Source organism: Aquarana catesbeiana, linkage group LG13, assembly GCF_042186555.1.
Source record: "Aquarana catesbeiana isolate 2022-GZ linkage group LG13, ASM4218655v1, whole genome shotgun sequence".
Lineage (NCBI taxonomy): Eukaryota > Metazoa > Chordata > Amphibia > Anura > Ranidae > Aquarana > Aquarana catesbeiana.
The window spans coordinates 70,232,050-71,246,618 of record NC_133336.1 but is presented as its reverse complement, the minus strand read 5'-3'; the positions used below and the strand labels follow the sequence as shown (position 1 = coordinate 71,246,618).

At 42.9% G+C, this 1,014,569-nt stretch overlaps 5 protein-coding genes and 1 pseudogene across 12 annotated transcripts; 4 read left to right on the top strand and 2 right to left on the bottom strand.

Moving 5' to 3' along the window:
• Window positions 1–1,979: 1,979 nt before the first annotated feature.
• LOC141120790 (U6 spliceosomal RNA) lies at window positions 1,980–2,076 on the top strand (annotated as a pseudogene).
• An 84,396-nt stretch (window positions 2,077–86,472) lies between these two features.
• On the top strand, window positions 86,473–111,728 carry LOC141117272 (potassium channel subfamily K member 1-like). The gene is made up of 3 exons (XM_073610038.1): window positions 86,473–86,782; window positions 105,506–105,904; window positions 111,469–111,728. The coding sequence occupies exons 1-3, from the start codon at window positions 86,473–86,475 to the stop codon at window positions 111,726–111,728; spliced, it is 969 nt and encodes a 322-aa protein (XP_073466139.1).
• A 25,169-nt stretch (window positions 111,729–136,897) lies between these two features.
• SLC35F4 (solute carrier family 35 member F4) lies at window positions 136,898–585,431 on the top strand. Of its 7 annotated transcripts, none has more exons than XM_073609422.1 (9): window positions 136,898–138,537; window positions 439,168–439,260; window positions 454,960–455,139; window positions 504,382–504,676; window positions 525,897–526,116; window positions 562,155–562,280; window positions 566,206–566,398; window positions 580,263–580,352; window positions 585,042–585,431. In XM_073609422.1, exons 1-9 carry the CDS (start codon window positions 138,435–138,437, stop codon window positions 585,281–585,283), a joined length of 1,542 nt encoding a protein of 513 aa, XP_073465523.1. In that variant the 5' UTR covers window positions 136,898–138,434; the 3' UTR covers window positions 585,284–585,431. The 7 variants fall into 7 exon arrangements, with proteins under 7 accessions (XP_073465523.1, XP_073465525.1, XP_073465527.1 ...); XM_073609423.1 differs by lacking the exon at window positions 136,898–138,537 and adding an exon at window positions 380,211–380,468 and having other exon boundaries at window positions 585,042–585,430; XM_073609424.1 differs by lacking the exon at window positions 439,168–439,260 and having other exon boundaries at window positions 136,900–138,537; window positions 585,042–585,429.
• A 27,755-nt stretch (window positions 585,432–613,186) lies between these two features.
• Window positions 613,187–691,855, top strand: CCDC198 (coiled-coil domain containing 198). Of its 2 annotated transcripts, none has more exons than XM_073610708.1 (6): window positions 613,187–613,591; window positions 670,963–671,048; window positions 672,877–672,963; window positions 684,677–684,775; window positions 686,291–686,468; window positions 691,167–691,850. In XM_073610708.1, the coding sequence occupies exons 1-6, from the start codon at window positions 613,384–613,386 to the stop codon at window positions 691,412–691,414; spliced, it is 906 nt and encodes a 301-aa protein (XP_073466809.1). In that variant the 5' UTR covers window positions 613,187–613,383; the 3' UTR covers window positions 691,415–691,850. The 2 variants fall into 2 exon arrangements, with proteins under 2 accessions (XP_073466809.1, XP_073466810.1); XM_073610709.1 differs by lacking the exon at window positions 613,187–613,591 and adding an exon at window positions 615,538–616,517 and having other exon boundaries at window positions 691,167–691,855.
• A 123,616-nt stretch (window positions 691,856–815,471) lies between these two features.
• Window positions 815,472–855,640, bottom strand: NAA30 (N-alpha-acetyltransferase 30, NatC catalytic subunit). The gene is made up of 4 exons (XM_073609880.1): window positions 854,993–855,640; window positions 830,022–830,145; window positions 823,713–823,768; window positions 815,472–820,879 (listed from the first exon to the last, which is right to left on the bottom strand). The coding sequence occupies exons 1-4, from the start codon at window positions 855,455–855,457 to the stop codon at window positions 820,742–820,744; spliced, it is 783 nt and encodes a 260-aa protein (XP_073465981.1). The 5' UTR covers window positions 855,458–855,640; the 3' UTR covers window positions 815,472–820,741.
• Window positions 855,641–950,334: 94,694 nt separating this feature from the next.
• On the bottom strand, window positions 950,335–962,364 carry LOC141116345 (5-hydroxytryptamine receptor 1F-like). The gene is made up of 3 exons (XM_073608568.1): window positions 961,678–962,364; window positions 956,928–957,088; window positions 950,335–954,206 (listed from the first exon to the last, which is right to left on the bottom strand). The coding sequence occupies exons 1-3, from the start codon at window positions 961,871–961,873 to the stop codon at window positions 952,917–952,919; spliced, it is 1,647 nt and encodes a 548-aa protein (XP_073464669.1). The 5' UTR covers window positions 961,874–962,364; the 3' UTR covers window positions 950,335–952,916.
• Window positions 962,365–1,014,569: the final 52,205 nt, after the last annotated feature.

The window sequence follows — 1,014,569 nt, the reverse complement described above, 5'->3', positions numbered from 1 at the left end:
GGCTGGTCCGACAGACCAAATACGACACGAGGGGATGGTATTGCATCTCGCGCTCGCTGCAATAGGAAAAACAAATCTTCCTATTGCGGCGAGCGCGGGGCATACCAGGCCCTTAGGTCTGGTATGGATTATAAAGGGGAACCCCGCTACGCCGAAAAAACGGCGTGGGGTCCCCCTAAAATCCATACCAGACCCCGATCCGAGCACGCAGCCTGGCCGGTCAGGAAAGGGGGTGGGGACGAGCGAGCGCCCCCCCCCCCTCCTGAACCGTACCAGGCCGCATGCCCTCAACATGGGGGGTGGGTGCTTTGGGGGAGGGGGGCGCCCTGCGCCCCCCCCCCCCCAAGCACCTTGTCCCCATGTTGATGAGGACAAGGGCCTCTTCCCGACAACCCTGGCCGTTGGTTGTCGGGGTCTGCGGGCGGGGGCTTATCGTGGTCGACCACGCCCCCTAAAACGTCACAGTCCCAGCATGCCCAGGGACTGTGACATCATATGGGGGCGGGGTCTCCGCCTATATAAGTCACAACGCAGCCCTCAGAGACCAGTCCAGCCGGAGAGAGCGTCGTGTCAACATCTGGGGGAAGAGAAGAGAAGAGAAGCCAAGAAGCCAAGAAGCCCAGAAGTCCGGACCTCCGCTCGCAATAGAGCTACATGAAGAGAGCGGAGGGGCCGGCCGAAGACCTGCGACACCGGGAGAAGAGGCCGGAGAGCGGAGAAGAACCAACCGGACGCCGGGAGAAGATGAAGCGGAGGGACCCCCGAAGCCGGAAGAAGACCCCCCCCCCGGAGCTGTTTAATAAAATATTTTAAAAACCTGTGTGGTGTGTTTTATTACTTACACTTTTTTCCTAGGTAAATGGGTAGGGGTACCATGTACCCCATACTCATTTACATAGGGTGGGGGGCCGGGATCTGGGGGCCCCCTTATTAAAGGGGGCTCCCAGATTCCGATAAGCCCCCGCCCGCAGACCCCGACAACCAACGGCCAGGGTTGTCGGGAAGAGGCCCTTGTCCTCATCAACATGGGGACAAGGTGCTTGGGGGGGGGGGGGGCGCAGGGCGCCCCCCTCCCCCAAAGCACCCACCCCCCATGTTGAGGGCATGCGGCCTGGTACGGTTCAGGAGGGGGGGGGGGCGCTCGCTCGTCCCCACCCCCTTTCCTGACCGGCCAGGCTGCGTGCTCGGATCGGGGTCTGGTATGGATTTTAGGGGGGACCCCACGCCGTTTTTTCGGCGTAGCGGGGTTCCCCTTTATAATCCATACCAGACCTAAGGGCCTGGTATGCCCCGCGACGGGGCTCGCAAGGTGTCAATCTAGCCGATAAAAGCGGCAAGATTGACATCCTTTTCTAGTCCCGTCGCACCTGAGTCACGTTCAAAATGAACGGACTTGTCCGTGTGTGGGCAAGTCCGTTCATTCTGAAAGTCCGCCGGAACTCCGGCGAAAGTCCGTCGGAAAGACGGGCGGACTTAGCCCGCCGGAAAATCCCGGCGTGTGTGGGCAAGTCCGTTCGTTTTAAAGTCCGGCGCACCTGGCGGACAAAGTCCGTCGGAAAGTGTGCCGGACCAAGTAGGATAGAAAGTCCGCTCGTGTGTACGCGGCATAAGAATTATGGTAATGATGGAAGCTGAATTTACAGTGTAGGGTAACAGTAATATAAAAAATGTCATTTAGCTGCCACCAGTAGCTCTGAAGGCCGAGCAGATTCATTGGGGGGTATTTTCTGCTCGCATGTTTCATGCAGGGAGAACAGAGCACATCTGGCGTTGTAGTAAGGTCTTATAGAGCCCCTTGAGCATGCATTGAGTAGCATACAGATTATTCTTTCGCAGAGCCGTACGGAAGGCAGTGAGACTGTCTGTCTTCAATGTCCATGATGAATGGTTACAGATGGGTTCCTGTGTATTCCTTAAAGTGCCCAGTAAACCCAACATACCACTTCATACACAATATTGCAAAGAAAATGCACAGATGTGTCCTTGCTTTATGAGGACCTCTTCTGAATGATACAGAGACTAGCATGGCCCCTGCACAAGGATGACACAGAAATTCAAGAAGTGCCCCATATTTTTTAAAACCAATGCACCTTTTATTTGATATAGCAGTAGGGGCTGGTAAAAATATGATGTTCAGTTATATGTGTACTGGCATTTGATATGTTCATTTTGCCCAAGATCTAAACTATATTTATAGCATTTTTTCTTCTGCAGATTTTTTTTCTTAACATTTCTCTTTGGGTAGAATTAATTTTTTTAAAGGCTATTTGACCATAATGGCATTTAAAATGTTTAAAGGATAACTGTTCTTTGAGTACATTTATCCTTTAACTGAGACTACCCCCCAAAGTCCTAATAGTAACTTGGACCTTGCTCCTGCCAGATCCACTGTGTGGCCCACTGGGAGTTGCAGTGGTTGGGCAGCTACTTCTACACATGCACAGAAAAGTCTCCAGTTTTTTCTATGGGAAGGTTACCACTGCTGGGATACATAATTGGTGACCTCTACATAAGAATATGTAGCTTTCCAGCTGGAAGAGTTTGTTGTGTGAGTCACACAGCATGGATGTGACAAGAGCAAGACAGGTGTATATAAAGCTGGCCCTGTGGGCTGGATGAAAGAAATCTATTTGTGGGCTATTGCATTCTGACAGCTAGTACCGTTGACTGACAAAATATCTGAACCATAACAGCATGTGATTATCCGACAATTTTCAGCCTGACCCGTCCATTTTCAGAAAAAGGATGTTGAGCTGGAGGGTATCCATGGTTTGAAATTCAGCTGGTTCATCAGGAACTGCCCAAAATTCGCTAAGTGTATGACAAGCTTATGAGTTTGATGGGGTGTTGGGGGAGGGGTGGACGCTATTAAAACTATACTGAAAGTACAGTTATCCTTTAATACACTATTTTGTCTTAATCAGATTTTCAAATAGATTAAGTTACTTTTTTTTTGTTTAATTAAATAACTTTCATATGTGGTACGTCAGATATTATCCATTTTGCTTCTTTTTTTTTTTTGGGCTAAATCGCATCAGCATTCCAAAAGCCTTGATTGTGCCATCAAAGTATGAGGGGGGGTGAACTTCTGGCTGAATTTATGAACATGTCCAAAAATGATGCCATTGTGATATTGCAACATGGATAAACAGGGTGACTTAACATACTCCATGATCACATGGTAGCCAGCAGTAAGATCCTATTTCCCTCAGTTCCAGGATGTGGGCAGGCACTCCTACACCATTACATACTGTATAATGCAGTCCAGCTGGCCCTGCATTGTACATGGTGATGTTGGGAAGAGGAGCGCTGGCAAGACTGGTTAGAGTCTGACAGAAAGAGCAGCTTTGGTGTACCGGTTGTCACAATTACGGGGCAGTGGATTAAGATAAAGTATACTTTCTATTAAATCATTCCCTAGAAAAAAGCAGCATACTCTTTATCTGCTGGGGGGGATTTTTTTTTTTTAACTTTTAAGAACCACCGAAAATTGGGTATTAAGGCTTTTTCTTTAATCACAATGGAGGCAAAATGTTCCTTGTCACATTGCAAATATGTAAACTAAACCCACAAATCGTCATTTCATGACCAAGAGCAAAGTGATAGCTTGTTCAAACATGACCTGTCAGCATTTTCAGAGTCTTAGAACTAAAAGTCATGGGGGGGGGGGTGTCATGGTTGCTATGTTAGTTTAAGGTTTTAATATGATTTTTCTAATTTGAAAAGCAAGTCTTTTAATTTTTTGTTACAATTTTTAAACTTTAATTTTATCTGTAAAAACTGTTTTAATATAGTTATTTTATCTAGCATAATGAATACTCTGTCAGAATACACCTATCAGCACTGCAGCCAACTATAATAAAAATACACCAACATTCCTGTTCAAGAGTTTTACGGAATTGGGTACATCTGAAGCTGGAAAAAAAAGTGAAAAATTATTGCATTTGGTCATATTCACAAAACTGGGGATAGTATTTTGTTTCATGTCTTCCTATAGTCACTAATAGGCTGTAGTCTCATGATGTGTATATAGGTATCAAGCTAATTTTAGGCATAAATTAGGGCTGTTAGCAATTAAAATTTTCGTGTTCAATTAATCAATTTTTTTTAATCGATTAATTGACTAATTTCGATTAATTATAACGCACATACAGATCCAACTACTTTTAGCTGATTTAGCACCGTTGTTATGGCAACAGCCGAAGTCGGACATATCGGGGCATGGCTAGGACGTCACATGTCATAAACTCAGCCTCACCGTGCCCATAATTTCAACCTTACCATGCCCATAATCACAGCCTCACCAAGCCCATAATGCAGTCCCATAATCTCAGACTTACCGTGCCCATAATCGCAGCCTCACCATTCCCATAATGCAGTCTCATCGTGCCTATAATCGCAGCCTCACTGTGCCCATAATCGCAGCCTCACCATGCCCATAATCGCAGCCTCACCGTGCCCATAATGCTGTCTTACCGTGCCCATAATCGCAGCCCCACCGTTCCTATAATCGCAGCCTCACCGAGCCCATAATGCTGTCTCGCTGTGCCCATAATGCTGTCTTACCGTGCCCATAATGCAGTCTCACCGTGCCCATAATGCAGTCTCACCGTGCCCATAATGCATTCTCACCTTGCCCATAATGCAGTCTCACTGTGCCCATAATCGCAGCTTCACTGTAGTCAGTGCCTGGATTACACAGTCTGCGGGCATCTCCCGCTGTGTGTCTCGGAGCTGAGTGTGAAAACTTTGGCCGTGCTGTGAGAAAAGTCCCGCCCTCCTCCTAGATCAGCTCGTGTGATAGACAGAACACTACGTCTATCACACAAGCTGATCTAGGAGGGCGGGACTTTTCTCACAGCGCGGCCAAAGTTTTCACACAGTTCAGAGACACACAGCGGGAGATGCCCGCAGACTGTGTATGACATATAGTGGAGGAGGAGAGAGCGGAGCGCTGTGCTGCAGCCACAGCTTGGGCCAAAGCGTCAGGCAGCCTACCGATAAAAAAAATTGACGATTAATCGAGGAATTAATCTTTAATTTCCACAGCCCTAATAAGACATTAGAAACGAGGCTTAAAGAACCTATGTTTTTATGTGTATGTATCTCAGTCAATTAAATCTATCATTCAGCCCTAATGCATATGAAAAAAGTTATCCCAGCAGAAGGGGGAAAAAAAGGAAAAGGAGGGCTAACTGAATGATAGATGTACACATCACAGGTTATCAGGTATAATCACTTTATTCTGATAACAAAAATGTAAAACATGGTGGTTGACTATGGTCTTGGTTTAGGTTACTTATTAACATATTATTTAGCCAGCCACAATAGGGCAAGCCAAAATACACACGTATGTGGGACAAATACATCATAAAACATGTAACAATAATCACGAACACGTCCGGATGCCAGATGAATTGGGACTGATTGTATTGTATTGTAGTCCGTGCCAGTGTGTCAGCTATTGCTGTGACTCTGTGGACCAATCAAGTACCAACCCCCTGGAGGCTCGAACCATTAAAGGGAAGGAGGGTAGGGAATGGGCAAAAGGTAGGCCAGGGTGACATCCAGTCAGAACTCCAAAGGTAGGGCTGTAGCTAAAATAATGTCATTAGGACCTATGGTCCATCAGAAAAAACACACACAACAGTGTAGTTCTTTTAAGTTCACCTCATTCCCAAGGTACATAAATCCCTGGAAGACCCACCAGGCAGACCTATAGTATCCGCAGTCAAGGGGCCCCTGGAAAAAATAGGGAGATACCTTGACACTATGTTAAAGGAAATGGTGACAAACCTGAAATCCTATGTGAAGGATACACGGGATGTCTTGACACGGATTACTGAAATCAAGATAGAAGAGATCTGGATAAAATTTAAATGTTATCAGAATAAAGTGATTATACCTGATAACCTGTGATGTGTATATCTATCATTCAGTTAGCCCTCCTTTTCCTTTTTTTATCCCTTCTGCTGGGATAACTTTTTTGACGAGCTAGTTTTAGGCTCAGTTCACACTAGTGCGAATTGAATGCAGGTTTCCCCACATCCAATTCGTACAGCAGAAAATTGTGACTTGCTCTCTATGGAGCTGGTTCACATATCTCCGCAGCGGCTCCCGTGTGATTTGCACAGGAGCCCTGTGCATCTTTTGATCCTTTTCAGGATCTTAATTCAGCCAAAAATTTGGGCTGAAATCAGACCTGAAACGATGAACGAGGTCGCACTGGACTCCTGCTGTGAGCCGCAGCTTGCTCATATGTGAACCCAGCCTCAATGTTTTTCTATATTATATGAGATGTTTCTGCAATGTACTGTACATACAGACAGAAAAGATTTGCTGCTCTGCAAGAGCCACCCCCACTACAAAAAATTGTATAATTAAAAGCAATGTCAATAAATTGTGCATTAAGACAAGTAAAGTGGCAGCTTAAATTCCAGCATGCTCAGATAAAGAGCTATTCAGTAGGATGTTTCAAGTAGGATGTTTCAAGTTTGAATAAGTAAAGGTTATGCACCTTCTCTTTAATTTATCAGCCTGTGTTATCCAAGATATTTTTATCATCAAAACTAAAATCCAGGCAGCCACACAGCTAGCTAGTTCTCAAACACCAATGCTTTGGGCTTTTAAAAAAATTTGGGTTTTGTGCCATAATTAGGCCAGATAATATTTTGGTCTCCAGTCTGCATGTGGATGATGTATGACAATTAAATCTGTATCCAATATAGAGTTGTTGCTAGGGCTGCATTTAAGGTTTAGGGGCACTTGACAGCGGCTAGGGTTTATGTTAAGAGCTAGGTGCACATTAGAGGCTTGTAGTTACGGGCTATGGTCAAAGGGCTTATAAATTAGATGTTATTAAATAACATCCACCATCATAACACCCTTTAACACAGAGAGCCCACTATGGAGCCCTGACAGCAGACAAATTTAATTTCCCATCGATGCTAGTATTTCATTATTATGGAAGTTGTGTTCTTTTAAATATAAAGACTTTAGTTAAAGTGAGAAGACTTTAAGAGAAACACATGGATTCAGGGCTACATTATAAAGTAAGGTGAGTTCATATATTGGGCACCTCCAGGAGCATGCTCACAAGCTCAAGTTTATTTTCAGAGTGCATGGAGATCACCACAATCCTAGTGCTAGGTAAATATGGATCACACAGCTTCCTAGTCTCTAAACAACCCACCTTCTCTGGCCCAGTTCTTTGGCTTTTCAGTGAGCCTGTGTGTCTACTGGTTTCATTTCAAAACCACTAGAAGAGGGCAGGAGGAGGTGAGCAACTTATTGGACACAAAGCCTCTTGATTAATAATTATTTAACAGAGCTCCAAGTTCTAGGAATCCTGGATGCTCTGAAGGTTATCTTCAGTGACATGGGACCTGGAGGTGACTCGATTATGGACCTGGGACAGAGTAATTGGGCCCATAAAGTTCTATATGAGTTCTGTCATTTACAAGTTTCATTTACTTTCTAAAGAAAGTGATATGGGGCCCACTAATGCCTTGATGATATTCCCAATCTGTGAACCGTGGTAAAGAGCCAGCCTGTTCAGACATTTCAGTGTTTGGAAGAAGTTCAACCACCTACTAGCTTCTCCAGATATCACATGGTTCACAGCTCTACTCCACGTAGCCTGACTCTGCCTGCTTCATATAACAAAGTACGATACAAAAAGGAGAATATCTCTCTGATAATAACCGGTGTAGGTGGGCCGACCTCGGAACGCAGGCAATGAGACCTCATTACTTGAATTACTAAGGAAGAAAAGAAGCTATAGGTGAATCACTCCACCTAACATTGAGATATTTGTTTTGAGGAGACTGGCCCATGAAATGTTGATGTTGCCTAGCTTTACTATGCAGAAGTGGTCTTCAGTGATTGGAGCTGGATTGGCCCAATTTAGGAAGACATAAAATATGTATAAATAACTAGTCAAACCCCAGCATTATACACTATAGCGTAGACATAAGGCAATACTAATATGTGTGTAGAGATGCTATTGAATGCTACTTGTGCTTGTCAATTTTCTACTGTATCTATGACATGAGCCACAGGTCATGTCGCTGAACAAAGGGCAACTTAGAATTTTGACTTTGTAGCCATTGGTTTGGTAATAGAACTGAATAAATATCTTCTTAACATGTACTGCATGAAGAGTCTCTGTAGAATTATATGCTGCAAGTTGTCAGTATGAACTATTGTCTCTTTTTAATTAAAAGGGTTCCCAATTTCCTGTTGTGTTATTTGTGATGTCCACCTGCAAAAAAACACATTGAAGTCAGACATAGAGCAACATTTTAAGGGAAGGTAGGGGGGGTTTATGTTGCTGGATTAATTTTGTCAAGATGTTAGTTTAGGGGGGCCCTAGCAAGTCACTGCCCTGGAGCAAGCAAGCACATTTTTCATCTTCACTGGCTACATGCTTGTTTTAGGTCATAAGTCACAAGGTAACAAAGTTGGGATTAAGAACGGATATGGGCAGTAGCTACTTTATGTAATAGATTTGGGGGACCAAAAGAGTGTTAGCAAGGTTGATGCACTGCCCTAATAGTGGAAATAGGGAGAGAGAAATCGGAAAGATGCAAGTAACTAGCTATGAGAGGAAGGGATAATTGTCATTGTAAAAGGATGTTCTTTTTGATGGCATACATTAAATCCCTCGTCTGCTTGTGACCATCCTGCTGAACAGCAGGGACTTTCTGCACTCCTGATGACCTGCATACAAAAATTGTTTGGCGGTATAGATTCAAATTTCTGCAGTACCCATTTCTCCCAGCAGGTGAAATCTAATTGAAACCCCCAGAAAATACCAGGGGATTGTTGCAAGCAAATGGGGGATTTATGTAACTGAATAACCATTTTTATGTTCCCAAGAAGATACATCTTTCAGATGGGCTTTGTAGAGATCTCCTTTAGTCATATATGGTTTTCTGACACTGTTTGCTTTGAGTTTCAAACTTCTTCCTATCACTAGGATCTAAAAGCCGCCATTATCACAGTGGAGGCAAGATTACGGTATTGCAGTCACTGTAAATAACTTGCTTACATGAGACACAGGGTTCTGTTGGGTGGTTTAGGAGATAACTGACTTGAGAATAAAATTGAGGCTGAATTGCCTGAAATGAAAAGAAAAAAAAATAGCTTGTTACTGAAGAACAAAGAAAATGGAAGGTGATTCTAGGGCACATATCACCAGCAAAAGAGAAGAACTTAAAAGGATGCAAAATGTGCTTCTGCAATGTACCTATAAACCACCATTTTGGTGTCCTATTGCAATTGTCTTGCATATATTGTATCTCTGAATGTCTAGAGTCATAAAAACGACCGCACTTCCAAAGAAGTTGTTTACTGAATCTGTTGTGACAGCTGTCATCATGTCATCTCCTTGGTAGATAGTTGGCATACAACATACAAATGCCTTACAGCTGAACTCCAGGCACAATCCTGTTCCTTAGTACCCACAACATTATTAAATCTACTTTGTCTGCAACAAATACCTTTGCTGACCCAGATATTACTTTGTAAATGTAGCTGTGACATCATCACATCAGATCTGTTGGAGGAATCCAACAAGTCATTACTTTACAGGCTTCCTACAGAAAAATTAAAAGTAGCAGCTACATGTACTGTAGCTGCTGACTTTTAATATTAGGACACTTACCTGTCCTGGAATCCAGCGATGTCGGCAGCCCAGCCAACGTTTCCATCGGCTCTCAGGTGCTGCCGCTGCTGCCACCCAGCTGATTCCCTACTGCGCATGCTCGAAGCGCGCTGCACTTTCTGAATGGCCCGGGGGTGGGGAAGGAGGAGGGGGGAAAACTTCTGATGTACCTCACCACGACGAGGTCCGACGGAAGTGTGGGCAGGTACCTGTTAAAAACAGGTACCCCCTCCCCCCTCCAAGGTGCCAAATGTGGCACCGGAGATGGGGAGGAGACAGATAAGTGAAGCTTCCACTTTTGGGTGGAACGCCGCTTTAATTGATCATTTATGTTTGAGACTAAATAAATTATGTGACATGTTCATAGTTAAATATAAACTGTTGCATAAGTATATTTAATATTTGCCACTGGTGAGCACAAGGCATCAGATTAACCCAGTCTTTGGGGTTACTTACTAATATATTATAAAAAAAAAAAAAAAAACCTTTGTTGTGAATGGAATAGAAGGATCTCAATATATACACAACTGTGGAAAAACACTTCCTTCCTTTCCTTTAGCATGGAAAGAACCCATTGCACCTGTTCAGTGCCCTTGAAGATTAAAATTTAAAAACCTAGTGGTGGGCTTTGTGGGAAAGCCTAGAATACTCTATAAAGGAGGTCTTATGGGACCTGTCTGTATTAAATGCATATTTTAAATATACAACGTCAGTTTAGACATATGTAGGCTTTCAAAATCCATAAAAAAAGTTTTTTTTTTTCAATCAGACTCTAGTCAGCATTGAAAATTAAGCTTTGGTATGCAGGCAATGAACATATAGAAATCGTTGTACAAAGAGAGCACACTAATGCCCCGTACACACGGTCGGACATTGATCGGACATTCCGACAAAAAAATCCTAGGATTTTTTCAGACGGATGTTGGCTCAAACTTGTCTTGCATACACACGGTCACACAAAGTTGTCGGAAAATCCGATCGCTCTGAACGCGGTGACGTAATACACGTACGTCGGGACTATAAACGGGGCAGTAGCCAATAGCTTTCTTTATTTATTCTGAGCATGCGTGGCACTTTGTGCGTCGGATTTGTGTACACACGATCGGAAATTCCGACAACGGATTTTGTTGTTGGAAAATTTTATAGCCTGCTCTCAAACTTTGTGTGTCGGAAAATCCGATGGAAAATGTGTGATGGAGCCTACACACGGTCGGAATTTCCGACAACAAGGTCCTATCACACATTTTCCGTCGGAAAATCCGACCGTGTGTACGGGGCATAAAATTACCTTATTGCTGATAATCTGATATTTTGTGACACCAGTTGCTTAGCCAAATGATTATGTGTTCAGAGAGAATACATTGTACAGGATGTTGTTTTGATGTGTAATAAAGCCCTAGTAAACTTTGAAGCCTTCCTCACCCCACCCACCTCGCTCCAAAACATGAAAACATTTGTAAATCCATTTAACTTCTCCAAATCTGCTGTCGTGACTTTTTGCTGAGCACCTTTCAGGAACAAAGATCTAGTTCTGCAGTCTGGGCCCACCACTGACTGGTACTGTTGCCACCCCTGGTCCTGATACAACAAAACCACTGGAGTCTTTAGAACCTGTAAAGACCCACCAATGCAGGGCCAATGGGAAGTGTTCCTATCACAGGTAACAAGGTGGACACTACCTAAACGACCCTAGAACACTAAACACCAATTAACAGCACTGATTGAGAGCCTCTGCTGTAATTAATCCAGGGTCCAACTCTTCTATATTCTGCAAGCACAGAACATGAAAATTATCATACAGATCTACATAAATTTTACAAAGGTAAGTTCTTTTACACTGAGAAAAATATATTTGAACACACCTTATATTTCTTTTAAAAACCGTTGGGGCCTAAAAGTGAGTTCCTCTTTTAAACTCTTTGCATATGTAGGATATGTTTAGAAAGGATGTAAAAGGGAGCATTCATTACCTTACTTCACAGGGTGTGAGCCCTAAAATGGGCCTACTGTAGGTGCAGAGACTAAGCAGATGTTTTCTTGCTGGGTCTACCAGGTTGTGGCCCTCACACACACCTTTGTAGATGACAGCTGAGCAGGGATAGAACCAGAAGCTGGCACAAAGCCGAACAGGAAATTTCAGAAACAAGAACAGGCCAACAGTCAGGGTGGGCAGTGAATATGCTTAGTCTAATAGAAGTCAAGGTCGATAACAAGAGAAGTAGGAGCCCAGGTAACAACACAGATTGCAGCTTATGGCTAGGAAATTAATCTATTGCTCATGCTAAGGGTGTTGCCCTGAGCACAGCTAAATGGTGAGCTTGATTGACAGGCTGGATGGAAACTGGCCATGTGGCTGCTATATCAATCATCAGGTGGGATTTGGTGACACCTATACCTCCCAGTCCTGTACAGCAACAAGGTAGAAATAACATGTTGATAGAACCACAATTAGCAGAACAGAGTTGCTGTTGATGTGGCACCTGTAGGCTTTCTCTTATCTGATTTCAATAGTGACAAACAGGCCCATGAAGGACACTTATTCTTTGGTCATGTCGCTCCCTCTTACCAATGCCATTTTGTACAATGCAGAACCAGTGCTTTACATGATGACAGTCCTACCTAATGCACAATGACTTTGAGGGCCCCCCCAATTCCTGGGTAGCAGACTAGAGCACCAGCTGCCGTGGGACCCTGGAATAAAGTAGGTATTCCTCTTTATTCGAACCCCCTAGACAAAATGAGCATCATATCCTGCATATGCAGGGATGGTGGTAGGTACTGTTCACATTTTTTGGGGGCCAGTCCACTGAGTTGGGCTGTTGCGCATAAATTCTATGTTTTGTATAAATTCTAAAAAGGATGCCAATTTTTGTGTCTTACATCTATGTACAAACACATCCCACAGTATAGACAAATGATGTTACAATTAGGGATTTCACAATAGCAGTGCAAAACAATGCAGCATCACAGATGGAATTTGTATAAACATTTGCAACGTCTTAAATCCATTTTTTATTAGGCTTGTCTACATTACAACGCTGTCTTTATCCCAAGGGGTAATTCCAGCTCTGATTACTTTTCCTGACATTCAGACAGTTGACTCTTTGTAAATGTGCTGTCACAACACCAAACAACTGCAGATGCTGCCAAAATCAATTTAGGCTCTAAAGTGATTCCAAACTGAAGAGTTACTTGGTAAGTGGAAAAGAATAACCGTTTGTGATTCAACTTGCACACCATGCTATTTATAGTGATCAAGGCAAAATAAAAAATAAAAAAAATAGCTGCACTCTGCAAATGCTGATTTTCAATTGTTTTCAATGCCAGATGTTACCCTTACATTACATGTTGTTCACTGGTTTCATAAGGAGCCCCCAGCTGTACTTTGTATGTTTTTTTTTCAGCTTCAATCCAACAGAATGATTTCCCTTCCTGGAATTAAATTGGACCAGCGTTTCACAACACCTAACTAATGTGTTTGTTTTGTTAAGATTTGAGATGGAGTGAAAAACTTAGCTAAGGATATTAATGTTTTCCTGTAATATAGCTGTAAAATTTGATGCATTAACATTATTTCTGAATTTCCAGCCATGCAAAAACTGTTATGCCTGTTCTCTTTCTGAAAGTACACAGCATTAAATTTATAAAGTAATAGATGGGAGGAAGGAATACTCAGAGGGACCTTCTAAATATTGGACACAAAGTGTCTGGTACCACATCCCAAGACTGAATTTGCACAAAAAAATCCCAAGAACTAAATTAAGCATTTTAATGGTACCACTTGGATTATGATAAAATATCAAATGTTTGTTGTACAAAATATAAAAGCCTGTAAACATTGAACGGACTCAATACAGACATTAACGTACACAAAATCTATAAGGTACTATATGGTAGTTGTCTCGTTATCCTTACTAAACTCGGGTGATGGGTTGCTTGCTGTGACTTTGATGCGTTTCACAGGTCGCTGCCCACTTCATCAGGAAGAGAACTACAGTAAAGCCCTATAATAAGAAATACATATTTATCAACTTCAATACTGCAACTGTTTAATAGAGATTCAGGCACCAAATGGGATAAATGCTCTACATACCTATAATATATGTATAAAAACACAATGATATTACGACCAGTTGTTGCCAACTACCTCCGCAAATAGGGTAGTTCATCAGGCTTCTATCCACTGTATCACCAAGAGCCAAGGTTCAAAGCACCACTATAGATGTAGTAATGGTGAATTCCCTTTATAAATAAAGGGCATAGTGGTAATATTCAGATATACCTTGAAGTGGAATATATACTTGCAAAGAAACATGGGGGGGATCCATAATATTGATAAGGGGGCTCTGTATTTATCTTTTGTATACCTTTTTATACATATATTATACAGTGCTCAGCATAATTAAGCACACCCCTTTTGAAAAGTAAGATTTGAATTAATATCTAAATGCACACAAGTGTTAACTTTTGTGGATGGCCTGGACGTCTCTATGAGATGGTTGCAGTTCCATCTTTGTTAAATTTTTGTATCACTTTTGCTACAGTATTCTGACTGATGAGTAAAGCTTTGCTAATCTTCTTGTAGCCTTCACCTTTCTTGTGTAAATGAATGATTTACTTTCTCAGGCCTTGTGACATTTCTCTTCCATGTGGTGCCTTTGCTGACAGCATGAAATGGGAAGGGGTTTTCTTTGTTGAGTAACGCCCTTTTATAATCAACTGTCTGCTGGACACCTGTTTAATTAATAATTAGACTGTAGTTGAATTCTTGTTAATTAGGATTTCGTTGTCTGAAATTTAGCTTTGCTCCTAAGATTTTCATTGGGATGTACTTATTTTTGCAACATGGTCTTGAATGAATTTGTTAGGAAAAATACTTCTTTGTGTGTGCAAATTAACAAATCTTGGTTGCAATTAGGGATGGGCAAACGGTTTCGGCCCGAGTATAAGTTCGGGCCGAACTTTCGTTGTTCGATCGTTCGGTGAACATCCAAACAAATGGGTCGTTCGACCGTTTGTTTGCCCCCCCCTCTGAACCGACCACAATGCATTGCCGTGCTGAACAGTGCATTACAAGCCCTGATTGGCTGAAGCAGTAAAAGCTTCGGCCAATCAGGGCACAGAGCACTGTCAGAGTCATGATTGGACACTGTCATCATGACTTTATCCAATCATGGCTCATTCCCGCTCCACAGTATAAAAGTATTCTTTCAGTGGCAGCCATTTTCAGTGTGATTTCTGCGTTGAGAGAGATAGAACAGGGCTCTGTTGAGTGCTATTAGTGTGCTATAATGTGCTATTTTGCTTCAATTGTCAGTGTAGAATATTAGTTTAGTGTCAGTCTAGGGATAGTGTAAGTGTAGTGAGGAGGACCATCATTCAGCTTTGCATAGTGTGCAGCTAGAGTAGGGACAGCTTAGATAGTTTCAGTGTAGTGTAGTGAGACCGTGTCAGTAATCTTTACATTAGTGTATAGCTAGAGTAGGGACAGTTCAGATAGTGTCAGTGTAGTGACGGTTGAACACCGTCTATTTGATTGCGTTACTGCCAGTTTGATGCCATTTATTTCCGTGTGCGTTACTGCCAGTTTAACACCATCTAGTTTTGTGTGTGTTACTGCCAGTTTAATGCCATATAGTTCTGTGTGCGGTACTGTCAGTTTAACACCGTATAGTTCTGTGTGCGTTACTGCCAGCTTAACGCCATATAGTTCTGTGTGCGTTACTGCCAGTTTAACGCCATATAGTGCTGTGTGTTACTGCCAGTTTAACACCATATAGTTTTGTGTGCGTTACTACCAGTTTAACGCCATATAGTTCTGTGCGTCACTGTATGTTTGGCGCATTATATTGCAGTATATTATAGTGTATCCATGGAGTGTGTCTGTGTAATGTGAGTACTCAAATTAAAGTGCCTCAAACACCTCTTTACATTGATTAAAGTGCATCTACTTACAGATTTCAACTTCTTCTTTACATTTGCTTATAAGTACCGCCCCCTCCCTCCCAATAGTGTCTGGGAGGACAACAAGGAGAGGCAAATGTTTCCTTGGCACTGTAAGGGGGCCAGCAACAAATGTGTCCACAGGCAAAGGTGGACGTGGTGGTCAGTCCTCAGGCAGGGCATCATTTCCTCTTTTTAGTGAGTTTGCCCGTGCTATCCAGTCACAGCATGCAGAGCAGGTGGTGAACTGGCTTACTAAACCTTCCTCATCCTCCTCATCCTCTGTCACACAAGCAGAGACAAGTGTGCAGTCCCCTGGAGTTGCCAGAGTGGATAAACCTGCCTCTTTGTCCACATCTATTCCTGTCATAGTGTCAGGAACGGTGTCATTACTGGTTTCACCTGCTGGTGGCACTATTACGCTCATCACCAAAGCGTGTGGTTCTGGTGGCCACCAGCAGGTGTCTCCCTGCCAAGACTACCAACCAGCTATCAAGCACACCTGTTGTGGGTCTGCTGGCCTATATAAGCCCGCCCTTAACCAAGGTTCACATGCTTCAGAATTCCATCTGCTAGCCTTGTCCCTGCCTGAACCTGCTTTTGTCCTGGATTCCGTTCCACGTACCCTGTCCTTGAGACCTGTTCCCTGTACCTCCCTGTTCTCATTACGGTCTGTTTATTCATACCTGACTTCTGTTCCCCTTTTGCTTTTGTCCCTGCCTGGGTTATTTATGTCTGTTTCCTGTGCTTATGAATATATAATTATTAGTTAGATAGGTGTGTTTGGGGTTTTGCTGTGTCTTGCACTTATTACTTGTTTATGGTTTTCTGTTTGGTTTGCACGCATGTCTTTATCTTAAATAAACTTACTTTTTTCTACCAGCTGTAGACTGTAGCCAGCAAATTTCTCTGCCTCATCTGCTGCAGCGGGAAAAAAAATACAGTCCCTGCCACCCACATGCCCAGAGTCTAAATGCAAGCTTGTCAAAGCTGTTGGCTCTCCAACTTCTGCCTTTCAGCCTGATGGATTCTGCCCCCTTCTGTGAATTCGCACAATGTGCTGTACCACAATGGCAGGTTCCCAGTCGCTACTACTCTTCACCTAAGGCTGTTCCATCTCTCTACCATCATGTGGAATGGAAGGTTCTGGCATCGTTGGGCAAGGTAGTCAGCCGTAAAATCCAACTTACTGCTGACACGTGGTCCAGCAAGCATGGGCAGGGACGATATATTTCATTCACAGCACACTGGGTAACGTTGTTTGCAACTCGAAAGGATGCAGGACAGGGCTCGGTGCCGCAGCTTGTTGTGCCCCTACCTCTCCATACAGTTGGTGATGATGCCAGACCTGTGTGAGCTCTACCCCCTCCTCCTCCACCTCCATGCCCTCCTCTGCAGAATTGTCCTATAAACATCAGGTACCCCCTAAGCGTTCAAAGGGCTATTCCCAGAGTCAGGCTAAAAGGTGCCATGCAGTGCTTCATCTGGTGTGTTTAGGGGACAGGAACCACACCGGAACAGAGATTCTTGCAGCTTTGCAGGGACAGGCCCAGAGGTGGCTCACACCATGCCAGCTGGAGCCAGGAATTGTGGTGTGCGATAATGGGTCAAACCTCCTCTCCGCCCTTAGACAGGGAAAGTTGACACATGTGTCATGCCTGGCACATGTCCTCAATTTGGTGGTGCAGCGTTTCCTAAATACATACCCAGAGTTGCAAGATGTGCTAAAGCTGGCCAGAAGAGTCTGTAGCCATTTCAGGCGGTCATACACAGCCAGTGCTTGGTTGGCTGAAAATCAAAGGGAAATCCACCTGCCCATAAACCGCCTGATTTGTGACATGCCCACCAGATGGAACTCGACTTTGTCAATGCTGCAGCAGCTATACATGCAGCAGAGTACCTGTGCGAATATGGCACGACGACAGGCTCAGGCCGCTTCGGCTTTTTTTCCCCACACCAGTGGCTGATTATTAAGGATGCATTCACTGTACTGTCACCATTTAAGGAGGCCACAAGGATGGTGAGCTGTGACAGTGCATGCATCAGTGACACAATCCCTGTTGTGTTCCTGCTGGAGCAGACTCTGCGTAGCATTATGGACAGGGCAGAGGAGCAGGAGGAAGAAGAGGACTTCCTTTCATCTCAAGGCCCACTTTATCCAGAAACCATCATTTCTATGTCACAAAACACACAGGAGGAGAGAGGGGAGGAGGAGGAGGAGGAGGATTGTGGCACTTTCATAGGCTTCGAAGAAGAGGAAGACGTGTCAATCTGTAAGCGATGGCTTTCCAACCCCAGTACCCTTGGGAGTAGTACGTGGCTGGGAGGAGGAAGTTCCAGATGCTGTCATCCTAAATGACCCCGAGGAGTCTGCTTCTCAAGCCTCTGCAAATTTGGGCAACCTCATGCTTCAAAGCCTGCGCAAGGACCCAAGAATACGTAGCATAAAGGAGGATGATTACTGGTTGGCAACCCTTCTTGACCACCGATATAAGGGGAAGGTCTCAAAACTCATCCCATCCCCACAGAGTGCAAAAGATAGAATCTCTTGAGGACACGTTAAAGAGGATTTTATTGAAGGTTTTTCCTGACTCCAGTAGGTTACAGTGTCGTGGAAGACGTATTTTTTTAGTCTTCTGTTGGTCAAGAGAGGAGCGTTGGATAAGGCGTCGGCCTAAGTGAGGCATTTCAGAATTTAGTCCTCGCCACCCAGGCTGTCAGCTTCCACATCCCATCGTCAGCGTCTGCATCACATGGTGGACGATTACCTCAGGGCCAAAACATAGATGGAGAGTTTTCCAGCTGATGATCCGCTGACTTACTGGGTCATGAGAATAGACCACTGGCCAGAACTTGCCCAGTGTGCTATTGAGGTGCTGGGCTGCCCTGCATTCAGCGTGCTTTCAGAACGGGCATTCAGTACTGCAGGAGGTGGACTGTTTGACTTTTATAAAAATGAATCAGTCCTGGTTTGCCATCTATAAAGCCCCTGATGCCGATGTCACTATTTAAGTCTTTTTGGGATGTGAAATCTCTGCAGGACTTCGAGGCTGCCTAGCTTTGATAGTGTTCAATCATTTCATCTGGAAGAATTTTTTTGGTATTGGTTTCTTGGGCACAATTAACACCCAAAGACCAATTTTTCTGCACCTGTTTGACAGGTGCATATCATTGCAATTTTTTACAGCAAGGCCAATTCTTGCTTTCATCAAGATTACCTCTACAGGGTTACGGTGGGAAGACGCCACCGACACCCAAAGATCAATTTTTACACACCCGTTACTTCTATCCAAAGTCAAAGTGACACCAGAATGTATCCAAAAAATCTCTAATCTTGTTCCCAGTGTACTACATTGTGGCCTCATCATATACATTGGCTCCCCTGCTGTTGCTGAACAAAATAAAGGCAGCTTGCAGGGAAAATGTAATGGGGCTTTATAAATCCAATTATTGCTGCAGCAGATTCTAGACATGGTACAGATCTGCCACTTTACAGGTAGATTAAGGGGACCCCTCAGGCACTATATTGGAAAGAATTTTTAATTTTTATGCTTTCACTTGAAAGCCGTTTTTTCACTTGAAAGAAGTTTTTCATAAACTTTTTTTTTATTGATACATGTCCCCCAGGGCAGGACCTGGACCCCTATAACCATTGTATGCCCAATTACTTGCATATAAGCCTTCAAAATGGGCACTTTTGATTTCTGACGTTCGGGTCCCATTGACTTTAATGGGGTTCAATATTCAGGTCCGAACTTTCGCGGTGTTCGAAAGTTGGGGTGCGAACCGAACAGGGGTCCATTCGGCCTCATCTTTAGTTGCAATCAATGGCCCACATTTGTGGGAATATTTTGTAGTATAGTGTCCCATAGAAAATGTTGATTCTGAAAGGAATGTAAAGGTTTCCTGACAAATATGGGGTGTACTCATTTACGCTGAACACTGTAGGTATGTAGAGCATGTATCCCATTTGGTGCATGAAGCTCTTTTAAACAGTTGCAGTATTCAAGTTGATAAATATGTATTTCTTATTATAGAGCTTGGCTGTAGTTCTCTTCCTGATGAAGCGGGCAGCGACCCGTGAAACGCATCAAAGTCACAGCAAGCAACCCATCACCCGAGTTTAGTAGGGATGATGAGGCAACTACCATATAGTACCATAAAAATTTTGTGTACATGTTAATGTCTGTATTAATATGAGTCCATTCAGTGTTTACATGCTTTTATTTTTTGTAAAATAAACATTTGATATTTTATTATAATCTGAATGGTACCGTTAAAATCCTTAATTTAATTCTTAGGGTTTTTTTGTAGACAGCATTAAAATGTTCAGTACAATTGTAATTAAAGCTAATTTCTATTTACTGCTTACATAGACACTTTTAAGTGAACCTAGCCTCAAATATACACTATATTGCCAAAAGTATTGGGACGCCTGCCTTTACATGCACATGAACTTTAATGGCATCCCAGTCTTTGCAGCTATAACAGCTTCAACTCTTCTGGGAAGGCCATCCAGAAGGTTTAGGAGTATGTCTATGGGAATGTTTCACCATTCTTCCAGAGGCGCATTTGTGAGGTCAGGCACTGATGTTGGACGAGAAGTCCTGGCTCGCAGTCTCCACTCAAATTCATCCCAAAGGTGTTCTATCGGGTTGAGGTCCAGACTCTCTGCAGGCCAGTCAAGTTCCTCCACCCCAAACGCACTCATCCATGTCTTTATGAAACTTGCTTTGTGCACTTTAATGCTCAGTCATGTTGGAACAGGAACAGCTATGCCCAAAATGTTCCCACTAAGTTGGAAGCATGAAATTGTCCAAAATGTCTTGGTATCCTGACTCCTTAAGAGTTCCCTCAGTGGAACTAAGGGGCCAAGCCCAAACCCTGAAAAACAACCCAATGCCATAATCCCCTCTCCACCAAACTTTACACTTGGCACAATGCAGTCAGGCAAGTACCATTCTCCTGGCAACCGACAAACCCAGACACAGCCATCAGATCACCAGACAGAGAATCGTGATTTGTCACTCCAGAGAACCTGTCTCCACTGCAGTAGAGTCCAGTGGCAGAGTGCTTTACACCACCGCATCCGATGCTTTGCATTGCACTTTGTGATGTAAGGCTTGGATGCAGCTGCTCGGCCATGGAAACCCATTCCGTGAAGCTCTTTACATACTGTTGTTGTGCTAATCTGAAGGCAACACAAAGTTTGGAGGTCTGTAGTTATTTTTTTTTTTTTTTTTTTTTTTTCTTTTTTTTTCTCTTTTTTTTATTTTTGCCACATCAGTGTCTATTTTCGGGTTGAAAGTTTCAGCTCTGCTGTTCAATACTTTCCCGACTCATTACTCACATCATGGTGGCATCTGTTACAAATTTTTTTTTTTCTTTTTTTCTTCCTTTCTCCCCTCTCCTTTTTTCTCTTCCCTTCCCTCTCTTTCCCTCCCTCTATTGCAGATGTCTCCTATCTATTCTGCATGCATACGGCATCGCACCTTCCCTCAGCAACTTTATCAGTAAAGTCGAAACTTAAACCCCCCCTTCCCTTCCCCTCCCCCAGCCCACCCCACCTCCTCGAAGTCCTATTCTTCTTTCATCCGTGTGCCTCCAAACTAACTATGTCTGTCCCTCCTAGTGGACACCACTTCTGCTGCTCAATACCCATCTCTGGCTACTCTCCGAGAGCTTCATTAGCTGGGTCTATTGATCTCCCAAGACCTCTACAGCCCTTATTGAGCTTTTGAATTTCTGCCAACCCTTCCATTTTTCCTCATACTCCTCCACTTCCGCTTCGTCGGTGTATCTCAGGTATTCTAAATTCTGAATTTCATTTGTTTTATCATACCATTCTTGTATAGTTGGGCCACCTTTCTCCTGCCAGTGTCTTACAACAAGATTTTTTGCTGCATTCAACATTTGTGGTACAAGTGTTCCTAGATATGATCCGGTTGGCATTCTAAATCCGTGAAATAAACATGCCCATGGGTCGTCCGGGATAGCTATTTGGGTTATCTCACCTATAGTTTCCCTTATCTTATCCCAGAATTCCCTTATTTTTCTACACTGCCACCAAATGTGTGCCATTGTACCTGGTTCTTTGCACCCCCTCCAACAGAATTGTGAGGTTTCCTTCTGGTATTTGGAAGCTCTATCTGGGGTGATGTACCATCTTGCCAAACATTTGTAGTTTAACTCTGACTCTTTATAGTTTACGGAGGTTTTGTGGACTCGCTTTAATAGAATTGTAACCTCATCGTTTCTGAGTTTTGAGTGTAATTCTGACTCCCATTTTTTGATATATCCTGGAATATCTGTTCCCTTCAGATCCCTCAGTACCCTATAAGTTTTAGAGGTCACCTGCTTCCCTATCTGACCAATGCAAAGTTTTTCTAACGGTTGGAGGTTGTCTAACGTTCTGATAGGTTGGGGAAGTGTTTCCACAAAATTTTTTAACTGAAGATATCTCCACCTATTGAGGATCATAAGATCGCTTTTATTTTTTAACTCCTGAAATGAGCACAGTTTGCCCTTAATCATAACATCCTTTAGCTGAGCTCCTTCCTGCAAAATCCATCTCCCACTAAGAATCTCCATTCCTGGTGCAAAAAATTCTGTGTCCCTCAAAGGGATCAAAGGGGAGTTATACTCCCATTTCTCCCTTTTATACAGCTTGTCCCATGTTTTGAAAGTGTGTCTAGTGATTATATGTGCCCCCGAGCTAATTTTCCTAAAACGTGGAGGTATCCAAATTACTTTACTCAATTCTACTTTACTAATCATGTTTTCCATTTTCACCCACCGCTTTTCTTTGTTTCCTTTTGCCCAATCTATAATTCTTGATAGAGTGATTGCTTCGTGATAACATCTTATGTCAGGTGCACCCCAACCCCCCTTCTCTTTGTCCCTAACAAGTGTAGTATAACTTATCCGTGATTTTTTCCCCCTCCAAATAAATTTTATAAAAAGTGAGTGCAATTTTTTAAGATATTCTTGTGGTAATGGAATGGGGAGCATTTGCATTTTAAATAAGATCTTTGGTAATATTACCATCTTGATGATGTTAATTCTACCCCCCCATGACAACTGTCCTCTTGTAATTCTACCCAATTCTCCCTTGACCTCATTAAGGAGAGGGACGAAATTAGCCTGAAACAATGACTCTCTGTTCGCTGTTATCTTTATCCCGAGGTAGTTAATCTCCTTTTTTCCCCACGCAAATGGGAACTCTTTATGGACCGTGCGATCTTTTTTATCCATCTTATTGATTTCTAATATTTCAGATTTGGCTGGGTTTATCTTAAAATTTGAAATTTCCCCATATTCTTTCAAGGTTTTGAGCAGATTAGGGAGAGTTATTCTCGGTCTAGTGATGTAGAGAAGAATATCGTCTGCAAAGGCAGCCAATTTGTGTTCTTCTTCTCCATCAAATACCCCTGATATGTCCGGGTTCTGCCTTATCCTTTCCAGCAAGGGCTCGAGCGTCAACACAAACAAAAGGGGGGACAATGGGCATCCCTGTCTCGTTCCGTTAGTCATTACGAACGGCTCGGATAAAGTTCCGTTGACCTTAACCCTTGCTGAAGGACATGTGTACAGCGCCCTTATCCGTCTGGTCATGATAGGCCCAAATCCTATCTCCTTCAGCATACAAAACATGAAGCCCCAGTCTACCCTGTCAAAAGCTTTCTCAGCGTCTATTGACAGGAGTAGCCCTGGGGCTCCGCTCTCCCTCATTTTTTGGGTTACCATGAGGGTTCTGATCCCATTATCCCGTCCCTCCCTACCTGGGGTGAATCCCACCTGGTCTGGGTGTACCATATTATTCAGGATGTTCTTCACTCTCCCCGCGAGGATTTTTGCGAACAGTTTCGTATCTACATTGAGGAGCGCTATTGGTCTGTAGCTAGAACAAAGTGAGCTGTCCTTGCCCTCCTTCAATATGATGGCTATAATCGCTTCTGACGCTTCTCTGCCCATCTCCCACTTTGTGCCGATCCCATTCATGTATGTACATAATTTGGGAATTAGGAGGTCTTGGAATTTTTTATAATATATTACGGAAAAACCGTCCGGTCCCGGGCTTTTTCCCACTGGCGTCTCCCTCAGTGTTTTTTTTATTTCCTCCTCTGTAATGGGGCCCTCAAATAAATTATATTTATCTTCTTCGATTTTCTTTAAACCTAGCTCCTGAAAAAAAGCTTTCGCTCTCTCCCTTTTTCTATCAGCCTCGGTTTTTGGGGTCGTGTTATTAATGGAGTATAATCCTTCATAATAATTCTGAAAGATTTTGGCAATCTCACTTGTTCTGTACTTTACCTCCCCATCTGACGTCTTAATTTTCTCAATGTAGTTATTGGACTTCTTTTTTTTAAGGGTCTTTTCAAGGTACTTCCCCGGTTTATTTCCTCCCAGATATCTCTCTCTCTTTAGGAGGTTGTACATTACTCGTGTTTCTTGTTCGATTAAAATTCTCATGGCCTCTCTTTTATTGTGGAGTCTTAGAAGCACCTCCTCCCCCCCCTCCTTTTTGTGCATCATCTCAAGTTCCCGTATCTCGTTCATTGTTTCGAGTTTTTCTTCCCTTCTCTTTCTCTTCTTCTCCGCACCCGCCTTGATCAAGATCCCCCTGATATAGGCTTTGTGTGCCTCCCATACTGTTGACTCCGAGACTTCAGCTGTTTCATTGGTTTTAAAATAAAACTCTAATTCCTTTGACACTAGGTCCATTATCTCTTTATCATTTATTAGTTCTTCATTTAACTTCCAGCTAGGGCTTTTATTATGTGTCTGTCTCATGTTTACTGTTAAGCTTATAGGCGCGTGATCGGAGAAGGTCATCACCCCTATATTTGAACTGACCATCTCCTCTAGCCTGCAGTGATCGATCAGAAAAAAATCCAGTCTGGAATAAGTCCCATGTACGGGGGAATAGAACGTATAGTCCCTGCTGTTGACATGCTGCGCCCTCCATACATCCACCACCTGATGCTGGTGCATTTTTTTTCTCACTCTGTTGATCCAGGCCAGGCTCGTCCCCCGCACATGGGACGATTTATCCTTCCCTGGGTCCAAGCACAGATTAAAATCTCCAGCCATTACAGCTAGACCTTCCTTGAATTCCGAGAATTCGGCTATCTTCTCGATCATGTATCCATATGGGTTTTTGTTTGGGCCATATATGTTTGCCAGAGAGCATTCAATACCGTTTAGTTTCCCTTTCAGGAACAAAAACCGACCCTCCGGATCCGTCCTTCTCTCCTGTATATCGAACCTTACTCCTCTGGCAAACCCTATGGCTACCCCTTTTGCACGCAGTGTGGGTGAGTCGCCGTACAGCCAGACTGGAAAGTCCCTTGAGAAAATTTTATGGTCCCTCTCCAGAAGAAAGTGAGTCTCCTGAAGGAATACCACGTCAGCCCCCAGGAGTTTTAGTTCCTGCAGTATGTTGGCACACTTAATTCGTGCGTTCAGACCGCGCACGTTATATGATATTATTTTTATGTTACTCATGTGTGCTTCCGGAACTCTTTCCTAGACCCTGCAGCAGAGTGGTGTCCACGGGATTTCTAATTCGAAATATTCGTATATTCTCACCGGACTTCAACCCCTGCCCAATCCCCCCTCCCCTACCCACCCTCTCCCTCCCTCCCCCCTGTCCCCCCCCTCCATCCCCTTCCCCCGTGAGGGTACTAGGCCGTCCCATGACCTAAGAAACCGTGGCCCCTCCAGCTCCTCCCGGCCCTTCGGTTATCCCCCTTGAGGTTGAACTCAGACTGGGCTACCCTGGACCCAATACTCCCCCAAGAACAGTGGGGTACCCGTACCTGTCAGTCCCCCCCCCCCCCCTCCCCCCCCACCCCCCAATCCCCCCCCCGCGGCTCAGAGAACCTACTTAATTTCTATCTCCTTAACTCGTATAGCTTCTCCTCTTATGGTTTTTTCGTTTTAAATACTGGCCTCCAAGCCTGCTGCTCCCCCGAGGTTTCTATGTCCCCAGTCTTTACCCACCAACCCGGGATTTCCACCAAAGGCACCTCTAAGCGCTTGCAAAATTTTGCTGTTTCTTCTGGAAATCTTAGGGTGGCTGATCGGCCATCTTTTCGTCCTGTTAGGCAGGCTGGGAAGCCCCAAGAATATTGAACATCGTATGTTTTTAACTGTTCTAGAAGTGGTTTCAGTAGTCTTCTCCTGGCCAACGTCTCAGCTGCCAAGTCCGGAAAAATCTGCAGATTTGTATCTCCAAACTTCACTGGATGGTTCTTTTTCAGATTAGCCTTTATCTTCTCTTTGTCAGTATAATTATGAAATCTTGCGATGACATCTCTTGGGACCTCCTCTCTTATTTCGGCCGGTTTTCTAATCCTATGTATTCTCTCAAACTTTATCTTCTTACTTGTCTCGGGAGGGTTTACCATGCTTCCAAAAATCTCATCCATAATTCCCTGTAGATCTTCTATTCCCCCCTGTGTCTCTGGTAGACCCCTGATCCGTAAATTTTTCCTTCTGTTCCGGTTTTCTTGATCTTCCAATCTGTATCGTAAATTTCTTTGCTCTCTCTGAAGCTCTTCCATCTGAGATTTGAGATCTTTTATCTCTTCTTCTTGCTTGTCCATCTTTGTTTCTGCCTCTTCCACTCTTTGCAAGATGTGATTCATGTCTTCACGGAGAGAGCCTATTTCACCCTTTATGGTTACTTCCAACTTTGCGAACATTTCTGCCATTTCGCCTTTAGTAGGGAGTAGTTTTTTTTGTTGGGGTTCCATTATTGTATCCTCTACTGTTTCACTACTTCCTATGTGGATATCGGCCTCGACTGTCTGTCGTCTTGTCCCTATCCTGGGGGTGCACTCGAGAGTTTTACTTTTAGTCTCCTTTTGTTTGCCTGGGCTATCTTTGCCAGTCTCATGCACCATGTACTTTCGGATGGTTCCCGGGCTTGCACTTGTCCTGGGTGGATTGGTAGGATTAGCGGTCGCCCCCTTCGTAGATTTACCTTTCATTTCTTCCTGGTTAGTACACTTGTTGCGGGCTCCTACTCTTCCCTTCCCTCTCCTCCTGTTTTCCAAGATCCCACTCTTAGGCCAAAGGAAGCACCTTCTGAGTTAGCCCCGTCTGAAATAAACTTAAAAAGTCTACCAGGAGGGGCTTATGAGGCTTTAGGAAGATCCCCAGAGGGTTTCCAAGGGGGCCCCGTTTTATCCGGATTTGAAGGTCCCAGTTCTAGGTCCCTTATGGGCGGGGGTCCAATGTCAGGCTGGTCCCTGACAACTGGTTCTGACTGCGGCTATCACTGTAAAAATTTCAATGATTTGTTTACGTAGTCCGTCTTCTCTTGTTTGACGAATGACTCTCGTCCAATCATTAATTTGATGGATTTTTTGTACTTGTTATTTTCATCTGCACCGCCTTTTTGTATCGCCCGATTGATGTCCTGATCCACTGCCCTCTTTCTCACTTTTATGTACTGATAGGAGGTAAGCCCTGGACAGAGCTTCCTTCTCAACCTCTTAATAGTACCTCCTTATCTTTAAACCAGCTCTGAACGGCTTTCCTCCACTGGCTGTATTTGATTTTTGATTTTTTTTTTCTTTCCTTTTTTTTTTTTTACATACAGATTGTAGAAAATATATTGTTGAAAATATATAAATAGATGTAACAAGAACAGCCTATTTTAGTTATAATCAGTGCTTAGCAGGGGTGACCACTGTGTTACTGGGAATACTAGTACTCTTAAGATATCAATAGCTTTTCCTGAGAGGGGCTTCATATGAGCTGAGGGTGAGCCCTAAGTGTAGCTGCAACTGTGGCCGTTAACTGCCCCTTTGATACAGCCTCTTGATAGTACCCCCTTGTGGTGAGGCCCTCTTTAATCACCTTTTCTCCGCTGACTGTGCTCTTTCCCTTTCTTTTTTTCTTCCCTTTTTCCCTTTCTTTTCCTTCTTTTCCTCCCCTTCCCTCTCCCTCCCTTCCTTCCCTCTTTCCTTCCCTCTCTGTTATCCCTTTCTGTATGAGGCGGTTAGAGATGGGTGTATGGATGTAGTTGTAAATATAAAGGAAAACACACAGAAAGAAAAAAAAAAAAAAAAAAAAACCTCCTTGGTTGGGGTAAGTGTTTGGTCAGGGTACCACCATGTTACTGACAAAAACTTAAGCTTTTAAGATGGCTGTAACCTTTCTGTATAAGAGCTGTCCAGAATTCCCGGGTGTCCCTTGAAGTGTCCTTGATGAGTGATGCAGTCAGCTTTTTTTTATTTTAAATAACTTGGGTTTAAACTTTTGCTCATGGTAGAGAGTCTGGTACCAGCTGATAACATCTAAGACAGTCAAGACTTAAGATCCCTGATGTTGTGTTTCCTAACCAGCCACCTCCCTCTGTTGTTTCGGTTGCGTTATTGACCATAAATCGCTAAACCGGGCTTGTTGTATCTCCTATGGGTTTTTTCCCCAGACAACAGCGGAAAAATAGCTGTACACAACAACACTGCAAAAGCTATAAGTCTCAGGTGCATGTATCAGCTGCTCCTTTAAAACACAGAAGAAAAAAAAAAAAAAAAAAAAAAAGAGCAAAAACAAAAAAAAAAAAAAAAAACCCCTTTTGCTCACAGCCAGCCTGCCTCTGTGGGTTCACGGTTCACCGTCCCTTTCAAACAAGTGACACCTCTCAGGCATGAAAGGGAAAACTAAGCAGAAATAATCATAGACTTGGGCTACTTGCCAATCTTCATCTGTCATCTGTCATCCGTCCCTTATGCTGGTTTCCCTCCTCCTCCGTCTCTCGTTTCTTCCCCTGGTCAGGTATCACGCACTTACCCCTTCCTTCGTTGTAACTACCAGGCTCTCCATACATGTCAGGAAGGACATAGCAGGGCTGAGCCAGTGTCAGAAGGCGGATGTTTGCTTCAGTGATAGCGTCTCAGTCTCTCTGGTATGCCGCGCTGCGTAACCACGGCAACGGATTCAACAACAGGGGGAGCGAGGGGAGGAAAGACGGCGGTGCGGCGGGGCAGTGAGGACGTAGACCAGGTGCCCAGGGTCCGAGGAAACAGAAAACAGGCAGCGAGACAGTCTTGCCGGGGGGGGGGCGGGTAGGCGAACGGGGGGGAGCAGAACGCTGCCGCTCTACCTACACATGAGCCGGCATCTCAGGGAGGGAGACTCCAGGCTTCCCGGGCTTAGCATCGCGTCCAGCCAGCCGCCCACATCCGGCTCCTCCCTCACGTCTGTAGTTATTGACTCTGCAGACAGTTGGTGACTTAATGCGCTGACCCTGCTCTGTCATTTTACCTGACCTACCACTTCGTGGCTGAGTTGCTGTTCCCAGTTGCTTCCACTTTGTTATAATATTACTAACAGTTGACCGTGGAATATTTAATAGCAAGGAAATTTCATGGATGAACTTATTGCGCAGGTGGCAACCTATCATGGTAACACGCTTGAATTCACTGACCTTCTGAGAGCGACACATTCTTTCACAAATGTTTGTAGAAGCAGTCTGATGCTTGATTTTATACACCGGAATCTAATGATTTGGAGGGGTGTCCCAATACTTTTGGCAATGTAGTGTATTTTCATGTTAAAGTGACCCTGAAACACTAGATTTAAAAAAATCATTATGCATGTATTCTTAACTCAAAAAGTTTCTTCTATAGCTCAGTCTACTCCAAATCTCCAAATACCTTTTTTCTGCTTCTGTGATCTGACTTCCTGTTAGATGGAGGCTACGTTGGTTCTCCATGGAACCTCTGTATATAGGAATGCACTGTAGCCACCATCTCTTGCTCTCTCCCCAGATGGACTATGGTCTATAGGATTTGTAGCATAGATTTGTGCATAGAGCAGTACACATGGCAGCAACTAACATGCGCTCCTCATTCCAAACAAGTGAGCGGGAAAAGGACAGCTACGGGAGCTCATGGAGGACCTTAGAAGCAGGCAGAAAAACACAGTAAGAATCAATTCCATAGATTACAGGGCCATTAAGTAGTGGATTCATATGGATTATTTTTAGAAAAGAAGGATATACTTTAAGTATATGTATGCTGAGTAAAGTGTAAGTCTTATATGTATTTCCTGTTAGATGGAGGCTACGTTGGTTCTCCATGGAACCACTGTATATAGGAATGTAGCCACCATCTCTTGCTTGGAGGAGTTTCCCCACTGTCAGAATACAATTACACAACGGGGAGCATTCCCCCATCCACCTTGAATGTGTGGATGGGGAAATCGGGTTCCTTTTTTTCGTTCAGCCCACTGGCTGAACAAAAGAAAGTAAACTATTTTTGGCCTGCTTAATTAGGAGCTTAGTAGAAAGTAGAAGTGGCAAAGTGTTGTACACATTAGTGAAATGTCTCCTGACGTGTAATTTGTGTTGGGGATCTGAAAGCTCTGTAGATGTGTCATTAGACACTTCATTCATCTATGTGGCTGCAGTAGTCCTGTCCTGTGAAAATCACATACTGGCTTCACAGAATCCACTGTGCATGTGTCAACCCTCTATATTTCATAGAAGGCAAAGGAGAATAAAAGCTAAAGCTGGCCATACCATAGCAGAGTTTTGTTCAGAAATTGTGATTCTGGAACATTCTTTCAGTTTTCTAATGGTTATCAAAATCACATTGACGATTGTTTTCAACTGTATTGGTGACAAAAATTCAAAGAATCGGGATAAAAAAAAAATCTTGTTTCTCATCTTATCTGTGGTGGAAAAAAACTTGCACACCTAAAATCTGTTGGCAAAATACAAAGAGTTTCATCCACTTTTCTGGTCCTAGATGTACTGAAGCAGGTTAGTTAAAGAAATAGCGAGGGCACCCCCCCAAGACCATACCAGACCCTTCGGATCTGTTATGAATTTTAGGGGGAACCCCGCACCAAAAAAAAAAAAAAAAAAGAAAAACGGCGTTGGTTCCCCCAAAATTCATACCAGACCCTTATCCGAGCATGCAGCCCAGCACGTCAGGTAGTGGGGGGGAGTGAGCACCCCCCTCCTGGACCATACAAGGCCACATGCCCTCAACATGGGGGGGTTGGGTGCTTTGTGGCGGGCGGGGGCTCTGCGCCCTCTTCCCAACAACCCAGGGTGGGGGTCTGCGGGTGGGGGGCTTATCAGAATCTGGAAGCCCCCTTTAACAAGGGGGCCCCCAGATCCTACCCCCCTCCTGGGAATGAGTATGGGGTACATTGTCCAAGCTGGACCAAAGTAGTGCAGGAAGCATTTTCAAAGTCAGACCAACACAAGTTGGACCAGTTAAGATGGCTCTTCTAGGGAGAGAGATATCACCGCTCTGAAAGAGGTCTGTGAGGAACAAACATTTTCTCCATGCTGGAAGTAACAGGTGCAGGCAATGCTGGTAATTAAGAGGTGAACATTTAAACATATTTAAATAAAGATCGAAGATTTCTTTTGAATGCGGCTGTCCAGGATTTTTCGCTTGGCTCTTCTAGGGAACTGTTGATTTTGACATGTCATGCGACTTGTGCTCTGGAAGTTGGAGCTGTCTAATTAGTGTGAACCGGCCCTTAAAATACTTTATCCTGACAAATTTGTGGCTATATGACAATTACTAGCATATGTCATTTCTTTCCAATGTTCAAATAGTTAATCATGACAAATCAGCCACTGTGCTAATGACCAGTCCATCTTTTGTGATTCTAGTTGCCGTGATAAGCTCCATTTTAAGAAGAGTGGATAGCCCATTGTAGAGAGAACAATTCCAGTACATTTTTCCCAGCAGGTTCTCTGTTGTTATGCTGGTGTCTTTCTTACTGTTTCTGTATCTTGTAATTCACAGCTTTTATAATACCCACTGCTCAGCTCCCTTATGGCTGCTTTGCAAAAACTATACACTGTAAATGGCTCATTTACACAGTTATAGGAACTGACAGCAACTGATTTCGTTTCACTTCCTGAGAAAAACTTTTATTGCCTTTCAGCATTGATAGACCCAGATACATCATGTCATATTACATTACCATAGTGTACCTTACAACATTCACGTAAAGTTACCCTTTCCTTTGCCCATGCAGGACAACAAAAAACTAAACAAAAAAAAAAGGGGGCTACTTTCAGAGACATCTGTGCGGTTTCCTGCACAGATGTCTATTGAAAACACACCTGAAATCGTCAAAAGTAGTACAGAAACTACTTTTGGGAATTGGTGCGGCACCGCAAAGTCGGCGTTGCACCAATTCGGACGGTTCCATTGCAGGCAATAGCCGCCGATTTGGCATGCAATTTGATGTCAAATCGCATCAATGTGAACCAGGGCTTAAAGCAGAACTTTAACCAAACCAGTTTGATAACAATTCATGTTCTATAACTACTTTAGTCCCGGAGCCATTTTTTCATTTTTTTTTTTTTTTACTTGATTAAAAAAATAGGCCTGAAGATTACTTAAAACCCCCCAAATTATACAATTTCTAAAAGAAAAATTTCAGTAAAAATATACTAAAGTTAATTTTAGGGCAAAAACACGATAAATTACCCAATTTTTCGGTAAAATAAAAAAGATGATGTTGCACCAAGTAAATAGATATCCAACATGTCGAGCAATAAAATTGCGTGCACCTGTGAAACAGCAAAAAACGTCAATACCCTATATTTTCCATATGCAATGCTTTTTAAAAGCCCTTATAGGTCATCAGTTTACAGTTACCCAGGAGCTCTGGTTCTAAAATTATTGATCTCGCTCTGGCGTGTGCAGTGATATATAACGTGTAGTGCAATCGCTTTCTTCATACGTAGGTGCCCCAACACCTGCGTTTTTATATGCATGTGTTCATATGTGGGGGTGGGGGCTTAAAAAAAGTTTTTGTGTGTGTTTTTCAATGTTTAAAGCTTTTTTTTATGACTTTATTACTATTACATATGGGACCAATAGCCCCCTATGTGATGGCATATACACTATATTGCCAAAAGTATTGGGACACCCCTCCAAATCATTGGATTCAGGTGAATGGGAGAGCGCAAGATGTGGAAGCTACATTCCTATTATACAGTGGAACCATGGAGAACCAACGTAGCCTCCATCTAACAGGAAGTCAGATCACAGAAGCAGAAAAAAGGTATTCGGAGAGTTGTAGACTGAGCAATAGAAGGGACTTTTTGAGTTAAGAATACATGCGTAATGATTTTTTTTAAACTGGTGGTTGTGTCACTTTACCATGAAAATACTGCCAAAAGTATTGGGACACACCTCCAAATCATTGGATTCAGGTGTATAAAATCAAGCACCTAGGCATGCAGACTGCTTCTACAAACATTTGTGAAAGAATGGGTCACTCTCAGGAGCTAAGTGAATTCAAGCATGGTACAATGATAGGTTGCCACCTGTGCAATAAGTCTATTCATGAAATTTCCTTGCTACTAAATATACCATGGTCAACTGTTAGTGGTATTATAATAAAGTGGAAGCGACTGGGAACAACAGCAAGTCACCAACTGTCTGCAGAGTCACTAGCTATAGACCTCTAAACTTCGTGTGGCCTTCAGATTAGCACAACAACATTGTGTGGAGGGCTTCATGGGATGGGTTTCCATGGCCGAGCAGCTGCATCCAAGCTTTACATCACCAAGTGCAATGCAAAGCGTCAGATGCAGTGGTGTAAAGCACGCTGCCACTGAACTCTAGAGCAGTAGAGACCTGTTCTCTGGAGTGATGAATCGCGCTTCTCTGTCTGGCAATCCAATGTACGTGTCAGGGTTGTCAGAAACCATGAATCAGACCAACACAGAAGTAAAGTTAATCACACTTGTTTAATAATAATAAAAGGGTAAACAGAGTAAGCGTAGTCAATACATAGCCGGAGTTCAGTAACCAGATCGGGTAGTCAGCCAATGCCAATGTCGGGGGGGCCAGAGATCAACGTAGTAGTACAGCGAGCAGGATCAGGAGCCAGAAGGGACATCAGCCGAGCAAGTCTTCAACAGGAACGCAGGAGAAAGTCTCAGAGATGTGACCAAAGACGAAGGCAGAGATGAAGTGAGCTGGACGGCTTTAAGTAGGCAGGACTGATGAGCAGATCATCAACAGCTGAGTCACTGTGGAGAGAAAAGAGCTAGCAATTAGCCAGCAGCTGAGCGGCCAGCTCAGAGAAGGAAGGGCTGAGCCCAGCCCTGACAGTACCCCCTCCTCAATGACCCCTCCCCCTCGGAGGACCACCGGGCTTGGGGGGAAAACATCTATGGAAATCACAGAGGAGGACAGGGGCATGTACGTCCAAGGATGAGACCCAAGAGCGTTCCTCCGGACCGTACCCCTTCCAATGCACCAGGTACTGTATGCGCCCACGGAACCTATGGGAGTCAACAATGGATTGTACTTCATACTCCTCATGGTTCTCAACCTGAATAGGGTGAGGACGTGGAACCGAGCTGGTAAAGCGGTTGCAAACCAAAGGTTTCAATAAGGAGACATGAAACACATTAGAGATGCGCATACTAGGAGGAAGGTCCAACGTGTAAGCCACTGGGTTAATCCTGCAAAGGATACGGAAAGGCCCAATAAACCGAGGTGCGAACTTCAAAGAAGGAACACGAAGTCAGAGGTTGCGAGACGACAGCCACACTCTGTCCCCAACCTGGTAGGAAGGCACAGGCAGGCGTCTGCGGTCAGCATGGAGTTTGTACCTATCGTTAGCATGTTGCAAAGCCTCCAGGACTTGTGCCCAAGTGGAACAAAGACCACGGAGATGCTCCTCTAACGCAGAAATACTCTGCGGAACAAATGAGGCAGGCAACACGGAAGGTTGGAAACCATAGTTTGCCATAAACGGGGACAAACGGAAAGCTGAATTCAAGGCACTATTGTGAGCAAACTCCGCCCACGGTAAGAGGTCTGACCAGTTGTTATGATGGTCAGAAATATAGCAACATAGGAATTGCTCCAAGGACTGATTGTCTCGTTCCCCATTAGACTGCGGGTGATACGCAGATGAGAAAGCAAGCTGAATACCCAACTGTGAACAAAAGGCTCGCCAGAACCGGGACACAAACTGACTACCCCTGTCTGAGACAATCACCTTGGGTAGCCCATGTAAGCGGAAGATCTCCCGAGGAAAAAATAGAAGCCAGTTCCTTAGAAGTAGGCAACTTCTTGAGTGGAATACAATGCGATATTTTCGAGAAGTGGTCAACCACCATAAGGATAACTGTGTTGCCCTGGGAGTTGGGTAACTCCACAATGAAATCCATAGACAGGTGGGTCCAGGGCCTCTCTCCATTGGGTATGGGTTGTAGGAGGCCCACTGGAAGGTGTCGTGGAGCCTTACTCTGAGCACACACAGAACAGGCAGCTACGAAGGCCGTTACATCAGCACGTAGACTAGGCCACCAGAATTGTTGGGAAATGGCCCAGAAGAGCTGATTCTTCCCAGGGTGATCCAGCAGCCTTGGGAGAATGGTTAGTCTGGAGCATGGCAGTACGGAGACTCTCGGGAACAAAGCAGCGGTCACAAGGTTTTTCAGGAGGAGCATCGACCTGAGCAGCAAGAATTTTGTCACCCAAAGGAGAAGTAAGACTGGTGCGAACCGTAGCCAGAATACGATCGGGAGGAATCACAGGAACGGGAACCGACTCCATTTTTCTTATTTTTATGGTCAGTAAAAATGAGAACCGGCACAGTGGTACCTTCAAGGAGATGTCTCCATTCTTTCAGGACTAAAATGATCGCCAACAGCTCTCTGTTACCAATCTCATAATTGTACTCTGCTGGTGACAATTTCTTAGAAAAGTAGTCACACGGATGCATAGCGCACTCAGAGTTAGGACGTTGAGACAGAAGGGCGCCAAATCCAGTCTCGGAAGCATCAACTTCTAGGATAAAAGGCAACGTAGGATCAGGGTGTGCCAACACAGGAGCAGAAACAAAGGCAACCTTAAGACTCTCAAAGGCCTTAATGGACTCCGGAGACCAACTCTGTGGGTTGCCGTCTTTCCTGATCATGTCAGTCAGGGGCTTGACCAGAGACGAGAAGTTACGATTAAAACTTCTGATAATAGTTGGCAAAGCCAAGAAAACGCTGCAGAGGACGTAAACCCACAGGTTGAGGCCACTGTAGGACCTCTGAAAGTTTCTCTGGGTCCTTTGAAAAACCAGCAGTGGAAATGAAGCCCAGGAATTTCACCTGTTCACAATGGAATTCACACTTTTCAAATTTACAATAGAGATTGTTCTCTCGTAGTCTCTGAAGTACACGACAGACATCTGTGTGGTGGCTCTCCAGGGACTTGGAAAATATGAGGATATTGTCGAGATAAACCACCACACATAACTGCAACAAATCTCGGAGGGCATCGTTAATGAACTCCTGGAAAACTGCCGGAGCATTACAAAGGCCAACAGGCATTACGAGATACTCATAATGACCTGATCTGGTATTAAACGCAGTTTTCCACTTGTCGCCCTCCTTAATCTTCACGAGATTGTATGCCCCTCTCAAATCAAGCTTTGTGAAAACCGTTGCTCCCTTGAGGCGGTCAAATAACTCCATAATCAACGGAATAGGATAGGCATTCTTAATCGTGAAACGATTGAGACCCCTGTAATCGATACAAGGTCTCAATTCACCACTCTTATTCTTCACAAAAAGGAAACCAGCACCAGCAGGAGACGAGGATTTGCGTATGGAACCATGATAAAGTGCGTCTGCAACATACTCCTCCATGGCCTTATCCTCCAAGACTGACAAAGGGTAAACCCAGCCACGATGGGGTATGGCACTAGGTTGAAGGTCAATTGCGCAATCATACGACCGGTGTGAAGGCAAAGTATCGGCTTGACCTTTGTCAAAGACATCGCTAAAATCGTGGTACTCCTCCGGCAGGGAGGAGAGTGAAGAGGTGCACAGGACCTTTGCTACCTTCTGGAAGCATCCCTCACTGCACTGTGGCAACCAGGACAGAACCTCAGCATGGAGCCAATCAAAAGAAGGGTTGTACCTCTGTAACCAAGGATAACCAATAACCAGCAGAAACTTAGGTGAGGAAATAACTTGGAATTAGATTATCTCATGGTGAAGGGCCCCTACGGCCATGGACAACAGAACAGTCTCATGAGTCACATGGGCAGGCTGTAGAGGTCTCCCGTCAAGAGCCTCAATGGCAAGTGGAGTGTCACTCAGCTGCAGTGGAATCTAGTGCTTCGATACAAAGGCAGTATCAATGACCAGGCCTGCAGCCCCAGAGTCGATTAGAGCCTGTATCTCGACAGATGACTCTCAAAACCAGGGGCTTATCTCTCTGGGAAACTGGAGATGAAACAACGCCACCTAAGGTCTGTCCGTGACAGGACCTCAAGGTTCGAGCGTTCCCTGGACGGGTAGGACAAGACTTCAAAAAGTGACCAGCCTGGCCACAATAAAGGCACAATCTCTCCCTCCTCCTAATGGCTCTCTCATCCGCAGAGAGACGTGTGAAGCCCAAGTGCATGGGTTCATCTTCACAGACCGACTCGGTACCAGGAGGCATGGGAGATGAGGGAGGCAAGGGTGGGACTGCAAAGCTCGGAGACAAATGTACAGGAGGCTCATGCCAGCACTCCTTAAAAGAGTCTTTCTCTGAGACTGGAGTCAATGAGGATGGCAAATGTGATCAACCTCTACAGCTCAGTGGGTATATCTCGGGCTGCTATCTCATCCTTGATGTTATCCGAGAGACCATGAGAGAAGGCAGTCACGAGGGCCTCATTGTTCCAAGCAACCTCTGCTGCTAGAGTATGGAATTCAATGGTGTAATTGGCAACAGTTCTCGCACTCTGTTTGATGGACATGAGGCTCTTGGCAGCAGAAGCGGAGTGTGCGGGAACGTCAAATACCCTTTTGAAGGAAGCCACAAATTCTGGGTAACTCAGGACCACTGGTTTTTGCGTCTCCCATAGAGGGTTTGCCCAGGCCAAGGCGCTCTCAGAAAGCAAAGATATCACGAAACCTACTTTGCTTCTGTCCGTGGAAAACGTCTGGGGCAGCATCTCAAAGTGTATCTCAACCTGGTTGAGAAACCCTCTGCATTGAACTGGATCACCCCCAAATCGCTGGGGAAGCAGAGTGGAACCAGACATGCCTCTTATAGAGGTAATACTCGAGGCGGGTGCCTGCACACTGGAGACTGGAGCAGCAGCAGGGACGACCTGCAACACAGGTTGTACCAGAGCAGCCATAGTGGAAGATTCCAGGTTAGCCGTGCGACTCAGGAGCGTTTGTAACGCCAAGGCAAACTGATCCATGCAGTGATCCTGGTCATCCAATCTGGAAAAAATATTACCAACAAGTGGACTGACTGCATCTTCTGAATTCATGGCCTTCGCCTACTGTCAGAAACCATGAATCAGACCGAGACAGAAGTACAGTTAATCACACTTGTTTAATAATAATAAAAGGGTAAACAGAGTAAGCGTAGTCAATACATAGCCAGAGTTCAGTAACCAGATCGGGTAGTCAGCCAATGTCAGAGAGCCAGAGATCAACGTAGTAGTACAGCAAGCAGGATCAGGAGCCAGAAGGGTCGTCAGCCGAGCCAGTCTTCAACAGGAACGCAGGAGAAAGTCTCAGAGATGTGACCAAAGGTGAAGGCAGAGATGAAGTGAGCTCGACAGCTTTAAGTAGGCAGGACTGATGAGCAGATCATCAACAGCTGAGTCACTGTGGAGAGAAAGGAGCTTGCAATTAGCCGATAGTTGAGCGGCCAGCTCAGAGAAGGAAGGGCTGAGCCCAGCCCTGACAAAGGTTTGGCAGTTGCCAGGAGAACAGTACTTGCCTGACTGCATTGTGACAAGTTTAAAGTTTGGTGGAGGGGAAATTATGCTGTGGGGTGTATTTCAGGGTTTGGGCAAGGCAAGGGAACTCTTAAGGCTTCAGCATACCAAGACAATTTCATGTTTCCAACATTGTGGGAACAGTTTGGAGATGGCCACTTCCTGTTCCAACATGACTGTGCACCAGTGCACAAAGCAAGGTCCATAAAGACATGGATGAGCACGTTTGGGGTGGAGGAACTTACTGGCCTGCACAGAGTCCTGACCTCAACCTGATAGAACACCTTTGGGATGAATTAGAGCGGAGACTGGTAGAGGCCTTCTCATCCAACATCAGTGCCTGACCTCACAAATGCGCTTCTGGAAGAATGGTCAAACATTCCCATAGACACACTCCTAAACGTTTGTTTACAGCCTTCCCAGAAGAGTTGAAGCTGTTATACCTGCAAAGGGTGGGCCTCAATAGACTTAATATTGAACCCTACAGACTAAGACTGGTATGCCATTAAAGTTCATGTGCGTGCAAAGGCAGGCATCTCAATACTTTTGGCAATTTAGTATACAGTGCCTTGAAAAAGTATTCATACCCCTTGTAATTTTCCACATTTTGTCATGTTACAACCAAAAACATAAATGTATTTTATTGGGATTTTATGTGATAGACCAACACAAAGTGGCACTTAATTGTGGAGTAAGTAAAATGATAATCGGTTTTCACATTTTTTTACAAGTAAATATCTGAAAAGTGTGGCGTGCATTTGTATTCAGCCCCCTTTACTCCGATCCCTCTAACTAAATTCTAGTGGAACCAATTACCTTCAGAAGTCACCTAATTAGTAAATAGAGTCCACCTGTGTGTAATTTAATCTCAGTATAAATACAGCTGTTCTATGAAGCCCTCAGAGGTTTGTGTGAACAAACAGCATCATGAAGGCCGAGGAACACACCAGACAGATCAGGGATAAAGTTGTTGAGAAGTTTAAAGCAGGGATAGGTTTTAAAATAATATCACAAACTTTTAACCTCTCATGGAGCACTGTTCAATCCATCATCCAAAAATGGAAAGAGTACGGCACAACTGCAAACCTACCAAGACATGACTGTCTACCTAAACTGACAGGCGGGGCAAGGAGAGCATTAATCAGAGAAGCAGCCAAGAGGCCCATGGTAACTCTGGAGGAGTTGCAAAGATCCACAGCTCAGGTGGGAGAATCTGTCCACAGGACAACTATTAGTCGTGCACTCCACAAATCTGGCCTTTATGGAAGAGTGGCAAGAAGAAAGCCATTCTTGAAAGAAAGCCATAGGCAGTCCCATTTTCAGTTTGCAGGAAGCCATGTGGGGGACACAGCAAACATGTGGAAGAAGGTGCTCTGGTCAGATGAGACCAAAATTGAACTTTTTGTCCTAAAAGCAAAACGCTATGTGTGGCGGAAAACTAACACTGCACATCACCCTGAACACACCATACCCACTGTAAAACATGGTTGTGGCAGCATCATTGCGTGGATGCTTTTCTTCAGCAGGGACAGGAAAGCTGGTAAGAGTTGATGGGAAAATGAAGCCAAATACAGGGCAATCTTAGCAGAAAACCTGTTAAGCCGCGTACACACGATCGGATTTTCCGACGGGAAATGTGTGATGACAGGCTGTTGGCAGAAAATCCGTTTGTATGTTCCATCGGACAATTGTGGTCGGATTTTCCACGGACAAAATGTTGGATGGCGGGCTTTCAAATTTTATGCGGACAAATGTCTGTTGTCGGATTTTCCGAGCGTGTGTACACAAGTCCATCGGACAAAAGTCCAAAGTACAAACATGCAAGCTCGGAAGCAAGGACGAGCTGGAAGCAGTCGGTCTTGTAAACTAGCGTTCGTAATGGAGAATTAAGATTCGTGACATGGCAAATGATGAAATCTCCAAATGCAGCGCACAATTCTCTTCTTCTTTAATGAGATAATAATGAAGCTGCTTTGCTGGTGATACTGATGGAGTTATGGCAAACGTATTTTAAAAGGGTTTTATTTTCTAGTGATATCAAGAATAATATTATTACGGTATGTTTTTTTTTTGGCAAGTTACCAAAACACCATTATCCCGTAATTTTTAAGTTCGAAGATACAGTTATGTTGGTGTTCCTTGTTAATTATACATTGTATTTTTTTAAATGTAACTGCCTACTCCCAAACTGTCATTTGAAGTAAAACACATAGCCAAGTATTATTCTACACAGTTGTGTTTTCTTTTTTTAATGCACAATAAAAAATAAAATTAGACATGCTATTTGCCAGTAGAAATGAACCAAAACGTGCATTCTATGTATCCAAAAATATAGAAAATATACCAAATCAAATCATTATTCAACCAAAAAATAAAATAAAAGCCTCATGCATGTGTCCTGCTTCTTAATATAGGGGGTCAACAATGCCAAGAGTTGGTGAAAGCAGGGGTCCGTCATCCGGAGATATTTCCGAAAATCATCCGAATTATTCTCCTGGAGCTCCCGCAGCAAAGGCATATGACATAATTGGTCACGATTAATAAAGCAACCAATTTTTGGTCCAAGAAATCCTCCTCCTCCTATTCCTGGACTGGACTTGGGTCAAAGCAATAACTCCAAGGCCAATAATAAATAACACGTTATCTCCTCCGATTCCGCAACATGTCGGGTTGACGAACGGCCGTTCAGAAACAAACTGAAAAGCACAAAATGAAAAGCGCGAAATGAAAAACGCGAATCAACACTCACCAAACCTCTACTAACACAAAATTAGCAGAAGGACCCCAAAGGGTTGCGCTAAAGAGCAGAAAAAACATGTAGTACATCACGACGTTCGTGTTTGTTGGCCGACAATACCTTGCCGTTTGTATGCAAGACAAAATCCAGGCACACGCCTTCGGACAAAAGTCTGAGGTTTTTTTCTGCGGAAAATCCAAACGTGTGTATGAGGCTTCAGAGTCTGCAAAAAACTTGAGACTGGGGTGGAGGTTCACCTTCCAGCAGGACAACGACCCTAAACATACAGCCAGAGCTGCAATGGAATGGTTTAGATCAAAGCATATTCATGTGTTAGAATGGCACAGTCAAAGTCCAGACCTAAATCCAATTAAGAATCTGTGGCAAGGGGGGCGTGTCCTAGCTATGGAGGAGTGAGGACGTGCATTGCCTCAGCTCCGCTTCACTGCCGCACAAATTGGCACAAACAAGGGGGATACTTGCTCCTACAGACTCCCCACATGTCACAGCGATCGAGACAATCATCCCACCCCGCAAAGACCGACAGATCGCGGCAGGGACAGCTGGATTCTTACTTCCCTGGGACCCGGGGACAAGGCCGCGAAGCCTCCAAGATGGCGCCGACCGGGAAGGCCCAGAAATCAGTCAAATCCTCCCAGCCAGCAGCAGCCACGACTCGGCCACCAAAAGGGACTGCATCCCCAACATCTCCGGTTCCATCCCCAGGGTCGGTGAGTGATTCAGCTCCCTGTGCCTCCCCTGCTTCATTGGATGGCCGTTCTGAAGTCTCAGACTACCTCAGTGATGAAGATATCAGGCGCCATATTATGTCCCTGCCCACTAAAGAGGACTTAGAACGCTTTACATGCAGGGTGGAAAAGGCTTTCACTGAAGATATATCTCAACTAAAAGCTGATACCTCACATTTGGGTAACAGGGTAGAATCCCTAGAGGATAAGCTGGAGGAGGTTCTCCCCACTATTGCTCTGCTGCAATCTAAATGTCAAATGCAGGATCAGCAGATTGAAGCTTTACTATGTCAACTTGATGATGCTGAAAATCGCAGCAGGAGAGCTAACATTAGGATCCGAGGTTTGACTGAAGCCACAGCCTCAAGGGACATTATTCCTACACTGACAGACATCTTTAGAGACATATTGGGCCTACCAAACTCTGCTCCCATAGAAATTGACCGGGCGCACAGAGCTCTAAGACCTCCGTCTCAAGATGTGGATAACCCCAGAGACATAATTTGTAAACTCCACAAATACACCATTAAGGATAGCATTATGCAAAAAATGCGCGGCAAGCCCTTTTACGATTTTGATGGTGCACATTTATCAGGACATATCCAGGCGCACGCTCATGCAGCGCAGAGCTCTCCGCCCCCTGCTGACGGCTATTCAAGACGCTGGTTTACCGTACCGCTGGGGCTTTCCCTTTTTTCTACAAGCGACCAAAGATGGAAAGCAGGTCACATTACATAACAAGGATGACCTCCCACATTTTCTTTCCACCCTGGATCTTGACCCAGTGGACTTTCCGGATTGGAGGAGCTTAACCAACGCTCCTGGGCTTAAACCCTCATCCCAGTGGACAACGGTAACACGTAAGAACCGCAAGAGGGACAGAGAACACCCGAGTCGAGACCCCATGGTGGGCCCGTCCACCACACGGGATTGAGCATGTGTCATTCCAGGACTCGATATGCTTTGCCTCCCCCCTTACTTAAGCTGAAAGGATCCTGCACTTACATTTTCTTTCATTCTCCCCCCCCCCCTTTTTCTTCTTTATTTTTTTTTTAAACCTGATAATGGAGATGTGTCTCATGAGCCTGATCTTTAGACTTGCCCTAAGTGGAGACCGGATTCCTCTTGGATGGCTCACCCGTCACTTCCAGTTCTCAATCACAGGAACTTCACAGACTTTGCCAGGGATGTGGCCAGAACATCATGATCCTTACTTGCCACAAAGAGCTCATATCACCACGCTGTGTCACTCTCCCATCTTTCCAACTATGCCTTAAGAGATGAGACATTTCAGTCTGAACTTTTGAGACCACACTAATTGGAATCCCGGTGCCTTTGTTTTAATCTCAGATAATCCCCAACCCCCCCTATTATGACACTTAGCAGATCCAACATGAGATATGGATATACAGTCAAAAATAGAATCAAAAGAAAAAACTTCTGCGCTACTAAACAGGGCTAAATACAATGATCTATGAAGGTGATAAGTATTGGTGCTGCAAAAACAGATGTAGTGAACACTCTTCACTACTAAAAGACTAAAATGTGTGCAATCGTGTCAGAATTCACAATCTGACACGATTGCACACATTTTATGGATATACAGTACTTCCATACTAGCTCCACCATGGCCCCGATTAAGAGCTGGCTTTGTGTTGTGTTCTTTTTCCTCCCTCCCTCCCTTTTTTTTTTTTTTTTATATTCCCCAGCTTACCTCCCCCTAACCAAAATTTTACACCACATAAGATGCGGTGGAAGGAGAGGGTACTCCTTGTCTCCCCCCCATGAGTAGGCTCACGTTCCCCCACGTAGGCCACCCTTTATTGGGTACAGTCCCTTATTGGGACACTAGTTTGGGGTCTGGGGTTCCCCCCTTTATTAGGGGGAACCTCACATCCCATATACAGTTGTTCTATTTATCAATGCTGTTATTTTTATGTGGTTGTTGTTTTTGGTTCACTTTAACAGTGATCTCTCTGTGTTTTTTCCCTATTTGTTTTCCTCTTTCCCTCCTCTTCCTCCTTTCCCACCCCTCCATTCCTAGGAGCATTTTGTCGCTGGAGATCCTGCGCCGGGCGAGTTGGAACATTCAATATCTCTGTGGACATCTGACCCCTCATGTCTACTCTTAAGGTACTATCTTATAATATAAGAGGCCTTTGCTCCCCTGGGAAAAGAAATAAATTATGGTGGGAACTCAAGAAATTAAAGGCCCAAATAGTTTTCTTACAGGAGACCCATTTTACTCATAATTCCTTGCCTAGACTTCCTACCCATTTATTTAATCAATGGTTCCACAGTACTTCCCCTACCTCTAAATCTAAGGGCACCACGATTGCGATCCATAAGACTTGCTCTTTCCAGCTTATAGACAGTAAAATAGATCCACAAGGCAGATACATTTTTCTGAAAGGTACCATAGTGGGACGCAGCTACACACTCGCCTCAATCTATGCGCCTAACTCCGACCAAATCTCTTTTTTGGATAACACTCTTGAGCTATTGACAGAGTTTAAGGAGGGATTTGTTGTCCTTGGAGGAGATTTTAATGTTAGCCCTGACCCTTCATTGGACACCTCCAACACCAGTCACTCACACTCCTACGCCTTCCTCAAACACTTTCGTAAGTCCCTCCACTCTCATTCACTTCTTGATAGCTGGAGAACTCTCCATCCTCTGGGGAAGGACTTTAGCTACTACTCAAGGGTCCATGATGTTTATACCCGCATAGACCATATATAGGTTGACCGTCCCACACTGGAGCTCCTGCAGTCCGCGTCCATTGGAAATATCACAATATCTGACCACGCCCCAGTGGAAGTGACTTTAACACTCCCATCGGGCTCTCGTAGGGCCTGGACGTGGAGGGTGAATGAAAATCTGTTGGACGACGTGGCAGCGGCTGCCACGGTGTCGGAGGTCATTAGAAATTATTTCAGAGAAAATATCACGGATGACCTTAGTATGGGCATGGTGTGGGAGGGCCATAAGGCTGTAGTCAGAGGTGAGCTCATATCTTTGGGGGCAAAACTTAAAAAGATGCATCAGGCAGATTTTACCAGAGTATTGTCTGAGCTTCAGGAAGCAGAACTGAAACACAAACAAAACGGAGACCCTGGGGCGTTGCAGAGGTTAACTGATTTGAGAAACCTACTATTACGCTTATTGGATCGGCAATCACGCAAGCAGGCTAGACATCTGTCACACAAATACTACGAACATGGTAACAAATGTGGTCGTATGCTTGCAAGAGCCCTCCGTAAAAAACGTGCACAGACTTGTGTACAAAAGCTTCGCTCCCCATCCGGCGATGTCTCGGTCCGGTCCTCTGAAATTGCCTCAGGGTTTCAAGACTATTACACACGACTCTATAACTTGACTACTGACCATCCCCTAGACACGCAGGTATCCAGGTCCGCTGCCATTAAGGACTACTTAACTTCGGCCGGTGTCCCTCCTTTGAACGCCGACCAGTGTACGGACCTTGAATTGCCGATCTCCCCCACGGAGATTGAGAGGGTATTGAAGTCCTTACCTAAGGGAAAGAGCCCGGGACCAGATGGCTATACCGGGACATACTACAAAATTTTCCTACCCCTTCTTGTCACCCACATGAGCAGCTATTTTAATTCCATTGCTGAAGGAACCCCTATCCCTCCCAGAGCACTTCTGGCACATATCACAGTGTTGCCTAAAGAAGGCAAAGATCCGATGACTCCTCAAAGCTACCGGCCCATCTCCCTTCTTAACGTTGACGTTAAGATTTTGGCAAAGGTGTTGGCAAACAGGCTTGGAAGCCTTATGCCCCATATTATCCACCCGGACCAAACTGGGTTTATTACGGGGAGGGAGGCGAGAGACAATTCAATTAGAGCTATTCAATTAATCCACTGGGCCCGTACAGGTCCCAACCCTAAACCTTACATAATTCTCTCCACCGACGCCGAAAAGGCCTTCGACCGGGTCGACTGGTTATACTTAAAAATGGTATTAGAGGTTCTAGGACTTAAACAGCGCATGTTGACCTCTATTTTAGCACTATACTCCACTCCCTGTGCACAGGTTAAGGTGAATGGAGTGCTCTCCTCCCAGTTCCCGATCCGGAATGGCACGAGACAGGGGTGTCCCTTTTCCCCCCTCCTCTTTGCTCTTGTTCTTGAGCCGTTTTTAAGTACGGTCAGAGCAAATACGGATATAAAGGGTTTAACGGTGGGAAACACTGAACACAAACTGTCAGCATATGCAGACGACGTTCTATTTCATCTAACAGAACCCCTGATCTCACTGCCAGTCCTGATGAAAGAGCTGAGGACATTCGGGTTGCTCTCAAATTTTAAGATAAATTTCTCAAAATCCGAAATTTTACCTGTCCATCTGCCTCCCTCCCTGATGAGTAATTTACAGGCTGCATTCCCCTTCACCTGGGCCAAGTCGTCCATTAGATACTTAGGTATACAATTAACAGACTGTTTCGATACCCTATATACCACTAACTTCCCCCCCCTTACTTCGCGCAATTAAGAAAGATCTTTCCCAATGGACCAAGATTGCATTTACATGGACAGGTCGCGTTAACATAATAAAAATGAACATTCTACCCCGAATAATTTTTTTTTCTTACAAATGATCCCCATACCCTTACCGCGCACCTTCTTTTCTCAGATTAATAGCATTATATCTGGGTTTGTGTGGAATGCACAGAAATCCAGAATAGCTCTAAAAGTACTGAAGCGTTCAAAACTCACAGGAGGCCTAGGGATCCCTGATGTCCTGAAATACTATAGAGCCATCGTGCTCCAGAGGATCCTCAACTGGCGTTTCCACGCCCAATCCAAGCTGTGGGTCTCATTAGAAAAATGGCTAGCGGGCAGGAACTTAGCTTATGCACCATGGTTACCCCGTGAATATAGAGGATTATCGGATACTACTTCCCCTCTGACGACACACACACTCACCACATGGGACAGAATAAACTCGATTTTCGGGTTGTCTCCCCCGTGTCCCCACTGGCTCCGTTAGGAGGGTTCCTTTGGTTCCCGCCAGGTGAACAAATGGCCTTCTTTGGACCCTGGTTGGGTGATGGCAACGCCAGTTGTGGAAAACGAATGCACAATGGTAAACTAATGGATTATGAATCCCTACAGACTAGACACGGGGGCTCCAAAATGAATTTTTGGAGGTATAGACAGCTCCATCACTTTTTTGAAATAAATGGGAAGGCTATCAGAGACTCCTCCTCTCTTACACCCTTTGAACAGTTATTTGTAGAAGAGGACCCGATTCCCCACATGATCTCGGAGATGTACCGATTAATAAGTTCCAGTACTGACAACCTCAGGCCAACTTATATAAGGGCATGGGAAAGGGACTTAAAGCTAGATTTTTCTACAACCCAATTGACTCATCTTTATCAACTTACCCACTCGAGCTCTATAGAATCTAAAACCCAAGAAACAAATTACAAGATTTTGTCTCGCTGGTACCGTGTCCCGGCTGACCTAGCTCGCATCTATCCCTCGGTGTCGGACCAATGTTGGAGGAAATGTGGTCTCAGGGGAACACTCCTTCATATCTGGTGGGAGTGCCCTCTGATACAGCCATATTGGGCTGACATTAAAGCTCTAATAAGGGAAATCCTAGATCTTGATATACCCCTGTCTCCAACCCACTTCCTCCTACATGTCCCACAGATGCCGATAAGCAAATACAAAAAAAGTGTCCTGCCGCATCTCCTAAATGCGGCTAGGCGCCTCCTCCCAATTTACTGGAAACAACCCAAGATCCCGTCCAGGGCTGATTGGATCCAAAAGGTGAATGATATTAGAGAGGCCGAACACTGGATAGCGACCTGTAAGGGAAAACTTGAACGTTTTGAATACATATGGGGCCCATGGAAAGACTATAGATCCGACCCTGACCAGGAATCCACCAGCCTAGACTTGGCTCTACTAGAACTGGCAGAGCCATCCCTAAGATCCCGTTTAGACAAGGCGCTCAATGAAAGACGTCCCCCACCCCTACTTGCTTGGAGGGAGGATTGTTCTGATCGGAACTCGCCCGGCGCGGATCTACATGACTTCTGCAGACCATAAGGTATGCTCCTCTGTTACCCTTACCTATTCCCTGCCTTTTCCCCCCCTCCTCCCTTATTCCCTCTCTTATTGTTTTTGTCTTTTTTCTCTTCTCTCTTTTCTCCTCTTCTCTCTCTTTACTGGTTTTTTGTTTTTGTTTTTTTTACTACCACAAGATTCCTAGATCTCAGGTTAAAATATAACATTTACTTGCTACAATATACAGACTTAAGATTGCAACAATTAACTTGGAGGATGGAGATCCCTCTCCCTTTTTCTTTTTGGGGAGAGGGTCTACGTGTTTTTCCTTCTGGGCTAGAGGACTGAGGGAAGACGTTCCCTGCCGATATGGTGTTCTGGGTGAGGCTGATGGAGGCATATTGCCCCCCTCTACCCGGATTGCCGGTGGGGGTTGACGTCTCCCTGCCCTCTTGAACAATTAGCACCTAAAGGGGGCTGGGGCAGTCACATGGCTGAACCCCCCCCCCATGGCCATTCCAGACTTATCACGAGGACAAGGCCTACTAATTGTGCTATTGTTTTGTACATGGACTGGTCATCTACGATAACCTGTATCAATGTAGAATTCTTACATGTTTTGTACTACAAATCTTCGTTGTGTGTAGCCTTTTACTACAAATGTTACTAAATAAAGATTTTACAAAAAAAAAAAAAGAATCTGTGGCAAGACTTGAAAATTGCTGTTCACAGATGCTCTTCATCCAATCTGACAGAGCTTGAGCTATTTTGCAAAGAAGAATTGGCAAAAATGTCACTCTCTAGATGTGCAAAGCTGGTAGAGGCATCCCCAAAAGGACTTGCAGCTGTAATTGCAGTGAAAGGTGGTTCTACAAAGTATTGACTAAGGGAGGCTGAATACAAATGCACACCGCACTTTTCACATATTTATTTGTAAAAAGTTTTGAAAAACATTTATAATTGTCCTTCCACTTCACAATCATGTGCCACTTTGTTTTGGTCTATCACATGAAATACATTTACGTTTTTGGTTGTAACATGACAAAATGTGGAAAATTTCAAGGGGTAGGAATACTTTTTTAAGGCACTGTAGGTGACAGGTTCTTTTTATGAGACATCCAGGGTCTAATAGACCCTGGAGGTCTTCTCTGTTCTCTACTACCGCTGATGGAACATAGATTGTGTTCCATTAGCTTCTTCACCGGGCACCAATCGTGGTGACTGACAGCGCTGGACCAGGAAGTGACATCATACACATCGCTTGCCAGTCCATGTACAGGAGGGTGCTCTATGAACGGGTTTTTGTAGAGCTCTTACCATCCTTTTCAGCACCACCCGCCAAGACTGCACTGGTTCACAGATGGGACAGCGAAGCCCGGTAAACATGGGGGGGGTACGCGGAAGGGGACATACAGTGCAGAGGTTGTGGAAGTGATTGGGTGGCTTCCAAGTTGCTCATATCATTTCCATATGAAGGCCAACAGTGGCTTTACAAATACACACACACTCCCGGCTAGCACAGCGGCCAGGAGTGTGTTTAAAAACATGTTTGCAGCAACTCACTGTAATGTGATGCCAACCAGCCGGCATTGCTACATGCAAAAATTACGACGCAAAAAATATTGATGCTGGTATATAGTAGGTATGTTTTTTGTTTTTTTTTAAAAGGGCAATCTAATGTATCCCAAATGAGCTGGCTTACCAGCCAAATTGGTCTGATATAAGAAAAATCTATACTACTGTACCAGCCTGAAAATCTGACTTCTTAACATTTTGGCAAATGTTTTTTGTATTAAAGAGGAACTGCAGTCTGCTCACATAATCTGTAATAAAAACATCTTTGCTATTCTGAAACTTCTCTCCAACCACTTTGCATACTATTTTATATATACTGTGATTCTGTACTTGCTAAATATGCTGCATAAATCTCCCTCCACTAAGTCTGGCTGCAGCCATTTTAACTGTGGGCAGCTGAAGCTGCTACCTGTTCGCTTCCTGGATTTACACAGCCACACAGGGGCACACCTTCAGCTCTGCAGCCCTGCAGCTTTCATGGGTCCTCTTATGACTCATCCCCCCTCCCTTCCTGGCATACTCTCACAAGAGTGAGAGTGAGAGCTGTGCATGATGTCACAAGCCTAGGCTAATGACCAGACAAGAGACAGAAAGTGGGCTGTATAAGGTATTTACTAGCAGAAAAAAATGTTTTACTATTCAAAGTTAAAACAACAAGGGCAGAAGATTTAATAGATGGAAAATTGAAAAAAATTACTGAAGGTCCGCTTTAATTCTGGTCACCAAACAATATGCTCACTTGGTAAAACAGCATTATGGCTTCACCCATCATGTTTCTCCCCTAGCCAGGGGATTAGATATTTGCAATCGGGCTAGACCTGCCGTTCTCAATCAGGGTTCTGTGGAACCCTAGGGTTCCTCCAGAAGTTACTAATGGCAGTGGTGGATTAAATTCCTAGCTGATGGTGTCTGCATAGTTCTGGTACCAATTCCACTTGTCAGAACCAGCAAGATGGGATCAGTGAGGTGTCTTCTTTCTTTTCTCAGGTAAGTAACCACTGACAATTATATTAGCTGTATGTTAAAGGGGCATTCCCTCCACTGACCATCAATGTAAGAAGCATTCTTTTCACTTACCATCAGTGTAAGGGGACCATCTCTCATTGACCACCAATGTAGTGTGACTAACATACCAAGATTTGTATACAAAATCATTTTTAGCAGAGGTTCCCCAAGACTTGAACATTATTTCAAGTGTTCCCTTATGATATGATAAGATAAGATATGATTTATTGTCATTGCAAATAAAAATTTACAATTAAATTTCAAAGAAAGGCACACAATTTTTAAAAACACAATAAAAAAAAAGGTTGAGAAAGATCATTGTAGACTAGTGCTAGTCTATTACAGCTGGTATTACAGCTTATCATCTGACCTAAAACTCTATTGTGGGCTACATTTTTTTTTCTCACCCCTTCCTCCCACTCTAACCTGTCTGGCTAGGCAGTTTTCCTCCTATAATGTGATAGCAGATATACTCGCTGGTTTCAGGTGCGGTGGACAACAAATCCAGCAGTATGATGAAGCCTGAGATTCTCTACCATCCTCCTGTAATGACATCAGTCCTTTTATGCATTCTGGCAGTTAGAATTTTCAATGAAAGACATCAATGGCAGTCTTTATGTGTCTCTTAGCACATGATTTTCTTTGTACTATCACAAATAAACAACACATGCTAGCCCAGCCTTTTTAAACCAGGGTGCCCAGGCATTCTGGGGTTCCTTCAGGTTTATTCAGGGGTGCCTTGGCAAAATGCCTAAAATTGGGCAAAAATTGTATACAAGCCAGTGGGTGGATTTAAGTTTCACAAAGCCACAGGTTCTCATTGTGCACCAGTACAGCCTTCTAGACACCGGTGTTTCGTCAGATTAGGCAACCCGTCAGAATTTGTAATGGAAGTGACGTCCTGTCGCTGCCATCTTGCTACGCCCCTCACTCATCTACAGAAAGGATACAGTGAGAAGGCGGCAAGCGGATATCTTGTTACACCCAAGGGAGTCATGCATTTCACACTTATTTTTAAAAGTAAACTAAGCTTACATAGTGAAATTCAGTATTTTCAAATCCCTCAGACTGTTTTGATGTTTATTTTTCAAAGCAGCGGTGTTCTGTCAGATTAACAAACCTATGAGATCGGCAGGCTTGCCGCTGCTTTTAGAATTTAACATCTAAACAGTCAGATGGATATTAAATACTGTATTTCACTATATAAGCTCAGTTTACTGTTAAAAATAAGTGTGAAATGCATGACTCCCGTGGGTGAACCAAGATGTCCGCTTGCCGCCTTCTCACTGTATCCTTTCTGTGGACAAGTGCGTGGTGTAGCAAGATAGCTGCAACAGAACGTCACTTCCGTTACAGATTCTGGGGGGTCGTCTAATCTGACGAAACACCGGCATCTTAACAACCAATGACGTCATCAATTGATAGGGAAGACATCAGGTGCCTGCACAGCATCCTTGTTTGCCCCTCTCTGTCAGCACTGGGGGCATGTTATCTGATGAAGGGACAGAAACAGAGGGAGAAAAGAGAGAAACATTGGAATACTAGTCAGTACCAGTATGCAAATGTGTGTTTGCTTTGAAAGAATAAATCACCTGTAATGTTGGGTGTCCTACATGTGTGAACCCTGGGGTGGTATGTAAAACTGTTCTTTTTGTTTTGTGCAGAATTTTAAAGGGTGCTGTGACTGAAAGAAAGGTTGAAAAACACTAAGCTAACCTGTGTATAACTGAATAATCCCAATGGTCGTGTTGTTGCTGTTAGACAATGAGGCAGTGTGTCCACAATCTGGATAACTGAGCAACTTATTTTGTATGATCTATGCTATTAAGAAAATTCAAAGCATAACTGTAGAAACACCCTGCAATCTGGTGCTCTCTGAAAGCAAAATTTATTTATTTTTGCAGTTCACTTATGCCCTGTACACATGGTCGGATTTTCCGACGGAGAAAGTGCGAGTCAGATTGTCGGAAATTCTGATCGTGTGTGGGCTCCATCGGACTTTTTCTGTCGGAATTTCCGACACACAAAGTTTGAGAGCAGGATATAAAATTTTCCGACAACAAAATCCGATCCTTTAAATTACGTTCGTGTGTAGACAAATCTGACGCACAAAGTGCCACCCATGCTCAGAATAAATTAAGAGACGAAAGCTATTGGCTATTGCCCCGTTTATAGTCCCGACGTACGTGTTTTACATCACTGCGTTCAGAACGATCGGATTTTCCGACAACTTTGTGCGACCGTGTGTATGCAAGACAAGTTTGAGCCAACATCCGTCGGAAAAAATCCGATGGATTTTGTTGTCGGAATGTCCGATCAATGTCCGATCGTGTGTACAGGGCATAACATTTAAAGTTCCTGCAGCCCCCCCTTCCCCACCCAAACTTGTTACTGGACAGTGAAAGGAGTAGCAGCAGACCTATTAAGTCACCTCTTATCTCCTATCAGCATTCCCCCTGTCAGCACATGATCACTGCAGCACGACTGATTGGCTTCTTTTGCTGATTCCCTCTTTCCCAGTCTGAGCTCTGCTGTATAGAGACTGCAAGAGGCTAATATTAAAGTGTTACTAAACCCTGGACCCTGCATTCCCTATGTCTGGTCTCCCAGAGTACACAGAACATGGAAATGCAATTATTTTAGTAAATCTAAATGGCTAAATAACTTTTATCAGTAGTAAAAACTCTCTAGCAATACACAGCAAACTGAGCATGTGCAGAGTGACTCCAAAGGCTCTATCTTATCAGGAGATTGATTTTGGACAGTGAAAGAAGGGGAGGATCAGAGAAGACGGGATCAAACAGGCTTTTTACACAATGCAGAGGATCCTTAGGTTCCACAGTGAGTATAACCAGCATGCTATACTGCATATACAGACTGAATTAACTGTTGTGGGTTTCGTAACACTTTAAGTCAAATTCAGATACTTATACTGCTTGCATTAAAAAATACATTAATTATTTATTAATACAGAGTTGCAATAGTTTATTTTTAAATCTGCATGGAGTCCCGCTTTACATTTAGTTCTCACCATAATAAAAGGAAATATATAAAAGGATTGTGTATATGGGATTGTATTTGTTTTTTTTTTGGTTGAACTAGAGGGACTTGTGTCTTTTTTCAACCTGACTAACTATGTAAGTATGTAAATATGTATCGGTAAATAGTAATGAAAAAAATAGTACACAGAGTCTAGCTCAAGTTTCTAAAATCACTACAGCAGCGCTATTGTCATAATAGATTATGACCAGTTTGTGAAAAAAAAGTAAGTAAGTTCAGTTGATAGATGGTGAATAAAGCCCCAGAGGATACACAAGTGATGATCCTATTACAATAAAACGATAGTGCACCTTACACCAAAGTCCGTGCGTCACAATCCCCTTTGGGGTTCCCATTCACCAGAGAGATGAACACATCAGGCATTGATAGGTATGGGCAACCGTCATCCTCAGAGTCATGGAAAGGGTCACACTTTATCCTGCGATCTCCACCTTTACTTGGATAGAAAAGAGTCTCAAATAGCGTGATATTGTTTCATCTCACATTTATGAAAGTATTCAATCAGTACATTCAATCCATTTCCATCAGTAAAAGTACATATGAGGTTAACTAAATAATGATCAGCGTTTACCATGACCCAGGCAATATAATAGGGCGTACACACGGTCGGACTTTGTTCGGACATTCCGACAACAAAATCCTAGGATTTTTTCCGACGGATGTTGGCTCAAACTTGTCTTGCATACACACGGTCACACAAAGTTGTCGGAAAATCCGATTGTTCTAAACGCGGTGACGTAAAACACGTACGTCGGGACTATAAACGGGCCAGTGGCCAATAGCTTTCATCTCTTTATTTATTCTGAGCATGCGTGGCACTTTGTCCGTCGGATTTGTGTACACACGATGGGAATTTCCGACAACGGATTTTGTTGTCGGAAAATTTTATCTCCTGCTCTCCAACTTTGTGTGTCGGAAAATCCGATGGAAAATGTCCGATGGAGCCCACACACGGTCGGAATTTCCGACAACACGCTCCGATCGGATATTTTCCATCGGAAAATCCGACCGTGTGTACAGGGCATAAGACTCACACTATCGGAAGACAGTGTCTACCGCTTACTTCCTGGTTCGTCACTTTCTGTTTGTGGAACGCACAGGTAATTTCCGGTCGCCGTAAGGTCACGTACTGACGCATTTCGTCATCATGACTTCCTCTGGGGGCGTGGCCTTACGGTGCAGCGTCCTGGATTTATATGTCAGCCCACTGATATGCAGGGATTAACCCTAACCCTAAGTGCGTGCAGCTCTCACCTCCACAGCACATCAATACTACAGCACGGGCAACATTCTAAAATATACTCTACATAACACAGACATCGATTATATCCGCATATATTGTTCATAGTGTCTACTGGTTAACAATAAGTCCATAACAGCCTATCATAATACACTGTTCTATATGTCTACATCCTCCCGAGGACATGACGTAAAGGACTAAACTGTACCGCTCATTAAAAAATAATAATCATATATAATAGAGCTGCACAATTAATCGTCAAGAATCGTTATCGCGATCTTGACTAACGTGTTTCACGATTTTTTTCTATGCAAGGAATTCTCTGCTCTTCTGAAACCACAGCCCTCAAAAGAAAAGTAAGAGAAAAACTGGGCAGTCTGCCAAGAATCAAAACATTCTTTATCAGTTGAACTTAAGTATAAACATTGTAACAATTTGTCAATGGAAAAGACTTTGTGTGTAAGTGAAAAAAGTTTAACCACTTAAACACTAAACCTTTTTCTGACATTTGTTGGTTTCAAGTTAAAATCATTTTTTTTTTTTTTTTGCTAGAAAATTACTTAACCCCGAAACTTTATATATATATTTTTAGTAGACACCCTAGAGAATAAAATGGTGGTTGTTGCAATATTTTATGTCACACTGTATTTGCGCAGCGGTCTTTCAAATGCAATTTAAAAAAAAAAAATTACTTTAATGAATAAAAAAAAAAACTAACCTGTAAAGTTAGCCCATTTTTTTTTGTATAATGTGAAAGATTTTACATGGCGAGAATTGTGAGAGAATCGTGATCTTTTTATTCTAAGCAAAAAAAATCGTAAAACTCATTTTGGCCAGAATCGTGCAGCTCTAATATATAATAATGCATTAAAATACAATTGATTCCTAAAATTCCTACCAGAATAAACTGAAATAATTTATTACTAGTAGATGTTAAAACTAATATTAAACAATGATAAAATAAACTTAAAATGAAAGACCATCAGCAATCTAGAAGCTTAATACAAAACTAAAACCATACTAGCAGCAATCAACACCTTACAGTGCAAAGCAGAGAACTGGAGTAATACTCAATAATGTAATAATAATTACAGTATAACTCCACAATATCAATAAATGGATTACTACTAAACTGTTAAGATTACTCTTAAAATTCCCACAACGTCCCCTTCTGTGAAGTCTATCATGATAGCATTAATAATCACTAATGAAGCAATTTATATTTAGCTCAACATTTAACCCCTTAGGGGTAAGGGTGTCAATTAAAAAAAATCCAGTACGTCTCGCGTTTGGAGAGTTCCCTCACTTGATTAGACCCCCCAAAATGTCAGACCTGAGGGGTCCTGATTGTTTTGAAGTTTGAAGTGCAACAAAACATTATGGTCTTTAAATCCCAGTTTAATGTTTTGTATGTGTTCCGCAATCCAGACCTTCAAGGGTCTTTTTGTGCGGCCCACATACATCAGCCCGCAGGGGCACTTCAAAACATACACCACATGTGCAATGTTACATGTAATGAACTCTTTCACTTCAAATTCTCTGTAGTTCACAGTCGAGGTGAATTTGACTACTCTTCTCATAGGTACAGCCACTTCCCTACATGCTTTGCACTTCCGACAGGCATAAAAGCCACCTTTATCCCAAAAAATAGAGGGTCTGGAGGGCGGATCCAAAATAACTATGTATGTAAAAAATCCTTGTTAAAAATATATACAAAATCACTATCTATTCTATTTAGGAAATGTAAGTCTAAATAATGATAGAATAAGATCATATTCTAAATAAAATGTATATGCATATGGGACAACTATGATTTTTTTTTTGTGCTTAAAAGGTGATTTACTGTATCAAAAGTTTCGCTAAGCAGTAGGTGGTGGATACCTCCGCACGCAGTGCATTTTTTTCCCCAGCAATATGATATAATCTGGTTTAGATCTACAAACATGTCACCCTAGTCAAATTACATAACAGCCACAGTCTACTCAGCTTCCCCGCCATCTGACTCCATTACATATGCAAACCTGCTCTGCCCGCCTGCAAAGTATTTATGTCTCACTTTAGGCACCCACTTGAAAGTTCAAAGAAGGATTTTTTTTTCCCACATCATGTGATTGGCACATTTTTACATCCTAATAATTACTAAAAATAAAACTGGGACACGAGGAACCCTCTAGCAAACAGTTCTCTGTTTTTGTTAACAATTATAAGGATCCAAAAGAGAGTGTGCCGATTAAGTATCACAGATATTACAGCATAAATATTGTACTAGCTCTTAAGTGTGCACCAGTTAATTCAACACAGGAGATCAATAATTAAAGGGAAACTCCAAATCAGATGGATTAAACAGTTTTACATGGAGTACTCCAAAAAGACCAGGGATTTTTTTTTGTTTATTGATTTTCTTTACAGCAAATATATGTCAAAAGATAAAAAAAACACTTTTCAAACACCATCACAACTTGCAGTTATTATCCCACCCAAACCTGCCCCCCCCTCATCCCACACTCCCCCCCCATCCCACACTCCCCCCCCCTCCTTTCTTTCTCTTCCCGCCTGTTATTGCTCAATGTCTGCCGTGTCTCCCAACCTCTCCCCCTCATCTGCTCCCATCGTTTCTATGTATCTCCTTGTCCGCCTAAACTCTCTCCAGACCTTCCACTTGTTTTCAAATCCTTCCATTCCCTCCTCTCCACAGAGAGGTGTTTATTTTCTTACACCAACTCCCCATCGTGGGGCTTTCTGTCTCCTGCCACTGTCAGGGTATTAAACTTTTGGCTGCATTCATTAGATGGGGCACCAATGTTTTCAGGTATTGTTTAGTTGGCATACCAACCCCATGAAACATACACTTCCAAGGTTCCTCTGGTATCTCTATATTGGTGATCTCCTTAATTAACTGCAACACTTCTCTCCAATATTTTTAGATTTTTGGACACGTCCACCATATGAGGACCATGGTTCCCACTGCACCGCATCCCCGACAGCATAACTGTGAGACCTCCTTCCGACATTTAGGTGCCTTATCAGGTGTTATATACCAGCGTGCTAGACATTTGTAATTAATTTCTGTGGTGATACTATCTATCGCTGTGGTATGTGTCATCTTAAGTATTTTGCCCATGTCTTGGTCTTTTTCTCGCTTTCCCAGTTCCTCTTCCCACTTTACTATGAGTGGCGGTATTTCCAGCCCCTTCAGTCCCACAAGCACTTTATAGATCCTAGTGATCCCCCTCTTTTTACCTACTGCTGTACATAGCTGCTCAAACGGACATTAGGTTCTCCTCGGATCTTACTGGTTATGGCAGTGATGTAACAAAATGCTTCATTTGGGAGTACTGCCATTCATCAATTTCCATTAAGTCTTTTTTGTGTTTTAAATCCTGTAACGTGTGTATTTTACCTTTCACCAAAATGTCTTTTAATTGTACATTTTCTTTTTATATTCATTCCCCAAACAGTTTCCCCTTCCCCAGTGGAAAGAAATTAGTTTCTCTTAATGGTATCAGGGGTAAATTGAATTCCCATTTTTCCTTTGTGTGCATCAAATCCCATATTGCCAAAACTTTCTTTCTTACAGCGTGTGTGATTTTCACTCAGTTCTCTATACTCCGGTGGTATCCATAATATTTTCCCCAGTGCTACGTTACTAATCGTGTTTTTCAATTTAACCCATCTTTTCTCCGTATTCTCCTTTACCCATTCTAGCACCCGTGACAGTAATATTGCATTACAATAATTTTTGATATTACTGGCACCCCCAGCCCCCCTTGCTTTTTATCTCTAATCAGTACCAGGAGGCTTATTCTGGGCTTCTTTTTCTGCCATATAAACCTTAATAATAGCGTTTTTAATGTCTTAAAGTATACTTGTGGGAGGGGAGTTGGCAACATTTACATTTTATACATGATCTCTGGCAAAATTGCCATTTTAAAGATGTTTATTCTCCCCAGCCAAGAGAGGTATCTTGTTGCAGTTTTATTACCGTAATTTCAGTTTTTATTTCATTCAGAAGCGGGATAAAATTTGTTTGGTATGTTGTCTCCTCAGATGGTGTTATTTTTTATTCATAAATAATTTAGTTCTTTTTCTCTCCGTATAAATGGGAACTCTTGCTGAAATATCTGTACGTCCTGTTTCCTCACATTGATATTAGGAATCTCTGATTTAGAGGGGTTCATTTTAAAATTTGATATTTCTCCATAGGATTTTAATAACTTCATTAAGTTGGGCAGAGTTACCCTAGGCTTGGTAACGTAAAACAGTATGTCATCGGCATAAGCCGCTAGTTTATGCTCCTCGTCCCCTATCATGATCCCACTATATCTGAGTTCTGTCTGATCCCTGCCAAAAGCAGTTCCAACGACAGAACAAACAGTAAGGGGGACAGAGGGCAACCCTGTCTCATTCATGGGGGGATCCGGGGGGGGGGGGATAGGGCAATTGCCTCCTCTTAGAATGTGGGTGAGACTGAGTGAGTTGGCGGGCAGGCTGCGGGTGAAAGAGCCGGCAAGCGGCTCCGCGGCTAAGAGCACGGGCAGCTCCGGTGGGGAGAGACAGTGGGCGGCTCCGGTGGGGAGAGACAGCGGGCGGCTCCGGTGGGGAGAGACAGCGGGCGGCACTGTTGGTGAGCAGCTGTGCGGCTCGGTGACAGTGTGAGAGCGGCTGCTGGCCAATCAGGGAGCTGGCGGGCGGAGGAGCAGAGAGATAACATCATCTCTCACCGCCCAGCGCCCGCCCTGCATCCCTGCAGTTCCGCCCTCACTGTGCAGTGTGCAGGCAGTGGCAGTGGCAAGTGACAATCTACAACGTGTGGTATGAGATGTGGCAAGTGACAATCTGCAATGTGTGGCATGGGACGTGGCAAGTGACAATCTGCAATGTGTGGCATGGGAGGTGGCAAGTGACAATCTGCAACGTGTGGCATGGGAGGTGGCAAGTGACAATCTGCAACGTGTGGCATGGGAGGTGGCAAGTGACAATCCGCAATGTCTGGCATGGGACATGGCAAGTGACGTGGCAAGTGACAATCTGCAACAAGTGGCAAGTGACAATCTGCATCTAGTGACAGGCGACGTGGCAAGTGACAATCCGCAACGTGTGGCAGGTGACAGTGGCAAGTGACACGCTCGGGGCTCCCACTGATTCTGCATTATGGTGAGTTAAACTATTTCATTTTTTATAACAATGTAATAATAGTAATAATGCGCTTCAATCGTCCTGACACCATAACAACTATGGTTCTGTGATGATTGAAGCGCCAACACCAGCAATTTCCCCATTAAATTTACCCCAAAAAAACGTATTTTCTGGCAGTGCCCCTCCCGAGACTAGGCTTTGGATCCGCCCCTGGTCTCGTTCCATTATGCACCTCAAAGGGCATAGATACCGTCTCGTTACCCTAGCTGTGGGGTGGATATACAGTGCTTTAATCCAGTGTGTCATCTTTGGACCTACTCCCATTACCAAGGATTTTTAACCCCTTCATGGCTAAGGCTTTTTCTGGCACTTGTCGCTTACAAGTTAAAATCCGTAGTTTTTGCTAAGAAATTAGTTAGAACCCCCAGACATTATATATATATATATATATATTTTTTAGCAGAGACCCTAGAGAATAAAATGGCAATTGTTGCAATATTTTATGTCTCACTGTATTTGCGCAGTGGCCTTTCAAATGCATTTTTTTGAAGAAATACACTTTCATTAATAAAAAAAAAAAAACAGTTAAGTTTTACAATTATTTTGTATAATGTGAAGGATGATGTTACTCCAAGTAAATAGATACCTAACATGTCATGCTTTAAAATTGCGCACACTCGTGAAATGGTGACAAACTACAGTACTCAAAAATCTCCATAGGCGACGCTTTAAAAATTTCTAGAGGTTACCCATTTAGCGTTACAGAGGAGGTCTTGCTCTAGAATTATTGCTCTCGCTCTAACAGTTGCAGTGATACCTCACATGTTTTGAACAGTGTTTACATTTGCAGGCGCAACTTATGTATGCGTTCGCTTATGTGCTTGAGAACGGAGGAATGGGGCGCTTTAAAAAAAAAATGTTTATTTTTTTTTTAACACTGTCGCTTTATTTTTTTTTATCACTTTTATTGCTGTCACAAGGAATGTAAAACACCCCTTGTGACAGTAATAGGCAGTGGCAGATACTCTTTATGGCGGTATCTGGGGTCTATAAGACCCCAAATCCCTCCTTTGCCAGGTTTGGCTGTTTCAGATACTGTAATTTGTTTAAATCTGGTGCCTTTAAGTCTACAGTAAACCGGAAGTGATGTCATGACATCGCTTCTGGGTTACTACATCTGAGACCTGATCAAAGCTGATTCCGCCATTTTTCGGGTCTCCAGCCAGCCGGTGGATGTGTCGGCTGGTCGCTCGGACCTACCGGTGCGACGGGGGAGCTGAAAGGGGGGGGGGAACGCTCCCTCCCGCTGCTTGTAATAACAGCCAAGCAGCTCTTTTTGACCCCCCAACTAAAGTGTACCTAAACCCAAGTGCAAAAATGTAATATATTGCAAGTTATTTGTTCTAAGAGGTGGTGGCTATATTCATTTTTTTTAAAATATTTTCCCTTTTATTTTCACCTGATAATCCTGCTGTTAATGCACTCCCTAACCTAGAATGATGAAGTGGAAATGTGTTAGGACTAAAGAACACATCCCCCTCTCCTCATCTCAATAGGATAGAACTGTAGTGTGCACAATACATAGAAATGCATGGGATCAACAGGTATTGTATGCGCTTATTGAACAGACATAACAAACAGTTTTCAATTGTATATTAACAGACCCAAAGGGAGCAAATTAGACAAGTTCTCTGTTAGATATGCTTTAGCATATGTTAAGATGTAATATCTATGACACAAAGGGGTTGATTTACTATAGGGAAATCCACTCTGTACTCCAAGTGCACTTTTAAGGGCAGTCGTTGTAGATCTGAGGGAAGCTCTGAAATGAGGGGAAGCTCTGCTGATTTTATCATCCAATCATGTAGAGGCAAAAATGCTGTTTTTTATTTTCCTTGCATGTCCTCCTCAGATCTACAGCGACTGCACTTGAAAGTGCACTTGTAGTGCAAAGTGGATTTGCCTTTAGTAAATCAACCCCAAAGTGTTCAAAGTTTTTAATGAGTCTGCTGACTCCTAAGTTAGTTATACCACAGTTGATTTTTTTCAATGTATGAAGGAATCTTTACTATAGCTCCCAACTATCCCTGATTTTGAGGGACTGTCCCTGATTTGGAACAAAGTCCCTCTGTCCCTCTTTCCTCCTCAATTGTCTCTCATTTTGGTGTTATCTATATAGTTGTATGTAAGATGTGCTCTTTATCATTCAAAAAGTTTCACAGTGCTAAACCTTTCCTAGGATTAGATCTTGTGTCACTATGTCATTTGAAGCTATGCACTGTGTGCTGTTGCAGGGGGGGGGGGGGGAGTGGTAACATACAGTGTTAATTTTAGCAGAAAATTTTGATTTAGTTTTAACTAAAATGGCATTTTAGTTTTAGTTCCATTTTAGTCTTCTGCAATTATTTTAGTTTTTTTTTTCGTATTTAGGCGACTAAATCTCCAGTACATTTTAGTTGACTAAAATGTCCTACATTTTAGTCGACTCAAATCTCCAGTATGTTTTAGTCGACTAAAATCATTTTAGCCTACTAAAATCGAATGTGTTTAGTTAAATAATGTATTATTTAAGTGTTTCTCTAGAATTTCAAAAATCATTATACACTTCTGGAGTAAAAAAAAAACACCTACTATCTTTAACCGGTTCAATACCGGGGCATTTTCACCCCCTTCCTTCCCAGACCAATTTTTAGTTTTCAGCGCTGTCGCACTTTAAATGACAATTGCGCGGTCGTGCGACGTTGTACCCAAACAAAATTGACGTCCTTTTTTCCCCACAAATAGAGCTTTCTTTTGGTGGTATTTGATCACCTCTGCGGTTTTTATTTTTTGCGCTATAAACAAAAGAAGAGCGACAATTTTGAAAAAAACACAATATTTTTTACTTTTTGCTATAATAAATATCCTAATTTAAAAAAAAAAAAAAATTTTTTTCCTCAGTTTCAGCTGATACATATTCTTTTACATATTTTTGGTAAAAAAATTGCAATAAGCGTATATTGATTGGTTTGCGCAAAAGTTATAGCGTCTATAAAATACGGGATAGATTTATGGCATTTTAAAAAAAAAATTATTTATTTATTTTTTTTACTAGTAATAGCGGCGATCGCAATTTTTTTTCATGACTGCTGCGACATTATGGCGGACACATCGGACACTTTTGACACATTTTTGGGACCATTCACATTTATACAGCGATCAATGCTATAAAATTGCATTGATTACTGTGTAAATGTGACAGGCAGTGAAGTGGTTAACCACTAGGGGCGGGGAGGGGTTAAATGTGTTTCCTAGGGAATGCTTCTAACTGTAGGGGGAGGGGACGCACAAGGGGAGGAGACCGATCAGTGTTCCTCCGTTCTGGGAACACAGATCGGTCTCCTCTGAGCTGACAGGACGTGGATCTGTGTGTTTACACACACAGATCCACGGTCAAGCCCGGTTAACGGGCAATCGCGGGTGCCCGGCGGACATCGCGGCCGCTGGGCACACGCACCGGGTCCCGAGCAACGCGGCGGCGCGCGCGTGCCCCCTAGGCGGCCGGGAGCCCGAGGCCGTCATATGACGTCCACCCAGGATGGGAGATCCCATCTGTGGACGTCATTTGACAATAGGCCGGTGCTGAAGTGGTTAATATTTATGATTTGAACAAACTCACACAAATTTAGCCACTCTGGACGGTGGTCTGAGGAGTGCTGTAATGCTGCACAGTGCTCTGGACGGTGGTCTGAGGAAGTGTGTAATGCTGCACAGTGCTCTGGATGGTGGTCTGAGGAGGCCTGTAATGCTGCACAGTGCTCTGGATGGTGGTCTGAGGAGGCCTGTAATGCTGCACAGTGCTCTGGATGGTGGTCTGAGGAGGCCTGTAATGCTGCAGAGTGCTCTGGTTGGTGGTCTCAGGCAGGTCTGAGAGATGGCCTATAATGCACAGTGCCCTGGATGCCACTGTCAGTGGTCGGAGGAGGCCTGTAATGCTGCATAATGCTGGATGGTGGTCTGAGGGATAGCCTGTAATGTAGAGTGTCCTGGATGCCACTGCCAGTAATCAGATGAGGCCTGTAATGCACACACAGTGCTCTGGAGGGATGTTGGTCTGAGGGGAGGCCTCGGGCCTCAGCCTGCTCTAATTGTAATGTAGTACACACTCACAGTCTGCCCTGCTCTCTGCTCTGGGCCCCTGGTGGTTGTCTCTTAAGTCAGGACTCGGGAGTGGGACAGTCTCATCGGGACTCGGATGGCCTGGCTGTAATGCACAGCTCTGCTCTGGTCTCTGGCAGTCATCACGGTGCACAAAATCGCTGCCTTTAACTCGCTTGCTTCCTGAGAGAGGATTGCGGAAGCAGACTAAGCTCTGTGAAAATCGGAAGTTAGCTCGCAAGGGTAAATGACCCTGCCTCACATTTTAGTCCTGTGTTCGTTCGTTAACGAAAATAGATTTGGTTTTTGTCATAGTTTTCGTCAGTGGACGAAAATGTGCTTTACTTATTGTTTTGCTTTCGTCACTGTAAAAATGCCGCTAATGAAAACATTTTCGTTGATGAAATTAACACTGGTAACATAGACCTTTGCTATATCCTCTGAAATGTGAAAGAGTATGGTAAAGGTCTATTTCAGAAATCAAATGTACTTACAGTACCTAATGATCAAAACATGGAGTTACACACAGTATATTTTGCCAAAGTTAGAAAAAAATGATGTGTTTTATTTCTCCCTTTTTCAAGAATTCTAATTTTTTGCCACTTTAATGTTGTGATAGCACAGTTAACTGCAGTTTTTGTATTTGAAATTTAGGTAACTGCAGTAAACATTAGGTCATGGAGGTTTTTTCTTTTTTTTTTCCATTTGCACAGTTTAATATAATGCATCAGTTCCTGTTTTGTTTGTATTTTGTAGCAATTCCCCACGTGTGTTTTGTGTACTGTTCCCAGAATGAATAAAATAATATTTTTGCCTGATGGTGGCTTGATATGCTGCATGAAAACATGCTATATGGCCATTTTATCATGTGCTCAATCAATCCAAAGGTGCCAACTGTACACAAGATGCAATAAGATAATCAGTGATTTCTGTAACATGCTGCACTGCAGCACAAGGATGTGAATGAGATACAGCATATCACAATTCTGTGTTTGCTGCGGATTCCCTGCAGTAGCTGACTGGTCTATACCTCTGGGAACAGCTTAGATGTGAATGCAGCATCAGTGTAATGGGATCATTCATAGGCAGGCTGAACAAAGCTGGCACTCTCTTGTCATTACATAAAGAAGTATTAAAGACAGCAATATATGGGAGTTTCCCTCTCTATGACACATATCCACACCTCTTTGTTTTGTTTTTTTCATATTGATGAGAGGTAACATATGTAGTATGTGCTAAATACATCTAGCACACACCATGGTAAAGCTGCACTGCATATATATAACCTTGTGGTTATTGAGAAATATATATTTAAATGAAAGTTAGTGCACCAGGGGCTCAGCCTTCGGGGATCGGATGGCTGACTTGAGGACACTTACACTGTTACACAACATCAAATGGTCAGAGGCTCTTTGGCCAACCCTTATTTGAATTGAACTATTTCAGCGGCCATTGGAACTTTTTATTACCGTCATTACCACCAGGAGAATATGCCTAGGACATGTTCTCAGCATCCCCCTGTGGATTGCAATTACCCTTGCTTAGAGAGGGAGCGCTCCATTGACAGTTTTAAGGGTCCCACCTCCAGCAGACTTCATACCTGTTCTTCCACTAGCCAGTGATTTAGGTGGGGCCTAAGGATAATAGGTAGGGTTGCCACTTTTTCTTCAATTGTGCACCTGCATTGTCACTCATCATGCATGCCCCTGACTGAGGCTGTAAGACAATGTGCCATTATACATTACACAGACATGGTTTGCTTTGGTCACTATTAGGTTGATAACAGAGCAATATTGTGCAACCACCTATCTAGAGTAAAGGCATGTAGACTGGAAGTGACTAAAAGAGCTGGGAGGAGATCAACAGCTCTGAGATGTAGAAAAGGATTAAAAAAAGGTAAAAGGTAACAAAAAAAAATGTATTTAAAAAAGAAAGAAAAACACATATATATATATATATATATATATATATATATATATATATATATATATATATTGTGGATATAAAAAGTCTACACACCACTGTTAAAATGTCAGGTTTCTGTGATGTAAAAAAAATGAGACAAAGATAAGCCATTCCAGAACTTTTTCCACCTTTAATGTGACCTATAAACTGTACAACTCAGTTGAAAACAGTTAAAAAAATAAAATAATATGGTTGCATAAGTGTGCACACCCTCTTATAACTGGGGATGTAGCTGTGTTCAGAATTAAGCAAGGCATCAGAGGCATCTCATTGTTAAAAGGTATTAGTCAGGAGAAGAGTACAAAAGAATTTCCAAGGCATTAGATATACCATGGAACACAGTGAAGACAGTCATCATCAAGTGGAGAAAATATGGCACAACAGTGACATTACCAAGAACTGGACGTCCCTCCAAAATTGATGAAAAGAAGAGAAGGAAACTGGTCAGGGAGGCTGCCAGGAGGCCTACAGCAACATTAAAGGAGCTGCAGGAATATCTAACAAGTACCGGCTGTGTGGTACATGTGACAACAATCTCCTGTATTCTTCATATGTCTGGGCTATGGGGTAGAGTGGCAAGACGGAAGCCTTTTCTTAGAAAGAAAAACATCCAATCCCGGCTAAATTTTACAAAAACACATCTGAAGTCTCCCAAAAGCATGTGGGAAAATGTGTTATAGTCTGATAAAACCAAGGTTTAACTTTTTGTCCATAATTCCAATAGATATATTTGGCACAAAAACAACACTGCACATCACCAAAAGAACACCATACCCACATGGTGGTGACAGCATCATGATTTTGGGCTGTTTTCTTCAGCTGGAACAGGGATCTTAGTCAAGATAGAGGGAATTATGAACAGTTTCAAATACTAGTCAATATTGGCACAAAACCCTCAGGTTTCTGCTAGAAAGCTGAACATGAAGAGGAACTTAATCTTTCAGCATGACAACGACCCAAAGCTTACATCCAAATCAACAAAGGAATGGCTTCACCAGAAGAAGATTAAAGTTTTGGAATGGCCCAGCCAGAGCCCAGACCTGAATCTGATTGAAAATCTGTGGGGTGATCTGAAGAGGGCTGTGAACAGGAGATGCCCTCACAATCTGACAGATTTGGAGTGTTTTTGCAAAGAAGAGTGGGCAAATATTGCCAAGTCAAGATGTGCCATGCTGGTAGACTCATACCCAAAAAGACAGAGTGCTGTAATAAAATCAAAAGGTGCTTCAACAAAGTATTAGTTTAATGGTTTGCACACTTATGCAACCATAATATTTTATTTTTTTATTTTTACATCACAGACACCTGGCATTTTAACAGGGGTGTGCAGACTTTTTATATCCTATATATATATGTATATTCTATACATATATACTGTATAATCCAGTGGTTGTCACTGCACACATATCAAAGATAAAAAATAGGCCCAGGTGCACAGCAAAGACCGTAGTACATACTGTATAATTCAAAAGAGAGAGCGGAACTCACAGGTCTTGAGAGGTGAATGCACAGTGAAGATTTCATTTCGATGATTCGATGAGGCACACACTCGTCTTCCATGGGACAACAAACAAGTGAAGCAAAACAACATGTATAACCTAAAGTCCCTCCCATCATTATCATCCACATATGATGACATCAACAAGTGCAGATAACAAAGTTCTAGCTAAAAACAATCATGGGCAAATATCCACATTTGGGAGAACAAAAGTACATACAAAATAGAGGAAGGAGAAAATCCAAGCACTAAAGACAAAAAAAACTGCATGACAGAGAATCATGCTGCCTAGGCAAGGTGGCCACCCATGCTGAGTCAGAGTTGGAGTAGGAGAGCATGGTGAACGTGTAATGTGTAGAGGAAAAAGTACAAGGGGGCACTGCAGCACAGCCTGCAGCACCAGGAATGCAGATTAAGAGACAAGTACAAAAATCAGACATGAACCCAGTGTAAAGTCACCAAATAATTGTGCTGAAGGTAAAAATATACACATAAACCATCAATTAAAATATATATAAAATATACCTTTTTTCTTTTTTATAAGTAATCACATGACCTCTGTTTTTACAAAAAGGGCTTAGAGAGGTGGGGGTGGAGACTGCATGGAGGCGTGTCAGCTGAGGAAGAGAAACAGCAGCACTCTGATCTTCCCAGCGAAGAGCTGTGCGGGGGGGGGGGGGGGGGGGGTGTCAGCACAAGTCTGATCATTGAAGGACAGGCAGGCTGCTCTCCTAGCACAGCCAGAAAACTGACCACACTGGGAAGGTTGAGCTTCTATGCCTAGCATGGTCAGTTTGAAATAGGAAAGCAGGAGAACTGGCAGGAACACTAGGTTCAGTGCCTTGAAAAAGTTTTCATACCCCTTGAAATGTTCTAAATTTTTACTAGTTACAACCAAGAACGGTATGTATTTCATTGGGATTGTATGTGATAGACCAACACAAAGTGCCACATAATTGTGAAGTGGAAGGAAAATGATGAAAGGATTTAAAAATTTCTTACAAATACATATCTGAAAAGTGTGGCGTGCATTTATAATCAGCCCCCCTGAGTCAATACTTTGTAGAACCAACTTTTGCTGCAATTACAGCTGCAAGTCTTTTTGGGGATGTCTCTACCAGCTTTGCACATCTAAAGAGTGATGTTTTTGCCCATTCTTCTTTGCAAAATAGCCCAAGCTCTGTCAGATTGGTTGGAGAACTTCTGTGAACAGAAATTTTCAAGTCTTGCCACAGATTCTCAATTGGATTTAGGTCTGGACTTTGACTGGGGGACTCTAACACATGAATATGCTTTGATCTAAACCATTCTATTGTAGCTCTGGCTGTATGTTTAGGGTCGTTGTCCTGTTGGAAGGTGAACCTCTGCCCCAGTCTCAAGTCTTTAGCAGAGTCTAACAGCTTTTCTTCTATGATTGCCCTGTACTTGGTTCCATCCACCCAACCATCAACTACAACCAGCTTCCCTGTCCCTGCTGAAGAAAAGCATCCCCATAACATGATGCTGCCACCACTATGTTTCACGGTGGAGATGGTGTGTTCAGGGTGATGTGCAGTGTGAGTTTTCCTGCCACACATAGCATTTTGCTTTTAGGCCAAAAAGTTAAATTTTGCTCTCATCTGACCAAAGCACTTTCTTTCACATATATGCTGTGTCCCCCATATAGCTTCTCGCAAACTGCAAAGGGAACTTGTTATGGCTTTCTTTCAACAATGGCTTTCTTCTTGCCTCTCTTCCATAAAGGACAGATTTGTGGAGTGTACGACTAATAGTTGTCCTGTGGACAGATTCTCCCACCTGAGCTGTGGATCTTTGTAGCTCCTCCAGAGTTACCATGGGCCTCTTGGCTGCTTCTCTTATGAATGCTCTCCTTGCCCAGCCTGTCAGTTTAGGTGGATGGCCATCTCTTGGTAGGTTTGCAGTTGTGCCATACTCCTCTCCATTTTCGGATGATGGATTGAACAGTGCTCCGTGAGATGTTCAAAGCTTGGGATATTTTTTTATAACGTAACCCTGCTTTAAACTTCTCCACAACTTTATCCCTGACCTGACTGGTGTGTTCCTTGGTCTTCATGATGCTGTTTGTTCACTAAGGTTCTCTAACAAACCTCTGAGGGCTTCACGGAACAGCTGTATTTATACTGAGATTAAATTACACACAGGTGGACTCTATTTACTAATTAGGTGACTTCTGACAGCAATTGGTTCCACTAGAATTTAGTTAAGGGGTAAAGGGGGTTGAATACAAGACCACGCCACACTTTTCACATATTTATTTGTAAAAAATGTTGAAAACCTTTTATCATTTACCTTCTACTTCACAATAATGTGCCACTTTGTGTTGGTCTATCACATAAAATCCCAATAAAATACATTTATGTTTTTGGTTATAACATGACAAAATGTGGAAAATTTCAAGGGGTGTGAATACTTTTTCAAGGCACTGTATTTCACACAAAGGAAGAAATACAAAGATAACAGGATACTTTTTAACACAAATACATGGTACAACAGGTACATATCAGAAATATGAAATGTTGGGGTAACATACTCTTTAACCCTTTCATGACTAAGCCTATTTTTGACATTTGGTGTTTACAAGTTAAAAGCCATATTTTTTGCTAAAAAATTACTTAGAGCCCCCAAACATTATATATATATATTTTTAGCAGAGAATCTAGAGAATAAAATGGCAATTTTGTGTTTTAAACGCAACTTTTCGGGAAAAGGGACACTTTCATGAATTAAAAAAAAAAAACAAACTGCAAAGTTAGCCCAATTTTTTTGTATAATGTGAAAGATAATGTTACACCGAGTAAATAGATACCAAACATGTCACACTTTATAATTATGGTACCTAAAAATCTCCATAGGCGACGTTTTACATTTTTTTTACTGTTACCAGGTTAGAGTTACAGAGGAGGTCTAGGGCTAGAATTATTGCTCTCACTCTGACGATCGCGGCGATACCTCATATGTGTGATTTGAACACCGTTTACATATGCGGGCGCGACTTCCGTATGCGTTTTCTTTGCTGGGCGAGCTCGTGGGGACGGGGGCGCTTTAAAAAATTTTTTTTTCTTATTTATTTTATTTATTTTTATATTTATGAATTGTGTTTAAAAAAAAAAAAATTTGATCACTTTTATTGCTGTCACAAGGTATGTAAATATCCCTTGTAACAGTAATAGGTGGTGACAGGTACTCTTTATAGAGGGATTGGGGGTCTAAAAGACCCCCAATCCCTCCTTTGCACTTCAAAGTATTCAGATCGCTGTTTTCGGCGATTCTGAATACTGTATATTTTTTTAAAACAGGCGCCATTGGCAGACGAGTAAACGGCAAGTGACGTTATGATGTCGCTTCCATGTTTACAATTAGGAGGCTGGAACAAAGCCACTTATGGCTTCGTTCCAGTGTGTCCCAGCCGCCGAAGGCAGCGGATTGGTGATCGGGCCTCCCGGTGGAACAGGAGGCCCGGTAAGAGCGGCGGGAGGTGGCGGGAGGGGGGACGTCCCCTCCCGCTCCTCCGGTATAACAGCCGAGCAGCTTTTAGCCGCATTGGTTGTTATACCTGGAAAGCCGATCACCGGCTCTAAAAAACGGTACCGGGATGATGCCTGCAGCTGCGGGCATCATCCCGGCATAACCCCCGAAAGCCAAGTATGCACATCTGCGTACGCTCGGCGGGAAGGGGTTTAAGCAAACATATGCTTGTCCAAATACTGTCTAACCTCAAGCAAAATACATAGGTTGATTTACTAAAGGCAAATAGACTGTGCATTTTGCAATGGGCAGTTGCACACTGCAAGTGCAGTTGCTCCAGATCTTGGTAAATGAGCAGAAACTCTGCTGATTTCCATCATCCAATCACAAGCAAGCAAAAATGCTGTTTTTTCCTTTTCCTTGCACATGATTGGGTATTCTTTGCAAAGTAAAGCTTTACCTCATTTACTAAGCTCTGAAGCAACTGAACTTGCAGAGTTCGACTTCCTTTAGTAAATCAACCCCACAGGCATAGACAAAGTGAACACTTGAACTCAAACCTTTACACTGTTATCTAAAAAAATAAAACTATTTAGAGTTTGCTAAAAAAACAAACTTGCATTTACCAAGGCTATATATTGCTTCCAGGATATTACATTTCTCTGTAGAATGATTTTTATCTCTATAAATCTAAAAGTTTCCTGATGCTTCTTGGTAATGAATCAAGTATTTACAGTTTAGCAGAGCTTTCGGCATTGATTTAAATTCCATTTATGTCCAAATAGTTTCCTAGTTTGTAGATAGTGCATAAAGAATGAAGACACCTCAGAGATGAAGATATAAAATGTATTATTGAAGAGTTCTGTAATAAAAGCTTCCTCTTATACACAAATTTCAAGCTGTGCTTTAGTTTGTTTACCATACTGCATTTTCATTTTGTCGTTTTTTTTTGAAGGTTGAATATTAGCAATTTTCCAACTATAAACAATATTCTAGTCAAGGACCACCATTACTTGTTTGGTGTTTTTTGTGCCATATTTTATTGTGTTTAGGACAAATTTATGTATTTTCATGTCACGTAAATATAAAGCATTACATACAGAGTTTTACTATTTACCATTTGCAGTCAGCAGTATTGTCTTCCTGCAGGCTCAGGAAGAAAGCTGCTTTTGTAGAACTGTAATGCAGAGAGATCAGTGACTACACTTCTCGTTGTTATACAAGCTTTTCAATGTGAGTGTTTACTTATTTTAATACATTTTTTAAAAACACCAGATGAGTTTTCATTATCGTTACATGCATTAATCGGATGAGTGGAATATTGGAGAATGAATATTGGGAGGGTGACTACACTAATATAACAAAAGTGCAGTATATCGAATTTGGAGGTGAGCAGCCACCTTGCACAGTGGTGTGAGCAAACTGGTAGACCTCTGGAGTATATGGAATGAAGTGAATTATACGGATGAAATTCACTGCACTTATTAATATTGTTCTACACCCTATGGGATTCTCGTTTTACTGAATCGGATTCACAACACCGTGATTTGGTTTACTGCCCAGTAGGGCATTCTTTACTAATTGTATTTGCTTTTTTATTTAATGAGAATATTGTTTATGTTATTTGAGCATATTTGATGACACTTTGACCTTTTAGTCCTGATTATTTTGATCTATTGTACATTTGATTGCATTCTTGACACTTTATAATATTGGAATGTAGTGCCATGCTTCTTTATTTTTTAATTGTGTTAGATTCAACTTCTGTACCTTATTGAGTTAATCTGCTTGTGGATGGTGCCACTCAGCAGATGATCATACTGTCCAGACAGACTAGGTCTAAGGAGGTATGTCAATGCATAAAGCAGCATTTGAAACAGAACACTCAGTATCATATTGGAAAGATGAGATATTGTAGCTGCAGAAGACACTCTGAAGCTGGGGTTGGAGAGGCTGGACCATTAGTTCACTCCGTGTCAACGGAGAACTGATGATTTAGAAACTGTGCCCCTGCTTTGAAAATAGTTTGTACATACATGTGTAGCGCTGGTAGATTTTTATCTACCGCTGATAGGTAAATTTAGTGGGTCGCTTATTATAGAGAGTTAGATTTGCCTCTGTTCCAGCTTGGCTGACGTTGCGTGCAGTTCCACATTGTGCCGTTAGGTGTCGTTGTCACCATTGGCAGGTGTTGGAAAAGCAATGTGTTGAAGTGAATGAGTGCTCCTTTTTCCCGGAGATAACTCGGTGGAGGTGGTCCTCCAAGTTGCATTCTGGGAGAGGGTATTTATGGGACAGACGCCATGTTTTAGGGTTCGTTTTCAGCCACCTGCTGGCCCTCCTGGCCGACAGGTATGCACTAGGAATACCACCTCGTGGTCCTCCGTTCCGGAGGTCCGCGTCGCTGCGGCATGTGGGTGGGCCCAGAAGCCTGTCTGGGGCCTACCACAGCAGCGGAGGAATGGTCCTGAGCTGTCTATCCTAAGTGAAGAAGCTGGACAACCGAGAAGATCCCAGGGGAGGACCCGTCATGGAAGGATCATGCAGAGTGCTGGTCTGGAGAGGGGCCTGGTGACTCAATTGGAGGACGCATTCCGAAGTAATCTTACAGTATAGTACTGCCGGGTTGGCTTAAAGGTTCAAGTACTGTATCTGACATTCACCACAAACCAATACATCCTGTGGCAGAGGATCGTGCGGGTTTTATTCCAATCAAGTCTGTGGCAGAGACTTTTGTTCGTGCTACTGGCTGCTGGGCAGGTGAGATATGTCTATCCAGGCGGGCAAAGATTGAATCCTACGAAAAGGGGACTATTCAATTGCAGGTGTTCAATTACAAAGAGTGTTTTGAAGAAATACAACAGAAAGGTATTTGAGCTTCCCTGCAGCTTCCCTACTACCTCTTTCCTGCTACTTCCCTTGTTCGTGTTTTATTAAAGCATTGGAAAACCTACTAAAGTGTTTGGTGCTTATATCATCCAGAGGTAAACTCAACGGAACCCTAGACCCGGTGCCGGTGAAACAGAGGTATAGAGAGTGAAGGTAACAAGCCCGCTTTAAACCAGCAGCTCCACCGAGAGTTATTGCTAGACATGTATGGAATAGGTAAAAATGTAAGTACATAAAACACTAATCCACAAACAAAAATGCACAAACTGTGCATGGACATCTACACTGCAATAGCAGGCAAGGTGGCCTTCTGATACCTGTCATACACAGGAAAGTGTACTGACAGCCAGCAACATAATGCCAATCTAGACCATGGCCTATGTGGACTATGCAGGAATCTGACCCGCTCTACACCATCATTTCTTTCTTTATGATTTTGCTATATAATGCCTGGTGTCAAAGTCTATCAAAAAAGGTAAAAATCAACTATATAAAGAAAATAAAGTTGGTATGTAATGATTCTACAGATGGCTCTGCTAGTTGCGAAACCTAGCCATAGAATTAGTGTGTTGATCTATAGACCTACAAGTATAAATTGTGCGACGCTATGCTACGCTACATTTAGCATGGTTTCTCTGGTGTGATTGCATAGGTTTACTCTGCTCCTTTTTATTATTGTAAATACCCCACTAGGATAGGCATGGGTAATGGGTAGTTCCACTGGCACGAGGGACACAGTGAAGAGTTGATATGGGTCCCACAATATAAAGTAAACATCCTTATAATGATTACTTGCCTGTGCAATGGAAGTTGCCCATGAATTAAAGTGACCATTTTCAGAAAGACTGTAATTTAGTGCATTCCCACATTCCAACATACTTAAGGCTCAGCAGAGTCTGTTATCACAGACAACAGGTGGTGCCACACAAAAATATTTCCCACACTTTTCCTTAAAGTGGATGTAAACCTGTTTTTTTTTTTTTTAATGAAGACTTCTACCTGGTACAGTAGAGGATGTTAAGTCATCTGTGCCCAGTCTTGCCATGAAGAGTTAATCCAGCTCTGAGCAAGCCTCTTATCTTTTTTTAGTAAGATAAAAAAGGACACGCAGATAAGTTTGCGTTGCCACATCCCCCACTGCTGTGACTGACATTTGATTTCTTTACCTCATGCACGGCATGAGAGAGAGAGAGAGAGAGAGAGAGAGAGAGAGTTACGATTCCAGCTTCAAATCCCTCCTCCTTTATTCTCCAGTTCTCCCAGGATTGGCTGCTCCACACCTCAGCATGATTGGGCATGCTGAAGTCATGTGGTGCCTTTCCTGACTTTTGATTGGATGTTACTCAAAACTCAGGAATAGAAGAGTAGGAGAGTGTAGAGGTGGGCAGGGAGTCTTGTGCCATCCGGGCTCCGCCCACCGAGCTACGGCAAAGACACCCACCCACTGATTCCAGAGTTTTGTGGGGCTCCTACTGCTGAAGGGGGTGACATTTGCAAGGTAGGGATACATACAGGAGGCTGTGCCATTAGTTTATACTGGGTGAGTGGTGGGTTTACATTCACTTTAAAGTTAAAAAAGCAAAATAGCTCTGGCTAACAACTATATTAGGAGAGTGTAAATCTATGTAATACATGTAAATATTCAATAATATCAGTAGAAACTGTTATGGACAGCTAAATATGCTGATATGGCAACACAGCTGAAACAGGAGCAAACAGCCGTTCTCCCTTTTGATGGCAGGCAAGATGATCAGTTACTTGAGCACATCTTACCAGTAATACCTGAGGTCTGGCAGCTAAACAGGTTTGCCCTGCCTGTTCATAGCAGAGATAAAGTATTAAACAATGCAATGCCCTGGCCTACGCATCACTACCTGATCAGCACAGATGTGGCATAGATAGATAAACAGAACACATGTCACTTCATGGATAAGGTTTTGGCACTCCAAAATTGCTGCATCACATCACTCATCTTTTTTCCCCTTAATCTCCTGCATCACACTTACTCTCATGCACATAGGTATACTGTATATAAAAGGTGTATCCACTCGGACAAAATTACGTAAATATACAAATATTACATAATCGATGGTAGCAGCCAGCAAACAAAGTTTATTTGATTATGAACCTAAATACCATAAAAAGCTACATATGCAGTGCTAAAAAGGTAATAAAAAGTCCATAGACATTCAGACTACTGGATCCATGTAAAGATGAAAATAGAAGAACCCAACACCACCTTCAATGGTGATGGAAGGCAGGACTCGGCACCAAAGTGTTCCATCCAAGCCCCTTACTGGATACATAGGTATACTGCAAACCACATTAACGAGTCACCTTCTTGTTGATGATCCGTTGCAACCTAGTAAGCTTGGGTAACTCTTTAGGATTGATGTAGCCTGGGAGTTCATAAGAGGCAGGGGACTTTTTAAAAAACAGATCTGCAGCTTGCTTTTGTACCTCTGCACTCATGGAGGTATGAGAATGTAAAGAACTTGACTTCAAGGGTCAGCAGACACTACCTCTGTACAGACTTCAGCAGAAGGTTGAAGCAACTCAGGAACATCCAGTGCTGGGGTGCACAAAGTCTCTGCAGACACAGGGACTGCGGTGAAAGGAACTTCTCCCCTCCCCTAATCTTCCTCTCCCACACTATTGCTAGGGACATTCACCTTTTCTTCACACACCCCTGCAACCCAGTCACCTTGTGGGAGTGACACAAAAACTTGGTACTTCCAAGATCAGGGATTATCAGGGATCAGGGATTATGTGACTCACTACGCTTCCTCGCGCTGGTGTTTGGTGAGAGGTTCAGCACTGTCGTGTTTGGCCGAGCAGAGCTTAGGTAGCCCTGTGTAAGCTCTGACTTGGAGCTCATGGCAAATAGGAGTGAAGGAAAGACTCTTTGTGATAACAAATCTGTTGCTTTGCCCTGCATGACTTAAGCATGGGTTCATTTGCTGTACATTGATCATTTAAATTAAGTTATGTCTGTGACGGGAACCCATATGCCCTACACATTCTTCAGTTTTGAGAGGCCTTCAGAGAATAAAATGGAACTACTGCTGAAGAGTTGGCAGGGGTGCCAGAAGGTGACATAAATAGGCTATTGATGCAGACTCCTCATCCCTAAGGCATTACAGCACTGCGTGGGTGATGATATCTTGACACAGGGGGCTCTGGTGTATTACAACTATGCCTAGATGAAAAAAAAAGCCCAAGGCCAGTAGGCTATGCCCCCTTATACAATGCAAGGCCTTATTTTCATTTCTGACTGAAGTGACACTATTAATTCAATGTAACAGTAAAGTACAGTATATCCTCCCATTTTCTCCTCTACTCCTTAGTATAATTTCCATGCTGTCACTCTGCCAAGCTCCTCATCAACATCTGAAGGGTATATGCCCATTTACAATTTTTATTGGCACATAATTTCTACCGTCAAGCTCAAATGACTTATCGCTGCTGACAAAGGAAAATTCTGTGGCATTTTGAACAGTCATATTATAAATTTATTAGCACCTGCTCATTTAATTGCACAGGATAAGAATGAAAGGGATCTTTTTGCCATTAATAAATGAAGTAATATAAAAGCAGGTAGCTTTTATATTTTCTGATGGTGTCGGAGAGATGTCCCTAATGCGCTTTGAGGGCAGGCAATGTTGGGATTTAACCTATCTCTTGCCCATTTGTAAGTAAGAACAATTTGCTAAGTGGAATGGTACCTCCAGTATTAAGCAGGATAAGTGTTACTTTCTTATCAGTATGGTTCTGATGATGGATCAACTCTTTGCTAAATAACCAAAAATCAAACCATTATAAAAAAAAAATTCTGGCTGCAATACTTAGCTGCTCTCCAGAGCTGTCCCCCTTCTTGCCATAAGATGTTTTTAGTTTTCCAGGATGAATGAAAGGTTTTATTCTCCCATTGTTTCCCTCTGGTGAGATTTTGGCATAGTTCACTTTCTACTACTAGATGTCGCTACCTGTTCTTAGTTTCTGAAACAAATCTATCTAACCCTGTAAGGCAAAAATTGCTATACATATCTTTTCTGCAGCCGATTCAGTATGGACCCACGCTGAGCTTCAACGACTGGACCGGATCCACTGCAGAAAAAGTATGTATAGCGATTTTTGCTTTGCATGGTTAGATATGATGTGGTTGCCAGTAGATTTAAAACCTTGTTTTGAGAGTAACTTGGCATTTGCAAGACAAGCAAAATTTTTAAATACATTTTGACTTGGTTTAAAAGTGAGTTCTTGATATACAAGTAGCTTCATGTCACAGCTGGGTATAGAAAGAGAAGAGAGGCGCCTCTACGTGTAGCAAAATGGTTACATTTAATGAAGGTACAACATTTAGCAACTCACATGGTTGATGATTAAAACAGGCACATGTAAGTATGCAGGCATCCGGGGTAAAGCTGATCAGATAGACCATCCTCCTCACCGCCATCGACATCGTCCACGAGCGGTTCAAGCCTCACTTTCAGATCCCTCTAATGCAGAGTTGTCTTCCCGGTCACGTTGTACCTTTATTAAATGTAATCATATTGCTACACGTAAAGGAGCCTCTCTTTTCTTTTTATACTCTGTAGCTCCTGCTGGATTTTGCTTCTAACCCCCTTGTGGAGGCTTCCATTTGTGGATGGACATTTTATGGTTACACAACCTATCACATTGCTATAATCTTTTTATATGGACTATAAACTGAAGGACTTATGAATAAATGGTTGTGGAATGAATAATTTGAGTTTCCATTATTTCTTATGGGGAAATTCACTTTGATATTTAAGTGCTTTGGATTACAAGCATGTTTCTGGAACTAATTATGCTCGCAATCCAAGGTTTTTACTGTAGTTAGTTTTTGGCTGAACTTCCAGTTTAATATCAACAAACCCAAAAGTTTGACTTGCAAACATATCCAGCATGGACAAAAAGATTGTTCAGTTAAGGGTAAGACGTATGACATTAATGGTTTTTATAACTGTCCCTCAGAGTTCGTGGTATAATGTCTGTCCTGTCCATGCAAATTATTTTACGTAGGCATGACCAGTAGAAAAGTAGACCAGTAGAACACTCCGTTTTGTGGAAGTTGGTGTGGACAAACACAGTGTCCCCATACGCTTTTTGGAATACCACAATAAATCTTCTCACGTTCTCCGGGTCTGGGCCATAGAGGCTATTTTCATAGAGTTTTCTCTAGCAGAATGCTTCAAAAGACTTTGCCAACAGGAGACCTTCTGGATTTATACCCTCGACACATTAACTCCAGTCTCCAAGAGGTCTGAACAAGGAAATTGAGGTCCGTACTGTACTGTAATACTGTCCCCAATACACACATTAACCATTGTACACACCCACTTTTATTCAGTGTTGAGGGGTATGCACGAATATAACCACTAAATTTGTCATGACCAGTGCCTTCCCCCAATTTCAATTTTTTTTCCAATTTTCGCAAATTTCCCCTGTTTAATTATAAATTCGAGAGATATGTGTAAATTTGGTTGTAAACCAAAGAATTGTTTTTTAGTATAAGGTACTTATACTGTAAATGCCTTCTTATATTTATTGAGGTATGCGCCTAGGAAGGCTCTTATGTTGTGTATACTGTATATATTTTATATACTATATTACCAAAAGTATTGGGACGCCTGCCTTTACATGCACATGAACTTTATTGGCATCCTAGTCTTATGTACACACGGTCGGATTTTCCGACGGAAAATGTGTGATAGGACCTTGTTGTCGGAAATTCCGACCGTGTGTGGGCTCCATCACACATTTTCCATCGGATTTTCTGACACACAAAGTTTGAGAGCAGGATATAAAATTTTTCAACAACAAAATCCGTTGTCGGAAATTCCGATCGTGTGTACACAAATCCGATGGACAAAGTGCCACGCATGCTCAGAATAAATAAAGAGATGAAAGCTATTGGCCACTGCCCTGTTTATAGTCCCGACATACGTGTTTTACGTCACCCGCGTTTAGAACGATCGGATTTTCCGACAACTTTGTGTGACCGTGTGTATGCAAGACAAGTTTGAGCCAACATCCGTTGGAAAAAATCCTAGGATTTTGTTGTCGGAATGTCCGAACAAAGTCCGACTGTGTGTACAGGGCATTAGTCTGTAGAGTTAAATATTGCATTGGCCCACCCTTTGCAACTATAATAGCTTCAACTCTTCTGGGAAGGCTGTCCACAAGGTTTAGGAGGGTGTATATGGAAATGTTTCAGAAGCACATTTGTGAGGTCAGGCACTGATGTTGGAGGAGAAGGCCTGGCTCGCAGTCTCCACTCTAATTCATCACAAAGGTGTTCTATCAGGTTGAGGTCAGGACTCTGAGCAGGCCAGTCAAGTTCCTCACCCCAAACTCGCTCATCTATGTCTTTATGGACCTTGCTTTAAAACTCTAAAGTTATCTGGCTTGGATCTACTTCAGGATGCAAAATGTGCTGCAAATGAAGCATATTTTAATGACTGTAGATATAAAAGGGAAATATAATAATTCTACAGTTTTTCCCAGATTCACAGAGCATAAGTTGTACCTGAATATCTGCAGCCCTTTCTCCTCTACAGCCTTCTAAAGCACACATTTTACAGAAGGTAGAATGTGGGGATCTGACGTTACAAACTGCACAGCATAGAGCTGAGCGTAGTCTGAGGCCTGAGTAAAGGGAATGGGCCCCATTACACAGTCTCATAGGGAAACATGCACAGCTGAGGCTGTCTATCATCTTCAGTGAGCTTGGGGGGGGGGGGGGGGGTTGGCAAGGCCATTACTGTGGTGTCAGCATAGCCTGTCAGAAGTAACTCATGCAGATAGCTGAGGAATGAGAGAGCAGATAGGAACCACACTAGGTGCTTTGGATTGAGGCAAGTACACATGATAGAATTATATGCTTTGTTCATTTTTAATTTCAGAGATTTATATTCACTTAAAGAGGCTGATGGTATACCCAAGGCTCAGCCATCTATTTTTTACCACCTGGACACGTGTGATTGAGACCTTAGAAAGAAAAAAAACTGCAAACAAAATCATCATACTTTCCCTTTATAGGGTTCATTTACAAAAGGACAATCTGCCTATGTTTTCTTTATTACATTCATTTTTAGATAGGAATCTCTATTATAGTGCAAACGACTAATTGAAAAACGGAACAAGGACCTGATGTTATTGGAAGAAAAAGAGGAAATGCTTGTACATAGTACTTTTGCTGACTGTGCAAGTCAATACAAGAGTCTATAAAATATTCATAAAATAATTTGATAGAAAGCAACAAAAAGAGTTTAACATATTGTAGAGCAGCACTTTTCCTGGGATATTTTATTACGACTCTTCACACACTAGAAAATGTTTTCTCACACATACCGAACACAATGCTTCATTCATATTAATGTTGTATAATACATTTACTGCGGCAAGTTGCAGAGACAAAATAAATTAATAAAATGACCAGGAGACAGATGTTAGATGCAGACACACATACAAAATGGCAACAATTGGTTTTAGAAAATCGGGGGAGGGGAATTTTTATCAAACAGCATGCTCCTAATGCATCTTTAATCCTCTAAAGATATCTTTTCTGTACCGAGCTGGGTTATGATCACTTCTTTAGTGCAGATGTAACTCAAAAAGTGAATGCTATGTTAAAGCTGAACTTCAGGAACTTTCTTTTTTTCAAATAAACTTTGGTCCAGATTGATTACATTTCATTTTTTGTATCTCCCATCTGTTCCACTGGGGATGCAGAAATTCATGGTAGTAACCTGTGCTACATACTGGATAGTCAGCAGTCTCTTTTGTTTGCCTTCTATATACTTACACAGGGGGTCGCCCACTCAATGTTTTTGTTCAAGGAGTACAAGGCATTTCTCTGACTGGACAAGGCGGAGAGGAGGAGTAGACAACCTAGTAAAATGACATCCTGGATGGATGTGGTGGCGGTGTTATGTGCGAGTGAGGGGGGCAGATTTGTTTGCCCCCCCAAAAAAATATTGAGCACCAGCTGCCACTGCCGGCCACTTTATTAGCCACATCTTGCTAATGGGCGTTGGCCCAAACTTGTCTTGCATACAAACGGCAAGGAATTGTCGGCCAACAAACACAAACGTAGTGACGTACTACGTGGGTTTTTCAGCTCTTCGGCACCACCCTTTGGGCTCCTTCTGCTAATTTCGTGTTAGAAGTTTGGTGAGTGTTGATTCGCGCTTTTCATTTTGCGCTTTTCATTTTGCACTTTTCAGTTCGTTTCTGAACAGCCGTTCGTCAACCAGACATGTTGCCAAATCAGAGGAGATAACGTGTTATTTATTATTGGCCTTGGAGTTATTGCTTTGACCCAAGTCCAGTCCAGGAACAGGAGGAGGAGGAGTTCTTGGACCAAAAATTGGTTGCTTTATTAATCGTGACCAATTATGTCATATGCCTTTGCTGCGGGAGCTCCAGGAGAATAATCCGGATGATTTTCGGAATTATCTCCAGATGACGGACCCCTGCTTTCACCAACACTTGGCATTGTTGACCCCCTATATTAAGAAGCAGGACACATGCATGAGGCTTTTATTTTATTTCTTGGTTGAATAATAATAATTTGATTTTGTTATATTATCTACATTTTTGGATGCATAGAATGCATGTTTTGGTTCATTTCTATTGGCAGATAGCATGTCTAATTTTATTTTTTATTGTGCATTAAAAAAAGATAACAAAATTGTGTAGAATAATACTTGGCTTGGTGTTTTACTTCAAATGACAGTTTGGGAGTAGGCAGTTACATTTAAAAAAATACAATGTAAAATTGACAAGGGACACCAACATAGTTATATCTTTGATCTTAAAAACTAGAGGATAATGGTGTTGTGGTAACTTTCCCAAATAATAAAAAAAAAAAGCATAATAATATTATTCTTGATATCACTAGAAAAAAAAGCTTCATTATTATCCCATTAAAGAAGATGAGAATTGTGCGCTGCATTTGGAGATTTCATAATTTGCCGCGTCACGAATGTTAATTCTCCATTACGAACGTTAGTTTACAAGACTGATCGCTTCCAGCTTGCCCTTGCTTCCGAGCATGCGTGTTTGTACTTTGGACTTTTGTCCGACGGACTTGTGTACACACGCTCGGAAAATCCAACAACAGACATTTGTCCGCGGAAAATTTTAAAACCTGCGATCCAACATTTGTCCGTGGAAAATCCAACAACAATTGTCCGATGGAGCGTACAAACGGTCAGATTTTCCGCCAAAAGCCTGTCATCACACATTTCCTGTTGGAAAATCCGATCGTGTGCACGAGGCTTAGAATTTCAGGTGCTGTGTGCAGGCAGCCCAATGATGTCTCTTAAGATACATGGCTGAATGGACACACAGCTGCTTGTCTTATGTGATAGGTATGCGGGTGTGAGTGATCGGCCCCAAGAACAGACAGTGTGGGTTTGGGGCCACTCACCCGCATGCCTGTCACATTAGGATGTGCAGCCATGTATTCTAATAGACTTCAATATGCACACAACACCTGGAAGTTACAGGCGCTGCAAAAAGTGACCTGCTCATGCTTACCAACATCATTGCCCACATTAATGAGGCCTTAATCCAAATGCTCTCCTGCAGAGCCACACCTGCAGTTGGAATCTCCTGCACCTGACATTTCTGGAACCCCGGAAGTGACTCTGCAATCTACACTGTCTCCATACAGTGGCATATGTGTAGGACTGTCACAGGCACAGCTTTTCTGTGTTGCCCACAAATGCTGTCAATCTCCAATAAAAGTAGAAAAGGCTGGGCAAGGTCTGTGGAAAAGTTGGATGATGTGCATCTCTGCAGAAGTATACCATGTGACAATACTACGTCGTTGTGTCATGCTGTAGTTCCAGATGGCTTTGGCAGACGCAGTGACAATGGGGTATTTTGGGAGGATGCAGAAGCATAGTCACCACCCTAAAAGAAGTTAAAAAACAAGGATAACATTTTTTAAGGTAGTTTGTGAAACTATTCAGTACATGTGATCAGAACAAAGACAGCTATATGCATTATCTTGTGCTACTGGATAACACTGATTTTTTTCCTAAAAATGTGGTGGTGGCATTCGTTTTTGTCACCTTATTTTCACCCGTACCAGTGACAAACTTCCTGTCTTAGAGTGTCTCCACTCTAGATGGAGGAGCAATGGAGACACCCTTGGACAGCAGCATTGTCAACCTGCAAAGAGAGTAGCGTCAGGGCTGCTGATAAGGCAGTGCAGTCAGCCCTCCTGCGCCCGAGCCCCATCAGTTCAAAAGGGAGGCCCGGGCACCTGTTGAGCAGGTGGTCTGGCTGTACTGTCTTCTTGCAAACACAGATCCTCTTCTGCCTCCTCCTGCAGCACTGCTAGCTTCCCCTCTTCTTTCCTTCTCCGGCTACACTGCAGGGGGATTGATTCTAGCAAATAAACCGCTTCCATCTGCTGTCCAGCCCCTCTGTGCGCCCCTTCCCTCCTCTCCTCCCGTGCCGGCAGCTGCTGTGGGCATACAGGGGGATGTTTCAGGATGGGGGGCAGGGGAAGAGGCCAATAAATATGTAATTTACTGGCCCCATCCTTTCCTGAATGAACACAGTGAGCGATTGGTATCAATCACTCCTGTGTCCATTCATCAGTGAAGAATAGTAAACAGTGTTCACTATGCTTCAGTTTGTGAATGAGCAGAAAGCCTCAAAGCGCTTCCTATTTATTCATCTGTGCAGCTGAGGCTACAGAAAAATGTCCTCAGTCGCTTTCGGACTGGGGGCCCTGTCAGGTGGCCTGTATGGGGCCCCATGATTCCTAGCAGAAGCCCTAAGTAGCATTAGATGCATTAGTACGTTTAGATTGACTTGCCTAACAAATTGAAGCTGAATTCCTGCTAACATGTTTTAAGCAGTTACAGCTACCATTTTTATTTCCTTTTGGGATAATCCCTTCTCTGGCTTTCCCTACCCCATCGTATAAAATTCTAAATACTAACCACAACATACAAGCAAGGCCATCCACAACATCGTCCCCAGTTACATCACCAACCTTATCTGCAGATATCGCCCAAATCATTCTCTCCACTCCTCCCAAGACCTCCTGTTCTCTAGCTCCCTTGCTCGCCTCCAGGACTTCTCCAGAACCTCTCCCATCCCCTGGAACTCCCTTCCCCAGTATGTCTGGTCAGCTCCTAGCCTGTCAGCCTTTAGGCGATCCTTAAAAACTCACTTATTCAGGGAAGCCTATCCCACCTCCACCTAAGAACTGTACCCAAGTCACCTCCATCAGATCACCCCCTGCAGCTATTATCTTTTGTGCCACCTCCCTCTCCCTTTAGATTGTAAACTCCATAAGCAGGGCCCTTCTACTCCTTCTGTATTGAACTGTATTGTAATTATACTGTCCCCCTCTACATTGTAAAGCGCTGTGTAAACTGTTGGTGCTATATAAATCCTGTATAATAATAATAATGGTTTTACATAAATGAGTAAAAGCTGACCATTGTAAGCTCCCCTGTCAGTGTTAAATGGTTTGTCTCAACCCTCTAACTGAAAATGTTGCTAGACAGCTTGGTCTGTTAACTACTTGGCTCGGCTGAGCACAGATTGGGTAAAGGGTCGAGCACAGATTGGGTAAAGGGTCAATCACAGCGGGCCCTATACCATGTGATCAGCTGTCAACCAATGACAGCTGCTCACGGAAGTAAACAGAAGCTGGGTATCAGCTTTTTTTTCTCCTCACGCTGTCAACGTGAAGAAAAGAAGAAAGCCATTAATGGCTGTTCACCAGTGCACCTATCAGTGCCCATCAGTGCCTCATCATTAGTGTCACTTATCAGTGCTGCCTATTAGTGCTGCCTACCAGTTCCCATCAGTGCCGCCTATCAGTGCCACCTAGCAGTACCCAATCAATGCCACCCATCAGTGTCTCCTGATCAGTGCCCACCAGTGCCTCCTCATCAGTAGCCATCAGCACAGCCTATCAGTGCCCATCAGTGCCGCCTCAGTGAAGGAGCAAAAATTACCTGTTTGCAAAATCTTATAATAAAATATGAAAAACGTTTTGTTTTTTCAAAATTTTCGGTCTTTTTTTGTTTGTTTAGCAAAAAATAAAAAACCCAGTGGTAATTAAATACCACCAAAAGGAAGCCCCATTTGTGTGAAAAAAATGATAAAATGTGCAATCGTCATTCAAAGTGTAAAAGCGCTGAAAGCTGAAAATTGTCCTGGGCAGGAAGGGGATAAAAGTGCCCAGTAAGCAAGTGGTTAAAGGAAATTGAAAAATAACAGACCTACTGGCTGGATCACCAGCTGAAATATATGACATTTATGTATCTGAGTTAATACTCCTTTAAGGATTTAGGGGTTGGGTTATATGTTGCTGTTTTAATGCCAGCCAAAGATGAACCAGTGATCCACACCAGGTCTTTCTAAGATTTAAAGCCAGCTACTGCATCTGAGCCATTAGTGAGCAGGAATTTTTGGACTGGGCTAGTCCAGGTTGGAACTTTTTGTTGGTTTGTTACAGCCATTCTTGTGTTTGATTGACCCAGATTAGTATAGCTAGGTCCAAATAGCCCAGCTTCACCGCAATATGATGAAGTGGAAATGTGTTTTCTTCCTGCTGGTCATCTATATGGTGTACTTAGTTTTTGGAGCTTTTTTCTTTTCTTACGTGGAGCAACCACATGAGGACCAGCTGAGGGAGAAGGTGCTGAACATGTGGGATGATTTCCTAGAAATCCACCCATGTCTGTCTGAGGAGAAACTGGAGGATTTCCTGCGCACAGCTCTGCTGGTCAAAAGCTTTGGGGTGTCAGTCCTGCGAAATATATCATTCTTTGAGGTCAAATGGGACTTTGTATCTTCTCTCTTCTTTGCTGGGACCACCCTAACCACTATTGGTGAGTGAACGTTCTCTGAGATGTGATCTTTTCTCAGCAAAGCATTCTGCTGGCAATGCCAATTTTGACTGCAAAAACATCTAAACAGATGAATGCCACCTACCAGTAACAGTTTATATTGATTTCAAGTGTGGGTGAGGTTGCTTCAACTGTTTAATTGTTAGAACGATTGAAAGCTGGTTGGTGGTTAAAATTCTTGTGTGTGTATATAGCCAGTATTTGAGACCATTCACACAGCAGTCTAAAATGCTGCATTTAGATGCGTACAATGTACAACGGGGTCCCGGGTTACAAACAAGTTAGGGACTGTAGGTTTGTTCTTAAGTTGAATCTGTTTGTTTGTAGTTCGGAACAGGTCCATATTATAAAATATTATATTTTTTTTTTTTTTTTTTTTTTTTTTTTTTTTGTGTATCTCCAGCCAAAAAAACTATTTTTAAGCTTTTTGGATAGCATAAGGAAGGGTAATCACCTCTGTAACATTTGTTTTGCTGTATGTGCCCCTGTTCAGAAGATTTCACCTCCACTTTCTGTCCCAATGAAAATTAGATTTTGAAAATTTTGGATTGTTGTGGAAACAAGCCTCGGTGATAAAGCATCAGTGGAGGTACCTTTCCCCATAGTAACTCTTATGCCCCGTACACACGGTCGGACATTTATCGGACATTCCGACAACAAAATCCTAGGATTTTTTTCCAACGGATGTTGGCTCAAACTTGTCTTGCATACACACGGTCACACAAAGTTGTCGGAAAATCCAATCATTCTGAACGCGGTGACGTAAAACGCGTACGTCGGGACAATAAACGGCAGTAGCCAATAGCTTTCACCTCTTTATTCTGAGCATGCGTGGCACTTTGTGTGTCGGATTTGTGTACACACGTTCGGAAATTCCGACAACGGATTTTGTTGTCAGAAAATTTTATAGCCTGCTCTCAAACTTTGTGTGTCGGAAAATCCGATGGAAAATGTGTGATGGAGCCCACACACGGTCGGAATTTCCGACAACAAGGTCCTATCACACATTTTCCGTCGGAAAATCCGACCGTGTGTACGGGGGAATTACAGGAGTGAATTTCCCTTCATAGGGGTAGATTTCCTCTCACTTCCTGTTGTCTCCCTCCGTTTGTAAGTCGGATGTTTGTAACTAGGGGACTTCCTGTATAGGTTTGTCCACCTAAATGCAGCACTATAGGAGTCGATGGCGCCATATACAAATTAAAATGTGTGCTGTGTTTAGTAGTGTACAAAAAAAGTAGGACACAGCTGTGTTCAGGGCCATACATATGCTATATTACCAAAAGTATTGAGACACCTGCCTTTACACATGCACTTTGATGGCATCCCAGTCTAAAGCTGGCCATGCACCATTCAATTTGCTTTAGATTTACCTTCAACTATGTAGTAGAAGGGCCTGCCTGATTGCATACAAATTGAAAGTGCTTAGGTTTGACCTCCCTATTATATGGTTTTTGGTAAATCCTAAAGGAAAGTTGCACAAGAAAATTGTATAATGTATGGCCAGCCTTAGTCCTTGGGGTTCAATATTTTCTGGTTACTGCACTCATAATGTACTTTTTCTGACCAAACTGTATTTCCATGCATAGTAGCTCCTATAGGAGGCCCCTCTAAGATTTTTAAAGCCAGCAAATATCTTACCAGATAAAAGTATCCCATTAAAATGCTGCAAGTGAGACATAGAGGTGTTGACAACCGGAACCAGACGAGAAAAAACAGCTACAAGTACCTAATGGCTCATTCACACTTATGGCCCAGTCCATTGTGATGGGTTAACATGCATTACATTAAGGCAGCCCATTTATTTGAATTTGCATAACAATGAAACAGAAGATGGACACATTTTGCAATGTGTTGCAAACGCATGTTCATTGCCTTAGTGTGCTGGAGTGCCGTTGAAGGTGAATGGCACTGCAATGGACTAACTTGTATGGTACGTTATTGTAATTTATTAGGCTGGATTAACAAGCTGCTGTTTTTGTGCATTGGATTGTGTGTAATGTCAAGTGAGTATTGCATTAAAGCTGACCATTCATTTTGATTGGGTTGGCAATGTGCAAGAATAGTTTTTTTTTTTTTTTTTTTTTTTAAAAGAATTTTTATTGCGCACATATCAGAATAAACATACAAAACCGTAGTTGGGATTACAATGTCCAACAAAAAAAATAAACAGAAATTGCATATCCATCACAGTATTATCACAGATAAATATATCCGTCTTTTTGACATATGTCACATAGATTTCCATTTCCACACTACTTTTGCAATGTATATGTGCATTTTGCATTTTTTATTTTTTTAAAGAAAAACAAAAAAAACAAAAGAAGGGGGAAAAAACCCCTCCTTCAAAAAAGGAGGAGGTAACCTCCCATAACAGTAAAACAAAACCAATTTCCCCCCTGAGATGTCCGCATTCGGTGTCCCCAACACTAATCAAAAAAACATTTCCTATGCTCTAAAATTTCGTATGAGATGGAAAGAAGCCAACTCCCCCTATCTCCCCTTCCTTATCAAATGGAGAACAAAACACACAACAGCCCTCGCTGTCCCTCATTCGATGGCTCTTCCTCGTCCAGCGTGTTTTTCGAATCCACCCATCTAAACCAAACCTTCCTAAATTTCTTGGGAGCTCCCCTGGCTTCATATGTCATCTTGTACATCAGCACATCTGCATTAACTATTTTTATCCACATTCCTAATGTCAGCTGTTCTTCATGAATCCAGCGTCTGGCAATAAGTTTCCGCATCCCAAAGTATAAAATCCTAAGGAACAGTTTAGTACATGTATTTATCTCCTCCTGGTCAAAAACCCCCAGGAGACAGCGTAAGGGTGAGCAAACGTTAGGTAAGGCGAATTTATCAGAGATGAATTCAGTTACCTGTGACCACAGTGGCCTCACCTTCCTGCACTCCCACACCATATGTATGAAAGTGCCATCTTTCTCCCTACATTTATGACAGAGAGCTGTTTCCTTTCTTTGCATGTTGTATAGTCTCACAGGAGTATAATACTGTTGGTGAAGGTACCTAAACTGAATCATTTTGTCCGTTGATTAAATAACAGTCACCACATATGTATCCAGTACCTCCTGCCACTGCTCCTCCGACAACTCCGGGACAGCCTCCACCCATCGCTGTTTAGCGCTAGTCGTTATTGTCTTTATTCCTGGTCCCACTGCCCCGTAATATCTAGAGATTCGCCCAGATGGTTTGGGGTCTATCAAAGCCTTCTCCATATCTGTATTCTGGACCAAAATTGTATCCCCTCCAAACTGCACTCTCGCTGCGTGTTTCAACTGCATATACCGAAACAACCATATCTTGGGTACATTAAACTGGGCCCTCAATTGATCAAAGGTGGCCAGTCGATCATTCTGACAAATCTGGTGTAGGTACTTAATACCATATTGCGCCCAGGTCTTTTGCCCATCCGGTAATTTCAAAAATTCCCCCAGTGACCCATTGAACCATAGCGGACTATTCGGGGACAGTGCCAGTGACATATCCTTTCGCCATTGGGAGCACAGGTGGAATACTTTCCCAGGGAGTGCCAGAACCGATCCCATCTTCTTCCCCGGAATCCCCTTCCTATACAGTATATTCTGGAGGGTTTCCTGAGAGGTAGCCAATGCCGCCTCAAACAAGGTAGTGGCATTGTGTTCCTGTGGGAAAAGTTGCCAGTGCAAAAACACTAATTGGGAAGCCATAAAATATGAGCGTAAGTCTGGGAGTGCCAACCCTCCCATTGTAACCGGCAGTTTTAATATTGCCAAGGACACTCTAGGAGCCTTGGCTCCCCAGAGTAGCCCCACAACAATTGAGTCAATATGTTTAAATGTTCGTAACGGCACAAAAACAGGGGAGTTCGAGAGAATGTATAGAAATTTGGGGAGGAAAATCATTTTAAATAGATTTATCCTGCCTAACAAACTAAGCGGCAGGTTCCTCCACCTCTGTACCTTCTCCCGAAAATTTCCCACAATGGGCGACAGGTTATTCTCCAGATACCTAGAGATGGGAAGCTGAACCTCAACCCCCAAGTACCTGAAAGAGGTGGATAATGGGATAGGACAATCCGAGGGAACAACCACTTCTTTATCAATAGGAAATAGAGAGGATTTCTTCCAGTTTATACGGAATCCAGAGTAATCCCCGAAGTCCTGTATCAACTGAAAGGCTGTAGAGAGTGAGGGTCCCGGGTCTTGTAAGTACAGCAGCATGTCATCTGCATACAGTGACACTCTTTCCTCAAATTCCCCAATCCTCAGGCCAGTCAAAGCCGTGGTAGATCTTAATTTAACTGCCAAAGGCTCAATTGCCAGGGCAAAGAGGAGGGGCGAGAGAGGACACCCCTGCCTAGTGCCCCGGAATATTGGGAAAGGATCCAAAATAATGCCATTGACCCTCAGCCTAATCAAGGAATCCGTATACAGGAGCCGTACCCATGAAATAAAAATAGGGCCAAAGCCAAATGACTCCAAGAGGTGAAACAAATAGGACCACTCCACGGAGTCAAAGGCCTTTTTTGTGTCTAAAGAAGCCACCATTCTAGTCCCAGAGTTGTCGTGAGTCGCCTGAAGGTTTAAAAAGAGTCTTCTAATGTTCATTTGTGCACAGCGACCTTGTATGAATCCTGTTTGATCTGCGTCAACCAGTTTCGTGATGACTGTTTGTAATCTACTTGCAAGGACTTTGGCCAGAATTTTTGTGTCAACATTCATCAACGAAATCGGCCGGTAGGAGTCACATTCTCGGAGGTCCTTCCCCCTTTGGGGATCAGGACAACCAAGGCTTCCCGCATTGATGGAGGTAGCCTACTGTCCGACTTCGCCGCATCAAACACTTTTAGTAATCAAGGGGCTAGACCATATCTGAAAGTGTAGTACCATTCCGACGGGAGACCGTCCAGACCAGGGGACTTCCTTGGCGGGAAGGAGGCAATTGCCTTCTCCACCTCCTCAACCGTAATATCAGTTTCCAGTGTTTTACTATCTTCCATTGTCAGCCTAGGGAGATCAATGTCTTTTATGTACGTCAGTAGATCCTCTGTCCCCAGAGGAGTACAAGATTTGTATAGTTCAGTATAAAATTGAACGAAGGTTTTCAAAATGTCAGCTGAATCACATACTTCCAGTCTGAAGTTATCATGAATTGACTTAATATGTACCGGCACATACTCCGGTCGCGCCAAGTATGCCAGAAGCCTGCCATTCTTGTCGCCAAATTCAAATAGACGCCTGCGTTAAGCCAGGCCAAGTTTTGTGGTACGTTCTGTAAAGAGCGTCTTGTACTCCCTGGTTCTTATGCGTGAAGTCAACAACCTCTCTCTAGTGGGGTCCTTAATATATTCTGCCTCTGCCAAGGTCACCTCAGCTTCCTTACTCTGTATGGTAGAAGCTAATTGTTTCTTAAATCCATGTACCTCCGCTATGAACACTCCCCTTAGTGTGGCCTTAAAAGCCTCCCACTGAAGAGGAGGAGTTCCAAAATGACCATTTTCTACCCAAAACTGTTTAATGGCCTCCGTGCACTTAATAAGTATATACTCCTCTTGAAGCCAACTCGCCTCCATCTTCCAGAGGCGTATACCCGGCCTTGGTCCTAAATTAAGTTCCAATAGCATCGGAGAGTGGTCCGATATTGCTCTGGGTAGATAGGAAACCTTGTTGACCATACTGATTCCCTCCCCCTCCGACAGGATAGTGTCTATCCTGGAGAGAGTCTTGTGCGATTCCGAATAGCAGGAATACTCCCTCACGTCAGGATAATGGAACTGCCAGACATCCCTAAGTCCATGGGTAGACATCCACCCTGCAAGGGGGGTTGGAGCATCAGTTTTGCCCCCCAACCTATCCAAAGTTGGTACAGCCACAGAATTGAAATCCCCCAAAAGAAATATTTTCCCCTCTGCCACCTCATAAGTAGCTTGCATCATGTCATCTAAATGATCTACCGAAAAGGGAGGAGGAACATAAACATTTACAATTGTCAGTAATGCATTCATCACCTTTATCACAAGAATAACATACCTCCCCTTAATGTCAGTGCGTACAGCCTGGATGGTTATGGGGAGAGCTTTAGTTACCAAGGTGGATACCCCCCTCGCATATGAGGAGTAACTGGCATGATAAGCTCCAGCTATGTGAGCCCTTTTAAGAGAAAGAAGCCTGGAGCCCTGGAGATGCGTCTCTTGAAACAGTATTAAATGAGGTTTGTACTTTTTAATATATTCAAAAACTAACGATCTTTTAAATGTTGCATTTAGGCCCCTGACATTCCAGGCCAAAATGGTAAGCTTTACCTCCATGGTGTGAAAGACATAAAAAAAGACTGGGGGTCAGTCTCCTTCTGAAATAGAGGTCGCAGTGAAGACAGCAGGGCTCCAAACCTCCCCCCTCCCAAATATAGAGCACAGTATCCATGACTAAATTCACCGAATGCAGATCATCCCAGGCAGATACAAACATCACTTCCCCAAAAACCAAAGAACCTCCCCTCCCCTCCCACCCCCCTCCCTGCACCCAGCCCCAACCCGCTAGGCACTTTTTTCCCATAACCTGAGTCAAAAAATAGGCAGCAGAGATGCGACTTAAAACTGTCGCATAAAACCAGTTCCTTTACTGGAGCTCTTGAGAAAAAAACAGTTCTCCTTACAAAAAACAGAAAAAAAAATAGAAATAAGTAAAAAAACTCTCTTTCCCTAAAAATAGGAAAGAAAAGAACTTTTCTCCCAGCAAAAAAGTTTTTCGCAGTAAAATGCAGTCTCAAGATCCGTCCGCGGACACTGCATCTTTTTGGCATAGGACAGCGGCAATATAGGCCAAAAAAACTTCCTCTTTCCTTAAATCACTAGTGTCCCTAGAAAATTCCTCCAGAAGAAGAGAAAAAAAAAATAATAAAAAACTTTTTCCCAGAATCAGAACCAGAAGGATCAATGTTCCCCCTCCCCCTCCCTCCCCGAGACAACCATCAAGGAGAAATTGCATCTACATTGGCAGATCTCCTGTTCCAGCAAATATTGCAGCGTGAAGAAAAAAATAAAAATATGTTACAGCAAAAAACCATATGTGAACAAAGAGGAGAGAAAAAAAGGAAAAAAAAAAAAAGGGGGGGGGGGGGGTGTCTGGAGGGGAAAGGAGAGATATGCCACAGGATACAGTCAAACAGGCAGTCCGAGTCATTTCGGCTTGGTATTTTCTCACCCAGAAAAAAGTGCTCCACGCGTTTGCATCCTCATCAAGGCGATCTAGGGGAGGCTCTGTTTCTCCGATTACCACGAGAGTCCAGCCATTCAGACGCCTCAGTAGGATTTGTGAAAAAATGCGTTTTCCCATTCTCCACAATGCGTAGCTTAGCAGGATACAGCATGCTGTAGATCAGGTTGAGATCCCTCAATCTTTTCTTTATGGGTTGGAATGAAGCCCTCTGTTTCTGAGTAACGGCAGAGAAATCCGGGTATATTGATATGCGATTTCCATCAGAAGTCATCTCAGGGCCCACTCTGGCTCCTCTTAGGATATTCTCCCGGTCACGGAAGTGAAGCACTTTTGCTATCATAGACCTGGGGGGGGCTCCCTTCGGAGGGGCCCGGCCTGGAACTCGATGAGCCCGTTCAATAGCAAACATTTTTGTAAAGGTATCAGGTGCCATATTAGCAATCAGCCATTTCTCTAGATATTCCTCTGGGTGCTTTCCCTCCACTCCTTCTGGGAACCCCACCAGCCTTATATTGTTTCTCCGCATGCGGTCTTCCATGTCGGCCATCTTTAAAGTATGTTCAGATAAAGTTTTTCTGGTCACTTGTGCTGCAGTATCTAAGGGTCTCACAGTATCTTCCAGGGCAGTGACACGGCGGTCTGTAATCTGTGCCTTCTCCCTCAACTTTTGCATATCATGCTTCATGAATGAAAACTCCATTCTGAGCTCCTCAAAGTGATCTAATAACTTTGCTTGGCATCCCTGAATGGCCGCCATTATCTGTGACAGGGACGGTTCTCCCTCTCCCACCACCTCCCTGTCAGCTCTCTCCCAGCGATCCTTTAGCCTGTCCAGTGATCTTCCCCTGTGGATCGCTGCCTCTCTTTGGGGCTTAGGACTCACCCTGTTCACTGCTGAAGATGAGGATGCCTGTGGCAGTGTCTCTGTGGATCTCTGCAGCGGCGGCCATTCCTCTTCCTCTTCCTCTTCCTCTTCCTCTTCCTCTTCCTCTTCCTCTTCCTCTTCCTCTTCCTCTTCCTCTTCCTCTTCCTCTTCCTCTTCCTCTTCCTCTTCCTCTTCCTCTTCCTCTTCCTCTTCCTCTTCCTCTTCCTCTTCCTCTTCCTCTTCCTCTTCCTCACAAAGTCAATGCGTGACAAGTGTAAATCCAGCCTCCAAGTTTTTTTTTTTTTTTTTTTAATTTGGAAGGTATTACATTTCTCCTGTCAACAGAAAACTTCACAGCGGAAACCTAAGGCTTACCAAACCATTTTATAAATGAATTAATATAATGGATTGTCAAACTTATGCAACATTGTTTGGCTTAACACTACGCATGTATTTCTAAACGTAATATTTGTTTGCAAAACGTGGCGTTCATAAACAGCGGAACAGATGGTTTAGTTGATTATTTTAGCACCTATATTTTGTGTTTCTCTAAATGCAGTTGCTTATTTATTTATATTACTTGCTGTACAGATATTGGGCACTTAGCGCAGGGTTTTTTTTTTTTTTTTTTTATTCAGTTTTGCAAAACATTTTCACTTTTTTATTGTGGGCTATGTAGGCAAGTGCAATTCCAATGGAGGACAGGAGGATCTCTTGTTCCTCTGAGTCCTCCACAGGTGTCATCAGGAGAGCAGCTGTCTAATTGGATGCTGCTACCCTGGATGACCTTGATGGACTTTTTTAGTGTGGGCAGTGCCAATAAATAGCACTATCCTAATGTAGTTGGGGCGCATTTGCGAAGTGGCTAGGTCAGGAACCCACTGGTTAGGGACAGCATGTCTAGCATAAGGAAAGGTTCATATGGAGGAGGGACAGAGTAGGGACTGCACGCCTATGTCACCAGCCAGGAGCTCTCCTCCGCCTTCATGTGCCTTGTTGCCAGACAACCTTCAAGCAACCTCTTTCATCAGATGTTGCCCGGTATCCTAAGCTGTGTAGAATATTTTCTATAATAGCGAGACTGTATTTTGCAAGGCCTTCTGTAAAGTACTGCTGTGTTACACAGACCCTGTTTACCATATTAACCACTTGCCAACCAGTCGCGTACCTGGTACACTATCAGCCTTTGAGTGGTTGTACTGGAATGATGCCTGACTAGCCACTCAATTTGCTATTACAGGCAGTGGGAGGAGATGTCCCATCCCCCTCCCCTAACCCTGCCCCCACCACTGCCTTCCATGGCTTGCTCTGGCTCTCCCATCCCCCTGGGAGACCCAAGCTACCAGTCAGCGCATCTACCGGATCGGCTTTGGTCAGATCTCTGCTATAGTAACCCAGAAGAGAAGAGATGATCTGACATCACTCCTGGTTTACTCAGATGTCATCAGTAGGGATGGGCAGAACAACCCCCTGTTCAGTTCGCACCAGAACTTTCGAACATCGAGAAAATTTGGAACCGAATAATGAAGTCTATGGGACCTGAACGTGGAAAAATCAAGTGCCCATTTTGAAGGCTTAGATGCAAGCAATTAGGGATACATGTATCAATTAAGAAAGAAGCTTGTAGAAAATTTCCTTTTTTAAATGAGCAGTGATTTATTGATGTTTAAGGTGAAAGTATAAAAATTCCTTTCAATATAGTGCCCAGGGGGGGGTCCTATTGGTCCACCTGTAAAGTGGTACATCTGTGTATAGTGTACAGTGGCACATATGTATATAGCAGCTGCTGCAGCACTAATTGCATTTATAAAGCCTACAAAAATGACATTTTCCCTGCAAGCTTTCTATATTTTGTAAGTAACGGTTTGGGGAGCCAGTCTGTATGATGAGGCCACAATGTAGTGCACGGGGGACAAGAGTAGAGATTTTTCAGAAATTCTGGTGTCTCTACCACAGACTTTGGATTTCTACTTCTGTAACGGGTGCGGAAAAATTTGTTCTTTGGGTGTCGGTGGTGCCTTCACACCGTAACCCTATAGAGGTACTCTTGATGAAAGCAAGAATTGGCCTTGCTGTAAAAAATTGCAATGATTTGCACCTGTCAAACAGGTGTGGAAAAATTGGTCTTTGGGTGTTAATTTTGCCCATAAAACCTTTACCAAAAACATTCTTCCAGATGAAATAAACACAACACTAGGCAGCCTAGAAGTCCTGCAGAGATTCCACATCCCAAAAACACTTATCCGGCGACATCAGGGGCTTCATAGTTGCTGGTAATCCAGGACTTAATTTTTTTTTTTTTTTTTTAATAAGTCAGACGGTCCACGAAGTCTGTGGACAGACGCGTTCTATGATCAGCAGTAACAAAACCTCCAGCAGCACTAAATGCCCGTTCAGAAAGCACGCTGCATGCAGGGCAGCCCAGTAGCTCAATAGCATACTGGGCAAGTTCTGACCAGTGGTCTATTCTCATGACCCAGTAAGCCAGTGGAACGTTGACTGGAAAGCTCTCCAGCTCTGTTTTCGCCTCTAGATAATCATTATTTATGTGATGTGGAAGCTGACAGCCCTGGGCGGTGAGGACTAAAAAAAACTGAGAAATGCATCACTTAGGCGGCCGCCTTCTCCCACCGTTCCTCTCTTGAGCAACAGAAGCCAAAAAAACTGTTTTCCATGACACTGTAACCTACCAGAGTCGATAAACTTCTTAAGGTGTCTTCAAGAGGTTTCACCTCTCTGTGGGGACTGGATGCGTTCTGGGACTTTCCCCTTATAACGGTGGTCAAGGAGGGTTGCCAACCAATAGTGATGCTTTCCCTTTACGCCACATCTTCTTGGGTCCTTTTCGCAGGTTTTTAAACATGGGGAGCCCATGCACCGCAAATTTGTGGAGGCATGAGAAGGAGACTCCTCTGGGTCATTGAGGATTAGAGCATCTGGAACTGCCTCCTCCCAGCCACAAACTACTCCCCAAGGATTCTGTAGATGGAAAACCATCTCTTACTGTTTGACGTATGTCTTCCTCTGCTTCAATGCCTCCTCCCTCACTCTGCCTTTAGAGTCAGAACCAATATCTGAATTGAGTAATGGCTGTGCATCGTCAAGGAGCAAGTGGCTGACGCTGTGTTCAAATAACTTTGCTGATTCCTCAATGCCTGATGCTGGGGCTATGGCAGGAATAGCTGTGAACAAGGAGGAAATGATGCCCTGTCTGAGGACTGACCACATCCACCTTTGCCTGTGGACTCATACGCTGCTGGCCCCCTTACAGTGCCATGGGAACATCTGCCTCTCCTTGCTGTCCTCCCAGACATGGTGGGGGGTGCTGATTAACAAAATGTAATAAAGATGTGTAAATGTGTACAGAAATGCACTTTAATCAATGGAAAGTGGTGTTTGGTGCACTTTCATTTTGAGTAGTCACTCCAAGGATACGCTATAATATTGCAATAATGCACAGAACTATGTAGTGTTAAACTTGCAGTAACGCAATGAAATATATGGCATTAAACTTGCAGTGACACAATGAAATATATAGCAGTAATGCAATGAAATATACAGCGTTTAAACTTGCAGCAACGCACAAAAAAAACTGTGGTCTCACAATCTCTGAACTATCCCTAGATGCACACTAAACTGATATTCTACGGAACATAGAATCAGAATAGCACACTAAGGGGTTTATTTACTACTTTATTTAAGGCAAATCCACTTTGCACTACAAGTGCACTTGGAATTGCACTTGGAAGTGCAGTCACTGTAGAACTAAGGAGGACATGCAAGGGAAATAAAAAAACACAGCATTTTTGCTTGTACGTGATTGGATGATAAAATCAACAGAGCTTCCACTCAGATCTACAGCGACTGCACTTCCAAGTGCACTTGTAGTGCAAAGTGGATTTGCCTTGAGTAAATCAACCCCCCACTGTCTAATAGCACTGAACAGATCCCTGTTCTATCTCTCTCCATGCCGCTATCGCACTACAAATGGCTGCTATAGACAGAATACTTTTATAGTGTGGGGCAGGATTAGAAGCAATGAGCCATGATTGAATACAGTCATGACCGTGTCCAATCATGGCTCTGACAGTGCTCAGTGCCCTAATTGGGCGAAGATTTAATTGCTTCAGCCAATCAGGGTTTTCAGTGCATTGTGGTCAAACGACCCTATAATTCGGTTTGGTCAGAGAATTTCCGAACAGCCAATGTTCGGCCCGAACTCTTACTCGGGCCAAACCGTTTGCCAATCCCAATCATCAGCAACATTTTCAAAAATGCTGATCGTGTGTGTGTGGTTGTTTTTGGTGTGTTTTTTTTGGTTTTTTTTTTTTTTTTTTTCCTGCTTTTAAGTGCAGAGGAGGGATTTGGGGTATTATTGACTCCAGATCCCTCCATAGAGAGTAGTTGTCACATGTCTATTGCTTGTGACAGCAATAAAATGCTTGCGCACATAGATGAACGCATGTGTCAGTCCCACACACATGCAAACAGCGATCACCCCCAAACATGAGGTATCACCACGAACATCAGATCATGGACAATAATTCTAGAACTAGAAGTGGCAGCTCTGTGCCAATTGACATGAATGGCACTGCCTGCATAGGGATGCACAGAACACCTGTGCATCCCCATGCAGGCAAACACGACTGTCACATGGGGGACGGATTCATGTGCCCCATGTGAAAGAGGCCTTAGACTTGGGGTTTCACTACATTAGATGCTTTCTTTTAACCTGTGGGTCCAATAATAATAATAAATAATAATAATATTATTCAGTTATATGTACAATGGTATGTATGTAGTACCTGACAATGATAATTCTTAAACTTATCATACTCTGTCATTTAATATCTGATATTCTTTTGTTTTATTCTTATGTGCATGTATATGTTACCCATGTTATTTTATGTTGTTAGACTTATTATTCTACCAATTTTACATCTATATCTGAAGGGGGAGAGCTTTTGGCCCATGAAACGTGTTGGTTGTCTTTTTAGTCTTTTATCTAATTGAAAAATTGCATGGTTTTTCAGGACAGCACCTGGAGAGAGCGTAGCTCCACCCACTTTCCCAGGAAACACTGCAGTCAGTTTTCTTTATAGACCGGACACTTCCACCATGGCCTCAGTTGTAGTGTTTCCTCCGACCATGGTGGAAGCGCTGCAGGGAACCAAGGGTGTGCTATGCTCTCTCCAGGTGGAGACAGTATGGGGCATACCTGTGACTGTGTCCCCCTTCTTTTTTTTTTTTTTTTATTTTTTTCCCTTTCAGGCCAGCCAAGCATCTCCCCTTACGTGAGGGGGATTCTTTGGTGTCTGCTTCCCTCCATACCCAGTGAGGGTTCAGGCTGCAGGGGGTCCCGGTCTCATCAGACCGGCGGCTGTAGGCTGAAAGGAGGAGGCGTGCTTCAGAGGTGAGAGCGGCGTCTCCTCTGTTTGTTTTTAGCCTCCATGCTTTTTCCGGTTCCTTACGCATCGGCGTAAGGACCGGGAATATTTAAAATAAAAGCAGCCGGATGCCGCTACTGCTTTGCCAAGATGGAAGAGGAGCAGACGGAGGTGGCAGGAGCCACTAACACCAGCCAGACTCGGGTAAGCAGGGGCAGAGGTCCCTGTACTCTTATCTAAGGGCTTGTTTTTCCCTCACTTGCTTCCCTGGGGGGATGCAAGGGAGCCTGCGCCACTCTCCTTGCTTATATAGTGCAAAAAAAGTGTATTTCTATCTGTATATAGTGACTCAGTGGGGGAGAGTCGCTGTGGTAACAAATATAGGAGCTAAAGGGTTAGCACCTCTCTTTGGCAGCTGGTTACTAAGGGTTAAAACCGCTAATCATTTATCATGTATATATGGATATGCTTTAATATAAGGGTTTGTGTTGGTGTATTTCAGGCTAAAGCCAAAGAGAAAGTCAAACCCCTCCCCTCCTCGGTAAATGCCCATCTTGCAAAAATACGCTTAGGGAATTGTGGCCTAAAGCGTTATGCAAGACCTGTATAGCAGATCTAGTTAGGGAGGAAACTTCCCCAGCTACACTTGCTACCCAGCCAGGAGAACTATTAAACTCCTTTTGAAAAGAACTAGCGGACACGTTTTGAGTCGTTCCATTCTTTTTTGGATAAACATCCGGTGGCACAGCCGAACAGTAGTGGCAATTCGCCCATCCTGTTCTCGTCCATGTATGCCTGCACCCAGAGGGGACAGTGAATCAGAGGACGAAGAGGGAAGTGTTTCCCCAGGTTCTGAAGAAGAGGAGGATGAAGAAAGAAGTTTCTTCTTCTCGCTATAGATTGTCTTTAGATGAAGTGGATGATCTGTTAAAAACTATACATACAACTCTAAACATCAAAGAGGACAGGGCTCAGCTGTCCTTGCACGATAAAATGTTCCAGGGCATGGGGGAAGTGAAGCATCGAGTATTCCCAGTGCATAGGTTTATATCCGAAACAGTGAAAAGAGCATGGAAGGACCCAGAGAGGGCCCCTTTTTTCTCTAAATCTTTCAAACGAAGATTCCCTTTCGAGGAAGATAGTGAGCAGGTCTGGAATAAAAAGCCAAAGATTGATGTGGCCTTTTCACAGGTGTCAAGGAACACAGACTTGGCCTTCGAGGACATGGGCGTAATGAAAGACCCCATGGACAAGAGAGCAGATTCCCTATTAAAAAAGGCATGGGATTCAACTCTAGCTTTTAAAGCCAGCTATGGCATCAACTGTGGTGGCTAGGAACCTGGAACATTGGCTCGAGCAATTAAAAACGCACATTGAAGCAGGAACTTCTCGCAAGGACCTGTTAGACATTCTGCCTGTACTGCAAAAAGCCTTAGGGTACATGGCAGATGCCTCTGCCGAATCTATTAAAATGTCGGCAAGATCCGTGGCCCTGGTAAACTCAGCTTGCAGAGCTTTATGGGTGAAGACCTGGTCAGGGGATACGGCCTCAAAGGCAAAATTGTGGGTTGCCTTTTGAGGGGAACTTTTGTTTTTGGTCCTGATCTGGAAGCCGTACTTGACAGAACGGCTGATAAGAAAAAGGCCTTCCCAATAAAAAAAGAAGGTAGTTCCACAGGCCAAAAAGAATTTTCGTTCTTTTCGACAAACCGAAGAGAAGGAGACAGGGTATAAAAGACCCTGGGGGTCCCAAAGAGGAAGGGGGAAGTCAGGGGTACTATTCCGACCTCCTGGCCAAACCACAAAGAACCAGTGACAGTCCTCCGACTGTGGGAGGAAGGTTGCAAGCCTTTTTCCCACAGTGGAAGACGGCAACCTCCAGTCCATTCGTTCTCAAAATCATAGCAGAGGGCTACAGACTGGAGTTCTCTCAATCCCCTCCAAATCGCTTTTATGTAACCCAGGCTCCACGGGACCTAGAAAAATCTCTAGGGATGTCAGCTCTACTTCAGGAACTCATTCAACAGAGGGTGATTATAACTGTCCCCCCCCCGAAGAGGAAGGGAAAGGGTGCTATTCGCACATATTCCTAGTAAGGAAACCATCAGGGAAATTCCGTTTTAATCTTAAACCTGAAAATACTGAACAAATCAATTGGATACAAAAAGTTCAGGATGGACACAATCTTTTCAGTAACAAATCTTCTGATGCCAGGCTGTTTTTTTTTGCATCAATAGATCTGAGGGATGCATACCTGCACATGCCTATAGCTCCAACATCGCAGAAGTACCTAAGATTAGCGGTCATGATGGGAGAGTCAATCTCACATCTACAATTCGTAGCCCTCCCTTTAGGACTGTCGTCCTCGCCAAGAATATTTACAAAAATTATAGCGGAGGCCCTAGCACCCCTCAGATTAAAGGGGATATCAATAGTTCCATACCTGGACGACCTCTTGCTATTTGCCAGAACAAGGGATCTATTGGAGAAAGATCTAGAAGAGACGAGAACACACTTGGAGAATCTCGGATGGATCATCAACAAAGAAAAATCAAATATGATCCCATCCCAGACAATAAAGTTTCTGGGTTATACTATCAGTTCCATTCAGGAAGGAATTTTTCTCCCAGAGGACAAGATAGAAAAGGTCCAGAAGGCAGTAAAAGGGACTCAGACAAATCTTCCAATTTCAATCGGGGCAGTCATGTCTGTCCTAGGCCTCCTAACGTCCTCAATACCAGCAGTGCAATGGGCCCATCTCCATGCAAGAGATCTCCAGCAGACAATTCTCAGGAATTGGTCCTATGGAGAACCTGCTGGAGAAATATTAATCAGGATCCACATTCAAGTTCAGAGAAAACTATGGTGGTGGAGGAGTCAGTCAAACTTGGACAGGGGTCTACTTTGTACTTTTCCCATAGAGCAAAGACTGACAACAGACGCAAGCTTCTGGAGTTGGGGTGCCCATCTGGACGGACAGATGGCCCAAGTAGCATAGACAACCAGAGAGGCCAGGAGATCCTCCAATTGGAGGGAGTTGAGGGCTATTCTCCTGGGATTATGGGCTTTTAGGGACCAAGTTCTGGGTCACCACATTCAAGTGTTGTCGGACAATGCCACAGCAGTGGCCTATATAACAAGACAGGGAGGCACGAGGAGCAGAGTGTTGCTTTCCTCAGCCCTCCAAATGATGTCCTGATTGGAATCCAATCTAGCATCCCTGATGGTGGTACACCTAAAGGGAGATCTGAATCAGATTGCAGATTTCCTAAGCGGGGAAAGGGTACTGGAATCGGAATGGAGTCTGAATACAGATGTATTCCAGAGAATAACAGAAAGATGGAGGACTCCCCAAATAGTACTATTTGCATCTCACTCCAATACAAAGGTAGAGATTTGCTTCTCCCTGAACAGACGAGATCAAGCGGAAGGACTAGACGTGCTAGCGCAACCATGGACCTTCCACTTGTGCTACGCCTCCCCAACCCCCCCCCCCCCCCCTTCCAAATCATTCCATTAGTACTAAAAAAGCTACAGAGGAAGTCTACAGCCATGATCTTAATAGCCCCATTCTGGCCCAAAGGGGCATGGTTTTCAACCATACAGAAGATGGTGGTGGAACCTCACTGGTTTCTTAAGAGAGACCTGCTAACCCAGGGGTCCCTTCAACATCCCAATATCGAGCACCTCAGACTAGCTGCTTGGTTACTGAAGAGCAGATCCTAAAAAGTAAGGGCTTGTCTAATAAACTAGTTTCAACAGTTACTAGACAGCCGAAAGAAGGTCACTCGAGCGATTTACATTAAGACATGGAAATGTTTTAATTCCTGGTGCGCAAGTAAAGTGTTTTCACCAAAGGAAGTTGTTTCCATGTTAGAATTCCTACACAAAGGAATGGAAAAAGGGTTGGCGACTAGCACCCTAAAGGTGCAAGAGGCCGCTCTTTCGGTGTTCCTGGAGAGACAATTATCCCAGGATCCGCTTATTTTTTTTTAAAGGCACTGACCAGAGCTAGGCCAGTACCTTAAGTTGTGTGTGGTGTGTGTGGGTGTTTTTTTTTTTTTTTTTTTTTTTCCCAAAATGGGACTTATCTCTGGTATTACAGGGTCTGACTAAAAGACCCTTTGAAACTCTAGAGGAAGTGACAATCAGATTTTGGTCGCTTAAATTAGCAATTTTAGTTGCGGTCACTTCAGCCAGGAGGGTGAGCGAATTACAAGCCTTGTCCATTATTGAACCTTTCTGTTCTATATTTCCGCATCGGGTAGTGCTGAGAACTGACCTGAGATTTTTACCTAAGGTTTCAACGGTATTCCACAGGTCACAGGAGATAGTTCTCCCAACCTTCTATCCTTCACCATCCGGCACGAGGGAAAGGGACTTTCACAGCCTAGATGTAAGGAGATGTACCCTTGTGATCTTCAGATAATGTAGTAAATTCAGAAAATCAAATTCACTGTTTATACTATTCTCTGGCCCAGGTAAAGGATAAGGTGCTTCCAAAACCACCATAGGTAGGTGGCTACGAATGGCCATCAATGAAGCCTATAAAGCTTCAGGGGTAGATCCTCCCACAGGAGTGGGGTCCCATTCAACCAGGGCAGTAGCAGCATCCTGGGCGGAACAGGCAGGGGCTTCTCCAGGATGGATCTGCAAGGTGGCTACATGGACAAGCTTCTCCACTTTTACCCGCCATTACAGGTTGGATTTGCTCTCTGCATCAGAGCAGTCCTTTTGGCAGAAAAGTCCTCCTGGCGGTGGTCCCACCCTAGAGTAAGTACTCTCTTATCTCCAGGTGCTGTCCTGAAAGACGAGGTGAGAAAACCTTAGACTTACCGGTAATGGTATTTCTACGAGTCTTTCAGGACAGCACCGATGACCCACCCTAAAGTATTATAAAATGTGGTGTTTATTGCTATGTTCTGCTTATATAATTTCAGCATAGCTGGAGGTACTCTAAAACAACTGAGGCCATGGTGGAAGTGTCCGGTCTATAAAGAAAACCGACTGAGTGTTTCCTGGGAAAGTGGGTGGAGCTGCGCTCTCTCCAGGTGCTGTCCTGAAAGACTCGTAGAAATACCGTTACCGGTAAGTCTAACTAAGGTTTTTTACATCCACCAATAGTAATATTTAATTTAGATCGATATACCAAGGATGGTATTGCTTTCACTAGATATTAAAAAGCATATTCAATCATGTTAGAATATTTAATTAATAAAACCTTTGTTTCCTACAGGTTATGGACATCCCTTTCCCATCTCACTGAGTGGAAAGGTATTTTGTGTATTTTACTGCCTCTTTGGAATCCCATTCACCTTATCTTTACTCTCTATTGTTGCTCAGAAATGGACAATTTTACTGCGAGACATACCACTTCGCTACTGTCACCGCCGCTGGAACACCTTAAATAACAAAACGCTAGAGTGGATCCACGCCATAGTTGTAATCTCCTTCATGTGTCTTCTTTGCTTTTTCATTCCTGCCATTTTATTCAATTCTCTAGAAGAGAATTGGGGTTATGCGGATGCCCTGTACTTCTGCTTTATCTCTTTGAGTACAGTTGGTCTTGGAGATTATGTACCTGGTGAACAGAGTGGCCAACGGTTGCCAGCACTCTACAAGCTCCTGGTCATCGGTAAGTAATTCTCTGTCATTGTAATAACACATCAGTATTTTCCAGATTAGATTCCTCTGTGGGGGTTTCAAGGGTGATTTAAATTGTTTACGCTTCTTGTGGTCTGTGGCTCCTGTCATTCTTTCATGGGTGTACAGAAGGGAGATGAAAGCTCTCCTTGAGATTATTGATGAAGAAATGGAATAATAACAGGAACTAAAGCTGTGATAGAGGTAGTGGTGGAGGCAGAACAAGGATGGACAAAATTAAAGCATACACTGAGACATAAAGGGGTTGTAAACACTCATGGTTTTTCACCTTGATGCATTAAGGTGAAAAACCTTCTGTAGTGCTGCAGCCCCCCTGTTCTTACTTGCCTGAAAGCTGTCATCTTCTGTCCAGGAACGAGCACACCACCTCTAGCTGGTGTCTCGTGTCCTGATTGGATAGATTGATAGCAGCACAGCCATTGGCTCCCGCTGCTGTCAACCAAATCCAAAGACTGGGGGCGGGGCTGAGTCCTGCATTCTGTGTGAATGGACACAGATGCAGTACTCAGAAGGGCGCCCGCACGTGTGTCCACCTTAGGAGAGCCTTCTCCAACATGGACACTCGATGTGGGGAGGTGCCACCAGCACCGCTGAGGGACCCCAGAAGAGGAGGCCCGGGGCCACTCTGTGCAAAACAAACTGCACAGAAGAGGTGTGTGTGTGTGTGGGGTGTTTTTTTTTTTTTTTTTTTTTTTTTTTGAGGGTTTACAACCCCTTTTAAGTACACAGCAGGTGGACCTAAAGTGAACCTGTCACCAGTGTGTGGTATGACACTTTACTGTATACATTTCTCCATGTTTGTTCTTTGTTCCTTTTTTATTAATCCTACCCCATATATACCACAGATGTCCCTATGGATATATCTGTTTGTTTCAAAGCACAGATTGAGCCAAAGTAGGTATGGATGCATCATGTTGTAATTGGCTCTTGGGACCACATGAGGCAGAATAGCATACAATTGGCTGAAAAAAAAAAAAAAGGTGGCACCTAGAAAATCAACCTGAGCCTCCAGTGAGATGTTTTAAAACTTGGCAATGGGGTGGGTTTGCTAAAATCAACTAGACCAAGGGTAGGTAACCTTTTAAAAGGTTGATATCTACCATGACAAACAGAGCAAAGATCACCAGTGTGCCATACCCTACTCCCCCCCCCCCCCCCCCCCCCTTTCTCTTTTTTTTTTTTTTTTTTTTTTTTTTCTTTTTTTAACCATCCCCTAGAGCAGTGATGGTGAACCTTGGCACCCCAGATGTTATGGAACTACATTTCCCATGATGCTCATGCACTCTGCAGTGTAGTTGAGCATCATGGGAAATGTAGTTCCAAAACATCTATGGTGCAAATTATAGAGCAGGTAAACTATTCGCTCTTTAGTTTTCTGTTAACCTGCAACTGACACTACTAACCAGAAGCTCCATAAAATAGTGGTGTGTGTGTTTTGTGTTTTGTGTTTTTTTTCACATTACCATTGCTCTACTGTATTGAATAAGCTTGATCCAATCATGAGGGAGAGGAAATTTTAGAAAGGATGGAGACCTGAACTTGGTCTCCGCTCACGTTGCACAGAACAGTGGACCTGATGGGAACTTTCTCAGCCAGCCCCTATTCAAACTTCAGCTATTTCACGATTCCTTTGTGTCCCTTCACTCCTATTGAAAGTTAGTTGCCAAACTGTCATGGTTATCCAAAGGTCAATACTTTGAGTCTATGGCCTTGAGCAGGTATGGAAATCGGGAACTCTAACACTACACTGACTTTGCTTGCTTTATGCTTTACCTTGGTCAATAACTCAAGAAATGCTGAGTTTGGGTGCAGCCAGGAAACTAGCATTTTCAGGAGATCAGAAATGGTAGAGCTTCATGTTGTCCAGTACAGGTTTCTATTGAGGCAGTGCTACATTGTCAGTTGATCACTGTACACATTCACATGAAAGCTCTCCTGTACATCCACTTATTGGTGTGTTCTCCCATGGGTGCATGTGGACAGACCCAAAGGGTAATGTGCTTACCGCAAGAGCAGAGCTATGCCATGATGAGCTAATGCACTGCTTGTTAAGATATACACGTTCTTCTGCTCTTTGGGAATATGAATTGGGTACTTAAATCTGAAATTGAATTATGGAAACCTTGTAAGAAATTACTTTTTGTTTTAGGATGGCCATAGATAGTCAAAAGTGCAGACACAATCCCCACTCAGATTTGTTATTGGTGATCTGTCACATAAACATGAATTCTTGTCCAAGCATGCATATTTTTGTTAATTGAACAGGAAGGAGTAAAGAGCGTGGGTAGCTAGCTTCCAGCAAACGTTAATTTCGTATTGATTGGACAAGGTTTTCAAGCACGTTTTGATAGCTCTTTGCTTCTGAGGACAGTTGACCAGAGGGTGTCTGCTGCTGCCAAAGACATAAGATTGTCACAAGGAAAACATAATTCTTTGTTACAAACCAGTTGTGTATTTTTATTTAAAAAAAAAAAAAAAAAAAAGTCTCCAATCTTGCAGGTGGAGTGTAATGTTCAGCTTTGTACTTTCAATTCCTTTTTACAACCAAAACTTTATGAAGGCTAGTGTGCTGTGTTTGGTATAGCAATTCAGTTTTAATGTTTAATGACCATTTATGGTTTAATTAAAATTTCCTGTTATTCACTTAACATTTTGTATACAAGGATTGCTTTGGGCTGTAGCGCTGCAGCAGGAGTAATAATAGACATCAATATAGACCTCCTTAAGGGAAATTAAACTAACCATGACTTGTTTGTTTAAAAAAAAAAAAAAAACAAAAAAAAAAATCTACAAACTGAATTGAAAGTTGACTTTTTATCAAACGTCTGTTAGCGTTTATGTATTGCTTAAACTGTGCAATACGAATCCATTCTTATTGTGAGAGGAAACCTATTTGTATGTTCTGTTTTTCACTGACAAAGTTTGTTCCCACCACTCAGACGCTATCCATGCTTTCGTTTCTGCCCTTTTACTTAACATAAAGAGGTCAGATATACTTGCAAGGAAGTCTTTCTGACAAATTGACTGATTTTAGTGTGTTGACCTGGGAGTCTGTCAGATGTAATGTAGGTAGAAGAAGGAGCTGGACGAGCACAAGAGTAATTGGACCCTTCCGGAATAGGAACTTCCTATGATGTGCTGGGACGGAAGGGGCTGTGCAAAGTAATTGACTCTTCTCCAAAAAGTCAAATGTTCTAGCAAAGTCAAATGTGCACTGCAAGTAGTTTTAAAATCCTAAAATAATAATTCTTTAGTGCTTTGATCTGGGGGGGTGTGTGGGGTTTTTTTTTTTTTTTTTTTTTTTTTTTTAACAAAGTCTGTTTAAATATTAGGTGGTTAAGCATTAGGAATTTATTTTAAGAGATTAGCTTAATGTTTAAAGCAATCCTATGCATTGTTTGTGCAAACGCGCTCACTTTAATGCCAGTCTACCCACTGAACATATGTACCTGCCATTCATAACTCTGCCACTGCATTCAACTGCTGGGAGAGAAGAGAGGAAGCCATGTGAAAGCCTCCAGTTGTGACTTGGAGCTTACACATGGGCGAGAAGAGAGTCCTCAGCCAACTATGACAGCACTGCCTAAGTAGCGAACCACCAAGCACCAGCACTTTTGCATGGGAAGCCTGTGGGATAAGTCACATTGTCGGAATGCCAGAAGCATGCCCAAAGTTTTGGGTGCATATTGCAGCATGTGGTCAGAGCATGCACTGACTTTTGCTCCAATCACCCTATTTAAAGCTTTACACAACCTTGTAAAGTTGCTGAAAGATATTAAACTCCGGGTTCCGTTGACCTGCCCTGTGCCTCTGCTATCCAGTGTTTTATCCAACTTTCCTCCAGGCTACATTGTGCTTGTATCTTCCACTGCTGACCCTGGCTCCTCTACCAACTTCACCTTCTGCCTGCTGCCCATTTTCCTGGACTAATTTCATTTGCTAGCCAATTTTGTACCTATGCTGCCTGGTTGTTGCTGACCCCCTACTTGCCCTGACTTTGCCAGACCACAAATCGGCATTATGCACAGATCTGGTCTGAATCTCTCCAGCACCTTAGCAGTATTCAGAAGGTCTTGAGATCTGCTGCCACCCCTTGTCCTTTTCTGCCCTGTCACCAACTTCAGAGGGTATTAGGGAAGCTCTTTTGTTAACTCGGCCTCAGTCAGGTAGGTGGTGCAAATTATCCTTACACCTATGAGTAAGGGGTATTTTTCTTTGCTCCTGATGGACGAACAGAGCAGAAGAGTAACAAAGTGAAAGTAAGACTATGCTGCTGGTAGAGTCAGTGACAATGTTGATGTGCTTTGCTGACCTATGCACAGGTTCTCTTTAAGTTAGAGTCCATTCAATTATTAGGAATTGGTGTAAGGCTTACAGATTAAACATGCCTGTCAAGAGAATATAAATTGCCAAAAAAAAGCTCTTATTGCAACAGAAAATGGCAAATACTCCCTCAAACTGTTGAATACCTCTCTGTTATAGAAAAATGATCTTCCTGAAGTAAATCTTCACTCAATGTATTCCCTGGAAAGTGACTATCTTGGTAAAAACTGCAGACCTTCAGGGTCTTCTCTGTATATCAGCAATGCATCTGCTCCTTTCTAAATTAAAGCCTGCAAACAGTAGTTGCAGGCTTCATTTGTAAATACATCATAACATATTTTACAGTTTAAGGGTTTAATAGATTGATACAAACATAAAAGGTATCAATATTGTTATGATGCATTTTCTTAGTGTTTATGGGCAAATCAAAAAGTTGTGTCAATTTGTCATTTCTGTGTAAATTTTTATTTATTTTTTTTAATTAATTAATTTATTTATTTATTTTTTTAACATGCAAGCATGAGCGGTCTCTGCTTAGGGGTTGAGGGGACACACCTAGTAACCTAGATGCCAAAGGATGTTGTCCTGATACTGTTTACAATTTACAGACCAAGAGGTCACATGGGTAGGTCTCAACAGGTGGGGTTTTTTTTTTTTCCTAGGAACAAATGCTTTCTTACCATCCGCTAAAGAAGTACTGTATTGAAAAACTGTTTTATGGTCACTGGCATTAAACAAAACAGGAAGATCTATATACCATTAATTTATTTATCTTTTTGGTCTACCCATTTTTTGTTATTTCAGTTTTTTTCGTGTGTGTGTTTTTTTTTTTTTTTTTGGCATAAATTTCTGTTTTCTATCATGTCTGTCAATCCACCAATATTAAATTGTTGCATTATTTAACATGCAGTGCAGCTCATTGTAAGGATGTGCTTTGGAAAAACCAAATAACGTTGCAATCTTTAAATTGAAACAAGCACTGAAATATACATTTGTGGAATCATTAGCAAAGTGCCTGGGCCTGGAGGTAACACTATATAAATTTTGTGTTTGTGGACTGTTTAGTTGGCTGGTGGCCACAACAATTTTTCACAGCAGAATTCATTTAACTGGCATCTATTTCTATAAATTTATTTGATTTGGAGATTTTGAAAAAAAAAATTATATTTATTATAATTTTTTTTCCCTTTTTTTTTTTTTTTTTTTTTTTAGGTTATTTATTACTTGGCCTGGTCTGTGTGTTTCTCATGGTTGAGATATTAAAGAACCTTCTTAAGCATAACCAGATCCTTAGTCTGTTCTTACTGGGGAATGAAGATGGCAGGCAAGACGAGGAAATAGACCGCGTTGCACCAAATGACTCTGAGGTTCCTTTTGCTCCAAGAAATGATGAAACTACAAGGAGAAGGGTTACGCATTCTGTCTCTCCCAATGAGAAGTCTTATGGCTCCATAAACCCATCTTCTAGCTGATCTTAATACATTTATAGAAACAAAGGCTCCTGCCATTACCACTTAAAGGCTAATTCATCCAAAATTGATCATTTAGATTTGAGTAGAAAGCAGGTAAATAATCCATAAAGTTTTTGAATCTCTTCAGGTCTCTGGAAACTTAATCTCCAAAGAAAAAGAGAACCTGCACTGGGAGAAAATTAAGGATGCCCTTGCTGACCTGTCCTGAAAATGTTGACCCAGTGGCTTCAGTACTTTAACCTACAACAAGTATGCAGATCATCAGTTCTGACTGAAGTCTGCTTTTCTTCTCTCAATGCACATTCTAGATGGTCAACAAGGTAAGTAGTGAAGACAACCAAGAAATCAATATTCTCAGGAGATCAGCAAAGGTAGCCTCTGTAATTTTCTAAAATACAGGATTTCTTAGAAGAAAGTCACCAGTAAGCATTTGTAAATAATCTTAGCTTCACTCTTGAATTATTACAATAGTTTGCCTTCTCTTTCAGAAGCTGAATGATGTTCAATTATTTACTTGTCATCTTTCCCTGTTACAACAGAGTGTCAGGCTGCCTAAATCAGTGCTGATAAAAGGATGCACAAAATCTGTCTAGTATAACATAAGTGCTCTCAGGATTACATGAAAAAAGTATAAAACTTATGAGTTTTACCCTCTACCAGCACTCCAGTCATTTATCAGCCCTGAACTCAGACAAGAGATACATTGCCCTCTGTGGGGGCCACTCCATGAGCTGATATTTTGGTCATACAGGGAAAGAATTAAAGTAACTAGCAGCACACATGTCTATTCCTGAGTGGTAAGGTTTTACTATTGTAACATTTTAAGAGTAGAGATTTAGATTGCACAAGTGCCTGTTCTTCAAAGGCAGGCCTTTCACTATTTAAAAAAAATTATACAATTTATGTTAAGTACAAATGTGTATAGACTTATTTGACATAATAGTGCTGCCCCCTTTCTATAAATGCTAGGAAGGGGGGGGGGGGGGGGGGGAATCCATGCTGAAGCTCAAAACTCCTGCGGGAAGGTCTTTCCAATTTTAGATCTAAGAAGTTGGTGGATATTCACACAAGCAATAACTCATCGTTGAGATGCCAGGTTTGGGTAAACTGCCCCTTTAAAAAATTGCTGGCTATACAACCATGTGCAGGTCATGTATGCTGTATCAAAAAGTGAGCACACAATCCAGGCTTCACACATATCCCTGTCCTCCACACACACACACACACACACACACACACACACACACACTTTCTACAAATATATGACCACCACTTTTTTTGTTAATATTCTACATTTAGCCTGCACGTTTTAAGCTCTTCCTCCAAATGTTGCGATTGTTCTATGGTATACAAGGGAGGTTCTCTCATCGGGTACTCATGGTTTCGTTTCTAGGGTTTCGTTTTTGATGGAGATCTCCTAGGATTTGGTACCCTATAGTGTGTATGTGTGTGTATGTATGTATGTATGTATGTATGTATGTATGTATGTATGTATGATTATAAATGTTTAAAGTAAAGGTTGTGCAAGTTTGTTCTCTAGTAGATGACGACTGTTTACTGAGAGCATCAGTTTGCTTAGATATGCTATATACTACACCTGTTTGTGTGTGTTCTTCTTTGTTTACTATTTTTGTATTCTTAAAATTGAAAATAAAGAATAAAATGTGGCCACACAATTCACAAAAGTCCTATAAGTTAAGCACCGATACTTAATCAAGAGCAGACTGACTGGGGTTTTTTTTTTTTTTTTTTTTTTTTTAGCTGGGGGAAAAAAAAAAGTGTGCTGTGATCACTGGTGCCAAGCAAGTCACCTCCAGATCTGTCAGAGTATCCATGTGCAGGTACAGGCAAGCAGATACAATCTGACAAGAAAAATGAATAAACTACCATGGCGTTCCACAGAGCAAAGGATGACTGGGCTTGTAGTTCACTCGCACACAAAGCTGTGTGAAAGAATGATGTGGACGGAGGCCCACACGGCCACGCTGATTTCAAAAAGTGACAGCTAGTATGGGGAACGTCTCCCCATACTGCTGTTTCGGGGGGGGGGGGATAGGGGGGATCGCACAGTGGCTGCAGCATTGGGAACATGTTACACCCTAAAAACGGATGGAATATGTCTCCAATAGTGAACTTATCCTTTTAAAGCAGCCCTTCCAGGGTGCTAGATGATGGACTATTATTTATAGTAGGTCACTGGGCAAGGCTTTTTATCTTGGAAGAGTGAGAAATGGAAGAGCTCACTTAGGTTCTTATTGTTGTTTTGGAAGATTCCCCAACTTCTTGCCATAACACCTGAAGGGCAAAAGCTAGGAAACACTGGGGGTTATTTACTAAAGGCAAATCCACTTTTCACTACAAGTGCACTTGGAAGTGCAGTCACTGTAGGTCTGAGGGGGACATACAAGGAAAATAAACAGCATTTTAGCTTGCACATGATTGGATGATAAAATCAGCAAAGCTTCCCCTCCATTTCAGATCTTCCCCTCAGATCTACAGCGACTGCACTTCCAAGTGCACTTGTAGTGCAAAGTGGATTTGCCTTTAGTAAATCAACCCCATTGCCCCAAAGAGAGACCTAGCCATTAATAAAACCTAACAGCGGTTCTATCCCTTTCCCACACTTTTAAAATTTAGAAGGTGTTGGCTACTTTAACACTTTGTATTTGTACTCATTTTTGCTTATGCACAGTGGAATGAATATACAGTAAAGAAGCAATGTACTTTTTAGTTTTCAAAGATATTGCATCATTATTTATCTCGTAAGGGAACTTGCTACACAACCACTCATTTTCACACATTATTTCGAGATTTGTTTTCTAGTCTTTACCCCCCCCCCCCCCCCCCCCCAAAAAAAAAAAAAAAAAAATATAATGACATAAAATGTATTATTCTATGTGTTACTGCTGATACCCTAGCTTAAAATGAAAATAGCTAAATACACATCTCAGATATGCTGTATGTATAGCATGTGAACTAATTTAACTTCAAAAGGATTTGTCGTTCTCTTTAATCACACATATCTTGCCCACTAAATAGCCGGGAAGATCAAAATCGCTATGCTTTGTGCTGGTTAGGGTTTACAGCGTCTTAACATTTTCAATGAAAAGAGGAAATCTAACACTGCTGTTTCATTGTCTAATCAGCACTCTGCAAGAGCAGAGGAAAAAGTATGATCACCCACCTGGCTATACAGTGTGGTGGGGAGCATGGATTACAGCATGGCTAAACAAAATACTAATCATTTGACAGTTAAAAACAGGTTAGGAATATGTAAGCCAGCTGATTTTTGTGCTGCTTGTTTGGAAGTTCATCTTAACCTTTTTTTTTAATGTATACTATTTAACTAAAACCAGCTTGTATTGTGCAACACTACATTTACTGTATATGTACCTGTAATAAAAGGATTATGTTCATATATTTAGCATCATATAGTATTTTTATTGCTAAATATGTAAATGGGAGCTTGCCTAACTACATATACTTTACACTGGAGGTTAAACTGACTAGCACCAAACCTAATGCCAATTTATGTAAAAAAATTATTAAAGGCTAAGTCTTCCAAAAGCCGTTACGCCAGGGAATGTTTTTTTCCAATCTCTGGAGGACTGTTGTGATAAGGTCTTTTATATTGTAAAGCCGTGCGTAAACTGTTAACGCTATATAAATCCTTTATTATTATAATAATAATAATGTCTGAATTTTTCAACAGTCCAACTGCAGTGGTCCCTTCAAGGGGTCTAATTTTTGTCAAATAGCCCTCTCTGTATTTTCATTCTGTTATAGGCAGTGCAGCAGAGTGTTGGTTATGGTGATTGTACCTAGCCCCAGCTCTGATAACCAGAGATTGCACTACTGTACCCAGGAGACTTGCTAATTTCTATACTTACTATATGGTGAGCTGCATGCCCCCTGGTTTAAGCAGGTTGAGGAAAGTAGACAAATAGTGCTGGACCATAAGGTTATCTTGGTTTTTTTTTTTATCTTGAAGTATAACCAAAGGCGTTTTTTCTTTTCGTTTTGAACAGAATCAAGAGGGATTAGAACACCTGTGTGGTGTGTTTTTTTTTTTTTTTTTTTATTGATGTCTATGCCCCCATTAGAGAGATTCATCCTTTCTATTTGTCAGGTTTATAAATATCATTAAAAGTAAAATTAAAATCCCCAATTTTGGTTGTAACAGGAACATAGGGAAATTGTCTAATGGGATCACTAGTTGTTATGGCTTTAGTTACAACCAGGGATTTCCTCACTTTGTCTATGGGACAGGAAGTGCAGGAAAATCTCCCCATTAGGACAAAGTTTACAAAAAAAACCTGGCAATGGTTATAACCCTTCTCTTCCTATCCAAAATGTTGAAAAAGTTTTTGCCTTTAGTTTCATTTTAAAGTTTTGATATATGTAATCTATTTCCAGCAGGTTACCCAGAGGATTTCGATGTTTACCTTGGCTTGTAGTGCCACGCCACTGATAAAAGCTTCAAATGCGACTTTATTCCAAAGAAGTTAGGGTGACAATCCAAAGAGTAGCAAAAAACAGCTGCTGACAAGGCCTGTGCTTATAATTACACTAGAAGAAATAACATAAAGGTCCAGTTCACGTATAGTTTTCCCTAAAGCTTTTTTTAATCAAGCCCTGATGATGGGTGTTTTTGGAGAAACACGTAGGCTATTTTTCCAGATTTCCCCCTGATTTTCATTGGGATAATGTTGAATCCGAATGCCTTGTAGTGGTGTGGCACTTCGATGTGCTTTATTTATTCATTTATTTTTTACACTTTCATACAAAAAGCTGTTATATCAGTTGATTGGAGGAGCACAGGACTCCGATTGTGCTCCTGAGCAATCAGAAGTAGTGAACCAAAGCAATCGCTTGTGGTAGGGAAAAAATGTCATCTATTTGGTTTTTTTTTTTTTTGGACTGTATGGCTGCCACTAACTGAACATTGTTACTGAGCTTAGAGAAATTTACACTGGCCATGTTTACTTACAATGGGAATTATAGAAGGGACAATCTCTTTGCTGACATGCTGGACCTGTGTGAGATTGGAGGGACTTTTGGAGCAATGCTGTTTAGACTTCTACTTCTGCGCTTCGATCTATTCTTCTAATGTTCGCATCCTATATGGAAGAGTTGTCTGATGGATGCAGTCACATTTTGGTGTGTGCATATGAACACCTATCAATATACAAACATCCTTTATGGGCTACAAGTAATAATAATGTTTATAGATTTCTTTAATTCCTCTACAACTAATAGGAAGTAATATTTACTTGCTGCTTTCCTGTGGTGTCACTTATTAATAACTTAATGGCATTGCCTAGCTGTTCTTTGGATTTTATTCAATGCCTATGCAATCGATCATGCTGGCAGTTTAATCAAATTGTGCTGTTGGCAGATGGCGCTGGATGTCCTTTTCTGAGTTAAGGAAAAAAGTTAATGCATTTTTTTTTTTTTTGTCACATTGCCCAAATCAACAGGGGCATCACATAAGCTATGCTAGGGAAGGATCACAATAATATAACAATGCAGAAGTTCTTTAGTTGCTGCATACATGCAAGGTACTAAAATAAAAAAAAATTATATATATAATATATATATATATATATATATATATATATATATTTAATTTTATTTTTTATTATTAAAATACACATATTCTGTAGTAAAAAGCTCTCCTTTAGGACAGAAATATGGGAGATACCACTGTTGTGTGGTTCTTTTTTAGTTTTCTTTTTTCAGGTACTTACTCCAGGGCTGTCATTTATTTATTTTTCTTCCTTAACCACTTTCAGCCCCGGAAGGATTTACCCCCTTCCTGACCAGAGCACTTTTTACAATTGGCACTGCGTCGCTTTAACTGCTAATTGCGCGGTCATGCAATGCTGTATCCAAACGTAATTTGCGTCCGTTTCTTCCCACAAATAGAGCTTTCTTTTGATGTATTTGATCACCTCTGCGTTTTTATTTTTTTGCGCTATAAACGGAAAAAGACCGAAAATTTAGAAAAAAATGATATTTTCTACTTTTTAGTTATAAAAAAAAATAAACTCAATTTTAGTCATACATTAGGCCAAATGTATTCAGGCACATGTCTTTGGTAAAAAAAATGTCAATAAGCGTATATTTATTGGTTTGCGGCAAAAGTTATAGCGTCTACAAGCTAGGGTACATTTTCTGGAATTTACACAGCTTTTAGTTTATGACTGCCTATGCCAAATGACCCCATTTTGGAAAGTAGACACCCCAAGGAAATTGCTGAGAGGCATGTTGAGCCCATTGAATATTAATTTTTTTTGTCCCAAGTGATTGAATAATGACAAAAAAAAAAATTACAAAAAGTTGTCACTAAATGATATATTGCTCACACAGGCCATGGGCATATGTGGAATTGCACCCCAAAATACATTTAGCTGCTTTTCCCGAGTATGGGGATACCACATGTGTGGGACTATTTGGGAGCCTAGCCGCGTACGGGGCCCCGAAAACCAATCACCGCCTTCAGGATTTCTAAGGGTGTAAATTTAGGATTTCACTCTTCACTGCCTATCACAGTTTCGGAGGCCATGGAATGCCCAGGTGCACAACCCCCCCCCCCCCCCCCCCCCCCCCCCAAAATGACCCCATTTTGGAAAGTAGACACCCCAAGCTATTTGCTGAGGCATGGGTGAGTATTTTGTAGCTCTCATTTGTTTTTGAAAATGAAGAAAGACAGAACGTTTTTGAAAATTGAAGAAAAAAAAAAAAAAATTTCCCGCAACTTGTGTCACAATATAAATATTCCATGGACTCAACATGCCTCTCAGCAAATAGCTTGGGGTGTCTACTTTCCAAAATGGGGTCATTTGGGGGTTTTGAACTGTCCTGGCATTTTATGCACAACATTTAGAAGCTTATGTCACACATCACCCACTCTTCTAACCACTTGAAGACAAAGCCCTTTCTGACACTTTTTGATTACATAAAAAAGTTATTTTTTTTTGCAAGAAAATTACTTTGAACCCCCAAACATTCTTATATATTTTTTTTAAAGCAAATGCTCTACAGATTAAAATGGTGGGTGTTTCATATTTTTTTTTTTTTTCACACAGTATTTGCGCAGTGATTTTTCAAATGCATTTTTTTGGGAAAAAACACACTTCTTCCTTTTTTTTTTTTTTTTATTTTAATGCACTAAAACACACTATTGCCCAAATGTTTGATGAAATAAAAAAAGATTCTTAGGCCAAGTACATGGATACCAAACATGACATGCTTTAAAATTGCACACAAACGTGCAGTGGCGACAAACTAAATACATTTTTAAAAGCCTTTACAGGTTACCACTTTAGATTTATAGAGGAGGTCTACTGCTAAAATTACTGCCCTTGATCTGACCTTCGCGGTCATACCTCACATGCATGGTGCAATTGCTGTTTACATTTGACGCCAGACCGACGCTTGCGTTCGCCTTAGCGCGAGAGCACGGGGGGACAGGGGTGTTTGTTTGTTTTTTTTTTTGTTTGAAAAAAATTGGGGTCTATTAGACCCTAGATCTCTCCTCTGCCCTCAAAGCATCTGACCACACCAAGATCGGTGTGATAAAATGCTTTCCCAATTTCCCAATGGTGCTGTTTACATCCAGCGAAATCTAAGTCATGAAATGCTCGTAGCTTCCGTTTCTTAGGCCATAGAGATGTTTGGAGCTACTCTGGTCTCTGATCAGCTCTATGGTCAGCTGGCTGAATCACCGCTGCATTCTCGGGGGGGGGGGGTGCCATTCCCTCCCACTGCTTGTAAAAGCAATCTAGAGGCTAATTAGCTGCTAGGATTGCTTTTACTTGGGGGTGGGATTTGTGCTATGAGAGGGGATTTGTGTGAGGAGGGAGAATTTGTGCTAGGAGCAGCAGCAGAAGACTTTCTCTACCCCCCCCCAGGTAAAAACACTATGTTTTACAGAACAAGGTGACACCAACCCTAGTGACGCCACTGCTCAGATGGTAACTTTGCGCAGAGAGCCAGCGTACAAAGTAGCCTCTTTTAAAGTAATAACTGAACTCTAACAGAGCAATTTATGATTGAGCTTTTAAAGAAGACTGACCTATTTTTCTTACCAGGCTTGAATGAAGCCATGACCACCCAACCTGCATTCTGGGCAACAAATACCACCAATCCACCCCTTTATCTGTCATTTGAGCTAAGACTGTCACAATCTGCAAATGTTTTTCAGTTGGGTAACACTGAAATTAAGCAGCAGGTGCAATTTTAGTCTCCCTTTTCACCTTTTCCAGGTTGTTATACCTGCTTTTCTTTTTCGAGCCTGTGCTTTACAGAGAACCGTAGAGTAAGATGAAATTTATATAGCAGCAAGGAGTGACTCCTTTTCCCCTCTTTTTGGTCACATGGATTTCTGGGACAGAATTTTTAATGCTATGCAGGTTTTATAGGAAAAGCTATGATGCTGTGTGAATCCTGTTTCATGGGTGCCCCCTGTTAAAAATGTTTGTAAAGAACAAGAAAAGCTGCCTATCTACTATATGTATTGCAGTTTAAAAATGTATACAAAATTAAATCAAATTGGCCCAAATCCACTATAGTTTCCCCAAATTTTTTTTTTTTTTTTTTCCTTAAAACGAAAGGGTTAGAACCCCTAGAGAAGACTCTCAATCCTTGTGAATATTTTTTTTTTTTTTTTTTCTGTCTGGGGGATAAACCAGTTTTTTTTTTTTTTTTTTTTTTTTTTGGTCCTAGTGATTATAGTCGCGGAGATTGAAAGTGAGGAGAAATCCAAAATCTTAAGTCTTCACTGGAACAGAAATAGTGGGAGTTCTCCTATTGGGGACATTTGTTCTGGTGATAACAGAAATTATTTCCCTATTTTGGTATTTCTTTCTCTCACTTTTCTGCTGGTTGTATGGAATAGGGAGCAAAGGAAAATTGTATCCAAAGGGACACACATCAGAAAAAAAACAAGCTTTCACCCATCACTACTCTCTCCCTAACTAAAGCACCTCTATGGGCATGTACAATTTTCCACCCTGTTCTCTGTGGCTTTGTAGCTATCAATAAATATTGGTGGCAGATAAAAAGTGCTGGTTTATGCTATGTGACTTGCCTCTCCTTTTTTGCACCCTCCATAAACATTTACACAGTACCAATATCTTGGCTGACGCCAAGCCTTGCAAGTTCAGTCCACAAAAAAGGCATTACACAACAGGAAGTTAGAAACTAAATAACTTTTGGCAGATCAACAGGTATTTTTCTTTACTTGCAGAGTATTTATAGGGATAAAAACATTTGGGGAAATGTGCATGTATTGCAGAGATTTACTGCATATTTTCTTTATTTTACCTTGACATTTGCTTTAATTATGGCTAGCTTTTAAGTAGTTGTGGTGTGTGTGTGTGGTGTTTTTTTTTTTTTTTTTTTTTTTTTTTTTTGTATCTTTCGCGGCGTTGCTGAAACCCATTCCTGACAGCAGTGACTAATCTTTTCTGACCACTTGGCCTGAAGTTTCAGTCAGACAAATGCAGCCTAAGGCCCCTTTCACACTGTGGTGCTTCTAAACTGCCAGTAAAACACTGAGCACTTTGAAGAGCTTTTCAGGCGCTTTTGAAGAGCTTTCCATTCATTTCAATGGAGAGGGGTGTTTTTTCACCGCACTGCCCCAGTGTGAAAGCATTCATTGATTTGAATGGAAATAGGTTTTCGTGAGATTTTCAGGCACATACACTTTTTTTTTTTGCATCTAGTGTTTGATCAATGATCACAATCATCTTACTGACAACCAAAGTCAATGATGACTCTCATCCTTTCCATTTTTACAAATACTAATGTCAAATCTGTAATAGGCCCTTAAGACACAGCAATCCTGATTAATCGTTGCTAGAGAGATTCAGAGTATTTCCCTTGATTACATTACTCGGTCTAGTTTTAGACTGTTTGCTAAAATATTCTTGTTTAGTTAAAGATTCACCCACGGCACCTTTGCTGAACCCAGAAAATACAATTTCAAACTGTGAGGTGCTTAAATAATGTTTTTTATTGATAATACTCTATCATTAAACTCAATTATACTAAGTAATAGGAGGGTGGGGTGGGGATTTTTGGAGGTGCGGAAATATCATCAAATATATTCAATAAAAATAATTTTATTTCTGATTTTAAGAAATAAAGCAGAAAATGTGTACATAAAAACAAAGGACACAGGCAAGTACAGTACTATTGTTATGATGTTAAACAGGACAGTTTATCCCCAATTCGCCTGAACCCCCAGCCCAATTCACCTGAAGCAACAAGGGCGAAGGTCCTATCGCAACCCCCAAAAAGCTGACAATGCAGGTCAAGACCACAGGCGACTAGGGGGTCACAGAGGGAACAAAAGGACCAGCTGGAAGCAATGTACAATGAGTCAAATAAGTAAGGGGAATAGGAGGAAGGGAATATATGGTACGATATGTATGAAATTAAATAAGGGATAAGCTTACAATATGGACCCAGAGGAGATTTGAAACCAAGGGACTTGAAAAGGCCACCTCAAAGCACTAGAGATATATTCAATAAGCTAATATAAAGAATGATAAAAGGGGGAAAAAAGGAAAATTTAGCAATAAACAGGTGGTAATCCAAAAAGGAGACCAATCGTTCAAGCAGTAATACTATGTCAAAAAAGGATGATCAGACGGAACCTGGGCAGTCACAGATAAAGACAGCCCGGCGCCAGATCGCAACATAAGACAAAATAAAAGCAGAAGTCCTCAGTAGAACTGGGGGAAATACCTGCAAGTGTGTGGTAGCACGTCATGTCCCAAGGGGCTCCAGCAGCGTGTGAACGCCGGAGCAGTGGCGTTTTATCTCCCCCATCCAGTCCCGAAGGGCTGGAAGTGGACCTGAGGCTGCGCCGCGCCTGCGCAGTGCATCATCGCATAGCTCCGCTTGTCGGCACCGGGTCCTAAGGCTCGGATGCCAGACAATGTGGAGCGGCTCCCTCCAGTGGTGAACAAGGGGGGAGAAGGCATCCCTGTAATACAGGCGGGTGTGATGAGACTCGCACAGGGCGGTACAGAAAGGTGGATGTCCTGCTGAAAAGCAGGAACGCCCTCGGGCGTCCATGTGGCCACCAAAAATGCCAAAGGGCCAGACTGCAGTGTAGCCAGAGGGGTCCGGTTAGGTACAAACACCCATTCAGGGGAAGAGGGGGGGGGGGGGGAGGATGGTTAAAACACTAAAGCAATGCGTCTAGGGGAGACAGGTGCATTTACAATGGTATAGAAATAATAAATGATGATGGACAAAACAAATCAGTATAATATAAATTGGGAGTGAAAAATAAATAAACAAAGAAAAAAAAAACGTGAGGAATACAATAGATAATTCCAATTATTAAACGAGAAAACTGATGAAAATAGATCATAAGAAAATAAAAAATATATAAAGATAAAGAGCACAAAAAATGAATGAAACATAAATACTATCAGAGTATATAGAAACAGTAATATTACTTGATGGTGATAGGTGAAAAATGTATATAGTACTCATTAGTAGACAACATAAAAAATTTTTTATTATTATGACAGAGGCCCAAAAAATGAAGGGAGGGGAAACGGGGAAAGAAAAGGGGGGGAGGAGGGCGGGAGAGGAAAGGAAGGGGAGCGGGGAAAGGAGGGAGGGGAGAAAAAGGGAGGAAAGAAAGAAATGGAGCAACAGGAAGTGGTGGGAGGGATTAAAGAAAGGGTTTAAAGCTCAGCATTTCATTTAATCCAGGGTAGGTTGTAGCTTTCAATAAATGAATGCAACGGGGTTCCAGTTGTAACAGCCTTTGATCATTACTGCCATCTCTAGTGTCTAGGGGGATATGTTCCAAAGCCATAAGTTTAATGGTGTCCAATCTGAAGCCATGGTACAAACCCACATGGTGACTGATTTGGGTTTCCATTTTACATTTCTTAAATCAGTGATATGCGGTCATTGATTCTTTTAGAAAAAGGACGTTTTGTCTTTCCAACATAGAAACAATTGCACATACATTGCATCATGTAGACAACACCAGGGGTTTGGCATGTAACTCTATATTTGATCCTATGGATTTGACCATTAGGCAAATTAATTTCTTGATGATTTAACATGAAACGGCATTTGTCACTTTTTTTACAGGGAAATGATCCCGGAGTGGAAGTTGATAAAGAAGACATTTGGTAATGGCTTTGGGTTAAGCGGTCTTTCAAGGACCTGGCACGTCTGTATGTGATTTGAGGTTGTTTTGCAACATATTTGCATGCTATGGGATCTGCCAACAGTAAAGGCCAATATTTATTAATAATTTGTCTTGCTTGGCTGTTTAGTATAGGAAGTTATAATCCTTGCTAATTGTGATGAAGGTTTTATTTTTTTCTTATGAATCAATGTGTTCCTAGCAGGGGTCCTTGCTTGATTATAGGCCCTCTTTAAAGTATTATGGGAATATCCCCTTTCACGTAGACGAGAATACAAAAGATTAGCTTCCCTCTGAAAGTCATCATCCCTACTACAGTTACGCCTCAATCTGAGGTATTGGCTGTAGGGGATGCTATTGATTAGAGGTTTGGGGTGTGAGCTAGATGCATGAAGAATAGCATTACTGGCCAGTTTCCTAAAAAGGGATTTACCCAGGGAGCCGTCGGTTTCTACAAAAATTTGAATATCCAGAAAGTTGATGGACTTCCTATCACATGACATGGTAAACTTGAGGTTGTAGGTATTGTGGCTCAGGATATCCATGAATTCAAGTAGCTCTTCATGGGTACCTGACCAAATAATCAGAATGCCATCGATATAGTGGTGAAACGTCACCACATTGTCTAAAATACTTAGTTATGTCCTCCCTAGAGAAAAGGTCTCTCTCCCACCCCCCCAGATACAGGTTGGCATAAGATGGGGCACAACGTGTCCCCATCGCTACCCCCTACACCTGGAGGTAGTGGGAGAGACCAAAAACAAACACATTCCTGGTAAGTATAAACCTCAATAGTTCAAGTATGCATTCATTGTATGGGTCTGCAGTCTGACCACGTTCATGTAGATGTTCAGCCACTACCAATAAACCCTTCTCATGCGGGATTGTGTTTATAAAGTCTCTCAATGTCAGTAGTGACTAACCATGCATCCTCTGGAACAGAGATGCCCTCTATAACCTTAATAAGGTCAATGATATCTTGTACATAGGTGAATAATGCCTTAACATGAGGATTAAGGTAAGTGTCAATTAAACTACTGGCATTTTCGGTTAGACAGCCACAACCAGAAATGATTGGCCAGGGGGATGAGTTAGTAATTTATGAACCTTCGGTAAGGCGTAAAGTCGCAGTCTTAGGTTCTTGTACATTCAAGAATGTTCAGGTAGATTTGTCAATAATAGTACGTGAAATTGGTCTATACCATTCGCAGTTTTGTAAAATGCGTAAACACATTTGTTCATAATCAAAACAATTCATTATGAATAGGTTTCCACCTTTGTCCGCTGGCTTAATTATGATCTCAATGTTGTTTTGTAAACTAGTAAGGGCTTTCCTAAGTGGAGGAGAGAGGTTGTCAGGACCTGACCTTGACCAAGCCATCTCCTCCACCTCTTTGGTTATTTGTAGAACAAAAAAAGGCCAAATGTTCGGACTCTTACCCAAGTTGGGAAAGTTCATCGATTTGGGTTTGAATAGCTGAGGGGGGGGGGGGGGGGGGATGCGAACAGGGGAAGTCCCCTGTATTGTGGGGGGGGACATTACAGTCAACTGACTCACCATCCTCCTCCCAAAGTTCAATTCGTTCGTGTAAAGCCTGAATTTCTCAAATAGTGAGATCATTAGGATCAGTGGAGGTGACAACATGATCTAAACTTACCAGGTTATGATAGATAGTTTTGCACATAAGCCGACGAACAAATAGGTGGATATCCTTAACTTCAAAACGGTCTATATTGGTATCAGGGCAAAAGGTTAATCCCAATTGTAAAACACTGAGTTCATCCTTAGTAAGTGAGTAAGAAGGATTCAGAATTTGAAATTGATTTCCCTCATTGGGGGTTGTATTGGGAAAAACTCACGGTTTTACCGGATTTTGTTGTTCCGGTGTTCCCGGAGGTAAAAAAATAGACGCCAGTTTGGGATCAGATTTTGTAAATGATAAAGTTGAATCACTTACCTTAGTGGGTTTGATAGAAGGTGCCATAGTTGAAGAGGAAGAGATAGGAAGAGACGGGGAACCAGTAATTTTAGATCCACGGGTGCCGCTGTGAATTTTTTGTAGAAGTATGAGAAGTGTTCAGACGTGATTGTAAGGTTTTAGGACGAACTACCGGTGATTCATGTTCATGCGTCGAAGTCGGTGCGCAGTTGGTATTATCAGAGAAAGACGTATTGGAATCTCCTTTACGTTTTTTAGATGCTCGTTCGTTCGTTCTCGATATCTTTTATATACAGTAGATTGGCTAGAGGATGCAGGAGAGATGGAACAAACATCAGATACAGGAGCATTATTATTTGACTGTGCTCGATTATTGGTTTTGGTAGGATATCTAGGCTGAGTTGATTGATTCTATTTATAGGCGAAGCCCATATCCTGGGCTGACTAGTCCCTTGAAAATTTAGTTTCTTTGTTAATTTCTATGGCGTACTGTTCAATATGTTCCCTCAGTTTGTGCTCCTTATCGAGAAAGGAGGGCAAGCTTGCCAGAGACACATGTTCAGCATACCGTTGTGAAACAACCTTAAATCACATACAGACATGCCAGGTCCTTGAAAGACCGCTTAACCCAAAGCCATTACCAAATGTCTTCCTTATCAACTTCCACTCCGGGATCATTTCCCTGTAAAAAATGTGACAAATGCCGTTTCATGTTAAATCATGAAGAAATTAATTTGCCTAATGGTCAAATCCATAGATCAAATATAGAGTTACATGCCAAACCCCTGGTGTTGTCTACATGATGCAATGTATGTGCAATTGTTTCTATGTTAGAAAGACAAAACGTCCTTTTTCTAAAAGAATCAATGACCACATATCACTGATTTAACAAATGTAAAATGGAAACTCCAATCAGTCGCCATGTGGGTTTGTGCCATGGCTTCAGGTTGGACACCATTAAACTTATGGCTTTGGAACATATCCCCCTAGACACTAGAGATGGCAGTAATGATCAAAGGCTGTTACAACTGGAATCCCTTTGGATTCATTTATTGATAGCTACAACCTACCCTGGATTAAATGAAATGCTGAGCTTTAAACCCTTTCTTTAATCTCTCTCCCACCACCCCCTGTTGCTCCATTTCTTTCTTTCCTCCCCTTTTTTTTTTTTTCTCCCCTCCCTCCTTTTTTCCCCTCCCCTTCCCCCCCCCTCCTTCCTTTCCTCCCCCCCCCCCCCCGCCCCTTCTTTTCTTTCCCTGTTTCCCCTCCCTCCCTTAATTTTTTGGCCTCTGTCATAATAATACATTTTTTTTTTTTTTTATGTTGTCTACTAATGAGTACTATATACATTTTTCACTTATCACCATCAAGTAATATATTACTGTTTCTGTATACTCTGATACTCTGATAGTATTTATGTTTCATTCATTTTTTTTTGTGCTCCTTTTTGTCTTTTATATATTTTTATTTTCTTATGATCTATTTTCATCAGTTTTCTCGTTTAATAATTGGAACTATCTATTGTATTCCTCACGTTTTTTCTTTAGTTATTTATTTTTCACTCCCAATTTATATTATACTGATTTGTTTTGTCCATCTTTATTTCTATACCATTGTAAATGCACCTGTCTCCCCATGGCATTGCTTTAGTGTTGTAACCATCCTTTTTTCCCCCTCTTCCCCTGAATGGGTGTTTGTTCCTATCCAGACCCTCTGGCTACACTGCAGTGTGACCCTTTGGCATTTTTGGTAGCCACATGGACGCTCGAAGGCATTCCTGCTTTTCAGCAGGACACCCGCTTTTCTGCGTCGCCCTGCGTGTGTCTCATCACATCTCCCTGTATTACAGGGATGCCCTCTCCCCCCTTGTTCACCACTGGAGGGAGCTGCTCCACATTGTCTGGCATCTGAGCCTTAGGACCCGGTGCCGACGAGCAGAGCTATGTGATGATGCACTGCGCAGGCGCGGCGCAGCCTCACATCCGCTTCGGGACCGGATGGGGGGGATAAAACGCCGCTGCTCCGGCGTTCACACGCTGTTGGAGCCCCTTGGGACATGACGTGCTACCACACGCAGGTATTTCCCCCAGTTCTACTGAGGACTTCTGCTTTTATTTTGTCTTATGTATGGGACACAGGTGCATATTTTATCACTTTGTCTTTAAATATTGCTCTTTAGTTTTCTCCAAAAAATATTTAACTTGTATATCATATTCTTTCATTAGTAGTTACTTACTATTTTTTTGTATATGTCGTCTGTTTATTTGTTGTCCATTCTAGAAGGCCTGTACCTCCGTAAAGACAGCCCCCCTGAAGAAGCCCGATCTATGGGCGAAACATGTCAGGATTTTTTATCATGCTGTCCTGTTTAACATAACAATAGTACTGTACTTGCCTGTGTCGTTTGTTTTTATGTACACATTTTCTGCTTTGTTTGTTAAAATCAGAAATAAATAATTTTTTATTGAATATATTTGGTATTTCTGCACCTCCAAAAATCCCCACCCCACCCTCCTATTGCTTCTACGATAATTTGGGGATTGGTGCCATTATCTGGCTGTAATTTCCAACTATGTGTTCAATTATACTAAGTACTTACCTTACATACCAAACTTTATGTACAAATGTTAGTATGATTGTACACCTGTTAATTTTGAATATAAATAAAACTTTGTTTAAAAAAAAAAAAAATTGTAATTAATAGAGACAGACCTCCACTGGCTAACTTGGGCAAGGTAGCTGTATTTTTAATTAAAATTCACAACATATTTATTTTTAATTATTAAAATGTAATTAGAGCTGGGTCACTGACACCCAAACAAAAGACTCTGGGCAAAGCTGACCACTAGCTTACAATGTTAGATGGAGTATCAATTCTGCAAGGAGCATCTTTCATAACCTCCCAATTCAGCTGTTGATTCATTCATTTTCAACATAGCAACCCCATGTTGTTTTTATCCACTGCTGATTTAAAGGAAACGTCCTTTATAGAAATATGGTGGTTAGCATTGCTGATCCTGATAATGCTACCTGCTTAGCTGTCATACTAATCCCTTTTCACTCAATACTTTGAGCCACTGATCCATAGCAAGTATGTAGATACAAATGTTAAACTTTTTTTCTGAATTTCCTGATTCATATCCTTGTTCTGGGGCAATAGCTGAAAAGATATTGAAAGTAATAGCTCAGCAGAAGTCCGGAAACTATCATTTTCAGCAAGTGGTCAGCAACGGCAGCCCCTATATACAGTATCTTCCAGGAGAGGTTTACTTTAAATGCCAGATTATGGCCCATGGAAAAAACAGTGTAACAGGTCACCTCATGCAGACTATAAAGAAGTGCAGTGTACAACAGTATAAAAACTTCCAGCAACCAATTGCCAATTTATTCTCATTTGTTTTGACTTTTCTTGCCAAGGAACAGTTATAGTATTGTATTACATTGCTCTTTGCACAAGACTTAATCATTAACAGTGCCTTGTAAAAGCCTTAGGGCTCCTTCACAGGGGACGGATCCGAGATGATCCGCCCCGTGAACATCCGCTTGCTGAGCAGGTAGATGACAGGTCCGTTGCTGCAGTGTGCAGCGACGGACCTGTCACAGTGCCGCTCTCCCCTATGGGGGATCGGGTGACGACGGAACGTAGAGTCCGTCGTCACCCGATCCGAAAACGGATGGAAAAGTAGGTTTTTCCTCCATTACACTTTTTCGGATCGGAGCGGGTCGGATGTCAGCGGACATGTCACCGCTGACATCCGACGCTCCATAGATGTCTATGGAGGGTCTGCTCAGGTCCGCCTAAAAAACTAACAGGTGGACCTGAACGGATCATTCGTCTGAAAGAGGCCTTAGGCCCCTTTCACACTGAGGTGCTTCTAAACTGCCAGTAGAACATTTGAGTGCTTTTGAAGAGCTTTCCATTAATTTCAATGGAGAGGGGTGTTTTTTCACCACCCTGTCAGCCCACTGCCCCAGTGTGAAAGCATTCATTGATTATAATGGAAATAGGTTTCGTGAGCTTTTCGGACGCTCCTTCTTTTTTTTTTTTTTTTTTTTAACTGTGAAAGCGCCTGAAAAGCACCTCAGTGTGAAAGGGGTCTTATACTTGGCTATCTTAATGCAGTTATTGCATTGGTGTCTGGGTGTTTTGACACACACACAAGTCAAACATGAGACTGGAAAGTATACATATAACTAGTGCATAGAGAATGCAGAATTATAGAGCATTTTACATTGTAAACTGACAAATTTATTACACCTTGATTCTGTTACCATCAGTGTTTTCGGCAGCCTGTGTTTACGATCCTATTGTAAGCTGTATTGCAATACACAGCTGACTAAATAAACACTTTGAAAATTTACATTTTTACAATACACTTAGTGCGGCAGAGAAACATAATTCAGGACTCCTTAAAGTAACATTAAACCCTCAGTTTTTACGTACTTCCAGCAGCACTCTTACTGAGTATGTAGCTTGTTTATAATGTAATCCTTGCCTTATGTTTCAGTTTATGTTTGTGCCATGACTGCCCTGGGTTTTCTGTTTCAGGCTTGCTTCTTTCTCCTGCAGTGTCCCATGGAACTACTCTTGTATGTAGGAATAGATTTGTGTCCCCCTACACCAGGGATGCTCAACCAGTGGCCCGTGGAGCCCTGTGATGTGGCTCATGACCTCCTGCTTTGGGATGGCGGGTTGGCAAGCCTAGATCGTGGTTTTCGACCCACCATACCAGATCATTAGTGTTGTGAATGAAGCTGATGGTAGAGGAAGCAAGCGCCTGTAGAGCAGAGCTGCATTAGCAGATGCTTCCTGTATAGCTTTGGCTACTGCCAAAGGCAAAGTGATACTAAATGCACTCTGCCTGGGACAGCAACAGCCGACAATACCTCAATGGAAAACTGTTATTAAAAGTAAGTTTAGTACTAAAATCCCAGTGTGTGTGTGTGTGTATATATGTGTGTGTGTGTGTATATATATATATATATATATATATATATATATATATATATATATATATATATATATATATATATATATATATATATATATCTCTCTCTGTTCTGCAGGGGTTACTGGGCTGCTTTTAAACTGATCTGCAGTTCAGTTCAGTGCTCCTGCGGGTTACCTGCACTGGGCCATAGACTTCTGTTTTTACCTGTGGGTCTGGTGCGCTACACCCGCCTACCTCCAATTCAATCCACTAAAAAAAAAAAACAAAAAAAACCCAGAAAGGTATTTATCCCCTTCCAACGGGGCAGATCAGATTTGAGGGCCCATAGAGTAGATTGGGCTGCGCCCATGCATGGGCGGATCCAGAGTCTTGTCTCGGGAGGGGCACTGCCAGAAAATCCGTTTATTTTTGTGGGCAATTTATCGGGGAAACGGCTGCTGTTGGCGCTTTAATCATCCCAGCACCATGGTTGTTACAGTGTTAGGATGATTGAAGCGCATTATTTTCTATAATTACATTGTAATATAAAATGAAATAGTTCAACTCACCATAATGCAGAATCAGTGGGAGCCCTGAGTGTGTCACTTGCCACGTCGCCTGCCACACCTTGTGGATTGCCACTTGCTACGTCACCTGCCACACCTTGTGAATTGTCACTTGCCACGTCACCTGCCACACCTTGTGGATTGCCACGTCACCTGCCACATCACCTGCCACACCTTGCGGATTGCCACTTGCCACGTCACCTGCCACACCTTTGCGGATTGCCACTTGCCACGTCACCTGCCACACATTGGGGATTGTAATTTGCCACGTTACCTGCCACATCTTGTGGATTGTCACTTGCCTATTGAGGTGTTTTGGTTGTCTCTTGCTGCGTCCCAGACTGAGTCAGGCAGCAGAGAGATAATGTAATCTCTCTGCTGCCTGCCCACTGAGGGCGGAAGTTACTGCCGGATGCAGGGCTGGCGGAGAAGTGTATACTGTATGTATTGTAACAGGGGCGGCGCCGCTCCAGGCTGTGTCACACTGTCACGTCGGTCGGCTCTGAGAGACTTGAGTCCGACCTCCGACGTGACGCCGTGACTCACTCACTGCAGTGTGAGTGTGACTGACTGTGACGTCACTCGTTGCTAACGCCAGGGCCGCCTGGCGTCTAGCAACGAGTGCAGAGCAGGGAAGAGGCTCCACCCACCTATCCTTCCTTCGGTGTCAGTGACCGCCGCTGCCGCCCGTACGTACCACACGCGAGTCTCTTTCTCGGCGCCGCTGATCGGCACATGTGAGAGAGAGACTCGGCCGGCAGCGGAGCGCAGGAGACAATTACATTTAGTGTGTGTGCTATTATTTCGGGGGGGAATTGCCCTGTTGCCCCCCCCCGGATCCGCCCCTGCGCCCATGTCCGAGTGGACACGGACTTGTCATACGTCCACCAAGTGGCTTTATATGGCCCTCGCTCTTCAAAAGGTTGGGCACTCCTGCCCTACGCTGTATCCAAAAATAAAAACACACAGCCCCTTAGCTTAGGATGGCAATGAACTTCCCTGCTCCTCCCTCCCTTCTCCATGCTAACAGACTGACTGGAGACTACCCTGTCCACAGTTAACTCCTTCTTGTGAAGACTGGAAGTTCAGGAAAGCAGCAATGAGAGTTGTAAACTGCTAATGCTGGGGCAATAATTTTAACAAATAGTTTACTGGGGAATATTTATTTTATTGTGCCCAATGTGTTAAGCTAAAAAGCGCAGAGAGTTCAATTTTACATTAAGGACTGATGCTGGAATGCTAGCAAGCAAATGCTTATGTACAACTTCCACTACATATTTTATTTTTAAAGATACAAGAAATATATTGCACCAGAGATAAAAGTGTGGAGATATATATATTATAATATATATTACCAAAAGTATTAGGACACCTGCCTTTACACACATGTACTTTAATGGCATCCTAGTCTTCGTCGGTAGGGTTCAATATTGAGTTGGCCCACCCTTTGCAGCTATAACAGCTTCAACTCTTCTAGGAAGGCTTTCCACAAGGTTTAGGAGTGTGTCTATGGGAATGTTTGACCATTCTTCCAGAAACGCATTTGTGAGGTCAGGCGTTGATGTGGACGAGAAAGCCAGGTTTGCAGCCTCTGCTCTAATTCATCCCAAAAGTGCTTTAGTGCTTTATCAGGTTGAGGTCAGGACAGCCAAGTTCTTCTACCCCAAACTCACTCATCCATGTCTTTATAGACTTGAAGCTCCTCTTGCTCACCTATAAGGCTCGTCATGGCTTGGCACCCCATTATCTGTCTGAATTTTTATCAACTTACCCCCCCCCCCCCTATAACCTCTGCTCCTCAAATTCTGGTCTTCTGTGTGTTACCCCAACTCACCTACACTCAATGGAAGACAGAGCCTTCTCCTGCTATGCCCCAAAACCTTGGGATTCACTTCCAAAGAACTTCAGATAGTCATCTTCTTTAAACTCATTTAAATCAAACCTAAAAATCTTTTTTCTTTAGACAAGCTTTTATGTAATTGTCCCACTTTTTTCTTTTGTTTTATCCTGTGTGTTTCTTGTGTTTTTTTCTTTCTCTTGTCTTTGTAAAGTGCTTTGAGATGTTACCTTTAAAGGCGCTATATAAAATTTTATTATAATTAATATATAAACGTTATTGCTAACGTTGATATTGATCTTTTAAACCTAAGGCCTCATGCACACGGACGTTTTTACAGTTGCTTTTTTGAGCGTTTTTTGCAGCTTAAAAACGCCTGTCTATGTTAGTCTATGGATTCATGCCCACCTAGGCGTTTTTGAGCTGCAAATGGCATAGGCGTTTTTAAGCTGTAAAAAAAAACCAGGACCAGTGGGTTCTGAGAGACGTTTTTCAGCTGTACAAACACTCTAACGCTGATAAATGTTCAAAAACGCTCAAAAACGTTGCTCACCAACATTTAACGTTTTTGATCCATTGAGAAAAAAAAAAAAAAAAAGCTAAAAAACGCTAACGCGGAAAAACGCTAAAAAACGCTATTGCAAAAACTTGGAAAAAAGCTGAAAAAAGTTTTAAAAAACTCACTGCAAAGCTACTGGCGTTTTCATAACGTTATTTTAACATCCCGTGTGCATGAGGCCTTTTCCTGCCCTAGACAGAAACCCAACTGCAAGGGAGAAATTTTACTTTTCCCAGCTTTGTACTTTAATATAATTTTACTGAATTTTTACATATTTTACAAACAAAAACAAACAGCAATAAACAGAGCCAGTGCATCAAGAAATCTGGATTCCAGTCCATCACAGATTATGTCACATTCTAATACAAATAACATTGTGGTAATCAAAGAGATAATAGACCAGGATCTGTCGCTCCAACCAGCCACTTTCCTCTTTGTCCACCTCTAAATACAAATGATCCCTTACAATTCATCTGCTGAATGCAGCCAAAACGCTTATCCTCATCTACTGCAGATTCACTAATGCCGCGTACACACGAGTGGAATTTCCGACAGAAAGAGTCCGATGGGAGCTTTTCATTATATATTCCGACCGTGTGTATACCCCATCGGACTTTTTCTGTCGAAAATTCAGACAGACTTAAGCTGGCCATACACCTATAGATTATCTGCAGATTTCCTATGGTTAGATGGAAAAAGTGCAACAGATTTTTCCATGTTCCCTAAACTGTGTGGTTGGAGGAATCTCCCACTTTTTCCATCTAACCATAGAAAATCTGCAGATAATCTATAGGTGTATGGCCAGTTTAAGATAGAGAATATGTTCTATGTTTTTCCGACGGAACAAATTACTATCGGAAAAACCGCTTGTCTATATGCTGTTCCGACGCACCAAAAACGACGCATGCTCTGAAGCAAGTACGAGACGGAAGCTATTGGCTACTGGCTATTGAACTTTCGTCTTCTAGTCCTGTTGAGTTTATTCCAATGGCAAAACAGGTCGTGTGTACAGGGCATTAGACTCCAGGACTCTCCGAATGGTTCCATTGAGTTGATCAGGTGGAAGAGATGGAAGAGCTGGTGCACGCGCGCAATGCAAATATGGGGTTGATTAACTAAACGTAAATAGTCACTGCAAGTGCAGTTGCTTTAGTTCTGAGAGGAACATGCAAGGAAATAAAAACTGCAGTTTTGCTTTCACATGATTGGATGATAGAAATCAGCAGAGCTTCCTGTCATTTCTAGAGCAACTGCACACTACTGTGCACTAGAAAACTTCTAGTGCACAGTATATTTGCCTTTAGTAAATTGGCCTCCTTGTCCTCATATCTCTCTAAATGGATGAGATGGTTCCTGTTTAAGGACTCCGATCTTTAAAAACATCACCCCCCCCCCCCCTTTGAAAGATCCATCCTGGGTTACGGCCTCCCATTGATCTAGGAGGTTTTCATTCTGATTCAAAAGACCACCTGTTGAGCCAGCCAACATTCCCCGAGGGTCCCCGCCCCCTACATTCTTTTCCGCACCCTCCCTCCTCCCTTTTTTCCCCCTTGCCCAGGACCCTGCTTTGACCATTAGCAATCATTTTCATGGACCTTTATATATAATCCTATCCCTCCCACCCGAGCATGATCTTCATGCCTTTGCCATGATATGCCTGGGTTTTCCATAACCAAATCTGACTTATTACTATTGCTTTTCTCATACTGCCTAGTTTGCAGTGTAATTGTATACTGTTTGTAATTGTCCCTGTTGGATGATTTTAGTATTGTTCTTTTGGCTTTACTCAATAAAACGTTTATGGGAAAATAAAAATAATTTTTTTTGGGGGGGGGGGCACAAAAAAGGTAGATGGAATGCTTCTCAATTTTAAGTAAGGGAAATAGAGAGTCTTGCGTATAGATTAGAATACTATAGAATTATTGTCCCCTGTCAAACTTTTCCTGAGCACCCTGTGGGCATTAAAAAAGGGTGCTGCCAGGATTGTGCCCAGGCTTAAGAAAACAGTATTTTATTAAAAAAAATACCAATTGTCTAATATACACAGTGTTATGTAAATTCTAGCAATAAATCCTTATATTTTTGCCCCCTTGGCCAGTTGAATATACCATTGAAAGGGCTTTATTATATCTAAACTAATGCAGGTACCACTTCTAAGATCTGATAAGTGGCAATGTTATCCATTTTTGTTCTTGGTTTGGACATGCCATGTTACAGTTTACAGAAAATTATAAAGCTGCAGATTGAAAAAGAAAGGTGATTTTTAATGGCATTCAATTACAATGTGGCTTGTGTAACAATTGTACATGCTACCTATATATTTTTTAACTTGCTATTTTTTCCCCCCCAGGAATGGAGAGTTCCCTTTTCAGCACACGGGCGGTTATTTACTAAAGGCAAATCCACTTTGCACTACAAGTGCAGTTGGAAGTGCAGTCACTGTAGATCTGAGGAGGACATGCAAGGAAAATAAAAAACAGATTTTTGCTTGTACATGACTGGATGATAAAATCAGCAGAGCTTCCCCTCATTCAGATCTTCCCCTCAGATCTAAAGCGACTGCACTTCCAAGTGCACTTGTAGTGCAAAGTTGAGTTGCCTTTAGTAAATCAACCCCTAAATGTCATCCCATTAAATCCACTTGAATGTACTGCTAACCTTACATTATAGCTGAGTTTGCTAAGCACATTGATATCAGTTGTGAGTTACTTATGGGCTGCTATACAAAATAAATTAAATAGATGTGCAATAAAAAGGTAACTGCCACAACCATGGTAAACTTGGTAAATTCAAACCACTAAAAAAAAAAAATATATAAAAGAAAGTGCTGTTCAACAGTCATAAATCCTTAACCATCACAAGGCTCTAACAGATATCATGTAAATACATACATTTTCAAATCCCATATAATAGCTTGTAAAAATAAATGTTAAGTGATTACATATACAATCATAAAAATAGTCCCAAAAGCACATTAATAGTTTGCATCCACCTACAGAATGGATATGTATTATTCCATAAAACAGTAACATAATTCATAAGAAGTATAACTTGTCCTTTGATGCGATAATGCTGAACTAGTAAAATCCTCCAGATATGTGTTAGGGATGGCTTACAGCATGCCATCCCTATTGTGACTCAGGGACTTTACAATAGCGCCCCCTAGCAGCCCTCATCACCTACTACAAGGAGAAGTTGTGTGCTCCTGAGTGACACAGAGGCCGGCTCGCATGTGGCTAATGCGGTGATGTGAAGCCGTCCTACAGGTTCACTGGCGGAGCTGCAGCAAGGACAGTGCTGAGACCCTGAAGGAATGTGCTCAGTGCTCTACAGACATTAGGGGCAGGAGTCCTGGAGGAAGAGCACAACTTGGACAGACAGATGTGCGGGGACCTAGTGCGGCACAATCAGCGCTGCCGGAGGCCAGCGTGCACCTGTGGACTTCAGCACCAGGGACAGAGGCAGTAGGATTCATCACTGCGGACAGCGGCGATAGTATTCACTACAGCGGACAGCGGCAATAGGATTCAGCATCGCGGACAGCGGCAATAGGATTCAGCACCGCGGACAGCGACCATAGGGTTCAGTACCGCGGACAGCGACCATAGGGTTCAGTACCGCGGACAGCGACCATAGGGTTCAGTACCGCGGACAGCGGCAGGCGCATATCCCTAGTGCTGAGCGGGACTTTCAATGAGATCCTAATGCCGATATATCTCTCCCTGATAGGTAGCAGCAGCCTGTGAATAGAGAGCCTCGTATCATTGACCTAACCCCATACTGCATGCTGTCTTCTTCTCTGCAGGCTCCTAATCAGAACCTGGGACAGGAACAATACGATTCAGAACCTGGGACAGGAACAATACGATTCAGAACCTGGGACACTAGCAATCAGAGTTATAAAGTTTCTGGTACAGGAACAATTGGACAACTGCAATCACATTCATCACTTGGACAGGAGCAAGAGGAACTGACACCTGGGGCAGCATTAATCAGGATTCAGCACCTAATACAGGAACAATCCGATTCAGGACCTAGTACAGGAACAATCCGATTCAGCACCGAGTACAGGAACAATCCGATTCAGCACCTGGGACAGCAGCTATCCCATTTAAAACTTGAGACAGCAACAATCAGATTCAGCATCTGGAATAGGAACAATGATATTGAGCACCTGGGACAGGAATAATCAGATTCAGCATCTGGGACAGTAATATTCAGTTTCAGCACTTGGGACAGCAGCTATCCCATTCGGCACCTCTGGCAATAGCAATCAGAGTTAGGAATTGTGCTAGCAGCAATATAATTCAGATTCCAGTACAGGAACAATAGGATTCAGTACCTGGGACAGCAGCAATCACATTCAGCACCTGGACAGGAGCAACAGGAACTGACACCTGGGGCAGTAGCAATCAGATTCAGGAATTGGGACAGTGACAATAGAATTCAGTACCTGGGACAAGAACAATGAGATTCAGCACCTAGGACAGGAACAATAGGACTTGGCACCTAGGACAGCAGCAGTCAGATCCAGCACCTGAGGCAGGAACAATTCAGAAGCTGGGACAGTAGCAATCAGAATAAATACCTGGGACAGAACCATCTATCCATAGTATCCAAGACTAGAGCAGACTCAAGAACAACTCCTTCTTTCTAGTACTGCCATCCTAAGCAGCCTTCTTTATGGATGTCAAAGCAGCTCCCAACGGTGTGGCCACCATAGAGGACAGGATCCTTAGAATCACTGGCTACTATGGGTATTACCCAGGCTACTCCAGTCAGAAACGTAAGATTCACTGCAACATTTGCAGGATAATTATATTATTTGGTTATCTGAAACTATATTTAAGCATGATATACATGAAGTAGGCAGTGCACGTATAAATGAATATATTGTGTGCAGAGAATGAAGCATGCTTTTTCTATTCAGGAGGTGTTAAAATTCTTCAGGCATGACTACTATTATCTGTCTTTTGGTCTTGCAAACCATCACATTCCTAGACTAAGTTAATTGCATGCTCGGTTTATTTAAATGCATTTCTAGAAACATAGTAGCAACAGAACTAGAAATGAGCTGAATAGTAACAAGGATGATATAGATAACAGAGAGCTGAATTCCTCTTGGGGGAGGTCACACTCTCCTATCATGCTCTTTATCTAAAAGATTGAACTGCTGTTGTATTTCGGCACACAAGGATCCACATTCTAAAACAGTGGAAACAAATACAAATTAGTGTGTGGGAGATGATTGTGCCCACAGCTTGATAACATCAGGAGAGCCTACCTTAGAAAAAAAATACATGGTGATGTCAGCATTTTTTAAAACTCTCCGCTTAATAATCTCTGCTTAATAACCATAATTAATTATAGCTTTTACCTGGAAAATAAAACTTTTAACTGCACTTTATTCACATATTTTATATGTTGATAATAATAACAATATTAATATTATTAGTGTTTGATTTTGCATGACTTTTTATAACTTAGGTGTTTAGGATTTTTCCGATTTTGTATCAGTCATATAATATATCTCATCTCATCTAAACTTTTTGTTGTTGTTGTTGTTGTTAATACATATGGCTCATTGGCTTTACCCAAATTAAAAGTATTTTTTTGTGTGTCTGCTGTTCAGCTAACTGCATCAGAACTTGTGACATCAGGACATGTATCAGGACATGTGAATGAAAACTTTGTATCCTGTGCTGTCTTATTTCTACACATTTTCTGTGTGTTTTTGCTTTTTTTTTTTTAAGCCTAAGAGCTTCATGCATAACACTCTTCTTGCTAAAATGTGCCAATTTGTATGCAGGAAAAATAATTTGCTACTCAGTAAGTACTATTTAAGAGCAGCCAGTGATAATGTGTTAACATTATACTGGTATAAGGTGCTGTGTAGGTGTAATGTTTTTTTTTGTTTTTTTTTTAATCTTTATTTTTGTGCATGTATGTGGGTGGGGGGGCTGGGGGAGTGTGTTATATAAAGTTATCTCAACCATATGCTTTGCAAACAGTAAATTGTAAACTTGCTGGAATGCTAGACACATTTTGCTTAGTGACCAAAAGTGAAATCTGCTTTTTGGAGGTCCAGTGATGACATTTATGGTAATAGTGATTTATATTTTGGGTTTCAGAGAATTGGCAAACATGTTTCAGAATTCTAGAACAATGGCACAGTGATTGCATTCTCAGGGATTCAATTCCCTCATCTGGCACGTTTTAAGGAAACCTGCCATGAAAGAAGTATGTAGGCAGTCATTACTGAGATTCTTCTGAAACTGCTAGTTACATAGTTTATAAAAAAGAAAAACAGAGATCCATTCAGTTCAGCCTTATATGTGTGTGATTGTTATTCTCTAACAATTCCCATAGCCCTGTATAGTTACAATGTTTGCCTGTCTGTAATGCTGATCATACCTTTCTTAGTCACTGACCTGAAATATGTATGCAATGAGTAAAGTGAAAAGTATTATTGTATGCTTGTTTCATCTTGATGGTCCCGTAAGTGCTAAAGTCAAATAATGAGCATGACAGCCAAACAGATAGCATTTTTAGTAGATAAGAAATGCCACTTATGTATTTTGCTCTTCCATTCCGATCATAAAACAGTGCCCTTTACACCAGCATAAGGCAATAGATAGCATACATTCTGGGAAATTTACACAGCGTATATAGTATCACTGGTCTAAGAATTGAAAGATCACATAGATTTATAGCAAATTCTTTTTTCATGGAACACTCACTGGGGGTTATTTACTAAAGGCAAATCCACTTTGCACTACAAGTGCACTGCAAGTGCACTTGGAAGTGCAGTCGCTGTAGATCTGAGGGGAAGATCTGAAATGAGGGGAAGCACTGCTGATTTTATTATCCAATCGTGTGCAATCTAAAATGCTGTTTTTTTATTTTCCTTGCATGTCCCCCTCAGATCTACAGCGACTGCACTTCCAAGTGCACTTGCTGTACACTTGTAGTGCAAAGTGGATTTTCCTTTAGTAAATAACCCCCACTGTTTTGCTAACTGAAATAAAACTCCTATGCCCAACTGTGCAAGGTGTTGAAGTTTATTTAATTAATGTTTTCTGGTTAAATGCCAATTCCCATAATTATATTTGTGGCTCAGATGATAATTGTGTTTTAAAATGATTGCTATTAATGTGCAATGCATAAAGAATTTTCAGAGCACAGTTCAAAAGAAAAGAATGCAGATTCACACTTTGATTACTTAATGAGTATCAAGGATAGAATGAACAGTTTTAATTAATTTGCTGTTTAATCATAGATTTGCATGAGTGTTGGAAAATAGTTAAGGCTGGCACATTTAACAGTTATGAAAATCTGCCATGTAATACTGGGTATCACTATACTTTTGTGGCTCATGAGCCTTTATGTAAAACAGGAGACATGTGTTTTGTTCCCAGGCATCTGTCATCAATTTTTATGGCAGACTGCCATTTGCAAAGTCAGTGATGGCACTGAGTTATGGCTTCCTTCCAGTATATGTAACCCTTCATAGAAATAGTGTGCTATTCATTAAACTGAGTTTTGAGAACAGTGATTGACACAATCTAGTGCTCCAGCTGTGCTGTCAGAGCTCCTGTAGAACTCTGAGACAGCTAAAGCAGACACAGGCAACTTGCTGTATGCTATACGTTTCAGCAGATGTCAGAGCATGCTAGGACCATTAGTACTGCAACAACAGGAACAAAGGAGTTTGGTGAAGCCTAAAGCAGAATCCAGAAGTCCAGCAACATCTGGTGGCAATTAAGATTAAGTAGTTTATTTTATGAATGGGCAATATAAAAACAATATGAAATATTTATGACAAATCAATTTTTGACTGCCTTTTCACCAACCCTTTACTATTCCTCCTATCAGTCCATGAATTTTTGGGCATATTGACATTAAATGATTTCTGTTGTTTTTGTTAAAAAGCACTAATTATACAGTGCAACAAAAAAAATCGAATTTCTTGTTAAAAAATATTTTAATATTGTAAATTTAAAAACAGGATCAATCTATTTAAAAATGATTTTTTTTTAAATTCTATTTTATTGAGTTTTCAAAAATAACTTAGAAGAAAATTCAATACAAAACTACAAAAAAGTCCATCTGCAAAAGACAGGGGATGTAAAGAAAAAATTGTACTCCACCCGTGCCCTCATCAGAATCATGATGAGGTAAAAGATGATACATTTCTCCCCAGATCTCACACAAAATAGAGAGCTACATATGTAAACTAGACAACATGGACATAATCACGCAAACATCAAGACCTCCCAACAGCATAGGACAAGTCCCATAGGAAGCCTCCAAAGGGAGACCCTACAAATTTCAATGCAATTTGGAAAAAGGGGACACTTGGGGAAGGATCCTAATATGTAAAGTAATGCCCTACATCTAAAGCAGGATGCAATAGGAAGTCAAGTCATGAGGGCCACACTTTCTCAAATTTGGAAGGGTATACTCTGTGTTGTATGTGGCTCTACACAATGGAAGAGCATTGATTACTATCGATTTCCATTTACCTAGAGTCAGTAATATAGGGTATTTCCAGTGACGGACAGTTGCTTTCTTGGCATAAAAAAGTTACATACCAAGCAAGGTTCTGGTCACTTTGCCAGCACCCAAGGAGTCAACAAGGCCCAACAAACAATAACCATTCTCCTGGTGACTTCTGGCACCATAAAAATGGAGCACAGGACCTGTACCCAATAGTCATAGTCTACTCCTCACCTCACTCCTTCAGTCTCCTCTCGCATTACTAACTTACTAACTGACATATCAGCATGGATGTCGCACCACTTCCTTAAACTAAATCTCTCTAAAACTGAGCTATTAATATTCCCCCCCGCCCGTGCCCCCCTCCATGACTTTTCCATCAAAATCAACAATGCAACCATCAGTCCCTCCCCTCACGCCAGGGTACTAGGTGTAATCCTAGACTCTGACTTGTCATTTCAGCCCCAAGTCCAATCGTTGTCAAAAGTTTGTAGAATTCACCTCCATAACATCTCTAAAATTCGCCCCTTTTTAACAAATTAAACCACCAAGCTCCTCATTCACTCCCTTGTTATCTCTTGCCTTGACTATTGCAACTCCCTTCTTATTGGCCTGTCTCTCCATAGGCTATCGCCTCTTCAGTCTATCATGAATGCTGCTGCCAGACTTATCCACCTTACCAACCGCTCAGTGTCTGCAAACCCTCCCCTCCAATCCCTACACTGGCTCCCAATCACTCAGCAAATTAAATTCAAAATACTAACCACAACATACAAAGCCATTCACAACTCTGCCCCGAGCTACATCACCAATCTTTTCTCCAAATATCACCCAAATCGTCCCCTCCGCCCTTCTCAAGACCTCCTACTCTCAAACTCTCTCATCTCCTCCTCCCATGCTCGTCTCCAGGATTTCTCCAGAGCCTCTCCCATCCTCTGGAACTCGCTACATCCACTGGTCCGGCTATCCCCTACTCTTGCTACCTACAGGCGATCCCTGAAAACTCATCTCTTCAGGGATGCCTAACTAATCTCCTACCACTTCCATAAGCTCATTCCCCACAGTTACAACCTTTTGTACCACCTTCCCCACCCTATTAGATTGTAAGCTCTTCTGAGCAGGGCCCTCTTAATTCTCTCGTATTTTATTGTATTGTAACTATATTGTCTCCTTTTATATTGTAAAGTGCTGCGTAAACTGTTGGCGCTATATAAATCCTGTATTATAATAATAGTAATAATAATAATAATAATAATAATAATAAATAGCTGGACAAGTCCAGGAGATATGGAGGAGAGCAGAACACCTCCAAAGCTCTGTAAACTGGGGAGCCGAAAACTTCTCCACCTTGGCTGGCGTAAGCTAATAATGATGAACAATTTTAAACTGTATAAGTTGATCTCTAGCCAAAATAAAAAGATGGAACAGATCGCCCCAGATATTATCCCAACCATTGTTATCCAAAGTGGGGAGGTGCAGGGTCTAGTGTTCCCTGCAGTTAACCAGGCCTTGCGATGTAGACTGCTAAATAGCCCTGCACACAGTTGAATGAACCTTAGTTAAGGACTCACTTCCCAGGAGAGGTTCCATATACATTGTATGTAAGTGAAAAGAAGCAAAATGAAACTGGGCAGAGCAAGTGTGTCGTAATTGAATATAGCGGAATAAGTATCTATTGGGAAGGGAATATACCAAAGAAGGAAATTTACCATCTAGAAACAAATCTCCTAGGATCCTAATTCCCTTTGATGCCCGTTAATACCTAAATTATCGGCTCCAGAAGCTGAAAGAAATTCTGAACATGCAGGTTGCTCGGGAGAGAAGTATGAGGGGGTTATTTGTAAGTGTTACACAAGGAGATGCATCCTAATGCTATGTACACACAATAGGATTTTCCCACAACAAAACCGTGGATTTTTTTCCAAAGGATGTTGGCTCAAACTTGCATACACACAGTCTTGCATACACACGGTCACACAAATGTTGTTGGAAATTCTGAACGTCAAGAACGCAGTGATATACAACACGTAAAAGGAGCTGAGAAAAATTAAGTTCAATAGCCAGTGCGGCTCTTCTACTTGATTCTGAGCATGTGTGGACACGATCGGAATGGTCTTGTCAGAAAATTTGAGAACCTGCTCTCAAACATTTGTTGGCGGAAATTCCGCCAACAAATGTTCTATGGAGCATACATACGGTCGGACTTTCCGACAAAAAGCTCACATCGAACATTTGTTGTCGGAAAATCCTATCATGTGTACGGCCCATTAGTCTGGACAGTGCTCTAATAGTGGAGTTCATGCTTCAAGTAAGAGGATAGGGGGCTTGACAGGCTCTATAGGGGAGCAACTGAAGCACTTCCTACAAACCTACGATCGTCGCCTTGGTTACCACCGACTCATTCGTTTTGTTCAATATCAACCAAGTATATGCATGGGTATGTTGCCCATCCACAAAATGCTTAAGAAAAGGGAGGGGGGTCTTGGGACTGTCTTAAGGTGGCTAAGCTAAGATTAGTGGAACTATTAAAAGTGATATTTTAGCAATAGATGGAACATGGTGGAGTATAGAATCTGCTTGCCTCTCTGAAGGACCTCAGTAGGTGACACATAGATTCCTGCTTTGCTGCGGTCATTGATCAGTTTTCGCTAGTTGAGTGATATTTGATGTTGTGCAGAGTAAAGGGTCAGTCCCCACAAATTTGGCATTATAGTTACAGATGATGTTGGTCACCTTTGACTTCTTATATGTCTTGGATACTTCAACAAGGAACATTATTCCAGCTCTGTTCCTTTTCACCTAGTAGTTTTAGTGCTTCCATGCAACTATGTTCTGTCACCTACTAGTTATTATTATTATTAATTTTTTTTTACAGGTATTTATAGCACAAAAAGTTTGCACAGCACTTTACAATATAAAGGAAGAACGTGCAATTACAATGCATTTCTATATAGAAGGTATAGGAGGGCCCTTCAGTACAGTTTTAGGTAGAAGTGGGGTATACTTCCCTGCATAAAAACGTTTTCAAGGATTGCCTAAAGGTGGACAGGGTAGGCGCTAACCAGACATACTGGGGTAGGGACTTCCAGAGGATAGGAAAGGTTCTGGAGTCCTGCAGGCGAACATGGGAGGAGGTAACAAGGGAGCTAGAGAGCAAGATGTCTCGGGAGGAGCAGGTGATATGGGTGGATGATGGGTGATATCTTAAAATGAGGTTGGTGATGTAGCTGGGGGCAGAGTTGTAGATGGATTTGCATGGTGTGATAAGTATTATTATTTTTTTAAGTTCAGCTAGTGGAAGCCAGTGAAGGGATTGGCAGAGAGAGGCAGCAGCCACAAATTGGTTAATAATGTGTATGAGTCTAGCAACTTAAAAATTTCAACCATTAAAGTTATTGCAAAGGTTTAATTTTTATTTTTCTAAAATAGCAAAAATGTCATACTTACCTGCTCTGTGCAATGGTTTTGCAAAGAGCAGCCCCAGTCCTCCTCTTTTGTGGTCCCTCACCAGCACTCCTGGCTTCTCCTCTTCTCTGAGTGCCCCAATAGCAAGCCGCTTGCTATGAGGGCACACGTGCAGGCAGACCTGCTTCCTTATTGGCTGAGAGGAGAATCAGTGTGACAATAGCGAGTATTCACTCGTTATTATCACACAACCGGGTGGGCTTGGGGCGCAGAGCCCACCCTTTTTTGAGCTACCAAGCTGGATTTTGCAGTGCTTATGTAAGCTGCAGCACAAGTCATGGGGAGGGGGACTGTTATAGCTAGAAATTGGAAGGCCAGGTCCCATTGCAACACAAACTCTGCTGTAGGGACCATTCTAGATGAGCTTCCTGCTGAATATGGCTGTTGTGAATGATACAGGTCTACATTTACATGTCAATGCTACTAAACATGAAATGCAGTGGCACGTTGTTATTACCTTCCTGCCGCTACTGTGCATGGACCAGGTACTGGTGCCAATTTGGGTTATGCATGAAAGTTCTTGTTCAGACATAGGTGATAATGCTCTCCCCTTTTCTGCGAATCGTGGTCCTGCATTCTCACCATGTCACAAAAATTTTGAGTGACGTTTTGACGTTTACAAGTGGCCATTTCAATACAATTATGTTACTTGGAAGTGCAGTCCCCGTAGATCTGAGGAGGACATGCAAAGAAAATAAAAAACAGCATTTTAGCTTGCACATGATTGGATGATAAAATCAGCAGAGCTTCCCCTCATCTCAGATCTTCCCCACAGATCTACAGCTACTGCACTTCAAAATACAATATGTGTATATATATATATATATATATATATATATATATATATATATATATATATTAGAGGAGGGAGACTTAAAATTCTACAATTGTTACCAGAACTGGAATAGGGGAGAAATCTTCCAATAGGGACACCTGTTATGCCGCGTACACAGGAGCGGACTTTCCGGCATACTTGGTCCGGCGGACCAGAGTCCGCCGGACAATCCGATAGTGTGTAGGCTTCGGCAGACTTTTTTTCCCCAAAAGTCCGCCGGACCTAGATTTGAAACATGTTTTAAATCTTTCCGTTGGACTCAGTTCCTGACGGAAAGTCCGTTCGTCTGTATGCTGGTCCGACGGAAAGCCCGCTCGTCTGTATGCTGGTCTGACGGACCAGATACGACGCAAGGGCAGGGTATTGCATCTCACGCTCGCTGCAATAGGAAAAACAAATTTTCCTATTGCTGTGAGCACGGGGCATGCCAGGCCCTTAGGTCTGGTATGGATTTTAAAGGGAACCCCCTACACTGAAAAAAACGGCGTGGGGTCCCCCCTGAAATCCATACCAGACCCCGATCCGAGCACACAGACTGGCCGGTAAGGAAAGGGGGTGGGGACGAGCGAGCGGCCCCCCCTCCTGAACCGTACCAGGCCGCATGCCCTCATGCCCTGGGACTGTGACGTTTTAGGTGGCGTGGTCAACATTACCCGGTGACCACGGCCCCTAAAACGTCACAGTCCCAGCATGCCCAGGGACTGTGACGGCATAAGGGGGTGGGGTCACAGCGGAGCGCTCAGAGAGCATTCCAGCCTGAGAGACCGTCGTGTCAACATCTGGAGAAGAGAAGAAGGAAGAAGCCAAGAAGACAAGAAGCAGAAGTCCGGACCTCTGCTGGCAAAAGAGCGGCATGAAGATAGCGGAGGAGCTGGCAGAAGAACTGGAACACCGGGAGAAGAGGCCAGAGAGAGCGGAGAAGAACCAACCGGACGCCGGGAGAAGAGGAACCGGAGGGACCCCCGAAGCCGGAAGAAGACCCCCAAAGCTGGAGGAAGACCCCCGAAGCCGGAAGAAGACCCCCCCGAGCTGTCTATTAAATTATTTTAAAAACCTGTGTAGTGTGTTTTATTATTGACACTTTTTCCCTAGGTAAATGGGTAGGGGTACCATGTACCCCATACTCATTCACATAGGGTGGGGGGCCAGGATCTGGGGGCCCTCTTATTATAGGGGGCTCCCAGATTCCAATAAGCCCCCCGCCCGCAGACCCCGACAACCAACGGCCAGGGTTGTCGGGAAGAGGCCCTTGTCCTCATCAACATGGGGACAAGGTGCTTTGGGGTGGGGGGGCCCTGCGGAGGGGCCCTCCCCCAAAGCACCCACCCCCCCATGTTGAGGGCATGTGGCCTGGTACGGTTCAGGAGGGGGGGCGCTCACTCGCCCCCACCCCCTTTCCTGACCAGCCGGGCTGCGTGCTCGGATTGGGGTCTGGTATGGATTCTAGGGGGGACCCCACGCGTTTTTTCAGCATAGGGGATTCCCTTTATAATCCATACCAGACTTAAGGGCCTGGTATAACCTGCGACGGGGCTCGCAAGGTGTCAATCTCGCCGATAAAAGCGGCGAGATTGACTTCCTTTTCTAGTCCCGTCGTACCCGAGTCACGGTCAAAATGAACGGACTTGTCCGTGTGTGGGCAAGTCCGTTCATTCTGAAAGTCCGCCGTAACTCCGGCAAAAGTCCGTCGGAAAGACGGGCGGACTTAGCCTGCCGGAAAGTCCAGTCGTGTGTAGGCAAGTCCGTCCGTTCAGGTAGTCCGCCGGAAAGTCCGCCGGAAAGACCGTCGGACCAAGTCTGCTGGAAAGTCCGCTCATGTGTACGAGGCATTACAGTGACAACTGTTTAGGGGGGCAAGAGTGCACTCTTTTCACTTTGGGCAGATTTTCTTAACATTTCTGTTTGCCGAGGGAAATCTCCCAAGTTGATTGCAATTTTGACTATTACCGCTTTGATCCTAGGCTAACAAAAAGTTTTGGCTTTTTACATAACTTAAATACATACAGCGGGTAAAATAAGTATTGAAGATGTCTCCATTTTTCTAGGTAAATATATTTCTAAAGGTGCTATTGACATGAAATGGTTACCACGTCCGTAACAACCTATGCAATCCATACATACAAAGAAACCAAAACAAAAAAGGTTCAGAAATTAAGTTATGTGTAATAAAATGGTAAAAGTATAAAAGTAAAAGTATTGAACACTAACTGAAATGTATTTAATACTTCGTACAAAATCCTTTGTTGGTAATGACAGCTTCAAGATGCCTCCTGTATGGAGAAACTAGTCACATGCATTGCTCAGGTGTGATTTTGGCCCGTTCTTCCCCACAAACAGTCTAAAGATCTTAAAGGTTCCGTGAGCCTCTTCTATTCTGAATATTGATCTTTAGTTCTTTCCATAGATTTTCTATTGGATGATTGGCTGGGCCATTCTACCAGCTTTATTTTCTTTCTTTAAAACCAATTGAGAGTTTCCTTGGCTTTGTGTTTGGGGTCATTATCTTGCTGAAATGTCCACCCTCATTTCATCTTCATCATCCTGGTAGATGGCAGTAGATTTTTATCAAGAATGCCTTGATTCATTTTTTTTTTTAAATTAGGTTTGCCAGTACCGTGTGCTGAAAAACAGCCCCACCTCCCACCTCCAAACTTCACTGTTGGTATGGTGTTTCTGGGGTGATGTGCAGTACCATTTGACCTCCAAACATGTGTATTATGGCATCCAAAGAGTTCAATTTTGATCTCATCTGACTAGACTATATTGTCCCAGTATTTCATAGGCATATCTAAATGTTGTGCAGCAAACTTTAAATGAGCTTCAACATGCTTTTTCTTCAGCAATGAAGACTTGCATGGTGAGCATGCATACAGGCCGTTGCGGTTGAGTGCATTCATTACAGTTTTGTTTGAAACAATTGTACCTGCTAATTTCAGGTCTTTCTGAAACTCTCCACAAGTGTTCCTTGGCTCTTGGACAACTCTTCTGATAATTCTTTTCACTCCTCTGTCAGAAATCTTGCGAGGAGCACCTGGTTGTGGCTGGCTTATGGTGTTCTTTCCACTTATAGATTATGGCCCCAACAGTGCTCACTGGAAAATTCAGAAGTTTAGAAATCCTTCTGTAATCAATGCCATCAGTATGTTTTGCAACAATAAGGTTGTGAAGGTCTCGAGAGAGCTCTTTGATTTTACCCATCATGAGATGTTTTGTGTGTGACACCTTGGTAATGATGAGAAGAAAGTGTCACCAGCACACCAGGATCTCCAAAACTGGGTCCAAAACTTTAATCACATAGTATCAAAAAATAACCCAGCAATGCTCTACTCGGGCAGATTTGATATCCTCCTTTTTGACAGCACCAGGTATGCCCCTACCTCCATTGGAGGTCATTGCAGGGATGGAGGCCCCTATAACAGATAAACAATCGGCCTTGGCGATAGAATCCTCTAAACCAGGGAAAGCCCCCTGGTCCCGACGGGTTAAATCTTATATACTATAAAACCTTCCAGTATGTTCTCTCTCCTTACTTTCTACGCGCTTATAATTCTATCTCAGCTAATGGTAAGCTAACAGAGGACGCTTTGAGGGCTCACATTATTGTGATTCCCAAGCAGGATAAAGATCATTCTTAATGTGGGAACTATCGGCCTATAGCACTTTTAAATGTTGACTTAAAATTATTCCCAAAAATCCTAGCGAATAGGTTATTGCCACACTTTCCTCATCTTATTCACGCAGACCAGGTAGGTTTTATCCCACAGAAAGAGGCCAGGGATAACACTATAAGGGAGATAGACTTGATTCATATTGCACATTCAGAGAACTGGCCCCTTCTTCTTTTATCAACAGATGCTGAAAAGGCATTTGATCGGGTGGATTGGCAATTTCTTCTATTTACTCTTAGACATATTGGCCTGGGGGAACCTATGCAGTCATGGATTCAGGCATTATATACTGGTCCTACTGCGGCCGTGCTGGTCAATGGGGTCCATTCAGAGTATTTCTCTTTGTCTAATGGGACGAGACAGGGTCCTTTTTCTCCATTAATGTTTGTGTTAACCTTAGAACCCTTTCTCTGCAAAATTAGATCGGACCCCTCTGATCAGTGGACTTCAGGTTTCAAATACGGAGCATAAAATTGCCGCATATGCAGATGACCTTTTATTTTTTTTACCAAACTGGAGGTTTCATTACCATGTTTACTCCAATGTCTAGCTCAGTATGGTGATCTTTCTAATTTCTCCATAAATTATACTTAATGTGAAGCGATGAGTGTCCTCCCTTCCAAGATTGTACTGTTAGCTTACAAGGTGTATACCGGTTCAAAATAAGTCCTTTTTGAAATACTTGGGGGTCAAAATGACCCCGGATACGGCCCTACTATATGGGACAAACCTCTGCCCATTATTATCAAAATTGCGATCATATTTTCAACTGTGGCAGACCCTTACCCTCACGTGGTTTGGGAGGTGTAATGCATTTAAGATGACACTGCTTCCTCAGATCTTATATTTAATGCAAGCGATACCGATGAAACTACCTCAAGCTTTTTTTCTCTCATGCCGAACACTGTTAACTAAATTTCTCTGGAGCAGCAAAGTTGCTCGACTTCGCTACTCGTTGTTGGTTTTGCCTAAATCACGGGGGGGGGGGGGGGTAATTGGTCTGCCTGACCTGATCTCTTATCATCGAGCCTTACACTTATCGAGGGCGCGGTGTCATGGTGTACTTCCTCAACTGTGGATACAAGTGGAACAACATGCTTCCCCAATTGTTTTGTCTGCACTTCCATGGGTCGCTCATAAATACTATTGGGGATTGAAGAAGCATCCTACAATCAGGGCTACTATTGCAGTTCTTACTCATATATTTTCAACAAAAGGCCTCTCTCCCTACCCATCCCCATTAACACCAGTGATGCAGAATCCAGATTTCACGCCTGGGCTTGATAATAAACAGCTTTGAGGGTTGATAGGAATAGGTAGAACTAGATGTATGCATTTTGTTACCCAACAAGATTGGATGTCAACGCAGGACCTCTCCACTCTTTCATAGCCTCCCTTGAGCCCGTGGTCTGCCTTTCAATTGTCACACATTTTAAGGTCTATAGCAGATGCGGAACTATATGTAAGGCCACTGACACCCTTTGAGCGTTTATGTGTGGAGGGGGAACATGTACCACACATGTTGTCACTTTTGTATAAACAGATTATTCAGCCTCCGAAAGGCCAAATTCCTGCTTATATAGGACGCTGGGAAGAGGACCTTCAGATTTTTTTCACAAGATCGCAAATTAACAGGATTATTCTATTGGCTCATAAATCCTCCATAGCAAGCTGCTTTCAAGATTAATTAGGCTCATGTGGGCTGGCATTTAATTGCCAACATCCCTTAGTATACAGAACAAACTAGCACCTCAAAGGTTTGGGATTTTAAAGGCAATGTAAACAAGTAAATTTTATGTAAAAAATATATTTTATTAATACAAAAATTCCTAAAAACAATGATCCTATGGATCCAAACAAGGTCATTGAAATTCATACATAGAAATAGATATAATGACACATGATGGTGACAGAAAGTGGTAGAACTCAACTACAGTTCAACAAAGAGATAAATATCATAGCTCTAGGTGATACAGAGTTGCAGAGTCCAAGCTGCTTTCAAGAACAGGGTTATAAGTTATTGGTTAGGTGGTATAGGGTTCCTGCCTTAATGGAAAAATTCTATCCGCAAATTTCTAAGTTATGGTGGTGATGTAAAAAAGAGACAGGGACATTACTACACATTTTTTGGCTGTGTCCTTTAATTACAGCATTCTGAAAGGACGTGGGGAAGATGATTAAAAAATTGGCATTTGTTGACCTTGGTTCGGACTCTTTGGGCTATCTCTTGCATTTAAATGAACAACCCTTTCACCACTATAGAAAGACGCTGTTAGCGCAAATGCTGAATGCTGCCTGTATTCCAGACTTGTGGAAGTCCAAGACTACACCTTCTCTGAAACATTGATTCTCTAAGATAGACGAAATTAGGACAATGGAATTTATGACAGCGTCTCTCTATGGTTGAGAGGAGGAGTGTAGGCATACCTAGCGGCCATCATGGATGGCCCTTTCGGGTACTTCTCAATATTTTGATTGTATTTCCGTCTAGGTTGGGAGGGTGGATTTATAAGGATGAGCTGGGCCCTGATGGGGGAAAAAGAAGGAAAGAAAGGGCACACCAGCCATGTGCATTATCTTTTGGATGAATTTTATTAAAACTAATGATAAAAAGAAGCTACTTACAAACAGTAGTAGAAGATCTCAATTGTGTAAAAACAATCTTCCAATCACAGCATGCAGTCAGGGAACAACAGAGCCCACCAGAGGTGCCGGAAGAGCTCACAAAAGTCAGTGAGGCAGCAGTGACTTTTGGGCTCTGTTGTTCCCTGACTGTATGCTGTAATTGGAAGATTGTTTTTACACACTTGAGATCCTCTACTACTGTTTGTAAGTAGTTTCTTTTTATCATTAGTTTTAATAAAATTCATCCAAAAGATAATGCACATGGCTGGTGCGCCCTTTCTTTCCTTCTTTTTCGTTGTTTGCTAGGATCCCCCATCCTTGAGGGCAGCAAGTTCATACACCGCTTGTTCAGCCACCCGCTTGTGCGCAGGAGCATTTTTCTTCCCTGATGGGGGAACTCAGGGGGGGGGGGGGCAGGGGGGTGGAAGCAGTGAAAGTTTTGAGTTTGAGTTAGTTATTTTTTTTTGTTTTGTTTTTCTTTCTCTCTTTTTTTTTTTCTTCTTTCCCTCCTTTTTTAGTAAATTTTGTCTCCGGACCCCCATTGATGGGGTCAGGACAAAGGTTACTCATCTTAAAGTAGTTAAGTTAAGCTATATGTAATATAGGTTAATAACTGCAGTAATTGATGCATATTGAAATATTTTGGAGGTTACTATTTGATTTGAAGTGAATTTGCACTACGGTGGTGTATTAATTTATATTCTGCATTAATCTCCTATCTTTAGTGTAACAACCCCCCCCCGAATATGAAAGGGGTTAAAGTCGTTTAGGACATTCCATTCCCGAACACAAAGGCAGCTACCGAACACTCCGATCAGCCAAACAAGAAACCCATACGAATAATTCTCCCCCAAGTACGAGATGAGGCTCTGTCTTGAGGTTTAAACAGGACTGACTCTTTATTAGAACCAAAATTACAAGTCTTTATATACAGTTAAAGAGGAGGTCCCCCTCCTGCTCATTTTACTCTAACAATACACCTGTGACCAGAAACAGAATTAACATGAACTAATTAACTAATGCTTTAGACAGCCTAGGTGACTCAGAGACATGACCTTTCGGAGAGACTTCATGTCTCCTAGCTCACTGACTATACAATACACATTATCATACATCTCAATACAATTGTAGGGTTAATTAGCACACTGGATGAAAAGACTCTTTAGAAGCTGTGACAAATCATGCTAGACTAATTTACATTATCGCAGACACAGACAGAGACAGGTGTCTGGAATTGACATCAGCATCTCCTCACAGTATGTGTCCCAACAGTATGAATCAGTCACTATTTGTAATATGGCAAATACAGGGTCCCCAGAGTCTGTGTCTCTTGGGGGGATATGGACCCAAATCTAAAGTAATATCACCTCAAGGGTCCCCAGGCATACAGCTCACAAAGAGCACCGTTCCCCCAAATACCAGGGCCCATAATCGGTAGGCAAGAGGCTAGCATTCAGTCCCCTCCAAAAGCCTCTGTCACAGCTAGGTCTGTCACATTTAGTTTAAAAATGTAATATGTGTCAATGTTGGCTTATTAGATGTATATGCTTAGCGAAGTTGGTTTTGTAATAGGTTTACATCTTTGTTTGTCATTTTTTTTACATGATTGGTTATAATTGGAAAAATCTTTGAATAAAGAATTATACGTAAAAAAAAATAATAAAACAAAAACGACGTTTCTGAGCCACGCAGGACCCCTTCATCAGGCATGTGACCAAATTATTTTTTGATACTATGCGATTAAAGTTTTGGACCCAGTTTTGGAGATCCTGGTGTGCTGGTGACACTTTCTTCTCATGATTGCAGTCGGTTCCAGCCGTTGGTTATTTCAGCACCCTATTTAAGATACAGCCTTTGGTGCAGGAACATGTGCATTGGGAGTGTTACCTTGGTAATGAGACACTTTTTATAGGCCATCAGTTGAGACTGAACCAGCTAATTTTAATTTTCACTGACAAGGGACAGGATTGCTTTCTAGTTACTGATAGATTTTAGCTGGTGTCTTGGCTTTCCGTGCATTTTGCACCTCTTTCTTCGTGTGTTCAATACTTTTTCCCTGTGTCATTCATTTTATTACACATAACTTAATTTATGAACTTATTTGTTTTGGTTTCTTTGTATGTATGGATGGCATGGGTTGTTACTGACATGTAGTGAAAATTTCATGTCAATAGTACTTTTAGAAATATATTTACCTAGAAAAATGGTGACGTATTTAATAATTATTTTACCCGATGTATTTGTAATGGTAATGATAATGGTAATGATAATTTCTTACCTTTAAACAATATGTTCATGTTTTTCAATGCAGTCATCCTGTCAGGGCTGGGCACAGTCCTTCCTTCTCTGAGCTGGCTGCTCAGCTGTCGGCTAATTGCCAGCTCCTGTCTCTCCACAGTGACTCACCTGTTGATGATATTCTGCTCATTAGTCCTGCCTACTTAAGCCGTCCAGTCCAAATGATCTCTGCCTTCGCCTTGGTCATATCTCTAGAGACGCTCTCCTGTGCCCCTGTTAAAGACTTGCTTGGCTGACATTCCTTCTGGCTCCAGATCTTGCTTGCTGTTCTACTACGCTCATCTCTGGCTCCCTGACGTTTTGGCTTGTCTGACTATGCATTCCGGTTCCTGAACTCCAGCAATGTTTTGAATATATGTTTACTCTGTTTACCTTTTTTTATTATTATTAAACAAGTGTGATTTAACTGTACTTCTGTCTCAGTCTGATTCATGTTTTCTGACAGTAGGCGAAGGCCATGAATTCAGAAGTTGCAGTCAATCCACTTGGTAATATTTTTTCCGGATTGGATGGGCAGGATCACCGCATAGATCAGTTTGCCATGGTATTACAAATGCTCCTGAGTTGCACGACTCACCTGGAATCTCCTACTGTGGCTGCTCTGGTACAACCTGTGTTGCAGGCCATCCATGCTGCTGCTCCAATCTCTGTGCAGACCCGCCTTGAGTATTACCTCTATAAGAGGTATGTCTGGTTCTGCTCCTCTTCCCCAGTGATTTGGGGGCAATCCAGTCCAATGCAGAGGGTTTCTCAACCAGGTTGAGATATACGTTGAGATGCTGCCCCAGGTGTTTCCCGCAGACAGAAGCAAAGTAGGTTTTGTGATATCTTTGCTTTCTGAGAGAGCCTTGGCCTGGGCAAACCTATGGGAGACGCAAAAACCTGTTGTCTTGAGCTACCCTGAGTTTGTGGCTTCTTTTAAAAGGGTATTTGACGTTCCCGCAAGCTTCGCTTTTGCTGCCAAATGCCTCATGTCCATCAAACAGAGTAAGAGAACTGTTGCCGATTACGCCATTGAATTTCGTACTCTGGCAGCAGAGGTTGCTTGGAACAATGAGGCCCTCATGGCTGCTTTTTCTCATGGTCTCTCTCGAGCTGGAGAAGATGATCATGTTTGCCATCCTCATTGACTCCAGACTCAGAGAAAGACTCTCTTTTAAGGAGCGCGTGTGGAAGCCTCCTGTACATTTGTCTCCGAGCTTTGCAGTCCCACCCTTGCCTCCCTCACCTCCCATACCTCCTGGTACCGAGTCGGTCAGTGAAGGTGAACCCATGCACTTGGGTTTCACGTGTCTCTCTGCGGATGAGAGAACCTTTAGGAGGAGGGAGAGATTGTGCCTTTATTGTGGCCAGGCGGGTCACTTTTTGAAGTCTTGTCCTACCTGTTCAGGGCACGCCCGAACCTTGAGGTCCTGTCACGGACAGACCTTAGGTGGCGTTGTTTCGTCCCCAGTTATCCAGAAAGATAAGCCCCTGGTTTCGGTTACCCTTTCTTGGGCTGAGTCGTCCGTCAAGATACAGGCTCTAATCGACTCTGGGGCTGCAGGCCTGTTCATTGATGCTGCCTTTGTATCAAAGCACTTGATTTCCCTGCAGCTGTGTGACACTCCACTTGCCATTGAGGCTCTTGATAGGAGACCTCTACAGCCTGCCCATGTGACTCATGAGACTGTTCCATTGTCCATGGCTGTAGGAGCTCTTCACCATGAGATAATCCAATTCCAAGTTATATCCTCACCTAAGTTTCAGCTGGTTATTGGTTATCCTTGGTCACAGAGGCACAAACCCTCTTTTGATTGGCTCCGTGCTGAGGTTCTCTCCTGGTTGCCACAATGCAGTAAGACATGCTTCCAGAAGGTAGCCAAGGTCCTGTGCACCTCTTCACTCTCCTCCCTGCTGGAGGAGTACCGCGATTTTAGCAATGTCTATGACAAAGGTCAAGCCCGTAGTTTGCCTCCACACTGATATGATTGCGCAATTGACCTTTAACCTGGTGCCATACCCCCTCGTGGCCGGGTTTACCCTTTGTCGGTCTTGGAGGATAATGCCATGGAGGGGCATGTTGCAGATGCACTTTCTCAAGGTTTCATCCTCAAATTCTCGTCTCCTGCTGGTGCTGGTTTCCTCTTTGTGAAGAAGTGGAGTGGTGAACTGAGACCTTGTATTGATTATAGGGGTCTCAATAGTTTCAAGATTAAGAATGCCTATCCGATTCCGTTGATTATGGAGTTATTTGACTGCCTCAAGGGAGTAGCGGTTTTTACGAAGCTTGATTTGAAAGGGGCATACATATCTCGTGAGGATTAAGGAGGGCGACGAGTGAAAAATTGCGTTTAATACCAGAGCAGGCCATTATGAGTACCTCGTAATGCCTTTTGGCCTTTGTAATGCCCCAGCAGTTTTCCAGGAATTTATTAACGATGTCCTCCGAGATTTGTTGCAGTTATGTATGGTGGTTTATCTCAACGATATCCTCATATTTTCCAAGTCCCCGGAGAGCCACCACACAGATGTCTGTCATGTGCTTCAGAAACTAAGAGAGAACAATCTCTACTGTAAATTGGAGAAGTGGGAATTCTATTGTGAACAGGTTAAATTCCTGGGTTATGTCATTTCCATTGCTGGTTTTTCGATGGACCCAGAGAAACTTTCAGCAGTCCTACAGTGTGTGCTCAGAGTAAGACTCCACAATACTTTCCAGTGGGTCTCCTACAACCCAATGGAGAGAGGCCCTGGACCCACCTGTCTATGCATTTCATTGTGGAGTTAACCAACTCCCAGGGCAACACAGTTATCCTTATGGTGGTTGACTAGTTCTCGAAAATGTCTCATTGTATTCCACTTAAGAAGTTGCCCACTTCTAAGGACTGGCTTCCATTTTTGCTCGGGAGATCTTTCTCTTACATGGGCTACTCAAGGTGATTGTCTCGGACAGGGGTAGTCAGTTTGTGTCCCAGTTCTGGCGAGCCTTTTGTGCACAGTTGGAAATTCAGCTTGCTTTCTCCTCTGCGTATCACCCGCAGACTAATGGGGCTGCAGAACGAGCCAATCAGTCCTTGGAGCAATTCCTGAGTTGCTATATTTCTGACCATCATAACAACTGGTCAGACCTCTTACCGTGGGCAGAGTTTGCTCAAAATAGTGCCGTGAATTCTGCTTCCCGATTGTCCCCATTTTATGGCGAGATATGGTTTCCAACCTTCCATGTTGCCTGACTCTTTTGTTGCGCAGTGTATCCTGCGTTAGAGGAGCATCTCTGTGGTCTTCATTCCACTTGGGTACAAGTTCAGGAGGCTTTGCGACATGCTAATGATAGGTACAGACTCCATGCTGACCGCAGACGCCTGCCTGCACCTTCCTACCAGGTTGGTGACAAGGTCTGGCTGTCATCTCGCAACCTCCGACTTCGTGTTCCCTCTCTGAAGTTCGCACCTCGGTTTATTGGGCCTTTCCATATTCTTCGCAGAATTAACCCAGTGGTTTACGCATTAGACCTTCCTTCTAATATGCGTATCTCAAATGTATTTCATGTCTCCTTATTAAAATCTTTGGTCTACAACCGCTTTACCACCTCTGTGCCACATCCTCACCCTGTTCAGGTTGAGAACCATGTGGAGTATGAAATACAGTCTATTGTTGGTGCATACAGTACTTGGTGCATTGGAAGGGGTACAGTCCGGAGGAACGCTCTTGGGTCCCATCCTCAGACGTATATGCCCCTGTCCTCCTCCGTCATTTCCATAGACATTTTCTCTTCAAGCCTGGCAGTCCTCTGAGGGGGAGGGGTCATTGAGGCGGGGGTACTGTCAGGGCTGGCACAGCCCTTCCTTCTCTGAGCTGGCCGCTCAGCTGTTGGCTAATTGCCAGCTCCTATCTCTCCACAGTCCTGCCTATTTAAGCCGTGCAGTCCAGATGATCTCTGCCTTTGCCTTTGTCACATCTCTAGAGACGCTTTCCTGTATTCCTGTTAAAGACTTGCTTGGCTGACATTCCTTCTGGCTCCAGATCCTGCTTGCTGTTCTACTACCATCATCTCTGTCTCCCTGACGTTTTGGCTTGTCTGACTATCTGTTTTGGTTCCTGAACTCTGGCAATGTTTTGACTACGTTTACTCTGTTTACCTTTTTTTTATTATTATTAAACAAGTGTGATTTAACTGTACTTCTGTCTCAGTCTGATTCATGGTTTCTGACACATCCACCCACTATATCACATCTTGCCCCCTGCATAATAAAGGGCACTCGATCTTTATGTCCATGTCAAAAGACCAATGGCCTTTATCCTTGCTCTCCCCCACCCGGCCACTGGTCTCGTAATAACCATTTGTGGTTAATTTTCATTTAATTACATTACTCTCACTGTAGTGGGAGGACCTGGATGTCTTAGACTCCTGGTCTGAGTTGTCCACTTAATTTGAGATCTCTAGGCTGTCTCGCCCTACCGTTACCTCCCCACCCCACTGACAATCCTGCCTATTGAGAGCTAAAATTCCCATTGCATGATGGATATTGTAGTTTTTTCAAGCACTGCTGCACAGTGAGTGGAAATGATGACACTGTTTGTTTGATTTTTCCTCCCCCAGGTATTACAGAGCTGCATGAATGAACAGGACAATGATATTGATATAAAGAAGGCACTATCCTGGAAAACTAGGGACTTAAAAAAACAAAGAAAAAACACTCACATTTGTAATGTCACAAGTAGCAGAAAATTATGGTCCAAACTCATAACAAATTAGCTTAAAAAAACACACCACTTCGTACTACAAATCAGCAACATGAGAGCATAATGCAATATATAAATTGCTTCATTGTTCTTCAGATTGAAACACAGAGAACTTTAACAGACAAATATTTGAAATCAATAACACTGAGAATGAATGGTGTAATGAAATCTATTATAATGTTGATTACAGTCTCACTGCAACACTGTAAATAGGACTATTATTCATGATAGCATCCCTTTAAATCTTACAATAATGGGTTTTATAGCTGAAAGGGAATACTGGGCGTAGAAGTGCAATCAATAAACTGTCAAAGCAGAATTATGATTTCCAGCTGACACAAATGGATCACTGGAAGGTATGCAAATAATTATTCTCTAAAATATATTACACATATATTGGACAAAGGCTGCCAATGTGGGTCTGGCACTTAGACGCACTCCTGGTATATGAAAAGCACTATTCTACAAATTAATATTACTAAAGCTAATGGTTAAGTAGCGTTGCATAACTGACAATGTAATTGACTAGGAATACTGGCAGGTTCAGAATGAGGGTAGCCTGAGTGAATATTTCTTTTAACAAGATTAGATTGAGGTTAGACTGCACAGAGATGCTGACAGCAGTCAACAAATACTCAAGATTATTAAGGTGTAGGGCAAAGTCATCAGATTTCCAGTCTGCATGTGAACAACACTCAGACCTGATATGTACAACGCACCCTCATCTTTGGTTCCAGGAGCCGTGATCAGAACATTTCAAGGCAGGAGCACGTTAAAATGTCACCTTGTGTTTCAGATGTACTGATTTGTTGCTCTGCTACAAGAGCCCAAAGCTGTTATATTGGCTTAGTGCAGGAACATACATTTGTGATCAATTTCAGACCAGGGCCGATATGTCAATCAGGCTGAAAAATGCACATAGAGGTTAATGTGTTTAGGTCGGTAAATCACTGAATGGGCCCCTTGGTGGGTTTGTGGAAATAATTGTCCGTCACAGGAGAACCTGTTCTGGGGATGTGTAATAAATCAGTGTCCTCCTAAAATACTTTTTCCTATTTTTAATGTTTCGCCAGACCACGACTGGGATTAATAGACAGAACCAAAGCCCAAGAGTGGTAGAAAGAAAGTGTAAGGGTAAGGGTCAACTGGTCAAGTGCGCCCTCAAACCTTTTCCTTGCTCGAGCTCAACTTGGACATCAAAAAGATCTTTCAATCGATTGGTTAAATCAAGACACCACACACAGTTGGATATCCAGAAATACAAATGTATTGTACCATTTCACATGTTATATAGGGCAACACTCTTTTATCAGTAGGGGCAAACCAAGGGGTGGTCCCTTAGTTTATCCAATCACAAGAGTACAGGTATCACAAGTTACATATCACAAGTTATATTTTACATGATGTATATGTATTTGCATAATATCTTGCTCAATGACACGCCTAAAAGTACCCAAAAAATGTCCTTTGTCTAAATATACCTTTCTAGCTTGAATTCCGAGAAAATGAATAATATGGGAATACCCTTCTAAGATGGTCATGTACCATTGGCTTTAGGCCAGATGTGCGGTGAGCTAGCTAGCTAGTTCCCTTATATCTATTAAAAGGTTAACTTCCCTATTTTCCTTGCTAGTAAATTTTGACATTATAAAAGCCTTGCAATAGCATTTCATATAAAAAAGTTCAAAAGTTCAAAAGTTCAGGTCCCTTATCTAAAGTATATAGTGAACCAAAGTGCAGCCATTTTCCTTACAATCCCTCCTTTGATCAGGGAGGATTTCATTCTCCCTGATCACTAATTCCCTAATGCTTGGAGTACCAGGTTTGTTCTGTGTAGAACATAGCCGTAGCTTCTTCAGGCTCAATGTAGAACATGGCCATGGTTTCCTTAAGCTCAGAGTCTGGTTTAATTTTTGCTGCAATGTCAGGAACTTTACTGGTGATGTAGAATAAGAATTTGATAGTGGCATAAGTGGCGATACCCAGGAGTACTATCATGATCAGTATCATGCCTGCCTTTTTAAAGAATCCCATAACACTGTCCCAAAATGATCCGAACCATCCCCCAATTCCTGAAAGTGTGTTCCAAGAGTCTCCCAGCCTCCTCATTTGTGTTTGCAGTTTTGCTCTTTCCTCCTGGTGTCCTTTAATTATATCATAATAGTCTGGTACCTTTAAATCTTCACTAGGTTTAGTTAAATTGTTCATATATGTGCAACAGAGGCTCTGTCATGTCACACAGCCCTGTCAGTACCATCATCATCCTCTCTTGACGCTGCTTGATTATTTCTTGTTCAAACAGGATTTTCCTCAATTCCTCATTGATGAAGCCCACATTGGCTGATGTTTTATTAATCCAGGAATCTACTAGTTCCCCAAACTCATCTACCTTTGTTAGTGCATTGTACATGCCTGCCCCACCCATGGAAGCAAATACCTTGTCCCACCAGGTTGTGACCTCTCTTTTGTGTCTCCCGAACTCTAAATGACCATGGGCTGGTATCATCTCAACAGGGGAGTCCCCGGGAGAAGCACCCATGAAAGGGATCATTTCTACCAGGGTGCACCATCCTGAGGTCTTTCTATCGAGGGGGTATGGGATGGTAGTGTGGCACCAAAGACCGCAGCACACCATCCATCCGTGGGGCATATGAGGGGCGGGTACATCCCCAGGTGAATCTAGGTTGAACCTTAACCCCACTAGGCACATCCAATCCCCTATGGAGGGTGCCTCATCCTCACGCTCCTCCATCCATGAGCTATTCATATGTGTGCTGACGAGCCATGATTCTGTTACCGAGCTATTCCCTTTTATACAATTTAAAATATTGTAGGAGGACATATTTCCAATGCGCTCATCAGGGTCTGATATGTTGTGTGTGAGAAGTCCCTCTATATCTAATGTCCTATTGGCTATGAGCATTAAATCCACCAGTGTAAAATTCACTACCCTGTTCTCTGCAAAATCTACCATTATACAAATCTTTACCTGCTCCATTAAGAAAACAAAATTGCGGACTCCTTGTGTACCCTGTAAAGAGAAGGGGTTTACTATTGGTTGTGATGCTCTCAGGGGGAATGGGTTGGGTGATGTTTAGCAACTGCTCTAGAGTCACTGGCCTTCCAACCATCGGAACTGAGTGTTGGCCAGTTCCCATATGGGAACAAACCCACCATTCTGAGTAATTCTGCTTCCTTGCGAAAGCATGCATCATTATGAAATGATGAGGAATTGAGTCTGGTACTGAGTAAGTTTCAGGATCTAGCTGTGCCCCGTTATTAATACTTTTAAAGTCTGGTCTTAGAAGTTCCCTTCTGGATTTTAGGAATTGGAATTTTGATTTGGGTGGTATTATGTAATGGTGCCAAGGGCGCGTAGTTTGATCTCTTGTTTTGAATAACTTGACTGATTCCTATATCCCTGAGTTTGGCTCTTTTAAATTTGGACACCAGGTTCTGACTTGGTCTATGATTGGGATTCATACACCAGGTCTTTTCTACTCCCTTATATTTGGCTGTCAAGACAATGGCTGCTATGTGGCAATTGCCATCCCTTCTTTGAATATGATACCCTGTAACTGCTTGAGATTGGGCTTTGGACATTTGTCCGGCTACCTGAATGCAGCCAGGATAAATAGGACTTCCCATAAAACCTCGCCGAGTACGGTTAGTATAATTAGAGGGGGGCTGAAAACCACAACTGTTAGTCATCCAACATACAAAAGTGGTTAGTAGAAAAATCTTAAACATGATCAGGATGGCAAAGACTAAGATTATTTGAGTGGTGCATTTCCAGGGCTTCTGTTTGGGTGGATCCTGGAAACCTAGGGGAAATACTTGAACATCTACCACTCGAATGTCATTAGGTTTAAAGTCTCTGGGGCTCCGGAGACCTCTAGGGAGGGTGCTGCAGGGGGGTTTGGGGGGCTTGAGCAGGGGTTTGAGTTCAATGTCTCTTTCTTTTGTGGTTCTTGGCTTGCTTCTGCAGGGGGTTTTGGAGGGCATGGGCAGGGGTTTGAGTTCAATGTCTCTCTCTTTTGCGGTTCTTGGCTTGCTTCCAGGCTTGGTGCTCTTTTAATCCTTGATGCGTGGATCCATTGTGGTCCTTGGTCTGTGAGGATGGCGGTTTGGGTTGCTTTGAGTACTTCAAATGGTCCTTGGTAGAAATAAATGGGCCCTGGTACCTTCCTCGCTGCAAGCTGCTTTATCAAGACTTTGTCACCAGGTATGAAGGGGTGTGTAGGCTCTGTGGAGAAAGGAGGAAAAGTGACAGCTACCTTGTCGTAGTTTTCAGTAAGGCTACTTACCAGATGTTTCACATGCTCTTCCTGTAAGGAATAAAGATTAACCTCCTCTCCCTCAATTGCTTTCTTCTGGGCCGGCTTTCCCATTAGTATTTCATATGGGGATAAGCCTGTCCTGCTATGGGGGATGGTTCTTATCTGGAAGAGGACCCCTGGCAGGTATTTTAGCCAGTCCTTCATGGTACCATTAGTGGCCTTTTTAAGTTTGTCCTTGATCGTTCTATTCATTCTTTCCACTACCCTGAACTCTGTGGGTGATATGGGATGTGTAGCTTCCACAGTATCCCTAATACCCTTGTCAATTCTTTCACCAGCTTTGAAGTAAATGCTGGGCCTTGGTCAGAGTATATGGTAGCAGGAAGTCCGTATTGACTGATCCAATGATTGATCAGACACCGGACCGCAATGCCTGCGGTTTCCCCTGTAACGGGTATGGCCTCTGGCCAAGTTGAAAATTTGTCCACCATCACGCACAAATATTTGAGATTACCTCTCTGCCTGGGCATGTGTGTGAAGTCTATCTGTAAGTCTTGTAGCGGGCCTAATGGTGGTGGCAAATGTCCATGTTTCCCATGATGAGGGCCCTGAACATTGTTCTGAACACAAGTCAGACAAGAAGAGACAAGCTGTTGTACTAGGTCGTGTGCCTTGCGTGTACTGAAACAGTCTTGGTACTTTTTTTAAGTGTGGTCTTGGTCCTATGTGTCCTGGACAGTGTAGGTAAGACAATAATAGGGGCACTGCTGCTCTAGGTATGCCTATGATTCCCTCCTTGTTTGTCCAGAGACTTGTAGGGTCTCTGGTCAAACCCATATCGGTCCAGTATTCCAGGTCATCAGCCGATGCCTGTTTTTGCAAGAGTGCTGATGTGTGTTGGAACGAGGGGGTGGTAAAGTCATTTTGGAATAATAGAAGCTTTGTGTCATGTGGCTGCGGCTGTCTTTCTGCTGCAGCTTTTGCTACTCTATCTGCTAGAGCGTTTCCCTGGGACTCTAGGGATCCATCTGTGGCATGTCCCTTAATTTTGATAATGTTTAATCTATGGGGCTGTTGTATTGCATTAATTAGATCGTACACATACCCACTGTTATTTATTTTTTGTTATTTGCGGTCCGAAATCCGCGTCTAAACCAAATCATGCAAAAATCGTGTGTGACCCCAAATGCGTACCTGCTGTCTGTGTAAATGTTCACCTTTTTACCTTTGTGGATTAAACAGGCCCTTGTGAGTGCATATAACTCAGCTTGTTGTGCGGAGGTTGCGGTCTTGTATTGATTATGCGCTGGACGTGTGCAACTCCCATCTACAAAGACGTTAGGGTAATCTGAGTTAGGTAGATCAGTGAGATCTCTGCGAGGTGCTGTGACAGTGAGAAGTTCCTGTGTGCAGTCATGACAGTCTTGGGAAATGACTGGGAGTTTTAGCAAAGCATGTAAGAGTTTGATTGCCGGTGTTACCTCAGCACAGCTTTTGACAGTTAAGTTGTGCGTGTTTGTTAGAATGATTTCATACCCTGATGAACGCTGTGTAGTCATGTGTTGTGTATTCATGTTTTGTAGCAAATGAAGAACATTATGTGAAGTGTATAGGGTGGTTGGAGTCCCTAAGGTGATCTTTTGTGCATCTTTTACGGTCATGGCACAGGCTGCTAAAGCTTGTAAGCAGCCCGGCATCCCTTGGACTGTTACCAGTAGTTTTTTTGAGATGTAGGCTACGGGGCGGTAGTGGGTGCCATGCATTTGGGCCAGAACTGCAGCAAAGGCTTGACCCCTGACCATACAGTATAGGGCAAAAGGGCTTTTCATAATTAGGGAGGCCAAGCGCCGGAGCCGACGCCAGTGATTTTAAAAGAATTTGAAAGGCTTCAGTCATTTCTGGTGTGTATGTGACCAGTTTCGGTGCCTGTGCTGTTGTTGCCTGCCGTAGCAGGGAGTCATAGTAGGAACAATCAGGTATTCACTGCCTGCAGTATACTATTGAGCCTAGGAAGGACAATAGTGACGCTTTGTCTTTTGGTGGGCCGAGACAAGTGAGGGCTTCGACCCGTTTTGGAGACACCATCCATGTTCCTTCTGCAATGACACACCCCCGGTACTCTACCTGCTATTGGCACCATTGGATCTTCTTTCAGGACGTCAAATGGCCCTTGAGTGCTAGGTGCGACATCAGACTCTCGGAATCGACCTCACATTGTGCCCTGCTTTCACTACATATCAGTAGATCATCAACATACTGCAGGAGTGTGGATTTCATTGGGGGAACCCAGTCATCTAAGGTGGCTTTAAGCACCATTGAGAAGGCGGCCGGACTGTCCACATAGCCTTGCGGAAGCCTAGTCCAGGTTAGCTGGCCAGTGGCCAGTTCGGTGGACCATGTAAACGAAAAGATGTCTTGGAAGTCCTCATGCACTTCTATACTGAAAAATGCATTTGATAGGTCTAGTACCGTGTATATGGAGGACCGTGCAGGAATATTAATAAATATTCCTGTGATGTTTGCCACTAGTGGGGGTAAGGGTTGTATGCTTTTGTTAACTACCCTAAGATCCTGCACCATCCTCCATTCCCCACTAGCCTTTTTAACTGGATTAACTGGTGTGTTCCAGGGACTAATTATAGGTCTTAGAATACCTAATCCTAGGTATTCTTCTATCTGGGGCTGTAGTCCCATGATCTTTTCCTTTGGCAAAGGATATTGTTTCTGGAATGTGGGCACTATGTCTGGTTTGAAGGTAGGTACGTATGGTGTACATGGTATGTGTCCTACATCAGTTTTGAACTTTGTCCATATGGGGTGTGTTTCTAAGTATGTAGGAACTGTCATGAAGTAACACAGAAAATCTTGTCTTTTTGGCATTTGTAAATCACAGTGGGGAGATTTGGCAATAATCCCTCCTTCTGCTGTAAAAGTTATATGCAGTTTCAATTTAGACATGAGGTCTTGGCCCATTAGGCATATGGGACATTGTGGTAAAATTGCAAACTTAGATTTGGTTAATACTCTGTTCTCCAAGTCACAGACCTCTAGGAGAGGTGTAATTTTGTGTACCACATCAGTTCCATTGATCCCTATAGAGCAACCCTCCGTACAAGCTTCACATAAAAAATTTTCATAGTTTAAGCAACTGCTACTAGCGCCTGTGTCTAATAACATACTGACCACTTGACCCTTGATCTTGAGGGTGACTTGTGTTAAGATATTCCAATGATCTGAAAACATGTGAAGTACTAGGGCTGGAACCTGCTCTGGGCATCCCTATTGTCTAAATGGGTTATTGTTTTGATTCTTTGAATGTCCAGAATTACCTGGCCAATTCATTTGCACTCTCTGTTGGGTATTTGTGTTAGCTTGGTTGTGCTGGTCATTTCTAGGGTTAGGTCTGGTCTGACTCTGTGGTCTGTCAGGATTGTATCCTCTACCCCGTCCCCTTTGAGGTGGGCCATTACCGTGTCTGGGTCTGTATCCTCTTTTATGTGGACAGTCTGATTTCCAATGTGATAGGTCCCCACAATTGAAACAACCCTGGTCTGTTTGGTGAACATTATCTCTGTTTTGATATTGTTGTCTGTATGCATAGGTGGGCATTGGGAGAGAAGTATACATTGGTGTGATCTCTTCTTTTATTCCAGAGTCCTTTACTATAGTAAAGAGTCCTCCTTTTGTGTTAAAGACACCAGATGTCGCCCTTGTTTGTATGTCTTCCATAAATGTCTTAGCTGTTTGTGTTGCCCAGTTAGTATTTACTAGTTTTATAATTTGGGCTGACTTGGGATCCCCGTTATTCATCACAGTACTGACAAATAAGGGGTCACTTTCTATGCCACAGGAGACATAAATTTTGTATAATCGGGAGACAAAAGCGTGAAAAGATTATCCAAGTAATTGTTTACATGAAATTAAGACATTGATGGGCATCTCAGGTCTATAAGCTTTTCTCCAGGCAGCTAACAATAATGCCCAAAATGTTTCCCAATCTTCCCCATCCTCATATAGGCTACTTTCTGTTACCCATGTGCCTATTTTAATCTCGGCTGTACTGTCAAGATCTACTATGTTAATGATAATCTGTAGATCTGACATTCTTACACCTAAACAATATCTTTTTAAGAAATTAACTGCTTGTTTCGGATCTTTGTTAGGCTTGGGACAGGTGTCTTTTATTTCTTTAATTGTGCCCAGTGGGAGGGGTATTTGTACTTGAGTTGTTCCCATTGTGATAAGGGGACATATGGTCTCTTTGGTGGGTATGGGTATGTCTGTGGTAAACAAAGTCAGAGTACCCTGGGACCCCTCAGTTTGTCCTGCAAAATGGGTATTCTGGGGGGTTGATGGAATAACCTTAATCTCGCTTATGACCTCCTCTTCGGCCCCTGACTCTTCTGATTCATTTTCCTCCCTATGTTCTGTTTCCTCCATCAGTTTATGTTTTTCCATAACTGTCTGAAACCTCTGTCTGGCGGCTCTAGTAACCATTTGTCCCTCTTGGTCTATCTCATTCAATATTTTCTGTGTTTTAGCAGTTAACTCTTCTATTTTCTTCTGTCTCTTTTGACTTTCTGTTTTGTTTGATTTTTTTCCACTCTCTATTGTGTAATGGGTGTCTATAGTGTCGGTTAGATTATCTATAACATATACATATTCTTTGATAGCTCTTCTCTTATTTTCTTGTTCATCTAACCAATGTGTACCCTTTTCCTCGGCTATAGCCAATAATCCCCCCAATGTTAGTTCTAAGGAAGGATACAATTTCTTTTCCTATTTAACAGTTTTATTTGTTTCTATGGGGGTCTCAGGATTCAATCCCTCCTTAGGTTGGTCAATTTTGGGAAACACATAAGGAGGTGGAGAAGATTCATAAAAAGGATTACAAGCCTTTGGAGTATCTAAAAGTGGGTCGGGTGCGGTGGGAAAACGTGAGGTCGGGTTTTTGTATATAGTCTGTGGGAATTTCTTTTTATATTCCTTCAGTGCTTTAGACCATATTTTATAACACTCTTTCATATAGTCATTGTTAAAAGGAAATGGTGGATAATTATACTGTTTATGTTGCCCACACATTTTAGTAACTTCTTCCCAATCATTCTGCCTACAAGGGCCATAGGGAGTTAATCCCAAAATTTGCAGACTATGTGACCGTTTTAATATTTGAGACCAAAAAGGATCAGTATAATATTTTCCACAGTTTCCAGACACAAAATCAATTGGGGTGGGTTTTTCTGACTTACCACCAGAATTTGCCTTTTCCAAATGATTTCCCATTATTTACACAAATCTCTATGATCACAGACCAACAATGAATTCGGACAAATTGTATAAGTTTGTTTAAAGAAATGTTCAATAAGACTTCTTACACCACCTACTGTCAAATTTGGTCTTAAAGGAACCTGATTATGAATGTTAAATCTCAGAGTCCAAACCTTTGGATCTACTTCTTCAAAATAAGGTCCCTTTCCAATTCTACGTACGTAACCTCTTAGACAAGTTGCGTTGCTTTCAATATTGCCCTAGATCCTTCATACACAAATAATAATCCAAGACTACAATTATTGCAGCGTCCTGCATGATACCTTTGACTCTTGGTGGCCATCTTAATTTTATCAGACATATCTTAATACATCATAGACGTTCTTTGATGTCCAGTCCTATTTCTTAGTAAAATATTTACACTATTCTACCAGTCCTAGCCAACCTAGCGGGGACACTTATACAATTCAAATAATTTTTATTTTGAAAATGAAAGGTTCGTACAAAAGTTAACAGCCAGTTCAGAACATGAATCTCAAACAGTCTCAGAAGTTACACTCATCAAAGTGACAATCATTGACTTTCCTTTACCGAGATCATTATAAACCATAAATAAGGTTACAAAGTATAGAGTATTCGAAAATGAGGAGGCATGGTGGCCTAGGCGTGTAATAAAGAACTTGTTAGGGGCTTGTAATGGCTACTGTGCTTTCCAGCGTGGTGTAAAAAAAAAACAAAAAAAAAAAAAAACAGATATGACCACAGGAACGAGAAATTCAAGCTTAGATCCCGGACCTATTGACAGACCACCCCAATGGGAGCATACTGTGGCCTGCCCGGTAGGCCCAGGTTCCAGTTTCCTGTGTCATTGCCCAAAAACTACAACTGAACCATACTAAGTCATTCGTGCCTTGAGAACTGTCTATGGTTTTTTGCAATAGAAGTCTTGACTGAAGACCAGCCTCACGGCCCAGTGATTACAGGAAAGACTACTGCATTAACAGTAAAATTATGAAATAAAAAAATTAAATAATGAAAAACAACCGCCCGTTCCCGGGCATCTCCTGAGAGAACATGACCTTTGTTATCCTGTATAGGAGACAAGAGAGTCTTCAGAAAAGAGAGAGGAAGAAGATGTAGAGAGGAGGGGCAAGTAGAGTGGGGGAATACTCTGCAAAAGATTCCAACTCACAATGGAGCTTGTAGTGTGACCGGAAACAGGGGAACTTTACAGTATTTGGCCCATGGATCCCAAATAGCGAAGAATGTTTCGTTTTTGTCATTTATTTTAGCAACGATTTGTTCCTGTGCCATTATCCACGACACCTTCCTTTTAAAACCTTGTAGCGAAACGCTAGGTTTCTTCCAGGACTTTGCTAAAGAAGCCTTAGCTCCTAAGAGGATAAAGAAAATTAGCTTCTGTGAAAATGTAGAAAAAGTCCTGATCTTCCCATTAAGCAAAGCAATGGAAGGATCAGGAGAGACTGTTTGCTGTAAAACAGTACTGATCATGCTGAAGACCTTACCCCAGTATGATCTGATTCTGGGGCATGTCCACCATATGTGTATCATAGTCCCTTCCATCTTACAGCCCCTGAAACACAGAGGGGAAGATCCTGGAAAAATAATAGATAAGCGAGCAGGAACATAGTATCATCTTGTTATGACTTTTACACTGGCTTCTATCAATGATATGTTTTGTATACCTTTGAATGATCTTTCAAACCTGATGTACCAGTCCTGTAACGTCAAGGAGTTGTCCAAGTCCTCTTCCCAGGCCCGTGCGTATTTCGGTTTCTCTGCTGAGGATTTTAAGGCGGTATAGATTATGGAAATTCCTCCCCTCTGGACTTCTGTGTTGGAGCACCATTGTTCAAATGGGGTCAAAGAGGACCTTTCTTGATTTTGCTTCCAAATGGAGGTAGTGGTAGCTTTTAGAGAATCTGAAAATCTCAGATTGGGGCATGTCTAACTCGTTTCGACAGTGGTTCAGTGTGATCGGTCCTCTGGGGGAGAGGAAATGGCCAATCCTATATAGGCCTTTGTCCGTCCACCACTTGAAGGCCCTGATTACCATCCCTGGCGGAAAAGCTGGATTATGGAATAGGTGAGCTAGTGGTTTGATAGGTGAGATTAGGTTACGATGTGAAAAGAGTTTTGTACACAAGGCCATCGAATGGGAAAGGGTAGGTGATAGTATGGCTGGTCTATCTGTAGGGTTACACCAGAGAAGATAGTCGATCGTGTTCCGAGGGGTTGCATGTCTTTCCATTGATAGCCAGCTTTGTTTCAGGCCCTTTTACAAACGCCAACAAAATTTGGGAGAGTTGTGCTGCCTGATAGTAACACCATAAGTCAGGGAGGCCGAGTCCTCCCTGACTTTTAAGGCGGGACAGCATACTGGAGGGGCATCTATACCCTCTTTGGCCCCATATAAAGCGAACAATTTTGGATTGAAATTTGAGGAGGGTCTACCAGGGATGAAGCCCACCTGATCGTTATGAATATATTTAGCGATGAAGCTCGCCATTCTATTCGCTAAAATTTTTGTCAGGATTTTGATATCGTTATTAATAAGCGATATGGGCCTTTAGTTCCCCAACTCACTTGAATCTTTCCCCAGCTTCGGTATCACCGAGATATATGCCGAGTTAAGATCAGGACCCAGAAGGGCTCCATCCCTGAGGGAGTTAAAAAATTTAGTTAGGTGGGGGCAAGGTTAGGGGCAAATTTTTTGTAATACCCAGTGGATAGGCCATCTGGACCTGGGGCAGAACCCCTTTTAAGCGAGGCAATCGTATCCAATACTTCCTCCTCTGAGATCTTGTTCTCAAGCAAATCCCTATGTTCTTTGGTCAAAGCTGGCAGAGGTAAGTCCCTGAGGAAGTGATCCCTTTGTTGCGGTGACGGAGACTCAGAGGATTTATATAGGTCAGTATAAAATATGGAAAAAGCTTCCATAATTTTACTAGGGTTCTGCGTCAGGTCTCCTGATATCGTTTTGATTTTGGGGAACGCTAAAGTTCGGTGTTTTGGGGTAAGTTTGACTGCTAGTCTGGAGCCAATCCGGTCTGTTTGGTAATAAAACTTGGCTCCTGTCCATCTCAAGTGTTTTTCTGCTGCAGAGGTTAAGGCTAGGTTAAGGGCTGTCCTAGTGCGGTCAAGGGTCTCTAAGGAGTCTGATGTAGGTAGTCTCTTATGTGCTTTAGCCGCTGCCCTGTAGTCCGCTGTGAGTTTGAGGATGTCAGCTTTATGGGCTGCTTTGAGATGTGAGGATAAGCTAATTATGTGGCCCCTAATCACCGACTTATGGGCTGCCCAAACGGTGGAGGGGGAAACCTCCCCCGTTTGGTTAGTTCGGAAGTAATCTTTGATGGCCTCTACTATGCCCTGACAATTGATGGGATCACTGAGGAGAGATTCTTGTAATCTCCAACGTGGCGGGCCCTTAGAGGGTCCTCCCTTCTAAACTACTACCAAGACCAACGCGTGATCTGACAATGGGGAGTCAATAATCCTAGAGTTAAGGACAAGCGGGATTGTGCACGAGCGTGTAAAGATGTGGTCTATCCTTGCGAGGGAGCTATGCGGGACCGAAAAGTGGGTGTAATCTTTTTTGTGTGGGTTCACACAAATATCCAAATATCCACCAAACCCTCCTCAAATAGTAGAGCCGCTATTCTAGTACTCTGTTTGGATGGGCGTTTAGGTTTAGAAGTACCATTCGCCAGTCTATCAAGTGCGGAATCGAAGGCGATGTTCGAGTCCCCTCCAATAAATATTGTACCTTTGAGGTGGGGTGGTAATTTTTTAAGTAACAGGTCGAAAAACTTTCTTTGACCTCTATTAGGCGCATAATACGAAACAAATGTATAAAGTGCACCATCAATGAAACCAGATACTAGCAGGAAACGCCCCTGGGGATCGCCTATCTTCTCTGGTTGCGAGACATTCAAATGCTTGGCAAAGCAGATGGCCACCCCTTTGGTTTTGTTTTCGGCTGAGGACAAGAAGAATTGTGGATAGTTTTGGTGGAGAAATGAGGGTTTGTAGTTTACTGGGAAGTGTGTTTCCTGTAAAAGCAGGACGTCAATATGCATAGATTGCTAGGACTGAAAGATCTTTCTACGTTTAATTGGGGAATTTAATCCTTGGGTGTTGTGTGATATGATTCTAAGAGGAGGATTCCGATCTTTTAAACTAGCCATGGTCCAGAGGGGAGTAAACTGTCATTGCAAACCGCGGCTTACCGTTTCCCATGGAACGTGAAAGCTGTCTGTAATCTGTCGGGGAAGCATGATGTCTGCTCGGGCCTGAGAAGAGGAGACCAGGACCACCCCTGAGTCCGGTAGAACCTGAAAAGGAGTACAGGAGGGTAAAGGAAGAGGGGGAGGGGAGAGCAGAGGGTAGAATGAAGAGAAGAATGATTAAATTTGTGCAATAAATAAAAAGCATCAATAAAACATCAATCAAAACTGTTAAATGTACTAAGGAGGTAGGAAAACCAACCTCACCCAGCCCAAAGAGTAGGAAGGGCTGTCATTCCTACCCTTACGACCACTCGGGCCAGGGCCTCCTGAAAACGGGGAGACCGAAAAAAAACCCCAGGGGAGCCTAAGGAACACCTGAGGGTAAGTGGAGGTGCACTGGGTCTACCACAGCCCCAGTTCCTCTAAACTATCCAACCAGAGACCGCAGTCAGGTCTATTAAATACAAAAGGCAGAGCATACAAAAATAAGAGAAAACAGGGGGTGAACATAGAAAAAAAAAAGAATAAAACATTTTCAATATAGACCCCTTTTGCCACCTAATCGGTGTAGATATGGCTATGTAGAACTCCCCCTTTCTACAGGGGTAATTATGAATCCCTTTCTAAGGGGATCGAAAGGCCGAGCCTTTCAGTGCCCAGGAGGAGATGGGGGTCCCAGAGCCAGTACCCACCCTTCCCGGGAGAACTAAGGGACACTAAGTCCTTGCAGGGAAACTTCATGTACAGTCCCCCTCCCCCATGGCCCATCGAGAGAAGCTCTGAAAACTTAGCCTTGCTCTGTGTTCAAACTAATCAAACAACATCTTAAAAAAATATATAAGACATAAAAAACAAAAAGAAAGAAAGGCCTAAGCCAACAAAAGTAAGTCTCGGAGCCAGTGGGCCTGGGGAGAACGGAGACGTTCCACAACAGGGCCTAGGGCAGGCGCCCTGCATCCTTCAAAAAACCTGGAACCATGTGGAAGAAGTAGAAGTTCATGTTGGGAAATTCTCCTTCGATCTCTTGGAGCTTTGTTTTAGCCAGGATGGCTGTAGAGGGCTTGCTGGAGGGGGTCTTTTGGTGGAAGATGGAGTACCCCTGCTTGACTGTGATGTCAGCGGCTCTTGAGGGATGAGACCCAGCTGAAGAAGAATCCGTTCACCTTCCGCGAAGGTGGAGAAGCTGCAGTTTCTGCTCTTATATGAAAAATTAAGTCTCAGCGGGAACGACCATCTATAGGGGATCTCTTTCTCCTGCAGGAGTAGTAGTAAAGGTTTCAGAGCCCGTCTCTTCTGAACTGTATAGGGGGACAGGTCCGCAAAGATCTGAATTTTGTGGCCCAGAACAGATAGGTCATTCAGATTTCTGGCTTTTCTCATGACTTCCTCCTTTACAGCGTAATAATGGGGCTTCACAATAATGTCCCTCGGGAGTCCATCTTTACGGGGGGGTTGTAGAGCTCTGTGGGCCCTGTCAAGCTCCAAGCGGTGCTCCGGGATCTCCGGGATAAGATCCTTAATGAGGGTTTTGATGACAGTGTGAACCTCCTTTTCTGCTTCTGGGACCCCCCTCACTCTGAAGTTATATCGTCTCGATCTGTTCTCCAAATCATCGATTTTAGCAAAAGCTGTTTCAAGTTGATCCTGCATATCTTGCAATCTGGCTGTATTCTGATTGATCCTAGCCCCTGCTTGATCCGCTTTTTTCTTCATGTTATCCAGCCTGAAACCAAATTGCTGCATGTCAGCGTGTATGGATGCAGTTATTTGTGCTGCGTTTTGTGCCAGGCTTTTAGATAATAGCTGAGCAAAGGCCTCCATCATGGAGGGAAAGTCAGTGGGTATAGGGGAGGCTTTTTGTGCTTCACTAACAGACAGCAGGAGGCCTGTGTGAGGGTCCATCATAGGGGTGGATGGGAGGCCTGCCTGCAGGCTGAACAGGAGGGATTCTGTGGACGCTGGAGAATGGGCCTGAGGTAGAGGGGAGCTTAGGGTACCTGGCGACTGCGGCGGGGCACAATCTTGGTCTGCAATGGAGTCGTCAGCAGCTGCCGCCGCGCTATGTCTCGGAGGAGCGGCGGCCATCTTGGCATAGCTGAGCGGTCCGGGTGCGGCCATCATCTGGCTCATCAAGCTCCTTCTTGTGGTCCCCACCAGCATCAATCGGTTCCCGGGGGTGTCTGGTGCCCGATGGTGTAGTTTAGGGGCTGAAAAGAGTGCTCTGCCTGCGCTATAGGAACGAGCCGGGCCGTGGTGGAGCGGAGCTTCAGTGGCTAGCGGCCATCTTGGAAGCTGCCGCACATGCGCCTGCCAGACACTTATACAATTATTCTTCCTATTATATTTTGACGAGCTACTTGACCTTACCAGATTCTGGAGTCTGGTCAAGCACAAGACCTCTTTACAAAAAAAAAATTAGAGAGACCTTACCTTGGCTTGACTGGAACTTCAGAACCCCACGCTCTGGTACCACTATGTAAGGGTAAGGGCCAACTGGTCAAGTGCGCCCTCAAACCTTTTCCTTGCTCGAGCTGAACTTGGACATCAAAAAGATCTTTCAATCGATTGGTTAAATCAAGACACCACACACAGTTGGATATCCAGAAATACAAATGTATTGTACCATTTCACATGTTATATAGGGCAACAATCTTTTATCAGTAGGGGCAAACCAAGGGGCGGTCCCTTAGTTTATCCAATCACAAAAGTACAGGTATCACAAGTTACATATCACAAGTTATCACAAGTTATATTTTATATGATGTATATGCATAATATCTTGCTCAATGACGCGCCTAAAAGTACCCAAAAAATGTCCTTTGTCTAAATATACCTTTCTAGCTTGAATTCCGAGAAAATGAATAATATGGGAATACCCTTTTAAGATGGTCATGTACCATTGGCTTTAGGCCAGATGTGCGGTGAGCTAGCTAGCTAGTTCCCTTATATCTATTAAAAGGTTAACTTCCCTATTTTCCTTGCTAGTAAATTTCCATTTTGACATTATAAAAGCCTTGCAATAGCATTTCATATAAAAAAGTTCAAAAGTTCAAAAGTTCAGGCCCCTTATCTAAAGTATATAGTGAACCAAAGTGCAGCCATTTTCCTTACAGAAAGATCCAATCAGTGTCAGGGCAACATGAATGAGAATACAGCAGAATTAAGCTCAATCAACCTGAACAATTTTTTTAATTCTTATGTTACTAGCCTTAGTAGACGCATAAGGGGCACAGGGGCGCCGCCCCCCAAATCTTCATGTGCCGGCCCCTAATCTCCATGCAGGGCGCCGGATGCATAGATTTCTACAAGCTTTTTTTTTTTTTTTCTTGAAGTACATGATTAGAACCTGAGACTCTAATTGGCATCAAAAAGGTTGGGCTAGGGGCGCAGAGCACTGCGCCCTGAGCCCACCCACTTGTGACATTAGCCAATCAACATTCGCTATTGTCTTCCTGCTTCTTCTCCCAGCCAATCAGGACAGGAAGTGGGTCTTAAGACCGGATTGGCTGGGAGGTAAAGCCAGGGGAGCTGCCCGCGACCTGGATAGGGTAAGTGTGGACCTGGCGGGAGCGGGGAGGCAACCCCCCAAAAAATGGAACACCAGCTGCCACTGCTGTAGATAGGAAGGTATATTATATTTACTTGTTTTAAACTATATTTTTACATTTCTTCAGCTGCTTCTTGGTTTTTTGGTCTAGGCCAAAATGATGTCATGCATCCATGGAGACATAGATGGATGGGTGAATTTGTTGTGAATATTAAAAATGAATGAAATAGAATTTTTACTTGATGGTGCTCAAATACAGTTAAGTTCCACTTAACTGGTTTCTTTTTAGTAGGAACAAAGGGGCATCATACAATAGGTACACCTTTCACTTTTCACGTTTCTGTGGCTGTTTAATGGGGGATTTAACCTCAATTTGAAGAGATTTTCCTCTCACATTCTGTTGTAACTCTAAAACAGGAAGTTACAGTAATTCTACCCAATGGGACACAGACAGCAATAAAATATTAATACATTTTTTACCCTTCCCTTGCTCTACCCATCTCTAAAAAAAGGTTCTACCATTAGATATACTTCAAAGAGGAACCTCAGTACTCTTGACTGTGGCTCCACTCCCCCACAGGCAGCACCATTTTTGATAGTCCTGCGTACAGAAGCCCTCAAGGGCTTTACCTGTCCTTTGGGACCTGACAGAGTCCTACAGTGTATCTGAGAAACTGCTGAGCTGTGCTTTAGGCATGCACAGGAAAAGAGGTCCAAGACTTCCTTCACTGTGCTGTCCTCTTGTGCTTGTACATGGAAACCTGTACATGAGCAGATGTGCCAAATATCCTTCAGTACATCCAAACAACATCATTCTCACCTAGGCAAGAAAGGAGGAAATGCTGCTCTGCAGTACAAAAAATTAAAAAGCCCTTAAAAAAATATCCAGTTGTGGTAAAGGGAGGGGGCTAGAGTCAGGTATAACCACATTATCTTTTGGGGTGAAGGTTCGCTTTAAACAAAAACCATGAGAACCAAAGATTTATAGCATCCCAGTTATTGGATAACTGCACTGTGAGCATGGGGAATTACGTTGTACATCTTTATTTCAGTAAAGCCTTAAAGGGGTTATAAACCCTCGTGGTTTTTCACCTTAATGCATTATGCATTAAGGTGAAAAACCTTCTGTAGTGCTGCAGCCCCCAGTGCCCCTGTTTTACTTACCTGAACCCGGGTTTCTTCTCCTCAGGGACGAGCACACCAGCTCTAGCTGGCGTCTCGTGTCCTGATTGGATAGATTGATAGCAGTGCAGCCATTGGCTCCTGCTGCTGTCAATCAAATCCAATGATGTGGGTGCGAGGGGGCGGGGCCGAGTCCTGCTTTCTGTGTCAATAGACAGCAGCAGAACTCGGGAGGTGTCCCATTGGAGAGCGCTTCTCCGACAGACACTCGATAGGGGGAGGAGCTACTAGTGTTGCTGAGGGACCCCAGAAGAGGAGGATCAGGCCACTCTGTGCAGTACAAACTGCACAGTGGAGGTAAGTATGACATGTTTGTTATTTAAAAAAAATAAAACACAAGGGATTAGTAACCCTTTGAAGTATAGTTAAAGCTCTGAACTCCTGTGACCCATTTTCAGCAGACAGCAGGCTGAATCCCACTGTCGGCTGTCATCACAGAGCTGGTCCAGCTCTCTGCTCAGGGAGCACTGAGAACCGAGCGATCGAGTGTGTTTGATTGCTCAGTTCTCAGTCTTAGAGCCGGCAGGTGACAGATACAGTATGATTTAAAAAAAATTCCAATACTTCTTTTTTAATAAGCCTGATAGCTTGATTGAAATAAAAAAATGATCACACCTATCAATTCAGACTTTCATTCATTGTAGAAGTGTTGTTCCAGAATTCTACCTTTGTGAGCTCTATATAAAGGCTTTAAAATATAAAGGCTATTTAAAATTTATAGCATGTCTGAAAAGATTTAATAATTTTTTTAGTCTATCTGCAAAGGTTTAATAATGAAAACGTTGGCAGAAGGTAAAATTGGACTCCATTCCCCATCCTGAACATGTGCTCTTGTCGGTGGGTATTCACTTCACCACTGTTCATGCAAACTTTCCCATTAGCAAACAGTAAAATCTCTCCTCAGCCAAATTACAAACAATAGAATGCTGTAATTTCTGCATATGGTGCTTGGTGAATTTTCCAAGTGGGTGGATTATGTTGTTAGACCAGCAGCAGATTATTGGCTCAGTGCCCCAGGTATCTACTTACATTCTGTTTTCATTACATAGTGTATATTTCTAAATATTTAGTAATACTTTATAATTTTCTCTTAAAATTCAGTGTTTGTATTATTCAGCCTATATGTATGTAACTATTAAAGGAAAATATGTCATTTTACTGGCTAGTTGCTTTGTGACTATTATAATTTCATTTGATTTTTTAAACAAAGGGACAAACATCTAACAAACACGAACAGTTAATGCGATACTTTTTTTAAACCAGCCTTTTTTTACCGACAGAATCCTTGAAATAGTCTTTAGGTCTCAGGGAACCCTTTCTAAAATATTATATCTAATGCTTACAGTACATTAATGTGATCAGTAAATTGCATACAGTATATAAATATAAATAAAAAAATAAGAATTGTGGCATATAGTACATAGCATATTTTACACTCAGAGTGGACCTTTGTTAAAATGATGACAGAATTATCGGTAATAATAAGGAAATGAAACAAACAATAATAGCGGCCAAAGTAGAAACAAGGACAGTGAAATTGTAATGCCTTTTTACGTTGGTGTCAAGTAGAGATATACTTATTTATACTGGTGGTCTCCAGGAGAGGTTCTTGTCTGTGGCAGAAGGAAGCTACTACACTAGTGGTCAATGAAAGAAAAGTCCCTTCACATTGGTAGCCAGTAGGAGAAGGGTCCCCTTACTCTGGTGGTCAGCAGGAGAAAGGTCCTATTACTCTAGTGATCAGTAGAGGAAGACCCCCGTTACAGTGGAAGTCAGTAAGGGTCCCCTTGCTGTGGTGGTCAGTAGGATAAGGGTCCTCTTACTCTGGTGGTCAATAAAGGAAGATCCCCCTTACAGTGGAAGTCAGTAAGAGAAGGGTCCCTTTACTCTAGTGGTCAGTAGAAGGGTCCTCTTACTCTGGCGGTCAATCGGGAAAGAGCCCCCTTACACTGAGGTCAGTAAGAGAAAGGTCCTTTTACACTGGTAGTCAGTAGGAAAAGAGTCCCCTTATATTGGTGGTCAATTGGTCAATACAAGAAGGATCTTATTGCACTGGTGGCCAGTAGAGGGAAGAGCTCCCTTACACTGCATGTCAATAGAAGAAGGGTCTCCTTATATTCATTAGGCATGTGCAATACGTTTCGTACCGAATTCGTTTTTTAACGAATTTCGACAAATTCGTTAATTCGGAAATATCCGAATTAACAAAAACCCGTTTAACAAATTTTTTCCAAATATTCGAAAAATTTGTACATTCGTAAATTTGTACATTCATAAATTTGTACGTTCATAAATTCGTACGTTTGTAAATTCGTACGTTCGTAAATTCGTACGTTCGTAATTTACGAATGTAAATTAGTAAATTTGTAAATTCGGAAATTTGTAAATTCGGAAATTCGGAAATTTGGAAATTCGGAAATTCGGAAATCTGAAATAATAATTAACTAATAATAACTTAACTACTATTACTAGTAACTATTAAATTATAGGTATTGTAGTTTCCTTTCAAATTTGGCTGTTAGTGAACGTAACACATACAAATTTATCCGAAGGTTACGAATGATCCGAAATAATGAATGCCGTATCCAAACGAATGGAACGTAATGAATTAATAATAATAAATAACAATAATAATAATAAAAACTTTTTATTATTATTATTTATTATTAATTTGTTCCATTCCATTTGTTTAGCTGCAGCATTCGCTACTTTGGATAATGCGTAACTTAGGATAAATTCGTATTTGTTACGTTCACTGACAGCCAAATTTGAAAGAAAATTACAATACCTATAATTTAATAGTTAGTTACTATTTAAGATTTTCGAATTTTCGGGTTTTTGGATTTTCAAATTTCGAATTTACAAATTTTCGAATTTACGAATGTATGAATTCACGAATGTACGAATGTACCAATGAACGAATGTACGAATTTCCAAATTATAAGAATGAACAAAATTACGAATGTACGAATGTACGAATGTACAAATGAACGAATTTATGAATGTATGAATTTACAAATTGCGATCATAATGAATGACCTGAAAAACGGAAAAAAAAAAAAACTAATGAAATGAGAACGAAAATGAACGAATTGTTTGGCTGTGCACATGTCTAATATTCATGGTCAGTAGAACGATAAGAGGAGAGGCTCAACTGGTTCCACTCTACTAAGTAATCTTGATGTCAGAAATATGCAGCCACCATCAGGATGGAAATCATTCCTCCAATGTTCACTACTCAATGAGCCCCTAGCAACCTCTGGAGAAACCTGATTGAGAAAAGAATTTCTGGATATCTGAATTGGTTACTAAATAATTAACTCACATTATGCATTTTATGCATCTTACATAACATACATTACTTAAAATCAACATATTTTTGAAGTGTGAGAGAAGTTTTTTAAAGTGGAAAAACAAAAAATAACGTAGATGATGCAGTCTGCAACTAGCATTACCACAGCAGTTTTTGTTTTTTTTGAGTCCCCATATAACATATTTCTATTACTAGTTATTTATGCCACTAGAACCATTAATTTTTATTTCCATTAACACGGTGACAGCATCATTCACTCTGCAGTGAAATTTGAGCAATTGTCACTCTTTTTACTGGGCAATCTTAGATTGACGTGTAGTTGTAAATGAAAATTATATAATAGGCAAACAAAATAACCGCTTAAGGACCGCCCCACGTACATATACTGCAGCAGGGCAGCCTTTAAGTGCAAAATCACATACCTGTATGTTTTTTTTCTTCGGCTCTGGGGCGCGCGCCGACAAAGCCCCACTCCTGTGGTGATTGGACCCAATATCTGCCAGAAACTCGGCGATCGCTCCGAGAGAGGCAGAACTGGCAGATCTGCTAGTAAGAAAGACAGAAATCTTGTGTTTATGCTAAGCAGGAACACAGATCTTTGTCTTTCTACAGTTAATCCCCCACACAGTAAGAAAGCACTCCCAGGGAACACATTTAACCTGTTAATCGCCCCTGATGCTAACCCCTTCCCTGCCAGTGTCATTTGTACTGTAACTGCATTTTTTTTAGCACTGATCAGTGAATTAGTGACACTGGTCCCCAAAAAGTGTCACTTAGTGTCAGATTTGTCCGCTGCAATGTCGCAGTCCAGTCTAGTAAAAAAAAAAAAAAGTCCATAAATCTATCCCATAGTTTGTAGACGCTATAACTTTTGTGCAAACCAATCAATATATGCTTATTGGGATATTTTTTTTTTACCAAGAACATGTAGCAGAATACCATATTGGCCTAAATTGATGAAGAAATTCGATTTTTTACATTTTTTTATTGGATATGTTTTATAGCAGGAGGTAAAAAATATTGTTTTTTTTTCAAAATTGTCTGTCTTTTTTTGTTTATAGCGCAAAAAATAAAAACCGCAGAGGTGATCAAATAAAACCAAAAAAAAGCTCTATTTGTGAGAAAAAAAGGACATCAGTTTTGTTTTGGGTACAGTGTCGCATGACCACGCAATTGTCATTTAACCGTTTGCTGCCCTCCCACCGTCAAATGATGACGGTGCGGCTCTCATTCTGGGATGACATCATATGACGTCATGCCAGAACGGCCGCTCTCACGCGCCCGCGGGGTCACACAGCGCAGCGATTGTGGCCACGCCATGTTACTAGGACATGGGGCGACCCCGATTTCTGTAAAGAGCCACGGCTGTGTCCAATCACAGCCGGTCGAATGCAAACACGGAAATGCCAGTAATCATCTCTCATCGACCTAGTGCATTACCACTGATAGCGTTTATTAAAATAAGGTAAAATAGCAAATAAATACTCACAAACGAGCATGAATGACACCCGCTTAGGCTCTGAGGAAAGGGGTTCTCCCCCGAAATGCGTCAGCCATTGCCGTATCCACCTGATGTCCGGTCCCGGTTTCTTTCTGATGTCTGTTACTGCGTACCTGCAGTTAATGTTCATGCCTGTCATTCATGCTCGTTTGTGAGTATTTATTTGCTATTTTACCTTTTTTTAATAAACGCTATCAGTGGTAATGCACTAGGTCGGTGCGCCCTCTCTTCCCTTTGTTTCTTCTTGTAGCCTATGAATACCCAACATTCTGAAGAGGGCTGCAAGACGGCAGATACCACTGAAGCTTTCTGGCCTTATCACACACTGAGAATCTAGATACCTGAGCGCAGGAGAGAGTTTCTTTTTCGGAATCGTCTCTCATCACCTCACACTGACAGAATCTTGAATCTGACTTGAATCTGACCCGGTATCAGCCTTTGTACAGCTGGGCTGGAGTGTAAGAGGAAGCAGCAGTACAAGAAGGCAGTCAGTTCATATGTGCTGACAAGAACATGCTGATGGGAAGAGAAATCAGAGTGAAAAAGAGAGCTTATCACTATGCTGCTTCAGCTTTTACTGTCTAGTAAGAGATTGGGATAGATACAGGATGACTTGGGCTCAGAGTGAGAGGATTGAATGATGCTGGCCTCTAGATTGAGAACATCTAGTGGCAGAAAAAGGTAATGCAGAGGAAATATCTGGATCAAAAGTGACTACTGTAGCAAAAGCTGGTTTCATATTTTCAATTGGATATTTATTTTATCTTGTTATTTTGGCTCTTCTGCTTTAATTCATCTGCACATTTTATATCTAGTTTAATATCTGCTTCAAAGTTTTAGTAATGTCTCTACCATACATGCACATGTCCTCATGCACACTTTTGAATCATAGAAATTGCTTGGTGGTGTAGCATACCAATCCCTGGGACTTTGAGTGGCATCCATATAACTTACTGGCCAGAACTGTGATCCATCATGTGTGAGAAAGTGGCTAAATATTTGCCACGAAACATGTTGCAGGTGATTAATCTATTTTACATACCATAATTTTAATTCTTATGCTCGGTTCAAACAGGGGCAACCCGAATTACAGTGCGACTTTGCAAGGCGATTTGGAGGTGACTTCAGCGCGACTTTAAGCAACTTACAACGCGACTTAAAGTTGCCTCCAGGACAGGTGGCTTTGGCTGTGGCCAATCACAGAATAATCAGCTCTCTGGGAGGGAGGGGTTTGCCTGGGTAAACGAATTTCTTTTCCTGTAAAGTCGCTTCAATATAGATGGAGATCCGACTTGGAGGCAACTTCCATTGAAATCTTTGGGTACAAGTTGCCTAGAAGTCGCCTTGAAGTAGTAGAGGAACCTTTTCTGAAGTCGGAGCAACTTCAGCAGTGTACATTAAGACAGCTCTCATTCACTTCAATAGAATTTCTTATGTCCCACGACTTGGGGCAACTTGAGTCTGACAAGTCAGATCCCAAGTCGTTGTAGTGTGAACCGGCACTGAACATTTCTTACCTGACATCTTATTCATTTCTTATACTATATTCCTACCTATGTGGGCACCGCTGCACTCCTTTTTGGACACCATTAACCTCCAATATAACTTGTCACCAAAACCATGCTTCTTTAACCACTTGGGCCCCGGAAGGATTTGCCCCCTTCCTGACAAGGCCATTTTTTGCGATACGGCACTGTGTCATTTTAACTAACAATTGCGCGGCTGTGCGACGTTGTACCCAAACAAAACTTATATCCTTTTCCCCCCACAAATAGAGCTTTCTTTTGGTGGTATTTGATCACCTCTGCGGTTTTTATTTTTTGCGTTTTAAACAAAAAAAGAGCGACAATCTATGATCTAAAGCTATGATTTGTTATTTTTATTTATTTTCAGGTACTTATATAGCACCGTCAATTTACGCAGTGCTTTACATATTCATTGTACATTCACATCAGTCCCTACCCTCAAGGAGCTTACAATCTATGGTCCCTAACTCACATTCATACATACTAGGGACAATTTAGACAGGATCCAATTAACCCACCAGCATGTCTTTGTTATATAATGTCTTTGTGCTGCGATGTTTGAGGGTTGTTCAACTCAAATGTAGCACTTACCAGTAAGTACAGTCCATGCCAGATATGCTGTTTAAGGGTTTGTTGGCCCACTTTTATTCAAAGTCCAGCAAAAAAAAAAAAAAAAAAAGGCTTTCCTTGAAGGGGTTTCCTTCAACACAAAATAAAGTAGTGTTCAGCCTCCTGGCTCTCTTTGACAGACCTCTCTTCAGGCCTTGTGCTTTATTCTTTCTGACCTTCTACCACAACATCCTTGTATTCATATACGAATGCTGTACCTCTATCAGCTCCCTTTCCCTTGCAGCTCCCTGCTGCTCCGTTAACACCTGCACCATGCAGACATGCACACTTCTGGCTGCTCCCATTCAATCACACAGACTCCTCGGGAGGGTGGAGCCCAGAACTCTGGTCCTGATTCTGCTAAAAAACCAACACACACCCACACCATCAATGTGCTGGTTGTCTGCAACACCTAGTCCCAGGATTGGAGATTCCCTCCCTCTCCTCTTGAAACCTCTGGGATTTAGGTCCCAAACCGGGTTTTACTAACCACTAAAAAGACAGTTTCTTCCCAATGTAATAAGCACCATGAAGCCCCTCAGCCTGCCTAATTGAGAATCCTTGGTGACATAAAAGTCTTTTAATACTATGACAGGCACCACGCTGTCACAGTGCATTCATCACATTTATTCGGAGATGTAGTAATTACCTCAACTGGGGGGAAATATTAGATATACAATGATTGCAGTGTTCAATGTAAAATTAAAGGTTTGTTTTCACATCTGATCCAATGTTTCTTTTATAATAGGATGTAGTGTTTTCCTGAAGTCATATTTATGCTCTACACTTGGGTACACAGGGCATTAAAGCTACCATGTTGCTATCTGATAATAAGGGCTTTAGTAAATCTGAGCCAAGAAAGGGTTAACATTTATGGGAACCAGTGTGATCAATGTGGATAACTTCCTTTATGTCCCATGCATTCTGTTTATTATTAATAAAACTGTGTTTATTCTATGTGGTATCCTATTGCGTGTTCAGAGAAAGTGCCAGTGTTGGCACCTTATCATCAGAATCCAGCATAGATAGCAGATGTCTCATTTGTAGAAGGCAATTCAATTACTAGTTTGTGCTTCATCAATACAAAACAGATCTTTGAAGGCATGCTATAGTCTTATTAAACAGACCCTATCTCCACCTTAAAAAAAAATTACAGGTAGAAGCACAGAAAAATGAAGTGTTTCAAATGCTTACTTGTGGCATTTTTCCTTTTCAGAAATCTTTTTTTTTAAATTCTCTTGCAATGTGCCACTGTCCTTTTTTGTATCTGCGAGGAAAGAAGCGAAGGGGAATACTATAAAAGTGTCACTACGTTGAGTGGCAGCTCTATGTCTGCTAGGCCTGCTGACATCACATCCAATGAAGAACCCAACGACAGTCCTAGGCCTTTTGGATGCATTCAAAATGGAGGTTTTTAAAGATAAATAACAAGCATAAAATAAGTTAAACGCAGATAATGTATAATTACATTGATACATAGTTAATCTGGTTGAAAAAAAGTCCATCCAGTTCAACCAACACAGAAAAAACACACACATATCAAACCTCCATATATACTATCCTATATCCACAGTTGATCCAGAGGAAGGCAAAAAAAAAACCAATAAAGCATGCTCCAATTTGCTACAGCAGGGGAAAAATTCATGATCCCCCAACAGGCAATCGGATATTCACTGGAACAACTTTACCTATAAATATTAGTATCCAGTTATATTATGTACATTTAGGAAAGAATCCAGGGCTTTTTAAAAACAATCTACTGAGCTGGCCAGAACTATCTCTGGAGGGAGTCTATTCCACATTTTCACAGCTCTTACTGTGAAGAAGCCCTTCCGTATTTGGAGACTAAATCTCTTTTCCTCTTTACGTAGCGAGTGCCCCCTTGTCCTTTGTGATGACCTTAAGGCGAATAACTTAACACCAAGTTCACTATATGGGCCCCTTATATATTTGTACATGTTGATTATATCCCCCTTCATCTCCTCTTCTCAAGAGAGCAAAAGCTAGCAGTGAAAGCCTCAATGTTTCTCTTATTAAAAAGTTAATTGAAAGGAAATCCTTACATAAATAAATATATGTACAACCAGATAAAGGCTTCAGTTAGAGTTGCGTGGCTTTTATGCTGCTCCAATGACTTTAGTAAGTCACTTCATTGACACAAATATTTTATAATAAAAGAAAACAGAGCAGCTCTGATAATCTTCTTTTTTTGGTCCCTAATCAGCACTGTCTGCTCCACCTCCCTGCCAAGTGCCTCCAATAGCAAGTCTTTTGCTATGGGGCACTCGAGCAGGCTTGCTCCCGAGCCACACTCCTGTGAATGGCCATTGTCCATTCACACACAGAGCGGGGCCCTGCCCCGCCCCTCATTCTCTCCTCATTGACTGTGATTGACAGCAGCTGTGTGAGCCAATGATGAGAGAGAGGCCCAGGAGAGACATTACTCTCATGCACATTTCTGGATTGAGATGGGGGTCAGGTAAGTAAATATATTATTATTTATATTATGAAGTATGGGGGGGGGGGGGGGCTGCCCTCATAATGTTTTTTTATCTTAATGCATATAATCCATTAAGTTAAAAAAAACTTCTGCCTTTAGAACCTCATTACCTTTTCTTGCTAAATACTTTTTCCAGGTGAGTGCATGAAAAAGTAGTATACTGTCATATCAAACTTTTGAAAGTCCTAGTTAGAAAACAATCATCTGTAATGAAGATTCATTTATTTACGAAGGAATACGACTATTTTTAAACCCACTTTTTAAGTCTTAGATAGAATATGTTATAGTAATAATACAATTCAATTTTTTTTTTATTTCATTTTAGCCTTTTGATCCCACTGGAGAGCTTTCCCTTCATACCCCATTCCAAAGACACAACAGGTAGTGGGAGGAAATCCCTGCTCATCTGTCATCTCTTAGGTTGTTGTCAATATAACAGGTATAACAGCTGCCATCATTACTGTATATTCCTGCTTTGGTGTTAACTGTAAAATTCTAGATTTCCCATCACTTTCTATCGTAGTTACAATGGTCACCAAAACATTTAGTGAGGTTAAATCCACATAGTAAAAACAAAACAACAGCTTACCACAAATTTAGCATGCCCACATTCTTTCCGAAAAAAAAAAAAACAGTTTGGGCTTTATATTTACGTTAATGAAGATAGTCTAATGCCTGATTGTATAAATGGCAACCTTCTACAAATGTCTTCCTCTAGGCACAGTTAGCCCGAGGCTCTGTGAATAGTTTTAGACCTCTCAAAGGTGTTACTTTGAAAGAGGTGTCACAACTGGGTGACAATGTGATATGGTTCAGCACCTTAGTGTCTAAATGCAAAGCTTGCTGATCATTTCTTACCTCCTAACAATTATATCAATGTATACAGTGGTTTATCTGAAAATAGGTTAAAATATCTAGGTGAGCAAAAAAAAAAAAAAGGTAACCCAAAGAGATCTGATCACAAACAGGCTTATCCAAGTATCTAAATATTAAAAATGTGTAACAATGCAGGCATACCCTCCGGATCTATAAGATGGGTAACAGTGCGGAGCCATACTGTCATAGATGTAAGAGAGACCATGGGGATTTAACTAATTTGCTTTGGCGTTGCCCCAAGCTACATCACTATTGGAGGAAAGTACTGCACACCGTGAATGCGGCGTTTCGGGTAAATATCCCATTGGACCTTAAATGCTGTCTTCTTCAAGTGACCTTGAGGTGGTTGTACTGGAAGAATGTCCCAGGATAGCCATAGGTCGTGCCCTTTTTTCATGCCTGAAAACTAATCTTACAACTTTGGAAAACCCCTAATCCTCCACCACATAAGTCTTGATAACTGTAGACAATTCATTATTTCTGGAAAGTCTTATTTACCAACGCAGAGGCTGCTCCGACTCAGCCCTAGTGAGCTTATATACCAGAGAATCTTTTTATTCCCGGGGGTATGATTTCCATCTTGACCTCTAAGATACTGACTTTTTCAATGTGGGTACTGCTGATGTCTCATTGTGCAGATGTTCTGATGGAGATGGGTTAGATGGAATTATAATGTTTGCATCTTCTTTACTTTACAAATGTACTTTTATGTGCACATTGACATGCATTGCTTTGTCCTGGATTGCCGTAATTTCTAACAACTTTCCTATGAAATACCTATGAAATATTTATTCCCCTAATTCAGCACTATGTACCTCATTATTTAAAGCTGAATTTCAATCCCAGTCCTTGTTTGCCCCCATTGAGGCACCCCGCCTCAACCATTTTTTAACCACTTCAATACAGGACACTTATACAACTACCTGCCCAGACCAATTTTCAGCTTTCAGCGCTGTCGCACTTTGAATGACAATTGCGCGGTCATGCTACTCTGTACCCAAACTAATTTTTTATCATTTTGTTCCCACAAATAGAGCTATCTTTTAGTGGTATTTGATCACCTCTGGGATTTTTATTTTCGGCTAAACAAATTAAAAAAAGACCAAAATTTTGAAAAAAAAATGTTTTTTTTGTTTCATTTACAAAACTTTGTAAAATAGTAAGTTTCTGCTTTCACTGATGGGCACTGATGGGGCTGCACTGATGGGCACTGATAAGGCGGCACTGATGGGCACTGATGAGGTGGCACCAATGAGGTGGCACTGATGAGGTGGCATTGATGGGCACTGAGGATGGGCACTAATATGCGGCACTGATTGGGCACTGATAAGCGGTACTGATGGGCACTGGTAGGTGGCACTGATATGCAGCACGGATGGGCACTGATAGGCGGCATGATTAGGCACTAATAGGTGGAACGGATGGGCATGGATGGGCACTGATAGATGGCACTGATGTACTGTAATGTATGTCACTGAAGGATGCCAATCAGTGCCAAACAATAATGCCTGCCAATCAGTGATGCCCATTGTGGGCACTGATTGGCATCCATCATGGGCACTGATTGGCATCCATTGTGGGCAATGATTGGCATCCCTGGTGGTCTAGGATGGCATACCTCGTGGTGACATCCCTGGTGGTCCTAGTAACGTCCCTGGTGGTCCAGTGTGGTCATCCTCAGGGGGGCTGCGCTGATAATCAATCAGCACAGACCCCCTCTGTCAGAGGAGCAGCTGATCGGCTCTCCTCTACTCACGTCTGTCAGACACGAGTGAGGAAAAGCCGATAAATGGCTCTTCCTGTTTACACTGTGATCAGCTGTGATTGGACATGGCTGATGATATGGTAAAGAGTCTCTGACGGAGACTCCTTACCTAGATCAGTATTGCGGGGTGTCAGACTGACACCCCGCAACAATGATCGCTGCAATGCGCGCCCCCGGGGCGTCATATGAAGTCTGGTCAGGATATTGAAACCACTTTGCCGCCATTATTTTGCTATATCGCGGGTGGCAAGTGGTTAAAGATAAAAATCCTCATACATACCTTTTTTGAGGTATCTACTATTTCAGGCTCCCATTCAAGCCATTTAAAGAGGTCTGTATGCACACACCATTGAGTCCTCAAATGACAAAAATCTCAAAAACACAGTAGTAAAAGTGAGAGGAGTGTTCCCGGTGGGTGCTGCTGCCCTGCACTACCTACAAAATTTGGCACAATAATGTAAAACAGAAAACAATTTTAAATATCAGTGATGCAGTTAAAATGGAAAATTGTTATCAAATACTTACTGTAACTTTCCTTTCCTGGCCCATCCTCACGTCAGCACACAACGGGTTATCACCTCTTCCGGCACTCCACATGACCACCTGTACTTAGCTGAATAAAAGACAACCCCTTTCCCAACTAAGATGTTCGATAACCTGAGACAGGCCACTAGGGAGGGAGTCATGTGCTGAGGATGGGCCGGGAAAGGAAAATTACAGTAAGGATAACAATTTTCAGTTTTCCTGGCCCACCTCACATCAGCACACAACGGGATATACCAAAGCTAATACAGGGTGGGAGAGAACAAATGAAAATAGACACTGTTAGTAATTCGACCATGTGTAAGAAAGCATAAGTCTCCCTGCTGTGCACTCATTGACTCTTGTGTGAAAACTCAGAAGGACTACTTCCCAGTTTTTCTGGAAACTGGATACCACTTAAAAATTGAACTTTGGAGATAGATGTGGTATCCCTATCTCTGGTAAAAAAAAAAAAAAGACACCAAAGGGCCCATGCAGAAAAGTGTTGCAATCTTCAACATCCTTCTGTCTGAAGTAGTTGCTGTCAGGAGAACTAGTTTTACCGTGAGGTACTTCAATGGAAATGAAACCATTGGAGCAAAGGGTTCTCTCAGATCCATGCCTAAGTCCAACAGAGGGAATAAGGATTTCCCTCAAGGTCATATATAGATTGTCATCTGGAAGAAGCATCTGGTCACTGGCTTTTGCACCCATCTGCAGCCTGTGAAAAGATAAAGTAGAGATCTGTACCTTAAATGGAATTGTATGACAGACCAACCTCTAGCACTGACTGTAAAATGTCAAGGATATTGGCTAGAGCAGGGAACACAGGAGTGAAAGCATTTGCTGAGCAAACAAAACAACCTTCTTTCATATCCTCTCATATGTAGTGTTCATGGATGATCTTCTGGTCACCAAGGTCTGAACAACCTCAGATGAGAATGCCTGCACCTCTAGTGTAGCCTATTCCATAGCCAGGCTAATAAAAAGTAGTCTCATTGGATTGGGGTGCTGTTACCGACCTTGCCATAAAATATTTAATTTGACCAGACACAAAGATCAAACAGAAAATTCTATGGCACTGTGAACCTATCTTGTATGATGGAGTCTTTGCATTGGTATCCTGTTGCAAATATCAGAAGCTACATGTTCAGTGAAGTCTCCCTGAGAACTACTGCTGGAACGCCCCATAGGGTATTAGGTATATTGGTATGAGGCACTTGTTGAAAAAATATTCTGTCTAACTGAACCAATAATTAGATTTTGCTTCCCTGGCAAGAAGACCAACCTTAACTGACTAAGTGGTTCTCTCCCCAACGAAAAGTTTCTTTGCAAGATGTAACAAGAAAAGACTTAGTGTCCCCTTGTCAGGCAATGTAGACTACTACTGTCTTGTGGTCAACCTTACTCAGCCCCCTTGAAGAACCTGAAAGGCTTGCAATGCTAGAAAAGGCTTCCTTCCATTCAAGATACTTGGGGAGTCTGCGCTTCACAGCTCTCAAATGGCCTTGTACTTGTCTCTTCAGATTGTGAACTCCCCAGCCCCAGAGACTGGCATCAGAATCATCCTATCTCCTGGGCTGAGAGGCATGTCTCCAAAAGAAGCACAGTGACAATGTCCAAAATTCCAGTTCTTGTTGAATTTGTATAGGCACAAAGATTTCTGATCCATAGACAGCCCAGCTCATAGGTTAAAGAAGGCAAATTGAAACACCCTCATGTGCCACCTGGCCCAAGGTACCACCACTGCCAACAAGAAGTTCAAAAGATTCCTGGGGCTGTGCCAATTCTGTAAAAGGCAGACACCTGAACTGGAAGTGACATCTGGCCAAATCTCACACGCCTCTGTTGCTCGCCATTGATCGGTACATGGAAGTATGAGTTGGCTGGTCGATTGATACCAACTGGTCCTCCTGCTGAACTGTCCCTGTGACTGTCCGCATGGACTCCATCTTGAACCTCTTGGTGTGTATGAACACATTTGATTCTTTCAAACTGAAACAGGCCAAAAGGCTCCTGCCTTAAGTACTAGAAAAACTGGGGAGAAAGGCCCCCAGATGATTCTATGTTTCCGGCATCACTGGCATGATGGCCTTGTAGCAGTATAAAAATCTTGCAAACATTTTCTCTTCTGACATCTGTTGAACATAAATTAAATGAATTCAGTGGTCAACCTTGGAAATCTCCCTTGTACTCCCACCTGTCTTCTGGACCCCCTGGTCTTTAAAGATTGTTGTCCAAACCCTCCAGAAGGAGGCTATAATCATCAACTTCACTCAGGCCCCCTGGCCCCAACTGGAAGAGACTGGATGGATGCACCTTCAAAAAGACTTTCCAGCCATCTTAGTAGCTTCCTCTGGACTTGATTTCATGTCAAAAGTAACTTTGAGACACCTCCACTGTGATCTGTTAAATCTGCAGCCTGTCCTATAAGATTTGGCCTCCTGCACCTCAGAAGTTCAGTAGGCTTGAGTGAAGAATGGCGGCTTCCTCTTCCTCTAGTCTGTGGCCACCGTCCAGAGTTTTCCTCCTGTCATTCGCTTAATTGTGTTGTTCAGCGTAAACAATAACCTCCCATTATAGGAAATGTCAAAGTCTTGTGTAGAAGTTCCGCCTGCCCTCCAGTGGCTGTAACCACAATGCTCTCATCGCATTGACTGAGTTCGCCAGCACTTGTACTAGGTCTATCAAAAGCATCAACCAACAGTCAGTTACTAGGTTCCACTCTTTCCAGAAACTGTGCCAAATCTTGTAGATTCCAGTGTTGAATGTAATGCCATTTCTGAAGTTTATATAGTGAAGTTAACTCTATTGCTGATTGGCAGGCAAAATCTGTTATTGTATAGATTCCATGCAAGCCTGATGGCCAGATCACCACAATTTCTGTGTTCCAGATGTGTTTTTGCATGAGTGTTTTTGATGCATTCTCAATGCGTTTTGCCACTTTCCAGATGTGTTCCATACAGAAACAATGCATCATTCTACTTTTGTTGACTGCACTAGTATGCGGTGTACTGGTGTGAACTAGGTAATTTGAATCAAAGTTAGACACCAAAGTTAGAATGTCCATGCATTCTTGATGAAAAATAAAAACGCACTGGACTGTTCTGCATATAAAAAGACAGGAAAAAAAATCCAAGGGAGAGGCAATGATGCAGAGCTCTTATAATACCACACCTGTACAATGTCAATGCTGTTTAAGCATCATTTTGCACAGCCTTGGCACAAAAAGGCACACAGTTTTGAGAAGGATTTACCTTCAGCATTCAGGGTTTTCCAACTCCATGGGAGGCTGAACATGGAGGGGTAGGTTCAGCAGGGGGGGATGCAGCAAACAAATTACTTACCAACTGCAATCAACAGGTGGCCTGGAGCAGACCAAAAAAGAAGAACATCTTAGTTGGCGGAGGGGCTGTGTTTTATTCAGCTAAGTACAGGTGGTCATGTGGGATTCCGGAGGAGGTGTTAACCCATTGTGTGCTGACGGGAGGTGGGCCAGGAAAATAGTTTACCCACTTCTGGATTTTGGGTGTAAGACATGCCCAAAAAAAATCAACAAAGTTTACAGTGCATATGACTTATACTAGCTCTTGTGCTTCCTAAAATAACACATTGAGAAATACCATGCAACAATGGGATGTAGTTGTCATTGATCTGCTTGACAAATTTTCCCATTGATAACACTTTTAAATTTATTCACGTAGGATTCAACGGAATCTGTCAAACAATTTCTGGAAGGATTCATCCTATATATTACATACAATGCCATCCATATATATTACTATACATTTGCTGAGCGAATTGTGTTAGTTTGAGTCTCGTCAGGATGAATTTTGATGAATTTTAGATGAAACTTTGTCAAAATATTTTGGGCACATCTTTTTAAATAATGGAAATTGATTTTTTTCAAATTTTCCAGCATGTTCCTCAGAGTGCTAAAAATCGGTTTATAAACAGTTTAACCACAAGGAGGATTCAATTTAAGTTTATTTTGAAATAAAAACTGAATGCCCCCATTCCTAGAACTAACCAGCCCAGCATGCCTTGGCAGCCCAATTTCCAGAAAGGGGTACTGGCAAATGGGGCTTGTGTACCACCTACCTGCCCTCTCATGGGGAGCAAGTGGGTGGCTGCCCTGTCCCTAGTAAACTAATTTATAAACAACATACACACCTGTGTCTGGTGAGACATTGACAAGTAAGTATTGGTGGTGTGTCCCTTCCTTTCTACATAATGTATATGTGGGCTAGTATGGTACTGATTGTGTCTCTGTGGATATGTGGATATGTTCCTGGTTCTGTTTGTACAGTACTAATTGGGTCTCTGTGGATATGTTCCTGGTTCTGTTTGCATTGTACTGATTGGGTCTCTGTAGACATATCTCAGTTGGGATTGCATTAATTTGGTTTTGATTAAGCAGCGGTTTCCATAGCAAGCAAAATCCTTTCTTGTATTACGAGAGGTATTGACTCCAGAGAGAGAGATATCATTTTGCTCCTGTACAAATCGTTAGTAAGACCTCATCTGGAATATGTAGTTCAGTTTTGGGCACCAGTTCTCAAAAAAGATATCGGGGTACTGGAGAAAGTGCAGAGAAGAGCAACCACACTAATAAGAGGCATGGCGGAGCTCAGCTATGGGTAAAGATTAGCTGGATTTATTCTCTTTTGAGAAGAGATTAAGGGGGATATGATCAACATGGTGGACAGATCGGACACTTTTGGCACTATTTTGGGACCATTCACATTTATACAGCGATCAGTGCGATTAAAAATGCATTTATTACTGTGTAAATGTGACTGGCAGTGAAGGGGATAACCACTAGGAGGTAGTGAAGGGGTTAAGTGTGTCCTAGGTAGTGATTCTAACTGTGGGGGATGGGCTATGTGTGATACGACACTGATCACCGATCCCGATTACAGGGAGCAGTGATCAGTGTCCTGTCACTAGGCAGAACACGGAAATGCTTGTTTACTTCAGCATTTCCCCATTCTTCCTCTCCGTGAGACGATCGCGGGTATCCCCACGGACATCGAGTCCGCGGGGACCCGCAATCACACTCACGGAGCTCATGCGCACACCCGCAAACTGCTTAAAGGGCAAAGTACAGGTATATTAATATGCCTGTACGTGCCCTTCTGCCGACGTATATCGGCGTGAGCTGGTCGGCAAGCGGTTAAGGGGCAGCACCAAGCCTCAAAATGTATACATTGCATTATCTCAAGCTTCGTTTCCTTCTTCTGTTTACCTCTGGCTAAATTCAGCAAGTGAACCATAGGGGTTTAGGGATATTTAGAGCAGTATGAAGACCCTTTGAAGCTCAGGAAACATGGAGCCACCTCTCTTATGCCCCGTACACACGGTCGGATTTTCCGACGGAAAATGTGTGATAGGACCTTGTTGTCGGAAATTCCGACCGTGTGTAGGCTCCATCACACATTTTCCATCAGATTTTCTGACACACAAAGTTTGAGAGCAGGATATAAAATTTTCCGACAACAAAATCCGTTGTCGGAAATTCCGATCGTGTGTACACAAATCCGACGGACAAAGTGCCACGCATGCTCAGAATAAATAAAGAGATGAAAGCTATTGGCCACTGCCCCGTTTATAGTCCCGACGTACGTGTTTTACGTCACCGCGTTTAGAACGATCGGATTTTCCGACAACTTTGTGTGACCGTGTGTATGCAAGACAAGTTTGAGCCAACATCTGTCGAAAAAAATCCTAGGATTTTGTTGTCGGAATGTCCGAACAAAGTCCGACCGTGTGTACGGGGCATTAGTGGTGTGTGCAATTGCCAAGTGGTACTTCATATAAATCAGACTCCATGATGCCTCCAGTAGGTCATTCTGGCATTTGTTTTTATCAAAACAATGAAATGAAAAAAGGTGGACCTTTTGCCATGGACTTTCATCATTTAGGTGTGCCATGAGTAGGGCAGCATGAGCTCTAAAAATGCTGCATCTGTATTGCTTTTATGGTAAATAATTATCTTCTGTTGATTAGAGAAACCTCTTTTATTGGTATCATTGACTTCTCATATGTAACAAACAATTCAAAGTATTTAAAAAGTATCATGATCTTGCAGTTCCCTTCCATATAATGAAGCAAACAAACCACTACTCTGACTAAAGACCATTACAGAGCACTTTTATAATACTGTGCAACCATTAAGATAAAGAATATTTGAAGTATAAGCATCAACCTCTGGACTGACCCGGTTATGTAAATAGAAATGAGTTTGGAGTGCTCTAATGATTTCTACAATTTTCAGAAACAAAATATAATTTTAACGGCTGTGGTTGGCTTATGAAAAAAATGAGTTATTATTTTAATTACCTTGTAATATCTCTGTAGTATTATACATTGTAGTCTGCCTACATTAAAATTTGGAAATTACTTGAAAGTAAAATAAATGCATATTGTAATGCTTGTAATGAGTTTTTTTTTACAGTGACTCTGCCATATTAAAAGTATGTGAGCTGCTATTGCTGGCCTTTTTATGAACATACTTGTTAACAGCCTATGTCTGGCTTTAATACTTTTAAGTCATATACTGTACCTGGATGCTGTAATTGATTATAAGAATTCCTTATCTCATTCTCTATATTTGTTCTGGGTCAGTGACTCGGAAAATAAAGCTAAAGAATCTGCATTACAGCCAGGGAAATGGCAGGCTACATAATTTTCTCACAACAGTGTCACCTTAACATAAGTAATACATGATCCAATTTTTTTTGTTAGGATGTTTCAAACATTTTCTGTTGATAATTGACCCATCTAAGCATTGTCCTTGAGTTTCAAACCTGACATGTACAGTATCTGCATGGGTATTATGCAACTGTGATGTAAAGTCTGGGCTGTATTAGTATACACATGGAATTCTATTACATTCCAAATGGGTTATGGCAAAATCTGTTACAATAAAAAATTAATAGAAGACTCCCGCTCTTACCATAATACCATAACAATCTAACCAGGAATGGATCCACAAAGTGTTAACCAACCTTGTAAAATTGTGTAAAAATAAATTGTGCTGTGCTACAATATTACCTTATATAAATTAATACAATACATGTGTGAATAAATCAAAACTGTCAGAGAAATCTTGCACTCATTAAACCACCTCAATACAGGGCACTTTCACCCCCTTCCTGCCCAAGCCATTTTTCAGTTTTCAGCGCTGTCGCACTTTGAATGACAATTGAGCGGTCATGTTACACTGCACCCTAATTACATTTTTATCATTTTTTCCCCACAAATAGAGCTTTCTTTTGGTGGTATTTGATCACATCTGTGTTTTTTATTTATTGCGCTATAAACAAAGGAATAGGGACAATTTTGAAAAAACACAATATTTTTTACTTTTTGCTATAATAAATATCCAATTTTTTTTTAAACAATTTTTTTCCTCAGTTTAGACTGATATGTATTCTTCTACATATTTTTGGTAAAAAAAAATCGCCATAAGCGTATATTGATTGGTTTGCGCAAAAGTTATAGCATCTACAAAATAGGGGATAGATTTATCGCATTTTTATTTATTTATTTTTTACTAGTAATGGCGGCGATCTGCGATTTTTATTGTGACTGCGATATTGCGGCGGACATATCGGACACTTTTGACACATCTTTGGGACCATTCACATTTATACAGCGATCCGTGCTATAAAAATGCATTGATTACTGTGTAAATGTGACTGGCAGGGAAGGGGTTAACACTAGGGGGCGATTGAGGGGTTAATGTGTGTCCTAGGGAGGTGATTCTTACTGTGGGGGGAGGGGACTGACTGGGGGAGGTGACGGATCGGTGTCCTTATGTACAAGGGACACACCATCCGTCTCTCCTCTCTGACAGGACGTGGATCTGTGTTTACATACACAGATCCACGGTCCTGCTCAGTTACCCGGCAATCGCGGGTGCCCGGCTGACATCGCGGCCGCCAGGCACGCGCACCGGGTCACGAGCGACGCAGCGGGCACGAGCTTGCGCCACCGGCGCTCGCACGCACGCCCCCTAGTGGCTCGGGAGGGCGATCATGTCATATAACGTCCGCCCAGAACAAGAGCTGCCTCGTCCTGCCGTCATATGACAGTGGGCGGTAGCTTAGTGGTTAAAAAATCATGTATGTAAAATGCAAACATTAATTAAAGCACAATAGTCTACTTTTCCTAAAGGTGAGTATCCAACTGCATTTAGAAGGGTGCAAAGATAAGATAATGTTCACTCCACCACCACCACCTCCCGTGGAAAAACGCTCACCTTCTTATGGACCTTAAAATGATAGATTACCTTTTCAAAAGAAACTGCCTATGCAAGTAAGGAATGTTTGCAGATGAAAACAAACTGTGCAGCTCTGACTAAGGCCCCTTTCACACTTGTGCGACTTCAAAGTTGTGCGATTTTACCGCGATTTTGCCGCAATTTGGGAGCAGTACTACTTTGTACGACTTTGCCCCAACCATTCTCAGCTTGTGTTTACAAAGTCGTACTAAAATTGTGTCTATATTATTCAGGTACGATCTGCATGCTACTTGAGGGTTTAACATTGAGGTCTATGAACATCAACTCGCATGGAAGTTGGACCAAAGTAGTGCAGGGACTACTTTGAAGTTGGCACGACTTAAAGTTTTGCCAATATGAATGGTAGTCATTGAAAATCATGGAGAATGACTTGTCATGCGATTTTGCAGTACAAAATCATGGGACAAGTCGTATAAGTGTGAAAGGGGACTAAATATGATAATACACTAGTCATCACTGCTCACCTCCACCGTCACAGGAGTGAATTCTTTCTCTGATTCAGACCCCCCCCCACATACACTTTCTCTCCCATGATGCAGTAACTCTGGGCTCAGCATTTGAGAGCTCACTCCTGTGATGGTGGAGGATGACTAGGCCTCACTTAGCAACGTCCTGGCAGTACTTAGCAACGTCCTGAGAGTATTCCAGTCAGGCTTCATAAGGTATGTAAATGGCCTTCACCTATATCAAGGGTATTATTCAACTTTAGTCAGAGCTGCACACTTTGTTTTTATCTACAGATGCCCCTTACTGCATAGAAATTTTTGTGGTAAAGGTGGACTATCCCTTTAATGTTATAATAGATCAAATGCCTGGGTTCCTTTAAAACAGCCAGGATGGGCTTTAATGGAGGATTAAACTTATTCTATTAGAGAGATTGACCCTAAGGAAATCCGGAATGAAAAAAGAGGAAAAAGAGGAAAAACCCATGTGAGGGTTTACATCCACTTTAAGATAAAAAAAACCTTCTGCCTTTAGAACCACTTTAAGGAAGAAGAGAGAATAGAAGGAGAAAAAGGAAGATATAAAAAAAGAAGGGAAAAGGAAAGGGGTTGGAAGTAAGGGGAGGGGAGATGAAAGAAGGGGGCAGGGAGGAGGAAGGAAGAGTGTGAGGCAGGGGGTATATGACCAACAGGGAAGTCTCTCACATAGCGGGTGGGTCTGATTCATAACGCCTTAGTCTACCTAAAAAAACCCCAACAGACTAAACACAAGGGGCATTACTTATCTTCAGTGAGATGTGTCCCGTATGGTTCTGTTTTCTAGTTCAGAAGTAATCTTTCTACTTCGAATGCCCACTGACCCCGTAATAACCTGGCCTGGCCATAATCTTTCAGTGAGGTGAGGTTTAAAACAACTGAGGGAACTGTCATAGGCTCTCATCAAGAGCCAACTGTACCTGATCGTTCTGCCCAGTAGCTTCATGCTACTGCTTCTATGAATAAAACAGAATCTATGAAAGGAGGAAAGGCAGATGACTGAAAGGTATGACCCTCCATTCATAGATCCTGTTTAATTCATAGAAGCTGTAGTAATGGCTTCTGTGATTGGTGGAGCTGGGTGGAAATGGTGGGCATAGTTGAACATTCTTGAGGACAGCTTGTAACAGCCCTTGAGTTCTATTAACCACTGCCACACCAGAATATTACAGTGTGGTAATATGGGGTGAGGGCCATAGGAGGAAGAAGATTGCTACTGAAATAGAAGACAGGAGCACAAGGGATCTCAATGAAGGTAATTCACTTTATTTTGTATTTTTTTTAGGTAAACTTTAACCACTTGCTGACTAACTTACATTAAAATGTCCTGTCAGCAAGCAGTTAGACCAGGATCATGGCTGCAGCTGCAGGTTCTGGTACCATTTTCAGCTGGTGGTTGGCCTTCTTTACACCACTTCAGCTCTGGTAGGTTTTACCCCCTTCCTGACCAGGCCATTTTTTGATATACTGCAGTGCGTTGATTTAACGGACAATTGCGTTGTCGTGCGACACTGTACGCAAATAAAATTTATGTCCTTTTTTCCCACAAATAGAGCTTTATTTTGGTGGTATTTGATCACCTCTGCAGTTTTTATTTTTTGCGCTGTAAACAAAAAAAGACCGTCAATTAAAAAAAAAAACAATATTTTTAACTTTCTGCTATAAAACATATCCAATAAAAAAAATGTAAAAAATCAAATTTCTTCTTCAATGTAGGCCAATATGTATTTTTGGTAAAAGAAATCACAATAAGCTTATATTGATTGGTTTGCACAAAAGTTATAGCATCTACAAACTATGGGATATAACGTTAAACTTTTTATTGTTTTTACTAGTAATGGCGGCGATCAGCAATTTTTAGCGGGACTGTGACATTGCGGCAGACAAATCTGACACTTAGTAACACTTTTTGAGGACCAGTGACACCAATACAGTGATCAATGCTAAAACAAATGCACTGCCACTGTATAAATGACTCTGGCTGGGAAGAGGTTAACATCAGGGGCGATCAAAGGGTTAAATGTGCTCCTAGGGAGGTGGGGCGGTCCTTAAGCTGTTAAAGTGATCCCGGCGGCTGTGATCAGCTACCCGATCGCGTTTTACAGCAGTGCAAAGGCGCCCCTCCACCTTCCCGTGGTGGTTCCCAGGCCCTCCCATTTCTCCATGGAGCCTGGGACTGCGATAAATGGTCAGGATGGTTGCCCACAGTGAAGATGGAGGTACATTCATTCTCCCACCTCACTTTTGACAAATGAATTTATTGCCCACAGAGAAGACGGAGGTACATTCTTTCCCCTACCTCCCTTTTGACAAATGATTGTATTACTTCCAGTTTCAGAGCTATAACAGCCAGGGCAGCAGCTAACTTGCTTTGGAGGGCAGGGGAGACATCAGGGTCTAATAAACTCCTGATGTTTCCATAAAGGGTGCTCACTCACCCTTCTTGTGATTGCAATAAAATTAAATGAAAAAAAAAAGTGTAAAAAAATCAATTGAAATTAAATAAATAAAAATAATAAAAAACTATTTAAAATCACCCCTGCCCCCTGTGTATACAAACAAATGCAAACGCGTGCAAAGGTCCAGCACACAGGGCAGTTGATAAGGGGCAGCATGGGATCTCCAGTACTGGGTTTGGGCCATCATGGGAATCTGATATGAGCAGCAGAGGGGTGATTGGTGTGGCAGGGGGAATTACAGGAACTGATCCCCTGTGCAATCTGTCTCTGCAACAGCTGAAAGCTGGCTTCTCCTCACCTCCCTATCAGCAGCTTTTAGCTGCTGCAGGGAGAGACAAACAGGCGATCGGTTCTTGTAATTGTCCTTCTGCCTCACCGATCATCCTCCTTGTGCTTACTTTGCTTCAGTTTGTGAATGAACATGAGTCTCTGTACAGATGCTTGAGAGGGATGGAGGAATCTATGTCTTCAGTCCCTTTCTCTGTCTCAAAAGTGAGACATCAAGGGTCTGTTTAGACCCTTGATATTTCACCAAAGCCCCCACCACCACCACCCTTATCCAACAGCATTGTGAAAAATTCCGAAACAAAAACAAAATTAATGTAAAATGATTAAAAGCCAAATTAAAAAAGTAAGGGCTCATTAACACGGGTTCTCTGGTCCATACAGTGTGAATGAGTGGTTTGTTTGTGCAGCTGGAGCCACCTATTACTCTATGAGGATGCTGTGGCTGTATGAACACAGCTGCAGGTCCTCATTTGACAGGTGTGCAGGTGTGGGTAATTGGCCCCCGAATGCAAACTGTCTGTGTTCGGGTCCATACACCTGCATCCACACGTCTGTCAAATTAGGACCGTCATCTGTGCCCCATAAGGTAACATCGCCTACCTACACACAGCTCCAGCCACATTAAAAAAAACACTGATTCACACTGTACAGGCCACAGCACTCATGTGAATGAGCCCCAAGCCACTACAGTTTTATCTTTAAGATTTAGCAGGAATTTATTCTGTGCGATTTGTGATTGATTTTAGTGTATTTTTTTTGAACATTTTAGTAGCAGTTGGGGGTGTCAAGTAGGCTGTACAGGGCCCCGTATTTCTAACAGCAGCCCTGTCAGCACGCATATGTAAAAGGTATTACTAAAAGCTTGAGAACAATAATTCTAGGGCCCTAATTCATGGTTAACTCTAAACTGATAACCTGCTTTTAAATTGTCACCTATAGATAATTTTAGGTACCATAGTTTGTCACCATTTCACAGGCATGCTGAATTTTAAATCTTGACAAGTTAGGTATCTATTTACTCGGCACAACATTACCTTTTAAAAAAAAATTTTTAAAAATGTGTATTATATTGTGTTTGTGTGCACTAAAACTCATTTAAGTGTATTTTTTTCCCTGAAAATTTGTGTTTGATAAATGACTGCTCAAAATTTGTGCAACATAAAAATATGCAACGGGCAACATTTTATATTCCAGGGCCAGTGCTTATGGAAAATATATTATGTTTGGGGTTCTAAGTAATTTTCTAGGAAGAAATGCTGATTTTTGTATGTGAAAAATATCAAACTTGCCCCAGACAACAAGTGGTTAAAAAGGCAATGCAGTAATTCTCAGTAGTTTAGAAGAGGGCTTTTTGGTTTGCTTTGACCCAAATCATTATAATCGTACGAGTTTAAAGTTAAAAGTGTTTTTTGTAAAAAAAAAAATGAGTGTTCCAAAATTTATGGGCCTGTAGCAGGGAACAAAACATTCCTGCAATGTGAGTAATTATGCAATACATTTTCAGCACCTCCATCCAGCAATGTCCCATTCCATCCATCTCTTTCCCTTGACAGGAGATTGCTGTGAAGTAATTTGTAACAGTGGAGATGCAGCTACAGCTAACAATCCAGAAAAGAAAAATCCACTGCATATAACCTGATATAAAATCACTGGTGATTCTCATGGCAAGTGTTCTTTAACAAGGGAAATATGCCATCCCTTTTTAATGCACCCTTCACAAAACACATTTTCAAGCACATTTAAGCAGTGCTAATTTGTTACTCAGCCGTTGCCTGGTTCTTGCTCCTGTCTGTTACTGCTATGTAAGATTGTAATTGATTTTTGCCTTGTTCCGTAATTGCCTCAGTAGATTCTCATTTGTAATTTATACATGAAACCAGTCAAGAGAATCTATTAAATGACAAGTCAAGTGGTATTTGGTTAGCAGCTCTTAAGTTAATTTTGGGAAACCAATCAAGACTAAGACCTGAACAGGGCAGTGAGATAGGTCATAATAAATAGACAATGCCACAAGTAATTGATAGTCAAAAATACAACAATGTTTGAGTGATCCAAGATGAGATATTGACAATGTATTGGATGCCTTAAAATAGAAAATAATATAAGTCAGTAGAGAGTTACAAGACTAGATAAATATAACTAGTGATAACAAACACTCTTATGCCGCGTACACACGAGCGGAATTTCCGTCAGAAAAAACCTGGATGTTTTTTTCGATGGAATTCCGCTCAAGCTTGCCTTGCATACACACAGTCACACAAACTTTCTCTGAACTTTCGACCGTCAAGAACGCGGTGACGTACAACACTACGACGAGCCGAGAAAATTAAGTTATTATTATTATTTAAGGTACTTATATAGCACCGTCAATTTACTCAGCGCTTTACATATACATTGTACATTCACATCAGTCCCTACCCTCAAGGAGCTTACATTCTAAGGTCCCTAATAAGTTCAGTGCTTCCGAGCATGCGTCGAATTGTTTCTGAGCATGTGTGATTTTTTGCGCGGCCGAATTGCATACAGACAAACGCATTTTCAGATAGGAACTTTTTCCGACTGAAAAATATAGAACCTGCTCTCAATCTTTTGCTGGCTAGAATTCTGCCAGCAAAAGTCTGATGGAGCATACACATGGTCGGAATTTCTGACCAAAAGCTCACATCCGACTTTTGCTGGCAGAATTTCTGATCGTGTGTATGGGGCATTAGATATGCTTATCTAGCAATCCAGTGACTATGAACATGTAATTGGCTAATTCAGAACTTTTCAGGTTCCTTTGAGTCCTTTACTAGCCTACTTCCATTTCCCGTTCCCTGTTTCAGAGACTGATTCTAACTATCATTGATACTCTAGACAACTGCAACTTGATCGGTACTGGCTAAAGTTCAATAACAATGTTTTTTTTATTGATGGGTGTGGCACATGCCTCTATAGGTGTGTTGTTTCATTATTGTGTGGATGCCTTTATTTAGACATTATCATTCTGAGTTTTGTTGGAAATGGGACAGGCTGTGAGCTTAGCTAGGAAGAGTAGAATTGGCAAGGAGTCCAGAGTGGAACGTGGTGACAAAGTCAAATACAAAGCTATTCTATAAAAATGGTTGTCAAGAATGATTTTGATGTAATTTTGCAGAATGTTTCAGAATGAAATAACTATGCAATATTCTCCTACATTTTCTATGTGTTCTTCACTTTTTATTGTTCTATACAACTAAATCAGTTTCTGTTGTGTGTGTGTGACGCTCAGGGTCGCTAATAGAAATCATGGCCCCCCTACAGCCTACCTGACAGGGCCCCCTTCAACCCAATCCTAAACCGCATACCTGGCCCCTCCCCAGACCCCACCCTGAAACCATAATCGCATGTAAAAATCGTAGAGGCTGGTTGTACCCAAGTCGATCTATCACTTGAGTACAATCAGCCTGCCCATAGATGGTTTGGATCTTTGCCAGTCTTTGCTAACCCGGGAAGATTCTAACCATCTATGGCTGGTTTAACTGACTAACTGACATCAATAGTGACACTAATACAGTGAACTATAATAATGTACAGTATACACTATATTATTGGCACTGGCTGGGTTAATATCAAAGGGCAAAGAAGGAGTTGACTGTGTGCCTAACAAGTGTAATGTGTGCTGCTTTTACTAGCAGATCTGGCTGTTTTTTTCCCTGATTTGCAGGGAGAAGAAATAGCCAGATTGCTGATCTGTGTATGAAGCCCTGTGTTTGTAAACAAAGGGACTTTATTGCTGTGATTGGCTACAGCTGATCAGCATGTCTCATCCATAAATCATTGGCCAGGACCTGCTGACAAAATCCCGCTGTAGCCAGTGACAGAGTGGGTTAGCAGCAGGTGCATGCATGCGCGTCCCTGACTCGAAACAGGCTGGATGATGTTCATGTATGTGATCCAGTCTGCCCATGTCACCCTGCCCTAGTAAATGTACTGAGGGCAGGAGGCAAGCAGTTAAAGTGAAAAGGTTGGGGGTGGGTTCACACGACAGATCTGATTAGGTCCGCCTGTCCATTTTTCAGGTGGACCTGATCTGATTCTCAATTCACTACTATAGAGAGATTGTTTTAAACTGACTTTTTATACCATTTACACCCGCCTACTTCCAATCTGATAAGCTAAACAAAACGGAAAGTGATCTGTTCCCCTCCATCTAGCGGATCGGATTGGAGGGCAGTCGGGTATATAAACGAAGTCAGTTTGTTTACACCAGCTGCCCTTAGAGCAGAGTGGGCTGTATCCTGGGCTGATGACCTGCCATCTGTCCACTCCGCTCAGCAGGAGATCAGCAGACAGATCCCCCACTGAACAAGCAGATTCCGCCCTAAGAAGCCTTGATAACAAAGAGCAACACAGGTTTTTTAAGATTATCAGCATTATGATAACACACAGGCAGGTGAAGGTGCTCTATCGTGGCTGGCTCTGTCACAGTGTTTTACATGACATGGCTGTTGGGTGCTGACCTTGTTAACTTATGGCCAAAAAGGTTAACAAAATCAGCATCCAACAGCCATGTCATGTAAAACACTGTGACAGAGCCAGCCCTGATAGAGCACCTGCATCTGCTTGTGTGTTATAGATGGTGACATAGTAATGTACATTACCCTGCAGTATATAAAGATATCAATATATCACCCACCCCCAGGCACCCCTGTGCTGCAGCCACAATGAATCTGACTTCCCTCTCCTCCTGGACACTGTTAGATGCCTGTTGCCGCCACCTGCCTCACAGCCTCTCGCTCTCCATCTCTCTTGGGCCGACTCGTGAGCGGGGAGCTGAGCGGAGGAATATCACTCCACCAGGGAAGTAAACAGGCAGCCAAAACAGGAGGCAACCGGGACTTTAAGCAGCCGATACATGCAGAGCAGGAGCGGAATGCACTGCGCATGCACCTGAAAATGGAAAAAAAGTCCCTTCACGCTCACCAACACACATTATCAAAGAGGGGTCCAGGAGATAGTAATAATACAACCCTCTAAGCTAGTAGGAGCAGCTGAGCAGGGGTGTAATTTAGAAAGCCCTTTCTTTTCTGCACTTACTGTCTGCAAGGCTGCCTGGGCCCCCCTGCTGAGCCGAGGAGGCGGGGCCCGGTATAATAGGGCTGGTTGTACTGGTCTATCAGTGGCCCTGGTAATACTCTTAACCATTAAAGGTTTCAAAAAGTCCTTCAAGTGGGATGAGCGTTTGTACTAGGAGCTCCTCTGGTTACAGCAAAGAATTTACTGTCTGGCAAATGCTCCCTTTGTCATTATCAGAGAGGTAGCAGCCTAGGATTAGAACAGGGTCCATCTATACTATATGCTTTGAAGGAAAAATCACTTTATTGTAGGTCCTTTAGAACCAAATTTCACTTTTATCCCTCCAGTGCTATCACACAGTCATCTGTTGAGTGTTTGCAACAGGGGTTCTCCTATGTTCAAGGTGCTGTCACTCAAATTAACTTCTTCTGAGAAAGACAGGTACTTATATTTGTCTATGGATACATTTATTAAAAATGAAATATGCAGGATTAACTCAGAAGGACACATGTTAGTCAGAAGGGGGAAATGTACGGTGGTGATGAGTTGGCAACTTTTCTGTTTACCTCTTACAATTCTATATGAAATGGATACTATTGTTTTCTGATCTTTTTTTTAATTTCAAGTGCACGGTTATAACAAATATTGCGTCATCCAGGATGTTAAGCAGGAGACCTAGAGACTGCCTTTATCTACAGTGAAAAGACAATGACTCACACACACTAATACCCCGTACACACGGTCGGATTTTCAGATGGAAAATGTGTGATAGGACCTTGTTGTCGGAAATTCCGATCGTGTGTAGGCTCCATCACACGTTTTCCATCGGATTTTCCGACACACAAAGTTTGAGAGCTTGCTATAAAATTTTCCGACAACAAAATCCGTTGTCGGAATTTCCGATCGTGTGTACACAAATCCGACGCACAAAGTGCCACGCATGCTCAGAAAAAATAAAGAGATAAAAGCTATTGGCTACTGCCCCGTTTAGAGTCCCGACATACGTGTTTTACGTCACCGCGTTCAGAACGATAGGATTTTCCGACAACTTTGTGTGACCGTGTGTATGCAAGACAAGTTTGAGCCAACATCCGTAGGAAAAAATCCTAGGATTTTGTTGTTGGAATGTCCGATCAATGTCCAACCGTGTGTACGGGGCATAAGCGTTACAAATAATCGAAAACTTTATTATTTACACACATTATAAGAATGCAATCTAGTCTAATATGTAAAACAAAATGTATTGCCTCACAGGTAATACCATCTTGCTTCCTGTGCAATGCAATGGTGTGCCAATGTTTATTCGGGAACCTAACAACTTATTGCTGAAAGTAAAAGTAGGATTCTAATAATCATCTTTCTCTGTGCTGCAGTGGAAACAAAATACACATAAAATACAAACACAAAATGCAGTTCAAGGTTGTAAAGGAAATAGTTACAGTGGGGACGGAAAATATTCAGATCCCCTTAAATTTTTCACTCTTTGTTATATTGCAGCCATTTGCTCAAATTATTTAAGTTCATTTTTTTCCTCATTATTGCACACACAGCACCCCATATTGACAGAAAAACACAGAATTGTTGCCATTTTTGCAGATTTATTAAAAAAGAAAAACTGAAATATCACATGATCCTAAGTATTCAGACCCTTTGCTGAGACACCCATAAATTTAACTCAGGTGCTGTCCATTTCTTCTGATCATTCTTAAGATGGTTCTACACCTTCAGTTGAGTCCAGCTGTGTTTGATTTTACTGATTGGACTTGATTAGGAAAGCCACACACCTGTCTATATAAGACCTTACAGCTCACAGTGCATGTCGGAGCAAATGAGAATCATGAGGTCAAAGGAACTGCCTGAAGAGCTCAGAGACAGAATTGTGGCAAGGCACAGATCTGGCCAAGGTCACAAAAAAATTTCTGCTGCACTTAAGGTTCCTAAGAGCACATTTGCCTCCATAATCCTTAAATGGAACCCTTCCTAGAGCTGGCCATCCGGCCAAACTGAGCTATCGGGGGAGAAGAGCCTTGGTGAGAGAGGTAAAGAAGAACCCAAAGATCGCTGTGGCTGAGCACCAGAGATGCAGTCGGGAGATGGGAGAAAGTTGTAGAAAGTCAACCATCACTGCAGCCCTCCACCAGTCGGGGCTTTATGGCAGAGTGGCCCAACGAAGCCTCTCCTCATTGCAAGACACATGAAAGCCCGCATGGAGTTTGCTAAAAAAACACCTGAAGGACTCCAAGATGGTGAGAAATAAGATTCTCTGGTCTGATGAGACCAAGATAGAACTTTTTTGTCTTAATTCTAAGCGGTATGTGTGGAGAAAACCAGGCACTGCTCATCACCTGTCCAATACAGTCCCAACAGTGAAGCATGGTGGTGGCAGCATCATGCTGTGGGGGTGTTTTTCAGCTGCAGGGACAGGACGACTGGTTGTAATTGAGGGAAAGATGAATGCGGCCAAGTACAGGGATATCCTGGATAAAAACCTTCTCCAGAGTGCTCAGGACCTCAGACCATGCCGAAGGTTTACCTTCCAACAAGATAATGACCCTGAGCACACAGCTAAAATAACGAAGGAGTGGCTTCACAACAACTCAGTGACTGTTCTTGAATGGCCCAGCCAGAGCCCTGACATAAACCCAATAGTCTGCAAGGAGGAATGGCAGAGGATCCCCAAATCCAGGTGTGAAAAACTTGTTGCATCTTTCCCAAAAAGACTCATGGCTGTATTAGATCAAAAGGGTGCTTCTACTAAATACTGAGCAAAGGGTCTGAATACTTAGGACCATGTGATATTTCAGTTTTTCTTTTTTAATAAATGTGCAAAAATGTCAACAATTCTGTGTTTTTCTGTCAATATGGGGTGCTGTGTGTACATTAATGAGGAAAAAAATGAACTTAAATGATTTTAGCAAATGGCTGCAATATAACAAAGAGTAAAAAATTTAAGGGGGTCTGAATACTTTCTGTCCCTACTGTACTTCAGTATCAGTGACCCAGTTAAAGCAGGAATTCTGAGTACCTCTATTGTCGACCCTTGATCGGTTCAGTAGCAGCCTCCCAAAAGGAATTTATCCTTTGGCTGTAGGGTAGTAGTCATAGGTACCTGTAAAGATCTGAGCAATGACGCAATGTCCATCCGGCAGCAGTTTCCTCTTAACTCTCCTGGACATTCCTTTACATAGCAGACTCCTCTAGATAGCCACCTTCCTTTTCGCGAGGCCCTAACTCAGGCCAGCTTAGGTTCGTTGAACTTTGGCTCTGGCTTCCCCTTCAAGGCAAAGGCCTCAGAAAGCCAAGCTAGACCTTTCTGGAGCTACCCCTTCCCAGGGAGTAGGCCTGAGAGGGAAAGGGACCTCTGGACTTACATCCTCCCTAAGATAAGCCTAGGAAGCAAAGACTGGACAATTCATACAAAGAAAAGACCTTTCCAGGATGTCTCTAAATTATTTATTCTCTTCCTAATCCCAGCTCTCTAGCACAAAGTAACAAATGCAAAATAAATATACATAACCCAAAATGTGTAACTTCTCACTCTAACTACTGGAAAGCACCAACAGCAGAAGGCAAAAGCACTGTCCCAGGCTTACGTAAAATGTAACAAACAGAGACAATGAAGGCAGGGTCCTTATGGCTAGTTGCCAGGCTGTCTTTATTCAAACTTTGACTTCAGTAACAACTGTGCCACTGACATGGGACAGGTGAGATGAACAGGAAACTTACAGCAAAAGTCAGGACTAATTATCTGTACTCTAGCTTTTGGGTCAGTGATCCAGAATGCATTAAAATCACAGTACTATTATGACAGTCAGACAACTGATCTAAGTGGTCTATTTAAGGAAGAGGTCAGCAATGGTGGCCTACATATTTCTCTCATGACATTATTTCTTCAGGGCATTAAAAATAATTTTTTGCAGCAGGATCCTCAAACTAATGTTGTTTTAATGGCTTTACAAAGTCTGGTTAGCTAGAAATATCAACAAACATAGAGTGTTATACAACTGAATGGATGGGCTCTATAGGTTTCACCAGCAGTGAAGTTACACAGGATTTAACAGATAAGTTTGCCTTTTTGGGCAGAATTTCAGTTTTCATAATAAATAGAAGTGTTTTCCAATGCCATTTCTGGCCCAGCCATCCTAATGTGCTTTTCTATCACTTACCTTATCCACAAAAGGTTTAAAATCTTGTCAATTTATTTGTATTTTTAAAAGGATTTTCAGATTCCATCACTTCCTAATCATTCACTTCCTGTAGGTCATCGCCCAGAAGCCTTCACTTCTTTCTTGCATGACAGAAGAGGGTGTGATAGGGTGTTTTCACCACTCTGGATCATCTTTATACAAGTACATTGGAGGGAGTGGATGGGGACACTCAGTTGTCAGGCCATGTTCATATCTCCACTTAGTGAAAACTCAAATTTCTGCATGCATTTGTTTTGGGTGTGAATGGATTCTCATTGTTCTTGTGTAAATGCAGCAATTTCACTTTCAGACCTCATTTACACCTAGAGTAGTGGGAGTGCATGTTTTGTGGCTCATTTTTCCAGTGACACACATTGGGCAGTCCATTGACTTCAATCGACTGCGCTACACGTGGCAAAGTAGCTCATTGACATTTTTGCGTGGTGCCAGTTGCGCGTTTTTACTGCATTTGTCACCCATTTTTTCATGTGGCAAAATGTGTGTTTACTTCTGTGTTTGGTGTGCTGTTAACAATTAATGACACTGCAAGTGCAACTAGGTAATTTTTGGTGTATACATGTGGCCATACACTATACAATCTGATTGTACAATTTCTGTACAATCTCATTTAGATTTACCAAAACTATCTATCCAATCACTCTATAACCAATCAGGCAGGCCCTTACACTACATCAGGGGTTCCCCGTGGGCTGCATGTGGCCCCAGGGAGTTTAGTATGCAGCCTGAGCCCATCTGAAGAGACCCTGGGGAAGCCAGGCAAATGCACGCGTGGAGAAATGCCAGGGGTTGTGAAAACGTAGTTGATGGGTGAAGGTGTGCTAATGAGGTCAGCTGGTAAACTCCATCCTGTGTCTTACTGCTTCCTCTGTCTCTGTCTGTATTCCAGGGAGTCTCTGAAGCTTTCTAAGAAATTTAGCGAGGGCTGAGGTAAGGCCTTGTTCTCAATATCAAAGAAAACTTGTATTTTTCTACAACCGAGGTACATTAATGGTATATTGGTACATAGGGGTGCTCAAAATTAGAAAAAAAAGGTGAACTAAGCCTTTAAGTAGACTGGGCCTCTGTGTATTACTACCCGGAGGAATCCAATTCAAATAGTATGGACAACTGTTTTAGTAAATACCTCTTCCTTTTTCCTGTGAAATTTTACATTGGCCAAAGATGGGTTTACTGTTGTAAACAATATTGATTACATTTTTTCACAATGGTGTAAGCAAACTAACCTAGTCTAAAATTGTTTTGGAAACCATATACCAATTGTCAGGGATTCAACATTAGTTTCCGGGTCCCAACCGCCAAGTATACAACATTAGTTTGAGGGTAACACTGCAAGATGCAGCTATGATTGTTCACAGGAATAATCTTTATTGTTTTGAAGCAAGCATTTCAGTGCTTATTTACCAGTGCTATAGAACATTTATATTAAGTAATTTTATTGCACTACTAAATAATAAATACAATGCACAGTTTTATATAAAGAATGCTATTTATAGCAAGGCTGCATGTGCTCACATTTTTATTACTATTTATGAAAATATGTATTATTTATTGTAATATTACATTTGTCTCCTAAGACCCTTAGTCCTCATTAACTGGAAACAAAAGGAAGTTTCATACTGTAGTCTACAGAAAAGCAGGTGCATGCTGAAATAATCCATAGCAATCAATTAGAAATTATCTTTCTTATTCTCTCTTTTGTCTGATCAACCTAAACGTTTTAAGAATTACTACCAGATTGGTTGATACAGGAAACTGCATAATGATTATTTGTGACCAATTCTGTTATCCTTTTTATGACCAGAGTTATTGTCTCCTTTGTAATCGGGGTGCTTGTGGACCGGAGGCTTTATCATAAGTGGTTAGACTAGTCTGGATACTGTTCATGATAAACAAATGACCTTATTCCACTTCATGTATGCATTTCAGTGATGGCTGCATGACATTTCTCAGCACTGGTTTCCTGATGGTAAGAGCAGTAGTCCATTCCAGTATAATATGTTTTGAAAAAGGTCATTTATACTCTCCATCAGAAGTCCATGTTAAAGGGTAAAAACCTAGTTGCTATATTGGGGACAAGGGAGAGAGTGTTGTCACCCTATAACAGGAAGTGCCTGAACAATAAACTTTGTGGCAGGATCACCAGGTATTTTTGTGCCATCAAAATGGTGTGGGTCCAGATTATCTTTAACAGAACAGTATATTGCACTTTGTTGAAATTAATGTAAACAGAAACTGATAGGGTTAATATAAATAAAGATCCGTCTAAAAACGGGTGTCAGCAGCCAACACAGTTATACAGTACATACACTATGAAGGCACGTTTCTATGTTTTTCTGAGATAGGGAGCAATTTCTGAGATACCTCAAAGTTTTAGAAAGTTATTGTGCAATTATAACTTTTGATGCTTTTGGAAACTGGCTATTGCTTTAAATTAACTCATAAATGGCCTGAAGGATGCAAGAAATGCTTAAATCAGTTGTTCTGCTTACAAATGGGCATAAAGGATGGCTTTATGTAAGAAATGAGGAATGATCTAAAAGACAGATGCATGACACAAAATAATTATCAGCTACCTAGAGATGGGAAAGGCCAGGAAAAAATGGAAACATTGGGAAAAAATAGGAGTGTAGAATATGTTTTTACAATGATAAACAATATATCTATAACTGCGTATTCAAACTATATAACATGAAGATTTTAATGAAAGATTTCTGGGGCTTTATGTAAAGTCTTAAATTATTGTAAGTGCTCTCAGCTGAAGACCTTTAAATCTTGGAATACAATTCAAGTAATCACATTAATCATATACACTGTGTATCTGATTAATAAAGTGCACAATAAAATAAGCCATCAAAAATGTCCATAATCCCGACCATTCCTTCCCTCTCCTCCCCTTCCTCTAATCTCTCTTCACCTCTTCGGTGCCTACCACTCTCCTTGCTCTTTCTTTTCTACTTTCCATTCTTCTTATGGTTATATCAATGGTAATATTAGATACAGATAGCAAAACGTCATTCAGATCTCGATTCTGTACAAGTTTGCAGTTGTACTTTCCATGCGAATGTATAAGTCTTTGGATATTGCTTTTGCTTTCTTTTTGTTGTTTAGTTTTCTAGTTGTAAAGGAAACAGTTATACAGAGTCCGCAGCCATCTCTGCGAATATAAAGTCCCCGGACTTTTGGTTTACGATATATCCCCGAAATCTGATGTATCTTTGATGACACATGGGAAAAATATGTATAAATCTCATTGTCAAATGTTGCACAAATATTGCCTGTTGAACTTTATGCCTTCTTTCTAATAAAACATTTTTGAACAGAAAAATGTCCATAATAATCATATGTGAACAAATCTTCTTGTGTATGCTCCAACACCGTGAAAATAAAGTGCACAACGTGCTTCAGTAAACTTGCTAAAACTTGCTAAAAGTGCTTCACCCGAAGTGATAACAAAATGCGCTCACCAGATCGCCTTGGCCACACAGTGACCTCAAAGCATGACTAATGGGAAGGACTCCTTAATTCAATGCTGTAGCTCCTTCATGCATCCCATTCCAATCAAGCAATCATATATGGAGAAAGCTGGATCCCAATCCACTTTGCAGGTATACAAATGTAGGTGTCTTCACCTTATAACATCTCTCCACTGCATATATCAACTTGCATAAAGTATGTCTGTGAAATAGCTCAACAAAGAGCCACAGAAGGCAGGATATCATGTAATACAGCTTTATGTTTTTTTGCTTAGCAGATTGTTTGTGATTTCATGCTGGACTATGTAAGTGCTCTTTTTTAAGCAATGAAACATAAAGCTGTATTACACTATATCCTGCCTTCTGTGGCTCTTTGTTGGGGAGCTATTTCACAGACATACTTGATGCAAGTTGATATATGCAGTGGAGAGATGTTATACATACATTTATAGCCTTTCCTCTCCTACTGCTCAGATTACACCATAACACCAGGCTGGCTTTTCATCATGGAGACCCATATCTCTCTTCTCACTGGATCATCCTTTATCTTTCATATACATTTTCATGAAAGATGATGTAATTACTAGAATTTAAGTAAATGCAGAGGTAATTGAATTTTAAGAAGCTTTATTAGCAACTGAGCAGTAGGGTTCAGCAGAGAAGCATAACAATTCCATAGAGATGTACAGAGAGAACCTGCACTTACATATCACCACCATAGGCTCAATCCAAAGGTGGAAGTCTGCACAGATTTACTGGAGTTGGGCCTATCAATCAGGGTAAAATATAGCAGTTCTATATTCTCTCCTATGGTTAACCTTACTGTATGTAGCAGTCCCCTTTACTGTAACTTGCCTGTCTACAAAGTACTGATTGGCAGATGAAGTCTACAGCACACATGAGTCTGCTCACAAACAATTCCAACAGTTCATAACAGGCTACAGAGCAGCTCCAGAAAACTCTAGGATTACTCTGTATTTTCACAGCTCAAAGAAACTCCTCTGCTTTTACCCATGGACACATTTCTTGCAAGGGCACGTTCACAATTGTACATGGGTGTTTTTCAATATTGACTGGATTTGAAAAGCCTTCCTGCCTGCAGCAGTTTTATTTTGCCTGTAAACTTGCAGTAAGCATGGCAAATACACAAAGAAATACGTTAAGGGGATATTAAACACAAAAGCAAAGATTTATTATATTACAGCTTACCATTTCCTAGGTGTGATGTCTGCATTTATTTTCATTTTAAGGCTTTTTTTCTTCCATTTTCATGTGGTGATCCAGCCAGTAAGTATGTCATTTTTCAAAAGAACAAGCTCTCCAGCAGAATGTATCAGTTACATAGATGAGACAAACCATTTAACAGCATCAGGGGTGCCTATATGATCAGCCTTTATTTATTTTTGTAGACTTTTTCCCCCAAAAAGAAAAAAAAAAACTTTGTTGTAACTGCTTATAATGTATTAGCTGGAGTTTGGCTTCAATTTGTTAGCGTTAGTTTAAATTTGCTGATCTGCTTTTTCTGGTCCTTGGAAATCTCCCAACAAGAACACGGATGGCAATAAAAACCTGATAAAGGCTATAACACTTTTCATTTCCATCCAAACAACATAAAACTTTTTTTTTATGGAGTTGAGCTTTAATGTAATTGTGTTCTATATTGAGAAAATAATGTAGCTGTAATTGTGCATTAATATTTTTTATGATATGTAATATCAGTTGGTTTATACATAATAAATTGTGCGCCCAGAATGAAGGGGAGCCTTATAATCCCATTGATAATATTCATGGAAATAACACAGCCCACCTTGCTTGTTCTCTCAAGTCAGTATGCATTTGGAAATTGCTGTTGCTATGAATGTATTTATATCCCAGATTCCCTGCTAGTTATATTGATCATTATAAAAAACACCACTGCTGTCTTAAATGAATTAACATATTTTAATTTGTTGTTTGGTATAAATAAAAATGTTTAGTAATGTACAATTTACAACATAGGGGGCCAATTCACTGAAGTATAACACAAAGCTGATAATTTTTTCATTTTTTTTTCAGTCTAAAAAAAGCATATACAATAGTTATCCTAGGGCAGCAGAAGGTAAAATCCTGTTTGTTTACATAATAAATAATTACATTTATAAAGAACAACCATCTAAAGCCTAGTTCACACTAGTATTTTTTTTTTTTCGTTCAACCCAGCAGGGCTTAACATAAAAAGAAAAACCTGACAGCGCAGGAGGAACCGCTGTACTAACTAACCACCGTTAGTACAGCTATTTCCCTTTCTGTGCTATTGTGTTCTGACAAGAGGACAGCTCCCCCACCAGAACACTCCGGTCAGCATTTGGCTGAGAGCGCTGATAGGGAGCCAATCGGCAGACCTTTTTTGGCCATGCCCTCTTGCTGGCTTCTGTCGGACTGACTGCAGTACACACGGGCTGAATGTTGCCTGGTTTCTATTGAACAGGCCTATACTGCCTGACATTTGGTCCATGTGTACTAGGCTTAAGGGGTGTTAGACAGAATAGGAAGTAAGGAAAATCTCTTCAACAAAGACAAAGTTTGTTATAAAAACAAAATAGATCAGGGAGTTTATTGCCATCTTTATCCCAGCAGTGCACACATTCTTTCTTCAGATGATGGCTGTCAGACGGAACTGAGAAATTTCCCCAAAAGGAACACAGACAGCAAGGATAACCCACTATGATGAGCACAAAGATTTTGCCAAAATTGATTTTGCTTCAAATGTCTCATTTTGTCTTTTCAGAAATGTTAAATTAGCCCCAAATGTCACCATGTGGACTGCTTAGGTAAAATTTCCTTAAATAAGTGATTAATCACCAATGTGATTCCTTGGCTTTATTAATAAACAGGGCCATGCCACTGCCAACTGCCACTCTTTTTCTTTCTAGTCTTGTGAAGACAGGTACCCAGTTAAAAAATACATTTTTAATATTGTTTTTTTAATTCTATAAATATCCTTTACCGGTTTTGACCATTTGTATGGAAGGTTAGGATGCCTCTGTTCCTTAATATCAAATGCTATGTTACCAGCTAACAAGAGGCCCTTTGTTGAGAACATGAACAGTTTCAGGATGGCTGAAAGGAGCTTTCCTAACCTTCCGAAGTCCTTTAATGCCAAAATGCAGCCTTAAAAAACACCTTAGTTAATTCTTCTACATTGACTCCAATGCAACGAATTTTACCAACATTTTAGTAAAGCAAAGATTCTCAACTTTACTCATCCTTGTTCTCCGCTCAGTCCAAAACTAAAGAATTTGGGCTAGATCTGGGCTTTAGCAAAGTTTGGGGTTCTTGGTGTGGAAATTTAAACTATATTGAACTAACCCTTGATAGTACCCAGACGTTCTTTAGCTCCAGTTAAGTAAATGGGCAGGAATAATTTTCTGGTGTGGTATTGGTGCTATCTATATGCACAGTGGGGTTGCTTTACTAAAACTAAAGAGTTCAGAATCTGGTGCAGCCGTGCATGGTAGCCAATCAGCTTCTAACTTCAGCTTGTTCAATTACATTTTTTCAAAAATAAAATCTGATTTAAAAAAAAAAAGGGCTTCACCAATGTTGTAGTAATGATACAACATAATTTTAACAACTTCGACTTTACCTGCTGATTAAAATATACAAAATACAAATACAAAATGTCATGTCCTTTTTCACCTTGAGGGTCTTTTCTCTGTTTAGTTATTACTTACTGTTTACTTCTACAGTATTTTATTTTCATACAATATAATATACTCATAGTGTACACTTTACTAAAAAAAAAAAATGTAAAATGAAAAGGTTTACATTAGCGCAAACTGTTTATTCACTGAGGGAAGGATCAAAGAACAACTAACTGTGAGCAGAAGCAACCAATCAAAATTCCAGTTTTACTGGTATGAAACTATTATCTAGAAAGCTGATTGGTTACCGGGAGTTAATGTACTGCACAAATTTTCTTTATACTGTTCCGTTTGATAAGCATGCATGTGCCAGTTTTTTTCTTGCATCGTGGTATTTCTTATGCTCCATTTTATTTATCAGCTCCACCAGCTGATATGTACACCAGATGTCAGACTCTTCTGCATCCTTGGTTAAGGCACATAGGCTGTAGGGGATCGTTTTTTTTAGAACTTAAAATAACTGTACTAGAACCATGTTATCTTCTCAAAATTTAGATGTTAAACTGTCACTGCTGACAGAACTAGGGTAAATTCAGTAAAATGGGAATGTCAAATCTTTTAGCTGCACAGGCTGACTTTCCTGAAGAATGCAAAAAAAAAAAATAGAGGGGCTTTTCAGTGCCAACATGCAGTGGAAATATTTTCAGCCTCTCACACCCTGCTGGGAGCAATATTTCTCAGATCAATCCTACATGTGCCTTGTGATGTACAAATACACAGTTCTATAATTAGCTAACGTCATTTATAAAAATTGCATAGTATTTATATGAAGGTATGCACAGATAAAACATGTTTGTAGCCTGATCTAGACTACATTTTTCCATTAGTGACTATGGTGTACTAATTTTATTTTGCATTATTTATTTGCACGGTGCCATCGTATTCCACAACACTTTACAAAAAACATTTAACAAGTTCCCAGGGAAGCTTACAGCTTGGTGTCTCAAACGCAGTTAAATAGATATATACTGTTTGTGACTAGCTTGAAGTTAGCTCACTGAACTACTTTTAAAGTGGGCTTGAAAAGTGAATATATTCTTTGTAAGCGGGAACATCTAGAAATGTTAATGCTGCCTAAGGCTTGCCATACATGAGTAATTTTTTTTCTCGTTCAACCAGCAGGCTGAACAAAAGAAAATTACTTTATTCTCCCATCCAAACACACTATGTGGCTAGGGGAATCTCTCCCGCTAAGTTATTGTATTCTGACAGTGTATATATCCACTTGTGTGCAACCAGCCTGCCCATACATGGATCAAAATTTGGCCAGTCCTTGTAGAAACGGCCACATTTTGATCCATGTTTGGCCAGTTTAAGCATTCCCCTGTACCTTTTATTTTGAATTCCTGCAGAAAAGTAGTGTTCCTAAGCCTTGATCCGTGTAGCTCTAAATATTCAGTGAAAAATCATCAACAACACTGCTTCATATGACTACTAGTCTCTTGAGATTTGGAGTTAGATTTGGTGACGTCACTACTGCGTTGCTCATTGTTCTTCTTGCTGGAGAGAAAGCTGTACCAGAGGACATGCAGGGTGAGCATCTCCCTGCTTTCATCCACTCTCCAGCTAAATATTGATCCATTTCTCCTGTGAGACATCTCCTTACTCCACAAGTCATCAGATCACCTGCCTTGGTGGGGGGGGGGTCATCTCTGACATCAGGGAGAAAAGTTCTACTCCTTAACCAAGATGCCACCCTTTATACAGAGACACAGTGGAGAACAAGGCATGGTACAGCCTATAAGTATTACTGATGACTAGTATGGTGTCCTATGCTTGACTTTTTTTATGGGCACAGTTCCATAGTTCATGTAATTTCCTTAGGTTCTGTTTAACTGAATTGGATAGCGGAAAAGGACCAGTGCATTCTGCAACTGGATACCATCATTTATTAGTCCATTCTCTCTCAACAGTACTGTAAGTACATAAATGCCAGCGCTTCACTAGGCTTACATATACAGTATTTTATATGGCAGGGCTACATTTTACACTCAGTCTGCCCCAAAGGTTGCCAAAGCACAATGAGGTTGATTCACTAGCAAGGGAGAGTGCAAAATCTGGTGCAGCTCTGCATAGAAACAAATCAGCTTCCAGGTTTTAGGTTAGAAGCTGAATGGCTACCATACACAGCTGGACCAGATTTTGCACTCTCCAGTTTTAGTAAATCAACCCCAGTTTCATAGTGAAATATTGGGTGCCAAGTAAAGACCTCACCTAGATCTGATGGTCATATTTAAGCAGTGTTAATTGTTGCGCCTAGGCATGTCCCCCATAAAGTCGCACACAACCACAGATACTCTTCAACACAGAAGCTCCTTTGGCATTTACCAGAGTTTTCAGACTTCCAGTCCTCCAGGCCTACTGCCCTCATTAATCAAAATGCTATTAAATGAAGACAGCAGTTATTTGCTGCATATTTTTTTAAGAAGTCCATATAAAATTCATGTTACCTAATAACGGCTTTGCTATGAGTTCCAAACTATATGATTCTGTATTCCCCTCTGTAAATTTGTTTTTACCTGTAATCCGTTAACTCAAATTCTGATATACTGGGAAACCGTATAGTTGGCATTGCATCTCTATAATATTCCCTGGGTGCAGAATGTACTGGGTGGAGAGCTATTATAGAAAGTGTACTGAATGTGTGTACATGAGATTTGAATTACTTTGGTTTGCATCATTCAGAGATCATTAATCAGTACTGTCATGAGAATAACACAGAATGTTAATGTTGTGCATTTTGTGCAATGGAACATAGGACATAGATACAATTAAAGCTGTACTCGAGGTGGATACAGTATATAAGGCGTACATTATTGCAGTCTGTAATTATCAATATATCATTAAAGCTGTGCAAGATGCAAGTGGTGTATTTTTGAATTGGTGTCAGGCTCTTACAAACAGTGTAAAGAAAAAAAAAACCCTTTGCTGCACTACTCCTGAGTGCACATTCAGCTCACCACTAAGAAGTGTTAAAGTGGTTGTAAACCTGCAAGGCAATGGGAAAATGGGCTAGTATCCATCGCATACTGGCACATTATGAAATACTTACCTTGGAATGAAGCCCTCCAGCGCTGTAAAGTCACCGCTGAGAGGGTGGACCTTCATAGCGCATGCGCCAGTGATTTCACTGGCTGCATGCAGGGTGAATATCTCCTAAATGGTGCATGTTTAGGAGATATTAATTTTACCTACAGGTAAGCCTTATTATAGGCTTATCTGTAGGTAAAAAATTACCAAGCAGTGTTTACAACCACTTTAAAATAGTGGATGATTGCCCTTCTGGCAAAGTTAAAAATTCTCTTTCATTCGTATAATTCCAAAAAAGTAGGTACACAAATGGCGCCTGAGAACTGTTAGAGATCTCTAAGTTTTCCTTTGTGTGTATGCTTTTATTTATTTTTTATAAATAAAGGAGTCATTTAAAGTGTTTTCTAAGTGACTAGCCTCAGGTGATAAAAAGAGATGAAGCATATCCTCCTACATAAGTTGTACCTGTTTATCTGCAGCCCTCTCTCCTCTATAGCCTTCTAAAACACACAGATCAAAGGCTTTTTCCAGCTCCAGATGGCAGGGGTGGGGATCAGATGTCACACACTGCATATCACAGAACACAGAGCTGAATGTAATCGGAAACCTTAGTGGAGGGAATGGACACAAACCTGCACATCTGAGGCTGTCAGTCACATGAGCTAGAGGTACACCATCTCCCAAGGATGCTTAGCTTGGAGTTAGATGGTCAGAGGAGATCAGAGAGGAATGACACTTGGTGCTTTCGATTGTGGCCAGTATACACTTAAGAGGAATATGCTTTGTTCATGTTTCATTTCAGAGGTTTACAACCACTTTAAACTTTACTGGAAGCATGCTCATTCACTATTTTAATCTTGATATCAGGTTCTTGTAGTCATCTGTCCAGTCTGTGTCCAGTCTGTGACCCCTGTGGTGGGATGACTACTTCACAACATAACAGAACCAGAACTTGCAGCAGACTTGCAGAATTTTTGCAAAGAAAGTTGATCTGGAGGCATGCAATGTGGACTTAGGTTAAAGCAAAATTAAACTCCAAACTTACTCGGCAAGTGACCCTCTCCAGAGCTGCACTGTCAGTGCTCCAGCTGTTCAGGAGCACTCCTATCGTCTCCAGGTCTTCCCTCTGGGTTTGAACTGTTTGACTGCTTGATTGGCCAGGCTGCAATGACAGTCACATCATCACTTTGATGCCATAAATGTACACTGAGTTGCAGTTGCAGACATGCAACGCTGTACCCAAATAAAATCTTTTTGTGCTGCAAACAAAAAAATTTGAAAATATCTAATTTCTTCATCAGTTTAGGCCAATGTGTATTCTGCTACATATTTTTGGTAAAAAAAATCCCAAGAAGCATATATTGATTGGCTTGCACAAAAGTTATAGCGTCTACATACGGTGGGATATTTTTATGAAACTTTAAAAAAAAAAATGTTTTACTAGTAATGGTGGCGATCAGTGACTTATAGTGGGGCTGCGATATTGCGGCGGACAAATCGGACACCTAACTGACACTTTTGACACTTTTTGGGATCAGTGACACTAATACAGCGATCAGTGCTAAAATATATGCACTGTAACAATGACCCTAGCAGGGAAGGGGTTAACATCAGGGGAGAACAAAGGGTTAACTGTGTTCCCTGGGAGTGCTTGCTAACTGTGTGGGGTGGTTGCACTGTGGGAAAGCAGAGATCTGTGATTCTGATTAGCAGAAACACAAGATCTCTGCCTGCCGCATGCGCGCCCCAGACCTGGAAGTGCCAGATCACGTACCTAGTACGTGATCTAGTGCAGAGCGGCCACCCTACCGTAGTATATCTGCGTGGGGCGGTTGTGAAGAGGTTAATTTACATTGTTACCTCTCTTTCTGTACATGGATGATAGCACTGTATATACCTTAATTAAAAAAAAAAAATCTAAATACCTTTTTCCTAATTTATATATGGCTGTCACCTGACCCCGATCTTTTCCCACTTTCTTTCTGACTGCAGGGAAACATGTGCAGGAGGAGCTTCTAGTCCTCTGGTGCTGGCCGCATATTCAAAATAAAAAGAAGTTACCTTTGGGATACAGAGTAAAAATAAATAATTATTATCAATAAAATGTTTTAAATTGTCATATACTGTATATTTGAAATCAAATCTTTATTATTATTTTTTGGCAATAAATTGCTGTGGGTGGATTTCTGCCAGTCACAGACTGTGTCACGTCCCTCCAGCTTATGTCTTAGAATAAGAGGGAGGTGAAGCATCCATTAATCTACATGTAATATCCCACCTCCATTGTGTTTATTAGTGGGCATGGAGGAGGAGGGAGGGAGCGAACTGTCATTTACACACCTATATAGTGTGACTCTATAGCCAAACGGTCTGCTCAGATGTGATAAGGAGGAAAGGCTCGGCATAGAAATTCACTGAAAACTGAGCATGTGCAGCGTTGCCTCGACAGTTGCAAAATCGCTAGCTGAATTGGGAACATGGACAGAAGGTGGAGATGGAGAGCAGCAGGATCAACCAGGTTTTTTGCAGAATACAGAAAACGAATCTCATAGTGACTGAGTGAGTATGAACAGCATGTAATACACCATTTATTGATAGTTTTTTTATGATGTGGGTTTAGTGACACTTTCATTTCAGTGCAGAAAAGTCAGATCTCCAGGCTGGCTGTTCTGTAAATTTCAAGACATTTTAATAGAATATTTAGCTGTTTTCTTGGGTTTCAGCTATAAGTCTGCTGGATATGTGAAAACTGACTATTCAATATTTGTAGTAAAATTTATGTATCAGCTATTCTGGGAAAGCTGAACACTATCTCTGGTGAATATTTAATAACTACCATAGTAATTGTACAATCCTTGCTCTAATAGGCAGAATAATCATGTAACAAGAGAGGGAAAGGCATTTATGCAATTTTTATAACACACCCAGCTATTAAACACTTATGCTGCATACACACGGTCAGAATTTCCAGCAAAAAAGTGTGATGGGGGCTTTTGGTCGGATATTCCGACCGTGTGTATGCTCCATGCAACTTTTTCTGTCTGAATTTCCACCAGCAAAAGATTGAGAGCTGGTTCTCTATTTTTCCGACGGAAAAAGTTCTTGACGGAAATTCCGTTCGTCTGTATTCAATTCCGACGCGCAAAAAAAACACGCATGCTTGGAAACAATTCGACGCATGCTCAGAAGCATTGAACTTCATTTTCTCGGCTCATCGTAGTGTTGTATGTCACCGCATTCTTGACGGCCTAAAGTTCAGAGAACTTTTGTGTGACCGTGTGTATGCAAGCCAAGCTTGAGCGGAATTACATCGGAAAAACCATCCAAGATTTTTCCGATGGAAAATTAGCTCGCGTGTATGGGGCATTACAGAGTGATACAGCGTTCTAGGATAGAATATGGACTATATATTTGTTTCATTGTTTTCTCCTATTATCCCGTTCTACAACCTCCACTGCCTTGAAAATTATGCTGTCCGGGGGGCAGGAGGCGGAGCCTAGCAGAGCAGACATGCATTGTTAGAGCTCCACACTGCTGAGGAGAGAAGAGAAGGACAAAGCGGAGCCTGCAGGCTCAAAAGGTATCCATTTGAACCTTTTTGCCCCAGGGAACAAACTGTGAAAGTTTGGGCAGGAAATATGGTACTGGGAGGAAACCGTGGCAGAAATAAAAATCACCTCACAAAGAGCTCACAGGCACTCACTGCAGCTGAAGCAGCTCCAGTCACCTCACAAGATACAGCATCAGGGCGCTCTCACAGACAAAAAATGTCACAGCAAGACTCTCCATTTGAGTCAGATACAGAACAAATCCTCTCACAAACTTCTCCACAAGCCTCCTCAGTATCCCCAGTAATATTATTACAATTTGAAAAGACGCTTCATAAGGCTTTAAAACAAACCTCAGACCAAATAACAAACAGCCTAACCAAAGAAATAAGAGAGCTGGGAAACCGCACCGCAGCCTTAGAAATAAAAATGGATGAAATTGAAATTACAACCCAAGAAAATATAACAGAATTGGAACAATTAAAAAAAGAGAATTTAATACTTCAAACTAAGCTTGAAGATTACGAAAATAGAGCCAGACGTTCAAACTTGCGCATAAGGGGAATACCTGAAACTGTGACAGACCTGCAATCTACTATTACTGCTCTATTACAAGAACTAAAGCCAGATATCCCTATTGAACGTTTAGAACTGGACAGAGTACACAGAGCCCTCACAGCCAAAAAGAAAGATGGACCCCCACGTGATATAATCACAAAATTTCATTATTACAGAACGAAAGAACAAATACTAATTGCTGCAAGAGAAAAAAAGGAACTTAATTTTCAAGGACACAATTATCAAATTTTTGCTGACCTATCCCAACTTACTATTACTAAAAGACGATCCATGAAACCCCAACTAATGGAACTGCAACGCCACAACATTATGTATCAATGGGGCTTCCCCTTTTCAGTCAGATTTAACTACCAAGGTACAATTTACAGAAGCAGATCAGCAGATGAACTACAACAAACCCTTTTAAAATTAAATCTGACAGAACCCACAAGCAGCAACACTCCCACACGCAGAAGAATGGCATCATCTTCACCTTCAGGCAGCACCCAGAAAATTCCAGAACAAAATGGGAATCATCATTCTCACAAAAGAGGCCATTATGCCACATCATCCATGGACCAAGAAGATTCAATGGACTGACATCCTAATTCCTGATATCTCTTCATTTATTATACTAAGAGATGGTTCTCTATAAAAAACCTGTATTTATAACTGAATGTAACTGCATTCTGATAGTCACACACTGTGTGGGATCATGTTACATTCCAGTTATATTTCTTATTACTTCTGATTCATATAGCCTTAGAATATATAAGTGAAATAAGGAAATTCTTGTTCAGTTATATATTATCAGGTAATAACAATAGATTTATTACTTTTTAGGACAAATATGTTCAATAATCCAGAAGTAATGGAAGCTTTTTTTTTTTTTTTTTCTTTCTTTTCTTAAAACAAATATATTATTACCTAACTAGTTCCTAGAATTATGTTTTTGTTTATTCTAATCTGAAGCAATACAACCTCAATTTTATGAGTTAACATATCTAAACAGTTACATATGAATAAAATATGTAATTGTTTACTCTAAAAGGGTTAAAATCCCAAAATAATTCAAACTATCTTCATCAATACCAAAGTTATTAACAGTACCTTTCTAACTGAATTATTTAGCCTAGGGCAAGACTAACCATATACAACCACCCGGAATAAATAATTTCAACAAAAACTATATTCTGCACTCCAACTAATGAAACATCATTTTGATGTCTTTTGACATAGCACTTCTCTCCTGTAAGCGGAAGATCCGTGTACCCCCATTAGCCCTCCTCATTCTCCCAACCATATTATGTGGGAGTGTGACGAAGGCACTTATTCCCCTGAGAGAGATATTTATTCTCTTTCACGGGTAAATTGTGATTACTTGCAAAAAATAATTTATACAATGTATCATCTAATCTCATATGTCTTTTGTTTACTCTTTACTCCAGAATTCACTGGTTTCTTTTCTATCTATTCATCTCTTCAGTCCACACAGGTTGATCTGCGCAGTCAGCTCTGCATAACAAAAAGTAAGTCAAAACTATTTGATCTATTGGGAAACAAATATTCCGCGCTTAGGATCAGTGATAACAAGGAACTGCAGCCCCCCAAGCAAAATGGAGACACCGAAGTGAAATCCACATAAACAAAATATTCTAAAGGGGAATGGCGCTGTTCGCAAATATAAAGAACCAACAAATGTGATGCGCAACCAAAAAAATGTTTTTGTTTGTAATAGAAAAAAGAAGAAAGAAGAAAAAAATATATATTTAAAACAGTAAATGTGCAAAGTGCCCCAAAGGTCACTGCAACATGTGTAAGAAAACTCTAACTGAAATAATATAAATTAAACCAATACGTGATGGCATAGGGTGTGAATGGGTGGATCACAACCATAAGTAAAAAATTGTTGCAAAATCGTGCATGGTAAAAAATATCAAAGAAATATATCATAAAAAATGTCATAAAAAGTAATGTCGTTGTTTAGGAAACCCACTGGCGCCTCAGATGACGTCTTGATGACGAAACGCGTAATGCGTGGCCATACGGTACGCACACGTCGCTTCTACGTTTCCTCTGCACTTCCGGTTTTGGTAGCCGAGCTGGTGGAACGCACGCCGTCACCTCGCTACCTATACACCATCCGCTTTTTGTTTTACCAGGAGAGCACTGTCAGCTCCCGTTTTTAAACTTTTATTCTTTTGATAATAAACTTTTATTTCCAAACGGATTTATACTATGAGGATTCCTTGTTTCTCCACACATATTTTGTTCTGGTGGATACTTATGTGAAGGACAACGTGGATCCAGAAGGAGGGGGCTCGCTGAACCTGAGAGGGGGATTTCGGGGCTTCAGGATTCCGGACACAGGATCTACTTTTGCCCTTCACCCCTGCAGGGGTTGGGCTTTCTGGTGAGTGGGGGCACAAGAGGGGGCCTGCCAATCACGGATACACCAAACATCATTGTTCGTTGAGGATAATACACCTGTCAGACATACCTCCATTGGACAATTTATATTGGACAATTTTGATTGCAATACATATGTTAATTTATTTATATTCCGTTTAACATTTTTTTATGTTTTATTTTTTACTTTTTTCACTTTCATAACACATTTTTTCATTCACTATTCACATCAGGAAGAACATTAAGTTCATTTGGGACACTTATACACATTTTGTATGTATTACATATGATATTGGACACTTGAGTGGGTTTCCTAAACAACGACATTACTTTTTATGACATTTTTTATGATATATTTCTTTGATATTTTTTACCATGCACGATTTTGCAACAATTTTTTACTTATGGTTGTGATCCACCCATTCACACCCTATGCCATCACGTATTGGTTTAATTTATATTATTTCAGTTAGAGTTTTCTTACACATGTTGCAGTGACCTTTGGGGCACTTTGCACATTTACTGTTTTAAATATATATTTTTTTCTTCTTTCTTCTTTTTTCTATTACAAACAAAAAAATTTTTTTGGTTGCGCATCACATTTGTTGGTTCTTTATATTTGCGAACAGCGCCATTCCCCTTTAGAATATTTTATTTGATCTATTGCCATGGCACCACTGAATATACTTTCCCTGAATGTTCAGGGAATAAATGTCCCTCAAAAAAGGACCAAAGCCTTCTGTACTTTCCATAACAAGAAGGCTCACATAGTATGCCTCCAAGAAACACACTTCACCAAAGATTCTACTCCAAAATATATTTCTCCTTTTTATCAACAAATTTACACGGCTTCTGCCTGTACCAAGCAAAGGGGAACTCTAATTGCATTTCACCGATCCACACCATTCACCTTATCATCAGAAATTAAAGACCCAGAAGGTAGATACCTGATACTCATGGGTTATATAATGGATACAGCAATCACGGAGATTTCCTACTACGCTCCTAACAAACAACCTACACCATTCCTCTCACATATATTACAAGTGATTAATACACACAAAATAGGAACAGTGATAATGTGTGGGGATTCGAACCAGGTCCTCCTCCCATTTCTAGATAAATCACCTTTTACACCATCCAAAATAACCTCTAGATTACCTTTTTCTCAACTTCTTTCCAAATACAATCTGGTAGATTCATGGAGAGAAAGTAACCCAATGAAAAAGAAATTCACTTATTTCTCGCACCCTCATCAAACCTTCACCAGAATAGATCATATTTTTCTAACAATAGGAATGATACCAGAAATTATTGCATCAGATATAATTCCGATTCCGTGGTCTGACCATAATGCAGTATACACTACTATAGCCTCAGTCATACCAAAAGCGCATGACCCAACGTGGTACTTACCGGACATAATGCTCAAACACCCACTACATCAGATGGCCATTGAACAAGCTTTAAAGGAATACATATCAATTAATAATACAACAGACATCTCCCCAATAACACTGTGGGAAGCTCATAAGCCTGTCTTGCGTGGTACAATACAAAGACAAATGGCACTATTTAAACGGGAACGCAAAAATCTAGCAAAAAAACTAGAACTCAATTTTAATGCAGCCTACATATCATTTCAAGATAATCCATCTCAGAGTACAAAATCTCATCTGGAAAAATCTAGATTGGAATACGATCTATTTCTCACTGAGTCAGTTGATAAATCCCTCAAACGCTCCAAACACAATTTCTACATGAATACAAACAAACCAGGTACATATTTGGCTCGGGCATTAAATTCAACTAACAAATCTTTCAAACCAATACGTTTGAAATTATCAAAAAATGTTTACTCTTGTAATCCAGTTAAAATAGTCCATAATTTTCACTCACATCTCGCAACTTTATACAAGACAAACAATGAATTTAATCCTACAGAGGCTGAATCCTTTTTCTCAAAAATAACCTTACCTGAGTTATCTCAGAATCAAAAAAGCAGTTTGGATGAGCCTATAACTATAGATGAAGTTGCTAACGCCATAAAAGACCTAAAACTTAACAAAAGACCAGGCCCAGACGGCTACTCGGCTTTATACTATAAAACATTCTCAGAAATACTCTCTCCCATTCTCACTGAAACTTTTAACAAACTTCTAGATGGACATTCTTTTCGGCAAGAAACACTAATGGCAATTGTTTGTATGATCCCAAAACCCCTTTCTGATGATACTTCCTGTGTGAATTATCGGCCTATCTCTCTGTTAAACCTCGATATTAAATTATTAGCAAAAATAATAGCAAAACGCCTCAATAGCATTATAGGAAAATTAATACATAGAGATCAAGTAGGCTTCATGCCAAATAGACAGGCAGGCGATAATATACGCAGGGCAGTGTTATTGGCACATATTGCTAAAAAACGGAAAATCCCTTTATGTTTTCTATCTCTCGATATTAAGAGGGCATTTGACACAGTATCCTGGCAATATATGCAATATTCATTACAAAAATGGGGTTTTGGACCCCACTTTTTAACATGGATCAAAGCATTATATAATAAACCCAAAGCCTATATAAAATATGCTGGATACAAATCTGAAGCCTTTAATATCGAAAAAGGTACCCGACAGGGTTGCCCATTATCTCCCTTATTATTTGCCCTTATACTCGAACCCATGGCCCAATATATCAGAACAAACCAAACTATAACTGGCATTGAAGTAGGAGGTATTACACACAAATTATGTATATTTGCAGACGATATATTACTTTTTCTATCATCACCACAGGTCTCTGGTCCTAACTTAATACCAGCTCTTGATGGATTTGCAGCCCTATCCGGCCTTATGATTAATCCTAAGAAATGCCTAGTGCTTAATATTTCACTCACAAACATGGAATTGATCCCGGCTAGGGCTGCACTCCCATTCACATGGGCAGAAAAATCAATCCCATATCTTGGAATTCATTTAACAGCCTCTCATTCTGACTTATTCTCAACCAATTATCCTCCTGTATTAAGACAGATCACAAATCTAATAAAACAATGGTCGCAACTTCCTTTATCCTGGATGGGGAAGATTAATGCAATCAAAATGACTATTCTACCCAAATTGCTTTATCTATTCAGAGTCCTCCCTATTCCAATTCCTTCCTATTTTTTGAGAATAGTACAAAAAAGAGCAACTTCGTTTATATGGGGCTCTTCTAAACCACGTATACCTATACACACACTACATCTTCCCAAAAATAAAGGAGGCCTGGGATACCCTAATTTTACTAACTACTACAGAGCGGCACATTTGGCCAGTCTGTCCAAATACCATGCAAAACAGGAAATCCCATTATGGGTATTTATAGAGGCTTCAGAACATGACCCTCTATTAATATCAAATTTATTATGGCTTGATCCTAAAGACCGCTTTAAAATTCATAATCCCATAACTAAACACTTCTTATCTCTCTGGGATAAACTAAAAACCAAATATCAGTTACAATCTCCACACAATCCTCTCCTTTCTTTTATCAGAAATCCGGCCTTTTATCCGGCATGGATCTACCCAAATTCTTTTAAAGCTTGGACAACATCAGGCATTCAGACACTAAATGACTTCATAGCATCTAAATCATTCCTTTCATTCCCATCGCTTAGAGAAAAATATAATCTACCAAACTCTGAGATATTTAGATATCTCCAAATCAAAAATTTCTATACACCATTCCTAAAGGGGGATACACCATTATCCCAATTATCCATTTTTGAATCAATCTGTACAAAAGATCCATTTGCTAAAGGTACAATTTCATCACTTTATAATCAATTATATGGAGTACTAAATCTTAATAGACCCTCTTACGTTCAGAGGTGGGAGGAGGACCTGGGACGAACTTTAGAAGACACGGACTGGTCTAACATATGGCTCACATCTAAGTCATCTTCACCCAACATCTTAGCACTGGAGACAAATTATAAAGTCCTAACTCGCTGGTACCTTGTACCCGCTAGAGTGGCAAAATATTCACCTAATACCTCAGCTCTTTGTTTTCGAGGATGCCCAGAAATAGGCACATATTTACACATATGGTGGACGTGCCCAGTAATCCAAACCTTCTGGAAGGAAGTCTTCGTGATTGCATCTAAAATATTTAAAAAAATAATACAACCAGATCCATATTTAACTTTACTTAATCTAAAACCGGAATGGTTAACACTCTCTCAATTCAAACTTATGATCCAACTAATAACGGCTGCAAAACAAACAGTGGCCAAGGCATGGAAATCTCCTACATTGGTACTAGCAGAAACAATTCACAGAATGAATAATACAATGTCCCATGCTAAGATGGTAGCCATCGATCAAAATCAAATTCCAAAATTTGAAAAACTTTGGCATCCTTGGATAAAACAACAGTTCCTGTCAAACTTCAATGACTCTGTCCTGTTGCCATGGTAACAGATTAAATGACTTACAGAGACACCCATTCTAAGGCTTCAAAGAGAACTAAAAAGAATAATAAACTGACGAGCGGGACAACCTTGTGGACCATACCTCTACCTTTCAACCCTTTTTCTTCTTTCTCTTTCCTTTTCTCCATCTTACGATTAAAGCTCATTATCAGAATTTATTTGACCTATATACACTCTACTTGTAAACAATATGTATAGTAGGTATAAATCATTTAAATACCTACAAAAGTAACTAAGGAAATGATATATATCTTTAATTTAGGTTTACGTGAACCCAATGTTTAATATTTGAAATTTCATGATATTTACCTATATAAACCCTACTGTAAAACAATGAGCTTACTTTATAGATCCTTGTAAACTTACTTTATGTATCTTTATAACATTGTATACTCAATAAACTTCTTTTGACAAGGAAAATTATGCTGTCCAAGGATCCAGATTTTTACAAATCATGGACATTTTTTAATAAACTTACAGAAATAAGAGAATCCACTGCGAAGACTAAGGCTACATGAAATATGCAGACTTGCCCCCTCGTTACTTCATTTACAATGGTTTATTCTATGGAAATAAATTTAATTACTTTGGAGCAAAGATCAGTTTAAAAAAAGATATATTTTATGTACTTGACAAATCCTTCTAAAAACAAAAGAATGAGATTTGTGAACATTGAAACAAATCCCGATCCTTCATATCAATACTTGTCTACATGACAGGGTCTCTGATGGAAAGCAACGGATTCTCTGCAGTCTTTAACCACTTCAATACCAAGGGCGTCATATGACGTCCTGGGCTTTGAGCGGGTATATCTGAATGATGCCTGTAGTTACAGACATCATTCACATTCAGATATTGCCAGTTTCAGCCGGCGAATCTCTACACCATAGGAACGATCATAGTGGCCGTTCCGCCGCTTGATCGTTCCTATGGGAGGCGAGAGGGGACGTCCCCCCCCTCCCGCCGCCCTCCGGTGCTTGCTCCGACTCACCGTTACGATCAGTGAGGCGGAGAGTGGATCCGCCGGCGCCGGATGTAGATCATAGGGATTTCCGGCGGACCAGAAGGTCCCCGGAGTCTCTATGATCGTCGGAGGCCGGGCGCGATGTTATGACGTCACGCCCGGCCTCTCCATTCAAAAAAACGGCGCCGCTTCGGGTGGGAAGCGGCGATCGTTTTATTTTTTTTTTTATTTCAGGCTTCCCAGCCTAGTGGTGAGATATGGGGTCTTATTGACCCCATATCTCACTATTAAGAGCACCTGACATGTCATATTGCTATTACAAAGGATGTTTACATTCCTTGTAATAGGAATAAAAGTGATCAGTTTTTTTTTTTTTTTCAAAAAAGTGTCAAAATAAAAAAAATAAAATATAATTAACAATAGAAAAAAAAAAAAATTTTTAAAGCGCCGATGTCCCCGTGTGCTTGCACGCAGAAGCGAACGCATACGTAAGTCCCGCCCACATATGAAAACGGTGTTCAAACCATACATGTGAGGTATCACCGCGAACGTTGGAGCGAGAGCAATAATTTTGGCCCTAGATCTCCTCTGTAACTCAAAACATGTAACCAGTAAAAAAATTTCAAGCGTCGCCTATGGGGATTTTTAAGTATCGAACATTGGCGCCATTCCACGAGCGTGTGCAATTTTGAAGCGTGACATGTTAGGTATCTATTTACTCGGCGTAACTTCATCTTTCACAAAATGCAAAAACATTGGGCTAACTTTACTGTTTTGTTTTTTTCTTAAACACAAAACAGTTTTTTTCCCCCAAAAAACACGTTCGAAAAATTCCTGCGCAAATACTGTGTGAGATAAAAAGTTGCAACAACCGCCATTGTATTCTCTAGGGTCTTTGCTAAAAAAACATATATAATGTTTGGGGGTTCTATATAATTTTCTAGCAAAAAAATGATGATTTTTACATGTAGGAGCAAAGTGTCAGAATTGGCCCGGTATTGAAGCGGTTAATGACATAAAACACCCACAATGGACCTGTTTGCTGTATAACTGTATAAGTTAAGCTGCCTAAGCTTTAGTCATACCTCCCAATTTTGTGAAATGGGAAAGTGGGACACATTATAGCATGAAGTATATAATCAAAGAACACACCCAGTTCTGGGCACCAGTCCTCAGGAAGGATGTACTGTAAATGGAGTGAGTACAAAGAAGGGCAACAAAGCTAATAAAGGGACTGGAGGATATTAATTATGAGGAAAGGTTGCGAGCACTGAACTTGTTCTCTCTGGAGAAGAGACGCTTGAGAGTGTATATGATTTCAATTTACAAATACCGTACTGGTGACCCCACAATAGGGATAAAACTTTTTCACAGAAGGGAGTTTAACAGGACACGTGGCCACTCATTTAAATGAGAAGAAAAGAGGTTTAACCATAAACTACGAACTACGTAGAGGGCTCTTTACTGTAAGAGTGGCCAGGATGTGGAATTCCCTTCCACAGGCGGTGGTTTCAGCGGCGAGCATCAATAGTTTAAAAAAACTATTAGATGAGCACCTGAATGATCACAACATACAGGGATATACAAGGTAATACTGACATATAATCACACACTTATGCCCTGTACACACGGTCAGATTTTCAGACGGAAAATGTGTGATAGGACCTTGTTGTCGGAAATTCCGACCGTGTGTAGGCTCCATCACACATTTTCCATCGGAATTTCCGACAGAGTTTGAGAGCAGGCTATAAAATTTTCCGACAACAAAATTCGTTGTCGGAAATTCCGATCATGTGTACACAAAACCGATGCACAAAGTGCCACGCATGCTCAGAATAAATTAAGAGATGAAAGCTATTGGCCGTTTATAATCCCGACGTACGTGGTTTACGTCACCGCGTTCAGAGCGATCGGATTTTCCGACAACTTTGTGTGACCGTGTGTATGCAAGACAAGTTTGAGCCAACATCCGTCAGAAAAAAATCCATGAAATTTGTTGTCGGAATGTCCGATCAATGTCCGACCGCGTGTACAGGGCATTAGATTGGACTTGATGGACTTGTGTCTTTTTTCAGCTTCACCTACTATGTAATTATGAAACACCCCACCAGGCCTCCAATAACACGAACTATGAGGATTAATACTCAAATATTTATTGGTTTAACCCAATTTTTCACAACTATTCCTTTACGTTGGCTTTTTAAAATAAAAAATAGAATCAATAACATTTGAGATAAAAGGTTTAGTGTTGTGAAACACTTTTGATAGTTAAATATTATATGTATTTTTTAGAGATCCTTACATCAGGCCAAGAAGAGGGACAAAAAAACATGAAAGAGGGACAGAGGAATTTGGTTCCAAAAGACAGACAGTCCCTCCAAATCAGGGACAGTTGGGAGGTATGTTTAGGTCACTTTAGGGAGCTCATGTACAACAGTTTTTTTGTTCATGGCTAAAAAAAATGTTACAATATGTAATCTAAAATAAATAAATAAATAAATAAATAAATAAATAAAAACATGATTTGTAAATGCTAAATGTCCTGCTGATTCTAAAAAGTGTGAAATTTAAGTCAACATATAATTTTTTTAAAGCAGTCAGTAGCTAAATTTGAGCTGATATGAGTCTCTTACAGTCCCTGTCCAAGAAAGCTGGGAAAAGGAGCACAAGGAGCCAGTCAGGTGTTCTGAATTGCTCCTGTGCTAATTAGGTGCATGTTGAGAGAAGGAAAACGCAGAGTGACAAGGAGATTAGCTCAAAAGTCTGCTGCCAGTCCATTAATGTGGCAGAGAAGGCAAGGATTGTAATTGTTATCGAACTGCAGCAGAAAAGGCATTTAATTTCCATGCCCATCTGTTTGCCTGGCATTCAGTTTTATGTATTTAAATGTATCTGATTTATATAACCCTAAAGAAATGGGATAAAATAAACAAAACATTTGCAATATATCTAAAAAAATCCAATGCTCTTTATCCATCTGTACCACAAGAGTTATGCTCTAGCTTAGCTCTGCTTTTTTTTTTTTTAGCTTGGAGAATTATTCTTTTTGAATAAGCCATTTGCTGGAGGCAAAATATTACAGAATTAAACTTAGAGCTCCTTTTGGCCTACACAAGCAATTTTACAAAATAGCAAAATGAAATTTGGACATTGCTTTATAGTAGATACATTTATTCATATTTTACAGTCCGGTCATCCATTACCATGAAGCAACCTATAAATTATATTACTGATATTAAAAGCACATATAAAACCAAAGCCAATGTAATCTTATTAGACAAGGGGAAGTAAACAGGGTCACTTATCCAGCGCTTAGATGTAAAATATACCTAATGAAACTAAGCAGCTGCTGTATTCATACAAAACATTAGAAAAAAGAAGCAAAAAAAGATCCAAAAACTAGTCCTTTCAAGCTTAAGAAAAATAAAAAAATGAAAACACATTAAATCTAAAAGTGGTGTATAAGTCCAGGTGCTGAGTGATTTAGCATCAATGTAACAGTTCATATCAAAATCATCAGCTGAGTAGACGTTCGACCATCACCACACCATGTGATTCCGCTCCTTATAAGAGCTGCACTCACCAGATTCCTAATACACAATCACCTCTGTATAGTATGTTCAGGTTTTATAATTAATATCAACAGGACATCAGCATGGAAGATTCAATATCGATCAACCAAAAGGATAACAAACGTCCTGATCCCGTGGATCCCCAGACCAGACAAGCCGCAATCCTCTCATACAGCTCGGGCATAAGGAAGGAAAGGAATCCTCATAGTGTAAAACTGTAAACTTTATTTAACAGGAAACCCAACCCTTAAGCTATTGCACTTACAAAATTAATTGTTAAAAAGAGCGTTCAAATAGATAATGCACTGTGTATATTCAGTTCCGATAGTCTCACCACCTCATATAGAGATAAGACCGTCCATGGTGATTCCCGGGAGGAACTTGGAGCCCATCACCGATGCAGCAAGCCGTGTGGTTTAGCCTAGATGCGTTTCGTCATTCCGTCTTTGTCAATAGGCGTGGCCTACACGGCACGGACTTGCATATTTATAAGCCACCCCTATTGTGCGTTAACCCCCTCTGTATGTTTGTGCCCGATCCTCTGTGGTTCCCACCGCAGCACGATCACACTCACACTGTGCACACCTTATTGATGGTATATATCCAGGCAGCATCATCGTAGACTCAGGGAATGGTGGCCAAAAACAAACCGGCAGACAAAAGAGTCATTGCATGTTCATAAAGGACCGGTTGTCAGCACCTATCCCCAGAGCTACCAAGATGAATACGTGCACATATATCAGAAGTAATCCGCATATCAATACATGATTGATGGTATAATGTATTACATAAATCTTAAACAGCAATAACCTTAGTAATTAAAGCTTGATATATTAGAGGGTGACTGCACACTACATAACTGTCTATTGACATGTATTATATCTATTCCGCAATGTGACTAGTCAATCTCCAATAATTTGATACATTATTCATTCTACAAACATCATTAATTAAAATGTGTCAGCTCCTCAAAAGGAATTAATATCTCATAAAACCCAAATTCAGAATTATTCCGGAAAAAAACAATTGGATGAACTATTATTAACAAAACATCCAAAATATTATTCCCTTTGAAATTATTAGCATAAAAATTCAATTCTACACTCCTCAAATAAATAGACAATTTAATAAAGGTGACTACGTAGAATTTTTAAAAGATTGGATATACTAAGAAATAAAATAGAAAAATAAATAAATACATTAAAAGACCCAACGTTGATTCAAAACTAAATATTGAACTTATAAAATTAATAATATTCTAAGGGTGAAAGACCCTAAAATCAAAAGAAAAGGTATGAAACAATATATATAATGCTCTTACATTCACATCAAAGGGCACCTATAGAGAGCAGTACCTTGGGTTCATCATATATTCTTTTATTTGTTGTACAGACACTAGTCTGCTAAATTAAATATAAGGCCTGGAACACATTAATTGAAGAACTGGATATCACACTCATAAAATTAAAATTAATTAATAAATGATGTTCTAAAGGAGGGAAACCCAAATGAGAATAAAGTGAAGAGACAAGATACTGCCTTTATGTTCACACTAAACCAATAAACAGCATTACCCTATATCTCCCATATACTCTCATTTATTTATACGAACACTGGTCCAATCTATTTAAATATAATTAAATGCAAGACATAGAACACCTAATTGATCTTTTCGAGATTGGCCCTCTTTCTTTTGCGTAACTAAACACGCTTGTATCACAAAAGACTACAGTATATAACCTATACACAAATAAGCCTTATCGATCAATAGTTACTGATAAAGCAGTTAAGATCAAGTTCCATGTTCAACCCTGCAGGTTGGAGAGTGTTAGTGAGACATATCCATTTTGTCTCACACTTGGAGATTTCCCTTACCATGTTTGAACCCCTCCATGTGGGGCTTAGTTTCTCTATGCCCCAAAACAGCAGACCTGAAGGATCTCTGTTATGTTTAAGTCTGAAATTAAGTGACAGACTCTGATTCTTAAACCCAATCAGGATATTGTAAATATGTATAGCCAGAGTTCTTTTTGTGTGGCCTATATACATAAGGCCGCACGGACACTGTAAAGCATAAACTATGTGTGTAGAGTTGCAAGATATAAAATCATTGATTTCAAACTCCCTACCATTCGCTGTAGACGTAAAGGATGCTAATCCTCTAATTTGGGTATTGGTCTGTGGCATGCTTTACATCTTCTCCAGGCATAGAAACCATTCCTATCCAAAAACATCCTCGGTTTTTGGGGTTGATCTATAATCTTTTTAACGACTTTATCCCCAAAAGAAGATGTCTTCCTATAAATGAACATTGATTCCTTAGGTAACACTTCCTTGAGGGTTTTGTGCATACTTAGAATCTCCCAATGTTTCTTGAAAATCTCCTCTACCTCCCTAAATTGGACATGGAAGTTGCTAATAAAACCCCACTCTTGTCTCTCGTTCTTAGTCCTCTCTTTATCTTCCAAACACAAGGTTAGTGAAGATAGTCCCACGTGTTGTATAGTTGAGTCTAAAATATCTGCTTGGTATCCTTTCTCCATAAATCTATTTTTTTAAGATTTCTGATTGGGCCTGGTAGTCAGATTCAAAAGTGCAGTTCCTTCTGACTCGCATGAACTGACCCTTTGGTGTATTTTGGAGCCAGGTTGGGTTGACCGCTATGTATTGACAAATAACTGTTTCAGACTGAAGATTTAAAGTATACTTTGGTGATCTGTTTAGACTGTTTCAAAACAGTGACATCCAAATAATTCACCTGATCTTTACTATGTTGGTGCCCCAATTTGATGTTATTAGGATTAGAGTTTAAAAAACTTAAATATAAATATAGAAATAAATATATAAAGATAAAATATATAAAGATAAAATCCTTCAGTGACTGTTCCGTACCTGCCCAAACCAAGAACAGGTCATCAATATACCTTATAAAGAACAACTCAGTCCTTCTTTGGGCATAGATGAATTTATCATCCCACTCACTCATAAAGAGGTTGGCAAGGCTAGGCGTGAATTTTGCGCCCATTGCAATGCCCCTCCTCTGTGTATAAAAATGCCCTCCATACCAGAAATAATTGTGTGTAAGGCAGTACTAGCCTCAAAAATTTCTTTTGGATATAGGGAATGTCATCCCTCTGGCTTAAAGCCCAATTAAGGACTAGTAATGCATTGTTGTGTTGTATGATTGTGTACAACGACGATACATCTGCTGTTACCAAATAGGTCTCGATACCTTGGAGCTTGATTTTACTAAGACACAAAAGAAAATCTTTGGTGTCCTTAAGATAAGCTCTGGTGCTAGTCACACTAGACTGTAAAAAACAATCTAGGTACTGTCCCAATCTAGCCGAGACTGAACCTATATTGTTCACAATAGGTCGAGCTGGAGGGTTAGTCATATTATTATGGACTTTCGGGAGGATGTATATTGTTGGTATACGGCTAAAACTAGGTACCAAATATCTTTTTTCTTTTTTTGTCAATACTCTATTATCAAACCCATACTCCACAAGGTTCATTAAGTCCTGCCTATACTCTCTGGTGGGATCTCCCTTTAAACGAGTATATGTGTTCTCATCTGTTAGCATCTCTGTTAATTGGGAGTGATAAAATTCTTTAGACAGAATGACCACGCCCCCCCTTTATCTGCCGGACGGATGATAATATCCTTCCGTTTTCTAGGGCACTAATCCCCTAATCCCCTCTATGTATCTTGGATTCATATTTCGTTTAGGAACAATTTTGTCCAATGCTTTCAAAATTAATTGTTTAAATACCTCTATATAGTGATTAGATGTAGAGGGAGGATTAAATAATGATCTGTTTTTCAAGCCACTATCCACTCCTACCAAGATATTTTCCATGGGCCTTCTTGTATGAGGTTGGTTACTCAAGAAATACTTTCATATTCATTTTACGTACGTATTTAGGAATATCAGTATACACATTACATTTATTTATATATTTTTTTGTGGAACATTTCAAACCTGTGTATTAATATTAATTTCCTTGTCAGTCAAAGCAATATTAGTGAGATTATAAATCCCTGTTATTCGGTTTCCCTTCTCATTTTTCTCTTGGACTTTTCGTCCTGTCCTACACCCTCTCGTTGATTTTGATTCCTTTGTTCCCCTATCTGTTATGGGTAAGGTCTGTCCATCCCTGGGGGGCACCACCAACCCTGCTCTCTAGGTGATTGGTAAGGGCTGGGTGGACGTCCCCTCCACGTTTGTCCCCCCATCCTCTGGAGGGTCCCCTCCCTCCTCTCCCTAAAAAAGGCATAGGTGATGTGTAGGAATAAGGTGAAGGTGAATTTTAAGCCTCTCCATAAGTTCAATATTTAGTTTTGAATAAAATTTGGGTCTTTTAATGTATTTATTTATTTTTCTATTTTATTTCTTAGTATATCCAATCTTTTAAAAATTCTACGTAGTCACCTTTATTAAATTGTCTATTTATTTGAGGAGTGACTAAATTTAGAATTGATTTTTTATGCTAATAATTTCAAAAGGAATAATATTCTGGATGTTTTATTAATAATAGTTCATTCAATTGTTTTTTTCCAGAATAATTCAGAATTTGGGTTTATGAGATATTAATTCCTTTTGAGGAGCTGACACCTTTTAATTAATGATGTTCGTAGAATGAATAATGTATCAAATTATTGGAGGTTGACTAGTCACATTGCGGAATAGATACATGTCAATAGACAGTTATGTAATGTGCAGTCGCCCTCTAATATATCAAACTTTAATTACTAAGGTTATTGCTGTTTAAGATTTATGCAATACATTATACCAATCAATCATGTATTGATATGCGGAGCTCTTCTGATGTATGTGCACATATTCATCTTGGTAGCTCCGGGGATAGGTGCTGAAAACTGGTCCTTTACGAACATGTAATAACTCTTTTGTCTGCTGGTTAGTTTTTGGCCACCATTCCCTTAGTCTACGACGAGGCTGCCTGGATATTTACCATGAATAAGGTGTGCACAGTGTGAGTGTGACCGTGCTGTGGTAGGAACCACGGAGGATCGGGCACTAACATACAGAGGGGGTTAACGCATAGTAGGGTGGTTTATAAATTTGCAAGTCCATGCCGTGTGGGCCACGCCTATTGACAAAGATGGAATGACGAAACGCATCTAGGTGTGACCACACGGCTTGCTGCATTGGTGATTGGCTCCAAGTTCTTCCTGGGAACCACCACGGACAGTCTTATCTCCACATGAGATGGTGAGAATATCGGAACTGAATATACGCAGTGCATTATCTACTTGAATTGTTTATCCTTTTGGTTGATCGATATTGAATTTTCCACACTGATGTCCTGTCGATATTGATTATAAAAATTATAAAAGCTGAACATACTATACAAAGGTGATTGTGTATTAGGAATCTGGTGAGCGCAACTCCTATAGGGAGCGGAATCACATGGTGTGGTGATGGTCGAACATCTACTCAGCTGATGATTCTGATATGAACTGTCACACTGATATTGTCAGGCTCCTACTTACCAGACCGGTGAGTCCGCTTGGGCAGAAGGTAGGCTCCTTTACGCGTCCGACTCGCGGCCCCTGGTGAAGCAAACAGAAGGCTCAGGAGTATGGAGTGGTATGAGAGCCTGTATGCAACAGTCCAGATACTGCAGGATGAACAGGTGAGATGGCTGGAACTGGCTGGAACACAGGCAACAAGACTGAGCAGGATTGTCAGGAGACAGGCTGGGTTCGGCAACAGACAGGCAGCAGAGGTACAGTGGAGCAGGCAAACGGATGGTCAGGAGGCAGGCCGGGTTCAGTAACAGACAGGCAGCAAGGTACAGTGGAGCAGGCAAACGGATAGTCAAACAGGCAGAGGTCAGGTACAGGCAGAGTTCAAGGGAAGGTCCAGGAGACAAGGCCGGGTCGTCAGGTAATCAGGAACAGTTCAGATACAAGGGTCAGGCACTAGGACGGCAAGCTGTTGATCAGGCAGCACTGATCACAGAGGGACGCCAGCTTAAATGGGCCGTTTGGCGCCAAACGACGTGCACGCGCGTGCACCAGCACACACAGGCGCGCGCACCCGCCAACGCCCGCGCGCGCGCCCCCGCACACCGGCGTGCACAACAGGCCGACCCCGGACACACACGCCAGCACCACGAGGAACGCGCACAGCGGAGTCCACAGGAACGCGCGCGCCAACGACGCACACCGCCGCGAGCACCCTGCCCGCCGAGGTACGCTCTCTGACAGTGCCCCCCTCTCAAGGGCAGCCTCCGGATGCCCAGCTGGGCCAACCTGGTTGCGTGAGAGTCTTTGAAGGCTTGTAGCAATTCCTCAGCATGGAGATTACTTTCAGGCTCCCAAGAGTTGTCCTCGGGTCCATACCCCCTCCACTTAATGAGATACTGGATCTGATTCTGTCTTTCTCTACAATCCAGGATTGCCTCGATTTCAAATTCCTCCTCATTATTGATCATAATAGGCTCAGGTGGCTTGGCATTACGGTCAGAGAAGGAGTCAGGAACAACTGGTTTCAGAAGTGATACATGAAAAACCGGGTGTATTCTAAAAGAATCCGGCAGGTTGAGTTCATACGCAACATCATTTACTCTTCTTTTTACCTGGAAGGGACCCATAAACTTAGGTCCCAATTTTCTGGAAGGACAAGCCATCTTTAAATTACTTGTGGATAGCCACACTTGGTTACCAGGCTCTAGGATAAGTTCCCCACGTCTTTTCTTGTCAAACATCCTCTTAAAAGATGCCTGGGACTGGGCCATGGTCTCCTGCAGAATCTTACAATTAGTAGAGAAGAACTCCATTGTTTCAGTCACTGCTGGAAGGGCACATTCCGGGATAGAGCTGGGAAGGAAGGAGGGATTGAATCCATAATTGGCAAAGAATGGCGTTGGTTGATGGCTGAATGCAGAGAGTTATTGTATGAAAATTCAGCGATAACAGGGACACCCAGTCATCTTGCGAAAATGCAGAAAAGCAACGGAGGTATTGCTCCAGCGTCTGGTTAGTTCTCTCCGTCTGGCCGTTTGTCTGGGGGTGATAGGCCGAAGAGAATGCCAGCTCAATTTCAAGAGCACCACACAGTGCCTTCCAGAACCGGGAGGTGAACTGGACACCACGATCTGATACAATATTAGCGGGTACCCCATGTAGTCTCACTATTTCTTTGACAAAGATCTTCGCCGTTTCTACGGCCGTGGGTGTACCCTTCATGGGGAGAAAGTGTGCCATTTTGGACAGTCTATCAATCACAACAAAGATAGTCGAGAAACCTTCAGATGGGGGTAGTTCTACGATGAAATCCATCGAAATCATTCTCCAGGGCCTGTCAGGAATTGGTAAGGGTTTCAACAAACCCCAGGCCCTTGTGCGATTACTCTTGCTCCGGACACAAGTGTGGCAAGAACTGACATAATTCCTACAATCCTCAATCAATTGTGGCCACCAAAAGGTGCGTTGCACCAGTTCAGTTGTCTTCCGGGCCCCGAAATGACCTGCCAGCTTGTGGTCATGGCACAATTCCAGTACCGGCACTCTAAGTTTCTCAGGAACCATGATCTTGCCTTCGTGCCAAAGCAACCCGTCGCTTAAGCTGGTCCCAGTAGTTTGGGGAATTTCTGAGGAGGCTTGCCTAATTCTGGAAATTAAATCTCCCTGAAGAAGTAAAAAATTTCCCGCCGGCAGGATAGTGTCTGGAGGAGCGGTTTCTTTGGAATCATGAAACATTCGTGACAATGCATCTGGTTTCACATTTTTAGAGCCAGGTCTGTAAGTGATGTGAAATAAGAAGCGGGAGAAGAAGAGCGCCCATCTAGCCTGTCGTGGTTTAAGTCTCTTGGCAGATCTTAAGTATTCCAAGTTTTTGTGATCAGTATAGATGAGAATAGGATGTACAGCACCCTCCAGAAGATAGCGCCACTCCTCCAGAGCTGTCTTGATGGCCAAGAGCTCCCGATCTCCCACATCATAATTCCTTTCAGACATAGAGAGTTTGCGAGAAAAGAACGCTATTGGGAACAAAAGAGCCTTGGGACCCTGGCGCTGAGAGAGTACTGCCCCTACTGCGATCTCCGAAGCATCAACCTCCAGCACAAACGGTAGGGCAGGGTTAGGGTGCTTGAGGATAGAGGCAGATGTGAACAGACGCTTTAATTTTTCAAAGGCCGATTGTGCCCTGGACGTCCAACAGAATCGGGTTCCCTGTTTTGTAAGTTCCGTAATGGGGGCAATGATTTTAGAAAAGTCTTTAATGAATTTCCTATAAAAATTGGAAAATCCTACAAAGCGTTGGACCCCTTTCCTGTCTGTAGGTGCAGGCCAATCCAGGATGGCGGACACCTTCTGTGGGTCCATCTTAATACCTTCAACAGAAATAATGAGTCCCAGAAATTGGATACATTGGAGTTCGAACTCACATTTGTCAAGTTTAGCGTATAAACCGTGTTGCCTGAGCCGAGCAAGGACATTCCGGACGTGCCTGCGATGATCAGCCAAGGAAGGGGAAAAGATAAGAATGTCATCCAGGTAAACGATGACGTAGAGGTCCAAAAATTCCCTAAAAATGTAGTTCACAAAGTGTTGGAAAGTGGCTGGGGCATTACAAAGACCGAAGGGCATAACGAGATACTCGAAATGCCCAAAACGAGTGCGAAAAGCGGTCTTCCACTCGTCTCCCTCTCGGATGCAGATTAGGTTATAGGCTCCGCGAAGATCCAATTTCGTGAAAATTCTGGCAGTTCCCAGCCTTTGGAATAACTCAGGCACCAGGGGTAGCGGGTAGCGATTTTTAATCGTTATCTTGTTTAATTCTCGATAATCGATGCATGGTCGAAGAGAATGATCCTTCTTCTCTACAAAGAATAAGCCAGCACCGGCCGGGGAAGTGGACGGGCGGATAAACTTCTTCTTCAAATTTTCGTCTAAGTACTGCTTCAGGGTGCCCAGCTCCTGCTCAGTCAACGGAAAGATCCGGCAGAAGGGTACCTCGGTTCCAGGTAGCAACTCTATAGGACAATCGTAGGGCCTGTGTGGAGGTAGTATCTCTGCACCTTTCTTGCTGAATACATCCGAGAAATCTCGGTAGGGCTCTGGAATAGCTTGGAGCAGGTTGGCATCAGGATGTAAACAGAGAAGTTGGGAAACCTCAAGGTCGGCTCTTTGCAGACAATGTTGTTGACAGTACTCTGAGAGAAACTCAATACTTCCAGCAGCCCAGTTGATTTGGGGGTTGTGAACCTGCAGCCATGGCATTCCAAGAATGACTGGGAAGAGAGGTGAGGAGATAGCATCCAAACAGAGATATTCCCGGTGCTGAGGGCCCATAATAGCTTCTAAGGGGACGGTTTCCTGAGTGACCGGGCCGGAACGGAGGGCAGAACCATCTGCAAGATGAACAGCCAGGCTTTGAGTCTTGGGTTGGAGAGGTATGTCATGTTGAGTAGCAAAGGTCAGGTCGATAAAACAACTGCAGGCTCCGGAGTCAATGATGACTGGAACTTGGATAGCCTTTCCGGGAAGCTGTAAAGTGACAGAGATAGTTAGATGTGTACCAGGTGTTGGCAAAATAGTGGCACAGGTACGAACAGCGGAACGACACTTACGCGTCTTGTTAGGGCAAAGGCTGGCGTAGTGCCCAGGTTCTCCACAGTAGAGACAAAGGTTATGAGCCCGTCTGCGTAACTTCTCTTCAGGAGTCAAAGAGGGACGAAGCAGACCAAGCTGCATGGGTTCTGGTGCATCACTAGCCGGAACTGGTGGTGGAGCGGGAGGCCTACTGGGAGGATTGGGAACTTGTGGGAGCATCCAGGTGGGACGATAGGTACTGGTGGATCTTTCGGTGCGTCGTTCTCTCAACCTACGATCAATTTGAATGGACAGGTTGATTAATTCTTCCAGAGTCTGAGGCACCCCAACCCGTGCTAGCTCATCCTTGAGAGGATCTGACAAGCCCATCCTAAACTGATGGCGCAGGGCTGCACCGTTACACGCCGTATCAGAGCTCCAGCGCCTGAATTCGACAGCGTAATCCTCTGCCGCTCGACGGCCTTGACGGAGGGAGTGTAGGGTGGCTTCTGCAGTGGCAGTTAGCTGGGGGTCTTCGTAAAGTTGAGACATTGCCCCAAAGAAGGCATCCAGACTTTCCAAGACGTCAGATTTTTGCTCCAAAAGTCGGTGGGCCCAAGTTTGAGGTTCACCAGATAACAAGGAGATAACGAAGCCCACCTTAGTAACCTCTAGAGAGAAGGTTCGTGGCTGAAGGGTGAAATAGAGATTACATGCATTCCGGAAAGCACGATACCTACTTCAGTCTCCAAAAAATCTTTCTGGTACTGGTACTTTGGGCTCTGGAGGTAGCATGACTACGGAGGGTGCTGAGGTTGCGGCTGCGGTCCCTTGTGGACCGGAGGGTACAGATAGGGCCTGTACACGCTCTTCCAGACTTGAATATCCCTCTTGTAAGCTTTTCACCGCTTGGGTCAATCCCGCCAGATGTCTGCAGAGCTCATCCATAGGGGAAGCCCCCTGCCCGGACTCGGTCATGGCTGCCTGATACTGTCAGGCTCCTACTTACCAGACCGGTGAGTCCGCTTGGGCAGAAGGTAGGCTCCCTTACGAGTCCGACTCGCGGCCCCTGGTAAAGCAAACAGAAGGCTCAGGAGTACGGAGTGGTATGAGAGCCTGTATGCAACAGTCCAGATACTGCAGGATGAACAGGTGAGATGGCTGGAACTGGCTGGAACACAGGCAACAAGACTGAGCAGGATTGTCAGGAGACAGGCTGGGTTCGGCAACAGACAGGCAGCAGAGGTACAGTGGAGCAGGCAAACGGATGGTCAGGAGGCAGGCCGGGTTCGGTAACAGACAGGCAGCAGAGGTACAGTGGAGCAAGCAAACGGATAGTCAAACAGGCAGAGGTCAGGTACAGGCAGAGTTCAAGGGGAGGTCCAGGAGACAAGGCCGGGTCGTCAGGTAATCAGGAACAGTTCAGATACAAGGGTCAGGCACTAGGACGGCAAGCTGTTGATCAGGCAGCACTGATCACAGAGGGACGCCGGCTTAAATGGGCCGTTTGGCGCCAAACGACGTGCACGCGTGCGCACCAGCACACACAGGTGCGCGCACCCGCCAACGCCCGCGCGCGCGCCCCCGCACACCGGCGTGCACAACAGGCCGACCCCGGACACACACGCCAGCACCACGAGGAACGCGCACAGCGGAGTCCACAGGAACGCGCGCGCCAACGCGCGCCGACGCGCCCCGATGCACACCGCCGCGAGCACCCTGCCCGCCGAGGTACGCTCTCTGACAGATATGCTAAATTAGTCAGCATCTGGACTTATGCACCACTTTTAGATTTAATGTGTTTTCATTTTTTTTATTTTTCAGTGCTGCTTAAGCTTGAAAGGATTAATTTTTGGATCTTTTTTTGCTTATTTTTTCTGATGTAATTTTATTATCCATATTCTTAATTAATAAAGATTTAAATAGCACATAAACTAGACTAGAATATTCTAGAAGAGGGGTGGTCAAATACTTTTTCCAAGGGATCACACGAGAAACTGTGATTGTTGTGGAGGGCCGTACTTAAAAGAGAACTATAGGGTTTTGTTTTTTTTTAAGAATCATACTTACCTAGGTGGATGGTGCATCTGTCCCCCACCGGCTCTAACATTGAGAACCAATCGGGGCGGGCAGTGAGAGATGATGTCATCTCGCTGCTCCCCGCCGCACCTCCGACAGTGAAGCAAGGGGTCTGGATGCAAAGTGGAGCACCACCGATGACAGGAAAAACGTGACCTCCACTCCACCCTGCTATGAGGGCGGAAGAATGCTGATGTGTGGCAGGCAGTGAGAGATGATGTCATCTCTGCTCATCCGCTTGCTCGCTTCTCTCCTCTCCTTCGCCTCTCTCATGCAGCCAGCCCGCTGGTTAGGCAGGGGCCCTGCGGCAAGAGACTCGGGGCTATGGGCCCCAGGTTCAGGGCTATAGCCCCAATAGCCACCCCCTAGCAACGCCCCTGTAACCTACCCATACTGTAAAATAACAGCTTTCCAAGGCTGTTCACATGACATAGCATTTTTAACTTGGGCTGCAGAGTTTGACAAGCAGCGCTGCTTCTCAAACTTGCCTATTGAGTTTAATAAGGCCGTGCCACAGCTGCATGCAATGCACAGGATTGCAGCATGATAGTGCAACATTATAGGGTTAAATCAGGCATTGAGGTCATGATATAACACCTGCCCACTGCCTGTTAAACGCCCTCTGAAAAGCACTGTGACTGGAAGGAGAGAGTCTGCGAGCCTGATATCAGAACAGCGGGGATTTTGGCAGATCCTGACTTTGAATGGATTACAGATGCACGGCTCCTGGGGTTAGCAGCGGGCAGGTGCTAACACAAGAAGACATTTACCAGGTAGCAGAGTGGTGTGAGAGCATCGGGATATCCTCTAGGCCAATGATGGTGCACCTTGGCACCCCAGATGTTTTGGAACTTTATGATGCTCAATTACACTGCAGAGTGCATGAGCATTATGGGAAATTTAGTTCCAAAACATCTGGGGTGCCAAGGTTCGCATTAACTGCCCCAGGCAATGCTCTCCCACCAGAACCGAGCTCCTCTGGCTCTCTCCTTCCAGTTCTTTCAGCTCTCCACTCGGACATCTGTCAGAGTGCTTCTCTGAATCAGCTTGACAGGCTCAGACAGGCATGCTGACTGTAAAGGCATTGAGATGCCGGATAGGGGCAGCCAGAGGGCCATATGTGGCCCTGGGGCTGCAATTTTCCCAGGTCTGGTCTAGAATGACCAATAACAACATGGGTATGCTGTATGGAAATGGTTAGTGCTCTTAGTATGTATTTCATTATGTGTAAGACAAAAATAATGCTTTTATTCCTTTTAATCAAGTATAGATAAAAATATTTTGTAGCTACCCTTCCTTAAAAAATAAGTACCATTACAAGTTAAAAATATTTATTAAATCCTTTAGAGGACCAAGTGCTTGTAGCCTTTGCTCCTGTTCTGATCCATCACCTGGTAGTTTGAGCACTGTGGTTGGACAGCTCGACCCCCTCCCCCCACAGCTTTCTGACCACACTGCTAGAAAGGAGACAAATAACTGGTGAGGGCTGATTGACATCTCTTGTCTCCAGCAGCCAAGATGAAAGCTGCCATTCAGCACACCAGGAGGTGGCATAAGCTCCTTCCATTGACTCAATCACTGTTTGTTTATTCACAAAAATAAATGATCAATCAGCACTGTGGGGCTGTGTGATGTATCTGTCAGTGCTATATACTGTATGCTTACTAGCGTCCGTCAGACACAGCCTGACAATGCTGTTAGTTCATTCATAATAGTAAACGGTCAAACTGTAGGGGAAGATGGCGGGGAATCGGTCTGTGCAGTAGCCCCCCCTCCATAGCAATCTGAAAATTGGGCTTCATTCATACAGGGAAAGTGCTACAGTACTGGCAGAATCATAAAGTAGCTTTCCTAAACCACAGCATAGATCATTATGGGACCAAATGCTATATGGCCCATATGGTCTTTAACAGGCACCAGGAAACTGAAACGGTGTGATGACATCATGATGAAGGAACCAGCGGTCAGCTTCCACAGACTGCAGCACTGGGTCCATGAACCCCATGACTGAGCTCCGGGGCGGCAGAGCAAAACCTGTTGGGAGTGTGGCCTGGTCAGAGTCCAGGCTGAGGATGCCACTCTATCCACCTCTCTAGGATACCTCAGGTGTGCGGCATACAGGGGTCACCCCTTTTCCTTGAACTTATTGCAGGAGCTAGGACAAGCTCCATCCCCTGCCAGCACTCTCAACAGCATTTGCGGATGAACTAGTTTGTTTACCCCCCATCTATTGAGCCCGAGCAACACACTACACACCATGAATCACTGGGTCACTGGTCTCTACCCTTAGAAATTAACTTTAAGAAAAAAATCCAGTTGCACCTGGCTTTAAATGAGAAAATATTACTAACAATGTTATGTATATCTATGTTAATTGATTCTTTCCTTGAGGCTGGGTTCACACTAGTGCGAATTGGATGTGGGATTCCCATGGAATAGGTTCACACATCTCCGGAGTGGCTACAGAGCAAATTGCACAGAGGTCCTGTGCATCTTTGGCTCCATTGTAGGTCCGAATTCAGGCAAAAATTCGGCCTGATTCATCCCTGAAACAGAGAACAGGGACGCACCGGACCCCTGCTGTCAGCCCCGCATCTGTCTGCAGTATGAACCCAGCCTTATCCTTTCCTTATCAGTGATTTTCCAGCTAGCGTGTATAAGACTATTTATCTGTTTTATCCAGAGCTGCATCCACATCAGCTAGTTTAACATGGCTGCAGGGATTTTACAAGCTGCATTGCTTTACAATGTGCCTCATCATTATTCCTATCATGAAGAATATTGATGACAACACACAAAAGGGCCGACTGACAATCGATAATGGCAAAATGCCAGCCAACAAGAAAGTCTCTCCTCTGACCATTTCCTGAGGGTCTTTAAATCATAGTGAACAACTACAGGTTCCGTTATGCTAAAGGGCAAATATCATTGATCAATTAACATTTACCAATATGTATGGATATGTAATCATGGCTGTTATGGAAATAAGATATTTGTCATTTATGCAGCTTTGTTCGTTCTACATTGACTACAGGTTTATAATAAAGAGGTTTAAAAGAATCAGTACGGAATATTTTTATGAGGGTTTTTGGGAGAGGAAGCATTTGCGTCTTGCCAAATATTTTTCTTCACTTTCATTTTAAATATATTCAGTTCTAATCAAGGTCACTGTCTGGAAACTGCTGCCTTGCAGAATAGTGATGGTTTATTGTTTTTACTATGAAGCCAAGTTCATGTTTGCATTGCAGTTTTTAGCTGGTGCCTTTTTTTTTTTTAAAGCACCTCACCGTACATCCCTAATGCACCACAAGAAACCTGCATTTCAGTGCATAGATGTATGTATTTAGGTCCGTGTGGTACATTTGAAGCCCATTCAAAACTAATTACCAGCAATAAGGGTGGCACTTCTCCACTGACCACCAGCAAGATGGCAATTGTCCACTGACCAGAAACAAGAGGAAATTGTATAGCACAAAATAAAAAAATAGAAGATAATAGAGTAAAACAGAACAAAATAGAATAGAAAATAAAACAACAGAATAGACTAGAATATAATAGAAGCAAATAGACTAAAATATAATAACATAGAAAAAATATAACCATCTTCTGAAATTCGAATTTCAAATAGAATAAATTTGAATTCAAATACATAAGAAAAGAATAGAATAGAAGAAAAAAGAATAGAATAGAATAGACTATAATAGAATAGAAAAAAATAGAATTAAAAAAACAATAGAATCGAATAGAATTGAAAGAATATAACCATTTCCCAAAATTCAAATAGAACCAATTTGAATTTAAATAGATTAGAAAAGAATAGATTAGAATAGAATAGAAAATAACAGAATAGTATAGATAAATTGAATAGAAAAGAATAGAATAGAAAATAAAACAATGAATAGAAAAGAATAGAATAGAATAAACAAATAAAAAAAAGAGTATAATAAAAAAAAAATAGAATAGATTAGAATAGAAAGAATATAATCATTTCCCAAAATTCAAATTTGAATTTGAATAGTATAAAAAAGAATAGATTAGAATTGGAAGATGGGTATATTCATTCTATTCTATTGTTTTTTTCTATACTATTGTGTTATTTTCTATTCTATTCTACTCTATTTGTTTCTATTCTATTCAAATTCGAATTGATTCTATTTGAATTTTGGAAAATGGTTATATTATTTCTATTCTATTCTATTTTTTTTATTCTATTGTTTTCTATTCTATTCGAATTTCAGAAGATGGTTATAAATCTTTCTATTTTATTTTGTTCTTTTTTATTCTTTTCTATTCCTTTCTATTCTATTCTATGCTTTTATATTCTATCCTATTTTGTTCTGTTTTACTCTATTATATTAAATTCTTTTATTTTCTGCTATATTCTTTTATTTTCTATTCTATTTTTTTCTATTCTATTCCTTTATTTTCTATTCTATTTTATTCTCTTTGGAAATTGGAAAACAATTCAAATTCCAAAACCTTTCGAAATTGATTCGAAAATGAACAAAACTAATTCCGAAAGCAAATTAAACGAATGAAAGAAATGTTATCTAAACAAATTTATGTAAATAACAAATCGAACAAAATGAATTTTTTCGTTCTGCACATGTCTAATATGTACATCACATATCCCAGGAGGCATAGGCTTGATGCGGGATAGAGCTGTGGCTTGGCCGTGACTTGATCTCAGAGGGTCAACACTGGATCCACTGGATGACTGAGTATCTGAAATGTCCAGATAACACCATCAGGTAAGGGGAGCAAAAAAAAAAAAAAACTGGGGAGGTTGGACACAGTTCCTCTTTAAGTTAGTTTAAAAAGGTACCCTTCACTTAAACAAATATGTGAGTTTTGAGTGGTTGCTGGTATGGTGAACAAGAAGTTGCCTTCCTTTATTTCCCAGGTGCCCCATTGTTTAATGTTCATCACCAGAAAGTATCCCTCAGTTCTGCCCAAACAATTAAGTCATTACAAAGCCAAATGGTGTCACATGCCTCAGATACATTCCTCGGAAAATGGAGCAAACAAATAATTGGAGAATCCTGCTGTCATTGCACATACACTGTAAATAGTCATGCACTAATCTATTATTGTGTATCTAAAGCATTTTTTTAAAGTTTTGGATGGTGTGAAAAAGATTTGGGATACCTGTTAGGTTTTTTTGCTGATTGAGTTTTAGAGATACTTTAAGATTTTACTTTTTTCACGGGGCAGTGTTTTCCTTGGGTAACAACCTAAACAAGTAAGAGGGCATATAAATCAGACAAGAACTCCAAATTACAATTTCTGTATCAGGATGTGAAGTGGCATGTTATTTTGTGATTTATTGTTACCTCATTTATTTTCTGATGAGAGCTGGGGGTGGGAGGAGAGACTTATTGAAAGAGAAGTTTAGGTTTGTTTTTGTTTTTTTTTTAAATCATACTTACCTAGGTGGATGCAGCATTGGTGCAATGCTGCACCTGCCCCCTCCTCCCCATCTCTAAGGGTGAGAACTGAGCAATCAAACACAGCTGATCGCTCAGTTCTTCTCCTTGCCACTCTAAGCAGAGAGCTGGTGACTGTCAGTCACTGCTGTCTACTCTGGCATCCACCCCTGCCCCGGTCTTACTTGAGCTCTGAGCTCCTAAACGGCCAGTGATGGCGAACCTTGGCACCCCAGATGTTTTGGACCTACATTTCCCATGATGCTCATGCACTCTGCAGTGTAGTTGAGTATCATGGGAAATGTAGTTCCAAAAGATCAGGGTGGGGCAAGGTTCGCCACCACTGTTCTAGGCAGATCACTGAGAGGCTGAGCCAGGTGCTGGCCCAGGCTCCTGGATGGATCCCGACCATATGGCCAAGATCTTTCTAAAATCTGGATCGGCTCTGTGATGTCAGCTGACAGCGGGCTTCAGCCCGCTGTCAGCTGAAATCGAATCACAGGAGTGCAGAGCAAACTGCACTCCTGTAACCCACAGAAGAAGTACAGCCAAACAAGGTTTGACTGTACTTCTCCTTTAATGAGCTTTGTATGAAAAAATGGAACTGGTATGTGGTTCAAAAGCAGAACTTGGCCATGCTCCCTCCACCCAGCCATGTCTTGCTATTGTAAAAATAGTAGAGGGTGCCACAAGCTTGACTTTTCAAGCAAAAGTTGAGTTGTGCATATAAAGGCCTACCTACGTTTTTGCTTATTTTTTAATGATGTAAGCAGTAGGAGTTGCTTTGTTATGTGACTCATACTTCTAACTGGCTTTCATAACCACTTATTTCTCTGAGTTCAGCTATTGATGTTTTTTCTTTTATATAAGTCATTATAGGAGAAAGTGCTTTGCAGTTTAAAGACAAAAGTGTCAGCAAATTCCTTGCCCAGCCTATTTGCTGTGGTCAGTAAATCACTGCAATGTTTTTCATTGTCACAGCTGCAACTCTGCCATAGGAACCTAAAAATAAAGTGGTTTGAAACTCCTTACGTGCAGGCAATTCATCAATTTCAATTAAATAGATGAATTAACTGCACTGTTTAAGTATGCTCAGCAAGGCTGCTGCCACGGGCCTGACTTCCTTTACATGGGAGCATTAAATTTACCCTTAAGTGGAATGCTAAATGTTACCTGGGGACTAGATGCCAAAGTAAATTCAGCATCAAGTTAGCGAACATTTAGGAAGTGTAAAGAAAATTACATCTATATAGCGTTTATATAGTAAGATAAACAGCTATGTACAAAGTGCTGTAACACAGAAATGTGTTAATTAAAGTGTTACGAAACCCAGGACCCTGCATTCGCTATATCTGCTCTCCCACAGTAAACAGAACATGGAAATGCAATTATTTTAGTAAATATAAACTCCTAAATACCTTTTCTCATCAGCAGTTAGAGCAGTCTTGTGACTTCTATCAGTGTCTGGTTAAAGCTTGTAGGAGGAATCTTCATTCTCCTACGATTGTCCTCTGGGGCTGCAGGACCCCTGACCCTCTGTCTGGACAGTGCTGATTGGCCCTGTGCTGATCACATACACCTTCCCAAGAAAAAGAAAAAAAAAACTCTTTAGCAATACACACCATACTGAGCATGTGCAGGGTGCCCCCAAGGCTTTGTTCTGTTAGGAGATGGATTGGGGACTGTGGAAGATGGGGAGGATCCGAGAAGACAGGATCAAGCAGCCTTTTTACACAATGCACAGGATTAACCCCTTAGGTTATACGGTGAGTATAACAAGCATGCTTTACTGCATATACAGACTAATTTTACTGTTGTGTGTTTAGTAACAATTTAAGGGGGAAAACGTTTGTTTTCCTTTGGCGGGCAGAAAGGGGGGTTCACCAGCAGACTCGTAAGTAAAAAAGTCTGTTCTTAAAGGATACAGTCAGGTCCATAAATATTGGGACATCGACACAATTCTAATCTTTTTGGCTCTATACACCACCACAATAGATTTGAAATGAAACGAACAAGATCTGCTTTAACTGCAGACTTTCAGCTTTAATTTGAGGGTATTTACATCCAAATCAGGTGAACGGTGTAGGAATTACAACAGTTTGTATATGTGCCTCACACTTTTTAAGGGACCAAAAGTAATGGGACAGATTAACAATCATCCATCAAACTTTCACTTTTTAAATCCTTTGCAGTCAATTACAGCCTGAAGTCTGGAATGCACAGACATCACCAGACGCTGGGTTTCATCCCTGGTGATGCTCTGCCAGTCCTCTACTGCAACTGTCTTCAGTTCCTTCTTGTTCTTGGGGCATTTTCCCTTCAGTTTTGTCTTCAGCAATTGAAATGCATGCTCAATCGGATTTAGGTCAGGTGATTGACTTGGCCATTCCATAACATTCCACCTCTTTCCCTTAAAAAACTCTTTGGTTGCTTTTGCAGTATGCTTCGGGTCATTGTCCATCTGCACTGTGAAGCGCCATCCAATGAGTTCTGAAGCATTTTGATGAATATGAGCAGATAATATTGCCAGAATTCATCCTGCTGCTTTTGTCAGCAGTCATATCATCAATAAATACAAGAGAACCAGTTCCATTGGCAGCTATACATGCCCATGCCATGACACTACCACCACCATGCTTCACTGATGAGGTGGTATGCTTTGGATCATGAGCAGTTCCTTTCCTTCTCCATACTCTTCTCTTCCCATCACTCTGGTACAAGTTGATCTTGGTCTCATCTGTCCATAGCATGTTGTTCCAGAACTGTAAAGGCTTTTTTAGATTTTGTTTGGCAAACTCTAATCTGGCCTTCCTGTTTTTGAGGCTCACCAATGGTTTACATCTTGTGGTGAACCCTCTGTATTCACTCTGGTGAAGTCTTCTCTTGATTGTTGACTTTGACACACATTCACCTACCTCCTGGAGAGTGTTCTTGATTTGGCCAACTGTGAAGGGTGTTTTCTTCACCAGGGAAAGAATTCTTTGGTCATCCACCACAGTTGTTTTCCGTGGTCTTCTGGGTCTTTTGGTGTTGCTGAGCTCACCGGTGCGTTCTTTCTTTTTAAGGATGTTCCAAACAGTTGATTTGGCCACACCTAATATTTTTGCTATCTCTCTGATGGGTTTTTTTTTTTCAGCCTAATGATGGCTTGCTTCACTGATAGCGACAGCTCTTTGGATCTCATATTGAGAGTTGACAGCAACAGATTCCAAATGCAAATAGCACACTTGAAATGAACTCTGGACATTTTATCTGCTCCTTGTAAATGGGATAATGAGGGAATAACACACACCTGGCCATGGAACAGCTGAGCAGCCAATTGTCCCATTACTTTTGGTCCCTTAAAAAATGGGAGGCACGTATACAAACTGTTGTAATTCCTACACCGTTCACCTGATTTGGATGTAAATACCCTCAAATTAAAGCTGAAAGTCTGCAGTTAAAGCACGTCTTGGTCGTTTCATTTCAAATCCATTGTGGTGGTGTATAGAGCCAAAAAGATTAGAATTGTGTCGATGTCCCAATATTTATGGACCTGACTGTATCTAAACAAAATCATAAAATGTAATAATAATAATAGTTTACCAGTCTTGAGGTGCAGTGGCTGCATTATGTCTGTGAAGGTTCCCAATTACCTAGGTCATGGTGTAGTTAGTAGTAGTTAGTCACAATCAGTTAAACCCTAAACCAAAAATGTATTATACTGCGGCTTACCAATCATTAGATGTGGTAGATGCATCAGTCTTCATTTTGTAACCCTTTCTCTGTATTCACCTGGTGATCAGGTTAGTAATACGTCTCCTGTATGGAGGGCATGTGAAGCCCACAAGCATAAACTTCCTGGATGCAGTGAATGTTGAGCTACCAGCATTCACCGCTCCTTCCAGTGCAAGCTCAGTCTGTCCGCTGCGGAGCGCCGTAAACTTCCATGTTGCCATCACAACGGGCAGCGTCGTCAGAAGTTCCCACCCTGTTGTGATGGCAACAAAGATAACGCGGTTTCGGGATCTCGCAAGAATTAGTGGCGGCCATCCACACTGACTCCTGGGAATAATGACACTTAGCTCCCAGGATACAATGCCCTGCCGGAGATGACGACGATACCCGCCCATACCTGTGGGGGTCAGAAACAGGAAACGACATCTAAAACACAGCTAGACAGGTACCCACTTAAAAAAAGAAATTTTGTTATTTGACAATGTATGATATGCGAGGATGGGATTAAGGTTAACTTAAAAAATTGTGTGGACCTCCGCTTTAACAACCAGTAAACAACATGGTTGTCAAGGAGTGAACAGCTGCCATGTCCTTAACAAGCTATGAGTCATCAGCTGTCAGCAGGGATTCCCGCTGACAGCTGAATGTAAAGAAATGTAAAGAGCATAGGTGGGCCAAGCCTATTGCATTAGGGTGTGCACCCCAAAGCTCAAACACACATGCCTGTGTGTGTGTGCATGTGTATACATATTGACAGTGTCAGTAGAGCAATGGACAGTGTCACAAGGGAAGAGACTGGTGTCAGTAAGGCAGTGGCCAGTGTCAGTAGTTTTTATTTTTATTATTTTTTCTATTTAATTTTTCTAATTACAATTTGCTTAGGAGCCCCATCAGATTTGGTGTTTAGGGGTCTAAACAGGGAGAATCTGCACCACACAGGGTGATTAGGGTGTGCCCAGGCACACCTGGCACACCCTGTGCGCACGCCTATGGTAAAGAATGTAAAGAAAAGAATTGCTGGCAATAAAAAAATAAATCAGCTGACAGCTGATGTCTCAGCGGTTGTTAAGGATGCGGCGACTGCCTGCTCCTTAACAACCATGTTGTTTACTGGCTGTTAAGGATGCCAGCGGCTGCTAGTTCCTTCATTGTTGCATGCCGGAACCACTACTTATCTACTGCATACATTTATTTATTTAAAACCTTTTGTGATTTGACTTTAACTCCTGTTTTATGCAGTATTTTACAGGGTATATTTGCTTTATGCGGTAAATACCGCATAAAGGATTGCATTTGCTATTTGGGAAAATACGTAAATGTCCCCTTTTTTTTACTTTTGTGAATGGAGCCCAGTGTCACTGCCCCCCATCCACCTCAACCCCCCACCAACACAGTGGTCACTTCCAGCAAACAATGTGTGAGTAGGACCAAGAAACACACACACTGGGGTTAATTTACTAAAGGCCAGCTGCTTAGTGAACGTGGTGAAGTTTCACTTTGCAAAGAATACCTAATCATATGCAAGAAAAGTGTAAAAATAAAAGCATCTTGCTTGCACATGTTTGGATGAAGAACTTAAGCAGAGCTTCATCTCATCTCTTGGGAAAATTACCTTGTAAAGTGAACAGCCAATTTGCCTTTAGTAAATAAACCCCACTGAGTTTGGACTGAGGAATCTCAGTTGGTGCGTCTGCCTAAGTGTAGCAGCTGGGTATGGAGCTCAGAAATGCTAAACCTGTGATTTTACCAGACTCAGCATTACTGAACAGCCTCAGCCCTTCCATGAGTGCGGATTGAGACAGCCTGCTCAACTTGCCCCATGGTAGGAATGCCCCTGGCTGCCTAGTCTGCTTAGGCTGAATATATTGAGAAAAGAATGACTTGATGGAAATTAAAGAAATATCTGATGGGGTGAATTATGAATATCCAACTAAGTTTCTATTTGGGGGAAATAAAAAGGGATTGTGTACTATTTTTTTTACATGTTTTCTTTTTGTATTTATTATGATCAGGACTAAAAAAGTATCATTTGAAATGTTGCATATTTAGATTTTGTGTACTCCCCATTTGATCAAAGACGTTGAGCTTTAGGCTCCTTATTGCCTGTTTTCTTTTTTCAATTTCCTATTAACCCTATACTAAGGCATTGTTCACACTAGTGCAATTTGAGATGCGACTTGAGTCGCACAGAACCGCTTGACAACAGAAATCATATTGTTTTCAATGGTGCCTGTTCACATCAATGCAGCCTCCTGTACTACTTTGGTGCCATTCCAGCATGATTTTGACCCTATAGAATATAAAAATCACATCCAAGTTGCATCCAAGTCGCATTACATAATCGCACTGAAAGTCCAATCAAAAATCGGATCACAGCAGTGTAAACCTAGCCTAAAATGCCTAATGAGTGGAGCTTATAGTAGATATCTAATAATAAACCATATATAGCAATTATAAGAGGAATTATAAGGGGAAAAATATTGGAATATTGTACCAAACAATATGCCGCATTTTGGTACCACATATAATTGTTATATATGGTTTGGTATTTTATTTAAGTTTAATACATTTTTATTGCATATTTTGAAAGGTTACGTAGAACAAACAAAACATCATACGAAATAGTGTACAGCAGGGGTCTCAAAGTACTGGCCCGTGGGCTGTAAATGGCCAGTACCGGTTACAAATGGCCCGCAGGCAAGGCCGATCCTAGGCGGGGGGGCAGCGGCTGGGAGCTTTCTCTCTCCGTCTCCTCTCCCCCGCATGCTGCTGCAGCCCAGAGCGGAGGGAGGATCTGCCCATCACCCCACCCACCTAGTTCTAGCAAATAGTGCCCAGGACGAACTGCGCATGCGCCGTATGTAATACCACAACAGCTGATTTTACGATCAGCTGTTGTGTCAGCGAGACGGTGCCTGCGCACAATAGCCGACTGAAGACATTTTTCAGTCAGATTGTGCCGAGGCATGTTCATATGGGTGAGGGGCGGAGTTTAACATGAAGGGGGCGGATGTTTTCATTGATGGCCAGTGCTGATCTAACATGAAGGGGGCAGATGTTTTGATTGATGGCCACTGCTGCAAAGAAGGGGGCAGAATTTTAAACATTTAGCTAGCTAAATAAGCCCTCCAGGAAGAATAGCAGATAAAGATTTGTTTAGCAGATTTGTTTGGGCATCGTAAAAAATTTCACCCCCATCTTTGCAGCACTGGCCATCATTGAAAACATCCGCGCCCTGTATGTTAAATTCCACCCCTCACCTACATGAACACTCCTCGGCAGCACAAGGCACAATCTGACTGAAAAATGTCTTCAGTTGGCTATTGTGCGCAGACGCCGCCTCGCCGTAACAACAGCTGATTGTAAAATCAGCTGTTGTGCTATTATGTACACCTCATGCACAGTTCATCTTGGGCACTATTTGATAGCGGGCACTTCTCGGCAGAACACTGGCCCTGGATCCAGGGTCCTGCTGCCACCTCGGGGCGGAAGATTGTGGCATTCTCAGGGAGCCCTGCCACTAGGCCTGTGATGAAGCCATGACCTGACAGGAGGAGAGGACTCGGCAGGCAGAAGATCAGGCCACCAGCTGACTGCCAGGAGGAGAGGTAAGTGAGCCATCGCACAGAGGCTGAGCAAAGTCCTTAGTTGCGTGACTGGGGTTGAAATTTGTGAAGAGGGGGTATTTGTGGAGTGTGTGTGTGTGTGTGTGGGGGGGGGGGGGGGTTGGTATTTGTGGAGTGTAAGGGGGGATATTTGTGAAGTGGAGTGTGGGGGGTATTTTTGTAAAGTGGAGTGTGGTGGTGGTGGGGTATTTGTGGAGTGTAGGGGGTAATGCTGGATGTTAATAGTGCGTCCGCTGACACCAATGCTGGGGGTTAATAGTGCATCCGCTGACACCAGTGCTGGGGGTTAATAGTGCGTCCGCTGACACCAGTGCTGGGGGCTGGGGGAAAGGACAGTTTGCATGCGGCCCCCATTGGATGTGAAAGTTTTTCCTGTGGCCCTCAGGTTGAGTTTGCACATTATTTTCATTTTTTTTCAAATTTTGTAAAGTGAATTACAAGGGTGCTAGCTACTAGGAGTGAGAGGGAAATTAGACATCACTATATTATTTTTAAAATTTATACTGAAAGACCTGTTGCTTACACAGCTCAGTAGCTCAATATGAAATTTACACTCTCAAGTTAGTGAGTCATAGCAGTGACTAATAGCAGTGATTCATCCCTTTATTGGACAGCTTAGTCAGAGATTTGAATGAGAGCCAGTCTTCCTGAAAGGAAACAAATACTGCTGTGCTTTCTATTTATTTAACCCATATTGCTTTTGTCATTTATCACATTTTTGTTAAACAAGGGTGCAATACACATAGTTACTGATACTAAACATACAATGTTTGATTGCCATGAGCCCTTCTATTTATGTATAAAGATCATGCACTGTATTTGAATATAAAATAAGTACCTTAATTAAAGCGGACCTTCAGTCATTTTTTCAACTTTCCATCTATTAAATCTTCTGCCCTTGTTGTTTTACCTTTGGATAGTAAAACATTTTTTTGCCAGTAAATACCTTATACAGCCCACTTCCTGTTTCTTGTCTGGCAAAAAGCCTAGCCTTTTGACATCATGCACAGCTCTCACTGTCATGAGAGTTTGCAAGGAATGGGGGGGGGGGGGGGGGGGTTTGAGTCATAAGAGGGCCAATGAGAGCTGCAGAGATGGAGGTGTGCCTCTGTGTGTCTGTGTAAATCCAGGAAGCGAACAGGCAACAGCTTCAGCTGCCCACAGTTAAAATGGCTGCAGCCAGACCTGGTGGAGAGAGATTTCTGCAGCATATTTGGCAAGTACAGAATCACAGTACTTATAAAATAATATGCAAAGTGGTTGGAGGGAAGCTTCAGAATGGCAAAGATGTTTTTATTACAAATCATGTGAGCAGACTGTAGTACCTATTTAATCATTGCTGCTCAGAGGTCACATAAGGTTTCCCAGGTCTTTTCTGTCCTCAGAGAAAGCTCTGAAGGAGGAGTTTCTAGTGCTATGAATCTGTGTGTGCACAGCGTTGAATGGTGCTATGCCAATCCCATGACATAAAAAAAAAGGCTTTCATAATAGAGGATTAAAATAAATAATTAATAGCAACAAAGCATTTTAAAGCTTTATGCAAATCTATATTTCAAAGCAAATGTTTATTATTTTTTGCAATAACATGGTGTAGGTGGAGTTTAGGTTGATTGACAAAAGCCTTCACTTTGTTCACACTGAAAAAAGCTTTGGAGGAGGCTCTGCCACTCTGCCATTCACAGGCTGTGTCACGCCCCTCCAGTCTGTGTCTTTGGTGTGTTGCTGGGACTATCAGGGAGGTGAAGCTTCCTATTATATCCCACCCCTATAGTGTTTAGCAATATGAGGACATGGAGGAGAAGGGAGGGAGGGGAGTATCATTTACCACTGTGTCTTCACCCATAAGCTTGACTCTATAGTCACATGGGCTGTACAGATAAGAAAAAGGAGCAAATTAACAGCTTAGAAGGGAAATGAAACTGGAGCATGCTTAGTAGATGTCAACAGTTGGTCTACAGAATCTCAGGCTGCAGCAGGGACACAGACAAAGAGGGAAGGCCAGTGGACAGCAGGATCAACCAGGATTTTTGCATTCTACAAAAAACAAATGCTTCAGTGGATTAGTAAGTATGAACATAATGTAATATAGCATGTGTTGACAGTTTTTAATGATTTAGGTTTAAAAACACTTTAAAAAAAGAGCTCTAAAACCACAGTTTAAAAATGTATAAGGATAAATAAAATATAAAGTTAAAGCTTAACTTTAGACATAATCATACCCTCCCCAACTAAATGCTGAGTTAGTTAAAAAAAGAATGGACTCAAATTGCGCCTTTACTCACCAAATATGTGGTCACATAATGTGCTGGGTCCTGAGTCTTCTATCTTCGTCCCTGCAGAGTGGGAGAGTCGTTCTTCCGGTGTCCACATCACTACCTGATTAACATAGACACTTCCTAATGGCTTTCAGTAGGAGGGGTGTTCTCATGATCCAGAAGACTGCAGTGGAGTGATGGCATCATAATGAAGCATCTGTTTGGAGGATTCTGAGACTGCAACACTGGATCCTGGAAATGGTGCCAGAGAGGGTAACAGAGAACACAAAGCAGCTTACCAGATAGCCAGCAAGGAAAACAAAATATGTTGTCTAACAATATGGATTACAGACAAAGATTTCAGTTGCACAATATTTGAAAATATATGGAAAGCCACAGTGACTCGTCCAAGGATCCTTTGTTAAGTGCAGCCATTAACTCTAGTTTATTAGAGCCTCCATGTTGGAGCATACTGTATATAGCAATGGATATATTGAGGGCAGGTATGCCTGGAGGCAGTCCATTCCTCTTTAAAGATACAGGGACACACCAGAAACCAAGCAAAACACAATGGAAGCTAAAAGTGCCCAATGTGCCCACAAGCCAATTCCAGTAAATTAACCAAAAATGACAACCTCCCCATTTATAAATATTTTTAGTGTAAGGTGTACATGTAAGGACTTGGCACAGAATAAACAAAACAAACATTTTTACCAGTACTTACCAGCTAATCAGCAAGAAGAACAAATTGCACTGTCTAACAAATTGTGGCGATTGCCATTTTTGTTCGGCGAGGGCCACAAATGATGATGGAATTAGATAAATACAAACAAGGCTTTATAAGGTATTTATCTTTCTAACAAGTGCTGAATGGGTGAGAGGGGAGTGTGAGATAGGTTGTCCTTTGACTGGAGATGGACTTTAGCCTAAAACCATTATATTTTCCATTTAACTGTTCACCTCAAATTATTAATGTGTGAATATACAAAAACTCTTAAATCCCAGAACACACATGAAGCCCAGTGTGAGGAAATACATATGAGGATGCTTTTACTGAAAATGTCTCTACTGTGCTATCTCTGGGAGAAAAATAAGCCTGTCAGTAAATCCCCCAAGGTGTGCCTTTTCAGGAAGTAGCTTTCTTTTATAGCATAATACGATTAATGTCAATACAATTTGGAATTAGCATGGGATGAGATTATCATGATAGTGGATGGTTCCAGAAATTCCTTAGGTTGGCTTGATAATGGATATGTGAACACGCAAATTACATATCAGGTATCTGTGACAGCTATGCTGAGATGGGCAGAGAATGAAAAGGAAAATTTTAATTTGGACAAAATAAAACTAGGAAGTATGATAATCAGAGGATATATTCATTGTGACAAGTTGTGATTTTCTAGCTCATTGGTAGTGCCAAACAGTGAGTTTATTCCACACCAGAAGTGTCTTTTCAGGACTTTTTCACAGTTCACAGTTCACAAATTAATCTCTTCCCATGCAGGGGGTTCTCACCATCAATGCAACAAGACATAGAATTCAGCTTCCTGGCTCTTTATCAGCCCTGTGCCTCAGGCCTCAGTCCTCCTGACTGTCAAACACACAGTGCCAGTGCTTGTGCACACACTCTGCCAGCTTGGCTTCTTATCCTGCAACTTCCCAGCTGCTCTGTCTCTCATAGACTGTCTTACTCAGGCTCGGGCCTTTGTCTGTCCAGACCTGGGCAGTACAGTGCAGATGTGCACCTCTCCCTGCTCCCATCACACACTGACCCCCTCAGGAGGGGCACTGAGCTGTAACTTTAGCTCTAATATGATTGCAGCACACACACCAGCATCATTAATGTGCATGTTTCCTCCAAAATGTGGCCTAGACTGCCATTTTAGACATGGGCTCACCCTGCCAAACCATGTATTTATTTTGTCCTGTAATTTGTATCAATAATTGTTAAAAAATACGTGCATGTCACTCTCCATGAAAGCTGGGTGCAAGACAAAGTTAAAAAAAGCTTTAAAACATATTCCAAGTATGGCAATTTTTACATGGTTGCATTGGTCCACCTTAGACCAATATAAGTATGCATGTGCCATACTTGTGGGATCCCCCTGGAAGCTGAAGATCCTTTTAGCACTCACCACTACTACAGTGATATCCACTATCCGGGTCCTGTGCCAAGTGGTTGCCCTGCTGCATTCTGAACACAGCGGGTCACTCACTCGGCATGGGTGCCATTGAGAGAACACTGTGCATTTTTTCCATAAATGCACAGTGTATTCGTGTATTCTATAAGAGGAATTGGTAAAAAATGTAGCGCTAAAGGATGAAAAGCAATAAACAATAACAATATACCAAATATTGCATACAAATAGTGAAAACATATGGTGAGAAACAATCTCCAATGTAATAAATATGTGAAAATACATGTATATAATGGGTAAAGTTCCGAAGTGGGAAAAATCATTGTGTAGAGTCCACCACAAGAAAGTTGTTGCTCAGAAGTGGGGTACAACGGCCTTGGCAGGCATGTAGAACATCAGGGATAGTGTGTCCTCCATCCAAGGTGAGGGGTATGCACTCTTACTGGAAGTAATGGACACGAATGTCAGCGACAACGAGTTAATCATGCGAGGACAGCCCAATCGGCCAACGCGTTTCATCCCAATGGACTTCAACTGGGGCATATGCCCCAGTTGAAGTCCATTGGGCGAAACGTGTCGGGCTTGGCTTTTAGCTCCCCACAGTTTTACTTTTATGGATGTATGTTGTTTTTTTTCTATAAAACCCACCTTTTTGGCCTACACCATATGGAGGCATTTTTTCTTTCTATATACCCTCGAATGAGAGTTTTTGGCTTTCCAATCTGGCTCCCTAACATCTGAGTTCCAGCCTTATGTTTACCTGCATGATTTTCTGGATCCTGCCCTGGAGTTCGCTGGATTCCCTGGATCGTTTCTGGAAGTCGGCCGATCGAGCTGTCCTTGCATGATTGACTTGTTTTTGCTTACATTCAAATCCACTACTTCCGGTAAGAGTACATACCCCTCACTTTGAGTGGAGGACACACTATCCCTGATGTTCTACATGCCTGCCAAGGCCGTTGTACCCCACGTCTGAGCAACAACTTTCTTGTGGTGGACTCTACACATTAATTTACCTTAGGATTTTTCCCACTTCGGAATTTCCCACTTGTGTCTCTACCCATTATATACATGCATTTTCACGTATTTATTACATTGTAGATTGCTTCTCACCATATGTTTTCACTATTTGAATGCAATATATAGTATATTGTTATTGTTTATTGATTTTCATTCTTTAGCGCTACATTTTTTACCAATCCCTCTTATTGAATTCTTGTCACATTCCGATATAGCAGCTGTCCTTTCCTTGTTGCACACTGGGTTAGCACAGTAATATCTCTTATTTACATTATTCGTATATTCTGACTGGATGGAATAGAAATTGTGACATCATCTCCCTGCTTCTCCACCTTGTTCAATCAGAGAATGGTTTGCATTAATTTAAAAAATGCAGCAGAAAACACTCAGCATAAGACCCTAAAGTGATTTCCAGTTTCCAAGCCAGTGTTCCTCAATTCCAGTCCTCATGGCGCACCAACAGGTCATTTTTTCAAGCTTTCCATTATTTTGCACAGCTGATTTGATCAGTTTCACTTCCTTAGTATTTACCACGGCCGTTTCATCTGCGGGAAATCCTGAAAACATGACCTGTTGTGGCACCTTGAGGACTGGAGTTGAGAAACACTATTCCAAGAGGTCTCACAGGTATGCCACATACATACATTAAACCAGAGCAGGGCGGTATAGCTCTTTGCGTACTTCCATAAGAAGTAGTGAGCTTTCATAGTGAGGGTTTGAAAGCATTGCTACCAAGTAGACTTCATGCTTAAAGTGGAATGTTACTTAATATTAGGGATGGGCGAACGGTTCGGCCCGAGCATGAGTTCACGCCGAACATTTGCCTGCTCGACCTTTCGCCGAACACCCGAATACCCCGACGAACACCCTGCAATGCACTGAGCACTGCACAGTGCATTCTGCTCCCTGATTGGGCAAAGATTTGCCCAATCATGGTGCAGTTTAAGCTGCTTGTTAAGAAACGGGGCCAGGAAGCCGGCCGCCGTGTCCTTCACAACTGATGAGTCATCAGCTGTCAATGGGTTTCCCTGCTAACAGCTGGACAAAACAAAGTGCCTGTAAAAAAAATAAAGAAAAAAATGGCTTTGGGTCTGGTATGGATTTTAAGGGGAACCCCACGCCAAAATTTTTTTTAAAAATGGCGCGGGGTCCAAAATCCATACCAGACCCTTATCCGAGCATGCAGCCTGGCAGGTCAGGGAAGGGAGGGGGATGGCGAGCAAGCCCGCCCTCTCCTGAATTATACCAGGCCACATGCCCTCAACATTAAGGGGTGGGTGCTTTGGGGCAGAAGGGCTCTGTGCCCCCCCACCCCAAAGCACCATGGGGACAAGGGCCTCTGCGTCTAGGGGGCTTATCGGAATCTGGAAGCCCCCATTCACCAAAAAAAGTGTCAAAAAGTAAGAACCACAGGAAACAGTTTTTGACAAATCATGTGACATCAGAAGGGGGCGGTGCCACTGGGTAGTGTAACCGGGTGGCCCCACCCCTTGCCTATATAAGAACTGTCAAAGTGCAGAGCGAGTAGACGGCGGGTGACCTCCCAGGAGGTGGAAGCGTTTTCATTTTTTTATTTTTTCCTATTTTTCAGGTCCGTCGGGCGCCGTGATTGGCGATAGATTTACATCGAACACCTTTTTTACCCGATACCCTTTCACATGGGGGGGGTGGTATCTGGGGGCGCTTCCAGATTCCAATAAGCCCCCCACCTGCAGACCCAAACAACCACAGCCCAAGGTTGTTGGAAAGAGGCCCTTGTCCCCATCAACTCATTAAAAAAATGTTTTAATTGCTACATGTTACCCAGGGCAGTACCCAGACCCCAATACCCCTTTTATGGCCAATTACTTGCCTTCAAAATTGCCACTTTTGATTTCTCCTGTTCGGCTCCCATAGACTTCAACACTGTTCACTGTTCCTATCAGAACATTTAAAATATTTACAGTGCCATCATCTACATACAGGAATAGAAAGGATCATGTAAATTAATCAGTGTGTGTTTAGTATCTGCCTGCTCACAAATATTAATATATTAAGTAGGGATAGGTCGAACAACCCCCTGTTTGGTTTGCAGCAGAACTCCCAAACAGGGAGATGTTCGGCCTATCCCTGCTTAATATATTAACATTTGTGAGCAGGCAGATACTTAACACACACTGATTAATTTACATGATCCTTTCTGTTCCTGTATGTTGATGATGGCACTGTAAATATTTTATTTAAAAAAAAAATCTATTTACCTCTTTTTCCTAATTGATATACAGCTGTCACATGACCCAGCTCTTTCCCGGCCTGCCTGTAGGAAAACAGTGGCAGGAGGAGCTTCTAGTCCTCTGTTGCTGGTCACATGTTTAAAAAAAAAACTTGACAATAACATGGTATGGATGGAATTCTGCCAGTCACAGGCTGGCTCACGTCCCTTCAGCTTGTGTCTTAGAATGACAGGGAGGTGAAATCTCCATCAATCAAGATGTAATATCCAACTCCCATTGTAATTAGCTGGTTAGTGGGCATGAAGGAGCAGGGAGGGAGTGGGATGTCATTTACCATTGTGTATACGCCCACATTTGTGACTCTATAGTCACATGGGCTGTTTAGATGTAACAGGGATGACATTCTCAGGGTAGAAAATACACTGAAAATTGAGCATGTGCACTGCTCTGCATAATCCTCAACTGCAGTGGGGACACGGACAGAAGGGGGAAACAGAGAACAGTAGGATCAACCAGGTTTTTTGCAGAATACAGAAAATAAATCCCATGGTGACTGAGTGAGTATGAACAGCATGTAATATAGCATTTATTGATAGTTTTTAATGATGTGGGTTTAATGACACTTTGAAATATTCTTACCTGCTTGTTCACAATGTACCTTGAGCTGTGCACACACAGCTCAATGTACAATCTCAGCATCTCTGGATTAAGCGGGGGAGGGATATTAAGTCAGCCTGGTCTGGTCAAAATAGTTGAAGACTAGAACCCAGAAGAAGCCCAGCTGAAGATATCATTGACTGACGAAGATGCTTGTGGACACTGCATTGCTGGAGTGGAGGTGACTATAGTTCCCCTTTAATATCAATGATATGCTTGTCACTCTGCAAAGAGGCATGCATGGAGCATGCTATGCTTTCTGAATTAAGTTTTAATTGAATCATTCTATGCCCCACTGTTGTTTTTTGGCACTGATATAATCATCATCAATATCATTAACTTAAAGTGTTAGTTAAGCCAAAAAGAAAATATACACATCCTGGTCCCTTAAAGTAGTTTAAACAGCACAGTGCTTGTGCTGTGTAATCTGCTCCCCTCTAAACTGTAAAAAATCCTCCCTAAACCTGCCACTTCCTGTATGCCCTCTCTATACTGACCAAGATAACCAGAGCTACTGAGCCCTGACCACCGTCATCAGAGTGCATCCCTCCGTCATACACTGCTGCCCCTCTGCTCTCCTCTCTCCCCCTCACCCCCCTCCTTGCTGCCTGTCAGCTCCCTCTCTGTGTCTCCGTCTCCGCCACTATTATTAAAAATTATAAATGAAAATTGTCACTGCCAGACCCTATTAAAGTCTAGCATTCCACACTAAGGAAGTTATTTTAAATAAGGTCACATGACTCGCGACTGCTTTACAGCTACGAGACAGGGCTTCTGCGGGAGGAGCCAAGCGGCCATGTGATCTCCCCGGCTGATGTGAGCCTGGAGACAGCTGTAAATAGGTATTTAGAACGCTAATTTTTTAAAATAACTTCCATAGTGTGGTATGCCAGGCTCTAGTAGAGGGTCAGGCAGTCACTTGCAAATTAGCCTTAACAAACACTTTAAGTTAAGTCTCCTATGAAAGGGGTCAGTTTCTTCTCCAAGGTGCACCATGTGCCACATCACCTCTTCTTCTTTGTCTTCAGCCTATACGAACTGATAGCCCTACGTACCCTTCTCCACTTGTTTCTGTGCCATACCCCTAATCCCTACATGCAGGTTACTGCACTGTAGCTTTATAACACTAAGACATGCTAAAGTAGGTGCAAATTCTGTTAATCATGCCTGGGTGCTTTTTCAACCCTAGAAAGCTTTTCAGTAGGGATTTCTGCACCACTAAATTATTGATATTAGCTGAGAATGGAACATGAGTCTTCAGGTTTTGGCAACTGCAGTGCTGTGACAATACTCTGACCCCGAGGCCTTGACTACCATTTGGAGATAGTGAGGGAAACTAACAGGTGTTGTCTGATGAATGTAATGCTGTGATGAATGATGATGACGTGACATCCCTCAATGTATTGTGATTCACCATGGCTGATAGTAGCACTGAGTGTAATTAATGTGTAATTCCAGCCAACACTTTTTTCCAGTGTTGGACCAAGTAGAAAAGGATTAGAACTGTTGTGAGTTTTTTTAATTTCTATGTGCAAACTGTTTAAGGTGATGTCCCTCCACTTCTTGACATCAGTAAAAAGCTGATGGAGGGGTTCTTGCCTAATTTCCTCTTTTTATTGCTGTCTTTATCCCTGTTGGAGTTTCCCCTTACTTCCTGTCCAGACAGTCTCTAGGACAGGCTGCAAGGGGTAATCTCTTGAACAGGGACACAGAGACTAGTACTAACTCATAAAAAGTCTAATAGGGCGTACACACGGTCGGACTTTGTTCGGACATTCTGACAACAAAATCCTAGGATTTTTAGTTGGCTCAAACTTGTCTTGCATACACACGGTCACACAAAGTTGTCGGAAAATCTGATCGTTCTGAACGTAAAACACATACGTCGGGACTATAAACGGGGCAGTGGCCAATAGCTTTCATCTCTTTATTTATTCTGAGCATGCGTGGCACTTTGTCCGTCGGATTTGTGTACACACGATCGGAATTTCCGACAACGGATTTTGTTGTCGAAAAATTTTATCTCCTGCTCTCCAACTTTGTGTGTCGGAAAATCCGATGGAAAATGTCCGATGGAGCCCACACACGGTCAGAATTTCCGACAACACGCTCCAATCGGACATTTTCCATCGGAAAATCCGACCGTGTGTACGGGGCATTACAATTCCCTATTTTTCTAAAATACTGGCTGGAGATGCACTTAAGGTGACAGTGTCCAGCACTATCAGGAAATAGCAGTTACTGCTATATTATTATATAGACTGATTGATAGAAGGCATAATGGCAAGAAAAAGAGTGTTGAGATGTCCACCAGATTTTTCTGGGAATTGTATTTTTTTTGTAAGGATGGACAAAAGGTTGCTATCTGCACTAAGTGGATTGATGCAATCTGGATTAAATCCCGATTCATTAAAAATGGTTTGCTCAACTCTACAGGCAATAATTCTGTCATACTTTTTGCAATGTGCTTCGCACTTGGAAAATCAAAATGGCAGGATGCCAAAGCCAGCGAGACTAGTAACATCATAAATCATTCTTTGTGGAAAAAAACAAACAAAACCGTTCGAGAGAAGACTGGCAGGAAAGTTGCTTACACTTGCACTTTAGTAAATCTGCAAAGTGAAATAACAAATAAGTAGGATGGATTAACTTTGTTTCATGTTTAGTGTTGTATGTGTTGTGACTGTGAAGATAGTAATCCACCAGTTGACTGCAACATCCTGGAAGTGCCTGTACGTAGTTTGAGTTTCCTTACAGAGTGGCCCAATAACCTTAAAACCTGGACAGACTCTTATTCAAAAAAAGCAAGTTCACTGTGCACTTTTTACCTTCCACTCTTCACTCTTGGTCAATCACTTGGGCAGACAGTCTCAATTACCAATTGTGAATCACGGAAGGGGCTACATTTCTGGTTTGACTTCAACTTTTGGAATGGATGGCCTCACATTCTCATCAAGCACACTTTGATTTGATGCAGAACTCATAGAGGACTTGATAACTGCAAGCTGCCCAGGCCCTTAAGCAGCAAAGTAACCCCAAAGCATAACATTTCCACCACTGTGCTTCAAAATTGGTATGATGTTCTCCAGAAATTTTATTTTAGGTTTACCATAAACATCTAATATAAGTGTGGCCACACTAATAAGACCACTAATAACATTAGACCATTCAGAGTATGAATCATTAACCACTACTCTCTGTATTCTGTCTTTTAGCCAATTTTCTATCCATTTACAAACTGATTTTTCCAGGCCTGTAGACTTTTCCTTACACATTAGCCATGTGTGGGGACCTGTGTATAATAAATTCACAGCCACTTCTTTGTCTAAGGCTTTACTTATTTGTTCATCAATTCACAGCATAATGTTCCACAAGGCCTGGTCCTTGTCTTTATGTTTTCAACAGCAAACTGTAATCTTGCTATGATGTTCATTTTTACATAGCAAAGGATTTTGCCTGGCTCACCTCCCATGCAGGATTAATTGGTGGAATTTTTTTTTTATTTTTATTGTAGATTTTGTATTTTGTCACCTACTTTTGCCAGAGTTACCTGCAGATTTGCAATGAAATTTTGAGGTTCATGAAGACCTCCTTTAGCATCAAGTAGGCATTTATTAGGTAGGCATTTGCTGGGCCAACTAGATCTGAACAAAAATTAACAGTCCTTGAAATTGAAATAACTTGAACATACAATGGAAGTTGAGCTGCATTTTTACCATCCTTGGCCACTTCCATCTAAGCTGGAATGGCAGCAGAGGGCAGTGTACATATGCTGCAACAGTGATGCTATGCACCGAATAGGGGAGCACCGCAACAATGTGCAGTGCAAATGTTTACGGCTTACTAGTGTGGGGTTTATGGCATTAGAATAGGTGGTGAGGAGGCAATATAACTGTCTATCAAATGCCCTCTAAAGAGCGACCAAATGGGGATAGCTCTCTTTAGTAGGCAACACAATCATTAACAAGGCCAATGGGTCCTAGACAGCTCTTTTGATCTTGGCATGATGACACCACACAATACCCCTAGATATCCGAGATATCCTGGTGTAGCACCCTCCTAGTTCAGAGTAGGCAGTACATTTAGTTAGCTCCTCTGTAACAGTGGAGCAGGGGTTGATTACTTAGGGCTGTTTAGTGTCTCACAGGCTGCTGTTCTGCTACTCCCCCCTGTCTTCTCGAGACTTCTAAAAGTATAGTGGGAAGGAGAACAGGACAGGCAGCCTGAATATTTATGGAACTACAGTCAATCCCTAGGGAGGTGTGCCCTGAAGGTGGAGAAAGAGCAAATAATTATTCCTGGGTCCAGTCCTTCAGGAGGAGACCCCTGTATAGGGGCTCTGCCCCTGGGGCAGGGAGAGAGACAGAGAGGAAGCCAGGGGAGCCTTTGAAGACATCGAAGTCCCAGCTATGCTTAGCTGGGGTGCCTACCTAAGAGAGCTGTGTCTAGTGATCGGGAGAGCCAGAAGAGAGTTGGTGGGATGAAGTCCAACCATTTTCGGACCAAGTGAATAACTGATCCTGCTATACAGATGAGAGGTGACTATGGGGTGGTCTAACCCTCCCAAGCAAGTGCAGTGCAGCCAGGAATTTTACAAAACAGTCAGGAGCATGTGATGCTGCTTAAAGGTTTGGCCTGTACAGCCAGGAGTTGTTCAAGACAGCCTAGAGAGTACAGTGCAACCAGAGGTTGTAACATACAGCGTGTGCAACCAGAGGTTTTTCACAGACCAGCCAGAAGCTACTATAGTTTTTCTACAGTTCCAGGGTATCCAATGCTTCCCATCCGTATCTAAGTTACTGTTCCAATAAAAACTCAGAAGGAAACCCCTAGACTGATATTTGAACCAAAGGAAGAATGCTGAAAATACCATGTGCCTGGCTGTGTATGCTGTGACTGAGGGAAATAGGCCCATATTTCCAGCAGCTCATGCAGGGGTAGCTCTACACTGGGAATGCCTGATTTAAACATAAGTGGTCAGAACAGAGAGGACTAGGGCCCTACTCAGAGAGAGTATAACCCCCCCCCCCAACGCATGAGCCAAAAGTTGAGTCTGAGCCAATGTGGCCCTCTGACCCTCTGTCTCTGCATTGGTAACTTGCCATGTGCAGTGCTAGGTGAATCCAATAGGGGTTCGCACAATCTTCACTGCTGTGAAGAGGGAAGGGTAATCCCTCTGTACTGGGAACTGTGGGCTGCCGAACCCTAGGAACTGTCAAAGAATCACTGTGCTTTCTGTGGGAGCAGCATCGTGGAAATGGACGGAGCATGCCAAGAAGAGGGAAAATTGCACATGTATGCACAGTAGGGCTGGGAAGGCTAAAGCTGTGCATACACAAGGGCACCCTGTGTGTCAGATCCTACAATAGAAAAAGGCTGAAAAGGGCATCAAATTTAAAATGTCAGTGCTTCCACTTTATGGCTAGGGCACATAACGTAAAACTGTCTCACCCCACACTCCACTACAAGCCACCAGGAAATTGGGACACCATCTCGTAGGGGGCTAAAGAAGGGCACTAAGCCCACATCTTACGAAGGCAGATGTCTTCATCAATCAGAGCATGAACAAACTCAAACTTGGCTTCAATTTTAAGCTTTTTACTTCATTTTTTACAGTACATAACACATTTGAATTTAAAGTGTATTTAAAGTCAAAACTTTTTCTTTGGTTTTGAAAAGAATATGAGATAGTTAAAACCCTTGTCAGTTTTTTTGCACTCTGAGTCCCATTGGGAAAGTTTCCTTTTTCTTACTGCCCCACAAACACTATAGAAAGTGAGAAGAGATTTCTCAAAATTGAGGGGTGTCCCCTATAGAAAATTTTTTCCCACTCTGTTTCAGAGACAACTGTAAAACTTCGGATTTGCCATCATTTTTAGTGCCTATGACAAATAGAGAGGATACATGTAAGGCAAGATAAACCCCCTGCTATTACTAGTGCAAAAAAGAAAAGACAAAATAAAGTTTTCAAAATCATTTAAGAGAAGCTTGACATGTCCTGGAAGATGTCAGTTGTGCCCAAATGCGTAGGGTGGAGCCTGTTATGACACCATCATGTTTTACTGGAAGTGAGCCATAATTGCAATGTCTGCTTGTGTTTTGGTATTTTAAACAATGCTGGTGACCTTTTAATCTTCTCTGAGTGCAATTTTAGCTATAGTTGTTACATCTTATGGTTTTCACACTATGTGGAGCATGTAATTTATTTATTTTTTGGGTTCTTACCTGCACGTTTTGAGCTTTGAGCTGGCAGGAGTTGCGATGGATTTTCTCGGTGGAGTGGGATCATCTTCTAAAGAGAAGGATGCCTGAAGAGCACTGAAGTTGCCCAGTATGGAGTTCTTATAAATCAGGGGTCTCAAACTGGCGATCCTCCAGCTGTTCCGAAACTGCAAGTCCCATGAGCCATTGCAAGGCTGATAGTTACAAGCATGACTCCCACAGGCAGAGACATGATGGGAGTTTTGCAACAGCTGGAGGGCCGCCAGTTTGAGACCCCTGTTATAAAGTGTGAAGGGACTCTTTATGATATGAAAGTCATATCCATTTGGTAAGCAGATTTAAGACTCTTTTTGGTGGCGGTGGAGCAAATTGGACGTGGTGTTTTTGAAGACTGATTATTCTCTTTTCACATTTATTAAAAGAGACTTATATATTCAGGACTTTTAAATTTCATGTTTGTTCTTTTGGAACTATAGCGCAGAACATTTTGTACAGATAATCATTGCTGTAATAAATATCTCATAGTGTGCTGGCAGCTCTTCTACCTGTTTTTTTTGTTTTCCAAAATGCAGTAACAACTTTATTAATACTGTATCTAACAGGCCAAAAGGTAGATATAAAACAAAAAGTTCATTGTTAGGGATTACATACACATAAGGCCTTATGCACGCTGGACGTTTGACCATCTCTCCTGGAAGCATTTTGGCATAAAAACCTCTTGACGCTTATGAACGCATGTAATGCGTTTAGTCATGTCAAGCGCTTGGGCATTAATTAATTTCATTAGGCATTAATAATCTATTCCACAATCAAAATTAATTGTGTGCTAAACGCTAAGTGCTAAACACGCCTAACATTAACGCGTTTAGATGCATTGACATGTGTCAAGCATTTTTTTCTGCCAAATCATTGCTGCCCCAAAACGAGCTGGCAGTGGGGTTTTTTTTCTGTCTTTAAACGCTTCCTCTAAATGCCTATATGTACATGGACACGTAGGCTAACATGCAGGGGCATGCCAGACGGCCCTAACAGCAGCGTTAAAAATGTTCAGTGTGTATAAGGCCTAAAGAACACCACTTAGACAGGCGCTGGGCATTTTTTTCCCCAGTAAAAGCACCTTTATGTACAGGTGCAGGAACTTCCCCTTTCTGAGTCACCCCTTTTCTCCTCCCCCACCCACCTCCGAGCACCATTCCTTGGTTCCACCCCCTACCTACCTCCTAGGACTGCCCTTTTAGAGAATACAGAACCACATATCATTTTGTGGTGCTAAGTAATTTGTATGGAATTTGGTAATGATAACAAGAAAAGAAGTAAAATAGATCCCCAGTAACAATAGGGCCCCCTGCCAGTAACAATAGATCTCCCTAACAACAATGGACCACCAGCAACAAAATTTTCCCCCTAGCAACAATTGACTCCCAGCAGTAACAACAGATCTCCCCGCAGCCAGCAACAATAGACCCCTCCCTCAACAATAGATCTCTTCCAACAACAACTGCCCCCCAGCAATATAAGATCTACCCCCAGCAACAGTAGGTCCCCCACCAGCAACAATAGACCTATTCATCAACAATAGACTCCCCCGCACCAATACATCCCCTCCAGCTAGAATAGATCCTTCAGCAGCCAGAATCAATAGACCCTGCAGCACACCCCAGCAACCCTTGCCATCACATACAGTCAGTGCTGGAAGTGCCAGAACTGTGTTTCTCCACGTTCTCACTGAATGAAAACCCTGAGCGTCTACAGGCATATTAGAGGAGGAGTGTTTAAAGGCAGAAAAAAAACCACCAAAGGTGTGTTCTTGAGAGTAGCCAAAGAGCAGAGAAAATGCGAAACGCGGTAAATGTACATCTTAGTGAATGTGGTAAAGCTTCACTTTGCAAAGAATACTCAATCATGTGCAAGGAAAAAAAAATGCATTTTCTCTTGCATGTTATTAGATGATGGAAGTCAGCAGAGCTTCCCCTCATTCACTATGTTTGGGGGCAAATCCACATGCAGAGTGTAACTGCTCTTGCAAAGTGATCACTCTATTTGCTTATAGTAAATCAACCTCACTGAACAACAAACTGATTAAATACTTTTGTAGGTAGGCAATGACTGCTACTACTGTTTGAAACCCTTTCTTGGCTGGAGCGTCACTTTAAATAAAATATGTAATATTGAATTCTTTTTACATACATTAAAACATACAAATATGAATTTCCCTGATTAAGATATTGCTGCGAGAGTAATAAATGAAGAGACACCTCTGGATTTCATAACTTGTCAGCTGCCGATGTATCACAATGCTTTAGAGAGCCATGAAATGTACAAGCTGGAAGTTCCAGGAATTATTACTGTCGGGGACCCGGAGTGAATAATTACCGAGGTATGCTTCGTTTGTCCCGGCTTACTGATTGGACATGGATATGTTGCATAAGGGAGGGACTTGGAAGGAGACAGGGCTATATTTCTGGGATGTGAATGAGGTGCCACAGGCATTGGCATCTGCAGGAAAAATGATATTCATTTTGTTGCCATTACTCCTTTACAGCATTATTTGGGTTTAATCGGTTGAGGAATCTGCAGTGCTATGCAAAGGTTTCTCTTATTAATATTAATGACCCTAACCAAAACATGAAAACCTTGCAAGAAGTCTGCAGAAGGTAGAGGTGTAGTACAGTAACCTGCTACAAAGATGCAGTGACTTTGGGTTTTAGGATTAAATACAAAGATTGCAAAGGAAAAGCAATAGCAGAACTTAGATATAAAACCCAACACAAAATACAGAAGTCAGTAACTGTTTTCTCAGTTTTTTTTACAATACGTAATTTTTACTAAGAGCCCTTTCACACTGGGGCGGGGGGCGGCGTCGGCGGTAAAACGCCGCTATTATTAGCGGCGTTTTACCGTCGGTATGCAGCCGCTAGCGGGGCGGTTTTACCCCCCGCTAGCGGCCGAGAAAGGGTTAAATACCACCGCAAAGCGCCTCTGCAGAGGCGCTTTGCCGGCGGTATAGCCGCGCTGTCCCATTGATTTCAATGGGCAGGAGCGGTAAAGGAGCGGTATACATACCGCTCCTTCACCGCTCCGAAGATGCTGCTGGCAGGACTTTTTTTACCGTCCTGCCAGCGCATCGCTCCAGTGTGAAAGCCCTCGGGGCTTTCACACAGGAATACATACAGCGGCACTTTCGGGTCGGTTTGCAGGCGCTATTATTAGCGCAATAGCGCCTGCAAACCGCCCCAGTGTGAAAGGGCTCTTAAGCAGAACTGAAGGTTGCTCAACGCTTTTGGCCTTACTGAAAGCCCAACTCTAGAAGTTAGAGCAAATCTATCCTTGCAGTGCCCCCCTTCACCCACACAAACCTACACACTGCAAGGGTTAAATGCTTGTTAGGTCTATGGAGAGCTGAAGAGCAACATTACTTAAAGAATTTGTTACCCCAACACTTCATATTCTTGATATGTACCTGTTGTACCATGTGTTTGTATGGGAAAAGTATCCTGTTCTCTTTGTATTGCATCCTTTATGTGAAATCACTGGTGTTCCAGCTAGTCCCTCTGCTTTCCTATGAAAAACTGACCATGCTAAGCAGGAGAGCACACTGTGGTCAGTTCTCTAGCTAAGATGGGAACTCAACCTGCTCTCCTCCAATAATCAGACTTGTCCTGACATGCCCCCGCTGCACAGCCATTCACTGGGAAGCTCAGTGTGCTGCTCCCCCCCCCCCCCCCCAGCTCTTATGCAGCTGAGAACAGAGGGAATGTGATCACTTATAAAAAAGGGGATAGGGTATTTATAATGTTTTGTTATATCTATACGAATATGTTTTGCCTTCCATTTCTATTTTAAACTGAATAGGTCGTTTTACAAGGTGATCGATTACAATCACTTTAAGCAAAAATTTGCATACCTAAATCATTTTTATATTCTTTGTTATTAACTTATAAGCCTCGTATTTCTTATGCTGTTTATATATTTATTATTATTTTTTTTTATATATAAATGTTTTCTAAAACGTGCATGTGGTAGTTTTTAAATCTGAACAAGTATACAAATCACAAATTAATGCTGCTTTGTAATTGTAAATATACAATTTACAGTATGTATTTCTTAAATACAAGCAGTTTAAGTACTCCAATTTCACTTGAAACAGCTTCATGGTGCATGAGAGGTAGAAGAAGCCAATCAGTTCATGCATTGCAAGAAGCATACTGATAGCATAAGAGAGCAGACTGACAGAGAGTTGAGCTCATCACTGCTCTGCTTCAACTTTTACTCACCAGCCACAGGCTGAGGTGGGTCCAGGAGGACCTGGGCTTAGATAAAGTGGGTTGAATGATGCTGGCCATCAGACTGAGGACATCGGGGAGCAGAGAAGAAATACAGTAGGGGAAATCTCTGGACTGAAGGTAAATCTTGCAGCAAGAGCTGCTGAAGGATAAAAGTATGCTTTTTGTGGCATTTTTTGACACATGTATTGCACTGTGACACTTGCATCCTACAGGATTTAAAGTGTTTGTAAACTTAAACATAAAATGTATTACATCTGTCTCTTTAAGGATTTTATATGTGATTTTTGTATAAGCACGTTATTTGTGCTGTATCTACTTATGTCTGTATCTGCTGTATATTACCAGGTTGACCCTGCCAGTTCCCCACTTCCTGGTTAAAAACTGACCACGCTAGCAAGAAAGCCAATGTTAGCATGGTCAGTTTGTGTCTCACGTCATCCCTTCCTAAGATACAGGCAGGCTGTGCTAGCACGCAGCCTGCTGTGGCTGGGACAAGGGGTGGGCAGGAGGGGCGGCTGCCCTGGGCACAATGATTTATTGCAGGGATGAGGGCTCCTTGTGCCAGTTGCTTCTGTTACAAGGCTGACAGGAGTAGTGACAGTGACATCACTCTTAACCCTAATCCTAAAGGAAGGGGGCTCAGTTTGGCATCTTTGTCCTTGCCGCTGAATGACCTTGTCCGGCACTGCAGCCTGCCTGTATCTTTTGTGATCAGTGTGTAGCCACGCCCCCGCCCATCCCTCTTCCCTTAATGGACAGCAGCTTCTCCAGCCAAATCGATGGGCATGTAGGTCATTTGTGAGATGTGCTCGCATTTGTTTACCATGGAAACGCTGATGCTTGGTGGCAAACGTCACTTATGTCACATCTTATGCGCTTAGCTAGGAAATGGAACATGTAACCTGCTCTTTCAGGATGAAAAAAATATGTACGAAACTTTTTTTTTGTAAATACAAATACAGACGGATTGTTTAAACTTGTACATTTAGCTCCTGGGGAAATCCACAAAGGGTATATTGGTTGTACAATCTTTTTAATTTGTTGCTGTGCACATTAACAGCTGCAGCCATGATTGGCTGTCGTAGTATTTGCTGGATCAGGAACTATGATCATTGATTACCGATCAGTAGTGTAAGACCAGCACTGTTATCAATGTAGATTAACATTCTTTCAGCATAGGGCACCATGCCTACAGATGGGTTAAAGCTGAGCTCCGCAAAAGACAGAAATAAGAACAATATTCCCTTGCATTGCGGCTGCCCTCACAGTGCAAGGGTTTAATGTTTTCTTATGTCTAGAGGAGTGCAAAAATCAGTTTTACTTCCTTTGCTCCCTCCTTTGGGTTGTAAGACCGGCCCCTGTAGCTTCCCCCCCCCCCCATCCCCATCCCCACTTACCTGTTATGCTGTTAAATTTAAAATACATACTCACCTGTCCAGCGAATCCTGGGTTGTCCCATTTAGCTGACTGTGCCTGTGTCCTGTGCCTGTGTCCCATGCTGCCATCCATTCTGGGTTTAAGCCACCCAGTTCTTAACTGCTCTGTGAATGGGCTTCCACAGCCTCCTGGGATATGTGACGGGGTGACGGGGTTCCCAGGGGGCTGTGGGTAGGGTTGCCACCTGTCTGAGATTCACCTGGACAGTCCGGGTTTTGAATCATGTGTCAGTCCGCTGAAAACCAGACACATTATTCAGACCGGGCCGTGGCTCCCTAAAATAACTGGAGAGAGGATTAGGCGTTCTCCTCCCTCCAGCCTTCAGGGGGCAAACTAACCTTAGTCTCAGCAGCATTGCTGAGGAATAAAGAGTGTCTGCAGACTGGAGAGAGTAATGAGGAGCTTCTTTGCAGTTTGTGATCTGTGAGTGCAGAGGGAAAGGGGGAAACTCTGATGTGTGGTGGGACACCTAATGGTGGCACCTGATGTAAGGGGGGGCTGTGATGTGTGGAAGTACTGTGATGGGGGCATCTGATGTAAGGGGGAACTCTACTGGGGACACCAAATGTAAGGGGGGACTCTGATGGGGATACCAGATGTAAGGGGGGACTTTGATGGGGACACCAGATGTAAGGGGGGACTCTGGTGGGGGCACCTGATGTAAGGGAGACTCTAATGGGGGCACCTGATGTAATAGGGCACTCTACTGGGGATACCAGATGTAAGGGGGGACTCTCATGGAGACACAGTTGTAAGGGGGGCTCTGATGGGGACACCTGATATAAAGAGGCACTTTGCTGGGGACACCTGATGTAAGGTGGTTTTATTTTCATTTACTTGAAATATGGATGTGATTGGCCTACTTTTATGTTATATTAGGAAGCAATTCGGACCTCAGCTGAAAGAAAATTTTAGATAGACATTTGTGCATTGCAGGAATTTGCACAAAATTGTGTGCATTCCTGCAATGTACAAAAACACACAGCCCTTTTCCAGGTGTACAGTGGTGCTATTAAGTCCTAATGGCACAACCACACACCTTGCTTTTGCGCTCATTCACCTGCGGCAGAATGTGCAGTAACAAAACGCCATGCGATTTGGTGCAGCACAAATTTTAAAAAAGGTTATACAGGTTTTACATCAATTTGTACTACATTTTGTTTTTCATACTACAAAAAAAATTAAAAATGCAGCACCGCTAAAGTATTCAGGTTTGGCTTGAGGAAAAGGTGGTAACCCTAGATGTGGGAGCAGACATTGTTATGGTCTAGAGTGGAATGGTGGCGGGGGCGTGCCTGCCATAAAAAAAAAACAAAAAAAACAGAAAAGCCTTAAAATTATTATTGTGGAGAGGGGGGCAGAGACATAAAGCGGAACTTGAAGCACAACTCAATGACAACTGCTGCTGACAACACCGCTAAAGACATTGGTAAAACAATGTTGCACTTTTGCATTTTTTTACCCGGCATTGGTTTTATAATGCTTGTAAGGCAATATGGCAGTTTAGAAAGAGTGCAAAAATCTAGTTATATGCTGTCCTCTAGAGGGCACTACCAAAGGCTCCCATTTCATGGCAGTGATAACTATGGGCCATGGGCAGAACTCCATTTTCCATTTTTATACAGGGCCTGAATCTGTTGAAAAATTCCAAATATGTATCAGCGATTTATTTTTTTCTCTTTCCACATCTTCCTAAAGCTTTTTCCTAGACATCACAGCTGCACGTCTGACAGTTTTCTTTTTTTCTTACTCCCAATGCTATCAATTATAAATAAAACCTGAAAAGCGGCAATCTGCTTCCCTGCTGAGAGAAAATCGGACCCTCAGCATAAGTCACCCCGATCTGCAATTTCTGTAGCTTTGGAACCAATTGTTCTTTTTCTTGCCTCTCAGTCTTTCTACAAAAGATACTTTTATATATGGAAATTGTCATTGTTAAGCCAAAATGGATTTTCTGTTTTAGGATGACGGAGAGCCATCTAGTGGCCAAAAAGGAAAATGTAATCTTGCGCTATTGGGAACATTTCAATGAAAACAGTTTCATGAGACTAGCTAATAGTTTTTTTTTACACAGTGATACAATTTGCAGCTTTTTATCTTTTGTTCTGTAACAGCTTGTCTGATATTTCTGCTGGCTTTTGATAATTTATCAAAACATGCAACAAAACATTCATTATATTTGTTGCACTTTGCCACCAAATCCCTTGTTTATCTTTCCTTCCAGATAACAATGATTTCACTTTACAGTTCTTATTGTTGTATGAATCCAATGACAAGCTCCAGCTTGAGTAAATTAAAAGTGGAGGTATTTTCAGATTTAGATGATCTATTTCCATTTGCCATTTTAAAGGGAAAACTATTATAATAATTGGGACCATTTTAGTTTGGATATATATATTGTATATGTTTTTAAACCTGTTTCATAAATTTTATAAAATTAAATTTAGTTTGCTAAAGCACAGTGTATCTTAAACAATTGCCATTTTTAATGAAACTTTCCTTCACCTTTTGTTCATCTTTTGTTACATTCAAATGCCGCTGATCTCCTATAGCCTCTTCACAGCCACTTCCTGTCTACAAGCACTCCAGCATTTCTGAGGTTGGGCTTCCTGATGGTGACAACAACAGTAGACCATGCTTGTGTAAGTGATATAAAGTGATATTAAAGACTTGTTTTTTTTTTTTGTTTGTTTTTTTAAACAACAAGCATGTTATACTTACCTACTATGTGCAGGGGTTTTGCACAAAGCCGCCCAGATCCTCTTTTTCTTGGGTCCCCTGCCGGTGCTCCAGGTCCTTCCCTCCTGCTGAGTGCCCCCCAAAGCAAGCAGCTTGCTGTGCGGGCACCAGAGCAGGCTCGCTCCCAAGCCACTGCTCTGCGTGGCCATTCACATGCAGACCCGCAGCTCGGCCCTGCCCCCTCTTTCTCCTAATTGGCTCACTGTCTGTGATTTGCCTCAGGCAATGAGGAGTGAGAGTCCCTGGAGAGCCGAGGGTCTTGTGCACATGGCTGGATCACGATGGGGGTCAGGTAAGTATTAGGGTGGGGATGGGGGGGAGCTGCTACACAGAGAAGGTTTTTCACCTTCATGCATAGAATTCATGAAGGGGAAAAACATTGAGACTTTAGAATCACTTTAATTGTAGTGCACCCTGAACACAAAATTCAAAGTGAATTCAGATGTGAGAAGGTGGCTTGTTATCCTCCGCAGAGACAAAGGGCCAGCCAGTGTTTCACCAGGGACCCCCTCAAAGTGGTTTGGATTTGGCTGTGTGCTGATGCCAGCTGGCAACGCCTAGATTCCCACAGTACCAGAAGCACATGAGTGCAGATGCATTCTAGTGGCATCGGTGTAGACAGGAACCGTGCTGTGGAGATTTAAGACCCCAGACCTTCCTGGGCTGGAACACGGCAAAGATGAAAAAGGACTGCAATACAGGCCAGGGAATGGGGCAGGCAGCAGACAAGTGAATCTGAAAAGAAAGTCAAGGTTGATACACTGGAAGCTGGTCCAGAAAAAGAAACAGACAGAAAACAAGCGCACAAGAAGGAAGCACAAAAGCCTTGGTCAGGCACCAGACATGTGAATGCAGATCCTTTATACACTGTAGGTGGCACACACAGTGGCTAAGTGGCTAGCACTTCCACCTGGCAGCACCAGGGTCATCGGTTTGAATCCCAACCACGGCATTTCCTGCCTAGAGTTTGCATGTTCTCCCTGTGTCTACATTAGAGGTGAGCATCTTAACTGGTCTCACGATTTGATTATGATTATCCTATTAACGATTCGATTCCACAATGTAGCAGGATTACTGACCATCGTTTTCATCAAACACCCATCAGTGCAGCCTTATATGTGCCCATCAGTGCAGCCTCATCAGTGCAGCAATATCAATGCAGCCTCATTAGTGCTCATCAATGCAGCCTACCAGTGCCCATCAATGCAGCTTATCAGTAGCAATCAATGCAGCCTCATCAGTGCCCATCAATGCAGCCTACCAGTGCCCATCAGTGCCCGGATCACACAGAGCGGGGATCTCCTGCTGTTACACAGAGCTTGGATTTGAATTGCTGGTGGCCACTATCAACATAGTCCCGCCTCCTAGACTGGCTCTTATGACACACATCACACTGATTCAGTTTCCCAGCATAGGATCAGCGTGCCGTCTATCATAGGAGCCGGTCTAGGAGGCGGGACTTTGCTACAGTGACCGCCAAGCATTTCAGATCCAAAGCCAATGTCACAGCGGGAGATCCCTGCTGTGTGTGATTACACGTACACATTTAGGCATGGAGTGGAGGAGAGGAGGAGGGAGGGGAGGACTCTGACAGGGGCCATTGACGTTATTGATGCAATCGCGATGCAGTCATTCTCTGCACTGATGCAGAATCATTTAAGGCTGCATCGCGATGCATTGATTACATGATTATTTTCAACACCTCTAGCCTGCGTGGGTTCACTCTGGGTACTACAGTTTCCTCCCACACTCTAAAGACAAGCTGGTAGGGTAATTAGCTCCTAAGTTGGCCCTAGTATGTGCATAAATGTGAGTTAGGGACCTTAGAGTGTAAGCTTCTTGAGGGCAGGGACTGATGTGAATGTATAATATACAGTAGATGTAAAGTGCTACATGAAATTGACAGCTCTATATAAGTACCTGAAATAAATAGGTGTGGCCCCTTTTAAGGAACTTGTGTCTATGACATCTTTAGCTACAACTTCTCAGAAGAAAACTGAAAGCCTCGCCGAAGGGTGAAGGTGGACACCTATGGTGCAGAAGCGAGGAATGTAAGTGACACAGGGCATTATGGGTTCCCTAAAGACAAAGGGGTTGCTTTACAAAAACTGAAGAGTGAAAAATCTAGTGCAACTCTGTATAGAACTAATCAGCTGCTAGTTTTTTTGACTCAAGCATAATCGAACAAGCAGAATTAGTAGCTGATTGGCTACCATGCACAGATGCCCCAGATTTTGCATTCTCCAGTTTTAGTAAATCAACCCCAAAGCATACCAGAAGCTTTTAGCAAAGTTTGCTTTTAGCCAATCTCTCTCTAACTTATTTTACCAACATATTAAAAGCAGGTAGGGGAAGGAAGGATAAGTCGCTTCTTCAACTAAGTTGAAGGAGGTTGAGATACTGAATGCAGTACACATCTGGCCTCTGTTAGCTAAAATTGCTAATGCTAGTTTGATTATTGTAAAAAAAAAGAAGACTAGAACTTTCTGACAGAATCTTGAATAATACCGCTGACTACTTGCCATTGTGTTCCCAGCAGGGAGATTTCCCCTCACTTTTTGCCCTGGTGGCCTCTATCAGGAAGTGAGAGGATATCCCTGATAACCCTTCCACACTCTGGTTTCTGTGTTTCATTGCTATATGAGGAATCTCTCCTCATTTTCTGTCTGTTACACCCATCAAGAACGCACACATTAAAGTTCACTAAAACTGGAGCACTCAGAATCTGGTGCAGCTGTGCATGGTAGCCAATCAGCTTCTAACTTCAGCTTGTTCAATTAAGCTTTGACAATAAAACCTGGAAGCTGATTGGTTTCTATGCAGATCTGCACCAGATTTTGCACTATCCAGTTTTAGTAAATCACCCCTACGATGACAAATGCCTAACAGAAGTGGTAGCCCTTGCTTATTTAATCCACAGCAAAGAAAACAGGGAAGGTTTTGGCTGTAAGTGCATTTAAATATAATAATAAAAAAAAATACCTTTCTTTCTCTTTTAGAAAATGTCAAATGTTGCAGATATCTGCAGGGTCTGTTCTGTGCTCTCTGTATAGAATGTTCCCAGAAATCTTACACAAGGTCTTTGTCAATGGGATTTGGACTTGTGTTGATGGCATCAGGCTGACATCAGATTGAGTTCAGAATTTACAGGTGTATTTGGCCTGCAGATGACCTCCTGCTTCAAGCAGCTTTTGCATTCCCATGGGCTGATATAGGAGTGCAAAACCCTTCTGACATGAAAAAATCCCATTGACTTGTTATATACTCTATTTAATCTATGTCCTTGTTTTAAATTTTTAGCCATCTCCAGCATTTTCCTTAGGTATGATGCAAAGAACCTTTTACCTCTGGTGATCTTATGGCACATTTAGAGGGATGTTGAGATGCAGGTTTCCTCTTTTCCCAACAGTGGAAATGACTGTACAATACTGGACTCTAGCAGTAAGACCTTTCTAATGTATAATGTCAGTCTGTATGAAGATGGTATTGAGTATCTACAGAACTGAATCATGCAAGAATCTGCAAGGTTTTCAAAATTTTTGTAGTGAACACAAGTGGCCTTAGGATTTTTTTTTCTTTTGGTTTCAAGTAGCAGATTTATGATGTGTGGCAGGTGAGATGATGCTAGATGTCTAGATAAATTTCATAGTTTATAACACTGTTAAACAAACCCATTCTCTAAAGCAATGGTCGTCTGACACGACCCTTTGCTTGCTTTTATATGGCCCTTGGGGAACTATTTCATCCACTGACACCAATGAAACGTCACAATTCTTCTCAAAGACTCCATCGATGGGGTTCGATTTCTACCAATGACACTAATGATGGGGCACAGTTCCTCTCAGTAACACCAACAATTGGGCCAAATTACACTATTGATGTGGCACAGTTCTTCCAATGACACCAACGATAGGGCACAATGACACCAATGATGGGGCACAATTTCTCCCAATGACACCAATGATGGAGCACAATTCCTCCCAACGACATCAACGATGGGGTACAATTCCTCTCACTGACTCCAAAGATGGGGATGTTTACTCCCACTGATGCTGGGACATTTTCTACTTCTGATGGTCCCAGTCCAGCCCCTATAAAGTCTGAAGAACAGTGAACTGGCACTTTGTTTAGAAAGATTGTAGACCCCTGCTCTAAAACACCCAAAAAAGTTATAGCTAGTGCGTAACTTTTTTTTATTACCTTTTTTGTTAATGAAATTGGAGGACAACTGCTAAAAGAAAGTATCTGCTGGCTTCTAGACCAAACTGTTGGGGTTTTGTGGAAGGTTTACTCTTGCATCCTTTTGTGTCTCCAGTACTAAAATTGAAGGGAAATCTCCCAATGGGACATAGATGGCAAAAAATAAAAAAAACAAATAACAGATTTTAATGTTTTGATCCGGCCAGGGCCTCCTTATGCCCCTCTAACTAATTTATAGCTTTTTACAAATTACACCAAAAGCCCAAAATTCTAACCTGAATTTATCGTCACATGATGCGTCATATCTTGAATCTGCTATGCAGAGTGGGAAGGTCCTTTTTTGGATACCTAAGATAGTTCCCAGTGAAGGACATCCCTATTGCCTATCTACCAGCAGGGTCTAGAGGTTGCTGGAGAAGCTGGTCAATGGTGCACACAGACTGCACCAGCCTTTCATATCTGAAGAGGTTCCAAAGAGGGTCATGAAACTGTAGACTCAAGTGTGGTAACTTTGGAGTGCTTTAAAAAAAAAATGGTGAATGGTTGGAGCAAACCCTCTAAAAAAACAAAACACAGATTACTCTAATAAAGTTTTTTTTTAAAGAGTCATTTTTACAATGATCCAACAAACCTGTTTGCTAGTAAAAAATTCAATCAAAGTCATGGGAAAATTGAGGTTTTTTTTCCCCCAAATGGATTGATAGCGTGAAAAGACAACAGCACCACCAAGCCAGCCAAGCCAAATATAGTCCATAGTGTAGTCATTGCTCTATGGAGGTATTTTCTGTACAGTTCTCCTTTACAAAAAAAAAAAAAAAAGCAAGCACGTTTGATGCTTTCATAGATGAATAGTAGGACACACAGGCAATATTTTTATTTTCATTATAGGAACATTTCTCTGTTCTAATGATTTTCAACGTTTTATGGGTTTTGCTGACAAGAAGCAGCTAAACAGGTTTCCTCTGCACAGCTAAGCTTGTTGCTGCCATATGCTTCACTGTGCATCTGTTCCTGTGTGCATTGCACACCACTTAAGCATATGTCCCTAATAGATTTACTATTCTACTAAATTGGAGGAGATGGAGCTCTGAGACTAATTCCGCAGCTGGATGTTGTTGCAATACATTTGCATATTTTAGATTTATAAAGGTCATTGGCATTGGCCAGCTAAAAATCAGGCTTCAGTAGAAAGTATACGACTTATGAGCACCAATGGAGCTCAAAGAAATTCAAGATGTCCACTTAGTAGCAATGTTATCCCAATACTAACAAATTCAGGAGGACGCATACAAATAATATGTGTTTAGGGTGATGTCGGACAGGAGCAGAGATGTAATTGTATATCTTGCCACTCCATCACTGTATCATTATGGGACCCCCACTATCTAGCTTCCATTTTACAAGACATTTCCTATTCTTAAACAGTTACTAATACTGTAGCATACTAATTGCTTTCATAACAATCTGACTAAGGTTCTTGAGCTGTGTTAGCATTCAAGTTATCAAAAATTATTTGCTAAGTGCTATTGAGATAGATTGTTATCCAAGCAGACCATATTCGCCATTACTATTTACAAGTGCTTTTTATTCATCCTTATGATCACGTTCAGTACATCTGCAGTGTACTGCACCAGTAGTGCTCTAAGCATGCCTGTGGTTGTTTTCCCATTCAGGGCAAACAACAAGTTCCCTTTACTGACCCTTTCCAAGCTTCGCATACAGTCCTGTCACATACGCAGCTCAGGACCCCTGGTAAAGTGAACAAGCGGTGCAAGTGCACAGAGTGGCACGAGTACCTCATAGTTGTTGCCACCAGCTGGCACAGGTAGATATGTCAGCAGAGTCAGACCAGGCAGCAGGCAGAACATCAGCAAAGACTGGTTGGATAGCAAGAGGATGATCAGCAGGCAGATGTTCAGTAGAGATCAGCAGGTGATTAGCAGAGCCTGCCTGGGCAGCAGGTAGATGACCAGCGAAGTCAGGCAAGCTGGGTCGGTAACTGATGATCAGACTGAGCATAATCACTTTGGTAGAAGCGTAGTCAGAATTCAGGTCAGAGTTAGAAACAGATGAGCAGGCAGAAGTGGAGAACAAGTGCAAGCCAGGGTCGGTACAGGCAGATATCATAAGAAGTCAAGCCAGGCTGAGTTGATAATCAATAGTGAAATACAGAGTAGCAGATGGTAAGTTTCACCGGAATGTAGACAAGATGGCATTGGTCATGTGGAGCAGATCAGTTTAAATAGCCTACTTTGTGTCTACAGTAGTGACAGAGGTGCGTGCACCTGTACATATAAGCAGCACACATGTACCTCTGTGGGCGTATGTGTGACTAAGTAATGACCGGAGCCTGCAGACAGATATTCACCCCGATGCGCTATTCTGTATACTAGTTTGTCCTTTCTGACAACCCTTTCACATTGTTATTTTAACTTAAATATATTTTTCTGTTTAAAGTATATAACAAAATCAAGCCTTTTTTTTGGATATGGTATGGAACAGTTAAAACTTTGTTCAGGATTCCTTTGCCATTTGCATCCCATTGGAGAGATTTCCTTTTACTTGCTATCCTTTAGAGCAGTGGTTCTCAACTCCTGTCCTCAGGACCCTCTAACCAGCCAGATTTTAAAGTATTACCTTGGGGAGATGCAGACTAGAATACTGCAATCACTGAAGAGAAAATGATATCACCTGTGATGTATTTCAGTTATCTTGCAAACCTGGCCTGTTAGTGGGTCCTGAGGACGGTAGTTGAGAACCACTGCTTAAGGGTCCTTTCACACGGGACGGATCCGTGATGATCCGCCCCATGAACATCCGCTTGCTTACCGGGGATCGCTCCGTGGATCCCCGCTGAGCAGGCAGATGACAGGTCTGTCTCCACACACTGTGCAGCGAAGGACCTGTCAGAGTGCCGCTCTCCCCTATGGGGGATTGGATGATGACGGACCGTAGAGTCCGTCGTCACCCGATCCGATCCGAAAACGGATGGAAAAGTAGGTTTTTCCTCCGTTACACTTTTTCGGATGAGAGCAGGTCGGATGTCAGCGGACATGTCACTGCTGACATCCGACGCTCCATAGAGGTCTATGGAGGGTCCGTTCAGGTCCGCGTAAAAAACTGACAGACGGACCTGAACGGATCGTTCATGTGAAAGAGGCCTTAGACAAAAAAGCAGATAGAGAAAATCTCTCCAAAGTAAGGGGAAATCTTCTCTTAGACAGCTGTCACTGCAACAATTGTCCCCATTGGAAGTTTCCCCCCATTCTTGTTCCTGCAACAACTCAAAATTGTGGATTTTCCCAGTTGCAGTGGCAATGGTTACTAACATAAATGGAGAGGGTGAATTTCCCCAACTGGGCACAAAACCTTTCTGCATTGCAAAACCCTTGCGCATGTTAACCAAAACTAATTAAAAAAAAAATGGTTTGGGCTTTTGATACACTTTAACCGCTTGCCGACCAGCCGCCATCGTTATACGACGGCAGGTCAACTCTCCTGCGCAAATCGTCGTAGCTGTATGGCAGCTTGCGCTGGCAGTGCCACACACTCATGCCCGCTCCAAGCTGGGGGAGCGTGCCCACACGTCGGGCAGACTCAATGTCCGCCGGCGACCCACAATCGCTTATTACAGAGGCAAAACGGGGAACTACCTTTGTAAACAAGGCAATTACCTGTTCTGACAGGTGACATGACAGGGATCTACTGTTCCCAGTGATCAGGAACAGTGAACTCTGTCATGTCCCTGGCAGCCCCTCCCCCCTACGGTTAGAACACACCTAAGGAACACATTTAACCCCTTTGATCGCCCCCTAACGTTAGCCCCTTCCCTGCCAGTGTCAAAAGTTTCCGATCTGTCCACCGCAATGTCGCAGTCCCGCTAAAAATCGCAGATCACCTCCATTACTAGAGAAGCGCTTACCCCCGAAGGAGCGGCTAAATAATTGTTATATCCTTAATTCACATTTACCACCTAACCCATCGCAGCCCATAAAATCCAAACACAGTCCATAATGCTTTTTCTCTTGCTTTATTAATATTGACATGTTACATCTCATACTTCAAGCATTAGGTTGGCATACATTACATTAAAGACATCATCTTGTCTTTACTCATAAAGAACATCAACACGGGAAATCACTTTGTGTGATTTCTTCAATCAGGGAAGATGGAAGTAGATTTGACAAAGAATAATCGATAAAGAGTCACTCTGAATAACTTCTTCATCTGCATGACTTTTCAAGAACAGTCTGTATCTCTATATGTGTGCTTGCAGCTTCACCGCTACCTTTTTACCACTACTTCCCATCTGCATGGTACTTCCAAGTTGAGCCGAGAAAGAGTCACTCTGAATAACTTCTCCCGCCCGACTGATTGGAATCCCGGGGCATTGCTGAACCCAAAGTCACAGGCCATCACCACCTGTCTCACTGACTCGCGTACCAACATCCCTCAGTCTCTGGCAGTACCCTTCCCTTGGGCTTTCACTCACATGATCAATAGTCCATGTGCCTCTCATAAACGATCGATCGCCCAGTTTCCTTCCGCTTTGTTGCTACTTCGCCTGCAATAATTCTTAGTTCCTTTCTCTCCTTTATGGCCCGCTCCCCTCCCCGCAGGGGCGGCCAACGACACCAGCGAATACGTGCTGTAAGATGTCGTCTCTTCCTCCATGGAAAGCGGTTCCCCACCCTTCTCGCAAAGGGGGGAAGCTCCATTGGCTCCCCGGAGGGGGAAACCTCTCCCCTTCGGGAGCCAGGCTGGTTTCTCCAAGCTCCAACCGGAACCCCGGAAGACCCTTTTTCAAGCATGTCACCCCACTTTTATATGAGAGTCCCGGGCATTACCAAGCAAATTAATGATTGGCCGAGACTAGCATACAAACTACTTGCCATTCAAATGAGAAATGAACGAAAATAGGCCTGCTGTAATAGCACATGCCTGTCTAAATTTACCTGACTTAGTAAATTACCAAAAAAAATCACCTACCTAAAAGTAGGTGTCGGCTACACTAGTAAAAAAATAAAAATAATAAAAATGCCATAAATCTATCCCTTATTTTGTAGACGCTATAACTTTTGCTCAAACCAATCAATATATGCCTATTGCGATTTCTTTTACCAAAAATATGTAGAAGAATATATATCGGCCTAAACTGATGAATGAATAGATTTGTTTTTATATGTTTTTCTTTATTATAGCAAAAAGTAAAAAATATTGTTTTTTTTTTTCAAAATTGTCGCACTTTTTTTTTTTATAACGCAAAAATTAAAAACCACAGACGTTATCAAATACCACCAAAAGAAAGCTCTATTTGTGGGAAGAAAAGGACGTAAATTTTGTTTGGGTACATTGTCAGTTAAAGCGACGCAGTTCTGTATCGCAAAAAAATGGCCTGGTCATTAAAGCGGAGGTCTGCCGAAATTTTTTTTTTTTAAATCAGCAGCTACAAATACTGCAGCTGCTGACTTTTAAAATAAGGACACTTACCTGTCCGGGGCTCCCGCGATGTCGGCACCCAAGGCCGAACCGTCCCTCGGTTCTCAGGTGCTGCCGTCGCCATCTTCAGTAAGGGTATCAGAAAGTGAAGCCTTGCGGCTTCACTTCCTGGTTCCCTACTGCGCACGCGCGAGTCGCCTGCTGCGCAATCCGAATGGTCCCTGCTGTCTCTGGGACCCGTGTGTGTCCCAGCAGACAGCGGGGGGGGGGGGCGGGAAGTGGCGTAGACCCCCCACGGAGTCTATGCCTGGAAGTGGGTGCAAATACCTGTATTATACAGGTATCTGCACCCCCCTCCCCCCTGAAAGGTGCCAAATGTGACACCGGAGGGGGGGAGGGTTCCGAAAAGCGGAAGTTCCATTTTTGTGTTGGACTCCGCTTTAAGGGGGCAAATCCTTCCTGTCCTTAAGTGATTAACAATGCATTTAATTTGCAGACATGTACATATTTTTAAATAAACAAACAAAAACGTGCGCTAAAAATAGTATATATGTGCAAAAGCAAATCAAATAGAAGCAATCCACATTAATATAGATCATAAATTATGATATTATTATATGAGAATAGCCAATAATCAAAAAGGCTAATGATAATAAAGTGCAAAATGTGTTATAGTGTTAGCAAACATAAATGAATGAAGCAGCTTACATATAAAGTGCAAAGTGTACTGGAAAGCAGCCAGACTTCAACAAATGGACAGCTTAAATTATCCCACATTAAATGCAGGGTAACACTAAACAGTCCTGTAAAGCATGAACCTCCTCAGCAGTGAGAAGAAAAAATAGTCCATAATTGGATGTCAGAAGGAAGAAAAGGGAAGTTCCATGCACAAAGCACCACTTCAAGGGGACACCTGAAAGTTTCCACAGTCAGTCAGGTCACACAGCCAAAAGGTACATGAAGAGGAAGGAGATGAAAGATTCCCCGTGCTCCAAAGATGTAACAGATGGACTCTTACCCGAACTGATGGACCTCCCTTCTGGCGAGGTCGTACTAGCAGGCAGACTTAGCCCTCTGCAGGGACTGTGGATGGCTCCGAGTCCTCCGGTGTATCCTCCGTCTGCGATCTGGAACAAACCAATGCTTCCTCCTGCGGGGGGGTGACAGACCCACTCAACCCGGAGGGGAGTGGGTAAAAAGTAGAGAAAAAGCTCCGATAGTGTAGTATATAAAAAAATGTATTTGTTTATTACAAACAACATGGCCACAACAAATGGGCTCTGTGACAATTAAAAAACAAACGTAAAAATCGCCGGCATAAAAAATAGCATACACCCGTGCAGATCATGGGGCAGGCTGAGAGATGGCTCACGATGCGTAGCCACGCCCTACATGTTTCGTCACACTCTGACGTCTTCAAAGGGGACGTCTTCAAGGGCCCCTTTGAAGACGTCAGAGTGTGACGAAACATATGTATCACCCCCCCCGCAGGAGGAAGCATTGGTTTGTTCCAGATCGCAGACGGAGGATACACCGGAGGACTCGGAGCCATCCACAGTCCCTGCAGAGGGCTAAGTCTGCCTGCTAGTACGACCTCGCCAAAAGGGAGGTCCAACAGTTCAGGTAAGAGTCCATCTGTTACATCTTTGGAGCACGGGGAATCTTTCATCTCCTTCCTCTTCATGTACCTTTTGGCTGTGTGACCTGACTGACTGTGGAAACTTTCAGGTGTCCCCTTGAAGTGGTGCTTTGTGCATGGAACTTCCCTTTTCTTCCTTCTGACATCCAATTATGGACTATTTTTTCTTCTCACTGCTGAGGAGGTTCATGCTTTACAGGACTGTTTAGTGTTACCCTGCATTTAATGTGGGATAATTTAAGCTGTCCATTTGTTGAAGTCTGGCTGCTTTCCAGTACACTTTGCACTTCATATGTAAGCTGCTTCATTCATTTATGTTTGCTAACACTATAACACATTTTGCACTTTATTATCATTAGCCTTTTTGATTATTGGCTATTCTCATATAATAATATAATAATTTATGATCTATATTAATGTGGATTGCTTCTATTTGATTTGCTTTTGCACATATATACTATTTTTAGCGCACGTTTTTGTTTGTTTATATGAATGTTTTTTACACTGATATTGGTGTTATATTCGTGCAGCTTTGAGCTTTGAATATTCTGAAGCTTTAGCGCGGTTATAACTTTTGTTTTATTTTCTGTTATGTACATATTTTTTACAGCATTTGTCCAAACCAGTACAGCATATGATTCTCATCTTAAAGGATGCAAGGAAAAATGCAAGGAAAAATATTCTTGCAGTGTATCTTTCTGTGTTTTCTATAGGTTTTCTTCTATAGCTACTTGTGGCATATGATTCATGTAGCACTTACTTCCTGTAATCCATCTGCCCTTAGCTCAGCTTAGTTCCTCCTCCCCTCCTGAAGACTCCTGTGATGTATGACATCATTTGCCTAGGCCTGGAAACCAGGAAGTACCTGAAAAAGTTTAAAACAAGTGAATATGATATACTTTCCTGTCTATTTACTGATGCTAGCAGCATATTGATTACGAACAGTCAATATTAATTGAGAGAGTGAAGTTCTACTTTACATAATTAAAGTGTAACAAACAAGATAATTAAAACAGTTGTGAATAAAGTTTTGTTAATGCTGTTTGGCTATTCTAGCCAAAATGATCAATTCAGTTTTGTGGTTGAACTTACCATATCTTCACTGATTATGTTTCCTAAGTATCCTTAGTAGATGCACCATTGCTTTTATTCATATGTTAATGTTAGTAGTGTAATTGGTTTCTGACTAAACTGTTCCTGGAATATGCGTGTCTAGCTTTAAATGAGGCATTATACAGAAACCTCCATAGGACCCATCACTAATGTGAATGGTGCAATATTTTTGTAATTAGATGTGCAATAGGTTTGTGCTATATAAATAAGGACTATTAAATGTAATATGGAAATAAAGAGGACATTTCCCTTTTAAAAGTCTTATGTAGAGGACGGGCTTCTCTTCTGAGCTTTCTTGAAGTAGAAATCTGCCTTTGCAGAATTTGTGTACTTGCAGCCGCTTTTAAAACCAGAGAACACCTTTTTACATGGAGGGTCCCCAATCAAATAAGAGATTTGCATTTTTTTTTTTAAATTTACTTCACACTTGCACAGAATTTCAAGCATTAATATACATTTAGAATGGCTAACAATGACCAGCAATGAAAAATAAGCCAGGCCTGCACCTTTTCTAAGACAACACATGCAATGAGTGTTGTGGTGCACTACAGGGTGAGTCCACTGGCACCTACAGTTGGGGATCCACTGGCTCCTATTAGTGTTGAGGTATCATTCTAAATTAGTGCCACTGCAATGCACCACACAGTATCGTGCATTACTGTGCATTGTGGTATTGTAAAACACATGCTTTGCTTTCACATAACACATAGGCGTGAATCCAGTCTACAGTGTATTCAAGTAAAAGAATAGGAGTGCAGTGGCTAAGGAGGTCAAGTAACGGACTGCAAGGCCACCTGGATCATGTGTCATTGGTCCCAGGCCTTGGTTATGCCAGATTATGGGATCTATGTTCTGGTGATCAATGAGCTGTTTGCCAACAATAGTGGCTTCTATTTCTTTCCCTCCCAGTGCCTCAACAAGGTCTTCCCCAGATCTATGAGAGTTACTGCCTGAGTGAAGGTGAATAGGCACCAAGGGGTGTACATGTAAGGACCTGAGCCTGGGACATAAGCATGGGAACACTTCTACATCTACTGTGTACATGTAGAAGTGCAGGGAACATAAGAACACAGCCTTTATGCTCGGGACTTTTGATGTTCCTCTTAGCAGGCCTTGAGTACACTAGGTACTCTTTCCTGAGTAAGGGTAGTGATGATTTAGGAAGACCCACTCCTGGGCCTGCAATCCTATAAGATCATGGGTTTTCAATTCCACCCACCAAAGTCTCTCTGCCATCTATTTATCCAAACTAATGATTCTCTCAGATCTTGCAGACCCCTGATTATTTATTAGAAAGTTATTACTGCAATGCACCTCCCTGACTTCTATACAGGAAGCTTTGCAGGCAAACCAACATCGTTTTTAGGCATAGGGTCATGCAACTCACAATGGTTGACAAAAGGTTGCAGAGGTACTGTGAAAGCCTCAAAAGGTCTTTCTACAAACCAGTTACAAACTCTAATTTTCTCATCCTTTACCTAGAAGAATCATTGAATCCAATACCAAAAAATGTTATATAGTGCAGCTTATTAAGCCTAATGCCCTGTACACACGTTCAGACTTTCCGACGGAATATGTGCGATTGGAGCTTGTTGTCGGAAATTCCAACCGTGTGTGGGCTCCATCGGACTTTTTCCATCAGAAGGCTACTGCATTTTAGGCAAGATCGACAGGTACCCTATATTACCAAAAGTATTGGGACGCCTGCCTTTAGACGCATATTAACTTTAATGGCGTCCCAGTCTTAGTCCGTATGGTTAAAAATTGAGCTGGCCCACCCTTTGCAGCTATAACAGCTTCAACTCTACTGGGGAGGCTGTCCACAAGATTTACCAGTGTGTCTATGGGAATGTTTGACTATTCTTCCAGAAGCGCATTTGTGAGGTCAGGCACTGATGTTGGACGAGAAGAAATGGCTCGCAGTCTCCGCTCTAATTCATCCCAAAGGTATTCTATTGGGTTGAGATCAGGACTCTGTGCAGGCCAGTCAAGTTCCTCTACCCCAAACTTGCTAGATTGCAGACTGCAAGCCAGGCCTTCTCTCCAACATCAGTGCCTGACCTCACAAATGTGCTTCTGGAAGAATGGTCAAACATTCCCATAGGCACACTCCTAAACCTTGTGGACAGCCTTTCCAAAAGTTGAAGCTGTTAAAACTGCAAAGGGTGGGCCAACTTAATATTGAACCCTACGGACTAAGACTGGGATGCCATTAAAGTTCATGTGCGTGTAAAGGCAGGCATCCCAACACTTTTGGTAATATAGTGTATATTCTGTATTTGCTGAAAATGTTGTTACCCTGAAAAAAAACAAAAGAAATGCAGCTGCCACATTTAAGGACTGTAATCTGCACAATTTTGCAATTTTGTTCCTGGGTTTATGTAGCAAGGTACCAGGCCTCCTTCGGTCTATTGAGAACCTCCTGGGCCAGAAATAGCTGACATCCTTCTGTATGTAGTGGGTTGTGAGGCATAGTGGGTGTAAAGATGGTGAAAGTCATTTGGCGCCAGACACTTCTTGGATGTTGGATGTTTTATTTCTCTTAACAGTCCTTTTTTTATCTTTGGGGGGGAGAGAGGGTTAGGGCCAGGACAGAGAGTTGCAAACTCAATTACCAGACTCAGAGACTTCAATAGGAGGACACTCATGCAGGGAGAGGCCTCCAGCAAGAATCCACTGCACGTGCAGGAATGCTGTCTTCTATGGCAACAGTCTTTAACAGTTCCTAACACAAAGCGTAAGAGTTCTTTCAGCTTTACTACAACTTCTCCTTGTAGTTGTTCTATACACTGACCTCCTCTGACCACTAGACCCTCTGATTCACTGCCACTGAATCCCTTGAGCTCCTCCAGTATTCAGGGTTGTATCTTCCTCAAACGTCACCCCCGTCGCTCTACTGGGTCCCTAGCTTGGCACTCTAGATGCCTCTCAAGCTTCACCCACGCTGGCCTGCTCGGTCCCTGGCTTGGCACACAAGGCTGCTCTGCAAGCCTCACCTCCACTGGCTGGGTCCCTGGCTTGATTCCCACTGAAGTTTCCCGATTCTTCACTGCCCCCATCTGGTGAGAATTCTGCTCCGGTACTTGCTTCAGCTACTCACTGTGGTCCCTTGTAATAAGGCAGATAGTCTCTTACTGGCGACAGCTTCCCCTCTACCTCCGACCACAACAGGTTCTCCAGCCGGCACAACTGTAACTTTTGGTTGGACAGCAAGCCACAATCCCAACCCTGCGCTGCTCTCTTAATTCTGGGTAGGCCCTCAGCCCGGGCAATATGAAACACGTCCACCCAGACAGCCATCCAGGTGGCACAGAACATAGATCACCTAACTCCACCCGAATATATAAGTTCTCTCAGCAGGCAAAGGGATTCAAGAAAACCCCTGCCCATTGGCTGAGATACCCCACATACCCATAACCTGACCTTGGGTTGCCTTTCTCATATCTAGTACCACAGAGTACCCGGCCACCTAGTGGTAGAAGAGAAAAGTGCAACAAGGCCAAACTTAGGGAGAAATCAATAGATCTCTATCAACCAGGATAACTACTCCTGGCAAGTAAATTTGCAAAGAGCTCCCTGCCTAAACTACAGGGTGGTACATTTAGTTATCCTGTGCTGTGTGACACCAAATGGCAGTAGGCTAAAATTCTGCAAGAGGCACAGTGAAAAACATGCGAGGGAATGTTAAAAATATATAAAAAATTAAGATTAATGTAAATTAAGTTGCATTTCTCATTTTAGTACAGTTGCTTAGTTTTATAGCCATTCATTAATTGATTTTATCTATGTTCTGGAGTTACTTATAATTCAAGTAACAGATAAAATTTCAAAATAAATTTTATTTCTATAAAAAATTATTGTATTTCATGATTTCATATTTTGTGGCCTTTGGTTATGTATGACAGAGTAGCACAAAAGCTTTTTTTGTTCTATGACTGTGTGTTTGACTATCCAGTCTCTGTTGGAGGCTTAACTTGTTCCTCAATGCACTAAGCAGACTTGAATGATGTGTAATTAGGGGGAATTAGTGCAGTCTGCTTTTGTGTTAATTCCCGCCTCTAAAGCCTCGTACTACGAGGAATTTCAGCTCTTGAGCGTCACCTTTTGGGCCCCTTCTGCTAATTTCGTGTTTGGTGAGCATTGATTCTGAGCATGCGTGTTTGTACTTTCGACTTTTGTGTGACGGATTTATGTACTGACCATATGAAAATCTGACAACAAACCGTTGTCCGACGAAAATTTACTAGCCTGCCATCCAACATTTGTTGGCCGAAAGTTGGACAACAATTGTCAAAAGGAGCGTACCAATGGTCAGATTTTAGGACAACAGTCTGTCAACAGACAATCCCCTGCCAACAATGGCATCGTGTGTACGAGGCTTTAGTCATAACTGCTCACTTCAGCCATAATTAATTCTCCTTAATCACATACCCTTGTGTTTGGCAGAGTACTGAAAGACCACTGTCACTGGATCAAGTAATATCTTTCCACACTAATCAGGCCAGATGCAAGTAAAAGAGATTATATGCTGCTATGATCTGAAGTGTTTATATTTATAATAAGGTTATTAACCCATATTTATATAGTATACTGTATCTACAACCAGACTAAAGATGTTCCCATTTTTTTAAATGAAGACAACTTCATTGTAAACAAGAAGTCTACCAAAAAAAGTCAGACTGGATCCTATTGGGTCCGATTGTTTAGCTCTTCCTGCTTTGCTTTGTAGAGAGGGACTCAGTAAAGTTAAAGCCAATCTCCAGGTTTACTTTCACTTTATTTATTTGCACTTACAGTTAGCTTTTCAGGACAAGCTTTTAGGAGTCTATTAGCTGGCAGGTGGAAATCAGGGAGAGGGTCCCTTAGGGGTTGCTCCCTCCCCTCTGGTGGAGAGCGTTCTGGAAACCCTTATAAAAGGTGGGTGGAGCAGGGGCTCAGTGTCTTCCAGCCGGGGTTCTGACAAAAAAGACAGACCTGCAGGAGGTGTTCGTGCTCACCCCCTCTGTCGGAGAAGCTGCCTAGTGGCTTAGCCACCCAACAGCATCTAGCTCTTGGGGAGAAAGTAATGCCAATTTGGGGATAGACAGTAGACTTTTGAGAGACTTATGGTCAGAAGGTGGTGTTTCCATTCTCTTTCCTCTTCATCAATATTTCACAGACTGTGTTAGCAAGGTCATGCAGGGGACCAACAATACTACAAGTTACTTTATAATGATTTCATCCTACAATCTTATACCATTATTTGGATTACTGCACTGCCATTATCTGAACTGTTTTTATACCATGTTCTGGACTGTCTTGCCTTTACCCTTGCCCTAATGAAGTCAAACCTCTATGTAAATAATTGATAAAGTATTTTTTATAGTCACTGCCTTGGGAGTGAAGTGAGAGATGCGTCTACTGGTGCCAACCTAGTCGGCCAGAGTCCTGGAAATGTGCGCTTGGACAAAATGTGTGAGTACTTCTGAGAACAGGGGATAACGAGGCAGAGGTTAGGAGCATGAGAAGCTTTGGCCTCCGGCCACCATCCATGTGTGGCATAGTAACAGGTTGGGCCTTGAAACCTGTATGTTAGGCAGTAAACCAGCTACGTGCGATGGCCACATGCGAGTGGTACTGCCCATATACTACTTTAAAGGGTTAAAGAAATACTGATACATAAAAGTTTAGTGGAATGTTAAAGTGTTTGTTAACCCCCCCCCAAAAAAAAAAAATCAGATCCTGGTCCCTTAAAATTGATTAAACAGCACAGTGCTTGTGTTGTGTAATCAACCCCCCTCTAAACTCTAAAAAAACCTCCCCGAACCTGCCACTTCCTGTATCCCCTCTCTGTACTGACCACGAAAATCACCGTGGTCAGAGTGCATCCCTCTGTCATAAGCAGCTGGACTCTCTGCTCTCTTCTCTCCCCCTCACCCCCTCCTCTTTGCCTGTCAGCTCGGCCCCCTCCCGCAGAAGCCATGTCTTGGAGCTGTAAAGCGTTTTCGAGTCACATGACCGGCCTGAAGATAGCTCTAAATAGGTATTTACAACACTCGTTTTTAGAAATGACTTACATAGTGTGGTATGCCAGGCTCTAGTAGAGGGGCTGGCAGTGATTTAGAATTTAGAGTTAACAAACACTTTAAAATGTAGGGTTACCCCTGGAGGAGTCACTGTATTTATTGGATCCCTCTGCCCTGCTCCAGTGATGATCTGTCTTGTACCTGAACTCAAGTAACACCACAAAACCTGAAATTGTTTAAATGGACTTTATTGACAGGACAAGCCGTGCAATGAGAGTTGGGTTAAGCAATAAAGAACAGTATTGCAAAGACTGTACTACACATATGGCACCCTTAACAAGGTAACTATTGTTGTTCCCCAAAACCACCCATGGAATAACCAGTCCTGAACACAGACAAGGCCAGTAGGAGGGAACAACACTTACACAATAAACAGATGTAACTTTCCTCCACCTTGTAGAACAGTACATGAGTAAGGTCACTGATAGCAGTAGAAATACCTGCAGCAAGTGTAGTGCAGTCTGTCTAATACTGGCCCTACCTAACCACTTGGTGTAACTTAAACTTAGTCCTTCCAGTGTTGTTGTCCCTTCCTTTACTTACAGCTCACACCCCCACAATTCACAGAGAGAGAAAAACAGTCCCTTCCAGCAAATATCCTTTTCAAAGCAAACCATACAACAGCAAACAGTACATCAAGGGGGCAAAAGGCCTTTCACTACACTTGTATTAGGGTAGATTCTTCCTTGACGCAGTCTGATCAGGCAATAGCTGCTCTCACATTCAGGAGGAAGAGGACAAAACTAGGTTGCAGCTCCTGAGTGTAAAGGTAGCCCTCCATGCTTTAAAGTGGATGTAAACCTCAGACATGAAATATGAACAAAGGATATCCTTCTATAGTTTGTATTTGTCTCAGTCCAGAGCACGAAGTGTCATTTCTGTCTGCTGCCTCAGTCCTCTTCTATCTACATGAGTCACTTCTGACATGTTTACCTGACACCAAGAGATAAAAAAGTGACGGGGTCGTCCCTTCCCTTCCCTTCAACCAGCTCCTTCTACTCACTGAGATCTGCAGAGTGAAACTTCAGCTCCCCGCCTCCTACTTTCTGAAAGTTCAGACAAGCTGAGAAAATTCTAAACTTTAAACAGCTGTAGAGGAGAGATTGCTGCAGATAAACAGGTACAACTTATGTAGGAGGATTGGTTTTATCTCTGTGTATCACCTGAGGCCAGTCACTTCACTTGGTATATGTAAGGGTTTACAAACACTTTTGGTCTACTTTTCAAGCCTGTGCCTTTTGGTCTCTGTGCAGTATGATCCTTTCTTGCAGGACAGCAGCTCAGTCCCAGCGCTTATGGTCCTACACAGCAGCATTGGAATGGTAGTACTGCACACAGTGCATGGATAAGATACAGTAGTGCAGCCTTTGAATGGTACACAGTACAGCTTTTCACATATTTTCCCCTGGCTCCATCAGCTGCCCCAGCCTGCTAGGGTGTAGCTCACCCTAGGCTCCTGACATGCTGACATTGCCCCCAAGCCTGTACACATGTGGGCAGGTGCAGTCTACTTTCTCCATGACAGGTGGCTTTCTATGCTGTGGCACTGTTGTCGGAGGGGAAGTCAAGAGGAACAGGGTTCCTCTATGGTTTCCTGAGTTACTGGGGGAGCTATCCTATTGGATGCTGCCACATCATGTGGCTCTGGCTGCCATCTTGGGTCAGGTAGAGCCTATTTAAGGCCCTGGCTCCCAGTTTTGGCACGCTTTTGTGAATGGGCAGAGTAGGGAAAGGTACTCCACCTGTTAGAAACAGTATTTGCGGTAGGAAGAGGTTCTTGGTAAGGAGGGAAAGTGTAGGGTCTGTTACTCTCCTGGAAATCTTCCTGATTGGGCACAAGATGACAAGGTAGCATTCTGCCCTCTTTACAAGCACTTTTAGTCCATCTGGACATCACTTTGTTGTGAAGCCAAGGCACCTTGCTGCACACCACTTAACCACAGGCTCTTGGGCTAAGTGTAACTCTGGACAAGCATGTTCACTAATCCCTGCAGGTCCTAGCAGATCTCATTTTCTGGTGGTGGGTGTGGCTATTTCAAAGAGAAGCAAAGGCGCTGTTCACCAACCATGTGCATAACTACGTAGATGAACGTGGCCTCAGCCTGCGCCTCTCCAGCCACGCCCCCCAAGACACTGGCTGAGGCCAAATTCATCTATGTAGTTATGCACAGGGTTGGCGCCTCTTCCTTTCTTTGATAATGCTTTTACACCTTTGGTGCACTGATACCAGCTCCCTTCACTGCAACCGGCAGGGAGATCTCTGTCTCAGCCTAGAGCACCACTGCAAGTTTCATTTGGATCACGGTGGGTGTGGCTAAACACAGCCTCAAATCCATTCTTGTCCCGGTTGGGCCTGTCCAGGCTGCAGTAGCAGCCATTAAAGATCCTTTCTGCACCCCCTTTCCCTGCAGCTGCCCATGGAGCAGCAGGATTTGCAGCGAGGGAGCAAGGTTCTGCTGGGTGGCTTAAAAAGACCACGTCTATAAACAGGAATATCACCTTTAGCCCAACTATTTACAAACACTGACATCATATCATGTTTTCATAAATTCATATAGTTACATAGTAGGTGAGGTTGAAAAAAGACTCAAGTCCATCAAGTCCAACCTATGTGTGTGATTATGTGTCAGTATTACATTGTATATCCCTGTATGATGAGGTCGTTCAGGTGCTTATCTAATAGTTTTCTGAAACTATTGATGCTCCCCGCTGAGACCACCGCCTGTGGAAGGGAATTCCACATCCTTGCCACTCTTACAGTAAAGAACCCTCTACGCAGTTTAAGGTTAAACCTCTTTTCTTCTAATTTTAATGAGTGGCCACGTGTCTTATTAAACTCCCTTTAATTTATCCCTACGTGGGGTCACCAGTACGGTATTTGTATATTGAAATAATATCCCCTCTCAAGTGTCTTTTCTCCAGAGAGAATAAGTTCAGTGCTTGCAATTCCTTACACTGTTAGTTTTTCTTGTGTTTTAAAAACATGTTGCATTTTCTTCTCCTACAAAAAATCTAAAAGAAAATCATTTACAGTTTATAGTGTAAACTAAACAGATGCAACCTACTGAGGTTTGTTGTCATCTGAAAAACAACAAGTAGTAAGATGTGTTTCCTGGCATGTTAGCATACCAGAAACGACCCTACAACTGTCTAGTCATTACAGTAGCCATTGAACCAAAACCAACTGACAGTTTTTCCTTCTCCTGAGACATGATACTATAGTCTTCCTAAACAGTAAGCAAAGTTAATGGTTGGATGGTCTGTCATATATAAGGCTAGATTCAAACAACGCCTCATAAAACAGAACTGGGCAACTTTATCTGCAAAAACCCCCAGCATGATCGCTCTTTATTTTAGTCATTGGTTGAAATATAGACCGTGTCTTACTCAAATTGATTTTCTATTAACCAGAGTGGTCCCTCTGCTTCTAATGTTGATTCTGTTCATCACTCACCGACTACGCTGCCTGGATTTATTAGTACAATAAACACTATCAAGCTTCATATCAATCAGTTAGTCATTTCAGCAAAAGATCTTCAGTGCTGCAGAAGGAATTCTGAAGTACAGCTATTGTCAGAAAAGGTCTGATTTATTTCAAACTGATAGAAAGCTTCAGCTATGATAAGCATATACAGTTACGGATGCCTGAATTTCCTGCACAGCAGTACTTAGACTGGGAGAGGAGGGGGAAAAGCTCTGAGCCAATCAGGTTCTGTTGCATTCATATTTGCTAATTAGAAACATGCTGCTAAAAATAAGAGAAGAGGCCTCATTAGTCTGCTGATGTTGCATTACTGTCCAATCAGGGGAAGACAAACCATTTTTGCACACTGTGCAATGGCCCTTTGGGATATATGGGCCCATTTATACTAGATCAGCCTTTCCCAACTTTTTCAATACAGAGGAACCCTTGAAATAACTTCCCAGTCTCAGGGAACTCCTGTTAAAAAAAATATATCTACAACTCCAGATACATTAGTGCATAGCTCCCAACTGTCCCTGATTTCGAGGGACTGTCCTTGATTTGGAGCAATGTCCCTCTGTCCCTCATTCCTCTTCATTTGTCCCTCATTTTGGTCTGATCTATATAGATGTTTTTAAAATGCACTTTTTATCTATCAAAAAGTTCTATCAAAATTCTCCTTTAAGGGGGCATGGCAGGGGGTGTGTCCTATGCCTGCATGCTTTTGCTGATAGGTGTCCCTCATTCCCATCTCAAAATGTTGGGAGGTATGTTAGTGTGATGGTCAGTGGGAAGAATGCTCCTTACACTTGTGGTCATTGGGATGAATTACCCCCTTACAGATAGCTAAAACTTTCGATGGTGTCAGTGGGAACTTATCTGAGGGGGAAATTTCTCATTTCTCAAGGAACCCCTAGCAACCTCTGGAGGAACTATAGAACTGGAGAAACCCTGTACTAGATGAAGAGCGAGTGCCAGGACCCCCTGCCGCTGTCACACAGACCTGAAAACTGCTTACTTCAGGGCAGGTGAGAAGCTGGATTCCCTATCCATGTTCCTGGTTTGTTATATTTAGGTGGTATCAGACTTCCATTCAGACTGGGATCTATCTATCTATCTATCTATCTATCTATCTATCTATCTATCTATCTATCTATCTATCTATCTATCTATCTATCTATCTATCTATCATGAATAGATAGATGACTACGTTTGTATTCTGTAATTCAAAGGGGCCCCAAAAATTGTTCTTGAACAGGTGGCCTTTGATGACCCTCACTGTGTCCAGTCACTGGCAATGGGCTGGATATATATTGCTTAACTGCATTAAAGATCAACGACCCGGCTGTGATAAATGCGGCAGAGCTGTGTAAGGTTGGCCATAAATGATACAATTTTCCTTTAGATTTACCAAAACCATATAATTTGAGGTCAAACCTAAACACTTTCAATTTGTATACAGTCAGGCCGCCATTGCACTACATAGTTGAAGGTAAATCCAAAGGAAATTGAAGAGGAAAATTGTATAATTTATGGCCAACCTAAATCTCTGTATTGGCTGGATGAAATCACAAGTAATCTGACAGGTAAAACAGCCTCCATAAATATATATATATAAAGGGGTAAGAAAATAAAAGAAATAAAATAAACCACAATACCATACAGCAGCTATGCACTATAACCCAGACAGTAGGCACAAAAAGCAAATATAGCAAGAAAAGTGCAGCGCTATGGATTTAGGATAAAATTAATTAGTATAAGTGAGTATTAAAGTGCTGTGATACAAAAAATATCCATGATAGTGAACCATATAGATCAAAAAAATGCACATCAAGAGTTAATTGAGGAAAAGTCCAATATATCAATGCTGAACAAAGTAAGTAAGTGATTTGAGTTCATATAATAAATTCCTGGTGCACTGTGAAGTGAGTCATTCCTGAATAGTGAAATAAGAAAAACTTGGCCACGTAAGACCACCACCACAGATAGATAGGAGGCTTAGCAGAAAGCCATTGACCACCCTTATTTAGGCGGGGGGGGTCATACAAGGCTTGTTGGATCTGTGATCCGTTAGAGATGTAACTGGAGCCTGGAGCGGTATCCCAATATGCTGGGCCTTCCCCTCTGAATGGTGTGTACAAACACTGGCCGATAGTTTGATCCAATCCACGGTCAAAGTGCAAGTGGGCAAATATAAAAGAGAAGAGGAGAATCTCCAATAGCGCAATATTGCCGAAAAAAGGTGCTTTATTTAGAGGGGAATGCACTGCTGCATAAAACGAGATGACCCACAAACGGGTCACTTGAGCAATCAGATAAAAATGGAATTCCAGACAAAGTAAAAATCACATCAGTGTGTGATAGCGATCGCGCGTGCGCATAGTAAGTGAGCGTGGCGTCCCGATGATCATTTCGTCATACATGACTTCATCAGGGGTACGCCCACACGCCTGCGCCAACGCTCTAAATAGTGCTGGACAGGAAAAGGAAGCACTGTCATTGGTTAGTTCGAATGATCCGAAGGTGCTGGTTAAACATAAGTATTAAAGAACCTAGAGCACCATAGCTATGGTATTTAGGCAGATGGAATTATCCCTTAGCCAATGAGAGCGCACACTAATGAAAGCATATCACACTCATGTTGATACATATAAAAAATATCGCCATCTTGTGGCCAAAAAATAGCTTCTTTGATATTTACTTATTTAATTTCTTTTTTAAAAGGGGGGTTTTAAAAAGGGGAGGAAACTTTAAGACGACATGCTTCTGTATGCTGCCAGTATAAACAATGCAGGAAGCATATAATATATATCTCGTAAACTCCCTAATATAGAGACATGTTAAATCAATAATCCCTATTAAAAAATTAGTGGGAACAATATATTAATCCATCCACAATTCAACACAGTATGTAATCAAAATAAAATATAAAATAAAAATTATATATGCATAAAACATATATGTAGTAGAAAAAATGAAAAGAGAAAAAGAAAAAAGAAAAAAAGTAGTATCCCAACTTAAATTCAGTAGGGGGGACATCAACTGTTATTAATAAAACAGTTGATGTCCCTCTCCACATTGAGACCCCCAGGAACATGAGACTCCAATTTAAATATCCAGTTTGTTTCAGTCCTGGAGATATTGAGCCTACCATTGCTACCGCACCAGTGGGGTACATAATTTTCAAGAGCCACAAAAGTGGTACCATTAGGATCACAATTATGTTTCAAAGCATAATGCTTTGAAACATTATGCTTGTCAAAACCCCTACGAATGTTTGCTATGTGTTCCCCTAGTCTAACATGCGAATAGTGCGCCCCACATACTCAAGGCCACAAGGGCACCTGAGGAGGTAGACCAGACACTTTGTTTTGCATGTAATAAATGTCTTTATGGGATAAGTAAGACCTGTACCAACTGATGTGAATTCGGTGATCCTTCTACCTTGATGAGTATTGATTTTACAAGCATGGCATTTACAACACAAGTAATACCCCTTCAAGTCACCAAAGAAGGTTGGTCTAGTAGGGGGACCCCCAGGAACATGAGACCCCAATTTACATATCCAGTTTGTTTCAGTCTTGGAGATATTGCGCCTAAATGGCAGGTTATATCTGCCACCACCTCTGTACCCCCCATTCCTCTCCCTGATTCTGGGGGACAAAATATAGTATCCCCGTTGATCGGCTCTAGAGGTGGTAATTATAATCAGCCTTCAGTACAGGACCTTCGAGGGTATATGTGTCCTGCATCCCCAAACCCTCATGGGAGATGGGTGGATTCACAGCAGTATCCCAGTGCATGCGGAGGTCGTGGTGGTAGGGGAAAACAGGGTCCCCGTTGCAATCAACAATCAGCTTATGGTGGATCTCCTCCACCATGGTGTTATACTGAAGGAAATTCCACACATCACACTAGTCTGCATTCACAAGGCCCCTATGATGTGAGGGGCCGATATAGAGTTGATACTCATAATAGATATGCTCCCCTTGGTAATACAAGATATTTGGAACCCAGGATTATTATTAATTACTCTGCGCCCCATTCTTCATATAACCAACACCCTCTAGGTAACCATTCCCAACGGGATTTTCAGGAGGGCACCAGAGGGGGACACAAAAGAAATGGGGACGCAAGAGAGGGAGCAGAGGGGGGAAGCTTCTTCACTCCAAAAAGAAGGAGGACTTAGATGCAAGTGCTATCATTAAACTTAGCACTAAATACCTTCATAAGGAAGAGCTAATAATTCTCAAAAGGGGCTGAAATATGCTTCACCTTGGAATCTGAACAAATTTCAGACCTTTATTGACATACAGAAGTACACACGCAAATTGAATATCATGAGGTACATTTTGAGTAACCCCACCAGACAGCTGGTTAGAGATTCATCAGCTATATTGCACTCAGGCTTGTTCAACGCATCATTGTTTAACCCCCCAGGAAATGTTACACCTAATATCATTATGTCTTTAGGGATTTAGTAGTAAAGGACTTGGAACCTTTAAGGCTGAGGCCTGCACAATAACAACGTGATTCTAAGATAGGACTGCAAACCTTGTGTGAGAGGAAGGACATAGTGGTCTGTCCTGCAGACAGGGGGGGCAATTGTAATCCTGGATAAAGGATCCCACATGCAAGAAATGTCCAGAATTGTGTCAGATACCGACACTTATACCCCATTACTTATGGACCCAGCAAATAAATTTAAAAGAGAACTAAAAGATCTTGTAGAAAAAGGTTTTGACATGGGGATTTTGAACAAAAAGGAAAAGGAGCATTTAGTGCCCCTGGCCCCTCGTCTGCCAATAATTTATTCACTACCCAAGGTTCATAAAACCCTATCCAATCCCCCAGGTCGACCCATCATCAGTGGTATAGATTCCATTACGTCACGTATTGGTAAATACATTGACTTTTATCTGCAACCACTGGTGATGGGTACCCCTTCATTTTTAAGGGATACTAAGCATGTTATCAATATTCTAAGTACCATAGAGTGGCAACCAACGTATTTATTGGTCACGCCAGATGTTGCATCATTACATACGTCTATTTCGCACCAATTAGGACATGATGCGGTGCAACACTTTCTTCGTAGAGATTCTACTATCTCTACTACACAGGGCAATTTTATATTGGAATTGTTGGATTTTTTCAATGACCCACAATTATTTTTGGCATAATGGAGCTTATTTCCTCCAAATAAAAGGAGTGGCCATGGGAGCCAAGTTTACCCCAAGCATGGCCATTCTTTTTATGTCAAAATGGGAGGAAGGTGTGATTCTACACAACAGGCGTTCAGAGCTTGTTGTGTGGAAAAGATTCATTGATGATATTATTTTTGTCTGGGATGGGGATATTGAATCTGCTCAAGTTTTTCTGTCCCACTTGAATGGTAATGACAGAGGAATTGCCCTTACCCACGAGTTGAGCTCTACTGAAATCTATTTTTTGGATCTCAGGATCTCAATACAAAATGATAGGATAGCCACTTCCACCTATTTCAAGCAAACCGATAGGAATGGGTACATTCCTCTTGATTCTTGTCACCATTCCTCTTGGTTGACTGCTATACCCAAGAGGCAGTTCCTACGCTTGAAAAGGAATTGTACTGACCCTGTTAATTACTTTAGGGAAGCCTCAGTCTTGAGAACAAGGTTCTTGGCTAAAGGCTATGATAGTGAGGTCCTGGACTCCCTTATAATAGAGATTGGCAATAAAGATTGCCATGAACTTTTGGGGGATAGAGTGGTGTCGGTTGCTAATACAGAAGATTATGATCTGGCCTTTTTCACCACTTTTTTCCAGCCAACATTGGGTGATCAAAAGGATTATTAAAAAACATTGGCCCATTTATAAGAATGACCGGGTATTAGGTCCTCTTTTGTCTGGCCGTCCTCGTGTTATCTTTAGGGGGGCACCTAACCTAAGGAATTCAATAGCACCTAATGTCCCCGACCCCCCCCCCCCCCCACTAGAACAACCTTCTTTGGTGACTTGAAGGGGTATTACTTGTGTGGTAAATGCCATGCTTGTAAAATAAATACTCATCGAGGTAGAAGGATCACCAAATTCACATCAGTTGGTTTTACTTACTCCATAAAGACATTTATTACATGCACAACGAAGTGTCTGGTTTACCTCCTCAGGTGCCCTTGTGGCCTTGAGTATGTGGGACGCACTATTCGCATGTTGCATGTTAGACTAAGGGAACACATAGCAAACATTTGTAGGGGTTTTAAACAAGCATAATGTTTCAAAGCATTATGCTTTGAAATATAATTGTGATCCTAATGGTACCACTTTTGTGGCTCTTGAAAAATATGTACCCCACTGGCGCGGTAGCAATGGTAGGCGCAATATCTCCAGGACTGAAACAAACTGGATATTTAAATTGGGGTCTCATGTTCCTGGGGGTCTCAATGTGGAGTGGGACATCAACTGTTTTATTAATAACAGTTGATGTCCCCCCTACTGAACTTAAGTTGGAATACTACTTTTTTCTTTTTCTCTTTTCATTTTTTCTACTACATATATGTTTTATGCATATATAATTTTTATTTTATATTTTATTTTGATTACATACTGTGTTGAATTGTGGATGGATTAATATATTGTTCCCACTAATTTTTAATGAGGGATTATTGATTTAACATGTCTCTATATTAGGGAGTTTACGAGATATATATTATATGTTTCCTGTATTGTTCATATTGGCAGCATACAGAAGAATGTAGTCTTAAAGTTTCCTCCCCTTTTTAAACCCCCCCTTTTAAAATAGAAATTAATAAGTAAATATCAAAAGACGCTATATTTTTTGGCCACAAGATGGCGATATTTTTTATATGTATCAACATGAGTGTAATATGCTTTCATTAGTGTGCGCTCTCATTGGCTAAGGAATATTTCCATCTGCCTAAATACCGTAGCTATGGTGCTCTAGGTTCTTTTTTTTTTTTTTTTTAACAAGAAAAGGTGCTCTAGGTTCTTAAATACTTATATTTAACCAGCACCTTTGGATCATTCGAACTAACCAATGACAGTGCTTCTTTGTCCTGTCCAGGACTATTTAGAGCATTGGCGCAGGCGTGTGGGCGTACCCCTGATGAAGTCATGTATGACGAAATGATCATCGGGATGCCACGCTCACAATGCTTTTCGAATGCACGATTTCTATCATACACTGATGTGATTTTTACTTTGTCTGGAATTCCATTTTTATCTGATTGCTCGAGTGACCCGTTTGTGGGTCATCTCGTTTTATGCAGCAGTGCATTCCCCTCTAAATAAAGCATCTTTTATTTGCAATATTGCGCTATTGGAGATTCTCCTTTTTACTTTTATATCTGCCCACTTGCACTTTGATCGTGGATTGGATAGAACTATCGCCCAGTGTTTGTGCACACCATCCAGAGGTGAAGGCCCAGCATACTGGGATACCGCTCCAGGCTCCAGTTACATCTCTAACAGGTCACAGATCCAACAAGCCTTGAATGACCCCCCCTGAATAAGGTCACTGGCTTTCTGGTAAGCCTCCTATCTGTCTTACATGGTCAAGTCTTTCACTATTTATTATTTCACTATTCAGGAATGACTCACTTCACAGTGCACCAGGTACTTATTATATGAACTCAAATCACTTACTCATTTTGTGCAGTATTGTTATATTGGACTTTTCCTCAATTAACTCTTGATGTGCATTTTTTTGATGTATATGGTTCACTATCATGGATATTTTTGTTTTAATTAATAATTTAATTTTAATTAATATTATCCTAAATCTATAGCGCTGCACTTTTCTTGATATATATATATATATATATATATATATATATATATATATATATATATAAGTTCAATTTTCAAAAAGAGTTCTGGACATACTGAAAAACAGGATAACAAAATTAAAAGTGCTAATAGACTGCTCCTAATATCCCTGTGCTGTGTCTAATTGCTGTTACATGGCTGCATAGTTAAATGGAATAACAGCCATACAAAATAAGTGGAAGTCTACCTAAAATGTTTTTTTTTCTAGCTTAAAGGGTAAGTTCACCTTTGTACACTTTTTTTTCTAAATTCCAGCTCCCCTATGCACCAATATAGCATTCATGTACTTTTTTTGCAAAAATATCAAAGCTTTCCATTAAAGTGTTTGTTAACCCCCCCCCCCCAAAAAAATCATATCCTGGTCCCTTAAAGCAGATTACACAGCACAGTGCTTGTGCTGTGTAATCTGCCCCTCTCTAAACTGTTAAAAAACCTCCCTGAACCTGCCACTTCGTGTATGCCCTCTCTATACTGACCACGAAAATCATGACCACCGTGGTCAGAGTGCGTCCCTCCGTCATATGCTGCCCTGTTCTCAGCTCTCCTCTCTCCCCCCTCACCCCCTCCTTCCTGCCTGTCATCTCCCTCTCTCTGTCTGTCACAGCTCAGCCCTGCCCCCCTGCCGATATTTTTGAAAAAAAACCCCTACAATGCCAGCCCCTTTATTAGAGGTTGGCATACCACACTGTGCAAATCATTTAAAAAAATGAGCAGTGTAAATACCGATTTTAAGGCTGTTTTCAGGCCGGTCATGTGACTCGCGTCTGCTTTACAGCTACGAGACAGAACTTCTGCGGGAGGAGCCGAGCGGCAACGTGATCTCCCTGGCTGACATCAGAGGGAGATCACGAGTGCAAAGTGCACTTGAAATTGCACTGAAAGTGCACTTGGAAGTGCAGTCGCTGTAGATCCGAGGGGGACATGCAAGGAAAATTAAAAACAGCATTTTAACTTGCACATGATTGGATAATAAAATCAGCAGAGCTTCCCTTTATTTCAGATCTACCCCTCAGATTTACAGTGACTGCACTTCCAAGTGCACTTTCAGTGCAATTTCAAGTGCACTTTGCACTTGTAGTGCAAAGTAAATTTGCCTTTCGTAAATAATCCCCATAGTGTGCTATGCAAGAAGGCTCTAATAGAGGGTCTGGCATAGACTTATACAAATGGGTTCACAAACACTTTAAATCTACAGTCACTTACTGTTCTTGTCCAAATCCATGTTTCCAGACTTTTCCATTTGTAATGTCTTTTGTTCCTGATCAGACTTTAGGTTATGACACAGGAAGGAGTTGACCAGCTGTCCTCATTAGCAAACACCCTGCATCATCCACCTACCCATTCCCAGGTGCATGTTTTTTAAATGAAATGCAATCAATCAGTGATCACCCTTTTCACTAAATACACAATATACAATCAGATTGCATAGTGTATGCAAGGTATTATACACCTAAAATTACTAGCTTTTAGTGCCATTAATTGTTAACGGCATACCAAACACAGAAGCAAACACACATTTTGCCATGTGAAAAAACGAGGGGCAAATGCTGCAAAACGCACAGTAAAAAACACACAACCCACAAAACGCCAAAATGTCCCCATTAACCACATGTAGTGCAGCGAATTGAAATCAACAGGCTGCCTTATGCTTGTCAAAGGAAAAGCAAGTCACAAAATGTGTGCTACCACTATGCTAAATGTGAATGGGGCCTGAAAGTGAAATTGGTGCGATAACACAAGAACAATGAGGCTCCATTCACATCTGTGCATTTCCTTGCATTTCAGAAATGCGCTGCACCAAAAATCACAGTAAAAAACACACCAAGCTCCACTCAGGTGGATGGGCTGCCCTATTTGTGATGAGTGAAAATGCTCCAAAATGGAAATGCCCCCCCCCCCCCCGGTAAAAAAAACGCAAGTGGGATTGCGAGTTCCTGCTATGCAGAGTTGTGAACGGACAGCTGAGTGTTTCTGTCCACTCTCTCCTATGTACTTGTATAAAGATGGCCATACACTATGCAATCTGATTGTGTATTTATTGAGAAGGGTGATCACTGATTGTTTGCATTTCATTTAAAAAACATGCACCTGGGAATGGGTGGGTGGATGATGCAGGGTGTGTGCTAATAAGGACAGCTGGTCAACTCCTTCCTGTGTCATGACCTAAAGTCTGATCAGGAAGAAAGACATTACTAATGGAAACATCTGGAACCATGGATTAGGACAAGTAAATTAAGTGACTGTAGATTTAATGGAAAGCTTTGATATTTTTGCAAAAAAAAGTACATGAATGTTATATTGGTGCATAGGGGAGCTGGAATTTAGAAAAAAAAGGTGTACAAAGGTGAACTTACCCTTTAAAGAGACACTGTGCAGATGTGCAGGGGATTACAATGGTGGGGCAGATGTGAAGGGGTTGCAGTGGTGGGGCAGATGTGCAGGGGGTTACAGTGGTGGGACAGATGTGCAGGGGGTTACGGTGGTGGGGCAGATGTGCAGGGGGTTACAGTGGTGGGGCAGATTTGCAAGGGGGGACAGTGATCTGTGGTGAGGTGCAGGAACTGGGGCTGACCTGAAGTGTGGAGTTGCAGGAATTGGGACTGATCTGAGGCGTGAGTGTAGGATGTTAATATCTCATGACTACTCAAGTAGTTTACAGCATTTACTTCTATAAAAAATACTTTTCGTGATTGAGAGTGTGAAGTTGGCTTTTTTTTTTGTTAAAAAATCGGCACACTCAATTTCTTTGAAAATATTTTTCGGCACACTGTGCTCAAAAGGTTGCCTATCCCTGGAGTAGAGCATGTCCACTTTTCAAAGTGAATTTTTATAGTTTGCACTATCACTTAGCTTAGTCGGTGAGGTGCAAATTCACTTTACAAAAGAAAGCCCAATCACATGCAAAGAAGATTCAAAGGAAGTGAATTTTTGCTTTCATGTGATTAGATGATCTAGGTCTGCAGAACTTCACGTTATTCACTAAGTTAAAGCAAAAATTATTTTACGAAGTGTGATAAATCTACACTTCTTTCGAACAAACCCCGAACAAACCCCACTTTGACAGAAAGTTAATGAAGAATTATCTCTTTGGGGAGATTCCTGTCATAGTATTGTCAGGGGGGAATCTCCCCAGCTATGCTAAAATAGCAATAAATACCTGACAGAAGAACTAAGTAATTGAGTAGTTTACAGGGCTTTTTTTCAGCAGGAACATGGGGGAATGCAGTTCTGGCACCTTGAGAACTGAATGTACGTAATGGCAAGGGGTGCTGGAGGGTCTATGGATGCTGCCTGCTGGGGAATCTATTGTTGCTGGAGGGGATCTATTTTTGCAGAGGAATGGGGTCTATTGTTGTTGGGGAGGACTTCTGTTGCTGGTGGGGGATCTATTATTGCTGAGGGTGGGTCTTATGTTGCTGGGGGGTCAGTCGTTGCTGGGAGGGATCTACTATCCAGGGAGGGGTCTTTGTTGTTGGCTGCTGGAGGGTCTATTGATGCTGGCTGTTTAGAGTCCATTGTTGCTGGGGTGGATCTATTGCTACTGGGGTGCCCATTGCTGTTAGATCTATTTTACTGCCTTTATTGCTGTCATTAACAAATTCCATACAAAATACTTGGCACCACAAAATTATACTTGGTTCTGTATTCTCTAAAAGGGATGGTACTGGGAGGTGGATAAGAAGTAGAACCAAGGAGCGGTGCTCGGAGGTGATTAGGGGAAGAGTCCAGGGGGGATTCGGAAGGGAGGAGTTGCTGCACCTATTCTCTGAGAAAAAAAGCCCTGGTTTCCACATACGCATCATGCTGGAATCCAACAGCACCTTATTTTACCTAAAAGCTTCTTTTTATGAATCTCATTTCTAAGCTGAGCTGTACAAACGTGAGCAATCAGCAAAGAAATTGGATCCCTTCTGCAAGTGAATATTGCAAATGAAAAGAGCAACTCCTGAGATGATTAGATTATGGTTTTCTAACTTAATTTCAAATCAATTGCTAATACAACTCTAATATTAATGAAATGGTTTGTGGCTGCAGTAAAAACATCAGATGTATGGTCTCTTCTCTTCGAAATGCTTGCTCATTATTGATTGTGAAAATAAAACAAATGCATCCATTAGCAGAGAACAATTAGCTTAGGTAGTAAAAAGCCTAAATTAGCTAGAAAAAAACCTTGTGATATTATGTTTCAGCATCTGGAAATAACTTACTTTTTTTTTTCTTTCCATTTTGATAGACTACTTTTAAAAGCTGAACTCTGGGAAGAAGTTAAATATGCATTTTAAATATGTAAATGAAAGCTGCTTGCCTGCCAAATTGATTGTAATTCTGTGCAGCTGGTCATGTAACACCCCTCCCAAACAGCACAGCGAGACCCTCGATCTCCAATCCAGGCTCAGAACACCCTCAACTTATTCATTGTGTAGCGTTTACCCCCACAGAAGCCACTGGTGATGATGGGTTCTCTGTTCTGCCACAACTTTCTCAACTGCTTGAGCTCCTCTGATACCCTTGGTCATGAACTGAAAGCTGTTTATCCCTATGTGACCTAAAAGTTACTGAGCTACCCCTCTATAATAATGCACAGGAAATAGGCCACAAAAACTTGTTAAACGTATTAAAGCAATTGCTCCATGCATCAATGAACAAATAATTGCCCAAACTTAAGGGCACTATATCAGGCGAACAGTCATTAACCCACTAACTGTCCCTCAAAAGATGAATTCAAAGTTAAATAAAACTATCACAGGTGCAACTAGAGTCTGTAGAACTACATCAACTAACTCAGAAGAATAGTACAGTCTATGTGTGCACACCATGCATATAAACCCAGCAGTAGGGGAGAGTATGCGTTCCCAATGTATGGGGTACCCTTTGAAGGTGATTGGAAGAACCTGGCACCTAACAGTTAACATTGGTCGGGTTTTGGTGGGGTCCTTCTTTAGGTGGAACATGTGAACTGTCTCTTTCAGAGAGTTGGCAGTGAACATAAATTAGTAGCTGAGTAAAAGTGGTCTCTAGGGTGTTAATGTTGAGTGACTTAAGGTTAAGATGTGCAGTTCAGCTCACCCCTCTTCACAGGTGATTGATCTGGTCCCACTGGCTTGGCGATCAGGAGGTTTCAGATTTCAGATCCCAGTGGCTCAATCTCTTGGCCTGGATCTTAACACAGGGCGTAGTCTCTCAATTCCGGGTCTGTAGATGCAGTGACTCTCTCCCTCAAGCTCAGTTTCTGAAAGCAGCTCTGCAAGACTCACATGCTGGTCTGTCCTCTATTCCTGGTAGAGGTGAGTAGGCACCACAAAAGGGCCTCTTAGCTCCTCTCCTGATGGCTCTGGTCTCGACAGGCTGAGAGCACAGACCCTGACTACAGGTCTGCACTCTTCTGGGTAGACTGGCTGAGATGTCTCCCACTCTGCCCGGGGAAAACGGTGAAGCTCTTCTTCCCATAGTGCAGTGGCTTGTGGAAATTGAAGTCCAATTGCCATTAGCCTCCATTCACAAGTATGGTGCAGTGCCCATTTAAGGACTACAGCTCCCATGATCCATGACGCCTGCCCAACAAGTTCTCCCTGATATCCCCATTTCCCATTGGCTCCTTTCTTTCCCATCCTCTGTATGGATCCAACCAGCCTGCCAGCAGGGGGGGGAGGAGAGTTGGTGGGGAAAGTACACAGAACCCACACACAGTGCTTGTCCCTTCACATTACAGTGGTGAGGAAGACAACAGTGAGAGCTGCCTAGTACAATTCAGTCCCTTCCTCTGCCCAGTGGCAGGGGATGGAATGAAGAGCCCCAGTCCTTCCTGTCAATGCTCATGGAGGGCTACAATGAGCAGTGACCGGAAGGACTGTCACTGCCACTGGGTGTCACAAAGCCATCTAGGTGTTTGCAAACAGGAATTCTGTACAAATCTATAACAGGCTGATACTGTATGCAGCTATTCGCATGTAATTGCACATAGGAGTGATTATATGTGGTTAGGGACAGCTTAGCAACCCTGCTCACGACAATTCATCTGTCCCTAAGCACAGGCAATTGCTCTGTGTGCAATTACATGTGAACAGCTTTGGATCGCAAGCACCTGGCCATATCCATTGCACAAATACACTGACCTGGGCAGTGTATGACCCTCGAAGGCTTTGTCAAAAGGCCTTATGCTACTTTTGCATTCCCATAGATTTGTATTGGGAGAGAAGCAGTTCTGAAGTGGGCATACACCTGTCTACACTGGCCCTAATAAAGTCATTCCTGTGCTCACGCTGCTCTTCCCTCCTGTCAACATGCTTACTGTGTGCATGCAACAGATCCTGATTAACTCACAGTGCTGCTGTACAGGGTATTACAGGAGGTTCATATCAAGACGTATACTTATGCTAGACAAATTTAAAGAAACGCTTGGTGGAGTATCATTTCATTTTAGGGACTGATCTTTACAATAGTGCAGCAATGTGTACAGAAGGGTGGACCAATGTAAAATTGCTATACCTTGTTTTCAGATTTAAGCCAATCTAGCATTCTGTGAAATCAGCTCCAGGCAGCAAATCACTGGATATTTCAACTTACGACTCCTTGGGGAGATTCTATGATATTTTAGTCAAGGACCAAGCTTCTACCTGGCTTCTGTAGTACCCCATTTAAGCTCAGGTTCCTCTATGATGCTTTGATCCCCAGTTCCCAGCAAACTAGTCATCAAACCCAGCCTAAGGGAAGACTGTTGCTCCCAATGTTTAAACCCTCTCCCAGCCTGCACCACTGGCAATAAACCTCCCAGCATTTGGTCGGGGAGATATAGATATGTATAACTCAGGTGAGTGCAGATTCCGACTCTATTACCAAAGGAACTCCCCTGGAGAATTTAGCAAACAATAACAAGAACATAGGAGAGACCCACAGAAAGCTAAACTATCAATCAGGCATAGGCTGACTGCAGCCAAGCTACTCAAATTTTAAATGGGCACTTCTGTTTGGGGCAGGGTGGCTACATACTGTACATGTTCCATCAAAATCAAAAACTTAACGTGAGAAACTGTGCTAATGGTGAAACAAATATTATATGAATATTATCTGCAAGCACGCTAGGAAATATTTACCATAGCATACTATTTAGTAAATAATAACGTGCTGTGCTTTAATAAATAGGAAAAACACCACCCTGCTAGACAGCAGTGTAAAGAAAGTCCACAATACAAATCACAAGGATCCCAATGTATAAAATGTCCAAAAATATATTACAAAGTCCACTTGAAGACAATGTGCACAGGTGTTTTGCACAGAGCAGGCCAGATCCTCCTCTTTTCGCGTCACTCACCGGCGCTCCTGGCCCCTTCCTCCTGCCGAGTGCCCCCACAGCAAGCAGCTTGCTATGGGGGCACACGAGCAAAGCCGCTGCTCTGTGTGTCTATTCAGGCATGCGGCCGCGACTCGCCCCTACCCCCTCTCTCTGCTCATTGGCTCACTGACTTTGATTGACAGCAGCGGGAGCCAATGGCGGCCGCTGGTGTGTCTCATCCAATCAGGAGGGAGAGTCCCGGACAGCTGAGGCTCTCATGCAACATCACTGGATCGAGATGGGACTCAGGTAAGTATTTGGGGGGCTCCTGCACACAGAAGGATTTTTACCTTAATGCATAGAATGCATTAAGATAAAAAAAAAAAAAAAAAACTTCTGCCTTTAGAATCACTTTAAGTTGGTGAAAAGCGTACTGTGGTTATATTAAAATTACCACTGACTCAAAGGCGGAGTTGTACTTTAAATTGGCACTATGTGCAAAATCAAAAGTGGTATATATTATACAGTCTGTCACTAGCATAAACAATGCAGTTTTTATCTTTCAGAGTCTTCCCATATAACATGATTTTATTATAAGTTGATCATGCCAGTTGAACAATTGATTAAAACACTTTCTGCAACATGGTGACATTGCTGTACGTTCTGCGTATTGCTGCCCCCATGTGGACAGTGTAGTCTTAGATGGACATTTAATTTTGGATGGATTTTAGGAAAGATTCAAACTAATTTTATCCCTACTCTATCTAACACATTTTAAACAGTTATGACAACACATTTTTCCTTTGGAAAAAAGATTAACCACATTAATAAATGGTGACTGTGAGGGGTGTATATTTCCCAACCTCTGTAACTGTCATTTTTGCTGGGAAGCTTGGTCTGCAAATAAAGGTGGAGAAAAACATAACTAAAAGCATGTTGAAATGAAAAAGGAATTGATATGCTGAATACGATCATTCAGGTATTAACAATATACAGTTATCCAAATATAAGGTTTTTGGCTTTTAGACTTTTTTATGTTTTATAAATATTGCAATGCGCACACATCAAAAAGAGCAGTAGAATGGAGAGACTATATTTTTTTTGTGGTGATTAAGCTTAATTCAGATTATTGGATGGATGTTTTATATTAAATTGACATACTGTTACACTATTCACATTACAAATTCCATTTGTAGCCCAAAATATCAATGTAGCAGCTAAAGAGAAATTAATATGTCAGTGTGCTGTTATGTTCAGATTCAAAGCAGAAACATACGTTTTCATATAAAGTATGTAAAAGAGATATTAAAAGAGATTTCTGTGCAAGCAGATCTGTCTGACAGCAGCGACACCCTCCTTATTTTACAGCGTTGGTTTATCGCACCAGATAACAGATGTTCCCAATGAAAGGCTTTGAGTACCAAGATCAATTCTACATAATTACCTGTGAGGCCATGCCCTGGACTGTCCTCTTTATTCCTTTACATGACCCTAACAATTAACCCTACCCTGACCTACACTCCAAAATTAATTTAAAAAAATGACTAAAAAAGAATATTCTCAGACTTATTCATTCAAAAACTATTGAAAAAACCTATAAATGCAACTAATGTATAGTATATACCTTATTTGAATTTGGTATTAGCTTCTTACTCTTCTTTGTACTATAAAACTCAAAGGACTGAGAAAGGTAGTGAGGCAACATTCTCTGAGGAATTCATTTTGCTTCCTGCACTATTATAATGTTGCACGAAGCTCTCAGGAGTGGCTTGTGTCACGTTAACTAATGCCGCGTACACACGACCGGACTTTACGGCAGACTTGGTCCGGCGGACTTTTCAACTGACTTTCCGACGGACTTTCCGAATGAACGGACTTGCCTACACACGATCAACTAAAGTCCGACGGATTCGTACGTGATGACGTACGACCGGACTAAAACAAGGAAGTTTATAGCCAGTAGCCAATAGCTGCCCTAGCGTCGGTTTTTGTCCATCGGACTAGCATACAGACGAGCGGACTTTTCGACCGGACTCGAGTCCATCGGAAAGATTTGAGACATGATTCATTTCTAGGTCCTTCGAACTTTTGGGAAAAAAAAGTCCGCTGGAGCCCACACACATGATCGAATTATCCGACGGACTCCGGTCCGCTGGACCAAGTCTGCCGTAAAGTCCGCTCATGTGTACGCGGCATAAGCAGATAGACCTGTTTCTGGTCTATTTGCGCCCCCTGAGCCAGCTTCCATTTCAGAGTGAAAAATAAATTGGTGCAGGTCTGTACAGTATTATCAGAGTGAATGCAACTGTTTCCCATATAGAAAACTGCAGCAGATTTCCCCCAGCAGACAGCTTACATCCCTCTCTCTGCTTGTGCAGTGATTACACTACACAAGCAGAGCCTGCAAAGTTAACAACCCTCCTCCTCCCTCTGAGCCAAGTGGTCAGTTGGATGGCAGAGAGATCGGAGTATGTAGCTGCAGCTCTTATGTTCTCTGTGCTGCCTGTCAAAGACATGGTACAGCAGACAACTGATTGCTCCTAATTAACAAAGGGGCATGCACCCCTTTTATTGCTTGTGAGCAGTACCTGCTGCATTTTTTTATGTTTAGAAGAGTGGTGCAAGTATTGTGCTTGCATCACTCTTTGGTAATTTCCCCTCTAAGTCAATCAGGTGTACAGCATGCCCATGTGCTGGAAAAGAACATGCTGACAGTAGAAAAAAGCAAACGATCAGAATGATCTGCTGCTCCCATATTATCCAGTCCTTTCCTGGAGGAAAGGGCAGGCAGGGGTAGGGAAGTGACCAGGCTTTTTTAATGAATTCTTTATTGAAAGGAATCAACAATGCAGGATCATGCAGTCAGGGGAGGCAGGTGAGGTAGAGCAATGAGCATAAAAAAACAAACAAAAAAAAAAAATGATTGACTTCGAGGGTCGTAGCTTGGCAGAAGGTAGCTGAAGTCCTGGAAATTTTGAGAAAACCTTGTGAGCTGCTATATAATATCAAAAAGCTGCTTACAAAATATGTGAAAATACTAAATGATACAAAATAAGTGCAGTGCTATACCAAAAATTTTAAATCAAATGTGCATATACAAATTATATACAATTAAATATATAAAAAAAGGGCAATATGCTGTAAATTTCCTGATACACAGTGCCCTTATAAATTCCAATCAATCGTGCAAAAGAGAACGATCGTGCAAAAAACAACAAAAAGAGAACGATCGTGCAAAAAACAAACAGACAATCCATTTGGTGATCTGTGATATCACTAGATGAATGAAGGTAAATATCTTCACTCTAATCCACCTCTGTGCATCTATATATATATATATATATCTCCTCGTGTCACCGTCACCAACCTTACAGGCTTAGTAGCTACGCCTTTAGATTATAATCAATCTTCTGCTTGGCCTCTTTAGATTTTCCTCCTTCTTATGGCTTATCCACTTATTCAGGCATCTCATATCACAGGGTATACTCCATCCTAATTAATTTACCATTGGATTCCATTCACATTGCCCACATGCAAGGTAATAAAGCTTACAATAGTGCTTTACCGTTTTAAAAGATTTATTTATATAAAACATAAGGCAGATTACACTCACATTTCTTCAGATTAAAATAAGCCTTGATATGTGTATCCACGAGTACTAGGATAAAGGTTTCACCTCATAGCCAGCTCTGCAGCCCCGGTTATCAGCACTCCCCCTGTCCTTTACACTGGCTCTTTTTTCCTTTGATGCTTCCTGGTTCCTCAGACATCAAACTCTCAAGCCCTTCTTACTAGTTTCCCCACTCCTCGTGACTTCCTCTGGGAGATGAAGTCCTACCCCACCACTGGTCAAAATTTGGGGCTCCTATTATTTATGGTTCCAGAGATACGGGGCTTCTTGCGCAGCCTGTCAGAAGCTACATATGAGCAGCCAGTTTAAATACAAGCTGGCACACTCTGTTTGCAGCAGACTGAGAGGATGAGCTCACAGTGCCTCTCACTTCTTGTCAGAGGCACTGATCTCAACGGACAGCTTGGAGTTTTGGACCAATGGTAAAGTACCATTGGCCCAAGCTGTCCAATAAAAATGCTGCAGTGGAGGCTGTCCTCTCACTGCAATGTCATAGAAGGGGGCTTGTGTCTAAAAGACTAATATTCCCTTCCAGCCCAGCCCTCTTAAAGTGGGGTTCCACCCAAAAAACAAAAATACCTGGAAAAATTCTAAAAACAAAAAAACAAAAAAAACATTTGGATATTTTTTTTTTTTCACTTACCTCTAAATGCCTGTTGCTAGGTGGTCCCTCGTAGTCTGCCTCTTCCTTTGCCTGGGCTGGTGACATCACTTCCCCCCCAGGCACAGGAAGGGCTCCGCTCTGCTTCCTCCCTCCTGTCAATCATCTGGGACCCATTACAGTTCCCAGGTGATTGAGCGGCCAATCACAGCGTGCGGTGCCGCTCGCGCATGCGCGGTGGGTGCCAGGCTGTGAAGCCACAGCCCGGCGCCCACAGTTGAAATGCCGGCGCCGACGAGCGAAGGGGGGGGACGAGCGGGGCTTCGATCCCCCGCATCGCTGGACCCAGGGACAGGTGAGTGCCCAATTAAAAGTCAGCAGCTACAGTATTTGTAGCTGCTGACTTTTAATTTTTTTTTTTTTTTTGACGGCCCCCCCTGGGTGGAACTCCTCTTTAACTAGAAGGAAAAAACATGGGCTTATGGGTATAAGATTTACCCATAATCCCATATTTTTCTCACACAGAGGGAGAATGAGAATCTGCTGCTGCTGAAAGGGTACAAGCTAAATCATATATTAGTATGCTATATGTTTTAAGATAATAATTTATTATTTATCTATTTACTGTGAAATTACTGGTTGGAAGTTATAACTTCAAACTTCAGTAATTTGTCCATTAAGCCACCTGCTTGAGTACAGTTTTTGAAAATATAATAAATTACCTTAAAAATAATATATAATAATTATTTGTATATTACTTACTTATGGTAATTAACCCCTTGCCACCCAGGCCAATTCTGACACTTCTCTCTTACATGTAAAAATCATATTTTGTTTTGCTAGAAAATAACTCAGCACTCCCAAACATTATATATATTGTTTTAGCAGACAACCTAGGGAATAAAATGGTGGTCATTGCAACATTTTATGTTACACGGTATTTGCGCAGCAATTTTTCAAACATATTTATTTGGAAAGAAACTGTTTCATGAATAAAAAATAAATAAAAAATAAAAACACTAAAGTTAGCCCGATTTTTTTTGTATACTATGAAAGATGATGTTACGCCGAGTAAATAGATACCCAACATGTCACACTTTAAAATTGCGCACACTTGTGGAATGGAACCAAACTTCATTACTTAAAAATCTCTGGCTGAACAGAAACTCTTTGGCATGTAAAACAGCCACCATATTGAAGGATTGGTAGGTTGCAATACGTTGCATTTTTGTTCTTGGATTTGGTTTTGCTTTAATATTCAGAAGTGACTCTTCCCTGCCTTGGCTGAGCAATGATTGGGGTTCCAGAGAGTAGGGATTGCCACTGCTGAACTTCTCTTTAGTTTAGTGCATGCCCCAAAAGCTCCATAGATTAAAATTCATCCCTGTCCAGGAATACAGAAAAACAGTTATGGCCTATAGTGTGGCAAGGCTTGTGTACCCAACTTAGGCTGTTCTCTCCTTTCACTGTCTGGGTGGGTTGAATGATGCTGGCCACTATTTAACCTGGACGACTGGTAGCAAATATCGGCAAAGAAGTACTACAAGGGACAGCTCCTGATTACCACTGAGTATTGCAGCAAGACATGATTTTTATTTATTCATTTATTTATATATTTTACTCTTAACTGGTGGATTCCATATTTATATTTCTAAAGCTGGAGTTCAGCTGTTATTTACTCTTGGAAAACCTATTTAAATTAGTTTACATTCAAAAAGTATGGTAAGTAAAATAAGTGTCAGCATTAACATGCAGGGGTGTGTTTGTTGGAAGGTACTTTGCCAGAGCAGTAGAAATGAAGACAGCATCTGCCATACAAGTAAGACTGAAAACTGTGTTCAGTTCAATTTAAAGACGCAACTGGTGGTTAAAAATAACAATTTTATGAAGAGCACACATTGGGATCTGGTAATTGTTTTTTGAAACATAGAGAAAAGGTTTGAAACTAGGTCTAGACTGACCTAAAGATAAATTATACAACTGTGTTAGGGCCACAAGATGTGATTACAGACCATACAGGCACAAGTGACTGGTCTTTTGATTTCACAAAAAATCTTTGAAAGTGGAAACTGGCGTTCCCATCAAACTTTTAGGTAATGATAATAGTTACATAGTTACATAGTTACATAGTTAGTCAGGTTGAAAAAATACACAAGTCCCTCTAGTTCAATCATAATAAATAAATAAATAAATAAATAAAATAAAAAATATCATACAATCCCATATACCCAATCCTATACCCACAGTTGATCATAATGGCTGCAATGGGTAGGATAAATTGAACTTTTAGATTCAGAGGACTTCCAGATAAACCTTTAAATTACAACTGTGAGCAAAATGTATTAAAAAAATCATGCAGTCTGTCACTCTGTCGCCCTGTATCATGGTTTTATTATATGCTGATTCTTGCAGTAGATCGGGTGGCCACACTAATCATTCTGCAGTGTAATCACTGCAGTATGGTAATAAAGTGGACAGGTTAGACTGACTATACATTATACAATTTTCTTGTACAATTTTCCTTTAGATTTACCAAAACCACATAATATGAGGTCAAACCTAAACACTTTCAATCTGTATGCAGTCAGGCAGGCCCTTGCACTACATAATTGAAGGTAAATGTAAAGGAAATTGAATAAGAAATGTATGGCCGGCTTTAGTCTTAAATGGATGTGTAGGTTTAGATTAATTTCAAACTGGACTCTGGGAATTAGAAAAAAATTATCTTTGCAGTGCCCCCCTTCACACTACAAGGGTTAAATGCTTGTTTAGTCTAGGGATGAAGGGTAAGGTGTATGTATTACTAACCTTATTCCAGCAAGCTCCCTCTATCTGTGCAACCAGACCAGTGCTGCTGTCTCTTTACGATGCTTTGGGCAATAGTCAGGAGAGGAGTGTGGAGGGTATGACAGTGAGCAGTATGTACACAAGAGGAATGAGGAGGGTATGACAGTGGGCATTATGTACAGGAGTGAAGTGTATGACAGTGGGCAGTATATACAGGAGAGGATTGGGGGGGGGGGTATGACAGTGAGCAGTATGTATAGGAGAGGATTGTGGGGGGTATGACAGTGGGCAGTATATACAGGAGAGGATTGTGGGGGTATGACAGTGAGCAGTATGTATAGGAGAGGATTGTGGGGGGTATGAGAGTGGGCACTATGTATAGGAGAGAAGTGTGGAGGGTATGGCAGTGGGCACTATGTATAGGAGAGAAGTGTGGAGGGCATGACAATGGGCACTATGTATAGGAGAGGAGGGTATGACAGTGAACAGTATGTACTGGAGAGGAGTGTGGAGGGTATGACAGTGAGCAGTATGTACAGGAGAGGAGTGTGGAGGGTATGACAGTGGTCGGTATGTACAGTAGAGGAGTGTGAAGGGTATGACAGTGGGCAGTATATACAGGAGAGGCTTGTGGAGGGTATGACAGTGGGCAGTATATACAGGAGAGGATTGTGGAGGGTATGACAGTGGGCATTGTGTATAGGAGAGGAGTGTGGAGGGAATAACAGCGGGCACTATGTACAGGTGAGGAGGATGAAGGAATCTATGAAGGAAAAATGTAAAGGTTTGTGGAAGGATGTTTAGGGACTGCGTAGTGGTTAAGCGGGCCATACATGGATTGAAAATAAGCCAATTAAGCAGAGACCAGCCATAGTCGATCTATGTATGGGCTAGCATGGTTGTACACAAGTCATTCTATTAATCAACTTGAGTACAACCAGCCTGTCAGTTTTTTTCCAAAACAATCAGTGCTTCCAGCTATAGTTAGCTACACTTATCATTGTATTGTGTGGGTAGGGAAGGCTCCCCACTGGCAGAATACAATAAAACTGCAGTAATGATTGCCCCATCCACAGGTCAGCAGGTGAGAGGGTGTGTGGGGACAGGCTGGGGTGAGAGATCTGTCAGCAGGGGGGTGTGGGTTGGTAATGGAGGGATATCAATCAGCAGGTGGAGGGAGTAACTGGGAGTGATATCTTTTGGAGTAGGGTCTGTCATCTGTAGGTTGGGAAATGGTCACCTGTGATATAAGTTGAAGGGAGGTGGCTAACATGGGAAGTGGCTTGGGAGTGACCTGATTGGTGGTGAGTGTGAAATGGATGATGTGTTTCAAGTTTCTTTCACATTTGCGGTAATGCTTACTGCCCTCTGAAAAGTGATCTGTGGTGGATTGCTTTTCAACAAGTGGTATAACAGCAGCTGACAGGCATTCATGAGGTGCTACAGCCGCCTCCTTGGGTTTTTTTTTTACATTGCTGAATGGTATTTTTACATTGTTGGATTATGCTGCTAATGCGAACGAGTTTGGCTTGCAGTTGCAGAGTGGCCCCATTGATATCAATAGGCGAGTATGACAGGCGGTGCTGCCTGTCAAACTCTGCAGGGTCCAAGCTGTCCATTGAGCTCAGTGCCTCTGACAAGTAGTGAGTTGAGGCACTGTGAGCTCATCCTCTCAGTCTGCTGCACAGTGTGCCAGCTTGTATTTAAACTGACCGCTCCGTATGTAGCTTCTGATAGGATGCACATTTTTTGGCAAATGGGCCCATCTTAAGGTAAGGAGACTGGAGCTGCAGCTCCAATAGCCCCTATCTTAATCTGGCCCTGCCATAGAGAGACACCAAGACATGCATTGGACACCAAGGATCTATGAGCACCCTGCCGTACAAGAAACGATATCCAATATCTTATCAGTCTTTCAAGGCATGAAAAAACAGCCTTGACTGCAATTCAAAACATGATTAATAAAACAAACAATCTTTATAGAAATGAGGCATTAAGAAGTAATCTGCAGGATAAATATCCACAGTGTACAAGTCTGACATGCTTGGTTAGCTACCAGCGATGATGTACGGATTTCTAAACACACAAATATTACATGAATAAATAATGAAAATGAGGAAATCATCTCAGCACATGATAAAATAGATGGCAAAAATATCAGACCATAGCTTCTGTATGGAAAGTTGTGCGTAAAAAACAGGAGGAGGTGGCAGCTGTGTTTTTCATAGAAGCCAATCAGATTTCAGTAGTAATCTAGTAACCTGCTCTAGCAGAAAACTGAGTTATAAAACTCATTGGTAGATATTAGGTGGATGTGCATACATAACCCAAATAATGAATAAATATTTAATATACCATATATATATATATATATATATATATATATATATATATATATATATATATATATATATATATATATATATATATATATATATCTTTTAATACTGCACACACAATGAGGATGTTGAACAATTCCATAAGCATGTGCACTTGGAGCCATGTAATATCTTAGGTGTGTGGTGGTGACGAGACACTGAAATCCAACCTTTTTGAAGAAAAGTGCCCATGTATGTAGTCTAGAGTAGACCAAACATTTTTCATCTAATGGGGTTTATTTACTAAAGAAGCAGAGCCCATTTTCTTTGCAAAATGAATGTGAACAACCCTTACTACCTTAGAAAACAATGGGGGAGATTTACTAAAACTGGTGCACACAGAATCTGGTGCAGCTGTGCATAGTAACCAAACAGCTTCTAACTTCAGCTTGATCAATTAAGCTTTGACGATAAAACCTGGAAGCTGATTGATTACTATGCACAGCTTCACCAGATTCTGTGTGCACCAGCTTTAGTAAATCTGCAGAAAAGACATAGCAGCGCTAAATAACAAAAAGGAATGAATAGGTAATATTAAAGGTATTAACCAAAAAATAGATATGAATAACCCAAAACCAATTAATCAGTGAAATAATATATAAAAAAAAGTCCAAGGTGTATAAAAATAGAACACAAAAACAGTTTATAATATGGTGTAGGTAGAACTCTTCTACTGTGATCGCAATCACAACCAAAATCTGTGAAACAAATAATTATATAAGTTGAAAAAGTGACGATTCCTCCACCGCATCCAAAATGTGAACACCACATAAAATACGTGCTTACCATGTGGCAAGCTAGATAAGCTTGTGACCAAATACCCGGTCAGGGCCTTTATCCAAATACATAAATCAGTGCAACAAGAAGTACCAAACAGGCATACAACAAACGAGCCGCAAGCTCGCCCACGTCACCTCCGGTTCCCACACGTGCTCGTCACTGTCGCATGACTTCACCAGTCATGCAACACTGTACCCATGTGAAATTTTTGTCCTTTTTTCACACAAATGGAGCTTTCTTTTGGTGGTATTTAATCACCACTGGGTTTTTTATTTTTTGCACTATAAATGAAAAAAGACCGAAAATTAAAAAAAAAAAAAAAAAATCATTTTTCTTCATTTCTGTTATAAAATTTTGCAAATTAGTAATTTTTCTTCATAAACTTTGGCCAAAATGTATACTACTACATATCTTTGGTAAAAATAACCCAAATAATTGTATATTATTGGGTGTTTGTGAAACTTATAGAGTCTACAAATTATGGTGCCAATCATTAAAAATTGATCACACCTGATCACACCTGATGTACTGACTGATCTCATTTCTTGAGACCCTAAGAGCCCTTGCACACTGGGGCGGTTTGCAGGCGCTATTGCGCTAATAATAGCGCCTGCAAACCGCCCCGAAAGTGCCGCTGCTTTCATTCCAGTGTGCAAGCCCCGAGGGCTTGCACACTGGAGCGATGCGCTGGCAGGACGGTAAAAAAAGTCCTGCCAGCAGCATCTTCGGAGCGGTGAAGGAGCAGTGTGTATACCGCTCCTTTACCGCTCCTGCCCATTGAAATCAATGGGACGGCGCGGCTATACCGCCGGCAAAGCGCCTCTGCAGAGGCGCTTTGCGGTGGTATTTAACCCTTTCTTGGCCGCTAGCGGGGGGTAAAACCGCCCCGCTAGCGGCCGCATACCGACGGTAAAACGCCGCTAATAATAGCGGCATTTTACCGCCAACGCCACCCCCCGCCCCAGTGTGCAAGGGCTCTTTCAAGCCAGGACAGTACAAATACCCCCCAAATGACATCTTTTTGGAAAGTAGACAGTCCAAGGTATTTAGTAAGAGGCATGGTGAGTTTTTTGAAGTTGTAATCTTTTCCCATAATTCTTTGCAAAATTAGGATTTTTTTTGCTTTTTTTTCACAAAATTGTCATATTAATAGGTTATTTCTCACACACAGCATATGAATACAGTACTTGCAATTACACCCCAAAATACATTCTGCTACTCCTCCTGAGTATGACGATACCACATGTGTGAGGCTTTTACACAGCCTGGCCACCTACAGAGGTCCAACATGCAGGGAGCATCGTCAGGTGTTCTAGGAACATACATTACACATATAATTTCTTGACTACCTCTTACACTTTTGAAGGTCCTGGAGCACCAGGGCAAAATCGAAACACCCCAAAAATGAACCTATTTTGGAAAGTAAACACCCCAACGTATAATCTATGAGGCGTAACGAGTATTTTGAACATGTCAATTTTTTCACAAGTTTTTGGAAAATGTGTAAAGAAAATGAAAATGCTTTTTTTTTTATACTCAAAGTTGCATTCATAAGATATTTCTAACACATAGCAAAAGTCCCTATGTGTTTCTAACACATAGCAAAAAGTCTAACAAAAATCTGATGGACTTGTCTGACGGACTCGAGTCCGGTCGAAAAATCTGCTCGTCTTTATGCTAGTCCGATGGACGAAAACCCACGCTAGGGCAGCTATTGGCTACCGGCTATCAACTTCATTATTTTAGTCCGGTCGTACGTCATCACATACGAATCCGTCGGACTTTGGTGTGATCGTGTATAGGCAAGTCCGTTCGTTCAAAAGTCCATTGGAAGTCCGTCGAAAGTCCGTCGGGAAGTCTGTCAGACCAGTCCGGTCGAAAAGTCCGCCCGTGTGTACGCGGCATTAGACTTAAACTGTTTTCTAACTAATGCATGAATAGGATCCCGTGATGAATAAAAAGTTTTTTGAGGTTCCCAATATATTTACTTCAATGGGTAACTAGGTCTGCACCACTCAAGTATGTGGCCAGACTACGTTTATCAACTGGTTTGGTATTTTAATAACATACATTATTGGAATTTTTAAAAAAATTTCATAATTTTTTAATATCCATCCATATGTATATTTTACATTAATTCAAGTGTATTACATTATGAAGTGTTTAATTATTGTGCTAGTATACAATTAATTGTTTATTAATTATGTCGGGACTATGTGGGATTTGCATACTCTGCATGGGTATTCAATGCATACAGTAGATAATAAGATCAATAGAAAGCTGCATGAATAATTTTCGTGCGTGTGGAGGCCGGAGAATTGTAGATCCAACAATCGCAGTCATTTCCTAGCCATATAGGGCGAGCATGCCCAGTGACCGATACGCTTCCTGATGACGTAATTCTTACGAAACATACGTTGAGGCGCTTCCGGTCAAGTCTCTTCCAGATCCCAGCTTCCGTTTTCTCCCCTAGCACGAGTGGAACGCACGCCAGCTTGGATGTAAGCCCAGTGGTGAGTAGCTCTCATATTGCAATTCATGCAGGCTATCCTCAGTGCCAGGCTAAGGCACCCACTAATGTAAGCAGACACCCTGCCTTTTGTTTGTATTATTTGTAAATAAAAATACAGTATTGCGCTATGGATTGTCCTTTTGTTTCCTTATGAGATATTTTGGAGGGGAGGAGGACACAGCACAGAGGATTCATCCATTAACTAAGGGTACCTAATAGGATTTCTCTGCAGCGCATTAGACCGCATTAGTCTTTTTAATTAAAGAGGTCATATCCATCTGGTGAGCAGTTTGCATATCTGAGCACTTTTGGTGTAGTTTTTATGTTAACAGTGAAGGAATTCTTCTCTGCCATCAAGATTTAAGCCACTATCAAATTACATTATGGACTTTATCACTTTTTTATGTTTTTATTATTAATTATCTCACATTGGCATATTGATTGTTTCACTTTATATTGGAATTGATTTATCTATGTCCTATAGTACTTTCAGGCAGGTAGTAGTTATCTCATTTGCACTTTTATTGCACATGTCACTTTATTCCATGTTATATGGTCTTTAAGATAAGGCACTTATTATTAGTTACACAACACCCCACTATCACCTATCTTCCAATTGCACAGTGTTCTTTCATTGTTTTGGGGAGCAGCTATATATATTAGGTTTGTTTTATTAATTATTGTTAGGCGCAAGGTTCCCTTTTTTTACAATATAATTGTAGCACTAACTCACGGTGGAGCTGCTGGTTTAAGCAGGTCTGTTACCTTCACCTTGCTTCCCTCTGTTTCACCGGCCCCAGGTCTAGGGTTCCGTTGAGTTTACTTCTGGACGACACACACACCAACACTGGAGTACGTTTTCAATGCTTTATTGAACAGAGGAAAGAGGCAAAAAAGGAAATGTCAGCAAATGTCCTGGTAGAATTCAGAAAATTAGGTGGAATGCGCTCCCCTTGTGGGACACACTCCTTGCTTGTCTGGAGAGGCCTCTCTCACCGGTCTAGCAGCCAGTACGCAGCACGAATCAAAAGTCTCTGCCACAGACTTGTTTGGGGGGTAAATCCATACGATCCTCTGCCACAGGATGTATCAGATTTTTCTGCAGTGAAAGTCAGTCACAGTGCCTGAACCTTTAAGCCGAACCGGCAACACTATGCTGTATAGTTACTTTTTTTGGATACGTCCTTCAGCCGAGTCACCAGGCCCCTCTATAGACCAGCACTCTGCGTGATCTCTCCAAGACGGGTCCTCCCCTGGGATCTCCTCGGCTGTCCAGCTTCGTCACACAGAACTGACAGCTCAGGACCATTCCTTGGCCGCGGTGGTAGACCCCAGACAAGCTTCTGGACCCACCCCTGCGCCGCTGTATCATGGGCCTCCCAATCGGAGGACCACGAGGTAGCTCCTTAACGCATACCTGTTGGCCAGGAGGGCCAGCAGGTGGCTGTAAAAACGACCCTAGAACATGGCGTCTGTCCCATAAATACCCTCTTCCCAGAATGCAACTCGGAGGACCACCTCCACCGAGCTTGTCTCCGAGACAAAGGAGCATCTATACATTGCAACACGTTGCCTTTCCAACACTGACCAGTAGCAACAGCGACACCCACCGGTCAGCACAGAAGCACACACAACGTCAGCCAAGCTGGAACAGAGGCGAACTTTTAACCTTCCTAACACACAATTTACTAAATTTACCTAACCTGCGGTAGATTGTAATTCTACCAGCGCGACATACTCCCCCCACTACAATAGACGTTGTCCCCAACGTCTGTCCCAACACAGTAACAGTAACTCTCAAGCCTGAGAGTAGCATTTGAGTTTCTCATAACTTTAGATAGGCAAAGAGAGAGAGAAAGGACAGTTTAAAGACATTATGAGACTTATATCTTATAAAACATTATGTTCACAGCCGCTAACAAAACCACAATATAATTGTACACAACCTCACTAACTAACTAGCTGAAAAGCCTCCCAGCTATACATATGATCCGATGATCCCTGAAAAGGAAACATATTTAAACACACATATATACATCCTGCGCAACACCAGGAGCAAAGCCTCATTTAAAATGAGACTCTCTTCCTATGATTTATATTAGAAAAAATATATACTTTTGAAGTCCATCCCTGCATAAGAACTTTTCTTATAAAAGAAATCTGGCTAGCAAACAGAAGTCCTTGGATTTAAACACAGAACAGGATCTGTAGATCTTGACCACGCAGATCTCTTTACCCTGTCGCTATCTAACTAGGTAACTTCAAAGTGATAGAGTCCATAATTACCAGTAAAACTGAGGATCTGGCAAAGTCACATATTTTCCTTCTTTATCCGCAGTGGTAATAAAATATACAGCATTGTCCTTTCCCGGTCTGCAGATTACCACTTTATCAGCATAGATATGCCGACCATAGTTCCAATGTACAAAGCATCTGTTGAAACGTTCATCCATCAGGACAGAACATCCAGTCTTTCTAAAGGGCTTAGGCACAGACAAGTAATCCCAAATAGCGTCACTGTACCAAAGCTCCCGATTAGCTTCAACCTCCCGCATTACATCCTGGGGCACATAGGAGAACTCCAATCCATACTCTGCAGCCACACGCTTGTTTAACATCCTTTGCAAGTGGGCAAGTTTTGGCAAAGATCTGTCTCTCCCCATACCAGGCGGTACACAGGAATCCAATGACTTTATCACCATAGACCCAGCCGGTGTCTGTAGCGAATCAATAACTTTTGACAAAGTCCCAGCAACAGCACTGTGCGTCTCCACACAGGGTGACGTCTTCCCAGAACTCATGGCAGTCCATTCAGGAAGAGTCATTGTTGAGGCAACATCCTCGCCTTGTGACCACAATAGCTCTTGCGACATGGTTTCAAATAAGTCATCATCCCCAGAAAGATCCGACATGGATTCTATTTCCGAGTCTCTCAATTCTTCCGCTGGCAAATATTTATTTACAGTCCCCAACAGTGGCTTACCCGTTCCAGGCGTAGACTCTGGTAGCTCCGGCTCAGGTAACCTCTGGGGTAGGCCTCGACCACGGCCGCAGGAATCCTTTACATCGCCCACCTTCTTCTGAGTAGGCACCACTGGAACAGGCGTAGTGGACTCAGAAATCAAAGTAATGTCTCCTGATGAGACGGCAGCAGCAGTGTCTCTTTCTGAAACATTGTCGGTAGCAACAGGCAAAGTAGCGGCCCATCGCTCTCTCTCTGTAGCGGTAGCAGCTTCCACTGTAGCGATACCTGTCACCCAATCCATCCGATAGGCACGGGGTGGCATAGTAGGTGGCTCCACCACAAACAAGTACTCTCCACACTGCGGACATCGGCCGAATGGACGAAGATGTACGGCCAATCCTCCACATCGATGGCAGGTCATGCCCAGTCCCTCAACATCTCCCGAGGTATACAGGACAAACTTCCCCTGTGGCTTCATTCAAACTCTAGTATCCGTGAGCAGAGTTCCAGATTGCACAGTATTCAGATTGCAACGTCGGAAAAGACATGGCCACACTCTGATCTTCTCAGCACGATCACGAGGCCTCTCTTCTCCTCTGGCGCCAAGCACACTACACGCGTCCCATGCGGTAGCAAGTAGGGTAACTCCTCCCACTTGTTCTTTCAGTCACGTAGCTCCTGGGCCTCTTCTGGCGCCCAGCGTCTACGTACTCAAAAGCAAAGTCCTGCAGTTTAACCTTTCCTCTTCCTGAAAAGATTTTTCTCCAAGTCCAGCTCTCCCTGTAAACTCCCGGTAAAACACTCCACTGAGTTGCAACAATTGATGGTCAACAAATCCCGGACAACGACCCCACATGTAGCACTAACTCACGGTGGAGCTGCTGGTTTAAGCGGGTCTGTTACCTTCACCTTGCTTCCCTCTGTTTCACTGGCACCGGGTCTAGGGTTGGTGTAAATAGTGTAGCGCTAATTATGATACAAAGATTTTGAATTACAAAAAAGTATAAACCAAACAATCGTTCGTAACAACATATGTCCAGAAGAGATATTGAAAAAATTTTTTTTAGTACACATCAATTGTATAAAAAAGTCTGAGGACTGATAAAGGTCCCATATAGATGGTAGTATTATACACCACGTGGATAGCAGATTGAAGGGAGTGACACAGAAATGTTGAGTCCCCCGTGTGGAAGCAATGCAGGCTTACCGGAACCGTTGGACTCATAGAAACATACGTCCCCTGAGTCAGTAATGCTTGTATTGCCAACAGACAATGAAGTGGGGTCTCCCCGCAGAACGATGTGGAATCTAGATGTTGTTTCTAGGACTCTAGGCAAAGCTCTTCCATATGTAACTCAATTTCATGGTGGCCCATAGAAGGTAAAAGAAAAGGGCCGCATAGTGTAATAAAGTTTTTAAAAGAAATTTATTTAAAGGTAAAACACTTACATTCTCTGTGTTAAAAAAGCGCTTGTAGTAAAATTGTGGCAGGCAGTGGAGTCTCCCGACGCGTTTTGTCTACTCAGACTTCATCTGGGGTACCCTGCCACTGCTGCCATACTTGCTTATATAGGTATCAAGACCCCCCTTGATGAGAATCCGGCTTGTGCCCATTGTTTACATGAACTTCCGGGTATCGCCAAAATGGCGGCCCCGCGTGCGTTCCAAGCCTCTTTGTGTTGTCTACTATGCGTTCCAACGTTTCTCTATAAATGCTGTATAAAAGATTTTATAAATAAACTAATTTGCCACAAGGTGTGTAATTTACAAATCATAAGTGTCTAAATTGGTACGTATGGTAAAAGATGATGAACAAATAGTGTGAATAGAGACGGACCATCCGGATATCACGCAGGAAGTGCGAGGAGCGGGATGGTCGCTTCTAATGACGCGAATAGCATCATCTTCCGCCTGAGTGGAGCGCAAAACGAGCGGCCGTCTGCCGCATGCGTGTCACGCCTCCGTGTGGTGATGGACGTAGCGCGATGTCGTCATTAGCAATCCGGTTTGACGACACGCCCTCTGTTATGGGAGTGACGCGCTATCGTCTAAACAGTGTTCTATGTGAAAAGAACTGTGTGTATGAAATAGCCTGATGCTAATTCAATCTCTAGTGTGGTTAAAGAAAAAAACAGTATAAAATCCCTAATATGCAAACTAATTGTAATGTGGTTGTATAAAAATGTGGAATAAAGTTTAAAGAAAATTTGAAAAAAATTTTTTTTATTTATTATAAATACAGCAAATGTGCTGTATATATAGTGACAAGTGGTATTCTGGGTACTAAATTGTAGGTGTATAGATTTCACTGGGTCAATACTTCTGGGTATATATATATATATATATATATATATATATATATATATATATATATTTCCTCAATTCACACTCAGTATAGCTGTCTGCACTATGTGTGAAAAAAAGGTGGCCAGAAAAATAAAGTATATATAGAAAATTCCCTATATTTCATAGTCCTAGAGGACATATAGGTCTAGGACGGATTCTCAATGATGATCTGAATACCTCAAATGTATATACACCACGTCAAAAAAATTATAATAATTATAAAAACCATACAGTATGTGTACGAAATACACACACAATTATAAAAAATTATAAAAATAGAAAAGAAATAAAAAATTCATGTATAGAATATCTGTTTGTCTATATGGATATATCACATCCCACCAACTATTGTGACCCTAAGATTCATTAATGAAAGCATTAATGTCTAGATCTACATTCATACCCCATGGGTGGAGGGACCGTAATTTGTGGATCCAGAACGTTTCCAGACGGGAAACGCCTCTGGTTAAGGCCCCGCCTCTCCATGGGGGAGTATATTTGTCAATTATCATAAATAGTGAGCCACCAGGGTCGCTGTTATGACACTCTTTGTAGTGTCTGGGGACACTGTGTTTTGAGTCCCTACTTTTAATGAGACTGCTATGTTCACTCACTCGTATCGTAAAGGTTCTGGTCGTTCGGCCAACATATTGTTTGCCACATGGGCAAACAATTAGATATACTATATATCCAGTGTTGCATGTACAAAAGGGTTTGATAGTGTATCTTTTCCCTGTGACAGTTGACATGGATTCAGTTAATTTTCGTCTTATCGGCATATTATGTCGACAAACGACACACTTTTTACAAGGATAGAACCCTGTCCAGTCATGAAAAAAAGATGGACGTACTGGAGGGTTAATGATATTGGGTGCTACATGTCCCTGTAGGGATGGTGCTCCTCTAAAAATAATTTTAGCTTGTTCCGGTAATACCCTTCTCAAGATATTATCTTGTCTTAAAACCCCCCAGTGTTTTTTCATGATACTCTTGATTTGTTTGTGTTGTATTGAGTATGTGGTTGACAACGCCCATTTATATGTAGTGTCTGGTTCTCTCTCAAGTTTCGTTGTTAGAAGAGTATTTCTATCTGTATTAATAACTCTCTGGAGTTCAGTATCCCGATCTACCTGATTCTATCCTTTATCCAGGAATCTCTGTCTCAAAACTTTTGCTTGGGTAGTGAATGTGTCTAAATCTGTACAGTTCCTCTGGAGTCTTAGGAATTGGCTCCGGGGGACCGCATTAAGCCAAGAGCTGTGATGACAGCTATCCCTGGGGATAAAACTGTTTCGGTCCATTGATTTAAAGTAGGTATTGAACTTGAATTGACCGTCCGCAATCTTGATTTCCAGATCGAGAAAATGAATCCCCGTTTTGCTGGCTTCGTATGTGAGAGAAATCCCTCTGTCGTTAGAGTTCAGGTCATCAAAAAAACTTTTCAGAGTCTCAAAAGTACCACTCCATAGGAGGAGGATGTCGTCTATATATCTTGCCCACAGCACCAATGATGTGGTATGGTGGGCATAGACGACATCCTCCTCCCACTTGGCCATAAAGAGGTTCGCAAGACTTGGAGCGAATTTTGCTCCCATGGCTACACCGCGCTGTTGAAGATAGTATCGCTGGTTAAACCAAAAATAGTTGTGTTCCGTTGCGAATTCTAAAAGTTCTATCACATAATCACTCTGAAAGGATGCCAAGGACTGCTCCTGGTCCAGGAAATGTTTGACCGCTTCTATGCCTCTTTCATGTGGTATACATGTATACAGAGATGCTACATCCGCCGTAGCTAAGATGTAGCCATCTCGTATATCTATATTTTCTAGAAGTTTAATTGTGGAACTCGTATCCTTCAAAAAGGAAGGTGTTTTCGGAAGCACCAGTTGCAAGTAGAAGTCAATATATTTGCCAATTCGTGAGGTGATGGAATTAATACCACTCACGATGGGTCTACCTGGAGGGCAAGTCGGGTTTTTGTGGATCTTTGGCAAAAAGTAAATGGTGGGAATTCTGGGTGCTTTAGGTATCATGAATGCTTTTTCTTTTTTGTTCAAAATTCCTCGGTCATAACCTTTATTTACCAATTTTTGAAGTTGCTTTTTGTATGTGTTGTGGGATTGTTAGCAAGTTCGGTGTAGGTGCCTGGTTCGTTTAAGATCCGGTACATCTCCTCCTCATATTTGTCTTTGTCTAAAATCACTATACCCCCACCTTTGTCTGCCGGGCGGACAACTATATTTTTTTGTGAACATAGAGACTGCAGTCCGATATTGGGGGGTGTCTAATGCGTTTCTCAGGTAATTTCGCAAGGTTGTCCAATACCAAATCTCTGAAGATTTTAACGACAGGTGCCATAGGGACAGGGGGGTAAAGAGCGAAGGGTTAGATAGTCTGGAATGTACAGTCCCTGAGGTGGCTGCCGGATATTAATTTTGCGTATATACTTGTGGACATCTATGTATGTATGGAATTTGTTTAGTTTATTTGGTGGGGCGTATTTAAGACCTTTGTCTAATACTGATATTTCTCCCTGAGTGAGTGGCTGGGTACTTAAATTGAATATACCCTGTCCCGCTAAACTCTTTTTCTTTTCTCCTCTGTAATTTCCTGCCTCCCCGGCATCCTCTCTTAGGTCTGGACCTCGTTTTCTGGCGTGGCGATCCTCACGAAAACCCTGGTTCCCATAGGTGTTAGAATTGTATATGTATGAAGGTTCCCCGTGATCACCCCTCCTGTCACTAGAGTTGTGTGTATCTTTAAGGGGTGAATACCGGTTATGTGTGGGGAATGGAGAAGAGGGGTAACGATAGTATGAATTTTCTTCATGGTAAGGATCTTGCCGTGTCCCTTGTCTCACCAGGGAGCGGTGATAAGGCTGATTTTTGTAATCTCGATATGGCTGGTTTTCATACTCACGATAGGGGCTTGTATCGGGGTATTGGGTGTTACCTCTGAAGTTACCCCTACTCCCACGTTTACCCCTATAGTTGCCCCTACCTCTTGAGGGTCGTCTGGGGTCCGTTGAGTTTACTTCTGGATGACACACGCACCAACACTGGAGTACGTTTTCAATGCTCCATTGAACAGACAAACTTTAGGAAGTAGCAGGAAAGAGGCGAAAAAGGAAACTTTCAGGAGAAACTCAAATATCTTCTTATAGAATCTTAGCGGCAAATGTCCTGGTAGAATTCAGATAATTAGGTGGAATGCGCTCCCCTTGTGGGACACACTCCTTGCTCATCTGGATAGGCCTCTCACCAGTCTAGCAGCCAGTATGCAGCATGAATCAAAAGTCTCTGCTACAGACTTGTTTGGGGGGTAAATCCGTACGATCCTCTGCCACAGGATGTATCAGATTTTTCTGCAGTGAAAGTCAGTCACAGTGCCTGATCCTTTAAGCCGAACCGGCAACACTATGCTGTATAGTTACTTCATTTGGATACGTCCTTCAGGCGAGTCACCAGGCCCCTCTACAGACCAGCACGCTGCGTGATCTCTCCAAGACAGGTCCTCCCCTGGGATCTCCTCAGCTGTCCAGCTTCGTCACACGGGACCGACAGCTCAGGACCATTCCTCAGCCGCGGTGGTAGGCCCCAGACAAGCCTCTAGACCCACCCCTGTGCCGCTGTATCGTGGGCCTCCCGATTGGAGGACGACGAGGTAGCTCCTTAACGCATACCTGTCGGCCAGGAGGGCCAGCAGGTGGCTGTAAAAACGACCCTAGAACATGGCTTCTGTCCCATAAATACCCTCTTCCCAGAATGCAACCCGGAGGACCACCTCCACCGAGCTTGTCTCCGAGAGAGAGGAGCATCTATACACTTCGACACGTTGCCTTTCCAACACTGACCAGTAGCAACAACGACACCCGCCGGTCAGCACGGAAGCACACACAGCGTCAGCCAAGCTGGAACAGAGGCAAACTTTTAACCTTCCTAACACACAATTTACTAAATTTACCTAACCTGCGGTAGATTGTAAATCTACCAGCGCTACATAATTGAGGTCTGAAAGTGCACACGCTCAGGTTTATTTTGAGGGTATCTACATCCAAATCGGGGGAAGGGTTTAGGAATTACAGCTCTTAAGATAGCCAACCCCCCCTTTTTCAAGGTTCCAAAAGTAACTGGACAATTTAGTCAAAAGCTGTTTCAAGGCCAGGTGTGGGCTACTCCTTCATTATTTCTTTATCAGTTAAGCAGGTAAAAGGTCTGGAGTTGATTCTAAGTGTGGTATTTGCATTTGGAATCTATTGCTGTAAACCTACATCATGTGTTTAAAGGAGCTATCCATGCAAGTGAAACAGGTCATTGGAAGACTTCAAAAATGAAACAAATCAATACGATAGATAGCAGCAACATTGGGAGTGGCCAAATCAACAGTTTGGTACATTCTGAGGAAAGAAGAATGCACTGGTGATGTCAGCAACATAAAAAGGCCAGGACATCCATGGAAGACAACAGTGGTGGATGATCACAGGATCCTCTCTATGGTAAAGAAAAACCCATTCACAACATCTAGACAAGTGAAACACACTCTCCAGGACCACTACAATCAAGAGAAGATTTCATGAGAGCAAATACAGAGGGTTCACCACATGGTGCAAACCATTCATAAGCCTGAAGAATAGAAAAGCCAGATTAGACTTTGCCAAAAAACATTCTTTGGACGGATTATACCAGGCCCGGATTGGCCACAGGGCAAACTGGGCACTTGCCTGGTGGCCTGGGGCCGACGGGCCGCATGTCCTTGTAGGGCCCAAGGCAGCTGGGCTGCTCTTTAAGCCTGTGCCACTCCCCCGGCCTCTCTGCGGCCGCCAGGCTACCAGTGCAGCTCAGTCATCGCCACCAGGGGGACGGAAACATGAAGGGGGAGGAGCTAGAGGAGACACCTTCGGTCTCTCCATGGCCACCAGTATAGTTCAGCCGTTGGTGCCAGGGGGCGTGACCATGAAGGGGGGAGGAGCTAGAGGAGACACCTGCTGCAGACACCATGGAGTCGGATCAGAGAGAATGTGAGTGCGCCCCCCGTAACCTGGATAGGAGGAGCAGTGGGGTGGCTGCATATAAAAGAATCATTCTCCCCATCTTCCTCCTGTAGTTTCTGAATGCCTGCTTCTGCTCCTCTTCCTCTCACAGGCTTTCAGAGACTGCGGGAGAAAGATGGAGAGAATGATTCTTCTATATGCAGCCACCCCACCGCTCCTCCTATCCTGCTTATTTCTGCTGCCCCCCCAGTGCTCTCTAGCCCCCCCAGTGCTCTCTAGCCCCCCTCCCAGTGCTCTCTAGCCCCCCAGTGCTCTCCAGCCCCCCTCCCAGTGCCCTCTAGTCCCCTAGTGCTCTCCAGCTCCCCTCCCAGTGCTCTCTAGCCCCCCCAGTGATCTCTAGCCCCCCAGTGCTCTCCAGCCCCCCCTGTGCTCTCCACCTCCCCCCATGCTCTCCAGCCCCCGTGCTCTCCACCTCCCCCATGCTCTCCAGGCCCCCCAGTGCTCTCCACCTCCCCATGCTCTCCAGCCCCCCCCCAGTGTGCTCCAGCCCCCCCCCAGTGCTCTCTGCCTCCTTACTGTGCTCTCCACCTCCCCCATGCTCTCTACTGCCCCCCTGTGCACTTCACCTCTCCCCCAGTGCTTTCCAACCCCCTTGTGCTCTCCACCTCCCCCCATGCTCTCTGCTGCCCCCCTGTGACCTCTGCCTCTCCCCTAGTGCTCTCCAGCCCCCCAGTGCTCTCCAGCCCCCCTGTGCTCTCCACCTCCCCCCAGTGCTCTCCAGCCCCCCAGTGCTTTCTGCCTCCCCCTGTGTTCTCTACCTCCTCCCATGCTCTCCACTGCCCCCTGTGCACTCCACTTCTCCCCCAGTGCTTTCCAATCCCCACTGTGCTCTCCACCTCCCCCCATGCTCTCTGCTGCCCCCCTGTGACCTCCGCCTCTCCCCCAGTGCTCTCTGCCCCCCCAGTGCTCTCCAGCCCCCTGTGCTCTCCACCTCCCCCTGTGCTCTCCACCTCCCCCATGCTCTCCTCTGCCCCCTGAGCCCTCCGCCTCTCCCCAGTGCATAACAGCCCTCCCAGTGCTCTCCAGCCCCCCAGTGATCTCCGCCTCCCTCTGTGCTCTCCACCTCCCCCATGCTCTCTGCTGCCCCCCTGTGCCCTCCGCCTCTCCCTAGTGCTCTCCAGCCCCCCCCCCAGTGTGCTCCAGCCCCCCCAGTGCTCTCTGCCTCCTTACTGTGCTCTCCACGTCCCCATGCTCTCTACTGCCCCCCTGTGCACTCCACCTCTCCCCCAGTGCTTTCCCACCTCCCCCCATGCTCTCTGCTGCCCCCTGTGACCTCCGCCTCTCCCCCAGTGCTCTCCAGCCCCCCCTGTGCTCTCCACCTCCCCCAGTGCTCTCCAGCCCCCCAGTGCTTTCTGCCTTCCCCTGTGCTCTCCACCTCCCCCCATGCTCTCCACTGCCCCCCTGTGCCCTCCACCTCTCCCCCAGTGCTTTGCAACCCCCGTGCTCTTCACCTCCCCCCATGCTCTCTGCTGCCCCCTGTGACCTCTGCCTCTCCCCCAGTGCTCTCTGCCCCCCAGTGCTCTGCAGCCCCCCCTGTGCTCTCCACCTCCTCCTGTGCTCTCCACCTACCCCCATGCTCTCCTCTGCTCCCTGAGCCCTCTGCCTCTCCCCAGTGCATAACAGCCCTCCCAGTGCTCTCCAGCCCCCCCAGTGATCTCCGCCTCCCCCTGTGCTCTCCACCTCCCCCATGCTCTCCACTGCCCCCCTGTGCCCTCCACCTCTCCCAAGTGCTCTCCAGTTCCCCAGCTATCTCTGCCTCCCCCTGTGGCTCTCTGCCCCCCTGTGCTCTCCTCCCCCCTCATGCTCTCCTGCCCTCCCTGTGCTCTCCGCCCCACCCTGTGTTTTTCCTCCCCCTCTGCTCTCCAACCCCCCACCCCTGTGCTCTCCAGCCCCCCCAAGCTGTCCGCCCCCCTTGTGCTCTCCACTTCCTCCCTGTGTTCTCTGCCTCTCCCCTTTGATCTCCACCCCCCCATGCTCTCCGCCTCCCTGCACAGTGCTCTCCAGCCCCCCTGTGCTCTCGCCCTACCCCATGTTCTCAAAGTTCTTCCTTGTGCTCTCTGCCCCCCCCACCCCTGTGCTCTTTCCCTGTCCCCCTCACCCTCCACACCTCTACTGGGTTCCCCCTCCCCTCTCCCGGGGGAGCCATCAGGGTGGAGAGTGGGGAAAGGGACGGTTAACATGTCATGGGCTGCTTATTCCAAAATGCCAGGCCTATTTTTTGTTCCAGTCTGGGCCTGGATGAAACTAAGAATAATCTGTACCAGAATGATGGGAAGAAAAATGTGTGGAGAAGGCTTGAAACAGCTCATGATCCAAAGCACACAACGTCATCTGTAAACTGGGCCGGACTTACCATTGGTCTTGACTGGGCTCAAGCCCATGGGCCCTGGCCAATAGGGGGCCCTGCTGGCCCCGCCCGCTTCAAACGCCGCCGAGATACACAGGACATCTGGCTCTGTATCTCAGCGGCGACATTTTTAAACTGAAAGGCTGCAATGACAAGGCAGCAATGACACTGGCGCAAGTCTACACTGACAAGTCTACAAATGACACTGGGGCAAGGCTACACTGACAAGTCTACAAATGACACTGGGGCAAGGCTACACTGACAAGTCTACAAATGACACTGGAGTAAGGCTACACTGACAAGGCTACACTGACACTGACAAGGCTGCAATGACACTGACAAGGCTGCAGATGGACACTGATAAGGCTGCATTGATGGGCATTTAAATGTAAGTTTTTTTCCTTAAACTTCCCTCCTAAAAGTTTTTTTCCTTAAAATTCCCTCCTAAACTTGGGGTGCATGTTGTACGCCGGCGCGTGTTATACGCCGATAAATACGGTAATTATCATTTTATCCATTTTTATTGCTTTTATTATTCGTGGACCCAGGACAAATACCAGTACAGTATCCCCCACTTATACACTTATATATTATCTACTTTTGTGAGTAGCCATTTGGCTGTTTTGTGTTGTCAAATTAAACAGAAGTTCTTTAATACTGCACTGAGTCTGACGCACCTTGTCCTTTTCTATTTCTGTTTTATAGAGCTGTGCATATGTATAGAAGATAGGGCCTGAAAGTGAGTCAAGCCCAGGGGCCCCCAACATCCTAAGTCCTGCCTTGTCTGTAAAACATGGTGGAGGCAGTGTGATGGCATGGGCCTGCACGGCTTCCAGTGGCACTGGGTCATTGGTGTTTATTGATGTGACAGAAGACAGAAGCAGCCGGATGAATTCTGCAGTGTTTAGAGATATACTGTCTGCCCAGATTCAGACAAATGCAGCAAAGTTGATTGGACGGCGCTTCACAGTACAGATAGATAATGATCAAAAACACACCACAAAAGCAACCCAGGAGCTTTTGAAGGAAAAGAAGTGGAACATTCTGCAATGGCCGAGTCGATCACCTGGTTTCAAACCAATTGAGCGTGCATTTCTAAAGGCAGAAAAATCCACAAACAAAGGTCAACTGAAGACAGCTGTAATTAGATCCTGGCAAAGCATCAGAAGGGAGGAAACCCAGTCTTTGGTAATGTCCATAGGTTCCAGACTTAAGGCAGTCATTGCCAGTAAAGGATTCTCAACAAAATATTAAAAATGAACATTTTATTTATGATTATTTTCATTTGTCCAATTACATTTGTTCCCCTGAAAATGGGGGGATTGTGTATAAAAATGGTTACAGTTCCTAAAATTTGTACTTGATATTTATGTTCAACCCCTTGAATTAAATCTGAAAGTCTGCACTTCAAATTCATTTGGATTGTTTCATTTTAATTGTATTCTGGTGGCATACAGAGCCAAAAGTATGAAAACAGTGCCTGTGTCCAACTATATATTGACCTAACTGTACATTTCAAATCTAATTATTCTACCTATTACACTTTTGTGAGGCACTGATGGGCACTGCAGTGGTATGGATATGGCACGGATGAGCACTGATGTGCACGGATGAGAACTGATGTGACATGGATGAGCACTGATGTGGCACAGATGTGGCATGGATGTGGCACTGATGAGAACTGATGTGGCATGAATGAGTTCTGATGTGGCATGGATGTGGCACGAATGAGTACTGATGTGGTATGGGTGATCACGGATGTGGCATGGCTGGGCACTGATGTGGCATGGATGATCACTGATATGGCATGGATGAGCACTGATGTGGCATGGATGATCACTGATATGGCATGGATGAGCACTGATGTGGCACGGATGATCCCTGATGTGGCCTGGGTGAGCACTGATGTGGCATGGATGTGGCACGGATGAGCACTGATGTGGCATGGATGTGGCACGGATGAGCACTAATATGGCATGGATGTGGCACAGATGATCAATGATGTGGCATAGATATGGCACGGATGATCACTGATGTGGCATGGATGAGCCATAGATGGAGATGGATCATGAATGAGCATGAATGAGGACAGATAAGCCAGGGATGGAGCATGGATGAGCATGAATGTGGTTGAATGAGCCAGGGATGGAGCATGAATGTGGATGGATGAGCCAGGGATTGAGCATGAATGAGGGTAGGTGAGCCAGGGATGGAGCATGGATGAGCATGAATGTGAATGGATGAGCCAGGGATGGAGCATGAATGAGGGTAGGTGAGCCAGGGATGGAGCATGGATGAGCATGAATGTGGATGGATGAGCCAGTGATGGAGCATGAATGAGGATGGATGAGCCAGGGATGGAGCATGGCTGAGTATAAATGTGGATGGATGAGCCAGGGATCGATAGATGAGCCAGGATCATCAAGATCAGCGCTGTGGGCACTTCAGATCCAGCCCGCAGCGCTGCTGCACCGACTCCCTCCTCTCCTCACACACTATACCGATTGGTGTGGGGAGAGGGGAGGAGCCGAACTGGACATGCTCCAGTTTGTTTACAAGTGATCACTCCATCATTGTAAGGAGTGATCACGTGTTAAAGGGCCGCTGTTATTGGCTCTTTACCCCAATTCGTAACACGCTGGGTCTAGGTGACCTGACAGTCACGGACATTTCCGAAGTGCAATTCTGGGATGACGTTATAGTACGCCCTCCCAGAATTATCTGACCATGCTGTAGCTGTAATTTGGTCTGTAAGCTGTTATGCGGTGGGAGAGGTGCCCCCCCTGTAAGCTGTTAGGCGGTGGGAGAGGTGCCTCCCCCCCATAGGTGGTGGGAAAGATGCCCCCCGCACAAACACATACGTAAGTCGTGCCCAGTGTTTAAACCACACATGTGAGATATTGCCACGATCTTTAGACAAGAACAGTACTTCTAGCACTAGATCTCCTCTGTAAATCTAAACAGGTAACCTGTTTTTTAAGAACTGTAGTTTATCGCCATTCCACAAGCGTGTGCAATTTTAAAGCATGACATGTTAGGTATCTATTTACTCGTCGTAGCATCATCTTTCCAATTATGCAACAAAAATTGGGATAACTTTCCTTTTTTTTTTTTTTTTATTATTCATTAAGGCTCGATTTACACCATGCGCATGACAAGAGACTGACCGGCTCTCAATGGAGCCAGTACACAAAACCCCGGGGCGGTCACGGAGCGCACAGCAGAAGGGCCCTGTGCATCTTTGGCTCAGTTTCAGGCCCAAATTCAGGCAAAAATTGCGGCCTGATTTGTCCCTGAAACTGAGAACAGGGAAGCACCGGACCCCTGCTGTGAGCCGCGTCCGCACACAGTGTGAACCCAGCCTAAAGTGTATTTTTTCCAAAAGAAAATTGCATTCAAAAGACCACTGCGCAAATACAGTGTGACATAAAATATTGCGATGAGCACTATTTTATTCTCTAGGGTCTCTGCTAAAAAATATATATATATATATATATATATATATATATATATAATGTCTGGAGGGGGTTCTAAGTAATTTTCTAGCAAAAATTACAGATTTTTTCTTGTAAACAACAAATGTCAGAAAAAGGCCTGGTCAGCAAGTGGTTATTGCTCTGCTATTTTTTTTTTTTTTTTTACACTGGATTATTGCACAAATCTGAAAGAAAAACACAAAGCACGCCAGGATTCAGGTAAGAAAACTCATGGCTCTTGTATTATGACAATGGGGAAGATTTACTAAAACTGGTGCACTCAGAATCTGGTGCAGCTGTGCATTGTAGCCAATCAGCTTCTTACTTCAGCTTCTTCAATTAAGCTTTGGCAATAAAACCTGGAAGCTGATGGTTTTCTATGCAGAGTTGCACCAGATACTGCACTCTCCAGTTTTAGTAAATAACCCCCAATATTTGTTGATCCTGGTGTTCAGCTTTAAAGCTACATTCACATGGGTAACGAACCCTGAAGAGCATTGAATGGTATTGTTTCACCTTCCATCCAGCCCATGCTGCTATATCATTTTTATTATAACGGTACTGATGTGATTAGCATAGCGTGGTGCTGTACTATGCACTATTAATAAGTGTGTACTTGGCTGTTTAGTGTAATATAATATATTTTAATAAATGGTTGTAAGAAGGATGCAGCTGTGGGTGCCTCTGTCAGGATGACATAGTACATCCACCCATAAAACATTAAAACCAGTAGGTCATCTATTATCCCTGAGATGCTGATTCATATCCAACACCTCCGTAGCCCTATCGCCTACACCTGCCATGGTAACAGGCTACCAGTACAGAAGCACAAAAGATTACAGAAAATCTCAAATATGACACTATTAAAATACGTAAGAAATACATTATTATTACTACTTTAACCATTTGTAGACACTGGATGAATAGCTCCCAACTGTCCCTGATTTGGAGGGACTGTCCCTGATTTCGAGCAATGTCCCTCTGTCCCTCATTCCTCCTCATTTGTCCCTCATTTTGGTCTGATCTCTATAGATGTATATAAAATGCACTTTTTATCTTTCAAAAAGTGTTTCCCAGTGCTAAACCTTTCACCTAAACTGCTGCATTTGTAAATTCCAAAAGCCAATATAAAGGAATAGTAGTGATAAAAAAAAGCACTTGTGGGTTTAACCAATCTTTTTTGTACAATTCACCTTTAAGGGGGCGTGGCAAGATGTATGTCCTATGCCTGCATACTTTTGCTGATAGGTGTCCCTCATTTCCATCTCAAAAAGTTGGGAGGTATGTGGATGTGCTACACATGTCAAAAAACGTAATAGAAGTACACAGGACACGTGTAGTATGTCCTATTCTGCTGCTGCTCCCCCCTACCCTCTCACATTTGAGGAGTTGTAATAGCTGCTGTGCCATACAGAATCTATAAAATCTGTTCTGAGGCCCCATTCAGATATCGCATTGTGGGAATGAGCGATCCCGCCTGCGATTCTGAAAGCGTGATTTACACGTGTCTCTGCCCGCCGCGCATAAGGCACCCCTTTTGCTTCAGTGGGCTGCCATATGCGCGTTTGTTGCCCAAAAAGAATCTCCCATTCCTTTTTGGACGACAAGCTTAGAACGTTTTTTTAAACATGCCTTTTGTTGTGAGATTCTGTCAGATGACAATCATGACACAATCATACCACGTTTGGGGTGCCATTAAGATGAATTGCACCCAAATGCGCATTTGTGCGTTTTACCATAATTTGGAATTGCGGGTAGAATCGCAACAATTCTGCCCGCGATTCAAAATCGCCTAATGTGAATGAGGCCTGATGTGAGATAAGGGAAAATTGTTATCAATACTTACCTTAATTTTCCTTTCCTGGCTCTGCCTCATGCCAGCTGACTGTGGGTCAACTCCACCACTGACTGCAGTCAGCTGGCATGAGACAGAGCCAGGAAAGAGAGATACAAAGTAATATTGGGGTCGATTTAGTAAAAAGGGTGCATGCAAAATCTGATGCAGCTGTGCATGGTAGCCAATCAGCTTATAGTATTTATTGTCAAACCTTAACCACTCGCCAACCGTATACTGTACACATATGGTGGCAAGGCAGCCCTCCTGTGCAGGATGATGTACTGAACGAGTGTGATCCTGCACTTCTGGGTCTGGGGTGTGCATGCGTGCCCTGGTGACCCACTCCCGTTGTGCCAGCGGGTCCAGTGGGCGCGGGGGTGCCGATGCTCGTGGCCGACGGTCGCGACAACCGTAGGCCATGAGCAATCGCGAGCAGGAGGAACAGAACATGGAAGTGTGAGTGTAAACACACAAATCCGTGTTTTGTTCTGAGAGGAATGACAGATCGTGTGTTCTTATTAGCTAGGAACCACGATCCGTCACCTCCTCTAGTCAGTCCACTCCCCCTTCAGTTAGAATCACCGCCCAGGGAACACAGTTAACCCCTTGATCGCCCCTAGTGTTAACCTCTTGCCTGCCAGTGACATTTTTACAGTAATCAATGCATTTTTATAGCACTGATCGCTGTATAAATGCCAATGGTCCCAAAAATGTGTCAAAATTGTCCGATGTGTCTGCCATAATGTTGCACTCAGGATAAAAATCCCAGATCGACGCCATTACTAATAAAAAAAAAAAAAAAAAATAACAAAAATGCTATAAATCTATCCCCTATTTTGTAGACGCTATAACTTTTGCGTAAACCGATCAATATACGCTTATTGCGATTTTTTTTTACCAAAAGTATGTAGAAGAATACATATCGGCCTAAACTGAGAAAAAATTTGCTTTTTTTAAAAAAAATGGGTATATTCATTACAGCAAAAACTACAAAATATTGTTTTATTTTTTCAAAATTGTCGCTCTTTTTTTGTTTATAGCGCAAAAAATAAAAACCGCAGAGGCGATTGAATACCACCAAAATAAAGCTCTATTTGTAAGAAAAAAAGGATGTCAATTTTGTTTGGATGCAATGTTGCACGACCACGCAATTGTCAGTTAAAGCGACGCAGGGCCGAATTGCAAAAAATGGCCTGGTCATTGAGCAGCCAATTCTTCAGGGGCTGAAGTGGTTAAAGATCAACTACCCGGCTGTGCCTTGCGGCAGAGCTGTGTAAGGTTGGCCATACATTATACAATCTTCCGGGGCTGAAGTGGTTACAAAAAATAAAATTCCTAATTTCCGTTATAAAATTTTGTAAAGTAATTTTTCTCCTTCACTGATGGGCACTGATGAGGTGGCACAGAAGGGCACTGATGAGGAGGCACTAATATGCAGCACTGATGAGCACTGATGGGCGGCACTGATAGATGGTACTGATGGCACTGATAGGCAGCACTAATAGGCAGCACAGATAGGTGGCACTGATGGGCATAGTGGCGTACCAACGAGGGGGTGGGCGTTCCGCCCCTGGTGTCACACATTGGGGAGGGGGTGTTGTCAGCAGTGGCGTCCCTGTGGTGGTGCGGGGGTGCAGGTCACAACCGGGTGACACCCACCAGAGAGGTGACACCCAGAGCTGGCCATCGAATTGCCTCTTCAGCTCACTAAGACAGGAGAACGGAGCAGGGAGCAGGAGGCAGAACGGGAGAGAGAAACAGCAGTGCTGAACAGACAGCGAAAGCTTCCGAAGTTAACTTTCCAAGTTAACCAACAGTTGATTGGTTGCTAGGACCACCTAGCAACCAATCACCTGCTGGTTAACTTGGAAAGTTAACTATGGCAGCTCCCGCTGTCTATTTAGTGCTGCTGTTTCTCTCTCTTGTTCTGCCTCCTGCTCCCTGCTCGGCTCTCCTGTGTCTCCCGCTCTGCATGCCCGAATAAGGTAGGAAGGGGCAGACCTGCGGGGGGTAAGCTGTGAAATGTAAAGGGTTCCAGAGGTGTGGGGGAGCTGTGTAATGTAAAGGGATCCAGAGGTGCGGGGGGTATCTAATGTAAAGGGGTCCAGAGGTGCAGGGGCTGTGTAATGTAAAGGGGTCCAGAGATGCAGGGGCTGTGTAATGTAAAGGGGTCCAGAGGTGTGGGGGCTATGTAATGTAAAGGGGTCCAGAGGTGTGGGGGATGAGTAATGTAAAGGGGTCCAGAGGTGTGGCAGCTGTGTAATGTAAAGGGGTCCGGAAGTATGGGGGCTGTGTAATGTGAAGTGGTCCAGAGGTATGGGGCTGTGTAATGTAAAAGGGGCCAGAGGTATGGGGGCTGTGTAATGTAAATAGAGTGTCCCTACATTTTACCTGCAGTTATAGCTAGAGTTCTATAGATTTCTATTAGGTTCTGCGTTTTTTTCCTGCATTTTCTGAAAGCGAACCAAAAGTCCTGCATGCTGCATCTTTGCCGCACTTTCAGAAAACAATTTTTTTTTTTTTCCGGGGGGGGGGGGGGAGGGGGTGGGACGGGACCATATTTTACTGCACCAGGTGACACCAACCCTAGTGATGCCACTGGCAGTAGCACATAGTAAGTGTGCCACTGCCAGTTACATGTATTTCTGTATGGCGCCGGCTGCCCGATGACAATCCTCGGGTCGAAGCTGTTTTTGCAGAGGAGGAGAAGGGGCCTGGCCACCCGGAGGAGCAGAGGGAGGAGGATTCTTCCGGGTTCTGGGCCACAGTGCGTGGAGGTGCTACACTTGACGTCACTTGAAGTCAACGTCAGCACGTCGTCGTGCAGTGTGCTGCCTGCCTGCCTGGGGGGGCGCCAGATATAGGATCCGCCCCGGGTGCCAAATGCTCTAGGTATGCTCTTGGATGGGCAGTACTGATGGGCAGCACTAATGAGTAGGTACTGAAAGGCAGTACTGACTGGCATAACTGCTGGGCACTGATTGGCATCACTGCTGGGCAGTGGCACTGATTGGCATCACTGGTGGGCACTGACTGGCATCACTGCTGGTCACTGCTGGGGCTGCACTGATGATCAATGCCCTGATTAGCTTTGCAGATCTCGCCTGTGAGGAACTCTGTCAGTGTGAGGAGAGGAATGCCAATAACCAGCATTTCCTTGTTTAAGTGTGATCAGCTGTGATTGGACACAGCTGATCACATGGGTAAAGAGCTGTGTCATTGGGTCTTTACTAAGCTCGGTGATGGACCGCGTCCCAGGGACACATCTCACCACCGATCGATGCGAGAGCCGTAAGGCTTTAATGACGGGTTCTCTTACTCGCAATGGAGGCAGCATGCACCCGACAGCTGATGGAAACATCATCTGCGTTGCCAACATCGCTGGACTCCAGGACATGAGAGTGTCCGATTATTAAAAGTTTAATAATAATAAACTTTTAATTTTTGCAGTGGTGGGCAGACCTCCGCTTTAACCATCAATGATGGTGATGGTGATCATCTGATGGTGCTAGAATTATTGCTCTCAGTCTGGCATTCATGGCAATATGTAACGTGTGTTTAAGTATGTACTGTATGTGTGAGTGTGTGGTGGGCTGTACCTTTTTTTTTGTTTTTCAAAAAAGTTTTTTTTCACTTAACTGTATTGTTATCACAAGGGGGCAAAAGCACCTAGAAAAATATAAAGAAAATTGCACTCGGTGCTGGAAATTATATAACCTATACACAAAAAATGATTGTCTTATATAAATATAAACAATAACACGACTCATAGATACCTCAATACACAGATACCAGGAGGAGTTATAATCTACCTATTTCATGTGTTGTACACACATTAAAAAAAAAAACGTAAAAGTTAATATATACTTCAATATAACAATAGATCATAAGTCCATTAGGTAAAAATAATAGTGCATTCATAAACTCATGAATGATAAATCCAGTGGTGCAAAAGACTGCTCGTGCCTTCACCGACCACCTATTAGCGTGATCACCACCACCATCACAACGCACTTAAGAGCATAAGACCCCGCTCTTTCGTCTCCTCCTCCCATGCTCGTCTCCAGGATTTCTCTCCCATCCTCTGGAACTCGCTACCTCCACCGGTCCGGCTATCCCCTACTCTTGCTACCTTCAGGCGATCCCTGAAAACTCATCTCTTCAGGGAAGCCTATCATGTCTCCAACTAATCTCCTACCACTTCCATCAGCTCATTCCCCACAGTTACAACCTTTTGTACCACCTGCCCCACCCTATTAGATTGTAAGCTCTTCTGAGTAGGGCCCTCTTAATCCTCTTGTATTTTATTGTATTGAAACTGTATTGTCTCCTTTTATATTGTAAAGTGCTGCGTAAACTGTTGGCGCTATATAAATCCTGTACAATAATAATAATAATAATAATAATTACAAAGGTCAAGCCACGCTAATCATTAAATCATCCAAAATGCAAAGGAAATATTGGATTTAGAATATTATGGACTTTCATGATACCATACAAAGGCTTAAGACACAAGGTAAATCTAAAAAATACATTTTTATTACAAAAAAAGATTTAAAACAGACTTATGTAGAAAAAGGCACCCACAGTAAAATTGGAAGGCATCCACTCTCATACCAGAGGGATGGACTCTTCTGTGTTTCCAGCAATTATTATTATAAACTTAGACAAGAGAAATGAGGGAGGGCAACCCTCTGAGGATGTTCTGTGGAATGAAAGCATAAGGGCAGGGCCATTAGTAGTGACATCATCACACTGGCCAGGTCCAGCAGTATTGTGTATACATGTTTTCAAATGCTCTTGCAATTGTGAGTATAATTTTATATATTTAAATAAAATTATCCCAATGTGCTACACTATGGGGTTTCCTTCTCTCCTTTCTCTTGTTTGAGTTTATTATAACAAGTGCTGGAAGCACAGAAGAGTCATTCCATCCTTGATAGTAGTTCTCCTTGGTATAAGAGTAGATGCCACATTACAACACACCCATTAAACAGGGCTATCCAGGCCATCTGTCTAAGGCCTCACAGACCTGCCTGTTTGGCATACACGTGCACAGATGTTGAATTGAGCCCTTTGTGCTCCATCCCCCTGATCCAGGTCCACAACACCCTCAAAAACCTGGAGCACACTTCATGCAGGGCCCTGAAGTTCCAATGTTGTTCAGATTAGGGCTATGGAAGTTCATCTGAACACCCAAGCCCATGAGACATGGGAGGCCTGGTCACCTGGCACCGTATTCTTTCATTGAAAATAAATATTTCAAGCATGGCGCATCACTTGAATAGTAGATAACAGGTACAGTTCCAATGGCATAGCCTAACTTGGTTCCACACACGTGAAAGGATTAAAGTCCCGCAAGGGGGTAAGCCTAGCCCAATTGCAAGAGAACTGAGTGTCCACGAGAATGTTCCTATTGTAGGCGTTACGGGAAGGATGCTGCGGTTTTCATGTTACTCTTGTACAGTAATCGCTCAAATAGGATCTCTGTTTCCACTTTTCCAAATACATGCCTGAGGCCTCCGCCCTTACCCCAACAGGGAAAAGCGTAAACTTGCATCCTTTCAGTACTATATCTTGTCTTTCCCTCTTCCTCTCAAGTCTCATGCAGAAATTGCTTCTTGGATAGTTTGCGGATGCAGACCTGTTTCCCAATAGGGGCAGCCATGTGCATTTCTCTTTGCTGCTACATAAGGACTCCTCATAAAATGGTGGGCACATAATATACAGTATATATCATGACAACATCAAAATGCCCATCCACATCTCGTTGGATTTCAGTGTCAATCACAAGCACTGTTCCCCAACAGAGCTGCCTGGAGCCCATAACAGAGGACAAATAAGCCCCCCGATGAGTTCCTGCAAGCCTTAAAAAGCGACACAGCACCATCTTCAGGTCAGCAAACAAACTGCAGCACAATACCTGCTTATACAGTCAGCTCAGACTGCTGGCAGCACAGTACCATGAAATACAGTATATACAGTAGATATAAATTCCTTAGAAATTTAAACTAAACAGCAAAAGGGGAAGCTGCAAAGCATGCAGGGAATCCAGGAAGTTGTGGAAAGAGATAGACAGTAGTCAGGGAGAACTCACAACATGAAAGGAGATTTTCCAAAAAAGCTTACATTGGATTGTGAACTATAGTTATTGTTTGTATTGTTATTACAATGCTAATGTTATCAAAATAAAAGTGTATGCTGTGACCTTCGAACTCCTCTATACCTATCTGTACACCTATGCGTAGGACCGTCATTGCATGCACAGAATGCACGCTGTCTGCTTTAGGGGACACACACCCACTCTAACCAAAACAAAAAGAAAATGTTGCGCTGCAGATACATTTTTATATTTACCCAAATCTGTAGATTTAGGCTTCGTTCACACAGACGTACTTAAACATACACCTGTGTGAGGGCTGTGTTTTGGCTGCACAGGATGCATAGATGTTCCAGGCATCCATGTCTCATTCATGTCTCATTCATGTCAATTGGGACACAGCCACTGCTCTCAGTTTATTAAAGGAGAAGTAGGGCCAAAGCTCTCTTGGCCCTACTTCTCCTGTGGGTCACAGGAGTGCATTTCAAAGTTTGCTTTTGGCTGACGTCACTCATACAGTCCAGACTCTGGAGGGATCCTGACTTTAATGTCGGGATCCACTCAGATGCCTGGACCACCAGCTGGCTCAGCCTATCAGCGATGTGCTGAGAGCCTGAGCCAGCAACTCATGGCCCCTCTACAGCCCAGCACTCCAGTGAGGGCTGGAGGGGCAGAACAGAGATCCGATGACTAACTTGACTTCCTTTGCTGCATGACTGCAAAACTTATAAAATTAAAAAAAAAAATCAAATAAAATTGAACCCAAATCATTAAAGTTCTCCTTTTTTTTTTTTGAATACATAACTGGAAAAAATACATTATTTTTTATATCTGCTTGAAGCTCAGCTATAATCCTTAGCAATAGAAAGATATTGTGTTCATTTTCAGTGTGAACTATTAAACTTGGTCTTTTAATGACCATCTACAGAATTAAAATAATCGTAGAGTACCAGGATTCAGTAATGACTCCAAAAGTCATTACTGCAATCAGAGTTTACTAAGAAGCCTATTTATGCAGAAAGGTTGGATTCAGGCACGTTCCACTCCCTGAATTCGCTGCACGTTTGCTGACAATTGGCAGTAACAATTTCTGTTTCAATCGTTTTTATTGTTTTTGAAAAAAGTAAAAATTAAAAGATCATTTAGTGGAGCAACAAACAATCCTCGTCTGCTTCAAACATGTAACGAGGAAACGTACAAATACAAGGTTTGGAAGAAACTGGTGGGGACCATAGTACATAGGTAAGATCTGTTGTGGGGCCCTCTAGCGGACATAAATTGTATTTGAGAAAGACATCAACTTATTATGTACTACTAGCGTTTGAATAACATAAACGAGAGAGGGTTACCACCCTGTTAACCCGCCGATGAAGCATATATTTATATATATATACGAAAGATCATGGACTTGGAAGCAAGACATTATTATAACTTAATCACAATGAAGTAGTATTGAGGTCATTAATGCCTCTTAGTCACATTGTGCGTTAATTAAGGCACTTGCAACTATCACCATTGCCACTATCCCATATGAGGGATCATATTCCCCAAAATATGCCCAGGAGAGTCTGGGTTACAGAAAAAGGGCTACACACACTCAATGCCAATATTGGCAAAGAACAGTGAGAGCAAAAGAAAAGATGGAAACGGGAATAATGAGAAGGAAAATCCATCCAGGAACCTCCCATCAGTCGACATAAAAAGTATCTCTATGTATTAGGGACCTGCAAGTAGGCTAGCCAGGGGGACCATATTTTATCGAAAAGGGATTGTTTGTCACGTAGAACACTCACTGTTTTTTCGTTCAACATGATCCACGTAAGTTTGCGTTTCATCATTGCTTTGTCTATAAAAGGGCTTTTCCATGCTGTGGCAATGGCAATTTTGCCTGCTAGGAACATAAAATGAACAAAGTTTAAGTGATTGTAAAGCATTACATTTTATTTCTTAAAAATAACAAACGTGTCATACTTATCTGCTCTGTGCAATGGTTTTGCACAAAGCAGTCACGAAACTCCTCTTCTACGGTCTCCTGCTGGGGCACCTGGCTCCTCCCTCCTGCTGAGTACCCCCATAGCAAGTCATTACTGAGCCGCCTCCGTGTCCCTCTTCACTGGCTGTGATTGACAGCAATGGGAGACAATCTCCTCTGCTCTCGGGCACAGCCTTGGATCGAGATTGGGCTCAGGTATGTATAGGGTGGGAGCTGCATGCAGAAGGTTTTTTTATCTTAAAGTAGAACTATAGGGAAAACATTTTTTTTTCATTTTGCATAGAGCAAGGGAGGGTTATAACCCTTGTCAGATTTTTTTTTTGTCATCTGTGTCCCATTGCAGAGATTTCCCTTCACTTCCTGTCCCATAGCCAAAGAGGAAGTGAGAGGAAATCTCTGCAAATTAAGGGAATCCCTTGGGGAACCCCAGGTCACCAGAATTAGTGTCCCCATTGGAAGATTTCCCCTCTATTACTTTTCTGGGGACAACCCAAAATTTGGGATTTTCTTTCAGCCAAAAGCCCCGTACATGTGATCGGAATTTCTGACGGGAAATGTTGGATGTCAGACTGTTGGCGGACAATCCAACAGTGTGTATGCTGGCTAGCAGGTTTTCAAATTTTCCACCGACAAATGTGTGTTGTCGGATTTTCCGATCGTGTGTACACAAGTCTGTCGGAAAAAAGTCCAAAGTACAAACACACATGCTCGGAAGCAGAAGCGGTCGGTCCTGTAAACTAGCGTTTGTAATGGAGAATTAACAGTCGTGACGTGGCAAATTATGAAATCTCCAAATGCAGCGCACAATTCTCTTCTTCTTTAATGGGATAATAATGAAGCTGATTTGCTGGTGATACTGATGGAGTTATTGCAAACGAATTTTCAAAGGCTTTTTTTTTCTAGTGATATCAAGAATAATATCATTATGTTTTTTTTTTTTAATTTATGCAAGTTACCACAACACCATTATCCCCTAGTTTTTAAGAACAAAGATACAACTATGTTGGTGTCCCTTGCCATTTTTTCATTGTATTTTTTAAAATGTAACTGCCTACTCCCAAACTGTCATTTGAAGTAAAACACATAGCCAAGTATTATTCTCCACAATTTTTTTATTGTGCATTTAAAAAATAAAAATTAGACATGCTATCTGCCAATAGAACTTAACCAAAAAGTGCATTCTGTGCATCCAAAAATATAAAAAATTTACCAAATCAAATCATTATTCAACCAAAAAAATTATGTCAAAGCAATAACTCCAAGGCCAATAATAAATAACACATTATCTCCTCCGATTCCGCAACATGTCTGGTTGACGAACGGCCGTTCAGAAATAAACTGAAAAGCACGAAATGAAAAGAGCTAACCGAAAAGCGCTAAATGAAAAACACGAAAAGAAAAGCGCGAATCAACACTCACCAAACTTCTACTAACACGGAATTAGCAGAAGGAGCCCAAAGTGTGCCGCTAAGGAGCTGAAAAACCACGTAGTACGCCTAGTACGTTACTACGTTCGTAATTGTTGGCCAACATTTGTGTGACCGTGTGTATGCAAGACAAGTTTGCACCAACACCCTTCGGACAAAATTCCACGGTTTTGTTGGCCAACAATGCGATCGTGTGTACGAGGCATAACTCCATGTTTTAATGAACTGTAAATAGTTCATGTAGACCAGCTTGGTCTACATGAACTATTTAACCATTTGAAGACCAGGCTTATTTCTGACATTTGTTGCTAAGATAAAAGCCATACTTTTTGCTAGAAAATTACTTAGAACCCCCAAACATTATATATTTTTTTAGCAGAGCCCTAGAGAATAAACTGGCGATCTCTGCAATATATTATGTCACACTGTATTTTCACAGCGGTCTTTCAAACGCAATTTTTGGGAAAAAATACACTTCAATGAATTAAAAAAAGATCAAAACAGTTAAGTTAGCCCAATTTTTTTGTATAATGTGAAAGATGATGTTACTCTGAGTAAATAGATGCCTTGTCATGCTTTAAAATTGCTCACATTTGTGGAATGGGGACAAACTATGGTACTTAAAAATCTCCATAGGCGACGCTTTAAAAAATGTTAACGGTTACCCGTTTAGAGTTACAGATGAGGTCTAGTGCTAAAATTATTGCTCTCATTCTAATGATTGCAGGGCTACCTCACATGTGTGGTTTGAACACTGTTTACATTCGCGGGCAAAATGTATGTATGCGTTTACTTTGGCGGAGGGATAGGGCGCTTTAAAAAAAAAAAAAATTCTGATTTGTCTTTTTATTTTTACACTGTCCCTTTAAATTTTACTTTTAATTTCACTTGTATTGCTTTTATTGGTGTCACAAGGAATGTAAACATGATTAGTCACATATCAGGTATTTTTTTGAAGGGATTTGGGGTCTACAAGACCCCAAATCCCTCTTTTGCACTTAAAAGCATTCATAAGGCCAAGTTTGCTATTTTAAATACTGACATATTTTTAACTCTGGTACCTTTAAGGCTCCTGTAAACCGAAAGTGACATTGTGATGGGTTTCTAGATCCGAGGCCCGATCAAAGCCGATTCCGGCTTTGTTTGGGTCTCTGGCCAGCCGGTGGACGTACCAGCTGGTCGCTCGGGCCTCCTGGTGGAACAGGGGAGCCCGGGCAGTGTGGTGGAAGGCGGCAGGAGAGGGGGATGTCCCCTCCCACTGCTCGTGATAACAATTGAGCAACTGCGTAGCCGCATTTGTTATCACAAGAAAGCTGACCGTTGGCTCTAAAAAATGGTACAACGTAGCAGAATGACGTACCGGTATGTGATTTTGGGACAAGTGCTTAAAGTTCACTAAAGCATGGTGTTAGACTTTAAAATATTGCATGCTTTCAAATGTTTTCAGTGTTTTAACTAGCTACAGTATTAGTGTAGTTATATTCCTTGTGTTGTTTGTTAGCCTCACCTTGTAATGATGGATTCACATGTTGTGGCTGTAGTTTGTAGTGTCATAGCTGATCGATTCACCTATGTCCATGTATTGCTTCAGCTAGCTTGTCCCTATTTTCTAAAGGGACAGGAAACATCTTGTTCTGGGTCACACACGTCCAATGCATGACTCGCCATTTTCTCTGTGTTGGATCACAAATGGTGATCTCTCTGCTAATTGTTCTGCCTGTTTGTGCCAGATCCAATTTTTTAGCTTTCACATGCCAGTGCTAGACTGAGAGACCCAGGAATTGTGGGGTATGTAGTTTCTTCACAGGAAGTGTCAGTTCTCAGACTACAGGCAGAGGTCAAGCATTAACCACTTCAGCCCCGAAAGGATTGGCCCCCTTAATGACCAGGCCAACTTTTACAATACGGCACTGCGTCGCTTTAACTGACAATTGCGTGGTCCCGCGACACTGTACCCAAACAAAATTGACATCCTTTTTTTCCCACAAATAGAGCTTTGTTTTGGTGGTATTTGATCACCTCCGCAGTTTTTATTTTTGCACTATAAACAAACAAAAAGCGACAATTAAAAAAAAATTTTTTTTAACTTTTTGCTATAATACATATCCAAAAAAAATGTAGAAAAACAAATGTATTCATTAGTTTAGGCTGATATATATTCTACATATTTTTGGTAAACAAAATTGCAATAGGCGTATATTGATTGGTTTGCGCAAAACTTATCGCGTCTACAAACGATTTAAGGACTTTTATTTTTATTTTGTATTGTTTTTTCTGTTAATCTGTGATTTTTAGCAGGACTGCGACATTGCAGTGTACAAATCTAACCCCAAATGACACTTTTTGGGGACCAGTGACATTATTACACTGATCAGTGCTGTAAAAATGCACTGATCAATGTATAAATGACTCTGGCAGGGAAAGGGTTAACAGTAGGGGACGATCAAGAGGTTAAATGTGTTCTCTCAGCGTGTTCTAACTGTAGGGGGGAAGGGTTGGCAGGGACATGACAGAGATCACTGTTCCTGATCACTGGGAACATTAGATCAATGTCCTGTCTCCTGTCAGAATGGGGATCCGCCTTGTTTACAAAGGCAGATCCCCACTCTGTCTCTGTATACCGCGGTCGTGGGTAGCCAGCGGACACCAAGTGCGCCTGGCCCGCGGGCACGCTTCCGCAGCATCCAGCGGGTCGGCTGGTCGGCAAGTGGTTAACCTCTGTAGTGGCATGTCTCATGTTTGAATACAACAGAAAGACTCCGGAATGTGAAGATTTTGTTGGGTTTTACAAATGCACACCACACTTTTCAGATATTTATTTTGAAAACCATTTATCATTTTCCTTCCACTTCACAATTATGTGCCACTTTGTTTTGGTTTATCACATAAAATCCCAATAAATACATTTACGTTTTTGGCTGTAACATGACAAAATGTGGAAAATTTCAAGGGGTATGAATACTTTTTCAACACTGTTGTGTCCCTGAAGAGTTCTTTTGCTGAAAAGTCAAGTGGGCATCTCATAATACCCTTATCCCTAGCCAAGTTTAATACCCCTAATAAATAAAGAAAACAAAGTTGCTGGACTGTTTCTTGACTCAAGTGTGCTGTGGAAATTCGGTGTGCTTGGCTGTGCAAGGTGGAGGATCCCGATTCACCAGAGGCTCCTACGGGGGGTAGCGCTACAAATAAAAGAAGCCTTCCATTCGAACGACAACCGTGTTCATTCAACGACCTTCCTCTAAGCCCACGCTGCAATGGACACTCCCTCAGCCTAGGGTTGCCACCTTTTCTTCAAGTCAAACCCAAACACTTTTGCGGCGCACAGCAATCTTTTTTTATAGTATGAACTATACATATATTTTGCAATTAAATAACATTTCTAATCAAATTAAGTTAATCACAAGAGTCCCCCTTTATATCAGAGTCCACAGAGTTCCCTTACACTGTAGGTCTGATGTGAGGGAGAACTCTGGGAACTCTAACATAAGGGATGCTCTGAGAATCCTGATCTAAGGGGGAACACTGAAAACTCTGATGTACGGAGAGGACTCTGATGTAAGGGGGTACACTGTGGCCTCTGGTGTAAAGGGGAACTCTGATGTAAGGGGTGCTCTGAGAACCCTGATTTACCTTAGTTTACTCACTCAGTGGCAGGAGAGAGAATGGGGGGGGAGACTTCAGTCGCAGACTGGGATGGATGGTGAGCTTACTCACCCCTTGGCAGTCAGCACCTCTTATCCGGATGTAGCTCAGGCTGCTGGAGTGTAGGCAGACACAGAGTTGTAGGGGTGGGAGGAAGATGAGCAGATCCAGCCCTTCCTCTTCTCCCATCTGTTTGGAGGGAGGGGTAATTGTTGGTGCTGGCTTTGGGCAGTGTGAAAGAGAGTGTAACAGACAATCTCGGCTTACATAACTGCAGCCAGCAACTCTGCTGGGAAGCCATAGTGTGGTCTGAATAATGTGTCCGGGTTTCATGCGCCTACCTCCCAACATCTTGAGATGGAATGAGGGGCACCTACTAACAAACGTATGTAGGTATAGAACACGCCCCCTGCCACACCCCCTTAAAGGAGAATTAACCAAAAAAAAAGTTTAATTAAATCCAAGGGCTTTTTTTTTTTTTTTTTTTTTTTTTTTTTAACCACTACTATTCCTTTATATTGGCTTTTAAAATGTACAAATGCAGCAATTTAGAATTTGGATGAAAGGTTTAGCTCTGGGAAACACTTTTTAAAAGATAAAAAGTGCATTTTATATACAACTATATAGATCAGACCAAAATGAGGGACAAATGAGGAGGAAAGAGGGACAGAGGGACATTGCTCAAAATCAGGGACAGTTACTCGAAATTAGGGACAGTTGGGAGCTATGCATGCGGTCTGAAACCCAAACGCATGATTCCAAACTTGAACTGTCCGGGTGAATCCCGGACAGGTGGCAACCCTACCTCAGCCTGTCATTCAACAAGTAAGGAGAAGCGGCACAGTGATGAGATCATCTCTCTGTTGCTTTGCTTTCTCCTCCTATGAGCATGTTCACTGTGTGCATATGATTTGATATGATTCTGGTGCTGCCTCTTTCATTTTTTCAGTTTTGCTGTAGAGGAACTGCAAGAGGCTGATACCAAATCAAGCTTAGATATTTACAATGCTTGTGTAAAAATCTACATGAACGATGATGTTTTCAAACATACAGAAATTAACAAAATGTTGTGTCTTTTTATATCTGCATAGTGCTTAGATTTGGGTTGTCATTTGATGTCATCAGCTGTAATGCAATAGCCTGCAGGCACATACAGCAAGTAACTGCATACCTCCCAACATTTTGAAATGGGAATTACTGGGGCACTTACTAACATACTAACGTATATAGGCATAGGACACGCCCCCGCCACACCCCCTTAAAGGAGAATGAACCAAAAAAAGGTTAATTAAATCCAAGGGCTTTTTTTTACCACTACTATTCCTTTATATTGGCTTTTAAAATTGAGATGGGAATGAGGGGCACCTACTAACAAATGTATGTAGGGATAGGACACACACCCTGCCACACCCCCTAAAGGAGAATTAACCAAAAAAAAAGGTTAATGAAATCCAAGGGCTTTTTTTTACCAATACTATTCCTTTATATTGGCTTTTAAAATGTACAAATGCAGCAATTTAGAAATTGGATGAAAGGCTTAGCACTGGGAAACACTTTTTGAAAGATAAAAAGTGCATTTTATATACAACTATATACAGTGGGGATGGAAAGTATTCAGACCCCCTTAAAATTTTCACTCTTTGTTATATTACAGCCATTTGCTAAAATCATTTAAGTTCATTTTTTTTGTACACACAGCACCCCATATTGACAGAAAAACACAGAATTGTTGACATTTTTGCAGATTTATTAAAAAAGAAAAACTGAAATATCACATGGTCCTAAGTATTCAGACCCTTTGCTCAGTATTTAGTAGAAGCGCCCTTTTGATCTAATACAGCCATGAGTCTTTTTGGGAAAAATGCAACAAGTTTTTCACACCTGTATTTGGGGATCCTCTGCCATTCCTCCTTGCAGATCCTCTCCAGTTCTGTCAGGTTGGATGGTAAACGTTGGTGGACAGCCATTTTTAGGTCTCTCCAGAGATGCTCAATTGGGTTTAAGTCAGGGCTCTGGCTGGGCCATTCAAGAACAGTCACGGAGTTGTTGTGAAGCCACTCATTCCTTATTTTAGCTGTGTGCTTAGGGTCATTGTCTTGTTGGAAGGTAGGTCCTGAGCACTCTGGAGAAGGTTCGTCCAGGATATCCCTGTACTTGGCTGTATTAATCTTTCCCTTGATTGCAACCAGTCGTCCTGTCCCTGCAGCTGAAAAACACCCCCACAGCATGACGCTGCCACCACCATGCTTCACTGTTGGAACTCTATTGGACAGGTGATGAGCAGTGCCTGGTTTTCTCCACACATACCGCTTAGAATTAAGGTAAAAAAGTTCTATCTTGGTCTCATCAGACCAAAGAATCTTATTTCTCACCATCTTGGAGTCCTTCAGGTGTTTTTTAGCAAACTCCATGCGGGCTTTCATGTGTCTTGCACTGAGGAGAGGCTTCAGTCGGGCCACTCTGCCATAAAGCCCCGACTGGTGGAGGGCTGCAGTGATGGTTGACTTTCTACAACTTTCTCCCATCCCCCGACTGCATCTCTGGAGCTCAGCCACAGTAATCTTTGGATTCTTCTTTACCTCTCTCACCAAGGCTCTTCTCCCCTGATAGCTCAGTTTGGCCAGACGTCCAGCTCTAGGAAGGGTTCTTCCATTTAAGGAAAGTCTTCCATTTAAGGATTATGGAGGCTGACATGCACTCTTGGGAACCTTAAGTGCAGCAGAAATGTTTTTATAACCTTGGCCAGATCTGTGCCTTGCCACAATTCTGCCTCTGAGCTATTCAGGCAGTTCCTTTGACCACATGCACTGTGAGTTGTAAGGTCTTATATAGACAGGTGTGTGGCTTTCCTAATCAAGTCCAATCAGTAAAATCAAACACAGCTGGACTCAAATGAAGGTGTAGAACCATCTCAAGGGTGATCAGAAGAAATGGACAGCACCTGAGTTAAATATATGAGTGTCACAGTAAAGGGTCTGAATACTTAGGACCATGTGATATTTCAGTTTTCTTTTTTAATAAATCTGCAAAAATGACAACAATTCTGTGTTTTTCTGTCAATATGGGGTGCTGTGTGTACATTAATGAGGAAAAAATGAACTTAAATGATTTTAGCAAATGGCTGCAATATAACAAAAAGTGAAAAATTTAAGGAGGTCTGAATACTTTCCATCCCCACCGTAGATCCGACCAAAATGAGGGACAGAGGGACATTGCAAAATGTCAGTGACCTGTTAGAGGTTTGAACACTGCAACTCTTTGCTAAATATATCAGTATCAAAAAAAAAAAATTAGGCCATGCAGAGGCTCTAGACAGTATATTCAAAATGTGTCTTACATTTTACAGGTAAAGGTGATTCTTTTTGCCTCAGCATATAGTACTATCTGGGTTATGGACTGAATCTAGACTTCACTCTATAATTCTGCATATGAAGCCAGCAATCAGTCAATAGGCTCAGATAGTAACTGCACAAATGAATTGCTTCTGTAAGGGTGAATAATAGACAGCCGGCACTATCTCACACACCGCTGAGTTTATAGAGTTATTTTGCAGCTGCTGAATTCTAATTTGCTCTGTAGAAACATTTGTGACATTAGCATATTGGAGCATATGACATAACAAAAGAGTTCACTTCATTATTTAGAGGGTGGCTCCATAGTTCTCTTTGAATGCAGAGATGGACTGTAGTGCGTTGTACGCCAATATGTTCCATGCTGCGCAGACAGAGTGCCCCAAGGGCATGAAAGATCCAAGGATTTTCATCGTCCAAATGAATAAACAAACAAATCCCAGTGGAGGTCATGGAAAATGATATTCATTAATTATGGAAAATAGCCAGAATCATGAATAGGATTAAAGGCCAACTCCACTCAAAATGGATACTTTATTCATTTTGTTCCCACTCACAAGGTCATCAGAAAGGCAACATGTATTCGAAACAGGGTGATACCATTATTGGACTCTGTGAGGAGCAAATCATGTCTGCAATTCTTGTGTTGACCTGTTCTTGCATGCCCTCGAAATCTCCATCCCTTTAGACCTATCAGTCTAAAGTACACCAGTACTGCACCAGTACAGTATCTGGAGGTGCTTGGTAGCAACTCATTTCTCACTGGTCTGCTGTTTTTCATAGCATTGGTTAATTCACACAAGATCTAGTGTATGTGACCTGGCTTTTGACTGAAAAAACACAACAGCTAGTCATAATCTGGGAAAGGGCACCAACACTATATTGTCAAAAGTATTGCGACACTTGCCTTTACGCGCACATGAACTTTAATGGCATCCTAGCCTTAAGGCCCGTACATACGATATGGAAATCAGATGGGAAAATTCGTATGACGAGCTGTCTGCCGATTTTTGGATCATTAGTACGGTGCTTTCGACAGCCGATTACACTTTTTTGTCAGACAAAAGCTGGATATGCAGACTATAAAATGTTTGTTGTATGTGAACTCAGCGTCTGATTTTCGTTTCATTAGTATGCATCATACAAAACTATTCAACACATTACATCTCTTCTTACGTTATATTCTGCCGTGCGAAAATTTTCGTATTGTTAGTAACCTCTTCACTTTTGACAAGAGACTAGCATGCCACAAAAATTGGACGTTCGGTCATTCGAAAATCTAAGTGTGTGTACGAGGCTTTAGTCCATAGGGTTCAATAACAGCTTCAACTCTTCTAGTAAGGCTGTCCACAATGTTTAGGGTTGTGTCTATGGGAATGTTTGACCATTCTTTCAGAAGCGCATTTGTAAGGTCAGGCACTGATGTTGGACGAGAAGACTTGCCATGCAGTCTCCACTCTAATTCATCCCAAAGTTGTTCTATCGGGTTTAGGTGCAGGCCGATCAAGTTCCTCCACCCCAAACCTGCTTATCCATGTCTTTATGGAACTTGTGTGCAGTCATGTTGGAACAGGAAAGAGCTATCCCCAAACTGTTCCCACAAAGTTGAAAACATGAAATTGTCCAAAATGTCTTGGTATGCTGATGCCTTAAGCGTTCCCTTCACTGGAACCAAGGGGCCACGCCCAACCCCTCAAAAACAACCCCACACCATAATCCCCCCTCCACTAAATGATTTGGACCAGTGCAAAAAGCAAGGTCCATAAAGACATGGATGGGCAAGTTTGGGGTGGTGGAACTTGACTGGCTCAACCCGATAAAACACCTTTGGGATGAATTAGAGCGGAGACTGCAAGTCAGGCCTTCCTGTCCAACATCAGTGCCTGACCTCACAAATGGGCTTCTGGAAGAATGGTCAAACATTCCCATAGACACACTCCTAAACATTGTGGACAGCATTCCCAGAAGAGTTTAAGTTTTATAGCTGCAAAGTGTGGGCCAACTCAATATTAAACCCTACGGACAAAGACTGGGATGCCATAAAAGTTCATGTGCATGTAAAGGCAGGCTTCCCATTTCAATTTTGCCATTTGCCATTTCAATGCAGACCCGCAGATAAAAAATAGCATTGTCCAAAATCGCTAAAATAAAGTACAGTAGTAAAGAGATTTAGACTGGATATATCAGTCCCTTTATAAGTCTGCATACATGTATTCCTGATATTTTTCCATATACAGCATCACAAATTTTTCAAAAAGCTTTATGTTTCATCTTCAAGGAGGGGTCCTTGAGTTCCAGCCAAGTGCTTTTGGGCCTGAGCTCATAGGTGCGGTTTGGCATTATATGTCATAAATCTGCTTTCCTCAGTCTTCTCTCTGTCAATACCTAGTAGTAGTTAGTCACATTCAGCTCGACTTGTTCTGTAATGTTGAATAGCTTACTAAGTGTAGCACCCTCTACTAAAAGGTAGGTGCTAAAATAGGATCTTTCTGGGTTGAGAGATCAGTGTAGGCAAATTTAGACAGGCCTGTGCTGTAAGTCAGGCCTGTGAGTTTTGATTTGAGAATGGGAGTGTGTAGTATAGTGGTGGGTGTGACCACCTGTGCGCTGCCGCAAGGCGTCCCCGCGTGGGGGGTGCGCCGAGCGCTGAGGAGGGATGGAGGAGCTGCTAGGATGTATTCCTGGATAAAGATCTTATTCATGGAGTTGGTGTCAAACTGCTGTGACTGGGGAACACAGGACTTGTACACAGGAGAAGATCGGTGACAGAGAAGTAACAGTAGGACTGAGAAGAGCAGAGTTCTGTGACTGGGGAACACAGAGTTTGCCCTTTGGAGGAGGTCAGTGTACAAGAAGCAAAAGGAGAAGTGTTGAGAGTAGTGCAGAATGCTGTGGCCGCGGAACGCAGCATTTGCAATTATGGACTGGCTGGGAACAGCAGTCGTCCTATTACGGTGTGCTAGGCCGTCGGGGAGAGGTACCGAGTATCTCTGGCCTGGTAAAGAACTCTGGTAATATCTTTCAAAAGACGGTGTGGCTACCAAATTCACTGCGCCACCGGGGAGAGGTAATTGCATGCCTCTGGCTTATTGATTTGCTATAGCAACACCATTCAAGTACAACTAGCAAACTGGGATTATTCAGAGTGGTCCCTTTTTGTAATACTGGAAGTGAAGCAACAGGAATCTAACAGTTTTGCAGTAGAGGATTTGTACAAGAGGAGTGATAGTCTACAGGAGTGAGTGCAGAGGAAGAGGAGCAATAGTCTGCATTGGAGATATGCAGGGGAAACAGACTGTGAATGTAATGCCCCGTACACATGGTCGGACTTTGTTCGGACATTCCGATAAAGAAAATCCTAGGATTTTTTCCGATGTTGGCTCAAACTTGTCTTGCATACACACGGTCACACAAAGTTGTCGGAAAATCCGATCGTTCTAAACGCGGTGGTGTAAAACAAGTACGTTAGGACTATAAACGGGGCAGTGGCCAATAGCTTTCATCTCTTTATTTATTCTGAGCATGCGTGGCACTTTGTCCGTCGGATTTGTGTACACACGATCGGAATTTCCGACAACGGATTTTGTTGTCGGAAAATTTTATAGCCTACTCTCAAACTTTGTGTGTCGGAAAATCCAATGGAAAATGTGTGATGGAGCCTACACACGGTCGGAATTTCCGACAACAAGGTCCTATCACACATTTTCCGTTGGAAAATCCGACCGTGTGTACGGGGCATTAGAAGTGCATCATTTTCAGGGCTAAGGCTGTTAATCAATGTTCTACAAATGTGATGACAATTCATTAAGTCCTATGGGCATCTCATATCTTCCTTTACCCCAACCAAGTTGTATCCCGCAATGAACGCAACAAAACTACACAAATGACTGCTCATTGTCTTAAATAATGGGGGTCTGGCAGCAGGGTGATTGGTGGATTGTTTGTCAGGAGTGCTCGTCACCATGGCTACACATGCCACTTCTTAGAGTGTCAGGAAGATACCCCTGCATTTATAATCACACCTTAGGACACTTTAATCCAGTCACCATTAAATATGTAGGTGTTGATTTCCAAGGATAGAATGCGATTTGTGAAGGCTGTGGTGACATCCTGGTGACGTAACTCCATTGTTGTTGTTGAGAAGCCTGCATAGGTGCTACTTCCTTGATTTACATAGTTTAAGTTATAAAATTGCTGTCAAAACAATGGGGCAGAGATGTTATAATGGCATTATATGTGGAATAAAGGGATGGTTGTTCCATTTTGATGTACATGGTCTCTTTTATGCCTCTTGTGAACCAGTTGTTGTCCATGTCCAAAAATGTGCACCTCACTAGAATGTCTCTTTTCTTTAACCATTTGGCGTCTGCGCTATAGCCGAGTGACGGCCACAGCGCGGACATGAATTTCCGAGAGGCCGTCATATGACAGCCTCCAGGCGTGCGCAGCGCGCGCTCTGATCACGAGCCACTGCGGCCCCGAGTAAGGGGCTGTTCCCGGCCCCTTACCACAAGATCAGCTGTCAGCCAATGACAGCTGATCACATGATGTAAATAAGAGGTTGGTAATAGTTTTTTTCTCCTCACGCTGACAGCGTGAGGAGAAAAAAAAGCTGATCACCGGCTTATGTGCAAGGGACATCGGTCCCGAAGAGGAAGAGGCAATTCTGCCTCATCTGTGCCCCCAATACCCCCTGCCAGTGCCACCTGCCATTGCCACCTGCCAGTGCCCACAGTGCCCACCAGTGCCACCTATCAATGCCCATGAGTGCCACCTATCAATGCCCACTAGTGCCACCTATCAATGCCTACCAGTGGTGCCAATCAGTGCCACCTAGCAGTGCTGCCTATCAGTGTAACCAAACAGTGCCAATCAGTGCCCATTATTGCCACCCATCAGTGCCCATCACTGCCACCCATCAGTGCCTATCACTGCCACCTATCGGTGTCCATCAGTGCCACCTCATCAGCGTACATCAATGAAGGAGAAAAATTACCTGTTTGCAAAATTTTATAACAAAATATTAAAAAATATAAAATTGTTTTTCAAAAATTGTCTTTTTTAATTTTTTTAACAAAAAATAAAAACCGCAGAGGTGATCAATACCACCAAAAGAAAGCTCTATTTGTGGGAAAAAAAATAATAAAAATTTCATTTGGGTACAGTGTTGTATGACCGCGCAATTGTCATTCAAAGTGCATCAGTGCTGAAAGCTGAAAATTGGTCTGGGCAGTAGGGGGGTTTAAGTGCCCAGTAAGCAAGTGGTTAAGCTGTAGGAAAACTGCAGAATTCTGGCCTGTAGAATTTGTCCTCCTATGTTGAGCCATTCATTTATTGAGAGGTTATTTTGTTTCTCCAATATACAGGTCTTTTCATTCTTCAATTCACTGCACTGCATAAACCAAGTTAGTTAGTTTGCTCGTGTTTGGATGTTGGGTCTTTAAGATGTACAAGCTTCTGTCTTATGCCCTGTACACACGATAGGATTTTCCGACAACAAAATCCATGTTTTTTTTTCCGACGGATGTTGGCTCAAACTTGTCTTGCATACACACGGTCACACAAATCTTGTTGGAAATTCCGAACGTCAAGAACGCGGTGACGCACAACACAAACGACGAGCCGAGAAAAATGAAGTTCAATAGCCAGTGCGGCTCTTCTGCTTGATTCTGAGCATGCGTGGAACTTTGTGTGTCGGAATTGTGTACACACGATCGGAATTTACAACAACAGATTTTGTTGTCGGAAAATTTGAGATCCAGATCTCAAATTTTGTGTGATGGAAATTCCGATGGAAAATGTCCGATGGAGACTACACACGACTCCCATAGAACATTTTCCGTTGGAAAATCCTATCGTGTGTACGGGGCATAAGTGTACTGCTGGGCGTGAAGGACACAGAGATGTGATGTTGGTTAATATCCTTCAATGACAAACAGGATGACTAGATTGCTCCCTGTGTTCTGCTTCGCTTCTCACCTATGTTTGATGGTCCGTAGTTTTTACTTGACCTGGAAGATCTAATAAAGGCCTATTCTGGGTAGCCACAAACTTTCAAGGTACTACTGACAAGTTCTTTGTCTTTGGACTCACTGACTGTTGTTACCATCTCAGCCTAATGCAGTATTTTGCCAGACTGCTCTCTTTTTATAATATTCAACCTTTACAGAAAACGAACATTCTCTTTTGCCCCTTTTGCATGGAACAAATGCACCAAGGTTTTACTTGGCAAATTTCTTTTTTTGTAATGCACCTCTAAATCTCTATATCAGCAGTTCTAAAAGTCCAAATATGGGCAATTGTGTTGATGGAAATAATTCCCATTTGAAGGCTATGTGATCGACCACTTATAATTACAGGTGCCCATACTGTTTTGTTAATTAATTTGGTGACCTCCAGGCAGTTTTCTAGACAGTGAGTTAGGAATGTGAGATTGGCAGCAATCAGCATTTTATTGAACTGGTAATATCCCTTTACCAGTTTGGCTGGAAGTGGTTCACAAGACAATAGCTATCCTGCAAGAGAAGAAGATCCCCTAAACCAAAAACAGGGCACCATAAAGTTCCTGTCCAAATTTCACATTTCTGAAAGCGTAGAACTTCAGCTTAAATCAACGGTTAACTAAACCCCCCCCCCAAAACCCGCTCCCATGGCCACCATTAGTTATAAAAACATATTCTTTTTTTCTGGAGCCTTTTCTTTTCTGGCCGTAGATGGTACTTCTTCCTTGACTGAGCAATGCTTATGTAATGAGGTAATGATGCTACCACAGGGTTGGGTCTATAACTGCCTAGGCTCACATGAAGTGGGATTAATTACACTGGCCATTATTAAACCTAGGTCTGAAGGCATCTAATAGCAGGAAAGAAGTACTGTGGGGTACAGCTCAGGACTGATGGTAATATTGCAGAAAAAGCTGCAGTACAAAAAAAACATGCTTGGCAACAGTTTAAAAAAACAAAAAGAAAATGGAGTTCTGCTTTAAAGCCCATCCCCACATATATTTTCGATAGCCCCTCTGTATTAAAAAGAAATTGCACAGCCCTACTCACCATCTCCATGTCCCCGCACCGCCTCCTTGTCCTCCTCTGTCTGGGATTGCAAGTATCTTCCAGATTAAATGTTGCGAGCATCATAACTGACTTCCTGTGAGCCCAGGGCATCATGGCTTCTAAGGGGTTGTTAGTGATTTCTTGAGCAGTGGTGAATTGATCTCCTACCTACACACTGACTACCAATGTAAGAGAGCAAGTTTCCACTGACTATGGGGAAGGGAGAGGGGCGGATTACCCACCTGAAGTTGGCCTTTCAATGTGCTGTAAAATGTTACTAAACCCCGGACCCTGCATTCACTATATCTGGTCTCCCACAGTATACAGAACATGGAAATGCAATAGTTTTAGTTAAAGCGGGGTTCCACCCAAATTTTGAACAATATCTGTATGTATTCTCTTCCTTGCCTAGATGCTGACATGCCATTTAAAAAAATTTAAATCGCTGTAATTACCTTTTATTTTTCTATTCTTCTTTGCACTTCCTGGTTCTCCTCCCATGGGAGTTTCTAGCCTCTCCCAGACTCCTGGGAGCTAGTCTCAGGCTTCCCAGGATGCCACTGAGCATGTGCGGGAACGAGCGGTGAATGCTGGGAGCACAGCATTCACCACATCCAGGAAATAAATGCTTGTGGGCTTCAAATGCCCACAATGAAGATGGAAACCGCCTGCAGTGAATAATATAAGTTATTCTTTCCGACGAAATCTGACACAGGCAGACATATTACACACAATATGTGAGTATGTAATGCTGAGAAGAAAAGTTTGTGAATTAACTCAAAAAAAAAAAAAAAGATAGATAGGTGGACCCCCGCTTTAATATAAACTGCTAAATACCTTTACTCATCAGCAGTTAGAGCAGTCTTGTGACTTCTATCAGTGTCTGGTAAAAACTTGTAGGAGGAGTTTTCATTCTCCTCTGACTGCCCTATAAGGCTGCAGGACCCGTGACCCTCCGTCTGGACAGTGCTGATTGGCCCTGTGCTGATCACATGCAGTCTCCCAAGAAAAAAAAACTCTAGCAATACACACATAACCGAGCATGTGCAGCTTGTCCCCTGACTATGTAAATATCAGGTTATTTTTTGGAGATGATGATGATCAGAGAAGACAGGATCGAACAGCTTTTTTACACAATGCAGAGGATTAACAGTGAGTATAACAAGCATTCTTTACTGCATAAGCAGACTGATTTTACTGTTTTGGGTTTAGTAACACTTTAAGGGAATGAATAATGGCCCATCATTTGTGTCAGTGTAAGAAATAGTGCCCCATCATTAGTGTCAGTGGTAGGAATAATTCTTCGTCAATAATGTCAGTGAAAGGAATAATGTTCCATCATTGGTGTCAGTGTAAGGAATAGTGCCCTATCATTGGTGCTAATGGAAGGAATAGTGTCCCATCATTAATGTCAGTGAAAGGAATAATGCTCCATCATTGGTGTCAGTGCAAGGAATAGTGCCACGTCATTGGTGTCAGTGCAAGGAATAGTGCCCCATCATTACTGCCAGTGAAAGGAATAATGCTCCATCATTGGTGTCAGTGCAAGGAATAGTGCCACATCATTGGTGTCAGTGCAAGGAATAGTGCCCCATCATTGGTGTCAGTGCAAGGAATAGTGCCCCATCATTAATGTCAGTGAAAGGAATAATGCTCCATTATTGGTGTCAGTGTAAGGAATAGTGCCCATCATTAGCCGCTTAAGGACTGCCCCAGGTACATTTACTGCGGCAGGGCGGCCCTTGAGCGGAAAATCACATACCCCTTCAGGGTCTGGTGCGCGAACGCGTGCTGCTTGAGACCCGCGGTGATTGGACACAGTGGGAACCTGGCGATCGTTTGTAGAGAGGCAGAACGGTGGTATGCCGATGTAAACAAGGCAGATCACCGTTCTGCCCCAAAAAGTGTCATTTAGTGTCAGATTCGTCTGCCGCAATGTCGCAGTCCCACTAAAAATTGCAGATCGCCGCCATTACTAGTAAAAACAATTAAAAAAATTAAAAGTCCATAAATATATCCCATAGTTTGTAGATGCTATAACTTTTGTGCAAACCAATCTATATACGCTTTTGGGATTTTTTTTACCAAAAACCTGTAGCAGAATACATATTGGCCTAAATTGATGAAGAGATTTGATTTTTTACATTTTTTTTATTGGATGTGTTTTATAGCAGAAAGTAAAAAAATATTGTTTTTTTTTTTCAAAATTGTCAGTCTTTTTTTTGTTTATAGCGCAAAAAATAAAAACCGCAGAGGTGATCAAATACCACCAAAAGAAAGCTCTATTTGTGGGAGGGAAAAAAAGGAGATTTTATTTGGGTACAGTGTTGCACGACCGCGCAACTGTCAGTTAAAGCAACACAGTGCAGTAGTGCAAAAAATGGCCTGGTCATGAAGGGAGTAAAAACTTCCGGAGCTGAAGTGGTTAATGTCAGTGGAAGGAATAATGCTTCATCAGTGTTGTCAGTGGAAGGAATAGTGCCCATCATTGGTGTCAGTGGAAGGAATAGTGCCCATCATTGGTGTCAGTGGAAGGAATAGTGCCCATAATTGGTGTCAATGGAAGTAATACTACCCATCATTGGTGTCAGTGGAAGGAATAGTGCCCATCATTGGTGTCAGTGGAAGGAATAGTGCCCATAATTGGTGTCAGTGGAAGGAATAGTGCCCATCATTGGTGTCAGTGGAAGGAATAGGGCCCATCATTGGTGTCAATGGAAGTAATACTGCCCATCAATGGTGTCATTGGGAGGAATAGTGCCCATCATTGATGTCAGAGGGAGGAATAGTGCCCATCATTGATGTCAGAGGGAGGAATAGTGCCCATCATTGATGTCAGAGGGAGGAATAGTGCCCATCATTGGTGTCAGTGGAAGGAATAGTGCCCATCATTGGTGTCAGTGGAAGGAATAGGGCCCATCATTGGTGTCAATGGAAGTAATACTGCCCATCAATGGTGTCATTGGGAGGAATAGTGCCCATCATTGATGTCAGAGGGAGGAATAGTGCCCATCATTGATGTCATTGGGAGGAATAGTGCCCATCATTGATGTCAGAGGGAGGAATAGTGCCCATCATTGGTGTCAGTGGAAGGAATAGTGCCCATCATTGGTGTCAGTGGAAGGAATAGTGCCCATCATTGGTGTCAGTGGGAGGAATAGTGCCCATCATTGGTGTCAGTGGGAGGAATAGTGCCCATCATTGGTGTCAATGGAAGGAATAGTGCCCATCATTGGTGTCAGTGGAAGGAATAGTGCCCATCATTGGTGTCAGTGGGAGGAATAGTGCCCATCATTGGTGTCAATGGAAGGAATAGTGCCCATCAATGGTGTCAGTGGAAGGAATAGTGCCCATCATTGGTGTCAGTGGAAGGAATAGTGCCCATTATTGGTGTCAGTGGGAGGAATAGTGCCCATCATTGGTGTCAGTGGAAGGAATAGGGCCCATCATTGGTGTCAGTGGGAGGAATAGTGCCCCATTATTGGTGTCAGTGGGAGGAATAGTGCCCCATCATTGGTGTCAGTGGGAGGAATAGTGCCCAGAGGGTCAGATAAAAACAAGCAAAGATCCACACCTGGCCCCCAGGCCATAGTTTGGTTAAGAACAAGGAAGAAAGGTGACTGGCAGGATCAGACAGCAACTTCAGATGAAAGAAATACATGAAAATGATAGAAACTATGATTTATAAAATACACGTACAGTATGTGAACACACATAGAGGAAAAAAATATTTAGGGGACATACACTTTAAATTAGTGACAGGGTCTCTTTAGTGTGAAGCAGGCTTAATAAAGGAAGTTTATTGCACAATGCAGAGATTGGAATATTTAATCCCCCCCCCCCCCCCCCATCATGTTCCCCCAATATCTCTGTATCGTTTTACAATCTCCCCATATTCTGTACAAAATAAAGAAGAATCCCCCTCGGGGTTGATCTCTAGGATTTGGGGAGGTGGGATTGTTCCATCTCTTGCACAGTCACCGCTGAGCCCAACAATGGAAGGCCGGTAAGTGCTGCTGGCAGAGGTCGGGGATTGTTTGAATGTGTTGCAAATGGTTTCCCGGGGCAACAGCAAATCAGGAGCTCGGGCTCAGTGATGCCTCTTCCAAAAGCGACAGGCAGGTAGGATGAGAGCTCAGAGCTCGGAGCCGGGGAGAGGAGAGGAGAGCGGTGGAGAGGAGGGATGAGTGGCGGAGTGTGAGCAACACACAGGAGGACAGAATGAAGAAACACTCGGCGAAGGTGGCCCCGGTCTCGTCCTTCAGTGTCTCCGAACTACACGCCGCGATCATAGACGGTAAGTACCATCGCCGGGCTCGTCTCCTTCCAATCACTGCAGAGACCTCCAACTTCTCCGCGCAAGTTCATTACCGGAGACATCAATGTGATCCTTCTTCTCCAGGGTGATCGGGGGGCTGGAGCTGTGTGTGGGGGCTCATCGTATCCTCCATAATTGATATTTACTAAATACAGAGTATTCTACAGCTGTCAGTACAAGGCGAGGATCTGACATATTATTCAATATGCAGAGAAGTCTGTCTGTGTGTCTGTCTGTCCGGGGATCTGTGTGCACGTGGTATGCATGTTAGAGTGACTGTATATATCTATAGGTGTCTGTCTAGATATAAAGGATATATATCTATATATTTAAATATAGATATCTAGATATATATATACACAGATATCTATATATATATCCAGAAGAGATGTGTTATATCATATTACTTTTTATTATGATTACTACATACATACTTGTTACTTATTACAATTACTGTCTATAGTTCTATCTATCTATCTATCTATCTATCTATCTATCTATCTATCTATCTATCATCTATCTATCTATCTATCTATCTATCTATCTATCTATCTATCTATCTATCTATCTATCTATCATCTATCTATCTATCTTTCTTTCTATCAATATAGGATATCTGCATATCAGTAAGAGCTGTTTAGCAATATATTACTTTTACAATTACTGCAATTGTCACTTATTGCAATTACTATCTATAGTTCTATATGTTGTAGATAAATATGTAATTACATATCAAGAACAGATACTTTACAATACAATTGGTACTTATTGCAACCACTCTATTATTCTATCTACTAATAAATCTAGGAAATATACATATGTACTTACATATCAAGAACGGTCAGTTTCAATACAATTGGTATGTAATACAACTACTATCTATCTATCTATCTATCTATCTATCTATCTATCTATCTATCTATCTATCTATCTATCTATCTATCTATCCATTTTATATATCTATCTACTATCAATACAGGATTATACATATCAAAAATATCTGTTTTACAATATGTTACTTTTACTATTAGTACAGTTGTTATCTCTTACAAATACTATCTATATATGTACTGTATATCAATACACACACACACAGTATATATATGGTCTTTATACTGTATAAATTTATATATATATATATATATATATATATATATATACACACACACTGTATATACACGCACGGTATATATAGGATCTATATGCTGTATAAATATATATTGTATATACACATACATATCCATAACAATAACACACTAAATATATGTTAATAACAAATATATAATTTAATTGCTACTTTAAAAACAGAGAACTGTATGCCCTTCGTGTAGTAGTTTCGTATTGCTGGAACTTTGACAGATGTTACCTGTGCCTATACCTTATTACCGCAGACCCATATGTGCCAACATGCAAGATGGAGAGACGTTTTGGGCTTACAAGACCGACAAGAGTTTGTCTGTTTATAGGAGGCATAGGAAGTTTTCTGTAGATAAAAGTGGACTGGCATTGGCTGCAGTCATGGGCAGATAAGTGCTGGGTCCAGAGACTTGTGCTTACTGCAGTCTGCCTTTACCTTTCCACTAGCAGCATATAATAGGCACTAAGAGAACTGATAATGGATCTCATGGTCACAGTTAGCCGGTGTTGTTAGCAAGGGATGTGCTGGGGTACAGGCTGCAGTGTGTAGTCTTTGTTGCAGGCAAGGGATGCTGTTTAGCTCTAAGATCGCCTTGTCAGGCTAGGATGCGCCGATCCTGCAGCACTAACTGCTCTGGCAATATTCAAGTCTTGTCTGTGGTGACAACAAACTTGACGTCAGCCCTATGGCTTGGAGAGGGGGAGAGAAGGGGGGATATAGCGACTGTTAAACTGTAGCATTAATACATGGCTGTCCGGATAACCTTGTCAGCAGCACTTCATAGGATGCGCAGAAAATAAAATGCGGAATATCTTTCGCATGGGAATTTTATTGCAAGCCTCTGCTGTACAAGTGTGACAACTGGAGGAAAGAGAACTGCAGCTGATATGTCTACAAACCAATCAGGACATGAGGAATCAGATGCCATGGGAAAAAGCTGTACATTTGCTCCAGTTTTAAATCAGAAATGTTAAAAGGAACCAGTGCTGAGAAAGATGTGAAGGCTGCCATTGCTGAAAATGCTAGACAGCTGGCTGCCTTTGGCTTCCATACTTTCTGAGTCACAGATCAGGAATAAACATGCAGGAAGTGGAGACTGAGAGATGTCAGAACCCCAAATCTGCATGGTTGTTCTGGGTCAGTGACTCCAAGTGTATCGCTACCCCGAAGGAGCTGTTTTTGTTTATTCATTCCGTTACTCTGCCTCTCAACCCTAATAACAGCCTCAGCCCCCTCTGGCACACCTGGCAGTAGTGTAAGTGCAATGACCAATGAGAAACACACACGTTATGATAAAACACAGACATTTTACTGCAATATTTCTGTGGAAGAATAACAGACAGTAACAGTGTATATTCAAACAATCAACTGGAGAGCAATAACTGAGATCAAGAGCAATATAGCTCTCAATCCCATATTCAAGCTGCTTTCAGGGGATTCCAAACCTGAGAATGTCCCCAAGAGCAGAGGCACACTTAAATGGCAAATAAAGCACAGTATGACACTTTAAATCACATTGGTTACTTTAACTCAGTTTGGCTCTATGAGTCCAGGCAGGAGGAAAGCAGAAGAATGACTCCCTTTGTGTCAGGCCTCTCTTTCCTGTCCCCTGACACCACAGGCCCAACTTCAAACACTTTACTCAAATCAACAGGTAATGGCTTAACGTCCTAGATAAGCTGTCCCACACACCCACTGCATATGCAGAGCCCTGAATATGTGTGTGCGGATCCGTATGGCGCTAGTAGCTCCAGTCCTTTTGAAGAAAAGATAAAACTTTGTGTCTTCAGCTAGCCACTTTCAGTGGTGCATTTAAACTCCTGGATAGCAGGGCCAATCAACACAACTGGGCCAGATTATCAAGTGAAGCAGGCAGGATCTTTCTCAGCAAGGTGAAAGGACAATGATGTCTGTATACAGTGTCCCCAGAAATGGATGGCCTTATCCTTTATCCCTGTGGCACTACAAGTGTAAGCAAGATGACTACCAGCAACACCCAATCCTGCAGTCAAGACCTAAATGAACGCCCTGGAACAGGCAGGCTCTCCTGGCGACCCGACTGGTCACCTCACACTGAAACGCTTCACTGTCGGTGCAGGATGTGCACCTGGGATCCTCCACTCTCAGGCTGGATGTCCCAACTGGCGGAGGCCTGAATTGAGTGGTGAAATCATCTGAGAGATCTCTTCCTCTGCCTCGTGCTGACTGAATTCTTCTCAGAGAATCAAAATGTAGTTTCTCCTTTCCTGCCAGCAGAGCATGCTGGGATTAGGGGATTAGTAGTCCTGCCTCTTTAAAAGTCAGTAAGGCCGCTATGTGCTGAGACTTCATATTCCAGAGTCCTTTGAAGCTGCTTCCTGCAGCTTAGTACAGTCCCTCTGATAGGCTGCTGTAAATGTGCCTTTAATTGGCTCCTCTTTTGCCAATAGGAGCACATGGGAAGAAAGCAGAGAGTGGGCAGATGCCTGCGTTAATGAGGAGAAGGAGGGGGGAAAAGTCCCCTGCAGACAGGCACACTCTCCCCCTCTCAGGCTGGAAAGCCTGTGTATATTGCGATGGCCAGCTTGGCAGGGTCGCAGGTGACAGAGTGAGGCACCCGCTACACACTCCCCCACCAAAGAACCTTTGCTTCTTCAAAGGAGGTAGATTCTGTGACCTGTTACATGCTTTGTATATACACGTGGAGGAAAAGCGGGTTAGTGTACACAGGAAAACACAGGAAGTTTGCAGAACCTGGCAGAGGAACCTCTCACCAATGAGCATAGGAAGGAAGGTTGTCCTGCCTACAAGCCACCTTAATTGGAATGGCCCAGCTAGATGTGCCAGGGGGTGAGTTAAGTTTGCCTTTCACCAAATCTGTGGTGAGAAGGTCAAAGATAACTTCTTCAGTGCTCTCGCCCAACACATCACAAGTCGGTCTCTTGAGAGGATGCCTAACTCTTCGCTTTCTCTGTTCCACTGGCTCAGGCATGGTAGGCTCACTAACCTCTTCTTACTGCTTAACTACCTCTGCCTCCTGCAGATTAGTTTCTTCCACTTCTGTTATGCGTCCTTCTTCATCCACTGTGGAAGAGGGAGACACTTCTGGCCCTCCTTCTGGCAGTGAGGGTAAGGGATCACATCTGGGAACAACAGGGGCTAACAGCCACTTCACCAGATCTGTGTTGGTCCCTATGATTAGCGGACTTCCTGTGGACCGTGCCAACCGAGAACACACAATAGCCAGTGTGTCAAAGTTCTGAGGCTTCCCAGCCCTCAATGGGTCACACGACAACTTGAGCTGCAGATATCCATCACAGGGGTAATCATCCATTTGAATCCCTGGATCTCCATATCTTCCAACTTTTGCAGGGGTATGTACGATAAATGCCTCTTGTAAGAGCCTCTGGTCAATAAGGCCATCTGAGCATTGGAGTCGAGGATGGCTCTTGTGTAGATTCCTTCCAACAAAATAGGCACTACAGACAAAGGGCCTACTAACTTGGCAGAAGGTTTGGTGGAAGCATTTGGAATATCAGGCTTGCTTGCCTGGACTTGTACTTCTCTTCTCTTGTGGTGTTGAGAAATCTGTTTCCGTTGACATCTTGGAGGCTGGTAGGCATTCCTCACTGAGACAGCATGAACTGCAGGTGTTCTCCATTGTTCCCTTGTGGATTCAGTGAAAGTTCTCCCTGAAGGCCAGGGTCTTCTCTCCATCCTTGGGTCACTTCTCTGAGGTCCACGTCAGTCTTCTGTACTTTTCGGTGAGCTAAGACATACTCGCTGGTAGTGACCTACATCCCCACAGTTTAGACAGACATCTTGATTCGTTGGCCTCTTGCCGGACTCAATAGGCGAGTCCAGGAGTACCTTCTGCCCCGTCACACCCTTGTCGGCCAACTCAGTACATGTTGCTGCCAACCGGTTCATCACTTCCATCATCTGGGATACCTGCATTTTCAGTGCTGCTATCTCAGACTTGAGATCCAATGGTTCAGTCATCATCTCTATCAGCTGTGACACCTGAGTCTTGAGAAGTTCGACCTCAGAGTTGTCACCAGCTGCATAGGCCACTCTGACTCCAACAACCGATTCAGACTTTTAACTCTTCTTCTTGTTCTCCAGAATGGCCTCTTCTTCCCGCACAATCTTGATCAGATCTGGATACTTCAGGATGCCACCATCTTGCCTGGTTTTCAGCAGGATGGTGATGGGGTCCAAAGGCTGGGCACCCAGCAAGACTTGCTGTGAATGGACCTCATCTACTTTCCAGGGATCCAAACCCTTCAGTAGGATTTGATGCAATATCTTATCCAAACGCCTCACATAGTCAGATAACTTTTCCCCTGCATTCTGGTAAGTATGCTCAAACTGGTACATGAGGTCAGAAGTCTTTTCAGTGCACCCAAACACATCCTGCAGAATGTTCAGGTAGTCTTGAACGACTCAATCTTTCTTACTGAGCTTCAGATTAAGGATAGCTTCTGAGGCAGAGCCCCTTAGACTCTCTATAATTCTCTGCTTCTTGTGAGTCTCAGAAATGTCCCATTCATCCAGGGCTTGCATGGCCTGGTCCAGCCACTCTTCAAAGTTGTCCTCCCCTGTAGGCACTGGATGTCTCCAAAGGAAGGTCCTGAATTTCTGATACCCACTTTCAGAGTACATTGGAGTATCCCTCTGGCACTTTGCCACAAAGTCTCCCAAGGCAATGAAGAACTCTGGTCCAATCGTGGCCAGGGATGCCGTGGAAGGGACTTCTTCTTTCATGGCTTCAGCTTGACTAGAACTTGCTGGAGACATGTCTGGTGTACTTGGCTATTAAACGAGACTCAGTCTTGTCAGCCAACTGCACGCTGGTTTCTTGGAAAGGGTCTGGAATTCCTAGCTTCCACTCTAGTAGTGCATAGCTGTGAGAGGTCTTTTGGTCTGATCTGACAGCAATCAACCACGCCTTTTGGTCTGGAATCAATGTCTGCACCTCCTGATTAATGACAATGAAAAGCTGTTGCCCAGAGGATGCAATCAGGTACTAAGCCGCTGATTTAAAACACTGATGCAAATTTTAGGATTAATATGATTGCTACAAGAAAACTGGTTGGTAGCTGTGAGTAATAATTCCACCTTTTCAAAAATCACCTTTGAGTTTAATTTGTCTATGAAAGAATACAGGATGAACTGGATCAGTTACTGAGAAGTCCCTATTTTCCTTTGCTGTTAAAGAGTTAAAACCTGCCTGTGTGAACGGCTTAAAAGGTATGAAAATGTAACAGGTATAATGTAAAAATTAGAATTATTAAGACTGTACCTAGGCTGTTGTGTCCCCTACACCATATCAGACTGTCGTACCTCCTGCCCTTTATAGGACTGAAGAGCCCAGCTTAACTTATCTTACTGTTGCACCCCCTGCACCATATCAGATTGCTGCACCCCCTGCACCTTATGAGATTGCGGCACCCCCGTTTCTTATTAGACTGGTGCTTCCTGTGCACATCATCAGGCTGTGGCACCCGAAGTGCCTTATCGGACTGTTGCACCCCTTACACTTTATCGGGCTGTTGCACCACCTGCATCTTATGAGACAGCTGCACCCCAACAGACTATTGCATCCCCTGCACCTTAACAGACTATTGCACCCCCTGCATCTTATGAGACAGCTGCACCCCAACAGACTAATGCATCCCCTGCACCTTAACAGACTGTTGCATCCCCTGCATCTTATTAGATCACTGCACCCCCTGCACCTTAGCAGACTGTTATACCCTCTATACCTTGTCAGACTGTTGCAATCCCTACAGCTTATCAGACTGTTGCACACCCTGCACCTCACTGTTGCATTCCCTGTATCGTATCAGACTGTTGCGCCTCTTACACCTTATCAGACCGTTGCACCCCCTGCATTTTATGAGACCGCTGCACCGTAGCAGACTGATGCACTCCCTGCACTTTATCAGACTGCTGCAGACTGTTCCATCATCTCTGTGACAGTCAGCAAAGTCTCCTTAAGCATAGGTTCATGTATGGTTTGGAAATATTTCTTGCTGGAGACCACAGCAATTAAGGAGTTGAGCACTGCAGGAGCACTGCAATCTGCAATGTTTAGGAAATGGTGTGTGTTTGTGTGTGTGTATATATATATATATATATATATATATATATATATATATATATATATATATATGTATATTCTATACTCTGGCTTCAAGTCTGCTGTAGTTTGTGCGTCTGTTCTATGTTTGGATGTTGTCTAGCAGGCTTTCAGTAATTGACAATAAAAACTAAATACTGAGGTGCACTTTTTCTTGCTTGTATATTATGCTGCTTTTATACATTTCTAGATGAGCCTCTATTTAACCTAAAGAGAAACATTAAACTAAAAGCAAGACATGAAAAAACTCTTAAACCAGTCCGCTAATGGTCATAAAAAACATATCATTTAGCTTGTGAGTCAGCTTAAGCAGAGCTCAGTATAATGCGGATGTCTACAGAAATTATAGCAGGAAAATGTTGTCCTTATAAAAAACTGCTGCCAGCTATAGTATTTCATTCTAAAGCACAAAACACAACTAGTAGTGTAGCAAAGTCCCTATTTACTCACCATGCTCAGATGCAGGCACAGTCCCATTTAACAAGATTTCTCAGAAGTCCTTGAGGTGGTTGTAGCCATATTAATGCACTTGCAAACAAAAACAATTATGTTCTGTCCATGATACTTTTTTATTTGCACTAACATCCAAATTTTCAGGACAAGCTTTTGGGGTGTACTCCCTTCTTCAATGTCCAAGCAATACTGTGTTCTGGAAATTTTATAGAAAGGCAACTCCTATCCTCATATCGATTAGTGGTTCCAAATCAATAATAACTCCTGCAGTAGGGAACAGTTATTTTGGAAAGATGCTGAATGTAACTTCTTGTGTCTGTTCCCTACTGCAGTAGTTATTATTCATTTGGAACCACCAATCGATATGAGGATAGGAGTTGCCTGTGACAGGAGTCACTTTGGGCGGAGGGCTTGTGGAACCCAGCTTACCTTACAGAGCTCTGGAAGCTCCTTGTCCAGCTCCCCTGGCCCCTCATATGTGTAAGGCACCCTGTGTCTATTAGGGGCACAGGGTAAATGAGAACCCCAGTCGGGTCTGCACTAATCAGACTCATCGTACAACCACATCGGACTCAGCATTTCCTTTTACCCCCGTTATCCTGGGTTCTATATGTGTGGTGTGTGGAAAGAATAAGGGGGCTCTTTCACTTGGGACAGTAACATGTCTGAACAGTATCCCTCAAGAAATATATGAAGATAAATTCCACCTTTCGTCTGAGACCATTGCTAGATAGTTTGAGGTGGGGTGGGGGTTGTTATGTGTTTGTTAAGTGTCTGTATACCATTGTTCTATTGTTTCTGTCTGCCTTGGGAGCAAAGTATTATGGGCTGTATATGTGCACATATGTACACATATGTGTATGTGGATTAGATGCTAGAGGCGGAGGGAGATTTCTCCAGCAGCCCCTCCCAAAGATGGTCTACTGTTGGAAAGTTGAATACACCTGTGTGTCATGTTACTGGAGGAGGTAATGTGGGCTAAGGGACCTTGGATTGTGCTGGACCGGGCAAGGTAATCTTATACTGTGGACATACTCTTGAGTACTGGGGTCCGTCACATTGCCTATCTATAAAATTTCCAGAACAACTGCTTGAACCTTGAAGAAGGGGTTACACCCCAAAAGCTTGTCCTGAAAATGTGGATTTTAGTGTAAATGAAAAAAGTTATACGGACAGTACTCAATTGTTTTTGTTCACAGGTCCATGAGTTCCTGAACTCCGCGGAGGCGTGTAAATTCCTCAGCTTCCCTCCCTCAGGAGCCCAGAGAGGCCACACCTGATGAGACAGAGGAAGCTGGGTAAGTGATCTCCAGCCAAGTGGATCGAAATTCCTGTTGAACCTGCCAAATTACAATCTATATATGGCTGTTCCTGTTCATGAGAAGTCGCTCTATTGACTTGTAAGGGGTTGTTGGTATGTTTTCACTCTATCAGCGCATGCAACCAATAAGCTGCAGCACTGATCAGTGTATTCTGATGCACACAGTGGATGTGTGGCTGGAGAAATTGGTTCATTTTTTTTTTGCTCAACTGACTTCTTCAGAAGACTTTGTGGGGAGGGCAGATTAAACTGTGGGGAACCCTTTCCTGATTGCTATGACAGTACTGCAGTTCCAGTGGTGTGGTCCTTTGTCCTTGGATCCTTTCAGCTGTTCACCTGTGTTACCAGAGCTACCCTGGACTTCAGTGAGAGGGACACTGTTTATGAAGATAACTGCAAGTAGCTATTTGTATTTTGAACTGTTTTCCTAAATGAGTGACTCCCAGCTAGACTCTCTGCTGTTATAGAGCCTTTTAGAGACTATGCTGTGCAACCATGTTACCCTTATTGAGTCGCAGAGACATTGCTGTGAAGAGTCCATGTTTGTGTAGCTTTTATAACCTGATGTTCATTATTCAGCAGTGCATGCACACTTTTTGCCATTGTGAGCCTGGTGTGCATTATTGATTCTATTTTAACTTTTCAACCATTCAGTAAACTGCACGTTACAGTTTCTCCCCGAGAGTCTGATCATTCGACTGATTGCTTATTCTGTTAAAGTAAGAATATGCACCAACTGAGTACTTAGATTTGTTTTTAGTTCATTGTTGCATATGCATAATCATTTTCCTGTATTCCTTCTAAATGCGAATATTTTAGCATATAACAGATTTGAGTGAATCTCTGTATGTGTGATCAGATATACACCTGTTGGAAACATAAAACTTTACTTTAGTGGCTTCAAATGGAGCCACGTTAATAAACAGTCTTTAGCTGGCTGCCCTGAATCATGGTGTGCTAATAAGCATTACATTTTCCAGTAGTGATGAACTTATGGGGGTGAATGGGAACTGGTACAGAGTCATAGTGCTATATGTCCATTATTTGGTTGAGCACCTTTGGCCTACTACAGTATATCTATGATGAATGACCTTATTCGGTGAAAATGAACACGCAGAATATGTAGGTCAGCATTCCACACTGCCAGGAAAGTTGTGACTCATTAATTATAGCAACTAGAGATATATTTGATTTACTAAAACTGAACAGTGCAAGATCTGGTGAAGCTTTGTATAGAAACCAATCAGCTTCCAGGTTTTATTGCCAAAGCTTAATTGAACAAGCTGAAGTTAGAAGCTGATTGGCTATACCACACACAGTTTTAGTTAATCCCCCCAACAGAGTACCCAGCATGTGGTGAAATTGTGTTCATGCACCATTTGCTTCCTGCATTGTAGTTCTGGAGCCTGTTTATAGTAGAACTAAACCAGGTTGCTAAAATCCCATATAATATATAATATAATAAGGATGTTAATGGAATGTCAAAAGTGTTTTTTATTTTTATTTAATTCTCAAGCTTTCATAAAAAAATGGGTGATCTTGCCAAAAAGGTCCTTGTTCGGATACATCTTGTAATAGAGTGATCTCATGATTGTGCCTCTGCATTGGGGGCCATGGTGGAGACTACAAGTAGCCATGCAGACACACACTGCGTAGGCATGGTATACTGTTGTCACTATCAGTAAACCAGTCCAGAACACTGATGAGCAACTGATGCTGGCATGATTGCATGTAGTTAGAAAGAGGCTGAAAGAAGCTGGAGAAGATCAGCAGCACTGAGATGCAAAAAAGGATGGGAAAAATTGTATTTTGTGAAAAAAAGAAAAAAGGGTTATGGTATTAACATGCATTTTAGGCCATTTATACTGGATATAAGTTAGGTTGAGTGAAATTTACTGTCACAAAATTATATATCTCTGCATGTATTTGTGTCTTTTGCAGCCTAGGCAACTGTTTTAAAATGTAAACCTTGTTCAATCAAGAGCAAGTCGAGTTGTAATTACATTAAAATGGAACTATACCCATTTCTAATCCAGCATGGTGATTTCCCAGAGCTCCCTCACTGTCTGCTGACATCTTTGGCCAGTTTTGCACTGGGTTCCAATCTTTGACAGTTTTGATTGGCTAGGCAGATGCCGAAATTGTACACTAAGCTGCATTTTTTTTTTAAATCAAAGTTCCACTTTAAATCCAGGTTGACAAGTGGGTCTTCAGGACTTATCTTCCTATAAACTCCTTGCCTGACTTGTACAGAGAGAACACAGTAGTCACACCTGGATACATTTGACTATATTAACCTTATGGGCTTTCAGTAGAAGACAAACTTTGCAAAGAATATCAAATAGTGAGCCAAATATCGATCAAGTCTCAGCAGTGTCTGTACTTTAAATATAACAGCTCATTTGTCTAATTTATTAGCTTTTTTAAAACTATTTTTAGACATTAGGTGTAAGAATCCATAGCCCACTCCTGCCTCAGGGATGTCACGAAAACATTTCTACCTTGCTGTGCCACTAACAGAGTGAAGACTCCATCATTTCAATTTCAAAGCCTTGCTCTGGAAAGGGACAACTGGATTCTTAAAATAATCTCTAGTGTTGAATAATTCCCATTTCCCATTACATTGAGAAATATGGTATTTAAAAATCAAAGTTGCGTTGTAGGTGCGGTAAATTGTCAGGGGCAGGCTATGCATTTTAAAGAGCACCTGTCAGTTTGTGGTTGTCAAAAAAGCATGTAAAGTGAAGAATTGGCTCATACAGTCTGTGTTGCTTTAAAGCAGTGGTCTCCATTATTTTAAATACAAGGCCCATATTGTATATTTTACAAATAATCGTGGGCTGAAAAAACAACATTTTTTAAAATGAATGATAAATAAGTGAATAAACACACTCCAAGGAATAGCTTCACTATCGTATCAGAGCCCCCTTTTCATATCAGAAGTTTCCCTATCACATTAGAGCCCCCCTCCATCACAGTCCCCATTTCACATCAGATTTCCCTTTCAAATCAGAAGCCCCCATCACTTCAGAGTACCCTTTCATTTGGAAGTTCTCTATGACATCAGAAGCCCCTCATCATATCCGAGTTGCTGCGGTCCAGGTAAAATCTTGTAGAGGACCAGATGTGGCCATTAGACCATAGTTTTGAGACCCCTGCTCAAAACAACCAGTCAGATTTATTCTTTAAAGTGTAGCGCCTGCTGGCTCCCAGAGGCATGATGGTAACCCCCAAAGACTGAGTGGGCCAACATTTCACCTCAGGGTGTAGATTACTTAGGCAATAGTGGGATGTGAACAGATGGGCACCAGTCACTTTTAAAGAGAAGTATGGGATTTTTTTAAAATCATAACTAACCAGGTGGATGCAGCATTGGTCAGATGCTGTATCTGTTCCCTGCCAGCTGTGAGGCTGAGAACCGAATGATCAAACACCGCTGATCACTCGGTTCTTAGAGCTCCCTCAGCAGAGAGGTGGTGACTATCAGTCACTGGCTCTCTGCTCTGCCCCCCACACTCACTGGAGCACTGGGCTGTGGAGGGGTGGGAGAGGCTGTCTCAGGCTCTCAGCGGCTCGCTGAGAGGCTGAGCCGGGTGCTAGTCCAGGCATGTGGGCGGATCCCAACCATATGGTTGCGATCTTTCCCAGGCCTGGACAGGCTCTGTGATGTCTGCTGAAAACGGGTCACAGGAGTGCAGAAAGATCTGCACTCCTGTGATCCACAGAAGTACAGCCAAACAAGCTTTAAGATACAGTCCAAAAGTAGCTTATTTCCCTGTTACTGGCCTGCAGACTCAATAGCACAACAAGAAGAAACACCAGTACAGAAAAAGAGCCTTTAAGCGAATCCTAGCAATCTACCTTCTTAGTAGCAGCTGTCTCCATTAGCAACCAAATCTTTCCAAGTTGCAGCAACAGTAATTTTGATGATTCCTTCTTGATGCTTTCCCAGGTTCTCCACAAGTTCCTCACCCAGGACCTCATGTGGCAGAGTGGCCTCTGGAACTTCATCTCAGACATCATCCATTCCTCTCCTGTCCTCCCTGTGGCTCCCAGACCACAGAGCCTCAAGCACCAGGACTGGACAGGCAGACTTCTTCTGTTTCAAGCACATGTACAGGCTTCAGGCCTAATCACTCAGCTGCTCTGCACACACCCACCCCAGACCAGAGCCTGGGGGGAAGAGAGAGATCACCTGGCCCTCTCCAGATATTTATACCCCCCAGCATGCACCAGTGGCCATAAACCTCCTACTGATTGGCTAGGGTAAGCATGAATATTCAGTCAGTTTTACTGTAGTTTCCCATACTAATACCAGAGATGATAGTGCCAGCTAATGTCAGGAGGGAGAAACCACAGCCCCACTAAATTTAGGGGAAACCCCAAATGAACCAGTAGACTATGAGTCAGTGAAAAATGATAAGGAACCATCAACTCACTATTGTATATGCGCTGCACCATCAAGTTGATGTGCGTAACAGGTGCAGTATCCCTCAAGATGCAGGCTCACCAAATATGGTGCGGTCTCTGGGGCTTAAAATTCTAACAAATATAGAGCAGGGGGAAAGAAGACCCCCTTGAGAAAGGAAGTCACAGGTGGACTAAGCTGCTTATCAAGGGAATTTTATAATTGCACAATTAATGAAAACAAGAATACAAAAACTAGGTACCCACCACCAACACCTAGACTAATATTAAAATAAGAAAACGTCTATATAAAAGCAGCTGCGTCATGTATACATCAAGCACACACAAGGATCCTTGAAAAACCCACGTGATTGGGTGAAACATGTCGGCAAAGACACCATGGCAGTGACGCGATATACGTCATGGATGACGCACCGCGTCACGTCAGCGCAAGCGCACCACACACTATGAGGATAGTGGGAGCTATCTCCAGCTGAGATATAAGGACGGTGTGCCGAGACTTCACAATGCTTCACAACGCTACATCACTACAGCGGTATCAGCAGATGTATACTGTGGAACTCCCTGGACGTCTGCATGGCAATCGAGCACCCTGCATTACAGGATCTACATTACAGGATCTGTGCAGTGCAAGATCCCCTTATAGATGGCATCTTATGAAGATACCTGGGACATCTGCCAGCTATTAGACACTCTTGTTCACAACGCTTGGTTGAGCGGACCATTGGTCCTGTGATTGTCTACATCTTTGCACAATACTTCTGTCCTGACCTGCATATGAGCTTTACCCACTGTCCTAGTTACTTTACACTGGGTTACCCTTGCTTATACAGCTTGTCCTAAAGCTGAAAACCTGAACGAATTACTGACTGCTTGTGGCTATATGCCACCCTCTATACAGTGTTTATCACCAGTGGAATAAGAGTCAAGTAAGCTAACCCAATGGTATCGCTCTTTATAGAGTCTACTTTTCAAGTGTGTGGATTCCCAATATAATACCCCTTTATGCCCAGCTGGGGGCTTGATGGTTAATAGTGATGGGATATGCACATCTAGTGATAGTGCTAGTCACCAGGACTAGAAACTGCCTATTTACTTGGGTGTACATGGTGTGTGTGCTTGATGTATACGTGACACAGCTGCTTTTATATAGACAAGGTTGTCTTATTTTAATATTAGTCTAGGTGTTGGTGGTGGGTACCTAGTTTTTGTATTCTTGTTTTCAATAATTGTGCAATAATAAAATTCGCTTGATAAGCAGCTTGGTCCGCCCATGACTTCCTTTCTCAGGGGGGTCTTCTTTCCCCCTGTTCTATTTTTGTTAGACTATAAATCAGCTAGGTTGTCTAGCACTAGTCAGAACTAAATTTTATTAGTAGCCCCTCTTTAGGACAGGGTGGCTGCACAGCATACCTACACCACCCAAAAAATGTTATATCTTGCAATTTACCAGTCAATAGGTGTGGTGGCTGCATTTGTTTCATTTTTTCCTTTATTTTCACCTGGGGATCTGAGCAATAATACACTTTGTACACTCACTTACCTACTGTATCTACGGAAGAACAGAAAAGCCACAATCACGGCAGGTGTTGCCAGAGCCACGGAGAAGGGGGGGACGGACCTTGGTTTGTGCACTGGTGGAACAGGAAGGGGCCATCCCCAAACTGTTCCCACAAATTTGGGAGCATGAAATTGTCCAAAATGTCTTGGTCTGCTGACGACTTAAGAGTTCCCTTCACTGGAACTAAGAGGTCAAGCCCAACCCCTGAAAAACACCTACCCTAAAGCCTTGGAGAGAGTAGGGTGCAGAATTAGTTGCCAATCAAGCTCCTCTACATGCACTGATGAAGACAGCTGCGTCAGCATAGTTAATTAATTATCAGTGTGTTGATGCCCCTTTTTAGTCCAATTAGCAGCCCGCAAGTGGGGGGAAGTGACACCACTGTATTCCTTTATTTTTGCAGAGAAAATGGTATTCTCGCTTTGGTTGTGCTGCCTGGTAGGAATGTATGAATTTCAAGGGGCAGGAGAAGAATACAAATCTTCAGCAGATAATACAGTTCACATATGTGTACAGAGTGACGTGTTTTTAGTTGTTAGCCTGGAGTTCAGCTTTAAAGCATAATTCCACTTTTGCACTCAAGTTTGAGAAAATCCCGCTCTATGTTTGTTATGTGTTTCCATTCATGCAGAATATAAAAAAAAAAAAAAAAATATATATATATATATATATATATATATATATATATATATATACATAGTTGTATGCAAAAGTTTAGGAACCCCTGACAATTTCCATGATTGACATTTATAAATATTTGGGTGTTTGGATCAGCAATTTCAAGTTGCTCTATCAAATAACTGAAGAACACAGTAATATTTCAGTAGTGAAATGAGGTTTATTGGATTAACAGAAAATGCACAATATGCATCAAAACAAAATTAGACAGGTGCATAAATTTGGGCACCCTTGTCATTTTGAATACCTGTAACTACTTAGCATTGATTAATTGGAACACACAATTGGTTTGGTGAGCTCATTAAGCCTTGAACTTCATAGGTTCATCCAATCATGAGAAAAGGTATTTAAGGTGGACAATTGCAAGTTGTTGTTCTCTTTGACTCTCCTCTGAAGAGTGGCAACATGGGGGGGCCTCAAAACAACTCCCAAATGACCTGAAAACAAAGATTGTTCTACATTATGGTTTAGGGGAAGGCTACAAAAAGTTATCGTAGAGATATAAGCTGTCAGTGTCCACTGTGAGGAACATAGTGAGGAAATGGAAGATCACAGGCACAGTTCTTGTTAAGGCCAGAAGTGGCAGGCCACATAAAATATTGGAGAGGCAAAAGCGAAGGATGGTGAAAACGGTCAAAAACAGCCCACAGACCACCTCCAAAGACCTACAGCATCAACTTGCTGCAGATGGTGTCACTGTGCATCCTTCAACAATTCAGCGCACTTTGCACAGGGAGAAGCTGTATGGAAGAGTGTTGCAAAAGAAGACTTTTCTGCACACACGCCACAAACGCTTGAGGTATGCAAACACACATTTGGACAAGCCAGCTTCATTTTGAAATAAGGTGCTGTGGACTGATGAAACAAAGATTGAGTTATTTGGTCATAACAAGGGGCGTTATGTATGGCAGCAGAAGAACACAGCATTCTAAGAAAAACATTTGCTACCAACAGTAAAATTTGGTGGAGGTTCCATCATGTTGTGGGGCTGTGTTGCCAGTGCCGATACTGGGAATCTGGTTAAAGTTGAGGGTCGCATGGATTCCACTCAATATCAGCAGATTCTTGAGAATAATGTTGAGGAATCAGTCACAAAGTTGAAGTTACGCTGGGGCTGGATATTTCAACAAGACAACGACCCAAAACACTGCTCAAAATCTACTCGGGCATTTATGCAGAGGAACAAGTACAATGTTCTGGAATGGCCATCCCAGTCCCCAGACCTGAATATCATTGAACATCTGTGGGGTGATTTGAAGCGGGCTGTCCATGCTCGGCAACCATCAAACCTAACTGAACTGGAGATATTTTGTAAGGAGGAATGGTCCAAAATACATTCATCAAGAATCAAAACACTCATTACAGGCTATAGGAAGTGTCTAGAGGCTGTTATTTCTGCTAAAGGAGGCTCTACTAAATATTGATGTGATTTTTCTGTTAGGTGCATAAATTTGGGCACCCCGTCTAATTTTGTTTTGATGCATATTGCCCATTTTCTGTTAATCCAATAAACCTCATTTCACTAATTTAAAATTTGAAATATTACTGTGTCCTTCAGTTATTTGATAGATCAAAATGAAGTAATGAAATTGCTGATCAAAACACCCAAATATTTATAAATGACAATCATGGAAATTGTCAGGGGTTCCTAAAATTTTGCATACAACTGTATATATACATAAATATATATATATATATATATATATATATATATATATATATATATATATATATATATATATATATATATATATATATAGTGGGGACGGAAAGTATTCAGACCCCCTGAAATGTTCCACTCTTTGTTATATTGCAGCCATTTGCTAAAATCATTTAAGTTCATTTTTTTCCTCATTAATGTACACACAGCACCCCATATTGACAGAAAAACACAGAATTGTTGACATTTTTGCAGATTTATTAAAAAAGAAAAACTGAAATATCACATGGTTCTAAGTATTCAGACCCTTTGCTCAGTATTTAGTAGAAGCACCCTTTTGATCTAATACAGCCATGAGTCTTTTTGGGAAAGATGCAACAAGTTTTTCACACCTGGATTTGGGGATCCTCTGCCATTCCTCCTTGCAGATCCTCTCCAGTTCTGTCAGGTTGGATGGTAAACGTTGGTGGACAGCCATTTTTAGGTCTCTCCAGAGATGCTCAATTGGGTTTAAGTCAGGGATCTGGCTGGGCCATTCAATTACAGTCATGGAGTTGTTGTGAAGCCACTCCTTCGTTATTTTAGCTGTGTGCTTAGGGTCATTGTCTTGTTAGAAGGTAAACCTTAGGCCCAGTCTGAGGTCTTGAGCACTCTGGAGAAGGTTTTCGTCCAGGATATCCCTGTACTTGGCCGCATTCATCTTTCCCTCGATTGCAACCAGTCGTCCTGTCCCTGCAGCTGAAAAGCACCCCCACAACATGATGCTGCCACCACCATGCTTCACTGTTGGGACTGCATTGGACAGGTGATGAGCAGTGCCTGGTTTTCTACACACATACCGCTTAGAATTAAGGCCAAAAAGTTCTATCTTGGTCTCAACAGACCAGAGAATCTTATTTCTCACCATCTTGGAGTCCTTCAGGTGTTTTTTAGCAAACTCCATGCGGGCTTTCATGTGTTTTGCACTGAGGAGAGGCTTCCGTCAGGCCACTCTGCCATAAAGCCCCGACTGGTGGAGGGCTACAGTGATGGTTGACTTTCTACAACTTTCTCCCATCTCCCGACTTCATCTCTGGAGCTCAGCCACAGTGATCTTTGGGTTCTTCTTGACCTCTCTCACCAAGGCTCTTCTCCCCCGATAGCTCAGTTTGGCTGGACGGCCAGCTCTAGGAAGGGTTATGGTCATCCCAAACGTCTTCCATGTAAGGGTTATGGAGGCCACTGTGCTCTTAGGAACCTTAAGTGCAGCAGAAATTTTTTTGTAACCTTGGCCAGATCTGTGCCTTGCCACAATTCTGTCTCTGAGCTCTTCAGGCAGTTCCTTTGACCTCATGATTCTCATTTGCTCTGACATGCACTGTGAGCTGTAAGGTCTTAAATAGACAGGTGTGTGGCTTTCCTAATCAAGTCCAATCAGTATAATCAAACACAGCTGGACTCAAATGAAGGTGTAGAACCATCTCAAGGATGATCAGAAGAAATGGACAGCACCTGAGTTAAATATATGAGTGTCACAGCAAAGGGTCTGAATATTTAGGACCATGTGATATTTCAGTTTTTCTTTTTTAATAAATCTGCAAAAATGTCAACAATTCTGTGTTTTTCTGTCAATATGGGGTGCTGTTTGTACATTAATGAGGTAAAAAAATGAACTTAAATGATTTTAGCAAATGACTGCAATATAACAAAGAGTGAAAAATTTAAGGGGGTCTGAATACTTTCCGTCCCCACTGTATATACACACAGACACATTATATATATATATATATATATATATATATATATATATATATATATATATATATATATATACATAGACATGGCAGGGGGACATGGTTACTGTCTTGGGGGGTCTGAACGAGGAAGGTGGAAGTCAAAAATCTATCTCCTTCCCCCGGGATTCTCTCTTCACTCCCTGATTCTCCACCTCTGAGCTGGTGAATCGGGGAGGGTGAATTCTGACACAGATCGCCAGTAAGTGCTGAGATCACAGCTTCATAAACTGTACGTTTCTGTGTCAGTCAATCACAGATTCTCAGTATGTGGAGATCATCGGCGGAGAACATGTTCTCTCCTGATCATCTCTGTTTCATAAACTGTTTATGGACTGTGATCAGTGGTGATCCTCGGGATTACTGCTGTTCACAGTTTCATAAACGGACACCTACGGAAGGCATTGCTTTACAATGATGACATTACATAAGGCATTTTATTAATGTATTTTCTCACAGGCTTCAGGAATTCTTAATAAAAGATTTTTTTTTTATGAAATCTCAAACTTTTATGTAGATGAAACGAATATTATTTTCTGGAAGCTGTGCTCAGAATTTGTAGTATACAAGCATTAAAACCCCAGGCAAGCTTTGGTTAGAGGGACCAAGTGCAAAGCTAAAAGATGTTGCCTGCATTGTTACAATAACATTACAACCGAAATATATTTACAATTTGCTACATGAAAATTTCAGTTTTGTTGGCTTTTATATAAACAAGAATAACAAACATTTAACTGTTGCAGTGCTGGAGGAACTCTGCTGCAAGTGTCCTTTTTTCAAAGAGAAACACCAGCAAGAGACATAGGAACTTCATGCTTATACCTTGGTTAAATACACATATGCTATATTGCCAAAAGTATTGGGACACCTGCCTTTACTCGCACATGGACTTTAATGGCATCCCAGTCTTAGTCCGTTCAATATTGAGTAGGCCCATCCTTTGCAGCTAAAACAGCTTCAAGGGAAGGCTGTCCACAGTTTAGGAGTGTGGCTATAAGAATGTTTGACCATTCTTCCAGAAGCGCATTTGTGAGGTCAGCCACTAATGTTGGATGAGAAGGCCTGGCTCGCAGTCTCCGCTCGAATTCATCCCAAAGATGTTCTATCGGGTTAATGTCAGGACATTATGAACTTAAATGATTTAAGCAAATGGCTGCAATGTAACAAAGAGTGAAAAATTTAAGGGGGTCTGAATACTTTCTGTCCCCATTGTATATATATCTATATATCTATATATCTATATATATCTATAGATATATAGATATATATATTTCTTACCTTATAGATGTTGCCCAGGAAGAGGTGTCATAGCTGACTGCTAAGTTTTTTTTGAACAATGGGTGAGCCTGTCCCAGATCTGTCTTCTTTAACATATAATTCAGGACACCCAGCCTTTACACTTTTAACCCTGTGCCAGGGCAGACAGTGATCAAGTCTGGTTAAAACTGATAATGAATATCTCCCTGGACAGTACAGACAGGGTAATTATGGCAAACACAGCTCTCCGGCCCCCTTATAAACAGAGAGAACTACCTAGGATTTTCTCTTGCTGGAAGTTCCAGAATAGAGCATCTAAAAAAGGTAAGCTGCCTTTTTATTTTGTGGTTATGCTACAGTATGTGAATGGGGACATGGAACAAGTATAAAGTAGGTGTTATCCTTATTCGGCTGAAAAAGTGGAACTACACTTTAGGCCTCCTCATCATTAAAAAATAAAATAATCAACATAATAATTCTGGCTGTTCTTCTATAACCAGCTCATTTGCAGTGGTAAGTTTACTACATATTGGCACTGTTTTTTAACTTTTGGTAACTGGCACACATAGTATTACCAGAATGTAAAGCGGATCATCACTCCTTCTGAGCACCACAAACCAAAAACACTATTTAATTCATTTTTGATATTCAAAAAAACTCTCCCAGTCATCCATGTCTCTATGCTTTATATTATTGAGAAATCACTTTGAACCCCCCCCCCCCCAGCATTTCTATCTGTGGCCATCTTGAGTAAGGGCAGATGATTCATGTAGCATTTACTTCCTGGAATCCATCTGCCATTAGCTCAAGTATGCTTGCAAGAGAGTGTGCTTAGCTGAGGGAACCCCTCCTCCTCTGCTCTCCTCCCCTCCCGAAGACTCCTGGGATGTATGACATCATTTGCCTAGCCAAGAAACCAGGAAGTACCTAAAGAAATGTAAAAAAAAAAAAGTTTAAAACAGGAAAATATAGTATACTTTCCTATCTACACTCACCGGCCACTTTATTAGGTACACCTGTTCAATTGCTTGGTAACACAAATTTCAAATCAGCCAATCACATGGCAGCAACTCAATGCATTTAGGCATCTAGATGTGATGAAGACAACTTGCTGAAGTTCAAACCTAGCATCAGAATGGGGAAGAAAGGAGATTTAAGTGACTTTGATCGTGGCATTGTTGTTGGTGCCAGACAGGCTGGTCTGAGTATTTCAAAAACTGCTGATCTACTGGGATTTTCACACACAACTATCTCTAGGGTTTACAGAGAATGGCCTGAAAAAGAGAAAATATCCAGCGAGTGGCAGTTGTGCGGACGAAAATGCCTTGTTGATGTCAGAGGTTAGAGGAGAATGGGCAGACTGATTCGAGATGATAGGAAAGCAAAATTAACTCCAATAACCACTCGTTACAACCAAGGTATGCAGAATACTATCACTGAGCACACAACATGTTGAACCTTGAAGCAGATGGGCTATAGCAGCAGAAGACCACACCGGGTTCCACTCCTGTCAGCTAAGAACAGGAAACTGAGGCTACAATTAGCACATGCTCACCAAAATTGGACAATAGAAGATTGGAAATTGCTTGGTCTGATGAGTCTCAATTTCAGCTGCGACATTCAGATGGTAGGGTCAGAATTTGGTGTAAACAACATGAAAGCATGGATCCATCCTGCCTTGTATTAATGGTTCAGGCTGGTGGTGGTGTAATGGTGTGGGGGATATTTTCTTGGCACACTTTGGGCCCTTTAGTACCAATTGAGCATTGTTTGAACACCACGGCCTACCTGAGTATTGTTGCTGACCATGTCCATCCCTTTATGACTACAGTGTACCCATCTTCTGATGACTACTTCCAGCAGGATAATGCACCATGTCACAAAGCTCTAATCATCTCACCACTGGTTTCTTGAACATGACAATGAGGTCACTGTACTCCAATGGCCTCCACAGTCACCAGATCTCAATCCAATAGAGAACCTTTGGGATGTGGTGGAATGGGAACGAAGGCAGTTTTGAAGGCAAAAGGTACTAGCAAGGTGCACCTAATAAAGTGGCCGGTGAGAGTATTTACTGATGCTAGCAGCATGAGTATTCAAACTAATCAATGTTGATTGGGAGAGTGAAGTTCCACTTTAAGAATGGAGCCCCTGTGTATGTATAGCTAATGAAGCTCCAAATCTCAATAAATCATGTCCACTATTGATGGGGCAAATATTGGGACCATGTAATGGCAGAATCGTCAATTCTACGGTTGTACTTTTTTCTATCACAATTATTGAGTGCAGTTATTAAGTCTCTGACCACGTTTTACTGCCAGATATTCCTGATACATGTTTGCTTTTCCCCTGATATATCTGGTTCGAGGCTGTAAAGTACATCCATTGTATTGTATTTACATACAGCATTCTGTATATTCTTTACATACACAATAGCATGATATTATTTTCTGTTAGACTTCAGCTGCCCCCAATGGCTGTATTAGCACTTAGAGAGAGTTTTCAAAGCGGCCAGCTTTGCTAGAGGTCAGTGAGTGCAACCTCATCTATAAGCATATGTTTGTGTCTGTAGGGGTAATATAAATGAAATTTAAGAGATGAGCACACCTGCACCTAATAGATGGATAAAGAAGCAGATATAAATAATAACTAAACATGGTCTTTTGGTCAAACCTTATATGTACATAGCGAAACACAAATGTATTCTGTAATCATAAAATAATTGCAGCAATTTCTTTGTTGTTCTTCTAAGCATCTGAGTGCAGAGGTGCCCAGGAGGGAGATGGGGCCAGTACACATCTGAAAAAGGATAGTAAAAAAATTTGGCTTGCATGCTGTATTCATCAGCTTCCCCCTGGCAGTAAAAGATCGCTTTTGATTTCTTTGCATTTATTTAATTGACCCAGGCAGCTAAGTTCATGCTGACCAAAAAAGGAGAATCTCCTCTCCGAGAACAAGGTCAGAATTAAGCCTCGTACACGTGATTGAATTTTCCGCAGACAAAACTTTGGACTTTTGTCCGAAGGCACGTGCCTGGATTTTGTCTTGGATACAAACGGCAAGGAATTATCGGCCAACAAACACGAACGTAGTGACGTACTATGTGGTTTTTCAGCTCTTTAGCTCCACCTTTTGGGTTCCTTCTGCTAATTTCGTGTTAGTAGAAGTTTGGTGAGTGTTGATTCGCACTTTTCATTTCACGCTTTTCATTTAGCGCTTTTCATTTTGTGCTTTTCAGTTAGTCTCTGAATGGCCGTTCATCAACCAGCCATGTTGCGGAATCAGAGAAGATAACGTGTTATTATTGGCCTTGGAGTTATTGCTTTGACCCAAGTCCAGTCCAGGAGGAGGAGGATTTATTGGACCAAAAATTGGTTGCTTTATTAATCGTGACCAATTATGTCATATCCCTGTGCTGCGGGAGCTCAAGGAGAATAATTCAGATGATTTTCGGAACTCTTGGCATTGTTGACCCCCTATATTAAGAAGCAGGACATATGCATGAGGCTTTTATTTTATTTTTTTGGTTAAGTTCTATTGGCAGATAGCATGTCTAATTTTATTTGTTTTCTTTTTTTAATGCACAATAAAAAAAATTGTGCAGAATAATACTTGGCTATGTGTTTTACTTCAAATGACAGTTTGCATGTTCTCCCTGTGTCTGCGTGGGTTTCCTCCGGGTACTCCGGTTTCCTCCCACATTCCAAAGATATGCTGGTAGGTGAATTGGCTTCGGTAAAAAAAAAAAAAAAAAATGACAGTTTGGGAGTAGGCAGTTACATTTAAAGTTAAAAAAAATACAATGTAAAATTGACAAGGGACACCAACATAGCTTAACATGATCTTAAAAACTACAGGATAATGGTGTTGGGGTAATTTGCCAAAAAAAAAGCATAATAATATTATTCTTGATATCACTAGAAAAAAAAAGCCTTTGAAAATTTGTTTGCAATAACTCCATCAGTATTACCAGCAAAGCAGCTTCATTATTATCCCATTAAAGAAGAAGAGAATTGTGCGCTGCATTTCGAGATTTCATAATTTGCCACGTCACAAATGTTAATTCTCCATTACGAACGCTAGTTTACAAGACCGACCGCTTCCAGCTCATCCTTGCTTCCAAGCATGCGTGTTTGTACTTTGGACGTTTGTCTGACGGACTTGTGTACACACGCTCGGAAAATCCGACAACAGACATTTGTCCGCGGAAAATTTTAAAGCCTGCCATCCAACATTTGTCTGCGGAAAATCCGACAATTGTCCGATGGAGCGTACAAACGGTTGGATTTTCCTCCAACAGCCTGTCATCAAACATTTCCCGTAGGAAAATCCGATCGTGTGTACGAGGCTTTAGCCGTGCTTGTGCCTGCTAATGGTAAAGTTGCCCATTTAGATGATCTAGCTACCTGTAAAGTGTTTAATTCTAGTGATCACCAGTGTTGAGGGGTATCAAAAGGACCCCATAAGGGTTTATTATAACCCACCCACTTATGACCACCAGTGTCAAGAGGTAGTAAACAGGGGCACATTATATGCTGGCCATCTTTGACAACTCCATGTAAGAGGGTATAAATGGGGTTGCATTATAGGTTGCCTCTAACAGATGGAATCCCTATCAAAGTTTTGCTATTGGACCCTGTGATCTATAGTTACACCCTTGCTGAGAACGTTACCAGGTTGCCAGGTTTTCTGCTGGGCCTATAGAGTCAAAGTTTACGATAAGAAATTTTATTCTGACCACACAGTTTACTGATTATAAATTAGAAGATTATATACTGAAACAAGAGACTGGAAATCCGATCCTGTGAGGTTAATTTTTACACCAGTACCCCGCTCATAGCCTCTGCAAGCCACTTCTGTAGATCAAAGGAGCTGGCGACTTGGTGTATTGCAGTTAGACTAACTTTATTCCAGATCAACCAATACAGGGGGTGACGTTATGAGCAAGGTCTGTAGGGGCTGAAATGTGTCGATGTTGCTGTGCTGGATTTTACTCCACCTATATTGTTTGATCTGCAATAAAATTTGTTTAACTGCAATACACAGAGGTGCCGGCTCCTTTGATCACATCCACAGATTAGAAGATTATACCTGTATTCGTGGTTTGCATGATGTACATATAACACAGTGCTGTATGCATTACATAAAATATATCATATGGAGTCACTGGAATCAAATAGGAATAGGGTTAAAATAACCCATGCACACATTAAAGACCAATTGAAGGCAATGAGTGAAAGCATTTAGTGAGCTGTTATTATTATCCAGTACACATTGCAACTGTGCTAAAATCTGAATGTTAACTCGATATATCTTAAACTTAGTTTTGTGTAATCCCCTGCAGAATGCTTTTGTGTGAGTCAGAGGGCCAGCAAGAAGGCAGGATTAGTAACATTTAGAAAACTGTGCATTGGTACTTTCTCTTTCTCTGCTTCCCACACCCCCCCAGTCACATTTGGGGGGTTTAACTTGAGCGTTGTTTTTTTTTCAGAAATCTTCGCTTTTAGGAGTATCGCTGTCCTGATCCCCTGGCACAAACTGTGCTTCCTCCATCTAATCCTAAGACCCCTTTCACACTGGAGGCGTTTTTCAGGCGCTTTAGCGCTAAAAATAGCGCCTGAAAAAAGCCTTATCTGCAATCCCAGTGTGAAAGCCCGAGTGCTTTCACACTGGTGCGCTGCGCTGGCAGGACGTCAAAAAAAGTCCTTCAAGCAGCTCCTTTGAGGCGCTTTAGGAGTGGTGTATACACTGCTCCTAAAGAGCCCCGCCCATTAAAAAATAATGGGCAGCGCCACCAAAGCCCCTGCAAACTCCTCGGCAGCGGCGCTTTGCGGGTGCTTGTAACCCTTTATTCGGCCGTTAGCAAGGTTAAAAGCACCCCGCTAGTGCCCAAAAAGCGTTGCATAAACGACGGTAAAGCACCACTAGTTTACCGCCGTTGCCCGGGCGCTGGCAGTGTGAAAGGGCTCTTACATAACTACTGTTTCTTATAGTGATGTAGGTGATCAAAGGATGGAACCACTGAGCGCAGAAGGGATTGACACTCCCAGAAGTGTCAATTTCTGATGGAACTTCAACCAGTGATTTCTCTTTAATGGCATGGCTGTTGGTCACACAGGTGGCAGGAGAAGTAATTATTAACTTTCTTCTTTATAGATAGAACTTGTATTAGATAACTCCATACCCTTGGCCACATCCTTTAGGTATCTGGGAGTCCTGGTGACGCCTACGGTAAGGGAATATGGGAGGCTGAACATCTCCCCACTACTGCAGAGATTTCGAGATCGGATTAAGATGTGGAACTCACTCTGCCTGTCGATAGCTGGTAGGGTGAATCTGATCAAGATGATCCTTATGCCCCAGTTATTATATGTGCTCCACAATTCTCCAGTAGTGGTCCCTTTGAAGACATTTAGAATTGTGAACTCCCCCTTCTGCCTACTAATCTGGAAAAATTGCCCCCCCAGGATTAAACTGGAACATTTACAGCATCCTAAGGATGAGGGGGGACTAGCCCTACCGAACCCATGGTTATACTATTTGGCAGCGCAGCTTCAACACCTAATAGGGGTTATGGGCGGGGAAGCTGACAGAAGGAGTAATGCCCACAGCTCTTCAGAGAATGTGATGTTGCACACGGTAAAACGAGACTCGATGCCAGTGGCACTGGAAGCTCTAGTCTTTGGGAAACCAAATAAGAAGTACCTGACCTATAATCTTCTCCAGAAAATTTGGAACAAAATCAGATATATACAGGGAGTGACGGGATACATGGAGTTTAGCCCGATATGGTCCAACGGGACTTACCCTGAAATAGCACAGCTACAGCATGGGGCCTAATGGAAGAGATATGGGGTGATATAAATTCAGGAAATTTTTCTAAACGGTATTCTACTGCCCTTTGAGGTTTTACAGGACAGACATGGCTTGCCGTCCAATATGCGGTTCCATTATATGCAATTGAAACATGCCGTGAAGGCACAGAGCAGTGCTTCTGAATGGTCTCCTTTACCAACACCATTATTTAACCTAGTCCTGAGAGCTACCAACACTAAAGGTTTCATTTCAAAATGCTATAATATGCTCCTGCAGAGTTTTCTGAATAAACACCCCTTGAGAATGATGAGCAAGTGGGAGAGAGATGTGGGACAGATAGATGGAGACCAGTGGGAGGAGATTTTACAGGCGGTACCCACGAGTTCACTGAATGTATCGCAGAGGCTAACACAATTATATATCTCATCTTGAGGGTGTATTATACCCCACATAGATTACATAAAATGGGTCTCAGACCTACCCCGATGTGCACTAGATGCAAAAGAGATCATGGCGATCTGATCCATCTACTGTGGAGGTGCCCGAAGCTTCATTCCTATTGGAGTGGAGTGGTGAATAGCATAAACAGGGTATTTCAGATCTCTATGCCCACTGACCCAAAACACTGTTTGTTAAATGTATTGGAGGTCTTTGAATGGGAGGAGAGTGTCAGAACAGTAGTTACTAGGACCCTACTGTTAGCAAGTAAGATGATAACGCTCCACTGGATTTCAGAGGACCCTCCCACAGTTAAGGAATGGATTTCCGCAGTTGGGAATATGATCAGAATGGAGAAAATGGTATACAGGGGATGCTCCCGATGCTCCCGAAAGTTTGAGAAACTTTGGGGCCAATGGCTGGATGTACCTGGACTGGTTCCGGTGGATCTAGTGATGGGTAGATTACTAGGTTTGAATAGCTGGTTAATTGCACTTGTACAGATTATTGGTCAAACTGGAAAAAGAAGATGGGTCACAGGGGAGTACAGGAGGGGCAAGAAGTAAAGGTAGAGGGCAGAAATAGAGCGTGTTGTGCCTTACCTATGATGGAATTACAGCCAATTTTTAATGAGATTTTGCAAAATATGCTATGTAACGGTGTATTATTGATGATGTCAAATACTAATGCGCAAACCATAAACCTCAGACCAATAATATAAGTAAATAAGAGAAATAAAAATAGCTGATACAGCTGCCACCATATAAGTGTTCTCACACCAATAAAGGAACTCTAACAAAAGATGAAAAGTGGCGCTTAATCAAATCAATTAAAATATGTATAACAACCAAATATAAATGGAAATTCAGTGACGGAAAATCCAATAAATACTCATGTCTACATCATTAATCTTCCATTACATTGAGTAACTAGGATAAAAATAAATCAAAGTTACTTCAAAAAATGGATCCCAAAAAGCTCTCAAAAACGACTAATAGAGCCTTACAAAAGGAGGATAAATACATCCGGACGAGAATCTGATGATGAAATTACTTATAAAAGTATCAAATACAATTAACCTAACATAATTAATGACATATTAGTGTGAATAGATAAAAAATATAAATTAAAAAAAACGATTATAATGATTATATGTGTAAACAGTGAAGCACAATAATTGTGCAGTTCCCCCAGAAAGCACTATATTTACACCTTTAATTAATTGATGGCACTGGGAATCCTTTGATGAACTATTTCCTTCACGTTTTCATTGAGATCGTTCATCTTTTGTTAAGGGTGTATTATTGAAGCCTGGTTATGTCTGTTTATGTTGAACTTAATAAACTTTTCTTTGGATAAAAAAAGAACTTGTATTAGCATTTTAGGTTTGGCAACAGAGTCACTTTAAAAAGAGAATTATGATCAAATGCCATAGTAGTGTACGGTTTATTGAGAGGACATTCTGTTCTTGAACCAGGTCAGATTTATATTTAAAACCGAGGAAGCACTCCTGCACAAAATAAAAGCTTAGCTGTCCAATAGTTCTGCCAAGGTAAGAATGTCATACCAATGAAGGAAAAGAAAAAGTTACAATGAAAGATCTGCTGTAGATTTATCAGACGCACAACCTTACATTATCCTAATCAAGTGCCTTTTAGTTGCAAATATGATAAACCATTATGCAGTTTTTAAAAAAAAAAAAATTGTGTTTATTAAATAGTGTAATGTCGCGTACACACGATCGGATTTTCCGACGGGAAATGTTGGATGTGAGCTTGTTGGCTGAAAGTCCGACCGTGTGTATGCTCCATCGGACATTTGTTGTCGAACTTTCCGCCAACAAATGTTGGCTAGCAGGTTCTCAAATTTTCCGGCAACAAAACTTTGTTGTCGGACTTTCCTATCATGTGTACACAAGTCCGTTGCACAAAAGTTCACGCATGCTCGGAATCAAGTACATTCTGGAAGCGCTCGGTCTTGGAAAAATTGCGTTCGTAATGGAAAAACAACATGACTATTAAACTTCCTTTTTATCGGCTCGTTGTATGTCACCATGTTCCCACGTTCGTAATTGTTGGTCTGCAAGACAAGTTGGAGCCAGCAACCTTCGAACAAAAATCCACGGTTTTGTTTTCGGAAAGTCTGATCGTGTGTACGGGGCATTAGAATTCTTTAAATTAATTTTTAAATAGTGATGCCTATGCATTCTGTTATTTAGACACTAGGTGGCACTGATGATTTGATTTTTTTTGTTTTGTTTTAATTATATTCCAGGTGAGGCATTGGTTATGGTAGGTGCCATAGAAATAAATATTGGTATTCTGATAGACCCTGTTTTCTGTCTGGGAAATATGTTTAATGCAGCTTAGCCTTACCAGTAAATGAATAAGGTTTCCCTCTTGCTTTTCCATTCTTGCTAACATCTACAGATTAAATACTAAGTCAAAGTAGGCTCCATCTTATTGACTATCTGTCCATACCATGATCAGTCACAAAACAGTAAAGCTATATCACTGTAGGTAAATTCTTACAACATAAAACCATGCCAACCAATTCTTTGTTTTAATTTTGATAGAGTAGAGATAGAAAGGAACATCTGTTGCGTATTTATTGTTGCCTCAGTACCTGTCCAAGTGGCAAAAAAAAGTGAAGGGTTTCACCAAACCAGACAAAAAATGGCAAACTTCTAAACTCCCCCTACAAAAAAGTGTAATATTTACATCATGTATCCTTGTTGGAGACATTCCCCTGTCCTGGTGACCACACAGAATGTAAGAAGGAATCCCCCCACATGGGCCACAAAACTCTAAAACACATAAGACTAGGTTTACATCTTCTCTACTTGTTTTGGCTTAAGTGAGGCTTGAACCTGTGATGTTATGGCTTTTTTTTATTCTTTAGTCATACATTCCAAGTAAGCTACTTTCCATGACAAAATATGGCAGATATAAGCATTTACATTATTATCAGGACAGTTACATACAGTGCCTTGAAAAAGTATTCATACCCCTTGAAATTCTCCACATTTTGTCATGTTACAATCAAAAAATGTAAATTTTATGTGATAGACCAACACAAAGTGGGACATAATTGTGAATGATAAACGGTTTTCAATTTTTTTTACAAATAAATATGTGAAAAGTGTGGCGTGCATTTGTCTTCAGCCCCCCCGAGTCAATACTTTGTAGAACCACCTTTCACTGTAATTACAGCTGGAAGTCTTTTTGAGGATGTCTCTACAAGCTTTGCACATCTAGAAAGTGAATTTGTTGCGCATTCTTCTTTGCAAAATAGTTCAAGCTCTGTCAGATTGGATGGAGAGCGTCTGTGAACAATAATTTTCAAGTCTTGCCACAGATTCTCAATTGGATTTAGGTCTGGACTTTGACTGGGTCATTCTAACATGAATATGCTTTGATCAAAACCACCAGATTCTTCCACCTGAGTTGTGGATCTCTGCAGCTCCTCCAGAGTTACCATGGGTCTCCTGGCTGCTTCCCTGATTAATACTCCCCTTGCCCATCCTGTCAGTTTAGGTGGACGGCCATGTCTTGGTAGGTTTGCAGTTGCAGTATTGTGCCATACTCTTTCCATATTCTGATGACGGATTGAACAGGTCTGTGAGATGTTCAAAGCTTGGGATATTTTTTTATAGCCTAGCTTTAACCACTTGCTTACTGGGCACTTAAACCCCCCTCCTGCCCAGACCAATTTTGAGCTTTCAGCGCTGTCGCACTTTGAATGACAATTGCGCGGTCATACAACACTGTACCCAAATGAAATTTTTATCATTTTTTTCCCACAAATAGAGCTTTCTTTTGGTGGTATTTAATCACAGATGGGATTTTTATTTTTTGCTAAACAAACAAAAAAATATGGAAATTTTTGAAAAAAAAAAATCATGTTTAATAGTTTGTTATAAAATTTTGCAAACAGGTAATTTTTCTCCTTCATTGATATGCGCTGATGAGGCGGCACTGGTGGGCACTGATAGGCTGCACTGATGGGCACGGATAGGCACAGATAAGGCGGCACTGATAGGCACAGTTAAGGCGGCACTGATAGGCACAGTTAAGGCGGCACTGATGGGGACAGATAAGGCGGTACTGATGGGGACAGATAAGGCGGTACTGATGGGGACAGATAAGGCGGTACTGATGGGCACAGATAAGGCGGCACTGAGGCCACGGATGGGCGGCACGAATGGGTGGCACGGATAGGTGGCACGGATGGGCACTGATAGGTACCACTGAAGTGGGGCACTGATGGGTGGCACTGATGGGGGCACTGATGGGTGGCACTGATGGGTGGCACTGTGGGCACTGATGGGTGGCACTGTGGGCACTGATGGGTGGCGCTGATTGATGGCACTGTGGGCACTGATGGGTGACTCTGGTGGGCACTTGTAGGCAGCACTGCTGCCTATTGCTTTGTGTTGTAAGAGCGCCGTGATCGGGACTGATGTCCCGATCACGGCCGCCGGTGATCGGGTTTTTTTTTTCCTCCTCACGCTGTCAGCGCGAGGAGGAAAAATATCCGATTACTGGCTCTGTTTACATCACATGATCAGCTGTCATTGGCTGACAGCTGATCATGTGGTAAGGGGTCGGGACCAACCCCTTACTCTGATCTGTGATCAGGCGAGTCTCATAGACTCGCTGATCACCGAGCGCGCCGCGCGCGTCCTGCAGGGGGCGCGCAGGCCGCTCGTGCACGGGACGACGTCAATAGACGTCGTCCCGGCAATTTAGATCCGCGCTGTTGCCTTTATTTGGCAATGGCCCGGATCTGAAGCGGTTAAACTTCTCCACAACTTTACCCCTGACCTGTCTGGTGTGTTCCTTGGCCTTCATGATGCCTATTGTTCACTAAGCACAGCCGTATTTATACTGAGATTAATTTACACACAGGTGGACTCTATTTACTAATTAGATGAATTCTGAAGGCAATTGGTTCCACTAGATTAGGATTATTAGGATTAAGAGTAAACGGGGCTGAATACAAATGCACGCCACACTTTTCATATATTTATTTGTAAAACAATTTGGAAACCATTTATCATTTTCCTTCCACTTCACAATTATTTACCACCTTGTGTTGGTCTATCACATAAAATCCCAATAAAATACATTTATGTTTTTGGTTGTAACATGACAAAATGTGAAAAATTTCAAGGAGTATGAATACTTGTGCAAGGCACTGTATATGTAATAAAAGGAAGCCACATCTTAAATGGTTATGGGTTCTAGATTTTCCAGAAATTAAGTCAACTTTTGCAATGTTTCTGCGATCCAGGTGTCAGGTATGCAAGCAGCTTCCTGGTATTGTCAGCTAAACCAGTGGTCTCCAAAGTGCAGCTCGTGGGCCTTATGTGGCCCTTTGCTTTCTCTTTGGGCACTTTACCTCCCACTGATACAAGACACTATTCTGCCAACTGACATCAACAATGGGGCACCAGTTCTCCAAACTGTCACTAACAACGGAGGCAATATTCCTCCCACAATACTAAATGTCACAATGTTTACTCTTACGGATGCCAGGAAAGTTTCCACTCCTGCTGGTTACAGTCTGGCCCCCCTGAAGTCTGAAGGACAATTTGTTAATACATTTTTGTGATCCTTGCTCTAAATGATTGATCTCATTAACTATGGCAGTCCACATCCCTGTAGTGGGGGGGGGTTAATTTTAACCCCTTCACGCCGACCGTACGCAGATATGCGTACTCGGCTTTCCGGGGTTATACCGGGATGATGCCCGCAGCTGCAGGCATCATCCCGGTACCGTTGTTTACAGCGGGTGATCGGCTACCCGAGTATAACATCCGATGCGGCTAAAAGCCGCTCGGTTGTTATACCGGAGGAGCGGAGGGGACATCCCCCCTCCCACCGCCTCCCGCCGCTGTTACCAGGCCTCCCGTGCGATCGGGAGGCCCGGTGTCTGATCGTGTGCCTTCGGCGGCTGGGGGCGGGCTGGAACGAAGTTGTGGGTGGCTTCGTTTCAGCCTTCTCATTGTAAATGCGGAAGTGACGTCATGACGTCACTTCCCGTTTACTCGGCTGCCAATGGCGCCGAATTTAAAAAAGTACACAGTATTCAGAATCGCCGTTTTCGGCGATCTGAATACTTTGAAGTGCAGAGGAGGGATCGGGGGTCTTTTAGACCCCCGATCCCTCCATAAAGAGTACCTGTCACCACCTATTACTGTCACAAGGGATGTTTACATTCCTTGTGACAGCAATAAAAGTAAAAAAAAATTTTTTTTTTTAAAACACAATTTATAAAGTAAAAAAATAAATAAAATAAATAAAAAAAATAAAAATTTTTAAAGCCTTCCTGTCCCCGCGAGTTCGCGCAGCGAAGAAAACGCATATGGAAGTCACGCCCGCATATGTAAACGGTGTTCAAATCACACATGTGAGGTATCGCCGCGATCGTCAGAACGAGAGCAATAATTCTAGCCCTAGACCTCCTCTGTAACTCAAACCTGGTAACCGTAAAAAAATTTTAAAACGTCGCCTATGGAAATTCATAGGTACCGTAGTTTGTCGCCATTCCACGAGTGCGTGCAATTATAAAGGGTGACATGCTTGGTATCTATTTACTCGGCGTAACATCATCTTTCACATTATACAAAAAAATTGGGGTAACTTTACTGTTTGGATTTTTTAAAATTCATGAAAGTGTCCCTTTTCCAAAAATTTGCGTTTAAAACACCGCTGCACAAATACCGTGTGATAAAAAATATTGCAACAATCGCCATTTTATTCTCTAGATTCTCTGCTAAAAAAATATATATAATGTTTGGGAACTCTAAGTAATTCTCTAGCAAAAAATACGGATTTTAACTTGTAAACACCAAATTTCAAAAATAGGCATAGTCATGAAAGGGTTAATACAATAAATAGGTAGTAAATAACCTTGATAGAAGCAGAAATTATCATTAACTGTTGTTTTCATATTCAGCATATTCCATATGATGCAAAAGTGTACTGAATAATAAAGTCAGAATGAACAGGTTGCATGGAATCTGATCATGTGAGTCCAATGATGCACTTTCTTTGATTTACTTGCGACAGTGTCTTCGGCGGTCTCCCCTTCTTTCTCTATAGTGTTACACTATATTATTGCTAGGAAGACCATTTGGATACAAGCCCACAAGGGAGATCTGTGTTTACAGTGTTTAAACCAGGACCAGGAGGATCTTAGTTATGAGGAAAGGTTGCGAGCACTGAACTTATTCTCTCTGGAGAAGAGACGCTTGAGAGGAGATATGATTTCAATTTACAAATACCGTACTGGTGACCCCACAATAGGGATAAAACTTGTTCGCAGAAGAGAGTTTAACAAGACTCGTGGCCACTCATTAAAATTAGAAGAAAAGAGGTTTAACCTTAAAGTACGTAGAGGGTTCTTTACTGTAAGAGCGGCAAGTATGTGGAATTCCCTTCCACAGGCGGTGGTCTCAGCGGGGAGCATTGATAGCGTCAAGAAACTATTAGATAAGCACCTGAATGACCGCAACATACAGGGATATACAATGTAATACTGACATATAATCACACACATAGGTTGGACTTGATGGACTTGTGTCTTTTTTCAGCCTCACCTACTATGTAACTATGTAACTATGTGACTAATGAATAAAGCATACATCTCAGGACATATTGTAAAGCCTTAGCAGTCACTTGAGGGTTTTTCCGTATTTTACATAGGCACACAACCCTAATCTACATAAGTAATTGGCCAACATATGATCACCCAAAAGAAGCGTTGTAAAACCTCTTGTGCTTCTAGCTGTCTATCATCTGATCTTTGCCTTCCCAGATTAGACAGCGCACGTCCGTTTCTCCTTTCCGTCAAGATGCAGACTTCAGATTTACTGTCTCAGGACCAACAAATGACATTCCCGAAGGCTTTCTAGCTCTGTCGGTACCTAAGAGCGTTGATGGATTACCGCATTTCCTGCCTTCTCTAGAATCCTCAATTTTTTATTTTTTTTTAGCCATAGGGGATCTCATAAGAGTTCTGGAGTGTTTTACGCTGTATGGCCAGCAGGTGAAAGGAGATAGTGACTAATATCGAATTAAAGATTATGTTTAGTGCAATGAAAGGATCAGGCCCTGCATTACATGCAAGACACGTCAAATAATCATCATTGGCAATGCTGTATTTAAAATGACGGAGTCTCGCGGCATGCAATTTTCATAAGCTGAATGGCTTCCAGTACTTAGCAACTGTCACACATTTTGTGTGATTTTCCAAAATGCTTCAGAACACAAAGGAGTCAAATTTGATGGCATTTAAAGTCCATTTAGTCTGTAAGTTTAGCATTCAGCTTTAAGGTCAAACTTGTACAGAAAGGGAAAAATACATTATTTTATCTGCGTGATCGGAGTGATAGCTGAGCAAATCCACTATACTTTGAGGTGCTTATCTGAAAAGCATACACATCAGGACTTGAAATAGAATTGTTTAGACATAATGAACCCATAAGCAGCTGCATAGACAAAAAGAACATAAATAAAATCCCGGCATCATTCTAAAAGCAGGTGGTGTTTGTAGAACACAAACAATGTATAGTGTTTTGTATATAGTTTTTTCTTTTTTTCTTTTCTTTTTAATTTAGTTTATTCTAATGAATATGGAATATTGAACGTGTACAGTTTATATTTATTTTTGCAGGCCAGCAGGGGGCATGTTCAGTACCTTGTTACGTGTTCTACAGGATAATTCTTGAAGCTACAGTGCCTTGCAAAAGTATTCACCCCCCTTGGCATTTTTCGTGTTTTGTTGCCTCACAACCTGGAATTAACATGGATTGTTTGAGGATTTGCATCATTTAATTTACAGAACATGCCCACAACTTTGAAGAATATTTTTTTTTTTTATTGTGAAGCAAACAACAAATAGGACAAAATAACAGAAAAAGTCAATGTGCATAACTATTCACCCCCCTAAAGTCAATACTTTGTAGAGCCACCTTTTGCGGCTATCACAGCTCCAAGTCGCTTTGGATAAGTCTCTATGAGCTTGCCACATCTTACCACTGGGATTTTTGCCCATTCCTCCTTGCAAAACTGATCCAGCTCCTTCAAGTTGAATGGCTTGCGCTTGTGAACAGCAATCTTTAAGTCTGACCACAGATTTTCTATTGGATTGAGGTCTGGGCTTTGACTAGGCCATTTCAACACATTTACATGTTTCCCCTTAGACCACTCAAGTGTTGCTTTAGCAGTGTGTTTGGGGTCATTGTCTTGCTGGAAGGTGAACCTCCGTCCTAGCCTCAAATCACACACAGAGTGGTACAGGTTTTTCTCAAGAGTATCCCTTGAGAATTTTTAGCACCATCCATCTTTCCCTCAACTCTGACCAGTTTCCCAGTCCTGACCGCTGAAAAACATCCCCACAGCCTGATGCTGCCACCACCATGTTTCACTGTGGGGATGGTGTTCTTTGGGTGATTATGATGTGTTGGGTTTGCGCCAGACATAGCGTTTTCTTTGATGGCCAAAAAGTTCGATTTTAGTCTCATCAGACCAGAGCACCTTCCTCCATACATTTTGGGAGTCTCCCACATGCCTTTTCACAAACTCAAAACGTGCCATTTTGATTTTTGCTGAAAGTCATGGCTTTCTTCTGGCCACTCTGCCATAAAGCCCAACTCTATGGAGCGTATGGCTTATTGTCGTCCTATGTACTACAGTCTCTGCTGTGGATCTCTGCAGCTCCTCCAGGGTTACCTTAGGTCTCTGTGCTGCCTCTCTGATTAATGTCCTCCTTGAGTTTTGGTGTGCGGCCGTCTCTTGGCAGGTTTGCTGTTGTGCCATGTTCTTTCCATTTGGTTATGATAGATTTGATGGTGCTCCTAGGGATCATCAAAGATTTGGATATTTTTTTATAACCTAACCCTGACTTGTACTTCTCAACAACATTGTCCCTTACTTGTTTGGAGAGTTCCTGAGTCTTCATGGCAGTGTTTGGTTAGTGATGCTCCTTGCTTAGGTGTTGCAGCCTCTGGGGCCTTTCAAAAAGGTGTGTATATGAAATGACAGATCATGTGACACTTAGATTGCACACAAGTGGACATCATTTCACTAATTATGTGACTTCTGAAGGTATTTGGTTGCACCAGAGCTTTTTATGGGCTTCATAACAAAGGGGGTGAATACATACGCACATGCCAATTATCAGTTTTTTATTTCTGAAAAATAGTTTTGTGTATATATTTTTCTAATTTTACTTCACCAACTTAGACTATTGTGTTCTGATCCATCACATATAATTCAGATTAAAAATACATTGAACTAAAGGCTATAATGTAACAAAATAGGTAAAAAGACAAGAGGGTGAATACTTTTGCAAGGCACTGTATATTAGACTCAGTACCAAAAATGTAATATATTGCAGCTTATTGATCATTAGATGTGGTGACTGCATTAGTTTTCTTAGGCTTTTCTCCTCTGTTTTCACCTGGTGAGCTGGCCAGTAACACACCTTCTGTATTAGAATGCTCCTACTCTTAATGAAGGAGCACAGGTGGCATCTTTGGACAGCAAAATTAACAGTCTGAGGGGAGGGGAGTGTTAGATGCAGGGCTTTTTCTTTCTCAGAGAATAGGTGCTGGAACTCCCCCCTTCGATATCACTTCTTGTCTCCGCCCCCTACCCACCTCTGAGGACTGTCCCTTGGTTCCACCTCCTACTCACCTCCAAGCACTGCCTCATTTATAGAATACAGAGCCCAGTGTCATGCTAAGTTATTTGTATGGAATTTGGAAATAAGCAGAAAAGCAGTAAAATAGATCCCCTGCAGCCAGCAGCAATATGTGTCCCCCCCAAGCAACATAGGGCCCCTGCAACAAAATATCACCCCAGCAACAATAGACCCCCGGCAGCAAGAACAGATCTCCCAGCAGCCAGCATCAACAGACCCTCCAGCAGCCAGAAACAATAGACCCTTCCCTCAGCAGTAGATCCCTTCCAGCAACAATTGATCCTTTAGCAACATAAGCTCCCTCCAGCAACAATAGGTCACCACACAAAAATAGATCCCCTCCAGAAACAATAGATCCCCCAGCAGCCAGCATCAGTAGACCTTCCAGCACACCCCTTGCCATTACATACATTCAGTGCTAGAGGTGCCAGAACTGCGTTCCTGCACATTCCTGCTGAAAAAAAAGCCCTAGTTAGATGCAATAGCAGATTTAGATAAACTAGCAATTTGAAGCCAAACTCCAGCTAGAACTGCAATTACACCAGCAGTTACAAGGAATGAAAGCCTAAAAAAGAAAACGAATGCAGCCATCACATCTAAGAATTGGCAAATTGCAATATATAAAATGCTTTGGGGGTTAATGAAGCTTTGAAGCTGAGCTGAACCCACCCATTTAAAGCAGAACTAAACAGCTTGGTTCAACTATAGCTCCCAACTGTTTCTGAATTGAAGGGGCTGTCCCTGATTTAAAGGGACTGTCCCCCTTTTGGGACTAAGTCCATCTGTCCCCTGTTTTGGTCTGATTAACGTGTATACCTGCATAAAAATATTTATCTATTAAAAAGTGTTTTACAGTGTGAAAACTTTCATCCAGTTTCTAAATAGTTGCATTTGTAAATGTCATACGGCAGTATAAATGAATGGTAGCGAATAAAAAAAGCACCGTAACCCTTTTCATTTTTTTGTGTATTAAACTAAACCCATTGATTTAACAGTTTAAAAAGACAGTTACATTACCTACATGTGGCTGGGAATGTAACTGTCACATTGGTTGTGCTCTCAACCAAACTGTCAAACCATCAAATGGCTGGAGTCATGACTGATCACATTTGCAGCATCATGGCAGTTAAAAATCAGAGGCCAAGATGGCAGCTTCCTTATCTGAAAACGATAGGAGGGTTTAGTTCTGCTTTAAAGCGGAGGTCCGCCTACCGCTGTAAAAATTAAAAGCCAGCAGCTACACATAATACTGCAGCTGCCTGTTTTTAATAATCGGACACTTACCTGTCCTGGAGTCCAGCAATGTCAGCACCGCAGCTGAGGCTTCTATTAGCTGTCGGTTGCTGCTGCCGCCATTGCGGGTAAGGGAACCCGACAGTGTAGGATTACGACTTCACATCCCTACTGCGCATGTGCGAGGTACCGCTGCGCTCTCCTACTGGCCCGGCGGTGGGGGAAGGAGGAGGGAGCCGAGCCGCTGACGTAATTCGCCGCAGCCCGGACTCCTGGAAGTGGGGGCAGAATACCAGTCAAAGACAGGTATCCGCTCCCCCCTTCCCCACAAAAGGTGCCAAATGTGGCACCGGAGGGGGGAGGAGACAAATGAGTGGAAGTTCCACTTTTGGATGGAACTCCACTTTAAGTCTCCAGTAATGGGTATGTGCTTTGCCTACTTACTTTTTTGACAATAGGCGTCCCTTATTCCCATCTCAGAAAATTGGGAGGTATGACTCAACTGTTTTCCAAAACAGTTACATATAATAAGGCATGCAGGAAATGGTAACTGTCACAGTTGCTTTTGCTCTCAGCCAAATTGGCAAGCTATCAAATGGCAGATCAGAGAAGGGAAGCTGGCCATAGATGGCTCAGGTTTTTTTTGTTCAACCATTGGGTTGAATGAAAAAACTGACCCGATTCCCACAGCTACACATTCCAGGTGGATGAAGGAATCCGCTGAGTCATTGTATTCTTACAGCGCAGACACTCCCCCACCATCAGAATACACAGATCAGTTCTGCAGGCTTGGCCTTCAGTGCTGATCGACAGGAAATTTTCCAACAGGGAGGTTGAACAGAAGTCAATCTGTAGATTGACTTCTGTACATCTATAGTGCACATACATGAATCGCTGCTTCAGCTGGGAGTGGCCAAATTGTATGTAAAGGATAGGAGAGTTTAGTTCCACTTTAATGGTTTGCCAAAACAGTCACATTTAGACATGTGCAGAATGAAAACATTTTTTGGTTTCATTTCAATTCATTATTAACATAAATTTGTTTAGTTAAATTTGTTTCAGAATTTGTTTCGTTTATTAAAATTAGATAAAAATTTTGGTCGAGTTCAGAAAATTCTAATGGATTTTGAATTCAAATCGAATTCCATTCTAATATAAATTTATTCTATTCGAAAGTCTAACTTTGGAACATGGTTATATTCTTTCTATTCCATTCTATTCTGTTGTTTTTTCTATACTATTCTATTTTCTATTCTTTTATATTCAAATTTATTATATTCGGATTTCAGAAGATGGTTATATTCTTTCTATTCTATTGTTTTTTCTATTCTATTTTAGATTGTTCTTTTCTATTCTTTTCTATTCTATTCAAATTAAAATTTTGTATTTTTTAAATTCTAATTTTAGATGGTTATATTCTATTATATTTCATTCTATTCTATATTTTTTTCTATTCTAATGTATTCTTTTATTTCTATTGTATTCTTTTCTATTATATTCAAATGTATTCTTTTCAAATTTCAGAAGATGGTTATATTCTTTCTTTATTCTATACTATTGTTTTTTTTTCTATTCTATTCTATTCTTTTATTTTCTATTCTACTCTAATCTATTATTTTCTGTTCTATTAGAACTCAAATTTATTCTATTTGAATCTTGGGAATTGGTCATATTCTTTCTATTTTATTCTTTTCTATTCTTTTATATTTATTTCTTTTCTATTCAAATTAGAATGTATTCTATTAGAATCTGAATTTATTCTATTCAATGTCAAAAGATGGTTATATTCTTTCTATTTTATTCTAGTCTATTTTTTTTTCTGTTCTATTCCAGTTAGAATTTATTCTGTTTGGAATTAGAATGTCAGAAGATGGTTATATTCTTTCTATTCATTTCTATTCTATTCCTTTATTTTTTATTCTATTTTTCCTGTTCTTTAAATTTCTATTCTAATCTAGTCTATTCTTTTCTATTATATTCCTTTATTTCCTATTCTATTTTATTTTATTGGGAAATTTTGAATAGAATTCGAAAAACGTTTTGATATTAATTCAAATTTCGTACGAAAATTTTGTTTTATATCAGCTTTGTTCAAATTCCTTACTATTGTATCCAAATTTCCAAATAATTAAAAATTTGATTCCGAAAAAGCCGCACATGTCTATACATTCAAGGTATGCCTTGAATGATAACTGTTATGCCGCGTACACACGGTCGGACTTTTCGTCTACAAAAAGTCCGACGGACGCCGACGGACTAAAGCCGGCTGACAATCCGATCGTGTGTGGGCTTCCCCGGACTTTCAGCGGACTTTTCCAGCCGCAAATCTGATGGACTTTAGATTTGAAACACGATTCAAATCTTTACGTCGTAACTACGCTGGACCCAGAAATCCGCTCGTCTGTATGCTAGTCCAACGGACAAAAACCCACGCTAGGGCAGCTATTGGCTACTGGCTATCAACTTCATTATTTTAGTCCAGTGTACGTCATCAGGTCCGTCGGACTTTTGTGTGATGGTATGTAGGCAAGTCTGTTCGTTAGAAAGTTCTGCCGCAAGTCCGCCAAAAGTCCGCCAATTGTCCGTCGAAAGTCTGTCGGACGGGCTGTCGGACTTTTGTAGCCGAAAAGTCGGACCATGTGTACGCGGCATTACAGTTGTTTGTGCTCTCAACTGAACTGGCAAGCCACCAATGGCTGGTGTCATAACTGATCACATGTGCAGCACCTTGACAACTGCAGATCAAACAGAAGCTAAGATGGCAGCTTCCTTTGCTGTAAAGAATAAGAGGGTTTACTTTCGCTTTAAAGCTGAAACCCAGAGAAATGGCTATCCTTGCAGTGGGCTTTAGCAGCCCATTTTAGTCCAGAGTGTCTTAACCACTTCAGCACCGAAAGAATTTAACCCCTTCCTGACCGGGCCATTTTTTGCAATTCGGCACTGCGTCGCTTTAACTGACAATTGCGCGGTCGTGCGACATTGTACCCAAACAAAATTGATGGCCTTTTTTTTCCCACAAATAGAGCTTTTTTTTGGTGGTATTTGATCACCTCTGCGGTTTTTATTTTTTACGCTATAAACAAAAAAAGAGTGATAATTTTGAAAAAAACTATATTTTTTACCTTTTGATATAATAAATAACCCAATTAAAAAAAAAATGTAAAAAAATGTTTCCCTCAGTTTAGTATTCTTATACGTATTTTTGGTAAAATAAATCGCAATAAGCGTATATTGATTGCGCAAAAGTTATAGCACCTACAAAATAGGTTATTGATTTATGACATCTTTATTATTATTTTTTTTCTAGTAATGGCGGTGATCTGCAATTTTTATCGGGACTGCGACATTGCGGCAGACAGATCGGACACTTTTGACACTTTTTTGAAACCACTGACATTTATACAGCGATCAGTGCTATAAATAGCCACTGATTACTGTGTAAATGTCACTGGCAGGGAAGGGTTTAACACTAGGGGGCGATCAAGGGGTTAAATGTGTTTCCTCACTGTGTGTTCTAACTGTGGGGGGATGGGACTGACTGGGGGATCGGTAATCCTATATACTAGGAACACACGATCTGTCTTCCTCTCTCCTGACAGAACGTGGATTGTGTGTTTACACACACAGATCCACATTCCTGCTCTGTCAGGAGCGATCACGGGTGTCAGACGCTCTAGAAACTTGTGAACCGGCTCCATAGAGAGCTGGTCATATTCTCCTGCTATGCGAATAGGATGTGGAGAAACCCGCATCCAATTTGCATAGGTGTGAACCCAGCCTTAAAGCGGCTTTAAACCAAAAACCAAAAATGTAATATATTGCAGCTTACCAATCATTAGATGTGGTGGCTGCATTGGCTTTCTTTTTTTTAAGGCTTTTTTCCCTGATCTAGCCAGTAACACATCTCCTGTAGAGGAGCAAGGATGAGCCAGAAGCGGGCGGTCTTCTAAACTAGCCTTCGTAATGGAGAATTAACATTCGTGACGCGGCAAATTATGAAATCTCCAAATGCAGCGCACAATTCTCTTCTTCTTTAATGGGATAATAATGAAGCTGCTTTGCTGGTGATACTGATGGAGTTATTGCAAACTAATTTTCAAAGGCTTTTTTTTTTTCTAGTGATATCAAGAATAATATTATTATGTTTTTTTTTTTTTATTTGAGCAAGTTACCACAACACCATCATCCTGTAGTTTATAAGATCAAAGATACAACTATGTTGGTGTCCCTTGTCAATTATACATTGTATTTTTTTAAATGTAACTGCCTACTCCCAAACTGTCATTTGAAGTAAAACACATAGCCAAGTATTATTCTACACAATTTTTTATTGTGCATTAAAAAAAAAAAACAATTAGACATGCTATCTGCCAATAGAACTTAACCAAAAAGTGCATTCTTCAACCATTATTGACTATTGAATCATTATTCAACCAAAAAATTAATGTCAAAGCAATAACTCCAAGGCCAAAAATAAATCTCCTCCGATTCTGCAGCATGTCTGGTTGACGAACGGCCGCTCAAAAATGAACTGAAAAGCGCTAAATGAAAAGCGTGAAATGAAAAGTGCGAAATGAAAAGCGCAAAATGAAAAGCGCGAATCAACACTTACCAAACTTCTACTAACACAAAAGTAGCAGAAGGAGCCCAAAGGGTGGCGCTAAAGAGCTGAAAAACAACGTAGTATGTCAGTACATTCGTGTTTGTTGGCCGACAATTCCTTGCCGTTTGTATGGAAGACAAGTTTGGGCCAACACCCTTCGGACAAAAGTCCATTGTTTTGTTGACCAACGACTTTAGTGTCTCGACCTTCTGCCGTAATATTGCAGCCCCACTATAAGTAGCTGATCGCCGCCATTACTAATAAAAAAAAAAGAAAATGAATAAAAATATCCCGTAGTTTGTAGACGCTATAACTTTTGCGCAAACCAATCAATATACGCTTATTGGGAATTTTTTTTTACCAAAAATATGTAGCAGAATACATATTGGTCTAAATTGATAAAGAAATTGAGATTTTTTTCAATTTTTTTTATTGGATATGTTTTATGGCAGAAAGTAAAAAAATATATATATTTTTTTTTCTTTTAAATTGTCAGTCTTTTTTTGTTTATAATGCAAAAAGTAAAAACAGCAGAGGTGATCAAATACCACCAAAAGAAAGCTCTATTTGTGGGAAAAAAGGACATCAATTTTGTTGAAATATAGCATCGCACGACTGCGCAATTGTCAGTTAAAATAACGCAGTGCCATATAGCAAAAAATGGCCCGATCAGGAAGTGGGGTAAATCTTCTGGAGGTTAAGTGGTCAATACCGCTGTTCCCCAGACAAAAATGAGCATTTAACCCTTGCAGTGGGTAGTTCTGTCATGTCCCCCAAACGTCAGCATTAACTGCTTTGCTGAAAACAACAGTTCAATGAATCAGCCTCAGATTACACACACAGCTGAATCATCCCCATCCCCTGTATAGTTCTGTACAGGGTTTTAATAAGGAATAGACACTCTGAAAGGAAACGGCTTCTCTCATTTCTTCTCTGCAATAGTACTCTGTGAAACCAAAGTCATGTGTGTATAGATTTTATAGAAACTATAACTATACTATAGAAACTTAAAAAAGCATAAAACCTCAGTCTATTAACATAGGAAAAATACATTAGGCTAGTTTCCAAATAATGTACATAAAGAACAGCCTATTTTTTTCTTTAATAGGTGTGAGTAAACCTCCTGCTTTTGGCTCTTTGGTTGAAGCTGCAAGTGACTTTTTCTTAAGCTGGGGCACAGCTTAGCCGTCCACTTTTCTATAGAGGGTGACTAACTGCATTAGTCAGTCTTCTCAATGGGAGTGGGTGTCTGTTTTGCTATTTCATTTAACCTATTTTGCTGCAGAGAAATAAATACAATCCAATATTTTTAAAGATGAACTCCAGAAAGCTAAGAAATAACTCTGTTGCAGTAGGGCTGTGCAAAGGCTAATGCAGCGTACACACGGGCGGACTTTTCGATGGACTAGAACGGACTTGCCTACACACGATCAACCAAAGTCTGACGGATTTGTATGTGATGACGTACGACCGGACTAAAACAAGGAAGTTCACAGCCAGTAGCCAATAGCTGCCCTAGCGTCAGTTTTTGTCCTTCGGACTAGCATACAGACGAGCGGACTTTTCGACCACACTCGAGTCCGTCGGAAAGATTTGAAACATGTTTTATTTCTAGGACCATCAAATTTTTGGGGAAAAAAGTCAGCTGGAGCCCACACACGATCAAATTATCTGACGGAGTGCGGTTCGCCGGACTAAGTCTGCCGTAAAGTCCGCTCGTGTGTACGCGGCATAACAGTCCTTTATGCCTAGGAGATGTAGTGCAGCACTTGTACCTACCATATTGTCCGCTCCTGCAGGCTCCTCTGTGTTGCTAGATGGGTCCCTGCAGCATCTTCTCCCCGACGCTCCAGAGTTCTTCTGATATCATCAAAACCAATGCAGGGCCCATAGCCAGAGTGAAGGAGAGAGCCAGCATACTGTCAGAGTGAAGGAGAGAGCCAGTATACTGTCAGAGTGAAGGAGAGAGCCAGTATACTGTCAGAGTGAAGGAGAGAGCCAGTATACTGTCAGAGTGAAGGAGAGAGCCAGTATACTGTCAGAGTGAAAGGGAGAGCCAGTATACTGTCAGAGTGAAGGAGAGAGCCAGTATACTATCAGTGAAGGGGAGAGCCAGTATACTGTCAGAGTGAAGGAGAGAGCCAGTATACTGTCAGAGTGAAGGAGAGAGCCAGTATACTGTCAGAGTGAAAGGGAGAGCCAGTATACTGTCAGAGTGAAGGAGAGAGCCAGTATACTATCAGTGAAGGGGAGAGCCAGTATACTGTCAGAGTGAAGGAGAGAGCCAGTATACTGTCAGAGTGAAGGAGAGAGCCAGTATACTGTCAGTGAAGGAGAGAGCCAGTATACTGTCAGAGTGAAGGAGAGAGCCAGTATACTGTCAGAGTGAAGGGGAGAGCCAGTATACTGTCAGAGTGAAGGAGAGAGCCAGTATACTGTCAGAGTGAAGGGGAGAGCCAGTATACTGTCAGAGTGAAGGAGAGAGCCAGTATACTGTCAGTGAAGGAGAGAGCCAGTATACTGTCAGAGTGAAGGGGAGAGCCAGTATACTGTCAGAGTGAAGGAGAGAGCCAGTATACTGTCAGAGTGAAGGGGAGAGCCAGTATACTGTCAGAGTGAAGGGGGGAGCCAACATACTGTCAGAGTGAAGGAGAGAGCCAGTATACTGTCAGAGTGAAGGGGAGAGCCAGTATACTGTCAGAGTGAAGAGGAGAGCCAGTATACTGTCAGAGTGAAGGAGAGAGCCAGTATACTGTCAGAGTGAAGGAGAGAGCCAGTATACTGTCAGAGTGAAGGAGAGAGCCAGTATACTGTCAGTGAAGGAGAGAGCCAGTATACTGTCAGAGTGAAGGAGAGAGCCAGTATACTGTCAGAGTGAAGGAGAGAGCCAGTATACTGTCAGAGTGAAGGAGAGAGCCAGTATACTGTCAGAGTGAAGGAGAGAGCCAGTATACTGTCAGAGTGAAGGAGAGAGCCAGTATACTGTCAGAGTGAAGGAGAGAGCCAGTATACTGTCAGAGTGAAGGAGAGAGCCAGTATACTGTCAGAGTGAAGGGGAGAGCCAGTATACTGTCAGTGAAGGAGAGAGCCAGTATACTGTCAGAGTGAAGGAGAGAGCCAGTATACTGTCAGAGTGAAGGGGAGAGCCAGTATACTGTCAGAGTGAAGAGGAGAGCCAGTATACTGTCAGAGTGAAGGGGAGAGCCAGTATACTGTCAGAGTGAAGGGGAGAGCCAGTATACTGTCAGAGTGAAGGGGAGAGCCAGTATACTGTCAGAGTGAAGGGGAGAGCCAGTATACTGTCAGAGTGAAGGAGAGAGCCAGTATACTGTCAGAGTGAAGGGGAGAGCCAGTATACTGTCAGTGTGAAGGAGAGAGCCAGTATACTGTCAGTGAAGGAGAGAGCCAGTATACTGTCAGAGTGAAGGAGAGAGCCAGTATACTGTCAGAGTGAAGGGGAGAGCCAGTATACTGTCAGTGAAGGAGAGAGCCAGTATACTGTCAGAGTGAAGGAGAGAGCCAGTATACTGTCAGAGTGAAGGAGAGAGCCAGTATACTGTCAGTGAAGGAGAGAGCCAGTATACTGTCAGAGTGAAGGGGAGAGCCAGTATGCTGTCAGAGTGAAGAGGAGAGCCAGTATACTGTCAGAGTGAAGGAGAGAGCCAGTATACTGTCAGTGAAGGAGAGAGCCAGTATACTGTCAGAGTGAAGGGGGGAGCCAGTATACTGTCAGAGTGAAGGAGAGAGCCAGTATACTGTCAGAGTGAAGGGGGGAGCCAGTATACTGTCAGAGTGAAGGAGAGAGCCAGTATACTGTCAGTGAAGGAGAGAGCCAGTATACTGTCAGAGTGAAGGGGGGAGCCAGTATACTGTCAGAGTGAAGGAGAGAGCCAGTATACTGTCAGAGTGAAGGGGGGAGCCAACATACTGTCAGAGTGAAGGAGAGAGCCAGTATACTGTCAGAGTGAAGGGGAGAGCCAGTATACTGTCAGAGTGAAGAGGAGAGCCAGTATACTGTCAGAGTGAAGGAGAGAGCCAGTATACTGTCAGTGAAGGAGAGAGCCAGTATACTGTCAGTGAAGGAGAGAGCCAGTATACTGTCAGTGAAGGAGAGAGCCAGTATACTGTCAGAGTGAAGGGGGGAGCCAGTATACTGTCAGAGTGAAGGAGAGAGCCAGTATACTGTCAGAGTGAAGGGGGGAGCCAACATACTGTCAGAGTGAAGGAGAGAGCCAGTATACTGTCAGAGTGAAGGGGAGAGCCAGTATACTGTCAGAGTGAAGAGGAGAGCCAGTATACTGTCAGAGTGAAGGAGAGAGCCAGTATACTGTCAGAGTGAAGGAGAAAGCCAGTATACTGTCAGTGAAGGAGAGAGCCAGTATACTGTCAGAGTGAAGGAGAGAGCCAGTATACTGTCAGTGAAGGAGAGAGCCAGTATACTGTCAGAGTGAAGGAGAGAGCCAGTATACTGTCAGTGAAGGAGAGAGCCAGTATACTGTCAGAGTGAAGGAGAGAGCCAGTATACTGTCAGTGAAGGAGAGAGCCAGTATACTGTCAGAGTGAAGGGGAGAGCCAGTATACTGTCAGAGTGAAGGAGAGAGCCAGTATACTGTCAGTGAAGGAGAGAGCCAGTATACTGTCAGAGTGAAGGAGAGAGCCAGTATACTGTCAGAGTGAAGGGGAGAGCCAGTATACTGTCAGAGTGAAGGAGAGAGCCAGTATACTGTCAGAGTGAAGGGGAGAGCCAGTATACTGTCAGTGTGAAGGAGAGAGCCAGTATACTGTCAGTGAAGGAGAGAGCCAGTATACTGTCAGAGTGAAGGGGAGAGCCAGTATACTGTCAGTGAAGGAGAGAGCCAGTATACTGTCAGAGTGAAGGGGAGAGCCAGTATACTGTCAGTGAAGGAGAGAGCCAGTATACTGTCAGAGTGAAGGAGAGAGCCAGTATACTGTCAGTGAAGGAGAGAGCCAGTATACTGTCAGAGTGAAGGGGAGAGCCAGTATACTGTCAGTGAAGGAGAGAGCCAGTATACTGTCAGTGTGAAGGGGAAAGCCAGTATACTGTCAGTGTGAAGGGGAGAGCCAGTATACAAAAAAAGAGCGACAATTTTGAAAAAAAAGCAATATTTTTTACTTTTTGCTATAATAAATATCCCCCAAAAATATACATAAAAACTAATTTCTTTCTCAATTTAGGCCGATATGTATTTTTCTACATATTTTTTGTAAAAAAAATCGCAATAAGTGTATATTTATTGGTTTGCGCAAAAGTTATAGCGTCTACAAAATAGGGGATAATTTTATGGCATTTTTATTATGAATTTTTTTTTTATTAATAATGGTGGTGATCTGCAATTTTTATTGTGACTGTGACATTATGGTGGACACATCGGACACTTCTGACACTATTTTGGGACCAGTGACATTTATACAGCGATCAGTGCTATAAAAATGCACTGATTACTGTGTAAATGACACTGGCAGGAAAAGGGTTAAACACTAGGGGGCGATCAAGGGGTGAAGTGTGTCCTAGTGAGTGATTGGTCGGCATGTGGTTAATGCATAGAATGCATTAATGTGAAAAACCTTGAGCTTTTACAACCCCTTTAACCCCTGCGGTGCTGAGGCAACCCTACTGCAAGGAAGACTTTTTAGTTAGTTCCCTGGAATTCAGCTTTAAAATATTGCTGTCCTCTGCTACTTGGAAACATCTCGCTGTTAGTAGTCCAGCATTCAGAGACACTTGATGAGCATTTTAAAGTGACCGTACGCTATACAATCTAATTGTACAATATCCTTTGGATGTAGTGAAACAGCACTCATTGGATACAAATTGAATTGATTGTTTAGGTTTGTCCTCAAATAAAATAGTTTTGGTAATGCTGAAAGAGATTGTACAATAGGATTGTATAGTGTATGGCCAGCCTTAAAGCAGAGTTCCACTTTCAGGACTCCTCACCCCCCTACATGCCACATTTGGTATGTCATTTTTTTAAGGGGGGGAGTGGGCACATACTTTTGACAGGTACCCAGCTTCCACTTCCACTTGGGCCGCCTAGATGACTCCCCCTCCCTCCCTGCAATCTTCTGGGACATGTCATAGGTCCCAGAAGATTGCCTGACCATTGAGGAGGCGCAGCGCGACTCGCTCTCGGCTGTGAAGCCGCAAGCTGTCACAGCTGGGTGCCCACACTTGTGATGCCGGCGCCAGGGAGAGGCGAGGGAGAGAAGCGCGGGTTCGGATGGTCGCATCGCTGGATCATTGGACAGGTGAGTGTGTGTTTATTAAAAGTCAGCAGTTACACTTTTTTGTAGCTGCTGACTTTTAATAAACACAAAAAGCACTGTAACTCCGCTTTAAGTGGCATTGCCTAGGTGAAGACAGGAAGTCCAAGAACCCTGTTTGCCTCTCATTTAAAGATAAATTCCAAGAATTCGGCTTCTTTGTAAAAAATGAAGGCACACTATGAGTTAAGTCCAGCAAGGTGCATGACTCCTTCTGGGCTTAGCTCCATTATTTATATCTGATAGCTTTATAGTACTCCCAGAAGACGGCTTTCCCTGTAGTTTGAGGAGAGCAATGCTGATCCTTCTGAGCTTTGCATCTTGAACAGCAGAGTCACAGCAGCTGGTATGCCCGCCCCTCCCCTCCTCCTGCCCAATCGCAGAAGCCTTGGTATTATGTGAACACATTCACAAACTACAAAGGCTTCTGTGAATGGGCAGCAGAGGTCAGGGGCAGGCATAGCTGCTCATTGTGTTTCTCTCCTCTCAGATCCCCAAAGTGTCTCTCTGGCAGAACAATAAACCTATCTAATGTAAATAATAGAGCTAAGCCCAAGAGATGTCATGCAGCTCCTTAGAACTAACTCCTATGCCATGTACACACTATTGGACATTTCGACAACAAGATCCTGGATTTATTTCCGATGGATGTTGGCTCAAACTTGTCTTGCATACACACAGTTGCACAAATGTTGTTGGAAATTCCGAATGTCAAGAACGCAGTGACGTACAACACGTACGACGAGCTGAGAAAAATGAAGTTCAGTAGTCAGTGCGGCTCTTCTGCTTGATTCTGAGCGTGCGTGGAATTTTGTGCGTCGGAATTGTGTACACGCGATTGGAATTTACGACAACGGATTTTGTTGTCGGAAAATTTGAGAACCAGATCTCAAATCTTTGTTGCCGGAAATTCCGACAACAAATGTGGCGATGGAGCCTACACGCGGTCGGAATTTCCCACAACAAGCTCACATCAAACATTTGTTATCGGAAATTCCGACCGTGTGTACGTGGCATTAGAGTGTCTTTACTTTTTACAAAGTGGCTGAGTTCCTGGAATTCAGTTTTAAAGTCTGTATCTTCTGGAAGTAAAGAAAATACCTGCTAAAAATTCATGAAGCTCATAGCTTCCTGTAGTGAACTGACAACGCTGCCTCTGCGGCACTGAAATCCCAAGCAGTGTTGTCAGCCTCACCTAAGTTCTCCACATCTGGAGTACAGAACACCTCCCTCTCTTTTCAGCTCTATAACATAAAGCGAAGGTGTTCTGTAATCAACAGAGAATTTAAAGTGTTACTAAACCCAGGACCCTGCATTCACTATATCTGGTCTCCCACAGTACACAGAACATGGAAATGCAATTATTTTAGTAAATATAAACTGCTAAATACTTTTTGTCATCAGCAGTATATAGCAGTCTTGTGACCTTTATCAGTGTCTGGTTAAAGCTTGTAGGAGAAGTTTTCATTCTACTCTGACTGTCCTGTGAGGCTGCAGGACCCCTGACCCTCTGTCTGGACAGTGCTGATTGGCCCTTTGCTGATCACATGCACTCTCAAGAAATAAAAAAAATTCTCTAGCAATATACACCAAACTGAGCATGCCCAGAGTGCCCCCAAGGCTCTGTACTATAAGGCTACTTTCACAACGGCAGCGCTGGCTGTTAGCGCTAAAGCACTGCTAGTTTTTACGGCACTTTAGCGCTGTTTTAGCGGGGTGCTTTTTACCCCCCAAAAAAGGTGAAAAGTCCTGCTTTGCGGCGCTTTCAAATTGCTTTTAAGGCGCTTTGCAGAGGTACAGCACTCACAACCCGCCCCAAAGATGCTACAGGACTTTTCATAACGTCCCACAGACATACACTTCATTCAATGCAATGTCCAGCAGCGCAGTGCACAGTGAAAGTGCATTTTATCGCAGAACACTGCAGCACAGCACTATGTTGCGTTACAGTGAATGGGACACATAGGAAACAATTGTGACAATTGCGGTAACAGACATTCTACCATGCTCTAAAACGTCTGTCAGAGCACATAGTGTGAATTGGCCCTAAATCCTGGGACCTGTGCAATTCTTGGCCATGTTCACAAACATCTAACACAGATCAGTCCCTGTTGCAGCCTCTTACTTTATTACCAGCTACCAAGTTTCAATGTTGTAGTTTGATCACTAGAGGAATGGAGACTAGGAAAATGCTTCCTCTTGCTTGCAACAGACTGATGACATCTTTTATATTTGGGCGGCTTCGTTCCAGCCTCCTAATCGTAAACCCGGAAGCGACGTCATGACGTCACTTCCCGTTTACTTGGCTGCCAATGGCGCCGGTTTAAAAAAATACACAGTATTCAGAAATGCCGTTTTCGGCGATCTGAATACTTTGAAGTGCAAAGGAGGCATCGGGGGTCTAAAAGACCCCCGATCCCTCCATAAAGAGTACCTGTCACCACCTATTACTGTCACAAAGGATGTTTACTTTCCTTGTGACAGCAATAAAAGTCATCAATTTTTTTTTTTAAAACACAATTTATGAATATAAAAATAAATAAAATAAATAAGAAAAAAAAAAATTTAAAGCGCCCCCGTCCCTGCGAGCTCGCGCAGCAAAGAAAACGCATACGGAAGTCGCAGCCGCATATGTAAACGGTGTTCAAATCACACATGTGAGGTATCTCCACGATCGTCAGAGTGAGAGCAATAATTCTAGCACTAGACCTCCTCTGTAACTCTAACCTGGTAACCGTAAAAAAAATTTAAAGAGTCGCCTATGGAAATTCTTAGGTACCGTAGTTTGTTGCCATTCCACGAGTGCGTGCAATTATAAAGCGTGACATGTTTGGTATCTATTTATTCAGCGTAACATCATCTTTAACATTATATAAAAACATTGGGGTAACTTTACTGTTTGGATTTGTTTTAATTCATGAAAGTGTCCCTTTTCCCAAAAATTTGCATTGAAAACACCGCCGCACAAATACCGTGTGATATAAAATATTGCAACAATCTCTATTTATGCTCTAGATTCTCTGCTAAAATATATATATAATGTTTGGGGGTTCAAAGTAATTTTCTAGCAAAAAATACGGATTTTAACTTGTAAACACCAAATTTCAAAAATAGACTTAGTCATGAAAGGGTTAATGATAAAGGGTAGAGCTTTTTTGAAATCCAGAAAAGAAAGGAACCAATAGAAGAGGACTTCGGAAAGATTATGAACCCAGAAAAGGGAAACTGCATTATCTAATGGATAGGAGTCTCAGGGGTCTCATCAAGTCTATCATGTTCAACACGTTGTGTGGCCACAGCGTTTTATAAAATCTTTATTTTACAAATAAACATTAAATACACCTATAACACTTGTGTTTAGAACTATAATGGGTTTTCTAAAGAGAGAGCACACCAGGAGCGTTCTCTTGCAGTCTCTCTCTCTCTCTCTCCTTAAATCCTTGATTGGGCCACAAAGAAAAGGCAGGAAGGGAATGAGTTATCCCTTTGAGTCATCCAATCTTCAGTATGAATTTGTGTTTGAGCTATTGAGCTCTCCACACAACATTTTATTTTCCTGCAAAACAGTTAAGCTGCTTAAACTGTAAAAAGGAGCCTGGAGCACCACCTGTTGTCTGAAAATAATTATGTTGTAAAACACATCTTTTATATTTGCTTCATTTTAAAATGTAATGTATGATTTATCCAAACCTAATACAAATGAGCTATACATGACAACAATATAAATTCACTTTTATTTTATTCCACTGTCATTTGCCATTTACTACAAATTTCTGTTTATGAAAATATAATTATATGGACCGTGTAATATATTTTGCTGGGCAATTTGTTGTTTTGCGAACCAAGATATGTAAAAATAATTCACTCAAGCATAATAATGTATTACAGAGTTGCAAATATTGCTGAATTTTGAGTGCTCTGGCTTAGAATTCATTAAATTGAATATATGAAGCCTCTGTATTATATTCACTTCTGTTTAATTAGTTTTATTAATAGCCCGCAGTTGTGCGGGGAAAGTATTGTCCCGGTGTTGGCAGACAATTCTAAACTGAGTGCAGTGATAAATACACAAATTAGATACTTAGGGAAATCACTTATTAACTCAGTGAAGCCTTATTGTCTGTTAGTAGCTAGAAATGGGCTGGTTTGGATCTATCTGTTCCCATACAATTCAACACTTACTGTAGATCCCTTTTGCACCCAACACAAATAAATGCTATACAGTGCTCACTGGGCTATTTCGAAAAAGTGCGATCGGATTGTGTTGTCAGAAATTCCAATCGTGTGTGGGCTCCATCGGACCTTTTCCGTCGGAATTTCCGACACACAAAGTTTGAAAGCAGGATATAAAATTTTCTGACAACAAATTCCGATCGTTTAAATTCCGGTCGTGTGTACACAAATCCGATGCACAAAGTGCCACGCATGCTCAGAATAAATTAAGAGACGAAAGCTATTGGCTACTGCCCCGTTTATAGTCCCGACGTACGCGTTTTACGGCACCACGTTCAGAACGATCGGATTTTCTGACAACTTTGTGCGACCGTGTGTATGCAAGACAAGTTTGGCCCAAAATCTGTCGGAAAAAATCTGATGGATTTTGTTGTTGGAATGTCCGATCAATGTCCGATCGTGTGTACAGGGCATTAGACCCCTTTCACACTAGAGCAGGTGCTATAGTGTTAAAAATAGCTCCTGCAAAACGTCCTAAAACAGCTGCTCCATGCACTCCAATGTGAGAGCCCGAGGGCTTTCACACTGGAGCGGTGCGCTGGCAGGGCGTCAGAAAAAGTCCTGCCAGCAGCTTCTTTGGAGCGGTGAAGAAGCTGAGAACTCACCGCTCCTCCACCGCTGCCCCCCATTGAAATCCGGCAGCGTATTGTGGTTAAAACCGCCCTGCCAGTGGCCGAATAGTGCCGCTGAAACGACTGTAAAGCTGCGCTAAAAATAGTGCCGCTTTACCGCTGACGCCCAGGGTGGCTCGGTGTGAAAGGGCTCTAATACAGGGATCTCCAAACCATGGCCCTCCAGCTGTTACAGAACTACACATCCTATGAGGCATTGTAAAACTCTGACACTCACAGACATGACTAGGCATGATAGGAATTGTAGTTCCTGAACAATTGGAGGGCCATAGTTTGGAGACCCCTGCTCTAACACATTGCAGACTGTCTTTTTGCAAGATTTTGGCTCTGCATGTCAGGCTTGTGACATTAACCTCACGTAGGCGCTGTGGGCAGAAGCCGGGGTAAGGTAACTACTGTATTAGGGATGCACCAATATCTTTATTTTTACACTACCGATACTTTTTTTTTTTTTTTAGTACCTTCCGATACCAATTACCGATACCTACCGCAACTTTTTTGTTTATACTTCAGCTGTCGGCAATGGTACAAAGCATTGAAAAATTATTTACAAATTAAATTCTTCTTTTTTTTTTCTAATTTTGCGCTCTTTTCTATGTGTAAAAATATTAACCAACAAAGCAAACAATATACTAAGTTGATTTATTAATATTTTATTAAATAGAGGTAAAAAAAAAAACAGCAGGAAAATAATAAATGGAGGAGAATAAGGAGTTAATTAAAGCTGATTAGAGTAAATTAAGGGTTAATAAGGGGTTAAACAGAGGAACATTTAATTAAAAAAAACAAAAAAAATGTTTTTTACTTGACAGGTTGCTTTAAACTGACTTCATCTGCAGATGACATTCATCCCTTTGATCTGTAGTTGAAGAAAAACAGTAGGATACAAAAAGAAAAAATGTTTTCTTTCTATCTTTTGGCAGAGAAGCTGAGCAATGTTGTTGCTTTTTTTTTGACAGCTCCAATTGCCGGGACTTTGTTTACAGTTCAACTGTCAACAGGGGAACCCCACTGACAGCTGAATGAGTCATCGGTTGTTAAGGACGTGGTGTGACGTGACTTCTTAAAGGAGAAGTGCAGCCTGAGCTTTTAAAGCTGGGCTTCTCCTATGGGTCACAGGAGTGCAATTCATTTTGCACTCCTGTGACCCGTTTTCAGTGGAGAGCGGTCTGAAGTCCGCTCTCCGCTGACATCACTGCCATCGGTCATGGCAGCGCGTCATCCCGACTTCCCAAGTCTGGATCCGCCAGTTGCCTTGACTGATGGCAGTCTCAGCGAGCTGCTGAGACGGCCGCTCCCTGCCCCTCCACAGCTCATCGATTTAATGAGCGTGGAGTGTGGAGACAGTCAGTAGCTCTCCTCTCGGGGATCTGTGAAAACCGAGCCATCGGTGGTGTTCGGTGGCTTGGTTCTCAGTGCAGAGACTGTGGGGGACAGATGCAGCATCGGTCTGATGCTCCATCCACATAGGTAAGTATGAATCTTTAATAAAAAAAAAAAAAAAACACACCTCTTTTAATAAACAATAATTGCCAGCTTTTTTTCTTTTTTACATTTCAGCTGTCATTGGGGGAATCCCACTGTCAGCTGAAAGACCAAGAAAAAGTACCCCCTAGATGGGACTTTAATAGACCACCAACACTGGATAAGTGTAAAAAAGTTTATTGCACAAATGTTGAACAATTAGGCAGGTGAGCAAATATGAATATAAAAAGCTGTATAACATCTAGTAGTGCGTGTAACAAAGCAAAACACAAAAACAACAAACAAAATACAAAAATGACACTGATACTCTCCAATGGGTGAATGCCCTAATACCCGATGCGTTTCCGTTTTTTTACATCTTCGTCAGGGGTACAGGATGGAGAATGGTCACATGGATTAGCTCAATTGAAGCGATTCCATATCAGGAGCTTGAAAAAAGTCAAATGTCAGGAGAGGCACAGAACGCCATTCAGAAAAGTTGTTGGCATGAAGAAATCTATTCCCACATCGGTGTGATAACAAGTGTGTGATAATGATTAGATTTCGGCTGTAAACAATGTGTACTTTTTAAAGGGCAGATAAGACGGAGACAGATCAGAGCCTTGAATAGGCCTACTTGGTTAGCTGTGCTAGCTAGTGGTCCCAGACTCCCTATGCCCTGTAAAAGCGTTATCTATGTGGAGGAACGTAGCCCCTGTGTGGCTGTACCTGTTGGAAACACGTCGGGTATTAGGGCATTCACCCATTGGAGAGTTACAGTGTACATTTTTATATTTTGTTTGTTGTTTTTGTGTTTTGCTTTGTTACATGCACTACTAGATGTTATACGTCTTTTTATATTCCTATTTGCTCACCTGCCTAATTGTTCAAAATTTGTGCAATAAACTTTTTTAAACTTATCCAATGTTGGTGGTCTATTAAAGTCCCATCTAGAGGGTACTTTTTCTTGGTCTGTCTAACTAGGGAAGGGACCACCACACTTTTTCTGACATGGTGGAAGCCTCTCCTTCTTCTACACTGGGAAACAAGCCTGAAAGTATCGATTTTATGTATCAGAGATTTGCACAGGTGCCGATATTTGTGCAGCTGCTTAGTATCGGCACTGATACTGGTAGTGGTAGCGGTGCAACTCTCTATACTGTATATTTACAAACTTGTTTCCCCTCAGCCACTATTTAACATGGAGGACTTGTTGTATTAATCTGACCTTACTTCTTTAGCACAAGGTCCACTTTAAAGTGTCGTTAATCCCACATCAATAAAAACTGTCAGTACATGTTATATTACATACTGTTCATAGTCACTTTGGAATTCATTTTCTGTATTCTGGTTGATCCTGCTGTTCACTGTCCCTCCCTCTTTGTCTGTGTCCCCACTGCAGCCTGAGATTATGTAGACTAGCCATTGCTACAACTGCTGAGCATGCTCCAGTTTCAGTTCCTTTCTAAGCTATTCATTTCCTACTTTTTCTGAGCAGCCCATGTGACTATAAAGTCATACATGTGGGTTTATACACTGTGTTAAATGACAGCCCACTCCCTTCCTCTTCCTCCTTACCCACTAAATAGCTAAAAGGAATGGATATTACATGTTGATTGATGAAGGTATCACCTCCCTGTAACTCTAAGCACATACAAACAATAGACATAGGCTGGAGGGGCATGAAACAGGCTGTGATTGGCAGAATCTCCCCTAGATAGCCCATACCATGTTTTTGCACAAAAATAATAAAAATTTCAGTTAGAATACACATTTGTATGACAAATTAAAACATGTATTTGGTATTAGTAAGTGTATTTCCTCTGTATTCCGAAGAATGTTTCTTTTTTTTGAACATGTGACTGGCAGCAGAACTAGAAGCTCCTCCCGCTGATGTTTCCCTGCAGACAGGCTGGGAAAGAGCCGGGTTACGTGACAACTGTATATCGATTATGAAAAAAGGTACTTAGATTTTTTTTTATTAAAATAATTACAGTGCCATCATCCATATACAGAAAGAGAAACAGTGTGTGTTTAGTATCACTTTAACTACTTTAATGGAAGGTTTTACCCCCTTAATGACCAGGCCATTTTTTGCGATACGGCACTGCGTTGCTTTAACTGACAATTGTGCTGTCATGCGACGTTGTACCCAAATAAAATTGATGTTGTTTTTTACCCCACAAATAGAGCTTTCTTTTGGTGGTATTTGGTATCTGCGGTTTATATTTTTTGCGCTAGAAACAAAAAATGACTGACAATTTAAAAAAAAAAAAAAAAAAACTATATTTTTTACTTTTTGCTATAAAACATATCCAATAAAAAAAATTAATAAATCTAATTTCTTCATCAATTTAGGCCAATATGTATTCTGCTACATAGTTTTGGTAAACAAAATCCCAATAAACATATATTGATTGGTTTGCACAAAAGTTATAACGTCTACAAAATAGGGAATAGATTTATGGCATTTTTATTTATTTTTTTTTTACTAGTAATGGCGGTGATCAGCGATTTTTAGCGGGACTGCGACATTGTAGCAGACAGATCGGACACCTGACACTTTTGACACTTTTTTGGGAACCAATGACATTATTACAGTGATCAGTGCTAAAAATATGCACTGACACTGTATAAATGACACCGGCTGCTAAGGGATTAACATCAGGGGCGATCAAAGGGTTAAGTGTGTTCCCTGTTTCTGCTTTCTTACTGGGGGGGGGGGGGGGGGGGGCTCAATGCATGGACACAGTGATCTGTGTTCCTGATTACCATGCCTGACAGAACGGCAGTCTGCCTTGTTTACATCAGCAGACTGCCATTCTATCTCTCTGGGGAACGATCGGCGGCCAATGGGCGAGCGGGTGGTCGCACGCGCGCGCCACCCAGTGGTCATTGCACGGAACGACGTACAGGTAGGTAGTTTCTTGCAGCTGTCCCATCTTGCTGCAGTACAACTGCAGCAGGTGGTCGGCAAGTGGTTAAGTGGTGACAAATGATGCAGACTAAGGACCATTAACAATTGCACATTGTGGTAACACACACTTAAATTAACATATTATTGTACGCGATCACAGTGCATGGCACCCTCTCTGTTTGTGGTGCCATTCGTTATAACTTGATCCTTAATGTTACAATGGGGTTCAACATACAGCAGTGCACCACAATGATGATACCAGGCATTGTGGTGCCTGTGTTACTGTAATGGTGCCTATAGATATTAGAAAGCAGTCTCCCAGTCCAGCCCTTTTGGCTGTTTCTGACAACATCCTACGTCCATGGGGCAGCACCCAACAGAATTGAACAACTGTTGTCTATGCAGCTTTAGAAAACATTCCTTGATTATTGTTTTTGCCACCACCAGGACTGTCTGTTTGTGGCTCCCCTTCCTCTTCCAATGCCATAGACAGGAGCACTCATGTGTCTAAAGCATCCCTGTCTAGAAGTCAGGTGTGCTGTCCAATTGTTCTGTCATGCCTACGGCCAGCTTTGGTTGTGCTCTGTTTCCAGAGAACAATAGTGAATTAGATGAAATTTTGCAATGCAGGCAGGCTTGCTTCCAGTACTCGGAAAAGATCTGCCATCATGTTCATTGCATACTCAAATTATATCAGATTGCTGGATGGCAGCAATAGAATTGTATTTAGCTTATAAACTGTCTCTGTTTCTGAAAGGTACACTTCAGTCAAAACATTTTAGGCCTTTTCCCTTTATTTTCACCTGGTTATCTGGCCAGTAAGTCTGCTACTTTTCATTTTTAACAGACCAAGCTGTCCAGCAAACGTTAGACGATTTAGACAAACCATTTAACACTGACAGGGGTGCTTACAATGATCTGCTTTTATTTATTTATGTAAAACTTTGATCCAAAAGGACAAAAAATGCTTCTGGAACTGCTTAAAAGTGTTAGCTTTAGTTATGCCGTGTACACACGGCCAGACTTTTCGACCAAACTTGTCCGACGGAACGAATCCGTCGGATAATTCGACCATGTGTGGGCTTCATCGGACCTGCAGAGGACCTTTTCTGTCGAAAATGTGACGGACTTTAAATTTAGAACATGTTTCAAATCTTTCTGAAGGACTCGAGTCCAGTCGAAAAATCCGTTCGTCTGTATGCTAGTCCGATGGACAAAAACCGACGCTAGGGCAGCTATTGGCTACTGGCTATGAACTTCCTTATTCTAGTCCGGTTGTACGTCATCACGGTCGAATCCATCGGACTTTGGTGTGATTGTGTGTAGACAAGTCTGATTTGAAGGAAGCCCGTCGAAAAGTCTGTCGAAAGTCTGTCAAAGTCCAACGTGATTCCGTCCGTCGAAAGTCCGATCATGTGTACACAGCATAAGGCTTTAATTTGTTAGTTACTTATTATTATTATTATTCACAATTTATATAGCGCCAACAGTTTACGCAGCGCTTTACAATGTATAGGGGGGTCAAAACAATTACAGTACAGTTCAATATAAAACGTACAGGAGGGCCCCGCTCGTAGAACTTGCATTCTAAGTGAGGGGGTGATGGTACAAAAGGTAATAGCTGCAGAGAATGATTTGATGGGGTTGGCTCGGGGACAGTTGTTAGGTGGGTGTCGGATAGGCTTCCCTGAATAAATGCGTTTTCAGAGATCTCCTAAAGGTGGACAGGGTAGGGGCTGATCGGACATACTGGGGTAGGGAGTTCCAGAGGATGGGAGAGGCTCTGAAGAATTCCTGAAGGCGAGCATGGGAGGTGGTAACAAGGGAGCTAGAGAGCAAGAGGTCCTGGGAGGAGCGGAGGGGACGATTTGGGCGATATCTGCAGATGAGGTTGGTGATGTAGATGGGGGCGATGTTGTGGATGGCCTGGTATGTTGTGGTTAGCATTTTGAATTTTACGCAGTGGGGTAGGGGAAGCCAGTGAAGGGATTGGCAGAGAGGAGCAGCAGTCATGGATTGGTTAGTGAGGTGTATTAGTCTAGCAGCAGAATTCATAATAGACTGAAGGGGGGATAGCCTGCTTAAGGGTAGACCATTAAGGAGAGAGTTGCAGTAGTCAAGGCAGGAAATAATCAAGGAGTGAATAAGTTGCTTTGTGGTGTCATTAGTCAGGAAGGGTCGAATTCTGGAGATGTTGCGGAGGTTAAGGCGGCAGGATTTAGCCAATGATTGGATGTGGGGGCTGAAGAAGAGGTCAGAGTCAAGGATTACACCCAGCACCCTGGCATGTGTGGAGGGAACAATGGTTGTGTTGTTGATATTAATGGTGAAGTCACAGGGGGGATCGTGAAGGAGGAAATATAACAAGCTCAGTTTTAGAAAGATTGAGGAAGTGGTGTGACATCCATATCGATATGCCATTTAGTAAGTTTGAGATCCGTGAGGAAATTGAGGGGGTGAGTTGAGTAGTGGAGAGATAGATCTGGGTGTCGTCAGCATAGAGGTGGTATTGGAAGCCATGGGAGGTTATCAACTGGCCCAGGGAAGAGGTATAGAGTGAGAATAGGAGAGGCCCAAGGACGGAGCCTTGGGGTACCCCAACAGAAAGAGGAAGGGGAGCGGAGGAGATGGAGTTGTAAGTGACACTGAAAGTGTGCTGAGATAGGTAGGAGGAGAAGCAGGATAAAACAGAATCACGGAGGCCAAGGGAGTGTAATTTGCTGAGGAGGAGCAGGTGGTCAACTGTGTCAAAGGCAGCAGAGAGGTCTAAAAGCATGAGTATGGAGTAGTGCCCATTGGTTTTAGCAGTTAGTAGGTCATTGGTTAGTATTAGTAGGGCAGTTTCAGTAGAATGTTGTGGGCAGAAGCAAGACTGTAGGGGGTCGAGAAGGTTGTTGTCCGTGAGGTAGCGACTCATTCGGTCATGGACAAGGCGTTCAATGAACTTGGAGGCAAACAGGAGCAGGGAGATGGGTCTTAAGTTATTCAAATAGGTGGGGTCTAGTGAGGGTTTTTTGAGTATGGGGATAACCAGTGCATGCTTGAGCGGGGAAGGAAAGGTGCTGGAGCAGAAGGAGAGGATGGAGATGTGGGCTAGGGAGTTGAGGATAGAGTGAGAAGGTGGTCGCAGTAATTGAGAGGGGACAGGGTCCAGGGGACAGGTAGTGAGGTGGGCAATGGAGAGGAGTTCATGAACTTCATCTGTGGTAACTTGGCAAAAGGAGGAAAGTATTGAATGTGGTGTTGGACCCGATGTGTTGGGTAGGGGAGGAGTTTGAATGCTGGATATCTCCTTGCGAATTGTGTCGATTTTGCAATTAAAATGGGTGGCAAACTGTTGAGCGGTAAGCAAGTTGGTGGGTGGGGGCAGTGGGGGGTGAAGTAAGGAATTAAGGGTAGAAAAGAGTTGATGAGGTTTGGATGAGAGGGTTTTGATGAGAGTATTGTAATAGGTTTGTTTAGCAGTGTGGAGGCAGGAGTTGTATTTGAGAAGGGCAGATTTGTAGAGGGTAAAGTCTTGCAGGGATTTGGTTTTACGCCATGCTCGCTCAAGAGCACGGCTGTGTCTCTTAAGACTTCTGGTGTTGTCTGTTTGCCAGGGTTGTGGCAGATGGGTGTAGAAAGAGGAGCAAGTATGTCTAGGGAGGATGACAACATGGTGTTGTAGATGGAAGTGGTTAGGTCTGGGCAGGACAGAGGTGCGATTTTGTCATAAAGGTCATCACAAGCAGAGTGAAGAAGGGAAGGGTTGAGGTTGCGAAGGTTTTTGCGGGTAGTGGTTTGTGAGTTGGCAGCATGGGATGTAGGAGACAAGGAGAGTGTGAAACGGATAAGGTTGTGATCAGAGAGAGGAAAGGGGGTGTTAGAGAGATTGCAGGGAGTGCAGCGATGGGAGAATACAAGGTCAAGAGTGTTGCCATTGGAGTGAGTGGTGGTTTGTGTCCATTGTGTTAGGTTAAAAGAGGAGGCTAGGTTGAGTAGTTTAGAAGTGGTAGCAGTATTAACATTGATTGGAATGTTAAAGTCATCTAGGATGATGGCAGGCACTTCAGATGAGAGAAAATAGGGTGGCCATGCATAGAAGTCATCCAAAAAGCGTGACACTGGTCCAGGAGGCCGATAAATGACTGCGACTCTCAGACAAGCTGGAGAGAAAAGACGAATGCAATGCATTTCGAAAGAGCAGGGGGAAAGAGAGGGAGGTGTGGGAAGTACCTGGAAGGTGCATTGTGGGGAGAGGAGAAGTCCGACACCACCTCCTTTTCGTCCACTGGGTCTGCTGGAGTGAGTCCAGAGGAGGCCACTGTGGGACAGGGCAGCTGGACAGGTAGTGTCCTGGAGCCAGGTTTCGGTTATAGCAAATAGATTAAGGGATTTGGAGAAGAAAAGGTCATTGACAGAAGCTAGTTTGTTGAAGACCGAGCGGGCATTCCAGAGGGCACATGAAAGAGGGGGGCCGATTTGTGGAATCAGGGGAATTGGGATGAGAAGGTTGAAGTTATGACTACTGTTGGAGGAGGTAGATGGCCAATTTTGGCGTTGGGAATTGGGTGTGGGAGGGCCGGGGTTAGGTGCAATGTCCCCAGACATTAGGAGTAGTAGGAGGGTGAGGGTGAATGGAAGAGGTGATACTGTGAGGGCTTAGAAAGAGCAGGAGGGAGAGAGGGAGATATGTACAGGTTAGGGGCTGGAGTGGGGGATAAAGAAAAGAGAGTTTGAGGAGAGAGAACGTTATAACAAAGATTAGTGTGATCATGTTGGATGGTGGGAAGAGAGGAATAGAAGGAAGGCTGAGGAAAGTTAGAGAATGAAGAGGAACTTCCTGGAAAATAACTGTTGAACAATAATGTCTGTACTTACTTATCTCATTTCACAAACGCAAACACCAAACTCCAATTTTTTTGTACTGTAATGAGATGCAGATTGGGTTTTTCCGAGGCAATGGCTTCCGTGAGCTGCTTGGTGGGGACTGACCCGGCCCATTGGAGTACAAAAAAAGAGGAAGTTTGGTTAGGCCGGCCATACACGGTTTGAATCTTGGCTGGTTTATCAGGAACCGACCTAGATTCAAACCTTTAATGGGAAGGCTGAATGTGCCAAGTTGATTGATCAATCAACTTTGGTACAACCAGCCTGCCGGATTCTCTTGCGATTATATTGCATAATCACTGTCTTCTCTCAGCCATGGTTGCAGAAAAAAAGAAATTTGCACCGTGTATGGCCTGTCTTAGAGATGAGTTTGGAGGAAGCCCAAGCTCACTTCTAAGCCTAAGACAGGAATTGTGTTACTGGCCAGATCACCACTTGAAAAATAAGCTTAAAAAAAAGAAAACTGATGCAACCACCACATCTAAGAATGGGAATCTGCAAAATAATACATTTTTGGTTTTGGGGTTAGACATACTTTAGGTGAAAAGTATACAGGGAAAACAACTCAGTGTTTCAGGTTTTGCACGAGTCTGTTACCCACCCTTTTGCTGAAATTCTGGTTATCTGAGATCTCATTTTGATTACTTGGTTATAATGCAGTAAAGTATTCCTGAACACACCCACAATAGGGTCATTAAAGTGACTGCCAGTTTAGAGAAAAACCAGACCTATGGGGGCTACTGCAGGTTCCTGCACCTTATACCTGCAGTGTCTCCATAGCTGTGTAATTATGGCTCATCATAGTGATGGGCCAGTAGGAATGTGTAGAGGCTGGAGGTAGTGTTTCAATACAACCCAAAAGCATCCAAGCTTTGCCTATTTTTCAGCCACAGCAACAACATTTTGGAGACGGCTGCAGGCACTTTACACCTTCTACTTTATTTTTTTTAACTGACAGGGCAATGCAGAATACTTACTGTAGAAAGTGTGCATACAGTGGGGCAAAAAAGTATTTAGTCAGCCACCAATTGTGCAAGTTTTCCCACTTAAAAAGATGAAAGAGGCCTGTAATTGTCATCATAGGTATACCTCAACTATGAGAGGCAAAATGTGGAAACAAATCCAGACAATCACATTGTCTGATTTTTGAAAGAATTTATTTGCAAATTATGGTGGAAAATAAGTATTTGGTTACCTACAAACAAGCAAGATTTCTGGCTCTCACAGACCTGTATCTTCTTCTTTAAGAGGCTCCTCTGTCCTCCACTCATTACCTGTATTAATGGCACCTGTTTGAACTTGTTATCAGTATAAAAGACACCTGTCCACAACCTCAAACAGTCACACTCCAAACTCCCCTATGGGGAAGACCAAAGAGCTGTCGAAGGACACCAGAAACAAAATTGTAGACCTGCAGCAGGCTGAGAAGACTGAATCTGCAATAGGCAAGCAGCTTGATGTGAAGAAATCATCTGTGGGAGCAATAATTAGAAAATGGAAGACATACAAGACCAGTGATAATCTCCCTCGATCTGGGGCTCCACGCAAGATCACACCCCGTGGGGTTAAAATGATCACAAGAACGGTGAGCAAAAATCCCAGAACCACACGGGGGCCCTACTGAATGACCTGCAGAGAGCTGGGACCAACGTAACAAAGGCTACCATCAGTAACACACTACGCCGCCAGGGACTCAGATTCTGCAGTGCCAGACGTGTCCCCCTGCTTAAGCCAGTACATGTCCGGGCCCGTCTGAGGTTTGCTAGAGAGCATTTGGATGATCCAGAAGAGGATTGGGAGAATGTCATATGGTTAGATGAAACCAAAGTAGAACTGTTTGGTAGAAACAGAGCTCGTTGTGTTTGGAGGAGAGAGAATGCTGAGTTTCAACCAAAGAACACCATACCTACTGTGAAGCATGGGGGTGGCAACATCATGCTTTGGGGCTGTTTCTCTGCAAAGGTAACAGGACGACTGATCCGTGTACATGAAAGAATGAATGGGGCCATGTATCGTGAGATTTTGAGTGCAAACCTCCTCCCATCAGCAAGGGCATTGAAGATGAAACGTGGCTGGGTCTTTCAGCATGACAATGATCCCAAACACACTGCCCGGGCAACGAAGGAGTGGCTTCGTAAGAAGCATTTCAAGGTCCTGGAGTGGCCTAGCCAGTCTCCAGATCTCAACCCCATAGAAAACCTTTGGAGGGAGTTGAAAGTCCGTGTTGCCTAGCGCCAGCCCCAAAACATCACTGCTCTAGAGGAAATCTGCATGGAGGAATGGACCAACATACCAGCAACAGTGTGTGACAACCTTGTGAAGACTTACATAAAAAGTTTGACCTCTGCCATTGCCAACAAAGGATATATAACAAAGTATTGAGATGAACTTTTGATATTGACCAAAAAATTATTTTCCACCATAATTTGCAAATAAATTCTTTCAAAAATCAGACAATGTGATTGGTTATAAGACTGCTTGAAATTTTAACCACAGTGCACAGAAAGGTATAAACTCACAGGATTTGTAGATCAAAAGTTATTTCTTCTGTACTAAAAAATGTACTTAAAAAACGAATGTAGCCACCATATTTAAATACTGGTAAGCTGCAGTAAAGAAATGTAAAGCTGAATGTCTGGCATATAGAATAGGCACACATTATGACAACTGTATCATAATTAATACATCATTAAATGCTATTTCTGTGTATGTGCTTTTGGTAATCTATGCTGCCTTCAAATTCTTTACCTCTGTCCATATCACTGTGATGTTTATTTTGCTTTCTTATTGTCTATACCTAAATTATGAGCTGTTCTTATCTTTATGACCGTGACCCTTCTGCTCTCTTGCTGTGTCTTGTAGTCTACCTTGGTGTGAGAAGTTCATTCTGTTAGCCATGTGTTCCCCCTATGCAATCCTGACTAATTAATTGGTAATACCCCCACCCAAACTCAGTATAAATTTAGGCCTTCTCTAGGGGATGCACAGCCAGGGGTTTGCACAGGCAGGGATTGCATTGGCAACTATCATCTTGGATAAAGTATTCATATTGGATTAAGTATTACACTTCGGCTCAGCACCTCAGTGAATGCACAAAGCAAAAAACCACAACAGACTACTGCAGAACACTAAACAGACTACAGGTGAACTGATTCTCCATCAAACTTTTTCATCTCTCTTCCAAGCTTCCTCTCAATCTCACCACTCTGTATCATGCACTCCCTACTTTTCCTTCTCAAAGTTGCATCCTCTCTCCCTAAACTCTCTCTTCTTCATCCCTCTTCTCCACCCCACAGCTTATATATATCACCCTCACTCCTGTCTTCACCTTATCACTGCACACATCAGCTCCTGCTAATTCTGAACCCATATACCAAGAAAACCTGCAGGACACTTAGACATGTCCCCCCACATAAGGCACACTCCCATATCACCTCTCTCACCCTTCTGATTCTCCTAACTTCTGGAGATATTTCCCCAAATTCTGGACTGCCATCATTTACCTTTGGCCAACGTACCCGACACCCCCCATCCTCTGATAGGAGCCGCAATCCACACAATCTAATTTCTATTCCTCTTCTGCCTAGAACCAGCCTCCCCTTCTCCTGTGTCATTAGGAATGCCTGCTCTGTTTGTAACAAACTCACCACCGTTCACGAATTTATTATCACAAACTCCCTGAACCTACTTGCAATTACTGAGACCTGGATTCAAGAATCTGAATTTCCTTCTCCTGCTGCTCTCTCCTAAGGTGGCCTCCTGTGGACTCACTCTCCCAGGCCTAGTGGACAGAAAGGAGGTGGTGGTGGAATCCTCCTATCCCCTCAAAGCACTTTTCAGGTTCTTCATCCACCCCCTCTCTGTCCCTCTCCTCACTTGAAGCTTACTGTATTCGTCTATTTTCTCCAGTTTCATTAAGAATTGCTGTGATCTGTCGCCCCCCCTAGACCGGTATCAAGCTTCCCTGACGACTTCTCTGCCTGGCTACCCTACTTTCTCTCTTCTGAAATTCCAACAATCATTCTTGGCGACTGTAACATCCCTGTTAATCTTAACACTCCCGCTGCTTCTAAGCTGCTGAGCCTAATATCCTCTTTTGACCTAAAACAATGGACACACACTTCTACTGACTCTGTTGGCAACTGCCTTAACTTCATATTCTCCTACCTATGCACTCCACACAACCTCTCCAATATTCCTTTTCCTCTCTCTGATCACCACCTTATTAGTTTCACTCTCTTCCTATCTTCCTCCTCCTTGCCTTCCAACTACCAAACTATTACCTGTAGAAACCTTCGCCATCTTAACCCTTCTCTTCTTTTTTCTGCTACAGATTGTCTCTACGACAAAATCTCACCCTTGTCCTGCCACAACTTGGCCACTTCTTTCTACAACAGTTCACTGTTATCCACCCTGGATACCTTCGTCCCCCTCACTACACACAGAATCAGGCCCGACCGCTACAACCCTGGCAGACAGACAATACCAGAAGCCTCAAAAAACAGAGCTGCACTCTTGAGCGTCTGTGGCGTAAGACTAAGTCACAGCAAGATTTCAGCCAATATAAATCTGCCCTCCAAAAATACCATTCCTGCCTCCACACTGCCAAATAGACCTACTTTATCACTCTCATTAACACCCTCTCACGCAGTCCCCATCAACTCTTTTCTACCTTTACCACGCTACTTCCTCCATTACCTCCACCCACTAACTTACTCACTGCCCAGGAGATTGCTAATCACTTCAAAAATAAGATTGAGACAATTCGTCTCGAGATCTCCACTCTACAAATATCTCCCTCACTTTACACTCCTTGTCCTCCTGCACAATCAATACTTCCCTCTTTTAACCCAGCTACTATAGAGGAAGTCACTAAACTTTTTTCTAACGCCCACCTAACCTAGTGCCCCATGGACCCTGTTCCTTCTCAAATACTACGGTCACCATCTGGCTCTATCCTACACTCTTTAACTCATATCTTCAACCTCACTGTCTACTGGCATCTTCCCCAACCCTCTAAAACATACGCTAGTCACTCCCATATCAAAAAAGGCCTCACTAGACCCCACCAATCTTAACAAGCTAAGACCCATCTCTTTACTCCCTTTTGCCTCCAAACTTCTTGAACGTTTAGTTTACAACCGACTGAGCGGCCACCTAATTGAGAATAACCTTCTTGATCCCTTTCAGTCTTGATTTCACCCACAGCACTCCACAGAAACTGCCCTCCTAAAACTCACAAACGATTTACTAACAGCCAAAACCAACGGTCATTATTCCGTACTCTTACACTTGAACCTTTCCACTGCCTTTGATACAGTTGACCTCCACCTCCTCAAAAAAAACTCAATTTGCTTGGTATCCATGGCTGTGCTCTCCGTTGGTTAGAATCTTACCTATCTCATCGCACCTTCAATGTCACTTCCTCCTCTCCAACTCCTCTTACCATTGAGGTCCCCCAAGGTTCTGTCCTTGGACCTCTACTATTCTCGATCTACATGTCCACCCTGGGTCAGCTGATAGCCTCCCATGGCTTCCACTACCATTTATATGCTGATGACACCCAAATCTATCTCTCTGCCCCTCAGCTCATCCCATCAGTCTCCTCACACATCATTGATTTACTAACAGACATATCGGCCTGGATGTCAAACCACTTCCTCAAACTGAATCTATCGAAACTGAGCTCTTAATATTTCCTCCTCCGCGTGCCCCTTCCCCTGACTTCTCTGTCAAGATCAATGGCACATCTATCAGTCCATCCCCACATGCCAGGGTGCTAGGGATAACCTTAGACTCTGAACTGTCCTTTCAGGCCAACATCCAATCCCTGTCCAAATCATGCTGCTTTAGCCTCCGCAACATTTGCAGAATATGCCCCTTTAATAATGACACCACCAAGCTTCTAATTCACTCCCTGGTTATCTCTCGCCTCGACTACTGCAACTCCCTCTTCATTGGATTACCTTTACATAGACTATACCCCCTTCAGTCCATAATAAATGCCCCTGTAAAACTCATCCACCTTACCAACCATTCAGTGTCCTCCACCCCTCTCTGCCAATCCCTCCACTGGTTTCCACTCACCTAACAAATAAAATTCAAAGTACTAACAACAATTTACAAAGCCATCCATAACTCTGCCCCCAGCTACATTAGTAACCTAGTCCCAAAATACCAACTAAGCCACTCTCTTTGGTCCTCCTAAGACCTCCTGCTCTCTAACTCCCTTGTCACCTCCTCTCATGCTCGCCTCCAGGATGTCTCCAGAGCTTCTCCCATCCTTTGGAACTCCCTACCCCAATCTGTCCGACTGTCCCATAATCTATCCATCTTTAGACGATCCCTGAAAACCCTTCTCTTTAAAGAAGCCTATCCTGCTTCTAACTAATACACTGTTTTACTTCCTCCATCAGCTCATCCCCCACAGCTATTACCTTTTGTATCAATTGGCCCTCCCTTTTTAGATTGTAAGCTCTAATGAGCAGGGCCCTCTGATTCCTCTTGTACCAAATTGTAATGTAACTGTAATGTCTGCCTTTATTTTGTTAAACGCTGCGCAAACTGTTGGCGCTCTATAAATCCTGTATAATAATAATACAAGCAGTGTAAAAACCTTAATTTGCCTTGGTCTTAGCAATCTACTATACAGCAGAGATCAGAGAGAGGAAAGAGGAGACAAAACCAGGAGACAATTATTTGTGTTGCACTGCAAGGAGCATGCTGATAGTAGGCGAGCAGAGTGGCAAAGAGATTAGTTCATCAGTGTGCCAATTCTTCTTTCATTGTCCGGGCATGGGGTGGGGGATCAGTATGGGAAAGTGAAACTGCAGCATAGGAAGATTAGGCCCTCTGCCCTCTTCCCTGCAATTTTAGACCTGAATGGACAAAAATATAATTCTTTTATAGGTAAAACGGCTCTCATAAATGTATGTTATCAGGGTATTTAATTGGTTGCCTGGGGGCACCTTTTTCTATATAGTAGGTCATATGTAAGTTGATTTATGAGCTTTCAGTTGGCAAATAAGTTACATTAGGAACATATTCATGTCCTTTTTACCTATTTATGTAGGACCATTATGTAGGACCAAGAATTTACCCCCTTCCTGACCAGAGCACTTTTTGCGATTTGGCACTGCGTCACTTTAACTGACAATTGCGTGGTCGTGCGACGTGGCTCCCAAACAAAATTGACGTCCTTTTTTTCCCACAAATAGAGCTTTCTTTTGGTGGTATTTGATTGCCTCTGCGGTTTTTATTTTTTGCGCTATAAACAAAAATAGAGCGACAATTTTGAAAAAAATGCATTATTTTTTACTTTTTGCTATAATAAATATCCCCCAAAAATATATGTAAAAACAATTTTTTTCCTCAGTTTAGGCCAATACGTATTCTTCTACATATTTTTGGTAAAAAAAATCGCAATAAGCGATTATTGATCGGTTTGCGCAAAAGTTATAGCGTTTACAAAATAGGGGATAGTTTTATGGCATTTTTATTAATTTTTTTTTAAAATGGCGGCGATTAGCGATTTTTATCGTGACTGCGACATTATGGCGGACACATCGGACATTTTTGACACATTTTTGGGACCATTGTCATTTATACAGCAATCAGTGCTATAAAAATGCACTGATTCCTGTGTAAATGACACTGGCAGTGAAGGGGTTAACCACTAAGGGGCGGGGAGGGGTTAAATCAGTACTAGGGAGTGTTTTCTAACTGTCAGGGGGATGGGCTGTGTGTGTAACGTCACTGATCTCTGCTCCGATGACAGGGAGCAGAGATCGAGTGACACTGTCACTAGGCAGAATGGGGAGAAGCTGTTTACATCAGCATCTCCCCGTTCTTCTTCCCCGTGAGGCGATCGCGGGTATCCCCGCGGCGGTCGAGTCCGCGGGACCCGTGACCCGACTCACAGAGGTTGCCGTGGGCGCGCGCGCCCGCTGGCCGCCTCTTAAAGGGCAACGTACAGGTACGTGATTTTGCCTGTACGAGCCCTTCTGCCGCAGTATATCTGCGTGAGGCGGTCAGCAAGCAGTTATGTATAGCTCAATTCGCACTGGATACGCACCAAAAATGTACAGGGCCCTTTTTTTGTCCACTAAAAATCAGATCGCATGGGTGTTCAGATCCATGCGATCCGATTCCATCTGATTCCACAGTGTAATTCTGCGAACCGATTTGGGGTGTCTTTAACCTTATATTGACACCGGTAGCGGTTTGCAGAGAACAGTGTGAACTGCTTGCGATTCTGATGCAATGCAGCAGCCGCACAAGAATCGCTGCAGTTCCCGCACCACATCAGTGTGAACCCAGCCTTCAAGAGGATTACATACACAGGCTAGTGATCGTCTCCTGTTGTCTACACTTCCACTATCAAATTTAAAGTATCCTTGTAGAGCATTCTATTTGCTTACATAACGTAAGCATAGATTTTGAATTTGCAGCACATTATTGTACATCTTCTCAATGTCAAGGTACTGAAATGGCAAGCATGAATTCATTTTTCAGCTTTCTGTGCATATTAATTACATCATTTGCAGGATAATTTGTTTTCCTGCTATGTGTAGGATTACCTTATTTTTATTTTGCCTGACAGACAGGATGATTGTTAATAAAAAATTACCCAAATTAAGGTAATCATACCTAACAGAAAAGGGTGAAACTTCCAACAGTATTAAAGCTAAATGCAAGTATTTATTGAACCAGCTTCCTGCAATTCTAATGAAACATTTTCACAAGCCAAGGTAACTGTGACTGGGTTTATGATGGAAAATTTTTCATGAAAAAATAGCCATACCTTGAATTCTTCGTTAGTTACATTGGTCCAGCTTGGACCAATGTAAGTATGCGTATACTATAGCTGTGGGATCCCCCCTGCTTACACAAGCTTATTGTGAATATAAACAGAGTTTGCAAACCCATTTCATCATTGAACCCCTTCTTTGGGCTTCTACAGTCCAATGATTTAATATATCCAATAGCAATGGATATTGCAAATTTTTGGGATTGATGCTTGCTGTGATTTTAGGCCAGGAGTCTCTGAATGCCTTCCAGATTCTTCTTGGTAATTTAGGCAATGTGGTATGTTTCACATCCTGCGTGATTAAAGATAAATAAAGACAAGTGTCATTTTAAGTTAAGAGAAACCAACAGATGTCTAGTTATTTTGTTTTGTATTCAGTAAAATGTTATCTCTTATATTTATAACCAACCAGTTACGACTAAGAAAGTACTTATGCAGGTGCCATGGAAGCCTGGTGGCTATAGCAAACGCCCTATTGTTCCTGACTTAAGGCAATTTCTTCAGAACAAAGGTTACTTGTGCCATTTCAGTCACAGTATGAGACTTGAAGAAAGAAGATTGTGAAGAGTCAGCACTTGGCTTTTGTCTGCAGTAAACATATATAGCTGCAGTCCTTGCTAATAGTGGCCTTTTGGTATGGATTCTACTGAATGAAATGGAAACATGGAATCCTGTTTTGTGTTATGGCAATTGGATGTCTACCTATCTTGCATGGCATCAGTCCTAAGAAGACCAAACTTCATCTGGTTCTAAAAAAAAGTGTCAAGCTTTGGACTCAGAAATAAGACTATACAGACTATACTGATAACCCTCGGGTTCTTCAGACTTTGCAGTGGCCCAGTAGTTGTTTTTGAACTTTTTGGAAAAAGGAAAGTGATATCAGTCCACGTATCCACTGACAGTTTTTTCAGTAGCGTGAACTAAACAAGATGCCAGAGACATATTTAGCCTACTTGTTGGGGTCGATATTTTCAAGATGATGTTTATAGAGACTTTAGAATTGTCACATTTATGAAGGATGTTCATAATCTGCTGGGCCAAATTCATTCCGACTCTTTCTTCTCAGATACCACGCATTCTTCTGTTTCTCGATGTCACACCGGAATGACATACTCAAACTCATGCAATAGCACAAGAAGGAAGCTCTTCCACATGTCATCAACTGAAGACTCTTCCTCTCCAATTTTTGAGATGGATAGTAGAAGTTCCCAATCAAGCAAATCCAACAGAATTGAAAGTAGTTCAGGTATGGCTTATAAAAGTACTGGCATTCTAAACTGGGCATTCTCGTGTTTGATTCATATGGACCATATTATCATTGCCTGCAACTTTATATTATTATCTGTTAGCGTTTTCATGGCATGATGACATAATCAGAAAGGAATATTATACACATTAGGCTAGATTTTAATATATTTTAGCAAAGATTTGAAGCAAACCTGCAAAAACAATCCCTGATTCTCCCACTTAAAGTGATAAAAGGTAAAATATAGCATAAATACGTCTGCTGCATATAATGCTGCTTCAAGATTCCACAGGAACCTAGACATCCCTCACATGGTCTCTGCTAAAAGGATGATTGTCCAGTTAGAGGCTCTAGCTGAATCCTGATCCTCTGTTTCAGCAGAGATCACATGATCCATGCCAATGGATCATGGAAGAGTAGAATACTATGCCTTGTGTTACTTTCATGACTTTGAACCAGTGAAATTTGCAGAGTAGCGGAATTGTTAAAGCTACCCTGTCGCTAAAATTAGTTTTCCAAAGTGTTGCCTGTTAAGGAAGAGTGTAAATACTTACATTTCCTGGTGACCACACTGCTGAATGACTCTCTGCTACAGAAATCACCATCGGAAGTCTGCTCAGAAATCTACATTTCCAGGAGTGTTGACTTCCTGGTCTCCTGTCTTGGCACTGTGGTTCCTTCCATTACTACAGTCTCCTATAGCGGTGGGCAGGATGTACCACTTAGTTCAGTAGGAGACCAGAAGGTTCCAGAAATGTTTCTGAGCAGACTTTTGAGGACAATTTCTCTGTATCAAAAAATCATTCATTCATGTGGGCAGGAGGAACCACTAAGCTCAGCAGTGGACCAGGAGATTGACACTTCTAGAAGTATTAGTTTCTGAGCAGACTTCAAATGACAATTTCTGTTTCAGAGCAGCATTCAGCCATGTGGGCAGCAAAGAGGTGGGTATATTGTTTTCTTTTACAGACAACACTTTTTTTGGGCACATTTCATCTTACGCATTCCGAACACTTTGCAAGTTATGGAAACTGGGAGCTTACATATTCTCCCATCTTTTTCCTATTTGGTGTTTGGTTTGTTGTGGTCAGCTCCAGCAATGTTATCTCAACTCATGGCCTTTGCAGATGACAGATTATCCTGACACTGTTTAGAGAATTCTCCTGCTCACAACTGTCATTTTTGCTAAGTTAGTTTTATGTTATAAAATTACTCACTAACGCACTTTTGTAAAATGTTATTAAATCCATAAATTATACAGCTTCATGGACTTGCAACATCTCAACCAAAACAATCCCTAAGTACTTTGCATTCAAAAAGGTAAAATTGCATCTTTTATACTTCTAACGGGGCTCATATACAAGAGTCCTTGGCATTCTATTACTCTATCAATTTCCATCCTGACATACCGGGCATAAGATTCAGTGTAATTGAGCCCTCTTAAGTATTTGTATGCAGCTAAAGATGCAATACTTCTGATATATAATTTATATGGAATTTATTTTAAATAGAATTTATAATGAATTAAAATATATCTGTCACTTGAATAAGAAAACTCATCAGTCATTATTATACAGGTTGATGAGTCCCTGTCTACCCTATTTTCAGATGTATGCTGTCCTCAGATTTTAGTGGGTTTAGAACACTCCCAATTGATGGTACATTTGGATTAAAATGATGGTCTTGTTGGTTTGTAGTCTGAGTTGAAAGGCAATTCCACTTGTTATACAGTAATTTGGAAAGCTCACAGTTTGCATTATAATAGTTTGAAGCCTATACTAGCTACATAACTTTGTTTAAAGCTGAACTCCAGGCAGATATAAAAGACATAAATTAACACAGCTTATTAATATTAATTAATTAATTAAGGTTATTAATATTCAATTAAATATGTGTTTTTTAATGTAAGCAAAGTAAAGCGCATGTGTCAATAGAAGAAGAAAGGGCCACACACAGATGTGTACTAAAACCAAATAATTCAGGACACTCAATCCACTCTGTCACATGCCGCCTGTCAAACTACCAAGCTCCAATGTGTTCCGCCTCTATGAGCTTAATCATAGGGACGCTATGATTGAGCCCACACCTGGCCTTAAAAAATAGGTTTCAGCAAAGTGATGTTGTTGGTGCGTTGCCCTTTCTTCTTCTTTTCACATCAGGTTTGCTGAGCTGGGACAAGCTCTCAAGTGGGCACATAATTTACCCAGGGATGGAGGAGAAGTGAATGTTTTAGCTTTATTTGAAACGGATTGTACTAATGGTGTAAAATCATGTCACATTTGCAAGCTTGCCGTGACAGGATTGGTAAAATGTAAAGGGAGAACACTCACCTGCTTGTATGTGTTGTCTGGTGAGAGAGTGACACATGGAGGTGTTTCACCTCCCTGCTGTGTCTTCCATGTACATCTTATACAGAAAGGCTCAAAATGGGTGAGGAAGAAGCAAAACAAGGAGCTAGACAATTGTGCTTCAGTGCTCATGTGCTAGCAAGGAGCATGCTGACAGGGGGAGAGCGCGGTGTGACAGAAAAATTATCTCATCAGTGTACTGCTTCTTCTTTCACTGTCCAGATACAGACTGGGACAGGGACAAGGCTTGTAAGTGTTACTTAACTGCAGCAGAGTAAGACAAGACTATGCTGTGTGGCAGATCTTAGAACTAAATGGACAAAAGTATAAATCCATTGTTAGGTAAACAGCTCCAATATATGTATTTTATCTGACTCGTTAGCCTTCTGCCTAGAGTTAAGCTTTAAAGTGTTACTAAACCCACAACAGTAAAAACAGTCTGTACAGTGCCTTGAAAAAGTATTCATACCCCTTGAAATTTTCCACATTTTGTCATGTTACAACCAAAAATGTAAATGTATTTTATTGGGATTTTGTGTGATAGACCAACACAAAGTGTAACATAATTGTGACGTGGATGGAAAATGACAAATGGTTTTCAACATTTTTTACAAATAAATATATGAAAAGTGTGATGTGCATTTGTTATCAACCCCCTCAGTCAATACTTTGTAGAACCACCTTTCGCTGCAAATACAGCTGCAAGTCTTTTTTTTTTGGGTAGGTCTCTACCAGCTTTGCACCTCTAGAGAGTGACATTTTTGCCCATTCTTCTTTGCAAAATAGCTCAATCTCCATCAGATTCAAGTCTTGCCACAGATTCACAATTTAATTTAGGTCTGGACTTTGACTGGGCCATTTTAACACATGGATATGCTTTGATCTAAACCATTCCATTGTAGCTCTAGCTGTATGTTTAGGGTCATTGTTCTGCTGGAAGGTGAAGTCTCTTGCAGACTCTAACAGGTTATCTTCAAAGATTGTCCTGTATTTGGCTCCATCCATCTTCCCATCAACTCTGACCAGCTTCCCTGTCCCTGCTGAATAATAGCATCCCCACAACATACTGCCACCACCATGTTTTACGGTGGGGATGGTGTGTTCAGGGTGATGTGCAGTGTTAGTTTTCCGCCACACATTGCATTTTGCTTTTAGGACAAAAAGTTCAATTTTGGTCTCATCTTAACAGAGCACCTTCTTCCACATGTTTACTGTGTCCCCTACATGGCTTCTCCCAAAATGTAAACGGGACTTCTCATGGCTTTCTTTCAACAATGGCTTTCTTCTTTCCACTCTTCCATAAAGGCCAGATTTGTGGTGTGCACAACTAATAGTTGTCCTGTGGACAGATTCTGCCACCTGAGCTGTGAATCTCTGCAGCTCCTCCAGAGTCACCATGAGCCTCTTAGCTGCTTCTCTGATTACTGCTGTAAATACCTATCAGTTTAAGTGGATGGCCATGTTTTGGTAGGTTTGCAGTTGTGCCATATTCTTTCCAATTTTGGATGATGGATTGAACAGTGCTCCGTGAGATGTTTAAAGCTTGGCATATTTTTTTATAACCTAACCCTGCTTTAAGCCTCTCCACCACTTTTTCCTTGACCTGTCTGGTGTGTTCCTTGGCCTTCATGATGCTGTTTGTTCACTAAGGTTCTCTAACAAATCTCCCGAGGGCTTCACAGAACAGCTGTATTTATACTGACATTAAATTACACACAGGGGGATTCTATTTACTAATTAGGAGACTTCTGACGGCAATTTGTTCCATTAGATTTTAGTTATGGGTATCAGAGTAAAGGGGGCTGAATACAAATGCATGCCACACGTTCAGATATTTGTAAAAAAATTTGAAAAACATTTATCACTTTCCTTTCACTTCACAATCAAGTGCCACTTTGTGTTAGTCTATCACATTAAAAGGCAATAAAATACATTTACTATTTTGGTTGTAACATGACAAAATGTAGAAAATGTCAAGGGGTATGAATACCTTTTCAAGAATACTTTCAAGAATACAATTTTTTATATGCAGTAAAGCATGCTTGTTATAATCACTGTGGAATCTAAGGGGTTAATCCTCCACATTCTTTAAAAAGGCTACTTGATCCTGTATGCACAGATCCTCCCCTTCTTGCTTTGTCCCCAAAACATCTCGGGATAAGACAGAGTTATTGGAGTCAGTCTGCACATGCTCAGTTTGTTGTGTATTGATAGAATTTATTTTTCTTGGGAGAGTGCATGTGATCAGCACAGAGCCAATCAGCACTGTCCAGACAGAGGGTCAGGGGTCCTGCATCCTTATAGGACAATTGGGGGGATAATGAAAACTCCTCCTACAAGCTTTAACCAGGCACTGATAGAAGCCACAAGACTGCTAAATACCTTTTCTCATCAGAAGTATATAGCAGTTTATGTTTACTAAAATTATTTAATTTCCATTTCTGTGTACAGTGGGAGATATAGTGAATGCAGGGTCCTGAGTTTATTAACACTTTAAATCAACTGAGCTTCAGCTATAAAGATACTCAGCCAACTATGGAAGAGTAAATGTCATTGCTGGGGTGATGATTAGGGGTCCAAAGGCATTCATAGAGTATAGCATATAGATCAAAGAAAAGAAGGGTAAATTACAATTTTAACCTCTAAAATGTATCAAGATTTATCTTTTGAATTATAGAAAAAACGAAATGTGGTTGTTAGATCCTGAGCTCCAATGTTTGTTCTATAGTTCATAATTCAGCTCTAATTTGTTAAGGCTGACATGCTTAGGGCTGTTTTATTAAAAAAAAAAGCAACTGAGGTTAGACAGCTCCCAAAAATGTCCCACCAATACTTAAACATTTCAGCCGCTCTGGAAGATGTCAAAAATGCCAGCAAGTCAATGAGCATTCACCTCTGATAGGGCAAAGCAAGACACTTTCTCAGCACATTTATGAGGACAGCAAATCGGAGTCTAGCTCTTGTTCTGGACATCATCAGAGAGACAGATAGGCCTGCTCAGGGATTTATATTTTACATCTCTGAATCATCTTGAGCTATAAAGTAAAAGCAGGCAGCTCTGCAAGCAGGTTTCTCTAGGGTACTTTCTAATTCAGTTTTATGTTCCGTTGAGATAAAACACTGGAAAGGAATCTAGGAATTTTGAATGTATTTAAATATCGGTAAAAAGAGTAAGTGCAGGCTGTAGTTACGGATTAATAAAAAATAGAGCCTCGGTACTTCAAGGAGGCTAGATTTCTCATTTATACAGCCCTCTTCTGCTTGCAGAGGAATTTTATCTGTTATTATCTTGGTTTCAGAACAAAGGGCAAGTGTTATTGAACTTAAAAAGGATTATAAGCTTAATTGTCTATTAGAGATCCTTTACCATTTGGACCGCCTTAAAGCAGTATTAAACCCAAAAACAAATTTGCATTATGTTGCAACCTACCAATCCTAAATGTGGTGGATGCATTAGGTCTCTCTTTTTAGGTCTTTTTGGCTTTGTTTTCACTTTGTGATACAGCCAAAAAACCTGTTGTTTTTTTTTTTTTTTTTTTAACAGACCAAGATGCCCAGCAAAATTGGTAGTTTGAGGCTTTATACAAACCATATACCACTGACAGAGGTGCTTACAATTGGAAGCCTTTATGCTTTCATGTAAAATTTCTATCCCAAAAGTTTGGAGTTTCCCTGGAGGATGGTTTTATTAATTTTTTTTCAAAGATAATTTATTGGTTTTTATCTTTGTAATACAAAGCTAAAAGAAAGCAATTGAACAGAGGTAAAAAACAAAACAAAAAACAATTGCAATGTAGCAAGTCATTGGATTAAATGATGTAGGCTAGAAGAGGTGAAAAGGTGAAAATATGCAGAAAAATCATGAGGTAATCACGTGGAAGTGTGGTGTTATTTTAGATGATCTGTCCATGTTATGTTGTTGAAGGTGCCATTACGGTCATGAATAGCAGAAACGTTTAGGAGAAGGAAACGGAAAAATGGCTAATGTTAGAAGATTATAAAATTCAATAGGGCAGTGTTCCTTATATAATGGCGAGGCTTTATTTGTGCCTTTAGCTGGAGATGAGGGAGTTTTTGGGGCATTAGTGGTAGTCGGGAAATCCTTTAAAGATGAATTCTTGTGGTCCAGTAGCACTCTAGCTATGTATAGGCCCCACTTGCGAATGAATTTGAATGTTGTTTAAATATGAGAAAGGATCAGGTCTAGTTTTTCTTTCCACAGTAAGTTCAGCGGGTAATTTTTAACATCCTTGATGGTAGGAGGGGAGGATGAAGTCCAATGTTTAAGGATGGCTCTTCTTACTGCCATGTACCATGCGGCCAGCCTTGCTTTGTTGTGTTGAATAATTTTGGTTTGCATTCTCGGTTGGCCGGGAGAAGGGATATCCAATGAGCCAAAAAGTAGAGATGAAATATCCTTACGAGGTTGGAGTCCAGTAACCGTGGCAGCAAATATCTCAAGTTGTTCCCAAAAACGTGAGATGAGGGGGCATGACCAGAGCCTGTGTAGCAGGGAGGGCCTGTGATCATTGCATAAGGGACAGTATTGACGGTCAGAATATTGAGCTTGCCTTGAGTGGGGGATGTATGCCCAATGCATAATCCTGTATTGCTGCTCACTCCAGAATTTGTTCGTTATAAAAGAGCAGGTAGTGTTGTATCCAACCAGGATGCAGTGTTTTGCCAGAGCAAGTCTTTGTTCCATGATGTTGCTGCAGTAGAGTGCAACGGTTTCATGAATAAGGAGTTCAATGGTTTATACAGGTGAGAAATTTTGGGGCATTGGAGATCCACAAGAGAGTCTATAAGAGAGGTCTTGAACCCCAAATCCCTGGATGTGCATATTTTGCACACGAAGCTGATTGCTTGTTGGGTATGGATTAGGTGATGTGGGTGGGTTATAGCTCTGGGCTAACTAGGGAAAGGGTAGGGGTTTTCCCGAGGAGATGTCAAATAATTGTATGAAATTAGTCAAACCCCATGAAGTCCATGTGGCAAAGGCCACATGTTTCTGCGCTTGTGGAGGGGTGAGAGGGTGCTTGGTAATAGGTAGATGGTGGGAGAGAAGGGGAGAAGGGGAGATTGCCCCATTTTCTTCCTAAGCTCTCTCCAAGCTAGCACAGTGTCTCTTATTAAAAAGATTTTGCCTTAGTGCGGCATTGCTGGCAGACCATAGGGGCTCCCCATCTGAGATTCTAATTCGAAGTTAGAGTACCTAGAGGTTTGTGTCAACCAGTCTAAACCCCCTCTCAAGAGACAGGACAGGCTGTAGAGCCTTGTGTTTGGCAGATTGCACCCCCCTTCATGTTTAGGGAGGTATAGCTTGTGAATAGAAATCTGAGGGCGACGGCCCTGCCATAAAAAATTATTAAGGGCTCTCTAGAGTCTTTGTAGGTCTTTGTGCTTTATTATTAAGGGGATGGTCTGTAGGGGGTAAAGGAGTTTTGGGAAGCTTACCATTTTGTGCAGGTGGCATTTTTCGAAGAGTGAGAGAGGGAGATTTACCCAGTTTTCCATTTCAGCTATGTTTTGGAGAGGATGGTGTTTTACCAATTATAATTCCCAAGTAGGTAATGTGGTTTGTGGCTACAGGGAAGATAGAGCCAGTCGCCCAGGGAGGGGGGCGGGTACGAAATAGGCATAGTATTTCGCTCTTGGTGACGTTAATTCTTAGACCTGAACATGTCCTAAAGCATGTGAAGATTTTGTGGATATGGAGCATATCTACGTGTGGACTTGACGTAAATATTAGTATGTCATCTGCAAATAGGGCAATCTGTAGCTCTTGGGAGCCCACCCTGACCCCATGCAGCTCTGAATGGAAAAGTAGGTAATGGGCTAGGGATTCGAGTGCAAGGTTCAATAGTGGGGGCGAAAGGGGACACCCTTGACCTGTACCTTTATGTAGATCAATGGAGTTGGAGAGAAGGCCTGCTGCAATGACGTTTGCAGAGGGGTGAGATAAATGGCGGTGATGAGATGGAGAAAAGGGCCTGAGAAATTAAATTTAGTGAGGACCATTTTCAGCCAGTGGAAACTGACATTGTCAAAGGCCTTTTCGGCGTCAGGGGTGACAATGGCAGTATCTTTGTCTGGGTTGGCTCTCGTGTGTTCTAAGACTGCAAGAACCTTCCTTATATTGGAGGTAGCAGATCTTCCTTGGGTAAAGCCTGCTTGTGTAGGGTGCATGAGGGTTGGCATAATTGAAGCCAGTCTGTGCCCCATTATTTTAGATAGAAGTTTTGTGTCAATGTTTAGCAGGGATATTGGGCGGTAGGAGCCAGGTCCCATGGGATCTTTCTCTTTTTTGGGTATCAGTTTAATGTGTGCTTGGAATCCTGAGGGAAGGTAGGGATTTCCATCAAGTATTTTTTGGAAAACTGAAGCTAGGGTGGGGGATATAGTGTCCATAGACAGTTTGTAAAATTCTGATGTGTAACCGTCAGGGCCTGGGGCTTTACCAATAGATAGGGATTTGATTGCATCTGTGATTTCATCTATTGAAATCCGGGCATTGAGTCGAGCGAGGTGGGCGTCATCGATGGTAGGAGCGAGATTTTATCTAAGAAGTCTTTTGCTGTATTCTTGTCAATGGAGTCAAGTCTGTGGAGGTTTGCATAGAACCTCTCTAGGACGGTGTTGATGTCCTTGGGGGATGTAAAGAGATTGCCTGATTTGTTTTTCAGGGCCGCTGAGTAGGAGTGTGAGGGCCTTTGCATAAACTGGCCAGTAGTTTTCCTGCTTTATTGCTGTACTTATAGAATTGCAAGTCTAGGAGAGACTGGTGCATTTTTTCCTGTGCCTCTGCCCACAAATTGAAACGGCTTTTGGCGTTGCGCCAAGATTTCCTACTCTCTGGGGAGTTATGTTGGGATAGTTGTGACTGGGCTACACGCAAGGCATTGTTCACCTCACAGTATTCTCCGGTGAGCCTTTTTTTGTAGGCTGAGGCGTAGGAAATTATTTTACCCCTTAACTCGGCTTTCCCAGCATCCCATAGTAAGTTCGGGTTGTCTATGTGTGCTGAGTTCCTAGCTGTGTAGTCAGCCCAAGTGTCTCGAATGATCGATTGAAGTGTTGGATCATGGGCCAGGTAGGATGGAAAATGCCAGATTTTGACTGAGTTTGAGGTGATGAAACCTGAAAGGTCTACCAATATTGGGGAGTGGTCAGATATGTATGTGGGGGTCAGTGATGTGTTCTAAGAGGGCAGCATTACCAAAGGTATAATCGATCATGGACAAGATCTTATGTGGGGAGAAAAGAAGGTAAACTCTCTTCTGTCAGGATTTGAAAGTCTCCATAGATTGACTAAGTTAAGGCTTTCCGTGAAGTTCAACAAGAGGGAGCTAGTACTGTGGGGGTTAGCATAGGAAATCTGAGTGTGGGGGTTATGAAGTTAGATCTGAGAGTGTAGTTCACACTTGGGCATGCCGAATTCAGCAAGGTTTGTAATGACCTGAGGCATTGGAGAGACAGAGTCTCTTAGGAGGGTCCTTTCTTGTGGTGCGCTATTCTCTGGAATCCAGGCGGGAGGGAGCTGGTGTGATAGAAGTATGCATAGGAATATGGAGATAGGTTTGCAGGTAGTGAGAAGCTTCTTCTGGATGTGAGAAGGGTTTAGGATCTCCTGATGAATCTGTGAAGCGAAGGATCACTGGATATGTGTGAATTTAACTCCTTTTTGGTAGAGTGCTACGCAGACTGATTGGAAATCTTTTTGTCTATGTGAAACTTCTTGTGAATAGTTTGCAAAGAGAAGCAGTTTGTGGCCGTCAAGTTGAAGAGACTTATGCCCTGTACACACGGTCGGATTTTCCAAAGGAAAATGTGTGATAGGACCTTGTTGTCGGAAATTCTGACCGCGTGTGGGCTCCATCGCACATTTTCCATCAGAATTTCCGACACACAAAATTTGAGAGCAGGCTATAAAATTTTCCCACAACAAAATCCGTTGTCGGAAATTCAGATCGTGTGTACACAAATCCGAAGCACAAAGTGCCACGCATGCTCAGAATAAATTAAGAGATGAAAGCTATTGGCTACTGCCTCATTTATAGTCCCGACGTACGTGTTTTACAACACCACGTTCAGAATGATCGGATTTTCCGACAACTTTGTGTGACCGTGTGTATGCAAGACAAGTTTGAGCCAACATCCGTCGGAAAAAATCCATGGATTTTGTTGTCGGAATGGCCAATCAATGTCCGACCGTGTGTACGGGGCATAAGAGTTGTGAAAGGATTTCAGGATATTGACTCTGTCTGTGTAGTTAAGATAGCGGACTGTCACAGGGCGTGAGGAGCGTCTGTCATTTGAGTGGGCTCCCAGGCGATGTGCTTATTCCACAGTACAGGGTGAGGTGATACCCAAAGCAGTCAGGATGCGTTGGGCACAAACATCATGTAATGATTCAGCATTATAAGATTTAGGGAACCCTATGACCCTTAAATTATTACGTCTGGATCGGTTTTCAAGGTCATCAAGCTATCCGAGCTTATCCAGAATATACTGCTGTGTGGTTTGATTCTGCTGTTCAGTGGTATAGTAGCTCTGCATTTAATCCTCCAAGTCTGATAAGCAGTGTTCTACTTCAGACAGGTGCTTTGTGTGATCTCCCAGCTCTTTCCTGAGCTGGGTGATCCCTGCTGCAATTGCCCTGTCCACTGCCGCTGTGATTGTGCATGAAAGGAGGGCTGCCACAGCCTGAGCCAGTCCTGCATATTGTTCCACTTGGATGGAGGGAGCCGCGGATATGTGTTTAGCGGGGCTCGGCGTGGAGGACATTTCCCCTGCTTCCGCCATGTGAGCTTGGCGGGGAGAGGACAGGGTGAGTGGCTGTGGCCGTAGTTGCGGGGCCATGTAAGATGAACCTGTTCATGCCAGATGGTTGCAGGGAAGCGGCAAACATGGTGGTGGGGTCGGATGCCGTCCCCGAGCTGAAGGAACCGTTTTTTATGCAGGTTCTCCCGGAGCCACAGTTCAGAGCTCCTTCACATGTGGCGCCGGAACCGGAAGTTGGTTTTAATTTTTTAATTAAAGCGGTTGTAAACCGCTGAAGAAAAAAAATAAAAATAAACCTGCAAGAAAATGGCATAATGTGCTAGTATGCATCGCATACTAGCACATTATGAAATACTTACCTTAGAATGAAGCCCTTCCAGCGGCGCCCACTCACCACTGAGATGGCTGACATCTTCCCCCTATGTTTCTTCCGGGTTTGCGGGCTCCGGCACTGTGAATGGCCAGAGCTGCAATGACGCCACTCCTGTTTCCAGCACGGGCTTTGAAGGTCCGGCACTGTAAGCCGGACCTTCAGAGCGCATGTGCCAATGATGTCATCGGCTGCATGCACTCTAAATATCTCCTAAACAGTGCAAGTTTAGGATAAATTCACAGTACCTACAGGTAAGCCTTATTATAGGCTTACCTGTAGGTACAATTGGTGTAACAGAGTTTACAACCACTTTAAGTCCATTTAAATTTGCTAGTGCATCTAATACTACATCTCACCAGATTGACAATGTTACTGTCCAAGATTGGCTTCTCCAGGGGAGTGAAGACACCCTAAGCCAGGAAGTGTGTTACTGACCAGATCTATCAGGTAAAAAGAAAGGAAAAAAAAGCTTACAAAAAGAAAACAAATACAACCACCAAAATTAGGGATTGGTAAGCTGCACTATAATGAATTAATGCTGCTTTACGCCAGTAAATACATTGCTTCTGTATTGAACCTGGGCATAAATGTTTCATGCTGGGATCTGGTAATCAAGAATTTACTTCACATGTAATGGGGTCACAGTTGCTGTCAGGGGTAGAGAAGATATGTGGTATAAAGCTGTTTCTTAGCTAGACTGACATTTTTAGACTGCTAAGAAACAGAATAGTAGATCTCAGGCTGACAGTTTATTAGGTATTCTGTCTATTAGGTTAGCAGAAATAAATCTGAGAAAACCAACAAGCAGGCTTATCCTCGCTGACCAGACTATGGCATCTTGTGTGCAATTTGAAGTTTGATACCATTTTGGTAAACATTCACATTAGTACAGTTAACACAATTGTTACATTTACAATAGTTGTAATTGTGAGTAATAAAAAATCTGTATAGCGTTGTCTTCCTTTGTACAATATGCAGTAGCAAGAGGCCAGAGACATGATATAGCTTATTGAACCCAGGCTTGTGTCTGGATGATTGTGCAGCCTTTCAATAGGTAACCCCTCTTCCCCGTAGGCTAACAATTAGTCATTGGGAAGGTGTAGCATTTTAAAGGAAAACTTAAGGAGGGAAATTTGAAGGTTGCCATTTCTAAAAAAAAATACTAGTTGCCTAGCTGTAAAGTCTATTTTCCAAATTCTGATCAGCCTACTTGCTCTGGGTTAGCCACACAGCAAGTATTTAAACCACTAAATAAGCATGACAACCAGACATCTAGCATTTTTATAAGGAGGTCAGCATAACAACCTAGGTATTTTTCCTCAATAAGGATTTCGTTTTTAGATGTCCTGTCTGACACCATGCTCAAGAGGAGAGCAGAGCAGTGCATTTTGGAACATACCATAGATAAAACATGTGCTTTGTAGTTCCAAGATTTTAGCTTCAGTTCCCGCCAGGGATGTTATCTGCATGGAGTTTATATGCCTACCCTGGTTTATGTAGCTTTTCAAATTTTTAATTCTAAATACATATTTACATATCCCAGTCATCTTCCACTAAGGCGTGTGTTTCTGAATGTAGGGACATTAGATTGTAAGCTCCTCTGGGGCAGGGACTGACATGAGCGGTTTTGTGTGCCCATTAAAGAGATGCAGAATGTGTTGGTGTTCTATAAATATTAAAAACAAAATAAAGAAATAAATGTAGTTTGTGGTCTGGATCCTGCTCCATGACATGTCTTGTATCTACTCACCACGTAGCCTTACAAAATTAACATACACAAGATTGGAAAGTGAAACTTAAGGCAAGCGATAATCCTTGAATGTTGCTGGAATTGGTCCTCCAACTATCACAATGTTCAATAATCTTACAGTTAAACAGAAAACGCCTTAAAAAGGTAACAAACAAAATACGAGAGGAAGGCAGACTGAAGCAGCCTTAGAAGAATGCGGAAACAAAGAGCCTTAACTCTCAGAAGACTGCTGCAAATAGGCAATACTAACACCATGACCAAGTTGTCCTGGCTAATCAGCTCAACCTTTAGTGTCTCTTTCATCCAGATCAAGTTGCCAATTCTCAAAAGATTGTTTTTCCCGTCCTCAGCTTTGCAACATTATCAAGCTGACACATTTGAATGAGCATGCCTTCTTTAATGTAGCTGACTGAGCATAATGCAAACAGACTCAGACTAAGAACAATAAGGATTATGAAAAAGGGACACGTCTGCCGCCAGTGGCATCGGACCTCATAGGGACATCCGTTAGATGAAGACTTTTTAGAATGTCTGGTAACGTTATAATGAAACACTTCCATTGTTTATGCTGACTTAAAACTTATCACATTTTATAATGATTCACTGTGGTTTCTCGCTGTGTGACCCTTTAGCTGTGTGATTTAACAGGTACACATAGGACAAGACATGCTTGTGTTATGTCTGTTGTAGAAGGTTTTGAAGGACTCTTTCTGTACTGCACTGCAATCTTATTATTATTGTCCAGTAAGCCCAGCTTGATTGACTGTGGCCAAGAAAATTTGTAGATTCTGCCTCTAAAAAGAATAAGGCAACTGTGGTGTAACAGTGCATCACAGCATGTATTCACAAAACACACTCGCACTTTGCGCACCCACTGGTGTGAATGGGTCCTAAAGTTACAATGTTGCATCCTAATCACTGGGAAGGACTGAGGAAATGCTCCTCCTGCCTGCTATGGACTCATGATATCAATTAGACCTAGACAGAGTCAACTGACTAAAGGGCTCATGCATATTGAAAAACTCCAATAAATGCTGAATTCACCTGCCAATGATAAGAGGTACAACTTTTTGGAAATGTTTAATGTTGTTATTGTATACTATCGAATGTTTTCTTTGTTTTAACTAAGATATTAGTGTAGTTATATTCCCTGTGTTGTTTGTTTGCCTTACCTTGTAATGATGGGCTGGCATGTTGTAGCTTCAGTTTATAGTGTCATGGCCGATCAATGTTTATTCATTCACCTAGCTTGTCACTGTTCGCCAAAGGAATCCTGTCCCAGATCACAGAGCATCCAATACCTGCATTACCACCCTCTCTGTGTCGCATCACAAATGTGGGAGTGTCAATGTAATAAACAAAAAACATCTTCCGGTGGCATATATGAGTTCTGTGTATATGTGTGTGCCCTCAGCCTGTTTTTGTGTCTGTATCAGATTGAATTACTATTTAGCTCTCACCTGCAGAACACTAGACTTGGAGAGCTGTGGGATATGTAGTTTCTTTGCAGGAAGTGTCAGTATTCACACTACAGGCAGAGGTCATGCATTACCTGTGCAGTGCTAAGTGCAATTCTTCATGTTTCAGCACAAACAGAAACCGCTGACTCAGGAACATGAAGATTTACTCTACTATAGGCTGTACATACAGACCAGTAACTTACACTATAAATCTACATATCAATGCACATTTAAAAAACACAAGGTCCCAGTAGGAAGGTTTACGTTGCCTTTAAAAACAACTATATAAAGTCTTTGTACAATGCCATTTTTTTCATACCTATATACATACCGCAGCCTTACTTGCTCATTAGCTGACATGCCACGTACTGTCCACATCTGCCTCTTGTAGCTGCTGATTAGCAATCAGCCCCCACTGGTGAAATCAGATGTTAAATCAAGGAAGGAACCTCAATCCAGTTTGCAGTAAAAAGAAAAGATTGAGATTTGTGTGAATAGAAGGCCAATATTTACTAACAGTGCATTAAAAATCAGATAAAGAATATATACAGAATATATAGCACAAGGTTTTAAGTACTTCAAGAAAAATGACCAGTTATAACCATTAAAGTGGTTCTAAAGGTTGGAAAGGAAAGTTTTTTTTTTTTTTTTTTTAATAACAAACATGTTATACCCACCTGCTGCTCTGTGCAAACAGCAACCCCGCTTGTCCTGGCTCCTCCCCCCTGCTAAGGGCCCCCAATAGCAAGCCGCTTTTCTATTGTCCATTTACAATCAGAGCGCAGCTTGGCACTCTCTCCTTATTGGCTTACTGGCTGTGATTGACAGCAGCAGAATGGCTCCTGCTGCTGTGTGAGCCAGTGAGATGGCAGAGAGGCTGCTCTCCTGCACGTCCCTGGACAAAGATTGGGCTCAGGTAAGTATAAGGATGGACTGGGGGGGGGAGCTACATCCAGAAGGTTTTTTACCTTAACCACTTGCTGAGCAGCCGCCGTCATTATACTGCAGCAGGTCGGCTCGTTCCCGCAATCCGCTGTAGCTGTACATCTGTCCCTTTAACAGCTATAGAAGGCGCGCACCCGCTGTACGATGGGGGAGCTGATGCACGTGCCACCTGCGATCGCTCCACAGAGAACCAAAATGGGGATCTGTCAATGTAAACAAACAGATCCCCGTTCTGACAGGGAAGTACAGAGTGATCGTCTGTACCTGGTGATCAGGAACAGCGATCTTTCTGTACTCCCAGTCAGTATACTCCCCCCACAGTTAGAAACACCTCCCAGGGACCATTCCCTGCCAGTGTCATTTATACAGTATTCGGTGCATTTTTATAGCACTGATCACTGTATAAATGTCACTGGTCCCAAAAAAGTGTCAAAAGTGTCCGATCTGTCTGCAGCAATGTCGCAGTCCCGCTAAAAGTCACTGATCACCGTCATTACTAGTTAAAAAAAAATGTAATATTAAAAATGCCATAAATCTATCCCTTATTTTGTAGACGCTATAACTTTTGCACAAACCAATCAATATACGCATATTGCGATTTTTTTTTTTTTTTTACCAAAAATATGTAGAAGAATACATATTAACCTAAACTGATGAAGAAATTTGTTTTTTTGGGGGGGGGATATTTATTATAGCAAAAAGTAAAAAATATTGTGGTTTTTTTTTTCAAAATTGTTGGTCTTTTTTTGTTTTTAGCACAAAAAATAAAAACCGCAGAGGTGATCAAATACCACCAAAAGTAAGCTCTATTTGTGGGGAAAAATTGACATCAATTTTGTTTTGGTACAACATTGCGTGCCCGCGCTATTGTCAGTTAAAGCGACATAGTTCTCTATCGCAAAAAATGGCCTGGTCATTAAGGGGGGAAATCTTCCGGGGCTGAAATGGTTAACGCATAAAATGCGTTAATGTAAAAAACCTTGAGCCTTTAGAACCATTTTAAAACTCTTCACTCAGTATTTGATTACTTTACCCCCTGCACTTCATAACTGACTTACTACATGTACATATGAGTCATTTTTTGTTTACTCAGTAATGGTCTTATCGGGATTTGTATTGCAATTATAAGAATGTCATGTTTGAGGTGACTTTCCTGCTTTTTTCTTTCCTTATTGCTCCATATGCAAAATCTTACATGTATCTTAAAAAGAGAAAAACATTTTTTAAAATGTTAAAAATGAAAAAAGGGGAAAACTAATGCACAAACCACAGGGGAAAAATGAGTAATATAAAGCCTATAATATAAAGCCTAGCAAAGTAGCTGCCAACATGAAGGTTTTCTCATACTGGATATAGATAGAAATAGAAATATTAATGTGGCGCTTGCTCAAAATGGTATAACAACCATACTAAAATAATACATCTTTGGAAGTTCCAAAGGGATAAATCCAAAGGAATAATGCGTCCTTGGATTAATCTCTCATCAGATTGTATAGCCAGAGATTAGCAAACCAATGCTATAACAATAAACGAATGACCATCCCAAAGCAATATGTGATATTAACCACAAAAAATAAACAATAACAGACTAACCCGCCGCTCCCAAACACAATCCAATTCAATCCAAGGGATCCCAGGAACGGATCGGCCAGTGTGGATCTGTCAGTAAGGCTTATTGTTTGCATACACTGAGGTGAGAGCCTGGGAGAAACATTACCACGTACACTGGAGATTGGTTGGACGGGGTTTTTTGACTATTTGATGAATTGCATCCCACATTCAGAGACTGTCACAATTGGATTGCACTGTATATGGGATCCCGTTTTTTTCACAAATCCTTGGATGCATCTTTTCTTTCATTAACTTTCATTCAATGATTATTGCATTTACCTTTTTGAGCACTTTAATGAATTATTTTGGACATCATTTTATTGTTAGTTGTTGCATTGCTTTGCATTATCATTGCTATTTGCACATTGTTTGTTACAATCTAGTCTACACTTGCACAGAATATTTTAGTGTTTGCACAATTATTGTTGCACTCCTGATGTGTGTCTATTTTGCACAGATTGTGGGTTTTGCACATTTACCTTTTTCAAATTAATTATTTTTATTTATATATTTGATATTTTTTGTTTATTTGCACAGATTGCTTATTTGCACTGGGGTTTTTAAGATTTCAGACATTTTTTAGGATTTCAGACATTTTTTCAGCAAGTAATTTATTCATTTGCATATTTTGCACTTTTTTCATTATTAGTATTTTAGAGTGTAATTTATTTCTCCACACGGATATTTATTATTGATGACCTTCACTGTATTGCTGCATAATTTTTTCACCTTCTTATGCCGCGTACACACGAGCGGACTTTACGGCAGACTTTGCCCGGCGGACGGGATTTTGTCGGACAATTCGATCGTGTGTGGGCTCCAGCGGACTTTGTTTTCTCAAAAGTTGGACGGACTTAGATTTGAAACATGTTTTAAATCAATCCGTCGAAATCGAGTCCGGTCGAAAAGTCCGCTCGTCTGTATGCTAGTTAGACAGACAAAAAGCCACGCTAGGGCAGCTATTGGCTACTGGCTATGAACTTCCTTGTTTTAGTCCGGTTGTACATCATCACGTACGAATTCGACGGACTTTGGTGGATTGTGTGTAGGCAAGTCCGTTCATTCAGAAAGTCTGACGTAAAGTACATTGAAAAGTCCGCCGGGCAAAGTCTGCCATAAAGTCCGCTCATGTGTATGCGGCATTACTGCATTGGTCTTGATCCAGCAGAGAATTGGATTGTGTTTGGGAGCGGCAGGTTAGTCTGTTATTGTTAATTTTATGTGGTTAATATCACATATTGCTTTGAGATGGTCATTCATTTATTGTTATAGAATTGGTTCGCTAATCTCTGGCTATACAATCTGATGAGAGATTAATCTAAGGACGCATTATTCCTTTGGATTTATCCCTTTGGAACTTCCAAAGATGTATTATTTTAGTATGGTTGTTATGCCATTTTTAGTAAGCGCCACATTACTATTTCTATTTCTTTTTTTTTAAATGTTATTTTTAAGTCCTGACATTAACCACTTGCAATCCGGAAGATTTACCACTCTTCATGACCAGGCCGTTTTTTGCTATACTGCACTGCGTTGCTTTAATTGACAATTGCGTGGTCGTGCGATGTTGTACCCAACTAAAATTAATGTCCTTTTTTCCCTCAAATAGAGCTTGCTTTTGGTGGTATTTGATCACCTTTGCGGCTTTTATTTTTTGCGCTATAAACAAAAAAAAAACCTGACACTTTTGAAAAAAAAATATATATTTTTTACTTTCTGCTATAAAACATCCAATAAAAAAAATGAAAAAAAATCACATTTCTTTGTGAATTTAGGAAAATATGGATTCTGATACATATTTTTGGTAAAAAAAAATCCCAATAAGCGTATATTGATTGGTTTTGTGCAAACATTATAGCGTCTACAATCCATGGGATATTTTTATTTATTTTATTTTTATTTTTTACTAGTAATGGCGGTGATCAGCGACTTATAACAGTGATCAGTGCTAAAAATATACACTGTCACTGTACTAATGACACTGGCTGGGAAGGGGTTAACATCAGGGGCGATCAAAAGGTTAACTGTGTGCCTAATCAGTGTTTTCTCACTGTGTGGGAGGCTCTTTTACTAGTGGAAGGCATTGATCTATGTTCCTGCTTTACAGAAACACAGGATCAATGCCTTCCGTTCTGCCTGTGTACCGAATGATCGAGGGGTGCCGGTGGACAGCGGGAGCAAACCGCAGGCAGTGCCAATACCCGGACGTGCAGGATCATGTATATATACGTGATTCTGTGCAGCGTGGCCGCCCTATAGCGGTAAAACTGCTATAGGATGGTTGGCAACTGGTTAAAGCGTGTTTACACTTTTGCAGCCAAATTGGGATAACACCTACTTTATATTTGTTACATGTTCCCATTCACATAGCATAACTTAAAAAAAAAATTGCAGCTCACTTTTTTATTTTTTAGATGCTCAACTCTGGACCCTTCAGCAAGTAAAAATCATAGTTAGTTCTCTTTGTTTATGGGGGGGGATGAGGGGGCTGGGCAGTTTGTCATAATTAACCCTGTCTATTCTGTGCAGGCATATGTTCATTATCAGTAGTAACTAGATTTGAACAATGTCCTAACAAAGGGTAAAGGTGTAGGGACTGGGTTTATTGCATTGTATGTTAATGAGAACAAACTTGGGACAGGCTCACTCTAACATTGTTCAAAAAACCTTGCAGTCAGCCAAGGCACCCTCACTTGATAAACATCTCTAGATCATAAAAAATATATATATAAAAAAACTATTTTCCAGCATGCTGTGTGAATGGGAACACATAACAAACATATAGCAGGGGTTTCTCAAATTTGTCTGCAAAAGTGGAAATACACTTTAAAGAGGCACTGTCACCTTGCCCATTTAAGCATGGAGGCCTTATACATACGCGTTGCCCATTCAACCCTTCATACTCCTTACCTGCTTTCCTTATGGCTCCTGCCTCCATCGCAACCTGGAGAAGGAGCATGTGACCCAATTGCTAGGACCAACTAGTGTCACATGATCGGAGTAGAGGAATCACTGAAAATTAGTAATCATTTCCTACTCTATCCAAAAGTTCAAAAAAGTACTGGCTTAGATATACTTTATGGGGAACAGTGACTTTTAGGCTGGGTTCACACCATAACGTACAGCTGCTGGAGCACTTTACTGCTCCAACAGCTGTTTCTTGCCAGCTGCAGGAAGGGGGCAGTGTGGTGTATGATGTAGTGCATTACACGGCTCCCTTTTGTTTTTTACAAACTTTATGTGAAGTGTACAAAAAGTACACTTTATTCATGGCAATTTACAGCAGTGTGATGCACTGCTGTACAGTACCATGCGATTCGGCATAGTGCAAAGCGATAAAATGCAGCATAGCTAGGCTGCATTGCAGTGTGAATGGGACACATAGGAAGCAATTGTTTCCTGTGTGTCCTTGCGGTGACAGACGTTTTACAATGCATTAAAACGCCTGTCCCCACCCATAGTGTGAATTAGTCCTTAATCAGACCTTGTTTGACAGGGTGAAAAAAAAAGTCTGCTCTTTGCTGAAAGATTTTATTAAGACATATGGTTCAAACAAAGCACTTTTTGTGAACTGAATTCTGTGAGGCAAAGTGAGCACACCAGAGGAGCAAGCATAGCTACCTAGAGACAGTATGCGTGTTTTTCACAGGATCACTGAAAAAAGAAGTGCCTGAAAAAAATTATGCAAGTACTTTATATAGGGCAGGTAAGCTGTACAATATACTTTTTTTTTTGGATTTGTGTGTATTTTTAAGCAAAATATTGAGCCAGGAATATGTTCTTTTTTAGCTTGAAACACAATTTTGGTGGTCCTGCCTTTTCTCATATTATTATAACACTTGTAAACTTTTACGAATAAAGAAGGGGAGTAATTTATGGGGGCAGAGGGAAATTAAAGCTGTGAAAAAAAATGGGTATACATGTACATGTCTTGGTAACATTTAACTTACATAAACCCAGGATGCACAGATATGTTTCCATTGCCTGTTATTTCAGTTATATTCTTCCTTAACCAGTTGGTCCTATGGCACTCTGTGCTACCCATGCATGCATCACCAATCTTGCATTGAGAGATTTAAAATTTTAGTATCTATGCATTGGGAATACACATACATTATATTATCAAATGTATTGGAACACCTGCCTTTACACGAACATGAACTTTAATGGCATCCCAGCCTTAGTCCGTAGGGTTCAATATTGAGTTGGCCCACCCTTTGCAGCTATAACAGCTTCAACTCTTCTGGGAAGGCTGTCCACAAGGTTTAGGAGTGTGTCTATGGCCAGTCAAATTCCTTCACCCCCAAACTCGCTCATCCACACTATATTGCTAAAAGTATTGGGCCACCCCTCCAAATCATTTAGTGGAAGGGGGATTATGGTATGGGGTTGTCTTTCAGGGGTTGGACTTGGCCCCTTAGTTCCAGTGAAGGGAACTCTTAAGATGTCAACAAACTAAGACATTTTGGACAATTTCATGCTCCCAACTTTGTGGGAACAGTTTGGGGATGGCCCCTTCCTGTTCCAACATGACTGTGCACCAGTGCACAAAACAAGGTCCATAAAGATAAGGATGAGCAAGTTTGGGGTGGGGGAACTTGACTGGCCAGTACAGAGTCCTGACCTCAACCTGATAGAACACCTTTGGGATCAATTATAGTGGAGACTGCAAGCAGGCCTTCTCGCCCAGCATCAGTGCCTGACCTCACAAATGCGCTTCTGGAAGAATGGTCAAACATTAGACACACTCCTAAACCTTGTGGACAGCCTTCCCAGAAGAGTTGAAGCTGTTATAGCTGCAAAGGATGGGTTAACTCTATATTGAAGATATTGCGTGTAAAGGCAGGCATCCCAATACATTTGGTCATATAGTGTAGATTTGTGCAACCAGGGCCTTCCTTAAGGCAGGGCAAAAGGGGCAGCTGCCCAGGGCCCTGTCATTGTTGTGGGGCCCAAAGCAGCTGCCTCATACTTGCCAACTATCCCAGTTTAAGTTCCCTTGTCCCTTGAGGTTTTAGTCCCATGTTCTGTCCTGATATTTCAGTGTGAAGTTCTGTTACTAATGCTGCCCAGCTCTGCCTTATTGCTGTATACAGATGACTCACCTGTAGACCCTGTGTTTACATGTAAATACCAGTATTGATATTTAAATAGCGGTGTCATTCATATGTAAATAGCGGCAGACCGGCAACGTTCATATGTAAATAGAGGCAGTATTCATATGTATATCATGCCCCCTGAGGTCATATCCACCATCACCTAAACTGAATGCTGCCAACTGGGGAGATAAAGGGGCATGCTTGAAAGTCTTGCCTACAACTGTGGTCATTAAGCCTAATATCAGCCTGTTCTGCAAAGGTGAGCAAATTAGTGTGGGGTGGGTAGTGTGGGGTGTGCAGAGGTAGGCAGAGAAAGAATTACAGTTTGGGGTGCACAGATGAGCAAGGAGGGGGATGTCTGGAGGTAAGGAAGGTGGGTGCAAAGATGAGCAGAGGAGGCAGGTAGAGTTAAAGGGAAGGGGGGTTGGAGTGTAGAGGATGGGGGAGGTTTGGGGTGCAGAGGTTAGCATGGGTTTTAGGATGCAAAGGTGTACAGTACTGACAGGGTGGATAGAGATGTAGGTCATGTGTAAAGCAGCTCATTCATTTCAGTGGGCTACTCTATGCGCTACAAATGCAGAAGAAAGTCCCACACCCTTTTTCAAAATCACACAGTGCCAAGGCACATGTTAGCAGATGCGTGAGGGTGTCATTAAAGTGGTGTTGCGGCTGAAATGATACTTCTTAAATAAAAATACCCCTATAATACACAAGCTTAATGTATTCTAGTAAAGTTAGTCTGTAAACTAAGGTCTGTTTTGTTAGTTCATAGCAGTAGTTTGTTATTTTATAAATTTACAGCAGGCCGTGGCCATCTTAAGTGTGGGCATCTGAAGCCAGACTGTATTTCTTCCTGGATCTCATCCTTGCAGATCTCGCACATGCTCAGTGCAGCACATACAGTGTAATAGGTTTCAGGTCAGGTTTCCACAGCAACGGCAGTTTCAGAGGAAGTTGCCGCCCCTTCCCAGAAGGCATTGCAAACAGGAAATGATGCGATGGGCCGTGGCCAGGGAGGAGGAAGTGAAAAATGAATACAGCAGATATACAGTAGGTGCTGAGAAAAAAAATTAAAAAATATCCAATTTGTTTACAGTGCACAGTTTAGTGAGGGATGCTGAAGAGTTGTAAAAGTGGGTGGAACTCCAATTTAATAATTAATGGAACTTCTGTGTATCTGCTAAAGGGCAGCCCGTTTCTATGGTGTCAGGAAAGCAATTTTGCATGCATTCCCGACAAACACAAATTTGAACGCAGGCTAAATGTCTCAGTTACATTGGTGGTCAGTGTAAATCTTCTCATTACATTGGTGCTTGGTATAGAATCCTTTCATTCACACTAGTGGCCAGTGTGAATGTCCCCCTTACTTTGGTGGTCAGTTTAAATCCCTCCTTACATTGGTGGTTACTGTGAATGCTTCTATTACATTAGTGGTCAGTGTATACCCCTATTACATTAGTGGTCAGTGTAAACCCCTATAACATTGGTGGCCAGTATTTAAACTCCTCTTTATATTGGTAGTGGGTAAAAAAAAATCAGCATTGCCATTGATCATACCCTCCCCCCAGCACTGCCACTGATCCCAGGAGTCCTAGGATCCATAGGAGTTTTCTGTCCATTAATGGGTCCCCTCACCTCCTCGGTCCATTGTGAGGCAGTGAGGAGATGATGTGCTGTAACCTCTAGCAACCAGTCAGTAAGCAGTAATGATGTGCAGTAACCTCTAGCAACCAATCAGTGAGCAGTATTGAAGTACAGTAATTTCTAGCAACCAATCAACAAGCAGAAATCATGCGCTATAACCTCTAGCAACTAATCAGTGAGCCATAATGTGTGCTGTAACCTCTAGCAACCAGTCAGTGAGCGGTAATGATACACTGTAACCTCTGGCAACCAATCTCGCAATCGCTGCCTGATCTGATTCAGTAAACAAATTTTGAGTCTAGCTGCTATTTATTGTATTTCTCAGAGCAGGTGGAGAGTGAAACTGCATGGATGGGGAGGTGCGACCCAAGAAAATTTTTGCCCAGAGTCCAATCGATATTAAAGATGGCCCTTTGTGCAACTACAGCTTCAAAAGGACAAACTAGTGACATATCAGCCATCCAAAAAATAAAATAAAAGAATCTATAGTTCCGTATATAAACCCAATAACTGTATCTCTTGGATTATCTACCACTGCCATGTATATCTTATATAGTACTACTGATAGATTAAGGGGGTACATCTGCTCCGTAAAGTGAATTAACCTATATCCATTTAAAGGTTTAGACATTTCATGTATGCAACATACCTAAAATAATATTTTCAATATAAACATTAGAATTAGGCAATTAATTTATCCATGCCAAGGGATGGTTGAGATAAACCTATAAACATCATAGGGTGTATTTGTTAAAAATGGCTTTGACAAAGGGGAAAATATTCTAACAGCCAAAAAAACACTGCTGTATTTTATCATAGGTTGTTTCTACAGTGCAGCAATATTTCAGTACTGGCTTTATTATAATCAGAATATATTTTCCTATATAAATATGAATATAATGTAAGACCTTGGTGGAAATATAATAGCTAGATTGCATGTTAGTAATCTTCTGGCTCCACAAAAGTACTGATGAGATCATTTGTGGTAAAATACACAGTATTGGCTCACTTGGTAATGTTAGCATGTACCAGAGCTGAATAAAAATCAGGCTAGGCGTACTGGTCTACAGCTGTGATGGTGGAACAATAATTTGCCATAATAGATGAATAATAGAGGGTGCTTTCGGATGACAAAGTGATAGTTTAAGCATGTGACTTGAGTACTGATGCTTTCTATGTGACCTTGTTGCTGGTATGACTTTGAGCTGTGTGCTGGTATTCATGCAGCCTCTTTCAATAAGACAAACAGCAATGTGTTATACAAGGTAACCAGAATTTCACAGTTATTGATCAAATCATCTTTCACTGATCAGTTTTCAAGAAAATAAAACGTGAGCAGTTACTGGGCTTAGTACACTCGGTAAATCTTCCACATGCTTTTCATTGCTTTATTGAAGCTTAGAAGTGCTAATTTGATCCTACACTTGCTAAATCCTGGATTTGTGAAAAGGTCATATAGGTATGAGCTTGGGAAAGTAAAAGTTTAGGTGTGTAGAAGAGTGAATTTGTAGTTATGTTTCCACATTTCTTTAACCACTTGCTTACTGGGCACTTAAACCCCCCTCCTATCCAGACCAATTTTCAGCTTTCAACGCTGACGCACTTTGAATGACAATTGCGCGGTCATACAACACTGTACACAAATGAAATTTTTATCATTTTTTCCCACAAATAGAGCTTTCTTTTGGTGGTATTTGATCACCTTTGCGGTTTTTATTTTTTGTTAAAAAAATGTAAAAAGACCGAATTTTAAAAAAGAATTTTTTTTTTTTTTTATATTTTGTTATAAAAATTACAAAAAAGGTAATTTTTCTCCTTCATTGATGTACGCTGATGAGGCGGCACTGATGGGCACCGATAGGTGGCAGTGATGGGCACTGATGGGTGGCAGTGATGGGCACTGATGGGTGGCAATAATGGGCACTGATCTGTTACACTGATAGGCAGCACTGCTAGGTGGCACTGATTGGCACCACTGGTGGGCATTGATAGGTGGCACTTGTGGGCATTGATAGGTAGCACTTGTAGGCATTGATAGGTGGCACTCATGGGCATTGATAGGTGGCACTGGTGGGCACTGTGGGCACTGTCAGGTGGCAATGTCAGGTGGCACTGGCAGGGGGTACTGGTGGCACATATGAGGCATTATTGCCTCTTCCTCTTTGGGACCGATGTCCCTTGCTGATGAGCCGGTGATCAGCTTTTTTTTCTCCTCGCGCTGTCAGCATGAGGAGAAAAAAAAGACGATCACAGAGCTTTTGTTTTGATCATGTGATCAGCTGTCATTGGCTGACAGCTGATCACATGGTAAGGGGCCGGGACCGGGCCCTTACTCGGATCGGTGATCACCCGAGTCTCAGTGACTCGGTGATCACAGCGCGCTCCACGCGCGCCCAGGGTACGTGCACAGGGGAGGCCATCATATGATGGCCTCCCGGGAATTCAGGTCCGCGCTGTAGCCGTCATTCTGCTATAGCGCGGATGTCAACTGGTTAAAGAAACATACTCGCAGAAGCCTCCCAAACCCCCCCCCCAGTTTTTGCAGGCAGACCTTAGGCACTTCTGGAATAGCTTCCTTATTTGTCTATCGCTATGATGGACAGCAGGGCTGGCGCTAAACTATTTTGTGCCCTAGGCAAGACCAGCTATTTGCACCCCCCCCAAAATAAAAAATAAAATTGTACACACTGTCCCCTTCCTGCACATAATGCACCTATTTCCCCTTCACACACTGCCTCCCTTTAATGATACACCCCTTTCTGCACACACTAGCCCCCCCTTTAACGCTACACCCCCTTCCTGCATACACTGCCCCCCTTTAATGCTACACCCCCTCCTGCACAAATTGCCCCCCTTTCTGCACACACTGAGCCCTTTAACCCTACAACCCCCCTTCCTGTATGCGCTTCCCCTCTTTAACACTACACACCTTTCCTGCATACACTGAACCCCTTTAACGCTACACCCCCTTCCAGAGCACACTGCCCCCTTCCTGCACAAACTGTGCTCTTTAACCCTACACCCCCTTTCTGTACACACTGCCCCTCTTTAACCCTACACCCCTTTTCCTGTACACACTGCCCTCTTCCTGCACATATAGCCCCCCTTTAAGTCTACACCCCCCTTCTACACACACTGCCCCCTTTAACGATACACCCCCTTCCTGCACACACTGTGCCCTTTAACCCTACACCCATTCCCTGTACACACTGCCCCCCTTTAATGCTACACCCCCCTTTCTGCACACACACTCTGCCCTTTAAACTTACACCCACATTCCTGTGCACACTGCCCCCCCTTTCAGCACATATAGCCCCTTCCTTTAATCCTACATCCCTTCCTGTATACACTGCCCCCTTTAACACTACACTCCCCCTTCTTACACACACACTGTGCCCTTTAACCCTACACCACCCTTCCTGTACACACTACCCCCTTTAACCCTTCATCTCCGTTCCTGTACACGCTGCCCCCTCCCTGCACATATAGCCCCCCTTTAATCCTACACCACCTTTTTGTATTCACTGCCCCCTCCTTCCTACACACTCTGCCTCCCTATTTCCCTTGCACATACTGCCCCCCCCCTTTAACCCTACACCCTCGTTCCTGCACACACTGCCTCCCTTTAATGCTTCACCCCCTTCCTGCACACAATGCTCCCCGTTAACGCTACACCCCCTTCCTTCACACACTGCCCCCCTTCCAGCACACACTATTCCCTTTAACCCTACACCCCCTTCCTGTATACACTGCCGCCCTTCCTGCATACACTGCCCTCCTTTAACCCTACACCCCCTTCCTGTCCCCACTGTCCCCTTTTAACCCTACACCCTCCTTCCTGCATACACTGCCTTCCTTTACTGCTACACTCCCTTCCTTCACACACTGCCCCCCTTCCTGTACACACCATGCCCTTTAACTCTATACTCCCTTCCGGCACACACTGCCCCCGTTCTGTACACACTGTCCTCTTGTTGCACTACACCCTCCCCATTCTGCACACACTGTCCCCCTTTAACACTACACCCCCCCTTCCTACACACACTGTGCCTTTTAACCATAAACCCCCTTCCTACACACACTGCCCCCCTTTAACCCTACACCCCCTTCCTGCACACACGGCCCCCTTTTGCCTACACCCGCTTCCTGCACACACTGCCCCTTTTACCCCCTCTCTTCCTGTACACACTGCGGCAGGATCCTGAGAAAAAATGCAAGTGGACTGAATTTCTGGAGATTACTTCTTGTGTGCGGGGGGTAGGAAGTGGACTAAGAGCTATGGAGGGCTGAGGGAGGTGGACCTGGTGAATGGCAACAGCAAGTTCATGGAGCAGGTGACCAGTGATGATTGAAGAGGTGTGGCATAGAAAGTGCCATATGGGGGTGGATGATTATTTTGTCATAATTTAACAGTTCCGTGATGATGTGGGAGTGGTAGATGAGAGTTATGTTATTGGCATTGGGTGCTGGAGCCTGCATTCTTGCACCCTGTGCCAGCCCTGGGCACGGAGTAGGGAAACTAGTGGCCGTGGCTGTGCCCTAGGCAGCAGTGCGCCCTTGGTGGCTGCCGAGTGTGCCTAGTGGTAGCACCGGCCCTGCCCCTCACCTTCCTTTTAGAAGCTCTTAGTGAATGCCAGCCTTCCACTGTATAAGGACACTTACATTAACCGAGGGTGAACTGTCTGTTTCCATGTTGATGTGAGCCACACCACATTGTTTCAAGTATTGCCCTTGCCTGTCACCGCGCCTTTTACTTGCTGCTCACTTGCAACTTCTGCACAGGTCATTTTCTTAAATTACTGTTTTCTATGTTTTATCTGTTTTCTATGTTCTATTTTTTTTCTTTGACAGAGCATCAATAAACGGAAAAAAAATGGTTAAGATTCAAATTGTGATCAAGCTGTGATTATACTCTAGACACAGGGACCAAACTCTTAGAAATTTGGGATGAATATCATTTAAGGAAGAGATAAGTTTCTCATGAATCGTGGTACCAAAGATCTGCTGCTTTTCTGCAGTTATATTTCAGGTGGACTGTCTCCAAGTTTTAGCTCTAGTTTGGTGAGTAGCTAGGAAGATAGGGGCAGTCAGCTTTCATTCCTTTTTGAGATCTGGTACCCAAAATTGAACTGCGTATTCCAGATGAGGTCTTACTAAAGATTTGTACAGGAGCAAAATGATATCTCTCTCTCTCTCTCTCTGGAGTCCATACCTCTCTTAATACTAGAAAGGACAGCTTTGCCGCAGCTTGGCATTGCTATTAATAATTGCTAATAATTGCTATTATTAAGCTTATGATCTACCAAAACCCCCAGATGCTTTCTACTATTCGTTCCCCCAGTTGTATTCCCCTAGCATGTATGATGCATGCATATTCTTAGCCCAAGTGCATAACTTTACATCTATCAGCATGAAACCTCATTAGCCACATAGTTGCCCAATTAGTGCATTGAGGTCGTCTTGTAAGTTGGAGACATCCCAATATATAATTTATAAAGATATTAAAAAGTAAGGGTCCCAACACTGAACCTTGGGGTACACCACTGATAACCTTCGACCATTCAGAGTAAGAATCATTAACCACTGCTCTCTGAATTTTGTCTTTTAGCCAGTTTTCTATCCATTTACAAACTGATCTTTCCAAGCCTGTAGACTTTACCTTACACATTAGCCATGTGTGGGGAACTGTGTCAAACGCTTTTGCAAAATCCAAGTATACCACGTCCACAGCCACCCCTCTGTCCAAGGTTTTACTTACCTCCTCATAAAAAGAAATCAGGTTTGTTTGACAACTTATGTCTTTCATGAATCCATGCTGTCTGTTGCTTAAAATATTTTTTTCCAGCAAGAACTCATCTATGTCTTTTATTAAACTCTCCAGTATCTTCCCGACTATAGAAGTTAAACAAACAGTTCTATGTTAGGGATAGACTTTGATCCCTTTTTAAATATAGGCACCACATTGGTCTTACGCCAATCCAGTGGTTCTATTCCAGTCCTTAACAAGTCCCTAAAAATTTGAAACAATGGCTTTGAAATGACAGAGCTTAATTCTTTTAGGATCCGTGGCTGGATGCCACCCGGTCCAAGTGCTTTATCCACCTTTATTCTGTCTAAATATTCTTGGACCATATCACTTTTGAGTCATTGTGGATCATTCCGGGCTGTGTCAATACCACCCCCATTATGGACTTGAGCTCTCCGATGCTCTTTTGTATACACAGAGCTCAAGAAGGTATTTAATACATTTGCCTTCTCTTTGTCCCCATTTACACATTCCAGATTATTTTGTAAAGGATCTACGTGCTCAGACTGACCTTTTTTACTAATAATATACTTAAAGATTTTTTGGGGGTTTGTTCTACTATCTTTTGCAATCTGTCTTTCGTTTTACATTTCTACCGCCTTGATTTCCTTTTTACATAGTTTGTTATATTCTTTGTAACATTTTAATGATGATAGCGTTCCTTCATTTTTATATTTTTTAAAAGCTCTTTTCTTATGATTTATAGTTTTTTTAACTTTAGCCGTGAGCCACATAGGTTTTATTTTTAGCCTTTAAAACTTATTGCCCATAGGAATATACTTTGCAGTGAGTTTGCATACAGTCTTTAAAAAGAATTCCCATTTCTGTTCTGTGTTCATTTATGCCAATTTTCCCTTCCAGTCTAATGCCCCGTACACACAGTCGGACTTTGTTCGGACATTCCGACAACAAAATCCTAGAATTTTTTCCGACGGATGTTGGCTCAAACTGGTCTTGCATACACACGGTCACACAAAGTTGTCGGAAAATCAGATCATTCTGAACGCGGTGACGTAAAACACGTACGTCGGGACTATAAACGAGGCAGTAGCCAATAGCTTTCATCTCTTTATTTATTCTGAGCATGCGTGGCACTTTGTCCGTCGGATTTGTCTACACACGATCGGAATTTCCGACAACGGATTTTGTTGTCGGAAAATTTTATAGCCTGCTCTCAAACTTTGTGTGTCGGAAAATCCGATGGAAAATGTGTGATGGAGCCCACACACGGTCGGAATTTCCGACAACAAGGTCCTATCACACATTTTCCCTCGGAAAATCCGACCGTGTGTACGGGGCATTAGACTTGGAGAGCAGCCCTCATCCTTGAAAAATTTGCTCTCATAAAGTTAAGTGTTTTTATATTTCCCATGTTTGTTGCTTACAGCTAACATTAAGCAAATCATGTTATGGTCACTGCTACCCAGATGTTCTTTTATATTGGTAATAAGCTTTGCATGGTTTGAGATTACCAGGTCCAGCAGAGCATCATTCATAGTCGGGGCCTCAATAAACTGGACCATACAATTGTAATAGGTTTATAAATTTTAGCCCTTTGACTGTTCCAACAGTGCCATTACTCCAGTCAATTTCCAGGTAGTTAAAATCCCCCATTACTATCACTGTTGCAGCCCTTTCTATCTGTGCAAAGAGCTGAGTCTCCACCTCTTCATTAACACTGGGAGGTCTATAACAAATTCCAATGATAACCTTTGTAATATGCACACCCATATACAGTTCCACCCATAATGCTTCAGGCTTATCACACTCTCCTTCAACTAGGTCCTCTTTCACACTCGCTTTGAGATCACTTATCACATAGAGACATACACCACCAACCCTCTGTTTTACCATGTCTTTCCAAAAGAGAGCAAAGCCAGGAATATTAATAGCCCAGTCATGTGAAGAATGAAGCCAAGATTCAGCAATACCAATTAAATCATAGTTTTCCTTGTGCACCAGAGTTTCCAATGTACCTATTTTGCTTGGCAGACTTCTTTTGGTATGTCATTATCTGATAGACTGCTGAAGACTGCCATGAGAACGGCTTAAAGCGGGGGTCCACCTATCTATCGTTTTTTTTTTTTTGAGTTAATTCACAAACTTTTCTTCTCAGCATTACATACTCACATATTGTGTGTAATATGTCCGCCTGTGCCAGATTTCGTCTGAACGAATAACTTATATTATTCACTGCAGGCGGTTTCCATCTTCATTGTGGGCATTTGAAGCCCACAAGCATTTATTTCCTGGATGTGGTAAAGGCTGTGATCTCAGCATTCACCGCTCGTTCCCGCACATGCTCAGTGGCATCCTGGGAAGCCTGAGACTAGCTCCCAGGAGTCTGGGAGAGGCTAGAAACACGCCTACTCCCATGGGAGGAGAACCAGGAAGTGCAAAGAAGAATAGAAAAATTAAAGGTAATTACGGCAATTTAAATTTTTTTAAACGGCATGTCAGCATCTAGGCAAGGAAGAGAATACATACAGATATTGTTCAAAATTTGGGTGGAACCCCGCTTTAAGCACGAAGTAAGAATAAATGAGCTCACAGTGCACATGCCCAGTATAATTAGGATCTGGCCTGGGACCTTGTTGGAGGAAAGATCGCTGGTTCAGGAAGGAAGGTAGGTATTATCCTAGGTGGGCTGAACTCAAATTGGAAAGCGGGATGTATTATTAGACAACTTCAATAAAGATGACGTTGTTCTTTAATACAGCATGCATGTATGACTTTTCTGTTTTGCAAAGAGAGAAAGCACTGCAGAAGAATGTCTATCTATAATTAAATGTCTGTTTGATGCTGCAGTGATGGAGCTCTGTAGACAACAACCATTCTTCAGCAAACCAGTTAAGATTAGCCAGGTAAACTTCTGAAGGAAGTTTAGAGCTTTACCATCTGGCTAAAAATATAATTTTAAAACATTTATATTTTTGGCCTAACATTAAAGAAAGACAATATATACCAATACTATCAACTTCATTTAAAGTGGTTGTAAAGGTACAAGGTTTTTTTCTTCTGTGTCTAGCAGCCCTCCAGCCCCCCTAATACTTACCTAAGCCCCATCTCAATCCAGCGATGTGCACGAGAGCCTCAGCTTTCCCAGGTCTCTTCCTCCTTATTGGCTGAGACAGCAGTGGGAGCCATGAACTACCGCTACTGCCAATCACAGCCAGTGAGCCAATGAGGAGAGTGGGGGTGGAGCCATGTGCGAATGGACACACAGAGCCACGGCTCAAGGGCGAGCCTGCTTGGGTGCCCTCCATAGCAAGCTGCTTGCTATTAGGGCACTTGGCAGGAGGGAGTTGCCAGGTGCGCTGTGGGGGACCCAAGAAGAGGAGCATCGGGGCTGCTCTGTGCTAACCCACATGTTTATTATTTTTAATTTTAAAAAAATTGCCTTTAATAACACTTTAAACCTGGTATTGTTAAAACACTCAAATGAATGCTGATTCCAAAAACTCCATTTATATTGTACTCTAGGCAGAAAAGTTGAATTGACATTATTTAATTACTCCTGTATGCTTCATTCATCTAGAACAATATCAGGATCATATTTAATTGTATTCGTGGAGTCCACAGATCTCCTTATCTGGCAGGGCACCTGACAACTTCACATTTTCAACATGCTGCCTCTCGTCTTTATAAAGAGTTGCTTCCTATAATATATGTGCATATTTTGTTTGTTTGGAGATTGTCTCCACTTCTGCCAAAAAATGTTGGTCACATTTGCAATAATTTGTGTACCAGCTGTATTTTACAAAAAAGGGGTTTTCTGCTTTCAACAATAGAGAATAAATCTCCACCTGTGATCTGATTAGTAGGGTTGTCCCATTTTAAGGGTTTGCCCTGTGGCTATTGTTATAGTCATATTCCTATTGATATACTTAATATACTATACCTGAATTTCTTTATAGTTGAATTATATCTATAGCTATTTTAGTAGTTTGCACAGGGCAGGAAATTATGAAACACCATGTCATCATTTGCTGTAGTGTCTATTTGGGGGAATTACATTTACTTCCTGTAATGTAGACACAACAGGAAGTGAAAGCACATTTCTACATAGTGAGGTAAATCACTTCTTAGAGAATTGTACCAGAAAAAGAAAACAATTCAAGTTCTTAGAAACCTCTTTATAGGCAACCGAAAAGGGTGGAAGTCAGATGCGCCAAGAAAGGAAAATTACGGAAAGGTGTGTATACAATTTTCCGTTTTCCTGTTGCATCATGGCAGCATACACTTGGGGATTAACTCACGACTTTCCAAATGCCATAGTAGTCAGCTGTGCAAAATCCACTTTATAATGTGACATGAATGTGTTTCTGGAGGACCAAGTTGCAGCTTTACATATTGTCTCAGTGGATATTCTACAGTATGCTGCCCATGAGGTCGCCACCGCCCTGGTAGAATGAGCTTTCAAGCCCTCAGGTATTGGAATGTGCTGAATTGAATATTTTTTGATGGATCTTAACAACCATGAAGCAATGGTGCGGGGAGAGGTGCGCCTTGCCCCTTTTGAAGCCATGAGGAATCACAAGGAGGTTGTCTGTTTGCCTGAAAGAGCTAGTTGCCTCGAGGTACGCAGAGATGTTACCTTTGACATCTAACAGATGCGGATCACCCTGGATCGTGAGCAAGGCTGGAAGATTTATTTCTTGGTTAAAGTGAAACAAGGAGGCCACCTTTGGAATGAATCGGTCCGAAGGTCTTAGAACTACTCTGTCCAGATAGAAGATCAAGTAGTGTTCCTTTGTTAGTAGCGCTTGTATTTCGGATAACCTCTTCGCCGAAGTTATGGCGATGAGATATGTTATTTTCAAGGTCAAGTCCTATAAGGATATAGACTTGATAGGATAAAAGGGTTCATGAGATAATACTTTTAGTACAATCGAAAGATCCCTGGCTGGAAAGGTAGGTTTTCTAGGAGGTTTTAGTTTTAGACAGGCTTTTAGGAATTGTATGATGAGAGGGTTCAGGGCCCACTTGACTCCTGTAATGGCCAATAGTGCGGAGACTTGTATCTTAGGGGTGCTTGAGCTTAGGCCTTTCTCTAGACCTGTTTGGAGAAAATCAAGGATTTGAGATACGTCAAGAGATGATGTACTCCAAGATTGTTGTTGTGCAAAAGAGGAGAAACTTTTCCAAATTCTACTGTAAGTGTTGTTGGTAGTGGTCTTTCTGGCTTGAAGCAGTGTTTCTACTACTCTTTGAGAACATCCCTGGGCTAAAAGCCTAGACCTTTTAACTTACAAGCCATCAGACGTAACCTTTCTGGAGCTGGGTGAAGGAACTGGCCTTGGGAGAGTAGGTCTGGTGTGACTGGTAGAGGCAATGGGTTCTCTGTGTTCAGTTGAAGGAGTGTTGTGAACAATGGTCTCCTTGGCCAGTAAGGAATTACTGTTATCACCGTGGATGTTGTCCTTTGAGTCTGAACAGGAATCCTGTGATTAGGAGAGTTGGAGGAAATATGTACCCCAACTAAAAGTTCCATGGGTGTTGTAGACAATCTATCCCCTCTGCCATTGGATAAGCTGTTCTTGAAAGGTATCTCAAGCATTTAGTGTTCGCTGGGGTTGCAGCTAGGTCTGTATCTGGAACAATCCAAGTTTGAGTTATGAGGGAATAAGCCCGAAGATTCAGAGGCCATTCGTTGTTGGATAAAAAGATCCTGCTTAGATCGTCGGCCAGTTGATTGTGGACTGCTGGAACATACACCGCCTTCAGGTCTGCTAGGTTTACCTGGGCCCATTCGAGGATGGGACGAACTTCTCCCATAAGAGTACGACTCCTGGTACCCCCTTGCCTTTGGATGTAAGTTACTGCTGTTTTGTTGTCCAAGTGTATTAATACATTTTTCCCTTTCAAGTATGGGCTAAATGCTAACAGGGCCTGAAAGGCGGCTCTGAATTCCAGTATGTTGGAGATGATACCTTGTGAATGGAATGGCCAACGGCCCTGGACTGCCTGGTCTCAATAATGAGCTTCCCACCCATACTGGCATTGGATGTGACCATTTCTTGTAGAGGGGGAATTATATGTCTGAACCTATAAGTGAGCATGGGTCCATATTGTGAGCATGGGTCCATCACCATATGGACTGTTTACTGCCTTGAAACACTGCCAAAGAAACTAATTCTGGAATGTTCTCATGTGCCACTGTGCCCATTGAACCATTGGAATGGTTGCTGACATAGACTCCAGAACACTGAGGCAGGCTCTGGCAAGCAAGCATACTGCTACCAATAACTTCTTCATTTTCTGAATCAAAGTGATTAACTTCTCTTGAGGTAGTTCTATTCTGTTCAGTCGTGTGTTCAACTCTGCTCCTAGGAAAATCGTCTTTTGTGTGGGTTGAAGATTCTTCTTCTTCCAGTTTATCACCCAAACGAACTGTTCTAGTGTAAAAATCAGTATTTTCTGGTGATGGATGAGCGATTTTGGATTGGCTGCTAGGAGGAGGATGTCATCCAAATAATGATGGACTCTTAGGCCTTTCTCCCTCAGAAGGGCTATTACTGGAAACAGGACCTTTGTGAAGGTTCTGGGGGCAGTGGAGATTCCGAAAGGCAGACTATTGAATCCTAAAAGTTGGTGGTTTACCGAGAATCAAATAAATTATTGAAACGTAGGATATATGGGGACGTGCAGATAATCGTTTAAGTTTATTGCTTAAAGGATTGTTTGAAGGCTTTCCATATTGAATGACTGGACTAGACTTTTTATGTCCAATACAGGGCACAGGTCTCCTGTCTTCTTTTTTACCAGGAATAATGGGGAGTAAAATCCTTTCACCCTCTGGGCAAATGGCAGTTCCATTATTGCCTGTTTCTGAAGTAATTCTTGAACATATCCAACTAGCAGCTTTAATTTCTCCTGAGATGCTTGTGGTCTGAGGAAAACTGGTTCCTGGGGACTCGACTCTTGAACTTCAATCTGTGGCCAAGTTTAATGGTAGACACCGTCCATCATCCTTTATCCTTTATGTTTTTTGCCTAGACCTGCGAGAATAGATTCAGTCTGGCTCAAACTATCGCTGGCTGGACAGGAGTACCTTCAAAAGGGCTTCTGTTGATCCTCCACGGCAGAAGATTTTTGTTTTTGGAACTTCAAGAAGGAGGTTTGAGGATTCCTCCAGTTTCTCTTGTATTTTTTTCCTGTTCTGTATGACTTTATCTCCCTGTACCTATCTGGGAGAAACAGAAAACAACATATAAGAAAGGCGCTCGGAGTACTTGATGGAGCAACAGCAGTCAGGCAGAAACAGCTCTAGGTCATTCTAAAAAGGAACATAAAACAATGGGTCCATACATAAGTCTTTGGTGGCTGTAGTTAGCTGGTAGAAAAGATGAAGGTATCACAGTCAGCACAGGGCAGCTCTTCTTAGGAGTGAAGTAAACTTGGAGTCATCCATAAGAAAAAGAAAGAGAGAAGTAGCACCTGTAGTTAAAACTGCTTTATTAGATGCGGTAATAAGTACAATAGCCACTTACATTTCAGCAAGGACCGGTACTCACAGTGAGCCGATGGCTAAAAGGCAGGCTGCCTGCCTGGGAGATTAGGTCTAAAGAGTGGTGGCTTTTGCCGTTTCGTTCTTCTGTCTGAAGGGATAAGACCTGATTTTCCGCCCGTAACTTTTGAGATTGCTGAGTCTAATCTTGCTCCAAAGAGGTTCCGTCATAGGGGATCTTACACCAATTGGTTTTAGAGACAGCATCCGCTGCCCATGGTGTGAGCCATAGAGCTCTTCTGGCGGCGGCCAGCATTGCTCTAGCGGAGGATCTGATGACGTCCACTGAAGCCTCCGCCACAAAGTCTCTTGCGAGGCTGAGCTCTTGAAGGGCTGTTTTAACCTTTTCTTGTTCCACTCTGTCTAGAATTAATTTTTCTATGTTGGATGTCAAGCTGAAAATGTCTCTACCCACAGCTGCTAAGGCAATAGCTTCTCTGCAGGTGCCCCCCACTGCCGAATATGCTCTTTTTAGGTCGAGATTGATTTTGCGGTCTAACACATCTCTGAATGTTACAGCATCCTCAATGGTTAGTGTTACGTACCTGGCCAGATGCATGAGTTATACGCCTACCACTGGTGCTGATATCAACGGGTTTAAGTTCTTTCAGTGGATAAAGTTTTGCTAGTATGTTATTAAGACTAGTTTTTTTATCTGATTTCTGCCACTCTTCCTTGATCAGGTCTTCCAATTCATCTATAAATGAAAAGGATTCAGGATCCTTCTTTAGGTTCGGAAAATATTTTCTGGCTTTGCATGGAGCTTCCTTGGGCTCTTCCCAACTGATTGCTTCTTTTAAACATTTGACAAAAGGCTCTATTCGTGAAAAATCAAAACCTGCGGAGGCTACTATCTCTTCACTGTCTGATGAGTTATCTGATTTTGCTGATGCTTGTGGGACACCTGATATACTTTGAGCTGCTTTGTCTGTCTTGGGGGCAGCCACCTGTAGGATTGATTCTCGGACTGACTCTCTGATGTCTATCATCTCCCTTCAAAGAACTAACGGCATGCTATTTTTCCTGGAAGCGCAGAGGCGTCACAAACCCAGTATGCGTTTTCAGCTGGCTTATAACGATGACTGCCTGATGATGGGGGATGGCGTGAAGAAGATCCCCTATGGTGTAAGTGACGATGTCGGGAATAAGATCTTAAGCGGCTTCTTCTGTGACCTTAGCGTTCCCTGTGTCTGGAGTCTGACGATCTTGCAGACCTGATAGGGCTGTCCAATAAGCATTAGTGGCCAGGCTCTCTTTTTCAATATCTTCACTACTTACCAATTCCCCCCTTACCCATTAGTCGGAGGATGGTCTGCTGGGGCAGCGGCATCCATGAGGAGTGAACAGAAGCTTCCACCTAGAATATATATATAGTGAGATTAGCAGGTATAGAGGAGATAGTAATCCTGTCACTAATAGAGGGAGAGAGATAGAGAGGCCGTGCTTACCTTGGTGGAGGAGCAGGTATAAAGAGGTTGACAGACAGAGGAATAGCTGAAAGGTGTATCCCCATGTGTATGACTAGTGTGTAACTAAGTACCGCAGTATCAGTGGAATGTATGGGCTGGAGGCTTTTTAAAATCACCACCGTCGCGGTGGAAGTGATGTCACGCTTGTGCATGCGCACTTGCGCATAGAGGAGCCCGGCGCCATATTGGAAACTGAAAAATCGGGCTCCCGGCAGCATCACTTCCACTCACGCAAGCGCAGAAGCGGCTGAATGCTTGGGCAACATCTTAGGAATAGCAGGATGGCTGTGTGGGACTACAGAACCCAGAAAGACCACGCAAAGTGCAAGAAAAAAGATATGAGGACCGCTGCAGATAATCTAAGCCTGTTTAAGGCTGGTATCACACCAGGCAACATATCCCTGAGACCAACAGAGTGGGGTTCCTTCCATCTAGCTCGTTTAGAGACTGTACAGGCAAGGACTTCCATCCAGGAGAGGCTGAACCTGGCTGGGGCGAGACCGGTAAGGGGTGCTGAGCTTTCCATCAGTCCTGGACAGGTGAAGAAAAAAAAGAGAATGTTGTGGTGGGGCCCTCTCTATCTTTTTATAGCTATTCAGTCCTGTCAGGTTGTGAGGGGTGGAGTCACAACCCAAGTGTATGCTGCCATGATGTGACAGGAATTCCTCCCAGTAACTACAACCCTGTAATTTTTACTTCTGTAGTGTTGAAGATATTTATGGCATGCATAAAGAACCACATACAAGGGTATCGACTAGAAAACAATATTATAAGTGATCGCCCTGATTACCTTGAGGCCCTATTCACACCAGGTGTGTTGGGCTGTCCTGGGAAGTCTTTCCTGAACAGGTCCAACACAAAGACAAGGAAATTTCGCCTTGCTTACAAATTTACGTATTTGGTCAGTGGCATCACTGAGGACCTTGTGATGGTCTGATGGTGATGGATGATGACCTTGTTTGGATTTGAAGAGGGACCCCAATGCATGCAAGAAAAGCGCAAAAAAAATTGTGTGGGGTTCACCTAAAACTCAGAGCGGACTTCTATCCAAGTATAAATAAAGTGTGTATATGTACTGGCATACTAAAAATGGACAATATTGGGAGTACATATTGGGATTTACAGTCATGAAGTTCATTCACAATCCAAAATGGTAGAGGTCTAGGTCTTTCAAGTCCAGAAAACAGCAGGAAGAGACAGAGGAAGAATCGTGACTGAAAAAAGAAAAAGCAGAAAGTGCAAAACAGCCTCATGCATTACTAACACACTGACTTCAAATAGATACACAGTGCACTCACAATGGCAGAAAAGAGTGATGTCTTCAAATGTTATTTTGATCCAGGCAGATTCTGACAACAGGATATGAACTCCAGATGTAGGGATCTGAAAACCAGAATGACCCATGCGGACAAATATTTGTACATGCAAGGAACTGGGAGTATAGCGTTCAACATTCCAGGAAGATGTGCATTACTGCCTTCTCATAGTGAATGTTCATGAGTAGTCTGTGGATGCACAGAGGCATTGGAGCCCTCTGAGCTAGAGAAAGTTGACATCAACAACCTGCCCAGCTGCAAGGTCTGCATCCAGGTAGCATTGCCGTAACCAGGCAATGTGTTTTGAGGAGTTTTACTTATTGGGAGTATAGCATTCAACATTCCAAGAAGATGTGCAATAGTGCCTTCTCATAGTGAATGTCATGGTTAGTCTGTGGATGCACAGAGGCATTGGAGCCCTCTGAGCTAGAGAAAGTTGACATCAACAACCTGCCCAGCTGCAAGGTCTGCATCCAGGTAGCATTGGCGTAACCAGGCAATGTGTTTTGAGGAGTTTTACTTATTTCTCAAGCTTGATTCCCCTGGTTTTGAGAAAGAGACATTTGTAGTCATCATTATTTTATGCCATTGTGAGTGCATTATGTATATTTACTATTTGAAGCCAGTGTGTTAGTAAAGTCCCCCATCTCAACTCTTTGCAAGTCACCTTGTCCCCATGTTGAGTTGACAAAGGTCTCATCCCCACATCATTCTCTGAGAGTAAATAAAAACATCCACATTGTGAAAAAGTCCTTTAAAAAAAGAAAATTATCCCCAGATGTAAATCCAATGTCAATCATATTATACAGCAATTTAGATCATTGTCAATCAAGAGGATCTGCTGCCCGATGATGTTTCCACACACTCAATGCTGCTACAATGACCCGCTATGTGGTATTGCTACCCTTCTGCTGCTCCCGTTGCAAATGACAGATCCCTAGTTGGCTACGGAGTGTAAGCAAACCAGCTAGGGATCCTGGGTGATGTACTGCTCTCTAGAGTCATGTACTGATTTAAGGCATCCCCCCATCCTATTATTGAAAGTATATATGTATTTATAATGTTGTCCTTTAAGTTATGTTAACCAGATCCCGTCTGGCCTATAGCGTCCTGTCACCAGGCCATCAGTACTGCCATCAGTGATCTGTCACACAGGATGTCAGTACTGCCATCAGTGATCTGCCACACAGGCCATCGGTACCAGCTGCCATGTCCAAAAGATTTTTTACACCTGAGGAGGCATATACAATCCTTACTATGTCGGATGATGAGAGCAGTGGGGAGCTCTCATCATCCAATTATGGTTCAGAATTCGAGCCAGTAGAGAGTAGTGAATTAGGGACCAAATCAGAGGAGAAAACAGTCCATCTTAAAAGAATAAGTAGAACAACAAGATTTGAAAACCTGCCTATGACCAGCAGCACCATACACCCCAACGGCTCCAACACAAATGGAGCTAGACCCCAGTAAGAGGAGCTCAGTACCAGCACTGGAATAACATCACCAAACCCGAAGAATCCGGGCCCAAACCTACCTTCCTGATGCCCTGGCAAGCCCCTTATGGCTGCCTTCCATCTCAGGGTCAACTACGATCCCCCTTTCACCGCAACACCAGGTGTGCAGCCCAACACTACCAATTTTTCTCAATTAGATTATTTTTATTTGTTTTTCCCACAAGATCTGCTGAAGTATATCATAGACCAAACAAATCTCTTTGCAGAGCAATTATTGCCTCTAACCCCAATTTGTCCTATGCCTGTATGTTTCATTGGTGATGTCTCGCAGTAGAAGAGTTAAAATTGTTTTTGGGCCTTACATTCAATATGGGGCTTACAAAGGAAAACTAAGTGCATGCCTGCTGGACCACCCACCCCATCCACCACATGCCTATTTATTCTGTTGTCATGTCCAGGACATGTTATGACATGATTATGTGCTTCCTATATTTTAATAACAACGCGCAGTGCCCTCCCAGAAGGTAATCCCAACCACGATAAATTATATAAAATACGCCCCCTAATAAATTATTTTTCCAAGCGATCTGCTGAAATGTATGTCCCAGACCAGAACATTTGTGTCGATTAATCCCTTATCCACTTTACTGGCCGGCTGCACTTCAAGCAGTATATTCCCAGTAAGAGGGCCAGTTACGGGGTAAAACAAAATAAACTTTGCAAAAGAGCCACAGGATAAGTGTATGCCTTCCGTGTGTATGAAGGCAAAGACTCCCAGCTCCAGCCCCTTGAGTGCCCAACATATCAGAAGCAGCCAAAAAATTGTCTGGGACCTGGCATACCCCCTGCTCAAAAAAAGCTATCATATATACTGTATGTGGACAATTATTACATCAGTTTGTCTCTTTACGTCACCTTCCCGTAAAAAAACCCTGGCCTGCGGTACCTCCAGGGCTTCCCACAAAATTTTGTAACAAAAAGGCTAAAAAGGGGGAATCCGCAAGTCTAAGGAATGAGGAAGTGTTGGCTGTGAAGTGAAGGGACAGGAGAGATGTTTACCTCATGTCCACCATCCACAATGACACCTTGGTGTAGATTCACAGACGACGTGGCCCCATTGTAAAACCTAAATGTGTCCAAGATTATAATTAGTTCCAGGGGGGGGGGTGGATTTAAGTGATCAGATGCTACAACTATATTTATTAACACGACAATCCCGTTTCATGGTATAAAAAAGTTGCATTTTATCTCATCTATATTGCCATGTATAGTTTGTATGTCATGTCTGCCTATCGAAAGTCAACAGAAAGCCAACCCAGCACCTACCTCAAATATATTGAAGATATTGTCACTGCCCTGATCTACCAGCAAGGACCCATCCCAGGATCTGATTGTGTGAGTCGACTTCATGAGCAACAATTTCCTGATAACATTCCCCCCACAGAATCAGGAAGAGGACTCCAAAATAAATGTGTATGCAGCAGAGGAGTAGTTAGAAGAGACACTAGTTATCATTGTCCCAAATGTCCCTCCCAACCTGGCCTATGCATCAGAGAATGCTTCAGAAGGTATCACACATCCATAAGATATTAGTTCCCCTTATAGTTCCCCATTTCAAATACCTGTGTGGATCATTTGCCTGCTACCACGTTTCTACCTTTCACGTTAACCGACCCTGGCCTGTTTACCGACTATGCCTTTGCCTGCCGTTTTAAACCACATTTCTGGCTTCCACATGCACTGACTACGGCCTGTTAACTGACGGTGTTTTTTTTGCCTGCCACTTGGACTGATCTTTGTTCCTTCTACTTTAGTACACAGGGGTCTCATATATGTGAGGGACTTCAAAATAGTGTTTCCCAGAACAGGGTCTGGAGTCGGAGGCTTGAAAGAGATTTGGGTGGGAGAAGCCTCCACCCCTGTGACCATTCGTTTCTGACAGAGGCCCTAAGCTTGATGGTCCTTCTTGCTGCCTGGACCAATACTTTGGCTGTGCTGATCATATCACTGCCTGTAATGACCCAGGACTTTATGGACCATGTTCCTTTCTGCTGCCTGGCCCAATACTTTGGCTGTATTGACCATATCTCTGCCTACTGCCTGTACTGACTATGGACAGTATTGCTGCCTGGATGATTCCTTTTGCTGCTGCTGACCACATCTCTGCCTGCTACCTGGACCAATGCTTTGGCTGTGCTGACAGTATCTCTGCCCGCTGCCTGTACCGACTATGGACAGTATTCCTGCCTGCAGCCTTGACGATTGCTTTTGCTGTCGCTGTCCACATCCCTGCCTGCTGCCTGGACCAATGCTCTACTCTGTGGAACACTGCACTATTAAAACCACAGGTAATCTTTTGTTTACCCTTTGCGCAGCAGAATGTATTTTGGGGTGTAATTGTTATGTACATGCTTTGTGTTAAAAATATGAAGGGCCTTCAAAAATGCAATAGGTTGTCAGGAAATGAGATGTATAATGTATGCTTCTAGAACGCCTGAAGGTGGCTACTTGGATGTTGGGCCTCTGTATGTGGCCAGGCTGTGTAAAAGTCTCACATATGTGGTATTGCCATACTCAGGAAGTGTAGCAGAATGTATTTTGGGGTCTAATTTCTGCTAAGTACATGCTATGTGTTAGAAAGATCGTATAAATTGACAACTTTGTGTACAAAAAAAAAATGTTTTCATTTTCTTTCCACATTTTTTCAAAAACTTGTGGAAAAAAATTACATGTTCAAAAGACTCATAATATTTCATAGAATATACGTTGGGGTGTTTGCTTTCCAAAATGTGGTCATTTTGTGGGCGTTTCCATTTTCTTGGTGCTCCAGGGCCTTAAGAAGTGTGATAGGTCGTCATGAAATTAGATGTGTAATTTATGCTCCTAGAACACCTGGAGGTGCTACTTGGATGTTGGGCCTTTGTATGTGACCAGGCTATGTAAAAGTCTCACAAATGCAGTATCGCCATTCTCAGGAGGAGTAACAGAATGTATTTTGGGGTGCAATTTTTGCTATGTACATGCAATGCGTTAGAAATATCGTATAAATGGACAACTTTGTGTAAAAAAAATATGTTTTCATTTTCTTTCCACGTTTTCCAAAAACTTGTGGAAAAAAATGACATGTTAAAAAGACTCATAATGCAAATAGGGTCATTTTGTCCTGGTGCTCCAGGGCCTTCAAAAGTGTGATAGGTCATCATGAAATTACAGTAGATGTGTAATTTATGCTCCTAGAATGCCTGGAGGTACTACTTTGATGTTGGGCCTCTGTATGTGGCCAGGCTGTGTAAAAGTCTCACATATGTGGTATTGCCATACTCAGGAGGAGTAGCAGAATGCATTTTGTGGAGTAGCAGAGTAGCAGAATGCATTTTGTAATTGGAAGTATGCATATGCTGTGTGTGAGAAATAACTTGTTAATAAGACAATTTTGTGTTAAAAAAAAAAATTGTGGGAAAAAAATTACAACTTAAAAAAAACTCAATATGCTTCTTACTAAATACCTTGGATTGTCTGCTTTCCAAAAAGGGGGAATTTAGGGGGAATTTGTACTGTCCTGGCTTGTCAGTTTCTCAAGAAATGAGATAGGCCATCAGTACATCAGGTGTGATCAATTTTCAATGATTGGCACCATAGCTTGTAGACTCTATAACTTTCACACAGACTAAATAATATACACTAATGTGGGCTATTTTTACCAAAGATATGTAGCAGTATAAATTTTGGCCCAAATTTATGAAGAAAAATTACTTATTTGCAAAATTTTATAATAGAAGCTAAAATCTTTAAAAAACCTTTGCTTATATCGCAAAAACTAAAAAACCAGTGGTGATTAAATACCACCAAAAGAAAGCTCTGTTTGTGTGAAAAAATAACATTTTTGTTTGGGTACAATGTAGCATGACTGCGTAATTGTCATTCAAAATGTGAGAGCACTGAAAGCTAAAAATTGGTCTGAGCAGGAAGGGGGTATAAGTGTCCTGTATTGAAGTGAAAAGATCTGCTTCCCGTTGAGCAGTGTTTTAATTGTTTTTTTTGCATTGGTACATGGCAGTACCCAGCTACCCATGCCCTTTTTTAACAAAGCTTTCTAATTAGCCTCAAAAAGACCACAAAACAATAACATGATTCAGCTCCTAAAGACTTCAGTGGAGGTAGGTACAGTGTTTGGGCTTTGCACACTTTCCGTCAAGTTCGTCCAACATCCAGCAATCCAAACTATGCCAGGTCACTCATCCCCTTTGCCAGGATATTAATTAAAGTGACCCTGTCATTAAAAACACCCTCAAACAGAGCTGCTTGCAAAAAAAGAGACACTCACAGAATTATTGATTTCCTTGCAGCACTTTAAGGAAGGATTTTTTTTTTACATTAGTGGTGTTTCGAGATGTGGTCAGAGGGAAGGGTAAATATTAACTTTAATCTTTTGCATGTAACCCTTTTTGGGGATTTTTTTTTTTTACAGAGTCATTTTAATATCCTAATTTATCAAAATGTAAGTACAATCACATTTAAATGCATATATCCCCCCCCCCCCAATTTCTCAAGGCAATTACTGCCACTTTGATATATGAGGATCTGACTGTCATAGTTTTACTAATGTCATAGGCTGCTGTAACATTATGATTTCCATTTTCACGTTTTCTAGAACCAAAATGATCAGGGTGCATACATAGAAATATACAGTAGGTAGGGCCAAAACATTTTTTTTTGTTTTTAGTAAGGAATAAAATCTGTCTAGTTATTTTTTTGTTGTTTTTGTTTTATGCTGTCTGTGCCCTGTTGAGCAGATTTAGCATCACTTCCTGACCTGGACAAACAACAGGAAACAAGTGAAAAACTCTTCAAAATTTCCACTGTAACATTTGCCCTGTAGTCCTTTTCTGGTAACAATGGTAAAAATTGAAATTTCCCATCACTCTTTGTATTTTGACAATGGTTATCAAGACAAATAGAGAGGCTGAATCTTCACAGCAGGGCACAGACAGCAGTACTTGACAGTGTTTCAACACTTTCCCCTCTATACAATACTAGCAACTGACTTCACATAAAGTGCCTTGAAAAAGTATTCGCACCCTTTGAAATTTTCCACATTTTGTCATGTTACAACCAAAAACGGAATTGATTTTTTGGGGGATTTTACTTGATAGACCTACACAAAGTGGCACATAATTGTGAAGTGGAAGGAAAATGATAAATGGTTTTAAATTTTTTTTTACAAATAGATAGGTGAAAAGTGTGGCGTGCATTTGTATTCAGCGCCCCTGTGTCAATACTTTGTAGAACCACCTTTCGTTGCAATTACAGCTACAAGTCTTTTTGGGTATGTCTGTACCAGCTTTGCACATCTAGAGAGTAACATATTTGCCCATTCTTCTTTGCAAAATATCTCAAGCTGTCAGATTGGATGGAGAGCTTTTGTGAACAGCAATTTTCAAGTCTTGCCACAGATTCTCAATTGGATTAAGTCTGGACTTTGACTGGGCCATTCTAGCAAATGAATATTCTTTGATCTAAACCATTCCATTGTAGCTATGGCTGTATGTTTAGGGTCGTTGTCCTGCTGGAAGGTGAACCTCCGCCCCAGTTCCAAGTCTTTTGCAGATTTTAACAGGGTTTCTTCTAAGATTGCCTGTATTTGGCTCTATCCATCTTCCCATCAACTCTGACCAGCTTCCCTGTCCCTGCTGAAGAAAAGCATCCCCACAACATGATGCTACAACCACCATGTTTCACAGTGGGGATGGTGTGTTCAGGGTTGATATGCAGTGTTAGTTTTCTGCCACACATAGTGTTTTACTTTTAGACCAAAAAGTTACATTTTGCTCTCATCTGACCAGAGCACCTTCTTCCACATGTTTGCTGTGTCCCCCACCTGGCTTCTCTTGAGCTGCAAACAGGACTTCTTATGGCTTTCTTTCAACAATGGCTATCTTATTGCCACTCTTCCATAAAGGCCAGATTTGTGAAATGCACGACTAATAGTTGTCCTGTGGACAGATTCTCCCACCTGAGCTGTGGATCTCTGCAGCTCCTCCAGAGTTACCATGGGCCTCTTGACTCTATTTACTAATTAGATGACTTCTGAAGGCAATTGGTTTTAGATTTTAGTTAGGGGTATCAGAGTAAAGAGGGCTGAATAAAAATGCACGCCACATTTTTCAGATATTTGTAAAACAAAATTTAAAAGCATTTATCATTTTCCTTCCATTTCACAATTATGTGCCACTTTGTGTACTTTTTCAAGGCGCTGTACACTTCAAGGGAGATTTCTATCAGATAGAAAATGACTGGTCTGATTGTGACTCCTTCTGCTTTTATAATCATTTGGCTGCACCTCCTTTTGTCTCCTTGTAAACATTTGCAGCTAATTTGCTAATATTAGGCTGAAAGTCTACTATTGATTGCAACGATTCCTATACAATATTACGATTAACAATGTAGTTGGCCATGTTACATCATTACAGCCTTTCTAGTTTCACCTGTAGTTTTGAGTGGGGATTTTCTGTATAGTTCCTAATTTAGGTAGGCATATCTACTAATGTTGAAATGTGTTCTTATTGAGTTTCTGGGGTGCGGTCCAGTATTTTGTTCCATGATAGTAGTGTCTTCTAAATGACCACCAAAGTCCAGTGAAGGAAACACATTTTACCCATTGTTTAAAACAGGGTTTCTCAATCAGGGTTCCATGAAACCACGGGGTTCTTCCAGTGGTTGAAAAGGGTTCCTTGGGAAATGAAGGATTTCTAAATCCTACTAACCATTGATATAATTATATATTTAGCCAGGTGTAATAGGAGGGGGGGGGGTTCCTACTGTCAGCAGTGTTAAAGTGTCTTTTTCTCACTGACAAATACTATAAAGGGTTCTTTTCCCAATAGAAGGGGTACTACAATTTTCACAACTAATGTTTTTTTTTTTTTTCTGGCCATTATTATTATTTGTTCTAATTTATGATTGTTACTGAAACAACTATCTGCTCTGGGTGCCAAATATGCTAGATACACTATTCTTTATACTTTCATATATTATTAAGCTTACAACTTACTGACAACTTACAATGTGCCGTGAAATCTAGAAATGCAATAATTTGGCAAGGGTTCCCTGTAACATGAAAATTATTTAAAGGGTTCATCTGTATTAAAAATGTTGAGAAATGCTAGTTTAAAGTATAGTTCTCGCTCTAGTATGTTGTTATTCACACTAAAGTGAACCTATTCTCACACAGAAAAGATTCCACTCTTAAGATGGCTACCAGGAATCACAGTTATTGAACAACAGTGAGGAAATTTATACCAATGAGAAAATATGGCTGCCCTATGTAAAACATACTGTTTAGATATCTATATATATATATATATATATATATATATATATATATATATATATATATATATATATATATATATATATCATGGAAATATTCATATAACTGGGACAGCAAGTAAAGGGAAATTTTCCAAATGGTATCCAGAAAGCTCAAAAGTAACCGGCCAGGACTTTCTACTCTATTCAAAGCTTAAAAAAAGTTTTGGTTATACATATGTTTTAATTTTAGTGACAGGCTGATATGTCATTCTTTATTTTATGTATAGTTACACTTTAACATAGGAAGGAAGAAGTGAAATAAAAACAAATGTTTATGGTACTTTTTTGCTGTTCTTTTTTAGGTGGAGAAGGAGGACAATCAAACCAAGAGAATCAACAGGAAAATCATGAGAAATCTCGATGTCAGTCTTGTACGTCAACTTTCCTTAAAGTCATCTGGGGCTTTCTGATAATCTTATCAGTTTCATCCTCTTGGGTTGGAACCACACAGATAGTAAAGATCACATACAAGAACTTTTACTGCCCATTCTTTATGACATGGTTCTCAACCAACTGGAATATTATGTTTTTCCCAGTGTACTACTCGGGTCATCTAGCAACAGCACAAGAGAAACAGTCGCTAATACAAAAAATTAGGTATGAGTACACATTTTACTCCCGTGAATGAATATGAAAATATTATGTTGGGAAAAGCATGGCATATTTGATGTGTTTAATACAGAGCGTCTTTTAGCTTCTCTGAAACTTTTGCGTTTGCGCTGGACCTCAGCAGAAAAATCCAGGAAAATCGCGATCATCTTGTTACCATGGGGAATATTTCTCCTCTCTCTACTCAAGCGCAATATAGTGTCCTGGTCTCTATAGTTAAGAAATTTTGCAATGAAGGTGCGCGGTGGGGCCCTGACCGGGGGTGGTCTCCCAGACATGCGGTGGGCCCGTTCAACAACAAATGTGGGGGAAAAAGCCTCCTTACCATACGTGGTGCACAGGAGTTGCTCCAAGAATGAGGAGGGGTCTGCTCCCTCTTCTCCCTCAGGCAGTCCGATGAATCTCAGATTGCTCCTTCTAAGCCTGTTCTCCATTTTGTCTTGCTTCTGTAGCAATTGATTTACTTGCAGCTGCATGCTTTCTGTAGTATTCTGTAGGGGGGAGGGAATCCTCCACAGTGCTCAGCCGAGTTTCTGTGTCCTTGACTCTGTCCCTCAGTTTCTGGAAGTTCTGCCTTACCAGAGAAATGTTCACCTTTACTTCCTCAATCCTGGCAGTCAGGGTGGTTTGGCAGGACATTATGGCTTCCTGGCAGGCAGTAATAGCATCAAGTTGTGTTGGCCCCTGCAGCTGTCCCCTCTCCCAGCGTGGCGCCACCATCTTGCTCCTGGAGGTCATGTTCTTTTCGGCTGTATTTGTCCAATTTGGCAGCTGCTTCAGTGCCTTTTTTTTGTTTGAACATGTTCCCTGAGGGCACTGGGTGTGCAGGCAGTCAAAAACGGGTAGATTGCGAGTGATCTGGTCCCAGGATGAGTCGTTAAGGATATCGGCTGGCGGAGCTCAGGTCACCATCGTCCTACTGCATGCCACTCCAGGCCACACCCATTTTTGACATTATTGTTCGAAACTATAGATTCCCTGTGTGTTATGGAGCATGTTATGAAGGCTTCATGGACGCATTGATTCTGTAACCAATGAATGAATGATGGACAACATTTCTTGAAAGCATAGATTTAAGCTTAGGGTTCATAGAACAGCCAATAAACAGAAATTAAACAGAACAATTAACAGCCTTTATAGCTATATATGAATTGGATATAGATTTGGGGAACTGAATATATCTGAGATATATGTGTTTTCTTGGGAGGATATATTTTATGTTTAATTCCGGTTCATTACATTTTTTTTTGTAACATTTGCTGGTACATAAAGCATAACAAAAGATAACAGGGTAATTCCCCACTGGGTAAATAACAACGAAATATAACTGCCATAGTAGGTGGGTAATGAGACAGTCAAGAGTCAAACAAATGTTCAGTATGAAGCCTCTAAAATATGTCATATGCCAAAAACAGAAAACATGAAAAGGCATTCACACGGAGAGGAGTAGAAATACCTCTCTTGGGCGGACAGGTAACAATAATATGACTGTGACCAGACAAGCATGTGGAATTCCTGATGGGTGTTTAGCATCCAGAAAACGTGGATAAGAAAGAAAAGTCATATTGTAGAATCAAAGAATGTAGAGAGAAGGAAAGGAAAATGCAAAACCCAAGCACTATGAGGAAGAAAGAAGTTGGGTATCCAAAAAATTATGGCAAGTATTATGACAGGGAAATCAGAGGTAAGGGGCAAATTTAGAGGAATGTTGGAAGTGATTCCCAACCGACCATGTAAGAGTGTAATCTTCAGTTTTATCTGTTTCCAAGGAGATCAGATCCTAATAGCAAATGGAGTCCATCTCACGGGCCCACTCCACAAAGGACGGAGCCTGTGGTTTATGCCATGCCCTAGCGATCACAGTATGTGCGGAAGTCAAGAAGTGTCGGAGAAGACTTTTTACATTTTGTTTAGAGGATTCAGGCACCACTGATTTCAGAGTAAAAAGAGGAGAATGAATGATTCTGTCCCCAACTAAATCATAGTAGAGGTGAAGTATTTTGTCCAAGAAAGGAGTTATGAGAGGGCAGATACTCCAGATATGAGTCATAGTACCTGGGGCCTGCAAACATCGGAATCGATGGGTCTATTTTGTGTAGAGTAGTAGAGCACCAATAGCACCAGGTAAGGATTTTATAGTTGCGCTCCTGTGCTCTAGAATATATGGAAGTCTTATAAGTAAACAGATCTTATAAGTCAAAATCAGGCACCCGCTCCCCCAAAAGGTGTCAAATGTGGCAGCGGAGGGGGGAGGAGGCAGACAAGCAGAGCTTCCTTTTTTGGGTGGAGCTCCGCTTTAAGGCTCCATTTACGCCATGGCGTTTTTCGTTTTGCAGGCAGCGTTTCCTGACATATCGCGGTAAAATCACACAAACAGAATCGCGGGATGCCTGTTGCCCAAAAGACATGGTGTAAATGGAGTCTTAGTACTTTATGGCTCACAGACCCTAAGGCTCGGTTCACACTGGGGTGACTTGTTAGGCGACCTAATCGCCTGACAAGTCGCGCTCCATTCAGTGCAATGGAACCGTTGAGTCGCTCCAACTTAGAAAAAGGTTCCTGTACTACTTGGGGGCGACTTCCGAACGGCTTGCATTGACTTCTATTAAAGAAGTCGTTTGCAAGCGCCGCTAAAGTCGCGCTGTGTGGGGCGTCTTCAAAGTCTGGCGACACAGTGTAAACACAGCCTAACACCTATGCAGATTGGAAGTTCTGATATGCAACAGGTTTATTTTGGATTAGTAAGATAGTCATTCAGTGGCATTACCATGTATTTTTTCTTTTTTTCCTATAGCAGTTGCTAACAGACTACATTTTTTATGGTCAAAATCTTTTGTGTTATCTTTTACTTAGACAAATAACCATTCTTTTTTTTTCAATTACAGGTTTTGAAATACATAATGCGATGTAGGGGGTCAAATTCAGGCACTTACATTTCTTACAATTACAAAATACATTTAATGATGTATTAACGATTGCAGAGCTGCAATTATTTGTTTTGTTTATATCTGCCTGGAGTTTAACTTTAGGGTGGAATAATTAGTAAGCTTATTAATACATGTGCATGAACACGCTTCTTTATCAAGGGATGCATTATTAGCAATACATTATTAGTAAAAAGAGATTACAATTTGTTAGTACATTTAAATCTAAACAATTTATAAAGGAAGGGATGTTGCCCCCAGACATAAACAGTAGCGCTGCTTACAAGATAACTTTTAGGCTGCATGAGTGTCTTTGAGCGTTTTTACATCCTTTTTTTGCGCGTTTTTATGTGCGATTTTGGCGTGTTTTTTTAAAGGAGTTCTATTATCTTCCTAGAAATACATCAACGTAAACATAAAAAAATCCCTTTGTCATCATTTCTTTATTTGTCTCCAAAAGAATGGGACCAAGCAGAAGCAGCAGCAGCAATTTATTGGTCCTTAAAGAGATTGTAAACCTCCGATAAACAAAAAAACAAACCCTGCAAGACAAAGGCATAATGAGCTAGAATGCATCGCATTCTAGCTCATTATGAAATACTTACCTCAGAATGATGCCCCGAATCGGCATCGGCACTCCGAGTAAACGGCGAACATCTTCCACCGGAGTTACTTCCGGGTTCACGGCTCCGACGCTGTGATTGGCCGGAGCCGTGGTGAGGTCACTCCCACGCATGTGAGCAGGAGTCGCCGGTCACGGGCTGAGCCCTGAAGAAATGGCACCAGCAGGCGGTTTCTTCAGTGTGCATGCGCCGATGACATCGGCAGCAGCGCATATACTGAATATCTCCTAAACTGTGCAAGTCAATTGGGTCACCTACCTTTACACGCACATGAATTTTAATAGCATCCCAGTCTTAGTCCAAAGGGTTCAATATTGAGTTTGCAGCTTTAACAGCTTCAACTCTTCTGGGAAGGCTGCCCACAAGGTTTAGAAGTGTGTTTATGGGAATGTTTGACCATTCGTCCAGAAGCACATTTGTCAGGTCAGGCACTGATGTTGGACAAGAAGGCCTGGCTCACAGTATCTGGTCTAATTCACCCCAAAGGTGTTTCTATTGGGTTGAGGTTGGGACTCTGTACAGGCCAGTCAAGTTCCTCCACACCAAATTCACTCATTCGTGTCTTTATGGACCTTGCTTGGTGCACGGGTCCAAATCATTTGGTGGAGGGGGGATTATGGCATGGGGAACTTGACTGGCTTGCACAGAGTCCTGACTTCAACCCGATAGAACACCTTTGGGATGAATTAGAGCGGAGACTGCGAGCCAGAACTTCTGGACCAACATCAGTGCCTGACCTCACAAAATGTGCTTTTGGAAGAATGGTCAAACATTCCCATAGACACACTCCTAAACCTTGTGGACAGCTTTCCCAGAAGAGTTAAAGCTGTTATAGCTGTAAAGCTTGGGCTACCTCAATATTGAACCCTACTGACCAAGACTGGGGAGTCTTAAAGTTCATGTGCATGGAAAGGCAGGCGGCCTAATACTTTTGGCAATGTGGTGTATGTAGTCATAGCATCAGTTAAAAAACCTTTTTGCAGGCTGGGGGTGGGGGTGGGGGTGGGTCATGCCGGTGGTAAGCAATTTTTTGCTGGCAAAGGCTGGTGTTGGCATTTCAATCATCATGGCACCATGGTTGATATGGTGTCAGGGTGATTGAAGCGCATTGTTTCTATCGTTACATTCTAATATATAATGAAGTGGTTCAACTCACCATAATGCACAATCAGTGGGAACCCTGGGCGTGTCACTTGCCACATCTCCTGCCACCAGATGCAGCTTTTTAACTTGCCACTGTCACCTGCCACTGGATGTGAATTGTCACTTGCCATGTCGCCTGCCTCCAGATGTGGATTGTGACAAGGCTATATTTATACCTACCTCACTTATATACTTAATGATACATAAGTGATTAAAACCTTTTATCTATATATGAATCAACCATGAAATTAAGGACGAATAAAACCTGTGCGAAAAGGGTAACAATCTAATTTATTTAAACTTACTATTGTACAGAAAAGAAACTTGTATTAATATGAGATTAGCAACTGTAACATAAATGATACAACCTTAAAAACAACAATGTTACCAATGATAATAAATATTGCTATAAATATTGCTATAATGCTATCAAGAGTTTAATAATGTATTAAGGCAAAATCCTACAATAGAAAAAGTTAGGGAAGAAAAGAGACATAAGAGATAATACAGATACATTGTATAGAGAGGTCTTATGTGTGGCCATCTTCCATCTAGACTGTAAGCCCAAGAGAACTAGCATCTCTAGGTTTTTTGTTTTATGTTGTTAGAACCCACTCCCACCAATCAGAACTCAGGGTCACCTCATTGGTTCAGAAGTGGCACTGAATCCTGATTGGCTGCCCCTGAAGCCTAAGGTACATTGGTTAAGTTGCCTCAACTTCTGATTGGCTGTAATTTCAAGCCCAGTTAAACATCATGCTTAAACATTAGACTCTCTGGTGCCTCTGAGTCTGCCTCAAACCAGTTAACTCTGTTTGATCTCAATATAGCCAATTCTGAAATTAGCATGTCAAAAGACCCCCCAACCAGGTGGTGAATTATCACCTGCCTAAAACATTCAACAGCTTTTGAGAACCAGGAAAAATCTAAGCTGGGCTCAACCTGATATCACAAAAAATAGTCCTTTTATTAGAGAGTTCCCCTGAAGATATAAATATAGACTGCAAAATCTCCACCACAATTGTCAATTGCCACGTCACCTGCCACCATTTGCAGATTGTCACTTGCCACGTCATCTGCCACCATTTGCAGATTGTCACTTGCCACATCACTTGTCACGTCACCTGCCACCATTTGCAGATTGTCACTTGCCACCATTTGCAGATTGTCACTTGCCACCATTTGCAGTTTGTGACTTGCCACGTCACTTGTCACCATTTGCACATTGTCACTTGCCACCATTTGCACATTGTCACTTTCCACGTCACTTGCCACCATTTGCACATTGTCACTTGCCACGTCACCTGCCACCTGATATGGATTGTCACTTGCCACGTCAGCTGCCACCATTTGCAGATTGTCACTTGCCACGTCACCTGCCACCATTTGCAGGTTGTCACTTGCCACATCACTTGTCACGTCACCTGCCACCATTTGCAGATTGTCACTTGCCACCATTTGCAGATTGTCACTTGCCACCATTTGCAGTTTGTGACTTGCCACGTCACTTGCCACCATTTGCACATTGTCGCTTGCCACCATTTGCACATTGTCACTTTCCACGTCACTTGCCACCATTTGCACATTGTCACTTGCCACGTCACCTGCCACCTGATATGGATTGTCACTTGCCATGTCAGCTGCCATCATTAGCAGATTGTCACTTGCTATGTCACCTGCCACTAGATGTGGGTTGTCACTTGCCAACTGATGTGGATTGTCACTTGCCATGCCAGCCAGTGCCACCAAATGTACATTGTCACTGCATTGGTGGCAGGCTGGCAGCACTGGTCCATTTAGTGAGGGCAGGAGAGCGGAGATGCGGGGCGGGCGGTGAGAGATGATGTAATCTCTCTGCTCTCCTCCACACCTCCGACATTGAAGTGGCCCGCGCTGTGATGGCGGAAGAGCGCTGATGTGTGGTGGGCAGTGAGAGATGATGTCATCTCTCTGCTCCCTGCCGCACATTGCTCCCACATTGAAGTGGCCCGGCTGTGAGAGCGGAAGAGTGGTGACGTGGAGCGGGCGGAGAGAGATGACTTCATTTCTATGTAGAGGTCATATTATGAAAGGGAGCTAGTTGGAGTGACTTGTGAGCTTTTTCACCATTATTTTTATATCACTTGATTAGTGAAAGCTTTTCCTGTGAATTGAGTTTAGTGAGGGTAATAAACTATTATATACTAAAGACAAATTGACCATTCCCTTTACAAGGGAAGGTATGCTTTTGCAGGGAAAATTTCCCCAGAGTTTAGTGAGTTTAGTGAGCTGAAGTTCTGCTGACTTCCATCATCCAATCACATGCAAGCAAAATATTATTTTTTATTTTCCTTGCACAATTGGGTATTATTGGTAAAATGCAATGTCACCACATTCACTAGCTGTGGTGGCATTGCTGAAGCTGTGGGGAAAATCCCTTACAAAATGCAACTTCTATTGCAAAGTGAATAACAAATAAAAAACAAACCAACATATTTTTGCTTGCATGTGATTGGATGATAGAAGTCAGCAGAACTTCACTTTATTCACTAAGCTCTGGGGAAAATATCCCTGCAAAGTGGAACTTCCCTTGCAAAGAGATGGTTTATTTACCTTTAGTATATAGGGTTTATTGTGTTGTTTTAAAATTTGTATCTGAAAAGTGTTCTTTCTGTTTACATATTTAGTAAATCAACCCAAAAAGCTTTTAATCTGCAAACTTCTTCCAAGACAGTAATTCTGAAAGTACAAAAGGCAATGGGTAAGCATGATATATGGGGAACTGCAATTTTCAGTACAAGATGTAAGCAATGGCTATCTTCATATGTTGTCACCATAGGTTTTAGTTTAAAATGACCCTGTCAGCAGTATCAGCAACTTTAGGCAGTGCCCTGCAAAGAAACAATGCGTACCTACCTGCTGCCTGATACCTTTGGGTGTGTCAGGTAGCATGTCACCTGCTGGATCCTGTATAATGTAATTGTACCAGTGCTCCGAGACATTTAAAACAGCAAAGATTTCACTTTCCGCCTGCAAAAAACATAAATATACACCATGTTTCTTTACAGGGCGCTACTAGCTAATAGGTTCACTTTAAATCTATTTTGCCATGGCAAAATGAACAACCCAATCACCCCATAAAAAAAACTGGGACTCTTATAGAATATTTCCAAGTAAACCAGCAAAGAAGGAATATCACAGAAAAAGCAATGCTATTGAATTGATGCCCAACAACAAAAAGATAGCAGAAAACTATAGACATGAGGTGCCCTGATTGTGATGATGATGTGATGTTCTTTTCGTGTATTACAAACTGAAAACAACATTTAATAAGACCCCAGTAGACTGTAGGCCCGAGCAATTTTCAATGATTTTTTACCCTTGGCAGACCTTTACTTTGATTGTTAGCACCGTGAAGTTTGCTAGAACTTGCAATCTATCTGGAGTGCCCTTTCTACTTTGTCTGTTTATATATCACTGGTTCATGAGTGTTTTATCAATATACTGCTGTGAAAAACCAGCCACATGGTAAGCTTGATTTTCCACCCAATAAAGATTACATATTGTGTAAATAAAGGTGGCAAACCTCTAAGCCACGCACCCTGGACACCACAATTATACATGTAACCAAATATAGAGCAGCTCATAGTATAACCAAAGGTCAAATAGTGAAAGGAAAATTAATAATTAATTTCACACCGAGCTCAAATATATAAATAATATTGAAAATATAAAAATGCAAATAAGTGTATAAAAAAGTGTGGTCAAATAATGTTCAAATGTGAACATAAATTTTCAACAAAGTCCAAAAAAAAAAAAAAAAAACAGCTACCACTGACGAATCCCACTCACTATGACAGGTGTCAGATAAGCAGAAAGATATATCAAGATGTATCCATCCATATCGATGCCTCTCGCCAGCGATGTAAAGATGTAACCACCAATGCCGACACCTCTCATCAGCGATGTAGCCAGACTGTGTTTTTAAGTAAAGGAGAAAAGAACTCCTCATAGCGTAACTTGTAGCCATTTATTCATAAAAATTTGTTCTAGTAAAAAAAGCACATAAAATGGAGCCGGTACACCAATCTGTGTTCCACCTGCGCTCCAGCACAATGGCAGAAGTGACGTATCACGTATTGCATAACCCGACTCGTTTCGTCAGCACGTCTGACGTCATCAGAGGTCATGTGATCGGACTCGTAACTTCCTCCGACATAATTTATACAGCCATGGTGAACTGGATATCCACTCTACTCCAGTCCTCACCAAACAACTCCAAATAAGGAGTCAAAAATGTACATAATTTACCTACACATTAGTGGTCTAATTGTTTCTAGGATTATATGTTAAAAAATATTAAATTTGAAAAACGTATTAAAATATATATTTGGATCCTTCATTGCACGCTCTCTATTGGTACGCCACAGGTAATGGTCCAAAAGAAAAAAGACAAAAGAGGAACATAATCCAATGAGAGTGCCATCTTGTGGAAAAAAATGGCACTACTTGGATGGTAATCAATGTACTAAATACAAAAAAAATTACACAAAACGGAGGGTAGGACATGTCAGTTAAAAATTTGAAATGTAACAATTCAAATCGATGTCTATGTTGATACCAGCAGGATATAAAGTACCGCGTCATCCATGATGGGAATATCCTGCAATATACTCATCAAATGTTTACTATCCCTAAGATATGAAGGGCAGGCTTGAACTATGGGCTGCAGGCATAGGCGTGCGCACAGGGTGTGCCAGGTGTGCCTGGGCACACCCTAATCGCCTTGTGTGGTGCATATTCCCCCCTGTTTAGACCACTGATATTTCATCCAAAAAAAAAAAATGTTACAAAATAAAATAATTTAAAAAGAATAAAAATAAAACTACTGACACTGTCCACTGCCCTGTTGACACCATCAGTACATATACACATGCATATGTATTTGAGCTTTGGGGTGCACACCCTAATGCAAGAGGCTGCGCACACCTATGGCTGCAGGAAATAGTCTATGTACTCTCCCACCCTGGCGAAAATGGAATTAATACCACTCAATATGGGTCTCCCAGGCGGACACAGACTGACTATCCTTGTGGATTTTTGGGAGCTGGTAGATCTAAACCTCTATCTGGTGCATATTTCAGACAGAGTTCTAAAACTCTTAAGTTCGTTTGTAGTAAAAACGTCATCATTAGGATTGAAAATTCCTCTGACTAATGATCCCTATTTCTTTTTGTTCTTTCTCCCCCCTGTTCTTTCTCTGGGGCGTCTCGTGGGGGACTCTGTTGTTGCCAATGAGGGGCCTCCCACTCTTGCCAACTGGGTGGTTCCGGTGGGTACCAACTCCCCGGAGGTCCTCCATGGTATGGGGCCCATGGTTGATGCCATTGACCCCCTTGCCCTCCCCTGGGGCCATATGGGCCTCTGTGATGAGACAAACCCCCTCTCCTGTAGGAGAGGGGGTTGGTCTCCTGTAAGTTGGTCTCATCACATTTCCTGCAGCCCATAGTTCAAGCCTGCCCTTCATATCTAATGGGGCGTACACACGGTCAGACTTTTCGACCGGACTGGTCTGACGGACGCCGACGGTCCAAATCCGGTGGACAATCCGATTGTGTGTGGGCTTCACCGGACCTTCAGCGGACTTTTCCAGTCACAAATCTGACGGACTTTAGATTTGGAACAGGCTTCAAATCTTTACGTCGTAAATTCGCTGGACCCAGAAATCCGCTCGTCTGTATGCTAGCCCGACGGACAAAAAACGACGCTAGGGCAGCTATTGGCTACTGGCTATCAATTTCCTTATTTTAGTCTGGTGTACGTCATTACGTACGAATCCATCGGACTTTGGTGTGATCGTGTGTAGGCAAGTCCGTTCGTTAGAAAGTCCGTCGGAAGTCCGTCAAAAGTCCGTCGAAAGTTCGCTGGAAAGTCTGTCAGACCAGTCTGGTCGAAAAGTCCGCCCGTGTGTACGCGGCATTAGGGATAGTAAATGTTTGATGAATATATTGCAGGATATTCCCATCATGAATGACACAGTACTTGTCACCATTGATGTGGAATCATTGTATACTAGCCTCAAACATGGTGATGTCATTGCCACCACAAGGAAGGCTTTAGATACACATACAACTCTTAAGACTCGACAGAAGAAATGTATTATTTCTCTATTGGACTTAGCTATGACCAACAATTATTTTTGGCATGAGGGCGCATATTTTAACCAGATCAAAGGCGTAGCTATGGGGGCTAAATATTCCCCCAGTGTAGCCAACCTTTTACTGAGCCCTTGGGAAGAACAGGTCATATTCCTTGGACACATTCCAGAGGTGATTTTGTACAAACGGTACATTTATGTTATTGTCATCCTCTGGAATGACAGTATGGAAAAACTGTCTGACTTCCTTACCCAAATAAACATCAATGAATATGGGCTAAGATTCACCGGAGCATGGAATTTACACCAGATAAGTTTCCTGAATTTGGTACTCACCAAGTCCAGCAGTTGTATCATTACAAAAACATTTTTAAAGGAAACTGATAGAAATGGTTATATACCAACAGCCAGTTGCCACCACCAAAAATGGTTGGGGGCGATCCCCAAAGGACAATTTATGCGCATTTGGCATAATTGTACCAATGTTGAGGATTATGCCCTACAATCAGAGGTGGTGGCGAACAAATTTAAAGAGAAGGGCTATAGCGAAGATGTTTTAACATCCATCCAGACACAAGTACAACATTTAGACTGATGGGACCTATTGGGGAACGAGCCAAAGAGATCCTATGATAATAAGAACAACTTAGCATTCCTGGCGGATTTTAGCAGGGATTACAAATCTCTAGAATATGTCATTAAAAAACATTGGCCCATACTTTTGAGGGACAACACTCTAGCCAGTCTTCTCCCAAAGCAACCCAAATTCATCTATCACAGGGCCCCTATTTTAGGAATTGGACTTTCACCAAATGTCTACAACCCTCCCAAAAGGATCTGTACTTTCCTTGATTCAACACTCTAAGAGATGTAAGGCGTGTAGGACAACCAATATAATTAAGAGGAAGGTACAGACCTTTAGCTCTTCAAGTAACCGTAATTCATTTCTTGTGATTCCACCCATGTTACCTACCTGATCTCCTGTCCGCGTGAGCTCCAGTATGTGGGACGCACAACCAGAAAATTGGGGGTCAGACTAAAGGAGCATTTGAATAACATAAAAAATAGGTTTACGAAACACAGCCTGTCCAATCATTTTAAGATCTAGCACAGCCAGGAACCAAGTTTGGCCACTTTTTGTGGGATTGATAGGATTATGCCACATTAGAGGGGGGGGGTGTATGAGACAAAAAGTGTCCAAAATGAAACAGAATGGGTTTATCAATTAAATACTTTATATCCTGCTGGTATCAACATAGACATTGATTTGAATTGTTACATTTCAAATTTGTAATTGTCATGGAGTTCCAATCATGTCTTACCCTCCATTTTGTGTAATTTTATTTGATGTATTTAGTATATTGATTACCATCCAAGTAGTGCCATTTTTTTCCACAAGATGGCACTCTCATCAGATCATGTTCCGCTTTCTCCTTTTTTCTTTTGGACCATTACCTGTGGAGTACCAATAGAGGGCGTGCAATAATGGATTCAATATATATTTTTATACGTTTTTCAAATTTAATATTTTTTAACAAATAATCCTAAAAACAATTAGACCACTAATGTGTAGGTAAATTATGTAAACTTTTGACTCCTTATTTGGAGTTGTTTAGTGAGGATTGGAGTGGATTGGATATCCAATTCACCATGACTGTATAAATTATGTTCGGAGGAAGTGACGGGTCCGATCACATGACCCCTGATGATGTCAGACATGCTGACAAAACGCGCCGGTTTGCGCAATACGTGATACGTCACTTTCGCCATTGTGCTGGAGCGCAGGTGGAACGCAGCTTGGCGTACCGGCTCCATTTTATGTGCTTTTTTTACTGGAACAAATTTTTATGAATAAATGGCTACAAGTTACACTATGAGGAGTTATTTTCTCCTTTACTTATAAACACCATCTGGCTACATCGCTGATGAGAGGTGTCTGCATCGGTGGTTACATCTTTACATCGCTGGCGAGAGTTGTCTATATGGGTGGATACATCTCGATACATCTTTCTGCTTATCTGACACCTGTCATGGGTGTCTGATGAATCTGGTGAGTAGGATGTTTGCCTAAACTTGTAGAAGATGGCACTTTCTACACTTTTTTATACATTTATTTGCATTTTTATATTTCCAAAATTATTTATATATTTGAGCGTGGTATGAAATTAAATAATCATTTTCCTTTCAAAGATTACATATTGACACTCCATTAGTAGACTCCTGCTATGTCTAAATGTAATACATATATAACCACAGCAGTGTAGATTTTTAAAAATATTTTCCATCTTCAGATTTATGTTTCGACTGTTAACACTTTAAAGAGAATCTGTTAGGGGACCTCTGCTAAAGAACTGTTTAAAGGGACACAGAACTCTGAGGAGGTGTCTCCCTGGGGTTGCTTGCAACATATCAGGTACTAATTCTGTCTTTGTATCTAATGCAGTGCTTGAAGCTGAAGTGTAGCTATTTTTTTTTTCTCTACAGCTTCAGTGACCTAACTTACCTTCATTGAAGTATGTTACACATTTTGCAGGCTGCTGGAACCTGTAGAAATCTTCTCTGCAGTATGCCCGGTTCTCTTCCTGGCACTGAACTTTTGCTGTGATGGTTAATAGCTTTGAGTACTCAGGCAGAACTGCATTAGAGATGGTCTGATGGGGATCTGCTTTCCTTCTCCATTGAGAAGAGTTATTTTGTTGTTTACACAGAATGTAGCCAGATCTCTTAATAGGCGAGATTTGGACGATTTACAGAATCCTCTCCCACTCTACAATACTCTGGTCCATCCGCACCTGGAGTATGCCGTCCGGTTCTGGGCACCAGTCCTCAGGAAGGATGTGCTGGAACTGTAGAGAGTCCAGAGAAGGGCAACAAAACTAATAAAGGGACTGGAGGATCTTAGCTACGGGGAAAAACTACAAGCATTGAATTTATTCTCTCTGGAGAAGAGACGCTTGAGAGGGGATATGATAGCGATGTACAAATATCATACTGGTGACCCTAGTATAGGGAAAAAACTTTTCAGTGAAAGGGAATTTAAAAGCCGGCCATTCACTGAAATTGGAAGAGAAGCGGTTTAACCTTAAAGGAATTGTAAAGTCAGAAGGTTTTTCTGTGTGCAGCAGCCGCCTTCAGCCCCCCTAACACTTACCTGAGGTCCCTCTCTGTCCAGCGATGTCCACGAGTATCTCAGCCTTCCAAGATTCTCCTTCCTGATTGGCTGAGACACAGCAGTGGCGCCATTGGCTCCCACTGCTGTCAATCAAAGTCAGCTAGCCAATCGGGAGAGAGGGGGCAGGGCTGGGTCAAGGCTTCGTGTCTGAATGGACACAGGAAGCTGTGACTCTGCTTGGGTGCCCCCATAGCAAGCTGCTTGCTGTGGGGGCACTGAACAGGAGGAAGGGGCCAGGATCACAGAAGAGGGACCTGAGAAGAGGAAGATCCGGGCTTTTCTGTGCAAATCCACTGCAACAGAGCAGGTAAGTATAACATGTTTATTATTTTTATAGGAAAAAAACAAACTTTACAATCACTTTAAACTGCATAGAGGGTTCTTTAATGTCAGAGCAGTACGGATGTAGAATTCTCTTCCACAAGCAGCGGTATCAGTAGGTAGTGTAGATAGTTTCAAAAAACTATTAGGTGGGCACCTTAACGATCACAGCATGCAGAGAAGCATGCAGAGATATACGATGTACTATTGACATAAACACAAGCACACTCACACACCACAGGTGGAACTGGATGGACTGGTATCTTTTTTCAGCCTTACCAACTATATGTAACTCTTCCAGTTTCAGAGATCATACTACCTTTAGTGTAAATAGTGAAAGATTTTTTCTTGTCGGAAGATGAGGGAAGGGGAGGGTTCACGCCAGACTCCAATGCAGTTCAGCCCAAAGACCCGAAGCTATTAACCATTGCAACACCAAAATTTCAGCATCAGGAGGCATCAGGACTGGCATCCCTGCAGAGAAGATTTCTACAGGATACATTAGCCTGTACGATATGGAAAAGAAAACAGGTACAGATTTTTGGTCTGTACACACTGGTTAGGCGCTTATAAGCTGAATTGTTTCTATTTAGAAGGTACTGTATTTCTGCTAACATTGGCAAAAGGATCCTTTAAAACATTTCCTCCCATAAGTATCTGCACTCCAAGCAAGGTCTGCTTATTTGGTGTGGGCCAGATCTGGGGAGAAGACGCTCCAGCATAGTGCATGATCATCTTCCTGCAAGATTTGGTCTACTCAGCATTCCCTGGGATCTTGCCATAGGATGATGTCACGGGCATAAACCAGGGAAAAGCATAACAGCTATTTTGTTCCCCCAACAGAGTTTTTTTTTTGCAGTTTAATCCAGCATTTTAGCAGGACAAAAGGGCTCATAAAAAATAAGCAGACCTTGCTATTTTAGTGCAAAGTCACTTTAAATTTAACACAGAAATGCTGAAACTGAAATCTTTGGAAGATCTGGCACAGTATCTATCTTTCCTACCCAGGGCTGCTGATAAGCCAGTACAACTGGCCCTGTTTTACCAGGCCCGGCCAGCAGGGGAACCTGGGTAATCTGACAGAGAAGAATGCATGCAGAACAAAAAAAAAATGTCTTCAACCAGCGCCCCTCCCCCCCTTCCTCTCTGCTCCAACTTATCTGCAGGTTTTTTAACTTTCTGGGTCTGTAGATGTTCTTGTGGGTGTGTGGGAAGGGACTATTTCGTGTGTTTCGGCTGAATGTCACTTCCGCGGCCGCTCCGCATGTCAGTGCTGGCTCAAGTCCCAGCCTGCCTTCCCTGGCGGAGTGATTTATTTCTCTCCACTCATTCATGGGGAATCTCCCGCTGTGTCATGGAGCTGGGGTCTGAACTGTTCGCTGGCCGTCCACTCACTGTAACAAAGCCCAGCCTCCTAGACCGTGCTGGACGGAACACTGATCCAATGGTGGGAAATTGAATCCATGTTCCGTCTATCACGGTCTAGGAGGCGGGGCTTTGTTACAGTGAGTGGATGGTGCCGAACAGTTCAGACCCCAGCTCCATGACACTGCGGGAAATACCCGCTCTGTGTAATCAAGGTATTGGCGAGGCTGCAGATGGGCACAGTAAGGGTGCAGATGGGTACAGTGAGGCTGCAGATGGGCATAGTGAGGCTTCATTGATGGCACAGTGAGGCTGCAGATGGTCACAGTGAGGCTGCATTGATGGCAGAGTGAGGCTGCATTGATGGCACTGATGAGGATGCAGATGGGCACAGTGAGGCTGCAGATGGGCACAATGAGGCTGCAAATGGGCACAGGGAGACTGCAGATGGGCACAGTGAGGCTGCATTGATAGCACATTGAGGCTGCATATGGGCACAGTGAGACTGCATTGATGGCACAGTGAGGCTGCATTGATGGGCAGTGGTGAGGCTGCATTGATCTCTTGTATCATGTCTGCAGTCTCTGATCATCTCTTGTATCATGTCTCTAGTCTCTGACCATCTCCTGTACAGTGTCTGCAGTCTCCGACCATCTCTTGTATCGTCACAGTATTTCTTTTGGATAATCAAACTTATAACTGGCTGGAGAAACATAAATATCACTTGAACATAAACCTGTACTTTGTTTCAAGGCGGGTCTGGGGAGGGGCCAGGGGTGGGGCTGGATGAGGGGCCAGGGGTGAGACCAGGGGTGGAGCTGAAGGGGCCCCCATCAGGTAGGCTTTACGGTGCCCCGTGATTTCTATGAGGGGCCCTGTTCCTACCCTTTACAGCACTGCTTACCATTCAAAGATCACATACTGTAACTTTTTGTTGTAAATGGTTGCACTGTAAAAGGCAATCATTAGAATATTGGAACTGGGTTTCAACAGGTTAACTGCTTAAAAGTATTATAAATATAAAACACTGTGCAGGTCATTGTATTTTATTGTTACATTGCCGTTGGTTTAGTGCAGCACTAGGATAATACTTCGGTACTAGAGGGATACTTACATCAATGGCTTTATTGGGCTGCTAATGTAAGATAAGCCATAGAAACCATTCAGCTATACTCAGATGAATCAGCTATAGCCACACTCTTTGTTTTGTCTTCCTGATTAATGAGTTGGTTGCTCAGTAGAACTTGGTAACATCTATGACTGTGAAACACATGGTGTGCTCGTACTTGTCTGAATATATCTGTAGAAATTGCATGATTGTCACCAGATTAGGAGAAGGACTTTTATAGACCCAAGCTGACCTCTTCAACAGACACATCTCATCACAGAATCCATACTGGTAATTTGGTGATTTACTGTTCATTATCTTATGCTAATATTGTTTGGCATTCTCATTGTACCTTTGGGTCATGTTGTTTTAAGATCAGTGAACTAGAATAAGATGACTTGATGAAGGTCCAAAAACAATTTAAACAGATTCACAGGCTAATTGGGACAGATGAGCTGGTAAGGTGCCAATTGTGAGTCAAATAAATATATGCTGGTAAATGGTCCAAACGCATTTGGTTAAAAAAATTCCCCTAAAAAAAATTTATCTGACATCTATCAACTTTAGAGGTCTTTTGCAGAATAAATAATTTAAATAATAATAACAATAATATACATAATATTTTTTATAATGCTCATGAGTTTCACAACCCAGTACACATTGAATCTACAGATGGTACAGATGATGGCAACACACACACACAAATACATAAAAATAGGAATAAGAGTCCCAATGTAAAGAAGGAGCAGATCTAACATGCATGGAAAACTTGACCCACAGCCTTATCTACAAGATGGCTACTGCTGCCAAATCTGCCGTGCATCTGATCTGCTAATTCTTTACATTGGGACACTTATTCCTATTTTTTATGTATTTGTATGTGAGTTGTTACCATTTTACCATCTGTAAAATTCAGTGTGTACTGGGTTGTGGAACTCATGGGTATTATGAAAAAAATGTATGTATATTATTTTTATTATTTAAATCACATGCATTCTTGATAAAATGGAAACAGTGTGCAGTCAATTTTACACCATTACCTATTTGGACAGTTTAAGGAGACCCTGTCTTATAAATGGGAAATATAAATCAAATGCATGCCAATAAAGAAGAGACTGAATACTTACATCCCCTTGCTGTTTATACTGATGAACCACACTCCAGTGCTGTGAAATGGCCTCCTGAAGTCCCATGGGAAAACAAAACTTCCAACAGAGTTGACCTCTGTTGAACCTATTGGTTGCTCCTGCTGACTTCCTTGTCCCTACAGCACACAGTAATGACTTAAGGGTCAAGGAGACCAAAGAGATTGACACTCATAGAGGTTTATGATTCCCAATGGACTTTACATTCTGTTGCTGACACTTACTGACACTTCATGTGGGAGGGTGTTAATGAACAACGTTCTACTCTAGCAGCAAATTCAAAAGTCTGGGCCCATTCTCCTCCATATAGTCCTTAGTATATAGAGTTATTTGGTTCTTCTTCTTCTCTATTTCTTTTATGGTCTTCCAAATATTGTTTCTTTTTGATTTTGTTATGTCCAATTTTTTGATATCCTCCTCCACCATTTTTTTAAAAACCCACTAGACTCTCATTTTGTTGTGTCTTTGGGTTAAAAATGGAATTGTTCTTTAAATAAGATCATGTCTTAATGGGGAAAATCTATTCCGATGTCTGAGTATTCTTTGTGTGTTTGAAGCTATATAGGACTTGCTTTTTGACTAATTTTTAATATCATTACGTAGCTTTGCTCTATCAGATTCTCACCGCATCCGAGGCTTCATACTTTTATCATATATTTTTACCATATTTTTTATCACATTTTTAAATTTTTTTTTTTTTAATATTTTTTTTTCAATAGTTTTGACTAATTTATTAATATTTGATTTAGCTTTAGGTGCATTTTATAAGCTTTCATATAAGCATTGCACACATATAACATTGCATAGGCACACCTCATCATAATTTTTCATGCATGTCATTATGCTATCATCAATATTTTATGTGTCTGTATGCATCATTTATTATGTACCATACACATTGATGATTATGTCGGGTACTTGGTTTTTTATATATATATATATATATGTATATATATTTATATATTTATTATATAATTTTTTATGTTCAATACTTTATTTTCATTTTTATTTTTATATTCAATATTGCATTTCATGTCAAGTTGATATTGATATTTTGCATGGTGGACCAATAATGGAGGCTAGTCCCGTTGAACAGCATCTATTTATTTATTTAATCTACGCTGATTCAGTTTCAGATTCAGAAGTACACTTATAATGCATAAGCAATTTAACATGGGATGGACTTCGGTCTGTAATATCACATCCAAAATGGCCGCCGAGATGTTTCCTATCTAAGCATTCTAACACTTGACGGACTTCGGTCTGTAATATCACACCCAAAATGGCCGCCAAGATGTTTTGTGTTTGGGCTTCAGTCTCCATAGCACACACAAAATGGCTGCCGGGACTTCGGGTGGTATACAGACATCGTGGCCGTTCTGATAAATATATCAACATCCCCTAAATGGATTTAGCTCATTTTACTAAGGGGCCAAAATATATTACATCACCATAGTCTGTTATACTACACTAAACCCGGGAACCTTTCACACTATTATTTCACATACAAGAGGCTTCGGTCTGTAAAATCATACCCAAAATGGCCGACGGGACTCCCTCCTTCTCTTTCCATTATGGAATTTCATCATAGTCAACATTAAAGACGGAGTTACCCTGCATTGCTACACAGTGGCATATACTGTGGATGTGTGAGACCCCAAGAGGGGGTGAAGGATCTGGTGAGTGCAGTCACTATAGGAGCACAAATAAGGATCCCATTTGAAGAAGTCTTTTTTGACGAAACATGTCTGGGGCATTGTTATACGGTATTCCATCGCACTGACATTAGACACTGCTGTCTGTGGAGGACTACACCGATCGGATTGCTGGGCCTTAGAAGATTGGGTGAGAGATACACCAGATCACACTTCAGGTCCGCTGTGACCGCGGTGCACCGTTGGATCACTGATCCTGTTGCTTGCTGTGCTTGCTGTGGTTTTGTTCAAAGGCTTTTTTGTTTCAGTTTAAAAGTGAGTGTAACCATTGAAGTGTGTTTGGAGTGATTTTAATAAATCTGTCAAAATGGTATCATGCTATGTGGAGAACATTATTCATTTTTTTACATATGGAGCTGGCTTGATTGGAGTCACGGTTCATCACATGCAACCCAGGTGTGGTTCAATTGCTGTTTTGCCGAACACGAGAGTGGGAGGCTATACAATCTGGTGAGTTCGCTCTTCAGAGGGAGTGGTGTCACTATCACGGTGGTGTGGTGGAAGAGTAGAAGATTTATCACACAAGGAGATTGAAAAACAACAGTTGAACTTGATCATTCAATTCTTGTAATCTATTATATATAGTCACACTTTTCACTGGGTGTTGAAAAAAATTTTTTTTTTTCATAATACTATTATTTTTATGTATAAGTAGAGGGTCATAGGCATCATGCTGCTCTGACTCATTATTTTACACAATTTATATTAGCGCCACTATCTCTATCTGTACACATGTGAGAGGTATAGTTTTGGCATACTTACAAAACAGTGTAAATTATTTGTGGGCAAAAGGAACTGGCATTCCATTTACCCACCATTCCACTTTGTGCCATGTGCAAATCATTACCCATAAATATTATGTTTACCTGAAGCACCTAAATAATTCAGGTGTGTATTTATTTAAAAGAATGACATGTATTTTAAATGCAAGGTAAGTTCCTGAATTTGACATTGTATGAGCTTCATGTTATCTCTTGTACAGCAGCACTCAGACTGGTAGAGGGAGGGGTAGTTCTAGGAGCCAATCAGGTCTGCTATTTGCATGTTCTGGCAAGGAAAATGCTGATAGGCGAGGAGCAGTAGGGGGAACTGCTATGCTTTCTCACTGCCCAATTACAAGCTAGGGGCAAGAGGGTGACCTAGCTCTTATTGTGTAGCTGCAGCCGGGAAAAGTCGTGTCACTGACCTGGCTCTATTTTGAAGGACCGTGTAAATCTTACGACTGGGTGGATAAACATATACAAATCCTTTGGCAAGTTAAACATTTTTCATATGCATTATATATTTATATTGAGTATTTAGACATTTGCCTGGAGTTCAGCTGTAAAGTAAACCTGTTACAAACCAGGGCAGTTCATACCAAGCATATGACGAAAACTGCATAAGCAGAGGGCACCTTCAGTGGAAACTGTATGTAAAAACATTCACTGGATCCCAAAATATAGTCAGCTGAGAGTATAATAAAAATGTCAACTTGTAAAGACCGCATGCAAGTGTCTGATTTACCAGCAATGTATTATGCGACAGTGAAAACATTTTTTTTTACTCTTCCGCAGGGAATGTAGCCGAATATTTGGAGAAGATGGTTTGACACTGAAACTCTTTCTTAAAAGGACTGCTCCCTTTTCTATCCTATGGACTTTGACGAATTACCTCTACTTATTGGCGCTCAAGAAACTGACAGCCACAGATGTGTCAGCTCTCTTCTGCTGCAACAAGGCCTTTATGTTCCTACTTTCATGGATTGTATTGAAAGATAAATTCATGGGTGTACGGGTAAGGGCTCTGGCCATCTCTCATTTTTACATTTATTGTACCTATGTTGGCTTATTTCATATGGCAGTAAGCAATGTGAAAAGTGCATTAACCCTTATTAATCAATCACAATTTGTATTTTACTGATCTGATTTCAATACAGTGAAATTGCAATGGTTTGCCTCACTTTGCACATTATCATCGCTTCTATCCTATCTACTTAGTAAGTTCAACAATGTTTCCTTGATTACATTTTCATTCCTAGCTTTCTTGATCCTTATATTTTTCCTCTTTCTAATCTTTCACTTTATATCCTTAAAACAGGGGTTTCCAAACATTTCAGTATGGGGCTGCATTGTATACTTTACAAATAGTTAAACTTTAGTTAGTAGTTAGTACTTTACAAAGCAGAATAATAAATCTTATTTTATAAATTAACAAATCAAATTTAAATGAATGGATACCTTTTTGCTTGGAATTTATTGTAATCAGCGCGATACGATTTAGAACAACAGGAAAAAAACTTCAGTAGATTAAAGCGCAGAAATTCCCAAAAAACTTGAGCCCATCAAAGTCCTCTAACATCAGAGTCGCCCCTTAGGGGGATCCCCATATGAGTCTGCTAAGTAGGCTGCAATATAATAAATGTTTGTTTATGCGTTTAATACCTCTTTAATATGTGCTGTAGTAATGTGTGGTAAAATGTTTCTTTTACTGCAATTTACTGCAAGTGAAAGGCCAGCCTAAATGAAAATGAAAAAACATTATGTTGGCATGAATAGATTATAATTATTATTTGAATTGAAAGATAACAATAACTACAGTAAAGCTTTGGTTTTTTTTTTTTTTTTTTTTTATACTTTTTTTTTTTGGTTAAAGAAAAAGTACAAAATTACACAAATAAATGTAAGACTGTGGAACAGTATGACATGAGGATGTTATAATAATAGACAAAAAGTCTCACATAAAAGAGCCATAAAAACAGAGGAACTAGAAATGTAAACAATAACATGACAACCTATAGGAAAGCAAAGTTAAATCAGCAATTGCCATGTCCCATGCAGGGTGGTTGCAAAGGCTGGTGTTACAATGTTGCATAAAATTTCATGTCAACATATAGGAAAGAAACATTTAATAAGCAATTGCAACACCCCCTACCATGCTGCCATGTGGTAGTAGCAAAGGACCAGTTGCTTGAAAATCAAATAAAAGAAGTTGAGGATACCTCTAGCATACAAATTGACAGGTAACAAATGGAACAAGGTAAACAAAAGTACAGGGCATAGTATTAGGATGGCGGTTCAGTGTAGAAAGTTATTCTGGGGATGGTGGAGGGAAGTATGGAATAAAGTTCCTGAAATTGCACGTATGAGATGTACAGCAGTGTAGTGGAGTTTGGAAGGTATGGATGAGGGAGGGTCCTAGAAACCAGTGTTATGGAGTATTTCAATTGAGGGAAGCACTTCCGCTATTTTTAAGCTAGTGGACCCAGTGTCTCATAAATCTGGGGAGTTAAAGGTGGGCTTTGGCAAATGAGTGTTTCATTAGGAAATAGTCATTAGGGTTTGGATAATTCCCTGTAGAGGAGTGGTGGTTTTTTATATTTACATCTCCTTGCTATACCCAATTGGGCTGCTATGAGGACATGTGTGATAAATGCTTGCAATGGTTGAGGCATGTTGGTTAGTCACAATACAAGTAGGGCCAGATGTGGGGAAATAGGCAAGGGAAAGTAGAAGAGAGAGTCAATAAAATTATTAGTAACACTCCCAAATGTGAAGAGAGCCAGACAAGTCCACCAAGTGTGGTATAAGGTGCCGCATTCACTACAATTGCACCAACAGTTTGACGATTGATTTGGGAAAATGGAGGCCAGTCTGGAGGGTGTGTAATACCACCTATGAAATATTTTTTGGCGCAACTCCCAATGTGAGAGGCATTAAGAAAATTGTCCCTGTTTTGCAAGTGTTAAGTAGGAGGAATCCAATAATGGAGGAGGTCTTCCCAATAGATCATCAAGGGTGATTTATTTTGAGAGTCCTGTTTGAGGAACAGACAGTAGAAAAAGGAGATTCTTTTGGGGAGAACGGTGGAGTCCTTATAATACTTCAAAGCATTCTCATTCCATTCGGTAGTGGAGAGAATAGTTCAGAGTCCGATGTCTATATTGTCGATAGGGTATCAAAAGGTTATGTAGATCTTAACTCCGAGAAATTGTTAATGACTGCCAAGTGATACAGGTCCCAGATAGATCAAATGCAAGCACAGACTCATCTCTGCAAGGATATGACAGGAGAGAGCAGTTCCAGCGACTGTAGTGTCAATAGACGAAGGAGATGTTTATGGGTGCCTTTACTGATCTGTATGATGATAAATCAGACTCACAGAGTAGCTGTGACTGTGCATAGGAAGGAATAGTGAGGTCGGGGGCACAGTAATAAGGCACTCATTAAGGTTGAAGAGCTTCCTGCTCTATCCGTGTCCAGGATGTTGCTGCCAAGGAGGTCCACTAGAATCTGGTTTGGTCAAGGATGACCACTCTATAATACACTAGGACATTAGGTACACCTTGTCCAGCCTGTGAAGCCAGGGATAATAGCATTGAACTGTGTATATGTGGCTGTTTTTTGTCCCATATGAATGAGCTTGGGATAGTTTCTGAATGTGTGGGCAACAGGGGAATACGAAGGGTCCTAAACATATACAGGATATGTGGCAAAAAGGACATTTTGGATACAGCTATACAGCCATACCAGGATGCTTTAGTTAGATGGAGGTCCTGACAGATGTGTACAATCTCCCGAATAGAGAATTATAATTAATATTAAAGCGTTTGTTAACCTAAAAAAAAAGGGATCCTGTTCCCTGAAAGCATGTTATACAGCACAGTGCCTGTGCTGTGTAATTTGGCCCCCTGTATCACCTGAAATACCTTGCTGATCCTGCCAGTTTCTGCCCTCCCCACTGTAAACTGACAATGGTTAATCATGGCTGCTGAGCCCTGACACTGTGGTCAGTTTACATGCCTCCGTCATCCGCAGCCCTGCTCTACTGAGTCTCCTGTGTCCTCCTCCCCTTCCCTGCCTGTCAGATAGTCTGTGTGTGAGCCGCCCCTCGTCTCCCCTTGTAGCACCGCTCTGAGCAGTGCACACATTACTGCACACAAGCACTGCCAGCCCCACAGCTAGCATAACCTGTAATATATACTGCATGTCGTTTTTTTTAATTCATCTTCCAAATACCTTATCCTTTTGCCCCAATCAGTGGTCACGTGACCGCCCATCGCTCTCTTCCTCCGATGTATACACTAGGGTGGGAGGTCAAGTGCTCGCCAGGCAGAAGTCAGAGGGAGAGCTCAGCGCCTCCCTCCCTAGTACATACACATACATCGGAGGATGAGAGTGATGGGCGGACCGCTGATCTGGGAGAATAAATAAGGTATTTAGAGGATGGATTTTAAAAAACGCCATACAGTATATAGTACAGGTTATGCTAGCAGTGGGGCTGGCAGTGCCTGTGTGCACTGCCTTAAAAACCCCTTTAAGCAATTTGACAGAGGGCGATACTAGCTGAATTCCTAAGTAAGTTAGGGAGGCCAGGAGTCATGGCAGAGATCTGAGTTTTGACTTAACCACTTGAGGACCGCCGCACAACAATATACGTCGGCAGAGCGGCACGGGCAGGCAAAAGGGCGTACATTTAGGTCCTTGCCTTCCCGCGGATGGGGGGTCCGATCGGCGGCAGTCGCCTTTGGTCTGGCAGCGATCAGAGATGAGGGGGGGGCCATCCGATCGTGGCCCCCCCCTCGCGTTCGCTCCCAGCCAATGAGATTCTTCCCCTGCCTCTGTGTAGTAAACAGAGGCAGGGGATGTGATGTCATCTCTCCTCGGCTCAGCAGTTTCCATTCCGGCGCTGAGGAGAGAAGACTGAAATGTGAGTGCACCAAACACATACACACAGTAGAACATGCCAGGCACACATTACACCCCCCTTTACCCCCCGATCCCCCCCCCCGATCACCCCCCCCCCCCCCGTCACACTGACAACAAGCAGTTTTTTTTTTTTTTTATTACTGCATGGTGTCAGTTTGTGACAGTTACTGTGTTAGGGCAGTTAGTATTAGCCCCCTTTAGGTCTATGGTACCCCCCTAACCCCCCCAATAAAGTTTTAACCCCTTGATCACCCCCTGTCGCCAGTGTCACTAAGCGATCATTTTTCTGATCGCTGTATTAGTGTCACTGGTGACGCTAGTTAGGGACGTAAATATTTAGGTTCGCCGTCAGCGTTTTATAGCGACAAAGGACCCCCATATACTATCTAAGAGCCCTTTCACACTGGGGCGGGGGCGGCATCGGCGGTAAAACGCCGCTATTATTAGCGGCGTTTTACCGTCGGTATGCGGCCGCTAGCGGGGCGGTTTTACCCCCCGCTAGCGGCGAGAAAGGGTTAAATACCACCGCAAAGCGCCTCTGCGGTATAGCCGCGCCGTCCCATTGATTTCAATGGGCAGGAGCGGTAAAGGAGCGGTATACACACCGCTCCTTCACTGCTCCGAAGATGCTGCTGGCAGGACTTTTTTTACCGTCTTGCCAGCGCATCGCTCCAGTGTGAAAACCCTCGGGGCTTTCACACTGGATACACAGCAGCGGCACTTTCGGGTCGGTTTGCAGGCGCTATTAGCGCAATAGCGCCTGCAAACCGCCCCAGTGTGAAAGGGCTCTAATTAATGTTTTAACCCCTTGATTGTCCCCTATTTAACCCTGTCATCAATGATCACCGTATAACCGTTACGTGTGACTCTGGTTAGTTTGCAGAGTCAGGCCTGATCCCTGCGATCGCTAACAGTTTTTTCGGTAGCGTTTTGGTGAACTGGCAAGCACCAGTGGCCTAGTACACCCCGGTCGTAGTCAAACCAGCACTGAAGTAACACTTGGTGACGTGGCAAGTCCCATAAGTGCAGTTCAAGCTGGTGAGGTGGCACGCACAAGTAGTGTCCCGCTGCCACCAAGAAGAAGACAAACACAGGCCCGTCGTGCCCATAGTGCCCTTCCTGCTGCATTCGCCAATCCTAATTGGGAACCCACCACTTCTGCAGTGTTCGTACTTCCCCCATTCACATCCCCAACCAAATGCAGTCGGCTGCATGAGAGGCATTTTTATGTCCTCCCGAGTACCCCTACCCAGCGAACCCCCCCCCAAAAAAGATGTGTCTGCAGCAAGCGTGGATATAGGTGTGACACCCGCTATTATTGTCCCTCCTGTCCTGACAATCCTGGTCTTTGCATTGGTGAATGTTTTGAACGCTACCATTCACTAGTTGAGTATTAGCGTAGGGTACAGCATTGCACAGACTAGGCACACTTTCACAGGGTCTCCCAAGATAACAATCGCATTTTGAGAGACCCGAACCTGGAACCGGTTACAGTTATAAAAGTTAGTTACAAAAAAAAAGTGTAAAAAAAAAATATATATATATAAAAAAAAAAAATAGTTGTCATTTTATTTTTCTCTCTCTCTCTCTATTCTCTCTCTATTGTTCTGCTCTTTTTTACTGTATTCTATTCTGTAATGTTTTATTGTTATTATTTTTTATCATGTTTGCTTTTCAGGTATGCAATTTTTTATACTTTACCGTTTACTGTGTTTTATTGTTAACCATTTTTTTGTCTTCAGGTACGCCATTCACGACTTTGAGTGGTTATACCAGAATGATGCCTGCAGGTTTAGGTATCATCTTGGTATCATTCTTTTCAGCCAGCGGTCGGCTTTCATGTAAAAGCAATCCTAGCAGCTAATTAGCCTCTAGACTGCTTTTGCAAGCAGTGGGAGGGAATGCCCCCCCCACCGTCTTCCGTGTTTTTCTCTGGCTCTCCTGTCTCAACAGGGAACCTGAGAATGCAGCCGGTGATTCAGCCAGCTGACCATAGAGCTGATCAGAGACCAGAGTGGCTCCAAACATCTCTATGGCCTAAAAAACCGGAAGCTACGAGCATTTCATGACTTAGATTTCGCCGGATGTAAACAGCGCCATTGGGAAATTGGGAAAGCATTTTATCACACCGATCTTGGTGTGGTCAGATGCTTTGAGGGCAGAGGAGAGATCTAGGGTCTAATAGACCCCAATTTTTTCAAAAAAGAGTACCTGTCACTACCTATTGCTATCATAAAAAAAAAAATGAAAGGAACAGTTTAAAAATAAGATAAAAAAGCAAAAAAATAATAAAGAAAAAAAAAAAAAAGCACCCCTGTCCCCCCTGCTCACGCGCAAAGGCGAACGCAAGCGTCGGTCTGGCGTCAAATGTAAACAGCAATTGCACCATGCATGTGAGGTATCACCGCGAACGTCAGATCGAGGGCAGTAATTTTAGCAGTAGACCTCCTCTGTAAATCTAAAGTGGTAACCTGTAAAGGCTTTTAAAGGCTTTTAAAAATGTATTTAGTTTGTCGCCACTGCACGTTTGTGCGCAATTTTTAAAGCATGTCATGTTTGGTATCCATGTACTCGGCCTAAGATCATCTTTTTTATTTCATCAAACATTTGGACAATATAGTGTGTTTTAGTGCATTAAAATTTAAAAAAGTGTGTTTTTTTTCCCCAAAAAATGCGTTTGAAAAATCGCTGCGCAAATACTGTTTGAAAAAAAAATGAAACACCCACCATTTTAATCTGTAGGGCATTTGCTTTAAAAAATATATAATGTTTGGGGGTTCAAAATAATTTTCTTGCAAAAAAAAAAAAAATTTTTCATGTAAACAAAAAGTGTCAGAAAGGGCTTTGTCTTCAAGTGGTTAGAAGAATGGGTGATGTGTGACATAAGCTTCTAAATGTTGTGCATAAAATGCCAGGACAGTTCAAACCCCCCCCCCCCAAATGACCCTATTTTGGAAAGTAGACACCCCAAGCTATTTGCTGAGAGTCATGTCGAGTCCATGGAATATTTTATATTGTGACACAAGTTGCAGTAAAGAGACAAATTTTTTTTTTTTTTTTTTCCACAAAGTTGTCACTAAATGATATATTGCTTAAACATGCCATGGGAATATGTGAAATTACACCTCAAAATACATTCTGTTGCTTCTCCTGAGTACGGGGATACCACATGTGTGAGACTTTTTGGGAGCCTAGCCGCGTACGGGACCCTGAAAACCAAGCACCGCCTTCCGGCTTTCTAAGGGCGTAAATTTTTGATTTCACTCTTCACTGCCTATCACAGTTTCGGAGGCCATGGAATGCCCAGGTGGCACAAACCCCCCCCAAATGACCCCATTTTGGAAAGTAGACACCCCAAGCTATTTTCTGAGAGGTATAGTGAGTATTTTGCAGACCTCACTTTTTGTCACAAAGTTTTGAAAATTGAAAAAAGAAAAAAAAAAAGTTTTTTCTTGTCTTTCTTCATTTTCAAAAACAAATGAGAGCTGCAAAATACTCACCATGCCTCTCAGCAAATAGCTTGGGGTGTCTACTTTCCAAAATGGGGTCATTTGGGGGGGTTTGTGCCACCTGGGCATTCCATGGCCTCCGAAACTGTGATAGGCAGTGAAGAGTGAAATCAAAAATTTACACCCTTAGAAATCCTGAAGGCGGTGATTGGTTTTCGGGGCCCCGTATGCGGCTAGGCTCCCAAAAAGTCCCATACATGTGGTATCCCCATACTCAGGAGAAGCAGCTAAATGTATTTTGGGGTGCAATTCCACATATGCCCATGGCCTGTGTGAGCAATATATCATTTAGTGACAACTTTGTGCAAAAAAAAAAAATTTGTCACTTTCCCGCAACTTGTATCAAAATATAAAATATTCCATGGACTCAACATGCCTCTCAGCAAATAGCTTGGGGTGTCTACTTTCCAAAATGGGGTCATTTGGGGGGGTTTTGTGCCATCTGGGCATTTTATGGGCTTCAAAACTGTGATAGGTAGTGAGGAGTGAAATAAAAAATGTACGCCCTTAGAAATCAAGAAGGCGGTGATTGGTTTTAGGGGCCCCGTACGCGGCTAGGCTCCCAAAAAGTCCCACAAATGTGGTACCCCGGTACTCAGGAGAAGCAGCTGAATGTATTTTGGGGTGCAATTCCACATATGTCCATGGCCTGTGTGAGCAATATATCATTTAGTGACAACTTTGTGCAAAAAAAAAAAATTTGTCACTTTCCCGCAACTTGTATCAAAATATTAAATATTCCATGGACTCAACATGCCTCTCAGCAAATAGCTTGGGGTGTCTACTTTCCAAAATGGGGTCATTTGGGGGGGGGGGGGTTGTGCCATCTGGGCATTTTATGGCCTTCAAAACTGTGATAGGTAGTGAGGAGTGAAATAAAAAATTTACGCCCTTAGAAATCCTGAAGGCGGTGATTGGTTTTTGGGGCCCCGTACGCGGCTGAGCTCCCAAAAAGTCCCACACATGTGGTATCCCCGTACTCAGGAGAAGCAGCTGAATGTATTTTGGGGTGCAATTCCACATAGACCCATGGCCTGTGTGAGCAATATATCATTTAGTGACAACTTTTTGTAAATTTTTTTTTTTTTTGTCATTATTCAATCACTTGGGACAAAAAAAATAAATATTCAATGGGTTCAACATGCCTCTCAGCAATTTCCTTTGGGTGTCTACTTTCCAAAATAGGGTCATTTGGGGGGGTTTTGTACTGCCCTGCCATTTTAGCACCTCAAGAAATGACATAGGCAGTCATAAACTAAAAGCTGTGTAAATTCCAGAAAATGTACCCTAGTTTGCAGACGCTATAACTTTTGCGCAAACCAATAAATATACGCTTACTGACTTTTTTTTTACCAAAGACATGTGGCCAAATACATTTTGGCCTAAATGTATGACTAAAATTGAGTTTATTGGATTTTTTTTATAACAAACAGTAGAAAATATCATTTTTTTTCAAAATTTTCGGTCTTTTTCCGTTTATAGCGCAAAAAATAAAAACGGCAGAGGTGATCAAATACCATCAAAAGAAAGCTCTATTTGTGGGAAGAAAAGGACGCAAATTTAGTTTGGGTACAGCATTGCATGACCGCGCAATTAGCAGTTAAAGCGACGCAGTGCCAAATTGGAAAAAGTCCTCTGGTCCTTAGGCAGCATAATGGTCCGGGGCTGAAGTGGTTAAGGAGCTAAGCCTATATCGAGCATACATTATTTGGAGTAATTTGTCTTGCATACAGAGATTGAACTGAAAGTTTCTAGCGTAAATTGTAAGGTGGGTAGCGACTTAAGGGGGTCAGATATAGAAAGTAGGACATTGTTTGCATAAGGTCCGATCTCATGTTCTTCCTGTCCGACTGAGACACCTGAGATGAGAGGGTTGGATTGGATGGAGGCTGCTAACGGTTCCATCACCAGGGAAAAAATAACTTGCGATAGAGAACATCCCTATTGGCTGCTATTGGTTATGACAAATTGAGTGGATAGGAGCTCTGAGGTCCACACTCTGGCACTTGGCGTAGAGTCCTAGGTTAGTTGGCAATAATTTGCCTTCAATGCCAAAATACCAAAATCGGCTGCTCCTGCTCTCTCCACAGCCCAGCCCAGTCCAGTGAGCGAGGAGGGGGCAGAGCAGAGAGTTGGTGACTGACAGTCACCAGCTCTCTGCTCAGGGAGCCCCAAGAACCAAGTGATTGACTGTGTTAGATTGCTCAATTATCAGTTTTAGAGGCACCGGGGGGCAGATGCAGCATCGGAGTGATGCTGCATCCATCTAGGTAAGTATGATTCTTAAATAAAATAAAAAAGCATACATCTCTTTTAATGGCTTCTAGTTGAAAATCCAGTGCACTTATTGTAGGTTTTATAGCATTGATCAATGGCTTATATGTAATGTTTGCTTTAAAAGGTAACAGTTTTTCATTTACCTTATTCACTAGTTTACCTTCACTCAAAGAGAAGTGCTTTGTGTAGCAGAAACACTTGCAATACCACAACACAATGGTGTTAATGGAGCCTAATTAGGAGCTGTTAAATCCACTAACTGCATTTTGCTGTTGTGTCACTCTTCACTCCCACAGTGTCATGCTGACTGACCTATTGTACTATGGAATAACCATCTATTTTCCTGGATTAGATTGTCTCAGGCATGATGAGGAAGAAGACTGGCCACACTAATTATTAAAACCTTCTTACATTAAGTTGACTGCAGGATCTATAGAAATACCAAACACTATTTTTTTAAAACAGAAAAAGATTTTTATTTTCCTAAATTTCATTGCGTTAATATTATGTGGTCAGGTCAGATGCAAATTGCATGTTGCAGCGTTCTCTTTTTCTGTGTTCTTTATTTCTGTAGTTCTGTATTTTCTATATGAAGCTAAGATTAAAAACACGAGGACATGACCTCCAACTTGCAAGTTCAAAACTAACCTTTGAAAGTATTATTTTAGCAGTGCTTGGGACTGACTTCTATCATAGGCTCGATTCACACCTATGCATGTTGCTTTTGAGCGTTTTTGGAGGTTTTTTTTTCATGCTTGCCACGTTTTTGAGCAGCGTTTTTGCCGCGTTTTTGCCGCGATTTGCGTTTTGCGTTTTTTTTTTTTTTTTTTTTACAGTTTTTTTTTACAGTCTAAAAAAAAAAAAAAAAAAAAAAAATTAAAAAAAAAAAAAAAAAAACGTCAAAAATGCATCAAAAACGCATCAAAAACGCTGCAAAAACGGTGCAAAAACGGTGCACTTGCGTTTTTGATGCTTGTCCATTGAAATCCATTACATGCAAAACGCTGCTTTTTGCATGAAAAAAAGTCCCCGACCCTTTCCAAAAATGCAGAGAAACAAAAAGGCATTGATGTGAACATGTTCCATAGGAACCCATGTTAAAAAATTCCCGTGCATTTCTGCAAAATGCAAAATGCATCAAAAAACGCGCTAGTGTGAATGGAGCCATAGGCAGTAAATCAATCAACTGTTAGGCTCCATTCACACTAGCGCGTTTTTTGATGCATTTTGCATTTTGCAGAAATGCATGGGAATTTTTTAACATGGGTTCCTATGGAACATGTTCACATCAATGCTTTTTTGTATCTCTGCGTTTTTGGAAAGGGTCGGGGACTTTTTTCATGCAAAAAGCAGCGTTTTGCATGTAATGGATTTCAATGGACAAGCATCAAAAACGCAAGTGCACCGTTTTTGCAGCGTTTTTGCAGCGTTTTTGGTGCGTTTTTGGTGCGTTTTTGCCGTTTTTTTTTTATTTTTTTTTATTTTTATTTTTTTGTAATTTTTTTTTAAGACTGTAAAAAAAAAGAAAAAAAAAAAAAACGCAAAACGCAAATCGCGGCAAAAACGCAGCAAAAACGCTACAAAAACGCTGCTCAAAAACGTGTCAAGCATGAAAAAAAAACCTCCAAAAACGCTCAAAAGCAACATGCATAGGTGTGAATCCAGCCTTAGGCCTGGTTCACACCTATGCATTTTTAGTGCGTTTTCAGTTTTGCAGAAACACACTACAGTACAGTCCATTTAACATGGTTTCCTACGGGTCACGTTCACATCTATGCATTTTATGGAAAGGGCCAGGGACTTTATTCTGGTTTTTTGGTTCCATAAACTTCAATGGATCAAAAACGTGTATTGAAAAACTCTAAATTCACCTGGAGTATACAAACTGCAACCTGTGAACTAGGCCTTAGGCCTGATTCACACCTATGCATTTTTAGTTCTTTTTGCATTTTGCAGATTTGCACTACAGACCATTTAACATGCTTTCCTATGGAACACGTTCTGTAGTGCAAATCTGCAAAATGCAAAAAGCACTAAAATGCATAGGTGTGAATCAGGCCTTGGTGAGTTAAAACATGTTTGGGACAAACACAGATCTATACTCAGACAAAAAGGTGGAAAAAAGAAAAGGGAGGAGGAGGAAGGGGGGAGGACAGAGTTGATGGACCAATTGGTATTTTTCTGCCGTCATTGTTCTATGTTAAAAAAAAAGGCTAATTCAGAGAAGACATGCCACAGTGGTTCAATGAATCTTAAGAAGTGGGCAGACTGTCCTTATAGTCTTGCCAGTGTATGGTTTGGTTTTAGCAAGATAAGCTCTGTGTCTGAGCATGCGGAAAAGCAACACAGGTGACTGGTCCAATCTACAATTTTCCTTTCTCCATGTCCATCTCTTTCCAAAACTGCCACTTAGGTTTGCCACAAACATTGTAGGCAGTTGCAGTTGTCCAAACAGCAAAGAGGGAGCTTAAAGTGAACTATTATAAATGTTACGGCGACACTCTCAGCCTCATCCTGCACAATAAAAGCCCCAGTAGACTGAGAATGATTATCACTGAGACAAGTTAACCGAGCAGTTAACCAGTTACACACACACAGTAGCTGTGCGTGGAAACACGAACTGGAACCGTTCACATCATCCGCTATTAAAATATCTGTATCAATTGCTATCTCACCCAGACAGGACTGTAACAAAGTTTGCACTACAGTAGCATCTGCAAAGAGGTCAAATTCTTAATTTTTAGTTAGAATAATCAGAGATTCAGCTTAGCAATTTTTAAATATTGTTTTAATAAAAAGAGGGAAAAAAAACAATGCAGGAAAGATATTGCAAAACAGACATAGCAACAGTAAAATAAAGGGATTTTAAAAGTGAAAAATACTTCAGTGGCATTCGTCTGGTCTTTGGTTCAGAGTTTGAATCACTTGCAAATTAAGTCAATCTGATGTAACAGAGTCACTGCCCCTCATAAATTACTGTTATTTATCCTTAATAATTACCATTGGTATCTTCTTATACATTTATATAACCACTTTTATGAAGGTAACTTCATTACAGCAGAAATTGTGGAATATGTATAACAGTTGGCTATGGGAGTTCAGTTTTTTTGTCAAAACCCCCAGGATCAGAGATGTATATTACTAAGCTGCATACCAAACTATTTAGAACAGGGCCTCATCAGAAGTCTTTTGCAGACCCTGCTAGTGGAGGTTTATGATGTATAGCCTTCCTTCTATTTAAATCTGATTGTTTTCATTACAGACTTGCAAATTCTAGGGAAAATGAGAGTGGCTCAGTGTTTTTACATAAACTAAAAAAAAGCAGTAATAGCAGTTTAAAACAAGCCCCACTGACCTCTGTAGCTCTAGGCATTGCAGAGAAATGTATCTTCAATGCAGCAGCATTCTTATCATATCTGGCATAAACATCCTCCTTCAGAGCGAATGGAAAGTATGGAAAGTAAGGCAGAGAAATCAGATTGAACACCACATCCCAATTTTTCCCGAAACAAGAAGTGGGGGGGGGGGGGGGGGGGGGTAACAAACCCCGGGATTTTTAAGATGTTTAAGATAGAAAAAGTGTGAAGACACAGTTACAAAATCAATAAAATTTAATATTTTATTACAAAGATAAAAGACATGAGGAAATTAAACCATCCATAGCAAGAATTTTATGTTCCAATAAGAAGCATATATACAGACACTACCACTCAACATGTTTCGCTTTTTTGAGCTTCTTCAGGAGATTCTGGTGGGATGTATAATATGTTAAGGATAACAAAGGAGACAGGAATGAGACCTCATGTTGATTGTTTTGATCAAACGAAAAAAACAAACAAATCAATACTATTAATCAATTAGATCAGAAATAAAACGGAGGATGATGACATCACTTATAACTTAGTTTTGCTGTGATTTTACACTGTTTTTTTTTTTACAATAAATGAATCATAGGTAGAATGAGGAGAGCTGTTTGAAAGGTTGGGAGCTGTCTTGTTGATTTCCTGGAGATCAGCTTTTGGGATTAATTAGTTCATAGTAAAACTAGAGAGGCCAAAGATTGCTTGCTTTAAAGTTGTTTAACCGCTGGTTAAGAATATGTAAATACTTTATGCCCATAGCATAGGAATAAATGCACTTTAAAGCAGTCAAGTAATTTATCTGAAGACCTTCTATGCACAATCATAACCATTCTTAGGTATTCTACACACATACATATCCAGCCTATGGCCTTCTTTACATAAGCACTATCATCCTAAGGGCACTACCCTTTAAAGAATAAAGCCAGCCATACATGGATCAAAATTTGGCCAGTTCAGCAGGGATCCATGTATGAGCTAGCTGGTTGCCCACAAGTTGATCTATCGACTTGTGTACAACCAGGCTGTCAGGTTTTTCCCGAATGATCAGTTCTGTTGGCTATAGCCAGCAACACAGATCATTGTTTACTGCTGTGAGAAGGATTCCCCCATCAGCACCAAGTGTGTTGATGGGGGAATTGGAACTTTTTTTTGTTCAACCCGCTGGTTGAATGAAAAAAAAAAAAATATAATGAATGGCCTGCCCAACTTTTTATCATCATTAGTTCAGGCAATTGACAGTGCAACAAGTTGTCAGTCATCCTATGACACCTAAGCACATATTTTGAATGCTAAGAGTAAGGCTTGGACCAAATAACTAAGGCCAAATAAATGGAATAAAATTACTCTTTCACTCAAAGAAAATTCTCTAAACCAGGTACATAGCACCAGGCAGCTGGGACACATGCCTCACATTTGCTGCTCAGTGCCCTGGGCCCAGCCACCTGTTTTCTTCAATATGTCACTAATGCAGATGTCTGATTTTGTCCTGGCCTGCCGCTTGCACAACCTGTAGAACAGAGCATTTCCCTTGGCTCTGTGCCACAGATCTGACAGGCGGAAGGCTGGCTGGTGGAAGGGGACAGAAGCCGATAGCTGCAAAGGAGACATATTGAAGAAAAAAATGCAGGTGGTCACCACCACCACCACCTTGCTTTGTGCACTGGTCCAAATCATTTAGTGGAGGGGGAATTATTTTGTGGGGTTGTTTTTCATGGGTTGGCCCCTTTGTTCCAGTGAAGGGAACTCTTAAGGTGTCAGCATACCTAGACATTTTGGATAATTTCATGCTTCAAACTTTGTGGAAACAGTTTGGGGATGGCCCTTTCCTGTTCCAGCAAGAGTGCGCACCAGTGCACAAAGCAAGGTCCATAAAGACATGGATGAGCGAGTTTGGGGTGGAGGAACTTGACTGACCTGCACAGAGTCCTGACCTCAACCCAAAAGAACACCTTTGGGATGAATTAGAGGGGAGAAACTGCAAGCCAGGCCTTCTCGTCCAACATCAGTGCCTGACCTCACAAATGCTCTTCTGGAAGAATGGTCAAACATTCCCATAGACACACTCCTAAACCTTGTGGACAGCCTTCCCAGAAGAGTTGAAGCTGTTATAGCTCAATATTGAGCCCTATGGACTATAGCCTCGTACACATGTTCAAATTTTCTCATGTCGAAAGTGAAGAGGTTACTCACCACACGAAAATTCTCCCATGATAGAATACAACTTCAGAGGTGACGTCATATGTTGGATAGTTTTTTATGTGTTCTTTAGTTTCTGAGCATGCGTAGTCTTGGTCTTTCAGTTTTTTTCGGACGAAAACCGCACTAATTAAATGAAAATCGGATGCTGAGTTCACGTATGACAAAAATTGTTTGGTCTGCACATCCAGCTTTTATCAGACGAAATATCTGAATCGGCTGTCGAAAGCACCATACCAATGATCCGAAAATCGTTCGTCAGACGAAATGTAACTTCCGATTTTCGTATTGTGTGTGCAGGCCTTAAGACTGGGATGCCATTAAAGTTCATGTGCGTGTAAAGACAGGCGTCCCAATACTTTTGACATTATAGTGTATGTTATGCACTCCTTATCCCTGTACTCTGATCCCTGCAATAGACCCCTGATGAGTCTGAACTCCAATGTGTTCAAAAGTTACACCCTCCAGCATAGGATTCAGTATTCAACGTTTCTGGGAGTGTCAGAAGCCTGCTTCCCCCACTTGCACCTTCATCACTACAGAACACAATAATTACATAGGGACAGATAGAAAAAACATTGTGCACAGCAAGGGGACCAAGCATGGCAGGGATATGCAGACTTCATGGAGGCAGTATCGCTTAAACATAGTGAATTTTAGACTCATCACCTGCTGAAGATTTAAAGTGATTGTAAACCTTTTTTTTTTTTTTTTTTTAAATAACAAACATATCATACCCCCACTGTGCAGTTGGTTTTGCACAGTGAGGCCCCGAACCTCGTCTTTTCGGGTCCCCTGGCGGGACTTGCGGCTCCTCCTCTTATCAGATAACCCCCTAGGAGAAGCGCTCTCCAGGGGGGTTACCTTGCTGGCGCAGTCCCAATGCCTTGGCTGTGCATTTTGGGTCATTGTCATGCTGGAATACCATCCACGACCCATTTTCAATTCCCTGGCTGAGGGAAGGAGATTCTCACCCAAGATTTGAGGATACATCGTCCCTTTGATGCGGTAAAGTTTTCCTGTCCCCTTAGCAGAAAAACACCCAAAAGCATATTTCCACCAACATGTTTGATGGTGGGCAGGGTGTTCTTGGGGTCATAGGCAGCATTCATCCTCCTCAAAACACGAGGAGTTGAGTTGATGCCAAAGAGCTCGATTTTGGTTTCATCTGACCACACTTTCACCCAGTTCTCCTCTGAATCATTCAGATGTTCATTAGCAAACTTCATACGGGCCTATACATGTGCTTTCTTGAGCAGGGGGACCTTGTGGGTGCTGCAGGATTTCAGTCTTTCATGATATAATGTGTTACCAATTGTTTTCTTGGTGACTATGGTCCCAGCTACCTTGAGATCATTGACAAGATTCTCCCATGTAGTTCTGGGCTGATTCCTTATCGTTCTCATGATCACTGAAACTCCACGAGGTGAGATCTTGCGTGGAGCCCCAGACCAAGGGGGATTGACAGTTATTTTGTGTTTCTTCCATTTACAAATAATCACACCAACTTTTGTCACCTTCTCACCAAGTTGCTTGGCAATGGTCTTAATATACTAACTATACTATACTAATAATATACTAACCAGGCATACACTGGTTAGTATATTATTCCTGATTGAACCTGTCCTGCTGTTGGCCAATTTTGCACAGCTGTGCACTCTGTAGGATTTTCATGCTTGCAGTAAAGCCCCAGCCTGTCTCTAGTAAATTTGGGTCTAGCCTTGCATCATTTCTAGTCTCCCAATTTTAGTAGAAAGACATCTGCCTGTACTCTTTTTCTAGTACATCTTGACCAATTTTCCCTCATAAAAATATCCTACTGCTGGCCAATTTTACAAGTATCATGAGTGGTCTCTTAATTCTCAATTAGAATTTGACAGTATTGCACCAGCGAGGATAGAGAATTTCACTTTGAAGTAAACCATATTGGGTTACCACTGCTTCTTTGTAAGCCAAGCTAATTGTAAAAAAAAATATGTGAGTGTACACCATTGCTGATATTGTCGGTAAAAATGTCACTGTTCTGTAACACTTGTACAGTTTAAAGCCGTTGTAAAGGCATAAGGTTTTTTTACCTTCATGCATTCTCCTTGTGTGCAGCAATCCCTCCACAGCCCCCCTGAGCCCCATTTCGATCCAGCAATGTCCAGGTGACCCTTGCCTCTCCAGGAACCTGCACTCCTGATTGGCTCACTGGCTGTGATTGCCAAAAGCCAATCAGGAGATGGTGGGGCGGGGCTGAGCTGCGGCTCCGTGTCTGAATGGACACACAGGGTAGTGGCTCAGCTCGGGTGCCCCCATAGCAAGCTGCTTGCTGTGGGGGCACTTGGCAGGAGGGAGGGGCCAGGAGTGCCGACTTGAGAAGAGAAGAGGAGGATCGGCGCTGCTCTGTGCAAAACCACTGCAAAGATCAGGTAAGTATGATATGTTTGTTATTATTTTTTTCAATAAAAAACAAGACTTTAATATCACTTTAAGGCACACCCCAAACGTTATTTGAGGGTTTTTGTATTTTCCATGTTGCCCCCAAACTGCATGCTTTGCTGTACAGTATTTATTTTTCTTTTTGCATTGGTACATGTTAAGTCAGTGGTGTCATGAACATCCCCACCTCTTTGTGTACATCAGCTGCAGAGCAGAGATTCCCCAACCCACTGCTCATTGGCCCAAGACTGACAGTTTCCTTCCAAGTTCAGATCCACACCTTATTTGGAAAAATGGAAGCTCATCCCTAATTACAATGAATAAAGAACCAGCAAGTTTACCTGCAAGCTTGGTATCATCGCGGTGAAACACCTACTTGTTACAACATGATCATTGCCCTATCTGTTTGGTTAAAAAGGAACTGCAGCTTCCCTCCAACCACTTTGTATATTATTTTATATATACTGTGATTCTGTACTTGCCAAATATGCTGCAGAAATCTCCCTCCACTAAGTCTGGCTGCAGTCATTTTAACTGTGGGCAGCTGAAGCTGCTGCCTGTTCACTTCCTGGATTTACACAGACACACAGAGGCACATTTCCAGCTCTGCAGCCCTGCAGCTCTCATTGGTCCTCTTATGAATCACCCCCCCCCCCCCCCCCCTTCCTGGCAAACCTTCATGAGAGTGAGAGAGCTGTGCATGATTTCACAATCCTAGGCTAATGACCAGACAAGAAACAGGAAAAAAAATGTTTTACTATCCAAAGTTAAAACAAGGGGAGAAGATTTAATAGATGGAAAGTTGAAAAAATGACTGAAGGTCCACTTTAATAAGTGATTCTCTGTTTGTGCACAGCTATGAACTGCTTCATTTTTAGGCAAACCTCTGCTTTGCCCATTAATAGCCAAACATCAGGTTTACTTTAATCCCCCAACCATTCAAAGGACTTACCTTTCCTTCATTCCTTCTATTATCCCAGCAGCTGCACAGAATAGCAGGGGGACAAAGATAAGGTTCGTACTCTGATGATGAGGGTGAAAATGAAACATTAATATTGCACATATTCTGCAACTGCCAACCTCCATTTCAGAGAAATAAAGCTTTTAGTATGCCTTCAAGCAGCAACTATCCCTTTGGTCATCAGTCAGGCCAGCCTGACATTGCTGCACACTCTACTATCCCATTCACAGCTTAGCTGCAATTTTCTGAGTCGTATGTTTTAGTTATAACATCCATGACAATGCAAAGAGCAGGGTATGATGTAATCCATGAAAGACAAAAACAGAACATTCCATAGCTCAACTTACCAACCAGTCTGCCAACTGACCAAATTAACCTGTCCAACAGTCTGCGTTAAAAACAGGGGTTTAGTTAGCACGCATTTGCAAACGCATGCATAAGCTGCAAAGCCTCTTCACATCACCCTTTGTATGCTTGCAGTCCTAACGCTAATGAATTTATAAGTGTCTCCACAATGGAAGCACATGCATTAAATGGATAGATGAGGGGCAGGTGGGCCTGGAGGCAGCCCAATTCCCCTTAAAGGAACAGGAACACACTGGACACCCAGCAAGAGCACAATGGCAGCAAAGGTGTAAAGTGTGTCCCCGGACCATATTTTACACCAGTAACAAACCAAAAGGCCCCTGCCCCACCTATAACTGGCCTTCACAGCAAGGAGCACATGGAAGGGCAAACACATGAAAGACAACAGAACATTCCATAGCTCAACTCACCAACCAGTCTGCCAACTGACCAAATTAACCTGTCCAACAGTCTGCGTTAAAAACAGGGGTTTAGTTAGTACGCATTTGCAAACACATGGATAAGCTGCAAGGCCTCTTCACGGTAATCCATAGCAACATAAAGAATGAGTTCACTTGCAGAAAAAGTGCACTTATCATTTTACCCTCTACCTCTCCACATAGAGTATATATTAATTATCTTTATAGCTGTTTCAAAATTAGGCTGGCTATACAATATACAAATCTCTTGTACAATTTTCCTTTAGATTTACCAAAACCATATAATATGAGGTCAAACCTAAACACTTTCCATTTGTTTGCAATCAGGCAGGCCCTTGTACTACATAATTGAGGGTAAATCTTTTTCCTGAATAAGAAAATTGTAAAATGTATGGCCAGCTTTAGTATCTGCCATTCAAATGTAACATTTCGGTTGGTAATAGAAAGACATCCCATTGGATAGTTGGGGCATGACTAAGCTCTTAACTTAGAGTCTATTACTGCATATATCTGGGTTTGAAAAATCCTGGAGAAAAGTTTGAAATAAATACAGGCAGTCCCCGAGTTACGAACGAGTTAGGGACTGCCTGTTTGTTCTTAAGTCGGATTTGTTCGTAGGTCGGAAGCGAATGCGCAGAACGGCGGAGACGTCGTTTTCCGATGTTTTCCAATGTCGTTTTCCGCTGTTTTCTGATGTGCCCGCCGACGCCGCCTCCCGTTCGTAAGTAGGAGTTGTTTGCATGTCGGAGGTTCGTAACTCAGGGACCTCCTGTATAGGTTATTCAGGCAGTTATTTGGTATGGGGCTTTTGGCTCCAAGAAAGATGGAAATTAATTTGCATATATTTAATTTTGTGATCTGTAACCTATAGGTACACCTGACATAAAACGCATCCTCCTTGCTCTGAAACATAATTAGCCTAATAAACAACCTGTACACTAACACCCAGTTTTTACCTTAATCTTAGGCCGATTAGAACCCTTAAAGTGAACATGACTTGGCCTAAAAGGTTCATAGGGTCATAAATAGTGCTAAAATGCAGGCACATACCTATGTTAGTCTTTAAAACTTAACTCCAGATACTTAAAAGAACACAGATCCATACTTCTGTGTTCATTAAAAATAATACATGTTTTTAAAAGCAAGTAAGTATCTGAATTAGTTTTGATGTCAGTCTCTTTCAATCCCTTAACAGGAGAGCTCAGACTGGGAAAGAGAAAAGCAGCACAAAAAGTTAGTCAGTTGCCCCACAATGTCCACGTGCTAACAAGAAATATATTGAGGAAAAAAAAAGAGAGCAGCGTGATAGAGCTATGAGCTCATTAGTTTTTGATATTATTATAAAAGAAACTCAATTTATATGTATTGTTTTTTATGTGTGTATAAATGTACGTATGTACACTATATTGCCAAAAGTATTGGGACACCTGCCTTTACACGCACATGAACTTTAATGACATCCCAGTCTTAGTCCATAGGGTTCAGTATTGAGTTGACCCACCCTTTGCAGCTATAACAGCTTCAACTCTTCTGGGAAGGCTGTCCACAAGGTTTAGGAGTGTGTCTGGGAATGTTTGACCATCCTTTAAGAAGTGCATTTGTGACGTCAGGCACTGATATGGGCGAGCAGATCAGAACGGAGGGAGGAGCCGGATGTGGGTGAGGTCGGACTGAGAGCTGTGAGCTAGGAGTTGGAGGCTCGGCGTCCCTCCAGCCGTGATGTGCTTCAGGAGCCCGCGGATTGAAAGCTAACCCTCCGTCCTCCCGTCCCCCCTTCCCGGAGAGCAAGGCAGTGTTTGCGGCTCTCACTCTTCCGCCTCAAGCGAGACCCCTCCCCGGCTCTGACAGCAAAAGCAGGGGGGAGAGCGGGGACCAGAGCAGCAGCCGACAGGAACAGTGAGCGGCCGGGACCACACGCTTGGCCTCGCCGCACCCCCCCTCCCCGCTTGATGCAGTGAACGGCGGATCGTCAGGAAGCCTCAGGAAGTCTCACAGGAGGAGATCTAAAAAGTGACTACAGCCAAGGCCATCGTCGCAGGGGCCAAACACCCACGAAAGACAGCACCATGAAGGAGAGATTGTAAAGCAGGGGAAGCACCCAGGAGGTACAAGGAAAAGTATCAGGAAGGTATCAGGAAAACTGCAGCCTGGTGGGTAAGATCTTGCAAAGTTTCTATTTACTCCCAGCAAGGAGGGTAAGTGACTTTCTTCTTTACTTAAAACCTTATTTAAGAGTGAACTGTATGAATAAGTACCTATCCCAGGAGTGTACGCAGCACCACCTATATCTGACACCCCACCTGCAATATCACAGGAAGGACTGATTGCTCACAGCCCTCGCACACCTTCGGCAGTAGCCCCTACTAGGTGCGTAAGAAGACACACTTTGTAGTAGGGTGGTTGTGAACAGAGGAGCGAGTGAAGGTAAAGGTGGGAGGGAAAAAAAAAAAAAAAAAAGAGAAGAGGCGTAATAAAATTACTAGCAGCTACTGACCACCCCTGTTGCTGCGGGTACCTGGAGGGAAAGAAGTGGGGTTCACCCCTCTGGGTTGGGAGGCCTGAGACGGTGTGAGAAGGTAGGGCAACCAGCACTGCTGTACAAACCCCAGACCGAGAGTCCAGATTGGAGTAAAAGGAGTGAGAGGACTGTATTAGACAGGGAGAAAACCCCCAATAAACTCAGAATCTAACTGGGTAAGGAAGGGAGAAAATGCAAATAAAATCGGTTGACTAATTACACGTCAAATACCACTCTCTTAGATCCCCCTGGTGGTGGTCCGCCTATACTGAACACCCTACTGACCAGCCTTCTGAAGGGCCAAAATAAAAAAAAAAACAAAAAAAAAAAAAAAAACATAAAAATGAGAGGCAAATCGACGAGAGGGACCACAGCGAACCCACCTAGGACAAGTGCAAGCCCAGGTACAATTAGGAGATATATGGTAAATGGTGGGGGGAAGGAGAACCCGGGGGACCCAACTGGGGCAACAGCGGCTATTGGGGTAAAAAGTAAAACGCCAGAACGCCCAGGCAAAGCGGAGTCAAGAAGGCAAACGATTGAGGCCGAAGCGCTAGTAGAAACTCCGCATAACAGTACACTCCCCACCAAGGAGGAAATCGCAGAGATGTTCGCAAGGTTGGAGATGTCAATCAAAGAAGAGTTCAGCACGGTATGTGAAAATATGGGTCATATCCTCAAAAGAGTGGAGGAGGTTGAATCTTCAACAGATAAACATGGAGCTGAAATACAAAATTTAAAACATAAGATGGAGATGATGCAGGTGGAACATAGAAACATCAGATACGCCTTGGAGGATCAGGAGAACCGTAGTAGAAGAAAAAACCTACGGATTAGAGGTCTCCCAGAAACGCAAGAAGGAGAGAACTTGCAACTTAAAATGGAAGAAATCTTCAGAGACCTGATGGACCCGGTAGAAGCCGGCAGAAAGCTCAAACTGGATAGAGTGCACAGAATAAGAAAACCACCAGAAATCAGGGGAGATGCACCACGCGATGTCATCGTGCGATTCCACAATTACGCGGATAAAGAACAGATAACCGCTAACCTAAAGAAGAATCGCCAGGCCAAATATGGAGAAACAAACCTTCACATCTTCCAAGACCTCACAGCGGCGACCCTAAACAGGAGAAGAATTCAGAAACCCCTGCTAGCAACTTTAAAATCGCATGGAGTCCAATACTCCTGGGGCTTCCCTGCTTGCCTAATCGGACGCAAAGAAGGCCGAAAGGCGGTGCTCAGATTCCCGGAAGACACACAAAAATTCTGTGAACGCTTAGAGATACCCCTGGTGGAAATGCCAGGCTGGTGGGAGAGGAACGCTAGCCAGGAACCAACAGGGGGGACACCTAGCTGGAGGCTAGTAGGCAACCCATAATGGACCTGCAGTAAACCTAAAACTCAAATCAAACACAAGGGTTAACAACGAGGGAAACACTAGGGAAATAAATAAATTAAAAAAAAAAAAAAAAAAGAGAGAAGAAGAAAAAAGATAGAGGAATGGGTAATGGGGATTCAACGAAGAGTATTAGTGGACCTTGGTGTAACCCAATCAATGAGGACTCAATAGGCCATGGAGCCGGTGGGGGGGGAGCTGAGGGGGGGATCGGGATGGGGGAGGCGGGAGGTACGAGGGGGGGACTGCCGGGACCGATAGCTACCTCACAAGCAACGAAAAACCTGCAGTTTCGATCTTATCCCGTGCCGAGTTCAACCTCAGGGGGACGACCGGGGGGCCAGGAGGTGGAGGGGGGCCACGGTTATTTATCAGGTCAAGCTAAGACCTGTTGCACCCCAATAATTAGGGGAGGGGATTGGGGGGGGAGGGGGGGTGGGGGGTTCTCCGAAGGTCGGGAGGGGATGGGAAGAGGGGGGAGGTGGGGGGACAAGAAAGAGCCCATCAGCGCCAGATACGCCAGGGGCCTGTTGGCCAGGAATTGGAAAAAAAAAAAAATAGAGTGCAATGACAGCTAGCCTAAAAGTCATCTCTTACAATGTAAGGGGTTTAAATGCCTGTGTAAAGCGAGCCAATATCCTAGGGGAGTTGAAATACATGAAGGCCGAAGTAGCAATGCTTCAAGAAACGCATTTTAGCAACAATAGAAACCAAAAAATCTACTCAAGTGAATTCCCAAGGTGGTACTACAGTGACTCCCCTACTAGGGGTGCAAGAGGAGTGGCCATAGGGTTTGCCAAGGGAACTCGATTTGAACTAGAAGAGAGGCTGTCTGACCCGGAAGGGAGGTACCTATTCCTCAAAGGAAAAATTAACGGCTGGAATTTTTCCCTGGCAAACATCTATGGGCCAAACAAAAATACTCATAGATATGTAATGAGCATACTGACTAAATTTGGGTTATTTAAGTCGGGGAGAGCTATAGTGGGGGGAGACTTCAACCTGTGTCTGGATCCGGAGAGAGATTGTTCGTCTGGTGCGCGGGGGAGGGGAGGAGTGTGGGCCGAGAAACTAAAAAAAAAGATGCATCAACTCCAGCTGGTAGACGTCTGGAGGATACAGTATGGCGATGTAAGGGACTACACTTACTTCTCCCCCATGCACGAGACGTATTCAAGACTTGACTTTTTCTTGGTGGAACATAGGCTGCAGGAAGAGATCATGGATGTGGCCATCGGTAACATGACATTCTCAGACCACTCACCTGTGACCCTGCATATAAAGCTAGGAGAAGCCGATAGGCAGAGTAAGAGGTGGAGATTGAATGAGGATTTGTTAGCTGATAAAGATATTCTAAGGAGAATAAAAGTAGAGCTGGAGTGGTTCTTTAAGATCAATACCCCCGGGGAGGTAAATGAGGCCACAATCTGGGAAGCCCACAAATCCTATATAAGGGGGATCCTTTTGATGATTGGGGGGGAAAAAAATAAGAAAGCAAAGAACCACAGGATAGCCCTGGTTAAGGAGGTACATGCTCTAGAACAACAACATAAAGCGTCAGGAGGGAGGGAGATAGGGGCAAAATTACTTAGAAGGAGGGAGGAGTTGAGGACCGCCCTGGAATATGAGACACGCAAAACGTATTTTCTAGTGAAAAAAGAGAGATATCTCAATGGAAACAAACCCGGTAGACTCCTAGCAAGCGCCTTAAAAAAGAAGAAAGCGAGCCAATACATTGAAAGAGTCAGGACCAGTTCGGGCGAGATTAAGCACAGAACGCAAGATATAGCTAACGCTTTCCAAGCATTTTACAAGTCACTGTACGCAATTAATGCGGATGAGTCTCGGGAACGGGATAAACATAAGCAGGAGGCTAGTAAAAAGTTCCTAAAGGAGGCCAATCTAAAACAGATCTCGGAAGAAGACAGTAACACACTAGATGCCCCGGTGACCCTACAGGAACTAAGGAAAGCTATCCAGGACATCCCAAATGGGAAAAGTCCTGGACCAGATGGGTTGACTGCCCTCTACTACAAAAAGCTACAGGAGCCATTGCTCCCCATATTGTGTTCCTATATCAATGGGATAGGGGAAAGCTGGGAAATGCGAAAGGAGGCCCTAGAAGCTCACATCACTGTCATAAAAAAAGAGGGAAAGGATGGCACCTTGTGTTCCAGTTATAGACCGATCTCGCTCCTGAATGTAGACACGAAGATCTACGCAAAGATCCTCGCTGATAGACTTAAAAAGGTCATCAAAGAAGTGATCCACTCGGATCAGGTAGGATTCGTACCCGGGAGGGAGGGGAGGGACAACAGCATCAAAACATTGATGCTGACCCAGATAATGAGGGATAGGGGAGCCCCAGGTCTACTCCTGTCGATGGATGCGGAAAAAGCTTTCGACAGGGTAGACTGGGGCTTCATGTGGAATACCCTGGAAGAGATCGGTCTGGGGAAAAAAATGATTGGAAGGATCAAGGCCTTGTATACCAACCCCACCGCTAGAGTGAAAATCAACGGCACCCTGTCCGGTCCCATCGCGTTGCGGAATGGTACCAGGCAGGGATGCCCGCTTTCCCCGCTGTTGTTCGTGTTGACACTGGAGCCGTTGTTGGCTAAGATAAGATCTAGCCCCGACATTAGTGGAGTAAGAATCGGGGATGACGAGTTCAAAATAGCAGCATTCGCTGATGATGTCCTGCTATATATTACCCGCCCGAGGATAACACTCACCAATTTATTAGAGATCCTCAGAATATATAGCCAGATATCCAATTTTCGGGTGAACACGACCAAGTCGGAAGTATTGGAAGTGGTAAAAGATAAGGAGGGGGAAAAGGCCTACCAAAAGAGCTTACCATTTAAGTGGGGAAACAAAGAACTGAGCTACTTGGGGGTCAAAATAACATCAACAAAAGAGACAATGTTCCAAGCCAATTTTATGACCCTCTTAAACGAGATAAGGGCTGAGTTAAATAGATTCCCACGGAATCGACTTTCTTGGGGAGGCAGAATAAACCTAATCAAAATGTCAATTCTCCCCAAAATCACATACAAAATACAAATGCTCCCATTAGCAATCCCACAAAGTTTTTTGAAGAAAATACACACAGTTTTTTTAAGATTTATTTGGAGGGGGAAAAATCCACGGGTAAAGTATGCACAATTAGTGAATGCTAGAAGGAGGGGGGGTTGGGGGGCACCAGATATTAAAAGATATTACACAGCAATAATATTATCACGTATTCCGGAATGGATCAACAATAACACTGACAAACAATGGGTGAGATTAGAGAACACAAGGAGTGGGGTAGACTTAGGGAAAAATGTTTGGATACCGCCAAAATTTAGAAGTATGAGCACAAACATATTTGACATCACAAAACACGTCCTGAGCACTTGGGACACAATATTCACCAAAGAGAAGTGGAGATACAATTCGCCATTAGTCCCAATTAAGGGAACGGATTACTTCCCCCCGGGGAGGGAGGACATAGCGGGAAGATGGATTCTAAAGGATGAACTACAGCTCAAAGATATTACCAGCCAGGGAACGATACGTACTTATCAGGAACTCAAGGGGAAAGAAAATTGGTTTGTTTTGGATAATTGGAAATACAGACAACTGAAGCACTTCGTAGAATCCCTCCCACAGCCAATTCGGCCGATAGAAGGCCTGTACCCCCTGGAAAAAGCCTGTATAAAAAATAGGAGAGGAGGAATGTCCAGGATCTATAGAACCTTGGTAGGAATGGGGGAGGTCGAGCGACCAGGATTTCTTCGGAAATGGGAGGAGGAGATAGGTAACAAGATTAGTGATAAGGAGGCGAGGAGGGTTCTGAGTAGAGTAAATGACACATCAGTTAATTATAAGATAGCGGAGATGAATTTCAGAATTCTGGCTAGAATGTACTTTACCCCAGACCTGGCGCATAAGATCCAGGACGGGACCTCACAGTACTGCTGGAGGGGATGTGGAGAAGTGGGGACAATGCTACACGTGTGGTGGACGTGTCCGGTAATGAGAAAATTTTGGGAGGAGATAAGGAAGTTTATATACTTGATCACCAACCAGAATGTACCGGATGACCCATGGGTATGCCTGCACCATGGTAGCGATGTCTCCTCCAAGTGTTACAGGAGAACACTTCTACCACATCTCCTCAACGCAGCTAAGAGTCTCATCCCTAGACACTGGCGGGAGACTAGGAGACCCTCATTACGAGAGTGGTTTGACAAAACAGACGAAATTTATTGTATGGAATACCTAAGATACAGCGAGGGGCTGGAGATGGAGGATTACGAGGAGATATGGAGAGATTGGGTCAGGTTTAAAACATCAGACCAGCTGGCGGAGATGAGGGAGGAAGACGCAGACAACTCGCTTTAAATAGTAAGAATAATAAAAACATTGAAACATAAGAGCAGATAAAAATTACACAAAAATCTATGAGTAAGCTAGGCACTCAATAGGCTCTAGGAAGAGTTGATGGATAAGGAAGGGCGCTGATGGAACTCTCGGGGGGGGGGGGGGGTTTGGGAGGGGATGGTATGCTGAGGCACCGCAATGGGGATCTCGTATGGGTTGAGGGATAAATTACTTTTTATATTTAATAATGTTTGGTAAATAAAGACTGAGGGCAACAAGAAAAAGCCACAATGATGTGAAAGTATTGAGGTACAAGGTTGACTGGAAAGTTGATATAATATCTCCTCATGAATCATACTGAGCTGAAGTGGCAAAAAAAAAAAAAAAAAAAAAAAAAAAAAAAAAAAGGCACTGATATGGGCGAGAAGGCCTGGCTCGCAGTCTCCACTCTAATTCATCCCAAAGAGGGTTCTATCGGGTTAAGATCAGAACTCTGTGTAGGCCAGTCAAGTTCCTCGGCCCCAAACTCCCTCATCCATGTCTTTATGGACCTTGCTTTGTGCACTGGCGCACAGTCATATTAGAACAGGAAGGGGCCATCCCCAAACTGTTCCCACAAAGTTGGGAGCATGAAATTGTCTTGGTATGCTGACCCCTTAAGAGTTCCTTTCACTGGAACTAAGGGGCCAAGCCCAACTCCTGAAATACAGCCCCACACCATAATCCCCGTCCACCAAATGATTTGGACCAGTGCACAAAGCAAGGTCCATAAAGACATGGATGAGCGAGTTTCCATTGCATAGTGCAAATCCCCTTGCAAAATGATCATCCTATTTCCCTTTATTAAATCAGCCCCATTCTGTTGCTGAGCTGGGGATGGGGAGGACAATAATATGTTTGATATAGATATTTTCCAGGGATACTATTTTGTTAGAATGGGGACAGTGGTGTATTGAGCTACAGTTTGTTGGTAAGCCAGAGGTAGAGGCACTAGGACATTTCTAAGGAGTGAGCATGGGGCCACTGGGTGTGCTGCTGAGTCATAATAGGGGGACTTTCAATTTTCCAAATACAACGTGGTGCTAAGTTGGAAATGAAGGACATAGTAGTTTTTAGATACAGTGTGCTGTGGAATCACAGATGGACATTTCCATTGACTTTGTGGTGTTGAGTTTGCGATGTGGGCTGTTAGTTTAGCAAAAGCGTGCTAAATTAGGGGTAGGGCCTTGGTCCAATCTCAACATTACTTCCTCGATGCAAACTACGCTTAAGGTATAGGGTATCGTCCGGGCCAAGGTTGAAAAGTCTAATAGTTGGTCTCCACATACCCCACTGTGGGGTAACCCGCGGCTGCCTCATTTTCAGTCCATTCCCGATCCTGTGCTGTGGGCCTGCTTTGAAATTAAAACTCTGGGAGATATTGTCTCTCGTGGTAGAGTGCTCAATTTTTACGATCTTAAACGTTGACGGGGTCTACCCAATCGCATGTTCTTCAGATACTAACAACTACGCCATGCTTTTCAGGCTCAATTTTCCCATCCTATAACGTTGGAGGTCCATGATATTGCAAGCCTACTGATAACACCGGAGGGGAGTAAACCCCTCTCCGCTCTCTACTCTGCCTTGGCCAGGCGCGATCCCTGTAAGGTCTCTCAGTTATTCTCGGCATGGCAGGTAGATATACCTGCACTAGCCATTGATGACTGGGAAGAGGGTCTCCAATAATATTTCCCCCTGATGATTTCTGTGAGGGATAGATTTATTCAACTCAATTTTTGCACCGGGTATATTATTCCCCAGAGTGGCTGGCTAGAATTTACCCTGACAGAAGATCGGTCTGCCCTAGATGCGATTCGAAGGTGGGCTCCTTTATTCATCTTGTATGGTCTTGCCTGCAACTGCAGGTCTTTTGGAGAGGAGTGGTTAATGACATCAATTCAAGAGGTAAATTACGAGTTCCCTGTGATCCGATACCTCTACTACTTGGTATTTGTGATAGGTTGGAAGCCCCCCAATCTAAAAAATGATTTGTATTTTATGCAGCTTTCTACGCTAGGAAAGCAATCCTTATTCAATGGAATAAGCCTCGCCCCCCAAGGGTCCATCAGTGGAAAACCCTTGTGAACTCAGCCCTACCTCTATACAAGCTGATGTATATGGAAAGTAACTGCCCAAAAAAGTTAGGTAAGCTTTGGGTGGCGTGGGTCCATTAGAGGCAGCTGACTCTAGAGTAGGGTTCGGAACCCTGCGGTGCTCCCAATGAAACTCATACCTCTTTCTTTAAAAACTTTCTTGAAATCTTAGATCGCTACCACTCTCCACATTTGATTATTGATGGAGATTTCAATTCGGCTGCTCATCCTGCGCTTGATAGAAGCAGAGGTGTACCTTCTTCCAAAGCATTTCCTAAATTTTTAACCCGTTCCTTGAATAACCTCCAAATGGTGGACACCTGGAGAGTTCATAGTGTTGGTGTTAGGGCCTATACCTTCTACTCCCACCCCCATAACAGTTTTGCTCCTCTGGATTACATATTTAGCACCCCAATACTCTTAGCTAACTCCTCTTCTGCTGATATTTACTCATGTCCTTGGTCTGATCATCATATAGAATCCTTCACTACATCACAAGCAGGCCTAGCCCCTACTCCTCATACATGACATCCTAATGATTCCTTATTGACAGACCCCAATACTATTAATCAACTATCCTCATGTTTAGACAATTATTTCACTCTAAACACCACTCCAAATATGCCTCCTACCTCCCTTTGGATGGCACATAAGGCAGTTATGAGGGGACATCTAATTAGTATTGCTTCTGCCAAAAACAAAGCAAAACTTGCAGGTGTTAGAACCCTCACTAGAGACATAGATTGCCTTTATAACAAGCATAGCCAATCCCCATGCCCTAATCTTCTTAGCCAAATACAAAATAAATGTCTTGATTTAGATACTTTATTATCATCAGATACTGAAAAGACCTTGAGATGGTCTAAAGCGAAATTTCTTCTGCATAGCAACGCTGCCTCTACCATGTTCACAAGAAAATGAAATCAATCCATTAAACCTACTCATGTATATAAACTACGATACCAAGCTGGTAACTTGAATATCTTTGTAGACTTCTATAAAAAAATGTATTTTCCTCTTCTCCATCATCTCCCCATCCATCCTCCTTAGATTGGCTTGAGGGGATTTTGCTCCCCTCTCTGACCAGCCAGCAGACTGAAGCCCTTTAATGCCCCTTGTACAGTCCTTGAAGTAACCAATATTATCAAATCTCTCAAAACTTCCACTGCACCAGACCCGGATGGGTATACCACCTCATATTACAAAAAGTTTGCATCCTCACTGGCCCCCTCATTTGACTAAACTATCCAATCATAGTCCAATGGGGAATTACTTTCCAGAAGAAGCATGTCCCTTTTAACTAAACCTCAAAAGATCATACTCTTCCACAAAATGTTCATCCTATTTCTGCTATAAATAATGACCTTAAACATTTTGGAGCATCTGCTGGCAGACTGGTGTCAGTTATCCCCTCTCTGATCCACCCAGACCAAACAGGATGTATTCCAGGCAGGAAAATTACAGATAACTTCTGTCTGGCCTTTAATATAAATCAGAACTCAAATTTACATTGTCATCCATCCCTCATCCTCAGCCTAAACATACACAAGGCATTCAATAGTGTGCGTTGGTCCTATTTAAGCAGTTTACTTCCCAGATTTGGAAAGTAAATATAAAGATCCACAAACCAGAGTGAAACTTCCAGGTAGCTATTCTGACTAGAGAGAGGCACAAGACAGGGGTGCCCAGTTTCTCCACTTTTATTCCCTTAGCGATGAAACCCCTGGCTTGTGCAATAAGGAGCAACATAAATATAAAATTATATCCCAAAGGCCCCTTGAGTTCAAACCAAGTCTATATGCAGATGATGTTCTCCTTTTTTTTCAGATCCCCTTATCTCTTTGTCAAATCTCATCACTATATTGGATTCCTTTAAGGATGTCTCAGACTTATTTGTCAACTTATCAAAATGTTCAGCTATGCCAAATAACCTCCCACCTTTATTAGAAGCCTCTAGGCGGGAGAGATTTCCATCCTCTTGGTGCTCACATTCTTTCCATTATCTGGGTATTCATCTTACCCCTTCTTACAAATCACTATTCCAGGCCAACTGTCTATCACTCTTTACACATATCAAATCTCTTCTAAAACTATGGTCTTCCTACCATATCTCATTCCTCGGTAGAATAAATGCAATTAAGATGGCTATACTACCTAAACTACTATTCTATTTCAGAGCCCTGCCATTACTTATTCCAAAAGCTACCCTGAATTCACTTCAAAGGGATATGAATAAATTAGTTTGGCTTGAAAAAAAAACAGATTTGGTAACTCTGTCCTGCATAGACCTCAATCTTCAGGAGGATTAACCCTCCCCAACCTATGGTTATACTATTTATCCGCTTGATTTATCCACTTGATTTATACAATTAGCCCAATGGTATGCCCATGACAACACAGTTCCTTAGCGTTTATTTGAGGAACTCTCAATCCACTCTTTTCAACCTACAAGGGTTACTTTGGTCCAAGTAGGTCCCCCCTTGCAAGTTTATATTCTTTGAACATGGTGGCTGCTCACTCCTATCATTTATGGTGTCATCACAAAGAAAAATTTAGTATGGCCTCTACCACTCCCCCTTTGGCCTCATTCTTGGGAGACCCTTGTTTCCCTCCTGCTTTTAGGGAGAACAACCCTTTTGCCCTTTGGATTTCATATAACCTTACAAATTTGAAATCTCTTTCTTTGGGTAATAAATTTCACTCTTTTGCCCAACTGCAATCAGATTTTACTTTGCCTAGTACAGAATCTCTTCGTTATAACCACATTCAGGATTTCTTTTCAAAATACTATTCTTTAATGCTTCAGACCCCATATATGTTGTTTGAATATTTTTGTATCTCATCGCCTAGAGTTTTATTTCCCACATATGTGGATACCTTAATGAATTTTCTCTCCCCGAGATATCCATGCCAATGCTTCAGTGGGAAAAGCACTTGGACAGCCCATTTACTTCTGTAGACTGGGACAGTATGATTAATAATTTACTCAAATGCGCTCAATTTCTATTAGGGAAATTGCGGTTAAATTACATACTAGATGGTATATGACCCCTGCTAAGACACATTCCATTTATCCTTCGGCCTCCCCCTGCTGCTTTAGAGGATATCCAGATCCAGGCACATTTTTACATATCTTCTTGAGCTGCAAACTTCTACAACCTCTATGGCATCAAGTTAAATTCAGGTTAACAGGAATCATTGATTTAAATCTTGAACAAGAGACTGATTATCTCTCTGAATCATTAGATTCTTTTGGATGCACTTTATTATTGGATTTCACTGAATCAGTTTAATTGAATGTTATCATAATGTGATGCACTTTATTATTGGATTATTTTTATTGCACGTTATTGGATTATTTTCATTGAATGTATTCCTATGAATGTTTCTATATAAGATACACTTTGGGAAGAATTACTGGTATCTTTCTTCACTAGCACTTTATTTCTGGTTACGTTTTCAAGTAATTAGTGCTGCTTCATTATACATATATACATTTATTGGTGTTGGCAACACTACAGAAGTTTAGCTGCTTTTTACTTTTTTCACTAAGCAATTTACATTTAAGCACTTTTATTTGTTATTTACACTTGTTTGGTAGCACATTAGTACTCTACCTTTCATTTATTTTCCTTCCACTTCACAATTATGTGATACTTTGTGTTGATATATCACATAAAATCTCAATAAAATACATTTGCGTTTTTTTTTTTAACCTCACAAAATATGGAAAATTTCAAGAAAATTTCAAGAATACTTTTTCAAGGCACTGTATGGAAAGACTTTGGCCTTATTTTGTTTAGTACTTTACACACACAATCTGCATATTGTTTGTACTTTGTATCAAATAAAATTAATATGTGGCGCTGCCCTATCCTTGTGTACCAACTCCAAATCGGGGAAATAAATAATCACACAGTGCAACAAAAATATATCCTCCTCATAAAAGTGCAATGTGCATATATAATCTAATAACAATGCCCTGTGATAACCAAATGAGGTCTACTTCAATACATAAATGATGTGACATAAATCCAAGAAAATAGTGCATCAAACTATTATAGTATGATTCCTAGTGCTCATAAATATAATAAAATGTATATTAAAGTGCCCCGTGCATAGTGCAAAAATTGCAACTCCTGTTGCGACTATTATGACATAAAAAATATTCAAAAGTGTAAAATTCACATAAAGTGCATATGTGCAACTATAGATGCGACTAAATGCGATTCCTTCATCATCACCTGGGATCATTGTGAGTGACGGTGAGGTCTGCAGAGAGCCATATCCACGGATGTCCTCCCGGGAACTGTGATTTCCTTAGAAGACCCATCCCTTATACAGATCATCATCCACCTGTGCATTTTCGCTTGATCCGGCCCATTGGTGGCCGCCACTGCAGGTGAAAGGCTGGGGGAAAGTGTCACACATCTGAACAAAATTGGAAGAATTTATCACAAGTCACCATTATCTGCACTTTTTAATAGACTTCCCCTTGCGGACATCACGGTCGCATTAGGAGTCGCATTGCATGAAAGAAGTTTTTGTGGACTTTATTGCACAACTGTCACTTTAGATGTACTTTATTGCTTATGTATTTATGTGGGGTTTTTTAGTCGCATCTATAGTTGCACATATGCACTTTATGTGAATTTTGCACAATGTGTCACTTTTGAATATTTTTTATGTCATAATAGTCGCAACAGGAGTTGCAATTTTTGCACTATGCACGGGACACTTTAATATACATTTTATTATATTTATGAGCACTAGGAATCATACTATAATAGTTTGATGCACTATTTTCTTGGATTTATGTCACATCATTTATGTATTGAAGTAGACCTCATTTGGTTATCACAGGGCATTGTTATTAGATTATGTATGCACATTGCACTTTTATGAGGAGGATATATTTTTGTTGCACTGTGTGATTATTTATTTCCCCGATTTGGAGTTGGTACACAAGGATAGGGCAGCGCCACATATTATTTTATTTGATTAATTTTCTGTCAGGGTTGTGTGAGTACACTGATTTATGTTGGAGGCTTCTTGTCTGGTACTATCATCTACCTATTTATTTTGTGGTTTTGCGCATTAGTTCCTGTATATACTTTGTACTTTGTATGCATTATGTTGTACTCTCCTTTTTTTCTTGCCCATTAGTATTTGATTTTGACCTTCCTAATAAAATAGTTTGTAAACAAAAAATAAAAATTATTATTATACAAGATTTATATTGTGCCAACAGGGCTTTACATGGTTTGTTTCGTGTTCTAAAGTTCAAAAGGGTATACTGCCTGTGAAGAGGAGGACTTTGGTATGAGGAAGCCATGCTCCAGGCTGCAGTAATGTATAACATAGTCTTGCAAGTCCTAGGTTTGTCTGCTATATACAGGTGTGCGTGGTCAACAAAGAGAATACCAACTAAGAACCAGGAAAAGAGAAGGAGACTTAGAAGTAAGAGAGAAAGAGAAAAGCGTGTATGGTAGTAAGGGTAGTAGGTGGATGAGGGAAGGCTTCAAAACCCCCTGAATGTTCCCCTCTATATTGGTACCCTAAAAGGAAGTTAACAAATTATATTTTATTACACACTAACAAAATAACTACACATGAAATAATGTACCCATACCCCAAATAACTCTGTTCATGGATAGGCATATAGCTGGTTGTAACTAAAAAAAGGCCAACACTTTGAAAGCTTGCATTGCATCATGAGAATGCAAGTTTTTCCTGGTCTAGACATACCAGCTATAGGTCTAGGGTGAAGAGGATGGAAGCAGAGGCATGGCCTGAGGTAGAGGCATGACTACACACTAGGACAAAAATTCCATCTCATCTACAGTACATTTCCTAACAGAGTCATGATGCCACTATAAAAAGTTATTTGATTTTACAGGAACTTTATTTCAAATAAATTGTTGTAGGTACAAATGTTGCATTCCATAATTTCTGTTTAATAATATCATTATCATGGGTCAATTGAAAAATGTTAACCACATCATTAATACCATTTTCCAAAGTGATGCTAATCGGTTCATCGTTGGAGCTTTACCAAAGATAACTCAGCAATTCTGTTGCTTCAACATCCTTCTTTCATATATCAAATTAGTTTTCTTGTTTTATTGATGTTGGATTCCATCCCATGACTGGCAGTGAAAATGTCAAAGCGTTTCCTTCTTTTTCTTTGACACAGATAGTTGCTACAATAATGGCGATAACAGGAATTGTTATGATGGCGTATGCAGATGGTTTCCATGGTGACTCAATTATTGGAGTGGCTTTGGCTGTTGGATCTGCCTCAGCATCTGCACTTTACAAAGTAAGAAAGAAAAGAATGTATCTGTTGATGTTCATATACTGTATATAATTGTATTTTTTGCAGGTGTCTTGAGTATGTGAGTCACAATAATATAACTTTGAAACTTTAACGTTTATAGTCCCACCAACCTTTCACCTCCATAGGTTACTCTAATATCTAATTATCTCCAGAGCAACTGATGTGATTTTTATAGGGCCCTGTGACAAGTACACCTCCTCGTCTTCTTCCATCCTGTGTTTTCAAAACCCCAGCACACAACTATCACAGACCTACAAATCACCAATACAGACCCATGCCTCTTAGACCTATGTCAAAAAGAATCACAAAATTCAATCAACATTGTCCTGTGGAGTTGTACATTTTTGGCATGAAACCAATGTTAAGTTACTGCTCCTTCTCCAATGACCAGGATAAAGAATTATTTCAAGCAGCAAAAATCAACTTTCACTACAGATAATGAAAGCTGGATTTCAGTGATTCTGCCACTGGCAGTGTGTTGGTGGTTCGTCCCACTATTTGTGTTGCTGGCTGGGGAAGCCAGCTTACAAATTTCATTTTTTAGGACTGATAAAGCAATGAAGGCTGCCATTGTTGACAAATCCTTTTGAATATTTTTTTTTTTTTGACTGTCCTGCTGATTCTTTTGCTCTGATACACTAAGAAACTGACTTTTAAAACAATGCATTTGACGACATTTGCCTTTCCTGATTTGCATTCGTTCAGTGAAGATCTGTTTGGCAACCTGTCAGCTAACATTTTCAGATAGAGGTCTACAGTGATACCTTTAATATTTTTCTCTCTCTATAATTCTAACCTTACGCTTAATGTTTAAATATATCCGTACTTTGAAATAATCTCTAGTTCCCTACTGATCCATTCAGCTATTAGGAGTGAATGCAAAGCCCTTTGTAAGCTAGTCACTAGAGTCATATCTTACACAGGGCTATAGACTCCCCGTGAGACAACACTGATTGGCCCTAAACTGTCACACTAAGTGAGTCATATGCCCTTCCATACCCAAAAGCGATCGGTATTTCTTTCAGCTCTCAGCACTGAATGGAACAGTTGAAGTAAATATAAGTACCTATATACTGCTAGGAAGGCATTGATCATTGTAGATACGTGCAGAACTGATGTGCAGAACAGAAAATGTGTTTTGTTTCGTATATATTCGTTATGTTACTAATTTTGTTTTGTTTCAGAATTCGTTTTGTGTGGTTTCCGAATTCATAAAATTTTGTTTCATTTATTAATTTTCTAAGGAGTTCCAAATTTTTAGAACGATTCGGTTCGGTCGAAAAATAATCAACCAATTCGAATTACATGTGAAGAATAGCTGGTTGTTAAGCAGGGGGCCGGGAAGCCTAGAGGCAATAGAAAATGTAAGGGCCATATTGATGGGGACAAGGGCCTCATCCCCACAACCATGGCCGGTGGTTGTGGGGGTCTGCGGGCAGGGGGCTTTTCGGAATCTGGAAGCCCCCTTTAACAAGGAGACCCCCAGATCCCGCCCCCCCATGTGAATGAGTATGGGGTACATAGTACCCCTACCCATTCACCAAAAATGTGTAAAAAGTGAATACAGACAGTAAAGGAGTTTTTGACGATTCCTTTATTAAAAAATAAAAAACAATGTCCCCTGATGTAGATCTATCTCACCCTTCTCGCTGAACCACCAAATCTGAAAAAAAGACATTTCTTATATAGGTAAGGGCGGGGCCACCTGGTGACCCTGCTCCATGTGATGTCATGTCATCGGGTGACTCCGCCCCTTAGCTAGATAAGAAATGTCAGACGAAGAGATGGCAGTCCGCAGGAAGCATTCATCGAGGCCAGATGTTTTTTCTTTTTTTCGGGTTCGGCGGATCGGTGGATGACGTGAGATAGATCTTCATGGGGGGGACACTGTTTTTTATTTTTTAATAAAGGAATTATCAAAAACTCGTTCACTGTCTTTATTCACTTTTTACACATTTTTGGTGACTGGGTAGGGGTATGTACCCCTCACTCATTCACACAGGGGGCGGGATCTGGGAGCCCCCTTGTTAAAGGGGGCTTTCAGATTCCGATAACCCCGATGCCCACAGACCCCCACAACCACCGGCCATGGTTGTGGAGATGAAGCTCTTGCCCCCATCAACATGGGGATAAGGTGCTTAGAGGTGGGGGGCAGAGCCTCCTTAAAAATAAAATTGGCCTGGTATGGACTGGAGGGGCAACCCTACTCCATTTTTTCTGAATTTCTATTGCCGGTATTGTTGTGTTTACATTTCAGCTGTCAGTGGGGAAGCCAGCTGACGACTCATCAGTTGTTAAGGATGCGGCGGCCGGCTTCCCGTGCGGCTGCTTAACAAACAACTATTTTTCACACAGCATTCAAATCAGTCAATAACTTTTTTGACCGATCCGAATTCGAATCGTTTTGAAAAATTGGAATTCATTAGAAAACGAATAAACAAAACAAATTTTAATGAATTTCAACAAAATTCATTACTATTTCATTCAGAGATTTGGATACATCTAAATCTCCGAATAACAAAAAAGTTGTCCGAAGTTGTATTCGGACTGAAACTAATTGCACATGTCTAGGTTAATGCATACCTGTTGCTTTGCCCTAAATGGGCAAAGCTAGGGTTTGCCTTAAAGCCCAACTCCAACCAATTTTTTGTTTTGGATAGTGTGGGGGAGATCTCAGTGAAGTCATTATTTCTGTTGGTGACTCCATTGGGATTGTTTCGCCTTGTTTCCTATCTTTGTGACCTATACAGGAAGGCATATAAAGCAATAAAAAAATTGCCAGAACCATTCCCCTGTACTAAAAAAGTGTTTTTGTTTGCATATGCATTATAGAGATTTCTAGCCAGCTTCTGGAGGCCCTTCCACTCTTTACACAGAAAATGTTGGCTGGAATTGGATTTTAACCCCTTAAAAGCCTTATTGGCACCTATCAGTCCTTTGCCAAATTATATCATACTATCTTCCTCCTCTGTTATCCTAGGCTGGCTATACATGACTCCTTTTGTTTTCTGTTCAACCAGTGGGTTGAACAAAAAAAGAGCCAATTCCAGCATTCACACAGTGGGGATGGATGGGGGAATCTCTCCTGCTGAGTTATTGTGTTTTTCGACAATGAGGAGACTTCCCCACCATCAGAATACAATGATCAGTTTTGCCAGTTATAGCCATCTGCACTGATTGTTTGTGAAAGAACTGACAATTGGTTGTACATAAGTCGATCAATAGATCGACTCATGTGCAACTAATCAACCCATACATGGATCGAAATTTGTCCGGTCCCTGCTGAGCAGGCCCAATTTCAATCCATGTATGGCTGGCTTTAGAAGTCATATGTAGTAAAAATTGGTAAAGTTAAATTATATCAATTATTGGTTTAGCAGTTTAGAGTTGCAGTATGTCTGCAACATGTGGGGTCTCTTCCTCAGACATGGTATTAAATACTCACACCATAAAAGATATCATTTAACTTAACCTTTTCTTTATCAGGTCATAAAACAACATATAGGTGTTAATTTGCTAAAGCTGAAGAGTGAAAAATCTGGTGCAGCTCTGCATAGAAACCAATCAGCTTCCTTTTTTTTTTTTTTGCCAAAGGTTAATTCAAAAATCTGAAATTAGAAGCTCATTGGCTACCATGCACAGCTGCACCTGATTTTGCACACTATAGTTTTAGTAAATCAACCCCATAGTTTGTTTTCATTTTCTATGTATTTATGTTGTAACCTTGAAAGTCAATGGTGCTGTAGAAATAAATAATAATTGATGGCTAATAGACTGAAATTTTACCAGTTGTTTAATTTTTCTTTCCTCTTATGTTTTCACCATTTACAATTTTTATTGAATATCCCTAAAAAGCAACAGGCTCATCCAAAGTTCATCCAAAATTGATCTATGTTTATTGTTCCAGGTCTTATTTAAGATGTTTCTGGGAACGGCAAACTTTGGTGAAGCGGCACATTTTTTCTCTACTGTAGGCTTCTTCAATTTAATCTTCATATCATGCACACCAATCATTCTTTATTTTACCAAAGTAGAGCACTGGTCCTCATTCTCAGCCCTGCCATGGGGCTATCTATGCGGTGTCGCTGGTCTCTGGTTAGGTGAGTAGAAATCTTGACTGCTACATATTTTTTAGTTTCTGTATATGAACCCTCTTCCAAACCTAAATATTTAAAAGGCCATAAAGGTGTAAGCAAAGGGTAGACAAGTATCACATCATCTATGTGACCCTGTTAACTGAAAATTAGAGTCTAATGCCGCGTACACACGGTCGGACTTTCCGGCATACTTGGTCCGGCGGACCAGAGTGTGCCGGACAATCCGCCCGTGTGTGGGCGGCGGCGGACTTTTCCGGCGGACTTCTTCCCAAAAGCCCGCCGGACCTAGATTTTAAACATGTTTGAAATCTTTCCGTCGGACTCAGTTTCGGGCGGAAAGTCCGCTCGTGTGTGTGCTGGTCCGACGGAAAGCCCGCTCGTGTGTAGGCTGGTCCGACAGACCAAATACGACACGAGGGGATGGTATTGCATCTCGCGCTCGCTGCAATAGGAAAAACAAATCTTCCTATTGCGGCGAGCGCGGGGCATACCAGGCCCTTAGGTCTGGTATGGATTATAAAGGGGAACCCCGCTACGCCGAAAAAACGGCGTGGGGTCCCCCCTAAAATCCATACCAGACCCCGATCCGAGCACGCAGCCTGGCCGGTCAGGAAAGGGGGTGGGGACGAGCGAGCGCCCCCCCCCCCTCCTGAACCGTACCAGGCCGCATGCCCTCAACATGGGGGGTGGGTGCTTTGGGGGAGGGGGGCGCCCTGCGCCCCCCCCCCCCCAAAGCACCTTGTCCCCATGTTGATGAGGACAAGGGCCTCTTCCCGACAACCCTGGCCGTTGGTTGTCGGGGTCTGCGGGCGGGGGCTTATCGGAATCTGGGAGCCCCCTTTAATAAGGGGGCCCCCAGATCCCGGCCCCCCACCCTATGTAAATGAGTATGGGGTACATGGTACCCCTACCCATTTACCTAGGAAAAAAGTGTAAGTAATAAAACACACCACACAGGTTTTTAAAATATTTTATTAAACAGCTCCGGGGGGGGGGTCTTCTTCCGGCTTCGGGGGTCCCTCCGCTTCATCTTCTCCCGGCGTCCGGTTGGTTCTTCTCCGCTCTCCGGCCTCTTCTCCCGGTGTCGCAGGTCTTCGGCCGGCCCCTCCGCTCTCTTCATGTAGCTCTATTGCGAGCGGAGGTCCGGACTTCTTGGCTTCTTGGCTTCTTGGCTTCTTGGCTTCTCTTCTCTTCTCTTCCCCCAGATGTTGACACGACGCTCTCTCCGGCTGGACTGGTGTCTGAGGGCTGCGTTGTGACTTATATAGGCGGAGACCCCGCCCCCATATGATGTCACAGTCCCTGGGCATGCTGGGACTGTGACGTTTTAGGGGGCGTGGTCGACCACGCCCCCTAAAACGTCACAGTCCCAGCATGCCCAGGGACTGTGACATCATATGGGGGCGGGGTCTCCGCCTATATAAGTCACAACGCAGCCCTCAGAGACCAGTCCAGCCGGAGAGAGCGTCGTGTCAACATCTGGGGGAAGAGAAGAGAAGAGAAGCCAAGAAGCCAAGAAGCCAAGAAGCCAAGAAGTCCGGACCTCCGCTCGCAATAGAGCTACATGAAGAGAGCGGAGGGGCCGGCCGAAGACCTGCGACACCGGGAGAAGAGGCCGGAGAGCGGAGAAGAACCAACCGGACGCCGGGAGAAGATGAAGCGGAGGGACCCCCGAAGCCGGAAGAAGACCCCCCCCCCGGAGCTGTTTAATAAAATATTTTAAAAACCTGTGTGGTGTGTTTTATTACTTACACTTTTTTCCTAGGTAAATGGGTAGGGGTACCATGTACCCCATACTCATTTACATAGGGTGGGGGGCCGGGATCTGGGGGCCCCCTTATTAAAGGGGGCTCCCAGATTCCGATAAGCCCCCGCCCGCAGACCCCGACAACCAACGGCCAGGGTTGTCGGGAAGAGGCCCTTGTCCTCATCAACATGGGGACAAGGTGCTTTGGGGGGGGGGGGCGCAGGGCGCCCCCCTCCCCCAAAGCACCCACCCCCCATGTTGAGGGCATGCGGCCTGGTACGGTTCAGGAGGGGGGGGGGGCGCTCGCTCGTCCCCACCCCCTTTCCTGACCGGCCAGGCTGCGTGCTCGGATCGGGGTCTGGTATGGATTTTAGGGGGGACCCCACGCCGTTTTTTCGGCGTAGCGGGGTTCCCCTTTATAATCCATACCAGACCTAAGGGCCTGGTATGCCCCGCGACGGGGCTCGCAAGGTGTCAATCTAGCCGATAAAAGCGGCAAGATTGACATCCTTTTCTAGTCCCGTCGCACCTGAGTCACGTTCAAAATGAACGGACTTGTCCGTGTGTGGGCAAGTCCGTTCATTCTGAAAGTCCGCCGGAACTCCGGCGAAAGTCCGTCGGAAAGACGGGCGGACTTAGCCCGCCGGAAAATCCCGGCGTGTGTGGGCAAGTCCGTTCGTTTTAAAGTCCGGCGCACCTGGCGGACAAAGTCCGTCGGAAAGTGTGCCGGACCAAGTAGGATAGAAAGTCCGCTCGTGTGTACGCGGCATTATACTTACCTCTCTAAATACTGTAAATACCCATGCTGTGGAATGTCACTTCTTTGATGAGGAATTGTCCCACTAATTCTTGAAAACCAACACTTCTATGAGTGCCAGTCTTCTGTTTCCCCCATTGCGCTCAGTGTGGGTTCTCCTGTCGACCTCAATGTTCCTACTGTGTGACATGGAGGTCAGCAGGAGAAACCACTGATTATAGCAGGGGATACAAGAAATTAAATACTCTTGGAACTGTCGGTTTCCCAGCAGCCTTTAGGAAATGATTCCTCTTCATCCTCTTCAAGGGAGCAGCTCAGACAACAGGAAAGATGAGGGTGCGGCAAGCAGTAATGTCATCTTTTTGGTCTAATAGACTGCTGTCCACTAATTTGACAGTCATTAGGCTGGTTTGTACTGTAGGTTAGCTGTAGGTTAGACACCTGTGTCTCGACTTCTTTCATGGGAAATATTGATTGGACATATATGAAAGCCTTCTAGTAAATCTCCTGAAGTTAGCTGCTTCTAGGGGGTGTCTGTCTGCACACCCCCCTCCTAACCCCGTCCTCTTTTATCTATTTAGTTTATCCTCTTAAGTCTATGTCCACCTTTAGACACCGTACCCTGTGAAAATAAAGACACAAATACAGCAATGGAAGTCACAGGAGGAAAAAAAGGGGGGAAAAAAGAATGAAAGTAACTTTAGTGTATTCTACTGAGTCATATTTTCAATCATCTATACAGAGTTCCCAAGGACATTTTCTTATTGTGTGTGTCTATTCAACCACAACCAACTATAAAAGAGGAGCACAGCTCAGCACTTGAGAGATCAAGCAGGTCAGAATTCAAAGGCTAACCAACATATAGACACTTTCTATTAAACCTGCATGCAGTAATGTCACCGCAGTTGCCTTTCTGGAAACTAAAAGCTGCGCAATGTATAGGAAAAAATGTTTATCCCTATAGCAGATAGTACTGTTATTTAACCACTTCAGCCCCGGAAGGATTTACCCCCTTAGGCTGGATTCACACCTATGCATTTTTAGCTCTTTTTGCATTTTGCAGATTTGCACTACAGTACATTTACCATGGTTTCCTATGGAACACAATCTGTAGTGCAAATCTGCAAAATGCAAAAAGCAGTAAAAATGCATAAGTGTGAATCCAGCCTTAATGACCAGGCCATTTTTTGCGTTACGGCACTGCGTCGCTTTAACTGACAATTGCGTGGTCGTTTGGTGGTATTTGATTACCTCCTGCGGTTTTTATTTTTTATGGTATAAACAAAAAAAGAGCGACAATTTTGAAAAAACAAAACAAAATGTTTTACTTTCTGCTATAAAACATTTCCAAAAAAAAAATTTTGTCCAATTTGTATTCTGCTACATATTTTTGGTAAAAAAAATCCCAGTAAGTGTATTTTGATTTTGTGCAAAAGTTACCGCGTCTACAAAAAATGGGATAGATTTATGACATTTTGTATTATTTATTTCTTTTTTACTAGTAATGGCAGTGATCTACTAGAGATTTTTAGCAGGACTGCGACATTGTGGCGGACAGATCGGACACCTAACGGACATTTTTGACACTTTTTTGAGAACCAGTGACATTGATACAGTAATCAGTGCTAAAAATATTCACTGTTATTGTGCTAATGACACTGGCAGGGAACATCAGGGGCGATCAAGGGGTTAACTGTGTTCCCTCACTGTGTGTTCTAACTGTATGGGGGAAGGGGCTCACTGGGACAACACACAGATCTGTCTTCCTGCATAGCAGAAAGACAGGATCTGTGTGATCTTCCCTGTCAGAATGGAGATTTGCCTTGTTTACACAGGCAGATCCCCGTTCTGTCACTGCGGGGAACAATCGTGGGTGGCCGGTGGACATCGAGTCCACCGGACCCACTGAATGGCTCCCCCGCTGGCCAATGGGAGCACACGAGCGCCCACAGATCGCCGTGTACGAGCCCAACGTACACCTACAATGGTTTGTGCAGCCAAGCCAACCTGCTGCAGTATAACTGCGGCGGCTGGTCGGCAAGTGGTTAAAGTGACACTGGACTTTGATGTAGAAAAAAACATTCTATTCAAGTATGTATTCTTAACATAAAAAAAGTACCTTCCATTGCTCTCTGCATTCTTCAAATCTCCATATTCCTTTTTTTTTTCTGCTGTGATCTGACTTTCTGTTGAAGAGAGTTTACGTTGGTTTTCAATGGTCCCACTGTATGTAGGAGCATAGCCACCCCTCCCTTGCTTGCTCCTGGACTAGGGACTATGGACTATGGGATTTGTAGTGTGCATAGAGCAATGCATATAACTGCAACTAATATGCATTTGCATTTTTTTAAAAACAGCCCAAAGGCTAACGCTGCGCTAGAACAAACAATAAAAACTTTTATGTATGTAAACACAGCTGCTAGCACCCCAAAGTCTATATACAAACGCAAACAAATTTATATATACAAAATAGATGCAGCGCTAGTGATATTGCAAAATTACAAAATTTACAAGTGAAAAGAGGCTAAAAATAAAAGACTAAAGCAGAGTCTCGAGATTTCAGTCCATAGGTGAAAAATGACAACAACCATCCGTGCTTAGTATAGATGATAAGCTGTAGGAGAGGCAAAACATGAAAATCCTTCACACAATGTGCATCCAGCTCCGCACCCAAGTGAGCAAGTAGCCTGCTTACCAGCTCTCCGTGACCACTAGAATAATGGTCTCACCAAGCTCAGGGAAATACGTCTCCCCAGGAGCCTTAATAGTGTTTGGAACTTCCGCTTTACTAATAAGACTCGGAAATATAAAAAAGAATTGCTCCCATAGTGCATCCCGGACAAGCGAACCACCAAGTGAAGTGAAGCCTGTGGAGACGCCACGGTTTTTACCATACGACATACTGTTTTGCTGCCCACAAAGGGCTTTTATCTTGTAAGTGCAACCCACCTATTTTATTAAATACAGTAAGAAATACTTTAAAGCGGTAGTAAACCGCACAATTTTTTTTTTTTATTCTGCATAATGTATTAGTGTGCATCACATATGAGCACATTATGAAATACTTACCTTAGAAAGAAGCCCTCTAGCGGTGCGCTGTCACCACTGACAAGCGTTTTCATCTTCAGTCTTCCTTCCGGGTTCGCGTCCTCCAACTTTCTGATTGGCTGCGCCGCAATGACGTCACTCCTGTGCATGTGCACAGGAGTCACGTACTGCGGCACGGAGCTCTGAAGGGACGGTACTGGTATGTTGCCCCTTCAGAGCGCATGATGTCACTGGCTGCATGCAGTGTAAATAACTCCTAAACCGTGTAGGTTTAGGAGATACTCTCCAAAAATAACCATACACATCCACTAGTTAATGGCTCAGTAATATATTTTTCATTAACGTGGAAGTAAAGCCTTTTTGGGCACTTGTACCTACAGTGAAGTAAGAGAAAAAAAGTATTTGATCCCCTGCTAATTTTGTACGTTTGCCCACTGACAAAGAAATGATCAGTCTATAATTTTAATGGTAGGTTTATTTTAACAGTGAGAGACAGAATAACGACAAAAATATCCAGAAAAACGCATTTCCAAAAAGTTATAAATTGATTTGGATTTTAGTGAAATAAGTATTTGATCCCCTATCAATCAGCAAGATTTCTGGCTCTCAGTTGACCTCCGCTGAGCATGTGGATGACAGGTCCGTCTCCGCTCACTGTGCAGAGACGGACCTGTCAGAGTCCCGCTCTCCTCTATGGGGAGATCGGATGAAAAAAAGGACTGCCTGTCTGTTTTCATCCGATCCACCAGACGGATGCAAAATAGGACCACCATCCATCTGGATTTGGCAGATCGGATAGAGGTGGATGTTAGCGGACATGTCACCGCTGACATCTGTCGCTCCATAGAGGTGAATGGATGTGTGAAAGGTTCCTAAAGGGAGTGCTCCTAATCTCAGCTTGTTACCTGTATAAAAGACACCTGTCAACAGAAGCAATCAATAAGATTTCAATCTCTCCGCCAAGACCAAAGAGCTGTAAAATGATGTCATGGACAAGATTGTAGACCTACAAAACCATCGGCAAGCAGCTTGGTGAGAGGGCGACAACAGTTGATGTGATTATTCGCAAATGGAAGAAACACAAAATAACTGTCAATCCCCCTTGGTCTGGGGCTACATGCAAGATCTCACCCCATGAAGTTTCAATGATCATGAGAATGGTGAGGAGTCAGCCTGGAACTACATGGGATAATCGTGTCGATGATCTCAAGGCAGCTGGGACCATAGTCACCAAGAAAACAATTGGTAACACACTACCCCGTGAAGGACTGAAATCCTGCAGCGCCCACAAGGTCCCCCTGCTCAAGGAAGCACATGTACAGGCCCGTATGGAGTTTGCTAATGAACATCTGAATGATTCAGAGGAGAACTGGGTGAAAGTGTTGTGGTTAGATGAAACTAAAATCAAGCTCTTTGGCATCAATTCAACTCGCCGTGTTTGGAGGAGAAGGAATGCTGCCTATGACCCCAAAATCACCATCCCCACCATCAAACATGGAGCTGAAAACATTATGCTTTGGGGGCGTTTTTCTGCACGGGGACAGGACAACTTCACCGCATCAAAGGGACGATGGACGGGGCCATGTACATCTTGGGTGAGAACCTCCCTCCCTCAGCCAGGGCATAAAAAATGGATCGTGGATGGGTAATCCAGCATGACAATGACCCAAAACACAGGGCCAGGGCAACAAAGGAGTGGCTCAAGAAGCACATTAGGTCCGGGAGTGGCCTAGCCAGTCTCCAGACCTTAATCCCATAGAAAATATGTGGAGGGAACTGAAGGTTTGAGTTACCAAACCTCAGCCTCAAAACCTTAATGACTTGGAGAGGATCTTCAAAGAGGAATGGGACAAAAGTCAACTACAAGAAAAAGGTCTGACCTCCGTGATTGCCAACAAGAGTTTTGCCACCAAGTACTAAGTCATGCTTTGCAAAGGGGTCAAATACTTATTTCACTCACTAAAATGCAAATCAATTTATAACTTTTTTGAAATGCATTTTCCTGGATTTTTTTGGTTGTTATTCTGTCTCTCACTGTGTTAAAATAAACCTAAATAAAAACTGATCATTTTTTCATCAGTGGGCAAACGTACAAAATCAGCAGGGGATGAAATACTTTTTTCCCTCACTGTACAGGTAAGCCTATAATAAGGCTTACCTGTAGGTACAAGTGCCAAAAAATGCTTTACGTCCACTTTAATGAAAAATAGATTACAGGAACGTTCTTGGAGAATAAGGATATAGTTTAATTCCACTTTAAAGTGGGCTCTCCCGGCCCAACAGGAAGATGCTATGATGGTGGAGAGCTGGAGAAAGGCTTGGAACACTTCCTGGATCACATTGCTGAAGGGGATGACCTCACAGGCTTGATCGCGACATGTTTCTGGGCTGGCGCACCCTGGTGGTGGGAGGAATGTGCGCTCCTTTTTTAAGCTCCAGTACCAGCGCCACATGTATATTTGTTTGTTACCTACTGTATATCCAGCAACAAATCTTATATTGGAATAATATGGAGTTCTAGGAAGCAACATTTACAGATCCAAAGCAAAGCTGACATATGTATCTTGTATCATACGGTATTAAGCTCCAGTTGGCCCCATAGCAATGTGAGGAATCTGCAACTCTCCCTTGACTGCACTCTGCTGGCAGGTAGCAGCTTCGCTCAAGGATAGCTAACAGCAACTGCAAATATGCTGCCATTTCTAGAAAACAAATAGTTAAGAAATACCCGTACAAGGAACGTAGATTCCTCTGATAAGCTGGCTCTCCTCCAGGTCCCCCCCAATCCCCTATTCAACATCAGGATGACATACGACAGTAATAATGTGAAAAGTCCAAAACAAATAGCAGAATGCACTGTAGAAACGGGGAGGTTAAATCAAGTGCCACTACCATTCAACAGAAGTTGATCTACTTCCGTTAAACGTATCTGTTGGAATAAAGACGCTCAATCAGCAGCCGCAGCCAATGACTGCAACATTGATCTGTGTATTCTGACAGTAGAGGTGTCCTCCTGTACAATACAATAGCGCAGGAAGATTGCTCCCTCCACCTCAATTCGGATGGGAGAATCAGTACAGTTTTTTTGCACATGATTTTTTTGCACGTGAGCCTCTTGCACATGATACTCCTGTTTGAGCATCTACTTTTTCAGACTTTTTTTGTATGTATTTGTGCGCGTTTACGTAAATTTTCGTGTATATGCTTTTGCGCGCACATTTTTGCGCAAATGCGTGAAAACTTATTCTCATGTTCTCATTCTGCACAATATGTTAATGTGCATTTGTGTGCATTCGCGCGTATTTGCATGCATTTGCTCACATGAGGTGTAAATTAATGACCAAAAAGGCTGATTTTTCTATTTATTTATTTTTTACCAAAGAATGCATGGCGCTTGTTTACGCGCCTGTGTGCATAGGCACATTACAATTAATGGGCTGTATTTTAGCTCAGTAAAAAAAAAAAAGTGCAAGAGGCCTAAAAGGAAAAAACTGAGCCGTGTAAGGCCAACTTTAGAAGGATAAAGAGATGAGAGTGACAAAAAGCTGTGACAGGCAGACACAGGAATCTGACACCGCCAAAAGTGTAAAATTACTGTAAATCTTATAATGATTGGTACTGAAAAGGTACAAAATGATTTATAGAAAAAAGAACAATCCTGTAATGATGTAATGATAAAAATAAAAATGAAGGTCTAGGGACAGGGTCTCTTTAACAATTCGCCTATCTATATTTCCCCAGGCTCAGCATTAAACTTGCCCTCAAAAAATAACATCTTGGAAATAAAAATGTGAATGCAATTGGTGGTTTTTCTGCATTAACAGCCATTCGTATTACCTTGGGCCAATTTTCAGAGAAACCTAAAGAAAAATGGACCAGCTGCAGTGACCAATCAGGTGTCATCTGACAAATGAAGTTTCTGCCTGTTTATTTTGGTCATCTGCTTTCTTTCCTCACACCATTCTTTCTAAATTGGCACTTTCAGGGCTTTTTTTCAGCAGGAACTTGGGGGAACGCAGTTCCGGCACCTCCAGAACTGAATGGCAAGGGGTGCTGGGGTGGGCTGGAGAGTCTATTGATGCTGGCTGTTGATAAATCTATTGTTGCTGGAGGGGATCTATTTTTGGGGAGGAAGGAGGTCTACTGTTGCTGGGGAGGACTTCTGTTTCTCGTGGGGGATCTATTGTTGCTGGGTGTGGGTCTTATTTTGCAGGGGGTCAATCATTGCTGGGAGAAATCTACTGCTGAGGGAGGGGTCTTTGTAGCTGGCTGCTGAAGGGTCTATTGATGCTGGCTGGTGGGGAATCTATTGTTGCTGGATGGAATCTTTTTTTGCAGGGGGGTCTATTGTTGCTGATGGGGGATCTATTGTTGCTGGGGGTGGGTCTTATGTTGCAGGGGGTCAATCGCTGCTGGGTGGGATCTACTGTTGAGGGAGGGGTCTAATGTTGCTGGATGCTGAAGGGTCAATTGATGCTTGCTGTTGGGTATGCATTGTTGCTAGAGGGGATCTATTGTCGCTTGGATGTCTATTGTTGCTAGATCTATTTTATTGCCTTTCTTGTTATCATTAACAAACTCCATATAAAATATTTGGTTCTGTATTCTCTGAAAGGGGCAGTACTGGGAGATGGGTAAGGGTTGGACCCAAGGAACGGTGCTCGGAGGTGGGTAGGGGGCGGAGTCAAGGGATGACTCGGAAGGGGGGTTCCTGCACCTTCTCTCTGAGAAAAAAGCCCTGGGCACTTTGCATAAATAAGATCCACTACGGAGACAACAATGATGCATTTTATAATCCCAAGCAGCCAATCAGATTTTAACATTTAGTATAATTAGATTATTACTATTATACAGGATTTGTAAAGTGCCAACAGTTTGCACAGCATTCTACAAAATAGTGAAGATAGTACAGTTACAATACAATTCAGTGCATAAGGGTTAGCTGCTCCTGAGAGCTTGCAATTCAAAGTAAGGGGCAAGTGATACAAATAATATTAAAGTGTAAATAAACCTAAAACCAAAAATTAAATTTAGAGCAGCTTACTAGTCTTCAGGGTGGGGAATGTATTAGGTGGAGGAAACCACGGTTGTCACCCTTGGATGCTCTCCTAATATGGCCTAAAAACAACTCCATAACTCTTCACCTCCATTACATGGGGGCAAGGCAATTGATAGATTACACAAGATAGCTAGAAAGGAATATATTCTTCTGTGTTGCTCACAGGAAGTGGCAAGGACGCTGCATTTCTGGCCAAATCAACAAGTATTTTCTATGTTTGTTGAAAATGTTCTTAGCTTCGAAAAAAAGAAACCTAATGCAGCCACAACATCTAAGTACTGTAAGCTGCAATATATTGCATTTTTTTCTCAGATTTAGTTATCTTTAAACTGTGAGGGATGAACTCATAGAGAAAGTAAGAGAACAATTTTTAGGTAGAGACAGGATAGACTTCCTTGAGGGGATGAGTTTTCAGGGATCGCCTAAAGGCAGACAGAGTAGGTGATAGCTGGACACATTGGGGTAGGGGGTTCCAGAGGATGGCAGAGGCTCTGGAAAAGTCCTGGAGATGAGTATAAGTGGAGGATGCTAGAGAACAGGGGGTCTTGGGAGGAACGGAGTGGGCTGTTTTGGTGATGCTTTAAAATTGTTGGTGATTTGGTTGGGGGCAGAGCTGAGGATGGCTTTGTATATGGTTGTTAATATATTGAATTTTATTTGTTGGGTGAGCAGAAGCCATTGGAGGGGTTGGCAGAGAGGGGCATGACCACCGAGCATTCAGTAAGGTGAATAGTTCTACCTGCAAAATTTATAATCAACAAATAATTGTTTCTTATTGGCTTTTTGGGGTTACTGCCCTTTTCACTACAGTCATTATCTTAAAATATTATATTTTGATTATGTATCATGTGGTTGTATTGATTATCACATTTGCTCTATTCCTTTTATTTGCTATTCTGAAGGTGAGTTACATGATGCCTGAAATTTTTGAGCAGAAAATGCTAGCTGTAACTATTCAGGCTACAGGTAAATGCATGCGTACACATTTACAGTTTTAAAAGGAACTTAGTTATCTGAATAACAACCTCCCACTGATATTTCCACCATGCCTTCTGGCCTGTTCGTTTCTCTGTCGGAACCCTTGGACATACCAAATGTACTTCCACATTTGGGGAATCATGTGACAGTCTCTTGTTCCTCCCAGAATGCAGTAATCATCACAGTGGCCAATCACCAAGTTTTACAATGTCACATGTGGAGAGGAGAAAGTCAATAATGTAAATGTAAAACTTTATAAAAAAATTTTTGATGTGGAAAAAAAGTGGAAAAGAGTCAGAACCTTTGTAAAGTATTTATTGCTAGAAGAAAGATAATGGTTTTAATCTCTAATTTCTTTCAAAACTATAATCTGTCCTGTGGTTAAAAATGTAAAGTGAATGTAGAGACAGAGGTTAGGTTAAACTTAGTGTGTGTAGAGGTAAAGGTGAAGGTAAATTGTCCAATGAGGACAAATGCTTTGATGGGCATGTCCCCCACTTTGTTGAGATTTCCTGTTGTGTCTCCATGACAAAAAGTGAAAGGAAATCTCCTAAGTGAGACAAGACTATAAAAAAAAACTGCTAGGGGTTTAACCATACCCTACTCTACCTGATACTAAAAAAAAAGCTTTACGTACTCTTTTGGCTTTAAATACAGTATAGATGGGCCTGTGTTTATTTATATTGACTATTATTTTTATTAAGATTATTTCTAATGCGGCGTACACACGACCGGACTTTCCGGCAGAAAAGGTCTGACGGAATCATTCTGTCAAACATTCCGATCGTGTGTGGGCTTCATCGGACCTTTTCTTTCTAAAATTCTGACGGACCTAGGAATAGAACAATGTTTCAAATCTTTCCAACGGAATCAATTCCTATCAGGAAGACCGCTCGTCTGTATGCTATTCCGACGGACCAAAAACAACGCAAGGGCAGCTATTGGCTACTGGCTATTAAACTTCCTTTTTCTAGTCCCGTCGTACGTCATCGCGTTCTAAACGATTGGACTTTGGTGTGATCGTGTGTAGGCAAGTCCATTTCAGCGGAACTCCGTCGGAAAGACCATTGGAGTCTATTCTGACAGAAAGTCCGGTCGTGTGTACGCGGCATAAGGTGTCTTTCCAGTTGGTGGTTTTGGCTACAATAATCTTTCCCTACTAAACTTTTTTATTGCTGTCAAAAATGTAGTTACAGTGGTTGTAAACCTCACACATGAAATGAAAAAAACATATCCCTCTATAGTGTGTACTTGTCTCAATTAAGAGCACTAAGTGTCATTTCTGTCTGCTGCTTCATTCCTCTGTGATCAGCATGAATCACTTCTGACAAGTTTTCCTGACACCAAAAGAAAAAAGTTGACAGCGGAGGGATCTCTAGCTGATTGACAGCCTCAGCTCTGTGTGCTGTGTGAAGGGGGATGTGTCCCTTCCCTCCAATCAGCTCTCAGAGCTCTTCTCACTGAGCTCTGCAGAGTGTGACTTCAGCTCTCCGCCCACTTTTTTCTGAATGGACGTAGAGCAGAGAAGACTGCAGATAGACAGGTACAACTTAAGGAGGACAATTTATTTCATCTCTGTGTATCACCTGAGGCCAGTCACTTCACTGGACATATATGTAAGGGTTTACAACTACTTCAAAGGAAAACTCTGTGAAAGCACTGACAACACCAACACTGAGCTTACAAAAGAGTTATGCACCGTACACACGATAGGATTTTCCGACAACAAAACCGTGGATTTTTTTTCCGAAGGATGTTGGCTCAATTTTGTCTTGCATACACACGGTCACACAAATGTCGGAAATTCCGAACATCAAGAACGCAGTGACGTACAACACGTACGAGGAGCTGAGAAAAATGAAGTTTAATAGCCAGTGCGGCTCTTCTGCTTGATTCCAAGCATGCATGGACTTTTGTGCGTCGGAATTGTATACACACAATTGGAATTTCCGACAAGTTTTGTGGTCAGAAAATTTGAGAACCTGCTCTCAAACATTTGTTGGCTTAAATTCTGACAACAAATGTTCTATGGAGCATACACACTGTTGGACTTTCCGACAACAAGCTCACATCCAACATTTGTTGTCAGAAAATCCTATCGTGTGTACAGGGCATTAGTCTCCGGCAGGGCAGCAGGGAAATGTGTGAAAGATGAGTAAAAAGGGAATGGGGGAGATTCTTGCCACTTTGTAAATTCAACACACATTTCCTTTTATTTGGAGAGTACTAAAATGCTTTCAATATTTACTAAATATAAACTTTCTTGCGTTTTTTGCAGCTTTCAACATACTAGTGAATGTTGGGGTTGTCCTGACATATCCAATCCTAATTTCTATTGGCACAGTTCTCAGTGTTCCCGGTAATGCAGGTAAGTAACTGATTAAAGAAACATCCACAGCTGCAGTAATGATACATGCCCAATACTCATCCATAAATGGGTTTTGGCAGAACTCCAAGTATGATCTTTATTGCATACTCACATTGGTCCAGCTTGGACCAACCTGAATATCTATATCTCATGCCTGATTGGCCTCTGGGGAAGCTGACAATCATTGTAGTAGTCGGTGCTACCATAGAAGGGGCATGCACTTACTCATTTTTTCATTTGGAATGAGTAGAAAACCCCTGTTATATTCCAACTGTGAAAAAAAAATTTTTTTTGGATGAATATCTTAATATTTAAAAAGTTTTTACTAGCACTCACATGTCTCTTTTTAAATGCTGCTCGATTGCCGATTTAATTGAGCAAGATCTCTTTTATTTCTTGTTCTTTGGCTATTACCATCTTGCTTGTGGGCATGTGAAGCTCACAAGCACTATCTTCTGGTCTCAGGTGCAGCTGAGCGACCAGCATGCACCGCCCGTCTTCGCGTATGTATGGCGCAGCGCCGTACACTTCTGACGTTGCCGTCACAATGGACGGTGACATCGGAAGTGCCCGCCCCCGTTGTGATGGCAACTAAGCCTTCAGCGCTGCCCACTGACTCCTGGGTAATGATGACAAGCATCTCCCAGGAGCACTAGCGAGCACGGGCGCCAAGGCAAATGCAATGGTGCCCCTAGGGAGGGCCAGAGGGGGCCCTGACCCCCCCCAACATTATGCTGTGCCCCACCATGTGCCCCCCCCCCCCCCCCAATAAAAAAAAATATATATTTTTTTTTTTTTACAAAAAGGCCATGTCTAAGAGGGAGAGCGTCCCCAGTCTGCTCCTGTGGGTGATTCCTCCCCCTCCCTCTGCTCACTGACACTGCATAATGCGAGCGCTCACACAACCACGGCCACCCGATCTGCTCCTTCCCCTGCATCCTCATTGGCAGGGAGAAGAGCGAGTTGCAGGAAGAACTCCACCAGGACTCTCAGTTACTGAAAAAACAGACTGATTTCTCCCGTCCTTAGGACAGGAGAACCAGCCTGTAAATTTCAAGAGATGCCAGACCAGAGCTGTCAATAGCAGGGGCAGGACAACAAGAGGTGGCTGGGGAACCCCACAGTGGCAGAACACCAGGGCCCGGTGGCAAGACATCCTTTGCAACCCTGATAGTTCTCCCACTGATTTGGACCCTTATATTTTCTTGGTATGTTGGTGACATATATCTCTTGTTTTATGCCACCCTGGGGGGCCCCAATACAGTAGGAAGGGAGCTCACTGCAAAACATGTGAAAGGGCCGTTGTGGGATCGTAGTAAAGGGCCCCAGGATATATATATATATAATTGCATTTTATAGTTGCCCCCCTACTTTTGTCCCTGTCCCTCCCATGTGCCCCCCCTAAATATGAAAGCTGGAGAAGCCACTGGGCAAATGACGTCAGGCGCCAGGGTAAGGAAGAGGCAGATTACGAGGGGCCGCTTAGCAACAGACATGAAAAGGTGAGTAAAAAAGAAAAAACATTTCCAAATGTTGTTAATTGTGTTTAATGCTGCTGAATAATGCAAACTTAATTTTATGAGTAGAACTCCGCTTTAAATTGGAAAGAGATTCCTCCTCTTCATGTCCTGTAAAACACAAGAAGTGAGAGGAAATCTCATCATTCATAGAACACCTTGTATATTTTTTTGCTAATGAATACAAGAAAATCTCTGATTGGATGAAGTAGAGATTGTGACCACACCAATCTTCTTCTCCACCTCCTCCACCTCATTCAATCAGAGATAGCGTTGTATTTATCGAAAAAACAGAACCCAGAAGATTGTGGCTATCACTGTAGTAGGGCCAACTACTACAGTGGTAGCTTCCTCATTGGTCCATCAGGTATGAGATCCTAATACTCATGTTGTGCCAAGCTGAACCATTGTAAGTATGCAATAAAGATCATCCATGGAGTTCAGCTTTAAGGCCAAAATTCAGGCCTTCATTAGAAAATGATTAAGTATATTTCTAATAACTATTTAGCATAAAGCTAGTATTTATGCCTGAATCTCTCTTGGTATCAGTTTTCTACATGCCGCATAAGTACAATAACGCTTAGGGATCGTATCTGTTCTCATCAGAACTGCTTCTCTTCCCATACAAATAGAAATACAAAAGCAGCCTCAGGCAGGTCAAATGTAGGTCAACTGGAGGTCAAATACACCTAGTGGATTCTTAATTATATCAGAAAAAGATCAAACTAATGTGAAAAGTAAGCTACGTGTGCTCACTGAAACCAGTCAATACTGGCCTTTCGACTGTGGAAAGGGAGGGTCAGCAGTATGAGCCAATCAGGACTCTATTTCTTTTCAAAGTGCATTCTTACAGGATGGGAAAGCAGAAGGATGAAACTCTAGGTAGCCTTCTCTGTGCTGCCTGGCAGGGTTCACCTAGATCATAGGACTGGTTGAACAGAATTTTAAACCTTTGATTATAAAAACATTCATATTTATTCATTTGTATATTGTGTAATTTGTGCCGACATCAAGCCCTTATAAAAAAATTGCTGATCTCTGCGTCATTAAGTGGAATTCTAGGGAGAATTCTGAAAACAGAGTATAGCATATGTATTATTATAACAAACCGCGCTATAAATAACCCAAATAACCAATATAACCAGCAGCTATATTATATATAAATATATAAAAAAACACACTCCCCAGTGCTCTTTATTGTCACAAAAACAATATCATATATTATTTGTATGTTTATCTATTTATTATTTTAACAAAGCATTTGTAATTCTGTTCAGCTAGCCTGTAATTTACACACCTCTACTACTTCTCGATTCAGCTTTACTGTTTCCAGATTCATTTCTCTGCTCAGGCCTCATGCACACAGGACATTTTAAAAATTCCAGTGCTACAGCAGCGCTAAAAATGCCTGTTTTTTCGCGTTTAGCCGCTTTTTTACATTAGTTTTTTTGCATGTTTTCCCGCATAAGCTTTTTGGGCGTTTCTAATTGAAAACACTCTCTATAATGTAAAAACGCCTAAAAACGTCAAATGCAGCTTGACGCGTTTAACCAAGTTTTTTGGTGTTTTTCATTTTTACTGCTCCTGGAAGCACAGGCTGGCTGTTTTTTTTTACTGCCACTAAACGCTTATGCCTCCAACCGCCTCTGACAGTTTATGTGTACATGGACACATAGGCTAACATGGAGGGGCATTTAGAGGCAATTATAAAAAAGGTCAATTGCCCCTAAAAGCAGCTGTAAAAACGTCCCCTGTGCATGAGCCCTTAGGGTCATCTTTCTATGGTGCTCTCAGCCGCGGTCATGTGCTTGCCCCTGTAGCACCCTCCTAGATAGGTTCTACATTTAGATAGATATAACTAGTTTGTGCTTTGGTAGGTAAATTTAGTTTCCATACTGAAGTCGGTGTGGCTGTGATCAATTAGTTAGGTCTGCTCAGTGTGGTCAGATGCTGCCAGTCTGTCTGATAGCTTCCTCTGTATCCAGGGAACTTTAGAAGTTTCTGGATGATAGGTGTTTAGCTATGCAGATGACAGCATGAATATTGATATAGCCCTGGCCTATCCCAGAGAGGCAGGCTCTTATGGTAAGCTTGGAGATTGTATATATTCTGTGAGCCCACTGAGCTCTGGGTCTTTACCTGGAGATGATTAGTTCACCCTGGAGGGCAAGCTGCCCTCCCAGGCAATGCTGCTATGTGTGCTGTTGTGAGGCCTCAGGTGGGAGACCTGAGGGCCTGGATGTTGTCTACTGAAGATCTAGTCTAGTATCACTTGGAAGCCGGAAGGGGCAACCAGCTGTTCCTTGGGCCTTGTGTGAGTACAGATACTTTGAAAGATCTTGGGGACCTTTGTACTTTTGCCACCCTTCTGGTACTAGAGAAAGTCAGCTGTGGGTCTATTTAAAGAGAATACTGGCTGGTTTCCTGAAGAGCTTTGTCTGGCTAAACAGCTACTTAAAGAGACTGCTTTTGTGGCTCTAGGAAAGAGATTTACAGTAAACTACGATTACTACTGCTACTACTACTACCTTAAAGCTGAATCCTACTGTTTGCTACAAGCACAGACTTTAATAAAGCTTGTCCTGAAGAATACCAAAGTCCTCAAGTTCTTGTTTTTGGAGTATCCCACCTACTTCCCTCAACCCTATCCAAGTCCTCCAAAAATCAAAACAAAAACACCCCTAGACTGGTCATTGAAGAAATATGTGAATGAGCCTGTGTGCCTGGCTGCTTCCTGGCTGGAAAATTGTGGGGAAGCCTGGACAGTATTCCTGCAGCTCATACGGGAGTAGCAGTACACCTCAATCACGTACAATGCAGGGTTAATAGCCCTGTATTGTATGTGATGACTGGGGGCCCACCCACAGCCCAGAACTTTGAGCAAACGAGAACAGCCTTGGAGAATGCCAGACTGAGGGATAGGGTAATTAACACACCTTATCCCAGTGCCCCTAGCTAAAGGAGCATTTACCACTTTCTGTGCAGGGGGTCTCCACTACAAGGGTAGATCTAGATTTCATCTAGTTCCTGAAGTTTAGCTTTCATAAATGCTTCCAATATGTTGTTTGGCAATGCATTAATTAGCTGTACTACCATTTCAGTAATGACTCAGTATTCGAGAGGTTTATTTGTCATGAAAATAAATAAAAAAGATTTCTGTACCTCCATGCAGCTATTGATCTTCTGAAGCATGAAGTGATCTTCAGCGTTGTGAGACTCGGGGCCACCATCATCATCTGTATTGGATTTCTTCTGATGTTGCTTCCAGAGGAATGGGATGAGATCACACTGAGATTCATCAACAGTTTGAAGGAAAAGAAAACAGAGGAACATGCAGAAGACGTAGCGGATGCTGGTGTGCACACAAGAAGCAGGAGCAGAGCGAACGGCACAGTGTCTATACCACTGTCTTAAATCCATCATTATTTAAATGCACGTGAATGTATATTCTGTGAATATAATTTATTTCAATAATTGTAATGTAAAATCACAGTATTAATTTACAGAGAATTCTAAGTTATACATGAAAAATGTTTACATTTATACACCTAAGTGTAAATAAACACAATAAAGATTTTTTTTTTTATTGAAATCATCCGGTAATGATTTTCTTATTTTTCTGTTGAAGATATTTTAGACTTTTCCAAGCAAGGTGAAGTCACAGTAATTGTAGACAGTAGAAGGTGATTGACCAAAAAGGCCAGACGCTGATTGTAGTATTGTGGATTAATAGGTTTCAGCAAATTCAGAATTAGATTAAAAAAAGAGGGAGAAAACCTCTGGCAGTTTGTTCTTGTTTTTCTAAATCAGCTTTTATAACAATTAAACATAAACAAAAAAAAAGAACAAATAAATATACAGTCCAACGTCAAATCACTGTTCCAAGCAATATTAACATTGATGCATTTAATATATCATCATCTAGCTTTTCCCAAGGTATTTACAGGTAAAAATATTCAAAAATATTCATAGATATACACAATAGTTTTGAAATACAAAAATATTCAGAAATTCTCAGAAGTAGATAGCATATACGGTAAGTCCTTGACAGGCCACCCAACCCCCCCCACCACCACCACCACCACCACACACACACACACTATTTCCACATCCTCTATTTACAGTGCCTTGAAAAAAGTATTCATACCCCTTGAAATTTTCCACATTTTGTCATGTTACAACCAAAAGCATAAATGTATTTTATTGAGATTGTATGTGATAGACCAACACAAATTGGCACATAATTGTGAAGTGCAAAGAAAATGATAAAGGGTTTTCAAATTTTTTTACAAATAAGTATCTGAAAAGCCCCCCTGAGTCAATACTTTGTAGAATCACCTTTCGCTGCAATTACAGCTGCAAGTCTTTTTGGGTATGTCTGCACCAGCTTTGCACATCTAGAGAGTGAAATTTTCGCCGATTCTTCTTTGCAAAATAGCTCAAGCTCTGTCAGATTGGATGGAGGAGCGTCTGTGAACAGCAATTTTCCACTAATTGCAAATTACCACAGATCCTCAATTGGATTTAGGTCTGGACTTTGACTGGACCATTCTAACACATGAATATGCTTTGATCTAAACCATGGGTGCTCAACCTGTGGCCCTCCAGCTGTTGCTGAAGTCCCATGAGGCATTGTAAGGCTGACAGTTACAAGCATGACTCCCAAAGGCTGAGGCATGATGGGACTTGTAGTTTCACAACAGCTGGAGGACCACAGGTTGAGCACCCATAATGTAAACCATTCCATTGTAGCTCTGGCTGTATGTTTAGGGTAATTGTCCTGCTGGAAGGTGAACCTCTGTCCCAGTCTAAAGTCGTTTGAAGACTCTAACAGGTTTTCTTTTAAGATTGCCCTGTATTTGGCTCCATCCATCCTCCCATTATCTCTGAGCAGCTTCCCTGTCCCTGCTGAAGAAAAGCATCCCCACAACATGATGCTGCCACAGTAGGTGTGTTCAGGGTGATGTGCAGTGTTAGTTTTCTGCCACACATAGCGTTTTTCTTTTAGGCCAAAAAGTAAAATTTTGGTCTCATCTGACCAAAGCACCTTCTTCCACATGTTTGCTGTGTCCCCCACATGGCTTCTCGCAAACTGCAATCTGGACTTCCAGTGGCTTTCTTTCAACAATGGCTTTCTTCTTGCCACTTTTCCATAAAGGTCAGATTTGTGGAGTGCACGACTAATAGTTGTCCTGTGGACAGATTCTCCCACCTGAGCTGTGGATCTCTGCAGCTCCTCCAGAGTTACCATGGGCCTCTTGGCTGCTTCTATGATTAATGTTCTCCTTGGCCGTCCTGTCAGTTTAGGTGGGTGGCCATGTCTTGGTAGGTTTTCAGTTGTCCCATACTCTTTCCATTTTCGGATGATGAATTGAACTGTGATCCGTGTGATGTTCAAAGCTTGGGATTTTTTTTATAACCTAACCCTGCTTTAAACCTCTCCACACCTTTATCCCTGACCTGTCTGGTGTTTTCCTTGTTCTTCATGATGCTGTTTGTTCACTAAAGTTCTCTAACAAACCTCTGAGGGCTTCACAGACAGCTGTATTTTTACTGAGATTAAATTACACACAGGTGGACATCCTCTTTACTAATTAGGTGACTTCTGAAGGCAATTGGTTTCACTAGATTTTAGTTAGAGGTATCAGAGTAAAGGGCGCTGAATACAAATGCACATCACGCTTTTCAAATATTTATTTGTAAAAAATGTTGAAAACCATTTATCATTTTCCTTCCACTTCACAATTATGTGCCACTTTGTGTTGGTGTATCACATAAAATCCCAATAAAATACATTTACATTATTGGTTGTAACATGACAAAATGTGGGAAATTTCAACGGGTATGAATACTTTTTCAAGGCACTGTATAAAAAATTTAGATTGAAATTAGAATGTGATGCAGCAATCCATTTACTCCAGATCCTTTTACATTTCCAAGAGACATTATGTTGAACGTACAGTAAGTGTATTTTTCAAACATTACATATTTATCCATTACCTGAATCTAGTCCCGTAATGTAGGAGGATCGGGTAAGACCCAGTGAGAGACTATCAACTTGTGTGCAACTTGTGGGCAGTTTGTTTTTACTGGCTGTGTCCCAATGAAGAGATTTCTCTTCATTTCCTGTCCCAGTAAGAGAGTAAATCTCTACAAAAAGAGAGTAAATCTCCTCTTAGGCGTGATTCACACTGCTGCAGTGCACCACTGCACAAAGCTTAGCACAATGCACAATAATGTGTATTGTTGTCCTGCGATGCAATTCATTCTCAAAGGCACCCCAATTCACCTTGCCAACAGATGCTGCAGTGCACCATAATGCACGGTAATGCACTACCATGTGTTATGATGCACTGTTACAAAAATAGTACATGCACCTCTCTTATTGTGTTTTGGTGCTTTAGGAAGCCCATTCAAATGAATGGTCTGCCTTGGCGCAATGCTTGTTAATACATGATACATGTTATCTTCTATGCTGCAGGAGCCCCCAGGCCAGAAACGGGGGATTGGGGTTGTTCTGTGCAAAACCACAGAGCAGGTAAGTATGACAAGAATGGTTTACCTAGGCTCTATTAATAAAGGGGTTAATGTTCCACTCAGTGTATAAACTGGACGGAGAGTGGGACTGTAATTCGTATGTAGCACCCTCTACTATTAGGTAGGTGCTAGATTAGTATTTTTTCTAGTTGGCAGGACTAGTGGCAGGTAAATTTAGCTAGGCCTGTGTTTCTATTCCAGGCCTGGTTGTTTTGATTTGGGAATGGGAGTGTTAGTATAGTGGGGGGTGTGGCCACCTACACTCTGGCTCAGAGATCCTCTCCTGCTTTCAGTGGAATTGTTCTGGAAGGGAGGTTGGACTTGAGACCTGAGTGTCAGGCAGCTCATGTGGGGGGGCTCTGACCAATCATTAATTTGCATTGGCAGGGGGCAGGCCTCCTATATAAGCTGGGGTCACATGCTTCCAGGGAGGAGTTGTGGAGGACAGGAAAGACAGCATGGCGTGCTGAGGTGCTATACCGGACATCCCCATGCGGGGATGTGCCATGTTCGGAGGAGGGATGGAGGAGCCACGGGGAAGGAGCTAAAGTTGAGGATCTTCATCTCTGCGGAGTGCAACAGGTTTCTGTGACCGGGGAACACAGTGCTTGACTATAAAGAGGATCAAGTGGAGGAAGTAGGAGTAAAGCGGCAGATGGTAGACCATCTTATCGGATTTCTGTTACCGGGGAACACAGGACTTTGATACAAAGGAGAAGGTCAGTGTAACGTTGAAGAAGCAGAAGTACTGGAGAGAGTAGCGTAGCATACTGTGTGGCCGGTGAACACAGTATGGACAGAAGTGGATGGGCTGGAGCAATAGTCTGTCGTTTATCATGTGCCAAGTTCACGTTTGCAACAACTTCCAGAGATTGTGGGGCTGTTAGTTCATGGAGCCATGTAAGATAGGTGGTATAGGCCTTTGGCTCTCTACTTGTAGCAGGAATACCACATCAGTCTAATACAGGGGAATTATTCAGAGTGATTCATCTTGTTTAACTGGAAGCCGTGAGTAGTAAATCTTCAGTCAGATAGATAACAGAAGAAGCAATAGTCTGCAGTGAGGACTTTACAGGGGAAATCCATTAACAAGGCCAAGGCCATGGATGATAACCTATCCTTTTGAAATCTTCATGGGCATCTCATACATCCCTCATATCTCTCCAAGTTTATCCCGCAAATAAAAATCAAGAAAACGGAGGGGGTTTTCAGCAGGGTGATTGGCGGATTGCTATAACCACATTCGCAGCCCCTACGGGGGTACCGCTACACGTATATATTCAATACGTTTCTAAACGTGAAATGCTCCTGGTCATAGCTCCACCTCTCCAGGGGGGGATATATCTATCAATAATGAGAAACTCTGAACCTTTGGGATTACAATAATGGTGTTCCCTATAGTGCCTAGGTACAGTATGTTTAGTATCACCACTAATTATTTTAGCAACATGTTCGCTTACTCTAGTGGTAAATGCACGTATGGTTCGCCTAACATATTGTTTCCCACAAGGGCACGTAATCATTTAGACAACATGTCTAGTGGCACATGTACAGAACTGTTTGATCCGATACACACGATTAGTAACATTAGATTTGGATTCCAAAGTTTTACATCTATCTCATGTGTTGTGTTGACACACAACACACTTCTTACAGGGGTAATAGCCAACTAAGTTAAGTCCACTTCTCTTGGGTTATAACCTTTTTCTATAAACCTCTGTCTGAGGGTGGAAGCTTGTATTTTGAAGGTCTCAGTATCGGTACAGTTCCTATGTAATCACAGAAACTGGCTACGAGGAACTGATGAAGCCAAGATCTGTGGTGGCAGCTGTCTATGGGAATGTTATCTTCTATGGCAGAGGAGCCCCCAGGCCAGAAACGGAGGATTGGGGTTGCTCTGTGCAAAACCACAGAGCAGGTAAGTATGACATGTTTGTTATTTTAGTTTAAAATAAACTGGAGGTTTAATATCACTTTATGTTATGTCCCTTGTGCTGTTTTTTTTCTATTTTGACTGCACTTAGGTTGATGAAATAGGTTGATGATGTTCTTAACCTTTAAAGCCTGCTCATCAACCTTTTTGGTGGGTGCATGACTGGATTGTTCACAGTGGGCAAAGACCACTTGTCAATAAATTGCCTTGGAAAGGGAAAGCAATTCTTTACATTGTTAGAGGAATCCCATGATTCCACAGGTAGATTCCAGGCCTCATAAATGATGGTTTTATAAATGGAGTGGAATGAAAGGGTCTTTGCAGCTACAGCTCTGCAATGCCTGGAACAGCAGGTGGATCCCCTATTTGCAGGATAGAAGTCAGAAGATTGATACATTCTTATTCAATTTCCTTAAGATTTACCTTCAACTATGTAGTGCAAGGGTCTGCTTGTGTGCATACAAATTGAAAATGTTTAGGTTTGATCTCATTTTATATGGTTTTGGTAAATCTAAAAAAAACAAATTGTACAAGAAAATTGTATAATGTATGGCCAACCTAAGTCATACGGGTGTTCTTCAGTAAAAGGATGTAGAGGCGCTGAATCAAAATCAGAAATTGTAATGGGACTTATGGAACACTATTTGGTGGGGGCACAGTAGCAGGTTCGGGTGTAGTATGTAGCAAGGTGCACTTAGACTGGTTAGTGAGCTCTATATACTAGAGAGGCATTCTCTCTGTTTGTATGAATGCGGGAAAGCTAAAACGGGACTAAACTGCATCTGAGCCCCACCAACTAAAAATGCCTTTTAACTCATTTTTAATACTCAAAGCTAAAGTACCTGAACATCCATGTCTCCATTCTTTATTTTGATGTGAACAAACTTTGAAAAACACCCCCCTAGCATTTCTAGCTGAGGCCATTTTGAGTAAGGGCAGATGAATCACGTAGCATTTACTTCCTGGAATCCATTTGCCCTTAGCTTAGGCATGCAGGCAGGAGGGTGTGCTTAGCTAAGAAAGCCCCTCCTCCCTTGCTCCAGATGAATGGAAAAATTGTTCATGAAGCAAGGACACAAGCCAAAAAACATCGAAAGGCAAACAGCAAGGTTCAGGAAAGTAAAGAGTCAGGATACAAAACGAGGTCAGTTCACAGCTGGGCAGTGAGGTACCAAATCAGGAAGCAGAATACAGAGTTCAAACACAGGCTGAGGTCACAACAGGCAGACTGGAATCCAAAGATAAGTCAAAGATAAGCCAGGCTGTGCACAAGAAAGTCAAATGGAGTGGGTAATGGAACTGGTAAATCAGGGAATAGCTGAAGACCGCTCTGCAATCTGTTCATATCACAATCCAGCTTAAATAGGACATTTGGCGCCAATACTAGTGCCGAGCGTGCATGTGTTCTAGTTTGTACTGGACTTTTCTTACACCCACGTGTCAACAAGGGTAGAAGTCATCCGCACAAAATTACCGTATGGTTCCTAAAGGTAATTCAAAGAGCCTACTATATTGTGGGATTGGAGCCACTGCATTGCTGCACATTCGACCAGATGCATCTTTGACATCAAGAGCACTTTGCACAGGGGTGTTGATGTTAATGAAAGGCAAGGCAGCCAGCTGGTCCCTTTATGGCACCTCAACACTATTAGTGGGCTCAGCAGTTCTCACTACAGCTCATTCTGGAAGGAAGGCTACAGCTTGAGTTTCCCTCCCTGGTAGCTAATTATTGGTCTACTACACATATGCTGCCATGTTGGTGTCAGAGAAATGGAAAATTGTATCATACTTACATATCATTTTCTTTTCCTGGCACCATTTCATGGCAGCATACTGAGCCCACCCAGTTTGTTCCTAACGTTTTACAGGGAATGGACTTTTATGGGTGTCAACATTTTTAGGCTATGCTCTGGCAATGAAGGCAGAAGTAGGCTGGGCTACTACCACATGAATACTGCTATGAATTGGTGGCAGTAAAAGAAAATTACAGGTAAGCATGATACAATTTTCCGTATTAAAGCCTCAGGCCTCAGGACATGCATGCCAAGGGGCAGAGCGAAACTCATTGGGGCATTGGTGGGAGCCCATTTTTACCATCACACAGTCCCGTGGATGTGTGGCGCCAGGGACTCCTTTCCTTCTCTCTCAGGACATGCTATCTTTGTCCTCATTTGGAAAGATTTTAATTCACTTCAGGACAGGAGGTGATGACAAATATCTCACCCAGCCAGTGTCATTAGTACAGTGACAGTACATATCTTTAGCACTAATCATTGTATTAGTGTCACTGGTTCCGAAAAAAGTGTCAGTTAGTATCCGATTTGTTTGCTGCAATATTGCAGTCCCTCTATAAGTCGCTGATTGCCACCATTACTAGTAAAAAAAATTAAAAATTCCATAAATATATCACAAAGTTTGTAGATGTGTTTTATAGCAGAAAGTAATTTTTTTTTAAATTAACCATCTTTTTTTGTTTATAGCACAAAAAATAATAAATGTAGAGGAGATCAAATACCACCAAAAGAATTTTTTTATTTGTGGGGAAAAAAAAGGACATAAATTTTATTTGGGTACAGCGTCGCACGACCACGCAATGGTCACTTAAAGTAACGCAGTGCAGTATTGCAAAAAATGGCCTGGTCATGAAGGGGGATAAATCTTCCAAAGCTGAAGTTCACAGTTCCTTTCATCATCATCGCACCCTATCTTTCCTTTTATTAGAATCTTGGAAGTGATAGTTTTCCATCTGTACTATGACTTGACGGGAGTTGATTATCCTAGAAATGTTCTGATCTGCTTGATGGCGTCCTCATAGCCCCCTGGTCCAGCACACTTGAGGACTACCTTTATTGCAACTGTTATATAATTCTTTTACATATGAGTATTTGTCACTTTATTTAACCTTATTCAATCTGTGTGGTTGATGCTGCCTCCTATTTATTGGTTGAAGCAACCTCAGTTCCACATATTTTACATTTCACCATAGATAAAATATATCTACTTCAGTGCAGGGCATGATTGCTTAGATTTCATAATTAGGGCTTCTTCTCACCTCTGCTTGGGTCAGCTATGTGAGTGGATTCCAATAGCTGTCTCGCTCAACCATAACCATACAGGCCACTTGTCTCCGAGAGAGCAAAAGTGAACCTACCTACCCAGTTGTGATGCCATAATATTTGTAATGCCCTGTACACACGGTCGGACATTGATTGGACATTCCGACAACAAAATCCATGGATTTTTTCCGACGGATGTTGGCTGAAACTTGTCTTGCATACACACGGTCACACAAAATTGTCGGAAAATCTGATCGCTCTAAACGCGGTGACGTAAAACATGTAGGTCGGGACTATAAATGGGGTAGTAGCCAATAGCTTTTGTCTCTTAATTTATTCTGAGCATGCGTGGCACTTTGTGCGTCGGATTTGTGTAAACACGATCGGAAATTCCGACAACGGATTTTGTTGTCGGAAAATTTTATAGCCTGCTCTCAAACTTTGTGTGTCGGAAATTCCGATGGAAAATGTGTGATGGAACCCACACACAGTCGGAATTTCCGACAACAAGGTCCTATCACACATTTTCCGTCAGAAAATCCGACCGTGTGTACGGGGCATAAGTATACAATAGACTAGAACAGAAGAGTAAGGACACTGAACAGAAGCCGGGGGAAAATATGACAATACTCTTCCAGAGTAATCAGAGGGGACCGAGCTGGCAACCTGGGAGAGAAGTAGCTCCACTGACTCAGGCCCTGACCCTCCATCAGGGCACTCTGCCGAAAAAAGTCATTGACAGAATGATCACTTTCTTCATTTTTACAGGAAAAGATACATTTCTTTGAAATATTACAAGCTTAGAGGAAGGACTGGACCTTTAGATCAGAAAATCAAAACATTTGTTATAATTGAAAAATTAAAAATGCACTTTATGTCAACTGTTGCTTTTCTGCAGATCCTTAAAGTGGATGTAAACCCGAAAAAAAAAAAATTTTTATATCATACTGTAGAGTATAAGATTTCCTATCATTTGAGCCCAGTCTTGCCACACAGAGTAAATCCATCTCTGAGCAATCCTCATTTATTGTTCAGTGAGACAATTCTTGACAAAATGAGAAAAACTTTGTCAAATCCTCCCCCTTGCTGTGAGTGACAGGTGATTTATATCTCGTGCTTCAGCCTAAGAGACATGCATTATTTTTGAATTCCCTCCCACTCCTTTCTTCAGCAGCTCTGCAAGGATTGGCTGTTCCACACCTCAGCATGATTTGGCATGCTGAAGTCATGTGGTTACTTTCCTGTCTTTTCACTGGATGTTAGAGATCATAGCAGAAGTTCAGCAGAAGTTCAGTGTAAGAAATACACAGAGAAAATACATATTGACAAGGGGAGTGTAGAGGTGGGCGGGGAGTCTACTGACATCACGACTCCACCCACCGAGCTCCAGACAACAGACACACCCACAGAATCTGCCGTTTTTCAGCTCTCATAACAGAGGGGAGATATTTAACAGGTAAATATACATGCAGGAGACATGTATATCCTTATAGATAACCCCTATGGCAGTAGTTTAGAAAGGATAACATTGGGTTTACATCCACTTTAATGTAAATGTAATGCCGTGTACACATGTGCGGAGTTTTTGGCATCAAAGGTCCGATGGGCTTTCAACTGACTTTTGACGGACTTCCGACTGACTTTTCAACCAAACGGACTTGGCTACAAACGATCACACCAAAGTCCGACGGATTTGTACGTGATGATGTACACTGGACTAGAATAAGGAAGTTCATAGCCAGTAGCCAATAGCTGCCCTAGCGTCGGTTTTCGTCCGTCGGACTAGCATACAGACGAGCGGATTTTTCGACCGGACTCGAACCCGTCGGAAACGTTCGAAACAAGTCCGTCTGATTTTCGACCAAAAAGGTCAGTCGGAAGTCCGATGAAGCCCACACACGGTCGGATTGTCCGACGGATTCGTTCCATCGGTCCAGTCTGGTCGAAAAGTCCATCCGTGTGTACACGGCATTAGCCACAACTTAATGATATTCAGCTATTATGTTTGTTGTATTAAACAATTGCAACACATTTTCTTTTTGGAAATAAAATACTATTTTTCTTTACCTTTTCTCATCCATTGTTGCATCTCAGTGCAGCTGTTCTCCTGCAGCATCTTTACAGCTGTTTCCTATCAACATGGACTTCAATGATAGTTCCCTGTTGTTTCTCTGGCTGGGTTCACATATGTGTGGCTGCGATTTGCAGTCCGTGGTCCGGTTTCTTTTTACCAGTTCAGGTGCGATTCAGGTGTTAATTTTTGCCTGTATTCGCACCTGACCTGGACCCAAAAATGCACAGGACCCTTTTTAAAACTGCACCGGGGCCACCCCAGAGATATGTGAACTGGCTCCATTGAGAGCCATTCAAATTCACATGTCATGCGACTTGGATTCGGTTTAAAACGCATCCAATTCGCATATATGTGAACCCAGTCATATGGTGTGTTTCCTGATTGCAACAACAGTGGATCGTGCCAGTGTAATGTGTTCAGAGACAGCAACTTGTAGTCAGAAGTCTGTGTGTCAGGGTGACAATACAGGAGCACAGCTGGGAAAAAGAGAGAGAGTTTTTTCCACCTAAAGCCGGCCATTTATGGATCAAAATTTGGCCAGTTCATCCGGGCCCGGCCGAATCTCGATCCATGTATGGGCAGTGTGGTTGTACAGAAGTCGATCTTCCAATAAACTTCTGTACAACCCCCCTTTCAGATTTTTGCCCCTTGATCAGTGCTGAAGGCTATAGCCAGCAGCGCTGATTAGTGTATTCTGATGGGGGGGGGGGTTAAGCCATGTACACATGATCGGATTTTCCGACGGGAATTGTGTGTTGACAGACTGTTGGCCTAAAATCCGACCGTTTGTACGATCCATGGGACAATTGTTGTTGGATTTTCCGTGGACAAATGTTGGATGACAGGCTTATAAATTTTCCGCGGACAGCGGTCTGTTGTCAGATTTTCCGATTGTGTGTACACAAGTCCGTCAGAAAAAAGTCCAAAGTACAAACATGCATGCTCGGAATCAATGCTCACCAAACACATTAGCAGAAGGTGTCCAAAGGGTGGCGCTAAAGAGCTAAAAAGCCACGTAGTACGTCAAAATGTTCATGTTTGTTGTTGTGCCATTTGTATGCAAGACAAGTTCATGGCCAACGCCCTTCGGACAAAAGACTGACAATTTGTCTGCGGAAAATCCGATCGTGTGTACGAGGCTTAAGTCTCCACTGTGTCAGAATACAAAAACTTAGGGGAAAGGATTCTCCCAATCACATCAAATGTGTGGGTGGGGGAATCAAGTTTTTTTTTTAATTCAACCCACTGGGCTGCTTAACACAGGAAGTGCCTGAACAAGGACCTTCATGGCAGGATCACCAGCTATTCTTTAAACAAAAGCTGCATATAAAAAAAAAAAAGAAATAAAATAAAAAAACATGGTAAAGCGTATATGAGATTTTAGTTAGTTTGTGTTTACCTTAACTATACTGCATCTGTATCGGAAATAGTGACATAGACCTCGCCATGCACTCTATAATAGACTAATAGATGGGAAAGCTTGCCTTTACTATGAACACATGACCCTTCTCAGTGCTGAGATGAGAAATACTTCAACTACAAGAGATACTTTTATTTTGACCCCAATTTCTGTTCATGCTTCTGTAAACCAGTCACATGAGAAGGGAATGGGATATACAGTATGGTGAGTCCTGTAGTTAAAGTGGAACTTTACCGATAACAACTTGATAAAAAAAAATAACGTTTTTATTTTAGCAAGGAACATACATTCCATATTAACCACTTCAATACAGGGCACTTATACATCTTCCTGCCCAGACCAATTTTCAGCTTTCAGCGCTGTCGCAGTTTGAATGACAATTGCGACATACAACACTGTACCCAAACTACATTTTTATCATTTTGTTCCCACAAATAGAGCTTTCTTTTGGTGGTATTTGATCAGCTCTGTGGTTTTTATTTTTTGCTAAACAAATAAAAAAAGACCGAAAATTTTGAAAAATAAAAGTTTTGCTTTTGTTTCTGTTAAAAATTTGTGTAAATAAGTAAGTTTTCTCTTTCACTGATGGGCACTGATAAGGTGGCACTGACAGGCACTGATAAGGTGGCACCGATGAGGTGGCACCAATCAGCAGGCACTGACGGGCACTGACGATGGGCACTGATATGCGGCACTGATGGGCACTGGTAGGCGGCACTGATCAGTGGCACTGATATGCAGCACTGATGGGCATTGATAGGCGACACTGATGGGCACTTATGGGTGGCACTGGGTGGCACTGGTGGGCACTGATGGGCACTGATAGGCGACACTGATGGGCACTGAAAGGCTGCAAAGATGGGTTCTTATGGGTGGCACTGATAGGCGGCACTAATGGGCACTGATAAGCGGCACTGCTGGGCACTGATTGGCACTAATAGGCGGCACTGATGGGCACTGACACGTGGCACTGATATGAGGCACTGATAGGCTTTCCTGGTGGCACTGGCAGTGGTAGGCATTGTGAGTGGGCACTGATTGGCAGCTGCCTGGGCATTGATTGGCAGCTGCCTGGGCACAGATTAGTATTTCCCTGGGGGTCTAGGGGGCATACCTGGTGGTCCAGTGTGGATGGCTTCCCTGGTGGTCCTGGGCGGCTTCCCTGGTGGTCCTGGGTGGGATCCGAGGGGGGGGGCTGTCAGGAGAGCAGCCGATCGGCTCTCCTTTACTCGCGCGTGTCAGACGCGAGTGAGGTAAAGCCGATCACTGGCTCTTCCTATTTCCATCATGATCACCTCTGATTGGACACAGCTGATCATGTAGTAAAGAGTCTCCGTCAGAGACTCTTTACCTAGATCAGAGTTGCGGTGTGTCAGACTGACACACCGCAACAACGATCGCTGCGATGTGCGCCCCCGGGGCGCACAGCTGCTTAATATCCTGAGGACGTCATATGATGTCCGGTCAGGGTGTTAAAACCACTTTGCCGCTGTGGCACGTGGGTGGCAAGTGGTTAATAATCATGCTACCAAAAAATTGTGTGTGCTGTAAATTACTTCCAGCATTGCTCCTGTTTCTTCTTGCTGGAGGCTGCCATGAAGCCCAGAGCCCCTGAAAAGCAGTAAATCATAAAGCAGAACTAAAAAAATCAATTGAACGGTTTCAAAAAACAAATACATTCCTGGAATGCCGGATGGCTAATTGTCACATTTGCTTGTGTCCTCAACCAAACTGTCAAACCATCAAATAGCTGGTGTCATAACTGATCACATGTGCAGCACCATGGCAGTTGCAGATAAAACAGAAGCAGCTTCCTTGCCTGTAAGGACAAGAGGGTTTAATTTCGCTTTAAGGCTGTCAGCAGATCGACCTCTACAAACTCAGCAGAGCCTAAAAATGCCTGAAAATGGAGAGCAACTGAGCATGTGCAGAGCAGGGTGAGACAGTGTATTACTGGATGTGAAACAGTATAGACACGTATTTTTAATGTTTTCCATAGCTATACCTGCAAAAGGGGCCAGCCTGAAGTCATCTAGCAGGACTTAATTTTCTGACTAAAGTTCCACTTTAAACTTGCATACACGGAGCAAATTTTGACCGATTCCAAACAAAGCAGCTGAAATGCACTCTGTGGGTGGCCCTTCCAGCACCCTCAAATGGAAATCCTTTGAATGAAAAATTGAAGGAACCTGGAAGAAAATTGTCTGCTGAACAACGCCTGCATGCAATCAGATGCCGGCACAGTCTGGGTACTCTGACAGCCAGCAATGCCATAGGAGATTTGTCCATCTGCTTTGCTTAGGGGACCATACATGGGACCTGCTGAATTTGAATCCATGTATGGGCAGGCAGGTTGCACACAAGTCGATCTATCTATCGACTTGCTCTCTCTCGCTCCACTTCTGTATAACCAGCCTATCAGGTTTTTCCCAAACGATCAATTCCGTTGACTATAGTCAGCAACACAGATCATTGTATTCTGATGGTAGGGAAGGTTCCCTAGTGTCAGAACACAAAAGCACAGAAGGAGTGAATTGAATGTGTGGTTAAGGTAATTGGATCATTTTTTCTATTTAACCTGCTGGTTCAACAGAAAAAAATAAACAGGCCAGTCTTAGCATGGATCGATGAATCTGATTAATTTTTTTTATTAAGTTTGCAGACTGAACAAAAAAATCTATGAGCATGTGTGGCAAGAGTACTGTTAAAGAAACAGTTTTGGCAGTTTTAGAAAATAATAATAGATACATTTTACTAACAGCTGCAGGTCAGGCGATGTACCTGTATGTCGTGGCCTCACTTCCAGGTTTGGAGCATGCATGGAGCATGCATGTGCGTACCCCCTGCCGACCCATGCTGTGATTGGACACAGAACGAGTTTGGCAGCTGATTTCAGCCAATAATTTTGTCTGAAGTCAGTTGATCGACTGTGTCCAATCACACATAGAGTCCTGTGTTTGCAAAAACACAGACCTCTGTGTACTATGAACAACGACTTGGCTGTTCCTTCTCCCTGCAAAGCAGGGAGAAAAAACAGCCAGATAGTAAAGTAAAAGCAGCACATATTACACACATTACACTTGTTAGGCACGCGGTTAACTTGATTGCCCCTAGGTGTTAACCCCTTCCCAGCCAGTGTCATTATTGCAATTACAGTGTACAGTATTATCACTGCTCACTGTATTATTGTCATTATTAATGTCAGTGTCAGTTAGTGCCAGATTTCCCACCACTCTATTACAGTCACTCTATAGGTTGCTGAGCACAGCCATTACAGTATAGCGTCTATAGCTCCGTAAATTCCAGTATATAAACCATAGTTTAACTTTCACACTAACCAATTAATATACACTTACTGGGATTTTTTTTTACCAAAGATATGTAGCAGAATACAATTTTGACAAAATTGATGCAAATTTTTTTTTTTTTTTGGATATGTTTTATAGCACAAAGTAGAAAATAACGTTTTTTTTTTTTTTCCAAATGGTTTGGCCTTTTTTAATTTATATGTCAAAAAATAAAAATCCCAGTGGTGATCAATACTACCAAAAGAGAGCTCTATTTGTGTGAAAAAAAATGATAAAAGTTTGCTCAATTGCCAGTTAAAGTAGCGCAGTGCTGAATAACAAAAAATGGCCTGGTCATGAAGGGAGTAAAATCTACTCTCTCACTGAATTGAAAATGTAAATATAAGATTTGCCTGCAAAGTGGTTAGTGACACGTACCTTTGCCACTGCCTGCATCGCCAAACGCTGCTTCACTCAATATGAATCATCACTCAAAGTTTCCTAAGATGCCAACACTTCCTGGAGTGTTGATCTCCTGTGCCAGCTACTGTGTCCTGAGAGTGGGAAGAGCCACTGAGCGCAGTGAAGGGACCAGGAGATCAACACTCCCGAAAGTATTGAAATCTAAATAATTTTTCTAGAGACAATTTTTCCTTATGGTGGACAGTGGGAGAGGTAAATATCTTTACAGGGTAGGGTTGCCACCTGTTCAGGATTCACCCGGACGGTTCGGGTTTGGATTCTTGCGTCCAAGTTTCATACTGTCTAAGACCCGGACACATTATTCAGACTGGATTAAGTCTCCCCCCTTCTCTCTCCTTCCTCTAAGTGAGTATGCTAAGGTAAATCAGGGTTCTCAGAGAACTCATTATATCAGAGCTCCCCCTTACATCAGAGTCCTCATTGTACACAAGAGCATCCCTTATGTTAGAGTCCCCAGAGTTCTCCCTTACATCAGAGTCTGCAGAGTCCCCCTTGTAAAGGGGAACCCTGTGGACTCTGATGTGAAGGGGGAACTCTGTGGACTCTGATATAAAGGGGGAACTCTGTGGATGCTGATGTAAAGGAGGACTCTTGTGATTAACTTCATATGATTAGAAATGTTATTTAAAAGCAACATCTATGCTTAGTTTATCTATGCATACTATGAAATAAAATTGCTGTGCGACGCTGAAGTGTTCGGGTTTGACTTGAAGAAAAGGTGGCAACCCTTTTACAGGGACATCTATTTTTTACTTTTTCAGATTAGGTATGTATTGATATGCAAATCAGTTTGCAGTTTTATTGTTTTAAAGTGCAAAATGACTTCTCTATAAATCATACTGTATTGCATATATTGCATTTTTTTTTTTTTTACATTTACTTCTTTAAATTTAAATTTTTATAGATTGTTTTTTCCCCTAATTTCTTTTTCTAATATTTTTCGTAATATTGCAAATATTTTTTGCAAGATATTCCTAATTGGAGCTATTAGTGTGGGTTTTTGAAAGTTACAGGTTCTGTTGTCACTTTGTCATCAAATTCACAATAAGTTGACTTTGTTACTGAAATTACATAATATATATTATCACTGTTTTACACAAATTTTGTAACTTCTGTAAAGCTTTATTATCTAATTATAATATGTAAATGTTTGCTATATGACACCTGCTCCCAGGATGCAGCGTGATGCTTAGACCCAGATGCACAGTAGCAGGTAGTCTTTGCTCACAGGCAGATATGAATAACAGAGACAAACAAAGCCAGCTGTGATCACACTGCATTTTACAGGTTGGCATGGCGGGTACATTCCTGCTCTGGCACATTGGCCTCAGTCCCAACCACAGTGATACGTGTACTGAGGCTTTATAATCTCTCCATATACATATTTCATATGTTTCTACTGACTGATCATAAAAAAATTAGATTGTAGGCTCTGATGTGCAAGCAATGTAAAAGTCTCTGTTCCCATAGAATTGATGTACTATAATTAAAAGACAAGTCTATCCAAAACTCTCTAAAGCTTCTTCTAGCTCAATGAATTTAGGGGAGAAAAATATGTGTTTTTGTTTCCAGTTCCACTAGCCCCCCCAATAACAGACATCAAAGCAAACCATGCCATTTCTCCTGATATCCCATAGAGGCTGTTCTAATCTTTTCAATGTTTATGTCATAGGTATCTGGCAATTACCAGGTAGCAGCTGTGAAAACTCTTTCAAAAAATTCAACTTCAGAAGTCAGATGTCCTTTATGACATTCCTGTTTTTTTCCCACCCAATGGTTGGGTATTATCAGTTGCTGTATTGTTTTTTTTTTTTTTTTTTTATACTGGATGACAATACAGTTAATATAAGAAATATTACAATTCCAGCCAACAGGAAAATTAGCTATGGACATTTGACTTCTGCAGGTAAAGCCATGTTTTATAATGAACCATCTGAAATGTGAGCAGTGGGTGGCCCTGTTGGTACCCTACAGTCCAACATCCTTTTACCTAAAAATCGAAGTAGCCAGTGTGGATAATTGTCAGACAAATAATGACTGCAGGCAATCAACTGCAGTCACTGTTTGGCAGTGCCCACTGTATTCTATCAGCTGCCACTGTTGGCTGTCAGAATACATTTGCTTCAGCAGGAGCCTCATCCATCCAGTGCTGTATAGCATTACCCTCCTAAGAGCAATCTGTGTTAGGATTGCTCTTCAGAGGGCATTTGATAGGTAGTGAGGAGGCATTATATCATCTCTTCACCTCCTGTTTTAACCCCTTAACTCGCACAATAGCGTGCTGCAACCAAAAGCAATGCACCCCCATTTAGTTGAATGGGTCGTGATCAGTGGGTGGTACTGCCCGCTGAACAAACCAGCGAGGATAAATTTTGCTGTGCCACGATGTACAGCATTGTAGTTGTTCCATATGCTCCCTCCTCTGTTTTTTTCAGCATAAGGGGGAGCAGTTGGGGAGCGGTAAAAATGCAGCTCTGACGCATTTTTACACACACCCTCCCCCCCAACACAAGGCCTTAGTGTAAACAAGGCCTTAGTGTATGGCCAGCTTTACTGTCAGACCACCAATGTGATGGGCAGCCACACTGTCCAGGAGGAATGTGCAGGAGGTAGAAAGGAGTGTGGGGAGGAGGGTAAGGTTAAGCTTTGACACTATCAGGAATTGCCAACATTTTGCCTGTCAGAACAGCCCAGCATTCAGCTATGACACAAGGGTTTGGGAGGCCGATGCATAACGCTTCATCATTTTTATTGAATGTCACCACATTTTGGAGGTTCTATTTTTCAGCGGCTCTGTAACCACATCTGTTTTCCAAGACAGCCCTGTTATAAGTGCATGACTTCCGACAAGGCCAACATATATACCAAGTAGTCCTCAGCTATTGTAAGACCTGCAGTTGCAGTAGATTGACACCCAACAACTGCCTGCAGGCACCGAACGGACACAGTTATGTCACCCTTAATACACTAGCAGAGAACAATTCTATTAATACATTTCACACTGATCAGTAATTTGTTTTCAGTGAGTCCAGCAAGCCCCAGAGGCCTGTGTGTGTGTGCTGTATCAGCCACTATTTGCTCAGTCCCATCCTTTTGATTGGAGAAGGTTCCTGCCTAAAGGATAAAATCCCAGCTGGTTTTCTGTTTCAACATTAAATGCCTTTGGTGCTATCATACAATGCTGCCAGCCCTTCTGATTATATATAAATACTACAAGCTTGTTTAAATGCTACTGGCGGTGCTTTCTAAAAATAAGGAGTTTTCACTTGAGAAATCTCTTAAATTGTATTTGTGTCAAGGTGGTTTGAACAAATATTGAAGACAGCCAAGCAAGCCTTTTTACATTACGCTAATCCTGATTTAGTAAGATACAGTACAGAAAAGGAAAAAGTTCCCTAATGGTTTCTAATATATAAGGTAGGCATATGTCTCCCCATAGAAACATTGGGCACAGATATATCTGCCCACTCACTTCCTTCTGCTGTTTTTCACATTTTCATCCCCCTCTACCTCGACCCCACACTAATTCTCAGGCACCTTACCCCCCCCCCCCCCCCAGTTTCTTGTGCATCTCACCTGTGCCCCCTTCACTGATTCTCATAAACCTCACCTAAGACCCCCACTGTTTCTCATACACCTCATCTAGGACCCCCACTGTTTCTAATGCACCTCATCTGAGACCCCCACTGTTTCTCGTGCATCTCATCTAGGACCCCCACTGTTTCTAATGCACCTCCTCTAAGACCTCCACTGTTTCTCATGCACCTCATCTAGGACCCTCACTGTTTCTAACGCACTTCCTCTAAGACCCGCCACTGTTTCTCATGCACCTCATCTAGGACTCTCACTGTTTCTAACGCACTTCCTCTAAGACCCGCCACTGTTTCTCATGCACCTCATCTAGGATCCCTACCATTTCTAATGCACCTCATATAAGACCCCACTGTTTATCATGCACCTCATCTGGGACCTCCCTGATTCCCATACACACTTGGGCAGCTTAAATGGTTAGATGAGCTCATCAGTTCCTCTTTGTGCAGCTGTAAATGGCTTAATGCTCACTGAGTCTATTATTCCACTTTTTATGGCCACTCTAAAGACCAGCTCTAGTTCCCCTGTTCCTACCCTAGTTCCCTGACACTTTCTCAGTTTTTTTTCTGCAGATTTAACCTGCTCATTTGCTGTACTTATACTGTTTTTCACATTTTCATCCACCTCACATATGACCTCACACTAATTCTCAGGCACCTTAATTTGGACCCCACCCCCAGTTTCTCGTGCACCTCACCTGTGCCCCCATCACTGATTCTCATAAACCTCACCTAAGACCCCCACTGTTTCTCTTGCACCTCATCTAGGACCCCCACAGTTTCTCATGCACCTCATCTAGGATCCCTACCATTTCTAATGCACCTCATCTATGACCCCCCTGTTTCTCATGCACCTCATCTGGGACCTCCCTGGTTCCCATGCACACTTGTGAACCTTAAATGGTCAAATGAGCTCATCAGTTCCCCTTTGTGCAGCTGTAAATGGCTTAATGCTCACTGAGTGTATTATTCCACTTTTTATGGCCACTCTAAAGACCAGCTTTAGTTCCCCTGTTCCTACCCTAGTTCCCTGACACTTTCTCTGTTTTTTTTCTGCAGATATAACCTGCTCATTTGTTTTTCACATTTTCATCCACCTCACCCATGACCCCACACTAATTCTCAGGCACCTTAATTTGGACCCCACCCCCAGTTTCTTGTGCACCTCACCTGTGCCCCCTCACTAATTCTCTTAAACCTCACCTAAGACCCCCACCGTTTCTCATAAACCTCATCTAGGACCCCCACTGTTTCTAATGCACCCCATCTAAGAGCTTCCGCTGTTTCTAATGCACCTCATCTTGGACCCCCATTGTTTCTAATGCACCTCCTCTAAGACCCCCACTGTTTCTCATGCACCTCATCTAGGATCACTACCATTTCTAATGCACCTCATCTAAAACCCCCACTGTTTCTCATGCACCTTATCTGTGACCTCCTTTGTTCCCATATCAGTTCCCCTTTGTGCAGTTGTAAATGGCTTAATACTCACTGAGTGTCGTATTCCACTTTTTATGACCAACTCTAGTTACCCTGTTCCTACCCTAGTTCTCTGACACGTTCTCTGTTTTTTCTGCAGATATAATCTGCTCATTTGCTGTACTTATACTAAGCTGGCTTATGGTTCTTGGCTGATACAGCTCATTCGCCCACATCTCTCTATACACCCTGAACTCAGTTGCAAAGTTTCTTTTTGGTAAGTGAAATAGGACCTGCTGGGGAATGTATATGTTACTTAGCTTTATTATCATTTCTCCAATGTTCAATGTGCTGAAATATTGCCTTACTTTGTAGGCATCATCAGCTCTTACATAAAAGCCATGCAATTGATCAAGACATGGTGCCCTTCATTGCTCGTACCAAGATTTTTTCTAGTGCCTTTATCACCCCTTTCCTGCCTGCAAACTTGTGATTGGTCAGGAAAAGTCTGCTGTAAAAAATATTCTCCCCAAAGTTTCCACCAATTACTAGTGTAGTGCAAACTCCTTACGCTGATTTGTCCCCAGGTTCTCTTCCCATCTGGGTCCCTAGGCAGCCAGGCACACAACACTTGAACAGTCTCTCTCACAATAACCAGTTAGTGGATGTTTTTTTTTGGCTTTATTGCTGGTTAAACTTGGATAGGGTGCGGGGAAGCTTTGAGATACTCCAGAATTTAGTACACAAAGTATTTGGAGGACTCTCCCTCTATTGTGTCTACTCTCTTCAGATGCATCCCACACTCATGGCAGAGACTAGAGACACAGGCATTTTTGGGGCTCCCAGCAGGGCAAATACTACTTTAGCAGCACTAATACAGTTAACAAGGGGTTGGACAGTAATACAAGAAATAAGGTCCCTTGATTGGAGAGAATTTTATCTTAAGGGCTAATAAATACTACAGTATTTAAAAATGTGAAGGCTATGTTTTTTTGGTTCTTTTGTATCTGTTAAAATAAAAAAAGGTAGCCTTGCTGCATTACTCACCTTATATCTTTGGCTGTTTTTCGCCGTACTTCTTCTCTGCCACTAGATGCCGCCAGTCTTCCAGGTTGACTGTGACATTCACTCCACTTCCTGTGTGACCAGGCGGTTATTGATCTGCTCCCTCAGGGGCGTGCAGCTTGGGCCCACAACACTCCTGGACTGAGCAGCCCTTACATTTCATTCCATGAGTGCTGTTTAGTCCAGGATGACCCCCCCTGCCTTCAACAAGAAAGAATAGGAAGCTATTTCATCAGACCAAGTCAAAGACATCAGGAAAAAAGGACAGCTTGACGTCTACTTTAAATAATGAATACAATTTTATAAAAATTGACCTTATAAATTAGTTAGGAGAAATAAATAAAAAGCTATCATGACATTTACAATACACAGCTATAGCTATCACAGCTTCAGATATTTAATGATGGATCTGGAAAAAAAAACCTTTCACAGATGTTTTATTTTAGTTGCACAGAACAGCAGAGGAACCGCTGACCTTGCATTATAAGGTTGAGGCCTGAGTGATTATGTCAGTCTCTCTCCCTGTACAAGGAGAAGAATGCAGTGTTTTCACAATGACATCAGGGAAAGTGGTTTACTACCCTGAAGAGTGAAGATCAATAGAGGAAGAGAAAAAACATCAGAGGCCAGGTGTCTATAGAACTGTCATTATGTGAAGTCTTCATCCTGGATTTAACCCATTCACTATGATCATAGAGCACAGTGCACTAGGAACACTCTGTACAAAGTACTGTGATGAGAGGCTTGAGCTCTTACAGCCAATGTGACAATGTAATTTTAAAAACTCGACATGTCTTATATAAAAATATTACTAACATTAATAAATATAAATGTAGAGATGAACAGTATCATGATCAGGATTTCAGTGCAAACCTTCAAATGGGGTCTATGGTAAAAACAGGATGGTAGGCTCATTTCCCTGACCAATACTTTAGGTTTTCTATGTGTTTCCAAAGTAATTCTAGGCCAGATAAGTTCTTTAATCTTTTTGGCATATGCTAGCTCATTTCCAGACTTTTTCTAGTCCAGAATGCCTCAACCAACTCTGAAGTGGTCTACTGTGGGGACATCAATATAAAATGTCCAGATGGGCTCATAGGGAATATATAACTTTTTAATATACAGTACTGTGCAAACATTTTGGGCAGGTGTGAAAAAATGCTGTAAATTAAGAATGCTTTCAGAAATAGAAGTGTTATTAGTTTATTTTTATCAATTAACAAAATGGAAAGTAAATGAACTGAAGAGAAATACAAATTAAATCAATATTTGGTGTGACCACCCTTTGCCCTCAAAACAGCATCACCTCTCCTATGTTAGGAATCTTCAAACTACGGCTCTCCAGCTGTTGCGGAACTACACATCCCATGAGGCGTTGTAAAACTCTGACATTCACAGACATGACTAGGCATGATGGGAATTGCAGTTCCTGAACAATTGGAGGGCCATAGTTTGAAGACCCCTGTCCTAGGTACTCTTGCACACAGTTTTTGAAGGAACTTGGCAGTAGGTTGTTCCAAACATCTTGGAGAACTAAGCACAGCTCTTCTGTAGATGTAGGCTGTCTCAAATTCTTCTGGCTCTTCATGTCATCCTGGACAGGCTCGATGATGTTGAGATCAGGGCTCCGTGGAGCCAAACCATCACTTCCAGCACTCCTTGTTTTTCTTTACACTGAAGATATTCTTAATGACATTAGCTGTATGTTTGGGGTTGTTGTCCTGCTGAAGAATACATTTGGGGCCAATCATACACCTCCCTGGTGGTATTATATTATTATATCAGCAATGAAAACGTTTTGTATGAGTATAATATGGGACTTAAGAGTGTTTTTAAATGTGCCTAGAGTTTTGCTTTAATTTTCTTCCATTGAAGTCTATGAAAAGTCTATGAAAAATAGCTGGTTCATTGGGAATGATTAATGTTGTGTAACCTATGTGGTGGCATTGCAGCATCAGCAGTTGCACGCTATAGATTAAACATAAAATCCAAGCTACTGTTATGTAAATGAGCTACTAATACCATTTATAAATATTTATGGCAAATTCCCTGCATCTGTGCAAAATTTGAGATATACGCCCTTGAATTAATGACTGCTAGGAAGCCAAGTGCCACCTATTGTTCTAGGCTATTAGCCATTTTATGCCAAAAGAGACTGCCTCATCTTTTCTTTATAAAGAAACTGCAGTGTTTTCAGTATGTACACCTTCTGAGTTATTATTGTAACCTTTCCTTGAAAGCAATTTCAATACTTACTTGATGTTCCGGGGATCAGGATCTTACCTGTTGGAACAAAATGGGCCATGCTTCATAAGGGGTTTTGTCATTTGTTTGATCAACTGCAATCTTAGAGTCTGGCATTTCCAAGGTTGTTATATTATTATATTTTGTCTTTTAATTGAAATTTTTTTTTTTTAAAAGAGACTTGTCTTTTTCAAAATATATACGCAACAACGCAACACCTGCTGATGATAAGACTAATCTGTTTGCTGCTGTTAGAGCTGTTTTGCGTTTTTTTTGCACACGTGCTTAAAAAAATCACTTTAGGCCTTAAGATTAGATAAATCTCCAATCATTATTATTATTATATATTCTGAAAGCAAACACCCTGGAGAATATAATAGTGGTGGTACCAATTTTTTTTATTAGTAATGAAAAATGCGTGCCTCTCAGGCTACAAGGGAAAACAATCCTCTATCCACCACTGTGAATGCCAGCCAGGGAAGGAGCTTGTATTAGCTCCAAGGAACTGTAAGGCAAAAGATAGGTACCATATCAATGCAGACCCGCTTTGTATTGGAATGAATGGCATTCTCATCCTGGGTTCCCGCCTCTGACTAGGCCATGCAAGGACATTCACCTTTTTCTCCTTCAACCACTGTGTGCTCAGTTTTGTTGTGTGTTTTTGGTCATTGTCATGTTGGAAGCAGGGGCGGACTGATCGGTCGGTCAATTCGGCCCTGGGCCCCCCAGTGCCACCTGCTGAAACTCTCTGGGCTCCTGTGGGCCCCTGGCGACCATCTTTTCAGGCACACCCGGGCCCCAGCACTGCCTCGGAGGGTAAGGGGGTTGATCGGGAATGACTCGCTTACCCAGCAACTGCTCTGTCATCTGATGACAGTGTGATGTCCTTTGACGAACGTCACACTGGTCCAATGCGGGGGGGAGGGCATCGGATGACAGCGACTGCCAGGTGTAACAGCGGGAGATCTGTGTGATCCAGCGGCTCTCCTCTCTAACCCCCATACACTTACCTGGCTGCATTAGGGGCACCGGTGGTAAGGCTGCATTATGAGCACTGGTGGTGAGGGGTGCATTATGGGCACTGGTGGTGAGGCTGCATTATGGGCACTGGTGGTAAGGCTGCATTATGGTCACTGGTGGTAGGGCTGCATTATGGGCACTGGTGGTGAAGCTGCATTATGGGCACTGGTGGTGAGGCTGCATTATGGGCACAGGTGGTGAGACTAAATTCATGGGCACAGGTGGGGAGACTGCATTCATGGGCACTGGTGAGGCTGCATTAAGGGGCACTGCTGAGACTGCATTGAGGGGCACTGCTGAGACTGCATTAAGGGGCACTGCTGAGACTGCATTGAGGGGCACTGGTGAGGTTGCATTGATGGGCACTGGTGAGGCTGCATTGATGAACACTGATCAGGCGCTGCTTTGATGGGCACTGGTGAGGCTGCATTGATGGGCATTGGTGGGACTGCATTGATGGGCACTGATGAGGCTGCATTGATGAGCGATGATGGGGGCTCTTTCAAACATAGACTCTCAAATTGACACAGAGAGGACCTGCATGCATGCAACGTCATCATGTGTTGGGCCCTGGGTCTGCTGCAAACCTTCTAGTTCTACTGTCCCAGATAGGGCAAAGGCCACTGCCTGCCTCCAAGTCCCTCCCTCACCTCGGTAAACAATACCCAGAAAGGCAGAAGAGGAGGGGACACACCAGCCAACTACAGCAGGGCCAGGGTGTGAGCCAGGCAGCCACCCATGCCGGTGACCCACCCACAGTAGGACCAGGGTGCCAGCCAGCCACCCATGGTGACCCATCCACAGCAGGGTCAGGGTGCCAGCCAGCCAGCCACCCACGGTGACCCACCCACAGCAGGGCCAGCCAGTCAACCACCCACGGTGACCCACCCACAGCAGGGCCAGGGTGCCAGCCACCCACGGTGACCCACCCACATCAGGGTCAGCAAGCCACCCATGGTGACCCACCCACAACAGGGAGTCAGCCAGCCACCCACAGGAGCCAGCCAGCAACAGAGGATGCGGGAACCAGCCACAGCTACAGTACCCATAGTTAAGGTAAGAGGAGCGCTACACAGTGCCAATTTTATTTCTACTTTGTGAGAGGTTGGGGCATGGGTGAGAGTTATGGCACAAAGAGGGGGTCCCATGAGGACCAGAGTGAATGAAGGTGTTCACTGTACACTCTGTTAGAAAGAGCCCCCCCCTCCAGGTCCCATTATTTTCATTTGTAGTCTCTAATGGGACCTGGAGGGGGGGGGGACTCTTTCTAACAGACTCTATAATGGACACTGTAAGGGCCTCTGTTAGAAAGACCCCCCCCCCCTCCAGGTCCCATTAGACTCCTTTGTAGTCTCTAATGGGTCCTGTAAGGGGGCTCTCTCTAACAAAGAATCTCTAATGGACACTGTTAGAGAGAGACCCCCCCCCCCAGGTCCCATTAGACTCTGTTGTAGAATCTAATGGGGCCTGGAGGGGACGCTTTCTAACAGACTGTCTAATGGACACTGTTATAGAGAGACCCCCTCTCCAGGTCCCATTAAAAAAAAGGCAGAAGTTGTACTTTGTGCAAAACGTAGGGATGGGGTCAGGGACAGGCCATGGGCTGGGTCAAGGGTGAGTCATGGGTGGGGCCTGACAGGGGGCCCTTTCTTTATTTGGTCCAGGGGCCCTGAGTGTTGTCAGTCCATCCCTGGTTGGAAGGTAAACTTTCTTCCCATTGACCACTTCCTTGCAGAGGGCAAGGGATTTTCCTCAAGAATTTTACAGTATTTTGCCCCATCCATTTTTCCTTCTATCCTGACAAGTGCTCCAGTCCCTGCTGCAGAGAAACGCCCCCATAACAGGATATTAGCAATTTCACGCTTTACTGTGTTATTTGGATAGATTTCAGTTGGTTTTGAGGCCAAATAATTAAATGATATTCTCATCTGACCAGAACACCTTTTTCCATGTAGCCTCAGAATCTTCAAGGTGCGTTTTGGCAAAGCTCAGTCGTGACTGCATGGGGCCTTTCTTGAGTAGTGGCTTTTTTCTTGCAACCCTCCCATACAAGCCACATTTGTAGAGAATTTTTTAATATTGCTGTCACATGCACATCATGACCACTCTTTGTCATAAATTCCTTCATCTTCTTCACAGTTGCTGTGGGCCCCTTGGTAGCCTCTCTGACCAGTTTCCTCCTGGCTCTTTCAAGCAGTTTGGAGCGATGTCCTGATCCAGGAAGGGTCTGTGTTGTACCAAATACCTACCATTTCTTAATAATAGACTTCACAGTGCATCTAGGCATTGATAAAACCTTTGACATTTTTTTTAATCCATCTCCTGACTCGTGACTGTCCACAATTTTATCCTGGAGATGTTTTGCCTTGCCACCCATAGTTGATTGTTTACTTCAGTTGCAACACCAGGGACAGAAATGCTCCAGGAAAGCTCTTTTTATGCTGAGCTAATCAAAATGACCACAACTGATCATAGTTGAAGAAGGTGAGAAGGTGATTAGCTACACCGGATTGAGTATTAGGAGGGGGTGATCCTTTTTCCAACTAAGTGATTCTGTTTTTTATTTTTTATTTCTGACATGTTGGTGTTATATCTTTCACTTGGATGTTATAAATATCTTTATTTAGCTGGATAAAACAAAAACTGTGTCTGTCTTCATTTCAGGCTGCAAAGCAACAAAATTTGATTATTTTAAAGGGTGGTGATTCTTTTCTATACCCACTGTATCGCTGAGGGTATCACTGAGATATTTTATGTAATTTGTTTTTGTAATTTGACTTTTCTGTCCCTATTGTAGATGTTGTAGATTTGTAGGGTTTTTTTCTATCATATTTATGTCCTAAACACAAATTTAGCCTTTAAGAAATGGAATACCTGAGAAACGTGTAGACTAATGTTTGGACATGATTACCTCAAATGTTGTGCTTATAATGTGCTTCTAATGTTTTTACTGTTAACAACAGAATTTGAAATGTTTGTAATAAATACTATGGTTGATTTTAACAAACAAAGTATTTTGTATAAAATTCTCCTATGTATCTCCCTGTTGGTCATCTCAAAAAATCCCCTTACTTTTGTCTACATTTGGTTTATTAGGTAAAGTTTACTGAATTGTGTTCTGAACACACATTGTTGTGTCTGTTACCCCCAGGCTGGTAAATGTACTTTCATAATCACAGTCAGTTATTCTACCTCCGCTCTTGCATCATGTAAATGTTTAACTCTAGAGCAGGCTAGGAATTCTAGGTCAGCTAGAGAGTGAGGAATCCAGAGACTTCTGACTTTAGAAACAGATTGTACTTTCAAGTGGATACATTTTTTGGGGGGGATATCTATGTATTTTGGTTTCAGATGAACATTTTATATTGTGATCGGCTATTCCTGCCATGGGGCTGAACACTTCTAAGTTGAACCACAAGGTGAGGAAGGTGGTGCCTCTTCATGGTAAAGATGTATTTGTGTCTCCAACAACTTCATCAGGATTTAATGGACTGAACAGCTATTCTGACTTTGGGAAAATGGATCACAGGAACCCAAAATATGAATGCCAGCTTCCACCTCTCAGGGAGACGTTGCATGGAAGAGGTCCAATAGGTAAAAGGTGTGAGTGATTGTTGCATGTATTCAAGTCATAGGACAGGCACAGCGGGATAAGGTATGAAAAACTGGAGCAAAAAATGAGAAGCTGTGCCCACCATCATCACAGGAAGCTGCATTAGGTGGACTTGCAGACACTGGCAGGATCAAAAGGTATTTGTGAGAATTTGCAGGGGGACTAAGAGAAAACTGTAAGTGCAGCACACACTGTATTTTTAAGGGGGGGGGCATAGCTATACTACAGCGGAGGAAAAACAGGTCTTCCCCTCTGCCAGACAGGGTGATAAATCCCAGGCCTACATGATTTAACATAATTCCATTTTTTTTGGGCAGATAAAACAGCTCTCATATAAGTATATTATCTGTATATTTACTATAGCTGTATACCTGGAGTTCACCTTTAAAGTGTAAAAACAAAAAATGACACATATGATGCAGTCTGTCACTGGTCTTTGTTTCCTCTGGTTTCCTCTGTGACAGTTTTATTACCTGTTGATCCTGCCAGATCGTGCCCTTAAAGCAAACCTGTGTTTAGCCCATCCAAGGAACCGTGGGGGTACAAAATGAAGATAAGGACAGGTTCACGTTAAGGAAGCCTGACCTGGTTAGTGAAGCCTCAATTTTTTACTCATCCTAGATTGTTTGAGAAAAAAAATACTTTTCTCCGTTTAGAACTGATTTGGGATACCCCTATGGCCATAGCATGTGCAATTTAATTGTGTCTTGAAGTAAAAGTCCATGTTAACCACTTGCCGACCAGCCGCTGTCATTAAACGGCAGCAGGTCGGCTCGTTCCCGCAAATTGCCATACCGGTATGGTGGTCCCTTTAAGAGCTATAGCAGGCGTGCGCACGGGCCCCCTGCATGGCGGGGAGGTTGATGCGTGTGGCAAGCGGCTGCGATTGCTTCACAGAGAGCAAGAACGGGGATCTGTCAATGCAAACGAACAAATCCTCGTTCTGACGAGGAAGTACAGAGTGATCGTTACATAGTTAGTAAGGTTGAATAAAGACACCAGTCCATCAAGTTTAACCTGAGCAAGTGTGGGTGCGTGTCTACAACTATCCCTATTTTTATTTAAGGTACCCATATCAAGGAGCCCACAATCCAAGGTCTCTAACATTCATATATTAGGGCCAATTTTGGACAGAAGCCAATTAACCTACTAGCATGTCTTTGGAGTGTGGGAGGAAACCGGAGTACCCGGAGAAAACCCACGCAGGCACAGGGAGAACTTGCAAACTCCAGGCAGGTAGTGTCATAGTTGGGATTTGAACCAGCGACCCTTCTTACTGCTAGGCAAGAGTGCTACTCACTACACCACTGTGCTGCCCATCATCTGTTCCTAGTGATTAGGAAGAACGATCTCTCTGTACTCCCGGTCAGTCTCCTCCCCCAACAGTTAGAAGCACCTCCCAGGGAACATGTTTAACCCCTTGATCACCACTAGTGTTAACCCCCTTCCCTGCCAGTGTCATTTATACAGCAATCAGTGCATTTTTATAGCACTGATCGCTCTATAAATGTCACTGGTCCCAAAAAAGTGTCAAACATGTCCGATCTGTCCGTCCCAATGTCGCAGTCCCACTAAAAATCGCTGATCACCGCCATTACTAGTAAAACAAAAAATTTATATTAAAAATGCCATAAAACTATCCCCTATTTTGTAGGCACTATATCTTTTGCGCAAACCAATCAATATACGCTTATATATACCAATCAATACATTGCGATTTTGTTACCAAAAATATGTAGAAGAATACAAATACAAATTTTTAATTTTTTTTTTTTTGGATATTTGTTATAGCAAAAATTTAAAAATATTGTTTTTTTTTTTTTTTCAAAATTATCGGTCATTTTTTGTTTATAGCGCAAAAAATAAAAACCGCAGAGGTGATCAAATACCACCAAAAGAAAGCTCTATTTGTGGGAAAAAAAGGACGTCAATTTTGTTTGGGTACAGGGTTGCGCGACCGCGCAATTGTCAGTTAAAACAACGCACTGCTGTATCACAAAAAATGACCTGGTCATTAAGGGGGTAAATCCTTCCGGTCCTTAAGTGGTTAAACTGTATTTCTGTTAGGAGTGTGCACTTATGAGCTGCTCATGGGTGTCCCAGCACTGAGATCTCAGTGTCTGACTTCCCAGTTATTCCCCTACTGCCATCACCAAAGAACATTCCTGCAGAAACCTATGTGCACATATATGTTCATACCCTACTGAATCCCTTTTTATACCAAATCTTCACATTCCACACATGAATAAAAAAATACTCTGCGTAATGATTTATTAAATATATGCTTTCACTTGTTCGTGTATTTCTCAGTTGCTCAGGGATTCTGCTGTCATTAAATCATTAACAGAGGTTAATGACAACACTTAACTATTCAACATGAAGTGAATTCCACACTGGGCAATGAAAACATCCACTATGAATACAGAAATGTTGTTAATGTTTAATGTAAAGTAGGTTAATAATTACTTGCTGATTCGAGCAATGTCTCTATGGAGGGGCTGTTATGTACCTGGTAAAGACCAATATGATGACAGCAGCCTCTCCAGCTTAAGCACCCCTTATTGGAGCAACAGGTAGCACAATGGCAGTGTAACGGCAGATGAAAATAACTGGGATGACTGGAGAGTGGAGGTCCACAAAAGCATGATAGTTGTAGTACAAGTGGATTGATCAAGGATCAGGAAGTAGGCAGCAGGTCACACAGCATAATCAAGGAACAGGCCAGGGTCGGTAACAGATGAGCAGCAGGGTATCATATCCGAGATATGGCTCAAGTTAGCAATAGACAAGCAGCAGAGACAAAGTTGAAGGAATGTGCCAGAGTTGGTGAAACAGGTTTAATCAGAAGTAGGAGAATCCAGAGAAAATCAAGGCGGGTCAGGAATGAAGCACAAATCAGAGCATCAGGTAAGAATGCATTTTAAAACCACTTAGGCAAGCCAGGCAGACCGGTTACTGCCAATGCCAAGCAAATGCACACACTGTGAAGCGTAAATGTGTGTGCCCGGGCTTGCAGAGGCACGCACATCAGTAACATCAAGTGAACATGCTGGTAGGCTGATTGGATCCTGTCTAAATTGTCCCTAGTATGTATGAATGTGAGATAGGTACATTAGATTGTAAGCTCCTTGAGGGTAGGGACTGATGTGAATGTACAATGTATATGTAAAGTGCTGTGTAAATTGACAGCGCTATATAAATACCTTAAAATAAATAAATAAATAAATAAAGGCCACATGCAGATGACCTTTAATGGAACCTTTCTGACAGTGACCTAATAAATAATAATATCCAATGGTTTATTTTACCAATTAGGGTGACCATGGTTGGCTCTATGGCTCTTTAGGTACAAGATACCCTGACAAATTTTGAACTTCACTTGCCATTCATGTGCCATTGTTAGCATTGGACAAGAGTAGGGATGAGCTTCGTGTTCGAGTCGAACCCATGTTCGACTCGAACATCGGCTGTTCGATCGTTCGCCGAATTGCGAACGTTATGGGCCGTTCGCGCTAAATTCGTGTGGCGCGTCACGGCCCATAATTCACTGCGGCATCGCAGTGCATTGCTGGCTGATGATTGGCCAAGCATGCACTATGACCCGCATGCTTGGCCAATCACAGCGCTGTCAGTAGAGAGAGCTGTAATTGGCCAAAGCCAGGGTGGCTTTGGCCAATTACGGCTCAGGGCATTTAGTACACACCCCACACTATATAAGGCCGCCTGCACGGCGGCCCTGTGTAGTGTGTGTTCCGGTGTGCTGAGAGATAGAGAGAGAGAGAGACAGTGTCATTTGATTTGAGTTAGATAGATTAGGCAGAACAGTCAGTCAGTTAGCTGCACTTACAGTGTATTGTGTATATATATGCATCCCAGGTGTTGCATATATATATATACACTGTATTCAGTTTAGCTAGATCCGTTCCTGTTATCTTCTATCTAGACTATTTACATTTAATGCAGTGCGTCCTGCTCACAGTGTTCAGCTAGATCCGTTCCTGTTATCTTCTAGACTATTTACATTTAGTGCAGTGCGTCCTGCTCACAGTGTTCAGCTAGATCCGTTCCTGCTATTTACATTTAGTGCAGTGCGTCCTGCTCACAGTGTTCAGCTAGATCCGTTCCTGTTAAATTCCTACTGACCGGCAGGCTTGTCTGGTTACAGTATATAAAGCTACCTGAAGAAAATTACAGGTGTTCTATTTGATCCTATTAGTACCACGGTCAGGCAGCTAGACTATTTACATTTAGTACAGTGCGTCCTGCTCACAGTGTTCAGCTAGATCCGTTCCTGTTATCTTCCTACTGACAGGCAGGCTTGTCTGGTTACAGTATATAAAGCTACCTGAAGAAAATTACAGGTGTTCTATTTGATCCTATTAGTACCACGGTCAGGCAGCTAGACTATTTACATTTAGTACAGTGCGTCCTGCTCACAGTGTACAGCTAGATCCGTTCCTGTTATCTTCCTACTGACAGGCAGGCTTGTCTGGTTACAGTATATAAAGCTACCTGAAGAAAATTACAGGTGTTCTATTTGATCCTATTAGTACCACGGTCAGGCAGCTAGACTATTTACATTTAGTACAGTGCGTCCTGCTCACAGTGTACAGCTAGATCCGTTCCTGTTATCTTCCTACTGACAGGCAGGCTTGTCTGGTTACAGTATATAAAGCTACCTGAAGAAAATTACAGGTGTTCTATTTGATCCTATTAGTACCACGGTCAGGCAGCTAGACTATTTACATTTAGTACAGTGCGTCCTGCTCACAGTGTTCAGCTAGATCCGTTCCTGTTATCTTCCTACTGACAGGCAGGCTTGTCTGGTTACAGTATATAAAGCTACTTGAAGAAAATTACAGGTGTTCTATCCCAGCTTAGTGCAGCTACAGGCCATTAGTATGTCTGGAAGGCCAAGAAGGAGAGGCAGACAGTCACAAGCCAATAAGAGAGGGCAAGCAGGCTCTGTGTCTAGTGCTGGTCGTGGAGACGGTGCATCCTCATCAGCACGTGGCCATGGGACACGCTTGGCCTTTTTTTCGGCAGCTGGCCATGTTGAGCCGCAACATGCGGAAGACTTGGTCGAGTGGATGACCAAGCCGTCCTCATCCTCCTCATCCTCTCTCACCCATGCCCAGGGTGCTTTGTCTGGCAAAGCAGCGGCCTCTTCCCTCAGCTCAATGTCATCAGTGACTCCTTCCCTAGCTCCACCATGTCCTCATGAGGATTCCCTCGAACTGTTTGACCACAGTGTTGGGTACATGCTCCAGGAGGATGCCCAGCGTTTGGAAGGCTCTGATGACGATACTGAGCTCGATGAAGGCAGTAACATGAGCGCGGACAGAGGGGGTGCCCAAGAAGGACAGCAATCTGGCAGTCATGCTCCCCCTGCTGCAGCATACTGCCAGGTTTGCTCCAGTGATGAGGAGGGAGGGGATGATGAGGTCACTGACTCAACGTGGGTGCCTGATAGGAGAGAGGAGGAGGAGGAGGAGGAGGAGGAGGAGGAGGAGGCGGCAGCACATCACCAACGAGGCAGGATGCCCTCCAGGGGCCAGCCTAAGGGCAACACATTGACTGCATCACACCCCAAAGCTCCACATGTGCAGGGCGCTGCAGTCTCTGCGCGTTATTCAAAAAGTTCTTTGGTGTGGGCCTTTTTTGAGACGAGTGCATCAGATCGCACCGCTGCTATTTGCAACATATGTCTCAAGCGTATCTCGCGTGGCCAAAATATCTCCCGCTTGGGTACCACATGCTTGACCAGACATATGTTGACCTGCCATGCAGTTCGTTGGCAAGCGTATCTAAAAGACCCACACCAAAGAACAAAGAGGATCTCTCCTTGCTCCTCATCAGCTGAGATTTCCAACCCCACTAGACCTTCAGTCCTCTCTGAGACCTGCAGTGAGAGGAATGAAGGTGTAGAATTAGGTGTGTCACAGCCAAGTACTTGTGGGCAATCTGCTTTTGGTACACCGACGTCAGATTGTACCAGGCAAATTTCCCTGCCCCAGCTGCTGCACCGCCGAAAGAAGTTTGCTCCCAGCCATCCACATGCCCAGCGGTTGAATGCTAGCTTGGCAAAATTGCTAGCACTTCAACTGCTGCCTTTTCAGTTGGTAGACTCTGCCCCCTTCCGTGAGTTTGTGGAATGTGCGGTTCCTCAGTGGCAGGTACCCAAACGCCACTTTTTCTCACGGAAGGCGATTCCGGCTCTCTACCGGCATGTGGAAGGCAATGTCCATGCCTCGCTGGACAGGGCGGTCAGCGGTAAGGTGCATATTACCGCTGACTCATGGTCCAGCAGGCATGGACAGGGACGTTACCTAAGTTTCACGGCGCATTGGGTGACTCTGCTGGCAGCTGGGAAGGATGCAGGACAAGGTGCAGTAGTGTTGGAGGTTGTTCTGCCACCACGCCTCCAAAATGCTGATTGTGACACACCTCTCTCCTCCACCCCCTCCTCTTCTTCTTCCTCCATGGCCTCTTCCTCGGAACCAGCGGTGCTCCGTAGGCGTTCAAGGGGCTACGCAAGTACGCAGGCCAAAAGATGCCATGCGGTGCTTGAGCTGGTGTGCTTGGGGGACAGGAGCCACACTGGGGCAGAGGTTCTGTCAGCTCTGCAGGGGCAGGTTCAGAGGTGGTTGACGCCACGCCAACTTAAGGCAGGAATGGTGGTTTGCGACAATGGCACCAACCTCCTCTCTGCCCTCCGACAGGGACAAATGACCCATGTGCCCTGTTTGGCTCACGTCCTTAACTTGGTGGTGCAGCGGTTCTTGGGCAGGTACCCGGGCTTACAGGATGTCCTGAGGCAGGCCAGGAAAGTCTGTGTGCATTTCCGCCGGTCATATAATGCCAGTGCTCGGCTGACGGACCTCCAAAAGGAGTTTAACCTGCCCAAGAACCGCCTAATCTGTGACATGCCCACCAGGTGGAACTCAACGTTGGCCATGCTGCAGCGGCTGCACACGCAGCAGAGGGCCATCAATGAGTACCTGTGCGACTATGGCACCAGGACAGGGTCAGGGGAGCTTGGTTTTTTTTCCCCACGCCAGTGGGCCATGATCAGGGATGCATGCACTGTCCTGTCACCATTCGAGGAGGCCACGAGGATGGTGAGCAGTGACAGTGCATGCATCAGTGACACTGTCCCCCTTGTCCACCTGTTGGAGCACACGCTGCGTGGAATAATGGACAGGGCACTTGAGGCAGAACAGAGGCAGGAAGAGGAGGACTTCCTTAGCTCTCAAGGCCCCCTTTATCCAGACAGTGTTCCTGCGTGCCCGCCGATCACACAGGAAGAGGACGAGGAGGAAGAGGAGGAGGAGGAAGATTGTGTCAGTATGGAGGTGGAGCCTGGCACTCAGCATCAGCAGCAGTCTTTAAGGGATCAGTCCCAAGAAACACATGGACTTGTACGTGGCTGGGAGGAGGTGGCTGCGGACCATGTCGTTCTTAGTGACCCAGAGGACTCCGGACCGAATGCCTCAGCAAACCTACGCTGCATGGCCTCCCTGATCCTGCAAAGCCTGCGTAAGGATCCTCGTATTCGTGGTATCAAGGAGAAGGACCAATACTGGCTGGCAACCCTCCTTGATCCACGTTACAAGGGTAAGGTTGCGGACCTTATCTTGCCATCGCAGAGGGAGCAGAGGATGAAACATCTTCGGGAGGCCTTGCAGAAAGGTCTGTGCAACGCGTTCCCAGAGACTGGGAGGTTACAAACTCCTGTTTCTGGACAACGTGTTGCTGAGGCTTCGGTCAGTCAAAGAAGGAGCGGTGGAGAAGGTGGCCGTCTGACCGATGCGTTCAGACAATTTTTTGGTCCGCAGCCCCAAGGTATGATCGGTTCCAGCAACCATCGCCAGCGTCTGTTTTACATGGTGCAGGAATACCTAGGGGCAAGATCAGACTTGGACACCTTTCCCACCGAAAATCCTCTGGGTTACTGGGTCTTGAGGATGGATCACTGGCCAGAGCTTGCACAGTATGCAATTGAGCTACTGGCCTGTCCTGCATCCAGCGTTCTTTCGGAACGCACATTCAGTGCTGCTGGAGGCGTGGTAACCGATCACAGGGTGCGTCTGTCCACCGACTCGGTCGATCGGCTGACCTTCATAAAAATGAATGAGTCTTGGATCACCACCAGCTACCAAGCACCTGATGCTGATGTAACCGAATAATTTTTTTTGAAATCTCAGATCCCTTCAAAGACTGCCTATGCTGATGCTGAGTGACTATCCCTGAGTAATTATCCTCTTCCTCCTCAATCATCACGCTGATAGCTTGTAAGAACATTTTTGGTTCTGGGCGCCACCACCAGTGCCTAAGGCACAATTTTTCAGCCCCTGTTTAACAGGGGCGTGTAATTACAATTTTTGATGTAATACTTTGCAGCAGGGCTCGTTCCTGCATTCCAACTAGAGTGTCTGTGAGGGGTTGCAGTGTTGTGGCACCAGCACCAGTGCCTAGGGCCCAATTTTTCTGCCCCTGTCTAACAGGGGCGTGTAATTACAATTTTTGATGCAATACTTTGCAGCAGGGCTCGTTCCTGCGTTCCAACTAGAGTGTCTGTGAGGGGTTGCAGTGTTGTGGCACCAGCACCAGTGCCTAAGGCCCAATTTTTCTGCCCCTGTCTAACAGGGGCGTGTAATTACAATTTTTGATGCAATACTTTGCAGCAGGGCTCGTTCCTGCGTTCCAACTAGAGTGTCTGTGAGGGGTTGCAGTGTTGTGGCACCAGCACCAGTGCCTAAGGCCCAATTTTTCTGCCCCTGTCTAACAGGGGCGTGTAATTACAATTTTTGAAGCAATAATTTGCAGCAGGGCTCGTTCCTGCGTTCCAACTAGAGTGTCTGTGAGGGGTTGCAGTGTTGTGGCACCAGCACCAGTGCCTAAGGCCTAATTTTTCAGCTCCTGTTCAACAGGGGCATGTAATTACAATTCTTGATCTAATATTTCACAGCAGGGCCCTGTGAGGGCTTACAGTGTTGTGGCCACAGCAACACCTAAGGCCCAAATTTCTGCTGAGTATATAGGGCAGGACCCTACTTTCAAACATCTAACTTACAAACGACTCCTACTTGCAAACGGAAGGAGACAACAGGAAGTGAGATGAAATCTACCCCTAGGAAGGGAAATTCTCTCCTGTAAGAGTTAATATGGGAAAACAATTTCTCCTTTCCACTGATGCTTTCCAATCCTTGTTCCACAAAAAAACCCAAATTTTCAAAAAACATTTTTCATTGGGACAAAAAAGTGAGGTGAAATCTTCTGAAGAGGAGGAAAGACAGCAAAACAAATGTCACAGGGGTGATAACCCTTCCCTATGTTTTCCAAAAAGCTTAGAAAAGATTTTTTGGCTGGAGCTAAACACGTTAAAAATGTTCAAAATTACAAACAGATTCTACTTAACAACAAACCTACAGTCCCTGTCTTGTTTGCACCGCCTGTATACTGCTGTTCAGAGTATATAGGGCCTGGTGGCCCCACACCTTTCCTTATTTTAATTTGGGTGCGGGGTTCCCCTTAATATCCATACAAGACCCAAAGGGCCTGGTAATGGACTGGGGGGTACCCATGCCGTTTGTCTCACTGATTTTCATCCATATTGCCATGACCCGACATGACATTAAACCCGCAAGCAGTTTTAAATGAGATTTTTTCCTTTAAAAATGACATTTGGTGCAGGGACTGTTCTAAACATGGGAAACACGCGTCACTTTACAGGCATACTATAGACACCCCCCAGGTACGATATTTAAAGGAATATTTCACTTTTTTTTTTTTACTTTAAGCATCATTAAAATCACTGCTCCCGAAAAAACGGCCGTTTTTAAAAGTTTTTTTTGCATTGATACATGTCCCCTGGGGTAGGACCCGGGTCCCCAAACCCTTTTTAGGACAATACCATGCAAATTAGCCTTTAAAATGAGCACTTTTGATTTCGAACGTTCGAGTCCCATAGACGTCAATGGGGTTCTAACGTTCGTGCGAACTTTCGGTCCGTTCGCGGGTTCTGGTGCGAACCGAACCGGGGGGTGTTCGGCTCATCCCTAGACAAGAGTCACGGTCATCTTTGCACCCAGTAGCTTTGTGCAGGAGGGGCAGATATCATCCAAGCTTTCGTTCTCAGAAAGATATCTGTCCATTTATGGACAGCCTCAGATGAAAAAAAAAATACATTTTAAAGTGGATGTAAACCCTGTCCTATACCCAGTGAAGTGAACAGCCTCAGATGATACACAGAGATGAAACAAATCTCCCTATATAAGTTTTACATGTATATCTGCTGTCTTCAGCTTTCTATATTCTTTAGAATTCTAACATCGTGTAATGCCCCGTACAAACGGTCGGATTTTCTGATGGAAAATGTCCGATCGGAGCGTGTTGTCGGAAATTCCGACCGTGTGTGGACTCCATCGGACATTTTCCATCGGATTTTCCGACACACAAAGTTTGAGAGCAGGATATAAAATTTTCCGACAACAAAATCCGTTGTCAGAATTTCCGATCGTGTGTACACAAATCCGACGGACAAAGTGCCAAGCATGCTCAGAATAAATAAAGAGATAAAAGCTATTGGCCACTGCCCCGTTTATAGTCCCGACGTACGTGTTTTACGTCACTGCGTTTAGAACGATCGGATTTTCCGACAACTTTGTGTGACCGTGTGTATGCAAGACAAGTTTGAGCCAACATCCGTCGGAAAAAATCCTAGGATTTTGTTGTCGGAATGTCCGAACAAAGTCCGACCATTGTGTACGGGGCATTAGAGTTTTTAATTCCTCATTCAGAAGTAGGAGTGGAGTCTTGGCATACACTGTGTGACAGCTGACTGGAGGAAGAGCACACATCCTGTTGGAAGAAAAACAACATGTAATGTAAAGTTGCTTATATAAATTGAACAATATACACTGTGTGCATTATACCTTTCTATCCAGCAGGTGGCACTGTAGTGTTATGGTTTGTATTTTATGGTAATGTGATAACAGGATGTTCTGTCTTCAGCGTATGTACTTGTATCCTCCTGTTTCCTGTAAGACACGATGAAGACATCCTCCATGAAATTAAAGTATTCTCTGCATACAACAAGCTTCCAAGCGCATGATTCAATAACCTGCTAATAGGTTTAGGGCCCAGGCACCCAGGCATTGGAGAGGATTTCCCAGCGCACCCAGCGTACCCAGCAGCACCCAGAGGCACTGGAAAGAATACTCAGTGCATACAGTGAGTCAGTGAATACTGTATACAGACTGCTGAAAGATAGCAAGTGGTTCAGATGTGAAGTTTGCAATAGCAAAGCTGAACAATGCCAATTACCAGCTATGGAAGTTTAAACTACAAATGTTTCTTAACAAAGATGACTTGTGGCAAGTGCTGAATACAGACAGACCCGCAAACGGAGAGACGGAGGAATGGGACAGGAAGGATAAACAAGCAAAAGTGATTACAAGCTTATTAGTGGAAGATGACCAGCTTATCCACATAAGAACAGAGAAAACGGCTAAAGGTATGTGGACTTCATTACAGAAACTGCATGAGCATTCAAGTCTCAACAGCAAACTGTTCTTGCTAAGAAAGCTTTATAAATTAAACTATTTAAAGGCCAGCAATTGTGTGACCATGTGAATGCTATGCTAGAGATCATAGAGCAGCTACGCATCATCGGAGAGGACATCAAAGATAACCATATTGTTGCCCTGCTCCTCTGCAAACTTCCAGAGACATATACTGCTCTCATTAACGCTTTAGAAATCTGACCCAAGCAGGAACTGACACTGGAATATGTCAAAGGGAAATTAATCGATGAATATGACAGAAGGAAAGAAAATACGCACCATGATGACAAAGCTCTTAAGACGTAGGCACAAAGCACAACAAAGAAAGCAGAGCCTGTTTTTGCTGTAAAAGGACTGGTAACGCTGGAAAGCCGAGCAGCGAAAGCTAAAGCTATCCAGAAAAGAAAGAGTCAAAGCAATCACAAAGGAAACTGAAGACACATCATGGAGTGGCACCTTTAAAGTGACACAGAGCGGCAAGCCACCCGGCTGGTGCATAGACTCAGGAGCGACAAGTCACATGACTAGCGATGATACCTTCTTCCCAAACATTGATTAGAGTGCAAAAGACAAAGTTATCCTAGCAAACGTGAAAAGCATCACATCAGAATGTAAGGGCCAGGGCTTCCTGAACTGCATTACACCACAAGGCAAGCAGAGTATCCTTGTAAAGAAAGTGCTGTATGTTCCAGAACTAGAAGGCAGCCTTCTATCAGTGAAAAGTCTTGCAAACAACAGTCTCACAGTTAAGTTCCAGGGTGATGAATGCACAATTCACAATAATAGGCAATTCCTCACAAAAGGAAAACTGGATGATTACCTATACAGGCTCATCACCACAGACCAGCAAGCCAATATAGTCTCTAATGACATACACCAAATGTATTCGTTTATGGCACAGGCAGCTGGGGCACAGAAATCCAGAAGCTATACAGGACATTATAAAAAGAGGTTTATGAGAAGATTTGACAATAGCGCCTTGCAAAGTGCTCATGAAATGCAAGTGCTGTATTGAAGCAAAAGCCACACATGCTCCCCTTTCACAGGCATCTCAAAGAAAAACCACCCACCCCCTGCAACTCATACACAGTGACGTATGTGGTCAAATGAAAACACCCACATCAGGCGGGAACAGATTAGGGCTGAAACAACTAATCGATTAATCGACAACTAATCGATTAGGAAAATAATCGATTACTATTTTCATAATCGATTAATCGGCCAGTAACATAATGGTGTTAAAAAAAATTAAATTGAGCCTTTTATAGTACAAAAAGAGCAAATAATCGCTACTGTAAATGTTACTTTCACAGTTCTACAGTAAAAAAATGAATACCTTACAATAGAGATTATCTGTTTTTTTTGTACTATAAAAGGCTAATTTTAGTTGTTTTTTTTTAACCCCATTATGTTACTAGACATCTTAGACCTGGTTCACATCTATGTGTTTTTTGGTGCTTTTTGCAGAAAGGCACTGCAGTTCATTTACATGGTTTCCTATGGGACACATTCACATCTATGCTTTTTTTTTAGCCGCTGCGTATTTGGAAAGGTTCAGGGACTTTTATGCAAAACTGTGCTTTTTTGGTTCAATACACTTCAATGGAAAAGCTGCAGAAAAGCATGTAATGCGTTTTTTGTAGCAATTTGTGTTTTTTAATCTGCCCAACAACAAATTGGCCAAAAAATGCAAAAAAATGCAAACTGCAGCAAAATCATGTGTGCAAAAATCAAAACGCACAGCAAAAAGCACTGCAGAAACATATCAAAAGCAAACTGCATAGGTGTGTACCGAGCCTTATGCTGGCCACACCGATCAATTTTCAGAAGAGAATATTCAGACGAAAAATCTTTGTACATTCGCTGAATGAAAGAATGTTTGAAATTTTCACTTGTTTTTAACATTGTGTTTTTAAAATGAACAAAAACCACATACACTGTCTGAAAATTCCTTTGACCAAGAAGTTTTTCTATTATTTCCAAATTGTCACCGTGGTTGAAAATGAATGTCAATTTGACCCCACTAACGATTAGAAAATCGAACAAACGTTCTTAAAATGCCGTTTTTATTTTTTTTTGAAGGAAGACATTGTTTTTTAAATAAAAAAAAAATGGTCTCTGAGTCTGATGATATTTACCAGATTCACCCTTTTTTAATAGTATATATCCTCTAATAGCATATACAGTATATCTCTCCTCTAATAGTATATACAGTATATACAGTATATCTCTTCCATCTGTTATTCTCAGAGCGGATTAGATATGTTGCTCCCTAACCATATAGTTATTTATATTTAGCACTGCATAGAGATATTTAAGAATAAATTGCCTTTTTTTTTAAACTTTACATATTAACTAAATTATACACCACACTTATTTTTTTTAAGCTTATCAACCGATTAATCGATTAATCGAAACAATAATCGGCCAACTAATCGATTATGAAAATAATCGTTAGTTGCAGCCCTAGAACAGATATCTACTGACTTTCATTAATGATTATTCCAGGTACACAACTACTTATCTGTTGAAACACAAGAATGAAACATCAGAGAAACTTCAAGAGTTTGTTGCCATGTCTAGCAACAAATTCCAACACAAACCAGGAATAATATGTACCGACAATGGGGGAGAATACATAAGCAAAGAAGCGGCCCCATATCTTAAGAGACAATAGTACACCAGACAAACACATCATACACTCCTGAACAAAACGGTGTAGCAGAAAGGAAAAATTGCACTCTTATAGAAATGACCAGATGCATTTTTTCGGATGCCAACCTACCTCACAAGTACTGGGGAGAAGCAGTTATGACTGCAACCTACCTACAGAACAGACTACTGTACCCTCAACAGCCATTATTTTTTTTTTTTTTTTTCCACTTCAGCGAAAATTTTTCTGAGAGACATTATTTCTTTATATGTCAAACTTTATCTCTTCTCATTTTTCACATCATTGTGGATTGTTTCCGTCACATCTTTATTGTTTTCCCCTTCTAGGATATTATTTAATAATTTTAAAAATCGACGACAAAACGCCTCCTATAAATATGAACCGACTATTATCTTATTCTCTCTCAGTCCCTCTTATTTCCCCCCACCCCCCCTCCCCCTCCCCTGTGTTTGGTCCGTTCCTTTATGTTATTTATTTATCCACTTGGCTCTGCACCTATTCTTTCTTTTATCTTATCTAAATAAATGTCTGAGACTTTGTATTTTTTCCAACTTTCTCATCTACTATTATCCCTTTTCTCTCCTCCTTCCATTTTGTAGTGATAATCTATTTCCTTTAGCCAGTTTCTAATGTCTGGTTTTCCACTTTTTAGCCAATTCTTGGAAATTAAGGCCTTGGCCGCATTCAGGAGGTTAGGTACTATTGATTTTCTATATTGTTTCTTAGGTTTATTATAGATATGGAAGAGGCAAGTCCAGATGTTTTGTTCTATTTCTTCTTCAGTTATTTCTTTTATGTTATTTAACACTTCCTTCCAGTACTCCATTATTATTGGGCATTCCCACCATATGTGTATGATCGTTGCTATTTGGCCACATTTTCTCCAACACAAAGAGGTTTTGTCTTGATGAAATCTGTGTATTCTTACTGGGGTCATATACCATCTTGCTACTAGTTTATAATTCATTTCAATAGTCTTCATGTCCCAGGCCTTATTATATCCCATTTCTATCATTTTTTCCACTTTTTGGTTATCTATTTTTATATTCATTTCTTTTTCCCATTGATTTATGTATTCTGGTCTTTCTTGTGCTTCCAAATCTGTCAGTGTACTATAAATTTTTGATGTTCCGTTTTTCAATGGTATTTCATTGCTACATAGCTTTTCCAGTGCGGTTAATTTCGTTTCGTCTCTCAGTGGGTGTGGTATTGTGCTTACTAAGTGCCTTAGTTGATTATAATTCCATTCATTCATCTTCCATCCATTCCTTTCCTCTATTTCTACGCGTGTTCTTATTCTGCCATTTCTAGTGATATCTTTCAATTGTGGGTTACGTATTCCTTGAATTCCAAATATTTCCTTCCCAGGGGTGAAGAAATTCGATCCTGTGAGTGCTAATAGTGGTGAATTATATTTCCATTCATTCTTTAAGTGAATAGTGTCCCAAATTTTAAATACATTTTTTGTTATTTCGTGTGTGTCAGTGTCCAATGTTCTATATTTCCGTGGAATCCAAATATTCTTATGTAATGTGACTCCGCTTATTATGTTTTCCATTTCCACCCATTTTTTTTCATTTTTCTCATTTGTCCACTCTAACATTCGTGTTAAAACTATGGCTTTATAGTACCTACTTATATCTGGAGCGGCCAGACCTCCGTGCTCCTTTTTCCTTGTAATCAACGTGTATTTGATTCTTGGTTTTTTATTAAACCATATGTATTTTAACAAAATTGTTTTAATTATTTTAAAGAAGCTCTGCGGGATCTTTACTGGTAACATCTGTAATCTGTAATTTATTTTGGGTAGTATCATCATCTTGAACATATTTATTCTTCCAATCCATGAAAGTGGCTGTATTCTTAACTTTTTCATTTCTTCTTTGACCTCATTGATCAATGGGATAAAATTTGCCTGGTAAATTTTTTCGACTCTAGGAGTTATTTTAATTCCAAGGTAATTTAGTTCTTTTACCCACGTAAATGGGAATTCTTTTTGTAAAAACTGAACTTCCTTTTTCTCTAGTCCTATGTTTAATATTTCCGTTTTTATTGGATTAATTTTGAAGTTTGACAGTTCTCCGTATTTTTTTATTTCTTTCAATATGTTTGGGAGTGACACTCTTGGGTTGGATACGTACATCAAGATGTCGTCCGCGTAAGCTGCGATCTTATGCTCTTTTCCTCCTAGTCTCGCTCCTTCTACCTCTTTGTTATTGCGGAGTGTTGCTAATAATGGTTCTAAAGCCAATACGTATAATAGTGGAGACAGTGGACAGCCTTGCCGTGTTCCGTTCTGCATCTTAATTTTTGGAGAGAGTCTACCGTTTACTTTTACGACTGCTGTCGGGCCATTATACAAATTTGTTATCCACTTCATCATTTTTGTCCCGATACCCAAGTGCCGCAATGTATCCATCATGAAACCCCAGTCTACCCTGTCGAATGCTTTTTCTGCATCCAATGACAGGAATAGAACTGGGGTCTCATTCTGCACCTTCTTGTGCAACAACAGTAATGATTTTAGGCTGTTGTCCCGCCCCTCTCTCCCCGGGACAAAACCAGTCTGGTCCGGGTTGATCCACTGTGGGATTCGTTTTTTTATCCTAGTGGCTAGGATCTTGGAGTACAGCTTCGTATCAGCGTTCAATAGGGCTATTGGCCTGTAGCTTGAGCAGTTAACTTTGTCTTTCCCTTCTTTTGGTAGTATTGTGATATGAGCTAGTAGCGATTCACTTCTTATTTCTTCATCTTCCCCTAAGGAATTCATATATTCTAATAGTTTTGGAGTCAGCTGTTCTTCACATTTTTTATAGTATTTGACCGTGAACCCGTCTGGTCCTGGACTTTTTCCTACGGGAGTTTCCTTTAATGCCAGTTTTACCTCTTCTTGCGTAATATTTTTTTCCAATTCTTCTAGTTGGTCTATTTTTATTTTTGGTAAATTTGCTTTTTTTAGATATTCTTGTATCCTCTTTGTTCTTGTATTCGCTTCTTTCCAACTTTCCTGTCCTTTTATTGCATATAGGGAGCTGAAGTATTTTTGAAATGTTATCGCTATATCTGTAGTTTTATTTACCACTTCTCCTTTTTCATTTTTGATCTTCTCAATGTAATTCAAAGACTTCTTTTTTTTTACCAAATTTGCTAGGTATTTTCCTGGTTTGTTACCCCATTTGTATTTTTCTTGTACTACTCTGTTGTACTCCTTCCTTTCTTCTTGTTCCATCCAGTCTTTTAATTGCTCTCTCTTTTGAGATAATAGGCCGAAGATTTTGTTGTTTACTTGATTTTTGTGTTTTCGTTCCAATTCATAAATTTCTTTAATTATTTGTTGCATGTTTGTTTTCCTTTCCTGTTTTTTTCTTGCCCCTATGGCTATTAATTTGCCCCTAATAACAGATTTATGCGCCTCCCATATAGTTGCTTTCGATACCTCTGGTGTATCGTTTTCCTCAAAATATCTTTTAATTTCTTCTATGATACTTTTTTCGGTCTCGCTGTCTTCTAATAAAGTTTCGTTGATTCTCCATGGACCCCTTTCAAAGACTTCTCCTTTTATTTTCATTCTCAACGTTACTGGGCTGTGATCTGAGGCGGTTATTATACCTATTTTTGTTTCTTCTATTTCTTCCAAGTTTCTATGTTCGACCATGATGTAATCCAATCTGGAGTAACTTTTGTGTACTGTTGAGTAGAATGTGTAGTCCTTTGTGCTGGGGTGCTGAATTCTCCAAGGATCTATTAGTTGCTGTTCATAAAGTGTTCTTTTTAATTTCTTTAGTTGTTTTACCTCTTTGTCCCTTACTATTGAGGTGCTGTCCATTTTGTTATCCATGCTGAAGTTGAAGTCTCCGGCTAGTATTAATTTTCCTTGTTTGAATTCCATTAGTATTTTAATGATATCTATCAAATATTTTTTAGGGTTCTTATTAGGACAATAGACATTAGCCAATGTATATTTTACCCCTTGTATAGTTCCTGTAATAAAAAGATATCGACCCTCCGGATCTATTTTCCTTTGATCTATTAGAAAACGTACATTTTTCCCTAAACCGATGGCTACTCCTTTGGCCCTTCTTATTGGCGAGTCTCCTTGATACCATGTTGGTATGTTTCTTGAATAAATTTTGGTATTTGAGTTTTGGGTTATATGCGTCTCCTGTAGGAAAATTATTTCTGCTTTACTTTTTTCTAGTTCTCGGAGAATGATATTTCTCTTCCCTGGGGAATTTAGTCCTCGGACATTATAGGAGATTATTTTTATGCTGTTTACGTTTTCCATTCTTGTGCCTTTTCTTCCCCGCCCATCCTCCGGCCCTCCCCCCCACCCGATCCTCTTAGAAGGCCGGGTGGAGGGGACACCCAGCGGACGCACGGGGTCTCCTCATCTCTTGTCTCAAAATAGGTGCGCCTATGTAACCACTCATGTGGATCAGACCTTTCCCTCCCCTCCCTCCTTCCCTCCCTTTTCCCTCCTCCCACCCTCCCCCTCCCTTTTTTCTGATATGGGTTTTTTACCCCCATATTCTCTAGAGCTGAGAGCATTTTACTTTGTTTTGTGGGGCACACCCTGCCCCCTCTGCTCTATTTATTGTGAGGCGGAGCTCTGTGAGACACCCTATTCCCCCCTCGCCTAAGCACTAATAGGGCGACCCCCTGTCCACTCCGTGAGTCCCTGTCTTCCTCTCCCTGCATTTTTGTTGTGTTTTACCAATCCTTTCACTTTCCTTTTTTCCCGTCCCATCAACCCCAGCCCCCCCCCCCCTCTCCACTCTAAGGCCCCTTGCACTAATGTGTGGTATTTTCTCAGTTATTAATTTCCTCGAGATTCCACATCTTGATGTCTGTTCCTTGAATTTAATTGCCATTGCAGGTCATCTCCTGCCGTTATTCGCTCCTGTCTATTTGCATATTTTTCCAGTTCTGGGGAGGGGATTTCTAGTTTGTTGCAAAAGTCCGGAATCTCCTCCACATATCTTAGCCTCGCACTTATTCAGTTTTTCCTTGCTATTAGACATGCTGGAAAACCCCAGTTGTATTGAATTTCTTGCTCCCGGAGGATTCCTAATAGTGGTTTTAATGTCCGTCGTCTTTTCAACGTTTCTTGAGACAAATCTTGAAATATTTGTAATTTACCTTCCGCAAACTCTATTTGTGTTTTCCTCTTTAGGTTTATCCAGATCTGTTTTTTTTCTTCCCATTTTTCGAAGCGTACTATTACATCTCTAGGTGTTTCCCTTGAGAACCTTTGAGGTTTTTTTTACTCGAAAGACACTTTCTATTCCTATTATGTTGGTTGCATCCTTTCCCAAGATTTGGTTGAAGAGATTGTTCATTTTTTCTATTAGGTTTTCTGCTAGTTCTGTTTCCGGTAACCCGCGTATTCTCAAGTTTTTCTTTTTATCTCTATTTTCTTGCTCTTCTATTTTATATGATTGTTCCTGTTGTTCCCGTTTTAGTTTCTTTATTTCCTCTTCCAGTTCCTTTATGTTTTTTTGATGTAGGTCTACTTTGATCTCTACTTCTTCCACTCTGTTTAACATATATCCCATGTCTTTATGGAGTGTTGATATCTCTGCTTTTAGGGAATTCTCTAGTGCCGCAAACATTTTTTCCATATCCTGTTTTGTTGGCAACTGTGGCCCTTGTTGTCCTTCCTCCTTTCCTCTGTCTTCCTCTCCCATTTCTGGCTCCATTCTGGGTTCTGAGAGGTGGCTGGTTTCTGTTTGTACTTTATACTGGCCTTTTTTATCCTTGTTGTCCTTCTCTTTTGTATCTATTTGTCTGCCCTTTGAACCCACTTGTTTCTCTCCTTCTCCGATTCCTTGCTGTATATACCTGTTCATAGGGCCTGGACTTGGGCCTAGGCTGGTCCTAGGTGATTTCGGTATTGCTCCCGCACTTCTTGTTGTTTTCCCCTTCATGTTTGTTTCTATGGCTGGATTTATAAGATCTTCGAAGCTGCCTTCCAGAATACCCCTTGGTTGGGGTCTCTTAATGATGAAAAAATCTCCCAGCCTTCTTAAATTGACTTATTTTTACTAATATTTCTTTTGTTCCGTTCTCATACCCACCATCCTCCTCACAATCCAATAATAGAGATAATTAATGAGATATGAGTAGTCTCCGTTTCCCAGAAGTTATGTTACTACCTTAAGTACATTAAGCATTCCTTGGTGCTGTTCAATTGTTTAAACCATAGTATTAAGTCCCCATGCACACGGACATCTCTACAGCTGCTTTTCTAAGCCCTTTCTGCAGCTCAAAAAGGCCTGTCTATGTTAGTCTATGGCTTCATGCCCACCTAGGCGTCTCTGAGCTGCAAGTGGCATAGGCATTCCTAAGCTGCAAAAAAAAAAAAAAAAAAACCCAGGCCCAATGGGTTCTGAGAGACGTTTTTCAGCTGCAAAAACGCTCCATTGCTAAAAAACACTCAAAAACGCCCAAAAACATCATTCTCCAACGTCCTCCAGCGTTTTTGATCCATTGAAGAAAAAAAAAAAAAAAAACGCTCAAAAACGCTCAAAAACGCTATTGCAAAAACGCTGCAAAAAGCTGAAAAAAGTTAAAAAAAGTCACTGCAAAGACACCGGCGTCTTCACAGCGCTTTTCTAACAGCCCGTGTGCATGAGGGCCCAGGTGCTCATCAAAATAATTCAAATGTTTTAGCGATATAATGCAATCTAATTCAAGTATTCAGCAAGAGGATTTATATATTCAGCAGTATAGTTCCAGTATGAGCTTATATGTTCCACATCTTTGTTACTATGAAATTTCTTCTTATTCTATAGTTTGTACTATCAAGCCTATAGTTAGTACCATTTGCAAAAAAAAAAAAAAATCCCAAGAAAGGGAGATACTGCAGCAGCAGCAGCAGCAAGCAGGTGGGGGCTGGGAGACAACTCTTCCGTTGGCTTGTCTCTCTTTCACCTTCTCCTTCTCTTCTCCCCTGTTCCCCCCCCCCCTGTTTTTATTGTTTTTCTTAGCTCACTTGATTCAACTTTTTCAGCTCTTTCGCCTTCATTTACTTTCACTTTTCATTCCATTTTATTTCAATGTGTTCTTTCCCTTTCCCTTTCTTTTGTTCTATTACTTTTCCTTTGCTTGTTCACTTCAAAAAAACAATTGCAATAGAAAAAAGCCAAAAGAGGAAAAAAAAAAAAAAAACGCTCAAAAAACGCTATTGCAAAAACGCTGAAAAAAGCTGAAAAAAGTTAAAAAAAGTCACTGCAAAGACACTGGCGTTTTCACAACGTTCTCCCAACAGCCCGTGTACATGAGGGCCCAGGTGCTCAGCAAAATAATTCAAATGTTTTAGCGATATAATGTAATCTAATTCAAGTATTCAGCAAGATGATTTATATATTCAGCAGTATAGTTCCAGTATGAGCTTATATGTTCCACATTTTTGTTACTATGAAATTTGTTCTTATTCTATAGTTTGTACTATCAAGCCTATAGTTAGTACCATTTGCAAAAAACAAAAACAAAAACCAAAAACAAAAACAAAAAAAAAAAAAATCAACAGCCATTAAAAGTACTTCCTTTGGAAATGTGGCATGGATCAAAGCCTAGCATAGGGCACATTAGAGTGTTTGGATGTAAAGCATATGCCTATATTCCAAGTGAAAAGCGATCCAAGCTGGAGAACAGAGCCATAGAGGGCATTCTAGTAGGCTACAGTGAGCAAACTAAGGGTTACAGAATCCTACACCCAAAGACTGACAGATTGACAATAAGCTGTAGTGTTTATTTTGATGAGAGACCATCACTAGAAACACCGATCCCTGAAAGCTGTGAAGTGAATATGCCAAGCAAACTAGAAGAAAAAGGTCAACCAAAGCAAACCTTTGCAGGAGTCAGAACAAGAGGTGGCACTCACAATGCTTATAGTGGTGTTCCGGCCAAAATTATACTTTTTAAATAAAAATACTCATATAATACACAAGCTTAATGTATTCTAGTAAAGTTAGTCTGTAAACTAAGGTCTGTTTTGTTCGTTTATAGCAGTAGTTTGTTATTTTATAAACTTGCAGCAGGCCGTGGCCAACTTAAGTGTGGGCATCTGAAGCCAGACTGTATTTCTTCCTGGATCTCATCCTTGCAGATCTCGCATATGCTCAGTGCAGCACAAGCAGTGTAATAGGTTCCAGGTCAGGGTTTCCATAGCAACAGCAGTGTCAGAGGAAGTTGCCACCCCTTCCCAGAAGGCATTGCAAACAGGAAATGATGCGATGAGCCACGGCTAGGGAGGAGGAAATGAAAAATGAATACAGCATATATACAGTAGGTGCTGAGAAAATTTTTTTAAAAATATCCAATTCGTTTGCAGTGCACAGTTTAGTGAGGAATGCTGAAGAGTTGTAAAAGTGGGTGGAACTCCACTTTAAATCAAGTTCCCCGCCAGATCCTGCTGAACTGCCTGAAGTCAGAAGATCCACTCGGACTACAAAGGGGATAGCACCCACAAGCTGTCATACACTGTCAAAACACACAGCATACTTGAACCAACATCCTGGGAAGACATAGAAAAACTACCAAAACGGGAAGCCAATAAATGCAGAAGAAGAATTAAAGTCACTTCAAGAAAATAAAACCTGGACACTCACAGAGCTCCCTCCTAACAGCAAAACTATAGGAAGTAAGTGGACTTTCAAAAATAAAGTCAGATGCAGAAGGGAATAACCACAAATACAAAGCCAGACTAGTTCCCAAGGGTTACTCTAATGCCGCGTACACACGGTCGGACTTTTCGTCTACAAAAGTCCAACGGACGCTGACGGACTAAAGCTGGCTGGTAATCCGATCGTGTGTGGGCTTCTCCGGACTTTCAACGTACTTTTTTAGCCTCAAATCCGACGGACTTTAGATTTGAAACATGCATCAAATCTTTTCGTCGTAACTACGACGGACCCCGAAGTCCGCTCGTCTGTATGCTAGTCCGACGGACAAAAAAACGACGCATGCTCATAAGCAAAAACTAAACGGAAGCACTCGGTCTATTAAAACTAGTGTTCGTATTGTAGGTAGCACATTCATCACGCTGCAAAATCTGTGATCGTTGAATGCAGCGCATTTTATTTCTTCTTTACGAATGCTCTAAAGAACGAAGGTGTTTTGCTGTTCATAATCAGAGTTCTCCCAAACTGATTTCTGGATTCTTTTTCTCTTTGATCTCATGAATGATATAGTATGCATTTTAAAAACAATGTTTCCATACTAATAATACTTTTTCCCCTTTTTTTTTTTTTTTTTAGGTTTGTAAAGTTACCACAAAGAACCCATTATTCTTTTTTTTTTTTATAGTGATTATTTTTTAGTTTTTAGATAAAGTTAACCCAAAGCACCGTTTTTGGTTATGTAAATTTTTTTATTTTCAAGACTTACCACTTGAACATTATTAACATTAGTAATGTATTTTTGGTGTGTTTTTTCCAAACTCAATGAGATTGTTGTCCCTTGTTAATTTAACATTGTGTGTAAAATCAATGATTTAAAAGAAAACACATAAAGTCTTTTGCTAAACTCAAAAAAGATCCATTTATTCATGGTCAAAATAAAATAAAGAGGAAGTCAACGCTGGAAAAAGTCGGTGTACAAGAAAATTGGGATCTTGCGGAGTCCATATAAGAGGGAGCACAATCTGGTCCAAGAATCCCAGAGATCAACAGCACCAGCAGATGATCTAGATGTCCCCAGACTGTGGTCCTACAACAGCCTGCGTCTTCTGTCAGACCATGTAGTTGGGTGTTTTGTGTTAGTGTGCCCTGCAGCCCCTTATGGATTGTTTCCCCAAATAGGCGCTCACAAATGAGGCGCTGCTCCCAATCCATCTGAAGAAGCCTGCTGGCTAAGTAGCAGCCATAGGATTCTTCCGCTTCGGGGGGGCTCCTTAAAAAACGGTTGGCCTCTTGCATGAGGCGCAGGGATGCGTCCTGTGTGACCATCCCCTTCCTGGCCCTTTTTTTGGGAAGGTGGAGGGGAGGCACTTGGGATTTGGTCAGGCTCCTACGGGGCCCAGCCACCTCACTTGGCCCAGCCACCTCACTGGGAGCAGCCACCTCACTGGGAGCAGCCACCTCACTGGGAGCAGCCACCTCCTGCCTGACACTGGGCCCAGCCTCCTCCAGGATGATGGTGAATCCGGCCTCCTCCAGGCTGTCCATGGGCCCGGTCTCCTCCTGCCTGCCACTTTCCCCACATTCCTCCTGGATGGACTCATCCTGTGTATAAAAAAAGGACAATAGTTTGAGTATATTTTTTTGGGTTCATCAATGACACACAGTTTGCTTCTCATGAATAGCAAATTCAATGTGAATACATCTCTTTAATAAAAGAGTCTAATCAGACACCCTAATTATTTCAAGCAGGTGCCAAACATATTTAGCCACTACTGTCAATTGATATGTATACACAATTTTGAGTGACAAATTATTTTAGACAATTATAAAATCCAGTTAACATCATTAATATTAGTACAGTAAATATTTGTTAAAATAATTTACCTGACTCCAGATGGTCATATCTGGTTCATCCAGGATGGAAGACCCAGCTTGCTCCTCATCAGCCTCTGCTGGGGTGGAGGGAAGGGTGGAGGGAAGGGTGGAGGGAAGGGTTGAAAGTGATGGCCTGGCTTCATTCTGGTCATCCAGAAAACGGAGTTGATTGTAGTACCACAGCCTGGGTACATAAACATCATCTGCTGATGCTCCTGATCTCCTTGATTCCTGGATCTTCTTATGCTCCCTCTTATACATGTTCCTCAAGACCCCAATTTTCTTGAGCAATGTCTCCATTGTTGCTTCCGGGATGGTCGCCTGGACAAAGGACAGAAGTCTCTCCAGCGTTGACTTCCTCACATGCTTTGCATAATACTGAGGGTGTTTCACCTCCCACAAATTCCTCATCTCTCGATATTTCGAAATAAAAGCTGTAAGGAACTCTGGATCCTTAAATAGGGGATTCATTATATCTGGAAAAGATGAAGTCACAAGACAAAAACACTTTTATTATAGGTTTCTGCTAACCCCTCATCATCTTCTCCCTATGTAGGCCTCATCAATCTATCAAGCCATATAGGCCGCTTGCTACAAAGTCATGACCATAAAACCCAAAAAATATATATCTAAAATTACCTTCGTTTTGTAACGTCCTGGTCCACTATCACCTACCACAGAACGTATGTACGACACATGCGCAAGGGCCCTCTTTACACACTACGCATGTGTGAAACTCCGCCTGCGTCGCCCGCCCCTGACGTTCGAAATTAACTCATGTTCTCCGCCCCCTAATTCGACGCACAGAACGTACGTACGACACGTGCGCAAGGCCCCTCTTTATACACTACGCATGTGTGAAACTCCGCCTGCGTCGCCCGCCCCTGACGTTCGAAATTAACTCATGTTCTCCGCCCCCTAATTCGACGCACAGAACGTACGTACGACACATGCGCAAGGCCCCTCTTTATACACTACGCATGTGTGAAACTCCGCCTGCGTCGCCCGCCCCTGACGTTCGATTTTAACTCATGTTCTCCGCCCATTTTTTGTTACGGCGCGTAGTGGAGTTAAATAATGGCGGAGACACCTGAAATGTTGACGACCTCAGGTAGTGGAGACAGCCCGGAGGCTGGAACGTCAACCAAATCTATGAGGCCTAGATTTAAGGCCTCTAATATGAGTTTTAAAGAGATGGTGGAGATGGTGGCCATTCTTCACAAAGACGACTATGATGGGAAGTATGGGCCGTACGCACGGCCAAATTTGCGCAAGGCCAAAATAATGGCGAAGGTCGTGGACACTTTGCAGGCATCTTTTGGGGTCCAGCGCTCCAGAGATCAACTGAGAAAAAGATGGTCTGACCTGAAACTCAGGGAGCCGGATCAATACCGACGTATCCGGAAAGTTCTTAAAAAAAGTAAGTACTTGTCGTGTTTTTCTCTTGTGTTTATTACCTTGTATACTGCTCCATGTGCTTTTCCTTCCTATACGATTTTTTGTTCATCGTTTTAAACGATCTTTTAATAAACCTCGTTACATATCTATAGATAGATCTATCTATATATATATAGATAGATCTATCTATAGATATGTAACGAGGTTTATTAAAAGATCGTTTAAAACGATCTATATATTTCTCTCTCTCTCTCTCTATATCTATATATATATCTATATCTATATATATATCTATATATCTATATATATATCTATATATCTATATAGATCTATATATATATATATATATATATATAGATCTATATAGATATATATCTATATATATATGTATCTCTATCTATATCTATCTATATATATATAGATATATATATATATCTATATATATAGATATATATATATATCTATATATATAGATATATATATATATCTATATATATAGATATATATATCTATATATATAGATAGATATATATATCTATATATATAGATATATATATCTATCTATATATATAGATATATATATATCTATATATATAGATAGATATATATATCTATATATATATAGATAGATATAGATAGAGATACATATATATATAGATATATATCTATATAGATCTATATATATATATATATATATATATAGATCTATATAGATATATAGATATATATATAGATATATAGATATATATATAGATATAGATATATATATAGATATAGAGAGAGAGAGAGAGAAATATATAGAGAGAGAGAAATATAGAGATAGGTAGATAGATAGATATAGAAATGTAAAACATTCTTTTTGAATATTTTAAGTTATCTTTATTTTTTTTCTTTACATTTAGTTAGATATTTAGAGATTTTGTTCCAGATATAGAGAGAGAGAGAGATCAAAAGATTATTAACTATATTTTGAGATATTGATATCTATCTATCCGATATGTCTTTATAATTTTAAATATTGAGGTAAAATAGGAACTCTACACAAACCACTTCACTACAAATGTTGGAAAATTACTATGTACTAAAATATCTGTGTGCTAAGTAGATTAATAATTTTTTGTTTCACATAGGGGAAAAATCACTCAGCCAACAAGAAGACAGTCCACCCCAAGCCAAACATGATTGGGAAATCAGCCCAAGTCCCACTGAGGATGTGGAGGAAGGAGAGGTGGGCGACATGGGCACCCCACCAGGTGAGTGTCTGACACACCAGCTTACGGTAATCTATGCATGGCTGCCTTTTGTTTAATGTAATTTGTCTACTCTATTTTAGGGGATCTGGTTGTGCTTGATTCAAGCAACAGCACCACCCCCGAGGATGTGGAGGAATTATGCTACATGGGCACCCCACCAGGTCAGTGTCTGAGACAACAGCTTTATTATGGTAAGGTAAACTATGTATGTGTGCATATTTCTAAAGACATTTTTTGGTTTCATTCCACTTTAGGTACAACAAGAAGTGACTATTTCACCTCTGAAAGTGCCCAACGGCTAATTGGTCAAATAATGGCCTGGAATAAAGACATCGATGAAATGCGTAATCGGCTGGATCATATGCAGCAGGAAATGAAGGACATGATTGATGTTTTGGGTCGAATCTAAATGCCCTTTTTTAAACCCCAAAACATCAATCATGTCCTTCATTTCCTGTTTTGCTGACCCCATTCTGGGCCTTCTCTTTCTTTTTTTGGCTGAACATAAATGGCTGTTTAACCTAATTTAAAAAAGGAGGGCTGTTTCTCGTAAATACCTAAAAAATCCACAAAAAAATAAAACTTGATTTTCTCAAAAACCCCAAAAAAATAAAAAAAAATTGATTTTAAAAAACCAAAAAAAATAACAAAACTTGATTTTCAAAAAACCAAAAAAAATAAAAAAAAATTGATTTTAAAAAACCAAAAAAAATAACAAAACTTGATTTTCAAAAAACCAAAAAAAATAAAACTTGATTTTAAAAAAACAAAAAAAATAACAAAACTTGATTTTCAAAAAACCAAAAAAAATAAAAAAAAATTGATTTTAAAAAACCAAAAAAAATAACAAAACTTGATTTTCAAAAAAAAACAAAAAAAAAAAAAAAAACTTGATTTTAAAAAACCAAAAAAAAAAAAAAAAATTGATTTTAAAAAAACAAAAAAAATAAAACTTGATTTTAAAAAAACAAAAAAAATAACAAAACTTGATTTTCAAAAAACCAAAAAAATAAAAAAAAATTGATTTTAAAAAACCAAAAAAAATAACAAAACTTGATTTTCAAAAAAAAACAAAAAAAAAAAAAACTTGATTTTAAAAAACCAAAAAAAAAAAAAAAAAAACTGGATTTTAAAAAAACAAAAAAAATAAAACTTGATTTTAAAAAAACAAAAAAAATAACAAAACTTGATTTTCAAAAAAAAACAAAAAAAGCCTGTTTGCGAAAATCAAAAAGCCAAAAATATTTTTTTGTGGCTTAGGTAGAAATATTTAAATATAATTATATTTTTCTACATTATTAAGATATCATTATATTTTTGTCTATGAACATTTTATACTAAATGCAGAACTGAATGCATAACAACCATTAATAAAAACATCTCCTTATAGGAATTAAATAAATGTGTGGTTTGTTATTTCAAGGCTCAGTATCAGTTTGGTTATAATTGTAAAAAAGTTGTTTACAGTGGCAATGGAGCTTATTTAGACATTTAAAATTAAAATACAGTTGGCACTACAACTGCTCGACCATAACCTAGGAGACAGCCCAAAAGAAAGGCAAGCAATAAATATAATGCAAGATTTCCTCAATATTTTTTTTATTGTAAAAAATTATATATCCTGGCCCATTGCAATGGCCCCCCTACCCATAAAATAATTAACATATTGCTGTCTAACTTGACGGGCACTTTGGGGGGCCAAGCCAGTACGGACAGTATCCAGGCCCGTAAGGTTGGCATCTATTTGTCCGGCCTCAGGCCCAACTGTGCCTATATAATTCGGAGAATGTTTGTTTAAAAAGTTGTGCAGAATGCAGCACGATAAAATGATAAAATTAAGTTTGTATTCCGCCAAATTAATGGCTGTTTGAAACAGGCGGAACCGGCTGGCCAGAATTCCAAACGCATTCTCAACCACTCTTCTAGCTCTGGCCAGCCGGTAATTAAAAACCCTCCTCTCCGGGGTGAGGGTTCTTTGGGGGAATGGCCTCATGAGGTGCTTGCTGAGAGCGAAGGCTTCATCGGCAATGAAGACAAAGGGGAGTCCTTCCACGTTATCCGCATCAGGTGGCAATCCCAGGCCACCACTCTGGAGACGCTGGCAGAACTCCGTCTGGGCAAATACTCCTCCATCCGACATCCGGCCATTCTTCCCCACGTCCACATATAAAAAATCATAGTGTGCCGACACCACCGCCATTAAAACAATACTGTGGAACCCCTTATAATTAAAATAGTATGACCCCGAATGGGGTGGTGGCACAATGTGGACATGTTTCCCATCTATAGCCCCTCCACAATTGGGAAAGTCCCAACGGCTGGCAAAATGGGATGCCACAGTCTGCCATTCCTGTGGCGTTGAAGGAAACTGGGGAATCAAACAAGAAAACCAAAATCAATTAATTTGGAAGCTAACATTGCAAGAAAATTAGACAATTAAAAACATTATTCCCCAGCATCAGTATAACATTAAATAATTTAATTCTTCTGGAATAACTAATATGGAAAGGCACACTTATCAGATTGCTCACCCCCTCTGATGGAACATTGATTACATTTTAGGGGGTTGTGAAATCCCTAAAAAAGATTACTTTTAGGACACGCAGGAATTTAGGGACTAAAAAGGCTACAAGACTGCAGTTGTCGCACTCTGCAGGTGCAGTTGCTAACCAGCTTACAGTAAATGAGGTAATGTAAAAAGGCATTCATGTTGCAAGGAGTACACAATCACAGGCAAGGGCAATTAATGAAAACACTTTGAGGCTTGCATATGATTTGATGATGGAAATCAGCAGAGCTTCTGCTCATTTACTAAAGCACTGGAACAAATGCACTTGTAGAGTGCACATGCATTTTGCAAACTGCAACATATATTTGCTTTAGACAAATCAACACCACAGAACATTCAAGCAAATTTTTACGAGGGTGGGGGGGGGGGGGGGGGGGTTGTGAAATCTAGATAATTGCTAATTAGCAGCACACTATTTGGAGTGAGTTTAGGTGGGGGTGGGTGGGGGGGTTGGGAAATCTAGATAATTGCTAATTAGCAGCACACTATTTGGAGTGAGTTTAGGTGGGGGTGGGTGGGGGGGTTGGGAAATCTAGATAATTGCTAATTAGCAGCACACTATTTGGAGTGAGTTTAGGTGGGGGTGGGTGGGGGGGTTGGGAAATCAAGATAATTGCTAATTAGCAGCACACTATTTGGACTGAGTTTAGGTGGGGGTGGGTGGGGGGGTTGGGAAATCTAGCTAATTGCTAATTATAAGCACACTAAATACACTCAAACAAAATACATTCAAAATGAGTAGACTAGGTGGATATGTTCCCATCACTTCATGCTGGGAAGGTTATTGAAGGAAAATATACATGCATGACAAAAAATAACAGGAAAAAAATCCAGCATGTGTGAGGATAAAAAGGGGACATTCACACTATATTGCAATGATGGTAAGTAGTGTTTGAAGCAAGAAATACATTACATTATCAAAGATTACATAAAAGAACATGTGATGCTAATAAAAGAAAAATATCTTACCTTAATATAGTCCTTCTGCAGGACCTGGATGATGGCAGAACAGGTCTCTGGGATAATGATCCCCAGAGCCTGGGGGGAGATGCCTGTCGAGAACTTAAGGTCCTGCAGGCTTCTCCCTGTGGCCAAATACCGCAAGGTAGCGACCAGCCTCTGCTCCGGAGTGATGGCTTGCCTCATGCAGGTATCCTGCCTGCTGATATAGGGGGTCAGCAAAGCCAACAAACGGTCAAAAACGGGGTCCGTCATCCGGAGAAAGTTCCTGAAATCCTCAGGATTATTCTCACGGATCTCACGGAGCAAAGGCATGTGACAGAACTGGTCACGCTGAAGCAACCAATTCTTGGTCCATGAACTCCTCCTCACCCTGTTCATGGACTGGTCTTGGGCTGAAGAATAAACTACAGCACCAAGCACATACAATGCACGAGCTCTACGACGAGTACGTACAGGTAACATGGTTTCAAAACGGTCGGCTGGTCAGAACGCACTAAACAGAACGCACTGAAGAACAGCAAGGCCTGTGAAGAACGACCTGAAAATCAGGAACGAGCGGCCAATAAAACAAAGATTTCTCAATGCCAACTGACCAAACGCACTGAAAAGCAGATACAAACCTCACAAGCACAGACTGAACAACAGTTAAAACGAACTGAAAAATACGAGTCTCACAAGCGCGAATCGTCTCTCACCAAACTTCTACTAACACGAGATAAACACGAGATTAGCAGAAGGAGCCCAAAGGGTGTCGTACGGGCTATTGAACTTCCGTTTTATAGTCTCGTCGGACTTGGTGTACGTCACCGCGTACTAGGCTGTCGTACTTTTGTGTGGTCGTGTGTAGGCAAGTCCGTTCGTAAGAAAGTCTGCCGCAAGTCCGCCGAAGGTACGTCGGAAGTATGTCGGACAGGCTGTCGGACTTTTGTAGACGAAAAGTCCGACCGTGTGTACGCGGCATAAGAAATTTGGTGAAAAGTACAATGAAACATTCGCTCCCGTCATAAAACACTCCACCATCAGAGCGCTTCTCAGTGTTGCAGCCGGGAAGGGCATGCAAGTCAAACACCTAGACATTTAAATTGCTTTCCTATATGGAGACATTAAGGAAGATCCCTACATGGAGCAATCACCAGGGTTTGAGCAAGGAGACAACCTCTTGTTTTAACTTCAGAAGAGCATCTACAGTCTTGGGCAATCTGCAAGGATGTGGAATGAGAAAGTGAACAAAGTACATACCAGAGAGGGATTCTCAAGAAGTAAAGTCTCTACTCCAAGAATCAAGAAGACAGATGGATATACATCCTTATCTATGTTGATGACATTATAACTTGTTTTAAACAAGAAGGGGATTACAATCAGATAGTTCACAATCTGAAAGAAAACTTTGAAATCAAAGAGCTAGGGAACATTAGCTACTATCTGGGAATCCAAATAGAGAGAGAAGAAGATGAAAGTTATCTTCTCAACCAATCTCAGAAAATCTCAGAAATCTTGGAAAAATTCCATATGCAAGATGCAAAGGAAATGAAAACTCCTATGGAACCAGGCTATCTAAAGAGCAATGAAACTGAATACTTGCTACCCAACACTGATGCGTATTGCAGAGCTGCTATACGTTGCCACCGTGACAAGACCAGACATAGCCGCAGCAGTGAGCATAATATGCAGGAAAGTCTCAGCTCCCTGTCAGCATGACTGGAACGCAGTAAAAAGAGTGATGCAGTACCTCAAAGGAACAATTCAGATGAAGTTACGGTTACCAGCAACATCGAATCCAAAACTGGTCAGATATGTGGATGCTGATTGGGCCAGAGACTGCACAGACCGCAAATCCACAAGTGGATTCATCTTCCAATATGTGGAAGGAACCATAAGTTGGTCTAGTCGAAAGCAAGCAACTATCGCTCTTCAACTGAAGCAGAATACATTGCAGCAGCACACGTGTGTCAAGAAGCGATATGGATTCGGCAACTTTTTGAGGACATTGGGATAAACATGTCAAAATCAATTCCCATTTTTAAAGACAACCAGGGATGTATAAAGCTTACGCAATCAGAAAGGGTGAATCCTAGGACTAAACATCAACATTAAATATCACCTACTGAGGGACAATCAAGAGCACGGTGTTATTGACATTCAATACTGCCTGTCTGAGGAGATGACTGCTGATGCACCCACCAAGCCTTTGTTGAAGGAACGTCGTAAGTATTTCCAGAAGAAGCTGGATGTTATTTGAAAAAGCACATGCTGTTGAGAAGGGGTGTTGGAAGAACAACAACATGTAATGTAGAATTGCTTATATAAACCTGTTTCCTGTAAGACATGATGAAGACATCCTCCATGAAAGTAAAGTATTCTCTGCATACAACATGCTTCCAAGCACATGGTTCAATAACCTGCTAATACACCCCCCCCCCCCCCGCCTCCACATAGGCAGAGAAATGAAGATTCTTGCAGAAATGTACTGTAACAAGACAGGCTCTATCTATTTATAGCACCCACACAACACAAATTTTCTGATGCTTTTATCTCCCGTCTTGTAGAACTTGTCAGAAGTTATTATACTGATAACAGAGGAGCAAAATAGCAGAAAGACACGGGACTTAGTGCCTAGGTCAAATTTAATGAATTGGGTTTTTCATCCACTTTAGGAGTCTAGTCATGCAACAGTTATAGTACTCAGCACCATGGTTTAGCCTCCCAGTGGTCTATGTATATGAGACATATAGAACCTCTATAGACGAGATGCATGCAGTGTTCTGTATACATTCAGTACTACTGGTACTACTTAAAGGAGAAGTACAGCCAAAGCTTGTTTGACTGTACTACTCCTGTGGCTCACAGGGGTGCAGTTCAATCTGCACTCCTGTGACCCATTTTCAGCAGACAGCAGGCTGAAGCCCACTGTTGGCTGATGACACAGAGCGGGTCCAGGCTCGGGCAAAATTGCGACCATACGGTTGGGATCCACTTAAATGCCTGGATCGGCTCAGCGAGCCGAGAGAGCCTGAGCCAGCTGCTCCCGCCCCCTCCAAATCCCAGTGCTCCAGTGAGCATGGGGGGGAGCCGATGACTGACTTCACCAGATATCATCTTGCTCAGGAAGTTGTGAGAACCGACCGATTGGTGGTGTTTGATCGCTCGGTTCTCAGTGTTATAGGGCGTACACACGGTCGGACTTTGTTCGGACATTCCGACAACAAAATCCTAGGATTTTTTCCGATGGATGTTGGCTCAAACTTGTCTGGCATACACACGGTCACACAAAGTTGTCGGAAAATCCGATCGTTCTAAACGCAGGGACGTAAAACACGTACGTCAGGACTATAAACGGGGCAGTGGCCAATAGCTTTCATCTCTTTATTTATTCTGAGCATGCGTGGCACTTTGTCCGTTGGATTTGTGTACACACGATCGGAATTTCCGACAACGGATTTTGTTGTCGGAAAATTTTATCTCCTGCTCTCCAACTTTGTGTGTCAGAAAATCCGATGGAAAATGTCCGATGGAGCCCACACACGGTCGGAATTTCCGACAACACGCTCCGATCGGACATTTTCCATCAGAAAATCCGACCGTGTGTACGGAGCATTAGAGCCAGCAGGGGACAGATGCAGCATCGTACCGATGCTGCATCTACCTAGGTAAGTATGATTAAAAAATATATATGATTCCCATACTTCTCTTTTAAAGCTGAACTAAAACAAATCCATACAGCTTTAGTCAGGTCATTTACCTGTAATGAAGTGTGTCCCACCTTGTACAGGCAGCTGTATTCTGGAGAAATTTTGACTGCAGAGATGCCCCATCCTCTTCCTGTCTCTGAACTTCCAGCATTGCAGTGGTTAACAGCATTGGTTCATTAGGCAGAACAACAGCTCAGATGGTCCAATGGGGACCCTTCCCCTCCTTCCTCCTCCTCCATTGAGAAAAAATCTTTTATTGATTACACTGCTTGTAACAGGATCTGTGAAAGGTGGGAAGAGTATAATCAGTCACAGGATTTCCTTCTTCACCATGGTGCTCAGAGGACAGCCTGTTTGCTCTTTGCCTTGGAAAAGCCCTCAGCGGAGAACCTGTTGCTCTTTAACGTGTAGAAAGCCCTCAAAGGAGAGTCTGTTGCTTTTTAACACATAGAAAGCCCTCAGAGGAGAGCCTGTTAATCAACATTTATACTTGTCAGGATGTTTGAACGCTTAAGTCAGCGATATTGGTAGTTCAATCATTTGATGTATGGCAGTGCCTCCAATATGAAAATAAATCATGAAATACCGACCAATTAATTATTCCCTGAAAATTCTGGTTCTATGATATTCTTCAAAAAGAAGTATGGGAATCCCAAAAAAAATCATACTCACCTAGATGGCTGCAGCACCAATCCCAGCTGCAACTGTCCCCCACCAGCTCTTCCCAGAGAACCGAGTGATCAAGCAGATTACTCAGTTCTTCCCTTCCGCTCTGAGTAGTCACCGGCTCTTTGCTCTGCCCCCCCACGCTCACTGGAGCGATGGGCTGTTGAGGGGGTGGGAGCGGCTGGCTCTGGCTCTCAGCTGAGAGGCTGAGTCAACTGCTGGTCCAAGCTTCTAGGTGGATCTCGATTGTAAAGTCGGGATCTTTACCGATCCTGAACCAGCTAAGTGACGTTAGCCGACAGCGGGCTTTAGCTTCAGCCACCATCGGCTGAAAATGGGTCAAAGGAGTGCAGAACGAACTGAAATTCTGTGATCCATATGAGAAGTACAGCCAAAATAGCTTTGGCTATACTTCTCCATTAAGCACAATAAAATTGTGTGAAAATATGGACTATGAAACTAGAAAAATAAATTTAAATTCAAAAAGTCACTAACAATCATGGATAGCAATATGAATAAATTCACCTCCACTTTAGATATAAAACATACACGTGGTAAAAGTGGCAAGCACAATTTGCAGGTGACTCAGTTAAATTGATGATAGGCAACTCCTATCCTCATATTGATTAGTGGTTCCAAATTAATAATAGCTACTGCAGTAGGGAACAGACACAAAAGATACGCTCAGCATCTTTCCAAATTACTGTTCTGCTTTATTATGACGCAATTGAAGGTTTTTATGCACATGATTACGTAGGTATCACATTAATATTACAATTGTACATTTATGGTAACAAGGGGCGTTACATAGGCAGGCTAATTCTAATCAGGACTCGAAAGAATGTAAACATGTACTGAAAACATAATTAGTGCTGTGTGCACAGTGAGGGCAATGTGCAATACATACAAAATACAATACAATTATATACAGAACTTACAAATTTCCATTACAGTCTCCCCTCTTTTGATCAATATTTTGATCACTAACCATACCTGCTATAACCTTTAACCTGGAACCTCCACACGCTTAGGTGGAGAAAATAATAGCTGAGCAACTTTTTCATTACCAAATGACTTTTCATTGTGAAAAACAAATGATTGATAAGACATATTTACAGAGTACTGGCTGTACACTCCTGTGACCAGAATGGCCTTCTAGCTTAATTGTGGGCATGCTGACTTATCGGCATATGTAAACACAGACAATTCTACATAAAATGGAAGACATACAAAAGACAAAATATGACTTCAAAATGGCTGAACTACTTTTCAAATATATATATCCCGTACAATTAAAGTAATTTAATCAAAAAGTACCCTAGACTGTGATCACAAGAGGGAAACAAATCAAACTCAGAGATTTCTTTAATTTAGTCATTTTTGCAGTGTCTGGTGTGGATCCAGGTGACTTTTTCTTCACGTTTTGCAAAAACTGTACATGAAATAGATGCTGTATTGAGTCTCCAAACATTTCCTTATATATAAATGTCTCTTAACAATCCACAAGTCACCTGGCTTTAGTTTTAGATCCTTCCAAACTTTTAGGATCTGAAATTGGGGAGAAAACACATAAATCAGTTTGTCAAAAAACCTTAAAAGATCAGCAACATTATCTGTGAGATCCGAATAGAGGACTTCAGCTGCTGAGACAAAATATAAGCAAGTGAGTAACACACTCCCAAACAAAATCCCATAGGGAGAGAGTCCAACATCCCCCTTAGGGGCTTCATAAAATATAAGAAAACATTCAGGCAAAAGTTTTCTAGTTTCTTACTCTACTTTGTCCGCTACATTGTAGACAGTAAGGGGTGTAAAAACAAAACCTCAAAACTTCTATTAAGGACTCTCCTATAAAAAATGATTTCCTCTGTTACTCTCTGTACTTTCTGGCACTCTGTTCTTACAAACTACTTCTGATAACACTTTTTACTGTGGCCTTTGCAGTAGCATTTGCCACTGGACATCCAAAAAACATGTCCATACAGACAAAATGCATACTCGTAAGATCCTAACTTGGGCATCTGGATATATCTTTTTTGTAATCTCTGGGAGGGATGTTCAGCTTTTGGTAACACCTTTGGTAACAGGTAAAACAAGAAGTGGTATGTTATAAAAACAACTGTGGTGATCCCTGGCTCTATCCCACGCTCATTTACTAAGGCAGCCATAACTACTTGTGACTGATGACACGGTCCATGTGTCAAGCTGGAGGGAAAAGAGTGGCTGGCAGACATAAATGATCACCTTTTCCAAAGTCCTGTTTCATAAGAAGTTGCCCCCTGTGGACCACTTGTTCTTCTCATTCTGGGGTCCTTAAAGTTTAATTATTAATCCCAGCTATACTGGGCCAGAACTAGGGCAGAATCTGTGAGTTGCACAGACCCATCAAGTGTCCGGGGCTGTAATTGCAGCATCCTTAGTGCATCCTGGTCTGCTTCCATGTGTGAAAGTTAATATGGCTACCTCAGTAAGAACCTGGAAGGCTGAAAACAGCCGATCAAATTAACTTGGCATGCTTGGTTGGTTTACCTGCTGAAGTAAAAACAAACTTCTGGCCCTTTAAATGGAACCAAAAGCTCTCTATATCTCAACTATCTATATAAATATACATTCTTTTTATAGGGAGAACCCTCCCGCTACCTCTCGCAGGCTTTACTAAAACATGGAGCTCTGCTTCTTGAGCTGGGGAAAAAGGATCCAATGACTTTGAATACAGAGTATCCTTCTGGGTGATAAACTGCATACTCAAATCTACAAAAAATTTAATATCTGGGCCTTCAGGGAGTGTGTCCCGCACTGGGCTCACAGCAGCTGATTCCTACATCATCAATTTAACACACGTGTCTTCCTTTGTCTCCAGCCTCCTCCAATAGAGGCAATAAGGTGTCTGGATTCAAATGTACGCATTTTTCATTGTTAGATTTGTACATAAACAAACTCATATTTTAAACCTTTCATTAGACAGACATTTAGTTATCTGTATATTTGCTGCACAGAATGTCGGACCATTAAAAATTAAATGTTTGACCAAAACAATATCTAACTTTGTCTAATAGCACCTTTGCATAAAAGCTGCAGCTCTGATATATCGGGATGAACCCTTAATTACTGGGTCCAGCTTGCATAAATATATTACAATGGATTGTTTTCTATCACGCTGTTTGTGTAAGAACTCCAGTTTCATGTTTCAAAAGACAACTTCTTCCTGGCAATATTATAATAAATGATAACAATACCCTGCGGTCATGCAGAGATGCCCATAAATCCAAAATATTCTTCTGCTTATACCACTGTACTTATAAGAAAAAGGGGCACATCATTTCACAATCCACACATTCTGCTTTGGATTTCAAAAATAAAAATAAATAAAACAAAAGGATCAACAATCTGTATGATGGACCAGAAAGCATCAAAAACTATAAAACAACTGGCTGCAGGTGGCATCTATCCAAACAGGGTGTGTGGATTTGATGTGATGGGTCTGTTATATTTACATTCTATTTATTATAACTCTCACATCATGGACCGCACATCAAGTTGTTATCAAAAACCTTAAAATTTCATTTTTGTAGAAGAACTTCTTATGTATTCCATCCATCTTGACTTTGTTAAATATTATGGCAGCTTTATTCAAAATAACAACCTAATCTTAATCTTTTTTTTCTCTCAATAAGGGCTTTTTGTATAAATGTAAAATGACAAAATTGTTATCTTAATCTAAACTAATCTCATTCATTACAAATTTCCCCAATAACCTGGATTTCATTTCCAACCAAAGGTTGTCTAAAACAGTTTCAATATATCTATATTATTAATAAAATTGTTAAACTCATATTAGAAATTAATACTCATTATTATTTAATTTTACTTAATTTCCCTTTTTTAAATGCACTGTTTCCACTATCAAAGGATATTCAATTTGTGTAATACACGGGTAAATGTAACCTTCATTTTACCATGTTTGGAAAACAGATTCAAAATAATTGTGATCACATTGTTTACCATTAGATTTGTTAACCTGGCACATTTTGTTATAAATGTTTTGTCTAAAAAACAGAAATTGGCATGGTGTCCTTCCAGCTTATCACTAACCTTTCATCCCAGCCACATTTCTTTCATGAGAGCGCAAAGGAGGGGGTCACATCTGCGTACATGACACACACAAGCAATAGAACTAAAGGTCCCAGCATTCGCACACACATACACCAATATCTCTCTCACTTTCTTTTAACTCTCATTAATATTTTCCTGTCTAAATTCTACTTTCTTTATTTTGTTCAGATATCTTTTATATCTAGCTTCTATGATCAGACGGGCAGCCACAGTGCTCATCCCATCTTCCCTCTCTGACAACATATAAAGTATTCTGTTTTACCTCTCATTTCTCTGTTTCTGATTCTAATAGTTGTAGTGCCTGACCCCAAATTCATCCCACAACTTAACATGAAAATGTCCCTTTCTGTCTAGTGTTAATGTCACCCTTGATCCATCCTGCTCACATAGATAGCTGTTTCTCTAGCTGTTTACTCTGCATGATTCTTAGTCCCTGTGGACCTTGGTAACCCAGTTACCCATTGTGGATCCCTGTCCACTCTAACCATTAATCTAGGGGCTCAGTATAGGCGGAACCGCACCTTTGGTTAATATGTAGCGCTCCTCTTGCGCTGGGCATTTTTGAGGGTCTCTTACCCTTCATTCCCTTACTTAATTCAATGCCCATAATGACTGGCCAGTCTTCTCTCTTCTCTACTTGTGCCTATACCCTCTTGCCTCTAAACTACTTTATCTAGCAGATTTATTACATATACCTGTGAAGAGCACTATTCTTCCCTTTCTTAACTATAACACTCCAATGGACAATAGACAGGGACAACATAACATATAACCACCAATCAATACAGTTCGATTAAGGGGAGTAAAATAGGTACCCTTTGTCCCGAAAATGCCTTACCGATCAAGGAAGTCTGATAACTCAAATGTAAGCAAAAGGCTTACCTCAGCCGGCTGATTATCAGAAATTCCCGGATCGTCTCAAGCTCCTCGTTTCGGATACTCAGGGTCACCTGGAATCCCCTCCTCAGGCAAAGCTCGCCATGCTGACTCAGTTAAATTGATGATAGGCAACTCCTATCCTCATATTGATTAGTGGTTCCAAATTAATAATAGCTACTGCAGTAGGGAACAGACACAAAAGATACGCTCAGCATCTTTCCAAATTACTGTTCTGCTTTATTATGACGCAATTGAAGGTTTTTATGCACATGATTACGTAGGTATCACATTAATATTACAATTGTACATTTATGGTAACAAGGGGCATTACATAGGCAGGCTAATTCTAATCAGGACTCGAAAGAATGTAAACATGTACTGAAAACATTATTAGTGCTGTGTGCACAGTGAGGGCAATGTGCAATACATACAAAATACAATACAATTATATACAGAACTTACAAATTTCCATTACACAGGCAACAAATATTAAACTGTATTAGACCTCATGCACATGGACGTTTTAAAAAACCTGCTGTAAAGCTAGGTCCGACGCCTGGAAAAAGCGTCGCTAAAAACTCGATTATTACCGCGTTTTGCATTAGCGTTTTTGTGCGTTTTTTAGCGTTAAGTAGCGTTTTTTTAAAGAAAAACACATCTCTCAGCTATATGCACTCTCAAATTTCCCGCAATGCCACAGAAACCAAAGAAAAGGTGTTACTGAGCATGTGTCGGTGCCATTTTGGTAGGAGAGAGCATTTCAGAGTCTGTTTGAGTCTTTGTTCAATTTGTGCATTTTTCCGAGAAATATGAATCCTGTCGTCCAGAAGATCGATGAGGCAATCCTTCTGATTGTATTGCAGAGGCTGTGGAGAAGGAGACAGGAGGAGGAGAGAAGCAGCAGACGTCAATTTTGGGTGCATCCAATGCTATCCAATCGATTGTCTATGGGGTACTTTGCCAATATTTATTCCCAACTGCGCTCATATCCGACAAAATTCCTTAACTTTACAAGGATGTCTGTGCCGCTCTTTGATGACCTGTTGGAGAGGCTCAGGCCAAGGCTCACAAGGATGGACACTGTGATGCGTAGCTCTGTGTCACCGGAGGAACGGCTGCTAGTGACACTCAGGTAAGTGAATACACATATGGGTTATGGTTAGTGAATAGGGTTAGGGTTAGGAGATAGGGTTAGGGGATAGGGTTAGGCAACAGGGTTAGGGGATGGGGTCAGGGGTAGGGATTAGGGTTAGGAGATAGGGTTAGGGGTTAGGGTTAGGCAATAAGGTTAGGGGATAGGATCAGGGGTAGGGATTAGGGTTAGGAGATAGGGTTAGGGGTTAGGTTTAGGCGATAGGGTTAGGGGATAGGGTCAGGGGTAGGGATTAGGGTTAGGCGATGGGGTTAAGAGATAGGGTTAGGAGATAGGGTTAGGGGATAGGATTAGGGTTAAGGGTAGGGTTAGGACTTATTTTTATGCTTTTCTCTTTTAATAACTACATTTTTTATGTTATCTTAGGTTCCTTGCCACGGGACAAAGTTATTCCTCGTTGCATCATTACTTCCTCCTTGGCATCACAACGGTGTCAAAAGTAACAAAGGAAACGTGTAGCAATATGGGAGGAATTGCATGAAATTGTAATGCCAGAGCCAACAGAAGACATCTGGGAATCAGTTGTTGACACTTTTTGGGAGAAAACTCAGTTCCCAAATTGTATTGGTGCCCTTGATGGGAAACACATCAAGGTCAAGAAGCCTCCCCACTCTGGATCGTCATATTTTAATTACAAAAAATATTTTTCGGTGGTCCTCCTGGCATTGTCCGATGCACATCTTAAATTTCTTTGTGTTGATGTGGGAGCATATGGAAGCCAAGGTGACGCCCGCATATTCCGTGAATCGGCCTTCGGACGTCGTCTACATGAGGGACGACTCAATATTCCTGAAAGCAGGCCTCTACCCTGCACTGAGGAACCCAGCTTGCCATTAGTCATGGTGGCAGACGAGGCCTTTGGACTGGCTGAAAATGTTATGGGGCCATACAGTGGCTATGGACTCAGCCAACAACAAAAGATCTACAATTATAGGCTCAGCCGTGCACATGTTGTTGAATGTGCATTCGGGGTGTGCACTGCCAAATGGCGAGTTTTGTTTAAGTATGCAACTTGATGTTGAGAACGCCATTAAAGTCGTCCTGGCATGCTGCATTCTGCACAATTTTCTGCGGAACAGTGACAGAAATAATGTTGAACAGGAGCCAAGTAACCAACTTCAGAGGGTTCAATTTACGGACTTGCGTTCAATGGCATGTGTCATGAGCATTCGAAACCAATTTGCAGAATTTTTTGAATCCCCTGAAGGAGAGGTATCATGGCAGAATGATTATGTGTAAAAAAAAGTGGAATACATCTAGGTTTGCTTTCTTGTGTTTTTTGAAATAAAGCATTTCAAAATTGAAGTTTGTTCTTTTTATGTCCATTTTTCAACGATTGTTCAACAAGTCCATTTGACTCTGCCTTCGGGGTAAGCCTAGGCTAAGCCCAAAAAGAGCTAGCTTATGCTTGTCCGAAGACAGAGTATGAAAGAGTCCTTTGCACTCTGCCTTCGGGGCAAGCAGAGTGCAAAGGAGTGCTGTTGTGCGTCATATAAAACACAAATTGAAAAGAGAAATAACCGCGCTAAATATTGATGAAACATGTGAATTAATCTTGAAAACTTCCGTTAGAAAATACATATGTGTGTGCAAAACATTGATAAATAAAAAATGAAAAAATGCATAAGTCCATACATATATCTATGAATCAAAAATTAGTGTCCATATATAATGGATGGAAATCATTATGTGAAGTGATTATCCAAAATCAGTCCGAAAGAGACCCTTGAGTAAACACAACCAGACTCAGTGGTAAGGATGAAAGAGACACCGCATACAGTGATCTGCCACCACACAAATATTGCGCTTACCACAAGGCAAGCAAAAAACAGCCTGTATCTCGTCCTGGTATGGAAAATCCAGATGGTGTGCTTAGACTGCATGCAGCATGGCTAGAAGGATGTAGTAAGGACTCCAGACTTCCATCTCACAGGCATGTAAATAAAAAGAGACTGGCCATAGTGTAATACTGGCAAAATGATTTAAATGAAAGAAGGTAGAAAACTTACATTAGTACATTAAAATACAGCAAAAGAGAAACCCTTGAGTGAACACAACCAAACTCAGCGGTGAAGATGAGAGAGACACCACACTCAGTGATCCGCCACCATACAAATATTGCGCTTACCGCAAGGCAAGCAAAAACAGCCTGTATTCCGTCCTGATATGAGAAATCCAGCTGGCGTACTTAGACTGCTTACAACATGGCTCGAAGGATATGGCAAGGACCACAAATTAACATCTCAGAGGCATGTAGATAAAAAGAATGGGAGGTTCTGCCTTGATGAGAATCACCTGAGCAGATCTGCTCAGGTGATTCTCATCAAGGCAGAACCTCCCATTCAGGAAACAGTCTGGGGTAGAAGGACAGCACACAGCGATATCTTCTGAACAAAGTTGTGACGCTACTTGTATATCAAGACATCGCTTGTATATCAAGTCAAAAGTATTACACTATGGCAAGTTTCTTTTTATCTACATGCCTGTGAGACGTTAATTTGGGGTCCTTGCCATATCCTTCATATGGACTTATGCATTTTTTCATTTTTTATTTTTCAATGTTTTGCACACACATATGTATTTTCAAGATTACTTCACGTGTTTCATCAATATTTAGCGCGGTTATTTCTCTTTTCTGTTTGATATTTTGGTGCACATCTCACTGTTTAACTGCTGCTTTTGGGGGTTCAATATTTAGTGGTAGAGCAGTATATATCTTTTTGTTTTTGTTTTTAAAACACAAATTGAACAAATTTATTTTCAGTCAAAAAAAGATATTTATTATAAAAAAATAAAAGCTTTGGGATCACAACTGGTGATAGGTGATGGTGGATGCTTGATCACTTTGGGGATGTGGGGATTGGGGACGGGGTAATGCTTGGGTCTGGCGAACAAGCAAAAAATCCTACTGGTAGTGGGGTCCAGCATATTAGGGTTGAAAATGGGAGGTGGAAGGTGGAAATTCACCATAGGAGTGCGGGGTGTAGAATGAGGTCTGGGACGGGATAGGTGGTGGTTGGCGTAGAGGAGGGGGCTGATATTGAGAGGGGGTGCTAGCACTGCTGAGGTCCCAGGGGCCATCGGGGGATCATGAGAAGCATTATATGGATAGCATGGAGGTGGCCCACCACTTAGTGTTGCTAGTCGGTATTGCATAGCAATACCATAAATGCGATCCATACAATGCTTCTCTTGGTCTCCCTTGTCCTCCAGGATGTGGTATAGGCTGCGGCAGAAGCAGGCGCGTGGGTTGCTGGTATCCAAAAACGCATCCATACTGCGTCTCTCCTGCCACACTTCCTGCAGCAGTGCTAGCACTCTGTCATCTGCCTCCATATTGAAGCCGCCCCTCGTCTGACGTCCACGGCCACGAACACCACCACGACCGCGCTGCTCTCCACATTGTTGACTGGCAGTCGATACCGATTCCAAGGCCCTGGATTCCTGCAAAAGAACAAAAATGTTTACATTGACATGTACATGGACAGACAGACAATGAGATAGACAGGCAGACATAAGCAGTTACCTCATCTGTGCACTGAACACCTCCCTCACTCATTGCACGTGGAGATCCAGTGCTCACCATGGGACTGGTGGGTCTTTCAACCTCTGCCTCTTCTGCAGCCACCTGTCTTTGTCTAATGTTAGAAGTTGTCCTGCAGACAATACAAAATGAATAAACATAACCACTTCAGCCCGGACTATTTAGCTGGCCAAAGACCAGAGCACTTTTTACGATTCGTCACAGCGTCGCTTTAACTGACAATTGCGCGGTCGTGCAACGTGGCTCAAAAAAAATATTGACATCCTTTTTTTTTTCTACATATTCTTATATGTATTTAATGTATTATATGTATTTATGTATGTATGTATATAAATATGTATTCTTCTACATATTTTAGTTAAGAAAATTGGTTTGTGCAAAAGTTATAGTGTCTACAAATTAGGGGATAGTTTTATGGCATTTTTATTAATAATATTTTTTTACTAGTAATGGTGGCGATCAGCGATTTTTATCCTGACTGTGACATTATGGACACATTGGACAATTTTGACACATTTTTGGGACCATTGTCATTTTTACAGCGATCAGTGCGATTAAATTGCAATGATTACTGTAAAAATGACACTGGCAGTGAAGGGGTTAACCTCCTCCTCTCCGTGAGATGATCGCCGGACCCGCGGTCGGACTCACGGACCTCGCGATGGGAACGCGCGCCGCCACGGCGGCAAATTAAAAGGGACGTACAGGTATTTGTGCAGCCATGCCATTCTGTCTCCTACCCAGAGCTGATGGTAATAACCTATTCAAGGTATAGCAAGGGCTAATATAGTTGAGGGGTATAGCATCTGACTTTGGGGTGAGAGGTTATAGATGTAGGAAGAGAGGAGGGAGAAAGAAAAAGTAGAGGGGAGAAGAGGGAGGGAAAGAAAGGACAGGGTAAAGGTGGAGGGGGCTTGAGCAGACCTCGGTGTGACAGACCTGCAAGATGTGGTCAGGCTGTGTGTCCTGGTTGACCCTGAGGCGTCAACAAAGTTTTCAGGGAGTCTGAGGCACAGTAATCGATACAGATGAGCCATAGGATCCTAAATTTGTCAAAGGTGTCTTTATCAAGGGCTAACATCTCCTCCATGCCCATGATGTCATTGACTATGGAGACCCATAAGGCCAGGGGGGGCTAGTGGTAGTTTTCCAGGGATAAGCTGTCTGGTGGCTGATAGGAAGAAGCGCAGTAAGGTGCGTTTCTGGGAGGCTGTGGATTGGGCCCTTTTTAAATATTGGTGCTACATTGGCTTTTCTCCAATCCGGTGGTACCATTTCAGTCAGTAGACTGTCGGGAAAAATTAGGAAAAATGGTCTGGCAATTACTTGACTGAGTTCCTAAAGTACCCTCAGGTGCAAGCAATCTGGTCCTGGTGGTTTATTAATGTTAAGTTTCCCAAGTCTAATTCTAATTCTGTCCTCTGTTAGCCATGAGGGTGCTTCCTGTGATGTGTCACGAGGATAAACACTGCAGTTTTGGTTACTGAAGCCCCCCGATTCCCTCGTGAAGACTGAGGAGAAGAATAAATTCAATACCTTCGACATCTCCCCATCCTTTGTAACCAGATGTCCTTCCTCATTCTTTATGGGGCCAATATGGTCTGTCCTCCCTTTTTTTACTATTTACATACATAAAGAATTTCTTGGGATTTTTTTGCTCTCCTCCGTATTCTATCTTAGCCATCCTAATTGCACCCTTACATTTCTTGTTGCATTCTTTATAAAGTCTTAATACTGATGATGACCCCTCAAACTTGTATTTTTTGAAGGCCTTCTCTTTTGCTTTTATACGCATTTTTACATTGGAGTTAAGCCATCCAGGACTTTTGTTTGCTCTTTTAAATTTATTACCCAATGGGATGCACTGGCTAATGCCCTATTTAATGTGCTCTTAAAGCGAACCCATCTCTCCTCCATGTTCTTTGTTCCTAAGATTTTATCCCAATTTATGCCTTCTAGCAAGGTTCGTAGTTTAGGGAAGTTGGCTCTTTTGAAATTCAAGGTCTCTGAAATTCCCACAAAATCCAAATCCTCCTTCTACAACAGTATCTCTAATTCACCCATCTTGTCCGCCAGGCTCCTGGCATTGATGAACATGCCACGTAGTTTAGACCGGTCGCATACTATCCTCTTATTGGGTGTTCCAAGATTGCAACTAGGATTTGTTACTATACTTACCTTGGCTTTATGTGCTTTAGTCAACCTACCACTATTGCCCCCAATACTACCCTCTGGACTATGTTCCGCGCTGACTATCTCTATCTCTGGACCCCCCCCCCCCCGTCACCTAGTTTAAAAGCCCGTCTAACTTTTTGGCCATCTTTACTCCCAGCAGATCTGTACCCTCCTTATTTAGTTGCAGTCTGTCCCTTCTATAGTACTGGTGACCGACTGAGAAGTCGGCCCAGTCCTCCAGGAACCCAAACCCGTTGTTACTACACCAGCTCCTCAGCCACTTGTTTACTTCCCTAATCTCCCTCTGCTTTTCTGGTGTGGCTCGAGGTACCGGTAGTATTCCTGAGAATACTACCTCAGAGGTCCTTTTCCTCAATTTAGCTCCCAAGTCCCTAAAATCGTTCTTTAGGACACTCCAACTGCCTCTGACTTTGTCATTGGTGCCAACGTGCACTATGACAGCCAGGTCTTCCCCAGTCCCTCCCAGTAATCTGTCCACCAGATCCGTGATGTGCCGAACCCGAGCGCCCCATAGACAGCATACAGTTCAGCGCTTCAGGTCTTTGTCACAGATTGCCCTCTCTGTCCTTCTAAGAATTAAGTCCCCTACCACCAGAATCTGTCTATCCTTTCCCTTTGCTCCCCACCCACTCTCACTGGAGGAGTTCTTCCCCTGGCAGCTAGGAGAGTCCCTCAGCTTCAGCAGTGCTGGTCCCTGACTGGTTTCACCAATGTCACTCAATGGAGCGTACTTATTGGGATGCTCCAGCCCCGGATCAGCCTCCCTGGCACTTCCTCCCTAACGGCACCTACCGGGTACGTTCCTGGCTCTCCTTTAGTATGGAGGGTCTTCTCAGTGCTGACAGTTGCTTCCCTAGTTTCAGTTCTACTGCTTGCAGAGATGCTAGCCCACCTGGCTGCCACCAGCCCACCTGGCTGTTTTCTCTTCCCAGTCCTCCTGACTGTCACACACATGGAGACTCCCCAGGGCAAGGTTGGATGAACACTTGGCACACCACTGTCTTTAAGAGAGCACTGCTACAGCTGGCAGTCTTTCCCCTACTCACTGCCTCTCCTTGCTCTCTCTCTGCTGCCTCTTCAGTTATGGTCCCTCCAACTGCCGCCTGTGGTGGGATACCAGGCCATCCTCATGAGCTCCAGCCTGAGGTAAACCCCCTCCCCAGCAGGGGTCCTTCAAGGGCCACCGACAGACTCCCTTCAGCATTGCTTCGCCATCTTCCACTTGACCCTCCTACTGGCATGGTTCATGTTTATTTAAAGGCTTCTTAGTTCCCTGACAGGCCCGTAACCTGGGGATTGGCTAAGGGCCCCTAAATATTCAAGGCAACCCCTCGTAGCCTCCACCCACTATCTTCCAGAATGTTCTCCAACATTCTAGAAATGGGGGGGGCACCAGAGAACTGCCAGAATGAGTCATCAAGCTTTGGCCTCTAATAACCCTGACCCAGATTCAGTGATTCAGGTTTATCCCTTGGCCAGACTATGGTTTGATTACATCTCTAATTCTAGTAGCACACATTAGAGGGTTCTACATATATAAAACATCAAAGGATTGTGGCAAAAAGAGAGGGAAGTCCTCCACCTTCACCTCGGCACAGCCTCTTGCCCTGAATTGTGGACCACCTAAGATATAAGGGGTTAAACAGCGCTCAAGTAACCACTGCAGACCATCAGATTTAGGCAAATTCTATAGGGGCTATGGCTTATACAAAGTCTTCACTTTCAGATAGTCTACGACACATGACGTCACCACACACGAGGACCGTAGCCATGTTGCTGGTTTGACATTTTTAAATTTTTTGATGACATGCTTGTTTTATTGTGAACAATGTATTAGTATTGAGTATGAGTATTTTGGAGTTGTAATAAACATTGAATTGTTCTTTATTACTACACCATGAGGCGGTTCTGTTCTTCTTTTTCATTTGTATGGGTTGGTGGCATGAGTTTTGGAGTGACTATCTAAGAGTGAGGACTCCGTACAAGCCATAGCCCCTATGGAATTTGCCTAAATCTCATGGTGTTCAGAGGTTACTTGAGCGCTTTTTGACTGCTTATATCTTAGGTGGTCCACAATTCAGAATAAGAGGCTCTATGTGCTGAGGTGAAGGTGGGGGACCGCCCTTTCTTTTTGCCATTATCCTGTGATGTTTTATATATATCTGAGGTGCCTTCTCTGTTCCTGGCTTCAAGGAACTCTTTATAGACTATTGGGAAGGCCTTTCTTTACTTATTTTAAAAAAGTGCTGCATTTTATTTTAATACAATCATGGATAGCAGTAAGATTAATATAGTATGACAGAGACACAGCAATTATATTTCACAATGAAATTCCTCAGTTCACAGGGCTAAAATATATTTATATATATCAAGGAACTAGACTGAGTCAAATAATTAGTTTCCTCTAGTAGATATCATAAGCAAATATTTTTAAGCCTAGCAGACAATTAATCTGCTATTATCAGACTGTACCTATTGCTCTTCTGCAGTAGGAAAAAGAGGCCAAGTCTCAATAAAAGCTGCGCCAATACGGCTAAAATGTAATCATCTAATCCCTAGAATTTATGAAACCAGGAGCGTGATCTTTCATTAAACAAGCAAAATCTATCGTAAGTGGAAACTTACATTTAACAAGCAAAAATCATCTAGATAATAACATACCATTAGTTACCCTCAGAAGTAAGATGGTGGTGGATGACTTTGTATGGATGGATATAGCCTCAAGATGGATGCCGATGAAGACGATGATGATGATTATGAATGAAGCTCAATATGGAGTCTGATAAGGATCGATGAAGCTCAAGATGGACTCTGGTAATTAAACCTTTGACTGATCATTCAAGATGAAGCCAATCATGTCTATAAGCTTAGCTTTTTATCTTCACAAAAATTGCCTTAACTAGGGATCATGCCAGAGGGTGTAGTTTGGAATATTTACCCACCGCTGATTGGAGGGTAATATTACCGATTAACCTCTTCCCACCTGCGCTATAGCTGAAAGACAGCTACAGTGCAGGCTTACATTGCTGGGAGGCAAGCCCTCTGGATTGGAATAAAAATCAATGAGTGATGTTGCGCTCTAGGTATTAGCTAAAATAATAATAGTGGATATATAATAAGGCACGTATGGAATAAATCCTAAACGCTAATTGTACAGTACTAGAGAATAGCCACTATAAATGAATAAATATAAAGTGCAAGTGATAAAAGTGATAATAGTGAAATACAATCTTCGTATAGGCTAATATTAAAGTGATGGAAAAGTCCACATAAGTAAATCTTCAGATATAAATATTAAAGTGCTACTAGTATAAAACAAGTCCATATAAGAGTGAACTGAAGCCGTGAAGTGCTGCTCCAAATGACACTCTGTGCAGATCCAAAAATTTGTGACTTGGTGACTTGGTGATTAGTTTCTTCAGTGCAATTACACCTCTGTGTAAGGTGGTCCCTTACCTTACCGCCATAAGTTAACAGCATGAGGAAGTATAAAGCTGACCAAGGTAGTCCAGGTTCCTGCCATAGACAAGTAAGGGTTTCTCCTCTGTGTAACTCAGCGGTAGGAATAAAAGAGGAGCTCCAGGTCCAATGCAGTGTACAGAGGAGAAACTAGATACGTTTATTACAAAAGCAGCCGATTGTCAGGGCTGGGCTCAGCCCTTCCTTCTCAAAGCTGGCCGCTCAGCTGTTGGCTCATTGCCAGCTTCTTTCTTTCCACAGTGACTCACCTGTTAATGATATTCTGCTCGTCAGTCTTGCCTACTTAAGCCATCCAGCCCAGATGATCTCTGCCTTCGCCTTGGTCACATCTCTAGAGACGCTCTCCTGTGTTCCTGTTAAATACTTGCTTGGCTGACATTCCTTCTGGCTCTAGATCCTGCTTGCTGTTCTACTACGCTCATCTCTGGCTTCCTAACATTTTGGCTTGTCTGACAATCCATTCCGGTTCCTGAACTCTGGCTATGTTTTGACTATGTTTACTCTGTTTACCTTTTTATTATTATTATTATTATTAAACAAGTGTGATTTAACGGTACTTCTGCCTCAGTCCGATTCATGGTTTCTGACAGTAGGTCGAAGGCCATAAATTCAGAAGATGCAGTGAATCCACTTGTTGGTAATATTTTTTCCAGTTTGGATGAGCAGGATTACCGCATGGATCAGTTTGCCATGGCGTTACAAATGCTCCTGAGTCCCACGGCTCACCTGGAATCTCCCACTCTAGCTGCTCCGATACAACCTGTGTTGCAGACCGTCCCTGCTGCTGCTCCAGTCTCTGTGCAGGTACCCACCTCGAGTATTACCTCTATAAGAGATATGTCCGGTTCCGTTCCACTTCCCCATCGATTTGGGGGCGATCGAGTCCAATGCAGAGGGTTTTTGAACCAGGTTGAGATATACTTTGAGATGCTGCCCCAGGTGTTTCCCACAGACAGAAGCAAAGCAGGTTTTGTGATATCTTTGCTTTCTGAGAGAGCCTTGGCCTGGGCAAACCCTCTATGGGAGACACAAAAACCTGTTGTCTTGAGTTTTCCCAGAGTTTGTGGCTTCTTTTAAAAGGGTATTTGACGTTCCCGCATGCTCCTGTCACGTACCTTATAGTGGAACCCGAGATGATGAGGGTGGCCTCTTGCACGGTTCCTGACCAAGCACTCCTGGTAGTGGAGACAGGGACTGCTAGGGCAATGGAAGGGCGCAGGCACCTGGCAGCTGTGGGAGCGAGATGCAGGAGTACTTGTCGTGGTGGCAAGGAGGCTGATTACAAGTCTTGTTTAGCGGGAGCCGGGCAGACAGGCTCAGAATCAGGATCAGTTGCAAAGTCAGGAACAGGCAGAGGTTGGTAATGTGCTGACAGTGGGGTATCCGATCAAGAGGCAGAGTCGTAGTCATAAGTCAAAGCCTGTGTCATTAAAGCCTGTGTCGTCGGGCGTCAGTGCAAGGTCCCTCTGATCCCTACAGCCGGATCTCTCATGCAAAAAAAAAAAACAAAACTCTTCCCCCTTCCTTGTGCCTTGTTATGAGTTACTCCACTTTCACATTGTTAATACTGCTCAAGTCTGATGGTGTCTTGCGCTGGCCCATGAGAGATGTGGCTGAGCTATAGCATCTTGACATGAAAATAATCTTGCATATAATGTAACTTGTTTGGCAACTATATTGTAAATAATTGCATGTGTCCCACTCCCTCCATCAGTGCCAAGTGTGAGCTGTACTGACTGTGAACCTGCCATATTCCCTGTACACTGCCTGGGCTATGGAGTACACAAACCAGGGACGTGTAGTCAGGGAAGGCAGGTGAAGCAAAGACTCATGTGGCATTAACATAAAAACCATATCATCTATGGTTCAGAAGATACGGGGCTCCTTGCACAGCCTGTCAGAAGCTAAATACAGAGCAGCCAGGTTAAATACAAGCTGGCACACTGTTTGCAGCAGACTGAGAGGATGAGCTCACAGTGCCTTTTCTCACTTCTTGTCAGAGGCACTGAGCTCAATGGACAGCTTGGAGCCTTGGGCCAATGATAAAGCACCATTGGCCTAAGCTGTCCAATAAAAATGCTGCAGTGGAGGCACGCCTCTCACTGCAGTGTCATAGAAGGGGAAATGTGTCTAAAAGACAAATGCTCCCTTCCAGCCCAGCCCTCTTAACTACAAGAAAAAACATGGGTTTATATGTATAAGATTTACCAATAATTCCATGTTTTTCTCACACAGTTAAGAGGGAGAATGAGAATCTGCTGCTGCTGAAAAGGTACATGATAAAGCATGTTATAAGATAATAATTTATTATTTGTCCATTTACTGTTAAATTACTGGTTTAAAGTTTTAACTTCAAACTTCAGTAATTTGTCCATTAATCCAACTGCTTGAGTACAGTTTTTGAAAATATACTAACTTACCTTAAAAATAATATATAATAATTATTTTTATATTACTTACTTATGGTAATTAACCACTTGCCACCCAGGCCAATTCTGACACTTCTCTCCTACATGTAAAAATCATCATTTTTTTTTCTAGAAAATTACTCAGAACCCCCAAACATTATATATATTGTTTTAGCAGACACCCTAGGGAATAAAATGGCGGTCATTGAAACTTTTTATGTTACACGCGTTCAAACACATTTTTTTTTTTTTGGATAGAAACTGTTTCATGAATAAAAAAAAAAACTCTGAAGTTAGCCCGATTTTTTTGTATAGTGTGAAACATGATGTTACGCTGAGTAAATAGATACCTAACATGTCAAGTTTTAAAATTTTGCACGCTCGTGGAATGGCGCCAAACTTCAGTATTTAAGAATCTCCATAGACAACGCTTTAAAAGTTTTATAGGGTACCTGTTTAGAGTTACAGAGGAGGTCTAGTGCTGGAATTATCGCTCTCCCTCTAACGTTCATGGCATATGTAACTTGTGTGTATCTGGCTCTGATACTAGCCAGTGCCTCACCTCACCAGCCACTGACTTCACCGCATGTCCCTGACACAAACATGCATGTCCCCAGATGATAAGACTTACCTACAGTGGGTAGCAGCAAGGAACACTCACAATGAATGTCACACACCCTCCTCTTCGGGGGGGGGGGGGGAAGCTGTCCGGTCATGGGCTTGGGACTATGGAGGAAGAAGAAGAGCTCACTCCCCACTAGCAGCAGCTTCTGAGGTGACAGGAGAAGAGCTGTCAGCCTCTGGCACCGTTATCTGCACAAACAATTTGCCAGCCGCCACCGCACTTTCCTGACTGAAGCTCTTCAGGAACGTCTGACACTCGGGATAAGTAGCAGGTGTTTGCAGTTGTCTGCCGCGGCAGCCGCACAGGCCCCCTGGAGCAATTGCGATCCCTGAAGTTCCCGCCACTGCTGGAAATGCAGGCTGAGCGGAGGCGAGGCAGAGTTGTGGGGGCGAGGCAGAGTTGTGGGGGCGGAGACAGGGCTAAATACTACGTGTAAGAGGTAGAGAGGCACCAGAGAAATGCGAGCAGAACGGGAAGGTGCATGGAGGGTGTGGATGGTGTTCGGAGTCCAGGACATGGAGCACAGGGGTCTGTCTACAGAGGCGAAAGGGGCATTTTACTGCCCCCCTAGCCTGGGGCCCTAAGGCGGCTGCCTGTGCTGCCTTATGGTGGCGCCGGCCCTGCATACATGTGTTGTATCGTTGCAAACGTCTGAGCGAGGGAAATAATTCTAGCACTTGTCCTCCTCTGTAACTCTAAACTGGTAATCTGCAAAAATGTTTAAAACTTTGCCTATGGAGAATTTTAAGTACCGTAGTTTGGCACCATTCCACGAATATATGCAATTTTAAAGCGTGACATGTTAAGTATCTACTCAGTATAACATCATCTTTTAAATTCTATCAAAAATTGGGTATTATATTGTGTTTGTGTGCAATAAAATTCATTAAAGTGTATTTTTTCCAAAGAAAAAGCGTTTGAAAAAGCGCAAATACTGCATGACATAACAAATTGCAAAACCCATCAATTTTATTCTCTAAGGCCTCTGCTAAAATATACATATATATATATATATATATATATATATATATATATATATAATGTTTGAGAGTTTGAATTTTCTTGCAATAAAGGTCGATTTTTACATGTACGAGAGAAGTGTCAGAATTGGCCTGGTTAACAAGTGGTTAATATTTTGTAGTATGGAGCATAGCTTAGAGAAGTTGGCTCTTTTGAAGTGGTCCCGAACCTGGTCTTCTGGGGTCCCTCGGTGGCTGTCTCGGCTCCCCCCTGCAAGGACTCAACACTGTCATGCGCGCTCCCTCGCATGGTGTTGAGTGCTTGTGGGCGCGCTCCCGTGATACAGCCGGCGGCCATAGCCGCTCACTGTATCACTCGGCCCCTCCCCCTGGTGCGCCGCGTCATTGGATGTGATTGACAGCAGCGCGAGCCAATGGCTGCGCTGCTTTCAATCCATCCACTGTAACCAATCAAAGTCCATGCTGAGCGGCGAAGAGGATGTTGGGGGCGAGCGCGGGACTTTCGAGGGGTCAGGTAAGTAAAACGGGGGGCTGGGGGGGCCGGTATTGTCAGATGTTTTTTCACCTTAATGCATAGAATGCATTAGGGTGAAAAAACTTTTACCTTTACAACCCCTCAAGTTGTCCCATAAATCCACATCTGCGATCAGATCTGTGTTATTTGTAATTAGTCGATCTATCAGAGCATTATTGCTAGTTGGGGCATCCACCAATTGACCCATGAAGTTGTTTTGCGAGACATTTAAGAAATGGCGAGCCTTAAATGAGTGACCTCTGTACGCAAACTTCGTGGGGAAGACAAATAATTATGTAACACATTTGTTTTTGCTCTATCTGAAATTCAGACCAGTTTTTCTCAAAACCATATTTTATAGTTTAGAATCAGAGATCATATGTCATAGAGGCTTTGACATACTTCTGTTCTCTGACTGAATAGAGAACTACATGGAAATACATGGTAAATGGCCGCGATGTATAGTATGAGTGACACTTGTCACCAGTGTATATCTAAAATTTTAAATACACTCTGCGACAAGTGTCAGAGGAATATCTTGATATAAATAAAAAAATATAAATATTTATGAATGGAGCTTTTCACAAGGTATTTTAAAAACTTTTTTTAACGAGAAAAAACCCACACTAGACCCCAGGGTCCCCTAAGCAATTGGGTATTTTATTTAGGGGTTAAAGTCCCTCAACTTTTAGAACCCATAGGGGCATGGAGATTTTTCAGGGTGGCCACCACATATACACGTGTGTGTATGTATATGTGTATCTTCACAGAGTGATGCATATGTAAATGAGCCCTTACTGCTTTATAAATACGAGCTATTAATATGAGCTTGTCTAAACTATTGAAGCAGATTATCTAACTCACCATTGCCTTTCAGAAACCAAACAATCAACTTTGGATGAAGTTTTCCTATATATATCTATATAGATATATAGATATCTATATAGATATATAGATATCTATATCTATATCTATATCTATATATATATATATATCCAAAAGTATTGGGACGCATGCCTTCACATGAACTTTAATGGCATCCCAGTCTTAGTCCATAGGGTTCAATATTAAGTTGACAAACCCTTTGCAGCTATAACAGCTTCAACTCCTGTGGGAAGGCTGTCCACAAGGTTTAGGAATGTGTCTATGGGAATGTTTGACCATTCTTCCAGAAGCACATTTGTGAGGTCAGGCACTGATGTGGAAGAGAAGGCCTGGCTCGCGGTCTCCACTCTAATTCATCCCAAAGGTGTTTTATCGGGTTGAGGTCAGGACTTTGTGCAGGCCAGTCAAGTTCCTCCATCCCAAACTTGCTCATACATGTCTTTATGGACCTTGCTTTGTGCACTGGTCCAAATCATTTGGTGGAGGGGGGATTATGGTGTGGGGGTTGTTTTTCAGGGGTTGGACTTGGCCCCTTAGTTCCAGTGAAGGGAACTCTTAAGGCATGAGCATACCAAGACATTTTGGACAATATCATGCTCCCAACTTTGTGGGAACAGTTTGGTGATGGCCCCTTCTTGTTCCAACATGACCACGCACCAGTGCACAAACAAGGTCCATATAGACATGGATGAGCAAGTTTGGGGTAGAGGAACTTGACTGGTCTGCACAGTCCTGACCTCAAACCGACAGAACACCTTTGGGATGAATTAGAGCAGAGACTGCAAGCCAGGCCTTCTCATCCACATCAGTGCCTGACCTCAGAAATGTGCTTCTGAAGGAACGGTCAAACATTCCCATAGACACACTCCTAAACCTTGTGGACAGCCTTCCCAGAAGAGCTGAAGCTGTTATAGCTGCAAAGGGTGGGCCAACTCAATATTGAACCTTACAGACTAAGACTGGGATGCCATTAAAGTTCATGTGTGTGTAAAGGCAGACCTCCCAATACTTTTGGTAATATAGTGTGTGTGTATATATCAAAATCCCAAACCCAAAATCTACTTTGGGTGAAACGTTCATATATATATATATATATATATATATACATACATATATATATATATATATATATATATATATATATATATATATATATATGAATGTTTCACCCAAAGTAGATTTTTTGGTCTCTGAAAGGCAATGGTGAGTTAGATAAAATGTTATATAGTATGATGATTAATCTTTATTACTTTTAAGCGATAATGGTCTGAACATTGTTTTCTTTCTTTGTTTAAAGTACACAGGCCAATTTCTTTTGATGTTCCACTGGAAGATGGTGACACAACTAGTATAATAAAGAAGCATCCTCCCCGACGACTCCATGTAAGATGAATTTACCAGACTGTTTCTTGTATTTCATGGCTTTCATCTTCTACCTAAATTTTCTACTGTAAAATGTTTGCCTCTATGATATGTGACTGGCAGTCAGGAAGAACCCTGGACCAAAGTAAATCTAAGCTCTAGCTGGGTCACTGGATGATATTTAGTTTGCTAAAGCACTCACCCAGAAGCTCAAACATGTGCATCTCAGTTATATACGTGAACCGTTTGTATAAATGTTCCTCCAGAAATATAAAACAGTAACTTAAAATGTTTCAATAACTAATTTACAACTATATTGCAGGTCAGGCAATTTTACAGGCCATTCAGAAACATGCAGCTACCTGGTAATGTAGGCTGTGGCTATAAATAACTGGAGCCAACTAAATATCCCATTTGGCTTGGAGGTAGGGTCTTTGTGTAAACACTTACTAAACTGAGTATGTTCAGAGAGGATAACGCAAACTGACAGGCTCTGTCAGTGATTTGATCAAACTGCTCCTGAGAATCAAACTGGCAATCCTAGGTGAGCAGAAACATGGTGGGTGTTAAGGCAGAATTGTAGCATGGCCAAGGGTAGGCAGCTCTTGCCATAATGTGCAAATATACGCAGCACACTTGTACATTATGGCGGAGTTACCTCTAAGTTTGCCCCCTAGTAGTGGGTTGTTTAGCCAGTTCCCATGCCAGAGGGCCTCTAAAACCATTCTCATCTGCTGGGGAACTCCTCACATGCCACCTTATGTCCAAAGAGCCACCAGGAACTCATACGAATTGTCATGCACAAGTCATATACGTCAGGCCCGTATGTCAGGCCCAGTGTATCAACCCTTACACTGGTTAGACATATCCCAGCTCTCCTAATAATGGAATGTCTAATTGGTGTTTACTTTTCTAAATGCTTTACTTAATTGTTGTTCCAGCAAGTGGAATAACAATTATCCAGATAGGAGATCACATCATCCTGTACAAAGGGGTTGGTTGCCAGTACTCTGAGTCTCTGCATGGTTAATCTCCCAATATATCACCTGGGGGGATATTTCACAGGCCCAAGCTGAGTGAGGACCACAGATGGGAAGAAGTCCAGCACACACTGCTAACCCCCTGTTTCATGCATACATTAGTGAAGGGCTTTTCCTAATGTGAAACTAAACCTAATTTTTAAAAGACTGCGAGCAGGCAACTCCTTATTGCAGAAGAGACATGCTAAATTTTTCTGCAATAACACACACCTGCCTGCTTGCAGTCTTCTATTAAATACACACCTGGCACACTATAGCCAATTACTTTGTAAAGGCATGGGTGGATGTCATTCTCCCGCTGGCCAATCAAGGGGCTGAATACCCGGTACCTGGAAGAAGATGACAGTGGCCAATGAGGAATGTAACTGCCGCATTGCTGGAAGGTGAAGGTAAAAATTTCTGGAGGAAGGGCTAAAACCTCTGTCAGGTTTTTTCTGCCTATTCCCCTTTTGAAGAGATTTCCCTTCACTTCCTGTCAGGACAAGGGTGATGAGAGTTCTCTCTATAGTGGGGAATGGTTAGAAATTCTTGCAATGTTTTCATTTCTGTCTTTGCCTTCCTGTTCCAGTGACAACCCCTATTTTATGGGCATCAAAGAGACAGTAACAGGATCACAGACATGAATAAAACCTCAATGTATTTTTGGTTAGGCTTTACAATTTTATGTAAGGCAAGATTTTTAATTTCTCTGAGATGACACAAGATTTTGAGCACAGTTATCTTAAAATGTAACTAATGTTGTTAAACTAACTGTTGAAAATTAGTCTTGCTTGAGTTGACTATTTTTTGTCTATACTATCGGTCTGTAGAAACTTGAACCAGCACTACTGCCATCCCTAGTATCTACAGAGACCATTATCAGTAAGCAAGAAGCTGCCGCAGCACGAAAAGGAAAGGTAGGTAATCAGGCAGACTGCTGTGCAGTCTCTTTAGCTGACCATTACTGCTTTGCCAGCTCTGTCACTTCTATATACTGCTGTGCTAGCTCTTTAGCTTACCTACTACTGTGTTGGCTCTTTAGCTAACCAATACTGTCTTTCTGGCACTTTAGCTAACCCATAGTGCTTTGGGAACCCTGTGGCCATCCATTCAGACTGGATTCACACTTTTGTGTTTGTGCTAACATGATTTTAACCTAGGTTTTATTATGTATTACAACAAAGCATAGTAATGCCCCCTATACACGATCGGACTTTCCGCCAATCAAACTTGTCTTGCATACACACGGTCACACAAATGTTGGCCAACAATTACGAACATGAGAACGCGGTGACATACAAGACGTACGACAAGCCGAGAAAAAGGAAGTTCAATAGCCAGTGCAGCTCCTTCTGCTTGATTCCGAGCATGCGTGAACTTTTGTGTGACGGACAAATTTGAGAACCTGTTATCAAACATTTGTTGGTGGAAAGTCCAACAGCAAATGTTCGATGGAGCATACATTTGGTCGGACTTTCCGACAACAAGCTGACATCCAACATTTCCCATTGGAAAGTCCGACCGCGTGTACGCGACATAATGTATGAGACGCTCATTCAGAATTCAATGACAAGTGAATTTGACCAGCAGGTGATCTCCTTCTGACCTGCATTTGACCTGCTTTAATCAGATTTTTCATTCTCGTCGACATATATCTCGTAGACATATATGAGGTACATTGGGGTCCTGTACAATTTAAATGGGCTGCCATATGGCAGTGTATGTCAACACAGTCCTGTGTCCTTCCATACTGTTTCCAGATTTATAATGGCAGCCTTAGAAGATTAGACTTTCTTTGGCAGACATCACTGTTTTTAAAGGAAGCAGGGATTCATGCTTCACTGGATACATGCTTTTTCATTGACTGATGAGGTAAGGGTCTTTGTTGATGGGCTTACATTCTATTCAAGTTAGTTTTGCATTCCCATATATGTCTACGAGAATGAAAAATCTGATTAAAGCAGGTCAAATGCAGGTCAGAAGGAGATCACCTGCTGGTCAAATTCACTTGTCATTGAATTCTGAATGAGCGTCTCATACTAATTATCAATGAATTCTGAATGAGCATCTCATATTAATTAGTAGTATAGTGTTAAACCGTGCTTAGTGTTCAGAATATAAAGCAGCCCGCACTACAAGAGACAACTTGTGCAAAAAAAGGGTATAAACAGTGCAGCGCAAAAAACATAAATCATACAAATATGAATTAATATGAATCATAACGTGAAAAAATTATACAAGTGAATATATAGAAAAACTCATAAGCTCATAAACAGTTCAGTTTTCGAAGGAGAGTCCATATATTCATGATTCAAATATTATTGTTCAATCACCCAAGTGAAAAGAAATCATCGCTGTGAAAACCTTCTGCCACCAAATATAGTGTAAGGAGGCTTACCGGAACAGTGGGACCCTATTTAGCATATACCAAATGGGTCAAACGGGCTTTGGTCTCTCAACACCTGAATAGGGAATCTTCACTGGAATCATCGCCAAATGCCGACAACCACCGTAGCCAATGGATTGGTATGTAAATATATAGAACCTTTCAGAGTGCGGAGTCCTCTCATCAATACTCTCTTGGGACATGAGAGAAAAGATAGGAAACTCGACATAGTGTAAAACCGTACATAAAAAGGTAAAACACTCACATTTTAGTAAAACATCAAAAGCATAGAAAGTCAAGTTGTAGTGGCATAGACAGGACAGTAGGGTACTGACGTGTTTCGTCTCAGTCAGACATCATCTGGGGTGTCCTGATGTCTCTGCCACCCTAAGTTTATACAGTCATGTAAAAAACAGGTGACCACGCTGTCTGACACAGCCTCTAATCATCCTAAGGTTTCCAGGGTCATCAGCAAAATTGGCGCCAAAGCATGCGCATTAGGCCTCAATCTGAAAGTGAGGTGTGCACGTCAAGCCTCGAAATGAAGCAAGGTGGGAGACTGGAAATGACGACAACACGGAAGCGGTTCAAGCCTCGTTTAGAAACCGAGGCATAGACTCGGTCACGTCACATAAAAAGCGACCCATTGTACATCACTCTAGCCCCCATGTGGAGAAACAAGATAATGCAACTGTCAGCATCAAACGAAAAGGTCAAGCCTCATCCGACAATCAAGACAAAAACCAAGCAGGATGACGCCTAAATTGCAAGACAATCCTCAACATAGAAAAAAGGATAAACAACATTTGATACAAATACAATGTTAATGGATTGAGAGAAGGTTTTAAACAAAAATACAAACTTAATATCAATTAAATAAAATTGGAAATTTAGAAACCCCTAATCATGTATATTAACTAAAATAATAATATTTACGCTTTATTTAATGCTTGATTAATAAAAGTGTTAATACCCCACTCTACGTTCATCCCGAACGGAGAGTAGGATTGTAATTGGTAAATCCAGAATGTCTCAAGTCCCGAAACACCTCTGGTATAAGCCCCTCCACACCAAGGTGGTATGTAATGATCAATGACCAAAAATTGTGTACCCCTAGGATCTCAGTTATGATATTTGCGATAATGCTTAGGAACGCTATGATTAGTCAATCCCTTTTTGATTATGGCTATATGTTCGTTAACTCGTACAGAGAACGAACTAATAGTTCTATATTAAATTAATTTCAGAAGTACTAAGTAATCCTGAACCCAGCACTCAATCTAAATGTGTAATCTGCACATTCAGCCGCTATTATAAAATTCAAAAACCAGTATCAAAATACATGCCTAGTTATAAAACAAAGCATTAACAGCGCTCCATATGAATAACAAAAAATATTCAACAATATGATGTCTCATATAATGCAGTAAATAAATCAGTAAATAAATTCTCTCATGTTTTGTGACATCATACATGAACCATGAGAGGCAACATCCACTTAAATGTTTGTCAATCCACTAAAAATTTGCATATAAAGAGTGGTGCAAAGAACCCGCTCCTCCTATTGACAGTTCAGTGAAGTGAAATTCGTATAATCAAGGCGTTGTAGTGTGCTTCTGATCCAAAGAAGATCTTATTACGTGAATCATTAGCTGCTACACCTTCACTAATCCACCTCGTGCACACCCCTTTGTATATCTGCTTACCAGAGGTAAGTATTGACAGGGCCTGTAGATTCCTTCCGAACGCAAGTCTGCAGCGCTCTTACTGGAAACTCAGCTCTCCTTGACAGGAACGGTTCAGTGAGGTGGATGTGTCATGTAAGAATACAAGGGAATGCTTTCCATAGTGTCAAACAGTTTATTGAAATAGCCAATCCCCCTTCACACAAATTATGCTTACTAGAAAGATATTAGTAATCCAGCATATCACAGTATTAGCATCAAGCTCACCGCCGATCGAAGTTCCAAACGAATCACCCATCGCGATGAGTCCTGGGATGAGGCTTACTGTGTTGAGCTGGTGAGTCATGTGGTCATGCCCTAATGATCACTAATAGTTCTGCCCACATATTGTTTGCCGCATGGGCACGTAATTAGATTTACAATATGTCTAGTGTCGCATGTGGAAAAATGTTTCATATCATAAACATGATTAGTAACTGTAGATTTAAATTGTGTAGTTTTCTTTTTACCACATGTATTCTGCAGACAAATATTGCATTTTTAACAGGGGTAATAACCTACGAGTTTGTGAAAAAATGTGGGCTTGACTGGAGGGTTGATGATTGGGGGCAATTTTGCTTTGTAACGATGGGGCACCTCTATAGATGATCTTGGCCCGATCTGGCAATAGTGGGTCCAGAATTCGGTCATTTTTTATGACATTCCAATGTTTGTCTAAAATCTGTTTTAACTGTCTATGTTAAGTAGAGAATGTAGTGAACATAGACCATTTAAAGGTGTCATCCTTTTTCTGACGAGGTTTAACCTCCAAAAGTAAACTTCGATCAACAGTACAAACTCTATGTAGTTCTGATTCTATATCAGCCTGGATGTAGCCCTTTCAAGAAATCTCTGTCTAACTATAGAGGCTTGTTGAATGAAATCGTGTATGTCAGTGCAGTGCCGACATAAACGTAGGAATTGACTCCAAGGAATAGGCTGTAGCCACAACTTATGGTGGCAAATGTGTATGGGAATAAGACCGTTACAGTCTGTGGGTTTGAAATAATTTTTAAATTTAAATTGCCGATTACTCAAACTGATATTCAGACCCAAAAATGTATTCGTTTTCTACTGGACTCATGTGTGAGTACAATACCTCTATCGTTTCTGTTCAATGACATAAAGAACTGATCAAGGGAATCAGAAGGGCCATCCCATAGGAGGAGGAGGTCATTTATAGATCTGGCCCAAAGGAAGCATAGACAACATCCTCCTCCCACTTGGCCATAAGTAGGTTGACCACGCTGGGGGCAAATTTAGCCCCCATTGCCACACCGTTCTGTTGTAAATAATATTTGCCGTCAAACCAGAAATAGTTATGCTTAGTAGCAAAATTCAAAAGTTCTATAATGTATTTACGTTGGCGTCGGGATAGTGAATCGTCTTGGGCCAAAAAATACTCCACAGCCTCTATGTCTAATTGATGAGGTATACAAGTATAGATGGAGGCCACGTCAGCTGTGGCCATGATGTAATCTCCTTGAATTGACGTTCTCTAATAATCTAATAGTGTCTTTAGTGTCTTTAAGGTAGGACAGGTTTTTTTTAACTAGCAGTTGCAGAAAAAAAACAATATACCGCCCTATACGTGAGATAATGGAGTAAATTCCACTTACTATAGGGCGGCCTGGCGGGTGTATGGGATCCCTGTGAACGTTTGGTAAATAATAAATGGTTGGTATTCTAGGGACAAGTGGCCCCAAAAATGCTTTTTCTTTTTTATTCAAAATGTGTTTATTAAATCCTCTCTCAATAATGACATTTAGATCCTTTTTATATAGAGAAGTAGGATTATTGGCCAACTCTCTATAAGTATCGCGATCACTTAAGATTTTAATCATTTCTCTCTGATAAACCTCTTTATCAAGGACTACGATACCATCCCCCTTATTGGCCGGGCGGATAACTAGGTCCTTCCTTTCGCACAAGGATTATAATCCGATATTCATTCTTGTTTGAACAAAAATTTTTTTTAAAGGTAGAGTCTAGATCTTTGAGAACTAAATCCCTAAGCCCCGGTTCACACAGAGGCAGCGCGACTCTGTAAGGTGACCTGCACACGACTTCAGCGTCGGCTTGTAAAATGACTTCTGTATAGAAGTCAATGCAAGTCACCCTGAAGTCATCCCGAAGTAGTACATTAACCTTTTTCTAAGTCGGAGCGACTTGAGTTGTTTTTATTAGAATGGTTCCATAGTACAGAATGGAACGCGACTTGTCAGGCGGCTAAATCGCCTGACAAGTTGCCCCTGTTTGAATCGAGTCTAAAGACTGTGACTGCTGGAACTATAGGCACTGGAGGATTAAAAAGAGATGGGTTGGATAAACCAGAATGGACAGTTCTTGATGTGATGACTTGTTGGCATATCCTAGTTGGATTTGAAATTAAATAAATTTACAAATTATGTTTATGTATGTCTACAAAGGTCCCGAATTTGTCCAACTTTTTAGGAGGGGCAAACTTGAGACCTCTATTAAGGACTAATTGCTCTTGTTCACTAATTTCCTTATTACTAAGGTTAAATACTCCTTGGTTGATTACACTCTCATTTTTTTTCCTCTGAAGTCTCTCTTTGGTTTGGCCCTGTTTTTTTCCCCTGGGTGTCCCTGGGAAAAACCTGATTATCACAATTGGGATTGTGTTGGTTGTAGTTATAGGGTGAGTGTGTATAAATATTGTTCATCATGGTGAGTATCTCTTAAGGGGGAGTATCTACTGTATACAAGTAAACTTGGATGGTTGGAATAGCATTGATTAGAATTGTTTGATGTTTGATAATTACCTATTACCATACCTTGCTGAGGAGTCTCTCCCATAGTTACCATCTTGACCAATGTCCCTATAGTGACTGCTGTGATTGCGTTGGTGGCCCCTGTGGGAGCCCCTACCTCCTCTTCTGTTAGAATAGGAACCTCTGTCCCTCTGTTCGTTATTAGGGGTGTGGAAACTAGAATGTTGTCCTCGTTGGAAGGGGGAACTATCTCTCTGGTTGGGTCTTCCCTCTTCATAAACCTGTGTAGATCCATTATTGGAAGAGGGACCAACATCAATTCCCGGCTGATTCACCTGAGCATTCACAATGCCAGAGGAGTAATTTGGAATGGTTTCTAAAGAGATCTTTTTTCGCCAGTTAAACACTATTCCTGTTTTATAGTCTCCAACATCTCTATAATACTTTTTCTGTTTTCTATTTCTTTGATCTTTCTCCTCTTTCTCCAGATGATTTTGGAGGTTAGAAGAGAGAGAACTATATTCAGCCATACTCTTTACGGGAATAAGTTTATCCTTCAGATCTTTAATTTCTTTGTCTAAAGCAATCTATTCCTATTTTTGGTAATAAGGAAATTAAGAAAATTGGTACAGGCCTCATTAAAGTACTTAAACCATGACTCCAGATCAGAATCACCTTGTTGGGGGTTGATATCCCACCTAAGGCTCCTTGGCACCATGTGTTCAGAAACATATTGTTCTAAAAATTATATATCCCAAAATAAACGAATTTCAGAGACCATAACATTCTTTAGTCTAGTGAATAAACCTCCAATTTCTGTGTCACTATTAGTGATCACAAATACACCATCTGTGTTGAAAGTGCATGCAGCTCTGAGTCTCCTATCTTTTCTCCTTGGATTCATGTCCTAACGGAGTATTGATGAGAGGACTCCACACTCTAAAAGGTTCTATAAGTTTACATACCATTCCATTGGCTACGTTGGTTGTCGGAATTTGGCGATGATTCCAGTGTTGAGACACCAAAGTCTGTTTGACCCATTTGGTATATGGAAATAGGGTCCCACTGTTCTGGTAAGCTTCCTTACACTATATTTGGTGGCAGAAGGTTTTCACAGCAATTATTTATTTTTACTTGGGTGATTGAACATAAATATTTGAATCACGAATATATGTACTCTCTTTGAAACATGAACTGTTTATGAGCTTATGAGTTTTTCTATACAGTGCCTTGCAAAAGTATCCACTCCCTTGGCATTTTTCGTGTTTTGTTGCCTCACAACCTAGAATTAACATGGATTGTTTGAGGATTTGCATCATTTAATTTACAGAACATGCCCACAACTTTGAAGATGTTTTTTTTTTTAATTGTGAAGCAAACAGCAAATAGGACAAAATAACAGAAAAAGTCAATGTGCATAACTAATCACCCCCCTAAAGTCAATACTTTGTAGAGCCACCTTTTGCGCCTATCACAGCTCCAAGTCGCTTTGAATAAGTCATTATGAGCTTGCCACATCTTACCACTGGGATTTTTGCCCATTCCTCCTGGCAAAACTGCTTCAGCTCCTTCAAGTTGGATGGTTTGCAATTGTTAACAGCAATCTTTAAGTCTGACCACAGATTTTCTATTGGATTGAGGTCTGGGCTTTGACTAGGCAATTCCATCACATTTATATGTTTCCCCTTAAACTACTCAAGTGTTTCTTTAGCAGTGTGTTTGGGGTCATTGTCCTGCTGGAAGGTGAACCTCCGTCCTAGCCTCAAATCACACACGGAGTGGTACCGGTTTTGCTCAAGAAAATCCCTGTATTTAGCACCATCCATCTTTCCCTCAACTCTGACCAGTTTCCCAGTTCCGAATGCTGAAAAACATTCCCACAGCATGATGCTGCCACCACCATGTTTCACTGTGGGGATGGTGTTCTTTGGGTGATTATGATGTGTTGGGTTTGCGCCAGACATAGCATTTTCTTTGAAGGCCAAAAAGTTCAATTTTAGTATAATCAGACCAGCGCACCTTCCTCCATACATTTTGGGAGTCTCCCACATGCCTTTTCGCAAACTCAAAATGTGCCATTTTGTTTTTTGCTGAAAGTAATGGCTTTCTCCTGGCCACTCTGCCATAAAGCCCAACTCTATGGAGCGTACGGCTTATTGTCGTCCTATGTACAGATACACCATTCTCTGCTGTGGAACTCTGCAGCTCCTCCAGAGTTACCCTGCCGTCTCTTGGCAGGTTTGCTGTTGTGCCATGTTCTTTCGATTTGGTTATGATAGATTTGATGGTGCTACTAGGGATCATCAAAGATTTGGATATTTTTTTATAACCTAACCCTGACTTGTACTTCTCAACAACATTGTCCCTTACTTGTTTGAAGAGTTCCTTGGTCTTCATGGCAGTGTTTGGTTAGTGGTGCTTCTTGCTTAGGTGTTGCAGCCTCTGGGGCCTTTCAAAAAGGTGTGTATCTGTAATGACAGATCACATGACACTTAGATTGCACACAGGTGGACATCATTTCACTAATTATGTGACTTCTGAAGGTAATTGGTTGCACCAGAGCTTTTTATGGGCTTCATAACAAAGGGGGTGAATACATACGCACATGCCAATTATCAGTTTTTTATTTCTAAAAATAGTTTTATGTATATATATTTCTAATTTTACTTCCCCAACTTAGACTATTGTGTTCTGATCCATCACATATAATTCAGATTAAAAAAACATTGAACTAAAGGCTGTAATGTAACAAAATAGGTAACAAGCCAAGGGGGGTAAATACTTTTGCAAGGCACTGTATATTCACTTGTATAATTTTTTTCACTTTATGATTCATATTAATTCATATTTGTATGATTTATGTTTTTTGCGCTGCCTGTTTATACCCATCTCATATTAATTGTCATTGAATTCTGAATAAGTGTGTATTATACTAATTTCAGGCTGGGTTCACACTGCCACATAAAGCGGCTCACAGCAGGGGTTTCGGTGCGTCCCTGTTCACTGTTTTAGGTCCGATTTCAGTTCAGATTTTTGGCTGAATTCGGACCTGAAACGGACCAGAAGACGTACAGACTCCTGTGCAATTCGCATTGGAGCCGCTCCGGAGATGTGTGAATCGGCTCCATAGAGAGCCGGTCACAATCTCCTGACATGCGAATTGGATGTGGAGAAATCCGCATTCAATTCGCAATAGTGTGAAATCAGCCTTAAACTGATGACATTAAAACAAGCCATTAAAACCTGCCCAAAAAAGCCATTATAAGGATGACAGTTTTTGGTCTCACATTTCTCACATCATCAGTAGTAATGAAGATATCACACATAAGCTTGTTGAGAATAGATCATAGTGCACACACAGATCTTATTAACCACTTAAGGAACAGGCCTATTTTTTAGACTTGGTTTTTACAAGTAAAAATCTATTTTTTTGCTAGAAAATTACTTAGAACCCCCAAACATTATATATTTCTAACACCCTAGAGAATAATTGTTGCAATACTTTCTGTCACACTGTATTTGCGCAGCGGTCTTACAAGTGAACTTTTTTTGAAAAAAATACACTTTTTTAAATTAAAAAATAAGACAACAGTAAAGTTAGCCCATTTTTTTTATTTTGTGAAAGATAATGTTACACCGAGTAAATTGATACCCAACATGTCATGCTTCAAAATTGCGCCTGTTCGTAAAACGGCGACAAACTTTTACCCTTAAAAATCTCCATAGGCGACGTTTAGAAAATTTCTACAGGTTACCAGTTTTGAGTTACAGATGAGGTCTAGGGTTAGAATTATTGCTCTTGCTCTAACGATCGTGGCGATACCTCACATATTTGGCTTGAACACTGTTTTCATATGCGGGCGCTACTCACGTATGTGTTCCCTTCTGCTCGCGAGCTCGTCGGGATGAGGCGCTTTAAATTTTTTTTAAATTTTTATTTATTTTACTTTTTATTTTTTATTTTGACACTGTCTTTTTAAAAAAAATTGGGGGCTACCGGCTTTAAAGATTGACCTGTGGGGCTACTAATAAACACTGCAATGTATACAAAGAAGAAAGCTACCCAATGCTATGTGGGGGGAGGGAAATTTAAAATCAAGCAAAAATACTTTGTATAGGCTTATTCATTAAATACCCAGATAGCAAGAAATTGTACTGCAAGTTTAAAAATGACTTGCTAAACTATTGCTAGACTAGCCAGGTTTCACAAGTTTGTGAAAATTGCAGCAAGCCTGCATTGCATGACTCCAGATCAACTTTCTTTGCAAACATTCTGCAATTCTGCTGCAAGTTCTGGTTGAGGTATGCTGTGCAATAGTCATCCCACCACAGGGGTCACTGTTGCTGAATTGTCATGCTGTAGACTTGCAGAACTCTTGCTGTAGACTCACCACTGCAACTTTGCTCTTGATAGAGACTTGCCATGCAAAATCTACTACAAATTGGAAAAGTTTCAACTAGAACTTGTGCTTCTGCAAGTGTACAACTTGCCAGTGAAAATGTGCACAACAAGGCTTACAATTCAACACTGCCACAAATTTATGGCAAGTTATCCTTGCTATCGGGGTACCAATGTACAAAATACAGCAAAACAAATCTTGTCTCACTTAACCACCTTTAAAAGTTAGATTGAAGTGAAATACATAGATATGCAGTCAAATAGACATTGCAGTAACTGCCCTTAGGCTGCTTTCACACTGAGGCGCTTTACAGACGCTATAGCGCTAAAAATAGCACCTGTAAAGCGCCTCTAAAGCGCCTCTACTGTCACTCCAGTGTGGAAGCCGAATGCTTTCACACTGGAGTGGTGCGCTGGCAGGACACTAAAAAATTTTCCTGCAAACAGCATTCTTGAGGTGCTTTAGGAGCGGCTCCTAAAGCTCCCCTGCCTATTGAAATCAATTAACCTTTTAACCCATTTTTGGCTGCTAGCGGGGGTTACAAGTGCTAGCGTCAGAAAAGCGCCGCTAAAATGACAGTAAAGCGCCGCAAAAATAGCAAAAAACGCTCCAGTGCCTCAGTGTGAAAGTGCCCTTATTGTCATAATCTTGCCTGCTACTATAGTTATAAAAGGTGTCTACACATGATTTTACAGTCCACAGATGCTGATTCACGCTGGCTTCACACATATGTGATGCCAGACATTGCATTGCTGTGCACATCACATGTGATGTCTGTGTGATGCGAATTCAGTTTGAAATCGCATCGCATTCGCACCAAAAATGGTGCAGGACCCTTTTTTTGGTCTACACTGGAATCGGATCGCATGGGGGTGTACCCCCATGCGATCCAACCAACTCCACAGTTCGCCCTGCGTTCTGCTGCATTCTGCAAACTGATTTGGGGGTGTCATTAACTTTCTATTGATGCAGCAGCTCACATAGAGCAGTGTGAACTGCCTACGAGTTAGATGAGGTGCGCTGGTCCCCGCATCGCATATGTGTGAACCGAGACCGAACACACTCAGTAATCAGCTATCAGTAATACAGGTGGTTTAACACACCTCTCCTCTTGTCTGCAATACCAGTCTGTTTGAGGACACTTGTGCTGAAGTGTGTGTGTGGTTGTTCCTTAGCTCTGCCATCATGGGGGACTGTAGTAAAAAGAAAGTTTCAGCATTTTAGCTGAAAAGATTGTATTTTATGTCAAAAATCTGGAAAAATAAAGGAAAAATTATTTTGAAATTATAACATAATTTGAGATTTCAATTTGGCATTTAATAATGAGTTTTGGGTTGACTCCTGCTTTATAGAGAATAAGAGAAATAATATTATTTGTGTCTTAGGTGCTGGAAAAGAAAGCATTAATGGGCAAACAATCTTCAGTGAGGAGACAGCACATTCACAAGATGCAAATGCAAGAAATAAACCGCAAGCGCGAAGAGGTGAGAGAAACAATGGTGGATAATACAGAGTGGAAAAACTCTGGTGCTTTTTTGATTTGGCATCCAGAGCAGAAGAGCGCCCCTTCTCCTCATACAGACCTATTTGATAAGGAAAAGAGTGGTAACTAATGGCAACCAGTCAAAAGTTCAGCTTTCTGTTGTATGACCAATGAAAGGCTATCTCTGATTGGTTGCCAAGGTTTACAGAGCTCCTGTTATTTGCTAGAAAGTGTTATATTGGTTCCCATAATTAGCCAGCAAATACATAATCATATCTTGAAAGTCAAAACTAATTTAGAATTTTGCCGCACATACAGTATATACATACCAAAAGCAGTGAAAGCAGAACTCTGGGAATTGGAATGAAATGATTAAAGCTGAAGTTTAATCTACTTATATTTTGCTTTCCCTGGAGGAATCCTTTCCCTCGTCATCAACATGCTAATTACATGTTTTAATAAAACCTTTCCGTTTTCTTTACACACTGTTCCTAATTGTAGACCCTGGTAACATCATCACTGGGTCTCTATGCAACATGGGCAGATCATAGATGGTGGGTGGGACCACCAGGGTGTTAAATATAGTATCCTGAAATCATCACAGCACCCTGTCTCAGTACTGCTCCCAAGAGCCCTTGGCATGGATGCAAGCAGTGGCATGGCTCTTGGGAGGAGTAGTTATTCAAATACCAGAATGCCTTGATGGGTGGATGTCAATATAGAAGAGTGGGGATTCTTAGCCAGACTGTATTTGTATGCAGGCTCACTGGGGAAACACCCACACGTAATGCTGAAGTCCACCAAATGAAAAGGGGTGCGAGCCATGGACAGTCCATCCAAGAAGGAAAGAGCCTAAGATCGAGAGCAGCGGTGGAGGCAGCTGCATATAGAGAAACCAATCTCTCCATTTTTCTTCTGCAGCCACTGAATGCCCGCTTCTCCACCTCTACCGCCCGCAGGCAATCAGCAGCTGCATAAGGAAAATGTAGAGATCAGTTAATCTATATGCAGCTTCCCCCACCGCTATTCAGGTGTGCATGGGGGGGTCGCAATTGAGACCCATATAGGTACACATCTAGATAGCAAGGTATGCACTGGACGCTGTGTGACCGAGAACAGGATGTTTTCTTGTCCCTTTGGCACATAAGGACTAGTTAGCTGAACCAATACATAGACATGGGGAATCAATCAGTCATGACACTATTAAAATTTCAACCACAACATGTGAGCCCAACTTACAGTAGCTCTACTGTATGACAGGGTTGCCTGAATCATAAGAATGGCTGAACAGAACTGGAAATCTTTTGGGAGGAAAAAAGTTCCAATATACTGTATGTATTTCAACTGTCTATTTGCCTGAAGCTTCTCTTACTGTTACTTTAAGGAAATATTTGAAAGAAGAATTTAAAATGATTGCTACTTATACAGGGAACTAAGAGTAAAGCTAGGACATGACCACTCGTCCATTTGCCATCGCTCTTTGCAGTGACATCTCTCGTGTCTTTTGCTTGTACAGATGAATCACTTAAAGTCTCAGGCAGAAGTGAAGAAGAACATCCACCGAGAGAGTAAGATCAATAAACATAAAATGAAGGAAATGAAGGCTAACAAAGTGAGAGGAAATACAATGAGGTGTCATGAAGATGAAGATTTCCTGCCGATGGAACATGATGAAACTTTTAATATGGATCATGGTGAGATTTACAGTGTAAATATATTGCTAAGCCTAGACTCAGAGCACTTTCACTGTAGCACCGAATATATCCTTCACCTTTCCCCTGATAAAAATCTTATGCCTGCTGTGCTTGCTGATTGTTAGAGCTAATGTATATTTGGTTATAATGAGCTGTAAATCAATTTTTCCAAAAAGTGTGGGACATTTAGGACCAATGTAGGTTGTTCACGCTCTCATATGGTAGGTGGCATATGACACTGCAGAGCTGAGGGTTTCTGTACTGCTATGCAGGAGAATATACTCACTTTTGCCAGCTGCTATTGGTAAGCATGGACTGATATGTGTTCCAGGGGATATTGCAGAGCTGATTATATTCTGGCAATATTTATTTATTTATTTATTTCAGGTACTTATATAGCGCCGTCAATTTACGCAGCGCTTTACATATACATTGTACATTCACATCAGTCCCTACCCTCAAGGAGCTTACAATCTAAGGTCCCTAACTCACATTCATACATACTAGGGACAATTTAGACAGGATCCAATTAACCTACCCGCATGTCTTTGGAGTGTGGGAGGAAACCGGAGTACCCGGAGGAAACCCACGCAGGCACAGGGAGAACATGCAAACTCCAGGCAGGTAGTGTCGTGGTTGGGATTTGAACCAGCGACCCTTCTTACTGCTAGGCGAGAGTGCTACCACCACACCACTGTGCCGCCCACAATATACTTATTACAGGTCCCTATTACACATACACACACATACTAGGGCCAGTTTGGACAGTATCAGCATGTCTTTAGAGCAGTGATTCTCAACCAGGGTTCCGTGGAGCCCTAGCATTCCTCCAGAGGTTGCTATAAGTTTTCAGAGTATCCATTTTAATGGTGATTATTTGGCCGAACCAGGGTAGGACAGTGCCCCCCCAGGAAGCAAAGCCTTTCCGGAGACGGGAGAGGAGAGGGATGTAGTTCAGTGAAAAGAGGTTAGAAAGGTTGACAGGTATCATTATGCCCAAGTAGGAGATGCCCTTGGTCTGCCATTGGAAGGAATAGTTGGAGGGAAGTAAGGACATTGTGGGGCGGATAAGGAGATGTTGAGGGGCCTCTGTTTTGGAGATATTGAGCTTAAAGTTATTAAAAGAGCCGAAGCGCTTGAACTCAGAAAAGAGTGAAGGCAGGGTCATATGGGGTTGCCGGGCATATATCAACAGAACATCCACGTAAAGGGACAGTTTATGGTGTTCGGAGGGAGTTTGGACTCCTTGTATGGAGGCGTTCTGACGGATGGCGTTCTGACGTAGGCACAGGGAGAACGTGCAAACTCCAGGCAGGTAGTGTCATGTTGGGATTCGACTCAGCAACCCTTCTTGCTGCTAGGCAAAAGTGCTATCCACTATACCACTGTGCCACCCAAAGGTAGGGGAAGCTCTCTGGGGACACTGATTTAAGGGGGGGCTCTCTGGGGACACTGATGTAAGGGGGGCTCTCTGAGGACACTGATGGAAGGGGGGATTTCTGGGGACCCTGATGTAAGGGGAGGCTCTTTAGGGACACTGATGTAAGGGGGGCTCTCTGGGGACCCTGATGTAATGAGGGGGGCTCTGGGGACCCTAACATAAGTAGGGAGGCTCTCTGGGGACCCTGATGTAAGGGGAGGCTCTCTTGGGACACTGATGTAAGGGGGGCTCTCTGGGGACCCTGATGTAATGAGGGGGGCTCTGGGGACCCTAACATAAGTAGGGAGGCTCTCTGGGGACCCTGATGTAAGGGGAGGCTCTCTTGGGACACTGATGTAAGGGGGGCTCTCTGGGGACACTGATGTAAGGGGAGGCTCCCTGGGGAACCTGATGTAAGGAGGGGCTCTCTGGGGACCCTGATGTAAGGAAGGGGCTCTCTGGGGACCCTGATGTAATGAGGGGGGCTCTGAGGACCCTAATGTAAGTAGGGAGGCTCTCTGGGGACCCTGATGTAAGGGGAGGCTCTCTGGGGACCCTGATGTATGGGGAGGCTCTTTGGGGACCCTGATGTATGGGGAGACTCTCTGGGGACCCTGATGTAAGGAGGGGCTCTCTGGGGACCCTGATGTAAGGAAGAGGCTCTCTGGGGACCCTGATGTAAAGGGGAGGATATCTGGGGACCCTGATGTAAGAGCGGTGGCTCTCTGGGGACCATAATGTAAGAAGGGGCTCTCTGGGGACCCTGATGTAAGGAAGGGCTCTCTGGGGACCTTGATGAAAGGGGGGGCTCTCTGGGGACCCTGATGTAAGGAAGGGCTCTCTGGGGACCTTGATGAAAGGGGGGGCTCTCTGGGGACCCTGATGTAAGTGGGGGATCCACACTCAGATATGTATATATATATATACACACTCATATATACACACACACACACATGTATATTATATACATGTGTATGCCCGCCCAAGTGTATGACTTTCTTTACTTCACTACTATGGGCTCTAGCCCGAGATCTTTTGTAACCTAGCAACGCCCCTGGTGGGGACTAGGGATGAGCTAAACACCCCCCGGTTCGGTTCGCAGCAGAACTTGCGAATAGGCAAAAAATTTGTTCGAACACGCGAACACCGTTAAAGTCTATGAGACACGAACATGAATAATCAAAAGTGCTCATTTTAAAGGCTTATATGCAAATTATTGTCATAAAAAGTGTTTGGGGACCTGGGTCCTGCCCCAGGGGACATGTATCAATGCAAAAAGAAGTTTTAAAAACGGCCATTTTTTTGGGAGCAGTGATTTTAATAATGCTTAAAGTGAAACAATAAAAGTGTAATATTCCTTTAAATTTACGTAAACGGGTGACCCCGCACCCCACGAAAGTCACAGGGAAGTCCCCGTGCGTCAGAGGAGGGTGGGATCAACGGGTGGCCCCGCCCTCCGTTATATAAGAAATGTCAGAAGAACCGATGCGTCACATGGCAGAAGACTCCCACTGAGGCGGATCGTGCGGACAGAGCGGAGAAGATGCCTGGAGGAAGATGCGGGACAAAAAGAGCAGAGGAAGAAGAAGATGGAGAAGAAGAAGATGAAGAAGAAGATGGAGGAAGGCCCTGAAGGGCCTGGTATGGAATTTAGGGGGACCCCCACGCATTTTTTTTTTTTTTTTTAATTTTGGTTCGGGGTTCCCCTGTGGGGAAATCCCATGCTGTTTTTATCAATGAACTTTTATGTGTATTGTTGGACCGACAATTCATTAATGGCCGTGAGTAGTTGTCAGGGACATGTCAGCAGTCGTCGGGTGAATCTGCGTGCACGCAGGTCCACAAGAAATGTTTCTAGGCGAATTCAGCTAAATTCCCCACCAGGGGGCGCCGGCGCGCTTCCGCGTGCGCCCGTACGGGCATTCGCGGGTGCGCGCGCGCGCCAGTGCGCGCGCCCGTTCGCGCTAGCGCCGTTTGGCGCCAAGGGGCCTTTAAAAGAGTCACAGGTGCTCATATCAGGTGCTGTTCGTCTGCAGCTCTGCACCTGAAAGTTCCTGTATCTGCTTGCTGATTGTTTGCTATTGACCCGGCTACGTCTGACCACTCTCCAGTCTCCAAATCCGACCCGGCTTGCCTGACCTTGCTTATTCTGTTACCTGTTGCCAAACTCCTGCCTGTCTGACTATCCTTGGATCATCCCTCCTGTTTATACCTGCCTGATCTCCTGCCAACACGGACTGTCTGACCTTGTTTGCCTGTGTCCTGTGACGCTGCTTCCAGCCTGCTTGTTTGCTTCCAGCTGCTGTCATCGCATCTGTCCGCCTGCCCTCCGGCCTGCACCAGTTGCCTGCATCCGCGATTCAGCCATCCCTGAGGGACATCCTTCCAGTTCCGGTGTCTGCTTCTGCTGGAACCTACATCAGGCCCTCCTACCCACTGTGCTCAGGAGACCACTGTTCCCACTTCCAGCGGCTCCTGAACCAGCGTTTAAGAGAGGTCTCCTTCCACCAGTCAGGCTCAACTACCAGGTACATTACAGTAGTTTTAAATGACTTTTTTCCTTTGAAATGTCATTTTGCTGTCAGACTGTTCTAAACACGGGAAACATGCGCCCCTTTACAGGCATACTATAGACACCCCCCAGGTACAAAATTTAAAGGAATATTACACTTTTATTGTTTCACTTTAAGCATTATTCAAATCTCTGCTCCCCAAAAAACGGACGTTTTTAAAACTTCTTTTTGCATTGATACATGTCCCCTGGGGCAGGACACAGGTCCCCAAATACTTTTTATGACAATACCATGCATATAAGCCTTTAAAATTAGCACTTTTGATTTCTCCCATAGACTTTTAAAGGGTGTTCCGCGGCTTTCAAATTTGCCGCGAACACCCAAAATCGTTCGCTGTTCGGCGAACTGGCGAACAGCCAATGTTCACGTCGAACTCATGTTCGACCCGACCATAAAGCCCATCCCTAGTGGGGACCCTTTGTGGTTTCTTGCACTGGGGCACTGAAGATTCTAGTTACGCTTCTGTGGTGGTGGCAGCACCCAAGAGCCGATTGAAAAATCGGCTAGGGTGAAGACACTGCTGGATTCGTGGATAGGCAGGTGTCCTAATATTAAAAGTCAGCAGCTATCGTATTTGGAATTTATTTACATTTTATTAAACATGGAACTATTGTTCAAATCTACTGTACGTATTATTTTCAGTGTAGTTCAGTTACTACTTCATATACTTAGTTATTGCTATAGTGTATATATTTTTCCATTTAGGAAATAGCTGGCATTGGACCATGAGGGAAGTTGACGGTACACCGGATTGCCATCTGCAGAAAAACAAGCTGGGTTTGTGGTTTCAGCTCCATAAACAAGGGATTGAAACTAGTTATGACAGTTCAAGCAGTGATTCCCTGGACAGCTGGATCAGAGAAGATGCACAGAGTCATCGGAGACCTCCCTTAGTGAGGACGAGGACTGAGAAAATCCCAACTTTTGATGAGTTCTATGATCGTGAATTTTAAGACTAGAGTTAGTTTGATAACTATTTTTTTCTGACTAAAGGAATTTCTTTCCTGTAAATGATGACAACTGATGGGATTTAAAGAGTTAAATCTGAACTACAGGTATGATCTTAATTGCATACTTACATTGGTCCAGCTTGGACCAATGAACAATATGTATGCATATCGCATATTTGAGAGACCTCTGTTGAAGAAGATAATCTTGTAGACAAGGTTTGTATGAGGTAGAGATTGTGACAATATCACCTCTCCTCTCCATCTTATCCAATCAGAGAATGGCTTGTATTCATTAATATATTGAAAGACCTCAAAAATTGTATCATTTTGATCATAAAACAGTCTGAAGTTTTAGACTGTGAATGTTTTGAATAGTTCTAATTAATAGTTTTATATTAAAATTACTTGAAATTATAGCAAAAAAATAAAAAATATGAAAATAAATAATCAATTGATGTTTTTAGTTGTTTTTTTAGTTTCTTATGTACAGCATATAGGTACAGTACCTTGAAAAAGTATTCAAACCCCTTGAAATTTCCCACATTTTGTTGTGTTACAACCAAACATGTAAATTTATTTTATTGGGATTTTATGTGATAGGCCAACACAAAGTGGCACATAATTGTGAAGTGGAAGGAAAATGATAAATGGTTTTCAAAATTTTTTACAAATAGATATGTGAAATGTGTGGCGTGCATTTGTATTCAGCCCAATGAGTCAATACTTTGTAGAATCACCTTTTGCTGCAATTACAGCTGCAAGTCTTTTTGGGGATGTCTCTACCAGCTTTGCATATCTAGAGAGTGAAATTTTTGGCTATTCTTCTTTGCAAAATAGCTCAAGCTCTGTCAGACTGGATGGAGACCATCTGTGAACAGCAATGTTCATGTCTTGTCACAGATTCTCAATTGGAATTAGGTCTGGACTTTCACTGGGCCATTCTAACACATGAATATGCTTTGATCTAAACCATTCCATTGTAGCTCTGGCTGTATGTTTAGGGTCATTGTCTTGCTGGAAGGTGAACCTCCGCCCCAGTCTCAAGTCTTTTGCAGACTCTAAAAGGTTTTCTTCTAACATTGCCCATCTTCCCATCAACTCTAAACAGCTTCCCTGTCCCTGCTGAAGAAAAGCATCCCCATAACATGATGCTTCCACCATGAGCGTCCGCAGGTAGGGGCAAGGGGGGTCAAGTGCCCCCCCCCTGGAATCAGGGATTGGATTATTCAGCACAGTGGAGTCATTATGGGGGATGCTGTCAAGCCCCCCCATCTTTTCCCTGCTCAGTCCAGCAGAGAACTCAGCGGCGCTGTGTCAGGAGAAAGGCGAGCTGCAGGCAGTTAGAGGTTTACCCTGCTCGCCCCCCCCTTTTCCTGTCAGCAAGAAGAGACAGCGGCTTCACAAATTTCCCCGCCCGCTCCGTTTCTTCCCCATTGGCCATAACTGAGGGCCAATCAAAGGAGACTAGGAGAGCATCATGGGACATGTAGTCCGGAAGATTGGTGGCCCCATTTTCCACAGGAAGGAGGCAACAGCTCGATCAAGAGAGAGATTGAGAGACTGCAGCCTGGAAAAAAGCTGTGGGAGTGAGTGCTACAGGACAAAGAAAGAGGTGTGTGCTAGGCGGAAGCCAGAGACAGAGCCACGCTGTCCAGTGTCACCAGAGAGAGAGCCACGCTGCCCAGCGCCACCAGAGAGCCACACTACCCAGTGCCACCAGAGAGAGCCACGCTACCCAGCGCCAGAGAGAGAGCCACACTGCCCAGCACCACCGGAGAGAGCCACGCTGCCCAGCGCCACTAGAGAGAGCCACGCTGCCCAGCGCCACCAGAGAAAGACTGAGCTAATGCCAGGGTACAGACATGCTACACTACTGACCAGAATCACTCCCGGGGAACCCAGAGTGAGCGATCGTCCAGCCGGAGGGATCACTGCTGTAGTTTCGCTAGGTCTGGTAAGAGGGCCTGTCGGCCATTATCCATTACTTATCCTAGGGACTGTACTACACCTGCTGTCTCTGTCCATAACAATGTGATAATGACAGTGTCGAAAAGGGGTGGCGCATGGATGACCCTAAAACGATGCTCCCCCGAAAAAAGTTCTGCGGATGCCCATGGCTGCCACCACCATGTTTCACTGTGGGGATGGTGTGTTCAGGGTGATGTGCAGTGTTAGCTTTCCACCACACATAGCGTTTAGCTTTTAGACCAAAATGTTCAATTTTGGTCTCATCTGACCAAAGCACCTTCTTTCACATATTTGCTGTGTCCCCCACATGGCTTCTCGCAAACTGCAAACTGGACTTCTTATGGGTTTCTTTCAACAATGGCTTTCTTCCTGCCACTCTTCCATAAAGGCCAGATTTGTGGCTAATCGACTAAAAGTTGTCCTGTGGACAGATTCTCCCACCTGAGCTGTGGATCTCTGCAACTCCTCCAGAGTTACCATGGACCTCTTGGCTGCTTCTCTGGTGAATGCTCTCCTTGCCTGGCCTATCAATTTAGGTGGACGGCCAAGTCTTGGTAGGTTTGCAGTTGTGCCATACTCTTCTTTCCATTTTCGGATGATGGAATGAACAGTGCTCCATGAGATGTACAAAGCTTGGGATAGTTTATTATAACCTAACCATGCTTTAAACTTCTCCACAACTTTATTCCTGAACTGTGTGGTGTGTTCCTTGGCCTTCATGATGCTGTTTGTTCACTAACAAACCTCCGAGGGCTTCACAGAACAGCTGTATTTATATTAAGATTACATTACACACAGGTGGACTCTATTTACTAATTAGGTGACATCTGAAGGCAAATGGTTCCACTAGTATTTAGTTAGGGGTATCAGAGTAAAGGAGCTGAATACAAATGCACGCCACACTTTTCAGATATTTATTTGTAAAAAATTTTGAAAACCATTTATCATTTTCCTTCAACTTCATTATTATGTGCCACTTTGTGTTGGTCTATCACATAAAATCCAAATAAAATACATTTAAATTTTTGGTTGTAACATGACAAATAGTAGAAAATTTCAAGGGGTATGAATACTTTTTCAAGGCACTGTAAGTAGGACTATAGTTTGGTAGCAATTTTGTACACATATATTTTTATTTCGTTAGAATTTATTAAGAATAAATAGCTAAAAATTAAAAAAATATTCCTAAATTTGCCCGAAAATATCATCAACAAATTCTGCTAATAAAAATGATAGCACAGTTGTGCGATTTTTATGTAGCGCAGTGGAATGGTAAAGCTCATTGCGAACATAAATTAACCCAGAGTTAATGTGTATGTATATATATTTCCAGTACTGTTCAAAAGTTTTAGGCAGGTGTGAAGAAATGCTGAAGGTGCGGTGAGTTTGGTAAGATGAGAACCAACGAAGAGTACAGACAAAGAGGCCAAGGGAATAGGGTTTTTTTTTGAGGAGGGGGTGATCAACTCTATCAAAGGCAGCAGAAAGGTCCAGTACAGAATAGTGACCATTGGTTTTAGTTGTTAGTAAGTTGTTTGTGAGTTTTAGGAAAGCAGTTTTTGTGGAGTGTGGCGAAATCCAGACTGAAGAGGATCAGGAAGGGTATTCTCAGTGAGGTGGTAGATTAGGCAATTGTAGACTAGGCGTTCAAGAAGTTTGGAGGTAAAAGGTAACAAGGAGATGGGTCTTAGGTTGTTAAGATTGGTGGGATCAGTAAGGGCTTTTTAAGTACGGGGGTGACCAGTGCATATTTTAGAGGGTAGGGGAAGATGCCAAAAGAGAGGGAGAGATTAAAGATGTGAGTAGAGAGTGTAGGACAGAGCAAGAGGGTGACTGTAGCATTTGTGAGGGAATGGGATCCAGGGACCAGGTGGTTAGGTGACACTTGGAAAATGTTTAGTGACTTTTTTTCTGTAGTAGCAGACTTAAATGAGGGAAGTATTGAGTGTGCAGGTGGACACGGAATAATAGGTAGGGAAGATATCTGTAGAGTGAGGATCTTATCATGAATTATATCAAGAGTATTTTTTAAGTGATGTGCGATTTCCTGGCCATCGAGTGAGTTAGTGGGTGGAGGTAGTGAAGGATAAAGTAAAGAGTTAAAGGTAGTAACGGGTACTGTGTGAAATGGTGTTGAGAATGATAAAATAGGTCTTTTTGGCAGTAAGGAGACAGGAATTGTATTTTTGGAGGATATATTTATACTGGATGAAGGCTTGCTGGGACTTATACCACAGATACTCGTTGTTGTTGTTGTTGTAAAGTCATGACAAGGAGCAAGCACTGCAGCATGGTGGATAATGACTGGATGGATCGTGGTGATTGTTGATAGCATAAGGCTACATTAATGAAGACACTGGCACAGTGAGGCTGTATTGATGGGCACACTGGCACACTGAGGCTGCATTGTTGGGCACACTGGCACAGTGAGGATGCATTGATGGACACACTGGCACACTAAGGCTGCATTTATGGGCACACTGGCACAGTGAGGCTGCATTGATGGGCACACTGGCACACTGAGGCTGCATTGATAGGCACACTGGCGCACTGAGGCTGCATTGATTGGCACACTGGCACAGTGAGGCTGCATTGATGGGCACGCTGGCACACTGAGGCTGCATTGATAGGCACACTGGCACACTAAGGCTGCATTGATGGGCACACTGGCACAGTGAGGCTGCAATTGATGGGCACAGGGAGGCTGAAATTGATTAGCACAGTGAGGCTGCATATGTTGTGCGCAGTGAGGCTGCAACTGATGGGCACAGCGAGGCTTCATTTGATGGGCACTGTGAGACTTCATTTGATGGGCACAGTGAGGCTGCATTTGATGGGCACAGTGAGCCTGCAATTGATGGGCACAGTGAGGCTGCAATTGATGGGCACAGTGAGGCTGCATATAATGTGCACAGTGAGGCTGCATATGATGTTCACAGTGAGGCTGCATTTGATGGGCACAGTAAGGCTGCATTTGACAGGCACAGTAGGGCAGCAGTTCATGTTTTTTTCAGTATTTTTCAGTTTGTTTGCGCCCCAAAAAGCGCAAACCAGCCGCCACTGCCACTGACATTACCTGATAGGTTGCTAGTGTGTCATCAACAGGGAAAGTGTTGTTCCTTACTGGGGTACTGCGTAAGTGGATCATATTAGGGTTTTTTGTTTGAAATTTATTCTAAATAGTGTAGCTCCCTGATGTTTAGGCAGGGTTGCTAGCAAATTTACCGGCCAAGTGATAGTTGCTTTGGACGATTGATAGGAGGTCAATTGATTTCACCCTAATTCTGGAATTGCTGCACTTCTCTCTTCTGTCACTAGATGGCCAGGTATCTGGTGGCATTAGATAAGACAAGGGCATTGCAAGGACAGATTAGGAATAGATGAGGTGTCTCAGCCAATGGGCAGAGATTTTCTTAGGTCCCTTTGCCTGCTGGGAGAGCCTATTTATTTGGGTGAGGTCAGGTGATCAGGGTGGTGTGCCACCTGGATGGCTGTCTGGTTTGATGTGTGTTGTGCTGCCCCGGGCTGCTAGGCCGGAGCCTGAGGCCTATCCCGGGGACATCTTGCTGCTAGGCTGTCTGAGGGCCTATCCAGAAGCAAGAGAGCAGTGTAGGGTTGGGATTGCGGCTTGCAATCCAACCAGAAGTAACGGTTCTGCCGGCTGGAGAACCTGTCATGGTCGGAGGTAGAGGGGAAGCTGTGGCCACTAAGGCACCATCCACCTTACTACCAGGGGCCACTGAGCGTAACTGAAGCAAGTACCAGAGCAGTATTCTCACCAACTGGGGACGGTGAAGAATTGGGAAACTTAAGCATATGTCAAGTCAGGGACCCAGCCAGTGGAGGTGATGCTTGCAGAGCAATATTGTGTGCCAAACCAGGGACCGAGCAGGCCAGTGGGGTAAAGCCTGAGGAGTATCTGTGAGTGGCAAGCTAGGGACCCAGCAGGGACGCGGGGGTGACGCTTGAGGAAGATACTCCGTGAGAAGATTGGAAGAGCTCAGGAGATCCAGTGGCATTGGATCAGCGGGTCTAGGTGATAGACTGGGAGCTCAGTTGAATGAAGATCTAAAAAGGTTATTGTGGAGGAAGTGAAAGAGTTCATTACAACCTTTGTTAGAAACTGTTCAAGATAGTTGCCATAGGAGACAGCATGTCTACACATGCAGATGTGGTGTCCGGCTGGGTGCCTTTCCCTGCATGGCTGTCTACCTATAGAAGTCTCGGAGTTTGCTAAATTAACATTGCAACTACTAAAGGGTGTCCTGGCCCTAACGCTCTCTCCCACAGTTCTGTTTAAGAGACAATAAATCTCTTTGCATTCAAGAAGTGTCTGGCGCCCATTAATCTACCTTGCATTATACCCGCCATGCCTCGTAACCCACTCTACACAGAACGATGTTGGCTGTCTAACTCTGGGGGTCACCATTAGGCCTGGAGAGGCTTGGGACTTGGCTACAATAGGAATTGTGTATACTGAGCATTGCAGCATCTGCCTACAACAGCATGTGTGAAGGAATTATGTTTATCTGCAGTGAGGAAGACTCACAAACTCACAAACAAAAAATCCATTAACATCCCTATCTAATCAATATTATTCTTTATGTGTACAGAACTGCAATGCCCCAAGCTCTAAAAAATATAACTACATTTATTATGTACTCATCTCCCAAATTGTGTACTCATTAGGCATGGTGTGAAGCTAAGATTAATACATTTTCACAGTTTCCATCGAATTGCAAACACTGGTAGAACAAAAGCCTAGAGCCAGTAATGTAATCAGAGAGATCCCAATCTTCAAATAATGAAAAATGTAACCAAGTGAAATGTGGTTTGATTTTTTTTTTTCTTTACATATGTTTTTTTTCACTAAGCAGATCTCCCTCATTACATATTTACATAGTTTAGCTTAAAACGAATTGACACTGGTACTGGTAAAAACAAAGCCTTCTGCCAACGCCACCCCAACATCCAATATTTGAAAGACACAAACCCCACAAGTACAACACTTCCAAAATTATAACTGCATACAAGAAAAGCACTGCTCAGTCTGTGAAGCCACTGGTAAGATAATAGAAAAACAACACACCTACTCCAGGCACTCTGGCTTGGGATGTCCTCCTTCCATCCAGCTAAGATACTTGAGAATAAAATGAAATGCCGGCAACTCTGGAAATTCTTCTGTAAACTTTATTATAACATGACCATTAAAGCGTGATGGCTGATGCGTTTTGGCACAAGCCTTATTCACAGCACAGTCACCATAGAAAAATACAACATATAAATAGTGTATAGATAAAAGGATAATGCAGGTCACTCCCACTAATTGAATGATGTCAGTAATTGAAGATAAACGAAAACGCTGCTGCAGGTGTATTGTTCTCAGGGAGTGATGACCAACAAAACTTATCATGACATAGATCACTGAGAAAGGAAAGAAAACATGGATCTGTGTAAAAAAAACACAGTATGTAAAAAAAATAAAATAAAATATAAAGATAAAAATGAAAATAGAAAAATTAAGAAGTATATCACAAAAACATCACTAAACCTATTGGAGAATAAGATCAACATCATAGTGGAGATTCATTCCTGAGGGCACTCTAGTTTGTAAATGAAAGATCCACCAGACTTCTCTTTCAAGAAGCCTGCGATGTAGATGCCCCCCCCAGGTCGTTTTTTAATCCCTTCTAAGCCATAGAAGTAGAAGGCAGACATATTCCCTACATGGAGATGTTTCAAATGTTTTGATACATTGGATAGTCCCTTGTCTGATGGATAAGATGCTCCATGGCAATGCTCACTTATCCATGTTCTCAAAGGTCTTGTGGTGCACCCTACATATTATAGATTGCAGGAAGTGCACTCTACTGAATAGACCACATTATTAGTTCCACAATTAATGTAATCACAGATTGTGAGCTCTTTACCCGTGGAGCACGACTTAAACAATCTGTTTTCTTTTATGTTTCGGAGAGAAGCGACAAGTGCCGAGACCAGAAGCATAAGATCCTGTGGTGTGCAGCCATGTGCCTCCAGAAACTTTGGACTGTTACAAACTAGGGCAGAGAATAGCACCCAAAGTATTAAAATTAAAATTTCTGTCATGGAGCAATTGCGCCTGCCCCTAATACACTCGCCCACTGGGACTGACCGTATAGTTTGCGTGGGATGGCAACTAGTGGCCAATAACAGTGAATTGCTAGCACACTCCTTTTGGTAAGTCCGAGGATGTACAGTCCCATTGAAGATTGAACCCTCCAAGGTAATATCCAAAAAATTTATGGTTTCATGATGATTGTCAAAACTAAATTCTAAATTAAGAGAATTTTTATTGAGATAGGTGACAAAAGACAAATTATCTGCAGAGGCTCCAACCCATACAAGAAGTAGGTCATCTATATAGCGATTAGTAATAGCGATACTATTGGATATGGCAAATGAAGGGATTGGAGGGAGAAAAGAGAAACCTTTTGTCAGAGAATTAGTAAACCAGACTGTGTAGACTGCACAGAGGAAACCAGAAATGCATGTAAGTGAATAATAATGGTGTTTATTTACATAGGTGACAAGTAAGTGAATATAACAGTGCACAACCAGCCACAAGACCCACAACAACAAAATAGTATATATAATAAATGGGAGATACCAGAACCGTAAACAAAATCCAGGCCGAGGTCATACAGCAGGAGATCAGCAGATGGGTAAGGACGGGAAACCAACAGGACAGGGAGAAGATGGATGGATAAGATACAGGGCAGGGATCCAAGGTAATCAGGTAACAGGAGGGACAGGTCCAGGAAGGGCTCCACCAACGGGTGAACCCTTTCATGACAGTACCCCCCCTCAAAGGAGTGGCCTCTGGACGCTCCAACTAGATGTAATTGTCCAAAGTTTATGGCCTCAAACCGAACAACGGATGAGGGCACGTCAGGCTGGGCATCGGGTATTTCAGACTGGGCAGCGGACACATCAAACCGGGCAGCGGGTACATCAGAGCAGGCATCGGGCACATCAGAGCAGGCAGCAGGCTCTGGGTCATCGAGCTGGGCAGCAGGCTCCGGGTTGTCGAGCTGGGCAGCAGGCTCCGGGTTGTCGGGCTGGGCAGCAGGCTCCGGGTCGTCAGGCTGGGCAGCAGGCTCCGGGTCATCAGGCTGGGCAGCAGGCTCTGGGTCGTCGGGCTGGGCAGCAGGCTCCGGGTCGTCGGGTTGGGCAGTAGGCTCCAAGTCGTCGGGCTGGGCAGCAGGCTCTGGGTCATCGGGCTGGGCAGCAGGCTCTGGGTCATCGGGTTGGGCAGGTGACAGGAACACATCAGGCTGGGCAGTAGACAGGAACACATCAGGCTGGGCAGCAGACAGAGGCTCATTAGGCTGGGCAGCAGGCAAAGGCACGTCAAGCTGGTCAGCAGGCAAAGGCACATCAAGCTGGGCAGCAGGCAAAGGCACATCAAGCTGGGCAGCGGGCAGAGGCACATAAAGCTGGGCAGCAGGCAAAAGAACATCAAGCTGGGCAGTGGGCATAGGAACCTCAAGCTGGGCAGCAGGCACATCAAGCTGGGCAGCAGGCAGAGGCACAGGCACATCAGGCTGAACAGCTGGCACATTAAACTGGGCAGCGGGCACAGGCTGGGCAGCAAGATTTGGGTCATCAGGCTGGGCAGCAGGCAAAGGCACATCAAGCTGGGCAGCGGGCAAAGGCACATCAAGCTGGGCAGCGGGCAAAGGTACATCAAGCTAGGCAGCGGGCAAAGGCACATCAAGCTGGGCAACGTGCAAAGGCACATCAAGCTGGGCAGCAGGCAAAGGCACTTCAAGCTGGGGTGCAAGCAGCGGTACTTCAAGCTGGGCAGCAGGCAGAGGCACATCAAGCTGGGCAGCGGGCAAAGGCACATCAAGCTGGGCAGCAGGCACATGCACATCAAGCTGGGCAGCAGGCAAAGGAACATCAAGCTGGGCAGCAGGCAAAGGCACTTCAAGCTGGGCAGCGGACAAAGGCACTTCAAGCTGGGCAGCAGGCAAAGGCACTTCAAGCTGGGCAGCAGGCAAAGGCACTTCAAGCTGGGCAGCGGGCAAGGAACATCAAGCTGGGCAGCAAGCAAAGGAACATCAAGCTGGGCAGCGGGCATAGGCACATCAAGCTCAGGCAGCAGGCACAGGCACATCAAGCTGGGCAGCAGGCAGAGGCACAGGCACATCAAGCTGGGCAGTGGGCTCCAGGCATAGGCTGGGCAGCAAGCTCTGGGTCATCAGGCTGGGCAGCAAGCTCTGGGTCATCAGGCTGGGCACCAAGCTCCGGGTCATCAGGCTGGGCAGTAGGCAAAGGCACATCAGGCTGGGCAGCAGACAGAGGCACATCAGGCTGGGCAGCAGACAGTGGCACATCAGGCTGGGCAGCAGACAGTGGCATATCAGGCTGGGCAGCAGACAGTGGCACATCAGGCTGGGCAGCAGGCAGTGGCACATCAGGCTGGGCAGCAGACAGTGGCACATCGGGCTGGGCAGCAGACAGAGGCTCATCGGGCTGGACAGCAGACAGAGGCTCATCGGGCTGGACAGCAGACAGAGGCTTATCGGGCTGGGCAGCAGACAGAGGATCATCAGGCTGGGCAGCAGACAGAGGCTCATCAGACTGGAAAGTGGGCACATCAGACTGGAAAGTGGGCACATCAAACTAGAAAGCGGGCACATCAGACTGGAAGGCAGGCACATCAGAATGGAACACTGGCAGCAAAACTTCAGGCTGGAACAAGGACACAAGGTCATCAGACCAGTCAGCAGGTACTGAAACATTAGACTGGGTAGCAGGCACTGGGACGTCAGACTGGGTAGCGTCAGACTGGGTAGTAGGCACTGGGACGTCAGACTGGGCAGCAGGCACTGGGACATCAGACTGGGCAGCAGGCACTGGGATGTCAGACTGGGCAGCAGGCACTGGGACGTCAGACTGGGTAGCAGGCACTGGGTTGGCAGATTTAGGTGGGTCATCAGGTTCAACTGGCATGAACGCAGGCAGGAACAGGTTGGTTGGTGTGGAGGCAGGTTGGTATACTGGCAGGATTGTGTGGGTTGGGAAAAACTTTTGTTTCTTCTTTGGTTTAGCCACTGCAGCCTTTTTGGTAACAGCAGGGCTGTAAGAAAAAGATGTAACTGGGCAAAAGGAAGACAAAGTAATAGTGGCTGGAGGAGGGTTTTGTGGGATTGTTACAGGTGGAGGAGAAGAGGCAGGTGGATTGAAAGCAGGATAGGTGCAGTGAGTAGAGACTGGGTAATAGTACTTGGTGGAAAGCTGTGTATACTGGGCTGTAACTGAGGTTGCCATGAACGATGGGGAGATAGATTCTTGGGAAGGCAGGTGATTATTGGCACGGCTGGGTTGTTGTGGCTTTGCTAAATACAGGAGATCTGACCATGCCTGTAGCACAGGTTGAACAAACATTGATCCACACACAGCTTGACTAACCAGAGATTGCACTGAATAGATGCAATCAGACAACACCTGCTGGGAACAAGAAGGATAACGCTCCATGAAAAAGGCTGGATCATCCTCTAACAACCATACCTGAGACTCAACCTGGCCATAATTGAAGGGGGAAAAAAATCGTCACTTCCTTCGGGAATGCATGACAGGGCTGGTTTTGCACATAACCGGATCAGGGGCTGAACATCTTCAAATGATATATAACCCTGATCCACTAGGGAATAAGCTGATTGGATCGTTTCCATCAGCTGGTCACTGGTCCAATCTTTTAAAGTCTGGCGGCAACATTCACCATCCTCTTCCACCAGCAGAGAATAATAGATAATTTCATTAAAATCCATCTTAACACGCCCAGCAAAACAGGGTGATTCCTCAGTGCAGCCACGTCCGGTTAGGGATGGCCTTGGTATACTATCAGAGAATTAGTAAACCAGACTGTGTGGACTGCACAGAGGAAACCAGAAACACATGTAAGTGAATAATAATGGAATTTATTTACATAGGTGACAAGTAAGTGAATATAACAGTGCACAACCAACCCCAAGACCCACAAACAACAAAATAGTATATACAATAAATGGGAGATACCAGAACCGTAAACAAAAGCCAGGCCAAGGTCATACAGCAGGAGATCAGCAGATGGGTAAGGATGGGAAAACAACAAGACAGAGCGAGGATGGATGCAGGGCAGGGATCCAAGGTAATCAGGTAACAGGATGGTCCAGGTCCAGGAAGGGCTCGGGATAGGGATTGGATCAGATCAGGTCAGGTCAGGACAGGACAGGACAGATGCAGGCTCAAGGTCAGGATTACGGGCAGTGAGGTCAGGGCGCAGGGAGAAAGATACCAAGGCAAGCACGTGAGGGCTTGCCGGGTATTTATGAGACTGCCAGTAATTGACCTCACGTAACACCTGAGCGCATGAGGTGCTGTCTGCTCCACACTGCCGGAATTCACCCACTGGTGGACACTGGTACTACGGCCCAAGGATCCAACAGTGCCACCAACAGGCAAGTCCTCTTATTACAGGTCCTGGGTGTTGGAAGACACCCGCTGGTAGACACTGGTGCTGCGATCCAAGAGACCGACAGCGCCACCAACGGGTGAACCCTTTCATGACACTTTTCTTCCCACCATCCCATATACAAATTTGCCAAAGACAGTGAAAACTTAGCTCCCATTGAGGCACCTCTGCATTGGAGGTAGTACACATTATCAAAAATAAAATAGTTGTGTCTAAGTAGAAAATCGACTGCCATTATAGTAAATTCCTTCAATTTTCTATTGGAAAAAAATATACTATAGCAAGTTGAATTTCAAAGCCTCCAGAGCTAAACGAATACACGATATACACGAATATACACGAATATACACGAATAGAGGGACTTGACATCCAGGGTGAGCCAATGAGAGGCATCAGTCCATATAATGTCCTGTATGCTGGCCAAGACAACCAAGCTATCTTTAATATAGCCCGGAAGCCTAGTAACCAGAGGCTGTATGTATTGATCAACCCAGTGGCCCAGTCTCTCAAATAGTGACCCAATACCCGCAACTATGGGGCGACCTTGAATAGGTACAGTATGTTTGTGTAACTTGGGCAGGTGATGAAAGACTGGGACCACTGGGCTGTTTACAGAAAGATTTTCAACCATACTAGAAGACAAAATGCCCATATTACATCCTGTGTCTAGGAGATGAGACAGCTGCTGTCTGAAAATGAATGTGGGATTATTTGGTAAAACATGATATGCTGAAGCATCACCCAATTGACGCAATGCTTCTGTTCCATAATCCACAGCATTCATGACAACAACCGGTCCTCCCTTATCGGCTTGTCTGATAACCAAATCTCGTCAGGATCTCAAGGTTTTAAGGACAGATCTCTCAGCCCATGTTAAATTATCTTTAGAGAAAAAGGCAGTTTTCTATACTATTATTGTCCAAATCAGCTGTCACCTGCATTACGGTTTCCTGTTCCTTGCTTGTCGGTGATAATTTTGCCTTCTGTTGTCCCCGTCGTCCTTGTCTCATTTTCCTTTCTTTTTCTTTACTTTGTCATTTGACATCACTGGGCAGTTTTTTGAAGAATTATTGCCACGTCCAATCCAATGGTATGGTCGCTATATAGATGACCTACTTCTTGTATGGGTTGAGCCCCTGCAGATATTTTGTCTTTTGTCACCTATCTCAATAAAAATTCTCTTAATTTAGAATTTAGGTTTGACAATCATCATGAAACCATCAATTTTTGGATATTACCTTGGAGGGTTCAATCTTCAATGGGACTGTACATACTCGGATTTACCAAAAGGAGTTCGCCGGCAATTCACTGTTATTGGCCACTGGTTGCCATCCGACACAAACTATACAGTCAGTCCCAGTGGGCGAGTGCATTAGGGGCAGGCGCAATTGCTCCATGACAGAAATTTTTTCTGAAGAGTGCAGAGTTGTGTCCTCTAGACTTTTAGCACTTCAGTACAAACAAAGGGACATTAATAGGGCCATATGTGTGGCCAAAAACAGGGATAGATCTACCCTCTTAAAGAATTCTCAATCTAAAAATAATACAGTTTGAGAGGCCAATCCAATTACTTTTGTAACATACTCACAGGAATTTAACTCGATAAAAAATATAATTTTGAAAAATTTACCTATTTTGTCAACTGACAAAGATTTAGCATCTGTTATAAAAGCCGGCTGTAGATTCAGCAGTCGGCGGGCTAATACTTTGGGTGCTATTCTCTCCCTTAGTTTGTACCAGTCCACAGTTTCTGGAGGCACATGGCTGCACACCGCAGGATCTTATGCCTGTGGTGTCGGCACCTGTCGCTTCTGTCAGAAACATATTAAAGAAAAAACAGATTGGTTAAGTAGTGCTCCACGGATAAAGAGCTCGCAATCCGTGATTACATTAATTGTGGAAATAATAATGTGGTCTATTCAGTAGAGTGCACTTCCTGCAATCTACAATATGTAGAGTGCACCACAAGGCCTTTGAGAACATGGATAAGTGAGCATTACCATGGAGCATCTTATCCATCAGACAAGGGACTTTCCAATGTAGCAAAACATTTTAAACATCTCCATGCAGGGAATATGTCTGCCTTCTCCTTCTATGGCTTAGAAAGGGTTAAAAAACGACCTGGGGGGGTGTGTGTGTGTGGGGGGGGGGGCGATCTACATCGTAGGCTTCTTGAAAGAGAAGTCTGGTGGATCTTTAATTTACAAACTAGAGTGCCCTCAGGAATGAATCTTCGCTATGATGTTGATCTTTTTCTCCAATAGGTTTAGTGATGTTTTTGCGATATACTTCTTAATTTTTCTATTTTCATTTTTATCTTTATATTTAATTTTTTTACATACTGTGTTTTTTTACACAGATCCCTGTTTTCGTTACTTTCTCAGTAATCTATGTCAAATAAGTTTTGTTGGTCATCACTCCCTGAGAACAATACACCTGCAGCAGCGTTTTCGTTTATCTTCAATTACTGACATCATTCAATTAGTGGGAGTGACCTGCATTATCCTTTTATCTATACACTATTTCTATGTAGTATTTTTCTATGGTGACTGTGCTGTGAACAAGGCTTGTGCCGAAACACGTCAGCCGTCACATTTTAATGGTCACGTTGTATTAAAGTTTCCAGAGTTGCCGGCATTTCGTTTTACTTCCAAAATGATCCAGGGCACCTAATATCCTAAAGAACACAGCACATCATATCTAAAAGATTATATTTTATATTCTTCTTGTTATGTTTTAGCCCTGATGAAGGGGGAGATGTGTGACCCCAGTTTATGTTGCCTCTTATACCTAAGTAATGTTTGCAATAAAACCTTACTTTGGACATACTTACTTAGACATTTTGATGTGGTGCTTTGATTTTAGATTCAAATATTGTCCTGACATCCTGAGGTTACTGTGGTAGTTCCTCAGTGCACAGAAGCTGCCCATGTATCACCCAGATTTCCCACAGGAACATCATTAGCACAGCATTTATAAAATCAATTTTTAGTACTCAAGCGTCCCTTACTAGTTTTTGAAGGTTTAATCGCCATTAGTCTGCTACTGTAAACATATCTAGATAACAGACAGAAGACCTGGAAGGTTACATTGAGGCCTCATTCCCACTGCATAGGATGTAGGAGAGCAGGGCAGCATTCTTCCCACAGCTGGACCACACTTGCGACATTGTCTGAATTCTGCAATTAGCATTTGGGCCACCAAATCACAATGTCTGTGTCCACCCCAGTGTAAACTGAGTAATTTGTGTCACTGCATATGTTTAGACCTGGCATCTGTGTGGAAGCTTGGCATAGGTTGGAACTGGCAAACTAATTCTCCAACACTGCTGGAAAAGGTCATAGTGTGACTGAGCCTTTTAATGAACCTGTGCTTGGCCAATGTTGGGCAAATGCTGCCTTCTGTAGCAACTTATACTTTGCCTTCATTCCACTGCTACTTCATTCACCTATGGCAACAAAATAAAGAAGTCCAGTGTAATCTGCAAGTAGCAATCCCCTGTGCTGATTGCCTGAGCAGCCAATCACCAAGCACTGATTCATACACGGGAAGAGTATGGATGAGCCACAAGCTTCTCCATACCAAAGTTGCCAACATTTAACAATGCCATTTTTGTTATGTGTCCAGTAAGCCATTGTAGGTAGAGAATGTACTTTACTTAGTGAAATGGCATTCTTTTAACATAAACATACATTTAACATGGTCTACAAGAAGGCATATTGTTAACCTGTTGTACGATTTCATTTTAAAATACTGTACATACAGGAAGAATTATCATAACATAACATCATAGCATCCTCCTAGCTAGGTTCCTATAGTTTAGGCAAATGTAGTTTATGGCTCCTCTGTAAAAGAAGAGCAGTGTTCAATTTTTTTTTTTTTGGCTGTTCTATGTTCTGCTGGTGCAGGTTCATGGGGTCAAGGTGCTTTGGGGTGGGGGGCAGAGTCTTACCGCCCCAAAGCACCCACCCCCCCATATTGAGGGCATGTGGCCTGGTATGGTTCAGGAGGGGGGCGTTCACTCGCCACCCCCTTTTCTGACCTGCCAGGCTGCATGCTCGGCTAAGGGTCTCGTATAGATTTTGGGGGGACCCCACGCTTTTTTTAAAACAATTTTGGCGAGGGGTTCCCCAACACCTGTTATGGACATGGGGGGGACCCCACGCCGTTTTTTTTTCCAGAATTTTCTTTTGCTGGCATTGTTTTGTTTACATGTCAGTGGAGAAGCCAGCTGACAGCTGATGACTCATCAGTTGTTAAGGATGTGGTGGCCTGCTTCCCGGCCCGCTGCTTAACAACCAGCTATTCTTCACACAGAATTCAATTCAGTTGATCATATTTTTGGCCAATCCAAATTTGAATCGTTCTAAAAATTTGGAATTCATTAGAAAATTAATAAATGAAACTAAATTTAACAAAAACAAAATGAAATTTAATGAATTCCGAAACCACACTAAACGAAATCTGAAATTAAACAAAGTTAGTAACATAGCGAATATATACGAAACAAAACACATTTTTCCATCCTGCACATGTTTAATGCCTGGGTATCTGTGTGTATGCACAGTTTAGGTGAACAGCATTTCACCTCTTGCCCTCTCACCAGTTTCTTCAATGCTTCCTCTACAGCACCAGACCAGGACTCACCTTCTTCCCCTAAGGAAGTACTGTCCCTCCCCTCTAATGCGCAAAAACACAAGAATAAGCCGTGGGATTTGCATATAAATGAGCTGCAGCTGATGTGCAAGGGAGGGGCTCTAATTTGAAAAGGAGACTCTGATGTGTAACGCCCCTTTCACACGATCGGACCGTCTATCTGTATTTCTTTCATCCGTCAATGGGCGACAATGCATTCCTATGGGCAAACGGATGACCATCTGTTACCATTCGTTCTTATCTTATCCATTTTTTTTAACGTACAAGTATACACCAAGATCTGTGAAAACAGATATTAACTGACGTTAACGGACGATGTCCGTCAATGTCTGATCAGTTGAGATTCGTTTAGAATAAATTAAGGTTTTTTTTGTTTATATGTGAACTCAAACTATGACCCAGGTAGTAGTTGGACAATAGGAAGTACATCCCCAAGGAAAAACATGGGCAGAGATTTCTCCCAGGAGCAACTAATAAACCTGGTGCATGAAAGGCCAGGCTTGTGGGACTCAACATGTCGGGACCACAGTGACAAGTGGCAACACAGAAACTATGGGAAGAAATCTATAACCTTGTGACACCAAATTGGTCCACCTTGACTATCAAAGAGTGTGAGGCATGTGGTAAGTGTTGCCCGACTGCAGCATGCTCTCTTGTCGGTGTTTTTATGGAATCATGAGATTATAAAAACATGTGAGTAATGTACTGTTCAGTCTCTCGCTGCAGCAGAGTCAAACCATGTGGCACTCTGCTTTGTATGTATTGTTATTTACCTTTTGTAGTAATGCATGTGAATTTGAGGTCATTGCACATTCTTTCTGGCCACTCTTATGAAGTGTGCACCTTGTCTCAGAAGGACATAATTTCTGTGTCTATTGCTGTCCTTGTTGCACGCTGAATTTGTGGTGACCTAAGTATAATAATATTCAACATATGCCAAGTACTGCAATGATGCCTTGTTGTCCATCTGACAGCATTCTGTACACATGATGTTTAACATTGTGAATAGGCAAGGGCATGCTGACTCCTCCACAGACTATGGAGTCCTATTGGTTATAGGTTTTTTCTTTGCCACTTTACTGAAAATCTTTCTCAATGTGTGTTACAGTATTTGAAATTAACAGAAGGTGGCGTTTTCTCAGAGACCGTTTTTGAAGAGATTTGAAGAATGAGGCAAAGAGTGCAAGTGGTTCCGGAGCTAACAAAAACAAAAACTCAGTCTTCTTTAAAATGTTGTCCTTCTTAAGTAACGTCATGGACGTTAGACCGTAAGTGACGTTTGGATGTTCCATCTAGAGAGTGACCAAAAGTTCTCCTTTTTTATTGTAGTACATCAAACATCTCAAAGTGTGAGAAGAACGCTGAAGAAAACCGTAATGAGACAGAAGCAGTGCAGGGAGGTAAGCAAGCCATTACTCAAGAGGGAGAAGGCCAGTCCTAATCTGTGAATGAGACAACACGTCCGAGTGCACGCCCAGACCTTTCGCAAGTATCCGTACATGTAAGCATACTATTGATTACTAAGCTTTATCAGATGTACACCAAGGCATCATTGCATTTCTCTCTACAGGTTAGGCATGACAGGACAACAACATCAAGATCCTTGCGACATGTCAAAAGGCCTGAAAATAATGAGATGGACAAAGCCATGAAGTCCTTCATAGACGAGATGAGCTCCTTTAAAAGACAGGAGAGTAAGGATCCATTCTGTGATCCAAATATCTCAAATGCATTCTTCCTGAGGACAATTTATCATACACTACAAAAAGCACCAGCAGAAAGGCTGGTGGAGATACATATGGGTATATTTATATATGTGGGGGGATGTATTAGAGCTGCCGAGTCAGGAATGCCATTGCCCACTTTTAGCCAGTATGAACCCCCTCAGGGGTCATACCGTCAATATCCTTCCGGCCCAGCCATATCTACCACCCTATCCACAGACCCAATTGCATTCATACAGCTCAATACACAATAACCAGAGGCCTATGTATGTAAATTCCTCTCCTGCTCAGTCTTTACAGGGAACATATCCTCTGGGTTTAAAAACTAGCTCAAATTCCACAGATGTTTATCAAGCTAATAGCCAAACCAGCTCTGGTTCTTCTTCCCAGCCTTCTACTTCATATTCTCCATCCGGGCCATCCCCCACCTCTTTTTATCAGGATTTGTAACTGGGTTTTTGTGTTAAAATCCTTTCTCCACATATAGGCAAATATGACAAACAATGTCACGCTGTCCTAAAAATAGTTGGAATCGATCGCACAATGCAGATAGCACACACAAGGACAAGGACAAAGCAAGGACACAGCAAGGACAAGTCACTCACTGAAAACTGCAATACAGCATGGGAGGAGCAATGCTTTCCGGGTAATGTCATCAAAGCCACAGAAACTACTGTAAACAGATCAAAACGGATGCAAAAATGAATGTAAATGGGTAAATTAATGGATGTAAACGGATGATAACAGAACGGATGTAAACGGAGATTAACGGAACTTACGACGGATGAAGACAGATGGAGATGGATAAAGCAACGGATAAGAAGTGTTACGTTTTCAACTGACGGTGCCCATGTGAAAGGGGCCTAAGGACAGACTCCTATGTGAGAGGAGGCTCTGATGTGCAAGGGAAAATCTGATGTGCAAAAAGGGCTCTAATGTTATAGGGAAACTCTGATGTACAAGGGAGGGGTCCTAATGTTAAGGGGGATCCTGATAAGATGGGGGCTCCAATGTGAAGTGGAGCTCTGATGTGCAAAAGGGGCTCTGATGTAAAAGGGGGGGGGGTTCTGATGTCCAAGGTGGGGCTCTGATGTGAAGGGGGTCTCTGTTGAGCAAGGGGGGCTCTAAAATGCAAGTGGCACTCCACAGTACAAGGGGGAACGCTGATGTCAGAGGGGGCTCTGATGTGAAGGGGGAACTCTGATATGATGAGGGAACACTAATGGATTGGTGGCTCTGATATGGAGGGGAGATTCTGATGGATGGAGAGCTCTGATGTAAAGAGGGGCTCTGATGTGAAGATGGGCCCCTTTTAGAAGGGGGGCTCTGATGTGAAGAGGAACTTTGATGTGAAGGGGGCTTCTGATATAAAAGGGGAACTCTGAAGTGAGGGGGACACTATGATGTGCAGGGGAAACTGATGTGAAGGGTGGACTCCACGTCCCAGAATGCATCATTGTCTGTCTGTCATCTAAACACTATCATGTCTAAATATCAATTGATATAAAAAAATAAATAAACGTCATGTCCTCCAACTAAATCATTGAACAAAAACATTAATGAGAGTTTAAAATTGTTTTCAAAGACCTTGGATTTCACTTGCCACTTTAACACACAGCAATTACCAAGGGTAGCACATAGAAAATTGATTATTCATCTGTACAGCAGCAAATAATTATAACAAATGAGCGCAGCAATTCCCTCTACAGGCTCCATTTACCAGGAGCCTCTGAAATGTCCTCCAAGTGTAAATGTCTGCACATACATTTAAACACAGGCCAAACAGAATATATTCAATTGTACTTTGGACTGTATTCATCATAAAGCACTTGTATGCCTTTCCTTTTCATAAAGCACTTGTATGCAGTGGTGGCTAGTGCTCAAAAATTTTTTTTTTTTTTTGGGGGGGGGGGCGCAAACAAATTCAACTGTTAGTAATGCAGGACTGTAAAAAGCCATTAATCAGATGATTATGCATCATTACTGCTAAATAAAATATTGAAAATGTTAATGTTAAAGTCAAATGTTATAGAGTGCAATAAATAAAAAAAATCTAAACCAACTGAAGCCTCACTGTAGCCATCAAATGCAGTCTCACTGTGCCCATCAATTGCAGCCTCACTGTGCCCATCAATTGCAGCCTCACTGTGCCCATCAATTGCAGCCTTATTGTGCCCTTCAAATGCAGCCTCACTGAGCCCTTCAAATGCAGCCTTACTGTGCCCATCAATTGCAGCCTCACTATGCACTTCATATGCAGCCTCACTGTGCCCTTCAAATTCAGCCTCACTGTACGCATCCATTGCAGCCTCACTGTGCCCATCAATTGCAGCCTCATTGTGCCCATCAAATGCAGCCTCACTGTTCACATCAAATGCAGCCTCACTGTGCCCATCAATTGCAGCCTCACTGTGCCCATCAAGCGCAGGCTTACTGTGCACATCAATTGCAGCCTCATTGTGCCCTTCAAATGCAGCCTTATTGTGCCCATCAAGTGCAGGCTCACTTTGCCCATCAATTGCAGCCTCATTGTGCCCTTCAAATGCAGCATCACTGTGCCCATCAATTTCAGCCTCACTGTGGACATCATATGCAGCCTCACTGTGCCCTTCAAATTCAGCCTCGTTGTACGCATCAATTGCAGCCTCACTGTGCCATCAATTGCAGCCTCACTGTGCCCATCAAATGCAGCCTCACTGTGCCCATCAATTGCAGCCTCACTGTGCCCATCAATTGCAGCCTCACTGTGCTCATCAAGTACAGCCTCATTGATTGTGCACATCAATTGCAGCCTCACGGTGCTCTTCAAATGCAGCCTCACTGTGCCCATCAATTTCAGCCTCACTGTGCACATCATATGCAGCCTCACTGTGCAGATCATATGCAGCCTCACTGTGCCCTTCAAATGCAGCTTTACTGTACACATCAATTGCAGCCTCACTGTGCCCATAAATATGCAGCCTCACTGTGCCCATCAAATGCAGCCTCACTGTGCCCATCAATTGCAGCCTCACTGTGCCCATCAATTGCAGCCTCACTGAGCCCATCAAAGGCAGCCTCACTGTGCCCATCAAATGCAGCCTCACTGTGCCCATCAAATGCAGCCCCACTTTGCCCATCAATTGCAGCCTCCCTGTGCACACCAATTGCAGCCTCACTGTGTTCATCAATTGCAGCCTCACTGTGCCCATCAAGTGCAGGCTCACTGTGCACATCAATTGCAGCCTCATTACCCTTCAAATGCAGCCTCACTGTGCTCTTCAAATGCAGCCTTACTTTGCCCATCAATTTCAGCCTCACTGTGCACATCATATGCAGCCTCACTGTTCACATCATATGCAGCCTCACTGTGCACGTCATATGCAGCCTCACTGTGCCTTTCAAATGCAGCTTCACTGTACACATCAATTGCAGCCTCACTGTGCCCATCAAATGCAGCCACACTGCCCATCAAATGCAGCCTCACTGTGCCAATCAATTGCAGCCTCACTGTGCCCATCAAATGCAGCCTCACTGTGCCCATCAAATGCAGCCTCACCGTGCCCATCAAAGGTAGCCTCACAGTGCCCAGCAAATGCAGCCTCACTGTGCCCATCAATTGCAGCCCACTGTGCCCATCAATTGCAGCCTCACTGTGCACACCAATTTCAGCCTCACTGTGCACACCAATTGCACCCTCACTGTGCACACCAGTTGCAGCCTCACTGTGCCCATCAATTGCAGCATCACTGTGCCCATCAAATGCAGCCTCACTGTGCCCATCAAATGTAGCCTCACTGTGCCCATCAATTGCAGCCTCACTGTGCACACCAATTGCAGCCTCACTGTGCACACCAATTGCAGCCTCACTGAGCCCATCAATTGCAGCCTCACTGTGCCCATCAAATGCAGCCTCACTGTGCACATCATATGCAGTCTCACTGTGCACATTATATGCAGCTTCACTGTGCCCTTCAAATTCAGCTTCACTGTACACATCAATTGCAGCCTCACTGTGCCCATCAAATGGAGCCTCACTGTGCCAGTCAATTGCAGTCTCACTGTGCCAATCAATTGCAGCCTCACTGTGCCCGGCAAATACAGCCTCACTGTGCCAATCAAAGGTAGCCTCACGGTGCCCATCAAATGCAGCCTCACTGTGCCCATCAAATGCAGCCCCACTGTGCCCATCAATTGCGGCCTCACTGTCCACACAAATTTCAGCCTCACTGTGCACACCAATTGCAGCCTCACTGTGCACACCAATTGCAGCCTCACTGTGCCCATCAATTGCAGCCTCACTGTGCCCATCAAATGCAGCCTCACTGTGCACATCATATGCAGCCCCACTGTGCACATCATATGCAGCCCCACTGTGCCCATCAATTGCAGCCTCACTGTGCACATCAATTGCAGCCTCACTATACCCATAAAATGCAGCCTCATTGTGCCGATCAAATGCAGCCTCATTGTGCCAATCAAATGCAGCCTCACTGTGCCCATCAAATGCAGCCTCACTGTGCCCATCAATTGCAGCCTCACTGTGCACACCAATTGCAGCCTCACTGTGCACACCAATTGCAGCCTCACTGTGCACACCAATTGCAGCCTCACTGTGCACACCAATTGCAGCCTCACTGAGCCCATCAATTGCAGCCTCACTGTGCCCATCAAATGCAGCCTCACTGTGCACATCATATGCAGCCTCACTTTGCTTGTCAATTGCAGCCTCACTGTGCCAATCAAATTCAGCCTCACTGTGCTCATCAATTGCAGCCTCACTGTGCCCATCAATTGCAGCCTCACTGTGCCCATCAATTGCAGCTTCACTGTGCATATCATTTGCAGCCTCACTGTGCCCGTCAATTGCAATCTCACTGTGCCCATCAATTTCAGCCTCACTGTGCCCATCAAATGCAGCCTCATTATGCCCGTCAAATGCAACCTCACTGTACCCATTATAAGGTGTTCCCACCATCCCTGTGCTGAGTTCTCGGGTCTGGACACCAGCTGTGCCCATTATGACAGGTTCCCACCATCCCTGTGCAGAGTTCCTAGGTCTGTACACCTGCTGTACCCATTATGACAAGTTACCACCATCCCTGTGCTGAGTTTCCAGGTCTGTACACCTGCTGTGCCCATTATGAGGGGTTCCCACTATCCCTGTGTGGAGTTCCCAGGCCTGTACACCTGCTGTGCCCATTATGAGGGGTTCCAACCATCCCTGTACTGAGTTCCTGGGTCTGTACACGGGTTTGTACACCTGCTGTGCCCATTATGAGGGGTTCCCAGTGATGCAGCGCAGACAGCAGCAGCAACACACAGGGACTGGGAGTCAGGGACAGCGCGACTTGCAAGTACTGGTGCCCAGTCTGAAGTCCACCACCAGCAAACACATGACTTAAGTTACTACATACCTCCCAATTTTTTGCGATGGGAATGAGGGACACCTATCAGAAAAGGTATGCAGGCATAGGACACACCCCTTGCCAATTGCAATTGCAGCCTCATTATACCCTTCAAATGCAGCCTCACTGTGCCTTTCAAATGCAGACTTACTTTGCCCATCAATTGCAGCCTCACTGTGCACATCATATGCAGCCTCACTGTGCACGTCATATGCAGCCTCACTGTGCACGTCATATGCAGCCTCACTGTGCGCGTCATATGCAGCCTCACTGTGCCCTTCAAATGCAGCTTCACTGTACACATCAACTGCAGCCTCACTGTGCCCATCAAATGCAGTCTCACTGTGCCCATCAATTGCAGCCTCACTGTGCCATTCAATTGCAGCCTCACTGTGCCCATCAATTGCAGCCTCACTGTGCCCATCAAATGCAGCCTCACTGTGCCCATCAAAGGTAGCCTCACGGTGCCCATCAAATGCAGCCTCACTGTGCCCATCAAATGCAGCCCCACTGTGCCCATCAATTGCAGCCTCACTGTGCACACCAATTTCAGCTTCACTGTGCACACCAATTGCACCCTCACTGTGCACACCAATTGCAGCCTCACTGTGCACACCAATTGCAGCCTCACTGAGCCCATCAATTGCAGCCTCACTGTGCCCATCAATTGCAGCCTGACTGTGCACATCAAATGCAGCCTCACTGTGCCCATCAATTGCAGCCTCACTGTGCACACCAATTGCAGCCTCACTGTGCCCATTAAATGCAGCCCCACTGTGCCCACCAATTTCAGCCTCACTGCGCACACCAATTGCACCCTCACTGTGCACACCAATTGCACCCTCACTGTGCACACCAATTGCAGCCTCACTGTGCCCATCAATTGCAGCCTCACTGTGTCCATCAAATGCAGCCTCACTGTGCCCATCAAATGTAGCCTCACTGTGCCCATCAAATGTAGCCTCACTGTGCCCATCAATTGCAGCCTCACTGTGCACACCAATTGCAGCCTCACTGTGCACACCAATTGCAGCCTCACTGAGCCCATCAAATGCAGCCTCACTGTGCCCATCAAATGCAGCCTCACTGTGCCAATCAATTGCAGCCTCACTGTGCCCATCAAATGCAGCCTCACTGTGCCCAAAGGTAGCCTCATGGTGCCCATCAAATGTAGCCTCACTGTGCCCATCAATTGCAGCCTCACTGTGCACACCAATTGCAGCCTCACTGTGCACACCAATTGCAGCCTCACTGAGCCCATCAATTGCGGCCTCACTATGCCCATCAAATGCAGCCTCACTGTGCACATCATATGCAGCCTCACTGTGCACATTATATGCAGCCTCACTGTTCCCTTCAAATGCAGCTTCACTGTACACATCAATTGCAGCCTCACTGTGCCCATCAAATGCAGCCTCACTGTGCCCATCAAATGCAGCCTCACTGTGCCAATCAATTGCAGCCTCACTGTGCCCATCAAATGCAGCCTCACTGTGCCCAAAGATAGCCTCATGGTGCCCATCAAATGCAGCCTCACTGTGCCCATCAAATGCAGTCCCACTGTACCCATCAATTGCAGCCTCACTGTCCACACCAATTGCAGCCTCACTGTCCACACCAATTGCAGCCTCACTGTGCCCATCAATTGCAGCCTCACTGTGCCCATCAATTGCAGCCTCACTGTGCCCATCAATTTCAGCCTCACTGCGCACATCATATGCAGCCTCACTGTGCACATCATATGCAGCCTCACTGTGCACGTCATATGCAGCCTCACTGTGCCCATCAAATGCAGCCTCACTGTGCCCATCAATTGCAGCCTCACTGTCCACACCAATTTCAGCCTCACTGTGCACACCAATTGCAGACTCACTGTGCCCATCAATTACAGCCTCACTGTGCCCATCAAATGCAGCCTCACTGTGCACATCATATGCAGCCCCACTGTGCCCATCAATTGCAGCCTCACTGTGCCCATCAATTTCAGCCTCACTATACCCATAAAATGCAGCCTCATTGTGCCAATGAAATGCAGCCTCACTGTGCCAATCAAATGCAGCCTCACTGTGCCCATCAAATGCAGCCTCACTGTGCCCATCAAATGCAGCCTCACTGTGCACATCAAATGCAGCCTCACTGTGCACATCATATGCAGCCTCACTTTGCCCGTCATATGCAGCCTCACTTTGCCCGTCATATGCAGCCTCACTTTGCCTGTCAATTGCAGCCTCACTATGCCCATCAAATGCAGCCTCACTGTGCCCATCAAATGCAGCCCCACTGTGCCCACCAATTTCAGCCTCACTGTGCACACCAATTGCACCCTCACTGTGCACACCAATTGCAGCCTCACTGTGCCCATCAATTGCAGCCTCACTGTGCCCATCAAATGCAGCCTCACTGTGCCCATCAAATGCAGCCTCACTGTGCCCATTAAATGTAGTCTCACTGTGCCCATCGAATGTAGCCTCACTGTGCCCATCAATTGCAGCCTCACTGTGCATACCAATTGCAGCCTCACTGAGCCCATCAATTGCAGCCTCACAGAGCCCATCAATTGCAGCCTCACTGTGCCCATCAAATGCAGCCTCACTGTGCACATCATATGCAGCCTCACTGTGCTCATTATATGCAGCCTCAGTGTGCCCTTCAAATGCAGCTTCACTGTACACATCAATTGCAGCCTCACTGTGCCCATCAAATGCAGCCTCACTGTGCCCATCAAATGCAGCCTCACTGTGCCCATCAAATGCAGCCTCACTGTGCCAATCAATTGCAGCCTCACTGTGCCCATCAAGTGCAGCCTCACTGTGCCCATCAAAGGTAGCCTCATGGTGCCTATCAAATGCAGCCTCACTGTGCCCATCAAATACAGCCTCACTGTCCACACCAATTTCAGCCTCACTGTGCACACCAATTGCAGCCTCACTGTGCCCATCAATTGCAGCCTCACTGTGCCCATCAAATGCAGCCTCACTGTGCACATCATGTGCAGCCCCACTGTGCCCATCAATTGCAGCCTCACTGTGCCCATCAATTTCAGCCTCACTATACCCATAAAATGCAGACTCACTGTGCCAATGAAATGCAGCCTCACTGTGCCATTCAAATGAAGCCTCACTGTGCCCATCAAATGCAGCCTCACTGTGCCCATGAACTGCAGCCTCACTGTGCACACCAATTGCAGCCTCACTGTGCACACCAATTGCAGCCTCACTGAGCCCATCAATTGCAGCCTCACTGTGCACACCAATTGCAGCCTCACTGTGCCCATCAAATGCAGCCTCACTGTGCCCATCAAATGCAGCCCCACTGTGCCCATCAATTGCAGCCTCACTGTGCACACCAATTGCAGCCTCACTGTGCCCATCAATTGCAGCCTCACTGTGCCCATCAATTGCAGCCTCACTGTGCCCATCAAATGCAGCCTCACTGTGCACATCATATGCAGCCTCACTGTGCCCATCAATTGCAGCCTCACTATACCCATAAAATGCAGCCTCACTGTGCCAATCAAATGCAGCCTCACTGTGCCAATCAAATGCAGCCTCACTGTGCCCATCAAATGCAGCCTCACTGTGCCCATCAATTGCAGCCTCACTGTGCACACCAATTGCAGCCTCACTGTGCACACCAATTGCAGCCTCACTGTGCCCATCAATTGCAGCCTCGCTGTGCCCATAAATTGCAGCCTCACTGTGCCCATCAAATGCAGCCTCACTGTGCACATCATATGCAGCCTCACTGTGCCCATAAATTACAGCCTCACTGTGCCCATCAATTGCAGCCTCACTATACCCATAAAATGCAGCCTCACTGTGCCAATCAAATGCAGCCTCACTGTGCCAATCAAATGCAGCCTCACTGTGCCCATCAAATGCAGCCTCACTGTGCCCATCAATTGCAGCCTCACTGTGCACACCAATTGCAGCCTCACTGTGCACACCAATTGCAGCCTCACTGTGCACACCAATTGCAGCCTCACTGAGCCCATCAATTGCAGCCTCACTGTGCCCATCAAATGCAGCCTTACTGTGCACATCATATGCAGCCTCACTTTGCCCGTCAATTGCAGCCTCACTGTGCCAATCAAATTCAGCCTCACTGTGCTCATCATTTGCAGCCTCACTGTGCCCATCAATTGCAACTTCACTGTGCATATAATTTGCAGCCTCACTGTGCCCGTCAATTGCAATCTCACTGTGCCCATCAATTTCAGCCTCATTGTGCCCGTCAAATGCAGCCTCCCTGTACCCATTATAAGGTGTTCCCACCATCCCTGTGCTGAGTTCTCGGGTCTGGACACCAGCTGTGCCCATTATGACAGGTTCCCACCATCCCTGTGCAGAGTTTCTGGGTCTGTACACCTGCTGTACCCATTATGACAAGTTACCACCATCCCTGTGCTGAGTTTCCAGGTCTGTACACCTGCTGTGCCCATTATGAGGGGTTCCCACCATCCCTGTGCAGAGCTACCGGGCCTGTACACCTGCTGTGCCTATTATGAGGGGTTCCCACCATCCCTTTGCTGAGTTCCCAGGTCTGTGCACCTGCTGTGCCCATTATGAGGTGTTCCCACCATCCCTGTACTGAGTTCCTGGGTCTGTACACGGGTCTGTACACCTGCTGTGCCCATTATGAGGGGTTCCCAGTGATCCAGCGCAGCCAGCAGCAGCAACACACAGGGACTGGGAGTCAGGGACAGCGTGACTGGCAAGTACTTGTGCCCAGTCTGAAGTCCACCACCAGCAAACACATGACTTGAGTTACTACATACCTCCCAACTTTTTGAAATGGGAATGAGGGACACCTATCAGAAAAGGTATGCAGGCATAGGACACACCCCTTGCCATGCCCCTTTAAAGGAGAATTGTACAAAAAAACAAGATTTGTTAAACCCACAAGTGCTTTTTTTACCACTACTATTCCTTCATATTGGCTTTTGGAATTTACAAATGCAGCAATTTAGAATTTGGATGAAAGGTTTAGCACTGGGAAACACTTTTTGTTAGATAAAAAGTGCATTTCATATACATCTATATATATCAGACCAAAATGAGGGACAAATGAGGAGGAATGAGGGACAGAGGGACATTGCTCCAAATCAGGGACATTTGGGAGGTATGGTTACTAAGCGCAAGCAACTACTCTTCCCTTCCCTGCAGAGATATCATGTAGCAGCGGCCAGCAGTCTATGAGACAGCAGTTCAGCAGTGAGCTCCCAGTTTGAAGACCACCGCTGCAGATAGAGGAGACCAGATAGAGGGACAGGACATGATAGAGAGGTGTGGAGGGGGAGTTGGAGGAGAAGGCTTCACATTAGAATGGGAGGAGGGAGGTAGAGAGAGAGAGAATTGCAGCCTCACTGTGCCCATCAATTGCAGCCTCACTGTGCCCATTAGGGATGAGCTACGTGTTCGAGTCGAACCCATGTTCGACTCGAACATCGGCTGTTCGATCGTTCGCCGAATTGTGAACGATATGGGCCGTTCGCGCCAAATTCGTGTGGCGCGTCACGGCCCATAATTCACTGCGGCATTGCAGTGCATTGCTTGCTGATGATTGGCCAAGCATGCACTATGACCCGCATGCTTGGCCAATCACAGCGCCGCCTTAACAGAGAGCCATAATTGGCCAAAGCCAAGGAGGCTTTGGCCAATTATGGCTCAGGGGATTTAGTACACGCCCCACACTATATAAGGCCGCCTGCACGGCGGCCCTGTGCAGTGTGTTCCGGTGTGCTTAGAGAGAGAGAGAGACAGTGTCATTTCATTTGAGTTAGCTAGATTAGGCAGGACAGTCAGTCAGTTAGCTGCACTTAAAGTGTATTGTGTATATATATGCATCCCAGGTGTTGCATATATATATATATATATATATACACTGTATTCAGTTTAGCTAGATCCGTTCCTGTTATGTTCTAGACTATTTACATTTAGTGCAGTGCGTCCTGCTCACAGTGTTCAGCTAGATCCGTTCCTGTTATATTCCTACTGACAGGCAGGCTTGTCTTGTTACAGTATTTTGAAGAAAATTACTGGTGTTCTTTTGATCCTATTAGTACCACAGTCAGGCAGCTAGACTATTTACATTTAGTGCAGTGTGTCCTGCTCACAGTGTTCAGCTAGATCCGTTCCTGTTATCTTCTTACTGACAGGCAGGCTTGTCTTGTTACAGTATTTTAAAGAAAATTACTGGTGTTCTTTTGATCCTATTAGTACCACAGTCAGGCAGCTAGACTATTTACAGTTAGTGCAGTGCGTCCTGCCCACAGTATTCTGCTAAACCTACAAGTAAGTGGGGTGCGTCCTGCTCACAGTGGTCAGCTAAACCTACAAGTTAGTGGGGTGCGTCCACCTCACAGTGTTCAGCTAAACCTACAAGCTAGTGGGGTGCGTCCTGCTCACAGTGTTCAGCTAGATCCGTTTCTGTTATCTTCTTACTGACAGGCAGGCTTGTCTTGTTACAGTAAATACAGCTACCTGAAGAAAATTGCTGGTGTTCTTTTGATCCTATTAGTACCACAGTCAGGCAGCTAGACTATTTACAGTTAGTGCAGTGCGTCCTGCTCACAGTGTTCTGCTAAACCTACAAGTTAGTGGGGTGCGTCCTGCTCACAGTGTTCAGCTAAACCTACAAGTTAGTGGGGTGCGTCCACCTCACAGTGTTCAGCTAAACCTACAAGCTAGTGGGGTGCGTCCTGCTCACAGTGTTCAGCTAGATCCGTTTCTGTTATCTTCTTACTGACAGGCAGGCTTGTCTTGTTACAGTAAATACAGCTACCTGAAGAAAATTGCTGGTGTTCTTTTGATCCTATTAGTACCACAGTCAGGCAGCTAGACTATTTACAGTTAGTGCAGTGCGTCCTGCTCACAGTGTTCTGCTAAACCTACAAGTTAGTGGGGTGCGTCCTGCTCACAGTGTTCAGCTAAACCTACAAGTTAGTGGGGTGCGTCCACCTCACAGTGTTCAGCTAAAGCTACCTGTAGAAGGTTGGTGGTGTTCTCATACTACAGGCAGGCAGTTGATTTTGCTAGCTGCAGTATCAGTACATATATATATATATATATATATATATATATATATATATATATATATCCCAGCTTAGTGCAGCTACAGGCCATTAGTATGTCTGGAAGGCCAAGAAGGTGAGGCAGTCAGTCACAAGCCAATAAGAGAGGGCAAGCAGGCTCTGTGCTGGTCGTGGAGACGGTGCATCCTCATCAGCACGTGGCCATGGGACACGCTTGGCCTTTTTTTCGGCAGCTGGCCATGTTGAGCCGCAACATGCAGAAGACTTGGTCGAGTGGATGACCAAGCCGTCCTCATCCTCCTCATCCTCTCTCACCCATGCCCAGGGTACTTTGTCTGGCAAAGAAGCGGCCTCTTCCCTTGGCTCAATGTCATCAGTGACTCCTTCCCTAGCCCCACCATGTCCTCCTGAGGAGTCCCTCGAACTGTTTGACCACAGTGTTGGGTACATGCTCCAGGAGGATGCCCAGCGTTTGGAAGGCTCTGATGATGATACTGAGCTCGATGAAGGCAGTAACACGAGCACGGACAGAGGGGGTGCCCAAGAAGGACAGCAATCTGGCAGTCATGCTCCCCCTGCTGCAGCATACTGCCAGGTTTGCTCCAGTGATGAGGAGGGAGGGGATGATGAGGTCACTGACTCAACGTGGGTGCCTGATAGGAGAGAGGAGGAGGAGGAGGAGGAGGAGGAGGAGGCGGCACATCATAAACGAGGCAGGATGCCCTCCAGGGGCCAGCCTAAGGGCAGCACATTGACTGCATCACACCCCAAAGCTCCACATGTGCAGGGCGCTGCAGTCTCTGCGCGTTATTCAAAAAGTTCTTTGGTGTGGGCCTTTTTTGAGACGAGTGCATCAGATCGCACCGCTGCTATTTGCAACATATGTCTCAAGCGTATCTCGCGTGGCCAAAACATCTCCCGCTTGGGTACCACATGCTTGACCAGACATATGTTGACCTGCCATGCAGTTCGTTGGCAAGCGTATCTAAAAGACCCACACCAAAGAACAAAGAGGACCTCTGCTTGCTCCTCATCAGCTGAGATTTCCAACCCCACTAGACCTTCAGTCCTCTCTGAGACCTGCACTGAGAGGAATGAAGGTGTAGAATTAGGTGTGTCACAGCCACGTACTTGTGGGCAATCTGATTTTGGTACACCGACGTCAGATTGTACCAGGCAAATTTCCCTGCCCCAGCTGCTGCACCGCCGAAAGAAGTTTGCTCCCAGCCATCCACATGCCCAACGGTTGAATGCTAGCTTGGCAAAATTGCTAGCACTTCAACTGCTGCCTTTTCAGTTGGTAGACTCTGCCCCCTTCCGTGAGTTTGTGGAATGTGCGGTTCCTCAGTGGCAGGTACCCAAACGCCACTTTTTCTCACGGAAGGCAATTCCGGCTCTCTACCAGCATGTGGAAGGCAATGTCCATGCCTCGCTGGACAGGGCGGTCAGCGGTAAGGTGCATATTACCGCTGACTCATGGTCCAGCAGGCATGGACAGGGACGTTACCTAAGTTTCACGGCGCATTGGGTGACTCTGCTGGCAGCTGGGAAGGATGCAGGACAAGGCGCAGTAGTGTTGGAGGTTGTTCCGCCACCACGCCTCCAAAATGCTAATGATTGTGACACACCTCTCTCCTCCACCCCCTCCTCTTCTTCTTCCTCCATGGCCTCTTCCTCGGAACCAGCGGTGCTCCGTAGTCGTTCAAGGGGCTACGCAAGTACGCAGGCCAAAAGATGCCATGCGGTGCTTGAGCTGGTGTGCTTGGGGGACAGGAGCCACACTGGGGCAGAGGTTCTGTCAGCTCTGCAGGGGCAGGTTCAGAGGTGGTTGACGCCACGCCAACTTAAGGCAGGAATGGTGGTTTGCGACAATGGCACCAACCTCTTCTCTGCCCTCCGACAGGGACAAATGACCCATGTGCCCTGTTTGGCTCACATCCTTAACTTGGTGGTGCAGCGGTTCTTGGGCAGGTACCCGGGCTTACAGGATGTCCTGAGGCAGGCCAGGAAAGTCTGTGTGCATTTCCGCCGGTCATATAATGCCAGTGCTCGGCTGACGGACCTCCAAAAGGAGTTTAACCTGCCCAAGAACCGCCTAATCTGTGACATGCCCACCAGGTGGAACTCAACGTTGGCCATGCTGCAGCGGCTGCACACGCAGCAGAGGGCCATCAATGAGTACCTGTGCGACTATGGCACCAGGACAGGGTCAGGGGAGCTTGGTTTTTTTTCCCCACGCCAGTGGGCCATGATCAGGGATGCATGCACTGTCCTGTCACCATTTGAGGAGGCCACGAGGATGGTGAGCAGTGACAGTGCATGCATCAGTGACACTGTCCCCCTTGTCCACCTGTTGGAGCACACGCTGCGTGGAATAATGGACAGGGCACTTGAGGCAGAACAGAGGCAGGAAGAGGAGGACTTCCTTAGCTCTCAAGGCCCCCTTTATCCAGACAGTGTTCCTGCGTGCCCGCACACAGGAAGAGGACGAGGAGGAAGAGGAGGAGGAGGAGGAGGAAGATTGTGTCAGTATGGAGGTGGAGCCTGGCACTCAGCATCAGCAGCAGTCTTTAAGGGATCAGTCCCAAGAAACACATGGACTTGTACGTGGCTGGGAGGAGGTGGCTGCGGACCATGTCGTCCTTAGTGACCCAGAGGACTCCGGACCGAATGCCTCAGCAAACCTACGCTGCATGGCCTCCCTGATCCTGCAAAGCCTGCGTAAGGATCCTCGTATTCGTGGTATCAAGGAGAAGGACCAATACTGGCTGGCAACCCTCCTTGATCCACGTTACAAGGGTAAGGTTGCGGACCTTATCTTGCCATCGCAGAGGGAGCAGAGGATGAAACATCTTCGGGAGGCCTTGCAGAAAGGTCTGTGCAACGCGTTCCCAGAGACTGGGAGGTTACAAACTCCTGTTTCTGGACAACGTGTTGCTGAGGCTTCGGTCAGTCAAAGAAGGAGCAGTGGAGAAGGTGGCCGTCTGACCGATGCGTTCAGACAATTTTTTGGTCCGCAGCCCCAAGGTATGATCGGTTCCAGCAACCATCGCCAGCGTCTGTTTTACATGGTGCAGGAATACCTAGGGGCAAGATCAGACTTGGACACCTTTCCCACCGAAAATCCTCTGGGTTACTGGGTCTTGAGGATGGATCACTGGCCAGAGCTTGCACAGTATGCAATTGAGCTACTGGCCTGTCCTGCATCCAGCGTTCTTTCGGAACGCACATTCAGTGCTGCTGGAGGCGTGGTAACCGATCACAGGGTGCGTCTGTCCACTGACTCGGTCGATCGACTGACCTTCATAAAAATGAATGAGTCTTGGATCACCACCAGCTACAAAGCACCTGATGCTGATGTAACCGAATAATTTTTTTTGAAATCTCAGATCCCTTCAAAGACTGCCTATGCTGATGCTGAGTGACTATCCCTGAGTAATTATCCTCTTCCTCCTCAATCATCACGCTGATAGCTTGTAAGAACATTTTTGGTTCTGGGTGCCACCACCAGTGCCTAAGGCACAATTTTTCAGCCCCTGTTCAACAGGGGCGTGTAATTACGATTTTTGATGTAATACTTTGCAGCAGGGCTCGTTCCTGCATTCCAACTAGAGTGTCTGTGAGGGGTTGCAGTGTTGTGGCACCAGCACCAGTGCCTAAGGCCCAATTTTTCAGCCCTTGTTTAACAGGGGAGTGTAATTACAATTTTTGATGCAATACTTTGCAGCAGGGCTCGTTCCTGCATTCCAACTAGAGTGTCTGTGAGGGGTTGCAGTGTTGTGGCACCAGCACCAGTGCCTAAGGCCTAATTTTTCAGCTCCTGTTCAACAGGGGCATGTAATTACAATTCTTGATCTAATATTTCACAGCAGAGCCCTGTGAGGGCTTACAGTGTTGTGGCCACAGCAACACCTAAGGCCCAAATTTCTGCTGAGTATATAGGGCAGGACCCTACTTTCAAACAACTAACTTACAAACGACTCCTACTTGCAAACGGAAGGAGACAACAGGAAGTGAAATCTACCCCTAGGAAGGGAAATTCTCTCCTGTAAGAGTTAATATGGGAAAAACATTTCTCCTTTCCACTGATGCTTTCCAATCCATTGGGACAAAAAGTGAGGTGAAATCTTCTGAAGAGGAGGAAAGACAGCAAAACAAATGTCACAGGGGTGATAACCCTTCCCTATGTTTTCCAAAAAGCTTAAAAAAGATTTTTTGGCTGGAGCTAAACACGTTAAAAATGTACCCGTTCAAAATTACAAAGAGATTCTACTTAACAACAAACCTACAGCCTGTATACTGCTGTTCAGAGTATATAGGGCCTGGTGGCCCCACACCTTTCCTTATTTTAATTTGGGTGCGGGGTTCCCCTTAATATCAATACAAGACCCAAAGGGCCTGGTAATGGACTGGGGGGTACCCATGCCGTTTGTCTCACTGATTTTCATCCATATTGCCAGGACCCGACATTACATTAAACCCGCAAGCAGTTTTAAATGAGATTTTTTCCTTTAAAAATGACATTTGGTGCAGGGACTGTTCTAAACACGGGAAACACGCGTCACTTTACAGGCATACTATAGACACCCCTCAGGTACGATATTTAAAGGAATATTTCACTTTTTTTTTTTACTTTAAAGTGATACTAAAGGTTCATTTTTTATTTTCTAAATATGTTTCTTTAAGGTAGTGTACTGTTGGTTCACTTACCTTTTCCTTCATTTTCCTTTGTAAATGCTTTTTTTCTGTGTGTGAATTTTACACTTCCTGTTCCTCCTCTAGAAGCTTGCCCCCATCATCCGAGCCATTCTGGCTGGGGGTTAGTCAGCATGTTCGCCCCCTCCCTTGGGACTACATCCCTGCTGGGAGACACTGTGTGTGTTCACAGGCACGGGAGGCAGGGGAGCCTTCCTTTAAAGCCGTGACGATGCTGCACGGAGGACGCTCGAAAACCCAGAAGTTGAGGAGAACATACAGAGAGGAAAGGAGGAAGTGCTGATAAAGCCTCTTTATCTAACAGGTAAATAAAAAATTTCGGCAGAAATAACAGCTAGATTCATGATCTATATAGCATATAGATCAAATGTTGCAAAAAATGTTTTTAGCTTTACAACCCCTTTAAGCATCATTAAAATCACTGCTCCCGAAAAAACGGCCGTTTTTAAAAGTTTTTTTTGCATTGATACATGTCCCCTGGGGTAGGACCCGGGTCCCCAAACCCTTTTTAGGACAATACCATGCAAATTAGCCTTTAAAATGAGCACTTTTGATTTCGAACGTTCGAGTCCCATAGACGTCAATGGGATTCTAACGTTCGTGCGAACTTTCGGTCCGTTCGCAGGTTCTGGTGCGAACCGAACCGGGGGGTGTTCGGCTCATCCCTAGTGCCCATCAATTGCAGCCTTATTGTGCCCTTCAAATGCAGCCTCACTGAGCCCTTCAAATGCAGCCTTACTGTGCCCATCAATTGCAGCCTCACTATGCACTTCATATGCAGCCTCACTGTGCCCTTCAAATTTAGCCTCACTGTACGCATCCATTGCAGCCTCACTGTGCCCATCAATTGCAGCCTCATTGTGCCCATCAAATGCAGCCTCACTGTTCACATCAAATGCAGCCTCACTGTGCCCATCAATTGCAGCCTCACTGTGCCCATCAAGCGCAGGCTTACTGTGCACATCAATTGCAGCCTCATTGTGCCCTTCAAATGCAGCCTTATTGTGCCCATCAAGTGCAGGCTCACTTTGCCCATCAATTGCAGCCTCATTGTGCCCTTCAAATGCAGCATCACTGTGCCCATCAATTTCAGCCTCACTGTGGACATCATATGCAGCCTCACTGTGCCCTTCAAATTCAGCCTCGTTGTACGCATCAATTGCAGCCTCACTGTGCCATCAATTGCAGCCTCACTGTGCCCATCAAATGCAGCCTCACTGTGCCCATCAATTGCAGCCTCACTGTGCCAATCAAACGCAGCCTCACTGTGCTCATCAAGTACAGCCTCATTGATTGTGCACATCAATTGCAGCCTCATGGTGCTCTTCAAATGCAGCCTCACTGTGCCCATCAATTTCAGCCTCACTGTGCACATCATATGCAGCCTCACTGTGCAGATCATATGCAGCCTCACTGTGCCCTTCAAATGCAGCTTTACTGTACACATCAATTGCAGCCTCACTGTGCCCATAAATATGCAGCCTCACTGTGCCCATCAAATGCAGCCTCACTGTGCCCATCAATTGCAGCCTCACTGTGCCCATCAATTGCAGCCTCACTGAGCCCATCAAAGGCAGCCTCACTGTGCCCATCAAATGCAGCCTCACTGTGCCCATCAAATGCAGCCCCACTTTGCCCATCATTTGCAGCCTCCCTGTGCACACCAATTGCAGCCTCACTATGTTCATCAATTGCAGCCTCACTGTGCCCATCAAGTGCAGGCTCACTGTGCACATCAATTGCAGCCTCATTACCCTTCAAATGCAGCCTCACTGTGCTCTTCAAATGCAGCCTTACTTTGCCCATCAATTTCAGCCTCACTGTGCACATCATATGCAGCCTCACTGTGCACGTCATATGCAGCCTCACTGTGCCTTTCAAATGCAGCTTCACTGTACACATCAATTGCAGCCTCACTGTGCCCATCAAATGCAGCCACACTGTGCCCATCAAATGCAGCCTCACTGTGCCAATCAATTGCAGCCTCACTGTGCCCATCAAATGCAGCCTCACTGTGCCCATCAAATGCAGCCTCACCGTGCCCATCAAAGGTAGCCTCACAGTGCCCAGCAAATGCAGCCTCACTGTGCCCATCAATTGCAGTCCACTGTGCCCATCAATTGCAGCCTCACTGTGCACACCAATTTCAGCCTCACTGTGCACACCAATTGCACCCTCACTGTGCACACCAGTTGCAGCCTCACTGTGCCCATCAATTGCAGCATCACTGTGCCCATCAAATGCAGCCTCACTGTGCCCATCAAATGTAGCCTCACTGTGCCCATCAATTGCAGCCTCACTGTGCACACCAATTGCAGCCTCACTGTGCACACCAATTGCAACCTCACTGAGCCCATCAACTGCAGCCCCACTGTGCCCATCAAATGCAGCCTCACTGTGCACATCATATGCAGTCTCACTGTGCACATTATATGCAGCCTCACTGTGCCCTTCAAATTCAGCTTCACTGTACACATCAATTGCAGCCTCACTGTGCCCATCAAATGGAGCCTCACTGTGTCCATCAAATGCAGCCTCACTGTGCCAGTCAATTGCAGTCTCACTGTGCCAATCAATTGCAGCCTCACTGTGCCCGTCAAATACAGCCTCACTGTGCCAATCAAAGGTAGCCTCGCGGTGCCCATCAAATGCAGCCTCACTGTGCCCATCAAATGCAGCCCCACTGTGCCCATCAATTGCGGCCTTACTGTCCACACAAATTTCAGCCTCACTGTGCACACCAATTGCAGCCTCACTGTGCACACCAATTGCAGCCTCACTGTGCCCATCAATTGCAGCCTCACTGTGCCCATCAAATGCAGCCTCACTGTGCACATCATATGCAGCCCCACTGTGCACATTATATGCAGCCCCACTGTGCCCATCAATTGCAGCCTCACTGTGCACATCAATTGCAGCTTCACTATACCCATAAAATGCAGCCTCATTGTGCCGATCAAATGCAGCCTCACTGTGCCAATCAAATGCAGCCTCACTGTGCCCATCAAATGCAGCCTCACTGTGCCCATCAATTGCAGCCTCACTGTGCACACCAATTGCAGCCTCACTGTGCACACCAATTGCAGCCTCACTGAGCCCATCAATTGCAGCCTCACTGTGCCCGTCAAATGCAGCCTCACTGTGCACATCATATGCAGCCTCACTTTGCTTGTCAATTGCAGCCTCACTGTGCCAATCAAATTCAGCCTCACTGTGCTCATCAATTGCAGCCTCACTGTGCCCATAAATTGCAGCCTCACTGTGCCCATCAATTGCAGCTTCACTGTGCATATCATTTGCAGCCTCACTGTGCCCGTCAATTGCAATCTCACTGTGCCCATCAATTTCAGCCTCACTGTGCCCATCAAATGCAGCCTCATTGTGCCCGTCAAATGCAACCTCACTGTACCCATTATAAGGTGTTCCCACCATCCCTGTGCTGAGTTCTCGGGTCTGGACACCAGCTGTGCCCATTATGACAGGTTCCCACCATCCCTGTGCAGAGTTCCTAGGTCTGTACACCTGCTGTACCCATTATGACAAGTTACCACCATCCCTGTGCTGAGTTTCCAGGTCTGTACACCTGCTGTGCCCATTATGAGGGGTTCCCACTATCCCTGTGTGGAGTTCCCAGGCCTGTACACCTGCTGTGCCCATTATGAGGGGTTCCAACCATCCCTGTACTGAGTTCCTGGGTCTGTACACGGGTTTGTACACCTGCTGTGCCCATTATGAGGGGTTCCCAGTGATGCAGCGCAGACAGCAGCAGCAACACACAGGGACTGGGAGTCAGGGACAGCGCGACTGGCAAGTACTGGTGCCCAGTCTGAAGTCCACCACCAGCAAACACATGACTTAAGTTACTACATACCTCCCAACTTTTTGCGATGGGAATGAGGGACACCTATCAGAAAAGGTATGCAGGCATAGGACACACCCCTTGCCAATTGCAATTGCAGCCTCATTATACCCTTCAAATGCAGCCTCACTGTGCCTTTCAAATGCAGCCTTACTTTGCCCATCAATTGCAGCCTCACTGTGCACATCATATGCAGCCTCACTGTGCACGACATATGCAGCCTCACTGTGCGCGTCATATGCAGCCTCACTGTGCCCTTCAAATGCAGCTTCACTGTACACATCAACTGCAGCCTCACTGTGCCCATCAAATGCAGCCTCACTGTGCCCATCAATTGCAGCCTCACTGTGCCATTCAATTGCAGCCTCACTGTGCCCATCAATTGCAGCCTCACTGTGCCCATCAAATGCAGCCTCACTGTGCCCATCAAAGGTAGCCTCACGGTGCCCATCAAATGCAGCCTCACTGTGCCCATCAAATGCAACCCCACTGTGCCAATCAATTGCAGCCTCACTGTGCACACCAATTTCAGCTTCACTGTGCACACCAATTGCACCCTCACTGTGCACACCAATTGCAGTCTCACTGTGCACACCAATTGCAGCCTCACTGAGCCCATCAATTGCAGCCTCACTGTGCCCATCAATTGCAGCCTGACTGTGCACATCAAATGCAGCCTCACTGTGCCCATCAATTGCAGCCTCACTGTGCACACCAATTGCAGCCTCACTGTGCCCATTAAATGCAGCCCCACTGTGCCCACCAATTTCAGCCTTACTGCGCACACCAATTGCACCCTCACTGTGCACACCAATTGCACCCTCACTGTGCACACCAATTGCAGCCTCACTGTGCCCATCAATTGCAGCCTCACTGTGCTCATCAAATGCAGCCTCACTGTGCCCATCAAATGTAGCCACACTGTGCCCATCAAATGTAGCCTCACTGTGCCCATCAATTGCAGCCTCACTGTGCACACCAATTGCAGCCTCACTGTGCACACCAATTGCAGCCTCACTGAGCCCATCAATTGCAGCCTCACTATGCCCATCAAATGCAGCCTCACTGTGCACATCATATGCAGCCTCACTGTGCACATTATATGCAGCCTCACTGTTCCCTTCAAATGCAGCTTCACTGTACACATCAATTGCAGCCTCACTGTGCCCATCAAATGCAGCCTCACTGTGCCCATCAAATGCAGCCTCACTGTGCCAATCAATTGCAGCCTCACTGTGCCCATCAAATGCAGCCTCACTGTGCCCAAAGGTAGCCTCATGGTGTCCATCAAATGCAGCCTCACTGTGCCCATCAAATGCAGCCCCACTGTACCCATCAATTGCAGCCTCACTGTCCACACCAATTGCAGCCTCACTGTCCACACCAATTGCAGCCTCACTGTGCCCATCAATTGCAGCCTCACTGTGCCCATCAATTGCAGCCTCACTGTGCCCATCAATTGCAGCCTCACTGTGCCCATCAATTTCAGCCTCACTGCGCACATCATATGCAGCCTCACTGTGCACATCATATGCAGCCTCACTGTGCACATCATATGCAGCCTCACTGTGCCCATCAAATGCAGCCTCACTGTGCCCATCAATTGCAGCCTCACTGTCCACACCAATTTCAGCCTCACTGTGCACACCAATTGCAGCCTCACTGTGCCCATCAATTACAGCCTCACTGTGCCCATCAAATGCAGCCCCACTGTGCACATCATATGCAGCCCCACTGTGCCCATCAATTGCAGCCTCACTGTGCCCATCAATTTCAGTCTCACTATACCCATAAAATGCAGCCTCATTGTGCCAATGAAATGCAGCCTCACTGTGCCAATCAAATGCAGCCTCACTGTGCCCATCAAATGCAGCCTCACTGTGCACATCAAATGCAGCCTCACTGTGCACGTCATATGCAGCCTCACTTTGCCCGTCATATGCAGCCTCACTTTGCCCGTCATATGCAGCCTCACTTTGCCTGTCAATTGCAGCCTCACTGTGCCCATCAAATGCAGCCTCACTGTGCCCATCAAATGCAGCCCCACTGTGCCCACCAATTTCAGCCTCACTGTGCACACCAATTGCACCCTCACTGTGCACACCAATTGCAGCCTCACTGTGCCCATCAATTGCAGCCTCACTGTGCCCATCAAATGCAGCCTCACTGTGCCCATCAAATGCAGCCTCACTGTACCCATTAAATGTAGCCTCACTGTGCCCATCAAATGTAGCCTCACTGTGCCCATCAATTGCAGCCTCACTGTGCACACCAATTGCAGCCTCACTGAGCCCATCAATTGCAGCCTCACAGAGCCCATCAATTGCAGCCTCACTGTGCCCATCAAATGCAGCCTCACTGTGCACATCATATGCAGCCTCACTGTGCTCATTATATGCAGCCTCAGTGTGCCCTTCAAATGCAGCTTCACTGTACACATCAATTGCAGCCTCACTGTGCCCATCAAATGCAGCCTCACTGTGCCCATCAAATGCAGCCTCACTGTGCCAATCAATTGCAGCCTCACTGTGCCCATCAAATGCAGCCTCACTCTGCCCATCAAAGGTAGCCTCATGGTGCCCATCAAATGCAGCCTCACTGTGCCCATCAAATGCAGCCTCACTGTCCACACCAATTTCAGCCTCACTGTGCACACCAATTGCAGCCTCACTGTGCCCATCAATTGCAGCCTCACTGTGCCCATCAAATGCAGCCTCACTGTGCACATCATATGCAGCCTCACTGTGCTCATTATATGCAGCCTCAGTGTGCCCTTCAAATGCAGCTTCACTGTACACATCAATTGCAGCCTCACTGTGCCCATCAAATGCAGCCTCACTGTGCCCATCAAATGCAGCCTCACTGTGCCAATCAATTGCAGCCTCACTGTGCCCATCAAATGCAGCCTCACTGTGCCCATCAAAGGTAGCCTCATGGTGCCCATTAAATGCAGCCTCACTGTGCCCATGAAATGCAGCCTCACTGTCCACACCAATTTCAGCCTCACTGTGCACACCAATTGCAGCCTCACTGTGCCCATCAATTGCAGCCTCACTGTGCCCATCAAATGCAGCCTCACTGTGCACATCATATGCAGCCCCACTGTGCACATCATATGCAGCCCCACTGTGCCCATCAATTGCAGCCTCACTGTGCCCATCAATTTCAGCCTCACTATACCCATAAAATGCAGACTCACTGTGCCAATGAAATGCAGCCTCACTGTGCCATTCAAATGCAGCCTCACTGTGCCCATCAAATGCAGCCTCACTGTGCCCATGAACTGCAGCCTCACTGTGCACACCAATTGCAGCCTCACTGTGCACACCAATTGCAGCCTCACTGAGCCCATCAATTGCAGCCTCACTGTGCACACCAATTGCAGCCTCACTGTGCCCATCAAATGCAGCCTCACTGTGCCAATCAATTGTAGCCTCACTGTGCCCATCAATTGCAGCCTCACTGTGCCCATCAAATGCAGCCTCAGTGTGCCAATCAATTGCAGCCTCACTGTGCCCATCAAATGCAGCCTCACTGTGCCCATCAAAGGTAGCCTCATGGTGCCCATCAAATGCAGCCTCACTGTGCCCATCAAATGCAGCCCCACTGTGCCCATCAATTGCAGCCTCACTGTGCACACCAATTGCAGCCTCACTGTGCCCATCAATTGCAGCCTCACTGTGCCCATCAAATGCAGCCTCACTGTGCACATCATATGCAGCCTCACTGTGCCCATAAATTGCAGCCTCACTATACCCATAAAATGCAGCCTCACTGTGCCAATCAAATGCAGCCTCACTGTGCCAATCAAATGCAGCCTCACTGTGCCCATCAAATGCAGCCTCACTGTGCACACAAATTGCAGCCTCACTGTGCACACCAATTGCAGCCTCACTGTGCACACCAATTGCAGCCTCACTGAGCCCATCAATTGCAGCCTCACTGTGCCCATCAAATGCAGCCTTACTGTGCACATCATATGCAGCCTCACTTTGCCCGTCAATTGCAGCCTCACTGGGCCAATCAAATTCAGCCTCACTGTGCTCATCATTTGCAGCCTCACTGTGCCCATCAATTGCAACTTCACTGTGCATATCATTTGCAGCCTCACTGTGCCCGTCAATTGCAATCTCACTGTGCCCATCAATTTCAGCCTCACTGTGCCCGTCAAATGCAGCCTCATTGTGCCCGTCAAATGCAGCCTCACTGTACCCATTATAAGGTGTTCCCACCATCCCTGTGCTGAGTTCTCGGGTCTGGACACCAGCTGTGCCCATTATGACAGGTTCCCACCATCCCTGTGCAGAGTTCCTGGGTCTGTACACCTGCTGTACCCATTATGACAAGTTACCACCATCCCTGTGCTGAGTTTCCAGGTCTGTACACCTGCTGTGCCCATTATGAGGGGTTCCCACCATCCCTGTGCAGAGCTACCGGGCCTGTACACCTGCTGTGCCCATTATGAGGGGTTCCCACCATCCCTTTGCTGAGTTCCCAGGTCTGTGCACCTGCTGTGCCCATTATGAGGGGTTCCCACCATCCCTATACTGAGTTCCTGGGTCTGTACACGGGTCTGTACACCTGCTGTGCCCATTATGAGGGGTTCCCAGTGATCCAGCGCAGCCAGCAGCAGCAACACACAGGGACTGGGAGTCAGGGACAGCGTGACTGGCAAGTACTTGTGCCCAGTCTGAAGTCCACCACCAGCAAACACATGACTTGAGTTACTACATACCTCCCAACTTTTTGAGATGGGAATGAGGGACACCTATCAGAAAAGGTATGCAGGCATAGGACACACCCCTTGCCATGCCCCTTTAAAGGAGAATTGTACAAAAAAACAAGATTGGTTAAACCCACAAGTGCTTTTTTTACCACTACTATTCCTTCATATTGGCTTTTGGAATTTACAAATGCAGCAATTTAGAATTTGGATGAGAGGTTTAGCACTGGGAAACACTTTTTGTTAGATAAAAAGTGCATTTCATATACATCTATATATATCAGACCAAAATGAGGGACAAATGAGGAGGAATGAGGGACAGAGGGACATTGCTCCAAATCAGGGACAGTCCCTCCAAATCAGGGACATTTGGGAGGTATGGTTACTAAGCGCAAGCAACTACTCTTCCCTTCCCTGCAAAGATATCATGTAGCAGCGGCCAGCAGTCTACGAGACAGCAGTTCAGCAGTGAGCTCCCAGTTTGAAGACCACCGCTGCAGATAGAGGAGACCAGACAGAGGGACAGGACATGATAGAGAGGTGTGGAGGGGGAGTTGGAGGAGAAGGCTTCAGATTAGAATGGGAGGAGGGAGGTAGAGAGAGAGAGAGAGGGGAGAGAGAGGGGGGGAGAAAGGGATGGTGGGAGAGAAAGGGGGAGAGAGAGAGTGATAGGGGGAAGTGGGAGAGAGAGAGAGGAAGAGGGGGAGAGAGAGAGGGAAGAGGGGGAGAGAGAGGGGGAGAGAGGGGGGGAAGGGGGGGGGGAGATTGCTGACAAGGCTTAAGATAGATGGATAAACACAAGTCTAATTATTGGCTTTCTGCTGATTCCAGTGGAAGTCTATTGAGATACGATCAGTTAATGCTCATTACTTCACAATGTGCTGCCTCTGAATATATCAGGTCTCATCCAATATCCTTTACATTACCTTGTTACTAACCAGGGCTACTTTCAAAGGGAAACAGCCAACAAAATATTTCTGAGACTCCATTCCTAGTTCAGAATACAACCAGCAATGATATGTTGTGTAGACATTGGATCAGATGTTACCTTTCTCGGTGATTGGATGCTATGGGGGATGCTATGGGTCTTCTGCACTGCTTACAATGGATGAAATTAATCATGTCTATCTCATTAAAACTCAGAAGAGTTTTGTGAGCTTTGGCATTCAGCAAGCTGTCCCTAATAACAGAGGAGAGTGCGCCAAGAGAAAACCTTTTGTTTCTGAGTAGCCAATATGTAAAAACAGCAATAATGTTCATTAAAAAATTATATAACGCAGCCTAAGACGTGGACTTAGGTAAATTGCAATCACATCCTGCTATCACTTGTAGCCAGTCCTACCAGGATGATCTGTCATGGGCCATGCAGTGAGAAGGGTTGCTGCACATTATTCTTATTCTCACCTCCAGGGAAGCCTTCTTCCCCCCGGCTGGACGGGTAGCACTCTAATTCCCCGCACTCACCTCCAGACTCTGGCCACATCGCGCTCATTCCCGGGCTCTGCACTGCCATCTCCGCGCCCATCCGCCGCATCAGTGTTATCCTCATCAGTGATTTGCTCACATCACAGGGTGAGGGGGTCACACATCTTCCCAGTTTGTGATTCATGCCGCCCCTGCTTACCGGTCTGGCCGAGAAATAGAGAGAAGATTTAGGCCTTGTGTTCCATCCAGTGCCAGGACCATAGGATGTGCACCGCCCACGTCCTATGGATCGCGCCAATCACAAACCCCACAGGCAGAATAATGCTAGAGTGGGAGTGTTTGGGTCGCATCACTCTGAGACCAGAAGACTCTCCAAGAAAAGCCAGTGAAGCGCCTCAGCCCCAATCATGTGATTGTGAAGACATCACTCTTCCTATAGACAGCTGTGTGTCCGGTGCCCTGCACACACTTAAAAGGCCATTTTTTTTAATAGACTAGCTTGGAGGGGGGGGTGGCGCCACTGCGCCCCCTATGGACGGGCCGCCACTGCGCCCCCTATGGACGGGCCACCACTGCTTGTATGCCTGTCCTTATCATAAAGCACTTGTGGGCCTATAAGACTTCAAGACTGCAAGACTTGTAAGGTCTCTGTCACATGCCTGTCATTAGTGGCCTGTGGCAACAAGGGCTACATGTATAAGGTTTGAGCAAGCACTGAATTTAGCTCAAAACGCATCACCTTTTAATGTTCCTGTCATACCTGTGATGCTTCAATAAAGATACCAAGGAGTGCAGCAATATTCCAGGATTTGTGCATGTTACCTATCTATACAAACCCTTATGGACACCTTCAAAGGTCAGCATCAGCAAAATAATGATACTTCGCAAACCACATATTATTTAGAGTGTCAGTTTTGAACAGTGACAAAAAGCATGTCTAAACTTGAAACCAATAATGTAATAGATTGCAGCTTAGCAGTCCTTACGATGCAGTGGTGTATTTAGGTTTTGTGCTGCCCTAGGCCGGACTAAACCCACGCACCCCCTAATTTAAATATGACCCACCCCTTCCTGTCAAGGTCACATGCCTTCCTTTTTAAGACCCACCCTGTCATCTTCATGGGAGGAGGACAGAGGGACGCCGTGGGAAGAGGACAGAGGGACACAGTGGGAAGAGGACAGAGGTACGCCGTGGGAGAAGGACAGATGGACACCATGGGAAGAGGACAGAGGGACGCCGTGGGAAGAGGACAGAGGAACGCCATTAGAAGGTGACAGAGGGACACAGTGGGAAGGAGGACAGAGAGGGATGCCACAGGTGGAGGACTGAGAGGGATGCCGCGGGAGGAGGACAGAGAGGGATGCCGCAGGAGGAGGACAGAGAGGGATGCTGGGGGAGGAGGACAGAGAAGGATGCCGTGGGAGGAGGACAGAGGGATGCCATGGGAGGAGGACAGAGGGATGCCGTGGGAGGAGGACAGAGAGGGACGCGGCATCTTTAAATTTGGGGCGAGAGGGGGTAAGGGGATATGTGCTGGGTGCTTTGGGAGGGTAGAGGACATGTGCTAGTGGGGGGGTGGGGATCAGACCTCCCACTATGACATATTCTCTCCCCTCCCAAAGTACCCAGCACATATTCCCTTACCCCCCTCTCCCCCACCCTTCCCAGTTACTGTGTCCCCCTCCACTGTAAACTATACACAGATCTCAGACCAGCAGCGTGGCTCTTGCACTAAAGTTGTGTCCCTCCTCTGTGGCTCCTCCTCCTGTGTACACTAGAAAATTGGAGCCGAGGAGGAAGAGGAGCCGAGGAGTGTGTGAGGCTGTCAGTGGGGATAGAGGTGTCGGCTGCTACGGAAAGCCGATCGCCGCTTGCGGGACCCCGGGCGGCAGATGTCCCTGGTGCCTACGCTAGCGCACCCCTGTCTGGCCAGTTACCGGAAGCTCAGTGCCAGAACTTGTTGTGGCACTGGGCTCCACGACAGTGGCGTCACTAGGGTTGGTGTCACCTGGTGCGGTAAAAATGGTGTCACCCCCTATTTTTGGGCCGGAGGCCCAGCGCTGGAGCTCGTTGTAGCGGTCAATAAGGCCTAGAGGATAGCAGGTTAGGCACTTCCAAATGGCTCAGTCCGTAAGAACAGTAATGGATAATGGCCAACAGGCCCTCTTAACAGACCCAGCGAAACCGCAACAGTGATCCCTCTGGCTGGACGTTCGGTCACTCTGGGTTGCCCAGGCTGACTCTAGTCAGTAGTGTAGCATGTCTGTACCATGGCAGTGGCTCCATCTTTCTCCCCCTTTGGTGGTGCAGGTACAGCGCGGCTTCCTCTCTGGTGGTGCAGGTACTGCATGGCTCCCTCTCTAGTGGTGTGGGTAGAGCGTGGCTCTCTCGCTGGTGGTGCGGATACAGCGTGGCTCTCTCTCTGGTGGTGCGGGTACAGTGTGGCTCCCTCTCTGGTGGTGCAGGTACAGCGTGGCTTCCTCTCTGGTGGTGTGGGTACAGCGTGGCTCCCTCTCTGGTGGTGTGGCTCTCTCTCTGGTGGTGAGGGTACAGCGTGGCTCCCACTCTGGTGGTGTGGGTACAGGGGTACAGTTTGGCTCCCTCTCTGGTGGGGCGAGTACAGGGGTACAGCATGGTGCCCTCTCTGGTGGTGCGGGTCCAGGGGTACAGCATGGCTCTCTCTGGTGGTGCCGGTACAGGGGTACAGTGTGGCTCCCTCTCTGGTTGTGTGGGTACAGGGGTACAGCTTGGCTCTCTCTCTGGCTTCCCCCAGCACAGTCCTCTCTTTTTCTCTTCTCCTGTAGCACTCCGGGTTCCAGGTTCTCTCTCTCCTCCCCCAGAGTGCATGCATGCTGGAGGCTGTAGCTTGCTGTCTGTGGACACACTGGGGCCGCCAATCTTCAGGGACTACATTTCCCTTGATGACCCCCAGTGGTTTCTGATTGGTCCTTTGCTGTGGCCAATGGGGGGGGAAACAGAGTGGGCAGATGTCGCGGCGAACCAGATTACAGCCACTTTCTCTTCTTTCTTTCGGCTAACAGGAGAAAGGGGAGGGGGCGAGCGGGGAGATACACAGACAGCCGGAAGCTCTCCTCTCCCCTGTCACAGCGCCGCTGTTGAGTTCTCTGGCAAACAGAGCAACGAAAAATTTTACCGATGGTGGGGGGAGCTTGACAGCACCCACTAAAACTGCTTCCTGGTGTCGTCCCCCTGGTGGGTGTCGCCCGAGTGCGGCCACCCCCCCCATCCCCATAGCGACGCCACTGCTCTGGGATTCAGCTGTACTCTCCTGATGGTGGCCCTGAGTGCGGGAGCCCGGAGGATGGTGCGGTGCTTTTTTCGTGCGGGGTGGCTTTTTTACCCCCCGGCAAAGTGCTGCCCTAGGCCTGGGCCTTGTCGGCCTTGGCTAAAACACAGCACTGCCTGGGGGTCCTCTTGTATGCCTGTAAAGTGGCGCATCTGTGTAATGTATAGAACATGCTGTAGCAATAATGACCATTATAAAGGAAAAAATTTAATTTAACCACTTCCCGCCGCCCCCCGTCAAATGAGTGCGGCTCTCGTTCTGGGTGGACGTCAGCACAGGGATCGCGGCTGCACCGTGTTGCTAGGACAAGGCGTGACCCCGATCTCTGTAAAGAGCTCTTTAACCATGTGATCGGCTGTGTCTAATCCCCATCGACCCTTATTAAAAAACAAAAAATAAATAAATAGTGTCCCTCGATGTATCCATTATCCATCACGCAACTGGCAGGACCTGAAAAATAGAAAAAAACGCTTCGCCTCCTAAGAGGCTACCTGCCATATGCCCTCTTCAGCTTTGACAGCTCTTATATAGGCAAGGGGCGAGACCACCCGGTTACGTCACCCGGTGGAACCACCCCTTAATGATATCACATGACGTCATGTGACGACAGAAGGGGGGGTGCCACTGGGTGACGTAACCGGGTGGCCCTGCTCCATGCCTATATAAGAGCTGTCAAAGCAGAGAGGAGGCAGACGGCCGGAGGCCTCCCAAGAGATGACAACGGAGGGGTGGTTCTATTTTTGTGGGCGGCGTGATTGACGATGGATGTACATCGAGGGAAAAATGTTTTTTTTCATTTTTAAAAAAGGACTTGTCAAAAACTGTTCCCAGTGGTTATTACTTTTTGACACTTTTTTGGTGAATGTACCCAATACCCATTCACATGGAGGGGGGGGTTGAGATCTCGGGGCCCCCAGACCTTGACAACCACAGCCCAGGGTTGTCGGGAAGAGGCCCTTGTCCCCATCAACATGGGGACATGGTTCTTTGGGGCCTGGTATGGATTTTGGGGGGACCCCACGCTGTTTTGTTTTTTGAAAAAAACACAATATTTTGTACTTTTTGCTATAATAAATATCCCCAATTTTTTTTTAAAAAAGCAATTTTTTTCTCAGTTTAGGCCGATATGTATTCTTCTACATATTTTTGGTAATAAAAATCCCAATAAGCGTATATTGATTGGTTTGCGCAAAAGTTATACCATCTACAAAATAGTCGATAGATTTATGGCATTTTTAATTATTATTTTTTATTTTTACTAGTAATGGCAGTGATCTGCAATTTTTATTGAGACTGCAACATTATGGCGGACACATCGGACACTTTTGACACATTTTTGGGACGATTGACAATTATACAGCGATCAGTGCTATAAAAATGCACTGATTACTGTATAAATGTCACTGGCAGTGAAGGGGTTAACACTAGGGGGCGATCAAGGGGTTAACTGTGTTCCCTAGTATGTGCTCTAACTGTGGGGGGAGGGGACTGACTATAGGAGATGACAAATCGTGGTTCCTAGCTATTAGGAACTCACGATCTGCATCTCCTCTCCTCACAGAACAGGGATTTGTGTGTTTACACACACACGTCCTTGTTCTGCCTCGAGTGCCCGCGATCGCGCGTGGCCAGCCGTCATCACGACCGCCAGTCACAAGCATCGGCACCCTCCGCAGTGCCTGCTATAATACCTAAAGGAGCCGACGTACAGCTACGACGGTTTGCGGGATCGTGCCAAACTGCTGCGGTATAATGACGGCAGCTGGTCGGCAAGTGGTTAATCACCACTGGGTTTTTTATTTTTTGCGATATAAGTAAAAAAAGAGTGAACATTTTGAAAAAAAAAACACTTTTCTTTTAGTTTCTATTATAAAATTTTGCAAATAAGTAATTTTTGTTCATAAATTTGGGCCAAAATGTATACTGCTACATGTCTTTGGTAAAAATAACCCAATTTAGTGGATATTATTTAGTCTACATGCTATGGTGCAAATCATAAAAAAATGATCACACCTGATGTACTTTTTGGAAAGTAGACAGTCCAAGGTATTTAGTTTTTTGAAGGTATAGAAGTTTTTTGAAGTTGTAACTTTTTCCCACATTTCTTGGGAAAATAAAGAAATGAATTGTTTTTTTGTTTTTTGTTTTTTACACAAAGGCCAATAATGGCTCTCACATTACATTGCGCTGTGATTGGCCTAAGCATATAGGTCAGGTGCATGCTTTGGCCAATCAGCAGCCATCAATGCACTGCGATCTTGCAGTGCATTATGGGGCGCTCGGCGGCGGGTGAACGTCCCTCGAGCACCCCATTTGTTCTAAGAACAAACGAACACCCGGTGTTCAGGTCGAACTTACGAAACTCGAACATCAAGCCCATCCCAAATTTGGACCAGTGCACAAAGCAAGGTCCATAAAGACATAGATGAGCGAGATTGGGGTGGTGGAACTTGACTGGCCTGCCTCAACCCGATAGAACACCTTTGGGATGAATTAGAGCAAAGACTGCAAGCCAGGTCTTCTCGTCTACATCAGTGCCTGAGCTCACAAATGCATTTCTGGAAGAATGGTCAAACATTCCCATAGACACACTCCTAAACCTTGTGGACGGCCTCCCCAGAACAGTTGAAGCTGTTATATCTGCAAAGGGTGGGCCAACTCAATATTGAACCCTAGGAACTACAACTGGGATATACTTTTTTTTTTTTGCAATGACGTTTATGTACATTTTTATAAGTTTTCTTCATGACATCCTTTTTATTGGGGCCTTGCTAGTTCATTTCTTTAAAAAAAATGTTTTAAAAAAAGGGTGCTGTACCCTGGTAATCTTTGATGTCTTCCATGCTGATCTTCACCTCTCAAAGGTTGCTTACCCCTGGTCTATATTGCTCAGAAAAAATAGCTTCTTTACCTCCAAAGGTAATTGAAAAACTACCTGGAGCATCCTCTTGCAAATGATCTTATATTTCATATTAAAGCGGAGTTCCACCCAAAAATGGGACTTCCGCTTTTTGGAATCCCCCCCCCCCCTCCGGTGTCACATTTGGCACCTTTCAGGGGGGAGGGGGGAGCAGATACCTGTATAATCCAGGTATTTGCTCTTACTTCCGGGCATAGATAGCCGGACTTGCTGAAATTAAAAATCTTTGATATTTTGATGTTTACTTCGATTTTTTTATATTTCTTTCACTGTGCACTTGCTTTACAACAAGTATTTCATTTATATATTTTTTTTACCATTTATATTCTGTTTGGGAATTCAAGTTGCTCCAACATTCACTCGCGTATTGCCCATGGCAGTTATATATATTTTTTCACCTGAGTGAGTGATATATCACATAGCGCTGCATTTGTTTTTGTTTTTTTTATATAATACAGTGCAGCCGGTGTACAGTTTCTAATACAGTGCAGGCAGTGTACACAGTATATAATACAGTGCGTACATTTTCTAATACGCTTTAGGTGGTGTACACATTATATAATATAGTGCAGCCGTTGTAAAGTTTCTAATACAGTGCAGGCAGTGTACACAGTATATAATACAGTGTAGTGCGGTGTTTAAAAAAAAAAAAATCATCATGTCCGGAAGGCCACCAAAGAGAGGCAGACGCTCACAGGCCACTAAAAGAGGGCAAGCAGGCTCTGTGTCTACAGTGAACAGTGGTGGTCCTGGACATGGTGCATCCTCTGCAAGTGGCCATGCGGCACGCTTGTCCTTTTTTTCTGCTGCTTGCCGTTTATTGAGCCACAACATGCAGAAGAGTTGGTGGAGTGGATAACAAAGCCGTCCTCATCCTCTCATCCTCTGTCACCCAGGCTCATAGTAGTTTGCCTTCCAATGCAGCTGCCAAAGCGGCCTATTCCACTGGCTTCTTGTCCACATTTACTCCTTCCGTAGCCCTGCCAACATGCACAGAGGAGTCACCAGATTTATTCCACCATAGTGTCGGTTACATGCTGCTGGAGAATGTCCAGCAATTTGAAGGCTCTGATGTGGGTTCCCAGGTTGAGGAAGGGAGTAACGTGAGCCTAGAGAGAGGGGGTGCCACAGAAGGACAAGAAACTGGCAGTCATGTTCCCCCAGCTGCAGCATACTGCCAAATTTGCTCCAGTGATAAGGAGGGAGGGGATGATGAGGTCACTGACTGTACTTGGGTGCCTGAGAGAAGAGAGGAGGAAAGTGAGGAGAGGAAGGAGGTGGAGGCACAACTGCAACGAGGCAGGATGTCCTCCAGGGAGCAGTTTAAGGGCATACACCCTATTGCATCACACCACAAAGCTCCGCAGGTGCTGACTCCCCGCTGACTTGCAAAAGTTCCCTGATGTAGGCTTTTTTTGACACGTGTGCAGCAGATCGCACCGTTGCTGTTTGCAACCTATGTCTGAAGTGGATCAAGCGTGGCCAGAACAGCAGCCTCTTGGGCACCACATGCTTGACCAGACATATGATGACCTGCCATGCAGTCCATTGGCAGCAGCATCCGAAAGACCCACATCATAGAAAAAAGCAGACTTCTCCTTGCTCCTCATCTGGGATCTCAAACTCTACTATACCTCTAGTCCTCTCAAAAACCTGCACTGAGAGGAATGAAGGTATAGCAATAGGTGCCACAAGTACTTGCAGCCAATCTGCTAGCAGTACACCAACAGTTGATTTCAGCAGGCAAATATCGCTACCCCAGTTGCAGAACCATAAAAAGAAATTCTGTTCCAGCCATCCACATGCTCAGTGTCTAAATGCTAGCTTGGTCAAATTGCTAGGATTGCAACTGCTGCCTTTTCAGCTGGTAGACTCTGCCCCCTTTCGTGAATTTGTGGAATGTGCTGTACCACAGTGATAGGTTCCAAAACGGCATTTCTGTTCACGTAAGGCCATTCCGGCTCTCTACCGTCATGTGGAAGGCAATGTTTTGGCCTCGTTGGATAGAGCGGTCAGCAGCTAGGTTTATATTAACGCTGACTCATGGTCCAGCAGGCATAGGCAGGGACGTTACCTTTCCTTCACGGCGCACTGGGTAACTCTGCTGGCAGCTAGGAAGGATGCAGAACAGGATTCAGTGTTGTTGGAGCTTGTTCCGCCACAACGCCTCCAAGAAGCTGGTGGTGATTCTGCCACAGCTCTCTGCTCCACCCCCTCCTCTTCTTCTTCCTCTATGGCCTCTTCTGCAGAATTGTCCTCTGAACCAGCAGTGCTCCGTAAGCATTCAAGGGGCTATGCAAACAGTGTACACAGTATATAATACAGTGCGTACATTTTCTAATACGCTTTAGGTGGTGTACACATTATATAATATAGTGCAGCCGGTGTAAAGTTTCTAATACAGTGCAGGCAGTGTACACAGTATATAATACAGTGTAGTGCGGTGTTTAAAAAAAAAAAATCATCATGTCCGGAAGGCCACCAAGGAGAGGCAGACGCTCACAGGCCACTAAAAGAGGGCAAGCAGGCTCTGTGTCTACAGTGAACAGTGGTGGTCCTGGACATGAAAAAAGAAATTCTGTTCCAGCCATCCATATGCTCAGTGTCTAAATGCTAGCTTGGTCAAATTGCTAGGATTGCAACTGCTGCCTTTTCAGCTGGTAGACTCTGCCCCCTTTCGTGAATTTGTGGAATGTGCTGTACCACAGTGATAGGTTCCAAAACGGCATTTCTGTTCACGTAAGGCCATTCCGGCTCTCTACCGTCATGTGGAAGGCAATGTTTTGGCCTCGTTGGATAGAGCGGTCAGCAGCTAGGTTTATATTAACGCTGACTCATGGTCCAGCAGGCATAGGCAGGGACGTTACCTTTCCTTCACGGCGCACTGGGTAACTCTGCTGGCAGCTAGGAAGGATGCAAGACAGGATTCAGTGTTGTTGGAGCTTGTTCCGCCACAACGCCTCCAAGAAGCTTGTGGTGATTCTGCCACAGCTCTCTGCTCCACCCCCTCCTCTTCTTCTTCCTCTATGGCCTCTTCTGCAGAATTGTCCTCTGAACCAGCAGTGCTCCGTAAGCATTCAAGGGGCTACGCAAACAGTCAGGCTAAAAGATGCCATGCGGTGCTTCGGTTGGTCTGGCTAAGGGACAGGAGGGATACTGAGGCAAAGATTCTGACAGCTCTGCAGGGGCAGGCTTAGAGGTGGTTGACGCCACGGCAGCTTGAGCCAGGAATGGTTGTATGCGACAATAGCACCAACCTTCTCTCTGTCTTCCGAAAGGGACACTTGACCCATGTTCCATGTTTGGCACATGTCCTGAATATGGTGGTGCAGCGTTTCTTGAGCAGGTGCCCAGGCTTACAAGATCTCCTGAGGCAGGCCAGAATGTCTGTGGTCATTTGTACTGGTCATACAATGCCAGTGCTCGGTTGGCTGACATTCAAGGGGAATGCAACCTGCCCACCAACCTCATTTGTGATATGCCCACCAGGTGGAGCTCAACATTGGCATTGCTGCAGCAGCTGCACACACAGCAGAGGGCCATTAATGAGTACCTGGGCGAGTATGGCACCAGGACAGGGTCAGGGGAGCTTGGCTTCTTTTCGCCACACCAGGGGCTACTGATCAAGGATGAATGCACTGTCCTGTCAGCATTTGAAGAGGCCACAAGAATGGTGAGCAGCGACAATGCATGCATCAGTAATACTGTCCCTCTAGTCTCCCTGCTGGAGCACACGCTTCGTGGAATCATAGGGCACAGGGCACTTAAGGCAGAACAGCGAAAGGAGGACTTCCTTTCCTCTCAAGGCCCCCTTTATGCAGATAGCATTCCTGCGGGGCCACCAAACACACAGGAAGAAGAGGAGGAGGATTGTGTCAGCATGGATGTAGAGGATAACACACAGCAGTCTTCAAGGGATGGTTTTCAGTCCCCAGAAACCCAAGGAGTTATACGTGGCTGGGAGGTAGTTCCGGATAATGTCATCCTTAGAGACCCACAGGACTCAGAATCAAATGCCTCTGCAAACGTACGCTGCATGGCCTCTCTGATTCTGAAAGCCTGCAAAAGGACCCTAGGAATCGTGGTATCAAGGGAAGGGATCATTACTGGCTGGCAACCCTTCTTAATCCACGTTACAAGGGTAAAGTTGCAGAACTCATCCTGCCTTCACAGAGGGAGCAGAGGATGAAACATCTTCAGGAGGCCTTAAAGAAAGGTTTGTGTAACTTATTTCCTGACCCTGGGAGGTTACCATTTCCTGGTGCTGGACAACGTGTTTCTGAGGCTTTGTTCGGTCAGAGGAAGAGCGGTGGAAAAGGTGGCCGGCTGACCGATGCCTTTAAACTATTTTGCAGTCCTCAGCGCTAAGGTCTGATAGGTTCAAGCAGGCATCGCCAGCGTCTGCATTATATAGTCCAGGAATATCTAGGGGCAAGAGCAGACTTGGAGACCTTTCCAACAAAGCATCCACTGGGTTACTGGGTCTTGAAGATGGACCACTGACCAGAACTTACTCAATATGCAATCAAGCTACTGGTCTGTCCTGCATCCAGTGTGCTTTCTGAATGCACATTCATTGCTGCTGTAAGGTTTGTAGCAGATCAAAGAGTGCACCTGTCCACAGACTCCGTTGATAGGCTCACATTTATAAAAATGAATCATTCCTGGATCAGCAGCTATCAAGCCCCTAATGCTGATGTAACTGATTGAATTTGCTATGGATCTGGGATCCCTTGAAGACTGCCTATGCTGCCTATCCTATTCCTCCTGAATCTTGATGATTCTAGCTCCCAACAATATTTTAATAAAGGGGCATATAATTAAAATTTTTGAAATGATATTTAACAGCATGGCCCGTTCCTGCGCCCAACAAGAGTAACTGTGAGGGGTTACAGTGTTCTGGCACCACCAATGGCCCAATTTTTCTGGCTCTGTTTAACAGGGCATGTAATTACAATTTTTGAAATATTTAACAGAAGGGCCTGTTCCTGCGCACAACAAGAGTAACTGTGAGGGGTTACAGTGTTCTGGCACCACCAGAACCAAAGGCCCAATTTTTCTGCACCTGTTTGACTGGAGCAAGTAATTACAATTTTTAAAATAATATTTAAAAGCAGGGCCCGTTCCTGCGCCCAACAAGAGAAACTGTGAGGAGGAGTTACAGTGTTCTGGTACCACCAATACCTAAGGCCCAAATTTTCTGCAGAGTATATAGTGAAGTCAGTATAGTATATATACTGCAGTTTAGAGTACATAGTGCAGTCCGTATAGTATAAATACTGCAGTTTAGAGTATATAGTGCAGTCAGTGTAGTTACAGTATATATAATACAGTGCAGGGTATATAGTGCAGTGTACAGTATATAATAATAATAATAATAATAATAATAATAATAATAATAATAATAATGTGTATTGAAGTGGTTAAAGGGAACCCTATGACAGGATTAAGAAAAAAATGGCATGGGATCCCCCCAGTCCATACCAGGCCCTTTGGGTCTGGTATAGATTTTAAGGGGAACCCTGCGTCAAAATAAAAAGAATGGACTGGGGTCCCCCCCCCCCAAAATCCATATCAGACCCTTATCCGAGCATGCAACCTGGCAGGCCGCATGCCCTCAACATGGGGAGGGTGCTTTGGGGTCCCCCTACCCATTCACATAGGGGGGCTGGGATCTGGGGGCCCCCTTGTTAAAGGGGGCTTCCAGATTCCGATAAGCCCCCCACCCGCAGACCCCCACAACCACTGGGCAAGGGTTGTGTGGATGAGGCCCTTGTCCCCATCAACATGGAGGCAAGGTGCTTTAGGGGGACCCCAAAGCACCCTCCCCATGTTGAGGGCAAGCGGCCTGGTATGGTTCAGGAGGGAGGGTCGCTCGCTCGTCCCCCCCTTTCCTGGCCTGCCATGGCTGCTTACTCGGATAAGGATCTGGTATGGATTTTGGGGGGATCCACACACCATTTTTTTTTTGTTACAAGGTTCCCCTTAAAATCCACACCAGACCTGAAGGGCCTGGTATGGATTTTGGGGGGGACCTCACGCTGTTTTTTTTTTCTTTTCATTTTGGCGTGGAGTTCCCCTTAGTATCCATACCAGACCTGAAGGGCCTGGTATGGACTGGGGGGGAACCATGCCGATTTTTTAATTGATGTATATCTATTTTGCCGGGAGCCGATAATACATTACAGCCGTGAGCCATTTTAAATGACATTTATTCTTTGGAAATAAATAATAATTTGCCACTTTACAGGCAGACTAAGGGGACCCCCAGGCACGTTATTTAAAGGAATATTTCATTTTTATTGTTTCACTTTAAGCATTCTTAAAATCACTGCTCCTGAAAAAACGGCCGTTTTAAAAACACATTTTATGGCAATAACTTGCATATAAGCCTTTAAAATGAACACTTTTGATTTTTCACGTTCGTGTCCTATAGACTTTAATGGTGTTCGCACAAATTTTCATGTTCTGGTGCGAACCGAACCGGGGGGGGGGGGGTGTTCAGTCCATCCCTACTGGGAAGGAAGATATTCTTCAGTGCAGCTCTCAGGAAGTGACAAATACACTGCATTTCTGGCAAAATCAACAGGTATTTTCTGTATTTGCTGAAAATATTTTTAGCTTGAAAAAAGGAAGCATCAACGAATATGATTTTCATTTTTGTATTGTTGTTGTTTTATGAAAAAATTTAATAAAAAAATGATTTGATTCAAACAACAAATATGATGTTTTTTTTATTTTGAGCAGATAAAAGAAGTTACATAGTTACATAGTAGGTGAGGTTGAAAAAAGACACAAGTCCATCAAGTCCAACCTATGCTCGGACCCTTATCCGAGCATGCAACCTGGCAGGCCGCATGCCCTTAACATGGGGAGGGTGCTTTGGGGTCCCCCTACCCATTCACATAGGGGGGCTGGGATCTGGGGGCCCCCTTGTTAAAGGGGGCTTCCAGATTCCGATAAGCCCCCCACCCGCAGACCCCCACAACCACTGGGCAAGGGTTGTGTGGATGAGGCCCTTGTCCCCATCAACATGGAGGCAAGGTGCTTTAGGGGGACCCCAAAGCACCCTCCCCATGTTGAGGGCAAGCGGCCTGGTATGGTTCAGGAGGGAGGGTCGCTCGCTCGTCCCCCCCTTTCCTGGCCTGCCATGGCTGCTTGCTCGGATAAGGATCTGGTATGGATTTTGGGGGGATCCACACACCATTTTTTTTTTTGCTACAAGGTTCCCCTTAAAATCCACACCAGACCTGAAGGGCCTGGTATGGATTTTGGGGGGGACCTCACGCTGTTTTTTTTTTCTTTTCATTTTGGCGTGGAGTTCCCCTTAGTATCCATACCAGACCTGAAGGGCCTGGTATGGACTGGGGGGGAACCATGCCGATTTTTTAATTGATGTTTATCTATTTTGCCGGGAGCCGATAATACATTACAGCCGTGAGCCATTTTAAATGACATTTATTCTTTGGAAATAAATAATAATTTGCCACTTTACAGGCAGACTAAGGGGACCCCCAGGCACGTTATTTAAAGGAATATTTCATTTTTATTGTTTCACTTTAAGCATTCTTAAAATCACTGCTCCTGAAAAAACGGCCGTTTTAAAAACACATTTTATGGCAATAACTTGCATATAAGCCTTTAAAATGAACACTTTTGATTTTTCACGTTCGTGTCCTATAGACTTTAATGGTGTTCGCACAAATTTTCATGTTCTGGTGCGAACCGAACGGGGGGGGGGGGGGGGTGTTCAGTCCATCCCTACTGGTAAGGAAGATATTCTTCAGTGCAGCTCTCAGGAAGTGACAAATACACTGCATTTCTGGCAAAATCAACAGGTATTTTCTGTATTTGCTGAAAATATTTTTAGCTTGAAAAAAGGAAGCATCAACGAATATGATTTTCATTTTTGTATTGTTGTTGTTTTATGAAAAAATTTAATAAAAAAATGATTTGATTCAAACAACAAATATGATGTTTTTTTTATTTTGAGCAGATAAAAGAAGTTACATAGTTACATAGTAGGTGAGGTTGAAAAAAGACACAAGTCCATCAAGTCCAACCTATGTGTGTGATTATGTGTCAGTATTACATTACATATCCCTGTATATTGCGGTCATTCAGGTGATTATCTAATAGTTTCTTGAAGCTATCAATGCTCCCCGCTGAGACCACCGCCTGTGGAAGGGAATTCCACATCCTTACCGCTCTTACAGTAAAGAACCCTCTACGTAGTTTAAGGTTAAACCTCTTTTCTTCTAATTGTAATGAGTGGCCACGAGTCTTATTAAACTCTCTTCTGCGAAAAAGTTTTCTCCCTATTGTGGGGTCACCAGTACAGTATTTGTAAATTGAAATCATATCCCCTCTCAAGCGTCTCTTCTCCAGAGAGAATAAGTTCAGTGCTTGCAACCTTTCCTCATAACTAAGATCCTCCAGACCCTTTATTAGCTTTGTTGCCCTTCTTTGTACTCGCTCCATTTCCAGTACGTCCCTCCTGAGGACTGGTGCCCAGAACTGGACAGCATACTCCAGGTGCGGCCGGACCAGAGTCTTTTAGAGCGGGAGAATTATCGTTTTATCTCTGCAGTTGATCCCCCTTTTAATGCATGCCAATATTCTGTTTGCTTTATTAGCAGCAGCTTGGCATTGCATGCCATTGCTGAGCCTATCATCCACTAGGACCCCCAGGTCCTTTTCCATCCTAGATTCCCCCAGAGGTTCTCCCCCCAGTGTATAGATTGCATTCATATTTTTGCCACCCAAATGCATTATTTTACATTTTTCTACATTGAACCTCATTTGCCATGTAGTCGCCCACCCCATTAATTTGTTCAGGTCTTTTTGCAAGATTTCCACATCCTGCAGAGAAGTTATTGCCCTGCTTAACTTAGTATCGTCTGCAAATACAGAGATTGAACTCTTTATCCCATCCTCCAGGTCGTTTATGAACAAATTAAATAGGATTGGTCCCAGCACAGAACCCTGGGGAACCCCACTACCCACCCCTGACCATTCTGAGTACTCCCCATTTATCACCACCCTCTGAACACGCCCTTGTAGCCAGTTTTCAATCCATGTACTCACCCTATGGTCCATGCCAATGCACCTTATTTTGTACAGTAAACGTTTATAGGGAACTGTGTCAAATGCTTTTGCAAAATCCAGATACACCACGTCTACGGGCCTTCCTTTATCTAGATGGCAACTCACCTCCTCATAGAAGGTTAATAGATTGGTTTGGCAAGAACGATTCTTCATGAATCCATGCTGATTACTGCTAATGAAATCATTCTTATTACTAAAATCTTGTATATAGTCCCTTATCATCCCCTCCAAGAGTTTACATACTATTGATGTTAGGCTAACTGGTCTGTAATTCCCAGGGATGTTTTTTGGGCCCTTTTTAAATATTGGTGCTACATTGGCTTTTCTCCAATCAGCTGGTACCATTCCAGTCAATAGACTGTCTGTAAATATTAGGAACAACGGTCTGGCAATCACCTGACTGAGTTCCCTAAGTACCCTCGGATGCAAGCCATCTGGTCCCGGTGATTTATTAACGTTAAGTTTCTCAAGTCTAATTTTAATTCCGTCCTCTGTTAACCATGTAGGTGCTTCCTGTGATGTGTCATGAGGATAAACACTGCAGTTTTGGTTACTGAAGCCCCCCGATTCACTTGTGAAGACTGAGGAGAAGAATAAATTCAATACCTTTGCCATCTCCCCATCCTTTGTAACCAGATGTCCTTCCTCATTCTTTATGGGGCCAATATGGTCTGTCCTCCCTTTTTTACTGTTTACATACTTAAAGAATTTCTTGGGATTTCTTTTGCTCTCCTCCGCTATGTGTCTTTCATGTTCTATCTTAGCCATCCTAATTGCACCCTTACATTTCTTATTGCATTCTTTATAAATTCTGAATGCTGAGGATGATCCCTCAACCTTGTATTTTTTGAAGGCCTTCTCCTTTGCTTTTATATGCATTTTTACATTGGAGTTAAGCCATCCAGGATGTTTGTTCGCTCTTTTAAATTTATTACCCAATGGGATACATTGGCTAATGCCCTTATTTAATATGCTCTTAAAGCAAACCCATCTCTCCTCCGTATTCTTTGTTCCTAATATTTTATCCCAATTTATGCCTTTTAGCAAGGTTTGTAGTTTAGGGAAGTTGGCTCTTTTGAAATTCAGTGTCTTTGTGTTCCCTTCATGTTTCCTATTTGTGTGATTTATACTGAAACTAATTGACCTGTGATCGCTGTTACCTAAATTGCCCCGTATTACCACATCTGTTATCAGGTCTGTATTGTTGGTAATCAGTAGATCTAGTAATGTTTTATTTCTAGTTGGTGCGTCTACCATCTGACCCATAAAATTGTCCTGCAAGACACTAAGGAACTGGCGAGCCTTAAATGAATGCGCGGTTCCCTCCGCCCAGTCTATGTCTGGATAATTAAAATCCCCCATTATGATAACACTTCCCATCCTTGCTGCTAATCCAATTTGTGATAGGAGATCCGTCTCCACTTCCTCCCTCAGGTTTGGGGGCCTATAGCATACTCCCAGTATTATTTTCCCCTTAGCTTCATCCCTTTGGAGCTCTACCCATAAAGATTCCACCTCCTCCCTAGCCCCCTCAGTGATGTCATCTCTCACACTCACTTGTACATTATTCTTGATATATAGGCATACCCCTCCCCCTTTTTTACCTTCTCTATCCTTGCGGTATAGGGTATACCCTTGAATGTTTGCCAGCCAATCTTGAGAGCTGTTGAACCAGGTCTCTGAAATTCCCACAAAATCCAAATCCTCCTTGTACAACAGTATCTCTAGTTCACCCATCTTGTCCGCCATGCTTCTGGCATTGGTGAACATGCCACATAGTTTAGACTGGTCGCATATTGTCCTCGTATTGGGTGTTTCAAGATTGCAACTAGGACTTGCTACTATACTCACCTTGTGTTTTTGTGCTTTGGTTAACCTACCACTAATGCCCCCAATACTACCCTCTGGAATATCTTCCGCACTGGCTATCACTGTCTCTGGACCCTCCCCCCCATCGCCTAGTTTAAAAACCCCTCTAACTTTTTGGCCATCTTCATTCCCAGCAGATCTGCACCCTCCTCATTTAGGTGCAGTCCGTCCCTTCTATAGTACCGGTTACCGACTGAGAAGTCGGCCCAGTCCTCCAGGAACCCAAACCCCTCCTTACTACACCAGCTCTTCAGCCACTTGTTTACTTCCCTAATCTCCCTCTGCCTTTCTGGTGTGGCTCGATGTACCGGTAGTATTCCTGAGAACACTACCTTGGAGGTCCTTTTCCTCAATTTAGCTCCTAAGTCCCTAAAATCGTTCTTTAGGACACTCCATCTGCCTCTGACTTTGTCATTGGTGCCAACGTGCACCATGACAGCCGGGTCTTCCCCAGCCCCTCCCAGTAATCTGTCCACAAGATCCGTGATGTGCCGAACCCGAGCGCCCGGTAGACAACATACTGTTCGGCGCTTCAGGTCTTGGTTACAGATTGCCCTCTCTGTCCTTCTAAGAATTGAGTCCCCTACCACCAGAATCTGTCTTTCCTTTCCCTTTGCTGCCCCCCCACTCTCACTGGAGGAGTTCTTCCCCTGGCAGCTAGGAGAGTCCCTCATCTCCAGCAGTGCTGGTCCCTGACTGGTTTCACCAATGTCACTCAATGGAGCGTACTTATTGGGATGCTCCAGTCCTGGAACGGCCTCTCTGGCACTTCCCCCTCTACCCCTCCTGACTGTCACCCATCTACTCTTTGCTAGTGCCTGCACCTCTTTGTCTCCACCCGCCTCTGTGCTGGCCCCTGCCGGCACCTGCCATGTACGTTCCTGGCTCACCTTTAGTATGGAGGGACTTCTCAGTGCTGACAGTTGCTTCCCCAGATTCAGAACCTGGGCTTCCAGGGAAACAATGTGCTTACATTTTGCACAGCAGTATTCGCCCTCGATCGGATGATCAAGGAACGCATACATGCGGCAAGATGTACAAAGAGCCGCCTCTCCACACCCGCCGGGCATCGTACCTATTAAATTTAGTGAGGATTGGGGATTTTACCCTGTCCAAATTACCTAACAGCTAGCTTCCTGGCACTAATACTCAAGACAATACACAGGTACACAACAAGACAATACACAGGTACACGACAATACACAGGTACACAATACACAGTACTAACGATCCACACACACTACTCAGACAACACTCAGATACTCACACTACACAGGTACTATGACCACTGTTATAACCTCCTGTTTTAAACTCTTGTGTTTAACTCCCACTTAATCCAGCTCCACTTACACCAAGCTCCACTGCTTCAAACTGAGCACGCTCAGACTGAGCCCTACAACCAGTTAAATAGTCACCTGTGAGCAATTAACCACACCCCTTAATTGATAGACTGATGAAACCAGGAAAAAAAAAAAAAAAAAGAGCTATTTAAAAAGTGACAGCAAAAGTCAAAGGAAAAGCCCCCAAAAAGCACCCCAGCAAACAGCAACAGACAGCAGACAGCAACAGACAGCAGACAGCAACCAAACACCAAGACTTGTATACTCTAACTCTTGTGTTTAACTCCCACTTAATCCAGCTCCACTTACACCAAGCTCCACTGCTTCAAACTGAGCACACTCAGACTGAAGATAAAGAGAAGGGGACACCTTGAGTTTCTCAGAAATAGGTTCAGGGGTGTGTGGAGGGGGTTCAATCACCGGCCAAAGTTTGCCTACCTTAATTGTTATACCCCTGATGTCACAAATGCCAATTGTTGATTGATCCGACGATACTTGGTCAACAATCAAACAGATAGTTGTTCAAGGGACCATATAACATATGTGTGGGAGAGAAAAATAGGGACAAAAGGGATTCCCCAAAGAAAGATGGTCCACTCAAGAACAATTATTGTGAACCTAAGTAACTTTATTGGGTCATATTAAATCTAGAAACATCTATCCACAAACCATGTATTAAAAAATAGGCTTGGTCCTATTGTGTGCAGGTGGCCACCATAGACAATCCACATACATCAATCACTCATGCACTCACACTCATAACAATCATTAAAGAAAAGACCCGGGTCTGTGAAATTTCCACAAAGTTCCTAAATAGGGTGAATTAAATACGTGGTATGCCTTCGGTCTTTATTTAATAGAGTGCAGCTGCTAGTGATGAAAGTCCATTTAGATGTGATCCCAGTAGCTAAACAAGAATTCATGTAACAAAACAACACCACCATAGAGAACTTGAAAAGTCCCGATTAGGTCAATTAAGTTTGCAGCAATTCAAAGGGCTTAATTCACATCTTATATATGAAAAAACAGACGGTGAATGACCATAAACATCGTGCCTTCTGATACTGGAGTACAGTTTAGCTCACCATTTGACGTTTTCAATGAAAGGATGATGGAGCCCGAGAAGATTGCTGATAACCTCGCTGATGTGTTTGACGGGGATCGTTCATGCGGTGTGTTTGTTTGTTGCAGATATGAGCTTTCGTTTCCGGATCTTCTCCAAGGGGAGATACGGTGAGTCGCAGGGTTCAGACATTCAGGTGTTCCGCCCTTGGTCTGTCAGGTGATTTAGAAAGAGCACTTGGTCTCAGTGTCCACCGCAAGACTCAAACCATTGTCTAAGATCCGATCGGGATATTCACATCCAAGTGAAGGGGGGTTTTCTTCATTGATGTGTGGAGGTCTCAGTCCCACCTGTACATGGGTCAGACGCTTATGCGTTTCGCTTGTTTCCAAGCTTCTTCAGAGCTAAATTGGTGCCAGTAGTTGGGTGTTTAAATAGCATTATAGCCAGTATTCAATATCCTGTCATTATAATCAACACCTGGACACCAAAGTCTGACCATCATTCACCAATTTGTGCAGACACACTCATGCATACACCTGTGTTGCAGGTTCAAAGTAAACCATTGGTAATAGTGAATATATAGGGATTCAATCGAATCGATTTATGTATATAGTTTAAAAGTTGATATTACGTTATTATTGCTTTTCTAAGGAGTGGTAAAATAGCTAGTTTTGTAATTGCTATTGGTATACAGAGCCGATAGTTAGCGAGTGTTGCGGTATCAGGCTGATCGGCTAGTGTATGGCTATGTGATGGACACAAACAAGGGAGGGGAGAAAGAGATATAATAAAATAATAGAATTAAGGAGGTAGAGAACAAACTGTCATATCATTTAACTTGTCTTGCTCATGTTGGGTGCTGTCATATATGTGAAGGACAGAGGTATTAATTGCAAATAGATTTACATACGATCTGTCATCTACATAGGGTGATCACAGTCGGGAGAAAATGTGGACCCTCAACCACAGATTTTTTAGCCACCGGATGAACTAAACTAGATTGTTTACTGTTAAATTATTGTTCCAAAAAAGGAGACAGATTAAACTCATTGTTCAACCCGGAAGGCTGCATACTGTTTAAATAGAAGATCCACATCTTCTCCTTTTGATACAAAATCTTATCAAAATCTCCACGTCTATGGGGCAAATTAAGTTTATATATGCCTTTAACCTTAAGGCCATCTGGTTTGCCCCCGTGCTTTTCAAGGAAGTGGAGGGACAGAGGCCGATCGTCATCCTTATTGAGGATACTCTGGATGTGCTCGCCAGTCCTGATTCTAAGTTCTCTTTTTGTCTTACCGACATATATAAGACCACACGGGCAGGTCAGCATGTAAACTACCCGTGTGGTCATACAGTTAATAAAACTGTTGATTTTAAACTGTCTTTTGTTATCAGAACTGGCGAACACATCCGTTCTGTCCACATACCTACATACATGACACCTACCACAACGGTACATGCCCTTAAGTGGTGGGAGATCAGTGAGCCAATTACGTGTCTTGGGGCGGCTATACTCTGAATGTACCAGACGGTCCCTCAAATTTGTTGCTCGACGAGCAGTAAGTAGAGGTTTTTGGCTAACCAGATTTCCCAAACTAGGGGCCTCAGATAGAATGTGCCAATGACGGCCTAGAATCTCCTTAACTTGGTCCCACTGGGTACCAAATTTGGTAATGATCCTTAACGGGGGATGATTTGAGGTTTTTCCCTTTTCTTTTTGGGTATGATTTGTTAATAGGGATAATCTATTGGTTTGCAATGCTCTTTTTTTGGCACGTCTGATACATGTATGCGAATAACCTCTGTCACGAAACCTCCCATATAGGTCATACATTTCCCTATGGAAGTCACCTTCCTCCGTACAATTTCTTCTCGCGCGGAGGAATTGACCCACCGGGATGCCCTGTTTGAGGGAAGTAGGATGGTGGCTGGATGCCAGCAGCAATGAATTTGCTGCTGTATCTTTTCTGAAGGTCTTTGTATGTAATTTGTCATCTTTTACAAAAACCGTAAGGTCCAGAAATGACAAGTTATTAGTATCATACGTATATGTTAGCCTGATGTTACGGTCGTTGTCATTGAGTTCCTCAATAAATCGTATCAGTTCAGTCGGTGAACCATCCCAAATCATGATCACGTCATCGATGTACCTCAGCCACAGACGACAGTGGCTGAGGTACATCGGCGAAGGGTACACGCATTCAGTTTCCCAGAGGCCGAGATGCAAGCAGGCATATGATGGAGCCCACGGAGCACCCATCGACGTGCCTCTAATTTGTTTATAATATATCCCAAGAAACTGAAAATAATTATTCTCCAACATAAATTGCAGTAGGTCAATGATAAATTCGTTTTGCCCTGCCAAAAGTGGAGATTTGCTGTCTAAGAAGAATTGTGTCGCTCTTAGTCCCCATCTATGTGGGATTGATGTGTACAGCGACTCTACGTCTATTCCAACAAGTAACATACCCTTAGGTAAAGATATGTCCTCCAATCGCCCCAAAACATCCCGAGTATCCTGAACATATGATGGTAGTTCATGTACAAGTTCTTTTATCAGCGAGTCCACATATTTCCCGACCCTCTCAAGGGGACCTTTGACAGCCGATACTATCGGTCTCCCTGGAGGGTCGGTAATGGACTTATGTAGTTTGGGAATGGTATATAGGGTGGGAGTGTTAAAGTCACTGACACTAAGGTATTCACGTTCTTTTTTAATGATAAGGCCTGCTTCTTGGGCTAACTCAAGTTTAAAATTCAGATCTGACACCAGTTGGGGGAAGGGATTCTGATGTAACCTTAGATACGTGGCCTCATCACGGAGGAGACGCATGGTTTGTTCCTCATACATGATATGAGACATAAGGACCGTATTGCCTCCCTTGTCGCTTGCTTTAATAACTATGTCCTTTGCGTCCTCTAATTCCCGTAGAGCCCTTCTTTCTTCTCGGCTAAGATTGTCATGTCCTTTATAGTCCCAGTTAACCCCAGCAAGGTCCCTTTTGACCTGTTCTAGAAAGAACTGGATATGTCTATGTTTGGACAAGGGGGGCATTTTTTGAGACTTAATCACCAGTTGGGATGGACGGGGACAGCTGGGTGACAGCTGTGTAGCTTCCCCTTCTAGATTCCATTCTTGGTTTTCATCAAGAAGGGTGATCAGGGCCTCTAAAGCGTCCCGCTCTTGTTTATCTAACTGATTCATATCAGTATCTTGGGTGCCCCTATTCGCGTGCCAATACCTGAAAATTAGTTTTCTCAAAAACAAATTAATGTCTTTGAAGACCTCAAATTCACTCATTGTTGTGGTGGGAGAGAAAGATAGGCCCTTTTGTAACAGGGAGATGTGGTGATGGTTAAGGGGGAAGTCTGATAGATTTACAACCTTCAGGTCTAATTGTGGTTTTTCTAGATGTTGACTAGGTAAATTCAGTTGCCTATCTAGAACTTGCGTGTCCCTGACCTGAGTTCCCTTTGGTTTTCTCTTCCTTCTCTTCCTTTTCCCCTGTTTCCTCTGTTGGTTTGGGCCTGGGTTTTGATCATGGATGTAGTTGGTTGGGTACCTGTCCTGGGGATGACGTCCCCTTCCTGATCTAAAAAAGCCACAGTTTTTTCAGGCTGTTCAGGGTCACTATCCGTAGATGTATGTCTGGATCTAGATACACCTGAACGATTTCTCCTGCCCTTACGTGATCTACTCCTCCCTCGAGGTACTGTAGGGTCAAAACAATTTCCCTTCTCCCAGTCAAGAAGATTCTGTTTGAATTTTTCTTGCTTAGTGGACTTGAGGATTTTTTGAGTTTTTTCAACCTCCTTTTTAAGCAGGTCATTATATTTGTTAAAATCCTGATCATTCTTAAATGGTTCTAGCAGTTGTGCACTGATATCGATTTCTTTTTTAATTTCGTCCAGTTGTATTTGTTCCTCATTGATAATCATATGCAGAACTGCTAGTCCACGATCAAGGCAGCTTTGTTTCCATATTTCCAAAAACCGTGGTGTATGTAAGTGGGCAGCAGGTACTACCTTTTCTCTTAACCCTTTAGGTATGATTTTATGTTCAATATGGGACTTCAATGAAGAGATGTCCCATTTCCTATTGAGATATTTAATTGTTAGTTTTTTATGATTCTTGAATAATTTTTTAAGGGTCTCATCACTTTCAGATACGGCTGGAGATTGGTTGGAAAACGCGGATTGTATTTCCAAATCAATCTCATCTGCCAGTAAGCAGGCCATATTCTCAGGGAAGAGGGGGGGGGGGGGAAGGGTGGGGGGATTGGGAAAGGTGTAGGAAGGGGTGGAAAGAGGGGGAGGGGAGGGGGGGGAGAGGGGAAAGGGAAGGTAAAAGGAAAAGGGGGGAGAGGGGAATCAATGGAGAATAAAATAGCAATTGCTCAAAAAGCTAGTACAAATATGCTCAGAAAACAATCGTTGTATCTTGTTTTTAAGAAGTATGCACTTGAGTGTGATATTTAAAAACATGGAGTGGATAGTGTTACTGATCCGACAAAGAGACTCAGGGTCCAGAAAGGAAGTCAAATCCTATTGTAGTGCATATAAGAAGATAAAGAGAAGGGGACACCTTGAGTTTCTCAGAAATAGGTTCAGGGGTGTGTGGAGGGGGTTCAATCACCGGCCAAAGTTTGCCTACCTTAATTGTTATACCCCTGATGTCACAAATGCCATTTGTTGATTGATCCGACGATACTTGGTCAACAATCAAACAGATAGTTGTTCAAGGGACCATATAACATATGTGTGGGAGAGAAAAATAGGGACAAAAGGGATTCCCCAAAGAAAGATGGTCCACTCAAGAACAATTATTGTGAACCTAAATAACTTTATTGGGTCATATTAAATCTAGAAACATCTATCCACAAACCATGTATTAAAAAATAGGCTTGGTCCTATTGTGTGCAGGTGGCCACCATAGACAATCCACATCCATCAATCACTCATGCACTCACACTCATAACAATCATTAAAGAAAAGACCCGGGTCTGTGCAATTTCCACAAAGTTCCTAAATAGGGTGAATTAAATACGTGGTATGCCTTCGGTCTTTATTTAATAGAGTGCAGCTGCTAGTGATGAAAGTCCATTTAGATGTGATCCCAGTAGCTAAACAAGAATTCATGTAACAAAACAACACCACCATAGAGAACTTGAAAAGTCCCGATTAGGTCAATTAAGTTTGCAGCAATTCAAAGGGCTAAATTCACATCTTATATATGAAAAAACAGACGGTGAATGACCATAAACATCGTGCCTTCTGATACTGGAGAACAGTTTAGCTCACCATTTGACGTTTTCAATGAAAGGATGATGGAGCCCGAGAAGATTGCTGATAACCTCGCTGATGTGTTTGACGGGGATCGTTCATGCGGTGTGTTTGTTTGTTGCAGATATGAGCTTTCGTTTCCGGATCTTCTCCAAGGGGAGATACGGTGAGTCGCAGGGTTCAGACATTCAGGTGTTCCGCCCTTGGTCTGTCAGGTGATTTAGAAAGAGCACTTGGTCTCAGTGTCCACCGCAAGACTCAAACCATTGTCTAAGATCCGATCGGGATATTCACATCCAAGTGAAGGGGGGTTTTCTTCATTGATGTGTGGAGGTCTCAGTCCCACCTGTACATGGGTCAGACGCTTACGCGTTTCGCTTGTTTCCAAGCTTCTTCAGAGCTAAATTGGTGCCAGTAGTTGGGTGTTTAAATAGCATTATAGCCAGTATTCAATATCCTGTCATTATAATCAACACCTGGACACCAAAGTCTGACCATCATTCACCAATTTGTGCAGACACACTCATGCATACACCTGTGTTGCAGGTTCAAAGTAAACCATTGGTAATAGTGAATATATAGGGATTCAATCGAATCGATTTATGTATATAGTTTAAAAGTTGATATTACGTTATTATTGCTTTTCTAAAGGAGTGGTAAAATAGCTAGTTTTGTAATTGCTATTGGTATACAGAGCCGATAGTTAGCGATGTTGCGGTATCAGGCTGATCGGCTAGTGTATGGCTATGTGATGGACACAAACAAGGGAGGGGAGAAAGAGATATAATAAAATAATAGAATTAAGGAGGTAGAGAACAAACTGTCATATCATTTAACTTGTCTTGCTCATGTTGGGTGCTGTCATATATGTGAAGGACAGAGGTATTAATTGCAAATAGATTTACATACGATCTGTCATCTACATAGGGTGATCACAGTCGGGAGAAAATGTGGACCCTCAACCACAGATTTTTTAGCCACCGGATGAACTAAACTAGATTGTTTACTGTTAAATTATTGTTCCAAAAAAGGAGACAGATTAAACTCATTGTTCAACCCGGAAGGCTGCATACTGTTTAAATAGAAGATCCACATCTTCTCCTTTTGATACAAAATCTTATCAAAATCTCCACGTCTATGGGGCAAATTAAGTTTATATATGCCTTTAACCTTAAGGCCATCTGGTTTGCCCCCGTGCTTTTCAAGGAAGTGGAGGGACAGAGGCCGATCGTCATCCTTATTGAGGATACTCTGGATGTGCTCGCCAGTCCTGATTCTAAGTTCTCTTTTTGTCTTACCGACATATATAAGACCACACGGGCAGGTCAGCATGTAAACTACCCGTGTGGTCATACAGTTAATAAAACTGTTGATTTTAAACTGTCTTTTGTTATCAGAACTGGCGAACACATCCGTTCTGTCCACATACCTACATACATGACACCTACCACAACGGTACATGCCCTTAAGTGGTGGGAGATCAGTGAGCCAATTACGTGTCTTGGGGCGGCTATACTCTGAATGTACCAGACGGTCCCTCAAATTTGTTGCTCGACGAGCAGTAAGTAGAGGTTTTTGGCTAACCAGATTTCCCAAACTAGGGGCCTCAGATAGAATGTGCCAATGACGGCCTAGAATCTCCTTAACTTGGTCCCACTGGGTACCAAATTTGGTAATGATCCTTAACGGGGGATGATTTGAGGTTTTTCCCTTTTCTTTTTGGGTATGATTTGTTAATAGGGATAATCTATTGGTTTGCAATGCTCTTTTTTTGGCACGTCTGATACATGTATGCGAATAACCTCTGTCACGAAACCTCCCATATAGGTCATACATTTCCCTATGGAAGTCACCTTCCTCCGTACAATTTCTTCTCGCGCGGAGGAATTGACCCACCGGGATGCCCTGTTTGAGGGAAGTAGGATGGTGGCTGGATGCCAGCAGCAATGAATTTGCTGCTGTATCTTTTCTGAAGGTCTTTGTATGTAATTTGTCATCTTTTACAAAAACCGTAAGGTCCAGAAATGACAAGTTATTAGTATCATACGTATATGTTAGCCTGATGTTACGGTCGTTGTCATTGAGTTCCTCAATAAATCGTATCAGTTCAGTCGGTGAACCATCCCAAATCATGATCACGTCATCGATGTACCTCAGCCACAGACGACAGTGGCTGAGGTACATCGGCGAAGGGTACACGCATTCAGTTTCCCAGAGGCCGAGATGCAAGCAGGCATATGATGGAGCCCACGGAGCACCCATCGACGTGCCTCTAATTTGTTTATAATATATCCCAAGAAACTGAAAATAATTATTCTCCAACATAAATTGCAGTAGGTCAATGATAAATTCGTTTTGCCCTGCCAAAAGTGGAGATTTGCTGTCTAAGAAGAATTGTGTCGCTCTTAGTCCCCATCTATGTGGGATTGATGTGTACAGCGACTCTACGTCTATTCCAACAAGTAACATACCCTTAGGTAAAGATATGTCCTCCAATCGCCCCAAAACATCCCGAGTATCCTGAACATATGATGGTAGTTCATGTACAAGTTCTTTTATCAGCGAGTCCACATATTTCCCGACCCTCTCAAGGGGACCTTTGACAGCCGATACTATCGGTCTCCCTGGAGGGTCGGTAATGGACTTATGTAGTTTGGGAATGGTATATAGGGTGGGAGTGTTAAAGTCACTGACACTAAGGTATTCACGTTCTTTTTTAATGATAAGGCCTGCTTCTTGGGCTAACTCAAGTTTAAAATTCAGATCTGACACCAGTTGGGGGAAGGGATTCTGATGTAACCTTAGATACGTGGCCTCATCACGGAGGAGACGCATGGTTTGTTCCTCATACATGATATGAGACATAAGGACCGTATTGCCTCCCTTGTCGCTTGCTTTAATAACTATGTCCTTTGCGTCCTCTAATTCCCGTAGAGCCCTTCTTTCTTCTCGGCTAAGATTGTCATGTCCTTTATAGTCCCAGTTAACCCCAGCAAGGTCCCTTTTGACCTGTTCTAGAAAGAACTGGATATGTCTATGTTTGGACAAGGGGGGCATTTTTTGAGACTTAATCACCAGTTGGGATGGACGGGGACAGCTGGGTGACAGCTGTGTAGCTTCCCCTTCTAGATTCCATTCTTGGTTTTCATCAAGAAGGGTGATCAGGGCCTCTAAAGCGTCCCGCTCTTGTTTATCTAACTGATTCATATCAGTATCTTGGGTGCCCCTATTCGCGTGCCAATACCTGAAAATTAGTTTTCTCAAAAACAAATTAATGTCTTTGAAGACCTCAAATTCACTCATTGTTGTGGTGGGAGAGAAAGATAGGCCCTTTTGTAACAGGGAGATGTGGTGATGGTTAAGGGGGAAGTCTGATAGATTTACAACCTTCAGGTCTAATTGTGGTTTTTCTAGATGTTGACTAGGTAAATTCAGTTGCCTATCTAGAACTTGCGTGTCCCTGACCTGAGTTCCCTTTGGTTTTCTCTTCCTTCTCTTCCTTTTCCCCTGTTTCCTCTGTTGGTTTGGGCCTGGGTTTTGATCATGGATGTAGTTGGTTGGGTACCTGTCCTGGGGATGACGTCCCCTTCCTGATCTAAAAAAGCCACAGTTTTTTCAGGCTGTTCAGGGTCACTATCCGTAGATGTATGTCTGGATCTAGATACACCTGAACGATTTCTCCTGCCCTTACGTGATCTACTCCTCCCTCGAGGTACTGTAGGGTCAAAACAATTTCCCTTCTCCCAGTCAAGAAGATTCTGTTTGAATTTTTCTTGCTTAGTGGACTTGAGGATTTTTTGAGTTTTTTCAACCTCCTTTTTAAGCAGGTCATTATATTTGTTAAAATCCTGATCATTCTTAAATGGTTCTAGCAGTTGTGCACTGATATCGATTTCTTTTTTAATTTCGTCCAGTTGTATTTGTTCCTCATTGATAATCATATGCAGAACTGCTAGTCCACGATCAAGGCAGCTTTGTTTCCATATTTCCAAAAACCGTGGTGTATGTAAGTGGGCAGCAGGTACTACCTTTTCTCTTAACCCTTTAGGTATGATTTTATGTTCAATATGGGACTTCAATGAAGAGATGTCCCATTTCCTATTGAGATATTTAATTGTTAGTTTTTTATGATTCTTGAATAATTTTTTAAGGGTCTCATCACTTTCAGATACGGCTGGAGATTGGTTGGAAAACGCGGATTGTATTTCCAAATCAATCTCATCTGCCAGTAAGCAGGCCATATTCTCAGGGAAGAGGGGGGGGGGGGAAGGGTGGGGGGATTGGGAAAGGTGTAGGAAGGGGTGGAAAGAGGGGGAGGGGAGGGGGGGGAGAGGGGAAAGGGAAGGTAAAAGGAAAAGGGGGGAGAGGGGAATCAATGGAGAATAAAATAGCAATTGCTCAAAAAGCTAGTACAAATATGCTCAGAAAACAATCGTTGTATCTTGTTTTTAAGAAGTATGCACTTGAGTGTGATATTTAAAAACATGGAGTGGATAGTGTTACTGATCCGACAAAGAGACTCAGGGTCCAGAAAGGAAGTCAAATCCTATTGTAGTGCATATAAGAAGATAAAGAGAAGGGGACACCTTGAGTTTCTCAGAAATAGGTTCAGGGGTGTGTGGAGGGGGTTCAATCACCGGCCAAAGTTTGCCTACCTTAATTGTTATACCCCTGATGTCACAAATGCCATTTGTTGATTGATCCGACGATACTTGGTCAACAATCAAACAGATAGTTGTTCAAGGGACCATATAACATATGTGTGGGAGAGAAAAATAGGGACAAAAGGGATTCCCCAAAGAAAGATGGTCCACTCAAGAACAATTATTGTGAACCTAAATAACTTTATTGGGTCATATTAAATCTAGAAACATCTATCCACAAACCATGTATTAAAAAATAGGCTTGGTCCTATTGTGTGCAGGTGGCCACCATAGACAATCCACATCCATCAATCACTCATGCACTCACACTCATAACAATCATTAAAGAAAAGACCCGGGTCTGTGCAATTTCCACAAAGTTCCTAAATAGGGTGAATTAAATACGTGGTATGCCTTCGGTCTTTATTTAATAGAGTGCAGCTGCTAGTGATGAAAGTCCATTTAGATGTGATCCCAGTAGCTAAACAAGAATTCATGTAACAAAACAACACCACCATAGAGAACTTGAAAAGTCCCGATTAGGTCAATTAAGTTTGCAGCAATTCAAAGGGCTAAATTCACATCTTATATATGAAAAAACAGACGGTGAATGACCATAAACATCGTGCCTTCTGATACTGGAGAACAGTTTAGCTCACCATTTGACGTTTTCAATGAAAGGATGATGGAGCCCGAGAAGATTGCTGATAACCTCGCTGATGTGTTTGACGGGGATCGTTCATGCGGTGTGTTTGTTTGTTGCAGATATGAGCTTTCGTTTCCGGATCTTCTCCAAGGGGAGATACGGTGAGTCGCAGGGTTCAGACATTCAGGTGTTCCGCCCTTGGTCTGTCAGGTGATTTAGAAAGAGCACTTGGTCTCAGTGTCCACCGCAAGACTCAAACCATTGTCTAAGATCCGATCGGGATATTCACATCCAAGTGAAGGGGGGTTTTCTTCATTGATGTGTGGAGGTCTCAGTCCCACCTGTACATGGGTCAGACGCTTACGCGTTTCGCTTGTTTCCAAGCTTCTTCAGAGCTAAATTGGTGCCAGTAGTTGGGTGTTTAAATAGCATTATAGCCAGTATTCAATATCCTGTCATTATAATCAACACCTGGACACCAAAGTCTGACCATCATTCACCAATTTGTGCAGACACACTCATGCATACACCTGTGTTGCAGGTTCAAAGTAAACCATTGGTAATAGTGAATATATAGGGATTCAATCGAATCGATTTATGTATATAGTTTAAAAGTTGATATTACGTTATTATTGCTTTTCTAAAGGAGTGGTAAAATAGCTAGTTTTGTAATTGCTATTGGTATACAGAGCCGATAGTTAGCGATGTTGCGGTATCAGGCTGATCGGCTAGTGTATGGCTATGTGATGGACACAAACAAGGGAGGGGAGAAAGAGATATAATAAAATAATAGAATTAAGGAGGTAGAGAACAAACTGTCATATCATTTAACTTGTCTTGCTCATGTTGGGTGCTGTCATATATGTGAAGGACAGAGGTATTAATTGCAAATAGATTTACATACGATCTGTCATCTACATAGGGTGATCACAGTCGGGAGAAAATGTGGACCCTCAACCACAGATTTTTTAGCCACCGGATGAACTAAACTAGATTGTTTACTGTTAAATTATTGTTCCAAAAAAGGAGACAGATTAAACTCATTGTTCAACCCGGAAGGCTGCATACTGTTTAAATAGAAGATCCACATCTTCTCCTTTTGATACAAAATCTTATCAAAATCTCCACGTCTATGGGGCAAATTAAGTTTATATATGCCTTTAACCTTAAGGCCATCTGGTTTGCCCCCGTGCTTTTCAAGGAAGTGGAGGGACAGAGGCCGATCGTCATCCTTATTGAGGATACTCTGGATGTGCTCGCCAGTCCTGATTCTAAGTTCTCTTTTTGTCTTACCGACATATATAAGACCACACGGGCAGGTCAGCATGTAAACTACCCGTGTGGTCATACAGTTAATAAAACTGTTGATTTTAAACTGTCTTTTGTTATCAGAACTGGCGAACACATCCGTTCTGTCCACATACCTACATACATGACACCTACCACAACGGTACATGCCCTTAAGTGGTGGGAGATCAGTGAGCCAATTACGTGTCTTGGGGCGGCTATACTCTGAATGTACCAGACGGTCCCTCAAATTTGTTGCTCGACGAGCAGTAAGTAGAGGTTTTTGGCTAACCAGATTTCCCAAACTAGGGGCCTCAGATAGAATGTGCCAATGACGGCCTAGAATCTCCTTAACTTGGTCCCACTGGGTACCAAATTTGGTAATGATCCTTAACGGGGGATGATTTGAGGTTTTTCCCTTTTCTTTTTGGGTATGATTTGTTAATAGGGATAATCTATTGGTTTGCAATGCTCTTTTTTTGGCACGTCTGATACATGTATGCGAATAACCTCTGTCACGAAACCTCCCATATAGGTCATACATTTCCCTATGGAAGTCACCTTCCTCCGTACAATTTCTTCTCGCGCGGAGGAATTGACCCACCGGGATGCCCTGTTTGAGGGAAGTAGGATGGTGGCTGGATGCCAGCAGCAATGAATTTGCTGCTGTATCTTTTCTGAAGGTCTTTGTATGTAATTTGTCATCTTTTACAAAAACCGTAAGGTCCAGAAATGACAAGTTATTAGTATCATACGTATATGTTAGCCTGATGTTACGGTCGTTGTCATTGAGTTCCTCAATAAATCGTATCAGTTCAGTCGGTGAACCATCCCAAATCATGATCACGTCATCGATGTACCTCAGCCACAGACGACAGTGGCTGAGGTACATCGGCGAAGGGTACACGCATAAGCAAAAGTCAAAGGAAAAGCCCCCAAAAAGCACCCCAGAAAACAGCAACAGACAGCAGACAGCAACAGACAGCAGACAGCAACCAAACACCAAGACTTGTATACTCTAACTCTTGTGTTTAACTCCCACTTAATCCAGCTCCACTTACACCAAGCTCCACTGCTTCAAACTGAGCATGCTCAGACTGAGCCCTACAACCAGTTAAATAGTCACCTATGAGCAATTAACCACACCCCTTAATTGATAGACTGATGAAACCAGGAAAAAAAAAAAAAGAGCTATTTAAAAAGTGACAGCAAAAGTCAAAGGAAAAGCCCCCAAAAAGCACCCCAGCAAACAGCAACAGACAGCAGACAGCAACAGACAGCAGACAGCAGACAGCAACCAAACACCAAGACTTGTATACTCTAACTCTTGTGTTTAACTCCCACTTAATCCAGCTCCACTTACACCAAGCTCCACTGCTTCAAACTGAGCACGCTCAGACTGAGCCCTACAACCAGTTAAATAGTCACCTGTGAGCAATTAACCACACCCCTTAATTGATAGACTGATGAAACCAGGAAAAAAAAAAAAAAGAGCTATTTAAAAAGTGATAGCAAAAGTCAAAGGAAAAGCCCCCAAAAAGCACCCCAGCAAACAGCAACAGACAGCAGACAGCAACAGACAGCAGACAGCAACCAAACACCAAGACTTGTATACTCTAACTCTTGTGTTTAACTCCCACTTAATCCAGCTCCACTTACACCAAGCTCCACTGCTTCAAACTGAGCACGCTCAGACTGAGCCCTACAACCAGTTAAATAGTCACCTGTGAGCAATTAACCACACCCCTTAATTGATAGACTGATGAAACCAGAAAAAAAAAAAAAAAGAGCTATTTAAAAAGTGACAGCAAAAGTCAAAGGAAAAGCCCCCAAAAAGCACCCCAGCAAACAGCAACAGACAGCAGACAGCAACAGACAGCAAGACAGCAACCAAACACCAAGACTTGTATACTCTAACTCTTGTGTTTAACTCCCACTTAATCCAGCTCCACATACACCAAGCTCCACTGCTTCAAACTGAGCACGCTCAGACTGAGCCCTACAACCAGTTAAATAGTCACCTGTGAGCAATTAACCACACCCCTTAATTGATAGACTGATGAAACCAGGAAAAAAAAAAAAAAAGAGCTATTTAAAAAGTGACAGCAAAAGTCAAAGGAAAAGCCCCCAAAAAGCACCCCAGCAAACAGCAACAGACAGCAGACAGCAACAGACAGCAGACAGCAACCAAACACCAAGACTTGTATACTCTAACTCTTGTGTTTAACTCCCACTTAATCCAGCTCCACTTACACCAAGCTCCACTGCTTCAAACTGAGCACGCTCAGACTGAGCCCTACAACCAGTTAAATAGTCACCTGTGAGCAATTAACCACACCCCTTAATTGATAGACTGATGAAACCAGGAAAAAAAAAAAAAAGAGCTATTTAAAAAGTGACAGCAAAAGTCAAAGGAAAAACACCCAAAAAGCACCCCAGCAAACAGCAACAGACAGCAGACAGCAACAGACAGCAGACAGCAACCAAACACCAAGACTTGTATACTCTAACTCTTGTGTTTAACTCCCACTTAATCCAGCTCCACTTACACCAAGCTCCACTGCTTCAAACTGAGCACGCTCAGACTGAGCCCTACAACCAGTTAAATAGTCACCTGTGAGCAATTAACCACACCCCTTAATTGATAGACTGATGAAACCAGGAAAAAAAAAAAAAAAGAGCTATTTAAAAAGTGACAGCAAAAGTCAAAGGAAAAGCCCCCAAAAAGCACCCCAGCAAACAGCAACAGACAGCAGACAGCAACAGACAGCAGACAGCAACCAAACACCAAGACTTGTATACTCTAACTCTTGTGTTTAACTCCCACTTAATCCAGCTCCACTTACACCAAGCTCCACTGCTTCAAACTGAGCACGCTCAGACTGAGCCCTACAACCAGTTAAATAGTCACCTGTGAGCAATTAACCACACCCCTTAATTGATAGACTGATGAAACCAGGAAAAAAAAAAAAGAGCTATTTAAAAAGTGACAGCAAAAGTCAAAGGAAAAGCCCCCAAAAAGCACCCCAGCAAACAGCAACAGACAGCAGACAGCAACAGACAGCAGACAGCAACCAAACACCAAGACTTGTATACTCTAACTCTTGTGTTTAACCCCCACTTAATCCAGCTCCACTTACACCAAGCTCCACTGCTTCAAACTGAGCACGCTCAGACTGAGCCCTACAACCAGTTAAATAGTCACCTGTGAGCAATTAACCACACCCCTTAATTGATAGACTGATGAAACCAGGAAAAAAAAAAAAAAAAGAGCTATTTAAAAAGTGACAGCAAAAGTCAAAGGAAAAGCCCCCAAAAAGCACCCCAGCAAACAGCAACAGACAGCAGACAGCAACAGACAGCAGACAGCAACCAAACACCAAGACTTGTATACTCTAACTCTTGTGTTTAACTCCCACTTAATCCAGCTCCACTTACACCAAGCTCCACTGCTTCAAACTGAGCACGCTCAGACTGAGCCCTACAACCAGTTAAATAGTCACCTGTGAGCAATTAACCACACCCCTTAATTGATAGACTGATGAAACCAGGAAAAAAAAAAAAAGAGCTATTTAAAAAGTGACAGCAAAAGTCAAAGGAAAAGCCCCCAAAAAGCACCCCAGCAAACAGCAACAGACAGCAGACAGCAACAGACAGCAGACAGCAACCAAACACCAAGACTTGTATACTCTAACTCTTGTGTTTAACTCCCACTTAATCCAGCTCCAAGTCCACAAGGCAATGTGTAGAAAACATGTGGTCTAAGAGGACTTGTTTCTGATGCTATTTATTGGAGAGATATATGGGGTTGATTTACTAAAGGCAAATAGATTGTGCACTTTTTTAAGTGCAATTGCTCCAGAGCTTAGTAAATGAGGTAAAGCTTCACTTTACAAAGCACACCCAATCATATGTAAAGAAATTTTTTTAAAAAAAACAGCATTTTTGCTTGCACATTATTGGATGATGGAATTCAGCAGAGCTTCTTCTCGTTTACTAAGCTCTGGAGCAACTGCACTTGCGAAAGTGCACAGTCTATTCACTTTTAATAAATCAACCCCTATGTGTCTTATTATGTGTGACTAAGGAATTTTAATTTAATTTAATTTAATTTGTTTTAGTCATTGTATATTTGAGGTATTTTGGATAATGTGTCTTTTTGTGTGTACCTTATTGGTGTTGTAAATGTATTGCCACAGTATGTTATGTCATTGTGTAACATGTCTTGTATTTGTTTAAAAGGTTGAAAATAAAAGAAAACATGTTTAAAATAAATAAAGAAAAGAAAAGAAAAAGAAAACTAATGCAGTCATCACATCCAAGGACTGTAAACTGGAATATATTACATTTTTGTTCTTTGGTTTAGTTATCCTTCAATGCTTGTGTGTTTTTTATATATACAGTCATTCATTGTTATTTTTATTTTTTGTATAGCTTTTCTGACATATTAGCAAATAGTCTCTTCTTGGGTACCAGTAGAATAACAACTTTATTTGGGTCCTGAGATTAAAAAGTTTCAGAAACCCTGGTTTCATCTAATACAATTAGATGTATGAGTTTATAACTGGTTGCACAACCAATTTCAAAATTGTATGTGATTTAGCTGTTATGAAGGGTGCATGTGGAAGACCCTAAAATGTGTTGGGAATATGTAAAATAAGGGAATAAATATTCTGTACTGGACTCATAACCAGTGGCGACTGGTGTTAAATATTTTGGGGGGGTGGGGGCGGTAAACTAATGCCATAAACCCCCCGGACAGATGGGAAGGCGGCAATCACTGCAAACACACCAGTGACACCCCCCCCCCCCGCAGGCATTAGATGGGTGAGAAGGCGGAGGCGGAGACTAACCTTAACATAGGAGGCAGGGGGAATGTAGAGTCGAGCCATTCTCCTCTCCATTCTCCTCTGGGCTGAACAGGAAGTGGGTCCTGAGACACGATTGGCCAGTGTGTCCTGAGACACGATTGGGAGTCCTAAGACTCCCTGGCCAATCAGGGTCTCAGGAGCTGCTTCCTAATTGGCCAGGAGGAGAATCAGGAAGACAATATCAGGAAAACAAGAGGGTGGGCTCGGGCGCAGTGCTCTCCGCCGATCTGAGCCCACCCTTTTTTGAAGCCAATTAGAGCCTCAGGCTCTAATCATGTGCTTAAAAAAAAAACCCATTGGAATCCATGTGTCCGGCGCCCTGCAAGTAGATTAGGAGCTAGGCGCATGGATTAGAGGGGCGGTGCCCCTGCGCTCCAAATGGATGGGCCGCCTCTGCTCATAACAAATGATATGGTGCTCCATTCTTCTTTTTGTCGATTTGACCTAAAGTCCCCTCGTGTGACCCTTTTGGGTTTAAACCAACAGCGCCAGGGATGTTATACTACCTGTCATGGAAGCTTTTTATCTAAGAGAAGCCTAACACATTACTCAGCGCATTCCATTTACAAGTTCACACATTTCACGTATCTTTCATTACAGGCTTTTAGGATCGCAAAAAATTTTATTTTCTCTAAAAGTGACTTCCACCTTTTTTTGTTACTGCTGGCTGACAAATACCATCTGTGTTGTATCTTGGTAACACAGTTTGGAATGTAGTGACAAAGTATTTATTCTTGCAGTGTCACTCTCAGATACACGGTCACTAGCACACACCTGTCTACAACTAAAATAAAGAGAGTAAAAATCTTAAATTACTTTACTTTAACAGTATCAACCCCGGGGCATGCAGAACAGGCGCTTCCTTTTTTTTTTCTTCTTCAACTGACTAAATAAATAAATGCTACCCAAATATAAGCCCATAATAGAAGAATTCACAAATTGTAGTGGATTTCATTTCTCCATAAAAAGGAGTGCCATTCCATTCAACAGTACATTTAGGAAATAGATATCATTGTAACAGTCTCCGTTTGTATCATCTTTGTTGCGTATATGGAAATTATAAATATTATTCTTCCATCATAAAATGGAAGAGTGTAAATCTAAGCTTTTGTTATGGCCCAAACTGTCTGATATAATTGCACTCTGTACAGATATTTGCAAGCGGCTCCAAATCGTGTTTCCCTGTTATTACCAGTTTTTTTAAAAAAAGAGTTTATTGTGTAACAAGATTATAATGCCGCAGAGATTGTATTATGGGGAAAGGACAACACTGTGGAGTATGTCACCTCCTAGTGGTAGAAGATTATTAGCACATGCAGCAAAATCAACTCATATAGACAGTTGAGCCATGGGTTTACTGCCCCTTGGACAAAAAAAGCAGGAGGCCATAGCTATATAGATGCTGTGACCATGATGCTTTGTCACACAGTGCAGCAAAATTTATATCCCTGGTTGCATTTGCAGATCATTTTAGGTGAAAAGGACCGCACTGCAACTAAGGTTGCCACCTGTTCAGAAATCAACTGGACAATTAGGGTTTTGAATCATGTGCAGTGGCAGCCCGTCCATTAGGGGTGCCCGAGTGCCACCCCCTCTATCCACGGCCCACCACCGCCATGCTCTATCCAGTCCACGGCAGCCACCCCCTATTCATGCGTCCGGCCCCTTTCAGGACGTCGGGCTAATGAATTAGAACGGCGGGGGTGTTTTTTTGAAGCACCTGATTAGAGACAGAGGCTCTAATAGGCTTTAAAATAGGGTGGGATCGTGGCTCAGAGCATTGCGCTACAAGCCCACCCAGTTGTTACAACAGCGAATGAATATTCACTATTGAAACACTGAACCTCAATCTGGCCAATCAGAAGCGGGTTTGAGAACCATTTTCCGATTGGCGGAAAAGAATACAGTCCCAATTGGCCACTGAGGAGGAGGGAGGAAACGGAAGCTGCCATGATGCCCATGGAGAGCAGGGGAAGGGGAAGCCGCCGAGCAGGGGAAGCCGGGGAGAAGCACTGCCCACCATAGATGGGGTAAGTGCTCCAGACCCTGTTTGCCGGCCCCCCCCAAAAAAATTACCCCCCGGCGGCCACTGATCATGTGTTCAGGTTTCGAACCACCTAAAACCCGGACACATTATTCAGACCGGACTGTGGCTCCCCACACTCCAGGGGCCCGTGCAGCCTCCCTGTCACACCTGGATAGGAGAGGCGGTGGGGGCAATACTGCTCTCCTTGAGCCACCTAAATGTGTCCCAGATCACATTTATAGTGCAGGGCTCAAAATTGAGCTACTAGCCAGGCCTTAAGAGTTACTCGCCACCCGTTGTCCCACCCAACCCCTACCCTGCCCCGCCCCTAATTCCACCCCTAAACACACCCTCATAAATGATCTCATGAAATAACACTGTTAAAAGGTTTATGCAGAATCAAGTTACAAAAATAAATATTAACAACAACTTGATCAGTGCCCATCAGTGCAGCCTCATCAGTACCCATTAATGCAGCCTATCGGTGACCATGAATGCAGCCTATCAGTGCCACATATTAGTGCAGCTTATCAATGCCCATAGTATCGGCCCATCAGTGGAGCCTCATCAGTAGTAACACAGGACAGTGCACCTGTGCCCACACCGAAAAGTTGGAGCTTCATGCACCGGGCCTAACGTGTAGGTGAATGTAAGCAACTCTGACATGAACAATAGAGAAGGATTGAAATTCGAATTTAAGAAGATGGTTATTTTCTTTCTATGTTATTCTATTCTATTTGTTTATATTATATTCTAGTCTATTCTGTTAATTTTTTTCTATTTTGTTCTCTTTTACTCTATTCTATTCTTTTAATTTCTGTTATATTCTTTTCTAGTCTATTTTTTTTTCTATTCTATTCCTTTATTTTCTATTTTATCCTCTTTGGAAATTCGAAGACTATTCGAATTCGAAAACTTTTCGAATTTGAAAACTATTTGAATTCGAAAAGTATTAAAAAACGATTCAAATTCAAATTTTGACAAATGTTTTTTTTTGTTATTTCGGTTTCATTTAAATGCGGTACTATTGTAATTCGGAAATTCGGATACATCCGAATTTCCAAAAAACGAAAATTCATCCGAATTTTAATTCGCGACAAAACGAACCGCACATAGTTACATAGTTACATAGTAGGTGAGGTTGAAAAAAGACACACGTCCATCAAGTCCAACCTATCTGTGTGATTATATGTCAGTATTACATTGTATGTCCCTGTATGTTGCGGTCGTTCAGGTGCTTATCTAATAGTTTTTTGAAACTATCCATGCTCCCTGCTGAGACCACCACCTGTGGAAGGGAATTTCACATACTTGCCGCTCTTACAGTAAAGAACCCTCTATGTAGTTTAAGGTGAAACCTCTTTTCTTCTCATTTTAATTAGTGGCCACGAGTCTTGTTAAACTCTCTCCTGCGAAAAAGTTTTATCTCTATTGTGGGGTCACCAGTATAGTATTTGTATATTGAAATCATATCCCCTCTCAAGCGTCTCTTCTCCAGAGAAGTTCAGTGCTCGGCAACCTTTCCTCATATTAGCTTTGTTGCCCTTCTTCGCTCCATTTCCAGTACATCCTTCCTGAGGACTGGTGCCCAGAACTGGACAGCGTACTCTAGGTGAGGCCGGACCAGAGTTTTGTAGAGCGGGAGAATTATCATTTTATCTCTGGAGTTGATCCCCTTTTTAATGCATGCCAATATTCTGTTTGCTTTGTTAGCAGCAGCTTGGCATTGCATGCCATTGCTGAGCCTATCATCTACTAGGACCCCCAGGTCCTTTTCCATCTTAGATTCCCCTAGAGGTTCTCCCCCCAGTGTATAGATTGCATGTCTATTTAATTACACTTCAATTAAATTTTCAAGTAGATAGAAGTGTTACCATATACCCTATGCAGTCTTAGCTCCCATATGTACATCAAACCTATGCAAGGAGGGGCAGCAAAGACATTAATTGGCTCCAAACTATTTCTGTAAGCCAGAGCCACAGTGATCAGGGCTGAAAAGCTCAGACTCATGTAAAATAGTTTAGCTCTAAACCAGACATCACAAAAAAAATATGTCCCCTTTTTATTGGTTGAACTAGATGGACTTGTGTCTTTTTTTTTCAACCAGACTAACTATGTAACTATGTAAATGGTGGACTGCGATCCAGATCTGGACCGAGTCACTATCCCATCTGGACCGGCCACGGCCCCAACAATTAGGAGCTGGCTCTTCCACTCAGCTACCGTCACTATTGTCATCCTCTTTGAGCTGACATTGGAGACAGGACAGCTCCGGATGGATGGTGGGAAGTACATCAGTCTAGAGCTGACATCGGAGGCAGGACAGCTTTAGATGGAGGGCAAGAGCTGCCAAGTTAACTTATTAAGTTAACCAGCAGGTGATTGGTTGCTAGCAACCAATCACAAGCTAGTTACCAGAAAATTCTGTGCAGCTCCCGCCCTCTATCTAGACTCTCCTGCCTCTGATGTCAGCTCTAGACTGATGTGCCTCCTGCCTTCCGCCTTGTGGAGGTAGGACATGGAAGAGAGCTATATCACTGCTGTGAAGGATTTAAGGAATACAAAGGGGGATGTGAAGGGAGAACCTGGAGGAGGGGGGTGATATAAAGGCGGGGGAGGGGAGGACAGGAATGTATAGGGGGGAGTGAGGACAGGAATGTGTAGGAGGGGGGTAATGACAGAAATGTGAAGAGGGATGATATGAAGGGGGGCTGAGGAAAATAATGTAAAGGAGGAGGGGGTGGGCTGAGGACAAAAAATGTAAAGGGGGGGTTGAGGGCAGAATGTGAAGGACGAGATGGGTGAGATAAAAGGGGCTGGTGAGGATATGAGTGTGATGGAGGAGGGGGATGATATAAAGGGGGGCCGAGGAAAGAAATCTGAAGGGGGAGATAGAAGGGGGGAGCGGCTGAGAACATGAATGTAAAGGGGGGGATGAGGGCAGGAACGTGAAGGAGGAGGTGGGTGATATAAAGGGAGCATGAGGATAGGAATGTAAAGGGTAATGAGGACAGGAATCTGAAGGAGGAGGGGGAATATAAAAGGGGGCGTGAGGATAGGAATGTAAAGGGGGGGACAGGAATGTGAAGGTGGAGGGGGGTGATACAAGGGGGGAGACGACAGGGATGTGAAGGGGGTGGTATGAAGGGGGGCTGAGGACAGTAATGTGAAGGAGGAGGGGGCTGATATAAAGCGGGCAGAGGACAGGAATGTGAAGGGAAGTGTATATTAATGGGGGCAGTGATGTGAAGGGGGGGACTGTGATGCTGTGATGCTGTGATGTAAAGGGGACTGAACTGTGATGTGATGGGGGGGCCATTATGTAAAGGGGGGTTGTGATGTGCAGGGAGGATAGGTTTACATCATTGCCTGACTCTAAAATGAATTCTTTTACTGCCCCCCCCCCCCGGTATACAGCACCTGTGCTGCTTGCCTTCCTTCCTACAATGAACTGTGCTTTTAATATGTGCATTTTTCACAGAATCATTTTATTTTCTCTTTCCCATAGGCCCCAGACAGCTGCCCATTCTGCCCTAATTATAATGGGGCTGTATAGTGATCACTTGAGCCATCAGTGGGTTCCACTTTTAGGCCTCCTTCACATGGGGTGTACATACCCGTACATCCATCCCCATGCAGGCTGTCTCCTTACTGTCGTTTGGAACACCGCCACTGCTCCCAATGTGACATCTGTGCAGGTGTGGGTGCATCCAAGTTGCATTCAGGACTGTGCACCTGCATGGATATCAGCTTTAGGACTACAGGTTTTCCTGCGTACATTTCCAAAAGGTCCCTATTATCCAATCGCACTGGCCAGAACGGATTACCTGACCATAAGCACTTCTAAAATTACCATCATAAGTAATATAATAAGTAATATTATATAATATATAATATAATATAATATAATATATAAGTAAAATAATTACCATTTAAAGTGTTACTAAACCCAGGACCCGGCATTCACTATTTCTACTATATAGCAGTCTTGTGACTTTTATCAGTGTCTGGTTAAAGCTTGTGGGAAGAGTTTTTATTCTACTCTGACTGTCCTAGGACCCCTAACCCTCTGTCTGGACAATGCTAACTGGCCCTGTGCTGATCACATTCACCCTCCCAAGAAAAAAAAATATCTAGCAATACACACCAAACTGAGCATGTGGAGAGTGACTCCAAAGGCTTTGTTCTATCAGGACATGGATTGGGGCTGTGGAAGAAGGGGAGGATCAGAGAAGATACGATCAAACAGCATTTTAACACAGTGCGGAGGATTAACCCCTTAGGTTCCACAGGAAGTATAACAAGCATGTTTTACTGCATATACAGACTGACTTTACTGTTGTGGGTTTATTAACACTTTAAACTGTTAATACAGTTTGTAGTTATATGTGTAAATGCAGGAAAACTCGTGCGCTGCTATGTGAAACCTTAAATTAGTATTAATTAGTAGTAATGTGAACAGCTGCAACCACTAGGGAGTGCACTCAAAACACTAACATAAATTATTAAACAAGGATAATGGTGCGTTTATTCAGTACAAACCCACAATCATTGATTGCATCAAACAAAAATAAAATAAGTGACAACTGAATAGAGTGAAAAAACGTGAAACAAAGCAATAAATAAAACGAATAAATTCCAAAAAAAAAAAAATATACCGGTATATAAATATATTATTTGTATAAAGTCCAGTGCAGAAAATGGTAAAAAAAAAAGTGTCCAAGTGCAAAAAATAGATGAATATATCAATGACAAATTAGTCAATATGATAAAGGAGAAACCAACTTCAATGGTGGAGGAGATCGGACAGAAGAAACCATCACCAGTAAGTGTATAAATTGGCCGCTCACCTCCAGATATGACCAAAGGTAAGATAAAGCTCAATGAATAGTTGATGGGAACCCAGCTGGTACATATATGTAGACACCCTCCGATCTCTTGCCTCCATCCTCAACCACCACTCAGATATAATCATAGGGTCAAAGAAACATCAGATCTCCAATGAAGATTCCAATAGGTCTGTATGGACTTGCTCCAATAATGTGCCTCAAACACAACCGTCACTCAAAGAGAACATAAATATCCATATTGCAATAATGCAAATTTAAAAATAACAATTTATTAAATAACTACTTACATAAAGGTACCCACCACACTTCTGGACACCAGAAGTGACATCACAAGGCTTCACCCGACGCGATGCATCACTGGTCACGTGACTTCCTCAGGGATAGGAGCCATATGACGAGCGCCGGGTGTTTAAAACCCAACTGCACCAATGGGTTTGCCTTAGTAACAAGTGACTCATAAGTTCATGAACGTCTAAATAATTTGATTGGCCATCAATAATGGTTAAAAAAACTACCCAGCAACAGAGGCCAATACACATAATCAAATACTCATATTAAACACAATAGATGGCATGCGGAATAGACATAAAATATTACATAGTTCAACAAATCTTAGAAATTAAAAACATTAATATATCAAAAACATTAATATATAAAAAAGCAATAAATTAATATATAGGTAAATATCAATCCAACGAATACTTGAAAATTAATGAAATATATATAAAATCAAAGAAAGGAAAGATCAGTGCCATCTAGCGGGCAAGCATGATATCTAAATACATCTCAACCAAAGTGAGCCAATTAGGCACCAGTGACACCAAGTGGGCCAGCAAGGTATCTACATCAATCTAAGGAGCTAGAAAATATTGGTAACAGATAATAAAAAATAAAAAAATTGTAACAGATATATTATACAAATTGTAAAAAATATATTATGTGTTAAAAAATATTCAAAATTACTATAAGACCATAGCAGGGGTATAATGTGGAATGAAATCAGAAGGGAATAAACATTAATAATCAGAAATAACACAATTAAGGTCAAAATCAATATTTAACCCTTGAGGATGAAATGACTTCATTTCAAAAATCCATTTGGATTCAAATCTACTTAACACATTGAACCTATTGCTCCCTCTCCAATGTGGTGTATATTTTTCTATTGCCCAAAATTTTATTAGAGAGGGATCTTGTGAGTGGTATTGGTCAAAATATCTATGGACATTAGCAAATTTTTTGTATGTGCTCTCGAATCCTTTTCCACATAGAGCGTTTGGTCCTGATTATATACTGTTTCAAGCATGGACATTGAAGGACATAGACCACACTTTCTGTCCTACATGAAATTAAGTCTTTATTTGTGATAGTTGATGTGATAGTCGATTTAAATCTGTCACCCTTTTGGCCATTAAGTTTACTATCCTTACATGCATAACATCTCTTACAGCGAAAAAAACCTTTTCCCTGAAAGAAGGTGAAACTAGCTGATTGGTTTGGAGGATCAGGGATATTTTTTGTGATTATATCATGTAAAGTGGGTGCTCTTCTGTATGTAAATTTTGGGACTTCTGGTAAGATGGTACATAGTTGTGTGTCAGCTCTCAAAATAGACCAATGTTTTTTTTAAATATTTTTTCAATTTGCTCATGCTGGGAGACGCATGCGCGGAGTGTAAGATGGTGGACGTGTGAGAGCCGAGCTCCGTTCCCCGTATCCTTGTCCGCAGCTCCTGCACTGATAATATAGCATCCTAAGCCTCAGGAGCAACCCCACCGACAGCCAGTGGCCCCCAGACATCCTATGGGAAAGACTGGCTTCCAAAAAGGTATATATTGCGGATTTATCCCACCGTCAAAGATCCGGCCCGTCACCTCATGGAGCGCTTCTTTTATAGGCCGCAATCCCCGGCCTCAAGTAGCTCGGCCGTAAAAATTATTGTGGCGCTAAAAAAGTTCAAAATGAAATTGAAGAGTGGGAGGAATCCAATCACCAAATATATTGTGCAGATGTAGAAAGAGTCACTCGTCACCACGTGGTAATGTAGTCTGCTTACCAGAAGGTGTTAAGGATTAGGCATAGATGATAAATTCTCAATAGCATCCAGCAAATCCAGCCCACTGGAACCCCTCATCAGACCACAACATCCGTGGGATTTCCTTCACATATAAACATCTCCCAATGGTCACTTCAGAATTAGGCATTCAGGCATGTAGTCATCATATATCCGAGAAAAGAAAATGAAGGACCCATAGTGAAGCCCGTAATGATAGATAAAAAAACTTTTATTGTAGTAACTTACAGTTGAAGCTTAAAACAGCATGCATCAATGATAGGAACAAACGGCTGCAGCAATCAGCGTACGGATGTCAGCCTGCCTGACATGTTTCATAATAACAGATGTCTTCAGAGGCATGGCTACAGCTACAACCGCACGCTATATATATGGTATGGTTAGTGGGTGGATCAGAGGGGATATAATCAAACTCATCACTAACAGCTGGGTAGGATGTGTGTCTTGTGCAGCGCGCCCTGGTGCTAACAGGATAAACCTGGTTAGCAACTGATGACGCGACAGCGCACGGCCAATTAGAAAAAAGAGAGGATAGGAACAAAAAGAGGATGGCAACAGATGACTCAGTGCCACCTCATTGGTTAACCTATCTCTCAGTGAACAGAAACATTGAAAAATGCCAGATAAGCATGAACAGGCGACGAGGAAGAACGCCGGCTGTGCGGTCCGGCTCAGGGGCATGAAAAAGGCTAAAAATGTATTTTTGATTGATCAGACAAAAACCTGATATCATATAACTCAATATACAAAATAAAAAAAATGGAAAAGAATTAACATCCGCACAGATAAGCTATGAAATTGCTGTCATGCAGTATAGATCAAAGGCATAAAAAAAAAAGCTAGACTTTGTATAACAAATCAGTGCCTGCATGGGAAAAAAACACTAACCTATGTATAACAAACCAGCGCTTCACATGCAACTAAGCAATAGACATTGTGAATGCGATTAATCGCACACAATTCAATAAAAATACATGCATGCAATATACATCAATACATGTGTTAAAATCAATACAGATAATTGTAAACATCATTAAAAAATATTGTTTTAAAAAAACTGACCTAGACCCAAAATTTGCAAATAAATTAAGGAGAAAAAACAAAAAATAAATAAATAAAATGAATAAAGGAGTGTATTGATGCTAACTGTTATTAATGAAGCTATTAACATCCCACTCTACGTTTAACCCATATGGCGTATAGCATTTGAGGGTGTGTATCCATTGCGTTTCCAACCTCGAGATTTCTCTCTTGGTGTAACTACCTCTCCAATGGGGTGTGAAACGCTCAATGGCGGTAATCAGAGTCCCTACTGGATTTCTGTTATGACATTCTAAATAGTGACGTGAGACCGTGTGCTTAGGAAAACCTTTCTTTATGTTTTTTATATGTTCCTTTATTCGCACATTCATGGCTCTCATAGTGCGGCCTACATACTGTAGACCACATGGACAAGTCAATAAGTACACAACATTTTTTGAGGTGCAGGTGATGAAAGTATCTATATCATAGACCTTTGTGGTGGAGTTAGATTTAAATTGACAAATTTTCCTATTTTTATCGCCATTTATGCGACACACTTTACATTTGCGACATAGGAAAAAACCTTTTGAGTTCTGAAAAAAGGGGACCCTATTGGGGGCATCAAGAACATTAGGGGCAACCTGCAGCCTTAGGGGGGTACTCCCCTATCGATAACTTGTGGACGTTCAGGTAAGGATGGGCCCAACACTTTATCGTTTTTTAACACGGCCCAATGTTTTCTAAGAATTTTCTTTATATCGTAATGTTGTCAAGAGTAGGTGGTCACTAAAGAAAACTCATGAATATTATTATTCTTAGTGATTCTATCTGTGCCCTTTATCATATTGGCCCTATCCAAGCCAGCAACCTCATTTATGGTTTTGTACAAGTCTGCACCAGAGTACCCCTTCTCCACAAATTTGGTTTTTAAGTCAGAGGCCTGTATCAAAAAGTCATGTTTAAAGGTACAATTACACCTTTAGGCGAATAAACTGGCTTTTAGGAACCGCTTTCAACCAGGAGGGATGGTGACAACTCCCCTGACTAATATAGCCATTACGATCTGTCTCCTTGAAAAAAGTGGTGGTTGTAAATTTATTGTCACAGATGTGTATATCCAAATCCAAAAAATGGATAGCAACCTTGCTCATTTCGAATTGCAGAGAGATACCAAGGGTGTTCTTATTCAGCTCCTGCATCCCATAGGAGGAGGATGTTGTCTATATACCTGCCCCAGTACACAAATTTTTTACTTGTTTTATGCCAAGTAGCTCGGCCGGCCCACCGGGACATGCCGATCTCCACCTAACAATGGAAAACGCACTTCCAGAGGACCACAGGTCCCAGCAACCCCAGCCACCTAAATCTACAGCAGTGGTGACAGTAGCTGTGCTGGGTTTAAAGTTGCAATCCTTACTCCAGGACCTGACTCACAACATAGCCAAAGAGGTAGGTAAAATTGCACACAAGCTCAGAGGGGAGATAGATCTACTTGGGAAACGCACCGATACTTTAGAAAAAAAATTTGATGAACTAATTCGGTATGCACATGTTTTAGAGGAAGATAATGTTGCCTTGAAACACGTGGTTTCACAACTCCAACTACAACAAGAGGATTTGGAGAATAGGGAACGCCGTCAAACCTTAAGGATTCGTGGAGTCCCTGAGTCTTAGTGACAAAGAGCTGCGTTCATACCTCCTGGGCCTATTTGTCACCCTGGCACCCCACAACCCAGACATCGATTGGCGCCTTGACAGAGCCCACAGATCCCTGGCTCCCAAACCTCCCCCTGGCTCCAACCCCAGAGACATTATTGTCCGGTTTCACTACTATGAAAGCAAGGAAGCTCTCATTGTCGTAACCTGCAACAAATCTCATATAGACTTTAAACACGCTAATATTCAAATTTTCAGTGACCTCTCCCCATCACATTGGCTAAAAGGCACAGTCTTCGTCCTGTCACCACTGATCTAGAGAAGCATCAAGTACCCTATCGATGGGGGTTCCCCTTTCATTTGTCTGCCTCTAAATATGGTGTCCAGTTCTCGTTGAGAGACCTCTATGAAAGTGACGCCTTCGTCCACAATTTGGGACTCCCACCCATCCCAGAGGATGAACTAGAACCTCCTGTCCCGAATCACAAACCACTCACGACACCAGCCAAGATCTGGACCCCAGTTCATTGGAGATTGCAAAAGGCCTCTTCAACCCCTCAACTAGCTAACACTTCCAGATTCCCAACATGAGAACTTACCACCTCCAGCAGATTTTTTCTCATTACCATAGACAAACAACGATTAATTTGTCTATGCTACCGACTCCACTATGGGCGTCAAATTCCTCTACTTAGAGGTTCTTCTTTCCGGCTGTTTTAAAGTATTTACAATTTCTGAAATTTTTGAAGTTTTTACTATACCTTTAATTATGCCGCTTTGCCTCCCACTTAACTTTGTTACCTACTATCTCAGAGGGGACAGGACCCCACCGTCAGATCTTGCAGGCAGCCATGTCCCTGAAGAATGTTTTCTCTTCAGGCCTCTCAAAGAATTGTTTTTATATGATTTTTTTCAATTTTTCTTTTTTTGTTTGTTTTTGTCTACTTCATTTTCCAGGTCTTTTTTTACCTTCTTTTGGTTTTCAGCGCTTTTTTTTAGCACCATTTCAACATATATGTTTTTTTTTTTTTTTTTAATAAGTTTTTATTGAAGGATGTAACATACAGGGAATGACATCAAAAAACAGTATCATTGTATTTTGTGTTTTATACAAAAATAACAAAGAAAAAACATCAGCTCGATACAGAGTAGAAATGTCGAGCAGCTGATAAATACTAGTAACCTGGGGAATGTGGAGAAAGGTAACCTTTTATGTGGAAAAGAGGAGGTGAAACTGGATGGATCTAGATGGGGGGGGGATTCCCTGAGGTTGCTAACAGGATGTTACTGGATGTACCCCGCGTAGAGTGGGGGAAAGCCAGGTAGATGCAGATTAACAACATCAGGGGGGGGGGGGGGGGTGAGAGGGAAAGAGCACCAAGATTAAGTTTTAGACAGAAAATGCAGCCTGTGGGTTGAAAATACAGGTTAAGATGATAACAATAAGGTTAAAATGATAATACTAATTTTGGTTTTGTGGTAATGTCGTTTATGTCTTTTGTAACAGTTGTGGCCACCACTTTCCTATTTGGAGAGAATATGGAGTTTTGAAGAGCGTGAGGACGTTCTGGTTTATGTTGTGGTAGTTGGTAGGAGTTGGCTTCCTTGTATTGTAGAATCTTGGTTTGGGGGGATCACTCCGTCTAAGATGGGGGAGGAAGGTTGATAGTAAAGGAAAGAGAAAGTTTCCAGATGAGCTATATCCGTGGGGGAGAGTGTTGAGGTCATGAAAGTTCCCCATTTGTGGTGGAAGCGTATCCTGGTTCTTTCATTCGTGAAGTCCGTGTTGATCCTGTCTTTGTAGAGCAACTGTAGGAGTTCTCTTTTGATTTGAGAGGTGTTGGGACAGGAGTTGGAGGTCCAATTTTTTAATATGGCTCTTCTAGCGAGGAGGAGGCATATCAGGATCCAATCTTTGCATGAAGGAGTAGAGATTGAAGACCAGGGTAGCAGTTGGGGGTCCCAGTGTCCGAAAATGAGGAGTAGGGGGTCCTTAGGTATTTTTAGCAGGGTCACCTCAAATATGTATTGTAGGACCTGGTCCCAGAAGCTGGATATGTAAGTGCATGCCCAGAAGCGATGAGTTAAAGAAGGTCTGGGGTGAATACATAGGGGGCACGTGGAGAAGATTTGAGCTTGTTTATTCAAGAGGAAAGGTATGTGGGCTCGATGGACGATCTTGAGTTGGGTTTCCCTCCAGGATTCATTGGGCACCAGCTTGTGAATAGTGTTGAAGCCTTGAAGAATTTTGTTGACCAAGTCGGCATCAGGGAAGTCTTTTGCCCAGTTAACTACTGAAGAGGTCTCCAGTGAGGGGGTGGCTTTTAGTAGGAGAGGTTGATAAATGTCTGAAATTTTGTAGGAGCCCTTTGAAAGAAGAGAGTCCGACAGGGAAGTTCTAAATCTTTTTTGATCGTCTCTGCAGGCGTTCTTGAGGAAGCTTATACATTGACCATAATGGAACATGTGTGACTGTGGAAGTTGGAATGTCTCCGCTAATGACTTAAAAGGAATGGGGCGGCCAGATTCTGGATCGCATAGCGAAGAAAAGTTGGAGATGCCCTTTTGTAGCCAAGTATTATATGGCTGACGTTCCAGACCTGGGGGAAAGCTCGGGTTTCCTTGTATTGGGAGGTGTCTAGAGATAAACGGTGAAAGTTTGAGGGTTTTCCGGATCTCCCTCCAAGCAATTGCGGTGTCCCGGAGTAGTAGGTTATGTTGAAGGGGTGGGGGGGTGGATTTCCACTTGCAGTGGAGGATGGCTACCAGGGAGTATGGTTTGATCATTTCGGTTTCGAGGTGAAAGTTGGAGTAGCGAGATGTTTGCGCTACCCAATCTAGACTTATCCTCAGAGGGCAAGCTAAGTTATAGATCCTGACATTAGGGAGACTAATACCCCCTTCGCGCCTGGGAAGGTATAGTTTAGAGAATGCAATTCGTGGTCGTCTATTCCGCCATAAAAATTTGGATATTGCCTTGTTAAGACTTTTAGTATCTTTATGTTGCAGGAGTAAAGGAATGGTTTGTAATGGATAGAGTAGGCGGGCGAAGCTGACCATTTTCACTAGATGACATCTTCCCAGTAGCGAGAGGGGGAGATCCATCCAGTTTGCTAGCTCCTGAGAGATCTTTTTGAGTAAAGGTGGGTAGTTGAGGTGATAAAGAGAGGAGGGTAATTTTCCTATTTTTATGCCTAAATAGGTGATGTGGGAATGTGCTACCGAGAATATGGAGTTCTGTGTCCAAGGGGGGTTGGATACGGTGCCTAGGGGGAGGATTTCACTTTTGTTGTAGTTTATGCGAAGGCCCGAGCATAATCTAAATTGGTCAAAGATTAGCTTAATCGTGAACATGTCAGAGGAGGGGTTTGCTGTGAATATAAGGACATCGTCGGCAAAGAGGGAGGTGCGAATTTCCTGTTTGCCGATGGGTATGCCATTTAGTGGGGCTACGTGTGATAGGTACCTAGATAGTGGTTCTAATGCGATGTTAAAGAGGAGAGGTGATAGGGGGCAACCTTGCCGAGTTCCTTTGTATAGGCGGAATTCTTCTGATAGGAGGCCTGCCGCTACCAGTCTAGCGGCTGGGGCGGTGTACATAGTGTTTATAAGATGGGTGAAGGAACCGGAGAATCCCATTTTGTTCATGACCAGAGAAAGCCATTCGAAGCTGACGTTGTCGAAGGCTTTCTCCGCGTCCAGGGTAATAATAGCATATTTTCCCTCTGAGTTGCATTTGGCATGTTCCAGGGCCATCATTACTTTCCTGATGTTCATAGTGGCAGTTCTGCCTTTTACGAACCCTGATTGGGCAGGGTGTATCAGAGAGGGAATGATGTCCGCTAGCCTTGTGGCAATAATTTTAGAAAGGATTTTGACATCTAAGTTTAGAAGTGAAATTTGCCTATAGGAGCCTGGTTCTTGGGGGTCTTTACCTTTTTTGGCTTGTAATTTGATAGTGGCTTGATTGCCCGTGGGAAGGTATGTTCCCCCTGACCAGATATGTTGATAAACTTCATGAAGTGTGGATTCTAGGAGTGGTTGTAATGACTTGTAGAATTCTCCCGTGAATCCGTCAGGACCTGGGGCTTTGGAAGGGGCTAGGTTTTTAATTGTAGTGGATATTTCAAGAGGGGATATTGGGGCATTTAGTGCTTCTAGTTGTGAGGGTGTTACTTGAGAAAGAGTTACCTTTTCAAGAAAGGATTGTGCTTGTGTTGGGTTTATGGGATCTGGTCTGTATAGGGATGAGTAGTAGTGTAACATGACTCTATTTATGTCTTTTTGGGTGGTGTTTATGTTGCCCTGAGAGTCGCGGAGAGATGTGATGTGTGTCGGTCGGTAGGGTCCCTTACATAGGTTGGCGAGGAGTTTACCTGCCTTGTTGCCGAATTTGTGGAGGGTGGCATCCATGTGTGCTTTTTTTATTTGTTCTAGGGTTTCAGCCCAAGTATCAAAGGATTGTTTTGCTGATTGCCAAGCCTTCCTGTTGTCATTGGAGTTATTAATGTAGAGTAATCTTTGGGCTAGGTGCAGTTGGGAGCTGGCTTGTTTGTATTTTTTGAGTGCGTTTCTTTTAAAGGATGCTGCGTATGAGATTATACGGCCTCTGAGGAATGCTTTGCCTGCTTCCCAGAATAAATTGGGGTTGTCAGAATGTTCGCCATTGGTCGAAGTGTATTCAGACCAGACGTTTTCCATGTACTGACGGAAGTCAGAATTGTTATGGAGATAAGAGGGGAAACGCCATAATTTAGGATTCGGGTGCAAGTCAGGGTTATCAATTGTGATCGAGATTGGTGCATGGTCGGATATGGCAATATCGTGGATGTCTGCGTCTGATATCAGTGGTAGAAGGTCGTCCGAGCAGAAGAGGTAATCAATTCTGGTGAATACATTGTGGGGATTGGAGTAGAAGGTAAAATCTCTATCAGCTGGGTGCCGGAGTCGCCAAATGTCGTGTAGATGGAGGGATTCCATCGTTGAGGCTAGTAGAGTTTGTGTATCGAGATCTGAGGGGAGATATGTGCGTTTTGAGGTGGATCTGTCGTCTATCGGGTGTATTGTGGAGTTGAAGTCTCCGCCAGCTATGTGTGGGAGAGTCGGGTCGCTGAGGAGCCATGTTGACAGTTCACTATAGAATTGTTTTGTGGGGTTATTGGGCGCATAAATGTTTGATATTATCATTTCCTTGGTTCCTATTTTGATGTGGGCTGAGATAAGGCGACCCTGTGTATCTGCTTTGGTAGATAAGACCTCACATGGCAGGTTTTTGTGGATGAGTATCAGGACTCCTGCTTTGCGTCCAATTGAGTCTGAGCCTAGTACTGTACCTACCCACAGTTTTTTCATTCGGTGAAAGTCAGGGGTGGAAAGGTGGGTTTCTTGGAGTAGGGCAATGTCAGTTTTAAGTCTTTTGAGGTGACGGAGGATTTTCATTCTCTTATTGGGTGATCGAAGCCCCTTAACATTCCAGGAGACTAGTTTCATGTAGGGGGGGTCACTGGGGGGGGTATGTGAAGATATTGTATAATTTTTGCCTGTTAATAGGTTGTGATGTGGTGTGGAAATAGGCTGGGATGTAGAGGGGGTTGTTTTGTTTGAGCGAAGGTTTGTGTGGCCGGTAAGGGCGTGTGTTCCATAAGATGGGGGTGCGTGGTGTAAGGAGGGGTGTAAAAGGGAGGGGGTAGAAAAGAGAAACAATAAAACATATTCAAAGAACTTCACTTTTTTCCGCATGGAGTCGACTGTGTAGTCCACCTCCCATCGCAGGACTCAGAGGCTGTTGTATTTGAGAACCCTTATTAGAAGGGTGGATTGCATTGGCAGCTTGAGTTGTGCAGTAATTGACAGGGGGGTTAGATACACAGGTGAGCCAGAGGAGAAATTCAAAACCTTGGTTGTCACAGAAAACAAAATGACCAGTTAGTAACATATAAACCGTAAGTATAAAATATAGGAGAGAGTGAAATCGCTTGGCCTACCAGTAGCTATCATGCCTGGTAATGAGGAGAGAACAAGCTTGAAGGGGAACCCTTTAACTTCGTCTCTTGAGTGGGATATCTCGTTAAGAGTTAGACCACCATAACCGTAGAGGCGAGGCGGTGTGTGGTAGCAGTATGGGACCGTGCTTGTGGTCTTCAGTAAGGTGTGGAGCGGTGTTGGTCCGGTGCTGATGCTCTGAAGCGTTTTGGAGAGTCTTTGCGTGGGCTCCTTTGGTCTAGAGCACGGTTGATAGGAGCCGCTCTGGGAGAGGGGTTGAGGTTGGAGCCTGGGTGTAGCGATCTTAGGAAGGCCTCAGCTTCTTTCGGGTCTTGGAAAGAGAGTTGGTTGCCATTTGGGGCTCTGAGTCGGAGGGTGGCTGGAAAGGCCAAAGTGAATTTGAGTTGTTGATGATGCAGTTCCGAGCATATCTGTTGAAAGGCTTTCCTCTTCTGGGACACTTCAATAGAATAATCTGCGAAAATCAGGATTTTCATGCCGTCGATTTGAAGAGATCTAGATTGCCTGAATTTTTGCAAAATGTAGGCTTTATCCGAATAATTGAGGTATTTTACAATTATGGGACGGGGCGATTTGCGTTCTGGATTAAAGGATCCCATGCGATGTGCCCGTTCTACTGTGCAGGGGCCTGGCAGGCCTAATGCTTCAGGGATGCGTTTGGCGCATAGGTCAGTGAGAGCTGAGGGTTGCAGCGATTCAGGGACGCCCACAAATCGCAGATTATTCCTTCTGGATCTATTTTCCAAATCGTCCAGCTTTTCAAGAATATATTTGTTAGTTTTATTTAGGGCCTGTACTGAGGATTGAGAGTGGTACAGTTCTTCCTCTATATTGGTTATACGGTGCTCAGATTCATTAAGCCTGGAGGCATGTTCCCCTAGCTGAGATTGTAGTTGTTGCATGCCTGCGCTGACTGCTTTCTCCACCGAGGCTGTAATCATTGGGGAGAGGAGGGCTGCTACAGCCTGTGCTATCATTTCTATATTGGATGCACTAGATGGGCTGGACGGGCTTGTGAGTTGTGGTATTCCATCAGCAGGTGAGGAGGGGGCCGCAGCGCCGCTTACCTCCATGTCAGGCTCTGGCTCTGTGCTGGGCTCCGTGTAGGCCGAAGCCGGGGCCTCGATTTGCGGCTGTGGGGTCCGCGCCGCCGCGGCCGCGTACGATCGCGTGCCGGTTTTTTCCACAAATCGATCCATCCTGTGCCCTGGGATGGCGTGGGGTGATTGCCTGTGTTTTTTTGTGGGTTGTCTGGCTTTATATGCCGATTTTGGAGTCGAGCTGCGGGAGCTGGTGAGAAGGGCAGCTACTCCATGCGGCGCCGGAACCGGAAGTCCGCCAACATATATGTTTTAATGTCTTTGTGTTTTTTGCACCACGGCTCAAAATCTGTTTGTTCACAGTCTGTATCCCATTAGCTATATGCCTATTTGATGTATCATGGCTCTTAAGATCTATTCTTGCAATGTGAAGGGCCTGAATTCCATCCAGAAAAGATGGCTAGCTTTAAAGGAATTTAGGTCCTCCAGAGCGGAGATGATTATGATTCAGGAGACCCATTTCAGACCTGGAGGTTCCTTTAAGTTTGCCTCCAAACATTTCCCTACAGCCTTTATGGCTTTCAAACCCTCTGGGAAAGCTGGAGTTGCAATTCTCAGTAAAAGTGCCAGCCCAATATGTGTCCTTTCTTCCTATATGGATCTCCATGGTCGTTTTGTTCTCCTGAGTTCTCCTGAGTTGTAGTCACCAATATACTCCATTTACCCTTGCTAATATCTATGCCTCTAATGTGGGACAGATTGGGACAGATTGGTTTCCTTATAAAGGTGCTTGAGAAGCTGCAATCCTTTTCACAGCCTTTTATGATAATAGGAGGAGACTTTAATGTGTGCATGTCCAAGGGTAGATGTGCTCTATTTCAAGACACCCCACGGATCCCAACTCAGAAATTGTCCGCCTCCTTCTGTAAATTGACTAGATCTCACAACCTTTAGGATACGTAGAGAGTAGGTGTACAAATTCTATTCCCCCCCTCACAAGCTATATTCTAGTCTAGACCATTTCTTTGTAACTGCCCCTCTACTATCCTATGTAGTCTCATCAGAGATAAATTCTATAACTTGGTTGGACCATGCACCCATTGATTTAGATATTGTTTTATCCGCCACAACGCCCAAAACCTGTCGTTGGCATCTTAATGAATCCTTGATACGAAACCCCGGAGATTCAACCCCAATAACAACTAAAACTGTCTGAATTTTTTTAATTGAATGAAGGTTCGGTGTCGGAGATTTCCACACTGTGGGAAGCCCATAGGGCTTTTTTTTTTTAATGCGCGCTCTTGTTTAAAACGGGACTGAGAGCCGCAGAGATGCACCTACTTGAATCCCCCACGGTGGAACGATTGAGAGTTGTCATCTCGATCCGCAACTGCATTAAATCATTTGACATGAGCAGTATATCCAAATCTTTATTGTGGTCCAGACAAAAATTCTATGAGTATGCCAACAAACCACATAGCATACTGGTTAATAGACTTAAGTCTTGCCCTTTCCTATCAATCCCTGATCACCTAATGCAGCCAGATGATACTCCCACGTATTGTCCCAAGCCCATGTCTAAGGTGTTTGGCGACTTCTACCAGGGACTTTATAATTGTTTGAGCTCCGAATCTACTCCCCAATTCGCACAGGCAATGTTTGACGACTTTATGGCCTCCTTAAACTTACCTAAGATTTCCCCCGAACAAAGTTCCATACTTAACGCACCTATCACTTCAGAGGAAATAACAGAAGTGATCAAAGGTTTGCCATCCCACAGGTCCTCAGGACCAGATGGCCTCCCTATATCTACTACAAAACATTCTCCCCAATTTTAACCCCGTACCTACTGACCTTGCTCAAAGGCACCATCCCACATTCACAATTTCTGCATGCATTTATAACCGTTATTCCTAAACCGGGTAAGGAGCCCTCATTGCCAGACAACTACCAACCCACCGCTATATTAAATTCAGATTACAAAATCACTAAAATATTAGTCAATAGACTTTCACCGTTGCTGACAACATTAATACACAGAAACCAAATAGGCTTTGTCCCAACAAGACATGCAGGGGACAACATGAGACGGACAATAGACCTGATAGACCTCTTGACCAAGACTAAACACCCCGCCATTGTTCTTAGTCTAGATGCACAAAAAGCCTTCGACCGCCTAAGTTGGCCATTTATGTTTGCAGTTCTTTCTAGATACGGGTTCTGTTGTAGAATCTCATATTAGCCAATGTATTTCATATTATATATATTGATTTGCATATATTTTATTGATAATTATTATTATTATTATTATTCATATTATTATGTTATTATATAATTATTAATGTATACTGTGTTTTCCAGATTTAGAAAGTCTTCATTTTTAAGTGTTGAACTTTAAATGACCTCTGCTTTATGACAAGTACTTGTACACAGGTGTTCTCGAAAATGTATTAAGATAGTCTACTGGGTGAAAGTTCATTAGAATAGATTCAAGTTATATAGAATTGTCTCAAGTCTGAAATGCATATAAATCAGACAGATAAAGATAAGAAAACAGGTGGTTTAGAAATAATTAAAGTTATGTACAGTACATTAAATTAAGTTTGACAGGGTCAAACAAAGGTCTGCTTGTGCCCTCATTAAAACTGTTAAAATACATACATATAGTGAAACATATAACACATCTGGTGGGGTTATTGAAAGTTCATTTTCCCAAATGTCATAAATCTGTAATTCTTGAACTTAGTTAAATCTTATCAAGATAAGGAGAGTTTGATAACACAGCTGGGTGCCAGACTGTCTCTATACAGGTGTTTTTATTTGGACAAAACCAGTTATAAATCACTTTAATGAACATATAGGAATTTTGGGAATAATTAAGTTTATCTGGTTGTAGAACAGGTGTCAGATTTATGGTTAGTTACATTGACGTAGATCTTAGTGACCAATCATATGTAAGAGAGATGTTAAGATAAGACTTGTAAAAGGGTATATAAATGCAAGCTCTACAATTGTTAGACAGACAAGTCAGATAGGAGCTCATAAGGCTGAACTCTGTGTATGCTGCCCTATTGCACGGGTCATAGAGGTCAGAACCAATGGGCAAGTATCTGTCATAACTTGTCTCCTCGTACGAGTCAGAGAAGACTTCTTAACTTGTTCCAGAATGTGGTCTCAGGTGAATTTCCCTCACAAACTTGGTCGAGCTGGATCCCAGAACTCTGTGAGGGGACCAGACCACTGGCTGATTGACTGGTCCCTATCAGGTGACAGGTTCCCAAGAATTGGCAGTAAAGACCCATTCTGGTTCAAGGTGAGAACAATTCACAATTGTTTCAATTTAGTTAGAGGATAAGAATACCTTTATCTAATATGCTTGCACTGTAAGAAACTGTATAAATTAGACCTGTATCTTATAAGACTTTGAACATAAACCTGTATGTTATCAGCTGTTAATAAACCTGCATTGCTGAAGTTCTGCCTGGTTCGATACTTTACTATTCTACTTCAGTTCTCAGGCCCTTTTATTCAAGCCTTACAGGCTTTATACTCTAATCCTTCATCCCAGGTACAGCTATCTTCTCATCTCTCGCAGAGGTTCCCCCTAAGCAATAGTACCAGACAGGGCTGCCCTTTCTTACCCCTGCTCTTTATTTTGAGTCTGAAACCCCTTGCCTTGGCCATCAGGTCCCACCCGGATATTCGGGGGGTGCCACTGCGACAGCGACTTTTTACCGATGACATTTTGTTGACTCTTACCCACCCCCATACCTCTTTACCTTTCCTACACAACACCCTGGCCTCCTTTGGAGCCATATCGGGGGTTTAAAATTAATCCTTCAAAAACTGAGGCTCTACCCATTAACATCCCATCGGACCAACATAACTTCAAATACCGTTGGTGCAAATACTTGGGCATCCATATCACACCCTCTTACTCTTCCCTATATCAAGCTAACTTCCCCCCTATGTTCACGGAAATAACCCATCTTTTAAATCAAGGGACCTCTCTCCCTTTATCTCTGCTTGGAAGAATTAATATTCTCAAGATGTTGATTCTTCCCAAACTCCTGTACTTTTTTGAGACGCTCCCAATCTCAGTTCCAATGTCGCAATTGAAGGCTCTCCAAAGGAAATGTCTCCCCTTTGTATGGAATAACGTCTCCCATAGGATTGCAAGCTCAGTAGTCCTAGCCTTAAAGAATAGGAGAGGTCTGGCCGCCCCAGGCATCATTAAATATTACTATGAATCTCATCTCCGAGTATTGACTTCCTGGATATCTAAGAAGGCCCCAAATAGATGGGCTGAGATTAAAATGGGGTTTACCGACCCGGTACACTCTTGTTACATGTTATGGCCCTCCTCAAACAAATACATGCCTCAACTAAGATCCCTATGCTTGGCTCCAATGCTTTTTACCCTATCTATTTGGAGGAAATGCTCAGAGCGGTTCTTCTTCTCCTCTCCCTGCCCTCCTTTTTTGAATGTACTCTTCAATCCAGACATCCCTGATGGACTATCCTATGTGCGGATGCTCCCATGGACTCATGCGGGAATCTTTCAATTGTGACAAATTGTACACCCAGTTACATGTAGACTCCTGTCTTTTGCAGACCTTGCAGAAAATTTCTGCTGCACTTAAGGTTCCTTAGAGCACAATGGCCTCCATAATCCTTAAATGGAAGACATTTGGGACAATCAGAACCCTTCCTAGAGCTGGTCGTCCAGCCAAACTGAGCTATCGGGGGAGAAGAGCCTTGGTGAGAGAGGTAAAGAAGAACCCAAAGATCACTGTGGCTGAGCTCCAGAGATGCAGCCGGGAGATGGGAGAAAGTTGTAGAAGGTTAACCATCACTGCAGCCCTCCTCCAGTCGGGGCTTTATGGCAGAGTGGCCCGATGGAAGCCTCTCCTCAGTGCAAGACACATGAAAGCCTGCATGGAGTTTTCTAAAAAACACCTGAAGGACTCCAAGATGGTGAGAGATAAGATTCTCTGGTCTGATGAGACCAAGATAGAACGTTTTGGCCTTAATTCTAAGTGGTATGCGTGGAGAAAACCAGGCACTGCTCATCACCTGTCCAATATAGTCCCAACAGTGAAGCATGGTGGTGGCAGCATCATGCTGTGGGGGTGTTTTTCAGCTGCAGGGACAGGACGACTGGTTGCAAGCGAGGGAAAGATGAATGCGGCCAAGTACAGGGATATCCTGGACGAAAACCTTCTCCAGAGTGCTCAGGACCTCAGACTGGGCCGAAGGTTTACCTTCCAACAAGACAATGACCCTAAACACACAGCTAAAATAACAAAGGAGTGGCTTCACAACAACTCCGTGACTGTTCTTGGATGGCCCAGCCAGAGCTCTGACTTAAACCCAATTGAGCATCTCTGGAGAGACCTAAAAATGGCTGTCCACCAAGGTTTACCTTCCAACCTGACAGAACTGGAGAGGATCTGCAAGGAGGAATGGCAGAGGATCCCCAAATCCAGGTGTGAAAAACTTGTTGCATCTTTCTCAAAAAGACTCATGGCTGTATTAGATCAAAAGGGTGCTTCTACTAAATACTGAGCAAAGGGTCTGAATACTTAGGACCATGTGATATTTCAGTTTTTCTTTTTTAATGAATCTGCAAAAATGTCAACAATTCTGTGTTTTTCTGTCAATATGGGGTGCTGTGTGTACATTAATGAGGAAAAAAATTGAATGAAATGAACTAATTTCATCCATATATAAAATCTTACATGAATCCCCCCCTTTAACGGAGTCCACCCATAACTATATGAAAAAATGGTCCCATATATTACAACGACCAATATCTTTAATAGACTGGGGAAAAATTTGGGAGTCCTCGTCAAAAATCTCACGCTGTGTAGTGCAGAGAGAAGCTGCAATTAAGATTTTGCTTTTCTGGTATAGAACCCCAGACATACTACACGCCCACAACCCAACCGCCCCTAAACAATGCTGGAGGTGTAATGAAACTACGGGCACTCACTTCCACATTTTTTGGGAGTGCTCTTCTATCGGCCCTTTTTGGATTCAAATCCAAGAGCTCTTGCAAAAGTTATTAAACACCTCCATACCTCTAAACCCCATACACTTTCTATTATTCCTCGCTCTTCCGGGTACCTCTAAAGCATTAGGGAAGCTAATGTCTTTCATTCTACTAGCTGCAAAACGAGCTATACCTAGAAATTGGCTGTCCACTTCAACCCCCACATTCCATCAATTTCTCTCTATAATGGCTGATATACGTAGGATAGAACACCTGACTGCAATGATTGTAGACCTTTACCCTCTTTTTATAAGATATGGAAAGCTTGTGATGATTCTGAATATTCTCTTGAAAATGATACATCTAGAATGCCAGGTTTCACCTGTACCACATGTTATATTTCTGATGACACTTGAATTTCCTGACCCTCCTGGAGCTATTAGATATGTTGTCTTTCAGACCTATTGATGTTCCACTTTCTTGTATTATTTTGTATGTTATAATAAATATGGGTAGTTGATCCAAGATGGAAAACGTTATTATCTAACTATACCATGCTCTTAATATGTCTCGCTCACTTGCATATGTAATGCTCTTTATCTTTATATGTTAAAATGCCTCACTGTATGTACTGTATTGTAAGATTTCTAAAAATGTTCAAATTAAACAATTAAAAAAAAAAATCATAATGATGGGTAAATCGTATGTAGTTCTCTTATTTCTAGAACGAGCTTGGATCAAAGATGTTCTTTCCATTCTGGTAACCTCTTCAATTTTTTGGTTAATAAACTCCTCATCATAGCCTCTTTGGACAAATCTTTTGTGTCAGAAACCATGAATCAGACTGAGACAGAAGTACAGTTAAATCACACTTGTTTATTATTAATAATAATAATAATAATAAAAAGGTAAACAGAGTAAACGTAGTCAAAACATAGCCAGAGTTCAGGAACCGGAATGGATAGTCAGACAAGCCAAAACGTCAGGGAGCCAGACCTGAATGTAGTAGAACAGCAAACAGCATCTGGAGCCAGAAGGAGTGTCAGCCAAGTAAGTCTTTAACAGGAACACAGGAGAGCGTCTCTAGAGATGTGACCAAGGCGAAGGCAGAGATCATCTGGGCTGAACGGCTTAAGTAGGCAGGACTGACAAGCAGGATATCATCAGCAGGTGAGTCACTGTGGAGAGAAAGGAGATGGCAATTAGCCGACAGCTGAGCAGCCAGCTTAGAGAAGGAAGGGCTGAGCCCAGCCCTGACATTTTGCCAATAAATTTTGCCTGCTCATTGAAATCTTGTTCGTTGGTACAATTTCTGCATAGTCTGATCAGCTGTCCTTTCGGGATATTTATAAGCCACTGGTCATAATGACAGCTGTCCGTTAGGATATATCTATTCCGATCGACCTGTTTGAAAAATGTTTTAGTGATGAATTTATGATTTTGTAATTCCACAATTAGGTCAAGGAAATGTATGGCTCTATCATTAAATTCCAATGACAAATATATATTTTTCGTGTTATTATTCAACCGCTGGAAAAACTCATTGAGACTCTCTTCATCGCCTGCCCACACCACTATCACATCATCAATATACCACCTACATAATAGGAGTTCTTGAGGGGGATTATTGTAAACAGTTTCCTCTTCCCACTTTGCCATAAAGAAGTTGGATACGCTTGGCACATATCTAGCACCCATAGCGATCCCCTTAATTTGTTTAAAATAATCTGAATTGAACCAAAAATAATTGTAACTAAGTCTATATTTCAAACATTTGAGTAGGTAAGATTTTTGCTTTGATGGCAACTCACTGAAAGTGTCAAATGCCCATTTCACTGATTGGAAAGCTTCATCATGTTCAATAATTGTGCATAATGATGAAACATCTGCGCTTGCTAATAGCAACCATTCATGTCTCATTTCAATTTCATCTAGAATCTGTATGAGATGTTTGGTATCCCGTGAATAAGATCAAGTTTTTGGTACCAACGGTTGCAAGAATAAATCAATATACTCCCCCAATCTAGCATTAATAGACTGTAGAGCATTTACAATAGGTGTCCCCGGTGGGTGGACCTGATCCTTATGTAATTTAAGTATAGTGTATATAACAGGTACTCAGTAAGTTTGGGGTATCAGATATTTGGCCTCTTTATCATTTAGAATCTTTTTTCTTATTCCCAACTGTATCAGACTTTCTAATTCCTTTTTATATTTCTTTGTGGTATTCCCCATCAATTTAAGGTACAGTACATATTATGATCATTCAATTGTCCAATGAGTTCATTGTTATAAAATTCCTTGGATAAAACAACAATACCCCCCCCCCTTATCAGCAGGTCTAATAACTATTAGAAAAAAAAGGGGGAAGAAACTGTGCTCTGGTAAAATTGTCAAAACCCTGAATAGTGAAACGAAATAGTTGTGCAAACTATGAGGCAGCAATTCCTCTGCGTAACACAAACACAGTATATTACAAATAGAAAAAGAATGGAATTGCGCTAAATACTGATATACATACATATACTCACTAATTCCGCAATAAATTCCTGAATGTATATCACGTGAAATGTGAACATTTGAAAAATGTCATATCACCAAAAAATATTGAATAATTATTGTTATAAACAATTAAAAATAAATGGTAAAGATAAACGTGAGTCCAAACACATGAATGTCTGTGTCACCCATGTGATAAATAGATAAAATAATGTGGAAAGTCCATCAAAAAGCTCTGCAATCCTTAATAATGTAAAGATAGTGCTCGATCCGCCACCAAAAGATGTAAGTTGGCCACTTACCAGAGACTCATGATCCCCCACTACAGAGGATCAGAGAGAGCCTGGATAGAAATCATTCCTCCGGACCACTTCCGATAAGCCAAGGTCTGAACTTGTTAAGATGTAGTGTCATAACCAGAACATAGCCACCGGAACATGTGTGTTTTAAACTGCCACATATTATCTCCAACTCGCAGATGGATGAATGCACCATGAAAGATAAAAGGCTCCAATAGTGTATAACCTTAAAACTTTATTCAGAATATAATAAAATATTGCACTCACATAGTCCTGGTAAAATAAGCGCCTAAACGTCTGGAGCGCCGGCCGGTAAGCTTACAGACTAACCCTTCCTGCTGGTAACAACAACAGCGATGAGAGGCGACACAAGCACGTCGCTCCTCCTACGCATTTCGGAACACCCCTGGATGACATAACTCTATTATGAAACGCATAGGGCAGAGCGACGCGCTTGCGTCACCTCTCATCGCTGTTGTTGTTACCAGCAGGACGGGTTAGTCTGTGAGCTTACCGGCCGGTGCTCCAGATGTTTAGGCGCTTATTTTACCAGGACTATGTGAGTGCAATATTTTATTATATTCTGAATAAAGTTTTAAGGTTATACACTATTATTAGCCTTTTATCTTTCATGGTGCATTCATCCATCTGCGAGTTAGAGATAATACGTGGCAGTTTGAAACACACATGTTCTGGTGGCTATGTTCTGGTTATGACACTACATCTTAACAAGTTCAGACCTTGGCTTATTGGATGTGGTCCGGAGGAATGATTTCTATCCAGGCTCTCTCTGATCCTCTGTAGTGGGGGATCATGAGTCTCTGGTAAGCGGCCAACTTACAGCTTTTGGTGGCGGATCGAGCACTATCTTTACATTATTAAGGATTGCACAGCTTTTTGATGGACTTTCCACATTATTTTATCTATTTATCACATGGGTGACACAGACATTCATGTGTTTGGACTCACGTTTATCTTTACCATTTATTTTTAATTGTTTATAACAATAATTATTCAATATTTTTTGGTGATATGACACTTTTCAAATGTTCACATTTGACGTGATATACATTCAGGAATTTATTGCGGAATTAGTGAGTATATGTATGTATATCAGTATTTAGCGCGATTCCATTCTTTTTCTAATGACTACTAGGGATAAGCCGAACACCCCCCGGTTCGGTTCGCACCAGAACTTGCGAACAGGCAAAAAATTTGTGCGAACACCGTTAAAGTCTATGGGACACGAACATGTAAAATCAAAAGTGCTAATGTTAAAGGCTTATATGCTTTAAATGCTTAAAGTGAAACAAAAAAATTTCATTCAAAACTGCTTGCAGCTGTAATGTATTGTCAGATCCCAACAATATAGAATCATTGAAAAAAATGGCATAGGTCCTCCTCCAGTCCATTACCAGGCCCTTAGGGTCTGGTATGAATATTAAGGGGAAACCTGCACCAAATTTAAAAAAAAATGGCTTGGGGGTCCCCCCAAAATCCATACCAGGCCCTTCAGGTCTGGTGTGGATTCTAAGGGGAACCCCACGCCCAAATAAAAAAAATGGTGTGGGGGTCCCCCCAAAATCCACACCAGACCCTTATCTGAGCATGCAACCTGGCAGGCCGCAGGAAAAGCCCCATCCTCCTGAACCATACCAGGCCACGTGCCCTCAACATGGGGAGGGTGCTTTGGGGTCCCCCCCAAAACACCTTGTCCCCGTGTTGATGGGCACAATGGCCCCTTCCACACAACCCTTGCCCGGTGGTTGTGGGGGTCTGCGGGCGGGGGGCTTAATTTTGCTGCTCTCATTCATAAAACTATGTAAAGCCCCCTGAGCCATGATTGGCCAAAAGCACCCTGCCTTTGGCCAATCATGGCTCTCACAGCAGAGCGCACTGAGATTGGCCAAAGCATGCAGGTCAGGTGCATGCTTTGGCCAATCAGCAGCCGCCAATGCACTGCGATCTCGCAGTGCATTGACGATCTTGCCGTTCATAATGGGGCATTCTGCGGGCACTCGAATTTCCCCCGAACTCCCCATAATGTTCTAAATTCGGCGAACACACGTTCAACTCGAACATCGGGCTCATCCCTAATGACTACATTCTTTCTCTCTTCTAATTCCTTAATGCCTTGTTTGATATGTTTCGGGTCCCTTACCCTCTTATGCTTTAATGTTTCTAAATCTTGTAGTATCACATGGTTAAAGACTTCAACATGTTTGTTGTTGTAAATCGACGGATTAAATAACAATTTATTCCTCAATTGTGTATACATACACTCATTGGAAAAAATATATAATCTAAATATATCAACTCGCGCTGATGGTGTAGAAAATGGGTGATAAAGAATGAATGTAGCTGCTATACACAGAGTGCTAAACACTTGACCATAGTGACAAAATATATAAATACAGAGCTCTGCTTGTGAGCGCTGTATTTATATATTTTGTTACACACTCATTGCTTTGATTGTAAGTTCTTTCGCTAGTAGAAACTGGTTTGTTCAGCATATACTTCTGAATATTAAGCTTCCTAGTATATTTCTGAATATCTATGTATGTGTCAAATTTGTTCAAATTATGTATTGGTGCAAACTTCAAATCTTTTGTCAAGTACTTTTAGCTCATTTTTAGTTAATTCAGCTCCGCTCAAATTAAACACTCCTTCCACTACTGGTCTCTTTTTCTTTTGGACCTTCCGTCCTGCTCGGCAGCCCTTCTTTGATTTGGGATTCTTCTTTGGTCCCCCATTCTCTCTTGTCGGGGTGGTGATCTTTCGTGTCTCCATTGGTCTAAAAAAGGTCTAGGTGGACCTTCTTCATAGTAGTTCCTTAACGGCTCAAATCTATTATGCGTCGGTATTGGGCTCCTCCTTGGATCATCATAATAATTCGATTGGTTGCCATAGTTGTTGTAGTGATTAAGTTGTGGATTCCTCGGCCTATTACCATTTCTATTGTGATACCAATTGCCATTGTTATTTTCATAATTGGTTCAGTGGTTTGGCACAGTGGTGTAGTGGGTAGCACTTTCACCTAGCAGTAAGAAGGTCGCTGGTTCAAATCCCGACCACGACACTACCTGCCTAGAGTTTGCATGTTCTCCCTTTGCCTGCGTGGGTTTCCTCTGGGTACTCCGGTTTCCTCCCACACTCCAAAGACATGCTGGTAGGTTAATTGGATCCTGTCTAAATTGTCCCTAGTATGTATGAATGTGCATTAGGCACCTTAGATTGTAAGCTCCTTGAGGGTAGGGACTGATGTGAATGTACAATGTATATGTAAAGCGCTGCGTAAATTGACGGCGCTATATAGTAACTGAAATAAATAAATAGATTTTGCCACCAAGGTTTAGGGGTTCTTAGGGCTTGGTGGTCCACCCTAGGTTCCAATCGAGGGGGACAAATTGGTGTCCTATAATCTTGGTCTCTCTGAGGGGAGGAAATTCGGACCTCCCTTTCAGGTATAGTGTTGGCAGATGAAAGATTACCATCTTTTAATTGGAGCTGCCATTTAAATAACTGATCGTGCTTGTAATCGTTACTATCCCCCAGATATTTATTCTTTTTCCTCTGTTACATAGTTACATAGAAGGTGGGGTTGAAAAAAGACACAAGTCCATCAAGTCCAACCTATGTGTGTGATTATGTGTCAGTATTGCATTGTATATCTCTGTATGTTGTGGTCGTTTAGGTGCTTATCTAATCGTTTTTTGAAACTATCGATGCCCCCCCTGCTGAGACCACCGCCTGTGGAAGGGAATTCCACATCCTTGCCGATCTTACAGTAAAGAACCCTCTACGTAGTTTAAGGTTAAAGCTCTTTTCTTCTAATTTTAATGAGTGGCCACATGCCTTGTTAAACTTCCTTCCACGAAAAAAGTTTTATCCCTATTGTGGGGTCACCAGTATGGTATTTGTAAATTGAAATCATATCCCTTCTCAAGCGTCTCTTCTCCAGAGAGAATAAGTTCAGTGCTTGCAACCTTTCTTCATAACTAATGTCCTCCAGACCCTTTATTAGCTTTGTTGTCCTTCTTTGTACTCGCTCCATTTCCAGTACATCCTTCCTGAGGACTGGTGCCCAGAACTGGACAGCATACTCCAGAGTCTTGTAAAGTGGGAGAATTATCGCTTTATCCCTGGAGTTAATCTCTTTTTTAATGCATGCCAATATTCTGTTTGCTTTGTTAGCAGCAGCTTGTCATTGCATGACATTGCTGAGCCAATCATCTACTAGGACCCCCAGGTCCTTTTCCATCTTAGATTCCCCCAGAGGTTCTCCCCCCAGTGTATAGATTGCATTCATATTTTTGCCACCCAAATGCATTATTTGACATTTTTCTACATTAAACCTCATTTGCCATGTATTTGCCCATCCCATTAATTTGTTTAGATCTTCTTGCAAGGTTTCCACATCCAGCGGGGAAGTTATTGCCCTGCTTAGCTTAGTATCGTCCGCAAATACAGAGATTGAACTGTTTACCCCATCCTCCAGGTCTGTTATGAACAAAATAAATAGGATTGGTCCCAGCACAGAACCCTGTGGGACCCCACTACCCACCCCTGATCATTCCAAGTATTCCCCCATTTATTACCACACACTGAACTCGCCCTTGTAGCCAGTTTTCAATCCATGTATTCACCCTATGGCCCATGCCTTATTTTGTACAGTAAACGTTTATGGGGAACTGTGTCAAATTATTTTGCAAAATCCAGAAATACCACGTCTACGGGCCTTCTTTTATCTAGATGGCAACTCCCCTCCTCATAGAAGGTTAATAGATTGGTTTGGCAAGAATGATTCTTCATGAATCCATGCTGATTACTGCTAATGATACAGTTTTCATTACTTAAATCTTGTATATAGTCCCTTATCATCCCCTCCAAGAGCTTGCATACTATTGATGTTAGGCTAACTGGTCTGTAATTCCCAGGGATGTATTTTGGGCCCTTTTTAAATATTGGTGATACATTGGCTTTTCTCCAATCCGCTGGTACCATTCCAGTCAATAGACTATCAGTACAAATTAGGAACAATGGTCTGACAATTACTTGACTGAGTTCTCTAAGTACCCTCGGGTGCAAGTCATCTGGTCCTGGTGATTTATTAATGTTAAGTTTCCCAAGTCTAATTCTAATTCTGTCCTCTGTGAGGGTGCTTCCTGAGATGTGTCACGAGGCTGAACACTGCCATTTTGGTCACTGAAGTCCCCCGATTCCCTCGTGAAGACTGAGGAGAAGAATAAATTCAATACCTTCGCCATCTCCCTATCCTTTGTAACCAGATGTACTTCCTCATTCTTTATGGGGCCAATATGGTCTGTCCTCCCTTTTTTTACTGTTTACATACTTAAAGAATTTCTTGGAATTTTTTTGCTCTCCTCCGCTATGTGTCTTTTGTGTTCTATCTTAGCCCTAATTACACCCTTACATTTCTTGTTACATTCTTTATAAAGTTTGAATGCTGATGATGATCCCTCAACCTTGTATTTTTTGAAGGCCTTCTGTCTTGCCCTCTTTTAATATGCTCTTAAAGCGAATCCATCTCTCCTCGTGTTCTTTGTTCCTAAGATTTTATCCCAATTTATATCTTCTAGCAAGGTTCATAGTTTAGGGAAGTTGACTCTTTTGAAATTCAGTGTCTTTGTCCCTTATGTTTCCTATTTGTATGATTTATACTGAAGCCAATTGACCTCAATTTCCCTGTATTTCCACATCCGTGATCAGGTCTGTATTGTTGGTAGAACTAGTAACGCTTTATTTCTAGTTGGTGCGTCTACCATCTGACCCATGAAATTGTCCTGCAAGACATTTGACATTTAGGAACTGGCGAGCCTTAGACAAATGCGTGGTTCCCTCCGCCCAGTCTCCTTCCACAATCCTCCCTAGCTCCCTTAGTGATGTGATGTAATCTCTCACATTCACTTGTACATTATTCTTGATATACAGGTATACCCCTCCCCCTTTTTTACCCTCTCTATCCCTGCGATAAAGGGTATACCCTTGAATGGTTGTCAGCCAATCATGAGAACTGTTGAACTGTTGAACCTCTGAAATTCCCACAAAATCCAAATCCAGCTGATCACATGTATAAACAAAAGATCGGTAATCGTTTTTTTTTTCTACTCACGCTGATAGCGTGAGTAGAAAAAAAAGCAGATCACCGGCTCAGCTGCAAGGGACATTGGTCCCGAAGTGGAAGAGGCACATCTGCCTCATCTGTGCCACCTGCCATTGCCACCTAACAGTGCCCACAGTGCCACCTATCAATGCCCACCAGTAGTGCCAATCAGTGCCACCTAGCAGTGCTGCCTATCAGTATAACTGATCAATGCCCATTATTGCCACCCATCAGTGCCCATCACTGCCACCCATCAGTGCCCATCACTGCCACCTTTCGGTGCCCATCAGTGCCGCCTCATCAGCGTACATCAATGAAGGAGAAAAATTACCTGTTTTAAATTTTTTATCACAAAATATATAAAAGAAAAATTTTATTTAAAAATTCAGTCTTTTTACATTTAAAAAAAAAAAAAAAAACACAGAGGTGATCAAATACCACCAAAAGAAAGCTCTATTTGTGGGGAAAAAAATGATAAAAATGTCATTTGAGTCCAGTGTTGTATGACCGCGCAATTGTCATTCAAAGTGCGTCAGCGTGAAAGCTGAAAATTGGTCTGGATAGGAGGGGGGTTTAAGTGCCCAGTAAGCAAGTGGTTAAAAAACTTGTACCACTTATCAACTGAGTCCTTATCAAGCAGACCATCATTAAGGGGGACTTCCCACCCCAGTCTCCTTGTTCTTTAATATATTGTTCATGAGTGATGAAATCCCACCACAGGCTCACCTTCTTCTCCATAAGGTGGCCACATTTCCTAAATATACTTTCCATATTTCCTATATCTGTATTAGAATTCGTAGAGAAAAATTCTTCCAAATTAACTGTGTGATTTTCAATAAATGTGAATACATCCATGGCTGCAGCACAAGTGCTATAAGAGTAACAGTGATCTGTGTATATGCAGAAAACCTTGCGCGCTGCTATGTGAAACCTCAAATCAGTATTAATTAGTAGTATTGTGAACAGCTGCAACCACTAGGGAGTGCACTCAAAACACTAACATAAATTACTAAACAAGGATAATGGTGAGCTTATTCAGTAGTCACAATCATTGATTGCATCAAACAAAAATAAAATTAAGTGACAATTGAATGGAGTGAAAAAACGTGAAACAAAGAAATAAATAAAATGAATAAATTCCAATTAAAAAATATATAAATATATTATTTGTCCAGTGCAGAAAATGGTAAAAAAATGTGTCCAAGTGCAAAAAAATAGATGAATACATGGATGACAAATTAGTCCATATGATAAAGGAGAAACCAATTTCAATGGCGGAGGAGATCAGACAGAAGAAACCAGATTGGCCGCTCACCTCCAGATATGACCAAATGTCAGATAAAGCTCAATGAATAGCTGATGGGAACCCAGCTGGTACATATATGTAGACACCCTCCAATCTTATGCCTCGATCCTCAGCCACCACTCAGATATAATCATAGGGTCAAAGAAACATCAGATCTCCAATGAAGATTCCAATAGGTCTGTACAGACTTGCTCCAATAACGTGCCTCAAACACAACCGTCACTCAGAGAGAACAAAAATACCCATAGTGCAATAATGCCAATTTAAAAATAACAATTTTTTAGGGTTTCCCCGCATCCAATTAGCATGACAGGAGATTGTGACCGGCTCTCAATGGTTCACACATCCCCGGGCAGCCACACTGCACATGGGTCCTGTGCGTCTTTGGCTCTGTTTTATGTCTGAATTCAGGCAAAAATTTGGGCCTGATTCGCCCCAGAAACGGAGAACAGGGACCCCTGCTGTAAGCCATGTCCGTATTAGGTGTGAACCCAGCCTCAATCAGTGGAAGTGCAGCTTAACTACTTTAACTGTTTAACTTACTTTAACTTTTACTTTAACTTACTCTAACTGTTTAAAGTGGAGAATGAGTGGAATCTTTCAAATATTCATTGCTGTCTGTTGAACAGTTAGGAAGCCATCACCTCACTTCCTGTCCCAGGGACACATTACCATCACAGAGGAGGAAATTTCCAAGGAGGTTACAGAAAATACAAACCTGACAGATGTTTTACTCATTCCCAGCTTTACCAGAAAGAAAACATTCTAATGGCTGTTGCTTCCATTAGAATGGATTAGTAGGATTTACCCTAAATTAAGGCTGTCTGTGGTATCAGATTCCTTATATTCTGAACATGCAACAAACGTTCCTTTAACCACGTGACCTCCAGAAGGTTTTACCCCCTTAAGCCCCCTACACACTAGCAGATTTTCTGCTGAGTTTTTCCTTCAGATTTACCAAAACCATGTAGTGCAAGGGCCTGCCTGATTGAATACACATTGAAACTGTGCCCAACAATGCAGCTTACCTGTGTCCATCAATGCAGCTTCACCTGTGCCCAACAATGCCGCCTACCTCTGTCCATCAATGCTGCTTCACCTGTGCCCAACAATGCAGCCTACCTGTGTGCATCAATGCGACTTCACCTGTGCCCAACAATAACAATGCAGCCTACCTGTGTCCATCAATGCTGCTTCACCTGTGCCCAACAATGCAGCCTACCTCTGTCCATCAATGCTGCTTCACCTGTGCCCAACAATGCAGCCTACCTGTGCCCATCAATGCTGCTTCACCTGTGTCCAACAATGCAGCCTACCTGTGCCAATCAATGCGACTTCACCTGTGCCCAACAACGAAGCCTACCTCTGTCCATCAATGCTGCTTCACCTGTGCCCAACAATGCAGCCTACCTGTGTCTATCAATGCTGCTTCACCTGTGCCCAACAATGCCGCCTACCTGTGTCTATCAATGCAGCCACACCCGTGTGCATCAATGCTGCTTCACCTGTGTCCATCAATGTAGCCTACCTGTGTACATCAATGAAACCTGCCTGTGTCCATCAATGCAGCCTACCTGTTTCCATCAATGCTGCTTTACCTGTGTCCATCAATGCAACCTACCTGTGCAGGGGAAGAGAGGAGAGGAAGAGGATTGAGGGCCGGACCATCAGAGTGCAGAGGAACATCGCTGTAATAGCTTTCATTTCAATTTCCGTGTGTTCCTGCCGCCACATACAGCCCCGCCTCCTGGCTCAGTGACTTTGATATTTGTCACACGTCCCAATATTGGTGGGGTGTTCTGTCTATCAAAGTACCCGGGCCAGGAGGCGGGCTGTATGTGACAGCGAGTGCGGGGAACACACGGCAATTGAAATCAAAGCTGCTACAGCGATGTTCCATGCTGTGATGATCTTGCTAGCTCGCTCTTCTCTCTTATTCTGGGTGATCACCGGGAGAACAGCTCCCATTCAACCCCACCTGCTGGCGGTGCTCGCCTCCCCCCCTCCTGACTCCCAGGCAGCCCACGCTTGCCAGCCCTCATTTTCCACTCGCAAAAAGCAAGTAGGCGAGTGGTAAATTTGAGGGCTGTACACAGCTATAGATGCTATACTGTAATGGCGGCGATAGGCAACTTATACTGAACTGTGATAGTGTGGCGATTATTCTGGCGCTAACAGACCCTCGCTAGGAGGTACACCAACCGCTCTAGTGACACTAATACAGTGATCAGATATAATACTGTACATGGACACTGTACTAATGATACTGGCTGGGAAGGGGTTAACATCTAGAGGCAATCAAGGGGTTAACAGTGTGCCTAAAAAGTGTTATGTGTGCTGCTTTCACTTACAGATCTGGCTGCAGGGAGAAGAAACAGCCAGATCGCTGCTCTGTGTAAAGAGTCCTGTGTGTTTGTAAACACGGCACTCTGTCCTGTGATTAGAAACAGCCGATCAGCAGGTCCACAGCCAAAATTATTGACGGGGACCTGCTGACAAAATCACACTGTAGCCAGTGATAGCATGGGACAGACTGGATGACGTACATGTACGTCATCCAGCCTGTCCGTGCCGCCAGCAGGAAATGTAGTGTGGGCGGGTGGCAAGCTGTTAAAGTAGAACACCTGTCAGGTTTTTACTGCTACCTGAGTCCCAGTTAAGGAGATTCACCCTCTCCATTTGTCCTGTTTACCGTTATCACCAAAAGTCAAAGAAAATCCCAAATTCTTGGTTGTCATCAGAGCACGAATAGAGGGGAAATTTTCCGAAGAAAAGACCCTAACCCTTCTTTACTATATCCAAAATTAAACAAAAATTCAGACTATGCTTACAGCTTCATCAGAACTGCATGAGGGCCATAACTGGCACCTCAGACCATCTTACATGCTCACAAAAAGGTAATGCCCAAGCCTATCAGCATTTCTTCCACACTGCAGTACTAATATTTCCCTCTTCCATGTGGAAGAGAAGGAGCAGAAGTACTGGTATCAGCTGCTGATCAAGATGAGCACACATACTAATAGCTACTTGTCCATCATTCTTGGGTCTATGGTGAATCATATCAGTAATACAGAGCTGATGACATTTAAGAAGTAATCAGTTGAAAATATTGTAGACACCAACAAGCTTTATTCTGCAGACTGCATTTTTTGATGCTGCTATCTGAATATAAAACTGTCCAATCTGCAGAGAATCATACAATTCATGAATCATTACAACTTAGTTTACTAAACAGCGTGCATCTCAGCTCAAATCAGGACAGAAAACAAATTAAATAAAAAATAAAAGTAATTCTTAAAAATGTAACCGCCTCCAACAGTACAGGTAATGCCAATATCTAATGCTGGCCACACAGGGCTCAAATTTTCGCAAATGCCCGTTGTATTGTTCAAAATTCAAGCCGTGGATAGCCCTGTCAAAGATGCTGGGTGGAAAAATCTCAGCCAAACGAGGATTGCTCCCAGACAGGTACAGTCACTGTTCAGTTATTTTAACGGCTGCAGGAGGTACAGCAATTGTAAAAATACATTAGCTGGCAGGGGAGACTCCTCCATCTATAGCTGTTTAGCGTGGATAAAGGAATCTATTGATTTCCCCAGTTCATCCAGTGTATGGCTAGAAAAAGGAAGGCAGCAATTGTACAAAGACAAAATGAAACAAAGCTTTTCTAGAGCACATAACAGAACAATTTTTATTGAACAGCTAACACATTAAACAAACCCACTTAAAAACATTCTCTAGACCTTCAGTGCTAAAGAAAGCGTGCAAAACCCTGCTGCATGGTGCTTTGTAGGTTACTGTAGCAGGGAAGGTTCATGTCAGAGCTAGAAAAAGGACTCTGTACAGTAGATGATGAAACACATTCTGCCTTGTATAAAAACTAGAGGGAAGGAGAGAAGGGTCACCATCTGCAGCCAGATTCCAGCAGTCCAGGGAAGTTTGGATAATGCAAGGCTTTGAATGCTACGGGCAACACGGATTATACACAGGAGGAGCACTGCACTGCAGATCACTTCAGCATAGAACTGAATTAAGGTAGAGCAAATGAAAACTTCAACATGTAATGATCAGCCTGACATTAAAGCGGAGTTCCACCTACTTTTACTACTTTATCTTAAAGGAAAGACCACCCCTCCCCCCACTCGATTTTGGAGAATTTTTTTATTTTTTATTTTTTCTTACTTACCTGTTCTGAAGTACTGAGTGTACTTCCATCCTAGCTCAGCCACGGCCCAGGGCGTCATTTCCTCTTCTCCCCCATTGCCTTCTGGGACATGTGTGTGTGTCCCAGAAGACAACGGGGCCATTTATGCATGCGCAGTAGGAAGTTGGCAGTGAAGTCTGAAGGCTCCACTGCCAGTTTCCCTTAGTTGGAATGGCGTCGCCTGCACCCGAGCCGATGGACAGATCGGTCTCCGGGGGGCCAACATCGTTGACTCCCTGGATAGTTAAGTGTCCTTATTAAAAGTCAGCAGCTACAGAGTTTGTAGCTGCTGACTTTTAAAAAAAAAGTAACGTTGAAAGAAAGAGCGAAGGTCCACAGGAATGGTCATTGCCGATTTGTCTTTCAAGGGGCAGGCTCAGTCATCCCCATCTTCGCTTCACTACCTGGAACAAGCATGTGGAAGTATGACAACCCCCTGAATTATGCACCTTCAGAACAAAGGGGCACAGAAGCAGCAACAATATTTTTCTTCAGATTCCCTTATGGGATACCTATAGACAAAATGTTCTTTTTCTTTACGTTTTGAATAGAGTAAGGCCCCAGTTTTTCAGGTGGACCTGATTGGACTCTCCAGTCTACTCTTTGGAACAGCGGATGTCAGCGGACTCATCTGCTGCCACCCGCCGCCGCCACCATCTGATCCAATCCTGTCCAGCAAAACAGACAGATGGTTGTCCTATTCCCCATCCGTCCGGCCTGCCTGCCTGTACAGGCGGTCTGTTTCCACCCGATTGCCCCATAGAGAGCAGGACTGTGTTCATTCTGCAGAGCAGACCACAGACCTGTCATTTCCACTTGAGATTTCTCCCCCCCTTCTGAGCAAGCGGATTCTATTTATCAGAGGTGCCCATGTGAAAGGGGCCTTGGGGAATCAATACCCCTGTAAGGTTTTTCTACTATTGGGGGGTTACGTGTCCATGTTGCTGCAGGAGAGAGTTTCCCTCACTCCCTTTCTGACAAATTTGTCAACAAATCAAATCTCTCAAACAGGGACCCAGACGGCAGTCAAACAGACAGGATCTGTAACAGCTCCCACTTCATCTAAAAACTAGACAAGAAAGAAAGAAAAAAAAAAAAAGCTACAAAAATCACCAAAGACGGATGGACATACTTTTCTTCCTTAAAATATGGCGGATTTGGAATTGGGGGGGGGGGGGGGGACTGGACTTGACAACATGATAAAATACTTGTCTGTACCCTCCCATATTGTACTGCTCTACTAACAAAATAGGGAGAGGTTCAAGTTGTGTCAAAGAAGCCTGATTTTTCTCTCACTCAGCTATGACAAAGTTAAAGTAGTATTAAACCAAAAAACTACATTTTAAAATTGATTTTTACCAGGGGATCCTATCAGTAACACTTCCTGGCTTAGGATGTCTCTGCTCTGGATGGAAGAGTAACAGATACACCCCTGGACAGCATCTCTGTCAGTCTGGGAAGAAGGCAGTGTTAGATGCACTAGCAGATTTCAATTGACTTAAAATTAGACAAACTCCAGCTAACACTTTAGGCCTCATTCACATGGGCAATGATGCCTATTAGTATGAACGGGCCTTTTTTTAAAATTTTTTATTTTTGCAGCATCCAACAGACAGGTGCTGCATGCAGGCACCCTTACAGGATGCAGCAGCTGCACAGGCAAAGCTGCTGGTCCTAATGTGACAGACACGTGGCCTTAACGCAGACAGTGTGTGCGTTCCAGGATGCTCATCCGCAAGCCTGTCACATTAAGACCAGCCACGTTCCTCTAAAAGCACCTGGAAGTTGAGACACAGCAAAAACATCCCAATCACGCTAACAGACATCATCACCCATGTGAACAAGGCTTTAAGCCCCTTTCACATAACCATTCCAAACAGATCTGCCTGCCAGTTTTTCAGGCAGACCTGAGCAAACAGTCTATTCACCCCTATGGACCAGTGGGCATAAACAGACTTCTTTCTTTCCAAACACCTACCTCCGATCCGGTCCTCTAAAAACCAAATGGAAGGGGATCCGTTCCCGTTCCGATTGGATCGGAAGTAAATGGACAGCAGAGGCGGTTTACACCCAACTGCCCATAGAGCAGATCGGGCTTGAACAGTGTCCATTCTGCAGATACTGAGCGGACATGGATGCTCTGATCAGCAGGGTATAAGCTTCCCCTGCTGATCAAAACAGAATGCGTCCATGTGAAAGGGGCCTTAAAGAAGAGTTCTAGGCTATTCCTTACAATGCTTAACTCTGTTCCCTACCCTGGAGAAGGCAGATGCCTATAGTTACCTATGCTGAGGGCAGTCTGGTCGCGTCATGCAATTTACTTCCAGCTGTGGCGTGAGGGGAGAAGAGGGACAGCCACAATAGATGCCCCATATCAAGTCTATGGGTGACACCACTGCACAGGCATTTCAGCCGTTGTTGGTAATCTCTCCTTTCCCCTGAAGCCGGCTACTAGAGAGATTACGCAATCAGACAGCTCCTTTCACAGGGTAGTGCATATAAAATTTAGTAAAGGGGGGGGGGGTGTGTGTCAGGACAGATTTAGGCATATTTAGCAAAAGCCTGGACTTCCCACTTTAAGCAGGTAGAGCAACAGCTTTTTTTTTTCTTTTTTTTTGGGGGGGGGGGGGGGGGGGGGGGCTTGGGTGAAGATAAAGGTTTCACATGAATAAAAGCTGACCACTGTAAGCTCACCTGTCAGTGCTAAAATTTTCATCCCTCCAAACCAAAAATAACTGACTTACTGGCAGGATCACCAGGCAGAAATACAGCCTGATGAAATAAAACTAATGCAGCCACCATATCTAAGGAACTGGTAATCTGCATTAGAAGACATTTTGAATGAATATATAGCTTTTGAGTATAATACAGCTTTCATGAAGAGATGAAAGTTTGTTTTTTTTTTTTTGTTTTTATAAAAACAACCTTGTCATTTAGCTAAAGAAAGTGGCATTTTCTTAAAAACAAGAGCTATTCTATCCATTTTCAGTAGCCTGTGTCTCCTACCTCCCCTTCATTACAGCACTGCAGCCTCCACCAAACTCCAGTATTAGACATTTCCAGGCTTCCATACAGACCATAAACCACAGCAGGACAAAGCCAGCGGTGAAGGAGTCAGAAGGATGGAACCAGAGAGGATTGGGAGACATAGCCAGGCACACTCAAAAGTGATGCATTCTGGTCAGAATTGAAGGTAGGGGACATGGGGCACCAGCAAAGTGAGTACAATAACTCCTCCATTTCAGAGAGCTGCATACATTTTATTTGCTAAAGCTAGAGTGCAAAATCAGTCTCACTTCTGCAGAGAAACCAATCAGCTTCTAACCTCAGCTTGTTCAATTAAGCTTTAAAAGTAAAACCTGGAAGCCGATTGGTTTCTATGCAAAAGAGTCAGATTTTGCACTCTACAGCTTTAGTAAATAAACCCCAAAGTGACTAACATACACTATGTATGCACCATATAAAAAGCTATAAATACAGAGATAGGAACGGTTTTACAAGACAAACAATCGGCAATCCTGTTCATCCAAGCACCTCTGTAACTTCACACTCTGCCATTGCAGGTTAACAGTTTGGTCACCAATCCTAGACAAGGTAGTATTATCCCACAGGTGAGGTTACCACTCCCTCCTGACAGGAATCGCTCAGTGTCAGACTGACAGCACTGTGCAACGTAGTGAAGCCCGACTAGCCAAGCTCAGTGTGGTCTTTCAGTCCAAGTCCTGCTAGGATGGGATTTATAGAAAACTAATCCAAAAGGATTTAACTAGTTATACTAGCTGTGATTAAAAACTACATACTAAAGTGAAACCAAAGTTAAAGATTTGAGCAGTTTTTTTTGCAGGAGACACATTATGCCTCTTTTTTTTTTTTAAAAAGCAAAGCCCCACAACCCTTACCTGCCTGCAGCTTTCTTTTGAATGTACACTCAAGCTGCATATGCACAGCTCAGCATACGTTCTCAGCACAGTGCCAGGATGAATGACTCTTGTGCACATGCATGGGAGTCGCATCATTACCGCTGGCCAATCAGAAGGTAGAAAACACGAGACCCTGAAGAAGCCTCAGGAGATGACATCAGCACCCGGTGAGAGATCATCAACGGTTGCATCATTGGAACTCAGGCGAGCGCTCTTTAGGTCCGCTTTAAAGAAAGTACAATAATACCAGGGAAGAAAGATGGGACTTTACGGTGCTCGTTATCTCAGGAATTAAGACAAGAAAAATAGAATTAAAGATTTTTTTTTTTTATTAGTTTTCAAAAGATAACAAGGCATTTCATTAACGCTCAAAGCATTAAAAACAAGAAGGAACATTGTTTATGCCAGACACAAATCAGCCTCCAAACCCCCCCCTTGACAAACAATACCATAAAAATGATATATAGCATTATAGAGACAATTACAAATCCATATAAAGACTGGTGGGTATCTATGCGTTTCGCTTTTATAGCTTCATCAGGAGAATTATTGTGTCTCAGCATATGGAACATGGCAGTTTCTTTTCATGGGGAAACACCCAGAGTGTGTTATGAGGTTTGACAGTTGTGAATTTATGTATGGTAGGGCTGAGGACACACTTCTGTGTATTTGGGCCCCGCTGCATACCAGGACAGGCAATTACCTGATGCGTGCCCTATCCTCTCTATGAATGTCAACATATGAGGATTACCTGGTGTCGTTTGCCTGGTTCGAATTGAGCCCCCTATTCAATCCTTTGTGCTGATTAGGAGTTTTTCTACACCGATATATGCAGAGACACAATTCTCCTGATGAAGCTATAACAGCGCAACACATAGAGATACCGTAGTTGCCTCGACCCACCAGTCTTTGAAATGACTGAAAAATTGGAAAAACTATCATAGTCAGCACAAAGGATTGAATGCGGACTCAAGCAGAACCAGGTAAATGACACCAGGTAATCGTCATAGGTTTACATACATAGAAGAAAGGGCACCGCACCAGATAATTACCCGTCCTAGTATGCAGCAGGACCCAAAATACAAAGATGTGTGTCTTCAGTCCTATCATAAAGTCACAAGTAGCTGGGACAGTCAAGTCTCATAACACTCCGGGTGTTTCCCCATCAAAAGAAACTGCCATATGCCAAGACACAGTAATTCTCCTGATGAAACTATAACAGCAAAACACGTAGAGATACCGCAGTCTTTATATGGGATTTGTAATCATCTCTATGATGCTATACATCATTTTTTGGTATAGTTATGTCAAGGATTCTTTGAGGCGGATGTGTGTCTAGTACAAGCTATTTTTCTTAATGTTTTTCTTTGGTCTTTAAAGTGGTTGTAAAACGTGCTCTGAAGGTTCGGCTTACAGTTCAGGAGTGAGGTCAACACAGCTCCTACCACTCAGCGCCAGAGCCCGCGAACCTGGAAGAAACACTTGGGAAAAGATGTCGGTCATCTTTGTGAGCGGGAGCCGCTGAAAGGGCATTGTTCTATGGCATTTCATAATGTGCTAGTAATGCAATGCAAACTAGCACATTATGCTATTGTCGGACAGGGTTTTGTTTTCAATTCAGTGGTTTACAACCGTTTAATTAAATGCCTTTTTATATTTTGTAAACTAATACTTTCAATTATATTTTTCTTGTCCAATTCCTGAGATTAAGCACCATAAAGCCCCATCCTGCTATAGGGAGGTGGGGCTCTATTCATCTCCCAATGCCCATTTGATTCCTATTCCGCTTTAAAGAATGTATAACACCCATAACTGCATTATAGTGTGGCCAGTTAAGTTTTAAAACAGGCACAGAAAGGATTTTTTTTGTTTTGTTTAAATTATAAAACAGCATCTCCGAGACATTTTTTTTTTTTTTTTTTTTTTTTTAAATCAAACACACCACACGTCCTTTAAAAATCCAGGACATTACAGCACTAGTAAAAAAAAAAAAAAAAACGCAAACTTATAAAGTGAACATCCCAAGTGATTGTACTCTGTCAGCAAGGTGTGAAATGATTGTATTCCATGATTTATTCAAGACACTAACATACAGTACAAACTTTGTTGTCGACAAGTCAACCAAAGCTGGACACACAACAAGCCAAAAAAAAAAAAAAAGAAAAAAAACCTCCAAAAACTTTATTTTTCTTTCAAAACGGTAAAAGCCAAATACACCCTGGAACCCTCAGACTGTAGCACACCATAGAAAAAAGCTCCAGAGGTTTGAAAATGAAAATGCCAATTTACTCATGTGCATAATTTTGTGGGCTGATATAAAAGGAGTTATTTCTCATAACCAAATAAGCTCCTATTAAAACGGATATTTACTTGCCAGTTCTTCTAATGAGGAAAAAGGAATGGGAATAATTCTATGAAGATTTAAGTCGCACACAAAGAAATATTACAAACTTGTATTGGGAAATTTTCACATTTCATATAATAAAAAAAAAAAAAAAAAATTTAATAGAAAATTGTAATACAGCAGTAAGGCCAATGTAACAATTATCTAAAGACTGATAGGAATTAATTCCATAAAGTTATTTTTGCCACAGGAGGATCTATATGTACAAATACTACAAAACGGACTTAAAAAGGGAAAAATCGGTCAAAGCGTAGGACCTGTGCGATTAGGCGATCTAAAGCCACCATTCTCCAACCTATGTGACATACTAGTTGTGGCCAAATCTCCTGCCCTGCATACAGTAACTGAGTCCAGCAAAAGATGCGTTTAAAGCCCAATCACAAAGAAAAAAAAAAAAAAAAATAAAAGTTTTACTTTAACAGATTCCCATCAAGAGAGGATTAAACTTTTTTTCCCCAAAAATTGTTCATGCACAATAGGACTGGAAACCCTTTACCAGTAAAGATTTCCCACCTTAAAAAATTAAATGTGTTTAGCTGCATTATTATCTTTAATTTATTTCCTAGATCAAGTATCTTAGAGGCTTTAGAGGATTTTGGAACAGGATACAAAAAAAAAAAAAAATATATATATGACGAGAATTATTTAAAAGTAAGAGAAATATAGTAGAGCTTTAGTTTGTTTTAAATAAAATCATACCAATTTACAATATTTTCTTTAAAATCCCTCACTCCTAAAGAAAAGTGCATTTGGAACCAGCATAGATTTATTAAGGTTTCCGTTTTAGCAGCTAATGATCAAATTACCAAGATAGCTTACACTTTCTCAATGCAATAAAAGGAAAAAAAAAATTAAAGTCAAAAAGGACAAGGAAAAAAAAAAAAATCAAAATATAATTTGAAATAATTTACTTCTAGAATTTTAAATAAAAGCAAAATATGAATTTCCTTTGTGGACGCAAAGAAAGATTACATCATGGTAAGCATGCATTTTACCGGAGGGGGAAGGAAACACTTTTTTGCTTATTTTACTTTTTTCTTCTTACAGGCACTGTCAGACTTAACACCCCTTATTTTAAACACATTTAGAATTTTTCTTCTCCAATTATATGAGGTACCAAGATTTAAAGAATTGAAAAATTCAAAAAAATAAAACCAAAAATGTTCTCTTTTCCAACCCTTTTCTCAGTAAACTATGGCAAGGTTTGTATGCAACATTAGCAATTATATATCATCACTTACAATGGCTGCTGTATTTTCTTCCCCCCTCCCCCACAAGACTTTAAGATTACAGTTCTCACATAGGTTCTCTGATAAAATGTTCATTTTGTTTTAATATAACACAGTCAGTAGATTTGCAAATGAATGAATATGTCTTGGCTAGCAACTGGCACCAAATTAAAGTTCTTCTTGATGTTTAATCGAACGGTTCGGCTTGAATTCAGGACACGCGCCATGCCTTAGTGCAACAAATATGTGCGACACGCAAAACAGATTATTGACAGGACAGCTGCATGGAAGTAAGGTCCTGAATGAGTGACGGCTGGGGATTTGTTCCTCGATGCTTCTGTCTTAACGTAGCCACAGTTTAAGACGCAGTGCATCAACTCCATTTAAATAGTATCTGAATAGGCGTTTATCCCGCACAAAACCAAGATTTTCATAAAGTTTCAAAGCAGACTTGTTTGTTATTTCTGTTTCCAGGACAACCTGTTTTAAAATAAGAAAGCAGGCAATCAGAACACACTTGAGAGGAAAAAAAAAAAAAAAAAAGAATTCAGCCAACGTTTAAGACATTGCCCACTAAAACAACTCTGACTTTACCCTGTGCTGAGAACCTGCAAGATGCAGCTCTAAAGCCTATAAAGATTTAGCTTAACTAACCCCCCCATTATACTTACATTTTACCGGCAGTCTTCTGGCCAGCCCACTGAGGTTATGGGACCACCCGCTTCTCCTCGGCTTGCAGTGGGTGGACCTTCCTTCTGGACAGCGCCATGCTGTCCAAAAGTACCGAGCCCATGCTGCAGTGATGAAATGCTTTGGGCTCTCAGAAGATAGGCTGGATGAGGCTTGGCTGTTTTTATTTATTAGCTGGTGTCACAGTCAGAATCTATGTAAAGGCCTGTGCCCACGGACATTTATTTACGTTGAAAAAGTTTCGCATTCCTATGGGAAGTCTATGAGGTTGCAAAACCTCAAGGCAGGTTAAAAAGGAGGTCAGCTGTAGTTTATATACACACACACACTCTCACATTAATGCTGCACGATTCCGGCTAAAATGAGAATCACGATTTTTTTTTTTTGCTGCGTAGAAGATGGATCACGATTCTCGCGGCGTAACATCTTTCACATTAAACAAAAAAAATTGGGCTAATGCCCCGTACACACGGTCGGATTTTCCGATGGAAAATGTCCGATCGGAGCGTGTTGTCGGAAATTCCGACCGTGTGTGGGCTCCATCGGACATTTTCCATCGGATTTTCCGACACACAAAGTTGGAGAGCAGGAGATAAAATTTTCCGACAACAAAATCCGTTGTCGGAAATTCCGATCGTGTGTACACAAATCCGACGGACAAAGTGCCACGCATGCTCAGAATAAATAAAGAGATGAAAGCTATTGGCCACTGCCCCGTTTATAGTCCCGACGTACGTGTTTTATGTCACCGCGTTCAGAACGATCGGATTTTCCATTCCTATTAGAATGGTTCCATTGTACAGAACGGAACGCGACTTGTCAGGTGGCTGAGTTGCCTGACAAGTCGTCCCAGTGTGAACCGGCTCTAAGTGAGCAGAGAAGTCTCTACACATTACATGAAAGCATCGGGAAACTCTGCAATAGAGATTGTGAGGGGGGTTGAATTGAGATCACGATTTTTTAATGATTAATTGTGCAGCTCTAACATACATACACACACACACACACACACACACACACACACACCGCAGTCTTGAAGTGGTCAATACATCTACCTGAACAACATGAAAGATCACTGGGGTTCGGCACCCTTTTTTTTTTTTTTTACAGAAATTAACTAGCAAGGCCTAACTAAATAGTAAGGAAAAACTTATAAACACAATTAAACAAATGTCACTGTAAAAATATAAATGTAGCCTATCTTAAAGTGGAGTTCCACCCAAAAGTGGAACTTCCACTTTTTGGATCCCCCCCCCCCCCCCTCCGGTGTCACAATTGGCACCTTTCAGGGGTGAGGAGGGAGAGGATACCTGTCTAATACAGGTATTTGCTCCCACTTCCTGGCCTAGATCACCGCGGCGCCCTACGCCACTTCCGGCGCCTACACTGTCCTCCCCCGCTGTATTTTGGGAGACACACAGGTCCCAGAACACAGCAGGGACCAGACGCTCAGTGCGACTCGCACATGCACAGTAGGGAACCAGGAAGTGAAGCCACACGGCTTCACTTCCTTATTCCCTTACAGAGGATGGCGGCGGCGGCAGCAGCCAAGAGCCGATGGACGGATTGGCTTCAGGTGCCGACACCGCGGGCTTCCTGGACAGGGTGAGTGTCCATATATTAAAAGTCAGCAGCTGCAGTATTTGTAGCTGCTGGCTTTTAATATTTTTTTTTCCCGACGGACCTCTGCTTCAAAAAGGAGGACAGTGTCAATAGGGCAGTGGACGATGTCAGTCAGTAGGGCAGTGGATGGTGCCAGTAGTTTTATTATGCAATTTTTTAAAATGTATTTTTACAACTTTTTTTAAAAGAAATTTTACAATATTTTTTGGGAGCCCTGTTGGGGGGGGCTTTGATGAAAGACAGAGAAAGGGACTGAGGACAGATTTCCCAGTCCCTTTTTTCTGCAGCCTTAGCTGCAAGTGACTGATGATTTGGATTTTACCACCACCCATATCCTGGTGCTTGCCCTGTCCACAGTAGTGTCCTCTGCCCCCCTTCACATTTACCCCTACAACAGTGCCCGCTGCCCCCAAATCAATGTCCGCTGCTTCTTTGACATCCATCCCTCACCACACACACACACACACACACACACACACACAGTGCCCTCATTCCCACCCCTAGCAATGTCCTCTGCTCCTTTGACAACCCCCCCCCCCCCAATAGCGCTCTCTACCCCCTATAGCAACGTCCTCTGCTCCTTTGACATTCCCCCCCACAGCAATGTCTTCTGCTGCTTTGAAATGCCAACTGCCCCCCCCCCTCCCCATAGTGCCCTCTGCCCCCCCATAGCAATGACCTTTGCTGCTTTGAAGTCCCCCTCTGCCCCTTTACCTTACCCCCCTTCCCAGTCATGCATATATACAGCAGTGCAAAACCGCTTACTTCTACCTACATTAAGTAAACACAGGAGGCTGAACATCTCTGGACAGGGGACGGGAGCACGAGCTGCCAGAGTTACATTTCCAAAAAACCAAGCTGGTGACTTGTTGCTAGGTATCCCCTAAAGCTGATGACAGATCAGAAGAGCCCCTCCACTGGTCTAATCACTCAATTCACAAATATTTAGTAACAATAACATGGTCAATATAAAACCAAACTAGTCAGAGATGGGTCTTACCTCATCGCAATCCCCTTCAACCATGGCATAAATAGCTTTCTTAACCAAATTTGTACCTGAAATAATGAAAGGAAAAAATGTAGTTAATCTTGACTATGAAGTCAAAAGTAGATTTTATATATTAGAAGGCTTCCACCATCCTGCTGTCAACTTTCAGTGGATCAATGACAGATAACACAACACTGACAGAAGCTTGTTTTTATTCATCTTTGCTGGAGTTTAACCCACTGAACACATGTTCACAAAATGGCTGATGAACACCTATCAGCCGTATACGAGCAAAATGCCAGTTCAGTAAGTGAACAATGAGATCTGATCATTATTCATATAAAAAAATAAATAATAATAATAATAATAATAATAATATATATTTTAACATTAAAAAGTTTTAATACAGAAATGTTGGCCTTCTGAAAAGGATGTCCATTTTCAGTATAGTATGCACTCAATACCTAGTCGGGGCTCCTTTTGTAGGAAATACTGCATCCATGCGGTGTGGCATGGAGGTGGTATGGAAGCCCAGGTTGCTTTGATAGTGGCCTTCAATTCATCTGCATTGTTGGGTTTGGTGTCTCATCTTCCTATTAACAATACCCCACAGATTCTCTATGGGATTAAGGTTAGGCGAGTTTGCTGGCCAATCAAGCACAGCGATACCATAATTAAGTCAGGTATTGATATATTTGGCAGTGTGGGCAGGTGCCAAGTCCTGCTGGAAAATGAAAACAGCATCTCCATAAAGCTGGTCATCAGAGGGAAGCATGAATAGCTCTAGAATTTTCTGCTTGAGGGCTTCGCTGACTTTGGACTTGATAAAATACAGTGGACCAACACCATCAGATGACATGGATCCCTAAATCATCATTGACTGTGGAAAATGTTGCATTTCATTTGGAAAGCAACGTCCCAGAGTCTGGAGGAAGAGTGGAGAGGCACAGAGTCCAAGTTGTATGTGGTCCAATACCTGGTTTAATGATCATGGTATCACTGTGCTCGATTGGCCAGCAAACACCTAAACCCCATAGAGAAACTGTGGGGTATTGTCAAAAGGAAAGATGAGACACCAGGCCCAACAATGCAGACAAGATGAAGGCTACTATCAAAGCAACCTGGACTTCCATAACACCTCAGCAGTGCCTTGATGCAGTAATTCATGCAAAAGGAGCCCCAACCAAATATTGTTATAGCACATACTATACTGTACATGGACATTACTTTTCAGTAAGCCAACATTTCTGTTTAATTGGTCTAATGCAATAATCAAATTTTTGGGGGGTTTTCACTAGCTGTAAGCCATAATCCTCAAAATTAAAAGAAGCGCTTGAAATGTATCACTGTGTGTAACGAATCTATATAAAAATAGATGAGTTTCTTATTTGCCCTTATACTCGAACCCATGGCCCAATACATCAGAACAAACCAAACTATAACTGGCATTGAAGTAGGAGGTATTACACACAAATTATGTATATTTGCAGACGATATATTACTTTTTCTATCATCACCACAGGTCTCTGGTCCTAACTTAATACCAGCTCTTGATGGATTTGCAGCCCTATCCGGCCTTATGATTAATCATAAGAAATGCCTAGTGCTTAATATTTCACTCACAAACATGGAATTGATCCCGGCTAGGGCAGCACTCCCATTCACATGGGCAGAAAAATCAATCCCATATCTTGGAATTCATTTAACAGCATCTCATTCTGACTTATTCTCAACCAATTATCCTCCTGTATTAAGACAGATCACAAATCTAATAAAACAATGGTCGCAACTTCCTTTATCCTGGATAGGGAAGATTAATGCAATCAAAATGACTATTCTACCCAAATTGCTTTATCTATTCAGAGTCCTCCCTATTTTTTGAGAATAGTACAAAAAAGAGCAACTTCGTTTATATGGGGCTCTTCTAAACCACGTATACCTATACACACACTACATCTTCCCAAAAATAAAGGAGGCCTGGGATACCCTAATTTTACTAACTACTACAGAGCAGCACATTTGGCCAGTCTGACCAAATACCATGCAAAACAGGAAATCCCATTATGGGTATTTATAGAGGCTTCAGAAAATGACCCTCTATTAATATCAAATTTATTATGGCTTGATCCTAAAGACCGCTTTAAAATTCATAATCCCATAACTAAACACTTCTTATCTCTCTGGGATAAACTAAAACCCAAATATCAGTTACAATCTCCACACAATCCTCTCCTTTCTTTTATCAGAAATCCGGCCTTTTATCCGGCATGGATCTACCCAAATTCTTTTAAAGCTTGGACAACATCAGGCATTCAGACACTAAATGACTTCATAGTATCTAAATCATTCCTTTCATTCCCATCGCTTAGAGAAAAATATGATCTACCAAACTCTGAGATATTTAGATATCTCCAAATCAAAAATTTCTATACACCATTCCTAAAGGGGGATACACCATTATCCCAATTATCCATTTTTGAATCAATCTGTACAAAAGATCCATTTGCTAAAGGTACAATTTCATCACTTTATAATCAATTATATGGAGTAGCAAATCTTAATAGACCCTCTTACGTTCAGAGGTGGGAGGAGGACCTGGGACGAACTTTAGAAGACACGGGCTGGTCTAATATATGGCTCACATCTAAGTCATCTTCACCCAACATCTTAGCACTGGAGACAAATTATAAAGTCCTAACTCGCTGGTACCTTGTACCCGCTAGAGTGGCAAAATATTCACCTAATACCTCAACTCTTTGTTTGAGGATGCCCAGAAATAGGCACATATTTACACATATGGTGGACGTGCCCAGTAATCCAAACCTTCTGGAAGGAAGTCTTCGTGATTGCATCTAAAATATTTAAAAAAATAATACAACCAGATCCATATTTAACTTTACTTAATCTAAAACCGGAATGGTTAACACTCTCTCAATTCAAACTTATGATCCAACTAATAACGGCTGCAAAACAAACAGTGGCCAAGGCATGGAAATCTCCTGCATTGGTACTAGCAGCAACAATTCACAGAATGAATAATACAATGTCCCATGCTAAGATGGTAGCCATCGATCAAAATCAAATTCCAAAATTTGAAAAACTTTGGCATCCTTGGATAAAACAACAGTTCCTGTCAAACTTCAATGACTCTGTCCTGTTGCCATGGTAACAGATTAAATGACTTACAGAGACACCCATTCTAAGGCTTCAAAGAGAACTAAAAAGAATAATAAACTGACGAGCGGGACAACCTTGTGGACCATACCTCTTCCTTTCAACCCTTTTTCTTCTCTTTCCTTTTCTCCACCTTACGATTAAAAGCTCATTATCAGAATTTATTTGACCTATATACACTCTACTTGTAAACAATATGTATAGTAGGTATAAATCATTTAAATACCTACAAAAGTAACTAAGGAAATGATATATATATCTTTAATTTAGGTTTACGTGAACCCAATGTTTAATATTTGAAATTTCATGATATTTACCTATATAAACCCTACTGTAAAACAATGAGCTTACTTTATAGATCCTTGTAAACTTACTTTATGTATCTTTATAACATTGTATACTCAATAAACTTCTTTTGACAAGGAAAATAGATGAGTTTCACTTGTTGAATTGAATTACTGAAATAAATTAACTTTGAGGATATTCTAATTTTACGAGATGCAAACATACAGTCTATACAGCGCTCACAGTGGGTGCAACTGTTAAGGAAAGTAATTATTTGTTTTGTCCAGCTTGGTTCAACTATTTTTTAGTGACATAAACCTGGACTTAGGCTTTAAACTGTGACTGCCTGAGTTTTACATCATATTGCACCAGACTTAGCTTGCATAGCCAAAATAGAGTAGGAATGGTTAAAACCTGTCAGTTTTTTGTGTGTGTTCCGTTGGGGGACATTTTCATTTTTTTTCTGGTGTCAGATGTCAGAGGAAGTAAGGAAATCCTAACAAAATGAGGGGAATTCCAATCTTGGGACCCTCACTTATTTCCCAGCACTTTGTTTCTGTGATAATTAGCACCAGGACAAAAGGATACATTTTTTTCCCAGAAAGGAAACAAACAGCAATTAAACACCTGAAAGCAGTTCTAACCATTCTTCAATAACTAAAACTAGGGGAAAAAAAACAAAAAACAAAAACAAAAAACTTTTGGCTATACATACAGTATAAACAATCTCTGCAATAAATACTGGGCAATGGGGATGCATGGAATGTTGGTGCAGTGTTGTCTCAGTCTGTCAGTTAATTTACTAAAGGAATACAGCAAGTTCACTTTGTAAAGAGTATTTTTACCTTGCACTACATAATATCCCGTTTCCTTTACATGTGGTTGGGTATTAAAAAGTGAACACAGCTTTACCCCATTTACAAAGCTTAGCAAACATAAAACATTACAACATAAACATTCCATTTGCCTCTACTCCCTTAGGTTCACACTAGATTGCAGGAAAGGCACGTTTACTACCCTGTGTTCAAAACGCACTGCCTTTGCGATTCACTGTGAGTGCCAATACATTATTAACGGCACCCCAAATGCAGAACAGAAAATGCAGCCTGTTTGCCGGCACCAGATTGCATCATACCACAATATAATGCGGTTTGGTGTGGCATGTTTTTCAAAAGTAGGGTGTGCACTATGAGTTCCAGAACGATTTGCAGCCCATTCAAAATAATGGGCTGCAAATACCCATTGTGGGAGAACATGCAGAAATCGCACAGAACGTGGGCTGCGTTCCTGCGCAATTCTGCTGTGAATTGGCCCTTGGTGTTGACAATTTCTCAGTCTCAGGTAGAGCTCCTTGTAAAATAAACCCTTGTAAGTTGTTGGTGTTTGATGGTGGCAAAGTTGGATGAAGACTATCATCTATTGGTTGGGGGACATGGCCTGGAAGCAGAAACATTTCTGTCAGAGACACAGACAGATGTACTTTGAAGCAGGGGCGAGTTCTAGGCTCATTTTGCTATACTTAATACAGCTAGCTTCCCTCCCCCCACTGCTGAAGACAGAGGAATGCGTTGCCATGTTCATGAAGCAAATGCTGTGGCCTCATAGTCCAACAAACCATTCAAAATGTGCAAACTTGTCCGATGCATATGCACAGTAAAGGCTTATTCACACCACAACGTGTGTTAATTGCACCCCACCATACATATTGTGTTTATAACAGATGGCAGGCAAAACAGAACTTGTGTGCTGAAGTGCACCGTCTGACTTCTGTGTGTTAAACGTCTATTTAAAATGAATGGGGGGACTTAATCCAAACATCTCAGAGCACAATATGCAATTACACTGATAAATAGTGACAACTGAGATTGTGTATACTACAGCTCATCACTGCTCCATCGCTATTCCTTCAATTTCTGGGCATCTAATGTCTCCCACTCTGGAGAGAAGTGCCATTATTTTAATCCCTTCATGCCTAAGGGTAAGAAAAATCTAAATGCCCAAGCACAAATTTTGCAACTTTGACATGTGTTAGTAAAACAGTACATATGGTCACAACTACCAGGTGGATTATATCTTGTTTTTTTTCCAAGACAAATTTGGCTTTTTTTTGTGGTAAATGGTAAACTGACATCTCCTGATTTTTATTTTTTACTATCAAAGGAAAACTGGCCCAAAAAAAAAAAACCACAGCATCATACTTTTCTCAATTTAGCTGTATATTTCCTGCCATTATCATAATTTACCACCAAAGAACAACCTAAAATAAATTCTCTGGCTCCTGGCAATTGCAGCATGACCTGGAATTGACAGTGCTGGGTCCCGATTGCTGAGGAGAGCCCGGTCTCTGTGCTGGGCGCACACTGTGCAAAGCGCTCCCAGCACAAAGAAAGATACGAATATATGCAGCCCCACGGCAAAGAAGCCCACTTCCGCGAGGGCGCATATATGTGTGCGGTTGGCTGAGCACGTTTCAAGTGATATTACAGTCCGCTTTTTTATCTTGAACCTACAGGTAAGCCTATAATAAGGCTTACCTGTAGGTACAGTGGATATCTTCTAAACATGCATTGTTTTAGGAGATATTTACATGTGTAGTAGCCACTGATATCACTAGCGCATGTGCACTGCACTCTCAATGGACAGCATGCTGTCCATTGAGAGAGCTGTGCTGCATGAGTGATGTCATCATGGCTCAGCTATTCAAAATGGCAGGAGCCTGTGAACCTGGAAGGAAGACTGGGGGAAGATGCAATCCCTGTCAGCGGTGACGGGGCGCTGTTGGAGGGATCCAGTTTTTAGGAAAGTCTGTGCTAGCATTTGGTGAATACTAGCACATAGGATAATCCAATACAATTTACCTACCAATGCCCTTTCTTCTGTACTTTGAATCCACTGCTAACATGGCTATATAACCTCGGCGAAACATCTTTTTGTGCATATCCAGCTTGCAGACGATGGCACCTACACACTCATCTCCAACCATGGCCTGAAAAACAAACATTGCAAACATTTAGGTTTTGGCGTTGTGTAGGTACAGTAGAGAAAACAGTTATAATACGACAGGCTTGGTATATATATATATATTCCAGAAAACACTTATTAAAAGCGATTACAGATGTAGCCTTAGTCCATATGCGTTGCTTTTGAAGACTTCCATTCGCATCTATGTAAATAATTCCCTTTCCCTCAGGACTACTTGCCCCATAAGTCAAGCCACCACCCCCACAAACACAAGTGGCCCCACAAGCTGCTTACAATCAGAGACACAGTGGCAAGTGTGTCCAATATGCTCAAATTGTTGGTGCAAGCAGCGTAGTAGTGTCAGTCTAGTAACTATAGTTTTTTTTTTTTTTTTTTTACTGCAGTGAGGATAAAGCTTGAAGGAGCAGGATGGAATATGGTTCTCGAATGAATGCATCTAACATAGGATGTGGTTTTCATTTGATAAAGTCCATTCATTTTAAAGTTTTATTTGCATGTAGAAAAACCTGTGTGCAGCACCCCCACCTAATACTTACCCAAGTCCCATCTTGATTCAGCGATGTGCACAATAACAGCAGTTCTCCCTGGTCTCTTCCTCCTCATGGTCTGGGACAGCAGCAGGGGCCATTGGCTCCCACTACTGTCAACCACAGCCAGTGAACCAATGAGGAGAGTGTGGGGCGGTGCTGAGCCACGCTCCGTGTGTGAATGGACACAGAGCAGCGGCTTAGGGTACCGCCATAGCAAGGAGATGGGCCAGGAGCGCCGATGGGGCTGCTTTGTGAAAAACCATTAGATAAAGCAGGTAAGAATGACATATTCTATCTATATCTATCTATCTATCTATATATAAATCTGCCTTTTAAAGTTTTTAAAGCTGAGCCACTGCTCTGTGTGTCCATTCACACATGGAGCTGTGGCTCGGCACCACCCACCCTCTGACACCTAATTGGCTTACTGGCTGTGATAGACAGCAGCGAGAGCCAATGGCTCCTGCCCAAAGCCAATCAGGAGTGCAAGTCCCCATGGAGAGGCAAGGCTCTCCTAGACATTGCTGGATCGAGTAGGGGCTCAGGTAAGAATTAGGGGGGCTGGTGCACGTGGAAGGTTTTTTTACCTTCACGCATAGAATGCTACAGGGAAGTACCACAGGGGAGAAGAGCGGGCAAGGCTTATGTCAAGTCGCCTATGCCCCTTCAACAGAGATCAAGTGACCTGCCCTGGAGGAGAGAAGAGTATGCAGGATTCATACCTTAGATTGTAAGCTCCCTGAGGGCAGGGACTGATTTGAATTTACAATATATGTGTAAAGCGCTGCGTAAATTGAAGGCACTATATAAGCATCTGGAATAAAAAAAAAAAAATAAGTGGACGTTTCTTTTCATTATTTTCTGGCCTGCACTGGTTTCAGTAATTTGAGTCAATGATCTAGGGGGCTTGGCAGAACTCCAGATCTAAACAGCTAGTGCTTGATAAATTTGTTTTCAATCTAGGAGCCAGTTAAAAAAAAATAAAAATAAATAAAAGTTAGGAGCCACTTTTTTTAACAAAGCTTTAAATTTCCAAAGGACAAAAACAAACACCTTCCCTTATGTAGCCCTGATGTGCATTTTTACAGATGCACGACACAGGTATGCCTCTCAGTTTTTGCCTATTAACCTTCTTAGGATCCACAAGAACTTCGTACAATTAAAACTGTAATAAATGAGTGATAGTCTCTAGTCTCTGGCTATCCCTCACAGCTATTAGAGTTTTAAATATACTAGGTTCTTAAGGATCCTAAGCAGGTTAATAGGCAAAAGTTAAGAGGCATAACTGAGTGTAAATCTGTGTCATGTGGTCTGCGCTACTGTGCGACTGAGTGCGGTGCAATTTTCAGCCCATGCATATGAATGGGCTGAAAGTGCACAGAGGAGAGCATGTACTACTTTTGAAAAACGCACTGCTATGGCACCATGTGATCCAGTGCAGGCGATCTGCATTTTGGTTTGGAATATACTAACACCCACAGCAGAATGCACACCCAGTGTGCTCTGAACACAGTGCGTTCCCACAAAGAACACAGCTCTTTGCTGCGTTCTGGTGTGGACGCACAAGTCCTTAGCAAGCATGGAGGGAGCACAGCAAGACAAGGCTGGATTTTTTTCCTAACTCCCAGATTTGGTCTTTCAACAAATCTTGCATGATGCAAAAAACGGAGCGAAAGACACAGCCCTTAGGGCTTTGGAGAGAAATAAGTAAACACTACAGATATATGTGCCGAGGTCAGATTTCATAAATGGGGGTTACAACCACTTTAACCCTTTCACTGCCAGGTCCGTACGCTGTACAGACCTACAGAAGTCCCTGCAGGTGGCCAAGTCCGTACGAACCTCATGGTCACTTCAATGACCAAAAAGCTTACATTAGAATTGTTCAGCAGACTCTGAACAAATTTAACTCTGATCAGCGAATTACAACCAGCTGATCACAGAGTTATTAACCCCGACACCCCCCCCCCGCCCCCATGCCACCGCTTCCCTGTCCCTCCACCTGCCACAGCTCCCTTCCACCTACATTTGCACCCCCCCCAATCTTTCCTTTATCTCCTTCCCCCCCTCAGCTACCTTTGGAAGCTGGCATCCCTCCACTGCCACCGGCTTCCAGATGTATCCCACCTGCCTGTCATATCACCCCCTGCACCCCCGATCTATCCCTGCTCCGGCGGCATCCCGCAGATGCTGGCTGCATTGATCTCCGGCAATCTGACAGGCTGGGGATCGCGCGCGGGGGGGGGGGGTCAATGCAGGTGAAGTTGGGGCATGCTGGAAGACCCATCTTCAGTATTCTGGCTGAGGGAAGAAGGTTCTCATCCAAGATTTTACAATACACGGTCCCATCCATTGGCCCCTCAATGCCGCAAAGTCAGCCTGTACCTTTAGGAGAGAAACAGCCCCAAAGCATAAGGTTTCCACCTCCGTGCTTGACTGTAAGGTTGGTGTTCTTGGGGTCATAGTCAGCATTTTTCTTCCTCCAAACACGGCGAGTCCCCCTCCTTAAGAAGGCACATGCAGTCATGCCAATGAACATCTAAATGATTCAGAGAAGGATTAGGAGAAAGTGCTGTGGTCAGATGAGACCAAAATTGAGCATTAACCTCGACTTTTGTTTTGTTTCTACCTCGGAGCTTGACTGCAGGAATTTTGTTCTTAGGGTCATAGTCAGCATTTTTATTTCTTCAAAATACGTTGAGTTAATGCTCAATTTTGGTCTCATCTGGCCACAACACTTTCTTCTAATCCTTCTCTGAATCATTTAGATGTTCATTGGCATGAATGCATGTGCCTTCTTGGAGGAGGGGGACTCGCCGTGCTTGGCAGAAAGAAAAAAGCTGACTATGACCCCAAGAACACCAACCCTAAACTCAAGCACGGAGGTGGAAACATTATGCTTTGGGGATGTTTCTCTGCTAAAAAGGTACAGGCCGACTTTGCCACATTGAGGGTCCAATGACAGGGCAATGTATGGTAAAATCTTGGATGAGAACCTTCTTCTCAGAACACTGAAGATGGGTCACGGATGGTTCTCCAGTAGGACAATGACCCAAAACATACCCCCAAGGCAACAAAGGCATGGCTCAAGAAGCAGCACATTAGGGTCATCGAGTGCCTAACCAGTCTCCAGACCTTAATCCTATAGGAAATTTATAGCGGGAGCTGAAACTGAGTTGCCAAGAGACAGCCAAGAAACCTTAAGGATTTAGAGAAGATCTGTAAAAGAGTGGACCAAAATCCCTCCCGAGATGTGTGCAAACCTAGTAACCAAACTACAAGAAACGTCTTACCTCTGTGCTTGCCAACAAGGGTTTCTCCAAGTACTAAGTCATGTTTTGCTCGGGGGATCAAATACTTATTTTACTCACTAAACTGCAAGCTAATTTAGAACATTTTTTCTGGATTTTTGGTGGATATTCTGTCTATCAAGTTAAATACATCTATGAAAAAAATTATAGACCCTTCATTTCTTTGTAAGTGGGCAAACTTACAAAATCTGCAGGGGATCAAAGAATTATATATTTCCCACTGTATAGGTTTTGGGGGAGACATGGATTGTGCCTTTAAAGAATATCTAAACCCCCAAAAAAACTTAATATGGCAGCTAACCAGTCGTAGTGGCTGCATTCGTTTTTTATTTCCCCTTCAGTGTTCCCATAATTCACCTGGTAATCTGGGTGGATCCAGACTATATGGTTGGGATCTTTTCAGAGCCTGGACCAGCTCTGACATCAGCGGGCTTCAGCCCACTGTGAGCCGATGAGTCCCAGGATTGCAGAACAAACTGCACTCCTGTGATACATAGGTGAAGTATAGCCAAAAAAGCTTTGGCTATACTTTAAAATAGCAGTGAGATTACCAGTTTTTGCACGTTTCCAAAATCAAAAAGCAGCATCATTCTAAATATGAAGCTGAATGAACCCCTTAAATAATTCTAAGAAACCAAACGATTGCATGGATATGTGGAAAAATGTACTGCTCTATCACAGGCACCCGATGGCCATTTGTATGAATAAGCGTCAATTTGTGAACTGCCAACTATTCAAGGCTGCTGCATTCGAAATCTATTTGTTAGCCAATTTATTTAAACAGAAACCAATAACAGATGGCAGATTAGGACAGAAGGAATTCGTCATTAATTGCTACTGTGCAGAAAAGAAGGGGGGGGGGGGGAGGGGGGAGAAGGAGCCACCCTCAAAGATTTCTAGGATACCAGGGTTTTAAAAAGGGGTCAATCACATTATGGCTCTTCCTGGCATTCCAAGAGCTTGGCAGGCAGTTTTGACCTCACCATACTGCATTTTTTTTCTTTGCATGTACCAGAACATACTGCAAATACAAAATCCTAAAAAACACACCAACTGACTGCAAACACATGTAAAACTGCACAACAAACATGCAAAATATAGTGTAAAACAAGCCCTAAAATGTGTGGATACAAAAAGTCTACACACCCCTGTTAAAATGTCAGGTTTCTGTGATGTAAAAAAAAAAGAGAGACAAAGAAATCATTTCAGAACTTTTTCCACCTTTAATGTGACCTATAAACTGTAAAACTCAGTTGAACAACAAACTGAAATCTTTTAGGTTAAAATTAAAATATGGCTGTATAACTGCACACCCTAAACTACTTTGTTGCAACACTTTTTGATTTTATTACAGTGTGTTAGATTGCGAGGGCATCTCCTGTGCACAGCCCTCTTCAAATCACCCCACAGATTTTCAAATCGGATTCAGGTCTGGGCTCTGGCTGGGCTATTCCAAAAAAAAACCTTAATCTTCTTCTGGTGAAGCCATTCCTTTGTTGATTTGGATGCATGTTTTGGGTTGTTGTCATGCTGAAAGGTGAAGTTCCTCTTCATGTGCAGTTTTCAAGCAGAAGCCTGAAGGTTTTTTGCCAATATTAACTGGTATTTGGAACTGTTCATAAAATTCCCTCTACCTTAACTAAGGCCCCTGTTCCAGCTGAAGAAAAGCAGCCCCAAACCACGATGCTGCCACCACCATGCTTCACCGTGGGTATGGTGTACTTTTGGTGATGTGCAGTGTTTGTGCCAAATTTATATCTTGGAATTATAGCCAAAAAAAGTTCAACCTTGGTTTCATCAGACCATAACACATTTTCCCACATGCTTTTGGGAGACTTCAGATGTGTTTTTGCAAAATTTAGCCGAGCTTGAATGTTTTTCTTTGTAAGAAACAGCTTCCGTCTTGCCACTCTACCCCATAACCCAGACATATGAAGAATATGGGAGATTGTTGTCACGTGTACCACACAGCCAGTACTTGTCAGATATTCCTGCAGCTCCTTTAATGTTGCTGTAGGCCTCTTGGCAGCCTCCCTGACCAGTTTTCTTCTTGTTTTCAATTTTGGAGGGACGTCCAGTTCTTTGTAATGTCACTGTTGTGCCATATTTTCTCCACTGGATGACTGTCTTCACTGTGTTTCATGGTATAGCTAATGCCTTGGAAATTCTTTTGTACCCTTCTCCTGACCTACCTTTTAACAATGAGATGCCTCTGATGCTTTGGAAGCTCACTGCGAACCATGGCTTTTGTTGTAGAATGCTACTAAGAAAAAGTCAGGAAAGACCTAATAGAACAGCTGAACTTTTTTTGGGGTTAATCAGAGGTACTTTACATGATGGCAGGTGTGTACTGACTCCTATTTAATATCAGTTTTATTGCGTTTGCTTAATTCTGAACACAGCTATATCCCCAGTTATAAGAGGGCGTGCACACTTATGCAACCATATTTTAGTTTTTAATTTCCCCACCCTAAAAGATTTCAGTTTGTTTTTCAATTGAGTTGCAGTTTATAGGTCACATTAAAAAGGTGGAAAAAGTTCTAAAATTATTTATTTTTGTCTTTTTTTTACATTACAGAAACCTGACATTTTAACAGGGGTGTGTAAATTTTATATACACTGTAGATGATGGTTGTATGGCTTCACACAGTACTAGGGTGGGCCCCCTTCCCCTACTTGTAGGGTACACTGCAAATTAGCTGCATACAGTCTGGTGGGGCTTGGACAGCTTATTAAAATGGCTGTCTATACACAACATAACATTTACAAAACACCGTTAACCCAATTTAGTTTGGGTCGAACATTACATGCACGCAGGCGTTTGTCATAAGTTTCATAAAAGTATCAGCAGTTCATAATCGTATTGACAACTCTGCAGCATAAGAGAACTATAAACATACCTAAGATTACAAACCTCATCACCATGCCACGCAGACCAGTAAACAGGCAACCGAGTACTGGCATGTTACACACACATATTTTAAGCGACAGATAGATCTCCGTGGGTGGTAATGAGTTTTTTCATGCATACACATGAATCGCACAGTGTGTGCGATTCACATTGCATGCAAAATGCACTTAGTTTGTGATCTGCAGCAGGTGTCAATGCAAAACCCCAAACACAGGTCGCAAACAGATCATTTTGCAAGCAGCAGATTTCTCGGTACTTCTTGTACCTTGCAATCCGGTTGCAGTGCGTTTTAAAAGTAGTGCATGCACTCCTTTGGTGCGGTGCATTTTTAGCCCATTGAATTCAAAACGAACGGGCTGAAATTGCACCACACAGTACCACATGTGATGTGGTACTGATGCGATGTACCACACCCTTACATAAAAAGGAAGGTTACAAAAACATTTAAAACCTAGTACACACGATAAGACTATTGGACAAATGATCATCTGTTTCTTTTCTGTGTTTTTTTTTGTATGCCAGTCTCCATATCGAAAATGAATAAGCTGCTGAAGTCCGGAAATTCTCATACGACAATAAAAATTAAGAAGCGATGCCATTTGTATTTTCGTACGAAAACTGTACTGATTAAATGAAAAACATGCGGTCTGGTATCGCATTTGTCCCTTCGGATGATTTATGACAAAAGCATTATCATACGATCACCTTGAAAGCACCATGGTCCAAGTGGAAGACTGCATGAATACATATGTCTTCAATTATTACACCAGCATATTCATACTTTTAACCCTTTTGTATATAATACTTGATTATTATGTGGATTCTTTATATTGTTTTGTATATTTGTATCAATAAAATTGTATTTTACTACCCCATTGCCATTAAAGTCCCACCTACTATTTTGAGGGGGTTATCTTATTTCCTTGCATTAGGGATGGTGGCAACCTTCATGACCTAATTGGATGGTATTCCCTATTTTTTTTTGTAAAGTGGACATCCAAGGTGATGATTTTTGCCACAATTTTTTGGAGAAATTACCATACATGCTGAATTGGAGAGGTGTTAGAACATGGAGCACTACACATTAAATATACAGGTCATACACAGTGGGAGGATGGAAACAAAGGAGTTAACGAACAGATGTGCAGACTAAGGACAATGAGAAGGTTAATATACAGTTAGGTCAGAGACAGGGTGGAACCAAAACTAAGAGGTGCAGACAGTAGATAGGTGCAGGTCTCAGATATTGGTCACAGTTTTTTTTTTTTACTGTGCGCTGGCGTCACTCCATTCTACTCAACTCAGCTGCTGGAAGGGGAACACTCTGTACCTCCATGTATAAGTGAACATGTGGCTCAGTCCTCTTCCTCACATGACACTACTTGAGAGCATTGCATTTTGTCATGCAGTCACCCAGAGACGTCACAAGGGAGAGAGCCCTCCACTAACTGACAACTTCTCTCCTATAAGGATAGAGCGCAGGGAAGCAACTAAGGCAAACCAGGTACAAGTTTTAGAGACGCTAATAAAGTGAAAGATTTTATTACCCTTCACAGGCACAACACAGTTCCACTTAAAATCCCCAAACTAAAAACAAACCTGTAAAAGTAGTTATCCAGGCATGACGCATCTGTACAGGGATGGCACACTCTACAAACTACAGGACATGCTGGGACATGCAGCTGCCATACATTCCAGGGTGGATTTGATTTGAAATCAAGTAGATTTAAATCACTAGTAAAAAGGATTTATTTAAAACATAATTTTTAAAGCGCAACTGTCATCTCTGTCCTGCAGCGGCTCCTCCTCTGCCCAGCTGTTGACTCACCAACAGTCCCATTCACTTTAATGGGATGACTGGTGATGTGGCTTTGACACAAGGTGAGGGACGTGGCGGCAGCAGGTGAGTGGATGCCCTCTAGCAGGCTCTGCCATGATGGATTTGAAATGACAGGTGCTCGTTAAATGTAAGGACTCATTTAAAAAAAAAAAAAAAAAAAAAAAGTAAGGTATATTGCCGTGGTTTCGGATAAACATCCTATGATAAAGGATATATCAGTACAGGTAGCAATTTTTTTTAACTCTAAAATACCAGTTTTCTGTAATCGTAATGCAAATTATCAGCATATAAAAGTGGATATATAAATTTAAAGAACTAAACCAAAGAGGTATATACCTCTTAAACCAATTGTGCTATGCGCTGTCATCTCTCCAGTCCCCTGGAACATGTTCTCACAATATCATCCTACCCAGTCTATCATTCGGCTATATTTTATAATAAAATCATTTTAGATGTCACATGGTGTAGTTTCTTTTGTATTTATCCATCTGCCCCATACTCTTAAATTTTTTCTTACTTCCTCTTGCTTCATATATGTCATTTTATACAGTGTATTATTTGCATTAATTAACCCTTTCATGACTAAGCCTATTTTTGAAATTTGGTGTTTACAAGTTAAAATCCGTATTTTTTGCTAGAAAATTACTTAGAACCCCCAAACATTATATATATTTTTTTAGAAGAGAGTCTAAAGAATAAAATGGCGATTGTTGCAATATTTTTTATCACACGGTATTTGTGCAGCGGTGTTTTAAACGCAAATTTTTGGAAAAGTGACACTTTCATGAATTTTAAAAAATCCAAACAGTAAAGTTACCCCAATTTTTTTGTATAATGTGAAAGATGATGTTACGCCGAGTAAATAGATACCTAACATGTCACCCTTTATAATTGCACGCACTCGTGGAATGGCGACGAACTACGGTACCTATGAATTTCCATAGGCGACGCTTTAAAAATTTTTTACGGTTACCAGGTTTGAGCTACAGAGGAGGTCTAGGGCTAGAATTATTGCTCTCGCTCTGACGATCGCGGTGATACCTCACATGTGTGGTTTGAACACCGTTTACATATGCGGGCGCGACTTCCGTATGCGTTTTCTTCGCTGCGCGAGCTCGCGGGGACGGGGGCGCTTTAAAAAAATTTTTTTTTTATTTATTTATTTTATTTATTTTTGTACTTTTATAAATTGTGTTTAAAATTTTTTTTTTTTTTTTTTACTTTTATTGCTGTCACAAGCAATGTAAACATCCCTTGTGACCGTAATATGTGGTGACAGGTACTCTTTATGGAGGGATGGGGGGTCTAAAAGACCCCCCATCCCTCCTTTACACTTCAAAGTATTCAGATCGCCGAAAACGGCGATTCTGAATACTGTGTACTTTTTTAAATTCGGCGCCATTGGCAGCCGAGTAAACGGGAAGTGACGTCATGACGTCGCTTCCGCGTTTACAATTAGAAGGCTGGAACGAAGCCGCTCACAGCTTCGTTCCAGCCCGCCCCCAGCCGCCGGAGATTCCCGAATGGACACCGGGCCTCCCGATCGCACGGGAGGCCCGGTAACAGCGGCGGGAGGCGGCGGGAGGGCGGGATGTCCCCTCCCGCTCCTCCGGTATAACAGCCGAGCGGCTTTTAGCCGCATCGGTTGTTATATTCGGGTAGCCGATCGCCCGCTGAAAACAACGGTACCGGGATGATGCCTGCAGCTGCGGGCATCATCCCGGTATAACCCCGGAAAGCCGAGGACGCATATGTGCGTTCGGTCGGCGGGAAGGGGTTAATCTTTTCCAAGCTCCTAAGGTAAGATGATCCCTCTTTATCCAATTCAAGACAATCAGCTTTCTGACATAGTAAAACAATAATCTCAAAAACATTCTAGTATTGTTGCTCATTACATCGTCCTCTATCACCCCCAAGAGACCCAGCAGTGGGCTACATATATTCGGAAGATCAAATGTTTCTGCAACAAACTGGGTTACCTGTAACCATAAGGGTCGTACCCCACTACAGTCCCAAACCATGTGCATAAAAGTACCTTCTGCCACCAGGCATTTATGACAAATCGGGTCTGCTCTCCTGCCCATCTTATATAGTCTGTATGGGGTGTAATACATTTGATGTAGGTATCTTAGTTGGATCAGTTTATCCCTCGCAGAGATGACCGTGGACATATAGGAGGTTAAAACCTCATTCCAATGAGCCTCAGTCAACTCTGGGATAATGTCTGTCCATCTCTCTCTCTCTCTCATTTTCTTCTCTCTCGGCTGCGTTTTTTCCATAAGTACAGTATAATAAGTGGAAATACGTTTCGTGTGGTCAGGTTCTGCAAGCATTGATTCAAGTTGTGTTTTCTAACAGAACCATCCCCGTTCCAAATGGTGTATGCACAGCATGCCGCAGCCTGGAATAATGGAACGCCCATGTGTCAGGGACACCCATCTCTCTCTTCAATTGTGCAAACGTTTTAAATTCACCCCTCTCAAATAGTTGATGCACATACGTAAGACCAAATTTGGCCCACCTATATCCATCCTCCAAGCGAGAAAGGTCCTTTAGACGAGGATTGAACCATAGTGGTGTATTTGGCGATAGGTGTGGAGGTCCGTCTTGTATATGTTTTATAGAAATCTCAAGTACCCACTTAGCTGATTGAAGTACAGTTACCCCGTTTTGAGTAGGCACCATCCCTCTAAAAAAGAAATTCAAAAGTGCTTCGTATGAGGTCGCGACAGCTGCCTCCACGGCAGTGGCAGCGTTATTCAGCTGTGGAAACATGCGCCAGTGGGGCTGAACTAGTTGAGACGCCAAGTAGTACAAGCGGACGGGTATCGCCAGACCACCCCTTCCTACTGGTAGCTGTAGAACGCCCAGCAACACACGAGCTGCCTTGTCTCCCCACAAAAAGGAGGTCAACAGGGAGTCAATGTATCGGAACGTCTTTAGGGATATATAGTGGGGCGTTAGAGTATATATAAAAATTTCAGGAGAAAAATCATTTTAAATAATTTAGCTCTCCCCAACAATACGAGCGGAAGATCTTTCCACTTCTGTACTCTAGCCTTGAAGGCGATGATTACAGGCCATAGATTCATTTTCCTGAATTATTGCACTGGCAATTGGATCTGTATTCCTAAGTACTTAAACTGGTTTGTTATCAAGGACTCATTCTTGCTGGTAGTTAGAATCTTTAATACATGCAAACAAAATGAAGGTTTCCCATTTAGGATAATCTGTCAGATTAATAAAACAGCGATATCAGAACCGATTCAGTTTGTAGTGTACATAGATTTGCAAAACAATGTGGGATAAAGGAATATTCCAGAACTCCGATTTATCTCATGGTTACTGTGCCATTGTGTGAATACATCAATGCAGAACATGTTATCTCAGCTTGCAGAGCTTGGATTCATTGAATAAGTTCACCAAAAATGTAAATATTGGAGAATATACAGCCTCATGCCATTTAACTAAGTACCATTTCATGCTGAATAAAAACTAAATATATATATCTTGAATAGAAAAAACTATCTTTAGATAGATTTTTACTCCAAAAGCATTTTATTAAAATAAAAATTTGATTAAAAATAAATAAATCATTGATTTATATCAACCCTGATACATTTCCATCCTATGACTCAACAGGCACAAGTGCAGAAGCTAGCTTAGGATTAAAAATGTATATACACGTGTGTGAAAAAGTATTTGCCCTGATCTTTGTCCTGATTTTTTAATTTTTTTTGCATATATTTCTCACACTTAAATGATTCAGATCAAACTAATTTTATTACTACACAAAGATAACCCGAGTAAATCCAAGATGCAGTTTTTAAATTATTTAAGGGAAACAAGCTGTTAAAACCTGCCTGGCCCTATGTGAAATAGTAATTGCCCTATCCCATGCTGAATCATGAATGAACGGTGATTAACCACAATTTTTTGGAAAGCTGAGTTATATTTCACTTGCCACACCCAGGCCTAATTACTGCCAGACCTGTTGAATCAAGAAATCACACAAATAGAAGCTGTGACAAAGTGAAGCACGCTAACAGATCACAAAAAGCCACACATTATACCACAATCTTAAAAAAAAAAAAAAAAAAAAAACACCAAGAACAGATTAGAAACAAAGTCATGTACATGTACCATCGGTCTAGGAAGGGTTTTAAAGCCATTTCTAAGACTTTGGAACTCCAGTAAAACACGTCAGGGGCATTATCCACAAATGGAGATAACTTGGAACAGTGGTGAACCTTCCCAGAAGTGGCAGGCCTATAAAAATTACTCCAAGAGCATGACCACGACTCATCCAGGAGGTCATAAAAGAACCCAGAACAACATCTAAAGAACTGCAGGCCTCACTTGCCTCAGATAAGATCAGTTCATGATTCAACAATAAGACTGGGAAAAAACGGCATGCATGGGAAAGTTCCAAAGCCACTGCTGACCAAAATGAAGACAAGGCTCATCTCACATTTTTTTTTTTGGTAAATCTTGATTAACCCCAAGGCTTTTAGGCAAATATTCTGTGGACCGATGGAGACAAAAATGTAACGGTTTGGAAGGTGTGCATCCCGTTACATCTGTCATAAAACTAATACAGCATTTCATAACAAGAACACCATACCAACAGTCAGACATGGTGGTGGTAGCATGATGGTCTGGGGCTACTTTGCAGCTTCAAGACCTGGACGACTTCCCATAATTGATAGAACCATGAATTCTGAGCTCTACCAAAAAAACCTAAAAGGATGTCCGGCCATCAGCTCCTGAGCTCAAGTACACTTAGGTTATGCAGTAGGACAATGATCCGAAACACAACAGCAAGTCCACCTCCAAATGGTTCAAACAAAGCAAAATTTAGGTTTTGGAGTAGCCTAGTCAAAGCCTTACACAGGCCGTTCATGCTGGAAAACCTTCCAATGTGGCTGAATAAAAACAATTTCGAAAAGAGTGGACCAAAATTGCTCCACAGCAATGTGAAAGACTTATTGCCAGTTATCGCAAACACTTGATTGCAGTTGCTGCCGCCAAGGGTGGCACAACCCGTTATTAGGTTTAGGGGGCAATTACTTTTTCACAAAATTTTAATATATATCTCACACCCTTCACATTTTTGTAAATATATCTTTTCATGTGACAACACTGCAGAAATGACACTTTGCTACAATGTAAAGGAGTGTACAGCTTGCATAAGTGTAAATTTGCTGTCCCCTCAAAATAACACAGCCATTAATGTCTAAACTGCTGGTAACAAAAGAGTACACCCCTAAGTGAAAGTGTCCAAATTGGGCCCAAAGTTCAATATTTTGTGTGGCCATCATTATTTTCCAGCACTGCCTTAACCTTCCTGGACATGGAGTTCAGCAGAGCTTCACAGGTTGCCACTGGAGTCCTCTTCCACGCCTCCATGATGACATCACAGAGCTGGTGGATGTTAAAGACCCTGCGCTCCTCCACCTTCCGTTTGAGGATGCCCCACAGATGCTCAATAGGGTTTAGGTCTGGAGACATGCTTGACCAGTCCATCCCCTTTACCCCCAGCTTCCTTAGCAAGGCAGTGGTCGTCTTGGAGGTGTTTGGGGTCGTTAGGTTGGAATAGTGCCCTGCGGCCCAGTCTCTGAAAGGAGGCGATCAAGCTCTGCTTCAGTAGGTCACAGTACATGTTGGCATTCATGGTTCCCTTAACGAACTGTAACTCCCCAGTGCCAGCAGCACTCATGCAGCCCCAGACCATGACACTCCCACCACCATGCTTGACTGTAGGCAAGACACTTGTCTTTGTACTCCTCACCTGGTTCCCGCCACACACGCTCGACACCATTTGAACCAAATAAAAATATCTTGGTCTCATCAGACCACAAGACATGGTTCCAGTAATCCATGTCCTTACATAGTTACATAGTAGGTGAGGTTGAAAAAAGACACAAGTCCATTAAATGAGTGTGATTATGTGTCAGTATTACATTGTATATCCCTGTATGTTGCGGTCATTCAGGTGCTTATCTAATAGTTTCTTGAAGCTATCAATGCTCCCCGCTGTGACCACCGCCTGTGGAAGGGAATTCCACATACTTGCCGCTCTTACAGTAAAGAACCCTCTACGTAGTTTAAGGTTAAACCTCTTTTCTTCTAATTTTAATGAGTGGCCACGAGTCTTGTTAAACTCTCTTCTGCGAAAAAGTTTTATCCCTATTGTGGGGTCACAAGTACGGTATTTGTAAATTGAAATCATATCCCCTCTAAAGCGTCTCTTCTCCAGAGAGAATAAGTTCAGTGCTCGCAACCTTTCCTCCTCATAACTAAGATCCTCCAGACCCTTTATTAGCTTTGTTGCCCTTCTTTGTACTCGCTCCATTTCCAGTACATCCTTCCTGAGGACTGGTGCCCAGAACTGGACAGCATACGCCACATACTCCAGGTGTGGCCGGACCAGAGTCTTGTAGAGCGGGAGAATTATCGTTTTATCTCTGGAGTTGATCCCCTTTTTAAATGCATGCCAATATTCTGTTTGCTTTGTTAGCAGCAGCTTGGCATTGCATGCCATTGCTGAGCCTATCATCTACTAGGACTCCCAGGTCCTTTTCCATCCTAGATTCCCCCAGAGATTCTCCCCCCAGTGTATAGATTGCATTCATATTTTTGCCACCCAAATGCATTATTTTACATTTTTCTACATTGAACCTCATTTGCCATGTAGTCGCCCACCCCATTAATTTATTCAGGTCTTCTTGCAAGGTTTCCACATCCTGCGGAGAAGTTATTGCCCTGCTTAGCTTAGTATCGTCTGCAAATACAGAGATTGAACTGTTTATCCCATCCTCCAGATCGTTTATGAACAAATTAAATAGGATTGGTCCCAGCACAGAACCCTGGGGAACCCCACTACCCACCCCTGACCATTCTGAGTACTCCCCATTTATCACCACCCTCTGAGCTTGCCCTTGTAGCCAATTTTCAAACTCACCCTATGGTCCATGCAAACGGACCTTATTTTGTACAGTAAACGTTTATGGGGAACTGTATCAAATGCTTTTGCAAAATCCAGATACACCACGTCTATGGGCCTTCCTTTATCTAGATGGCAACTCACCTCCTCATAGAAGGTTAATAAGATTAGTTTGGCAAGAACGATTCTTCATGAATCCATGCTGATTATTGCTAATGACACCGTTCTTATTACTAAAATCTTGTATATGGTCCCTTATCCCCTCCAAGAGTTTACATACTATTGATGTTAGGCTAACTGGTCTGTAATTCCCAGGGATGTATTTTGGGCTCTTTTTAAATATTGGTGCTACATTGGCTTTTCTCCAATCAGCTGGTACCATTCCAGTCAGTAGACTATCTGTAAAAATTAGGAACAACGGTCTGGCAATCACTTGACTGAGTTCCCCAAGTACCCTCGGATGCAAGCCATCTGGTCCCGGTGATTTATTAATGTTAAGTTTCTCAAGTCTAATTTTAATTCTGTCCTCTGTTAACCATGGAGGTGCTTCCTGTGTTGTGTCATGAGGATAAACACTGCAGTTTTGGTTACTGAAGCCCCCCAATTCCCTCGTGAAGACTGAGGAGAAGAATAAATTCAATACCGTTGCCATCTCCCCATCCTTTGTAACCAGATGTCCTTCCTCATTCTTTAGGGTCCAATATGGTCTGTCCTCCCTTTTTTACTGTTTGCATACTTAAAGAATTTCTTGGGATTTTTTTGCTCTCCCCCGCTTTGTGTCTTTCATGTTCTATCTTAGCTGCCCTAATTGCACCCTTACATTTCTTGTTGCATTCTTTATAAAGTCTGAATGCTGAGGATGATCCCTCAACCTTGTATTTTTTAAAGGCCTTCTCCTTTGCTTTTATATGCATTTTTACATTGGAGTTAAGCCATCCAGGACTTTTGTTCGCCCTTTTAAATTTATTACCCAATGGGATACATTGGCTAATGCCCTTATTTAATATGCTCTTAAAGCAAACCCATCTCTCCCCCTATTCTTTGTTCCTAATATTTTATCCCTATTTATGCCTTTTAGCAAGGTTTGTAGTTTAGGGAAGTTGGCTCTTTTGAAATTCAGTGTCTTTGTATTCCCTTTAGGTTTCCTATTTGTGTGATTTATACTGAAACTAATTGACCTGTGATCGCGGTTACCTAAATTGCCCCGTATTTCCACATCCGTGATCAGGTCTGTATTGTTGGTAATCTTACTCTGCTTGTCTTCAGCAAACTGTTTTCAGGCTTTCTTGTGCATCATCTTTAGAAGAGGCTTCCTTCTGGGATGACAGCCATGCAGACCAATTTGATGCAGCGTGCGGTGTATGGTCTGAGCACTAGACAGGCTGACCCTCCCCACCCCTTTAACCGCTGCAGCAATGCTGGCAGCACTCATACATCTATTTCCCAAAGACAACCTCTGGATATGACACTGAGCACATGCACTCAACTTCTGGTCGACCATGGCGAGGCTTGTTCTGAGTGGACCTCCAGCTGTTGCAGAACTACAAGTCCCACGAGGCATAGCAAGACTGACAGCCACAAGCATGACAGCCAGAGGCATGATGGGACTTGTAGTTTTGCAACAGCTGGAGGTCCGCCAATTTCATATCCCTGTCCTAGGCCATCTTTATGTAGAGCAACAATTTTTTTTTTTTTTTTTCAGATCCTAAGAGTTCTTTGCCATGTCATGTTGAACTTCCAGTGACCAGTATGAGAGGGAGAGCGATAACACCAAATTTAACACATCTGCTCCCCATTCAAACCCGAGACCTTTTAACACTAACGAGTCACATGACACCGGGGAGGGAAAATGGCAAATTGGGCCCAATTTGGACTTTTTCACTTAGGGGTGTACTCACTTTTGTTGCCAGCAGTTTAGACATTGATGGCTGTTTGTTGAGTTATTTTGAGGGGACAGCAAATTTACACTGTTATACAAGCTGTACACTCACTACTTTACATTGTAGCAAAGTGTCATTTCTTCAGTGTTGTGACATGAAACGGTATAATAAAATATTTAGAAAAATGTGAGGGGTGTATGACCTTTTGTGAATCTCTCTCTCTCTATCTCCTTTACAAGCTGAGGCTTGTAGTAGCCACACAATAGAATACAATGGCAGGGCCTACCAGGAAGCACCACCACTGCCAGATGTAGATGGATTATCGTGTAACTGAAGGCTATTTTTAGCTTTGGAAAAAGTGGAGAAGGATTAGAACACCTGTCAATTGTTACTGCTGTCTGTGCCCCAATTAGGGAGATTCACTATTTGTACTGTTTACAGTTACCATTGAAAGTGAACGTAAAAGACAATTATAGGTAGATATCCAAATGCTAATAGAGGGTAAATCTTTCAATGGGGACACTAGTTTTGGTGACACCCTGGGATTCCCTTACTTTGGAGGGATTTCCTCACTTCTTGTTTTGGCTATGAAAAAGGAAGTGAAAGCAAATCTTCCTAGAGGGAAGAAAAAAACAAAAAAAACAAAACCACACCACCCACACACCTGACAGGTTATAAAGCTTCCCTACAATATACAAAATAAAAAACAAAATTGCCTTGTAATTGGAGTATCAGATACTAGGACTTAACAACTCATTTACTTACCATGTCTGCTGAGGTCTTAATCTGCCCTGAGCAACACAGACTCAATGCAAGACCATATAGAACACAACTGTAGGAAGCATCTATAGATATAGGGGTAGTAAACTTGGCTAAGCAACAGGAATGCCAAGATTCCCAGTACCCCCAGCAGCATACTGAAATGCTGAAATTCCTAGTACCCCCAGCAGCATACTGAAATGCTGAGATTCCTAGTACCCCTAGCAGCATACTGAAATTCGTAGTTCCCCTGGCAGCATACCGCAATGCTGAGATTTGTAGTTCCCCTGACAAAACACAATGACAGGACTTACTAGGAAGCAAAGTTGTGGTCAGTAAACAAGGCAGTAACAATAGGTGTCAAAGCATAGGCAAAAGTAAGCCCTGGTTCACACCAGTGCAGCTTTGAAGTCGCATTACTTCAACACAGCTTTAAAGCTATCAGTGCAATTTCATGTGTGACCTCATTTAACAGATGCCAATTGAAGTAGCACTGAAATCGCACAGAAATAGTGCAGGAACCTTTTTCAGTCGTAGCAATTCAAAGAGTTCCATTGCCCCAGGGTGCTGTGAACTGTCAAGTTGCACTTGTGAGAACCAGGGCTCATGCCAAGCTATGTATCCCCTAGCAGTGTACAGTGACAGAACTCACTAGGAAGACATGCTGCTGCCAGGTGTGGTTCTCCTGTTTAGGAGAGATGAATGCTGGGACTTGCAGTCCCCTGTATTACAAGGACAGTACTTACCAGGAAGCAGGGACAGAGTACTACTGGAACCCGTTATCCTCCCAGTACCAGGACTTACCAGGAAGCAGAGTTGTGAAGTAGTAGGCTCTGGTTTAGGACAGAAGAATGATGGGACTGGTAGCTCGCCAGTGATAGCACTTACCAGGAAGTGGATGAAATGGGCCCTGGTTAGGATAAGAGATCTTGTCCTTAATGGGGAACCCATGGTCATATTCCCCCTCCCCCAAATCCCCAGCTGTGGTGTAGCAGGCCCCAATTAGGACAGGGGGAATTCTGAGCCTTGTAGTGCCCCCAGTAGGAGTGTAGCAAGCTGGGCCTTGTAGTCCATCTAGGTGCAGAGTAGTTAGCCCTGATAAGGACAGAGAAGGCTGGGCCTTATAGTCCCCGTAGTTGCAGTGTAGTAGGCCCAGGTCAGGAGAGGAGATATGCTGGGCCTTGTAGTCCCCTTAGTGGCAGGGCAGCAGCCCCTGGAAAGGACAGAGGGATGCTGGGCCTTGTAGCCCCCCAGTTGCAAAGTAGCAGGCCCAGGTGTGGACAGAGGGGGAATGCTGGGACCTGTAGTGCCCCCAGTTGCAGTGTAGCAGGCCCTGGTGAGAGGATGAGGACTGCTAGGCTTTGTGGTCCCAGTCCCCTTAGTCGTAGTAAATAAACAAAAGTAAAAGGTGTTGGTGATAGAAATGATTATACATGAAATAGTCAACATATGTAAACCGTGTGCAAAACGCAAACTTAAAAAACAAAAAACAAAAAAAAAACGAAGTGACAACCCCAACACCATAGAATATATAAAACAAATCTTCTGGGTTTGATGTGTCTTCAAATAAATTCTTCACCACCAGTGCTCATGAGGTAGATGGCAATTCACCAAAGGCACTTTTTACGGTAGGTCAAAATGAGCTTTTATTGAATGGACCAGATAAATCCTGGGTAAACATCTCTCCACTGTGGGACCCCCTCCAACAGACAGATAATGTGGGAACAGACTCCACCAGGGACACAAAGAGCTCTTATGGTGTAGTATGTTTTATCAAAATGGTCAGAAGTTAAAACAAAATTTTGCACTCTCATGTGACTGTGCCAATCCCGGCACTAAGGTGTCTACAGCATGTGTGGATGGGTATATCAGACTCGCAGCAGCGTGTGATCCATGCTTCGTTCTGGATATACTAATTTGTTGGGTGTCACATAAGGACCCAGAAATGACAAATGTTTCACCGTACTGGTGTCATCAGGAAGTGACGACACACGTTTCCTCTTTATTTTTGTTGTTTTGACTCCCCAAACATGGGGATTGAAGACAGAAAAAAAAACGGGGATCTACCTTGTTCCCATATCCATCCATCCATCCATGCTGCACACACCTAATTATCATTTACTTTTAAGAACATATAGTATAAAATTGTAAAGTATTTACCGCTATTTTAAAATAAATATATAACCAAAATGACCCCCCCCCCCCCCCCCATCATATACATATTTTCTAGATTTAGGTATACCATGTATGGACAAACTCTGGCCCCCTCTAGTGGTAGATTGAGATAATACATTTTTGTTAAAATTATAAATGAAAAAAAAAAAAAAAAATTAAAAAATAGTAAACGTGAAGATTTATAAAAAGAAGATTGGTGAGTAGGGTGTAACCCTACTCTAACCAAGGGGTGATAACTCATGGTACGAAATAAATCTTTATAGGATGAGACTAAAAGTGAAATTTTTCAAACATGGTAACCCATTACAAATAGGGATCACATGCCAGACCTAGAACCCCCCCCCCATACACCTGGAATCGTTTAGTAAACTGTAATAAAGCATTTTAAATCTACATCCAGGTTCAAGCCCTTGGGATATAGAGACTGGAGCCCATATATCCACTTAGTTTCTATTTGGGAGACCCCTTTGGTCATGTCCACACCCCTCCAATGGGGACAAACTTTGTCTATTCCTCAAAATCTAAGTAGAGGGGTCTTTATTATGTACCAATCTAAAGCGATTAGAGACGCTATGCCTATGTCGAGGGAGGTCACATAGTGGAGAGATGTTTACCTAGGATTTATCTGGTCCATTCAATAAAAGCACATTTTGACGTACCGTAAAAAGTGCTCAAACACCTTTGGTGAGTTGCCATCTACCTCATGAGCACTCATGGTGAAGCATTTAATCTGAAGACACATCAAACCAGAAGATTTGGTTTATATATTCTATGGTGCTGGGATTGTCACTTTGGACTTTTTTTAGTTTGCGATTTGCACATTGTTCACATATGTTGAATATTTCATGTATGATAATTTCTAGCGCCAACACCTTTACTTTTGTTTATTCACCAATTAAAGTGATTTTAAAAGTGAAATTAAAAAAATAAATAAAAAAACACACACAAACATCTCACACTTACCTCCACTGTGCAGCTTGTTTTGCACAGAGTGGCCCCAAACCTGCTCTTCTGGGGTCCCCCCCCGGCGGCTCCTTCCCGCATCTGATAACCCCCTCGGAGAAGCGCTTTCCCGAGGGGGGATACCTTGCGGGCGTGCTCCCGAGTCCGGCATTCAGCGTCCATAGAGGCCAAATGCAGGACTCGGCTCCGCCCCGGCGCTCGCGTCATTAGATTCGATTGCCAGCAGCAGGAGACAATGGCTGCACTGCTATCAATCTATCCAATCAAGAGCCGAGAACCCAGGGCAGAGAGACAGCGTGTCCCTCTGGGTCAAGTTCGAGGGTTCAGGTAAGTAAAAACAGGGGGGGGGGGGGGGGGGGGGGGGGGGGGGCGCGTCATGTCGCTGACAGGTGTTTTTTCACCTTAATGCTAACACGAAGGTTTATAACCCCTTTAGGTTCATACTTTCTTAAAAGGGCAGCTACTTGGTTCAACACCTCAGACACCATCACCAGCCACAATTTTATTACCCTTAGTCGTAGTTTAGCAGGCCCTGGTGAGGACAGGGAAGGAATGCTGGGACCTGTAGTCCACTTAATTGCAGTGTAGCAGGCCCAGGTGAGAGGAGGAGGAGGAGGAATGCTGGGACCTGTAGTCCCCCCAGGTGCAGTGTAGCAACCCTAGTGAGAACATGTTTGGCCTTGTAGTGCCTCCCGCTGTAGTGTAGTAGTCCCTATTAAGGATAGGAGGGAATACTGGAACTTGTAGTCCCCCCAGTTGCAGTGTAGCAGGCCTTGGCGAGAGGATGAAGAATGCTGAGACCTGTAGCCCCCACCCCCAGGTGCAGTATAGCAGGCCCTGGTGAGGACAGAGGAGCAATGTTATGCCTTGCAGTGCCTCTTGTTGTAGTGTAGTAGGCCCTAGTAAGGATAGGGGGGAATGCTGAGACCTGTAGTCCCCCAGTTGTAGTGTAGCAGGACCAGGGGAGGACAGGGGGGGGGTGGGGGGTGCTGTGGTGTAGTAGACCCTGGTCAGGACAAAGTGATGCTGGGACCTGTAATGCCCATAGTAGCAATGTAGCAGGCCCTGATTAGGACATAGGGAAGGCTGAGCCTCGTAGTTCCCCCAGCTGTAGTATAGCAGGCCTTGGTGAGGAAAGAAGAGAAAGGGAATGACATCAATTATCTCATTACAATGGCACCTGTAGGTCAAGAGAGAGGGGGTACTGGGGCTTGTAGTCGTCGTCGCCCCCCCCCCCCCCTTCAGTTGCAGGGTCACTGGTCAGGACAGAGAGATGCTGGGATCTGTAGTGCACACAGTTGCAGTGTAGCAGGCCCTGGTCAGGACAGAGGGATGCTGGGACCTGTAGTGCACACAGTTGCAGTGTAGCAGGCCCTGGTCAGGACAGAGGAATGCTGGGACCTGTAGTCCCCCCAGTTGTAGTGTAGTAGACCCTAGGAGGGTCAGAGGGAATTCTGGGCCCTGTAGTGCCTCCAGTTGCAGTGTAGCAGGCCCTGGAGAGGATAGAGGGGGGAGGTTGGGCCTTGTAGTGGCCCCCAGCTCTAGTGTAGTAGGCCCGGCTGAGGACAGAGGAGGAATGCTGGGCTTTGTAGTCCCCCCAGGTGCAGTGTTGCAGGCCCTGGGGAGAAGAGGAGAAATGCTGGGACCTGTAGTTCCCCCAGTTCCAGTGTAGCAGGTCCTGGAGAGAGGAGGAATGCTGGGACCTGTAGTTCCCCCAGGTCCAGTGTAGATGGCCCTGGTGAGGACAGAGGGGAAAGGCTGGGCCTTGTAGTGCCCCCAACTGTAGTGTAGTAGGCCCTGGTGAGGACAGAGGAGGAATGCTGGGCCTTGAAGTGTCCCCCAGTTGTAGTGTAGCAGGTCCTGGTGAGAAGAGGAAGAATGCTGGGACCTGTAGTCCTCCCAGTTGTAGTGTAGGAGACCCTAGGAAGGTCAGAGGGAATGCTGGGACCTGTAGTAGACCCTAGGAAGGCCAAGGGAAATGCTGGGACCTGTAGTCTCCCCAGTTCCAGTGTAGCAGGCCCTGGTGAGGACAGAGGGGGAAGGCTGGGCCTTGTAGTGCCCATTTATGAATATGAGTTAGGGACCTTAGAGTGTAAGCTCCTTGAGGGTAGGGACCGATGTGAATGTACAATATATATGTAAAGTGCTGAGTAAATTGATGGCGCTATATAAGTACCTGAAATAAATACATTTGTAGTGTACCAGGCCCTGGTGATGACAGAGGATGAATGCTAAGCCTTGTAGTCCCCCCAGGTGCAGCGCGGCAGGCCCTGGAGAGGAGGAATGCTGGGACCTATAGTTCCCCCAGTTCCAGAGTAGCTGGCTCTGGTGAGGAGGAATGCTGGGCCTTGTAGTCCCCCAGGTGCAGTGTAGCAGGACCTGGTGAGAGGAGGAATGTTGGGACCCGTACTCCCCCACTTGTAGTGTAGTAGACTCTAGGAAGGACAGGGGGAAGTGCTGGACCTTGTAGTGCCCCCAGCTGTAGTGTAGTAGGCCCTGGTGAGGAGATATGCTGGGACCTGTAGTGCCCCCAGTTACAGTAGGCTCTGGTGAGGAGGACTGCTGGGACCTGTGGTGCTCACAATTACAGTAGGCTCAAGTGAGCAGGAATGTTGAGCCCTGTAGTGCCCCCAGTTACAGTAGGACCTGGTAAGGATAAATGTTGACACCTGTAGTGCCCAATTACAGTAGGCCCTGGTAAGGAGAAATGCTGGGACCTGTGGTGCCCCCAGTTACAGTAGGCCCTGGTGAGGGGGGATGCTGAGCCTTGTAGTGCCCCCAATTACAGTGAGCCCTGGTGAGGAGGAATGCTGGGACCTATGGTGCCCCCAGTTACAGTAGGCCCTGGTGAGGAGGAATGCTGGGACCTGTAGTGCCCCCAGTTACAGTAGGCCCTGTTGAGGAGGAATACTGAGCCTTGTAGTGCCCCCAGTTACAGTAGGCCCTGGTGAGGAGGAATGCTGAGCCTTGTAGTGCCCCCAGTTACAGTAGGCCCTGGTGAGGAGGAATGCTGAGCCTTGTAGTGCCCCCAGTTACAGTAGGCCCTGGTGAGGAGGAATGCTGAGCCTTGTAGTGCCCCCAGTTACAGTAGGCCCTGGTGATGAGGAATGCTGAGCCTTGTAGTGCCCCCAGTTACAGTGGGCCCTGGTGAAGAGGAATGCTGAGCCTTGTGGTGCCCCCAGTTACAGTAGGCCCTGGTGAGGAGGAATGCTGAGCCTTGTAGTGCCCCCAGTTACAGTAGGCCCTGGTGAAGAGGAATGCTGAGCCTTGTAGTGCCCCCAGTTACAGTAGGCCCTGGTGATGAGGAATGCTGAGCCTTGTAGTGCCCCCAGTTACAGTAGGCCCTGGTGAGGAGGAATGCTGAGCCTTGTAGTGCCCCCAGTTACAGTAGGCCCTGGTGATGAGGAATGCTGAGCCTTGTAGTGCCCCCAGTTACAGTAGGCCCTGGTGAAGAGGAATGCTGAGCCTTGTAGTGCCCCCAGTTACAGTAGGCCCTGTTGAGGAGGAATGCTGAGCCTTGTAGTGCCTCGACTTACCAGGAAGCAGAGCTGCGGCCAGTTGTGGATGAAGTAGCGGTAGGTGTAGATGGAGTAGGGCTCGGACAGGTCCCGGGTGATGAGCCTCATGATGTCGGGCATTTGAAGCTCGGACTCGTAGCGCTCGTAGCGGATGTCTTGCACGGTACAGGCGGAGAGCAGGGCGGGTAGGGCCTCCTCGGCCAGTCCATTGGGGGCGGCAGTCCGTGGGTCGGGGGGCAGTTTGCTCTGCAGGCTCTTGAGGTGCCGGAGGTCAGGCCCGATGAGGCCGTTAAGCTGGCGGTGAGGTGGGTGATGTCGGCGGTGGTGGCCCTTGGGGCCCTCGGAGACGTCGTTTCCAGCCGGCGTGTCTCCCCGACCTTCCTCTTCCTCCTCTCCGCAGTCCTCCTGCTGCTCCCCCGGCAGGGCCAGGCCGGCCCCGGGGTAATAGGAGAGCACTCCGGGCCCAGTCGGTGCGTCCGCCATCCTGAGGAGAGACCAAAGGGGCTCCTTGTAATCACACAGCGCGGGCCGCCCTCATCTCTGGCCCCGCACACTCGCCCCGTCTCACCCGCGGCCGTAAAGCGCTGCCGCCGGCACACAGCTTTTTACGACACTTCCGGCAGCGCTGGGCCGGGGCCTCCGGGCGGTGGGGGGAAGTCGGGAGGGCTGGAGCCTCAGTGGTAGACTCCTCCTAGGTGTCATGGCAACGCCTGGCTGCCTCCCCGCTGAGCCTGGAGGGGGATGGCTGGGACTTGTAGTTCACTTTCCTGTCATTTCTATGTCAGTGAGGAGAAGGCCTGGTCATGGTGGGGCCTCAGGAGCAGCACCCTAAGGCCCCAATCACACTTGGCAATTTGGAGTCGCCACAATTCTGCGCTGTGCAGTTTGGGGGGCATTTATTCTCAATGGCACCCCAAATTCTGTGACAGAATCGCAGCAAAACGCGCCTTTAAAAATCACACGACGCTCGTCGCCCCAAAACGGAGCAGGAGACTCTTTTGGGCGATAAACGCACATAGGGCAGCCAGTTAAAGTGAATGAGCCTTCCTATGAGCGACACGTGGACGTGCGTTTAAGTCACGCAAAAAAAAAATCGCAAGCAGGAACGCTCAATCCCAATACGCAAGTTCTAAATGGGGCCTAAAGCCAGAACATTATCACCACTACGGCTGGATTCACACTTATGCGATCCCAGACATTGCAGGTGATTCGCAAAAAAGAATGGTGGCAACTCGATTGCTTCTTCTTAAATCTTTATTGAGCACAATCAGCAGTGCGACATCAAAACGCTGCACGCCGTATTGCTGTGCACATTACATGCAATGTCTGCGGGATGCGAATTTAGCCATACAGTTTGTATAGCTGAAATCGCATTCACACCAAAATGGTGCAGGAGCCTTGTTTTGGTCCACACTGGAATCGGATCGCATTGGGTGTTCAGAGCCACGTGATCCGATTCCACAGTTCACACTGCATTCTGGGAAATGATTTGGGGGTGTCATTAACTTTACATTGACACCTGCAGCGGTTCATAGATGTCAGTGTGAACCATCTGCGATTTAAATGCAATGCAGGATCCTGCACAGGAATCACAGGGGTTCCCACATCGCACAGTGTGAACCCAGCCTAAGAGGTAAAGGGAATGACATCAATTATCTCATTACAATGGCACCTGTAGGTCAAGAGAGAGGAGGGATACTGGGGTTTGTAGTCCCCCCCCCTCAGTTTCAGGGTCCCTGGTCAGGACAGAGGGATGCTGGGAACGGTAGTGCACACAGTTGCAGTGTAGCAGGCTGGTCAGGACAGAGGAATGCTGGGACCTGTAGTGCACACAGTTGCAGTGTAGCAGGCTGGTCAGGACAGAGGGATGCTGGGAGCTGTAGTGCCCTCAGTTGCAGTGTAGCTGGCTCTGGTCAGGACAGAGGAATGCTGGGAGCTGTAGTGCACACAGTTGCAGTGTAGCAGGCTGGTCAGGACAGAGGAATGCTGGGAGCTGTAGTGCACACAGTTGCAGTGTAGCTGGCCCTGGTCAGGACAGAGTAATGCTGGGACCTGTAGTGCCCTCAGTTGCAGTGTAGCTGGCCCTGGTCAGGACAGAGGGATGCTGGGAGCTGTAGTGCCCACAGTTGCAGTGTAGCAAGCCCTGGTCAGGACAGAGGGATGCTGGGAGCTGTAGTGCCCTCAGTTGCAGTGTAGCTGGCCCTGGTCAGGACAGAGGAATGCTGGGAGCTGTAGTGCCCTCAGTTGCAGTGTAGCTGGCCCTGGTCAGAACAGAAGGATGCTGGGAGCTGTAGTGCCCTCAGTTGCAGTGTAGCTGGCCCTGGTCAGAACAGAAGGATGCTGGGAGCTGTAGTGCCCACAGTTGCAGTGTAGCAAACCCTGGTCAGGCCCTCCATAGAGAGACGGTCACAATTTACTGATATATCCAATTTGCAACAGTGTGAACCCAGCCTAAAGGGATAAGCAAGTAATTGGAAAACATATAAATGGCAGTGTCTGCTGATCATAAGTCACAATTGTGACATCTGGTAGCACAGTAACCGTAAAACAACATGACCTTGTGGTCAATGAGAGTATGGCAGCCCTGTGGTTTTGGTTCACTTACTTAAAGTATAATATAAGGCAATTTTTTTTTGGATAGAGTGGAGAGGGATTAGAACACCTGTCGGGGTTTTATTGCTGCCTGCGCCCCTCTAGGGAGAATCACCCTCTCTATTTGTCCTGTTTACCATTATCATTGAAAGTAAAAGAAAATCCCAAATTTTGGGTAGTTTCCAGAAAAGTAATAGAGGGTAAATCTTCCAATGAGGACACTAGTTCTGGTGACTTTGGGGTTCCCAAGGGATTCCCTTAATTTGCAGGGATTTCCTGTCTCTTCCTGTTTGGCTATGGGACAGGAAGATAAGGGAAAATCTCTGCAATGGGACACAGATGACGAAAAAACCTGAGAGGGGTACAACCCTCCCTTGCTCTATCCAAAATGAAAAAATAAGCTTTCCCTATAGTTCTACTTTAAATTAGTATTAAACCTTCAGAGTTATTTAGCTTGAAGTGGAACTTCAGTCATTTTTTCAACTTTCCATCTATTAAATCTTCTGCCCTTGTTGTTTTAACTTTGGATAGTAAAACAATTTTCTGCCAGATAATACCTTATACAGCCCACTTCCTGTTTCTTGTCTGGTCATTAGCCTAGGCCAGTGATGGCGAACCTTGGCACCCCAGATGTTTTGGAACTACATTTCCCATGATGCTCATGCACTCTGCAGTGTAATCGAGCATCATGGGAAATGTAGTTCCAAAACATCTGGGATGCCAGAGTTCGCCATCACTGGCCTAGGCTTATGACATCATGCACAGCTCTCTCTCTCACTCTGGTGAGAGTTTGCCAGGAAGGGAGGGCGGATGAGTCATAAGAGGGCCAATGAGAGCTGCAGAGCTGGAGGTGCACCTCTGTGTAAATCCAGGAAGTGAACAGGCAGCAGCTTCAGCTGCCCACAGTTAAAATATTTGCAGCCAGACTTAGTGGAGGGAGATTTCTGCAGCATATTTGGCAAGTACAGAATCACAGTATATATAAAATAATATGCAAAGTGGTTGGAGGGAAGCTTCAGAATGGCAAAGATGTTTTTATTACAAATTATGTGAGCAGACTGCAGTTCCTCTTTAATACAAACATCTCCCAGTAAACCGTTTGTTAAAATTCTTACCTAGCATGCACCGTTTCCAACCTTCAATGCTGGCTCTTGCTCTTCCAGTGCTACTTCCCTGAATGTCTGGTCTTCATAGGATAAAGTTAAGTGTGGACAGTTCAGTCTTTTTGCTAGGAGGGGGGAGAAAGGTGGAGCAGGGGAGTGCCTTTCCATCGTAGGGCTGTGTGCTTCTATTGATGCACATAGTGTAGGGAGACATGACTCCAGTCTCGGCATGCAAGTGTGGCTTTATAGGACGCTGCAAGTAAGAGGAGCCACCTTTCCTGGGAAACCTGACGCATCAGTCATGCAAACTCCATGCAAATAGTGTCCTGGCTGGAATTTGAACTGAGAACCCCAGTGTTGCAAGGCAAATGTGCTAAACATTGAGCCACTGAGCAGAAAGATAGTAAAGTCACAGAAAAGTATATAAAAAGAAGATAAGTACTTCAGTAGCTGAGGAGACACACCACTGTTAGAGTACCCTTTGACTCAGTGGCGGCTGGAGCTCCATCGGTCGGGGGGGGGGGGGGTGGCTGACCACAGACATCCCCTATGATGCTATGATTAAGCATCTATATTGATGTGAAATGCGTTAGCCTGACTGTACCTTTCATCATCATGATGTAAGAGATTTTGGATCTTCTACACTGTTTTGCCACAAATAAAAGGTGTTATTCGGAGTGCAGCTGTTCAGCTGTTTTCTTCAGTTTTCTACAGACACCCCCCCCCCCTGTCGCTCCAGCCCACCACCCCACACTAACCCCCCCATCGCTCCAGCCCGCCACCATACCCACAATCCCCCCCGGTCGCCAGCTCCCTCACTCTCCCTCTGGCCCGCCAGCCCTGCACTTACCCCATGCAGGTCACGGTAGGGGCGGCGGCTTCCCCCCTCCATCTCCTCTGTGTCTCGGCCGTCGCTTCTCCCCACGGCCAAAAGGCCTTCGGACTCCCTGCCAATGGGGTCTCAGGTTCCTGATTGGCTGGAAACAGGAAGACATTAGCGAGTATTAATTCGCTAATGTCTCACAACAGGGTGGGCTCAGGGCGCAGTGCTCTGCGCCCCGAGCCACCCTTTTTTGAAGCCAATTAGAGCCTCTGGCTCTAATCACGTGCTTAAAAAAAAACCCATTGGAATCCATGCGCCCGGCGCCCTGCATGCAGATTAGGGGCTGGGCTCATGGATTACGGGGGCGGCGCCCCTAATGAGCGGCCGCTACTGTAGGGTGCCCACGTGCCCCGGATTGCCTGGGGTTATCCCATAATACACATTTGTGTCCCGTGTCCCGGGCACCTTCATTCCAGGACAATACAGTGAAATAAGGTCGCACAGCCGCCATAATAAATGATTGCCAAACTGGTTGCTAGGGCCGCCCCGCCTAGTGTCTAGCAACCAGTGACGTCACATTTGCTGAGTGCCTCAGTATCAGAGGGAGGCCAAGGGAACAAGGCCTTTACCCAGTGCTGCCCTGCGCTCTCTGAGTCCGCCCGCCTCCTCTCCTCCCCCTGGCGCGACAGCAGCAGCAGAGAGAGCAGCATCTGTCATTTCTGACTCCTCCAGGGACCTCTCAGCGCCATCGGCGACTCGGCGGACGGCGGCATTCTGCATTGCCAGTGCTGGCTAGCCTTAGATCCACGGCTCAGCTGTTCCCGGTCCCGACTCCCACTGAGTCCCGCTCGCAGTGCATTGCAGCAGCTGGCGCGACATCTCCGACCTCCTCCCGCCTGACTCCCAGAGGTGGGCCCCCCATGCTGACCTGCTGCGAGACAGGTAAGTGCTGGGCAGCATCTGATGGGGCAGAGTAGCGGCAATTGATGGGCACACTGGCAGCATCTGATGGGGCACAGTAGCGGCAACTAATGGGCACACTGGCAGCATTTGATGGGGCAGAGTAGTGACAATTGTTGGGCACACTGGCAGCATCTGATGGGGCACAGTAGCAACAATTGATGGGCACACTGGCAGCATTTGATGGGGCACAGTAGCGACAATTGATTGGCACACTGGCAGCATCTGAGGGGACACAGTAGCGACAATTGATGGGCACACTGGCAGCATTTGATAGGGCACAGTAGCAGCATTTAATGTGACACAGTAGCGAAAATTGATTGGCACACTGGCAGCATCTGATGGGGCACAGTAGCGACATTTGATGGGGCACACTGGCGGCAATTTATGGGTAGAGTGGCTGCATTTGATGGCACAGTAGCTGCGTTTGACACAGTAGCTGCGTTTGATGGGTGCAGTGGCTGCGTTTGATGGGCACAGTGGCTGCAATTGATGTTTTTTTTTTTTTAGTTTGTTTGCGCCCCCCCAAAAATTTTGAGCACCAGCCGCCACTGCTGTCCCCCACTTGTCAGCCTAATTTTTTACTGTCCCCCACTTGTCAGCCCCCCTTGTTCAGGTGTCCCTGAATGGCAGTTTGGAAATGTGGTCACCCTACGCTACTGCGATTGACATGTGGTTTCAGAACTGTTGGGACTTGATGTTCTTAAGTCGTTCTTAAGTAGCTGCGGCTACATACCTATTTGACAGTGATGTGTGTGAGGCTGCAGTCATTTGTCAAATCAAATCAAATCAAAACTGAACACATAGTTTATATTATTGCTTGTATATGCAGAACAGAGCACCACAGAAGTAACACCCTATTTTATTTCACTGCTGTTTGAGAATGAGGGATGCCACACATACTTTTACGATGACATGAGTTACTAATGCAAGATCTAAAGCCAGGCTGTAGTTATGTGGGAAGGAGGTAATTACAAATATGGCTTCACACTGTGACATGTGCTCGCCCATGCTAGAATCCTATTTGATTTGTCAATTGCATTCCTCTTCCGACAGCTGCAAGGAAGAAACTACATTACCCTGCATGCTTCGTCAATGACATCACAGGTGTCTCTCTAGTGCCCCCATGCAGCAGGCTGGAGAGTGACATGTCAGCGTGCAAGCCTATATTCTTTAGCACAATCTCAAGATATCGATATTTAGATAAAAAAAAGAGCAGGGTCAGATTTTTTTAGTTGATAGTGTGTGTGTGTGTGTGTGTATATATATATTTCTGTATTTCTACTAATGGTGAAAAATGTACAGGATAAAAAAACAACAAAAAAAAACTTTACAGTCTACTATGCCCAATGATAAATCCTTCCCTATAAAAAGGAAATTTTATTGCATTCCAAATACACAAAGAACCATTTGGTTCAATCTAGGGTTGCACCGATACAGTACTAGTACCGTATCTGTGCCGATACCAAGCATTTGCACGAGTACTTGTACTCGTGCAAATGCTCCCGGTGCTCAATCCGATACCTGGGAGTGGAGAAGCGGCGCTCGCTCCCGGAAGTCAGTGGGCAGAGAGGGCGGAGGGAAGAGCGAGTCCTCAACAGACTGGCAGCAGCGGGAGGTAAGCTGGCCGGGGCAGGGGTGCGAAGAGTTGCCACCTCATCCCTTTAAACCCGTACACATATTATTACACAGGTTCTGTGGCTGAATAAGGTGATAATTAAACTCACTTGGTGCCTTATCTGCATTAAATTAGCCTGAGAACCTGTGTAAAGGGATGAGGTGGCAACCCTAGGGCCACATGTACTGTCAGAATCGGCGCCCAGGCCGTCACATTTGGTAACGGAAGTGACGTTCCGTGTCTCCATCAGAGGTTGAACACTGCGATGCCCATCTTGGTACACCTTGCACTTAGCCACAGTAAGCCTGTTGCAGACATCTTGTTACACCCAGCCCATATAATTGACTATATGGTTTAGGTGTAACAAGATGTCCGCTGAGCCTTCTGACTGTAGGCTTACTGTGGCCAAGTGCAGGGTGTACCAAGATGGACATCACAGAATTTGTACTAGCATTGTAAAATCTTTCCTTTCCAAGTTTGAATTGTTATTGTCTCACTCTCATGTCATTATTTATTATGCCAGCAATTGCCAATTAGTGCTGCATTTCAGTGCCCATCAACGCACTGCTCATCAGTGCTGCATAATCAGTGCACTACTCATCAGTGCTGCATAATCAGTGCCACCTATCAGTGCTCATCAGTGCTGCATATCAGTGTCTATCAGTCAGTGCCACCTATCAGTGCTGCATATCAGTGTCCATCAGTCAGTACCACCTATCAGTGTTGCATATCAGTGCCACCTATCAGTGTTGCATATCAGTGCTGCATATCAGTGCCACCTATCATGCTCATCAGTACTGCATATCAGTGCCACCTATTAGTTCAGAGCTCATCAGTGCTGCATATTAGTTCCACCTCATCAGTGCCACCTCATCAGTGCAGCCTATCAGTGCAGACTCATCAGCGCACATCAGTGAAGGAGAAAAATAAATTATTTACAAAATTGTGCTTTGAAAACTATCACTTGACATTTAAAAAAGTATCGGTAATCGGTATCGACGAGTAGTTGAAAAAAAGTATCTGTACTTGTACTCGGTCTTAAAAAAGTGGTATTGGGGCAACCCTAGTTTAATCCAGTGGCATTTGGTTTAATCCAGATGTGGCCCTTTGCTTGCCTTTATTCGGCCCTTGGTGCGCTACTCCTCCAACTGACACAAATGATGGGACACCACTCCTCTCACTGACAGCATCAATGGGGACTATTCCTCCCTTTATAACCAATGACGGGGCATTGCTTGCTTCCACTGACCACAATCCAGCCTGTCCCATAGCTTGAAGGACAGTAAACTGGCTCTTTGCTTGTGCCAGGAACTGTACTAAACTAACCTCACCAACTGTTGCTAATCATCTTTATAGTGTTGGATGTGTTTGCAGTGGACCTTATCCTATAACCTGTGTGTGGTCTACACTATAATATTTTTGTCATCTGCCTATGTGCATCCTTTCTCAAGCTTTCAAACACGGAGAAAAACACAGAATATCAACCAAACATCCAGAAAAAATACATGAAACAAATGTTATAGATTGAGTTGCAGTTCGGTAAGTAAAATAAATATTTGATGCCCAAGCAAAACATGACTTAGTACTTGGTGGAGCAACCCTTGTTGGCAAGCACAGAGGTAAGACGTTTCTTGTAGTTGGTGACCAGGTTTGCACACATCTCAGGAGGGATTTACAGATCTTTTTTAAATCTTTAAGGTTTCTTGGCTGTCACTTGGCAACTCGAAGTTTCAGCTCCCTCCATAAATGTTCTGTAGGATTAAGGTCTGGAGACTGGCTAGGCCACTCCATGACCTTAATGTGCTTCTTCTTGAGCCACTCCTTTGTTGATTTGGTGATATGTTTTGGGTCATTGTCATGTTGGAAGACCCATCCATGATCCATCTTGAATGTTCTGGCTGAGGGAAGAAGGTTCTCATCCAAGATTTTACAATACATGGCCCCAAAGCATAATGTTTCCACCTCTGTGCTTGACTGTAGGGATGGTGTTCTTAGGGTCATAGTCAGCATTTTTCTTCCTCCAAACATGGTGAGTCGAGTTAATGCCAAACAGCTAAATTTTGGTCTCATATGACCACAGCACTTTCTCCTAATCCTTCTCTGAATTATTTAGATGTTCATTGACAAACTTCAGATGGGCCTGTACATGTACCTTCTTGAGGAAGGGGACCTTGCGGGCGCTGCAGGATTTCAATTCATGGCGGCGTAATGTTTTACCAATGTTTTTCTGGTGACTGTGGTCCAAACTGCCTTGAAATCATTCACAAGGTCCTCCCATTTCTGAGCTGATCCCTCACTTTTCTCAGGATCATCCTTACGCCATGAGGTGAAATCTTGCATGGAGCTCCAGACCGAGGGCGATTGATGGTTATTTTGTATTTCTTCCATTTGCGAATAACTGCTCAAACAATTGTCTCCTTCTCACCAAGCTTCTTGCTGATGGTCTTGTAGTCAATTCCAGCTATGTGCAGGACTACAGTCTTGTCCCTGACATCTTTTAACATCTCTTTGGTCTTGCCAATGATGCTGAGGTTTTAATGGAAGAAGGAGATTCTGTGGACAGGTGTTTATACACATAACGAGTCATTAGGAGCACCTTCTTAAATTGACAGGACTAATCTGTGTACCACATGAGCACATACTGTAGCCAGTCTGTGGGAGCCAGAATTATTGTTGGTTGGTAGGGGATCAAATACTTACTTTACTCACTGAAATGCAGCTCAATTTATAACATTTGTATCATGTGTTTTTTTCTGGATGTTTGATTGATATTATGTCTCTATCATTTAAAATACACCTATCATAAAATTTATAGACCTTTCATTTCTTTTTAAGTTGGCAAATTTACAAAATCTGCAGGGAATCAAATAATTATTTTCCCCACTGTATCTACAGCTCATGGTACACTAGTGTGATTGTCAGTGGGAGGAATCATTCTAACATTTGTAGTCTGTAAGACGAACCCACCCTTTCAAATAGCTAAAAAGATCATCAAATTGTCAGTGTACAAAAAAAAAATATTTGTAGCTCAAGAAACCCTTAACACTCTGAAGGAACCCTAGGGACTCTGATTATTAAAGGATGATCTAATGTGTGTCTATTGGACCAATAAATTGATATTAAGATTTCAGTTTGGTTTTTTAAGCACTTTCAACAGCCATTTTAATTATTCAATGAGTATGCATCTTCTTTAGCTTTTAATTCTTGCTTGTGTTCCAGTAAAAGTTGGTGCCATGATCACTGCACCAGGTTTTCTGTCTCAGGGTGACTCTTTTTTTCTTGTAGCATCCTATGAAGCCACCTTTGTTATGGTAGCTGAAGAAAGCCCTTCACACAGATGTATGGATCGGTACACTTGTGTGAATGAGGTCTTTGCAGCAGGACCTGAAGATGTAATTTGACACAAGGGAATCGCAGGTTTGGAGTGGGCGATCTGTATCACTGAACGATGTGATTAACGGTGGATTTACAGTGGGGAATTTTTTTTTTTTTATCGTACATCATGGGACACAGAGCAGCCATAATAACTAACTGGGTTATACGCCACCTATTGATGAATGGACACTGGTAAATCAATCAAACAAGAAGTCCTCCCCTATATAACCCCTCCTACACAGGAAGTACCTCAGTTTTTTCACCAGTGTCTGTTAGGTGGATGGTCACTGATGTGACATGTACTCTTGGAGCATGCGTGGAGGTCTGGACGGTTCTATTAGGAATCGTGGACTTCAATTGGATCCATTTGAAAAAGCTATCAGCCAAAATGGACGGTACCCGAGCCTCATTGGAAGGAGAGAAGATTCTTTGAGGTTTTGCCTGTAATGCTGCTTTATGGTGCTGGACCCTGCGTAATGGAAACCTGTGCAGTGTTTGTTCTGACCAATGTGCTTTCCTGCAGGGTGCTATACAGGTCCAGAGGAGTGGACCCCAGATTGAGGGGGACCCAGTCTTTGAAGGTCTTTTATGACAAAGCTCTCCATGATGGGTGAAGATTGGACTCCTGTTATGTTCAGAATCCTGCAGCAGGAATGTGAGGTCTGCATCTTTGCAGTTTCTCTTTAAAAAAAAAGAGAGAGATCTGACTGTCTGTTCTCCCAGTGGCCACTGGGGGCAGTGTGCTGTTTAATTACACTGTGTGCTTCTTAGTCGTGTGGGCTGCTGTTTCTCCTCCAGCCACTAGAGGGCGCAGGTCGCGCAGTATGGCCTATTTTTATATAGGCAGGAAGTGGAAGGGTGGCCATGTTAAAGCCATGTGGTCCTGGGAATACCAGGTAGGACCTCTGGAGACATAACACCAGCCCATGGATACTAGTGAAGTGTGAGTACTTACTATGTGAGAAATATGTGGCCAGATAAGTCATGATTATATACTATATACTTACTACGGGGGGGCCTGTACAACTGAAAGTCGATACACCCCTAGCAGTGCACTTTAAAGTGTTGGGAATACTGTGCATTTGGCACAAAAATAGAATGGGGCCTGGTGCAGCTGAACAGGTGCTAAACTAGTAAAAACTAGTATGGGGCCAAGTGCAGCATAGTATACATGCTTGCAAGCTTGTTGCCCTTAAACGCATGCTTGAATAAACACGTTTTTCATAGATGTTGCATACATACAGTACATGTGACATAAGCACATGTTTGGAAGAACATGGGCATCGGTGCACTTGAAGGAGTTGTGTCTCCAGAATAGCATACATTTGGTCTGCAGGAGCTTAGTTTTGGGCTCCCCTTTCACACTTGTGCGATTTTAAAGTTGTGCATTTTGGCCACAACTTTAATGCGATTTTCAACTACGTGAAGCAGTGCCTGTGTAATCTTGAGGTTTATGGACCTCAAGTTGTGCCAAGGTCCGACCGGAGTGGTGCAGGGGCTGCTTTGGGGTCGCTGCGATTTGAGGACGCACGGATGTGAATGGTACTCATTGGAAATCATGCAATGTGACTTCTCAGGCGACCTTGCAGTCCCAGGTCGCAGGACGGGTCAAACAGGTATGGTTGAGGCCTTAGGTTCTTGAAGCAGCATAGAGGCTGCATTGGATGCCTATGTTCTTGGCTAATCCTGACTATAACTAGTATGGGCCCAGGTGCGGTTGAGCATGTGCAGCATAGTATACATGCTTGCATAGAACACAAGCCTGCATAGGCACATGTTTGCAGAGGGCCTCGCCCTGTGGCCCCCGCGCCAACAAGCGGGCGGCACTCAGCATGCAGCCCCCCAAGGCTGGCCACGGGCGGCGCGTCTGCGTGGACGCATGTTGCATAAACGCAGGTTTTTATAAGCATATGTTTGTATAGATATACGTGTTTGCATAAACACATGATGCATAGACACATGTTTGCATAGATGTGTGTGGCATAATATATGCTTATTGCTTTGCTTATTCCGTAAATGCATTGGCACATATTGAGTAAGTGCATGTTTGCATGGACACGCGTTTTTGTGTTTTTGCCTAAACACATACCTTCATGCTTCCATAAACACATGCCTCTATAAATACATATTGCTTAAACACACGCTGGCAGGTTTTTATTTATACTGCATACATATATGCTTGGTTTAAACTGTCTAAATATGTGCTTATTTACAGTAAACTGTATACATATGTGCTTAGTTGCATTAAACAGTATACATATCTGCTTATTTGCCTAGGAATACATACATACATACATACATACATACTTATTTGCTTTGGGATACATACATATGTGCTTATTGCCTTGAGCTGCATACATAAATGCATGAAGGGCAAGAATACTTGTATAGCTGCATGTTTGCATAACTTAGGTACCTACATAACGGCATGCCTGGGTACCTGCATACTTACATATGTAAGGGATTGCATAGCAGTAAACCAACATTGTATAGACCTGCATTCTTGGAGGATTGTGTATTAGGTTGGCTAATATAGTTGCTACGTTATTTACCTGTTATACCAGTTAAATGGTTCCAGAAAGGAGAGCCAGCCAGGGAAGGCAGGTGCACCGCTCACAGGTTCAGAGATCTGGGGGTGTACACATCCCCCAATGGACAATGGTGTCAGATGCATCTGAGCCACTGTGGTGTTTGCATTGCAGCATTTTCCTGACACAATCATTTTTCATCAGATGTACTGTGGCCGCATCGCCTTGATCATGTCTGATCTCTGTTGATCGAAGTCTAAGCAGGATCAAGCCTGGTTAGTATATGGATGTGAGATTGCCTAAGAATACCAGATGCTGTAAGCTTTCCCCCACCTGTGTGAGGGAGGCATCTGAGGCTGCTGTGTCTTGAGAGTATCTCAGGCTAGAATATCTTAGGGCAGTCTCTGAGGTGGTTTCGCTCCATCTTTAGCCAGCAAAAGCTTGGTAGGTAGGTATGCCTCTTTTGGCCTTCGGGGTCTGCTACAGAGTTGTCAGTCTTTTGCCTTGCATTTGCAGAAGGTATGGGCTCATTATTTAAAAAAAGAAGAAACCTCAAATGTTAGCAGTCCCAAAACCAAATGGGGATATAAGGTCTATCTTAGATCTTAAGCCGCTGGACATCCTTCTGTTTCAGGTTCTGTCCATTTACTGTTGACCTCTATGAGAGGTAGATTTTGGGGTCTATGGTCATCAATGACGCATATCTTCATGTGCTGTTTTTTCCAGGCTCATCAAGGGTTTTTGCAAATTGCAGCTCAAAGTCATCTTTATTATTTTTGTGACTCTGCTTCCTGAGCTGTATGACATTTTTTCCAGAGGCTATTGTTTCTCACTCCTAGATTCATACTTCATACAGCGTGTAGTGGTCCCACATGTCAGGCCACTCTTGTGTCCTTGGGACTGGGATTTGCTCTTGGCTGTCTTTGCAGAGGCCATTTTTTTTAACCAATTGAGAGACTGTTAGTCCCTTATCTCGGAAGATGGTTTCTTTGGTTACTATAACTTCACTAAGTGGAGTGTCAGAGCTGGCAGCTCTTTTATACAAGGAGCTGTTCTTGGACGCACATTGTAAGGTGATGTTGCGTCCTAATCCATCTCTATTGTCTAGAGTGGTTTCTAGTTTTCACTTGAATCAGGACAGTGTCTTGCTTATATATTTTTCTTCTAATCCACAGTCGGCAGGAGAAAGATCGCTATCTACTCTAGAGGTAGTTCAGACGCTCAGGGTTGAGTTTTCGCTTGAGTTTTCGGCACAGTTCAGGAACCTTGATTTGTGCAGCCAGAAGAGCCCAGGAAGGGTAGGCGGCATGCAGGTTGAATGTTTAGCAGTGGATTTGCCAGTTTATCAATGATGTGGAATACTGATGTTCTGCTTGTATTGCCAGAAGGTCCCAAGAAGGCACAGGCAGCATCTACATCGACTATTTCCGCCAAGTGATTGTTCAGGCGTATGGCTTAAGGGGTAAGGCTCTGCCTTTTCCAGTAAGGGCACACTCTACCAGAAGAGTGAGTGCTGCATGGGCAGTTCATCTTCAAGCATCGATGGCTCAGATTTGCAAGGCTGCTACTTGGTCTTCGGTGCATACATTCACTAGGTTTTATCAAGTGAATGTTAGGACTCAGGAGGATGTTACATTTGGACACAGTGTACTGCAGGTAGCAACATAGATCCTGTTGTTCTAATGGTATTTCTTTGGTCATAATGGGTTCCCTCCACTCGAAAGCATTGCTTGGGGACATCCCAGTTATTATGGCTGCTCTGTGTCCTGTGATGTACGATAAAGAAATCAGGATTTCTTTTCTATAGCTTACCCGTAAAATCATTTTTCTTGGAGTACATCAGGGGACAAAGAGATCCCTGCCCTCTTGTCTGGGAAGTTTATTGCTTGCTACAAAACGGATGTACTTCCTGTGTAGGAGGGGTTATATAGGGGAGGACTTCTTGTTTGATTTACCAGTGTCCATTCACCAATAGGGGGCGTATAACCCAGTTAGTTATTATGACTGCTCTGTGTCCAGTGATGTACTCCAAGAAAAAGATTTTACAGGTAAGCTGTAGAAATAATCCTGATTTTAATGGTTTTGTAACTTTTATGTGTACTCTCATCATTATTTTTGATTTTCTGTTTGTATTTCAGAATACATTATGTTTGTACCCTGAAGAAGACTCTATTTGAGTTGAAACGCATTAGGACTCTATGTACTACGCAAACAATGGCTGTAAAATACCATGCATTGTGGTCTGATTTTAATATAATGTTATATGTGGTGTTTTTAATGATTTTTGTATTAATATAAATTGATTATATTTTTGGTTCTTGGTGCCCAAAAAATCCTATATAAAACTTGGAACAATTTTTTTTAATAAGGACACAAACTGTTTGTATGTGTTTTTTTGTTTTTGTTTTTTTTTCTTTACACTTTATTTGTTTTTTTCTTCTTTTTTTTCTTGTTTTTATGTGGGGGCAATATCTGGATTCAGATAAGCCAAACCCTTTTTCAGACCCTACAACCATCAGGCAGGTTTTCGGGAAGAGGCCCTTGTCTTCATCAACATGGAGACAAGGTGCTTTTCAAGGGGGTGACACCCCCCCTCCCCCCGGCAAGATGCCTCATTCTAATTATAGTTGAGGGCATGTTGCCTGTTATGGTTCAGGAGTGTGAAGCCACATGCTTGTACCCCTTTTTCCTGGCCTGTCAGGCTACATGCTCAAGTAAGTGTCTAGTGTGAATTTTTGGGGGGACCTCACACTTTTTATTATTTTCATTTAAGGCTGTATGAGACCACATATTGTTCAACTTGAGATGTGGTCTCATACAGCTATAATTGCTACCCTGCAATTTTATTTCCACACAGGAACTCAACAGATTATTTTCTATCTTGGATAATGCTAACATTCTTAAGAACTTAATATATGCACTATGCCCCGCCATTATTACAAATGCTTAGCTGCCTTTGAAGCACTCCTTATTGTAGTTTGGACAGTGTAGTCATCTCCAACGATTAAGCTATTACTCTTTCACCACCTGTTATCTCTATGCACACAGTGCAGTATCAATCATACAAGCTTCTTGATACAGTTGTTGATATGAGTGAGGGCCGGTTCACACTGCTGCAATGTCAGACATCACATGTGATACACACCGCACTGATGTGCAAATCACATGCGATGTCTGTGCGATGCAAATTCAGCCATACAGATTGTATGGCTGAATTTGCATTGCATTCGGACCAAACTCGTGCAGGACCCTTTTTTTAGTCTGCACCAGATTGTAGGTGTTCACATCTATGTGATCCGATTCCTGTCCCAATTGAAAATTCGCATTGCGCTATGCCAACCGATCTGGGGGTGTCATTAAATCTGTATTGACACTCCCAGTGGTTCGCATAGGGCAGTGTGAGCCGCCGACAGGTGACATGCGATGCGGGAACCCGTACTGGATTTGCACGGGTTCTTGCATAGCAGCAGTGTGAACCGGCCCTGAATGGTACAGTTATTTGCTATTTGTACACACTGTTGCTGTTTGAGTCCGGACTCTGTTTTGGTTTTGTTTTTCTAAATAACAACGTTGTGATTGGTGGAGGTGGTTCATGACATGTATATTTTGTCTATTATATATTTATATAGTCGTTAATACATTTTCTAATTTCATATTACCATTTCAGGTCGCATTATACCTGCTTTTATAGGAGCTCTTTCACCCACTGTATATGTAGTGTCTTTTTTCAACCTGACTAATAGGGATGAGCTTCGTGTTCGAGTCGAACCCATGTTCGACTCGAACATCGGCTGTTCGATCGTTCGCCGAATTGCGAACGTTATGGGCCGTTCGCGCTAAATTCGTGTGGCGCGTCACGGCCCATAATTCACTGCGGCATCGCAGTGCATTGCTGGCTGATGATTGGCCAAGCATGCACTATGACCCGCATGCTTGGCCAATCACAGCGCCGTCAGTAGAGAGAGCTGTAATTGGCCAAAGCCAGGGTGGCTTTGGCCAATTATGGCTCAGGGGATTTAGTACACACCCCACACTATATAAGGCCGCCTGCACGGCGGCCCTGTGTAGTGTGTGTTCCGGTGTGCTCAGAGAGAGAGAGAGAGACAGTGTCATTTGATTTGAGTTAGATAGATTAGGCAGAACAGTCAGTCAGTTAGCTGCACTTACAGTGTATTGTGTATATATATGCATCCCAGGTGTTGCATATATATATATACACTGTATTCAGTTTAGCTAGATCCGTTCCTGTTATCTTCTATCTAGACTATTTACATTTAATGCAGTGCGTCCTGCTCACAGTGTTCAGCTAGATCCGTTCCTGCTATTTACATTTAGTGCAGTGCGTCCTGCTCACAGTGTTCAGCTAGATCCGTTCCTGTTATCTTCTAGACTATTTACATTTAGTGCAGTGCGTCCTGCTCACAGTGTTCAGCTAGATCCGTTCCTGCAATTTACATTTAGTGCAGTGCGTCCTGCTCAGTGTTCAGCTAGATCCGTTCCTGCTATTTACATTTAGTGCAGTGCGTCCTGCTCACTGTGTTCAGCTAGATCCGTTCCTGCTATTTACATTTAGTGCAGTGCGTCCTGCTCACAGTGTTCAGCTAGATCCGTTCCTGCTATTTACATTTAGTGCAGTGCGTCCTGCTCACAGTGTTCAGCTAGATCCGTTCCTGTTATCTTCTAGACTATTTACATTTAGTGCAGTGCGTCCTGCTCACAGTGTTCAGCTAGATCCGTTCCTGCTATTTACATTTAGTGCAGTGCGTCCTGCTCACAGTGTTCAGCTAGATCCGTTCCTGCTATTTACATTTAGTGCAGTGCGTCCTGCTCACAGTGTTCAGCTAGATCCGTTCCTGCTATTTACATTTAGTGCAGTGCGTCCTGCTCACAGTGTTCAGCTAGATCCGTTCCTGCTATTTACATTTAGTGCAGTGCGTCCTGCTCACAGTGTTCAGCTAGATCCGTTCCTGCTATTTACATTTAGTGCAGTGCGTCCTGCTCACAGTGTTCAGCTAGATCCGTTCCTGTTAAATTCCTACTGACAGGCAGGCTTGTCTGGTTACAGTATATAAAGCTACCTGAAGAAAATTACAGGTGTTCTATTTGATCCTATTAGTACCACGGTCAGGCAGCTAGACTATTTACATTTAGTACAGTGCGTCCTGCTCACAGTGTACAGCTAGATCCGTTCCTGTTATCTTCCTACTGACAGGCAGGCTTGTCTGGTTACAGTATATAAAGCTACCTGAAGAAAATTACAGGTGTTCTATTTGATCCTATTAGTACCACGGTCAGGCAGCTAGACTATTTACATTTAGTACAGTGCGTCCTGCTCACAGTGTTCAGCTAGATCCGTTCCTGTTATCTTCCTACTGACAGGCAGGCTTGTCTGGTTACAGTATATAAAGCTACTTGAAGAAAATTACAGGTGTTCTATCCCAGCTTAGTGCAGCTACAGGCCATTAGTATGTCTGGAAGGCCAAGAAGGAGAGGCAGACAGTCACAAGCCAATAAGAGAGGGCAAGCAGGCTCTGTGTCTAGTGCTGGTCGTGGAGACGGTGCATCCTCATCAGCACGTGGCCATGGGACACGCTTGGCCTTTTTTTCGGCAGCTGGCCATGTTGAGCCGCAACATGCGGAAGACTTGGTCGAGTGGATGACCAAGCCGTCCTCATCCTCCTCATCCTCTCTCACCCATGCCCAGGGTGCTTTGTCTGGCAAAGCAGCGGCCTCTTCCCTCAGCTCAATGTCATCAGTGACTCCTTCCCTAGCTCCACCATGTCCTCATGAGGATTCCCTCGAACTGTTTGACCACAGTGTTGGGTACATGCTCCAGGAGGATGCCCAGCGTTTGGAAGGCTCTGATGACGATACTGAGCTCGATGAAGGCAGTAACATGAGCGCGGACAGAGGGGGTGCCCAAGAAGGACAGCAATCTGGCAGTCATGCTCCCCCTGCTGCAGCATACTGCCAGGTTTGCTCCAGTGATGAGGAGGGAGGGGATGATGAGGTCACTGACTCAACGTGGGTGCCTGATAGGAGAGAGGAGGAGGAGGAGGAGGAGGAGGCGGCAGCACATCACCAACGAGGCAGGATGCCCTCCAGGGGCCAGCCTAAGGGCAGCACATTGACTGCATCACACCCCAAAGCTCCACATGTGCAGGGCGCTGCAGTCTCTGCGCGTTATTCAAAAAGTTCTTTGGTGTGGGCCTTTTTTGAGACGAGTGCATCAGATCGCACCGCTGCTATTTGCAACATATGTCTCAAGCGTATCTCGCGTGGCCAAAATATCTCCCGCTTGGGTACCACATGCTTGACCAGACATATGTTGACCTGCCATGCAGTTCGTTGGCAAGCGTATCTAAAAGACCCACACCAAAGAACAAAGAGGATCTCTCCTTGCTCCTCATCAGCTGAGATTTCCAACCCCACTAGACCTTCAGTCCTCTCTGAGACCTGCAGTGAGAGGAATGAAGGTGTAGAATTAGGTGTGTCACAGCCAAGTACTTGTGGGCAATCTGCTTTTGGTACACCGACGTCAGATTGTACCAGGCAAATTTCCCTGCCCCAGCTGCTGCACCGCCGAAAGAAGTTTGCTCCCAGCCATCCACATGCCCAGCGGTTGAATGCTAGCTTGGCAAAATTGCTAGCACTTCAACTGCTGCCTTTTCAGTTGGTAGACTCTGCCCCCTTCCGTGAGTTTGTGGAATGTGCGGTTCCTCAGTGGCAGGTACCCAAACGCCACTTTTTCTCACGGAAGGCGATTCCGGCTCTCTACCGGCATGTGGAAGGCAATGTCCATGCCTCGCTGGACAGGGCGGTCAGCGGTAAGGTGCATATTACCGCTGACTCATGGTCCAGCAGGCATGGACAGGGACGTTACCTAAGTTTCACGGCGCATTGGGTGACTCTGCTGGCAGCTGGGAAGGATGCAGGACAAGGTGCAGTAGTGTTGGAGGTTGTTCCGCCACCACGCCTCCAAAATGCTGATTGTGACACACCTCTCTCCTCCACCCCCTCCTCTTCTTCTTCCTCCATGGCCTCTTCCTCGGAACCAGCGGTGCTCCGTAGGCGTTCAAGGGGCTACGCAAGTACGCAGGCCAAAAGATGCCATGCGGTGCTTGAGCTGGTGTGCTTGGGGGACAGGAGCCACACTGGGGCAGAGGTTCTGTCAGCTCTGCAGGGGCAGGTTCAGAGGTGGTTGACGCCACGCCAACTTAAGGCAGGAATGGTGGTTTGCGACAATGGCACCAACCTCCTCTCTGCCCTCCGACAGGGACAAATGACCCATGTGCCCTGTTTGGCTCACGTCCTTAACTTGGTGGTGCAGCGGTTCTTGGGCAGGTACCCGGGCTTACAGGATGTCCTGAGGCAGGCCAGGAAAGTCTGTGTGCATTTCCGCCGGTCATATAATGCCAGTGCTCGGCTGACGGACCTCCAAAAGGAGTTTAACCTGCCCAAGAACCGCCTAATCTGTGACATGCCCACCAGGTGGAACTCAACGTTGGCCATGCTGCAGCGGCTGCACACGCAGCAGAGGGCCATCAATGAGTACCTGTGCGACTATGGCACCAGGACAGGGTCAGGGGAGCTTGGTTTTTTTTCCCCACGCCAGTGGGCCATGATCAGGGATGCATGCACTGTCCTGTCACCATTCGAGGAGGCCACGAGGATGGTGAGCAGTGACAGTGCATGCATCAGTGACACTGTCCCCCTTGTCCACCTGTTGGAGCACACGCTGCGTGGAATAATGGACAGGGCACTTGAGGCAGAACAGAGGCAGGAAGAGGAGGACTTCCTTAGCTCTCAAGGCCCCCTTTATCCAGACAGTGTTCCTGCGTGCCCGCCGATCACACAGGAAGAGGACGAGGAGGAAGAGGAGGAGGAGGAAGATTGTGTCAGTATGGAGGTGGAGCCTGGCACTCAGCATCAGCAGCAGTCTTTAAGGGATCAGTCCCAAGAAACACATGGACTTGTACGTGGCTGGGAGGAGGTGGCTGCGGACCAGGTCGTTCTTAGTGACCCAGAGGACTCCGGACCGAATGCCTCAGCAAACCTACGCTGCATGGCCTCCCTGATCCTGCAAAGCCTGCGTAAGGATCCTCGTATTCATGGTATCAAGGAGAAGGACCAATACTGGCTGGCAACCCTCCTTGATCCACGTTACAAGGGTAAGGTTGCGGACCTTATCTTGCCATCGCAGAGGGAGCAGAGGATGAAACATCTTCGGGAGGCCTTGCAGAAAGGTCTGTGCAACGCGTTCCCAGAGACTGGGAGGTTACAAACTCCTGTTTCTGGACAACGTGTTGCTGAGGCTTCGGTCAGTCAAAGAAGGAGCGGTGGAGAAGGTGGCCGTCTGACCGATGCGTTCAGACAATTTTTTGGTCCGCAGCCCCAAGGTATGATCGGTTCCAGCAACCATCGCCAGCGTCTGTTTTACATGGTGCAGGAATACCTAGGGGCAAGATCAGACTTGGACACCTTTCCCACCGAAAATCCTCTGGGTTACTGGGTCTTGAGGATGGATCACTGGCCAGAGCTTGCACAGTATGCAATTGAGCTACTGGCCTGTCCTGCATCCAGCGTTCTTTCGGAACGCACATTCAGTGCTGCTGGAGGCGTGGTAACCGATCACAGGGTGCGTCTGTCCACCGACTCGGTCGATCGGCTGACCTTCATAAAAATGAATGAGTCTTGGATCACCACCAGCTACCAAGCACCTGATGCTGATGTAACCGAATAATTTTTTTTGAAATCTCAGATCCCTTCAAAGACTGCCTATGCTGATGCTGAGTGACTATCCCTGAGTAATTATCCTCTTCCTCCTCAATCATCACGCTGATAGCTTGTAAGAACATTTTTGGTTCTGGGCGCCACCACCAGTGCCTAAGGCACAATTTTTCAGCCCCTGTTTAACAGGGGCGTGTAATTACAATTTTTGATGTAATACTTTGCAGCAGGGCTCGTTCCTGCATTCCAACTAGAGTGTCTGTGAGGGGTTGCAGTGTTGTGGCACCAGCACCAGTGCCTAGGGCCCAATTTTTCTGCCCCTGTCTAACAGGGGCGTGTAATTACAATTTTTGATGCAATACTTTGCAGCAGGGCTCGTTCCTGCGTTCCAACTAGAGTGTCTGTGAGGGGTTGCAGTGTTGTGGCACCAGCACCAGTGCCTAAGGCCTAATTTTTCAGCTCCTGTTCAACAGGGGCATGTAATTACAATTCTTGATCTAATATTTCACAGCAGGGCCCTGTGAGGGCTTACAGTGTTGTGGCCACAGCAACACCTAAGGCCCAAATTTCTGCTGAGTATATAGGGCAGGACCCTACTTTCAAACATCTAACTTACAAACGACTCCTACTTGCAAACGGAAGGAGACAACAGGAAGTGAGATGAAATCTACCCCTAGGAAGGGAAATTCTCTCCTGTAAGAGTTAATATGGGAAAACAATTTCTCCTTTCCACTGATGCTTTCCAATCCTTGTTCCACAAAAAAACCCAAATTTTCAAAAAACATTTTTCATTGGGACAAAAAAGTGAGGTGAAATCTTCTGAAGAGGAGGAAAGACAGCAAAACAAATGTCACAGGGGTGATAACCCTTCCCTATGTTTTCCAAAAAGCTTAGAAAAGATTTTTTGGCTGGAGCTAAACACGTTAAAAATGTTCAAAATTACAAACAGATTCTACTTAACAACAAACCTACAGTCCCTGTCTTGTTTGCACCGCCTGTATACTGCTGTTCAGAGTATATAGGGCCTGGTGGCCCCACACCTTTCCTTATTTTAATTTGGGTGCGGGGTTCCCCTTAATATCCATACAAGACCCAAAGGGACTGGTAATGGACTGGGGGGTACCCATGCCGTTTGTCTCACTGATTTTCATCCATATTGCCATGACCCGACATGACATTAAACCCGCAAGCAGTTTTAAATGAGATTTTTTCCTTTAAAAATGACATTTGGTGCAGGGACTGTTCTAAACATGGGAAACACGCGTCACTTTACAGGCATACTATAGACACCCCCCAGGTACGATATTTAAAGGAATATTTCACTTTTTTTTTTTTACTTTAAGCATCATTAAAATCACTGCTCCCGAAAAAACGGCCGTTTTTAAAAGTTTTTTTTGCATTGATACATGTCCCCTGGGGTAGGACCCGGGTCCCCAAACCCTTTTTAGGACAATACCATGCAAATTAGCCTTTAAAATGAGCACTTTTGATTTCGAACGTTCGAGTCCCATAGACGTCAATGGGGTTCTAACGTTCGTGCGAACTTTCGGTCCGTTCGCGGGTTCTGGTGCGAACCGAACCGGGGGGGTGTTCGGCTCATCCCTACTGACTAACTATGTCATTTTGTTATTGTCATTTAGTTACCAGCCAGGGATCTGTTGATTCGTGATGGAGTATCAGCAGGAGACAGCATGGGACGTTACTTTATGGACATTGTGGGATGTAATTTTTTTAACCCCTTGGTGCAAGTGCCTCTGAGCCTTTAAGGGTTTTCAGATGCCGGGAGGCGGGGTAGGGTTTATGAAGATGTGACCGCAGTGATTGGCGGTCACATGATTGGAAAGCTCCCGATCGCAAGCAGCGATCAGGAGCTTCCCATTACTTGCTGGTAATTGTGCCGGGAGCGTGCTCTTGGCATAGCTGTTTTTGCAATATTGCACGCAAATATGCAGCCGCTCGACGCCAAGGCCCACCCGCTGAGAGGCCGCATATTCGCATGGTGTTGGCGCCAAGAGGTTAAATAAAGAATTTATGTACCTATATTTTATTTGCTATATACAGTAAAACCTAGGATTGAGAGAGTTTTGCAAGACGAGCAACATTTTTTTAATAAATGTTGACTTGATAAACGAGCAATGTCTTGATATATATGTAGCGTCACGCATAGGCGTGTGATGGGTGGGCCTGGGCACACCCTAATCACCCCCTGCAACTGCTTGTTTGTTGTGTAGGTGCATGCCTGCTGTCTCCCAAGATCTGCTGTGAAATGCTGCAAGAGACAGTTTCACATTGATCAGTCAGGGAGGCTTATAAGAGCCGCTAAGTGTGTGAAACTGTCATGTAATGTAACTGCATGCAGAGACCAGCTGTCACAACTCGGGTGGGTGGGACCAAACAGCTATTAACCACTTCAGCCCCGGAAGGTTTTACCCCCTTCCTGACCAGAGCACTTTTTACAATTCGGCACTGCGTCGCTTTAACTGCTAATTGCGCGGTCATGCAATGCTGTACCCAAACGAAATTTGCGTCCTTTTCTTCCCACAAATAGAGCTTTCTTTTGATAGTATTTGATCACCTCTGCCGTTTTTATTTTTTGCGCTATACACGGAAAAAGACCGAAAATTTTGAAAAAAAATGATATTTTCTACTTTTTGTTCTAAAAAAAATCCAATAAACTCAATTTTAGTCATACATTTAGGCCAAAATGTATTCGGCCACATGTCTTTGGTAAAAAAAATGTCAATAAGTGTATATTTATTGGTTTGCGCAAAAGTTATAGCGTCTACAAACTAGGGTACATTTTCTGGAATTTACACAGCCTTTAATTTATGACTGCCTATGTCGTTTCTTGAGGTGCTAAAATGGCAGGGCAGTACAAAACCCCCACAAATGACCCCATTTTGGAAAGTAGACACCCCAAGGAATTTGCTGAGAGGCATGTTGAGCCCATTGAATATTCATTTTTTTTGTCCCAAGTGATTGAACAATGACAAAAAAAAAAAAAAAAAAAAAAAAATTACAAAAAGTTGTCACTAAATGATATATTGCTCACACAGGCCATGGGCATATGTGGAATTGCACCCCAAAATACATTTAGCTGCTTCTCCTGAGTATGGGGATACCACATGTGTGAGACTTTTTGGGAGCCTAGCCGCGTACGGGGCCCCGAAAACCAATCACTGCCTTCAGGATTTCTAAGGGCGTACATTTTTGATTTTACTCCTCACTACCTATCACAGTTTTGAAGGCCATAAAATGCCCAGATGACATAAAACCCCCCCAAATGACCCCATTTTGGAAAGTAGACACCCCAAGCTATTTGCTTTGAGGCATGTTGAGTCCATGGAATGTTTTATATTTTGACACAAGTTGCGGGAAAGTGACAAATTTTTTTTTTTTTTTTTTTTTTTTTTGCACAAAGTTGTCACTAAATGATATATTGCTCACACAGGCCATGGGCATATGTGGAATTGCACCCCAAAATACATTTAGCTGGTTCTCCTGAGTATGGGGATACCACATGTGTGGGACTTTTTGGGAGCCTAGCCGCGTACGGGACCCCGAAAACCAATCACTGCCTTCAGGATTTCTAAGGGCGTACATTTTTGATTTTACTCCTCACTGCCTATCACAGTTTCGGAGGCCATGGAATGCCCAGGTGGCACAAACCCCCCCCAAATGACCCCATTTTGGAAAGTAGACACCCCAAGCTATTTGCTGAGAGGCATGGTGAGTATTTTGCAGCTCTCATTTGTTTTTGAAAATAAAGAAAGACGAGAAAAAAAATTTTTTTTTTTCTTTTTTCAATTTTCAAAACTTTGTGACAAAAAGTGAGGTCTGCAAAATACTCACTATACCTCTCATCAAATAGCTTGGGGTGTCTACTTTCCAAAATGGGGTCATTTGGGGGGTTTTTTTGCCACCTGGGCATTCCATGGCCTCCGAAACTGTGATAGGCAGTGAAGAGTGAAATCAAAAATTTACGGCCTTAGAAAGCCTGAAGGCGGTGCTTGGTTTTCGGGGTCCCGTACGCGGCTAGGCTCCCAAAAAGTCCCACACATGTGGTATCCCCGTACTCAGGAGAAGCAGCAGAATGTATTTTGGGGTGTAATTTCACATATTCCCATGGCATGTTTGAGCAATATATCATTTAGTGACAACTTTGCGCAAAAAAAAATAAAAAAAATAAAAAATTGTCTCTTTCCCGCAACTTGTGTCACAATATAAATTATTCCATGGACTCAACATGACTCTCAGCAAATAGCTTGGGGTGTCTACTTTCCAAAATGGGGTCATTTGGGGGGGTTTTGAACTGTCCTGGCATTTTATGCACAACATCTAGAAGCTTATGTCACACATCACCCACACTTCTAACCACTTGAAGACAAAGCCCTTTCTGACACTTATTGTTTACATAAAAAAATAATTTTTTTTTGCAAGAAAATTACTTTGAACCCCCAAACATTATATATTTTTTTTAAAGCAAATGCCCTACAGATTAAAATGGTGGGTGTTTCATTTTTTTTTTTCACACAGTATTTGCGCAGCGATTTTTCAAACGCATTTTTTGGGGAAAAAACACACTTTTTTACATTTTAATGCACTAAAACACACTATATTGCCCAAATGTTTGATGAAATAAAAAAGATGATCTTAGGCCGAGTACATGGATACCAAACATGACATGCTTTAAAATTGCGCACAAACGTGCAGTGGCGACAAACTAAATACATTTTTAAAAGCCTTTAAAAGCCTTTACAGGTTACCACTTTAGATTTACAGAGGAGGTCTACTGCTAAACTTACTGCCCTCGATCTGACCTTCGCGGCGATACCTCACATGCATGGTGCAATTGCTGTTTACATTTGACGCCAGACCGACGCTTGCGTTCGCCTTAGCGCGAGAGCAGGGGGGACAGGGGTGCTTTTTTTTTTTTTTTTTTTTTTTTTTTTCTTTATTATTATTATTTTTTTATCTTATTTTTAAACTGTTCCTTTCATTTTTTTTTTTTTTTAATCATTTTTATTGTTATCTCAGGGAATGTAAATATCCCCTATCATAGCAATAGGTAGTGACAGGTACTCTTTTTTGCAAAAATTGGGGTCTATTAGACCCTAGATTTCTCCTCTGCCCTCAAAGCATCTGACCACACCAAGATCGGTGTGATAAAATGCTTTCCCAATTTCCCAATGGCGCTGTTTACATCCGGCGAAATCTAAGTCATAAAATGCTCGTAGCTTCCGGTTTCTTAGGCCATAGAGATGTTTGGAGCCACTCTGGTCTCTGATCAGCTCTATGGTCAGCTGGCTGAATCACCGGCTGCATTTTCAGGTTCCCTGTTGAGACAGGAGAGCCAGAGAAAAACACGGAAGACGTTGGGGGGGGAGGGGCATTCCCTCCCACTGCTTGTAAAAGCAGTCTAGAGGCTAATTAGCCGCTAGGATTGCTTTTACATGAAAGCCGACCGCTGGCTGAAAAGAATGATACCAAGATGATACCTAAACCTGCAGGCATCATTCTGGTATAACCACTCAAAGTCGTGAATGGCGTACCTGAAGACAAAAAAATGGTTAACAATAAAGCACAGTAAACGGTAAGGTATAAAAAATTGCATACCTGAAAAGCAAACGTGATAAAACATAATAACAATAAAACATTGCAGAATAGAATACAGTAAAAAAGAACAGAACAATAGAGAGAGAGAATAGAGAGAGAAAGAACAATAAAACGACAACTATTTTTTTTTTATTTTATATTTTTGTATGTGTTTTTTTTTTTTTTTACACTTTTTTTTGTAACTAACTTTTATAACTGTAACCGGTTCCAGGTTCGGGTCTCTCAAAATGCGATGGCATCTTGGGAGACCCTGTGAAAGTGTGTCCTAGTCTGTGGAATGCTGTACCCTACGCTAATACTCAACTAGTGCATAGTAGCGTTCAAAATATTCACCAATGCAAAGACCAGGATTGTCAGGACAGGAGGGACAATGATAGCGGGTGTCACGCCTATATCCGCGCTTGCTGCAGACACATCTTTTTTGGGGGGGGTTCGTTGGGTAGGGGTACTCGGGAGGACATAAAGAAAATGCCTCTCATGCAGCCGACTGCATTTGGTTGGGGATGTGAATGGGGGAAGTACGGGCGCTGCAGAAGCGGTGGGTTCCCAATTAGGATTGGCGAATGCAGCAGGAAGGGCACTATGGGCACGACGGGCCTGTGTTCGTCTTCTTGGTGGCAGCGGGACACTACTTGTGCTTGCCACCTCACCAGCTTGAACTGCACTTATGGGACTCGCCACGTCACCAAGTGTTACTGCAGTGCTGGTTTGACTACGACCGGGGTGTACTAGGCCGCTGGTGCTTGCCAGTTCACCAAAACGCTACCAAAAAAACTGTTAGCGATCGCAAGGATCAGGCCTGACTCTGCGAACGCTGCAGTTATGTGTTTAGTGTTTTGTAAGTGACAGTGATCGATCGATACTGCACTTGGGTGGGCTGGGCTGGGCCGGGCGGAGGGGCAAAACGCAGGTGCTAGCAGGTATCTGGGCTGATCCCGCTAACACTGCGTTTGTGGGAACCCTAAACTGCTGGGGACGCTAGTATAGATCTGATCGGATCAGATATTGATCCGATCAGATACTATACCACTAAGGGAGGCGTATGCTGCGTGCGTGGGTGTTAGCGGTACTGGCGCTAACCTGACGCTGCCTGGGGCTGGTGCTTGCCAGTTCACCAAAACGCTACCAGAAAAACTGTTAGCGATCGCAGGAATCAGGCCTGACTCTGCGAACGCTGCAGTTATGCGTTTAGTGTTTTGTAAGTGTCAGTGATCGATCGATACTGCACTTGGGTGGGCTGGGCTGGGCCGGGCGGAGGGGCAAAACGCAGGTGCTAGCAGGTATCTGGGCTGATCCCGCTAACACTGCGTTTGTGGGAACCCTAAACTGCTGGGGACGCTAGTATAGATCTGATCAGATCAGATATTGATCCGATCAGATACTATACCACTAAGGGAGGTGTACGGTGCGTGCGTGGGTGTTAGCGGTACTGGCGCTAATCTGACGCTGCCTGGGGCTGGTGCTTGCCAGTTCACCAAAACGCTACCAAAAAAACTGTTAGCGATCGCAGGGATCAGGCCTGACTATGCGAACGCTGCAGTTATGCGTTTAGTGTTTTGTAAGTGACAGTGATCGATCGATACTGCACTTGGGTGGGCCGGGCAGAGGGGCAAAACGCAGGTGCTAGCGGGTATCTGGGCTGATCCCGCTAACACTGCGTTTTCGGGAACCCTAAACTGCTGGGGACGCTAGTATAGATCTGATTGGATCAGATATTGATCCGTACAGATACTATACCACTAAGGGAGGCGTATGCTGCGTGCGTGGGTGTTAGCGGTACTGGCGCTAATCTGACGCTGCCTGGGGCGACGCATATCACCGCTGGGCGATCAGGGGGCTAAACCTTTATTCGGTAATAAACGGCGGGTGCCCTGACACTATAAAAAATAAACGAACTAACCAGCGTCACTCGTAACAGTTATACGGTGATCAGTGGTGAAAGGGTTAACTAGGGGGCAATCAAGGGGTTAAAACCTTTATTAGGTAGTATATGGGGGTCCCTGTCGCTATAAAACGCTGACGGCGAACCTAAATATTTACCTCACTAACTAGCGTCACCAGCGACACTAATACAGCGATCAGAAAAATGATCGCTTAGTGACACTGGTGACAGGGGGTGATCAAGGGGTTAAAACTTTATTAGGGGGGGTTAGGGGGGTATGCTAGACCTAAAGGGGGGTAATATTCACTGCCCTAACACTGTAACTGTCACAAACTGACACTATGCAGTAATCAGAAAAAAAAAAAAAAAAAATACTGCTAATGTCAGTTTGTGACAGGGGGGGGGGGGGTGATTGGGGGGGGATCGGGGGGCGATCGGGGGGGGATCGGGGGTGTAAAGTATGCCTGGCATGTTCTACTGTGTGTGTTTGTGTTGTGTGGACTTACATGTCTTCTCTCCTCGGCGCTGGACGGAAACTGCCAGACCGAGGAGAGATGACATCACATCCTCTGCCTGTGTGAAACTACACACAGGCAGAGGAGGATTCCCATTGGCTGGGAGCGATCGCGAGGGGGGGGCCACGATCGGATGGTCTCCCCCTCGCCTCCCGACGCTCCCAGTCAGATGCCGACCGCCGATGGCACCGGGGGGGGGTCCGATGGGACCCCCCGCCCGCGGGAGGCAGATCACGTACAGGTACGTGATTCTGCCTGCCCGTGCCATTCTGCCGACGTATATATACGTTAGGCGGTCGGCAAGTGGTTAAACACCAGCCAACAGGATAGGTCCTTGGTGGGCTGCTCCATGTGTGTGTGGCTCCACCCCCTTTCTTAGGCAGCCCAATCATTGGCTGTTCTGTCCCGCCCACCTCCGACATCACTACCAAGTTGTGACAGCTTGTCTCTGCATGCAGTTACATTACATGACAGTGTCGCACACTGAGCGACTCCAATGCCGTGTACACACGACCGGACTTTACGGCATACTTGGTTCGGCGGACCAGAGTCCGTCAGACAATTTGATCGTGTGTGGGTTCCAGCGGACTTTTTTTCCCCAAAAGTTCGATGGACCTAGACATGAAACATGTTTCAAATCTTTTCAACGGACTCGAGTCCGGTCGAAAAGTCCACTCGTCTGTATGCTAGACCGACGGACAAAATCCAACGCTAGGGCAGCTATTGGCTACTGGCTATGAACTTCCTTATTTTAGTCCGGTTGTACATCATCACGTACGAATCCGTCGGACTTTGGTTGATCGTGTGTAGGCAAGTCCGTTCATTCGGAAAGTCCGTCAAAGTCCGCAGTAAAGTCCACTCATGTGTACGCGGCATTACAAGTTTTTCTGACTGCTCAATGTGATACTCCTCCTCTCCTCTATCAGTACCAATCAATACCACCTATCAGTGCTTTCATTCAGTGCCAATCCATGCCTATCAGTGCCACCTATCAGTGACAACCAGTGCCCATCTGTGCTGCCAATCAATTCCCATCAGTGCTGCTAGTGCTGCCAATCAGTGCCACCTATCAGGGTCCATCAGTGCTGCCAATTAGTCCCACCCAGCAGTGCCCATCAGTGCACTGAGTGCAGGGATGGAGAGATGGACTCACATTGTCCATGGGGGGCCAGCCTGGTGGGGCACAACTGAAATCTGTTGATGTTTATTAATGCCTCATTCCGATCTTTAGTATAATGGGTAATCACCACACCACTATTTAAAATAAACTCCTGGAGGTAAAATAAAGTGTCAGTAAAAGGTCTGCTGCTTATGTGTCCCCACACCACAAAAAAAAAGTGCAGCGCTAACTTACTGATCAATAATAGTGGAAACCCTCTCATGTAAATCTCACTAAACTTCAATATTACCACAATACCAGTCTCTGTGATATGTAACATCACATATAATACACATAAGACTGAAAAAAGACATACAAAATGAAACTTAGCAGGGATGGTGGAAATGCCTCCTATAGATAAGTGCAATAATTCCAGTGATGTGTGATTTTCACATGCAATTCTCAAAAGGAGAATAAGACATACATGTTTTTAAAACATAGCAGGGATGGTGGAAACCCCTCTACAGATAATTGCAATACAAATTAAAAGTGCAATAACTTTTTAGTTGGGAGGTTTACACCATTATAGCACTTGTTACATTTAATTTTATGTTTTAGTTACTATTATAATGGGAATTTGTGCACATTTTTTTTCCACCACCCTTGCTAAGTCCATCCTTTCTTTGCGCACTGGTGCGCAGTCATGTTGGAACAGGAAGGGGCCATGAAATTGTTCAAAATGTCTTGGTTTGTTGCCGCCTTAAGAGTTCCCTTCACTGGAACTAAGGGGCCAAGCCCAACCCCTCACAAACAACCCCACACCATAATCCCCCCTCCACCAAATGATTTGGGCTAGTGCACAAAGAAAGGTCCATAAAGACATTGATGAGTAAGTTTGGGGTGGAGGAACTTGACTGGCCTTCACATTATAGTGGAGACTGCGAGCCAGGCCTTCTCGTCCAACATCAGTGCCTGACATCACAAATGCGCGTCTAGAAGAATGGTCAAACATTCCCATAGACACACTCCTAAACCTTGTGGACAGCCTTCCCAGAAGAGTTGAAGCTGTTATAGCTGCAAAGGGTGGGGCAACTCATTATTGAATCCTACGGACTAAGACCCCATTCACACAGGGGCAACACGACTTGCCGGTCGCCTCAGCGAGGCGACCTGCAAACGAATGGCCGGGCGACTTGCAAAACGACTTCTGCATAGAAATCTATGCAAGTCGCCCCCGAAGTCGTACAGGAACCTTTTTCTAAGTCGGAGCGACTTGCGTCGCTCCCCTTAGAACGGCTCCATAGTACAGAACGGGAGGCGACTTGTCAGGCGACTAGGTCGCCTGACAAGTCGTCCCTGTGTGAATGGGGTCTAAGACTGGGATGCAATTAAAGTTCATGTGCGTGTGTATATATACACGCATGTGTGTTTGAGCTTTGGGGTGCACACTCTAATGCAATAGGCTGCGCATGCCTATGGCGTCATGTCACAACTGAGTATAAAAGAGAAGAGAGGCGCCTCTAATTGTAGCAATATGGGTACATTTAATGAAGGTGCAACATTTAGCAACTCACATGGTTAACGATTAAAACGGGAACATCTAAGTATGCAGGCATCTGAGGTAAAGCTGTCCACATAGACCATCTTCTGCACCGCCATCAACATCATCCCTTCAAAGCTGCGCTCCACGAGCGTTTCAAGCCTCGCTTTCAGATCGCTCTACAGCAGGGTACTTTTCCCCATCACGATTGCAGACTGACACAAAATGTTGTACCTTCATTAAATGTAACCATATTGCTGTCAGGAACAATGAATCAGCCTCGGTTCACACCAGAGGCGGCACGACTTGCAGGTCGCCTCACCGAGGCGACCTGCACACGACTGCCTGGGCGACTTGCAAAACGACTTCTGTATAGAAGTCTATGCAAGTCGCCCCCAAAGTCGTACAGGAACCTTTTTCTAAGTCGGAGCGACTTGCGTCGCTCCCCTTAGAACGGTTCCATTGTACAGAACGGGAGGCGACTTGTCAGGCGACTAGGTCGCCTGACAAGTCGCCCCCATGTGAACCGAGCCTCAGACTGAGACAGAAGTGCAGTAAAAATCACACTGTATAATAATAATAATAATGGTAAAATGTAAACAGAGCAAACGTGGTCGAAACATAGCCAGCAGGGCCATCTTAAGAGCATTATAGGCCCCAGGGCAATACAGTGCACTGGAGCCCTGTCTACACAATCGCGCACAGGAATAAAAATGCAAATTATCGGCAAGGCCATATTCTTTGAGGACCCGAAGGCGGCAGCACACTGGTTGGACCGGCGCGGACGCCCGGACGGATGATCGGTTTTGCGGCTGGATACTGTGAGTACTGTTGCCAACGGCAGAAGATATCAGGCTCCATTTTACTTCTAATTATCCCCTTAGCTGTGGGGGGGTAACCTCACCCCATCCCTTATATTTTCATGAACAAAATTCGAAAGCCTCCCTTTCCTTCTGTTTTTACCCCCTCCCCTCCCCCAATCTTACGACCCAAGCAATACCGAATCTGAAACTAGAGTCTTCCTCTACTAAAGACAGAGGGTCAGTTCCTCTTGCGACAACACTGGGGAGGTGGGGGAAACCCCCAGCTTGCTGACACTCGTATATAAACGGCTTTGGATTTACAGATGATTGGACTACAACCTGTGTATTGTAATGCCCCCACAGCGCATTTATGTAGATCCTGCGGCCCCAAATATCCAGCACACTAGGATGACTATACATTCTTGCAGCAAGAGACTCACTTAGACAGAGCAAGAGACTCATAGGACATCCTCTGTGACTCATCCATGTCTCACGCAGTGAATAATCGCCCCCACTTCGTATGCAACCCTTATTTTTTTCTTTTCTTTTTTATATTGAACGTTCCAGCTCATAATATCCCAAGTACTGCACCTTCAGCCAATGTTGACAGCTGGACACTAACTCATATAACAGTTGCTGGTTTAAGTAGAACACCTCCAGTCAGTTTGGAAGGCTGGAAGAAAATCCGAACAATGGTTCATGGGTACAGTATGCTTTCTCCAAGTTGGGGAGGTGAAAAGCTGGGAGGGAAGGAAAATGCTAGATCGGTAGATCAAAGCATTGGGAAATGTTGCACCGTTGTGCGCAAGTTATTGTGTTGGAAAAAGAACCTGAAATTATGTGGTTATTGTGTGAATTTTAGAGATGTTCTTAAAGTGATTAGGCAATGTGTGTTGTTGAGGTGCGCTGCCCTGCCGGTATATGTGTCCCCTGTAAGTCATGACCAAAGGGACAGATATTAAATTTATGACTTGGAATGTGCGAGGTATGCGGGATAAAATTAAAACGTACAGCTATATTAACATTTATTAAAAGACAAAAGGCAAACATTGTAGCACTGGTGGAGACACATGTCACTGGCTATCTGCAGGCAGCGCTGCGGCGCCCCTGGGTGGGATGGGCATATCACAGTACACATACGAATTTCTCCAGGGGGGTCACGGTGCTAGTGGCTAAATCCACCCCGTTTGAATTAATTGCTTTGGAGACTGACCGGCAGGGTAGATATATATCTTTATACATGCACTTGTTGGGGGAACCCACTTGCTAATCATAGGCAGCTACATACCCCCCCCCCCCCCCCCCCCCATATAAATCTGATGTTGTAACAGAGGGCCTAGCGTTTATAGTGCAACACCCGACAACACCAGCAATATGGATGGGAGATTTCAACACAACAATGTCCCAATATCTAGACCGACCGACACAAATAGGGGTCCCACTGGGCGCACCCATGCAGACCAGATTATCTCGCACCATGACGGAGTTTGCTCTGGTGGATGTGTGGAGGCACAGTAACCCAACAACCAGAGCATATACATGCCATTCCACAAGCCATAATACCATGTCTAGAATAGACTTTGTACTGGTGTCCCAGATTCTACTACCTAAACTCACGGAGTCAGGGATTGCACCAAGGCTATTATCAGACCATTCCCCATGTTGGGTGACAGTATCTCTGGGGAATGCCCCCCCTATACGTATATGGAGATTAAACCCCCACTGGCTGTCGGCCCTTACAGACCATGAATACATTGAAAGAGAGCTTAAATATTTCCTGGATAGACCTAGAATCCCACCCTCCCTCAACACATTCTGGGATGACTTTAAGGAACAGGCCCGTAGGATTCTTAATGTCAGAATAAATAGACTAAAACAGACATCCAATCTATCATTGCAATTAACAACTGACAAGCTACAAGAACTGGAAACAATTTATAACTCCAATCCCACTCCCGAAAACCTAGGCAGGGTAAAATTACAATCCCGCATGGTAACACAGTTATGCACTGAAAAGGCCAAGCAAAGTATATTTTTCTGTAGGCAGAGAGTATATGAACAGGGGGAGAGGGCAGGCAGGTTATTGGCATATCTAGCTCATATGGACGACAGGCCCCCGGTAGTAGTTTCCCTAATTGACACTGAGGGAAATAGTATTACAGACCCCTTCAAGGTAGCATCCCAGTTTTTACAATTCTACAAAAACCTATAAAAATCCCGTACAACGCACACACAAACGGAACTTCAGGCGTATTTAAACACTATCCAATTCCCCAGATTAAAACCAGAACAAGTGAAATTACTAGATGCACCCATAACTACACAGGATATTTCCGATGCGATTGCCCAACTGGCCAAGTCTAAAGCTCCTGGACTAGATGGTCTACCCCTGGAATTCTATGCAACATATTCAGAAACGCTCATACCTAAACTCAAGGATCTTTTATCAATCCATATTTGACACAAATTCGCTCCCTTTATCCATGCAAGAGGCCCAGATAATTGTACTCCCTAAGCCGGGCAAGGATCCCCATTACCAGTGCAGTCGGTCAACTTAAGCAGCAGCACTGAGGATCGGCCCTGGATCGGGCCCTCCAGACAAGTGGGGCCCCCGGGCAACTGCCCAGCATGCCCAGTGGAAAAAACGGCCCTGATAGACAGAGTTCGGTAACCAGAACGGATAGTCAGATAAGCCAGGACGTCAGTGAGCCAGGGATCAGTGTACTTCAGAACAAGCCAGGAAATCAGGAAACCGGATAATCAGCGTAGTGGAACAGCAAGCAGGATCAGGAACCAAAAGGGATGTCAGCCAAGCAAGTCTTGATGTGTTGACCAAGGCGAAGGCAGAGAGGATCTGGACTGCAAAGCTTAAAGTGGATGTAAACCCAATGTCATCCTTTCTAAACTACTGCCATAGGGGTTATCTATAAAGATATACATGCCTCCTGCATGTATCTTTACCTGTCAAATGTCTCCCCTCTGTCTGTTATGAGAGCCGAAAAACGGCATATTCTGTGGGTGGGTCTGTTGTCTGGAGCTCGGTGGGTGGAGTCGTGATGTCAGTAGACTCCCTGCCCACCTCTACACTCCCCTTGTCAACATGCATTTTTCTCCTGTGTATTTCTTACACTGAACTTCTGCTATGATCTCTAACATCCAGTGAAAAGACAGGAAAGTAACCACATGACTTCAGCATGCCCAATTATGCTGAGGTGTGGAACATCCAATCCTGGCAGAGCAGCAGAAGAAAGGAGTGGGAGGGAATTCAAAAATAATGCATGTGTCTTAGGCTAGTGCACGAGATATGTAAATCACCTGTCACTCACAGCAAGGGGGAGGATTTGACAAAGTTTTTCTCTGTTGTCAAGATTTATCTCACTGAACAATAAAAGAGGATTGCTCAGAGATGGATTAACTCTTTGTGGCAAGACTGGGCTCAAATGATAGGAAATCTTATACTCTATATTATGATAATAAAAAAATTTACATCCACTTTAAGTAACCAGCAGGACTGACGAGCAGGATATCATCACCAGGTGAGTCACTGTGGAAAGATTAGAGCTGTGTCAGAAACCATGAACCAGACCGAGACAGAAGTACAGTAAAATCACACTTGTTTATTAATAAAAATAAAAAGGTAAATAGAGTAAGCGTAGTCAAAGCATAGCCAGAGTCCAGTAACCGGATCAGGTAGTCAGCCAAGCCAGAGTTCAGTAACCAGATCTGGTAATCAGCCAAGCCAGAGTTCAGTAACCAGATCGGGTAATCAGCCAGGCCAGAAGTCAGGGATCCAAGTAGAGGAACAGCAAGCAGGATAAGGAGCCAGAAGGGATGTCAGCAAAGCCAGTCTTTAAACAGGAACGCAGGAGATGGTTTCCTGTGATGTGACCAAGGTGAAGGCAGGAAGTGAGCTGGAGATCTTAAGTAGGCGAGACTGACAAGCAGATCCACAACAGCTGGTTAACTGTGGAGAGAGATGAGAGCTGGCAATTAGCCGACAGCTGAGCGACCAGCTCAGAGAAGGAAGGGCTGATCCAGCCCTGACAGTACCCTCCTCAACGACCCCCACCCCTCGGAGGACCACCGGGCTTGAGGGGAAAACGTCTATGGAAATCACGGAGGAGGGCAGGAGCATGTACGTCCGAGGATGAGACCCAGGAGCGTTCCTCCGTACTGTACCCCTTCCAATGCACCAGGTACTGTATGCGCCTACGGGAGTCAACAATGGATTGTACCTCGTACTCCTCATGGTTCTCAACCTGTATAGGGTGAGGACTTGGCACCGAGGTGGTAAAGCGGTTCCAGACCAACGGTTTCAATAAGGAGACATGAAACACATTTGAGATGCGCATACTAGGAGGAAGGTCCAACGCGTAAGCCACTGGGTTAATCCTGCGAAGGATACGGAAAGGCCCAATAAACCGAGGTGCGAACTTCAGTGAGGGAACACGAAGTCGGAGGTTGCGATATGACAGCCAGACCCTGTCCCCAACCTGATAGGAAGGCACAGGCAGGCGTATGCTGTCAGCATGGAGCCTGTACCCATCATTAGCATGACGCAAAGCCTCCTGGACTTGTGCCCAGGTGGAACGAAGACCACAGAGATGTGTCTCTAGCACAGGAATACTCTGCGGAACAAACGAGTCAGGCAACATGGAAGGTTGGAAACCATAATTCGCCATAAACTGAGACAATCAGGAAGCAGAATTCAAGGCACTGTTGTGAGCAAACTCTGCCCATGGCAATAAGTCTGACCAGTTGTTGTGATGGTCAGAAATATAGCAACGTTGGAATTGCTCCAAGGACTAATTGGCTCGTTCAGTGGCCCCATTAGACTGCGGGTGAAACGCAGAGGAGAAAGCAAGCTGAATTCCCAGCTGTGCACAAAAGGCTCGCCAGAACTGGGACACAAACTGAATACCCCTGTCCGAGACAATCACCTTGGGTAGCCCATGTAAGCGAAAGATCTCCCCAGTTCCTTAGAAGTAGGCAACTTCTTAAGTGGAATACAATGACACATCTTTGAGAACCGGTCAATCACCATAAGGATAACTGTGTTGCCTTGGGAGTTGGGCAACTCCATAATGAAATCCATAGACAGGTGGGTCCAGGGCCTCTCTCCATTGGGTATGGGTTGTAGGAGGTCCACCGGAAGGTGTCGTGGAGTCTTCCTCTAAGCACACATGGAACAGGCAGCTACAAAGGCAGTTGCATCAGCATGTAGACTAGGCCTCCAGAATTGTTGGGAAATGGTCCAAACGAGTTGATTCTTACCAGGGTGGCCAGCTGCCTTGGGAGAATGGTAAGTTTGGAGCACAGCAGTACGGAGACACTCTGGGACAAAGCAGCGGTCACAAGGTTTCTCAGGAGGAGCATCGACCTGAGCAGCAAGAATTTTGTCACCCAAAGGAGAAGTAAGACTGGTGCGAACCGTAGCCAGAATTCGATTAGGAGGAACCGGAACCGACTCCAACTTGGAAGTGAAGGAAAATTGTCGTGACAAGGCGTCAGCCCTTACATTCTTAGTACCGGGTAAGAATGAGACAATGTATTTGAAACTTGACAAGAAAAGAGCCCATCGCGCCCTTCTGGGAGAGAGGCGCTTAGCCTCAGACAAGAATGTGAGATTCTTATGGTCAGTAAGAATGAGAACCGGCACAGTGGTACCTTTTGAGGAGATGTCTCCATTCTTTCAGGGCTAAAACGATTGCCAACAGCTCTCTGTCACCAATCTCATAATTGCACTCGGCAGGTGACAATTTCTTGGAAAAGTAGCCACAAGGATGCATAGCACTCTCAGAGGTAGGACGTTGAGACAAAAGGGCGCCAACACCAGTCTCAGAAGCATCAACTTCAAGGATAAAAGGTAACGTAGGATCAGGATATGCCCACACAGGAGCAGAAACAAAGGCAGCCTTAAGACTTTCAAAGGCCTTAATGGACTCCGGAGACCAACTCTGTGGTTTACCGTTCTTTCTGGTCATATCGGTCAGGGGCTTGACCAGAGATGAGAAGTTACAAATAAACTTCCGATAATAGTTGGCAAAACCCAGGAAACACTGCAGAGGATGTAACCCCATGGGTCGGGGCCACTGTAGGACTGCCGAAAGTTTCTCTGGGTCCATAGAAAAAAAACCAGCAGTGGAAATGACATAGCCCAGGAATTTAACCTGTTCACAATGGAATTCACACTTTTCCAATTTACAATAGAGATTGTTCTCTCGTAGTCTCTGAAGCACATGACAGATATCTGTGTGGTGGCTCTCCAGGGATTTGGAAAATATGAGGATATCGTTGAGATAAACCACCACACATAACTGCAACAAATCTCGGAGGACATCGTTAATGAACTCCTGGAAAACTGCCGGAGCGTTACAAAGGCCAAAAGGCATTACGAGATACTCATAATGACCTGATTTGGTATTAAACGCAGTTTCCACTCGTCGCGGATGAAACCATGAGAGTGCGTCTGCAACATACTCCTGCATGGCCTTATCCTCCAAGACCGACAAAGGGTAAACCCGGCCACGAGGGGGTATGGCACCAGGTTGAAGGTCAATTGCGTAATCATATGACCGGTGTGGAGGCAAAGTACCGGCTTGACCTTTGTCAAAGACATCACTAAAATCGCGGTACTCCTCCGGAAGGGAGGAGAGTGAAGAGGTGCACAGGACCTTGGCTACCTTCTGGAAGCATCTCTCACTGCACTGTGGTGACCAGGACAGAACCTCAGCACGGAGCCAATCAAAAGAAGGGTTGTGCCTATGTAACCAAGGATAACCAATAACCAGCGGAAACTTAGGTGAGGAATTAACTTGGAATTGGATTATCTCATGGTGAAGTGCCCCTATGGCCATAGACAACGGAACAGTCTTATGAGTCACATGGGCAGGCTGTAGAGGTCTCCCATCAAGAGCTTCAATGGCAAGTGGAGTGTCATGCAGCTGCAGCGGAATCAAGTGCTTCAATACAAAGGCAGCATCAATGAACAGGCCTGCAGCCCCAGAGTCGATTAGAGCCTGTATCTCGACGGATGACTCAGCCCAAGACAGGGTAACCAAAACCAGGGGCTTATCTTTCTGGGAAACTGGAGACGAAACAGCACCACCTAAGGTCTGCCTGTGACAGGACCTCAAGGTTTGGGCGTTCCCTGGACAGGTAGGACAAGACTTAAAAAAGTGACCAGCCTGGCCACAATAAAGGCACAATCTCTCCCTCCTCCTAAGGGCTCTCTCATCCGCAGAGAGATGTGTGAAGCCCAAGTGCATGGGTTCATCTTCACAGACCGACACGGTACCAGGAGGCATGGGAGGTGAGGGAGGCAAGGGTGGAACTGCAAAGCTCGGAGACAAATGTACAGGAGGCTTGTGCCAGTGCTCCTTAAAAGAGAGTCTGGAGTCAATGAGGATGGCTAATGTGATCAACCTCTCCAGCTCAGTGGGTATATCTCGGGCTGCTATCTCATATGTTGTCCGAGAGGCCACGAGAGAAGGCAGCCACGAGGGCCTAATTGTTCCAAGCAACCTCTGCTGCCAGAGTACGGAATTCAATGGCGTAATCGGCAACAGTTCTCGTACTCTGATAAACATGAGGCTCTTGGCAGCAGAAGCGAAGCGTGCGGGAACGTCACATACCCTTTTGAAGGAAGCCACAAATTCTGAGTAACTCGGGACCATGGGTTTTTGTGTTTCCTATAGAGGGTTTGCCCATACCAAGGCTCTCTCAGAAAGCAAAGATATCACAAAACCTACTTTGCTTCTGTCCGAGGGAAACGCCTGGGGCAGCATCTCAAAGTATATCTCAACCTGGTTGAGAAACCCTCTGCATTGAACTGGATCGCCCCCAAATCGCTGGGGAAGTGGAGTGGAAGCAGACATACCTCTTATAGAGGTAATACTCGAAGCGGGTGCCTGCACAAAGACTGGAGCAGCAGCAGGGATGGCCTGCAACACAGGTTGTACCGGAGCAGCCATAGTGGAAGATTCCAGGTGAGCCGTGCGACTAAGGAGCATTTGTAACGCCAAGGCAAACTGATCCATGCGGTGATCCTGGTCATCCAATCTGGAAAAATTATTACCAACAATTGGACTGACTGCATCTTCTGAATTCATGGCCTTCGCCTACTGACAGAAACCATGAATCAGACTAAGACAGAAGTACACTTAATCACACTAGTTTATTAATAATAAAAAGGTAAACAGAGTAAGCATAGTCAATACATAGCCAGAGTTCAGTAACCAGATCGGGTAGTCAGCCAATGCCAATGTCAGAGAGCCAGAGATCAATGTAGTAGTACAGCAAGCAGGATCAGGAGCCAGAAGGGACATCAGCCGAGCAAGTCTTCAACAGGAACGCAGGAGAAAGTCTCTGAGATGTGACCAAAGGCGAAATGGCAGAGATGAAGTGAGCTGGATGGCTTTAAGTAGGCAGGACTGACTAGCAGATCATCAACAGCTGAGTCACTGTGGAGAGAAAGGAGCTGGCAATTAGCCGACAGCTGAGCGGCCAGCTCAGAGAAGGAAGGGCTGAGCCCAGCCCTTTCACTGTTCTGGTATTAAACGCAGTTTTACATTCATTGCACAATGACTGCACAATAATATATGAAAAGAACACACTTTTTGCCTTTGTAAATTTTTGGATTTTTCTTTTTTTCAGGCTTCATACAGTTTTTGGCATTTAAGATTTACTTGCATATATATAATTTTTGGAAATAGTTTTGATGGGAAGACAGCGATGGGTACACATGTTATAAATTTGTTTCTTAATCCTCTCCAACTGCACACTCACCAGCCCTTTTGGCTGATTTCTTCTGAAGATCTCTTGGCTGTGCTGACTCTTCTGCTGTCCTCACACCTTCTCCATGCATCCAGGACAGGATTCCTCTGTGTGTTCTAGAGGATCCCTCCAGCACCCGAGCCCGAGGCCTGGGGTCACCCCCCGCAGACTGGGGGTTGCCCTCAAGGGCCCACCCACAGCCTCCTCAGCACTCCATCTCCAACTTCCACCCGAACTCCCCACTGCCCCTGCTGGCCTGACCCAGAGCATTTAAGAGGTCCCTCCCCCTGCCAGCCAATTTGGCCGGGGATTGGTTGGGGCCCTCATCAATACTCTAGGCAGCTCCTTGTAACCTTCCTCCCATTCTTCTAGAAGTTTCTGAAGTTGGTCTTGCCCATGATGGTGGGTTTGAATGGAAGAGAGAGATTCTGTGGACAGGTGTCTTTTATACACATAACGAGTTATCGTTAGGAGCACCTTCTTAAATTGACAGGACTAATCTGTGTAGCACATGAGGACATACTGTAGCCAGTCTGTGGGAGCCAGAATCATTGTTGGTAGGGGAACAAATACTTATTTTACTTATTATTCCTATGCTGCCATGGGAAAAGAGATAGGGGGAACACTAGAGCTACCTATTAAATAGCCCCTGGACCTCTCAAAGACACACCCACCAATGCCAAATCTTGCTGTGTGTACCAATCGAACAAGAGGCATCCACTCAAGGGGGTTCTCTTTCCATTGGAGAACTTGCTCATAGAGACCACCCACTTCTCAATTAGGTAGTGAGGCCGCCAAATCCAAAAAAGGCAAAACGGCATAAACATTTAGCATAATAACATGTGGCCACATGGGCGGTACCGAGCATCAAAATGACCACCGTGGCCTGGAAGTGACCTTTACATTGGGGCATATAAGCAGAACCATATAAAAAGGAGGCACATCAGGGACCAACAAACAGGAAATGCGTTCTACAAATAACACTAACTTAGGATCAATGCGTGATATCTCAAACCACAAAGAAACAAAACAGCAACCATAGAGAACATCAAACAAAAACTTAAAAACAAAGTACACAAAAATACAACAAAAAATAAAAACAAAGGAAAATAAAATTGAAAAAAACTATTTATATATGGACTACCACAGCGAAGAGCAGTTGCCACTCCTGAAAGTCCCCTTAGGGCGTGTTCCACATGGGTCCTGTCCCTTTGTTCTGTCAAAGTGGCTCTGCACCAAGTTGTCTTTCAGTGATCATCCACGTAAATGTCAGGCACAGACTATCATCCACAAAATGTCTGATGATATTATCATCAGTATGTAAATGCCAATTTCTTTGCATTATCACTCTAATCTCATCACTTTAATTGCTGAACTGTATAATAGGTCTCACTCTTAAGCCTGGTGCACACTAATAGTTTTTTTTGTTCAACTCAGCGGGTTGAATGAAAAAAACCTGACAGCTCTGGTCGGAGCCTCTGTACTATTAATCCAACATTAGTACAGCGATTTCCCCAGCTGAGTTGTTGGGCTCTGACAGGGGTACGGCCCCCCACAAAGAACTCTGTTCAGTGCTCTCAGCCATTGGTTAAGAGTGCTAATGGTTTTCTAGCATGCTTGACCGGCTGACACACACATGGGACAAATGTCAGCCGTTTTTTATTGAACCAGCCGATGTCTCCCGACATTTGGCCTGTATACTAGGCATTATTCTTTCCTGTGTCTGTTCACACTGAAACAGAAGGAGCTCACATGGGCTTGATTTACTGTAGCTTTTTGATATGCCCATTTCAGTGTTTCCATTTCACTTTTTAGTATCGCCCATGTCTAAGGAACCTCAAAAGACAGCACAGTGCAGCACAGTGGTTAGCATTTTGCCTTGAGGGCAGGGAATTGTGTGAATGTACTATATATGTGTAAAGAGCTGCGTAAATTGACAGCGCTATATAAGTACCTGTAATAAATAAATAAAAGATCAGCTTGTGTTTCAAAGTCTTCATCGTTGGAGCAGTTTCTGCAGGGTCACAGGTAGTGTCCCACAGGGATACCTTTTGGTTACATGTCTGGGATGCACACTAGTGCATGCAATAGCAAATTCCCAGCAGTGGGTGTTCTAAAGAGATTGGTAGAGATTGTACCGTTCCCAACTATGTTAATTATAAGGTCCAAAAATTGTAAGGACACATAATCAAAGTTAAGTGTAAATTTTATATCCCACTTGATAATATCCAGACATTCAACAAATTCCGCCTACTTGATAATATCTAGACGTTCAACAAATTCAGCCAAAGAATTCTGTGGTCTTGTCCATATTATAAGAATGTTGTCTATATACCTTTGCCACAATGAGACATGGTGAAGGTATTTCCACATCTCATCTGAACCGAAAATCAACCACTCCCACCCCCCAGGTACAGGTTGGTATACGATGGGGCGTTGTCCCCGTTGCTACCCCCTGCACCTGGAGGTAGTAGGAGTGGTCAAAAATAAAAGTGCTGTAAAGCCTAGGACACCACTAGTTTTTTTTTTTTTCATTCAACCAGAAAAAAACTGACTGCTTAGGTTGGAGCCGCTGTACTAACAATCTGATGTTAGTACAGCAATCTCCACTGCAGGGATGGCCCCCCTGCAAGAACACTCCGGTCAGTGCCCTGGCTTCTCTCGGAAGGCTGCCATATATACGGGCCTAATGTCGAGGAATTCCACAATGAGAGCATAGTGTATAGTGATCTCTACCTCTCTCATTAACCACTTCCGGACCAGCCACCGCAGTTTTACTGCGGCAGGTTGGCTCGGCTGGGCAAATCGACGTTACCTTACGTCGCTTTTCCTTTTGGCCACTAGGGGCGTGCACCTGCAGCGTGTGCCCAGAGCCGATACGAGTGCCCAGCGGGCACGATGACTGCCGGGCACCCAAGATTACTCGTGACAGAGCGAGAACTGGGATCTGTGTGTGTAAACGCACAAATCCCGGTACTTTCAGGGGAGTAGAGACAGATCCTAAGATACTAAGTATGAACACCTATCTCTCTCTCTCCTCCTAGACAGTCCCATCCCCCTACAGTAAGAAAACACACCTAGGGAACACAGTTAACCTCTTGCGCGGCCCCTAGTGTTAACCCCTTTCCTGCCAGTGACATTTATACAATAAGTGCATTTTTATAGCACTGATCGCTGTATAATTGTCAATGGTACCAAAAATGTGTCAAAAGTGTCCAATTTGTCCGCCGGAATATCACAGTCCCGATAAAAATCGCAGATCCCCTCCATTACTAGTAAAAAAAAAAAAATTAATAAAAATGCCATAAATCTATCCCCTATTTTGTAGACGCTATAACTTTTGCACAAACCAATCTATATACACTTATTGCCTTTTTTTTAACCAAAAATATGTAGAAGAATACATATCGGCCTAAACGGAGGAAAAAATTATTTTTTTTGGAAAAAAACGTGGGATATTTATTATAGCAAAATGTAAAAGATATTGTTTTTTTAAAAAAACTTTTTTAAAAACTTTTGTTTTATAGTGCAAAAAATAAAAATCGTAGAGGTGTTCAAATACCACCAAAAGAAAGCTCTATTTGTGGTTAAACAAAGACATAAATTTTGTTTGGGTGCAACATCGCACGACCGCGCAGTTGTCAGATAAAGCGACACAGTGCCGTATCGCAAAAAAGGCCTAGTCATTGAGCAGCCAAATCTTCCGGGGCTAAAGTGGTTAAGGAAAGTTTCCACCACTCTTATGCTCCGTACACACGGTCGGATTTTCCGATGGAAAATGTCCGATCGGAGCGTGTTGTCGGAAATTCCGACCGTGTGTGGGCTCCATCGGACATTTTCCATCGGATTTTCCGACACACAAAGTTGGAGAGCAGGAGATAACATTTTCCGACAACAAAATCCGTTGTCGGAAATTCCGATCGTGTGTACACAAATCCGACGGACAAAGTGCCAGGCATGCTCAGAATAAATAAAGAGATGAAAGCTATTGGCCACTGCCCCGTTTTATAGTCCCGACGTACGTGTTTTACGTCACCGCGTTCAGAACGATCGGATTTTCCGACAACTTTGTGTGACCGTGTGTATGCAAGACAAGTTTGAGCCAACATCCGTCGGAAAAAATCCTAGGATTTTGTTGTCGGAATGTCCGAACAAAGTCCGACCGTGTGTACGGGGCATAACCCCCTTGACATGGGGGATATAGGAATAGAACCTTCTACATTGATGAGGGCTAATATTGTATGTTTCTCGACACTCAGTTTCTTGATTATTGTTAAGGTGGATAGTGTCTTTTAAATACGAGGGTAAGCTTTCTAGGCGGGGACGAAGGCAGTCGTCGACTATCTGGCTAACCCTAGATGTAAGGCTATTGATCCCAGATACTATGAGTCGGCCTGGAGGATCTGATATCTTTTTATGCATCTTTGGTAACGCAAAAAATGTGGGTATTTTTGGATGTGCTATCTTCAAAAAGTTGTCAGTATCTCTTGTAATGTTTGTGCATAAGCATTATCTATAATTTAAAAAAAGCACTTTGGAACAGAGTAGTTGCGATGGGCGATACCATAAACCATTCATCAAAATTTTCGCACATACGAATAATATTGGACAATATTGCCCCCCATTATCGGAGGGCTTAATTACCAAGTCATGATGTTTTTGTAAAATATTTAAGGCCTCAGATTCACCTTTAGTAAGGTTCAATCGTGCGCCTTTTCATTGTAATCCTTCAATATCTTCATATAGATTCATGTATTGCTTCGGGTAGGGATTTTTTTAAATTCCTTTTTTATATGTAGATAAACAGGCCTCTTATGTGGTATCTATGAAGGTATTCCTATTGGGGTCTCGATCAAACAAAAGATTCTCGAAATCCAATTCACCACTTTCCTATTCCAATTTAGTAAGGGTCTTCAAAGCTCTATAGCAGTGGTTCTCAACTCCTGTCCTCAGGACCCACTAACAGGCCAGGTTTGCAAGATAACTGAAATACATCACAGGTGATATCATTTGCTGCTCAATGATTGCAGTATTCTAATCTGCATCTCCCCAAGGTAATGCATAAAATCTGGCCTGTTAGTGGGCCCTGAGGACAGGGTTGATGACCACTGTGTTATTGTACCCTGCAAGGGTAGCTTTTTAAGTTGAGATCTTTAATTAAGTCAAAGAGGTTTGTGTTGGTAGCATGACAAATATTGAGACCTGGAACGGGCTTTGTGCTAGGAGTGGGGATTTGGGAACAGGGGGGTTTGTGCTGGGAGGCAGGATGGGGGTTGTGCTAGGAGAGGGGATGGGGGGGTTGTAGTGGGGTTTGTGCTAGGAGGGGGGATTTGGGAGCAAGGGGTTTGGGCTAGGAGGAGGAATTTGGGGGGGATTTGTGCTAGAAGGGGGAGTTTAGAGGGAGAAGAGTTACAACCTAAGATCACAGACTACATTTTAGGGCTTGTTCACACCAGGGGCAGTGAGGTAACATGTGCTAAATCGCACATTTTCCTAAACCACAAAAATGTGCTGCCTTTTGCAGTCACACATGAGTGCCATTATTTCTTAATGACACACCCAGGCATCTAGCAAATGCATGTATGTTCACATCCATTAAAAAAAGGGGCATCTGCGAACACGCAAAAAAAGCGCGTGCACGGACGCACCTCCGGATATGAACAAGCCCTGAGACTGGTTTTCCCCTGGGATTGTGTACAGTTCTAAAGGATGCCTTGACTAAAAAAATGCTACACATTATGTTAAACTTGCATGCAAATGAAGCCCTCGTTATCCCAGCTGGAGGCTGCATCCATCTTCGGCCATCTTCCTTCCGGGTCTGCGGACTCTGGCTCTGTGACTAGCTGGAGTCACGTGACATCAATCCAGCGCATGCACGCGGGAGCTGCCAGTAACGCACAGGATTCTGAAGAAACGGCACGGGTGGTCGTTCCTTCAGAGCGCATGCACTGATGACGTAATCGGCTGCATATACAGTAAATATCTCCTAAACGGCGCATGTTTAGGAGATATTTACAGTACCTATAGGTAAGCCTTATTATAGGCTTACCTAAAGGTACAAACAATACATGGAAGCTTACTAACCTTTTAAACTGAGCCTGTGCTATGCTTCAGTGCTGTCTTGTCTATAGCATTCTCGTGCATACCTGCAACCTGTTACTGACGTCTGTCTCCACCATTGCTGGACTGCCTGCTGCAAGCCTCTGCCTATATTCCTCTGGCGCCTGCTCACCGCCTGTCTGCTTCCAGCCTGTACCTGTCTGCTGTGGCCAGTGCCAGCCTGCTCCTGTCTTCTGCTTACTAGCATCCATCCGGCACTCCTGCTCTGCTGACTGTCTTCCCCCGCTTGACCCAGAGAGTCGGTCCAGCCCTGCTGCTAGCAAGACCGACAGACACTCATGCCACTCTGTACTTCTGCGCCTCCTGTCTGCTCTATTAGGGGTTCAGAGTCAAAGGTGTAAGAGAGGCCTTCCTGATTGTTTCAGGCTCTTCCACCAGGTACGTGACAGCAATTTACACTATATTACCAAAAGTATTGGGACACCTGCCTTTACACGCACATGAACTTTAATGGCATTCCAGTCTTAGTCCGTAGGGTTCAATATTGAGTTAGTCCAACCTTTGCAGCTATAACAGCTTCAACTCTTCTGGGAAGGCTGTCCACAAGGTTTAGAAATATGTCCATGGGAATGTTTGACCATTCTTTCAGAAGCACATTTGTGATGGCAGGCACTGATGTGGACGAGAAGGCCTGGTTCTAACTCAGGGGTCTTCAAATTATGACCCTCCAGTTGTTCAGGAACTACAATTCCCATCATGCCTAGTCATGTTTGTGAATGTCAGGGTTTTCCAATGCCTCATGGGATATGTATTTCCGTGACAGCTGGAGGGCCATAGTTTGAGGATGCTTGCTATAACTCATCCCAAAGTTGTTCTATTGAGTTGAGGTCAGGACTCTCTGCAGGCCAGTCAAGTATCTTCACCCCAAACTCGCTCATTCATGTCTTTATGGACCTTGCTTTGTGCACTGGATCAAATCATTTGGTGGAGGGGGGATTATGGTGTGGGGTTGTTTTTCAGGGGTTGGGCTTGGCCCCTTAGTTCCGGTGAAGGGAACTTTTAAGTGACCATACCAAGACATTTTGGACCATCCCAACTTTGGAGGAACAGTTTGGGGATGTCCCCTTCCTGTTCCAACATGACTGCAAACCAGTGCACAAAGCAAGGTCCATAAAGACATAGATGAGTGAGTTTGGGGTGGGGGAACATGACTGTCCTGATCTCAACCCGATAAAACACCTGTGGGATGAATTAGAGCGAAGATTGCAAGCCAGGTCTTCTCGTCCACATCAGTGCCTGACCTCACAAATGCACTTCTGGAAGATTGGTCAAACATTCCCACAGACACACTCCTAAACCCAGTGGCGGTTGGTGGTATCTTTTTTTTGGGGGGTAAACAATGCACCCCCCTGGTTGATCGGGTCACCTGCCCCTTCCCCCCTTTGGTTACCAGCCCCGCACTTACCCCATCTATGGCGCAGGCAGTGCTTCCCTCCAGACGACTGGCAGTGGCTTCACTGTGTCTCCTCCTTAAAAAATTATGGTGCCCGTGCATCTCCTCCCTCCTCCTCCTAGGCCAATAGGATTGCTTCTCCTTTCGGCCAATCGAGAAATCTTCCTGATTGATTTTACTCCCAGCCAGTGTGACCATAGCGAATATTCATTTACTATTGTCACACAACTGGGTGGGTGAGCCCACCCTTTTTGAAGCCTATTAGAGTCTCTGGCTCTAATCACGTGCTTAAAAAAAAAACAAAAAAAATTGGAATTCATGCGTCTGGCGCCCCGCATGTAGATTAGGAGGCCGGACACATGAATGGGGGGGTGGCGCCCCTGCGCCCTGCATTAAGGGCTGCCACTGCCTAAACCTTGTGGACAACCTTCCCAGAAGAGTTGAAGCTGTTATAGCTGCAAAGGGTGGGCCAACTCAATATTGAACCCTACAGACTAAGTCTGGAATGCCATTAAAGTTCAATACTTTTGGTAATATAGTTGTAGCACCCTGTTTATTGGGTCCCTTGGCCTGCTGGGAGAGCCTATTTATTTGGGTGGAGTCAGGTGATCGGGGTTCTGTGCCACCTGGACGGCTGTCTGGGTAGACGTGTGTTGTAATGCCCCAAGCTGCTAGGCCATAAGCCTTTCAGCCTATCCCAGGGACATCTGGCTACTAGGCTGTCTGAGGGTCTATCCAGAAGCAAGAGAGCAGCATAGAGTTGGGACTGCGGCTTGCAGCCCAACCAGAAGTAACGGTTCTGCCGGGCGGGGAATCAGTCATGGTCGGAGGTAAAGGGGAAGCTGTCGCCACTAAGGGACCATCCACCTCACCGCCGAAAACCACTGTGAGTAAGCTGAGGCCAGTACCAGAGAAGACTTCTTGCCACCTGGGGACGGTGAAGAAGTGGGAAAACTTCAGCAAGTGCCAAGTCAGGGACCCAGCAGGACAGCAGAGGTGACGCTTGTGGAGTGCCAAGCCAGGGACCTAACGTGTCAGCAAGGGTGAAGCTTGAGGAGTATCTGTGAGTGCCAAGCCAGGGACCCAGCGGTGAAGCGGGCTGTGACGCTTGAGGAAGATACTGAGTGCTAAATAAGAGCTTAGGGGATCCAGTGGCAGTGGATCAGTAAGTCTAGTGAAAGACTGAGGGCTCAGTGGAAGTGAAGTTCTACAATAGGAGATTGTAGAAGAAGTGAAAGAGTTCATTGCAACCTTTTGTTAGAAACTGTTACAAGACTGTTGCCATAGGAGACAGTGTTCCAACTTATGCAGATGTGGTGTCTACTTTTCCCTGCATGGCTGTCTACTTATAGAAGTCTCAGAGTCTGCCAATTAACATTGCATCTACTTAAGGGTGTCCTGGCCCCAACTCTCTCTCCCACAGTTCTGTTTAAGAGACAATAAATCTCTTTGCATTCAAGAAGTGCCTGGCGCCTATAAATCTACTTTGCATTACACCCACCATGCCTTGTAACCAACTCTACACAGAACGATGTCAGCTGTCCCTAACCCTGGAGGTCACCATTAGGCCTCTGGAAGCCCTGGGACTTGGCTATATGGTGTACTTTATAATGGTTCTGATGTTGCTAACTGACCAAATAAGACCTCAAGGCTCTTAGCAAATCACACTTTTCCACCATAACATTTTTCATCTGGACATCTTTCTGGATATTTGTTCAGTTTACAAAAGGGCAGCTGTGAAAATGCAAGAGGGCGATTATTTCTATTATTTTATTATAGCAAATCGGAGTACCATGTATTGGGAGACCTTTTCTTATGGTGCAAAGGAAATACAAATGTTGACTGTCCATGTAATTTAGAGCAGTGTTTACATTTTCATCTATATACACAATGAATACAAATGGCAGAATAACAACGGTGAACTTGTATAACCAGATTTTTACTGCAGTAAAGCTAAGTGGATCAAGCTACAATTCATTCACTACTGCATATCCGTTATAAGGAACGTACAAGGCCTTTGGGATTATTTTCTTTATTTATTATTCCAGGACTGAAACAAAAATAAATTTGTTTTTAAATTTTAGGTAATAATGAAATATTGTACATGCATAGATATGTAGTCCTCTTTTGGGCTGATTATGACAAATGGCCCTCCCCAAACAGTATTTTGCGCTAAACCTGAAGGCAAATAAGAGAACCAGGATCTTCCCTAAGTCGAAAAGTGGGTTTGATAATAAAGTTGGCAGTGCTTTCACCCAGGACAGGGCATCTGTGAACAGAGGGGATTCCCTTTCTGGGAAATTAATCAGTAATCTAATCAACATATAAACAAGAAAACTGAACAAGTGTGGGACCTTTAAGAAAAGGGCTAGAAAATCCAAGCTCAGGAAACACAACACACAATTTACATTAAAAAATCAAAATGTTATTAATGCATGTTAAAAATTCTTCATTGTATACGCTACTAAATATAATTCATTGTAGCTAGTCATATAACATATACATATACATGGACCATCAAAAAGTTACAAGAATGAGGTAACAATGTGATAGGTCCAATGCATTTCACAATCAAGGCTTTCTCATGGGGCTCAAAGTGGTATAACTAATAAGAGGGAAAAAAACATAAATACACAAAATGACAGAAAATAGAATAAATCTACATATTCACATTCACAATATTCTTATAATATACAGTGGAAATAGAAAATAATCACCCCTTTAAAATAATAATTTTTGTTGCTTTGCAGCCTGAAATTAGAGCAGACACAGTTTTAGTTTTATCCGACTGTATTTAGTCAGGGCAACTTATAACATCCAAGTAAAAGATATAACACCAACATGTCAGAAAAAAATAAAAATAAAATAAAAAACAGAATCACTGAGTTGGAAAGAGGATCACTCCTCTCCTATGACTTGTAAACTCAATCAGGTGTAGCTAATCACCTCAGTGGCACACAAAGCCATTTGACTTTAACCACTTGCCATCCAGGCCAATTCTGACATTTCTCTCCTACATGAAAAAAATAATTTTTTGGCTAGAAAATTACATAGAACCCCCAAACATTATATATGTTTTTTTAGCAAAGACCCTAGAGAATACAATGGAGGTTGTTGCAACTTTTTATCTCGCACGGTATTTGCGCTTTAAAAAAAAAAAAAAACAATAAAGTTAGCCCAATGTTTTTGCATATTGTGAAAGATGAAGTTACCTAATATGTCATGCTTCAAAATAGCACACGCTCGTGAAATGGCGCCAAATTTCGGTACTTAAAAATCCCCATAGGCGACACTTGAAATTTTTTTACTGGTTACATATTTTGAGTTACAGAGGTCTAGGGACAAAATTATTGCTCTCGCTCCAACGCTCGCGTTGATACCTCACATGTATGGTTTGAACACCATTTTCATATGTGGGCGGGACTTACGTATGCGTTCGCTTCTTTTTTTTTTATTGTTAATTATACTTTCTTTTTTTTAGTTTACACTTTTTTGAAAAAAAAATTTTGATCACTTTTATTTCTATTACAGGGAATGTAAACATCCCTTGTAATAGGAATATGGCATGACAGGTCCTCCTTACAGTGAGATATGGGGTCAATAAGACCCCACATCTCACCACTGGCTGGGAAGCCTTAAATAAAAAATAAATAAACCGCTCACGGCTTCCCAGCCGAGGCGGCGATGTTTTTTTTACTGCAGAGGCCGGGCGTGATATCATAACATCACGCCCGGCCTCCGATGATCATAGAAACACCGGCGACCATCTGGTCCGCCAGAAATCTCTATGATCAACATCCGGGGACCAGCGGATCCTGTGTCCGACTCACCGATTGTAGTGGTGAGTCGGTAGAAGCACCGGAGGGCGGCGGGAGGGGGGACGTCCCCTATCGCCTCCCGTAAGAACGATCAAGCGGCGGAACAGCCGCTATGATCATTCTTATGGTGTAGGGAATTGCCGGCTGAAAACGTCAATATCTGAATGATGTCTATAGCTACAGGCATCGTTCAGATATCCCCGCTCAAAGTCCATGACGTCATATGACGGTGGATGTGTTAAGGAAATGATTGAGAGCTCCAATCGAGCCCAAGGTTATCTGCTGCTGTCTCTAATTGGAAAGTGTGGCTATGCATGCACATAAAAGTAAACACTCTGAGACACGCTCAGCACCGTTACTTTTTACACTTCTAATTTATTCAAGGCGGTGCTAATGTTTTATACACAAAAATACGTCATTGCTATGTTAGTCTAATAGGTACATCTCATTGGTTAAGGTAGAAAAGAAGATGGAGAATCTTCATAACGAGGTTTGGCTGTCCTTGGTTTTATCTTCAGTTCCGCTTTCTTCTGATGTGTGGGATGTAGGGGGTACCCGCCATCTTGAGAAAATATAGGAACAGAGCTAATCTGTATACTTATATAATGAGTAAGGAGAAAAATATGTATACACATAAGAAAATAGAAATTTTCAGATTATTATTATTATTATTATTATCTACATCACATTCCTTCACAGTCCCCCCTAAAATGACTATTTTCTCTTTCCTGTCCCTAATACTAAAGGTCCTACTTTGGCCTGGCCCTTCTCAGCAACTCTTTTAGGCTATATATAGAATTGGGCAGCAACTGTTCACTACCCTCCTCAATACAGCTGGAGAGGTGCAGTCAGGTGCTATCTATCCCTATAACCCTATGATTTTACAAAACACCTCCTTTCCCAGCTAGCACCATGTCTAAGGCCATCCGGTCCTGGAATGTCATGTAGGAAGTGGGGGCTAACTGGTTAGCAATTCCCTGGAGGGCATCTTTAGTGTAATTTACAAATCTCTGTTGGTTATATGTGTAGTGTCAGGTCACCTAGAGGCTGGGTGACAGATGCACACCGTTGGGATCAGGAGTGCACCGCAAGGTAGTGGACCCTACGGCTGACTGCTGCGGATTGAACCCTGGGAGGTTCAGGAAGCAGGTCTACTGGATCACTGACACAGATCCCACTGGGAGCTAGAGCATAGATTCCCCAGGGCGCGGAGTCTAAGAGCCAGCAGGTGTTCACCAGAGCCTTTAATGGTAAGGATGGACTGCGCTGCAGTCTGGCTCCAGGTCGCGGCCCCCAGGGTCTCACAGCTCACGCTCACGGTAGACTACGGGAGAAGAGGAAGGAGGCAGCAGGCTGGAACAACAAGGAAAGTAAGGGACAAGCCAAGGTCGGGGCCACAAGCAGACAAGGACAACAGAGTACACGCCAAGGTTCAGGGTCACAGGCAAACAGGGATGGTCGGGAACACGCCAAAGTCGGTAACAGGAATCAGATGAAGGAAACACAGCAAGTACACATAGAGGCTAACACACAATGGTTGATCAGCACTGCTGGCTTGCAGTGCACAGGTTAATATAGGGTTCCCTGATAGGGCCTGGGGTGGGGCCATGCTTAGAGGAGAGGTTACAAAAGCAGTCAGGTGAGGGTCAGCTGGTCTCTAGAGATGAACACATGGAGACAGGTATGCTGATCGACAAACTCTATTGCATAACCATGACATGTAGTTAATCCAATCTACATTCTTGTTGACAGTTATTATGGGGATCAAAGACTCAAAACCAGCTTTTACCTGGTCCCTGGCTTTAAATTCATCAGGGACCCCCCTTGTAACCCCTATGACATCTATGTATACATGAGGGTCAAAGCTTCCGGAGAGAGCTACTCGCTTCCTCCTCTGACTGTGTGCTGGGTCAGTGTATGTATCAGGGGTATCTTCGGTTAGGAGATGGGGCTTTCTATTTTCATCTTTTTGTCAAATGCACTCTGTGGTCGCCCAGTCTGGCCCTGTGTTCCAACCCACTGGCCCCCCCTGGAACCACAACTCTGTCCCCAGTAACTGTCTGTGCGGCATACATATGTCCTTACCTTCAGGGATATCACTGTACCAATGGCATTGCCATGAAGGGTCAAACGGACAAGGTACTATGTCACAGTAATCTAAGGTAAAGGTGGTCACATGTGTACCTGAAGAGTTATACCAAAACGTAATTATGTTTTTATTTTTGTGATGGCCACCTCCTGGGCCCCTCCCCCCTAGATCAAACAGAAAAAGGATATGCAGCACCCGAAAATACGCTCTCCTGCAGTGATAAGCGTGCATTCAGGTGTTCGTCCTGGCCAACTTGACTGAGGTGGCTGTGGTCAGCAAAACTTGGAATGGACCATCATAACTTGGCTCAAGTATCTCCAGACAGTAGTTGGTGTGTTCCTGTATCTAATTCAGGATCTGGAATGGAAGAAAACATCTGGACATGCATTCAGGTTAATTCTCGTGATAAAGTGGTTACATAATTAGTCAACACATCAGACTGCAACTGTAACTGTTGTGGAAAGTAACAATCAAGTCTGGGAGCTGAACCAAACAAAATTTCATAAGGGGATAGGGCATGTTTCCCCTGGGGGTGTGTCTGACACTGAACAGGGCAATGGGCAAACTGTCTGGCCAACTCATGTTAGTCTCTTGGGCCATCTTTAACATCCTGTTTTTAGTGTCCCATTCATCCTTTCTACCTTCCCGCTACTTTGAGGGTGGTATGGGGTGTGTAGTGCCAACTGAACCCCCAGTGCTGCCCAAATCTCTTTAGTAAGGGTTGCTGTTAAGGCTGGGCCCTGATCTCTCAATATCACCTCTGGGACCCCAAATCTACATACTATCTCACTTAGTAGTTTCTTAGCTGTGGTCCTGGCAGTCGTGACCACTTCCACTAGGGCGTTTTCGAATCTGCCACTTCTTGGCACTTGAGAATGATCAATTTGCATCCTCTGGAATGGGGTATAGGGCTTTTGCCAGGTGCTTCTTCTGTGTTTTTTCTGTGCGTCCTGGGTTACATTTGGTGCAGATAATGCATTATCTGCAGAAGTTGTCCGTCAGTGGACTAACTCTTGGTGCAACACTTGTTGATAAGAGAGTTCATAAAAGTCTTTGTCAAGTGGGCAGCTCCATGTGCCCATTGCACCATGGCTGGGTACATACTCCTGGGTAGACAAGGCTTCTTGTTGCACTTGAATAGTCCATGCCTGAGAGTTGCTCCTCTCTGTTTCCAGCTTTCCTTCTTATCCGGACTTGCTGTTTCCTGTAGTTCTTTTAGATAAACTCTGTCCACTGGGAGAGTCTGTAAGGTAAGCACAGGGTGGTCTTCTTCTACCACCCTGCTGTCCACTTCCCGTGGACCACCAGCTGTCTGTTTGGCAGCTGAATTGGCTAGATGATTGCTTCGAGCTTCCTTTGAGTTCAGTTTGTCGTGTGCTTTTACTCATAATAGTCACTTGGGTTGGGAGAAGCAAGGCATCGATCAAGTTTTCACAGGTGTTCCTGCAGCCGTCAGGAATCCTCTGTCCTAGATAACACCATAATGATGGGCAATGCTGAAAGCATATCTTGAGTTCATATGAATGTTGGCTCTTTTTCCCTCTGCCCATTTACATGCTGTAGTAAGTGCTTACAGCTCTGCCTCCTGTGCAGACATCACCGGTGGTAAGGCTTCAGCTTGTAGAACAGTGTTTTCAGTGGTGACCGCGTGTCCTGTGTGGTCATGGGGTGACAAGTCAAGACTCTACTCCTCCTCCTCAGACTCTACTCCTCCTCCTCCTTTCCCCCCTCGAGAAGTGGAAGAAGGGTGGTAGGGTTCAGTGTTTGACAACTTAATAGAGCAATGCTGTCCAGTAGGAGGGAACACAGGAGTCTCAAGTGTCTGGTAGTGGACAAATGTTTCGGCTGGATCTTGGTTGAATATGGCAACAACGTCATGGGGAGCAAGCAGAACGAGGCAGTGTCCGAGGACCAAATTCAAATTTTTGTCAAGCAAGGCTTGTGTAGCAAAGCCAGCTCGCAGACACAATAGGCCTCCTCTTGCTACCGCATCCAGCCAACAGGAATAATGTCCTACGGGGCGTAGGCTGATGCCGTGTGATTGGGTGAGTACACCTGCAGCATGTCCCAGACATTCGGATACAAAGAGCTTGAGCGTTTTGTCATAGTCTGGGAGCCCTAGCGCCTGAGATTGCACACTTGAGGGCCTCAAACTTAGATATTTCTTCAGGAGACATCTGGAAGGGTCTGATTGCAGAACATCAGTAGGAAGGCTTCTGGAATCCATGCTCTGCACTAGGAAATTAGTCCAAGGAAGGCATGAAGGGATTTCTGACCTTGTGGCAGTGAGATATCAGAGATTACTTGCACCCTGTCTTCAGTGGGGTGTCTTGTCCCATGGGACAAACAGTGTCCAAGGAAAATGACAGGTGTTGAGCACCACTGCAATTTGGGCTTTGAGGCTCTGCACCCCTGGTTGGCAAGATAGCACAACAGGCTTTCTGAGGTGACTTCAACAGGGGGTAAGTCAGCTGCACAAAGGAGAAGGTCATCAACATGTTGGAAGAGAATCACTTGCGGGTGTTCCTCTTGTCATGTGTCAAGGATGATAGCCATAGCTTTTGCAAACTGACTTGGAATGTTCTGTGCCCCTTGTGGCACAACTGTTTAGGTATGTTGCCGTTTCTTTCTGTGGATGAATGCAAAAAGGTACCATCAGGAGGGGTGAGGGTGGACACTGAAGAAAGCGTTTGTAAGGTCCACCTCTGTGAGGTACTTTGCAGTCAAAGGCATCCACAGCAGGTACCTGGTTCTCTTTTAGGATTCTCTTCTTGGGGTTATTGTGGTTTCCGGGGCAATGATGCGCCCTCTTTTAGCTTGACTGAAACTGGTGGCACCTTTAAGTGACCGTTGTCTTCCGGTCCTGTGAACCATAGGCACGCAGGGATTCTGTCAAGTACTTCCTGCAGTATTGAGCTTGAAGTTTTTGCTTCATGAAGTGTCGTCAGGAGAGGCAGAGAACACAAAGCAGATGAGTCTTCTAAAGATAGGGGAGTATGTAACTTCATCCCCCCTTCAGGCGTGTCCTGATTGAGGCCTGTAGTCCGGACAACACATCAGCTCCTAGTAGATTCAAGGGACATGTAGAGGACACCACAAATCTGGCAAGCAAATCAGGAAATGTCCCCACTTGGAGTGGCTCAGTAAGTGGACCATCCATTCCCACGCAGGAAACGTGTGTGTCTCTTTTCATAGTGGGAGAAACTCAGATCATCAAAGGCCTGTACGAGTCTAGCATGATACTTCTTCAGACTCCCCTTTATCTTGGGTAATATCTTGGATTGTGGTGGTCTGATCCGTCAACTTCTCCTTTGCCCAGTCGTGGAGTTGTGCACAGAACTCCACGCCTGAGTTGTAGGAAGTGGCACTTGTCAGGCAGGCATCATTGAAGGCGTCTGCATGACTGGCCAAAAGCCATGTCCTGCTTTGATTTGGCATAGGCTGATCAAGTCTCTCCAGGCAGCTGAGTAAGTTTCTTGTATCTGCACTATCCTGTGGTAGAAGGGAATTGGCTGCTTCTCTGGGTCAGGCAGACTTGTCACTAAGGCCTCTGCTTGTGATGGAGTAAAAGCGACATACATCACTGGTGCCCCTTCTGGTAACCGAGACTGTTGTTGGGGCGGGGGCTGGCAAAAGGCACTGTTCCTTATGGTTGCCAGCATGTGTTTGAGATCCTCTCAGAACTGTGAGTCCGGAGCTGGATTGGGGGTTAAATCAGTGGGTGGCCTTGCTGCCTGCTGTTGGGCTTCCCACTCAGATGCTTCTTCATCATTAACATATCCGGCCTGGGAATGTGATGCTCCCGTATTGGGGAAGACAGGTGTGTGGTATGAACCATCCTGGTTTAAAACAGGGAGGGCTGGGTACAGGCTGTTTAAGCTTACTGGGTGTACCAAGATGGCCGCCGGCAGGAAGTGCACTGGGCTGGGTAGAAAGTGAAGGCATGGGTGCACTAAGATGGCCGCCGGGCTGAGTTGTCACAGTGGGTTGTGCTTGGGTGGTGAGAAAGGAGTGGTTGTTAGACGGAGGGCAGTGCTGTCCCTCCCCTCCTTTTGTTTCAAATTCCAACATAGCGTGGTAATTTCACAAACTGTATCATCAACTCTGTGATACACATACATAATACAATCGCCATCTTTCTTAACTTCCTTTATCCAATTTTCTTTATCACACAGGATTTTTCTCCCTGTTTCTTTAGCAACATAACTTTCGCCACTTCGTTCAACTTTGTTAACTATTTCAACATCTTCTTCTTCTCTCCTCTTCACAATATCACATTCTTCACAATATCACATTCTTTTCTCTCTCTGTTTCTCGGCTAACGGCTTGAGAGGAGAATACGTACAACTAATGGGTTAATATTCTTCTCACTGTTCCTTATCAACAAATTCCTTGGGTGGGGGCACATAAGGCTGCTACTGTCTGCTATAACCCTGTAATGTACGGTTAATCTCAGAACAAGAACAAACACATCAGGGGTAATGGGGAGCAACGGCCCGCGACCCAACAGATCCCCCGGGCAGCCCCCCTCCGACCTTAACCAGTCCCCACCCCAACCCCTCTCGTGTATAGCAAACAGTAAACCACAAATACACTCACAACAGGACATTACACCTGCCACTCTTCGAACTGCAAAATTTCAGCAGGCTAAGGTAACCTCAGGGGCAGACTACTCCCCTTAAACCCAGTTTATAGTCGTCATTACAGTTACTCCCAGAGGCCGACAGCTCATCTGGGGGTGAGACATCTGTAACACTTTCAGACTGCGGGGGGCTCCAGCAGCTGAGATAACCCTCAAAGGTCCGACAAACCTTGAGTAACCCGTCCTATAACCGTCTGCTACAAGGAAAAACCTCATCCCAGAGGCCGACAGCTCATCTGGGGATGAGAACACACATACACTCATGTAGCACTTTTAGACTGCTGAGTTTCGTAGCCCAAAGAATGGCAGACAGTGAACAAATACAGACAGCAGAAACCCATTGGCAGGTTCGTTAAAACAGCCTCAGGTGAGGAAATACCTGTCTCTAAGACAGTCTCAGCATACCGACAGAATCCAGCCGTTAACCAAAAGATAAGAAAGTTGTACAGTGGTAAGAATATAAATCAACTTACCGTACTGTTAGGGCTGCGCAAACCCCCCTCTTATCTTTATCAGTTAATGCTTGAAACCTTGTCGCGGTATGGCTTCGACTGTAGCCTGAAGCTCCCGGGTTTCGGCAACAGCTGTTTAGGAAATGATTAAGAGCTCCAATCGAGCCCAAGGTTATCTGCTGCTGTCTCTAATTGGAAAGTGTGGCTATGCATGCATATAAAAGTAAACACTCTGAGACACGCTCAGCACCGTTACTTTTTACACTTCTAATTTATTCAAGGCAGTGCTAATGTTTTATACACAAAAATACATTATTGCTATGTTAGTCTAATAGGTACATCTCATTGGTTAAGATAGAAAAGAAGATGGAGAATCTTCATAAGGAGGTTTGGCTGTCCTTGGTTTTATCTTCAGTTCTGCGTTCTTCTGATGTGTGGGATGTAGGGGGTACCCGCCATCTTGAGAAAATATAGGAACAGAGCTAATCTGTATACTTATATAATGAGTAAGGAGAAAAATATGTATACACATAAGAAAATAGACATTTTCAGATTATTATTATTATTATTATTATTATTATTATTATCTACATCACATTCCTTCACAGGCGGGCGGCAACAGGTTAAACTGTAATCAGCTGTGGTCATTTTGATTAGCTCAGCATCAAAATAGCTTTCCTGGAGCATTTCAGTCCCTGGTGGTGCAACTGAAGCAAACAATCAACTTTGGGTGGCAAGACACTGTCAAAAGATCTCCAGGATAAAGTTGTGGACAGGCACAAGTTAGACGATGGATACAAAAAAATGTCAAAGGCTGTATCAATGCCTAGAAGCACATTGAAGTCTATTATTAAGAAGTATTTAGTACAACACAGAACCTTCCTGGATCAGGATGGCGCTCCAAACTGGATGAATGAGCTAGGAGGAAACTGGTCAGAGAGGCTACCAAGAGGCCTACAGCAACTCTGAAGCAGTTGCAGGAATTTATGACAAAGAGTGGTCATTGTGTGCATGTGACAACAATATCACATTCTCCACAAATGTGGCTTTTATGGGAGGGTTGCAAGAAAAAAAACACTCCTCAAGAAAGGCCACATGCAATCACGACTGAGCTTTGCCAAAATACTCTGAAGGTTCTGAGACCACACGGAAAAAGATGTTATGGTCAGATGAAACTAAAATTGCATTATTTGGCTCAACACCAAACAATATGTCTGATGGAAATCCAATACAGATCACCATCCAAATAACACCATTCCTACAGAAAAGCATGGAAGTGGTAATATCCTGTTATGGGGGTTTTTCTCTGCAGCAAGGACTGGAGCACTTGTCAGGATAGAAGGAAAAATGGATGGGGAAAAGTGCTGTCAAATTCTTGAGGAAAATCTGCTACTCTCTGCCAGAAAGTTGTCAATGGGAAGAAGGTTTACCTTCCAACATGACAATGACCCAAATCACACAGCAAAAATTACCACACAGGGGTTGAAGGAAAAAAAGTTGAATGTCCTTGCATGGCCTAATCAGAGCCCAGACTTAAACCCCATTGAAAATCTGTGGACTTAACGAATCCAGTTCACAAATGGTCATCATCAAATTTAAGTGAACTTGAGCAGTTCTGCAAAGAAGAGTGGGCAAATATTGCAAAATCTAGATGTGCAAAGTGAGTAGAGACATATCCCAGACTAAAGGCTTTAATTAAAGCAAAAGATGGTTTAACAAAATACAGACACAAGGGGGTGATCCTTTTTCGAACTCAGTGATTGTTTTAGAATTTTTACCAATTTTGGTGTTATATTTTTCACTTTGATATTATATTGTAAGTAAATACAGCTGGATAAAACAAAAACTGTGTCTGTCTTCATTTTTAGGTTGTAGGTATTTGAAAGGGGGGTGCTTCTGTTCTATACCCACTGTATACATACATTTTGAGTAATGAATAGTGCATCCGACTAAGAAAATAATGACAATCCAAAGAGGTATTGAAAATGGCAAGAATACGGGCAGGGCAATCCACAAATGAGGCAAGACGTAGCTACCAACAGCTGCAGGTGTGTATTGGGAGGCAGGCAAATGGGAGCATGGCCACCAAATCCCAACAAAACCTAAAAAATGCAAAAAGATAGCTATAAATTATGTAGCAGAATCTCTGACCTCCCCCAGTCTAATGGGAACCTTCAAGGCCAAAGATAACTGACACCCTTCAATAAGTGGTGGTTTGTGAGGCATAGTGGGTGCAAAGGTAGTAAAAGTCATTGGGCGCCAGACACTTCTTGGATATAAAAGAGGTTTTATTTCTTTGACAGTCCTTTTTAAATTTTGTAGGGGAAAGAGGGTAAGGGCCAGGACACCCTTAAGTAGTTGCAATTTCAAATGGCAGACTCCGAGAATTCAATAGGAGAACTGCCGTACAGGGAAAGGCCCCAGCAAGGTGCCATTTCTGCATGTACAGGATTGCTGTCTCCTATGGTAACAGAACTTTTCTGTTCCTAACTCAAAGTAATAGTTCTCTCAGCTGTACTACTCCTTGTAGTTCTTCAGCCCCTTGAGTTCCTGGTCTCTCACTGGACCCATTGATTCACTAATTCTGAATCCCGTGAGCTCCTCAAGGCTTCTGCAGTGGTATCTCCCTCAAGCGTCACCCACGCTTCCCTGCTGGGTCCCTAGCTTGGCACTATGGATACCTTCAAGCTTCACCCCTGCTGACCGTCTTGACACACAAGGCTGCTCTGCAAGCGTCACCTCCGTTGGTTGGGTCCCATGACCTGATCACCGCCTGAAGTTTCCCGATTCTCCACTGTGCCCGTTCGGTGAGAATACTGCTCCGGTACTTGCTTCAGTTACTCACTGTGGTCCCTGGTAAAGGCAATTTAGGCTGGGGAATGACAGGTTCTCCAGCCGGCAAAACTGCCACTTTTGGTTGGACTGCAAGCCGCAGTCCCAGCCCTATGCTGCCCTGTTACTTCTGGATAGGCCCTCACACAGCCTGCCAGCCTGATGCCCCCAGGATAGGCCCAATCTCCGGCCTAGCAGCCCAGAGCGTACGACACACGTCCACCCAGACGGCGTTTCCGGGTGGCACACAAGAACCTGGATCACCTGAACTCACCCGAATATATAGGCTCTCCCAGCAGGCCAAGGGATTCAACAAAATCCCTGCCCATTGGCTGAGATACCCCATATATCCATAACCTGACCTTGAGTTGTCCATCTCAATCTAATACCTCCAAGTGCCCGGCCACCTGGTGGTAGAAGAGGAAAGTACAACAAGGCCAAACTTGGGGAGAAGTCAATAGATCCCTAGTAATTAACTACAGTAGCTACTCCTGAGAAGGAATTTGGCGAGGAGCTCCCTGACTAAACCACAGGGCTCTACAAATAAGACAACACTAACTCCAAGGGGAACTATAAGATCAGCAGTATATTTAAAAAAAAAAAGAAAAAACTCATAGCTTATAATATACGATATATATATACCCGAATCCAGCCAGATTTGGTTTGTCATTATTCCCTCCCCCCCTTCTTTTGTGAAAGACTGTATCTTCACAGACCGTATGATATTCCCCCTTTTAAGAAGGGGAAGACAGAGAACAGCAGGATGAACCTGGTTTTTTTCAGAATACAGGAAATGAATCCTATAGTGAGTATTAACAGCATGTAATACAAAATTTATTGATAGTTTTAATGATGTAGGTTTAGTGACATTTTACCATAGCCCAACACAAAATCAAAGCTCATGCTGGTTGATTGGCTTAATCTGTTCAGTCAGTCGTGCAATGATTGATAATAATTAAAAATGGATGTCTGCCTGGTTATTTGGTTGCTAGAAGCAGGGGTGGACATTTGTGCAGGCTGCGCAGCTAAACAATGGTTCTCTAAGACTAAAGCTTGCCATAAGCAACTCGGTTGCCATAAGGAACAGATTCCTCCATCCACACAATGGAGGTGGATAGAGGAATCCCCATGCCGGGACATTGTATTCTGACAGCGCCTCCTACGGCCATCAGAATAGACTAATCAGGGGTTGAAGCTGTTGAGAAAATGTATCCAATATGTCTGTTCAATGGAAGTCGATCTAACGATCAACTTCTCTTGAACAGAGAGGGTCACACAGCAAATTACATTTTGTCCATCTCTGATGAACCGACCAGATCTTGATCTGTCTATGGCCAGGTTCAGGGACCCATTTATATTAGATGCAGGTTTGCTCACACTTATATCAGACAGAACCTCCTTAAGCCTCCTCTTGACCGGCACTGCTTGAGACATACAGATTTGTCTCTCCCATTTTCTCCTAATATGAAAGAGACTGAGATAGTTTAACCCATTGCAAGCTAAACTGTCTGTCTGTCTATCTATCTATCTATCTATCTATCTATCTATCTATCTATCTATCTATCTATCTATCTATCTATCTATCTATCTATCTGCCTGTCTATTTACTCATCTATCCATCCATCCACAGGAAACAAGTGTCAGTAGTTGGGAATTAATTGAATAGGGGGCGGGCTATGGAGGTGAATGTTTTTGCACTAGGGTCCTTTGATAACTTAATCCATAACTGTCAGGAAGCCCTCTATGTTAATAAATGTACACATGTAACTCAGTGGCTCATTCTTTCTACAAAGTGTAAAAACCCTTATAATTAACAATTGGACAGTATTTGACTTCTATGCAAGCATCTTAATAGATGCATTCCTGAACTTCAACACAAGAGGGCAATGTTGTATAGGGTTTCAGCTACCAGGATTTCAGAAATTGTTAAAAAGTGAGTTTTCTTAAAATTGGGATTTTGCTTTTCATTAACCTCCAGGAGACTGTCAGAACTATCGCTCAAACAAGAAGCAATCTGGATATATTCAGCATAAAGAGTTCACTGGCAGCTGTCTCTGATGTGTATATAAAGTCACCAAAGGCCATTTTCTAAGTAATCAGTTTTACACACATATAGCTTCTGCTTAGCTGCAGAATTATTTATATATGTGTGTGTGTGTGTGTGTGTGTATATATATATATATATATATATATATATATATATATATATATATATATATACAGTATGCCACAAAAGTGAGTATACCCTTCATATTTTTGTTTATACTTTATTACATCTTTTCATGTGACAACACTGAAGAAATTACACTTTGCTACAATGTAAAGTAGTGAGTGTACAGCTTGTATAACAGTGTAAATTTGCTGTCCACGCAAAATCACTCAACACACAGCCACTAATGTCTAAACCGCTGGCAACAAAAGCGAGTACACCCCTAAGTGAAAATGTCCAAATTGGACCCAATTAGCCATTTTCCCTCCCTCACATTTTCCATGTGACTCGTTAGTGTTACAAGGTCTCAGGCAGTGGCGGTGCGTTCATAAGGGCGCACGGGCGCCCCCCCCCCCTCTCTCCAGCCTCCCCTCTAGCACCAATAGATAGATAGATTAATGCATTGCACGAATCTATCTATGGCCGCCGCTGCCACCCCCTATTCAGGCGCCCGGCCCCTTTTCGGGCGCTGGGCGACTGAATTACAGCGGCAGGATTTTTTTTTTTTGAAACACCCGATTGGAGCCATAGGCTCTAATAGGCGTAATAAAAGGTGACCTGCAAGCGCCATGCTGGGCGCTCGCAGGTCATTCAGCTGTGTTAGAAAAGCGGATGAATATTCGCTTTCCTAACACTAAACCGCCTCTCCGCCAATCAGGTGCTCGGATCTGTTACCTGTCACCTGATAGGCGTCCTATCACAGTGCCTGTTGTTTCAGCCAATCAGGCGTCCAATCATAGCAGAGGATGGGAGAAGACATCGAGGAGCTGTCCCACCGCCACCGAGACAGGGTAAGTACAGACGTTAAGTACAGAGGTAAGTACAAAGGGTTATACTGTAACCACTAGCAACCAATCACTGAGCGGTAATAATGTGCAGTAACCTATAGCAACCAATCACTGAGCAGTAAGCATGTAACCTCTAGCAACCAGTGAGCAGTAAGCATGTAACCTCTAGCAACCAATGAGTGAGTGGTAAGCATGTAACCTCTAGCAACCAAGGATGTGCAGTAACCTCTAGAAACCAATTGATTAGCAGAAATGGTGTGCTTTAACCTCTAGCAACTAATCGATGAGTCATAACTAGTCGATGCTGTAACCTCTAGCATCCAGTCAATGAGCAGTAATGATATGCTGTGACCTCTGGCAAGCAATTGCTGCCTGACTTGATTTTGAGTCTAGCTGCAATTTATTGTATGTCTCAGAGTGGGGGGGGGGGAGCTGGGGGGGCCCAAAGGAAATGTTTGCCCAGGGTCCAATCAATATTAAAGATGGTCCTGTCTGGGGCTGCATGAGTGCTGCCGGCAATGGGGAGCTACAGTTAATTGGAGGAATCATGAATGCCAACATGTACTGTGACATACTGAAGCAGAGCATGAACCCCTCCCTTCGGAGACTGGGCCGCAGGGGAGTATTCCAACATGATAATGACCCCAAACACACCTCCAAGATGACCACTGCATTGCTATTGAAGCTGAGGGTAAAGGTGATGGACTGGCCAAGTATGTCTCCAAACCGAAACCCTATTGAGCATCTGTGGGGCATCCTCAAACAGAAGATGGAGGAGCGCAAGGTCTCTAACATCCACCAGCTCCGTGAAGTCTGCATGGATGAGTGGAAGAGGACTCCATTGGCAACCTATGAAACTCTGATGAACTCCATGCCCAAGAGGGTTAAGGCAGTGCTGGAAAATAATTGTGGCCACACAAAATATTGACACTTTGGGCCCAATTTGGACATTTTCATTTAGGGGTGTACTCACTTTTGTTGCCAGCGATTTAGACATTAATGGCTGTGTGTTGAGTTATGCCGTGTACACACGGTCGGACTTTTCAGCTACAAAAGTCCGACAGCCTGTCTGACAGACTTTCGACAGACTTTCAACGGACTTTTGGTGGACTTTTGAAGGACTTTCTAACAACCGGACTTGCCTACACACAATCACACCAAAGTCCGACGGATTCGTACGTGATGACGTACACCGGACTAAAATAAGGAAGTTGATAGCCAGTAGCCAATAGCTGCCCTAGCGTTGGTTTTTGTCCATCGGACTACCATACAGACGAGTGGATTTCTGGGTCTGGCGGAGTTACGATGTAAAGATTTGAAGAATGTTCCAAATCTAAAGTCCGTCAGATTTGCGACTGGAAAGGTCCGCTGAAGGTCTGGTGAAGCCCACACGCGATCGGATTGTTCGTCGGATTTGGTCTGTCGGTGTCCATCAGACCAATCCGGTCGAAAAGTCCAACCGTGTGTACGCCCCATTATTTTGAGGGGACAGCAAATTTACACTGTTATACAAGCTGTACACTCACTACTTTACATTGTAGCAAAGTGTCATTTCTTCAGTGTTGTCACATGAAAAGATATAATAAAATATTTACAAAAATGTGAGGGGTGTATTCAATTTTGTGAGATACTGTGTGTGTGTGTATGTATGTATGTGTATATATATATATATATATATATATATATATATATATATATATATATATATATATATATATATATATATATATATATATATATATATATATATATATATATACACACACATACTTTGGTTTTTGCTAATTTCAGATGTCATACAGTGGGGCAAAAAAGTATTTAGTCAGCCACCAATTGTGCAAGTTCTCCCACTTAAAAAGATGAGAGAGGCCTGTAATTGTCATCATAGGTATACCTCAACTATGAGAGACAAAATGTGGAAACAAATCCAGACAATCACATTGTCTGATTTTTGAAAGAATTTATTTGCAAATTATGGTGGAAAATAAGTATTTGGTCAATATCAAAAGTTCATCTCAATACTTTGTTATATATCCTTTGTTGGCAATGACAGAGGTCACACGTTTTCTGTAAGTCTTCACTTCAAAGTTGTCACACACTGTTGCTGGTATGTTGGCCCATTCCTCCATGTAGATCTCCTCTAGAGCAGTGATGTTTTGGGGCTGTCGCTGGGCAACACAGACTTTCAACTCCCTCCAAAGGTTTTCTATGGGGTTGAGATCTGGAGACTGGCTAGGCCACTCCAGGACTTTGAAATGCTTCTTATGAAGCCACTCCTTCATTGCCCGGGCGGTGTGTTTTGGATCATTGTCATGCTGAAACACCCAGCATTTCATCTTCAATGCCCTTGCTGATGGGAAGAGGTTTGTACTCAAAATCTCGCGATACATGGCCCCATTCATTCTTTCATGTACACGGATCAGTCATCCTGTTCCCTTTGCAGAAAAACAGCCCCAAAGCATGATGTTGCCACCCCCATGCTTCACAGTAGGTACGGTGTTCTTTGGTTGCAACTTAGCATTCTCTCTCCTCGAAACAAGATGAGTTGTGTTTCTACCAAACAGTTCTACTTTGGTTTCATCTGACCATATGACATTCTCCCAATCCTCTTCTGGATCATCCAAATACTCTCTAGCAAACCTCAGATGGGCCAGACATGTACTGACTTAAGCAGGGGGACACGTCTGGCAGGATCTGAGTCCCTGGCGGCGTAGTGTGTTACTGATGGTAACCTTTGTTACATTGGTCCCAGCTCTCTGCATTCACTAGGTCCCCCCCGTGTGGTTCTGGGATTTTTGCTCACCATTCTTGTGAGCATTTCGACCCCATGGGGTGAGATCTTGCGTGGAGCCCCAGATCGAGGGAGATTATCAGTGGTCTTGTATGTCTTCCATTTTCTAATTATTGCTCCCACAGTTGATTTCTTCACACCAAGAAGCTTGCCTATTACAGATTCAGTCTTCCCAGCCTGGTGCAGGTCTACAATTTTGTTTCTGGTGTCCTTCGACAGCTCTTTGGTCTTCACCATAGTGGAGTTTGGAGTGTGACTGTTTGAGGTTGTGGACAGGTGTCTTTTATACTGATAACAAGTTCAAACAAGTGCCATTAATACAGGTAATGAGTGGAGGACAGAGGAGCCTCTTAAAGAAGAATATACAGGTCTGTGAGAGCCAGAAATCTTGCTTGTTTGTAGGTGACCAAATACTTATTTTCTGTATCCTGTAAGGATTCATATTCAGTTGTGAGTGAAAACCCCCTGGGGTGGAAATATGGAATTTCAGGAAGCATTCTTTATGCCTGAACAAAAATATAATACAGTAAAACCCTGGATTGCGAGCATAATTTGTTCGTTCTGGAAGCACGCTTGTATATCAAAGCGAATTTCCCCCTAAAAAATAACGGAAACTCAGATGGTTCGTTCCACAACCGTTTATTCATAGGTCTTTCAGTTTATAGTCCATATAAAAAGATTTGATTAGGTTGTGTAACCTAATTTGATAGGTTGTGTAACCATAAAATGTCTATCCACAAATGGAAGCCTCCACAAGGGGATTATGCCGCGTACACATGACTGGTTTTGCCGTTGGAATAAACTCCAAAGGTTTCTCCGACGGAACTCCGATGGAATTCCATTCAAGCGGTCTTGCCTACACACGGTCAAACCAAAGTCCAACCAAAGTCTGACCGTCCAGACGTACAACACTTATGACGCCACTAGAAAAAAGTGTAGCAATATGGTTACATTTAATGAAGGTACAACATTTAGCAACTCACATGGTTGATGATTAAAAGAGGCACATCTAAGTATGCAGGCATCCGGGGTAAAGCTGTCTGCAATCGTGACTGGGTAGATAACCCTGCAGTAGAGCGATCTGGAAGCCAGGCTTGAACCGCTCGTGGAGTGCAGCGTGGAAGGGACGACATCAATGGCGGTGCAGAGGAAGGTCTATGTGTGGACATATTTACCCCGGATGCCTGCATACTTAGATGTGTCGGTTTTAATCATCAACCATGTGAGTTTCTAAACATTGTACCTTCATTAAATGTAACCATATTGCTACACTTAGAGGTGCCTCTCCTCTTTTATACTCAGTTGTGACATGACGCTACTTGTATATCAAGACATCACTTGTATATCAAGTCAAAATGTATTTAAAAATGTTGCTTGTCTTGCAAAACGCTCTCAAACCAAGTTACTCTCAAACCAAGGTTTTACTGTAAAGGCAATAGATTATATGGGTTCCAATGGCATAGTTCACACCAGTGCGGTCAGTTCTAGTACGCTCCAGTGCAGAAAAGAAAATTTGAACATGCTGCAATTTTTATGCACAGATATGTACTGGAATGGGGCAAAACACACCAAAACCACACCAGAATGCACTGGAATACATCTATACACATTACAAAAAAAAAAAAAAAAAACAGGAAACTTTGGGGAAAAAAGAGGGTGAAAAACACATAAAAAACACACCAGACTACAACAAAAAAGCATCCGATGCATTCGGACTGCATTTCTGAGATCTGAACTGGCCCTGAAGCCACATTGATAACATTTTCTTCTGCTGAAAGGATGCCATGGGTGGACAACAAACAACAGCTGACGCATAAGGTTATTTCCTTAAAATATCTTTGAAAGTTCTAACTGCATTTCACATATCCAGTAATGTCCAACTCCTTTGGAGCTTATCTTCCTATCCAGGAACATCCCATTTTTATGGAACTCCCTCTCACTCATGCCAATAATTACAGGTGCTTCCCCTAGCCTCCAGTTACTATTTAGTTGGTTTATTCTTATTGACATGCCTTGTCTGTCCTGGCTTTCCTTCTCTGAAGTCAAGGGCTTAGTTGACAGGCTTAGGTCCCTTCCCCAGTTGATTGCTGGTTTAAGTTACTTTAGTTGGATTATTGGTTGTCCTCTACATTGTTAGGTGAGGTTCCTTGTTCATTTAGGTATCGATCTCCCTTTATTGGATTTTTTGCCCTTATCTGGAGTACCAGGGTGCAATACTTGGGATATTGCAAAGGAAATTACAATCTTTCATTCAGACATTGTTTCTAGCAAGATTCTACATTTGTTGGTTTTCTAATTGGTTTTGCCGACCCCTCAGTTGGACTGCTTGTCTATGTCACAGATGTCAAACATTTACTACAGTCCTGTGTCCCTCCATAGGCAATAAAGAAAATAAGATTTTTGTACTTACCATAAAGGCTGTTGCTTGAAGTCCATTGAGGAACGCAGGTCCTGCCCTTCTGTTGTATTGGTCTTATTCATGGCTTGCTCACAGGACGGAGGCATGATGGTTGGATGTGTGGTTATATAGGGGCTTATTTATTTATTTTTTGTTTTGCCAGTGTCCAGGTATCCTACAGTATAACCCACATGTCCAAGACTTACTACAGTCTTATGTCCCTCAATGAACCTCAAGAAACAGATTTTACAGTAAATACAAAAAGTTAATTTTTTAAAAATATGTCCAGACATACACGCTTGTGAAACGCACCCAATTAGAAAATGAATTGAGCTCTCAGTGGAACCATGTTGGTTTTTAATAAACCATTAGAGGAAATCTCATTCAGGGAGGAAATGTCCATCAGATGTTTGTCTCTTCAAGATGGTTTAAGGCGCTCTTCATCTGAGATTCGTATTTAACTGTTCTAAGAGATATACAGTAGTTACTATAAAACTCAACCTTGACTTCTTTGCCAAGGCTGTGTCTTCCTTTAATCATTTGTAGGACATCATCCAACTTTTTGAGAGAATATGAAGACTTAGCAGGGAGAGAGGTCTTAAATGTTGCATGAGGTTAGGAGGATGTGGATAGGAGGTGCTGGACCCTTCGTTAATTCAGTTTTACAGCTTTGATTGAAGTTTATGTTGTAGAGTGTTATGGATAGGCAGCTCTTTGACAAGAATGGCACTTGACATACTTGTGTTTTTGTTTTATATTTCGGGTAGAAACACAAAGGAGGTAAATTGAGAAAATGAGGCTAGTATGAAAAAAATAAAACCATAGTTCTTTTTGGATGGTGCTGATAGTAGGTTGTGTTTTTATTACTACATTGGTTGTTAGGGGAATGGGTGAATCTTTTATCCACCCTATTTTCCTGTCCATGAATAGGTGGTAGAAAACAGTCTTGCTGCAAAGCTGCTGTTGAGCAACTGGAAACAGCATAAACGGTAAGTATAATCCATATTTTTGTTATACACTATTTATTAGAAGCAACGCTAATGTAAGACCACAGGAAGCTAATGTAAGCCCAGGAGCAGTTAAAAGCCGTAGTATTTAATTAATTATCAACTGTTGTTTAGCAAGAAAAGCAATTTAATAAAGAATTTTATATATATATAGATCTATATCTATATATAGATATAGATCTATATATAGATATATAGATCTATATCTATATATAGATCTATATAGATCTATATATAGATCTATATATATATTTAAAGTACAATCCTTGTGGTTTGCTTTATGTATATAACAAAAAAAAAAAATAACAAGCATGTTAATTCATTCACTGCATGAATTAAATTTCTTCAACATTTGACTCGGCTTGAGCGCTCTGCCTTCTGTACACCACTAAATTATATGCCTAGTTCACTTTATGATAAATACTGACATCAGCATCATTGGGAGCATTCCCTATTAGCTGGCCTGTGAGATGAATGTGACAACACATTTACCTTACACAAACGTAAGTGACTACGGTGTCCGTTTATGAAGCAGTGAAAAGTTTTCACTGCTCCATTCTCCGGCATTCTCAGAGGAGATCTTTCTCCTCTGTGTGCCAGTTTATGAAGCAGAGTAGATTGTTTCTCCTTTGGAGGAGTGAAGCGATCTCCAAACTCTTCCAACACTGGAGAACGCCCCCCCAATATATACACACAGACACATATTATATATATACAGTGGGGACAGAAAGTATTCAGACCCCCTTAAATTTTTCACTCTTTGTTATAGTGCAGCCATTTGCTAAAATCATTTTTAAAGTTAATTTTTTCCTCATTAATGTACACACAGCACCCCATATTGACAGAAAAACACAGAATTGACATGTTTGCAGATTTATTAAAAAATGAAAAACTGAAATATCACATGGTCCTAAGTATTCAGACCCTTTGCTCAGTATTTAGTAGAAGCACCCTTTTGATCTAATACAGCCATGAGTCTTTTTGGGAAAGATGCAACAAGTTTTTCACACCTGGATTTGGGGATCCTCTGCCATTCCTCCTTGCAGATCCTCTCCAGTTCTGTCAGGGGGGATGGTAAACGTTGGTGGACAGCCATTTTTAGGTCTCTCCAGAGATGCTCAATTGGGTTTAAGTCAGGGCTCTGGCTGGACCATTCAAGAACAGTCAGGGAGTTGTTGTGAAGCCACTCCTTCGTTATTTTAGCTGTGTGCTTAGGGTCATTGTCTTGTTGGAAGGTCAACCTTCGGCCCAGTCTGAGGTCCTGAGCACTCTGGAGAAGGTTTTCGTCCAGGATATCCCTGTACTTGGCCGCATTCATCTTTCCCTCGATTGTAACCAGTCCTGTCCCTGCAGCTGAAAAACACCCCCACAGCATGATGCTGCCACCGCCATGCTTCACTGTTGGGACTGTATTGGACAGGTGATAAGCAGTGCCTGTTTTTTTCCACACATACCACTTAGAATTAAGGCCAAAAAGTTCTATCTTGGTCTCATCAGACCAGAGAATCTTATTTCTCACCATTTTGGAGTCCATCGGGTCTTTTTTAGCAAACTCTATGCGGGCTTTCATGTGTCTTGCACTGAGGAGAGGCTTCCGTCAGGCCACTCTGCTATAAACCCTCGACTGGTGGAGGGCTGCAGTGGTGGTTGACTTTCTACAATTTTCTCCCATCCCCCGACTCCATCTCTGGAGCTCAGCCACACTGATCTTTGGGTTCTTCTTTACCTCTCTCACCAAGGCTCTTCTTCCCCGATAGTTCATTTTGGCCAGACGGCCAGCTCTAGGAAGGGTTCTGGTCATCCCAAACATCTTCCATTTAAGGATTACAGAGGCCACTGTGCTCTTAGGAAAAATGGGAAAGGGTCCCCCATCGGGGTTTTTAGGCAGCTAACTATAGATATGAGCAAAGCATTGAGTAAAGCATTGGAATTCTTTATTGAAAGGTAATAAAGATAAAACAATATATGAATATTAAGTTATGAGCTCAAGTGGGAAAATACCCATACCAAATACAGATAATACCAAACATATAGGTTATACACAGCATGTGATAAAGCTATTGCATAACAGGCTGACGCGTTTCGACCCATGAAGTTTGGGGTCTCTTCAGAGGATGAGTTTGCTAAGGAAAAAAGATTTATAATAACATGTCCAGCTTATTTAAAAAGGTTATAGCATAGGCAAATTTGTTTAGTAACATGTTACACATAATTACCACTGAATTTGGATGTACCCCTCGGTTAGAACCTCCCCACATAGCAGCTAGGCCATCCAGTGTGCCCGCACATCACAGCACCCCGGAGGGGGGACGAGGATCCACTTAATGTGGCTTGCAAGGAGTCACGTGTACAGATGCAAATTGCTGCAATATAACAAAGTGAAAAATTTAAGGGGGTTGAATACTTTCTGTATCCACTGTATATATAGATAGATATAGATATAGATATATCTATATCTAGATATAGATATATACATATATCTATATCTATAGATATATATATCTATATATACAGTCAGGTCCATAAATATTAGGACATTGACACAATTCTAATCTTTTTGGCTCTATACACCACCACAATGGATTTGAAATGAAACGAACAAGATATGCTTTAACTGGAGACTTTCAGCTTTAATTTGAGGGTATTTACATCCAAATCAGGTGAACGGTGTAGGAATTACAATAGTTTGTATATGTGCCTCCCACGTTTTAAGGGACCAAAAGTAATGGGACAATTGGCTGCTCAGCTGTTCCATTGCCAGGTATGTGTTATTCCCTCATTATCCCATTTACAAGGAGCAGATAAAAGTCCTGCTCCATTGTGGTGGTGTATAGAGCCAAAAAGATTAGAATTGTGTAGATGTCCCAATATTTATGGACCTGACTGTATATATATATACGTACATAGACATGGCAGGGGGACATGGTTACTGTCTTGGGGGGTCTAAAGGAGGAAGTCAAAAATCTACCTCCTTCCCCCGGGATTCTCCCTTCACTCCCTGATTCTCCACCTCTGAGCTGGTGAATCGGGGAGGGTGAATTCTGACACAGATCGCCAGTAAGTGCTGAGATCGCAGCTTCATAAACTGTCCGTTTCTGTGTCAGTCAATCACAGATTCTCAGTATGCGGAGATCATCGGCGGAGAACATGTTCTCTCCTGATCATCTCTGTTTCATAAACTGTTTATGGACTGTGATCAGTGGTGATCCTCGGGATTACTGCTGTTCACAGTTTCATAAACGGAGGCAATGCTTTACAATGATGACATTACATAAGGCATTTTATTAATGTATTTTCTTACAGGCTTCAGGAATTCTTAATAAAAGATTTTTTTGTAAATGAAATCTCAAACTTTTATTTAGATGAAACGAATATTATTTTCTGGAAGCTGTGCTCAGAATTTGTAGTATACAAGCAATAAAACCCCAGGCATAGTCACCCCAGGCACGGTTTGGTTTAGACTTAGAGGGACCAAGTGCAAAGCTAAAAGATGTTGCCTGCATTGTTACAATAACATTACAACCGAAATATATTTACAATTTGCTACATAAAAATTTCAGTTTTGTTGGCTTTTATATAAACAAGAATAACAAACATTTAACTATTGCAGTGCTGGAGGAACTCTGCTGCAAGTGTCCTTTTTTCAAAGAGAAACACCAGCAAGTGACATAGGAACTTCATGCTTATACCTTGGTTAAATACACATATTCTATATTGCTAAAAGTATTGGGACACCTGCCTTTACATGCACATGAACTTTAATGGCATCCCAGTCTTAGTCCATTCATTATTGAGTAGGCCCATCCTTTGCAGCTAAAACAGCTACAAGGGAAGGCTGTCCACAGTTTAGGAGTGTGGCTATAAGAATGTTTGACCATTCTTCCAGAAGCGCATTTGTGAGGTCAGGCACTGATGTTGGATGAGAAGGCCTGGCTCACAGTCTCCGCTCAAATTCATCCCAAAGGTGTTCTATCGGGTTGAGGTCAGGACATTATGCAGGCCAGTCAAGTTCCTCCACCCCAAACTCCCTCATTCATGTCTTTATGGACCTTGCTTTAGTCATGTTGGAACAGGAAGGGGCCATCCCCAAACTGTTCCCACAAAGTTGGGAGCATGGAATTGTCCAAAGTTTCTTGGTATGCTGACGCCTTAAGAGTTCACTTTACTGGAACTAAGGGGCCAAGGCCAACTCCTGAAAAACAACCCCACACCATAATCCCCCCTCCACCAAACTTTACACTTCGCACAATGCAGTCAGGCAATGATTGATGAGCAATGATCTGTGGCACGTATAGGCGGCGTGGCACTGATGAGCACTGATAGGCAGCATTGATAAGCACTGATAGGTGGCACTGATGGGCACTGATAGGTGGCAGCGGTAGGGGGCACTGATGGGCATTAATGAGCACTGATAGCCAGCACTCATAGGCTGCACTTATGGGCACTGATAGACAGCATTGATGAGCACTGATAGGCGACACTGATGGGCACTGATAGGCAGCATTGATGAGCACTGATAGGTGGCACTGATAGGCAGCATTGATGAGCACTGATAGGTGGCACTGATGAGCACTGATAGGCGATATTGATAAGCTTTGATAGGCGGCACTGATGGGCACTGATAGGCAGCACTGATGGATGCTGATAGGTGGCATTGAGGGGCACTGGTAGGCAGCATTAATGGGCACTGGTAGGTGGAATTAATGGGCACTGATAGGTGGTATTGATGAGCACTGATAGGTGGTATTGATGAGCAGTAATGGGCAGAATTGATGGGCAAAGATAGGTGATACTGATAGTCAGCAATGATAGGTGGCACAGAAATGCAGCACTGATGGGCGGTACTGATGGGCAGCATTGATGGACACTAATAGGTGGGTTTGATGAGCACTGATAGGTGGCACTGATAGGCTGCACTGATTATCAGTGTAAACACTTTACTGACATTCTTGGCAGTTAACACCTCTCCTATCCTTACACAGACACAACATGGGAGGAAAGGGCTGCCGATACCCAGCAAGTCTATTTACACGTGATCAGCTAATCACATGGTAGAGGGCCGCCGTGATTGCACTGGATGCATGTCCCAGGGGGCATATTGGAGGCAGAGTTCTGGGAGGATGGCTGGAAGGGGGGTGGGGGTCAGGGGGGCCCATCGTGGTTTCTTGCACCGGGGCCCAGAAGGTTCTAGTTATACCCCTGGCACTGTTGTTGGGCTAAACTGAAGGCCACACGAAGTTTGGAGATCTGTAGCTATTGACTCTGCAGACAGTTGGTGACTTCTGCGCACTGTGCACTTAAGCATGCGCTGACCCCGCTCTATCATTTTGCGTGATGTACCACTTTGTGGCTGAGTTGCTCTTGTTTCCACTTTGTTATAATACTATTAACAGTTGTTAAATAAGCCGCTACATCGCCGCTGTCTCTTGTCCTGGTGGACTCCTGGGCCGGCTGAGAACGGTTTTATGTGAATCCAACACTCGCTGGCTCACTGTCCTAACTGGTTGCTAGGTGCCTGCCGCGTGGTGTCTAGCAACCAGTGACATCACCAAGGAGCGAGGCCCAACATTCCTCCTCGGGGGCGTGGCGACTGCGCTGTGATATGGCCGTTCTCTGAAGGAGCTCCGCTTGGCCACCAGGGATCTCCGCTTCCCACAGAGCCCCTAGACGCAACAACATTGCAGTTTTGGTCCCCCAAGCTGCGGGCGCTTCCACACTTAGCCACAAAGGCGTCGGGACCAGCCCTGGCTGGGTAAGCTGGCCAACTTTTTCTCCAGGCACTCCACTGATCTTCGTCAAAATAGCGACGGCCCCAAAAGAGTAGCAGGCAAGCTCCTGAAGCACATTGCGGGCATGCAGCCCATGCAGAGAGGATTCCAAGTCCATCTACACACCAGCCCAACACTATCAGGAGCCTCTACTCCTTCCACCAGGAGCCCTGCTAAATCCAGACCACGCAGGGACTCCCAGGATGAAGCACTAGATTCACTAGATATGGAGACAGGCTCACAACAGCTTACAGCTCCTGCATCCCAGCCTGCTGAGGATCCCTTTGCTGCATTCTATACCTCAGACCTCCCAATCTTTGGAAACATGCTTAAGACCCCTTTCACACTGAGGTAGTTTTCAGGCATTTTAGTGCTATAAATAGCACTTGTAAAGTGCCTGAAAACTGCCTCTCAAGCCACCCTAGTGTGAATGCCTGAGTGCTTTCACACTGGGGCGGTGCGCTTGTGGGACGGGAAAAATAGTCCTCCAAGCAGCATCTTTGGGGTGGGTTCGGAGTGATGTATACAGAGCTCCCAAACTGCCCCTGCCCATTGGAGTGCATAAGCAGCACTTCCGAAGCGCATGAAAAGCGATTCAGAAGCACTGCAACAAGGGCGTTTTTAACCCCTTTTTAGCCGCTTCTTGGGGGTTAAAACACCCCGATATCACACTGATGCTCTCACTGCCCCAGTGTGAAAGTATACGTAATGCTTACGGCCCTAAGATCATCTTTACAATTCGACATGAAATCTTGCCTCCACCAGTTGCACTAGGATGTCCAGGATCTAGGGGACAGAGTAGATCATATCAAGGATAAACTTGCTCCTCCTCCGCGCCTAGTGCACTGCTCCGCCCACATCCTCCTCAATCTTCTCCAGCAGACCGACGGTATGCAGATGGACTACTGCAGTGCACTGTGCAGAGGACAGCGTGTAAGTTGGCAGCAGAGGAGAGGACACGGATAGATGAGACAGTGACAGATGCATATCTTAATCTGCATCTGCATCTTAATCACTGCATCTGGTGGGTGGCAAGTGACACTGCATTTGGCAGCAGGCTCTGGGTGGCAAGTGGCACTGCACCTTGTGGCGGGCTATGGGTGGCAAGTGATACTGCACCTGGTGGTGGGCTATGGGTGGCAAGTGACACACTGTATTTGGCAGCAGGCTATGGGTGGCAAGTATCACACTGCATCTGGTGGCAGGCTTTGGGTGGCAAGTGGCACACTGCATCTGGTGGCAGGCTATGGATGGCATGTGACACACTGCATTTTGTGGCAGGCTCTGGGTGGCAAGTGGCACACCGCATCTGGCGGCAGGCATAAAAAATATGGCTGTCCGCATCCTCTAACCATCTCTTGTACCATGTCTGCAGCCTTTGACCACCTCCTCTACCATGTCTGCAGCTGCTAACCATCTCCTGTACCATGTCTGCAATCTCTGACCATCTCTTGTCTTTTATCATGTCTGCAGTTTCTGAGGGGAAGTCTGGAGAGGAGTCGAGAGTGAGAGCGCGGTCAAGATGGGGTTCACGGAAGAAGTCAGACATGTGTGGACTGTGGAGAGGAGCCTATAAAATAAAACCAGAGCCACCAAGCTGGAGCCGACTGACTGAGCCCTGCATGGTGCACCTGAGAGGAGGTCAGTGACAGCTTTGCCAGGTCAGTCTAGGGGGTGGGGGGTCACTGATGTAAGGGGGAGTGAATACAATAATGTAAGGGGGCACTGATAGAAAGGTTCCCCCTTATATCAGGACCCCCCGCACCTTAGTGCATTCACTCTGCAGAAGGTGGTCTCTGGTCACCAGAGTCCCCCCTCCTCACATCAGAGTTCCCAGCATTCCCCTTTAGCACCACAGGCCATAAACCTCCTAGTGGTTGGCCAAGGAGACATAAGTATCCAAACCTAAGGTTATTGGATCTCCTTACATTATTGCCAGGAACACTCTCCAACAGCAGGAAGAAGCGAATAATTATACTGAGCTTAGGTGGAACCTGAGGAAAGCAGAGTTATAAAACCATGCTCAGGCTGACTAAAGCAGAGCAACAGGGCCGTTTGAAGGAATTTGGGGGCCCCAAGCAAAATGGACATGGAGGCCCCCCAACCCCCCCGCACGCACGCAAAGCCTACAGGAAATGGGATGGTAAAGAAAGAAGAAATTGGAGAGAAAGCTATGGTAATTGTTTTTATTATGGTCAGCAAGCTACCATATTTTTATTACTAAATGGGTCTTGATGACTACCTCCCCCCTTACTACTCCCCCCCCCCCCGTGTCCTTTTTAACCCCCCTCCCTACCGCGTACCGCGTGGCAGGAGATTCAGTTTTTTGTTTCTGGCTGGCCGGATTGAAAGGAAGTGAGCACTCAGTGTGTGCACTTCCTGTCAGTCCGGCCGGGAACAGGAAACTGAATCTCCTGAGTCCTGTACCGCGCGGACTGCAGGAGGAAGGAAGAGGAGCTCGGCCACACTACAGGCTGCAGCTTATAGGAAGCGGTGGCATGGCTGGGGCTCCAGGCCAGCTCGGGGCCCCAAGCAATTGTTCGTTTTGCTTGTCCTGTCGCGAGGGGCCTGCCCAGCAACACTACATTTAGGCAATAAATGCTTCTGTTTAAAGAAGAGTCCCTACGCTGAGATTGTTTTTTAGTAGGTTACCATAATTTGCTCACTTACCTGAAGGTACTGACAGAAAAGAACATACACAGTAAGCCACATGTATATTTGCATCTCCCATTATAATAAGCTAGTTAGCTAGCTGTTACCTTTTGCTATCTAGGCTCAGCTTCATCAATTAGAGTCAAACTGTGCAGCATATAATCCATTCATGTCTATATGGCAAATATTTTGACATGCTTCAGACACTATGCTTTTGCACAATTATCCTCAGCAGATTAAGCAGAAAATAATCTCTTTTACACAATGCAAATGCTTAGTATGCCACAGGAATGCCTAATAGATCATCACAAGAAAAAAGATCAATGTGATTGTGGTATATTAAATCCATTGTATTTAGGTATGAATGCTGATAGCACCAGTTTTCTAGGGGAAGCCTTTTCCTTAAGATGATTGTGAAGGTAAATATAAATATATATATATATATATATATATATATATATATATATATATATATATATATATATATATATACACACACAGTGGGACGGAAAGTATTCAGACCCCCTTAAATTTTTCACTCTTTGTTATATAGCAGCCATTTCGTAAAATCATTTAAGTTAATTTTTTTTCCTCATTAATGTACACACAGCACCCCATATTGACAGAAAAACACAGAATTGTTGACATTTTTGCCGATTTATTAAAAAAGAAAAACTTAAATATCACATGGTCCTAATGCTGGCCATACACTATACGAAAAATCGGCCGAAAAATCATTCGTATAGACACTTCGTTCGTTTTTCGGCAAGTTAATGGGCACAAATCGATAATCGTTTGTGACGTTTTTGTGGGAAAAAAACGAACAGGAAGTTTGGAAAATTTCTGCCGAACGTACGATAAATTGCAAGGTTAATGTGTTTCCCGTCCGAACTGTCTGCACTAGGTATATGTAAAAAAACGAACAAAAAATGATTTATTCATGTCCACTGAACAATTTATCGGTCATTATATGATGGCACGATCGTTTGCGGTCACGGTCGAACGTTCGTTTTTCGAAAGTGGGTTCGGCCGATTTTCTGTATAGTGTATGGCCAGCATAAGTATTCAGACCCTTTGCTGTGACACTCATATATTTAACTCAGGTGCTGTCCATTTCTTCTGATCATTCTAGAGATGGTTATACACCTTCATTTGAGTCCAGCTGTGTTTGATTATACCGATTGGATTTGATTAGGAAAGCCACACACCTGTCTATATAAGACCTTACAGCTCACAGTGCATGACAGAGCAAATGAGAATCATGAGGTCAAAGGAACTGCCTGAAGAGCTCAGAGACAGAATTGTGGCAAGGCATAGATCTGGCCAAGGTTACAAAAAAATTTCTGCTGCACTTAAGGTTCCTAAGAGCACAGTGGGCTCCATAATCCTTAAATGGAAGATGTTTGGGAAAACCAGAACCCTTCCTAGAGCTGGCAGTCCGACCAAACTGAGCTATCGGGGAAGAAGAGCCTTGGTGAGAGAGGTAAAGAAGAACCCAAAGATCACTGTGGCTGAGCTCCAGAGATGCAGTCGGGACATGGGAGAAAGTTGTAGAAAGTCAACCGTCACTGCAGCCTTCCACCTGTCGGTGCTTTATGGCAGAGTGGCCCGAACGGAGCCTCTCTTCAGTGCAAGACACATGAAAGTCCGCATGGAGTTTGCTAAAAAAAAACACCTGAAGGGAGAAATAAGATTCTCTGGTCTGATGAGACCAAGATAGAACTTTTTGGCCTTAATTCTAAGCAGTATGTGTGGAGAAAGCCAGGCACTGCTCATCACCTGTCCAATACAATCCCAACAGTGAAGCATGGTGGTGGCAGCATCATGCTGTGGGGGTGTTTTTCAGCTGCAGGGACTAAACGACTAGTTGCAATCGAGGGAAAGATGAATTCGGCCAAGTACAGGGATATCCTTTACACAAACCTTCTCCAGAGTTCTCAGGACCTCAGACTGGGCCGAAGGTTTACCTTCCAACAAGACAATGACCCTAAGCACACAGCTGAAATAACAAAGGAGTGGCTTCACAATAACTCAATGACTGTACTTGAATGGCCCAGCCAGAGCCCTGACTTAAACCCAATTGAGCATCTCTGGAGAGACCTAAAAATGGCTGTCCACCAACGTTTACCATCCAACCGGACAGAACTGGAGAGGATCTACAAGGAGGAATGGCAGAGGATCCCCAAATCCAGGTGTGAAAAACTTGTTTCATTTTTCCCAAAAAGACTCATGGCTGTATTAGATCAAAAGGGTGCTTCTACTAAATACCGAGCAAAGGGTCTGAATACTTAGGACCATGTGATATTTCAGTTTTTCTTTTTTAATAAATCCGCAAAAATGTCAACAAGTGTAAGGCTGACTGCAGGTCAGCCTGTTATTGTAGGAGGAGTCAGGCTGCATAAAGCCTGCCCTCCTTCTTCTCCTTCCTATGGTCGTAGGATCTCGTGTTGACAGGTCACTTCCGGGTTAGGGCAGATCACGGCAGATCACTTCCTGTTTGTGGCTTGCAGGGCGGCAGCATGGTCGGCTGCAGGGTTTTCTGTTTGGATCTCTCTCCCGGTGGTCGTGGCAGGTCTCGGCAGCGTTACCAGGCAGCAGGGTCTTGTGTGCTACGGGCGCAGGGATAGGGGTAGTATTCTTCTATCCGTTTTCACTTTACTCCGGTCAGCTTGGGGTTCAGATAGCACCATGTGTTGGGATTGCAGGTTGGGGGGAGTGTGTTTGGGGGTTTTCAGGAGATGATGGCAGAGTCTCATATGTCACGATGTCCCGCCTCTGTCATTAGCACTGCATAGCACGTTTGTATTCCTGGAATACAGGTAAGCAATACAATGAAACGTCTTTTTTCTAGCAGGGATCCATGTTTGTCCAAGTTGTAATAGTGTAGGTCATTGCATTTAGTGTTTGGTATTTGGGTCTGCTGTCACCACTGTTAGGTTACAGCATAGGTATGTATGGGCAAGGTCTCCTCTCTCCCTAGCCTCATGGTGATTTCCCCCTCCCCCTCCTCAGCTTCATGTGATGGGTTCCCCCCCTCCTGAGCGCCACATAGTGGGTCGTGTCCCTCCACGTGGTCTATAGTGTGGGTCTTCAGGGGTTAATTCAGGCTGTGGGGTTGTCATGACACTTGCTCATTGCCGGTCATCTCATGATATTCTGTGGGGGTCCTTTGGGGGCATGTAAATTTCCATTTCTCATGTAATTTTCGGTTTTCCATGTATGTTACGATTTTATGCGATTTACGGTTTCTCATGGAATGCTGGTTCTCATGTATTTTACGGTTTGCATACAATCTACGATTTCTCATTCATGTTACGATTTTTATTTTCATGCAATTTACGTTTCTCATGCATTTTACGGTTGTCATGTGATTTATGATTTCTCATTTATTTTACGGTTTTTCATGCAATTCACGGTTTCGCATGCATTTTACGGTTTTCATGCAATTTGCGATTTCTTATTCATTTTACGGTTTTTCATGCAATTTTACGGTTGCTCATGCATATTAGTTTTGTATGCAATTTACAGTTCATGCTTGTTACGGTTTCTCGTGCTTTTTTACAGTTTCTCATGTGATTACGGTTTTTTATGCAATTTACGGTTGCCAGTGCATTTTACGGGTTCTCATGCAATTTTTTCAGTTTCTCATGCTATTATGTTTTTCATGCGATTTTCAGTGTTCTCATGCAATTTTACAGTGATCCCAGGCAATTTTACAGTGTTTTCATGCATGTACGGTTGTCATATGATTTCTCATTTATTTTACGGTTTCGCATGCATTTCACGGTTTTAATGCGATTTGCGATTTCTTATTCATTTTACGGTTTTTCATGCAATTTTACGGTTGCTCATGCATATTAGTTTCGTATGCAATTTACGGTTTTTCATGCTTGTTACGGTTTCTCGTGCTTTTTTACAGTTTCTCATGTGATTACAGTTTTTCATGCATTTTACGGTTGCCCGTGCAATTTTTTTGTTTTTTTTTTTACAGTTTCTCATACTATTACGTTTTTCATGCGATTTACAGTGTTCTCATGCAACTTTACAGTGTTCTCATGCATTTTACGGTTGTCATGCGATTTATGATTTCTCATTATTTTACGGGTTTTCATGCAACTCACGGTTTCGCATGCATTTTACGGTTTTCATGCGATTTGTGATTTCTTGTTCATTCTACGGTTTTTCATGCAATTTATGGTTGCTCATGCATATTAGTTTCGTATGCAATTTACGGTTTTTTATGCTTTTTTACAGTTTCTCATGTGATTATGGTTTTTATGCATTTTACAGTTGCCAGTGCAATTTACAGTTTTTTTCATGCAATTTTTCAGTGTTCTCATGCAAATTTTTTCAGTGTTCTCATGCAAGTTTTTCAGTGTTCTCATGCAAGTTTTTCAGTGTTCTCATGCAAATTGTCACTTCTTATGCCTATTCATGTTTTTTCCTATTTTTCTTTGTTTCATATATTCCTCATGTTTTTCCATGCTTCTCGTTTTCCCGTGCTTTTCTCGTTGGTGTTTTTTTTTTTTTTTCCCTGTGGATTTCTCGTGCTTCTCTCGTTTCCCCGTGCTTCTCTCGTTTCCCCCTATGCTTCTCTCGTTTTCTCCTATGCTTCTCTCGTTTTCCCATGCTTCTCTCGTTTTCCCATGTCTCTTACGTTCATGTCATATGTTTTATGTCACAGCCTTTCGTTCGCTGCATTACCGTTAGCTAGTGCTCACATTCAGGGTCTGTCACGTTTACAGATCCGTACAGGCTGAGGTTTCGTTTTTAATTGATTGTTGTCCCACAATCTTCTCGCCTGTTTCCATACGTCATACGTGCACGTTCACCATTACACCTTTACTACTACCCACCACGGTCTGTGGGTACTTTAGCCCTGAGTGTTCGTTTTTAATTTTTCTGTCTTGGCGTGGCAGGTTGCTCGGGCTCGCTCACTGCATACAGTAGGAGGGTGTCGTCATTAGGTTCATTTTTTACGCTCTTGGTCTTGTCATTTCTGCACTCACATCTTCATACTTGTCAGGTATTAGGGGTGTTATGTTTTAGGGCTGGTTATTTGTAATGTTATCTGATTGCTTTCATACAGCTGAATTGTTTCATGTTCTACCACTGCAGATTACCCGTCACGTCTATGGGTTTAACAGATTGAGGTGATCGTTTTTAATTGGCTTGTTCAGTGGCAAGTCTTCTCATCTGTTCTTACGTTGCTTATGTATTTCGTACAAACTTACGTTTCTCATGCAAATTACGTTTCTTATGCAAATTACGTTTCTTATGCAATTTATGTGTTCTCATGTTATTTACGTTCCTCATGTTTTTTTACATTTTCATGCTATTTACGTTCCTCATGCAATTTTATGTTTTTCATATAATTTTATGCTTTTCATGCAATTTGTTGTTTCTATGTTAAACTCACTTTTATGTTTCTCTCGTTTTTTCCAGGTTTCTCATGTTTTCCCAAGGTTACTCTCGTTCTCATGTTCATCACACGTTCATTAATTCACGTTCTCATGCTACTGGTATTTCGCAAGTAGTTTGCGGTTTCTGGCAGCCTCGGTTTTTTTAGGCTGCTCACTTTTCGTAAGCTCGCATTATACATGGGTTTCGTTCCTCCACGTAGCTTTCGTTCCTGGTGCAGGTTTTCTCAGTATGCTCATGTTTCTCTCGTAGTTCACACCCAGTGGTGTGTCACTTACACAAAAATAGGTTACCCAGGGGACTGTGGTTCCTCCTTATCCATGCACACGACCTTTTGTTGCCTAGCTACCCTTGGCTAGGGTTGGCAAAGCATGGAACTATTGGTTAGTCAGCCATGGCAGCTCCAGCAGCCTTTACGGGCTCAGGGGTTTTGTGGGTTCTGAATTTTCTCAGTCCCTAGGCCAGTATCAGCAGGCTTCCTACTTGGTTCGGTTTTTGGCCTCTTTTAACTCATATCGGCACAGCAGTGTCGGGGCGTATCTGATTGGGACTCAGCGTTTCATGTTGTTAGTAGACCCGGACAGGTTTTCTTTATTTGCCGTGCATTCTATTAAAGCCATCCTCAGGGTTCCTGAAAGTAGCCCTCCTGCTGTGATCAGCAGACTTCTCATCATGGGTCATATTTTCCGTATCGTATCCATCACATTCCCATGGTCTCCTTCATGTTGGGTACTAGCTTGGTGCTCAAGGTAGGCCTATACCCGGGGTTGGGTCATAAGAGACAGGAGCAGTTCTGCATATTTGTGCCTGGGACTTCAGTCGTATTGGGTAAGTGCAGGTCGTCTTGTTCTCTGGGTTGGCCCAGAGCCACTTTAGAGATACCACAAGCAATTGGTATTTGGTAGATTATACGTAATTTCAGTGGGCTATAATTTGGCTTCATATTCATCCTACTGGTCATTTTTGCCCCCTTTTAGGCATACTGACCATTTGACCAGGGCACAACTCAGGTCTATGTTCTTTGTTGCTTTTTGTTCCTTTGTACACTATCCACAGATTGACTCCGAGTACAAGTGTAAGGCTGACTGCAGGTCAGCCTGTTATTGTAGGAGGAGTCAGGCTGCATAAAGCCTGCCCTCCTTCTTCTCCTTCCTATGGTCGTAGGATCTCGTGTCCCACCCACCCATTCCCCTTTTTTCTTTTCTTTTTTCATTTTATTTCAATTCATACTTGGGTATGCCCCCTTTTAGGCATACTGACCATTTGACCAGGGCACAACTCAGGTCTATGTTCTTTGTTGCTTTTTGTTCCTTTGTACACTATCCACAGATTGACTCCGAGTACAATTCTGTGTTTTTCTGTCAATATGGGGTGCTGTGTGTACATTAATGAGGAAAAAAATGAACTTAAATGACTTTAGCAAATGGCTGCAATATAACAAAGAGTGAAAAATTTAAGGGGGTCTGAATACTTTCCGTCCCCACTGTATATATATATATATCATAAAACTGAAAAAAGGTTGAGAAATACTGGCCTATATTTTCTTTTTCTTTCTAATACATAATGATAAGAGTTGCTTCCTTGCAAAAAACTGTAGGTTGGCATTGTATTAAAACAGAAGTATTTAGGCAAAAATGGACATGGCTATGTTTTGGTAAATCCCCCAAACGAATAAGTTGCCCTAACCCATGCACATCAGTGCACAAAGTAATGCATGTCAATGCGCTTTGTGTTAAAACTCAACAAAACTGTGTACCCAGTCCAATAATACTGCTCCTGTCCCCAGTCATTGAAGGTCAGAGGCATTGTAAACCCAATTCCCCCCGCCAATCATTGATAGTCAGTGACGCGTTAACATGCTTATCTTTAAAAAAACTATCCCACAGTCATTTTTGGTCAGTGGATGAAGGGGAGGGCTGAATGTTTGCAAAAATAGGCAATGTTTACACTTGTGATTGCTCTGATTGGCTAACAAGGATCACAAGGCACAGAGATACTCTGATTGGCTCTGTGCATTTTGCCTGTGATCTGCACTGTCTAATGACAGCCCTATCACAGTTACTATGTGCACCTGGCGCATGTACATAATGTATATACAAAAGCATTTAAAAACATTAAGTCAGAGTAACCTCTGCCTCAACCATCAGTTTACAGCTACAATAGTAATGGTAATAATAATAATAAAATAAATGATAGCTAAAAAAAAAGGTAAAAGGAGCTCATTGCACCTTTATCAAACAGCCTGTGCACAGACATTTCGGGTTACTAAGAAAAACTGGTATAAAAGCTGCAGGGCAACAGAGCAATGATTGCACAAACAGAGCACATATAGATAGAATAGAAGTGAATCAAACATATCAAAATGACCAACATACAACAGTGACAAAGCTCAAGCAAGGCAAGCATAGACAGACACAAAGAACAAAAAAAAGTTGCAAAAGGTAAGAAAAACATAAAAAGATACACGTAATAAGGTAGCGTTGCTCAAAATAGGGCTTGATCTGACAATGGCGCAGCAACAGGCAAGTGGAGAGGCAGACTACAAATAACAAAAGTATGACTAGGTGGGGCAGAGAGGAGCAAGACAGAAAAAAGAGACAAACCCCTGACAAAAAGAAACCAGGAGAACAGTACATAGGAAGGATAATCCAGAAAGTAGAGAAAACATAATAAGAGCTGGGAGGATTGGAACCAGATCTTCGCAGTATGGTACTCTCTGATTGGTACTTAATAACCACCAAATGTAAAAATTAACATAAGCTATCATTAACATTTACAAATGTACATGTAGACATTCCAATTTTATGAAAATGCCTGGGATAATTTATACTATGAAAGATTGTCTGAGAATTAATTAAATAAGTGTGCACCTCTATATCATCAGCTTTACTTCTAAAACGTCATCACCTGCTGTAATGAAAAGTTCATTGGCAGCTAAAAAAAATTAATAAACACTTTTAATTTTTTTTTTCAGATATCACACCCTGTTACAATGTATTATTGTGAGGGCTCACTTTCTGAAAAACCCACTACAACCAGCTGAGCACTATATGGAGGGGAGGAGAACATATATTCAGTTTTTGTTTACTTCATGCTAAACCTAAAGATATAATCAAAATCAGAAGTTCACTATTGTACTGGCCAACATCCCTATATATAACACAATACACTAATATTCACACTTCAAGTTGGACTTTAATGGCTCAAAAATGGTGCTTAGCTTAAAATACATAAACTTTTATTTTAATTTACATGAAATCTATTGATTTGTACATGTTGTATGTAATGTGTTTAAAATATCCCACATCAGTAGGATTGATACAAAAGGGTACAGTACACATATACTTATTTTTACATAGTTTTGCACATGCAGAGATCGCATGAATGTATCCAACACGTTTCAGAGACAAATAGCTCCTTCTTCAGGGTTAACTCTGCAAGCTGTGTAGTATCTACAGTAACATCAAAGTATACTAGAACATACATAAATGGCATAAAGAATATATACACATGTAACTGTCTTTATAACCTCAATAAAAACTTTTCTAAACAAAAAAATATATACAAGGTCCAAGAATTGAAAATTACTGTATACTCACAGAACAGTACTCAGAGAAGAAAATAGTATCTCTCATAAAATCAAAACAGGGAAGACACAAATGCCATCACTCCTATTAAAATTCTCACCCCATCAAGAGGAAGGGGGAGAAAGGTAGAGATTTCTCAACCCCCAGACGCAATCGGAGATGCACTGAGACAACTTGGTGCCAGAAAAAAAGGAAGGGGGAAATGTGGACATGATTCTTAGCAGATCTTAAAGTTATATCTAAAGGCTGTGAATTAGGATTATTTAATACTCTCTTCTTAACGCACATACCTCCACTAAATATGTTGTGACCTAATACAAGGAATTCAGATGGACTATACTGTCCTGGTTACAATTAAAATGGGGGATCTGTACTATAGAGGTGAAGCGCACTACCCCCGTAGGAGCTGCTAAGTTGTTCGTTTTCCCACTGACCATCCCAGACCCTCGGAGCTACGCTTACCTCTGACAATTTGGGTTCCATTATGTGTAACAGCACAGATTCAATCCCCTTTGACACAGCTGTAGTGTAATAACAGTGTGCACTAGAATTAAAGACAACTTCATATATATATATATATATATATATATATAGATATATATATAGATATATATATATATATATATCTATATATATATCTATATATATATCATATACCTTTTTGTCTTCACCTTTATCCTCCGACTTGGAAAGTAAATTCAAAGAAGGCAACACTACACACAGGAATACTTAAACAAGAATTTTGTTTTACTGTTCTTTGCTTAAAGTAAAAGTTACAAATGTTGTGACTGTCTGGAACTCTCAGATGGCTCCAACAGGCTCCTCCGACTCCTCCCCAGTCTTGCCCCGCCGTCAGCTCAGCTCACTGGTATGTCACAGTATCGCTACTCGGATCCCTCTTCCGTGGAGGTAGGCCGAGCTGCGCTGGAGACCTCACACAGATCCTCCCAGGCTGGCCATGCGTGTCCAAGAGACCTAATATGGCCGCCCCGAACCCTTTTATAGTCTTCCCACAATGCAGTTCTGTTCTCCTGATGTTCATGGGAGTTAATGGGCATTATGGGTAGGTCAAGTTAATGTCCAATGTAAACAAACAAAACACTTCCATGTCAACTTCTTGACCAATGAAAAAAAAAATGCAGTCCTTTCATATTTTGGCTGCTAGATGGCGCCAGATGCTAAGCTAAAACATAACATTAATTATATATAAAAAATGTGACCACTACAGAGGGTAAAAGACTGGGAGCAGTATAAGAGTATTTTTTTTTTTTTGGTTTGCCCAGAAAGTATTAAGACAAATTACTATTATAACAAACAAAATATGTAATAATTAAAAAAAAAAAGGAAAGAGAAAGTATATTACGAACAAATCCAAACAAGTATGAAAGTACCATAGTTAGCTAAGCCACATATAATGAGGGTCTTACAGTTTATCGGTACTTGACAAAGTCAGCCCAGCCTGCTTACCTGAATCGCAAGGGATCCCAGGATAAAATAAAGTTTCAAGTAGTGTACTTGCAGGGTGGAGAGCACAATGAGCAGCCAGTAATTTACAGTTTAAATAGGGGTGATGTGTTGGGAATTTCAACAGGAGTGGTGGCATTTGTGTCTGTCCTGTTTTGATTTTATGAGAGATTCTCTTCTCTGGGTACTGTTCTGTGAGTATAATATACAATTCTTGGATCTTGTTTAAATTTTTTATGCCATTTATGTATGTATATACCTTGATGTTACTGCAGATCAGGGATATGCAACTAGCAGACCTCCAGCTGTCCCATCATGCCTCTGCCTCTGGGTGTCATGCTTGTGGCTATCAGAGTCTTGCTATGCCTCATGGGACTTGTAGTTCTGCAACAGCTGGAGGTCCTCTAATTGCATATCCCTGCTGTAGATCATACTATACCGCTTGCAGAGTTAACCCCTGAAAAAGCTATTTGTCTCTGAAATGCATCAGATACATTCATGTGATCTCTGCATGTGCAGAACTATGTATAAATAAGTATATGTACGTATATGCGTACGGTACCCTTTTATATCAATCCCACTGATTTTTTTAAATGCATTACAACATGTACAAATCAATACATTTTATGTTATTTAAAATAAAAGTTTATATATTTTAAAGTGGATGTAAACCCACTCTTATCCTTTCTAAACTACTGCCATAGGGGTTATCTATAAGGATATACATGCCTCCTGCATGTATCTTTACCTGTCAAATGTCTCCCCTCTGTCTGTTATTAGACCTGAAAAACTGCAGATTCTGTGGGTGGCTCTGTTGTCTGGAGCTCAGTGGGTGGAGTCGTGATGTCAGTAGACTCCCCGGCCACCTCTACACTCCCCTTGTCAGTATGCATTTTCTCCTGTGTATTTCTTACACTGAACTTTTGCTATGATCTCTAACATCCAGTCAAAACCCAGAAAGGTCACCAGATGACTTCAGCATGCCCAATCATGCTGAGGTGTGGGGCAGCCAATCCTGGGAGAGCTGGAGAAGAAAGGAGGCGGGGATCTAAAGTACACAGAATGTCTCTCAGGCTTGTGCACGAGATATGTAAATCGCCTGTCACTCACAGCAAGGGGGAAGAAATCACTACTATTTCTCTCTGTTTTTACCTCACTGAAAAAATATAATTGCTCAGAGCTGGATTAACTCTTCGTGGCAACACTAGGCACAGATAACATGAAACCCTATACTGTACAAGGTGCAAGCCTTAATTTAAAAAAAAAAAAAATTGGGGGGTTTACATCCATTTTTGAGCCAATAAAGTCCCACTTGAAAGGGGAATATTTGTGTTTTATGTTAAAGATCTAATCAAGTCCATATAAATGTGTCATATTCATCTCAGCAATCCTTAAAGCAGAACTAAAGCCTCCCATCATTTTCAGCCAAGGAAGCTGCCATCTTTGCCTCTGTTTGATCTTCAACTGCCATAATGCTGCACATGTGATCAGTTATGACACCAGCCATTTGATGGTTTCACAGTTTGGTTGAGAGAACATCCAATGTTACAGTTACATTCCTGGCACTTGCGTTTAGCCGTGTTTTTGTTTATAAGGCCCCTTTCACACCGGGGCGGGGGCGGCATCGGCGATAAAAAGGCACTATTTTTAGCGCTGCTTTACCGTCATTTTAGTGGCAGGTAAAACCGCCCCCGCTAGCGGCCGAGAAAGGGTTAAAACCATTGCAAAGCGCTGCTGCAGCGGGGCTTTGCCGGAGGTATAGCCGCGCTGTCCCATTCATTTCAATGAGCAGGAGCGGTGAAGGAGTGATATACACACCGCTCCTTCACCGCTCCAAAGATGCTGCTAGCAGGACTTTTTTCACCATCCTGCCAGCGCACCGCTCCAGTGTGAAAGCCTCGGGGCTTTCACACTGGAGACACAGCAGCGGGTCTTTCAGGGCGCTTTGCAGGCACTATTTTTAGCGCTATAGCACCTGTAAAGCGCCCCAGTGTGAAAGGGGTCTAAGCGTTTTTAAATGTTTTTTTTTTATTTTTTTTACATTAAAAATCTCAAAAATGATGGCAAATGATGAAAAACCATTACATTTTTTTTTAAAAAACTTGTAATTGCTTGCAATTATTCATAGACTATTTATATACCCCTAATGAGCCCTTGATCTAATCCAATACACCACTAGCATTGCTGTTATCCGAAGTATAATTGGAATTTGACCCATATGTTGTTAGATTTGAACAAGCAACTTGTGGCAGGTGACGTAGCAAGCGGACAATCCACAACTTGTGGCAGGTGACGTAGCAAGTGGACAATCCACAACTTGTGGCAGGTGACATGGCAAGTGACAATCTGCAACTTGTGACAGGTGACGTGGCAAGTGGACAATCTGCAACTTATGGCAGGTCACATGACAAATGACAATCCGCAACCTGTGGCAGGTGACGTGGCAAGTGGACAATCCACAACTTGTGGCAGGTGATGTGGCAAATGACAATCCGCAACTTGTGGCAGGTGACGTGGCAAGTGGACAATCCACAACTTGTGGCAGGTGACGTGGCAAGTGGACAATCCACAACTTGTAGCAGGTGACGTGGCAAGTGGACAATCCACAACTTGTGGCAAGTGGACAATCCACAACTTGTGGCAGGTGACGTGGCAAATGACTATCCGCAACTTGTGGCAGGTGATGTGGCAAGTGGACAATCCACAACTTGTGGCAGGTGACGTGGCAAGTGGACAATCCACAACTTGTGGCAGGTGGCGTGGCAAGTGGACAATCCACAACTTGTGGCAGGTGACGTGACAAATGACAATCCGCAACTTGTGGCAGGTGACGTGGCAAGTGGACAGTCCACAACTTGTGGCAGCTGACGTGGCAAGTGGACAATCCACAACTTGTGGCAGGTGACGTGGCAAATGACAATCCGCAACTTGTGGCAGGTGACGTGGCAAGTGGACAATCTGCAACTTGTGGCAGGTGACATGGCAACTGACAATCCGCAACTTGTGGCAGGTGACATGGCAACTGACAATCCACAACTTGTGGCAGGTGATGTGGAAAGTGGACAATCCACAACTTGTGGCAGGTGACGTGGCAAATGACAATCCGCAACTTGTGGCAGGTGACGTGGCAAGTGGACAATCTGCAATGTGTGGCAGGCTATGTGGCAAGTGACACGCTAAATACAAGTACACTGCTGCTCTCTCAGCTGCTGCTACTCATTCTGGTCTCACAAAATGGCTGAAATAGTTAAATAATACTGTTTTTGAGCTTGGGGAGGGTCTTATGATGTTATCTTAACTAAACACTTCTAGACGCAAACGCGGTAAAACGCGGCTAACTGCAGCATGAAAACGCGTCCGTTTTAAACGCCGGTTTCAAGGTGTCAAAAAAAAATCGTTCAGAGGACTTTGCCTCAGCGTTCCGTGTACATGGAGCCTAACTGTTTTTTGAAAATGTTAAATCTATTGGTTTAATTACACTTTAAGTGACACTATGGTCCAGGAGAACAAATGGGTAGAACTAAGGACTCGCTCACATCAAGGTGCAGAGATGTCAGTTTTTCTGCACACGTTCTGCAAGGGTACAACAAAAACAATTATGTGCCCTGTTCACACCACAACACTAGTATCAAGTGCAGATTTTTTCTGTGCAGGAATCTGCAACTGAACGTGTTTAACCCTTTCACGCCTAAGCCTATTTCTGACATTTGGTGTTTATAAGTTAAAATCTGTATTTTTTGCTAGAAAATTACTTAGAACCCCCAAACATTATATATATATATATATATATATATATATATATATATATTAGTAGAGAATAAAATGGCGATTGTTGCAATAATTTTTGTCACACGGTATTTGTGCAGCGGTGTTTTAAGCGCAACTTTTTGGGAAAAGGGACACTTTCAAGAATTAAAAAAAAAACGAAACAGTAAATAGTAAATAGATACTAAACATGTTACGCTTTATAATTGCACGCACTCGTGGAATGGCGACAAACTACGGTACCTAAAAATCTCCATTGGCGATGCTTTAAATTTTTTTTTATGGTTACCAGGATAGAGTTACAGAGAAGGTCTAGTGCTGGAATTATTGCTCTCACTCTGACGATCGCAGTGATACCTCACATGTGTGATTTGAACACCGTTTACATATGCAGGCGCAACTTCCATATGCGTTTTCTTTGCTGCATGAGCTCGTGGGAACGGGGGCGCTTTCAAAAATTTTTTTTCTTATTTATTTTATTTATTTTTATATTATTAAATTGTGTTTAAAAAAAAAAAAAAGATCACTTTTATTGCTGTCACAAGGAATGTAAACATCCCTTGTAACAGTAATAGGTGGTGACAGGTACTCTTTATGGAGGGATCTCGGGGGTCAAAAAGACCTCCAATCCCTCCTTTGCACTTCAAAGTATTCAGATCGCCAAAAACGGCGATTCTGAATACTGTATATTTTTTTTAAATCCAGCGCCATTGGTAGCCGAGTAAACAGGAAGTGACGTTGTGACGTCGCTTCCGTGTTTACATTCAGGAGACTAGAATGAAGCCATTTCCGGCTTTGTGCCAGTCTGTCTATAGCCGCTGGAAGTGGCGGATCATGGATCAGGTCTCCCGGCATGACGGGAGGCCCGGTCAGAGCAGCTGAAGGCGGCGGGATAGGGGTCTTATAGCCGTATCGGTTGTTATCCCTGGAAAGCCGATCGACCGCTCTAAAAAACAGTGCTGAGATGATGCCTGCAGCTGCGGGCATCATCCCAGTATAACCCCTGAAAGCCGAGGTCGCATATCTGCGTACGCTCGGCAGGAAGGGGATAAACTCATTGAAGCGTGCATGAAAACTCATGTAAACTAATTTCTCTGCAAGTGAAATCTGTGCATCGGTTTCCATCATCGTTATGGTGTGAACGAGGCCTGAGAGTTAGAATTAAACTGATAAGGTATGCTATCGGGTATTTAGATCTATATGATAGGTACTGTATGCAAATAAGCAGAGTTTTTATTAAAAGAAAAATCCACATACAGGTATGTCCAAGTGAAAAATGTATGCAGAAATCTGAGTGGTTGCTATCAGGGCCGCTGATAAGGCAGTACAACCAGCCCTCCTGTACTGGGCCCTGGCACCATCAGTTCAAAAGGGTGGCCCAGGCACCTGCTGAGCAGGAGGGCCAGCAGTACTGTCCTTATGCAGACACCAATCCCCTTCTGTCTCCCCATGCAGTGTTACCAGTTTCTCCTCCTCTTTCTCCCTCTGCTGCTCTGCAGGGGGATTGGCCCTAGCACATGTGCCTCTTCCATCTACTGTCCGGACCCCATGTGTGCCCCTTTCCCCCTGAAGCGCTTCAGACTTCTCCTCTCCCACTGGCAGCTTTAGCAGGCACACAGGGGAGTGTTTCAGGATAAAGAAGGGGGGAAGGGGCCGGTAAATATGTCATTTACTAGCCCCTTCCTTTCCTGAATGAACACAGTGAGCGATCTATACCAATCACTCCTGTCTTCATTCATCACTGAAGCACAGTAAACTGATTGGGGCCGTCAGGTAGGCTGTATGGGGCCCCGTGATTTCAATAGTTGCCCTTATGTTTTCACTCTCCATAAATCCCTTTGGTCATTTGCACCATTTATTGAATAATCCTTGAATTACAGTTGGTGTAAATCTGATCTTCCTGTGTGTTCTAGAAAATTATATTACAGAAGCTTGCAGAATGTAGTAAATGAATACATTTGCCCAAAATTCATTGCACCAAAATCTGTTTCTTTTGTTAATTATTCTTTGTGTCTTAAAGTGGATGTAAACCCGATTTTTTTTTTTTTTTTTTTTTTTTTTCTTTTTATTATTTCATAATGTAGAGTATAAGATTGCCTAACATTTGAGCCCAGTCTTGCCACAAAGAGTTAATCCATCTCTGAGCAATCCTCTTTTATTGTTCAGTGAGATAAATCTTGACAAACAGAGAAAAACTTCAAATCCTCCCCCTTGCTGTGAGTGACAGGTGATTTACATCTCGTGCACTAGCCTAAGAGACATGCATTATTTTTTAATTCCCACCCCCACTCCTTACTTCAGCAGCTCTGCAAGGATTGGCTGTTCCACAGAACAGCATGATTTGGCATGCTGAAGTCATGTGGTTACTTTCCTGTCTTTTCACTGGATGTTAGAGATCATAGCAGAAGTTCAGTGTTAGAAATACACAGGAGAAAATACATACTGACAAGGGGAGTGTAGAGGTGGGCGGGGAGTCTACTGACATCACGGCTCCACCCACCGAGCTCCAGACAACAGACCCACCCACAGAATATGCAGATTTTCGGGTCTAATAACAGACAGAGGGGAGACATTTGACAGGTAAAGATACATGCAGGAGGCATGTATATCCTTATAGATAACCCCCATGGTAGTAGTTTAGAAAGGATGACATTGGGTTTACATCCACTTTAAGGATGAAAAGAACATAGCTTTGGCGATCCTGTAGCTGTCGAAATAAAGTCCTATCATGTTTAAGTACATTTTTTTCCTACACATAGTCACAATAATACTGTTGTCCACACAATTTTAGGACTCTGCCTCACAAACGTAGTTACTTTCTTTGATTTTTATGGTGATATTGCCAAATACAAATACTGGAGAGTCAATATTGTTTTCTTCTTTTATTGGACAAGAACTAAGTGGCTCAAACGGTAAGCAAGGGATGTCCAAATATTGTTTCAGTAGAGGCTCTGGTTTGAACAGAAGACTTTCATGGTGTAAATCAGAACAACTCGCATTGACTTGTGATCGCCAAACGGCAGATGATCCCACCCTATTAAATTTAATAGGAATGCTGCCCTCTTCTTCCAGACCAGTCTCTGCAAATGATGCAATACTAAACATGGAGATACTATGCACATGTATTCGATTGTCCCAGTGATTCGCATGCATCTGAGGTCTTGGCAGTTGAATGGGCTGTACATTTGAAGACTTTTTATCATAATTTACTACTGCAAGCAAATTTTGTAAGAAAAAATTCATTTTGAAAAATGTTCTTTGTTTTATACCAGAAAGAGCTCTTCGGAACCTTTTGCTCAAGAGAGCATAAAGGAGGGGGTTGATGGCTGAGTTCAGTAAAGCTAACCAGGCAGAGATGGTTTCCACCAGTGCTGGGACACCCTTTTGCCGACTCTTCTGTGAGATGGATTGTAGAATGCAGACAATGATGTATGGCACCCAGCAGCAAAAGAAAACTAAAATAACTAAAAACAGACGGAAGGTGCCATTGTGCTCTTTTCCAGGTGTGTTGTACATTGCAAATATATCTTGCTTCTTGCTTGGCAAACACCCAGAAACTGGTATAGGGGATGCATCAGTGCTCTTTTGAGAGCCATCTGTGTCAGGGTCTGCTATAATCTTTTCAGCATTTTGAAGAGATATTTTGTCCAGAAAGGCTGTATTGGCTTTGACATTTTTCTGGAGCTGGCACTCAATGTTGTGTATACGTCTGGCATGATCTCTTGCAACTTTTACAATGCGGATGTAACAAAAGACCATGGTGCACGTGGGCAGTAGAAAAGAGCAGGACAATATGAAGCCAGTGTAAGTAGGACTGTGTGCCCAGTTCACAGAGCAGCTGAAGGTGGATGGCAGATACTTAAACTGGCCCCAACCTACTAAAGGTGGGAATCCAGAAAAGATGGCTTGAGTCCAAATCCAGATGACTGTACTGATGGCTCGTTTCGTTGTTGCTTGAGTGCTGTATTGAAAACAGTCTATAATGGCTCTGTATCGGTCCAAGGCAATGGCAGACAATGTCAGCACAGAGGATGTGCAGTATACCACAAAAGCCGATCCCATATATGAACACAAATACTGTAACACATTACAAGACATGTTAGATTACACAAATAAGGTGTCCATGTATGAGACAGCATAGCAAAATAAAATGCCATATTGCAAGAAACACCATCACATACAGTATCTACAATGTATATATTTGAAATTCTATTATTGAAGCAACAGACTCAGTATACAAACAACTATTCTTAAATATTTTCAGACTTTCTGGTCTTAGTCATGGTCTTTAATTGAGGCCCGGAAAAGCTAAAATGTATAAGCGTAGTTTTACAATAGTGTGAAAACAACTTCAGTCCACAATGTTTTGAAGGATGGTTCAGATCTCCTTGTGGTGGCTTGGAGGGTGCCGGATTTGATTTGTGCAGTTTCTATGAAGCAACCAAGGGGCAGATTCGTTTTTGGGATCCAGGTTCTACGGCTTTGAAGTTTCCAAAGTGTATGCCTGGTTCCACGACAATAAATATTGGGGCTACTAGGCACGGGGCAAGAGAAATGGGGAGGAGACTGAAGGGCGTTACAGGGTCTCTGCCCCATGCCAATTATGAGGGGACCTGTTATAACAAGCTGCAGGACATGTACAGTGCTAAGACCTGGCGGGATGATAGAAAATGTCAGCTCTTTATGATATATTTCTTCTTACATAGATGTCACATACTCATCATGCCTATCTGTGTGCCACCTGTGCACTCACACCTATAAGTGGTCATTTGTCTTTTTCCTTTCAAGCACTGTCTCCGGTTTTAGTGATATGATGTTGGACAACAACCAATGCCACTTAAATGTTTGTTTTAAGAAAATGTTGTGATTGCTGTCACACCATTCCACTGTGAATATTGTCCTTTGATTTATATTCTCTACATGGCACTCTATATGCCACTCTGCACACTCTGCAGCATCTGCAATACACCACATGGCCTCACTCTACATGTTGTCCTGTGTGTTCTATACAGCACATGCCTCCACTCATTATAACATATGTTACACCACTTTTCCACTTCATACACATTTCCTAGTAATGCAAGGATCACTGGCAAACAGGGCAGCCATCAGAAATTTTGGGGCCCCTTACACAGCTTAAGGACTGGGCCCCCTGGGCCTGACCACCAACATTCCCCAGAGTCCACCCATTGGCCATTCCACCGAATCCACTGTGAATGGAAAGGAATACAATTTACAGCCTACCAATGCTTAGATGTGGTGGCTGCATTTGGGGGTTTTTTTTAGGCTTTTTATTTTCTGTTTTCCCCTGGGGATCTGGTCAGTTACACACTTCTTGTATTAGAGTGCCCCCACTCTGGACGAAGGAGTAACAGAGACATCTTTGGACAGCAGATGTACTAGCCAGTTTAGGTACATCAAACAAATCGTAGCCATACTCTAGCTCAGTGTTAAATGGTTTGTCTCAACCCTCTAACTGCTACATCTTCAAGACAGCTCGTTCTTTTGAAAAAAATAAATAAATAGACTTACTAACAGGATCACCAGGTGAAAATAAAAGAAAGAAAACCTAAAAAGAAAACCTAAAAAAGAAAAGGAATGAGGCCACCACATCTAAAAATTGGAAAGCTGCAATAAAATAAATGTTTGCTTTGGAGTTTAATACCATTTAAAGTGGATAGAGTTAATAAAGTAATTCTGTTATACTATTATAGCTCATATCTATAGGTAGATGATGAGAAAAAAGGGGTTTAATAAACAGACTGGGGTAAAGCTATTTCCAGGCATGGATGGAGAGAGAGAGGGGGGGCAGGGAGAGAGAGAGAGAAAGGGGGCAGCGGGAGAGGGGGTGCGGAGAGAGTGGGGCGGAGAGAGAGAGGGGGGGGCAGGGGGAGAGAAAGAGAGGGGGCAGGGGGTGAGAGAGGGGGGCGGAGAGAGGGGGGGCAGGGGGAGAGAAAGGGAGGGGGCAGGGAGAGAGAGAAAGGGAGAGAGGGGGCAGGGGAAGAGGGGGAGAGAGGGGGCAGGGGAAGAGAGAAGAGGGGGAGAGAGGGGGGAGAGAGAGAGTGGGGGGCAGGGGGAGAGCGAGGAGGGGAGAGAGAGGAGGAGAGAGAGAGAGAGGGGGGAGAGAGAGGGGTCAGGGTTTGGTCACAATGCTCACTCACTTGGATGGTCCCCGAGGGCTCTCATTTAGCAGCTTCTCTCAATGTGGCTGTCGGCTTGTTTAATCTTCCCGCCCCCACATCCCCTTCACAGACACAGCAGCACACAGGCAGAGAGAGAGGGGTGGGAGAAGGGATGTGTGTAAGAAGCTCAGGCATGCTGGAGGGGACGGAGCAGCATGGGGATCCTCTCCTTCCAGGACACTGAGACCAGGGATTGCTAGGAGGACGGAGCGGCCATCAAATGAGGGGGAGGAGAGGAGCAGGTGGATGGAACCACTGGTGTTCTGGAGGAGGGCGTGGCACTCATTTCTGCATCCCTCGAGCGCTCCAACTACCCCTGCACACTACGCCACTGGCTGGGAGTCAGGAGCCAGTGCAGCGGGTGGCCCCAGCGGGAGTCGGGACTAGTGTAGGGGCCAGAAAGGAACAAAGAGGAGGTGCCAACTTGGGGCCCGGGCATCCAGAGAGATCTGTATGGGCTGTACCCCCCTGATGGTGGCCCTGCTGGCAAACATCCAGTACCAGTTAATTGTTACAATCTGAGCTAAATTGTGGTTTGGTTGAATCATTCTGCTCATTATTAGTAAATAATGGTCCACCCAATACAACGTGTACCTGAAAAGTTGCCTTATCTTACCTGGTGATTAGACCATTTGTTGTATATAACTGAAGTAGCCACCAATGGCATTATTCCAGTGCCCACAAGAAAATCACTGATGGCCAGGTTAATCAGAAAGATTGAGGTCACCGAATGGAAATGTTTTGTTGCTACAATTATAACAATAACCAGAAGATTTCCTATGGGAAAAAAAGAAAAATTGATTTGTATCCTGTAATAGATAATTTCAGGTGGACTAAATCCAAAAAGTGCTGAGGAACACATTTCATGTTGTGAAATCATGAAATAATTTATTCACTATTTAACCACTTAAGCTCCTGTACCCCCTTTGGAACAGCTTTTACATTTCTGCTAAGGGCTTCCATATTGGAGGCTAACTGTGGTAATACTTAAAATAACAAAGTAATATACTGTATGTATATATGTGTATATATATATATTGGTTTTAAGGACAAACAAGGTCTATTTTGGAGAAAAGATATTAGTTTCTATGTAATCTTCAGACAAACTGTCCGTCGGCGGCCTGCAATCGCGGCGAGGAGAGGCAGAACGGGGAAATGTAAACAAGGCATTTCCCTGTTTTGCCTAGTGACATGACAGAGATCTTCTGTTCTCTGTCATCGGGAACAGTGATCTCTGTCATGTCAGTGGTAGCCCCCCCCCCCCACAGTTAGAACACGCTGAGGGAACACAGTTAACCCCTTGATCGCCCCCTAGTGTTTAACCCTTTCCCTGCCAGTGACATTTATACAGTAATCAGTGGCTATTTTTAGCTCTGATTGCTGTATGAATGTCAATGGTCCCAAAATAGTGTCAAAAGTGTCCAATCTGTTCGCCGCAATGCCGCAGTCCCGATAAAAGTTGCAGATCACCTCTATTACTAATAGAAAAAAATAATAATAAAAATGCCATAAATCATTCCCCTATTTTGTAGAAGCTATAACTTTTGCACGAACCAATCAATATATACTTATTGCGATTTTATTTTATTTTTTTACCAAAAATATGTAGAAGAATACATATTGACCTAAACTGAGGTAGAAATTCATTTTTTTATTTATTTTTGGGGGATATTTATTATAGCAAAAAGTAAAAAATATAGCTTTTTTTTCAAAATTGTTGGCTTTTTTTGTTTATAGCGCAAAAAATAAGAACTGCAGAGGTGATCAAATACCCCAAAAAAGAAAGCTCTATTTGTGGGAAAAAAAGTACGTCAATTTTGTTTGGGTACAACGTCGCACAACTGCGCAAATGTCAGTTAAAGTGACGCAGTGGCGAATCGCAAAAAATGCTCTGGTCATTAAGGGGCAAAACCTTCCAGGGCTGAAGTGGTTAAGAAATGTAAGAAATGTTAAAGTGTTTGTAACGCCCAAAAAAAAGAGATCATGTTCCCTTAAAGCATGCATAACAGCACAGTACTTGTGCTGTGTTATTTGGCACCTTCCATCACCTAAAAAACCTGACTGATCCTGCCTGGCTATGCCCTTCCCCCTGTAAACTGACCACGGTTTATCATGGCTGTTGAGCCCTAACAACAGGGTCAGTTTACATGCCTCTGTCATCCACAGCTATCTGCAGCTCTCATCTGTCCTCCCCTCCCTGCCTGTCAGCTAGTCTGTGCCACTATTCTCCCCGCCCCTTCCCTTCCTGCTGCTATAATAACTGTACTACAAACATCCCATCCCCTCTGCTGTGTTAGCTAACATTATCTATCCTAGTGTCTGTGTTTGAAAAATGAAAAAAAATGCAGATTATACCTTATATCAGAGCGTCTCCCGGCGCTCACGTGACTCCTCGGCTCTCTCTTCTCCGTGAGGAGTCACGGGAGCGCCAGGAGATGCTCTGATATAAGGTATAAATCTGCATTTCTTTTTTCAGCACAAACACTAGGACAGATAATGTTAGATGACAAAAGGGAAGGGATGTTTGAATTACAGTGGCTTAACAACCACTTTAAGTTAAAATAAGACCCCTTTCACACTGAGGGGGTTTTTAGGCATTTTAGCTCTAGAAATAGTGCATGTAAAGCACCTAAAAACTACCTCCCATTCATTTCAGTGTGACTTTTCACAAAGCGGCAGTGTGCTTGCAGGACGTTAGGAAAAGTCCTGCAAGCAGCATCTTTGGGGTGGTTTGGGAGCACTGTATACAGCGCTCCCAAAATGCCCTGCCCATTGAAATGAATGGCCAGCGCCTGAAAAGCGTGTCGGAAGTTCCGAAACACGGGTGCTTTTAACCCCTTTTTCAGCCACTGGCAGGGGTTACAAGCACCCTGCTAGCGGCCAAAAAAGCAGTGGTAAAGCACCGCTAAAATGAGCGGCCCTTTACCACTAACGCGCGGTGGCCCCAGTGTGAAAGGGGTCTTAATGATTTTTAAAAAGTTGAAAAATTTGCAGACAAATAATAGGTAAGAGGAGAAAGGGGGGGGTGTAATTAGCACTAACTGGGGGTTAATAAGCAGCTAAATAGGAACAAATTCTATTTAGAGGAAAGAATAAAACTCTTTTTTTTCACCAATATGGTTGCTTTAACTGACATCATAATTAGACTGAAGCCTACACCAAATGATAATTATGTTAGTCTGTATCTCTGAATCTGTATCTAGTGAACAGTGTTTACAAACAAACTGGAAGGTTTGTTTTTAGCAGCGGTGGCTAGAGCTGTTTGCTCTATTAATACAGCAAGTCCTGGCTGCCATCTTGACAGCCTCAAATTGGAATAGAAGAAACAGGGTGCTTGGCACTAGTGACGGGTGCTACATACGTCCTGTGTATTTTGGTTTAGGTTTTTTTTTTTGCAGCATATACACAGCATGCCTTAGGTACGATACTGGTTTAATTTTCATAATTTTTGTTTTTTTTCCTTTAACTGTGTGTTTTTTTTAATAATATAAAACAATGTTCTGTTTTTTTAATAATATAAAACTATACATATTAGTTCATACTGACTAATAGGCAAGTTCTTAGGTTTTGTTTGCTTAATAATATAATAATCCAATATTTTAGCCAACTTTATAAGTTTTTTATTCTGCCATGTCAATATTATTATTTTGTTACATATTATATATTGGTCTTTGGACATATACCATGTAAAAATGTTAAACATAATTACCGTCTGTACTGTATATTAACCCAATCACGAAGGTAAAAAGCTTTCAGACTTTAGAACCACTTTAAGCTGTCACAGCAGTAATTAGCTCTTTTACTGAAACCCCAAAAGAAGTTGTGTGATAAGATGTAGCACCCTCTATTGTGCTACTAGTGTCAGTGTAGGTAAATCTATATTCTGACTCATAGTTAACTAGTGAGTCTAAATTGGGTCAGGGTTACTGCAGGTCAGGCTGGATGACTCACACAGGCAGGTCTTTGGTTCTAGAAGTTTGGAGAAATTTTCTAGAAGCTAAAGGATGGAAGCCAGGAGGGCTGATCTGCATACTTAGGGGAGCTTGGCCAATCCCCAGGCAGTGGGTCTGGCAGGGTGGCTGAGCCAGCCCTTAAATATGGATGATGCCAGCAGGGTAGTTGGGTGGAAGATGGAATACGGAGGAGATTGTCGGTGGCCTTAGAGGGAAGTTTCTGGTCTGGGGGGCTTTGCCTCAGGCTGGAGCTCAGGCTGGCTTGGGAGGACCCTGACGGTAGCCCGGTTTGAAAGGAGTCTTGCCTAAGAAGCAGCGGGAGCAAGGAGGACAGTGTGAGTACATTAGCACACCTAGGGGTTCACAAGGGGAGAAACTGCCTGATGTAGAAAGCCTTTCTGGAAGGCTTGTGATTAATAATTTCCTTTTCCTTGCCCTGGGAGATCTCTGAGCAGCCGGGTGGGCTGGTAGTTCCTGTAGGAAGTAGTGCTGGGATCAGTGTCTACAGTTGGAGATACTCTGGTGTGCAGTCTACAACACTTTGTGCCACTTTCTAAGGGACTGAGTATTCATAGTCCTTAGGGGACTTTTGCATCTTTGCATTCAAGAGGAGGACAGTTCTGGAGCATGTAAATAGGGAGGAAGTTGCCCCTGTTATTGTTCCAATCAAGCTGGGCATTCCATAATTCCTATTCCCCATCCACGTTATTACCCCTAATAAACAACAATAACCAAGTTCAAAGTCTTTTCCTTGTGTGCGAATGGAAGTGATAAATGCTTGTCACCTGGCTGTGCAGGAGTAGGGAAACCAGTCATCTGCAGCCACTGCGGGGTTAATGCTACAAGTGCTGATTCAATGATCAAATTAATTCACGTGTGTGCATACATGTATATATTTCAGCTTGCAATACAGTACATGTCAAATAGGACAGGACATAAGGCTATGCAATATTGCATATTACCCTATATTAAATATAAAAAGAAAATACTAAACATTGTCTTTGTTGTAACCACTAATACAAGGTTCAAACAGTCATGGTATCTAATATCAAAGCAAATGTTTAAATTAAGGAGATATATGCAATATTTTTTTTATAAACTGGAATAAAAATTATGATTCCAAAGCCTCTTTTTTGGGGCTTTGAATTTTTATTTTTTTTTATAATTTAATTTCTAATAAAATTATGGTGGCCTACAATAACTGAATATGCAAACCTCACATGAGCCATGCAAGCTTAGCAGCTTGCAGCATTTCAGTGTTCTGACTTTATTTAAAAAGGCTCTGCCTTAGCCAGGCTGAGAACTGCCCATACATTGGCTCAAGAGCCTATGCTTAGAAAGCCTATTGTCAACCATTACAAAAAAAAGCAACTTTAGCATGTGATAATCCATATGACAATCAAGAAGACTCACCTGCTGCTGCTGTAATACACATCACTATCATGAACACTCCCAGAATTCCATGCAGTAGGGACCTTGAACCATACTTCAATTCTTCTGTGCTATCATTTGTTGTTCTTGATGGCAAGAATTGGTAATTTAATAAATTGGAAGAATTTTCCCAATTACAAGAGAAGGAAGAGGCATTGCAGCCTTGCTTTGCATCCATTGCTACAATCTTTCCAACGTTGCATTTTATGACAAGGTTACACTATTTAAGTCCATTATCCAAAGCACAGGTTGTCATCCAGCTTATATAATGGCTTAATCTCCATCTCCATACGCATTTAGGTATAACAAACAGTAGAGAAAAAGAAGACGTGGCGTAGTGATTGATGAGTCAATTCAAATTGCAGTATTTTATAATAGGTGCCAAGCTGACCTGCAGAGCAGACTCCATGGGTCCTAGCAAGGAGCAAAGCAACCCTATGACGGGAAAAAACGAAGAAGCTTTGAAAAGATAAATAGGGAGCCATGGAAACCTGCAATACAGTGACGACAATGGCTGACGGAGTCATACGCTGGGAAATAGAGATGATAATGTGATGTTTTCATCATATCAGTGCAAAAGAGAGTGGAGTGGTTGATATGCAGGTAAAAATACTTTGCTGCACCTGGAGTAATATCTTTGGGAGCATCAGTGATGATGAGGCAAAAAAAAAAAAAAAAACTTGAAGAAAAACATTTGCATTCATCAGCCAGAAAGCTGCGCATGGGACGTACTTGGACATTCCAAAATGACAATGATCCAAAACACAAGTCGACCTGTCATTGGCTACAGCAGAATAAAGTGAAGGTTCTGGAATGGCCATCTCAGTCTCCTGATCTCAATATCATTGAGCCACTCTGGGGAGATCTCAAACGTGCAGTTCATGCAAGACAGCCCAAGAATTTACAAGAACTGGAGGCTTTTTGCCAAGAGGAATGGGCAGCTTTACCATTTGAGAAGATAAAGAGCCTAATTCACAAATACCACAAAAGACTTCAAGCTGTCATTGATGTTAAAGGGGGCAATACACGGTATTAGGAACTGGAGTATGTAAACATTTGATAAGGGTCATTTGGGTAGTTTCTGTTGTCATTGTGATTTAAAAAGAGTAAACATAGTTGATTGATAATAAATGGCTTCAGCCAAACACTAATCACGAGTGAAAGAAAGGTTTTTGTGTTATCATTCATATTCTTTGAAAAATGGCCAAGAAATCATAAATTCTGCCAGGGTATGTAAACTTATGAGCACAACTGTGTGTGTGTGTATGTATATGTGTATATATATATATATATATATATATATATATATATATACATACATTACATATATATATACACACAGTATCTCACAAAAGTGAGTACACCCCTTGCTTTTTTGTAAATATTTTATTATATCTTTTCATGTGACAACACTGAAGAAATTACACTTTGCTACAAGTAGCGAGTGTACAGCTTGTATAACAGTGTCAATTTGTTGTCCCCTCAAAATAACTCAACACACAGCCAAAACATCACAGAACTGGTGGAGGTTAGAGACCTTACGCTCCTCCACCTTCCATTTGAGGATGCCCCACAGATGCTCAATAGGGTTTAGGTCTGGAGACAATTTTGGCCAGTCCATCAACTTTACCCTCAACTTCTTTAGCAGGGAGGTCGTCTTGGAAGTGTGTTTGGGGTCGTTATGTTGGAATACTGCCCTGCAGCCCAGTCTCTGAAGGAAGGAGATTATGCTCTGCTTCAGTATGTCACAGTACATGTTGGCATTCATGGTTCCCTTCATGAACTGTAGCCAAGTGCTGGCAGTACTCATGCAGCCCAAGACCATGACACTCCCACCACCACGCTTGACTGTAGACAGGACACACTTGTCTTTGTACTCCTCACCTGGTTGCCGCGACAAACGCTTGACACCATCTGAACCAAATAAGTTTATCTTGGTCTCATGAGACCACAAATCATGGTTCCAGTAATCCATGTCTTTAGTCTGTTTGTCTTCAGCAAACTGTTTGCGGGCTTTCTTGTGCATCAGCTTTGGAAGAGGCTTCCTTCTGGGACGACAGCCATACAGACCAATTTGATGCAGTGTGGCGTATGGTCTAAGCACTGCCAGGCTGACCCCCCACCCATGCTGGCAGCACTCATACCTCATTTTTTCAAAGACAACCTCTGGATATGACGCTGAGCATGTGCACCCAACTTCTTTGGTTGACCATGGCAGGGCCTGTTCTGAGTGGAACCTGTTCTGTTCAACCAGTGTATGGTCTTGGCTACCGTACTGCAGCTCAGTTTCAGGGTCTTGGCAATCTTCCTTTTAGTCTAGACCATCTTTATGTAGAGCAACAATTCTTTTTTTCAAATCCTCAGTTCTTAGCCACGAGGTGCCATGTTGAACTTCCAGTGACCAGTATCCACACCAAATTTAACACACCTGCTTCCCATTCACACCTGAGACCTTGTAACACTAACGAGTCACATGACACCAGGGAGGGAAAATGGCTAATTTGGCCCAATTTGGACATTGTCACTTAGGGGTGTACTCACTTTTGTTGCCAGCTGTTTAGACATTAATGGCTGTGTGTTGAGTTATTTTGAGGGGACAGCTAATATACACTTTTATACAAGCTGTACACTCACTACTAGGGATGCACCGATACCATTTTTTTTTTTTACAATGAGTACGAGTACCGATACTTTTTTTTTAATACTCAGCGATACCAATTACCGATACCTACCGCAACTGTTTTGTTTTCACTTTAGCTGTCAGCAATGGTACAAAGCATTGAAAACTTATTTACAAATGAAATAAATAGTTTTTTTTTTTTTAATTTTCGCTTTTTCAATGTGAAATGTGTAAATATATGTTAATACAGTAAATCCTCACCATCCAGGCACTAATTAAACAGTTCAGGATCCTAACTCACAGGTGAAGGGCTTCTCCCAGTCACCAACAAAACAAAGATAATGCAAACCTTTTCCTGTCTCTCACAAAGCAGACATCACATCAGTAGCTCTCTCTTAGCTATACTCGTTGAGTCCCAGGCCAAGAGCAATTCTTTGCTCCAGTCCTGCTTTAGTTATACCACCTGTTGGTGGACACAAATGGACTGTAAATCTGATCCAGAACCAACCCTGCTAAGGTTGCTGGTAAAACCCGGACCGGATTCCATCTTAGCAATTAGGGATGAGCCCGATGTTCGTTCGACTCGAACATCGGGTGTTTGCCTGTTCGCCGAATAGCGAACAATTTGGGGTGTTCGCGGCAAGTTCGAATGCCACGGAACACCCTTTAAAAGTCCATGGGAGAAATCAAGTCTTAATTTTAAAGGCTTATATGCATAGTATTGTCATAAAAAGTGTTTGGGGAACTAGGTCCTGCCCCAGGGGACATGTATCAATGCAAAAAAAAGTTTTAAAAACTGCCGTTTTTTTGGGAGCAGTGATTTTAATAATGCTTAAAGTCAAACAATCAAAGTGAAATATTCCTTTAAATTTCGTACCTGGGGGGTGTCTATAGTATACCTGTAAAGTGGCGTGTGTTTCCTGTGTTTAGAACAGTCCCTGCACAAAATGACATTTCTAAAGGGAAAAAAGTCATTTAAAAGTACTCACGGCTATAATGAATTGTCTATGGGATAAATTTAAAAGTGCTAATTTTAAAGGCATATATGCATGGTATTGTCATAAAAAGTGTTTGGGGACCCGGGTCCTGCCCCAGGGGACATGTATCAATGCAAAAAAAAGTTTTAAAAACTGACGTTTTTTTGGGAGCAGTGATTTTAATAATGCTTAAAGTCAAACAATAAAAGTGAAATATTCCTTTACATTTCGTACCTGGAGGGTGTCTACAGTATACCTGTAAAGTGTTTCCTGTGTTTAGAACAGTCCCTGCACAAAATGACATTTCTAAAGGAAAAAAAGTCATTTAAAAGTACTTGCGGCTATAATGAATTGTCGGGTCCGGCAATACAGATAAAAGTCATTGAAAAAATGGCATGGGATCACCCCAGTCCATTGCCAGGCCCTTTGGGTCTGGTATGAATATTAAGGGGAACCCCGAACCAAAATTAAAAAAAAAAATTTGTGTGGGGGTCCCCCCAAATTCCATACCAGACCCTTCAGGTCTGGTATGGATATTAAGGGGAACCCTGAGCCAATTAAAAAAAAAAATGGCGCAGGGGTCCCCCTCAAAATCCAGGCGCCAACATTTTAAAAAAAATGGCGTGGGGGTCCTCCCAAAAATCCATACCAGACCCTTAACCGAGCACGCAACCTGGCAGGCCACAGGAAAAGAGGGGGGGACGAGAGAGTGCCCCCCCTCCTGAACCGTACCAGGCCATATGCCCTCAACATGGGGAGGGTTCTTTAGGGTAGCCCCCCAAAGCACCTTGTCCCCATGTTGATGGGGACAAGGGCCTCATCCCCACAACCCTTGCCCAGTGGTTGTGGGGGTCTGCGGGTGGGGGGCTTATCGGAATCTGGAAGCCCCATTAACAAGGGGACCCCCAGATCCCGGCCTCCCCCCTGTGTGAAATGGTAACGGGGTACAAATGTACCCCTACTATTTCACAAAAAAAGTGCCAAAATGGTACAAAATACAAGACACAACTTGGGACAAGTCCTTTATTAAAAAATTTAAAAATTAAAATGTCCCATGAAGTTTTCATCTCTCGCTCTGCCGACGGACCGAAAAAGAAAAAAAACACAAAGCAGCGATCAAAGCGCCTCCATGGGAGGCACCCGCTGTATGCGGCATCCTTGCAGGTGACAGTTCTTTTATATCTGAGGGCGGGGCCACATGGTGACGTTCCTGGGTGACCCTGCCCCCCTCTGACGCATGGGGACTTCCCTATGGCTTTCCCAGGGCGTCAGAGGGGGCGGGGCCACCTGGTTACGTTCGTGTCCCATAGACATTAATGGTGTTCATGCGTTCGAACAAATTTTTTGCCTGTTCGTATGTTCTGCTGCGAACCGAACCGGGGGGTGTTCGGCTCATCCATATTAACATTTAACAAATATAGAATAAATTGTAGCGCTAAAAACACACATATACTAATGGTGAATAAAAAGTTCTAAGTGCATGTAAACGTAATGTCCCAAAAAGTGATTGTAATCCAAAAGGACAATAGTCCGTGGTGAAAGTAAATAATCTGTGTATCAATCCTGTATGCTTCCCAACCGTCAACTTGTATGTCATCAACTTTAGCGAATAGATGAAATACGCTTACCAGAGAGGTTGGATTCTACTGCCATGAGCATAGAATCAATAGAGCTTGATGCCACCCAGGGCAAAGTGGTGAAGTGTTGGAGGCAAGGGTAGATCCTCTACAAGGCCGGGACGTCCCCTCTTTATCCACCGAAGCAGAGCCAAAATCGATTCCAAAAAACAGAGTGGTTTCTCAGTTCCCCAGGATATGTGGAAAGAAAAAGGAATACTGGTCTGTGTATCAGCCTTGAGGCTATGCAAGTGTACCTTCTTCTAGGTACACTTGCACACGTTTTTGAAGCAACTCAGCAGGTAGGTTGTTTCAAACATCTTGGAGAAGTAACCACAGACCTTCTTGTCACGGTCTAGCCTGCAGATTTCTGTTGTGAAATTCTTACCTCCTTGCTGCAGATCTGTGACTCCATTTTATATGTGGTGTTTGGCATCTCGGTTCACCTTTTGGGCATCACCAGCTCCACTGTGGGATTATATCATTTTTCCTTTTATTACTTCCTGAGTCACCGCCTTGTTTGCTTCCCTATATATACACATGCTCAGTGCAATGCTCCTTGCCTGAGCAACTTCACAGTTCTCTGAGCTCCCGTTCACTTGTCTCTTGTGTATCCTGTATCAGACTACCCAGACATCTCAAGTCTCCTGGAAGGTGCGGGAGACTCCCGCACACCCACAAGTGCCTCCCCATCTCCCGGGAATGATCGGTGCGGCGGCTGTCCCTCCTGCTGCGCACCGATCATCCCCAGCTTCTCTGTGTACTCCTCCCCCGTCCCCCTCTGTGTCCTTCTCCGCCCCCCCTCCTCCCCCGCAACCAGCTCCCCTCCTCTCCTCTCTCCTGCTGGCTGTGGGGGGAACTAGTAATTGGACACAGTGAGCGAGATCGCTCCTGTGTCCTGTGATTACTGAGCACAGTAAACTGTGTTTACTGTGCTCAGTTTATGAATGGACAGGAGCCTCTGTCTCCTGTTCATTCATCTTTAGTGCTGAGAAAGGGACTGGGGAATGTGTCCATAGTCCCTTTGTCTATCTCAAAGGGGAGATGTCATGGGTTTGTTTAGACCCCTGACATCTCACCAAAGCTCCCCCCAAAAATAAAATATTGTAAAAAAATTTAAAAAATTAAAAAGTGTAAAAAAATTTTAAAAAAGCATTGCAAAAAAAATGAAAAACTAATTAAAATGTAAAAAAATCAATTATTAAAAGTAAAAAATCCACTGCCACCCACCCCCCACCCACTTCCCCAGAAGCACTGCAAAACCAGACATGTTGCGGAATCGGAGGAGATAACGTTTTATTTATTTTTGGTCTTGGAGTTATTGCTTTGACCCAAAATATTGAGAAAGTGATTTAAATAATATTTTTCCCGAAGGGGGGGTGGCGTTTGCGGGCGCGAAACACCACCTCCCTGAAATGAGTTTGCCACCTCCCTGAAATTAGTTTTTACAGGTTGGGACGTCTGGACTACCCATGTACTGACTCTGGCTTCATTTATTGTTTATGCCTGTTAGATACCCGTCCTAATCTTGGCTTGTCTCCTGGATTTCCAGTTGCCTCTTGCTGCTTGTACTCTGCACACATGTTTGGTCTCTGCAACCTTAACTGGGCATACCTGGGGGCCGCGATCTTGTTCCAGCTTGCTGCAAGTCCATCCCCACCATCAGGGGCTCTGGTGAAGAAGCAGCCTGGGACTTAGACTCCGCGCCCTGGGAAACCCCAAATTGGCGATCTACAAAGAGCTCATTATTACTGACTCCTGACAGTTTGCTCAGGCCACGAGCTTCTCGGCAACACCACAGCCTCTTCTGGAACAACTTCAGTGTTTCACACAGAGAGTTGATATCCAGCAGGCCTATCAAGAATGGATTACGCAATGAACTTTCCTCACGTTTGGATCAGCTGCAGGTTGTGCCCACTTCCTCACCCTCCGTTTTGGCTCCTGTTCCAGTTCCTGCTACTCTGGCTCGCGCGGTCATTCCAGTGGAAGGCAGTCCTTTGAAACTCCAGCTCCCTCCGCCACCTCGCTTTTCTGATGATCCTAAAGCTTGTTGGGGCTTCATCAATCAATGCTCGATTAACTTTGAGCTAGCGAGCCACCATTTCCCTACTGATCGTTCCAAGGTGGCGTACATGATATCACTCCTTTCTGGTGAGGCTCTGGCTGTGGGAGCATCAAGATCCTACGATTTCCTGTCTTCCCGTCTTCCAGCAAGCTTTTCATAAGACCTTCGATGTGCCTGGCAGGGCCTCATCTGCTGCTGGAGCATTTTTTCGGCTTCGTCAAGGATGCATGACTGTTGGTCAGTATGCAGTTCATTTTTGCACCTTGGCCACGGAACTAGCATGGAATAATGAGGCCCTTAGTGCAACCTTTTGGCAGGGTTTAGCAGATTGTATTAAGGATAAACTGGCTGGCAGAACCATACCCTCCACCTTGGATAACTTTATCACCCTTAACCAGGGCAGCTGATAGAAATCACAGGGCCCCGTACAGCCTACCTGACAGGGCTCCCTTCAGACCCACCCCTGATCCTGCCCCTGGCCCCTCCCCAGACCCGCCTTGAAACAAAGTGCAGGTTTGTCTTCAAGTGATATTTATCCTTCTCCAGCCAGTTGTAAGTTTGATTATCCAAAAGAAATACTGTGATGATACAAAAGATGGTCAAAGATTGCAGACACTGTACAGGAGATGGGCAGAGACTGGAGACATGATCCAAGAGATGGTCAGAGACTGCAGACATGATACAAAAGATCAAATCAGCCTCACCACTGCCCATCGATGCAGCCTCACTGTGTCCACCTGCAGCCTGATCAGTGCCCATCAATGCAGCCTCACTGTGCCATCAATGCAGCCTCATTGTGCCATCAATGCAGTCTCACTGTGCCCATCTGCAGCCTCATCAGTGCCATCAGTGGAGTCTCACTGTGCCCATCTGCAGCCTCAATGTGCCGTCAATGCAGCCTCACTGTGCCCATCTGCAGCCTCAATCTGCCATCAATGCAGCCTCACTGTGCCCATCTGCAGCCTCACTGTGCCCATCTGCAGCCTCACTGTGCCCATCTGCAGCCTCATTAGTGCCATCAATGCAGCCTCACTGTGCCCATCTGCAGCCTCATCAGTGCCATGAATGCAGCCTCACTGTGCCCATCTGCAGCTTCATCAGTGCCATCAATGCAGCTTCACTGTGCCCATCTGCAGCCTTGCCAGTACCTTGATTACACAGTGGGTATCTCCCGCTGTGTCATGTAGCTGGGTTCTGAACTGTTTGGTGGCCAACCACTCACTATAACAAAGCCCCTCCTCTTGGACACTGATTCAATTTCCTAGCATTGGATCAGTGTTCCGTCTATCACGGTCTAGGAGGCGGGGCTTTGTTACAGTGAGTGGACTACCACCAAACAGTTCAAAGTTCAGACCCCATCTCCATGACACAGCGGGAGATTCCCCATGAATTAGTGGAGAGAGATAAATCACTCTGCCAGGGAAGGCAGGCTGGGACTTGACCCAGCACTGACATGCGGAGTGGCCGCACAAGTGACATTCAGCCAAAACACAAGAAATAGTCTCTCCCACACACCCAGAAGAACATCTACAGAGAGGGACCCAGGAAGTTAAAAAACCTGCAGATAAGTCGGAGCAGGGGGGGGGTGTGCTGGTTAGAGAATTTTTTAAAATTAATTCTGAATGCATTCTTCTCTGTCAGATTGCCCGGGCCCCATGCTGGCTGGGCCCAGTTCAACAGGGCTTTTCAGCGGTCCTGCCCATAACATCCAAATCAAAGTCTGCTTCCGGGAGTGACGTCTAGAAAGGGCTTGTCCACATCACCTCCCAGTGGATCATATAGCACCTGCTTTACAGGAAGCTCCTGAACTACGCATCTTTACAACTATGCCGGCATCTGAAGAACCCATGCAATTAGGTCAGACATGCCTCACGCCACAAGAGCAATCGTGTCACCTCAAACTCAGCCTAAAACTCTCAGGTCTAGGTCCCTCGGAGGTAGGTGATCTAGAGCAGAACCTGAATTCCGTCACTTTCCCTTGATCTGTCTTACCTGTTTCCATTCATTGGGCCCTGAACTCATATCATGTAGCTGCATACGTGGACTCTTAGGCAGCTGGGAACTTCATGGAGCAGTCCTTGGCTACTGAATTGGGCATTACTCTCATTCCCTTGGCAAAGCCCCTCCCGGTATCTGCAGTCGATGTCTCTACCCTAGGGCTCACTATTACTAACTCCTGACACTTCTGTGGATGTAGGCTGCCTCAAGTCCTTCTGACTCTTCATGTAATCCCAGACATCTCCATGATATTGAGATCAAGGCTTTGTGGGGGCCAAACCATCACTTCCAGATGCCTTGTTCTTCTTTACACTGAAGATAGTTCTTTATGACATTGGCTTGGGGTAATTTTCCTTCTGCAGAATACATTTGGGGCCAATCACACACCTCCCTGATGATATGGCATGATGGATAAGTATCTGCTTATATTTCTCAGCATTGAGTATACATCTATGTTTGTCCCAAGCATGTTTGAATCCGCTTACTGTTGGTGGACTCACTACCTCTGCTGGAAGTCTATTCCAAGCATCAAACTTATCTTCCAGTTGAGGAAGGTATTTCCTCTTCTTACTTGCTGGCAGTGAATTGTCCTTTCTCCTAAATTGTGTACCACTTAGCCTCGGCTCACAGGGTGTTTGTTCATTTATGCTGGCCATCATTCAGTTTTGAAAAGCAGGAGAACCTTCCATGAAGGACAGCTCTAGATCAAAGATGAGTATTGCAGTGAAAGCTGCATTTTTTATTTTAATACTGTAGGGTACTATTCAAGATACAGTCACCAGAACCTGGAGTTCTGTTTTAAAGCAAACCTAGTTTGACAATATTATTCTTTAAACAGTGAGACCTAATTGTGAATGAAATTGCAATTACAGTACAAACACAAGAAAAAATGGGTCACTGAAATTGTCATTGGTCATACTGGTGCCAATTTGGAAACACTCCACAAAATGGGGCCAGAGCTCTCCAATCTGCGGGGAGCATGAGTGTTGCTGATTGCAGAGCTACAGGTTGGACTCAGTAGGGCACTTCTTCCCCACAAAGAGAAAAGGTCCCATTTTAAAGCTTCTGGCGGAAAACTAGATTTTCTACTCAGACTGTGGCTGCTTTATAAAGAAAACACACAGTAAACCTTGCACACGTTTTGATGTATTTAGAATGTTTTAGCTGAGTTGAACTGAAGATTTAATTGAGCTTTAAGGAATTCCCTGTCTGGCCTGTTCTTTTCGCCTGTACTTTCTGTGATTGGTGGGGTATCCCCAGTGAGGACAGCTTGCCAAGGTTCCAGTTATCAACAAGTTAGGAAGAGATAAGCAATGAGAGCCTTGAGGAGAGCCTGTCATTTGAGGGTTTCTCCTTTTTTACTCTGAGGGTACTGCAGTTGAGAACTGACCAAGTAGTCTGTATAGTATCACTAGTCACAGAACAGTGTGGGATTGTTGGTTATGCTACCCTCATGGCTTTCTGAACGTTCTTCCCTGATTGAATCATTGTGAGAAGGAGGGTTTCTGGTCTTCTGTGTGTAGTAACAGACCTAGCAGCAAGTGCTACTGTTGTTTCTATCAGTTCAAATGTGAGCAACTGTTTGGGATGTCTATCTAATTATTTCAGAGCCATAACTGACGCTTGTGAGGCGATATAATTAAGAGAGGTGTTTTGCTGTGTCTAAGGTATGTTTTTTTTTCAATGATTGCTCTGATCTTTTCCCTGATTAAAAATATGAGCATTAACAAAAAAAATAATATACAGTATTGCACCTGATCAGTCCTTATTTGTGGAGGCTGCATTAGTTTTCTTTTATCAAGCTAATTTGGAAATATCTGCTGATCTCACTAGAAATGCGATGTCCTTGTCACTTTTTGCGAGCTGAATAGATAGCAAAACAATCTTGTTTAACCAAAGGCAGACATAATCGTACTCCAGCCTGGATGGCAATTATGGCTGCCCCCTCAGATACAACCACCTTACCTAAGAACTGGTAGGCTGCAAAATATAATATTCTTGTTCTTGGGTTAAAGGGGAAGTAAAGTCACTTGTTTAAAAATATATTTTGCAGCATTAACAGTCTATACTGCAATGTTTTGTTTTCCCCATAGTCCCCCACAAAGTCAAAAATGCACTCATTAATCCTGCCAGTCAAGGGCAACGTTGTCACCCTCATGACTAATTTTACAGCAAGTACTAGAATGCTTGGAGGAATTGTCCATTTAGTTAACTGCCCATTAGACAGCAGATGAATGCAAACACTAAAATAGATCCTCCCATCCCTATCTCCATTTTGCAGCAGAATGAACATATGGGACATTTTGAAAGCATTATGAACATTCTGAAAGACAAGTTACTATTTTTTAATGGTTGCCTTTGTTAATTAGATAAACATAATATTTGGTTACAAATTTGTATTTAATCCTTAATGACAATGGATGTACTATTGATGAATATGGATGTTAATGACTAAGGATGTACTATGGATGTATGGTGGAACTGTTTAGGATAACAATAAAGCTCAATAAGGTTAAGGCACATAGTTGACTTTGCAAGGTTGTGTGTTAGCCTTGAAATCAGTTTATGTTCCCTTGTTAAGCCAAGTCAAGGCTAAAAGCCAGTCCTTGACCTTTGCACAAGTCGGCTTTAAGGCCACAACCACTTGGTGCTAAAACCTACCAAATGTCAGTCCAATGCCTGAGCCATTACTGTGGCCACTGAGGTTTAACAATACATGCAGTCCTAAGCAGGTCAAAGTGCCTGTAGACAGCATGTACCCAAACTCCAAGAGGCACCACAGAGACAAATAAACCTGATTTTAAGAATAACACAAGGCATGGACAAGACAACAGAAAGTGCCTGCGCTAATGCAACATTGTTAGGTTAGGCAATGTTTTAGGTTGAACAATATCACTTTAATATTTGAACATATTGAGCAAGGCAAGGAAAATTTGGATTGTGACATGTTTTATAAGAAAGGACAGAAAGATCCATGTTAATGACTATATTCTTACAAAAAGAGATTTCCCAAAGCATATTAGTATTATAGCAAATAGGAGTAGAGAGTGGCATTTCCCTTGTTTTAAAAATAAAAATCTTGTTGTCTGCTAGACTTGATCTGTAAAGTGACTTGTGAAAAAGGATTACACAGAGCAAAGGGGAGGAATCACTGTCGTTGATTAAGTTCAACATGTAATCAATAAGAAAGCAAATCCAAAGAGGTTACATCATTTACTTTATCTCTATCACATTATCTGTACTAATACCAGTTATGGTGTTACAGCCAGTGATGTCACAGGAAACCCCGGAGTGACACCTACATAGATTTCCCTAACCCTTTTTATTGATCTTCAGTGGGGTCCCCATCACTTCTTAGCTGAAGTCTACGACAGTAAAAGGGGTACGTTTTGCTCACCTATTATGGATCACAGCAATGGAAAAATGAAGAGGAGACCGTGAATTACATGGGAGATAAATAGCAGCTAATGAAGTATGTTATTTTTATTTAGAACAGTAAAGTCCAACTCCTGGAAAATGAAAAAAATTCACCCTTGCAGTAGGGCCTTCCCACTTCAAGGGTTAAATGCTTGTTTAGTCTAGGGGCAGAGGATCAGGGAGTAAATACTTACCTTACTTTTTGCTCCAGCATGGTCTCTTCAGCACTGAGATCTCCTTCAACCTGCTCTGTAAGCTGAGACTGGCTCCAGTCACATTCCAGCCTCCTCAGCGCACTATACAGTTTACTCATACAGCATATTAGTCAGTGTACTATACAGGGACATTGATGCTCCACTTACAGAACAGAGCTTCAGGCAGGGAAGAAGGGCTCCAGATCCAGCTGGAGCGCGGTGTAAGTTAGTGATAGAGTCTCTTCAAATATGGCCCCTGACATCACCAAAAGGCTTCACATAATGTTCAATATATGTAATGCTACAGAAGAAGACCTAATAAAGGATATGAGGGTCAGAGAGTGACCAGGGTCATTTGGGTAGTTTCTGTTGCTATTATGATTTAAAAAGAGTAAGCACAGTTGATTGATAAGAAATGGCTTCAGCCAAACACTAACCATGAGTGAAAGAAATGCTTTTGTGTTATCATTCATATTCTCTGAAAAATGGCCAAGAAACCATAAATTCTGCCAGGGTATGTAAACTTATGAACACAACTGTATTACGTGAGGCTAGAAGAGATCAATGCTATTACCTTAATCAATGTTCCCATTACAGACTGCTATGGTCTAAGGGCTGCAGGTTGGGCACCAGGGCACTAAACACAAGAAGTAAGAAGGAGCTGCAATTTATATCCTCTGGGGGTGTTCAGGATTTCAGGGGCCCAGGGGATTGTAGGTAACAGAGTTAAAGGACCCTGCGCCCCCTGCTGGGGATGGAAGGTAATAAAGAACTCTGTTACATCTTCTTGTTTCCTTAGTGGGGAGATTTCTCCTTTAACTGCTGTCCTGTTGACATCAGGACATCAAATGCGAAGATGTGGATATCACCAGGGCAGGAAGACACAAAGAGCAATAAGAACATGAGAGATGTTCTACCCCCTTATCCCTGTGCTAAATAAAGGTGATTTTGTTGCAGAATCTGAATCCATCAGATACCAGAAAAGGAAGTGAGGGTAAATCTTTCCAATCAGGATGCACCCAGCAAATATAATTTGTCATAACCCTTCCCCACTTTACGTAAAAAAAAAAGTTTTGTAGTTAGCTTTACATTGTGTATATTAGTAAATTTGTGCTTCGCTAATACATTTTGGCTTAGAAGTACTTGCTGAAATTCTCCGGAATAGTTTACAACTATACAGTTGCTATGTGATTTTGCCTTTTTATGCTGGTATGTAAAACTGCACAAAGCTTTGTTCCTGTAAGCACTACTCTGCAATTCTAAGCAGCACAGAGGTGTATAAGGTTTGTGCAATGTGTCAGTGTGAAACTTCAGATAATGGTAACTTACAGTGGATGGTAAGAAACCAGGTAGACCATAAATACATCTGTACCCCATACTAGAAACAATGAGATTACAAATACACCTACCACCTTCAATTACTGTAAGAGCAACAATTACAAGGTTGTACTCCTACAGCCACCCTGCTAGGAAAATGAGAGCAAAGTGTTCCATTAGCTTAATGAAGAGAGTGTGAGGAAGCTCAAAGTAACATTTTATCTGTATTAGTCCCCATGGAGTGGGGAGTGCAAGATAAAGGGGAACAATTAATCTTCCCCACAATTAAACCCTATGATTTTTATACCATTTACCTGATGAGAAAATGAAAGAGAGAAACATTAAAAGTTTCATGCAATGATTTGCTTTAGTGGCTTGCTTCAAGAGCATAGGGGGAAAAGGGAATTAAGATAGAGTAAAAAAAAAAATATTAGTGCCATTTCAGTTTACCTGTGGATATTTAATATAATAGAAGAATAATGATCTTGCATTGTTTACTCAGAAACCAGAGTGTAATGTTTTTTTACAATTCTGTTTTTTGAAAGAATAGAAATAATGGTCTTTCCAGAAAACTGTTTTCATTCCAAGGACCATTTTCTAACTTTCTTAACTACTTCAATACTGCCATGTTTCACCCCCTTCATTATTAGGCCATATATTCCATTTTCCGCACTGTGATATTTATTAATCACTGGAGATTTAATTTTCAACTATATAAAGAAAAAAAACAACCAAAAAAAAAAAGTGAAAACGTTTCCCTTTCTTTATGTTTTAAAAAAACGCAAATAAAAAAAGGACAGTATGGAAACCCCCAAAATGACCTCTTTTTGGAAAGTAGACACCCCAAGATGAGCTCATTTTTTTCCTCCTTTTTTTTTTTTTTTTTTTTTTTTTTTTAGAAATGAAGAAATATGTCAGTATTGAGGGGGTTAAAACACAGAGCTTAGTAATAGCGCACTAGATACATTAAATGTACAGGTCATACACCAAGGGATCAGGAGGTGAAGAGGTTACTGTACAGTACAGGTCACATACATACATATACAGGTCAGATCATAAGCAGTGTTGGGCTGATATATACAGGAAAGGATTGAATGATAGTTGGGGGTGTTTTTATTATATTGTTGGCATTCTACTTCATTACACTGATGGTGGAAGGTAGTCAGTTTGTGAGTGCAAACAATGCTTCCTGATCACTGTCCTGTATACGAGACACAGCTGCAGCTTGTGTTGATGCTCTATAATGCTGTGATTGGTCATAGCAATCACACAGTACAGAGCCACTCTTATTGGCTCTGAACCTTTTGCCTGTGATCTGCTGTGTCCAATGTGATCATAGGACTGTGCATGAGCAGGTGTGCAGAAGAGTGCAGTTTCCAGAACAACAGGGGAAGCACACCGGCCATATAGTACAGTGTAGTGTACAGTGGCCAATCTGCAAGAGGTTAAAGCAGACCTTGCAAAAAGTGCTTTTACTTTAGATTTCCCCCCATGTTAAAATTAGGTTATTATCTTCTAGTAACTTTATGCCTCTGCCATGGGTTAATCTGGGCTCTGTAGGCCCAGACTACCTTTAAAAGAGATGTATGGGATTTTTTTTTGTTCAACATTCATACTTACCTAGGTGGATGCCGGATTGGTCTGATGCTGCATCTGTCCCCTGACACCTCTAACACTAAGAATTGAGCGATCAAACACCACCAATCGCTCGGTTCTCAGGGCTCCCTGAGCAGAGAGCTTGTGGCTGTCGGTCACTGCTCTCTGCTCTGCCCCCCACCCCCGCACTCACTCGAGCACTGGGCTGTGGAGGGGGTGGGAGCGGCCAGCTCAGGCTCTCAAAGGCTCGCTGAGAGGCTGAACTGGGTGCCGGTCCAGGCATGTGAACAGATCCTGACTGTATTGTTGCGATCTTGCCCTAACCTGGATGGACTGGCTCTGTGACATCAGCCGACAGCGGGATTTTGCTAAAAATGGGTCATAGGAGTGCAAAATGCACTGCACTCCTGTGATCCATAGGAGAAATACAGCCAAACAAGCTTTGGCTGTACTTCTCCTTTAAGTTTCTTCATCTTCCCTGACCAAGTTAGGACTTTTTCAAACTGCTCTCCAGGCTAGTTTAGAACACTCCTGACCCAGGAGGGTAGCTAGAAAACAAACTCTCTTTTTGTCGTTGGCTCTCTCCTGCAGACTAGGGGTTTTTTTGAGACAAAGACTGAACCTTTCTAGCATTACACCCCCTAAGCAGCATCCTGTAAGGGAAAGGACCCTTGTAAAAGGCTTCTTCCCCAGACCACATCACTGGCATAAACCCTTTAGTGATCGGCCAGGACAGGATAAATATTCATAACCCAATATATTCAACAGTGGTAGTCAGAAGCTAACAATGTCCTTGGGCTTAGAAGAAACAGAAACGAACCAGGATAACACCAGCAAAGCTCAGGCTGACTGGAGCCTAGTGCCACACACAGACACACGGTGACTGGCAGATATATGCCCACACCATGTTACATAGATCCCAACTGATTTCTAGGGACTGTCCCTGATTTGGAACAATGTCCTTCTGTCCCTCTTTCCCCCTCATTTGTCCCTCATTTTGGTCTGATCTATATAGTTGTATATAAAATGCACTTTTTATCTTTCAAAAAGTGTTTCCCAGTGCTAAAACCTTTCATCCAATTTCTAAATTGCTGCATCTGTAAATTTTAAAAGCAAATATAAAGGAATAGTATTGGTTAAAAAAAGCACTTGATTTAATTAACCTTTTTTTTGGTTAATTCTCCTTTAAGGGGCTGTGGCAGGGGGCGTGTCCTATGCCTGCATACATTTTCTAGTAGGTGTCCTTCATTCCCATCTCAAAATGTTGGGAGGTAAGATGTTATTTCCACAAAATAAGGGAAAATGTAAATGAAACAGTGTTTGTGTTTAATCTCACTTTAAGATTATTGTTATTGTGAAAGTTTCCTGAGAAAGCTTCCTTTTTTCTGCCACAAGATGGAGCTTGTGGGCATTCTGTGCTTTTGAATTACAAAGGCAGAACACTGAATACTGGGAGATGTAGTTTGTAATATCAGCAGTGCCAATACAGCTGCATAGAGAGAAAACTACAAGTTCCAATGCAGCTGGGGGCAGGAGGGGACATATGAAATAGAAATCCCAGGAAAGAGCAGGGGCTTTTGGGGGATTGCCACCAGCCATGACAGTAGGAAGAATCTACTGAGGAAGGCCTGTGATTGGCCGATACGCGTCTAGAAGGGAGGAGCTGATAGTCACGTTCAGCCAGGTACTGTGTATGTGGACACGGCGGTGCTACTCTGGAGGTTTTTATGTAATTTTAGAAGTTTTTATCTTGTAAGTGCAACTTGTCTGTTTGGGGGCTTTGAATACATTTGTATACAGAGAACACTATGGTCTCTATACTTATTATTTACATGTCCTGAACTCATGGAATCTTGAGCCAAACTGGGAGATGATCAGTTTCTTTGGATATTAATGAGCTGAGTTACCATTAAGAAAAGAGCCATCTGGATTACCCACCATTGATTGGGAAGAGGAAGTGAGAGCAAAGAGCTCGTGGGGAGATCTGCATATGAGTTTTGACTCATCTGGGAGGTGAGCGCGCATTCTTACTGGTGGTGGTGTGCACTCCTTTTGAGGACGAACAATCAATGTGGTGGAATTGTGTGGATACACTGATCACAAGAAGAGTTTTTCATGTTTTATTTCTTCATTTTTTCATTTTATGGACTATTCATTTATATGTAGGATTTATTTATTTTAGAGATTTGCACTTTATATTTATAATTTACACATAGCGCTACATTTATTTATTTACAATTCCTCCCAATGATACCAACGATGGGGTACTATTCTTCCCCCTAATACAAAATATGGCGACGTTTACTCCCACTGATGCCAGGAAAATGTCCATTCCCGCTGGACACAGTCAGGCCCCCTAAAGTCTGAAGGACAATAAACTGGCCTTTGTTTAGAAAGTTTGGAGACTCCTTTTCTAAACCATTAATCTTAAGCCCAGTCTATACTGTTCTGCTAAGTTAACACCTGCAAGCTCTTTGTTAATTACTACTTGAATTGTTTTACCCGTGTGCCTAGAAACTCCTTTGCTTTCTTTGCTACTTCACTGCAAGAACATTTACCATCTAAGCATACCAACATCTCCAAGGGCCCCAGCAGATGGCAGAAGGCTGAATTCAAAAGATCTTTATATAGTTTACTTGTTTCTTAGCACATCCTTTCTATTTTCGCATATTTTAACATCTGCCAAGAGCCTAGGCCTAGCTCCCTTACTATGAGTGCCTACAGGCAACCTAGTTCCTCAAGCTTTGTTAGTTTCATACTCTAGTCACTATGCATACAGTGGGGAAAGCTACAGTTTATGCTTATTGCATCAAAGTCCAGTTTAGCTTCTACTCATACATGTGAGTAACATCAGAGTATTGCTTGTGCTATTTCATTCTGCATTTTTATATTCTGCCTTATCTGTTTTCAAGAGACAATACACACAGTTGTTTACTACTGAGTCGCGAGTTTAATTTCAGGGTGACTCTAAAGTGTGGTGACATTTTTAACCCCTAGTGCTCAAAGTGGTGTAACTTGAGGCGTCAGAGGGGTCAAGGTCATTATCCAAGTACAGAGGACCCAATACTACTAGCGGCTCCTGCAGGGGTAGGTATATATAGTGTAGCGCTGATTAAGATAAGGATTTTTTTAAAGATTACAAAAGATCAATATAACAAACAATTGTTCCTAACACCATGTATTCCAAAATGACATTGAAATGCATATAAAATCTGAAGACAAAATAAAAAGTCCCACACAGATGGTGGTGTTATACACCACGTGAATAACAAATTAAAAAGAAGTGATACGAAATGAATGAGTCCTCCGTATGGAAGCAATGCAGGCTTACCGGAACCGTTGGACTCAGAGGGACATATGTCACCTGAGTCAATAATGCTTGTATTGCCACTAGGCAGTGAAGTGGGGTTTCCCAGTGGAACGTTATGGAATCCAGATGTTGTTCTAGGACTCTCGGCAAACCTCTTCCATATGTAACCCGATCTCGTAATGGCCCCTCCTCTACTGCCAATTTCTGCAATGTCTCCTCTGTACTTCTTACCTCAGAAACTTTTTTGGCTCCTGCAGGGGTAGCACTACACAAAAGTCATACATTAGGAGCAAAACAAAAAAATATACTTACTTTACTTCCTGGCTTCCCTATACTATGGCTTTCTGAGTTTCTTGGAAAGTCGAGGATTCCAAATCTTACAAGAAGACGCTTCTGCCCTATGCTGAAATGTCTTCTCGTTACATTTAAGGTCCTCACCTAAGTGCCATAAGCGGGAGCCAGGGTGTAAGATAAGTATGCAACAAAAGAGTAAAGCTTATCCGGATTTCCAGGGGAGGTGAGGTCTCAGTACACAAGCTGTGAGTGTCTTCCATACACCCAGGCTGAAGAGTTAATATGCCTTAGTCACATTCTATGACTAAGGCTGTGGGCCGAAACACGTAAGCTTTTTTACCTTGTATTCATCCTGTAGAAAATAAAGATTTCCGCATGTGGATGGTTAGAGTTACCAGTTGTCTATTTCTATTATCGTGTAAGATAAGTATATTTTGTATTTTTTGTGATGTTTTAATGCTTTTTTTTGTACAAGGGAGCGGGAGTCAAAGATTACATATAAGATTTATAGGTGCTACTTGGCTTAGTTCGCCTTAACTACTGTATTTGCCAGAAAGATATTGTAGTACCTCTTATATTAGCAAGGCCATTCACAGCCATCAATTACCTAATGAACAAAAATGTCTTAATCAAGTCAGGTGTCCTGTGCACAATGCAGGATGGCCTAATTGTTGGAGAGACTGCTGCATGCTGATGTCCCTTGCATGTCTGCCCACAGCTCCCACTCTACTCTCTAACCCACAGCTCTCTTTCCTTCCTTCTCAAGGGTGACCTAATAAAGGACAGTCCTGTGTCCCTGCCCCCCCACTCTCGCCCACAGGTTCCTCTCCCTGGTGGTAATGTAATGAGGGGTAGTACCATGTTCCTGCTCACTGCACCCAACTCTCTTACCCACAGCACTTTCTTGTTCTTCCTGGCAGTGATGTAATGGGGAGGCAGTTTTGAGGGGCAAAACAAATCTTTTTGTCACTTGAATAAGGGAGTGAATCAAAGGAAATATACTTCCCCTACAGGCTCTGCAGTTCACAAAATTGTGACATGGATGCTACAGACACAGATCATTCCGATCTTGGTGTCACAGACACACTGGTTTGGGATTCTTCCCCATTCACCATCAGCAAACAGCAGAAGCCATGAGGAAGGGGGAGTCATTTCCCCCTGAAACGTGTTGGCTTGATCACTTGTTGCTAGTTTCAATAAAAGACCACAAATCCACCTGCATTTCATTGGACACCGGGCACTCCCTATTTATCTACCTCTGCCAATACACGTGGATGCTAAAGGAAGCCCAGCCCTAAGTGTGCATTTTTTTTAAATTGACACCAGAGAGGAGGTAAATTCAGCACCGTCGGGGAGAGGGTAAATGAGAGTAAACAAGATAGGAATGGCTTGGGAGCAAAAGAGCATACCAAAAGCTTAATTTAATTATAAAAACTAAAATTCTACTACAAAAGGTGAACAAAGGCAAGCAGACCTGAGCTCCAAAAGGGAAGCTCTTATATGGAACATCTATAAATGTTAGTTGGGCCTAAACACCCCCCTGAAGAAATTTCCTTTTGTATTGAATCCCTCCTGAAAAATAGTAATTCACTTACTGGAATAAAGTGTGAATAAGTCCAGGTACTCCTGAGCTCACAGCCTCATAGCTGTGTATCTCCAATGTTGGAGGCACATTTGATACATAAAATTATGTGCACTTATGCACAATTTTCTGGGCATTTCCATTGAAGTCTATTGGTGCCAAAAACACCTGAAGTTTGCTGCTCAAAGAAGCTGAGGGCTAAGCCAGTCTGTGTGGGTAAATAAACGCTCACAACCTCACAACCCCATAGGTGCACCCCCATAGAAAACAGCTTCCTTTGGTGGTGCACCAAGAAGAGAAAGGAGCCCAGAGTGCTGGCAGGGGATCCCAGAAGAGAAAGTTCGGAGGCACTCTGTGCAATATCATTGCACAGAGCAGATAAGTATAACATGTTTATTATTTTAATTTAAAAAAATAAGCTTTACAATGACTTTAAAACTGAACTTCACAGCAGGTACTTGTAGCTCATCCTAAACTGATAGGTTATGTTACTTAGTATAAAAAAAAATGAAAAAGAGAATCAACAGATTTTCCATTAAACCATTCCATTAAACCTCAAGGAAGGATGTTCAACTTTACAATTGTACTCTATACTTCAGTCCTGCAGGTTTGTCTGGCCGACTCCTCCAACATGTAATTTTTTTTTCTAATTTTCAACATTATATTACAGTTTGACTGCCATTCCTATATAAGTTAGCAGATTATTGTTATTATGAAAAAGGGGCACTGCAATTTATTTTTACCTTACTGGTTAAATTAACATTCATTTGTTAGGGTTGCTGGGAAGTATACATTATTTTACCCACTGTGCGTTCAAAGTCGTCTTGTCATAGCAACAGCATGCCAGCATGAAAAAGCTTTCTGACAAATAGGCAAATACATGTCTTTTGTGAATTAAAAGGTGTAATTATATCAGCTTCAATACATTCTAGAGTAAAGCGCTAAAAATAAGTGCGCTGGAAATGTTAGAAAATATTGCAAATTAAAAAGTACAAAATAACGTGTCATTTAATGCGGCCTTAGGCACAGACAAAAAAGGAACAGTGTGCAGTACCTTTCTTTCCTTTGTATCTTAGGGGTAATTACCTTTAAGAAGTATTAATAAATCAGAGTAATCTAAAACAAAGGCATTGATTTCATTGTATGAGAAGGAAGCTGAAAAAGTCAATTCATGACAAAGTAGTCTTAGGGCTCATATGTTTCCAAAAGTGGTAAAGCTTATTTAGCTTATTTATATTTCTGCTTACGTTGTGAATGGGGCTCAGTTTTTGTGCTGCGGCATGTTTAGTTGTGCGATTCTTACTGCCCGAGGTGATTACTGCACCAAAGCTGCCACATACTCTATCTGCCTGACACACAGTTGTCAGTGTAAAGCTGTAAAATGGACCCTTAGGGCTCGTTTACATCTGCGTTGCTCTTTGAAGTGTGATCTGCATTCAGAACGCATGCGGCATGTTTGTAAGCAGGTGCTCCCAATGGGTTAATTTTTTTTACATATGTTTTGACTGTTATGGCTTTGATTTCTTTGTTTGCATTTCTTTGTAAAACCGTATATTCTAAAGTGAGTCGAATGCACTGTTTGGTTGTGCTTGGCCTGCTGGGGTAGTATTCCCTAGGAGGTAAGGGTTAACATTGCTGTTTAGGTTTTCCTGGGCTTTTTAGGGAAATACTGCCCTCTGCTGGGGCAAACATATAAAAAGGGAGGGATCCACCTCTTTGGGGAGCTGCAGTAACTGAGAGGGCCACAGGGCAGATCCTAGGGTCACAGACGCCTGGGTGCAGAAATATTTCTGGCGCCCCCACATGGGCGTGGTCATCTTACCAACTCCTCCCCTTTACAAATGATTCTATGGCAACGACTCAAATACAGAGCTGTTCCCCTAAGAAGTCTTTGTTACCCTGAAATCCTCCCATGATCTCTTAACAATAAAGAAAATACAGGAAGAGAGAACACTAATGAGACCTGGAGGGGAATCTCTGATGCACACAGAGAGGGCTTCTGTTAGAAAGAGTCCCCAGACATAATACAGGATACGGTCAAAGACTGCAGACATAATACAAGAGATGGTCAGAGACTGCAGACATGATACAGGAGATGGTCAGAGACTGCAGACATAGTACAGGAGATGGTCAGAGACTGCAGACATAATACAGGAGATGATCAGAGACTGCAGACATAGTACAGGAGATGGTCAGAGACTGTAGACATGGTACAAGAGACAGTCAGAGACTGCAGACATGGTACAGGAGATGATCAGAGACTGCAGACATAGTACAGGAGATGATCAGAGACTGCAGACATGGTACAGGAGATGATCAGAGACTGCAGACATAATACAGGAAATGGTCAGAGACTGCAGACATAATACAGGAGATGGTCAGAGACTGTAGACATAGTACAGGAGATGATCAGAGACTGCAGACATGATACAAGAGATGGTCAGAGACTGCAGACATAGTACATGAGATGGTCAGAGACTGCAGACATGATACAAGAGATGGTCAGAGACTGCAGATATAGTACAGGAGATGGTCAGAGACTGCAGACATAATATAAGAGATGGTCGGAGACTACAGACAAGATAGAATAGATGGTCAGAGACTGCAGACATGATACAAGAGACAGTCAGACACTGCAGACATGGTACAGAAGCTGGTCAGGGATTGCAGACATGATACAAGAGATGGTCAGAGACTGCAGACATAGTACAGGAGATGATCAGAGACTGTAGACATGATACAAGAGACAGTCAGAGACTGCAGACATGGTACAGGAGATGATCAGAGACTGTAGACATGATACAAGAGACAGTCAGAGACTGCAGACATAGTACAGGAGATGGTCAGAGACTGCAGACATGGTACAGGAGATGATCAGAGACTGCAGAGATAGTACAGGAGATGATCAGAGACTGCAGACATGGTACAGGAGATGATCAGAGACTGCAGACATGGTACAGGAGATGATCAGAGACTGCAGACATGGTACAGGAGATGATCAGAGACTGCAGACATGGTACAGGAGATGATCATGGACTGCAGACATGGTACAGGAGATGATCAGAGACTGTAGACATGATAGAAGAGACAGTCAGAGACTGCAGACATAGTGCAGGAGATGATCAGAGACTGCAGACATGGTACAGGAGATGGTCAGAGACTGTAGACACGATACAAGAGACAGTCAGAGACTGCAGACATAGTACAGGAGATGGTCAGAGACTACAGACAAGATAGAATAGATGGTCAGAGACTGTAGACACGATACAAGAGACAGTCAGACACTGCAGACATGGTACAGAAGCTGGTCAGAGATTGCAGACATGATACAAGAGATGGTCAGAGACTGCAGATATGATACAAGAGATGGTCAGAGACTGCAGACATGATACAAGAGATGGTCAGAGACTGCAGACATGATACAGGAGATGGTCAGAGACTGCAGACATGATACAAGAGATGGTCAGAGACTGCAGACATGATACAAGAGATGGTCAGAGACTGCAGACATGATACAAGAGATGGTCAGAGACTGCAGACATGATACAAGAGATGGTCAGAGACTGCAGACATGATACAAGAGATGGTCAGAGACTGCAGACATGATACAAGAGATGGTCAGAGACTGCAGACATGATACAAGAGAAGGTCAGAGACTGAAGACATGATATAAGAGAAGGTCAGAGACTGCAGACATGATACAGGAGATGGTCAGAGACTGCAGACATGATACAACAGAAGGTCAAAGACTGAAGACATGATACAAGAGAAGGTCAGAGACTGCAGACATTATACAGGAGATGGTCAGAGACGGCAGTTCCTATGGACGTTAGTAGATAATGGCCGATCGGCCCTCTCACCTGACCCAGCGATGGTTCCTCTGATCAGGAGTCAGCTCACTCTGAATTGCCCGTGGCAACTCCGCTGGGTAGCACCCAGATCTGTATTCTGGCAGTGACTCCATTCCTTTCTCTGCCAGGGATGGCGCTAGGCTGTGTGTCTTTCCCTCTGGTGGCGCAGGGCAGTGGGGTTTCCTCTCTGATGGTGTTCCCTCAGCACTGCCCTCTCCCTCTGGAGTCCTGGGTGTACTTCCTTGAAAGCTTTCCCAGGCTCCTGTATCTCTCTCTCTCCCATTCAGCTGAGCCTGCTGTGTGGGCTGCAGTTTCTGTGTTACAGTGGGGCTGCCAGTCCTCGGGACTACATGTCCCACAATCCTCTTCTCTGCTCCTTTTTCTATTCTATTTTTTCCCTGGCTGATATGAAGGCGGGGGAAGAAACATAGTGGGAGGCTGTGCTGGCCAGCGCCGCTCACTAGTATAGCAGTGCACGTGCGGAGGAGAGGGAGAGGGAGGGGAAGGGGCGAAAGAAGAGCCCGCAGCTGCAGTGACGTCACTAGGGTTGGTGTCACCAGGTGCGGTATAACATGGTGTCACCCCCCTTCCACCAACTTTAGTCGCCCCTCAGTACAGACCCCCCTTCACTAAGTATAGACCCCCCCTTCGTCAGTGCAGACCCCCCACTAAGTATAAACCCCTCTCTCAGTACAGACCCCCCACAGGACAAACCCCCCCTTCATTAGTACAGACCCCCCAGGACAACCCCCCTCCATTAGTACAGATCCCCCCAGGACAAAACCCTCTCCATTAGTACAGACCCCCCACAGGACAAACCCCCCCTTCATTAGTACAGACCCCCCAGGACAACCCCCCTCCATTAGTACAGACCCCCAGGACAAACCCCCCTCTATTAGTACAGACCCCCCCAGGACAAATCCCCTCTCCATTAGTACAGACCCCCGGGAGAAACCCCCCTCCATTAGTACAGACCCCCCCAGGACAAATACCCCCTCCATTAGTACAGACCCCCCAGGACAAATCCCCCCTCCATTAGTACAGACCCCCCAGGACAAATCCCCTCTCCATTAGTACAGGCCCCCCAGGAGAAACCCCCCTCCATTAGTACAGACCCCCCAGGACAAATCCCCTCTCCATTAGTACAGACCCCCCAGGAGAAACCTCCCTCCATTAGTACAGACCCCCCAGGATAAATCCCCCATTCATTAGTACAGACCCCCAGGACAACCCCCCTTCATTAGTACAGACCCCCAGGACAAATCCCTCTATTAGTACAGACCCCCCAGGACAACTCCCCCTCCATTAGTACAGACCCCCAAGGACAACCCCCCCATTAGTACAGACCCCCCCAGGAGAAACCCTCCTCCATTAGTACAGACCCCCCCAGGACAAATCCCCCCTCCATTAGTACAGACCCCCCCAGGACAAATCCCCCCTCCATTAGTACAGACCCCCCAGGACAAATCCCCTCTCCATTAGTACAGACCCCCAGGACAAATCCCCTCTCCATTAGTACAGACCCCCCAGGAGAAACCCCCCTCCATTAGTACAGACCCCTCAGGATAAATCCCCCATGCATTAGTACAGACCCCCCAGGACAACCCCCCCTTCATTAGTACAGACCCCCCAGGACAACCCCCCCTTCATTAGTACAGACCCCCAGGACAACCCCCCCATTAGTACAGACCCCCCCAGGACAACCCCCCCATTAGTACAGACCCCCCCCAGGACAACCCCCCATTAGTACAAACCCCCCCTTAAGAAAAGACCCCCAGGGACAAACCTCCCTCTGTCAGTACAGACACATTAACACCCGGGCGGCAGCTAGAGAGGACAGTGTGCAGCCGCGCCGCCCGGGTGAAGAGCAGATCGAGACAGCCAGGCAGCAGCTTAGGCGGGAGTGAGAGACAGAGGAGAGTGGAGAGAACCTGTGACAGGCTGCAGGCACGGGCCGCCCCCCCCCCCTCCCCACCGAAGTCACCGCGCGGCTGGTCTCACTCAACAGAGAGACCAGCCGCTCTGATCTCCGGCGGCTGCTCTCCTCTGACAGGAGGAGGAGGGAGGGGGGACGGGCTCTAGCAGTGTAAAGCACAGCGGCCGCTCCGCGGCGGTGACCTGCGGACAGAGCTGCTTCTGCACACGAAGGGGGGGAGGAGGAGGGAGGGGAGCACTCTGGCGCTTCAGCGCCCCCACCTCTCTGGCGCCTGGGTGCACTGCACCCCGTGCACCCGCCTGGGATCGGCCCTGGACGGCCAGAGGTATGGTACCAGGTCTCCCCACTCAAGGAGCAAAATGCTGCTGAAGATGTGATGTGAGTTACTTCTTGCAGTTAACCACTGTTCCGTCAGATTAGGCGACCCGTCAGAATGTGTAACGAAAGTGACGTTTCATCGCCGCCATCTTGCTACACCCCGCACTCCTCCACAGTAAGGATACAGTGAGAAGGGGGCAAGCGGACATCTTGCTACACCCACCGGAGTTTTGCATTTTACACTTATTTATAACAGTAAAGTGAGGTTATATAGTGAAATACAGTACTTAGAACTCAGTCTGAATGTTTAGATGTTGAATTTTAAAAGCAGCGAACCTCTGTCAGATTAGAAAACCTGTGAGATCAGCAGGCTTGCCGCTGCTTTTAAATTTCAACATCTAAACAGTCAGACGGAGTTCTAAGTACTGTATTTCACTATATAACCTAAGTTTACTGTTATAAATAAGTGTAAGATGCAAAACTTCGGTGGGTGTAACAAGATGTCCGCTTGCCCCCTTCTCACTGTATCCTTACTGGGAGGGATAATAATGGGAAATACACAATAAGCAAATCACTAAAAGGTCAGATCCATAGCTCCTCCTGTTTATCCTGTCCACTAATTAAGCAAGAGATCCTTCTTCCACAGACCCACCAGATGCAAATAGCTTAATCTTTCCAACACCTTGGCTAAAAAATATGCTTCAGGTATAGCACGGTGGTCAAGGAGAGGAGCCGCAGTTGACATCTCCCACAAAAGATTTTCTCCTCGTTTAATCTTCAAAGACTTTGCAGCAGAAAAGAAAACAGCTTGGATCTTCATCCAGGTAGGTCTGCAATGTGCACAAAATAGGCAGACTTTGGTTGTTGATTCTTTTTGTTTGAAGTCGTTGCAGGTTTTGTTGAGGTGTGATGAACCAGAAAGGATCTTTTCATTTCCTCTCTCATATACAGCACATGGCGCTTCTTGTTTCTACCATTCTACCAAAGCCAGCACTTTGTGAATGGCCAGCTTGTCTTCTGGAACACACACAGGTCCCAGAAGACAGGGAGGGGGGGCTCGCCGCACAAGAGGACATGACGTCCTGCACCGTGGCCCGGCTGGAAAGGAAGTACACTTAGTACTTCAGAGAAAAGTACTTTAGAAAAAAAAATGTAAATATCCAAAAACGAGGGGTGGAGGGGTGGTCTTTCAAAAGTGGGTGGAACTCCACTTTAAGTGGTTAAACTTCCCTTATTTACAGACCGAAGTTCATTCCTTTGATCTAAAGCAGTGGTTATCAACCCTGTCCTCAGGGCCCACTAACAGGCCAGGTTTGCAAGATAACTGAAGTACATCACAGGTGATATCATTTGCTGCTCAGTGATTGCAGTATTCTAGTCTGCATCTCCCCAAGGTAATACATAAAACCTGGCCTGTTAGTAGGCCCTGAGGACAGGGTTGATGACCACTGATCTAAAGAACAAAACGTTAAATAGATATAGAGGTAGACAATACAGCAGCAATACAATTCAATACAAGAGGGTTAGGTGGGCCCTGCTCCTGGGAGCTTACAATCTACTATATCATAGGCATTCAGGGGCACCAGGAGAACAGCTATGGGGTACTTAACAGAACATGTACAGGGATGTTTATCGAAGATACTGTGTGAATTGTTTGTTACTGTTTAAAAAACTTCAGTAAAGAATGTTTGTTATTCAACTTGACCTGCTCTGAAGTTACTTTGGGACCAAAGAGGTACAATGCATTTGTGGCATATAACAAAGGACAGGACTTAAGACCAGCCATAGATGGTTCGAACCGTGTGTGGCCAGGCTGAATGTACTAAGTTGATCGATTGAAGAACACTCTGATGCTGATGCAGCATACCTATCCCAGAACCAACCATAGGTGGTTCAACATCAACTTTGCATACCAAGTCCACAACCACCTCTTGCAGATGCAAGATACCCATGCACAGAAGGCATGTTTACATTTTTCCCAGTTTTGGAAATCCATAGCTGTCTGTAATTTTTATTAACACTAAACTACACAAAGGCTTGTGTAGCAAATATGTATGTCAAATATTTTTTAAAGCAAAACTCCACTTTTGTATAAAAAGTTTTTGTTAAAAAAAAAACCTCTCTGGTTTTGTCAGGGCAGGAGAAGGACTCTAGGACCCAGCATCTCCACCAGCACTTCACATGGGCCTTTATAAGGAAGCCTGTCAGTAGTTGAAATTGCTGATTGATCTTCAGCTTGTTACCTGTGTTCCTTTCATCCTGTGATCCCTAGTTCCTGACCTGGCTTGTTTCCGACCTGTGTCCTGCCTGTCTCCAGTACTTGAGCCCGGCTTATCTAATGGATACCCTCTGCCTGCTTGTGTTTGACCTCAGCTTCCACCTGACTTCGTCTGCTCTGCTTCCCACCTGGTTTCCGATATTGACTTGTGTTGACTATCCTGTCTTAGTGATTCTACAGACCTGTCACATCTCACAGGTGCCACCTGCCTGCAGACTCTTGAATCAAAAAGGGCTGGCAACTCAGGTGCTCTTGAATAAAAGTCCTTTATTGGTTACATGGGTACACAGGTACAGGCTATACCCTAACGCGTTTCGGCTAAGAAGCCTTCATCAAAGCATACATGTTTGATTTAAAAACTGATATTTATAACAAAGTTATAAGCACTCCAAAAGGGGCGGGTGCATCCTGATCAGAAGCAATGAAAACAATTAAAACAATTAAAAACACATGAAGAGAAAAGAGGAAGAAGCACAGCAGGCATATGAAGGACATATCATGAACAAATAAAGCATGTTCAAAGTACAATAAATGTATCAAACAATGCGATTATGTTAGAAAAAGATTTATGTTCATCCTATCATTCAAGCCATACGGTTTTCTAGTATTGAGAGTATGGATCCGCCACACTTCACGCATAAGAAAAATACGATGACTGCCACCTCCTCTTGGGTTTTTTTTAACCTGTTCAGCATCAAAAAAGGAAAAAGTATCATCAAGATTACATGATGAAATTCTCAGAAATGTTTTGACACATTTGAGATATTTTTAGCATTAATATTTGTAATGTCATTCACATGTTCCGAGGTTCTAACTCTCAAAGGGCGTATAGCGCACCCAATGTTTTGCAGGCAGCAGGCACTACACTGAATAACATAAACCATCGATTTAGAATTGCAGTTAATATACTGTTTGATGGTATATGTTTTCTTAGTAGAAAAGGAAAAAACTGAGGTGCTTTTTTTATGTCTATGGCACTGCCTGCAGGTCATAATCATAAGAGTTGTGTCCGATTAATGGTAAAACACCCAGTAAGATTGGCACTACATCCCATAAGAAAATATATCAAGTGGGGAAAGGAAAAGGGATTTTGACGGTGCTATGTAACCAAATAATGATGAGAGAAGATTGTAATCAAAAATATAAAAATTAAATTTTTAATAAATTTATGATTAAAAAAAGCACATATAGACATTTATCAATAGATAGGTAGGCAGGGATTCATATGGGTGGTGGTCATAACAGACAAGTCAAGTTGAAGGACAAATTGCACAAAATCCTGACATGTTTCGCTGTATGCTTCTTCTTGGGATGTGCAGAGTACATCAGTAATTTCAAGAAAGACCCGCAAAAGACTGCACCCAAGGCCACCACCACCAAATACGAGAGCTGAACAAATAGACCCCCAGGACAGGGGTCCCTACGTGGTCATAGAGGACACACAAAGACCAAGTTTAAAAACCAAAAGACTACACCAAGAGTGGAGGGCAAGATCGACAGCAACCCGCTAAACAATATTAGCGGGATGTCATTCAATAAAATGAGCACGTTGGTGTAGTCTAGCCCTCCAGTTCTGGCCTGCAGGTATTATGGCCACACATGTAGGAACCTACAGTGGAGAGCCAGGTCTGTGGCTTGTTTGACTTCTGAAAACAAAACAAACTGGGTGACAGCATACTACCCAGACTGGGGGCCCTTCTGCTAGAAAAATGACAACCCCCCCCCGGATGGCACTGTATAGATCCTTGTCAGTATATGGGATGGGAAGATGTTCTTTAAGAATCGCAACAATTTTGTTGTATTCTAAAGAAAATGTAGTGACAAAATTAACTTTATTTTTATTGTAATCACTGCACTGTTTATGTTTATTTGCACTACTATTCTGAATCATCTCCTCCCGATCTCTGTGAAATACTATATTTTTACTTCTAGCTATTGTTCGTGTATTGTAGCCCCTTTCTATGAGTCGCTTTTGAATCATGTACATTCTTGCAAAAAATCCTTATCTGTAGAGCAGTTCCTCCTGGCCCTGATAAACTCACCAGTGGGCAAAGACTTAATGGTATGACTGGGGTGACAGCTATTAGCCAATAAAAGGGAATTCCCTGCACAGGGCTTACTGAATGTTCTGGAAGTCACTGTGTTGCTATCTAAATGTCCCATCAAAGTCAAATCCAAATAGTCTATTTGGGTAGGGTGGTGCACACAGGTGAACTTCAAATTTAGAGAGTTAGTATTAATATATTTCATAAAATCACCAATGGCATCACCCGATCCATGCCATACTACAATCAGGTCATCAATGAAACATCCATACCAGGCGATATTGGTTTTAAATGGATTACCATGGGCAAATAAAATAGATTCTTCCCACCTGCCTGCAGACTCTGTTCATCACATCAGCAGTACTCCTGAGTCCATCTGCTAGCAACTCTGTAGGCGACCTGTGCTACTTTGTGCGTGACTCCTCCTGTCTCACCTCCAGGGGAGTCCGGAACTTAGCCATAAGGTAAGCCCTCTGTCATGGTTATGCAATAGAGTTTCTCTGTCAGCTTACCTGTCTCCATGTGTTCATCTCTAAAGACCAGCTGCCTCTCACCTGACTGGTTTTATAACCTCTCCTCTAAGCATGGCCCCACCCCAGGCCCTATCAGGGAACCCTATATTAACCAGTGCACTGCAAACCAGCAGTGCTGATCAACCATTGTGTGTTAGTTTTCGTGTGTACTTGCTGTGTTTCCTACATCTGATTCCAGTTCCCGACTTTGGCCTGTTCTTAACTATTCCTGTCTGCTCGTGACCCTGATCTTTGGCGTGTCCCCGACCATCCCTGTTTGCCTGTGACCCTGAACCTTGGCGTGAACTCTGTTGTCCTTGTCTGCTTGTGGTCCCGACCTTGGCTTGTTCCTTACTTTCCTTGTTGTTCCAGCCTGCTGCCTCCTTCCTCTTCTCCTGTAGTCTACCGTGAGCGTGAGCTGTGAGACCCTGGGGGCCTGTAGTCTACCGTGAGCGTGAGCTGTGAGACCCTGGGGGTGACCTGGAGCGAGACTGCAGCACAGTCCATCCTCACCACTAGAGGCTCTGGTGATCATCTGCTGGCTCTTAGACTCCGCGCCCTGGGGAATCTATGCTCTAGCTCCCAGTGGGATCTGTGTCAGTGATCCAGTAGACCTGCTTCCTGAACCTCCCAGGGTTCAATCCGCAGCAGTCAGTCCTAGGGTCCACTACCTAGCGGTGCACTTCTGACTCCTACAGAGTGCATCTGTCACCTAGCCTCAAGGTGACCTGACACCCTCTCTCCATTGGCCTCCAGCAGCCGGTACCTGATAGATTTATCAATGTACATTGCAGGGACTTTGTAGCAGAATTCCATATGTTTCTGTGCTGAAGAAATTGCTGTTTGTTTGACCATGTCATTTGCATACTGGTTCTGAATAGGAGGGTCTGGTTCATTATAATCACCTGGTGCACACACAGTGTTCTGATGAGAAACGTTGCCGTGTCTGCATTTCTTTAGAAGTAATTAACCCTTGGGGAGTATCTCACCAAAACTGAAATTCCAAAATCTGACTTTCAGCTTAGTCCAGACTTCTAGGAAAATCAGTAAGCCAATCACACAAACAGGCAGTGACATTTTTGGGGGCGTTCTGTATACCAACATTGCACGAAAGCCTCCAGGTTCTTATATTGCATTGAATTTTACAGAAAATTAAAGCACTGTAGCTTGAAATGAAAAAGTCATTTTCATTAACATTACATTATAATATGGCTTGTGTTCCAATTGTATATTATTGTTGTTATTATTAATATTATTATTATTATTATTATTATTATTATTATTATTATGCAGGATTTATATATGCTTTATAAAATGATAGGTTATATCATTTTTTTTATTTGCTATATATTTTTTTTCAACGAACAGAGGGTTCCACTATTGAAAGTGACAGGTGAAGTGAGGAACTGAATTGCTTCCCACAATATCCCCTGACTATCTCAATAAATTAGATTGACAACGTATTTTCTATGTGTTAAATCAAAATGTGAATATATATGCACCAAAAAAAAAAAAGTACATATACTGTATATTCACAGTTTGATTTCATCACTATAAGAAGTGGAGTACTATACTTTTTTTATTATATAAATTAGTCTTGAGGTATATTGCCCTGTACACACGATCGGACATTCCGACAACAAAATCCATAGATTTTTTCCGATGGATGTTGGCTCAAACTTGTCTTGCATACACACAAAGTTGTCAGAAAATACGATCGTTCTGAACGCTGTGACGTAAAACACGTACGTCGGGACTATAAACGGGGTAGTAGCCAATAGCTTTCGTCTCTTAATTTATTCCGAGCATGCGTGGCACTTTGTGCGTCGGATTTGTGTACACACGATCAGAATTTAACTGATCGGATTTTGTTGTCAGAAAATTTTATAGCCTGCTCTCAAACTTTGTGTGTCAGAAATTCCGACGGAAAAAAGCCGATGGAGCCCACACGCGATCGGAATTTCCGACAACAAGCTCTGATCGCACATATTCCGTCGGAAAGTCCGACCGTGTGTACAGGGCATAAGTGATATGCTTTTTGGGTGTTAGCTATTTCTATAAACATATTATCGGTGATGTTGGGTACCTGCACTGGGAAATATTTTATATATTAATTTATTTTTTATAATGAAAAAAAAAAAAGTTACTCTCTCCCGCATTGGAGGAGCTGTCACAAAGTGGCGTTGAAAGAATTTTTCAACAGCAATTTGCTTTGTAAAGCTTTATGTTCACGGCTGCTATTGAGCCATGTAAAAGGAGAAATGTCTTTTAATTTGCCTGAGTAATTCTCCCTGTCACAACCATCTTTAGTTTCTCTTGCAGCCTTGAAGAAACAATAAGTTGAATCAGGAAGGTGAGTGGCAGGCTGCGTGTACAGTCTATAGTTTCACTTGCATAAGCAGTTCCAGCGTGACGCGGAATTGGATAGGGAGCACCTGCAGCTGGGGCGATGAAATGATGGAATTACGAAGGAAAACTTTAATGAAAGTACATCTGTGCTGTGGATTTTTTTCATGAAAAATTGTAGTATTCCAAAATTTCTCATTAAAAATCCATTCACTCTAGTCTAATGTGAAAATGTAAACTGATTTATGACCTGTTGTGTGTCACTTGTTCATTGATATATTTACCTTTTGCAGATAAAGTCCTCGTTTTTTAAATGGTTTGGGAAAAAATAGGCCCTTGCTCTCAATGGTTCAGGCGCCACTCTCTCTGGGCTCATAGCTGTCTTTCCCATGTAATGAAGCCCAGTAGAGAACCATGTGATGAGAGGCTTCAGTCCAGTCCCACCCTCTATACATTGGCCTTTTTTATTTAAAAAAAGTACGTAATTTTTCTCCTATGCCTGTTTTATGTTCACAATTACATAATAATAAGAAAAAAAAATAATTAATGATATACACACACGTGAAAGGTAAATAAGATTTTCACTCTGCAGGGGGATTTGCCCTTAGCGTAGTGAGCAAGGTGAAGCTCTGCTGACTTCCAACATCCAAACACGTGCAAGCAAAAATCAATTTTTTTCCCATTTTCCTTGTCTATTCTTAACAAAAACACTATGCTCATTTCCCAATGGGGCCACCCGAGTGATGTGAATGTACAATGTATATGTAAAGTGCTGCGTAAATTGACAGCTCTATATAAGTAACAGAAATAAGTAAATAAACGCTAAAGCGCCGCTCGTTTTAGTGGCGCTTTAGTGCTGTTTAAGCGGCGCTATTTGGCTGCTAGCAGGGCGCTTTTAACCCCCGCTAGCGGGGGTTAAAAGGTTAGAAGGTGTTAAAAGCACCTGTGTTGCGGCACTTCCAAAATGCTTTCCAAGCGCTGCCCATTCATTTCAATGGGCAGGGAATTTTGGGTTGCGCTGTATACAGCACTCCCAAACTTCCCCAAAGATGCTACTTGCAGGACTTTTTCTAACGTCCCGCAAGCGCACCGCCCCAGTGTGAAAGCACCTGGGCTTTCAAATTCGGGCAGCATGGGAGGCAGTTTTCAGGCACTATTTCTAGCACTAAAATGCCTGAAAACTGCCTCAGTGTGAAAGGGGTCTCAGGGAAAATTCACTTGAAAAGTAAACAGCCTAGTTTCATTTAGTAAATCAACACCTGTGTGTATAATTTGAGCTTCTCCTGTTAGGCTCTGTACACAAGCTCATTTGCAGCAATGCAGTTAAGCTTAGCCTGATACACATATGAAAAAGCCTTGCACCCCAATTGCTGGCTATTATATGTAAATGCAAAATATTCATTAACAATATTTCATGTTCACCAGACTTAAAGTGGATGTAAATCCGATTAATGAAATTTGAGCTAGGCACATACAGTATATCACAAAAGTGAGTACACCCCTCACATTTTTGTAAATATTTTATTATATCTTTTCATGTGACATCACTGAAGAAATGACACTTTGCTACAATGTAAAGTAGTGAGTGTACAGCTTGTATAACAGTGTAAATTTGCTGTCTCCTCAAAATAACTCAACACACAGCCATTAATGTCTAATCCAGTGGCAACAAAAGTGAGTACACCCCTAAGTGAAAATGTCCAAATTGGGCCCAATTAGGTAATGTCAATCCCCGGTATCATGTGACTCATTAGTGTTACAAGGTCTCAGGTGTGAATGGGGAGCAGGTGTGTTAAATTTGGTGTTATCGCTCTCACTCTCTCATACTGGTCACTGGAAGTTCAACATGGCACTTAATGGCAAAGAACTCTCTGAGGATCGGAAAAAAAGAATTGTTGCTCTACATAAAGATGGCCTAGGCTATAAGAAGATTGCCAAGATCCTGAAACTGAGCTGCAGCATGGTGGCCAAGACCATACAGTGGTTTAACAGGACAGGTTCCAGTCAGAACAGGCCTCGCCATGGTTGACCAAAGGAGTTGAGCGTCATATCCAGAGGTTGTCTTTGAGAAATAGACCTATGCGTGCTGCCAGCATTGCTGCAGAGGTTGAAGGGGTGGGTTTAGCCTGTCAGTGCTTAGACCATATGCCACACACTGCATCAAATTGGTCTGCATGGCTGTCGTCCCAGACGGAAGCCTCTTCTAAAGATGATGCACATGAAGCCCGCAAACAGTTTGCTGAAGACAAGCAGACTAAGGACATGGATTACTGGAACCATCTCCTGTGGTCTGATGAGACCAAGATAAACTTATTTGGTTCAGATGGTGTCAAGCATGTGTGGCGGCAACCAGGTGAGGAGTACAAAGACAAGTGTGAATTGCCTACAGTCAAGCATGGTGGTGGGAGTGTCATGGTCTGGGGCTGCATGAGTGCTGCCGGCACTGGGTGGCTACAGTTCATTGAGGGAACCATGAATGCCAACATGTACTGTGACATACTAAAGCAGAGCATAATTCTCCTCCCTTCAGAGACTGGGCCGCAGGGCAGTATTCCAACATAACAACCCCAAACACACCTCCAAGACGACCACTGCCTTGCTAAAGAAGATGAGGGTAAAGGTGATGAACTGGCCAAGCATGTCTCCAGGCCTAAACCCTATTGAGCATATGTGGGGCATCCTCAAATGGAAGGTGGAGGAGGCCAAGGTCTCTAACATCCACCAGCTCCATGATGTCATCATGGAGGAGTGGAAGAGGACTCCAGTGACAACTTGTGAAGCTTTGGGGAACTCCAGCCCAAGAGGGTTAAGGCAGTGCTGGAAAATAATGGTGGCCACACAAAATATTGGAGAAAAGGAAGGTTTGGGACTTTATATGAGGCGCAGGTAAGCAACTCCATCCCTATATTTGGATGCATTAAGGAGGAAATGGGACTTTAAAATGAAGTGGTTGAAATGCGGAGGTGATGGTAAAAATATAAAGTTTTATTCATATCAGGATAAGTAATTTCGTATATTACATATATAAGCCAACCACAGCATGCCCATGTGGTTGGCTTTTTTAGGCCATTTTGCTGTTACATACCATCCATTGATTACTATGAATTAATCCTTATTTATGTGTTTTTTATACCCTTGTAGCACCATGTCCATATCTTGTGCTTATATATGTAATATACGAAATTACTTATCCTGATATGAATAAAACTTTATATTTTTACCATCACCTCCGCATTTCAACCGCTTCATTTTAAAGTCCCATTTCCTCCTTAATGCAGCCACACAAAATATAGACACTTTGGGCCCAATTTGGACATTTTCACTTAGGGGTGTACTCACTTTTGTTGCCAGTGGCTTAGACATTAATGGCTGTGTTGAGTTATTTTGAGGCGACAGCAAATTTACACTGTTATACAAGCTGTATACTCACAACTTTACATTGTAGTAATGTGTCATTTCTTCAGTGTTGTCACATGAAAAGATATAATAAAATATTTACAAAAATGTGAGGGGTGTACTCACTTTTGTGAGATATCCTATATCTGTAGTGCAGTGGTTCTCAACCTGGGGACTAGGCCCCCCTTGAGGGTCGAAAGATGATTTGCCAGGGGTCACTGAATCCTGGGCTGTTCCTGAAGCCCGCACAGCTCTCCCAGCCTTTTTGTGGCCGCCCAGCAGGTCTGTTCCTGGAGCCCGCGGCTGCCCACTCAGCCTCTTCACACGAGGCGATCACGAGGGGGGGGGCCACGAATGGATGGCCTCCCCCTCACCTCCGATCGCCGGGGGACAAAAGAGGACCGCCTCGGGCACCGGGGGGACGTACAGCGGCGTGAGGCGGTCCTTAAGTGGTTAAGCCATACATGGACAGGCAACAAGAATTTTGTAGAAAGAGGCCAGCAATGGCAGACCCCATACTTATTTTTTGACGGGGCCGCTTTGCCCGATCAGAATGGCCTGACATGCCACATTAAAAAAAAAAAAAAAAAGAAAAAGAAAAAATAGATTCTCTTCAGTCCTAAACATAATACCCTAAACAATGTATACAAAATACTTTACAGTGCATTCCATTCCATGTATTTTCCCCTTTTCCAGTACGGCAAGAAGTATCCCAAGAGGGGTTACTTTGATGCAATTTGTCAGCTTAAAGTAAAACTAAACTCTGTCAATCAACATTAACTATTTTTGATCGCTGCTAGCATTATTAAATGGATAGGAAGGTACAGTGTATTTTATTTACTCGTTTTAAGCTTTTTTTAATTTTTTTTTTTTTAAATATCAGTTGCTTCCTGGTTTCTGGGCCAAAATGATGTCATATATCCCAGAAGTCTTCATGGGCATTTTTTTTTCCTTTTATCTGGAGGAGAGCTTAGCACACAACCCTGCATGCATGTCCGAGCTAAGGGTGGCTGGATTCCAAGAAGTAAATGCTACATGAATCATGCTTACTCAAGATGGCTGCGGTTAGAAATGCTAGGAGGGTGTTTTTCAAAGTGATTTCTCAACAAAATAAAGCATGGAGACGTGGATGGATGGGCAAGTTTGCTTTGCATATTAAAAATGAATTAAATAGTTTTTTTCAGTTTGTGGTGCTCAGCTGCAGTTTACTTCTGTTTTTTTTTTCTGGATAGAGTAGGGAAGGGTTAAAGCCTGCTGTTAGTTATTTTCTGCTACAAGATTTCTCTTGACTTCCTGTCCTATAAACTCAACAGGAAGTGAGAGAATATCTTTCCAATGAGAGAAATAACCTCTAAAGATTTCCCCTCTATTCCTGTCCTGGTGGCAACGCAAGATTTTGGATTTTCCCTCACTTTCCTTCCCAGTGACGTTGGGTTTAGGACAACTAGAGAAATTAAATCTCCCACAAAAAGCAATAAAAACCTGACAATGATTCGGACCCCTCACCTGTCTATCCAAATCTCCCAAAAAAGGTTTTCTTTTAGTTATACTTTAAAGTGGTTCTAAAGGCAGAAGTTTTTTTTACCTTCCTGTATTCTATGCATGAAGGTAAAAAACCTTCAGCAAGCAGCTACCCCCAGCCTCCTTATGCTTACCTGTACAATACATGTTTAAGCTGGCCAACTGCGTCAAAGCAATCCCTCTTATCCATAAGAGACATAAACTCGGTAGCTTCTTAATGAAAACATTTATTATTGCACTACAGCAATAGCAGAATCCAACAGATGCCAACGTGTTTCGGCCGAAGCCTTCCTCATAAGAAGGCTTGATAAGGCTTCATGAGAAGGCTTCCTTATATGAGGAAGGCTTTGGCCAAAATGCATTATCATCTGTTGGATTCTGCTATTGCTGTAGTGCAAAAATAAATATTTTTTTAATAAGAAGCTACTGAGTTGCCAGCTTATGTCACTTTTGGGTCTGCAGTGAACGCCCCAGCCAGAGCACCGACACTCTGCTCATACACTCTTCAACATAGCGGTAGGGTTTGAGTGAGTCTTTGTGTAATCCCTCTTATGACCAGTACTACTCTGCTCTGCCAATGCATATGCTACGGTAGACACAATGCCAACATGGGGCAAACAGACACAAAATGGATTATCCAGAATTTCCAGTGGTAACATGTGGTCACACCCCTTTAGCACCTGATAGATTATATGCATATACAAGCTATTGGGATTTGAGCACAGGTATATCTTGTTTCTGTTGCAATGCAGGTCAGTAACCAGACCTGAACCTAGTAGCTCTCCCCCATTTTATGTTTGTCCCATGTTGACATTGTGTCCAGTTTTCAGTCAGTTCCTATGCTGAGCATTTCCTCCCTATCACATCTGAGCAGACCATGTGACTCTAGAGTCACACCTGTGGGCATATACACAGTGGTAACTGACAGCCCTCTCTACCCCTCCTCCTCCAGATTAATGGAGGCTTCACCTCCCTCTTATTTTGAGCCACAGGCTGGAGGGGTGTGACACAGCCTGTGACTGGCAGAAATCCACCCAAACCATGTTATTGCCAAAAAATCATAAAGATTTGATTTCAAATATACATTTGTATGCCAATTTAAAACAGTTTATTCATATTTTTTTTACTCTGTATTCCGAAGGCAGTTTTTATTATTTTGAATATGTGACCAGCAGCAGAGGACTAAAAGCTTCTCCTGCTTCTGTTTCCCTGCAGACAGGCTGGGAAAGATCTGGTACATGTGACAGCTGTATATCCATTGGGAAAAAGGTACTGTAGCACCCTCTATCTAGTGTGCTAGTGTAAATAGGTTAGTTGTTAGGCAGATTGGCTTGGCTGAGAGCCAGGCCTGGGTTTTGAATCTGAATCAAGGTTTAGTGACTCAGGGAGGCTGGGTAACTTATCCTGACAGCTCTTCTTGTGGCTTCCCCTGTTCTCTGGAACATTGGAGAATGTTCTAGACATAGTGGGTGGAAGCTAGGAGGTAATGCATATTTATGAGGACCTCACCAAATTCCCAGTAAAACGGCTGGCAGGGGGCAGGCCTCCTTATAAATAGGCATGAGTCATGATAGCAGGGGCAGTCGGGTGGAAAATGGAGTGCTGAGGAGGCTTTTGGTGGCCCTTGAGGGCTCTCTCTAGTCGGGGGGAGGGGGCCTGGGGGGAGGGTGCTGGAAGGATCCCCCAAAACACACAGATGAAGCCCTTCCGGGAGGCACAGGAGCAAGGAGAGGACAGCATGAGCAGGTCAGCACATCTGGGAGATCTCCTGAGAGTCAGCCGGGTGGGCTGGTGTCAGTTTGGAGGACAGTGGGGAGAAATTAGCCTGGAGGGCTAGTGAAAGGGGCAGCTGCAGCCAAGCAGGTTGGCAGTGCCTGAAGAGGTGGTGCTGGGATTAGTAGCCACAGGAGGAATGAAAGCTGGACACTGAACTTTTGCTACACAAACAAGGGGCCTCGGGTTCCTGCATATAATAGGCTTTTGCTTTAATCTGACTGAGGTTTTGTCAGATCTTTACAGTGTGCCAGCTGAGTTCTGCAAGCAAGTGAGTGCTGGAGGAAAAGGTGGAGTGTATATACTGTGTTTCCCCAAAAATAAGCCCGGGTCTTATATTAATTTTGGCAACAAAAGACACAGTAGGGCTTATTATTGGGGTAGGTCTTACCATGTAATGTGCTGTCTTCTCTCCCCCTCTCTCTCCCTGCCTGACAGGAATCCCCAGTGTGAACTGAGTTAAAATGCTTGTAAAAATCCTATAATCCACTCTATTACAGTAGTATATAGTGTACAATGTGTGTGTTTCTGTAATATAATTGTTCCAAATACCTTCGTTATAGCTCCGCTCTGCGCTTCTGTGACCCGCCGGAGCGCTCTTCCCCGCAATTATATTACAGAAACACACATATTGTACATTATATACTACTGTAATAGAGTGGATTATAGGATTTTACAAGCATTTTAAACTAGGGCTTATTTTCGGGGTAGGGCTTTTATTGCAACCCTGGAAAATAACGCTAGTTCTTATTTTCGAGGAAACACGGTAGAGACTGTATATAGGACTGTATATAGAAAGAGTTGTCCCTGAAGTTGTTCTGAAGTCAAATGGGCATCCCATAATCTCCAAGACCTATCCAAGTTATCCCTCAATAAACAAAACAAAGTCATAGACTGTTCTCTGACTCTGAGTGCCTGTGAAAATTTGGTGTGCCTGGTTATGCAGGGTGGGGGATCCCATTCTACTTGTGGCTCCTTAGAGAGTGCGCTACAGTACTTAGATGTTTTTTTTTTTTAAATTAAAATAATTACAGTGCCACCATCCATATGCAGAAAGAGAAGGGACAATGTAAATGAAACAGCGTGTTTAGTTTTACTTTAACTAACTTTATTTATATTAGTGTGATGAGCTTTTAATATGTAAAAATTTCCACTTCAATTTATCTTCTGAACTCAAAGGAAAGCGTGTCTTTTTTTTTTTTTTTTTGAGTGTGAAACACAAAACTTCATAACATATTCCATTGACTTACTAGCTCTGCTGAAAAAAAAGAAAAAAAGAGTTTTCTTGCTTTGAATGCTGAAAATAGATTACATTCCTTGGCCATTGCTTTGAAAGGTTATAGAGAATAGACGCACACCCGACTAGTATTCTAGTGATCTCCATAATCTCAGATGCACTTTGTCAAAACGAGGTAACTGGTAGTTAAGAGAAATAGCCTAGATCAAAGAGGGGATTAATCGCCAACTGAATTCGCGCTGAATAAACCTGTCATTCAAGAAAATGATTTCCCCTGAACTTTGAGAAGGATTGAAGGTATTTGCATAACAGGGACCTTCGTACTCCAGCCAGGTTAAAAGGTTCCAAATTCATCCCATGTTTAGCTCTTGCTATCTTTTCTTTTCAACGGCTACATACAATGGCCCTTAATCTGATAATACTGCTAACTATCTAAATGATGTCAGTACAGGCAATACTGTGAAAGTTTGCACGAGGGATAGATCAATTTCACTTTCACCATCTCCTAAATCAGATTTGTTCGAATTTAAAATGTAATCCTCAGGAGGAGAAAAAAAAAAGCCCTTTAAAACCCAAGGATTATTATTAACATCCTAAGTGACCTTTTTGTCTTTAAACAGTGACTGACTGAGATGTTCTAACTGCAGATTTTACCTTGCATTACACTAATGCTGCGTACACACAACCGGACTTTCCGGCAAACTAGGTCCGACGGTCTTCACCGACGGACTTTCGGCAGAGTTCCGACGGACTTTCGGAACGAACGGACTTGGCCACACAAGAACGGACTATGTCCAGTCGAAATCCGTTCGTTTTGTACGTGATGACGTAAATGGGACAAAAAAAGGAAGTTAAATATCCAGTAGCCAATAGCTTCCCTTGCGTCGTATTTGGTCCGTCGGACCAGCACACAGACGAACGGTTTTCTCGATTTTTAGTCCGTCGGATTTGAGTCCATCGGACAGATTTGAAACATGTTCTATTTCAAGGTCCGTCTGATTTTTTTCCCCAAAAAACGATCAGACTAGCCCACACACGATCGGATTGTCCGACGGACTAATCCCATCGGAGCTAGTCTGGTAGAAAGTCCGGTCGTATGTACACAGCATAAGGCCAAGGCTGTTGATGGATCTCAACCAGGTGTTAGGTTTTTAAGCAATACCTTACCTGACAGGTCACTTTATTAGGTAGATATATAAATAGGGGGCGCTAATGATTGTTCAAAAAATTAATTAAAAAATTGAATAATTAAAGTGCAACAATTGTGAATTGTGCTTAATGTGTACCTTGTGTACTAAAAGAAAAAGAACATAGATTTGTATACATATTACCAGTGAGATTGAACACTAATCCACAGAAACCAACACAATGGTAACAATACAATAGTGTATTAATGGTAATTAACAGTAAAAAATGAAATCTAAATAAAGTGATATCTTCCAAGATGTGCCAGTTCCTTGCTGTTGATAGAAAAGAAGTTCCTTCACCAAAAGACAGAAAAAATTACAGCTTGTAAAAATGGATATCTGCTTACCAGATACCAATGACCCCTTTATTTAAAAAGAGAGTCACTAGCGCTTTTGCAGGAATGTGCCTGCTCACATGGATGGCTGGATAGCTGGATGGTGATTAGGCATGAACCCCTCCGATCCCATTCGTTCAAGCACCTTATTAGGTACACCTTGCTAGTACCGGAATTTGAACCACTTTTGCCTTCAGAACTGCCTTAATTCTTCATGGCATAGATTCAATAAGGTGTTGAGGATTTTGGTCCACATTGACATGATAGCATCTCGCAGTTGCTGTAGATTTGTCGGCTGCACATCCATGATGCAAATCTCCTGTTCCACAACATCCCAAAAGTGCTCTATTGGATTGAGATCTGGTGACTGTGGAGGCCATTGGAGTACAGTGATCTCATTGTCATGTTCAAGAAACCAGTGGTGAGATGATTAGAGCTTTGTGACATGGTGCATTATCCTGCTGGAAGGAGCCATCAGAAGATGAGTACACTGTAGTCATAAATGGATGGACATGGTCAGCAACAATACTCAGGTAGGCCGTGGCGTTTAAACATTGCTCAATTGGTACTAAGGGGCCAAAAGTGTGCCAAGAAAATATCCCCCACACCATTACACCACTACCAACAGCCTGAACCATTGATACTAGACAGGATGGATCCATGCTTTCATGTTGTTTATGGCAAATTCTGACTCTACCATCTGAATGTCGAGACTCTTTAGACCAGGCAACGTTTTCCATTTTTCTATTGTCCAATTTTGGTGAGCCTGTGCGAATTGTAGCCTTAGTTTCCTGTTCTTAGCTGACAGGAGTGGCATCCGGTGTGGTCTTCTGCTGCTGTAGCCCATCTGCTTCAAGGTTCAATGTGTTGTGCATTGAGAGATAGTATTCTGCATACCCTGGTTGTAATGAGTGCTTATTTGAGTTACTGTTGCCTTTCTATCATCTCAAACCAGTCTGCCCATTCTCCTCTGACCTCTGACATCAACAAGGCATTTTCGTCCACACAGCTGCCGCTAACTGGATATTTTCTCTTTTTCTGACTATTCTCTGTAAATCCTAGAGATGGCTGTGCGTGAAAATCCAAGTAGTTCAACAGTTTTTGAAATACCCAGACCAGCCCATCTGGCACCAACAAACATGCCACGTTCAAAGTCACTTAAATCCCCTTTCTTCCCCGTTCTGATGCTCGGTTTGAACTTCAGCAAGTCGTATTCACCATGTCTAGATGCCTAAATGCATTAAGTTGCTGCCATGGGTTTGGCTGACTAGCAATTTGTGTTACCAAACAACTGAACATGTGTACCTAATAAAAGGGCTGGTGAGTGTATATCTAAACCTAAGGAAATGGCTGCATTAATTTTCTTTTTTTTTTTCAGGTTTTTACCTGATGATCGTGCCAGTAAGGGTGACAACACTTCTTCACCGTACTGTATCTATGGAGAAATAGTGTTGTCACTTTAGGACATGACTACAGAATACCTCCCCATTTTTGTTTCTCCATAACATTAGAGGGGAAGTGTTTTGTCCACAGAGCTGGGAACAATGCTAATTGATAGCAATCAGCACAGACAAAGAGTGCAAAAGTCAACAGGTATATTTTTGCACCTATAAAACAGATATAAAAAAATCTTTCAATGGATTATTTAACAAACCAAAAAAACAAATAAGGGAAGTTAATTTTAGAGCTTCAATGCACTTTAACGTTAGATGCTTGATGGATATTAAACAGTTCCCGCCTGCCTGCCCACAGTACATTTCCTGCGGGCGGGCAGAATGGGCAGGTTGGATCACGTACATGTACGTTACCAGCTGATGGGCACGCAGTGCACCGCCCTTGCCGCCTCTGTGTCCACCAGGCACAGTGGATTGTGGCTCATGGTACCCGGCCACTCTGCAATCACATGATCACAATGTAAATACAACTGTTATGAATGGGTTTCATTCATAACAGCTGTGCTTAGTATTGTGATTCTGTGATTGGCCCACAACTATCACATGGTACCTGGGCCAATCACAGCACCCTGTACCATGTGATGGCTGTGTGCCAATCACAGCACACAATAGTTAATCACAGCTGTTATGAAGGTAACCCACTGATGACAGTTGAAAACATTGTAGTAGTACAGTGTTACTATGGTGACAGTGAACTACTCTGATGAAAGAATGTAAGAAAAATTGTAAAAGAAGAAAAAAAGTTAAAAAATTGAATAAAAAAATATGTATTTTTTAACATACTACTGTCATCAGTCAGTATTCCTGATCATTGCTACACCAGTCATAATATAATGATGCTTTACTGTACTGGTGACAGTATGTCACAAAAAAATTATGAAAAAAACTATTGTTTTAAAATTTCTTCATTTTCCCAAAAATTGTGACAAAAAATTGCAACTTCAAAAAACTCGCCATTCCTCTTACTATACACTGTGCCTTGGACTGTCTACTCTTTTCAAAAAAGGGGTAATTTGGGGAATATTTGTACTGTCCTGGCATTTTAAGGGCCTCAATAAATGAGATAGGCCGTCAGTACATCAGGAATGATCAATTTTCAAATATATTGTATATACCGTAGTTTGTAGACGCTATAACTTTCAAAACCAATCAATATACACTTATTAGGATTTTGGCCCAAATGTATAAAGAAATTCGATTTTATATGTTTTATAACAGAAAGTAGAAAATATATATATATATATATATTTTTTTTTCAGCATTTTTTCGTTTAAATAGCAAAAAATAAAAAACCCATTGGTGATCAAATACCACCAAAAGAAAGCTCTATTTGTGTGAAAAAAATATAAAATAAATTTAATTTGTGTACAGTGTTGTATGACCACACAATTGCCAGTTAAAGTAGCACAGTGCTGAATAGCAAATAAAATGGCCTGGCCATAAAAGGAGTAAAACCTTTTTGGAGGTCAAGTGGTTAAAAATAACACCATATCATCCAATTATGTATTCATTAAAAATCATCAAATGTATTTAACCACTTGCCGCCCAAGGTATGTAAATGTACATCCTCGGGTTGCAGTGGCTATACCGGTATGATGCCTGCACATACAGGCATCATCTGGTATCGATCTTTTCAGCCAGCGATTCTCTTTTTTGCAGAAGTGATCTGAGTGTCTAATTAGCCACTCGATCACTTTTGCGGGTGGCGGAAGGGGGTCCCACACCCCTCCCGCCGCCTCCCCGGTCTCATCTTGGAGGCCCGGGAGCAATGCGGCTGACGTCAATGGCTGCCCTGTACAGAGAGAGAGGAACTGACATCATTCCCCTCTCTTTCTGTAACCCCAGAAACAGGGAGCGACAAGTAGTTTGTCACTTCCAGTTCTGCCCTTTTGTCTACCTGACCACCAGACAGACCCCAAATCTCTCCATAAAGAGAACCTTGGCCCATGCTATCACAAGGGATGTCATTCACCCCTTGTGATAGCAATAAGAATAGTACAAAAAAAAAAGTGTAAAAAAAATAAATAAATAAAATAATTTTGTATAAAATAAATAAATAATAATAATAAAAAAATTTAAAGCGCCCCCGTCCCACCGTGCTTATGCGCAAATGCGAATGCTTATGTTCCTCATGCACGCATATGTAAACGGTGAGTGAACCACACATGTGAGGTATTTCCACGAACGTCAGAGCGAGAGAAATAATTCTAGCACTAGACCTCGTGTGCAACTCTAAACTGGTAACCTGTAAAAGGCGTTTAAAGCGTTGCCTATGGAGAATTTTAAGCACCGTAGTTTGCCGCCATTCCACTAGCAGATGCAATTATAAAGCATGACATGTTAGGTATCTATCTACTTGGCATAACATCATCTTTCACATTAAAAAAAAACATTATACAAAAAAATTGGACTAACTTTAGTGTTTTAGTTTTTTGAAAGTGTTTTTTTTTTTTTTTTTTTTAATTGCGTTTGAAAAACCACTGCGCAAATACCGTGTGACATAAAAAATTGCAACACCCACCATTTTATTCTATAGGGTCTCTGCTATATATATATCTATATATATAGATATATAATGTTTGGGGGCTCTAAGTAGTTTCCTAGCAAAAAAAAAGTAGATTTTTACATGTAGGAGCGAAGTGTCAGAAATGGCTCAGATGGTTAAATATAAAAAAAAAAAAAACATATATGTATTTATTTTAAATAAATAAATACATATATGTATATAATTACCTGTACAGTGTCAACTAGACTGCCAGCAGGAGAAGGCCAACACTGCCAACAAGTCAACGCTCAGCTGCTTTGCATAGTGGCCTTGTAAACATAACTATGGCAGGAAAGAGCAGAGGCTCCATCAATATTCAGTTACAGGATAGAGTATGTCCTGGGTCAGGATGTGCGCTTAACTGTAGTGTAGTCTGCAGAGATATCTAAGTTCAAGTTGTGCTGTGGGTAGTGAATGTTCATATCACAAGGCTGGCTGAGTATGATTGCAAATCCTGAAGCAGGTGAGGAAGCTCACATATAAATATTTAAACTATGTATTTAGCTGTCTGATGTTCAGCTTTATTATTCTCAATATTTTTAAAATTCTGAAACGATTTCAGGCAATGCTAAGCTACCTACCTTTGTAACTAAAAAAAAAAATTAATTTGTGCACACAGTACAAAACATTGAGAATTTAAACAATGTACTGCAAACCTACAGTAGAAATCAGTGATAGATGAATAGACAATTGTGATGTTGGTGTAAGCCAAATGGTTCACCCCTAAAAATACGACAGTAGGCAGGTATTGCTTTGTGTGCCTATAATAACTTTTCCCTTCTAGATGCTTGCTTTTTTTATCTCTTTACTAGACCATAGTGGTCTTTTGAAATGTATATGGAACATGGGAAAACTGGAATGACCGTGCGTTTAAACACTTGTCTGCGATGGGGTTTCTTAGTTTTTATCCACCCTTTTAAACATGACTATTTTGCTACCACTCATGCTCCCTGTGTGTAAACCTCCAGTTGACAAATTCATAATCCAGAATGTGCTAATGTTACAATCTCAGTTGGGAGACTTCTCTGCTAATGGGAGGCTTCTCTGCTAATGGGAGGCTTCTCTTCTAGAGTCAACAGAGGTTACAAGAAGCTAGTTGCTGTTTCAATAATCATTAAAATCTAAGATCATCAAAGATATTATAAATAATTATTAAATATAGGATTCGGTAACTCTTTATACTTGGCCAGATGGTGGGCATACCTCAGAAGGAGTCTTCAGGGTCTATGTTCCATAGGGATGGACCATGGCCCTGGACCTGTAGAGCAACCTGCAGCCAACTACAAGTGTTGCACCAAATGAGAGGTCCAGGCTTGGCTCCCAAGGTTTTAACAAGGTTGCATGGATCTAAATGCACTGATTCTATTGTTTTATTAGAAGAATGGTTGATTACAGAATTCAAAGTAGATTAATAAACGAATTAAGCTAAGAGTGATTTTTCCATATGTCCAGGCATGATTTCATATAGATTTTTCATAGGAGTCCGGTGCGGTTTTGTTCACTGGTTCAGGTGCAAATTTGTTAAGTGTATGATGGTTCAAAATGCATCCAATTTGCATACAGTATATGCGAACCAAGCCTAAGGGAGCAGAGGTCCATTATTTTAGGACACTAGTAAAAAACTGAGGAATCACGGAGTAGGAAACGGTTATAGGGCAAAGTCCACGTGGCGTGTCCTCAAACATTTTGCCAGTGTCCAGTCACCTGAAGGTACTTGCCTATAACCCAGGGTCTATGAATATCAAATTCTGTACTGTATGATTAAGATATCAAATTATTATATAGAGGACTTAATAAACTTGCATGCTAGGCCAGGTACAGTTGGTCCCATGGGCATCATATTTATTTTCTTTAATTCTTTCCAGTAACACTCTGACTACCTTAGGATCTGCTTCCAACTGTAGCAACACTCAACTGTTCAGACTTGAACCTTACAACAAAGCCCCGGAACATCGCAAGGAGTCTATGGTACAACCTAAGGCTGGCCATACACTATTCAATTTTCCTGTTCAACTTTCCTTTAGATTTACCAAAACCATGTAATATGAGGTGAAACCTAAACCTTTTCAATGTGTATGCAATCAGGCAGGCCCTTGCACTACATAGTTGAAGGTAAATCTAAAGAAAATTGAATAAGAAAATTGTATGGTGTATGGCCAACTTTAGACATGTGGAGTACAGCCACTCCTAAAACATATACCGTATATGCTTGAGTATAAGTCGACCCGAATATAAGCCAAGGCACCAAACTTTACCACAAAAAAGTGGGAAAACTTATTGACTCGAGTATAAGCCTAGGTGAGAAATGCGCAGCTACTGTAAGTGGAAAAGAGGGTCAACAATGCCCATTTGCAGCCTCACTGTGCTCATTTGCATGCCTCACTGTGCCCATTTGCAGCCATAGGTCCCCTGAACTTCAAACTCAGTAGTTAAGGGTTCCTAGATGCCCCCCTAGCTGCAGCCAAAATATGGGGTCTCTGGACCCAAAGGGTCCCGAAATGACTTTGCTTCAGATGGACACAGTTGAATGACTTTGGGGCCCTGTATCTCGGGGCCACTTAGTGCTAGGCACCCCACATTTGGTGTGCAAACCCAGTGGAACTAGCACCACAATATATCCAAAGCTGGGGTTCCTAGCACTAAGTGGCCCCGAGATATAGGGCCCCAAAAATCAGTTCATAAAATGTCAAGCACTTTTCTGCAGCAGAGAATGACATTTTCCGAACCAAATTTGGGGCCCCGTATATCGGGGCCACTTGGTGCTAGGAACCCCAAATTTGGTGTGCAAACCCAATGGAACTAGCACTACAACATATCCAAAGCTGGGGTTGCGAGCACCAAGTGGCCCCGAAATATGGGGCCCCAAATTCGGTTCAGAAAATGTCAAGCACTTTTCTGCAGCAGAGAATGACATTTTCTGAACCGAATTTGGGGCCCCATATCTCGGGGCCACTTGGTGCTAGGAACCCCAGCCTTGGATATGTTATGGTACTAGTTCCACTGGGTTTGCACACCAAATTTGGGGTTCCTAGCACCGAGATCCAGGGCTCCAAAGTCAGTTCAGGAATTGACATTTTTTGCTGCAGAAAAGTGCTTGACTCGAGTATAAGCCGAGGGGGGCACTTTCAGCACAAAAAAATGTGCTAAAAAACTTGGCTTATACTCGAGTATATACAGTATATGGTGGCTGGCTTGACACTAGACTGTAGCATTATTACATGGGGATAGTATGGACATAGGTGAGCATACTACTACACAGTGCTACTATGAAAGGGGGGACCTTTTGATGACAGGTATATCAAAGGGCAACTGTCCTCAAGTTATGTAAAAGGAATATATACTTCACCTTTAGAAGCCCTTATTAATTAGAAATACATAGGGTACTGTCGATAGTTTACATACAACATCATCCACTTGACTGACCAGCTGTTAAACCAACTTGTTAAACTAATGTGTGCATGTCAATGCACCTGCTTAAACAGCAGTCTTCAAAGTCCCCTTGTCTCTCCTTAAACACCAATATACAGGTTTCATTGCGCTATCAATATTTCCTGATACAAATGAAAGCCTGACACCATTCAGGCCTTCAAAGGAAACTCTTAGGCATACTGAAGACTCAAAGCATCTTTCAAGTTAAATGTATGCAAAGAATCTTTATCAAAGAAAATTAATAAAATCCATATTGAGATAATTTTATAGAAAATGATTGAAGTTTTAACCCAAGAAAGGACTCTCTTTATTTTCGTATAGCTTAGTATAAGAACTTGTCAATCACGATTAAGCGTTTTGGAATTGGAATCCCTTTGAAATGCAGCTGTTTCTTCTTTAATTGTGGAAGTGGTCGCGGAAGAAAAGAAAGGTCTGGTCTTAAAGATGAGCAAGGAATACAAACTAGCTCGGGATTAGCTGTCGAGTTCAAAGGTCGCTAATTACACTAAGGAGTTCCCAGACACAGAGAGGACATTAAACAGGTCATGTACCAAACTGGGGAAACAGACCTTGTCTTCAAAAATGTATCTTAAAGTGACAGATTTTGAGACAAAATCAAAAGCTTTTTCAGTGGGGTGACAGGGACAATGGATGAAAAAAAGTTTTTTTTGTATTGTCCTGCAGACAGAAGAAAAGTAGAATATCCTGAAGATGGCACCAGACATTTGTTCCGACTGTGTACCGGAAACTAAGATGCCCCATGTGGGACAAAAACTGTTTCATGGCATTCGCAATGCACATTGTGTTTTGATTAAAAAACGTGTGGGACCCATTGGGTTTGTTAGTAGTGAGGTCCAACTAGCTGTGTTTTAAATTAAATCTGTGGCTGTGAACAATCCATCAGAGCCTTCCGACACAGCTGGTAAATTTGTTGAAGAATGCCATTGTGAAAACGGTCTCAGAACTCTAGCAGGTTGCCATCTAAAAAAAAAACCTGGAGAGACACCAAAGGCAAAAGCAGCTCACTACCTGCTGAATATCTAGATAATTACAATTCAAAGTTCACAAGGGCGAATTTCCTTTTATCACCTAGGATATGGCTATGCCACAATGAAAAAATTATCTATTTCTAAGGAACCAAACCTACACAATAAACAAAGAAACTTACCTTGTTTCTGTGGTCTTTTATGGAACATTTTACTAAAATGACTATGCTGCTGTCTTTGATTTATTTATAAATGTCAAGCTATGGTTTGCTAGTCAAGTTGATCATAGCACCATAAAATGTATTTAGTTACGTGACTGTCGATCATTTAAGAGTCAGGAAGGATACATTTTGTCTGGACATCCCCCAGTTCACATTGGATTTTTTAATATTTAAATGACCAACACAAACACAGAATGTTAAGCAGATGCTACCCAATCACCCAATAGTTATGAAGGTCCTTCAGGAACATCATTGGTCCTAGAGATGGTCTCAAGTCTATACACCGAAAGTGGTTTCAGTTTGGTTAATGCAACAAGAATAGAGAGAACTACTTAGCTGGATGAAAACAGAACCTGACAAATTATGGCAGGGAATCCACAAAATCGTTTAGCAGCCAACAATATACTTTCTCTAATTTGTAACTTTTGTGGTCACAGACAATGTGTATACACACAAAACGCTTCAATTCATTATCTGTGTAGTCTACATAGTCATTGTGTGGACTAATTCTCATTCCA

Excerpts from the sequence above, each read along its gene's own strand:
- LOC141117272 (XM_073610038.1), top strand. The coding sequence starts at position 86,473 with ATGATGAAGTGGAAATGTGTTTTCTTCCTGCTGGTCATCTATATGGTG. Across the intron at positions 86,783-105,505 it reads GACCACCCTAACCACTATTG|GTTATGGACATCCCTTTCCC; the intron begins GTGAGTGAACGT and ends TGTTTCCTACAG. Across the intron at positions 105,905-111,468 it reads CTACAAGCTCCTGGTCATCG|GTTATTTATTACTTGGCCTG; the intron begins GTAAGTAATTCT and ends TTTTTTTTTTAG.
- SLC35F4 (XM_073609422.1), top strand. The coding sequence starts at position 138,435 with ATGGATGTCAAAGCAGCTCCCAACGGTGTGGCCACCATAGAGGACAGG. Across the intron at positions 504,677-525,896 it reads TCGCTAATACAAAAAATTAG|GGAATGTAGCCGAATATTTG; the intron begins GTATGAGTACAC and ends ACTCTTCCGCAG. Across the intron at positions 562,281-566,205 it reads CAGCATCTGCACTTTACAAA|GTCTTATTTAAGATGTTTCT; the intron begins GTAAGAAAGAAA and ends TTATTGTTCCAG.
- CCDC198 (XM_073610708.1), top strand. The coding sequence starts at position 613,384 with ATGGGGCTGAACACTTCTAAGTTGAACCACAAGGTGAGGAAGGTGGTG. Across the intron at positions 613,592-670,962 it reads GCATGGAAGAGGTCCAATAG|TACACAGGCCAATTTCTTTT; the intron begins GTAAAAGGTGTG and ends CTTTGTTTAAAG. Across the intron at positions 686,469-691,166 it reads AACTTTTAATATGGATCATG|GAAATAGCTGGCATTGGACC; the intron begins GTGAGATTTACA and ends TTTTCCATTTAG.
- NAA30 (XM_073609880.1), bottom strand. The coding sequence starts at position 855,457 with ATGGCGGACGCACCGACTGGGCCCGGAGTGCTCTCCTATTACCCCGGG. Across the intron at positions 830,146-854,992 it reads GGCCGCAGCTCTGCTTCCTG|GCCATGGTTGGAGATGAGTG; the intron begins GTAAGTCGAGGC and ends TTTGTTTTTCAG. Across the intron at positions 823,769-830,021 it reads GTACAGAAGAAAGGGCATTG|GTACAAATTTGGTTAAGAAA; the intron begins GTAGGTAAATTG and ends TCATTATTTCAG.
- LOC141116345 (XM_073608568.1), bottom strand. The coding sequence starts at position 961,873 with ATGGATGCAAAGCAAGGCTGCAATGCCTCTTCCTTCTCTTGTAATTGG. Across the intron at positions 957,089-961,677 it reads GTGTATTACAGCAGCAGCAG|GAAATCTTCTGGTTATTGTT; the intron begins GTGAGTCTTCTT and ends TTTTTCCCATAG. Across the intron at positions 954,207-956,927 it reads ACAAATGGTCTAATCACCAG|TATTTGTGTTCATATATGGG; the intron begins GTAAGATAAGGC and ends AATGTGTTACAG.